The 1,153,433-nt window shown below is 47.0% G+C and overlaps 1 protein-coding gene and 1 long non-coding RNA gene across 4 annotated transcripts; both read left to right on the top strand.

Moving 5' to 3' along the window:
- The first annotated feature begins 254,761 nt into the window (after positions 1-254,761).
- CNOT6 (CCR4-NOT transcription complex subunit 6) lies at positions 254,762-887,164 on the top strand. 3 transcript variants are annotated; one of them, XM_069652648.1, is made up of 12 exons: positions 254,762-255,049; positions 295,505-295,618; positions 385,822-386,008; positions 476,741-476,826; positions 567,891-567,992; positions 568,076-568,144; positions 585,772-585,929; positions 609,899-610,053; positions 655,598-655,752; positions 725,304-725,537; positions 764,676-764,878; positions 885,124-887,164. In XM_069652648.1, exons 2-12 carry the CDS (start codon positions 295,507-295,509, stop codon positions 885,334-885,336), a joined length of 1,674 nt encoding a protein of 557 aa, XP_069508749.1. In that variant the 5' UTR covers positions 254,762-255,049; positions 295,505-295,506; the 3' UTR covers positions 885,337-887,164. The 3 variants fall into 3 exon arrangements, with proteins under 3 accessions (XP_069508749.1, XP_069508748.1, XP_069508747.1); XM_069652647.1 differs by having other exon boundaries at positions 254,913-255,049; positions 295,502-295,618; XM_069652646.1 differs by lacking the exon at positions 254,762-255,049 and adding an exon at positions 255,311-255,331 and having other exon boundaries at positions 295,502-295,618; positions 885,124-885,475.
- Positions 887,165-923,473: 36,309 nt separating this feature from the next.
- LOC138581364 (uncharacterized) lies at positions 923,474-1,140,979 on the top strand. Its single transcript, XR_011304536.1, has 2 exons — positions 923,474-923,524; positions 1,137,564-1,140,979. It is a non-coding gene; the product is annotated as an uncharacterized lncRNA (long non-coding RNA).
- The last annotated feature ends 12,454 nt before the right edge of the window (positions 1,140,980-1,153,433 follow it).

Raw genomic sequence — 1,153,433 nt, 5'->3', positions numbered from 1 at the left:
CAAACTGTGAGAATACATCAGAACCTGGAACCATACTTCTGTTGTTATTGTTGACAACAAGAACAGGAATGGTCAAATTACCTACCCTTAACTGAATTCACATACAACAATTCCATTCACTCTTCCACCGGAATGCCATCTTATTTTAGCTATTCAGCCCATCATCCAAAAACCATCCCTCCCACAATGATTACTACTTCACCAGTCCCAACAGCATGACTGGGTCAAGAAAAAACAACTCGAGTACGGAACCATTCAGAACAATCTACAACAGAGTCAAATCCAAGCCCAGACTAATGCTACATCGGAGCAAAGGACCAGAATACCTGTTACTGGTATAATCTACCGATTACTGGATCCTTAGATTAGGTTCAATGGATCTTTATCAAACACCTGATTAAATAGGTTTGGAGGTCTTACCTGAGCAGACTGACATTTTCAATGGGAAGCAAATGTGGAACTCAAGAATCTCCCCGACTAACGCGCCACCCTCTTACCCGGAAGGAAATCCCAGAGCGAGAGGTACGCGCCAGTCAGGGAAACCCTCTGGGGAAGAAAACCCTGGTCGAGCGCGGGATCCGAAGATTGGAGTGTGGCTCGCAGGCTGATGTCGCCAATACAACGTGGCGTTGAGTGTCGGATGACTTCTTCTGGAGAGGGAAGAAATAAGAAGCGAAGTGATGAATAGCAGAAGTACAGAAAGGGAAATGGAAAACAGGTAAGAGACTAATTCCCCTAACCTCTTAACCAGCCGGATTGGAAATACCAGGAGAGAAGCCAAGAATACGGGACACAGAGAGGGTGACTGGAACACAAGTCTGTCAGAAGGAAGTAAAGGTGAGTAAGCCCGTAGAATCAAAATCCCACAAATACTCGAAGAAAGGTTCAGAAAGGGACTTGGACGGGAGTTTTAATATTACCCGGAAGACAGTAGCTCGAGAACTCAAAAGCGGCATTTCAGTATGAGACGCAAGATGAATCTAGGGGGTTTGTGTGTACAAAGAATGCTGAGTAGAGAATCTGGAAAGTTAAGAGAAAAGGGGTTAGTAATGGTCAGAGGTAAGAGGTTTCTGCTAAGGATTGGAATTGCCTAGTTGCGAACTCACGGAGCATACGCTAGAACAGTAGCGACGTGAAGAGCTGGAAGTCTCCGTGTCCTATGAGGAGTCACATGAGCCGTATGCCGTACCTCTGGCGAACGTGAGAGGACTGGAACGGTGATTGCAGAACCGTTCGCACTGCGATCCGCCATCTTGAAGGTATCACTCCGAATGGAGCCACAGAGCCGGCTTCTGGACCAAAGGGACCAGCGCTTCGTGAGTGTAACAGTATGCCCCCTTCTCCTGGGAGGCGACCCCGGCTTCCCCGGATGTAACCTAAAGAAACGTCAGACCAGTCGGGGAGCATGAACTCCTGAGGCTGGCTCCCAAGTTCTTTCTGCAGGAGAGTACCCCTTCCAGTCCACCAAGAACTGTAGTTTCCCCCTCCGATAACGGGAGTCACAGATACTGGCGACTTCACATTCTGGGCCAGCATCGGTAGAGACAGGAGGAGGAGGGGTACGGTCTGACCGGTGAAATCGATCCGGTACTGTCAACCGAATCTGGGAGAGGTGAAAAACAGGATGAATTCGGGACCATGATGAGGGCAAATCGAGCTTGACTGCCGCAGAACCGACCATTGACAGGATCTTGAAGGGACAGAAGAACCTACGGGATAACTTAGAAGGGACCAAGTGCCGGGGAAGAAAGCGAGAAGCCAACCAAATCGTATCTCCCGGGTTTAATGGTGGGATGTCTTGGCGATGTTTATCAGAAGTCTGTTTGGCTCTATCTTGTGCAGCTCGTAAAGAGACTTTAGCCAATTTATGTCCTTCTTGTATTTCAGAAATGAGGACATCCACTCCTGGACAGTTAGAAGGGGATAAGGTAACAGAAGGCACAAAGGACGGATAAAATCCATAAGTACAATGGAAAGGGCTAGTATGAAGGGCAGTATGAAGGGCATTGTTGTATGCAAATTCGGCAAAGGGCAACAAGTCCAACCAATTGTCTTGGGCAGCTGATACGAAACACCGTAGATAGGTCTCCAAGGTTTGGTTAAGGCATTCCGTCTGTCCGTTCGTCTGTGGGTGGTACCCCGAGCTGAGAGCCCGCTTGATTCCCAAGACTTGGCAAACCCTTTCCCAAAACGTGGAGGTGTATTGAGGGCCCCGATTGGAGACCACTCTGTCCGGTAAGCCATGTCTGGAGAAGATTTCCGAAAGAAAAATCTTAGACATTTCCCCAGCCCCCGGCAGTTTTCTCAAGGGAGTGAAATGTGCCAATTTCGTAAGAGAATCTATGGTGACCATTATGGTGGTCTTGTTGTGTGAGGGAGGAAGATCTACTATAAAATCGGTAGAGATCACTTGCCAAGGTTTCTCTGGAATCGGCATCCAGGTGAGCAGCCCCAAAGGTGGGGTCCTGGGATTTTTAGATTGGGAACAAACGATGCAGGCTGCTACATAATCCTGCACATCATTGCGGACTTCTGGCCACCAAAAATGTCTTTGCACTAGGTCTAAAGTGCCTTGAACGTCTCGATGCCCAGCGGCTCGAGAGTCGTGGCACATTCGTAATACTTCACGTTGCAGCTCTAAAGTAGGAATAAAAACTCGTGATTTGTGAAAGAAAAAAGAATTGTTCTGGCTAAGATGGTAAGTACTGGCTATTTTTTCACAGGTGTCTAGGTTAGAGACAGACGCAGTCCTCAATTCACTTAAGAAGTCAGTGATGACAGCGATGAACCTTGCTTTGGGAAACAATTGTTCAGAGCTGAATTGGGAGACTGGAGCGTCCTTACGAGAGAGAGCATCCGCCCTCTGGTTTTGTTTTCCTGGAAGTATGGTGAATTCGATCCGGAATGGAAGGAAGAAATACGCCCAACGTGCTTGTCGACTATTGGTTGTATGTACATTCTGTAGGACCCTGAGATTTTGATGATCTGTACGTACCACTACAGGAAAGGGTGAACCAAGTAACAAGTGTCTCCACTCTTCAAACGCCCTTTTTATAGCCAGCAATTCTTTTTCGAGCACTGAATAGTTCTGTTCCGAGGCATTGAAGGTTTTAGCAAGATATGCAACTGGTCTTTCATCTCCTTGGTCGGTTTGTTGAAGTAATACCGCCCCATAGAGCATGATGAGATGCATCAGTTTCCACAAAAAACTGTTTATTCTGGTCGGGGGTTATCAAACAGGATGCAGAAGTGAACAAGGATTTAAGAGTCTGAAATGCGGATTCGGTGGATTTATCCCATACATACGGAATTCCCTTTTTTAACAGTCGAGTAAGGGGCAGAATGATATCCGAAAAGTTAGGGATGAATTTTCTGTAAAAATTAGCGAAACCTAAGAAACGTTGGATCTCTTTAACGTTAGAAGGGATAGGCCATTCAACCACAGCAGAGACCTTTTTTGGATCCATGGAAATGCCTTGGGCTGACATCACAAACCTGAGATAGGTTACCTGTCTTTGGTGAAATTCGCATTTGGATGCTTTACAGTAAAGCTGATTTGGCTGCAGTCGTTCGAGTACAGCTTTTACATGTATCAGTTGTTCTTCTTGGGAGGAGGAGTATACTAAACTGTCGTCTAAGTAGATGATAACAAAATGGAATAGAATATCCGCAAATAGATGGTCCATGAAACGCTGAAACACGGCAGGTGCGTTCACCAATCCAAAAGGCATGACGTGATATTCAAAATGCCCAAATGGGGTTCGAAACGCTGTCTTCCATTCGTCTCCAGGGGCAATACGGATGAGATGGTAAGCTCCACGAAGGTCCAACTTAGTATAAAAGGATCCTCCTCGAACTGCCTCCAGGATGTCTGGGATTATTGGCATAGGATATTTGTCTGCCACCGTGATCTTGTTAAGACCTCTGTAGTCGATACAATGTCGAAGTTCATTTGTCTCCTTTTTTGGGATGAAGAAGAGAGAAGCTCCGGCCGGGGAAACCGACTCGGTAATGAGTCCATTCTTTAAATTGGTTTGGAGATATTCTTTAAGGACTACCTTTTCTTGTTGGGAAAGGACCTACATTCTCCCAAACGGGATGGGTTTATCAGGAAGAAGTTCAATGTGACAGTCATCTCTTCTATGAGGTGGTAGAGTAGGGAACTGGGGATTGGAAAACACAGACTGATACTTAGAATAGCATTCCGGAACAATCTCCAAATTGTTTATTGAGGATACTGGTGAAGGGATCGAGTTTTCAGTCGGAATGTAGATGCCAACTGATTCCTTGGCTAAACAGTGGCTGACACAGTATTCCGAGCCGAGGAAGAGAGTACCTGCCGTCCAATTTATAAAGGGGTTATGCCTCCTAACAAGTGGAGACCCAATATAATGGGGAAATGGGCTGCCTTGATTAGATCGAAAGTTATGGTCTCTTTATGTGAGGCAATTTGACAGACAACAGGCTCTGTCTGTTCTCAGATAGGACCGGAACTTAGTGGATGTCCATCAACTCCTTGGATAGGAGTGATCATCGCTTTGGGTATACAGTTAATTCTTAGTTTACTGGCCCATTGATCATCCATGAAATTCCCTGCAGCTCCACAGTCTATCAGAGCAGGTATGTTCTGTACCATCTGCGAGTGTAATACAAGAGTAACAGAAATAATAACCATATTCTGAGTGGTTGCCACAGAGTCCACATTTACAGGGATTCTCTTTGGGGAATCAGAATCTTGCACCCCTACCGTTGTTCCCCCTGCGGTAGGGCTTTGAAGTTTCCCGACCCCTTAACTGGAGTGCGTCGGGGAGGGACTGAGGGACAATCTCGTAACTTATGAGATGAGGCTCCGCAATACATGCATAGCCCCAAACTCTTTCTTCTCTCTTTCTCTGCTACCGATAGGGGTCCTCTCACTGTTCCTATTTGCATAGGTTCGTCAGAAGCTATAGGTTTATTAGCTACGGAGGGATAATCGAGTTGGGATCGTATGCCTCTAGTCTTCTTCTTTTCATAAGAACGTTCATGTAAGCGGTAATCGATTTGCATCTTCAGTGTTATCATATCCGCTAGATTAGCCGGACGAGGTACCTTAGCTACCTTATCCTTTAGTTCTTCCGATAGTCCTCGTCGGAATAAGGTGAGCAACCCATCATCTGGCCATCCTAACTCAGAGGAAAGCTACTTGAAGAGTGTGATATAGGTCAGCAGGTCTTTGTTGCCTTGTCTAAGATCTAACAGTCTTTCTTGCGTGGACACCGAGATCTCTTGTCTACTGAATATTGATTTCAAACTGTTGGTGAAGGCAGAATAAGAGTCCAAGATCACATTATTAGAAGTCACTAAAGGTGTAGCCCAGGCCAAAGCAGGTCCGGCCAAATGTGAAATCACAAAGCCAACCTTATCTTTGTCCATGGGGAAGAAGCAGGACTTAAAGGTAAACTGCACAGTGCAGCTATCAAGAAACTCCTTAAGTTTGTGTGGATCTCCGTCAAACTTGCCTGTATTCAAACTTACTGGGGGAGAGTCAGAAAAGGCACGAGTAACCTGTTGACGTACTTGAGCATTATCCTGTTTGAGAGCCTGCATCTCTAAGGACATTGTTTGCATGCTGGCAATAAGTTGTTGCATTTGCTGTTCCATTAAATATCAGTCTGCCGTAGCCTTTATTTTTCGGCGTCGCTAACTGTTACTGGTATAATCTACCGATTACTGGATCTTTAGATTAGGTTCAATGGATCTTTATCAAACATGCGATTAAATAGGTTTGGAGGTCTTACCTGAGCAGACTGACATTTTCAATGGGATGCAAATGTGGAACTCAAGAATCTCCCCGACCAACGCGCCACCCTCTTACCCGGAAGGAAATCCCAGAGCGAGAGGTATGCGCCAGTCAGGGAAACCCTCTGGGGAAGAAAACCCTGGTCGAGCGCGGGATCCGAAGATTGGAGTGTGGCTCACAGGCTGATGTCGCCAATACAACGTGGCGTTGAGTGTCGGATGACTTCTTCTGGAGAGGGAAGAAATAAGAAGCGAAGTGATGAATAGCAGAAGTACAGAAAGGGAAATGGAAAACAGGTAAGAGGCTAATTCCCCTAACCTCTTAACCAGCCGGATTGGAAATACCAGGAGAGAAGCCAAGAATACGGGACACAGAGAGGGCGACTGGAACACAAGTCTGTCAGAAGGAAGTAAAGGTGAGTAAGCCCGTAGAATCAAAATCCCACAAATACTCGAAGAAAGGTTCAGAAAGGGACTTGGACGGGAGTTTTAATATTACCCGGTAGACAGTAGCTTGAGAACTCAAAAGCGGCGTTTCAGTATGAGACGCAAGATGAATCCGGGGGGTTTGTGTGTACAAAGAATGCTGAGTAGAGAATCTGGAAAGTTAAGAGAAAAGGGGTTAGTAATGGTCAGAGGTAAGAGGTTTCTGCTAAGGATTGGAATTGCCTAGTTGCGAACTCACGGAGCATCCGCTAGAACAGTAGCGAAGCGAAGAGCTGGAAGTCTCTGTGTCCTATGAGGAGTCACGTGAGCGGTACGCCGTACCTCTGGCGAACGTGAGAGGACTGGAACGGTGATTGCAGAACCGTTCGCACTGTGATCCGCCATCTTGAAGGTATCACTCCGAATGGAGCCGCAGAGCCGGCTTCTGGACCAAAGGGACCAGCGCTTCATGAGTGTAACAATACCATACCGGATTGAAAGTATGATTATCCACCAGAAACTTAAAAATGATAGGAATATCAAAGAAGTTCCAACCTCAATTCATTGGACCCTCTGTCATTGACAAGGTTGTCAATCCAGTGGCTATGAGACTCAAACTTCCTGCACGCCTTCTTGCAAACTTCCTTCTACGTCTCGTTGTTACAACCCTGTCAACCAAATGAAAGACCTTCAACCTACAAATGTCCACCTCCAGTCAGGATAGAATCAGAGGAAGAATTTGTGGTAATCAAGGTTATTGATTCTAGGTGGCAAAAGAAAATGTTATATTACCTGCAGGACTGGAAAGGATATGGTCCAGAAGATCATACTTTGGACCCCTCTTCACACATCCATGCCTGACCCTCCTTCAAGCATTCCATACAGAACACCCCATCAAGCCAGGTCCCTTGGCGGATTCTAAAGGGGGACCTACTGTTAGAGACTCACCCAATGTAGGTCCTAGGTCGCTGCGGCAACCCGGACCGAACCCAGCCAAGGCCCGTCATCCTGGGTGGAAGCTTACGCCAATGTTGAGCTCCCAGTGCCCCGATTGGGCAGGGACGACACAACCACGGAGTGGAGAGTTTGGCCATGTCCACAGAAGGACACAGAAGATACCGCAATGGGACGGAGCCTGGTACCTGTACCCAAGATGGAAAGTCTGGTCATGGTGCCAGGCTCAGAGAAGCCCCTCCCACAACCCAGAAGCCCCACAAACACTTCGGGTTGCCGTAATAAAAGTCAGGCGACCAGTGGAACTGGTGTCTGATCAACTTATTCAAGTGGACTCTATGCCTTGCCATCTCCACGTTCCTGTGATCGAGGCACTCCCCCACCCCCATCCTGGGTTTACCAATGAAGTTGTAAAGCAGACAGGGACAGTTAGGAAAACGTCTGCCTAGTTCTCATAGAGAACTGTCCCATATTTATGTTTCATTCCCCCTAGCTAGCCTTTGTTAACAATTCCACACTCTTGTTTCACCTCATGTAGTCTACCTTTACCTTACCCCCAATATTTACTGATGATTCTACTGAGATAGATCCACAACCTATTGTTGTAAGTATATCATTTCAGGTTGGAGTTGAGAGGGGGTGATAGTCAACGGAGATAAGAGTTCTAAATCTAGTAAATTGTTGTTATAGGTTATGACAGTACAAAGCCAGATACCTGAAGGTACTGCTACTCACTGTTGACGGTTGTGGATCGCGCCTCATAATGTGCAGCTGACAGTGTTTTAATAAGAACCTTGGTGCCCCAGTCTGTGGTATGGTTTACAGCACATACACCCTGCCATGGAGAAACAGGTGGAACCCCATATCAGGTACTGACACATACCTAGAGTTGAAATGTAAAAGTAACTTCATACCACCTCTGCCACACTGTACTATAGATGTTTATCATGAAGCTGTCCTAAAAGATCTCAAGAAAATGTCCTACAAGCTGCCTAAATACCGCAATCTCAGTAAAAAAAAAAGATTAACCACCATTAGACAACTGTATGAAGATGGCAATATCACCATCCACACAGCGGCTAAAGGAGGGGCTCTTGCCATTATGAATACTGAAGATTATGATGCTGAGTGCATTAGAGAGATTAGTGGTAATGAGACATATGCCTGACTTGATCATGATCCAATTGCAGACATTGCTGAGAATGTGAGAGTTTTACTATAACAGAGAGTCTAGAATGGATTCATGATAAAAGAAGAAGATTCCTACATAAGACATACCCTAAGAAGTCATGTTTGTATCTTTTGCCAAAAAATACACAAATCAATAGAAAAACCACCTGGCAGACTCATAGTGTTTGCAACAGAAGGCAACTTACAACCACTAGAGATCTATGTCGACACAATTCTTCAGCCTATTATACAGAAAGGTAACACTTACATCAAGGACACAATACATTTTATAAACATCTTTAATTCTCTCTTTATTGAAACAACTGACATTCTAGTAACAGTGTATGTTAAAGGTGTATACACATCCATACCTCATGACTTGGGTTTAGAAGCTGTGGAATGGATTCTGTTATAAGAGGACTGGATGGGTGTAGCTAAGGAGTTTGTGATTTGTTTAACTGATTTTATATAGCAAAAACTCATATTTCAAGTGCAAATCCAATTATTATTTACAGACTAGTGGCACCGCGATGGGAGCCAAAATGGCACTACCTTATGCAAATAGCTTCATTCTGAAATTTTAGGAGGGTTATGTGACACACCATCCAGTATGCATAGCTATCTTTGATGCTGGGTTAGGTAAATAGATGATGTTTTATTGATCTGGAAAGGCACAATAAAAACTCTACACAACTTCCTTGATGATCTGAATGCCATCGACATGAGGATTCAGTTTACTTATGAAACCGGGGAACCGGGTTTTCATTTTCTTGATGTACAAATTGAGCCCAATATACCTACCTTTACCATGAAGCAGGCAGATGCATTTACCTTAACTCCTGCCCCCATACCGCTGTCATACTGGAACACCAGGAGAAGAGCTGCATATGGGACCCCCTGTGTTGTCTCTAGATTGCATTGAGTGTATAAGAGACATTATGCACTCAGACAACCATACTGAATGTACCCACTCATTGAGAGAGTGGATGGATGTCTGCAAACACCATTAGACATTATGGAGTGCCGAGTGACATCTGACAGGAGCAGAGTGATGTCATAAAGAAGATATTCGAGAATATGTTGAAACAATATGAAAATACTTAAGCATGACGATGTAACTGAAGCGACAAGAGAAACATGTATGAAATGATAAAGTAATCATGTATGCAAAAAGAAGATGAAGTAACTTGTGGATCAATAAGTGTAAATACGCAGCAATGCAAGGTAGATGGGACATATAGAAGCTTTCTATAGAGGAATATATAATGTGGCAAGGATGGCCATGATGGGAAAATGGATGCCGGCCTCAGCAAATATCCATTTTAACTACTGCAGAAAAAGTTCAGGGCTGAGGAATCAGGTGATGCAGGAAAACGGCTTTGTGTGCAAACAAAGGGGCATCTATGTTGGCCTAGGATCAAGGAGGCTATTTCAAGAAGTAACTGCAGAGTACAAAGGGAGGCAGATGGATAACATTATGAGTGTGAGACACATTTCTCTTAGATTAACAAAGAAAACATATGCCAGAGCCAATTATTGGACCATTAACACTAAACAAGGCTCATACAATATGGAGTGAGCAAGTCTCTAGGGGCCAAGGAAGCAATAACACCCAGCTGAATGCAATCAAATAGCAGTAAATAGGAGATTGAAATGGACACATTTGTGGTCTCTTCACACGAAATCTTCTGAGTAGTCGAGGAGTCTTGAGATTAGAAAGTGGTTCACAGGTTCTTTCACTAGGAGGATATCCTTTCCATTCAACCAGGTATTGAAGCTGACCCCGTTTATGCCTGGAGTCACATATTTGAGACACTTCATATTCCAATTGGTTGTCGACCAGTAGAGGAGGAGGTCGGTAGGATTTCCGGGAGGATTGGTGGTAGGGTTTTAGTAAGGATGTGTGGAATACTGGGTGAATTTTCTTCCAAGAGTCTGGTAGACTAATCCAATATGAAACCGGGTTGATAACTTCCTTGATGGGAAATGGACCATAGTACCGAGGGGCCAACTTGTTTGGCCGTAGATGCCGGGGAAGTAACTTCGAGGACAACCAGACTTGATCAACAATTGCATAAGAAGGACCTGGTCTCCTTTTTAAATCCGCATACCTCTTAGTCTGAATTCTGGCCTTCTCTAAATTTTCTTTGGCCTCTTGGTGTACGTTGATGAGGGTTTCAATCCAGGAGTCAATAGTAGGTACTGGTGTAGGATGAGGGAGAAAAGAGGGTAGAACTGATGGATGGAACCCTTGGCTACAATAAAAGCTGTTCTTAATTGCTGAATGGTCAGAATGGTTGTAGGCAAACTCAGCCATGGGTATCAGGAGCGACCAGTCATCCTGAACCTTGGTGGCGAAACATCGAAGATACTGTTCCAGGGTCTGATTAGCACGTTCTGTGGCCCCGTTGGTCTGGAGATGATAACCAGATGAGAGGGCACATTGGATTCCCAAAATGCGACAGAGATGTTTGCAGAATTGAGAGACGTACTGAGGTCCTCGATCAGATATGATCTTGGAAAGGAGTCCATGTAAACGAAATATGTGTTCCAGGAAGATTCCAGCAAGTGACGAGGATGGTAACTTACACAGAGGTGTAAAATGAGCCATATGAGTGAACAAATCTATGGTAACCATGATGGTCGTGTACCCTCGGGAAGGTGGTAATTCCACAATGAAGTCTGTTGCAATGACTTCCCATGGCCTTGTTGGCAGCAATGGTTGCATTAGAAGACCCGACAGTCTCTTGTTATCATGTTTGTTTTGACTGCAGACAGCAGAGGTTTTGATGTACTGCTGTATGTCGGTCTTCATTCCAGGCCACCAAAACTGTCTTTGTATAAGACGGAGGGTGTTGGTTATCCCACGATGTCCAGAGTGAAGGGTATCATGACAGAGGTTTATCATTCTTTGTTGTAATGTCTGTGTAGGAATTACCAGTGCATTGTCCTTGAATAAGTATCCTTCCTTAAGTCTTAGGCTCCATGGATTCTTCCTTGAAATGTCCTTCCAGAGATCAGAGGATTGGGTTTGTACTCGAATTTCTTCCAGGAGGTTGACTGCTTGAGCTACAAAGATCGTGTGGGGAAACATCTTAGGATAGGCCTTGTCTTCAGTAGTTACATAGTCAGGACGTCGGGATAAGGCATCAGCAATCATGTTTTGTGATCCGGGAACATGAGTGATTTGGAATTTGGTATTGGGCAAAGAAGTAGGCCCAAAGCGCCTGACGACTGTTTCTGCACTCCAATGATTGTAGAATTTGAAGATTCCGATGGTCCGTGCGGACCTGAACTGGATATCTAGCACCCAGAAGTAGATGTCGCCATTCAGTGAAGGCCTGGCAGATGGCTAACAGTTCCTTTTCCAGGACGGAATAGTGTGTCTCACTGGGAGTCAGGGTTCGTGAGAGGTAAGCAATGGGGTGTTCCAGTTTATCCTCAAGTTCCTGTTTCAAGACCGCTCCTATGGCGTAGTTAGAGGCATCCGTTTCCACTAGGAATGGGCGATTTATGTCTGGTTGGGCCAGGATGGGGGCTTGCGTGAACTCTGTCTTCAATCGCTAGAATGCTTTGTCTTGCGGTGTAGACCAGATAAAGGGAGTGTCTTTCTTCAATAGAGCAACAATCGGTTGGACGATCTCGGAAAAGGAAGAAATTAACTTCTGGTAGAAGTTGGCAAGCCCCAGGAAGGATTGAACTTGTTTCACGGAGGTGGGAGCAGGCCATGCCAGTATGGCCTTTACGTTTGAAGGGTCCAAACCAATTCCTTCTGGGCTAAGGATGAATTCCAGGTAGTGAACAGAAGTAACGTGAAACAAGCATTTTTCGAGTTTGGCTAAAAGTTTGTGTTCACGGAGTCATTGTAGTACTGCCTTTACATGCTCTTCATGCTTTAGAGGATCCTTGGAAAAGATCAATAAGTCATCCAGATAGACAATGACAAAAAGGAATAACATATCAGAAAACACCCTGTCCATAAATCGTTGAAAAACCGCGGGGGCATTAGCTAGTCCAAAGGGCATGACTAGATATTCATAGTGACCAAAGGGTGTTCTAAAGGCTGTTTTCCATTCGTCTCCTTACTGGACACGGATCAAATGATAGGCACCCCGGAGATCCAACTTCGTGAAGACTACGGCGCCTCTCACAGCTTGCAGGATATCAGAGATCAGGGGTAGTGGGTGCCGATCTTTGAGGGTGCATTGATTTAAGCCACGATAGTCGAGGCAAGGTCTGAGTTCCATAGTGTCCTTCTTGGGAACAAAGAACAATGAAGCACCCGCTGGAGATTTTGAAGGTTTTATGGTGCCGTTTTCAAGGTTGGTATCCAGGTATTCTCTGAGGGCCTTTTTCTCAGGTTCGGAAAGAATGAACATTCTGCCAAAAGGAATCACTGCTGAGGGATCTGTATCTATGGCACAGTCTTCAGGTCTGTGAGGGGGTAAGGCCAGGACTATGTCAGTTGAAAATACATCAGCATATCCCTGATAGGCCTCTCGGACTTGTATGATATTAGAAACCATGAGTGGTGTTTTTAGGTCTCTTGGTGGTTCTTTAAGGGGTGTGGAGGAGGTATCCAGGATTAGACAGTGGGACATACAAAACTCAGAGCCTAGGAATAGTGATCCTGCTGTCCAATTGATATACGGATTGTGCTTCTGTAACCAGGGCATACCCAATACCATGGGGTAATGGGCTGACTTAATGATGTCGAATGTAATCCGCTCTTGGGGATGGTTTATGGAAAGTTGGATCTCTTTTGTCTGCAGGCTTATGGGTCCTGAAGAGAGGGGTCTTCCGTCGATTGCTTCCACCGGCTGCATGATGCTTCGTGTCTCGTACGGAATATGATGAGTAACAACTCAATCTTGATCAATGAAAATTCCCATAGCTCCGCAGTCCACCAAGGCCAGAATGGGATAGTTCTTATTCTTGGAGGGTGACAGAAAGGCCTGTAGAATCACCAAATTGTTTTGTCCAGGAGAGTTCAAGGATGGAATTGATGTGGAGCAAACATCTCTCTCCCGAAGCTCTGCTCCATCTAGGATCGGGAGCTGGCGTTTCCCGAACGCCGAGGAGGGGCCAGAGGACACTCCCTAACCAGGTGTTTGTCTGAGGCACAATACATACACAACCCCGTATGAATCCTTCTCATTCTTTCTTGCGGGGATATAGGTCCACGGAAGGCTCCTATCTGCATGGGTTCTGGTTCAGAGATTGAGCCTGGGTTAGTGTCTGCCTTGGTGGTACTCTCAAAGGACGGCTTCGGAGGATTAACTTTGGATTTCTTCTTTTCTGCCTTTCTTTCCTGGATACGAAAATCTATTTGCATGGAAAGGTCCATTAGTGCCTGGAATGAGTTTGGACGAGCCACTCTGGCCAACTCATCCTTAATCTCCTCATTCAGTCCTCTCCTGAAAAGGGTAAAACTCGCCTCTGGGGACCAATCAGCTTCCTTGACTAACTGCTTGAATCGGGTAACATAGGTGAGCATATCCTGGGATCCTTGCTGAAAGTCTAACAGACGTTCCTGGGCACTATAGACCTGTACTCGACAGTCAAACATGGTCTTAAGGGCCTGTATGAAGCCATCACAGTCATCTAGAAGAACGTTGCCGGAATTAACGAGGGGCGTAGCCCATGTTAAGGCGTTTCCTGAAAGGTGGGAAATTATGAAGCCCACTTTAGCCCTGGCAGTTGGAAAGTAGTAGGGCTTAAAAGTAAAGTGAACCAAACATGAATCCAGGAATCCTCGAAGGGTTTTTGGTGAGCCATCACATTTGTCCACTATACCGCCCAGCAATACACTTTCTTTTGTGTCAGAATCGCGGGATAGAACTAGTTGTTTGAGAGCTGCGTTTTCCGCCTTTAGATTCTGCACCTAGGTTGATAGCTCTTGCATGCCACGCATTAGGTCCTGGACGCCCGCTTCCATGTCCATATCGAGTTTGGTCGGGTGGCGTCTCAAACTGTCAAGGAGTTCCCCCCTTCTCACCTGAGTTCGATCTTTGCTGGATTTCTTGATCGATGCCTTTTTGCGTACTGCTCGAGTCTTGAATAAGGCTGCACGAGTCTCTTCCGACTCCAGCGTGCGTTCAAGTACCGGGAAGCAAGGATCCAGGAATCCAGGAAATAACAGGGTGCGCAACTAGCACACGAGTCCAGGAATAAAGAAAGGGAGGAAGGGACTAGAATTGGGTTAGGGTGGAAGAGGCAAGGGAATAATACTGCAAGCTACGGAGCACACGTCTGGTCGCTACTTCGCAATAGCATTGAGACGCGCGGGCCCGCAGGGGCGTGGCATATTTATGGAACGTACTACGTGCACCGTGAAGGCTGGTGCGAGGCGTGTCACGTGATATGGCCATGTTGGGAGAAACAGTGAATGCAAACCCCGCCGTGACAAGGACCAGGAAGTCCAGAAGGGGCGCGTTCTGTGGGTCATGACAATAGCAGCCAGGCTCACTGATAAGCTCAAGGACACACAGCCACAAACTCTGGTGTGGGATGCCCAAGACAGTGCTGGAAATGGAAAACAATTATTGGGGTAACTGTCACTTCTTAGGAGGGGTTGGGCCTTGGGAAGGAGGGATGGGGCCAAGAGGTGTGTTCCCCAGCCAGGTTGCGCAACACAGTATCTCTATATAGAACCAAATCCTGGTGATTTGCATAAAAGCAAAGAGCATTACGGGAACAACATAATAGCACAATTTTAAATGTTAAACATCTTACAATGATTAATTTAGAAAACCTTTTAAGCAAGTAATTAACTCTTCTGTTTTGATTGGTCACAATATTCACCCTAATAAAGGGTATATATTCCAGTTTCAACAGCTGCTAGATTGTATGTGAGGCTTCTGCAGTTTCTGTATGCAGGCTCCAGTACTGCATGTTTTGCTCATTGAAGAATGGGTTGTGCAGCGGGAGCAACCTGCCTACAACAAGTCGAGTCTTCTGAAAGTGGTCTACTTGATGAGACCCAGAATCTGCAAGAGTCGTGTCTGGGACCCCTTGGGTCTGAAGGATTGGCAGTGGGAGCAGACTGCTTACTGAAGATTCGGCACGAATGCTGAGTCTTCTGAAAGCTGTCTGCTCAATAAGGTACAGGATCTGTGAAAATCGTGTCTGGGACCCCCTGGGTCTGGAGAACACAGCAGGGCTCCGGCAAGAATTTTTTTGCCAGAGCGGCTCTACTTCTTGTTCCGACCCAAGACCAACAAAACTTTGATGGGTTGAAAAAGACTCTCTATAGTGAACCTGTCCTAAAAGTCCCAGACTTTAACCATGAGTTCATTGTTCAACAGACGCATCCAGGACAGGTCTTGGGGTAGTGTTGTCACAAGAGTACGATGGAATATAACACGCTGTACTTTATGCCAGTTGAAAACTTTCCCAGGGACCAAAAATATGCTAGAATCGAGTTAGATGTCCTTGCCATCAAATGGGCTGTATCCCATTTGAAGTACTATCTCACCGGAAGAAAGTTTCGACTCCCCTCTCACATGGATGAGCCTACAAAAAGACACAACCCCACGAATTATTAATTGGTTCCTGGAACTCGGAAAAGGAAAATAACAACGGAATGTTAACTTCCTTAGCCGGTTTCCACTGTCAGAACAAGGAGAATGCTGCAACATTAGGGCAAGGGTATGTGACGAATCGCAGGATTCTGTCACTTCTCCCACCTTTCCCTGTGAGCCTAGGGTGCTGAGTCTGCTACGCGATACCTTCCCTAGCGGTAGAGGCAAGCAGGACGTCAATGGGGAGAATACCCCCTTGGGGACAAGGAGTCCCGTTCCTCCAAGGAACTCCCCGAGTTACTTACTCTAAATTAATTAATAACACCAAAGCTTCAGAAGGGCCAAGAAGATCAACCCACTGTTTGTTACTGTGCCATAAGAGCCATGGTTCAACCTAAAGAAATGTACTGTAACAATACTGTGAAGAAGAAAAGTGAGTGGGTGAGTGAGTGAGTGAGTGAGTGAGTGAGTGAGTGAGTGAGTGAGTGAGTGAGTGAGTGAGTGAATGAGTGACCGAGTGAGTGAGTGACTGAGTGACTGAGTTATACAGAACACTCAAGTGTCTGGAAGTGACAATAGGGTGAAGGAGAAGAATGAGCAAGTAATGGAGAGCACTCAATTGAAAGAGAAAGGGGACTATAATCCTCTGATGGGGAGGGCCCAGCAATGTATCATAAAAAAAGAGGAAGGAACGTTATCAAGAGGGGAAGGTAGTCACAGTAGTTGTAAAGAGTGGAAGTCAAGAGTGAGTCTTTACAAGCACAATCCTACTCGTAATATTGTAATATTGATGTAAGAAAGTCAAGTGCGGATCATTACTGGCAAAATCATACCTGTCCCAGTAATAATGAGAAGTGGAGTTCAGACGTGAATCATTACTGGCACAATCATATTCGTGCCAGTAATACTGATATGAAAAAGTCATGTGTGGATCATCTGTAGCACAATCATACTCATCCCAGTAATAGGGAAAAGTGGAATTCAAGTGTGAATCATTACTGGTCCAGTCATACTCGTCCCAGCAATAATAAAAAGGAAGAATTAAGTGAGAAGCGTTATTGGTAAAATCATACTTGTTCCACTGACATTGAGTAGTATAAACCAACTGATAATCCTTGTTGGGAGAAGTATTTACGTTGTGATACTAAGAGAGTGTGTCAAGAGACTGAGAAGTATTCCAAGATGGCCGCCGGCAACGACTGGCGTGCCGACGGCTGCTCCGGGACCCCGGGCCTGTGCTGCTGGAGGTTCCACCACCCCCCCGCGGCAATCAGGCTCTGGGGCTGGAGCCTCAATTGGAGGTGCGGCGGAGAGGCAGCGCGGCGCGGCCCCAATTCTCCGGTGAAGGTGAAGGCTTCAACGGGAGAGGTGACGCGGCCGATCCGCACACGGGAAGAGTCGGGCCTCCTCCGGTGTTGGTGGCGGTCACCTGCGGGGGCCCGTGCAGGCGGCTGCGAGGGAATCAGGTTCCCCCCTGGCGTGGACCCGGGACACACGCGCCAGACGCGCTCCAGGCGAGGGAGCAAAAGGCGCCAGGGCCGCTGTTCGTCCAGCAGAGGCAGCCCCTTGAGGATTTGGAGGGCGTGAGGGCCCGGGCTCGTGGGGACTGGACCCTTCTGTGGGGACTACACTGAGTGAGAGGCGGGGGCGCATCTCGCTCCGTCTTGCAAAGGAGTGTTGGAGGTGGATGCAGCGGCCGGCCCGCCCCCTGGAGCGACGTGGGGCCCGGGCGCAATCTGAGCAACCAGGACCTGTAGTGGAGAGCTCCCCCGTGGGGGCTGGCTGGAGGTTGGTGGCTGATGGGGCGGCGGCACAGCTTGGCAGAGGGGCTCTCCCAGTCAGCAGTATCATCATCTGAGGGGCACCCCAAGGGGGGGGGCTACTGCGGCAGCTGCCTGGATTTATCCCCTGGCTGAGGTGGAAAAAAGACAGTAACTGGTGCCGCGGGAGTTTAGGCACCTGAGTGCCGCGCCCCCGGGCCGGGCCTCACCCTGGGGGTCTGTCTGTGGGGTGTTGGAGCCCCGGACTTCCTGGACTTCTATCTCAGGGGACGGCCCGTCTGAGGACCTCACAGTGCAGGAGAGCCCGGTTCTGTGAGTTTCTCGCGCCTTGAAACACCTGTGTATAGGCGCGTTACAAATACCATATCATATCATATCATATCCTGGGCTAAACAGTTTCCCCCTTCTGCGGGGGGCGCTCCAGGGCGGGTTTGGGGGTCCTCCTGCATTCCTGGCTGTGACAGGTGTTTTGGATATCTATCCCAGACATGGTAAGGGCCGCTCCGGGGCCCCACACGGATGTCTTCCAGGTCCAAGAGTAAGTCTAATAAGGCCAGCTCCTCTTCTAGGGCGCCCCAGGGATCGCTTTCACTACTTTGGCCCACGATGGAGAGCAAAGATACCAACGAATCGGTTTGTGGTCAACCCAAAGAGAGTAGAAGAGTGGCTGCGGAGGTGGACACGGAGCGGATGACGAGACAGGACCTCAGGGGGGAAATGCAAGCCCTGAGAGAGTCCCTTGCGCAAACCTTTCAGGATTCGTTTCAGTTTATGCGATCTGACCTTAATGTGGCGCTGGGGGAAATCCGGCAGGAAGTGGCTCAACTAGGGTAAAGGGCTGACTTGCTGGAAAGGGGTCTCCAGGACACAGTGAAGGATTCTACGGCGAACAGTGAGGCCATAGATCAACTGGACATCGCGACAAGGAATATGGAGGCGATGCTCGAGGACTTGGAAAATAGGTCCCGGAGGAGTAATATTCAGATCAAGGCGCTTCCAGAGTCGGTGACGGACCGGCTACTGAAGGAGGAATGCCAGCGCATATTTGCGGAACTCTTGGGTGAAGGGGATCCGAATTTGATAACATTGGATAGTGCCCACAGAGTAGGCCGAGCTCCGGCCGGCCCCAACGCCAGACCTCGGGAAGTGGTGGTTGCCTTTGCCAGTTATGGTCAGAAGGAAGCGGTGTTGCGAGCGGCCAGGCAACGCGAGCCCGTTCTCTACAAAGGGCGGGAGATTATGTTATTCCAAGATCTGGCCGCGAGCACCCTTGCGAAAAGAAGGGCTATGGGCCCGGTCCTGAAGGAGGTGGTCCTTCCCTTTCGGCTTAATTTTTGAATGGGATGGGATTCAGAAGCGGGCAACCTCGGTCCAGGAGGCGACCGACATTATTGGTTTGGAAGCAGAGTTAGAGGGAGGGGGATAAGCGGGGGCCCCGGCACCTCTCGGGGGACTGAGGGAGGGGAGCAGACTCTGGGAGTGGGCATCTGTTGGGGAGCGGGGCAGGAGAAGGAGGGCGCTGCAGGGTCCAGTGGGGGGGACTCCCGCACGGGGCACCTTGGGGGAGGGAGGACAGAATCGGGAAGGGGAGGGGTGACCTTAGTTGGGCCACCGTCTAATTTCTTCTAGGGGGTGGTGGTCTATTGGGCTGTATTTGGGGCCGGGGGATGGAGTTAAAACATGTTGGAGCAAGTAAAGACGGGGCAGTTCGGGGGGATGGGGTTACGGGAGGGGGTACTCGGGGGGAGGGTTGGGTTTAGCCCAAAGTTGGGGATTCCGGGCACTGGGGAAGGTGAGGGGGGACGGGAGGGGGTAGGGGCCCTTATGCACAACAGGGTAGGTGGGGGTTTCTGGGGGTATACTGGGGGGTTGGGGAGGAGGTTGAGAGGATGGTTTGTGGGTGCAAGATTTTTTCTTTCTTGGTTTGAAGTGGCTAACTCTTAATGTGAAAGGATTAAACTCTCCTCTCAAGCGGGCGAAATTGGAACTTTTTGCCCGAATGCATGCTCCGGATGTCCTGGCGCTGCAGGAGACTCACTTGTTGTGGGCGGATCAGGGTCGCCTGCGCCTGAAGCGTTACTCGCAAATCCTCTTCGCGTCAGGTCCCTCAAGGAAAGGTGGAGTGGCGGTGGCATTCAGGGGCGGTATGGACTTTAGAATCCAGGGTATTCAGAGGGATAAAAAGGGGAGATTCATCATGGTAAGAGGTGAACATATGGGTGCCACTTATACGATTGCCTCGGTTTATGGCCCAAACGTGGGACAGGACAGCTTTATGAGGGAGACTCTGAGCACGTTGGAAGAGTTTGCAAGAGGGCAGGTCATTCTAATGGGGGATCTTAACCTGGCCTGGGACATGCGGCTAGATCGGACGCAGCACGTGGGCGGGGGGTGGGGCGGTGGCTTCCCCACTGTTGAAAGAGCGATTCAAGGGGGCAGGCCTGAGGGACGTGTGGCGGGCACTGAGGGGGGAGGAAGAAGGTTTACCGTACCTTTCGGATGTGGACCGAACTCAATCTCGTATTGATTCTATTTTGGTGTCGGCTAGCTTACTGGGAGGGGTAGAGTGGGTTGAGACTAGCCCAATGGGAATTGCCGATCACAAGGTGGTGCAGATGAATATGCGGTTAGGTAGGCGTATGCCTGGGGTTTGGAGCTGGCACTTTCCCGGGGATCTCTTAAGGGACAAGGTGATTAGGGAGGAGATAGGTAACAATATCAAAGCCTTCTTCGATAGAAACAACGATATGGACACAAGTCTCAGCACAAGGTGGGATGCATTCAAAGCCACTCTTAGGGGGGAACTTATTGCCCTAATGGCAGAGAGGAATAAACAATTGCGGTGGTTGGAGACCCAGTTAGAAGGGGAGGTGGAGGCTGCGAGGGTCAGACTCAAGGGGGACCCCACTAGAAAAGCATATAGGGAGTACAGGCTGGCAGAGGAGCAGCTGAGAATCTTAAAGACCAAGCAAGCAGAGGGAGCGATGTTAAAGGTCAGACAGAAGTTTTACTCTAAGGCCAACAAGGCAGACTCGCTGTTGGCACACCTACTGAGGGGTAGCAGGGAACGAAATACGATCGCAGCCCTGAAAGATGAAAGGGGGGAAAGGATCACCAGATCTGAGGAAATCAGGGATCGGCTAACCGGGTTTTATGAAGCCCTGTACACGTCTCAGGGCCCCTCCACTCAACTACAAAGAGCTTCTTGGATGCCCTCCCCCTCCCGCGTCTTTCAGGGGAAGTGGGGGAGGACCTGGGCCGGGCCATCACAGAGGATGAAGTGCGGGCTGTCATTACATCGCTCCGTAGCAATAAAGCTCTGGGCCACGACAGCTTCCCGGTCTCCTTTTACAAAACCTATTCAGCCGTACTGGTCCCATACCTGACTCAACTTTTCAATTCATTCAACTCCTCGGGCAGTATCACCCCATCTATGGAGGAGGTCAAAATTACACTCTTACACAAGTTGGGCAAGGATCCAGAGGAGTTTACCTACTATAGGCCAATTGCTCTCATAAATTCGGATGCAAAGATTTATACCAAAATTTTGGCTAAGCGTCTGGAGGTACACCTTCCTGAGCTGGTCCACTAGGACCAGACCGGGTTCGTACGGGGACGACAAATGGCCGATAACATTAGGAGAGTCGCCCACTTGGTCGAGAAGATGCAGAAGGCCCCCACTCCGGCGATTCTGTTGGCCTTAGACGCCGAGAAGGCATTCGACCGGGTGGAGTGGTCCTTTCTGTTCTTGGTCATGGAGCGAATGTTTATAGGCAAAAAGTTCATCGACATGATTCGGGCGAATTACAGAGGTCCCACCTCACGGTTACTTATAAATGGCGCGATGTCCCGACCCTTCAGGCTCAGATGCAGTACAAAGCAGGGGTGCCCTCTTTCCCCACTCCTGTATGCCCTTTATCTAGAGCCCCTACTTGTGGCGATACAGGGGCGGAGGATATCCAGGGAATTCTCTTTGGGTGGGTGCAGCATAAGAAGGCGGCTTTCGCCGACGACATGCTCCTCACCCTGACAAACCCAAGGGTGTCCATAGACGCATGTATGGCTCTGTTGTCCAAATTTGGGGAAGTCTCCGGCTTGCGGGTGAACGTGCACAAATCCAAACTAACGAATCTGTCACTGCAGGGGGACGAGTTAAAGGCCTTGAGGGCTTCCTCCCAGTTTAAGAGGAGTACAGGGGGGGTACGATATATGGGGGTCAGGGTTACCCCTCAGCTGTCGGGTTGGTACAGGGCAAATTATATCCCTACCCTCGCATCGATTAAAAAAGATCTTAGGAAGTGGAGCTCTCTAAAGATTTTATGGCTGGGAAAAGGGGCAGTACTCAAGATGGTGGTTCTTCCACGTTTGCTCTACCTCTTTCGCATGGCGAAACAGCTTTTGACAACATCCAAGGGGCCTGGGGGCCTAGACCTACCGGACTTTCGGCACTACTACGAGGCAGCACAGCTCAGGGTAATCCGAGAGTGGTTCTCTGCGGATTGCAATAAACATTGGGTCAAGATGGATAGAGCGGTAGCCCATCATCATCTGGGAGAGGTTCTATGGCTCCCGCGCAGGTTGAGACCGGCTCATTTGTATTTGAGTAATATAACTAAGGGGCTGGTGGATATTTGGGACAGGGCAGTGGAGAAATTGGGGATCACTACTTTTCCGTCGCCGTTCACCCCCATATTTAATAATCGTGACTTCACCCCGGGGCTTGAGAAGGGGGCTTTCTGGGAATGGGAGAGCGGGGGGTGTAGGGTCATCAGAGACCTTTTCCGTGGACAGGAGGTGAACTCCTTCGAAGACTGTAAACAGGGGTTCGGGGTAGGTGTGCAGGAGTGGCTTAGATACTTCCAGATCAGGCATTGGGTGTTGTCTGGGGCGGTCCAGAGGGCGCCACTGCGGGGTCTGACACAGTTTGAACGATTCCTGCTGACGCACGAGGGGTCCACGGGGCTAATATCAGACCTTTATAAGCTTCTGGGTAGTGCTGGCCCTACTACGAAGTGGCCGTATATGTCGAGGTGGGAGGGGCTCCTGGGGGTGAGGATGGAGCGGGAGGATAGGATCAGCGGAGTCGGATGTGGAGCAGACTCGCATGGTGCGATTTGCTAAGAAGGATTCGACCCAGGCTATGGCATCTCCGGTGAAGTTGGCGGCAGATTCGAGGTGGTTGCATAAAACTGCATGGTCCACCAAGTCGAAAGCTGCCGACAAGTCCAGTAAGAGGAGCAAGGCTGTTTTCCCGTTATCCTTGAGTTCCTCAATTTGTGTCTTGAGGTCTAACAGAGTAATCCTGGATTTGTATGTAGGCGGATCTGTCTAGGATTTTAAGTAGAAAAGGCACGGTGGTGTTTGGTATGTAGTTAGTGGGGATGGTGGGGTCCAGAGTTTGTTTTTTCAGTAATGGGAGGACCCATGATTCTTTAAGGTTGGTGGGTACCATGTTAGATTTAAAGGAAGAGTTTATGAGCTTGGAAATGAAGGAAGCTAGATTCCTAGCTGCGTCCTTTATTAATTGTGCTGGGCAGGAGTCGCCCTTACAATTTGAGGGTTTGAGGGAGAGTATTATTTTTTCTGTGTCAATTATGGAGATAGTCTTGAATCTAAATGGTGCAGTAGTCTTATTCTCCTGAGATTGGGGTATTTGTTGGACCAGTGGTGGCAGTGTGGCCTTTTTTTTAGCAATTTTACATTGAAGCGAGGAAACTTTGTTAGCAAGGGCGTTTTGTATGTTTGTGCACCAAACTTTGTTTTTAGGGGCGTTGTCTATTGTTTGAATAGGGGATTCCAATTCGTGGAGGATGGCGAAGAGCTCTTTAGTATTAGAGTTGGCTTTTGAAATCCTGTCATTAAAGGTGTTCTTCTTGGTTTTGATAATCTCTTTTTTGGAAGATTTGTGTTACACATTATGGGAGGTGGTCACTATGGGCTCGCAATCGGTTGTGTGGTACACTGCTCTACGCGACTCCCGAGAATCCTTTTCATGATGACTCCCGTTCTGAAAGTAGCGGTCTAGACTCTTCACGTTTCTCCGAGACGTTCCGGCATGCTCACGTGATCCTTTATCAAACACGGAAGCCGGCAACTCCTCGCGTCGCTTCTGTTTCAACAGACGCTCCGTGAGTTCGCCTCTAGGGATTTCTTATCTCTGCTCCTTCCATTTTGACTTTCGATTTACCCTGAATCTCTTTGTCTCTCAAGCTTTCATCCCCAGATTCTTGCTTCCATTCTGGTCTCACCATCTCTCGGGAGTTCTCCTCACGCTCAGATATCCATCGGCGTCACGATTACGCCAACTCTGCTTTCATCCGTGTTGGAACACCCAATAGCTGTAAGTGACACAAACTCAGAATTACTTTCCACCTCTTTCGATTCAGATTCTGACCCAAGGATTGTTTCTTTTAGAGCTCACAGCTCCCGATCTCTTCTCCTCCGAAGCCCTAAAACATTCATCCTCTCCTTCTCTTTGCTGGTGAGAACCCTTAACAGTGCCATTTCATTTCCATTTCCCGTTCCTTACTTTACGCTACTACTCTGATTATATTCCTTTCGTTCATCCAGACGAAGCCTTCCTGCCCACAGCCACTCGTAGACGACATTCATCAACCACCCGGATCCACAACACTTCCAGATTCGACCAGGGTTTTCTTCCCCATCGAGGGTTTCCCTGGCTACCCTGTTCTCTCCCCTGGTTATTTCCACTCCGGGTCGGAGAGGACAGGGCTGTCCTAGGGTAGCTTTCACAGCTGCACTTGGTTGTTTCCTGATGGTCTACTCGATCGGTCAAGGTGAGATTATTCACATTTTAATAATCATTGCGGAAAGCAGTTTCGACATCTTGTCTTACATCCAGTATTAACAATTTGGCAAATTGGGTTAGGTTGTTTTTGTTGTATTCAGTGGGTGAGTGGCGCCAGATGGATTGGAGCTTTCTTTTTTGTAGTCTTAGAGATTTGAGGTGGGGCGTAAACCAGGCATTTAAGTGGGCTTCCTGTTTAGCTTTACATAATTTGGCTGGAGCAACTGCGTCTAATGCTTTGGTCATAGCATCATTGAATGTATTTACCAAGATGTCCGGGTTGTTACTTTCCAATCCCGATATAGCTGGAAGGAGGAGAGGGATATTATTTTCAGCAGTCATGTCCTTCTTACTTCTGGTCGGGAGAGGGGGAACCATGCTGTTGATTTTGGGGCTAAGGAGATCTAGAGTGGCAGAGAAGGTTATTAGATAGTGATCAGTCCAGGTTTGTGGAGCAATATCGGTGATGTTGCAGTTCAGTTCCGATACCCAATCAAGGGTCCTTCCTTTGATGTGGGTGGAGGAGAGGACTTTTTGATCAAGGCTGTGTTCCTTGAGCAGGGCTGCAACTGACTCTACGTGTTTATTGTCAGTTTCATTAAAGCCGAGGTTAAAGTCTCCCAATAGTAGGGTTTGGGAGTGGTCTTTGGTGTTGTTGGCTATAAGGCTAGTTAAATCGTCTTCAAAGGTGCCTAGTGGCCCTGGGGGTCTATATATCAAGTGGATTGAGAGCATGTGGTTTTTAGAGAGGGTCATTTTGGCTGTGAGTACTTCACAGGATGAGTAGGAGACTGATGTGTCAAGTCTGATGGGATGGGTAGATTTGAAGATGATGGCTAGTCCGCCGCCTCTGGCATTTGGCCTTTCAGCTCTGAGAATTTGGTATTTATCGGGCACTGCTAGCATTAGTGTTGGTCCTGCGGCCTCGTGAAGCCAAGTCTCAATTATGGCCAATAGGTCCAAATTGTCATTATTTAGGATGTCAGCAATTTCTGCGGCATGGGCCACCACTGATCTCGCATTAATGAGGGATCCTAGTAGAGTTAGATAACTATTGGGTTTGCTAGTTTGGCAGGTTCTAAGTGGTAGGGTATCTATAGTTGTGCAAGTTATAGTAGAAATTTGATCACCGGTGTAGGTGGATTGCTTGACTGGGCGGTGCAGGTTTTTTGGTTGGGTAGTAGTGCGTCTGCTGGCGTTATTCTGGTGGTTTCTTACAGGTTCATAGATACTAGTTAGTCTGGACCTAAGTCTCAGGTTTCTAACCTTGGGAGGGCTGGTTTTGAGAGTAGAGGCCATTATACTGGATATAGCGGTGAAAAGTATTAGGGTCAAGGTGACTTTAGTGAGGCAGGTGGGGGACATTTTCTGACTATGCCAGGAGCATACAGTGAGCTGGCGTCTAGATATTAAGTTTGGTAGCAGATACTTCAGTACTATGCTTGAGTCGTTAATGACTGGGAGGTACAGTGAACTAACATTTAGTACCTTTACATTGTGGAGATGCAGTAGGGGTGTTCAAACATACTGACATCTAGATTGGATTTTAGTACAGTGTCTTAAAACACTAGTGACTGGGAAGCACAAGAGATGCCTAAGACACTGATGACAGGGAAGTACAGTGAGCTAACATTTAGTATTGTAGAGATGCAATGGGGATATTCAGGCAAATTGACATCTAGATTCGACTTTAGCACAAAGACCTAAAACACTAATGACTGGAGAGCACTGACTGGGAGTACAGTGAGCTAACATTTAGTACATTTTAGTGCATTTAAGTTGTAGAGATGCAATGGGGATATTCGGCAAATTGACATCTAGGTTCGACTTTATCACAAGGCCTAAAACACTAGTGACTGCAGAGCACAAGGAAGGCCTACGACACTGGTGACTGTGGGAGGTACAATGTACAGCACAGAAACAAAATGAAATTCAGTAGTAGGAATGCAGTGACATGCAGGATCTGAGAGTGAGGTCAATTGCAATATGCGCAGGCAATGGGTCATCTATAATCAATTTTGAGAAACCAAGGCACCTAGGTGATAAATATGCAGCTAAGAGGCAGTAGTCAGGCAAGTTACAACAGTCTAGATGCAGTCACTAAGTGGCTAGTATTGCCAAGAGTCAAGCAGGTGACAACAGATTAAACGCAGTTGTAAGGCGAACCAGCAGTAAGCATTGCAATGCACAGCGGTGGGAACTGCAAGTCACTGTAAGGACTGCACTTTTAAGAAGTGGGATGCCAGTGTGCAGATAACGCAGTCTCGCGGTTCTGTTGAGGAAGTAGCAGGCAAAGTTTACAGAGAGAGAAGGCGTGCAGTGATGAAGCGGCGACCAGAAAGGTTAAAGTTTCGTTGACTGGAGTGGATGGTGGGTGGCTTACCTTGAGCAGAGCGGGGGGCAGCGGTCGGGTCCCCATGCTCCTTGGCTCCGGACAGGCTCAAGACAAGGGTAGCCTTTGTGTGACTGCTTTCATGTGGAGGCCGGCTCTCGCCTGCTGGCTCTCATTGGCCAGGAAGTAAGGGGCAGCAGCCAATCGGTGGCCAGGTCGGTGCAGCTGAGGCTTTCAGAGTGCTGCTGGCATGCCGGGTCGGCAAACGGCCATCTTGAAAGGTGTTTGCCTCATGGCGAACAATGGAGGTCGGCTGAATGTAGGCTCTGGAAAGTGCTGCGTGTAACCTGCTGTGGAAATGCAGATTCAGGCGGTGCAGCGCAGGTCAAAGCGCGGCCGTTCCACAAATTTAGGAAGAGAAATCCTTTTTCTGGAAGCGGCGTGCATAGGAGTCATCTGGCTTACCTATCTGCTGGAGGATGTATGGGCATTTTGTAGCACTGCTCCTGCAGTGCTGTGGGTGTGAGCTCTTGCTCAAACACGGGACAGTGGTCGAATAGTGGGAAACAGGCTCAGGCAGGGGTAGCCTTGTGAGATTGCCTTCGAGTGGAGGCCGGCTCTCGCCTGCCGGCTCTCATTGGCCAGGAAGTAAGGGGCAGCAGCCAATCGGTGGCCAGGTCGGTGCAGCTGAGGCTTTCAGAGTGCTGCTGGTATGCCAGGTCGGCAAACGGCCATCTTGAAAGGTGTTTGCCTCATGGCGAACAATGGAGGTCGGCTGATCAATGTGATCAATCAGATCACAGTAAAAAAACAGATATCCTCTGCCACTCATTCCAGTATTATTGGACTAGGTTAAGCATGCTAAAGTTTTCATTAAGTTAGACCTTCAAGGAGCTTACCATCTGGTGTGGGTTAATAAAGGTTACGAGTGGAAAACCGCCTTCTGCACACGTTATGGATTGTACGAGTATCAAGTAATGCACTTTGGCCTATGCAATGCCCCTGCAGCCTTCCAAAATCGCATGAACGAGGTGTTACGGGAGTTGCTAGATGTGTGTGCAGTGGTGTACATTGATGATATATTGATCTACTCAGCCTCCGTTCAGGAACACATTGCCCATGTTCGGGCTGTACTTACCAAGTTGCAGCAACATCAACTATATGTTAAACTTGAGAAGTGCTCTTTTCATGTGACCACTGTGGAATTCCTGGGATTTCTTTTATCACCACAGGGCATTCAAATGTATAACCGGAAGGTGGAAGCAGTTCTAACCTGGCCATCTGCCACATCAGAAAAAAGGAGTTAAAAGTTTTCTGGCATTCGCCAATTTTTATCTGCGTTTTTTCTCAACTGGTCCATCCCATCACATCATTGCTTCGGAAACACAAAATATTTGATTCGAAAGTTGAGGCAGGAGCATTCCAGTCATTAAAGAATAAGTTCACTATTACCCCAGTGTTACGGCATCCTCAACCAGACCTGCTGTTTGTGGTAGAGACTGATGCTTCAAGTGCTGCTATGGGAGCGTTACTGTCCCAGAAGGATTCTGAAACCGGACAGTTTCATCCAGTAGCCTTCTGGTCAAAAAAGTTTTCAGCAGCTGAATTAAATTATGCTATCACACACAAAGAATTACTGGCTATTAAGAATGCATTCAAAGAATGGAGACATCACTTGTTAGGAGCTCGGCATACTCTCAATGTCCTTACAGATCATTGAAATCTGCAGTATCTATGATCAGCCAAGGCTCAGTCCTCGCGGCAACTCCATTGGGCTCTGTTTTTCCCAGAATATGACTTTGTCATCACGTACCACCCTGGGGCGAGCAATGGCAAGACGGATGCCTTATCACACATTGGGGGAGGTGAAAATGTTTTTGTTGCTCCAAGTCTGATGAATATTATTCCTGGAGAAAAATTGTTGGGAGCAGTGAGTGTTCGGAGACTTGAAGACAAAGATCCGGCTCTGTATGAGGGCCTCAGAGTTGGAGGCTTGGGGGTCTAAAGGGCCTTGATGTTCTTTTCAGGAGAATTTATCGTATTTTCAAGGACGTCTCTATCTGCCAACATGGGCCTTGCAAGAACAGGTCTTACCAGACTACCATGGTGCCCTGTTGGAAGGTCATCCAGGCATTTCCAAGATTGCAGCCAAGATTAAGAGGTTGTTCTGGTGGCCTACATGCCGTAAGGATATCATTGCTTTTGTTCAAATGTGTGGAATATGCGCTCAGAATAAAGGTTCTAAGTAAAAAACTGCAGAACTACTTCGACCTTTAGCTGTTCCACCAGCTCCATGGCACACCATCTCAATGGATTTCATTACAGAGTTGCCACCTTGTTCTGGTTACAACACGATTCTGGTGGTAGTGGATCTGTTTTCCAAAATGGACCACTTCGTACCCCAGAAGAGACTTCCGACAGCATCAGCTTTGGCTAAAGTTTTCTTAGAACATATTGTACGTTTACATGGTTTTCCATCAGTAGTGGTCTCAGATAGAGGCAGCTAATTTGTATCCCAGTTTTGGAAGAGATGCTGTGAGATGGCCAAGATCGAAGTGCTTTTGTCCACCAGCCATCATCCACCAACTGATGGTCAGATGGAATGAACAAATTAGACCTTAGAGCAATATCTCTGATGTCTCCTCCATCAAACGGACAACACTTGGGTGGATCTGCTTTTGCTGAGTACGCATATAACAATTCTGAGCACGCCTCTATCGGCTGTACCCCATTTTACCTCCTGAATGGTTGCCATCCACGAACCTCAGCTTTCGATCCACCAGAACCGTTAGAGATGCCAGCAGTACAGAATCTACACAAGAACATCACTCGAGGAAAGGAGGAAGCGTTGGCACATCTAGTAGCAGCAAAAGAGAGTCAGAAGAAATTTACAGATAAACACAGGAGAGACACTCCGAGTTATCAGGTGGGGGATAAGGTATGCTTAGCCTCCAGGAATATCACTGTCAGAACCGTCAAATTTACTGTCCCTTTCCCTCAACTCCTCCTCACCTGTATCTTCAAAGAAGTCTTCAGGAGGGTCTGCTTCCTTCTTTATTCTGGGTCTTCTTGGCTCCTTCTCCTTCCTTTCTTTTTTTGCGGTGTAAATAGGGGTGCGGCTCCCCAGTGGCCACCGTGACTGGAAGGTAACCTAGTCCCGGGGGCCCCCGAGGAGCAAGCCCCCAATCTCAGGGAAAAAGCCAGCCAGCAGAAAAAACCCTGAGTTGAATTGGTGGTACCCTTTGAAAGCGAGGGATTGGTTTCGGTTGTTTTTAGTCCTTGGCAGTGAAAGGTAAGTGTACCAATTTGTCCAAAGTTGAGATGGCTGGTAGCTGGAACTGCAAGGAGTAGCAGCGCCCCTGAACACAAGAGGCTGCGGTATAGCAACTTCAGGAAGCAGCAACACTGCAAGTTCCGAATGCCGTCCGACAGAAGAACACTGAAATTAGAGGTTACAACACTGCAACCCAAGGAGCGGTAAACCGCCGGAATAAGCAGGTGCAGTCTCGCTTGTAGAGGAGGCAGCAAGGCAAAAGGAAAAAACAAAGAAGATATAAGACTATCGATTCTATAACAGCCAAGGAACTAGAGAAATAGCAGAGAGAATAATTAATCAACTGACGGAACGGAGAGCTGTTAAGAATGCTGATGGTCTTTGTAGAAAAAGTGAAAGTCCAGCAAAGACAGAAAGACAGGAGAAAGAAGACAAAGGAAGACGGGAACTAAAGTACCTATACCACCTCTGTGTACTGTAAGATAGTAAACCCACGAAAGAATACCTGAGTAAACGTAGCCTCCGAAAGTGTCAGGAATATAACAAGCAGTAATAAAACAGCAAGGCAGAAAAAGGCAAAAATGCGAGTCACTGGAACACAAAAGCGATAGCGTTTAGAGGAAGAACTTTGATACAATACATCGGAGAGATGGTGCGTATGACGTAAATACGTTCCGGCGGCCACATTGGAAAAGGCCTAGACCGGCAAACGGAGCACTTGTTTCCATGTTAGGTGTATATCCATCTGAGCCAAACCCTCCACGGCTGATGCATTACAATCGCTCTCAAGGGGCCGTAAAAGTTCCAACCTAGATTTTTGGGCCCATTTCCAGTGGAAGTAATCATCAACCCTGTAGCATTGAAGTTGACTCTCCCACCTCATATGAGGATACATCCGGTATTACATGTTTCCCTATTGAAACCTGTGTGCCCTGGGACCAGAGGGCAAGAATCCTGAGACCCACTAATTGCAGAGGGGGAGCCCCAGTTTGAAGTAAAAGATATTTTAGATTCAAGGGTAGCCAAGAGGAAGTTGTTTTACCTAGTAGATTGGAAGGGGTTCGGCCCACAAGACAGAATGTGGGAACCTAGCAAAAATGTTCATGCCCCCCAACTACTTAAAAGGTTTCATCAAAACAATCTGACTAAGCCATGGCCAGAATGTCCATCCTAAGGAGGGGCCTTCGGGGGGGAAAACTGTCATGATCACTTAAAGAATCAAGAGTTCATTATGCAGACATGCAGGGATCAGATGGTTAGCAGCATGGCGTGTCAGACATTTCTCTCAGTTATCAGCGTTTGAATCCACAATGAGCCCCCATAGAGTTTAATGGTAGAGGGTTTCCCCCAAGATGGCCGCCTAGTGGGCAATGGACAGAAGTGCTTGTAAGAACTTGTAGCTAGCATTGGATGACTACATAAGACCCGACCATGCTTTGACTCGCGCTTCGCATTGGTTCCGCTGATAGCGGTGCAACGCTTACTGGCACTTCTGTTCACAGACCTTTCAAAGCAAAAGAAAAAGCATGTTATAAAGTTATCAAAGTACCAGGAAGTTCCACAAACCAAAGATTCTACGTACCTGACTAGAAGTTTTCATCGCAGCAGTTCTCCAAGTAAGAGGAGCCTTTTCTCCGAACTCCGTACCTCAGACTTCTACATTCTTCTTTGACCTCTGACATTCTGTAACCTGCAATAAAAGGAATTTTGGTTAAAAGAGACATAAGGCCTCATCCAAGATTGCCGGTCTGGTAACAACAGTACTGGTAAACTTGCCGGTACCGTTGTTACCGGACCGGCAAACTACGAGTTCTGCTCGTGGGTGCCTTCCCGTCTGCCAGGTCTGACCTGGTGGGCGTACCGGCACCCGCAAGCAGACCATGTCAGATGCACCGGCACCATTCATGAATGGTGCTGGTGCATCCGACCTCCCCATTCCCATTGAGCCCTATTGGGCCCTATTGGGCTCAATGGGAATGGGGAGCATTTTTTTCCGGCACCCGGGAATGGACAATTACCGGGTCCAGGGGGGCCGGAATGCCCCAGTAATTGCCCATTCCCGGGTGCCTGAAATATGCGCAAGTTCCGGGGCAGCCTGCCGGTTTTACCGGCAAGGCTACCACCGAACTTGGAATGAGGCCCATAATCTACAAAGCATGCTCACATTTTACTTACGCGGTCACTTAACGCATTCCTGAAGAACGCAGCTTCCGAGTTCTCTGAGACTCACCACACAGCGAAGTTCTGCAGCAGGCCACAATGCCTAATCCTTACCGCACGCCTTCGCTCAGTACGCACGCACCTTACCAAAGGGCAGCCAGACTTCATGGCGTTCGTTTTAAAATGCCTGTGAATCTCCACCTGTGAATATTTTCTCTCTTCAAAACCTGCAAATAAAGAGAGACAGAACACGATTAGACTGAGTCAAAAGAAAACCTCCCTCAGAACATTATTGTCCACAGAGACTACTACTCAAAGCAAGATTACAGCCACCCAGAATTGTCAGGATACTTACCATTTTCAGAAGCTTCTCAGCAATCTTCATTCTGGAAAAGTCTTGCTTCTATACCAACGCACCCCTGCATGACAGCAGGACGGAGAGCTCCCCAAAACCAAATCACAGGTGAGAAGGAAAGCGGGCACCCAAAATAAATTCCAAGAACTCACAGCAGGGGTATGGGAGTCCATATTAAAATCATTTGTATTTCTTTATCTCTCATTTATCACAGGGGGAACCTTTTGACCAGCAACAGCAGCCCAAGGGTTTTCAGGTAATTTACGCTCCTACAGAGACAAGGTAAGCGTTACAGGTATCTTGTCTTATTTTTTCCAAAAAGGGTTCTAGTGCTAGAATGAACAAGAGAGGTGAAAGGGGGCATCCTTGACGAGTGCCTCTGAATAGGTGGAAATATGGGGATATATGTCCGTTCATAAAAATGGAGGTTATCGGATAAGAATAAAATACTTTAACCATAGCCAGTAATGGGGCTTCCAAACCATGCCATTTGAGGGCTTCAAACATGAATTTCCATTCGACTCAATCAAATGCTTTCTCAGCATCAAGGGCGACTGTAGCGCATGGATCATTAGAACTACGAATGTGATCTGTGGAGTTTAGAATTAACTTTATATTAGAGAAGAAAAGTCTGCTTTTGATGTAGCCTACTTGATCTTGTTTAACTAGTCTGGGCATTACTAATAAAAATCTACTGGCTAATATTTTCACAAAGATTTTGCAATCTGTGTTAATAAAGGAGATTTGCCTATGACTGTGGGGGAGTTCAGGGTCCTTACTGGGCTTGGGGAATACTATAAGCATTGCTTCTAAAAAAGATCCTCGCGCTTCCCCATTTAGAATAAAGTGCGAGAAAAGCTCATTGAGCTTGGGTGCCAGGATATTAGTAAAATGTGCATATAAATTGCTAAAATAACCATCTGGTCCAACGGTTTACCTTTCTTAAAGCTTTTGAAAGGTTTCTGGACTTTGCTAATGGAGATAGGGGCGTTAAGTGGCTGGAGATTAACTGATGGATATGAAGAGAGAAGAGCGGCCTTAAGAAAGTTTTGTATGAGTTCATTATTGGGGGATATTTCTGAAGAATATAATTGTAGAAATCTGAGAAAACTTTTAAAATGTCTTTATCTGACAACTTTCTTCCGCCTATATTATCATTCACAACTGTAATTCTAGTTTTATCTTTTTTAAGTTTTAGGTAGGTTGCTAAGGCTTTGCTTGATCTATTAGAGAGTTGATAAATCTTTGCTTTATATTTAAGAATATGAGTATTGGGTGACTATTTTATTGTATTGAAATCTAAGTTAAGTAATAGAATTCAATATTGAAACTGAGGTATTGCATGAAACTTGAGACTCATGGGTTTTAAGCTCTTTCAAAATGTTTCCAACTGTGCTTTAAGTTCTTCCTTTTTATTTGCCACAAAGGAAATTATGTCTCCTTGCAAGACCACTTTATAGCAGTCCCAATTATTAGCGACTGACGTTTCTTTACTAGAGTTTTCTGAGAAGTAATAATTATGTTGTTGTAGAATAAAGGAAATTAATGTCTCATCTTTAAGTAAAGCTGAGTTAAATCTCCAACTACTAGGGGTCCATGGCCTTTGTGGAGAAGATAATTGTAAGTGTACAGGAGCGTGATCAGATTATACTATACAATCAATCTTGGCATCAACGAGACATATCGTAAGGGATTTGGAAATTAATATGTAGTCTAATCTAGATAAGGTTTTGTGAGGATTAGAAATGAAAGTGAATTCAGAGTCAGACGGTGGGTAATACACCATGAATCTATGAGGCCCAGTTCAGCGATTAAGTTGCTAAATTGTATAGGGGATTTTGTGGATTTATAACGTACATTGGATTTCCTATCTAAGTATGGGTCTACAACCTCGTTACAATCCCCACATACAATCAAATTATTGGGGTTGGAGAGGAAGACATGGTTTTTAAGTTGTGTGCAAAAGGAAGCATCTGGCAACGTGTGTCCACAGACATTAAGGACAGTGAATTCCGTGGAATCTACTAGGAGTTTGACCATCACTCATCTGCCCACATCATCAGATTTGTTTGCTAGTACCTTACAATTAAACCTCTTGCTAATTTAAGTTATGACACCATTTTTCTTCCCATTGGCTGTGCTAGAGAAGACTTGACCAACCCAATGACGTTTCAATTTGGCGGCTTCAGCATTGGAAAGGTGAGGCTCTTGAATACATACAATGGAGGGTTTTGTTCTGTTAAGGTGAGATAAAATGTTCTGCCTTTTGACAGAGTTATGTAACCCTTAACATTCCACGTTGTTACAATGAATTGTGATTGTGACAGTAATTAAAAAGATGAGGAACAAGACTTGAGTTTCTAAAGGAACTAAATGGCATGCAAGGCACACTAAGCATTACAATAGGCCAAAATGTATAGGTTATCCACTGAAAAAAGGTGGATATGGCATAAGCACTCAGCAGTAACACATGAGGTAGTAGACATAAGGGTAAGGGGAGACTAACAAATCAACATGAAAAACATCCAACCAGAGAAAAAGAGAACTTGAAAAACGGTTGTGGCTAACAGGAAGCAACCACTCCAATTCATGCTGAACAAAAAGAAGAAATAGAGGGAGGAAGAGCCTTTGAAGAGACGGCTAATCCTGCAACCCGCTCCGAAATGAATGATTCATGGCGAAGATTGGTGGTGAATATGGAAACTTGAATGATGACTTTTAGGTAGATGGTCTGGACGGCTCCATATCATCTTTCCTCTGATTCTGAATGAAAAACCTTAAGGTAACAGGAAGATGTGTGGCCATTGAGGGTCACTTTGAGAATAGCCGGGTGTATTATACCGTATCACGGGTTAAGTTGCCTAAGAGCTAGTCTGAGAGCAAGGAGCTCTTTTCTTCTGGCTGCTGTGGCATTTGCTACATCTTGAGTAATGAAAAGTTTTTTAACAGTTTAACTTTCTCCATAATTATGAGCACATGCGTGTAATCCAATAAGGCAAATATCATTGTTCTGGAGGGACTGTTATTAGAGCCACTGGAGGAATGAGTAGAGGTAGGTGGGCCAATTCGATGTGCCCTTTGGATATTTAGCTTAATTAATGACAGAATTTCCAAAAGCTTCACTAGAAGAGTGTTAACTAAAGAAATTGGGTCATCTCCTTCAGCACCTTCCCGAATTCCAACAATTCGCAAGTCATTCCTTCTATTACGATTTTCCAGGTTTTCCGTGTGCTTCTGTAGCGATTTAATAGTGTTCTCAATTTCATGAACTCTCCCGGTAATGGCTTCAGCATTGCTCACCCTTTCTTTCACTTCGGAGATTCTCGCATCAAAAGCAGACCATTTATCATTCATTTGCTGTAATTTTACATTTGTTGCTTCCATAAAGGGCTTCATGGCTTTAATTTCCATAAGTATGGCTTGCATGGTGGCATCCGGTATATCTTCTTTAGGCATCAGCGAATCACTTTACGGTCTCTTGTTTGGGGTAGGGACGGGTATTTCTTTAATTTGACTTTTCTTAGAAGCCATAACAGCAATGGTTGGTATGATATCCCACAATTCGTCAGAGGGAGAGCAACCTGACCATGTATCTCTCAGGAATCTTAACATGTTGGTTCCTTACTTTATTTCAAGAGAATTCAACACACTTTCATCCGATGAACTGATATGAATAGTAAAAGGGGCAGCAAGCATTTGTATTTCTTTTAAAAAAAATATTGTGGACATCTCAGTTATTATGTAACATATGCCATCCAAGAGCTGTTTGATAGATTGTGGGCTCTTAAACATAGGCACTTCTTGAATCTTATACAAATAGTTCGGGTTTTGCAGAACTTCCATAAAAGAGAACCAAGCATTTTATAGTCACACGCAGAATATTAAGGGTGAAAATAGTTGCTAGAGTTGACCCTATGTCTGAGGTGAGTGACAGTACATGAGGTTCAGAGAAGGATCAAAAGCTTTCAAAGTGATATAATCGAGAGAGCTCGCAGATGACCAGGTACTTGGCAGAAGAGCCTTAAAATCAGGCAGCAGCTAGTCTTGTTATAGCAAATATGAATGTATTATGAATTTATTATGCTCTCACATGATCATTTGACTTGAAATATTATGGGCCTCATTACGACCCAGGCGGTAAGTTACCGCCTGGGCCGTGACTTTACCACCATGGCGTAAACTACGTTTACGCCATGGTGGTTGGCGGACTTACCGCCCCATTCCGACCTTGGCGGGGCGGTAAGTCCCCAATCCCCATTTACCCTTCCCCATTCCCATTTTTGCCCCATAGGGTATAATGGGAGTGGGGAAGGCGTTAATTACGCCACCGTAAATTACGGTGGCGTAATTAACTCCATGGTCCCTTAGCGCCATGGATTTTAACACCTGCTAAAAGCAGGTGTTAAAAGCGCCATGGCGCTAAGGGATCTCGTACTCAGGCGGTAAGGGTCGGCGCTGTTAATGCTGCCGTTAACCCCTTACCGCCTGGGTCGTAATGAGGCCCTATGTGTGCCTTGACATTTCATGAGGAACAGTCAATAATACTAGTGAAGGAAAAAAAAAGAAGAAAATTCTTGATCATTTTCCAGGAATTTAGTTTAAAAAATAGTCTGTACCTTTAAATTTGTCAGGAAACAGTCCTTGTGAGGTAAGTTAACGGTGCCGTGACTGTGTTGTGCATGAAAAACACGACCCGCTTCATACGCAAGTCCTCTCGCGGCTGCCTTTCCAGCCAGCTGACTAGAACCTCAACGATCACATCGCGGGAATTCCCAGCTCAGCAGGCCTGGCTCCACCTCACACACGACTCGCTTCATCGCAGCTCAATACAGGATGAGGCGTGTCCCATGGACCACCAGGGATGTATGAACAAGTAAGCACATGTAATTTGAGTAAATATTTAGAATGCCATTATAAAAAAAAGACAGAAAGGAATTTTGGAGCAGGTGCATACACGCTAGTCTGCCATCCCGAACGGCACTTAGCCACGCCCCCAGTTAGGCTTATTCTGAAGTTACAGGAAATGTGGAGAGTTGAGAAAGTACAATTTTTCTATTTTATTGTAAAGAGGGGATTACCAAAAGAGGTCCAGAAGGCACTAGATAAAATTGTAGGAATTGAAGCCAAAGGGAGGGCAGAGATACAAAGTATAACAGTCCACCATTGTAAGAGAATCAAGGAGTGGGACAGGGAGACAGCCCAGAAGCGGCAAACGCATGAGGCAATACTAGTGGAAAAGAAACTAAATAAGGTTGTCGTCCAAGCACCAGTGATGGCACCGGCTCAGGGGGAAAGGACAGGAGACACTCAGCAAATTAGGAATGCCACAAATGCGGCACTATGGGGTGAAGGACGACAGGGACAATGGGGTTGGGGGACAGTACCCCAACCCACAGTGGCAGTATGAAGGAACAGCAAGGAGAAGAGGAGGATTGTGAGGAGCAAGAGCAGGAGGCTTTGGGAGGATAGGGCCCCGGGCAGGAGGATTGGGAACATCACAGTGCTGGTATTGCGGGAAATTGGGGCATTTCGCAAGGGAATGGAGGAACAGGCCTGGTATGGGATTTAATTATGGGCCATCACCTCCAGGGCAGGGATTCCAAGGGCCTCAAGGAATGGGACAACAGCATTTTGGGCGAGGGGGTCAAAATCAGTTCCCTTATGGGACTGACAGGCAAGGGCAAAGTGGGCAACAACTACAGCAGGGTTAGGGAACACAGTTTAACAGGAAGGACAACATGGCGGTTGGCGAGCAGAGTCCTTTGCCCCCCCATCTTCCTTTTTGTGCAGATTACATTTTTTATCCTTGCAAGATAAGACTGAGCCTCACGGTAAGGGATTAGCGGTACCAGTAAGGGCACCGGTGCCGGTAATCCCTTACCGCCCTATTAGGAGGTCCCTTTGCAGGTCCTCCCTTCACGGCTGGTAAAACCAGCCGTTAAGGACGGGACCCGCAAAGGGACTTTAGAGGTAATAACGGTACCGCAATTTGCGGTACCGTTATTACCACCTTCCCCATTCCCATTGAGCCCTACGGGGGCTAAAATGGGAATGGGGAAGGGCCATGGTGAATGGGGAATTACCGCCCCCGCCAACCTTGGAACGGGGCGGTAATTGCTTCATTCACCATGGCGGATTCTGTAAGGTTTTGGAGGCAACCAAGGCGCTAATAGCGCCATGGTTACCTCCAGGGTCGTAATGAGGCCATTCCCTAGAGGGGTGCACTTCAATCTGGTGTGAGCGTGATTAGGGGTATATTTAAGGGGTAGTATGGGCTACCTTTCAGATGTCGCAAAGAAGATGAAACAACTTTATTATTAATTTCTTGACAACAAATATGTATTCAATGCAGTCGTTTTTACTGCACAGGGTTGTCTCCAGATTTGGTGGCGTGCTCTGCAGCTTTAGGATTATTGCCATGTCTGATTATTGCCATGTCTGATGCAGCCCTGACTTGCAGGGAGTGCTGGCTTCTCTTCCGTCCACAGAGACCCGGTCTCATCTGCACTGTCCTGCGGGCTTTTCTCTTCTGATGCACAAGTCCTTAAAGGCGTATTGGCTAAAACAGAAGGTTCTAATGTTTTCGTCAAAGTCAGAGAGTGCATCACTTATGCTTGGGCATGGCCCAAAGGATTGAAGAATTCTATGCAGTTGCTTCCCTTTACCACCTTATAGTAGCACACTGCTCTGATAGGCAGTCCTTCCTTGGCTGTAGAGAAATGTCTGTTCTTTTGAGGGTCTGAAAGGGCTGACTTCTTCACCATCCATCAATCCAACTGTGCATCCATCCATCTATCTGCCGGTGTATCCATATGCCACCCAGCCATCCCCCCATCCACCCTCCATATTTCCATCCATCATTGTGCCTCCCTATCCATTCATCCATAAATTTGCCTACCTATTCATTCATGTATCCCTTCCGCCATCCATCTGGTTGACTATTCACCCATCCATTTATCTGCCTCTCTATCATCTATCTGTTTGCCCATTCATACATACCCATTTGCCTACACATGCATCCATCCACCATGCATTCATCCATCTATTCCCTGGCCTGCCCATCCACCCATCATTTTATCCATCCATCCATTCAACTGCCTGTGCATTCATCTGCATGCCCATGCATCCATCAAACTGCCTACCCATCCAACCATCGGTCCGTCAACCCATCTATCCATATACCTTCTTACTTATCCATCCTACTGTAAGCTCATCTATCCCTCCTGATGCCTTCCCATCCATGCATCCATCCATCTTGCATCCCACCTCTCCATCCATTAACCTGTCCATCCAACTGCCTGTCCATCCATCCATTCATCCATCTGCATTATCAACCATCCATCCACCTGCCTGCCTCTCCGTTCATGCAGCTATATACCTGCTCATTATCAATACATTAATTTGTCCATCTGTTGATATACTTAACTGCCTATCCACAAATCCATTTACTTGGTTATCAATACATCATCTCTCCATCTATTCACCCATCCATCCATCATCCATCATCCATCCGTTCATTTACCTGCCCATCCTCCCAATTGTCCATCCATCCATCCAACCATCTGCCTGCCCATCCATCCGAATATCCATCCATTCATCCATCTATCCATCCAGGCATCCATTTGCTCATCATCTTCTATCCATCTATATGCCCATCCAATCAATTATCATTTGTCCGTTAATCCATCGGTCAGCCCATCTATCCATCCATCTGCCTGCCCATCCATCGATCCTTGTATCCATCCATCTATCCATGCCTCCATTTATCCATCCTTGCATACATCCATCTATCTACTTGACATCCGCCCATCCATCCAGTATCCATCCATCCACCCATCCATCCATCTGACTATCCACCCATGTGCTGCCCATAAATGAATACCTCTATTCATCCATCCAATGCCCTAGTAGACAGGCTTTTTGGGCGGCAGAAACTCACTTGGCCATTTGCTAAAGTTAGAGGGCAAACTGCACTCATATCCTCTCATCTATTCATTTATCAATCCATCCTTTCATCCACCCAATCATTCATGACACCCACCCATTCATCTATCCAATTACCCATCAATCTATCTGCCCATCGATCTATCCATCTATATGCCTGCCCACCTAGTCATCCATTCATCTGCCTGCCCATCCTTCTTTCTTTGATCTGTCCATTCCTTTAGCCATCCATCCACACATTCATCCATCCTTTATTCTATCCATTCATCCATCTGCCCTTCCAGCCATTTGTCTGTCTGTCAATCTATTCAGCCAGCTGGTCATTCGTCCGTTTGACCATCGGCCTATTGACCCATCAATACATCTGTCCACCTGTTGATCCACCCATCTACATATCCATCCATTCATACATACATCCATCCATTTCCCCATGCATTAATCTGCCCATCACTCCATTCATCCATCCATCCATCTGCATATCCTCCAATCCATCCATCCAATCATCTGCCCATTTCTCCATTCATCCATCCATCTGCACATTCTCCCATCCATACAGCTAATCATGTATGCACATGCCCATCAATCCATGTGTCTGCCCATCCATTCATCCATCCATCCATACATCCATCTATCCATACATTCATCTATCTGCCTGCCCACCCATCCATCCATCTGCACAATCATCTGCCCATCCAATTGACCATCCTCCATCCACTGATCTGTCCTTCCATCCATTCATCTAACTACCCATTCATCTACCTATATGTCCATCCAGCCATCACTTTGCAATGTGTTGTAAGAGAGTTGAAATGCAATGAATGCAGATATAAGATTTGTTAGTAGGGTAATTGAGACTTAAAGTTGCTAGTTTGCTTGAGGTTGATGGCGTTGGAGAATGGTGGAGACTTACGTTGCTGGAGCGTGGCACTGTGTAAACACAAAGGTGTTGGAGCAAGTCATTGGTGGTGCAAGGTGTTGGCAGGTGGCAGTGGGTGCCAGACATTTAAAGCTGTTGACGAAGGGTGCCTAGCGACTCGCAGTGGATGGTGTGGTGCCTGTGATGGAAATGGTTGGGGGGTAATTCAGACTCTGGGTGACTGGCGGGAGGGGGTTGATGTGCAATGGTTCAAAGTGTACCATTGACAAGAAAATCCCTGGGTGTACTGTCCACATGTAAAAGCATGAAGTGGTACAGCCTCTGATTGTCTTCTGATTGGACTTGTGTTGGTCAGTTGCTGTTTCCAGTCTGTGGCCAGACACTATGCCATGACAGAGTTGGATCAGTGCCTCCCTCCACCAGGTATACACTACGCTCTGAGGCCAAGAGATATTGATCTCTAATTATCTGGATCAATTGTGCTAGACTCGTAACCCAAGCACTAATATGAACTTATGTACCAACGCCTCCTCCAGATATGCACTACATTATCAGTCCAGGAGATATCTATCCTTTCGAATCTTACTTATCTGGAAATCCTTAAGCAGAATTGCTTACCAAGGGCCTACTAGAACTTATATCTTTGCTAATCCTACATATCTAAGAATGTATTGAGCAGAACTAATTACAGAGGGTCTTCTAGCATATATATTGAAAAAATATGATTTGGGCCAGATCTGGTTGCCATCGCCCAACAGACATGAATATCCTTAGATCATGTGATGCTTAATCCAATCTGTCTGGGAATTGATCCTGGAACTCCTTTCATATGTGGCACAGTAACACCTTTATACTGATACTTTATTAGGCTTGCTCTGTGTCTCTTGCTGTACTTCACTACACTCTCCTACCCGTTAAGTGCTTGAACGCTCTAGCGCACCCAACTTTTGCAAGGGACTTTGATGCGTTGTAATTTCACAAATTCTGAGCATAAACTAGGACAGGAATACCCGACCATCCGCTGTAAACAATTACCCGGGACCTGAAAATCCAGATCCAATAGCACTTATGCTCTAACTTTAATTCCACCTTCAAGGGAATTTGCTCTAGAAATCAGGCAACGAATCTGGCGAGGCAAGTATCAGCAAGGGACCTCAATGTGTTGTGCGTAACTGTGATAGTCAGACACAGCGAAACAACAAGGCCTGGCCAGATGCTGGACCTTCGGGTTCACTGAGTACCAGTCACCATCTCTAAGGTGTACTCATACGTCCGTTGGTATAGAACCTGATGAAATCGCACACTGACACTGTACCACCAACAAGCAATTGCAGACTCAGCAAGACATAAGGATGACCATAGACACTGATGTGGGACCCGGCTCACGAGCACCAGCCATAATCTCTAGGACGCAGTGGCTACGACCGATAGAACCTAACTGGATGCATCAGTACTCTGATAAGCAATTGCAGACCAAACAAGATACAAGGATGTCCATAGCCTAATTGACCCAAAGGGAGATACTGTGACCGCGAGAGGCACTGGAAGGTCATCAGGAATAGTGTCTCCCTCCAATCCACACAGAAACTCAAACACACCAATATGCTAACTCTCACCTCTGCACCAACAAACAATAGAATGCAGCTATACCCCTCGATTAATTTGGGCTAGCTGCACACAGTTATGCATCTGCATAATCACCTCAACAGTCTTTAGAACGCAGCTATGCAGCTATACCCCCAGGAAAATTGGTCTAGCTGCACACAAAATCCCATTCACAAACTCCACTGCTGCCAGATTGCAGCTACCCAAGTCCAATTGACCTTACTGCACACATTCTACTGATCTCACACAACCACTGCACCATGCCTAGCAATAGAATGCAGCTACACACCACTTAATCCACCATGACTGCACACATACAGAGTGCACCCAAGCACTATCTACTACACTACTCCCTCCACTGACCTGGACTAGGGTCCCTGAGGGCATTCAACCCAGAGTGCTTTGGACTCATACCAAATGGTGTAAGGCGCTATACAAATACCCAATAACATAACTAATGTTGTTACATTTGGTGCATATTGACAAATGCACATCATTACATTTTGTTCATAGTAACAAAAAACGTATAGGGACCAGCTAGGGACTTATGGGCAAATGCTGTTGCCAATGAAACCAAAATGGCCAAATTGCAAGTCTGTCATGTCGCCTTTCAACAGGTGACTGTATCCACAGCTTTGTGGTGCAGAGGAAAGGGGGATGAATGTAAAACCAAGGGCTTAAACTCGAGGTAAACAAGCTGAGGATGGACTGAATGGAAATGCTGAGCTGGTGTGAGCTTAGAACAGCATGAAAGACTGCTGCGTTGCTGCGGTACAGAGGCAATGCCAAAGGGAAGTTGAGTCCGCTAGAGGACTGAAGCAGCCAACCTACGGGTGGGAACTCACAGACTCTGGCACAGAGGATTCAGAGAACAACTTAGACGAGCGACAGCCAGAAGACTCAACATGGAGCATTGAGAGAACCAACGTGAAGTGGATGCTGAGAAGTATGATCCAGGTGCTCCCAATGTGGCACAGGCAGCACTGAGAGAGAAAAGAAATGACCAAGGAGAGGTTATGATATGATATGATAGGTTATTATTGGAGGATGCATTGGAAGTAGCAGCTCTGCGTGATGCTGCTATCCTGTTCCCCTCCTGTTCTCCATTGCCCCAACCCTCCATCAGTTTACGTCCATATCATCACATTTCTCCCACTGGGGCCCTCTGTGCCCTCCCGTCCATGCAGTTCCTTCTCATCGCTGTTCCACCCCGCTGCACCAGGGGACAACATGCACCCTCATCCATGCAGTTAACTCTCATTGCTGTTCCCCTCCTCTGCACAAGGGGCCAAACGTGCACCCCCTTCCATGGAGTCCAATGCACATAACCTGCCACTTCACGTAGCATCTCTGCACACTTATCCCCTTGAGTGCTGCTCTTCTTCTGATCCTTCACCCGAGCACAAAAACTCTGATATAACCCCTTTTTGACCCTCAGTAAATACTTCCAGTACTTCTAGCCAAACTTGCAATCCTCCCTGACCGCTCCTGCCAGCCTCACCGTGTGATGTGGGTACTTGGCTCCCGCCATAGTCCGCACCACAACCAGACACTCAAAGTTGAGAAACCCCATTAACCTCTGTATGCCTCTCCGTATTCTTTTCCAGGCCGTTATCACCTGCTCAAAGAACCCTACAAGCCTGCTCACCTTGCCATGCAGCAAGCGTGGGGACCCGGCCCCAGCATTCACCTCCCTCCCTAGAAAGGTCAACACCCCCACCATCTCTTGATTTAAGTCCTACCACCACTGGCCCTCCCAATTCCAGCATTAATGTCTGAAAAGACTGCCACGTCCCCATCCCTTCCTGTTCTCTGCCCGCACCACATAAAATCGTCCAACTAATGCACCCTCCTAATCAACCCCAACTGTAAGTAAAAACCCGCTGCACCAACAGAGATAAAGCGCACAACCATGCACCTGAAAATGCCCAGCCCCTAGGAAATGCTTTGTCCACATAACTTTGGCCTTTGAACTACATCCGCTGTATCCTTGGACCTTGATAACTCACTTATCATAAAACCCTTGCGAAAACCATTGCCCAAACTCTTGGCCCCCTCCCTGTCCTGCTAAACTGAGCCACTCCTCCATAACCGCAACTTTAAATGGAGTATGGGCCTTTCCCCCCCAACTCCTTGCCCTGTTCTCAGCCCTCTCCCTCTGTCCCCTGTTTGGAAACTTGCATAACCGGATGCCGTCCTGTGCATCTGCTACACTCGTGCTTAAACTTGCACACCGTTCTCATGCAGCTTTCTTTATTGAACGCCCAACATGCTGCTGAGGGCTAAGCCCTGCCTTCTCCCCCTGCCCCCTTCAAGATTGGGCAACCATGAAAGGGCCGGTAAGGCACAGGTAAACTGCTCGCTTTATGCAGCGTTGGTGCTGGGCACGTAGGCGCCATCTATTGTAGCTAGAGATCCATGTCAATCTCTCCCCACACTGCCTGGCTATCCTCCGCCATCCTTGCCCTGAACTCTTCATCATATCTCACCCATGCGACACCCCCGAAACTCGTAAACGCCTTCCTTATTACATAAATGCATTTTAGTAATGCTACACCTCTCTGGAAACTTCTCGCAGTAAACACTTGATGGAGGCAGTAAACACTTGCATATATAATAAAGGCTGACATCCAATTGTCAGTTGTGACTGTCACCTTTGGTCTTGTGGCCAACTCCCTCTCTTCCTCCTTAGGCCCTTCTTTCGCTCTCACCGTCCTGTCCAGAAGTTTAAAAATGTCCACAAACTCTCCTGCCCATATCTTTTCTTTTATCGCCCCCATCAAATGTGCACTCAGTGGCTTTGTAATACCCATATAAGGCATCCTTTTGTCCTTCGCTGTACATTCTGCAATCCACTCCTTAGCAACCCCAATCACCCCTTGAGCCACAGGCTCTGCCTCTTTGTCAGTTTGTACTTCCACTGAGGATACACTTTTCCCAATCTCCCTCACCAAGGCCCCCGTGGTCAAACTCTCCACTTCCCCGCCTGTCCCCTGTGCCCCGGCTCCCTCCCTGCGTGTCCCCCATCTCGTACCCAACCGGTGCCATGCCACTGACCACTCCTGTTCCTGCTCACCTCTTTCTGCCCCGCCGTCACCTAGCTGCGGCATCCTGACCTCCATTCCGACACTCCTCCTCTCCTTTCTCCTGCTGCGGGGACAGAAAATATCAGCAGGGTCCCCTAACCAATTTCCCTGCCATCCTCTTGCACTTCTGCCGCCCAACCCAAAATTCCAGTTCAACCCTTAAGCAGCTCCTCACACTTTCCTTCCCCTGTAAACCATTTTGCTGCTCATCCTCACACTGTCCAACATCCTCCTCTTCCCATTCATCCTCCCCCATGAAATACCATTGCTGTTGCGAGCGCATGCTCGGGCCAGGCAGCTCCTCTTTGGGTGAGCACAGGGTGTCCATCTCGCCGCTACATTGTCGTCTTCTCGGCGGAGTCACGCCAACCCCTTCCTGCTCCTCTATTCATGGGCGAGGGTTTCTCTGCTCCATCCTGTGCTCCTCCGTGCTAGGGGCCGTGCTCCGCCCTTTTGTCTGCTGTCTGCATTCTTCCAGAGGGGCCGTTCTCAAGCCCTCTCTTACCACCTCCTCAGGAACCACGGGGGCCATACCACTCCCTCTGTCTAACACCCTCTTCTGCGCAGAGGCTGTTCCGCACCTCCCCCTTTACACACTAACCAACAGGGATAGAGCCCTCCTCCGCCCACCTGTACTCTTTTGCAGGTATTTCCCTCCTCTGCCCATCTGCCCCGCCGCCCCTCTTTGCTCCGTGTTGACCCTAGCCTCGCCCCAACCCTGCCCAGTGCCCACCTCTAACCCTGCTCCGCTAGTGGCCTCAACTGGCCCTCTAGCTCCTGACCCACTACCCGACCCTTGACCGTCTGCTCCCCACTCCTGGTTGCTCTCTTAGGTATCTCCCTCCTGCTCCTCCTGACCCCCATGTCCCATACTCCCCACTTCCTGCTGCTGGGCTGCAAGCCACCACCGCTGTGAAGGCCCCATCCGACGCCTCTCTGCGCTGTGGCCTACTACCCTCCACAACCCCCTTTAGCCCCATAACTTCCTCCACTGCCCCTCCCAGCTGAGCTTTAGATGCCCTGCTGATAATACTCAGGGCCTCTCTCAATGCCTGGGAGTCGACCACACCCGAAGTCCAGAGCCCTGTCCTGCCATTCTGCTGCAATCAAATTTTATTCAATTAAATGACACTGCCCCTAACGCCCCCCCCCCCAAATAGCTGGCTCCCGGGCCTGAAAAATATCTCCCTGCAGGGCCTAACTTGAAATATATGTGTTGGAAGCACTACTAGGCTTCCTACCTGAAAACTTATAAAATTCGCCTGGCATATAATATCCCCCAAATGGCAGGCTGGCACTAACCCCTTGAAAATAGGAAAATGCTCCTTACCAGCAAGAAAATGGCTGGGGAACGTGACCCCAGCAATCTATATTACTAACTCCTTACCACCAGGTTTTAAATAAAACTCCTTTTTTTTTTCTTAAACCTTTCACGTGCACATCCTGCTATTTATCTACCTGCGAGGAAAAAAGAAAAAGATCACTCCTACCTGGGAAACTGCTAATGTGTCCTCTACCAATCCCAGCCACAAACATGCGCTGCCCTTTAAGGGCTCCGCCCTGCCCCCTGGTGGTGAAAGGCTGACACTGCACTGCCCTGTGCATGTATCCTACAAGCAGCCTGCAGAAACTCTCCTATTCCTGCATCCTGTTCGCCCGAATCCCACCCCTCCAACTGGGCAAAACCATGCTGGGGAAACCTAAACCACGCACCCCACCAGCACTCGCAGACGTGCCGATGAAAATTGAGCCGGCTGCCGCCGCAATGCCTGCCACCTGCCCGTATGCTGCGACGTCACGCCCCTGGGGTGCGCAGCGTGTGCAGGGCACAGAAATGTGGCTCCTACCGGTAAGGGGGGGTGCTTTATCTACAGCACTCCGCTAAATTATAAAATATATATCTAATTTTATTTTTATTCTTTAATTGTATCTACCCCGCCCGCCACTATAACTTATAATTATGTTAAACCTAAGCCCTACCTCAACTGCCGCTACGAAAAAAGGCCCAACGCAGGGAAGGGTGGAGAGCAGCGCCCTGGACAAACGCTCTTCCTTACCGTTGCATGCTCCCAAACCTTTCTTGCCCCTTAAATGGCCCCCGCAACGCTCTATGCGCCTGTGCAGCATCCAAAATCACCCCAAGGGGAAACACTTGTGTGTTCCCCCCATGCCCCTCTTCTTATGTTTTCATGTTGTATTGCATAGCGGTTTATACCAGATTCATCCCGCTTCCAAGCGCTCTAACAATAAGTGTTATTATTTTATTTTTTTAAACATATCAAAGTTCACGATAATGTAGTTAGAGAGGATTTAACAACTCCTCCAGAGATGCTGACATGGAATAACGCTTGGGGGCACGGAGTGGACCACGTGGAAGAAGGTAACTCATTAGCTCAATCAACACCTGAAGACAAAGAGCCACAAGAGCCCGGGGAAGAAGGCTTGGAAATCTCGCAAACGCCTAAGAAGGATAAATGACAAAAAATTAAAGATCATTCTACGCAATCCACTACCTCAACCCTCCCTACTGAAGATGCTTCACAAGAAGTGACGGGCTTCTGAGGGATTAAGCCTGGCCTGGCTAAAGCTGTGGAAAGAAAAGCCAGTGGGGGGTTCATTCTTGCTGCGGGGCACAAAGCAGAAGAAAAGACTCAAAGAGACCCCGAGTATACATGTGTTTGTGTTTTTCAATTTAATCAACATACATACACCAAAACATGGTGCAAAACTACAGTTCCCCAACATATCCCTCCTCCCCAACTCCCCCTCCCTTCCCTCGGAGCCTTGCAATTCCACAGCCTTCCCTTCCTAACTTATGTGCGTCACACTTTCCTCACTTCCCGAGGAGCTGCCATCTTCGGGCTCCTCTTGCACTGACCACGACAATGAGGCGACCAAGTGTAGCCAAGCTGTAAGTGTACCCGCTTCCTCCTCCCCCCTCTGTCCACTGCTTCCCTCCACACCAATGTTTCAGCATCCGCCCACTTCAGGAGATCTCACCACCAGGCCTCTGCTTTCGGTCTATTGCTTGCCTTCCAGCTCATCGCTATACTGCGTTTAGCTAGGACATATGCCAGGTCTTTAAGTTTGCTCACATGTTTAAGTTTGCGCGATCTTGGGCATCCCCCCACCATGCACGCTGACAGAGAGTCCCCATCCAAGTTTATCCCTTTATCCGCTAAGAGGTGCGCTACCTCTTTCCAATATCTTGCTATTTCCGGGCATGCCCAAAACATGTGTTCCATCCCTGCATCAATCCCTCCACATTTCGGGCATGTCTGTGTCCTAGCGTTCGTAAACTACAATAAGTGTTATTATTAACCAAATTAATGGTAATCAACAAAATAATACTGTTTGAATGACTGAATTGGCCCTAGGACTCGAACCTAAGATATCTGAAGCAAGTTCCTGTTTGTGATTTTACCACTGTACAATATATGCTGTAAGAAACATTGTATGATGCCAAACAAAACACGCACGGTTCTGCTGTAGAATGTGATACAATCTTCATTATGTTCTGCCATGCCATCCAATGTTATCCCAATTTACGCTATTCTATATTATTTATTTTAAACTGAGCTTTTTAGTTTTGGCTATTAGGTGTTGCTTGTGAAACCTATAAGCCGAAACGATTGCATTACAGTACAGATAGGGAGAAATGGCATATGAGGAGAGACACACAGCTTGAACCCCACCTACCCTTCCTCATTCTCTCTACCACCACCCACCCTACCACCATTCTGTCTCTACCCCCACCGACTCACCTTACTCCTAATCTCTCTAACCCCACCTACCCACCCTCATCCCATTCTCTCTAATGCCACCCACCCACCCTTCCCTATTCTCTCTATCCCCACCCACCCTTTCCCCATTCTCTCGGCACCCACCCACCAAACCCCCATTCTCTCTACCCAACCCACCCTACCTATACTCTCAACCTCCACCCACCATACCCCCTGACTCTATACTCCCACATACCCTACCTCCATGCTCTCTACATGCACCGTACCTCCACTCTCTACCCCCACTCCCTACCTCCACACACCCAACCCCTATTTCCTACCCCAAACACCCACCATACCCCTCTCTCTTTTCCCAACCATCCAACCTACCCCCTCCCCCTACCCCACTCACCCACCTTACCCCACTCTCTCTTCCCCACCCACCCTACTCCCACTCTTTCCCCCATTCCCTACCTCCACTGTCTCTACCTCACTCTTTCTAAGCCCACCAAACCCACACCTACACTCCCTACCCCCACACAACCTCCTCCACTCTCTCTGTCGCTGACGACGAAAAGACAACCCCAAAAACAAAATGGAGGAGGCAGCATTGTAACCGCTGCGGGGTCATGTCACCTACAATCTCTGACCCTCCCCCTGGGAAAGGGAGGGCAGGGGGCGGAACGGCGCCAGGGCGCCAAAACAACACAAAAAGCCAGCGAAGGGCTAACAAAGGAAAGGGGCGGGGCGAGCGCCTTATAAGCGGCAGGGCCGGGCGGCAGAGACATCTCGCTCCTGCAGTGGGACCCCGCCGACTCGCCGGATCAGAAGGATTTCGTTTTTCGTTTTGGGATTTCGTGGTGGGAGATTGGAAGATTTCGTGGAGGTTCGCGGAGAAGCATCTGGCGGGTTGAAGTACTGTCCGGGAGTACTTCCCATTCCCCACCCGGCGTGAAGCCTCTTGAGCGGCGACGAGCCAAGAAGGACCGGAACGGCAACTCAGGACGAGCCCAGCTGACGGAGGAAGCAGAAGCCGGGAGAAGGAACAGGAAGGAGGCGGAGACCAGGAAGCCGCCGAAAGTAGCACTGTAGCGGCAGTCCAGGGCAGAGGAGCAGAACCGGTGAAAGCGGAGGTGAGCAGCCGGACGCTGACACCGGCGTGCTTCGGTGAGCCGAGGCCCCACTAAAGGACTCGGAGGTCGCTACCGGGCAGCGGCGGGCGGAAACACCTGTTCCCAGACAGCACAGACACGCGGTCGGGGACGCACACCCACCGGAGGATACTGCCGGTCCAAGCGGGCAGCGGCGTGCGGGCTGGGTCTGTCCCCAGCGATGCGCACACAGCCGTCACCTCAGGAGGACACTGCCGGTCCGTGCAGGCAGTGACGTGCGGGCTGGGCTCGTCCCGAGCGACGCCGGCGCGCGCACACGTCACCTCAGCACACTGATTACTACGCGGGCCTGCCTGAAGGGGAGGCGGCCAGCACAAGAGGGCACAGAAGGTCCGCGGCACGTGAAGCTGCAGAGACCAGGAAAGGGCAGGAATGCTCAGGCTGAGCCCCACACCACCCAGGAGGGAAGAGGATAAGTGGCCCTGCAGGGCCCACAAGGCAATGGATCTGGCTACCTTTTTAGAGATGGCCAGGGTGGCAGCGGCTACCCACGGGCCTGACTGGATGACAACCATGGTGGCCCAACCAGGCCAGGAGAGGGGAGGACACAGCCAAATGGTGGAAAGCTCACCACTTTTGTTTCAGGACATCACCAATGAACCAACGGTGGTGGAAGTGGAAATCCACGGCATAGAAGAGGACGAGGAGGAGGAGGTGCAGCCAACAAAAAGAAAGAGGACACTGACGGCGAAGGCCAAAGCGAGTCAGGAGCAGGCCAAGGGCACCAAGAGGCCTCGACAGAAGGGGAGGGCGCAGGAGGATGTGGCCTTAACGGCTCCTACACCTGCTGAGGCTCCAGGGAACCATTTGAGCCCACCCAGCACTCCTGTGACCAGAACGGTGGAAGTCGCTGGGGAAGGAACCACATCCCTGGAGATGGTGAAAGGTATGGTGATGGAATACATGCAATCATGGGGACAAAATGGGCAAGTGCCAAATGTTATTGCTAACGCTAGTATGGTGGAAGGGATGGTGACTAGTGTGGGAGCAGCAACTCAACCCGGGTCAGCCCAGGGCCTAGGGGGGACATGGTGCGGAAATGGGAGTCAGGGCTGGTCGCAAATAAGGGGAGTAAGTCAGCTGCCACAGAGGAGCGGGATCCCACCTGGGGGTTTCCTATCTGTCGGGCTGCCTAGCGTGGGTCCACCTACCGGGGGCGGTCAGCAGGCGCACATGGCAGGCACAGCAGGGTTGCCAGGGGGACAGGAATGGTAGAGTCAAGGGCGGAGGGCTCCGGTTACCACAGGGATGGCCCAACCGCCTATATCGGTGGTCCCAATGGGGGCGCAGGCGGGCCAGATGGAATGGGGGCTGGGGCCAGGGGCGGTCTTGCCAGGGGTGCAGAGCGCAGCGCAGCTTCCGACAACAGGCCCGACCAGCATCGATGCAGGGGGAGTGTGGGGCCAGACAACCCAGTACGGGAGACCAATGCCAGGGTTCGCACCAATGCGGGCAACAGTGAATTCCTTAGTATGGCATATTCCATGGGCGGTCAAGGTGAGGTTGTGGAGGAAGGAATTCATTGACATCTTCGACTTATTGGGGATTGTACCCATGGTGGGAGGGCTGAAAGAACTGTCCGAGAAGGAGAAAGAAAAGAGGGACAGAGAGAGCACCAAGGTGGAGCACTCCATTAACAATTGGCTCAAGGATTATAGGATGTACATGTCAGTAATGTTGGAAAGGTATCCTCATGATGCACTGGCAATGATAGCGTATGAACAATATGTGCATGACTTGTATCAGAAATATGGCGGCGAGGGGTGGTTGGAGTATGACCGGGGTTTTAGACTAAAAATGCAGATATGGCCAGCAATGTCATGGGATGAAATGGATGTCGGGGGATACATGGACAAGGTGGTACCCTGCAGGGAGCCGGAGGACAAGCCGCAAGGGGAGACATCCCGGGCAGGGAGAGGCAGAGGGGGGTACACCCAGCAGGGGAGGGGGTCCTTTCGCGGGCCCTCCTCCTGGGAGTATCGGGCAGCAGCCCAGCAGGGGGAGCAAGAGATCTGCTGGAGGTTTGCAGAGGGCTACTGTTCTTATGGGAAGTCATGCAGATACAAGCATCAAAGGGGTGGCAGCACCGGTCCCCGCAAAGCCACCCCAGGCGAGGCCAAGCTCAGGGACAGAAGCAAACCTAAAGAAAAAACAAATGTTGAGTGAGATGCCGGCAAAACAATGCATTGTTGGGGAAATTGTGAATGACAAACGTGTGATTAAAGGGACATTACCCACACCAGGTAGCCTCCTTGCCATGACTCCCTTTCTGAATATTTATCACAACAAGGCGGATGCGAAGTTGTTGTGGCAAGGGTTCAGGTGGGACTTTCAGATCCCGGGGGCAGGTAGCCAGGGGGGGAAGGAGGCGGCCAACTTGTGGTCAGCATTGGAGAAGCCCGAGGTGGTAGAGAGGAAGGTGGTAAAGGAGGTGCAACTAGGGAGAGTGGCGGGCCCATTCCCGGCACCACCCATGAGCAATCTGGTAGTGTCCCCACTGGGGTTGGTACCAAAGAAGGAAGAGGGCCAATTCCGCCTGATCCACCATCTATCCTTCCCCGAGGGGCAGTCGGTGAATGATGGCATTCCCGAGGAATGGTGCAGGGTACAGTACGCCTCCCTGGAGGATGTGGTACAAATGATGAAAGCAGCAGGGGAAGGGGCGCTGTTAGGGAAAGCAGACATAGAGTCAGCTTTCCAACTGTTACCAATCCACAGAGACAGTTACCACTTGCTGGGTTTCAAAGTGGGTGACAACTACTACTACGGCAGGTGCTTGCCAATGGGTTGCGCTATTTCATGCGCATATTTTGAGGCATTCAGCTCCTTCTTGGAATTTACAGTGAGGCTGGGGAAGAAGGAAGGGGGAATATTGCACTACCTGGATGATTTCCTCTTCATTGGGGAAAGGGGACAGAGGAGTGCAGGGCCCTGATGGAAGAATTTCAGGGGCGTATGGAACAGTTGGGGGTGCCTTTGGCACCAGGGAAGACCATGGGTCCAGCTACAACATTGACATTTCTGGGGATTGAGATTTATTCAGTGAAAGGGGAGTGTAGGCTCCCGCAGGACAAGGTACAGAAGTTACAAGTCTTGATACGAGACTTATTGGGGAAAAACAAGGCGACCTTGCGGGAACTACAGTCATTGGAAGGTAACCTCAATTTTGCAGGGAGGGTAATACCATTGGGCAGGGAATTTGCCAGAAGTGTGGAACTAAAGACAGTAGGCTTGCAACACGCCTCTCAGCACGTCCGGTTGGGAACCAAGGTAAAGGAGGACCTCAGGATGTGGGATACCTTCCTAACGGAATCCAATGGGGTGGCGATCTGGAAGGCAGAGTGGACGAGCAGTCAGAGACTCAAACTGTTTACCGATTCCTCAGGGTCCTTAGGTTTTGGTGCGATCCTGGGGGACAGGTGGTGTGGCGTGGCATGGCCACTGGAATGGCACAAGGAAGGGGTGACTAAGGACATCACGCTATTGGAACTATTCCCCATAGTAGTGGCATTTAAGTTATGGCGGAAGCACCTGCTGAATACGAAAGTCGCATTATGGTCGGATAATTTGGCGGTGGTCCAGATTATTAACACAGGGTCGTCCAGCAATCCGAGGGTGCTACGGCTACTCAGGGAACTGTTCAAAAGTCTGTTAAGTATGAACATTGATTGGCAAAAAATACGACCGCTGATTCTCTGTCTCGTTTACGGTGGGACTGGTTCCGGGAAAGCTGCCCCGAAGCAAGGAAAGAAATGGCCCTGTTCAAAGAACAATGGTGGGGGATGATTGGGGCGATCTGAGCCCTCTGGTAGAGACAGCACTGGCGCCTGGTACAGCTAAGAGGTACAGGGCATGTTGGGACCGTTTTATGCAATTTCAGGAGGATGTGCTAACAGGCGACCGGGGGGAGAACCCGGTACGGGCATTTGTGGGATGGTGCTGGAAGACAGGGAAGACCCGGGCATGGGTAGGATACCACTTGGCCGCCATTGCGCATTACCCAAAGATGAAAGGGGAGAAGGACCCCACCAAGGAACACTATACTACATCATGCTAGCTATGAGAGGCTGGACAAAGCAAACTGTAGCAAAACCAGATGAGAGGCGGCCAATTGATATTTTCAAATTGCACGGGGTGATTAAATGTCTGGGCGTAGTATGTACCGACGAGGCCGAGAGGGTACTGTTCACGGCCGCCTTTACGGTGGCATTCTTTGGGGCGCTCAGGGTCAGCGAGCTGGTGCCGGAGAACAAGGATGGCAAGGGTAACGGGTTTTTACGCTTAAGGGATGTACAGGTAAATAGCACCCAGGTTGTCATCTATGTGAGAAGGTCAAAAACGGATCAGAAGGGGAAGGGGTGGCATTAACACTGCAGGCCATTCAGACAAGCAGAGTATGCCCAGTGACAGCAGTGGCCAACTTTCTCCGGCAGCGGCTGCCATCTGAGGCAGAGGCGCTGTGGCTCTTGCATAGAGACGGATCCGCATTAAGCCGCTTTCAGTTTAAAAAAGTGATGGCACTAGGTTTGGCAAAGATGGGGTTGACAGGGGGGCCGGTTTGGGACACATTCATTCCGAATAGGGGCCGCCACCTCCGCGGCAGTCGGGGGATTGAGGGCGGAGGACATGAAGAAGTTGGGGAGATGGTCTTCAGGATGTTACAAACGATATATCAGACCTGAAAAAATGTAAGTTAACCATGCCGAGGAAACACACCATGTGGGTAGTGGGGCACTCATTCATCACAAGGGCCAAGGCGAGCTGGACTCAGCAGCAGGAGGCGCCGACGGCCGGTGAATTCAGGATTGAGTGGCACGGGGTGCCAGGGATGAAGTGGGCGCAGCTAAAGGGGCAATTGCGGAAATTGCTGAATAGGCAGCAGAAGCCAGAGGTGTTGGTAATACACTTGGGAGGGAACGACCTGACAAGCTTGGGGAGGGGTGTCCTGCTGAGGGACATTACGAGTGCATTGCAGGAAATCTCAGCACAGTTGGGCGAAACGGAAATTGTATGGTCTGAAGTTATTCCCCGGGCGCAGTGGAGAGGGGCAGAGAGCCATTCAGCAGTTGAGAAATCAAGGAGGAAGCTGAATGGGACCATTGCAAAATTCTGCAGGGGCAGAGGCTTCCATCAAATCAGGCATGGCCTGATCGATGGGAAGACGCCAGAGTACTTCCTAAAGGATGGAGTACACTTGTCCACAAAGGGAATGGAGCTCTTTTTCTGGAACATTTGTACCATATTGCTGGAGTTATGAGAAGGAGACAGGAAGGAGGGGAGCCACAGTGGACGTGAACCCACTAAGTGGCGTGGTGGTGTTTGGGCAACAAAGCACAAATGATAGACTCCGGACGAGCCAGAAGGAAACGGACTCCGGACCAGCGCCTCTTGGGGGCCTAAACGGCGGGGGCGTCTGGTGGTAACGAACAAGGCTCAGCTTCAACCAAAACAAATGGCGCTCTCCCCACCCACGGACACCTGTACGGGCAGGATAGGCTCAGGTACAAAGGGTCGGGGGAGTTGGGGGCCTACTATACAAAAGTATAGGGGGAAGCAAGGGAAAGCCGGAAAGCAAGCACCACACTTGCAGTCTGAAGGTCACAAATGTGTACAATAATTCTGTTGTCATGCAAATAAAACTGCGGCCAAGTTTGCCATTTGAAATACTGTGTCATGCCAATTGATTGTGTGGAAAGTAGCAAAGCGCAGCGGGGTGCATGCGCAAAGGAATAATTAGCAGAAAAGGCAAATGGACAAATGCAGTGGTTATACCTTCAGCCCACTCTTTCTACCACCCACCCAACTCTCTCTACAACCCACTGACCCACCTCACAGTCACTCTCTGCCCCCTCTCATCCTTCCTCTCACACACTGGCTTTATTTGTTACCCTATCACTCTCAACTTTCCTCTTGCTCATCATCGATAGCATCCTCCCATAAACATTTCCTCCCTTGCTCTATTCACCTTCCTTCTAATTCTCTTACACACCTGCATCCCTTATCACATCCTCTTTTGAAACGTTACACCCTCCTCCTTTCACCCTGGTACCAATAAATGCAAAATGCAAATAACAGCAGTAAACGCCAGAACTATTGGCATTGCCAATGCTTGTTAGCGTTATCTTTACTAGTTAAAATTGAGTGAGCATTAGGCTTAAGAAACGTTTAAGGAGTAACTAGAGGCAGAATTGATGCAATACGTGGCTCTCCCAACGGTCCATTCACTAGAGGGGAGCACATAGGGCCTCATTACACGGTAGGCGGAAAAAATCGGAATTTTACGGCATGGCGCCATTAGCGCGTCCGCCCTCGCAAGAGGCCGCTAATAGCGCCCCATCACGAGTACGCGGACACGAGCATAGCGCCATGCCGTAAATGACCGTTCCGCCCTGCCGCTAAATACCCCAAAAAGCCCCTTACCGGCGCCCGCAAACCGCCGATAGCGCCTCCACCCTCCCGCTACCCGTAAATAGCGGACACCGCCATTACCGCACACCGTTAAAAAGCGGAACCGGAAATTACGTCGTCGCACAGGAACGGGAAAGAGCACAGCGGCCATCTTCAAAAACACAATCCATTGCCATCCTCTGCATCCAGGACATATATCCAGGCAACTCCGACCAGGAACCATACCGGGTAGCTCGAGGATGCCGAAGGCGCTTAAAAAAACTGCTGATCGCCAGCGCAAAGAAAAGTTCACTAATGAGGAACTAATGATGCTGACCACCACACTTGCTGCAAATGCAGGAGTAGTATTTGTTAACGATATGCGGCGGGAGGCCCTCCTTAAGAAGAAGGCCATCTGGGCCGAAGTCGCGCTAAAAGTCAGTGCGGTGGGCACCACCACCCGGAGTGTCAGGGAATGCCGCAAAAGATGGGACGACCTCCGGGTGCGTGTGCGCAACATTTTATCTGTGAACCGCAACATGGCAATGTCCACAGGAGGTGGCGCAGAGTCCCCCTTGAAGATGAAGGAGTGGGAGGAGATATGTGCCTCCACAATAGGAGTCGAGTCGATAGAGGGGGTCGGCGATATGGAGCATGGCGTGGCCGTTTCATCGGATGGAGGTGAGTGTATGCACCCAAAAATGCGCAGTGAAGGGTGAGGGGTCCCACAATCATGTGTCCATATGAATGCCGTGGATCCAGCCACAAACAGACATGCATGCATCATCACATACCCACCAACACAGGGCCAATCATGCATGAGCCAGCCAACATCCCCATTCCATGCCTCCACAATGATGACCCCAAAATGCATCAAACTGCATGACGTATACATCTGCCATAATGCAGGTAGACCCATAGATGATGATTTACCCTTCTTATCACCCCTGCAGGATCACACACGGAAAATGAGGAGCCACGCACGTCAGCACCCACTCCCACACCCATGAAAAAAGCCAGGAGGGATGCCGCCGTGGACCACGCAACATCCTCTAGGGGACCCAAGAGTAGTGACCGGGACAAAGGCAGCAGGAGCAGCAGTGCCACGCAGCCAGAGGCCATGCCTGCCGCTGTTGTGGTAACCACGGGAGTGTGTCTCCCATCAATTGAAGGCAGCATGGAGGGAGTGCACTCTGCTGCCACCAGCTCTACGGGTGAGGCAGCAGCCACTGGGCCACTTTCCGATGCGGAGGAAGCACCGGTGAATGAGGATCTGAGTCAGAGCCCCATCCCCACACGCCACTTACTCGCATCCCCAATGTTTTCACCAGGTCCATTCAGCCAAGGCGGATCGCCCGCCCACACACATGATGTGTCATGGAGCCCCCTGGAACCTACGCCTGATGCCAGTGCTATTGATCCAGGCGCATCAGCCATTCCACCGGCAGACAACGAGGAACTTGACCTATCAGCCATCTACCAGAGGCAGACCGAAATGGCTGGTCTGGTAGGTCAACATGTGGCAGAGACAGGGCACCTGAGGGAGGACATTGGTGCATTTGCACGCCAGACGAGGGAGGCCATGGAGGCATGCACCAACCGCATATGCAATGTGATGGGGCAACTCAGGCAGGCCATGATCCGCATTGCGGAGGCGATTGAGGGCAGATGTCCACTCCCTACCCAGGAGGAAACAGGCCCAGCCTCCTCTGGGAGTTCGCGGCAGACAAGCCCCCTACGCCGCTCTATGCGCAACCTCAGGCGCACACCATCGCAAACGCCCGAAGAAGGAGCGAACAAATGGGGCCAACAAGGAGTATCGGCCACATTTGGGGAAGGACATGTTCACGCCTTGGAACTCACGTGGGAGTGTTGTGGGGGGAGAGGAGGAGGGTGTATTCGGGGGTGTTGTGGGGGGAGGGGGGAGGGTGTATTCGGGGGTGTTGTGGGGGGAAGGGGGGAGGGTGTTTGCACAGTTGGGGTTATGCACTTTCTGTACACGTTATGTTCAAAATACACTCTTCTGCAGTTGAAAAACAGGCATGGTCTCCATCATTGTGTATGTGTGATTTTCTTTGGGAGAGGGCCCTTTGTGGGCCTCAAGACGGCCACAAGGGCAACAATGCACGTCTCTCCATGCATGATATTCCACCTTTGTTCCTGATGCTATTCCTGATTCCGATGCTGACGCGGATCCTGTCCCGCCATGCATGTCCGGGCTGGGCATTTCGACAATACTCATCCACATCCACATCATGCTCATCTGGTGTTTGCATGGTGCCATGGGCACATTCTATCAGATGCACATTTAGTTGTGCCTTACACATACCATGGTCATCTTCGCCTTGATTCCGGGGGTTTGTTGGCTGCCCTTGTGGTGTTTCTGGGTGCCCCGGTGGTGCTTGCTGCGCAGGTCTCGGCCTCCTCCTCCTACTCCTACTCCTACGTCTCTTCGGTGCTGCCTGTTGTTGTTGGTGCTGCACTGCAGTCATGTACGCAGGCCTATGTCATGCTGCTGGTGTTGGGACCATCTTGCTGTGGGAAGGGGTGTGGGAAAGGGTGTGGTGTGCTCTTTAGTGCTGGCTGTCTCCATTGACTCCACCTGTGCTGGTTGTGTCCACCTGGGGCAGATGGGCAGATGGGAACACTGCTCAGGACTCTTAACGTGTGGTTTTCGATGCTCTTATTAGCGCCATGCCAGTACATGCTTTTTGGGTCTTTGGGATGCCGGTATTGCCGTGTACGCATGGGTTGTGATTGCGTGCTATTTGCACCATGGTGCTGTTTACGGTGTGGGGGTCGCGCGCAAGCGGCCACGCCGCTATTGGTGGCGCCATACTTTACGGGTCCACTAATAGCGGTGGGTCCGGGTCGTGATCGCCTTGGGAAAATACCGTTACCGGTATTTCGTTACCGGTAACGGTATTCCCTTACCGCCTACCGTGTAATGAGGCCCATAGACTTGTGATCACATGTTCTTCGAATGCACTCGATTATTGTTTACGGCTACTCTCGAGCCTGCGCATAACTGGGGCAGGGCGAGGAGTGCGCCATGATGTTTGGCCGAGAAAGGCAACTAATGTTAGGTTCTTCCCATTGGTATTGCTACATGAATTACGTCGATGACGTCACCGTTTCTCCTGTGATGCCATCCCAGGTGTATAAACTAGTGCCACCAAGATGGCGTCCAGGAACACGTGGGACGCATTGTATGACCATTCGGGCTGTGCTGCGCCTAATCAGTTCAGCAGATAATTGTAAGTAGTCCAGGCTGGATTTGAAGCATGTCACTTATTCTTAGAATTACGAATGTGACTGGTCTAGTCATTTAGGTACCCTTTGTTGCTGATAAGGTTGTGTGATTGTTCTACGCAGGTAATGAATTAGATGCATAGACGCCTATTTCAGAACTGCAGTTTCAATCAACTTCATTTTGGAAGTGTAAGTAGGGTCGGATTTGTTTGTATACGGTGTTAGATTCTGGTTGGATTTCTAGTTTGCATTTAACAATAGAGCGCCTTTTTCTAATGTCTCTTTTTACTTTTGGGAACTCCACATCTACCAGTACGCACTTTTATAAGTACGTCCAAGTCGCCAAGAGTTGGTTCAAGGAACCCCGCAACATGCAACACACACACGCCCATGAAGAAAATCCCCATACTTTCCAGAGGGATTAAAACATGTAATGCTGATTTGGTGGGTCACACACTCAGTGATAACGGGAATTACAAGTGTCCCTGAGACCCCACAAATGTCAACAAAGAACTATTTAAAGACAAAACATTCTTTATATGCAAATATTGCCGTTTGCTGTGATACAGAATGAAATTCACTTTATTTGCATTTTTGGCACTTATGTTTTGTATTGAGGGTTTTTGGTGCCTGCAGTATATATGGTTCACTAATGTTTTTATAATTGTTTTATATGTAAGTATTTTTAACCTACTATAATAAAGAATATATGTATTTTCTTTGAGGTGTTCACTTAAGATCGGGTCACCGTAGCAATGGGGCCCCTGCTCTGAGATTTGGAGACTTTTTTCTATGACTGATGTTTGTTTGGCTTATGTCTATACAGCACTCCTCACCCTGCCCCAGTTATGCGCAGGCTCCAGAGTTAGCTGTAAACAATGCCCGAGTGCCGATTACAAGTCTATATGCTCCCGATGTTTAAAACAGTATTTCCACAGAAATCTATAATTCCTTTACCGTATTTATGCGCTGTTTTCTCAAACTCCGCCAGAGGGCACTATCTCCCTGCGGAGCGTTGCATATTTCTTTTAATAAAATCAGTGTGAGTTCGATGCATTCTTTTTGGTTTTGGTGTATTTGGCGGTGTGCTACTGTTGTATTTAGACCTGCCTGCATCTATTGCAAGTGAGTAGAATATTGAGGGAGAATGCCGAGCAGAGAATGTTATGATGTGAGAGTGTTCCAGGGCTGGCAGTTAGAAAGATGTGAGCACTGAGAGAGGATGCCCGTGGGTGTCCTAGGTCCCCTTAACTTACCCGACTCTAAGAACTGCATCTGATGTACCTGAACTTAAGTAAACGAGTTAACTGTTCACCTGGAGATGTCAGAGTCATTTGTGGCCAGCAACCAAACATATCAGCTACCACCACCTAATGCCAAAATATTGATACGGTAAGTACTCGAGAGCAAGTGGAGTTCAGAAGCAGTCTCTCGAGTTGGCATGGTTACTGGGCGATGCTTATGGGATGAAATGGTCATAGCACCTGCTGGGATTTGTTTCCAGGAGGGCTGTGCTTCCGCCATTTCATACCGTAAGCGACCTGGCATTACACATATACAGTTTCAAAAATAAGGGTACCTGTTCAGCCACAGGTCCTTCAGGCTAAATACATCAAACAATAATATCATGGACCTTGGCAAATGAGATTAGAACCTTTCTTTATATGGACAACATAAATCTTGTCGGTATCATAAAAATATATTTATTTATATACAACTTCGCAATATTTGTTCATAGAGTATGCCTTTTCAGTGCAAACCATTTTTTTATGTTTTCAACATCTACATACATGCACCACCATCCATTTAATTAATCATTCATACTCTCACTAATGTACATATCTCAATGACAAGGATTATATATAAACCCAACAGTACTCACAACATTCAATACATTTTTAACACCTATCTTGATTGTCAATGAGTGTTTATACATATATCAAATAGCAATTTGCTTATTTGATAAATTCGACATATGTTTCGGTCGTCAAAGGGGAGCAAACAATTCAGCCACAGGGTTAGTGCGACCTTCTTCAGGATGCGGGTGGTTAATGATGAAACCTGCCCGAGGTGTCAAAAGGGTGGGAGATGTCATCTAGCCTCAGTCTATAAACAAACAAATATGCATTGAATTATGGCTCAAATATCTTATTTAAAAGAAAGAAAAACCTGTGTGTATACTGTCCTGAATGTGTATACTAACTGGCACTCACCTCCAAATCACAATGATGGAGCCTTGTGTCAGCAAAGGAATATATCCTACAGCCCTGTTATGAAACACTTGACAGGGGTCTGCAAAGAAGAGAGGACAAGGCACAGAATGTGCCTCCCTACTCATAACTCACTAGAAGTTTTTTATTAGAAGTATTTTACTTCGGTTCGGGTCAATCAATGCCCTGGTGATTTGAAAAAATGACCTTATCTGATCCAGAGTTCAGGATAGGGCACTAATACGATAGGCGCATGGTACAGAGAGATCCATGCTTGCTTGTAGTCCAAGGACTGCAGAGGAGAGCACCAACATTAGTCTAAAGTAAAAACAAAAGTGTGTTTGACTAGCAGTCCCTCCTAGTTGCCATAATCCAAAGTATAGCGACTAGCATACTGCACTCCCCTTATTTCATATTGCTTTACAGTGGAGTGAAATTCTCGAGTCTCGAAGGTATCCGTCTACACAATTTCCCTCTTTCCTGATGGCGCCCCAGAGATGCAGGACAAAGATTTCTGCAAAAATGATGAAAACATGGTCCCGTTTAGGAAAAGGACCACTCTGTCTAATAAAGGTAGTAATAACACGGGCGGCATGTCACTTTAAAAAAATACACGGGTGTGTGACAAAGTTTAGAAGCCAGGACCCTCTAAAATGTCTGGGCACATCTATCTCGTGGAGAATAACAGAACACAATGATTGGTGAAGATTCAGAAAAAATATCCTGCTTTGTGCACACTCTGATATAACACCGGCTGCTCTAGCACTTTGTTGTCAAACGTTCATGTTTTTCAATGGACCCGCCGCACGTGTGTGAAAAACACTGCACTCAGGTGTAGTGTAAAACTCTCTACTCGTGGGAGCATGCCGCTCGTGCAAGCATGTCTGAGGGGGCGCGTATATCGCCCTTCTACATGTTTCTTGTCCGAAACATCAAATACTTACAAATCACACAAGAAATGCTCTGCTCGAATATGGCAAACCATCTGGCTTGGTCCTGGGCAGGCAGAAAAAACACCCGTGAAAGGTGGGCATGGCGTTCACCTCCAGATATAGTGAGAAGAATGAAAAAAGGACTATTCCAGGGCCAGGATGGACGGAATGCATCCTGTGCCGGGAGGTTCTCAAACCTCAAGTACCCCTTTCTGCAAGTACCACAACCTGGATCTAATGCAGAACCAAAAGACAAAAGGATTCTGCATTTAAAGAAATGTCAAATTATCCTTATACCACAACCTGGTGATATAGAATGTGTATTTTAATGAGACATCCCGTCACAGCCCCTAAAGATGGAGACCTACAGGATTATGTAGAACTCCCGCTACCAATGAAGGGTGGGGGAAAGATCCCACTACCAAAAAAGGCGGAGGGGGAGTTTGGTTTAATACCGGTCCGTCCGTAGCGTCCCCTTGGATTGAGGAAAACAGTGTGACCTGCCATCCCACATGTAACATCCCCATGTTATGAATGGATGTCATGTTTAGACACCTGGTCTACCAGACGGGTCAAGATATCAACTACCCCGTAACAAGCTTGTTCCATTCTATCGAAATGTTGAGGCCATTTCTCACGGTGTCTAAAGAATGTATCCATCTTTGTTCTAATCGATGTAGCATTGTGGACATGCCTCCCCCTCTCATGGGGGTTTTGATGGTCTGAAGAATAAACCACTTAATATCTTTGTCCGTATGTCCCATTTTAACAAAATGTTCCATAAGCGGTTTGTCTTGCACCTTATTTCTTCTGCATGAGCAGTGTTCCGATATCTTTTGGTATACTTCTCTCATGGTTTTACCCACATATACTAAATTACATGGGCACACAATGGCATATATGGCATTTTTGCTCAGACAGTTTGTATGGCCTTTCAGGATCCATTTTCAATTATTCCCATATTCAAAAGACTTTCTTGTGGCCGTGAAAGGACACGCCACACAGTGGCCACATTTGTAGTGTCCTGTGATGGGTGTTAAGCCCCGTTGATTCCTGACTGATTGATTTGTATCAGTTTCGGTGTATGTGCGAACTAGCTTCTGTCGCAGATTCATATTACGTTTGAAGGCAAACATGGTCTTACTAGCCAGACTACGAGGTTGTTTCACAAGATGCCAGTTTCTATTCACACTTTTTTTAAGCATATTGCTGATGGGTGAAAAAGTGGATACACAGATCAATCTGTCATTTTTTTCTTTGGCTTTGGTGGATAGGCAAATATCCTGATGGGTGTTTAATGCACGTTTGTAATGTTGCTTCACCAACTTTTTCGGGTAACCCCTCTCGATCAGTCTGTCCTTAAGTTTAACTGAGTGGTTGATAAACTCTGTTTTTTCAGTACAGTTCCTTCTGATGCGCAGGAACTGCCCCTAAGGTAGATTGAGTTTAAGGCCGGCAGGATGGAAGCTCGTAAAGTGTAAAATTTGTGATGGTCGGTGTGTCGGAAGCGGCCTCTCTCTCTCTACGTATACACGAGAGTACGAACGCGAGGTGCGGTTTGACACGCCCCTACAGGTCCTTTCCTCTAAGCTCAGCGGAGCGAGGTGGCAGCCGAGTGAGTGAGCGAGGAGCGAGGAGCGAATTGCGGCCAGGAGGCCGATACGGCTTGGCTACGGGTCTTGTGTGGATCCACTGAGGCGCTGTCCTGGTCGCTCGGTGTGCTCTGCAGTGGTGTGGAGCTGCAGCAGTGGAGCGGAGCTGCAGAGCTGCGGGGGCACAGTCGAGCGGTGGGTGAGTTCCCTGAACATACTGGGGAACTGTGTTGGGGCCGGCTCTACCAGGCAGTAGATCAGACTGGGGCGTAGAGTGTCTACGAGCCCGGGTTGACTTTGGGGGCGGAACCCCGTGGCCGGATTGTGGCTGGTCTGGTTGCAGGCCACTCCGGTCTAGATCACAATTTACTGCCCCCCACGACTTTCTCAATGCCAGCTGTTTGGCACATAAATATACTCCTTGTGGTCCGGGACGCGGCCTCGCGCAGCGTTATATTGCACACGCTGGGTGGAGGTGCGGCCTGACACGGCTCTTTGATCTCCCTGCTTTTACCTAGAAGTGGCGTGCACCTCTGTAGTGTCTTGCCTACACAAGAGTTATAGGAGGAGCTAACTAGTGCCATGAAGAACGGATACTAGAGAGGGGAGAGGGAGTACTCAAGTGCTAGGACTAACATTATTTGTCGTAGCCATAAGTGCACGAATATAATTATAAAACGTAATCTTAGTCCTGGTCTAGTGCCTGGTTGGCCGAGTGATTGCGGGTGGCCTTGAGTAACTTCCCATTGGCGAAATCCTGTTGTACAGGGCCTGTCTGTCCATAATTTTAGTGGTGAATAGGGAGTAGGTAGTAGCACTGAACTTAGCCCATTGAGGCTAACTAGCCCAGTATAGTAAATAATTAGTGTAACACACTAACAGTGCTAAGCTAGGTGGATCTACCGGAATAGCCAGCCCTCTGCTATCAATCCAAGCGGATAATACCTGGAGACTGTGGGCTGAAGCCTTTGATCCAGAGATAGAACAACAACAGTGTACTATCGGGAAAATAAAGTGGGCGAAACCCTGCAAACTGTGAGTTGTTGTAGTAAGCGGTTTTGGTACTCGTAGCAGATACCACTTGAGACGACTCTAATGCAATCAGACAAGAACCTTAATTATCCTGTGTACAACTTAAGGAAGACCAAGTCAAGAACAGTTGCTTGGGGTCCCGCTAACAAGAAGGCTGAGATGGATAATCTGATGCCTAAAATAAAAGCAAAAAAAAGCTCTCCGATTAAACAAGGTGTGATTACTTCTTTTTTCCCCCCTCGAGAAATAAACTCGACTACAATTGAAGAAGTTGCATTCGACCAACGAGAAAATCCTTTATTGAGTATATCTAATTTTGAAGACATTGACAATAACTCACTATTAGACCTATGTTTAAATATCCAGAGAAACATGACACCACAACCTGAAGTAAGATTTAATAATAACAGCTGTCTACCGATAGATAAACCTATGGACATACTTTCAGGGACTTCCACGGTCAGAGATCGACCAGAGAGACTCTCCGCATCTCCTAATTTGGCGTTAGCCTCAATGGAAGATGACCCTGAGGAAATAATAGACCGTATAGATAAATCTAGTACAGGGCTAGCCGAAATTGCGGAGATTCAGGCATCGGTAGCCTCGCTGCAGTTTGCACTTAAGATCTTGCTGAAAATGTCAGGGCGGATTCTAGCCAATATGGACATCCTCATCAGGGGAAACAAGGAGAGAACGATTTCGGTTGAAGACGTGGAGGTAAATCTATCTGAGGCAATTCATGCTACAAGTGAGATTGACAAGCAACAAAATTTGGAGATCAACGAGGAGTCAGACAGACCTGATCCATTCTTTTCCAAAAAACAGAAGCGTTTAGCAAGAAAAATAAACAAGGGCAAAAGAGTCAGCGCTACACAACCAACATCGACAGAGAAGAATGAGAGGGGAATGACTACTAAGAAGAGTAGGAAAAGAGTCACAAGAGCCAAGAAAAGAAAGGCAATTCGCGATGGATATTTGACTAGCTGGCTTCTCCCCGAACAGGGACCGACAGTGGACCATGAAGAAAGTACAGTGATTGTGGAAGAGACGGAGGCGAGCCATGGCAGTGCAGTAGATACAGCCATGGTAATCAGTCAACCGACGGTTCAGGAAAATCTACCCCTTGAAGTAACGGTCACTTCGGTCAACAAGAATGAGAAGAAAGGCAGTCGAATTTGCCTGATTAAAAATCTATATCAGAGTAAGGTTAATAAATGGCTATCGCGATCAGAGTTTTTGACAAGATTATATTCTGTCCCCCAACTGCGGGTACTAATTTCAGATGACTTCCAATTTGTTGAACCACTGAAAGGTCCGAATCCTAATGTCTCAGCCATTCACTGTAAATTTGCAGCTACGGCGGATCTATTAAGAAAGTATAAAGAGGAACTAAAATCAGTAGACGTGGAAGTGGATGTTGATTTAAATGAAATAGACCCCAGCTGCCGGGAGGAAGAGGTTGCCGTTGTTGTGGATACAGCACCCTGCCCCAAAATACAGATGGATAAGAAAATAGAAGCGTCCGATGTCCAACAGGTTTTGAAATGGCTGGCCGACGCCCTTCCTGAGATCTTAAGGAAATCATGAGATCTATCTGTTGTATCTTGGAACTGTCGGGGTTTTTTGCATTTACTCACACCAGAGGGCTCTACGAAACTGTTTGATAAATCCAGCTGTTTCTGCCTGCAAGAGACTTGGACATTGGACCCTTTGGTATTAGATGGGTATACGCTGTTTCATGCTGCTGCAAAAAGAGGTGATAAAGGCAGGCCTTTTGGTGGATTGGTGACAGGAGTGGCCAATACCTTGGGCTCAAGGCAGATTGGTTCTAATTGTGAAAACAACTTACTCGCAGTCGAAGTGATACTTGATGACATAGATTCTATGTTTTCTTTTCTGTTGATAAATATTTACAATCCACCTGGAGCAATATTAAACGAACATTTGCAAGACTCATTGCAGGATGTGTTGGCAAATTGGTCACCTATAGCTACTAATTTGGGAGTAATGGTTGTGGGTGATTTCAATTGCCATATGAGAGGACGGGTGTGCAAAATGCAGAATCCTAAATTGAAAGAGAAGAGTATTATGGTGCATAACAAAAAAGATATTGAGGGCAGTACCTGGGAATCCCTGTTTGAATTATGGGATATGATAATGCTTAACGGCAGAACAGCTAGTGATCACCCTGGACAATATACTTGGTCCAACGGTGCTGCTAATAGCACGTTGGACTATATATATATATGTCCAGGGCTTCAAGAGCGGATTGATGATCTGATAGTTATGCCCAACGTGTGGAGTGACCATGCCGCTTTAAAATGTACAATGAGTATTTCTCGAAAACAGCCCTCAATTAGCAATATGGGTATTGTAAAAGTCAATAAGACGGGAACCAGGATTTCCTGGTCAGATAAGAATATAGCACTGGTGGCAGAAACTCTGAGAATAGTAGCGCTTAAAGAGCTACACAAATTCAATGATATGTCCATCAATTCCATAGAAGACTGGATTAGTGCTCTTTCAGGTAAACATGCTGCGGCCCCTATGGGGTGTATGATAAGTAGTGTGGGGAATAAACTACCATTTGATAAAACAATTAGAGACATGAAGCGTAACCTTAGAGCTGAGCTTCGCAGAGCTAAGAAATCAATGCCCCCAGGGAAGCCTATTATCGGACAATTAGAGCGATTAAAAATAGATATAGATCGTCCATTAAGGAGAAAAAAAGAGCGGACAAGGTCCTTACCTGGCAAAAATTAGTGAAGACCGTATGCGAAAAGAAGACCCGTAATATTTGGTCTCTCTTAAGCGAGGCTCAGGGTACACAGAGGGGGGTATTGGTCAATCCTATTGAAGCAAGAGTGTGGGTCACATTTCTAGAAAACAGAAATATGGTGGGTGAGGAAACAACAATACTGGGTAGGCCGCCTTGTGAGGCCCCATTTTACGTAACATACGAGCACATTTTGAATAAAATCAAAGAGTTAAAATCATCAAGAGCACCGGGACCCAACGGTTTGGCTAATATTGTCATGAAAGTATATCCAGAGTTCTGGGCAAGTCTGCTAAATATCCTGTTTCAGAAAATATTAAAGACAGGTAAAATACCCTGCTCATGGCAGACGGCAATATTAATTCCAGTTTTTAAAAAGGGCGATAGACTCGACCCAGGCAACTATAGGTTGCTTTCCATGCTTGATGTCACTGGAAAGATATTTTCCTCACTTTTGCTTAATGAGTTACAATCCTGGGTAGAGGGCAAAGGAGTATTGTCTAGATTCCAAAGTGGGTTTAGACAAGGTTACTCCACTGCCCATAACATCATGATTATGGATATTTTGCGAACCAGAGCCTTACGAACTGGATCGGTCCCGCTCTACGCATTGTATATAGACTTTACAGCGGCGTGTGATACTATACCCCGTAGTCGGTTATGGAATAAACTGTATACAATGGGTTGTCCTGATGGCCTAATATACTATTTAAAACTCTTGCATTCAAACAATTCAGTTAAATTGAAATTAGATCAAGATGGCCATACAACTCAAAATGTTATACAAAATAGGGGTGTCAAGCAAGGATGTGTAACGGCTCCTTTCATTTACAATCTATATACCTATGACATCCCTGATGCATTAAATAAGGTGAGAAATTGCCTGCCGAAAATTGGGAAAGCTAGCTGCCCAGTACTAGCATACGCCGATGATTTGGTGATATTTGATCACACCATCAGCGGGATGCGAAGATCGGCAGTCGCATTATGGGAATACGCTGAAGAGAATGGCTTAAGCATTAATCTAGGAAAAACAAAGATTATGAGATATACAAAAAAAAGGTCTCCCGCGTGCAACTCACTGTAGGGGCAGTGAACATCTCATACGTCCCTCGATATTGTTATTTAGGCATTGACTTTGAAAATACTGGGGATTATTTGGCATGTAAACAAACACGCTGTATTAAAGCTGCACGGTTGACTGCCTTATTCTATAGATTTTCGATCAGCCATAGCGGATTTACTCTATGGGGTATAAGGCAACTCTATATACAGGTGTTCGCCCCGGCGATAATATATGGCCTGGAAGCACTATCAGAGTCTGACCTTAGATGGCTACAGATATTAGAGGGTAAATTTTGGCGACGTGTGCTTGGTCTACCTCCCTCTATTCCGATGGCCATCATTAGATTAGAATTGGGTCTAACCTCCCTAAAGGCATTGGTGTTAAAGAAGAGAGCAGCGTTATATCTCAGAATGACTCGAGATACAAGTAATGATATATTAACAGAGGTACACCAAGAAATAAAAAAGGAAGGATCGACTTCTTCAATTGTAGATCAGATGAACAATCTGTTCTCCGAAATAGGCTGGCAATCCAGAGATGGTAAATACTCAGATAAAGTAAATAGAGCATTGAGTAAACGTATTGATCTCTGGGATTGGCTGAAGAATTTTGGACATCTTAAGAGTTTGAGCAGCTACCAGTTTGTGCAATATAGACTATTTGAATTTAGGAAACCCCAGAGATATTTGAATATCTGTCCATCTATTAGGCTTAGGCGGTTTATATTACTGCTTCGCCTAGAACAATTGCCTACCCTAAGCAATACGGGGAGAAAAGATAGGATGGCCGTCGAGGAACGTATCTGCCGATTATGTAAAGTGCATAAGCAATTGGAGACTGCAAGACATTTGTTGACTGAGTGTTCGGAGATGGTTGGCACTTTTCTTCCCCTTCTTGGCAGTTATGTGCATGAAACAACATATATTGGGGAAGCTCTGTTTTGGCATCATTGCCTCAACTCCAACAGTCTACGTCTTTTAATAGCTCTGTATACTATTTGGTTGCAAATTGAAATAAGATTGGGTATAACTTTGTAGAGGAATAGGTTTTATTAAAGTAATTCTTATACAGAAGGTATGAAATTTATATATATCTGTGAATAATGTGAATCATTTGTTTTTAAAATAGTATTTTGTATTGCAAATTCATGTGTATTTAAAAACTGTATTTGAATTATGTCAGTATTTTTTTTATTATGCTATTTATCTTAAATTTGTGTAAAGTTTATAGTTTAAACTATAGCACAATAAATACTAAATTACAAAGTGTAAAATGTATTTATTGTCTATGATTTTTCTGTATAGGGTGGTCTCCAGATGATCATTCTTCTTTAGGATCAATAGATTCAAGAAACTCACTCTAGTCCTATGCCATTCCATAGTGAACCTAATATGAGGGTCGCATGTGTTGATCCATTGAAGAAAAGCTAACAGAGAGTCATCATGACCTCTCCAGATGAAAAACACGTCGTCAATGAAGCGTTTCCAAACCACCAAGGTGTTTCCAAAAGTTTTTTTTTTAAGGAATTGAGAGGTCCAAGAATAAGTCATTCTCAAAGTTAGCCATAAACAGGTTTGCCACATCTGGTGCAAATATGGCACCCATACTGACACCCCTCAGTTGTTTGTACAAGCTTTAAAAAAAAAGAAAATAGATTTCACACATGGCTAAACGTGCGCATTCAAGTATAAAGCCAGTTGGTGGGGCTAATGATTCTTCCTGAGTATCTTAAACCTTTCTCAGTCCTTCTAGACTCTGCATCTGTGGGATGAACATATATAATGATTCTACATCCATGGTGACTAAAATGCCACCTGGTTTGATGATGATGTTTTTTAAAATATGGAGCATATGAGTCGTGTCTTTTATGTATGCTGACATGTGTTCAACAAAAAGTTTTAGGAAAAATTCTGTATATACTGATAAAGGTTCCAGTAAGGAATCAATGGCCGAGACTACAGGTCTCCCTGGTGGATGTTCCAAATTTTTATACACTTTCGGGAGTCTGTAGAATGCCCCCTTTCTAGGATGGAAATTATTGTTCTTCCTTGCTGATCCACTCCTCCAGTAGGGCATGTTTAATCAGATTGCCAATTTCTTCTTGTAGGGCCTTTGTGGGATCTTGTTCTAACTTGTTATATGATCTTACATCTCCCAGCAGTCTTAGACATTCTTCCTCATATTTCTCTGTGTCCATCAGTACGATGCCGCCCCCTTTGTCGGCTGGTTTTATGGTCAAGCAGGTATTCTCGCACAAGTTCTTTAAAGCTTCTCGTTCAGCTTTCTTAAAATTGCCTTGGTGAACATTTTTCTTTTTTATAGCATCTGGTACTTGTTTTCTCACAATGTTCTCAAAAGCCATGATTTCTGGGGGACATACATGTGCCAGAGGAATAAAATGTGACTTTGGTTTTAAACCTGTTATATTTCTCACTTCCTCTCAGTCATGGCGGCTTTCACCATTCCCTGCATGTGTTCTTGGTAGAAAAACCTCAAAGTAGTGTTTTAATCTAATCTTCTGAAAAATACGGTGTAGTTCAATTTCACACATAAAAGGGTCCACTCTGGATACCGGAACGTATGAGAGACCTTTCGATTGAAGTTCTTGTTCGGTGTCAATCAAGGTGAATGATGACAGATTGAAAATCGTGATACTGTCCAAATTCATTGGTTTTGGTACAACTGTCGTGTTCGGACTCCCAGTCTGAACTGCTGTCTTTGTCTTGGTCCGCCTCTCTGACCCCCCCTCCAAAAAAACGGGTTGTTGACCCTGGGTATTAGCTGCACTTGTACCTCCTTGTGCTGCACTTGATTGGTCCGAATCACTGGATGAGCCATATGTGTTTCAAAAATTCACGTAATGATTTGGTATTCGGTTGTAAGGACCTGTGGTGGTCTCTGTGTAGAACCCAACACGCAGGTAGGGATATTTTTTTTTCCTCTTTGTAGTTGTTCAAATCTTTTTTTAGTTTGTTGTTTTTTTTTATCAAGGTTAAACTGTTTGAATTTTTATATTTGTTCTTGTAGATTTTCTAGTTGCACTTTCGCATCTTTTATGGATTTATTTTCAGAAAAAAAGTTTTTCAAGGTGTTCTAGTTCTTCATTTTGTGGCTTAGCCTCTTCCTCCGCAGTTTTTATTATGAGGATTATTAAGTCTCTTGAACATTTACTGCAGACCACGCTGAAGTATTTTTGGAATCTAGGGTTCTCCATGAACAATCTAGGGATCATCTTCACTTGTAAACCCTCGGGTATTATCTCACCTTTCAGGTATTGCAGCATAAAGATGCCATGTAATTGTGTACTTGCTAATTTCTTCTTTTTTTGTGTAATGATATTCAACTCATCTGTCCCATTGGGGATCTTTTCTATTGGTGTTTCGTTGTCAAACAAGGCTGGAATATCCAGTAATTTCTTCTAATGTTCGTCAGAGAATGAGAAAACATTAACACTCTTCATTTAAATGAAGCTAAATTATTTAGCTGCGTAATAATACGCTCCCTTTCAGCCAACGGGCTGTACGCATACAGTTTCAAAAATACGTTTTTACACCGAAAAGACATTATGTATGAACAAATATTACGAAGTTGTATATAAATAAATATATTTGTGTGATACCGACAAGATTTATGTTGTGCATATAAAGAAAGGTTCTAATCTCATTTGCCAAGGTCCATAATATTATTGTTTGATTACACATATACAGACACTGCACGCCTGAATGCCTCAATGTGAGTGTTTTTGCTTTCAATGTAATTTGGACCGACAAAGCCGGGCACTCATTTGCAGAGCTGTAATGTATTGCCTTGACCAGAAACCCATTCAGCATGCCACTGTGAGTGTTGTATTGAGCAACGTCCATTCTCCGTTTCTCCCATGACTTACACGAAAGCCTTACATGGTCAAACACCTTGTTTATTGTGTTTCGGATGATGTCCTTCACCTGCCCAATCCCTCCTTGTGGGGGAAAGAAGGAGGTTTAAATTCAGGCCAGCCGCACCCCCGCCTGTCTATTTTGGGCAGCAGGGGTTAATGCCAGGAAGCGGGGTGGCCAGAGTGAGAAAGGGACAGCGCTCGAAAATGCCCACCTAGTTCTATTCATACCTCCCATTTACACCCACCCGACCCTCCCTGCCCGCCACTGACCCGGCAATGTGACGCATTTGCAATTACGTAGAGCGGCTGAGGTAGCCCGGGAGGTTAAATCACCAGGTGCAAGATGCCTGCAGGAGAGTTGTTCAAAAAGCTGACAGGGTCGACTCGACTTTCATCATTCCTGGACTGGGTGAGGGACTCACACCGGACACAGGATATATTCAGGCTGCGACCTCTGAACTGGCAGGCCCCACCCTTGTCCTGGTGCAGTCTATGATCTCTGAACTGGCTGAGCTGCTCATCCTGTGACCGCCTGACAGGAGCCCACAGGAAAGTGGGGGCCTCTGTGCAGAGACCGTTCACTTTCTAGGCCTCTCTGACGATACACTGAGTACAATCTTCATACCCATTCAGTTTGTTGGCTTCTCTCTGACGGATAGTGTGTGTGTAGTTATATAACGTTTGCTCCTTATATGTATGTTGGCCTCAAAGTTATTTCATGCTTTCATGTTGTGTTGCATAGCGGTTTGTACCAGATTCATCCCGCTTCCAAGCGCTCTAACAATATGTATTATTATTAACCAAATTAATGGTAATCAACTAAATAATACTGTTTGAATGACTGAATTGGACCGTCTAGGCAGGGGCAGCGCCAGGCATGTGCTTGAGAGGGCTAAAGCCCTCCCCCCGTGCACCTCCCTGCCCCCCACTTTGAGGCAGAAGGCCTATGCTGCTCCGCCTCAGACAGCTAGAAACTGTCACTTTTCTCACTTCGGAGAGTGGTGTATTTATTTAAGCAAATACAAAGCTCTCCGAGGGGGGAAAACAGGCATTGAAGTGAAGGTAGAGGCAGAGGGCAAAAGCCTGCCATCAGCAGACCCCTTCCCCATGTTGCAGCTAAAGGCAGCTGCTGACTCAGCTTTTACATGGCCCATGCTTTCAATAATTACCATTTACTAAAATAAAGTGTATTTGTGCGCATGCAGGGATTGCATGTATGTATGCATGCATGAAAGTATGCGCGCATGCATGCGAGGGAGTATGTGTGTATGCTAGGAGGTGTCTGCAAGTGCACACCTATGAATGAATGCAGTGTGAATGGTGTAGATGGGTGTGAATGCCGGGTGTTAATGAGCGCACTGTCTGAATGTTATGGGTGCTCCTGTGAATGACAGGTCATCTGTGTGGGTGTGTGACTGGTGGGTGAATTGGTCTGAATGTTTCTATATCTCTGTGTGTATCTGTGTGTATGCACGCTGGGGCCTGGGGAGGGCATTGGAGCATGAATATGTTTTGCCAAGAGCATGGCATGTTTTACTGCGGCTTTTAGGCGAAGAAAAGCCAACTAGAGTGTTTTAAGTGCTGGTAGGGTTGGAGTGGGGCTGGGGGGAATACTACAGTGGGGCTGGCCTGGCTGGGTCTTGCTGTGGCATGGAGTGGTGTACTCGCAATAAGGGCAAAGCCAACATGAGTGTTCTTACATGGGGAGGGCATGTTTCCTTATTTTTGACTTGGTTTTTATTTTACTGGTGTTAAGGTCAAAGGCAACATAAATATTCTTACATGTTGAAGGACATTTATACCGCACACTATCACCGCTGGAGTGGTCCCCTGTCGCTCTGGCAACGTGCTAGCCTTGGTAGCAAGACGACACGCAGTACCACAGGCTTGATCCCAGGGTCAGCGCTTTGAAACCTCAGGTTATTTATAACGTGCTTAATACCCAATCATATCATATCACAGACTTTAATCACATGTTCTTCGAATGCACTCGGTTATTGTTTACAGCTAACTCTGGAGCCTGCGAATAACTGGGGCAGGGTGAAGAGTGCGCCATAATGATTGGGCCAGCGTGGTAACTAATGTTAGGTTCTTCCCATTGGTAATGCTATATGCATTACAGCGATGACGTCACCATTTCTGGTGTGACGCCATCCCAGGTTTATAAACTAGTGCCACCAAGATGGCGTCCAGGAACTTGTGGAACGCTTCGTATGACCACTGGGTCTGTGCTGCTCCTAATCAAATCAGCAGATAATTGTAAATAGTCCAGGCTGGATTTGAAACATGCCACTTATTCGTAGAATTACGAATGTGACTGATCCAGTCATTTAGGTACCCTTTGTTGCTGATAAGGTTGTGTGATTTTTTTACGCAGTTAATGAATTAAATGCATAGGCGCCTATTTCAGAACTGCAGTTTCAATGAACTTAATTTTGGAAGTGTAAGTAGGGTCGGATTTGTTTGTATACAGTGTTGGATTTCTAGATTGCATTTAACAATAGAGCGCTTTTTTCTAATCTCTCTTTTTAATTTTCTGTAGTTGGATTCCCGTTGTAACAGATTTGGACGTCCTCTGACTGACTTAGATTTTAGAAGTTGTTCCAGCATAGGGATAGAAGCTGTCTATTTAGGTCTGGCTGAAATTCTTAATGGAGAGACATGTGTTTACATGGGCAACACAATACATTTGTGGTTCTTGGGTTGGGATACTACATGTCCACCTCTATGGATGGTGCACAGACTTCTTTAGGCAGTGTTGCATTATAAAGTTATCACTCAGTGATATTAGTGCAGTGCTATTGCTGTATGTTTGACACAGTGTTCTAAATGATAGTGTCATGGTCATGAAGTCAGGGGCACAGGCATGGAGGGGTCTCATGCACAGGAGACCTGGGTAGACACTGTCCTGGTGCCTTTCGCGCCAGGCTCATGAACCAAAGTAAACAAGAACATCCATTTAACACCAAAAGGCTTTTATTATGGACATAGCACTTCAGATACATTAACCTTGAACATTCCATCCATTAAGCAGCCCCAAGAGTATTCTTGGGGTGTGGCTGCTAATGGATTGCCTTTGCACGTGCTCACTCTCTAGGAATGGCAGGGTGTGGCTGGTATGCCGGCCCTAATGGGCGTACCCACGATCTCAGCTATATAAGCTGCCCTGATCCTCAAGACAGACGCTTCACGTTATTCTGCACTTGTAAGCAGCGTAACGCTCACCGTCGCCTGAGGTCAGACTTACCTTTGCAGATCCTGCTTCCTGGACATCTTGCTTCCTGGCAGCATACTTACCAACTGGGGGAAGCTGTTCTTACTTGTACATCTCTTCGGCGAACCAAGTATTCATCTTTACACTTTCCGGAATGCCAAAATCTTCATCTTGGCACCGCAGCACGACATGCTCCATCGTCGACAGCAGCGCCTGCAAGGAAAAACAGAAGACAAGGTTAGACATCGAAAAAACAGTCAGTTTAAGGTTGCGCTTCGCCATACTTCGCGCTTTTCCTTAAACCATCACTTACCTGCTACCATCACTTACCTGCTGTCGAACATTGCGGTAGCATCCATCTTCCATCCGGCCGCGTCTCACAGCTGCATTGAGGCTGCATTTCCATCTAAAGGAAGAAAACAGAAGAGAGACATTATTGCGGGCATAAATAGGAGCAACATATAAAGACATTAAACAGAACGAACAGCATCACAAGAGCTCAAGAAAGACTTACCAAACATAAGGAGAAGCATAGTCGCAGCTGGACTGGACTAATCCTTATCAGGGATCAGTGAAGGAACTAGATCCCATTCAACGCGCCCCTGCCAGAAGTAGCCGGACAGAAAGCTTATCTTCCATAATTCACAGGTGAGCTTTATAGGCCGGCATATGCTCACACAAACCGTACTTTGGGGTGAAGGGTTCGAGAGGTGCACGGGTTCGAGAGGTACAACAATCGCAGATTGGTGCACTCACACACTCTTATCTCCACGCAGGAGCAGTATCACCATGTTCCACCACTGACACCTTTTCTACTGAGGGAGAGGCTTGAAGGGGGTGATTCAAGTTCAGGGAGGGCTGCAACCATGCCCCAACGCCCCCGCAGAGACCAGGTGAGCGTAACAGAATTGGGAATATTGGTATTGGCACCATAGGTATTTTTAGTTTAATCATTGACACTCTACATTCAGATGTTCTTTATGTCCTTTTCACAGTGGTAGAAGTGTGCCAAAAAAGTAGTGGAACTGTGACTATGGCGGTGGACAGAGTAGGAAGGAAAGCAGCAATGTGCAACATCATTTTCAAGGGTTGCATTCATGCTGGTTGACAGCCAATTGAGTTGAAATAGATTTCAGTTTAGCTGTAACTGATATCCGGTGGTAAACTGGTGAAGTATGCTTTAATTTCATAAAGAACAGTTCCGGAATGGTGAAAATGGTTGCAAAAAGTACTGGCGCTGGTAACAGTAAAAAATAAAAGTAGTGGAACACCGCTCCCCACTGTTCCTGCTCACTTCGACCACTGCCTTTTCGTCCGTTTCCCTTGTTCCCCTTTCCTTTGTGTTGATTATGTGCATCGTGTTTTTATTGTTTGCCTTAGGTAGTCTAGTGAAATGTAAATCTTTAAATTTAAGGCATTGCTCTATTTTGGCATTGTGACTGCTACAAGCACACAATAATACAGCTACAGCAATTGTATCTCACACTCGTGTTGCCTCTGTAAGCGGGGCCAACTATGACAGGACTGATGTTTATTAGTGTTTGGTCTGGTCTGTCTACACTACATCTATGTGGAACAATAGCCATGACGCTGCCTCTTTGATTCCCTTGCAGGAAGTGTAAACCTTCCCCTTGGGCATAGGAACTCCCCCAAGAAGTCTCCTGGGAACAGGAGATTCAGCGGCAGCACTGACATAACCAAGTAACTCTCACACCAAGAGGCTGACCACTTAAGTCCTTTTGAAAGTAGCAGGCATGGGAAAAGGGTAGAGTTAGAGTACCCAGAAGGGAGCGATAGGCTAGCAGAAGGGATGACCTTCTTGATTTTTGTATGGGGTCTCTTCCTTTTTCCTGTCCCTTCCATTTCCTACAAGCAACATACTCTGGGTGTGATGACATAAGGCAATGACAACCTGGCCCCCTTAGAGTAGGCTTGCTTTGGTTCAATCCCTGTGACACTTTGCCTTTAAAAGGAGAGGGGCACCGTCTCATTTTTTGCTTAATCGCTGCACTTGCACAAGGGCAAGAAAAATGCATCTGGACCTCTGTTGGGGAGGCAAGAGGAGACTATCAAGAGGGGGTAGCAAAGAAACAACAGGAGTAGTCTTGGCAGCTGGAAGAATCCAGCATTTGTGATATACTCGAGCAGGAAGGAACAAGATGGAAACATCACCCAAGACGGCAGTTGGGGGTGGCCCCAATCAGAAGTGTTTGGACCAATGGCAGTGGAAAGAGCACATAGCATGACATTGAGGAGAGCCAGGTCCAGAATAGGTGTACAGAGGCGGTATCAATAGTTGAGATTAGCATCCTAAGTATAAGATAGGCTTCTCTGTAGAAGCAGAGGCTGGCAAAACCCCTTTGCTCTGTCTACCAGGAGAAAAACAGTTCCAACGGTGTTTGCAGTTAGTGGCAGAGACACAGCGACAGCTACGGAATCTGCAGTTGCAATTTATGTATGTATGTATGTATGTATGTATGTATGTATGTATGTATTTATTTATTTATTTATTTATTTATTTATTGTACATTTGTAAAGCACTTATAAAGGAATTGTGTTTCAAAGCGCCCACAGGGCAAAGGGGAGGAAACAAGGGAACAAAACAGGACAATGGGCTAAATTAACAATTAACAACGATGAACAAAAGGCAGAGGCGGTCCTACTAGGCCTTGTGAACATTCAGAACGTGTAAGTGCATAGAGCGAGAAGGGTCAAGAGAGGGGGGTAAGTGCTAGAGGTTCAACAGAGGGGGAAGTGCCAGAGAGCCAGTTGCAAGGCAACAGGTCAGTGCAAGGCATTGGCCACTTGGTAGGAGAGTGGTCACCTGCCAGTGCAATAAGTGCAGACCTGTGAGACATCACAGGCCAGTGGGTGCCCAAAGGCAAGTGCAGGGGAGGGCGGAAGTCTGAAGACGATTGGACAGAAGGCCAGGACCCAGAAGAATACATAGGGGCCCATGCCACCAATCTAAGCGACTGTGGAGTTTAGCACAGGAGGCAGAGGAGGAGAGAAAAGTATTGTGGAGCTTGCGTAATTTGAAGAGATAAGCCTTCTGAATCAGAGATAAGACTTCTCAAGAAGACCTTTGAACTGGTGAAAATGTTAAGGAAATGCTGTTCTGACAATTATCTTTTTTAAAGTTTTGCCAGAGCGGGGAGTACTTTTCGCTTAGTAAAACATGGTTTTCTGAGTTGTTTGCATTGGAACCCCACTCGGCTATATGGCACTGTCTTCAAGATGCTAACTCCACCTGATCTGGGGCCAACCCTTTGAACACAGCACTGGCCCCAGAGAGATTCCACTTTTAAGCTTTTTATACTGCTGACCAGTCTCTTAGTGAATTGTTGTGAACATGCAAAATTGCAGCAGCCAGGTCTTCCTCTAAAATTCTGATTTTCTTAGCAAGCTCTGTAGGCAAATCTGTACTTTGTTTATTACTTTTATCTAACTTTTGTTGTTGCAACACGAAAAAGGATCAGAGAATATTAGGACGGACAAGCATTATCAACAGGGGCCGCATGTATACATTCTGAATTGTGAATTTCCTGTGCCCCCCGGCCCCTTCGAGCACACCCCACTCGCTCCTGCCTCCTGTAGCGTAGCTGTACCCCTCATTACTAGCAAACGTGCTACTAATAACCAGGCTCGGACTAACCTATAATGCAATAGGCCCAGGGCCGAACCAAAATTGCAAAATGCTGGTGTGGCCCAGTTCTTTTGGTCCAAATGGCCACTTTGAGTTACTTCACTATGCAGCTAATAGTTTTTACTAGTGTTGCTGAATAAATATTCTTTAAAATGCACAATTTGCATCAAATGTGATCCCAAAACTCCCCCTTGGGTACTATTCAAACATTGTCACAAAAGGAATGAATTCCCATTTTCAACTTTGGGCCACTTTTTCATTGGTGCCCGAAACAATTTTATGCCCCAGTCCGAGACTGGGACCGCCGCTGAACTTGGGGATGGTTGACCAACAAGGGAGACAGGCGCCCAAGGCCTGTTACTTCACCCATGCCTGTGCTCCCTGGTGTGGAAAACATGTAAGGCAGGCTAGCCAGAACTCCAGGATGGTCAGCGGTGATGTTTCCAGCCGTGCATGCCTGTCTCCCATGTGGAACGACCTTCCCCAAGTACAGTGGCAGTCCCAGGGGGACCTGGAAGGATCCCAACCACTCCCCAGAGAGAAAAGCTGGAATGCAGCCCTGGCACAGCTCCAAGATGGCTGGGGGTGATGTCCCAGTCCTTGGGCGCGTGTCTCCCATGTGGGTCGACAATCCCCAAGTCCAGCATTGGTCCCAAGGTACCCCAGCAGGGTCCCCATCCATCCCCGGAGGGAAAATCTGTAACGCACACCAGTCAGAGGTCCAGGATGGTCGGGGGTGATGTCCCCAGCCTTGGGTGCTGTCTCCCATGTGGGTCGACCATCCCCAAGTTCAGCAGCGGTCCCAGTGAGCCCAAGCAAGATGCCCATCTGTTCCCAGGGGGAAAAGCTGTAATGCTGGCCAGCCAGAGCTCTGGGATGGCCGGGGTTGCTGCCTCCGTGCTTGGGCGCCTGTCTCCCTTGTTGGTCAACTGTCTCCAATTTCAGCGGAGGTCCTAGGGCACACCGGCAGGGTCCCCATCCCTCCCGGAGTGAAAAGCTTGGGCGCCTGTCTTCTATGTGGGTTCACCATCCCAGAGCCCATGGCAGTCCTAGGGAGCACCAGCAAGATCCACATCCCTCCCGGAGTGAAAAGCTCTAACTCAGCGCAGCCAGAGCTCCAGGACAGACAGGGGTGATATTCCCAGCCATGGGCGCCTGTCTCCCATGTGGGTCGATCGTCCCCAAGTCCAGCGGCAGTCCCGGGGAACCCCAGCAGGGTCCCCATCCCTACTCAGAGGGAAAACCTGTAACACAGGCCAGCCAGAACACCTGGATGGTCGGGGTTGATGTCCCAGGCCATGGGCGCCTGTCTCCCATGTGGGTCGACCATCCCCAAGTCCACCGGCAGTCCCAGGGAGCCCTGGCGGCGTCCTTGTCCCTGGCCTGTTACAGCTTTTCCCTCTGTGAAAGGACAGGGACCCTGCCAGCGCTCCCCAGGACGGCCGTTGATCTTAGGGCCCATCCACCCAAATGGGAGACAAGCACCCAAGGCCAGGGACATCACCTCCAACCGTCCTGGACCTCTGACTGGGCTGTGTTACAGGTTTTCCCTCTGAGTAGGGATAGGGACCCTGTTGGGGTTCCCCGGGACTGCCGCTGGACTTGGGGACGATCGACCCACATGGGAGATAGGCGCCCATGGCTGGGAATATCACCCCTCTCTGTCCTGGAGCTCTGGCTGCGCTGAGTTAGAGCTTTTCACTCCGGGAGGGATGTGGATCTTGCTGGTGCTCCCTAGGACTGCCACTGGGCTCTGGGATGGTGAACCCACATAGAAGACAGGCGCCCAAGGCCTGGGGCAACACCCCCAGCTGTCCTGGGCCTCTGGATGGACTACGTTAGAACTTTCCCCTCTGGGATAGGATAGGATAGGATAGGGAAGCTGCCGGGGCTCTGTGGGACTGCCGCTGGGCTTGGGGATGGTAAACCCACATAGGAGACAGGCGCCCAAGGCAACTGGCAGCACTCGCGGCCATCCCGGAGCTTTGTGCGTGCTGTGTTACAGCTTTTCCATCTGCGACCGTCCTGCAGCTCTGGCTGTGCTGCCTTACAGCTATTCCCTTCCGGAGAGGGACATGAACTTTTCTGGGGCTCCCTGTGACCGCTGCTGGGCTTGGGGACTGTCAACTCACATGTAAAACAGGCGCCCAAAGCCAGTAGAACCACCCCCAGCCACCCGAGACTTCTGGCTGGGCTAAATTACAGATTTTCACTCCAGTGAGGGATGTGGACCCTGCCGGGTCTCCCTGGGACCGCTGCTGTGCTTGGGGACAGTATACCTTTTTTTTCTGCCTAGGTAAGTGCCCCCACACATGTGAGGTACCATTTTTGTCGGGACACCAGTGGGAACGTGGAAAGGTAGGACATGTTTTGTTGCCGGCGTGTTTCAGTGGTTTCCTGGTGGTAAAAGTCTGAGAATTTTGTTTTTTTCCATGCATTTTGGAATTTGCTGGGCCTAGTGGGTAATACATTCCAAGGGGATTCACGCAAGTGAGACTTCTTTGGATTCCCACGGGTGTCTTCTTTTCAGAAATGCATTGGGTTCACTGTTTTCCTTAGTGGCTGCAACACCCCATGGCCAAATCTGTGGGTTGTCCACAAGACTGAATACAGCACAAATGTGGTCTTCCCCGGCCCTTTGGTGTACCAATGGATTAGCCTTTTCCCTTTGCACCCAGGTAAGTGCACCCACCTATGTGAGGTACTGTTTTCATTTGGACACCTGTGGGAAGATAGGACATGTGTTGTTGCCGGCGTGTTTTGGGTTTTTTCCAGGAGGCAAATGTCTGGAAATTGTGATTTATTTCTCCACTTTTTGGAGTTTGTTGGGCCTTGTGGCTAATACATTCTAGGGCAATTAGAGAAAGTGAGACCCCTTTGGATTTTTCCAGGTGCCTTCTTTTCAGAAATGTGTGGGGTTCCCCATTTTCCTTGGTGGATGTAACCCCCCAAGCCCAAATCTGTGTGTCGCCCATACGGCAAAATCCAGTCTTCCTCAAGGCGTTTGACGTACCAGTGGGTAAGCCTTTTCCATTTGTGCCCAGATAAGTGCACCGCCATATGTGAGGTACCCTTTTTGTCGGTGCACCTGTGGGAACTTGAGATGGTAGGATATGTGTTGTTGCTGGCATGTTTCGGTGGTTTCCTGATGGCAAATGCCTGAAAGGTGTGATTTTTTTCTCCACCTTTTGGAGTTTGCTGGGCCTTGGGGGTAAAATATTCTAGGGCGATTTGCGAAAGTCACACCTCTTTGGATTCCCCCAGGTGTCTTCTTTTCGGAAATGTATGGGGTTCTTCGTTTTCCTTGGTGGCTGCGACATCCCAGGCCCAAATCTGTGGGCTATCCACAACACAAAATAACATAAGAATTTTCTATTACAAGGCCCTTTGGCATACCAGTGGTTTTTCCTTTTCCCTTTGCGCCCAGGGAAGTGCACCAGCATATGTGAGGTACTGTTTTTGTTGGGACACCGGTGGGAAAGTGGGAAGGTAGGACATGTGCTGTTGCCGGCGTGTTTCGGTGGTTTCCTGATGGCAAGTGTCTGAAAAGTTTTGGGTTTTTTCTCCACGTTTTGGAGTTTGCCAGGCCTTGTGGGTAATACATTCTAGGGCGATTGGCGAATGTCAGACCTCTTTGGATTCCCCTGTGTGTTTTCTTTTCAGAATTGTATGGGGTATCCCATTTTCCTTGGTGGCTGCGACACCCAGGCCCAAATCTGTGGGTTATCCACAACACCAAATACCATAAGAATGTCCTCTTCCTAGGCTCTTTGGTGTACCAGTGGTTTAGCCTTTTCCCTTTGCACCCCAGGTAAGTTCACCGACACATGTGAGGTAATGTTTTCATCAGGACACCTGTGGGAATAAGGGATGGTGGGATATGTGTTGTTGCCGCCGTGTTCCGGAGGTTTCCTGGTGGCAAATGCCTGAAAATTGTGGCTTTTACTCCACTTTTTGGAGTTTGCTGGGCCTTGTGGGTACTACATTCAAGGGCGACTGGCAAAAGTCAGACCTCTTTGGATTTCCCTGGGTGTCTTCTTTTCAGAAAGGTATGAGGTTCCCCATTTTCCTTAGTGTCTGCGACACCTCACGCCCAAATCTGTGGGTTATCCACAGCACCAAATACCATAAGAATGTCCTCTTCCTAAACCCTTTGGTGTACCAGTGGTTTAACCTTTTCCCTTTGCGACCAAGTAAGTGCACCAACACATGTGAGGTACTGTTTTTGTCGGGACACCTGTGGGAACATGGGAAGGCTGGACATGTGTTGTTGCTGGCGTGTTTCGATGGTTTCCTGGTGGCAAGTGTCTGAAAATTGTGTTTTTTTCTCCACGTTCTGGAGTTTGCTGAGCCTTGTGGGTAATACATTCTAGGGCGATTGGCGAATGTCAGACCTCTGTGCATTCCTCTGGGTGACTTCATTTCAGAAATGTATAGGGTTACCAGTTTTCCTTGGTAGCTGCGACACCCTAGGACCAAATGTGTGGGTAGTCCACAACACCAAATAACATAAGAATTCCTCTTCCCAGGCCCTTTGGTGTACCAGTGTTGCGCCCAGGTAAGTGCAACGACACATGTGAAGTACCATTTTTGTTGGGACACATGTGGGAAGGTGGAATGGTAGGAATGTGTTGTTGCCGGCGAATTTTGGTGGTTTCCTGGTGGCAAATGTCTGGAAATTGTTTTTCTTTTTGCCACTTTTTAGGAGTTTGCCAGGCCTTGTGGGTAATACATTCTAGGACGATTCACGAAAGTCAGACCTCTTTGGATTCCGCCGGGTGTCTTCTTTACAGAATGCATGTGACTCCCTGTTTTCCTTGTTGGCTGCGACACCCCAGGCCCAAATCTGTGGGTTGTCCAGATGGCCAAAACCTGTATTCCCCCAGGCGTCGGATGTACCAGTAGTTTGGCCTATTCCCTTTGCACCTGGTCAATGCACCAACACATGTGAGATACTGAGTTCATTGGGACACATGTGGGAACATGGGAAGATAGGACATTTGTTGTTTTCTTTTGGTTTTCAGAATGTTTACACACATTTCCTACTTCACTTTGTTACACAGCCCTTTCATTTCCCAAATGTGACCCACAATTAGTCACTGCTTTAGGCACACTGCGCTTTTGTAACCTGCACAGGTCACCTATCCTTCAAAAGGTCTGCCAGTGCTCTTTAAAAATATGTGTGCTTGCCGTTTCTTCACCACATTCGTTTTCCTTATTTTCAAATGCTAAGTACATCTGTTTAGTCCATCAGCCTAAAATTCCCGAGTACCATGGCTCTGTTTTTGGCTCATGGTATTGCTTGTTTTGTAAAATGTGTGATTTCCTAACTAGATGCGTCAGAGGAATTTAGCCGTGGATTGCTTTTTTCAATATTGACAGAAGTCCTTACGTTACCAGTCTAAATATGTTAATGTTAAAGGATATTTGTACCGCGCACTATCACCACCGGAGTGGTCCCCTGGCGCTCTGGCGGCTCTGAAAAAGGGAAAGGGGCAGGTGAGTTAGTGGGAATAAGCTGTAAAAGTGCAAGAGAGCAGTGATGTGCTGTTGGCGGCCTCAGCCCGGTGGGTCCGTTGGCTGGGCCTGGGGTGTTTTACAGTCGGTAGCCGTCGTGTACTGTTGTGCAAGTCTATGTGTGTTTTGTTTGTTGTTGCAGAGTAGTGAATTTTGTGCGGATTGTTGTGCTGTCGGCTTGTGGTTGTGTTAGGTTAGAGTTTGAGGGGTGTATGCAGAGGTGTGAAATTGTTAGTGGATTGGTCAGTTGGAATTGCTGTCCCGAAGTGAGGAGCTGAATTTCCGTATTCTTTCCAGGTGGGGTGTGGGAGCATTTCTGCATCTCTGTCCTGATCTGGGCCGTCCGATACTCACAGTCCCTTTCATGTGTGGCCTCCACTCCCATTCATAACCTTACCCAACGTCAGCCTCAGCCACCTACGTTTCTGTGTGGGGCAGGCATGCGTATGTGCGTCCTTTCAAATCTGGCCCAGAGAGCATTCGCAATTTAGTTGGATGCGCGGAATTGACTAGTCAAGACTACTCCATCCATATGTGGCCTGTGGTGGCATTCATCATCTTATTCAGTTGTTTTTTGCAGGCTATTGTTCCCAGCCCTTTCGCAACGTGGCACATACTAGTGCTTGCATTAGGTCCAGGGGCGGTACCTGTCTTCATTCACAACTCATGCCGGTCAGTGTCCATGCACATACTTTTTTTCACTCACTTTTCCAATTTCTTCCCAAATTATAGACATTTTAGGTAGATAGTTGTTGCCTGACCCACGCAAATCTCACTTTCCTGAACCAAAGAATGTTGTCTACTTTTCAGAAATGTATGCTTTTATGGGTTCCTATCAAGCTTTCCTACCCTCCCCTTCCATTCCTTCCAAGCATGTCTTTTTAAAAAAAGGGAAAAATCGCCTACCTCGCACAAAACTAATGCTAAACTTATAAAATAAATGTTTTTCTGTTTCCACTCAACCTGTTCTTGAAAGCTTGGAAAATTGAGAATTAAGAACTACAAACCATTTGTTCGTAGCTCTTACAAGAAAAAAAACAAAGGCTTCTTTATCATTTTTTGGCATTTTCTGAAAAAACTCAAACTGTGCTCACTTTTTTGTTATTTTCTCTCACCCCCCGACAGCAAACTAGGATTCCTTGGTTACGTTATCACTGCCTACATGTGGGAAGAAACGGGGCCAAATCTGGCCAAGATATGTCTTGAAACAAAAAGGTTCCAAGGATTGAATGCGACATACCGAAATCTCGAAAAAATTGGCTCAGCACTAGGAGGGAAAACCCTCAGCAGTTAAGGGGTTACATTCCCTTATGTGTATGCACTTTTTCAGACTACTAGCATATGCATCTTTCAATCTATGTAGGCCTGCACAACCTTAATACATCTATGTGTGGGTTTCAGAATACAGGTATTTATGGGCTGAAGATATACTGTTGTCATGTAATATGTAAAATGTTAAAAAAACTCTCTCCCCCTTCAGATTACACCTGTCATGATCTCTGCTTCCAAAAGATCAGGACTTGCCCGACTCCCTTGGAAGCAGACCCATAACCCCGGTTCCGAGTGCCAGCCAGTCCCAATTGGGACCTTTTGGACCCTGTCCTGGCGCCAGTGGCACCGGGCTCATAAAGATGCCCAGTCCCAGCGCTGGAAGCGCCGGGCTCATAATGCTTGGGTGGACTTACCTGCAGCAGACCATGCTGCTTACTTACCTGTCAGTTGAGCCCCTGATCCTCTTCTGTTTGGGACTACTTTTCCTGTTGGGTGGGGCAGGAGCCACTCCCTAGGTTCAGAACACTGGAACTCTTCTGGAAAGCAGGAACTCTTTTCTCACCTAGGCGAGGCTGTGGAAGGAGACACCTAAGCACTACAGGAGGCTATTTAAACCACACCCGATGGATGAATCTTGCTTTGCGTTATTCTGCATTCTCTGCAGCAGAACGCTCATCCTGTCTTCTGCTTCTGATCCTGGGCCTAAGGGAACAAAGGCTTACCATCCTGGAATCCAGTCTTCAGCAACACCTGTAAAGACAAAGAAAGAACAGGTTAGCACTACGGTCTTCAGTGGCAGCGCATCTCTTACCTGGTCCATCGGCTGTCACCAACGCCTCGCGCTGCATTCCGGCATCTGAAAGACAAAGGCTTACCTACTCTTTGCATGCTCCGGAGGTCTTCGCACTGCATTCCGGCATCTGAAAGACAAAAGCTTACCAGCTCTTCGCACGCTCCGGAGGCCTTTGGCGCTGCATCCCGCATCTGAAAGACAAAAGAAGGTGCGTTTAAAGACATTGGGCAACTTTATTACTCACGTGCCATTACTCCTTCCCACGCCGAATCCAGTGGGTATTCCAGCACCCTTCAGCTTCTCTAAAGCTCCGAACTTGTACCTGCAATATAAAAGGGACAGTTAGTGCGCATCGTGAAGCAGGCTACAAGCGCTTACTTACGTGCTTCCAGGCGCTTCTATTCCTCACGCGGGTTCGATCCTCAACTCTCATCAGCCCGCCATCCGCCATCGCCGGAACCCTGCAAAACAAGAGATATCATTACAAAAGACTTTTAAGACATTTGAAGTGCCCAGAACTTACCGTTCGTGCAGTTAACGACGGACAGCAGTCCTCTGAGGTCAAGAGGCCTGCACCCTTATCCAGTGAAGAAACTGGTTACGGCACCCTGCCCCGAGGCAGAAGGAGAGCTCGGCGTTCACTTACCTAAGGTGAGGGCGTTAACCTTTGGGGTTCTACAGGAGAAGAGAAAGGGAAGAGGAGAGAGGCACCCAATAACCCCAGTTCATTAATCCCATATTTTCTATCTGCAGACATCTTACTCTTCGAGTCAGACATACAGTGCACAGAGGTCCAGCCCAAAGAGCCACCTGTGTGTTACACATCACCTTTGAAGATACGGCATTCACCCAGTCAAGACCGGCGCCTCTGCAGGAATCAGGTGAGCGTTACAGAACGCAAAGCGTACCGCAAAACTCCCACCCAGGCGCTATGGAAACCTCGGATACCGACCAGCTAGCCCAGTTACTTGGGGAACTAAGAGCAGAAGTGCATGCAGCCCGTCAGGAAACGAATGCTCTAAGAAGGGAACTGATTATTTCCAAGGAGCGAACAGACGATCTCGCTAGACAATTGCTACAGTCACAAGCCAGACAAACTCTGTTACCCGCATCAGGGGCAAATCTTCCTTCAACATCCGCTACGAACCCAGTGCAGATCAACCTACCTGGGAATGTACCTCTGGCTCCGCCCGAACGATTTTCTGGTGACCCAAAGAGGTTTGCAGTATTCATTAATCAGTGCTGGTTGCACCTCTTATGCCGGCCAGCAGCCTTTCCAACTGATCAAGCTAAGGTAGCTTTCGTGCTTTCGTACCTTAGTGGCAATGCGGCAGACTGGTCGATCCGGTTCTCCATGATTTTCAACCTTTTCAGCTCAGTATGGAAAAACTGTTTGCAAGACATTCACAGGGGCAGGCCTTGGACAATGAGCTCCTTTCATTGCGACAGGGTAATCAAGACCTTTTGGCTTATATTGCGTCTTTCAACAGACTGATAGTGGAAACTCGATGGCCTGAGGACAAAAGGATTACGCTGTTTTATAGAGGTCTACGTGGAGAGCTCAAAGATGTGTTAGCCCAAGTAGTGAATCCCCCGCAAGACTGTTCGGACTATATTGACTTAGTCGTTCAAATTGACCACAGACTGCAGAACAGGAAGGCCGATCGTTCCAAGTTTGATGCTCGAGTATTTTCCAAACCACCAACTCCTACCAAAGGAGTAGACTCCGGGGAACCCATGCAAATAGGGGGCCTGAAAGGACCACTAACACAAAAGGAGCGGGAAAGGAGAAAACAGCTGCAATTATGCCTCTATTGCGGAAACTCGGGGCACTTTCTTCGAGACTGTCCGGTGAAACCAGCCAAGAAGGCAGTAGGAGCTGCAGTGACCAGGGTCACAAACTCTGAGCAGGGAAACGACCTCGCCCGACAAGAATAGAGGTCCTCTTGCCGAGCGTTAAAACCAGTTCCGTGACCTCGCATTTCGTGATACCTATGGTCCTCATTAGCCCTGAACATCCGGATCGATTACATGCGATTGAAGCTTACGTCGACAGCGGTGCCATCGGCAATTATGTGGATCATGAAATGGTTTTGAGGATGAATCTGACTCTTTGTCCAAAGGCTGTAAAGGACGTCATTACTACGGTGGATGGTACGGAGATAGCCTCCGGACCAGTAACGCATACCACCCAAGAAGTGACGCTAGTAAGTCAAGATGGACACCATGAGAAGATCGTGTTCGATGTGATCAAGGCCCCTCAGTTCCAGATTATTCTAGGAATTCCTTGGTTAGAGACGCACAATCCTCAGATCGATTGGCGAGCAAGAACGGTTCAGTTTTCAGAATGTGTCTCTACTTGTCACCCTCGACCTGGTGTTGCACTGGCAGCAATTTCCTCGGAGGCTCCCCAGTTACCTCCTGAATACCTAGAATTCCAAGATGTTTTCCGGAAGGATCAGGCTAACTCTCTACCTCCTCATAGGTCTTATGACTGCCAGATAGACCTGCTACCTGGATCTACTCCTCCTTGTAGTAGAATTTATGCCCTCACCGAGCCTGAGAATCTTCACCTCCGACAATACCTGGATCAATACCTAGCGAATGGGTTTATTCGTCCTTCCAAGTCCCCTGCTTCCTCAGCTTTGTTCTTCGTTCCAAAAAAAGAAGGGGACCTTAGAACTTGTATAGAATATCGCGCCCTGAACCAGATCACCGTTAAGAATAGATATCCGTTACCTTTGATCCCTGAACTCCTGGACCAAGTCAGAAAAGCATGCATATATACAAAGCTGGATCTTAGAGGAGCCTACCACTTGGTACGAATAAAAGAGGGCGATGAATGGAAGACGGCCTTCCGCACCAAGTATGGGCTATTTGAATATCAGGTCATGCCCTTCGGACTTTGCAATGCCCCGGCCGCCTTTCAATATTTTATGAACGATGTCCTCAGAGAGCTCATAGATGTGTGTGTTGTTGTTTACATTGACGACATCCTCGTTTATTCTTCATCGGAAACTGAACATCGGAAACATGTGAAAATGGTCCTCGAGAGATTGCGTCAACACAAACTTTTCGCTAAGTTGGAAAAATGTGTTTTCAACGTGACTGAAGTTGAATTCTTGGGATTCATATTATCACCTAGCGGAGTGCTTATGGATTCAAAGAAGGTCGATGCAATTCTCAAATGGCCATCGCCATCATCCGTAAAAGGTGTTCAAAGCATGTTAGGCTTCGCTAACTTTTACCGCAGGTTTATCCCCGAATTCTCTCGAATAGTCCAGCCCATCACCGCCTTGTTAAAGAAAAACAAACGTTTTGAATGGTCTACCGAGGCGGAACAAGCTTTCCAGAATTTGAAGACTAGATTTATCTCTGCACCGATCTTAAAACATCCTCGCCCAGAACTCCCCTACATCGTTGAAACTGATGCTTCGAGCCTTGCCATGGGGGCAGTTCTATCACAAAAGGACCCAGTAACCAATCAGTTGCATCCCGTGGCATTTTGGTCCCGCAAATTCTCGCCTCCTGAAATAAATTACATTATTACTGATAAGGAACTTCTAGCTATCAATTCCGCCTTTAAGGCTTGGCGGCATTATCTTCTGGGGGCCCGACACACCGTTACTGTGATTACAGATCACCGAAACCTGCAATATTTGAAAACCGCAAAAGCTCAATCCTCTATGCAACTCCGTTGGGCACTATTCTTTGCCGAGTTTGACTGCATAATTACCTATCGACCTGGTACAAAAAACGGTAAAGCTGATGCCCTTTCTCGGATGGGAGTGGAAGAACATTTGATCAATCCTAAACCTGTATCTATCATTCCCGAACAAAGAATTCTAGGTGTAATCGCCACACAATCCATAGAGGAAGTTAAGGATAAAGCCAGGCTACTGGTAACTCCAGCAGACATACAGAATTGGCATCTGCAGGGAAAGGACTTTACGGTGAAGGACAACCTATTATATTTCCAAGAACGGTTATACATGCCCAGCACAGATTTACAGAAAAAGGTAATCTCTTGTTATCACGATTCTTTAATGGAAGGACATCCCGGTATGACCAAGACCTCAGAAAAGATCAAGCGCTACTTCTGGTGGCCGTCTTGGAAAAAAGATATCAGAGACTTTATAATGTCCTGTGGAGTATGCGCCCAAAACAAGAGTCAAAAGGAAAAACCAGCCGGCTCTTACGCCCTATTGACATCCCACCTCGCCCTTGGCATACGCTTTCTATGGACTTCATCACCAATCTACCTCCATGCTCCGGATACAATACGATCCTAGTAATCGTGGACCTATTCTCCAAGATGGCGCATTTCATTCCACTCAAAGGCTTACCAACAGCAGCAACTCTGGCCCGAGAATTTCTCGAAAACATCGTCCGACTGCACGGTTTTCCTTCAGTTCTCATTTCGGATCGAGGTAGTCAATTTATTTCTCATTTTTGGCGAAGTTGTTGTCGGTCGGCTCAAATTGATGTGAGACTTTCGACCAGCCACCACCCTCAAACCGACGGACAAACCGAGAGGACCAATCAAACTCTGGAACAGTATTTGCGCTGCATGCTACAACAAACTGAAAAAACTTGGAAAGATATCCTTTGGATAGCCGAATATGCCTACAATAACTCTGTCCACTCGGGAACTGGGAAGACCCCGTTTTTTCTTTTATGCGGTAGTCACCCTCGAACCTCGGAGTTGGATCCACTCCAAGATCTTGGAACACCAGCAGTAGACCACCTGCATTCTACAATCACCCAAGCCTTTAAGGAAGCCGTTTCTCACCTTCAAAGGGCTAAAGAACAATACAAGAAAGGAGCAGACCAACATCGGAAGGAAGCCCCCCAATATCAAGTAGGATATCAAGTCTGGTTATCCACCAAATATCTACCTCTAAAAGGACCACGCACATTCAACCCAAGATACCTTGGTCCCTATTCCATCACTACCATAGTAAATCCAGTAGCGGTCAAGTTGGACTTGTCCCCTCACATGAAGATACATCCGGTCTTCCGCGTCTCTCTATTAAAACCCATGCAACCTCAAACCCGACTAACTAAATCTCCAAAACCTATTCTCGTCGATGGAGAACTCAAGTTTGAAGTCAAAGCATCCTGGATTCCAAGATCTCCGAATCTAAACTATTTTACCTGATTGACTGGAAAGGCTACGGTCCCCAAGAAAGATCCTGGGAACCTGCAGAATATGTTCACGCCCCTCGTCTAATCAAAAGATTTCATCGAACATTTCCTAACAAGCCCAAACCCCCGGAGAAGCCCGGTTTGGGAGGGGCCTTGAGGGGGGGTGCTGTCATGATCTCTGCTTCCAAAAGATCAGGACTTGCCCGACTGCCTTGGAAGCAGACCCATAACCCCGGTTCCGAGTGCCAGCCAGTCCCAATTGGGACCTTTTGGACCCTGTCCTGGCGCCAGTGGCACCGGGCTCATAAAGATGCCCAGTCCCAGCGCTGGAAGCGCCGGGCTCATAATGCTTGGGTGGACTTACCTGCAGCAGACCATGCTGCTTACTTACCTGCCAGTTGAGCCCCTGATCCTCTTCTGTTTGGGACTACTTTTCCTGTTGGGTGGGGCAGGAGCCACTCCCTAGGTTCAGAACACTGGAACTCTTCTGGAAAGCAGGAACTCTTTTCTCACCTAGGCGAGGCTGTGGAAGGAGACACCTAAGCACTACAGGAGGCTATTTAAACCACACCCGATGGATGAATCTTGCTTTGCATTATTCTGCATTCTCTGCAGCAGAACGCTCATCGTGTCTTCTGCTTCTGATCCTGGGCCTAAGGGAACAAAGGCTTACCATCCTGGAATCCAGTCTTCAGCAGCACCTGTAAAGACAAAGAAAGAACAGGTTAGCACTACGGTCTTCAGTGGCAGCGCATCTCTTACCTGGTCCATCAGCTGTCACCAACGCCTCGCGCTGCATTCCGGCATCTGAAAGACAAAGGCTTACCTACTCTTCGCATGCTCCGGAGGTCTTCACACTGCATTCCGGCATCTGAAAGACAAAAGCTTACCAGCTCTTCGCACGCTCCGAAGGCCTTCGGCGCTGCATCCCGCATCTGAAAGACAAAAGAAGGTGCGTTTAAAGACATTGGGCAACTTTATTACTCACGTGCCATTACTCCTTCCCACGCTGAATCCAGTGGGTATTCCAGCACCCTTCAGCTTCTCTAAAGCTCCGAACTTGTACCTGCAATATAAAAGGGACAGTTAGTGCGCATCGTGAAGCAGGCTACAAGCGCTTACTTACGTGCTTCCAGGCGCTTCTATTCCTCACGCGGGTTCGATCCTCAACTCTCATCAGCCCGCCATCCGCCATCGCCGGAACCCTGCAAAACAAGAGATATCATTACAAAAGACTTTTAAGACATTTGAAGTGCCCAGAACTTACCGTTCGTGCAGTTAACGACAGACAGCAGTCCTCTGAGGTCAAGAGGCCTGCACCCTTATCCAGTGAAGAAACTGGTTACGGCACCCTGCCCCGAGGCAGATGGAGAGCTCGGCGTTCACTTACCTAAGGTGAGGGCGTTAACCTTTGGGGTTCTACAGGAGAAGAGAAAGGGAAGAGGAGAGAGGCACCCAATAACCCCAGTTCATTAATCCCATATTTTCTATCTGCAGACATCTTACTCTTCGAGTCAGACATACAGTGCACAGTGGTCCAGCCCAAAGAGCCAATCGTGTGTTACACATCACCTTTGAAGATACGGCATTCACCCAGTCAAGACCGGCGCCTCTGCGGGAATCAGGTGAGCGTTACAACACCTGAATCCGTCTGTGCATTTAAAGGTAAGAGATTGCAGGGGTTTTCTCTGTCACACAATTCTTAAGAATTCATTCTCTCAGTATGCATTTTTGTGTGCAAAATTCTGTTCTATTACTATCGGTTTACCCGGCTGCATCAAATGCATGATATCACCCCGGGCTACGGTATGCTGCAACTATACCATGACCTAAAGGACTCTACACTGGTTTGAGACACTAATTATATTTCAAATAGTACTTTACAAAGGGCATTCCACATAAAATGTGCACCAAAATGTATTCAGTTTTAAATTTAATTTTTCATTGCAAAGTGAATTGGCGCTTAAAGAACATCTCACTTTATATTGAATATAGATGTGGGTACAAAGAGTACTGACATATTAACACCTGTGTCCCTGTTTTCAAATTGCATTCCCCACAGTTCCCTTTCCTTTATCATCCCAAATTTTACCCTGGTCAATCTATCTGGACAGTGTTGGTTTGATTGAGTTTTCATTTACTTTTCAAGATATAACTTCTGATTTTGGAGAGCCAACAGGAGATTCAATCAGCTAGAAATCATTCCTTCAGCAAGCCCTTTTGAAATCAATCTCCAATCACAAAGTTGTCTTCCTTCTATGGGGTGGTCTCCTATAGGCATTGGGCCAGTCCTTCAAGCTCTGTTCTGCCAACTCCAGTTCAAATTCTTAATGATCACCTTTGCCTATTCCATAATCGTCTCCTTCTCCTTACTCCTTCCTTATTCCTTCTTTAAAAATCCCACCTAGCTCTTGTGTGCATCTAAATATTTATTTATCTAGCTTCACCTTTGTCTTGTGACAGAGGTGTGGTTTCCCAGTCTCAAAGATTGGAAGTAAAACTGCTCCTGTTGAAGAGATGCTAATTTCATTTTTGACATAACTTTTGATTCAAATATACATGATTAATATAACTCATATTTTCAGATTCTGCAAGTCGCGGAATACATTTGGGGACTTTGATTGCATACCAGTCATTATTGGCATACTTACACATTTCTGTCATTTTTGGGCTATTCATAATAGGGCACCCTGTATCTTTATTAAATGTTCTGATACATATTACTCCTCTCTACAAAATTTCATGTAAATCTGAGCTTGCATGATGATGCAGCACGCGATTTTGTGATTAAACATTGGGTCTAAAATGTTCATTGTGTTAATATGAATGAGCTTTTTCAATGTGCAATTGCAGACATTTTCCACCAGGTGGTAGTGGCGGTACCACTCTGAAATACTCCCTTTTGTATGTATCCAGGGCAGGTGTGTTTGTCTGCCAGACATCATTTCTGTATCCTTCCCTTTAAGTCTGTTCAGAGTGTATGTCTGTTTGCGGTGCATATAGAGTTCAGTAAACTTTCCCTTGACATCTTGGGCTAATGCAGTTTTTATGAGCTGCTTGGGCTCATAACAAATTAAGACAACCCCTTTGAAGCCCAAGATTCATTATTGACATCTGTCAATGGGTTTGTTTACATGATCTTTTGAACAGGCCCCAACTGGACCATCAATGCCTGTCACATCCACTGTGCACCGTGCATCGGACCGCTTCACTGTTGTGGGTTGGTGCATCTATCCGCACAGGTACTGCAGAGAATGGCAGATGGTGTTGCAGCGGCAGGTCCGACTGCCTGTTGTGGGTTGTACAGTGTCCTCCATGTTTGTTGGGCCGCATCAGGGCACTAACCACACCCCCTTACATCACGGCTCATTCCCAACAAGGGATATTGGTAACCATGGCTGCACACACATGCTGCCTTCCGAGAAGTCATAAATACTGGCTTTCACTAGTCAGCAGTGCATCTCAATGCTCCAGTAGTACTTGCACTGTTCTCTGACTCCTGTTGCTGCTCTAATTTCCCTTCTGGTTCCCTGTTTTGCCATCCTGTCCTTCCTTCTTGACTTTCTTTCTGGATCAGGCCCCTAAACACTCAGAAAACCCAGGTCTTCCTTCCTTGTCCCTTTTCACCTTTTTTGGCTCTTCTAACTTTTGTTCTTTAATCAGTAGAGCCTTTCTCCTTGTCCTGCCTCCCCGTGTTTTGTTCTACTGTTGGTTGCTGCTGCCTGCACATCACCGGCCAGTATCATTTACTTGCCTGCCAGTGTCCTGCACATTGTCTGCCAGTGTGCTGTTTGTCAACTACTGAAATCAGTTTTTCCACCAGTACTGATTCAGCTCCCCTGTCAGTGCTATTACCGTAGGTTCATCCCCAATTGTTTGAGTAAAACCGATAGACTCACTGACAAATTGAAAAATGCAGAACCGCAGAAGATCAGGTGGAATTAAGAAGTTCAGCAGTGTTACACAACCTTGAAAGAGACCGTCTGTCAGAGCCCCATCCTAAAAGTGGCAGATCTTTGAAAAGATGTCATCCTTCAGATGCCTCACTAGTGGTATTAGGAGCTGTCCTTTCCTAAGTCCACGACGGCTTACAACATCCAATACTCTACATAGTAGGAAGCTATTCCCAAGAGAGAAAAATGATTCTGTTATCAAGCTAGAAGCCCTTGCCATTAAATGGGCCACTATCCACTTAAAGTACGATCTGTTGGGGTGGAAGTTAAATATCTAAGAAATAAATAGTCACAACCATTCACCCTTGGTATGGATTAGCCTAGTTGGAGGAGACTTGGGGAGTGGGGATGAGGCACGCTTGGGTGAGACACGGTATACCCCATTTCCCTTTTATAAGGAGTCAAATATCCCCTTAGTCTTTACTTTAATTTTCTTTGCTTTAATATATTTATAATGCGCACCGGATGACCCTGAGGCTTAAGCATGCAACAAATAACATGTAGCAGAGGAAACAACAAGGGTATTACCAATCTCTTCCCTATTTTTCCAGAAAAAATTCTCCCAATGCACACCAGTCAGGTACTGAGATGAGGAAGAAACAACCCAGAGTCATGCATCCTCTCTTTATTAACTCAGACATACACAAACACCACTCTGGTACTGGGACGGGGAAGAGGGATGCGAGTACCAAGGCCGTTATACAGTAAAGGAACATTGCCTACACCTGGAGTCCAGAGGGCGGTATAAATGGCCCACTCAGATGAGGCTACTGAGATGGCATGTGGAATGCTAGCAGGAGAAACTGGAGGTGAAGATAGGCAGAAGAGTGCCCAAAGCACCTATGAGCTGCAGGGTCATTGCAGCGGAATTGGATTGTGGCGGGAGCATTCGAAAGGTCTCCAGTGGCAGGGCTGGTCTGCATACCTCCTGGAGTCAGGGAGACTCCCTCTCTGTATACCCGAGATGGCGGATATGTTGGAGGAGAGGTGTGCCGAGCCATGAGCAGTGACAGCCACAGAGAGCCTGCCGATGCGGAGAGCAGCACCTGGAGACAGCGTACCCGGTGAGTCAGAGAAGCCTAATGATTCCAAAACGCTGTGGTGTGGACTACATGATTGCTGCAGGTTGGATTGCTTGCAAGTGACGAGGGACCGTTTCAGCAATATGAATGCTGGTCCCACTTGAAATTAATACTGTTGATAAGTATGATAACGTGGAGCTGCTGAGAAAACTGAATAAAAGGGATTTGCGACTACTAAATGCAACCAAGATGAAAATGATATGGCCAAGAAAGAGCCAGGGAAACAGAAGTCTTTGGACTTGTGAATACGCCCGTGAACAGGGTGCAAATTCCCAGCAGGAGAGTAAACTGGGAATTTGATATAGTTTATTCAATGTGACTGGAATGAAATTAAACCTTTCTTGAATACGGAACTGAAAGAAAGCAAGTGTGATTGAATACCAATTGGATGGAAAGCAGTTTGTGATATTACCTGATAAAAAGGAACTATGAACTGTTTAAACTGAAGAGAACAAGCATTGGCAAGTGACATAAGAATATAAAGAACTATGAACGGTGTACACTGAAAATAAATATGTGAAAGTGTAACAAGTGAATGGTGGCAAAACAAGTATTAAGAAAGTGTTATGAACAATCAAGGAATCTTTGGTAAATGGTCTTAGTGGCGCCGTTGGCGGCGTATCTCGAGAATCCATATTCCCCAATCCAAGATGGCCACGGTCCCACAGGCAGACGGTGCAGTGTTTCGGAAGGCAGTAGATCATGCTCCTCCCATTCATCTCAGGAAAGTACTTCTGGTCCTGGATCCTTTGCGGCATCGCGTTGCTACTGTTTACAGATGCCACACTTCATGAGTATCGCATCTAGAGATTTCACCGATTGAGTATTAGGAAACCTTTACCTTACTGCTCCTATTCTTTCTTCCCTTCTGTCAGGAACTCTCACGTTCACCCGGTGCTCCTCGGTCCGCCCTCTCATTGCATACCAAGCCAAGAAACCCTCCGGGACCCTTCCAACATAAGTAGGGATACTCCCTTCACACATTCATGAGACACAGACTCGATAAACACAATCTTATAATTTCATTTACATTTTTCATAGCACCACCCGCATCTCCTGCGCATACGGACTACATCTCCCAACTTCCACCGCAATCTATATACAGATCATTTCCCCCGACGATTCACTCCAATCTCCAGTCAGGAATACGGTACGGGAGGAAAGGAGGTTTTCATACCATCTTCGTTACTTTCCTTTTTACTTCCTTAGCCGACTAGGGTTTCTGTTTCTACACAGAGACTTCCCCTCGTCCTCCAGCTGGGATTCAGTCCCTCTCCATTTCCATGCCGTCTGATTCCAAGGGTAGGAAACACATCCATTTGATAAACTTTTCCTGTTCCCCCTCTCTTTCTATTAGGGTTAATCTGGACCCTCTCGTTGTAGCCACTGCTGGAAATGAAAAGAGATACTGAACCCAACACAGAGGGGTGACTGCAACATCTACTTTACGAAGACACTCACCTGAATCCAGTTTCGTCCTGCTCCTCATCCAGCGAACTCCAACGGCAAGGGTTTTCTTCCCCTCAAGGGTTTCCCTGGTGTTTTCACCCTGTGCAGACTTGTCAGCACTGGGAGAGAGTGCCGGGTGAATCACTCCTTTTCTTCTGAATACCCTTTGAAGATCAGGTAGGAGATTTCTTGTTCATGCACTTGTGTGGGACTTGTGAAGGTGATTGTCAGCGCATTCCTTAGCGTAAGGGGCACAGTATAACAAGATTGATAAAAGAAAGCTTCAAGACAATCAATGCAATGCCACTGTGAAGATGAAACAGTGGCAGTGTAACAGTGAACAAGAAGCAAGTAAGGTGTGTTGATTGTGTGACCTTTAATGGGTGGATCATGTGGTCTGACAACGTCACCAGGACCAAGTACACCCACCTAAAGGAAAAGCCACTTAACTCACCTATAATCGTGTGATTCAAGATCAAGGAAAACTTGTGTGATGTAATATTATTGAACTGAACTCTGTGATATTGGTGAAATTGGTGAAAGGCAAACCCGCCAGAAAAGCTGGGAAGAATCCCAAGGAATTGTGGTGTTTATGGAACATTCAGAGACTTGAAAGCTTAGGGAAGGGAACCCCTCTTTTTGTCAAAGTGAACTAACCTGGATCTATCTTGGGAAAGAAAAATCTTTTTCCAACCAAGAGCTGGAAGAAGCTCTGAACTTTTATTTGAACACTTCTCATTTTGATGCTGACATCCCAATACATTATATTCCGGTAGATGTGAGGACAAGTATATGTTTTGGATTACAGACTGACATTTGCTTTGGACTTCCTGACAGAGACTATCATTAGTTTGAGTTAGGTATCGAAAAACCCACCTAAATCCAAATAAATACAGTTTTCCACATTTTCTTCAGCTCTGCTAAGCCAGTCTTTTAATATTGTGGAAAAATACACAAAACCTTGCAAGTATTGCTGCACGCAAGTGCACACATATTTTGATCTTGCATGTTTCCAGGATCATCTTTTTGCCATTACAGTAAGAGGCCTATATTCCCAACAAAGGACATAATTAGGGACATGTACCTCTCTCTTGCTTTCAGGAAGGCCTTTCTTTCAGTTCACTTCGTTTTAGCCCATGGTTTTGCTCCAAAATCCTCCACACTGCAGAGGCTGTGAGTTATACTTAACCGAAAATTAAAAAAGAAACAGCCAACCTATCTCCTATTTTTCCTTGAAAGGAAACCTGAAACTTGTCACTAAAATCTAACAACCACAGAAGGTGTTCCGCTTCTGATGCAGCAAGAATTAGCACGTCATCAATCACATTAAGTACCCCTGGGAGTTCTGCCAGCACTCCATGGATTATGTGATGGAATACCTCTGCAGCAGAAGATGTCCATGCAAATGTGTACCTCATCCAGATGCTTGTGTTTGCACGCTACTATGATCATAGAGACCTATGGTGTTCGACCATCCCCCTCTGGTAATATTGTCATAATATTGACTGATTCAAATTTTAGAAATTCTGCCTCCACTTTCTTCCTCTGGTGAAATGTGATGCTTCTGTGTCACAAGGACACCTGCTGAATGGGTGAATAAATGTGGAGCTGCATCTCTTGACCTTTTAGGCATCCCATGCCATTGAACAGTTCCTGATAGTTTTCTAACAAACTTTCTATATCTTCTTGGCAAATTTGATTTGTAAAATGAATTAACCTCAAGTCCTGTGCTGTGTTGCAATGTGCCATTTTCTGCCGGTGTCACATAGAATGTGGCTGGCGTGAATGAATTGTCATGAGTGATGTTCGTGGAAAAGGCTCCATCCAGGGGAATAGCAATGATATGAAAATACGTATTTCTGGTTTTGCAAGCTTAGGAGGCGGTTGCAGCATCTTGAACTGGGATGTCAGCCTGACATTCACTGATGCCCCAGTGTCGTTGAGGACAGATACTTGGCTTGTGAGGATCTGCAGTGAGCACCTTGGCTGTCTGCGCCGACCATGGCTATGCGGGTGCCCTGCAGAGATAAAGAGCACATCTTCAATATCATCTTCTCCTTCTCGTCGAGATTCCGGAATTTCGTGCTTGTTTGCAAGAGCTGATACCATGGGTTTGCAAAGCCGCTATGGTGGAGTGGATCTGCTTATGTTCAGGATAGGCCACTGCACACTTCATATCTTTGCAAAGTGGCTCTGCTTGCCGCACCTCCTTCACACTTTGTGTATGGCAGGGCATGTCTGCGGGTGAGGGAGCGAGCCACTGCAGGCATCGCAGGCTGTGCACGTGTCTTCATACTGTTTAGTACCTGGGGGTCATGAAGGGCCACTGTTTTTTGTTCAGTTTCTTGAGGGAGGTCTGGATGAGACAGCATGGGCTTCCCTGTGTGAAGTGACCTGTACGCTTCCTCCATGTGAGTATATCCCGATTCTGTCATTTCGTGAGCCCTACTGAGCTCCAGAAATTCCTGCAATGTAACGTCTGGTACTTTAAGGATTAGATGATGTAACTGGGAAGAGATACAGTTCTGAATGATTTGAGCTCTGATCTGAATGATTTGAGCTCTGATCTTACCATTCTCATCTTGAAGCATACAAGACATGGCTAGCTGGTGTACGCATTATGAGATTCTAGGGGTAATTGGTGAGCTTAACAGAGACGAAACCTTTCGTAATCTTGGTTGACCAAGGGACTGAAGTAGGCTTGTAGGGCATCCTTGGCTGCTGTGTAAGACACATCTGTGAGCTGCAGTATTTTGAAAATGTGGTGGACCTTTCCTCCTGCAGCATGGACTTTTTTTCCTCCTTGTCATCTTCACGCACTACTACAAAGAACATTTCTAAGCACTTTACCGACCTGTCCCAATGTGTGTCCAACCTGCCAGGAGCACTTGGGGCATCGGTCACCGGTACAGCGTTCCCAGCACTCATCTAAGGGTAGTATGTGCTGGGGGTGGAGAGCAAGCCACTTGACAGGCAAGAACATCCCCTCAGGGGTGTTCATGATGGTGGGAAAACAAACTGAATCTTTCTCCTCTATCATGTCCATTTTTAGGGTGGGCCTCACTTAGAGGCCACAGAGTGATCAGCTGGGATGACTGTCAGTGAAGGCCGCATGAGCACACTAATGTGGGCAGCTAGCCACCCTTCTCCTGATAACACCAGAATGAACCCAGAAATGAATAGTTCTTACTGCGTCCACCGTTCATCATCAATATGGAGGAACAGGCAGGCCTGCAGGCTCACACGCCCCTTCTCCCCGCTGTGTGTGTAGCAGCAGGCAGTCCAAGGGGGAGGCACATGGAGTGATAGAAAGAGAGAGAGGGAGAGAGAGAGAGAAGAGAGGACACACCCTCACAGCACGTTGTGAGTGACAACGGCATGAACCATCTGCTACACCCAAAGGATGCGTTAGTGGGGTCTGTGGAGCAGCTGGGATGCCTTCCACCACCTTTGTTGCAAGTTGTTAGGTGCTCCATACGGTGCCTGACAGAACGTTTAGGGGCCCTGTATCGAGCAATGAAGACACACCACATGTTGGTTGTCTGTTCAGGACTGGCACTTAGCCAAGGCATACCCTTTATCAATTTGTGATGAAGTAGGACATGTCCTGTGACGTGGGATGTCCTGCGTCACAACACTTTGGTTGAGGGAAGATTTGCCTACTAGTAATAAATGTTCTCACTCAGGCTCCGAAACGGCTACCATCACAGACCACAGTTTGTGATCCTGTTTGCATATAAAATGGTAGTATCTATGAGCTCTGTGGATCCCCCATGTAACTCATCTTTGTTCAAGTCATCACTAATTGAGGCGTACATCTGCCACAGGAACTTTGCCACTTCTGGCCAGGCTGGAAGCCACATTATTAGTATATATTGATGGGCCAGCAAGCACCTCCTCACCCAGGCTTGTGTGGGCATATGGTGCTGTTGGAGAGAGTCTCTGGGACTCCTCTCTCCTCATAAATCACTATTCATGTCATGATGCTCCTGGTGTGTCTCCAGGGCAACTTGAAGCTGGTTTCCTGTGCATGTACACAGACATGCGGAGGTGGGAGCAGGTCACATACACTTAATTTCACTTCACTTCTCTCTCAGGTAAGCAAGCTGGGGTGTAAGCAGTGATTAATCCTGCTGAGGGTGAATTGCACAATTATAGCAGAGACCATCCATTACCAAAATGGGCAAGCAAACAGAGAAAGAGACATAGGAAGGACTCAACTTCTTCCTACTCCTCTTGTCCCACTCACCAACAGTGAAGGCCTCATCAGAGGGCAGCAAGTGAACCTCTAGGACCGAATCAAAAGCATTGTCAGGAAGACAAGGCACACATGTTCAATGCATGCAAAGAGTACCATCCCAGGGGAAGATTTGGACCCTAAAACTGACCCTAAAGGGCAATAACAGAACAAGGACCGCCCGATGTTTTTGCTAGGATGAGAGAAAATTGGGATCTAGAAGTCCCAGTCATGCCCAACCCTGCAGTACAGTATAAGGGGAATAATAAGGGGGTAAGATAGGCCGGTAAGATATCTCAGCGGGTTGAGCGCTCGTTGCTGCGATCTGAGCATCATCTGCAGGTCGCAGGTTAGAATCCCGGCAAGGCCAACTCAGCCTTTCATCCTTCCGAGGTCGATAAATGAGTACCAACTTCGGTTGGGTGATATTGTATGTAAATATTTGCTCTGTAAAGCGCTTTGGGTTAAGGCGTTATATAAATAACACATCATTATCATAAGAAGGTCATCCACTTACATCCAGATGTGGAAGATACCATTGTTAAAGAGTGGAAAGAGCCTGAGAAAATAATGGTCCCAGGATTTATGTACAAACGTTATCCCCTGTTGGGCTATGAGCACAGATTACCAGATACTCTAGAAGTGGAGTCAAATTTGGTCTAACTGGGCAACCATCCATGGCATCTCTGATGCTCCCCATCCCCCAATAAGAATGTAGATTTCCTTTTAGAAAATGCTTACGCAGGATCCCACTTAGCAGTGAGTGCCAGTGCCTATGCAGCCTGCACCTCTAAATCTCTACTCCTATGACATTAAAGTCCTGTTTATGGAATGGGACGATTGCTTAGAGCTTCTACAGGTCAATCAGAAGCATTCCAAATTCCTTGCAGGCCTGGAAAATGATTGGGTAAGGGGAAGGCCTCGGTGTCACAGTTCTGGCCTGGCACCACATTCATATTTAGGGCTGGCATACGGATGCCGCTCAAATATCAATAGCTCTCCACAACCCCTTTTAGGACTGCACAATCTTTGGGGACCATTGTAGGATACATTTAACAAGGTCAACAAAAAGCATAAGCAAGCACAGCCCCTCTGGGACAATGCTGAACACTTTCATGGGTCTGATGGAAATAGAATTGTGCTAAAGCCCTTTATGCAGAAAGGTTCCAGGGCAAATGGTCAGAGAAAGCCCAGTTTTGCAGCACAGACTAATAAACCGGTCTACTAAAAGCCAGCTTGATCCTGACTATTAGCCATCCAGGTCAAGAGCCCCTGTGGGTGCCCATCTAATGTCTAATGTCTGTGGCAGACATTTGAGTCAATAAAGTAGTGTCTTAAGGTTACCAGCTGGAACTGGCATCAAGAATAGCCATAGAATGTTGTCAATCCCGTAGCCATGGGATGTGATGAATAAGCAACTATTAGTGAAGGTGATAGGAACCCTCTTTTCGAGAAATAAATAATCTCCCCTGTTCCCAAGATGCCAAGAAACATATTACATTATATTCAGGGAGGACAAAGTGTCAGGGGGCATAGTCTTGGATGTCGAATACACCAACACCTTCATTATGTCTACAGTCCACTTCATGCTGTCCTTCAACACATCATTCCCCTAAAGTCAGCAGTATAATTTATGATGTCAATAGACAAGACCAATGCTTATTTTTATACCCATATCCACTGAGAGAGCAGTTTGTTTGTGCTGTTTGCTATTGGGCAATTCCAGTTGTAGTTCCGGGCCTTGTCCTTTGGCATGCCCAAAGAGTGCTAACAAGGTGCTTGTACCAATGGTTGGCATGTTCCACAAAGAGGCCATTGTAATATTCCCCTTTCTGAACGATTGGCTGCTCATCGTCTCATCAACCCGTCTTCTCGAGCTTCACATCCAGAGGGTTTTCAAAGTCCTAACCACCTACAGGCTTCTTATGAAAACAGGAAATGCCAGTTGAGCGCAACTGAAGACTTACAATTCATAGGGGCCAGGTGATGCACAGTCCAGAACAGGGTGTTCTTACCAGCGGGCACAGTGCTGTGACAACAGTGGGCCTTGTCAGTCATTTTGGGATAGAAGAAGTCATCAACCCATCTCTTGCTCAGATTACAGGGTCATATGGCAAAAACAATGTTCACAGTTCTTTGAGCAAGGCTCCATTTGCATCCTCTCTGGGATTATTTGCACAACCTATGGAAACCACAGAATTTCAACCAATTGATTTCCATGATATCACAAGTTTCTCCTGTGGTTTCTAGGCATGGGCACCATGGCCAAAGGGAATCCATTCAGCTCTAAATCCAAATTCCTATGTTGCCCAGAGCACACCTATTAGGTAGACTGTTCAAGGAGTCTAAGAGATAATTATTGGGGTGCCGGGGAGAAAAACAAACTTGACACTGGGTTGTGTTAATCAATGTGAAACCAACAGATGTCCACACGCTTGTGGAACTCTCCCGTCCCCTGCACACCCTTTCAATTGTAAATACAATCAATATTTGTTGATATAGTACAATAATTGTTTAATACATTCTTTAGAAACCATTTGTTTGTAAAAAAAATAATCAATTTAGTTTTTACTTTGAATCACATGTTACTAACCTCACATCAATACATCAAGTTGTTGGCTTTTGTATTTGTATAATACCAAAGTTTACACAATTTGAAAAAATGTTAGTTTTACTGTAGAAAAATCCCACAGAATGTTGAATCACACTTCAATTTGTCACAATGATCTTCAAGGGTAAACAATATATTCATCACAATTCCCTCCCATATGTATAGAGATGTATAAGTCATATGCTATTCTGAAAAATGTCAATATATATACAATACTCGACGCGTTTCGGGTCTTAGGTATCTCCTAATTGCAACAACTGATGCACGCGAAGGTGCCAGATTTTATCTTTGTTAATGTGCGTTGGTTATCTATTTGTGGTCTTTCTGCCTTAACAAGTTGGTCCCTAAAATTGAGTCCCCTCTTATATGCAATTATGGGTGGTTCAGGGAATAGTCTATTTAATTGAGGATCTAATCCAATGATTCTCCAATTCTTCTTGATCATCCATGTTATATGGTGGCTCTGAGCTGGATATCTCAATGCATAAAGGAATGGGATTTCCCAGGATTTGTTTTTGGCTATTAGTAGGTCTTTTCTGTTTTTTCTTCTGCTTTCGTAATGGTTGATTCCGGGAATAAGACGGGACGCAATTTGCCTCAGTTGTTGCATTTGTAACAACATAGTGAAAGGCAACTATGTGAGACATCCATATAATGGGAACACAATTCCCCAACGTGACTTTGCGACATGTGACACCAAATCCATCATCTATGGACTAAGTTACCCGTGTGGCATCTATTATATTGGACAGACTCAGAGAAAAGATAAAGAACGATTGAATGATCATAAGAGCAACATAAGGACCAACAACATACACTCACGAGTTGCCAGACATTTTTCACTTAAAAAACACAGCATTGCGCAATTGAAGGTGATAATACTTGAAATTGTAAAGAAATCCCAAAGAGGAGGCAGCCATGCTAGACTGATGAACCAAAGAGAAATCTTCTAGATAGAAAAATTTAACAGTTTTACTCCCAACGGGATGAATGAGGAGTACAGCCTATCCTCCTTCCTATGATACATTTAGACAAAGGGATCCCCAGTCACTAATTCTACCAGAATTAACTAAGAATATAGCATGTTCATTAATTGTCAACAGAGGGCCATAATCGAAGGGTTGTTACCATGTGCAACAAGATAACTTTTCATGTATTAACCATGGTGTGTAGAAGTATCCACAAAAGTGCAAATCAGGTGGGGTAATAGTAACCACAAGAGTGTGAGCATGTTATCATCACTATATGAATAAACCCGTGGCTGTTCCAAAGTTCTTCCTTGAACTACTAGTTATTGAACAGAATCTGCAATTTTTACAATTTGAATTTGAGACTTTGTGTAAAAAATGGTTAGCTATATTATTTAACACTTATTACTAAGGTTTTTTCAATTCGCCGGTTTTATCATTTAATTCTAAATCGGCATTAGCTAAATCTGAATTAGTTGTTTCCTTTAAAGATGAACTTACAGAAGAAACGGATTTTGTCATACAGGCAGCACACATGTAGATACTTTATAGTATCCAAGACAGTATCAAAATGAGGCAACACCCAATGAAGATAGCAGTAATTACGTAATTTTGTTTACCCACGCCACGCGCAGACGCTACTTCATCACGCACAGACGCAACTACATAGTGACGTCATCACGCTGGTGCGTGATACATCACAACATAAATAGTTGCCATTTTGTAGAACCGGAACGAACACTGAGAGGTTCGGTGATGGTTCCAGGTGAATCCACTAAAAACCAAAGGTAAGACGGCTATTTACGGGCAAATAGAGGATTATACCTTTAGGACTTTAGATGTCCATATTTTACAAAACCATTTTTTATTTTCTTACTAGGAAATATATCATTCTAAGCCCTTTCACCACTAGCAACCGAGGAGGGATTGTACCAAATCTAATACCATAAACCACCGGCAGCAGCCCACCTGTGTGGATGATGGTGAGATATTTTGAAATTTTATATCTATCTAGGAGCTAAAACTGCCCTTAGCTACATCAAATAGACCTAAGAGATCTCTAAATAAATACATATGTTTTTCAGATGTGGCACTAGGGTGCACTCAGCCCACAAGTGATTAAGGCACTACGCCATCTACCCAGGAATTTGTGACATTATTGACCCTATGGAGATACTACTAACATAAGGAGTCAAGTGAAGCACAACAGGCTTTGAGGTAAATCTACTTTAGAATCCCTTTAAATTAGAGTCATGCAATGTACAGGCATATTTATAAGCTTTCTTTTAAATCCTATGTGGAAAAACCTGCACATATCCTTTTACAACTAGCTCATTTCATTGTTTTTACAGGTTGCTTACCCATTAAGAATACGCTACCTTTTTTTTTTTCAAAATTCAACACAATTAAAATTAAGTGGATATCCACAGCGGAGAAAGAATAGGACATCCAGGTGATTATTATGAAAACAGTGATTTAAGAAAACATGACAGAAACCAGCAATTCAGAGAACAACATTTGATTGTTATATTTTGTATTATAGGTGAATGAGGTAAAAATGACTAAGAGGGTGAACAACTCTTGAAGAAGGAGAGATACCTAAGCCCCGAAACGCGTTGAGTACTATATATTGACATTTTTCAGAATAGCATATGATTTATACATCTCTATACATATGTGAGGGAATTGTGATGAATATATTGTTTACCTTTGAAAATCATTGTGACAAATTGAAGTGTGATTCAACATACTGTGGGATTTTTCTACAGTACAACTAACATTTTTTCAAATCGTTTAAACTTTGGTATTATACAAATACAAAAGCCAACAACTTGATGTATTGATGTGAGATTAGTAACATGTGATTCAAAGTAAAAACTAAATTGATTATTTTTTTACTAATAATTGGTTTCTAAAGAATTTGTTTCAACAATTATTGTACTATATCAACAAATATTGATTGTATTTACAATTAAATCCATTCAGCTCTCCCACCCACATACTAGTCACCAGGAATGCCAGAATCAAGGGCATAGGTGAAACTTGTTGAGATCAGAAGATACAGGAATTATGGCCAGCAAAACAACAAGCAAAATCTTCAAACTAGAGTGTGTTTCTGCTAGTCTTGTTGCAATTCACACTTTCAAGCACTGCTTAAAGACCAAGCAATACTGTTTGGAATGGACAACCAGATTGAAGTTGCTTCTTCATAAACCGACTGGGTGGGGGGTGGGTAAGGTAATGTTCCCTTGCAATCCTAGCGAAATGAAGTTGGACAGAACAGCACCTCCTATCCATGTCAGCGTCCCCTATTTGGGATGTCAACAATGTGTTGGGAGGGTGTTTCCCTCCTGAAAAGAGCTGACTTTGTCAAAGGATATTTTCAGGGATATGTGCCAGAGGTTTGGCCATCCATTCCTAGACCCTTTTGGCACATTGGAGAATTCCCAAATGCCTGTTTTCTGCTCCAGATACACAGAGTAGGTGGCATGGTTGTCCTAACCCTTCCATGCCCCAACCCCCACCCCGTCACTGCCTCTTATCCATAGAGTCGTGGCACGTATTGGGGGTAGAGGGAGGGGTCGACCAGACCATGATGTTAATTAAGCTGTTTTATCCCTGGAGGGTCTGGTTTCACCTTCTGACATCTACTGTTGGAAACCGTTTTTTCTCCTCCCCTTCCCAGCCAGGCCTTTCAGGGCTATGTCAAAATGGACAGGCAGATACTGCAACAGTTGGGAACATGGAAATGGAGTGGCTTGGAACAGGGTATCTCGGCAGAGATCCTTTCAGCCCTACAGGCAGCTAGGTGACCCTCTACTGCAGGAGTATGAGGCAATATGGTGGACTTTTGCATCTTGATGCTCCCAAATATCCCTAGACCCACTGAATTGTTCAGCAACCTAGGTGCTCCAGTTGCTGCAAAGAAGGGGAAGGAATAACTCCACGCCCATGTCAAACAGTGAAAAGCCTGGGATCGTGGTTTGCTTATGTGTTGGCACATGTTTCGGTAAATGGGAGATTAAGTTTCCTGGACTGACCAAGGTTGAAGCAGTGTCCTTTCTGATGAAAGGAAGAGTTTGAGAGTGATGTAAAATGGGCAGAGATTCCGAATTTTAGCAAGGCAGTTTTGAAAGGCAGTCCAGATAAACAAAATTGAAGTCCCCAAGAATAAACAGGCAAAGGTTGCTATGTCCCACCAGGAGGACAGCTGTTGAGAAAAACTGCCCAAAGACCTGATGTCAGGGCCCAGAGAGCAATAGCAAAGGAGGATTTCAGGAACATAGATCATTTTTTGCTGTTATTCTAAACACGTAAATGTGTATGAGCACCACACACCGTGGGTAATAATATACAGGGGTCAGATACCTGAGGTTTCGTAGCGCTATATAAATGCAAAATTATTATTATTATTATTATAATTATTATTATTACTATTAAAACTTCAAATGCTTTACAACTAAAAGAATAACATAATTTTAAGGAATATGTTCCAGTTGTGAATCCACAATGTAGTTGAGGAAAGGGGAATAGCAGGGTAATATATACAGTAATAGTGCTTGATCTTCAGGCCAACCTTTTAAGATTGCCACGAAATTAAGCACGCAGGGAGTGGTGGACAAAAGCGATAGGGAACAAACACAATGTTCAGCAACAGTTGGAATCCCCACTACAATCAATGTAGGGGTTTACATTGCTTAAAGCACAATGTCCGTAATTGGTAATTATCCATTATTGGTGACTTTTTATGCAGTGTAATCAGTTAGCAGAGCACTAAATAGATTGATTCAAAAAGGACAGGCCCCAGAGATCACGTTTACAGTGATGGTCCTAACAGTAGACTCGTAGCATATGGCAATTCTGAGTAGTATACAGTTCCTCCTCAGCTCTTACTGGCCATGTCCTCTAAAGAATCACACAATGCACTGTTACTCTTGACTCAGCTAGGTTTTGCAGTAGAACATAGCTCATTACTTTTACATATGAATGCAACTCACACCGACCACGTGTACACTGAACGCCGTTTGTTGAACTTCCAATTAGCAATAATGTTTTTTAAGTAACATGCCCTCTTTGTGTGCTAGGCAACAATGCAGATTTTAAAATAATCCTACGCCTTCGCTAATCCGTTGGATTTGTTAAATGATGCCCCAGAGCCCATTCTAAGATTCCTTTTAAGGATGGGTAAGTGAACAACGTATGTTTATGTGCCCTCCTCCCTGCTCACAGTGCCAACAAGTATTTTTTCCTCAGTCTGGTCTTGTGTAACATCAGTTTGCATGGACACCTTTGAAGAAATTAATTTTAAAGAGTGATGCAGACCCGGCTCCAATTTGCTGCTCCCCCTACCCTCTCCCACTCCCTCCATCCTTCTCTGAGATTCCATGAGGAAAGCTAAAGTTGTTTCTGAGCATGTGATCAAATCTGGATGCACCATGACTACCTGATATCCAATGGCTGCATCTGACTGTGAGCTTCAATATGTAGGGGTGAGTCTTCATCCTATATTTAAGATCCTAAACACAGGAGCGTAGTTGATATTAGAGGAAGAATTAATATTTTGCAGAGTAGCTTATAGGAATGTCGTGATTCTATTAAAGACACATAGGTGAGCATTAGGCTTCTTTCTTTATTCAGAAGCCCAAGCAGCCATATTTAAGCAGACTTAAACATTATGGTAAAACCTTTGCTGAAATCTTAACAAACAGAAAGTGCACATCCCAAAGACTCTGGGTCAGCTATAGTTTATAGCTCTTTTGCCTGTGACCTTGCCCCTCCAATCATCCTGAGTGTGCCCTTGTAAGATTCCTCTACTTCCTTCTCGAGTCCTCTTTCCAAGATGTGCCGACCTCTCGACTCTCCAACTTGAAGACTAAATGAATAAACTCTGAACCTTGCAGCACTTTCCCGAGCATGAACCCCATTCACCTCCATTGCTGTTATCCGGGTTTAGGGGAGGGTAAAAGACCTTACAATGTGCTTGTTTCACAAGAAGGCATAACAGAACAGTAATGCTCAACAAATCACCTCTCCAAAAGGTGTAATCCGGCAGATATCAGCAACATTTGGGCAAAGCTATATAGTAAATAAACAGCCCTAGATCAGCATATATGAACAATGTAATGCACTAAATCAGTACAGAACCCAATGAGTACCAAACATATGAAGAAATTACCATCGCAATCCCAACTTGTAGCATTACAAACTAGGGTGGGAATGATGCTTGTCTCTGCATATTTAATAGAATCAAGACTTTCCTGTACGCTATTCTGGAAAATCTTTCTCTATGTCAAGACTGAAGGAGGACATTGTGCTCGCTTAAAGCTCACTCAGCACCAACGAAGCCAGCTGCTCGATAGGCTTGAGATACAGATCTTTAAAGACAGCTTTGCGAGTCACTCGCCATATTCATAATATCCTTCAGACAAACATCTACTTGAAAAGCATTGGGTGCCATGGCTCCCATGGCAGAGTGACCCCCAAACAAGATATATCCACTCTGGCTTGCTTGAGTCCCATCTTACCCAGCAAGCGAGTACAAGGGAGGAGATGGTATTTTGAGGCTTCAACAGTGCAATCAACAGCTGACTTTTGTGAACAGACCGAAACTCCTCTACGCCTTTTTGTCTGCCTTCATGCAGCGCAAGCTTGGACTGCTTTGGAAAGGCAGGCTACGAGACCATTTTGGAATTACATTTGGTATGCCTGGAAATATGAAATGCAGAGAGTACACTCTCCCTCCCAGACCTAGCCCTTGAACATCAGAGACCATTCTAGATGAAACCAGGCACAGCCGAGTAGTCAGCTTGCCTGAGAGTGCCCTGTGGGAGAGCCTGGAATTCTGGAGCCTAGAAAGAAATAAATTCAATACTAAGTTAATGTCCCACAGAATGCACTTCAACACGTGGCACACTAGGGGATGCCCCCCTGGTGGGAGACTATCCACCAACTCTTGCTCTGCAGAAATAGCAGGTCGATACAGGTGTGCTGTCCTATATGCCTTCCCTTGTCCTGAGAGTGATGGTGGAAAACTAAATACAGATGCTAGAGAGGCAAAAACCAGATAAATGTCCCATTCCAGCCTGGACAAGGTTGCTCCAGATGAATGTCCTTGCTGTCCAAGAATGTGTGTGGACCCTTGATGTGGAAGGAGCCCAGCTGTCTCTGATAAGGCAGGCTGCCTCTCTCAAAATGCCTGTGACTCTCCACTGTGGTGTGAAATCCTCCAAGCTGCCAATGTCAGTGCTACGCTCAGGGTTAGTGGAGGAGGGTTCCCTTTTGAATCCGTTGAAAGAAGAGGCACAGGGAATAGTTGGATTGGAACACCCAAAGAAAGTTCCAGAAGAATTGGAAAGCAGGCAAAGCTCTTCCCAAATCTTTGCTGAGGCCTGTGCAATGAAAATGAATGGTGGAAATGCATGGTACACCACCTGGGACCGATGGTTGAAGGAAGACATCTGCCGCTACTGCTGTTGTATCTGGCCTCCAGAAACACAAAACCTGAGTGTTCAGACAGGAGGCTAATAGGTCTGTGTGAAACAGCCCCTGGCGCTCCTGCTGTAGGATAAAAATGTCCTTCTGCAACTTTCAGGTGCTGTAATCCACTAGATACCTAGGCTTCCAGTCTGCCACTGTGATCTCTAGCACTGGAAGATACTGAGATCTGATTGTCCAGGCAGTAGTGCCAGAAGTCTTTGGCTAGCTTAATTGGCAGCCTAGATCTTGTGACCCTGAGTTGATTGATGTTACTCCCAGCTGACACATTGTTTATCTTCAGAAGGATAGAGTCGTTAACTCTGCCCTTGGTAAATGAATGAACTGCAAAGAATCCTGCCATCAACTCTAGGCAATGTATGTGTAACTCCAGCTCGTAAGAAGACCATTTCCCTGCTGTTGTTACCAACTTGAACGTTGTTCCCCAGCTTTCTTAGCTGGTGTCTGACTCTATCACAAGCTCTGGGATGGACCTGAAAACTGTCTAGCCATTCCAGGTGTCCATGTGATCCAGTCTCCAGGTTAGCTTCACTATAGCCTCTTCAAATAGGGAAAGATGGTGTGTATGAGATTACGGCACACGTGGCAGTTCTTGTTTGTTTGTTTGTTTGTTTGTTTGTTTTATTTATATAGCGCTCCAGACCCGGGCGTAGAAGGGCGCTTAAGAAGGCGGTTACACAGTAGGGTATAAACATTACATAGTACAATCAGTTATATAATTTACAAGCATGATTAAGCAGTCGGCCAGGTTCTTGGAAAATTTATGAAGGAAGTGAGTGCTGCATTTTGCTCAGTAGCCAACCAATAACATGTTTCCTAAAGATCTGAAAGGACGCAATAGTTTTAATGTTAAGTGGTAAGGTGTTCCATAGTTGGGAGGCAAGCACTGTGAAGCTGGCGCCGCCAACTCTCTTTAAGGTGAATCTAGGTACTGTGAGGCATACAGTATTGGAGGATCTAGTAATTCTAGTGGTGGATTTCATGGTAAATTTGTTGATGAGGTAAGGTGGGGCTAGGTGGTTTAAGGCTTTGTAGGTAAGGCAGATGGTTTTCAAGTCAATTTTTTGTTTTATGGAATGCCATTTACAGGACTTCCTGATTTCGGAGATGTGCTCTCGCCTAGGGATGTTAAGTGCTGCACGAAGTGCATTGTTTTGGAGCACCTGAAGTTTGTTGATTATAGCTTGGTTGGCACCTAGATACAGGCTATTGCAATAGTCCAGTTTGGACTGAATGAGGGCCTTGGCGAGTGTGAGGCAGCTATTAGGGGATAGGAAGGGTCTACTGGCCCTAATCAGATTGCCAGTGTATGCAGTAGCTGAGGCGGTCATATTAATTTGTTTGGAGAGATTGGTGTTGGCGTCGAGGTAAAATCCAAGGGTTTTTACGCTTTTGACAATGGGGATGGTATTGCCATCGATGATGATGTTACTGTAGCTGGGGCTCAGTTTTGACAAGTTACTGGGGGAGCCGACAAGGAGCAACGAATAGGGTAATTCATAGAATTTCGCAGAAAAGTGTCGCAAGCGGCTGGCGCAGAGTGTCGGCGTGCGATTGTCTGCGCCAGGCACGTGCGCTAAAACCGATTTCCGCGCACAGCGTATTCATGGATTTTAGGCTCCCAAACCAGCTGTGGCGCAGAGTATCGCTGCGACCCTGCAGCAGCGCCAGTAACGCCCCCAAGAACGCCCTCGCGCAAGGAAAAGCCATCAAAATCGCTAAATCATCGCAAAGGGCTGCGCTAACCCTGGACCAGTTTACAGGGCTGCCAAACAAGGAACGCAAAGCGGGTAACGTGCATATCAGGGGTACGCGTGAAGTTATACACGCGATTAGCCAGGGTACGTGTATTTCAGGGGTGCGCGGCGCGTGTATTTCAGGGGTGCGCAGGAAGTTTTACACGCAATTTCAGCAGGGTACGTGTATTTCAGGGGTGCGCGGGAAGTTCCACACGCGAATAGCCTGGGCGCGTGTATTTCAGGGGTGCGCGGGAAGTTTTACACGCGATTAGGCTGGGTGGGTCCTCACAGGTGTTCCCTGTACACCCTCGACGGCCCCTGCAGGCAGCCCACAAAACAGGGGACCACCCTTCACACCTGCTCATGTCCCCCTGCACCCCCACCCACCAGCAGTGCAGGGGCAGCCTCCACCAGGCCCCCACCCATGTCTCCCACCACCCCCACCCCCCAGCAGTGCAGGGGCACCCTCCACCAGGCCCCCACTCATGTCTCCCACCACCCCCACCCCCCAGCATCCAGGGGCACTCTCCACCAGGCCCCCACTCATGTCTCCCACCACCCCCACCCCCCAGGAGTGCAGGGGCAGCCTCCACCAGGCCCCCACCCATGTCTCCCACCGCCCCCACCCCCCAGCCACCAGGGGCAGCCTCCACCAGGCCCCCACTCATGTCTCCCACCACCCCCAACCCCCACCATCCATGGGCACCCTCCACCAGGCCCCCACTCATGTCTCCCACCACCCCCACCCCCCACCATCCAGGGGCACCCTCCACCAGGCCCCCACTCATGTCTCCCACCACCCCCACCCCCCAGCATCCAGGGGCACCCTCCACCAGGCCCCCACTCATGTCTCCCACCACCGCCACCCCCCAGCATCCAGGGGCAGCCCCCACCAGACCCCCACTCATATCTCCCACCACCCCCACACCCCAGCACTGTGGGGCACCTGCCAGCAGGCCCCCACCCATGGCCAACTCATGTCCCCCACCACCCCCACCCCCCAGCACTGTGGGGCACCCTCCACCAGGCCCCCACCCATGTCCAACTCATGTCCCCCACCACCCCCACCCCCCAGCACTGTGGGGCACCTGCCAGCAGGCCCTCGCCCATGTCCAACTCATGTCCCCCACCACCCCCACCCCCCAGCACTGTGGGGCACCTGCCAGCAGGCCCCCACCCATGTCCAACTCATGTCCCCCACCACCCCCACCCCCCAGCAGTGCAGGGGCACCCTCCACCAGGCCCCCACTCATGTCTCCCACCACCCCCACCCCCCAGCATCCAGGGGCACCCTCCACCAGGCCCCCACTCATGTCTCCCACCACCCCCACCCCCCACCATCCAGAGGCACCCTCCACCAGGCCCCCACTCATGTCTCTCACCACCCCCACCCCCCACCATCCAGGGGCACCCTCCACCAGGCCCCCACTCATGTCTCCCACCACCCCCACCCCCCAGCAGTGCAGGGGCACCCTCCACCAGGCCCCCACCCATGTCTCCCACCACCCCCACCCCCCAGCCACCAGGGGCAGCCTCCACCAGGCCCCCACTCATGTCTCCCACCACCCCCACCCCCCACCATCCAGGGGCACCCTCCACGAGGCCCCCACTCATGTCTCCCACCACCCCCACCCCCCACCATCCAGGGGCACCCTCCACCAGGCCCCCACTCATGTCTCCCACCACCCCCACCCCCCAGCCACCAGGGGCAGCCTCCACCAGGCCCCCACTCATGTCTCCCACCACCCCCACCCCCCAGCATCCAGGGGCAGCCCCCACCAGGCCCCCACTCATGTCTCCCACCACCCCCACCCCCCAGCACTGTGGGGCACCTGCCAGCAGGCCCCCACCCATGTCCAACTCATGTCCCCCACCACCCCCACCCCCCAGCACTGTGGGGCACCCTCCACCAGGCCCCCACCCATGTCCAACTCATGTCACCCACCACCCCCATCCCCCAGCACTGTGGGGCACCCTCCACCAGGCCCCCACTCATGTCTCCCACCACCCCCACCCCCCAGCATCCAGGGGCACCCTCCACCAGGCCCCCACTCATGTCTCCCACCACCCCCACCCCCCAGCATCCAGGGGCAGCCCCCACCAGGCCCCCACTCATGTCTCCCACCACCCCCACCCCCCAGCACTGTGGGGCACCTGCCAGCAGGCCCCCACCCATGTCCAACTCATGTCCCCCACCACCCCCACCCCCCAGCACTGTGGGGCACCCTCCACCAGGCCCCCACCCATGTCCAACTCATGTCCCCCACCACCCCCACCCCCAGCAGTGCAGGGGCACCCTCCACCAGGCCCCCACTCATGTCTCCCACCACCCCCACCCCCCAGCATCCAGGGGCACCCTCCACCAGGCCCCCACTCATGTCTCCCACCACCCCCACCCCCCACCATCCAGAGGCACCCTCCACCAGGCCCCCACCCATGTCTCCCACCACCCCCACCCCTCAGCCACCAGGGGCAGCCTCCACCAGGCCCCCACTCATGTCTCCCACCACCCCCACCCCCCAGCACTGTGGGGCACCTGCCAGCAGGCCCCCACCCATGTCCAACTCATGTCTCCCACCACCCCCACCCCCCAGCACTGTGGGGCACCTGCCAGCAGGCCCCCACCCATGTCCAACTCATGTCCCCCACCACCCCCACCCCCCAGCACTGTGGGGCACCTGACAGCAGGCCCTCGCCCATGTCCCATCCATGCCCCCCTGCACCTGGGTCCCAACAATCCCCAATCATGTCCGTAATGGCCATCCTCCCCTGCCAAAAGGCCCAACCAACTATCACATCCACCCACATATCAAAGGCAATTACATGTTACACACCCAATGTAAATAATGCAAATGAACACATGTCTGTCACACACAATGGCTGCAAGTGAATGTTAAAACACCCAACATGACATGCATGAAAGCAATGAGATGATACGACACATTGAAGGATGAAAATAAAAATGTATTGAAAATCAACTTGAATGGAAATGAAATTAGAAAAACCACAAAGCAAAACAACAAAAAGAAGATGAATGTCCATTAAAAAAATCCAATAAATCAAAAAATCCATAGAATAACTATTTACAAGACAATCCCGGGTCCATGAGCCCAACCAAATGAAACCTAATTATGTCAACTAACTAAAAACTGAACTATATACAAGAAAGTGGCGCATTGTCCAATCGCAACCAAATAAAAAAAAAAAAATGTTTAAAGGAAACCTACCACTAACTATATAACTATATACAATGGCAGCGGGCAAGCCCTGCGGCTCACTCTGTGATGTTGCCGGCCAGGGCATCATCGAACTCCATGTCGATGTCCTGGAGGCGGGACTCTGTCCTGGCCCCGAGGTCTCGCAGGGATAACCCCATGTTCACCTCAAACTCCCTGCGAGCTTCCTCGAGGCACTCAGCCCGCCTCAACGCCCGACGCATGGAGAACTCCGCCCTGACCATGGTGAGCCGCTCCTCTTCCGCCCGCTGCCGCTCCGCACCTATCCGCTGGACCAACTGCTCCCACACGGAAGACACTACCATCCCAGGGTTCTCCTGCCCTCCGGCCGATGCCTGCCCCTCTGATCTTGATGGCCCCGAGCCATGATGCCTCCCACGTCGAGCCTGCTGCTGCCTCCGACGCCACTGCCTCTGCCAGCACGACGGCATCCAGGATGATGGAAACCACCGACGCCGTCGTGCACGTGCCCTGCCCGATGATGCCGTCACATCTTCCACCTGCTGGGGTCCAGTTGCTGTGTTGTCCACCCCTGCTGGACCTCTGACTCCCGACTGTGGCAGGGATGGGATCCCCACCGAGCTGGCTGCAGTGGTCAGGGCAGTTCCACAGGGGGCCCTGGTGGCATCTGGGCCGGAAGACGGCAAGGAGAACGACTGGCGTATAGTCTCCACAGAGAAGGAGAGGGCCGCCAGAGTGGCCGACACATGCAGGAAACCCCCGAACATGGCCGATCTCAATTGGGCCACGTCGGCACGGTGCTCTTCGTGATGACGTGCGTGCTCCTCCTGGGAAGCACGCACGGCATCACGAATCACAGCCGTGCGCATCGCGACCCCAATCAGGACCTTCTCCACACGGCCAGGGGTCCCCTCGTCCGCATGTGGAGGGGAGTCAGATGACATGGACATCCCCTCTACCTGCGGACGGGCCTGGGACGGGGCATCCCTGCTGGTGCAAGGTGGTGCACCCACAGGTTCAGGGACAGCGACATGCACAGGCCCCTCCACGGTGACCTGTGCTGCCTCCTGCCCCTGCCCCTGGATTGCACCACTTGCACCAGCAGGGATGCCCCCACCAGGCCCCATGTGCGCCTCAGTGGCGGCCTCCTCCTCCTCTGTGGAAACCACCAACCTGTATGGCTCCTCGCTGTCTACCGCTGTAGCAGGCCCCTGTGGGGGCTCACCCACCCCTTCCACTGCAGCCGTGGGGGCATCCCCGCCGCCTTGCTCCACAGCGCTGTCTCCGCCTTCTCCTTCACTAGCCGCTGCGTAGAGGGAGACATAGAACACAAGCATCAGGGTACTGTACAATGGTCCCCTAGACAGGAAGCAATAGCAGATGAGTGCCACTGTCAAAGTACACTTCCATCATGTCACACCACAACACATGTGTCAGTCCAGGCAAAACACACACAGTGACAGTCATGGTGCGTGCCATGGACATTTCAATGCATGTCCAATGGACTCTCGATTCATACAATGTAATGGGACTCACATGCATCATGGGTCATGCCTATCACATGCACACACTTCACCTCAGTCACATCCATCTGGCCCCGTACACCCCAATCACAGTGCATACAAGGATGACTAGGCTGCATCAGTGAATCTGTACATTGTCACAGACATGTGTCATGCATCCATGGCACTCACAAGTCACAGAGACGCAGGTCAGGCACACAGACATGGATACCACATATGTATCTGGCATCAGCACCCATCCCTCGCCCCCACCCATGTCCAGGAACAGAGACTGCCATGCTCTCATGTGTGCAATCTGCACAGGGCTCCCCATGTCGCATTCAAATGCATGCAACAACCGTGCGGTTCACACATTACAGGTCGCACATGCATTCCCATGATGTCCCTGCACACATACATGCGTACATGGCCTATGTCACACATGCAGGCAAGTATCTGACAACCAGCACACTGCAACATGCCCTGTCTCACACAGCAATGCTTGGCCACTTACCGCTCAACTCCAGACGGGTCTCCCTCTCAAGGACCTGGGCGTGGAGCGATGGGTGTGCGCGTTCCAGGACCCTCAACTGGATGGAACTCATGCGGCCCCGGCCCCCCTCCACGAGGCGCCGGGCCTTCATGAGGGTCCTGGACCTCAAGTCTTCCCAGCGCTTCTTGACCTTCTGGATGGTGCGGGTTGCCACCCCCTCCGCGTTGATGGCAACCACACAGTCGGCCCAGATCCTGTCCCGTCCTTCCTTGTTGGCGCGGGACGATCCGAAGAGGGCATCATACTGCCCCAGGACTTGCTCCACCAGGACACCAACTTCGGTGGCAGTGAAGCTGGTGCCCCTCTGCCCCTCTGGCTGGGGGTTGCCACTGGTGCCAGATGTTGATGTGCCCGACATGGCAACCCCAGGGGCAGGAGTGGGTGGGCAACTGGGTCCTGGGGCTGGGCTGTGGAGCGATGTTATCCGAGTCGGGAGTCTTCTGTTCCAGCAGGGGTGGACACAGCAACTGGACACCTGCAGATGGCTGATGTGCAGGCACCAAATGGCAGGGCACGGTGGCAGCAGGCAGGCAGGCAGGCAGCAGCAGATGGCACGTGGGAGGCTGCTCGGGGCACTGGGGGGCAGTAATTCGGCCTTCTGGGCAGGAGCGTGGTCTTCCATGTGTTTTCGCGTGGCCAGCTGGATACGGAGTGATTTGGCACGTGAAAATCCTGCACGTCAGCGTGAAAATCGAGGAAAGGCCCTTAGCGCGTAAGCGCGTCAGCACGCGTACGCGATTTCATTGGACCAAAGGCCCTTATAGCGTAAGCGCGTCCGTGACGTTTTGCGCACGGGCGTTGCCCTGCCAGGGCTTGGTGATCCCGCGTGCCTTTATGTTCTGTACGTGCTTTTCGTGCGGTGCGTGTGTTTTCCATCCATTGGGGTTCACACGCTATTACTTCACAGCGGGTGTTGGCTACGCATTCTTCTACACGCAAGGCAGACGGTGAGTGGTACCCCGCTCCCCCAGGCCCGATCGTGTGAACAACTTCACGTGAACCCCTGAAATACACGCGCCCAGGCTATTCGCGTGTGGAACTTCCCGCGCACCCCTGAAATACACGTAGCACGCTGGGAGACATGAGTGGGGGCCTGGTGGAGGGTGCCCCTGGATGCTGGGAGGTGGGGGTGGTGGGAGACATGGGTGGGGGCCTGGTGGAGGGTGCCCCTGCACTGCTGGGGGGGTGGGGGTGGTGGGAGACATGAGTGGGGGCCTGGTGGAGGGTGCCCCTGGTGGCTGGGGGGTGGGGGTGGTGGGAGACATGGGTGGGGGCCTGGTGGAGGGTGCCCCTGCACTGCTGGGGGGTGGGGGTGGTGGGAGACATGAGTGGGGGCCTGGTGGAGGGTGCCCCTGGATGGTGGGGGGTGGGGGTGGTGGGAGACATGAGTGGGGGCCTGGTGGAGGCTGCCCCTGGTGGCTGGGGGGTGGGGGTGGTGGGAGACATGGGTGGGGGCCTGGTGGAGGGTGCCCCTGGATGCTGGGGGGTGGGGGTGGTGGGAGACATGGGTGGGGGCCTGGTGGAGGGTGCCCCTGTACTGCTGGGGGGTGGGGGTGCAGGGGGACATGAGCAGGTGTGCAGGGTAGTCCCCTGTTTTGTGGGCTGCCTGCAGGGGCCGTCGAGGGTGTACAGGGAACACCTGTGACCCACCCAGCCTAATCGCGTGTGGAACTTCCCGCGCACCCCTGAAATACACGCGCCCAGGCTATTCGCGTGTGGAACTTCCCGCGCACCCCTGAAATACACGCGCCCAGGCTATTCGCGTGTGGAACTTCCCACGCACCCCTGAAATGCACGCGCCCAGGCTATTCGCGTGTGGAACTTCCCGCGCACCCCTGAAATACACGCGCCCAGGCTATTCGCGTGTGGAACTTCCCACGCACCCCTGAAATACACACGCCCAGGCTATTTGCGTGTGGAACCTCCCGCGCACCCCTGAAATACACGCGCCCAGGCTATTCGCGTGTGGAACTTCCCACGCACCCCTGAAATACACGTGCCCAGGCTATTCGCGTGTGGAACTTCCCGCGCACCCCTGAAATACACGTACCCTGGCTAATCGCGTGAAAAACTTCACGCGAACCCCTGAAATACACGTAGCCCGCTCCCCCAGGCCCGATCGCGTGAGAAACTTCACGCGAACCCCTGAAATACACGTAGCCCGCTCCCCCAGGCCCGATCGCGTGACAAACTTCACGCGAACCCCTGTAATACACGTAGCCCCCTCCCCCAGGCCCGATCACGTGAAAAACTTCACGCGAACCCCTAAAATACATGTAACCCGCTCCCCCAGGCCCGATCGCTTGACAAACTTCACGCGAACCCCTGTAATACACGTAGCCCGCTCCCCCAGGCCCGATCGCGTGAGAAACTTCACGCAAACCCCTGTAATACACGTAGCCCGCTCCCCCAGGCCCGATCGCGTGAAAAACTTCATGCGAACCCCTGTAATACATGTACCCTGCTGAAATTGCGTGTGAGACTTCCCGCGCACCCCGGTATACACGCACACGTATTTTTTGTCAGCGGGTGTCCGTGTTTGTGGGTACCCCTTTGCACGTCATTTGTCCTGGAGGGCCACAGTATGGGACATTCATCATGGCAGTATATAGGTGCTATTTGTTGGCGCACCTTTTGGCGCACATTTCTTACAGCCGCAGAGACGCTACCGCCTGCTTTCTTGTGGCGGTCGTGTTTGTGCCTGTGCGCTGGTTTGAGCGTGCGCTTTTTTGCCCTATTCTATTCAATGAATACGTGTTGTAGGCGAGCGTGTGGGCGTTCCGCGCACTTGTGCCCTGTACTTCCCCCGTGACGCCCACGTTTTTGCAAGTTGTTCCCCATTCCGAGTGTTACGCCCGTGTTCCGCCTACTTTTGTTGCGTGCGCCGCGCTATGTGCGAATTTCGCTGTGGCCTGTGCGATTTTCGCTGTGACCTGGCGCACGCTGTTAGATGGCCTGTGCGCCAACGTGCGCGGCGCACTTTTTTATCGCACATCCGCTGGTTTTCTCGCGCACGGACTTCCATGAATCGACATGCGCTGCTTTTCGTGCGATTTTCGCACTTGCACTGCGATTTTCGCTATTCCACTGCGATTCGCATGTTTTTGCCCACTTGCGCCGCGCTAATTATTCCATGAATCGGCCTGTCAGTCTTCTCATCGTTCAGGCATAGACCGTGTGTGGCCATCCATGCCTGAATGACGGAGAAGATGTTGTTAATCCGGGTGACGTCCGTGTTGTAGTTGCCTGAGATGGCAAGGAGTATCTGGGTGTCATCTGCGTAATTAGTGTAGGTGACACCCAGACGGTCCAGTTTGTCGAATAGTGGCTTTGTAAATATGTTGTACAAAGTGGGGGAGACACAGGAGCCCTGTGGTACTCTGCATGTGATAGGGATAGGGTCGGCTGCTGCTATTGTAGAGAAGACCCTCATGGTTCTGTTCTCTAGAAAGGATTGTATCCACGTGGTGGCGGAAGAGGAGAAGTGTGCTGCGGTAGAAAGGATTTCGTGATCAACTAAATCGAAAGCCGCTGAGAGGTCTAACAGGAGTAGGATGGCAGCATTACCTTTATCTTTGATTTCATCAATCTGACATTTGATGTCAACAAAGGCGGTTTCTGTTCCATGTTGAGGTCTAAAGCCAGATTGACATATACCAAGCAGTTGGTTGGATTCCAGATACTCTTGAATTTGGAGGTACGCGACTCTGTCCAGGACTTTTAACAGGACAGTGGTGATGGGTCTGTAGTTGGTCGGTATGGCTGGGTCTAGAGATTGTTTTTTTAAGAGCGGGAGAACCCAGGATTGTTTTAGGTTATTGGGGACTGAGTTGTTGGCGAAGGATAGGTTAATTAATTTGGTGATGAAAGGGGATAGATCTCTGGCTGCGTCTTTTATGGTTTGGGCGGGACAGCTGTCCCCTTTGCAGTTAGAGGGTTTTAAGGAGGAGATGATTTTTTGAACTTCTAATGTAGTGACCTTCTTAAATGTGAAGCCAGCATTAGTTGCGGATGGCGTTGGTGAGCTTGGACTGGTAGGTTTGCTGCTCAAGAGTTGTTGGCGTTTGTTCTCAATTTTAGTTTGGAGTCCTGTAATTTTCTTATTGAGGGCGTTTTGGATGCTGGTGCACCAACGTTTGTCCTTCGTGCAGGTATCTGGAGGTGGAATGGGATTTTCAAGTTCCTTTAGTATTTCAAAGAGTTCTTTGGTATATGAGCTTGCCTGATCTATCCTGACATTATAGGCATCTTTTTTCGTGCAAATTCTTGAACTTGAACTTCCTAAAACCACTGCAATATAAGGGAATGGGCAAAATAGCTTGAATTGATGACATTGATGATGTGAGATGGTGTAAGCTCTGACTCTTTCCAGTTTTCAAGTCACTCTAGGCTGGGGAGCGGGTTGACCATTATCCAAGCTTGCTGTCTTAACTGACCTTTGTCTTGAGACATGGCAATCATGTCATCCAGGTAAATAATTAGCATGATGCTTTGTTCCCTGGCGTTGCCACAACTAGCTTCATAAGCTTGGTGAAACACCAAGGAGTTAACAAGAGCCTGACCAGCAGGCTTGTCAACTCCCAAAAGCATGCTGCCCACTGAAACTAGAAGAAACTGCAAGAAATGCCTGTGTGGAGGAAAGACCGGAACCGCAAGGTAGGTGTCCTTCAGATCCAACTAACCAGTCCCCTGGGAGCAGGATGACTCCCAGCACGTGAATCTCCTCCAACTTCAAAAGTACAAATTGAAGCAATTGAGCTCTTTGAGATTGATGACTGGCCTTAATTTCGAATTTCTTTCCTGACAAGAAGTAGGTTGCTGATAAACCCTTCTGTGCTAACTTGTTTTCTGCTTCGCTCAATGCCTCTCAATCAAGGATAGGCATTTCTACTGGCTTAGGGGTACTGTACTACACTGGTTCTGTGAATAATACTAGGTGGACACCCCTGAGAGTTTCCCTCACCCAAGCATCACCTAATAAGGAGTTCCAGGCGAGCACAAACTTTGCTGTCATGCCCCGTTTCAGCTCTTGTCACACTGCGCAGATGGCACTCACCGGTAGACTTTGTATGCCACCTGCTTCGCTGGACGCCTGTTCATCTAAAGCCTCTGAAGCAAGAAATTCAATCTTCCTACCCTTGCAATAACCTTGGTGGAGAATCCTTGCTTGATGGAGGATTGTGCTTTCCCCAGAGCAGTGGAAGTATTGATGAATCGTGCTGTTTCCTTTGCAAAGGGATTGCCAAACAGTAGCCCCTGAGCAGTGGGGCCTGCTTCTGAAGAGGATAACTCCCCAAGCTTGGAGTCTATCCTGGCAAGTGCTTCTTTGCATTTCTCTATGGAAATGGCACATTTCACTGTGACATGATGTACACAAACACTAGGATGGATTAGGTGTCTCAACACCTTCCAACTGCTTGATAAGGATGCAACAGGCCTGCTTCTCACAGCTACACAACAATATTTTCAGCTAAATATGGAATCTGTTCAGACGGTGTGGGAAGACTATATGACAGCCCGCAGCCTTTACAGGTGGGGCGATGTGATTGATGAGAGGAAATATTAAGACTATTCTAGTGACTCTTGTTGAAAAGGAGAGTAGGGCACAAGTGTTGGAAAATAAATGTTACTCACCCAGCAAAGGGAACTCTACGAGAACAAACAAGAACAAATAAAGGAGGACATTTTGTAATGGCATTAGATAAGATCAGAAACCAGGTCTGGATAAAGGAGCGAAAACTATATAAACAAGGAGACAAAACAGGATCATTACCATTGGTGTGGTTGGTGCGAAGAGATTGTTTAAGGAGGACAATGAGTGAGCAATCAAAGACAAAAGAGGCACCCTGTGTTATGAAGTACAAGATATTGTAGAGGTATTTGCAACATGGTATGTGCAGCTACGTGAAACTCGGTGGGAAAGCTCTGAGAGTACATTTGTGGAGTTTACTGTTGGTCGCCCAATTAAGCGAGACACTGAGCAATACAATTTGGTGCAAGGGGAAATGGCCAAGGCAGAAATCATGACTGCCAATGATCACATGAAAAATGTTAAGATCTCACGCTAAAATCAGTTACTGGGTAAGCTGTGGGAATTGCTAAAAGGGAGGGTTGAAATGGCAATGAAAGATGTTCTTTGAAAGCAGAAATAAGGGTGTAATTATAGTAATCCTGAAGAAAAATAAGCTGCCTCAATTTATGAAGGCCAATTTCCCTTATCAACGAGGACACCAAAATGATAGCCTAGATTAAAGACAATAGGCTGTGCAAATTTATTCCAGATCTGATTAATGAGGACCAGAATGGCTTCATTCCGGGTCACTCTAAAAGATTACATTTGCAGAGGCTACATGTTCCTTCAGGACTAATGGATAGGACTGAGGGACCATTTTGTATCATTTACCTAGACTTGCATGAGGCATTTCACTCAGTAGAGTGGAAATACATATTTGTGCTAATAGAAAAGATTGGCCTAGGTCTGGATTTTATTAGCTGGTTGAGGTTATTCTATTCAGGCCTACGGGCTAGGATTATGTTTAGTGGCATGATGACAGACAAAATGATACTGTCCAGGGAGACCATCCAAGGGTACCCGCTGTCCCCACTTCTCTTTGCCCTGGCATAGGAAACCCTAGCTTTGTAGATCCAAAGATATCCAATCATGAGGGGGTTTCAATGCTCATGGTGAAGTGAAGAACACAGTAGAGACCCAATTCTCAGGGTGGAGGGCAATGGACATAATTAAAGAATTTTCCCACCACTTGGGATGAGAGTAAATTGGGAGAACTCTGTACAATTGCCACTGTGGGCCTCGGTGATGTCGCAATCTTAAAAGCATCAGCCACTGTTGAACATATGGTGATTACATCTCTGGAAAAAAGAGTGGGAAAAGATAAAGGCTCACTTTGGGATATAAACTGGATTCCGGCAGTACAATGACTGACCACAGATGTGGCTCACTGGCAGAAAATCCTTGTCGGTGCTTGAGAAAGTGCCACTGTTTAAGATTCATTTTATATTTGTTGCTCCTAAATGCCCTCAGAACACTAAAATGGGACAATTTCAGTTAATTAAATAGATTATCTGGTCCTTATTGAGGCAGTAATTATGGCGACACATCTCACTCACTCGCAACATATTATAATTCAGTCTAGGAAGAAGGCTGGGCCTCCCCAATTTGCAGCTATATTACTGCTCTTCCGTGCTCACAGAAGTTAATGATTGGAAGTTTAAACAAGGGAAGAATAGACTGGTAGACCTGGAGTTGGGGACATTGGGGAAGGGAGGCATGTACAGACTGCTTTATGGGATTCGGAGGAGGAGCGAAATTCCATAGATCACAAAGGAGGCTGGGCATGGGGTGAAGCAAGTAACAAAGCAGTTAGCTCGGAATGGTAAACTAACCCTAATACAGACAGCACCATGAGGAATTATTCCTTGAAGAGATTAACTGGACTGTCTAGATTTAAGGTCTGGGAACAATTGGGGTGATGTGATCAGACAAACACATGAAGAGAGGTAGTTGTGGGATGGATTTGCCTTGGATGATATAGATTTCTAGAAGCATTTAAAAATGAGACATACTTTGAGTAGACAGTGTGGTTTAGTCCTCGGGCCTTACCAGTTGAAGTAAATGCACTCAGTACAGAAATTATCCATAGATGGTTATCTACACTCTATAAGCCACTGTCTTCATTTACAACAAATACCCTAGATAATTTGAAGGCACGATTGGGGTGGGGAGGGGTGTAGCGGGAGGATGGAAGAAGTGGGTTGTGATGGTGGAAATGCATTGGAGGAACAGGGCCTCCATGTCCTTGTTCTGTACTCCTTTTATCATGTGTGTTCTATGTTATTTTCTGCACAGGAGTCCATGCAGGACTCCTGGCAGTGCAGCTCTTCCTCTTTTTGGTCGTGGTGAACAGACCCTTGGGATACCCTTATGGCACCCATGGGTGGGGGTACAACCCTGTACCCCTAGTGTATGTTTTTGGGCACCTGTATGTGGCCCACATAGCAGGGTATTGGCTCATGGCAGCTCCATGCTGACTTTGACAGGTGTGTCAACAGATATGTGTACCCCTGCCAGTATCACAAAGGAAGATACTAAGTTTAAACAATAGAGACTAGTGTAGGAATCTAACCTAGTTTTATATTGTCCAGTCTCCTAATTTTTGGAGCTCCATAGACGATAGGTCTGAGGGAGGTCACCCACCAAACATGTAGTGAATGAACATTAAAGGTACAAGAACGGGGAAGGAGAGGAGCCACTCTGGATCAATGATGCTCCTTAAAATAGTGTAATAAAAACTGTTTATTTTTGTTCATTAAGTTAGAACTTTTCCGCTTATTCAGAGTGCAACAGCATTAAAGAAGAAAAACAAAACAAAGAGCAACACAAATAAAAGTCTATACATCAATTATAGTTCATTGATGGTGGTAGTATGTGTATGAATTAAAATTCACAGTAATACTTAATAAGTAGTGAATACAAGTGTTTACATTCAATCAAATAATGTGTTGTGTAGTACATAAAATGACATAAGAACAGCAATGCTAATACATTTTCACAATTTCAAAGCAAAATTCAATGCCTTTCGTGCATACTAGAGTTAGGAGGGTTTCCGAGTTGCCCTCAAACTACAACGTTTCTTTTGGATAGTGTTCCAGGGTCATGTGGTAAAAGATATCTTTGCCAAAGTGGGAGATAATGACAAACAAGATCTAAAGTCAGAGGACCTATTATTTGTAATGGTTCCCTGAAATCTTCACGTTTCGGCAGACATGAAGTCTATTGAAGCTGCCTTCATCAGGGCATCAAGTCAAGGACCCTGTATAGAAGTACATAAAGAAAGTGTGAGCTGGACCTTTCAGAGGGTGCCTGTAAGTACTAGGCACCGGTGCTTCATATTTTGCTCTCTGAGAACCGGACATTCATTTACATGCCGGGACTAGAATCCCAAGTGCTGAGTTTGGTCATCAATGCCAGTCGAATTAAGTGATCACAGTGGAAATAAGTCATGGTGAATTCCTTTGGGGCTGCCTTGCACCAGGTCTTGGTGGGCCGGAGTCAACCCAAATGGTGTCCTGTGAAGTAGATTGTAACGTGTAAGAAAACTATATACACTTTAGGCTGATAAGGTTAAAGTCATTTAGTTTCACTATTTTACCTGTGACTATTGTTCCCCCTGTATGGTCAAATCTGTCCATATTCCGATATGTAAATGGTGGGGATAAGTCCTCTCCTGGTCTTGGTAGGCAGGTAAGCACACGTGGTGTCCTATGGAATTGACAATAATGTGGCAGCAAACTGTTAGCCTGCCTTCCTCTTTGTGGATTGATAGAAAGCGTGATCAAGTTGCACTGGATGCCTGTAGTTGTAGTACCCAGTGGTAATAGAGATCGATCAATTCTCCGGTTGTTAATCCATTGGGAGAATTCATCTTGGTCTGCTGCGTTGGCACTGCTCCTGTCCGAGAAGACAGAAGCCAAAGAGCCAGGATTAGAGATATGCTCTAATTTAATTAGACTCTATCCGCTGACTGTTGCCAACATGTCCCCTCTTCCGTATCAATCCGGCTTATGTTATATGTGGGTCTTTGTTGGTTGCACTCAGAAGGACTGTGTGGGTACATGGCTGCTCTGCCCCCAGGTCCTATTCAGGGTAGCAAAACCAGCGTGCTTCCCAAGTTGCGCGTCGGTCGGGTCAATGCATGCTAGGCCTAAAACGGCGCTAAGAAATTTAATATATCTGCCCCAGATGCTGCTTCTCCAAGGAGCTTTACCGGATTGTCACGGTGGCAAAAGGTTCTGTGCGTTAACCCGTCCGTGATCGGCTGACGAATGTGTCTGCGCGTAGCTTCGCTAGTGTTAGTTAATACATTGCCATAGTGAAGGCGCGTGTGCGGCGTCCGCTTCCTGTTGGGTGCTCTGAGTATCCTCCATTTTGGTATACCCAGGCCCTACCATTGTAATCAGTTGATTCCTGGTAGGAGACAAGATGACCCCTGTGGCCTCTTGCTTTCTATTGCCTGTTACCTTGTTTTCCCAAAGTCCTGGGAAGCCCTGATTCTGTCCCTTCCCCTGACTAGCTGTTGGGTGGAAGTTTAATTTATGGAATTGTGGGGAAGTCCAGGCCAGACTGTTTGGAGCCTTCCCAATGACTCTATGTTGTGGGTACACCCATGGAGTGGGACTTGGGTGAATGGAGTGTGTGACCAATATTCATTTCATGTTATGGGTGTCTGGTTTCTGGTATGTGACACAAAGACTGAGACAGCCCTGCCTGAAACTGGTATGAATGAAGTGTGGATTGCTGAATGGCTGGGTACTTGTCCCAATCCACATTCCTTGTTGTGAGTGTCTGGATGGAGAAGAATGGCCTGAATGCACTGTGAGCCTGATTGACTGCCTGCCTGCTTGCCTAAATGCCCTTCTGAATGATTGGTTGCCTGAGTGTGACCCAGCATAGTGAATGGGAGACCAAACAGTATATCTGGGGACCTCTCACTGATGGAAATCGTTCAGATGCTGAAGTCAAAACTTGATGCTTAACCTTGAAGCCCAGCTGGAAGAAGAAGGCTTTTCTGCTGCTTTCCATCACCGCAATGCGAAAGCTGTTGTGTCTCCAAGAACTGATCCAAGAGAGGACCTGGCTATGAGACCTCTTCCCGAGCTACGAGGGGAACATTGTGCACCAGCTAACCTTCAGCAAGGCTCCCTGGAAGTCAGTAATCGAAAGGCTGCCGACCGGAGACGGGGTCCGCTGAGGAATCTGAAGCAAAGCGCCCAACATTGAAGTCCATCGCCGTCGACGACCATCATCGACAACCGGAGCTGCAATGCATCATTGCCTAAGACATTGAATCAAGGACTCCCTTGCTCATCACCGTTGACTGCTTTGTCCTGCCGGAGAAAGTCAAGGTCGCAGCCGAACCGAGGAGAATCCGCCAGTGGGTTTCACGCCACCCGAAGTCCTCAAAGAAACTGATGACAATCTGAAAGCCAGCCGTGGTTGAGTCCCGATCGCCGACACCAGACGGCGACCACCCAACGCACTTTCTGAGCCTATGTTCCTCATTGACTACTTGCGGCAACAAACTATCATCATCGAGGTGCACCACACGCATTATCTTCGCAGGACATCCATGATTGATCGTCGACAAGCACTGCAAGGCCCGAAGCTGCTGCCTCGACAACATTGTTCACCCTTTTCTTAGAGGGATCTCAACAATCCGTGGCTCCTGCCTTAAAGGGTGTTCACTCAACAAGAATCCGTCGACGACCCTTCGTCAAACTCTATTATCTTATTTACAGGTTGCCCAGGTGGGGGGATCCTCACACAAAACTGTGTTTAGGTAAATGGGGCCAGTATTCTGCCAATTGTTTTTCTATCTTGTTTTCCTCCTTTAGTCTATTGGTGGTTCACACTATTAATTGATTTTGTATGCCACTTGAAACTGTCTGCAGTTGATGCATTTTAATGGAATCTAAAAAATAATCGTGGTACCACATAGAGACTGTATATATTTATCATTCTAGAATTGCCTGAGCACAAAGTGTGTTATTGTATGTGTACATAATCAAAGCCTTTTTTATATAAAGAACTGTGTTATGTCAGGCTGAGAGGTCCTGTGTCCGCGGAAGCTGCTGAACCCCCGACAATCCCCCTGAAATGTAATTCCCAGAACTAGATATTAATTCAGCTCTGCAAACTACACCCCAAAGGGAAAGGGGGAAGTGGAGAACATAACAACACCAGGCTGTCTGCGTCAAGGATAACCAAAGCTGAACCTGCAGAGGATACGAGAAAAGCAGATACAAATCCTTTTATTACTTACTTAACCTTTAGAGTTGGAAAGACTTTAAATCCTTAACTAATAAGTAAGAATCATACCTGCTTCTTCTCTTTAAATTTCTTTGAGAAGCTTGTAAAGAAGCTGAAAATCTCTCTTACTTGAGCCTCTTGAAATTCACAGCAACTTCTTATTTTGGGCAAACCTGGAAAGTTTTGCTCTTTGCCTTTTTCCAAAGTTAACTAATTGTCCAGTTAAATTGTCTTTAATATTTTCTTTCTTTTTCTTTCAAACTTTTCTTTAGTTTCCAAAACCTTTTTACAGTTCAAAAGAGTTTGAGAATTCTTGAAGAAACACGTGCAAAGCACACGCACAGATGATCTCAATGCTGAAGATTCGCATGTTGAAAACTTCCCGCGCTGAAGATAACGCGCACTGTAAGAAAAGTCCACGCGCAGAAAACACACGCGCTTGTAAACACACGCGAAGCAGAATTCACGTGCAAACGGATTCTCACGCAGAAAACACACGCGCTAGAATTTACACGCGCTGTTGAACTCCCGCGCCTATTCACACACGCCTTATAACCCTTGCGCCAAAGAGTTCACACGCGGACTGAATTTCGCGTAAGAAAGCACACGTGCTGGAAATCACATGCGCTTTTGAGTTCTCGCGAAGAAGCACACGCGCTTGTAAACACACGCGCAATAGAGTTCTCACGCGGCAAACAGATTCTCGCGCTAGGAAGCACACGTCCTGGAAATCACACGCGCTATTGAGTTCTCGCGAAGAAGCACACGTGCTTGTAAACACACGCGCAATAGAGTTCTCACGCGGCGAACAGATTCTCTTGCTAGGAAGCACACACGCTGGAACTCACACGCGCAGTTGAATTCTCTCGCCAGGAAGCACACGCGCTGAAACTCACATGCGCAATTGAATTCTCACGCCGAAACAATGCGCTTGAAAACACACGCGCTATTTTCACTCGCGAGGAATCAAAGACGTTAAATAATTTTCGCACACGCAAAGGTTCAACGGTTAGTTTCAGATTACACGTAGTACGTGTTTAACAAATAGCGTTCACCCGTTAACCTCGCACTTAACCTCGCACTTAATTTCAAGCGCACTCAAACAGTTCAAAATATAAATTCAAAGAAAACATTTTACGTGTTCTCACTTAAATGTCTTTAAGATAAACAGAGCGGCAGTCTAACAATCTCTAAACAAAGTCACTTATCTCCTAAACGATTTCCTAAAGATCTTCAGAGTTTTCTGTCTTCAAATCGCATTCCTGACAGCTGAGAACTTCTCCTGAAACCCCCAAGAAAGTAGCCGCTCAACTGCTAGCGCCTGAAGGATAAATTCCACCAGGCCCAAGTCTTAAGCAGGAGCAGCCACTACACACGTCCTCTCAGCTGGGGCTTAGATGATGAAAGGCAAAGAGTGACAGTTTAGAATGTTCATTGTTGTTCTGCAGTGTTTTCTAACCAATCAGAGCTGTCACTGTGAAACTCCATTTTGCCTTGGGTCAGAACCAGGATTCTGAATCAGGAAGTTAAGGCCAAACCAACTACAATAGAAAACTTCCCACCCACACAAGGCTAATCTAAAAAAGGATAATAAAAGAGAAATAAAGGGAAAGAAACTTGAATAAGGGAAAATAGCCTGTATAGGGGAAGGAAACCTGACAGTTATCCCTAACATAGTGTGTCGACATTCCTTTGTGGGGGCTTGGGGACTACACTGTACTTAAGAACCAGCCCGCATCACCTCCTGAGAGTTTAAGCCTTGATTGCTCGTCCATTGCTACCGCTTAGAGAATCTTGGCTGGGGTGCTCTGTGCTGCTACTCTGCCATATAGGGCAGGAGTACAGATAACCCACCCTCCAGTCTTTACATGGGTCAACTCTTTAAAGGTGACTGGAGAGAATGTTTCCAATTGCCCAGGGAAATGGCAACAAGCACAAGGCTTGACCTCATTCAGTATAAATATCTACAAAGTTACTAATACCCAGAAGACACATTATTTAAAACGGGGGTGGGAGAGTGGACATGGATCTGGGGTGCAAGGGAACCTTCTTCCACAGAGCTTGAGCTTGTCAAAATTTAGCAATACTGGAGCAAGATCTTGGAGGAAGTGTTGGTAAGGTTGAGGTGGCGGGGGAGATGAGTCCCAGACTAGTTCTGCTAGGTATATGGAAAGAAATGGCAATATGCATGGCAGATGTTTTGTGAAAAATGCATTTGTTTGGCTAAAAGAGACTCTGGAATGGGGATGAGTCACCAAAAACATCCATTTCGGAAATTGGCATGGATCAGGTGATGGCTTGGGATAGACTTGAAAATTAATATAGAGGATGCATTACCTAATATGAGTATATGGGACGCATGAGAACACTATCATCAATAGAGGGGAATGAGTCAGAAGGACACATCAGGGCAATTGATGGGCCGCTATTGCTGTAAAGATACAAGGGAAAAATGTGGCTTGTTAAAAAATGCGGTATTGGGTAAGAAATGCGACGTAGGGAAATCAATATATTGTTTATCATTTCCACCCAAATGTTACTTCGATTCTTATTGCTGTAGGCACTGTTGTGTTTTTATAAATTGGCTAATAAAGTTTTATTTAAGAAAATCTCAAATGCAATCTTTAATTTGGCCGGCCTTTTTAAACTGCTGATTTGGTGTTGAAATGAGCACATTTAAAACCGAGTATTGGAGTTTAAACAGAGTGAATATTATTAGAGTTACCAATAGAAAGACATGGGGGGAAGAATCACAATGTCACTGCCCTTCATGTTCCTTTTCAGCTTGAGGTCTATCTTTCTTAAGAAGAGTTGTGGGCTCAATCAACCATCAGGCCAGCCATCTTGGGAACAGATGATATAATTCCTGTAGCAGGACAGAACGCAGACAGGCAGGCCTAGGACATGGAGGGTGTCAGCAGTCTGAAATGCTGGTTCACGCTCAAACAGGCTTAGAATAGGTGCTTTGTATTTGTTCAATACTTATGTCTTTTGGGGCTGGTGAGGAAAAGGGACCACTGCATAACCACACGACACCCGAGAGGTGTAATCCCACAACAGGGAAAACCCGGTGAGCATGAGTATTTGTGACAACAAGAAAAGAAAACCAGCCAAAGAAGGCAATATAATGTATTTTTTTAAAACATATATAAACATAGAACAAAAACAAAAACACGACCCCCCCCCCTCAGACCCCTCCCCGGTTCCCCCCTTCCTCCCTAGGCACACACATAAATCCAATGATTCCACAGAAAATGGTTGGACAGTTTATGATATATCCAAAAGACACAACTTGTGCGGGCAGCATTGTTCCAAGCAGTCACCCTGCAGAATGTCAAGTATTGGGGCATAGCATAGGTGACCTATTCCAAGGCAACAAAGTTCCAGAGCTTATACAGCCAGTCCGCCAGCCCCGGAGGGTCTGATGACTTCCGCCTACAAGCAATAACCAACAGTGCTGCCATGTGGAGGATGCAGAAGGCTTTCCTTTTGTGTTTTGGCAACATTCTATTGTCCGGGTCCGCCAACCCCAGGAGGATTTTCCCAATCGGTCTGTCCCCTTGCAGTCCATATATATTTGAATGATCTAATTGACTTCCTCCCAGAAGGCCTGTAGCGCCGGGCAGGTGTGCCAAATGTGCAGCCAATCCCCCTTGCACCTGCACCCCCTCCAGCCTCTCTGGGGTGTAGTGCATTGATACATGAGTTTCAGCCAGAATTCTCTAATCTGAATAGAGGTTGTCAAGCGCGGGATGTCTGACAAAAGTGAGGCCCAGCTCTCCTCCAAGATTACCCAGTCTAATGTGTTCTCCCATCTGGATTGGGTTGACAGCTGTTTAGACGGGGGCCGTCCACAAGAAGCCTGTATATTAGCGATATTAGATGTGTGTCCCTGGTTTTGATAATATCATTTTTTGAACGGTGTAAGGGGCCTAATTGCTGTAGCACTGTTAGGGGGGTGGAGGGCATGATCCAGTGGCGGACCTGGAAGTATGGGAAGCATTGGAATTCTTGTAGACCCAATTCGTCTTTACATGTAACAAATGATTTGACTTCCTCCCCCAGAAACATATCCCTAGGTTTTGTGCAGCCTGCCGCCTTCCAGTGAGGGAATGCTCGCAAAACATCCCCCGGGAGAACATGGGTTATCAAAGAGTGGGGTGAAAGCAGAGGGGAATGTTGTGATGTGGTGTAGGCGCACTGCTTGATACCACGTGTCCTCCACTACATTCGTAATGTCGCTGTGATGGATGTTGCAGGGTCGATCTGCTCTCGGCAGCCTTCATTTTTCTCCCATGTGAGGTCCTGTCACCGTCCTCTCCATCTGTACCCATCTCTAATCCTTATTTTCCCCAAACCAGTCCTTAATAACTCTAAGCATGTGCCGGCATGGTAATATTCCTGAAAATTCGGGAGGCCTATTAGTTCTCTGTTTGGGGGGAGCATTCGGGTTCTCAGTGCTATACGAGGTGTATTTTTCGCCCATATGTATTTGGAGATCAGTTTGTTTACAAAAAAAGGCACGTCGGAATAGGGATTGGGAGAGCCTGGAATAGGTACAGGATTCGTGGAAGTATTACCATTTTAATAGCGTTAATTCTCCCTAGCCAAGACCCTGATAATGGCGACCAAGTCTGTAGCTGCTCCCGAATCTGAGTGAGCAAAGGATGCTATAATAATCGCCCCCCAGGAATCGATTACAATTGGGAACCCACTTCAGTTGCGTTGCTTCTTTTGCCGCTATCAATTCTGCCTGACTAACCAATAGGTTTAGAATTTCTGACTTTGTGATGTTAATTTTTAGACCTGCGACCTTGCCAAACCACTCCAGTTCCCGCAGAGCCACGGAGAGGGAGGAGACAGGCTCAGTGAGTGTGAAGATAATGTCATCCACATATGCCATCAGCTTGTGGGTCTCCCCCCCCGAAGGAGATGCCCTTGATTGCATCTAAGTTTTGGAGTCTCGCCAGAAGCGGCTCTAGATGCTGCGCATAGAGTAAGGGGATGAGGGGGCAACCCTGCCTTGATCCCCTATGGAGTAGTACCGGATGTGAGAGCTGGCCATTCACCAAAAGCTGAGCCGTGGGGTCGGCGTAGTTTGCCCGTATCATCATTATAAAATTAGGACCGAAACCCATGTAGTCGAGTGAATTGAAGAGAAAGGACCATTCGACATGGTCGAATTCCTTCTCTGCATCCAGTGTAACCAGCACTGCCGGGTCTCCTTTCTTCGCGACTTTTTCTAACAAGTGGCAGATTCTCCTAAGATTGTTGTGTGTTTGGCGAACTTTAATGGACCTGGTCTGATCCGGGTGGATCAGTGTTGTCATCAGCTGCACCACCCTATTAGTGAGGATCTTGGTATAGATCTTGGCGTCCGTGTTGAAGAGCGCGATAGGGCGGTAAGGCCCGCAGCTGGTGGGGTCTTTCCCTGATTTGGGGAGGAGAACTATCTTGGCCTCTTCCATGGAATCTGTAATCCTGCCGTGGCTGCGAAGGAGTTAAATATAACCACAAGTCTGGGAGCCAGCATCGCCCTGAACTGTTTATAAAAGGAAGCTGGGAACCCATCCGGGCCAGGTGCTTAGTTCGGCGGGAGGTTTGCTATCGCAAATAGCACTTCCTCCCGTATGATGTCACCCACAATGGTATCTCTGCCTACGGCCGTTTGCAACCTCTGATCGGGGAGATCTAAGGCATAGAGAGCCGAATAGTTGGTGTGGAACTGTGTGGCTATGTGTTCAGTGGTCGTGACCCTATTACCAGGAGAGACTTCGATAGTCTGAATAATTTGGGCCGCTTTTTTGTTTTAGCTGTCTAGCCAGAAGCTAGTCTACCTTATTGGCTTTAATATAGTAACTTTGTTTTAGGTATAGCAGGCTTCTTTCAGCTTGCTTCATATGGAGAAGGTCAAGCTTCCCCTTCGCGCATCTGTATTGCCTACGCAATTCCAGGGAGGATTCTGTCTCCATTCTGTGCATGATCCGCTTTACCTCTGCTTCGAGAACCAAGCCGTGTACTATGTGCCTCGGCCGTGATAAGTTCCCCCCTCATCGTTGCATTGAACGCGTCCCAAACCAATCCCTCTGGAGTATCCGCCCCTGAATTATTATCAAACAAATCTACTATTTTGCCTTATAGGGATTCGCAGGTGGACTGATTGAATAGTAGGGCCCTTTGGAAAGGCCAATTCCATAGCCCTGATCGCTGAGTGGGTAAATTAAGGATGATGGTAATCAGGGCATGGTCCGAGATGGTTATGGTGTGGGTATCTATTGTTCCAAGCCTCCCTAGGAGCGTGACTGAGGCCCAAATGATATCTATTCTGGAGAATGATTTGTGCTCATGTAAGTAGTGTGTGTATGCTATTTCCTCACCCCTTAAGGTGGTCCAAACGTCCCTGAGGGTCAGCCTCTGGAACGGCTCATTGAGGGCCCGCAAAGCTGGAGGCTGGGGAGTATTTTATCACTGTACTCCTGTCCTTAACTGGGCCTAGGCTATGTTCAAGTCCCCCAGGAGAATTGTGTCCCCCTCACTAAAGTGTTCCAGTTTTGAGATGGTCATTTTCAGGAACCCCTCTTGGTCTATGTTCGGAGGATACATTGAGGCCACTGTGAGAGTGAGCGGGCCGAGTTGTAAGAGGAGAAACAGGTAACGACCTGCCGTGTCTGCGTGGGACTACAGAATAAACACTTGGGTGTCTCGTTTAAATGCAATGGGTATCGCTGCCCTCTTCCCCCCTGCGTTAGTCTGCAAGATCTTGGGGTATTGGCCTAGCTTCAGTTTGTGTTTGTCCTGCCTCCTAATGTGGGTCTCCTGGAGAGCCACTAGATCGGGTTGGAATTTAGAAAGAAGACCTTCCAGCTTCCACCTTTTGACTTGGGTATTTAAACCCCAGATATTATGCATCAGGCATTGAAGTGTGTTTCCAATGTGGAGTGTATTTGTATGCAGATGCCCGCCCTGCTGCAAGGCTGTACATACCCGTGGGTGTCTTTTGTATCTGCCGATGTCCCACCCCCCCTAGCGCCTCCTCCCCTGTTTCCCCTCCCCCATTTACCCCCACCGCCCCCGCTCCCTCCTCTGTCCCCTGGTGTAGGCCCCCCTTACTACTCTAACTGTGGATACGATCTTGCGGGGGAGACTTACCGATATAACCAGTAACATGTGCGGGTTATCCTAAAACCCCATATTGATTCCAGTTCGCCCCCAGCTTCCGAGACCAGAGAAATGACCACCCTTAGTCACCCTCCAGGGATTTATCGGAAGAAGTTTGTCCCTTGTTCATCCTTAGGCTTCTCCACCCTGTGAGTCCCCTGTTGGGATGCATGCAGATACTCCGGCCCTCCGAGCGCCGGACCTCTTTTTTGGGGTTGGTACCCCCCTTCTTGTTTCTTTTTTGATCGATTTTTTTACCATTCCCAGCTTCTTGGTTTGCTTTAGCCACTTGTAGTAGGTACGCTCATTGTTTGCTGCTCTTCCTCTATGCCCAGCAGTTTTGCCATCTCTTCCAGCGAGGCAATCCGTTGCTGTTTTTCTTGCCTCTCAAATACCATCCTGAAAAAGAGAACTATCCGCCCATTGTAGGATATTTGATTTGCATTCTTTGCGTCCGCCAGGATCTTCTCCTTTGTGGTATAATCATGCAAGGCTGTCAGGACGTCCCTTGGCCGGGCCCCTGGGTCTCCTTTCATAAGGCCCTCTCTCTATACCCTGCCCAGACTGACCTCCGTTGCTGTCTCCTCCTCCAGGATGTCTGCAAAAATATTGTGAACCACTCCCTTAAGATCTTTGTCAAGAACATCTTCAGGCACAGATTTTATATGAATGTTAGATCTCCAAGACATGTTTTCTAGGTCCTCCGTTTGTAATTCGAGATTGTGCGTTGCATTCGCCAGTTGCTCCAACAGCACCTCTGCCTTCCTGGCATCGGCAGCCAACTCCTGGAGTGCCCATGCATTGATGTCCACCCTCTCCTCGATTTTGCTCACATAAGTTTTCATTTCCTGTAGGGCGGCTGCCAGATCCTCTCTCATTTTCTCCATTTGCATTTGGACGGTGTTGGTAACCTTGGCGCCAAATTCCGTAAAGAATTGCTTAAAGACCGCAAGAGTGACTGCCTGGTCTTGTGCTTTGGGTTGCGAGGGGTCTTTCCTGTCTGACTGCTCCTGCAAGGGCCCCATCGGTGGAGGGGAGGCCGATCCTCGCCCCCACATCCTCTGAATGCCACCCTCCTGGGCTTTTTTAGCGCCTTTTGTGGTATGCGGGGGGCCCTTTCCCCAAGACTTCGACATTGCCCCCTCAGGGAAGAGGGCCAACTGCCTTGTATGGTATGGAGCTCACCAATGTTGCTCTGGATCTCCTGGGCCCCTTGATCTCAGGGAGACGTTGGACTCACTGGGGGGGGGACCATCCCACACTCAGCAATTTACGATCTTCGTGTCCCGATGCCTGGGCCCCCGGTCCTGGGCCGTAGGGCCTAGTTTGTGTCGAGTTGGATTATATTGGCTCCTCGATGTGCAGAGATGCAGCACCCCTTTTTGCTCACAACTGCGCGGGGTGGAGCGGGTCGCCAGTGCTGGGAGCCTGCTGCGTGAACATTTGTGCACTGCTGGTCTGCGCTCCCTCTTTATTGAGGCTCACCTTGCTTAACCCGGCCGTTGCTGCGTGTCTTTTTTGGTATGCTCCCCCCAATACTGCCCCGGGATTCCCAGGCCCTCTGGACTACAGGCGGGGGGTGAGTCAAAGTCTCTGAGGCAGCGGTCAGGCCTCCATGGGCCCTGTTGGGGGTTAAACCCCCCGTTCACTGCTATTTAAAGTCCACACGTCCCGCTGCCTGGGAACCGGCCTGAGGGCCTTATGGCTTCATTTCGGTCCAACTCACTCGGGTTGGCACCCCGGTATGTGGAGTTGCGGAGCGCCACTTGTGTACGACTGCCCTGGGAGTTTGGGGGGAGTTGCCAGAGCTGGGAGACTGCTGCGTACATCCGAGTGGGGGTGGGACATGCTGACTCTTTATTACGGCTCACCTGCTTTACCCAGCCGTTGCCGCGCGTCCTTCTGTGTTTCTCTTCCACTTGTAAGGGGTTGTGCACTGGGCCTCTCACGAGACCCTCTGGCAACGGAGAGCTGACTCTACGCTTCACTGCCTCCCGCTGCTTCCTCGGGATACCTGGTGCTTCCCAACTCCACGGAGGTGAGGTCCCGGCCCCCACACGGGCCAGACTAAGTGCCTCCCCATGGTCCGCCCTGTCTTCCTATCTTCCTATGGAGCGGAGACTGCTCCGCTCAGACCACTCTTCCGTGACTCGCCTCCACCACGAGTCACGATCGCCTCTGCATTTCAGGTCTCGGTATGCCACGCCTCATAGCCCTCCGTGCGTGGGTATTCCAACACGCTGTAGATCACCTGGGGAGGGATCAATCTTCTGCAGGGGCTACCCCTTAATTGGTCTCGGGGTTCGGGAGCACATTGGTGACGGTTTGCTCCTTATGGCATGTATTTTTTTAAACAAAGAACTTAGAGGTAATATTATGAGAGTAATGGCACTCCTTTGTTTTACTTTTTTAAAAAAAAATAATATAGTGAATAACTGTTATTCTGAGTTATTCTCTCCAAATATCCCCCTTGGTTACCTATCAACATGTTAAGTCTTCAAAAAGCGACAGGCTAAAGATTTTTGCATGAGGATCTTAAGTCATTCAAGACCAATTTGGAGGGTGGTTTGCTGGGAGCATAGGTTTGGTGGTTTTTGATTTGTTAGGAGGGTGGAAATGCGTGGCTGTTAGTGTCTGTTTCCACATATGCACATTTCACTCGCACACTACTGTCACAGAGGGTGCTCCGGCAGCAAGTAATGTACGGCATCATACAGAAACAAAAGTGCAACCAATACAAGATTATTCTTACAGGAAGATTTAAAGGTTCTATGTGATGGGAGCAGGTACCAAAAGTGTTTGGAATTTTTGCTTTAACTAATGTTCTTATATTTCATTTTGAAAAAACGATGTTCAGATGTTAGGAGTGTGGGGAGAGGGAATAGTGAGTCCACTTTTGTTTAAGATTCTAATGCACCAGTGAGGGTGAGATTTGCTAAAACACCATGCAGACTTTTAACATGACCTTGGATGCTACAAATGTTCGGTAGGTACCACTTGTGATCATCAAGAATATTATTAGTGAGACCATTCCCTACTTTGGCAGAAAAGTCTCCATGTGATGGCATCCTTCGTTATCTCATTTATCACCATGGCCCTCAAACATCATCGGTTGATGCAGTGCCTTCCAAGTTGACCATATCAATGTGTTCCACTTCTGGGAAATGTTTAATGCTAGTGTGCTTTTATTCTGTTTTTGGTTATCCCCTCAGTCGTTCACTTACTAGAACAAATATTTGCAACTTTCAGTTGGTACATGAGGCAGTGGCATTGTTAGCAGCCAGTGCCGGACTGCCCATTAGGCCTAAGGGCCTCACTACTTTTGGGGGCCCCGGCACCCACCAGTGCTTAATTTGGATTTTGTATTTGTACCCAAGGGCTGGGGGTCATCTGCGTGTGGGCCCTCCTGCTGAGTCCGACTTTTGTCAGTTTCTTTTTTTACTTGTGTGCCTGTGTGTGTCCTCGTCAGGCCCCAAGCGCAGACTCAGCAAGTCTAAGACACACCTTAGCTGGTGCGCATGGGCAGGCAGGATGGAGCACCAGCAGGAGTAGTCAAGTCATCAGAGGCCCAGGCAGCACTGGCGTCATCAGCCTGTAATCGAGTGCGAGTGACCCCTGACCGGCCCATAGAATCAGAGCTCGCTCTTGAATACTTTAAGACGAGATAGCTGCACCTTGAGGTGGATGGGGGTGCAGGTTTCTTACTCCAACACCAATCAATAAGGACAACTCAGTTGTTTGGCAAAGGGGAGTCTGTTTAATGACAAGTACAGAAAACGGGGAAACATTGAAATCAAGAGTGATGCGATAGCCCGTCTCGCTTCAACTCCCTCCTCTCTTCATTCAAACAGTAACAGTTATACCCAAAATTTGTCATCATTGACGTGTAACACTCAAATGTTTGTCATACAATTCTATTGGTTGGAAAAGGTAACTTAAGTATAGGTGCTATATCTGTATATGGTAATGGAGCGTGAGGATTGGATAACTCTTATTGGGTGGGTGTCTACACCCTTCCCTCTAACATTACTCATGTAAACGTCACAAAAATTACGACGTCTCATTTGTTCTACTAGCTATAGGACCCTAGATTATTTGGTCCATTGTGATTGGGTTGGCTACACCCCATAAATCTCCACTTTAATTAGCAGCATGCAGAATGGTCACCCAGATGCAAGATGCCCCAGGATTCACCCAGCCTACCTTCCATCAATCAGTGTTTTATTGCTATGTGTCAATTAGTTGGCTGTGGTTGGCCTTGAAACTGTATCTTCTTGTCAGGAAAAGTTATGGTATCTTCTGCTTTGGGTGACATCAAACGTTGGTACCTCTTCGCGCTTGGCTGGTCACGTGTTAGTACACCGTGAATCTGCTTCGTTTTCCTGGCTGAGTTTCGATTCCGCTGTCTCTTCTTGGTTTAGCTGGAATACGAATCCTGTCCTGTTTCACCCTTAGTAACCTGGGTGAATTCTGCTTTTGTATAAAGTGGATTCGCACTTATGTAATGTGCTTCGTTGAGGTGGATATATAGTTGGCGCTAGCCGCTCTATTCTTCTACTAAGCATAGCAAGCCACACTGTTTTCTTAGCATCTTGCGTTTCAAGCATATGTACAGGCGTTAACTGGTTGGATATTTTCATCCTGCTTTACAGTTTGAGTTTCTTTATATTTCAACATCGTCTCTCCTTCTAATTTCACGATATCCTTATTTATAACATTTCGTCTTTGTGTGTCATCGTTTGGTTGTCGTTCGTTCATCTGTACGTCTGTCCGGGCCTTCGTGTCATCACCATTCATCTTCAATTAAGGCCTTTTGAGTTTCTTCTGGTACAGTGTTTAAGCAATCTTCATTTCTTGTCATTTGCTGGTAAGGTTGTCTCAATGGATACCTTACTGCCCGTGCTTGTCTGGTTATTGGTACTTCAATAGGTATTGCTCTTCCGATTGGTACTGGGCACAGCCCTAATGCGGCTCTCTGCTGGTTTATTTGCTCTTCGTACGTCACATATCTCGGTGTGAACGCTCCTGGTACTTCAAAATGGGTGACTGGAGTGCAGATTACATTTGGGACCTCCTCTATCCTCCCCTCTCTGGTCGGTTTATCGACCACTTCCGCTTCCTCCTTGGGATTCATCTCACTTGGTTCTTCTGTATTCATTTCTACTTCATCTTATGGGTTTGTACATGTTGGTTAGAAGGAATGTTTCTTTGGAGTCCATATTTTTATCACTCCTTTCAGGTTTCCTGCTGTCTTTACATGTTCGTCTTTATTCCGTGTCATTAGCTGACATTGTCCATTTGGGCTGCAATAGATCCATTTTCCTTCATAATTTCTGCGTTTCCTGGGATACAGATATGTTGTACCTTCTGGCGCATATTCACTGGCCTTCACAAAGTCTCTTATTTCATCATCAGTTAGGTCTCTGGGCTTCCATCCTGGTTTGACATCAATCATAATCTTCATCCCTATGGCTTTCTTTGCAGTTTTCTGGCATTGAGAGATTATTATCTTGATAACTCAAAGTCCTAGTAATATCATTACTAGTAGGGCTCCTGGGAACTTGAATGCGTCTGCCATCCATTGTGGGACCCATGAAAACAGTGATCCAAACCAGCTGTCATCATCAACTTCGTCGGTTTCATTGATCATCTGGTTCTGTAGGTTTGTCAGCATACCTATGGCTTCTGTTAAAGTTCCATTTTCTTCATCATGAGAAGGTATGAATGTGCAACATGATTCTCCGATTTTTGCACAAACTCCTCCATCCATGGCTGTGATCGTGTCAAGGACATATCTGTTCTGGAGAGTAATCAGTCGAATTGCTCTTAACTCTTCCTTAATCGCATTGAATCCTTTTATGGTCGTGTTGATGGTCTGCAATAGCTCACATCTGGTTATCTGCAACCATTTAGTGTTTGCTCCAACCTGGAATCTTGGCATGAAAATCGTTGTGAACACTGATGTGGTGAGGCTGAACAGCCTATATTCATATGGGATTGCATGAAATGCTTCTTCTGATTTGGCAGAGAAGTAATTCTCTCTCTTCATTCAGGATACCAGCTCCACAGATCTCCTTTTCCTCAGGTGAGCATCTGCTTTCAGGAAACTGTCAATATTCAGGTCACCTTTCGGGATCACTAGTGCTGGAACGTGGATATTCACTATTGTGCATACGCCTCCCCAGTTTTTCGGCAGTCTGATGTATGCTTTGGATCCACACGCCCAATAATGATCCATAATTACTGCAGTCCCATGTGTCATTCCTGGAGCCTCAAAAATGTGTCAGTTCTGATTTTCTCCCATCTTCCTCGTGCCATTGTTCCTGAAGCACAATTTCAGGCTTTCTAGTGGCACTATCTGCAGGGGTCCTCCTCTGTCTTCGACCCATGTCAGTAATTTTGTAAGTTTAGGCCATAGAGGTTTGCACAGCCTCTGTGAGTTTTCTATCGCTTCTCTGCAGACTCCAAAGACCATCCATGCTCAGCAGATCACTACTCCTTCTTCCCATCCGTTGGGTGAAAGCACTGTTCCCCAAATCTTCATTTGGCCTCTATTCTTCCAAATTTGAGCCTCTTCTGGAGTTTTTCCTTGGACGTTCAGCTTCGGGTTTATTTCCCATTTTATTCCTGCTCCTTTAACTTCAGGTTTCTCATACCTGATCACGTGACTCCTAGTGTGGGCTCTATTTCTCGTCTTAATGTCCTGAACATAATTATCTTCATCGGGGTAATCTGTCTCGGTTGCCCATATCAATGAGGCATCACTTCCCATGAACTGGCCTCTGGTGTTGCACATTACTACATGTGACAGACAATGTGCTGTCGGGACATCTATTTCGATCAGTGCCTTTATCAACCACCAGCCTGATGCTGGCCCAGTATATGGCTGTATCGTAGGCCTGGTACTTGTCCCTCGTGTTGGACTATGCGTGCTGGATACTACAGCCTCTGTTGTTCTGTTCTTCAGTTCCTCTTGTCGTTTTCTCGCTCTGCTCAGGTGTGGAAATAGAAGGTCTACTAACATTTGTGTCCTTGCGGGGAGTCTTTCTGCGGCCGCTTCTGTTTTCTTTAGGGCTTCTGACAGGACTGCTTCTGTTGGCTCCCCTCTTACTTTGTCTCGTTTTTTCTCACTATCTGCTGTGAAAGCTTTTTTGGTAGGCAGTCTCGTCTTCTCTGCTGCTTTCGTTTGAGGTTCTGCGGTTATTGATACTAGGCCTATTTTATGTGCATTCAGTGTGTGTGTGCATGTAGTTGTCAGTGCTTTGCCTTCATTATTTTCGTGCCGACCCTGTCTCCGGCTTTCCTGCTCATTCGTTATCACAAGTGTGTGCATGTCATTATCAATCATATTAATTTCAAGTTCATTTACTCTATCATCAGATTTTCTAGCTACTGGAATTACTACTTGTGGGTTTCATGCATACATCATCAGGTGGGTGCACTGAAATTGGACCGCTTTGTGCACCAATAAAGAATGCAGTTCTAACCGTTAATGACAGGAAAATAACGACGATTACAACACACAAGTACATTACAGTTCGATATGTGAGGCAACAGCATTTTCTTACAGAGAAGCGAGGGTGCCCCTCTGCTTGTGGGAGGACCAGGTTACTGTTCTGGGCCCCCATTTCGATAATTCGCCAAATGTCAATGTTCTTGTTTTTCCCCACTCAATAGCGTTCTTTGAACAGGTTTTTGTTATAAAGTGTCTGGTGCTTTACATGTGTCCCCCCTCTTGTGGGTGACGATTGTCTCTCGATACAGGATATAGTTCCTTTGCTAAACTATGGGAAAAATAGATTAAAATAATACTTGGATGAGACACCTTAACTGTGCATGTTCAGAGTTCCCAGTCCACTCCTCTAATCTGCTTCAGTCCTGAGGACATGTTGGACACTGGTCAGTGTGCAGTGATATGAAAAATGACAACAAATATAGCAAATAAGGTTCTTGAATCTGCTCCCTCGATCTGTCCCTCGGCGGAAGGTTTCTTCAGGATCTCCTAAGGAGTCGATGGACATTAGTATTTTTAATTTGAGCTATGATGGCATGCAAGAGCATGTTTAGCTGAGCATTCTTTACTGGATCTCCGAGGAATGTAAGTACGTCAACGTTGGTTGGTCTTCCCACTAGCTTTGGAAAGTTCTCAATGAGTTGAAAGAAAACATGGTATGCAAATCTGCTGCCTTCTGGTGACAGGGACATTTGTCCTGCCTTGCTGGGTTTAGGATTATAGGCTCTTCCCTTGACATGAACAATGCTTACACTGTCCGGTTGCGTGGAGTGCCACTAAATAACACATTTTGTTGAACAGCTGGCTCAAATGTTCAGTGTTTGCTGGATCTCGAATAAATGTCAGTTGTTCTCCCGACAAGAGATGGACAATCCTCGATTATTCAAAAGAAAAGTGTATTGATGAGTTCATCTAGTATCACTTGTGGTGGGAGCATTTATGTCCTTCTCACCGTACTCCGGGAGTACAATGAATGCTTCCGCAATGACAGTAAGCAGGTGTCTGATTACTTTTTCGTTGTCAGGATCTTGAAGAAAGTCTGTGACACAGGCTAGCCTCCCTACCAGTGATGGATACGATACCAGCACTAAGTGAAAGTAAGTAACCACGTCCTTTGTGATGTCTCTACTGTGGGACACCATAAGTGCTGCCAAACAAAGTCTCGGTACTGGATGAATCAAGATACTGTATTTGCTTTCAATATGAAAGTCCTTGATCAAAGTTTGTCATAGTCTATTCCTCATCACTGCTCAAGTGTGACTCAGTTCACGTCAACAAAATGTGTTGTGGATTATATGTGCAATTTCTTCTTTACCCTGCAACTAGGCTGCACAGAGTGTCCGTTTTTATGTCCTTATCGCCTTTTTGCTTAGGGGAAATGTCCAAGTTAAGCCACAACTTGCAAAAGGGTTCTTTGTCTTTGCTTTGCTGCTCATGCCTCCTTCTTCCTCGTTATGGATCTCTTCTGCACGTGCTGTGGTTCTTCCCCATTGTCTGCAGTCTCTTCACGGTGGGGTGCAGCCAGGGGGCTTTCTCCGATATAGGGCTTAATATCATTGAAGAAAATCCATCCTCTCCTGCCCTGTAGCTTCACAGCTGACGGAGTGCAGTCCTCCACAATGAAAGGACCATTGAATCTTGGCTCGTCCCACCTTTTCCTCGTGTGATTCCTTACCAACACAGTATCTACAGGGAAGACAAGTGGAACACATAGACCTTGAGCTGGGTCTGTTGCAGTGTCTCCTTCTGTGTTTTGTGCTGTGCTGCACCCTTTTCGTCGTCATTGCAGCTCGTCTGAAATTACAGTAAGGCTGGATGTCATGCAGTTCAGGTACTTTTACATTTCGGATCCTAGGACCTCACGGGTTGACTGGGCATCACATCTAGCTCTGTCTCGAGGGGTTAGGGGAGTTTTCATTCTTCTTCCTATGACTAGCTCATGTGGCGTTAGATGATGGTCAGAGCCTGGTTGGTTCCGAAGAGCATACAATGCCAAAGAAAGGCAGTGCAACCATCCCCTCTTTAGTGTAAGCTTCAACTTGGCTATCCTTTCCTTTAACACGCCTTTGCCTTTCCTTGCAAGGAATTTGGCCGCACAGGTAGAGTTTGGGTGTGTACATGGACCTGCTTCTATCCATCTAGAGAATGGGCACACCACAACAATTAAGTATCTGTACCCGTTACTCACTTGAATCATGTCGACATAATCGACATCTAAGTGCTTAAAAGGCCCATTTATCATGGGAATGACTCCTCTCACTACTTTTAATGTGTGCCCAGCGGTGAATTGCTGGCAGATTATGCAGTTCACTACAAAGAATGCAACATGCTCAGCTAAATTCGGTATGAACCAGTCTTCCGTGAGCGTTGCTGCTAGATTCTTTTTTGTCATATGCATCGGGTAATGTAATTGTTCCAACGCTATTTTTAGTAGGGCTACAGGCATTACTGGTTTACCAGTGCTGTCTTGCCGCCACAAGCGTCAGAGGGGTTTAAAGAACACCCTCGACGTTTCCACAGGTTTTTTTCTTCCTGCGGTGCCTCCCCTTGAAGCTCCATAAGTTATGTTTGCCCCAGATTGCTATAGGCTTCAGGTGTGGTTCATGCCACCATCGTTCTCTCATGGGTGCACGCCACTTCCACTTCCATAACCGTCTCATTTTTGGATGCCAGACGCTTGGCTTTTGTGTCTGCTGCGTGGTTTCTCCGTGACACAAAATCTGTCCCTTTTCTGTGGGCGGCGCATTTCACGACTGCTATTCCCACTGGGGACTGTAGTGCCTTCATCAGCCTGTCCAATAAGGCAGCGTGCTGCACTGGCGTGCAGTCTGCTTGGAGGTTGCCCCTCCTTTTCCAGTGCGCTAAGCCTGCGTGCACTGTTGACGTCACATAGGCGGAGTCACTGCACACGGTTACTTCCTGGTCTGCGTGATTCTCAATGGCAAGTATCAATGCCAATAATTCTGCAGCCTGTGTTGAATAATGAGATGGTATTCGTGCACTAACAAGTACTCGAAATTCTCCATTTGCTATGTGTTGCATTACAGCGACGCCTGTGTATCTTTGTCCGTCATCTTGATCGATTCTCGAAGAACCGCCAATAAAGACGATCTCTCCTCCCACCAGGGCATTTTCTTTCACCCTGGGGATTTCTTCATAGAATTCTTTATAATTTGCACAGTCATGTATCGGCTCTCCTTCAGTGACTGGCTCTGCTATAAACGTAGCTGGGTTCACTATTTTACATCAGACTATTTTAATTGATGGGTTAGATATGATCACTTCATAAGCAGAAGCTCTCTGAGATTTAATGTGCCCTTCGGTTTCTCTAGAATGGCAAATAATGAATGCTCGACATATAACGTCATGGAACATCCCATTACAATGGTTGTTGCCTTCTCTATAGCGAACGCTGTGGTAGCTAAGCTTTGTTCACATGGGAAGTGGCCCTTCATTACTGGGTCCAGATTCCCACTGTAATATGCTAGGGGCTTGTACCCCAACAAAGTTCTTTGAGCGAACACTGCCGTCATGACGCTGCCATCTGTATGTGAGAACAGGTAAAATTCCTCTGCATAATTAGGAATTCCAAGAACTGGAGCTGTACAAATCGCTCTCTTGAGTTCAGTAAACCCTTTCTCCATCGTCTCAGACCATTCAATTTTTCCCTTTGTCACTTGGGCCTTCTTTAGGGCCTGAAGTAAAGGCTTAGTGTACGAGCTGTAATCGAACACCCATGCCCTAACATAGTTGCACAGGCCTAGAAAGCAATGCATTTGCTTTATCGTGTGTGGCTTAGCCGTGTTCAAGATGGCTTCAGCCCTTTCTGGGGTCACCTTCTTACCTTCATGTGAGATTAGTAGGCCCATGTAAAGCACTTCCTGTTGACAGTATTGTAACTTTTCCTTGTCAACCTTATATCCTTTCTCAGCCAGTATAGTCAATAGCTGGACCGAATCGTGTCTGCACTGCTCCTCTGTGATGATGCAGATAAGGATGTCATCTACATACTGCAAGACGACACTTTCTATTGCAATATTGCTTAGGTCCATCTGCAGGACTCTATTGAAAATGGACAGGGACTCGCAGTACCCCTGTGGCAGCCTTGTGCTCTTGAGATGCATTTGCCTGAACGTGAATGACGTCAGATTTTGTGAGTCACGGTGCAATGGGATTGAGAAAAAGGCATTTTTCAAGTCAATCACCGTGAAATATTTTGCCTCGATGGGTATATTACATAGGATTGTAGCCGGTTTAGGGACTAAAGCGAACTGAGCTTCAACAATATTGTTTAATGCTCGTAAATCCTGGATTAAACACAAAGACCTCCCCTTTGATTTCTTGACAGGATAAACCGCCGTATTACATGGTGATTCTGACGTCACTAGGATGTCCTGGTCCATCATCGCAGAGATTGTCTTAAAAATCCCTTCGTCTGCCTCTCTGGACATGGGATATTGTCGGACTCTCTGCAAAATTGCTCCTGGCTTTAGTTCAATTTTCACATCCCCACCCCCTTCAAGAGGCCTACGTCATAGGGTCCTGTAGTCCACACTGAGACTGGTACTTTAGCTATATCCTCATCAAAATATTCCGGGCGTTTCAGTGCCAACATCATTCTCTGAGGCACTTCTCTTTTGATCATCTTTACCCAAAACGTGAGACTCACTTCCACCATTGTCTCTTCCGCGTCTGCTTGGTCTCCAAACAGATCGTCATTGGTGACGTCAGTCACTCGATATCCCTCTTCGGTACCGATAATCGCGCACCATTGTCTGCCTTCATCATCGCAACCTTCGACCACTACTACTTTCCCTCCGTACTGCGGCTGCGTGCATCATCAAGGGAAATACTTGTCCCTCTTTCTCATGCATAGGTATTCTTGGTCTGAATAAAAAATCATCAGGAGTTCTCCTGGTTCTGTCTGCGAGGCCTGGCAATCCTGCCATCAGCACACGTATGCCATATGCGAAAATGTCTGGCTCCAATGGTATGGCCCTCATGGCTGTGTGTCCTGAGTTTGAAAAATGCATTCCTGGAGTGGAGCATACTATGCGCTCCTCCGTGAACGAAATCGTCATGTTCAATTTTGTCATTAAGTCTCAACCCAAAATGTTTACTGGGGTCTGACATGAATACAATAAGGGTACATTCATTTTGCACTCTCCTATGGAGACTGGGAGAGCGTCTGTAAAGGGAACTCAACTGTGAGCTCCTGTAAAACTCTGAGTATCTATGGCTTCACCGGACAAGGAAAACTTGCCTTCTCGTAAGCACGAGCGTGTTGCACCCGTTTCCACTAGAAAGGAATATTCTTTACCCCCTATAACAACATCCACCCTAGGTTCCCTATGAGGGTCTGGTGTCACCGATAGGATAGAGCACATCAGGGTTCCGAGTGAGCTGTCCCAGTTTATATACAAATTTGGCCCACTGTGCACTTGTTGATTTTACCCATTCCCAGTGTTTCTTCCCCTTCTAGGGTTCTGGGTCTGTAGCAGTTGTGGTGGTGCCTGCTGGGATTGTCCTTGTGGGAAATTCCCCATGTTCTGTGATTGCACCCCTTGCTGCACTCCTGGCGCTTGCTGCTGCACCGTATGATTCGTGCAACGCCCTGTTGTGAGACTTCAGGTGGATTTGCTGTGCCTGCTCCCATTCCTTGGCTATTCTGCCACGTGCCTTGACTTCTGCACGCGGGCGCCAAATTCCCTGTCATTCCACACAGCCAACATGCTGCCGGTGGTCGGATTATTTGTCCATTTGACATATCCGAATTACCATTTTGCATGTTTTGAAAGCCTCCTTGATTACTTTGGAAACCTCCCTGATTGCTCTGCCATCCTCTTCCTCTAAAACCTCTTCCCCTCGGGTAAAATCCTACATTACCCTGGTTATTCTCTTGTGGGTCAGCCACCTGTTGCATGTTTTGTTCAGCTGCGTTAGTTAGCATGGCTCGTTCAAGAGCATACTTCGATAATTTCTTTTGCACCAGCTTTGCTTCCTCACCCTTTCGAGTTGCCTCCTTTTTTCGATTCTTTTCTTGCAACAATCTACAGTAATGTGCGATAGTTAACTGTATTTCAGCCCAAGGTTTAGCCTCAACTCCTACCAATTTCTTAAGCTGTTTTTGTACCGGCTCTGGTAACCCTTGGCACAATATGTGATAAAATACAGGTATAGATTTTGTCCAGGATTCATGCGTTTCGAGTACCCACGCGTCTTGGAAATTCTGGATATAAATTAACGGATCTTCTCACTCCTTCTTTTTTCGAGTCATTATAGCTCCCATATCGGAAGTGTCTGGGTAAAGCACTTGTAGTGCTTTCCATACTGCTGCTCTGCAATTGTTAAATGGTGCTCTGTCGTGCGCAGTGTTAATTGTGGTTACACCAGGGTACCCTGCCCATGTCCACACATCGTCTGCTCTCTCACCAAGTATGGCAATCAGGAGACCTTTAATATCCCCTATAGCTAGCGTGTTTCCGTCTGTCATTTTTTTCTAACTCATGTATCCACTTTCCGGCTCCCGATGTCAGCATTGGAAGCTTGTTTTTCAGGTTTTCTCAATCCATGTGTGGCCATGGAATATATTGTGGTCTTGCTCCCCCTTTCTCTAGTATCGGAAATTGGAGTGCGCAGCCATCTTTCTCTTTTCTCATAGTTCTCCTGTCTATTGCAGAGGTAATATTCCTGCATCGCCGTCTACCTGGCAATGTCCTTAGTCTGTCTACATAAGGCAGTGACGACACCCCCCTCTGACCATAGGATACTCCTTCATGTCGGTCAGACTGTGCGGCTGACTCTGATGCCCTCGGTGCGGACTCGCTAGTGTCTGACCATCGTACCTCTCTTTCCCTTAGGGGTCATCTTTCACGCCTTTTCCTTTCATCGTTTGCCTCGCGTTCCTCTCCTTCGGAGTCGGACATTGTTTGTTCCCATTTCACGCAACTTCTTGTGTCATCATTGTTTCTGTTTATTTGTAATCTATCCAGGGATAGCTCTCTATTCCCAGTGCTTCGAGTGAGCTCCTCAGTGTCATAAAGCTGAGTGCTTTCCAAGCGCTCGTCCTCCCCCTCTCCTTGGGGTGTTTGTTCTATCCCCATTTCATCATATATTTTGTCGATCGTTTCCCCGATGCTTCTGTTGTCGAAGTCATCTTCAATATTTGCCCTAGACGTGCCTGGTACTCAATCGTACGCAGGAAAGAATTCTTCAATGTCTTCCCAGTCTACAACTGGATCAGGTTTTTTAACTTCCCTCTACAAATATTCGAGATCACGTGCCCTCTATCTACGCTTACGTTCAATATCATCATCAAATTCTTTGCGCTTCCTCGCCTCTTCTTCTTCCCTTCTCTTTTCATTTCTACGTTCATCTGCCCTTCGAACTTCCTCATCCTTTCATCTCCTTATCCTTTTTTCATGTACCCTTTGCACTTCTTCGAACCTTTGCTGTTTACGTCTATCTTGATCATAGGCTGTTCTCGAGTTGCGATCGAGTTATTTTTCTTGCCCTTCCCGATATAGCTGTTCTCGCCTCAGTCTATCTTTCCTTCTTATCCTTCTTATCCTTTCGTCTCTTAACTCCTTCTCTTTCTCCTTTCTCCGTGTCTCATCTAACCTCTCTTCAGGTCTCACGTCATCACTTCCTTTCCCATCGAGTTTCAATAAAATGTGTCCTCCCATCCATTCGTCCTTTGCGAATGCTAGCTCATCAGCTGCCTGATCATTCCTTTCATCATCGCGGCTCCCCTTGTCCCTTGAGACTGCAGAGGTGAAATTCTTGTCCTTGTTCTTCCCTTGTTTTTCGTCACTACTATATGTAGGTGACTCATATGCGGGGTTGCTATATCCCGTGGCTGCTTTAAGCTCCCTTACTGGGTAGAGTCCCTCATCCTTATTTTCTTCGGTCTTCCTTTCGGGCGGGGCAGGTGGCGCAGTAGGCGTCTCACCCCCCTCTGTGCATATATTTAGTATCCAATCTGCCAGAGGCTCTTCCTCCTTTCCTTGTTCGTATATCTTCCACAATTCTAGAACGGGAAGGTGTTTTTCTAACTTCTTGTCTTTATATGTGGATTGCAAATATGTCGTCATATGCTGTAAAACGGCTTTAGATAAAGACCCATTTTGTGGCAATGGCATAAACATCTTGTGGGCAGTACCTTTAACCCACTCAGTGCTATACTTTTTTAGCTTAGATGCATGTTTCGGCAGCTGTTTGCATAAGTGTGCTGATGGAGTAATGTCTTCCATGCTTAAATCTGTGTCTGTTCCTTTTATACAATACTTTTCAACTTTTCAATGCTTTCATGCAACTCCAACACTTCCAACAATATGAGCGAGCACCAAATATCGTAAGCTCCAGTCCAACGTTCCCGTCAAAAATCTTCTATGTCACCAATTTACTCAAAAAAACATCAGTTTGTGTGCGATTCTGTCTCAAAATTCTTAATCAGTTCTAAAAAAAAAATGTCTTTCTCAAAAATGTCTTTCACAGGTAACGTTACACAGAACATATAGGACAAACACTTAACAGACTAGACAGACACCAGCTGGACACAAATATCTCTGCCTCTAATCATTACCCCCACATGGAGTCTAAACGAACCCCGTTCACGACGTCTTTAACCGTGGTGGTAGCCTATTTGTTCCCTATTATGTGGGACTCTGGGTTCACGTTTCTTCTGACCGCTATATTAAAGCGCAGGAATAAGGCGAATCCTCTCACTTCTCAGGTGTCCGCCCTGGTATCCTCTCTCTTCTCAGGTGTCCGCCCCGGTAAACTTTATTTATTCAATTATTCTTGAGTCATCATCCCCTTATATATATATGTATATGCAGTCTTCTCTACTTCTGACTATTTTGTTTTTCCCTCCACCCTCTGTTACCTTTTCCCTTTACTTGTTCTAAAGCCTCGAAATTTGCCAAAGCACTACATTTTTTATTTTACTCACTGTTCGCATCGTTCCTCTCTGGACCCTCGGATCCCCGCATCGGTTACCGCCTCCAGATTTTCGCCCGATCAGCTGCCCGTAGGAATGGGAAGGGATATGGTTTTTTAAAACTGGTCCCTTCAGGCCCCACTGCAGTTTTGGAACAATTACACTACCATTGTCCACGGGAAGCTTCACAGTCTACTCAGCCGAATGGTGAGGACTCGTGATATTGCCGAACACCTAGAGTTACTTCGTGTCGATGGTCAATAGGTGTCTTATTTTAATCAATAATCAATAATCAATGGTTTCCAACCATCCTCTGCTACCAAGTGTAATTGAGTGCGAGTGACCCCTGAACGGCCCATAGAATCAGAGCTCGCTCTCGAATACTTTAAGACGAGACAGCTGCACCTTGAGGTGGATGGGGGTGCAGGTTTCTTACTCCAACACCAATCAATAAGGAAAACCACATGGTTTGGCAAAGGGGAGTCAGTTTAATGACAAGTACAGAAAACGGGGAAACATGGAAATCAACAGTGATGCGATAGCCCATCTCGCTTCAACTCCCGCCTCTCTTCATTCAAACAGTAACAATTATACCCAAAATTCATCATCATTGACGTGTAACACTCGAAGGTTTGTCATACAATTCTATTGGTTGGAAAAGGTAACTTAAGTATAGGTGCTATAGCTGTATATGGTAATGGAGTGTGAGGATTGGATAACTCGTATCGGGTGGGCGTCTATGCCCTTCCCTCTAACATTACTCATGTAAACGCCACAAAAAGTACGATGTCTCATTGGTTCTACTAGCTATAGGACCCTAGATTATTTGGTCCATTGTGATTGGGTTGGTTAAACCCCTAGGCATAAATCTCCACTTTAATTAGCAGCATGCAGAATGGTCACCCAGATGCAGGATGCCCCAGGATTCACCCAGCCTCCCTTCCATCAATCAGTGTTTTATTGATATGTGTCAATTAGTTGGCTGTGGTTGGCCTCAAAACTGTATCTTCTTGTCAGGAAAAGTTATGGTATCTTCTGCTTTGGGTGACATCAGACGTTGGTACCTCTTCACGCTAGGCTGGTCACGTGTTAGTAAACCGTGAATCTGCTTCGTTTTCCTTCTATTTGTGCATTTGATTCTCATTTCGGCCTCGCCAACTGCCTGGGCCTCCTTATCTCGACCTTCACGGGGCAGGCTGCTCTGCTCTTAAGTTTCGATTCTCTGAAGTTGCTGTCCGCCTCCCTCTCTTGGTTTGACCTTGACTTCCCAGGCACGGCCTGCTCCTTGCTGAGTTTCGATTCCGCTGTCTCTTCTTGGTTTAGCTGGAATACGAATCCTGTCCTGCTTGACCCTTAGTAACCTGGGTGAATTCTGCTTTTGTATAAAGTGGATTCACACTTATATAATGTGCTTCGTTGAGGTAGATATATAGTTGGCGCTAGCCCCTCTATTCTTCTACTAAGCATAGCAAGCCGCACTGTTTTCTTAGCATCTTGCATTTCAAGCATATGTACAGGCGTTAACTGGTTGGATATTTTCATCCTTGTAAGGATGAGGCAGACAGCAGCTGGCTTGAAGGAACTTAAAATAGCCTTTATTCAGGATCAAAATAAAACAAATGATGGCTCAAGGTTCTTGAATAGCCTTCTTTCTTCTTCTGTGATAAGGATGTACAATGAAAAGGTGACGCCTCGTATGCCCAGAGCGTCTCAGGTGCAGTTCTCTCTCTTCCCCGGTGTTCTGCAAGAGAATTGGAAAAACACACTCAGTCCTTCATCAGTTTCACCCTTATATAGGGGTTGGGGCTCTTTGGACCAATCAGGGCTGCTCTGGGCTCTTTTTCTTTAAATACTCCCCCAAGCACTGCCCACTTTCTCTTTGCCCGTGGTTTCGCCATCCAGCCTCTCCCGTCAACACCGGAGATTTGCGGGGTCCCGCTGTCTCCCTGCAGGACGATGTGACCAACCCTTCCGGAGCGTTGTTTTTCAAACAGGCAGGTGAGTAACATGTGGGAAATGAGGACCGAGACATGTTCATTACTGCGACTGCATCTGTTACTTGCTTTTGTTTGTTTGTGGGGAAAGCCGCATCGCTCATGGCTGAATGGGAGACGGGAGCATGCATGAGACCGTGACCCCCTGCTCGACGCTCACTCTGGTTGGAGCCTGCGGTCACACGCAACGGCTCCCCGTTAGCTGCGTCCTCCTCGTAAAATGACTCGCCGTGAATGAAGGGAGCGGGAACCGCCGGGTTATCACTGCCTGTCTCCTTGGCTCCAAGCGATGTTGGGTTCAGCCCGAGAAGGCGGCGCCGCTGTTCCCTCTCTCGGTGGCTTCCCGGCTGCCTTCCTCCCTCACGGAGGTGATTCCACCTTTTCTCCCCTTCTTCCCGTTCACAATCCTGCTTTACAGTTTGAGTTTCTTTATATTTCAACATCGTCTCTCCTTCTAATTTCACGATATCCTTATTTATAACATTTCTTTTTTGTGTGTCATCTTTTGGTTGTCGTTCGTTCATCTGTACGTCTGTCCGGGCCCTCGTGTCGTCAACATTCGTCTTCAATTAAGGCCTTTTGAGTTTCTTCTGGTACAGTGTTTAAGCAATCTTCATTTCTTGTCATTTGCTGGTAAGGTTGTCTCAATGGATAGCTTACTGCCCATGCGCCTCTCTGCTGGTTTATTTGCTCTTCGTACGTCACATATCTCGGTGTGAACGCTCCTGGTACTTCAAAATGGGCGACTGGAGTACAGGTTATATTTGGGACCTCCTCTACAAGCCTTCGCCACCGCCAGGCTCAGCTATGGCCATCATACAGTAGGATTCCTACTCAAGGGCCAGTGGTGGAGGGGCCGCGGCGAAGGCGATGAAAGCGACCTCATTGTGTGGACTGCCTGGCTGGGTTTACTGCACCGCCAGTACTCAGACAGACGACCCTCATCTGGTAAGTGACCCGGCTGGGCCTAAGCTCCTAATACACCTTTTCTGCAATGCTATCACCGAATACACGTGGCCCCTGTCAGTTGTTAGGTGGTGGGTGGGATTGCAGAATGGTGGTATAATGTGTGTCTTTGTTCGTAGTATTGTGCAAAGTTGTCATCATGACAAGGGTATTTTAAAAAATGCAACGTGTCAACGGACCCTCTGAGATTTTGTTTTATTCAAATCACCAATTTTCAAGATTTTATGCTGCATTGGGCAAACATGATCTAATATGGAGATTATTTGCAAAATATTGGTATGCACATTCAGTGTAAAATGTCAAAGATTATTGTAATCAGAAATGTACAGATTGTGCTTGTAAATAAAGCAGCATAATGAACATATTGCAATCTTCTCCAAACGCAACAGCTCCAATATAGTAAGGTCAGTTTTGAAAAGAGCCACAGAATGGGAAGTGCTCAACGGGCGAGTCTTAAAATATGATCTTGCCACTGCCACTGAAATTGAGTTGAACACATCTAGGCAGTGATATAAAGTCCTTGGTTGCTAAATACATTTGACAAATCGCACACTTATGTACATTTACATGTACTGTATCAAAGTGCCATAGCGGTGACAGCACATAAGAAGCCTGTATAATGCATGCTAACAGGCACAATTTGCCCAATATTTTACGCAAAAATATCCAAAATTTAAATCGTATTAGGAGATAATGAAGATTACCCCTGTCAATTGCGCCGGCAGTCTTGATTCTATTAAAGACTAGGAGGCGAGCATTATGCTTCAACTTCTTTATTCACTCTTCACAGCAGTTTCAACAATAAATATAAGAAAACTGAAAATGTGTGTCTCTCTTCATCTCTTTTCTTTTCCTTACAAAACTACAAATCCCACTGGCACTGTATTCCTCCTAGTGGCTGCCCAGTCTATGACCACATCCTGTTCCTGGACTCCTCCTCTCTCTTCTTTGATGCTCTGAACTACAATATTTAACTCAAACAACTTGTCCATCCAACGTGGTGAACTATCTCAACTGATACGAACTCTGCTCCGTTGCATCACGGGTATGGCGTTCCATTTCTTCTAGGCCTCTCTGCCTAAGCACTTTCGCTCTCAATTATTCTTCTGGTCTTCCTGTAGGGATCATACAAACATCAATTTCAGGGTGGGGTCCGTGTACTGTCTCTTAGCCAACATAAAATCTATATACATGTGCAGTACATAATAGGGTGGGAAATTAATGCTCGCCCCCTAGTCTTTAATAGAATCAAGACTCCCTGTGCAATTAGCAGGGGCAATCTTCATTCTATGTCAAGAATGGAGGTGAGCATTATGCTTGTTCAAAGCTTCTCTAAAACAGTTGCTGCCATCCCCTCAATTGGCTAAAAAATAAAACTCCTTAAAAGTAGAATCGCTAGCCCAGTCAGCTGCCTTCATGATATCTTGCAAAGTCACCCCTGTAGTAAACGCTTTGGATGCCACAGCCACTCTCACTGAATGTGCCGTTCTCTCTCAAATCGATTCTGACTAATTGCATCACTTCACGCACCCACCTAGCTATGGTGGCAGTTGCTACCGCATGGAATGGCTTCCTTCGCGCTACGAGCAACTGTGTAGTACCTGAAGGTCTGGACACTGCTGTTTAGAGTTATTTGGAAAATAGGGGTAATGCACTGTTGTGGATCCACATTTCGTTCTCCTGTCTATTGAGAAGGTCACTCCCTCGGGGCTCAATGCTTTTCCTGTGTATCTCTAGGTCCTTAACGTCTGCTACTCGCTTGCAAGACACTAGACACAAAAGCATTGCTAGGTTGCCTGACAGCTGCTTCAGTGACAAATATATGTCTGTCGGCCAGCTATCTAATAAGCACAGCACTACTGTCACATCCCGCATGTGCTTGTATCTTGGCTCGGGAGGTGCTTTGTATCGAGCACCCTTTATGAGTCTGGTCACCGCTGGGTGTCCACCTGCTGGAACTCCTTCAACCGGCAGGTGACCTGCTGAAATGGCCAACCTGTAGACTTCAATAGTCCTAAAAGCCTTCCCATCTTGTAACAGATATGCTAGAAAATTCAAGATTGCCACTTACAGGCACTGAAATGGGATGACAATTTCTCCCTCGGCACCAGCTTAACCACTTGGCCCAAGCCGCATTGTAGCTCCTCCTAGTGGTTGGAGCCCATGATGCCCCGATAAGCTCTGCAGCTTGCACCTGGCAGCACCCAGCGTCTCCTGATATTCTGCACGCTATCAGCGGCAGACTCCACCTCACTCTCAGAGGGTGAAACGACCCAGCTGGGTCCGTGAGCAAGCTCTCTCCTTCTGGGAGAACTCGCGGGATGTCTGCTGTCAGCTCCATCACCAGAGTCAGAAACCACACTTGCGATTTCCATATCGGCGCTATCAGCATCAACTCCGCCTTCTCTCGCCAGCACTTCACCAGCACTCTGCTCAGCATTATGAAGGGGAGAAACGCGTAATGGAGATCCCCTGCCCATGATTGCAGAAAAGCATCCGTGCCATGCGAGGACGGGCCCAGTCTCCAACTGAAGAATCTGCTTGTCTGCGCATTGAGATGAGACGCAAATAAATTGGTGTGCACTGGACCCCATTGCTGGTTCAGCTGTCGGAATATCTCCGAGTCTAGCTTCCAGTCGCTGGAGTCTGTCAGATAGCGAGAGTTCCAGTCGGCTACTATGTTGAGCTCTCCTGGCAGATACTCTGCTGTGACTGGCGTCCCTGACTGCAGGCAGAAATGCCAGAAGTCCTTCGGTAGTTCTGCTAGTATTTTGGACCTTGTTCCACCTATGTGGTTTATGTATCTGACCGCCGATATATTGTCCATCTTGAGAAGAACACATTAACTCACTTTCCCTTTCGTGAACGCTTTGATTGTGAAGGAGCCATCTAGCAGCTCCAGGCAATTTATGTGGAGCCAGAGTTCCTTTTCGCTCCACTTGCCTCCAGACTCTAGAAACCTACATCTCACTTCCCAGCCAACTCGGCTTGTGTCCGATTCTATCACTAGGTCCGGATGATCTCTGAATATGGCACAACTATTCCAGGCATCCATATTCTTTAACCACCATTCTAACTCTGTGATGGAGTCTTGGTCTAAGGGCATCAGTTGATGATATCTAAGGCCTTGGTGAAGTTGCCTGATTTTTAACCTTTGTAGGGCTTGGTAGTGTAGGGGCAGTGGGAAGATAGTTTGGATCGATGCTCCTAGCATCCCTGCTATTCTCCCTAGACTCCTGATCGATATAGTCCACTTGCCCAGGCAGTCCCTGATCTCCTTCTTGATATCCTTGATCATTCGTGCCTGCAACTCTAGGGTCGCCTTCCTGGTGTCCAATACGAAACCCAGGAAATCCAGTCTTTGCGCCGGAGTGGTCTCCGACTTCTCCCTGTTCACTAGAAATCCTAGCGAAGACAGGAGATGTTGTACCCATACGTTCTGATAGATTAGAGCTTGCTGATCCTCCGCTAAGAGCAGAAGGTTGTCTAGGTATATAATCATCCTGATCCCTTTCTCCCGGATCGCTGCTGCTACTGTCTTCATCAGCTTGATAAGAGCCCAGGGTGTTGAGACTAGCCGGAAAGGCATTGTACTGAAACCCCATAGCTGACCGTTCAAGCAAAATGCTAGGAAGGTCCTGAATTCTGCTTGCACTGGCATGGTAAGGTAGGCGTCCTTCAAGTCTATTCTTGTTAGCCAGTCTCCTTCCCTCAAGGTATCTCTCAACTGGTGTATGCCCTCCATCTTCAAATGATGGTACACGATCCAACCATTCAATTCTCTCAAGTTTATTACTGGGCACAATTTTTCCTTTCTGTGCACTAAAAACATTGAGCTCACGAATCTTGGGCAGATCTGCACCTCTCTATTGCCCCCTTCCGCTCTAACTTGACGTAGTTCACGGTGTAAATTCTCTCGCTCTGCTTGCGCTAGCTTTATCTCCCTGGGCCAGCTCTCTTGAACTGGCTCCTGAATAAACTCCAGCTGCAGGCCTCTGACGGCTTGCAGAACCCATACATCGCTGGAGAGCTTGCGCTAATTTTCCCATTTTCCCATTTTCCCAGAAAAGCTGAGTTCGCCCCCCCAACCCACGTACCAGAGAATAATGTGGCGCTCTCACCTGGAGTGAATCTCTGGCCGCTGCCGGCTCCTCTGCCTCTGTGACCTCTTGGGAAGCACCCTCTTGGCTGGAAGAACGCGTCCGGCTGTTTGTTCTCCCAGTACTAGGCTCTGGAATTCTGGGGCCTTCTGCCTCCATGGAAAAGACAGCTGCTCGACCACGGTAGCGGCCAGTCCCGGCCGGTCCCAGAAAAAAACTCTGCCCGGAAAGATATTGAGTATTGACGCTTGGGCTTTTTCGAGAGATGTGTGGGTGCCCACAAATCTGCCCATCTCTTTGCCGAAGGTCTCCCCGAAGAGGAGATCCTGTGCTGATTCTCCGGCTTCGTAAGAAGCTAAGTCGCTCAACTTGGCATCTATCTTGAGCAGAAGGCCTCTCCTCCTCTCTGAGGAAATGGCACAGTTTGAATTCCCTAGCAAACATACTGCTCTCTGCGTCCAATTTGCGAGGACCTCTGGGTCGATCTCCTCTCCAGTGTCTCTGGCCCTTTCTGCCAGGTCTATTATCTTGGCCAGCGGGCCGGAAATATCTAGCACTTTCTCTTGGCAGCTCGCCAAGATCTATCTATCTACTTGTGCGGGTCTTTGCTAGTCTTTGAGACGAACGCCAGCATCTTCGGGTCTAATTCCGGCATCTATGCCACTTTACCAGACAGGTCTGGTCGGGGATATTCGGCTCTCTGCCGTTGTTTCACTTCTTTGTCACATGCTTTCCTCAGTCTCAGGGCCATGTTCTTTGTTAGCCTGGGGGAAGGCTGTCAATCCGAGGATCTTGGGTTTCTAATGCTGTCTGGGTCGAACATGTCCGACACTTTCCCATTCTTCCTCCTCTTTTTCTTCCCCTTCTTGTGAGTATTGTTCGTCCTCTGCTGGCTCTTCTTCCGAGACCGGGTCATCTTTGCCCATATTTTCTTCCCCTGGGAAAGGGGTCGTGAGGCTTGGCACTGTGGGGGACCTTTTCTGTCACCCCTTAAGGTCGACCCAGGGAGTCATTAGGGGGCTTCCTCTTGTGGGTCTTATTACTCCGCTTCGAGCCTCTTGCTGAGGACTCTGTGGGCGTGCTGTCTTCCTGGATAGTGCTTTCTCTGGGACTGGCTTAACATGGACTCTAGTGTCCAGCCTCTCTTGTAAGGGTTTCACCCCTTGGGCCACAGCATCTACCAACGAGCTTCCCGGCACTTCCTTAAAGCTGGAGACAAGGTCCAGGGATTGCTCCTCCTCGCTCCATTCGAATTCCGACATGATGTCGGGTGCTGTGTGCCTGATACCTGCGCGATGCCTTGCGCACGCCCACTGCTGAGTTGGTTGTGATGACTTGGGTCAGAGGAGAATGATCTCCAAGGCGTAGTACCTTGCGTTACTGTCAAAATTGTGTCTGCTTTTTTTTTCTCTTTTCTTTTTTATACGTGGCCAGCACCTTTCATATCTGTTCAATCTCTTTGCGTGCTTGTTCGCACTGTCTTAGGCCTCTCCGGGCAGAGATGTTGAGGGAGCTGAGATCTTTCCCGTCACATGACTTTACTGCGTATTTCTGCGTCTTTCTGAGCCCCTAGATTCTACTGTCGAGTCGCGGTGATCCAGGCTCCTGTCAGTGGCTCTTACGCCTGAAATCATGCTTCGCTTGCTAAGCGTGTCAGGACAAAGCAACCATCACCGGCTTTCCTGACCGCTGAAGCCTGAGTCGCGCTGGTAATGCGCCCGTGAAACGCAGCTCTTTGGCTCCACCTTCCTGCGGGAAGGGGGCCGCCGCGTCACAAGTGTTCCAGCTCCTCGCCCGCGAGGGTGGGGGCCGTGGAACTCCTGAGGCTGCGAAGGAGGACAAGCCTCCAGGAGTGCCGAGAATGCGACACGGGGCTCGCCTCTCTCACGCCTGCAATCAATCTGTTCGCTCGAACGGTTCCTTCCTTCTAAAATGATTGTACCCCTATCACGCTACTTGTCTGTTCGGCGCCACTAATCATGCATGCCCGCTCACATTCTACGGTCTCTTTGCGTTATCCTTCTCGCACTAATCATATGTATTTCTGCTAAAATACTACAATAGCCTCTTGCTCTTACACAATTTATTGTTATATTTAATCAATATACATAGAAAAATGCTTAAACTTGCTGTATTTCTGGAGTAGAGTAGAAAGAGTACTTATCTGCTTGAAGAGCAGGAAAGAAGAGGAGAAGTCCAGGAACAGGATGTGGTCATAGACTGGACAGCCACTCGTAGGACTACAGTGCCTGTGGGAGTTGCAGTTTTGTAAAGAAAAGAAAAGCGATGAAGAGGGACACAGCTTTTCAGTTTTCTTATATTCATTGTTGAAACTGCTGTGAAGAGTGAATAAAGAAGTTGAAGCATAATGCTTGCCTCCAGTCTTGACATAGAATTTGCGAGTGGGCTCCGAAATCTCGACTGCTGGTACAGTGAAAAAGTGTAAACAGGTAAAAGTGATAATTTGAGGAAAGCCCTCTGTAGCTGTTCAATTCATCAACTGCAGTGAATTCTCACAGATCTTAGAGCTCCCAACTTGTCCATGTCAGGCGTGTGTAGCGTGTCCCTGTCAGGCGTGCGCAGCCCAGTTATTTTACTCTTTGCAATCTGGTAGTTTTAATTGTGCTCTTCTCACTATAAAAGAAGTATTACGCATTCCATGATTCTCTTGTGGAGAGAGAAATGTAGCCGACTGTGTCTACTTCATGCCCAAAAGAATTCCTATGGACCGTTGTAGTCAAAGGAAAGAAATCATAGATTCGCCTAGTGTCATCTGAACAAATGCAGAGGTACTACTGGCTTTGGTGGGCATAACTTGCATGATTCATTTGTTGCCATGATGCATTCCCCAAAGGGTCCTGGGTGAAGCTGCGGAAAAGGTAACACGCCTAGTGGGCGTCATCTTTTGCCAGCTAACTATGGGTTCCCTAACTGAGGGTGCCCTATTTGTGTTGTAATTGTGCAATGCCCTGCCAGGGTCACATGAGGGGCAGCTAGCCAGTTCAGGGCTGCCTTCCTATGCTGCAAGTTAAGTTGGGTAGGTAGGGAGGGGTGCCTCACTGGTTGATATTCTTGGCTGAAGGGACAACGCTCCTTATGCTGACAGGCACTTTTGTTTGGGAGCAAGAATGTTCCTGCTGACTGTTGTTTTTTTAAATGTTGACATTTGTTTATATATTTTTTCACCCCTCTATTCCCATTTAATGCTGCTCTGTGGCTCTTTAGCAAATTCAAAGCTAGGTGTATGTTGTACTATTAGTGTTTTGGGCAAATTCAAAGCTAGGTGTGCTTTTTAAATTGCTGCAACCTCCATTCAGTACTATTAGTGCTTTTTGGTAAATTCAAAGCTAGGTGTGCTTTTTAAATAGCTTCAACCTCCATTTTGTACTATCAGTGCTTTTTCTAAAATTCAAAGCTAGGTGTGCTTTTTAAATTGCTCCAACCTCCATTCTGTACTATTAGTGCTTTTTGGCAAATTCAAAGCTAGGTGTGCTTTTTAAGTGATCTGCTACTTTCGGGGACCAGGCCGCCTGGTGAGTTCACTCGGGACTGTGCAGTATCCCCTCCTTTCCTTTCGTCCCCTCTCCACCACCTTCATGGCTCTCTCCATCTCTCCTATCTACTCTAACTGCAACACTGTTTCCTATCCCCCCTCTCTCACAAAGTCTGGAAGAAAAAAGCTCAAGAAAGATCTCCTTTCCTCTAATCCTGGCTTACCTATTGTAGACACCTACGTCAGCGCTACCTCCAGACAAATTACCACTGACATCCTCTTTTCTGTACCCCCTCCAGACCTCTGGACTCCACATATGATCTCCACTCTCTCCCCTTCCACTGCCTCATCCATTAATGGTGGCACTAGATGGGAGGTCGTCTTGGTGGGCTTCTCGTCCTCGAGGTGCATCATTAATGTCTAACACAATGGCACAATCATGGCTCAGGGTACTCAACCCAATCTCCTCCTCTTCGACCAGAGCCTGCCGTCCCTCATCAACTTCCTTTCCTCTTCTGCTTTCCCTCCTTCCCCTCTCTCAACACCTCCTTCACCACGCCTGACGGGTGTGCCAGCCCCCTGTACTCCACCTCAGAAAACCTTCAAGGTAGTGACTGGCTTCACTTAGCCGCACTTAATGCTCATTCCGCTATCAAATATTCTTCCGACATCTGCCTCCTCCTTGAAGACTTTGATCTCAACGTCCTTGCTCTCACTGAGACGTGGTTCAATGCTAGCTCAATCACTGCTTTGACTCCCTTCTCCCTGATGGCTTCAAGATCATACCAAAGCCTCGTCCCAACCGACCTGGCGGTGGAGTAGCATTGCTCTTCCCTGAGAGGGTCCCTTCTTCCCTCAAACCCACCCAGCCCTACTCCTCTTTCGAAAGCCTAGTCTGTAAGCTTGGCATCTCTCCTACTTCCTCTCTGACCTTTGCCACAATCTACAGGCCCCTGGACCCTATCTCCTCTTTCCTTCAGAATGTGCCGATGTATCCTCCTCTCTCCTGACTTCCACGTCTAAACTCCTCCTTCTGGATGACTTTAACATCCACCTTAATTCTTCAATCACGGCCTCCGCTCTCTTCTGTGGGCTCTGCACCTCTCTTTCTCTCTCTATTCTCCTCTCTGGTCCTACCCACTGGGCTGGACACACTCTTGATGCCTTCATCCACACTGATCTTTTGCTCTCTATCCCTCTCTCCACCCCTCTCTCCTGGTCTGGCCACTCCCCCCTCTCCTCCCACCTGGGACCTCTTGGCCCTCTGACCAAAACTCCCCAAGCTCTGCCAACCTCGTTTGCGGACATTTGGCCAATGAAACGAGTGGCAGTTGCTGCATTCACTTCCAACTTCATCTCCCCCTCCTCCCACTACAGACTCAATTATTGACTCTGCTCTCAACAATTTTCATCTCTATATCACTAAACCATTGATATTCTTGCCCCAGTCATGAGGAACCACCTGAAACCTGTCACCAAGCGTAACACTTGGTACAACTCTGATCGAAAAGTCCTGAAACGCAAGTGCAGAGCTTCTGAATGGAATTAGCAGACCTCAGGCTCATCCTCTGATACACTGGCCTGTCGCCTTCTCCAAATGCAATATCGTCTCTCCATTCACTCCAAGAAGAGGGATCACATCCAGGCTTGTATCTCTTGAGCTTCTAAAAGCACGTCTGAACTCTTTAAAATCTGCAAGGAACTAGCCAATCCAGCCGCAGTCTCTACCTCTCCTCTACCCTCCCAGGCCCTCTGCCCTGCACTGCCCATCACTTCACTGATAAAACTCAGGACAACCTGAGTTTTCTCTCTTCCTCCCCCCCGCTCCCACCCCCTGCCAACACTGTCCCCCCTCCTCCCACCTTTTCCTCCTTCTCTCCTGTCACTTTGGAGGAGGTCATTAGAGTTGTCCCCTCTATGAAGGTCTCTTCCAAACAGATCTCCCCCTGTTTTTCCAGAGCTAGTAATGACAACATCGGCTCCATTGCCCCTCCACTCCCTTTTTCTGAAATCACTCTCCGGCCCTGGGTCTTTCCCCTCGTCCCTCAAGAACTCCCTTGTGTGCGGTCTCCTGAATAAGCCTTCTGCCGACCCCTTGTGTCTGGCTAACTACCACCCCATCTCTATCACTCCCTTCCTTGGGAAGCTTCTGGCGAAGTTGATCTTCCCCCAACTGACCCAACATACTGAGCTTGTTGCTTGCCTACACGACCATCAATCTGAGACCAGAGGCTCTCCTGAACACCCGTGAAGAATTGCTTGCATCTCTTGACTCCAACTCCCCCACTGTTCTCATTATACGGGATGTCTCCTCTGCTTTTGCCACGGTCAACCACTCCATCCTCATAAAGCAGATCTGTGATACCCTGGGTATCTCAGAGCAGGCACTGAACTAGCTGACCTCCTTCCTCACTGGCTGCCCCTCCCATGTTATTTTGGGTTCTTTCCTTCACCCCCCTCTATCTCCACCTGTGGCGTTCCCCAGGACTCTATGCTTACGCCTTGGCTCTTTAACATCTATCTCTCCCATCTTGCTCACCTTATCTCCACTTTCTCCCCACTTCCAGTGTTATGCAGATGACACCCAACTCTTCTTCAGACTACCCTTTGCATCTCTTCCGTCTTCCTCTATCATTCCTGATTGCCTGTCCACCATCCAGTCTTGGTGCAGCACCAATGATCTCTATCTCAATGCCAGCGAGACTGAAATTCTTACTATCCAGACTCCTGCTCCCACCTTTCTCCCTCCAATCTGGCCACCCTCTATGGGCTCTACCCCCTCCCCTTCCTCTGAAAACCGAAAACCTGGGTGTCATCTTTGACTCCTCTCTCTCTTTCATTCCTCATATCTTGGACCTTGCCAAGAAGGCCCATTTCAACTGTACCTCCTCAGAGGCATCCACCCTTTCCTCATTTTTCCCCAGAAGCTTAATGTTTCCAGAGCTCTGGTACTCTCCAGGTTGGACTACCGTAACAGCCTCTTCCTCAATCTACCTTCTTCTTCTATCTGCCCCCTTCAGCTAATCCAAAATAGTGCTGCAAGACTTATGCTTGGCCTCAAGCCCATGGACCATATCTCTCCAGCCCTAAAACCTCTCCACTGGCTCCTGGTTGCCGCAAAGATCAAATTTAAATCCCTCTGCATCATCCATAATGCTGCCTGGGGCTGGGGACCACGCTATCTGCAGCTTGCTCTCACCAAATACTCTCCTTCCAGATCCCTCCAATCCTCCGGCTCCAACTCGCTACTTGTCAAGCTCTTCTCTAAGCAGAGAGTGGGTGGCCGTTCTCTTTCCTCAGCTGGCTCCCTCCTCTGGAACAGCCTTCCCCTTTCTCTCTGCTTTGAGCCAGATCTCCTCAAGTTCCGCAAGCACCTCAAGAATGTCCTCTTCCCCTCCTCCTTCACTCTCTCCCTCCCCTGCTAATCCCACACAGTCACTGTGATTGGTGGCCTGGGCCCTTATGTGTTCTTCTGGGACCTGGTTGTATGTCCAAGTTGCCGCAGCATCCGCCCTCCCCCTGCACTTGCCTTTTGGGCACCAACTTGCCTGTGATTGCACTTATTGTATTGGCTGATGACCCCCCTTCCACCAAGTTGTCACCCCCTGGCACTTACCTGTTGCCTTTGCAATTGGCTCTCTGGCACTTATCCCTCTGTGGGACCTCTAGCACTTATCCCTACTCCTGTCCCTTCTCTCTCTCTGCACTTGCACGCTCCAAATGCTCCAATGGTGTGATCATTAGATGCTTTTCTCCAAAAGAAAACTCAAAACCTACAACAAAACCTAATAGTCCCACAGTATTATTTTAGCAGCTAACAAAATTATAGTGTTTTTGTCAAATTCTGGTTACATAAATCATGGAGTCAATGCCTATGTCAGCAGGAAGGAAGACCAAATTGCTGACAACTTAATAGGACTTTCTGGCTTCCTGTCCTAACAAGGGTGACTTATCTCTGCTCCCCTTTCTGAAGAGATGGTGAGTAGCCTAGTATTCAACCAGGATGGACGGAGACTTCCCTGGTCCTCCTCATTACATCTATTTAGGACACGAATGGGAAGTGATAACAGGAGGCAACCTTAGGAGCCCTTTTTCCTGAGATTATTTTATACCTGTTTAAAATGAAGGGTTTTCGAGTCAGATTAAACTGAAAAGTGAAGATAACATCTGCTATCCATCACAGATTTTTTTTTTTTACTTAAACATACCTTGAATGTTCTTCATGAGGATTTGTCACGTGAGTGGCAGGACATGCCCAAAGGCATTACTACGATGGAGAGAACATGCACATCTAGAAATATTGTCTTATGGTGAAATTGCAGCTGCGGATTAGGTGAAATCTGGGTACAATGACCAAATTATGTACCGCTATTGTCTGTCTCTAATGCAAAGTCTATGTGGAGTCCATAGTCTTAAGATCATGTACCAGCTGTTGTATCTCTAGCTTTCAGTGGTTCCCACTACCTGAGATGGTGAGGAGCAAGGGGACCTCCACTGTGCTGCCTATTCCATAACACTTTTGTCCAGTATGGCTTTAAAGATCTGGTCCACTTCTCAGTTTCATCAGATAGTGATGCTGATACTCTTAGAGACAACCTTCTTCAAATTACACTCCTGCGCTCCCCAAGGAGAGCGAAAATCATTGATCGTATAACAAAGCCTTCACCAAGTGCTAGAAAAGAATTCAATGCACTAGACAGAGTAAAGGGACGGTTAAAGGCAATATTGCACATTTCTCCCTCCATGTAACATAGCAACACTACCTTCTTCGAACAGGCAAATCCAATAAGGGACTTCACCACAATGCAATCTGTCCTGCATTAGAGAGCAACTAATTGTCCAGTCTACCCCTAAATAGTGCTGCTACAGCTCTAGCCTAGAACTCTCTATTCAGACCTAATGACGTATGTCTGTCTGCCAGGGCAGGCTGATTAGTTTGTCTCCTGTAGTGCTCTGACTTGTTCTACACAGATCTTAAGTCATACACGCAACGCTTCGTCCTTTTGACCTACAGGCCCCCCTACCTGGCTGCACGAATTCATAGAGCCCATTTTAATGTGCCAACTGGAAACTTTGTGCGTGCAGATTTTCTCTCTGCACTGAGCTAACTCCTTGTTCTCGTGGTTTGGTATAAATAGAGAGTTGAACAGAACAGAACGTGGCAAGAATGTGCAGTGAGAATTATTTTTACATCGGGCCCTGTTGACTGGCCAACAGCACTTTCGGCTCCACTGTAGGAACAGGCCCAGTGAGCAACAATCTCTTCAGAACCTGTCTGAGATGTAGCAAATACATCATATTGCAGATAGATCCTTAAATAATGAAAATGGGACGGCATCCTAAGGAGATCCTGGGCACTTATCTGAATTCCCCAGAGTACAATTGTTCCAGACCAGAGATGCCGTCTGACTTGATCCTGAAGAAGGTTGTTGAATCATGGGCCAATTTTGTGATGGCCATTTACACGACTGATATATATGTAGATCCAGCAAATAAGCTGTGGAGCTATTTTGGCATCTATATTCACCAAGAATGGCCACTGGTGTAACAAAAATGGTACATTGCTAGATGTTATTTGTAGACAGGAAAATTCTTCTGTATTTGTTTTGTTGAAATCAATCATTAAGGGTATGGAATGAAAGAGTGTATGGTTGGTGAGAAGATTGAAAAGATGTCAAATATTGTTATGATTGGAATGTGGAAGAAATGTGGTAAGCCTTTTACTTGAGAGCCCCCAATTGAGAATTAAACCTTCAGGGGATATTGTCAGGGGTTTCTTCCCAAGCTATGAGCGTCTTGACCAGGTACAGCTTGACTTTAAATCAGAGGCTGTCGTGAGTATTATCTTGGGAGAGCTTGATTGCCTAAGGATGCTAGGGTATGATATGCACCCGATAGGCAAAGTGTGTAGAACAACTGGAAGACTTGTTATACTGTCCTGAAGAAGGTTTAAGATAGATGGCAAATGTCGAATAAGGGTTACCTGTAAATCTGGGGCTCAGGGAAATAGGATAGTTGAATTTGTAAACGAAAAACATTGAGTTGGGGGAGCAGGGCTACAGGATTGAGGGTGCCTGTCATAAAATTGGAGTGGGGGGTTGAGAGCTGGGGGACAGAATGACAGGTCTTTAACCAACTCAAAGTTCACACACTCTATGTCCGCAGTCACATGGAATACTAGGGGCTCAAATAGCTTCCTGGCACACCGGAGCGTTTGGAAGATTTACTCACACATGATTTGGTTTGCCTTCAGGAGACCTGGATTACCAATCAAGCTGTATTTGATGAGTTTACATTGGTTCAGCAGTTAGTCACCCCAAGCAATGGGGACCGACCATCAGCGTGCCTCATTATAGCAATTAGAAAGTCAATGCTTAATAAGATTGATATAGTCTCAGAAGAAATGTGCGGCTTGGTGGCACTAAAAGTCTGGTTAAATATACTTAGAATCGTTGATCTGATTCTTATTGTATGTATCTACTGGAACCAGTGGGTAGTTAGCCTGCATGGTTTTTTTGAACAGTTTATCTGGGTGAAGAAGGGCGTGTGCATATGATTTTGGCAGGAGACCTAAACGTGGATTGTTTAGCAGGTGTGTGGAGAAATAGGGTAGGTGATGGCAGCCAGAACAAAGCCAAGGAAAAAGATACGGAAAGAAACTGAAAAAGATGCTCAACCTTTTTTAATAGGTGGAATTTGAGATATAGTAATGGGGTCATGACTGGCAACATCCCACCTAGAGCTACATGGAGGACGAGAGGATCTGTATGGCACATTGAATATATAGTTCTGTCAGGGTCCCTTTTTGATTCCTGCTGTGAAATGAAAGCTGGGGAGTCTGATGTTAGCGATCACAACCCTGTGTCTGCAAAATGTAACTAAAAAAAAAAAAAAACTGAGGTGATGAATAGAGGGTGCAGTAATTTGATGATCAATAACAGTGGAAATTGTTTGGCAAAAAGAATTGCCTACCCTGAGAAGTTGAGATATAGTAATGGGGTCATGACTGGCAACATCCCACCTAGAGCTACATGGAGGATGAGAGGATCTGTATGGCACATTGAATATATAGTTCTGTCAGGGTCCCTTTTTGATTCCTGCTGTGAAATGAAAGCTGGGGAGTCTGATGTTAGCGATCACAACCCTGTTTCTGCAAAATGTAACTAAAAAAAAAAAAAACTGAGGTGATGAATAGAGGGTGCAGTAATTTGATGATCAATAACAGTGGAAATAGTTTGGCAAAAAGAATTGCCTACCCTGAGAAGTTTAACAAAAATCTTTGTAAGCATTTTTACAGCTTGTCCTAGGATGAAAAGTGCGGGATTGTGACAACAGAATATTTTCAGGGCTTTATTGATGGCTTTGGTTGTTTGTATGATGGAAAAAGGGTATCTACGAGTCGCCCAGTGCATCCATTTGATACAGCCCTACAGGACAAAAAGAAGGAGTTGAGAAGGAATATCAGGGCCGCCTGGGTAGAGGGGCCAAAATCCACTGTGTAATGAAGAAATAAGGAAGCCAAAACAAACCTTCAAAAATTGGTGTAAGAGACACAAACATATTCAACTCCAAATGGAAGGAGAAATTATGTTGACTATGCTGATGGAAAAGATTCCTGTAATTTAGGGCACTGATCAATAAGAGTATTAAACAATATGATCAGGTACAAACTAATCCAATCTCAGAAGGCTCTTAGGTGAAGCATTTTGGAAAGTTATATGCTTTGATATAGCCTCAATTGAGATTCACATTAGAAAAGCCTCAAATACTTGAGCAGCTGACCCTAGTAGCCTGACAAATAGGCTAATGAAAGTAAATGTTGAACTTTGGGCACATATTTTGTTCGTAATATTTAGGGCGGTTATTGAGGTCAGATATTTTCCAAGCTCCTGGAGTCAGTCGGTAGTTGTTACAATATATAAAAAGGGTGATAGACGTGATCCCTACAACTATCTCATTGATTGACTCAGAGAGTAACATTTTTGCCTCTATTATTTTGGGGGAGCTGGAGGCCTGGGCGGTGGCAAGTGGCCATTAGCAGAAGTTTCAAACAGGTTTCCGTAGGGGGCTATCTACTACACACAATGGATTTTATCATCAGATGCCTTCAAGAATGCTCTTGGAGTAAAGGGGCTGCCACTATTTTTGCTGCAACAATCGACTACTCCCAGGCCTTTGACTCAGTAGAGTACTCTTTATTGTGGAAAAACTTCAGGAATGGAAAGTCCCAGGGCCAATGCTCTCTATGCTAATGAGGCTCAATAAGAACAACTTGCTGCAGGTTCGATTGAATGAGCATGTAGCTTTGACTAGGACTATCCCTACTATGAGAGGTTTGAGGCAGGGGTGTGTTCTTGCTCCATACCTCTTCAATCTATACCTGGCAGACCTGGGAGAGCATCTGGGGGAGTCCAGCTTTACCCCTCCAAAAATCGGTAGTCTTGCAATACCCTTTTAAACATATGCGTATGATATAATTCTGATCCCAGATAGGGCCAAAGAGCCAACTGGCATCGATCCAGTACTTCTCTACAAAAAATGAATTAGTAATAAATGAGAAAAAAACGAACATCATCCGCTTTGTGGGTAATGCAGGGAAAAAGTTGGGTTCAGCTGGGCTCCAGATGTTGGTCCCAGAAGCCTCGATTATGTATGTACCTGGGTTTATTCATCAACTCTAACCCATCACAAAACATTATGATTAGGAGATTGGTAGGGAAGGTCGATCAATATGTGTCAAAGATGCAAAAGAAAGATCTATGTTAAATACTGTGGATTCTCCATAACAACTCTGATTACTTTTTACACAATTAAGGTGGTACCAGCATTACTATATGGTATGGAGACAGCCGGGGCTACGTAATCTATTCACTGGGGACTACTGGAAGCTAGATTGTGGCGTAAGGTTTTGAGGCTCCCACACTGTGTATCTCGCAATAATTATGTTTTGAATTAGGCTCAACATCGCTTAAGTGCTAATTATATTGGGAAATTCTGACCCTGCACAGAAATATAATGGTCCCCGTGAATGGTTCATTGTACGCTGACCTTGCCGAGGCTCTGTGTACTGGCAGATCGGTACCACTAAAAAACATTGAAAACGAAGTGGCAACAGTATTAGCTAAATTTAACAACCAGGTAACAAAGCTAATTTGCGATCCAATGAGGGTAAAAAAGAAACTGCTTGACTATGATTGGATCTGCAAACTGATACAGTGAATTTGAACAAACTGTATAAAAACCCGTTGTTGGTAGATAAGATAAGAGGCACACTGACACTTTATCTGAAAAAGTTCCCAAATTCCTATTGGAGGACTCCGTTTCTGAGATTTCAATTAAATGTTTCACGCACAGGTGAAGTATTGCAGAAGCGCTTCTCAATAATGTTTCTGCAGGGGAGTGTGGCTGCTGTAAGAGACAGGGTGTCCTCCAAACAAAATTTCATGTAATCATTGAATGTGAAATCATGTGCCAATTGCGAAAAGAGCTGTGGGCTAAGTATGTGCAAGACCTTCAGTATATCAATGTCTTTGAATTTTATAATAGAATCACGAGTGGGGAGGTGACTGATTTGACATGTAGTGTGATTAAACTGCTTAAGGTTGCTGGGCTCATTGAATTACGTATTTAAATGTTAGGGAACGTAGGGTGGGATCCATAATTGCACTTTACTCTAAGAACAGGTACTTTAAATTCGAGAAGGATTTGGTCTGTGTATCACACCTTATTCTAAGCATATGCATTTTAAATTTGAGAATTATCTGTTTTTTAAGTAGTGTAGAAAAATGCACTTTAGTTATCCGAGTGACAGGTAAAATGAAAATGGTAGGGGGTGGGGTTAAGACCAATGATAGCATTTTATCCTAGGAATTTGTTTTTAAACTCAGGATGGATCAGGGTGCCACATTTTGTACAAAAATGTATTTTAGATATACGCTCATTTTGTAAGGATATAAAGATTGACTGGACCTCAATCTGAGCATTTGCACTTTAAAACCTGAAATTATTGGATGTTTGGTACTGTATAAAACTGCACTTTATATTTGTAATTGTTTTGTAAGTGTTAAAAGATTAAGATTCTAAATTGAAGTTTTAATTTTAACTTTTCTTCTAGAAGATTGAGGGGATCATGGACAAAACAGAATTATCTAGGGCTTTAATAATTTTTGGGGATGTGCTTTTCACAATTTTGTGTCTTAAAATATGTATTTATGTCTAACCTATTTACCTTCTTGTTATTATTGTGATTGATGTAATTGAGGTAATTTGTGTAAGGTTGTTTTACACAACTAGTGCAATATCAATCAAAAACAAGTTTAAAAACAAACTATATACCTGGTCACTAAGAATTAAATATGTGTCCTGTAAGTCTATTGAAAACATTAATTCACAGAAAGCCAGTATTGTTACAATCGATTGCGTTGGCTCCATTTGAAATTAGCATTCTAAATAACATTGTTCATATCTTCCAACAACAACAAAGGATTAAAGCAACCTGAAACGTTCATGACCAGGAACAGGGGTGAATGGAAACCAGCAGTTAATTTGTCCTAAAGGGACTGGAGTTATAGCACCTGGGTTAAAAGATCGTGTATGCCCCACAGCGAAACATGGGCATTCCTGATTATCATAGGCAGATCATGAGCCTCCAAAAGCATGACTGAACAAGAAGTTTGACAATGTCCAGCACACGTTGATCTGATATGATCTTCTCCAAGACATGAAGAAATCAGTGTCTTCTTTCCCCCCACTATGCCATTTCCAAAAGGGATGCTAATTCAGTCTGCGCACGCTGAAATGCTGAGACGGTTCATGGGGGATTGATGGTCGAAGATGAATAGGGACCGCCTTCCCTTTTCTCTACTCCGGAAGAGGGAGGTCTTGAGAAATGAAACTACATAGAATTCAACAATGTCTTGAGGCTGAACACTCTGTGCTAGCAGAGAGCATCTAGTTTTAAATACAGTGGCACGATGTCTGCCCGTTTGCTAGACTCATCCAGTTGCCCACAGTTTCAGAGACATAAAGGCAGATATAGAGAAGATGTGTGCAGCACATCACCCTTCAGCAATTGAAGACAATATTGTACTGGCCCATGCAATGGAAGATGAGGATCACGCAGCAGTCTTTAGCAGGTCTGTTGCAACATCTGACAGGACAGTACTTGTCCTTATATTCGGTTCTATCCATGGCCACAGCCCAAGGCACATTGAAGCCTTCCAACAAGCACTCAGTAGTGTAGGTGGTTTAAGTAGTTGCTCTGACCAGACAATTAGGTGCACAAATGCTCTAGGGCAGACTCATTCTTCCATTCTATTCGATTCGAAGGGGCGGGCGTCCCCAGAGGCAACTAGAAGCAATAAGCAGAGCAGGTTCCACCCTGAATGGAATTGTTCCGGAACAGGCGGTGTATGTCGAAAAAATGCAGGAACAGCTAAGAGGAGCAGGAGCTGCAGTAGCATATGTGATATGCGCATGGTCTTTGGGAGACTGCACTTCATGTTGCTGTGTATGCTTAAGCCTTATCTGAGGGGATGGAGAAAGGTAAGGGGGCCTGGTATGCGCTTGCTCTTTTCCATGTGCTGCCCTATCATCTGTCCAATTTGTGGATCGCCAATGTCCCAGAGTTGCAACTTAATGATCTTACCTGTGTTGCTTGAACATCTGTTTCATTCGCATTGAAGACATGTTGCTGTCCCTGCGGGATGGATTCTCTATTGCCATAGGACCACCTCACTCTTTCTCCACCCAGGGCTCCTGAAAAGATTTTGAAATGGCCCTGTTTTACTCCCTACCTTTTTGAAACTGTCAGTAAAATTGATTGTTTTTTAGAGAGTAAACACAGAGTTCCCCTTACCAATGGGTGCACTTTTAAGGCAAGTGAAAATATATAGTAACTCAAGCAGATATTTTTGTAATTCACATTTCATTGCACATAGTAATTGATAACATTTTAGAGATGCAGGTTTCACTTAAAGTTCTTCTTTAGATCAGGCACAATTAATAGTAGCGCTCCTTCCTTTGGCACTGCTATGCTTCTGCCATTAATCAGAATTTAATAATTGAGCTATGTGGGTGGAAGCATGGGGCAGGCTACTATGTGCCAGTTTCCTTTATTTCTTTATTTTTTTTATTTGGGACGTTTTTACTCCCTGTTTATATTATTTTGTTTCGGAGTATTTGCTTGTTTTGGGTAGAATCAGAGGCAGTTTACCTGTGGGGCTCTTCTCTACCCCATGCTCCACAGCATGAAAGCACATTTGCACTAACAGGGGCAGGGCGTTTTGACTGGAATATTAAAGCATTCCTTACTAGTGATACTTGCTGCAACAGGGTTACTTTTTGGGTCGAAACTGCACATTCTTGGTGGGAGTGGTAATTCTAGGGCATGCATTTCCTTAATTGCGAATTCTGTTGCTTGAACGGGATTACAGTCTCCTCGGTAAGTAGCCCTCAATACTATACAGTATGGTACACAGGGAAAGAAAGCTCCAGGCACCTGTGGGTGTAATGCAAAATAGTTTGATATGTGTGGGCCGAACCCAAGGTGGCAAGAGGGAGAATGGCCATCACAACAGTGGAGGTGGCTACTGTGTGCCCCGGTGGGGATTGTTGATGGAGGAGGTCAGGGGATGCTGTTGGCCTTTATTTCAGAGATCATTCTCAGATGTCAGAAGTTGAAGGGCTTCCAAGTAGAGTGGAGTTGAGTGGGCGAGTGAATGGTCTGGGTCGCCAGTGTCAGTGGGAACAGGGGAGCTAGCTGGCATGGTGGTTTCTTGTTGCGAAGCGGTAGGCATTTGACTGATGTGCCTAATCCATAGCCCATTTCTGTAGTCTGTGGTGAGTTTCTGAGACTGCTGTCATTCTCCCTTCTGCAAAATGGAGCCAGCCATGATGGGGTGAGATGGAACAAACCCACATCAGCCTTGGAAAAGAGCCTTTCGGTGGAAGTTTCACAGTTACTGTCTCCCATTGAAATGCGTTGAGTCTTTGCTGATGCAAAGCAATATGTATATGTATCTGCTGAAAAATCAGCAAATCCCCCCTCCAATTGGTGGCCATAATTCTGGAATCTTCTAGCTGTAAGTTGAGGGAGGAATACCGTATCAACTGGACTATTCACTGAAAGACTAGATGTCACTAAAAAAAGATATAGCAAAATACTTCTCTGCCAAGACTAATCAATCAATGACCCCTTTGGACGATCATAAAAGACAGAAGATGTAGTAGTCAGGATGGTCAGTAGTGTCAGCAATGTCTCTTTCCAAAGCAGATCATGATGCAAGTTTTTACTTCGTTCTATGAAAAAATACAAGGAGATCTGAAAATCAGAAATCAAGTGTTGCGCCATGATCTCTAAGCTTCCATATCCTCGGTTCGATCTGAAGTAAGAGAGCTGGGCAAGAAAGTAGACACTGCAGAATGATCAGTACAGTACAAGATGATACAGCTTCATCTTGTAAAAGTACTACATCTAGAATCTTTTTTCCTGGTGGACAAATGTGAAGACATGTAAAATTGGGTTCACAGAGAGAACATTAGAGTGCAAGGCCTAAAGGAGGGTGCAGAGGCAATAATCATAATTTGATACATCAAAAGATATTTGACCGGTTTTATTGGAGAGACTGGACCTGATAAAATTCAACTAGACATATGTCTTTTGTGTTGGCATGAGGAGCATGAGGCCGCCCTCCCTCCCCTCCCCCAGTAGATATGTTTAATACAATTCCACTAATTTGCAGTTAAAGAGAAGATTTTGTGTAAAACAAGGGAAATAGGGTCTATTTCATATCAAAACTATGCTTGCCGCTTTTTCCAGGCTGGATACACCATTATTATACAAAAGAGACCCCAGATTAAACCATTACGGACTTCCCAATAAAAGAGTGCGTTAGATATAAATGTCCTTTTCCCCTTAAAAGTTTTATTCTCCTCTAAGGTATCACAGCACAGAGTGCATGATGTTGAAGCTGAAGGTATGATTTTAGGAATATCAGTGCTAGATAATATGATATGATATGGCATTTATAAAGCGCCTATACGCAAGTGTTTCAAGGCACGACGAGGCAAGGGAGGGGAAACAGAGGGAAGACGGAGACAACGATCCTACTAGGCCAGGTGATATTGAGATAGCGCAAGTGCAGGGGAGGTGGGAAGGGGAAAAGTGCAGTGGGAAAGGGGAGGGGGCATCACAGTACTTAGGATAACAGTAAAATAAATAAAATAAATAAAGACAATAAATAAAAGTGCGGCCAGCTGGTGGCAAGTGAAGGGTAAGTGCAGACATCAGGTGTCAAGTGCTAGTAGGGGCTGTAGGAATACAGAAACAGTCTCTGAGTGCAAGGACTGCCAGGGGGGCAGTGCAGGTGTGCAACTGGCGGGGGGGGACCTTGGCCTGAGATCAGAGGGTAGCCAGATAACCAGTGCAGTTCAGATTCAGCCAGGAGATCAGCAGGGGAGAGGAGGAGCGAAAGCAACAGCAAAGAGGAAGGTCTTGAGGTCCTTCTGGAACCAGAGATGGTTCTCCTCAAGTTTCAGAGAGGCAGGGAGGCTGTTCCAGAGGGAGGACCCAGCAGAAGAAAGAGATCTACCACCAACTCGCTGCTTGGAGAAGCGACTAACCCTTAGGGAGTTGGAGTTGAAGGCGGATGAGCGAAGAGCTCGAGAAGGAAGATATTTAGGAAGAGAGAGTTGAAGGAATTTAGGTCCCAGGCCCCAGAAGGCCTTGTGGACAATGCAGATGGTTTTGAACCTAATTCTTGCCACCAAATGGAGCCAGTGCAGAGATTTCAGTCCTGGAGAGATACAATCCCTGGGCTTGGGGCCAAGGACAAGTCTTGCAGTCCTGTTTTGGATGAGTTGCAGAGGGCGGAGAGTAGAGGCAGGCCGATTTAGAAAGAGGCTGTTGCAGTAGTCCAGCGTAGAGAGAGACAGAGCTCTGGAGACAGTGAGCTTCTGGGGGAAGGTGAGGAAAGGAAGAATACCTCTGAGGAGGTGCAGCAGGTATTGTGACTTCTTAGAGACGTCAGAGATGTGAGGAGAGAAGGAAAGTGTGGAGTCGAAGATGACCCGAGGTTTCTAGCCTCACAGGTGGGAGCAGGAAGAGGCCAAGAGAGGCCGGCCAGAGAGTGACAGGAAAGGAGGGAGCAGGTGTTGCGATGAGGAGAATCTCGGTCTTACTGGTATTAAGGCAGAGATCATTGGCTGCACACCACTCCTGGATGACGGACAGACAGTCAGAGATGAGAGAAGGAGAAGAGGTGGCTGAAGGGAGCCTGAAAATGAGCTGAGTGTCATCTGCATAGCACTGAAAGTTGGGGCAGAGAGCAGCAATGTGGTGGGCAAGAAGTGCTAGGTATTGGTTAAACAGCCAGGTAGAGAGGTTAGACCCCTGGGGAACACCACAGGTAGAGATAGAGATAGAGGAGAAGAAGGACCCAAGTTGGACTGGGGAGGGTCGATCGGAGAAGAAGGAGGTAAGCCAAGCCAGTGCCTGATCGGTGAAACCCAGGTTATCACGGAGACGGTTGAGCAGGATGGCATGGTTGACCTTGTCAAAGGCAGAAGAGAGATCAAGTGAGATGAGGACACAGAGGGTGTTGGAATCGAGGTTGGAGGGCAGGTCTTCACGGAATTTCCAGAGAGCAGTTGCCATGCTTCTGGCAGCTATGAAGCCAGACTGATGGTCATGGAGACAACCAACAGATTCAGAATGAAGATTAAGCTGGGAGATGACCAGCTTTTCCCGGACTTTGCCCAGGAAAGGAGTGATGGAGATTGGATGATAGTTAGCCAGGCAGGAAGGGTCGGCAGAGGGTTTCTTAAGAAGAGGGTGCACAAGGGAGTGCTTCAGGGAGGAGGGGAAGACTCCAGTGGCGAAGGAGTGGTTGCAGAAACCAGCCAGAGCAGGAGCCAGGGCGTGAATGTGGTCCTTGATGGTTTTGGAGGAACAGGGATGAACCTGTTTTGATGAGACTTTGATAGATCAGACTTGTCTAGAAACCTCACCTGAGGAGAACAGGGGAAAGGCATTGAAGGAGGGAGGGGAGGTGGCCGAAGAAGGGCCAGAGGAAGAGCAGGGAATAGAGGGAGGAGGAGGAGGAGAGGAAGAGAGAGAGGACAGGATGTCCTGAGTTTTAGAGATGAAATGAGAAGCCACGGCTGTGCAGAGGGCCTGGGAGGGGACAGGAGAGGTAGAGACTGCAGCAGGAATTGGCCAGCTTCTTGCAGATTTTAAAGAGTTTGGTCGAGTTGTTAGATGCCGCAGAGACGCAGGCATGGATGTGGTCTCTCTTCTTGGTGTGGACAGAGAGACAGTATTGCCTTTGGAGCAGGCGGCAGGCCAGTTTGTCAGAGGATGTACCAGAAGCACGCCATTTCCTCTCAGCCACCCTGCACTTGCATTTAAGGGTGACAAGGTCTGAGTCGTACCAAGAGTTGCACTTGGCTTTGGGCTTCAAGCATATCCTCATGACAGGGGCAAGACCATTGAGAGTATCAGATATAGCAGAGTGGAGCGTGGAAAGGGCTGTGTCAGGTTGTGAGTCAGCCAATAGGGGAGCCAGGGGGGAGAAGGAGGCGACAAAAGTGTCAACTGACACACGCTTCATGGGTCGGATAACCGAGAAGGTAGGTGGCAGTGCTGGAGTTCGCTTGGCCTGAGGGGTAGAGAGGGTGAGATGGGAGGAAACGAGAAAGTGATCACTCAAGGAGAGAGGAGTGGTGAGAGGGATTGAAAGGGGAAGGTCTGAAGAGATCAGAACATCCAGGGTGCGCCCTGCAGAGTGAGTCAGGACAGAGGGCAGAATAGAGAGTGAGAGAGTCACAGAGGTCACGAAAGAGTCCAGTGGAAGGACAGGAAGCATCCAGGTGGATGTTGAAGTCTCCAAGAAGGAGGAGTTGATTAGTTGAGACCAGGAGGGAAGAGGAGAGGTCTGCCCAATCAGAGAGGAAGGCGGAGATCTGACTTGGTGGCCGATAGATGGTAGCCACAGTAAGGGAATGGCCAGGAGAGAGACAGAGCCTGCAGATGAGGCATTTGAAAGAGGAGTAGGTCTGCGTAGGAATGACAGGCAGGAATACACTCAGACAAGATAAGGGCTGCACCCTCTATGGAATGGTTGGACCTGGACTTTGTGAGTGTCAAAGCTCGTGACAGAGCTGGCCATGAACCATGTCTCGATGAGACCAAGGACATCAAGGTCAAGTTCCACCAGGAGGCGGCAGATGTCAGAGGAGTGTTTGACAGCTGAGCGAGAGTTTAGAGTCTCAATATGGAGAAGGTTACCATCCTTGAAAGACTTCCGGGGAGGGGTACAAATCAGAGTTACGCCCTGCGGAGGCGTAGAAGCAGCCCGAGGGGGGACAGAAGAGGAAGGAGGAGAGGGCAAGGTAGCCAAGGAGGAGACAGCAGGGGGAGGTGAGGAGGCCTTGCAGGGGAGAGAGGGGACAGCAGGAGAAGAAAGGAAATTGATGAGGTGCAGGAAGAGGCTATCAAAGAGGAGAAGGTTGGCTTGAGGGCCTTGGACCAAGACGGTACCATTCAAGTAAACATTAATGATGACCATAGAGGAGTGGAACGAGGCCAGGAGGGCCTCCTACTGGGTGCTACCATTAATGGGAGAGGAAGAGAAGGGAGAGAGCACAGAGACCATATGTAGAGTCCATAGGTCTGGCGAGTAAACAACAAAGAGGATGTTGGTGAAAGTTGCCTGGAGGAGGCACTGGTATAGGTGTCAGCGATAGGGAGGCCTGAGTTGGAGACCAGGATGTCCTTTTTAAACGTCTTCCTACCGGATTTATTCACGAGAGCAGGATCGTCGATAGAGTAGCAGTTAGAAAAAATAGGAGAGTCAGAGAGCACCATATAGTAGGTAGGGAGAGGAGGGAAGAGGAAGGGAGTGGGAAGGTATAAGGGAGAACACTAGGGAAGGACACAGGACAGGGTGCAAGCAGACGAGGCAGAGAGATGAGACAAGTGTTAGGTAGAATCCTATGAAGTTCCCTTAGGGAGCACTACAGAAGATTAGGACTAAAGGTATATGCAATAAATCCCCTTTGGTATCAGTCTGTACCACACAGATTTAGTTGGTAGCTGTGGCTGAGCAGCCAGGTGTATCTCAAGAGGGAGATGAGCAGTATTCAGGGTTTACACAATAGGACCACAGTACTATGGAACAAGGAAACACTGACCAAAGCTTTGTATCAAAAAGAATATATATATTTATTTTACACACTCTTAATTCCACACACAAATCACTATCCTTAAGTTAAAACAGTCATGAAAAGTATACACAATTCCCTCTTTAAATTGTAGACAAGTTTGAGCAAGAGTGAAAACTGAGCAAAACGGCACAGTGTAAACGAAGCAGAAATGGCACTCTAACAATTTCTTCAGAGGGAGGGAAAGGTCAAGTTATACAGGGTAGACTCCTAAACACACCAGCAACACTTCCCAATTGAATTGTGAACAAGTTAGGCAAGGTAATAATTTAGCATAAACAATACTTAGGTGAAAACCAAGCAAAATGGCACTTCAGCAATATATAAAGGGGAAGGAAAAGGTGGTTATAAGAGTTTAGGTGCACCAACACATTTCTTGAGGAAAAGCAATCTAGAGAAGGCAGTTGTAACAGATTTAGCCAGAGTCAATAGGCCTGTGCCAGAGTCAGTGGTACAAGGCCAAGTGCCTAGGTTCAAACGGTTCTAGTAGCTGCAGTCAAGTCTTTGTTTAACGATTGGAAAGGCGGTTGCAGAAGGTAAAAAGACAATGTTAGACGATAGGAACGGCCAGCCCAGAAGGTAAGTCAAGGATTTAAAACACCTTTAGCAGTACCCAGCGGAACGGGAGGCCTGGCGGAACAATGTACCTTAAAAGTGGAAGAGGCTCCTGCGGTGGCGGTAGTTCCTGGCAGTTCCCGCAGTTTGGGAGATCCAGCAGAGGAAGAGAGGCTCTCGTCATGGAGGAAGGATCGAGTTACTGCACTGCCAGGGATGAAGCCACCCGTGGTGCTGCCAAAACGGAATAAAAGGGACGCTCCTTTAAATCGCGGTCGTGGTGGACGGGTGCCTGGCTATCCGGTCTCCTAGTGATTGGCACTGGCGATTCGACCAAGGCAGGTCCTGGAAGTCGATTGGCGAACTGGTTGGTCCCACCAGCTCAAGGTAAGAAGGCTCTTGCAGGTGAAGATCTTCTCTTGTCGTTGGAGAAAAGTGGTGAGGATCTGCAGCAGGGCTTCACCAGTGGTTCAGTCATTGCAGATGTCTTTGGCTTCTTTCCTCTTCGGATTTCTCAGGTCCAGTGGCAACTTCTGTCTTCCAGTCCGCAGGTCCCTGCTTTTATGCAGAAAACCCCCATTCATACAGCCTAGCTGTCACTCACACAGTGGGGTGGCTATCCTGGCGGGATAACCCCCCAGCCTATCAGGGCAGAGTGTGACTTGGGTTGCATAGGCAACCCGGTCCAGGGTGCCTATTCCCCCTCCCACACATCCTTTCTACCCCAGACTCAGTGGCGCCGAAAGTAGGGCTTCTGTGCAGAAGCCTGCCAAAAGGACGAACAAAGGATCCCCGACCTGGGTTAGGATTTCAGAGAAAGACACGAGAAAGAAATATTATTAAAGATATGGCAAAAAAAAAAAACACTGGATTAAAGTTAATATTAAAATAACCCGGCGGTTCATTAGAGGTTGTCAGTAAAAGTGGTAGACTCGAACAATGGGAAAATCCCATGGGAAAATATTTGCGGTCGAATATTTACAGTAGTAACCACTGGCACCAGCCAGAAACTTTGGAGAGAGGGACTGGACAGTACCCTCTCGAAAATGAACACCAGGGAAAAACTATTAACCCTTCCCAGTACCTCCATAGTAAGGTGGGTTGTACTGGTTTTGTTCATAACTATTGACTAGCAAAGTCAATGGGGACTTTACATGCCCTGGGAGACAGTAGTCAGTCCCAGGGTATGGAGTCTATGTTTTGGGGTCACTGTGACACACCTGTGTTACTGCACTGAGGGTGCTGTGTAACACACATGTAAAAAGATGATACCTATGGAGTGAGAGAAACTCCATAGCCCATAAGCACAAAAATAGCCTCAAACACATATCACACATCTGTCTAAGAGTGGGAAAAAGAGCCCCACTCTTAGCAGGAGTAAAAAATAAACCCTTGAAATCCATCAAAGCTGCTGGGGGACTCTATAGGTAAGGGAAATTAGCCTTAGAAGAGAATTCTCCCTAACACCCCCCCCAGACGAAGGGACAGGAAGATCTAATCCACTCCTGGATGAGTCTCTTACCTCTAGTCGGTTAAAAACATCCTAGAGAGACCATCAGCATTTTGGTGGTGACATCCTGACCTGTGCTCAAAGGTTTTCCTTTGTAAGCTATATGACCTACAAACCCTTTCTGGTACATCTTTCTTATTTAAGGTGTAAGGGAGCTGACCTAACAGTCCCCTTGAAGTTGGAACAACTTCTGAACCCAAAATAGCTTTTCTCAAGGGGTCCTTAAGAAGGATTCCCTTAGATCTAGAAGGGCCTCCATGGCTCCTCACCACCTCTCTTTCAAGAGCAGGTTGTGTCTCAGGCATCCTGGTTGGAGGGACAGAGGTCAAGCCAAGCACAGGCTTCCTCTTCTTCTGAGATCTGTTTTTACCTGGTGGAGGAGTGTCTTTCCTAACACTAGGTTTTTCTTTGGAGTCTTCAGAAGAAGAGCCCACAGCCTTACGGTTTTTAGCCTTGGGCCTATTGTTCCTGGATTTCCACCAGCTTTGAGAATTACCAGTTCTCACAGGCCTAGAGAGGGGTCCAATCTGTCTGTCCACCTCTTCCTCAGAAGCAGGGGGCTCAAATACTTTATAATTGGAGGGTCAATGGTGGACACCTCTTCCTCAGAAGCAGGGGGCTCAAATACTTTATAATTGGAGGGTCAATGGTGGAGCTTGGTTGGGGCTCCCATTTCCCTAACATTCTAGCCTCAGATGTGCCTGTGTTAGAGGTCAACTTAGTAACATCAGGGCTTTCAGTGGGGGTCTCAGTAGAGGTTCCCACAGGCTCACAGTGGTCTCTTAAGGTTGCCTCTCTAGCCAATTTGGGTTGGTCCTGTGTCTCCTTATTGGGAGGCCTGGGGGTACTGGATACTACTCCTAGAGTTTTTAGATCATTCCCCAAAAGGACTCTCCCAGGCACCTCAGTCTGAACACTGACAGAAATCCTCACTGTCATGTTATTGCACTGAATGAGAGCTGGTAGAATAGGAACCAACTGGACAGTCAATGTCCTCACTCGAATCACCACTCTCCTCACCTGAATATTCAGAGTCTATCTCCTTGATTCATTGTTGGTGGGCCAGATAATCCGTCTTCTGTTTTGGAGTTTGAGACCTGTCACTAGAAGTAGCCGTGGTGGATCCCAAACCGGACCACTCCACGACTCCAGCCTCGGGATCAGGAAAGTAAGGGGGGAAAAAGCCCTTAGGTGGAGAAAAAAAAACACGGTTATCCCACGTTGCTGGCCAACTGGTGGAGTAGCAGACAATCGGCTGTGATGAAATGACAGCTGAAACTCAACCAGAGTGGAGCTGGAGGCAGGCAGCGGATAAGAGGTAAGGGAGTAAACCAATAAGAAGAACAGGTAAGTATCCAACAAGAACTGAACCACTACAAAGAGCGAACGGAATTTCAGACTGGAGCGAGCAAGGAGGCGGCGACAGGTAGGAATTGAAAAAGGTAAACAAAACAATGCGAGTAAACATGCATAGAAAGTTAGAGCGGAAGAATCGCTAGGCGAGTGAAACGCAAAGGAAGAAAGTGGAGGAGCAAGATAGGTCAGGAGCGGGAATACAAGGAAAGGCAGGCTTCCGTGTGAAGCGAAAAAGGAGGAAAACTAGCGTATGGGCGTAAACGAAGCAAAAGCTAAGACGGTTGCAACGCACATACCGCAGGGATAGCTGGGATGAAATACTCCTGGCGGCAGCAAGCAGAATAACAGTTAGAACGTTGCAATGACAACGTGAATAGCGTGATGGAACCGATCAATGGCGGCGAAGTCGTATCCGCGGCAACCACCGCCATCCGAACGGTTTCATGACAGTATGCCCCCTCTTTATATTAACTCCACCAGGTTTCCCGGGATGTAATCGGTGGAAACGAGCCACCAGTCTGGGAGCCTTAAGAAAGTGTTCTGGTTCCCAAGAGTCTTCCGACCTAGGGTATCCCTTCCAAGATACTAGGTATTGGAGTCGCCCTCTGAAAACCCGAGAGTCACGGATCTTGGAAACTTCATACTCGTCTTGGTTATCACCCTGTGGCAGGATTTGTGACAAATAAGGTTTACCTTGCGTCTCCGGATGAAATTTCTTCAGAAGGGAGGAATGAAAGACAGGATGTATGCATCAGAGATGATGCGGTAGTTTGATTTTATAAGCCACTGGGTTAATCCTCTCCAGGACAGGAAATGGACCCAAAAACCTGGGGGACAACTTAGAGGGTCGGATCCACCGGGGTAGAAATTTGGTAGAAAGCCACACCTTTGTTCCTCTTGTCCATTCCGGGCCTTGCGTCGATGTGCATCAGCCTGTCTCTTATAGATGTTTAAACTCCTTTCCAAACTGCTTTTGGCTGCTTTTTGGGCTTCAGCGATATCAGACAAGATAGTTTCCACTGTTGGGGATTTGCTTGGTAATGAATAGATGGGATAGATTGCCCTGGGATGAACACCATAGTTGCAAAAGAAAGGAGTTAAACCAGTAGCTGAATGTTTTGAGTTATTGTATGCGAACTCGGCAGTAGGAAGGAGCTGAACCCAATTGTCTTGCAGTTGGTTGGTGTAACACCTGAGATACTGTTCGAGGGTGGCGTTGAGTCTCTCTGTCTGCCCATTGGTCTGTGGGTGGAAACCTGAAGACAGGGTCCGGTCAATGCCTAATAATCTGCACAGTGCCTTTCAAAACTTTGAGATATACTGGCTACCTCTGTCTGATGTAATCTTATCTGGAAGCCCATGTAGACGAAAAATGTCTTTGGAAAATATTTCGGCCATTCTGGTAGCAGTATTTAATCCATTTAAAGGAGAAAAATTGCCCATCTTAGTAAGGGAATCAATGGTTACCATTATACAGGTAAAATAATCTGAGATGGGAAGATCCACTATAAAATCTGTGGATAAATGTCCCCAAGGGCATTGAGGAATATCTGGCTGGGTGAGGAGGCCAAATGGCTTGCCTGTGAGATTTTTAGACATGGCACACACCGGGCATGACGATATGTAGGATCAGACTTCCTCTTTGAGGTTTGGCCAATAAAAAGAACGTCCATTGAGTTTGGTGGTGTTAAATTGACCCCTATGGCCTGCGGACAAGCTGTCATGACACCAGCCCCGAGAGCAGGAAAGTAAGGGGGGAAAAAGCCCTTAGGCGGAAAAACCCCCACGGTTATCCCACGTTGCTGGCCCACTGGTGGAGTAGCAGACAATCGGCTGTGATGAAATGACAGCTGAAACTCAACCGGAGTGGAGCTGGAGGCAGGCAGCCGATAAGAGGTAACGGAGTAAACCAATAAGAAGAACAGGTAAGTATCCAACAAGAACTGAACCACTACAAAGAGCGGACCGAGTTTCAGACTGGAGCGAGCAAGGAAGCGGCGACAGGTAGGAATTGAAAAAGGTAAACAAAACAATGCGAGTAAACATGCATAGAAAGTTAGAGCGGAAGAATCGCTAGGCGAGCGAAACGCAAAGGAAGAAAGTGGAAGAGCAAGATAGGTCAGGAGCGAGAATACAGAGAAAGGCAGGCTTCTGTGTGAAGCGAAAAAGGAGGAAAACTAGCGTATGGCCGTAAACTAAGCAAAAGCTAAGACGGTTGCAACGCACAGACCGCAGGGATAGCTGGGATGAAATACTCCTGGCGGCACCGAGCAGAATAACAACTAGAACGTTGCAATGACAACGTGAATAGCGTGATGGAACCGATCAATGGCAGCGAAGTCGTACCCACGGCAACCACCGCCATCCGAATGGTTTCATGGCAAGGACCTCCAGAATATGTAGTAATACCCTTGGGTGCCTTAGCAACATCCTCAGGTTGGAAAAAGCTTTCATCCACTACTGTTCTGCTGGCCCCAGTGTCTCTCCTGGCAGGAGTATCCTGGCCATTGACAAGAACACTGTCCATGTAATATACTTTAGAGTTTTCAGGAAGGGAGTCATACACACCCCTATTCTGTTGGCTAACCAGACGCATGGACTCTAAGGATACAGTTGCTTGAAGACCCAAGGGTTCTTCAACAAACAATTCATAATGGTAGTAGCCATTTGTACTTCCTCCTCAGGAGCGAAGGCTAAGGAGACTGTGCTGATGCCTGCAGGTTTACCCTTGCATCTGGGATCACCCTTTACATGATCAGTAGACCCACAAACATAGCATTTTCCAAATTCTCTCAGGAATGGGGGTTTCTGCTGACCTACCTCTGGTTGGGCCCCAGAGGGTTCACTAGCCCTATTTGGTTTCCCAGGTGGCTTACCCTGGCTATTTTGTTGTTTGTGGCCCTCTTTATTCCCTTGGTTCTCTTTTGGTGGCTGATTTCCCTCATTCTTCTTCTTAGTTGCCCCAGATTCTTTGTGAGTAGCCCTGTTGGCTACCCATAAGTCTGCAGCCTTTCCTAACTTCCTAGGATCCATTTCCTTAGAATTAGCCAAGTGCTGTCTGAGCTCAGGAAAGCAGGCATCATAAATAGACTCCAACATAACATGATTTCTCATTCCCTCATAAGTGTTAACTCTGTAACCCTGAATCCAACCCTCTAACTTTTTCAAACATTCAGTCACCCAGGTAGTCCAAGGGGTACCATCATGCTTTTTGAGGGTCCTAAACCTCTTAAGGTACTGAGAAAGGGTCTTCCCAAATCTAGCTATCAAAGCTAGCTTCACACATTCATAGTCCATCCTATCCACCACCCCCAACTCCATTACAACATCAGATGCAACAGGGGGGAGCCTAGAGAATAACCAGGGAAGCAACTGATTCCCTGTGATTCCCTGGAGCCCATGATTGTACTCAAACATAGCTAACCAATCTAACACATCCAACTTAGGTTCATACATACCCACAATCTCTTTAGGCATCCGGGGTTTCTTTGGACTGGAAGATCTAGAGGACCCGGGGACAGAGAATTTTCCACAGACAATTTCTTTATCTCTAACTCATGATTGAGCTCCATTTCTCTGAGCCTTAGTTCTTGGTGTTTCTGTTCAGATTGGGCTTTCAGTTTTTTGAATTCAAGTTCAAGCCTCATTTTTTCTAGTGAGATAAACTCGGGACTTAATGTGGGACGTGACACAGGTCCAGTAGACAAGGCCTGAGGCCTTTGAGCAGGCAGAAGGCCAGAGGGGGTTATATAATCAGCATCCTCTTCCTCATCTGTCTCAACAATAACATCATCAACATTATCGTCCTCAATATTTGCTACAGTTGCTGGAGGAGTAGGCACTACAGTCCCATTCTCCAGACTTTGTTTCTCTAACAATCTTTGAATCAACTCTGATGTCTTGCCTTTGGCAGGAAGACTTTTCTGTCTGCACAGATCCCTCAGCAGTATTTACAAGGAGGGTCTCCTGGCTATAGCTTTCCATATTTGACTTTTGTTTAAAATTAACTTTTAGTGATTGTTAAGCCTTGTGGTTAATTGAACCAAGATACTAGCAGCACTCTAAAATATAAACTGAATAATTTATCCTCACCGCTGTACACCAGTGTTAGGTAGAATCCTATGCAGTTCGCTTAGGGAGCCCTACAGAAGATTAGGACTACAGGTATATGCAATAAATCCCCTTTGGTATCAGTCTGTACCACACAGATTTAGTTGGTAGCTGTGGCTGAGCAGCCAGGCGCATCTCAAGAGGGAGATGAGCAGTATTCAGAGTTTACACAATAGGACCACAGTACTATGAAACAAGGAAACACTGACCAATGCTTTGTATCAAAAAGAATATATATATATTTATTTTACGCACTCTTAATTCCACACACAAATCACTATCCTTACAGCAAGTTAAAACAGTCACGAAAAGTATACACAACTCCCTATTTAAATTGTAGACAAGTCTGAGCAAGAGTGAAAACCTAAACACACCAGCAACACTTCCCAATTGAATTGTGAACAAGTTAGGCAAGGTAGTACTTTAGCATAAGCAATACTTAGATGAAAACCGAGCAAAATGGCACTTCAGCAAGATATAAAGGGGAAGGAAAAGGTGGTCATAAGAGTTTAGGTGCACCAACACATTTCTTGAGGAAAAGCAATCTAGAGAAGGCAGTTGTAACAGATTTAGCCAGAGTCAATAGGCCTGTGCCAGAGTCAGTGGTACAAGGCCAAGTGCCTAGGTTCAAACGGTTCTAGTAGCTGCAGTCAAGTCTTTGTTTAACGATTGGAAAGGCGGTTGCAGAAGGTAAAAAGACAATGTTAGACGATAGGGATGGCCAGCCCAGAAGGTAAATCAAGGTTTTAAAACACCTTTAGCAGTACCCAGCGAACGGGAGGCCTGGCGGAACAATGTACCTTAAAAGTGGAAGAGGCTCCTGCGGTGGCGGTAGTTCCTGGCAGTTCCCGCAGTTTGGGAGATCCAGCAGAGGAAGAGAGGCTCTCGTTGTGGAGGAAGGTTTGAGTTACTGCACTGCCCAGGGATGAAGCCAGCCGCGTTGCTGCCAAAACAGAATAAAAGGTACGCTCCTTTAAATCGCCGTCGTGGTGGAAGGGTGCCTGGCTATCCGGTCTCCTAGTGATTGGCACTGGCGATTCGACCAAGGCAGGTCCTGGAAGGCAATTGGCGAACTGGTTGGTCCCCCCAGCTCAAGGGAAGAAGGCTCTTGCAGGTGAAGATCTTCTCTTGTCGTTGGAGAAAAGTGGTGAGGATCTGCAGCAGGGCTTCACCAGTGGTTCAGTCGTTGCAGATGTCTTTGGCTTCTCTCCTCTTCAGATTTCTCAGGCCCAGTGGCAACTTCTGTCTTCTAGTCCGCAGGTCCCTGCTTTTATGCGGAAAACCCCCATTCATACAGCCTAGCTGTCACTCACACAGTGGGGTTGCTATCCTGGCGGGATAACCCCCCGGCCTATCAGGGCAGAGTGCGACTTGGGTTGCGTAGGCAACCCGGTCCAGGGTGCCTATTCCCCCTCCCACACATCCTGTCTAACCCAGAATCAGTGGCGCCGAAAGGAGGGCTTCTGTGCAGAAGCCCGCCAAAAGTATGAACAAAGGATCCCTGACCTGGGTTAGGATTTCAGAGAAAGACAGGAGAAAGAAATATTATTAAAGATCTGGCAATAAAAACCACCGGATTAAAGTTAACATTGAAATAACCCGGCGGTTCGTTAGAGGCTGTCAGTAAAAGTGGTAGCCTCGAACAATGGGAAAATCCCATAGGAAAATATTTGGGGTCAAATATTTACGGTAGTAACCACTGCCGTCAGCCAGAAACTGTGGAGAGAGGGACTGGACAGTACCCTCTCAAAAATGAACACCAGAGAAAAACTATTAACCCTTCCCACTACCTCCATAGTAAGATGGGTTGTACTGGTTTTGTTCATAACTATTGACTAGCAAAGTCAATGGGACTTTACATGCCCTGGGAGACAGCTGTCGGTCCCAGGGTATGGAGTCTATGTTTTAGGGTCACTGTGACACCCCTGTGTTACTGCACTGAGGGTGCTGTGTAACACACATGTAAAAAGATGATATTTATGGAGTGAGAGAAACTCCATAGCCCATAAGCACATTAATAGCCTCAAAAACACATATCACGCATCTGTCTAAGAGTGGGAAAAAGAGCATCACTCTTAGCAGGAGTAAAAAATAAACCCTTGAAATCCATCAAAGCTATGGGGGACTCTATAGGTAAGGGAAATTAGCCTTAGAAGAGAATTCTCCCTAACAACAAGTTGACAATTGGACAAGACAGCAGGCACTTAGATAGTGGTAGAAAGGTTCGCTAGATGAGTGCTTTTGCTAGGAGGCAAGCCACAGAACGGCACTACTTTCACAATGCAATTTTAAAAACAGGAGGAAACACGCCTAAATTTGAGAGTCCTGAATAGTGCTGAAAAGGCCTAGAAGAAGGCCTGAAGAAGCCTAGGTAAACTTCGACTAAGTTGAGAAAATAGGAATGGCAGCTCGGGTGAAATAAGAACAGACCAAGGCAGTGGCGTGGTGGTGTAATTGGACGATCTTCCACCCCTGATGATGCTGAGGGACAATTAACTAGGTTCATTTTTTATTTTTGTATGTTTTGTTTGTGTTATGGTTTATACAAACCTTTCACAAATCACAATACAAAAAAACCCAAGTACAATAGTATAATTCTAAAAGTATATCTTAAAAATGACACAAAAAAAAACAAACATCCATTCACCACTTTATGGATAGGTCATTCATAAGACACATCTTGTTAAAATTCTAAGATGTCTAATACAAAATGAATCACTGCCACGCTCAAAGACATCTGATTTACACTTATGACATATGTCCAAATAATATTGGAAGACATGTTATTAAAAATGTCAAGAAATCTCGCAAAATACACAGCACGTTTAGACTGAAGTAGGGAAGACCATGAACACATATGCCATACTTTCTATCGTATATTCATTCCCACAAAATCTACAGCCATTTGAATCTCCCAAAATCCTTGATCCAATTACACTGATATTGCATGTAGGGTGTGAATTATTCCTAATCCTCAGAAAATGTGTGCTCCACCTTCCATTCAGAGACTTACTTAGGTATAACAGAATATTTCTTGGAGCATTTTTCCCCAGTAAAACAAAATCTAAACAGTTTATAATTCATATTAGAGGCTCTAGTTTGTATCCAATCCATCAGGTTTAACTTATTTGTAATTCTCGCAAGAGCCTCTACCAGCTTATTTTGCAGATTCTGCATCTTTAAAATGCATTTCTTTAACGCCAAACCTGACTGTCGCTCCTGTAGAATTCTCAACTTTGTGAACAAAGAAGCAGAAGGGGGATTTACAAATTTTGAGTAATAAAGTAAAGATTGTAACATTGAAGAGATTTCAATCGAGACTCACATCGAATAATGGAAATGGCTCTCTTTTGGGTAGGTTTAGAGCTTGTCTCCATATGTTACCCTCCACTTTCTCACAAGCTACTGTGGCTGATTTTGTCTCAGCTCCGTAATTTAGACAAGGCATGATTTTAACTCTATAAAATCTAAGAAGATGGAAAATAGAAAATGTTTCATATTTCATATCGATTTTCTTCAGCTGCTTTGTGTTGATTATAAAGAATACGGTATATATTCATCTGAAATACTTACCTGTGTTATACTGGTCATTATGTCAAATGCAAACCTAACTCTCCTCAGGAGCTCATTCTTAGGGGAAACTGATCAGTCCATAGGACTATCAGTACTTTGAGACTATGTCGCCGTCAGTGGATTTCTTGTATTTTTATAGCTGCATCCATCACCCTAAAGTGAAGCGCGGTTACAATACTTTGTATCCTAAGAACGTCAAATGTCACTTAACCGCAGCAACGTGTTATCCTATACCGAACGGATCCCGGACCTCAAATGACATCGAGAGACTTTCATTTCCTTACAATAAAATCACTCATATTGTGGAAATAATCTTAAAATCAAACGAAGGAGCAAGTGCACTACTACCATGTGCAAAAGATTTTAAAAAGTATAGGAATCAAGGTACTTTCGACCCTTGCTCTGCTACACTAAGTCTCTCGCCAATCCTCTATATCCTGTCAAACTTCTGACACGCAGACATCATCATCACAGACTGGTCAAGTGTCGGCTCTGGGTGGAAACTCTTCTCAAAATTAAAGTCCAAATCAAATTCTTAAAGACAAAACACGACTACTCTCTTTACTTCCTGAAATAATAACTGAAGTCTTTAATCGCCCCACTGTCACAGAAACCAAACTATAAGTACAAGAAAATATCACTTTACTAAGTTGGAATATGAGGTGTCCCTTGTCGTTTAGACATAAAGATATCAGCAAGACCATTTTTCAAGATTTTGACTTTGGCCCTCATTCTGAGGTTGGTGGTAGTCATGGCACTATTTGCGCCATGACTGCCACCAATAACGGTACCGTGTCCGGTTTGGTGCAATGGGGATTTACCGGTCTAGTCTGACCTTGGGGGGACCGGTAAGTCCCCATTCACCAAACCATTCCCCATACCCATTTGAGCCCCCATAGGGCTCAATGGGGAGGGCGCAAATAACAGGCCAGCGTATGCTAAGCCCGTTATTTGCACCCAGGTCCCTTAACGGGTCCCGTCCTTAAAACCTGGTTAGACCAGGCGTTAAGGAAGGGACCCGCTAAGGGACCTCTTAGTAGGGCGGTAAGAGATTACCAGCACCGGTCTCCTTACCGGTGCCCGGTAACCCTTACCGCCCTACTCTCAATGAGGTCCTTTGTTTTCCTTCAGGAAACATGGTCTAGGAGTGATCTGTACTTGGATGGTTTTACCATTATTTGTCAGCAAGCTACGAGTCCAATATGTGGATGCTCCTCTTCTGGTCTTCTAACTGCAATACGTAATACTGTTGGATTTGAAGTCCTTTGTTTCAATAAAGAGATTCCTGACATTCTCGCACTTAGGTGCTAAATTAGATGGGACTCGAAGACCCAGGGACTTCAATTAATCAATATATACTTGAACCCTGCGACTAGTGAACTGCTTCCATTCCTTGAAGACTTGTCAGACACTCTAACTGAATTGAAAATTAATTTCCCTAATAATCTTCTTTTGATTGGAGGGACCTCAATGCATGTTGCTCCCCTTTGCCAGGTCTTCTTCCATATCAAAGGCCATGAATAGTCAAGGTGAAACTTGGGACCAATTATTTGCAGATTGGAATCTAAACATCATTAATGGAAACATTGATTCTGATTGTCCACCAGCATGGACTTGGTCAAATGGGCAAAGTACTTCAATAATAGATTATTTGATTACATGTCCTGAATTGTTCCAACTTTGCCTATGGCTTAATGTAGTTCGGATGTTGCATAGTGACCATAATGCCTTGCAAATGGCATTCTCTGTTGTTTCTCAAATCTCTAAAACGAAATAGGATGCAAAATTGGTTGTTAATGCACAGGGTAATCACATTACCCGGTTTAAAAAAAGAGGTTGTAAGTTAAATGATGTGAATGTGATCTCGACATGCTTTGTTTTCTGGGTACTTTCGTTGAATTTATAAGAGACCTAAATCCCTGGAGTATTACTGCAGGAACAAAAATAAAAACCCATGTCCATACATTTGATGACTTCACTTATGCAGAAAAAAAACTTCTCAACCAAAAGTTACGTGACTTAACAACAAACTGTCTGACCTCAGATGCCTATTCCATCATAAAGACCAAACTGAAAAACAATTACAAACACTGGTCTCAGGGTCACAGAATTCTGCGTAACATCCTTGATGGCCAGTGTATGCTCACAACCCTTTTACCAACTCAAACAAAAACATTTTGGGCCTTAATTAATCATAGTAATTCATCTGAAACGACCCGACAAACCACTATTATTCCAGCAGTTGTGTGGGAGACTTATTTTGGAGATAATACAACTCTAAACACAACTTCGATTACACATGTAGACTACAATATTGCAGGGACGCTAAATATTGTAGAACATGATATTTTGGTAATAATTAGACAACTATCCAAATCCTGTGCGGCTGGTCCTAATGGATTAACCAATGAAATGTTCACGTCTGAACCTCATAATTGGGTATTTATTCTTAGTAAACTCTTCCAGACGATTATCGACTCTAAAAATATACCTACGTCTTGGAAACAAGCTATTGTAATCCCAATTTATAAAAAAGGAGAATGATCTGACCCCTCAAACTATCGCCCAATCGCCTTAATACTTTTTAAATATCAGGTTGTTTTTCGAAAAGGGCTATTAACCATGTTAAACGGGTTGTCGATTAATATTCTCAAAGCCCAATCTCAACAAAAAAAAGTCATCAGCCACCTACATTGCCTTAATTGACTTTTGACCTGACTAATAGGTGAAAACTTTGGATCAAATTAAAATCAGGGCGGAGTTGGCTGCTGAGTTGCAGTCTGTGACAGTCTACTCTACAGTTTGCAGTCTTTCTACAGTTTTTTTTCTGCTTTGAGGGTTGGACATAAAAACCCCACCAAACCGCGGAGTTGGCTGCTGAGTTGCAGCCTGTGGCAGTCCGTGTGCAGGAGGTGGCAGGAGCCCCTCAACCCAACATGGAAGTAAGGCGAACGGAAAATCTAATTTCGCCATCATCATCAGGAGGAGACGATGAGGAGGCGCGGTGGATGAGAAGTTCAAGCCAGAGTACAAGTCAGAGCTCAAGGCTGGCTCCTCTTCGCTTGGACCCTCGATGTCCATCGGTGGTGCGCCCCCCATCGAGAACAAAGAATCCACAAAAACCGAGACTTCTAAGTGACATCTCCTTAAAACCTCTTGATCTTGCCACACCTCTAAAACACGCTAACTTTGTGTTCGGCAAGGAGGACTCACAAAGCGCATCTGTACCACTTGCATCAACCCAGGGGCAAAGTCCAAATGCCCTGCCCCAAGACGACGCCCGCGGTAAAGAAGCAAGCCAGTTTGGAGCTATGACAGCAAAAACAGAAAAAACAGGCACACTAATAACAGAGGAGGGCAAACCACATGTTTTTAAGTTCCCAGTGCTGCCAACCGAAGGGTGGGCTGCGAGGGAACTTCCTGCGGCTCCCCATCTCCGACTGCCGAATACAGCCCAGGAGGATTTACTCCAAATCGCCCCATACACAAGCCCCGAACTTGCCTCGAGGTCGGGCTCTCCGGTGGCTGGGCAGGCGCCGGGAGGTGCGCCGCGCATCGATGAAAGCTTCTCCGGCAGCAGCCCGGATGCGCTGCAGACGCCGGGGAAGGCTTCGCGTGTCCCGGGAACGAGGGAGAACGAGGCGTCATCCGAACAGAGGGAGGCTCGCACAAGGATCGCCCCGGATGAGAATGAGGCTCCACTTCCTCAAGGGGGTGGAGCCAATGACAAATCACCAGCAACGGAGGAAAAAAACAGTGAACCAAACAGCGATCTATGGAATCCACACCCACAAGACTCTAATGAAATCTCGCCCGTAGATCAGCGGTTAACATTCAATTTCCCAAAAAAACCCAGTAAAAAATACTTATTCTGCAAAGCAAAAGCAAAACAATCAGAATAAAAAGAAAAAACCACCTCGCAATATTCCGCAGCAAAAAAATAAAAACAATAAAAAAATTCATCAGAAAAGATGCTGACCAACGCTGCAATATGCAATTTGCTAAAAGCGTATTTTGCCAGCCAAGGCAAACGAAAATACGATGTTCTGCTCGAACTAACAGATGCAGAAATGTTGGATGCAACACTAGACGTGACTGGAGGCCCAAAAGCTTCCAAGTTTCCTTATACACCAAAAGAGAGCACAACAGATTTGGATGACAAAGAACGTAACCAGGGGGATTTTCCATTAACTGGAAGCAAAGGAGGAGCCCAAACAGGACCACCGGAAAGCTGCAGACCTATATCAGCCAACCAGAGAACCCAGCGAAAAGTAGCGCAAATGAGTCCCAGCGCCTTCTATCCATTCTTCAAACCAAAGAAATGCAGCCATTAGGAAAGGCTACAAAAGAGGTTGTGAAAAGGCCACTTACTGAGAAACAACCATCACTTTATTCTCCGTCTCCGGTTAAAACAAATTGGCAGCAGCCTCTTCCAACTGTTTCATTGGAACCAAAGTCTCCGGAACCCTCATCTCAAACATCACCCTCTATTCAACATGGTCGTGCTCATACTCCATCCCGAAGGAAGAGCACGGGGCCTGGTTTAACAGAGGAAGGGCCAAAGGAGACTTCACCAAGAAAGCGAGACCTGACAACATTGATGTCAGCATTGACTATCGCGCTCGCCCCATTTGGAAAGTTATACGAAGCAATAAATGACAAATTTAAAGATCAGACTACATTGATTGCCATGACTCACACTAAAATGACCTTTTTCGAAGGCTACATTACTGCAAAAGAAAAAGCCGACAATGTAATATACGACAAAATCATAAATGACCCCAAGCGTCCCAACTCAACAATTTCAACTTCTTCATCACTGCCTATTGTCATAAAAGACTCTAGAGACAGTGCATCGCAAACTGATCAAAGTGCTAAAAAAGTAAAAGAAGCGAGCACGCAGACTCAGTTAGCCGACAAACAACTTGTAAACAAAATCTGTTTCAATTTTGGAAAAAGCCTCCGAGTAACCAAAAACCAAAAGAAAAAATTGAATCATCGAGACTTTTCCTATTTGAAGGTGTGACAAAGAAAACGGCTAAACCTTGTCTGAGAGAAACGGCCTTGAAGCCACCACAATCGTCATTTCAAAATTGTTCACCAAAATCGTCGATAAAAGCCACATCCTCTGACTCTGTCAACTTAAAGAAAATAAGCAAAACATCTAACATTGAACCTACGACAGCAGGTCCCACGTCTCGACCCTCAGTTGTTCCGTCACGCGGATTTGCCCACTTATCCCAAGGGGAATGCAGAGAGTTGGCTTCAAAGTCAAATACAGCTACAAGCTCCTCAAAATCCCCAATCCAGATATGCCATTTTGTCAGGAGACCACCAGAACACTCACAGACCCATTCTCCTGTTACAGTCGTCGACTTCTTAAGAGACGAAACGATGATGAACATTTCCACTTATTCGTCTCCTGTAAGCGAAACTTCATCTTATACTGAGAAGCAAGCAGGAACAAGCTCTCCTATAAGCCACAAGTATGCAACCTCTCCAACGTCCAAAAAACGAAGGACGTTCAGTGATCAAACAAAGGAGGAGCTCAGTCTAAATCAAAGATATCCTAGAGGACCGGACTACATACGAAAAAAATCGGTGGCAATTAAAAGAAACTATGCAGATCTAAACTTACCAAAAGAAAAGGACAATAATCGAAAGGAATGTCTCATCCAGCTAAATAAATCAAGTTCGCCCACTGAGTTGAAAGGAGACTACCAGCCTAAACCCAGCATTCGAAACCAAAACACGGTAAAACAACAAAGACTGGCTCTTGCGACCGTCCTCAAATTAGAACAGATTCCGGCAAACTTCGAAAAGATTACCCTAAATAGGGGTACAGTTTTGAAAATTTTGAAACATGCCAAAAATTTCGAAAACCTTAAATCAAACGATTTGCTACTGGTAAAACCCTACCACAAAGACAAAAAAGCAAAGGCATTTCTACACGTAAGTGCAGAAGCAAAAGACAGACTGTGTAAAGAAGGCAAGGAAGATCTCCTGAGAAAGGGGTACTTGATTTCAGAGATAAAAAGAGGGCAATCCGGCATGAATGCAGAGGTTAATAATCCCTTGCAACAACATGAAAACATTCATTACAGGTCTAAAATTGAGCTTAATGACCGGAATTGGCTATCGACCCAAAGAAAAATTTCTCCTCATCGATTGGTCAACAAAGAAAGGACAAAAAATCGACCCTCAACTATTAGGAAATCCGTAGAAAGAGACTCATACAGAACCAGAGAAAGGCAAGAAGACAGAGCGTACACAAAGAAAATAACTTTGTCGACCTCGGAAAAAAGATCGGAACAAAAATCGTCTGACAGAAATCAGAAACTCTCAGGAGTGACGAAACCACCAGCACCTAAAACCAATCTATCAACTTTTGCACCGATCAAACACCTACTGGCATGGCTGCCAAAAATGTCCTTTGGTCAAAGAAAGAAATAGCAACAAACTCCGTCTAGCATCAAGGCGGACTTCAACAATGTAGATGCGAAAGAACAAAGACCGTCACATGACTGCCAGCCACGAACACTCAAAATGATGTCATGGAATACAAGGGGTTTCAACCATCTGACTAAACCTGGAGCACTAAACCTCAGAGATTTTGACATTATCACCCTTCAAGAGACATGGCTTGTGACCCCCCCGACCATCGATGGCTTCACAGTCGTAATCTCCCCGGCCAAGAAAGGTTGTCTGGGCCGTCCGTCTTCTGGCCTTTTTGTGGCAGTCAGATCTGGCTCAGGCCTCTCAATTCAAAAGAAGTTGGCGGCAAATCAATCCTATTTAGCAGTCTTAATAAAATGGGAACAACTAGACAGGAAGAGTCAAACCTCAATCTCCTTGGTGATAACTGTTATTACAGTCTACTCGAACCCTCAAACCATCTCAGACAGGCTCTTCATTGAATCAATTGAAAGTGAGATAGACAACATAATAACAACCCAAAATAGCCCACTAATAATCCTAAGTGGAGATTTAAATGCAAAATACCCGATTGACCACTCAAGAAGTACTTCATTGCGTCCGTTAAGCCAGGTGGAATCTCGTGGACAGAAATGGGAATCACTTATGGCTTCAAGAAATCTTCGCAACATTGATCATTCACTCCCGCAGAAGGTCTATGTCCCAACGTGGGAAAGGGGAACCCAGGAAGGGACGATAGACTATATATATGTCTCAGAGGCAATGCTCCGTCAAATCACATCCTTTGAGGTCCTAAGGGCGGAGGAGAGTGATCACAATATTCTGCAAATTGCATGGCCAACGGAAGGCGAGGACAAAATGACAATGTCAGAAAAAACGGAACCAAATAACCAAGGAAATCGCCTAAGGCTTACTGCCGACCGAATAGAGGAACTGTCCAGAAACTATAAAAGCCACTGCAAATCGGGCAACAATGAGTCATCAAAATCTACTGACTATCAGCCCCTACTGATCCCCTTCATGATCCCCAGGAGGCCAACCCAAAAGTCTACTCAACAACTGCTTCACACCTATAACAAGGATTTGGTAGCAAAACGTTCTACCCTGAGGAAGCTAAAGAAACTGGCTGCTCAATCTACCTCAGAAGAACCCAGAAACCTCTATCTGAAGGAACAAAAAAAGGATTTTTCGGACGAAGACAACATCATATTGGCCATTAAGCGTCTGAAACCGTCCAGAGCTCCAGGGCCAGACGGAATAACCAATATCGATCTGAAAAACCATCCAGAGGAGTGGGCAAACTTCATAGGGCAGGTATTTAAAAACTGCAGCACCACAAGATCGATTCCAAACTCCTGGCGCACCGCAGTGATTGCCCCAATTTACAAAAAAGGAGACAGGACTGACCCGAGAAATTATCGTCCAATAGCGCTCCTGGACACAATCGGGAAACTTTATGGATCATTTCTTCAAAAGCTTCCAAAGAAGGACAAAAATAGCCCCATGCAGAGACCCATTTCAAACAGGGTTTATGAAAAACTCGGGGACCACAGCGAACATCATGGCGTTGAGCACAATAAAAGCTAGATTCACGCAAAGACCCGGAAAGGTATACGTGGCCTTTATAGATCTAAGCCAAGCCTTCGATATAATAGATAGAAATTTGCTCTGGTCAAAATGAGATAAATGGAAGTGCCCATCTAATGTTCTTGACCCAATAAAGGCGTTCCACGACAAGACAGCGATTAGGGTCAAGCTGGACCAAGCAGGAATGCTTTCCGGAGAAATGTCGACCCTTAGAGGGGTGAAACAGGGCTGTCCATTGGCCCCGGCCCTATTAATTTCCTTTTTGGGCGACCTCAAAGAAAATTCGGAAGAGATAAGATCTTTCCCTCCGAAAATTGGAACCACACCTGTGACGCGCCTATTATACGCCGACGACATCATCCTCTTGGATCAAACTGAAATTGGTCTCCAAAGGCAACTTGACAACTTGGTGAACTACATATCGAACAACAAGTTAGAAATTAACAAGGAGAAAACAAAAATCTTGATATTGGGCCAGCCATCAAAGTCGAATTTAAAATCTTTCAAATGGCACATCGAAAACTCGCCTGTGGAAGTGGTAAAACTCATCAAATATTTGGGGGTGATACTGGACAATTCAAAAACAGAAACTTCAATGCAAAAGTTTCTATGGGATAAGACCCGAAAATTAACCACACAGGCAAGAATAATCGATCGAAAATACGGGAGGTTCTCGCTTCTCCCTGTTATTAAATTCTACAAAGGCAAAGTAATACCAAGTTTGACGTATGGTTGTGAGGCAATGCCAGCGATTCCTCTGACGATTTGGCCTAAACTGGAAGCCTATTTTTGGCGTAAAGTCCTTCAATTCCCAAATTCCACAGGAATTTCGATAATCAGAAGAGAATTGGGAACTCTCTCCTTAAAAGCAACAATTGAAGCAGGTGAAATGGCGCTTTACAGAAAAATAATAATGTAGGACTCTCCTCCCCTATACAAAATAATCAACTCTGAAATTGTCGAAGGAAGATGCAAGGCCCTTTCAAGCTGGGCAGCTAAACAGCGAGCATCTCTGGCCAATAATGGCTGCAGCGAAGCAGATCTAATTCAAAACCCCACGAGAATAAAACGCAAGATGGACCAACTTGATTGGATTGAGACTCTAACATTGGCAGGAAAGAATAAACTTCTCACTCATGTGAACTTTGAGCCAAAAAAAATACACTCGCCGAATGAAGTTTTGAAGAGATTTCCAGATAAATTGTTAAGATCCACCTTCTTGCGCTCTCGCCTCAACTTACTTCCGACAAACGAAATAAGGGCTATCAGAGGTCAATCGCAAACAAACCTCTGTCGATTGTGTGGATCAGAGCGAGAGCCAGAAACAATAAAACATCTTCTTCTGCATTGCCCCGAAACAATAAAGTGGAGAAGAGCTTACTTGAGACCGCTGATCGACCCTAACTCCTTGTAAGAAGAAAAGGTCTGGTGGAATCGACTGATGAGCGGTTCGAGGACAACTTGGGCCCTGGCAACTGCCAAAATACTAAAGAACGCCCTAGAGACTTGTTTACGCAAATCAGAGGGGCCAGATGGAGCCATTTCCAGTTTACCGAAAGGTTCAAACTGAATGTGAAACCCACTCAGACTTCTAAGTCCTAGAATGTAACTTCAAAGTCCAAACTTCTAACTTCAAGTTGAACTAAGCTTGGAAAGAAAGAACAGAAAAGAAACATGGAAAGATCTGTTCATTTCGCTTTTGCAAAATCATTGAATTGATAGAAGCAAATAATAAAAAAATTTAAAAAAATCATGGCATATTCCGATGGGCCTGCTGCAAATCTTGATTGCGCTCCATGAGCATACATCAATCCAGGTTAGAATTAATCTTGTGGGCGAGTTTACCACATCAATATCTACAGCTAAAGGGGTAAGGCAAGGATGCCCCTTGGCCGCTCTTCTTTTGAACCTTTATGTCGCAGACCTAGCAGCTTTTCTAGAAAATTCAACCTTTATTTCTCCCGCCATAGACAAGTGTAAGCTGTTTTTCTTTGGCATATGCAGATGATATAGCACTGATAGATAACACTCGTATAGGTCTGCAACGTTTAATAAATGCTTTTGAAGAGTATGCCAAAGAGAATGACTTGGTGATGAATCCTAATAAATTGAACATAATTATGTTTGGAAAACAACTCAAAAAGACATCAAAACTATATTGGTCTCTTGATAACAAAGTAATTCTATTGCAGAAAAGTGTTAAATATCTGGGATTGATTCTACACTCTAACCACTCTGTGCAGGATTTGAAGTTGGAACTCGAGAAAAAATGTTATCAATTTATGTGCTAAATGAAAAAACTGCTCCACTCTTTCTGTATATTCTCCCTTGTGACGCGTATTAATTACTACAAGGGCAAGATCATTCCGTCCATCTTATATGGCATAGAGTGTAACCCCTGTGCAAAAAACATTAATTGGGACAGGCTTGAACGATGTTTGTGGAAAAAGGTGCTATCCTTGCCATATTCTCTACCTCTTTCAAAGTTGCATTATGAGTTGGGTCTGTATTCCCTGAAATCACATTACAACTGGAAGGTTCTCGCCCTATATGGATTAATTCTTATTCCCAAAGAACATTCGCTGTACGAGGATATACATGCATCTCTGTTTGCGCGCAAGAACTCCTATTTGAAAAGTCTACATCACGAAGTAGAATTAATCTTATCCAATTGCTAAGGCTCTTACTCCATCTTAATAGAAAGCCCTGATAAGGTTAATCGTGCACTTATGCAAACAGATTGGATCAGCACTCGAGCTTCGATTAGTAATTTAAAGAATACTAAAACATTTACTTTAATGTGAAAAACCGAGTAAATATGGTCTTCCATACATAAGATGTTTTCCAAACCCTGTCTGGAGAGCTGAGTTGCTGCGTTTTCGTCTCAATCTCATTAAAACAAGCGAAACGCAGCAGAAATGGTTAAATTTAGACCCCTCTGCACGGGAATGTACATTGTGTGGTGAAGGGTTGGTACTAGATCTGAGACACTTGGTTATTTCATGTTTGTTTTTACTTTTTCTATCAGAGAAAAGCATTTCTCACCTTTCATTCATGATCCAGTTTGACTCTCCACACAGGACTTTTGGTTAAATACTTAAATGAATTGAATTTCATAAGAATCCCACTGTAACTACACATATTGTACTGAATTAGTAATAGTAATAATCTATCAGTTGCATTTTATATTGTCTTATTGTAATAGTAATTTAGTTGATATGCTTTGACTTTGTTTATGTCTTTCTCTTTGTTGACAACTGTTTCTTGTTTATAGAAATAGCATTATGAAATTTAAGTTGAATTAATGATTTTTCTTTTCCTTTAATTGTCATTTATATTGGATTAAGAATGTGTAATAAGTAATTTTATGTGACTATATGCACAATAAAAAATAATAATAATAACTTTTTCTTTGTGGCTTTTTGGTTACAAATGCAATGCATCCAGGATGTGCTCATGGCAGCGGATGTTTTTCTACTGTGCTTTGAACATTTCGCTCATACACTTTTGCAATGACCATTAATGTCTACTAAAAGTGGCTAGCACTCTAAAATGGCTGTGCCAGGAGATTTCTGCTTGTCCTTTGTCCATATTTCAGTAATGTGCCGAATCTAGCGGCATCACCACTGACTCTCTGGAGGGAAGCTTCTCTTATGTGACCAGGGAAGGGTAGAAGCTACCTGACACCTATCCTGAGGGTGGCTGTCTGCGGGAGGATCACATGGGGGAAGCCAAACTCCAGAGAGGTCAGAACATCATAGATCAATATAATCTGACAATCATAAATCCCAATGATACACATACACCTTTACAATCCACTTGTATGACCTATTGCAATGTAAAGGAAGAAACCCCATGCTTTTCCTGCCAAAATGCCTTGTTTGTCTACCCCCCCCCCCCAATTAAGTGCTGAGACAAGGAAGAGAGATGGAGCAATGAAGATACCTAGAAGCGGTAAGCCAATGCTGCGTTCCAATCTTTGGAAGCTTTTGACTAATGCTGGGAAGTTTAAAACAGCCACAGCTGATAGCAATGGAGAGAGAGTGTGTTGGGCCTGAGGTTGTTGGCATCAAGTCCGAATGCCGACAAGGACACCAGAAGCGAGAAGCTTATGAATCGCAGCACAGAGGCTTAATCGGACGGTGTGAGGAAGAACCAAACCGAAAGCAGCCTGCTGCCTGGTCGCCGGGAGCAGCAGGAGCCCCCAGAGTGAGAGAAACCAGAGGGAAGACTGATAGGCTGACAGGACGGATGCCTAGTCAGTGGACCGAACAAAAAGTCAAAGAGGAGACGCGAGGACCGCCAGAGATGCCCAGTAAGCCCTGGAAGACAGAATAGGATACCGGGGCACCTAGCAGTAAATGTTGCATCACGCAGAGTAAGCGAAAGATAGTCACTGAAAGCAACAACAGAATTGATATAAATGAGAACATTGGTAAAGCGGGTCGGAGACATAATATTCCCATTTTTAAATGTGAAACAGAAAGCCAAACCTGTAAAAGAGGAACTGTGATACTTAAGAACAGAGTGGAAAAGGGGTTGGAAAAGGATCAGTGACCCAACTATTGAAAGCTGTTGTGAAGTGGTTGAATGAAAGAGTAATCCAAGAAAGCAAAATCCCTGGCAGGTTAGTGCAGCAGGCAGACAGAACATGTGAGACTCATACCCAGGAGAAGAGACAAAAAGCAAAGTGATATCCAGGCAGGAGAGTATATCAGAAGTGGGAAGTGAAGCAGTGCTCTGGAAGGAGATTATACCCGGAGTAAGAAGTGAAGCCATATCCTGACAGGAGAGTAAACCAGGAGTGAGAAGTAAAGTAAAGTGATACTTTGGCAAGGAAATAGACCAGGTGTCAGAAGTGAAGCAATATCCTGTCAAGCGAGTAATCCATGAGTGAGGCACTATTCTGGAAATAGAACAACCCAGGAGTGAGAAGAGAAGTAAAGTGACATCCTAGCCCGGGAATAACCCAGGAGTGCAAAAAGAAAAGTTAACTTAAAGTTGTGTAAATAAAAGGGAAGATGTATACCCCTTGTAAGGATTGCAGAGAGAGTCATAAATACCCTGGCAGCAGAGTACACCAGGGGCGAAAAGGGAAATCAGCTGAAGTAGTATAAAGAAACATCACATTTGAAGGAAACTCAAAGGAAGTCTCATGCCCTTTGTGAGATAATCTTAGAACTTGATAAAGAGAAACTTTGAACTGCAATGAAACCCTTTTCCTGGTGGGACACTGTTTTATTCTTATGTTCTGCAACTTAAACCCTTATGTTGAGAACTTTTGACGCAAGCTACAAGCATATAGAATACCAGAGTATCCCGATACACATTATGTTGAGTTTAGAGTGTAAGGGACAGATTAGGATTTTCAGATTCAGGACGCTCTTTTGTTTAAACATACCGAAACAGATGGTCCTTAGTTTTGTTGAGGCAGGGGAATCCCTCTTCGGTTTAGGCATAGAAAGAATTTTCTCCAACCCTTCGTATCACTTTCAGGAAATAAAAGTCCATAGCAACCAACAAACATGCCATTGTGTCCGAGTCTTACTCTTGACCCCTTACAGTAAAATCATCTCACCTTCTGGAAGGCACTTAAGACCTGGCTATTCCCACCTGTGTCCTGACTGAACTAATTCCACCTCTAGAGTGTACTCTAGAGTGTACTTCACCCCGGACCGGTAGGCTTGGGCATCGATGAGTCAGATGAGGAGTCTCCAAGAAAGTACAGAGCACGCACAGAAAGGATTCCCATAGACCTGCACGACAGGACCTCCACTCCGTTAATGAAACAAGTTATCAGCTGTGACTCACGAGTACGTATCGCTCTCCATCTCGATGGAAGATAGCTGTACCAATCCCAAAACACGACCACCCACCCGCACACATCTGCAGTCTCCCGCTACTTGATCTCATATCGCACATCACCCCTGCCACTACAATGCAGCTAAGTCCCACAATAAAAATCCAGTTTAGCTGGACACATAATCAGTCTCCTTGACTCACATTTTCTCCTGAAAACCTTCACAGTGCCCATCCACAAGCCAGTTCTACATGGGTCGCTAGCAGGAACTTGGCCACCCCTACCTACCTCGTACTGACTAAAATGCACACACACATTCTAGATTCCTCTGACTAATCTCTCATACCTCAGACTTCAGTCTTCGATGAGCGTTCACCAATAGTGCTTTGAGGCCATAATAATGGCAGTAGGCACTATACAAATGCCATATTACACTACATTACATTTGAGAACAGAAATCTGTCACGGCTCGCTCCCTTCGTTCCCGTCCCCGCCACTTGGGGGCATGTTCTGGGGTTTATTCCTTACTGGACATTTCCTTCGAACCCTATGCTACAGTGCTCTGATGAATTGGGAGCGTTTAAACCTGATTTTCCAAGTTACTTCCCTTCCGGATCCATTCCAGGTTTTTGGCAGCCAGCATGCTACTTAAATCAAATGACTATGTTTCCCAGAATGCCTTGGCTCACTGCTTCACCTCCTACTTTCCAGAATGCCTGGCTCACTGCTTCATCTCCTCCCTGGCAGCCAGCGTGTTACTCAAATCAAAGGACTACGCTTCCCAGAATGCCTTGGCTCACTGCTTCACCTCTTGCTTCCCAGAATGCCTGGCTCACTGCTTCACCTCTTGCTTCCCAGAATGCCTGGCTCACTGCATCATCTCCTCCCTTGCAGCACAAGGCTGGGAGGAGGATAGGCAACACCTGTGGCTCCAGGTGCAGCAGGCAACACGCCTGGGGGTGTGCTCGTTAAGCAGCTTTAAAAACCTCAGTTTGCTTCGGTCCGGCGCTGGTCATTGTAGCAGTGTTCCTGTTGTGACTAGTCCCTGTTTCCTATACTTAGTTTCTGTGCCTTGTACCTAGTTCCAGTACCCTGTTCATAGATTTTGAGCCAAGTATCTATTTCCAGTTCCTTATTCCTAGTTTCTGTGCCTTGTATCTAGTTCCAGTTCCTTGTTCCTAGTTCCATGCCTTGTACCTATTCCTGTTCCTAGCTTTCTGCCCAGTTACTAGTTCCTGTATCTTGTTCCTCTGTCCTGGATTGCGGATTTATGCGCTTATTTGATTTATGCTTTCTGAATTTCCCTTTCTGTCTTTCTCTGTCTGCAGACAGCCTTTCTCTGTACTTTACAAATTGATGCAGCCCAGTTTGCCGGTGTTTTCTGTCCCTTTATGCTGCTCTGGTTACTGAAAAGCATGATGTATTATTATTTACTTTCGTAGAATTAGTTACTGCCTTTTCTCCTTGGATTGGGTGGGAAAGGTTTCCTTTTGTGATATCATTTTCCCTGCTCCTGATCCAATTTATTGAGATTCCACTCCATGTTTTCCATTGCACTTCTACATTCATTTTCCATTGATTATTAGGTGTGGGTTTGTTGTTACAAGTTCTAGAGTGTTCCCCTTTTAGTTTTCCTCACGATTTTTCCATTGCACTTCTGCATTCATTTTCCATTGATTATTAGGTGTGGGTTTGTTGTTACAAGTTCCAGAGTGTTCCCCTTTTAGTTTTCCTCACGATTTATCCCTTGCATTTCTGCATTCATTTTCCATTGATTATTAGGTGTGGGTTTGTTGTTACAAGTTCCAGAGTGTTCCCCTTTTGTTTTCCTCACGATTTATTATCACAATTCAGACTTGCCTTTTACTAGGGTTTATGTATTTTGTTATCTTTAACCCTTTGCTTTTACAGCCTTCTGGGTCCCTGTTTGATCTACAGGGTTCGTGTAATCACTGACATTCAAGTGGTCTTTCCGGTCCTCGTGAGTACTGTTTATAATTGCCTTATTCAGTATTCTACAGATTGTCAGTTCACAGAATCTGTCCTTGCTTGCCCGCTACGTGGGTTTAGCGCTGTCAGTATCTGTAAGAGCATAGTGGGTAAAGAGTTTGCCGACTTTTCCTTTCAACCATAAGGAGGTCCTAAGTGTTTACCCTACATCCCTTTTCCTAGATTGGTAATACTGTTTTACCTTATTGACATTCCTGGGTTTACATATATACACAAGACTTGGGTATTATATACACGTTGTTAGATTCAGAGTTGTTCACAGTGCAACTGTGTGCATTTTCCCTTTTGCCATAGTATGCCTTCTTCCTTTCTTAACAGAATGACCAGCCCTTATTCCCGTTTGTATACGGCCAGATTAAGAAAGAAAGGCAGCAAGGCTACTAAAAAATGTGTACATAAAGCTTTGACTACGTTTGCCTGTGATAATCAAATCACTGATCCTGATTTAAATGAACTCCTCGACACAAATGGGTATTTACGTGCAAAATATTTTTCCCACAGCCTGGCCCATCATACATTGCCTGATCCTAGTTCTGTCTTTAATTTTGATTCAGATATGTCCGCACAAGCCTTAGCAGCGGAAAATAAAACACTGTTAGATTTACTAAATACGAGTACATCTGTTGTTGAACCCCATGATTCCGGTTGTGCTTTACCTCAGATTGAACAGTTTCATGATTCAAACATAAAGAATGAAGGGGTTCATTACATAACTTCTGTTTTCAGCCCTCAGTCAACTGCTTACTCCTCTGCACAAGTACTTACTGTAGTCCCTAATGTCAAGAGGTCTGATGTCAGATTACTTAAGGGTAACACAGACCAAGTCGGTAAGCGAGAGTATAGATCGCAAGACCTGCAAGCAGTAAATGACGATGTACAATCAGTACACGTCCAGATGACTAGGGCAGGTTCCAGCCCCGATGCCACCATGCCTTCCCTTGTGACTACTGATAGGGATGTACAGTTAAGCCTGGGCATGTTAAGAGTTGAACTTGAGGAATTAAGACGAGAATACACCAGTTTACTAGAGGAGAATAAAACTCTACGATTGTTTCTGACTACACCTCAAACTTTATCCGTTGATGAAGTGAATACTGTTCAATCTCTGAGTGAGGAGGTTTTAGTAGGTCATGATACTTGTCAATATGAAAAACCTATTGGGAGTGAGAGTCCTCTTTCTTGCACAGCACTTATTCAGAGCACAGATTCTGACAATTGTTCTACCGTTTGTCAGGAATTGCTGTTAGTAGAAGATTTACAAGTCACTCCTTTGCCTAAGAATTCCTCTGTAGCAGTCAGTCATAATTCAGAGTTTGAACACATACATGCTTCTGTATTCCGAACACAATCCACAATGGATGCGTACACAGAATCAGTCATTACTGTAGGCTTAGGTTCAGCCCTTGATCCAGCTGCTGAGACTGAAGTAAACATTCAAGCTGATGTGGAAAACGATGCTACCTCTGTGTTCACTCCTCCTTCTGCCAAATATTGTCACAATGAACAATCAAAGACAGTACATATTTCTCGTTTTGATGGACTCATTCCACAGTATACTAAAACAAGGACCAGGCAAGCGATTCCTGAACTGTTGATAGATAATCTGCCACCCTCAGAAGTTAAGACAAAGGAATGGACACTTGACGGAATCCTGATTAACAGAGACTTTGGAAATGACTCTATGTCATCCACTAAGGAAAGGTGCGGCATGGGTCCAGCTCAGTCTTTGGTTAATGGTGTCATGGAGTCAACCGCCCTAAAGGTGCTTTCCATTCCTGATTCACAAATATGTCTGTCGACTTCTGGGACTTCAGTCTGTCCTTCTACAACTATTGACTCTTCGACTACCCAGTCCACGGCTCTGCAGTCATCATTGTCAAACGTGTTTTCAATCAATGAACAATTGCTATATCTGCCAGTCACTCAAGAGTCTTCACCATGTACGTGGTCAGAGCCAAAGACCTTGACATGTTTGTCTTCTGCTAACGAGACGGCTCCAGCTTGCATGCCCTCAGCCTCTGAATTTCCTCTGGCATGCCTGTTTTCAGATACAGTGACTCATCCAGCAGTTTATCCTTCAACCATGAAGCCTCTGGTAGCACATCCTGAGTGCCTGTCTCCGGTCCCAGAGCCTACTGCTAGTTTGGCTTCAGTTCATGAAAGACCTGTATCCTGCTCAGCCTCCCTGCCAATATCGGAGGTGAACCTGTCTGCTCTGTTTGATCATGTTGCAGATTCATCTACTTCAGAGCTACCTCCTAAATCCCAGCCATTTATTACGGATGAACATCCAATCTGCCCATCCTATGCTTCAGGAGGATCACCAGAAGGCCTGCCTTTTACACAAGCTAATTCTCCCAACTGCTTGTCTGTAGAATTAGCACCTCCCGCATATGCTACATCTGAGTCTGAGACTTCTGCCAGCTCTCCCTTCAGAAACATCAAGCCGGCTCACGACTCGGGAGGGCCTTACATGCGAGGCCGCTGGACTTGCCTGGAGTATTACGAGAGAGAAACGGATGCCATCCACCACGGCCCAGTCACCGAACGAGTAGCCGACCAAGATAGCGGGCTGGACGGTCCGCGTTTGGAGTCCGGTTTTGATCAACCGCTTGACAACCCTTTTGTTGCCGGATCCCACATGAGCCTGAGGGAAGGGACGGGCACGGCCCTCCAGCTGCAGCGCCAGTTGGGTGCTAGTAGCCGAAGGAGGGGAAAGTCTGCTGCAGTTCAAGATGTGCCTGTTTTTGCTCCCGCTGCTAGTATGCCTGATGTTCCAAGTACTGTGTCTAACACTCCTATCAGTATGCCAAACGTTCCTGCGGTTGTATCCCACGTGCAACAAGGTGGCTACTTGTCTGGCTACATGACTGTCAATGGGAGTGCCAGCCTCGTACAACCCATTGGATCTCCAGACCTCCAAGGCATGGAACTTATGCAGGCGAATCTCTGTCACTTTCAACCACAAACTTTTACCCAGATGGATGACAGAGTATCCGAACCTCTACCTCAGCCGCCAGCTTCCTCTTCCGAACATAAACATTTCCTGAAACCTGCTGTTTCCTCACCTCCTGTGTGTCCACTCTCGGCAGTGAGACTAACAGAACTTCTATAGTTGTCTAAGGCATGTAGCACCAGCCTGCCTCTCTCCCCAAAGATGTATGCATATCCTCTTCCAGTGACTAAGCTTCCCGGACCTTCCGACTCTGCTTCGGGTCCTGCCAGTCCTTCATGCCTTTCTTCAACCCATGAGTCCTTTCCTTACCGAAAACCTGCCTATGACTCTTATAGACTGCAGCCTGATTCTATTCATTCCAGTCCTTCTGCTTCTGCCCGTGGATCATTGTTTTCGTCTGTGCCACCTCCGAAGATGAAGCGCTCCAGTCATGGAAGGAAGATGTTTTGTGCGAGTAACGGCCGCCTGGAGTCGGCCGTGGAAGGGGGTATAGTGTCACGGCTCGCTCCCTTCGTTCCCGTCCCCGCCACTTGGGGGCATGTTCTGGGGTTTATTCCTTACTGGACATTTCCTTCGAACCCTATGCTACAGTGCTCTGATGAATTGGGAGCGTTTAAACCTGATTTTCCAAGTTACTTCCCTTCCGGATCCATTCCAGGTTTTTGGCAGCCAGCATGCTACTTAAATCAAATGACTATGTTTCCCAGAATGCCTTGGCTCACTGCTTCACCTCCTACTTTCCAGAATGCCTGGCTCACTGCTTCATCTCCTCCCTGGCAGCCAGCATGTTACTCAAATCAAAGGACTACGCTTCCCAGAATGCCTTGGCTCACTGCTTCACCTCTTGCTTCCCAGAATGCCTGGCTCACTGCTTCACCTCTTGCTTCCCAGAATGCCTGGCTCACTGCATCATCTCCTCCCTTGCAGCACAAGGCTGGGAGGAGGATAGGCAACACCTGTGGCTCCAGGTGCAGCAGGCAACACGCCTGGGGGTGTGCTCGTTAAGCAGCTTTAAAAACCTCAGTTTGCTTCGGTCCGGCGCTGGTCATTGTAGCAGTGTTCCTGTTGTGACTAGTCCCTGTTTCCTATACTTAGTTTCTGTGCCTTGTACCTAGTTCCAGTACCCTGTTCATAGATTTTGAGCCAAGTATCTATTTCCAGTTCCTTATTCCTAGTTTCTGTGCCTTGTATCTAGTTCCAGTTCCTTGTTCCTAGTTCCATGCCTTGTACCTATTCCTGTTCCTAGCTTTCTGCCCAGTTACTAGTTCCTGTATCTTGTTCCTCTGTCCTGGATTGCGGATTTATGCGCTTATTTGATTTATGCTTTCTGAATTTCCCTTTCTGTCTTTCTCTGTCTGCAGACAGCCTTTCTCTGTACTTTACAAATTGATGCAGCCCAGTTTGCCGGTGTTTTCTGTCCCTTTATGCTGCTCTGGTTACTGAAAAGCATGATGTATTATTATTTACTTTCGTAGAATTAGTTACTGCCTTTTCTCCTTGGATTGGGTGGGAAAGGTTTCCTTTTGTGATATCATTTTCCCTGCTCCTGATCCAATTTATTGAGATTCCACTCCATGTTTTCCATTGCACTTCTACATTCATTTTCCATTGATTATTAGGTGTGGGTTTGTTGTTACAAGTTCTAGAGTGTTCCCCTTTTAGTTTTCCTCACGATTTTTCCATTGCACTTCTGCATTCATTTTCCATTGATTATTAGGTGTGGGTTTGTTGTTACAAGTTCCAGAGTGTTCCCCTTTTAGTTTTCCTCACGATTTATCCCTTGCATTTCTGCATTCATTTTCCATTGATTATTAGGTGTGGGTTTGTTGTTACAAGTTCCAGAGTGTTCCCCTTTTGTTTTCCTCACGATTTATTATCACAATTCAGACTTGCCTTTTACTAGGGTTTATGTATTTTGTTATCTTTAACCCTTTGCTTTTACAGCCTTCTGGGTCCCTGTTTGATCTACAGGGTTCGTGTAATCACTGACATTCAAGTGGTCTTTCCGGTCCTCATGAGTACTGTTTATAATTGCCTTATTCAGTATTCTACAGATTGTCAGTTCACAGAATCTGTCCTTGCTTGCCCGCTACGTGGGTTTAGCGCTGTCAGTATCTGTAAGAGCATAGTGGGTAAAGAGTTTGCCGACTTTTCCTTTCAACCATAAGGAGGTCCTAAGTGTTTACCCTACATCCCTTTTCCTAGATTGGTAATACTGTTTTACCTTATTGACATTCCTGGGTTTGCATATATACACAAGACTTGGGTATTATATACACGTTGTTAGATTCAGAGTTGTTCACAGTGCAACTGTGTGCATTTTCCCTTTTGCCATAGTATGCCTTCTTCCTTTCTTAACAAAATCTAAGGATTTGGCATGTACTTCTTGGAGACCATTAAAGAGGAGATATTTTGTTTAATAGTACTGCCCAAATATTTCCAACTGTACACCCGGTCAACCGGGATATTGTTAATATGCCATTTGAATTTAACCTGCTGGTTGGGCCCTAGATTGAAATTCAGGGGCCGATTCATGGAAAAAACGTGCGCCGAATAAAAAAGTGGCGCAAGCAGGCGCAAGCGTGAAAAAGGAAGCGTGCGATTCATGGAAGTCCCTGCGTGTGTTTTTCCCGAAATGTGCGCCAAACCCGTGCGTGGCGCACACGGGCGCACACGTCATTGCAACATCCCGAACTCCGTGCGCGATGCGCACAGGGAAAGCGCAAAACGTCTGCGCACACACCAAAATATTGGCGGGACACGGGGCGTAACACGCGGAATGGGGGACAACGCGTGAAAAAAGGCGTAACTGGGGAAGTACTGCAGGGAACTACACGGAACGCCCACACGCACGCAAACAACCCGTATTCATGGATTTGAATACAGGAAACCCGCGCACGGCAAAAGACGCGGATAGGCGTCAACGCGTCCATCACACGAAGGCAGGTGGAAGCGTCCCCGCGCACAGTATAAAAGTGCACGCAAACAACAAACAAGTATACACAGCTACGATGAATGCCCCATTTGTCGCAGCACTGATCGTGGGACACCGCAGGAGAGGAGAATAGCCAGGGCCCGCATTTTTACACACCGGACAAGCCTTTTTGGGATGCCTGACGACCAGATCTACGGCAGGTATAGGTTTCCACCTCGTATCATCCTAGACCTGGTCAGGGAGTGGGAAATGACCTTATATCCCCCACCCTCTGCTCCCAAGCATTGAGCCCCTTGGAGAAGGTGCTCAATGTCCTGCATTTTTTGGCCACTGGGTCATTTCAGCAGACTACTGCCATAGTGGGGGGGGAGGGTCTCATAGGCCACGCAGTCACGCTGCCTACACCAGGGCTGGGCAATCATGACAGCGCGCCCCTCAGTCTGCAGGCACATATACATGCCCAGAACACCTGCAGAAAGGCAGGCCATTGTCCAGGACTTTTACAGGGTGGCACACTTCCCCAAAGTGCTTGGTGCCATAGATTGCACCCATGTGGCCCTACGTCCACCTAGGGCCACTGAGCACATCTACCGAAACCGCAAGCACTGGCATTCCATCAACGTGCAGGTGGTATGCAATGCAAAGGGAATCATCACCTCTGTCTATGCAAACTACCCTGGCTCCACCCATGACAGTTTCATATACAGAATGTCCGCCCTGGGCCGGGCCCTGGAAGCTGGACAGCATGGTGACACATGGCTCCTAGGTGAGAACAAATGCCCGTGCACATGCATGCATGTCACACACACACAAATACACAAACCCCAATAATCACAACCATCATCACCTCTCCAGGGGACAGTGCCTACCCTCTGAGCAACCACATGATGACGCCAATCCGGTACCCCACCACACCACCCCAGGTAAGATGCAACGCAGCCCATATTGCAACCAGGGCCATAGTGGAGCGCACATTCGGAGTGCTCAAGTCACACTTCCGCTCCCTTGACCGCTCTGGTGGGCAGCTACTCTATGCACCACCAGTAGTGTGCAGGATCATTGTGGCAGCATGTGTCCTGCACAATGTTGCAACACGGCAGGGCATACTGGTGGACATGGTGGTGCCCCCACATCCCCAACCACAGGCAGAGGCGCTGCCCATGGGAGGGGATAGGGCACGTGGCGAGGAAGCCCGGACCCAGCTTGTGGCCATATTTTTCACCTAAACTCCCACCCCTGCGGAGTGCACACAGGCCTGGCACATACCAGATGACAATCGATGATGTCAAAGAGACAGTCAACTGTCACAACCTTACCACCCTGAGAATGTTGCCATGGAAGTGCCACATTGTGTGCATCCCTAGCTACTTAAACATAACCAATCCTGTGTGACCAAAAGGCACACATGCAAGGTGTGAATCACACAGACCTGCAAAACAGGCCATGACTATCACTGGTATGTCACCCAAACCCTCCCAAACCACAACATGACATGGCAAGCAATAGCTATACACCAACACAGTACCAATAAGGTACACATTGACGTGTGAAAAATGTAAAGTGGCATCAGACAATGATGCCTGACATGGAATCAGATGAAATGACTGACCAACAACCTCCCACCCAAAAGAAGTCATACCCAAATGCATTCCAACAGTTGTAGTTGTAACATAACAATGAATGCCTGTCTACATGCACATTGTGCATTGCAAAATCAACACTGCAGCTTCTGTGCGCCGTGTCCACCTCCTGCAACACACTGCTCAGCGCACAGCATAGTGAACAGCCATTATGTGTAACGCACACCTTGAGCATCACATCTAAGCGACAAACTACATCAAAAAGCAAATTACACATGTACAGGATCCACAATTGGTCATAGATCATGTGCTGCAGGGACACAGTGGGCACCAGAAGGCAAACACAGTGTACATGTGGACATGGAAGGGTGGTTGTACATGTAGTGGATCACAGTGCGAGTGTGTGGGTCAGTAGGAACATGCACTCAATATATGCATGTGCAATCAAGTGACCATCAGTGTCCTCTATACATCACATGTGAACATTGATCATGTGTACATCCCAGCATGTCAAGCCACAACTATTCCCTCACACCTGAAAGTAAACACAACACATGAACAGGCATTGATCAGCAGAATACATAATGTACATAGGATACCACAATTACAATGTCAGGGTGCGCATCACACTGTAGGGCAAGGCAACTGTCAACAACAAACCCTCCCCTCACAAATCACCATGACCCACTGAACAACAGCACCTGGGTTATGTAGCCTTCATCCTTGAAGTTCACCTGGCCACAGGATCACCCTTCCCCTTTGTCACCATCTTCCACCTTGTGTGTAAAAAGTATCCAGCTCCCTCAGAAGCCACCTTGACTTGCAAAAACACCAAATCAAAGAAAACTCAAAGCAGGCCAACACAGAAGCCAAGCAAAAAGCCTGCAGGCAGCAAAACAAACCAGAAGAGCCGCCAGTAGATGACTTGAAGTAGCAGTATGTCACAAAGTCCAAGTAATACCACAATGACGTAACAACCAAGGTAGCACAGTAAAACAATGTCACAACAGGATGTGTACCATGTGTGGTACATAACACAGAATGATGCACCACGAACTGATGTGTACTGTCACAGCTCCCGTGTACAGCCGCAGGAGTGGCACGAACCAACCACCCCCACCGTTGTCTGGGTGCCTGTCATGATTTCCCAACGAGTTCCCTGATTTAACCCATGTTTCTGTAGGTTATTATTGCTCTGTCATTTGAGAGAAGGTATTGTTCCCATTCAGACCCTTATAGTAAGTCATGGAAAATTGGGATTCCAAGATGGCCGCCTAGTGGTGTACCCAGGAACTAATCTGTAGGTCTAGTCTTTTGCAACCTCTGTTATAAGTACTCAATTTCTGAGGAGACTCGCGCTTCGCGTTGCTGACTGCCTTGCAGTACGGACGCTCACCGCGGTCTCCGTCGAATTCCAGTCAGAGTTTCCCCGCTCTTCATATTTCCAGTCAGAATTTCCTCGTCCTGTCCCATAGTCTCCTTCACTGCTCACAGTCAGTAGTTTTCTTCCTTATTTGATGTCCCCTAGTTACCGCGTCCTCAGTTCCAGTCCGAAGTTTTTCCTGCCAGAGTTTCGTACGCAAGTACCAGTGCCTAGTTGTTCTCTGTTACGAGTGTTTTAGCAACGGATTAGTCATTGTGCATTTTCGCATTTTTGGTTTATACTATACATAGTTGTTCCTTGTGCCAATGTTTGAAACTCATTTGCTGTGCCAGGTTGTTGTCACACTGCCCAATATGTGCCAAGTTGTGTAGCTGTTGTAGCTAGTTGAACATTCTTTTTGCATATTATTCCGCATTACACCTAGCTGATAGTTATTTAGTCAGTTCCCGATAGGACAGCGCTACACCTCTCATGTCATCTATATTTCCACTATTGCCCTCCAGTTTTGATTGTACTAAGGTCTTCTCAAAGCTACACTCATATATGACTATGACTAAATAGGCATTAGCTTCCCCTTGTCACCAGTCTCCTTTATTCCTTTATATAAGAATACTGTTGACATCTAGACATACACTATTTTCTTCAGGACATGCGCCCCTGCATGAATGCAGGATGGAGGGCTCACTAAAAAAGCACTTAGGGTGAGTTCTCCTGATGTTGGTTATCATTCTATTTTCAGTACTGGAGAGTTTTCTCAGAATAGGGTAGGAACATTATTAAGGAGGGTTGTTATCTTGTCATCTTTTCTACAGGGATTGTGATTACTGAAGTTCCAGGGAGTTCTTCTGGCGTTCCCGCAGATTGGCAGGTGAACGTTACAGAACGCGAAGCCGCCATTTTGAAAATATCTGCCTGAGCGTCATGGAGACTCCTGAGGTGGATCAGCTGGCTCAGTTATTGGGGGAATTGAGGGCGGAGGTTCATGCCGCACGTTCTGAAACGTGTGCATTGCGTAGGGAGTTAGTGGTTAATAGGGACCGTACAGATGAATTGGCACGCCAACTTTTACAAACACAGGCTGGTCAAGTTCCCTTACCCGCAGCAAATCCATCAGCTCCTGTTCCCGCTACACCCCAGGCTCCAGTCCAAGTAATTGTTCCTGGAAGCATTCCCTTAGCTCCTCCTGAGCGTTTTCTGGGGGATTCTAAGAAATTTGCTGTGTTTATGAATCAGTGTAGGTTACATTTCCTCTGTCGTCCAGGAGTATTTCCCACTGATCAGGCCAAGGTGGCCTTTATTTTATCTTACCTGGGGGGTTATGCTGCGGATTGGTCAATTCCCCTAGTTAATAGAGACGACCCAATCTTGAGGAATCTATCAGAGTTCCAGAAAGAAATGGAAAAATTATTTGCACAACATACCCAGGGTCAAGCCCTAGATAATGAGCTGCTCTCTCTCTGACAGGGAAACCAAGAATTGTTGGCTTATGTGGCAACCTTCAATAGACTAGTAGCAGAATCCAATTGGCCCAATGAAAAAAGAACAACCTTGTTTCACAGAGGATTGCGAAGTGAATTAAAGGATGTCTTGGCTCAAGTAGTCAATCCGCCAGATGGTATTGCCGACTTTATTGACCTTACTATCCAGTTAGACCAGCGACTGCAAGATAGAAGAGTGGATCGTTCTCGTTCCGAAAGTCGGACTTATTTTGTGCGCCCAAAAGAAAACCCAGTAAGAGCTGGCCCGGATACTCACCCAGAACCGATGCAGTTAGGGGTTGTTAGGGGGCCCATTTCGCAGGTTGAGAGGGACAAGAGGCGTCAACAGCAATTGTGCCTTTACTGTGGCAAACCTGGACATTTCCTAAGAGATTGCCCTGTGAAACCTCCAAGAAAACCTATTGGAGGCATCAACCAGGAAAGAGTGAATCAGATTTCGGAAAACTCCAGTGCCCGGCAAGTATAGAGGTCAGCTTGTCGAGCATGAAACAGGGAGTAATGACCTCTCACTTTGTCTTTCCAATTATCTTATTTAGTCCAGAACAGCCCACTAAGATGCATGCTTTACAAGCCTACATAGATTGTGGTGCCATAGGGAACTACATGGATTCTAAACTGGCATGCAAGTTAGATCGCTTCCTTGTTGACAAATCCGAAGCAGACAATGTATCTACAGTAGATGGTACTCCTTTAGCTTCTGGGCCAGTCACACAATGTACGAGGGACCTTATCATGCTTTGCCAGGAAAGTCATAAAGAGAGGATAACATTCGACCTTATAAGTGCTCCACAATTTCAAATCATTCTAGGTATGCCTTGGCTCGAGAAGCACAATCCCACTACAGATTGGCGCTCCAGATCCCTCACCTTTGCTGCTGAATGTGAAGACTCCTGTTCTATGGTTGGTGACCTAAAGAAAATTGTTATCGAGAGAGTATCTACTGACTCAACTCTTGGATTGATTGGAAGTTTACCCTCTGATTATAGGAAATTTCAAGAAGTTTTTGAAGAGAAATTGGCTGAGGTATTACCTCCTCATCGTCCCTACGATTGTCAGATTGACTTACTTCCAGGAGGTCAACTTCCTTGTAATCGAATATATTCATTAACAGAGAAGGAGGATGCCCATCTGAAGAAGTATCTAGATCAGTATTTAGCAAATGGTTTCATTAGGCCTTCTAAGTCCCCTGCTGCCTCTCCTCTTTTTTTTGTACCGAAAAAAGAAGGAGATCTCAGGACTTGTATTGATTATCGTGCCTTAAACCAGATTACAGTCAAGAATCGGTACCCCATTCCCCTCATTTCAAATTTGTTAGATCAAATCAAGGGCGCCCAGATCTTTACAAAATTAGATCTTCGAGGTGCATACCATCTCATTCGAATAAAAGAGGGTGACGAATGGAAGACTGCTTTTCGCACCAAATATGGCCTGTTTGAGTACCAAGTGATGCCCTTCGGATTGTGCAATGCTCCGGCAGCATTTCAATGTTTTATGAACGATGTCTTAAGGGATCTGCTGGATGTATGTGCTGTGGTCTATATTGACGATATCCTGATTTTCTCCAGAAACCACCAAGAACATGTGAAAGATGTTACAGCTGTGCTTCAAAAACTACAAGAAAATTCTCTTTTTGTGAAGCTAGAAAAATGTTCTTTCCATGTTTCCGAAGTCGAATTTCTGGGTTTTGTACTATCCTCTCAAGGTGTCAAGATGGACATGCGAAAGGTGGAGGCTATACTCACCTGGCCGGCTCCAACGTCTGTGAAAGGAGTCCAAAGCTTTTTGGGTTTTGCTAATTTCTATCGTCGCTTTGTGGATAATTTCTCTCAATTGGTACACCCCATTACGTCCTTGCTTAGAAAAAATAAAAGATTTGAATGGACCAAGGAGGCTGAGGAAGCCTTTCAGAAATTAAAAACCAAATTTACTGAGGCTCCAGTACTGAAACATCCTCAAGCTGACTTACCATTTGTCGTGGAAACTGATGCCTCAAATGTAGCTATGGGTGCTGTTCTGTCGCAGCGCAATCCAGAAACCCAGGTCTTGCACCCAGTGGCATTCTGGTCGAAGAAACTCTCTCCAGCTGAACGCAATTACACCATTACAGACAAGGAGTTGTTAGCCATCAAGAGTGCCCTGAAGGAGTGGAGACATTATCTCTTGGGAGCTCAGCACACGATTACCATCCTCACTGATCATAGAAACCTCCAGCATTTACATTCCGTTAAGGCCCAATCTGCCCGCCAACTGCGATGGGCCTTGTTCTTCGCAGAATATGATTTCATCATTACGTTTAGACCTGGAGTACGGAATGGTAAGGCTGATGCGTTATCTCGAATTGGCAATGGAGAGGAAGCGTTTGTCTCTTCTGCTCCCATGAACGTCATCGCCGGAGAAAGAGTCCTGGGTTTATTGCACAATGAAGAACCATATTTCGAGAACCTGAAGAAAGAAGTTAAAGAAATCGTTACTCGGGAAGAGCTGCTAACATGGGTTAATCGAGGAAATCCATTCAAGGTCCAAGATGAATTACCTTACTATCAAGATCGAATGTATCTCCCTACAGAGACAATGAGACAACAAGTAATTTCCAACTACCATGGCTCCCTCATTGAGGGTCATCCCGGAGTGACCAAGACCTTAGAGAAGATCAAGAGGTACTACTGGTGGCCAACTTGGCGTAAGGATGTGACTCATTTCATTCAAACTTGCGGAATTTGTGCACAAAACAAGAATTCAAAGAAGAAACCAGCCGGTCTTCTGCAACCTTTAAATGTTCCACCCAATCCATGGCATACCATATCTATGGACTTTATCACGGATCTGCCGTCATGTGAAGGTTACAATACCATCCTGGTGGTGGTAGATTTATTTTCAAAGATGGCTCATTTTGTGCCCCTACAAGGGATTCCCACCGCTGCTGGCCTGGCAAGGAGTCTTTTAGAAAATGTTGTCAAACTACACGGGTTTCCTTCCATAGTCGTTTCTGACCGGGGGAGTCAGTTTGTTTCCAGATTCTGGAGAAAGTGTTGTGACCTGGCCCAGATTGATGTTAGACTATCCACTAGTCACCACCCACAAACGGATGGTCAAACGGAGCGCAATAACCAGACCCTGGAACAGTACTTACGCTGCATGCTTCATCAAACTAATGATTCCTGGTTAGACATTTTGTGGGTGGCAGAATACGCTTACAACAATTCTATCCACTCTTCTACTGGTCTCACACCGTTCTATACCTTGCATGGTCGACATCCTCAAACTTCTGCATTTGATCCTCCAGATCCACTAGAAATGCCGGCAGTTAGGAACCTTCACGACAAGATTATAACCGCAACCAGGGAGGCCCAAACTAACTTAGTGATGGCTAAGGAATCCCAAAAGAAGTTCGCTGATCGACATAGAAGTACTCCTCCTAGTTTCCAAGTTGGTGACTCTGTCTGGTTGTCTTCCAGAAATCTGGCCTTAAAAGGTTCTAAGAAGTTTCTTCCCAGATATTTAGGACCATTTGTCATTGAAGCTGTTATTAATCCAGTGGCTATGAGGTTGACACTCCCGAAGAAAATGAGAATACATCCAGTTTTTCATGTCTCTCTATTGAAACCGGTAAAAGCAGAGACACGTTTGCCACCAGTCCCACCCCCAGTGGAGGTTGAAGACGACCAACCAGAATTTGAAGTCAGGGAGATTTTGGACTCCAAGATAATGCATCATAAATTATTTTACCTGGTAGATCGGAAGGGTTATGGTCCCCTTGAGAGATCTTGGGAACCTTTGGATAACATTCATGCCCCATGATTGGTAAAAAGATTTCATCGTAACCACCCAACCAAGCCGGGAAGGAAATCTTTGAGGGGGGGTACTGTCATGATTTCCCAACGAGTTCCCTGATTTAACCCATGTTTCTTTAGGTTATTATTGCTCTGTCATTTGAGAGAAGGTATTGTTCCCATTCAGACCCTTATAGTAAGTCATGGAAAATTGGGATTCCAAGATGGCCCCCTAGTGGTGTACCCAGGAACTAATCTGTAGGTCTAGTCTTTTGCAACCTCTGTTATAAGTACTCAATTTCTGAGGAGACTCGCGCTTCGCGTTGCTGACTGCCTTGCAGTACGGACGCTCACCGCGGTCTCCGTCGAATTCCAGTCAGAGTTTCCCCGCTCTTCATATTTCCAGTCAGAATTTCCTCGTCCTGTCCCATAGTCTCCTTCACTGCTCACAGTCAGTAGTTTTCTTCCTTATTTGATGTCCCCTAGTTACCGCGTCCTCAGTTCCAGTCCGAAGTTTTTCCTGCCAGAGTTTCGTACGCAAGTACCAGTGCCTAGTTGTTCTCTGTTACGAGTGTTTTAGCAACGGATTAGTCATTGTGCATTTTCGCATTTTTGGTTTATACTATACATAGTTGTTCCTTGTGCCAATGTTTGAAACTCATTTGCTGTGCCAGGTTGTTGTCACACTGCCCAATATGTGCCAAGTTGTGTAGCTGTTGTAGCTAGTTGAACATTCTTTTTGCATATTATTCCGCATTACACCTAGCTGATAGTTATTTAGGCAGTTCCCGATAGGACAGCGCTACACCTCTCATGTCATCTATATTTCCACTATTGCCCTCCAGTTTTGATTGTACTAAGGTCTTCTCAAAGCTACACTCATATATGACTATGACTAAATAGGCATTAGCTTCCCCTTGTCACCAGTCTCCTTTATTCCTTTATATAAGAATACTGTTGACATCTAGACATACACTATTTTCTTCAGGACATGCGCCCCTGCATGAATGCAGGATGGAGGGCTCACTAAAAAAGCACTTATGGTGAGTTCTCCTGATGTTGGTTATCATTCTATTTTCAGTACTGGAGAGTTTTCTCAGAATAGGGTAGGAACATTATTAAGGAGGGTTGTTATCTTGTCATCTTTTCTACAGGGATTGTGATTACTGAAGTTCCAGGGAGTTCTTCTGGCGTTCCCGCAGATTGGCAGGTGAACGTTACAGAACGCGAAGCCGCCATTTTGAAAATATCTGCCTGAGCGTCATGGAGACTCCTGAGGTGGATCAGCTGGCTCAGTTATTGGGGGAATTGAGGGCGGAGGTTCATGCCGCACGTTCTGAAACGTGTGCATTGCGTAGGGAGTTAGTGGTTAATAGGGACCGTACAGATGAATTGGCACGCCAACTTTTACAAACACAGGCTGGTCAAGTTCCCTTACCCGCAGCAAATCCATCAGCTCCTGTTCCCGCTACACCCCAGGCTCCAGTCCAAGTAATTGTTCCTGGAAGCATTCCCTTAGCTCCTCCTGAGCGTTTTCTGGGGGATTCTAAGAAATTTGCTGTGTTTATGAATCAGTGTAGGTTACATTTCCTCTGTCGTCCAGGAGTATTTCCCACTGATCAGGCCAAGGTGGCCTTTATTTTATCTTACCTGGGGGGTTATGCTGCGGATTGGTCAATTCCCCTAGTTAATAGAGACGACCCAATCTTGAGGAATCTATCAGAGTTCCAGAAAGAAATGGAAAAATTATTTGCACAACATACCCAGGGTCAAGCCCTAGATAATGAGCTGCTCTCTCTCTGACAGGGAAACCAAGAATTGTTGGCTTATGTGGCAACCTTCAATAGACTAGTAGCAGAATCCAATTGGCCCAATGAAAAAAGAACAACCTTGTTTCACAGAGGATTGCGAAGTGAATTAAAGGATGTCTTGGCTCAAGTAGTCAATCCGCCAGATGGTATTGCCGACTTTATTGACCTTACTATCCAGTTAGACCAGCGACTGCAAGATAGAAGAGTGGATCGTTCTCGTTCCGAAAGTCGGACTTATTTTGTGCGCCCAAAAGAAAACCCAGTAAGAGCTGGCCCGGATACTCACCCAGAACCGATGCAGTTAGGGGCTGTTAGGGGGCCCATTTCGCAGGTTGAGAGGGACAAGAGGCGTCAACAGCAATTGTGCCTTTACTGTGGCAAACCTGGACATTTCCTAAGAGATTGCCCTGTGAAACCTCCAAGAAAACCTATTGGAGGCATCAACCAGGAAAGAGTGAATCAGATTTCGGAAAACTCCAGTGCCCGGCAAGTATAGAGGTCAGCTTGTCGAGCATGAAACAGGGAGTAATGACCTCTCACTTTGTCTTTCCAATTATCTTATTTAGTCCAGAACAGCCCACTAAGATGCATGCTTTACAAGCCTACATAGATTGTGGTGCCATAGGGAACTACATGGATTCTAAACTGGCATGCAAGTTAGATCGCTTCCTTGTTGACAAATCCGAAGCAGACAATGTATCTACAGTAGATGGTACTCCTTTAGCTTCTGGGCCAGTCACACAATGTACGAGGGACCTTATCATGCTTTGCCAGGAAAGTCATAAAGAGAGGATAACATTCGACCTTATAAGTGCTCCACAATTTCAAATCATTCTAGGTATGCCTTGGCTCGAGAAGCACAATCCCACTACAGATTGGCGCTCCAGATCCCTCACCTTTGCTGCTGAATGTGAAGACTCCTGTTCTATGGTTGGTGACCTAAAGAAAATTGTTATCGAGAGAGTATCTACTGACTCAACTCTTGGATTGATTGGAAGTTTACCCTCTGATTATAGGAAATTTCAAGAAGTTTTTGAAGAGAAATTGGCTGAGGTATTACCTCCTCATCGTCCCTACGATTGTCAGATTGACTTACTTCCAGGAGGTCAACTTCCTTGTAATCGAATATATTCATTAACAGAGAAGGAGGATGCCCATCTGAAGAAGTATCTAGATCAGTATTTAGCAAATGGTTTCATTAGGCCTTCTAAGTCCCCTGCTGCCTCTCCTCTTTTTTTTGTACCGAAAAAAGAAGGAGATCTCAGGACTTGTATTGATTATCGTGCCTTAAACCAGATTACAGTCAAGAATCGGTACCCCATTCCCCTCATTTCAAATTTGTTAGATCAAATCAAGGGCGCCCAGATCTTTACAAAATTAGATCTTCGAGGTGCATACCATCTCATTCGAATAAAAGAGGGTGACGAATGGAAGACTGCTTTTCGCACCAAATATGGCCTGTTTGAGTACCAAGTGATGCCCTTCGGATTGTGCAATGCTCCGGCAGCATTTCAATGTTTTATGAACGATGTCTTAAGGGATCTGCTGGATGTATGTGCTGTGGTCTATATTGACGATATCCTGATTTTCTCCAGAAACCACCAAGAACATGTGAAAGATGTTACAGCTGTGCTTCAAAAACTACAAGAAAATTCTCTTTTTGTGAAGCTAGAAAAATTTTCTTTCCATGTTTCCGAAGTCGAATTTCTGGGTTTTGTACTATCCTCTCAAGGTGTCAAGATGGACATGCGAAAGGTGGAGGCTATACTCACCTGGCCGGCTCCAACGTCTGTGAAAGGAGTCCAAAGCTTTTTGGGTTTTGCTAATTTCTATCGTCGCTTTGTGGATAATTTCTCTCAATTGGTACACCCCATTACGTACTTGCTTAGAAAAAATAAAAGATTTGAATGGACCAAGGAGGCTGAGGAAGCCTTTCAGAAATTAAAAACCAAATTTACTGAGGCTCCAGTACTGAAACATCCTCAAGCTGACTTACCATTTGTCGTGGAAACTGATGCCTCAAATGTAGCTATGGGTGCTGTTCTGTCGCAGCGCAATCCAGAAACCCAGGTCTTGCACCCAGTGGCATTCTGGTCGAAGAAACTCTCTCCAGCTGAACGCAATTACACCATTACAGACAAGGAGTTGTTAGCCATCAAGAGTGCCCTGAAGGAGTGGAGACATTATCTCTTGGGAGCTCAGCACACGATTACCATCCTCACTGATCATAGAAACCTCCAGCATTTACATTCCGTTAAGGCCCAATCTGCCCGCCAACTGCGATGGGCCTTGTTCTTCGCAGAATATGATTTCATCATTACGTTTAGACCTGGAGTACGGAATGGTAAGGCTGATGCGTTATCTCGAATTGGCAATGGAGAGGAAGCGTTTGTCTCTTCTGCTCCCATGAACGTCATCGCCGGAGAAAGAGTCCTGGGTTTATTGCACAATGAAGAACCATATTTCGAGAACCTGAAGAAAGAAGTTAAAGAAATCGTTACTCGGGAAGAGCTACTAACATGGGTTAATCGAGGAAATCCATTCAAGGTCCAAGATGAATTACCTTACTATCAAGATCGAATGTATCTCCCTACAGAGACAATGAGACAACAAGTAATTTCCAACTACCATGGCTCCCTCATTGAGGGTCATCCCGGAGTGACCAAGACCTTAGAGAAGATCAAGAGGTACTACTGGTGGCCAACTTGGCGTAAGGATGTGACTCATTTCATTCAAACTTGCGGAATTTGTGCACAAAACAAGAATTCAAAGAAGAAACCAGCCGGTCTTCTGCAACCTTTAAATGTTCCACCCAATCCATGGCATACCATATCTATGGACTTTATCACGGATCTGCCGTCATGTGAAGGTTACAATACCATCCTGGTGGTGGTAGATTTATTTTCAAAGATGGCTCATTTTGTGCCCCTACAAGGGATTCCCACCGCTGCTGGCCTGGCAAGGAGTCTTTTAGAAAATGTTGTCAAACTACACGGGTTTCCTTCCATAGTCGTTTCTGACCGGGGGAGTCAGTTTGTTTCCAGATTCTGGAGAAAGTGTTGTGACCTGGCCCAGATTGATGTTAGACTATCCACTAGTCACCACCCACAAACGGATGGTCAAACGGAGCGCAATAACCAGACCCTGGAACAGTACTTACGCTGCATGCTTCATCAAACTAATGATTCCTGGTTAGACATTTTGTGGGTGGCAGAATACGCTTACAACAATTCTATCCACTCTTCTACTGGTCTCACACTGTTCTATACCTTGCATGGTCGACATCCTCAAACTTCTGCATTTGATCCTCCAGATCCACTAGAAATGCCGGCAGTTAGGAACCTTCACGACAAGATTATAACCGCAACCAGGGAGGCCCAAACTAACTTAGTGATGGCTAAGGAATCCCAAAAGAAGTTCGCTGATCGACATAGAAGTACTCCTCCTAGTTTCCAAGTTGGTGACTCTGTCTGGTTGTCTTCCAGAAATCTGGCCTTAAAAGGTTCTAAGAAGTTTCTTCCCAGATATTTAGGACCATTTGTCATTGAAGCTGTTATTAATCCAGTGGCTATGAGGTTGACACTCCCGAAGAAAATGAGAATACTTCCAGTTTTTCATGTCTCTCTATTGAAACCGGTAAAAGCAGAGACACGTTTGCCACCAGTCCCACCCCCAGTGGAGGTTGAAGACGACCAACCAGAATTTGAAGTCAGGGAGATTTTGGACTCCAAGATAATGCATCATAAATTATTTTACCTGGTAGATTGGAAGGGTTATGGTCCCCTTGAGAGATCTTGGGAACCTTTGGATAACATTCATGCCCCAAGATTGGTAAAAAGATTTCATCGTAACCACCCAACCAAGCCGGGAAGGAAATCTTTGAGGGGGGGTACTGTCATGATTTCCCAACGAGTTCCCTGATTTAACCCATGTTTCTTTAGGTTATTATTGCTCTGTCATTTGAGAGAAGGTATTGTTCCCATTCAGACCCTTATAGTAAGTCATGGAAAATTGGGATTCCAAGATGGCCGCCTAGTGGTGTACCCAGGAACTAATCTGTAGGTCTAGTCTTTTGCAACCTCTGTTATAAGTACTCAATTTCTGAGGAGACTCGCGCTTCGCGTTGCTGACTGCCTTGCAGTACGGACGCTCACCGCGGTCTCCGTCGAATTCCAGTCAGAGTTTCCCCGCTCTTCATATTTCCAGTCAGAATTTCCTCGTCCTGTCCCATAGTCTCCTTCACTGCTCACAGTCAGTAGTTTTCTTCCTTATTTGATGTCCCCTAGTTACCGCGTCCTCAGTTCCAGTCCGAAGTTTTTCCTGCCAGAGTTTCGTACGCAAGTACCAGTGCCTAGTTGTTCTCTGTTACGAGTGTTTTAGCAACGGATTAGTCATTGTGCATTTTCGCATTTTTGGTTTATACTATACATAGTTGTTCCTTGTGCCAATGTTTGAAACTCATTTGCTGTGCCAGGTTGTTGTCACACTGCCCAATATGTGCCAAGTTGTGTAGCTGTTGTAGCTAGTTGAACATTCTTTTTGCATATTATTCCGTATTACACCTAGCTGATAGTTATTTATTCAGTTCCCGATAGGACAGCGCTACACTTCTCATGTCATCTATATTTCCACTATTGCCCTCCAGTTTTGATTGTACTAAGGTCTTCTCACAGCTACACTCATATATGACTATGACTAAATAGGCATTAGCTTCCCCTTGTCACCAGTCTCCTTTATTCCTTTATATAAGAATACTATTGACATCTAGACATACACTATTTTCTTCAGGACATGCGCCCCTGTATGAATGCAGGATGGAGGGCTCACTAAAAAAGCACTTAGGGTGAGTTCTCCTGATTTTGGTTATCATTCTATTTTCAGTACTGGAGGGTTTTCTCAGAATAGGGTAGGAACATTATTAAGGAGGGTTTTTATCTTGTCATCCTTTCTACAGGGATTGTGATTACTGAAGTTCCAGGGAGTTCTTCTGGCGTTCCCGCAGATTGACAGGTAAGCGTTACAGTGCCTGCAAGGTCAAACTCACACAGGCCTCTGAGATCCTGGTGGGGAAGGAGGGTCAGGGATATGCAGTCGGAACAGGCATTGCTATACTGGATAACCAGAATGAGGGGCAGGAGAGGGTAGTTGGATTGACACGGGAAAGTAGGAAATGCCCAAAACTGTACTACTCACATTAACACATACACAATTACACCAAACTTGATCATCATGCACATAGTAACAAATTACTCAAATGGAAGACAAAAAAAACTTATCTCTGGGGTGAGTGCTGGCCTCCTGCCTGTGCACTCTCAGGTCCGGTAACAGGAGCAGTTCAACGCTGCAAAGAGAGCGACAGTTACTAATCTGTGCGTGCCCATAACACACAAACACACCACCCTATATGCCCTCAAGTAACAAACTACTCTACAAACAAACAATCTGGTGTGGATGCTTCGTACCCATACGTAACATTACCCCTGTGATGGTTCATACACAGTCAATGCAGTAAGTCAGGCGCCGGTGGGTGCGTGGCACATGGAAGACCAATGTGTCACGATTCACACAACATGCAATGTTCCCTGGGTAAGCAGCCAGACGCATATAGCAAGGTATGACTTCAGAACAAGTCGTGTTCCACCATGACCGAAATAAAGTAGGTAGTGCATGTGTCAAATTCTACATGGGAATGAAATGCACTGCAGACGAGTCAGTCCCTTGCTGTCTGTCCCTGTGAGATGCTTCTTTCCATGTTTTGGAATGCTACATGGCTAATACAAGTGCCTCAATTGACCATGGTGGACTGGAGGGTATGTGCCACTGCCCCTGCAGGTGCCCCAGACAACTTTCCCATCAACTAGCCATTAGTCCACCAACGCATCTCAGCTGTATTGTGCGCTTCAACACCAATATTTGTCCAAACTCACCGTCAGTGCTGCTACTAAGCATGCATGTGCAACTGGCCTGGTGAAACGTTTGCTGCGTTGTGGCCCCCCTGTGCTGCTCACCTTGCCTGGAGTCCCTTGAAACACATCAGCTGTTTTTGGATGTATGAGCGCAATCCCTGTGCCTCTGCTTGCGCACACATGCGCATGTCGGCACCACCAAACGTGTCCAGCTTCCAGACGTCCAATGGGCCATGTCTGCTGGCAAAGGTGGTCTGGAGGCTCATCCCCCTGCAGAAAGGGCATGAAACACATGATTAATGCTTTAAAATCATCTGTGTGTGTCTCTTCAGGCATTTCATGACTGGACCACGTCAGAGACGTACATCAGAAATCACACCATCAGTGTGTCTTTCACGGGCAAAGTGTGGTACACACTATCTACGGCATGAATTGCAACAAGCACATGTACAGTAAAGATAAGAAACATACAACACAATGCATAGCAATTAATGTACACATGAATCATGAAACCCCCATCTAGGGAAAGAAGAACAGTGGTCAATAACACCCCTATCATCCCTACTAGGGGTGTTAACACAAGTTGGACAGCAGCAGACATGCCACAGATATGACAGTCCAAAGCCCTTGTGTAATAGGCTGTTACACCGAACCATCCTTGCGAGCCCATGGATAAGGGAAGCAGGCGTGGCATATGTGAGTCAGGACCCCAAGCTGGAAAAAAAACACATACAAAAGACAAGCTTGAAGGGCCCAGCTGGAACAGACAGTGGATGCTTTCAAAAGCCACAAAGCACCACACCTCACATGAAAGCACAATAGACAAGCAATTTTAAACTATATTAACTAATTACACTAACTATGAAAAACCTACATTACCTAATGAAACTAACTATTAAATTGAAACTAAACTAACTAAACTAAAAGAAAAATCAAAAATGGCCACATACGACCCGGGTGGGGGGAAGCACCCAGGAGGGGAGAGGTACAGGGTGCTGCTCAACACCCACATGCGATGATGTTGAGGAAATAAAAACCTCCATGGGCTCAACGCCTGCACAGCCTGACCTATGTGAGAGATACATTGTCGTCCGAGTCTAACTCTTCCTGGAAAGGAGGAAGTGACACAGGAGCCTGACCACGCCTAGCCACAGCTTGCCCTTCATCGGCAGCAAGTCTGCCGGACGGGTGAGCCTGGTTTTGTGTGGCAATGACACGTAGGTCTGCATGCAGAACCTCCCGTGATACACGTGCTTCCTCTTGCAAGGTAGCACGTGTAACACGGAGTTCCTCCTGCAAGGCCTGGCTGGACAACTGCAGCACCTCCCGGCAAGCATGTAGCTCAGCTGAGATGGTACGCTCAAGCTGCGCAAACCTCTCCTCTGCCCGCTCCCTCTGGGACCTCATAAGGACACCCAGAGTGGATCTGAGGAAAGCATACTCCTGCCTCAGGGCCTCCATGTGTGCCTCTGCGTGAGCAGCAATTGCTTTACGCAGAGACAACATTTCAGCCTGGCGTTCCCTGTCTGAGGCCGCCATGCCCAGCCTGAGCGAGCTGGCCGTGGACCGTTCCGCCTGCTGCTGGAGAAGCACCTGCCTAGCAAGGGGGAGCACGGATTGGGCCACACGCTCCATGCTCTCAGCGATGTTCTCCATTGCTGCCCCTGCCGTTCAGAATTGGCAGTCATGTCTTGCTCCCACTCAGTATACTGCAGTTGCGCGTGGCGACCGCGTTGCTGGGCTTGACCCCTGCGGGACCCAAGGACCGGGTGTCCTCGTTGTGTTGGCACCACCCGCGGCTGCACGACTACATGCCCCCGTCGACGTGATGTCCCAGGCACATCAGTGACTGGTGTGGAGGGTGACCCTGTGTCCCGATCCACCACAGGCAGAGGTTCCAACACTGTCTGACCCCTCAGTGCAGGTGTCGCGGACAGAGTAGTGCCCACATCAGAATCACTCACCCCTGACATATGGACCTGATGCACATCCAACTCAACATGGACGTCAGAGTGTTCATCAGGGCTGGACTCATTGCCAGCCAGAGACAAGATGGACTGTAGCACATGTGGGATTTTGTGGCCTACCACTCCACTACCCCCACTTGTGCCGGGTTGCTGTAGTGATAAAAACTCTGTGCCTGACATGACAACACCATCCTCTGGCTCCATTGCGTCATCATCTGAAAAGTAGAGAGTAAAAAGGTCACTACACATGTTAGAAGCACACAACACACACACACAAAGACATCACACAGACACCAAACACATCAAGCAGACATGTCACACACAAAAAATGCAGCTGGGTCAACTTGACATTGCTTCTGTGATTAGGCATGTAGAATGGTGTCAGTTTGCACAGAAGTGGGTCAATGCAGTGCAGCAAATGTGTACGTTACTCACTATCTACATGTACAAGTACTTCATGATGTGTGTCAGAAAATGTGAAGGCAGTGGAAGGTCAACTTCAGGCATCACGTGCAATGTGCATTCAATGGGTAGCATGGCTACAAGCAAACCACCCCTCCCTCCAAGTGCAAATGCAGGGATGCCTAGCATGGTATCAAAAGGCTGACCATAGACCTGTGTATTGACAGACAGTGTTGACTAGCATCAACTGCATCATGTGAGTCAAGTGACAACACAGCAAATGGTGATGGGACAGTAAGCAGGACACATGATGAAACCTCTGGAGTACACCCACGTGTGAAGAAGATACTACACCAGTTGGACAGAGTCATTGGCCATTAAACAGGCTGAGGCCTGTGACCCACACGGACTGTCACACCCTAAACATGTGTGCGACGCAGGACTGAGCCACAGTGGACATGGGAAGGCTGATGAAATGCCATGCAATGTAGGTCACCCTGGACTCGTACTACAATTATCATCCAGTCAAGGACACATAGGGGCATGCGTGGAATACACATGGAGCATGAATGGGCACTCATGTCCCTGCGGGGCATCTGATCTCTGCACAGTCCAAGTGAGACACCCTGCATCAAGTACAAAGGATGTACCACACAGCAGATGTCTGGCAGATTGGCCGCTGGAAGTTAGCATGTACACAGGACGCATGAACAGGGAAGTACTCAACGGCAAAATTGAAGCAGACCAGTGCAAAGGTGGAATTGGGGTGCAGAGCGGGGGTTGGAGGGGCAAGGGAGCATGCCTACATGGAGTACCCGCATGCAGGCAGAGGACACATGCATGTCAGTTTCTTTTAGAATTCTCTTTTGTCTACTTTGTTCAAAAGTTTGAAGAGAAACCTATATTTAGGTTTTTGTGTTTGGTGTCTCTTGACTATTAACCTTCCAACCATCAAACAAATGCATTTATATGTTTGTTATATTGCTTTATGTTTAGTTGTTTATGTATTATTTACACAACTATTTCTTTGTTAAATACATATTTTTTACGGTTTTTCAATCATCAGACTACCCTGTTTGCTTTCAGAGTCTGCTGCAGCCTATACATTTGAGTGATACCCTTGTGGTACACCCTGACAAATAACTTGTTACTCGAACTAATTATTAATTGAACCCACAGCAGTGCAGACCCTCTTGTTTTAGTCTAGTTCTTAATCCCTCTCCTCACTGCTTATGGCATAACTCACCCCTTTTCTTTGTGTTAGCGTCAGTCATGCTATGACATAGTCCCTGGGCTGAGAGGAAGGTCACCCCACGCTACATGCAGAAGGGCCAGTGAGCTGGAACATGGACTGGAGGGGCATCCTGGTGACCAGCATGTGAGTAGGGTGCAATAGTGGTGATGCGGACAGTCCCCGTCCACTCCACATGTCCACCATCCAGCAGAGCAGCCATGCATCAGGGAAGGATTGCATTACTTGCACATCAGAGCCATGTACACGTGACATGTAGTGGCAGTCATGCACAACACATCACACAAGTAAAACACACATGTCCTCAACAAACACGCAGCAACACTCACTGGACTGGGCATCAAAGTCTGGCATCTCTCCCACTCCTTCGACCGATTCAGATGGTATGAACTCGTGACTCATGCGGAGTGAGGTCTTCCTCCTCAGGTGCAGGCCCACTGCCAGTCACCAGAGTCAAGTTGTAATTTGAGGGACGCTTAGCCTTAGCGCTGCGTTTGAGGTCATTCCAATGCTTTTTGCACTCTTGCGCCGTGCGCACCACATGGCCGAATGCACTCACATGTTCCGCAACTTGCTTCCAGTGGGTATCAGGTGGGCAGCCGTAGTCTGACAATTAGGACCCACTAGCATGTCACGGCTGTGGTCCTGCACGTAGTCCATGAGGAAGTCCAGTTCCTGGTTGCAGAAAGGCTTCTTCCTCGACATGCAGGAGGTCGTGGCTGTGTGTGGGGTCCCAGGCTGTGCTGCAGGTGCAACCTTCCTCCTCTTCGATTGTGGCGCAGACCCTGGCTGGCAAATGCCGCCCTGATCAGTATGGCCAGTGGCACCGGTGGATTGAGCCAAGGGAGTGGCAGGTGGAGGGACGACCAAAGGCCTGACTTGCGTCAGTGGCAGCTGGGTACCCTCTAATGGACCCTGCGCAGCAACATCCGCTGTGGCAGGGTCATTGACCGCGACTGTTCTGGTTGGCAGACTCACAACCGGGGTGTTGTTGGCTGCATCTGCACCTGCACTTGCCAACACCCGGCTGTTCAGTGCAGCAGATGACATTACTGCCCCAGGGACACGTGTCCTGGTCAGGGCAGCCCTGCATGCACCTACGGTTTCCCTCCTGGCCTGTTGGAAATCTTCCAAGGACTCTTCAAGGGCCAACGCAGCCTGCGCTGGCAGACCCTGAGCCTGGGTGGTGGTGTCCACAGCTGCACCTGCAGCTACCACTACCCTTGGGTGCGTGGCATTCGATGAAACGGACTGCCGGGTCACACGGGCGCCAGTGCCAGATGCAGAAGCTGCATCTCCCGGAACCGCAGGGGGTGGTGGCATGACTGCAATGACACATGGCACAACATTGTGCTCAAGTGACACACCCCTGCCTCTTCCCCCTCTGCGGCCACCCTGGACACCCTGGAGTCCCCTACTCCCTGGTCACCCCGGCCACGTCCCTGACCAAGCCCGCCACGAGGAAGACGCCCAGCTGAGGCCCCCCTCACCTTTGGTGGCCTCCCAACCATGGCACAGATGGAGTAGTGCCGGCACAGATGGAGGAGTGCCAATGGGAGGTGTACACCACAATTGTCCTGGGCAATTGGGTGAAGGGGGTGGGATGCAAGATGTTAACAGCCCCCCTACACCTGCAAGGCTGTATGTAACTCTGGTGATGTAGTGGTGGGTCCCGCAGCGCTAAGGTACCCCAAAAACTGCAGTAAAACTGTGCACACAACCCTGCAGCCTACGTGCGTGGAATTAACCTCCCGCAGTACGCGGTGGCACCCAGTAACACGAAAAACGCATACGCGTGGGACACGCAGGCTACTATGACCTCGAAAATGGGTGTGATACACAGGGGCACCCGCAGTGGGAAAAATAGCGTGGGCGACTCACCGTCTGACTAGCGTGATAATGAAAAACACGCGTAGCCAATACCCCTGCCAAAAGAAGAGATACGTCCTTGATCCGCTGTAAAGTTGTGATGGTGCGCAAAACAACACGAAGTAGCAACACACTTCGGTCTCCATGAAAGGCACGTACAGCGAACTGCTGGCCTCGCTCACCTTTAACCCGTGCTGAGGGAAAAGCCTGTGTATGTTGCGTCACTTACACGCGTAGCCCCTTTCCTCGGATTACACGCATTCACATGCAGTTTTTTCACACGTGCGCTGAACCACTATGCCCACGTCACGAGGGAAACACCCGTGCGTGCTAAGTCACAGACGCGCTTACGCGCTAAGGGCCTTTCCTCGAATTACACACTGACGTGGAATTTTTTCACATGCCAAATCACTCCGTATCAAGCTGGCCACGCAACAACACACGGTAGACCACGCTTCTGCCCAGAAGGCTGAATTATTGCCCCCCAGACCCTGAGCATGCTCCCACCTGCCATCTGCTGCTGCCTGCCTGCCTGCTGCCCACGTGCCCTGCTATTTGGTGCCTGCACGTCAGCCAGGGTGCAGTTGCTGTGACCACCCCTGCTGGAACTGAAGACTCCCGACTGGGATACCATCGCTCCACAGCCCAGCCCCAGGACCCAGTTGCCCACCCACACCTGCCTCTGGGCTTGCCATGTCGGGCACAACACCATCTGGCACCACTGGCAACCCCCAGCCAGAGAGGCAGAGGGCCATCAGCTTCAGTGCCAGGGAAGTTGGTGTCCTGGTGGAGCAAGTCCAGGGGCAGTATGATGCCCTCTTTGGAAGTTCGCCCGCCGACAATGAAGGATGGACCAGGATCTGGATGGACATCGTGACTGCCATCAACGAGGAGGGGGTGGCAGTCCGCAACATCAAACATGTCCGGAAGCGCTGGGAGGACTTCAGGTCCAGAACCCTCAACAAGGCCCGGCGCCTCTTGAAGGCCACCTGTCCGACCACCATATGAGGGTCCTGGAACTCATACGCCCAGTGCTCCACGTCCATGTCCTTGAGAGGCAGACCCGTCTGGAGTCGAGCGGTAAGTGTACATGCATACTGATTGGACGCTGTGCGTGTTGTGGTGTGCCAGTAGTGTGCAGGTTGCACATGTGTTTTTGTAGGGCCATGCATGGATGTGTATGTAGAGGGGCGTGAGGCTGCCACATGTGAGTCCTCACATGTGTGAGACACATCGATGGTGTATGTGTTGCTAAGCATGCTGGCCAAATGCAGGTGTGGGAGCACACATGTTTGAATTTCTGTGTATGTACGTTGGCATGGTTGTGGTGTCACACATGGATGGTTGTTCCTGCTACATGTATCTGCACTGTGTACATGTGCATGTGTGTGTATTTGACAAGTGTGCAACTGTGATGCAACATGGATGCATGTGACACTGACATGTAGGAGGCTGATTGCCAGATGTGACATGGATGGTGACATTATCACTGCAGTGGTGGAGATGTACAGATGCATGTCAGTCTGGTGGCATGTGTGCATGTGTTGTGCACTCCCTATGTTTCATGTGACGTCAGGCTCACCTTCGGCTGCTCGTGCTGTTGTTTGTGTATGGACGGTGCTGCCTGGAGCAATATTCCTGTGGATTTGCTCGTGTGTGTGAGTTGAAATGACATGTGTGTTGGGGAGTGTGATGCCATGTCTGTAGTTTTACACTGCCACTCATGTGCAACTGTCATGTGTGTATCAGTCCATTGTACAGTGCCCTGATGCCTGTGTTCTATCTCTCCCTGTCTGCAGCGTCAACTGATGAAGAGGGCGGAGAGGGTGCTGTGGAGCAAAGCGGCAGGGATCGCACCACCAGCCGGAGATGCAAGGCCCGGCTCCCCTCCCAGGTTGTCATCTCGTCGGGGAGTGAGGAGTCTGGTGCCGCGTCCCAGGCCGCAGCTGCAGAGGGTATGTCCAAGAGGCGGAGGTCGGAGGTGGACTCCTCGGCAGCAGAAAGGGCAGCTGAGACCCCACAGGGTCCGATGGAGGAAGATGGCATGGAGTCATCCAGGTTGGTGGGGGGTTTGGTGGAGGAGGAGGCTGTGGAAGGGACACACACGGGGTCTGGAGGTGGGGATTCCACTGGTGCTAGTGGTGCAGGGCAGGGGCAGGGACAGGAGGCAGCACAGGCCGCCGTGGAGGTGCCTGTGTGTAATCCTGTCCCCGATCCTGTGACTGCATCATCCTGCACCAGCAGGGATGCTGTCATGCCTGCGCCATGGGCGCATACATTGGCGATCAATATGGACAAATTGTTATTCATTTATCTACAGAAAACTCTTGGATCAACCGCTATTCACTTTTTGGACTTTATTTCCCATTTGCGAGACTTTGGTGCTTTTTTATTTTTCCCAAAAAACTACACTTAGCACAATGCACTTGGCTATAACCATCTATTCCTGGCTATTCCTATTTTTCTTCATCAGAACTACAATCCCCAGAAGCCCTAGGGATTTGCTCTGCTTCTACCAGCTCAGGAACAGAGAGGGAGGTGGCCGATTGTCTGCAGGTGTGCTGAGCCAGGTGCAACCAATTAGCCTGCCTCTGTGCTGGGCTGGGCGGTATAAAAGCTGCTGCCTGCAGCAGCTCAGTCTCTTGCATTGTGAGTCCTTCCAGCTCCTTTTTGCTTCGAGCCACAAACTTTGTATGCTGTTTCCTGCTTACACCTGCTTTTGTTCCAGTGCCCTGGCGGGCTCCAGCCTTGCAGCAGATCACGCTCTGCTGCCTTCTACCTTCCGCCCTGGGCCTTTTGGGCTCCCCGTCTCAGCCCTGCTCCTCGGGGCGTCCTGCCTTGCAGCCTGCTACACCCTGCTGCCTACAGCCCTAGCCTTTTGGGCTCCCTGTCTTACAGTCTGCATCTCTCCGCTGCTTACAGCCCTTGTCCTCTGGTACCCCTGTCTTGCAGATTGCTACACCCCACTGCCTTTAGCCCTTGTCCTTTGGGCTCCTTGCCTTGCAGCCTGTTTTCACTCTGCTGCCTACAGCCCTTTTCCCTTGGGCTCCCTTCCTTACAGCCCTGCTCCTCTGGGCCTGCTCCTTACTGTCCTGCTCCTCTGAGCTCTCTACCTTGTACCCTACATCCCTCAGCAATCCACAACAGTTTACCTGCATTCAGTTATTGCAGCCCCCCTGTTTCCTGACTGCTGCTCCCTTGCTTTCTTTCTCATGTTCAACCCTCAGTTCTTTATCCCTGTCCAATTCAGTTATACTGCTTTCCTTTCATTTCCTTCTGCTAGTTTGCTTATCGACTTCCCTATTTCCCTGGATTTATCTGTCAGTGTCTTCTCTTGTACTGTTTGTAGACCCCTTGTACAGAGCTTGTCCGTAGGTTTCCGTCAGGCAACCTCTGCCCCTTCCCTTGTCTCATTTCTGCGTTACAGCCACCCTTAGCTGTTGTTCCAAGCTATGAGCAAACAGCGAGGGCCTCTGTTATAGCAAACTGTGCAGAAGGCTAGAGTCTTCCTAAGGTTCGTGGAATACTGTTTTCCTATATCTGCATACACCCCAAGAGGGAATTCATTCTGTACCTTTTTCCTTGCTACTCTTACCTACTCTTCGTTCTCTTTCCTTTCAGCTGTGTGTGTACTTATCTGTCCACTTTACTTTGGCACAACCACCCAAACCTTTCCTGGGTGTCCTGTGCCACTCTTAATAGAGTGCCATCCCTGGCAAATGCCTACATCCAGACCCGTTTTCAGGGAGGGGATGAGCGCACAACAACTGGCCTTCCTCTCCCTGCGGACATGGCAATCCAGGACCGGGTTGAGCCTGTCCTGTCTGGGATGGCGTTGCGTCAACGGGGCATGTGAGGTGACCTGCAGTGTTTTCATGAAGACACTGCACCTCATCTCGGATGCCTCGTTGACCGCGTTGACCTACTGGGATGGGTCACCAGGGCTGGATTCCTCCGTATGCTGGACCTTGTTCTGACCCCCTCCTCACCTGAACCCCCTATGCGCCAGTCGTCCTCCATGCCATCTTCCCACCCATGTATCACCTGGGTACCCTGTGGAGCTGCCTCTGACCCTGCGGCCAGGCTGGTGGAGGACACATCCCTGCCACAGTCGGGAATCGGACGTCCAGCAGGGGTGGCCACCTCAACAACTGCACCCCAGCCAGAGGAGGACGTGCAGGCAGCAAGAGCCAGGGCACAGGTACAGGCACAGCAGCAGCAGCAACAAGGTGGGAGCCATGATGGCTCGGGGCCTTCAACATCCGAGGGGCAGGCATCGGCCAGAGGGCAAGAGGACCCAGGATTGGAAGTGTCTTCCGTGTGGCAGTGGTTGGGCCAGGCCATAGGTGCGGAGCGGCGGCGGGTGGAAGAGGCACGGCTCACAATGGTCAGGGCGGAGAACTCCATGCGGAGGGCACTGAGGCGGGCCGAGTGCCTCGAGGCAATTCGCAGGCAGTTGGAGGTCAACATGTCATCGTCCCTGCAAACCCTCGGGGCCATGGAAGAGGACCGCCTCCAGGACATCGAGCAGGAGTTCGATGATGCCCTGGCCCGGGAAATTGGGAAGTGAGCCGTCGGACTAGCCCGCCGCCTTAGTATATAGTTTGTAGTTTTAGGTTTCCTTTATCTTTTTCATTCATTTGGGATGCTTGGACTATGCCCCGCTTTTTTGTATATAGTTCTTTATTAGGTCGTTTTTTTGCTAGGTTTCATTTCATTCGTTGGGCTCATGGACCCTAGATTACTTCTTTGTACATAGTTGAACAGTGGATTTATCTATTATTATTTTTCTCACCATGGAGCAATGGATTTTACTGTTTCTGTTTCCTTTGGATTTGATTTGGTGGCCGGAGACTTTGGAGACATTTTCATTTCGATTTATTTGGATTCAGACTTCATGTTTTTCTTTTAGTGTTTTGGACATGCTGCATTTCATCTTTTTTTCAAACTTTTTTTCATGTTTTCATTTGATTACATTCTTTTTGTGTTCAATACATTTTGGTTTATTACTTTGATGTGTGGTATTCTCTCATTGGTTTCATGCATGTCACGGTGTAGGTTTTCACAATCACCAGCACCCATTGTGTGTGTGTGACAGACATGTGTTGATGTACATTCTTGCCATTTGGGTTGTATCATGAAATGGGCATTACAATGTGGGGTGGATGGGATACTTGGTTGGGTCTTTGCACAGGGGTGACGTGCAGTGGGATTTGGGAGGTCATGAGGCCCATGATTGTGGATCATGATGACGTGTTGGGGGGACATGAGTCGGGGCCTGCTGGCAGGTGCCTGTCAATGCTGGGTGGGTGGGGGTGCTGGGGGACATGAGTCGGGGCCTGCTGGCAGGTGCCCCTCACTGTTGGGGGTGGGGGTGCAGGGGGACATGAGGCGGGGCCTGAGCCTCACTGCTGGAGGGTGGGGATGCTGGGGGACATAAGTCGGGGCCTGAGCCTCACTGCTGGGGGGTGGGGGTGCTGGGGGGCATGAGTCAGGGCCTGCTGGCAGGTGCCCGTCAATGCTGGGTGGGTGGGGGTGCTGGGGGACATGAGTCGGGGCCTGAGCCTCACTGCTGGGGGGTGCGGGTGCTGGGGGACATGAGTCGGGGCCTGCTGGCAGGTGCCCGTCAATGCTGGGTGGGTGGGGGTGCTGGGGGACATGAGTCGGGGCCTGCTGGCAGGTGCCCCTCACTGCTGGGGGGTGTGGGTGCTGGGTGACATGAGTCGGGGCCTGCTGGCAGGTGCCCATCAATGCTGGGTGGGTGGGTTTGCTGGGGGACATGAGTCAGGGCCTGCTGGCAGGTGCCCGTCAATGCTGGGTGGGTGGGGGTGCTGGGGGACATGAGTTGGGGCCTGCTGGCAGGTGCCCGTCAATGATGGGTGGGTGCTGGTGTTGGGGGACATGAGTCAGGGCCTGAGCCTCACTGCTGGGGGGTGGGGGTGCTGGGGGACATGAGTCGGGCCTGCTGGCAGGTGCCCCTCACTGCTGGGTGGATGGGGGTGCTGGGGGACATGAGTCAGGGCCTGAGCCTCACTGCTGGGGGGTGGGGGTACTGGGGGACATGAGTCGGGGCCTGCTGGCAGGTGCCCGTCAAAGCTGGGTGGGTGGGGATGCTGGGGGACATGAGTCAGGGCCTGAGCCTCACTGCTGGGTGGGTGGGGGTGCTGGGGGACATGAGTTGGTGATCACTAATGCAAGGTGACATGTGGGCTGGCTGGGGGGCATGCCCATGGTGGATGGGCTGCGTGCGGGACATGACCAGGGGTGCAGGGTAGTCTCCTGTGGTGTGGGCTGCCTGCAGGGGCCGTGGAGGGGGTAGAGGGCACACCTGGGAGGACCCACACTGCCAATTCACGTGTGGGACTCCCCGCGCACCACAGTAATACACGTACCCCCCTCGCACAGGGCTAATTGCGTGTGAAACTACCTGCGAACCCCAGTAATACACGTACCCCGCTCGCACAGGGCCAATCGCGTGTGAAACTCCCCGTGAACCCCAGTAATACACGTACCCCGCTCGCACAGGGCCAATCACGTGTGAAACTCCCTGCGAACCCCAGTAATACACGTACCCCACTCGCAAAGGACCAATCGCGTGTGAACACCCCGCGAACCCCAGTAATACACGTACCCCGCTCACACAGGGCCAATCGCGTGTGAAACTCCCCACGAACCCCAGTAGTACACGCACCCCGCTCGCACAGGGCCAATCGCGTGTGAAACTCCCCGCGAACCCCAGTAATACACGTACCCCGCTCGCACAGGGCCAATCGCATGTGAAACTCCCTGCGAACCCCAGTAATACACGTACCCCGGTCGCACAGGGCCAATCGCGTGTGAAACTCCCCGCAAACCCCAGTAATACACGTACCCCGCTCGCACAGGCCCAATCGCGTGTGAAACTCCCCGTGAACCCCAGTAATACACGTACCCCGCTCGCACAGGCCCAATCGCGTGTGAAACTCCCCGTGATCCCCAGTAATACACGTACCCCGCTCGCACAGGCCCAATCGCATGTGAAACTCCCCGCGAACCCCAGTAATACACATACCCCGCTCGCACAGGCCCAATAGCATGTGAAACTCCCCACGAACCCCAGTAATACATGTACCCCGCTCGCACAGGCCCAATCGCGTGTGATTCTCCCCGCGCAGGGGTGTACATGTATTCAGAGGGGTGCGCGGGGAGTTTTACAGGCATTTTCGTGGTTGGGGGCTGTATGCTGGTCCACTGGCCAGTGCACCATGTACGGGATTTGTGCACTGTGCATGGTGCACGGGGAGGGGTTGGGGGCGTAACTGGCGCTGCTGCAGGGTCGCTGCGCCACTCTGCGCCACGGCTGGTTATGGATGTTAAAATCCATGAATACACTGTGCGCGGAAATGGATTTTGGGGCACGTGGCTGGCGCAGACTGTCGCACGCGCACACTGTGCGCCAGCCGCGTGCGCCACTTGTGCGCTGGATTCTATGAATCACCCCCTCAATGTTTTCGCTTTTGACAAATTAATTTCCAGATCTATATCACACATATAAGAAAGATAATTTAACAGTCTTTGGAGACCAATAGGCGTTAGGTCCACTACTACAATGTCATCTGAGTGAACCATATGTTGTTGGGAAGTGTCCCAACTTGGGTAGTAAGGAGTCACAGCAGGACATGATGTTACCTAAATCAGTCATGTATAAGTTGGAAAGTGTTGGAGCCAAAACCCAAACCTGTCGGAGACCGTAATGGGTTGGGGTTGCTTCAGATAGGGAGCCCACAGAACAGAATTGAATTTTCAATTTTGTTTCTGAATGTAGGTAACTCAGGATATCAATAATAGCTGCCGGACACCCTAGGGCAAATAGTTTGTGCCATAGTCACGGCTTATTTACTCTGCCACATGCTTGTGACAAATCAACAAACGCCTAGTAGATAGGACATCGAAGGTCCTGAGACTGTTGTTGTAATAAAGATAATATAAATGGTTAAAGGAGGTATTCATACCATGTCTAAACCCTGATTGTTTTTCATCTCCAGTTGTGTAAAGGTCAAGGTTAAGATTTTTGAGGATGACCGAGGAAAAGATCTCACTCGTAGAATCTAATAGGGCTATAGTTTTATAGTTCACCAGAAGGTATCTATCTCGTTTTTTGAAGATGGGAAGAAGGATGAAGGTCTTTCAAGACTCAGGAGTAGACTTGGATAGTACAATATATGTAAATAAGTCAAACAAAACTTTAGACCATAAAATGGGATTATCCTTTAAGATCACCATCAGGACCCAGATCATTCAAAGCTTTAGCCCTCATGAGCATCTGAGAAGTATCCTTCCCATTGAAGGTGAAAGATCACTCTGTGCTTTCCCACAGTAAAGAGTCATGAACTAAGGAAAAATGTGGAGCATAGATCTTAGTGAAATGAGCATTCCATATTAGATCAGCAATTTTAATTATTTGGGATTGAGTTTGGAAGGAGACTGATTTGTTGATGAGCTGCCAGAAGCTCTTTACTCTGGAACAGGCGTGGTGCTGTATTTGGAGGAACTTCCGCCCATGTTTACGCTGAGGGACAATTAACTAGGTTAATGGAAACATGGCAAGCACCATATGCCTAAACAAGTAAATGCGGTTAAGATATGTTGCACCTTGGCAACATTTTACAGCATGTGGTAAGGAGATTATTCACATAAAACATGAGAATGTAATTTTTCCATTAGATTGCAATGGGGTTTGATTTATTTTAGGCGTGAGAAGGTAAAAAAAAAAATCATAATTTTTCCTTAAAAATTTGGGAGTCTTCTGCCGAAATCAGGAGGGCTGGCATGCATGATGTTGCAGGGGCTGTCATTCTCTTTATGATCCTGGGTGCTTGTAGGATAAGATGTCTTGTTGTTACTATTCACTGATAGTGTCACAAGTTTCTCCCCTTCTCACCTGTCTTTCCTTTCTTGTGACGATCTTGGACGTAGGTTCTTTCTTCCTTACTGTCCGGGACTTGTACAAGCCTGGACGCGGGTCTTCGGAGTCCAGTGTGAGGTTGCAGCCTTCCGACGGAAGAGTACCGCTTCTGAGCGAGGAACCAGGAAGCAGACGTAAGGACCCGAAGGAACGGGTAAATTCCCGGAATAGTACACAAAATTGGGGCAAGGGTAGGTGAATTGGATACCAGGAAGGGAGGAGGAAAAAGGAATAACTGGGAGAGCGAAGCGAACTTCGGAACGCACGTCTCGTTGAGACGCGCGGTGCCACGTAGGCCTGTCCTTTTTCTAGGAAGCTGAACATAGTAAGAGAGGAATGGCGCGGTGCTTCAGAAGCTTCGGCCATGGTGGTAGGACCGCGGAGTAGGCACCGCGGCGCATCATGGCCCACAAAGTCCAAAGGGGGCGAGCACGGTGGTTCATGACAGCATGCCTCCTCCTAAGCCCGACTTCTCCGGGTTTGCCTGGGTGGATCCGATGATATCTTCTTAGCAGGCGAGGGGCATTCATGTTTCAGACCGGTTCCCAGGTACGCTCACTGGGAGGGTACCCCTTCCATTCAACCAGGTACTGGAGTTGGCCGCGTCTGTATCTGCAATCACATATCCTGGAGACCTCGAACTCAAGTTGTTTATTGACGAGTACTGGAGGGGGTCTAGGAGCAGTTCGGGTGGAATGTATAAACGGTTAGAACAAAGAAGTGTGGAAGACTGGATGAATCCTTTTCCAGGAATCTGGTAGCTGGAGTCGGTAGGCTCCTGGATTGACGATTTCCTTTATAGAAAAGGGTCCATAATACTTAGGAGCCAATTTGTTTGGCCGTAGATACCATGGAAGAAGCTTCGAGGACAGCCAGACCTTATCTCCAACTGCATAAGGAGGACTTGGTCTCCTTTTGGTGTCTGCGTAACGTTTGACATCCTTCCTGGCCGTTTCCAATCGCTCCTTAGCGTCTTTGTGGCTATTGATTAAGGTTTCGATACAGGAGTTGAATGTAGGGACTGGAGTTGGATGAGGTAGTGTAGATGGTAGCACTGAAGGATGAAACCCCTGACTACAGTAGAAGGGACTGGTCTTGATGGCTGAGTGGTGCGAGTTGTTGTAAGCAAACTCGGCCACAGGAATCAGAAGCGACCAATCATCCTGGACTTTGGTAGAAAAACAACAAAGATACTGCTCTAAAGTCTGATTTACTTGTTCCGTAGCTCCGTTGGTTTGCGGGTGATAACCGGATGATAATGCACGCTGAATTCCCAATATTTGACATAGGTGTTTCCAAAATTGGAATATGTATTGAGGCCCTCTGTCTGAGATGATTTTGGAAGGCAGTCCATGAAGTCTGAATATGTGTTCCAGGAAGATTCCAGCCAGTTCTGACGAAGATGGTATCTTGAGCAGAGGTGTAAAATGAGCCATGTGAGTGAACAGATCAATTGTAACCATTATGATCATGTATCCTCTGGATGGAGGTAACTCTACGATAAAGTCTGTGGCGATGATTTCCCAAGGCCGTGTTGGCATCGCTGGTTGGTGTAAGAGACCTGCTGGTCTTCTGTTATCATGTTTATTCTGATTACAGACTGCACAGGACTGAACTTAGGTTCTTACATCATCTTTCATCCGTGGCCACCAGAATTGTCTCTGAATATGATGAAGGGTGGAAGTGATGCCTCGATGTCCGGAATGGAATGTGTCATGACAAAGATGGATAATATTGGTTCTCAAGTTCTCCGTGGGCACAGCCAACTTGTTCTCTTTGAAGAGGTAGCCATCCTTTCTGTCCAAAGACCATTGGTTCTTTCCAATGTAATCCTTCCACAACTCAGAGGATGGGATTGCAGCTTGGATCTTTTCCAGCAGGGAGTCAGCTTGGGCCACGAATACTGTGTTCGGAAACATCTTGGGAAAGGAGTGTGCTTTAAGAGGCTCATAGTCAGGACGTCTGGACAGGGCGTCAACAATGACATTATGTGTTCCAGGAAGATGAAGTATTTGGAACTGATATTGAGCACAAAAAAAGCCCAACGGGCCTGTCAGCTGTTTCTGCATCCCAGGGACTGTAGGATTTGCAATTTCTGATGGTCTGTACGAACTTGTACTGGGTGTTTGGCCCCAGAAGGAGATTGCGCCAGTCAGTGAAGGCTTGTCGGATGGCTAGCAGCTCCTTTTCCAGGACGGAATAGTGAGTTTCACTGGGAGTTAGTGTACAGGATAGGTAGGCAATGGGATGTTCCTTCTTGTCGTCAAGTTCCTGTTTCAAGACTGCTCCGATGGCATAATCCGATGCATCAGTCTCAACTAGGAAGGGTCGGTCTGTATCTGGTTGGGCTAGGATGGGAGCTTGAGTGAATTCCGATTTTAATCGTTGAAATGCCGACTCCTGAGCTGAGGTCCACTGAAATGGAGTGTCTTTCTTCAGAAGTGTTACGATAGGGTGTACAATGTCAGAAAATGTGGATATGAATTTCCTGTAAAAGTTAGCAAGTCTCAGGAAGGATTGGATGTGTTTCACAGTAGTAGGAACAGGCCAAGACAGGGTGGACTCGACCTTGGAAGTATCCGTTCTGATGCCCTTGGAGCTAAGAACAAACCCGAGGTAATGAACAATTGATACATGGAATAGGCATTTTTCAGGCTTGGCTAGGAGCTTATGTTCACGTAAACGCTGTAGAATTGCCTTCACATGTTCTTGATGTTTTCCAGGATCCTTGGAGTAAATCAATATGTTGTCTAGGTACACTATGAGGAAAAGGAACAACATATCAGAAAAAACCCGATCCATGAAATGCTGAAACACGGCGGGAGCATTAGCAAGACCAAAGGGCATTACCAGGTACCCAAAGTGACCAAAGGGAGTTCTGAATGCTGTTTTCCACTCATCGCACCAATGAGATGGTAGGCGCCCCTGAGATCAAGCTTAGTGAAGATGACAGCTCCCCTCACAGCCTCCAAGATATCTGAGATAAGGGGAAGTGGGTAGCGATCCTTGAGAGTGCACTGGTTGAGGCCACGGTAATCCAGACAGGGTCTAAGTTCCTTGGAGTGCTTTTTTGGAACAAAGAAGAGAGAAGCACCAGCTGGGGTCTTGGATGGTCGAATCGTTCCATTTGTTAGATTAGTGTCCAAATATTCTCGGAGGGCCCTCTTTTCCGGTTCAGACAAAATGAACATTCTTGCAAAAGGAATTACCCCTGAAGGCTCAGTATCAATAGCACAATCCTCAGGTCTGTGAGGTGGGAGTGATTGAACAATGGCAGTTGAAAATACATCTGAGTATGATTGATAAGTTCGGGGAATCTGGATGATGCTGGAGACAGTTACTGAGGATTGCTGAGATCCCTGGAAATCTTCTGAAGGATGTCACAAGGTGGTAAGGGATAAACATTGAGAAATACAATGTTCTGAACCGAGAAACAAGGACCCTGCTGCCCAATTGATGTAGGGATTGTGCTTTTGTAACCACAGCATACCCAAAACCAAAGGATAGTGAGCCGATTTTATAATGTCAAATTTGAGGATTTCCTGATGATTATTTATTGACAACAGTAGATCCTTTGTTTGATGGGTTATGGGTCCAGAAGACAAGGGTCTGCCATCAATGGCTTCGACTGGTTGAATAATTTCTTTAGGTTCCCGGGGTATGTGATGTTCAACGCCCCAATCATGGTCTATGAAGATGCCCATGGCGCCACAGTCCACTAAAGCCAGGATGGGATAGGATTAATTCTTGGAAAAGGATAGGGTAGTCTGTAGGACCACAAGAGTATTCTGTCCAGGAGATCTCAAGGAGGGAATAGACGAGGAGCAAAAGTCCTTCTCCCGAAGCTGTGCTCTGCCTAGGATCGGGAGCTGCCGTTTCCCGAGCGCCGAGGTGGCGCTAAAGGACATTCTCTCACAAGATGTTTGTCTGAGGCGCAATACATACATAGCCCATTATTGATTCTGCGCATCCTTTTCTGGGGGGAAATAGGTCCTCGGAAGGCTCCTAATTGCATTGGCTCAGGTTCAGAGGCTTGAGTGTTTGTTGCTTCTTTAGGACCAGGATAGTTCGCGACTGATTTAGGAGATGTTGATCTTGATTTCTTCTCCTCTGCCTTCCTTTCCTGGTTCCTGAAGTCGATCTGTAGGGAGAGATCCAGGAGGGCTTGAAAGGAGCTGGGGCGAGCTACTCTGGCTAGTTCATCCGTTATCTCTTCGTTTAAACCTCTTCGAAAGAGGGTAAAGCTAGCTTCTGGGGACCAATCAGCTTCTTTGACTAGCAGCTTGAAGCGTGTGACATACGTGAGCATGTCCTGGTTCCTTGTTGACACTGTATACGAGCTCAGGATGATCAAACATGGCCTTAAGGGCTTCTACAAACCCATCGTAGTCATCCAGGAGGGCATCACCAGCATTGACTAAAGTGGTGGCCCAGGATAAGGCATTGCCCGTGAGAGGAGATATCATGAAGCCGACCTTGGCTCGTGGAGTGTAAAAATAGTATGGTTTGAAAGTGAAGTGTACCAAACAGGAATCTAGGAAGGCCCGTAGAGTTTTGGATGATCCATCAAATTTGTCAACTACTCCGCCTAACAGGACGCTTTCCTTTGCAGCAGAATCCCTGGACAAAACCAGCTGCTTTAATGCAACATTCTCTGCTTTTAGATTCTGAACTTCAGTGGTTAATTCTTGCATGCCTCGCATAAGGTCCTGTACAGGGGCTTCCATTTCTGTCTTTGTTTCAGGTTTTAGGCATCTCAATCTGTCACAAGTTTCTCCCCTTCTCACCTGTCTTTCCTTTCTTGTGACGCTCATGGAGGTAGGTTCTTTCTTCCTTACTGTCCGGGGCTTGTACAAGCCTGGACGCGGGTCTTCGGAGTCCAGCGTGAAGTTGCAGCCTTCCGACGGAAGAGTACCGCTTCCGAGCGAGGAACCAGGAAGCGGACGTAAGGACCCAAAGGAACGGGTAAATTCCAGGAATAGTCCACGAAATTGGGGCAAGGGTAGGTGAATTGGATACCAGGAAGGGAGGAGGAAAAAAGGAATAACTGGGAGAGTGAAGCGAACTTCGGAACGCACGTCTAGCTATACCAAGCAGTAGCGTTGAGACGCGCGGCACCGCGTAGGCGTGGCCTTTTTCTAGGAAGCTGAACGTAATAAGAGAGGAATGGCGCAGCGCGCTTCAGAAGCGGCGGCCTTGTTGGTAGAACTGTGGAGTAGGCACTGCGGCGCATCATGGACCACGAAGTCCAAAAGGGGCCAGCACGGTGGTTCACGATAGATAGCTCAGGCCTGCTTCAAAATTCAGGTAATCACTTTCGCTCATTTGGTAAAACGCAAGTATTTAGAAAAATGTACTCCAGAAAAGCATTGATGATCAAAGTTATATAGGTTCTGTTGTGAATTCAAGTTGCAAGGATACTCACTGGTGACAACATTCTGAGGTGTTTATTCTCTTTTCTTAAGGAGTAATGGGCTTTGGGACACAGAGAATACAACACTCATACAATATCAAATGGTTCTATCAAATGGTTAGACTTCTATCCTTTAATGTATGGGCTAAATGCCCCTTCAAAAAGGATACAATTGTTACAATGCTTGATAAATAGGCATAAATAGCATGTATTCAGGAAACCCAAATTCTTAGAGCAGATAAATGTAGACTATGAAACAAACAAGTTCCTTTTGCAGGTGCGTGCATTGTCGGGAACTGCTATTTTATTCAGTATCAAAATCCCCATTCGAGCTTCCAATGTATTGTATTTGAATGTCTGAAAAACATAAGACCTCCCAAGATGGCTACCAAAATAGTAGTCCCTTTTCTTTGTCTTTAGACGGAACCAAAACAGCTGCTTCCCTGAAATATCAGACCTTCCAAGATGGCCATTATAATGGTGGTCCTCTTTCTATGGTCATGGATTGGCTAGTATAGCTCTTCTCATTTACTGTGTGCAGTTTTTCCTTTTGGATAAATAGCAAACACCTGCGGTGTTTCCCGAAGTGATGATCCTCCGCCCTTTACACTCTGCTCCCAAACGTCTCTGTTTTCACCTATCGAACTGCGCGTCTATACCCGAGGAGCTTACTCTCCGACCGGGCATCGCTGTTCGCGTTCCTCCAGGCCGCATCCGTGTCCCACTCGCAATGCTGAATTGGTGAGTCTATTTTTTCTCATTGCAGCTCATCTTTTCCAATGTTGATCCAAAAGGCACACATGTCCTTCCGGTGTTGTGTGATATTTGACAGCTGGTACATTTCCCAAGCCCTTGGTTTTTGGATTTTTTTTTTGCCAGGCCTCGGTAGAAACAGACTAAAGCAGCTGCGAACCGAGCTGCGTGAGCTACAATGCTTCATTTAGTAGCTTTCAGTCAGCAGGCAAACAACGCGAAATTGTCAAAAGCATTTTTTTTGCTGTAAAATGAGGACGAGTTTGAAAGGTAAACGCACGCCTCGCATTCCTTTTGTTATTCAGGAAATCTTTACCCAGTCCTGGTTCCTAGACATGTCATTTTTCATGACGTTTCGATTACCTCCCAAATTTCCCATTACATCTTGAGCCAGTAGGATGGTTTGTATGCCAAGTCTTTCGTGTCAAAGTTTCCATATTACGACCGTTCTTGACTTCTTCCAAAACAAAAATCTAGAAGTTGCCACCTTTGCACAAACCACTAACTAACCTTGCTTTCAGAGAACTATGTCGAAAAAGTAGTATGTCGAAGCAAAATTGAAATGTAAGGGAGGAGGTGTAACCCAAAAAATAAAAGAGAAAACGGGGCTGACAAGAATAGACACAATTAAAATTATTCACAATGAAATAACAAGGACATTCGAAGACCGATCTCATGCTACCTTAAAAACCTACTCTCAGATGATATGGAGAGTCGACATTAGGCGAACAGGACAGACTGGCTTTACTCTCTTCAAGTCATCAAAGACTATGACTATTGCTCCCCAAAATCAGCAATTGCATACCCCTTTAACGGCCCCCTAATATTTCTAATCGCTCTCTTCAATTAACATCTGATACTACCCCATTAATGATTGCTGTCTCATACAATTGCTTCCTAACAACTAACATAACACACTTTTTGTGGGTTTTCTTTTTTTTTTTGTGGGAAGGTGTATCTGCAGAAGGGGAAAGGGTAGACGACAAAGGGCCTAAATATGGTATACCAACTGTCTATCTTTACCTATGCTTATATTGGACCCTCAATCCCCACACGCCTCCCCTGTTAACAATCTCACAAACACAACTAGCTAGGTGGAGATGCGCAGAACTAGTAAATTATGCGACTTGTTCTGCTACTGTATTCCAAATGTGACTCTGCAAAACGTAATCCATGTACAACCTACCGCATTTCACACAAGTACCTACAGCCTACCTGTCAGGTAGCACAGCGAGTAGAGTGCTCGCTTTGACACCCGTGCAGAACCTGCCGACGCAGGTTTGAATCCCAGCAAGGTCAAACTCAGCCTTTTATCTTTCCGAGTTCGATGAAGAGCACCACACACCGTGGGTACTAATAAGTAGCGCACAGATGCCTGAGGGTTCGTAGTGCTATATAAATGCATATTATTATTACAGCTGGCACATGTTAACTCCAGATTACATACATTTCCATACTATAGAGGAGGAAGATTGAAACCCTGAGACTGTATTTATTAAATATAACTAATGTTTTGATAGAGGCGATGTGCTTTCAGACTATTTTCTGTTATGTTGGCATACATTGCCTTCCCAACCCGATCTCACCACACACCTTACCGTTATTCCATGATTCTTTATAGGTCATCCGTGGTAATAAAAGTACAATGACAGATGACGTCTAGTTCAGTGACCGATGACTAAAACACTAACTCGTATGAATTACATGACTTAATGACATATAAGAATTTGTGGAACAGTTACACAATATTTGCATGCCATTTTGTAGGTGGCATCAGCTGCAAGAAGTACTGCGGCTCGCCGCACCATCTAACTGCTTTTGATATTGTACTATGGAACTGTGAACTTAATACCCCTTCTGGCTAGTATTAACTTGAACTTTCTACCCATTAACTTCTTCTCATCTCTGCATACCTCTGAACTTATTTCTGTATGCCCACACTCCTTTTCTCAAGGATAGGTTGATATGAACTACTATATCGAAAAGTCAGAGGCAGTCTGCTATCAATTAACCAGTGTGTTGCTTCTCCAGATATACAGCTGCACTTCCTCGTGTTGGGAGTGAGGGGGGGGAATCTTGGCTGGGCAAAGCCCAAATAAATCAACCCACAACTGTCTAATTATGTAATGTCAAGGGACCTAATAAATAATTGCAAGAAAAAAGCGGCTATAGCGAATTTCCAAGATGTACAGCTTAAAAGAAAACGACTTGAACATTGCTGGGGGAGGGAGTTGATAACGGCAAAGCAAATATTATTTCAACAGAAAAGTACTCTGTGGGGAGCTAGGTGCTATGTTGCCTAGATATTAATCGCAATAAAGATCACATAATTTGAGCCGACACAAGTTCCTGGCAAGCTCAAAGTAAAAAGATGGATGAATATAGAAATGGCAATTTAATAATCAGAGGGGACTGGAATTTTAAATGAGGTGTTTGAAAGTAACACATTGCTTTACTGATATATGGGGATTGTAGCATCCTTATTAATTCTACTATACACTTTATTTCAATGCTCCCCAGTCTTTTTTAAGAATTGCATATTTTCCACACAATAGTCCTTTAAGAAATGGCATAATGGCAACAGAATCTGGCCCTATTCTGACCACACTTCCATTCGCTCTACTGTTGGAAAATAACCACACGCCATAATGAAACGCAAGATGGTGCTTGAACAGCGCATTACTTAGGGATATCAAATTTGAAGATGGTGAAGCTTTTAGTCATCCAATTGCAGAAACCAATACCGAAATTACTGAGGACCCCTTCAAAGGAACACATGGATGTGAAATTATCAATAAAGTTGCTTTGCAAACGAAGAGCAACAAGCAGGTACTCCCAAGTCCTCTAACCAAATGGAACTACAGTTTCAAATAGAAAAATCTGACCATCCATTCAGGTTTTTACTAAAATATGAATTTGACAAAAAAAATCAACTATAGCTGCAAATATATTGGTTAATATTAGGGACCTATAAACAAATCGGGTAAACTATTGGGAAATCGCCTGGAGGTTTAAAGGAGAAAATACTAACATTGTTTTTCATGGAAAAACAAAAATGGGAGAACCATAACCAAAGTTGCGGAGACGGCGTTAAGTCTATTCAGAGTCTTATAGGACGCTAAATTCCTCTGAAACCTTGGTTTCATCATCCATACAAGCAGCATGACATTTTTTTTAAAAGATTCCACTAAAATTAACCCGAACTTGAGATAATCCCAACAACAAAAAAATGCCCACTCGCTAATGAACATTTGATTGTATAGACCAAAATTCTAGCAAATAGTTTGAAGATTTCGCTTCATCAGGCATGGCAGAGCAATCGGGATTCATCAAAGGGAGACGGGTTAACACAAACGCGAGTCTCCTAGCCAACATAATACTCCCTCAATGATTATGGCACTTATGCTGGGAAGGCTTTTAATCGCCTGGAATGGAACTTCCTGTTTCAGGCAAAGTAAGTGTCACGGCAAAGGAGATGCTTGTATCACACCCATAAGCCTTCAATCTTGGTAAATGGCACATCATCACGCTTTTTCCCACTTGAGCGGAGTTGCCAGACAAGGGTGTCCCATATCACCTTTTATATCCTTGCACTGAACCACACTGCTCGAATCTATTAGCTGTAATAAAGCCATTACAAGAAGTAAAATCCGTCTCAATTGCAGAATAGCACAGTATGCCGATTGTCATTCTGTTTCTATCTAACCCAGCACCATGGTACTTTGCACAATGTTTCACCAATATGTGTGCAAACATGTCCAGGTACAAATTGAGTAATGAAAAGGGCAACCCTCTTCCACGAGCAATGATCTGCTCTAAGTTAACTAGATGACCTAGGTTTATGCTGAAAACAAGCATCTAGGTGTTTTTTTTTTTCACCAAACTTAGATTCAACCAGTCTCAAAATCCGATCCTCCATTATCCAGAAAATAAAGGAAAGGTTGGGGACATGGTCTCCCCTTTTCTTGATTTTTCCAGTGATCTCGGGCATAAAATAAGCGGCATTGCAATTAATGATAAAATGATTACTTGCTTTTAATTTTAAAAATTCATGTTGGATGTGTTTTCAGATACAGTGAGCACGTTTTATTATTCTGTGCACCAAGGTTGAGGACTGCACAGGGCCTATATAAAGGAAAGCACAAATGACCCTAATGTATCCTTTTTAATGATTACTTTGACAGACAGAAACTGCAGATAAGGGTGACTGCGGTGTGGGAGCTTGTCTGTTTTTGGCTTTAAATATTGTGAGGGTGCCGGGATGGTACCAAATGAGTTAGACCTTCTCCTTCCTCTTCCCCACCGTTATTCAATGTCATTACTCTTCTGCTCACTTTTGCACCCTTTATTGATTTTCATCCCCCCTTTTTTATAGAATCTGGCAATAGCAGGGTTAACCATCAATTTGGCTTTCAGTGCTGTCGTTTATTAAGACGGTGCCCAAAGGGTAACATGTGCAATAACTGCAGCAACACATACTAGGGCACTGCAGCTTTTCACAAGAAATGCAGACTTTCACATGACTCGGCATTACATGTGCACACTCGGCATACCTTTTCACACACATTATCCTTTCTAAAAAAAAAAAGAAAAAAAAAATCTTTGGTGTGCATGCATAAACTATGGATGGGTATACCCCTAACTTTGTAGACACTTAGAGGAAAATAATACCAATACGAAGTGGTGTCTCGAGAGAAACGCAACTAATATTCCAATTGGTAGAAGTAGTTCTTTGGTTTTATTAAGTGCATGTGGTTGCCTTCTAAGCAGCCACTGAGCATCCAATATACATAGATGCAAAAACAGTACAATTGATAACATCCAATACTTTAAAATGTACACATCAAGTAATTAAAAACAAGCTCCATACTTCATGGGTATTTTCAAATTATACTTTATTAATGGTTTGGTTTTCAAAACAGTACAATAAACGGAAAGAAGACATTGACATTACCATAAAGGCCATAACCCCTGTTATTGAACCTAGAGTTGCGTGCAGCCTTCTATCACCATAACACCTCAAAACACAATTAACTTCCCCCGCCTCCCACTCACCACCCAACTTATTTGACTCCTTCTCTCTGAGTCCCGTAGCAGGCTAGACGGTGACAATGTCATTACAATTCTGGTCCATTAGCTTCATGGACCCTCTCAAGTGGCCCTCTGTTATGACAGTCTGATGGGCTACACTCTCCCTGAGCAACAATGTTCTACCTATGTGGTTCTCTATTACATCTGATCGGCTAGTTTCATGTAGCATATATTTATTGACACATTTCTGCTCCAGCAATTCGACCCCCAACCCCATGGAGCCCAGCTGTTAACCATTTCATAACATACATATTTTTAGCCACGTTAATCCATTCCTTTTTACCTGGCGGGTGTACTTTTTTTCACTGCATCGTTACATGCCCTAGCCGCTAGTAGCAAGCTCGCTGACATTGAGGGGAGTCTAGAATCTTCCCCCTCCACTTCCTTTAGACCAAACAGGACAAGCAGTGGGGTTTTAACTCTGGCCCCATCAAGCTCTTTAATCCACTCCAGGATTTTGTCCCAAAAGAATGTATCTACTGGCACCCCCACCACATGTGCCAGTAATCTGCCCCTGAGCCACATTCACGCCAACATGGGTTGGGGGGACTGACATTCCGATATATCTTTGAGAGTCTAACCGAGTCATATTGCTGCCTGTGCAAAAGCTTGATGACGTGAAGCTTATATTGACTGGAAATCGAGGTCCGGGAGACTTATAATTGCCTACTACCTGTGATATCTGTATTTGTATCCTGTACTTTGTATGTAACCGATGCTACCCTGTAACTTAACCTGTGCATTTTCTTTACTGTTGTGCCCGGTTACCTTTGGGTCTGCCGCGCATTATAAGTGAATAAAACAAACAAACAAACTCCAAAGTTTGTCCCACACATGTGGGTCCAACCCTCTCCCAGCTTGTCTGTGGATCCCTTTCCTGACTCCACCAGTGCCCTATACATAGTCAAGATCCGCCCCCTCCCCTCAGTTCTGGTATCTAGAATCTTTTCAAAGGGGGTGAGGTCTCTCTGGATCTGTTCCTTCCAGCCCTCCACCATCAATTCTCCCTTAAGTTCGAGATATAGAAAGACTGAGTTGGCCTATGCCGAAGGCCTCCAAGATCTATAATGTTAATGAATCTGCCTTCCCTCCAGAGCTGACCTACTCTTTCCTGCCCAGCCTCATACCAAGACTGGAATCTTTCTTGGTTTTGTATGGCGTTCCTGACTTGCAGCACCCAGATGTGTCCCAGTGGTAAGGGCCAGGTTGTTGCTCCCTCAATTCAGCACACTCTTTCCAAATATACGTGGTATCTTTTTTTTTCTAGGGACCCACAACCATTCCCCAACCGTTGCCGGGCGCATATGTATATTGTCTAGGTTGACCCGTTGCATGTCTTGCTGAGCTCTTAGATGGAGTACAAAGACTCTTGGGTGGCCTTGTAATAGTTTCATGTCTGGTAAACCCACACCTCCTTTTTTCCTTTGGAATTTCAGTATGATGCCCTTTGCATCTCGTAAATAAGAACCCAGGATCAGGTTGGGTAGCATCTGGAACAAATGTAGAATTCTGGGGAGAAAATATATTTTGAGGGCGCTGAGGTGCCCCAACCAGGAGACTGTGACTTTGTTCCATTTCTCGAGGCCCCCTTTTAGTCTGGCCATTAGCTGTGTGAAGTTAGCGTCCATATAAATATCCCTTATCCCTGGTTTCTGAGTGGTCCAAGGCTGGACTGCATTCTGCGGGGTGCGTATCTGGCAATGTTTATGTCCTGTCCAAGGTGAAGAGGACCAATTCATCCCTATTGCCACCAATGTTCCCTCTAAGCTGTGCACTTGCCCAGCTTCCTTCTGGGTGCCGCTCAGAAGAATTTTAGCAGGGCACACACACAATTCCCACCTATTCAAAAAGATGTAATAAGGGACAGGGCACAGCAGCTACATAATATTTGCTTTATCTAAAGAAGATAAATTATTGATATTCTGGTCTAACCTTTTTACATTGACCTATTAGACAAGCTTGACCTTAAACCTAAAAACAGAATACACTGACAAGAGGTTAAAAACGAATATGAAAATGTGGCTCCATGAACAGAACATATAACTAAGATATGCCTGCACACATTAACCAAATTATCGTCCCTCCCCACTGATGACTCCTAAACTTGATTCTACCACATGACTAACTCCGCCCAAGGCCATATTCAGATACTACCAGACAACCTGGAATCTGCCTACATTAGCTCTGCAAAAGGTTACCAGACTTGGCTACTAGTCTTGTTTTATGTTAAACCTTGTGTAACCTCATCCCATGTTTCCTATTCTTTGTACATGTCACACAAGCACTTTCAAAAGCCCCCCCTTGCAAGTTAACACACTATAAAACTAAAATATGAATTTATGTAAAGCGCACGCTCACCCGAAGGTATCATGGCGCTAGGAGAGAGAAGGGAGCAGTAAAGCCAACCGAGGTGCAGAGACAAATTAAAACAGTAATGTTGTCAGGTTTCGCTGGAAAGTGAAATGGCCAGGGGTCTCGCGCAAGGAAAGGGGCATATTATTCCATTCCTTGGCCGCAGCCACTGAGAACGCACAGCCTCCTTTGCCAGCAGATCTAAACTGAGGTACCAATAGACAGCAGGACCCTTGGGAGTGGAGAGCGCGGTCGGTAGGTACCGAGTAAATTTGGCCTGCAAATATTGAGCACCAATGCCATAAAAGGCCTTGTGCACCATGCACATAGATTGAAACGGAATACGCTGAGCGACTGGCAGCCAGTGTAGCTGGCGCAGTAACAGGGTCATGTGGGCACCAAAAGGAGGATGGAGAATGGAACGTGCTGCAGCCGTCCTATCAGGTAGGCAGGTTGAGCTAAATGGAGCAAATTACAGTAATCTAGCACACTCGGCACCAGGGCAGCAACCACGGGAGCCTGGTTGCTGACCGGGATAAACGGAAGGACCTTTACGAAGGACCCTAAGCTTGAAGTGACCAGATTTACATACCGCGCTGAACTGTTAGTCCCTAGTCAGGGCGGCTGAGACCCGCACGCCAAGATTGCGTACTGATGGTACCGGAACCGGAACAGGGAGGGGACCCAGGGAGGGGGGCCAGAAATCAGTGGTCCAGAAGGATTGAGGATTGGATGTGCCTCAGTCTTGCTAGTGTTTAGTTTCAGCCAGTTCTGTGACATCCAAATGCCTAAATCCTCAAGGCACCGACTGAGGCGAGAGGCTGTTTCGGTTTTGGTTAGATTGAGACGAACCAGAATCTGGGTGTCATCCGCGTAGGAGTAAAAGCAGAACCCATGAGAGGCAATAAGGAGCAAGAGATATTGTATATAGATATTAAATAAAATGGGGTACAGGGCTGATCCCTGGGGGATGCGGCAAGATAAAGATTTTGAGTAGGCAAATGTCATGCTTACCTTCTCCTACTTTACCATTGCTATCATCACCCTCAGTGGCGAGCAAGATTGCAATATCATTTACTTGGCCTGTAAGGGATAATTGATATGGACTCTGCCTGGTATTATTTGTATATAAAACAAGTGCAACAATATTCACATAACTAGAATGTTTTTCACACACACAATCTGCAAACTTTCAAAATGTTCAGAGTTCCATGGAGCATAGACCTTAACGAGTTATGTTAACTCGCTACTATACAAACATTTTTGCACTGAGCCCTTGTATAATCCTGCCCAACAATCGAAAGGTGAGGTATGTTGCAACAATCTTGTATGCACTTCATAGTAATTGTGCACATGCAGATTTGTCACTTTCTTAAACTCCAAATAACTTCATTTGGAGGCTTTAGATTGGATTTGCTTGCAAGTATTGTGGGTATGCAAATATCCCAGTTAGTGTTTTACTACTGCAATCCCTCACTTTTTACAGAGCCCTGCCAACTAATATTGGAGGCTAGTACTTGAGCGGTGACCGGGTGGAAGGGGACAGGAGAACACTCCCTGGCGTGAAGAACAAATCAGGAACTTTCAAAAACCATATCAGATGTTTTGGCAGTACAGTGAAGGAAATGTTTGTTTGCTTAAGAATAGGAAACTATATTAATAGTCTAGGAAAGTGCACCTTCTATTTCTGTCTATGCTCAGCTGCTGAGGGCTTTTCAATATAATCACGTGTTTGCATTGATTGCCTCTAGCATTCCCATGCATTGAATTTCAGAGGAGGGATCATTAGTTAAGAAGCTGCTCAATAAACTGTACCTGTAAGCATTGCTACTGTTGACTTAAAAGGAAAATATATGTAATTTCCTTCAACAGGGCACCAGAAGAAACCTCACTAAGGCTCTTGTTGTTTTTTTGTCTAGCAAGGGTGGCCAAAACTAATCTGTATTATGTGCCCTGTATTTTTACTTCCTATGTCAGGGTTACAAGCAAGGCATTGATACGATGTTACTCCATTCTTAGAATCTCAAGATTGTTCAGGGAGTAAAAGTAGTTGGCTTTGCCAGTAGGGATATTTCATGCTTATTAAAATGTTATTTCCTCTTGTGGTCGGGCATTAATAGTATTCGCGTTTCTACCAATGCCACTGCTCTGCTGGTCATTGATTCGAAAAGATATCAGTGGAACTTTGTGAGTGTGAGCAGGGGCTAGATTCCTATATGTCCATGGCTTCCCATTTTTGTTGGGCACATTGCCCTGTTTTTAGGGAGTAAAGTGGATGGTGCACATGTCTCTTAGCTGTAAGGCTGGTTTTGAGTAAATGTTGTCACAACTCGCAGACCAACATACTGTGGATAGCGAGCAGAGGCCCAGGAATTCTGATCATCATATTCTGTGGTGCAGTTATTCTGATGCAATTATCGTCCTTGTCCAAATTGAGGCATTTTCCCCTGGCACTTGACTTACTCCATTAAAGTGGCACATGCACTCTTATTGGCATGTTTTCTGACACATTCCTTTCAGTTACAATTATTCAATTTGAAAAAATTGCAGAATGTCTCAATTTTTTGACAGCCACATCAGTGATTAGCAATACTTGGGTTTTTGTCATGAACATAATTTTTACCAATGGCATTACGCACTTTCTATATTGTTTCGGCGCAGTGCTGACAAATCAATAGCCACCACTAAACCTATTGTTTATCCTGAGCATGCAGTTTTTTGTTTGTGCATAAACGTTTTTCTCTCTGCGCAGGAGTACTTTTGTTAGGTACTATGGCATATCTTGAAGTCTTGGACGGGTTGATTTGTAAAGAATTGCTGTGGTTGGGAAGGGGAAATTGCCTTCCAAACTCTTCGGAGATGGTGTCTCACTAACTACGCATGCTCAAAAAGGGGCTTAAATCGTTATTCAGTTGCGCACATGTAAAATAATGTGTGCACAAAGACAAATCATTTCTGCACTTAGAGAAAAATAGTTAATTAGAGGGAACATTGATTGCCACTATTAAACCCTGATAAGGCACCATAGGCGCTATACTGTTCAATCAAGTGAACCGCCATGGGAAGTAAGCTCAAGGGGTTAGTCCGCATATAGCGCCACTTTGTATTCTAGCCTCCTTATGGAGAACCCTTAAATTCTGCGCTCCTCCCTAATCTTCTGTACAAGTGGTTCCAATGAAGTGCGAAAAGGGTCGGCGAGGGGGGCAGCATTGCCTGGATCCCCTCCCCACACCGAACCAATGCAAATACCCACCATTCAGTGACACAGCGCCCTGGAAGGGGAGTACACTGCCATAATTCCCCTCATTAGTCTTTTTCCCCCATCCCATACTTGACCAGCACTGCTTTCAGGAAGTCCCACTCTACCCTGTCAAATGCTTATTCGTCATCCACTGAGAGGAAGGTGTGGTCACTTGACAATCCTTTTTGCTTCATGCAACAGATGTAATGGTTTCCTTATCGTGTTGCCCCTTGCAGACCTTTTTAATGAAGCCCACCTGGTCCGAGTGCATCAATATGGGCATGTACTAAAGTCTGGCAGTAAGAACTCTGGCGTATATTTTGCCATCAATGTTGAGAAGGGAAATGGGCCGATATGCCCCACGTGTCCTAGGGGTGCCTGGCTAAAGGAGTTTCAAGTATGTCATTAAAGAGTTCAGTCATGAAGGGTAATAAGACGTCAAATGATTTGTAGAACCCGGCCGAAAACCCATCTTCGCCCTGCGCCACTGCCCTCTTGATTTCCTCCTGCGTAATGGGGGCCTCCAGAGCCCTCATCTCGGCTCACAATCAGGGAAGTGGGATAACTGACAAATGTGTCAATACCTCCCACCTCCTGCTTGCGCTCAGATTTATACAAGTCCTCTTAGAAGGAAGCAAAGGCCTCCTTTTATCTGGTTGGAGGACGTCAATTGCAAGACCCGCCTGCTGTCCCAGCAACCTGGCCGCCAGGAGCGCATCCCCTTGTCCCCTTTCTCATCTGCTTGAGAAATTGCAGGTTACAAATTATTTTCCCTTCCTCAAGTAGTCGCAACTCTTCCCTCTTAATCCTAGCCTCTGCAAGGTTTTCTTCTTCCCCCTCGTTTGTGTTTTCTTTTTTTTTTTTTCTCGTTCTCCCTCCCTGATCAGTATTTCTCTCCTTCCCCGCTTCTTAAACTTCTCTTCGGTACTTCGCTTGTGTGGTTTTTGTTTGAAAAATTAGTTTTCTGTACACATCTCCTCACGAAACACTGGGTCATTTATTAGGGATTTGTTGCAGCTCCCACCTAGAACCCCTGGGGTTCATTCCCGACCATTCCAGGTCCAGTATAACCAGTTCATGATCCAACCATGAGTGGATCTCCGAGTGCCTGGCAACATCCCACAGGTCTCTAGAGATATACAAATAGTCAATTCTAGTTAAAGTTCCCTGGGGTGCGGTGAGAAAAACGTGGAACGCCTCTCCTGCGGATGGAGGTGACGCCAGATCTCGTAAACCATATAGTTCTAGTGTCTCCCAGATCTCACCATAACCCGTCTCTGGCAGCTGTTCCCTTCTGCCCGTCACAGTCTATCCTTATCAATATTTGCCTTAAAATCACCGCCCAGATCCAAATGTCCTGTACTTTCACTCAATAGCTTAGCGAGGGTACCCTTCAAGAATCTCAATTGCCCCTAGTTGGGGGCATAAATCGTGATGAACATAAAGTACATCTTTCGCATGCTCCGCAAAACCAACAGAGCCCTCCCCTCTACATCTGACCAGACCCTAGACACCACCGTCCTGAGTGTCTTGGACTAGAATGCCCACCCCTGCCTTCTGGATGGCCCTGAACCCCAGAATTTGTGTCCCACCATGCCATTTGGGATCGCCCCACTCCCTCATGAATTTTGTCCTTTGTCCATGGCAGCCATGTTACCCCATGAGGAGAGTCCCCTCTTCTCCACTTACTATGCCACTGTATAGAAAATTGAACATTGCCATAACCCAAACAAAAGCTCCAAGTAACTGAGCCAATTCCCACCCACAATCCCCACTGGCGCTCAATCCATACTAGGCTGTGGCGGAATCCCTGATCGGACCCGGAACACAGGTCATCGCAACTGTTATCCTAAAGCCATTGAACCCCCACCCCCCGACCCCAGCTTTTTTTTTCTTACCCCATTGCACTGAGTTCTAGCAGTTTCCCAATGAACTCCCCCATCCAGAAAACAAAAAACGGCACCAGAAACCCGTCCCTTCAATGTGTCCCCTCCCACCCCTATTGATCCAACCATGAGGTCGTGAAAATGTAGTGGTAGCATGTCAGGTTTTGGCTGTCCGTGAAGCACTTCATTTATTTCTCTGGGCCTTAACTTTCCACTGTCTCTTCAGTTTTCTTATCCCTGAAGCCCAAGGGGCCCTGTGCACCTCCCAGTAGCTCTACGTTGGCTCTGTTAATCTCCTCCTCAGTGACCAGTTTGTTTGTATCCATCAATTTCAAAAGAGATTGAGAACGGGAAGGCCCATCAATATCTAACTACTTTATCGTTAATCCACTTGGTAAGGGGCTGACAGTCTTCTCTTGGCGAGGGTCAGGGATAATAAATAGTGATTCTAGCTCCACCATAGCTTACGGGCCCCACCTTCTTGGCCTTCTCCATGATCTTCACGTTGTCCGGGTAGTTGTGGAAACGGACTAGGGCTGACTTAGTGCCCCCAGGAGTGCCACCAGCTATGTGTATACTCTATATTTTTGACTTATTTTTGGTGTCCTCGCCAAAAGTAAGTTTCGTGATTTCGTATAGTTTTCTTTTCCAATCTTGGTCTCCCCTTTGTCAGGTATCCCAAAAAATAGGAGATTATTCCTCATTTCTCAGTTTTCAGTCATCCATTTTTAAGGTAATCTCAGCCTCTCTGCGCTCCATTTTGGCCATCCTCGCATCGATTTGTTTCTAGTATGTCCAGGGAAGACTGGTTGTGCTCCACTTCCTGAAGTTTCTCCTCTATCTTGTCAATTCTCAGTGATCTTATCCACCTTCCCACCAATGTCCGCTCTCATGCTTCTGATCTCACCCATTATTGAGGCCACGTCCTTTTTCGTGGCTCTGCCGTCTTCCTTCTCTGCCATGGTGCCTCTGCTCCACGAACTTTGTGTCGTCCCTTTGGTGTATCCGTAGTTGGGAGAGCCTAGACGCCCAGTCCATATGTCACACCATCCGACGGTGTGCACACTTGTGGTGTTCCCACGACTTTTGTCCCAGTTGGGGGAGGTTCCTTATGCAGCCACACTCACCTCCCGGGTCCTAGGTATGGGTCGTCCACACTCTGCACGGTGCCCCCCACTCCACCCCACAGTCAACATGAAGTGAGGGTCAGTTGGAACCACCAATCCGTGAGAGCACCCCTATGAGGGACCCGAACCGGCCACGGCTCCAATTCTCCGGCCTTTGTTGAAATGTTCACCCATTAAGGTAGGCACACATCCCTAGCCAAGCCAGGGGGCCCACACCTCACCTTTATGCCCCCAGGCCAGGGTCTGCCTGCCAATGGGTCCTTACACCACACTCTGTCAGCTTTCCAGCTAGGGCCCCCTGCACCAGATCGGCCCGGGGAGGGTGCTGCGCCTCCCAGTCCTGGGGGTCTAATCCACTGCATGACACGCTCTCCCACCTGTGGCCACCGGCGCTGACCCACCTGCGCCTCCGCTCACTCTGCAGCCACACTGCTCGGCCCCGAGACAGCTGGTCCGGGGTCAGTGTCCCCCATGTGCAGTCCAGGACTCCACCTTCTACCTCTCCTGATCTGCAGTTGGCCTCAAAGATCGAGCCTTGCACACCAAAAACCCCCATGCACCGGGGGATCACTGTTGCCCTGGCCTCGGTTCACAGGCCCAACTCTCTCCTTTGGTGCTGTGAATGTCACTTTCCCGCTCCAACTTCACGTCAGGTTTTCTTGGGACCCTTGGGGGCAAATATCCGTGCTTCGGCACCCATGCTCGCCAGGCACTCTGATGTGGGGCCGACCCAGAATCACATGTCCCGGGGGGGGGGGTGGCGGTCCAAGTGAAGGCTCAGTCCACTTTATGACCTGGTGATCCGAGAGCTGTATGCCTAAGCAAGTCGCATAGGTGTGCCCCCTGGTGACCTATTAATTTTACAGTAAAATACTGTAAGAATAACATAATGGAAAAAATTTAAGAAAATGCTCTGGAAATTTCTATGCCTAAGTTGTCGGTAAATGGGTTCTAGTAGGGCTCTGGCTCTAGTCAATATATGGTCAGCCGCTAGGTGATTCTGCCCCAAATAACATGCTCCAGAATTGATCAGAAGCAGGTGACTTAAATTGTCATACTTTTCCATAGTTCACAGAAGGATCAGGCATTGCGACAAAATATGACGCACAGTTTCTACTTGGAGCTTGCATAATCTACAGATCCACTCATTCTTGGGGATGCCATGCCAAGCACTAGTGTTTGCAAATACTGTGCGAATATCGAATCGGAAGTACAATATGAAGCGGACTGCAATTGTTCTCGCAGGGGCTTTCGCAACACTTTGTGTGAATAAGCCATGTATTTGTGCAGTTTGGCCAGGCGCTCTAAGGACTGGATACAATCTTTCACCCAGGTTTTGGGCCCTAGTTTGCTCAAGAAAATCAGAATGTCATGGGCTGATGGACAGTCCAGCTATCACCTGGCAATGGGAGGTATCCACGATCTCCAGGGCCTTCTGCCAAGGGCTCCTGGAGAACTGCATGGTCTACAGTATGATGCACTAGGAGTCGTTGACGCTCCTCCCTAAAGTTGATTGTTATCCCGTAGCTTGCACACAGATTTTCCACAAAGAAAGCGAAGATTGCAGACCCAGTTCTCGTCTAATAGAATACTCTTTTGTAAATATGACTTGAAGCATACAAAAAAACTCACAATGTGAATACCTATTCCTATGTGGATTTATGTATTTGAGAACAAATACAATGTTCATTAGCTTTATTTTCACTTTCTTGAATGGTGAAACTAGAATGCAAAGTATGAAGAAGCAAAAAAAAACTCCAGAGTTTGGGAAATGTATGTGTAAGACTTTGACCTCATCGTACAATACTTTTTTCTAGTCATTGTTTGACAGAATCATGCCTGCTAGTACTTATCATGTGAAGGAAAAGTGAACACCTTTTGGAAACGATGCTTCATCAACGAACTGTCACTAATCTGAGCTTCCCATTTAAGTTTTGTGCCAATGATTAAGTATTTGTGAGTCCCTAAATTGGGAGACCTGTTGAATTTGCAAGGGTTGCAGTATCTGCTCACATGTCCAACAAAAGGCATCCACATCATATCTGCAGTTAAGCAAGCCCCTACACCCTCTGTCATACACGGGGCCACATATTCTTGCACTGGCCCCAATTAAAAATATATTTTAATTTGGCAGTCTCAACTAATCAATTTTGCAAGACTGATTTCTAGCTTGGATATGCATAGATATGTATTACACTTGGAAGAATAGGGAATGTCAGCCAATATACTGCACTTCTAATAATTGTGAAAGCGACCCAATGCACTGCACTAAAAAGAATCTTCGAGGTTAGCCATTGCATTCCATCTAGAAGTAGGCCAACAATGTATTTCACGTAGAACTGTGAGGGTTAGCCAATATACTGCATTTGGGAGTGCTAGCTGATAAATTGTACTCAGACTGTCGTGGGTAGCTGATGTATTATGCTTAAAAGCACGAGTGTCGGACAATGTATTGCACTTAAAACCACCATGCTCATCTCCTGCATACCTACCAAGTACTGCACACGCCCATGGGCTACCCAAACTACACACACAACACACTGCAACATAACTTGCATACAACAAATGATCCAACAAATGATCCCAGACAATGTGCCCTACCATTCCAGATACGAGCCAGTTCACACAATCAGAACTCGCTTAGAAAGCCGACGCGCACAGATACCAGTTTCTCCTGGTTTTACAACCATAACCTCTGCTGTCCTCCAACACAAGTGCTGGTCTGTAACCTATTCGCCCTTAAACAAAAGGGATCCTTAATATTGCAGCACTGAATTGTTGGTATGGTTGGCATCTCTATAGAAAATGGAGTACACCAAGAAGAACATATTTATTTTTGTATTTAGGTGATTCTGCCCCAAATAACATGCTCCAGAATTGCTCCGGGGTAGCAAGTAAAATAGATGGGCCAGCTGCCTCATGAAGCCATGTTTCAGTCGAGGCACAAATATCTATATCACAATCCGTGATATGCTCTAACTTCCAAAGCGTGCTCCACCAGAGATCTGGTGTTAAGTAATAGCATTTTAAGGCTGCTGATTGCATGTCCAGGTTTTTCCTGCAATCGCTGAGCCCCTCATATTTAATCCCTGTGTAGTCCTAAAATAACAGGCACAGGCATCCTCCTATTAAATAACAGAACTGTCCCTTTCCCTGCACCTATTAATGCGCTGAACATGTGGAACTATACTCTTGGAGACCACCTTCATAAGGGGATCCCCCCCCCCCTGTGAATTTATTCCTTCTCAAAGCCTGTCGTCCGGTCCCCCTCGGCCCCCTATAGGTACTAAAGGATTAAGGAACGTCTATCTAATCACGGCCTGTCTTGACTCTGCCCTAGAGAAGGCAATAGAATTATCCACGTGCCTATCCCCTGCCAACAGCATGTCTCCAGCGGATGCATAATTGTCGGACGCTGGACGGTAAACCTGGCTTAATCAAAAGATGCAAGGCTGCAGGGCAACAGCGCCAACATGTCTGGCATGGTCCGGCAAAGACTGGCTTGCTGCAGTCGCCTGCTGGCCAGCAAAAGAAGGCAAGGACTACAGCTCCTCTGGGAGTTGTAGTTCAACTACCAGGAAAGTCAGGGAGGCGCTCCAGTTCTACAGATGCAACTGGATAGCACACCTGACTAGAAACCAAGGCACTCGCACAGCGTCACCCAAAATGGCATACTAAAAGGATTGAAAATGGGATTTGTTGACCAGGAGCAAAAAGCAGCTCCTGTGTATCTGGCATAACCAGTTCGGGAGGAGCTAGTGCAGACTGTGCAGGAAATTTACTTTGCCCAAGATACAAACTCTTGTATTTCATGTTATCCAATATGCTCTAAATGTCTCTCGTGTTATTTATCAATCTACATCCCCAAAGATACAGTTAATATCTCATAGCTAGGTTTGTATGGAACCACTTGCCCCAGAAGTCAAAAGTAGCTGTTGGTTCCAGCTAACCACGCGCCCTTGACTATAACCAGGAGCTAACTAGCTTCCAGCTCCTGGCACTTTCGACCCCTGTACTATTACAAATTCGAATCTAGGTGGATTTATATTTTGAGCACAGGTTCAGATTAATAAATACATGGTCTAAATAATTACACAATGGAATAATAAAATTTCAATTATGCAGCATTGTGAACGCATGTTAGAATAAATCCGATCTTGAAGATAATGGCTAAATACTGTCACAGAGTTATAGTATAATAATGGAAGGCCAGGAACAACAGATACTGGCAAAGCTCGAGCCAGCATGACTGGGGGCTTCATCAGGTGTGCAGGGTATTGGCGGTGAGGTTTAGGCAAGGAAAGTGTTTTTGGTGACTGCAAGTTCTTTTTTGCAGACGCCTCATTCAGAGACTAAATCACTGAGGCGCAGTAGACCACATGTGCCACAAGCCAAGAGGTGGGTGGCCTACAATGGCAGATTTGCTGTGGGTTTTTACAATCGTGGGCGGCTCGGTAGCTAAGATTGGCAAATGGGGAGGGGGGTTGTGGTGGTGATTGTAAGTCTGCCGTGAATAGATGGATGGCAGTAAGCGCTCTACCTACCAGTGGCAGAGTTGCAGTTGGCAATGACTCATTCGTTGTTGTAGAGCTCCAGTGGTGGTGGGGGGGGGGGAAGGTGACGGGAGGGTGAGCAGCCCCTCTAGGCCCCGATGGGGGTCTTAGGTCTTATTAGTGGGCTGGCGTAGACTGCCAGCTCACTCTTGAGAGACTGCTTTAGGTGTTGCAGGGGCCAATCGGATACAGACAGAGGCACGAGTGAGGCTAGAGGAAAGCCCATTGATTCTTTCCGAGGATGCGGGTGCCATTTTTGAAGTGGAGCAGTTGCTCTGGATGCAACAATGGGGAGCCTGCATTACACTCCAAGCACAAGGCTTTCATGCCTCGAACGCCAGTGGAAGTCTGGAGCCAGCACACAGATGTAAGATCCTTCGCTGTAGATGTGGCTGTGTTCAAATTTGTTCAACATGAAGTATTTTACTCGCCTACCCCGATGTAAACCCAGTTGAAGCCACCTTAAAGTGGTACATTTCAAAATGGAAGTGAATCCTGGAAATTGTAGCACCATATCACCTGTTTATATGGGAGATTTAAAAAGGAGTACAATAAAATCTATATTGACTAACTGTACTAAAACAAACCATATGTTCAGATTGTAGATTTATTTGATAGAGGAAAAAATTGAAGACCAACGCAAGATTAACTGCTCTCGAGTCGGGGAATTGTCCTGAAAAGTGTAGAGCACTCAATATTTTGTTTTGCACATATGTGAATTATTTGTTCTTCTGCACTTTGTCCAGATTGCACATACAAAAAAAGAAACCAGAGAAATATATAATTTTTACTGTAGTGTGAAAGCATTATTTTTGAGAATTTTTTAACGCTTATAAAAAAATAGTTGTTCCTTACAAGGACCTAACTCTCAAAATTGCCTGTAAACGCAAAATATTGATTGGTATCCAGTAGCAAAAGGTTCGGGAGACACAAGTGGTCCACATATTTTGGTCACTTTATGTTTATTCTTGTTATACTCCACCCAGTGCCAGGGTTTTAATTCTCTCCCGCACCACCCTTCAGTGCCCCAACTTGGATTCATTTATTTTCTAAATGTAGGTGTGCTCCTTGCCATCTATTTTATATAGGATTATGCCCAACAAGAATATAGCGTAGGCACGTTTTCTAGACCCCCCCTCAAAACGCCAATTGGAGTGGTGTTTTGTTAAACCTTAGCCCTTGAAATAAAGGTAATACCAAATATTGCAGCACCCTATTCATTATATCTGGTATCGCATAGATAGAATTTCATTAGCAAGCAAAACCTTGAAGCGCATACAATTTTCCATCCTCCTAAGTGTTTCAGATAAGGTTCCACAGTGCCTAAAACATTTTGAGTAGAGCTAATCTGTGCATAAAGACGAGATCTATAGACTATCATTGCTAAGGGCCCAGTCCTTTCCTTGGATTCTTTTTCACTTTAAGGGGATTATATGATACGGTTTCCAATGAAGTTCCCAATTTATCCAACAGACACCAAGCAATCTTCATAGAAAGTGTACACAAACCCCTCCTGAAGTCTCCCCACCCTGACCTCTTTACTTGAGTATAGGCTATTATCAGGGCTGACGTATAATGTTTCTAAGAGACCGCCTCCTCCATGCTACTAAACTTTGAGACTGGAGCCCCAATTCATATTGTGCCACAGAGAAGATAACACATTTATGAATTTAAATATAACCCTGCGTGCCAAAACAGGGTTTCACATTTGTTTAATTCCGATATTAACCAGACTCGAAATGATTCAGTACATGGCACAGGCGAGGAATCACTTTGGCAGAGTAAAAGTTGAAGGTGGAAAGTACGGAATGTGCTTTCTTTTTTTAAATTTGAAACTGGTTCCTATAAAACACTTTATGGGACGAGTTGTTTGTTTGAAAAGCCTATAGAACTCATACCCTTTATCACTTTAAGTTTGGATTGCTTAATAAATCATGAGAATTACTTCAAACCTTTGATCATCTTAATTACTGACTTTTGCGAATGAATACATTGTTTGCCACAATATATTGATTGAAAGCCTCAGTTTTTGCACACCTATTGGTGTGTGGTCAAACAAAATAAAACCGTTTGAAAATACCATGGGCAGCATATGCGATCTCCCAATTTTAGCCTGGAACAAAAGAGTAGCACCGACATCTGAAAAATATACATATACAACAGGGCGCCAATATGCAGCCTTGTCTTTTAAAATTAGAAATCGGTTTTGTCAACAGACCGTTATTTAACCTTTTTTGAATTCTGGAACCCTCATGTAGATGTTTAAATATACTTAAACCACCAGGCAGACCTAATTTATCAAGTTTAGACCATTTGTTCCGATCACTAAATCAATAGCCATTGACTGATCCATTGAGGCCAGATATTGGTTGGGATTTGTCTTTCCAGGCTAATTGCTGGAAGATGCACCACAAAAGGCCTCAACAATCCGTACCCATGTTTTTCCTAAAACCCATCTGATGCCCAATACCAAAGAAGTAAATATTTTTTGAATCTGCATCTATTGGGCGAGAATTCAAAGGTGATCACTTGTGTCCTTCCCTTTTTGTATATGGGAATCACATGGGAAGTATTCCATGTAATAGGAATTGACATGGAGGCCACAATATCCATAAACTATGCCCATAATACTCTTGACCACAATGTAATGTTATCTTGAACACCTGCACCCTCCTCCCCTACAATGGTTTGTGATAGCAGGTGATCTCAGAGATGGGATTGGTTTGGACCAAAATTTGACTTCTCTAGTCCGTGTGTTTTTTTTTTTTTTTTTTTTTTTTTTTTTTTTTTTTTTTTTTTTTTTTTGTACCTTAATTCATGAACTATATTCTATCAATACCAACATCGCCTCCCCATACATTTCATATGTAACAGCAATGCAATTTCCAATTCTTGTATCTTTGTTTTCATTTCTGTATAGCCTTCACTTTCGTGCCCCCAACAATGGGTAGTTAGCTCTCAAGTGGAAATCCTTTAACAAAACCATGTTCGTATCATGCCAGATGAATCTGTTACATTGAGTATTAATAGTTAAAGGTGGGATGTGTTTGGCTATCCTGTTCCCTCCCAATACCATAGCTGACCTACCATGATCGCTAAGACAATTGGGCAGAATGTTAAACGGCGGAAGATGCACCCCTCTTTGATAGTCCATAGGTTTTTTTTTTTTCTGAGGGAAATGTAGTGTGCCTACCCCAATATTGGAGGGGCGTGGGGGGAATTCTAGTTGGTGGTTTTTTTTTTTTTTTTTTTTTTTTTTTTTTTTTAAAACCTAATGGGCTGGGACAAATTACTAGGCCTTTCATTTACCCCCTGAATATCTTTGAACCTCTCAGAGCGGTAATTGCAGACCTCCATAACAATAGCCCATTTAGTTGGACCATCCAATGCTTTAGGTCCGTCCATTACATTGGGTGGAGACGGAGGGGTTTGACCTAATTGAGAGGTAGTACCAGATTGTTCAGGGCCACACCGCCCCCCACATTCCCTGATGGTCTTCATGTTCTACATGGGTGACCTCATGGGTCTCCCTTTCGATTACATTGGGACCAGATTGAGACTCCTTTCTAAATTCAGTTGTGGCCCCCTGCCCACTACACAGGCTCTCAATTGGTCTTGCTCTAATGTTTTTCACTATTTCTGTAATGGCCCCCTTCAGTGAGACAGAGTTTTCACCCGTTCCTCTGGGTTTTTGATGGTCACCCTCTGAATAGATGGTTGGAAGATGCTACTGGATTGCACATGGAACTCTTGGATCAGCCTTATCTGCTCCTTGAAAGACTACCTGTTAGCAATTGATCCACCTCAAGCGCCACACCACCATCCAGAACAAAGGGACCTGGAGTCCGTGAATGATTCTGAAAAAGTTCTTTTGTGGCCGTTAATGTTCACCAAATTACATTTTCAGCCTGAGGTTTGTTGTTGCCTTTACCTCTTCTTAACTCTGTTTCATAGCATCTGCCAGTCTTTGGCTTCTCCCTGAAATTCCATTTGCGTCAGCTCTACTCTTTCCTCCACTGTTTCCGAATATAGAACTATTTCTCTGGGATTAGGAACGTCATTTGAGCCACCTGCTCCAACCTCAACCCAATGCTGGCTCATCTACCTGGGCCAAGGATCGAAGGACTTTACAGTTTGTTTGAAAACCTTAAATATTTAAGGAGGGGACCCCACCCCATGAGCACAGGAGAAGAACATCCCTGGCACTGCCGGCAAAAAAAAGTGTCCCAGCTCCACCACAAGGTCCGGAACGAGCCTCTGTGGGCCAGAGGGTGAAACCGAGGGGGTGTTTGGAAGAGTGTTGGCAAAGATGCCGGGCCAGGCCGCCCCGAAGGAGAGCAAAGAGCAGCTTGGGACCCCCAGTCACGTGCGCCTCGAGGTGGCCACGGCCTGTGCAGAGAGCTGCAACCCCTGATCAGCAGAGTTTGGGACAGCAGGACAAGGGCCTGGAGGCCTGATATGGCTGTAACACGCTCAAGCACTACCCCCCCCCCGCCCACCACCACCACCACCACCACCACCACCCTCTCCTGAAGTGTTGCATGTGGAAGAAAAGGTGAGAAGGGGGAGTGTGGGGGGGGAGAGAGAACAAAAAGGAACTCCCAAGAAATAGACATGCCAGCGCCGCCTGCATGGGCCTGCCCTGAGGGGCCCAGGTGGGCAGTCATCCGAGTGGAGAAGGCCCCTAGGAGGAGGAGGGGCCCTCACCAGGCATTTTCTGACCCACCCAGGCTGGGGAAGCAACTGACCCAGCGAAGGGGAATAACACAGCAGGACCCACGCGGCGGGCGGCACGTGAAGCAGGACACCGCACAGGGAGTGCTGAAGCCCCTGCAGGCAACCGAACACTTCCAGCGCCCGGGGGCCATCGCCACTCAATAAAACCAGCGGACCAGTGAGAAGAGGCCAGTTGTCTCGTGGTGATTACCCGTTCCCCCCCCCCCCCCCCCCCCCCCTTACGCAGAGGTCATTCTACACTCCCTAGCTGGGTTTGCTGCCTGCAACCCTCAAGGGAGGGGGGAGGAAAGACCATTTCCCCCGTCCGCATGCACCGTGACCAACCGAGAGCAGGCCGACCCTGACCCAGTGGCGCAATAAGGTGGAGGCCCCCGGGAGTACACCCAGGGTGAGTCCCCGCCAAGGAGCTGCAGGCCACGGGAGCAGCAGAAATGGAGACACCCTCAAGAGGACGGCGGGTCCAGTAGCAACAAGAGCGGGCATAGGGCACCCATACATCCGATCTGGGAATATTTGGAGGGAGCCCCCACAACTCATAGACCCTTAAGGGGGCTCATTGGCTGGCACGGCAAAGGATGGGGAACCAAACAGTTGCCTGAGGAAAGGGGATTCCATCGGCCCAAGTAAGACTCGGAAATACCAACCACGCTGGAGTGGCGGATTACAGGAAGAAACCCTGAAGGAGGTGAGGGCCCCTGACATTCGGTATCTACTTCACCTTCCAGTCGGGCGCTACATCAGTGGGCGAAAAAGACTGACTTGGACACCACACATAGTGTTGGGCAACTCAATGCCCTGCTCACCCAGCATCCACGCGACTGCCTCCCTGGGAGCCGGCTCTCAATAGCTGCGTGAGCTGGAGAGAAATCCTCCAAGAATTTAGGTTCTGAGAGGTGAAGAGATTTAAGGAGTATCAGAACCCGGACGACAAGATGGAACTACCCGAGAAACCAGGGAAGGAGGCCACGACCATGGAAAAGGGCTTTGCGGCTGTGTTATGAGGTCAGCTATCGGCCAAAAAATTGGAGAAAATGGACCAACGAATGGACAGAGTGGAGGACAGACTACAACAACTGGAAACCAATCGTGGAATCGCAGATAGACTAGCGGCATTGGAAAGGAATTGCGGCATTGGAAAGGAAGAATGATGTCGAGAACCAGAAGAGTAGGAACAACCTCCGCTTCTTTGTAGTCCTGGAAATGGACAGCCAGACGGAAAGGGACATACGCCGCGTGGTTAGGGAGGTGGTGTTCCTACTGTTCAGAAATTAAGGGACGACAGAGCCCACAATAGACTGAGCACATAGAGCGGGCGGGAGGGGTGGGGGGGGGCGGGCGAAGCGAGGAAGGCCAATAGCATCACGTAAAACAATCTACCAGGACCGTTCTGCCTTCACGATGGCGGAACGGAGATTGTGCCACCGCCCTCCCCCCCCTGACACAAACACTGAGAGAAGGGAATCCAAAACCGCTGGGGCCATCCTGTCTCCCTTTCTTTCGAGTACGGGGGGGGGCAGAAGGTGTGCCTGATCAGAGGACATCATACGTGCGATCAGGGATTATGTGGACACCTGCGAGGATCCGACGGCCCACGGGAGAAGCAGTGGAGATGATGGAGGCTTGAGGGAACTGGAGAGACCGGCGAAGAGTCCCGGGCTCCCGAAAATTCAAGAAGCTGAACACCCTTCTCCCGCCCCCCCCCCCTGCCCATGATGAGGCCTCGGAGTTCCAAAGGGTAAGCCCCTTACCCATGCCCCCCCCCCCAACCCAACCCTCCCCGGGCCGCGGAAAATGATCGGAGTACTTCACCGCAAAGCAGGGTGATACCCCAGCGAACCTCAAGTATGAGGTGGGTGACCAGTCTTTGGGGGGGGGGAGGGAAGAACATGGGAGGAGGGGGAGAACATGGGAAGGGGGGGGAAATCAAGACTAGACTATAGAGAGGCCCTGCTGAGATGGGCTTGATGGTGGTACAGCCTAGTGTCACGAATGGGCATGCCACTGGGCAGGGCGCCAGTGGAGGGGGGGGGGCGGAGACAGAGTGAACTCATGGGAAGAAGGGGGAGCAGCTGAGCTCCAGCCGGGGAGGGGGAGGGAAGGCAGGGGGGAGGGTTCCAACAGTTGAGGGTCTTGGGCGATCAATGGTATTCTGAGGAACAGCAATGGGGGAATAGGATCAGGAGGTTCTGGAAATAACGGAAACACTGGCCACGATAATGGCTGATCAATTACCCATGTTGGTAATGGGCTCCCTCAACGTTAGGGGAATGAACTCAGATCGCCCCCCACCCCATCAGCCTCCCCTCCCCCTAAAAGCTCCCTAAGTAGGGAATTTCGAAGGGTGAGATTAGAGATGTTCTTCCTTCAAGAGACTCATTGGGCTAGAGGGAAGGAACCCAACATACAAGGGGGGGGGGGGTGAGTCGGGGGAGAGAGAAAGGACAGGGGATGTCTTGCACGCCTCGCATAAATCCAAAAAAGAGGGGGGCGGGCAATCCTATTGGCGAGGGACATAGGTTTCAAAACAGAGGCCTTATAAGTATCCAGAGGGTTGATGCTTGCAAAGGGTACATTCCAAGGAGCTCCATTGACTCTGGCAGTGGTTTACGGGCCCAACAAAGCCCAGGCCCAATTTTGGGAGGGTGTGATGGAAAAGCTCCAACTCTTTATTTACGCACTTTAATAGTGGGTGGGAACTTCAATATGGTCCAGGATCCATCAAGAGCTAGAAAGAGATTGATGCCCCATTCCTCCCAGGCATCTGATGACTGCCCACTTCGCAAAGCTTTCGCAAGGTCAATCAGGAGCTGGGCCTGGAAGATACGCTTTCGAGCACACACAGGTGACCTGCCATACACATACTATTCAAGGATACACAAGTCCTTTTCAAGGATCGACTATATGCTGATAGATAACTCTCTACTTCCCTATGTGGCGGACCATAGATGGGGGTAGACCCAGTTCCCTGGTGCGGATTACCTTATTGGCAGGGTGGGGTCGAAAATGGAAAGGGTGTTGGAAGTGTAATGACGCACTACTGAAGGACGAGGTAACAGCAAAAATGGTGGAATACTTTGCCCTGAATGCCCACACACTGAGGGACGCATTCAAGATGACTATACAGGGAGTCCTTATCAAAAAGGGAAAGGGAAGCACAGGAAAAACACTTTAAGATAAAATCGCGGAGCTACAACCGGGTCGCTCCCCAGACAATCACATCACCCCTGACCAGGCGACAGCTCTTGAAAAATATAGGTCCCAAATGAAGGAACTCCTGCTAAACAAAAGGGAGAAGAGTATCCAGTTAATTAAACAAAAATATTATGAAAAGGGGGACAGGGCAGACAGAATACTGGCATGGAAGCTGAGGGCGGCCCAGAAAAGTAAGATGGTGAGAGCTACGAAAACCGAGACGGGGACACTGAGCTATGATACCATGAGTATGGGAATAGCCTTCCGGAGATCATACAAAAAGCTGTAGGAGTCTGAATTTGGGGGTTAAGACTCCCAGGTCGAGGACTTCCTTAAGACGATCCCGATTCCAGGGCTGGCGAGAGAGGTAGCCGAGAACTTGGAGGCCCCACATAGCAGAAGAGGAGATGGTTCAGGGAATGAAAGGAGGTACTTCTCCAGGGGGAAGATGGGTTTGGTTTTCAGTGATTTTACAAGACCTTTCGCTGCTCACTAGCTCCCCACCTGGCAAAGATATTCAATGCGGTCCTAGCGGGGGATATCTTCCTCGAAACAATGATGGGGGCTTTATAGAAGACCCCCACCAAATGCTCATCCTATAGACCGATATCGTTACTAACTACGGATGTCAAGATTCTGGCAAAGGTACTCGATAAAAGGATGAAGGTTGTTATGCCATCGCTGGTTCACAGGGATCGGGTGGGATTCATAAGGGGACACCAGGGCTTGGCTAGCATCCAGAAGACCATAGACCTGGTCCACTGTGCACAAGTGTGACCTTGATGCAATCTTGCTTTCTATAGATTTGCTACTCCTCCTGAAGATGGGATTTGGGGAACTTATGCGAAGGTGAATAGCGGCTCTGTATAGTGCCCCCACTGCAAAGGTACAGTTAAACGGGGAGCTCTCGGCCTCCCGAGGGGTACTAGACAGGGGTGACCCCTATACCTCATAATATATGCCCTTACAATGGAACCCCTTGTGATAGCCATCAGGACACACCCAGGTATTAGGGGTATACAGAGGGGCGTGTGGAATTTAAGCTCTTTGTTCGCAGACATCTTGGGATATCTGGTACACCCTCACCAGTCCCTACCACCCCTACCCACCTTAATAGAAACTTTTGGGGCTGAAAATCAAATCAAAATCCCTGTTGCTCCCCATCCAAGTTCAGGACCCAATTTTAGACCCTTTGAACACGTTCCTGGGGATTAGTGTTGAGTCTCCATCTGCTACCTGGGCATCTGTCTTACTAGGGACCTCTCGAAAATGGCACCAGCCAACTAGGACCCTAAAGTGGCTGAGGTCAAGATGGAGATCAAGCGGTAGGGTAACATGATTCTGTTGTGGTACGGATGCATGACAGCGGTGAAGATGAACGTCCTGCCAAGACTACTATATCTTTACGGCCCTCCCCACGAGAGTCCCAGACCTTTAGGGAACTCCAGAAAGCAGTTCCAAGTATTTATCTGGCAGGGTAAAACCCCCGAGAACTACTCCACCCTCCCGAGGGAGGAAGTGGGCAGGGGGGGGGGGGGGGGGCTTTAGTCTACATGACCTTCGCCTTTACTTTTGGTCAGTTCGACTTTGGGTGTTCCGAGAACACATGAAGGATGGTAAAGGGCCATCTTGGACCTACCTGGAGGACATGTATACCCATCCTCTCAAGGTGCGGGACCTCCTCTGGGCCCCACGAAAGGCCATCCCGAGCAGAATAATGAAGCACCCAACCCTAGGGGTACTTTGTCCTATTTGGAGGGAGCGGGGACACACACTGACCACCTCACCACATGGCCCGCCCCATTGACATCGCTATGGGACCCTGTATTCAGGTTGGGAAAAGGGGGGGAGGTGGGAGGGAATCAGGAATGCACGGTCCTGGCCGTACAAAGGCATGGAAAGGGTGGGCCAACTGTTCAGCGAAGGAGAATTCCTGTCCTGTGAGGAGGTGCTGGGCCCCGGAATGATCTCCCTATTTGAATATCTCCGGCTGAAGGGCATTCTGTGCGACCAGACATGGGAGCAAAAACTCAAGAGAACACCAACGCCTTTCGAGAAAGTATTAGACTCAACTGATTCTAGGAAGGGCATGGTGTCTAAACTGTAAAAGATAATGAATATTAACCTTGCAGAGGGGAGGGGGGGTTCCGCCATTACTGGAATGAATTAGCTCGGGAGGTCCTCAAGAAGAGGTATGGAATAAGGTCTTCAAAATGGCATTCCATGGGAATCTATTCACGGCAGACATGGAGCACAATCTAAAAGTCCTACAGGGATGGCACAGCGACCCACTAAAGTTATCAAAGATGTTCGCGTGGGTTTCCCCCAAGATGTCCAAGGGAATGCGACTAGGTGGGATCACGGGGACACATGTGGTGGCACTGTCCGCAGATACAAAGATACTGGGGGACTTGAGTGGATGGATGAGGTTACAGGGAACTAGTCACACAAGACCCACTTATATTGTTACTTGGTATTCCCCCAGACGGATTCAGAAGTGTACAGATACCCCAGAATGTGGGAAACGATGCTGCGGGCGGGGTGGCTAGCCCTGGCACAGAAATGGAGGAGCCCGGTAACCCCAAACAAAGAGGACTGGCAGAATAAGTTGAAGCACATGCTCCTTATGTATAAATTGATGCGATCGTCCATGATTCAGGCAACTTCAGCCCAGGACGGGGTGAGGCAATCATGGGGATGGGAAGTTCATTGAAGTTTTGAAACCACGATGGGCCTGAAGCGAAAAAAGGGGGGAGGGCGCTGGGTGGCAGGGCGTGGGGGAAAAGATAGAGGGGGGGGGAGTATGGGAGGGGGTGGCACAATCAAGCACAATTTGAACAAACTATGACTTTGAGAGATCAGCAGGCAAGTACCCAAGCACCAGGAAAGACGACGCCTAAGACAGTAATGACCATGCAGCATATTGCAGATTGTCAAGTTCCAATTTTCTATGTTCCAGAATACCTCAGTTTGTGGGGGTGGGGGAGGTAAGTGGGTGGGGGAAAAGTTGATCGTTATGTGAACAGTCATGAGGCTATTCAATGGTTGTTTATGGTTTTTGCATAAATTGCCAATAAAAACTAAAACACATTTTTTTTTTTTAAAGAGCCTTGGGGGGGATATGGGATGGGGGGTGCAGAGGGGGAGGCCCCCACACCCTCAGCCATCCTCTGGGCCCTCCTAGGGCGACCTGCCCCACAACACTGTCGCAACCTGACCCACTCCGTTCACAGGGAACAACATATTTAATGCCATCCAATCTGACTTCGGTAAAGGGGACATTATTACACTCATGCCGGCAAACCACTTCTAAGTAGCAATTATCAGACTCCATACGGGCCGGTTCATTACCCCTTAGAATAGAAGGGGGCAACACTACCTGTTCACAGGTGTATACCTAATCAGTCTGTCCAATGAAGCCATACAAGAGGAAATGTCTTTAAAATATTTAATTTGTTCTTTCAACTCCTTACACAAACTCTCCTGAAGGGTTGGGATGGTAGAATAAGCCGACTATTCTAGACCATGTCGCGCTTAAGGTGTGCTTTACCAGATACTCATCTGGTACCAGGTTAATTGAGGTTTGGACCACTGCTTTAAGGAAACTATACAACAGAAGGGGGCCCTCTCTATAAAACGTCTGCGTCTGGATGGGCTGACAAAGTGGTTCTCTGGTTCTGACTCTCCTAATATATCAACTCAAAGTAATACCTAACCTTGCCCCTCCTGGGACCCCGATGGGCCAAGGAAATGGCCAGAAAGATGCAAGCATCTCTACAGATAAGGGGCGTATCAGCTATGTTTACTCTGAAAAATGGACAAATGCACACAAACCTGGAATCAAAACAAAGAGGCTGACACGCCCTGCTTGCACGCACATGGCTACATGGATATGTTTCGACTAGTAATACGCTTGGAGACAGAGGAAGAAACTACTATCGTTACTGCCTGATCTAAAGAGGTGGAAATGTATCTCTTTAATGTGCATTAACCTCCATTTTGCACATATTTGCATGAAGGAGCAAAGAAATATGTATTCAAACTGTATTTGTTTTACAGTAAAACTTTTTACACGCTTGGAAAATACTCCCATTGGGAAGGGATTTGCGCTTCTGCTCACAAAAATCTTGCTCACTTTTATCCTGAAGTACTGTGTCCAAGTCCTCATTGCCATTGTACTAAAGATCAACCGGGGAGCTGGTCATGGCAATAGACAATCTGTGTCAGTGACTAATCGAGATCCAAAGAGGGGAGGGTATAGATTTCTTTCAGGCAGAGCCCCAGCATGCAGAAGCTCCCGTGCCGCAACTGGCCTGCCCAATCTGAACCAGGACACCGCCAGGGTGAAGTCTGACACCAGGTGCAGGTTTCAGTGGAAGCTGGGAGTGTCTGCTTGCAACCCCTCGATATCCATGCAGCAAATACTGACAGGAGAAATATTCCTGAAGCAGGGCACTGGAGGCTATATACCAACCAGCCAAAGGGGAGATTGATCAAGTTCGTGTCAGATTCCAGCAGGGAAACCTCATTGGGAAGAATCTAGAGAGGGTGCCATCCGTGTGGGAACAGACCAGGATTGTATCTGGTGGCATACACTATGAACCCAAACAGGAACGACCCAGAGACTGGAGGACCAGTGTGTAGAGGAGTTGGTGAGGTTAAGAGGATGTAAGGAGTTGAGTAAAGTGGGCAGTACATCGCTGGGGGAGTTTGAGGAGAGTTGTTGGCGGAGGTTGCTGATGGGCGAATATTGTTGGTGAAGGTTGGAAATATGGAAGATGGTGTGATGCTTGTTGGAGAGGTAGCGTGGCTAAGGAGGAAGTAATGGAACATCAGGTAGAAGATGCAACCAGTCATTTGGATGTGATTAGACAAAATCGGGATGTGTAAAGGGGTGAAGTCAAGTGTTTGGAGAACTGGTTGCAGAGTTTTCTTTTTTATTCTGTGTGCAGACCAGAGCTCTAAACGGCTCTGATTTAGTCTTGAATGAACATTCAATGTAAATGTGTTTACCACCTTTGGGATGGGTATATAGGGAGAGTAGTTTGACGAGGGATTGTATATGTGGATGATTATAGAATAGCTTGGTACTGAAGCTTCCAGTCTGCAGCTCACCAGTGGAACCCCCAAAAGGAAACCCCCGGGCCATGTGCACTGCAGGTAGAGCAAGCACAGCACACTGGATTCAGTTGGTTACATATGAATAGAGGCCTATCATGTTACGAACTGACTTGCTCGGTGGGATTAGGTAGGGGTTTCAAAAGACCCACATTACCACTGATCAGTAGTCTCATAACTTTGAAAGGGGCACACCATGAATGGTACACCTCTTTAAGGTATCCTGGACGGAGAAGGCAGGCTATACTCTTCAAGAGGAGCATGAGCCCGCAAAGAAGCCTCCAAAAAACGTAGTACTGGAAAAAGGAGAAATGCCCAGTCAATGATGGATGCTCACACTAACCAACGATTCCTGTAAGGAAACCCACAGGATATGCAGACTCTTTGGATGACTCTTTGGATGAGGACATGGGTATATAAGCAATTCTTTGTAGCAGTGTTTAGACAGTCACATGACTGTTACTTAAAGATATGAAGTGGGGTCTTTATTTCCACTCTGAAAGGTGGAGGGCACCATGAGATCATTTTGTGCCCAACTCCATCGATCTGGGAGGCTTGGTACTTTGTCTGGTGTGAGCTGAATAACTGGCTCCAACATGTGAGGCTTGAAAAGGGCATGCCGCATCCAGTCGGTGAAGTTAATGCATCTCTAGTGTGGCAGTGATCTGCATCGAGCAGGCTTTATTGGGTAACCAACCCCACCTTATTGGGTAACTGGCCTGGCAACTCCTCAGACGGGAATGTTAAAGCGAATGGTTGGTGCAAGCTCTGAGGTCCATTGGAGTTGATGTTCTCATGGCCAGCGCACACTAAATCGAGCTTTGTCCCTTCTGGTAGATTGTTTTTCTGTGCAGTTTAGTGAAAGATCTGGGTCTCTTGCAGCCCCAGGTCCTGGATGCTACCTGTTGCTTCATTTCTGACCTATTGGTGTCTGTTTGCACAGATAAATTGGCAAAGCTTGCTGATGCAATGGATCACGCTGATGCAATGGATCACAATGTGATTGGCCTGGCCCTGTCACAAGAAGAGTTCCCTCTGGCAGGGGAAGCCTAACGCCAGCATGGGCGGTTTCAAGCTTTGGCTGCACTTCCTTGCCCAAAGCTCTAAATATTAACGAGTCAGGCTGATCTGGGTGGATCATAAACGGCGTATATGGGGCAAGCCGAAGGGCCAGCATCTTGTTACGTCTTATCAGTGAGAGGGGCCAGTAGGAGCTGTATTGTGTGCTGGTTTATCGGGCTTTAGTAACTCTGAAATAACCGCTTCTCGCAGCATAGGGAACAGCTTCCCCTAACAGACGTAGGTGCTGTATCGTTGTTTCCATATAGTGATTCATGGTAGGAGTGACTCCTCATTCACTTCAGAAGTGGTATGGACCAGAACCCATCTGCACTTTCGATCAGGGGGATATGCTGAGTGCCATTTCTCCTGTCGTACCAGTCAGGCCAGTAGTCTGCCGGGGTGTTCTCCCTCTCCATAGTTTCTTGCGGTTTGATGATCATCTAGGAACTTGCGTTCCTGGTCTGCATGATCCCTAAAGGTGTCCAGAGTGGCACCATTCTGGCTGAGCGTGATGGTGGAGGGGGATGAGGCGTATTGTGCTTCCAGCCGAGCAAGTAGGGACTCACAAATGGCCCTGTGTGTCGCTTAAAGGATCCCAGATTCTTTTGCTAGAGTACCGCAGATGTAGAAGTTAAAGGCCTCCCACAGAGTAGCATGAGTCCACAGTCCCAGTATTGGTCTCAAAGTATTTGTCCATACAAGATTCAAGCTCCTGTCTCAAAGACAGGATCTTGCAGTGCCTTTGGTTTGAGTCTCCATGATCGCACTGTCCCAAGCCTCGTGCACCATGCCAGTGTCACCGTCACCGGGGAGTGTTCAGAAGGTCCTGGGTAGGATTTCTACGCCAAATGAGTGCACTGTAGAGTAGGAGAACTTGCGGGATAATGGATGCAACAGTTCCGACACCTAGTGAGTGCTGTGTCTCTTGGCCGCCCTAGTTAACTGTAGGGTCTTGGTACTAGATCTATCAAGGTCACTATTAACTATGGTGTTAAAATCGCCACCCCACAGTATGGAAATTGGGCCAGTAAGGCAGTCCGTTCGGAGTAAAAATCAGGGTCGTCGACATAGGGACTAATAGATCTCTAACTGCTCCATCAAAATGCCATGTAATAGGACGTAACGCCCCAGGGAATATGTCACCTTGTGAGTGTATGTAAGACTTGTGCAGTAGAGTCATCACACCACGGCTCTGAGTGGAATAAGTAGTATAGTAGCGTTGTGCGTCTCATGACTTGGCAAAACCTGACGCGACCCCCCCCTGCCAGTGCATGTGTCTCGTGTTAAAAAAAAAGGAACCCCATGCTTTGTGGCATTCAACATACAGTTGCAATGTATGCATCTTTACAGGATTGCTTAACCCTCTGACATTCCAGCTCATAGGCATAGACAAGGAATGAGGTTTCAGCTCGCCTCCTAAATCGCAAGTCAAGCAACTTTTTAACTTTTGCCCCCTGCAACCGCCCTCCCAACCAGAGGAGTGACCCCCCCCCCAACCCTCCTCCTCCAACTGCCATGCTGCGCGCTGACCAAGGCTACTCTCAGCACAGACGCGAAAGGGCATAATGAAGTGCACATTTCAAACTACCAATAAATATGGCAGGAAGCATGGGTGTTGCCTGTGGGAGACCCCACCATGCTCTGCAAGCAAAATGGCCCTTTTCCATAGGGTGCCAAGTGAGTTCCCGGGACAGTACATCAGGCCCATAGCAATTGGCCAGGGAAGTGATCATCTAGGAACTTGGAAGTAGTTTCTTTCTTTCAGCGTGTCTGGCTGGATATAACCAGAAAGGTTTTGCATTCTTGCTGAGTGTCAACAGAAATCTTGGTAAAGGTGGATCCTGGAAGAGCCCAGCATCATCTCCCTTGGCTCTGGCTGCTCGTAGTATTGCATCCCTATTGTGATAGTTGAGAACTTGGGTTATTATGGGCCGGCGGGAGGGGGTGCGGGGGAGGTCTAGGGTTCGGTGGGTCCTTCGATCGGAAGTTCTGACAGCTTGGGGCTATATACGTTCCACAAAATCCTTCATGGGGCCCCTCAATGGTGTCCTCTGGTACCGCGATTATACGCCAGGGGAGGGGTTTGGGGTTTTGGTCTGCGCTAGATGGGTCCAATAGCCAGGGTACAGATGTGTGGATCACCCTACGCAGTATGGTTCCCCCCAGCACCACTCACCCCACCCTTGGGTGGGGGGGGGTCAGTGGTGGTCCGCTGTGGGTGCAATAGAAGCAGCGCAGTAGCGGGAATAGTCCAGGCCCCCACAGCAGGTGTCGCAAGGTCTGGGGCGCACAGTTCACTCACCGCCAGACAGTGATGGGTGCTGCCATGTCTCCTCCCCTGGCAGCACGGGTCAATTGCAACACACTTCTCGCTCTGCAGAAGTCACCAGTAGGAGCCAGTCACGACTCAGAGCTGGAATTCCGCCCTGCAGGGTATAGGGACCCGGGTATCATATGTGGCACATGCTGCATCCCCAGGGGTACGGGACACCCCAATGCAGCTGTCAAGCAGGTCTGATTAGCCGCCTCCGTGCAGCTACGGTTACGAATGGAGCAGCAGCGGAGATATAGCGGGGAGGGTGAGGCAGTCCAGGGGAAGGTGAAGGGTCCTGAGATAGCGGCTTCACAGCCGCTGGACCCGCACTAGCTTCTTCACAGACCAAGCACCTGTGAGGCGTACTGCCCTCTGCGCTGCTCGCATCGGAGACTGGGTATTCTTCAGGGGCATGCAGCAGGCACAGTTCGGAGACCATGGGCGAGTGCGGGCGGCAGCCCAGAGCTAATTGTTTGTGCAGTGGTCTAGATCCGTCTGCGGCACACGCTGTAGGACACAGGAGCAGGCCACATCAACCAAGAGCGCAGCCACCGAAAGGGAGGATCTCTCGGGCCCCAGATTGGAGCCGTGGAAAGTCAAGTATTAACGGTGTGCAGCTTGGGGTTTGCAGCGTTGTAGTGCGTCTCGGGATGTGTTCGCGCTGTGCGAAACCGCCAGGCTGCCGGAGCGGCGAACTCACGCTGCCTTCTTGGCTCTTGCACAACAGTGCCCCCTTTCAGGGCCTTTTTGATTTTTTTTTTTAATTTATTTTATTTATTTACATTTTTAAAGCGCTCTCACAGCCCGCAGGCATCGAGGCGCTGTTACAGGAAATGTTTTTATTAGTTACGTAATTGATTGTTTTTTGTCTTAGCGCTTAAACACCCAAAGGTTTCTAAGCGCAGACCCGGGGATCGAACTTGTGTTGCTTCGTGTCGTCTTGCTTCAAAGGCGTGCACGTGGCCACTGAGCTATCCTCCCGGGACACAAATCATATCGATTTATTTGTGTCTATCAATGCAGCTAACCTCTGCCCAACACATGCCCCCCCCCTTTCCAATCTCACTAATCTTTCACTTCCACAGTAAACAAAAATGCTGTATTGTTGCTCATTTTATGTCTTGGGTACAAATAACTTCTGTTGACATCAAATATGTATGTTTGCTATTCAAGAAGTGTCGCAAACTCTGCTAATCAATTTTTTTAAACTAATTTATTCCTTGGTGTGGACTGCCATTGTTGGGCAGAATCCTGTGCAGTTCCCTTTGGGGAACACTGCAAAAAGATTAAGACTACAGGAGTAAGCAGTAAACCCAATTGGTAGCAGTCTGCACCATCCAGATTTACCTGGTAGCTGTGGCTGAGCAGTCAGACTTCTCTCAAGATGAGTAGGGCAGTATACAGAGCATACACAATAGGCCCAGAAACACAGTGGAGCAAACAAAGACTGACCAGAGCTTGGTATCAAAAGTATATATTTATTTAAATCACACTTTAGGAAATACACTAAGCACTATAGATCAAAGCAAATTCAAACACAATCAGAAAAAGTATACACACCTCCGTTAATAGAGCAGTCTAGGTTAAAACACCACTATTTGTAAAACCGATGCGAGCGCTTAACTCAGATGGCACTCCAATAATTAAGTTAGAGGGAGTGAAGGCAGAGTCTACTGTAGAGCCAAAGTTCATATGCCAGGGCCACTTTAAATGGAGCAAGGCGAAATGTGCCCAAGGTCACAGTTTAAAAATGCATTCAAGTCTTTGCTAAATGTTCAAAAGAGGTTGGTTTGATGCAAAAGGTGAAGTTAGAAGGTCTGGGGGTCAACCCAGTTGGAAAGCCAAGGATTTAAGGGTCACCTTTAGCAATCTGTGGAAAGGGAGGCCAGGTGTAACACAGTACCTTTTTGAGTGAGGAAACTCCAGCGGTGGCAGTTGTTCCTGGCAGTGGGTGCAGTTCGTGGTTCCGACCAGGGAAGGAGAAGATCTCGTCGAGGAGGAAACTTGAGTTGTTGCACTGCCCAGGGATGAGACCAGCCACGGAGTTGCTCGATCGGTTAAAAGGTGCGTTCCTTTCATTCGCGGTCCCAGTGGACTGAAGCTTGGCTATCTGGCCGCCGGGTGCTTGGCACTGGCGATTCGACCAAGGGACGTCCTGGAAGGCGAATGTCGAACTGGTTGTTCCCACCAGCTCAGAGGGAGAAGACTTTCAGCAGAAGATCTTCTCTTGTCGTCGGAAGCAGTGAGGTCGTTGCAGCAGGGCTCCATCGGTGGTGTTGTCTTTGAAGATGGCTCAACTTCTCCCTTCTTCGGATTTCTCAGGTCCAGTGGTGACTTCTGAAGCTCCAGTCCCAAAAGCCCTGCTTTTATGCAGAAAACCCCCCCCATTCAACAGCATAGCTGTCACTCATACATGCTAAGTGGTGAGCCGGGCGGCTCACCACTGGACCATCAGAACAGAGTGCGTCTTGGGTTGCTAAGGCAGCGCAGTCCAGGGTGCCAATTCCCCCACCCACACATCCTGTGAATCCCAGCCAGAGTGGCACCAGTTGGAGGGCTTCTGTGGAGAAACTCGCCAAAAGTGGAACAAAGGGCCTGACCTTGGTTGGAGTTAAAGACGGACACATACGCCATTTTGTAAAATGGGTCTGGTGAAAAGACCCAACCGACGAGCTTTACAATGCACCAAAAAAGTGGTGTTTAAAATGAATGGGAAAATCCCATAGGAAATATTCTGGTTGAATATTTCGAGTGGTAACCACTGCCGCCAGCCAGAAACTCTACAGGGGGGGGGGACTGGACAGTGCCCCCTTGGAAACAGACCAAGGGGCAATCCTTCCACAATATGATGGTTTGTACTGGTTCTGTTCACAATTTTGGACCAATAAAGCCAATGGTGACTTTACATGACCTGGGAGACAGTAGTCAGTCCCAGGGTATGGAGTCTGTTTGGGGGTCACTATGATACCCCTGTGTTACTGCACTGAGGGTGCTGTGTAACGCATATACCAAAACAGATGATACCCTATGGAGTAAAAGAGCCCATAAGCACATACCAAGTTAAAGACATACCTCAAATCATGTCTAAGCGTGGGGACAAGAGTCTCTCTCTTAGCAGGAGAAAAAACAAACCCTAAAAATCCAGCAAAGCTGCTGGGGGACTCACTAGGTTTGGGAAATTAGCCTTACAAGAGAATTCTCCCTAACAGCCATGTTCGCAGGTTTTGTTTCTTGTGGGCATGGAGTCCGCTTTGAATCCTCTCTAGTCACAAATAAGTGCTAGTTGGTCCTGGCGGTGGAAGCCCTGTCACTTGAAGCAATGGTTATATAGCCACATCCATATTTCTTTCACTTGCTCAGAGCATCCCAGTCTGTGGTGCATCTTACTAGAAACCAAGGCTTCCACCAACAAATCGAAGCTACACTACCAGAGTTGCAAGGAAGCTCACATAGTGACGATATGAAATTTGTTTGTTTTTATTATTTGTAAAGCGCACCTGACCCGTGGGTAGCAGGGCGCAAGCAACAAGAGGCACAACTTTACAGAGCACACAGTAAATGAATCCAACTAGGTTACAGTGTTGGAAACATCAAACATTTGGACCAATATCTCAACCTATAAATTATAGGTGAAAATACATATTTTACAAGTTGTAGATATATCTGTAGATATATCTAAGCATAGAGGTGAGAGGATATACAATTTACAGTAGGCGCGGCAGTGGAAGAGATTAGATGTCATAGCATTAGAAATTTGTGTTTGCTGACACTGAGGGGCTTCAAGTCTTCAGCACATAAAACCATCCTTTCAGGAACAGTGAAAAATACAAACGTTTCTACAGAGGACCAAACCTTTGTTTGTGTAGCACGCACCCACATGCTACTACACACAAGTCACCTGTCCACCTATCCACACAAGCATTCACAAATTGTCCTGTATACTGATATCTCCTCTTGCCCCCAATCATGCATAAACTGTCAGCCCACACGTACAAAGCATACTCCCCCGCCATTCACACATGCGGCCCATTTCCAGACCAGAATATGCAATTGCACCAATACAAACACCTGCTCCTCATTAGCACACAATCCCTCCTACACATCAGCCTTCTGCCCACCAACCCATGCATGAACCTACCTTTGCAAAGGTCTGGCTGGTTTTCTTTGCCCACGTTTGCTTTCTTTTTATAGCTGCGCAAGTCTTTTCAAATGTAGTGGCTTAGTCATTTTTGGCTACACCACCCACTTAAACTTGCACGCCTGAACGTTGCCAAACCTCCTGTGCTGCAGTTGTCTCAAATGTTTGCTGCATCATAATGCTCTGTGAAAACTACTGCATCAAAAGAACGGCAATCCTCCATTTGACCCATTCCCTTCTTGAGCTGTGTGGTGCGCCACCTGCCATTTCCCTCCTAACAACCTCACACTCCTTGCTTGAGTTGCAAGCTATCCTGGTCCATTTCCCCGCCTCTGCTGCTTTGCCAAGCTTCCAATCGTCACCACAGCCCTTCCCATATGGGTCCGTGACATTGCTTGATGTTTTCACGGTGGCTAGTACTCCGAAAGGGATGTTGTTGAATGTGGAATCTGGAGCGGGTAAGAGGTATAAGGTAAAGCCTTTCCTGCTAGCATGTAATTTTGAGTGGCCCACTTATCGTTCCTTTCTTCATGCGTTCTTTGCTACTTTTTGTACCTTAATTTCTCAAGATGAAAGTGTTGTACATTGGGCATGGCGATATGAACCATCTCGATATTGGGTTAAATACTAAATTGTTTGCCTACATCTACATGCGAGATGTCAAATACGTTTATTTATAATCCATTGAGCCCAATAAAGTGCAAACACAGGGTTCCTCTTCCAGTTTGACAATGCACAGCTGTGTAAATAAACTGCGTTGCAAACACGCCCACTCGATGCCCCTTTTGAACTTTGAAAACTTCATATGCAATACTCCGCCCCTACCACTAGATGTCTGCTTACGCAAAGCATTGAATCTGCTTAGATGCACAGCATCAGAAATAAGATTACGGTATTTTGATATTGTCTCATCCCATAGCGATTTTAGAAAATATATCGCCCAGCCCTGGTTGCACATGAGCCTTACGGCGAGGTGTCATAACGGCCCTTCTAATGAACTTTGCTGTGTCCCTAGTATATTGCTTTTGCTGTATGAGGGGAACTATGTTTTAGCCACAAAGTAGACCTGCTTTTCCAACCATAGTGCTTTGTAAAAGCAGCTTGTAAATCTAGTCAAGGAATTAACTGAAGATATTAAAAATGAGCCATGTCTGTTCGCTGGGAGTACTTGCAGCAGAGTGTAGGAGACTGATTTATAGAAGGTTGTGTATCCCTGGGTTAAATGTTCTCCCTTGTTCTGGGCATCTTTACCCCACTCATTCTACACCATCCTCGAAGGCCATTGCTTGTCAGTGACTACATCAGTCTTGAGCGCGTTTCAGTTTTCTCTGTGGGCCCAATCTCTATTACACACGCAACCATGTGATCAGTTTTGAGGAAATTAGTAGAACTAGCCGCCTTTCCACCTCCTGTCTTTCTCAGTCTGTGACAGTTTAATGGGAAAGCAGCTCATGAGCTGGTTGCAAATTATTGAGAAGACTGTCTTTTTGGATATGGATCTTGAAATAACTGGATGTTTTTTGTCAGACTGATTGGTTTGATAATTGTAGTTTGAATAGGTGTCATGGTCTTGATGGCAGTCTGCTTTAGTTCTATGATTAAAATAATGCTTTTCTTTATTTGTGACAGAAGGAATGTCCAAAGAGAAGTACGATCCCCCTGATCCACGAAGAATCTATACAATTATGTCGTCTGAAGATGCTGCTAATGGAAAGAAATCGCACTGGGCAGAGTTGGAAATAACTGGTAAGGTCACAATACTAGAGACCTGTATGAGTACATGGTAGTGTATTGTCTTCACGGCACTGTGTGAATGATCTAAATAACTGAACACCCTTATTGACATGTTTTTTTTTATTTACTTTATCTGCAATAAGGACTATACTAACCATTTGTTGCCACTTGGATCACCCAAAGATGTTTTTACACTTGTAGCCTAAACTTTTATTTATTTTGTTTCCTTCTTTTGAAGGCTGGAACATGCGAATCCTAACGTAGCAAACTTCGAGCACAATATACAGACCTAGGTGGTGTTCTACTACTTCCTGGGAATGTTTTGCAATTTTTGTATTTGAGTGTGAATAAGGAATAGTCTTGGTTTATCAAGCAATAATAAGCCAGGGATGAAAAAGTACTACTTTTTTCCGGATATCCTGAGACGTAATGGCTTCTGCATTTAAACACTTCTTTAAATGTGAACCATTGAAGGGTCCTGTTTACCTGCAAGAGCACAACTGTTTATTCAGTTCCATGCAGCTGTCCATAGCGATTTTATACTATTTGAAGTTTGTGCAGGTGATCGTTTGGGAATCCTCACAGAGAACGAAACTGTAGCTTTAGATCCTGTTAAATGAACATGGCTCCTTAAGCTATAACCCCTTCTTGATTGTTGGAAATAGAACTGTGTTCTCTATGTAATTTGCCTCCTTTGCATTAACCCGAATCTGTCAAGCAAAATCGGCAGGACTTTTTGTGTTTTTTTTTGTTTAAAAGCAGGATATTGTTGCAATACATTTATTTTTGTGAAATACATTCATTAATGTGTGACCTAAATGAGCCATTTTCAAGTGAGCTTACATGAGCTGGCCTAGTTTTGTACCGATTACAATTGTGGGATAAAAAGGCTCTAACCAGATGAATCCAGAGATAAAGTGTAGAGAGAAGATTATTTTTGAGGGGGGACTTGATGTAAAGGAGGGAAGATCTTCACCTGTAGTGGGAGAAATGGATCTTTTTTAGCTGCAGGAGTGGAGGATGATCATCCACTGGATCATTTAGCTGCAGTGGGAGGTGTATGTGCCTTCAGCAGGTGGTGGAAGCAGGAGGATGAGCATGATGGTCCTCTCGCACCATTACAAAAAAGATTGAATCACAGAAGTGAATGCTCACTTCAGCCTCAACCCCCAAAGGCAATCATATTTTACAATGGAGATTGTGACAAATCCTTATGTCGTCCATTTCCCTGAGGGAGTCCTTCCCATGAGGCCAGGCAGGTGAGGCCGCTACACATTTGTCCCCCTGGTGGTGATGCTCAGTGGGAGGATCTCAAAGGGAGAGACTCCCCAAAGGCCTACTCTGGGGACAAGGAAGATCCTGTAAGGGAAATGCGGTATTCCAACCCTATACTACCTCCTATACATCCACATATCCCCCTTCACCCACCTCAATGTTACCCAACTACCCTATGTATGTATGTATGTATGTATGTATGTGTTGAACCGAGGCGACTACACCGAGACACCGAGCCATGAAGAAAACCTGGTGGAATGGTAATCGCCATTCTCTTTCCGCAGAGGTGGGAGTGGGAGGTTAGGATAAACACTGAACCGGGGTATCCGACCCAGCCCTTTAAGACGAGGTAGCAATACTTAAAGATGGAGGGAGATACAGAATATAGTCAAACATCAATAATCAAACTGACTCAGGAAGTTGGCAAAGTGCGACTGTTAATCAATTATCTAAAACGGGGAGTTACAACGAACATCAACGCATTCGTTCGCTTGATCTTCACATTCCATTCAAGGCATAAAAAAAGCAGGTTATGTATTACAAATTTGTCATCAATGACGTCTACCTTCGTAGCAAACTACAAAAACCTACTTGGAATGGTGATATGAACATCTAGGTATACGTTCCATACTGGTCAGGGAAGGTGATTGGGTCTCTAACATTAGGTGGGGCAACTCTGCCGTCTTCTAGTGCAGGTCACTACGAACGTCCTCCAATGCACGGCGTCCCATTGGTTACACAAACTATAGGACCCTTATGTGGCCCTCTGTAATTGGTTGGCACCTTCGTACCCCTCTGTAATATTCCACCTATGTAAGCAGCATGCATGCTGGCACACAGATGCTGGTGGGTTGGTCATAACCATAGCTTCGCACCAATTAGCTTGTCATCAATCATCACACTTGCAGTCTGCTAGTCAATTAAGGCTTTGAACTCAAGCTTGGAAATGTTTGCTGTGCTTGAATATGAGGGAGTATACTCTGTCTTCTCGGTTTCGATGAAGCTCGTCCTCTGTATCTATTTTCATCCAACCAGGTGACTGTAGACCATGATTTCGAGAATTTCTGTATTTAAAATACTATTAAATGATGAACCTCTGACGTCTTCAATGTTCTCGCCCCTCACTAGAGACCAGAGTTCTATTCTTTCACACGTTCTGTAACCATTGCTTCGAACATTCCGGCCCAAGGTGGACTTGACCTCTTGGTCTTGAGCCAGCTAAGCCCTTCTTTGATTCACCTCCATTATTAAGCTTTCAATTTCTAACTGCGACACACTGAAACGCATTCTTCTCACAATGTCCAGCTCTGCTAAAGGGCATTGTGGAATCATCCAAAGTCCTTACATTTCCTATGTATATACGTTGGCGCATCACCGCGATATATTCACTACATAGCCAGCCTTTAAGAATACTTTGTCTACTTGCGTTGCTGCGACTGTACAATTGTAAAATGACTAACTTTATTTCTGTAACATGAACATCATCTCGAGTTTGAAATGTTGCTCATCTTTAACGTTCGGCTTCTTACAAATTGGAAAGAGGGACAAGACAGGGTTGTCCTCTTTCCCCTTTGCCATTTGTTATTGCGATTGAGCCCCTGGCAGCTATGATTAGAGATGATCCCTGTATAAAAGGACTGTTGTGTTGGGGAAGGGCAACAAAGAATATGGTTATATGCTGATGACATTCTTCTGGTTCTCCGAGACTTGGAACAGTCACTACCAATTCTAATGGAAATTTTGAGATTATATCCAGAGACGGTTTGAAATAAAGTAAATTGGACCAAGTCGGAGGTGATGCCCCTGGTACCTTGCTCTAATAAACATTATGTGACTAATCTAGGGTTTAGATGGTGCCCGGATAAAATGAAGTATCTTGGTATCTGGATTACTCCAAAGATTAGTGATTTGGTGAGGGTGAACATGAATACAATTTGTAAGGATTTTCAAAACGATCTGGAACGTTGGAGTTGAAGTCTTTCACTATGGGGGAAGGTTAATGCTTTAAAGATGGTATCAACCCCCAGGATCAACTATATCTGAGTATGATCCCGCTGAATATAGATACTCGGTACTGGAAGGAATTGGACAGTAATATTCAAGGTTTTCTGTGGGACAAGAAACCACCTAGATTGAGCTTATGGAAACTACAATTACCAGTGGAGAAAGGTGGACTAGGAGTGCCGAACTTTAGAGCCTATCACCTTGCCTTTATTTGTGACTTCATAATTTATTTCTTGGCACTGATACCTGATGAATGGGCTGTGGCGGCAGCAAGTTGTAATGGTCCTCTGTCACCCAGAGCCTTACTGACTACAGAATCAAGAGTGAAGAGTGTGAAGGACCCATTGACTGTCTGAGAAACTCCTGGAAGAAATTCAATGGTTTGCTGGGTGTGGATGCATGTAGAGATCGTGGTGCGTCATTATGGTTGAATCCCTCTATTAGATTGGAATATAAGACGCTGTTCTGGGCAGACTGGTTTTTGGGTGGTGTGAGTTGGATTGATGATTTATTTAAGGAGGGGAAATGGATGAGTGCTAGAGTTGCAACAGCAATTTCATATTGAAAATTTCAGGTTTTCGGATTACAGGAAATTGAAGATTGCAGTTGGTGAGATTGATTTCCAGGCGAGTTTGAATTTGGATTTTCTTACAAGAAAGTCGTTGGTAGGTGAAGGTGGCTTAGCTAGCCGGGTGTACAATGTTCAGCTCCGAGACGAATGGAGTCGCAAAATTGGCTCTGAAATTACTTTGGAGACATGGACAAGGATGTGTGCAAATGTCAAATTTTGTTCCCTGGGTTTGACTGAGATAACGAGACAAAGATATTAAACAGGGTTTATTGGACACCTGAAAGATTATGGAAGCAAGGTTTGAAAGATGACTGAGTGTTGGGCTTGTATTTGTGTACACTGGAACATCTGTGGGATTGTAGGAAGGTGCGTGAATTTTGGAATGAGATTGGTGTGGTGATGGAAAAGGTCTTGGATGAACCGATAGGTCTTGATTTTGAGACGTTAATACTGGGAAATGATGCTACCTTAGATATACTCACTCAAAGCCAAAAGAAGTGGTTATTTGGGGGAGCCATGAAAGGGGGGGGGGAGAATCATCCTTAGGAATTGGAAATCCGACATTTCTTTAAAAAAAAAGAAATGCTTGATCTGGCAGATGTGGGAAAGTGTTTATATAGGAAACAAGGCAAGAATGGGTTGTTTTTTTTGGGGCAAATTTCTGACATTGTATTGAACCTGACAATTTCTTATTATATGATGTTTACCTGGCATCTGTAAGGGGGGGGTATTTATGTGTTTGTAATTATGTATATAGTTTTTGCTACGAATTGTTTTAAGTAAAATAAAACATGTAAAATAACTAACTTCATTATTTCTGTAACATGAACATCTTCATCTCGATCCTGAAATGTTGCGCATCTTTAACATATCCTCCTTTGCTTCTCTAGAATATTTATGCTCTCGTCCCTGCATCTCTTCTGGGTGCATCAGCTTCGCTCTGAACGACCATCAATCTGCACTTTTGCTTGTTTTTCCGACTTCCTCCGGGATTTCATTCAAATGGCATTCGTATTGTCGTGTATGCATGTATGGCTTTCTCAGTGGGGAACCTTACTTCCATGATACTTTTCGGTATTCGTATTTTCACTGGTAATGCACATGTCTCACATTATGGGCTGCATAGGGGGGTGAGCTTTGGGTGGGGCTCCACCTCTGCCAAAGAGGTTTGCATCCACTGTACCATGTCAGTAGTCTGTTTGTAGAATCCAATTACTACCCAGGCTCTGCAGATCCCCAAATCTGCATTTGGCCTCTGTTTTCCATCTTCGAATGTCTTCTGCTGATTTTTCCTGGACGTTCCAGTCTTCTGATTCCAGACCCTTTCACTCCAGGCTGTTCGTATCTTTTCACATGATTCTTAGTGTGGGCTCTTTCCATTGTGTCTTGTACATAATCCTTTTCGTCTCGATCTGGCCATTCTGTTGCCCATGCTAAATTGGCTGTTGGGCCCATAAATTGACCCTTTGTTCGGCAGAGTGCATTGTTGGATAGGCAGTGTGCTGTCTGAACATTTATTTCAATGGCTATGAATAAGACTTGCCCGTACTATAAGGAATGAGTGCACATGCATTCCTCCTCAGAGGTTCTCTTGCCTACCTCTGTCATATGCTGATGCATGTTGTTCCCCAAATGTGCTGTCTAGATAATCATTCAAGTCATGATCATCTTCCCTTGCACTTCTTAGGTCTCCTTCTCGCCTCATGAGCTGCTATAATCATCTTGTGAAGCATGTCTGCATAGTTCCTTCTTACTGGGGGAGTTCTAGGCACATTTGTCAGTGGAATTGGCATTTTTACATGTTTTACTGGTGTAGGAACAGTCAAAGAAGTCCTTCCTTTGCATTTCCCTAAGAATCTGTATCTGGCGTTCAGCAACCATTCTATAAGACTCTTTCCTGCATGAGGATGTCTAGAGGCAATTGCCACTGAATCAGACGCCTCCACATAAGCTACTGGAGTAGGAACAATCGCATAAGCCCTCTGTTGCCTTACAATTGCCACATCTGTACCCTCCTGCTGCATAGGAAGGTATACAGGCACTACTGCCTTGTTTGGATCTACATAATAGACGGTACGTACAGTAAGAGAAAGTAGGATGATAATGAACATAATGCATGTATAGATTATATACGAGTAGGTCCAACGTATGCATTATTTGCTTCTTTCACGCCGTGGTGGTCTCTCGTTTTTTGCCACATTGTGGTTGCTATCAATGTTGCCCATTTTTCTACTTTTAAGGAAGGAAAAACCAAACTTTAATCGGGCAATCTCATAAAATATTCTGCCAAAAGCTGGATCTGCTCCACAAGCAACTGGCTGTCCGTACGGTTGATAGGGTTCCTGATGAATACAAATGTCATCTTTTCATCAAACCAAGTGAGCATATGCTTCCAGCAGATAATAAAAGACCAAAGCGAGCAGATCATGGATGTCCTCACTTGATAAGCCCATCAGGATGCTCACTGTGTTGTCTCGGACAATAGACGGACTTGCTCAGTTATATCACGTATCAATTGATTTCAGGTTGATTCCTAGGATCACTCAGGAATGCAGGAGTGTTGGTTTGTTGTCCAACAAGGTGCGGGCGTTCTTCAATCAAGAAATGAAGGACCATTCCAACTAGTCAGTCTGTCAGACAGAGGCATCTGTATTTTCCATACAATACTCGGGCAGTTGGCGGATTTGCTCTATTATGGCTGCAAGCAATCGCCTCACGACTGGATTATTTTTAGGATCTTGCAAAAACATCAGTAGTTCGCCCAACCAATGATGGATATGCACAAAGAATGAAGAGGCAAACCGTAAGAATGATCCAATGAACGTTGCCATTCGGCACAATCATGGGCACCTCAACACTCGCTGAGCAAGGAATCGGGTGGAGAGGGTGTGGGGGGGGGAGGGGCACTGCTCCCTTTTCCAATTGTCAAAGATTAAGTCTTGAAAAGCAATGCCAGACCTAGAGTTCAATATGTCTCAGTCCAATGTTAACAAGCTCCTGTGGCTCAAGAACAGTAGCTTTTTTCACTCCTTGTTTGGCAGATACAAAGAATGTCTCAAACGAACAATAGTCCAATGAACTCTTATCTGTTCTACTGGACAGTCTGTGTCCATCTTCCTTGTCATCGATCTAGTCTGCACGTGCTTGTCTTTCTTCCGAATGGGGTAGATGTGTGGCGGTCTCGCTGTTGTAGATCTTCATGTCTACGAGGAATATCCAAGCGAGTCTCCCTAGCACCTTCACTGCGGATGGAGTGATGTCCTCCACGATGAAGGAGCCATTAGACCTGGGTTGATGTCATTTGCGGACAAAGTTTCTGATCAGAATTCAGTCACCGGGAAACCGTCTTGGCAATAACTTGATACAGCAACAGTATGGTTTTCATCTGAGACCGACACCCTGTCTGCTTAACTTGGTCTGAAATGAGATACTTGGAGTCGTACATGTTAAGTATGCACGTAATTCATCTAACCATTCTGCTTTTGTCTGGGCATCACTTCTAGTCCATGCTGGAGGAGCGAGAGGTGTTCCATTCACCTCCCTGTTACTAGTTCATGGGGCGTAAAATGATGGTCAGAACCTGGCTGATTCCTCAATCCATATAATGCAAGAGGCAGGCAAGTCAGCCATCCTTTTTATTTTTTTTTTTCTCAACGGTCACTTAAATTTGGCTATGCTTTCTTTAAGCAGGCCGTTGAGTCTCTCACATAGCCCGATGGCTTGTGGGTAATAAGTCTAAGAAAGCGTATGCTTTATACTAGGTAACCAGCTGATTTGCTCAAACACTTCATTCACAAAATGTGGGCCATTATCTGATCTTAATACCTCGAGGTATTTCCTAGATCGGGTGGGAATATGCGAACTAGCATCTTTGCAGAGCAAGTGGCATCTCGATGTGTGCATGGGCCAGCTTCGACTCACCTAGAGAATGGTCACACTATCTTATATCTGTAGCAATTGCAGACCTGCGGTATGTCAACATAATGCTGAAATGGACCATTCTGTCGAGGGATAACGCCTCTGACTGTTCGCAGCGTGTGCCCAGCAGTAAACTTGACATACAAGGCAATTTACTACATAAAATGCAACGTGTAATAACAACAAATTCGATATGAACCAGTCATCTGCAATAGTTGTTGCAAGGCTTTCCCTAGTGACATGCGCATGGTAGTGTAGCTGTTCCCATGCCACTCTTAAGGCTAAAGGCATCACCGGTTTACCAGTGCTTTCCTGTCACCACAATGCTTCCGAAGGGGATAAAGAACACCCCCTCCGTGTCCAGTTCTTTCTCATCCTGTGGTGCTTCACCTTGAACTTCCATTTAGTTGCGTCCTAGACAAGTTGTTAAAACTTTAATTTATCATTGTCACCACCATTCTTTCATCAACAACGTTCTTTCATTCACATCGGGCGTATCGAAGCTCATATCTTTTGAATATGCAACCAGTTTTGCTCTGCGGCCTCATTTCCATGTGAGAGTCTGCTCTCTTAGTGTGCGCTGCGCACTTAACAATTGCGATGGCTACTGTGAGCTGTAGTGCTTTAATAAGTCTGTCCAATACGGTAGCATGTTGCACTAGTGCCGTCTGCTCGGAGGTAGCCCCTCCTTTTCCAACGTGCTAGTCCTGCGTGTACTGTCGACATCATCAAATGCACGGGGAGCCTATAGACCATTGTCGGGAGAGCGCTGCCAACACAAACATATTCAAGGCAGCTGGCCAGTGCATCATTGGCGCTACAGCTCAGCCCCGTGGAAATGTGCAGGTCACCTTTGAGATTAAGGTGGCCTGCCTATTTCCATAAATGGGTTATCTAAAAAGAGCATATACTCTATTCTATTTTTAGATGCCAATTTTTTAGGTCAAAATCTAGTTTTCTTCAAAAATTGAAAAATGCTCACAATATGTGAGAAAGGCGTGAGCGGCTGAGTGATGGGTGAGCTGTGGCATTGTAGGCAAGAAAGCAAAGGAAGATCATCGGGTCGGAGGGGGAAGCGGTGGGCAAGAGAGCAGAGCGGATGCAGTGGGCCAGAGAGCGGAGGTACAGAAAGTGGAAGGAACGTGGGCTCGGGGGGTAGTACTGGGCCAAAAGCCGAGAGGGGTTGGCTGGAAAGGGGCAGTAAGCTACAGATTGGGAGAAGGGATGAGTGTGATATAATGGGAGAAGGGATGAAAGATGCAGAAATAGCATGCAAGAATGAAGGACTGTATACTGCAGGAGAAATCGGGGAGCGCACGGTGTGAGTTGGAGTACGATTTGGAGTTTGGTAGGGACTAGGGAGTGCAAATTGTGACTTGGCAGTGTGACGGAGCATGTGAGTATGTGTATGACTGAGCGTGAGGTTCAAAAATGCAAGTTGTGATGGGGAATTGGTGAGAGGTGGGTGTTTGTGGAATTGGGGGAACATGGAAGCAGAACATTTTCAGCATTACAACTGATTAATAATGTTAATAATATTAAATATGCATGCACATTAAACCAAATAATTTAGCCATAGCGAACACTGTTCTGCCAAGCCAGAGACATCTAGGACTCTTCCTAGTTGATACAAAAGATAACATATATTGACACACTGGCTCTCTTGTAGCCTTGCATACAGCCTCTTTCCTGCAATGCACCAATCTTGCATCCTCCAGTCAATAGAAATTGTGCTGCAAAAAAAGGTTTGTGTTGCAAAATTTGCCATTTCATGACGCGAAATCCTGGAGGGTCTGCATGGTGGATACTGTGGTCTGACCCCTCCTTTCTCTAACAATGGGAACTGTGAGATCCCAAAATCGCATTCGCCCCCCATAGACTACCTGTCCATACCAGGGACCATGGTTGCGCACTGACTTCTTCCGGCCTATGACCTTAATTTACTCACATAAGGTGGCAAGTTCCCCCCCGCCCCCTTCACACTATGGGATTGCCCTTTTAGGTCGATCTAGCAGTGGCTCTGGCGTCCTCTGTTTAGGTAAGTCTAGATCTGACTATCTTACTTCTCTGTACGTGGGAGAACACTCTTCAAGAACCATATGCATTAGCTCCCTCCTCCCCATGGAAGGTTTCTCTGTCTTTGTCCGACATCCTGTCCCCAACTTCCCTCTTTCTCATCTCTATTCAGAGTCTGCTTGTCCAAAGATCAAGCTCTATGCTTGAGGCTAAACAAACCTCCCTCTTTGCCTTGTGACTGCATACTTTCAAATCATAGTTTTTCCCTTACCTTTTTGATCCTTTTTTGGTCCTCATGTCATGATAAAGCTTATTTAATTATTTTTTTAATGCTTATATCAAAATTGTCCTTGATTTGCTCAAGACGTATGTGGCATTGGTTCATGTGTCGGGAAGAACGCTTCAATGCCCTCCCATGCTACTGCTGGATCAGGTTCCATTAACTCTTTCTCTATGCAATCAATTTTGCGTGCCCTTTGCCTTCTTTCGTTCCATTTCTTCATTGACTTTCTCTTCGCTTTTTAGATTCTTCTCTAATCCTTTTCTCTGGTCTTTTCACCTTTCTTCTCTCACTTGCTCTACGCACTTCATCTCTGCGTCTTTGTATTTTATCTCTTAACTTCTGTTCTTCCTCTTTTCTAGCTTGTTCTTCGATTGCTCTTTGTCTATCATACTTCCTGTGCTCTTCTGCTCTTTCTTGTTTTTTTCAACTGTTCATCTTGATACAACTGTTCCTGTCTGCCCTTTCTTTTAGCCTCTGTCACGACCCTCGCCCAAAACCCCCCCCTCTGGCAAACCCATTGGCCAGGTGGAGTTAGGACTCGGGCCTCTAGAACCTGGCATCCTCTTCAAAAGCCCTCATGGGGCCAGTCCTGGCGCCAGGCTCATACACCATGAAAAACAATGTGCCTGGGAACTACTTTATTGTATTGTCAGCCAACATGGAGGCATCCCCATAGCTTGGTTCTTAAGAACCAAGCTATGCGTTCTAGTGTTTTGGGTGTGGTAGCCTAGGGACTACTTTACCTGGACTATTTTGTTGGAGCTATTTAAACCACACCCTAGCAAGACAACACGCTTCGCGTTACTTTGCAGCTTGCAACGTGACACTCACCGTGTCCAGCTATTCCCTCGAACCTCGGAGAAGCAGAGCCTGCAAGGAGACGAAATGAACATCATTAGCAGCATCTTACCATCAGTTTTCATCGCAGCTACCGAGAACAGCTTCCTCGAATCTGCATGCCTCCCGGACAGAACGACCTGAAAGAGGAAGATAGAGGCAACATTAAAGAAAGCAGTAGAGACATTTACAAACTGCTCAAAAGGCTTACCTGGTTGGTCTCCTCTCGGCTGGCACCACTCCGGACGTTCCACTCGCGCTGAACACAGCGACCTACAAGGAAGGAAAATACAGGTTAGCAAAGGCAAGACTTACTTACCGCATCATAGCGTTCTTAATGCGCCATCATTTACCAGCGGGGCTCAACCAAGCCAGTTCACCGCGCTGAAGCTCTGCATACCTAGGGAGAAAAGACATTTCAAACCAAGAAAGGCATGCAGGATGGCAACAAAATTAAAGAACAGCAATAAGACCTACCTGAACAATACCAAACAGGCCGGTGTCATTGAAGTAACTGGACCGCACTCGCCCATGAAAGACAACGCACCCCTGCAAAGAAGGCAGGACGGAGAGCACACCTAATTCTACCACAAGGTGAGGAGAGGGCCTGAAATCATACGGGGTGGAGGGAGGATACTTACCCCAGTCGGTCAGTCTTGAACACAGTACTCCTGTATTTTCAGGCAGAACCTTCCCCGCAGACCACATCAGGGCAAAGCTGAGAAGCATACCAGCGAGTAACCCTGCTGGGTGGTGTCCCTGTGGATACCAGGTGAGCGTAACAGCCTTGTACTCTTTTAATCAGTTCTCTTGTTCCCTGTTTTTTTTATTTTTTTATATCCTGATCTTCCTCTTGCCTTACATCCTTAATGATCTTTCCATCAAGTTTGAGCAATATCTGACCGCCCATCCATCCATTCATTCTGTACGAGCTCTACCTCGTCAGCCTTAACTTTCTCGCCTTTCCATCTTTCTCTCTATCTAGAGACGTGCCTGGTTGGTCACTTCTCTCCTTGCCCCGTGGACTTTAGGAATCGCATCTTTCTGGAGTCTTTTCTGGACTCCCACCGCTGCTACATGCAGGCGACTTATACGTCTGGTTATTGTACCCCGTTGCTGCTTTGAGCTCTTAAAGGATATAATCCTTCATCTTTTGTACTATCGCCATTTACTTCCGGCACGGTAGAGGGAGCAGAAGGCTCTTCACCCCCCAAACCCCTCTTTGCACTGGTTAAGCATCCAGTCCTCAGGAGGTGGGTCTTCCCGTTTCTCCTGGTACATTTTCCAGAGCTCTAAGCTTGCTAACCATTTTTCTAACCTCTTTCCCGTACATGCTACATGCAAATATGTTGCAAAACCTCTTTAGACAGCAATCCCCCTTGTGGCCATGGCATGCACATTTATCTGCTGTACCCTTAACCCATTCTGCACTCTACTGCTTAAGCTTGGGTGCGTGTTTTGCCAGCTGTCTCAAGTGTGTAAGTGGAGTAATATCCTCCATGACTTGGTCACAATTGACTGTGTGAAATAATGGTAAGTAGTGACAAATACTTTCCAGAAAAATAATACACTATGAGCGTGCACCACTCGTCGCAGCTCCAAGCCTCTATATCACTTTACTTTAATCTACCTATTCAAAAAACACCATTGGTGGACTATAAATGACATTGCAACTCCATTTCCACCACAGTCTATTTCTTCCTTGTTTGCACTAATTCATTTCTTTAACTGTATGTGACAACACTGCACACCTCCTTTTGCACCCCTAGAGTCTGCCTGATCCGAGCGCTCCTCACGACTCTTCCTCCTCAGCGGCCGCTTGATCCTAAAACGGGCCAGCGTGCCTGTTGCCTAGCAATGAGTCCCCTTCTTAAGCCAAGCACCGCAGCCGGAAGGCGGATGCCAGGCCTTACAAAGAAGGCCTGCGACTAAGGCCGTGTTTGCGCATGTTCGCATCGCCGCAGAGTGTGGAGTCTTCATCCACATCCAGTGTCTTCACTGAGGTAAACCCTGCACCCGTTGCCCTTCAAGTAACCACCTTGACTCTGTGTGTCAGTGCCCTTCCTACTATAACAAGGTTATGGTGCAAAGGCAAATACCATTTGATGCCTTGGTGACCTTTGCACTCAGCTTACATTTCTTACAACCTGCCAGTGCCTCATGCCCACATCAAATCTGTGCACAAATGGCAATTGCCATTGGCCTGCTTGTCCCGTGTGAGCACCACATCAGCACTGCAACTACTGCATCATTGACACTAGCCTACATGGCCTATGGGATTATTGTACTGCATCATACTGCTATGTATCTTGCATTACAACTACCTGACTACTGCCACTAGCCTAGCCTATGTTACTTATGCTGTTTGTATCTAGCCCATAGCCTTTTAGCTTATTGCTACTTGGCCTATGTTACCTATGCTGTTTATTGTATCCAGCCCATAGCCTTGTTTAGCTTCTTGATACTTCGCTTGTGCTGCCCATGTGATCACTGCTTCTAACTTATGCCCACTGTTATTGCAATTACAACCACTAGCCTACAGTGTCTGTCCAACTACTGTGACCACGGTTTTGCAACCTTCGCATCCAGCTTGTCACGTGATTATTACCAATAGCCTATCCTGCCCTGCATCTAGCCTGCAACCACTCCATCTCGTTCTTGTGTCTCACAAATGGAGCCTGCCCATAACTGCTCTGCCATCCACTGCGCCAGCCAATGCCCTATCCTAACTTCTTACACCAACTTGTTCTACAACCAGAACAAAGCCATGTACAAGCCCATGTTAATCCTCACAAGCATACTCCTCAGCCTTAGCGCACCTATTATATGCACAATGACTACTCCTCCCTCCCCCCCCCCCACCCCCTTGCTGGCGCTCCTACATCTAACCATAGCAAACCTCTTCAAACCAAGGCCCTTACCCCACTATGGAGACTCTTAATCAATCCATGGCCTCCAGCGTGACGCCTACTTCCTTCTTACTACAACTTGACCAAACAGCCTTCAAACAATACAACCACACCTCCCCACTCCTTGCCTCGAACGCCCACTCAACAGCGCAAACTGTGCCCCTACACCCTCACCAACCCTGCCCCACTACAATCAAACTCTAGCTATAGACTCCCTAGAGTCACGAATCGTCCATCCAAGTGCAATCACAACTCCTGCTAAAACCACACGCACTAAGCAAACATATCTCTAACATGACTACCTCACCATGCAATAATATACCGACCACTTAAACCAGCTCCTAACGTCCACTTCCCTTGAAGGAGGACTCGTCAATGCCAGATCCTTAGCAGACATGCCCTCGACATCTGCAAACTCATAACTTCTAATGACTTGGACTTCTTGCTATTGCAGAAACTTGGCTTCAGACTTCTGGCCCTGTGCTTTCACTTGCCATTCCTGACAATTACACTGTTATCCGGCAAGATGGGACGTCTGCAAAAGGCGGAGGCATCACCTTCATCACTAAAACGGCGCTAGGCCTGAGACCCATCCCCCAACCAAAGATTCCCTTCCGGAGAAACTCCTTTCCATCAAGATACCCAGGTCAGCTACACAAACTATTACCACTCACCATATGTATAGGCCCCCAGGCCCAGTATCCTCATTTGAGGAAGATGCAATCTTACTCCTCACAGCCAGGATCCACAGTGATATTTTTGGGAGACCTCAACTTAGGTTTACATAAACCCGAACGACGCCAACGCATTAACTATTGCCAACAGTATTTTGGAGTTAGGCTTTACCTAATGCATTTCCAAACCTACCCACAACAAAGGTAGACTCTTAGATTGGATCACTGACATCAACTGCAACATTAATATCCTGTCCAACCACCCTTGTGCCTGGTCTGAGATCATACTTTTCACACTGCAGGACGGCACCCTCGCCACACTAGATGGGCCTGTGGCACCACCTAGACACTCAAACATGCGCAACATAACTGCCCAAATGTTACTCCCACTCCTTCAATCCATCATTAACCCCCTTACACAAATACTGGCCCAACCTCTCTAGTGGACATCTACAACACCACTATACTTAATGCCATTAACAAGATCGCTCCATTAAAAATGCGGAAAGCCAAACCGCATTCGCATCTGAACGCTTGGTTCACTCCACACCTCAGAACCCTGCACAAAGACAAAAGAGCTGCAAAAGCCTCCCTTCAATAACTACTGAAACCAATTTCCTAACCGCCTCCTCTAACTAGAACTACAAAACAGCAATCTTCCAAGCCAAAAGTGACTCTTACAATGACCGGATTACCAAAGCAAAATCTAATACCAAAGAACTGTTTAGTATCCTCAGAGCTAGAATCCCCTACTACCCCACCTATAACATGTACTAAAGGCGTCACATGGTGCACTAATATCAAGAAAGCTCTCTCAGAAATCTGACACTAATGCACCCCTATCCGAAAAAGGATGACCTGTTCAAATTCTCCCCGCTCACCACTAAGGACGTAGAGAACATAACTAGCCTGAAGGCATCAAGATGCTTGGCCGATGCCTGCCCAGCCACAATTATTGGAGACCACGCAGGATCTTGTGCCATTTATCACAATAATCAACGCATCCTTTGCTACCAGCACAGTACCAACCAGCCTGAAGGATGCTTGGGTCTTCCCTCTCTTAAAGAAGCCTTCCCTCGACCTTAACATCCCTACAAAGTACCGACCCATCGCTGCTGTCCCCTTCCTCCTTAAAATTCTTGACGGGGCTGCTTACTTCCAGATTCACCGTCGATGAGGTTTCTGGCCCAGATTTGGCACAGACGGCTCTGCTAGACCTAGTAACCCAAATGGAGATCGTAAAAGATGATGGCAACCTAGCACTCCTTGTTACTAGATCTATCAGAAGCGTTTGACTTGGTGGACCACAAAGTCCTATGTAACCACCCCTCATCCGCAGCCCACTTCTCTGACCAAGCCACCACTTGGCTTCAGTCTTCCCTAAGCAATGGGACCACTAGAGTATTTGCTCAGTCGGCTTCTGCCACACCAGTCCCTGTCACCTGCGCAGTTCCCCTGGATTCATGCACCTCCCCCACGCTCTACAATATCTTTACCAAGCCCCTCTTTGATGACTTAGATCACCTGGGTGTCCTTATTGCTATTACCGGTGACTACAACACAAATGCTAAACGACTTAATGACATTTACCTCATCCAAACCTGGATGGCTAAACATGGACCATGCCTCAACGACAAGGCAGAGTTGCTCTTTGTAGGCAGCCAAGCCAGACTACACAAACTGGGCAAACCATTCAATATTGACGGCAACTATATCACGGTCTCCAAAAATGTAAAAACCTTAGGCATCTTCATTGACTCTTCCCTGACAAAAAATTAACGCGACCGCTTCCATCACGGCCTACAAGTACGAGTTAATTAATGCTTGTAGACCATTTCCAACCACCGTCAACTGCCTCACCCTAGCCAGGGCTCTAGTCTTATCTAAGTGACTACTGCAACGCCCTCTACCTAGGCACCAACCAATACAACCTAAAAAGTTACAAACATTCCAGAACACTGCGCTTAGATCAGCGACTAACCACCTGAGATCACACCACATCTCAGAGTTGAGACATCGCATGCACTGGCTCTCAGTTAACCAAAGAATCAGATTGAAAACGGTCACTCACATTTAAATGCCTAAACAATCTAGTACCTGTGTGACAAATTCACACACAAGTCTTCGGATCGACCTACTAGATCCACACATTCCAACTGCCTTGTCATCTCTAGGTTCAAGCTCCAAAAGGCAGGAGGTAGTAGTTTCCCGGTCCTATCAGCCAAAATGTGGAACTCCCTACCTGCCACTATCCGAGCCAAACCTTCCTTCCACACGTTCAAAAATAGCCTAAACTTGGCTTGCACTGAACGTATCCTAGAAACATGCATTAAAGTTACATCTACCCACGTCATCCTACTGGCCTGTACTATAATAATGCTCGCTATCCTATTGTAACCCTATTGTGCTCAATTGTATATGACTACTTTTACTCAATTGCAAGTTTACCTATTATCCTCATGTAATACCTACTCTGCCAATTGTATCTTCGTATCCATCACGTGTGTATACATGCCTTCTACCTTGTAAATAATTGTGTGCGACTGTAAAGTAACTTTGTTATGCAACTGTAGGAAATGCGTGCAGATGGCCAAGGGCTTGGCGCGCTATACAAAAAGACTGGCCGGCCCGCATATATCTCGGTCAACGTTCCTCGTGACTATTTCTGCCCCTAAAATGACTCCAATGGAGTATGAGCTGTCCTCTTTAACGACACCTTGGTCGTTCATAGCCTATATATGTCCACTTGGACTTTAGGACAAGCTCCTTCTAAACGTCCTTGACATAGGTCTCTGGGCTTACTATATAGATCGCTCTTTGCCTATATACCTTTACTGTGATGCTCATCTTCTTAACCCAATAAATAAAATGCCCTAATCAGCCAACCCTCAGTTACTCTATCCCCGTTATCACTCTCCCCACTCCCAACCCTCCCAACTCGGTGATCATTCGGTTTGCCACCTCACTCAACCTACTCACCATTCGTGTTTTCGACTTCTGATCCTCTGGATCGTCTCCTCAAACCAGCGGCCGCTTCAGCCTTCAGTCCGCTCGTCTTCCAGTAGAAATCGACAGGGTATTATTCGCTTGAAAACGAGGGGGCCGTCCCACCTGTACTTGCAAGAAACTAACGGTCACTATCGACAAGAAGCTTCCATTTATTTCAGCTAAATGGCAGAGGATGTCCAATATTACCGGGACCCCAAAGTTTACTAGATCGATGGATTTTTAACCATGAGCTCTGCTACCACGTGAACTGAGGTATCCGAGGTAGCAATAAATGTAGCTGGAGCGAGATAATCTACTCCAACATCACTCAGGAAGTTGGCAAAGTGACTGTTTTAATATCAATTATCTAAAACTGAGTTACAACGAACATCAGCGCATTTGCTTGATCGTCGCACTCAATCCAACATATTAAAGCAGGTAATCTACTAAAAATTCATGGTCGTTGACGTCTACCCTCGTTGCAAACTACAAAAACCTACTTTGAATAGTGATAGGCATACAAGTAACATCTAGGTATAAATTCCATACTGGTCAGGGAAGGTGTTTGGGTCTCTAACATCAGGTGGGGTAACTTTGCCCTGTTCTAGTGCAGGTCACTACGAACGCCCTCAAATACATGGCGTACCATTGGTTACACAAACTATAGGGCTCTCTATTACGTGGCCCTCTCTAATTGGTTGGCACCTTTTTGCCCCTCTGTAATCCACCTACGCAGGCTGGCACACAGGTGCTGGTGATGACCATAACTTGCCACCAATTAGCCTGTCCTCAATCATCACACCTGTAGTCTGCTAGTCAATTAAGGCTTTGAACTCGAGCTTGAAATTTTCTCTGTGCTTGAGAATGTGGGAGTATAGCATACTGTCTTATCGTTTTTGATATTGCTCGTCCTCTGATCTATTTTCAACCAACCACGTGACTGCAGACCATGATTTCTAGCCTTTCTATATTTAAAATACTATTAAATGATGACCCGCTGATCTCTTCAATGTTCTTGCCCCTCGTTCTGTTCTTGCACACGTTCTGGAACCATTCCTTCAAACATTCCGGCCCAGGTGGCCTTGACCTCTTGGTGTTGAGCCAGCTAAACCCTTCTTTGATTCACCTCCAAGGTTAAGCTTTCAATTTCTAACTGCGACACACTGAAAAATCCTTTCTTCTCACAATGTTCAGCTCTGCTACAGTGCGTTGTGGAATCATCTGAACTCCTTACATTTCCGTATAAACGTTGGTGCATCGCCGCAATCTATTCACTACATGGCCAGCCTTTAAGAATACTTTATCTACTTGCGTTGCTGCGACTGTACAATTGTAAAATGACTTGAACTTTATTTCTGTAACATGAACATCTTCATCTCGAGTTTGATGTGTTGCTCATCTTTAACACCTCTTTTGCTTCTATAGAAGCCACCCCCCGTGCCAGACAAGTTGTTCCTCCTGACCGTACTTGGTGAGAGGAGGCAAGTTGCAAGTTGGTCAAGTCAATGAGCAAGAGGGACCAGGGTCGAGGTTCCGCACAGAAATTAGATGTCTTCCCTCGCGGCAGTGCTTGGCAGGAGAGTGAATGAATTGGGCCAAGCCAAAGGGAGGGTGAAGAGGGTCAGATTTCTCTCTGGCAGGTGTGAAATGTGTAAACCAAGCACGTGCAATTACTGAGAGCAAGATACTTGGAGAAGGGAGGCGTTCGCCAGGAACCCAATAGTAAAGAAACTATGGGCAATCAATTTTGATGAGTTGGAACTTTAACATACGAGATTGAGATGGGAGTCTTTACCTTGGATAAAGGTCCTGCCTAAGAATTGGAGCTTCTTGTCCTGGGAACCCCAAGTCACTTCTGTCTAGGTCCCTTCCTCCATCTGCTCTTCAGCAAGATAAGTACAATCTAGACTGCAGAGAGCTTTTATTGCAATGATTTTCTGTTATAGAGGGGTTAGAGCATATTTAAAGTTACTTTTTTATTGCATGATGCAGTAGGTGTGGCTAGCAGGACGAACAGCGTTTATGTTGAAGGTGTCATTAGCATGACCAGCCGCTCCATGGCACGCAGAGAACTGCAGGCTTTGCAGGAACACCCCATACAAAGTACGCCGCAAGCAGAATTTGGTACCTTGTGTACCGAGCGGGATCCGTGCTCCTGTCTGAGCACACCTGGGGACCAGCTCAGACTCGCGCTTTGGCCGTGCATGCCAATGTAGTGGACCCGCCCTCTTAGAGCGGAGCCAATGCGCTGAAGCAGTGCAACTCCAGGCAGGCATGAGGACTCCTCGACTGGAGTTATATGCTCTTGTGCTCCAGAGTAGCGTTGCAGAGCATGGAGAAAGCTTGTATGCTTCCAAGACCAGATTATATATGATTTATTGATTGGCTCCCCTTCAGCATCTTCTGTAAAATGATATATAGCCATTGTAGTAGCTGTGAAGTTATGGTTAAATTGCTAATCCCATAGGAAGAGCACTTTTTGGGTGGCTTATAACTTCACTTTGGACAAATCCTCACCAAAGTCTGCAAAAAAAAGTGTATAGCCCACTCTGAATTGTTTTGCAAAGCTTGGTGAAGTTTGGTCCGGGGGGGGGGCTGTCCCAAATTTTTTTCCCATAGACTGAAAGGGGAAAAAACTTTGCTCACGCCTAGAGCCCAAACTGCTGGATGGATTTTCACCAAATTTGCGGCAGGAGCAGCGGCTTGGTCCCAATAGCATGCTTTTCTAAAACGACTAAAGGAGGTCACAAAAAATGTGTGATGTCTATGTCCGCTCCGCGGACACACTTCCCTGTTCGCTCCGCGGACAGGACACCGATTGGCTAATCGCCTTGTGGCATGTCTGTGGACATGCAACATGTCCGCTGATTGGCTGGGATGAAGCATGAGGTGCGTTGGATTGTTTCGATGTGCCCGCCATCTTGGATCCATGTTTGGTGTCCGTGGACACCGCAGTAAAAACATATTAAACCCAACATTGCGCGTGTCAAACTTCTCAAATAATCTCTGAGGAGGTGAGGGGCGATTGAGGATGGGATATGGCTGCAAGAAGCAAAAAAAATGGTGTTTTTTTGTCACGAAAGTCCAAACAGTCAGGATGTTCGTGAACAGTCCTGTGCAAGAACGGAAGAAGTGGTTGATTCCATGTTCGCCTTAACACAAAGCACTTGAAGATTGTGTTTGATAAAACTCTCAAGAGATCTGACGGGACTCACAGCATTTTGTCACACGGTAGATTTGGAGGTGTTCCACAATATGTGCCTAAAGTACCAAGAGATTGCATTTCGGCATTCAAGGGATGGAGATGTATAATCATGGAATTGCATGCGATTTTGTTCCGAGTATACATACATTGTCAGAAAACATTGCCAGTGTGCCCTGTCCACCTAACAGAGCTTGCGGAGCAGTTAAAATTCAGATACAAATGATTACCATTTTTTTTTTCCTCCAACAATTCCACTTTTTACAATTGCCTTACAATCTCACAAAAGGGATGAGACCTAACTTGGCAGCGCCACGATCGAGCAAGGGCAGCCCCCACATTCTCCTACTGTGCACAGGGTCGGTCTTAGACCAAACTGCACCCCGCGCAGGAAGCATCATTGGCACCCCCCCAAATGTTGGCAGAGATGCTAATTTCATAGACTATTGGTGGGGGCGGGCGGGGGGCAAACTTACTTGTGTGGGGGGGTATATAACTTCTTTATACATTATGAGACTATTATAGTGCCGCTTCAATGTTAGTCTGTTATATCGCTTTCACTTATAAAACCACACATTTAAGCGCTGCTGTGAAAATGAACGGCCTCCTGCCACTACACTTAAAATCACTCCCCTGCAAGAATGAACACCCATCTGATTTCAATTGCCTAGAAATGTATGCATACGATTGCAGGTGCTAACAATAAAATGTTTTACATTGCCGTCATTTGTTAAATGCGTTGCTGCCACCACCATTAATTTTCTGTGCCTTGTCCTTCTATGGCTCTGTTCGTCTTACCAACATGAATAACGGAAGAGTATCACTGAAGCTGATCATGGGTATTTGCCTGGTTTCTGCTTGCTTCACTCAAGGTGATGGGTTGGGTGCACATGGTCATTCTAACCAGTGGCTGTGCACACCCTCTCATTTGTGTGATCTGGTGCTTCTTCAGTGCCTTTGTGCTTTGGCATGTGACTAGGTGCAACACAATGATGGGTGCAGCTTTGTGTCTGTGTCCTGTGCAGTCTCTTAGCAAAACCAAGCAGCATGGGGAAGCCTGGCTTGGGGCACATTCAAGCCAGATTGCAGAGTGCTAGGGAAGCGAGGACAACCCACAAAATATGTAACTGCATGCGGGTGCTGTATCACTTCTCTGCACAGTGCTTTTAGCCTGCAACCTTCACTAATTTTCAAGTTGATTGCATTATTTCAGTGACAACACAGATGGTGAGGCCGAAATGTAAATGGTGGACTTGTAAACCTAATTGTTGCTTCTGCAACCCTAACCTTACCTTGTGGTATTACAGAGTAATACTACATTCTGAATGCCCGTTCGTCTATATTGGTTGCCGAATATTTATTAATATTAAATGGAAGCAATTTCAGGTTATTTTACACTCTTAATTAAATGCTTATTTATAAATTGATGTGCTTCTGCTACACCCAGAGCGCAGCAAAGAAAGGGCTATTCATGTCTGTGTTTATTAAAATAATAATGGAGTCAGACTGGCGCCCCCTAGAGCGTGGCACCTCAGGCAGCTACCTGCACTGCCTGATGCAAAGACTGGCTCTGCACGTGCATCATAATTACAGTTCTCATGGATGCGGTGAGGCAAGTTGTTGCAAACTAAAAATGTATGTTGATTCTGAGTGAAGGTCACCAGCTTTGAATTTTTGCTTGCGAGCTAAAGAAGCCCATGCATCGGGCACATAGTATAAGGTTCAATTGTTTTTTGACCTTGAGAGAAAGGGACCATTCCGAAAGGAATTGAATGAAAGGAGGGTTTTAATAATATAACATATAAAGTTATGCATTCCAAAACTTAAGGAACATGTAAATTCAGTTCATGAAAAATTGTTGGTGCGAACGGAGTCTGTGTTACGGTCTAAGTTACGCCAAGAGAATGGAAATTGTGAATATAATGTAAGTTTGATTTTTGACGATTTTATACCCAAACGAGTATCAACTTATTATCTACCCATTATTTCTCGGTTACATTCTACTAGTTTGTTCTTTGTGGCATATTTCAATGAAACGCAATATAACCTTTGTTTGTAATGTTCTTTCTACCGCCCACATGGGCAGGCCAGCATTGAGATGCATGTAGACCACTACTCGGTTCTCCCAGGTTCAACGCTAATATTTAATTAAAATGCCATCTATGTGCACCTCGAATTGTAGCGTCAGTTTCCGTATCCCGTTTAGAGTTGATCATACTACATAGCAATGTCCTCGGAAGCAAATTGTGTACCACTTTAAACGTTTTCTCTCTGAGATTGTTTCATGTCTGCCAATCATTAGTTTAAACTCTATGCCGAATTAATAAGTCCATAGATATCTTGTAATAAAGATCAGCTAGTGAGACACATTTCTATTATGTTTTCGAAAACGGGTACATCCTGCCATTCTGCGATTGTCAGATTCCAGATGCCAACTGATGGGTTCTTTAACCGGCAGCTGCAGATACTTGTAAACCACTGGATATATTTGACTCTGACACTTTTTTTTTGGGGGGGGGGGGCGATTGCCAAGGGCCCATATGCCCTTACACTTTACTAGCGATTAGGTGCAACATGACATCCTTTATGATGGTCTAGCCCCAAGTTGATGCACAAGCCCTGGAATTCACTGTGCGACCAAACCGTTTCTTTTACCAAAAACAAACACCTCGTGTACGGAAAAAGAACGTGTGACTCACGATAAACATTTTGGATTGCGAGCGAAGAAACACATTTTCAATTTGATTGAATATGGCAATAGTTGGATGTTCTCGGAGTGTTTATTGTGAAATAACTGTACTTTACAAGTTGTACAGTTTTTTTGTTTACTTTGAAGTACAGTTTAATATTTCGAATTGTGCTGTGTTGTGAGACGATGTGGTGATTTTCGGGTTCTGTATCACGTAGGTGATTATGGGCGCTTTTGGCTACGTTGCCGAGGAACGTCACTGAGAGGTGGAGAATATCACTAGGTTTGGTGATGCGGGGCATATGATTTAGTGCTGTCAGGGCAGTTCACCTTAGGCCGATGCAGCAACGGATAAGATTAGGACAAGATGGCCGCGCCCTGCTGCCAGATTTCACATGTTTACAAAAGAGGTAAACTAAGGTAAGGTGCATTGCAAATGTTTGTGCGATCGATCAACAACGCATGTATAAAAATACATGTCTGAACCCTCGGGACAATATTTTCTCAGCATTGTACTTGTCAAACTTATCATCTCTGGGGAGGAGAGGGGTGATGGGGATGGGATATTTCTGACCTGATTCCGAATGAGTTTACAAAGTTTGGTGGGATTCTGTCATGAGGGGGGGGGGGGGAATTAGGGGGGCTCCCAAAATGATGTAAAGGCTTATAAATGTGGTTCCATTTGACTAATCTACACAAAGGTTTGCAAAAAGATTATAGATCTAGATATAAATGTTTTCGTAAAAGTCGGAATGGATTTTGTCAAGTGGGGGGTTAGGTTATATGACGATTGTATTTGCATTCATTCGACACTTTTGAAAAAAATAAAACTTGGCTACATTTCCAGCAAACTTGCATAAGGCGCATTGGCAAGGACCTACAAGCATGGTTTTGCAAATGTAGCGGTTTAACTTTAGTGACTGAGGGGTAGCCTGTGGCCATAGGCAGTAGCCAGATTGTCCGGTTCATGGAATAAGGTCATGATGTGGACAGTCTGGCTACTGGCCATGACCACCAGGGACAAAACATAGGATTAAAGTGGCCATGTCCACCTGGGTCTGGCTTTGTGGTGGTTATTCGAAATTAGGATAGATCTGAAAGAAGAAAAATGTGTTCGTGGTAATATGGTCATAGGGTTCTCTTTTTGCCTTCTGCAGGCTGCCATGGAAAGCGAAGAGGGCCCGCCTTCCCTTTCCATGGTGGCCATCTTGGAAAAAGGATTTTCCTTCCTGCGACGCCTGTGGCGTCCCGGTGTAGGAAGAATAATCCTCTTTTTTTAGTACTCCGGGTTTCCGCTTTGGGAACCTAGGCTGCTAATGGCCTTCATCCCCCATTTCAAGGGTTGGAATGGGGGGGGGGGGGAGATAATGGTCCAGAGACCTCGTTATCCACCTTCGGTTGGGCTGGTAACTTGGGCTGCTGGGCTGGTATCCACCGTTCCAGTCCCTGGAATGGAGGATGAAAGCCACAATATTCCCATTAGCATAACACAAAATGCAAATGTTTGAAAATCTTATTGAGTCTATGTACTTTACTGAGAAATATAAAGTAGATGGAGTCTATATTTTTTTTTTTTTTTTTTTTTTTTTTGGCAGGTGCGCTTCGAACAAAAGGTGAGGAGGGAAATGAGGGAAGAGGCACCAAATATGGATGGGCAGGCGGGGAGGGGGAAAATGTTGCGCGTGTGTTATTGCTAAGGTAGGGGGCAGTGTTTCTCATGCTCCTGGATTACAGCAGTGGTGGTGTCTCTTGGGGAGGAGGGATGGCATTAGTTGATTCTATTTTAAGATAAATAGCAGTTTTGCTAAAAGTGTGTACTTGATTGCTAATGGATGAGTAGGAATAGGTGCTGGAGCTGTGCAAGGGAAATTTTGAAGTTGAAAGTTCCTAGATCATTAGAAAATGCAGTTCCGAACTGTCCGCGAAGCGCAGATCTTATCGTGACGTGCGTATGGGTTCTCAGACACGTCATCATGCCGTGCGCCAGCATATGGGAATGTGCCAATCTCTGGAAGGTCTGCAATGAAGTCAGATGTTCGTAGACATTATGGTTAAGTTGCACTAATAAAAACCTATGAAATTCAATGAAAAAACATTGTTAAAGGATGTTCTGGTTCCAAGTAAAACCCCTGATTCGCCAGTTATGGTAAGCTAAGCAACCGTAACTTGCGCCACCACCGTGCACTGTTAAGACTAACACCCTTTGACATCACAAATGTAATTGATGACATCACATGTGCATTTACCTTTCAAGAAAAGTCTGTACAATAGATTTTTATTGTAATGTTAATAAAAAAAAAGTGTCAAGGATCATTGGAATAAATATCATGAGGTACACAGTGCATTAAGGAATGCATTAATCCAAATGGCATTGTATTATGAAGTTTTTCCAATATACTAAGGTACACATATAGGAAGATAGGCATAGTGTTCAGCAGACATGATAGAGATGCAATATTAATAATCTTGCCATGTTAAATACTAAAATTATAAATGCTTAGAGTCCTGCATACTGTGAAACATTTAATAAGTACCTAATCAAACCCACTTACTACATTATTGCACACAAAACACAGACAACACATACAAATGGAGCATATACAGGGAAAGTGAAGTAAACATAAAAACAGCAGTATTACCCGACAATCTTCATAACCTAACTAATTATCTTGATGCACAGAAATGATTTCTCTGCTTCAAAGCTACTACTTCTCTGTGTATAACTATCACATATTGTGACTAGACCTAAGGAAAGTAGTGTACAAATATGAGCATATCCAGGGAAAGTTCAGTAATAAAAAAAAACAGAACTATAAGACCGTGTTGACCTTACTAATCATCTTCATACATAGCATTGCTGTCTTCCAAGTCTGTCTTTTCCCCTTTTTTATATCTTTCATATGCTTTGAGTGGACCCTAAGTGAATTACTGTAAGAACATATTTGAAGTATGTCTACAATTATAGTACTTTGTACTATAGTATAGTGATTTTTATTTAGTTCCTGACTGTTACTGGCCTAGATATATCAGTAAAGGAAAAGAGTGAGCCAGACATGTGATGTCATCAATGACATTTGTGATGTCATCAATGACATTTGTGATGTCATCTTTGTCCTGGGTGTTAGTCTTAGCACTGCACGGTGGTGGCGCGAGTTATGGTTGCTTAGCTTACCATAACTGGTGAATTTCAGTGGTTTTTTGGTTTTACTTGGAACCATAACGTCCCTTTAACGTTTTTTTCACTGAATTTCATGTTTTTAGTAGCGCAGCTTAACCATAACGTCCCTTTAACATGTTAACAGTGTATGTATGTGTGTGTGTGTGTGTATATATATATATATATATATATATATATATATTTTATTTTGCCATCTCAGCCCCATCAGAAGCCTCGTGAAAGTTGCTGCAGCTCACTGGGCCGATCGCAAAAATCATGGGTCTGCAGAGTGTGCCAGGAATGCGGGGGAAGTAGTCCACCCATATACCCTAGCAAGCTGGGCCTCAACGATCGGTCTGCTTTTTAGCGAAAGCCAACTGCACGATTTGAAGCATACTCCTCAAGATCGACTCTAAATTAAGTGTTACCGCCTCTTAAGAGGCGGTACAGGGGCTCCTATTCCAAGAAGCATTTGTCAAAGAAATGGGCAGGTAGGTACATGCACTACCTAGACAAAGTTCAGTCCTCTATCTTCCTGGGCAGTTTTTGCCCGGAGCCGTCTCTATAGAGGTTGCCCGACCAGTCGCTACGCCTCAGCTCAAAGACCTGAAGGTGACAGAGGCCAGTATAGGTAATTGCGCCAGCAGGATTCCGTTTTCCCAGTGTGAGGGAGGCACTTCAGAGGAAGAATATTCAACAGATCGCAAGGAGCGACTCGGATGGGGTCTCCATCCTGTGTGTATCTCCTGGTGTGAGGGAGAACAAACCATTCCTATCAAGCTGTCGCGAGCTATCCAATGATGCATAGGCCTTGTAGACATTCCAGGGGTTCTACTTAGAATTCACGTTGGCCTTACATCCTCTCTTCCACATGTCCCTTGCAGAATCGAAACCACTTTGAAGCGAGTTGTCTTAGCTCAACGTGAAGGGAGCCATAGAGCAGTATCTGGGTCAGTCCCAAATTTGTAAGAAATATGGTCTTAGCTCACAGGAAAGAGAAGGTCCTGACCGGATGAATTGCCTACAGGGACTGCAAGATGGAGGTGTACACCTCCTGAATACATCCTCAGAAAAGCTAGGATAGGCCTGAAGGATGAATATCTAAAGATCCCAGTAGCGCAGTAATATCAAACCTTCCTGTGTTTCAGATGGGTAGGACGGATCAGGCAATTCAAGAAGTTGCCACTTGGCCTCATCAGCTCATGTGCATTTATGAAGCCGATTAGGGCAGTGGCAGCTGCCATTGAGGAGAAAGGCGTTGGGATAATTTACCTTGAGATATTTTGTTGGCAGTGCAGGGAAATCAGTCGTGGCTCAGACCAAGTGGTAAAGGTGCCCTTGATACCTCTTGGGTTCCTCATCAATCAGGAGAAATTGCTATGTCCCCGGGAAGTAGACTGGGGTTCACAGGCACAAGGAAAGCGACTCGCATTTCCCAAGACTGTGCACTTTAGCAAGAATAGTGGGGCTTTTAGTCAAGCCATATTCCCAGGGCCCTTCAGAGATTAAAGATGACGCATTTGCAGCAGGGCCTCAAATATCAGTTGCTTTCTCCACCCCCCTCCCTCCCCTTATCGTCTTCCCCCTCCCCTATCGTAATTGGTTAAATATTAACCTTAGAAACCTCCGAATATTAAGTGTGGACCCGGGGATCGAACCTGTGTTGCTCTGCGTTCGTCTTGCCTCCTAGACTAGCGTGTTGTCCCAGAACTATCCTCCTGAGCTTACCCTAGACAAAGGGTTGAGGACAGTTGCATTGGTGGCTGCAAAACATGGAGGCATTGAACTGCGTGTCCTTTTCCAAGATGGGCCAGATTTGATTATAGAATCGAGCACCAGCAGAGCAGGCTGGTGAGCCAGGTGTGGCACCCTAGAGACTGGAGGCAAATGGGTGCCAGAAAAGCCATCTCTTCATATAAATTGAACTATTAGCTAGGTCCTTCACTCTTGTCATCAATGCTTTCATCGCAAACTGCTGCCTTCTATTGAAAATGGATGATGTTTCGGCAGTCTGGTACATAAACCAACTAAGACTTTTGGCATACTGATCACAGACCAGGATATCCTTTCCGGCAGAGTACCTCCTGGGGGCTCTCAACATGTTGGCAGACAAATTCCTGTTATCTGATGGATTCCAGTGACTGGAAGCTCGGCAGGAGTTTTCCAGCAGCTGAGTGAGTTGTGGGGTCCGATGTACATAGACCTCTTTGCGCACAGGTTGAATACGCATGGGAAAACTGGTGCAGTCTTCATCCTGTCTGTGCCCTTATAGTGACTGTTTTTTCTAACTTCCCTCTTGGAAGGTGGGGGGGGGGTAGCTTTCAGAACGCTGGGCGTTTATAGGTCTGCAATATCTGCAAGGCATGCTACAGTAGACTGCGCCTGTAGGCGATCACCCGGTCTTAGTCTTATGAAGGGTGTGAAGTTTCAAGCTCCTCCGTACACCTATGGTACATCCGTGGGGTATTTAGTGAACTGGCCCGCGAATAGTTGGTTACCTGTCAGTCATGCAGCTATTCAGAAAGCTAGTTTTGCTCCTGAACTTAGTATCCTGCAGGAGAGTCTCTGTAAAGTATTGGAGATAGGAAGATATGGTCCTGATGGGGTGTTTGTTTGTGGTTACTTTTTATTATAGCTAAGAGGACTAAGACTGATTGTACTTCCCTTTTGGATTCTTACTTACCAGAGCAGACCCGGTTACTTGTCGCATCCTTAGAGTAGGAATTCAGCACAGTTTAAGTTCGACCTCTGGGAGTAACACAGTTGCTCATCGTACGTATGAAACCTTATAAGGTGGTTGCAGCAGCCATGATGGCCAGATGGGGGTGTGAGATAATGGAGTAAGCGGGTGTTCTGCCGAGGTTTGGGGCGCATTCTGTTAGGGGGGTGATGGCATTGAAAGCATTCATCGTAGGCCCATCAATCTGTGACCAGAGTAGCAGATTGAACAGCGGCTCTTTTAAGCACTTCTTTTTCAGACAAGTGGCAGCAACAGTGATGCGACGCTTTGAACAAGCATAATGCTCGCCTCAGTTTTGACATTGAATGCAGATTATCCAAGCTTGCATCACAGGGAGTCTTGATTCTATTAGATACTGAGGTGAGCATTATTCCCGCCCAATGTATGCACTGTTCTACGATTTATTATTTTTTTTTTTTGCAAGTGATATCATTTTTGTTGTGTGCATACTCCCTTCCTGACATTGGCTTTCTGTTTATGCAGCAGAGAATCAGGACGGGAGAGTCCTCAGCACTTCACGTGGCAAGGCCCAGGTTCATGATAAGCCTGAGTTCACTTAGGGCTGGTGTTGGTTTCAAGCTCGCCTACAAGAGCCACGGTTTGCATGGAAAGGTTCAGAGCATCCAAAGAAGAGGAAGGGACCTAGACGGGAAATGACTTTAGGGTTCCAAGGACAGGAAGTCTGTGAGAGGAACTACATGAGTACAAGAACTGTTGGGATTGTTCCTAAAAGGAAAAATGGTTTTCAAAGCAATGCTCCACTGCTTAAGAGTTAAGAGTTAAGATTAAAGAAGTTGAAGCATAATGCTTGCTGAAAGGTTGGGTAATCTTCATTGTGCTGTTGCCCCTGCATCTGCCAGGTGCAAGTAAGTTCTATTATGAAGAAAATTAGACTTTCTCCGAACTATGGTGCAGACACAGTGGATCTCCTTTGCTTTACCAAGCGGGGCAATGTCCGCACATGGGTGTTCTATTTAGATGAGTGGTCCCCTTCCTTGGACTTTCCACCTCGGTTTCTTTGTTTCGGCCTCTTGGGGTCCAGAAAATGATTGCGCCAAGAGTCTTTCATCCAGGTAGTATAGAATGTTTTTCTCTAAATCTGTAGCATATTGCTAGTGCCGTATGGATTCACCATCTGGCTTACTGCAGATTTTCCCCAAAGGAGCTTATTTGCTGTTAGTGGATGGGCAGCAACAATGTTCTGATGTTTCTGCCCAATAAATATTCTGACATTTCAGATGTTTCTAATGAGCTGTATGGTGTTTTTAATCGAGTTCTGGTTGCAGACTTTATTTTTTTTTTTCCAGTTCATTTTTTATCGTCAGTTGTAGCATTCCAAATGACAATATCACAATAGCTTTCAGAGCATAACACTGCAACCATCCAGTTTTTAGAAACTTTCCACTAACCAACATGAACTCCACACTCCTCCCCATAACACTGCCCTCCCCTCCCCAAAACCACCACCATCCTCCCTACCCCACCAGCCCCAAGGTAGCGAACAAATGCGTTCCAAGTCCATTGTGTCCTTCTCCATTGTCCACATTCCATTGTCCACATATCAACTCTGTGCAGTCAGAGGCAGTTATCTTCATACAATTCCTGAGTCTGGTTCTGGAGGCCAACCTGTTAATTCCACCCACTTGTTGCCCTTGGGCGCTCCCTACCCCACCCCCCCTTAGTACTGATTAGGGGGATTGGGCGCCCCCTTAGTACTGATTAGGCAAAGGCACCTTTCATTTTTTCACCTCCTTGGAGGACCTCCACCCCCTTTAGTTACCCCTAGACACGGCTTAGTCTACTAGCAGTTCTTTCTGTGGACCAGATTTTCCTAGGAACATTGACCATTCAAACTCCTTGATGGGGTGCGGTCATGAAGTTGTCCCGTCATTCTCCATCACGGAGATATCTAGGGCCTTCAAGGCCCATTGCCTCTCGCTTGGAAGGGCCTCCCTTTTTCACCCCACTGCCACACATGCCCTTGCTGGCTGCAAAAAGTGCACCATGTGGGGAAGCAGTCTTCATTCTCCCTCCACACTCAATCCCAACAGTACCAGTCTATTAACTCCATCTATGGCCTTTATCCATCCAACGACCTCTTTCCAAAATCTCTGCACTCTTCCACAGCCCCACCACGTGTGCCAGTAGTGTGCCCTCTGGCCACATCCTCTCCAGCATCTGGGGTCAATTCCCTCAAACATCTTAGATAATCTGACCGGGTCCCACTGCCATCTATACAGTAATTTAATGCTGTGGAGCTTGTACTGGCAAGCTATTGATGTTCTGTGGGCAAACCCACCCTGCTCCATAGATCTGTCAGTCCAAGTCCACACACATGTCTTTCACCTTTTTTCAGGTACGTGTCGGCTTCACCTGCCTGTGCTGATAAGAGTGCCTGGTATTTTTTTAATCAATCCCCTCGTTGCCACCACGGCACTCGGCACCTTCTCTGTGTCAGTCAGATCTCTCTGCAGGGCCTACCTTCCATCTCGTCGACATCACTACCGCCTTGTGCTGTACGTACTTGAATATTGAGAACGGCCCTATCCCTAGGCATTCTTCTAGTGCACTTTATCTACAAAGTTCCCGCCCCCCCCCCCCTGTATCTCCCCCGTCCACCTCTGCTCTTTTGGCTGTCTCAGTACAAGACCCTTCGCGTTTGCACTTGCCATATACATTTGTTGATGTTCTCATCTCAGACTCCGTCCCACCCCTTTCGGTTCAGCAAAGTGGGTGTCTGGCATCTCGATGGGCAGCTCTTGGTAAAGGTAGCACACAGGGGAGCAAAGTAATTTTGACCACTTTCAGTCTTCCCAGCCACGATGGGGTGAGCCTCGACCAAGCCTCTAGGTTCCTTAATAGTACTTGTAGCGGGGGAAGGGGTAGTTTCACCTCGTATAATTTAACATTTGCCTAGGTTCCTGAGGATCCGTATTTTATGTTGCCTTCCTCTACTGGGATCCCAAGGCTTCCCCACTCCTCTGTACGCCCCTGCGCCCCTTTGCCTTTGGGGAACAGGACTGTGGGATATGTTTACCCATGCCACTGCGCCCCTTTGCCAATAGGGGAAAGAAACTGCCAAAAATGGATGCGCTAACCCCTGTGGGCACCAAAAACTGCGCATGGTTCATTAATCACAAAGGCTGCACACAGTGAAAGTTAATGTCAAAACAGAAATCTCTGCAGGAGAATGTCAATGTGTGCTGTTAATGAAGCAAGGCCGCAGAAGTTAGTTAAAATCCTAAAAAATGCCTTTAAAATGCAGCTTTCCCAATCAATTGCAACCTTCAAAGTGCTATGTTGGCGCTAAATTCGGTCATTTTCCAAGTTAACTATTGAAATGAAAAATGTGCTGAAACCACAGATCATCCAGTGCAGTCTGAGACAACCGGGCCTCACTGACAGTAGCCAAGAAATGTATTTATGAAACACCAGTCCAGCAACAAATTGATTTCAGTTACACTGGAAAAATGCAGATAAAAATGGCTACATATCAATTTCAGCTGTGCAGAGAAGGCTCCAAGCATAAGCTGAATACTTCCGTCCAGATTGCAGACAATTTCCAGCACTCAAAAACAGAATAATGTTGAGTGGAATGTGTGCTGTATAAGAAAATAAGGTGTCAAAACCCAGTTTAAATGGGTTTTCTTTTTCTTGAAGGTGCAAAAATCGCCTGTTTTAAAGTACGTTTTAGTTGAAATGCTTAATTCTTTAAATGTCAAAATCCACCTACAACTGTTTTTACTTAGGTTTTAACTTAAACAGCTTTATGATCTGACAGCCCAGCCTGGTAAAGATTCACATTTCAGCTTGACACTCAAATGCTACAGGAAGCCTTAATGGGTGCTTGAGGTTCCCGCATATTGACAAAGCGAGCATCAGACATTCGTCTCTGGCCAGCCAAGGACAATGTCAGGCTACCTATTGATCTCTACAGGGGAACTTCCCTTGCAAGGAAGATGACACCCCTCCCTGATCAAAGGGAATGTGACAGCTTTTGCCTGTTGAAAGGCAGTTCCAAAGTGAGAAAACTGCTCAGAACTTTTAGTGTTTAAAGGCTTAATTGTGATTATGTTTGCAACTCTAACTGTGCAACCTGAAGGAGTAGAAATCTAAAAACTGGTAGATTTTCACCTAATTTTAGGCCAATGCTTTGAAGACATTAATAAACCCTGTACCACCTAAAAGTTACAGGAAAACCCGAATTGTAGCAAAACTATTAATGTTGCCAGTCTAAGATTGTATATACATGATCCAGTGATAATCGCCCAGATATGTACTGAAATAGAAATTGGTAGTCTAAACTGTTATGGTTAAAATTGATAAAATTCTATAGAATGTCAAAGACAGATCACAAAGATGGCAATTGGACACAAGGATAATCCATAAAGTATGGAATGCATATGTCTGATTTTTTTTGTAGAGGGCATAATTATAAAAATGTGTATTTATGGGAAAGTTAAATTGTGGTTCAAATGGATATGGGAGTTCCTAAATCCCATCATAAAGATGACTGCTCTGTTCTGACTGCCAACCAAAACAAGGCCAATACCTTTGGCCGCTCACAGCCGTGGGACACTCACAGCCGTGGGAGTGTTTTGAAATTCTGCCCACACATAACTACTTTGTGATGTCACTGGGTAAGATAAATATAGGAACTTCAACACACATAGGGACTCTGCTTCCTGAACACATCCAGATTCCCACGCAGCGCTTTGTTCCTGACTTCTTCATTCTATCCAGAACTCTTCACCTTGCAGCTGACTCGAGACTTCCTTACATAATCCAGACTTTAGAATTGCTGAACTTTCTAGCTAAATCCAAATTCCAACCATCCCAAACTTGAGGGGATTTAATTCTGCTTCAGTCGGACTTGCTACCACTAAGCCTTGCCCGCTGAAACTTGCATCCTGCTATCTACTGTGTCAGTGACCAGATGGCCCATCCAAATCCAGTCTGAGGTGCTGTCCAAAATTGACCAGAACCGCCCAGCTAACTGATCCCTCCAGAAGTACCCTACTGCTGGTAGACCTGACCCGATCCAATGACCAGAATCTTGACAATCCACTTTTAATCACAAGGGACTGTAAGTATCAATAGGAAGAACAGTTACCCATAATATATTTGCATGGTCTTATCCCAATCTCAACCCATCCCATCTTTAACTTCAGAACCTTAGTATTGTCAGAACTATTCTTGTGCTGATTTTCTCATCTGTCTTACAAAACCATGAGTCCTTAGTGATTTTGAGTAACAAAAGTGAATCCCAGAAAGAAATGGATTATCCACCACTTGAAGGGTTAAAACACTGGCCACGTAACTGTGGAGATTCCCGGGTGGCATTATTTTTTTATAGTCGGAATATAGTGTAATCCAACCAATCTGTCATTTTTTTAAAACTAAATTTGTTTCATTTCCGCGCCTATTTTGCAAAAACGCCTCACTAAACCTCTAACTTCAATTTTATAGATTGAAACTCAATTTCAATTATCACTGATGCCTAAGACCCTTAGCTACATCCACAACCAAAAACTGCATTGCGGAACAGTGTATTTGACCCGTTTTTATCAAAAGCCGCATAGTGAAATCTTGGAGCAAATTTGCAGTTTTCAAAAGTTTACACGTGTCCTTTTTACCATTCAAAAGTGTTTCTTCAATCCCATCCTGATCTGAAGTGTGTACTGTTGATAGTGTAGCTTGTGTGTGTCAGGACCTGTTTAGTGTTGCTTGCCTAAGAATTTTAAGTATTTTTTACCCTTTTGCATTATTTTACAAAGCCAAGTGTCCATTTCCAAAAACGGTTTTCTCTTGTTTGGGGAGGAAAGATGGCATTTAAACTCTGAACATTGTCTTTCATTCCTGAATACCTGCCGATTACTGATCTCTCCGTAGGATTGCTTATTGTATCTTAAGAACTTGGCAGGGGGAAATATTAACCTAAATGCGATCTGTTCACAAACCAGAACTGGTAGTTTTCGTGGTTTTTTTTTTTTTTTTTTTTTTTTTTAATATTCTGCAGTGTGACCTAGGGGGTATTTTGAGACTGGTGTGGTAAATCATTCTGAATATTGAATTTATAGACGCAATTTCATTTGAGCACTACATGCTAGGCGAGACCCGGGTGTGCGCCTGATTGAAATCCTTAACAGGACAGACTTGCCCACATTTACTTTGAGCCCGTACTCTATGGTCTGGAGTGTACTCCGGGCTGATGTGGCTGATGTGGCCATTTTTGAGATATGGAGCAAAATATCGTCTGCATACATGCTGAGCTTGTATTCAACATCCCCCCCACTTATGCCCGCTATCCGCTCGTCTTGCTGTATCTTAATGCGGAGTGGCTCCATCGCTAGTGCACATAGCAAGCGGGGGGGGCGCAGTGAGCAGCCCTGTCTAGTGCCCCTCAAGTCTAATGACCCTAGACTTTTTTCACAACCACCTGTGCTGTGGGTTTTGCATATATTGCTCCTATGGCCCGCAGCATTCTGTCGCCAAAGCCCACCTTCCACTGCACCGCAGACCGAAACACCCATTCTACTCGGTCAAATGCCTTTTCGGCATCGGGGCTCAGGAGCGCATAGTCCCCTGAGTCTACAGATACATGTTCAATGAGATTCAGTGTCTTTCTTGTTGCATCAGCGTCTTGTCTACCAGCTATAAACCCGACCTGGTCCGGACGCAGCATTCTCCCCTCTAAGCGGCTGACTAGGACGTGTGATCTTCTCAACATTTAGCAGGGAAATGGGGCAGTGAGGGGCAATGTGCTGGGTTTCTCCCTTTCTTGGGGTATTGCAGTGACCAGTGCCTTGCTGGAGGATGTGGGGGCAGTGCCAGTCTTTATTATTCTTCACCATGTGATCTAGGACGCCCAAGAACCTCTGCTAAAACCCTGTGGTATAGCCATCTCCACATGGAGCCTTGCCATTGGGGAGGCGGGAGATTGCATTTAGGACTTCTTTCTGCTGTTATTGGACTCTAAAGTGTTCTGTGTCGGCGTCCGTGAGTTGCACCATGTCGAATTCCCCTAATCTCCTGAGATATGCCACTGCCCCTCCGGCTACTTCAGGGCGTTCTGTTTGTATAGGCCCTCATAGTTTGCAAAGCCCTCCGCTATGTCCACTAGTGTGGTTCTGGGAGTCCCCTCTGTAGTTGTAACCCATATTTCTGCCCTCTGGACCCAGAGCCTCCCTGCAAAGAGTGCACCTGCTTTGTCCCCTTTGTCATAACATTTTTGCCTAATGTATTTAAGTTTACACAGGGTTTCGCACAGTTTTAGCTCTTTCAGTTCTGCTCAGCTTTTTTTTGTGTAGATTTTCCAGCCTCTAGCTCAATCCTCACCTCCAATATCTTGTGATGGAGCCTATCCTCTCGGAGCTTCCTTTCCCTAGCCCCTTCACTTAAGCGACCCCCCCCCCCCGCCATGTGGCCTTTCCTGCATCCCATAATATCTTTGTGTTTTTCTCCTGTGTCGTTTATCTCAAAAATACTCATGATCAGCGAATACCGGGTCCTTACAAAGGAGTTCATTACACTTCCAACTAGTCCCTCTGCCCTGTATAGTTCCCTATTTAGTAGCAGATAATCTATCCTGGTGTACATTGAGTGCGGGGGAGAAAAAAAGGTGTAGCCCTGTTCTCCCCGGTGTTTCATTTTCCACGCATCTACAAGCTCCTACATCAGTGGTGCATCCCAGGTGTCCCCGTCTCAGTTCCTCTTTCCAATTTATTTTCTCATAGATTATAATTTTTTAACCCATCACCACCTCCTCCCAGGAGTTGGAAGTCCGCCCCCCTGACTCACCCCCCATGGTACACACCTCATCTGACAAAGCCTGTATATGTTCCCGCGCGCTTTGAATGAACACCACTTGGCCCTGATTGGGGGCTTATAGGGCCGCCAACACTATTCTTGCCCCCTCCAGGGTGCCCTGCACTATGAGCAGCCGCCCATATAGCAATCGGGTCACTTTCGAGTCCTGTAGCCTGCATTGTTTGTGCACAATGATCCCGACCCCGCCCTTCACAGGCCCAGTGTACCTGTCCTATACCCATACCCCTCAGTTTCCGCGTCGCTCCCATCACTTGCTGCGTTTCCTGCAAAAACAGCACGTCCAGAGCGGCTTCCCAGAATGCTCTTGCTGCAAGGGATCTTTTTGTAGGCGAGTCAGGCCTTTTTCATTCAGGGTGCCAACGACCAGACTTCTGGTGCCCTTATTTGGCCTGCTTTCGCCCTCCCTTCTCCCCTCCTCCTAACCCCCCCCTCCATCCCCGTCCGTCTCTCACCGCTTCCAGCCACACCACTCATGGCGAAAGTGACATCCCAGACAGATGTACATTACCTTTTCGAAATTGACCTGTTAAACAAAACCATTAACATTCCTGTGAACAAAAAGCCAGTCTGCTGCGAAGATTAACGAGATGCCCTCCTTCCTGTCGAGGACCGGTGCCGGGGGAGGATTGCCCTTGCCCCCTTTCCAGCATGCAGTCAAGTACCTTGGCGTTCTGCCAGCTCAATGCACCCCACTGAGGGTACAGGCCCGTAAGGCTTGGCTCGTCTGTGCTGTCCCATGCGCTCGGGTTGTTTACCTGGGGACTAACCATTCAAGCACATATATTCCCTTCCTGCTTGCCCCTTCCGTTTTCTGTGGGCTTGCTGCTGTCGCCTATTTGTGGCTTGACTGTCCATCGGGTACAAGACCGCCTCTGCATCCAATGTTCAATGACTGAGTGCTTATTCTGCTCCATCTACCGAGGTGATGCAGTAGTCCATCGTGTACCTCGAACTGCAGTGAGAACGGGTACCCCACCTGTTACTTATCCCCTTCCCTGTTAGCCATTTTGTGAGGGGTCTGCATCACTTCTGCTCGAGAGCGTTAGGTTGGAAGGCTCCTGGTATATCACAATCAATCTAGTTCCCTTTGCTGACAAGCTCGGGCCAGCACTTTAGCCTTGTCTCTGTATCGTAGGAACTTAGCCGTGATAATCGTGGGCAATCGCCATATGGCCTGCCATCTCTGTGCGCCCTCCAACTCCACCACTCTACCCCCCTCTGCATCGAAAAGCAGGTTGATGATGGCTTGAACCTTCACTACATGTCTCTAGGTTTCCCTCAGGCCCAGTATCTGAACATTATTTCGTCTCTCCCTGTTTTCTAAGTCGTCTATCTTCAGTGTGAATTCTTCTTCGTTGCGCAGCTCCTATTTTGGCATAAAGCCGCATTTCAACGAGATCGACATTGAGCTGGCTTTCCTCCTTGCTTTCTATGGTGCTAACACTGCCAGTGAGATCGACCAGGGAGGCTTGTGTGTCACCTCTGAGCAACTTGAATTTCCACCAGTATATGACCCGAGTCCTCCTTGGTGGAAAATCGGGACATGTCCACCTCTGTGAGCATTCTACCTTCTGGGCCCTTTCCTGGTGGGCCCGATACCTTTGTATATTTGTTTTTATACCTTGTTCTTGGAGTCATGCTTGTCTCAGTTTTCTGATGTCATTTACTTTTGCAGCTCTGTGCAGTGTTGCTGGGCTTCCCTTATTTTCCTTGTGGGAACACATGTTATGAAGGGCAGGGGGATATTTTGTATCCTTCCTAGCTTTTATATTGAGATCATCACACCCAACCTTGTAGCGCTCCAGACCCGTAGGTAGAAGGGCGATTAAGGAAGCAATTACACAGAATGAGGTATACATTTACCTTGTACAACAATTTACATACATATTTAAGCAGTCGGTAGGCTCACAGATATGAGGAAGTAAATACTACTTTGTTCAGTAGCCATCCAATAACATCCTTCCTAAAGATCGGGAAGGACTCAATGGTTTTAATGTTGACAGGTAAGGAGTTCCAAAGATGTGAGGCAAGCACTGTGAAGCTAGCGCCTCCTGCTCTTTTTAGTGTGAATCTGGGCACTAATTGGGCATAAGGATTTGGATGACCTGGTGATTCTGGGGACGGATTTCATGGTGATTTTGTTGAGATACAGTGGGACTAGGTGGTTTAAGGCTTTGTGGGTGAGGCAGATGGGTTTAAGGTGTGTTTTTTTTTTTTTTTTTTTTTTTGGTGTGTGGAGCCATTTACACACTTTCCTAGTTGTGGAAATGTGCTCTCGTCTTGGGATGTAGTGCTGCACGTAGTGCATTGTTCTGGAGAACCTGGAGTTTGTTGATTATTGATTGGTTGGCGCCTAGGTATAGACTGTTACAATAGTCTAGTTTGAACTGTATGAGTGCTCTGGCAAGTGCGAGACAGCTATTGGAAGAAAGGAACGGTCTGCAAGCCCTTATCAACTTGCCAGTGTAGGCGGTGGCTGAGGCGGCCACATTGATTTGTTTGGTAAGGTTTGTGTTGGCATCAAGGTAAAAGCCTAGGGTTTTCACACTTTTAACAATAGGGATGGTCTTGCCATCTATAATGTTGTAGCAAGGACTAAGTTTAGACAAATTGCTAGGAGAGCCAACAAGGAAAAGCTCCGTCTTCTCATTTAGGCAGAAGCTGTGGGTGGCCATCCATGACTGAATGATAGAGAGGATTTCATTAATCCGGGTGACGTCTCTGTTGTAGTTACCTGAGATGGTGAAGAGTATCTGGGTGTCGTCTGCATAGTTGGTGTAGGTGACACCCAGACGGTCCAGTTTGTCGAATAGTGGCTTCGTAAATATGTTATACAAAGTAGGGGAAACACTGGAGCCTTGTGAGACTCCGCATGTGATTAGGATGGGGTCCGTTGCTGCTGTTGAGAAAACTCATAGTTCTGTTCACCAGGAAGGATTGTATCCAGGAGGTGGCGGAGAGGGAGAAGTGAGCTGCGGTAGATGGGTGGCTGCAGAGGATTTCGTGATCGACTAAATCGAAGGCTGCAGAGGGGTCCAATAGGAGTAGGAAAGCAGCATTGCCTTTGTCTTTGATTTCATCAATCTGACTTTTGAGGTAAACAAGGGCGGTTTCTGTACCATGTTGAGGTCTGAAGCCAGATTGACGTGTACTTAGAAGTTGGTTGGATTCTAGGTGCTCCTGGATTTGGAGGTAAGCGACTCTGTCCAGTATTTTTAGCAGGAATGGGAGTGTAGTGATCGGTCTATAATTAGTGGGTATGGCTGGGTCGAGTTTTTTTGAGAGGGAGAACCTAAGATTGTTTTAGGTTGCTGGGAACTGAATTATTAGCGAAGGAAAGGTTGATACGTTTAGTGATAAAAGGGAAAGGTATCTGGCTGCGTCTTTAATTGCAAAGGGGACAGCTGTCCTGCCCAGATAATAAGAGGGTTTTAAGGAGATGATTTTTTTGGACTTCAGATGTTGTGACTTTTTTAAAAGTAAAGCCTACATTGGCATCGGGAGGTGTAGATTAACTTGGGCTGGTAGACTTGCTGTTGACGTTTTTCCTCAATTTTGGTTTGGAGTCCTGCGATTTTGATAAGGGGGTTCTGGTTGCTGGTGCACCAAGGTTTGTCTTTCGTGCAGGTGTCTAAAGGTGGATTGGGATTTTCTAGTTCCTTTAGTATTTTGAAAAGTTCTTTGGTGGAGGAGCCTGCCTGATCTAGTCTTTTTTTTTTTTTAATTTATTTTTTTTTGGTGCCAATTATCTCCCTTTTACATAAGTTGGATGTATTCTTGGATTTATTTTCCGCTGATGGGTTAGTTTTCTGTATGAGTTCTAATTTGGCTTTCTGTTTCCTGAGCAGTTTAAGTTCGGAGGTGTACCACGAGTTCAAGTGGGCTGTTGGTTTACTTTTGCGTAGTTTCAAAGGAGCAATGGTATCAATAGCATTGGCCATGGAGTTGTTGAAGGTGTCAACCAGTAGGTTTAGTTCGGCATTAGCCGGTTGTGCGTTTAGGACCAGTGGTAATGGGGCTTCGGCAGTAATATTACGTTTGTTTCTAGTCGGGCAGGCTGGTGCCATTGGGCAATTTTTAGGAGCTACATGATTGATGTTGATTTCGAGAGGGATAAGGTAATGATCCGACCATGTGAGAGGTTGGGGGTCCTTGCAGGTGGTGTTGGCAGTTAAGAGTTGCTACCCAGTCGATAATTCTGCCTTTCTGGTGAGTGGGTAAGGTGCTGAGTTGAGCAAAGCCGTGCTCGGTAAGAGCGTTTGCTAGTGATGTAGCTGGGGCGTCGTTAGGGTCATTATTGCCAAGATTGAAGTCGCTGAAGATGATAGTTTGTGCTAGGGGCTTGGAATTTTCGGCAATGAGTGATGTGATATCATCTTCAAAGACTACAGGTGGGCCTGGGGGCCAATATATAAGGTGAAGTGTGATCGTACTTGTGGGAGAGGTTTGTAACTTGACTGTTTAGCTCGCAAGATTTAAGTGATAAGGAGGAGACTAATCTGCAACCAAGTAGTGATTTAGAGATGAATGCTACGCCACCTCCCCTACCATTAGGTCTATAAGCTCTGAGGATGGAATAGTTGACAGGGATGGCTGTTGATAAATGTGGTCCTGACGCCTCATGTAACCAAGTTTCCGTTAAGGCGAGGAAGTCAAGATCATTAGTTAAAATGGTGTCGGCAACTTCTGTAGGGTGTGCCGCCAGGGATCTGACATTGAGTAAGGCTCCTTTTAGGGGCCGTGGATCAGGCTTATTAAGGGCCTTTGGTTTCTTATGGGTTTTGGTGTTGGCAGAGTGCCTGCTAATTTTAGGCCTGCCTAGTCTATTGTTGCGTGCTGTAATGTTGGGGTTGGATGAATATCAGGTTTCTGGGGCTGCCTTCGAAGTGGGGGGCTTAGAATAGTGTTTGGTGTGGTTGGGCTTGGTAGTGTCTGACGCTGCCTGGAACATTGGGTCTGCAGTGATTGAGGGTTTTATTGGAGATAATGTTGGCTGGGGGGGCCGATGCCTTTGGATGAGGTATGGTGATAGTAGTAGCTCGGTGAGAAGCGTGGCCGGGAGGGAAGGAAGGGTGTGGGGCAAGGGATGGGTTAATGTCTAGGATATCCGAGGTTGGCTAGGCCGTCCTTGAAGGCTATGAAGCCATTGCCGCTACAGGATACATTATCCTGCATGACACAAAAGGGGAACATGGCGAGAGTGAACCATGTGAGCATGGTCTGGCCACAAAGTTGCACAGTGCGAGTCCAATACACTTTTAGGTTAAAATGCAGTGGGGCAGTAACTAAATTTGAGAGTACAGTAGGCTAAAATGCAGTGAGGCAACAACTAGATTTGAAAATACTATTATGGCTGAAATGCAATGGGGCAACAACTAGAATTGGCAATACACTTTTGTCTAGAAATGCAATGGGGCAACACATTTATTGGGCTAAAGTGCAGTGGGGCAACAACTAGAGATGAGGAAGTGCATTTGACTAGTCTATATGGATGGGTAGTACCTAGAGAGGACGCAAGTAATTTCTGCCTTTTGTGGCATTGTGATACAGCTGAGCTACAGAGAGGCTAGGGTGTAGCAGTAGGGGGGGGGAGTGAGGATACACGTATCTAGCAGTAGCTCAGGGGCTGCTGCATCATGGGTGTGCTGTTGGACACTACAGAGAGTAGAGGGTGCACTTGTGTTGAGTGGTTACATTGTATACCTTTTCTCACTGCTCCAGTAACTTTTTGGTTGCAGTGATAAGTTAATCTGAATGGCTGGTGGCAGTGGTTTTATCCTACCTACTTTTGTGCAATGTTTACTCCCATGTGGTACGCGGATCTGCAGTAATGCACGGAAAGGTGTCTTGTCCTGTCTTGGTCCTTCTGCCGTGCAGGGTAGTGAGGACTTTGACTTTTGTCTTCGGGTTTCGATGGGGGAAAGCCTGCCAAGGCAGAAGTGTCTAACGGGTAACTGGGTAGGACCCTGAAAATCTGCTGGTATTTGTCTTCTGCTGTGCCTGCCTGGAACCAGTTCCAGACGGGAGGCTGGCTGTCCTGAATGGACAGCCACCACCCAGAGTGTGCTGATAGGCTGGGTTCCTGAATAAAAGCAATGGCTCCCGAGGCTGGAGCTGAGCTCTGGAACTGAATTGGCTAGGAAGGGAGAGAGGCCCGCAGCCACTTCTCGACGACCAGAGATTCCTTCTGAGTAACCGTTGCTGTCCAACACCACCTCTCTCTCTCCTTACTTCCAAGCATCAGGAGGACTCTGAAGACGATGAGACTCTCTCCCTTTTGTGGACCATCAGTCTCAAGACTGCATTTTGAGCCATTCTGAGTCACACTGTGACTGGCTGCAACTACCAATACCCTGGGACCTGTGGCAATTGTGCATGCATCACATTCTGAAGATCAAATCCTCCTGACTTTGGACTCCTTCCGGCCCTCCAGAGGCAAGATTCCACTCTTGCGTCCTATCACCAGAGTGCTGAACTGAGCAAGCAAGATGAATCGACCAGGCGGTAGCTGCTAACTGCCCTTTTAATTTTTTTAAAAGGGTGCCAAAACCACAGAACCGAGATCAATCCGTTGCCGAGAGCCTCTTTACTTGACTGCTGCAAGGTACAACCCAGTGTCACTTCTTTTATCTGCCTGACCAAGTATCGGTGACTGGGTCTGCTGCTGCATTGTGGGGTCATCATGCTGCCTCCTCCTTCTCGTAATGTCAAAGGTACAGAGACTTTAGGTACTGCAGAATTTACCTAGAGTTGCTTTGCTGCTTCTGTGTTGCTGGAGTGCTGATTCTTGTGTTGGGAGTTTGCTCTGGTCCAATGCCTATTGTCTAAAGGGATCCTTCCCTAAGGTTCCTGAACCTCCCTCACTCCCTCCCCCCCAAACAAAGTGTTACTAACTGAATACTTCCTATCGAACTTTAGCTTTCTATAGCTTTATGCCTTGCTTGTTTGGCCCTCCAATCTGACCCCCAAACCCCACCTAACTAGCTAGGAATGGACTACTAAAGCTAAAGTACACTGAGAAATTAATGCAAGTATTTTACCTGCTTGATGTTGGTCTTGTTTCATTCATTGTTCCCTAATGTAAAAGTTATTACAAAAGTGTTTTACTTACTGTGAATATTGCATTGGCTCTTTAAGTTGATCATAGTGTGATATAGTAATTATTTTTCTGAAGAATCACTTTACCTTAGTGTAATTTTATTTGTATGTTTTAGTGTGTCCGTGTTTCTTTGGTTTATGTGTAGACCAGTTCTTTATACCTCTACAGCCCTTCCTCCCAAGTTAAGGCTGGCAGCCATTGCTGCCAACAAAACTTGTGTGGCTCAAGCCTATGCTAAGAGTTGGAGCCCTGTCACAAATGTGAGTCTTCAAAAGCCCTACTGTAAGTGGACTTTTGTAAAACTCCTAATGGTAGACGTATCGGTACCAAAATTTGGTTGGTGGGGTGGCGTTGGGTGTCCTTTAAACATGTCTCCAAAATGACAGCCAAATCAGACATGCAAGTAAAGTTCTGATTTTATTTTGGGTTTCCTGTGTCTCGATAATCCACTGAGCTATAGTGCGGTGACCAAGAGTATTGTGCAATACTGCCTGTTCTATTCACTTTTCAGTGTCTAGATGCCTTTAATAACATTTTGTATTCGTGTGCCACTGTCTGGACTCATTGTGGGACCTGACCCCACTGATTCTCTCCCGAGTAAGCCTGGGCTGCTGCTCCATGTACCTTGATAGGGTTTTGGAAAATCGGAGTTCACTATAACTAGGGTGGCATCCTAAAATCTGTCACCCATGCCAGAAATCCATCTAAACAAAAGGTGAGGTAATTGGCACGGGGGGGAAAGTAAGCACAAACCTGGTTATAAAGAATGCCCTAGACGCAGCAGACCTTGGAGACACCAAAGACATGTACGATTACAAGGGGCTGGCTTTAACCCAGAAACCCAATGAACGCTTGTTGACATGCCTGTCAATGAGACTGAGGTCTTTTGCACGGTGGTGGGCGAGGCACTAGAAAGCCAAGAAAACACAATGTCTTGGAAAACGAGCCATACCAACAAGGGATGGGATCTCTGCAGGAAAGAGATTTCTTTGCAAAATATGCCAAGTTTCCCCCCTTGCCGCCAGCATCTTGTACAATCTCATCGGGTTCATGAACCCGATGTTACTGGAACCAACACTTTGTTAAGAGGAAGAGAACACATGGTAGAGTGCAGGCTCCAAGAGGCGTTTTCCTTTTCTGTTAAATCATAACTCGCCAATTACAGTTTCCTCCCAAGTAGGGGGCCGCATAACTGCATTCACCTCTGCATGAGGGGTATTTAACTTCAGACAAGTGGGGACTATCAATAGTATGACACGTGTCGTACATATAACTTCTGAGAAAACCATGATCATATTCCAAGATTCAGAGCATCTAATGGCTCAAGAAGAGGTTCAGACACTTCTGGCAAAAGGAGCCATTGAAAAAGGTTCCTTCACATCCAGTAAATACGGGAATACATGCTCTATTTTCTGGTCCCCCAAAAAAGACCAAACCCGCACCTGTTCTAGACTTAAGACAACTAATCTATCAATCCACAAACATTCTGCAGGACCACACCACAGAACCACCATCCACCACCCCACCCCTGTGCATGACTGTTTAAAGTCCAACTAAGGGCTTCATAAAACCCTTATCAGGTCAGTACACAACTCCACTCTTAGTAGTACAACCTTTGGTAGTGTAGATCAAGCAGCCAGGCATAGTTTAGGAAGTAGAGGGGGCTGTAGATTGGTACAAAGAAATTGTAGCATAGATCTGGTCTAAAGAAACACTATGTATTGTAAAAATAAATGATTTAAATGTAGGCCAAGATATATCTTGCGAAGTAAGTACTGTACAATTATAAACACCAACTACGTTAAAAGTATACACATTGTAACCGATTACTTTGTAGTACACCGTTCAGAGATGGTAATGTAACTCGTATACTTTCTGGAGGGCCTTAAGCTTCTCCATGAGAAGTATGAACACACTAACTATAGAATGCACTAAGCAATTCAGGTAAAGCAAAACCCCATTCTAGCTTAAAGACCCAATGGATTTCAAGGTAAATAATTAACCGATTTACACTATTTCCGGAAACTAAATAGTAGTGCCTTACACCAACAATTGGCACATTAGCCTTTTTTCGTTAGTCACCCTAATTGAAAAGTGTTACATACAATTCTGAGTTAAGTAAGACCTATACTTTTCAGAGGCTACAAGCAATGAACTCTCAGGCGGTTTTACATCTGTATAATGCACATCAGAGAAAGCAAAGTACACTTTAAGAATGACAATCTGTTTTTCAAGGTAGGTAAACCCTATTGGTAGGTTTTTACTCATTCAGTTAAGAATAATAAAATAGTACCAACAATTATTACTTTTAGAAGGGGTGAGGGGGGGGGACCCCATTCAAAGCAAGTAAAATAACGTATACACTTTTTAGAGGGGCAGAATGCAACTCAAAGGCAAGTATGAACTTAAGGATATTTTCTTATACTTTTACAGAGATCATATTCACTCATTTCTTTAGCAAGTAAGTACTTTCACACTTGTTATACTTTTCTTGATCAAATCCTTCTTATAAAGTCCTTCCCTAGTCTATAGTTTTCAGAGGCAGAAGAGGGACCGTAGTGATCTAGTAGCCAGCTGTAGGCAGGTCAAGATAGGGTTCGGGTGCAGGAAAGTCAGTTCCATTGGAGATCTTTTTAAACGAGTGTTTAGAGACTTCACAGAAGGCTCCCTATATGCGTTCAAGCATTGGGCCTGAGCAAGTGGTAAGGGAAAACTCGCAACCACACGAATCACCCACTTAGCCACACAAGACTTGGTGTTACCTAAGCCAACAGAGTACCTTTTCCATTTATTGAAAGAATGTCTGGTGGTAGCTTTACGTGCCACCCTTTTAGTATATCCATGCAATGTGGTGATGGTTTTAGGTGGCCACATTCTAGGACTTCAAGAGCTAAGCTGGATGAATAAGGTGTTGGGTGTGCGATTGCTTTTTCTGCGGATGCAAAGAGATCCATCTTGGGTGCCCACACTGTGCAAAGATCAGAGTGTTCTGGTGTTTAATTCCCACTGATTTTCCTGGACGATTTGTCTGCTTACACTGTCTATAAAGTTGTGCTCCCCCTGAAACATGCTGCACTTGTAAGAGGCTGTCTCTTGAGAACACTGGCAAATTCTGTGGTTATGGACCACTTCAAATGTGTTACCCTGGTTTGTTGATGTAAAACATGGCAGTTGTTTCTAGATGGTCAACTGCTACATACTCTTCCATGATGCATTCCCTTCACACGAAGGGCACAGTCAACACGTAGTAGTGCTCAAAATTGAGGGGCGCTGGTAGCAATTTAGCACCTGCTTCTAACCTTGGCTAGGCTGGTTGGCTTCAAACCAACCGCTACCAGGGGCTACTTTTGGATCCCAGCGCAATTGCTACCTTACAAACATGTATATGGTACAATGCTAAAGAAGAATTGGGACACATCTAGTACACATTTAAACATATTAACGCATACATAATGGACAAAACATTAGTGTGCATCGCATATGTAGGCCAGATTTGCAGTGCGTTGGGTACTTGCTCCTGGTTCCCCAGCGGTAGCTCCTGCCTACTAGGTGATGCCACACACCCAGGAGCTGGTTTTAGCTCCTGATATTGAAGCTTAATTTTGAAACCTATGTAGAGGAGCTACACTTGCTTTCCTTGCAAATGTTCCATTAGAAGCACTCTGTAAGGCAGCAACCTGGATCACTGTGCACACATTCATGCTGCACTCCTGTGTAGACACTGAGGGGGTCGGGGGTCCAATCTCGCTCTACCTTTTTATTTACTGCTTGCTAATCTATGCATGGAATGTCTTTTGGGGCTTGTGAATCTGCTAATTTGCAAATATTACGTGCCCGTAATTTTCTTTGTTGCCTGCTTAAAATCACACACCCACCCACCCTGCAAGGGAGCAAATGGGCATAGTCTAGTATAAAAATTAAAAAAAATTGATTTGTGCTCTCACATATTCATCTTTCCTTCAGCTTTGGCTTTATTTTCGGCAGAGGGTGCAGAGCATCTTCGACTTGCTGTCACTCGAGGACCTCCGTCTCGAGGTTGACTTCATCGAAGGTACAAGTAGCGTGCACCACACCCATTAGTTCTGTATTTCTGCAATTGCTTGTGCTTCGGATATGGCACGCTTTTAGTTTCCTCATGAAACTGGGACACTAGAAATGGCCTCATCAACTTCATCAACCCCAAAGACCGGGTTTAAGAAGTGTATTGATTGCGGTGCCAAGATGTCGATAACCGATCCACATCGGGCCTGTTTGTGATGTCTTGGCGGCGACCACAGAACAGCAGACTGCGGGTCATGCTAGTCCTTGACTGGTAATGTGTTGAAGGAATACAAGGGGAAACTTGCAGCGGGAAGGCCCCCTTTGAAATCCCCCATTGACTACTCTATTGAAAAGGCACTGGTCTGAGTTGTGAGGTGACTTTCGATGGAGGAAGAGGTCAAACGTTCTCGAAGCGGTTCAGAAAAGGCACCATAGATCCCCTTGACCTTCCTCCGTCTCCTCGCTGGAATGCAAGATAGCCTGCCCAAGTAAGTCAGTGACTCCAACCAAATTGAAGATTTTTAGGCAGGAGATGCTTAAAATCGCCAAGAAGGCAGCCCTGGCCCCTCGCGGTTAAGGCAAAAAGCACTGTCCCCCTCACGCCTTCTAAAGCCGACATGGGTCCAAGGTGTAATCCCATGTGCCCTTGAACCCTCCAGGTCTTGAGTCAACGATGGGCCCAGGATCCTATTGATGCCAATAACATTGAAGTCTGTCACGCCGAGGGCATTGAAACCCTCGATATGGTCGAGTGGGGGGGGAAAAGGACATAAAGAATGCTTTCTTAACTTATTGAACCCCTAAATATTCCGGAGGCCCTTATTTTGGAGGAATCTAGAATGTGGGAACTCTGAGAACCTACAGACAGCAAGTGTCATTGATACCGCGCCGGAATTGGAGTTTGTGAAGCCAGATCCAGCAGAACATGTAGATGCTTCCAAGTAACTGACTTTTTGGGATGGGGCAAGCCAGCCCCTCCTTTTGAGCAAGATGATCTCACTGACCTCTTGGATAACTGACAACAAAAGGACCCTGTGCTGCCATGTCATATTGCTCTGCAAAATCAGGTTAAGGCAAATTGGGAGGTGCTGGAAACCAGCCCGGCTTTCAACATAAAGCTTAACAAATTCCAGTAGCGGTTTGGTGTACCTATCCAGACACCAGAAGGTTTTGTACAAAAAGACTATCTAAACGGTCGCATGTACAAAAGGTTCTACAAATGCTAGCACCAAACGTTTGAACTTTTGGTGCTAGCATTGCAGGCAAGTTTAAAAAAAAAGCGGGGGACGTGTCCCACCGCTCACTATACTGTGTGGTATAGTGAGCGGGGTGTTGGGGTGGGAGGGGGGGATACCCACGCAGCACACCTGCGAAAGAAAAGAGGGGGGCTGCAGGGGTTCCCCCCCTGCAACACCCCGTTTACTATACTTAACAGTAAAATGAGCAGTGGTTGCGGGGGAAACCCCTGCAGCCCCTCTGTAAAAGAAAAGGACCCTGCAGCGCCAGTTCCCGATCACTGGCACCGCAGGGACCCAGCGTGAAGAGAAGGTAAATGGGGTTTGTTTATGTTGGGGGTGTGCGGAGGGTGTGGGTGAGGGGTGTGTCGTGGTTGTTTTGGGGGTGTGGGTATGTACGCATGTTAGCATGAGAAAGGTGCAAACTTTTGGTAGTTCACACCTTTCTCAAACATTCCGGCTGCGGTAAATTCAACCGCAGTCGGATCACATGGATTCACACCAGAAAGCTTGGTGGTCCAGTCGGCAACTTCCATTTCGAAGCAGTCGGCATTCTCCACAATACCGCTGGATAACCATACCGATGGATAAGCTCTTCAACGCAATGGCAAAAAATGTTTGCCTTTAAAATCCGTCAATGCCACTTGCAAAGTTTTCTTGTGCCTTTTTTATGGCACTGGATTTCCATGGCAGCTGAACACATTCCGAGAGGAGAGACGACTTCCTGAACATCGTGAGAGATGCAAACTGGGCAACATGTCTCTCCTGTCAGGGTTGGACTCAAGCAGACAGCATTAGCAGAGCCATGGCGGTGGACATGGTCATACAGCAGGTTTGCGTGGTTCAGGGCTGGATTTGTACTGGACGTGCAGTCCATACTTTTAAAGTGCCCTTTGACAGCACTCCGCTGTTGGGCAGCAAGACTGACTAGAGTCTTGATAAGCTACAAACTGCGAGAGCGGCAGCCAAATCACTTGGCAGCGCCATCAGACGGCCACAACCTTCAAACACCAGTGCACCAGCTTGGAGGCTTAGGTCCTTTCGTTACTACTCATTTGGTAGAGAGGACTGGCCGGTCAAAGACAGTTTCCTTGTAGTGGAAGAGGTGCCAAGCCTGCTTACGCAACAGCGTCTTTACCCTCAGCCGCCTCAAAACCTGAGCCCTTAAACCGCAATACCCCAGTGGGAGGCAGACTCACTCAACATCTGCAAGAATGGCAAGGCATTACTTCAGATGTTTGGGCGTTGGAAACAGTAGCCCAGGGTTACTGCCTCACTTTTTTAAGGCGACCTCTGGATCACCCACCAGGGAGCCACTCGTTCAAATCTCTGGTTCTGGTCCTTTTGCAGGAAATGTTGAGCCTGCTGGAGAAAGGTGCTATAGAGCCAGGGCCTGTAACGGAGAGTAACAAAGGTACCCTCCCCATTTCCTAATCCCAGAGAAGGACCGTGGATTGAGACCCATCTTGTGCTTGAGATGCTTGAACAAGTGCCTCAGGAAGGACTAGTTCAAGATGGTCACTTTCTCAGATGGTTCAGGCCCTCTATCCAACCCAAGCAGAAAGGACCTGTGGTTGGTGGTTATCCATTTCGATTTCTGCCATTCAGGCTGACCTCCGCCCCAAGGGCTTTCACCAAATTGATGGCGTTGGTCGCAGCGAGTCTCAGAGGGATGGGGAGAGATTCCCGTCTACCCCTACCTGGACGATTGTCTGATCAGGGCCCATTATCGCGAACGGGTCCTGCATCATCTCAGCATTACCTGCCACCCTCTCCACAGACTGGGCTTCTCGCTCGATTTGAAGAAGTCCCACATGCTACCATATCAAAGGCTCCAAATCATGGGAGCCTTGCCACCTGAGGTGAGGGCTCATTCTGCAGAGTGCCCAGCGTCTTCCGGGCTTGGTCTTTTTGAGGTTGCTCGGCCTCATGGCATCTTGCGTTTTCCTGGTGCCAGAGGCTCGGCTGAGAATGAGATCCCTCCAGTGGGCCCTCTGAACCCAGGGGGGTGTCTCAGTTGTCAAGCAAGATGTCAGATCTGCTTCAGGTTCCAAGCAGGGTCGCACAGGTTCTCCTGTGGTGGGCCTGCAAGGACATTATTATGACAGGTGAAACTTTTTGGCAACCGTGGCTGGAGAACAGTAGTTGGACGCCTCATTCACTGGGTGGGACGCCCACACCAACGATCTGGCATTCACTGGTCTCCATCAGAGTTCAAACTACACATCAACTTTTTGGAGCTGAGGGTAATCAGACTGGCGCTGAAGGCTTTTCTGCCCTCTGTACGGGAACAGAATGTCCTGATAATGAAAGACAACAGTGGCCATGTACTACCAAAAATGAGCTAGGTGAACGGTCACTACCACTGTGCAGAGATGCAATGCAGCTCTGGGCAATTCTAGTCTGAATTTCCCCCTATCGATCCAGTCGCAAGAACGTTACCAGTGATAAGTAACTTGTTCTTCTGGCCACATTCCCTCAGGACAGAAAAAACGACAATCTGCGGTCTGCATGAAGGAGCATGGGTAACTGTACATGTAGGTCAGCAATTGTGGGAATGAGGGGGTGGGGGGGGTTGTAGGAACACCCCTGTAGTGTCCCTTTTCAAAAATGATGCAAGATGTAATACTACGCACTTGCCACTAGTTGTCTGCTTATGCATAGAATTTGACTCTAAAAGATATGCCATCATTCTCGAATGGCAAGAAAAGGCTTTCTTTTTGTTGCTCTCAGCCTTTCCAAATTAATATATTATCTTGCACTAAATTCAGTTTGCACCTTGAAGGTACAATATATCGTCACTCGCCATTGACTGTTGTGACTTTTTTGTTATTTTGTGCTGGCTAGTAGCTTGCAGTCTGAAGTTTTAGCCCTGGTTAATTATTCATATATAGATTGCCTATGCTATGAGCAACTGCTGCTTACATTGCTGTGACCTTTATCTGGAGAGATGATCTTTTAGTTGAAAGTTGCTACGAGTAATCCAAAGGTCTCCCTTAGGACATTTGTCATGAGGTTGAGGTCTGGTATTGAAGGATTGCTGTACAAATATTAAAGCTGCTTTTTTGAGGTATGTTTATATTGAGGGGTTCAAATGGCAACAATATTTGCTTTGCCAAGTGACCATTTCCCTTAATGTTTTTTCCTCTATACTGTCATTAGATGTAGGATGTGTGCTGCCCAGCTTTCTTCCGTAACTGCTTTAGCTTGCAGCAGTTTGAGGAGTATCTATACAGTTTAAAGTTGCCAGATCCCCACTCTTAGTACTTGTTTGCAAATTTGTCCTACTATATTTTTTTTCAACAACTTAGCATCATCCTTTTTATGACCAAACCCAGTGCTTATACATTTGCTTTTTGTTTTTTCAGAATATTCAGCATTTGATTTTCATACGGTCTGCTTTTAGTATTTTATTTGCCTCTACTGTCTCTGTAACAAGTGTTTATGGTAACTAGTTTTTGTATTAAAAAAAAAAACCAGTAGTAGGAATGGAGAATAGTCTGTTTTTAAAAAAAAAAAACAATTTTTTTTATAATTTTCGCTGGTCTAACCTCATTGAGTTATGTGATTACACAGAATCTTTCATGTACTATCATTTTCGGTTGGATTCATCCTTGGACCATTGCTCCCCTGGGAGATTTTAGTGTTTACAACATATAAGTCCTTATTGATTGACAGTATCTAAAGGAACCAAGTTAATTTTTTTTAATATTGTGACCACTGGAGGTAGATGTAATTACCTTACATTTCGGTATGTTGCTTGACAGAAAAATATAATCTAATTCCCCCCTGGTTGCCTCTTGCAAGTTGGGCGTCCTGGGAGATCCCCTGAACGTGCCCATTTAATGGGTGGAGAATCCCCAGACTGGTCTCTTTTAGCCACAGATTGCTTTGGTTTTCTCCTGGCTTAGGAAGGTGTTTTTTGTATTTGTCTGTTCACCCTCCAGTTTAGGTCCCCACAAATAGCAATAACCAGGTCCAATGGAGCTGCATATACCATTTTCATGATTACATTCCACAAATTCACAATCTCCAATTCTCACTCGGTTCCAAGATAGGTTCAATATTGCCAACCATTCATAACCCATGTTTCTCATGGCATTCCACTGTGTTACTAATATCAGAATATAAGGATTTGTACTTGGACTGCCACAACTTCAATTCCGTTTCTGAAAGATATCAATAAATCAGATGCCGGACTTCAATTACAGCCCTTTAATGAAGGGTTTAAATAAAAGGAATAACCGTCCAAGATGGGGAGTGCGGGGGGGGCGGTACCCAACCATGTTTCTTGCAAACATGATCAATTTCCAAACCTCGAACATTTCCAAATAAAGGCATAGACGCTCCCCCACACCCCTATGTTCCAGGATCTGATAGTTTCTGGAGAAAAGCTCTGAGTTAATCTCCTCACTTATTAGGTACTAGAGCTTCTGCCAACCATGATTCTTCCTTGGCTACCTCAGTTATTACTTCGGTCTACAGGGTCACCTTCCTTTCCAAATCTTCGCTCCCTCCAATTGTTAGTGAATCTCTTTTTCACGCTAGAAAAGAATCCTCCTTTAAATGCATTCCTAATGTCTCCCTCGAAGGTCCCACTCTTGGGGGTGGTCGTCTCAATTGGGTTGGGACCCCTTTTCCCAATTGGATGTAGTTTCAGGAGCCACATCCGTGAAATCAAAGCCCAACGGCTACAAATATGGGGATGCCTCTAAAGTCTGCTTAAATTAGGACAGGTGACTCCATACCGGATCCAGATGACAATCTGCAAATTCTATTAGTCCAATATCATTAGAAGTTATGGATCTCAATTTAGGGATGTGATAAGTCACTCGACGTTACCACGGTTCATTATCGGAGCATCTTCCAAAAGCAAAACTCCAGCAAAAGGCGTTTAGGTATTCAAGATTGTTTAAACTATTCCTAAGGGAGAAATCTTGCCAGGGCGAACTGCTGTAGCAGGTGCTTTTCCATCACTGCACTTGATGGAGGTATTTTTTTCTTCCTGCAATTCCAAATGGGCTCTTTGTTCTCTTTTCATTTTGTTAATTCATTAAAGGATTTAACAATCATTGAAACATGTTTTTAGCATTTGTTCTGTTTCCTTATCCTGATTACCCTGGACGGCTGTGACAAAACCCTCAATCATTAAGAATCATTGTATATAATGTGAACTGATCACTTATAGACTAGTACAGTTTATCAAAAGAGCCAATGTGATGGTTAGAGCTGACCTTACACTTGATTAAAGCCACTGGTATAAAGATTTGCAAGGTGGTCTTGTTCACTCACTTTCGGCTGCCTTTCAAATTCTTCATCTTGCTCAGAGTATGCTGAACGGACGAGTATGTAGAGTGGATGAATAGTACATAGAACGGATGAGAAACAAAATGCATAGATCGGACCAGATCGCTCAGAATTGCGTGAAATACATATTATGCTTTGGAATGCAAGGAACATTTGAAAGAGCATACTTCATATCACACCCCACGCTTACTCTCTCCTTACACCACCACTCAACTAGAACACAGATACTATGACACCATTCAGTATAACTGTTCTCATATCAACATCTGCCGCTCACTCCCCATCACTCTAAGTAAACATCGCTGGTTTCACACCCCCCAGGCAGGCGTGTCTCCTCCGGCCTAACGCTGCCACACTCGGCCTGGATAATTCCGTCCAGACCGAACACATACTCCTGATCTCTCAACCACCACACCGACAGCTAAGAAGCAGCTACCACATGAATCCGCACCCGCTGCACACATACCTGGTGCGCGCACGCACCTTTGGACTCTCTCTAATCTCTCTACTGACCCGAACTTCGGTTCCCAAGGGCGTTCAACCTACCAGCGCCTTCAGACCATACCAATGGTATATAAGGCGCTATACAAATGCAAAATAACATAACAGATGACTCAGTTGCTAGAGCGGTCTGACACTCTATGCATGCTCTTGCTTCTTATTTGCGTTATACAGGTGCTTGCATCATTGGCCACCTTTCTATTTATGACTTTGTTCAAACTATCACTGTTTCTCTGCTATATCCATAAACTTCTTTGTGGATAAATGGCGCGTATAGAGTTGGAGGGATATGAGGCGCTTTATCTACTTACTCACAGGTCAAAACAATCCACTGCGCCAAGGATATCTGCAGTGTCCCCTCCCCCCCCCCCCATTAGTTGGCAAATCTTTAATTGAATTTGAGCCCCTTCTCTCATGATCCATCATGTCTGAGATATTTGCAATGTCATGTGCCATCCGGTCTGCCAAAGCGCGATCCCCTCTTATCTGGCAGAGGGAGAGGGTGTTCCACAGGTTTCATAGCGCCAGCTTCAAGCTCCTTTATGTTGGTGCAGGTTCTGGTACTACGAACACCAGAACCTCCCGCATTGGTCTCTGTTGCAGATGATTTACATACCTGCACTCTCTAACATCCGGTATCTCGTCCATAGGTTAACAAAAAAAAATCTCTCGAGTGGAATGAGCATCTGCGTGTTGATGGCCATTTAAACAACTGTGCATTCGATGTAGCCTCCTTTACCTTGGTACTATTGTCACTGTTATTTCTCGAGTATACTCGTTCACATTGGCGGTGCAGTGTTCACTGAAGTTTCAGCCGCAACATCAATACTCTGCCAATCATCAACTTGCAGGGTTATTAAAAATGTTGGGTGTGAGATTACCCTTTTATCAGCAATTCTGTTATTTAGTGAGTCCATGGTGTCATGGGTCTCTACCTCTCATACACCCTCCACGTCGCTCGCCTCAGCACAATGGTTGCTGCTGAGCATTCCACAAGTTCTTGGCGGATAGCCAGGCTCCATTTCTGTTTTTTGATTTCAGGGGAAACGGCAATCTACTCCTGACTCCAGTGCAACTTTCAGCTTTTGGCCAGGACTAGTGCTGGCTGTGCATGTAATGCGGAGTAACGGAGGTAGGGGTAAGTCTCAGGAATCCCTGCTGCTCACTCGCAGAGAAGTGATTTTAAATAGTGTTGAAAGTAGCAATCACACACTGGGGAGATCAAGCCACATTGAGGAAGTCCAAGGCTGCCAGAAAGTGTGTTGAAGCCCGGGGCAAAACATTTGGTGAGGCCCCCCCTCTAGACTTTTTTGCACTCGGCGGCACATCTGCAAACAGGACTCGAGAAATCTCCCCTTGACTTTGTGTGCAGGATCACAAATATGGTTTATTAATACAACTACAGCAAAGTTAGATTTCTCTACTGAAGAAAGGTTTATGCCAGACTAACTTTTGTATCCTATGCAAAAATATATCTCTGGTCAGTCACTTTTCCAAGCAAAGAGTTGAGGGCAGATCTCTTTCTTGGCTGGGGCCTCCCTCTGAAAACAGCCTCCCTGCCTCTCTGAAACTTGAGCAGAACCGTCTCCGGAAGCACCTCAAGACCTGTCTCTTTGCTTCTGCCTTCCCTCTTCCTCGCCCATCACCTGCCTGATCCATGCACTGGTCACCTGGTCAAGCTCTGAATTCGGGCCCAGGTCCCTGCCTGTCCTGCTGCAATCCTGCACTGCCTCTTGGTGTCCCTGCACTTGTGGTCTGCATCTGTAACCCTACAGTCCCCTCTCTTGCACTTATTCTCCACCTGTTGGCTGCACTTATGAGTACCCACACTTGCCACCCGTTGACTGCACTCTTGTTTCTCCTTTGTTCCTGCACTTCTGCATCCTACTCCACCCTCAGCACTTCTCCCCGCCCCCTTCCTTGCTCTTGCACGATCTGAATGCCACAAGACCTAGTAAGATCTGCGTTTTGTCCTACTCGTTTGTTTCCCCCCTCCTTGCCTTGTCGCGCCTAGAAACACTTTTGTACCAGCACGTTATAAATGCCATATCATTAAGGAGCACACTGCCCCTGTGTGCGCATTAAAACACACATCATACTCTGTGACAAATGATGTACATGTACAGTCGAGGCTGGTACATTTCTGAATTTAAGAGGCTTAAAGGTTTGTGTCAATTAGGCAGGATTAACAGAGCACAGTGAGCGAGCCCAAACGGAACAAGGGTTGCTGGAGGTGGGGTTCTCACTCCCAAGAAAATGTTTGAAACATTGGGTTAAAATTATGCATTTTACAGCACTTTCTTTACAAAATTGGGTAGAAATCCATACAGTTTGCAATTGGTTTTGTATGGCAGCACATGGAAAATCACAATAGTTGCAAATCACAATCCGTGCACAGGAACATTTTTTTCAATATATTTCATGCTGCCTTTCCACACAAGATATGCTAGTATAAAAATATATTCATGCTGGTTGTTCTCATGTATGTCCATGCAGGCTGTGTCAATATATGCCATTGTTACATGTACAGACTCCCAGCCAGTAAAAATGCCATGCCACAAAGTATATCCAGGCTGACTGTGTACCATAAGTGTTATTACTGGCTAGATTGGCCTACATTCAACGTGGGCCAATTTAGCCAAGTAGTATGTTTGCTTTAACCTTGATGCATAGTCCTGTTCATCAAGGTAAAGCAAAAAGAGCATTGGCAATGCTAACAGTTTGGCATTCGTATAGGCATGGGAAAGGCACTTCTGTATTGGTATTAGCTGGCCATTTATAGTGCCGGTGCAAAATGGTTTGAGTACCTGAGCAGCTAATAGCAGTGCCTGGCAAATGCCTAATACTTATACACAAGCCAAAACTGTTGACACTGCCAATGCTTGTTTTTAACAGGACTTCAGCGAAAGACACGCAGGATGTTCGAGTGGCCACGGCAGACCTGATTAAGACATTTGTATTACACCAGTTCCGTGTTTACGACTCCAATGAAGTTATGAACTCTCAGACTCCTTTGAGAAAAAACTCAGACACTTTGAGGGCAAAGTTTGACAAGGCCTTGATTAAAGTTGGCTCAAAGAGTTAGTGAGGAGGTGTTTTGGGTGGGGAGGGCAGGAACTGGGTGAGAATTGACATGGGGATTAACATGGCCATGAGAAGTCCATGGATGGGCAAATAAACAGGGATTTAATCCGTGACCGCTAGGTTCCAAAAGTGAGACACTCCCCCCCTCCCCCCCCCCCCCCCCCCAAAAAAGCACTTGAGGGTCTGAGCGGGAGCCCTGTGAAATCCCTGGTCAATGTTGCACTGTACTGGAAATATTGATGTGCATTTTTTAGGTTTAAAGGGGTGCAGATTTTGAACTTTGCTGACGATAAATCCTCTGACTGGAAGAGGCAAATGTTCATGGGGGTGACTAAAATACCTGCCCTACACCCTCCTAATCATCCCGTTGCTGGGACCGGCCTCTTTCACTGCGGTAGGAGGGATGCCCCAGAAAAAGAAGTCAATTTCCACCACTGTCTGTTCGCTAAAGCAATAGTTTTGGCTTATTGGTGGCACACAACAACCCAGAGTGCCATGCAGTGGCGCAACACCATTGAGCAGATCGGGCTTTAGCCCATTCCTGAAATGTTGGGCTTTGTTGACTGGACCTGGCTCCATGGGCAGCATCAGCCCCTGACCACTTTAAGGCAGAAGGCCTCTTTCGATGTGTCGCCAGCCCGTAGCACTCGTCAAGGAGCAGCATCTGCATCAAACATGCAGAGCACAAAACCCTATCCGTGCGATTTCAACACTCACTTGATAAAGCCAAAGTCTTAACTTCTGGTCTCGGCTTTTAGATGGCCCACCTCTCCCGAGATTAGCATAGCACTAAGAAAGTAAACTGCCTCTGAATTGGGGTGAAAGGTAAGACTAGGGGCCAAAGGGAAGGTGAAATAGCTTTTCAGCTTCCTAGCTGGGCTCAGGGAAGTCAGAGGGAAATGGGAGCAGGGCTGGCTAAAGATGTGTCAGGGTTGTTGGGGTCCCATTTCTTTTTGATTCTTGGGGCACCCCCTTACTGATTGGAACAATGGTCCAAGGCACATGTGGAGTGCTTAAATCAATAATGAAGTCAAAATAATGCAGCAAGGAGGTTCAAATCTGCAGATTATCAGTAGGTTTCTGTGTCATAAGACTGCCAACATGGGGGCAGCTACTTGGGGCCCATTTCAACTGTAAAAGGTGAAAGGCCCAGATGCCATCCCTCAGGGGGGCGACCAAAGGTGCAATGGGTTTATTGCCCCCACTCAATATCCACTTTAAAAACTGTCATCCAGCCCCTGTCGGGTTGACCAACAGTGCTGTGGTCAGACCGAACAGGACACAAACGTTAAATGGTGCCTTGGCTTTGCTGTTAACAAAGGCGCTGCAATTACTAACATAACATTTTACTGTTGGCACCTGCATTCATATGCATACATTTCTTTTAGGTAATTGAAATTGAGATGTGGGGTTAGCACTTGCATGCCAGGGGAGTGATTAGAAAGGAAGTGGTGACATGAGACATCTCATTCTCAAAGCAGTCCTTAAGGGTGACGTTTCAGAAATGAAGGCGAGAGGTAGCTGCTTGTAACATTGACTATTCACCAGAATGGTCTCATTTGAATGTGAAAATATGTTAGATGCCCCCACACAAAGATGTTTGCCCCTCCCTCACAGCCTCTGATGTTAGCGCCTCTCCCAACATTTGAAGTGTCAGTACCCACCCCCCTCTCCAGCTCACCCCCCCCCTCCACATTTTAGCCTTGGTGCACCTCTGATGCCATGAACCCACCACTTAATGAAGTGCTCCCAGGGCGGTTAAATTTAGGGGTGGGGCTGAACACACATACACAACTCTTTCACCCATGCATTCATCCATACACAACTCCATGCATAAATAAAACCAAACGCAGCATTGACACAAACACCAACATGCACTCATACATACACTAATTTAAATATATATAATTTATTTTTTTAAATAACACTTGCCTTACCTACATGCATCCTTCAGAAGCATCCAGGCAGCTGACACGTAGACATGCTGCCTGACCGGAGAGAACTCCTCCATCAGTCAGTGTGGTCATGTTGAGCACCGTGAACACACTGACTGACAGGAGAGGAGTCCTCTTGTCATTCAGCATGTCCACGTTGTCAGCTGAATAACTGGAGGCAGCAGGGCTCACTTCTGAGCCCTGCTGCCTCCCATTATTTTGCGGTTTTGTTGCAGAGCCGAACAGCTTTGCAACAAACGGCAAAATCATTGCACGGGCAGCACAGTCCCCCGTGTGAATAAAGGACATGGGAGACTGTGCTGCCTTCACCTTAGGAGAGGCCCGGGGCTGTTCCCCACCCCCCACTGCATCCCACCCCCCCCCCCTGCATCCCACCTCGTGACTTCCCTGAGGAAGTCTGCTGCTTCTGACCTTTCCCACCCTTGTAAAGGATGCCACTGCAGAGCTGGCATCAAAATATTTTATCTTCACGTCTATTTCAGTCTGCTACTGAGATCAGCTGGTCAAACCCCAGGTTGGAGCCAATTCTCATTTCTGTGCTAATTCCCTTCAACCTTAGAAACCCCCAGCTCTTTTGCTGGATTTGGGGCTTTTTAAATTTCCCCCTTGAGTGAGTGACCTTTTCTCACACGTGTTTTTTACCTGATTTGGATTTTTGGGTTTTCACGGTTTTTGGAGTCTGAAAAACTCAATAGGCATCTGCCTGTTGTATGGTGACACACCGCACCTTCAGTGCAATGTTACAGAGAAATCCTTTAGATCTTTAATAAGGTTTAACTACCTTTTCTTGTGTGAACTATTGTGAAATTGACTTTACTTGCCTTTTTCACTTGGCAGGTCAGCGCACACCATCTTATGTTGGGTGGGGGAGGGGGAAGGGGTTACCTAGTAGCCCCTTATCCTAATTTCTCATGTAACAATGTCACCCTCCCTACTTTAAATGGCTGCTGGCAGTGGTTTACCTTTTTCTACCACAGGTTAAACCCTCAGCTGCAGTACAGCACCCATGGGGTGACCATTTTGTCAAAATGGCCCCAATCTTCTTTTTATGACATTTTTCTGTTTGTAATGTCAGTCTTTGGTTTTACTCTGTGTGTTCATTTGAGCCCTTTGTCTTGCCTTAGGTGGGCTTCAGCCCTGAAGCCTGCCTCTGGCTCCAGTGTATCTGGGAGGACAGGATGTGAGGCAGGGTCCCAGAACTCCGTGGTCCTTTGTCTCTAGGAATGCCTGAATGCAACTAGTCCTGATTGGCTGGCTGCCCTTGCAGGGCGGCAGCCATGCTGTGTGATTGACAGCCTAGGCTGTGCATGAATGGGTGAAACCTGATTAAAAGGCAGGGTTTTGGGCGGGGCTACAGGCAGTCGACCACAGGGAGAAACGCCCAACGAAGAATCCGTGACCTAAGCTTGCTGCCACCTCCTCGACCTTTGATTTGCCCAGTGGATCCCTGCTGCTGTGCTGAACGCCTTTCACCTCGACAGACCTTTTACGACGAACGACTTCTCCTCCTGGGTTAGTGGGACCAACTAACCCGGAAATAACTCCACTGGACCACCAACCCCTAACTTGCTGTGCCCCAATGCCAGGGGTGGAGCGTACTTGGTCGAGTGCAACGTCTGCCGCGGAACAAATCCGACCTGAAGCTCAAGGAGACTATCCCGAAGCAGGACCTCCAGACCAGAGTCCCCGTGCCGGACCGAGGCAGGCGAAGAGTCCACCAGGTGTCTGAGCTCTGCATCGGAGCTGTTTGCTAAGTGCTGAAACCGCAAAGTGCTGCTGAACCAAAAAAGAGCCTGTAGCTGCCGATGACCTCAAAATACCACCGCAGGAGCCCTCCAAATGTCCTCCCTCTTGTCCCCTTGACTGAGGCTCAGGAACAAGTGTCTGCACTGCTGTAGCAAGACGGAATCAAGCTGGACCGCTCTTCTAACCAGAAGTACTGTTTAGGCTTGGTGGGGGGGGGGTGGCGGGGGGGTGAATTACATTTTTATTGCCTTTAGCTGCGCTCCTCTCCCTTGGGAATTGTCTTGGCTTACCTTTTACGAGTTTACTCCAACGCTCTTCTCACAGGTTTAACAGCTTGTGCCCTACTTTGCAAGACCTTGATCCAAGAAGGTTATTGGATCCATGGACTGTGTCCCAAATGACTTTGGCTGTCCTGGCTCCCTGAAGGCACTCCTCTAGGCCATTGACTTTGATACTGTTTGTACTTCATAGGTGGTAGCTTGTTGTATACTGTTACTGCTGGGAAAGGCTTATCTAGACTTCATTGGAGGATAAACTGTCTAACATTTTTCCTTCCCTAACCTTTCCTTTCTACAAACCTCAATCTACAGTATGCTAGTGTGGCATATAAATGCCATTACTGTCCCTGAAGTCTACTCAGGTTGTAGGAAGCATATCCGAAGATTATTCACTAACTTGTTTTTATTCTGAAAAGTAATATGTATATTTACATACAATAAATTGCCTTTTTAAAGAAGGCTTATTTAAAAATTGATGCTAATTAAATAACTATAACCTTGAGTGTATGTGTTACTTGGCTAAGCTCTACAGCTCACATTTACCCCTCTTGAGATGGGCCTGGCTGTTCAGTTACACTACCAACGTGTGTAGTACAGACTTACACCAAAAGGTGGGTTACCAAATACCAAGCGGTTAAGTGTTGTGTAGTCTCACACACTAACAGTGAGCTTGTCTGTCTTTCAGACAATGATTCAGGATACGAGCAAGCGGGTAAGCAGGCAGAAATTACTCTCTGCACAAGAGTAGAAATGTAATTTTGAAATGCATACATGTTCCCAGACCACTGCAGGAACAGTCCTTCCACTGCTGCTTCTGCTACGCTGACGCTTGGGTTAGGCAGATTTTTTGAGCCCAGGGTCGGCTAGCAGTGCTTCGCCTCTCAACATTGGCAGTGTACACAAGCACAGTTATAGAACTGCCCTTCAACTGCTTCTTCCGCTTTTGGAAGTTATCCTTGAGTCTGGGTCTCGGATGATGGCCAGTGCTGATGACTGCAGGAAAAACTCGATATTCAATAGCGATCCTGCTTGGTGGTGGCCAGTGATGCTCTGCAGATAAAGCAGAGGCTTGTGACGCAGCTTATTTTCCGAGATACTGCCCAAGGATTGCTTATGTATTCCTTATTTCTCTAATTGTTCTGTTTATGGTCTTGGGTCGCCATTTGGCTATCCCCTCCCAAAAAGGGTGCTCTGCTTTGAAATGAACCTGGTACGCTATTCTAGTAGACTATGCTAAGCTTGACGTTTTCTGATGTGCTCGATGGTAACACATGGAGGGGGACATGGGTAGGGCTAGTGATTACCACTGTCCTGGTGGGGGAGGGGGGTGGTTGTGCCTCTGGTACTGCTGTTAGTTGTTTGGAGGTGAAAGAGCGCATTCTGTTGTGGGAAGGTGCGAGCGAGACCTCTCCCTTTCATGTGTCAGTTAAGTCCAGGGTCCATGTCTTGCTTCTTGCCATACCAGTAGCTGAAAAAGGAAAAATGCATCTGTAGCATGGGTTTGAAATTGTGGCACAGATTAACTCCTCTGCCAATTGGGTCTGTTCCTGGCATTTGTTTAGAAGTGCTGGTTTCCACATTTGGCTAGATAGGTTCAAATTCCCCTTTTTTAAAATGTTTTTATTTTTCCCTGTTCCTACTCCATGGTCTTGATCTGGAGCAGATGAATTGATATTTTATTTCTATCGCGCTCATACACAAGTGTTGCAGAGCTTGACCAGGCAAGGGAGAGTAACGGGGGAGAACAAAACTCTTACTAGGCCCAGTGGGATTGAGAACGTGCAAGTGCATGGGGGGTGGGGGGAGGGGGAGAAGTGGAAGTGCGGAGCAAAAGGAGAAAGGAATAAAAATTTTAAAAGTGGCAAGTGCTGAGTTTAAGGCAGCAGACGGGGTAGGTCAGATAAGTGCAGGAGGAAAAAACGGTGGGGGTGTGTGTACTGTATGGGTACAGAAACAGACCCCAGTGCAAGGGGTCGCCCGGAGAGGGTGGCAGGGTGAGCAGGAACCTGGGCCCGGAGGACAGAGGGTGGCCTGGTGCACGGTGCCAGGTGAACCGATCAGCAGGGGAGAGGGGTGGGGGAGGTGGAAGGTCTTGAGGTGCTTCTGGAGATGGTGCTCCTCGTTTTAGGGTAGCAGGGAGGCTGTTCCAGAGCAGAGGGAGGCTCCACCTGAAGACAAGGGATCACAACACTGCTCTTATGGCGAACGGCCTTTGTAGCATATTCAAATGGCACTGTTAGCAGGATGAGCAGTTCCTGAGACCCCATTATCAGGAGCTGAACGCATTGACTCTGAGTCACCTTTGGGTGGCATCCTATACTAACTCTGGTGTTAAAGGCATTGCCACATGAGGGAATTCAGTCCTAGAGGTTTCAAACTCGTGACTGGAGAAGGCCATTCATTGTTCCAAATCTACTTCAGTCGTCCATGCTTTGACTGCGCACACATTTAGCAGCATGTGGCCATTACCTTAACCTGTCTTTCTTCAGGAAGTCATTACTTTGAGGTTTAAGCAGTGCGCGAAACAGGATGTGAAGTAATGGTTTCTGTCTGCCATTGCATGAACTATGTTCGGACAATTGACATGGTCAACATAACATGCAATTCATCCTTTTGGTTTTATATGCTGCCTACTGTCGGGGTGCGAGAGTGGTGGTCTGCTGCATACTGGGACCTACTGTGGCTCGTAAGAGATGTGTAGTGAATGCACTGAGCTAATGGAGGGTCAGCATTTTGCCTGGCATTGTCAAACTAGGACTTTTCTAACGTAGGGCGGCCGTTGTTGCTTGCGTGCCGCCCTCCATTAGGAAGGCTTTAGACTTGGTGGGCCGGAAAAAGCAACCTGCTGGGCCGCATGTTGTGCACCTGTGCTCTAGAGTCATGTTTTGGTAATGGACTGAAATGGTAGGAGAGAATCTGTTCTAGAATGGGGGAGAGGAAACTTTAAATCTTCAATTGCTTAGCTGGGGAGAATGCATTTAAGAAAAGCTTACATGGTCCATAGACTTCCTGCTAAGGGACGCTTTTGATTAGATTTGTTTAGATCTGAAACCATCAAGTAGAAAAGCTAAGAGCACCAGTTTTGCCAAGATGTTTTGGAGCCACAAACTCGCTTGGTCCTTACATTAAGCTCAGGAATAGGTTTTAAAATCTATTCCTAATTTGACAGAATTTGAATGTATGCAATGTCTTCCTCCTTTTGTATATCTTTTTGGTGTTCTGGTTTGGTAATGTATCACATGAAAGAGCATTCTGGGTTTAGAACTGAAATCCAAGTCAAAAGAGCATGAATGGTTCATTGTAAAATTTACTTGCATAGCATTAAAGTAGATTCTGTAATTCGGTTATAGTGACCTGGTGGTTTTACTTGTAATGTTAATCTGGAATATGACCTTTCAGACAAAAGCGGAGAACGATTGCTGTGTGCAATCCCCCATGGAAAACACTGAATGAGTTACTTGCTGGCAACGTTCTTGTGGTGTGGCAGTTTGGGTTGAGTAGCCCATGTGCCTTTCATGAAGACTCGTAATGTCCCGTGATGCACTTAGTCTGTTGCCTATACACTATTCCACACACCCATTATCACTTGAGTGATGTGCACAGCAGCCTCCAACTGTGCTTTTCCTATTTTTTTTAATTTTTTTTTTACTGAACAGGCGCTGCAACTGTTGAAAAAAATGTGTGGTTGGTTACATGATATTCTGGACCCACCACTCAAACTAATTACAGGAATGCTGTCATATCCAAAGAATGGGAAGAAGCTTGACTAGACTGAAAGTTTGCTGCCAGACTTTGCAGTAGCAGTGCCTCAATCAGTAAGTGATGACCAATAGGAGACCTGGTTGCGAGTCACCTTAAGTCAATTAAAGGGGGTGTGATGCCCTGCTCACATACTGGGGCTCCAAAAGCTCCTGCACCAACTTCCTTAGCAATGTGCACTGTCCAGCGGTCCCAACCGCAGACCCACTAAGATTTTTCCTGATAAGAATATATGTGTCCTTGATTGATTTCCAAGGAACGCCAGACCCCTCGGTGCCATAATGTGTACCGGTCTTCTCACGATGCACATGTTATCAAGCATGTAAGTTGTAATGTGTGGTTTTTCACTGATCAATAGTAAAAATCTAATGACTTCCTCACTGCAAAGGGGACCTTGCGTTTTTTTTTTTATTTTTTTTTTTTTTTGCTGCAGTGGTGCTGGCAGATTTTGAGTGGATGAGGAGTAACCTTTTTGCCCCTCGGGTTGATGACTGTTGCCACTGCACTTTTTGTTATACTTGGACTGCTTGCTCTTCATCTTAATTCGCCTTTTTTGTGGGCAACAAAAGGGAGCTGATGGTTGACCCTGATGCTGTTTGGTATGTGCTGTAATTCTTCAGTCTCACTTGCTCACATGTCCAGGACTAATCACGGCCCAATTGTCATCCGTAGGGTTAATTAGGGATTCTTGCATCTTCCTTTAACCAGGCCTTGAAGGGGTCTGGACAGATTCGGTCACTGCCCATAATCTCCTCAAAGTGGTGATGGTGGATAATGGCTCTTTGGCTTTTTCATCTCTTTGCTTTTTGACCACCAGTCACACCTTCTTCGGAAGGAATTGCCCTGTTTGTGTCCCCCACCCCCATCTGCCACAAACCCTCGTGCTTGCCCTCCTCTGACTGTACCTCACCAGCACTACCAGACCCACTCAGCTTTTCCTCGCGATTACAATGTGATCTCTTTGCTGCAAATTCCTTGTTGACGACACATTCTAGTACTAATGAATGTAGCAGGTACACCAGACTGCAGAGGTTTCCTTTAGAATTGCGATGGTTTGAGCCCAGACTCCAGCAAACTGGCAGTTTTCACTCGGGTGGTGGGTGCTTGGTTGGCTTGCTTTGGGTTTTTTTAGCAAACTGAATCCAGCAAGTGGAATCTCCCGACTGTTTGTTTACCATGGAAGAAAAAGAAAATGTTTGCATTTGAAGTTGAGGAATTGCCATCTGGCAAGGGTGTAGAACACCTGGATTTTTAAATTACTTAATGCAAGCGGATATTCCATCTCTGAATTGCTGGTTTGCTAGCCACAAGCCTTCCCTGGTTTTCCTCGCCACACCATATCCTAAAGTTCATACCAAAAGTATATTGACACGTGTGATCTGCTGCATCAGTCTCTTGATCAGCAGAACCTGCTCTGCAGAAGCACAGAGCAGGTTCAGAGGTCACGGGTGCCCCTTTGACAGCTGCTGTGACAGTCACGGCACTGCAGAGGCTGCAATTTCACCGGTTCCAAAACTACTTTATTATAAGGTTCTATTCTGGTGGCAGTTTAATATTTAATTAAAAGCCGTGCCTGTGGTGTCATGACTGGTAATTCACATAACTATGTAAGCCACATCTGATCTGTTATACAGGTGCCTACACTGTGAGCCCAGGCCAACTGTAGAAGGGTTTTGTATTCTAGCCGGATAGCCTGGCTCTACCAGCCAGCAGGTCAAGAGACTAAAAGACTGGCTCTTGATTCTTAGTGTGGTCCCGTAACGCCAGTATCAAGCATGACAGCCCCTGAGCAGGAGCTGTCCTGGGTAACTGGAATCCAAGGTCCCACCCTAAACTAAAAGTAATCACGTTTTTATTCCATGGCACACGCAAGCCATGGATCTCCTTACCCTGCAATGAATGTGGTGCACAAACTTTTTTTTATTTTACAGTTTAGGTCCATTTTTGAGAAGTCCTCCAACACCCCGTGTCACAATGGACCCGGAACCAGGCCGGTGTGTATCAATAAGATATTTATGTATTTAATGTCAAAGGAGGATCAACCAATTACAACAGCCACCAATCTTGTGACAATACAAAATTCAATAATCTCTATAAAATGACCAGGTTAAGATACTGTCACAATTTCTTCCTTTTTTAATGGAAGAACAATTTACCACACAAAGATGGCACCAGCATTAAGCACTCCCCCCTGCAACACTCAACCTCCAAAGCTCAATTGGACTTGATTTCTTTTGAATGGAAGGCAGTGGCAGGGAGTAAGAATACAGGGGGGAAATCGCTTTTGGTGTGGTATCCACAGAAACCAGCAAAGCAGGGTAAAATCAGTTTTTGGAGCACCAATGGAAGAATGGGGCTTTTCATTATTTACCACAACTGCTATGGGAAAGAGATGGCAAACACAGGGAATTTGCTTGCTTATGTTTAGAAAGACAGTCAGAGCTTTTAGAGAATACTAGTCGGCACAGGATCTGCAACACATGGGCAATGGAAAGGGAATGCAAATGGAAACTCGTTTTGACCACACAATAGGGAAAGAGGAGCACACGAGGAAAATGGGTTTTTGGGATGTTGAGCTCAGTTTCAATGGAATAGAAAATGCAATTCTCTTTGGGAAAGTTGTTGGCTCAAAAAAGGAAAATCTGTTTTGGGTTAGGATAGCAAATGCAAAGAGGAATGACGGTGGCAAATGGAAATTTGTTTAGCAGGGCACAATTAAACACTCTGACAAATTCGTCTCTGATCACCTGGGATTAATTCTTTTGGGCCTGACTTTATAACTATCCCAATTCACAAGGCACTGGGATGAGATGGTGGGTTTCAAATTCCCACCATACAAATCTCATGAAAAAAAAAATGAGGAAATCAATTGATTTAATTACCATAGTACACGGAGGGTTTTTAATGGGGATATGGTAACATGCACAGGCAAACGAGAGATTCTTCAATGGGGAGATGACTAAAATGCACTGGCAATTGGGGGTTTCGATGGGGGAAATTTTCAATGGGGGAAATATTGGATGCTATAAGAATGAAGGGCTTATGCAATTTAGGGCTGGGGTTATTGCTACTTACATAGCAAGCCTTTGTTTAAGGTTCAGGAAAGCCAGCTGCATCCAGGACACTCTGGAAAGGTAGGGCAGGGGTCTGGTCAATCCACTCTCAAAGATGGCCTCCCGCTCTCCACCACAGGACCCACACCTTTGAGACCTTCCTAGAAATATACAGCTCCATCCAGATGCACTCTCAGCAATCTCCTCTGGTGTCTCCTTACAGCTGTCAGATGGTATGTTTGAGCAGCTTTCTCTCTGTCCTCCTGTCTTTCTCCTTTCTGTCTCCCAGGTTTTTGTGTCCCCTGTCCTAGTGTAGTCCCCCCTTATGTAGCAGAAATTACATCACCAATTTTACAATCTAGTGGAAGTACCTTGCAATAATCCCTGCCACTAGGATTCAACAGTTGCCCTCTCTCCGCCCCAAGTCAGGATTGGTTTAGGGGTTTGGAGCAACATGTCTATTCCTTTTTGTCATCATCCTTTGTTCTCCTTTCAACATTTTGGCAAAAACTAGTTATGTATCAACTTCATAATTGTACTAGCAACTGCCCTACTAAACATTTTCTGTTTTAGCTGATCACCGAGAATTAGATAAACCGACCACCAAATCCATACGATGTAGCACGGCCATGTGCATTTTATGCAAACAACAAATGTGCCACAACAGTTATGAAGATGTTCAGATCTGCCAGAAACCTATAACTGGCCATTATAGTTCCCAGAGTCGGAGGTAGATGCATTTTATATCTCCTAAATCGCCCTGAAATTACATTAAAAAATGATCCACAGTATGGTTGCTGTGAAAAATGCCTAAATCTTTTAAATGAATAGTGAGTGTTCATGTTCAGCCAATGGGAGGTCTGCTTCATTCAGCACAGCCAGCAATCTGTCTCCCTGGGCCAGCCTGTGACTAGAGTTTTTTTTTTTTTTTTTTTTTTTTTTTTTTTTTTTTTTTTTTTTTTTTTTGTCTCTTTGATGTTGATAGTTTGCTCTTTGAAGTGGGTGCCCCCAGTCTTCACACCTTTTTAGTCGTGCTCCAGCCAAGGATGACTTACCCTTGAAGTCCCTGCTTTAACAGCCTTCCGGGCCAGCATGTCTGGGAACAGTGGACTTTCGAAACCTTCAGCACAAAATTCTGTTGCGGGGGGGGTGGGGGGGGTATTAGATGGGAGATATGACATCCAGGTTATAAGTGGGAGTTTTCCTTGTCAGGTTTTGCCCTCAGCCAGAAACTGGTTTTCCCTGAAGACTATTCACATTTGTTTAGCGCACAGGCATCATGGCACTTGTTACAGAAGTTGAAAATGACTTATTATACATACAGTGAAGTCATTACTTAGTTACAAGAGGAGAATTGCAATTGCGGGAGAGAAGGACAACGAGAGGGAAGAAAGTATTAAACAATGTGGTTTAGTTTTTACGGAAGGCAGTGGTTTCTGCTTTGAGCATACTGGGTAGTGCATTCCATAGCTTGGGGGCAATGTAGGGGAAGCTTATTCCTCCTGCTTTAGCTCGTTTGATGCGCGGGACTCTTAGTTGGTTGGTGTGACATTGTCTAGTAGGTCTGGTGGAGTGTGATCTGGCTATTGTATCGGACAAGTTGGAGGGGGCTGACAGATGCATTTGTGCGGTGGTCAGAATTTTGAAGGTAATGAGCTCTTTGGCTCGCAAGATGTGGTCCCTTTTTGGTATATTGAGAGCTGCTCTTAGTGCATTGTTCTGTGTAGTTTGGAGTTTATTAAGATTTGAGTTGGAGGTGCTGGCCAGTAGCGGATTACAGTAATCCAATTTGGCTCCAATTGTGGCTCTGGCAATAGAAAGGCAGTTATCTTTTGTTAGGAAAGGTTTGATGGCATTAATAAGGTTTGGTAAAAAGATTAGAGGGTAGGAGCCGTACATGAGCCCTGAGGGACCCCATGCCTGATGGTGGTAGGCTCTGCATTTGCTATATTGAAAAACACTTTAATCACTCTTCCCTCGAGGAAGGAGGTGATCCAGTTTGTGGCGTGTTTGTTTGCATCCTGAGTGAGATGGTTTGTGAGGATGGCATGATCGACCAAGTCAAATGCTGCAGATTAGGAGGAGCAGGACGGCCGGCTTGCCATTATCTAGAATTTGGGTGATTTGGTTCTTCAAATCTAGTAGTGCGGTTTCAGTGCCATGACCTTTGCGGAATCCAGACTGCCTTTTACCTAGGACAGAGTTGTTTTCCAAGTAGGACTGTAGCTGCAGGTGTGCAGCTTTATCTAAGATTTTAAGGAGAAATGGAACCATTGTAATGGGACGGTAGTTGTTCGGCTGGACTGGGTCCAGAGAAGGTTTCTTTAATAGAGAGCGCACCCACGCCTCTTTAAGGCTGTCTGGGACTTTGCCCGTCTTGAATGAGGTGTTAATGAATGCTGTGGTGATCGGTTTGAGAGGTGCAGCACACTCTAATGATGTTTGGGGTGGGGGGGGGGGCATATATCGCGTTTGCATCGAGAAGGTTTGAGTTGTTTGAGGATGTGAAGAACATCCGATTCGGTGATTTGAGAAGTTACATTTAGGGGAATGCTCGTCTTTAGAGGTATTAACGTAATGGGCCTGCTGGGGGTGAAGGGCCTTGAAGTGTTCTGCTATTTTATTTTGAAGGTCTATTTTCTTTAGCATAGCTATTTGGATGCTATTGCACCAGGCTTCATCCTTAATCTCATCTGTACAGATTGGAGGAACAGTGAGCTCTTTAAAGATGGTGAATAGCTCTTTTGAGTGGGAGTTGACTTCTGCGATACGCTTATTCTAGGTTTCTGATTTGGCCTTAAATAAGGCACTTTCGTATTTTTTTAGAGATGCTAAGAAAGTCTACTTTGGTGGCGTCACAGTGATTGGCCTGTCATATTTCTTTTGTTTTAAAACTTTTTTATTAGTGGCATCACAGATACATGACACTCCTTCACCTGGACCATACATATACAGAACAAATTATTTACATCATGATCATGGCATTCAAGTAAGATCACACAGAGTCGTCGTCATCAGAGGCCAAGTTGCATAAGTAAGTTCTGAATGGACCCCATATGTCCTTAGGCCTGCATGTAGTGGGTCGGGTCATAACATATTATTCCTGACTCGTTTACATACGTTAATTCACACAGAAATTGGTCCATGCTGGGTGGGTTCGCATTTTTCCATTTCAATAGAATACATTTCTTGGCAACTGCACAAGCAACATTAAACAGTCTTCTAATTTTCTCGGAACATTTGCCTATGTCTCCAAAGAGGTACTTTTGAGGCTTCAGGTCAGAGGGGGATCTGTGTGACCTCTTCCAACATTTCAGCGACCTCCCTCCAGAAGCTCCTCACACCCTGGCATTCCCAATACATATGATAGTCTCCTGCCTGTGGCATATTACATTTGGGGCATGCATCAGAGGCACCTGGGGTAAATTTCGCTGTTTTAATTGGGGTGTAATGTAATCTGTTCAGAATCTTGAATTGTATTAACCGCAGGCCTGCGTTCAGAGAGACTTTCTTAGTCCAGGACCAATATCTATTCCATTTTCCGTCCTCGATGGCACCCTGTAAATCCCTTTCCAATTTTTCTTTTACACGGTTAATTGTAGGGGTTTGGCCCTGTAACACTGTATATAGTTTAGAAATACCCACCCTCCGACGTCACCAACTGCAAAAATGGGTGTGGCTGTGGTTCATCTGGGAACAGAGGCCACCTCTTTTAATGCAGACCGCATGCGGTAATACTGGAGTGTCCTAAATTGGCCATGTCCAAGCGCTCAGTATTTCTTCCAGGGACACAAATTTACCATTTATGAACATGTCTCCAATTTTCATTTCCATATTAGGGTCCCAGACCTCTTGTATAGTTCTGTCATGTGTAAGGGCGGGGTATACCTGCATAATTCCAGAGAGGGACCTCTGGATTGTAGGGTTTCTATTCTCAGTCTTCTGTATATAGCCTCCCATGCCTTGACCATGCATCTGACTAGGTTGTATTCACACGTATCCCTGTATTGTGTATCAAAAATGACTGTTTTATGTGTGTGGTGTATTCCTCTATTAGTGAATGGGGTGTCTCCTGAGTGGTGTCATACCAATATTTTGCAAATTGTGCTTGAGCCACATAGTAGTATAGTTCAAAGTCGGGAGCTGCAATACCGCCTGTAGAGTATGACTCTGCCATCTTATCACAACTAATCCTAGCAGTCTTCCCACTCCAGAGGAACGTTACCACTATGGAACGGAGTTTAGCAAAAAAAGGTCTACCGGGCCATATTGGAATGTTGACAAACTGACAGAGGAGCTTAGGAAGGATTATCATTTTAAGAACCGCCACCCTGCCATCTAGGGATATCGGCAGCTTCCCCACATCTGGAGTTTCGTGATGATGGCTTGCGGTGTGGTCTCATCGTTGTCCTGGTATAGTGTATTGCTATCCCTGGATACAGGATCCCCAGATATCTAATGTGTTCATCAGACCATTTGAGTCCATGTAGCACATCGGGCCACTCAGTGGACGGTGTGAGTGGGAATATTTCAGACTTGGCTCTGTTCACCCTGTACCCAGAGTAAGCCGCAAAATTTCGAATTTCCTCCATTATGGGCGCTATATTTGTTGTGGATTCACGGATGTATAATAACGTGTCATCAGCGTACAGTGAGATTAACTGGATTGAACCTTTTATGTTTATGCCCTTGTCAGCGTGTCTCAGCCGTACCGCCGCCATGGGTTCTATAGTCAGTGCAAACAGGGACGAAAAAGGACAGCCCTGTCTGGTGCCCCTACCCAACAAGAACCGGTCTGAAATGGACCTATTGGTCAGAACTCGAGACCCGGGTTCAGTATATAGAAGTTTTACATACCTAATGAAGTTGGGGCCTATTCCGAATGCCTCGAGTACCGCAAGAAGGTAGACCCAAGAAACCAAATCAAAGGCTTTCTCAGCGTCTAAGGATATAGCAGCCGCTTTCCTCTTAGGGTCTATTTGGGCCATTAGCCCAAAGAGCCGACGGTGATTTAGGGATGTGGACCTGGCCGGAATAAACCCATTTTGGTCAGGGTGGACCATCCCGGGAACCGCTGGCAAGAGTCTATTGGCCATCATTTTTTGCGAATATTTTAGCATCTGTATTAATAAGTGACAAGTGTCTGTAGGATGATGCATCCTGTGGTGGCCGCTGTGGCTTGGGGAGCACTGTGATCACCGCCTCTCTGAGACTGTGGTAGTATATTGCAGTCAAGGGATTCCTCCTACACCTGAAGGATCACGGCAACAAGCTCTTCCTGGAATTCTTTATAAAATTCAGCCCCTATCCCATCAGACCCTGACGCTTTACCTGATGTCAACATTTTGATTGCCTTAGTGATCTCTTCTATCGTTATTGGTTGATCTAACACTACACGGTCAGCCTCAGCATAATGCACCTCCCTAGTGGCCAATGTATCAAATTCCTACAAGTGTGTGTGTATGTCAGCTAACGGGTACCTATTCTGTGTCCAGATGTAGCCGCTCTCCAGTGCAGCCAGTTTGCTTTCAATATTTGTCAGTTCAGCACGCACAGCTTTTAGCATACCCACGGATTTAGACAATAGTACACCTCTGACCCCACACTTTAGATTCCCATACCGTGGCATATCTGTTTACGGTTCCCACATTATTTGCAAAAAAATCTGGTATCTCCTCATGTAGGGTTTCCACCACCCCTGGGTCTCTACATTTCACTTGGCATTCTCCACCTCACAGCGGGACACGGGGCACTTTGAATCTTGAATTCCATCTGCACTGGGGAGTGATCCGAGAGCGTACGGGGCAAAATTTCACATTTCTGCAGCATAGAGGACATAACCGATGTAACAAACCAGTAATCTATCCTGGACTCAGTCATGCACCGAGGAGTGATACGTGTATCTTCTGTCCCCGGAGTGTATCATACGCCAAGCATCTACCATTGACAATTGAACTAGGATACTTTCAGGGTGGAGGCAGTTTTACTAGGGGTTCTGTTGACCCTGGAGGCCCTATCAAGCCCAGGGTCCAGTGCCACATTGAAGTCCCCTCCCCATATCACATTAGACAAACCACAGACCACGATCATCTGGTACATATTTACATAAAATGCAGGGTTGTCTATATTTGGCCCAGAAGTATTTGTTGACCAGCGAGCCTGCCCCACACGGCCACGTATCTTCCCTGCTGGTCCACCTTATGGCCCTCGGGTCCGAACCCTAGACTGGGATGGATAAGAGCGATTACCCCCCTCGCCTGCGTAGAGTTATCTGTATAATAACGCTGGGTTCCCCATTTAGGCAACGTGTAAATTAGTTTCCCATTGCATGTGTCTCTTGCAACATCAGTATCCGGGGGCCGTGCCTGGCAACATAATTAGCAATTTTTTTGACTTTCACCTGGTTGTTCAGACCCCTTACGTTCCATGTAAGCAGTTTTATTATCATCCCATCACCAGAATAAAACTGTGCCATATGCACCAGCCGAACAGCGCCATTCCCCGTGCCACCACTTTTTAAACTTGAAACAAACAGTTCACCATAGCCAAGCTAAAACCTGGGCCACTCTTCACACTGTGACCTAAACTCCTCCCGTCAACAAAAAACAGTCCCATCCTCTCCCACATCACCCCCAACTTGATGACATAACCCAATTAACTGATGGAGCTCTCCAGGGGTGGACATGCCGCTACACATGACCGCCGACTTGGCCCCGCTACTCCAATGATCATCTTAAATGGAGCCGCCCCGGCCATTTATCCGCTAATCTGGTTTTCACATGACACTTCAGCCTCGTTTATATGCAAACAACTCATGTATCTTAGTCTTCCGGCCTTGGCCTGTTTTGAACTGGTCTGCCCTCTCTAGGAGGGAGAGGTATAGAAGTGTCAATGCATTGTGTGGCCTCCGCCGGAGACTCGAAGAAATGTGCCCTTCCCGCATACTGTATCCTCATTTTGGCCGGGGACATCAAGGCATATGGGATCTGGCGGTCCCTGAGGAGTCTTTTAACCAGTTCATAGGATCTCCTACTAGCTTGGTTCCCGGCAGAAACATCAGGGTATATGTGGATACGGTTACCATCATGGAGTGTTCCAGCCTCTTGCCGTACGTAGGATTGTGTCCCTGTCCCTATAGTTCAGGAGCCTGGCAATTATCGTGCACGGCGGCACGCCTGGTTTGGGGGCTGGGGCCAAAGTGCTATGCGCCCTTTCCACTAGGAAATGATCCGAGAATGCCTCCGGGCCGAATAAGGATTTAAGGAGAGCTTCCAGTTGTTTTTTCCATCTGGCCTTTGCCGAATGATTCTGCCATTCCCACCACCCGGATGTTGCGCCTAGAACACGATTCCAGGTCCTCACACTTGTTTTGCACTTTGGACATGGCCTCCTTGAGTTGGCTGATGTATCTGCTGTGGTGTTCTCGGGTATCCTCATTGGTACTTATTCTGCTCTCCGTTTCCGTGACACGTGCGCTCTTTTTCGACCCTTGCTTTAAGAGAGCCAATAGTGAATACTATGTCGTCCAATTTAATGTTCACTGCACGGAACCTGTTCTGGACAATGGTTGTAAGCCCGTCCTCTTGTTGACCCTCGGTACATAGGGTCTCTTTAGCGTTGGTGTTCACTTCTGCAGCTGTGGTCTGGGTCTGGCTACCCGTGTAGGCGTCCATTGGGCCTTTCTTCTTGTTCCCGGGGGTCTTGCTCCCTCTCCCAGATCTCTGTGGCTCACTCATAGTATATTCGGGTGCGTGCTGCCCAATGGTATTCTCCTCCCCTCCTCTCGTCCCCGACCACGTCGTATGTGGATTAGGATATTGGCAGAGGGAGTCCAGAAAAGCGAGCGGGAGGGTTCCAGGGGGTTAGGGGGTGTCTGCCGCCAATGGACTGTGCCCTCCCACGTAGGTCCGCCACAGGATGCAAGTGCGGTGCTCTTCCACGTAGCCGCCAGGTAGGCGTATCTGGTATGCCTCTAGGGCTATACTCCTAAACAAGGATCAAGCCTGGTTACTTGCTGGCCGAGTTCGGGGGGGGGGGTGTCTATCAACCCTCAATTGTCCGTCAAGGCGCACGTGCATCCCTGGCCAGCCAGATCGGGACCCCAGCACTTCCGCTTTAGGTAAGTGCGGGAACAAGGCCGTGCCCATCGCGGCCAGCGGGTCAAGGTGGGCCCCCACCCCCGCAACTCCCACAGATAATTTCTCGACTGGCGTCTGCTCCGGGAAAGACCCAGAGGCCTAGTATGCAAGTTGTTTGCGGGCAATTCAGGAAGGCCCAGCCCAGTCCGTCCGGGCGGGACCACAATACGCAGACCGGCGCCCGCTGGGTCCGGGAGCACCCAGCTCCGGATGCAGCAACTAAGGCCGGGTAGCCGCGACCGGCCGCATAGGGGCGGCGGGGGGAGCCGAGGCCGCTCACGTGTGGGCTTCAATGGGTGGGCCCCTTTCCCAGCCGCTCCTTGTGTGTCGCAAGCCGAACGCCCACTCCGGGCCATGAATGTCACTGCGCGGCTCTGCTCCAGTCAGTTCAGCGCCGACGCTTCGCACCCTCTTGATCTTCGGGACAGTCTTCCGTCGCGTGCGTCAACTCGACGCTCACACAGCGCAGGCCCTGCTCACCGCGGCCCAACGTCTTCCCTTCATCCGCGGCCGCTAGTTACTTTGCCACGGTTCCCTTGGGCGGATCGCGCCTGCAGCAGGGTCCGGTCCAGGATTAATCTGGTAAAACTTCAGACAGCACCAACATAACTGTCCAGGATTTTTCCGAGGTGTGGACGAGGCCTTGGCCGATAGTGCCTTGATTTGCAGCTCACCGGGTGGCGTCTAAAAGGATATCTGGTCCCAGGATTTTTGGTTGGAGCAGGAGCTTGCAATCAGGCGGCCATCTTTATTGTGCGCAACAGCCCCCCCCCCCCCAACCCCCGGCCTGTCATGTTTTGAGAGCTTGGCGCCTGCATTGGCGTAGATTTAATAGGTCCTCTGAGAACCATGAGCTGGAGTGAAACGATTTTTTTCTTTTGTTTTCAAGAGGAGCTGCAGTGTTAATGGCAAGGGTGTCTTTGAAGATCTCAGCTAGAATGTTGGGCTCAGATGAGAAAGGAGGTGCTAGGCAGGGATTGTTAAAGGGACGTATATTATCTACTGTATGTTTTTTGGCACTTCTGGCTATCTTGGCTGGTGCAGGTATTGGAGGTTTGGAATATGTGGTAATGGGAATGCAGAATTTAAGGCAGTTGTGGGAGGGCTGTGTTAGATTTGAGGGTAGAGCCACAGTTGTGATCTGCTACCCAGTCTAGGTTACGGCCTTTATTGTGTCGGAGCTGTTACTATCTGTCTGTAAGGTCTCTGGCGAGAATGGTTGCTGCTTTGTCTAGTTTGTCATTGTAGCCGAGGTTTAGGTCACCCAGGAGCAGTGTATTGATTTTTTTTGTTTTTTTTAAAAAAAAATGTTGGTAGTGTGATGTCTGAGGGGAGACAGTATTAACCCTATTAAAGCGCTCGTGGGCACTTGCGTGCAGCAGTTGGTGGGAGTGCGTGATCCTAGGCGTGAGTTCCTATGTGTTACCTGCATGGGTGTGGAGATGAATGCTAAGGGGTGCATGCGTGTTCTGAGTCTGTGCTGCCTAAGTTGGTTCTCGAGCATTTTGGGAGCGGTAGTGTGTGTGGTGTTGTGCCCTAGTTCCATTATGTGGCTGTTGGGTTGCACTTTGGGCATGAGGTAAGCAATAATACTAGCGAGTATGATGTAGACTAGGCCTGTGAGGATGTGCTGTGTGGGAGGTGAACATATTGAGATAAGAGTGCGGGTGCAGGATGCTATATAGGTTGCGTGAGGCAGGTGCCTAGCAGTGCAGCTCGCAGAATAGTCTGCTTCGGGTGGAACTTAAGTAGAGTGGGTGGCTACATAGGAGTCAGATAGCGACCATTGGGGGGCGAGGATCTCACAAGAAGTATCTAGGTAGCTTTAGGACAGTTATAGCCCTGAAAATGAGTCTAAGGTATCGACATAAGTACAGAATAGTTTAACAAAGCAAGGAGGGCTAGTTTCCCCAAATGGCATATACATTTACAAATGCATATAAGCAAACATGCCTCCTATGCAAGATAAGCGTTCAGTGTAGGCTATAACTTATTGGGCACAGGTGCGAGGAAGGAATACTTGCAGATTTTGGGCAGTGATATCGGTTAATAAACATAGGCTAGAGCAAGGTGCCTCAGTAAGCAATTTGGAAACTGGGAAGCGGTTATTAACTCATTTTCGTAATGTCTTGTATGACATGAATAGTTTGTGAAGAAAGTCATACCTAGGGTGTGTAGACTATTACCTTTTGGCGGTGTGGGGGTACGATTTGTGGCCCCAGGCTCCTTAGGCTCAGACAGGCTCGGGACAGGGGCAGCTTGCCTTTGTGTTTCGGCTTTCGTGTTGAGGGACGGCTCTCGCCCGCTGGCTCTCATTGGGTGAAGAAAAGAAGGGCGGCGGCCAATCGGGTGCCGTGTTGCTGCTGTTAGGCAGTCAGGAAGCTGGGAGAGGATTGCGATCCTCTGCGGGTGGCCATCTTAGAGAGGGGTTTCCTCCTTTTCGGCGATGGGGGCGGACTAAGTGTCTCTTCAAATGTCACTAAAGTTTTGTGGGTGAAACATGATATATACATTGATTTTCTCAACCCACACATCCTGTTTTCCTGACATTTTTATGTGAGCAGTGATCTTTTCTTCCTTTGGGCTTTTTAAAGCAGTTTTTATTTGCGCACATGTGCAGGTCGTTTTTGCTTTCAATGTTTACAAATCCATGCCGACGGGATCATTGATTCCTTCTTTTGTGAATTAAACTGCTGTTTGTCCATTGACAGGTAGGCCCCTTTCCACATGGCTCTTTACTTTAGGTGAAAAGCAAAAGCCAGGCCGTTTTTGTTGCAGTGTTTAAATGCCTGCCCTTCATGTGAAAGCATCTTCTGTTTGGGGCCTTTAAATGCACCCCACAGTATTAGCCTCACACCAGGGTGTTGCAAAGGGCCTTTGTTATGGGTCTGAAAAGGGGTGGGGATAGTGTAGTCAAAGAGTGCAGCACGTTGTTTGAAGGTTCCACCATCTTGTTTCTGTGCCTCTTTCTTGACTCTTTGCCTTGCAAATGTGGGTATGATGCAAGAAATCAAGGACATCGTGTCACAAGGATTGGACCCCTTAAAGCAGGCTTGTTCCCCCCCCCCCCCCCCCCCCCCAAATGGCCTGTGAACAACTTTTTGGATATACACTTCTGGACCATCCAGGCCTCAAGGCAAATTTGATTGGAACTCTTTTGGAGAGAGTATCTTTCCTGAGCCCTCTGCCAGTGAGGTGAAGATTGAGGCAGAGGTAAACTGATTCCCCAACCACTCCAAGGGCACATTTGGTCTGGCCTGTTGCTGAGGCAAGACCTGCCTCTCTGCCAGTTGCATGGTACCCAGGACTTCACTGGAGGTGAAGGACCTCTGCAGGTGCTTGCCAGTCTCCCATGGTTTGGGAGAAGGAGACAAGGACTCTTCTTGTTCCTGAGCCCCTGAATTCCTGAGAGCCTGCGACCAGAACACCCAGGAGGCCTGTTTTTCACCTTTAAAACCGCTTTGAGCCATCTTTGAACCATGACACATACAGGTTCTTTTGGCACTCCCTCTACCTTCGAACCACTGCTGCTTACACCTGTTGAGCAGTCTCAATGCTGCACTACACCAGCCTGAGCTTGTCCCCTGTTTGGCTTGAACTAAGCACTCCGCGCCAGACCCTGCCTCGAACCACTGGATGCATTGCATTATGCATAGACCCATAATAGTGGTTACCAACGACTTGACCTGGCCCTACATAGAATCGCAACTTTTTCAAACTGCACATCTGACCCAAGGGATCACAGCTTCGAACAATCACTAGCCTTCGACTTGAACTGCTGGAGCATCTAATCAATACTAACCAGCAGTTACCGTGTGCCCCGAGCTGGCCTGATCTTTGAATTAACCCTGGTTAACCCTTCAAACTGCATTGTTTCAATGCTGCATTCAAACTGGTCAGAGCTACTGTTTATAACCCACTCTACACCTGCTACCCATTGGACCTACATGACTCGCAGCACCCAAACCTGGTCTGCTTGCCCAACTATGAGAAGCATGGTTTGGTGCTGTTGAACTAAAGAAAATTACTGTTGGAAGGCCCCAACCCCCCTTACCCACCAGTGTATTGGTTGGGACCCTAGAGACTTGATGAGCCCCCTTTGCGCTGGAATCAATCCTTTTTTAACATTGTGGTATTTTGCCTTTTTCCTCCCAGCCAAATATCCAGAGTGCTTGCATCTTTCATTGTGCATTTGTCTTCCTTTTAAAGGAGTGGGATTTTGATAGTGTCTCATAGGTTGTACACTAGTAAGTATATAGATTTTGAAAGCACGTGCATTAGACAAACTTTTATTTTGGATTGTTGTACTTTGCTGTTTGAGTTCCTAGTGATCATATGCATACCCCTTCTGAGGGTATAGTCTGCCCACATTGCCACAAAAGGCAAAGGAGGTATGTCTTTGCTGTGCCAGTTTTACCTTTATGACTGCGATTACTGTTTTGTTGGCTTTCTTCCTGCCTTGCCAGGTCATTAAATCCCATTGAAGGTTGTGCACTAAAAGCCAAAGCTGCTGCTTTCATGGGTTAGCTGTCTGTGTCCCAAGAAGTGGGTGGGACTGTCTCGTCCCATTCCACATCTGTGGTGCCATATAGGTGTGGGGCATGAGTGAAATCAATAGTAGTTCCTGATTGGACAACTTCTGGCTGTTTGAATAGTGCAGATCCTTACCATTGGTGGTCTTGCTTCCAGGCTGGGTTTTTGGATTTTTGGATAAGAAAAGCACTTGTGCTGCCATTTCTTCCGGGTTGCATTTGGAGCCTGGATCCTTTGTAGACTAACATCTGACTGATAGTCTGAAGATTCCTGAAGAGAGGCCTGGCATCCCTTCCTGCGTCTGTCGTGGTGAAGCCCTGTTGGGCTACCTCATCTCTGAAGACCCTGAGTGTTACCCGAGCCCTGGACTAGTGGGACCAACTATACTCTATGCCATCAAGAGCTTTCGCCATTGTCCCTGGACTACCCGGTGGAATGATCAGCTCTGGGCTAACTTGCCAGAAGCATTGCTATTCTGTGGTTGCACCCGGTATTTCAGTGTTCGCTAACTTGTGATCCAAGTCGCCTTTCCAAACAATGTTTCCCAACCTCGAGCGATCCTCTCCTAGAGCAGCTTTTCCAACTGCGACTGGGCTGACTCCTGCTGTGTGGTGCTCGTCGCTGGAATTCCCCTCACACCCCCACCTCCTCCCCTGTGAAGTTTCCTCAAATAGCCTGCATTGGTGAATCTTGCTTTCTTCATGGCCAGGGGTTGCATCGTGACCTGACTTGGAGAATCCTTGCACTCGCAGCTATTGGGCACCACTCGCATGAACTAACGGCAGGATATCTAACCTCCAGAACACCCCAGCACCCAGTGAACCCATTAAGTGAGTCTGGCGGGGAGGGTAAGTAAATGCAAAGCATTTGATTCCACCCCCACCCTTGTTTACTGTAGGATAACATTGGGAACGTGTCCGTTTTGCATCCTAACATTCCATTCTACTGCCTTTTGGTCGTCCAACCTGGTCAATACCGTCTGAAAGATAACGCAGCTTACCTACCTAGTAACCTTGTTGAATATCTGCTTTGAACTGTCAGGGGTTTTGACCCATGTTCAAGTTATTATGCTGCAACATTTGGGGCTGTGGGCTCAGAAAATCCAAGATGGCCGAAAAAGCCCACATGGCACCAGAATCCAGGAAAACCACGCAGTTTTTGCACACACCCAAATGGTCGCCTGACCTGCCACCCACCAGTGCGAGCGTGATGGGCCAGAAGCGCCATGAGTGAAACGTGGTGCCAAAGGAAAAACAGCAGTGCCTGTTGGCTCAGAAAGCGCTTTGAAATCACCTTTGTTTCTCTGAAATGCAAGCTAAAAAGGCTTATTTTAAACATTGCAAGATATTCAAAAATCTCACTGAACACCAGCAGACATTTGGCAGAATGTAGTCTTGTGTGCATACAAAATCTGGAAAGATGAAGAGCCCAAACAATGTTTATAACAAAACTGGCTGAGCTGTGGATGTCAGCAGCTTAACTGAAATTGGACTTAAAACCACTAAAATCAAAATGTTTAAAATAAATGAGTGACCTACTTTTGAGTGTCACATAGGTTGCAACTGTTTAAAGGTCATAGTTTTAAACTTAGAATCAGCGTTCTAGCTGCATGTGTAAAAATTGTAAGTTTGATTTGAATGAAGAAAACTGGGAACAAAAGTGACATTTGGCTGAAGCCTGGCTTGAAGAGATTGAATTCTGCCCGACAACTACCCCCGACAGGAGTTGAAACTTACCCAGCCAGTGCATTCGCAGGCCTGGCTGCCGTCTGCTGTTCCCACCAAAAGGAGATTACACCTCTCTGATTCAGGGGAGGAGCACCTGGGAGCAGAGAAACAGAACAATAACATTTCCTTGGCTCAGGCAAATGTTAAATTAGTGGGGGGTCGTAAATGGCTTCCTCTTGGGAGTAACTGGGAGGAGCAGTGCCTCTGTGAGCAACCGGAGTTGGAGGAAGTGGATAAACCAGAAATTCCACCATGTGCTTTGGGAAACCACACCCCTCTGGGCCAGAGCATAATTTTAAAAAGATGGATAATTCATAGTACAGACTTGTCAAAATTATATAATATCATTATTCTTGTTGTTTTTCTGTGCACAAGAGGTGTTAGGACTCTGTGGTATGTTCTGGGGGGTAGTAGTGGAAAATAAGGTATTACTCCAAATGTCTATGTTAAAAATCTGACACTTTATCATCTGATGCCCATATTCCTTGTGCATGTTTGTGTAAATTCTGGAAAAGTTTAGAGGTTGTGTTCTTGATGAAAAGGGCAGAATTATGTCATAAGTGGACACGACATCTTACAAAGACAGGGATCGGATGGTTTGGTCCTACAGAAAATGTTACCTGGTGATATAATAGAAAAATAGTACATAGATAAATATGTATTTGGATCAAAAATAGATTTGTGTGCAAATTGACAAGTGGAATGTTATTTCTGTATGCCATAAAATTGATGCCTGATTACACTCCATTCCTTCCCCCATTCAAGGGAGAAAGGAGAGCTTGGCCAATGATAAGTTGTGAGGGGCAGGCCTAGTTATGCCCACACACCCATTTTCAAAAAACATATAAAGAGACTGCTTTGGACAGGCAAGACACTCATTTTCCATTTTCTTGCGAAGCGCTTTGCCGGACCAGACACTATCCAGAAGGACCATCTCCAGAACTTAGATTCCAGACTTCAGAACTTTTTCAGCAGTCCTCAAAGTCTTTTGCAAATTATTTAAACAGCCGGGCTGAGCTGTTTAATTCTACCTAGAACCCTGTGCCAGTACCCAGAAGCAATGCTGTATATAGAATCCACTTGATCCAGACCAGCAGAACCAGAGACCCAGACCGCAGTGCCGCTAGCAGACCCAGGCCAGATCGCTCTGAGCAGAACCAGTACCAGAAACCGCCCGGAGTCCAGTCCAAACCTGACCAGATCCTTGCCGGCCTATTTCAAATTTATAGTGTGAGTACTCAGCTAGAACTGTGCCAGAACCAATCTTAGTCTAAAATAATCTGATTCAAACCATTTGAACCTGTCCAGAACTGCATCATAGGAATCGTGTGTTCATTCTGTAATTTCAAAGCTGTAAAAGTGTCATTCTGAAGTTTACATTCATTTCGAGAAACTACCTTCACAAAATCGTCCGTATCTTTCTATGCCTTATAGTTATTCCGTAATCACGCTCGACGCATTCGGAAAAATTGCCGCAAATTGAAAAATTAGCTCCTGTAAAAGATGGCCGTCTTTTGCTTGAACTGCTAAAATTCATTTTCAACCTGCTAATCCCTCATTGAGCATCGCGAGTGTGACTTGAACTAATATCACCTATCCTGAATCTCCTATGGGAATTAATCTATTTTTTGCATATTTTTCCATTCTTTGCAAATCACACTTAAAGTATTTTGCTTGTGTTTTAAAATCATCCCTGTGATCTAAGCTTGCTAGGGGGGGAAACTGAAATTCGTATTGTATTGTGATTGTATGCCTGAAAACTGTGTGCTTACTTCCATCTCCTTGTATTGCATGGGGGAGGGGAGGTGAATTGCCACCAGGGGAAAAGGGAACAGATTATCTCTTGTGAAACCCTATCAGTTTTTCTGTCCTGCATTCTTTCCATCATTGTTTTTCCTTGACACCATAAAAGCATTCTCAGTTACCTTTTCCTTCCTATACCAACTCCTAAGTAATAAGCGTACAATTGTAATATTATCCATTGTTCACTGTCATATTCTTAAGTGTGATATCAAATATTAATTTATTATAAAAGTGTGATATATAATATTTTTCCAATATATCTTTTAAATTGCAAAACAAACCTACTTTTTGGCTCAGTGAGGTCAGGGGGATTCAAAGAGAGGGGCATTATATAAGGGTTTATCATCCAGAGTATAACTTGTCATAAACATATAAGGACTTCCCTTGGGTGTCCCAGACGAGGCACTGACTTAGTGGGATTGCTGAATTGAAGTCACTTGACAGAACTCACCAACACAACTACAATTAACTTGCCTACAGAGACTACGTTCTGGGGAGAATTTGGACTGCTGAAGTTAGAATTCACTTGAATTGGTTCCATCTTTACTTCATTGTACTTATCTCTTGATTTTAAGCATTTTGAATGTATTGTAAGAATCTATGATGACTGTATATGTTGAGTTTCATTTTTTAGTGTGTAAAGGCATAGAATAAATGCGTTTTTTATACTTTATGGGCTAAATTTCAATATTGCATGGACCCCAATCTCACTCTCCTGAAAATAACTTTGAATGCTCTCGATTTTGGCTAACCTCCGTTTCCCTCTTCACTATTACTAGGGCGCCTCTAAAATCTGTCCACCAGGCAGATTCTGGAAATCCATTTTATCAGGTGGTATATCCTCTGTTCATCCTTGTACTTCTGCTTTTCGTCATGGCTCTGCTCAAGATTTGGCAGTAAAAATACCAATGGTATATAACAAATGTTCATATTACAATTTTATGTGTTTGCATAGTATACCTATGAATCCAACTGGGGTGATTGACTATGCTGGAACGTTGGTTAGGTAAATGCTGAAATGGACCGAATATTGATTACATCAATTTCATGCATTGGTGTATCACTTCAGGTTTCATGAATTGACACATTCTGAGGATTTTTGTTTCATGCTTTTGATGTTGCAATATTATGCAGTCATTGCTACATTTCCCATGTAAGTGGCATTCTCCATTGGGATGCATTTAAAATAGCTGTGTGGAGGGACGGAAATGCTGATCAGAAAATATAACCAGGCTGCGCAAAACATATTTCAATAATTCTTAAAGTGACTAATTTGAATGGCCTCTAGAAACGAAAATACGACGGCTGTAACAATTCATGGAAAATATTCAGGTATTGCCCGATCAAGGTATTGAAAAATATTTTAAAACTGTACTAGGGCGGGCGTGGGGGGGGTGAAAGGAAAATATTGCTAATAACACTTAACTTTAAAATAAATAAACCAATGAATAATGGCAAAGTATTTACTTTGTCAATGAAATGTAAATGAAATACACATTTTAGGAAAAGTATAAGACATGCAGGGGTAACAAATTCAAGTCGCAGAACTACTAGCCAGCCATAGTCCCTTGACATCTGACTTCTATGCCTACACACAGCACACAATTTCTTACTTGATACATTATCACTGCGAGAACGAGCAGCAGGACCACAAACCAATGGAACTAAGCCATATGAGAGGGCCACTACTAGCCGAGGAGGCGTTTGGCAGCCTAGAGCGACTACAAACCTGGGAGATTCCGAAGTACGAATATGAAATAAGGTGCTGGACACACAGTAATCCATTGATGGGACCTATCCATATTCCATCCTGATGAAGGCTGGAACACATCAAAGCAGATTCCTGGTAGCTTATGAGGCTGAAACGCTGTCGACAACACTGACAATACTTTGTGAAATGGGTAATTATTGGCATGAAATGAGAATGCCCAATGTACTCTGTGTTAGAAGGGGGGGGGACACAAAGGTTTATTCCCAAGATGTTTGAAAAAGCACACTTAAAGTTTTTGTAAAATGTTGGTTGCTTTATCTTGTCACTGTGTGAATCCAGTTGCAACTGTAGAAACATGGCACTAGGGTACCTTTGTGGATAAGGATGTATATCCAGTTTGATTATTTTTGTTTTTATGATTATGGTATTGATACAATGAAATATGCAATGTATGAAAAAAGCTATTCTCAAATTGAGGGATTGCTGTGGTAATTTAACTGCAGCATGTTTTGATGATCTAGCCACAAGGGACCCTGATCAGTTATTACTAGCCAAGAGTCCATCACTGGCCATTAGTGAGTGCAACTTCTGAGCCCTGAGAAATGTATTAAAATTGTTTTACACATTTTATTAGATTACAAATGTTAATGTTAATTTAGGCCTTCCCTCTCAATCTTTCCAAAACTGAAAACCAAGGGCCTGGCAGTGGCTAGCCTTCCAACATGCTGAGAACAAAATAGCTTCCAGAACCAGCGGCTCATTTCATGAATGCACCCTCAAGATTCCCCACCTTCCTTGATCAGTCCGACATTCTCCTGTCTTCTCGTTGTGCTGTACAGTGTACCCACAAACGTACTACATTGCAAAGCCAAGATGAAATTAAATCCCATTTGTGTCCCTGACTGCCTTGCCCCCAGCCCCCCAGACTATCCATCTCTTCTGGAAAAAGTAAAGCAAATAACAAACCAGTTGCTATACATGCAACTAGTATTTGCCTGTATTTTAGTTGGGATGCATCCTTTGTTCTGCTGTGATCCTTCCCATCAAACTCTTCCACTCCTGTTTTAGTAAATGCCACTGCTAGGTCAGGCATGAGGAAACAACTGGAAATGTATGCTGTCAGGTCTCTGCAATGCATTGCATGATATCCTCATTCTGGCCTGGAAATAATTGGCTTGTGAGAAATAATTTCAGGAAATTATCTCTTGCTTGCATTTCTCTGCACCCACATTTTCTGTTTGTACCTGGTCATATTGGAGTCAAGGTAGACGTCCATGGTCTTGTTTTATGGGATACCGTGATGTGTATATTGTCAATGGTGAAGGACATGTATTACTTGTCCATATTGCCCAGGGTGGTGGGTAATCCAGTCAACAGTTTGGTTTTGTCGCTGTTCAGACACACAGTTTTCTGACATCAGGACTGGATCGTGGAGTAAATAGTGGGGAGGGTGTTCATATGTACATCATAGTGACCTGTGAGTGGGATAAGCATCTGTGTCATGCGTGTAGTTGGTATGAGATACACAGGGCGTCAAGAATGCTCAACAGGGGCCTTGTGAACAGGTTATAGAGAGTGGGTGCAGTGCAAGAGCCCTGAGGGACTCGCATTTGATGTGGCTTGGCGTGCAACATGCAATCGCTGTACTAACCGGCATGGCTACGGAGTCACTGAAGTATGGACATTTGCAAACTTCAGAAGAGTGCTTGACCCTAATGGAAACCAGTTTACCAAATCGTTCTATGCTTTAAAATGGAGGCTTGAACTGTGTCTGAGAGGTGAAGGCTTCTATACCAGATTAAATGGTACTTGCTTGGGTTTTTAATTTTTTATTCTTTTTTTTTGTTGCCTATATCTGGATTTCTAATAGCTATCCATAAGTGAATTTCCCTGATATGACAACTTGCAGGTGTAGTCTCACGGGACTCCCTTCATATCGAAGACCTTTGTGGGATTGGAAAAATGTATTCCACTATCGCGAAGGCCTTTCCTTCTTGGGAGATTAAGATTGTTTTGTCAAAGGTAATTGTCTCCTTTCAAGCCCCTTCCGAAATCCTGACTTTGGTAATCTATTCTGGAAGTGCCTTTCTCAGAGGCCATTACTTGAGCTAGGAGAGTCTGTGTGGAAAAATGATTTGTTATACAAAGTATGTTTGAGAACACATCCTTTCTGTTTTTCAGATCTCCATGTTAACAATGCCATTTCTTTACATATTACCAATCCATTCCACACCACCTTTGAATGTTTATAGAGCTTTTAGTGATTGTCTAAACAAAGATATTGAAGTAAGAATGTTATGTAAATGATGGGGCCATTCATACTGAACTTGCAGCCCAATATTGCCAGACAGATTTTGTTGTGTATTCAATGGTTCACTGGAAATGCAACAAGACTTGCTGGGTGCTACAGAGCTCTCATCGAGCGGGAAGGCTGGTGTTGCCTTTCTTTGAGAAGTATTCCGTATACAGTGCAACCACCTGCATACCTTAGCCAGACTAGCGAAATGTAGACCTATATTTGGCCACAGAGTATTAAAGACTGCTCTTTTTCAGTGTCTTTAGCCTTGCTGCTTTTTTTAATCCCTTTATTTTTTTAGAGTGGGCAATGGGCAAGTAAGTTACTTATATAATCTTAGACCACCACTATCACTTGCCTCATGGAATCCATAAGCAGCCTGCCAATGGTAATCTGAGTAGTTATGGAGGTGAGTAATTGGGGTTGGGGGAATTTACTCTTGCTGTGGGAGCCAGGAACAACCTGCCTTAAATTCACCATCACTTATACATGCATTACACATTTCTCCACCAGTTTCCTTGTTTTTTATTTTCAACTGAATTTTTGAAAATGTTTGAGGCTTTCTGTGCTGTTTGGTCAAACCTGGCATCACAGGCTGAATCAGAGGCAATCCTTATTTAACACTTTTCAATAATACAGCCTTCAAACGGTTTCCGGTCTTAGCAGCTAGCTGAAGATAATCGGTATTCCTTAATTCAATGAAAACGGCCATGATTTGAGGGGTTTTGTTATAAAAACAAATTTATTGCAGAAAATTTCCATTTTCTTCTGTGAAGCTTAGTAATCTATTCAACATGTGTAAATTTATGTTCTTGCACGCTAAGAAAAAAAACGAATCTTTTGTTTTTCATTACAGGAAGAGTTCGATTTTTAAGCTCATCCTTATGGACCCTGCATCATCTGACCGCATTGCATCTGAGCGACAATTCTTTATCGCACATCCCTCCCGACATTTCTAAGCTTCACAACCTGGTATATTTGGACCTATCCTCCAATAAAATACGCAATTTACCAGCCGAGCTGGGAAATGTGGTCTCTCTCAGGTATGGAATTCTAATTAAATTATTTCTTTTCATGTTGGTTAACCAGTGTCGCAAGCCATTGAATCAAGTACATTGACTAATCATTCTGTTTAGTTGAACTGCAAATTAACAATACATTTCACGTCATGACCATCGTATGGATGTTTTTTGACTGTATATGACTGACTTGGAGTCGGCAGTTCTAGGCAATTTGACTATTTGTCAACCACCTTACCTACCTAATTTGATATGCTGTCTTATTTTTTGGTTATCCTTTTTTTTTCATTTTCACTTAAGTTGCTTTATAATTGTTTTACATGTAAATGCTTAGCTATTACATTTTTAAAATGGAAGCATGTGAAAAGGAAGGTGAACTTGTTTTCAGCATTTTGTCTTGGGACTTTTGAGTGGAACAAAATATTCTTAAATTTACTTATTTTATGAGCAAAGTTGCCCACAATATTCTATCTAGAATCTGTCCAAGTATTATAGTCACTTTTAGTAACAAATGACTATTATTTTGATAGTGCAGCTTTCAACCATGGAAACTAAATTAATTTTTTATTGATGCTGTATAGTTCGGTGCATTGTAGGAGCTCTAAACCTTTTAATATAAATGTGTAATTGGTTTTGAAATATACAAAGAAAATGTCCAACGGATGTACTTTTCTGATGTTTTGCTCTGTCTCCATTGAGCAGCTGCGCAGATGGGTGAAGCATCTGAATGACCAGGAGGGCATCTTTGAGCCTTCATAGCGTTTGGGGCACTTCAATCCTCTCTGCCTTGGGGCTACAACAAAGGGTGTACTCTTGCTCTTGAAACATCCATTGGTACCACAAATCTCCAGCAGAACTTATCCGCAACCACATCGCCGCCATCATTTGTCAAATTATTAGTGTGACTTGCTGTCAAGAGGCTTGTTGGTGCTTACTATCAACCTCAACAATGAGACCTTGTTCATTATGGAAGCTAGACATCTGTGTCTATGCTGAGGGCTTTCATCTTGATGGCTAGATGTGCAGGACTATGCCACCGCCTCCTTATCAAAGAGTCTGAGTTGCCACCTGAAGAAGCCTCACACCCACATGATGGCTCTGAAGTCCCCATTCATGCCAGCATCCTGGAAGTTTGATGGAAAACTCCATAATGTGCAGGCAAACGGGACACTGCTTAGCTCATACTTCACTAAGGCATCTTTGAGCCCTGACCCCACCCTATAGTCCCAGCCATTTGTGTCTGCCAGGAAAATCACCCATGTGTATGGCATACAATGAATACTACTAGCCATTCACACCATACCCTCTACTGGATTACATTTTTGCTGAGGTCTCTGGACTATGAAAGCTGATCATTATGACTCCCAACTCAATAAAACGACATTTGTGCTCAAACCATGTAGGCTATGTTGCCTCCATTCCTTTAATGTTAATTTTTATGGCTTCAGGGCACATAATTACACAAGTTTACAGACCAAAAGAACGACATGAGACAAGGCAGAGCCTGAGGGATGCAGCTATCTAGTTGAATTAATCGAAGACTGTCAACCTCTGTGTTGTCTTCCAGCTTTTGCTGCACAGACTGGGAAAGATCTTGGTCATTGGTGCGTTGAAAGGTATCCTGTGTGGTTTTTTTTTTTTTTTTTTTTCCCCCAACATTTTTCCAATGGATTTTTAGCGCAACAAATACATCAAAAACATTGTTTAAAAAATATACATCTGTGAGGGGTTAACACTGGTATGTGGTGGGGGATAAAACCAATAGGGAAGCTGAATTGGGGGGGGGGTAGTTTTTTCCCCAGTAAATCCATCAGGAAACCTGTTTTCGGTAACATCACAGTGAACCCATTTTAAAGCTAAGGTAATTCACCTGTGCCAGGTTTGATGAGCGCTAAGGTCTAGTTCATTTGTAGCTGGACACCAAACATCTAAGAGGGGCAGAGCCATGAAGGCATCAGTGGACCAAGGTGGTGACTTTGCTGTGTGCGCTCGTACAGGAAGCCAATGTTGGTCCTTTCTGTACCTGGAGATATGTTCTCTCCTAGGTATTCTGTTTATAGTGTGAACGGCATAATTCTGGAGAGTTTGACATTTTTGAAGGCAAGAGTTATTTGCACCGATCGAGGGCATTGCAGTAATCTAACCTCGAGAGGATGATTGCTCTGGCTATGGTCAGTTATTTTCCTTGAAAGGAAGGGTTGGATGTTTCTTAATAGCCAAAGGTAGTATGCACAGTTCTTGGTGACCTGGTTAACATGGGCATCTGTGCTCAGAGGGTTCAAAATGGGTGCCCAGTTTTTTTACTTATCCCAGTTGTCTCAGGAAGATAGCTTTTGGGGCAACGTGCTCGCCTTGGAAGCAAGACACGGAGCAACACGGGTTCGGTCCGCGCTTAGGAGTCTCTGGGTATTAAGCGCTTTATAAATAACCTATCATATACTGAGATAATCTAATTCTGGATTTTAAAGCTGGTAGTCTGAGCTCTATTTGCTGCTAGCGTGGGCTGAGTCAAAGATCAATAAATTCGGTTTTGCCTCCATTGAGGCACATCCAGCTTCTGGTCATCCAAGACTCGATGTATGTATTGGAGGTTGGTTGAGCTGTGTTATTGGCGTAGTTGGTAAAAAAAATGGGCCCATTGCCTCGAAGACCACAGGGTGGTTGAATGTATAGATTGAAAGACGTGCTCTCTGAGGCACGCTGCAATTGATGGCGGCTGATGGAACGCACCCACCACCCCCAGCAGATACTAGACATGTGGTGCAGGAAGGACTGGACCCATTCAGTTGTGTTCTTCGAGCAGTTACCTACTGCCTCCAGGATAAGGAGGGCTTTCGTGGTAGAGGTTGAATGTCCTAAAAGGACTAACAGTCCAGCTTTTCCTTCATCAACTGTTAGCATGTATGGAGGTCAGCAAGAGCCGACTTTGTGCTATGTGATGGTCTGAAACCTGATTGCCTGTTGTGTAGGAGGCAGTGTGCTTCCACAAAAGCCTAGAATTGTGACATGGCCACTTTTAAACCAAGATTTTCAAAAGAAAGTTGGGGTTTTGTTATGGGTCGTACATTGTTGGCTTCCTTAGGATCCAGCCTTTTTTTTTATTTTTATTTTTTTACCAGCGGGGTAACTGACAACCTGAATTGCATTTGGGACGCATTTGTCACAGAAAGGGGTGTTAAAAAAAAAAAATAAACAGGTAAGTGTCGGGGCAAAGACCTCTTTATGGTCCCCGATCATTTTGGGTGGGATAACATTTTTCAGGGCAGGAGTTGGGGCGTATGGTAGTCCACCTTCTTTCCATGTCTACAAGATGTTTGCTTCAATTCCAGTTGTCTTGTGTCAGTGACTTATTCATAGGTATTCTAGTGGGAGTAATGTTGGTGTAGTTTTCTTTCTTGCTTTTGCTACTTCAGGCAGCAAAAGCTTCTCCAGAAGTTTCAGAATCTTGGCCTTGTCAATCTGTTGAAGATTGTTTTTTCTTGTTTCTTCCAAGTTCACTTGTTTATACCGGTGGGGGATTTTAGCCACTGAGATTCTGGTCTTAGTTTGTCTTTTTTCAGGATATTATCTGGTTTCCCACATTATCCGTTACTAGTTTATTTTTGAGTGGGCTTTTCTATTTAGCATGAGTCAAGGTGGAGTTGTACTACTACATGCAACCTGACTGACAGAGATTTGATGCTGTAACCAGCTTTGCAATAGAACAAAGCACCTGATCATACTAGGACTAATCTGATTTGTAGAGGACCATACCAACCCTGCCAAATCGCTGATCTCACACCTAGCCAGCATCCACCTACAACACATGAAGGGGCAACTGACTCGGGCTTTTTTTTTGCAGAAAATTGCCTTGTGTTTCTGGTTAACAGCATTTGCACCCCCAGTGCACATTGCCTGGAATGGCCACCTTATACCTGTTTTGTGATTTGTGCGAGAAAGTGCCCTCACAGAAATCTAGCCCCAATTGAGAAAAGAAAATGGAAACCCCTCCACCATATTCAAATCCATAAAACCACCCAAGTCTCTCCTGGACACTTCCACCAGAAGAAAAAACGCTAAAATGGTTTACAGAAGTTTTAGACTCCATGGCACTTGCACTGGAGAAACCTATCCACCTTCCAGAAGTAATTGCTGCAAGAGTTGCAAGCAACACTGAAAGGGTAATCTCCTGATCGGATTCCCCTTTCATAAGCTCAAGGCAAACGCAGTGAACACCTTTTGTACTGCTGCATCAGTAGCCTGTTTGCAGCGCCCACCCTACAGTGGCACAGAGCAGATTAAGGTCCCAGGTGCTTCTAGACAGCTGAAGTGACGCCAGTTATTGCAGCACATCAGTGGCATTAAAGATGTGGATCCATGGTCTGAAATGAGATTGAGTGGCCCATACTGGTGGCAGGGTAAACTCTAAAATAAGGACCCCTCGCGCCCCCTGCACACTCGATTACTGCCAACAGACAGTCAAAAGGTATACATTTCGAAGGATTCTATGTGGCAGTATGGTCCGGCCTGTTAAGGAAAAAATGTATTTCTTTTGTACAGGCAATAGTTCTAATGGTCAATCTTTAGATGCCGTGGTGAAATTTAGGTCAATCTACAACTTGGGCATAAATAGGGATGTTTTCCAAAAGTTATCTTTTATCAATGTTTAAAGTAAACTGTCTTCACTATTATTTCTAAAAGACAACTACTTGTTTGTTCACAAATATTGTTCTTTTTATGGTTACAGTTTCACGTATTGGTATACATCGTCATTTATAAGCCAGTAACTCAAATAAGATAAAAAAAATGTGCAAATATGTAACATTCGCTCTTAAATCTCACAGGTAGTGATACACAGTACTGTACGCGTTTCGGGAAAAAATCCCTTCATCAGGAGTGGGTATTAGGATTTCTCAAAATTAAAGTCCATAAAAGCTTCTTCTTTCTCTAGGCTTCTGTGTAAATGTTGGCGGGATATCTATAAAAGAAATCACAATTCTCAGAATATATGCGATTCATATTCACAACTATTATTCTATGCTTCATGCATTGTAGTCTGTCATACATTGTAGCATTTCCTACCTCGCTATGTTGCCCCGAGGTTGTCTTTAGTGCTGTAATGCCAGCAGTTAAAGTGGATCACCTAAATAGAAGTGAATCTCCTTTAATATTAAAGCTATTTGGGCATATTAGCTGAAATATCATAGTGGGAATCAAGGAGCGAGATGTACCTTCATTATCTTGATTTCTAGGTTTCATGCAAAGTAGTATGGGTAACACAGGTTCCGGTTTTTCAGCGTTGTGAGTATTCAAAGGGCTATGGAGAAACCAAAAAACCAATTGTGGTTCTAGTTGCATACAAGTTCAGGATTTATGCAGAATAAGTGCATCATCAATGCTAAATTTGTACAGGCAGTTTATCTGCCGATAGGTTGCCATACGCTAGTCACTATTCCAACAACGAGATGCTATGGTCTCCAGTCAGTCTTTTGTTAGTGTGATAGTTCGAGGCCTTTCAGAGAAAAGACGCTCTGTGGAACCATCAGTCTCCTAATCTGGGGAGACAAAAAGGTAATGGGAATGATAGGAAATTGTGCTATTCGTTGTGTGCTAGGATTAAGGGCTGATGAGTCTGAGATCCATTGCCTGACTTACCTTCTCTGTTTCGCTCTCTGTTGAGGGCTATGGCTCCTTCTTAGGTGGAATCACTCGTTTACTGCGAGACCTGCTACATTAAGTGACTCGCGGAGTGAGTATAAAAAATGGCCGCCGGCGACGCGAATGTGATGACGTCACCACGTGATCGTGTCGCGGTCGCGCTAATGGCCGTAATAGAGCTATACTGGGATTTTAAAGATGTCTAGTATATTTATACAGTTGTGGTAAGCAAGTACAGTATATTCTAAATGCTGGTTGATGGTGTATTACAGTCCATTGAAGGATGACATCATCACAATAAATGATTGACGGAATTTGTAGGATAATAGCACGCAGTAGTGTCAAATAGGGTACTGTCAGTCCTTTGTCAATGGGAGTTAGACAAAGGACTTTGATGGATATTGTAGCTCATCCATGTTAGAGACGGCTACCAATATAGTGTCCCTCCCTGGGATAAGATGTCTGGCCGGGTGTCTGTTTCTTTTGGGGAGCTGGTGAAGGTCCATCAGGGGTAAGTAAGTACATGAAAAGAAGATGGTGGCTAGTACTTTAAGAACCTCTGTATGTAAGTTCTAAAATCAACCTTGGGGCACATATGCTCACAATCTTTTTCTGTATATTCGAACACAGGTTGAATGTACATGGACAAGAGATTTATAACATAGTTGGTACATCCTATATTTACACGTTAACATTTGTTCAAAAAATAGGAATCCAAATAAATCGCATCAGAGAACCTTAATACTGTGTTGTGGGTTGACTCGCTCTCTTCCTTATGGGCCATGAGCTACCATTTAAGCTTAACCTGTATCAGGATGTTGGTTGATTGTGTGTATTAAGGTGATGATTTATAAAAAGGCACCTAAGTGAAAGTTTTCATTCATTCCGTACGGATTCATACTGTCCAGTTTGTCAATCCAGTATAGTTCGCGCTGGTGCAGTCTTTTGGCATGATTGCCCCCTCTTGGTGCTTTTGTGACTACTTCCAGTATCTGAAAGCGTAGTTGTGCCACTGTGTCTCTGTTGGTAGTAAAATGTCGTGCCACGGGTGATCTTCATTCTTTGTCCGTATGTTACTTTTGTGCTCATTGCACCTCTTTCATTTTCCTTCTCGTCTGTCCCACATAGTAGATCCCACATGGATAGCTCAGAGCATAGATGACCGACTTTGTAACACGTGGCAAAATGTTTCAGATTAATTTTTGCACCTGTTCTTTGGTGTCTTATGTACTCCCCTTTGGTGGTGATATTGCAATTTCCACAATGCAGACAAGCAAAGGTTCCAAATTTCTATGCGTGGAGTGTAGGTGGTTGTTGTACCGTGGGGCGCTCTGCTCTGACCAACTGATCCCGAAAATGTCTACCTTTTTTGTAGGCAATTAGCGGTGGTTCAGGGAAGAGTTTTGTAGTGGGGATCCATCTGGGTGATCCTCCAGTTTTTCCTTATTAGGCGGGTGATTTGGTGACTTTGGCTTGAATATTTTAATGCATATAGGAAGGGTATCTCCTTATGTTCTAGTTTTTTCTGTAGATGTTCTTCTCTGGATTGAGTTTGATCTTTCCTTCGCTGCACTGATATTTTCTGGATAGCCTCTGTCGAGGTATTTGTTAGTCATCTTCTCCATTCCTTTTCCATACAAAGCCTCTACACATCACTACCTGCGCGATTTAAAGGAGAATGTTACATATTTGCACATTTGTTTTATCTTATTTGAGTTACTGGCTTATAAATGACGATGTATACCAATACGTGAAACTGTGTAACCATAAAAAACAATATTTGTGAATAAACAAGTAGTTGTCTTGTATAAATAATAGTGAAGACAGTTTAATTTAAACATTGCTAAAAGATAATAACTTTTGGAAAACATCCCTATTTATGCCTAAATTGTAGATTGACCTAAATTTCATCACACCATCTAAAGATTGACCATTAGAACTATTGCCTGTACAAAAGAAATACATTTTTTCCTTAACAGGCCGGACCATACCGCCACAGAATCCTTCTATGAAATGTATACCTTTTGACTGTCTGTTGGCAGTAATCTTGTGTGCGGAGGGGTCCACATTTTGTGAGTAACCTCTTTCAGTTTTTCAAACCCACAACCTAGTGTCGGGGTTGTCTCTCTCCTCTGCACCTTACTATCAGCCTTAAGACCACTAAATAAGTTATTCTTGAACTAATTAGGTGTGCACATGTGTTAATTTCTTCCCTGTTAAACTCTAAAATAAGCCATGCCTTAGATGGGCCATGTTGTGTGGCACTGCTCGTGCAGCCACATCAAAATAAAATTGCACATGTGAGCCCTGTAGGCCTAGTTTAGCTTTGTATTCTCTCCAGAAAGGCTGTACCTCGCCCTAATGGCTGACGTGTAGCCTGTGGGAAGAATGCCCCCCCTGTAAGGGCAGAGAATGTCCTTGCTTAGGGACAGCAACTCCACAGGAAGTTGGACTTTAATCGGGAATCCAAGGGCAAACGCATTCACAAAAGTTTTGGCCTTTTCAGGGTGCTGCAAATCTAAAAGCCATTTCTCCCATTGAGCAGGGGCGAGAAGGGGGCGGGGTTAGTATAGACCGGGAGAGCTCTGTATAGAGTGGTTTCCAACATCTTGTTTCTCTGACTCTCCCTTCTGTCCACTCCACTTCCTAACACAAAGCACTTTGCACATATGACAAAACCCAAAGTCCTTTTGGAGCCCTAAAGTAGGCTATCTATCGCCTGTGGACATTTACCTTTTTAAAAGAGGCCCTCACACCACTTTTGGACTTCATTCAATGTCTGTTGGGATATATGATCCTCTCCAGTACTACATCAGGGAGTTAAACTTGAGTGCCCAAAGCAGAAGTGAGCTCTGTCACCTGACCATCCCCAGGGACCATTGCTGGGACAAGACTTGCCTCGCTACCAGCCACAACAGGAACCAGGACCTCCCTGTGTTGTAGGACACCTGTAGTTGTGGACCAACCTCACTAGTGCTTGGGAGAGAGCACAAGGACCAATGCCTATCCATGAGTTCCTGGATTATGGCTCCCATCAGCCAGAGGGCCAAGCCAGCCAGGAATCTTGTGGTCTCCAGTCAAACTGTGATGGGAGCCTGATTTGATGCCTTTGAACATGTGGGGTCCTCTGGAGCTGCCGTCGGCTCTCGTTCACCTCGAACTGCTTTGCTGCATGTTCGAATAAGTTCGCCATTTGAGCTTGGCATTGCCTCTGCTCAAACAAGATCTTTGTTGCTGCAGCAACCTACAAACTGCCACCCCCTTTATTTCTGAAGTCGACCAGGCCCTGCGGACTACTTTCAACATCCAAGAAAGTATGCTTTCTAAAGAAGGTTGGGGTTTTTACTTGCCTCACACTCCAAATTGATTAATTGATTAGTGCTGCATTGTGCTGACTTTGCCTGTTATTTCCAAAGGGGTGTTTTTTGGTGTTTTAGCATTTTCCAAAAATGGTGTACAGAATCATAACGCCCATTTGCTGTATTTTCCAACTCCTTCCCCGCCCCCAGCAAGGAAACTGGCATTGTGTCCAGCTTGCATGGTGTAGCCTTTTGGGGTCTTAGCAAACGTCCAAAAGCTTCAGTCTTTGTGGGTGCCATTGGTCTCTGTAATCCTTTAAGAAAGCCATGGATGGGGATGTAAATGAGGTAATCTCAAATATTTTGGTCAATTTGGCCAAGGTGTCTCCTACCAGTTATACTACAGAGATACATGAGTGAGGGTCTTTCGCCCTTGGGAAACCATAGCACTTCTTGTAAGGGGTGCTTAACCACTGAGCTATCAATATTCACCCATAGCTTTGACTGGTCTTCGCTAAACCATTCACATATAATGCGGACCTGCACAGCTTCAAAGTATGTTTGAAACACCGGCAGGCTCATGTATCCTTTTCCCCGCTGGGAGTCGTAAGAAGTTTTCTAGAGATTTGCCTTTTACCCTTCCATACAAAGGCATCCATTACTCTCTGCAGCTCTGTAAAGAAGGATCCACGTATGGCACCAGCAGGGCCTGGAACATATGCAACGGTCTCGGTAGAGTGACCACTTTCAATGTTGCTTTCCAGCCCATCGAGGAAATGTTAAGGGCTCTTTCTGGAGGTCCTTAATCGCAGCCAGGAGGTTTGGGGAAATTGGCCCAAAATAACCGATTGAGCGTGGGGTGTTGATGTGATTCCCAGATATTTGATTCACTTAGAGTTCCATTTTTGTCCTGACACCTGTCCAAATGTTCCCACCTTCCTCAGCACCCCTGCAAGGACCTCATTGGTTGTGTTTGTGCCAACATGTCTGCGAACGCTGCCAATGTATGATATGCGCCCCAAAAGGTATTCCCTGATTTTTTTTTTTCGTATTGCCTCTAGCAGGGGTTCTAACTAATGGCATACAGGAGCAATGATGGCCTTGTTTTGTTCCCCTGCAGAGCTCCGTCGCTTCCAATAGCGAGCCGTTGGCTACCAGTCTAGCTGAAGTGTTTGTAGCTTGCTCTATGCAAATAGTCTTGCCTCCAACCCATTTTCTCATTGTTTCGAGCAGGGAAGGTCCACTGGACGTGGTCAAATGCTTTCTCATCGTTTAGGGATAGGTGAATGGTGGGTATGGCACATTTATGTACATTCTCCAGCAGATGGGTCACCCTTCTGATGTTGAATGTTTGTCGGCCCGAGATAAAGCCGACTGGTCGGGTTATATCAGATAGGGAACCACTGTTCCAGCCGGTATACAAGTGTTTTAGTGCAAATCTTGGCATTGATATTGATGAGAGCTATGGGTCTATAGGACCCGCACTTCGTTGGATCCTTTTTTTGTAGAATGACCACTTTAACTTCTTCCATGGATTGCATAATCCACCCCATTGTCTGAAAATAATTGGTAATTCGCGGAATCGATACTTGGCTAAGGATTTTATAAAAGCCTGCTGTATATCCGTCAGGACCTAGTGATTTATTGAGCGGTAAAGACTTGAACTTCTTCCTCTGTAACCCCTGTGCCCAGTGCCCCACCCTCATTGACCATGATCTTCGGGAGAGTCATCTTATTTAAGTAAGCTAGTTGCTAGGTCCCTTGTGGCTACTCCGAAGTATGCAGGTCTTTATAGTACTTGGCAAACTCACTTAGGATGTCCTCAGTACAGGTTACTCACCCCCCCTGTGCATTAAACCAGTCGCTGTTATGGTCCTTAACTGTTCTCTCTGGGCCTTTGCTAACAATTTATTGGCACCCATGTAGTAGCACTGCCTCGTATTGAGAAGCGCCCTTTCAGCATACTTCGTCTGGAGCAGTTGTAGCAACCCTGTAGCCTCACAATATGCCTTGTTTCCCTAGTTGGTGGTTCTTGCAGCCTTTGCCTAGTGCGTAACTTCCTTCTATAATTTTACTTCCATGGCCCTCATTTGTCCCCCACCCCCACCCCCTCCCTCATTGTCTTGACTGCCAATAGTCCTTACATGGTGGCCTTAAATGCATCCCATCTGACTGCTTCCGTTGTTGCCGCTGTCGTTCTTGGAGAAGAAATTATTTTAGCCTCCATATCCTGTCTCAGAACGGGGACTCTAAACGGTTCTACTGGGCCCTCCATCTCCATAAGGGTTGCCAAGACCTAGAGAAGGTGAGATCCATTGTGACTGACGCATGATCCATCTCTACCTCCCCACCCTCAAAACTTTACCCAAGAGGGGCGTGGAGGTGGGAGGGTCTGAAACTCATTTCATGAAGTGAGTAAATCAGTCGTCCGTACCCCCAGTTTCCTGCGACATGTCTTTGAGGTCTAACTCTTTAAAGCTCCTCTTCAGCAAGGTTGTTGCGAATCCTCCGCCCTGCCTAGTGCCATTGCTCCCGTCTACGTCCCATGAGATTCAGGTCTCCCATAGAGGCCACTGTACATTCCTGACCCTGGATGCTTCACCTCACCAATACAGATCTCCCTGCATTATCTTCTTTGTATTCCTCTATCTTCACGTTTCCTTCCTTGAAAGCCAGTAAACCTCTCCACCCCATTTTACTAGCTGCCAATGCATGGAAAATGTGGTGAACGTTTCTTAACATCCCCCTCCTTTAATCGCGCTTTAGCAAATTTGCTTCTTCCAAGGCAATGACGCCTGGGTGTTGGCCTTAATGAATGGCTCAAATGTTTCCTTTTAAGGGGGGAAATTAAGACCCCTTCCCATTCTGTGTCAACCACTTGAAGGAGCTGGTTTTGTTTAGCCCCCCATAAAACTACCTGGCATGCTCCTCCTTTCCCTAGAATCCCCCCTACATACCCACTCTCCTTTTCCTCTAGCTTCATTTGACCTGAACTGTAGCTTCCCTCAGTTATCCTCACTTCAATCCCTCCTTCTGCCTTTGCTTAACTTGCATACCCCTGCCCCCCCAGAAACCCTGTCTCCATCCCCCACCACAGGCTTTTTCGCCATCTTGGTTAGACAAGATCAAGCAGAACCATTACCTCTGCACGGACCTCATAGACTTGATTAACCTTTCCTTCCCTCTACGCCCACCCCCCCCCCCCTTGCAGGATCCCCTTAACCCTGCTAAGTGTTTTTCTGCTGTTCACCTTGCCCACTCACTGCCCTTTTATCTCTGGGTATGCCTCTTGGCGCTGCCTTCCACTGTAATCCATTCAGTCTCTCTTCTCTGCTCACCAGGCCGTGGTAGCTTCTCTCCTTGGTATTCCTCCATCTCAATATGTAGCAAGTTGCAGCCCTCTTGGACTTTGGTTATCCTGCATTGTCCCCCCTCCAAGTTGATCAGGAGTCCAAAGGGAAAGATAATTTGTAGCAGATGTTCCTTATTGCCAATTCCCTCACCACTGGGCCCATTTGTCTTATTTACCAGCGTGCTCCAAGTCAAATACTGAAATTGGATAAGCAGAGCAGCTCCTTCCTTGCGGCCTGCAGTATTCCCTCCTGAGGGTAGTGTTGGGCAGTGTTGCTGAAGTCCAATTAAGGGCTTTATAAAACCATTTCGAATGGATTGTGGCATCCCATGTATTCCTCATCTTGTATTTCCATATGGTATTATGGTTTTATATTGTATGTTTTTTGTAATTGTTAAAAACATTTTGTGTAAAATGTTTGATGTAAACTAAATCACATTTCCAAATCCAGCTGGTTCATTTTCCAGCAGAGGGCGCTGCGCGTCGATGTTGGTCGACTCGATGTCCCTCGGAGGCCTATGTCTCGATGGTATAAAGCGCACGCAGCAACTGTTATCGCTTCGGATACGGTATGCTTCGTTTCCCTATCAAATCTTCATCTATGTTATCGAGAAATGGCGTCCTCATCGGCGTCTTCGCCTCTGAGATCGGTGTTTCAGTGCCAAGATTGTGGGGCAAAAATGGCCCTTACGGACCCCCCATCGGGTGTCTGGTGACTTGGTTCCTCTCACGCTACCTTCGACTATATGTCCAACCCATCGATGACGGCGAAAGCCCTGAAAGAGCATGGAGGAAAATTAGCAGCAGGTAGATCAACCCCTTCGACCCAGTCAGTGTCTTCAGACGAGTCGAGAAAAATGTCTCGTTGTTGTAAAAAGACAGATGAAGTTCACGGAGTGGTTCTCGCCACTCGTCATCTTCACGACGGTCGAGGCAAAGGCACCATAGGTCGCCGTCTTGGAGTTCCTCCCCAGAACGGGTTAAATGCCCAGCGAAATAGGCCTCTACAGCTGAGTGGGAGAAGTTCAGATTCATTTTGCAAGTTTTTGAGAATGCAGCCTTGACCATCTAAAACTCATGAAAGCCATGCCCAGTTTGAAAAACTTGATGGGCAAAAACAATGAGCCTCCAGGCCCGGAAGGCAAAGCAAGATCTCCTCGAGCGGTTGAAGGATTCCCTCGAGTCGAGACACCTCTTCCTCTCGGAAGATGTAATCGGTGCCAAAAGACTCATCGGACCATGACGGATCCTCGATGCCAAAGGCGTTGGACAAGTCATCACAGAGCATTGAAGCCCTCGACTGCCAAATTTCGGCGCCACCATCGATGATCACAAAAAAGGTGTTTCTGAGGCTTGTTAATCTGCTTAGAATCACATGGTGTGCATATAGTCGGACATCCAGTGGTAACCGCACGGTATTGCATCTTGTCTTTTGAGGATCAAAAGGGGACGTAGACATGGGTGTGACTGTAACACTATCCCTACGTGTAGTGTACCCAAAATCCCTCGCACGTTGAGGTCCCTCGGATTGTTTTTTCAACCCAGCATACAGGTTGCCTTATGCAGAGCTCATCCAGAGACCTTGTTATCCTTTCGACCCTTGGTTGTATATTATAAAGTTATTGAATATTATCCTACCGTCCAGTCCTTCGACTGTTTCCTGATCTATGCCGAAGCCGGTTCGACAGACCCCTTCGACGGACAGTGTTCTGGTTGGCGCTGCCGACCATGTGGCTGGACCCTCTGGCCAGCCTACACAGTAGGGAGAGTGGGGTCTTTTCGTCACTATTTTTCCTCGGCTATGGAGAGGACCGTTTAGGTTTTGTCCTTCTGGTAAGGCCAAATTTCCTTGGAGGGGATAAACACTTTGTGTAATAGGTGTCTGCCCTTGAATCACGAGACGGCGTGTCCGGCTTGCAAGCTCCTGCGTCCAAAGACCTTAAAGGAGCGCTGTGATAAGCGATGGGCAGCCTACAGAATGTCGCAGGCCGAGTCTACTTATCACGCTGCCACAACCGCCGAGTGTGACGAAGGGCTAAGTGACGAACAATTTGGAGGCCATTGACCGCTCTGCGGCGCGTTCCCTCTCCGTTGTCCGTCCCCAGCCCTGTCAGGCAAGACTGTGGTCCTGCTATGGGGACTGTACAGCCAGGCGACAAGGACGCACTCTTTACACAATAAGGACACAACCCCCCAGGACGTCTTCGACAAAACAGTCGAATCGGTCCATAGCGCCAACTGGCACACCTAAGATTTTGCCCATGACTGCCGATCAGCAGCCTTGCCCGCAAACACAGGTGCGCCTTGTGACCGGGCATTCTCAATCGAAGGGCACTGCCCCCAATACTCGGGAGACTATAAATCTGCATCAGAAGAAGGCGTCCACAGTCGCAGGCCCTGGTTCTGTGAAACAACCGCGCAACCACAGGCCTGAACTAGACGCCTTTCTGCCTGTGAAGAGGTTGCCGAAAGCATCGCTAGGATTATTTCGGCGGATAGACGGAAGCAACGGTCCAGGGATCCGTCGATACCCAAGGACAAAACTAGGGATTCGCAATCCAGGGATAGGCCGAGGGACTCGTCTGAACCCACAGAGGCCTAAGGAGACACATTAACCGTCGGTCCCTCAAAGACTTTTCGGAAGGCACTGGAGGGATTTCTTCAATGTTTAAGGAGAAATCTCGACGTTCTGTGATGGATTACAAGAGCCTTTCCACCCCTAGGCTCCCCTTGTTCATCTGCTTGGACCAGGGAGAAGTTTGAGGGATGTATGGATGGGTTAAAGAGGATTGTACAACTCTCAGAAGTCAACACCCAAGAGGCCTCTGAGCCCCCTTCCCCCTGTGGCTAAACTTCAAAAGGTCTGTGACCCTTCTCAAGAAGTGGAAGAATATACTTATGACCTTACTGAGGATGAGGTTCCTGTGGACCAATAAAATCAGCATGAATATACGTTTGACAATGAGGATGTTCATTTAGACACCACAGAGGGGAACAACCCCGATCTGGGTGATCATCCGCCTTGGCAGTCAATTCAGCACAGGACCCTGATGCCTTGTGCATGGATCCCCCCCCACGTGACCACACCCACTCGACAGGCCTCCCCCATTAACAGCCAAATGGTGTTCAACGCTATAAAGAGGGCAGCAGAACATTTCCAGATTGCTACCCAGCAAGCTGTATCAGAGGCTGATTTTGTCAGACCTCTTGAAAGAAACCACCGGCCAGCCAAGCTATTCCTCTGTTAAATTCTATTAAAAAGCGGTTGGCTCCTTAATTGACACCTGCCTTAACTAGAGCAGTAAATCCTAGAGTAGAAAAATTGTTTCAACCTTCTCCCTCTGACCCTCTTTACACCCGGGGCCATGCTACCCCAGACTCACTGGTGGTAACTACAACTGGGAAAAGAGCGGGGTTCCCCTATGAGCTGGGGAGGCACCCCCTGACAAGGAGTGCAAGAGGCTATACACTCTAGGGAAAAGGGTTGCTGTGGCTTTTTCCACTCATCGCAAATAACACAACTCTGTTGGCTAGCTATGCCGATGCACGATGGGCCATGCTACAGGAGGGCCTTCAAGAAGTCCCTGAATCGCTGCGGGCTCGCTTGCTCTCCACGGTAGCAAAAGGCAGACAGGTTAACCAGTAACCTAAAAAAGACTTTAGATGCGGCAGAGACAGCCGGCAGGTCCTTGGCGCAGGGTACCCTCCTGAAGAGGCACGCATGGTTGCAGAACTCTGGTTTTAAACCAGAGACTCGAGCGTCACTGATATTTGGGAAGGCAGTTGACGACTCGTTCTAAATTGCGAAGAGAGCATGACACACTCAAGACCCTGGATCAGATCACCCAGAGAATGAGGGGGAGCGGGGATAGACATTCCTTTCCCTCAAAACCAATACGGCTGGGAAATAATTGGTCCTCTTCCCCAAGGAACCAGCAGCCACACCACCCTGTATCCCCCAAGAGGTCAACGATGTGGTACAGGAAGGGCCTGGAATTCTAACCCTTGAGGCTCCCCGTTCTCCAGCCAAAAAATGAACCGCAGATCCGGGCTCCCTCCCATGCATCCCCGGTCGGGGACCGGCTAAAATCATTTCTTCAAGCATGGGAGGGGCTGACTACAGACCAGTGGGTACTCCAGACCGTTGTCCATGGGTACTGCATAGAATTCTGACGGACCCCCCAATTCAGACCACCACAATCAAGATGCCTGACGCCAGAACATCTGCACATCCTGCTGCAAGAAGTCGAGACCCTGCAGGAAAAGGGCGCCATAGAAGTTGTACCTCTTCTACAGGTAAACACAGGGATTTATTCAGTTTACTTCCTTGTATCCAAAAGGATCTCACTATGCGCCCTGTATTAGATGTGCACCCAACGAGCAAATTTGTCAAGCCTCAAGTTTTGTATGGTCACTCTGCAGGAGGTAATCCCCCCCCCCCCCACCCCCTGCACACACCGGGGGATTACATGGCAACATTGGACATGAAAGATGAATACTTTCATATTTCAATGTTGCCGGCGCACAGAAAATACCTCGGATTCATGATACACGACAGGCACTATCATTTCAAGGTACTCCCCTTCGGCATAGCCTCTGCACAAAGGTATTTACAAAGGTACTTGCACTGGCAGCAGCACACCTGCACAGGCTATCCATCCCGGTTTATCCTTACCTAGACGACTGGCTCATAAATGGAGACTCCTACGAGACGTGGCTTGTCAAATACCCAAAAGACAATAGACCTTTCATTCAGATTCTCCATGAACGAGGAGAAATCCAGCTTAGACCAAGTGAAGTCGAGCAGTTCCTAGGGGCTCTAATTTGAACACAGGGCGACCTTGTTTTCCCCTCCAACGAGAGGGTCCAAAACATGTTTCAAATACCTCAATATGTAGCCAGTCGAGTGGTGACGGTAGGTAAGGCTATGTTTCTGTTGGAATGACATCATGCATTTATCTGGTTCCTCGCACGCGTTTGCGTCCAATGCAGGAGTGGCTCAACAGCCAGTCAGGCCAGCGGACAATGGGACGATATAGCGATTGTCTCACCAGCCCTCGTTCTTTCGCTGCAGTGCTGGTCGAGGGAGAACCTCTTCAAGGGGAAAATCCTTCCTCCACCCACGCAGGGGAGGCCACTCATTACAGACTCATCCCTCACAGCGTGGGGCGCGCACCTGCTTCAGACAGCGCACAGTTTGGTCGCCAGACATAGCATCCAATCACAAATCTGTTGGAACTATTAGCAGTATTCAAAGCACTGAAAGCCTTTCAGACACAACTGCAGGGAAAGACGTTCCTGATCCTCGGACAGCACCACGGCCATGTACTATCTGAACAAACAAGGGGACACTCCCACTCGAGGGCTGTCCAAACTGTTCCAGAACATTTGGAAGTGGGCTCTCAAACGCATGTTCCTGTTGTCGCAACCTGTTCCAGGGGAACTCAATCTTCTGGCAGACGTACTCGGCAGAGATTTCCCACTACCCATGAGTATGAATGGTGATTACACAAAGACATACCCTCTAACTCCGGGTACTGCCTGCTAGTCTATGCACAGCATGTGATTCTAAGAAGATTAACAAGCATCAGAGGACATGCATTACTTACCGTAAAAGCAGTTCTGATTGTGTCTGCTTAGATTCACATGCGCCCACCCTTCCTCCCTGCTCGGATGGAAGGAACATGGATGTCTTACTACTTTATCTCTTAGTCATAGGCTTGCTCACGGCAGAAAAAAAATACAATCGGAGGGACCTCGAAACATGAGGGATTTTGGGTACACTACACTACACTACACATCACATGGGGATATTGCTAGTCACGACCATGTCGACGGCCCCTTTCGATTCTCGAAAGACCAGATGCAATACTCTGCGGCTACCACTGGATCTCGGACTATATGCACAGCATGTGAATCTAAGCAGATACAATAATCAGAAATGCTTTTATTGTAAGTAATGCATGTCATACACCATTACCAAGAAAGGACTATTTTGAGTCACTTGCTTCAATTTATTAGGAGGCAGAACATTCTTTGGATGGTTCACAACCTTTTGGTCTTCAATATGGAACACCTGAGCCTCTGATCACAGAGGAATCCAGACAAAAAAATGTACAGGAGTCACTGCAGAATGTATCAAGTGGACTAGATGCATCACCAGAATTAGTTTGGTAGGCCGGACCATGCTGAGGGGTTTTATAGACAGTTATTGACCAGGGTGGTAGAGTATATGGGGTGGGAAAGACCAACACCAATATACGAACAGGATGATCTGACAGCCTAGATAAGGGACCTCAGGTGGACCCTATTCTCCCTTTTCATGTAGCATTGTAAAGGAGAGGGAGTTCAAATTGTGAGACGCCGAGTCCGGCAGTGAGAAAAAATAAATCTGAATACAGGGTGTCACTTCACAAAGCATCCCACTCCTGAAATTTTAGTGATACAAGCTGCCGCATCAACCTCTAAACAGAACGCATACCCAACAATTCCCCCAGACAGGGATGTGCTTGGGCCAAGAAGGTTTTCTCTGCGGGAAGTATGGGCCTAAAGTCATCAAATGCTACATGCACGTTGGCCAGATTTACTCGCACTGTTTGGGAATGTGTAGCAATGGCGGCTGATCATATTCCGAAGGGGAAGGAAGGGACTAGATTTAAAAATCAAGTCAAGGATGGGAAAGCTGCAATTTGCACATCTCAGCCGCCTCTAAACCTCTGAGGTCTTAGTTCACAAGACCCCAGTGGGAGGCATTTTCACTGCATCTGAAAGAACGGCGAGTCATTACTTCAGATGCATAGGCATTGCAAACAGTTGCCCATGGTTACTGCCTTCCCATTCTAAAAAAGCCTCAGTCATCCACCAGGGAACAGCTCTTTCAAAGTTCCAGAGCTGCTCTTTATGCAGGAAATATTAACCCTGCTAGGGAAAGGGGATATAGAACTAGTACTTTAAGGGTTGGTACTCCAATACTTTCGAATTCCAAAAAAGGACTGAGACCCATCTTGGACTTAAGAGAAGTTCCTCAGAAAGGACAAGTGCAAGATGGTTACCCTTTCTCAGATCCTTCGGGCCCTCCAGCTCCAGGACTGCATGGTATCTTTGTACCTTCAGGATGCTTACTTTCATCTGCCAATCCATCAAAAGCACAGAAGTTACCTGAGGTTCTCCGTTGGCGGTTCTCATTTTCCGTCGAGTTCTGCCATTTAGGCTAACCTCCGCACGAGGGTTTTCACCAAGTTAATGGTGGTGGTGGCAGCGAGTCTTGAGGGATTGGGGGGTGTGGGTTGGGGGCGTAGGGGAGCTTCACCTCTAGCCCTACCTGGACGATTGGCTGATCAGGGCCAGTTCCCCAGAACAGGCCCTGGAACATCCCAGCTCCAACTGTCACTGCCTCCAGACTGGGCTTCTCCCTCAACTTCAAGAAGTCTCACATGATACCATCTCCAACGAAAAGGAACTTCCGAGAAGTCCTAAATGCATCCCTGGGTAAAAGCCTCGCCACCAGAGGTGAGGGCTGAAGATATTCTGCAGATGGTCACCAAATTCCAGAGTGCCCAGCATCTTGCGGCCTTTGACTTTCTAAGGTTGCTCGGCCTTATGGCATTTTGATTATTTTTTTCTGGTGCCAGAGGTGCACCTGAGAATTGATATGGTTTTATTTGTATCGTGCTCATACACAAGTGTTTCAAAGCGCAACGGGAACAAGCGGGAACAAAAATGACAATCTTACTAGGCCCAGTGACATTGAGAACGCACAAGTGCAGGGAAGGGGGAAGTGCAGGGGGATAGGGGAGAAATGGAAAGTGTTGAACAAAAAAAAACAAGTGGTAATGCAGCTGCCAAGTGCTAGGTTTAAGACACAGACAGGGGGTGTCTAAGTGCAGGAGAGGAGGGGGACTGTAGGGTCTGAGATCTTGCCAGTGGGCTTTCGAGACTAAATATCTCAATTCTCAGGCAGCATGTCTGATCTCCTTCAGGGCCCAACAGTCGCTCAGTAACTCCTGTGGTGGGCCTGCGAGGACAACATTTTGAAGGGAGAATGTTTTTGGCAACCATGGCCAGCGATAAAGGCAGATGCCTCACAGGATGGGGCGCACATACCAACGGCCTGACAATCCGTGGTTGATGGTCTCCATCTGAGTCCAAACTACATATCAACCTGTTGGTGCTGAGGGCAATCAGACTAGCGCTGAAGGCCTTTCTGCCCTTATTGTGCGGAGGGGGGGGGGGGGAACGTCCTGATGATGGACAAGTTGGTGGCCATGTACTACCTCAACAAGAGGTGTAGGATTACTACCACTGTACAGAGGCAATGCAGCTCTGGATCTGGGCAATTCAAGAAGGTATCTCCCTATCAGCAGTTCACCTAGCCAGAGGGCCAGCAAAAAAGTCCTTGTACCACTGCTGTTGGAACAAATTCTGCTGCTGGTGTAGGGTTAAGAATGAAAATCCATTTACATGCAGTACACCTATGGTATTATCATTCTCATTATACCTAGTCAACTTGGGCCTCCAGGTTGGTACAATCAAGGAGTATCTTGCAGCGCTCTCCATTTTTAAGCGCTCATCTGAAGAGGTATCTATCTTCAAGATTCCCCTTGAGTCAATTCTTAAAGGACTGATGAATACATTTCTCCAGTCCCAACTTGAGACCTCAACCTAGTATTGAGATGTCTAATGTGTGCTCCTTCTGAGTCTATCCATACCTGTCATTTAAGGTTATTACCCTTCAAGACCATCATGTTAGTGGCCATTACATTAGCCCGAAGGGTGAGTGAACTTCAGGCCTTGTCCTGCAAGCATCCTTATACAATCTTCTGTAAGGATCCTTAAGGCGAAACCAACCTGCTTGCCTAAGTTTGTCATTATCTTCTGAGTTAAAAAGAACTCCATTTTCATTTTATCTTCCTCATCTTGGAAAGGAAGAGGAGAGATTACACAGACTTGATCTAAGGCGTGCACTGACATTTTACATCTCCAGGATGCCCGAGATAAGACACGATGACCAACTTTTTGTATGTTACACAGGCCACAAGTTGGGTATGGCAATTTCAAAACCAACCTTGTCCAGATGGATTATTTTGGGGATAACTGAATGCTACAGATTAGGATACAATCCTCTGGAGGGTCTTGAAGCTCATTCAACCCGGGGCATGGCTACCTCCTCTGCATTATAGGAGTGTCCCAATTAGGGATATTTGTGCAGCTGCTGCATGGCCGTCGGTACACACCTTTACCAAACATTATAACCTGGACTCTTCCTCAAGCCAATAAGGTTTATTTGGAAGGGAGGTGCTACATTCTGTGCACACAGACCTATGAAGGAACTCCTAAATTATGAGCCTGAAAATTCTGATTTCCTCCTCGGGAATACTTGCACTGCTTTGGGAGGTCCTCATAAGATTAGGAATGCGTGGGAGTTACTTACCCATGGTAATGTTCTTTCGACTGGATGTTCCTCCCACATATTCCTAATCGCCCCTTCCAACCTGCCCCACAGTAGAATTTTCCATGTGATTCTCGTTCAGGAGAAGTAACTGTCGGGTGTGGGTTATCCTATACATGTTTTAAGGACAGAAGCCAACGGTTGCTGCGTGCGCTTTATGCCATCGATGACTACATCGAGACAGAGGCCTCCAAGGGGCATCGGTCGACCGACCTCGACGTTCAGCACCCTCTGCTGGAAAAGATTTCCGAAGCAGCTCGATATGGAAATATCATAAAATGAGGAATACGTGGGACGAACATCCAGTCGAAAAAAAATGTTACCATGGGTAAGTAACCAACTTATTTATCTGGGGCAGTACACTTAGTTAAAAGGCTGTACCACCTGAGTGATTTTGGTAGTGTAGCTGAGCAGCCAGGCTTTATCTTAGGAGGGAGAGGGCGGTAGATCAGTACAAAGAAATAGTAGCTTACATGTGGTTAAAAGAAACACTATATTGTAAAACTAAATTATGCTTTTAAATACAAGTAGGCCAAGATAAATCTTGGGGAAGTAAGTAATATAACTTCTAATAAGAATGGATACCGTTAATGTTACTTTTTTAGAACACTGTTCAAACTGAACTTGTATACTACCTAGAGGCCTTGAGCTACTCAAGGATAAGTATAACTTGGTGAACTATTTAGAGGTGCCCAGAAGCACTTCAGGGAAAGCACAACCCAACAGGTGAGCAATGTATTTACTCTTCTAATCACACATGGAGTGACTTCAGTCAGGCAAACGAGCACTTCTGTGAATTACCTCCGCATTATTGCAGTTTAAGTAGAGCAGCAGCTACTGGAGGTCTACTTTTCAGAGGGGCTACAAGCAACTCAAAGACAAGAACAAACTTGTTTATGAGCACAACCCAGTGCCCCTGGCCGGCAGGCGAAGCGAGCTGAGGCTGTGTGCAAAGGCCTCTAAGACTCTCTGCAGCTCTCCACTGCTCGCTGTTGCTGAAGTTGGTGCCTGTCCCCTCTGGCACCTCCTGTACCCGACTCCTGCATACATCAGGTAAGCTCCCCCCCCTAACGCCCCTGCTCCCACAGAACAGCCCACAACCAAGCCTGCACTTCTCGGCAGACTTGCCCGCACCCTCCCAATCTTCCAACCTATAGATGCCACAAGCCACAATGGCCAATTAAGTTTGCAAATCCAAACCCCAAACACCCATACGTAGGGCACCATTTATGTCTCCGTTATGCGCTTCACACCATCACCTCTACGTCAAATGACCAACACTCCACACTACCCTGTCAGGGCGGCCGATGGACCAAAACAGGGGCAACCATACCGCCCAACGCAATAGCATGCTACCAGCACCACCAGCAACATTTACCTCAAACTATGATGCAAACGATACTAGCCACTCTGCCACAGTACTAGCTACGTTGGCAGCTGTAGGTGTATTAGTAACATTCTGGTAGCACACTGCTACCTTCATGCCAAATGATGTTGCCTCTTGATGTTGGCACCCCAACCAAAAAGGCAGAATGTCCCATCCTCCCACCCACACAGGCCACTTTGCTGCCCCTCTCCTCCTTGACCACTACACCCTGGCCTCTAAATGCGCCAACCCCAAAGCAGCCCATGCCACCTCCCCCAACATCCTATCCAGATACTACCCCGCCGATGCCTCACACCATGCTGCCCCAGCCCACTCTGCCCAGCACACCAGTCGGCTGCGCCCTCATCGGTGCAGGTTCCCTCTCGGCACATGCCTTAGACATGCATGACTTGATCACTGTTCACATCGACCTTCTCGCAATCTCTGAAACTTGGCTCCACGAAGCCTCAGGCCCTGCCATAGCTCTAGCTCTCCCCCCAGGATACACCGTCTTCAGACAAGACTGCCTTCACTCTAAAGGGGGTGGGGTGGCTCTTTTAGCGTCGGATTTCATCCCCATCGAGCAAGGACGGTAGAGAGCAACAGTGACTTCCTACTCGGCAAACTCAACGCCTCTCCTAATTGCACCATTACACTCCACATGGTCTACCGGCCCCGCGCACCCTTAGCCAACTTCCAAGCTGTCCTTGCACGCCTTTTCCGACAACCTTAAGAAATCCACTAAGGCCATCCTCCTAGGTGACCTTAACCTTGGACTCAACAACCCTAAAACTCATCTGCTAATCACTTGCCAATGCGCTCAACCTTGGTTTCAAACAGTCTATCACAGACCCCACTCATATCAAAGGTCGCACCCTAGACTGGGTAGCACACCATAACTGTCCACCTATGATCGGGGCTAACTCACCCTCCCAGTGGACATCCCACCCCGAAGAAAGAGCATTCGCCAGTTGTGCCCCTCCCACCCTCTTGCTAGGAGCACCCACCTGCTCACTACAGAGGCTCATACCACACCTACTAGTCCCGGCCCTCAGGCCTCCCTTCTCCAATGACCCTGATATACTGGCGCAAACCTACAACATTACGCTAAAACTAGCAGTGTAGGCCATTGCCCCACTAGTGGCTCGGAAAGCCAAACGAGCATAACACTAACTCTATGGACTGCACTCTCCATCTGGCAAGCAAACCACCTGGACTCAGCCAAACTAGAGTTTCGTAAACTCGCAAAGGACTATAAAAAACAATCATCCCAAAGTCACATCATTCAACACCAGTATCACCAACGCTAAATCGGACTCTAAAGAAATCTTGCCCCCCCCTTCCAGGTTCCCTCCTCATACAACACCAAAGATGAAGCCTAGTGCACTGATCTACAACCTGCTATGCTCAGCAAGCTAGACACCCTTCACAGCAAAATCCAGACCAACCAGCACACACCGGATCCACCCAACCGCCCCTATCCATAGAGCTGTCGACACACTCGTCTCATTCAAAGACGTCAACAGTCATCTCCCTCATGAATAACATCAAAACCTCTTACTGCAAAGGTGATATATGCCCGGCCCTTCTCATTAAAGACTGTGCGGGCACACTTGCACCTTTCCTCACCGCTTTCACAAATGCCTTTCGCTGCCAGATCTGTCCCAGCCAGCCTCAAGGTAGCGTGGGTACACCCCTTCATTTAAAAAAAATAATAAACACTTGACCCCAACCCTCCTCGGCCTTCGACAGTCCGGCTTCCGCCCCAGCACAGAGTCTTGCTCGCCTAAAGAAATCAGATGGACGACATCAAGGACTCAGCAAACATGCCCTACTCCTCCTAGAGCTATCGGTGACCTTTGACCTCATAGACCACAAATTCCTCTGCCACCACCTCCTCGGCAACGGCCTGGATCACATAATTCCTCCAAGGCAGAGCCATGAGTCTTCTCCGACCACGCCTGCACTAAACCAGATATCATCCAATGCGGAGTGCCACAGGGATCCTGCATATTTCCCTCCCATCCTCCCCCCACATTATATAACCTCTTCACTAGACCACTTTTCAGCATTTTGGAATCTCTCTCTGCATTAACTACACACAAGTCCTCCTCCCCTTATAAGGCGACTACGAGGCGGACGTTAAGACCCTCCACTCAGCCTACTCCACCATACACACCTGGATGGCAGAGAACTGGTTATGCTTGAACCGAGACACGACCAAACTACTACTGATTACACCCACTGAAACATTAAAAATGGATAACCAATATTCATTCTTCACTGTTGACATCCAATGCCCAGTTTCTTAGGCTGTAAAAACTGTCTACCTGGATTCCAACCTCTCCAGGTCAAGGCAAGTCGACGCCATTGCATCCTCTGCAGCCTATTACATAAAACGAAAACTTCTAAACGCAGCCAGACCCTTCCTGACCACTGAACTGCCTTACCATTGCAAGAGCCATAATTGGGTCTAGACTACTGCAACGTCCTCTTCACAGGCACGTCAGCAAGAAATCTTGAGTAACTCCAAACCATCCAAAATAACGCTCTCCGTGCTGCTAGTGGCATCCCTAGAAGGGAACACATCTCAGCTGCTAGAAAGCAAGCCCACTGGCTAGCCATCAAAGAACGTGCCCTCTTCAAAATACTTGCCCTAACCCACAAATGCATCAACCATACAGCCCCACCCTACGAGAGGGTAAACCGATCCCTCTCCTCCAGACCAACTAGAACACCCTACGCCAACCTACTCATAAGTGCCCAAAGTGAAACGAGCCAGAGCAGGCGGCGCCAGCTTTCCTTTCATTGCTGCGAGGCAATGGCATTCCCTGCTACTCCACCTTTAGAGCTGAACCATCCAACCTTGCTTTTTGCAAAGCTATCCAGACACTATTGTTTGAATCTCCAAGCTGAGCAGCTCATGTTCATAATGTTATGTACATTATAACAATATGCAATCTAATGTCCCTACATCCAACACATTATGTATGCTCCAGTAACTAAGTTGTCTCTCCATGTAACAGCGCCTCAATGCCCTCGGGCTGTTTGTGTGCTTTATAAATGCCAATAATAAATGGTGTACGTTTAGAAAGATGTAATGTATTTCAAGTTAAGTAAGGAACCTCATTCTTTTGAGGGGGGGCTACAAGCAAATCAAAGACCAGTATTCACTTGAAAGTATAAAGCACATCTTAGGAGCAAAACACATAAGAATGTTTTTGTGTAATCCTAAGGATGCGCAAGACCGCATGTAGATGTCTATATTCCATATTTTATTTTCATCATTTTACTTTCACCCTTCTAGGTTGATATGTGTTTCGGCTCCATGGCCTTTATCAAAACCGGGCTGTTTCTATAAAATACATATAGAACAAATGGTAACATTTCAACTTACAATTAATGTTATTACAATATGCATTGTATTTCATGCAAGCCAGAAATTAAGGGTTGGTGGATTTGTTAGGATGGGGGATAAAATGAAATTGCCTCATTAGTTAAATTACCCTGTTTAAACACCACACATTAATTAAAATCTTCTTAGTATCTGTATTCAACTGTTCGTGTCCTACCTGTCACTTATCTTACCTCTACTTTTGTATTTTTCCCAAAATTGATGTTGCGCTTTCATTTTTTGTGTTCTACAAACCTCCTCTGAAAACTACATTCATTCATGTCAGTGTTTGCCTTATGTTACCTAAACCCTTACTACTTAGGTTATATTGGTTGATAGTATTTAGTTATGTTTTCTCCTTTTTCTTTTCCCCTTACCCGTGGCCTCATTTCTCTAGGTGTACTGGTCCCCTTTTTTGTTTGTAGTCACTGTCCATTTACTTTATAATCTGTTCCGCTGCTACTGATTTCAGTGTTCCATATTAGTCTTGGGGTAATCGTTTTTTGAAACTATATGTGCGTGACTCGCTATTAGTCTCATCGCATCAGCATTGGTGTTTTCATTCCAAATGCTGATGCCGTTTTTGGTTGTTAGTTTACTGCTGCCATAGCAAACATACTGCGGCTTGGCTAAGTGTACATACTTTCATTTAAAATGATCTATTTCCACATGAATTTAAATCTCATTGCTCTGGTCCTCACCAGCTCACTCTTATTACTTTACTCGCATCAGCATTCGTATTTGCATTACAAAAAGCCGATGCCATTTTGAATGTTGACTTGCGTTAACGTGGTGATCAGGTTGCAGCTTCGTTTAACACGTTGCTTTCAATCGTGGGTGCCGCCATACTTTGAATACTGTGCGGTTCAATCTAATCTATAACCATGTGCCGCCGTACCCAATTGCCATTACTATAATCGCACATTCCGACATGATGTTGGAAACTTTCCTTCAAAAATTCCTTATGCTCATAAATTTTGCTGTTTAAACTGTTATCTCCGTCTTATCCTTATTATATTGATCCCTACCAATTATCATGGCTCTAGCATTATAATTAGAAACATGCAGTATCTAATTCACTCTTAACAGTGTGTTTATCCCATCCGAGTCTAAATTACAATTTTGCGTGGTCTTCGTTGCTGTCATTGCTCACTTCCTGTAGCCCCTGCTCCACCACATATGTGCACTTACCCAGCAACCACACTTCTTCCTTTAGCTCTAAGACCACTACTGACATGTCGGACGGATCTCGGCAGCTGGAACTGCTCCTGAAAGGAGGAATTGAGGCAATCTTGCAACTTTGTTGAAGATCCTGTCTGGTTGGCCTTCATGTTGAGGTGCCCTTGCTCAGCCCCTGAGGTTTTGCCAGGCCTCCTCAAGCTTCTTGATGCTAGCCAATTCCCCCAAGCAGCTTTGAGTGGGGCATTGCTCAGGAGATGCGTCGGGACGCATGAACCTCCTAGGCATTTTTGCATGGCCTTGCAGCATCTACATCTTGTTCCCCCACCTCGGGGGTGGCTTGCCTTATGCCCACTTCTTTGTTCCAGTTGCACGGGGCTCCACAAGCTTCAACTTTAGAATGCACCCGCTTGCTTGAGGTCACACAGAGGCTCCTCCACCACCTGTGAACCCAAAATCTGTAGGTTTGCTGGTACCTGTTTTGCAGGAAACTAGACTGCCTCGCTCCTCCATGCAGGCATCCTCTTTAATTGTTGTGGCCCCTACCATTGTTTGAACAGCCCCCTGATGAATCGCGCCCAGGCCAGCTACAGCCCACTGAGGTGAGTGGAGTTGCCTTGCAGCCTTGGTCTCCTCCCCTCGATCCCGCCACGCATAAAGCGCTGCCTTCTCCCTGGGGTTAATACCTCCAGTGTCTCGGTGAGTTCATTTTGTTCACGGCGTGAGCGATGCTCCCCTTCAAGGCCACATGTCACAGGGGATCGCCTCCCGCTCTCCATGTACATTTCGTTCCCAATCGCTGGTGCCGTCAAGCAGTGTATGCAGCTTGCCCTGCGGGTCGGAAAGGGCCTCCTCTGGCAAGATCGCTGCCTCTTCCCCAGCCGGCTGCTTCTCTGGGGGGTGTTTCCTGTAGTGTTATCAAACCGTCTGTAAATACCTATTTTTTTTTGACTGATACTTTGCTGTTTGGGTGGCTACTAAATCGGATTCACACCCCTTTAAGAACATAGCCTTTGCTCAGCCCATGTTGAAACAAGGCAAAGGAGATAGATCGATGAACTGTGCCTGTTTTTTTACCCTTTGATTGTGGTGGCTCTTGGGTTGTGTAGCTGTGCGAGTGCTGAGAGGATATTTTAGACCCTACTCGTATTTGAGTCCAATTTGTCAGAGCATATGTTCCTTGTAGTTGCCTCTTAAGAACCCTTGATGTTGGCTGTAATTGGTGTGGTACTTGGGGTTAAGAAGCACTTTGATAACTGATTTGTGAAGAGTAGGATGATTGTCTATCAAGCAGATGAGATTGTTTTTTAAAGAAAAGTGGCACAGCTTTCAGATATGGGATCCTTAGCTGAGGGGAATATCATTGATGTGCCAAGTATTCAACAGCTAGAGGCCAAAGCAAGGTGCATTATTTATTTTAAATCTGGTATTCAACATTTCTTGGGTCCTTCCCTGGCCATCTACCCAAATGGTCTCTGCCTAAGGATTTTTAAGTGATCATTCCAATGGCCCCAGATTGTCATTTTCCTTCTGAGGGGGTAATGGATTTACTCCCCTTTTAGAATGGGTGGATCTGCTGAGAATCCCATGCTTTGCACATGCTGATGTCTAGTGGTTGGTTGGTGCAGTGTATTACTTCCATTATCTTCGAAAATGGACGTCAACCGGGTGTTTGTAATGCTATCCTTGCTGTAATGTGTACAGTACCCATGATCTTTCATGCGTTGTTACTCAGATTGTGTATTTAAAACCATGTTTTTACTTTATTATTTTCTTTGAATTTCTCCTCCCCTCCCACCTTCGTGTTGGACTCGTTTCGCAGAGTTCTAGTTTTTGGAAGTTGTTGCTCTTTATCAAGCATTTGTCTAGGATAGATTGTCATAACTATCTTCAGCAACATTGCTCAACGCAACCTGCTGGCTCTTGACAGCGACCTTGCGGCACTCTGGTTCCGGAGCATTTCCAACAGCCTACATTATGGGGAGATTTAACACATTTTAGAAGAATGGCTCTACAAGTCTCCTCCATAATATATATTGTCTCACTGTCCTCCGGTGCTACTGCACTTTCTTCCCATTTCCTCCAAATTTTCAAGTATTTCCATTGTATATCTCTAGTGCAGTAAGTGATTTTTCCATGCTGCGGCACTGCTCCTTAACCACTCCCAAGTTGGTGGTAGTCGAGTGTCCCTGGACCCCCACCTGACTACCAGTTCCCTTTTGACTACCTTCGCTGCGATTGCTATTTAGTTTATTGTACCATCGTGACCGCTCCAGCTGTCAGCTTGTGTGCTGCAGCAACAGTTTGGAGTCCTTCACGACTCTTACTCCCAGAATCCTGGTCATCCCACCAAGGACCCTTTCCCATAAGTTTGAGATCAGCTGGCAGTCCCAAAGAAGGTGGTAGAAGGTGCCCTCCGCTCCCCCACATTTTAGACACTTGTCATCCTTGGCTCTACCCATCCTGAATAGCTGCTCCCTCGAGTAATCTGTTCTGTGCAAGATTTTGTATTGATTCGGCCTCAACCGGGAGGACATGTTGACCTGCCTCGCTGCCACTATTGCCTCAACCCACTCTTCACTTTCGAAGATGCTGAGTTCCCTCCTTTTTGTCTTTAAGCACTGAAAGTTGGGGGTGGGATGGTAGTGTTGATACCCCCTTATTCTGTAGTGCCTTGGTTAACAAATGCACTGCCAAGGGGCTGTGTTCCATTAAGCTAAGGTCCCCTCCCCAAACTGGTGCACCACTGCGTGCATCAGACACATGGATGTGGATACCGCCCCCTCTATCCCTCTTCTCCGGTAAGGGCACTAGGGTGTTATCAATGATGTCCCCAACTTAATTGATCCCTGCCCTGGCCCAGCAAAGTTGATTCCCGTTGTGGGTTGTTCCATAATGGCTGAAGCCTAGTAGCCTAACCCCCCCCCCCCCCCATCCCATCCCAAACATTTTGCTTTGTGATAACACTTTGTCCTGACTTTTTACAGTGAGGTGAAGCATTCAGCTTCACTCCACTGTCCTTTTTCTCATTTGTTATGTCAAAATGAACTAGTCCTTCAGGCTGTCTGTACTGGGAAACTGTTTACCTTTTTTTAAAAAAAAATGTTTTAGTTTACCTTTTTGTCTTTATTGTTCGGGTAACTTTCATCTTTCAATGCAGTGCAATGGGGATACTATGGTATCACCCTAGACCTACACTCAAGATTTCATGCGTTTACACCAAAGCATACGGTTTCACAGAAACTGACTTCGCACCACGCCATACATTTTGAGACCCTAGTAAAAGTGCCAAAACGTCCACGGAACACATCCTCTCAGCAAGCTGCTAAAACCTCTGAATCCAGTGGATCTCGCTCGGTGCATGTTCTGATGGATACACACACGCTGAGCAAAGCAGTTGTTGGTAAGGGAGCGAACCAACCCACCCTCCAGCGCTTTAGGGTGAGGCAAGCCCCGTTCGAAGACCTCTAATAACCCCGGCAGGCGTCCTAAAGGTCCCCACATGATCATATTATTTGCATATTTAGATGTTTAAACTTAGTGCGTGCATATAAGCAAACGCCATTTTGCATATAAAGTGGCCATGGGTGAAGCATAGGGCCTGCATGGCCATGCAATATTTTGTGTAAACACAGGCCACAAGCCTGAAGGACATGTGAACAGGCCCAAGCGCTGGTGTGATGCCCACACTGCAAACTTCCACTGCACCCTTCTTAGTTTTAAAGCTGTTGCCTATGTTTGTGCTAAGAAAGAATGTGCCCTGCAAGGCCACGAGACAGTACTGGGTGCCTTGGTGTACGCATTCTCACAAACCGGCCACAGCAGGCTTCCGACCCCCCCACTCCACCCCCTTCTTCCCCCACCCAGCCAACTACAAATTATGTAGCCCCCCAAGTTCCAAGATATAATTTGACCACCGGCCAATCCACCACAAAAGATCTAATGGTTGTCCCACCTTTTGATTTGTAATGTAAGGTACAGGAGGGTGGGGAATACATGTTGGTTCAAAACAGGGTGGAAGCTGAGATGCGATCAGGACGAGTGAAATGTGTGTGGGTTAGTTTGACCTCGAGACGCCCCCTGTGCCAGTTTGAGCATGCCAGGTGCACTGTATAATAGAGTAGCACTATTCACAAAATGTAGCTAATTGCTTCTTTGGCCTTGGTTCCCTGGAGACGATGAGTCAAGCAGACCACACGTGATGGGAGGACGGACTGGGACCAGTAACCTGGCATCCCCTATGGACCAGGCCTTTAGGTCTCCAACTAGCCATGCGGGTTTCCACTCTATACAATGAAGTTTTCTATGACATTGGGCCTCATTACAAGTCCGACAGTAACCATGCTGGTAAAACCTGCAGGTTGCCGCCAGTCTTACATTTTACCAGCGCCTGGCTTGCCGGTAACAACTGGGGATTCCAACCCTGCTGGTCTGGAAAGTCAGGCGCCGGAAAAATGTAATTCCCCTTTGAGTCACATAGGACTCAATGGGGGAACACAAGCACCGGCACTGTTCATAATGGTGCTGGTGCTTCCATGATGGTCTGCCTAATGTGGCCGCTGTACCCGGCAGGGTCCGACCTAATAGGCAGACTTGTACTTTGCCGGTGCGGAAACAACTGTGCCAGTAAGCCTTCCAGCACCGTTGTTTCCAGACTGGCAAAGTTGTAATGAGGTCCACTGTCTCCTTTTTATGCTTCTGCTTGTAACCTTTTTCGACAGAACGTTCCATGACTGTTCTTTCACTTACTTATTTTTGTAGAAATAAAACTTGTTATCCTTGCATGAGTTTCTTGGGCCTTTCTGATGTGAGGGCTTAGGGGCGTGCCTTCACAGTTCTGCATCCAGAATAACCTCAGACACCGAAACGGACCATTTCGACAATGGTACACTGCGGTGCGAGTACACAGGGAGAACCACTTTAGAGGATACACTAAAGGAAAACCGCCCGCAGGACATCTGGAAGAAGAGGTTTATCCCATCCAGGACACCTTTTTAGTGGTGCTTGAACCAATGAGTGGTTTGAGAAGGCTCAAAACAAAATGGCTTTCATGGAATTTTTAGAAACTCCCTATTAAGCATACACCTTTAGTTAATGAGGAAATGCCATCCAAAACAACTAGCTTGGAACCCACTGATTCCTAGGAGTTGATAATAGAACTGGATGCTTATGTAGAAGATAACGATTTTTCTCTGACCCTGAGCCAGATTATACTGTCCCATCTCCAGATATCCTTGATAACCCAATATCGCCACCACCCATTGATCAAATTTTATACACTGATCTAAAAAAAGTGCTACATTTTTGAAGATTGACACCCATGAGTCTGGAGAGGACTTTGACTTTGTTTCTTCTCGACGAAATGAAACTGGGCACTATATCCCACTATTGCAATTAGTTAATGGGAGATTATTGCTGTCCCTTTCAACTCCAACCCTAACAAGGGCTGTCAATCCTAGCTTGGAAAAGTTTTAAGCTAGTGCCTACTGACTCACTTTTTCAAGGACCATCTAAAACCAGATTCTCTGGTTAACCAGCACAAGAGCTGGGGCCACTTCTGATGCTCCGCCAGATAGAGTAAAGATATATATGCACTAGGGAAGAAAGACGCTAGCTCAGCTGGTTTCTAAATGTGCATAGCAAACAATACTACACTTATAGCCAGATTTAACACCTCAATGGGACCATGTAGAGGACCGAATTAGTGGCGTTGTTCAGCCTCTCGTCTGAAATACTCAAAACATTATCTGAAGGCAAGAAAACAGCTAACGCATTCTAAAAAAATATTCTTAATGCTGCAGATACAGCTGGTAGAATGTTAGAATTGTAGTCCTAAAACTGTTCTACAAGACACATCAGCCTCCCCCCCCCCCCCTCCAACTAGGGTTTACAAAACGTACTAAAGCAAATCCCTCGTTATACAGTCGGTTGACGGATCTCGTTCAGGTAAGTAATACTCTTCCTTGGCATGATTGCATCCTGCATATTCATTGTGCCCCATGCAAGGCTACACATCGTCCAGTGCAAGAATGGTTAGCGAAGCAGTTGCAAGGCAATTGGGATGATCTAGTGGTAATTTAGCAACCAGTGGTATTGGCGCTTCAGTGGTGGACAAAGGAGAATCTGTTAAAGGGGAAACCCCTCTGTCAGCCTGCCAACACGCATCACAAAAGGTTCATCTCTTGCTCAAGTTGGGAGCCCATTGCCTCCACCATACAGCGTACTGCATGTGGCCACAGCCACAAAACACATACATTTCCCAGAATTAACAGCGGTCTACAAATTACTTCAAGCTTTCCAACACTGCATAACCGGGAAGAATGTATCTACAACACACAGCATAACCGTCAACAAACTGGGCTGGACACACCAAATCTGTCCAGACGAGCTTATAGTCTGGAAATGGAGCCTCCAGAGAGGAATTTTCCTTATGCAACTTGTTAGAGGGCAACACAACTGCCTAGCAGACACACTAAGCACAAACACAGATCAACCTTCAGACCACGGGTGGGAGCTACATGTAGACATTGTAGGTGACGTTGTCTCACGTTGGGGCTATCCAGACCTAATCTCTTTGCCACAGGGGAAACCCAAAATGCCTGAGTTATGCCTCCAGATTCCTGCACAAGGTGTCCAGGGGAATACCCTGTGTGGATCAGTTGGTCAGGGATATTTGCATATGACTTTCCTCCAACACCACTCTTGAACAAAATATATCTGGTGTGGAGAAGTTTGGGCGATAATGTTAGTTTTTCTAAGGTTAGGGAGAAATCGATTAGGTAATGGTCAGTCCAAGGTTGGAGGGTGATTTTAGTAATGGCGATGGGGCAGTTCGAGGTGCCTCTAGGGTCCTTCCTTTATCGTGAGTTGGAGCGGTAACATTTGAAGTTGGGCCATGTTCAGCAAGCATAGTTGCGGACATTTTCTTTTTTTTTTTTTTAAATAGTACAAATTGGTTTTATTTGTGTTTTGTAAATATTAAATTCAACAAATATATGTAATAAGACGATCTGGGGGTAATGAGTTACCTTAATTTGTGGAGAGGTCGAACAGTGGTACACTAGCCCAAACAAAATGGACAAAGCGAGGGGGTAATCAGTCTTCTGTTCTACTATATTTCTCTTGTATCCTTCCCACTTTTGGACGGATTCCCACATAAACGAAATATAGGGAAGCCCCCAATTAAACACTACTGTAATTATCTTCATACAGGAATGTTCCCTTGGATATCCATCTCAATGTGGCTGACTTCCCTTGCAATCATCCTCGAGTTTGCACTATCGAGAGATCAATCGGGCATTGTGCTCTTGATACAGGTATTTCAGTTGCTATGAACATTCTGTAGGCACTCATTGCGTAGGGGATTAAAGAGCAGACATAATGGCTCCTTATCTACTTTGGTCATGTGTTTGTACCACATGTTATGCATCTCACAACACTGCTGGAGTGTCTGTTAACCCCTTTCAGGTCTCATCACTGCGCTTACCTCTCCTTACCTTGTCAGCAGTGTTCTCTTGTCCACCTGACATGGTCGTTCCTCCTGCTTGGGTCGGTGGAATGTTAATAGAGGGTACAGCAGTAACAACAATATAATTGCCAGAAAACAAAACCCCACCAACCCACTTGGAAATAATACACTCCATAATAATGTCCTTTTATTGTTTCTCTCATTTTCACTTGCGCTGCTTGACCCTTGAAGCCTGAAGATATAGTTGCCCCCCTAAAATGCACAAAGAAATGCGTAATTTGTAAGTATTGTAAAAACACTCTTAAGCCCTGTGGACCAAATAATCACTAATGGCAAAGGCAAACGTTTCTTCCGACAGCCTTCTTACTGATGGGGTCTCAAAGTGGCAAGTACTGGGTGAATCACTGTGCTCAAGCGAGGGTATGTTTGTGCCAGATGCTCTCTAAAGGCAAGATTGTATACTCTTGGGGGATCGGGCTCGGAATCTGTTGGGTCTCCTTACAGCATGAACAAATTGGTTGGAGGACTTACCTGGGTGACTGGTGGAGGGCAACATGAATATATACAACAGTATCAGGGATATTGGCTTGCACGTAGACTCTTGTGTGCGGAAAATGGAAATAAGTGTGCCCTAAGCTATTTCCACATGTGTTCCAGTCTCTACTTTGGCTGCTCTGGAGCGCGTGACCATCGGATGTCCCGATCTCCCTAGTTGTGTAAGTTCAGAACATGCTTGTAGATCTTCTAGATGCTGAACGTTGGCCCTGTCGGTCACAGTGACTTTGTTGCCAGGTGAGGCCGCTGCTTTTTAGGGCTTGACGTCTGTCAAATGGTTTAAGTCTTACCCTCTAGTCTGATAGCTCGATTGGCCACCGTCTCCACGATGTGTGGGCTGGTGAACATAGGTGCATTCCAGCGCCACGTAACATTCCTGAGGACGACTATATCCCCCCCACACTCCTAGGGTTTTTGAGTCAAGAAACTTGAGGTGCGCTGTCTTAGTTGCTCTCTTAGCTGTCTTGTGGGCCGGCCTGGTATTTTATCTGGCGAGGTGAAAGCGCTAGCCACCAGAGTAGTAATGTATTCGTTCATTTCCTGACCTAACGCATCTGCACTATTCTGTCTTTCAGTGCCCTTGTCGGAGGAGCCAAGGGAAAATGCATTCACTGTCCAGTCACCGCCTCATGGGGCATTAAATGGTGGTCCGACCCAGGCTTATCGCTCAATGCAAACCGTGCCAGAGATAAACAGTGCAGCCAATTCTTCTGCTGTGTCTTGGCTATGCACTCCTTCTGAAGGCTGTTAAAACGTTCACACCCAAGTCGCTTGCGGGTGGTACGCACAGGCACATTTGTGTTGGGTACCTAACAATGCAGTGATATGCTGAAACACTTCGCTGGCAAAGTGAGGCCCACTGTCAGATGGCAGGACCTCACACGGCCCATCTTGGAAACGCCTCCCTCACTAGTAACTTGGTCGCTCTAAAGGCATCTTCATGAGAACTGGGCCCAGCCTCGATCCACCTGGAGATTGGGCATACAACCACGATCATGTAGCGGTACCCTTGGCATACTTGGATCATGTCTACATAATCCACATTTAAATGCTGGGATGGACCCACTTATGTTGGCAGGTGAAGCAGTTGCTCCCAAATTCTGCTACGTGCTCATTCAAATTGGGACAGAACCATGTTTCTCCAATGTGTGTAGCAATGACCTCCTTCCCTAATGCTAGTGGCATCACCACTTTCCCTGTATTGTCTTGTCTCCAATCTGTTGGGGACATTGAACATCCTCTTTACCCATAGCTCATTCTCTTCATTGGGTGCCGCTCCCTGCAACTCCATTATCTGTGTTTCTGACAGCACATTGTACCCTTTCTTTAGTACCATGCTTCTGGTGCATTCTTTCACATTAATGTCCCTTCTAGCTCCCACTCTTCCCCAAAATATGCTGCACACTTGGTCTCATCTGATGCTTTGTTTACCTTTGAGATGGCATCTTATTTTGTGAGTACTTGGCACTTGCTACCTGTGTTGGATAAGCAATTACTTCGATCAGTCTGCCCAGTAAAAGTGCATGCTGCACTGGCGTCCTGCCAGGAATGTGGCTGGGTTAACAGTCCTGCATCTCACTATTTTCAGGCCTACAATGGATGGCATCACCTCATATCCTGATGCCCTTTGTGTTGTCAGTGCTCCTTGGCTTCGGCACTATTGCAAAGATGGCGTGCTCCACGTGAAGAGTAGTGGTGCACCCCATCGTCACTGCTGCTGATTTTTCTACTGCGAATGCCGCCGCTGCCAAAGCTTGTTCACACATGTAGTGGCCTCATAAATGGGTCCAGTTGCCCACTGTACTATGCTATTGGCTTGTGCGACAGGCTCGTCTTTTGTGTCAGTACTGCCTTAATCACTACAGTCAGTGTGAGAATATAGGAACAATTCAGTTTTTGTAGTCTGGATCCCTAGCACTGGTGCTGTGCTTATTGCTTACTTTAGTTCCTCAAAGGCCTCGGTAATCTCTGTGGCAATGTCTGTGTCTTTGTTCCTTTCTGGCTTCTTTCAGTGCACCTAGCAGTGGCCTTGTGTGTGCTGTAGTCAAAGACCCATTCTCTGCAGTAGTTGCACAACCCTAAGAACTGTTGCATTTATCTCACTTTCGTGGGCTTAGGCGTCTTGCGTACTGTCTCTGCTCTCTTTGGGGTGATCTGTCCGCCATTGTATGATCTTGTCTGTCCAATGTACAACACCACCTTTTGACAGTACTGTAGTTTGGCCTTGTCCATCTTGTATTCCTTGTCGGCTAACGCGTGTACTGTCTTCCCTACACTGATCTTCTGTCGTGGTGCAGATCAAAATGTCATCTACATATTGCTAAACTGTGCTCTCCATCTGTATGTTTCTTAAGTCCATCTGTATCACTCTGTTAAAGATGGATGGTGACTTGCAGTACCCTTGTGGTAAACGAGTGTTTCCACTTCTGGTTTCTATACATAAATCTTGCGAGTCTGGGTGTAATGACACTGAATGCATTCTTCAAATCAATGACCGTGAAGCAGGCAGCTTCCGCCGGAATACTGCATAGAATTGTTGCTGGATTTGCAACTAAAGGATACTCTGCTTCTACAATGTGGTTGAAGCCTTAAATCCGCCATTAACCCCCCCCCCCCCCGTGCGGCCTGGCGCACTGGATACACTGCAGTGTTACATGGGGAACCTGATGGTACAAGAATGCCCCTCTCAATCACGGCTGTGATTGTCTCATAAATGCCCTCATCTGCTTCTTTGGTTAGGGGGTACTGTTTCACTCTTGGCAAAATTGCTCTTGGCTTCAGCTTGATCTTCACTCCCCTATGCTCTTTATGCAACCCACGTCATAGGGACTTGTAGTCCATACGCTGCTGGATACCTTAGCCATGTCCTCCTCCCAAAATGCTAGTTGCGTCTCCAGCGCCAGTGCCACTTCTCTGTAAGGGATTTGTAAGCAGTAGACCACACATTCCGAACACCATCTCTATTTCTAACCTTTCTTCCATGAAAAGTTCTTAATCTGTCATTGTAGTCATCCTGCATCCTTCTGCTACTGCAATCACTGCTCCCCATGCCCGTCCTGTGTCATCCATCCCATGCACTGCACTCCAATCCTCCCTGGCAACCACTGCCTCTATTTCTATTGTCACTATTGTTCCTGCTGGCTCGTCCATGGGTAGCTCTGGTCTGAATAGTTACTCGGTTGGGAACGCTCCACATTTTCCCTGCAATGCCTGTAAGCCATGCAATGGCAATGCCATACTGTAACATCTCTGCGTCCATTAGCATCCCCCACCCTCTATACCATGCGCCCACACTATGCTGGGACAATCTGTCTTACATTGAGCATGTGTATTCCTGGTGGAGCACACTATTCCCTTGTCTGTGAATGAGATGGTCGTGTTCAGTCTGCTCATAATGTCCCATCACAGAATGTTTACAGGTGTCTGTCGAGCGTAAAGCAAAGGAAGTGATGGGGATCTCCTATAGAAAGTGAGATATTGTCTGTGAAAGGAACCACTTCCCGAGCCCCAGAGAATCCTTGAGTGCTCCTGGCATCGCCTGACCGTGTAAATGCTCCTTCCCTAATGCAGGACCTAGTTGACCCTGTGTCAACGAGAACAGGAAGTCTGGTCACTTATCGCCACCCCTTTCGAGTTTCCTCGGCAGGGTTGGGTGTGACCAACAGGATGGGGCACATCAAGTTCGTCTGTGGGCTGTCCTTTTGAGGGTACAGGGACACCTGTCACTCCACCCAGTTTTCTGATGGGTACAGTAGCCACTGTGTCCACGTGTGCTGGTGCGTTATCATTCTGTATCTGTGCTAATTGCTGGGTGTTCCCTCGAACCTGTGGTGCTTGTAAATACTGTGGTGCTGGCCTCTGGTACCTGTGCTTGTGGCATCTGTTATGTCATATACATATAGTTCGGTACGGGCTACACCACCCTTCCACACATAGTATGGGTAATAAACAGCCAGACTTTGGTATGGATCCGCTTGCCATTCTTGATCAGAAAACAATAAATTACTAAAAATGTATTCACCATCAATAATACAAACAAATTGACAGTCATGCATCATATAGCACAATTGAAGTGCTCAAGGTGAGGCTCACGGTACCAATCAATAGAACACCCCAAGAGTGTGGTTAGCAGCCAGTGTGATATTTGTGCACTCTGTTAATAAGTGCACTACAATTGTCAACACGTTTATTGTTTCCGGCTCAGAGGTAAACTGATAATTCCAGTTTGCTCAGATATTGCTCCCTCCTTGGAGCTTTCTTCAGTACATTACGGCTAAGTGCGATGCATGTTCCTAGACTCCCAAGACAGAGGCAAGATGCCCCCTGTCCTCATTAAAAATAAATAAAATGAAGTGTTGATATACAGATGCAAAACTCTAGAACTGATCAATGAGGGAACATGTGATTTGTCTCTCCAGGCTGTGGTTTGCTACCCACCTAGAATAGGCGTCTTGGGCTGATTGGTATTTTACCAGCATCAAATCAATGATTGAACTTTCTTTCAGTGTCTGGTAGGTACTCCAGAGAAGGGTGAAAGAGGGACAAAATGTCACATTAATCACTGGCCTACGTGAGTGGCCACTGGAATTAAGCACCATATTGTATCAAAGTGTAACTTCACATTACCTGGTAACGTTGTTAGCAGGATAATGTAGCTGCTGCAAAAGTTCAAACTCCTGACGGAGAGGAATAAATCATGAAGAAACTCCTCTGTAAGAAAAGCAGGGGAAAAGTATTTTTACTAATGCTGTTATCCTAGGGAATTCCAATAGTGATTTTCTTCTAACTTGCATAGGTAGAACTAAATATACATGTCCCCTTTGCCACGGTGTGCAGCTGTAACGATATATGCACATATACTAATGTTGCAGTAGCTTTCTTCGCCTTAATTGAAATCCTGCTAGTCGCCTAGCATCGGTGCACCAACAACGATGCTACCAATAAAGTTGACAGGAAAAAAAACAAGGACTCATTTAAAATATGCGCGCGCGCACAACCTTGCTAAACAAAGTGGATTAGTAAGAAAGTAGCAATACACGCTTTGTAGATGGGAACAAACGGGTAAGATTCTTTCCTGGTCTGCTCTTAAAAGTATAACTCGTGTCGGCATAGCATGCCGTTCAGAGCGGTTTTCACGCACACACAATAACAGAACTATGAACAGGCATTCAGTTTTTAATCCTTAACGCTGACATTGACTAAGACTTTACGTTCTACACTCTTTATTTTGCATAGGTAGAGCTGAATGTACACTGCTGTTGGAATTTTCTACGATAACTACATTAGTAAAAACACTTTTTACCTGACTTTCTTGCAGAGGAGTTCCGTCGCAATTTATTCCTGTCAGGAGTTTATTTAAACTTTTTTGCAGCAGCTACATTTTCCTGCTAACGTTACCAGGTAATGTGTAGTTACACTTTGATAAACTATAGTGCTTCATTCCAATGGCCACTCACGTAGGCCAGTGATTAATGGGAAATGTGTTGTCCCTCTTTCACCTTTTTCTGCAGTACCAACCAGAGACTGAAGGAAAGTTCAATCCTTGATTTGATGATGGTAAAATACCAAGAAGAAATTCTAGGTGGATAGTAAACCACAGCCTGGAAAGACAAATCACATGTTCTCTCATTGATCGGTTTTAGAGTTATGTATCTGAACACTTTTTGCCATTTTATTTTTAATGTAGACTGGTTCATCTTACTGCTGGCCTGGGAGTGCCGGAACATACCTCATGCGCTGAGCTGTAGTGTCCTGAAGAAAGCTCCAAGAGGGAACAATATCTATGCGACTGGAATGATCAGTTTACCTCTGAGCTGGAAACAGTGTCAACAATTGTTGATTGGTATAGATCCCCTTGTCGTTCTTGATCTGAAAACAGTCTGGCTGTTTATTACCCGTATTTGTGGAAGAGTGGGGTAGCCTGTACCAAACTATATGTATATTTGATTAGGTACTCTTGAGTCGGCCCCGTATAACAAAAAAGAGGGTTGCACCCATTTGTGTATCTGCAATCTGTTGCCATGTGCCCTGCATCTGTCTTGCGGTTGTTGATCCTGTACATAATTGGCCTGATCTCCTTGATGGGGCTGTTGGCCCTGGCCTCCCCAATTCTGCTGCATCCCCCTATATCAGCACACTCTGACATGTCTGGTCTTCCCACAGGTCCACACCGTGGTGGTTCCCTCCCTTGCTCCTGGAAACCCACGAAAAATCCAACGGATTCTGCTGCCCATACCCTTGAAACCCCCTTGATTGTGATGCATCTGTGGGCCGAATCCACACCCTCTCGGTTGGCCTCCCCTTTCTCGGAACCCTTGCTGTGGCCCGCCCGCCCCAAGTACCCTCCACCCATGGGCGGTGCAAACTGCTGTGGTGGTTTTTGCTGGGGCACCTGTGGGGTGGGGCTGGTTATTACTGCCCCTCCATTGCATACTTCGATCATTTTTTCTGCACTAGTTTCACTTCATCTGCCTTTTTCTTAACCTTCTCCTGCCACAGCCTGCAACGATGAACTATCGTGAGCTGTATTTCTGTCCATCCTTTCGCCTCCATCGTTACTAATTTCCTTAAACGTCTCAACTGGCTCTGGTAGTCCCTGCACTAGTATGTGGTAAAATATTGCTACAGTTTTGTCCCAAGGCTCAAGTTTCAAGGTACCAAAGCTCTTGAATCTCCTGAATACACTGCAGAGTCTTCATCTTCCCTCATTTTCCGTGATGTAATGGCCCCAATGTCTGACGTGTCTGGGTATTGTGGCCTTGCTTGCCAAACTGTAGCCCTGCAGTTTACAAATGTTGAACTGTTGTGTGCTGTGTTTTGTCTCGTCACCCCCGGGAACCCCGCCCTTTTCCATACGTCTGCTGTATCTCCAAAGATGGATACTAATAGTCCCTTTACATCTGCCACTGCTAGCCTATGGCCTGCGTCATTTCTCATCTCATAGATCCATTTCCCAGCCCCTGAACTCAACGATGGTAACCTATACTTCACGTTCTCATTGTTTGTTTCAATGGGACATACTCCTTGTGCGTCCTTTCTCATTGTTTGTTTCAATGGGACATACTCCTTGTGCGTCCTTCTGGTCAGTCCGACTTGTCTGTCCCCGCTCTCGATGCCTGCGCATGCATCTACTGGTTCTAGCATGGGTAACCTCCTGCTGTTGTCCTACCTTCTCGTCAGGCGTCCCCTTGAACAAGCCACTGCTGTCTCACACTTCCTTCGTCCTGGGAGGTCTCTGAGCTTATCGATATGTAGTGGTGTCCTGTTTGGTGTTGAAGGTGGTTGTCAGTAGTGTGTGCTCATTAGAGCTGGCACCGCCCTCTCCTCCTGTATGCGTCCTAAAGCACCATGACATCAGTTTGTCTGATCCTGTCACCGTTGACTCTGATTGGAGCTGCTCCACCTCTCGTCACCACTGTATTGGTCCTTGTCGGAACCTCTGTACATATTACTACAAAAAATTGTCTGCATAACTGTCTCCTTGATGTGAAGTCTGGATTAGGTTTCATGCTGAGGTTGATGTCCCTAAAGTCCTATCTGCTTCCTCCGCTCCAGGCCCCTATGCCTGCTCCTTCCTGGTCTATCGTGCTCCTGCCTCGTGAGCTTGTGCTGTCTGGCTCTGTTTCTGTGCTCCTCCAGTCTGTCACCTCCCCTCACTGGAGCTGCTTGTCTTTACCGCCCTTATTAACTCGCTCATCCTCCCTGCACGCTCTTTCCAGCTGCAACTTCCTCTTCTCCTACTGTGCTAACTTGTGTTTTTCCTGCTCTGCGGCCTCTCTTCGCCTCTCGATTTTCTCCAGCTCCCCCCCTTCTCCCTCATCTTCCTCTCCTCGTTCTTCCTTTCCTTTTGATCTCTCGATCCTTTCTTGCTGTTCCCTCTGCAGGTTCTCCTTCCTCTCCAACCTTTCCTCTCCTTTTCCCTCCTCCCGTGCCACTCTTCCCGGTCCTCTTCCCTCCGGTCCTCTTTGTCAATTATCTCTGCCAAGTCCATTACCTCGCTGCTTCTCTTCCGGCCCTCCATTTCCTTCCTCGTCTCTTCTGCCTCCATCTATCTAACCTTGCAATTTCAGGAGGTTATGCCCTCGAGCCCCTTATTCGCGCCCTGCTGCGCCTCACTGCTTGCCTCTGGATCAGTAGCTGGCTGCCATGCACCTTTCAGCGTCTCCTCCTTAGTATATGGTGGTGGCTTATGTCTGATTCGAGCACCCTTCCGCTGCCCTCAATTCTTGCATTGGGTACATCCCCTGTTCATCGGATGCTACACTTGAGGGGGGGAGGGGGGGAAGAACATTAGGGGGTGCAGAGGGATGAATACCTGGGTCCTTCACCCCCTGCTGGCTTAGCATCCACTGAAACCTTGCAGCATCCCCCTTGCCCTCATGAAACATGCGCCACAACTCTAATATGGCCATGCGTTAAGTTAATTTCTTACCCTTATAGGTACCCTGTATGTGTCGGTGATTGCTGCAGTTCTTTGGAGAAACTTCCACAAGGTGGCCATGGTTTAGTCAACTGTCCCACAGTACTTTAGGATCATTCTATGCTATACTTGCACATCTTTTCTCGATAAGGTAAGAATGGCTGTGTCACCACACATTTTCCCATTATTGAGTACCTTTACCTGACCTCGAGTCGAGGGTTTCGATAGTGTGCCATTAAGGGAGAAAGGCACAATATAGTGACAATACTTTTCAGTTTCTATGAGCTCCTCCGGCTCCACAACTTATCAGGCGTGCTCCACACACTGCCCTTCCTTCAAACTAATTGCCAGCATCTACTAGGACCAGTAGGGTAGGAGGAGCCTATACCCTAGAACCGCATCCCCATTACCAAACTCCTACACCAGTACATCAATATGGCATTCATTCCACCTTCTGCCACCTCACAGGTCTCATATTTCGCCTTGCCTAAATTGCACTGTCTGATAGTCAGGTTGCATTGATAGGCCTCTCTCCCACTATACAGGTCTCTCAAATCTAGCCTTGTCCTGTTTTTTAAATGGATCTGACACTCAGATTGCATGTAATTTGTTTAATATTTTTTCGGTCTTCTAGGTCTCAAACCTATCTGTTTGTTTAGCACTGCACCCATTTGATCTGGCGGGCATATCCTCTCTCCCACTATACGGGACGCACAAATCTAGCCTTGCATTATTTTAAATTGCACTGTCTGATATTCAGGTTGCATTGATGGGCCTCTCTCCCACTATACAGGTCTATCAAATCTAGCCTTGTCTTGTTTAAACTGCACTGTCCGACGCTCAGGTTGCATGTCGTTTCTTGGTCACCTGGGTCTCAAACCTAACTGTGTTTAGCACTGCATCCATTTGATCGGTCAGGCATAAGCCTCTCTCACTATACACGACGCTCAAATCTAGCGTTGCCCTACTTCAAATTGCATTGTTTGTAGGCCTCTGTCCCAATATACAGAAAGCTCATATGTGACTGACCAACTCGCATCTAGAGAGCATTTCTGTAGAGAGACAGAAATCACTGGCTGATTACTCTGGAGTGATGCTGTGATTAAGAGCTTGCGCCTCATAAAATGAGTGATTCTTAGTTAGGCCCATTAGGACAATTCTGTAGTTAGTAGCTATCCTTCCTAACCCCGCATAGCTAGCTCACTGTAGTGAACCTCATCCAGGGAGACAGACATTAAGGACAGCCACCGATGACACCCTCCGATATAACCCTAACTACCGCCCCTACCTCACTCAAGACAGCAACTGAACAAGTTGGCAACACCAGCTGACGACACCAACCACAGACTGAACCTAAACTTGTAGCGGACAACTCCCTACACCCAGTACTAAACCACAAGACCACCAGACCAAAGCACAAAATCACCTGGGCATCAACAAAAAAATAAAGGCCAAAACCACTTTGAAGCTTAAACTGCTGCGCAAACAACTGATACCGAGGGAAATAACAAACACCAGAACAGCAACTAAGACTCAACTGCAGAACATATTCCCACAGCCAGGAACGAAAACCGAACCAACGCTGAGAGAAGAGACCAATCCCTCTACTTCACTCCATACCTCGCAAACAACCGTCACCAGAACGAACCAACCCAATGCTAGAATCAGTAACCGCAGACAACCAAACGCAACCATGCAGGACGGACAACACTAGAAACAACAAACCTAATCGCAGCAATAACACCTTACAGCACCAAAACAAGAGGAACGTCCACTCGACACCCACAATTCCCAGAAGAACCTGATGAAAACAAAAACCCAAGACACAACCTAGAAGAACGTTTCGATGACCGACCCACCGTTACTAACACCGATCAGAAGATGACCCCAACTATAAAGCCCAAACCAAACTTCAACTCCACTGCACTCTAATAAACACAAGATCCATGTCAAAACACTCAACCAAGATCTTTGACCTACTCGCTGAACGACATTGACATCCTATTCATCACAGAAACATGGCTGGACGACAACTACAAAATCACACTCAAAAGCTGCCTCCCAACCAACTTCTAATGCCTTCCAGTAAACGGAAAAAATTAAAAAAGGCGGAGGCCTCGCCATAGCATTCAAAGGACACCTGAAAAGAAAAACAGACGGACCTCTCAACATAAACTGTGTAACCATGGTCCTACACCTATCCGCAAACCCAAAAACCAACATCTCATTCATCCTGGTGTACAGACCACCGACATACGATGCAACCTTCGTCGATAACTTAATAGAAGCCATCACCAACATAGCCATCAAGCACAAATATCTAATCATCCTGGGGGACTTCAACATCTGGTTTGAAGAAAGTCACGCCAACTCCCGAAACTCACTGATTGGACAACTTACAACCATAAAACTACATCAGCTGGTCAAAGGGGCTACACACGGCAGGACACGCCCTCGACTCATTCTTCGCCAAGGAAAAACATATCACCACGGCACCACCGATACAAATGCTGTGGAGTGACAATATCATCCCATTTGTGATCATCATCATCCCATTTGTGATCAGACTACCAACTCAAATCTGCATCCAACCCCCAAACTCTCAACCACCACAAAAAGACTGGAAAAGCATCGACACAAGCAGCCTATTCGAACAACTGGAGATGACCAAACCCTCAATGATAGAACTAGAGCTGGCTGAGCTAGATGGGAAAGCAGAGCTACTACACAAATGGATTGCTGATACAATTGATAAGATTGCCCCGGGAAAAACCATTCACCCCATCAAAAAGCAATGGCAAAATGGTCCACCCCACTACTAAGCACCATGAAAAAGAACTAGATGGAACTGGAATGAAGAAAAAAGTACAACCCAGACCAAAAATACTGTTCCAGAAACAAATCCGCCCATAAAAGAAGGAAATACAAAAGGCGAAAAGAAGGCATGATGATCGCCAATGACACCAATCCACAAAAAGAAATGTTCAACATCATTAAAGAAATTAGAAACCCACGAGGCTGCGACAACACACCAACCCCCTCAAACTCTGCAACAACCTGGCAGACCACTTCAAGAACAAAAACATCCGACAAAACATACCAACCACAACATTCAACCGACCGGACCTAACAGAGCCACAGCAAAAACTCCAAAACGTTCCTGAAATATCACCAGAGGCATTCGTCTTGTTGGTAAAACACAGCAACAAAGCAGGATCACCCATGGATCCCTGCCCCCTCTGACCTCTACAAATCAATCCTTGCACAAGGAACGCCATCAGAATATTACAGAAACCTGTTCTGGGAATGTCAGACCATACAAACCTTTTGGTCCCAGATGGCTGCAAATGTCGCCAATGCGGACATCACTTTGGACGTACAGTCACCTAGATCGTGCATCCTGGGCAGATACAGGAAAAGCAACAAAAAAAAACCCTTGCAGAGGCTCAAAGACTTGATGTACATTTTAGCTAAGAGACGCATCGCTGTGGGGTGGAAATCCCCCAAGGCCCCAGTGTGGCATCATGGTGGGAGGACCTCCATAAGTGGACAACAGCAGAAACGGGCGCATGGGGAAAACGCGCAAAGAGAACAGACTGGAAATCAGCGACGACTTACAACAATGGGTGGCGCTCACTGTGTCACTATTCCATCCAACCGAAACATCTTCCGACACCAGCAGCCCAGGAGGGCCTTCCGGAAACTGAAAATGAACAATTGGGGTTTTGGAAAGTTGGTTGGGGAGGGACGGGGAAGGGGGTTATGCAAGATCTTCAAATGGTGCAATAATAATTGTTGTATTGTTAAAAACCAATAAAGACACTTAAATAATCTCACTACCAACAGGAACTGTACCAAGAGCCTTCAAATCCACATATATCAAACCGCTTTTAAAAATTGGTGACGTAGAAGACCTCCAACTACAGGCCGATTTTCAAACATTCCCTACCCAGCAAAACTCCTTGAAACCTACGTATACAAATTAACCCAAGAACACGTAGAAAAACGCCACCTGCTAGACCAAGCACAAGTCTGTTTCAGACCAGCAAGAGGAACAGAAACAGCACTATGATCCATCTGGGACGACCTAAAAACGAACGCGGACTCAAAACACAACCTCTGCTCGTCCTCTCTGCAGCCTTCGACACACAGTTGGCCATGACACCCTAACCAAAAGACTAGAAGACCTAGGAATAACAGACACAGCACTATTCTGGATTAAATCATTCCTAGCAGACCGAACAGAAACCGTATGGTCAAACTTCAACTCTAACCCACGAGTTAACGACTGGAGTACCACACGGGCCCTCACTATCGCCAATGTATTTCAACATCTACCAAACTCCAGTAATCCGAATCTTCAAAAAAGACATTACATGCTACTATGCAGATGAAACTCAAATCATCTACAAAATCGAAGACTCTCAAACCGATCACTGAACCCTAATCTAGTGTCTAAAAAGTCTTTAACTGGATGAATGCCAACAACTTGAAAATCAACCCAGAAATCATGATTATATCCAAAAACCAAGAGAACATTCCATGGCCAACAGAAATGGGAACCACACCAACACCATCTAAGGTAGTAAAAAATCTGGGAGTCCTGACACCCTAACCTTAACCACAAATAAATGCAATAATCAAATGCTTCTTCCTCCTCACGGCAAGAAGAATCCTACCTTTCGTCTCCTACACACAATCGTTGCCCTCATGTCAAGAATCAACTATGCAAACAGCCTCTACCTCCTGGATACCGGAATACCTCCTGAAGAAACTACAATGGGTCCAAAATACGGCAGCCAGACTGCTCCTCAAACTATCCAGAAGAGACCATCACTCCAGCCCTAAACACTGCACTGACTCCCAGTCAAACATCGCATCACCTCCAAAACAATATGCATAACACACAGGGCAATCAGCAGACAAGGAGCTGAATTCCTACAAAAGAAAATGACAATCTACAAGCCAACAAGTCTCCTCGGATCAAGCAACAAAATCCGCCTGGGACAAAAACCATACCTTAATAAAAAACTTGCAGGCTCCTCCTTCTCCCACTTAGCCGCAAAAACCTGGAACAGCCCGTAAGAAATAAGAAATAAAACACCAAAGACCAACTACAATTCAGAAAATTACTAAACACCTGGCTCTTCAACACCACAGATTCAAATTGAAAACCGTAACAGAATGGGAAACACAAAGAAAAGGATGACTACATTTAGGATGACACTGACAATACCCAGAACCGACCAGAGAAACTACAAGAGATGATGCTAAGTCAAATAGGACACAAGCGAAACCCATGCCGAAAGAAATCGGCATCCCTAGCCAACAACCTCACCCGCCCCATAATTGATACCAGGTATCAAACTTGTATAGCATTGTGTGAATATTAGCATTTGCCACACTTGAATTAAGTTGCAGACATTGGCATCGGCATTGACCGTATGGAGTTGTGAATGAAGGCAAGTGACGCCCCTAGACGTAATTGCAAGCGTTGGCATGTGCCACGTTTTGAAGTGGCTGGGAGCGATGGCTTGCTTAAACAACTGAATAAGATGAATGCCGACCACCCGCCACATATGGGTGGAGTAGCCTGACTAGTCGATGCTGCGCACCGACTGGATTGAGAATGTGCGTCCCTTCAAATCTGGCCCAGAGAGCAAACTCTGGCCTGCCCCGCTTTCAGACCGGTGTCGCGTAGGTGGCCGAGGCCGAACTTGGGTAAGATTATGAAAGTGAGTGGAAGACAGGTGTGAAAGGACTGCGAGTATCGGACGGCCCAGATCAGGACAGAGATACTCCTGCACCATACCTGGAGAGAATACGGAAATTTAGCTCCTCCCTTCCGGACAGCAATGCCAGTTAACCAATCCACTAATAATTTCACCCCTCTGCATACTCCTCTCAAACTCTAACCAATCACACCACAAGCCTACAACACAGCAATCCGCACAGACTTCACTACACCACCAACAACAAAACAAACCACACACTCAACAGCACACGACGACCACAGACCGTAAAACACCCCAAGCCCAGCCAATGGACCCACCGGGCTGAGGCCACCAACGGCGCATTACTGCTCTCTTGCACTTTTCCAGCTTATTCCCACTTGCTCACCCCCCTTTCCCTTTTTTTTTCAGGCCTGCCAGAGCGCCAAGGGACCACTCCGGTGGTAATGGTGTGCGGTACAAATATCCTTTAACATTAACACTTGTTGCCACCTCAGGCACACCCACAATACTGTGCATGCGCCTTCCACGCACAGCCCCTTGTTCACCTAGTTTGCCAATCCCAAGTTTCCAATACTAGCTCCACACAGTCTCAAACTCTGTCCTATGTGCAAACCTAAGGGTGACGTCACCAGTTCTAGACCTGGTACTACACAAACTGAGACCATGTGCACATCATAGTAGCCTGTTACTCATACAGAAACCCACAGCTGTCTTCCCACGCTCTAACTAGAGTATACCAATATCTTGTGATCGAACTGCACCCACTGCGTCGCCTAGCGTGTGAAACATTGCACTCCAGGAGACTTAACCGGTCTACTCACCTTCTGCAATCTAGGCCAGCTCTCTTGCTAACCCTTAAAGGGATACCGTTGTCTATGACCAGAGCTAAAACGCCCAAACCACAGGATTACCTTTATTTACATATCTTCAGTCATCCAAGCCCTCGAGTCAATAGTATAGGTTACTCACCAGAACCTTATACCTCTAAAACTGAATGTTCCCTAAACAGACTTCTACCTCTGCTTCTGTCGCTACTATTTGACAATGCTAGGATAATACCTGACACTACTACACACTACAACACAATACTGTAACCTCCCATAGTTGCTATTCGACTGGGTCAATACTTACATTCCGTGGTCTGCTGGCGCTCCTCGGCTGCTGACTCCTCGGCGTTCACCTCACCCTCCTGGTCTGCCTGGACAACTCGCTGATTTCGGGCAGGATGATTTCCAAGGGGCTCCTGACTGCCTTTACACAGGCACACATTTTCATGTCTTCTAGAAATATGCGAGGGTACTGCAGCCTCTCAGGTTCAGCAGCAGAGGAGACCACCTGGTGACGGGCTCATGCAGCAAACCATCCTCTGCTACCAACTTGTTGGGGAAAGACCCCCAGGTATGCCAGAGGGACACTGGAAGTCCAGAGACTTGGAGAGCCTAACTCCCTCCTTCCCAAAATACAGAGGACTCAGTCAATAGCAAGTTCAAACTGGTTTATTGCAGGCAAAACCAACGGCGATCGGCACAGGGACAGAAAATGCATGCACATCATGCTCTTCCTCGGCTCGCAGGCTGGTTTTACACCGCAATTACGTCAGTGACGTCACAACCTGGGCTCTTCTACAGAAAACATTTCGGGCCACACGATTGGGTATTGAGTATTTTACCACCTATAGTAGACTATATAGATGTTATTCTACTGGCTCTCGCATGTCAGGTGGCTGGCCTGGGCCATCCCCAAGTTACTATCTATAACAATGTTACAGCGTGGTGGATTTACCATTGGTCCTTGCCCGTCGCTACCCACCCCATGGTTACTACTGTGATTGGCTAGAGCTGATGTCCCCAGGCCTGTGAGTTCTCAGCTCTGTATCTCTCCAAGGTAACAAGAATGTCTGTCTGCATTGTAACTTGTGTACACCTCCTTAGCTCATGTGAGTGCTCTCCTGCTCGGCGCAACATTTGTAACATATTGTTGCAGCCTTGTCGCTGTCTATGCCTAGCAGCCTGGGACCAGTGCTCCTTTCCCACACTGATCGTTTCCATTGGCTGCTTCGGCTGCATCAAGTGTTCAGCGACCACACATTTAAGCTATGCAGCTCTGATTTATGAGTATTTTATTTGTATTTTCTGCAGCTGGTCCCCTTGACGTTTGTGGATTGGTAGGTCATCCGTATCTTGGCCTTGGCAGCGGGTCCTGCATCTCATGACTTGCTCTCTGTGCAGCCTGAATTTCAGCTCAGCTAGTCTCTTGCTGAGGGACCTGTGGCCTGTTGTACTTTTCCTAAACCGTACAATGCGATTTCCAGTGTCCTCTACACATCCATAGGTTAGTGACACTTAGTTCTTTCAGGTCGCATAGGTGCTCCTGCAGTACCATAGGGTTAATTGCATGTAAGCACCTGCAAGCTGTGCTCAGGATCTCTTGTCTCTTGTGGTTTCTGCATTTGGCTAATGGCAAAATAACAAAAGCAATGACCGTATGTGTCCACTAACTATAGAACTGTACGCTTGTGTTTGTGTATTCGAGAGCATATTTTGTCCCGAAGTGCTACTGGCACGTGTGCTTAATGTCCAACGCTGCTGTGTTGTGGTGTCTTGTGCAATGTGAGCAACATGGCTTCTTGGTGCTTAGTCCAGGTTGTCAATAGAGGTCTTTGATCATGGCCTGCGGCTCTTCATCCAAGCTGGGGTAAATCTATACTGCATCTGGTCTGTAGGGTTGGTTGAGGGGATATCTCACGACATACTTGTCAATCATGGAATCAGTCCGAAATAGAATGGGGGGATTGTGGTGTTTCCTGGCCTCCTTCCACGTCATGTGTTTTGGGGGAGGTGGTGGTAGTCTTCCCCATCCCTCTTCAAAAGTCTGTATCTCCACATGCATTTTTCACCATACACTACATTTAACTTCAGGTCAGAAACAACGCGATCGGACTACCTTGGCACATGAAGGATCGTGGGTACTGTTCACATAAGAGTAGGGAATAGTATTGTATGCACGGCCTGTGAAGGACCCTTTTTGAAATCAAAAAGAAATCCTGTAATACTCTGCACCAACCACTAGATGTTGGCCTCCGCAAAGCATGTGAATCTAAGCAGCCACTAAAGACGATTACAGGTATGTCATGTTTGTCATATCCACTACCGAGTGCTTCAGATAAGATTTTTAGGTGGGGGTATTTTACTCCCTATTTTTAAACTTTGAGAGTTAATGTGATGAGTAGAGTAAAATGTATGACATCCAGCCGACATGTGCAAAAACTGTATGGAAATAATTACTATACGGCAGCTTTCTGCATTGTGACAGAATACCTTTAATTATTTCTCTAAGTTCTGGCCATTTGATCTCTCCTGTATGTATTTAAATGTCAAAAACCTAGCAAATTGCATAGTAAAGCAAGCCTGCATTTTGTTGTGTTTTTTGAGGTTCGATGGCAGAATTGTCTTTTGATGTTTAATGAAAGTCCCAATTTCCTGGAGCCATTACTGCCCAATGGTATGCCAATGTTATGATACAACCGTGCAGAGAGACAAGGACTCAATGCTAAATTTTATATCTAATCTCCTGGTCAAATGGTTATTTATATATATCTTTTGGCAAAACTCTGTACATGGAACATATTTATCAACAAACCGAAGTCGGTACTCCTTTATCAATCTTGAAAGACCGAAAGGCTCAGTTGGCCTTGCCCGGATTGGAATCTGCAGATCACACACAGATCTCGGCAACAAGTGCTCAACCAGCAGAGCCATCTTATTTTCTAACATCCTTTGGTTAACGGAATATCGACCAAGGCATTTTATAATCGGTGCCTAGATGTTTGACGCACCATGTATGAAGCACTATATAAAGTAATACCTATCGGGATTATCACAGGAACAAGTTTTACTGGGTTTCTATTTCAATTACAAATGTACCTTATATTTGTGTTTTTTTTTTTTTTTAACAGCGCTTGCACTTCCTGGAGGGTTAGGTTTTGGATGTTTTTATTGTAGTCTTGAAGATTTGACAGACTAGAAACCCTGTGATTGGTGTAATGACAATCACTCACCCTTGAGCAAAGATTCTGCTGCCACTGATCATTTATAGTAATGGACCCCATTGACTGAAAGGTTGAATGGATGTAAACTAGACCGTGCATAATCATCATTTTACACACTGTTTACACACTGTTTTTGTAATTATAAGTGAAACAATTATTTGCTCTTGATTATGCACACGGCATAGGAACTCTGAAATATACTACACTGGGAAAAAAACACCTAATTGGTTACTTTCATGTGCCTAAAGACGGCAGATTTTGCATTTACAGCATATGGCTACTAAATGTGGGTATTGGCATTGCCCTAAAATGGTCGTGCCACAAGAATTTTTCGCTTATCATATTGGAGTTTGACCTTCCTGCCCTGAGGTCGGCAAAGTCCTTCTACAGTCATTAATTTGCCTGGTAAAGCTGCTGCTTTCAAAGGGAGTAGTGTGTGTGTGTGTGTGTGTGTGTGTGTGTGTGTGTGTGTGTGTGTGTGTCAAGCCCTTCATAAGTGTCCCTGGACTGCCCTGTGGACTTATCAGATCTCTCGTGGGCTACCTCAACAGAACACAGTTGCCATTCCGCAATCGAGTCCAGAACTTTGGTGGTCGCCAACTTGTGCCAAAAGTCTCCTTCTCCCCGAATTCGATCTTCAAGGATCTCTTGTGATGTACCGGAAGGACTCCTGTCTTCGCCTGCAATTATTGCTGGAACTTTCCTTTTTATTTTTAAATGTTTTTATTGGCATTTGTTAAACCAGATTCAAACAATTGATTTCAGTGCTTCAATTTTCAATATGACTATTCCAATTAACAGTAAACATCAAACAAAACAATAAAAACCAACATTAACTGTCTTCCGTTGTGTTAATGCAATTAAATCCAGTCCTGTGGGGATATGGTTTACCTTGAGCCATTTTCTGCTGCGGGGTTGCCAGGCGGGCAGACTCTTCCCTTTCACAGTAGTCATTGAGCTACTATAGTAATCCAACCCGGTTAACATTTTCAAGGGGGTTTGTCATCCGAGGGGTGAAACCTGTCCCACACCAGTGTTTTCCAGGCCTTGAACGCCATGCTCACCTCTTCCGCCCAGGAGACTCCGACCCCCTCACCCCTCCGCCCACCCTCCATCCCCCCCATGCCTTTGCTTCCGCCCAGTGCTCCAGTTCCCTGTACCATATTGCATATTGAGGATCCCCAGCTGATTTCCATGCCATTGCAGTAGTCCTCTTGGCAAAGATGCATACCATGTCCATAAACTTTACAACATGTTTGAACTTGCTTAGCCTAGGATATGCCCCTAGGAGGCATTCCTTTGTGGACCAGTCATACCGGACTACACCAGCTTTTTTGCAGGCTTGCTCAATCTTGACCCAGAAACACTGCACCTTCGCACAGACCCAGAACATGTGCATCATTCCCGTCTCCCCCACGCCACACCAGGGTACTGAGGCCGAACTAGTTTGTTGAACCCTGCCACCTTATGTGGGGTCATGTAAGTGTGATAGCAAACATTTATTTGTATTGGTCTAAAGCTGGTTCCTGGACACACCTTTGGGATATGCTAGTACCCTTTCCTATTCCTTTTCTGCGATACCTATTGCCAGGTCTGCATCCCGTCTCTCCTTTAGCGTTGCACTACGGGTGTTGGGAGGGGGGGGTCTCTCAGGCAGTTGTCCATATAGCCTGGACACCTGCTTCCATCCATCGCTCAGGCTGTACAGTAATATTAGCAGAGGATTTGTTGCTGGCTCCTCCGGCCATTTTTCCCATTTCCTTTTGGCCACATGCCTGGTTCTTTGGTACCGAACCAACCTTTTGGCAACTCCTCCTTTTCGTGCAGTGAATCAAATTCCCTTAAGACCCCCCCCCTCTTTGTGCATATCCCCCCCCCATGTATATATATTCCCCATCTCTCCCAATACCTCACTGTTGCTCGGTCTGTGCTCACTTTGCACTCATCAGCAGCTATCGGGGCCTCGGGTGAAAAGGGCTGTTCGAGGGGATTGGGTCCTCTGACGTATTCCATATCTATGACAGGTAATGTCCACAGCTGTGCTGCGTCGGAAAATCTTCGGTGTCTGCGTCCTGCATTGATGTCCCCGAGGACCTCCTCCGACGGCCGATGTCACCAGTAGGACGCACGACTCCCATAGCCTCAGTTCTGTTTTTTCCGCGAACGTGTTCGCTTTGTGAATCTCAGTATGCCTCGACTCTTTGGAGTCTGCTGTTTTCTTCTCGGTTTGTTGAACCTGTTAGTTTATTTTTTTTTGTGAAGACCTGTTCGTGGCAATGTCTACTTCATCTTCAACCCCACGTCCTGGCTTCAAGAAATGCGGGTACTGTGGGGCCAAGATGTCAGTCACGGACTCGCACGATGCCTGCCTCTGGTGCCTTGGGGAAGCCCCGATACGTACGACTGTCGACTGCCAGTCGCTCACAGCAAAGGCCTTGCGGGAACGCAAGGAGGAGCTTTCGCTAGTTCGTGTGTCTAAGCCCCGGAAGTCGAGGTCTGCGGGGCTTTCGACAGATGACTCGAGAGGCGACTCTCCGCATCATCGTCGGAAGTCCAGTGGGTCTCCTTCCAGGAGTCGGTCTCGCCACTCCTCTGCCTCTTCGAGGCATTCCCGGAAGTGCCGGCATCGGTCGCCTTCCCCGTCCTCTTCCGAGGACTCCGCCCGTCAGCGGGTCGCTTATCCCTCCATGCAAGCGACACCGCAGGAATGGGCTTTCTTCGGGAAGCAGATGCTAGCGATTCCTGAATAGCAGGGCACCGGTCCGTCCGCGCCTCCGAGTGGGGTCGGTCGGCACCGCTCGAGACACCGCTCGTACGCCTTCGGGCTCGGGTGGTCGGCACGGCTCACGGGAGAGGTCCCGCTCGGACAAGGGTAGCCGTTCTTGCCATGCCCGTTCCAGGTCCCGGTCCTCGATGCGCTCGAGACTGCATGATCCTGTGCCGTCTTCGAAGACCACGCCTGTGGCGCCGAGGTTGTCGACGATTTCTCTTGAGGCTCCGTCTCCGAGGGGGTCATCGACGCTGTTGGCACCTAGGTCGTCGAGACACGCTCGGAGCTCCGGCTTCGAGGCCTGTGTCGATGCTGGCGGCGCTGCAGTTGACGTCCCCGCTGATTCGCTCGACGCTGACTCGTTCGGCGCCCTTGACGCCTTTCGAGGCAGTGGTGTCGGAGGGGCCCCGTGGCACGGGGTTAGCCCCTAGAAAGGCTCTGGCTAAGGTCAGGCACAGCTCTGGTCCCCAGATGTCTTCCGCTCACCGCCTGGAGTACATTTCAGAGGGTGATGAAGGCTCTGACGGCTTGGTTCCGGTACCAGATGAGCTTATCTCGGCCCATAGCCAGTTTGATGACCTGAGGCAGTCACTGCATGATGCCAGTGGACTGGACACCGCTCCGGAGGTGAGTTTTGTAGGCCGGAGCCTGGCACTCATGCCGATTCTTCATATCGGCGCCTTATGTCTCGGGTCACCGAGTACTTGGGTTGGTCGGCTCCCCCAGGGGAGTTCGTTCAGGATGATCTCACGGACATCCTTGATCTTGGTCCCCCCCACTGACCCGGTATTAGAGTTTCATATGGCTCTGCAGAAAAGGGCGGTGGCGGGTTGGACTGCTCCGGAGAGTCTCCCGGCAGTGGGCAAGTCTGTCGCGAAAATACCGTCCAGCCAGTAGCGACCCCTGCTACTTGTCCAGACACCCCACTCCGGAGAGTTTGGTGGTGCAGGCGGCTACGGCCCTGGCACAGCAAGCGTCGTATCCTACCATCCCTCTGGATAGGGATGACAAACGTTTTGACGGCTGGGCGAAGAAAGTGTTTTCTTCAGGGGGTATAGCGCTTCAGGCGGCCAACTCCATATGTGCCTTGTCTCGTTTCACACACACTCTGTGGAACTGTGTTGCATTAGCGGCTGTACATATTCCCGAAGGGGACGAACGGGATGGTTTCCTTGCTATGGTTCACGATGGCAAAGATGCCATTTGTGAGGCCGTTCAGTCGGGTTTGGACATGGCAGATTGTGGCGTGCTCCTTAATACGCAGGTTTGTGTGGTTGCGGAAGTCTGGGTTCGCTCCTGATGTGCAGTCCCGGCTCCTCAACATGCCCTTTGACGGTGAACATCTTTTTGGCAGCAAGGCTGACGAGAGCCTTGAGAGGTTGCAGACCTCCAAAGCTGCAGCGAAGTCGTTGGGAACTGCAGTTCGAGAACCTCCGCCTTTTCGTCCTAGGGGACAGCAATGGAGGGGAGGTTCCTTTCGCTATTACTCGTCCTTCAGTAAAGCGAGAGGAGCTAGCAGTCAGAGGCCACCGTAAGAGTGCCAAAGGTGGAAACAAGGGTACTCGAGGTGCCAAGGCCGCTCGCGCAGTTGCCTCTTTGCCCTCAGGCAACGCTGCAGCCGCTACCACTCAGTCATGAGGCCAGGTCCCATGGTTCGCCGGTTGGGGGGGGGGGAAGGCTGGCGCAGCATCTTGTAGAGTGGCGAGCCATTACTTCAGATGTGTGGGTTCTGGAGATCATAACCCACGGCTACTGTCTTCCCTTTCGGCAGAGGCCTCACGACAATCCACCTGGGAACCTCTTTGAAGAGTCCGGATCTGCTCCGTGCGCAGGAAATTCAAGCCCTGCTGGAGAAAGGCGCCATAGAACTGGTGCCTGTAGCGGAGAGGAACAAGGGATGGTATTCCCCTTATTTTTTGATTTCGAAGAAAGACTGGGGATTGAGACCCATCATGGACTTGCACGGTTTGAACAAACACCTCAGGGAAGGACAAGTTCAAGATGGTTACTCTCGTCCTCCAGGCCCTTCAACTTCAGGACTGTTTGGTGTCTCTCGACCTCAAGGACGCTTACTTCCATGTGCCGATCCATCCCAAGCACAAGTACCTGAGGTTCGCGGTTGGCAACTCGCACTTTCAGTTTCGGGTCCTGCCGTTCGGATTGACCTCCGCCCGAGGGTTTTCACCAAGCTCATGCTGGTGGTGGAAGCGCATCTCAGGAAAGGGGATTCACGTCTACCCCTACCTGGATGATTGGTTGATCAGGGGGAGCTCTCCCGAGGAAGTCCTGGATCATCTGTCACCTGCCACTCCCTTCACAAGCTGGGCTTATCCCTCAATTTAAAGAAGTTCCATTTGACACCAACGCAGCGGCTCCAGTACATCGGTGCAGTGCTCGACACATCCCTGGGGCAGTGTTTTCCTCCCCCAGATGAGGGCTCTTCACATTCAGCAGATGGTGCACAAGTTTCAACTTGCCCAGAATCGCTCAGCGTCCGAGTTCTTGAGACTGCTCGGCCTCATGGCATCCTGCATTCTTCTGGTGCCAGAGGCTGGTCTGCGGATGAGATCTTTGCAGTGGCCACTCAAGCTCCAGTGGTCTTAGTCCTCCGGCAGGCTGTCGGACCCTGTTCAGGTGCCGCCCTCGATCGCTCAGGACCTTCTGTGGTGGGCCGTCGAAGGCAATCTGATGGGGGGGGGGGGGGCATTTTGGCTGCCCTGGCCAGAGGTGACGATCGTGGCAGACCATCCCTCACGGGATGGGGAGCTCATGCCAACGAGTTGACAGTCAGCGGTCGTTGGTCTCTGGAATCCAGACTCCATATCAATCTGTTGGAGCTGAGGGCCGTCAGGCTTGCCCTGAAGGATTGTCTGCTGACTGTGTGAGGAAAGTGTCCTGATTCTAACAGACAACACAGTGGCCATGCACTACCTCAACAAAAAGGGGGGGGGGGCAGGGTCACTTCCAGGGAGGCGATGCAGCTCGAGTTCTGGGCCATCCAGCAGGAAGTTTCGATTTCGGCTGCTCATCTGGCCGGAGACGACGAGACGGCGGACGCTCTGAGCAGGCAGACCACGATCTCTCACGAGTGGGAGCTGGCTCAGGAGATTCTCCTGGAGATATTCGCCCTTTGGGGGACCCCTCAAGTGGATCTCTTCGCCTCCAGTGTCAACCGGAAGTGCGAAAGGTTCTGCTCGCTGGAATTTCCTCCAAAAGGAGCCTTATGAGACGTGTTCGTGGTGGAGTGGTCATTCCCACTGCTGTACGCGTTTCCTCCAGTCCCTGTCATCCCGCAAGTACTGCGGAGGTTCGGTTCCCGGATGATCCTCATTGCTCCAGGATGGGCCCGGAGGACGTGGTACCCGGACCTTCTCGACTTGTCCATCTGCCCTCCACGTCGTCTTCCCTACTGAGACGATCTGCTCTCACGGGAGGGGGGGGGGGGGAGTCTGGTTCTCCATCCAGAGGTCAGATCCCTAAACCTTCACGCTTGGCTTCTGAAAGGTTGAGGTATAAGGATTGGGACCTCCCTGAAGACGTGATGGAGGTGTTGCTCTCGGCAAGGCGGCCGGCAACAAAGTCTCTGTACCGTTGCCGTTGGAGAAAGTTCTGCGACTGGTGCAGAGTTAAGAATGTGGATCCTTTGGAATATGACATTCCCATGGTTCTGCCTTTTTTGCTTTATTTGGCCCACAGGGGCTTGCAAGTGGGGAGCATTGAAGGTTACCTGGCGGAGCTGTCCATATTTAAGCGCTCGTCTGAAGAATGCTATTTTAAGATTCCTTTCATTTCTCAGTTTTTGAAAGGGCTCACTAATGTGTTCCCTCCGTCACCTTCTCTGGTGCCCGGTTGGGATTTGAACCTTGTTAAGTTTCTTATGGGTGCTCCGTTTGACCCTTTACATTCTTGCCCTTTGAGACTGTTAACTCAAACTGTGTTTTTGGTTGTGGTTACTTCCGCTCGCAGAGTGTTACAGGCACTTTCAGTTAAGCCACCCTTCACTGTATTTCACAAGGACAGGGTTGCCCTTAGAGTTCGTCCTTTTCTTCCGAAGGTGGTTTCGGAATTTCATTTGAGCCAGAAGGTTGTTCTTCCGGCGTTCTATCCTCCTCCACATTCTGGTAAGGAAGAGGAGAGGCTCCATAGGCTTGATCCTAGGAGAGCGTTGAGCTTTTATATTTCGCGCATGTCCCGGGTCAGTCGACGATCAACCATTCATCGGTTACACTGGAAAGCGTTTGGGACAAGCTGTGACGAAACACTGTCTCGTTGGATTATTTTAGCTATCTCCGAGTGTTACCGCTTGGCGGATAAGGACACTCCGGCTGGCTTTTGGGCCCATTCTACCAGGGGAGTGGCTGCGTCTACTGCCCTGCAGAGGGGTGTTCCTATTCGTCACATCTGTGATGCAGCCACCTGCGCGTCCGTACATACTTTTGTACGGCACTACTCCCTTGATTCCATCAGAGGGCAGGATCTGGCCTTTGGCAGGGCAGTCCTTTATTCCACAATTTGATTGGGCATGCTAAATTTGTGTTCTAAATTCTTTTCCCACCTCCTTGCTTGGTACTGCTTTGGGAGTCTGGTATAGATATGGAATACGTCGGAGGACCCAATCCCCTCGAAGAAGTTACTTTCTTACCTGGTAACGTTCTTTTGATGGGATGGTCAGACGACTTATTCCATATCGCTCCCTCCCTACCTTCCCCGCTGCAGAATTTCTTTTACGATTGCAGCTTGCGTTCCGCAAGGCCTTGTGTCTGACTGGCAGATAACTGGTGGCACACATTCTGGGGGGAAAAATCTACAACTGAGGCTATAGGCGTCGTGCGTCCTACTTATCACATCGGGTGACGTCGGCCATCGGAGGAGGTCCTCGGGGACAAGCTGGCTGAGTTGCGCTGCTTAATAGTTTTCCAGGTCTGGAAGTTGTATGCCCCCCTTCTTTGTAAGGTAAAGCTAGTGTGGCCAGGAACATTTTGTGCTGAGCCGCACCCCACAGGAACTCCCCGATTAGCGCCTCCAACGTGCCTAAGAAGGATCCATTAATGTAGCAATGTACATTTGGTATAGGAACTTGGGGAATCATTTTGGTTATGGACGCCCTACCCATCAGTGATAGGTGGAGGTTGGACCAGAGCTTCGATGCCCCTAGACCTTTTCACTGCCCCGGTGTTGCTCTCGTGCATTAACTCCGGTGTGTGCCTTATGTTCACGCCTAGTATCTGAACGTGTCTAACTGCCATTGAATGCCCACATCTGGTAGGTCTGCAATACCACGCCCCTGAGGCCGGCTAGTGGGAAAATGCAGGAATTGTCTACTAAAGCATATTCCTGAGACATTTGCATAAAATCTAGCACTTCCAGGATCACTGGGGCATTAATATGTGGGTCTCTTAGATACAAGAGGACATCATCAGCATATGAGATATGGTACTTTCCTGCTACCTGGATCCCTGTGTCAAATTGTTTCCTGAAGTATATTGCAAGTGGTTCAATCCCCAGGATGTACAGCATTGGCGACAGTGGGCAACCCTGCCTGGTGCCTCTTTGGATGTCCCAGGCCAACGACCTAACTCTTCCAGTTTTTACTCCCAGTATATGGAATCAAACGCTTTGATAGCGTCTAATGATATCGCAAAGTGCCCGCGCTCCGCCGCAGTCTTGCCACATGTTTCCATCTGCGCAAGTTTGCCGATGTGTTGCGGCCTGACACAAAGCCGCACTAGTCACCATGCACCAGTCCTCCCACCCTGGATAGCCTCTTAGCCAAAATGGTGGTCAAGATTTTAACATCATAGTTTAACATTGCTAGAGGACAATATGAAGCAGCCATCTATAGGTTTGTTTGGCTTGGGTATTGGGACTGCTTACGTTCCCCCTCGTGCTGTTCGGTAGTGCCCCTTCATCGTACGCTTCTCTGAACACCTTGTGGAGCAATGGGGTCAGGGTCGATTTCTACGCTTTGTAGAACCCCGGCGGGAGCCCATTGCTGCCAGGGGTCTTACTGGTGGCCAAGGATCTGATTGCCTCGCTCACATCAGCAGAGATGTCCCCATCTAGTGCCTCGCGTTGCCCAATTTAGGGAGTCCTATTGCTTCCAATTTGTCTTTATGTCTTCCCTTGGTACTAAAGTGTCATGGGCATACAGGTGGGAGCAAAAGGTTATGAAGGCGCCATTAATCGATTACTGTGTCCTATGGATGTTACCCTCATCCTTAAGTTCAGTTGTCAAGCGTGTCAGATGTTCTCTCTTGCATAGCCATAACCTGCCCGGTTTATCCCCCTCATGTGCCCTAGTGGTTCTTGTTATGTAGTCCAACTTAGAAAGCCTCCCCATGCATCTTGACAAGTACATCTCGCTTCAGACAGTTTCGGCTCTTCCTCCCTTGTCCCCTGGATATTGGCTTCCATTCAATTGATCTCCTTCCGCCTTTCCAATTCCCCCGGTACCAGCTATAACCTCTCCTCGCACTGCCACCTTCAGAGCTTCCCATATCGTGCCCAAGAGTTCCACACTGCCTTGATTAATTCGATGAACTCCACTAGTTTGCTCCTGTGATCTTCCCTGAAGGACTTGTTGGGGATGCGCCATAATGGAATGGGAGTTCTGGGGCCTAACATCATCCAACTCATGATCAGTGGTAAATGGTCAGAAATCGACCTTCCCAGGTACTGTGCTGACTCAATCTGTGACGAGTGCGCTCTGCCCACAAATGTATAATCTATTCTGGTGTAGACCATGTGGTGTGGAGAAGTAAGAATACCCTCTATCCGTGGGGTGTAGCTCTCTCCAAACTTCTTCCAGATCTAAGTGGGTTAATGTGGTGTTTAGTGCCGGGGGGTGGCTACCTCCCTATGCAGTGGCGGTTCAGATCTATCTAGGTCCAGGTCTCTCCCACAATTAAAATCCCCCCCACCCCCAAATGAAGAAGCCCCCTCTGTGATTTACTTTGGCACAGAGCATGTTGAGGTGCGTAGGCATACCTTGATTCGGGGTAGTAAGGGTTAACTATGCATACCTCGGTTTGAATGATGGAGCCCCATAATACCAGGTAGCTGACCTTTGTCCGCTTCCACCCCCATCAACCGGAAGGGCACCTCAGGTTTTATCCACATGAACACACCCCTTGCGTACTTAGAGTATGCTGCCCTGTACCTCTGCCCTCCCCAGCGTTCTTTCAGTTTGGACAATGCGTCCATCGTTAGGTGGGTTTCCTGCAGCAGGGCAATGGAGACCCTTTTCCTGGTCCCATAGGATTTAACCCGGTTCCTGTGTAGAGAAGTACCCATTCCCCTTATGTTCCACGTCAATACCTTAATTTGAGCTGCTATGGTCTCTTGGTGTTTCTCGCAGCCCCCTCCAGACCCCTTGCCACACCCCTCCGATACTCGCATCCCATGATTCCCCCCCCCACCCCCTTCATCGTACCCAGCCCAGCAGTGCATCCCATTTTTGCATGTGACCATTCCCCCAGTAACAGTTTTCATGAAGACCTTATAACATGGAAAACGGTTAACAAACCAACCACTGCACCCAACTGCTGCATTGCATCTGCAGTGCTTGAGCGCCCCAGCACCTTTTTAGACCTGTCCAGATCGTGAAGTGCGAGTATCGTTGTGCTGGCAACAGGCCCGCACTAATCGTTCCATGGGTTAGACCTAAAAGCCCAGGTCAAGTGGCCGAGCAGACTCCTCGGCCCGTTTGGCTGAACAATACTACAATGAACATAGCCGCTACCAGTTGCTCTACCGCTGGCTCCAATGGGCGGCTTGCTCCCCAGGCGGCCACCCCACCTCCATCTCTGGATCGTTCAAGTGACTGCTTCCTCCCACTTGCCAAGTTATTGTGTTCCAGCCACATGTTGGCTGCTGCTGGGGTGAATACGGCTCGCTGCTTGTGATCACCTTCAGCCTCGATGGGTACATTAGCATGTATTTCCAGTTCAGTTGCCTGAGTCTGGACTTGATTGGGACAAAGGAGTTTCTTGCACACCGAACTGTAGGTGTGTATTCTGGGTATATATGGCTATTTTCGAATTGTACCTCTATCTCCCCGCCTTCCCTGGAGTACTTGAATATGATCTCCCTGTCACAAATTCAGGATCTTGGCGATCATCTGGCGGGGGTGCAATCCCAGTGGTGGTCTCTTTTGTAGGGTTCTGTGAGCCCGTTCTACTGCAAAACCTTGTGATAGCCGGCCAGCGCCAATCTCCTGTTGTATCAATGTTTCCACAAACTCCGTCGGGCCCAGGCCTTCCAATCCCTCAGGGACCCCCAGCAAGCGAACATTATTGCGTCTTGCCCACCCTTCAGCATCCTCAGATCTTGCTTCAAGCATTGCAACCCTTTTTTCCAACTCCTGCACTCACTTTTAAATCTGCCGTGGTTTGTTTCCTGAAGCCCAGCCTCCATGGTGGTTACTTTTTCTGCCAAGTTGCGTGCAACCTGACTTATAAGTTGCATGTCCGTCTTGACTTCCTCAATTTTAGTGTCTATGAATGACCTCAGCCCGGCTCTAGTACTAGTCCGTCTTGTCATCGTTTGGGAGCTTTTGTTAGCTGGGTGCAGCTGCACCATCCTGCTCTGGGGCTCATGGTTTGGCTGTGGCAAAGGAATCCATTGTCACTTTTGCTTTACCCTTAGCAGGAGACCTAGCCGCCTGAATAGTGCACAGGCAGCTTTCCAGAGCTGCCCTGTGTCCCTACAGACCTTTATTCTTGGTCACCTCTCGAGGAGTTGTAGGTGTGGTCAGGCTAGGACGATCTGAATTGTTACGATGTCAGTTGTGATAGTCTGTGTAGAGCGCACCCACTTAGTGTACGTTACAAAAGCAATCAGACTAGGCACCTCTGTCTGCATGCCTCATCTTTGGTGATCCCGTGCCCCAGCAGTGGTGGGGAAAATCAGGCTCTGCATTCGGCTCCCCTGTACCGCAAGAGCTGACGGCTGTTCCAGCCCATCCCCCTTTTCACTGCCTGGCCGCCGTGGTCTCCCATCTTGTCTGCTACGGGAGTGTATCTTCAGACGGCCGAATCGCCTGTATTTTGGCTCCATTTTTTGTCGGACTTCTTGCAGGCGTCTGGGGAAACGCTTTGCCTTCACTTGAAGGTGGTTTTTATTTAAATTCTCCACGCTTGAATGCAGTTTCGGGATAGATTTCAAAAGGAGCCTAGGCCACGCACCCCTTGCTGGAACTTTCCTGCCCCAATCCTGTCCAGTATCGTAAAGAGGCCTGCATTGTTGGATTCTGCATTTCTTCATCAACGGGTTGCATCTTGCAGTTTCACCCAACCAGGAAAACCTACAACTCCTGGGCACCCCTCACTGGAACAAAGGGCTTATATAGTATCTAGCCCCCCAGATATATATTCTACAAAAAAACTTTGTTGCGACGTTATGGTTAAACTGCCCTAGCAAAAACCTGTGTACTTCACTAAAAAAAAATTATACTTCCCCATTATGGTTCACATTACAACCAAAAAACCCTGAAATTCGCCAGTTATGGTAAACTAAGCCCCCATATGTGCCATCACCACTGTGCACTGCTAACACTAACACCCAGAAAATGAAAGATGGCATCACAAATGTCATTGATGACATCACATGTATAGCACCTTTGTTTTCGTTTCCTGCCACATAAATATGTACATTCAGTAAAAAAACATTGTTAAATGGATGTTCTACTTCACAGTGAAACAAAAACACTCCACATTCCCCAATTATGGTAAGCTAAGCAACCATAACTCGCACCATCTACGTGCATTGCTACGACTAACGCCCAGGACATCAAAGATGACATCACAGACATCATTGATATCACATGTCTAGCTCCCTCATTTTTTATTCCATGACATATCTAAGGCAGGTGCCTTTCTTCACTATCAGTCAGGAAGTAAAAAGTATGATATTTGTAGTTGTAACCCTTCTCGTATGTTCCTAAAATACTTTCCTTAGGGTACAATGACATCATATCATACATATACATAGGACAAGAAGAAATCCTGAAACAGCTTTTTTTTCTGTGTATGAAAGTAATGAGGACGGTTATGAATAGTTTCTGGTAATACAACAGTTTTTTTTTTTGCTTATGTTACGGTCCCTGTATATGCTTCTATTGGTATTCATTGTGGTTTGTGTTTTGTGAGTAATAGTACAATTATGGAGTAAGGGAAATATTTGTAGTTTATGTAGCACAGTATGCATAAATATGTAATGGAAGCATATATCAATGTAGTAGCGGACATGGGAAGATGTACAATATTGCATCTCTGTAGCATATGTTGCAGACAATGACTACCTTTTTGTTTGTGAGGGCGTTCATGTACTTCCGAGCCCAGACGCACGAACCCTACACCTGCTCCCACAAAGTCCCTGCACCCTCGGTTAAGCCCCTTCCCATCCACAGGATTCCCCACCATGCCGCTCATCTTCATGCAGCCATACCCGACGCCTCACTATGAACCTGATACACCGGTAAGCACTACTGCATACTGCACCTGAGAAAGTGAACTTTTTGCTGTCCACCCGGTGAATTCTTCAGCGTACACTGGCCCTTCCTGATATCAGAACTATATCTTTATATTACTAACTGTTCTAACTTGCCAGTATCTGTGCACTACCTGCAACCACAGTTCCTGGTACAATGTCACTCTACCTGCATTATTCTCCCACAGACCTCTCCTCCCATACTGTGGCATGTTCTGTCTTATTATTGGCTCATGCCCAGGTTGTATAGCCTTCTAACGGTCTGGCCACATAGAAAAACTCAGTAGGTATTACTCCCATCTCCCTATGACTTCTGATGCTACTATGTACTAGCCCACACCTATGCTGCTTATAGCCACACTATACTAGCCTGGCCCTATGCTGATTGATGTGCCCTACTGTACTAGTCTGGCCCCATACTGCCTGAATTCCACACTGTACTAGCCTGGTCCTTGCTGATTGATGTGCTCTACTGTACTAGCCGCATACTGATTGCCCCACTGCACCAATCTGGCCCTATGCTGCCTGATGCTTCACTGTACTAGTCTGGCCCTATATTGTGTTACCTTCCTGAACTAATCTACTCCTACACCTGCCATTTGCAGGTAACCTCTTACACTGTGATATGGCATCACCCATCAACCTGCCCACTTGCTCCGTAGCTATCCTCATTACACTTACTGCTCTATCTACAATGGCCGCCTTTCACTATAGGCTCCCAACAGCTTGGGAACCGTCTGGTAAAACATGCACACAGCCTCTGACCCAACAGTTATCAGAGCCCATCTCCTTAATCTATCAGTCAAGTCTGCCCAAGAAACATCAGACTAGGATCTAGATTGCCTAAACCACCTCGAGTCCACCTTTCTCAAGGTCGCTCCAAGATGGTACCTACATGAGTACTTTATGACCCCTCCAAAAGTAAACCTAGCCATACCTAGAAACCTTGTACTAAATCATCTGAAACCCTGATCATCAATGCCCATACTAGTGTCCCCATGAAAGGAACACACAACCTTAAGGGAGGCCTCATCAACGTTAGATCCTTGATAGCCGATGCCTCTGAAATTGCAGAAATCATCTGCAACCTGCTAGACTTTCTAGCAGTGACTGAAACATGGTTGCACAAAGCGGCCTTGATGCTCGCCATTCCCTCCCCCTCCCCCAACTTCACCATCTTTAGAAAGGACAGAGAAACTTCCAAAGGAGACGGCATAGCTCTTATCTGCGGAGCCGACCTCACTATCAAAGAAGTAGACCATATGTCATCACCTCAGGAGAACTACTCTCTCAAACTAGGTATCTCCGCATCACACACTATTACTGTGCACCTTATCTACAGACCTCCAGGCCTACTAGGTTCATTTGAAGAAGACATAACCACCCTTCTCAACACCAATGCTAAACCGGGGACACACATTATCCTACTTGGTGACTTCAACCTAGGATACAATGACCCTAAAGACTCTAATGCCTCAATCCTAGCCAACACAATACTGGAAGCAGGCCTCACCATCCGAAATAAGGGCCCCACACATGTCAAAGGACGTACCTTGGATTGGGTGACAAACATTAACTGTACCACCTCGATAACGGCTATTGAACCATGCGTATGGACTGATCATCATCTGACCTTGTTAACCATTTCAGACCTACCTCAATCCAAAACAACCAAACTACCGGCACCTCCAGCCCTTACACGTTGCAAAAAAACATAACGGTCACAAATCTCCTCCCTCTGATTCAGCCCATCACTAATCACTCTAATCTTATCACTAACCCCAATGATTTGGTTGATCTGTACAACAATACTATCAACTCAGCTATAGACGTCATTGCGCCACTAAAACTAAGTAAATGCAAAACTCTTGCCCATCTAAACACTTGGTTCACCCCAAGCCTAAAATCCTTGTGCAAAGAAAAAAGACAAGCAGAAGCCCACTGGAAAAAAAAACCCTCTGCTCACAACAAAAATCTCCTCACTACCCTCACCAATAATTACACGAAACAAATCATTCAGGCAAAAAAAAGACCTTTAATGACAGAATTAAAAAAGCAAATTCTAACACTAAGGAAATCTTCACCATCCTTGGAGAATTAGAATCCCCTATTACACCCATAGACTCCTGCACCAAAGATAAAATGTGGTGAACCAACATTCAAAACGCCTTGTGCAATAAAATCGCTATGCTACAAGACAAAATCTGTCAAAAGATCCTCCCTCCACAACATTGTGCTCTCCACCCAAGAAGCCATCCTACAGGAACTCGCCATCAACCAAACTAAACCTCGCAACCAATTTAACTTTAGAGCTATCTCCATTGCAGAAGCTAAGAAGATCATCACTTCTCTTAAACCCTCTTTCTGTCTTGGTGACTCATGTCCAGCCCCTATAATCAAAGAAGCAGCACAAGAACTAGCCCCTTGTGTCACATCCTTTATCAATGCCTCCTTCAAATCTTGCTCTGTGCCCACTAACCTCAAAGATGCTTGGATACTACCCCTCTTAAGAAAAAAAAACGAACCTAGACCCGAATGTACCGACTAATTACAGACCCATAACAGTCCCGTTCCTCCTTAAAATCTTAGATAAGCTGCCTATCTACAGATCCAATCCTACCTAACCTACTAGGCACTAGACCATCTGGATTCAGACCGAGACATGGAACCGATACCGCCCTCATTGATCTCAAAAACCAACTAGATGAGCACAAAGACAAAGGAGACATATCCATTCTCCTACTTGCTTGTGGGGTTCCACAGGGGTCATGCGTCTCATCTACTTTGTATAATATTTTTACAAAGCCCTCTTTGATATCTTGGATAAACTGGATGTCTCGTATACCAGTTATGCTGACACCCAAATCCTCATCCCAATCCAAGGAGATTACGACAGACCCCATCCTCATACAAAATCTACCAAATCATTCAAACCTGGATGGCTACTCACGGTTTGTCTCAACGACGATAAAACCGAGCTTCTAATTATTGGATCCACTAGTAAATTAAACCAACTCTCCCACCTCTACAAATCCTTCGCCATTGATGGTATCAAAACCAATGTAGCCAAGGAAGTTAAAACGTTAGGTTTGTACTTCGACTCAGCGCTCAACCTCAACAAGCAAGTAAATGCCACAGCCTCAGCAACCAGCTACATTTGCAAGCTAATTCACGCATGTAAGCCATTTTTGTCTACGGACAGCTGTATCGCCATCGCACGTGCCCTTATCCTATTTAAATTAGACTATTGTAACGCACTCTAGGTACCAGCAAACACAACACCCACAAACTCCAATGACCGCATCAAGTTCAAAACCCTGAACACTACACACAACTGTCTTAACAACAAAGCACCCGCATACCTCACTGAGAAATTCACCAGATACACATCCGATCGCCCCATCAGAAAGGCCCAATCTAATACCATCAGAATTCCCAATTTTAATCTGAAAAGAACAGGAGGCTCCAGCTTCCCAGTGCTGGCTGCAAATCTACGGAACTCTATTCCGGATCCACTTGGAGCCATTCCCTCCTTTCACATATTCAAAACCAATGTTAAATTCTGGCTACAAACCAACGACTGCTGACTCCTCGCCTCCAAATAACCGGTCTCTTTGACACCACCCCCCCCCCTCCTCCCCCCTTCCCTATGATCCTAATATCCTGCATGTAACCTGTAAGATATGCCTGCAACTGTAACATAAGAAATTTAATACATTTATGTAACTGTAACCTAAGATTTTCACAAGCGCCCAGTTGCCTAACGGCCCGGTGCGCTCTATAAATGAACAATACAAAAGAGAGGTATAATTCAATGGAGTTTGTTAGCAATGCATTGCTTAATTAACTAGTTGGGGTATGATATTTCTGCAATGATCTGTTGCACTTTTCGGCCAATATTCTAATGACAATCACTAGTGGAGGGGCAGTGTGAAAATTAAATGCACATGTGATGTCATCAATGATATTTGTGATGTCATCTTTGTCCTGGGTGTTAGTCGTAGCAATGCACGTAGATGGTGCGAGTTATGGTTGCTTAGCTTACCGTAATTGGGGAATTTGGTTTCACTGTGAAGTATAACATCCATTTAACAAAGTTTTTTTTTTTTTTTTTTTTTTTTTTTTTTTTGTAGTGAATTTCACAGGTTTTTGGAAGGGGAACTTGATCATAACATTGTAAATGAAGTTGTTGTGCTGAACATACTGTCATCATGTGCTTGTGGGAGATATGTAGTATAATGTATGAACTTGATTTACATTTAACATGGAACATACAGAACCCCCTCCCTATTGATATTAGAAAGGGACGGACTGAGCGCCTGTTTGCGGACGGGATCAACATTATCCAAAGATGAGGGGGTATCTGAAAATGTACTATTGTCTTACAAAAAAAATCTGCAACGTAGGATAAAGGCATTATAAGTAGTAATAAGTAAATATGGAAACCTAAAGGTGTGAAATGAAAACAACACATTTAATAACCATGTAGAATGAAATGGATGGTACCATTTTAAAAATAAAATTAAAAAAAAAACCCCTCCCATCGTAATCATTTCACAAACTCTGCAGCCTGGACCGATAGTGGACAGACGCAGTGGGACGAAGGGAAATTGCATCAAAATAGTGAGTGAAGGTCATTTTTTTGAATGCGTGTGTAATTTTTTTGGTATGTGGTGCAGAAATAATTCTTTCTGTTTTGACACAGAAATGGCTAGTACTTTGGAGTGGCTGGAGGAGAATTTTCCGCATGGCGGGGGAAATGTCTGAAGACGGCGACCATAATGGTACACACTGCTCTGCATAGGCAAAATATTGATTAGTATTTTATAGGCATTTAACATGTGTATTTTTTGTACAGACCAGGAAAGAAAAGCCAACAAACGAGACGGAAGAAGACTGGATGAAAAGGATTGAGCAGAAAATGGATGTACTGAATCAAAATTTTAAAAGTTTAAGGGAGTTTGTGGAGGACTGTGTGAGGAAAAGTACGTTACCATTGTCCCACCTTTACCTGCCCCGCTTCTCCATTCCCTAGTGAACCATACCCAAACCTTCAAGAAGAAAATGGATGTTTTGACGAAACATCCATCCCTTCTTCTCCTCACAAATCTTCTCCTCAACCAGCCCGTGTTGAATCCGAATTCCCCTATATTTGTATCAGTATCTGCTTCCCCCGCTATTTCTTTGGATTGAAGGAAGTGTGTGTTTTTGAATGTTTTTGTATAGTAGTTGTAGTTTGAGGAAATATATATTATTTTTTAAAATGACTTAAAATGTTTGCGCACAGCGCCCCTGTTCGATCTATCCGCAAGGAATGGAATGTGGGTGTTGTAAAGGCAGTACACCTACCCTTACTAAAGTCAAGTAAGATGGAGTTAATGTTTGACCGCAACATCTGTTCAAGTTGTCTGTACATAAACAGAAAGGGGCGTCCTAAGGACATTGTACCACGCCGTGCCGCTTACAAACGAAATTAAACATGTCCGTAGAACACACCAGGTGTCCGGGATGGTTGTAAATGAGCAAAATGGGAGTGTGAAGGACACTATACCTGTCCGTATCGTCCGCAGCCAAAATGGTGGCATCCGTAGAAAAGGCGCGGTGGCCGGCAAGTTCGTAGTCAAACAAAATGGAGTTGTCCTAAGGACGCTGGACCTGTCCGTACAGTGAGCATATCATGTATGCACATGCGCAGTACAACCGTTATAGCGAACATCGCGCCTGTCCCTAACTGTCCGTCTCACTTGTGTCGCACTTTTAATTAGTTTGAGAACACAAACACTGTCCATAGGACACTTGCGCAAGTTTGTTACTCTGCATTTGCTGTCCAGCGGACTCCCTTTTCTGTTGCGGATGTGTTCAGGATGTCCTCATGTGACCGCACCCATGCTGAGTGTGTGGACTAATTTGCACAGTTTGTGTGCTTCTGCAGCAGTACAAAAGAACTTGTAGACACAATACAAAATATTGTAGAGTGTAAAAATATCATTTCACATATCCCACACAATAGCTTACCTGAGGACTTGTAAAATTTTCGTACCGCTTTGCAGTGATGAAGACTGTCACGAGGCACACCCCTCCACCCCTATAAATGGCCACATCCCTGAGCGCATCTTCATTGTCCTTCTAGCTATAACAGATTGAGGTGTACTGCCTTTACTGCTGTAGTGACCAAAAGGAAAGTAATCGGTATGGCTTCCATGGCTGCTGTTGGTTCATTAGTCTCTGCACCACCCCCAAACCTGCCACCACCACCTCCACAAGAGCCTGCAGAGAAATATACGGGTGAGGATGTAGAGAGCGAGGAAGAGGAAGAGACGGAGGTGGAGGAACTCCGCACTAGGAGCACTCGCCGGGAGTAGTGGGTGTGGCGGTTGTTTTCCATTTATGGGAACGCACGAAAAGCACGTGCGAACCTGGTGAGGTGTAACCAGTGCGAGGTAGTGCTGAGTCCCGGGAGATTTGGTGCATACAGCTTTGGTACGACCACCATGAAGCGACACCTCACTTTGTTCCACACTGCGGACATTCGCAAGGTGGTGCCATGTGAAGAGCGTAGTCGATTGAGTTCCTCCACAGCATCCTCCGAGTCCGATCCTCCCACCACAAGAGACACTCCTGTGGGGGAGCGCCTTCCTCCAGCTGCCTCACAAGCCATTCCCAATGCTGTTGACCCTTACCTTTCAAAGGTGACAATAGTGTGTATGTATTGTGACTTAGTACTCTGCAGGGGGGAGTTTTCGAAGTGCTTTTGAGGCTACGGTCACGGAGCACCAGAAGATCTGTTCCTTAGCTAAGTGAAGCTCAACCTATATCTTTCTCTGTCCACTTGCCTTTTTTTATCCCTGTGGCTGGTGTCCCTTCCTTACCCTCCTTTGTTCTCTCCTAGTGTCATGTGGCCAAAAGCAGGAAAGTGGAAAACAAAAATTAGAAAAAAATTGCTCTTTTCAGAGCCGCCTATCTCAGTTTAACAATAGAACTATCAAGTAACAGATGTAGGCCTCCGCATTTGTGAAAGTTTGTGGACAGTCGGACACACGAGGGTGCACGCAGTGCAAACCCAATGAAGTGGACGCTGGGAGTAAGTAATGGCTCTGAAAAGAGTATTTCGGTGGTGCGTTGTGTGGGTCAAAAACTGTGGATTGGAGGAAACGGATTGTCGCATATATTGTGAATCCAAAAGAGGTTGCAATGCATTTTGTACATTGCGAAGAAAAATCTGATTGCCAGCATATGAGAGATGGACTCCATCTCTGCGGAAAATGAAAGGGCTGCAAAACAAAATGTTTTCATTGTGGAATGAGGACATGCAAACATCTCTTAAAGGCACAAACCGCCTTATTCACATTGTGTCTTGCTTTCTCCATTTGTGGACCAAAAGCAGAAGAACGCAGCCATTTTTGTCTTTGTGCAATAGGGGGGGAAAAAAAGTATTTTGACATTTTGGAAACCTGTCCATGAGCTTCGCAAGTCCTTCCTTCCTTGCAAATTGCACAGAAATGCCAGAGACATGGCCTAAACGGTTTCCTCCACAATGAATGATAAGTATATCTGGAGGACGCTCTTATCAGTAAAGTAACACAGAGAGGTACCAAGTCCAGCCACCTCGTGCCACGCACGCCATGCCAGTTCACTTCCACATGAGGAAATCAGATCTGCAGCTTTCTGCATGCACCTTCAACCAATGTATCCATGAGTCTCCCAAAATCCAGATCTGTTTTCGAGCATGCAAAGCCATGGCTGTGTGGTCTCCTGTCGGGGAGAAGACGGTCTTACTAAATCTCGCCGTTCAGAACACACCCACTGAACTTTATTGACCAATCCCTAGCTCTGCTCATTTTCATTTGCATGCATCTCCACCGGTCACGCTCACCTGAAAACTCTGCAGGAGCGATGGATTCTCTCGACCTCTGTGCTCCCAACCTCTGAATTCTGTTCTATCGCCTTCTCCTGGGGTTCTTCCTGAAAGGATAGGTAAAGGACGGGTTAAGTACTGTGCCTGGCCCAGATAGCAACCCAACTCCCGGAGAGAGCGCGGTGCTAGGAGCTCGCCTCTTAATTTGGTAAGGCGTGCTCTCCGTCCCGTCTCTGCAGGGGCGCTACGGTGCAGGGCCAGATGACTGTTGTGCAGTATGGAAGCTGTCTCCCACTTGTGTGGTTTGCGGCGGGAGAAAACACGAGACCGCCTCCTTGAGTCCTTGGAAAGTTCTGGCGGTCCGGATAAGTTTGGGGACAGTTAATTCACTGGTCCTTATATGGTGGGTGTGAGAGTTCAATGCCCAAGTGTCCTCTTGGGCCCAGTTACTTCACTAGGCACAGGTAAGGAGAAAAGTTTGTCCTTTGGGTACTTGTAACCCGAATTGTCTCTAGCGACTAATCAGCCTTTCTCTTCTTTTTCCTAACTGGTTTTGTCCAGAAATACCTCGGCAGATGGGAAATCCTACGAGCTGCTGAGGTCAGATGGTCCGCGTGATGAAGATGGAGCTGAATAGACAGACGGACCCGCCCAAAAACAGGTGAGTAGAGAAATGAAGTTCGCTAATGCTTTCTGTTTTCTTTATTGCAGATGCGGAGCTCGAAGACGCGAGGATGCCGTCCGTCCGGGGATCGGGTCTGCAGAAGCTGTGGAATTGTTCCGGAGACTGAACAGGTAAGCGCGTGCTCACTGCTACAGAGAACGCACAAAACCAGTCCCTGCCATTTGGGCGTGGCTTTTATAGAGCCTCGCCCAAAGACTAGAGCGTTGCATAAAGTCCAGATTGGCACAAAAGGAATCCATTGAAATGGAACAGGAAGTCCCTTGCTATTCAATTGGGGGTATGCGGTTCCTAATGGAGACATGGAAATCAACCTGTCCTTGCCCTTCAAGCTCTTACCCATAATGCTCCTAACTGATTTCCCCTTGTGCTGGGTATGAAATAGACTGAACAGTTCGACCTAACCTAGCACCCATGACACCACCCCAGAATCGCCTTTGGTGATCTGCGCTGGCTGCAAACTACCGCCATGTCCGCGGACATGTATAGGATCAGAGCGTGACGATGGTACATTAAAGTATTATTCCCCTTTTTGCCCCTTTAAGGTGGGCTCTGAAAAGAGCTTTCTTTTTTTGTTTTTGGGCAGATACCTTAGACATCTGTTATTTTGTTCATTTTTTTTTGTCCTTGCTTTACTCCTACATTACAGAACATTCTCTAAAGCAAGTCTTATGTTCCAAAAGAACATCGCATTTCCCAAAGAAGATAGCGCAACACCATCTGCTTCAAAATAATCCGCATCACTTGGAACAATGTTTTCGTGGCTGCAGAAAAACATACCAGGGTGTAACATAAAAGCAGGCATGCCGCGATTAATGATACACCTCCCAATACTTTGATCTGGACAGAAAAAAGAATTGTCCCATTTTACTCTAGGGAGTAAACCAGAAAAAAATTACTTTCGCAGATGGAAAGACACTCATGAGCCCTTGAACCAACTGTCCCAAATCTGCCAACAAGGTACGTGCAGTCATGTAGCCCAAATGGCAAGCACCGTAGTACAAAATTACCACATGAGAGGTCATCGTACGTATGTCTCTGCAAACTTGCAGAATTGCTGCAACATTGGCATCAGTCTCCGCGTTCCACACCACCTCCACTCCTCGCACATCAAAATGGTGTGCCACATGCCTACTCTCTGCATAATGTTTTAAGCCGTTGGACAAAAATGTCTCCAAGCACCAAAACCCTGACCCTCTCCACCTCTGCAATCTTCAGTGTACGCACCGTCTTTCGAAACAAAAGAGTAATGTGAAAATCTGATTGGCTGATGCCTACAGTCCGGTTTCCATGCAGAATTTGCTGTAGAAACCTGTATGTGATGCACCCTACCCGCGGACAAGCGTTGCCTACGAGCGCCACATAACTCTTACCCAGTCCTTTCACCCTTTCCACAGCGGTAGCAAATCAAGTCCCTCATTGGACACAACTAAGCAGTCACACAACCATCTACCAATCGCATTGAAAATCACTAAATCTAACACCGTCATCAAAATTGCGCACTTCAAAATTACTATCTAATTGTGAATGGAAGTTGCATATCATCGCAAAGCACCTACTTCAGAAGCTACTGTGCAAGTGTTGCGAATTTCTACATACAGCTCCATGCATGCGCACATGCAGGAGTATAGAGTACAGGTATGTATATTTTAATCAGAACATGTGCAACCTTTATGATTTAATTTAAAACAAATTAATGCTGCTAAATGTGCATAGGCAATACATACCAACGCTACAAACCACATGACTTCTTACTTTCTTCCGCATAACCTATACATGGGTTGCAAGCATGCCTATTAGGGCAAAACTCGATTTTGTATTCGTAAATGTCAGAGTTGTGTACTTTGTACGGCCTACAGTAATGCTACGTGCAATGTAATCTTATGACAAAAGTAAGCGCTCCCGATTGCTGTGGTGACATCTCCCTCTGAGGGTCTCCCGATTTTTGTCTTTTTTTTTGAATTTTTTGTTTTTGGCATCGTGCTTTTAAATTGCATGGAGAATTTTGTTTTTTTTCTTCTCACCTACTATGCCCTATCGCTTACAAACCTCTCTCCTATAGACAGTACACTTTGTAAAAAAACAATGCATTTTCATAACCTTAAAAATGTTTGCAATTTTGAAGGACTTGCAAGTAACCTTTTGCAAAGCCTGCACAGAGTGAAGTGAAATGTGCACATGCACTGGGTTCAAATATGAAAGGAGAATGCTCTGACAAACGATGCACAATTAATGTGTGCAGTATCAGCACTGCTGTAAACACACAAAGTAATTTTGTTTTTTTGAATCGCAGTGAAGATTACTCTCTCCTGAGAATCAACAGCATCTATACTGCAGACGACATATCCGAAGAAACCTGGTCATTTTGCAAAAAAAAGTACAGTACTACCTTTATATTGTAACTACTCCTCAAAGAGGCTGTGTGGGTTATTTGTTTAATTTGGGCACCAAAGCAAACATTGATTTCCGAACCATTCTACCTACAAATATCCATTTATTGAACACAGAATAGGCAGAATGGCTCACAAATCCCTGCATTTGGAACTCAAATAACATACGTAATCCTTAGAAGGTTGGATTTCGAAAAGAAGTTGCTGATGCAGGTTTATGGCATTTTGTTTATTAGTAATGCTTCTCGTCACCACTTGCCCACTTTGTACTCTCATCTGAAGCACATTGTAGTAGTATACAAACCGTAAAAAACCCTTACCAAATCATTGCAAGAGTCCAATGCACATTCACACACCATGACAAAGAGCGTCCCTATCAGACTTGTGCACGCGTGCACACAGCACACATACATTGTACAACAGACCAAAGTATGCCTTTTTTTTCAACAGACACCAAATAATGCCTACCAAAAAGCAACTTTGTAGAAAGGAAGGCAGAAGTAGAGCAAATAAAAATAAAGTGCCCAATCTAAGCATCCATCTGTAGAGAATGTTGGAACAAACCAGCTAATGCAGTCGGTTAGCAAAACAAAGGAAGCTTCAACTACCGAAAATTACCACCTCCATCAAAATGTGTCACAAAACACAAAAATGTTGGCAAAAAATCGGCTAACAGTACTACTAATCCTGATGGTGTAACAAGAACCCATTGTGAAAGTATTTTATCAAAAATGTTTTGTCAGAGTCCTTCAGAATCTACTGAAGGACTCTGTGAAGAAGAGGACCGAAATCATCCTCACCCCTTAAAACCTACCATAGAAAGTTAATCCTACAAGCTCTCGTGGACCGTGCAATCCTTTTCATAAGGAAGTTGTTTATATTACTGTTAAATAGGATGAAAGCACTAACAAAACTAAGTACTAAACTACAAAAGAAACTCAGCAATAAACGGAATGTAAACAAAAATAATTTCTTAAATGTTTGTGGTGGTGGATGGAGTCGCACAACCACAGAACCATATTTTAATGAAGTATACACACAATGGCCATCCATAGCAGTGGACGAGGGTATGAGAAAATCAATACTACCATCATGGAACAAGGAACACTGCTTACAAAAGGATCCTCTGAAAACTCAGAATTACTGCTCTGTTCCGCAGAACTACACCGTCCAGTATACAAATGGCCGTGCATATCAATGTGTGCCATTCCAAACAAAGCTTTCAAATCTTTACGTCAGTTCCTCAATCAATATGTAAAAGGTAAAGACAAAATTAAAATGAAAGTGCTGCAAAATATGGATATTTGTCCAGTGCGCAAATACACAGGCCTGCATTTCTGGGCCTATTTGCAAAAGCACCTTCCATGATATCAAAAGCATATCAATACATCATTCAAATGTAAGAAATCTAGTGTATAAAATATACTATGCAAAAAGTCCAGCTTCAGAATTGGGCAATTTAAATAACACTTCTGCATAGTACACCCAAATACTTACAAGAAGAAATTGTCGTATTCAGAGAAAGTATTTTGGAAGTGAAAGCCGCTTACAAAATGCAATCGTTTTAGAACATAGTAGCAACAATTCTGCACATAGCAACCTTCTATTACACACATACAAAAAGAAATAGTAAAATTTAAAAGGTCATCGGCTGAAGTACCAAACCATGTGTGTTGCCGCAGAACGTTTTACAAAAGGAAATCAAAAAATGTAGACACAGCATACAAAATAGAAGACAATGAAGATTCTAAATGGTTTGCATTAGCTCTCTACCTTTTAGCAGAAAACAAATATGAACTGAACGCCTAATATGTTGCAGTTACTGTACTACAAAATTGGACAACCGCACTCCTTCACGTGCTATTACAAATAATTTTGTTCCCACTACCAAAAATCCTGCAACAACTCAATTTGTATGAGAGCATAATAATTCAAACAGTTCACCCATTTCAAGCAATTATACGCCTTCATCCAAAAACAGCAAAATTACCTCCCTCTGAATTGGTGAAAGGCATTCGTGGCAAAGTACTTTATATGTCATTAGATCTAACGGAAAATGTACACTCTAGGAGTGCAACATTCAATATAGCATTCTTTAATAGTCTTGGTAACTGGTGTACCAATAAAGGACAAAACAATTTGGCAACAACTGGTGTACTTACATAAAGTTAGACAAGAATTGCAATATGTAAAAGACAAAAATGAGTACTACAAGGAAATAAATATTGATGAAAGCTTAAGGGAAACCACTAATTTATGAGCCATCAGAAACTGGACAATTCGAACTTCTGGATCCTGCTACAGTATCCACTCTTTTGGACCATTACACTATTCATCCATTGCATGCCAATGAAAGCATAGATAATGCACTAGAAACTTACCAAATGCGACAAACTAAAGGGTCACCAATGTGTATATGGGGGAAAAAAGTATAGACACACGTGCTTTACCACTGCTATTGCCTACTGGCAAAGGTGGAAGATACGATGGACCCGCTCAGATTGGGGAATCAGAATACCGCTCATTACGAATGTATTTGCATGATCCCAGATTTAGACAAAATGTGGAATACATATTCCACCTACTCTATGAAAGTGAATAAGCAACACTGTTACAGAGTTGCACATATTTTGAAATCTGGATCCCACTTTCAAAATATGTCAGCTATGCAGTTAATACAAAAAGTACAGGAAAAGATGAGGTTTTACAATAAAGTATAACACATTTGTTTGCAAACATGTGTGATACAAAGGAATACTGGTTCCGACGGCACAGAGACGTGCGTTGTATGATCAGAAACCTTGGACCACCGACTTGGTTTGTTACGCTAAGTTGTGCAGAATATGCATGGGAAGATTTACATGAGTTCCTACGCATAGCAAACGGCAACAAAAACAACATGGATATATTAACACCTGGAGAACTTTGCTCTTTAGATCCAGTTAATGTCAAATGTCCATCATTGTTTAATTGCCATGCTACACTTTATTTGCAATAAAACTGTTCCTCCCCTTAGAGAAGTGCAACACTTCTTTTGGAGAAAAGAATATCAAGCGAGAGGGGCACCACATATTCACATGCTGTTATGGATCAAAGGTGCACCGAAATTTGGTCACGACAGTGATGGCACTGTTTTGCAGTTTATCCAAAAAATGTCACTTGTGAAATTCCTTCACAACACACATAGTGAGCTGCATGGGCAGATTGTACAATTTCAAAGACACAAATCTGGCAAATATTGTCGCCGCAAATACAAAAACAAATGTAAATACTACACCAAATGCCGCATTGGTTTCCCTAGAGCAGTTACAGAAACAGGAAGTAAACAACTTCATGTCTTCAGTTTGACATAGTGTTAAAGGTAAATCACCTAAGAACACGTATTACATAAAAAGAAGGGAAGATTCAAAATATATCAATGATTACAATGCAATCATTGCCCTCTTATGGAATGCAAACATAGATGTGCAGTACATTGCAGACACTTCAACTGCTGTTGCACGATATGTTACAGCCTACTTAACAAAAGCAGAAGAAACATAGCTTCAAGACCTCTGGGATGACCTAGCATCAGACAAAACATTATCACAGAAATTGTGCAGCCTAGGCATAAAAATGCTCCCTCATAGAGAATGTGGCGCCTATGAAGCAGCAGCTTGTTTAACCGGTACTGCTTTGTATGGAAAATCAGACAACCTAGTATGGCTAAGTCTTGGTCCTGCAAAATCTAGAAAGAGTGCTGAAATCATATAAGGACATAGAAACAATTGCCAGAAATGATCCCAACAACCAAGACATTCTAAAAAAACAATTTACTGGACACATACTATCCGAACAGGAGTAGCACTTTGGAAAGCGTGTGTCTATACCACATGGCTCAAAACTTTGCATACAAAAATAATGTAAAACCTGATGAAAGCAAACATCGATATAGTGACGGATTGTGAAGGCAGCTTAGTGAAACTTACCAAACGAAGCTTAATTAATCATGTAAAATTGTCATTAAAAACTCTGCAACAGAAAGCACTATATTACATGTCTCTGTTACAACTTTTCAAACCATGGAGAAAAGCGGAAGACCTACTAGAAAACTGACTGCTATGAAGATGCTTTCAAAGCAAATGAAAGTGCCATCACCGATGTGAACTTTACACAGTACAAAACAATGTTACACAATGAGCAGCAACAGGAAGAACTACTTCAGGCCCAACTAGATAAGGACTCTTCCGACAGTAGTCAACCTTCTGTAACGAAGTCAAGAACCACTAGGACAACCACTAATGGCAAATGAGGCTGAAGTAGCGATGGCAGAAGTAGAAAACACCATGTATCAGGATCAAGAAGATACAGAAGACTTAAATGTACAACAAGCAAAACTCAACAAAGATCAGCGCACCATTTTTGAAAACGTAACAAAACAAATTGTACATGGTGTACAACACGAAAATAAGGTATGTACCTGACAAAATTACAAACCTATACTGCTGTACGTGATTGGTGAAGCTGGATCAGCGAAAACATTCTTAATCAAAATCATCAGCAAGTTCCTTCAACAATTGACAAACAACAAACTGTCAGCTGTTGTAACGGCCCCCACAGGTTTAGCTGCCTACAACATAGGCGGCGTCACTTTACACCGACTTCCAGTAGAGCATCAAAATAAATTGGACTATTACAAACTTTCTGCAGAAGCTGCAATGGAATTACTAGAGTATTAAAACAAATGAAAATGCTACTAATAGATGAAGTGAGCATGGTCTTCAACCTAATGTTGGCTTTGATTCACCTCAGATTGCAAGAGGTACTTAAAACTAACAACGAAGAACTCTTTGCAGAGAAACACATTATCGTTTTCGGAGATCTTCTACAATTGACACCAGTGAAAGGTGAACCTTTTTTTAAAACCTTAGGCCACAAACTCTGCCGGAAAACTGTTGGTAGCATAGGTAATGTCAACCTTTGGCAACATTTCCAATACAGAGAATTAACTGAATATGCAGCAATCTGCAGATCTCAATTATGCCAACATCTTAAATGTATTAAAGTTGGTGTACTCTCGCAAGAAGCACAAGTTGTATTGAAAAACTGGCACATTCATGCACTTCATGGCGATAATGCATGTGCAACTGATGTTATGGAACAAATAGTGCACAAAAATGTCAATTTTATGGCCTTAATGCCAACTCTTGCAAGCTGTTTCAAATTCAATGAAACAATGTTAAATAAAGAAATGCAACCAATAATGGAAATTAGCCACAAAGACAAACTAGACGTGCATGTTAGGACAGTACCCATGTGTGAGCAAGCCACAACAAGACTAAATAGTTTAGAAAATTCAATCTCCAACACAGCTGGGTTGGAAAAAATATTAAAAGTATCCTTAAATTGTAGAGTAATGCTTAAACGTAACTTTGACGTCAAGCAAGGGTTAGTTAATGGAGCACTAGGTACAGTTGTTGGCTTTCAATCATACCCACGTGACAGCAACATTCAGTTTGTCAATATTCGCTTTGATAAAGTTTCAGAAGTGAAAAGGATAGGGCGCTCAATTGCTCGATACCTTCTCTTCAAAGACATGCATGTACGTAGAAAGCAATTTTCTCTAACTCTTGCATATGCAGTTAACATTCATAAATCCCAAGGTCTTACCCTAGACAAAGCATTGATAGATATAGGAAACCGTATTTAATGAAGGCATGAGCTACGTAGCATTATCACGCTTATGTACACTTGACAGTCTATTGCTAATGAACTTTGATGCAAGTAAAGTGAAAGCTGATATTCCTTGCATTCTAGAATACAATAGACTGCGTTCACTGTACACCCCTCATCTGAAACAATATCCTGTTCCAGATAAAGTAAAACGTGGTAAAAGAAAACTAAATGAAACAGAAATGCAACAGAATCCAACAGCAAATTCCTCAAAGAAAAGAAGCTAAAGTTTCAGCAATTACCACAAACAAAGAAGAACCTATTAGGGAACGTAGAGCAGGGACGTCGGCAAAGAAGGAACAAATTCCAAAAAATGCATCAGATACAGAATTAGCTGGTCCATTCAAATTTGCAAATGAAAGTGGGGTAAATTGCTATGCAAATGTAGCAATGAATATTCTATTTCAATTGCCACCAATTGTTAACAATATTTACTTGCACAGTACAGACCAATTGTGTTTGCAAATGTTAGTGCTTCATAGAAATTCAACAAGAAATCCTGACTACGCACACAGTGTTCATGGAATACGGCAAGAATTGGATGACTGTGCTGGAATGGTGATATTCACTGTGAACTCACAAGAGGATCCACAAGAATTTCTAATGTACTTACTATTAGTATTGGAAAACAAAAGCATACCTGTAAATGAAATCTTCCAGATTTCGTACATGTGGAAACATACATGCATTTTTTATAGCAATGTGATACAGGAAGAAATCCCAAATGAGCGATTTCTGTATGTTTCCATACCAAATTGTGAAAGCATTCCATTTCAGCAACTTGTACAGAATGCAAACCATGGTAGATTATGCACTATTTTCAATTCAGACAATCGCTCCACCTACTGATGCAAACACATAGTGCCTACATAATACTTATGCTTCTATGTTCTAATGCAGATGGTACCAAAAACAACTGCAAACTAACTGGATTCACACACGGTCCAGTGTCACTTGGAAAGAAAACCTTTACAACAATAGGTGTAATCTACCATGCAGGAGCTACAACCAATGCAGGTCACTCACTACACTGCATACATTAAAAAGAAATGTGGATGGTTCGATTGTAATAGCACATTACTCTAAAGCAGAGATTGCCAACTAATCTTACAAATGCGTATTTAATCTTCTTAAAGCCAAAATTTAATAATGTGTATTCAAGATTGCCAAAAATTATGCCAATAGGTATCTAACTGCCCAAGAGGATATAACGACACAAATCGGATTTGTAGAAACAAATGCGCAGTTAGAATACGCCTACAGGTACCTAACTGTTGTTAATTGGCAGGAAGGCAACAAACATAACATTAATCAGAAAGATGAAGGAAACACTCAAAGGAAACAAGGAAGTAGCTAGAACCATAGCAAATTAAGGTTTTTTTAATCCGACAAGGATTTTTTTTTCTCCCAGACCCAAGGATTAGAAAAGTAAATTGAGAAACTGAGAAACTGAGCACAATGCACAGTACACTGGTTTGTAAACTATATATGAGGGTAAAAAAAAAGGTAAACTATTATGCAATGTAGTACATTTTCATAAATTGCAAAGACTAACATACTTTTTTTCTTTTATCACAGAAATTAAAAAAGGGATACTTCAAAGTACGAAAAATAATTTAAAAATTGTATGTGGATTCTGAACAAAGTAACGAGTAAGTATATTGGCAGTCATTTTCTACACATGCAAATCTACACGTCTAATCTATGGTAGTAATATGCTGCAGTGGCTGTAGGCTGGCCCTTGCATCTTCGGGGTGTGACCTACGACCTACACTTTACGACCAAAGTACAGAGTATAGTTCCTAGACACAACCATTGCTGCATATCGAACCCATGGTCCTTGTAAATTAGCTACTTATAAATTTACTGTTGGGACCATCGTCTGCAGCCAAGACCTTAGGGCGTGCACACAACTAGCGCATTACACTACACACATTCACTTATAACTCCACTGCTTATGACTTCAGTCTTGGGTGCATGGCCTTTGGGCATGCAGTCAAGACTCTGGGTCCTGGCCAGAAAAACCACAGCATATCGGAACCATTGTGCCTTGTCATTTCACTATGTACAAAGTTGGTTTTGGGAGCATGGCCTTTGGCCATGCTCCCAAAATGCAATGCCCTCCCCACAACCATCTTAATGTTGCATAGTACAAGTGTAGCAATAGCTGTGATATGGTGCAGTAGTTTGTAGCCACAGGCTACAGACGTGAGATTGAGGCCATAGAATTATCAATGTATGGGTGTACAGTATATAAAATGCACAGCTGCTTACAACTGCAGTGCTTATTACTTTGGTCAAATACTCTGCATCCTGGCCACTACTACCACACCATATGACATCCATTGCGGCATATAAGTTCACTACATACAAATATGCTTTTGGGGGCATGGCCTGCGGCCATGCACTCATGACTGCAGATCCTCCCCACAGCCACCTGACTGATGTTGAATACTAGCGGTGTCTCTGTAGCTCTGAAATGCTGCACTGTTTGTGGGCAGGGCCTAAAATCTTAGGTGTATGTCCATACATTTCAATATATGGTTGTGAAGTGGCTTATAACTCCAGTTTTTTCCTTTTAGGTGCATGCTTGGGTGTATGGCATACAGCCTGCAACCATGCACTCAAAAGTACACATCTTGGCCAAAACCACCGCACTAGATAAAACCCATGTGGGCTTGTAAGTGAAGAGGTTATAGCTTTGTTGTTGGGTGCATGGCCTTCAGCCATGCACCCAAGACTGCACACACTCCCCACAACCAGGCAATCGATACGCAATACTATGGGTGTATCCATTGGTGTGACATGCTGCAGTGGTTGTGGCCAGGGCCTACAGTCTTGGAAGTAAGGCTGACGGCCACGCATCCAAGACTCTAGGCCTTGGCCACAAGCACTGTAGCATGTGACACCTATGGCGGCGTACTAATGAATATAATAACGATAGGGAAAAGTAATGCAATTATGGCATGTTGTGAATTTCAATGTTCGCTACCACTACGCGTGTCCTTACAACAGTTACAAGTTTCCTGTGCACTGCATGGACTGAAATGCTACCGTTACACCCCTCATTTTCTGTGCGTACAAGGTGGCCAAAACAAATAAATCATGAAGACCAACCCCCCCCACCCACAGAACAAATGCATTGATCACCCATGTCTTACTGTCTCAACCTGTCCCAACACTCTGTGACACAGCAAAAGAGTTTTATAAATATAGCATGTGTACGCTGGTTGTCGCTCCGCTATCGGCGGATCCAAGATGTCGGGCGCAGCCAAACAATCTGACGCAGAACATGTCTCGCAGCAGCCAATCGGCAGAGACGTCGCGTGTCCACGGTCCTGACGCCAGCCCCTTAGCCATTCGGTATCTTGTCCGTGGACTGAACAGGGAAGTGTGACCGCGAAGCAGACATAGATATCACTATTTTTTTCAGACCTGCTTTTTGGTCATTTTAATAAAAAGTACTGCACGGAAGGTCACCAAACTTACAAAAGCACGCTTTCTGGACTAAGCCCCCCTGTACCTGCTGCAAATTTCCTGAAAATCCATCCAGCGGTTTGACCTGTAGCCGTGTGCAAAGTTTTTTTTCCCCCCATTCAGTCTATGGTAAGATGTTTTGGGACCCCCCCCTATAACTTTGCTCCCCCCTGCACCAAACATCACCAAACCTTCCAAAAATATTGAGTGCCCCATATACTTTTTCTGCAAAGTTTGAACATGCGTCCAGGGGAGGACAGTTATAGGCCCCCGAAGAAATGCTCTTCCTATGGAAACCGCAACTTAACCATAACTACACGGCCAATACCATGGCCGTGTTATATATACACTTGAACACAACCAAATGCCTGTCACCCTCCACTCCCCCACTCCAGACGATCCACAATGGCATCTGAGAACATCTGATTTAGAGGGCAAAGTATGCAATGGTGTGCAGGCCAAATTATAAAAATCTGTCAATGCCTTGTTTCTTGCTAAGCATTTGCCTCATAACCTCGTTGTAGGATGCTCCCTCGTGTTTGTTACCTAACACATCCGCACCACCTGTTAAGCAAAGTTTATATGCAGTACCCCTTTGGGTACACTACACACAACTCTGACTACAGGTATAGGAAACCCAACCTTTGGTATAAGCTTGGACTACACAGTTTTGGTAGCGTGTTGAGCAGCCAGGCCTATCTGAAGAGGGGTCAATGTGAGCTATAGGGGCGTTGCACAGAGATTCATAGTGACAAGTTTTCAAATAAACTTACACACAAGGTTTCTTGAATAAACAATTATTTCAGTTAGAACAAGCCTTCAGAAGGGAGCAATATAACAGTAACACTCAAATTCACTTCAATACTGTACACTCTTAGTTTCTAAATCAGTAAAGACCCTTTTGGGTTGGCCAACAGACACAACCTACACCCTCAGGTGGCTTCAATACGTAGGGTGCTGGGGACATTCATATCTTACTGTTGGCATTTAGAATACTGTTGGAAGTTGGTAAAAGTAAAAGATTACTAGAACAAGAGACCACAAATATTCTTAAGCAGGCAAATACTTTTGGATCCCCTCAGTCATTCAGTACAACAGGCTAAGCCAAAGTCAATGGGCAAAAGTTTTATATAGGAAGAAGCACTTCTGGTAGGTAAGTAGAAAAGTCTTTGCACAATAGTCTTTGTAGAAAATCAAATGTAGGGCCACCAGCTGTAGACATGTGAGTAGTAGAAGATGCAAGCAACTACAGTGAGAGAGGTAAGTTCTCTCAGACTTTACAGTACCTTTGTAGTGAAGAAAAAGTGCAGCAGATGACTTCTATTCTTGTGCAGATCTCACTGTTCCTGGGCCTCAGTCGTGTGGAGAAGAGGGAGGACCTCTGGGGACTCCTGCAATGGGATGGTCACCCCTCGCAGCCGGCAATCTTTAAATCAGTGGCTGTTCAGTGTTTCAGCTCTGTGTGTCTAACGCAAATAGCAACACTGCTGTTCCTAGCCGTTGAGATGGACTTCCCTTGCTTCTGGGGTCCTGCATTCTGAGGGGGTTCAGGCTCGGTCAGTCCTGCTTCCTTGGAGTCCAGAGGATTTTCCTGGAGCTCTAGGCCAGCTTAAAAGCAATGGACACAATATGGTGTTCCTCTTTGGCTATACGGCTTCCAGCAGCAACTCTGTGGAAATTCAACCAGCTCCAAGAAGGATGTCCAGGTGGCTTACTTTGGAGTTTATTGGTCCTACCAACTCGAGGGAAGGCCTCCTTGCAGGGTCTTCTCTGTTGATCCGAATTTAGAGTTTCAAATTTGGAGTTTCAGCACAGCAGCAGGGATTCACTGGGCAAACAAACGGTCCAGGAGTTGCAGCAGGCATCCTCTTCAAGTACTTCTTTGGTTCCTTCGTCCAGTGGTCGACTCTGCCTTCCAAGCCAAAAGCCTCGCCTTTTATTCAGTGCTCTCCCATTAATTCCAGCCTAGCGGTCACCCAGCAGGGTGGCTGTACTTGCCAGACAGTCAGCCGGCCAATCACCACAGAGTGCATTTAGGTCTCCTAGGAGACTAAGCACAGGGAATATTGGGCACTTCCCTCACTTCCTGCTTACCCCAGACACCCTGGAGCCAGAGGCGGGCTTCCCTCGTGAATCCCACCAAAGGCAAAGCGAACAATAGGACCAAACCTGGTTTGGCGCGCAGAGTAAATGCCAAGAAGGACCTTTCCACAAAGAAATGGCGAAAAGAGAAGAAAACGGGGCCATTGTGACAAACAATTGCACCCTTGGGTGCTTTACTGCAGCTGCGAACACAGCCTGCGGTAAATGCACACAACGGTAGTTAAAACAAAACCACTGCCACCAGCCTTTCAGTGAAGAAAGGGTAACAAAAAATGTTACATGAAAAGCTAGACAAAGGGGATACTAAGTAGCCCCTCTCCAGCACCTGTGTGCTGGGTTTAGAATGTTACAAATGTAAGTGAAGTTAATTGCACTTTACTGCTCTGGGAAACAGTTTATCCCAGAGAAGGTAACTGAAGGTGCTGTTTGTCAGACTCCACAACCAAAAGAAACGGAGTTCAAAATCACATTAAAATACATGGGGGGAAAAAGGGTCTCACGCTCTCCCAAAATTCACGTCCTCAAAATCCATTGAAGTTGCTCGGGGGGGGGGGGGAAGACTCTAAGATGGAGGGAATTAGCACATTTCTGAGAATTCCCCCCCCCCCCCCCCCCCCCCTGCCCCGACCTGCTCTACTATGGCTGTCTTTGCATCTCAGCTATTCGCTACCTAGCTGCTTTTAACTGATGCCTGTTCGTATTCCTGATACACTGAGGCATGGCTTTGCTAGTCTGTACTGCTACCAGATTTTGCTTGCTAGTATACCTGTTGTAGCGCCCCCACCGTACCATGAGGTGTGGCTTTGGCAGATTATGCTTTCTAAGAAGCACCATGTAACCTTGTGAGTAGTATTGTACTTGGTAATAGGTTCTCACACACTGTAACTAGTGCCCTGATACCTGAGGGTTTGGCGTGCTGCTATAAATGTAAAAATAAACCTTTATAGTGTTTAATGAAAGCTCAACAATTAGCATTTCACTCCAATCTCCTTGAGAATTTGAGGGTCCTACTTTGCTACTTTAACCACTGCTGGACTAAGACTCTCTTCAGGTTCGAGCAGAAGACACTGCATGGGAGCTGTAAGTCTGGCCCATCTGCACATTGAATGTTTGGGAGTCAACTGGGCCTGTTTTGGGGATGGTTAAGTAGGCCTACTTCTTGATCTTAATGGCATTGCTGGGTCTCTTTTCTGCTCTCATGTTCTCCTCTAGGCTTGCTAGACTGTTTACTTGTTCATAATGAAGATCAATTGATGGAGAAGGGAATGTTTCTTTATAACTCAATGAATGGTTTTAATGTAAACATTTGGAAACCCTTCTTGTAATACAGAAAGTGTTCATGTATTGCATTCTCAGTGTTTTTTCATTTCTTTCAATAGGGAATTGCTTTTAAATAACAACCTGTTACGAGCTCTACCTTATGAATTGGGAAAACTGTTTCAGTTACAGACTTTAGGTCTGAAAGGTATGGCTTTTTATCTCTCTGCCCTTTATTGTATTGTCATGCACTACTACTCCTTTCAAACCATTCTTTGTGCGTATAATAACTGACTTAACATGTTTCAACAAGTTTGGAATGCCTTTATTTTGTTTTTCCAGTCTTATTTGTGAGTTTACAAACCACCACTGTTCTCAACCCTACACAAGGGAAGCAAAGAGATCAGTGTATCTTGCTCAAACCTTTCACTTTTCTAAATATTTTAAACTGCCTATTCTAATCTGGAGGTCATGTTGGTAAATCTTTGGCTGATGTGTTTGAGTACTCTGGCCACTCTAAAAAGGGGCGAGGAGTGGATGAGAATCCAGGTTAGCCGAATATAACACGAGTATTGCCCACAGAGCGGTCTTGTGAATATTGACTTTTGTATGTTGTGAAAGTTGTGCAGGGTGCAAGTTATGCAGTTTCGAAAACTCTCAATGCCTTTGTGTATGACATCACTAGTTTTGTCTGCTGGGTACTTCGTGCCCTTGGAGAATCTTACGACATCTTTACTCTCGACTGGTGGTTGGAGTTGGATACTTTTCAAGCAGTGCAAGACTCCCAATCTGATAAAAAAAAAAAATAGAAATTGCTGTGGGAATGCCCAGAGTGTCTCAAAAGCAAAAGAAATCTGTGCTTGGAACTGTGTGGTTTGGATATTGTGTACTATTTTTAAAGCTGTAGAGATTCTTGTGACGCATTGACTGCTGTGGTATTTTAGTGAAGGGCTGCTGTGGAGGCACTGGTGAGGGTAGTCTGGACCACTGGAACTGTAGTGCAGTTGTCTAGTTTGCTGACGTTGCACAGCAGGTGACTGGTGCTGCCCATCTGAGACAACAGGTGGATGCCTCATGCATTTTATTTATTTTAGTCCACTCCCTTTTTTATTTTTTGTATGCTTGTCCCGTGCAGCAATCACAGGCCTCCAACTGTTGCTGGTCCTCTGTGCATGCAAAAAGAAGATGGGAACTAACCATTTTTAAACCTTACAGTGACTAGTCTTCCTTCCTACTGTTAAGTCGTGAAAAAATAGACCATTTTATTGCATTTATAGCCTGATTCAACATGGCACAAATCTAAAACATTACTGTAAAAACATTCATGACAACCACAGGCTATTTTTCAAAAATCAGATAAATATGCACATTACTTACAAAAAAAATCATACAAAGACACCATAGGACAAACAATTGCACATTGATCCAATTCCTGCATCCACATCCATAAAGCCGGACATGTTTCTGTCCCTAACACCAAATAGGTCGGACATTCGTCATGGGCTATCCTCTGTAAATGTTTAATAGGGTTTCTGATTGTTGTATCTTGGGATCTTGGGTGTAGTTCACATAAAGAATACCTTCTGCTCTTTATGCATGGTAAATGCCCATGTAGTTTAGAAATAATTTGATTGTCCCATTCAATAAAAAAAATAATCATGGCCTCCAAGATACATATCCTGGAGAATTATTCTGCACACATCAGGTGAAGGATCACTGTCATGTGAGTCCAATCAAATTTTTAACCCCTCCTCCCCCCCACGTGTCAAAAACAGGTAACCATCGCTCTTCAATAGCGCGACAGCAACCCCAAAAGTACAGCTTGCATGGATAGCGAGTACTCAGTTATTTATCATACTTCTCTACCAGTTGGATCCCTGCTAGGGTTAGGTAGCAAGAATTTTTGGAAAAACTGCAGTGCAGCTGTACCCACTGGATCAGACAAGGGATCTCTGGTCTGTCAATCCTATCCACAGGTCTGTGGCACAGTTTTGCAGTTCTACTTTATTGGAAGAGTGCAGAGACTAGCAAAGGTTTTTCACTATTCCTTTATTGGTTGGCGGCATATATATATATATATATATATATATATATATTTGATGCACGCACTGAGGCTTGTGGATCTGCTTAGATCCCATATGCTATGCATAGGCCAACATCTAGTGGTAGTCCAAACTCGAAGGGACGTCGACTGGGCGTGTCAGTAATGCTATCCCTAGTGTGACGTCCATTGTACACATGGTCCTTCATGCTTCGCAATCCCTCGGATTGTTGTTTTTTCCACCATCGTAGTCGGACACTAGTTTGCAGAGTTCTTCAGGCTGATGCCTTTCCATTAGAAAGTTTTTGACTTCCTTACTATTCTTTCAATAACTGGCCAGATATTCTGCAGCAGAGTTAGACGGATAAAGCCATCGCCTACGACAGCCGAACAATCTCTGCAACGGACACTGACTGTGGCCTACACAGGCCTCACCGGACCTCAGCCCTTCACAGTAGGGAGAGAAGGTGGAGGCCATACTTCTCCTTTTTAGAGAATACTGAATTTCTTCCTCTCATTCCCTTCGCTGTGCTGCGATTTCATTAATCATGGAAAAAACGCCTTGTTTTGCCCGTCCTGTAATAGGAAGTACCACTGGGTACACACTGTGTTTAACCACTCTCCCACGGTATCACCCAAAAAAGAACAAATCTTGCAAGCTCTTTCGACCCAAAACATTAAAGGACTGTAGAACTAAATGCTGGGCCGCCCACGCCATGCAGGCCGAGGCCTCCATTGACATGGAAGGAGCTTCCAGCGAAGTGACGCAGAGGGCAAACTGGATTCAACAGACTCCCACATGAGAACCCCCCCCAACTCCATTAAGCAGGCCAGCGGTCCTGTTACTGAGACTACACCCCGAGACCCAAGCATGCACACTACACAACAAGCAACACATCACACGGCCGACCACGTTGTCGACCATTGAAAGCCACGCAGTGTCAAAGGAAGGGTCCTCAAACATCCCTGTCCTCTGGGCCATCGCCCTCATGGACGCCACATGACAGGCTTCAGAAACAGACCCACATGTCCATGTCTGAGAACTCAGCGCGCCAAAATGCACCTCCACGAACACTACCTAAAAAAAATGAGAACTTGTTAAAACGCGTCCTGGCCCTCTTTTTAAAATATAAGACCTCGAAATGCACAAAACATTTGACGCCTCTACCGTCTAAGCTCTCCACTTCCCAAGATAGTGGCCACTTTAGATCTAAGGACATCCCTACACCCTCAAACACTTTCAGAGACCGTGCACCACAAGGAGCCTATACCCTTACAGGACACACGCATCTCAGTATTCCCAAGGTCATCCGAGTGGACCTCAAAACTTCTATAGGGTAATGAGGAATAATGTCCTCTTTCGTAGACTTTATGGACCGCCACCCTACAGAACTGTTTAGTCTTCAGGGCCCATCGCACACAGCTTGGTATGAACCGGCAGCCAAAAAGGCACGCCTGGATACTGTTCAGCCCAGCACCTCCACCCAGAGCCAGACTCCCCCTCTGCTTTCAAGACATGTTTTGCTGACACTTCAGGTTCACTTGACCCTGGCTCTCAAGGAGATCAAAGGAACCAGTATTATCAGGACCAGGATAACCAAGACCAATTTTACAATGGCAACGTCTACGTCATCCAGTCACCAGACCATCAAGATCAACCAGTGGCCGACTCCCCAGTCGACAGCCAGCTCCAATACAATAAGCTGCTTCTCAAGGCCACAGAACATTTCAACGTAGACACCCAGGAGGCCCAAGTTGATAAGGACTTTGTGCAGGACATTCATGGAGACCTCTCCTGCAATCTGTTCAGACTCATTCAACCCGCTCTACTAACTCCAAACCTAACTTGATCAGTCCATCCCTGTATCGAGAAAAGTGTTGCGATCAGCCCCTACTGACCTTCTATACATCGGGGGACAGCCGAAGCCCGACTCCCTGGTGGTTACCAAAACTAGGAAAGGACAGGCACACCTCGCCTCTGCAAAGGCTCCACCAGATAAAGAAAGTAAAAAGATCTACACTTTTGGCAGGAAAGTGGCTTCATTGGTTGCCTATTAAACTAGGATAATCAACAATACCACCCTTCAGGCTAGCTACAGTTACCATAACTGGGATGATCTGCTACTACAAATTGGCAGTCCCAGCGCCCCTACAATCTCAGCTCTTAAACACAATAACCGAAGGCAAATGGGTAGTCCACTGCATCCTAAAAAACAACCTGGATGCTGCAGACAACGCCGGCCGTATCATAACTGAAGGCACGCTTATTAAGCGTCATGCCTGGCTTGGGCAATCTGGTTTTTAACTTGAAACACAGGCCATGTTACTTAACATGTCTATTGAACCCAATGCTCTGTTCTGTAAAGCGGTTGAGGATCCCCTTAAAAGTGCCAAAGAAGAGTATGACACCTTAAAATCTCTGGGGCAGCTGTCCAACAAGCCTTTTTTGCAAAGGGGGCCTTCCAACACAAGAACGCTTCATGGGCAGGGCCCTCAACACTCCTCTGGTTACAGGTAGGGTAACCATCGTCCTGGGGGGAACTTGCAGGGACAATCCTCCTAATTTTCAAAGAGGCTATAAAAGGTCCAGCAGCAGAGGTGGAGCCTCCTCGTCCAGAGGCTCCTCCCCACCCAAACATTAGTTCTGCTCCAGGTCCCCCTTCATGCCACTCCAGTAGGAGGTTGCATTTCACAGTTCACCCACACATGGGAAATCACGTCAGACAAGTACGTGTTTTCCACTGTGGCGGGTGGATATTGTATGGAACTTCTACAAAAACCAACCACCCGCCAAAGCATAAGAAAATGACATCGGAAGAGAGGCGTATATTATTGGAGGAAGTGAAAGCCCTGCTGGAGAAAGACGCCATAGTTTGTCTCCAGCACACCAGGTAAACCAGGGTTTTTTATAATATACAACGGCATGTTTTTCCATCTTTGATCTGTATTTCTTTCAGTCCTTAACCGACTGTCCATCAGTTGGAATTAACTAAACACAAGGCGCTACGCTGAGGGTGTCTGCTGCACTTTAGATCACAACTTCATGAATTTCAGGTATGGGTATGCCTTAACACCCACCAGTAGCGACTAGGTTGAACACAACAATCCAGAACGTATTGACCCCACAGGCGCTGAGTCACCAAGCGATATACCCAACTTCATCTAACTATTTATTCAACATACTTAATTGTGCCAAAGAAAGGCTTAACAATGCGCCTGTTACTAGACCTGTGCCCAGGAAACTCATATTTCCAGCCACAAAAATGTTGCATGACTACACTTCAGGAAGTGATTCCTTTTCTAAGGCAGGGAGACTACCTGGCAACATTGGCTATGAAAGATGCATACTTTCATATTTCAATGTTCCCAGCACACAGAAAATACCTGCACTTCCAGATGGCGGGAGAACGCTACCAATTCAAGGTGCTCCCCTTTGGCATAGCCGCGGGTCCAAGGGTGTTCACAAAAGTGCTGTCAGTAGTGGCGTTGCACCTATGCAGAGTCCATCCCAGTGTACCTTTATCCAGACGACCACCTGATAACCGGGAGACCCTTCAAATTCGCAAATGAAACGCCCAGAGAACTATCAACCTTCAGTTCCAATTGGGTTTCTCCATAGAGAAGAAATCCTGTCTTGTATCCAGTCAAACAAAACCATTCATAGGTGCAATTCCAAAGACAAGGGAAGGTCTGGTCTTCCCCTCAAACGAAGTTCAGAACATGCTGCTACAGATGCCTCACTATCTAGCTGGTTGCCAGACAACCGTACGCAAAGCAATGCACCTTATCGGGATGATGGCCTCATGCATCTACCTAGTTCCACACGCACGGCTTTGCCCAATACAAGAGTAGTTAGCGAAACAATGGTCTCAGGCAAGCGGACAATGGGACGATCTAGTGGTTGTTTCGCTAACCCTGATACAGGCTCTCTGCTGGTGGTTCAAAGACCATTTATTGAAAGGAAAACCCTTTTGCAATCCACCAGTTTAAGCAATGCTACAGACTCCTTCCTCCCCGGATGGGGAGCCCATTTCCTTCACCACACAGCTCATGGTCAGTGGACACACACCACAGCCCTAAACCACATCAACCATCTAGAACTTCTAGCCGTTCTCGAGGCTTTGCAAGCTTTTCAGCAGCATCTACTAGGTCCTCACAAATGGCCCCACTGCTGTGTTCTACTTAAACAGCGAGGCACACCCTTCCACATTTTCTGGAACAGTCTGGACAGACTTGGAAGTGGGCACTCAAACGGAACATGTACCTAGCCTCAACACGTTCCACCCACCACTCCTCAGCAGAATAGTGCAAACGATGCACCAGAAACAAGCCACACTGATCTGATGGCTCCAATGTGGGAAGACCACCATGGTTTCCACGCATGCTCAAACTGCCGATGTGCAAACCAACCAAACTCCTGTGCCCCTATACCATGCTGTCCCAGCACAGAGGGCGAGGGGGGCAACACTCCACCCACATCCTAAGTCTCTGAACTTGGCAGCGTGGCTCCTGAAGTCCTACAGTTTGGGCAGTTAAAACTTCCTCAAAGGCGTATGGATATCCACAAGGAGGCAAGGAATCCCAACACCAGACCCTGTTAATTCAAAAAATGTAAAAGGTTTGTAATATGGCCCAAGTCGCAATACTTAAATCTAATTGAATGTTCCCCTTACAACATTCTACACTACATGCTTTACCTACTAGACTGTGGCCTAGTATTTAACCTTATCAAAGTACACCTAGTGGCTTTGTCCCCGTACACCAGTTCACAAAACAAGGTGTCTTGGTGGAAAGTTCCTGTTATTAAGGCTTTCATGGAGGGAGTAAAGAGACTATACCCTCCCATTTCTAAGCCTCAACCAGATTGGGATCTTAATGTTGTGCTCTCAAAACTCATGGGTACGCCATTTGAGCCTATGCACAAAGCCAGCATAAAACACTTAACCTACAAGACTGCCTTTCTAGTAGTCCTCACCTCCATTAGACTGGTTAGTGAGCTACAGGTATTGTCTGTACAAGACACTTTCTTTGTAATCCTCAAGGACTTGGAACACATCCTAGATTTTCACCTAAATTCATATCCAAGTTCCATGTCAACCAATCCATTGAACTACCTACTTTTTCCCAAAATCCAATTAACTCAGCTGGAGGGAACCTCCATACACTAGATGCAAGGAGAGTGGTATTGTACTACGTAAACAAAACAAAGCCTATAAGGAAAACAGACCAACTCTTGGCTTTCATAGCAACTGGCAGGGAAGGGGATCACATTTCAAATAACGCCATCTCAAGATGGATAGTCAAGTGTATACAACTTTGCTTATCATTATCAAAAAAGACACTGCCTTTCACACCAAAAGCTTACTCTACCAGAGGTACAGGAGCTACTTTAGCATTTTATTGGAAACGTCCCCCAAGACCCAATTTGCAAAGCAGTACACCCATTTGCTCACCACTACTGCATTGACACATTATAGAGAAGGTTTGCAGGTGGGACAAGCAGTGTTAAAAACCTCTATTTTCCACTGTACATATTGCTTGTCTCTCCATACGGCATCCTGATTTGAGATTTTACTAACTACTCACCCGGTTCGCGCATGACCACTTTAACTATCCTGATCTGCCACCCACTGGCCTGCAATGTATATTTTATGCGCCACAACAACCGAATGACATGCAATGTATAGTCTATGCTACTCTCTACTGATAAATTGCCTAGTTAGTCGTCCTTTTGATCACTTTTACTGAATTGCTAGTCAGTTGATAACACAAACTTTAGCCCTAATGTTGATGGTGCTTAAACAGACCTCTGTTCTATCTCAAATGCACAACTGTCTGCCAATGAAAAATGGATGTACCGTCACTTGGCTTGATCCTAGGGCTGCCACTCTGTTTATAATGGCCCTTCTCGCCTCAGTCTCCACTTCAATATTGTGAAGCATGCCACATCGCAACAAACCCATGAAGCCACACCTAACGAGCAGTATCTTTATCACTTCATTGCCCCTCCAAGATACTATCTTACAAAATTAGGGTTGCCCCGTAGTGTAAACGTGGACTGAGGGCAATATACAATATTACACAAAAACTAGGTGAACCACGTTACAGACAATGCAATGTGTTGACATTATTCATGCTTGTTACTTTTGCATATTATTGTGTGCACAATGGTCACAAGTAAAAATCGTGTCTAAGAGCAAATCGTTTTTTATGCAGAAATGGCAATTAGTACATTATACATTGACAATACATAAAACCTAAAACCAATGTTCTAGGAAAAAAAACATTTTTGGTATAAACAGAAATGCTTAGAAAATTCAAAAGGAAAAAAGCAAAGTGAAAACAAGAGGACAGAAAAACAATTCAAACACTCATGTGAACGAATATCAAGTAGGCTAAATGCTACTCTAAAACAGATCCAGGGTATATCTTGTATTCTCCTGGAGTGTTCTTGTTTCTTTGCATTCTCTTGACACGATTAGCAAATCATGTAATTTGGCTGCCACGATACTATAACACCTACCCATTTCTTGCCACCTTGCTTACCACAGCACACTATGATGCACACCACTGCCACGCCAGAAACAAATAACTCCACCTCTCTCGGCCATCCAAAGGATCCAACGCTTCGCCTCTCAACTTGTTCCTAACCAACCTTGCACCACAGAAGTACGTAACTACAGACTAGGTTCTAGACTTAACTACATTGCCTACTAACGCCGACTCGTCAAAGCTTAACCCTTTCTGAGCAAACTCCTGGAAAAGTTAGCCATATCTTAGCTTAACCTTCATTCTGATTCTGTTGGCTGTCTCCATGACCACCAGTCTGGCCAGAAGCACAGAAACTGCTCTCCCGAACATCCGTGAAGATCTGCTCTCCAACCTCTATTCTAACATTCCCTCTGTCCTCATCCTACTCGATCTCTCTTCTGCCTTCGACACGGCATCCTGCTCAACCGTCTCCGCGACAACCTGGGTATCACCGATCAGGCTCTGGCATGGCTGACCTCTTTCCTCTCTGATCGACCTTCCCAGGTCCAACTTGGGTCCTTCTATCATCTATCTTCCTCTCTACCTGTGGTGTTCCCCAGGGGTCTAACCTCTCGCCCTGGCTCTTCAACCAATACCTGGCAATGCAGTGGGTGAGAGTTGCCATTTTCGGCTCAAATTTCCAGTGCTACGCTGATGACACAACTCACTTTCAGGCTGCCCTCGGCCACCTCCTCTCCCTCCCTCCCTCTCTCATCTCTGATTGCCTAACTGCCATTCAAGATTGGTGTGCTGCCAATGACCTCTGTCTGAATGCCAGCAAGACGGAGATCCTCCTCATCGGCACACCTTCACCATCCTTTCCCCTACTCTCTGTCTGGCCTCTCTTGGCTGTCCTCCTACCCCCCACCTGCGAGGCTAAGAAATTTGGGGTCATCTTGGACTCCACACTTTCCTTCTCCGCTCACATCTCTGAGGTCTCTAAAAAATAAAAAATCAAACTTCCTACTGCACCTCCTCAGAGGTACTCTGTCTTTCCTCTCCTTCCCCCAGAAGCTCATTGTCTCCCAAGCTCCGATTCTCTCTAGGTTGGATTATTTTAACAGCCTCTTTCTAAATCTACCTGCCTCTACTCTCTGCCCTCTGCAACTAATCCAGAACAGGACTCCGAGACTTGTCCTTGGCCTCAAGCCCTCGTACCATATCTCGCCAGCTCTGAAATCTCTCCATTGGCTCCCAGTGGATGCAAGGATTAAATTAAAAACCCTCTGCATTGTCCACAAAGCTTTCTGGGGCCTGGGTCCAAAATACCTTCAGCTATCCCTCGGCAAATACCTCCCCTCTCGAGCTCTTCGCTCCTCTACCTCCCTCATGGGCGGTTGTTTTTCAAAGAAACGAGCTGGGGGTAGATCTGTCTTCGGCCGGAGCCTCCCTCTGGAACAGCCTCCCTGCTACTCTAAAACTTGAGGGGAACCATCTCCGGTTCCAGAAGCTCCTCAAGACCTTCCTCTTTGCTTCTGCCTTCTCCCCCCCCCCCCCCCAACCCCCTACCCTGCTGATCTGCTCTGTCTTGGCACTGTGCACCTGGCCACCCATTGTCTCCCTGCTCACCCTGCCATCCTTCTGCACTGCCCCCTGGCCACCCCTTGCACTGGGGACTATCTGTACCCATACTCCCCCCCCCCCCCCCCCTCCCCCCCCCCATGTTTTTCTTTTTCTACACTTATCAGTGTTACCCAGCTCTGCTGCTGTAAACACAGCACTTGCCACTTGCTGGCTGCACTTCCATTGTTTATTGCCTCCATTATCTAATTATTTGTATTTATTATCTGTTTTTCTCCTCTGCTCTGCACTCTCCCCCTTCCATGCACTTTTCCCCTTTACCTTTCCCATGCACTTGCATGTTCTCAATGTCACTGGGCCTAGTAAGATCGTTGTTGTGTTTTCCCTTGCCTTGTCGCGCTCTGAAACACCTGTGTATGAGCGCGATACAAATAAAATATCATATGTCAAGTCCACACCTACTCGGAATAAAACGTTGAATCCTAATAACGTAGCCAAATACACTGCTACAAATCCAACCAATACCAGAGTCTCTAAACAGCCCTAAAAAGACTGCTCTGCCTATCAAGGGAGCACTTGTTAATACAAGATCTTTGCCTGCACGTTCCTTCGACATTGCTGACCTTCTCTCACTAGACCTCCTAGCCATAACGGAGACCTGGCTACACGCTGCAGCAGGCCTTAAACTATCATTAGCTTTTCCAGATAACTACTCCATAACTAGACTAGAAAGAGGATCCTCTAGAGGCGGCGGAGTAGCCGTTATCTCTAAAACCCACCTTGGCGCTGCCACTTCTGTAGCAAACTCGATCACAATTAGTATTCTCCCCCTTGCATATCTAAACCTACACACAAAGGTAGAATCCTAGATTGGATAGCTGTCCTTAATTGTAAAACTAACATTCTCTCCAATATACCATGTGCATGGACAGACCACCATGTCTTCTCCTTTACCCTACAGTCTAGCACTCAACCTAACCTGCCTACTGCCTTGGCACCGCTGGCAAGCACCAGAAATGACAAGAATATTACAGTAGAGAATCTACTGCCACTTGCAACCCATCATAAACCATCCATCCAGCTACCTACACTGACCCCCTCCACCTTAGAACTATATATAACCTAACACTTGGCCAAGCCATCGACATGATAGTCTCAATGAAACTGTGTAAAGCTAAGCCTTGCGCACACCTTAACTCGTGGTTCACTCCCAACCTCAAAACCCTACGTAACAATAAGAGCTGAAACCCTTTGGAAAAACCACCCTTCAGCCTCTAACAAAGACACATTATCACAAGCTGCTAGCTGCTATAATAAAGCCATACTCCAAACGAAAAGTGACGCATACAATAATAGATTCTTGAATGCCAAATCGAGCACAAGAAGACTATTTCCTATCTTGAGGCACCCTCACCCCCTATTGAAACATGCACGAAAGATGAGACTTGGTGCACCAAGATACAAGAAGCGTTACTTTGTAAATATTGCTACTGCAAGCCAAAATTGAAAAGAAAAAACTTGGCATTTCCAAGGAATCTGCTCTCCACAAGCACCAACCTCCAATTGCTAATCAAGGAAACCTATTTCAGTTCACTCCGCTATCCATCAATGAAGTTGAAAATATAATAACCAGCCTCAAACCATCGAGATGCTTAGGTGACAGATGCCCTGCCAACATCATTAACGCAGCAGCGAGAGAACTCTCACCTTTCATCACCACATTTATAAACCCCTCATTTGAAACCAGCATAGTCCCATCCAATCTGAAGGATGCTTGGGTTCTCCCCGTAAAAAAAACCTAATCTCGAACTGCACATTCCTACGAACTACAGACCCATCACCACAGTGCCTTTCCTGCTGAACATTTTAGACTGGGCTGCCTACCTGCGGATCCAGGCACACCTAGAAACTCCATCTTCTGGGCCTGCGTCAATCCGAGTTTAGGCCCAGACACAGCACCGAGACTGCCTTAATAGACTTAAACGCAAATGGATGACCAAAAAGACAAAGGAAACCTAGCCCGCATTCTCTTGTTAGATTTATCTGCTGCATTCGACCTAGTCAATTACAAAGTCTTGGGCAACCACCTTACCTCTTCAGCTCACTTCTCAGATAAAGCAACTGCTTGGATACAATCTTTCCTCGACAACAGAACAATGAGGGTTTTTGCACCAACAGCCACAGCTGACCTAGCACTGGTAACCTGAGTACCGCAAGGGTCCTATGTTTCAACTACGCTGTATAATAGTTTCACCAAGCCTTTGTTCGACCTTGACTTACTTGGGTGTCACCAACTATGCAGATGACATCATGTCTTCATTCTCAACACCGGTGACTACAACCTTGATATGAAACTTCTAAATAAAATGTGCTTCTTCATTCAGGCATGGATGGCCACACATGGCCTCTGCCTTAATGATGAGAAGACGGAACTTCTCCCAATTGGCTCCCAACCCAAACTGAATGAGCTAGACAAATTCAAATCACTCATCATAGATGTTAACATATTGGTGTCAAAGGACGTCAAAACACTTGGGTTCTACCTTGACTCATCCTCATCCTTAACAAGACAAGTGAATGCTACAGCTTCTGCCACAGCTTACTCGTGTAAACTCATAAACGCGTGCAGACCCTTTCAACAGCTAGATGCTCCACGATAGCCAGAGCACTTATTCGCTCCAAATTTGATTATTGCAACACATTATACCTGGGCACTAACAAACGAAACATAAACAAACTTTGCAAATTAATGCACTTGAATCCGCCCTCAACATTCGGCGATCCCACCACATATCTGACGTAACGCTCATTGTCTATCAATCAAGAGTAGAGCCTCATTCAAAACACTAACTCTTGCTCATAAATGCCTCTCCAACTCAGCACAAAGTTACCTAACCTGTAAATGTAATAAACCAATTGGATCTATAAAAGCAAGAGGAAATTTGGAGGCCGGGTACCACAAAAGGAAATGCACCAAACACTAGCTATAAAGATTCACAGATCTTTATTCTACTGCGCAGTTTACAAAGAACAAAATCAGATAGCTATCTGGCCCTCAGTACATCAGAGTACCAGCCCTTCAATGTGAGGAGTGAAAGGTTCCGGACATTCAGGTATTTATACAATTCAGTAATGATGTCCAGCCCATCTGCAAGTTAAGAATCCATGGTCTAGAGTTTGTGCCGAGTTGACTTATGGCTCCTACAACAATATGAAGGAGGAGTGGCGGGCACCACACTATTAATCAAGTCCTGATCGATGTTCAAAATGTATCGCTGTTGGACATGCTTTAACCTGGAGCTGCCAGTCCAAATTGATCCCATAGCACGAGGACCCCAAAGTACAACACAGAAAATCAAATAAGGTGACTCCACCCTATTAAAACTGACGCTTCACAGTTGGCCCCCAATACGAAGGCCTGCATATTTAAAAAATAATTCAGAGATATTTATAAATTCTTTCCAGTAGTAAATCTTTCTAAACAAAGTCTTGGATCAATGTTGGTGTAACAAGAAATGTTTTATTCACATTCCTGTTATGAGTTTTCCATGTAGCACTTATTTTCAATATACTGAGTTGAGCATATCAGTCTGCCATATATGTACAATAGCCTATGCATTTCGGAAAAACCTTCATCAGGGCTGTGCATGAGCAAAATGTCACTCTATAAGGCTTTGACTGTTTAGATGAGCCATACATATAATCCAAAGTAAACCTAGTGGACAGATAATGCCATGTTCAAAATATAATAAAGCACATACCATTCATAGTTGTGTCAAGCGTGTTGTGCCGAAGAGAAAAACAAAATAAAATACTTTTTAGTTTAAATGCATAAAAGTCTAGAATATCTGCGTATTCAAAAAGGTGCATAGCCTCGTCCTACCTGATTGCGTGAAATGCTCTTATTCAAATGCGTGTCAAAACACGTAAAGCAGTGCTGTCCCTTCTGGGAGAAAAACAAACCCTCAGCTAATGTGGCTTTCTAAATACTTTACATCACAGAAGCTAGCGTAGGAGCGCCAGCTCTTACCTCCTTGTTCGGGTCGTGTTCAGCCGCTAACTGCGAGCTGCAGGGACGCATGCTTGCGCAGGCTGTGGATCTGTTTAAGTGTCCCCAGGGAGATGGTGCGAGGTGCCGCGGACCTGCTGGAAAGCCGGTGCACGTACGCCTCGCGCCCCACCCCTGGGTGTGCACCCTGGGGCGGGGATGTCTCCATGGCGACACAACATTGCTGTAGGAGCTGTGGAAAAGTCGATGGAGCTGTCAATGCTTCTAAAACACATTTAACGAGCGTGAAGTGCAATATACGTTTGCATGCCTAGATAATGTTCTATTGTTGCCTTACGAGAAAAGGGAAAGTTCTGCATAGAACTGGGAAATTTAAATGAAAGAAGGTAATTAGAATGACTTGAATGATAAATCCATTAATGTAGAGTACTAATTACGCACTTAACCCACTACTAGATGCACCTGTACATATGATGTATACATGACTATGCTATCCACGATTCCTATTACACTAACCTGCCCATATCATTTTGTATGATGTTCCACTGTAATGTATGTAATGTATATGCTCTTACTTGTATAACTTGATACGATGATCCACTGTAATGTATATAACTCTGTAACTTTTTTGGCAACCACCGTAACTATGTAACCTTCATGCAATGCGCCCAGTTCCCTGACGGTCAGGTGCGCTATATAAATTAACTAAACCTTCTCACAACCAACCGCCTTCTCCAGATACTGCTTGCTAATCTATACATAGCATGTGATCTAAGCAGATCCACAAACCTCAGAACGGTTACATTGCTCAAGGTAATATTATTTCTGATGCCCTTATCTGCTTCAACTCGCATGCGCCCACCCTTCCTCCCCTCCTGGAGTCGAAGGTGCATAGAGGTTTCTTGCTCTATCGCTATTTTCTGCTTTATTACATATGTACTTGTGCTACCTCATGTCAGAAACAAAACAATCTGACTGATCTTAACCTGTGAAGGGCCATGGGTACAATGGACGTCACACTAGTGATGGTATTCCTTACACCCCCAGTCGATGTCCATTTTTGAGTTTTGAAAACAAATCGTGTAATAATCTGTGACTACCAGTAGATGCCGCCCTATGCATAGCATGTGAATCTAAGCAGATACAAGCATCAGAAAAACGATTACGGTGAATAATGCATCATTTTATTGGGGGTGGGCAAGGAGGTGTTGTGAAGCAGCTGGGGGCTGTAGAAGGGTATATGGGGAAAAACTGAGGTGATGGCTGGAAGGTGTGGACTGAATCTAGACTTCTTGCATTGCTTTGGGCAACCCTCCAGACATCGGTCTTAGCCTGCCAAGCCATTACCGAATGGGGAAAGACCATGTGCAAATCAGGCTTGGTCCTGCCCCAAAAGGATACTGTTCGCCTTATGCAGAGGTCATCCAGGGACATTGCTATTGTTATCCTTTCGACCCTTGGTCGTATATTATAGTTATTGAATATTATACTACCGTCCAATCCTTCGGCATAGATCAGTTTCCTGATCTATGCCGAAGCCGGTTCCACTGACCTTCGGACAACGTTCCGGTCGGTGCTGCCAGCCACGTGGCTGGGCCTTCTGGCCGGCTTGCACAGTCTATTGTGCACTGTGCACTCTCCCTAGAGAGTGGGGTCGGGGTGGACATTTCCGTTTCTGAGAATGCATTTTCCTTTCCTCTGTTCCCTGGGTCTTTTCGTCACTATTTTTCCTCAGCTATGGAGAGGACTCGGTTTAGGTTTTATCCTTCTTGTAAGGCCCAATTTCCTTTGAGGGATAAACACCTTAAGTGTAATAGGTGTCTGCCCTTGAATCGCAACGAGACGGCTTGCAAGCTCCTGCATCCAGACACTAAAGGAGTGCCGTGTTAAGCGGTGGGTGGCCTACGGAATGTCGCAGGCTGAGTCTAGTTCTCCCGCTGCCACAACCACCAATTATGACCAACGGGCCTCCGATTCGGAGGCCATTGACCTCTCGCCAGAGCGTTACCGTTCCGCGTTTTGTCCCTGGCCGGCAAGACTGGTCCTGCTATGGGGACTGTACACCCCAGTGACAAGGACGCACACTAAGAACAACCCCTGTGACGTCTTCTACAAAACAGTCGAAGCCGCCCATCGTGCCAATGGGCACACTGGCTATTTTGTCTGTGCCCACCGATCAGCAGCCCTCCCTGCAACCGCAGGTGCGCCTTGTGACTGGGCATTCTAAATCTAAGGGTGCTGCCCCCAATATTCAGGAGACTGTCAAGATGCATCGGAAGGAGGCATCCACGGTCGAAGGCCCTGGTTCTGCCGAAAACCATACAACCGCAGGCCTGAACTGAACACCTTTCTGCCTCTGAAGAGGTTGCTGAAAGCATTGCTAGGATTATTTTGGGGATAGTCTGGTATCAACGAATTCCTGGACCGTTGTTTCTAAGGACAAACCTAGGGATTCGTCGAAATCCAGGGATAAGCCAAAGGATTAATCGGAACCCACAGAGGCCTAAGGACAAACACAAGGACACACCTCAACCGTCGGTCCCCCTGAAAGGACTTTTTGGAAGGAACTGGAGGGATTTCTTCGACGTTAAAGGAGAAATCTCAACGTTCTGCGACGGAAGATCTATTACAAGAGCCTTTTCCACCCCAGACTCCTGGTTCATCTGTCTGGACCAGGGAGAAGTTTGAGGGATGTATGTATAGGTTAGAGAGGTTTGTACAACTCTCCGAGAAGTCCATGCCAAAGAGGCCTCGGGAGGAAAGTCCCTTCCCCCTGTGAATAAACTTCAAAAAGGCTTTGATCCTTCTCAAGAAGAATATACTTATGACCTCACTGAGGATGAGGTTCCTGTGGACCAATACAATTGGGATGAGTATCCCTTTGCTGACTCGGGACCCCAGAGGTTTGGGGAGACCACCCCGACCTGGTTGATCCTCAGCCTTGGCAGTCACCTAATCAAACACCGGAACCTGATGCCTCGTGAATGGATTCCCCCCTGACCACACCCATTCGACAGGCCTCCCGGATTGACGACCAAATGGCATTCAACGCTAAACTAAGGAGAGCAGCGGAACATTTCCAGATTGCTACCCAGGAATCTGGCCAAGCTATTCCTCTTAAATTCGATCAGAGCTGTTGGCCCCTTCATTATTGACACCAATCCTAGAGTAGAAAAATTGTTTAGACTTCCCCCCCTCTTGCCCCCTTTACATCAGGGGCCATGCTACTCCAGACTCACTGGTGATAACTACAACCAGGAAAAGAGTGGGGGGGGGGGGGTTCCCATATCAACTGGGGAGGCACCCCCTGACGAGGAGTGAAATAGGCTGTAAGCTCTAGGGAAAAGGGTCATGTCGGCCGCAGCTTTTTCCACTCGCATGGCAGATAACACAACTTTGTTGGCTAGCTATGCCGATACACGATGGGCCATGCTACAGGAGGGCCTTCAAGAAGTCCCTGAACCGCTGCAGGCTCGCCTGCTCTCCACAGTAGCAGAAGGCAGATGGTTAATCAAAGTATCCTCAAAAATACTTTGGATGCGGCAGAGACAGCAGGCAGGTCCTTGGCTCAGGGTACCCTCCTGAAGAGGTACGCATGGTTACGAAACTCTGGTTTTAAACCAGAGACTCCAGCTTCTCTGATAAATAAGCCGGTGGAGGAGACTAATTTATTTGGAAGGCAGTTGACAAAGCGCTCAAAACTGCTAAGAAAGCATGATGCCCTCAACACCCTGTATCAAATCACCCAGAGACCCCCCCCCCCCCCACCCCCCCCCCCACCCCCCCCCAAGGAGACGGAGCGGGTCTAGACGTTCCTTTTGTGGCCAAAGTTTCCCTCAAAACCATTACGGTTCGGGAAATTGGTCCTCTCCCCAAGGAACCAGCAGCTACACCACCCCGTATCCCCCAAGAGGTCGACGTGGTAAAGGAAGGGGCCGGAATTCTTCCCCTCGAGGCTCCCTGGCCTCGGGTCAAAATCGCAGATCCGGGTCCCCTCCAATGCATCCCCGGTTGGGGGCCGGCTAACATTTCTTCAAGCATGGGAGGGGATATCTACAGACCAGTGGGTACTCGAGACTGTTTCCCACGGGTACTGCGTACAATTCTGCCAGACCCTCCCCCCACCCCCCCAATTCAGACCGCCACAATCAAGACTCTGACACTAGAACATCTGCGCATCCTGCTACAAGGAGTCGAGCCCCTGCAGGAAAAGGGCACCATAGAAGTCGTACCTCTTCTACAGGTAAACAAGGGTATTTATTCAGTGTACTTCCTTGTACCCCAAAAAGGATCTCACCATGTGCCCTGTACTACATTTGTGCCCAGTGAATACATTTGTCAAGCCTCAAATGTTTTGTATGGTCACTCTGCAGGAGGTAATCTCCCTGCTCAAACATCCTTCACCACCCCTGCAGTGGAGGCCACTCTCACTACAGATGCACCTCTCGCAGGATGGGGAGCTCACCTGATTCAACAGACAGCGCACAGTTTGGTCGTCAAAAATAGCATCCACACACATCTGAAACTGTTAGCAGTATTCAAAGCACTGAAAGCCTTTCAGACACAACTGCAACGAAAGACGGTCCTGATCCTCAGACAGCACCACGGCCATGTATTATCAGAACAAACAAGGGGGACACTCACTCTCCAGGGCTGTCCAAACTGTCCCGGAACATTTGGAAGTGAGCTCTCAAACACATGTTCCTGTTGTCACATGTTCCAGGGGAACTCAATCCTCTGGGAGACGTACTCGGCAGAGATTTCCCACTACCCATGGAATACGATTGGTGATTACATCGTCTCCGTTTTCGCAGAATGGGGCTTCCCAGAGATGGACTTTTTCGCAACTCTGGAGAGCGCCCAATGCCAAGATTACGCCTCCATGTACCCCCAGAACCGTTCCAAGGGGAACAGACTCTGGATCACATGGTCAGGGACATTTGTTTACGCTCCCCCCCCCCCCCCACCCCGACTCCCCTGCTCAACAAGATAGTGCACAAGATGCACCAGGAACCCGTCACCATGATATTGGTGGCCCCATGTGGGCCCGTCAACCCTGGTTCGCTCCTCTGATTGAGATGTCTCCATCTCCTCCAATGAAACTTCTTTGCCCATCCAACATGTTGCCTCAGGACAAACGGAAGACGCTTCACCCATACCCGCAAACATTGAATTTAGCAGCCTGGCTCCTGAGGTCATAGAGTTCGGACACCTGCAACTCCCTCAGATGTCTGGACATACTGAGGGAAGCGAGAAAACCTAACACCCGATATTGCTATTCCAGTAAATGGAAACTCTTCTGGTGCAATACCAAGGGCGTCAATCCCATTGACTGCTCTCACACGCACTTTGTATTGTATCTGAATCACTTACTTGACTCGCTTAGCTGCTCTCTCAGCCTACACTACGTCACAACACAAGGTGTCGTGTTGGAAGATATCTGTTATGAAAGCTTTCATGGAAGGCGTCAAGAGGATTACCCCCACCCCCATTTCTAATCAAGTTCCTGGTTGGGACCTGAATGTGGTACTAACGAGACTAATGGGTAAGTCTCAAAGATCTTGCCTATAAAACAGCCTTCCTAGTGGCTATCACTTCTAGAAGAAGGGTTAGTGAACTACAGGCCCTTTCAGTTCTAGTCCCTTTCGTTACAGTTCAGAGATAAGGTGGTTCTGCGGACTCACCCTTGATGTGCACCTGCATTTATCTTGTTCCATATGAACCAATCAATAGAACTGCCTACTTTCTTCCAGAACCCTACTAACATGGCCGAAAGAAGCCTACACACATTAGATGTGCATAGACAGTGATTTACCTGGACAGACCTAAACCACTGAGCAAGACTAACCAATTTTTCGTTTCAGTGGCAGATGGTAGAGAAGGGGATCCTGCCTCTAAATCGGCAATCTCAAGGTGGATTGTCAAATGCATCACTTTTTCTCTCTTGCTAAGAGAGAACTGCCCTTCAAGCCTAGAGCGCATTCTACTCCAGGCACTGGGGCTTCCATAGCATTCATTGCAAATGTTCCATTAGAGTCCATTCGAAAAGTGGCAATCTGGAGTTCTGTACACACCTTTACAAAATACTATTGCCAAGACACATATTCTAGGTCTGATTCCCATATTTTCACTACTATTCCTTCTCACAACCCACCTCCAACTCCAGGTACTGCTCGCTAGTCTATGCACAGCATGTGATTCCTAGCAGATTAACAAGCATCAGAAGACATGCATTACTAAAAGTAAAAGCATTTCTCATGATTGTATGTGCTTGGATTCACATGCGCCCACTCTTCTTCCCTGCTTGGATGGAAGGAACATGGACGTCTTACTACTTCCTCTTTTCTGTAATCACTCAAGATAGTCAGAAGGCTCCCTCAGGCAGAAAAAACACAATCGGAGGGACCTCGATGCATGAGGGATTTTGCATACGCTACGCATCACATAGGGATAGTGTTACAGACATGCCCATGTCGACCCCTTTCGTTTCTCAAAAGACCAGATGCAATACTCTGTGGTTACCACTGGATGTTGGACTATATGCACAGCATGTGAATCTAAGCAGATGCAGTCATCAAATGCTTTTACGGTAAGTAATGCATGTCATACCCTAATAAATGTGTTGGGTGGGGGGGTGGTCTAAAACTCTTCCAGTCAAGGGGGCAGAGGAGATGAGACTACCCCATTCAACGTTCACCCCATGCAGCGCTTCTATTCAGTGTTTCCCTAAGGTTTAGACTAAGGCTTTCCATGTAAACCCTGTTCAGATGTGTTCTATCTGGGTTTGTCAACTGTAGCCCTTGCGCTCCAAGGCTGGCTGAGCCCATTGCCATCTATGGTAATCTGTCCCCCACTCCTGAATGCCTGGTTATTGCACTATGTATGAGATTTACATAGGGCTCCAGTAGGAATTTTGCTTGGTCTAGAAGCTGTACCCTACAATATTTAGACTGCCATAAAGCAATGGAGCTTACACAGCCAACTATGCAAACGGACTTCTAAAGCAAAACTGGGTGCTTTTTGGGGGGCGGGGTATGGAGCGGGAACTTCCAGATACTGTCCTTGCCCTACTATTTCTGCTACCATGAGCTTGATTGCTAGGTCTCACTCATGCATATCTAGATCAAGTCTTCATACTGGATGTTGCAAACACTCGGTTGTGGTATTCTGCGTATGCCAGGCATTAAAGAGGGTGGGAGGGAGAGGCGGGCCTGGAAAAACAGTGAATTGAAATTGCATATTGGACCATGGTGCAGATCATTGGACTTCAGACCAGAGTCCAAGCTTCTTAGAGTAGGGTGAAGTGATGGATCATGTCTGCACACGAGTTTAAAATGGGCTTTATTCTTCTCATAATGGGAAACTCCTATAGAATGGAAAGGGCTGATTTTTCTAGAAGGAATAAACTATAGTTGGTGGGTTTTTCAGTCTGGCAGTGATACTGTGTTTTTTTTTTTTTTTTTTTTTTTTTTGTAGGATGCACACCATTGACAGTAATGGGGTGTGTGTATATAGCGCCCAGCATGCTTCTTGTACACCCCCAGGATTAGTGTTCCACTCCCTATGCCTTTTAGACATCCTCTTGCAGTCAACTAGAAAATCTCACCCTCTGGTTCACCAAGGTTGGCGATGTACTTGCCTGCAACCTTTCCTCACTTGTGCTTTGAGGAACTGGGAAATCTCTGGTATCTTAGTTGTCTTTTTCCACTTGGCCTCCTCTGGTCTTTTTGGTTGGGTTTCTGCGTTTGGAGGTGATTCAGCCAGTGTAACCACAAAGGGCGTCCTTCTGCAGCAAGCTATTACTCCATCTGTCTCCTTTTCTTCTCTTGGTGATGCTCTGTCGGCTCCTTGTAGCTTACACCATTGGTTACAAAAGGATTAAACAAACTAAACCATCAATGTGTTTATCCCCAATGAGCCCAGGTATTGGTTATCCCTTGTTGGGGTGCCCTTTGAATGTTTCTAGTTAGTTGATGGTCCACTTGCTAATGTTGTACACCCGCAGGTTTGACATGCATTGCCAAGGCTTAGAATGGACAGGTTACTATGTTGGGGACCAGGTCTCGCCAGAGTTAATTTTCAGGTCTGCGACCACATTTATTATTATTATTAGCGACATGGGTATCCCAAAGTACTGTTTTTCTGTATTACTTTAGACCCAGTATAACTGTGCACAAGAAGGTAAGTGATGTGCTCTTGTACATGTGTTTGCTCAACTAAATTACTGTCACACAGGGCCATTGGCCCTATGATGGTGACTACTGCTCATTTGTTATCTCCCAGGTATTGTAATTCCTGCTCCAGGTTCTCCTCAAGTGTACTATAGTCGAGGAGTAAAGAAACTTCGCTTTGATTAATACATTTAGAGCAACTAAGTTGATGGGTCGGGCTGAATTGCGGCTGGAGGGGCACCACTGAAGCCATGCACTTCACCTGGTACCTCACACCATGGGCCATTGGTGCCTGAAAGGATGACTTTCCGTTCCGAAGATCAGAGGGTGACTGGGGATCAGGGCACAGACGTTTACTTATGCTCACTCCTGAGGTTAATTGATTCTCCCCCCAGGAAAACTCATACAAGCAATATAAAATGAAGCATATTGCCTATGGCAAGCATTTAGCACTGCACTGATATTCCATCAGCCAGCTCTGGTTGACAAGAATGCTTGTATGTATTCTCGTGCTCTTTAATTGAGCATGTCATCCTCACCCATTGAAGAATGGATATCTCTTGACTGACAGAAGGTATTGAGAGTAACTTGGATTACCTTAGAATTTGTCTAACCACTATTGTGGAAAGGAATGAAAGATGGGGACACTGCTGCCTCCCCCCCCCGGTAGCAACTCATTTACTAGAGGATACAGGACAATTTCAACCAGTGTTCTGCCCAATTCCAGGCTTAGAAATAGGGATCTTTACATCTTCTAATGGATTGTGTCCTCGCACGCGTGGTTCCTCTTGGATATTAGTTTCCACCTTTGCAGTTCTGGGTTGAGAGGGGTAAATTCGATAGCGGTGGGAACTGTGCAGCTTTGGTGTCTATCCCTCGACTGACTACATCCGGATGCAATGTCCATGTAAATGGCTTGTACTGCGCCCAATTACCTCAGCCTAAATTTGAATTTTCCACATGCCCAGCACGCTCTCGAAACAGACTATTTTAATTGTTTTTCTTCACATGTCCTATTACGTGGTTCTCTTCAACTCTTCCTCCCTCCCGTATGCCCCCCCCTCCCCAAGGTCTACATAAAACCAGCTTCAAGAGATGTGTGGATGGTAACTTGATGTCTATTGCTGATCGGCACAGAATTTTGTATCTGGTACCTCGGCGAGGTCCATGACGTTGATGGTGGCTCTTGCCAATCCATGACGAACAAAACCTTGAAGCAGAGAAGTTGGTTGGTATCCATCTTGGTCCTCCACACCTTTCAAGAGAATCCTCCAAAGGTATGAGTTCAACTAATTCCTGTCATTCCTCTTTATCTGAAAAGGCTCAATCTAGATCTTCTGATTCCTCCCTCGACAGGCGTCTGGTATGTTTCACCAGTAAGACTTCTGTGTCGGCTGAATGGGAAAATGTCAATTCAAATGTTGGCAGTATTTTCGAAGGCGGCTCCTGTTGTCCCCTCGAAGAGCCAAGCAAGGCCTCAGATTCCACTGTGTCCTCTAGACAAGCGGGAAATCCTTGAAGGATCAGGAGACCTCCAAGATGTCTACCAGAGTAGCATCGACCTCTGGCCTCATCTCTGCAAAAAACCTCAACACCCTCTACAAAAGAACCTCTGAATTATAAGCCTCAGTCGAAGACTGAATTTTTCAAATCTTTCAACTCCATTTTTGTGGATAATTAGGACTGTTTGGTTCCCTTTGGGTATGAACGGTTTAGGGCCTCCGATATCCCCCAAGGATCTCAAATGGAATGCTTGGTCTCCTTCCTTAAAGACTCAGTGGACTTCGTACTTCTCCTGAAGTAGAGGTTGACACCCCTGATGATCATTCCCACCCGAATGCAGCCTACAGGACTGTTTATGAACAATGTCATCTAGTATTTTTGGTTTGGGGTCATCCTGCTAAAGGCAGGGCTAGAGTACAATGGGTGTTCCACCCCAATGTAACTCTATGGGGGACCTGGAGGGGTGCGAGATAGTTATCTGCAGCTCACAGCATCAAAGCATCCCACAGGTAAATTGCACATGTGGTAGGATAGTACCTTTCGTTGAAAAAACGTTGCTTCACAACTGTTCCAGCGGTGAGGCAACAAAACCCTGTCACTGGTTTCTGTCTTGACAGAAAAAAGGGACTTCAGTGGATCTGGCGACGGCTCTAATGCAGACGGACGCCCAGAAAACTATTCTCGGTTCTGCCTCGTCGGTGCCTTTCAGTCTAGGTTGAAGGACTGTTGTGGCGGGTGACGCTTTGGTTTCTTGCTCCTCCTCTTGGGTGACTGGACTTGGGAGCTGGATCAGGTCACTGTAGGCTTGGAATGACCACAAAGTTTCAGGTGAAACCATGCTTCAGGAGATGATGCTGTGGAGGTCCCGGGATATTACCAAATTGCAGGCCGTGCAGGTCGCAGCTCTTCAAGGGATGGTGTAAAATGGCCCACCAGTCCAAGGGAGGAAGTAGTCTTCAGATTGTTCCTGTTGCTTAAAAGTTGAGTTCTGGACAGCAGCAGTTATTCAGCAGGTGCTGGAAGTTGCTGGCGTCTTCCTTCGGATTCTTCTGTTCCAGTGGTCGACTGTGTTTCAGCTCCAGAACCTGGCTGAGTCCACGCATCGTATCGCATGCACCATTCAAACATGGGGATGGCTGTTCAATGGGGACAGCTAGTCCTAAAATGGTTTCTCGGGCACGCTCTAAAACAAAGTTTTGGTTGACCTCCCACTTCCTGAACTTCACTCAAAGGGTCCTCGGTCTCTTTTCAAGGGAAGCCCTGTGATGACGAGGGACAAGAGCCCCCTCGCCCCCCACCTAGCAGGGTGCAAGAAATAAAGGACTGGCCATCTTGTTTACGGCTTAAAGTACAGCCACAATTTTGAGCAAATGGTGTCCCCTACTACAGCTTCAAAGGCAGCCTGTGAGGAGTTCACTAAAAGTTGTGTGAAAGGTACACTGCCGCCAGCTTAAACTGATAGGCCTGTTACAGTAAACAAGAAGTTACTGGAGAGTTGAGAAAAGAGATGCATTGGATGCCCTCAGCACTCCACATAAGGTGGGCGGTGCCGAGCTCGCAAAAATAAAACTGATAGGATTAAAAAATATCTGCTAGCCTTGCAAACTAAGAGCATGCCAAGTAAAGTAAAAACAATCACACACCGGCTCTAGGAGCCTACAGCAACACCTCACAAAGTACCTTGGGCTGCTTAAGTAAATTGTAGATGCATTTTTAAAATTGGAGGTAAGCATGACTCCACAAAGAAATGCCAACAAGACGTAAAAAGGGGTCCCATCAGTGCTCAAGATAATATTTGGAAGTGGGAGTATTAGGCTCCCTATTTTTTAGTTGGGAGTAAAATGATTTTTTAGCGAGTACAAATGTCTTTCCAATTCCCAATAACTGTCATTTACAAGCGAGTAAAAATAGCTTTTCACTGAAAAGCAGAAATGTTTTAGTAATAGCGATTTCTTTGCACCTAGTTATTCATACACATTAGAAGCTACATGTTTACTTCTCCCAATCAGGCAGTTCAAATAGTTTCTTCCTGTGGTACGTGTACTTCTGGTCCAAACCTATCCATGGAGCTGTGAGGTGGAAAGCTGGGGCACAAGATTCTACACGTCTTTTTCCTATTTGTTGTTGCAAGTATTTTTACTGTTTTAATTTTTTGGCAGTTATTTGCCAATGTTTAGAGTAAGTGGCCAAAGCACCCCTTATCTGTAGGGCTGGTTCCCATGATCAGAGTAAAGGAATGAGTGTGGAGAAAGGTTCCCACTCGCTCTGGGAAAATCAGTCGAGCAAAAAGTGCTGGGATTTACAGGTGGAGAGAATTCACACAAGATTAAAATCTACTCCCTGCCCCTGCAGACTAAGGGACCAGAGTATTTAATCTACTTCTGGATGAATCTCTTGTTCCGGTCAGCCATAATTCCTGGAAAGTACTTTGGAGGCTTATTGACCACCTGAGCAGTTTATTATTCCCTCCTCCCCCTTGTGGTCAGTCTGAATTCAGAAAGTAGATCCAAGTATGGTCTACACTTTGACCACACAATGGTCTAACATTCACGTTCAATTGTTGCCCACCTCTTTATTTCTTGCTGATGAAGCAGATTGGGGTGGGGGGTGCTCCCTACCTTTTCCATTTGACTCAAGGCAGCCCCAATTCCTGTATTGGAGGCACCCATTTGTTCTAGGAAGGACTGAGTGATCTGGAGCTTGGCATAGGTCAACTTTCAGCCCTATGCTAAGCTTTCTGGCACGCCTCGTTCCATTTAGTGTTCAAGGGTGCTGCTTTGGTACCATAGTCTGCTGTGAAGTTTCTTTAGTACCCGGTGAGGTCTAGGAAGGCCAACACCTGGGTTTGAGTAGTGAGTGTGTCTAGGTTTTGTACTGCTTGTACTTTACTAGTTAAGGGCTTTATCTCACCCCCTCCTACCTCATGCCCGAAGTAAACCATTGAGCTCTGACCAACTTGCCACTTGCTGTTTTAGCTTGCAACACCTGTCAAGATGAGAAAGATGTTCTTCCCAGGTAGGGATGAACACTGCAATGTCATCCAAGTATGCCATGCTGAAGATCTATAACCCGATCAGAACATGATGTACTAATCTTTGGAAGGTGGATGATTTAATCTTCAGTTTAAAAGGCATTGCCTTAAATTGCTAAAGGCCTTCTAGAGAAAAATGTCTTCTCCTTGGCATGTTCAGTTGGAGCAATTTGCCAATAGCCTGATGTCCGATCAAAGGTGCTGAGGAATTTTGCTGAACCCAATTTATCCACCAGCTAATCTGTTCTGGGTAAAGGATGGGCATCAAGCTTGGTGACTGCATTTAATGCCCTGTAGTCTAGAAAGAATCTTAACTCCTTAGTTCCTCCCTTTGGCACCAGCACCACTGGTCTAGACCATGGATTATTGGAGTGTTCAATTACTCAAAGGTCAAGCATTTCGTGGACCTCTTTGTGATTTTTCACAGTATCCGACATTCTGTAACCCCTGCTTTTCAGAGGCTTTATCACCAGTGTCAGTTATGCTGGCTCTAAGGAGTCTGGTATGGTGTTGTTCCTGAGGCTGTCTCCTCTTCATGGTCAGAAGCTAGTAGCAACGCACCGATTTCTGTCCTGGGGGCATGTTCCGCTAGTTTTTTAATTTATTTGCATTTGTAAAGTGCTGACTGCCCTCGGGCATCGTGGCGCTGTTAAGAAGGCTTGCTTAGTTACAGAAGTGCTTGTGAGAGATCTTGGGTACCGAAGTGCAAGCAAAGACGTACAGAATGCCTAACCCCCCTTTAAAGGGGTGGCACCATCATACAATGCAGAATAGTCAGTATAGGTGTCGGACATAATGCAAAACCTCATCTTGAAGGGCGGCAGCAGCAGCATACAATGCAATAATAGTCAGTATAGGTGTCAGACATAATGCAAAACCTCATCTTGAAGGGCGGCAGCAGCAGCATACAATGCAGATGCAAGAGTCCATACAGGGCATAAACATGGTGCTTATCCATGATGCAGGTCGGCAGCACACACAGATACAAGAGTCAATTTCCGGGGTATGGGCAATAGTACAGCTGGGTACTTGCTCTGGTGTGTCCAGGGAGTAGACCAGGCCTTCAGTATGGGACTTCGGTGTTTCGGGCCGGCTCCCGCCACCCGGTTTCTTTCATTGTCTGTCTAATAACAGCCAGTGCAGCCAATGGGAGGCCGGAGCCAGGCAAGCTGCTCAGTCAAGGCCAGGCAGAGCGGCCATCTTAGCGGGGCCAAGGTACACTGACATTCCAGTCAAGAAAAACACAAAAACTGATGCACAACAGACCCAATAGTGGGTAAAGTCCAGGCATTATGGGTTTCATGCATTCCCCAATGTATTAAAGATTCATCCAGTTCCCAAGGCAAAGATGCGGCAAAACCGCTCTGTAGGTGCCGCACCACAAAATGGTACACACCCCACAACCCTGTGGCAATCTAGGCGATGGGCAGGCAATCGGGAGGGCTGCAAGAGCAGACATCAGGCTCCGCCGGTAGCAGGCAGAAGAAGGAAAGAAATAGGTTGGTGTGAAAGTCCTCCATGGGGTTGCCCAATTCCACCAAATGACCTCTCCAAGCTTGCCCACAACCTTGAAGGGTCCAGTTGTAATGGAGGTCCCAAATATGGTCTGCACTCCAGCCACCCATTTTGAAGTACCAGGAACGTTCACACCGAGATGTGACATATGATGAGCAAATAAACCAGCAGAGAGCCACATTAGGACTCTGTGCAGTGCCCATCAGAAGAGCAACACCTATTGAAGTGCCAATAACCAGACAACCATGGACAGTAAGGTATCCATTGAGACAACCCTACCAGCAAATGACACGAAATGAAGTTTGTTTAAACACTGTCCCAGAAGAAACTCATAAGGCCTTAATTGAAGACGTAGGGTGACGACACAAGGGCCCGTACAGACTTGCAGATGAAAGAAACAATAGATGAAGCACAGACGAAATATGATGAATAAGAACGTCATGAACTTAGAGATGATGTTGAAATATAAAACTCAAACTATAAAGCAGGATGAAAATATCTAACCAGTTAACGCCTGTACATAGGCTTGTAACGCAAGAATCTAAGAAAACAGTGCAGCTTGCTATGCTTAGTAGAAGACTAGAGCGGCAAGCGCCAACTATAAATCTACCTCAACGAAGCACAATATAGAAGTGCACGTCCACGTTATACAAACGCAGAATTAACCCAGGTTACTAAGGGTCAAACAGGACCGGATTCTTATTCCAGCTAAAACAAGAAGAGACGGCGGAATCGAAACTCGGCAAGGAGCAGGCCGTGCCTGGGAAGTCGAGGTCAAACCAAGAAAGGGAGGCGGACAAACTTCGGAGAATCGAAATTTAAGAGCAGAGCCGCCTGCCCCGTGTAGGTAGAGGTGAGGAGGCCCAGGCAGGTGGGAGGCCGAAAAGAGAATTAAATGCACAAATATAAGGAAAACGAAGCCGATTCACTGTGTACCAACACTTGACCAGCCAAGCGCGAAGAGGTACTAATGTCTGTCACCCAAAACCAGAAGATACCATAACTTTTCCTGACAAGAAGCTACAGTTTCGAGGCCAACCACAGCCAACTAATTGACACATAGTAATAAAGTACTGATTGATGGAAAGGAGGCTGGGTGAATCTTTGTAGCTAACCCAATCACAATGGACCAAATAATATAGGGTCCTATAGCTAGTAGAACCAATGAGAGGTCGTACTTTTAGTGACGTTTACATGAGTAATGTTGGAGGGAAGGGCGTAGACGCCCACCCGATAAGTTATCCAATCCTCCCATTACCATATACAGATATAGAACCTATACTTAAGTTAGCTTTTCGAACCAATAGAATTGCATGACAAACTTATGAGTGTTACATGTCAATGATGACGAATTTTGGGTATAACTGTTACTGTTGAATGAAGATTGTTGGGAGTTGAAGCGAGACGGGCTATCGCATCACTGTTGATTTCCATGTTTCCCCGTTTTCTGTACTTGTCATTAAACAGACTCCCCTTTGCCGAACCTTGAGTTGTCCTTATTGATTGGTGTTGGAGTAAGAGAATCCTGCCCCCCAGTTATCTTGTCTTAAAGTACTTGAGGGCGAGCTCTGACTCTATTGGCCGGTCAGGGGTCACTCCCCCTCCTGTACAGTCCGTTTATCTTGTAAGGCTTTGGGCCTTACTGGGACCATGACAAGAACTTTCTGGCCTGGAGTAAACTCCACCATGTTAGCCTTCTGGTCATACCAGTGTTTCAGCAAGGCCTGACTAGCTTTCAAGTTCCATTACTTCAAGCATCCATGCCATCCTTTTCCTCAAGCCTAGCAGTCATTGATGTTCACTGGCTTGGAAGGTAGAGAAGCCTTCAGGCCTTCCTTGATCAGAGCCAAAGTACCTCTGACCTGATGTCCTTAGTGAAGCTCAAAGAAGCTGAATCCCACTCCTGCTTGAGATACTTCTCTGTATGCACATGGAAGGCATGGCACTAGTAGGTCCCACTTTATGCAAAGTGGTTCCTCTAAAGCCCTTATCACACTCCATAGTTCTGTTAAACCGCTCGAACAATCAATTTGTTTGGGGATGGTAGGCTGAACTTGTAGGTTACCACACAGCCTTTCCCCATGGCTTGCATGTAGGGTGACATAAAATTGGTTCACCTGTCTATCACCTCCTTGGGAAATCCTACTTTGGTAAAAATACCATGTGGGCCTTAAACTGTCTGAGCAAAGTTCTCGTGGGAATAGTCTCGGGGGTACCTAGTGGCATGGTACACTACAACAGGAATGACTGTTGCCTGAATGATCTGTTGCACCGCTGGAACTGTCCTGCTACAACAGTTTATTCAACTAAATGTACTGTTCTACCCCTGGTTCAACTTACTTGTGGCTTGCTTGGTTGACTCTGGAGGCTGCAGATGGCAATATCTCACACCCCTCCATGTTTCCCATAGTTTCATTGGGGTAACTCTGGTTTTGCTCCTGATATCCAGGTAAGACTTTTAGATCTGCCCTTCGATGGGTACATTTTGTTTGATAGCTGGTCATACAGGAATTACCAAATAGGGTATTTCCCCATATAGCTCTAGCCAGGTGCGCACAAACTACTTGAACGGGTGCAACACTGCCCCCGGGGTGGGAGGTGTGGGGATTTTTCTAAAATCCACAGCCTCTTAATTGGCTCGTGTGTTTGTAGGTGGTCACAAAACTGACTGGCTGTCAAAATTTTGAATGGTGAATTGCTGCGAATTGGAGTTTTGGGTCACCCCAAACCTGTTTTGGGGATAAAAGCTTGCACCTGCCATAAGAGTAGGCACTCTGTGACTCTGCATTAACCTCTCCTAAAAATGAGATGGTGAAACTGACATCCTGTGACCAGAGAGAACCCTGTGCGGCACTACTCTCCTTTGATTTGGTGGGTTTACTCGGCTCTCTGCCTCTTTGGTTTTTGTGCTCCTCTAATATGCTGTCAAAAGCATAAGCACTGCACATGTCGACAATCTTGGCCTGCTGTGTGTCGGAGCCCTTGGGGTACTGCTTAATGGTCCAGGCTAACTAATACCACTCCCCTGGCCTATGGGCTTTTTGTGGCTTGTCCTGCAGCTTAATCCAGACTGCGACATGTGATCCTGGGTAGATGGTCTCTGTTCATTCTTCACTTGGAAGCTTCTGCAATGCTTTTTTCTTGTGGATCCTTTACATTTGTTGTCCCGTGACCTCCGCCAATGTTTGGTTCTGTTCCTCCAGTGATGGGGTCTTTGCTTCATCACCTTGCCCATCAGTGGACGATCTTGCTTATTGGACTTCAAAATTGATACCCACCTTTGTAGGCTACTACACAACGAGATTCTGACCTGTCTGCAACTTGACTAATTCTTTGTTCCTACATTTCAGACAATCCGTGATGGCAAGAAGAATTATGTATGCTAATTTACCAGGCTGTGCTTGTGTATGTTTGCACAGGCTTCCTCTATGGCATTGGTACAATAGTGTAGAGGGTTGCTTGTTGGTCTCAGATATGGGAGCAGAGTTAGAATTTGAGTCATTGCTTCACTTTTTTTCTTCTTTTAAATGGTCTAAAATAGCATATAATTAAACCAAATACTAAAAATTAACTAGTGTAACGTTTGTGTTTTCAAACTTTTATTTTTATTTCTGCTTGTAATTCACCTCACAGCTTGGTAGCTTTACATGTTCCGACCTGGGATCAAATGAATCCTCTCCTACAATAGTTTCAAGCTCTTTAATGATCATGCTGTTTCCAGACCACAGCGCACTGTTTAAATATTAGAATTAAAAACAGTGCTTCATTGCATTTTTTAGCTGTTTTCGCAGAAGATCTTTTTTTTATTTTTTATGAAGCAATAGTTTTGTCATTGTGTGCTTCAGCTTAGGATCTACTACATGCTTATACAGGCTGCATAGTCACCTTTGTGTTGCAGTTCGAATTGTAGACATGGCATAGGTAGTATTCTTCAAAGCTGGATTTGTTTTTTCTCCCCTTGACGCAGGGTCCTAATAATGTTGCAATACTGATCAAAATGTTGCACTGGTATATCATGTGTAGCTCTCCTGCAGAGCCTGATACTGCATCTGGCACCTTGCAAAGTGTTCATCTTTTCATGGACAGTTTTTCAGTCTACTCCAGGATGCAAATGCCAACATACCCAGATCAAGGCACCAAGCATTCACTGGCTGCACTAGACTCCATACAGTTTCTTGTGACCACTCCCCTCTTGTCCTATCCAATCTTAAGGACCTTGATTTTAAATACGATTGATTGTGCCTTGCATCTTGCGAGCTAGTTAGCCTTCTGTATTATCCACTTCTCTGCACAGTGCCAAACGTTGACCCAGAGACTAGTGCCAAGCTAATGCTCTGTGGCTGGACACACCATTCAGGAAATCTAGCAATGGCTCTTTCCCTCAGCCTGGCGTTTAACTGCTGCACCAGGACAAACAACCTTGGAAGTAAATTACACATCGGGATGAGTATGTTATACATGTACAGTGCACCCAACAGTACACTGTACAAGTGCAGTCTAATGTCTTATGTGGTTTCAGTGCCGCTAAATGCTACGGCAGCATTGCTTTGAGATCATTAAACCCTCTTCTTAAGCAGGTTTACCAGAGAAATGTCCCAGCCCAAATAGTTGTTGTCCATTCTTCACAGGGATTATAGTTAATTACTGTGCTCTGTTTTGATATAGTGGACTGACTTTAGGAGTGGGGAGAGGAGGGCTGGAATAATTTACAGCACATTGAGGGTTATTTTGGAGGTAGTTTCATTGTATTTGGAGCAGTAACCCATGAGAGGAGCCTTACCTTTGTATACCTGGTTTATCCATGGCAGTGGCAGGTTTTGTTCTGAGCGGTCCCCTATGATCCACAACATGAACAAGTAAAAGTCTGAGCTGTGCACACTACAGTGGATTGAGACAGGCGGGGACTTCTATGACCTGCTGTGGGAAGCCCATTTCCTAGCATGGTCTTACATAGTCATCTGAAGGGATAATGTATATAGCCTTCTTAAAGTAACCAATTGTCTGTGGGGCGCTGGTTCCACATTAGAATATGCATTATGGCATCTGATACTGGAAAACGACGCAAATGGTTCTCCTGCTGCAGTATTCATGGTGAGCCGGGTCCTTATTCGGTCAGAACTCCGGAGTCTCTGGAGATGTATTAGTTTGAAATATATGGGCATTCCCAGAAGGAATATTTACAGCAGGTTCATAAAACCTACACCAAAGCTGATCTAATTTTATGTAGCATGTTAAAAAATAAAAAGGGCCAATGAGGTCGTTTAATAGACCAGGGCAGCAACAAATGTGGTTTAGCCAAAAATGTCAATCGATTTGGACGCGCAGACATCCGCTTTTGGGTTCATGCATAGGGCAGGGCTGGACATTTGGAAATGCATTGTTTCCATGCATAGTTTTACTTGACAATTGTGAGGGAGGTGCTGGGATTCCTCTAAAAGTTGCAGTATCTGAGTGAGCAATAAAGGGGTATTTATGTTTATTTACAACCCGCACCATGCGGCCCGGGGCACAACTTGTGCAAATATACATACATAGCTTATATACATAAATAGTTATATACATGAATAGTATGCAAACACATGAATTACAATAGAAGTTAACAAGGTGAGGCATAAAGACAGAAAATGTACAACAAGCAGAAATTAATGGATAGATGTGTAGTAGAAAATGTGGAGCAATAGTCCGAGTAAAACAGAAGTTCGGCAGGTAAATATGCCGTATTTAAGAGATTAACAAAGTAGTCCGAGGCAGCGCCTGCGACTGAAGCTGTGGTGTATAGCGCAAGTATAGGAGTGTCTCAGTTCTGATCGAAGAGCCATGATTTCGTTTTCAACTTTAAGGTGTTAAATGAGTTATCAGATCTGATGGTGACAGGGAGGGTGTTCCACAGTTTGGAGGATTATTTTATATAACTATTCGACCAAAGCTCGAGGCGACAATAAGCAATGTCTTTGACATGCTCTGCATCAAGGTGACCAGTATGCTGGGCAGAAAAAACAATCTGGGGGGCCTCAACATGTGATGCTAAGCAGATTAACAAACATCAGAAACTTTATTTCTCAGTCCGTGCATAAAGTGGGACGTCGACATGGGTGTGCCTGTAACACTATCCCTACGTGACGTGTAGTGTACACAAGCTCCCTCACGCGTTGAGGTCCCTCAGATTGTTTTTTCCACCCTGCATACTGGTCGCCTTGATGCAGAGCGCGTCAAAGACATTGCTTATTGTCGCCTCGACCTTTGGTCGAATAGTTATATAAAATAATCAGATCACCCTATCCGTCCCTTATTTCAACACCTGTTCCAGATCTCTGCCGAAGACATTCAGAATTCGACGGACATTAATCCAGTCGGTGCTGCTGACCACGTGGCCGGGCCTTCCGCCGGCCTAGACAGTAGGGAGATTGGAACAGGGTGGATCTTTCTATACAAACTGAGAATGCCTTTCCCTTTTGGTCTTCGTCACTGTATCCCATCCTCGGCTATGGAGAAGCCCTGTCAGTAAGAGCAAATTCCCTTGGAAAGATAAGCACAGATGGTGTAACCGGTGCTTGCCACTCGATCACAAGGAAGGATGCGCGGCTTGTAAGCTCCTCAATCCTAAGACATTCAAGGAGCCTCCAGTCACAGTGGGCAGCCTACGGTATGTCAAAGGCTGGATTTTCTCCCGCAGCCACCGACTGTGACGCAGAGAGTGACGATCAGACCTCCGAACCGGAGGTTGTTGAGCTTTCGACGGAACGCTCGCGTTCCGCATCGTCTGTCACCGGCCCCGCTAGGCCCGGCTTAGGCACTGATATGGGAATTTACACCTCGGCGACAAAGACGAACATGAACACAGCACAAAACACACAACCCCAAGTCAATCTTCGGCCAGGTCGAAGAAGACTTCAGCGCCAACGGGTACACCAGAACTTCTGGTGGCACATGCCGACCGTCGGGATTGGCAGCCCTCCCCGCAGCCGTATATGCCCCTAGCGACAGGGCCATCGAAAACAAAGGGCGTTGCACCTAATGTACCAGGTTCCGTTGAGACGCATCGCAAGAATGCATCCGGCGACGATAGTTCTGGTTCTGCTGAAAACGGCACAACCGAAAAAGGCTGCTGTTGAAGACAAAGTCCCGGCTCTGCCGAAAAAGGCTCCCTTGCAATCGCAGGCTGATAGGTGCCTCCCCACTGCGGAGGATGTCGCCGACAGCTTAGCGAGGATTGTTTCTGCTGATTCTCAGAAACGGCAGTCCAGGGATAATCTGAGGCCTACGGAAAAGGCCATGGATCCAGAGGTCCAAAGATCGCCTAAGGGAGGTACCAGAACCCACCCATAGGTCGAAAGAGGCACAGACGTTACACCTGTCGGCCCCTCGGGAGGAGTTCCCTGAGAGCGAAGAAGGGTTGTCTTCGACGTTGAGACTAAAATCTTGACTTTTTTCGATGTATGAAATTATTCAGGGCCCTTTTCCACCTCTAGACCATTCTAGGTCTTCGGTTTGGACTAGAGAGAAATTTGAGAAATGAATTGAAAGGCTGGACAGGTTTATTTCCTGTTCAGAACTGACACCAAGGAGGCCTAGGGATGAGACCTGTGGACCCCAAAGCAACATTTCCAAGGCTTTTTAACCCCTCTTTAGAAGAGGATATATACAACTATGACTTAACTGAAGAAGACATTCCTGCAGACACTCGGGATGAGGATTTCATCAACCCTGAAGACTTGCATGATCCCATAGAGGGCTGGGAGGAGAACCCAGATGTGGGCGACCCTCAACCATGGCAATTTCCAGATCAAGATCCTGATGCCCTGTCTCTGGATTCTCCCCAGTCCACCCCCACTAGGCAACAACCCTCGCCAGTGGATCAATTGACTTTCAACGTGATGTTGTGAAAAGCAGCTGATCACTTTAAGTTTGCTACAGAAGAAGCTGTCCCTGAAGCGGACTTCGTTGAGGACATTCTCGAGGAGAAGCCGCCGGCTAGCCAGGCTATTCCCCTCCTTAATTCAATTAAACGTCTGACACCCTCCTTATCAACACCTGCTCTCACGAGGTGTCAACCCACGAATAGAAAAACTTTCATCCTTCTCCCTCAGACCCTCTTTATATCAGAGGTCACTCCATCCCAGACTCTCTGGTGGTGACTACTACACAAAAGAGGGCAGGGGTCCCTTTGTCAACTGGCGAGGCACCCCCTGATAAGGAAGGTAAATGACTCTAAGCCGTTGGGAAGAGTATCACGGTCGCAGTAGCTTTTTCAACACTTATTGCCAACCACACGACCTTGTTGGCCAGCTACGCCGATGCCCAGTGGGCCTTACTACAGGAAGGCGTACAGGAGGTTCCTGAACCTCTACGTACTCCACTCCTCACCACTGTCACTGAGGGCAGACGAGTGAACCAAAGCATACTTAAGAACACTTTGGATTCTGCCGAAACGGCTGGTCGATCCCTGGCTCAGGGTAGACTCCTGAAGAGACATGCGTGGCTACAGAACTCTGGATTCAAGCCAGAGACGCAAGCGTCACTGATAAACCTGTGGAAGATTTCAACCTGTTCAAGAAGGCGGTCGATGAGGCCCTCAACAGCAAAAAAAGGAGCATGACACCCTGAAAACACTGGATCAAATTACGCAAAGACCCTCTACAAGCCGAGGATCTGGGTCCAAATGGCTTTTTTGTGGCCAACGCTTCCCTCAACAATATTTCTCGGGGAAAGAATTGGAACTCTCCACAGGGAAATGGCGGATACACCACCCTGTATCCCCAAAGGGGTCAGCGTCGTGGGAAAGTAAGGGCCCGGAACTCTACCCCTAGAGGCTCCCCAGCCTCAGGTTCAAAATGACCAAAAGATTCGGGTCCCTGCCCATGCCATCCCGTGGGTGGCCGGCTAACGTCCCTCCTTCAGGCATGGGAGGGGATAACTACAGACCAAGGGGTGCTAAAGACCATGGCCCACGGGTACTGTATAGAGTTCAACCGGTCCCCAACTTTCAGACCTCCACAAGCAAGACTGACCCCAGACCATCTTTGCATACTTATTCAGGAAGTCAGGACACTACAAGAGAAAGGAGCCATAGAAATCGTACCTGTGTCACAGGTAAAAGAAGGTATTCAGTGTACCTCCTGGTACCCAAAAAGGATCTAACCATGCGCCCGGTTTTAGATCTGTGCCCAGCGAACACATTTGTAAAGCCACACGTTCTGCATGGTTACTCTGCAGGAAGTAATTCCACTTCTATTACATGGGGATTACATGGCAACACTGGACATGAAAGATGCATACTTTCATATTTCAATGTTGCCAGCGCACAGAAAATACCTCAGATTTATGATACAAGACAAGCATTATCAGTTCAGGTTACTACCCTTCGGCATAGCATCTGCACCAAGGGAATTTACAAAGCTACTAGCAGTGGCAGCAGCACATCTGTGAAGGCTATCCATCCCCGTCTATCCTTACCTCGACGACTGGCTCCTAACAGGGGACTCTTAGGTATTTGACAGACATGATTCGTAAAAAGACGATAGATCTCTTATTCAGTGTGGGATTCTCTATCAACGAGAAGTCCAGCTTAGAACCCAGTCAGGTCAAAGGGCTCTAATTCGAACAAAGGACGGCCTCGTCTTCCCCTCCAATGAGAGGGTTCAAAACATGTTTCATATCCCTCAGTATGTAGCCAGTCGAGGTGACGGTACGCAAAGCTATGCGACTGCTAGGAATTATGGCGTCATGTATCTACTTGGTGCCTCGCCTGCGCATGTGCCCAATGCAAGAGTGGCTCAACAGCCAGTGGTGTCAGGCCAGTGGACAGTGGGGTAGTCTAGTGGTTGCCTCGCCGGCCCTCGTTCTCTCGCTGCAGTGGTGGTCGAGGGAGAACTGCCTGAAGGGGAAATCTTTCACCACCCCTGCAGTGGAAGCCACTCTAACCACAGATGCATCTCTTACAGGGTGGGGAGCTCACCTGCTTCAACAAACTGGGCACAGAGTTTGGTCGTCAGACATAGCATCCAACCACATAAACCTGTTGGTACTGTTGGCAGTGTTCAAAGCACTAAAAGCTTTCCAGACACAAGTACAGGGGAAGGCGATCCTGATCCTCACAGACCGCACCACAGCCATGTACTATCTGAACAAACAATTGGGCACTCATTCTCCAAGGCTGTCCAAACTGTTCCAGAACATTTGGAAGTGGGCTCTCAAAAGCAACATGTTCCTGTTATCATAACATGTTCCAGGGGAACTCAATCTTCTGGCAGACTTACTCAGCAGAGACTTTCTGGTGCCCATGGAGTATGAATGGCATCTCAAACGTTTTCGCAGAATGGGGCTTGCCAGAGAGATTTGCTTGCAACTCTGGAGAACACTCGATGCCAAGATTACACCTCCAGGTACCCCCAGAACCGTTCCAATGGGAACGGACTCTGGATAACATGGTCAGAGAAATTTGTCTACGCTTTTCCCCCGAATCCCCATCTTAACAAGATTGTGCACAAGATGCACCAGGAACCAGTCACGATGATACTGGTGGCCCCCATGTGGGCCCGCCAACCCTGGTTCGCTCATCTGATGGAGATGTCCCTATCCCCTCCAGTCAAACTGCCTTGCCCGTACAACATGTCGCAAGACAGATGGGAGACTCTTCACCCATGTCTGCAGAAATTGAATTTAGCGGCCTGGCTCCTGAGGTCAGTTTGGGCACCTGCAACTCCCACAGATGTATGGACATTCTCAGAGAGGCAAGAAAACCGAACACTAGGTATTGCTATTTCAGTAAATGGAAACTGTTTGTCATCTGGTGTAACTCAAAGAGCATTAACCCAATTAACTACTCTCCCACACGCATTGTTTTATACCTAACTCATTTACTTGACTCGGGCCTGGTCTTGAACTCCATAAAAGTGCACTTAGCTGCGCTTTCAGCCTGCACTACGTCACAACGGAAAGTGTCATGGTGGAAGATACAGTTGTTAAAGCTTTTGTGAAGGGAGCGAAGAGATTTCACCCTCCCGTTTCTAACCCAGCTCCCGGATGCGACCTAAACGTGGTGTTGACTAGGCTTATGGGGGCTCCTTTCGAGCCCATGCACAAAGCAAGTCTTAATGATCTCACCTATAAGACTGCTTTTTTTAATAGCTATTACCTCCATTAGGAGAGTAAGTGAACTACAAGCGCTCTCAGTCCTGGATCTCTTTGTAACAGTTCACAAAGATAAAGCGGTTCTGCGCACCCACCCTAGGTTTGTGCCTAAATTAATTTCCAAGTTCCATGTGAACCAGTCGCTAGAACTACCAACGTTCTTTCAAAATCCTTCAAGTCTGGGAGAAAGAACCCTGCACACACTGGATGTACGCAGAGCTGTCATGTTCTAAATGGAAAACTCAACCACTAAGAAAGATTAATTAGTTTTTCGTTTTTTGGTGGTGGCAGCAAGAGGAGACTAGGTCTACAAATCCAATATCTCTAGATGGGTTGTCAAATGCATCACACTCTGCTACAGTCTTGCTAAGAGTTCTGCCCTTCAAGCCCAAAGCACATTCTACTCTAGGCACTGGGGCGTCCATAGCATTCATTGCTAAAGTTCCCCTTGAGTCCATTTGCAATGAGGCAACCTGGAGTTCTGTACACACCTTTACAAAACACTATTGCCTAGACACTCATTCTAGGTCTGATTCTCAGGTGGGACAGGCAGTACGAAGACATCTTTTCACTACTGTTCCTTCTCACAACCCACCTCCAACTCCGGGTACTGCTCGCTAGTCTATGCACAGCATGTGATTCTTAGCAGATTAACAAGCATCAGAAGACATGCATTACTAAAAGTAAAAGCATTTCTCATGATTGTACGTGCTTGGATTCACGTGCGCCCACTCTTCTTCCCTGCTTGGACGGAAGGAACATAGACGTCTTACCACTTTCTCTTTTTCTGTACTCACTCATGATAGTCATAAGGCTCCCTCTAGGCCGATAAAATACAATCGTAGGGACCTCAACGCATGAGGGATCTTGGGTACCCTACACGTCACGTAGGGATAGGGTTACAGGCACGCCCATGTCGAATTCCCCTTTCGATTCTCGAAAGACAAGATGCAATACACTGCGGTTACCAGTGGATGTCGGTCCATATGCACACCATGTGAATCTAAGCAGATACAACCATCAAATGCTTTTACGTTAAGAAATGCATAGCCTATATAAAAAGATGGAAAATAATTGATAATACATTTTATTTATTTATTTATTTATTTATTTTTTTTGCATTGGGTCATTGGTCATTAACACCCCTACAATTTTCACACTGGCCTGACACCCGTCACAAAATGAAAAACGGGCATACAGACGCGAGCAGACCTAGACCTACAGTTTTTTTTTTTAGTTTTTTTTTTAAATGTGAATATATTGGTGGATATGCATCAGTGTGCATTGATGGGGGCGGGGGGAACGGGGGTGGGTGTATCAATATCTGCAACTAGTGCAGTTGATGACTGTGCAAGCAGCCTTGGCATTGGTTTTTGAGAATGCTGTGGTTGAAGGCATGGAAGACGGCGAATGTTTGGTAAGAAGTGGTCTTCCACCTGATTTATTTTATTTTCCTCTCCTTCAGCGCTCGAGCTGTGCTTCCAGCTCCCAAGGCTGTATTTGTCTTAAATGATGCACATTGTTAACGGCTCCCTTTGACAGACTACCATCTGAGGCCGGAAAGCCTGTTTTTATTTTTAAAAATAAAATTTGGGTAAATACTGTGTTTGAAAGTAGGATCTTAAATTCATCTTTAATGTTCCATGCCAAAAAGCACAGTGCACCTGGCTGTGACTCTCTCCTGATCTCCCCAGCAGCTGTCCTGCAGTGTTGCGTAGCGACAAGGAATGAAGAGATGAACCAAGGGGTGCAATAGAGGTTGCTATAAAAAATGTTATTAAATGAAAACCAAGCCTAGCTATCCCTAATTCTAAGTGGGGTTTCCCTACTAAACTTAAACGTGGGTGCTCATCAGGAAGTCCGTGTGAGTCAAAACAAAAAGGCACTGTCTCATTCACAAAGGGTCCCACTCTTGTTTTGCTGTAGCGACCAAGATAAAGTTCAGCTACTGTCTGTAATCCAGGAGAATGACGCCCTTCCCCTGGATGTAAAGCATCCAAATTCCTCTCTGGTTTGCGTAAAGCAAAAGTTCTGGGTTCTCTACAACCCAACAGAAAACAGTTGCATAAGGTTGTCATGGGGCTAGGGAAAAAACTTCCTTCTCCTAGCTGGTACCCAATGCCTTTCACAGTTCTGTAAGGACGCAGAAGTAAGGCTCGGGCAAAATGGTGGCATATTTTTGGATATAGACTTAGATTAAATGAAAAGGGTACGAAAAGAGGGCTCTCTCATAGCCAAGTGGGGTTTCCCTACCTCAAAGGAAACTAGTGAAACTGTAACGTTTGTCACTGTAGTTTCTCTATGTCTGTCCCTAACACTAATCTGAAGAAACTGTGCAAGGAGGATCTATTCTCAAAGTAAAGTGTTCTTGAGTTCTCGGCCAACAAAGTTCCTGGTCTCTGGTAATGAGTGATGCAAAATAATGTTCCAAAATAAAAGGTTCCAAAGCTAGGGTTGTCCTCCTCTCCCGTGGTCTTATGCCTGTTCCTTTAAGGCTCCTGAGCCCTTTTTATTTCTTTTGATAAGGTCACTGGGCTATTTACAAGGGATTATATTAAGACATTCTCCAGCATGGATTCACATGCTCATGAATATTCACGTCAGGTCGGGAATCCTCGGTAAAGGAAAAAGTTGCACTTTCGGTTATAAACACTCTCACCTATAAACCAATAACAAAGCTCTGGGTCATACTGCCCCCCCAGCCAATGACCACTGTTAGGGAGAGTTCTCAAATGTGCTAATTCCCTTATACCTTAGAGACCAACAGCTTTTTTTGCTGGACTTTAGGACTTTTAATTTCTAACCCGGAGAGAGACCTTTTCCCCCCCACTCTTGTATTTTACTGTGATCTGGCATCTGTTTCTTGTGACTTTGAAGTGACAAACTCCATAGGTATCATCTTTTTACATTGTCACACAGGACCTTCATTGCAGTGGCACAAGGGAAGTCTTTCAGATTTTCCAAAGGTAAATACCTTCTCTTTGATTAACTACTGTTTCCAAGAGCAGTGAAGTGAAATTGACTTTACTTACATTGTAACTTTCTAGACCCAGCACATCTTACAATAGGGTGCTGTAGGGGCTACTTAGTATCCACTTTGTCCAGTTTCTCAGTCCAGTTTCTCATGTAACGTTTTTGTGACCCTTACTAGAATTAATGGCTGGTGGCAGTGGTTTACTTTTGCTTACCATGGTTTTTACAGTGGGCTGCAATTGCAGCTGCAGTAAAGCACCCATGGGTGCCCATTTTGCCAAAATGGCCCCTTTTTTTTGCCATTTCTTGTTGGAAAGGTCCTTCTTGAGATTACCTCTGCCCGCCAAACCAGGTTTGGTCCTTGGCGGGATTCACTGGTGAAGCCCACCTCTGGCTGCAGCGTGTCTGGCAGGGGCAGGAAATGAGGGAGGTGCCCAAAACTCCATGCTTAATCTCCTTGGTTGGAGGAATGCACGAAAGGTGATTGGCCGGATGGCGGTCCTTGGAGGACAGCCACCCTGCTGTGCGAGTGACAGCTAGGCTGCGAATGAATGGGAGAAACCTGCATAAAAGGTGAGGTTTTTAGCTTGGAAGGCAGTCGAACTTGGAAGAGATGCCTGCTGCAACTCCTGGACCATTAGTTTCCCCAGTGAAGCCCTGCTGCTGTGCTGAAGCTCCGCATTCGCCTCGACTGGAGGAGCACTGCAAGGACCACTTCCCTTGGGTTGGTGGGACCAATCGACCCCAAAGCGAACTCGTCTGGACATCCACTCGGAGCTAGCTGTAGTTCCATTGCTGCTGCAGGAACCGATTGCTAGGGAGAGGAACACCAGATCGAGTGCATAGTTTTTAAGTCGGACCCGAGCTCAAGGAACATCCTCCGGACTCCACAAAGCAGGACTGACCAAGCCTGCGCCACCTCAACGGTGTTGGACCCCAGATGCGAGGAAAGTCCAAGAAGGTATCCGAGAACTGCTATTTGCGAGAGTCGCGAGGAGCTGAAACCGTGAAGTGCTGCTGACCTGAAGTTTGTGCATTCGTCCATTCCATTCGTAGTGCAGGAGTCCCCAGACTTCCTCCCTCTTGTCCCCACGACTGAGACCCAGGAACACAGGATCTGCAGACCTACACAGGAACAGAAGCCAGCTGAACACCTTTCTTCTGACCAAAGGTAATGTAAAACTAAGGGGTCTTGCCTCTTGTGGTGTTGCCTTACCTGTTCTCAGTTGAGACTTGTATTGGTTACCATTGCAGAGTTGCTTGCAGCTTTGCCCCTCACAAGCCTTCGAGCTTGTGGCCCTGTAGTAATTGAATTTTCTACAAAGATTTCTGAAACATTGGGCAAGACTTTTTTTTTTATATATATATTTTTTTTTAACCTCACTAAAAGGTGCTTCAGCTCATCTAGATTTTTTGCTTAACTAACATTGGCTGTCCTGGCTCCCTGAAAGACTCTTACCTCTGACTTTGTGCTTTAACTATCCCTCAACAAAAGTCACAAATTGGATAACTTGTGGGGCTCGGAAAGGGTTAATTTACTTTGCCTTGGGGGTTCAAAAGTACTTGCCTGCTTCAGAGTCTACACCCGACTAACAAAGATTGTGAGATCTGCTGTGGCTTCTCCAAGCGCACGAAGGACCAGCGTGGTCAGGGTGGCTCGCCCACCGTGACTGGAGGCTTCGGCCAAACCAGTGGAGAAGACTCTGTAGAGGAGGATGCCAGACCGCAGCCTAAAGCCGACCCCCTCAGGACCCGAAGGGGGGGAGGGGTGTGGAAGAGCTACAGGGCACGGATATTTCTTCGTCTGAGGAAGACATTGTTCCGTTCACACCATCCTGGAGGAAATTGGCCGGAGGCAGCAGTGACGACTATGACTAGGTAGGGGGCGACGACATAGGCGCTGGGCCAAGCAACCCTGTCCCCAAGGCACCTCCCAGAGATCTGTTGCAGGATATTCTATCGACCCTACACACATTGGTGTCAGAGATTCAGAAGTGGATGCCGACGGCACCACCGATTCCACTGGCGACAACCCCCGTTGACACTGGGGCTCCCACCGCCGTTGAAGAGGAGGCACCCTATGCCTCTACACCAACAGTCACTGCCCCCCCCCAGCCCCTCTAGGGACACTGGGACGGACGCAGCTACGATTGACAGACGACACTCTCTGCCACCAAGGGCTTCTCCGCCAAACAAAGTGGCATCCTTCCACTCCATGATAGCTTGTGTGTCAACTTTTTCAGTTCACCCCGGAAGAGAAGAAAAAAGGAAGGCTTTCTGTAGCAATGCCGGGAGGCGAAAAGGAAGATCATTCTGTCGGTACTGCTCCTGGACGATGTCTGGGATGAGGGGCTGGCACTTATGAAGAACCCTTCAGCCCCGGCAAAGAGGGACCGACTAGAGAAGAAATATCGAGTGCCGGAGTCTGCAGTCGCAACCATTGCTGGACCCGGTGGTCTCAGCTGCGGCAAGGAATAAGTTATCCAACCCGTCAACCTCTGTACCCCTGGACGGCGAGGGGAAGAAATTGGACGTCGTGGGATAGGTCATTTACTCGGCGGCGATGACGGTCAAGGTGGCCAACACCTTAGCAATCCTGGCCAGGTACGACCGCAAGCTATGGTACAAGATGGCTCTGGTCATGATTTCCTCCCAGAGGACAAGCGGGTAGAAGCAATGGAGATCCTTGAGGAAGGTAAGGTGGCATCGGACAACCTGGACATTGCGGACACGGGGTTCCGCCAGATGGGAAACAGGGTTTCTAATGCTTGTTAATCTGCTTAGAATAACGAGCTGTGCGTATGGTCCGACATCCAGTGGTAACCACGGAGTATTGCATCTTGAGGATCAAAAGGGGACGTCGGCATAGGCGTGTCTGTAACACTATCCCTAATGTGACGTGTAGTGTACCCAAAATCCCTCATGCACCAAGGTCCCTCAGATTGTTTTTTTTCCGCCCAGATTACTGGTCGCCCTAATGCAGAGCTCTTTCATAGAGATAGCGTTGTTGTCATATTTATCAACTTTGTTATTCCCATTAAATCACTTAGACAGGGTGAATCCTCTACGACGCCAGAAACTGAGGAGGACTTTTGATGTCTGTTGACCCGGCTGTCGCTGCCGTCCACTTTCTTTAAAAGTATGCCACCCGCTTTGCTCCCTGGGTTCTGTCATCGCTATACCTGTCTTTCGCTATGGAAAAAGCCACCAATTAGATTTTGCCTCTCGTGTAGGGCCAAATATCCGTGGAAAGACTAGCCCTCTCGGTGCAACAATTGTCTTCCACCTCGACCACAACGCAGCGGTTTGCACGGCCTGTAAACTCCTGCGCCCCAAGAGGCTTGAGGAGCACTGCTTGAAGCGGTGGGCGGCATATGGCATGTCGCAGTGATTGGGGGGGACTAGAGATGACCAGGCCTCCGTGTCGGAAGCCATTGACCCTAACGGCGGACAGCTCTGTTCGCAGCGCCCGTCCCCGAACCCACCAGGCCTGGCACGAGTCATGGTATGGGGAAAACACCCGGCGACAGGGGCGTACACGATCATAACACCAAATACACAACCCAAGGTTCTGCTTTGGCGGTACAGTCTAAGCGTGCCAAAGTGCCAATTGACCCGTCAAACTTCGGGATCCACTGATCTTCACGATCGGCAGCCTTCCCCGCAAACGCGGCCTGCAACTGTCCAATCTAAAACAAAGGGTGCTAGCACTAAAACGCACTTGGCCGTCGACGCTCCAGTTGGACGCGCAGATGCAGTTTAAGACCCCAGGGGCGTTGAAATCCACCGCTCAGCCGGCACATCTCCCCGTTTCACCGAGCATTGGCAATAGCATCGCAAGAATTGCCTCAACAGTTGAACTGAAAGAACAGTCGAAGGAGGCAGCGAAGCACAAAAGGTCCTAGAGACGTGCCGAAAAGCATGCCACAGAGCCCCGAACCCTGCAAGGACTACACTGAGTCCTGTGCCTTTGTCACGCACATTAGGGGACAAATCTTGATGTCACAGGGAAGATGAACCCTTTCCTCCCCTGGACCCTTCTGGTTCGTCCTTATGGCCCACAGAGAAATTTGAGGGATGTATGAACAGATTAGAAACATTTCTCTTATTCTGAGAAGCTTGTTCCCAAGAGACCTCAAAGACCTTCCTTCTATGCCTGTATCCAAGTTTTAAAGGACCTTGGAAGATCCACATGAGGAGTATACCTGGGTCCGCACAGATGATGATGTTATGGACACATGATCAGGATGCCACCTTTCTGGAAAACTATAATGTGCATGACCAGGCAATCTTATGGAGAATTGGGAAGACCGCCGTCAGGTTGATGCTCAACCTTGGATGTCCCCCTACTCCCACCCAGGATACCAATGCCCTTTGCATAGATACCCCCCCAACCACCCACCCTCACCTCTCCACACTGGCCCGCCAAGCCTCCCCAGTGGATGATCAAATGCCGTTTAACACCATCTTGAAGGCAGCTGACCATTTTCAGATCGCCACTTCAGAAGCTTTACCAGATTCTGATTTCGTGGAGGATCTACTCAAAGAAACCAACCTTCGGCCACCCAGGCCAAGAGGAGATTGGCACCATCCTTGTTGACGCCAGCCCAAACCAGGGCGGTGAACCCCAGGGTGGAGAAGTTGTTTCGTCCTTCTCCGACTGACCCTGCCTACATCAAGGGACATGCCACTCCAGATTCTTTAGTGGTTACCACTACTAGAAAATGGGCTGGTGTTCCCCTGTCTACAGGAGAGGCACCACCTGATAAGAGTCCAAGAGACTATATGCACTGGGAAAGAGTCACAGCTGCTGCTGCATTTTTGTCATGGGTACAGCCTGAATCACACATCAAGGGTATCTCCATTTCTATCTCGCAGTGGTAGCAGGGAAGGGCAAGTAGGAGCGTTGTGGGTGAAGGCCTGGCAAGTCAGGAATAAAACATCCATCCTTTCCTCCCATAGAAATCCCAGTGCCCATAAGAGGTAATGACCCTTCCTGTTTCCACCAACATGGGTTCTTTGGTGCCAGCCCAGTTTTATGCTGCAAGAAGCCACGCCCAGTGAGTAAACCATGCTTCGTGTGCTTTCTGTAGCCTGAGGCACACGCTGAACTGTTCCCGGATTCCTGATTCACCGACCAGCGTTTAGCGGCCCGTGCCCCTCCCGAGCGCTCTCCAGTGGTGTCCGTGTACCTGAAGAAGAGAAGCCATCTGTTCACAGCTGAAGCTCTGTGCTTTCATACTTACATCTCCGGCGACCGCGTGCTGTAAAGCCATTCTTCAGTACTCCAGCTGATTCCGCTTGAAGCGCTGACTCTTCGGGGCGGTTCCGCTCCGTCTTCCTTCAGCCACTGCTCACCATCCGGCTCTACAGCAACTCCAGAGACCTGCAAAAGAAGAGAATGGAATAAGCAGGTTAGAACTTGAACACTTAGCTCCTGTGAAAATTACATCGAACAGTATCTCCAGTTAAAATGTCAAACATTTTTTCAAATGCAAAAAATGTCAGTGCAGAAAAAAAATTCTTTTTTTTGGTTTAGCTAGTAAAAATACATTGTAAATGAAAAAAAAACATGGGGTTAGGGGGGACCCATTAAAAAAAAATAAACTAATTTTTTTCTGCATTTTTTTTTCTCCACCTTATTGCAATCGAAAATGTCATTCGACATATTCACTATAAACCAAATCGAACATTACAAACTTACCGGAACAATCTGCATACCATTACCCAGTGAAGCAACTTGGAGGTCGCAACTCCGAAGTTGCATACTGGATACAGTGAGTCCAACTGTGTTCTCCGCCTCTCCTGCAACATTGAGGAACCAGTGCTGTAACTGGCTCCCGGACTCTAATCCTGGAGAGAGAAGTACAGCGGCCAATACATTACAACCCAACATCAACCCATTCGAGGCAGTGGCCGCAGCAAATACGAAACAACCCACGCAGTGTGGATCCAGATCATAGCGCCCCAGCAGATGCCGGATGGAGAGGCCGCCATACTAATGCACAAGGTGAGCCATCCCTTTCCTAGCACCACCACCGCAACTTTCCAGTACTGTGGGGGGGGGTGTTTCCAGGGCCAGTTTCCGGCGCCAGTTTCCGGCATTACCAACAACTTATTACTCTTTCAGGTAGCCTACCCATCACCCCGGGTGGAGTTGAAATCCGAACTCGTACCAGGGCTTCATCGCTCCTGCGGAGACTAAGGTGAGCGTGACAGTTTTCCAACCGAATAGCCAATAACACCATGCTATTGGCCACCTATGCATACGTCCAGTGGAACCTGCTGCAAGAAGGCTTTCAGGAAGTGCCAGAACCTACACGGACCAAGTTGCTCACCATCGTTTCGGAAGGCAAGCAAGTCAACCAGAATGTGCTTAAGAACACTCTAGACGCTGCTGACACAGCAAGAACCCTGGCCCAAGGTACCTTGCTCAAGCGATATGCATGGCTGAGGAACTCCGGTTTCAAGCCGGAGACCCAAGCAGCCCTGATAAACCCGTTGAGAAGACCAACCTGTTTGGCAAGGCAGTGGACGATGCACTTGATACAGCCAAGAAAGAACATGAGACACTCAAGTCCCTTCAACAGATTACCTAGAAACCCTCTCGGCGGATGCAGCTCCTGCTGGCCCTTTCGTGGGCAATCTCGTTTTCACCAGAACCAGTATAATACAGGGAACAACTTGAATTCGGGACAAGGGTCTATTACTTCCACCACTTATCCACCCAGAGGACAGCGGTGTGGGAAAGGTAGAGGACGAGGTTCCAACCTCAGAGGCGACCCGGCCTCTGGTCAGAAATGACCTTCAATACATGTCGCCTCCCATGACATCCCAGTCAGTGGGGTGGGGGGGGGTATAACCTCTTTCCTTACTGCATGGGAGGGGATAACAGACCAGTGGGCACTCGTGGACGGTTGCCCACGGGTACGGCATAGAATTTGCCCGACCACCTCAATTCAGACTGCCAAAATAAAGACACCCGACTACCTGTGGATCCTACTGCAAGAGGTGGAGACCCTTCTAGGAAGCCTGAGTCATCACACAAACGACAAAAAAAGAACATCAATTCTTAGTGTCCCTTTACCATCCACTGGACACTGCTAAACATTTTATGCACTATTCTCAGTTCTAACAGAGGCCACAACACTATGCCACACCCACACACCTCCCTAACAGGCCTCGCACCGCCTAAAACTAATAATCTCCATCATAACATTGCAGCTGTCTAAAAAAAATTGCAGCAAATCCGGGTCAAGTTCCTTTAAAATCTCAATGCTCCTCTCGGCCCTCCAGTCCATACGATCAAACTGCTCCAGTTCATGCTTCTCACACCATGACCCTCCCTCGGAATGGGCACTGACTTCCTCTATCTTAATGTCAGCATCCTTGTCGGCAAAACAGTTCTCCATAACGCAACACCTCCCAACTAAACATCTGGCACCACAGTACGTACACAATCCACCTTTTCTGAAATGTTTTACTTATTGCCATAATGTACGTCCCCTTCCTGCGGCACTGTATCCTCGACCTGAAACCTTCTTCCACTCCGCTTTGCGTTTGCCCATTGTTCCGAGGAAAGAACCTCTTGGCAGTCAGATGATCCGCTTGCGCCTCCCTCTGCGGCAGTTAGCTTTGGCTCCGTCATCATTCCCTCTAAGCTGTTGACATATCCGATGTGACAAGATACCCTGTCTGGCACCACACCGAGGTAATGCCCCACTGTGCCAAACACCACCAGCTACACAAGTTCCCTGTGACTCTTGCTGAAGTTAGATGACAGACTGGAATGGCCAGCGCTGTTCAGTATGCTCAAAGTGCCCCTTGCTCCAGATGCCTCACGCACGTTTATTGCCGTAATGATAAACTGCTCCGAAAACAACCTTCTCTTGCCGTGCCCCTTAACGTGCCACTGGATTTCAGGCTTAGCTCTCTTTACTGCCCCTATTGTACTTGAGAAAACATCTGCTCACACGGCACATCAGGGCTGGCTGGCTCACACCTGAGCTCTTGGACTACGTGCCCGGGGCTGGTTGATGTCTCCGCTTCAACTTGTAGCCTCGGCAGATGCGCAGTGCTCTTTGCCGCCATGTCACTCAGCTTCTTCTTGTGGCAACCGCCGCTGATGCGGACTCCGGCCACAGTGGAGGGCACTTCACGGTTCAAAGAGCTTTTCTCAGCCTTGTTTCGTTTCACTTTGATACCGCTTGTCCGATACTTTGGAAATGTGTCGGACTATTTCTCTCTCAATCCTCGTCACCAATGTAAGGATCTGTGACTCATACAAAGTCAGAGGCCGGTTTAAAGGTTCTCTTATTTATTGATTCCAAGAGAACAGGATATTAAGTATTCTCCAGCAATGGGTCTGGCATGGATTCACATGATCCTCGGTATAGAAAAAATCGGTATCGGTATCAGTTTCGTTTCTGATCTGTCTTTCTCGGTAGTAACCAATCACTGGTCTCTGGGTCATACTGCCCCCAGCCAATGACTGCCCTCCCCCTAAGCCCCGCCCCTGGCAGCCATCCTCAGATTTTTACCGCACGTTCAAGTGTTGGGAGTCCTCGTGCTTAGCTCTCGAGCTTTTGCTGCGTTTTCGTGCTTTTTCAGGAGATTTTCTCATTTTTTCGGTTAAATAGAGCCTCAAGCTCCACCGTTTCTACTTCTGATCAACAGGGATCCGTTTCGGAGTTTCTATGCCCCTCAAGGGTGAAGATTTCGTCGAGTTACGCTTTTGGAGGATTCCAGAAGTTCCGAGGTCTACCACGGACATGGCCCAGGAGAAAGGGAGCTCGATGCCCGGGAAGCTATTCAGGACCTGCCCTGGATGCCAGCTTCAGAACGTTTTCAAGGAGGACGAGCATTCGTTATGCCTCTGTCTCCATGAGGACAAGACTCACAAGGAAAAGGACTGCGCGTTTTGTGGGAACTTGTCGGAGCGGACCATGAAGGATCGCCACCTCATCTCGCCAACTGGCTGGAAGGTAAGAACCCGCCAGGCGAGAAGAAGTCCGAGCGGTCTTCTAAGTCCTGTGAGGGTGCTCCGGTGACGGGGGCCCAACAAAAGGCTAAGCACTGCGAGTCCGCGGGCACCGGGAGCGCCGAATGGTTGGGCTCCTTGGCTGTCGGGCAGGGCGCACCCTCCCCGGCGCCATTGACCACGAGCCAACGCTCTGGCTCGGGTAAGAGGAAGTCCGAGAACCCGGCGAAGCTTCTGGAGAGGCCCCGGTCGATTCCGGCAGAGGGGGAGCGAGGCTCGGACCCCCCCAGGTGAAGGCTCCAGGCGTACAGAAGGTGACGTTGGCCTTAATTCACCCTGCTAAGACCTCGATTGAGGATGTCGCCGCAGCCCTGGCTCAACCTGTGAAGGCTACGCCAGTGGAGGCGCCCTCAGGTACCAGTCTCCCTGCCACCGCGGAGGGAGTCGTCTTTCAGGCCCATCGAGAAGACCCCCACAAAGTCCTCGTTGGAAAGGGGGGGAGGGGGTGGTGGCCGTCGTGGATACGGAAGAGGAGCTCATCCAAGTCGTGGAGGAGGCCCAGCCCATCGGGAGGGATCCCGACGAGGGCGACTACGAAGGCGACGCAGACAAGGCTCCTCAAGAGCCCTCACTCCCGGCACCGCAGAACACCTCTGCGGCCATTTTGTCAGCCATCCAGTCATTCTGCTCGGAGATGAGGACTAGGTTGCCCCTTCACCCGACGGGGGTGCCTGAGCCAGACCCGACAGAGGAACCGGAGCCAGGACCTTCGGGGAGCCCACCACTTAAGAGGACGACGCATCCTAGGCCTTCTGCGGCCTTCTCTGCCTTCCCCTCGGTCCACTACCCACGGGGATGATACATGCATGGACACGACTACGACTGGTACGGATGACGGAGGTGACGACAGGACGTGTCCCCCGTCGCCCCCCTGCCCGGCGTCCCCGCCCGACGAGATTGGATCCTTCCATGCAATGATCTCCAGGGCATCCGAGCTCTTCCAGCTCTGCCCCGAGGAAAAGGAGGGTTTCCTTTACCAGCGGCGCAAGGCTAAAAGGAAGACGTCCTCGCCGTACTGCTTCTTGATGACATCTGGGATGAGGGGCTCGCCCTCCTCAAGAACCCTGCCACGGCTCCTGCGAAGAGGGACCGGTCCGAGAAGAGGTACCAGGTCCCCGACGCTGCCCCCTTGTGCCTTAGGGCGCAACCTACCCCGGTCGTTTCGGCGGCGGCCAAGAAGAAAGCCGGGGGGGGGCATCGGCCTCAACTTCAACCTCCCCTCCGGACGGCGAGGGTAGGAAGCTGGATGCGATGGGACGACGGGTCATCTCATCTGCAGCGACGACCATCAAGGCGGCCAACGCCCTGGCCATCGTAGCCCGCTACGACAGGGAGTTGTGGTTCAAGATCGCCCCTCTGTTGGACTTCCTTCCGGATGCCAAGAGGGCTGAGGCCCTGGAAATCTTGCAGGAAGGTGAGATTGCCTCGGACCACGCCATTACGGTGGCTACGGACATCGCCGACACCGGTTTCCGTCAGTTGGGCGTTTGCCTGAGACGATGAGGATGGCTCAAGGTGACGGATTTCCGATAGGACGTTCAGACCAAGGTTTTGGACATGCCCTTCGATGGGAATAACCTTTTTGACAAGGCGGTTGATGAATCCCTTCAGGCGATCAAGACGGACACGGAGACGGCCCGTGCACTGGGTGTGCTCCAACAGCGACGGCTGTCCTTTCGGAGCTCCGGAGGCAGACGGGGTGCCTCCAAGGGAGCCGGCAGCAGCTCCTCTACTTACCGTCAAGCGGCAAGGTCTTCGTCGCAGGAGGCCTACAGGGGACGCGGCAAGAGGTGGATCCCGCCGTCGTCGCCAAGGTGGTCAAGGAGGCAAAGCGGCCTCCAAGCAAGATTGAACCGTCTGTCCGGTCGGGCCCCCGCCGAAGCACCCCGGTGGGAGGCCAGCTGACGAAGTTCGTCGGCGTGTGGGAGTCCATCTCCACCGACCGTTGGGTGCTGGACGCCCTGGCCCTGGGGCACGCCCTCGAGTTCCAGAAGAGGTGCCCCCGCATTCCTCCCGTGGCCAGGAAGGAAAATCACGTCCCTCAACTGCTGTTGGAAGTACGGGTGATGCTCAGGAAAGGTGCCATCGAGGTCGTCCCGAAGAGGCTTTGGGGCTCCGGAGTTTACTCAAGATACTTCCTCGTGAAGAAGACAGGAGGATGGCGTCCCATCCTGGACCTGCGACGACTAAACAAATACATCAAGGCACAGAAGTTCCGGATGGTCACCCTCCAGCACGTGCTGGGACAGCTGGAGGAGGGCGATTTCCTGTCGTCGTTGGACTTGGAGGATGCTTACTTCTACATCCCTATTCTAAAGCGGCACCAAAAGTTCCTCAGGTTCGTGGTCAAAGGGCGGCACTACCAGTTCAAGACCCTCCCGTTCGGATTAAAATCGGCGCCCAGGGTGTTCACCAAGTGCCTAGCACCGGTGGCGGAGCGGCTGCGCCTGCAGGGGATCCACGTCTACCCCTACCTGGACGACTGGCTAATACGGGCAAGGACAAGGGAGCTCGCCGTGGAACACACTGCGAAGACCATCCAGCTGCTCACGGACCTGGGGTTCTCCATCAAATTTCCAAAATCCCACCTGGTCCCGTCGCAAGTCGAGCTGTTTCTGGGAGCACAGTGGCTCGGCGGGCCTCACCGTTGGAGGGAAGGATAAGGACCATCCTAGGAAAGGTGAAACGTCTACTGGCCACGGACGTGGCCAGAGTTAGGTCTATAAAGTCCCTCCTCAGAATGATGTCCTGCATTTATCTGGTGCCCCACTGCAGACTTCGGATGCGGCCCTTGCAAGAATTCCTCAACGCCCACTGGATCCAGACGGGCAGCTTCGAGGACAGGATCCCGCTCGACGAAGCGTTCCGTCAGGCGATATGATGGTGGGGTGTCCGCGCTCATCTGACAGCGGGAACAGGCTTCCTAGCCCCGGCCCACCAGGTGACGGTGATGACGGATGCCTCCCTGGAAGGTTGGGGAGCGCACACCGGGCGTCTCCACGCGAGAGGCCTTTGGTGCTCGGAGGAGAAGACTCTCCACATCAACATCTTGGAGCTCCGCGCAGTGTTCTGGGCCCTCAGGTCCTTCCGTCCCTCAAGGGCAAGGTGGTGAGGATCTTCCCCGACAACACCACCACAATGTTTTACATTCGGAAGCAGGGCGGAACCAGATCCCCTGCCCTGTCCAAGGAAGCCCAGGATCTGTGGCATTGGGCCGTCGCCCAAGGGATGTTTCTGGTACCATTTCATCTGGCAGGGATAAAAAACGCCATCGCAGACTCACTCAGCAGGGAGCTGCGCTCGTGCCACGAGTGGGAACTGTGCCAGGATCAAGTGGACCGACTCTTCCGACAATGGGGCGAAACCCAGATCGATCTCTTTGCGACGGCGGCGAACTCAAGTGCTGGAGGTTCGCCAGCAGGTTTCCCCAACCGAGGAGCATGGGCGATGCTTTCTCGTTCCCCTGGGATGGCCTGTTCCTTTATGCATTCCCGCCGTTGCCGTTGCTACTCCGGCTCGTCAACCAGCTCAAGAGGTCCCGGTGCAGGATGATCCTCGTCGCACCGGCGTGTCCAAGGCAGATCTGGTTCCCGGACCTTCTGGACTTGTCAGCGTCCACACCAGTCAAGCTACCGACGGACGCGGATCTTCTCTCCAGAGAAGGAGGCGCCATTCTTCATCACAAACCAGAGTCGCTGAACTTGCAGGCCTGGCTCCTGCAGTGCTAGAGTTTGGAGGATACGACATCCCGGCCGACTGCAGAGAGGTTCTTGCAAAGGCCAGGGCATCCTCAACTCTCGTGCTACGGACACTAATGGAAGAGGTTCTCTGTCTGGTGCCGTGCACAGAAGATTAACCCTCTGCGGATTACGGCCCCTCAAGTATTGCCGTACCTACTGTATTTGGCTAAGGCTGGCCTATCTCACGCTTCCATCAAGGTACATATGGCTGCCGTCTCACGTTACACCAGAACTACAGGACGGGCGTCCTTGTGGTCTCATCGTCTGGTGAAGGAATTTATGAAAGGACTGTTCCGATCATTCTCCAGCATTGGATCTTTCATGGATTCACATGCTTAGAATATTCCCCGTCGTCAGACTGGGATCCCTCGGTACACATATATATAGCCTTTTCCTATAGAAAAACTTCCGACACTTTTGTGTCCTATCTAGGTCCTTTTAGGACCTGCCTACGCATGCTCCGTAGGCCGTCCCAGTATAAGAGGCCCGCCCCCGCGGCTCCCCTTCAGATTTCAACCGTCTCCAAAGTAGTGGGATCTCCTCACGTCTTACTATTTTGTACAAGGTTGTGTACCTGGAGTTGGAGTTAGGGGAAATTTTCCTCCATGTCAGGAAAAGCGCTGTTACGTGCGCGACGTGCGGCTTGAAAAAAGTTTACGAGGGGGACGGACATATGGATTGTATATACTGTCTCCACCCTCATCATTCGGCTGATAACTGCGACATATGCAAAGGGTTTTCTCAAAAGACCCTCAAAGACCGAAATCGACGGTTGGTGGCATGGTTGAATGATGGAGCGGGGGCATACCCCCCCTTCGGAGGTAGGCTCCACATAATCGGCGAAAACATCACACCGTGCTGCCTCGTCGGAACCACCGGCGAAGAAATCTCGACCGACGGAAAAAGTCATCTCGAGTCATTCAGCTAGAGAATCCTCGTCGCAAATATCGTCATCTTCATCAAAAAAGCATGACAAGGAAGGGCCGAAATCCTCCTCGGGCGATCACCATAGATCGACCACGAATCGAGTAAAGGCAGGCCAAGTGTAGAAAAGGCGGGACCGCCTAAACTACCTGCTAAGCCACCGTCGTCGACGGCGGTCCAGTCATCGGCCTCCACCCTGCCACTGATACATGTGGTATCCACCGTCCCACCAACTGCGACGGTGGCCTCGTCAACGGAGGTTCTACAGGAAGCCTGAAGGCCTGAAGTTTTTGATCCGATCCCCCCCGGATACTTTACTGCAGGAACAGGCTGTGTCGCTGTCCTCTGGGGAGGACGAGAGCGGGAGAATAGCTGGCCCGGCAGACCTCGGGCTACGAGTGGTTGTGAAGTCGTCGACGAGGGGATCCGGAATTCTGGTGTCTGCCCCTCTTCTCAATCCTCTGTTTTGTCGTTGGAGATTCTGTCCAGGCTTCAGTCTGTAGTACAGTCGTTGGACCAGAGCCTACCTCAGGTAAACCTGCCACAGTCACCAGTCGACGGGCCGGGCCCGTCCCGTCCACCGACGCACTTACGCACGCCAATCTCAGCACCACTGGCACCCCAAGAGGAAGGTGAGCTGCCAGATTCGGAGTCCGACAGGGGAGCCATGTCGGATCTCATCATCCCCCTCCAGGGATCCAACCTGGGAGTCAGAGGTGGAGTTGGAAACCCCAAGAAGCCCAGCTCACCCGTACCCCCCTCCCCACCCCCGGACAACATTGCATCATTCCATTCTATGATGGAGAAGGCGTGTAAGGAATTTGGTTTGTCCCAGGAAGAACAGAAAAAGGACTGTTTTTTGTTCGACCACATGGGTAAGAGAAGGTCAGTGTTCTCAATACCCATACTAGACCACGTGTGGAAGGAGGGGTTGCAGACAATGCGTCGCCCCTTTTCGGAGCCGGCAGTGAAAGGACGCCTTGAGAAAAAGTTTAAGGCTCCAGAGTCTACCCCCAAGTGTTTATCCTCCCAACCAGCGCCTGATTCGGTGGTCTCGGCGGCAGCGGCGAGGAAGGCGAAGGCCCAGCACAAGTGCACGACTCCGCCTGAAAACGAAGCAAGACGTCGGGATGCATTTGGCAAAAAAGTGCTATCCGTGGGAGCAACTACAGTAAAGGCCGCAAACTCTCTGGCTAATGTAGCCAGATACGACAGAGAAATGTGGCACAGGCTAGCGCCGTTGCTGGATCATCTTCCGGAAGAGCATAGGAAGGCAGCCATGTTACTTGTCCGAGAGGGTGAGGAAGCCTCCAATCACGCAATAAACATTGCGGTTGACCTCGGACACGGCACGTTCATTGGGTGCCCTCCAGAGTGGCCGAAGCTACAAGTTTTTTCGTCCCTTTAGAGGGGCTTCAGGTAATTCCAGATTCTCTGCGTCGGGAGACAGATCCTTTGGTAGGTCGGCTTACCCCTCCCAGGGATACAGGCGTGCTTCCCAAACTGCAAACCGACGCCGGAACTTCCAGACGTCCAGGAAGAGACCATCCTATCCGTCGTCGTCGAGAGACTAGCAAAATAAAGATCAGCAATGACGAACACACTGTTCTGGGGGGAAGAGTATCAGCCTATGTCGACGAATGGGAACGAATAACGACGGATCAATGGGTGCTGGACACTATAAGGAACAGGCACTCTCTACAATTCAAGCACAGCCCTCCGCACATTCCACCTGTGTTCACCGCTCATTCCCATCTGAGGATACTGCAACAAGAGGTAACACTCATGTTAGCAAAGGGCGTGATAGAATTAGTTCCAACATCACAGAAAGGTCAAGGAGTCTACTCAAGATACTTCGTCATAAAAAAGCCGAACGGCAAATGGCGTCCAATTTTAGACTTACGCGATCTCAACTAGTCTTTAAAGAGCCTGAAATTCAAAATGCTCACGCTGCAAGAAGTGATACGAGCCGTTCAAGAAGGGGATTTTCTAGCATCCCTGGATTTACAGGACGCGTACTTCCATATTCCAATATGTCGGAAACACAGGAAGTTCCTGAGGTTTGTAATAGGGCAGACTCACTACCAGTTCACGGTTCTTCCCTTTGGGCTCAAGACCTCCCCCAGAACATTCACGAAATGCCTGGCCCCAGTAGCGGCCTGGCTAAGGAAGCAAGACCACCACGTATACCCATACCTCGACGACTGGCTGGTAAGGGGATCCTCCCCAGCGTAGACCAACACAAGTTTGCAAGCCACCATGCAGCTTCTACAACAGCTGGGATTTGCCATAAACTTCGAATAATCCTCTCTGCGGCCATCGAGAACGTTGGTGTTCCTGGGGGCACAGTTCGAGACCCAGTCGGGGCTAGTGAAGCCTTCCCTCGACAGAACCTCAAAACTCAATCAGCTGGCGAGCCGACTACGACAAACCACGAGGCTCTCAGTGAGGAAATACGTTTCGGTCCTAGGAGCCATGGCATCCTGCAACCATCTGGTGGCAAACTGTCGCCTATTCATGAGGCCAGTCCAGGAATTCCTCGCGGACCGATGGACACAGGCCCAAGGATCGTGGTCAGACAAGATAACCATCAACGACAAGCTGGCTTCGGACCCTTCAGTGGTGGCAGTTTCCACAATCTGAACGGTGTACCCCTACAGGAACCGGAGTTCCAGCGAACCATAGTCACGGATGCGTCCCTAACCAGATGGGGAGCTCACATGGGTACTCTTGACACCCAAGGTCGTTGGTCTCAAACGGAGTCACTCCTACACATAAACGTGTTAGAGCTCAGAGCAGTACGATGGGCCTTGAAGGCATTCCTACCACACATCAAGGGATCGAGAGTACGAGTGCTGACAGACAATACGACGGCCATGTTTTATTTGAGAAAACAAGGAGGGACGCGATCAAGGACTCTTTCCATGGAGGCCCAGAAAACATGGCATTGGGCATTAAAGCACGAGATTTCCATCGTGGCTCACCATCTCCCGGGAGTGAGAAATTCGCAAGTAGATTCCCTCAGCAGAAGGATGGCCCAGATACACGAATGGGAAATAGACACAGTTCAGCTGATGAAAGTTTTCGAGAAACGGGGTCACCCCCCCCACTGGACGTTTTCGCAACCAAAGAAAACAAGAAATGCGAGCAATTCGCAAGCAGATGGCCTCAGGAGGGTTCCATGGGGGAGGCATTCTCCTTCCCATGGATGGACATGTTCCTTTATGCTTTTCCTCAGTTTCCCCTCATACGGAGGACAGTACACTGGATACGCAGATACAGTTGCCGGGTAATTCTAGTGGCACCGTACTGGCCGCGGCAACTGTGGTTTTCCGACCTGCTTCACCTGTCGCTGGAACATCCAATAGTGTTTCCGAGAGTCCCGAACCTACTGTCCCGGGACAAAGGCACGGGGTGGCATCACGACCCGGACAGTCTCAACCTTACAGCCTGGCTCCTGACTTTTCGGAGTTCCGTGCCTTAGACGTTTCGGAGGATTGTCAGAAAATTCTGTAGGCGGCTCGGGCCCCTTCTACCAACAAATCTTACACCTATAAGTGGCGGAGGTTCTGTGAATGGTGTCGAGGACAACAAGGCCTACAACCGTTGAAGGTGACGCCGGAGCAAGTTCTACCTTACCTGCTTCTCTTGGCGGAGAGGGGCTTATCTTTCACATCGATAAAGGTGCACCTGGCGGCCATCTCGAGGTTCACGAGGAAGAGACAGTCGTCTCCTCTATTCAGCGACAGACTTGTGAAACACTTCATGAGGGGTTTATTTCGAACTTTTCCCCCGGTAAAACGTTTCCCACCAACATGGAGTCTCAACATAGTGCTGGCAGGCTTAATGAAACCACCCTTTGAGCCTATGGCCACGTCGGACATGAAATTCATATCGTGGAAGTTGGCATTCTTAATTACTATCACATCAGCTAGGAGAATCTCGGAACTGCAAGCGTTGGTCGTAGACCCGCCATACCTAAGATTCTTTAAAGACAAGGTGGTCCTGGCAACTAATCCTACGTTCGTTCCTACAGTGTATCACAAACACTCGTCCATTGTTCTCCCTACTTTCTTCGCGACCTCATCATCGGCAGCAGAAAAAGCTCTTCATACCTTGGACGTTAAGAGGGCCCTGAAATTTTACCTACATCGTACACAGGAACTCAGGTCTACTCGACAACTGTTCATCGCATATGGTCCGTCGACGAGAGGAAAAGCAATCTCTAAGCAAGGATTGGCTCTATGGGTCTCATCGATTGCGTTTTGCCACTCCAAGGCCGGAAGGCCGCTGCAAGGGCATCCTAGAGCCCATTCTACAAGATCAACGTCCTCAGCAGCATTATGGGCAGGAATTCCGCTAACGGACATATGCCAGGCTGCGGCATGGTCAGTGCCCCACACGTTTACCCGCCACTACTGCCTTGCCAGGCAGCATGCGGATGAGGTGCAGATGGGAAGAGCAGTCCTGCGCTATCCGTTTCAATAAGGTAAGCTCCACACTGTGGAGAGTTTTGTTTTTCTACCTTTTGGTGACCGTATGATTTATGGGGGTACGGTTAGGAGTAAACTTATTTCTGGTGTACCTATGTATTGTGGTGAGGGTATATTACATTACATTCTCACCGCCGTTTTCAGGTGTTACTGCTATACAATTTATTCTAAGCATGTGAATCCATGAAAGATCCAATGCTGGAGAAGGGAATAGTTTTTTTCCTGTAACTCCATTTCTCCAGCATTGGTATCTTTCATGGATTCACATGCGCCCGCCAGCCTCCCCGGAATGCAATGTATTTGCTTGATAAGTTTAACCCTTCCTACTTTGGAGGGGCCGAAATCTGAAGGGGAGCCGTGGGGGCGGGCCTCTTATACTGGGACGGCCTACGGAGCATGCGTAGGCGGGTCCTAAAAGGACGTAGATAGGACACAAAAGTGTCGGAAGTTTTCCTATAGGAAAAGGCTATATATGTGTACCGAGGGGTCCCAGTCTGACGACGGGGAATATTCTAAGCATGTGAATCCATGAAAGATACCAATGCTGGAGAAATGGAGTTACAGGAAAAAAACTATTCCCTTCCTGCCGGTGAAGGCCCCTGCCCCGGCGTGGAAGCTCAACGTGGTGCTAACTAGGCTCATGGGGCCCCCATTCGAGCCTATGCATTCAGTGCCGTTGAAGTTTCTGTCGTGGAAGACAGCATTCCTCGTGGCCATCACCTCTGCACGACGAGTGGGAGAGATCCAGGCCCTGTCTTGCAAGCCTCCATACTTGACTTTTCACGACACGAGGGTGGTGCTGAGGACGCACCCCTCTCATGCCCAAGGTGCCGTCGGACTTCCACCTCAACGAGCCCTTGGTGTTGCCAGTTTTCTTCCCGTCGCATTCGTCGCCGGCTGAGAGAACTCTGCACTCGTTGGATGTAGCTAGAGCGCTGAAGTTCTACGTGGACCGCACGAAGAGTTTTCGGAAGACATCACAGCTTTTTGTGAACTTTGGACCTGTGAATCAAGGGAAGGCTCTCTCGAAGACTTAAATTTCCAGATGGCTCTCCGGCTGCATCATGCACTGTCACCGTTTGGCAAATCGACCATTGCCAGGCCGTCCGAGGGCCCATTCGACCAGAGTGATCGCTGCTACTACGGCGTTCCTGTCTGGTGTGCCCCTGCTCGACATCTGCAGGGCTGCTACGTGGAGGTCGACGCACACCTTCACGAGATTCTACTGCATCGACTGGGCTTCCAGGGAGGAGTCCAGAGTCGGCCAGGCAGTGCTGCGCAACCTGTTCGCCTAAGGTGAGCTTGGTGAGGAGGTAAGAGTTGCTTAATGTTGAGCTGTTGTATTGCTTCATATTGAGCCTTGAGCCACCTCCTGTGGTTGTGCATGTGTATACTGCTATGTATTCTTATATTCATGTGAATCCATGCCAGACCCCATGCTGGAGAAGGAACAAGTTACTTACCTGTAACTGTTGTTCTCCAGCATGGGTCTGGCATGGATTCACATGCGAACCCTCCCGCCTACCCCTCTGCGGCTCTTCACTTGGTCATACTGCCACTTCACGTGCTACCAAATCTGAGGATGGCTGCCAGGGGCGGGGCTTAGGAAGAGGGCAGTCATTGGCTGGGGGCAGTATGACCCAGAGACCAGTGATTGGTTACTACTGAGACAGACAGATCAGAAACGAAACTGATACTGATTTTTTTCTATACCGAGGATTGCCGGCCTGACGAAGGGGAATATTCATGTGAATCCATGCTGGAGAACAACAGTTACAGGTAAGTAACTTGTTCCTTGTAGTCGATTACATGAAGACATCCACGAGTCCCTGCGTAGGCTGGCCCCCAACTGATAAACCTTTCGAATCACTCAAGCGGGCACGTTCCACTAAACATTCTACTCCTATGACCTCACCCCAACCAGAACAATACCATACCAGCTCTGAGGCAATTCACTAGTTTCCTCCGGTGCCCGTCATTCCTCTAGTGTTAAGGAGGTTGCAGAGGTTCGGATCCCGCATGATACTTAATGCTCCGGATTGGGCCTCGAGAGCGTGGTACCCGGACCTTCTAGAAATGTCCAGCTGCCCTCCACGCAGTCTTACCTACCGAAAGGATCTTCTCTTGCAAGGGAGGGATGGAAGGAGGGCGGGAGAGTGGGGGGGAGGATCTTCTCTTGCAAGGGAGGGATGGAAGGAGGGCGGGAGGGTGGGGGGGAAGCGGGTCAGGGTTTCTCCATCCAGAGGTCAAGACTATCAACCTTCATGCTTGGTATCTGAAAGGTTGAGATATAAGGATTGGAACCTCGCTTTCGGCCAGGCGGCCGGCAACCAAATCCCTGTACCTTTTGGCGTAAGTTTTGCGACTGGTGCAGAGGACAAGATGTTGATCCTTTTCAGTTTTCCATACCCGTGGTTCTGTCTTTCTTACTTTCTTTGGCTCACAGGGGCCGTCAAGTGGGTACCATTAAGGGTTACATGGCGGCACTGTATCTTCAAGCGCTCGTCTGAAGAATGTTATTTTAAGATTCCTTTGGTTTCCCAATTTCTTAAGGGGCTCACTAATGTGTTTCCCGCCGTCCCTGTTTCAGGTGCCGGTTTGGGATTTGTATTTGGTCTTAAACTCTTCTCCTTTGAGACTGTTGTCTTTCAAGGCAGTGTTCTTGGTTGCGGTTACATCCACTCGCAGTGTGAGCTGCAGGCACTTTCATCTAAGCTGCCCCTTAGTGTGTTCCACAAGAATAGGGGATGTACTGAGGGTACATCCTTCCTTTCTACCCAAAGTAGTGTCAGTTTCATTTAAGCCAGAAAGTGGTACTTCCTTCTTTCTATCCTCCTCATCCTGGTAGGGGAGCGGCTCCTTAGGTTGGACCCTAGGAGAGCTCTGAGCTTTTGTCTAGGATGTCCATGGTCAGAGTGGACGATCAACTCTTTGTGGGGTATGCTGGGCACTGATTGGGCTAGGGTGAACCAAAGAGACCTTGTCCAGGTGGCTTATCCTCAACATTACTGAATGTTAAATTGGTGGGCAAGGACCCTCCTGAAGGGTTGCAAGCTCATTCCACTAGGGGCGTGGCTACTTTCACAGCCCTGCAGTGGGGAGTTTCTATTAGGAATATTTGTGATGCAGCGACATGGGCTTCTATCCACACCTTTGTCAAACATTACTCCCTGGATACGCTCCATGGTCAAGATATGGCCTTTGGTAAGGCGGTTCTGTATTCTGCCATCTGATTGGGTATTCTAAATTCTTTTCCCTCCATTTTCTGGTACTGCTTTGGGATTCTGTCAGATGTGGAATAGGACACAATCCATTCGAACAACAAGTTACTTACAACTGGTAACGTTCTTTCGACTGGATGTTCCTCCAACATATTCCACATCGCCACCCAGCCTGCCCCTCTGAAGAATTTCCTATGCGATTGCAGCTTAAGTTTCTGCAAGGCTATGTGAAGTCAAGCAGGCATTGTGTGCGAGCATGTCACACGTTATGGAGGAAAAAACATAAACTGAGACTACTGGCGCCGTGCGTCCTATTTATAACATCCGGTGACGGCGCCCTCGACGGAGGCCTTCGAGGGACATCGACCCGACGCCATCGGCGCAGGATGCCCTCTGACGAAAATTTTTCAAAGTACACAGCTGTGGACATTACATGTCAAAGATGTGGAATACGTTGGAGGAACATCCAGTCGAAAGAACGTTACCAGTTGGTAAGTAAATTGTTCTTCTCCAGCATGGGTCTGGCTTGGATTCACATGCAAACCCTCCCTCCTGACCATCTGTGGCGGCTCTTGGTCATACTGCCACTTTACGTGCTACCAAATCTGAAGATGGCTGCCAGAGGAGGGGTTTAGGTAGAGGGCAGTCATTGGCTGGGGGCAGTATGACCGAGTTTGGTTATTGGTTTAGAGGAGAAATACAGTTTGTAAGTGAAAGTGACTGTTTTTTCTTTTACCGAGGATTCCTGGCCTGACGGGGAATATTTCTGAGCATGTGAGAAAGTAGTTTTTTTTTTTTTGTTAAACCAAGTCCATGTGTTCTTTCTCTGCATCGGCTGACAAGCGGGGATCCCTTTTGAATTTTGCACCCCTTAGTTCCAGAAGGCCACCCGGCCTACTTTGGACCGTCGGAAGAGAGGGAAGCTCCCTTTTCAAGCTCTGTTCCAGCTGCGGACTGCAGAACAGGTTTATAGAGGGCAAACACCTTCAGTGCCTCTGTCTCCACCCGAACCACCGAGAAGGAATTTGCGAGATCTGCCTTGGGTTTAGCAAGAGAACCATGAAAGATGATCACAGTAGACTGGCAGCATGGCTCCGCGCCAAGGCCGCTAGCCCATGCTCCAAGCAGGGGCATGTCTCACCCAGGACAGGCCGGTCAGAGGAGCAAGCTTCAAAATCCTTTGAGGGCGCTCCATCCGTGGGGGCCCAAGGCCAAACACTGCAAGTCTGTTTCCGTTGCGGTCCCGCAATGGGCAGGGCAGATTCAGCCTCCCCATCTGCCTCCATCTCCAGCCATCGATCCAGCTCCTCCTCAAAGAGGAAATCGGCCAACACGGCTAAGCTGCGGGAGAAGCCAAAGGTGCAGGAAAAGGCAATCGACCTGCCTAAAAAGGCCCAGGCAACGCAGGCAAAGTCGTCAAAGATCGAGATGGTAGCAGCTGCTCTCTCGAAGGCCAAAGATGCTGACCCGGTCAAAGTAGCCCTGGCTGCGCCCAGAGTGTCACTGCCCCGAGGCGGGAGGCTGCCGCTGGGGCCTTGGAGAGGACACCGGAAAAGAAGGTGCTGGAGTTGAGCCTTAATCTGACCCCTTAGCATGTAAAAAAGGGGGGGGGGGGGCAGGAGTCCTCTGGTTGAGTCATACGACAAGGAACTGATGATCCAGGAGGAAGTGGGGGACGACGGAAATGACGGTGGAAACGGGGACGACGGAAATGCTGGTGGTGCAAATCTAGTAAGCCTGCTGAGCCAGCTCCAAGAGGTGCATCACTGGACATACTCTCGACCCTACACACGTTGGATTTGGAAATTCAGAAGAATGCCCAGTGACCCTGGATCAACCTCCGGCGAAATAGAGGAAGCGCCACCCAGCATGCCTCATCAACCTCCGCACTCTGCTCCCCCCCCTCCCCCTTGTCACGGCGGGTGGCTCGCCACAGCAGATGGCATCCCCTCCTGATGAGGTGGGGTAGTTTCATGCCAGGGGCGTCCAAGCTCTTCTAGCTGACGCCTGAGGCGCAGGGCAAAGAGGAAGACCGTCATGGCGGTACCACTCATGGACGACATTTGGGAGGAGGGCCTGTCCCTGATGAAGAACCTGGCCACAGTCCTATCCAAATGATATAGGCTAGAGAACAAAATACTGGGTGCTGGAGTCCGCACCCAGGTGCCTATGCTGCTGGACTCGGTATCGGTGGCTGCGAGGAAGAGATCATATAACAGCTTGTCTTCCTTCCTCCCTCCGGACAGCGAGGCAGAGAAGTTGGACGCTATGGGTAGAAGGATCATCTTAGTGGCATCAGTCAATGCGGCCAAAGCACTGGCGATTGTGGCCAGGTCCGACAGAACTCTGGTACAAACTGGCCCTGATTCTGGACTTCCTGCCCAACAACAAACTGGTAGAGGCGATCTACCTCCTCCAGGAAGGGGAGGTGGTGTTGGACCATGCCATTACGGTGGCCCTGGACATTGCCAACCAAGGTTTCTGACAGATGGGGGGGGGGGGAACGTTGTCTGTCTCCAGCGTCGAGGCTGGCTGAAGGCCACCAACTTCCACCATTAGGTTCAGACTAGAGTACTGGACATGCCCTTCAGGGACAACCTCTTTGGGAAGACAGTCGAGGCTTTGCAGGCCATCCAGACTGACACGGAGACTGCTTGAGCCCGGGGCACTCTTCAGCAACCCCACCCGTCCAGCAGATTGACAAAGTGTTTCGGTGGAGGTTCTGCGTCGTAACATCAACCTTCCTGGTCCACGACACAGGAGGCCTACAGAGGTCGTTCCAAGGGGTTTGGTGGAGGTGGGCAGTACCGTCACCCCAAGGGGGGGGACGCAGACGCCAAAGCTGGACTGAACCGGCCAGGACGTTGGGGGGGCCCCCACCCATGCACCCCGGTGGGCAGCCGACTGATGAGTTTCATCAGCGAGTGGCAGAAGATCTGACAGATGGGTGCTGGATGCTCTTGCCAAAGGACATACCCTGGCGTTTCAGCAAAAAATGTCTGCAGATCTCTCCAGTGGCCCAGCAGGAACAGCACATCCTCAGCTCCTGCAGGAGGTATGGGCCATGCTACGAAAGGGAGTGATCGAGCTGGTTCCAAGATTAATCTACTCCAGATACTTCTTAGTAAAGAAAGACCCGGGGCTGGATGCCCATCCTAGGCCTGCAGCGTCTCAAGAACCTCGAATCCCAGAAGTTCAGGATGGGCACGCTGCAGCACATCGGCCAACTGGAGGAAGGAGACTTCTTGATGTCGCTGGCTCTGGAGGACGCGTACTTCCACGTCCCCATCCGCAGGAAGAATCAGAAGTTCCTACGCTTCGTGGTTCAAGAAAGACGCTACCAATTCAAGGCCCTCCCTTTCAGCCCAAAGTCAGTGCCCACGGTGTTTTCAAAGTGACTGGCACCAGTGGCAGTACATCTACAGGGGATACATGTGTACCCGTACCTCGACTGGCTCATCTGGGCCAGGTCAAGGGAAGTGGCTGTCGGACACACGCAGAGGGCAAAGTGATGAGGATCTTCACGGACAACACCATGATGTTCTAAATCGGGACGCATGGGGCACCCGATCCCCAGCGCTCTCCAGAGAGGTGCAGGAATTGTGGCGCTGGGCCATCGACCAAGCGATGTTCCTCATCACCTTTCACATGGCAGTCGAACGCCATCACCGACTCAGTCGGCAGGGAGTTGCCCTCCTGACACAAGTGGGAACTCCTGCAGGATTAAGTGGACTGCATCTTCCACAAGTGCGGCAGACCCCAAATCGATCTGTTTGCCATGGCGGCAAACTCCAAATGCCAGAAATTCGCCAGCAGGTTCCACCAGCCGAGGAGAATGGGCAGACGCACTCTTATTGCCATGTGAATGCCTGTTCCTGTACTCGTTCCCACTGCTACCGCTGCGAGTCATCAATCAACTCAAACCGTGTCGCTGCTGGATGATACTAGTTGTCCAGGCGTGGCCGAGGCAGGTTGGTACCCGGACCTTGTCAGCCTGTCCGCATCGCCTCCGGTCAAGCTGCCAGTAGTCGCTGATCTGCTCACCAGAGGAGGTGGCACAATCCTGCATCATGACCCAGGATTGCTGAACCTGAGGGCTTGACTCCTGCAGCCCTAGAGTTCGGAGGATACGAGTTGCCGGTGAACTGCAGGGAGGCCCTTGCCATGGCCAGAGTGTCATTGACTCTTAAGTGCTCCAGGCACAAGTGGAAGCATTTCACTACATGGTGTTGGTCGCAGAAAATCAACCCTCTGAGCGTCATGGCCCAACAGTTTCTTCCATACTTGTTGTTCCTGACCAAGGCGGGGCTGGCACACTCCTCAATCGAGGTGCATCTGGCCGCTATCTCCCGCTACACCAGGTCTCTGGACCATTTTCTCTTTGGTCACATCATCTCATGAAGGAGTTTCTCGAAGGACTGTTTCGATCTTTCCTGATGGTGAATGCTCCTGGCCCGGTGTGGGAACTCAACGTTGTGCTGGTGAGGCTCAACGGGGCGAGGGGACCCCTTTGAACCTATGCATCAGGCCCCCCTCAAGTTCCACTTATGGAAAACTGCTTTCCTTGTGGCCATCACCTCTCCCAGGAGGGTGGGTGAGTTCCGGGCCCTATCCTGCAAACCGCCATATCTGACTTTTCACGAATCGAGGATAGTTCTGCAGACACACCCCTCCTTCATGCCAGAGGTTGTCGGAATTCCACCTCCACGAGCCTTTGGTGTTGCCCGTGTTCTTTTCGAAAACCTTGTCACCGGCTGAGAGGACTTTGCACTTGCTGGACGTTGTTCGTGCTCTGAAGTTCGAAGTGGCACACAGTTTCAGGAAGACATCTCAACAGTTTGTGAATATTGGTCCTGTGAACATGGGAAGGCCTTGTCCAAGGCTTTCATCTCCAGGTGGCTCTCCTGCATCACTCACTGCCCTCGGTAGGCGAACCGACTCTGACCGACCGTCCGAGAGCCCAGTCCAACCGAGCGATGGCTGCGTTCCTGTCTGGTGTGCCCCTGCTGGACATCTGCAGGGCTGCTGCGTGGTGGTCTACGCACATCTTCACAAGATTGTACTGCGTCGACATGGATTCCAGAGAGGAATCTGGGGTCGGCCAAGCAGTGCTACGCAAACTTTTTGCTAAGAGTAATTGCCTCTGAGCCTTCCCACCTCCCGTGGTTGTGCAATTTTTGTACTGCTATGTATACTTTATTCATGAGCATGTGAATCCATGCCAGACACCATGCTGGAGAAGGAACAAGTCACTTACCTGTAACTATTGTTCTCCAGCATGGGTCTGGCATGGATTCCCATGCAAACCTTCCTGCCGTCCCCTCTGCGGCTCTTCTTGGTCATACTGCCACTTTACGTGCTTACCTAATCTGAAGATGGTTTCCAGAGTAGGGGCTTAGGGAGAGGGCAGTCATTGGCTGGGGGGGAGGGGGCAGTAGTATGACCCAGAGCTCTGTGATTGGTTTGGTGGAGAAATACAGTTTGTAAGTGAACGTGAAACAGATTTTTCTTTTACCGAGGATTCCCGGCCTGCCGATGGAATATTCCTGAGCATGTGAATCCATACCAGACCCCTGCTGGAGAGCAATATCTTTGTCTCCTTGTTTGGTTTCTCATATGGTTGCAGGTTCCCGACTTGCACAATTGCGTTGTATGCAGTAGTTTCACTCTCCTGCCAAATATTTATAATCCAGGTCCCAGATCCTCTCCTTCTTATTTGGGTGCAGGACCAAGTCTTGCACTGTATCGTATCTAGTTGGTTCACTCGCTTGCCAAGTATACAACTCTTCCTGGTTTGCTTCAGGGTCCCTGACCTTTTTCGTCTAACTTCTGGTTTCCCCTTGTTGCTTCCCAGAACCTCTCTAAGATGTTTTAAGTGACCCGTGTACCTGTCTTTCTCTTTGGTAGGTACCAGTTGGTCCTGGGCAGTTGTGCTCCTTCTTGAGGCTCTGGTAGTTTCTCTACCTCTCTGCCTCAAAACTATATGCATGAAACCTACTTTGTGTTCTCAGTTTTGTCATTCATGTTAGGTTGACTTTAACAATAAACGTGTTCTCTGTCTAGAGAGGGTGGGGGGTGTAAGGGTTTGGGGTGTGAAGGCATCATGAAGCAAGACACAACTGATTCAATTTGTGACCAAAATGTTTGTTTTATGTCAGGATGGATTAAGGACTAAATTGCTCTATGCTAAGGTGGGAGTTCCCCCTACCTAAATAAACAAAAAATTGTCATTGAGGTCAACATAAGGTTGTGTCCAAAACCTGTACTCGCCCTCACTCTTAGAAATATACAATGTGTTAGGGATGGCAGCATCAAGAGAAACCATTTTCAAAATAAAGTTCTGAGCATCTTCCAGCTCGAGCTTGGGTCAGTTTCCCCATCCCCAAGTTCAAGATAGTTCCACAAACAAAACAGAACTTTTGGTTCCCTTCCCCCAAGTGTAGCAAAGTTCCAAAATGTCTCTGGGTTTTCTTCACCAAGTTCACCACAGCTCCAGAATATAACCGTACCAAGTGGTTCCAGTCTCTTGGTTTTCAGCAATATATCAAGTTCCACTGGTACTATCAACTTGCACAAACCTACAATGCTCTTTTGGAACATCTCGATTATCTAAAACCAACGATAAAGGAAGATTGAATGAGCTAATAACAAAATATGAAAGAAATCCAAGAGATTCATCAATACAAATTAAAAGAACATGTACGCAGAATGTGAAAACATCGCAAAAAGATGGAAAAGACAAAGAAAAATCAAATCCCTTGCAAAATCTCTGGGCCTGGCTTCCTAAAGCCTTGACCACACAAATGAAATAGCAACTCGTTTCCACAAAGCTCTACGACGACTCAACAAGAGGAACAAACATCGAACGAGCCAAATTAGGCTCGTGGAACACCCGTGGATTTAAGCACCTTACAGTACAGAGACGTCGATTTGCCTTCTTTCGATATCCTGTGTCTACAGGAGACTTAGTTGACTACAAAGCCTACCCTAGACGGATATGACATAGCCTTTGAAACAGCAAAAAAGGGATCAAAGGGGAGACCCTCCTCGGGGTTGTTAATCGCAATCAGAAATGGAAAAGGAATGGAATTGTTAAACATCCTGACGTCATCATTACTTATGATCTCAGTACAGATAAAATGGAGCTATTGGAACACTACAACGACCAAATTAGTGACAACATCTCTGATTATCATAAACCTGTACTGGAATCCGGATGCCATTTCGGACAAAGACTTTCTGGACTCAGTAGAAAAAGAAATTGACAAGGCTTACATCGAATACTCTGAGGTCAATCTGCTCATCTGCGGAGATTTAAACGCCGTATGTGCCAAGTAATTTTCAGGCAAGGCGAGAACAAAGGCCGAACGGAGAGGGGAAAAATGGTCAGCTTTGATGAAATTAAAAAATCTTGAAAATGTGGCCACGTCATTTCAAATGATAAATCTGCCTCCAACATGGGAAGGTAGAAATGTTATGGCCACAATTGATTACATCTACGCTTCATCGACACTACTGCCGATCATCGTATCCTTTGACATCCAAAAAACAAAGGCGAGTGATCACAATCTGCTATGCCTAACTTGGCTAGTCACTGCAACCGAAAAAACAATGAACGCTTCAAAGCTTAAAACGAATCCTAAAGGAAATCGGCTCGCCTTGAGTGAAAAAAATGTTATCTCCTTAACATCCAACTACATTAAGCGAGACCAGCTGGAAGGTGCCTTTGCACAACTGGACTATTGTGACCTGTTAAACGTTTTCATGAAACCTAAAATTAAAAACGGTACATCTACAAACAAGTCAACACACACTTATGACCAAATTTTGGTCATCAAAAGACGAAAACTCAGAAAGCTAAAGAGAAGATTCATGAAATCCGGTTTAAACATCGACAAACAAGACTGGACCTGTGAACTAAGGGCCTACAAGTCCTGGCTGACAGAGCGCCGACACATCATGTATCAAAAGGACTCAGAAGACATGCTACGGTGTCCCTTAAAAATCCTCGAGATTTCTGGGCTCTGATAAACGCGACTGATCAAATCAACTCAGATGCCATGATCAATGGCATTTCGGAAACAAAGTGGAAAATCCATTTTGAAAATCTCTTCTTCGATGTCGCTGCAAATAACATTAAAATCCAGGAACAAAACCAATCTTTGTGGGTGGAGCTCCACGATGCAGAAGATATTTTATACATCTTGAAAAAGTTGAAAAACTCAAGAGCCGCTGGGCCGGACGGCCTGACCAACGTGCACTTAAAAGAACATCCGGAGGTCTGGTCAAAGTTTATAAGTGCAGTTTTTCGAAGAGTGACCACCGCGAAAGCTCTACCAAAATCCTGGACAAATGCAGTGATTGTTCCTATTTTCAAGAAGGGGGTGAGAGATGACCCCAGAAATTTTCGACCAATCGCTTTGCTAAATGTGATCGGCAAGGTTTATGGATCTCTACTCCTTAAACACTTCCAAAAATGGGCAGAGAACGCGCCATGTAACGACCCGTTTCAATCTGGGTTCAAAAAGAACGTGGGAACAACCATCAACATTCTCACGGTTAACATCTTAAAAAGCAAGTCTCTTGCTGGTGGCCCACGAACTTACATGGCTTTCGTCGATCTTAGCCAAGCGTTTGACCAGGTAAATAGATCAAGGCTTTGGGAAAAGCTAAGGGTCTGGAAGTGTCCAGAAAGCATATTACAACCACTCATAGCCCTCCACACGGCCACTAGAATCCAAGTGAGGCTTGACCACCAAGGAACACTCTCCGCTGAGATCCCTACAAACCGAGGAGTCAAGCAAGGATGCCCGTTGGCCCCGGCGCTCTTTCTGACCTTTATAGGCGACTATAAAGAAACGGAGCACATGGTTCGATCCTTCCCTCCACAAATTGGAAACACGAAAATCTCAAGAATTCTATATGCAGACGATATCATTATTGTAGACCAGACAGCAATAGGGTTACAAAGACAACTGACCAATCTTGCTGCATATATCGCCGCAAATGGCTTGGAGATAAACAAGCCAAAGACTAAGATTCTGTTCTTTGGCAAAGGAAAAATAAAAAGCGACATTTTCACATGGACGTTGGAAGGAGAACCGATCGAGAAGGTGACAGAATTTAAATATCTGGGTATCATGGTGGATAACACGCCAAAGGAAAACGCCATGCAAAAACAACTTCTGAGAAAAACAAAGTTTAATATCTCAAGCCAAAGCAATAGACAAGAAATTTGGCCGTTTTTCTCTCATACCAGTTATAGAATTTTACAAAACCAAGGTCATACCCACACTTGTGTATGGAGCTGAAGCAATGCCTGGCCTTCCAAAAAAAATCTGGCCTATGTTAGAAAGCCAATATTGGAGAGAAGTTTTAAATCTACCGAGATCCACACCTCTGGTCTTAATAAGACGCGAAATGAGCCAGCTCTCGATGACCGCACTAGTAGAAAGGAACACCATGATGCTTTTCAGAAAATGACTCCTTGAAAAACGCTCGAAACTACTAGAAGCGATAAATGCAGAAGCTGAAAGTGGTTGCTCCGCTGTCCTGACCCAGTGGTACAAGGATCAAGAATCGAAACTGGACAAAATCAATTGCTCAAAAAAAGACCTGGTGGAAAATCCAATGAAAATTCAAAAGAAATTAAACGAGCTTGATTGGGTCAACACCTTGGAACAAGCAGGTTCTTACAAACTGGTGGCCGATTTACCACTCATGACCTTTAAATTACACGAACTCCAACCCTTTGTGAAAAGATATCCTGATCGTAAATTGAGGAACACTTTTTTAAGAGCTCGTCTAAATTTACTCCACACAAACGAAATTCTCAAGATAAGAGGTCTAACAACAACAAACAAATGCAGATTCTGCAAAGACCCAGTGGTGGTAGAAACCACAAGACACCTACTCCTAACTTGTCCAGGCGTAGAGCTTATAAGAAATTCTTATCTGAAGACGATGCTAGCAGCGGCATATACCTTTGACGAAGAAATTTGGTGGGCCAGGTTAATCGGAGGTGGGCGTACTACATGGGTTACTGCAACCGCTAAAATCTTGAACACAATACTCGCGACTGCAAACAAAGAAGATGTGTAGAGTAAACTATAAACTGTATACTGTAAAAATCCAGAAACGAAGAGTTTGAACACAAAACCTTTTAAAAACCTTTTAGGTTAAAGAAAGTATAAAAAAAAAAACGCTCTTTTTACTTCAGGTATATCATGCAGCCTTTGTTTTAAGACTTTCCTTGGCTCTTCCTAGGTTGGGGTTACTCGGTCTAGGCGCAATTGTCTGACCACAGGGTCCACCCATTACAGGTCACGCAACCGATGAGAGGATCACAAAGTGCCATGGGTTAACGCTGGTTTCCCACCCTTTACCAGTGTTGGCACTGGGCATCTCTTGTAGTTTTTCTTTTCCTTTTTCTGGAAACTTGGGGCTTAATCACGATTTGTCTATTGGCAGTGATTTTGGCTTTGTCACCATTTGCATTCAACTTAATATCTTCCACCTTTCATTCACTTCGTTTTCAATTCCACAACTTGTCTTTTACACATGCCTCTCATTAATTTCATAATTGCTCAAGCATCTCACTTTGTTCCTTTTTGCTTGCAACACATTTCAGCTCCTTTTTAACACAGTATGTATTTGTTTTCCAGCTGTGCCGGCACTTTTTCATACTTTTTGTATCTATTCTGTAGTTCAGTATTCAATATGGGGCATAGTAATTACCTTAACACTTGGCACCTTTTTCATTCTTCAGTCTTTTTTCAAAAATGTTAACCTTATTAAGGTGCCTTCTCTCTTCCCTCTGGTTCCAAATCTTTTTATGTGCCTTATGCGCAGCAACACAAATCAAAACAGTGCCCCAGAGCACTCCGGTATGGGTATTTTCTCCCTCGTACTGACCGGAGCTGCTCTGCTTCATCGGGTGGCTTCGTACTGCTCTTTCACCTTTCTGCTCCTGGATAGGCGTTTGGAGCTGCAGCAATCGTTGCCCAAGAGCCCTTCGGGCAGCGGCCCGCGGCAGCCAGCTCTTCTCTTCTCCTCCCCCCCCATACCCCTCAGCTCCAGCAGGGCACACTTAACATTGGCAAGTGTTGGGGTTTTGGGGCCTCTCGTGGCCCTCTCGTGACGCGGCCCCTCCTTCCTCCCCTTGGAACGCAGAGCATCCTCTCTGCCTGCCCTGTGCAAGCCTACTCCTCACTGCACATCTGTCCCTTCTCTCAGGGAAGGTTCTCACTGAACTGGTGCTTGGGCCTGCCTTTAAGCACTTACAGCCTCCCAATAGGTTACAGGTGTGGGTAATTGGCCTGACACTCATTACATCTTCCTCGTCTCAGTACTATAGTTGTAAAACTGACTAGGATTGTGCTTCCTCGTTCCAATATTAAAGGAGGATGAATGGGGATACAGTTGGATCATGCATCAGTGGGGGAAGAGTCACAACAACCTATAAAGGTTGGGGGAGAGTTTGTGATTTATTTGGACAATGGAAAGGGATACCATGTTTCTCCTGTGGGCGTCTTCTCCCCAAGGACCCTCCACCCAGGTAATCCTCCCATGCATCTCCACCCCCAGGGTCCGGGTCCAAAAGCAATGGGCTTTCCCATGCCACCTAAGAGGGTCGAAGGGGAGTAGGCGTGAGGACACCCTTGGGTTTCTCACAGGTTGGACAAGGGGATAAGTGCATTGTAGCAGGGCTGTACCGCATTCTCAGCCCCACAGATAAGGGGGAGTACCTGGCACTTTTATTCCCAAAAAAAACTGAATACCCGAAATAAAAATGGGGATTCAAAATACTGCCAACAGAAAAAAGGAAAGACCTGTACAAGATTGTACCACTGCTTTCACCTTCCCAGCTCCATGCATATGTTTGGACTACTAGTGCTGTAGTACCACAGGAAGAAACTGCTATTTTAACTTCCTTTAAACGTCTCTTAATGTGCATGAATAACTAGGTGCAAAGAAATATTACAAAAATATTTTTTCAGTTTACATTTTTTTACGTGCTTATAACCTACTCTCATTGGGAATTGGACTTACATTTTTACTCACTAAAAATCATTTTACTCACTACTTCAAAATAGAGGGAGTATAATACACTCACTTTCAAATCCTATCTGGAACACGGTGCGTTTTTGGTGATGGTCGCCCCCATTCCGATGGAGGAATCTTATCCCCATGTGATCCTCCCTCAGTGCACCGCCCCCAGAGGGACTACTGTACTGAGGAAGCCCCAGCCTGACTCCATGGGAAATGTCCCCCCTTCACCCCCCCCCCCCCCCCTCCCCCAGGAAAAACGGACAACCTCAGATTTGTCAGTTCTTGAGTTGCTCCCTTTATGGCGGTTTTCACAATCTCTTGGTTTTTGCACAATTCTAGACCCCCGCCCCACTGGGACGATGAAGCTGTTGTCAGAGTTCCTACTGACGCTCCAGAACCACACTCATGTGGAACTAGACTGGGAACTTTCACAAATTGGTTCACGGTTTTCTGTTTCTTTAGTCTCGAGGGGTTTTCCATTTGACATGCGTAAGTGTGAAGAAAATGACAATGTTAACGGTATGTTTGACGAAGGCATGGTTGAGGTCATGAGCTGAACAGACTGGACTCTTGGCAGGATCTAGTGTTGACAAATCAGCAGTGGGTAACAGTGGTGTCGATGGAAGATTGGGGTTTGGCTCGCTGGGCCAGCCCTAGATGATTTTGTGGTGTGTACAGTGATTCTCTACTTTGGCAGGGGTTTCGCCTGCTATTTGATGTTTGGATAGATCAGAGAATAAACCATCCGGGTCTCCAACCCTTTTTTTAAAAAAATTGGGTTTATTGATTTTCAACATGGGTATAGCATTTTCTGTTACATACAACATAACCCAATTTTAGATGCAATGCGTTCAATTCAAAATAACCTACATCTCCAATCCAAACTTTACCCCCCCCACCCCACAACCCTTGGGCAGCTGGTGATCTCCTTACTGAACTTGGAGCATGGGAGGAGATCGTTGGCTAATTCGCTGGTGCAGACATTGGTACCACATTTGGATTTTTTTTGGATCAACAATAGCATTAATGGCAGATTAACAGGTTAGTACTCTGGCTATGTCGTGGTGCACACTCAACTTCAGTTACTGTACTTGGCTCGGAACTCAGACCATTCAGTGTCAATGGAGGTGCGATCACCATGAATGGCAGCTGTCAGCCTGTCCATAGTATAGATATTGCGGGAGACATTTATCCGCTCAGATTTTGTCGGTAAACTTGCTCTTTCCAGACGGAAGTGAGGCAGGCCCTGGCTGCCAGCAAGAGTCCATGTCTTATTTTGGGTACTTTAAGTATATGTTCTTCCCTTTCCTCCAAACAAAATCCATAGTGGTTGCATTTCCCTCCCTTCCCCATCAAGCTCTTTGATCCAGCTGAGTACCTCGTCCCAATATGCTTGAACTGCCCCGCAACCCCACATGTGCCAGTAGTCTGCTTTTTGGCCGCACCCCCGCCAGGAGAGTGGGCTCATATCTCGATACATCCTGGCTAGTCTCATCGGGTCATACTGCCATCTATACAGTAACTTGATCCCATGCAGTTTGTACTGACAGGAGATAGATGACTTTGAGGTCCTTCTGCATATCTTGAGCCATGTCTTTGGTGGGAGATTTCTTTCAAGGTCTTTTTCCCATTTGCATTTCAGGGTGGTAAAGGGGGTTGCGTTAGTACCAATTAGTGCTGTGTACATTGTGCTAATGAGGCCCCTGGAACCCACGTACAGGTCTAAAATTCTCTCGAACGGTGTGAGGTCTCCCTGTAAGGCCTCCTTCCAAACCTTTCGGGTCATCGCGCCTTTCAACCGCAGATACAGAAAGACTGAGAGTGGGCCTATGCCTAGGGCATCTTCTAACTCGTGGATGGTAATGAATGCATTTCTCCGCAGTTGCCCTGTCCTTTCAAGCCCGGCCTCGTACCATGATTCGTAGATGCCTTGATCAGGGATATCATCCCTGATGCCTGGCGCCCACAGGTGTGTTAGGGGGGAGGGCCATGTCGTGACTCCTTTCATTCCTTTGTTTGGTTTCCATATCGCCCATATAGTCCCAAGGATAGGGTGGTTTGTAATACTGTTTCGTAATTGGGGGCCCGGTACCCATAACCATTCTCCCACAATAAAAGGTCGAAGATGGTAGTTATCTAGACTTATCCATTGGGGTTTTTTCTGTTGTCTGAAGTGCGGGATTAGCACTCAGAGTTGGGCAGCTTTGTAATAAAGTTCTGTCTGGGAGGCCTACCCCACCATCATCCTTAAGCAGGTGTAGTAGGGCCAGGGGAACCCTGGGTTTCCTATTTTGCCACAGAAAGGTATGTAGGATTTTTTTGGTGGTTGTGAAGAAGTTTTGGGGTATTTGGATAGGGAGCATCTGGAATAGGTAGAGTAGTTTTGGGAGGATCACCATTTTAATGGTATTGAGGTGACCCATCCAGGAAATGGTGAGTCTTGTCCATCGATCGATATCTTTCTGGATCGTGTGTAGTATCGGGGGGGAAATTGGCTTCAAAGAGGCCGCCCAGGTCTCGGGTCACATTGACGCCCAGATACCGCAGAGTGGTAAGACTGACCTTCATCCCTAGAGATGCAAATCTTTCTACATCTAGGTCCCTGCTCTCGTCGATCGGTAGAAGGACTGACTTCCCCGTATTGATTTTCAGGCCTGCCAGTTGACCATACTCCTCAATTATTTCCTTGGCCGCTGGTATCAAGTTCAGGGGGTTGATTGTGTGCAGGAGGATGTCATCTGCATATAGGCCTAGTTTGTATTACTGGTCGCCTACTTTAATCCCTGCCCCCCTATTATCGAGACTTGGTTTCTGCGCAAGTGGTTCAAGGGACAGTACTAATAGAATGGCTGATAGTGGGCAGCCCTGCCTGGTTCCTCTTTCCAGTGCGAACCATCTTGAGTAGCCACCGTTCACGGCCACAGAGGTCTTGGGGGTGGAGTATAGAGCCTTAATAGCGCGGGAGAGTTTAGGGCCAAGGCCTATCCAGGTTAAAACTTTCTCCAGGAACTCCCAGTCCACCCTGTTGAAAGCCTTTTGGTTGGGTCATCACTCCTCTTTTTGTGCCTCGTGCATCAAATGCATTGTTTTCCTCATCGTATCTGCTTCCTGCCGTCCCATTACAAAGCCGACTTGATCTGTGTGAATCAATTTGGGGAGATGTGTTTCTAGTTTGGCCGCTATTACTCTCGCGTAGATTTTGGCATCTATGTTGAGGAGAGCTATGGGGCGATATGATGCGCAATACTTTGGGTCTCTACCTTCTTTTGGGATGACCGTTAGGAGGGCCTGGGTGAAGGATGGGGGTGCTTGTCCCGTGTCAAATATACTGTTGAACAGGGTAACTCGGAAGGGGGAGGGAAAAGCGGTGAACGTTTTGTAGAAGCCGGGGGTGAAGCCATCGTCCCCTGGTGCCTTCACAGACTTAAGGCGTTTGATGGCATCTGAGACCTCATCTCCTGTGACCGATGCGTCAAGGGCTCCAGCCTCAGAGTGTATGAGTGTAGGGAGTTCTGCCCCTCTGAGGTAGGCATCTATGCTCCCCACTGGGGGAGGGCGGTCACAGGTATATAGGTCTTCTTAGAAGAAGGCAAATGCCTCTTGTATGCCTTCGGGGGTAGATTGGACCGTGTCTACGAGAGTACCATCTGTCCTTTCTATCATGTCCACCCATCTTTCTGCTCTTTGTGCGCGGAGCCTTGCTGCAAGGAGGGCATCAGCCTTGTCTCCTTTCTCATAGTACTTTTGCTTGAGATATTGTAAGGTCTGTGACACCTTGACCAGTTCAGGGTTTTTAGCTCGTCCCTTAATTCCTTCACTGTTGCGAGATGTGTGGATCTGTTCTGCGGGGACGTCTGGACCAAGCTTTCTGCGGCCTCTAGTTTGTCTAATATTGGTCTCAATTAAGGTACGTCCCCTCTTCTTCCTTGCACCTGCCCTGATCAAAATCCCACGCCAGGTGGCGTAAGCCGCTTCCCATACGTTCACTTTCGTGAATTCATCCGTATCCTTGGTAATGAAAAATTGTTTAATTTCGTTTTCCAGTTCCTCTCTGAAGGCTGTGTCCGACCATAGTGTCTCAGTACACCGCCACTTCGTGTTGTGGTGGGGGAGATCTTCCCAATCCAGATCAACCACAACCATGTCATGGTCAGACCATGAAATGGGGTGTATGTCCGCACCTTGGAGTATTCTCATTAGACCCTCGGAGAGGAACACAGTCTATTCTTGTGAGCGTCTCATGGGGGATGGACCGGAAAGTAAATCCCCTGTCTAAAGGGTGCAAGTGACGCCAGCTATCAGCGAGGCCGTAAAGGGCAAGTGTGGTTTTGATTTCTGCGTGTGCCTGTGTCTGAGAGGGTTGGGAGGGGTCGGGTGTGGCTTGCCTGTCCATGGTGCTGTCCGTCCATGTATTGAAATCGCCCCCTAGGATGGTGTGGCCTTGTGCTTTGTTAAACATCCACTCGGTTATCTTGTGTAGGAATCTATTTTGGCCCTGATTAGGTGTGTAGACTGTGGCGAGGGTTACAGTTGTGTCCCTGATGGATTCAACTATCAGCCTGGCCCTACCTTCTGTGTCGGACCAGGAATTCAAAATCTTTATACGGATGCTTTTTCGAATTAGGATTCCCACCCCAGCCTTTTTGGAGATACCTGAACTCCAGAAAGTGTGCCCAATCATTCTGCTGGGGATCCCTTTCTCACTGCCCCTCTGGTATTTGGTCTCTTGTAGGAACATAATGTCGACATTGGACCTCTTGAATTCTCTCGCTACTAGGGAGCGCTTGGTGGGGGAATTGAGGCCTTTTACATTGAGTGTGCAAACACGTAGCCGTTGCTGTCTACGTTTTGTCGCCATTACGGTCAACCAGTGTGGAGTGGTATTCTAGGTACGTCTGCCTCGTTACCTCTATTCTAGGCACCTGCCATATGCCTGCTTCCATATTAGTAAACTGAGTCTCACCTGACTTTGAGAGAGACGCTAAGCACCTCTGGTGCTCAGCATTCAGCGGTTTAAAGGGTGTCTCTCCTGCCCAACCTTCCCAGTACACATCTGTCCCCTCTGACCCTTTAGGTTGCATTATCCCTCCCTCCAAACCCCCAAAACTGTGTGGCGCCCGATCCGGCTGGGTTATGTTCACCTGTCGTTCTCGGACCACCAGCGGGAACCGTACCTAGAATGGTCCCGTTCTCGTACATATACAACGTAACCATGAGCCCCCCCAACTCCCACCCCCTGCAATATAGGCACACATTAACAAACTGAACTGCATTTTTACATTTTGTTTCTTAAACTCGCGATCCCGATTCCGGGCTTCAGACATGTCACCTTATGGGTGATTAATGTTTCTCTGTTACTTTTGGTCATCACCTGTGTCTCCGTGTTCCATAAAGTGCCCCCACTGTCCGCCCACCTCCACTCTCTTTACTGATCGCAAAAGCTGAATGTCCCACAGCGCGCATGCATACTCTTACCCTTGTCCATTTCGCAAGTGCTTCTTCTGTGTGAGGTGGGGTGGGAGGAGGGGGGGGCAATGGTGTACCAACTGCCCGCTGGTGCTCAATAAGTGACCGACCTACGACATCAAGGCCCGCCGGTCAGCCCGGTGTATGTCGTCCGGTGCACCAGCAGGAAGAGAGGGCAGATAAGGAGACATGATGAAGTTAGTGTTCGACTTCCTGAGAAGTGTTCATCCTTCTATATTTCCTAGAGCCTTGCATCCTCTTTCTACGCGGGCCTTTAGTGTTCCAGTCTGTTGTCTCGGATCTTTTCTCGCTCTGGTTCGGTTCATCTTCCAAAGCGCCCAGTAAGTCAGCAATGTAACACCGGATGTCCTTCTCGGTGACCAGCTTTATGGTGCTACCATCCCACTCAAAGGAGAGTGAGAAGGGGTACCCCCAGCGATATCGCACGCCCTTCTCTTTTAGCATTTTAGTGAGAGGGAGGCACTTCCTCTGCATTGCAAGTGTGAGGGATGACAAGTCTTGGTAGGTGGGGACGTGCGTCGATCCCAGCGTCATTTGCGGGGCATTTCTGGCTTTGTCTAGGACCCTAGCCTTGTCTGCATAATTATGAAAGCGAGCGAGCACCGTTCTGGGACCTCCTGGTCTTCCACCCGCTCTGTGGACACGGTCAATTTTGGGCTCGTCAACAGAGTCATCATTCAAGAGTGTTTTCATTATGCCGTGCAATGTTCTCTTTAGGTCCGACTCAGTCTCACCTTCCTTATCTGGGATTCCAAAAATGCATATATTATTGCGCCGTTCTCTGTTTTCTAAGTCATCAATCTTTAATCGGAATTCCTCTTCTCTGGCTTCAAGTTTGGCAATTCGCACGTCCATTTGTGTCTCCAGAGTATTCAAGGATGGTTGATTGTGCTCGACTTCTTCAAGCCTGTCCTCCATTATATCCATCCTCTGGGTGATTTTATCAATTTTGCCGCCAATGTCCGCTCTCATGCTCCTCATTTCGTTGAGGATATCAGCGACGTCTGCTTTTGTTGAGGCTGCCGCAGGCTTTGGTGATGCCATATTTGTAGCTCTATACGGTCGATAGCTATCTCAATGGCTATCTTGCGGTGGTGCGAACTGGTATGCCGCTAATCTCTCCTTGGCATTCATGCGTTGTATTTGGTAATATTTGTGCGAACCTCACAAGGGTATCGTTAGTCGCTGCTAAGAGGGTCAGTTCACGGTATTACAGTCCCCAGAGAGCATGTGGTCTTGCCAGTTGGGGGAGCGGGGGGGGGTGCCGTGTTGGGGGGGGGCGCCCGGTGTGCTGGGGGGGGCCAGGATTCATATAGCGCTTAAGTACGTCAGCGGTCGACCCTACTGCAGCGTTAGAGTTTCGTGGGGTGGGAAGTCCCTGAGATGGAAGATCCGAGAAGGGCACACGCCCTGTAGTGCAGGGGCCCAGCTCTCGGAGTAGCTTGCGCCGTCAGGGAGGGAGATTTGTTCCTTCATTGTGGAGAGGATTCCTCCTGTAATTGAGTTGTCTCTGAAGGCTATTCGAAGCCAGCTCCCCCACTCTTCAGTTTATAATGGATGCCCTGCGTGATCGTGGGGGGAGGTGATCCCTACGCGGAAGTGGGGCGCAAGGCCTTGTAGTCTGATCCAGGCCTGGAGGGTGCTGGATGGTGCGCTGCCCGGGACGCACAGGCAGAGTCCGGTGGCCTTGCTCCGTCTCTTTCCACGTTGATGGCACCTTACCTTGGGGGTGCGAGGCAAAGTCCGCCTTGGGATCGACGGCGAGGCACCCTGCGACGGGGTTCTGTGATGAGGCTGGCCGGCGCGCCGGAGTTCGCGACTTTTATGGGTTGATGCAGGTTCCAACGGGCGCTCGTGTGGGCCCGCTCCAGGGGAAAGCACACGGTGCACGGCAGCAGTGGGGCAAGGGGTATAGCTCGTCGGTGCCGCTGGAGTATGGATGCGGGCTGAAGGCACAGGTTGGCAGGCCGGTGACGAACAGTGGGAGGCAGGAGCTCCGAGGCCTGAAGGGTTTCGGTTCGGTCAAATCCCACAGGCCGAAACTCAGCGAAGCAACCTGTTTTTCGTCGGGTTTTGGCTCGAAGTATGGGGGATGCCTCTGTGTCCCGGATCGGTCTCTTACCCCGGGGGGTCCAGAAGTGGGGGCTCAAGCCACTTTGGAGGACCTCAAGACGGAGCTCACGCAGAGGAGCTTGCCATCCGTGCACCCCCTGGTGGCCAGTGTCACCAACCCTTTTAAGCCCTCAGGGCCGTAAGATAACTACCGCCCCCCACAGCCCCCTGACTCCACCACCACCACTGCTTTTCAGGGAGGAGTCTCAGGTTCATGGACAATGTACCTTCTCAGCTGCTGAGGTAGGTATTCCCAGTTCACACGATTCACTTGTTGCTTTAAGTTTCATGGAATGTCTAAGAGTTTCTTAAATGACTCTGCTCCCTCCTGGACTTTCATTAACTCCCGTTACCTGTGTAGGGGACTGGATGCTTCACTGGGTCGGTACGATTTCGGATGACGGTCAATCGCCTTCTCCCACTCTTGTCAGGGGTTTGCTTCTTGGGCCTTGTGCAGCTGGCTGTCAGGACGTGAACCAGAGACTCCTCCTTTCTTCCCTGTAGAGATAGTTGTTGGGGCGATTATCAGTTTTATGCTTAATACCCTCGCCTAGTTAGGCCCCCAGCACTTTTTGCTGGAATTCAGCATCTTTTTTTTCTTGCTCTCCTGAATGAGTGTAGCCTTTTTCCCCCTTCATTCGTTCTTTTTTTGCTCTGATCATGGGAACACTGTTAGAGTCATGCTTTCCTCTATACTTAAAGGCATCTGTGTTGTACTTTTGCAGCACACAGCACCTGATGTTCAGTGTTGCTGGGAGCCCTTTGGGCTCTCCTTTTTATATTCTTTTATATTCCTTATGAGCTGCAGTTCTAATGGTTGAAGGGATACTTTCTTTATATCCTTTGTAGCTTTTCCTTCTGGGAGATCAGCACACAACACTATGTGGAGTGTTGAGGGTTTAGCTAGTATCCCCTTTTCTCTCCGCTTCTGTGACAATTGTTACAGTAACACTATAGTTATGGCTGGTGGAAGTGGATGTGTTCCACCTTTTGTGCTATTGTCCACGGTAGGGTGTATTCGCAGCTATGCATAGGAGGGACACCTTTGTTCTAACATGGTGGCTCCTTTTTATTTTTTTTCACAATTTCTTGTGTTTGTTCTTTCTTGGTCATCCGACCATCCTGGGGAGGTCCTGATTGGAGTTGTTTTCAGCGGGAACCCTTTGTGTAGCCCGCCAAGAATCCAGTGTCTGTGAGGACAGGAAACCTGGAATGATCCTTCAACTCAGCGACCTTTTGTCTTTGGGTGTTCCTTAAGGGAACCAGTTCCCACTGGGGGCTGCCTGTCCTGACTGGACAGCCACCCGCCCCTTTCTGTAAACTGCTGGGAGAGTTTGCAGAGGATTAGTGTGATCTCCTGATAAAAGGAGAGGTTCCTGCGGCAGGATGCAAGTTGACCACTGGAACAGAAGATCCAAAGAAGACTGGAGACACCTGCATCCCCTTCCAGTAACTGCAAAGATAACACTGATGTCCTACCCCGATTTAGAACCAACAGAGGCGCTCCAAAGAGGCCTCCTTGCCCTTTTGGCTGGTGGGACCAACTAGCCATAAGACGATGGGTGTTCAGACCAACCAGCCAGAAGACTACCTGCAGAACTAGCCATCCCCTGACTTGCTGTAACCTTCCTGGGTGGCAAACCACCAATACCAGGGTACCTCCGACCCAATTGCATCGTCTTCCCGTGAACTAATAGGCCAAGAACTTGGTGAGCTTCCTATGGACCCCCAGAGACAAGAGCCCCCTCCATGTTGTCTCCACCAGAGTGCAGGACTGAAGAATCTAGGCGGATTGACCGGGCGGTAACTGTGCATTCTTGGAGCTTGTAACAAGGCGCCAAAACTGCAGACTGATGTGGGAGTACAAAGAATTCTTTGCTGAGAATCCTTTCTCGACTGCTCCGGCGACATCCCTTACAGAGCCACTCCTTTTTTTCACCACGACCAAGGAACGGGCGACTGTGGAACACAGCTGTTGAATTGAGGGAATCCAGCTGCATCTTAATCACTTCTCGGGTACTGTGGGATTTAGGGTATTACTTTAAGCCATTTTGTCACCCCTGTGGTACTGTAGTGCTGAATAGTGTGTTCACCCATACCGTTTGCCCAGGCCTATTGCTTGTGCGCCTCCCTTTGATAACCCCCAAGTGGGGGTGACGCCTTCCTCCAGGGAACAGGAACCCTCCCTTGAAGGTCCCCCGATAACTGTTGATTCTATGAACCCTGGCATCACAAAGACCAGCCCACACACCAGTGTGCCGATTACTGGAGACCCTTATGTAAGGGGCCAGAAGAAGGGTGCAGAGATTCAGTCCAGAGGCGGTCATCTTGAATTTTGCTTGGGCTCGCCAACTTACTGTCCCCACTCTACTTACTGCAGAACAGGCACTCTAGGTATGATCTTGGCATAGATGGAAAGTACACTTCTTACAGCAACATGGAACCGGCCCTTGCTTGCTCTGGGCCAATCTTTAGAGGTTTGTCTATATAATGGTGGCAAGACCCTCCTCTTAATTTGAACACTTTTGATTCACATGGAACTCTGTTGGGGTATCGTCTGCTCCAAGGTCTTATGAAAGGGAGGTGAGGATCGCAACCAGGAAGAGGACAGCTTGCCTCCCTAGCCATCCCAAGGGCAAAGGTGAGATGACCACCTTGCTGGACAATACCTACTGCAACTGAGAAATTGGTACACAGAACATGACCACTGCAAGTGACCTCTGCTAACCTTCCTAGGTGGAAAGGGCAGAAGAGAGGACTTGCCTTGCACCCAAGATCCTCAACTGGGTCTCCCAGCGACTGTAAAGCCCATAAATAAGTCAAGAGCCTGTTTGCTTCCTATAGATGGTTTTTGAGCTGGCTCAACTCGATTAGAGCCACTTTAGGGCCTTGTGTGTTGCCTTTTGCACTCTATGTACTACTTAACTGCTTACCTGGCCTTTAAGCCATCCAGGCGCTGACTTGACCCATTGAAGCAGACTACCACCGACCCAATCCAATGTAAGCATGTCTCGCCCCGAATGCTGTTGTGACCTGCTGGAAACTGACTCCAGTCTTGAATGCTGCTGCTAGATCAACGTGACCCATCTAGAACGCCAACCTGATCCACCAGGAGCGTAAGACCCTTTGGGGGAAGCATGGCTCTTCCATCTAGTCACTGGCTCAACTGCAGTAAAATGCCAAGAAGCCTACTTCAATGCTGTTGTGCCCCAAAAACAAGGAGCTAAAGTTATTTGAAGAGACTCAGACTTTTAAGCCCCACTTCTCTAACTTTTGGGAGACCATTAACTTTTAGATATTGCTGCTGAATTTTCCCCAGCACCCATTTCTTCCAACATTAGGTACCCATAATAAAGGTGTGGGCCTGTAGTCTTGTGTGCATTCTTGCTAGTTTAATACATTCTATTTGTACAGACTTTTGTTTGAACATTCACAGTACTTTGTTTGGATGTCTGTTATACCAGCTCACACCCCACCATGAAGACTATAGCCCACCCTCGGTACAATTTACCAAAGACGTTGAAGGAAGATTGTTGGACTGTTTTTAAGATGGATTTTGCAAATCTATCCTGGTGGACAGGTTTCAGGATACTACCCTAGTTAAAGTGAGCAGGGGGACTCGGAGTTTAGCCAAACCCAATAGAGGTAACCATGGTCAAGGTTAACTCTAATGCGAGGTGGTTGGAGTCAGCGGTCCACAATGACTCCACTTGGACAGGTAAGAGCAAAAATACTCTTGGCCAAGTAAACACTATAAAAATGATTATCAAGCTTGTACAGTTGGTTAATCCAATACATGCATTGCACCTTATACCTGAAAGGGAAGTAGTTGGGCAATTCTATTAACAGTCCACAGCCATAGAAGCCCTAGTTTCATAAGTCCTACCTTAAGTTGAATGGGACCTTGTGCCTAGAAGTTCACCAAGTACTTTTAGACGTTGGGACACATTTATGAAATGTGCCTGTAGGTGTGAAGATTGTTCCAGAAGTTGTTCATAGGGATTTACACGTGAATAAATGACTTTTTTCCGGGCTTCAAGAGGAGCTTTTTCAATAAACGTTTAAAAAGAAATGTAATGATACATTTCTTCACAAACCGAAGTAGATGGAGGGTTGCGAGAGGAGAGGGCAGGATGACCGGTATGCATTGACTACACACCTCCCGTACTCCGATTTTCCCATGACTTGGCAGGTCGAATGGGGATTGTTTGTGGTAGGGTTTCACGCTGTTTGATCCAGTAAAAGATTCCCTGGGGCTCCAGGTGCAAGCAAGCTTCTGGTCCGGTCCAGGAGCCGAGTGCAACCCTTTCAGTGAAGAAACGCAGCAGGCACATATGCAGGACTTTCAGGACAGTACCAGATATGGAGAGGTGTGAGGGGTGGGAAATGTTTGCAGCGATGGTTACCGCACAGGGGCGTTGTCGTTGCCAACAAAGGAAGCCTTCCAGACCGGACCAGTCGATGCTGGGGACACAACCTTGCAGGAAGGTAATTTGTAGGACTAGTTGGAGAGCACCGAAGTTCGGGGCCAAAATGCAGAACGGCAATGCTTTTAGCATGGTGGCCCAAAATTGTGCTGGTCAGTCCAGGGATACTTCTGAAGGCTCTAGGATGGTGAGAATGCGTCAAGACCGGTTGGTCCCACCGTCCAAAGGGTCGAAGCACCAGCAAGGGTCTTCTGAGATCAGGTAGTCCAGCAAGGCTTTATTGGGACAGCAGCAAGGATGGTCGCCAGGTCTCTTCAGGATTTATCCTGGGTCTTCAATCATCTGCACAGCTACACAGGATACTTGGCTCCCCTGGATCTGCTAGAATGGCGTACATTCAGGTGAGTGAGGATCTGCACCACTCATGCACACCAGAAGTGGTCCAATTAGGGACCACTGTGGTGCTGGCTCATGTATGCACATGACACTGGCACCAGTATGTGGATTGGGACCAGACAATCCCAGCCCACTTCCTGAGCCCAGGCACACATGGCCTGCACTAGCCTGCGAAAACACCTTTCCCAGGCAAATGCATCACCAAAAAGGGAATTCCTGACCTCCGAAGACAGAAAGGCCAAAGGAAAAAATGGCCAAAGAACAAGCAAATCTCATGCCACAGCCATTTTAGAAAACTAGCCAGAATTAGTAGCCACACGCAAATGAGCTAACTAAAAATATAGCAAAAATGGTAAACATGTCATTGCTGCCACTAGCTTTAGGCACATTTAAAAGTAACCAAAAATCCCTTTGCAAGTCTAGGGTCATACAAAAGCATCCCCATTGCACTGCATTGAAAGATTCTTTGTGCAATATGAAAGTTGCCCAAACCGAACAAGACAAAAGGGACACCTAGTTTCCCATTACTGACAGTCTGAAGGACTTGTCAGTTTCCCCGTTACGAATGAGCTAAAGGCCAGTTGAGTGAAGCTGAACGCTTCCATTCTCTGCAAAAACACAGGACAAGGTGTACAAGTTTGGGGTCCATAGAAAAGGTTTCTCATTTAGGCAACTTTCCCTTTGATATTCTAGCAGGCTGTGCTAGTTTCACCTTTGATTGAGATCACTGTTTAACGGTAGGGTGGGGCTGAGTAGGCTCTTAATCCACTACTCCTTCCTGTACTCCTGCAGAGCAGTAGTCATTTCATCACAGCAAACTTAAATTCTTAGGTAGCGCCAATGCTGCTTTGGCTGCAGTTCATTGAAAGCCATCCAGATGTTTTGGGGGCATGGCAAAATCCTCATCCCCCCCCCACCTCGCCCCCCCTACAACGCCCTTCACACGTTTCGTCTCTAAGAAATTTAATGTCATTGCTGTGGAGGTCTTCAAACAAAATTAACCTACAGGTTTGCACATGGGAATCAATGAGGCACACCCACAGTACTGTAACGCCATGTCAGTCTTCCAAAGCCAATAGATGAGGAATGATATCCTCCCAAATGGGAAGATCACACCTCTCAGTACGCTACCCAATTATTTAACTTTTCGTCGCATGGTGTAGAAAAGGGATGGAAAATCAACTTTACTGTAATAAGGACAGACCAACTTACCCTTCACAATGAGCACCTAGCGCTTTCTCTTGTTTTTGCCCTTTTGACAAAACGTTATTCTTGATTGATGTGGTCACCCATCAGATCGATGCTGTTAATTGATTAGGTCTTCCATGCTTGAACTGGTGTTAATTGGGGCACATGGAAACTCACCCAGATTTAAGAGGTCCTACAATGCAGGCTAAAGTACCATTGAAGGATTATTGGAATACTGTACCGCTCAGTTGTCGCACTGGTTTGAGCGAGGTGGATGGGGAGCTTACGGTGAGCAGTGACCTTTACATAAGCTGCTGCTAGGAGAGGAGGTGGGGTTCACAGATCAGGGCAGCCTCCAATGTGTAATGTTTCACTGTGTCCCCGATTCTCATGAACTGTGCCCTAAAGTCTATTTCCTGGTGACAGTGGAATATGCTGTACTTCAACATGCCATAGATTTACATATATTCCCATGAATTGTTGCCCAAATGAGACTATGCACGCATTGATCAAAACAATTGTGCAGGCAGACTTAATACTGTGGTATTGCTAGTCCGTTACTGTGGAATGGATGGGCTTCACGTTGAATCTCTAGGCCTTCTAAACTTTTCTCTCAGCTGGTTCCCTTTTGACTACCAAACACTTGCCCTAGTTGGCAGTTAAGGTTTCATAATATCTGCTGTGCACACAATTGGTGGAATGGAACCAGGTTAACTTTTTATTTTCCTTACACAAACTATTTGCCGTGACTTTGTTGGACATCAAAGCATCCATGCAATTAACCAAACCAACCATGCCTGCCTTGAATTTTTAGTTTGGGTTTCCCCAAGTATTCATAAGCCCACCATTGGCATGGTGCACGTCCAAACTGCCCATCTAACTGAAACAGTACTTGCATGAGTTGTGACCAGGTAATGCAGGAAATCTTGTTAATACATGTTTAATCTCCAAATCATGTTAAATGAAGTGGGGCTCCTAATGGCAAAGTGATAAACCACACCTGGCAAGGCTCTGTAGTCTTATAGCTGAGAAACTTGAGGCAAAATTGTGATCTACCTTTGTGAGATTGTAATGGAGTCCCAACGTTTTTGTGGAAATATCTGCATATATCCCAAATGGTGAGTTACTCGTTAGCTATGACTAGCATGTAGTGAAAATTAAAATGGACTTCAATCTCAATGGTCAGTCTAAAGTGGTGACCATTGGAGCTGTGTGGCGGTGGAAAATTCTGTGGCATAATGTGAGCATGATAGAGATGCATACAAGGCTGAATGTGAATGCTTCAGCTGAAAGTAAAAGCTGAAATAGTGAATAGAAAAGTATATGTTGACTTAAGCCATTTAACAATACTCTACTGAAATAATGGAAGTGCAAAAGATTACACCCATAGAAGCAGGAACATGTAACACCTCCCACCTGAAGCTCCTGTAGGAGGAGTTCTGAGCTCTTAGTGGGTGCAGGTTAGCTGGAAATGTGGTAGGTAGGTGGGAATGAACAGGTTATACATTAAAAGTTTCAATGCTTTCAAAGGATGAATTGTGTGTCTGTAAAAGTTGTTTAATTTAAACGTTGCAGTGTGACCTATCCGAACCAGTTTGGCTTTCTCTGCTCTTGGTCTGAAGGGGTGAAGCCTCCTGCTTGACACGACACCCCACTAGCACTTGATCAATTGCTGAACAGAAACATTCTGTTTGGAGAATGTTTAATTAGCAAAGCTTATGGCCCATTTGAAGCTTGCATCAGTCTTATTTCTAGTTTTCTGTTTCAGGAAACCCACTTGCACAGGAACTCTTGGGCCTCTATCAAGAACCAGATGGAACAAGAAGGTTGCTTAATTATTTGCTTGATAATTTGTCAGGTACTGCAAAAAGTAAGTAGTGCGTTCCTGTTACTTGCTTGTTCATGCTTCTCCAAAACTATAATTGACTGATTTGTCTTTAAATGTTTTACTAGTTTCAACAGAACACCCACCACCAAGATCATGGATTATGTTACAAGAACCTGATCGAACAAGACCAACAGGTACATTTTTAATGCAAACCTTGTTCTGGTGTTATTTTACAGTTTAGATAACATACTCTTAAACTCCAGGAAATCAAGAAGGGGGTTTTAATCATCTCCGAATTGTTTAACATCTTGATTTTTGTCTTGTTTGAAAATGAGGTGCTCCACCAACAAGGTCTATTGATAGTTGAAGCAGTGCCACTGCTGGTCCTTTTACATATTTTGAGTCTGTATGAAGGGGACTGGTGAGCCATGGAAAACGGTAAACAAGGCAGCGCAAAACAGACCTTCAATACATAGTCCGCAATGTTTGCTGTTAGGAAAGATTTCTCTTTTGGCGCGTTATTTCCAAACTTTTGTTTTTGAACCGGTCTTTACATTTTACAGTGAAGTGAATCCTCCAGCTTCACTCAACTGGCATTTTAAGGGGGAACTGGTCTGACAGCCTCTTACTTTTTTTTGGTAACATTTTAACAGTGCACACAGCATCTGGAGTGGGGATACTTTTGTATCAACCTAGACTTTTACACTTGGGATTTTTGCTGCCTTTTATATGTGCTTAAAAAAGCTGGTGGCAGTAATTATATTTTTACCACTTGTTTTTATTTCTAGTGTGAACATTTGCATTTACTGCCTATGCCCACTGAACGTGGCTAGTGCCCTTCAATGGCCACACCATGAGATTTTTGCTTGTTTTTGGACATATTATTTGGCCTTCTTCCTGCCTTCCCAGGTCAGGAAATACCATATAAGGTCATGTACTTGCCCAGAAAGCTCCAGATTTGGTGTGGGACGGTCTAGTCACGCTCCACATCCGTGGCAACAAAGTCTGAGGGTTGTACATGAGTGACACCTACAGTGGTCCCTGATTGGACCACTGCTGGCTGTTTGAATGGTGCAGATCCTTACCATTGGCGGGCTTGCCCCAGGCAGAATCTTGGATAAGAGAATTCCTGCATTCATTTCTTCAGATGTGTTGGAGCCAAGTATTGTGTAGAAGAATGGTTCTATGTTAGATGCCAGTTTTTTTCCAGTGGAGTTTGCTGAATATTTTCAGCTGAAAAAGCACCCAATGCTTTTAAAAAAGAAAGTCTCCACCAATGCCCCTTCCATTATTTGGTCCCTATTCCCCTCACCCGCCTCCTATTCAATGTGTTTTTTTTTTTTCTTTTTTGTTTTTTTTCCTTCAGTCAATGTTTTGCAAAAAAAGTACATCGTACCAGAAGAACCGCTGACTGAATATCCGAAGAGGCCCAGCACCCCTCCCTGCGTCTGGCCTGGTGAAGCCCTGTTGGACTACCTGATCTGGAAAGGCCCTGTGCAGTGTTTCAACCATTGGACTGGTGGGAACAGCCATTCTGTGTTTTTGAGGGTTCAGCCGTCCTGACCCTTAAGTGTCCGTGGACCACACGGTGAACTGACGAGCTCTGCAGTGGGTGACCTCACTAGAACCATTTATGTTCTGTTTGTCACCGAAACTTAGGTGGACGCCAGCTTGCGGTAGAAGGGTCCTTCCTGCCAAATGACAGCCTGAGCTTCAAGGGATCCTGTACTGAAAGCATAGGTGTGGTCTGGGGTAGCACGTGCTACCCCTGGAATGTGATTGGTCACCTCAGGTGTCACCCATTAGCCTAAACTTCAGGTCAACTCTGCAGAAGTCTATGCCCCAATTGGGCCGCCCCAGTTAGTCTGGACATGCCACTGCCTGGAAGGTCTTCAACCGCGACTGGAAGGACAGTCCGTCGTCTGTGTGCAGTGGTCGTCGCTGGAACTAGCCTTTCCCCATCTTGTGAAGTGCCCAGAGTGATGTGTTATTTATATAGCGCCTTAATCCAAAGAAGAGGACTGCATAGGTACTGTCTGTATTTCTTCAGCTCCAAGGGTTGTTGCACTCTGCTCCTGGAGCCGACCTGAATAATCGTCGCACATGCAGCTCCCAAGCACCTCATTGGAACCAACTGTGGGGAAACCCATCTTCACCGAATTTCCCCCACCACCCCACCCTAAATTAAGCCATCTAGTCATTTGGAACATTTAACTTGGGGATGGGAACTGTGGCTATCATTGAAGGATCTTCTCCAACAGGAGGCGGGTCAAAACGTGAACCTAATAAATTACTTGCTTGTGCTGTAGCTGCAGACTCACCCAAAGCATGGAGGATGCTAAACATAGTGCCTCCCATTATCTGCTGAAGTGCTATCCAGACCCAAACAATTTCTAGTTTGACAGGGGGTGTTTATGGGGGACTATTCAACCAGTTGCAGGGTGACAACAGCAATGTTTTCTTGTCTTGGACAGGACTCTGATTCCTCTTTACTGAAAAGCAAACCTGATTGCAAGAGTTGATTATTTCTATACTGTTGGGGAAATTATTATACAAGTCCTCGGGGGGGTTTAGGAAAAGCAAGCTCTACTATGTGTGGACGGTTTACTATAGGTTTATCCTCACTATCAATGGTAATGTGACTGAGCAGTCTAGGCTTTACTTTTGGGAGGGGTGGGAGGTGGCAATAAAGATGAGATTGCACAAAGAAATGTCCACACAACTGACTTTCTGCAGTAAACTAAGGTAGAATCTACAATCCATGGGAAGTACTACAAATTGGAGATGAAAATTGAAACGATGTGTTTTATAAAAAAAAAACACTAATACTTTAAAGCAATATTCTACAAAGCTTTAAAGCAAAGTCACCATTCAAAGGTTTATCAAGTAAATGTTTTTCCCATAACCTTTAACTAGACAAATTAAATAGAAGGCAATTAATCATGATGGTGATGGATGACCTCCCCATCCAGACCAAGATTTGACAACAAGAGTCCCTTGGAAGGAAGAGTTCAGTGAAGCCTACAGAGGTCCAGCGACATTAGATATACCGAAGGAAAGTGGTCTGCAGGAAAAGGCCTCACCCCAAGCAGAATTGAAGTTCCCTCATTTGAGGGACAAGGTATTTAGGTAGTGGCCAGATAGCTAGGGTGCACTAAATAATATCGGACCACTTCATGCAGAGGTTGTTTCCTTGTTTGGTTCTTATGCTTGCAGAAGTTCCTGACAACAAGAACTGCATGCATTAACTCTGGTATCGAATGATTGGGCTGATAATGGAAATTTAGTTTGGAGGGCTTGGGGACAAGCCCCTTCATTTACACCCACCGCCCCCCAATCTTCTTGGAGTCAGGCAGCACAGTCCACCTGCAAATAAGACTGTGTGGCCTGACACTCTAGTGAGGGAATCCCCTACATAGAAGTGCCGCCCACTGAAGACCCAAGGACGACCATTGTAATGGTATCGAGTCTTACAGAAAAAAATACTGAATTTGTATTAAATATATATATATCGGGTTGGGGGTAAGGGATTAAAAAGAGTGGGTTGGGGGTATAATCATTGAAAAACTGGGGGCTTACCCCCAAATAAAATAAAGGTGTTGGTAAAATAAAAATGAATTTTCTAGAACATCACATGGAACCCATTGCAACAGATCAGCAATGCCTTCAGCCAAGTTCCGATGAAACCCTGCTTCTTTGTCCTGATCTCAAGGAGAACATTGTTTGTGCTTCGACACAAGGACTGTGAACAACCTGTCCTGACCGCTGATCAGAACTGTGCGTGCGGTGCATTTGGAAGTGTCCCCTGACCACCAAGTGGACTGACCAGCTGTCTCCTGGCCTACCTTGCTGTAGCGATGGCAGGTTGCAAATGCATCCATGAAAATCTTTAACAAGAAGTCCTCTGCAGTTCTACACCTATGTCGAACAGAAGCTGTGCAGGGCTCGCTCCTTTGGTCAGATTAGTAAGATTGCCTTTTGCCCATTGGTTTTAAGACTGGGGGGCTGCCTCCCCCCGAAAGGGTTGCCCAGAAACAATACTTGTGATGCTCAGTATGAAAAATGTAATACCAGAGTCCTACGGAATCCAGTTTTTGTGACCTGGAGGTCTCCCTGGGACACCTGTCCCGTGGAGGTCTGCATCTTTGCAAAGGGTATCTGGCTGTCCAGTCTTGCGAACTGTTTAATCAGATCCTGTATTAGTCAGCCCCAATCCAAAAGCTGAAATGGAGCTCTGCAGACGAGAGATCCAGGGGCCATGGATGCACACATTGCAGAAGTGGGCCCAGCAGATTTAAGAACCTCTAACGTGGACCCTGGTAGAATCTGAGTGAGGCTGTCCTACTATCTGTTCCTGACCACCATCCATATGTTTGCAGTGGTGTAAAGCCTTGACTTTATCTCTCCTTATTTTCACTAAGATTGCTCTGGTCAGAGACCCCCACTGGGCTTTCACTTGAGAGGTGGGACGGGGAGAGGACATCGGTAATTTTACTTGCGTTTGGAACACATTTTATCTGCAGCCTCTTGTCTTTGTGGTAACTATTGTTGTAATCGGTGGTAAACTATGTTGGGAAGGAGCTAGCGCCTTCCTTCATTCCCAAGCACTTTAGAATTAGGCAAGACTTCTTCTGACTGCTTTTAGACACTACAACAGACCGGGGTTGGGGGGTTGAAGTGCCCTGAGAAAGCTTTTTCATGCAAATATCCCATATACACAGACATGGGCAGGCGCTAAAAGAAGGCAGTTATTTAAATATAAGGTGCAAATAACGATTAGCTGAATAAATTTGTAAATGTAAAATCCTATTTAGTTTAAAAAATCTTAAAGCAAGCTCTCTGCCAAAAGGAATGTGGTCTGCTCTAAAAATGGAGTACAAAGCTCATGTGGTGGTGCGTCGCTGAGGCCAACTCTGGCAGACCACACAAAGTGACTCACCAGTTGTCTGCAGTCTGTCAAAAGCCCATGCATGCTAAAATAGATTTTACATACTGCTGCACAACATACAGAATTATGGAAAAGTTTTAAAAGCAGATTATGACAAGATAAAAATGAGGAAGCTGAGTGGCGTATGAATGAAAATTAGAGATGTTTAGTTTTTCCCAGGGCTAGACCTCAAGGTTGGTAAAAGACTGCAGGGCTGTAGTGTCTATGTAAGGTAGTAATATGTAAAGTAGCATGTCCTAAACAGAAAAATCGCCCACCATGAAGGAAGACTTTGCAGCATCCCTTGTATTCGATTCCTAAGCAGTGATGATTCCTGCAGACAGGTCAGTGCAACTGACACGGTGAAGGGGGGTGACAAGATAGAAAACATAACCATGATATTGAGCACGTACATTAAGCATCGAATGAACACTCCGGAAAATGTTAAGCACCATAACTTCAAATACTGATAACCTAGTGTGTTAATAGTAAACTGCAGAAATTATTTTAGAGATCCTAAACACTCGAAATTAAGAGCTAATTAAGTGAAGCTATACATATTTGTTTAGTGCAAGAGCCAGCACTCTGTTGCTCGATGTAAGTTTACTGAGATGTGCAACATTAGAACAGCATAAAATGTCTAAGCTGCGTTTTGTTGAAGCTGATACTGATCATGTTAATTGTGTTATTTTTTTTTTTTATTTTTTTTTTACGTTATAGGTTTGTTCTAACCTGTGGGTACCCTGTTTTAAATTGAATAATGCTATGATTGTGCTAATGGTATACTGTAGCAGAAAAATACTGTATTCAAAACACAGCTCTGACAAAGGATTTTTCCGAAATGCATTAGCCAGAGGGTTATTTGCTTTAAATTCAGCATCAGCCTGATTGGTGATTAATAACCAATTATTTCAAGTAACAAAAGATGTATGTAAAAATAAAAATTTGAAATACTCCAGTTTGTTTACAGTGACTATAGAGACAATACCCTTAGTGGGTATTACGGTTGTGCTGCTCACAGCAAAGGCTATTTAGCCTACGTCTCTTCTCTCCTTTTAGTCAATTTCAGTGCCCAGCACAGTGGCACCAAATAGTGGGCTGCACCATACTAATTATCAGCAAACCAAAGTGAAAACAAGGCAACACAATGGAAGAAAACGATTTAAAACAAGCTGTGCACTCACGCCATCTCAATTTTTTTGAAATGGAGCCATGCCCATATCCAGAGATGCCACTACAGCAAGTTAAGAGTATATAAGCTCCAGTTTGCAGGAGAATGGGACGGTTGAGGGACAGAAGAGACCATTCAGGGAGCAGAGTGCTTTGCTTCTATCCTCATTTCTGTAAAGAATAAATGTTTTCCTTTCCCCTAGAGGGGTGTTCTTTACTCTAGTGTGATTAGGGTTACACTTATAATTAGGGGGTACCCCCTAAGTTTGGCTACCCTGACAACCACTTTAATCGTGTTTGTGTTTTTTTTTTTTTTTGGCTGGACTGTAGTTGGTTCCTGGCAGATGTTCAGGTTCTTGGGCGAAAGTTGGCAACCCCTAACATTTCACAGCTGCTTGCGAGGCTTCTCACAATCTCACTTTGCCACGGTTTAGCTTCTTTGGCCACTAGTCTACTCCAACCCCTTACCCTCACGCCCTCTCTCCTTTGACCACCCCGCCAATTGGCCTTTATTCAATTCACTTCCCCTCCTGTTGCCTGGCCTTTGACTTCACCTGCACCTTTTCGATGCTCTCCTTATTACTTGTTCCTTCACTGACTCGAGGCTTCCCCATTTTGGTTCCAGGATTCACAGCATTGTCTTCGTAGTCTTAAAAACCAGGAGGATAGCCCTGGGGCAACGTGTTTGTGTTGGAAGCAAGACATTGCAGAGCAACATAGGTTCGAATCCTAGCCCTACACTTGGAGACTTGTCTCCGGTATGAAGCTCCTTATAAAAGATTGGGTGTCTTCTCCCCATCTCATCCTTCTCGTTCTCTGCCTCATTCCAACTTTGAATGTTACACTGCTTGCCCTCATCCTTTCCCCTTCAATTATTGGTCACTCTCCCTACTCTAATTTTACCCTCCTCATTAATCCAGCACTGGATATTCATTCCTGTTTTTAAAAAACATTTTCTTTACCTGCTCCTCTTTCTAACACCCGATGATGGTCCTCTTCCTCACTACTCCTCTCTCCTCTACCAATGTTCTCTGTATTTAGTCTTACTCCTCCATATCCCCCTTATGGTAGGACTCCATGACCTGTTGCAGCCTCACTCTAAACAGGTCTTCGAAGTGTTTTTGTAGTGGAGCCTGATTGGCTGTTCCCATGCACTAGTGGTTCCCTCCTCCCTGCAGCTTTGTGACCAGATGCTCACTACCACTTTATTCCCTCTGATGCATTCATAGGGAGAGAATTCAGCTGCAACCTACTAGGGAGCTGAGCACTCTCCCACTGGTGTGGCCCAGGTAAAGTCTTCTCGGCTTCCATGTATGTGTCTAAGATGGATTTCCAGAACCTGCCCCAGTGGGGAAGATTTATAGGAGGCCAGCCTATTTATGGTATACTAGGAAGATGTGAAGTTGTTCAAAACCCAATCAAGGTAGGTGAATGAACAGTCATGGCTTAGTCTCAAAGTGTGAGGGTGGTCTAGAGCTACAAGGAGTCTATTTGGAACACCAACAATTCAAGTTAGTAAGCTTGTTATGGTAAAGGTCCTTATTCTGTGCACTGTTGCTACCTGCATGGTTTCTTTGCGATCTGGCAGATCTGTAAAGCAATGGGGTAGGGGGGCAAGTTGGTAGACTGAGTGGGAGAAAAGAGCAAGAGCTGTGATGTGGTAGTGACAGCTTCTGTTAGGTTAACACTGTTCCCTGACTGACCGCAGGTGTTTTCTAGTTGGTAGTAAGCCATGTGTAGTTTGTTTCGTCGTTGTGGTCAAGTGCGTGCAGTTTATGCTGTAGAGTTATGGTTGTGTTTAGCTCCTAGTTTGAGTGGTGTATGCAAAAGGGTGAGTTTTTAGTAGGGTTGGTTAGTGGCGTACCCCTTCGTACAGTCTGGTGTGCAGCAGTTACCAGCCCCACGGGTTCCTCCAGGGGTGATGTGTTCCCTGTGCCCCACGATTCGTCTGTGCGAGATATTGCTCCCTGACACAAAAGCTAAGTGAAAGATTGCCACACCAACCCAAATGGGTCAAATGCGAGATGCCTCCCTAACACAGTTGGGCCAATTGAAAGATATGGCTCACCAACACAGATTGGCTACACCCATGGAGAACACCTATGTTATAAGATACCTGAGCAGTGGATGGAAAGTGCCTACTTTTGAGACGCAACAGCAAATGGAGAACCACCAAAAATTGGGACACAGCATCACATGTAGAACCATCTAAATTTGAGACCCAGCAGCAAATGGAGAACCACCGAAATTTGAGATACATGAGCAGTTGGATAAAAACCTAATTTTCGAGACCCAGCCTTGATTACATAGTTACTTTCTAGCTGATTAACAAGGGTGTTCTGTTATGTAAGGCAATAAGAGTGGCAGGCTTTTAGTGGAATACAGTCATTGCTGTACTGTCCACCCTGACCACACTTTCCTTGTCTGTTGCTGCTGGTTGACGGTAGTAGGCTTCCCAGGTGAACACTGGCAAACACGGACTGGAGCTGCCCTTTGCCTTGGGGCCCTTGGCTGAGGGCTGCCCTGGCAGAGACTGCTCAGGGAGGTAGTACTGAAATGGGCTCCTAGGCCCAATCACAATGTTCAGGGGGGTGGGCAGGAGGCAGTAAGCAGCAAAAACAAAGCGCCCAGTACAAGATGCAGGGGGAAAGACGATGGTGTTTTGAACACGCTAATTATTTTTTTAAAAAGACCCAAATGCTATTTACTACAGGCGAACACCCAAAGCACTTCACTTCAGTGAAATTCAAGCAGCAAAGATGCCTCGCTGCAAGTGCGCCGTGCACTGCAATCGCTGGTGCTTCAAAGGGGCTCCAAGGCCCAATCACAAAGTATATAAGAATAAGATTATTTGAGGCCTTTAGAAACCCATGCATCGACAAAATTCCAGTTGAGTAATGTAAATCAAAAACCTCACCCTTGGAAATAGAATTGCATATGAATTCTGTACCGGTGCTGAACAGCTGAGTAATTGGTTGCAGGACAATTGGCAGAAATGAAGTCCAGCCCTAAAATGTGTGGGGCCTTGTACCCATATGTCGCAAGTTCCAACTTTGGTTTCTTCAGGCAAGATATTGCCAAACTGGTGCTGTTGGCCGTGGTGGTGCATTGAAAGTGCTTTAGTCATCCATCCATGGCCCTGTCTCCGACCCTCACAAGGTAAGGACGGCTGGCTTGAATTCAAATGTCTGATCCTTTTTCCCTTTAAAAATGTGCTGCCGTGGCATCCCCAGTGCTTGTGGGGGACCTCAAACGATATCCCACCTCTGCATTTGGGGTATTGGCTGGGATAGGCATGACTACTTCCTGTCAAGGGAGCCCACCTGACTATGCCAGCCTCCTCAAAGGGCCTTTCTTCTCCCATGTCTGGGCCTGTCCGGGTGCATGGGGTGCCCCTGAGTAATTGTCCCATCTGGTCATAACTTATCTTTGACTTCACCTCTACTGCAACACAACGTCTCCATCCATTCTATCCTAGCTGATGCAGCGTTCATCTCTGTACTAACTATCGTAATTGAATGTAAGGCTAATCCCTCAAACTTGCTCGCCTTATTAGTTAATTGATTAAACTAATCTCTGCTTCAACTGTCCCCTTTGCTACCTACGTGGCCTTCTATTCATCTGTACAAGTCCCAGCCCTGCCTACTATTCGCTTTTGCTATTTGTCCTTCTTGCTGCTGTATAGCAGGATAATGCTAATTGATTGCACAGCCACGCTGGCAGCAAAATGTATCCGGCACACCTACCTCTATTACTGTTGATCGCCAAATTACTATTGCCATCTGTGCCCAATCTGCAATATTTGCACCTCATGGCCTCCAGTTGAACATTTAAACCTACTGACTTAACTAATGTTAAATCCATTCCCCCATTTGGTCTATCCAGACCATACAACCCCAGTGTTTGCTTTGAAGATGCCTTCAGCTTTACGCATTCCTATGTTACTGCAATTGTGCTATCGACATTGCTCTTGGAGAACTATACCCTTCTGAATCCTGCTGCTATCGCCTGGTGCAGCCAATGTAGCCCCCTACCTCATGGGGTGAGGATTTTCCAGTGTGTGCTGGGCATACTTCTGCTTTACTGCTCCCCTTCTGGCTGGACTAATGACCCTGCAAGTGGGGTATAACAGTAAACCGGTCTACCTACAGTCATGAATCCATATCTTGTCTTTATAATGCGTTTGAATTCCCTACCTTTTGTTACGGTCTCAGATCATTGTGACCTGTTGATTTGGAATTACCTTGTAACTTCTCAGCTTCCCGTAGCAGGAAGTGAGGTTTGACCAAACTGCGCACCCACACTATTGCTGCCTCTCATGTTTACTTGCACCCCCTGATTTAGCCCCCCATACCATGAGGCGCGGCTTTACCAGAGTGTGCGTGCATGATACAACCTTATGTCTGTAACCCTTATGCATGGTCCTGCAGTTTGTGGACTCTATCGCACTTACTGTAACTTGCGCCTAGATGCCTTGGGGCTTTGTGTGTTGCTATAAATGTAAAAATAAGTATTTAGCCCACATGACGTAACTGGCCCACTCTCCTATTCCCAAGGTAAGCCCTACAAAAGGATACTTGGGTAACTTGCACCCGACTGAGTTTTCCATCAGTTCATTGGGGAATTCACTGGGGATGCAGTCTTCTGGCCTTGGTTCGGGTGATGGAAGCCCAGGTTCACGCGGCTGCAGGTTACTTTTTTTTGTGTGGGGGGAGGGGGGGGGCGGGGGCTGGTCGCGTTGTTCACAGATGGTTCCAGTCAGCTTTAAGAAGACCCCAAATGAAGAAAAGGTGCATACTTCGGCAGTGCAGACCCTTTAGGACACCTCACTTGAGTGCAGAAAGATGTTCCAGCTGAGGTCATTGTCAGGTGGGGACAGGACAGGTGGTCATCCAGCAGTGAACACAGAAGCAGCCCCAGCTCTTTTGCTGGACGTTAGGACTTTTTAATTTTCATCCTGGAGTGAGAACTTTTTATCACTCACTAGTATTTTGATCTGATTTGGATTGTGTTTCCTCTGTTTTTGGAGTCTGACAAACTCCATAGGCATCTACTTTTTGTATGGTGACGCAGCACCTTCAGTGCAGTGTCACAGAGAAATCCTTGAAATTTCTCTTAAGGTTTAAATACCTTTTTCTTGAGAACTACTGTTCCCAAGAATAAAGTGAAATTGACTTTACTTGCCTTTTCTCTCTGTAGATCCAGCACAAGCACACAGTTTTATGTGGAGTGCTGGGCGGTTACTTAGTAGCCCCTTTTTCTACTTACTCATATAACATTTGTTATGTTACCCTCGCTACCTTAAATGGCTGGGGGCAGTTCCTACCATCGTGCTTTTCTACCACAGGCTGAACCCTCAGCTGCAGTATAGGACCCAGGGGTGACCATTGTGTCAAAATAGCCCGGTCTTTATTCGCCATTTCTTGCTTGTGAGGTCTTTCTTGGGGTTTCCCCTGCATGCCAAACCAGGTTTAACCCTGTTCGCTTTGGCAGGCTTCAGTACTGAAACCCGCCTCTGGCTCTAGTGTCTCTGGCAGGGCAGGAAGCAAGGGAGGTGCCCAAAACTGTCCTTTGGGTGCGTTAACCTGAATGCACCAGTTCTGATTTGCTGGAAGACTGTCCTTGCAGGACAGCCACCCTGCCGTGAGTGACAGCTAGACTGTGCATGAATGGGAGAAACCTGCATAAAAGGCGAGGCTTCTTGAACTGAAGACAGTCAACCACTGGAAGAAACATCCGACAAAGGAATCGTGAAGAGAAGCTGGCTGCATCCTCCTGGACCCTCACCTTGCCCGGTGAAGGCCTGATGCAGTGCTAAAACTCCTCTTCCGAATCGACAAGCTCCGGAAAGGATGACTTCTTCCCTTCTGTTAGTGGGAACAATTAACCTCTAGACTAACTTTGCTGGAAGACCTTCCCCAACTGGCTGTACTTGTGTGCTGCTGCTGGAACCGAGTGCCAGGGTTCGAGATCCTTGGTAGAGTGCATCGCCAGAAAGATCCTGAGAACCCTCCCGAAACAGGACAACCCAAGCTCGAGTCACCTCACCAGAGTGCTGGACTCAAGGAGTGAAGAAAGTCCAAGTGTCCAAGATCCGCAGTGGTGCTATTTGCTGGTAGCTGAAACCGCGAAGCGCTGCTGAATTGAAAAGAGCCCGTAGCTGCAACCAACCTCCGAACTGCTGTGCAGGAGTCCTCCTGACGTCCTCCCTCTTGTTCCTACGACTGAGGCCCAGGAACACCGGATCTGCAAGTCTGCAACCAGGAAAGAAGCTTGCTGGATCCTCTTATTCTAACCTAAGGTACTGTGCTGACTAAGGTGTGCTTACCTTTGTCTGTAGCTTGCTTGTCTCAGTTGAGATTTGCAGTAGCTGCCTTTATAGAGTTATTCTAGCTCTAACTTTTCACAAGTGTAACAGCTTGTGGCCCAACAGTGCTTTTCTACAACAAAATATCTAACTTGCAAGACTTTCTGCTACCGAACTGCCTCCGCTCCATAGATTTTGCTCCAAATTGACTTTGGCTGTCCTGGCTCCCTGCAGCCTCTTCTGACCCATTGCTTTGATTCTAACTGTCCCTCATAGGTGATGCATTGGTTTTTAACTAATCTTGCTGGGAAAGGTTTTATCTAGACCTCATTGGGAGATTGTGATCGCATGCTCTGAGAACATGTTAACCTTTTTCCTTCCCTTAACCTTTCTTTCCCACAACCTCAGAATGTTACCCAGTACAAAAGTGATATATAAATGCCAATACCGTCCTAGTAATTGAAGTCATCCCAGGGTGAAGGAAGTGTGTATGAAGCATCTCTAAGGAGTATCTACTTGCTTATCTTGATTCTGAGAATGTGTTACGAAGTGTATATTTATTGTTGCACATAGCCCTTTTTAAAGGGTGCTTAAATAATACTGGTAGTAAAATAATTATTTTACTAGAAAACCTTGAGCATAAGCGTTAATTGGATACTTGTATGTGTGGATTTTGATGCTACAACTCGCGTTTACCCCTCTTGAGATGTCTGGCTGCTCAGTCACACTACCAACTTGTGTAGTACAGACCTATACCAAAAGGTGGGTTACCTAATATCCTGAGGACAAGACTGGTGTAGTCTCACACATGGTTACTGCATACAATGTTGCCTAACACAGGGTAGATAAAACCTTTTGTAACTGCTCACTCGAAGAGTTACCAGCTAACTCTTTTACAAGTACACTTTTAAACACTCGGTGTACTTTTCCAGACAGTCCTCTTCTTAGCCAGTCCTTCCCTATTCTATTGCACGAGTTCACTCGGGGGCAGAAGAGGGACCCTAGTCATCTAGGAGCCAGCTGTAAGCAGGGTGAGCTAGGCTTCTGTTGCAGGACAGTCGGCTTCTGTGGCTGACTGTTCAACGAGTAAATAGTTAACTTTAAAGTTCGTTAGGGTCCAGGGACTTCAGAGAAGACACCCCAGGAGGATTCCAGTAGTGGCCTGGATGAGGACTCCCAATCACAATAACACCCTAAAGCTTTACAGAAATCACAAAAGCTTAAGGTAAGTAAATACCCCAGCCGACACGGTACCTTAGCACGGAAGAAGAGATCAAGAAAGAAGACTTCAGGATCTCCAGCCAAAAATCACAGAATTCCTTGGCATGAAGACTGAAGGCAGGACACTGGAAGGGCTTCTTAGCAGAGATCAACAGGTAAGGCTCCAGGCAAGAGTTTCTTTGCGGTTGTATGGGGCTCTGTGGATTTTGGCACCTTTTTCAGGAGCCAGAAGACTGAATATTGCTGTTCGGATTCTTGTCATTTGCAAGATCCAGCACTCTGGTAAGGTGACTCTTCAGACTCTATTCACGTCTCTGGACGTCCAGCAAGGTGCCCACAAAGTTTCATGACGATTCGGAATTCAGAAGACTGTGTACCACACAATGGTTCAAGGTCCCAGGATATTGGGGTATTGCAGCACCGCAAGGCTGCAGCATGACGTGGGATGCCTCAAAATGAAGGTCCTCTTGAGTCTAGTGGGCCTCACCAGGCCCTGGATCGGGTTCGTTGTTTTTGGACTCCCCGAGTCGATTAGAAGGAAGGGCTACAGCAGGCTCCGGTTACACTGAAGCTTCTCCGGTCTCTGGAAATCGTTATGGCCTTCATTTCTTCATTTTCGGTTTCAGTGTCAGTGGTCCACCACCTCTTCAGCTTCCAGAATCTGACTTTTTTACAGTAACTCAGCCAATCAAACAGCCATGCAACATTCAAACTTAGGTGGGGGGCACAGAGGGGGTGTTGGCAGTCCTTTCACGACAGCCAACCTCCCAATTTGAACTGGATACTTGTAGCCGGGCTGGAAGACAAAGGGCTGCAGATTGTTGGACTCCTCCCTTGCTTTCTGCCTTCACATTCTGGAGCATGGGTGGGCTTGACCGAGGTCTCCCACTGAAGACAAATTTAACACAAAGGATTTTCCCACTCTGGATGTCGGGGGGAGGCGAGGGGGGGGGGACAACAGACAGGGAACACTAAATAGGCAGAAAAAGAGCTGGGGTCATTTTGGTAAAATGAGCACCCGTGGGTGCTTCTACAGGGGCTATGGAAACAGCCTGCGGTAAAGGTGCACTGAGTTAATAAGGTTCACTGCCACCAGCCATTAAAGGTAAGTTTGTCCTTGTAACATAAATGTTCATTAGAATGATAGGGGATACCAGCACTCCACATAGGGTGGGGCTGCTGGGCTTGCCTAATAAAATGCCAAAGGGATCCAAAGATCCTTTCTACCCTTGGGAACTGTAGTTCTCACAAGATTAGCCAGGGCAACTCGGCAACAATAGGCAGCATGTGCCAAAAGTTATCAAAGAGGATAACAAAAATACACTATGGAGAGTCTTAAAAATGACACCCATAAAGAGTAAAAGATTCTGCGAGTGTGGAAAAAGGTTACCACTCACTGAGGTAGAAGGAAAAATAATCCACCAGTAAAGAAACATTACTATGAAAATCTTAACTAACTTCCACCCTTCCAATGGTCGAAGCTCCAATGAGTTTTGAGATCAGATGGAGGAGGGCTTGACCGGGGCCAATAATTAGGGTGGATGCTGGTCAGCTACAGAGGTCATACTCTGTTAGCGGGCTGCTATTAGTCTTTGTTCCAATCGGAGGCGTTGCTAGCGAGGGGGGCTATAGCCCCAGGCCTTTTGGTTGTAGCCCCGGATAGAAACCCAGGGGTTACAACCAAAAAAGGCTAGCTAGCCCCCAGTCGCAACAGTCCCAAAATCAGTGTAGCCCCGGATCTTTTCCAGCCCTAGCCACACCCCTGGTTCCAATCACCTGTCTAGTAGCTTCTATCCAAGATTCAGGTTGGGACAGCCCAAGCCCACCAATGGAAAGCATCTTCAAGTAGCCCAGGGTTGTCCAAGCCTGGACAACCACTGATAATCACACCTGTGTAGCAAAAGACTATCTGGCATCAGAGCATGTGGACTGGTACCAAACAGTCCCGGCCACCACCTCAGGCTCACACACAGCCCACTTGCCCTTGAAAGCAGAAACATTCACAGGGAAAGGGTTTAACTTGTATGGCATTTCCTGACCTGAGGAGGCCAGGCGGCCAATGAACAAGCAAATCACATGGCACTGCCACTTTAGTGTGAACCACCTTTTGCGAGCCATTCAATGTAAATGCAAAAGTGCACGAACAATATCACTGCAAAAAACGCACCGCTGCCACCAGCTTGTTTGTCTCATTATCAAAGTAACCATGACGCCATTAGGTAAAACTTTATACGTATCCAAACTCCACTTCAGTGATGTGTGGAATTGTAAAAATACAAGAATTCCAAGAGACCATCTCAGTACGGATGGTCTTGCAGATTAATCAGTTTCCCCATAAGAATGAGCAAAACAGGCTAGTGGAACTAAAGCAGGAGGCTTTACTGACCTCTGAATATCAGGACTGGGTTAAAATATTGCGCAAAAGACTGGGTGTTCATGGGAAACGATGTTGGGAAATGTGGCCTCCTGAAATCGGTCCACGAGGCCAGAATCTAGAAATCGCACCCAAGTTCGCACCTAGGGATGGCTTTCCCATCTGCTCTCCTTCATCCTTCAGTTCTATCTGCTAGCATAACTACTTGTTCTGCCACATGATTTTTCTGCCCTCCTTACTAGCACCCCCTAAGTGAGAACCTTGCACAACCTCCTTATCCCAAACTCCTCCTCCTCCCTCAGTTCTTGCTTTTCCTTATCCCTCCTTTGAACGACCCCCTACAGTGCTTGCTTCGTCAACTGTACCCTTCTTTGGTCAAATATTCTATCGGAGCCACCTTCACTTCTTAAACCCCCCATCCTGGTGACTACTTCTTCCCCGTCCTTGGCCCTTACCCCAAAACTTTGGGCTCATTTACCTCTGTACCCTGGGTCTCCTCCCTCTTCCACCTGCCTACCCTCTGTTTAATCACCTACTCTGTAACGCCCCCCACCCACCTGCCTTCCCCTCCTCTTAGTCCCCCCGCTTGCCTCCTGGGGTCTCCTCCTGCCCTGATCCCTCCGTTGCCTCTGCCCTCCCTCTTCCAAATTCCTGTATTTACTGTCGTACACAATCACCACAGATCCATGGGTCTCCGCTACATTACTCCCACCACCATGCCTGCCCAGGGTTAGTCTCTTAATTCCCTGGGTGCTTTTACTTTTCCCCAATCCCCTGCATCGCTTCCACTACCCCTACCGTGCCAATTCTCTAAGGTCCCTGGTTTGTCCACCCCATATGTCAAGAGCTTTAACTTCACGCACTTCTGCTAATGCCCACTACCTTTTAAAGGGCATTAATCATGGCTTGTTGGCATACCTCCCCTGTGGCTCGGCTGCTCCTGACTTGTCTCACCACAGGCCCACTGCAAACCCACCAACCGTCAGAAAGGCTAGGTAGGGGACTTTGTCACAGAACTCGACTAGAGGAGTTAAAGTTGGAATCTACAATAATCTCTTCTGAAGAGTCCTCTTCAGCCTTCATTGGAGCTCACAATCATTCCCACCTGCTTTATTTTTCCCTGGTTCACATGAATAGGAGCATGCTTATTACTAACATTTCCCCCATACCCTTTTTTGTGGATGTATCCATCAGCACAATACTAAAAATAGATTTGCAAACCAGATGTTCATTACCTACGGTTCTAATCTATGAGTAAGATACCAAGGCCTCTGTTGGCTGCTTCCTATTCATGCTCCTGCAATTGGAGCTAAAGCAAAATCAAAACTTATTTGGTGATAAATCGATATGAAAATCTGCTACTTGGATGACCTCAAAGGCTTTTCGTAAATGAGAATCGCTGTAGGTCTTCTATAGATATTTGGACAGGCCTTAGCAAGCACTGATAACATTGATACCTAAACAGTTCCACCTCCCCATTCCACTCCGGGTACCCTGCCCATCCATTCTTGATGATCTTGCCATCACTATTGAAAGGAAGCTATGGGCTCATTAGTCAAACGTCTCAATTTCTCCGATTTTGCCTGCCTTTTCTCTGCAATTTATGCAAATCATTTGACTCATTTAAAAGGAGGAACAATTCTGAGGAGCGGGGGGGGTTACTAAGCACGCAGAGACTTTCAAAAGCTTGTTTTTGTTCAAACTGCTGTAGTAGCCTTTTAATGTGTAGGATGTCCCATCAGTATAGAGGGGGTGGGAGGGTGGGGGCACTGAATTTGGAAGATGCAAGTCGCTATAGTGTAACTTTCATTTTGTTTTGCAGCCTTGTTTTCAGTCATGTGTTACAACGTACTGTGTGATAAATATGCCACCCGGCAGTTGTATGGCTACTGCCCCTCTTGGGCACTGAACTGGGATTATAGAAAAAAATCAATAATGCAGGAAATAATGAGCTGCAATGCTGACATATTAAGTCTACAAGTAAGAAGTTGCTGTCATTCTTTACGTTTCCTTTTGTTTAAATTCAGTTTGACATGTACCTCTGCTATAAATGATGTGCATAGTGCAGCTTTCATTATGACAACTGGGATGCTTTCCCGTTTTGGCTTGTTGAAATGATGCATGCTATGTGCTTCTAAAATGTGCACATTTCTATTTAATGTAACATATGTACTAAATTATTTGAAGCAGTACTTCAAAAATGTTCCTTTAAGTTATCTGCATGCTGTACTTTAAGACACGAATCTTTAATGTTTTCATAGTTTCTACCTTGCAAGGAGACCACTCGCTAAGTTTGTTGATTCATCTGACGTCGCCTGTTGGGTATTTTTCATATTTTTACGCAAAATCCCCTCTACCTGTGAGACCCCAGCACTTTTTGCTGGACTTCTGGACCTTTTTGTCTGCTCTCATGAATAAGGGAACCTTTCCCCATCTTATTCTTTTTGCTCTTACCATGGGAAGCCTGCTCATTATTTCACTTAGTTTTATCGAGTCATGTTTTCCTCCATACTTGTGCGGGTCCCCCAACATGGGGACGGTACTGGAACCTTTGGCAGCAAAAAATTGAGCTTACCTTCAAACTTAGTCCAGGGTGCGGCCCTGCGCATGGGAATGCTCCTCAAGGGCCAGCCCTCTGGCACCTCGCCTTAGTCTTTTTAATTTTTTTATTTTTTTTTCTGCTGCACGGACGGTGTCAGACCTGGCAGCTAGGTGCAGAGACTTTTTTACTTTCTGCTTGCTCTGTTTTATTTTTCAATCTTATTCACCTCCCCCGGGACATGTCGGCTGCCGGAGGATTAACGAGATGTCCTGCGAATGCTCGTTCCCGGCCTCAGACCCCCATGTGCTGAGTGCCTGTGGCCCTGACCAATGCTGAGCCGCGTGCGCGGCTTGCAGCGCTCCGTCACAGGGCATTGAAGAACCGGTTGTCGCGTTGTAGGGCGATCTTCCACGCTTCTCCTCCAGGTCATCTTAGAGTCTGTCTCCAGGTCCCCACGTCAAGACAAGGTAGGCCCTTTGTTTAGTACGGCCCCTTAGCGTGGAGACTCATTCCCAGGGGGTTTCCACGGGTAATGGTACCTTGGATTCTGGTTCTGGCAGACCCGAGGCCGCTAAGGTTAACGGCTCCCAAGCAGAGAGGCTCAGCTATACTGGGAGGTCCACAGAGGGGCATCAAGTTGGTTGTCCTCATTGGCCCCAGGGGGGAGCAAAGGATTGTCTGGTTCATCAGTCCTTGACACGATAACCAGCTCTGTTTCTGAGGGCACAGGCTCTACGAGAACCACCTCTGAGGTCGTGAGTCAGGGCGATTTGACTACTGGTCAGCATGCTGAGGGTTATAGGCCTACCGGAGCAATCTGAGGTTGACGCTACTGTTTCGAGGGCCAAGACATGTCCTTCCATCACTGAGCCAGCACAGTCTTCGCACCCTCCTGCCCAAGGCGTGACACAAGGCCCCAAGATGGCGGATAAGCGCAGAGTGGAACCTGCTAGACAGGCAGCCATCTTGGATATGGATCAGGGCCTACCCGGTCCCTTGTCCATTAAGTGGGCTATGCACTAAGGTTCCAGTCCCCTTCCCTTAGGAAGTGGTGGCAGACTTTATGGTATAGGTGGTTGGTCTCTGCAGGGATGTACCTACCCATTGCAGCCTTAAGTCTACATGCCTCAGGGGCCTCTATCGGGAACAGAGGCCCAGCGCTGCTGATGGCCGGCCCCCTCAAGATTCGGTGGCTTGTGAGCACCGCTTTGAGTGCTTCCTCATGCAATCCCCGCAGATGACTGGGCTGGTCAAGGATGTTATCCCACAGGTCATGCCTCCTGGGCCCTCTGCTGGTCCCTCAGTTGCTGCGTTGCTTCTCCTCCAGTCCAGGCCCTACTGCTTATCCAGACCGCTCCTCCTGTAGCACTGCCTCCTCCCTCAGTAGCCATTGGATCTGTCTTCGGGTCTAGATCAGGGTGGGGACCCCGCCGACTCCTGTGTCCCAGGGCCTGGACTCCCGGCTCGGCAGGGTTGGAGGCATTCATCATGCTTTCATGAATGCAATAGCTTGAGGCCATGCTGGCAGTGCTGCAGCCATCCGCCTGCATGGCGCCAACCAGGAGGCAGCCCTGCTCTGCGCTCTTGCAACAACAAATTGTCATGGGTGGGGGTTGGGTGATCTGATGGCTCATGTTGCCTTAGGGACCGGGGCTGACCTGGGGCTGTCTCCTTGACCTGTTAGTCGAGAAAGGGTCAGGGGCCAGGCGCAAGCGTTCACTTTTTGCATTCAGTGGCACAGGAAGAATTTTTTTTATTTATAACTCTGTGGAAGAATGAATCGCCACAGGGGAGGCTCTAGGCCGCAAGAAGCACGGTTGCTGCTTTGTCCATCAGGGATGGGTGTGGTGAAAATGTCTGCGCTACCGCTGGGGCACTAAAGGGCAACATGCTGTACCATTTTTTAAAACACAAAATAAGCCGCAAGCCGATTCTGTTTCTCGATGCCGGCAAATTTGCATCTGGAAAACTGTCTTCGTCTTCCCTCCGCTGGAGCCACCTCCAGTTGTCTGTCCAAGGAGGACAAGGTCCTTCAGTCTTTTGGCAGACAGTGTTACGTCATCTCAGGGCTATGTTTGCGGCAAGCGAATGCCGAAGCCCTACTTGCCGCAGCTAACCAGAAGCTGTGGCAAGAGCTCAGGGAGGATCTCGCTGATCTCCCTCTGGATTGGATAGGCAAGCCTCCTTCAAGACCGGCCTGGCCGATGACCGGGTGTTTGCGCAGGACCTCCTGGATTCTTTGGTTTCATCTCGCGCCCACCCCCTGCCCCAGACAGGCACAGACCTCTGCTGGCTGTATGGATGCGGTACGGGTGTTGTGGATGTATGCCACTAGGTTTTCTTTGGATGTGCACGAGCGGATCCTGGATCTTCGCTTCGAGGCTGCAGCCTTTATCATTCACTCACAGATGAGTTGACAAAGACCTCTCCACATACCATAAAATACTTGGCCATCCTGACTAAGCCAGGCCAGTAGTCCTTCCCTCAGTTTTGGGTTGTTGTGGAGATTTATCATTGTGCTTCATCCCCTCTCCTATTGAGTCCCCCAGCACTTTTTGCTGGACTTCTCTAACTTTTTTCTTTTAATCCTAAATGAGTGGAGTCTTTTTCCACTCATTCGTTCTTATGGGCTGTCTTGAACTCAATTCTGTGTATTCTACCTGTACTATGGAGTTTGTCTGCTCCATAGCTCTTAAAGGCATCTGTGTTTTACTACTGCAGCACACAGCTCCTTATGGGCAGTGTTGCTGGGGACCCTTCGGGTCCTCCTTTAAGATTCTTTTTCTATAACCTTAAGTAACAAAATGTCTTAGTATCTCTCCCAAAATGCTATAGTTTGAGAGATTGGCACACACCACCTTTAGTGGGGTGCCAGAGGATACTTTGTATACCCCTTCTCTCTGCTACTGTGATGTTTTAGTGTCAGATCACCTAGTAATGGCTGGTGGCAGTGGACGTGCTCTACCAACTAGTGTTTTTTTTTTTTTTTTATTATGCAGGTTATGTCCATAGCCTCGGTAGTGCACAATGGGGGGGGGGCACCCAAGTACCAACCTGGGGCCTCCCTTCTTTATTTGCCATTACTAGCGTGGTTGTTCTTTGTTAGCCCTTCTACCATTCTGGGAGGGGGAGGTCTGTTTGAGTTTTGCCTCTGGCGGGAACCAGTAGGTACCCCCGGTTGTCTGTGTCTGGGTAGGCAGGAAGTGGGGGATGAGTCTTCATCCCTCCTCTCTGTCTGCCAGAGTGCCTGAATAGGACCAGCTCCCACGGGGGTGGGTGGGGGTCTGGCTGACCTGATTAGACAGCCAAACACCCCTTTCTGTAAAATTCTGAGATTGCAGAGGGGTGTGTGAGGCTTCTGGAGTGTAAATCCAGTCGACCACAGGAAACGAAAGTAACCGAAGACGTCGACCAGAGACGCCTGCAGACCCTTTCCAACACCGCAGAGCGACCACTGCTGTCCTGACCCAGTTTTCTATGTGACGGAGGAGCTCCAAAGAGGACCACTCCTTCACTTTGGCTGGTGGCTAGGAACAACCAATCCCAAGACTAACCTTGAAACGAGCCATCTCCCGAGGTCCTAGGAATTTCCAGAGCTGCGGAACCCCAATATCAGGTCGATTTAAGGCAGGTTGTCACCGCTCCACCCTATGGTCTTGTTCGGTTGAATCACCTACAAGGATGGAGGTAAGTGGAGAGGATGTAAGAGTAAAAGGTAGTGACTTAGAGTACTTAGTCCCCTTTCCTTCATATGTCCCACCCACCTTTCCCCTGCTTGTATGCCGCGGCTTAAGTATTCAGTATAGCCAGGTTTTAAAGAATCCAATGATTTAAGAGGACTGAGTTGAGGTGCTGGAGGGCCGAGCCTTGCTGGGTGTTCCCACAAGGATGGCGGAAAGGGGACTAAGGACTAAGGACTGAGTACTCTAATCACTACGGTGAGTAACTTCAATTTTTCTTTTATTTTCCTTGTGAACTACAGTTCCCAAGGATGGGCTACTGTTAACCTTATAACATTCTTAAATTTTATTGTGAGACCAGCACACCAACTTATGTGGAGTACTGAAGCTGTTACATGGTATCCCCTTCCTCACTGCTCCTGCAACATTTCTGTTAAAATGACAGGCATACATGAATGGCCGGTGGCAGTGGACGTGTTCGAACAGTTTGTGCATTTTTCCTACCCTGGCTGTGTTCACAGCCGTGGTAGTGCACACCAGGGTCTCCATTGACCTTAAATTGTGCTGTTCGTTTTTATTGCCATTGCTTGTGTACTTGTCCTTTCTTGGTCGTCCTCCCAACTTGGATGGTGGAGATCCTGGTCTGACTTTTGTCTTCGATGGGAATTCTTTGCACAGCCTGCCAAGGCTCCAGAGTGTCCGTGAAGGCAGGAAATTTGTGAGTCTGAAACTCTGCACCCCTTTGTCTTCTGGCATGCCTGCCTGGATCCAATTCCAACTGGGAGGCTGGGTGTCATGAAAGGACAGCCACCACCAAAAGTTTGAATGATGCATGACTGACTGGCTGTGTTCCTGGATAAAGGGCGAGGATCCTGAGGCAAAAGACCAGTCAACCACTGGAACAGAAGAACCGAAGACTACTTTCAGACTCTTGCAGCACCTTCCAGCAACCAGTGAAGGCTGCTGCTGTCTTGACCTCATTTTCGAATCAAAGGGGAATCGCCAAAGAAGACGATTGTGGGCATAGTCTGTCCTATGGCCTGCAATTTGAGCCATCCTACAACCTTCCTGGGCGGCAACTGCCAATACCCTGGGACCTGCGACCATCCTGCAGTGCATAGTCTTCCTGAGAACAAACTCTCCAGAAACCTTGTATTCCTTCCGGACCTCCAGAGGCAAGATCGCCCTCAAAGTCCCCTCATCAGAGTGCAGGTCTAAGTAAGCGAGAAGAATTGATCGGACGAGAACCAGGTTTCACTGGTGGTGCCAAAGCCACAAATCCATGTTGGAGCATGAAGAATCCATTGCTGAAGGCCTCTCGTCAGCTGCGACATCCCTTCCAGAGTCCCTCTTTTTGTCACCACGACCAAGGAACAGTAAACGGGCTCCACTGCCCTTCATCCCTCCTTGGGTGCTGTGGGGCTTACCTAGAGTTTCTGTTGCTCCTTTTTTGCTGGACTGCTGATTCTGGTGTTTGTGTGTTAGCCCATACCTTTCGCCCATGGCCCAACACTTGTGTGCCAAACAGCGCCTTTCCCAAGGTCCCTGAAACCTTGTTTGACCAACTAAAGCCATGTACTCGCTTATAATTGAAGAAGCCTCTGGAACTTTGCCTTTTCTGCATCTGTGCCCTATCTGCTTTCCTTCCAATCGGACTTTAAAGAACTCTTACCTAGATAAGGATCTACTGCTAAAGCCTTAAGGCCTCTAAAAAGTAAAGTCTTCAAACGTAGTGGCCTGCAATTGTTGGTGTTGCTTAACCTTTTTATTCCTACAAGAGAACCTTTTCTGAGTTGCTAAAGTAACTTTACTTACTTTGAACTGTTAACTTTTTTTTTTTTGGTGTAAAATCGGTTTTTATTTTAAGATGCATACATACATGATCACATAGTGAGCACCAGGTAGGGTGCTCGGTCATATTTAGGAGCCACACCTAGATATGATGTACGCATACATTGTATTATCAAAGCAAACCAAGTTTTACAGATTTCAAATATCAACTCCCTCTCAAGCTAAACTGTGGCCGAACTGGCCACCCCCACCCACAAGATATGCTAAAACCCATTTGATATTGATATGCATTATAGCGCAGAACATTCAAAATGTCGCGATTTCCAAACTTCAACATGTCTCCCGGAACGTGAGCCGACAGATCTCGTGCCGCATAGTTGATCACAAATGTTCGGTGGTGGTGTAAACCGATTTCCCAAGCTCTGTCACAGTCATATGTATCTGTTATGAGAGGTGTATTGCAATTGTGTACTGATCTGTTCTCTTGTCGAGACACTATGTTCCCATGATCCTGCATTCCACCCCTCCCCCCAACACCTTGTTTCGTATTGTACTCCAGAGCCCCTCATGTCCTAGGTCAAAACTGTCCAGATTTCCCCCTCCCGCTATCCAATGCTAATCCACTAATTAGGACTACTGTGTATGTATCGGTGCATCTGCATACCATTAATTTCGCTTTGGGAGGGGGGGGGTGTACACAATGCACCAGAATGATGCTAGAGCTGGACAAGACCACAAAATGTCCCATGGTACCTATACTGTCGCATCCCCTCCAGCATGTCGCCAAAAGAGCCTTGTCTGGGTATAGTACATGCGTTGGATGATTTTAAATTGGGATTTCCATATTTTAACGTTCAGGGAAACTGTTGGGATGGCTGTAAAATATAGCTATACATTTATGGCAATTAATATCCCTAGATCCTCTGCCCATGTCCTCGCTAATATAGTTTCTGACGCCATTATTGGGAATGGACATAGCATAGAATGTGCGAAGGTGTGGAAAGGTAGTAATGTGGTGGTCTATTTGTAGCACAACTGGTGCTGGGGGTCGGGTGCTTGTCAGGTACCCTCCGATGTTTGAGAATTGCAGCTTGTATCATGTTTTAACTGAGCCAGTCTCCCCTCTCCAGACCCAGTGTGTGGCGGGCTGCTTGGAACTGTAGTAGGAGCTCCCCCTCACAAATGTCCATAATGTGTATATGTGCCCACTCCTTGTTTTGTTTGGGGTGTACTTTGTTTAAACTGGTATGATGGTATTGCTTGATCACAGTGGTGCCTTCTGCGTGGCCCGCATTCGGTGTCTTTGCATAATCAGCAGTCCTAAAATAGGATACAGTTTGATTTGTGATGGAAGTTTAGTTGGTGGGGTGGCCATAATTTCTATGGGGGTTAGCAGGGCCATTAGGGCCAATTCCATGGCCCTCCAGCTGGTGTCTTCACTAGTATCCAGCCAACATTTCACCCAGCGAACCTGAGCTGCTTTGTAATGGGCCTTCCATGATGGTACTGCCAGTCCACCCTCCGCCATAGCTGCTTGTAATACTTTGAGACAAAGCTGTGCTTTTTTTTTTCCTTCTCTCCAAATAAACGTAGTGATAGAAGTATCTATGTCTTTGAGCATAGTTGGCAAGTGGCTGATGGGCAGCATCATAGCAATGTTTAGTGTTGGGTAAGATGTTCATAGTAATGATATATCTTCCTAACCTGTCTCAACCTTTTGCTTTTACTGGTGGATTATTTTTCTTCTACCTCAGTACACTCACAATCTTTTACTATTCGTGGGTGTCATTTTTAAGACTCTCCATAGTGTCTTTTAAAAGTTATCCTCTGACAACTTTTTGGCAATACGTGCTTGTTGCTGGGTTGCCCTTGGGGCTCCCCTTTTAACTTTCGCTGGCTAACCTTGTGAGAACTACAGGTCCCAAGGGTAAAAGGGTCCAAAGATCCCTTCTACATTTTAATAAGTGAGACCAGCACCCCTCACCTTATTTGGAATGCTGGGGAGCTACTGAGTATCCCCTTTCTCTTTTTAAATGTAACATTTATGTTACAAGGACACACTTGCCTTTAATGGCTGGTGGCAGTGAACCTTTTTATTTGCACCTTTACCGCATGCTGTTTGCACAGACCCGGTAAAGGCACCCATGGGTGCTCATTTTACCAAAATGGCCCCAGGCTTGTTTTTTCACCATTTTAGTATTCCTTGTCTGTGAAGGCTGGAAGCGAGGGACGAGTCAAACTCTGCAGCCCTTTATCTTCCAGCCTGAGTGCGAGATTCCAGTTCAAACTGGAAGGATGGCTGTCCTGAAAGGATTGCCAACATCCAAGTTTGAATTTTGCAAGGCTGTTTGGCTGTATTTCTGCATAAGTCTGAACCTGGAAGCTGTTGAAGTAGTCGATCACTGGAACCAAAACGGAAGAGGAAGATGAATTTGCAGCTGAAATGATTTCCAGCGATCAGAGAGCCTGCTGTGTAACCAGAGCCTTCTGTAGCCCTTTCTTCCAATCGACCTGGGGACTCAAAACGATGATACTGACCCAGAACCTGGTGAGACCCACTAGACGGCCTGTATTTTGAGCCATCCCGCGCTGTGCTGCAACCTTGCGGGCTGCAATACCCCAATACGCTGGGACCTTGAGCCATTGTGCTGTGCACGGTCTTCTGAATCTCGCTGAAACTTCGTGGGCATCCTGCTGCATCTCGGAGGCACGATCCGGTCCGAAAAGTCCTCTCACCAGAGTGCTGGACCGGCGATATTCTGTGCTTCTGAGAAAGGCCCCAAATCCAGAGCTGCATCCAGCTGCAAGGAAAACCTTGCCTAGAGCCTTCCACCTGATCCTTGCTGCAAAAGTCTTTCCAGTGTCCTGCCTTCTTAATGAAGGAATTCAACAACTAGGTATTTGGCTGCAGATCCTGAAGTCCTCCTACTGCAAAATAATCTATGCTGAGGTACTGTGCTGGCTTGGGTATTTACTTAGCTTAAGTCTCCTGTGTAGTTTTGGGGTGTTTACTGTGATTGGGAGGCCTTAGTCCAGTGCACCCAGGCCCCTGCTGGAATCCTCCTAGGGTGTCTTCTGTGAAGCCCCTGGACCCTCAACTAACGCTAAAGTAAAATGCTCACCTGTTTGAACAGTCTTGTATTTGTATTTATTGAATTTTATATAGAGCTTTAAGCCAAAGCGCTTTACATGAGTAACCGTGAATCCATTACAAGCAATACATAACGAGTCATGAATCAAGTAACCGATAACAATATACAGAACCATTTACATGAGAAAAATGAGTGAGCTTTATGAGAGAGAACAGTAGAGGGTTGTCAGGATGGAGATTGAAGAAGGTAAGATTTTAAAGCAGTGTGGAAGGACGAGTAATCGAGTAATAGGTGGTGGAGCGTATAGGGAGAGGGAGGAGGTTCCAGTGGAAAGGAGCAAGAAGTTGGAAGGAACGTTAGACTTCCTGCTACTGAAGAACCTATCCTGACACTGCCTGTTGGACACTAGACCATAGTGACCCCCCTCAGCCACCCCCTTCCCCCCCCTTCTGCCACTGAGACCACTTGTGCTCCAAGAATAAGGGAAATACACTTAAGGGATTGGGCCTTTTGCCTAGAAAAGAGAATAAGTGTTTAACAGTGACTTACTTGTGAAAGAGTTGGTTGGTAACTGTAACTCGGAGTGAACAGTTAGAAAAGTTATTACTTACATTAGAAATGTTCTGCCATTCTGAAGTAGAAAAGCGATTTTACTCAACTGTGAATTGGTTGTCCCTCTTCACCAAAAGAAATGCTATGGGTTTCGCTTGTCTATTCCTGTTGGGGTAAATGTACGAGTGTCCCCCAACTGGGTTTTGCTTCCCCTGACTTGCTGTTAGCCTATGCAGAATAAGTCTGCCTTAGGTTTTACCTACCTAGAATCACCTTGGGTCATTAATAAAGTGTAACACTGGGTTCTCCAGCATGGGTCTGGCATGGATTCACATGCAAACCCTCCCGCCTACTCCTCAGCGGCCCGTCTCTTGGTCATACTGCCACTTTACGTGCTAACAAATCTGAAGATGGCTGCCTGAGGGGCTTAGGTAGAGGGCAGTCATTGGCTGGGGGCAGTCATTGGCTGGGGGCAGTATGACCCAGAGACCAGTGATTGGTTATTAGGAGAAAGACGGTTCAGAAACTAGAATGATTTTTCTTTTTCCTTTACTGAGGAAGCCTGACTGGGAATATTCATGAACATGTGAATCCATGCTGGAGAACAGTTATAGGTAAGTAACTAACTTGTTCTATCACAGGCCCCCGAAAACAACACGAAGGTCAGTTTCCGACACCGTAAGAATAATATTTGTCAACCGCTCCTTCAAATATATTCAATTATCGAAGTCATTAAAAAAAAGTCTGACACCCTTCTCATGGCAAAGACGTCAAAATAACCTCAATCCTCTACGCCCCAAACCTCAAAATCACAAGGTTTGAAGGATAGAGAATACTCTACACGCCCCCCCCTGCCCACCCACACCCCCCAGAAAGGACACTCTTTCAGGGGCAATGCACCACAAACCACACCCTGCTCCAGAACCTTTGCCTGAACCTGCTCCCATACTGATGCCATCCTCCCAGTGGACCACAGAACAGTTTGATAGGGTTATGAGAAGAATATCTAGTTTTGTTGACTTTCTGTATCGACACCCAGAACAACTTACCAACCTCTGGGGGGCGGGGTGGGCGCCTCATCTAACACAGCCTAGTAAATCTACCCATCAAACCGGGTCTGATGACCTATACTATCACAACACTCGAGGTTCCCAAAACCCTGGCTCATTCGCAGACCAAGGGGGCACGGATCAATACTATGACTACTATGTATACATCAGCCAATCCCCAGACCATACCGACAAACCAGTGGGCGATTCCCCGGTCGACAACCAGCTGCAGTATAATCTTCTTTTAAAGGCTGCAGAACACTTGATACCTAGGAAACTCGGGTCTATAAAGACTTTGTAGAGGACATCCTTGGGGATAAGAGATCTGCAGCACAGTTCATCCCACTGTTCCAATCTGTCCAAAGGCGCATTCAGCCTTCTCCATTACCCCCAATCTGACAGGGGCAGTCAACCCATGCATTGAGAAAATGTTTAGGCCAGCCCCATCAGACCCATTGTACATTAGGGGACATCTAAAGCCCAACTCTACAGTAGTGACCACCGCAAGGGAGAGAGCGGGCAGATCTTTACCCTCAGTCATGACGAGGAGAGCAAAACGATTTGCTCCTTGGACAGTAAAGTGGCTTTCTCAGTTGCCTGTCAAGTGAGCATAGCCACCACTACGCTACTGTTCAGTTATAATTGCTACAAGTGGGATGAGATCGCAGCAAGTAAACTTGGTCCCAGAACCCCTAAAGACTCAGCTCTTACAAACAGTTGCTGAAGGGAGACCAGTAGCAAGCTGCATCCTGAAGAATTATTTAGACGCAGCAGACAATGCAGGGCTTAATATTGTGGAAGGTACCCTCCTCAAACGCTGTGCATGGCTATGTCTATCGGGTTTCAGGTTGGAGACCCAAGCCACCCTTTTGAACATGCCTATCTAGCCCAACACAATATTCTGTAAAGCGGTAGAGGACCCACTGAAAAGTGCTAAGGAGGAATGACACCCTCAAATACCTAGGACAACTTACAAAAAAAAAAAACTTTGTGCAGAGAGGAGGTTCAAATACACGCTGGTTTAGAGGACCAGACTCCCAGCGGTCCAACTACAACCCTGGCCGGCAGAGTTCATTTTGGGGTTCCTCACAGGGGCAGTCCTCCCAACAAAATGTTCAAAGGGGCCACAAAAGGTCCAGAAGTAGAGGCAGATCCTCCTCCTCAAGAGGAGGCTCCACCCCTCCTAAGCATTGACCACCCGCTACAGGTCCCGTCCCATGTCTTTTCAGTGGGTCGGTCCTCTCCGTTTACCCACGTGGGGGAGGGAATCACGTCGGACAAGTGTTTTTCCACTGTGGCGGGAGGCTATTACATAGAGCTAATACAACCACCAGGCAACCCCCCGCCAAGACAAACTATGTAGGAAGAACGCATTCTACACCCTGCAAACACTTATGTCCAGCCACAAAAATTTTACATGACAACGCTACAAGAAGTAATCCCACTGCTAAAACAGGGGGACTACATGGCGTCCTTGGATATGAAAGATGCATACTTTCATATTTCAATGTTCCCAGCGGAGAGAAGATTCCTGCGCTTCAAAATAGCGAATCAACATATCAATTCAAGATGCTACCCTTTGGCATAGCCTCCGCTCGAATGGTATTCACCAAGGTACTAGCAGTAGTGGCGGCGCACCTACGCACACATTCGATCCCAGTGTACCCTTATCTGGACGACTGGCTGATGGAAATCTCCTCAAATTTGCAAGCAAAATATCCCAAGAACAGTCAATCTGTTGTTCCAATTGGGATTCTCAATCAATGAGAAAAAATAGTCTTGTTCCAAGCAAAACCAGTTCTTAGGAGTGATCATAGACTGGAGAGGGGCTAGTCTTACCGTCCAGTCTATGATAGCTCCTAAGAACTGTTTGAAAACGAAAGAGTGCAAAATGTACTGCTGCAAATACTTCCGTATCTAGCCGGTCTTCAAATAACCGTACGCAAAGCAAGGCGCTTGCTCTGGATGATGGCTTCATGCATTTACCTGGTTCCTCACGCACAGATGTGCATGTGCCAAATGCAAGAGTGGTTAGCAAAACAGTGGTCCCAGGCAAGCGGTCAGTGGGGCGATCTAGTGGTTGTGTTGCTAATCCTAGTTCAAGCGCTACGCAGGTGTACAAAGGAAAATGTGTTAAAGGGAAAACCATTTCACAACTCTACAGTGCAAGCGATTGTCATAACGGCCGCAACGCTCATCGGGTGGGGAGCCCAATACCTTCACCACACAGCGCATGGCCTGTGGACGCAGATCACGGCCCAAAATCACATAAAACCTTTGGAGCTGCTAGCAGTGCTAAAAGCCCTACAAGCTTTTCAAGTGCATCTACCAGGTCAAAAAGTACAAGTCCTCACATACAGCACCACTGCAATGTTTTACATAAACAAGCAGGGAGGCACACACTGTCTGTCCAGGCTATCCCAGAACATTTGGAATAGGCACTCAAGTGTAACATGTTCCTAATCTCGCAACACGTTCCAGGGGAACTCAATTCTCTAGCAGACTCACTAAGCAGAGATCCCCTACCCAAAGAGCACGAGTGCCATCTCAGCAAAACAATTTCAGACAATTTTTCCCCTCTGGGGCTTTCCTCCATTATATTTGTTCTCCACAAGCCTAAACACACAATGTCCAGACTTCGAACCCAGGCTTCCCTAACCCAGACCCAAGGGAAACGCCCTATAGATGAGCTGGTCAGAGAAATTTGCTTACGCTTCCCCCCCCCCCACCCCTCCTCCCCCCGACCAAACCCCCTCCCCTCAAAACAACACTGCTCCTGAGCAGGATAGTGAACAAAATGCACCATGTACAAGTAACTCTAATCCTGGTTGCTCTTATGTGGGCGAGACCATCTTGGTTTCTGCATCTGGACAAACTGCCGATGTGCGATCTAATCAAACACATGTGCTCCTTCACCCAACACTGGGGACAACGTTGCACCCACACCCTCAATCTATGAGCTTGGCACCTGAAGTCATTTTGGTAATTTTAAAACTACCTCAAAGGTGTATGGAAATACTCCGGCATGTAAACCAAGCACCAGACACTGTTACTTTAACAAATGGAAAAGATTTGTAATATGGTGCCATTCATAAAATATAAACCCTATTGAATGTACTCCGTCACACATTCTTCATTGCATGCTCCACCTTGAACCCGTATGGGCCCTCTAAGGCAAGGTAGCACTCTTATAGGATGGATGGGATGCAGAATTTACTCAAAAGATACTCCGGGTGTTGTCAAAAGGTAAACTGTTTTATTAATTCTCTAAAACGGGGAGTACAATGGGCGTCTCATGGCAAGGTCTCAATGATTTACATAAATAAGCTTTTATAGTAAAACTTTCTCAGCACTGACGTCACACTACGTGGCAAACTGTAAAACTTAAACTGGGTTGTGGTTAGATAACGGAAAACATCTACATATACTTTCTGTGGGGTTGTGATAGGACCTTTATTGTCAGGTGGGGCAACTGAGCCCTCCTTGTGCAAGTCCTCTTCATCGTCCTAAAATACACAACGATTTATTGGTTCACAAACTATAGACCTCTTTGATACGTGGCTCTCTAATTGGTTGGCGCGCTTGTACCCTTCTGGAATATTCGACTTGCTAGCAGCACGCAAGCTGGTACCCCTGGTGTTGTTGGGTTGGGTGTGACCATGCCTCCCCACCCAATTAGCCCAACATCTCTCATCCCTTACTTTGACATTCAATTAGCCTTTGAGTATGGTCTTGCAAGCCTCAACTCCTGGGAATAAAAGGTGTGAGCATGCTCATATTCTCGCCTCGTCCCCCGTCTGCCCAAGTCTATTTCCAGCTAGGTCACATGACTGGAGACAATGTTTCGAGCTTCTTCTCTGTATTTAATGGTTTTAAAACAAATAAAACTTGGCCCTCTGCCATTTTGCTGTACTTTGGCAGGGGCTCAGTCCAGCTCTGAATTCATTGTATCTCTAAGCTCGACAACCAGTTCTCGGCTGCACTGGCCTTTTGACACTGGGCCAACCAAGCCCTCTTGAATTATTTCTTGCTTGTCAGCTACTTTCATAATTGCTGCGACTTTGTTTTCTAGTTTCCCGAGCACGGGAAACTGAAAACTAAAGTTGCAGCAATTATGAATAATCTGCCGGTGATGTATTCATAATTGCTGGACTGTCTTAAGTCTTCTGGTCTCCCCCAGGCTCGCGGGAGCCAGCGAGGCTTAAAAAAAAAACACAGCAATCATACATACAACCCGGTTGTATTTATAATTGCTGCCACTTTCACTTTCCCAGGCTACCCTGGCTCGGGTGAGCTCAGACTTAAGGCGAACGTGCCAGCGATCATTTATAATTGCTGGTACATTCTTAAGTCTGCCAGGCTCGCCCAGTTTAGGGAGCCTGGGAGACTTAGAGTGTACCGGCAATTATAAATACAACTGTGTTGTATTTAGAATTGCCGGAACTTTCGCTTTGTCTCCTGGGCTCCCCTCATTACCGCAAGAGCAGAGCTTTAATTTGCTAAATATTTTACATGGGAACTTTATTTTTAAAAAAATTGTTTGTATATATTTTTTTATTATGGTCCATCTTTAGAGAATACAATTTGAGTGAATTTCCCCTTTAAGGGCTAATCAGTTTCCCTATAACATATGAAGAAAATGTCAGTGAAGTGAAGCTGCTGAAGGCTTCACTTCACTGCAAAAGGTTTGGGGGTCTATAAAATATGAGGAAAAAGCTGCTCAAAGAAAACAATACACAACATGGTAAAACCAACAAGATGTGATTGGAACGTCTTGGTGGTTCAAGTTGCTACAATGCAATCACTGAATAGTCCTTTAGACTGTATAGCTGTGCAGGCAATTCGGCTAAATAGTTGTACCGCAGGTTTACACGATCTGCGATTTGTTTGGCTTTGTCCATGGGGAGTGCTTGCATCTGTTTAAGGAGACGTTGGATCATCCGGCATACGCACAGTCTATTGTTCCAGAAACAAAACCGTGGTGCAACTGAACCTGAGAAGGGAAGAGGGCATGCAGAGTCCAGAACTTAAAACAAAGGGACACACTTTGTTTACATGATGCATAAACTCGCTCTGGCTGGTGACAATGGAGAAAATGAACTTCATAACGAATAGAGGGCATACATTTGAATTTATGAGGTGCCACGTGATAATCTGAGGATGAGTGACTGTATTTTTGAGCAGCACAGATGACAGAGGGTTTACAGTTTACCTAGCACATAGGCATTCGCCTTTATACTGTTTCTATATGCTTTGTAGTTCTTAGTGCATCAGCCAACAGGTTGTAAATTACCCAGAAATGGGCAAATAAATCTTGAATACCCACCTTTCCCGTAACCAATCATTTGTGTAATGTGTACCGTTAAAATATTTGATAATTGGACTGCAAAATGATGCTCATCAATGAGCAAATGCTTTTCAACATATGAATCTGGAATAAAAAAAAGAAAGGGTTTGGAGAAGCATGTATTCAAAGGTAAGGAGTCAACCCACTATGGCCTCGAACAGCAGAGTACCACTCCTTGCATGCTCAATCACAGAATACTCAGACTGTGAGGGCTGCAAACAGCAACACCCTCCTCTAAGCAGGAAGCAGCGAAGTGGCAGAGCAGCTGATGCAGCCATGCAGATGTCTAAACGTAGGTCTGTTTGAGGACACTGCCAATGGATTAAACCTAATTGTACCGGCTTAATGAGTTCTGTGTAGCGACAAGCAATGTGCTGTAGTGTTTAAACTCCAAAGGAAGTCTTACTGGTTTTAGTCTAATCAAAGGGCTGTTAATTTGTTATGTGGTTTTAGTTTGTCACAAGAGAGACTACCATGTAGAACCATCACTAGGACATGCATCAGGTTTTAAGAACTACAATAAGTAAAGGAGGCAAATCATACTTTCTTGGATCTGTTCATTCTTAATGAAATTCAGTAGACATCCCTTCACAATTGGAGCATACCCGTTACTCTTAGCCGATAGCCTCTTGCAGCGGAATGTGCGATTCAGAAGTTTACTTAATCATGCGCTAGATGCTGTGCGCTGGTGTCTTGCAGGTTCTCCTGTTTGTTTTGAGTTATGGAAGGTATTCTGTCTAGAGGTTTTTGCAATTTAATGTTGTGCGAACCTGTTTTTCTGGTTGAGATCCTTTAATTTCAAAATTTGAACCATAGCTTGTATGCATCTTTGTAATTCGTTTGAGGTTGCTTTAATGGCTTGTTTTGAAAATACACAAATGTTTAGAGAAACGGCCCTGTTGGTAAAATACCATGGTGGAGAAGTAGAGCATATTACCCAAGTGTGTGCACACCTTTACATAGATATTGATATTGTTTGCGCGCTGTGTTTCCCTTTGAATTAAGCCAACATGGGACCAGGCATTTTGTTTTGTTGTGCAGGATAGGGCCGTGGAAGGGCTAGAGGTTTGGTTTTTATACTGGTTTAGGGTAAGCTTTCAAATGAGGTGGGTGAGCCACGGTAATTTCTGATTGCTGTTTAGTTGTGAAACTGTATTTCGAGGGGATTGGGTCCTCTGACGTATTCCATATCTATGAAAGGTAATCACCACAGCTTTGCTGCTTCGGAAACTTTTTTTGGCGCCTGCGTCGATGCGCCATCGTTGAGGACCTCCTCCGACGTCATCTGATGTGATAAGTAGGACGCACGACGCCCGTTGCCTCAGTTCCGTTTTTTCTGCGAACGTGTTGCTTCGTGAATCTCGGTTACGCCTTGACTCTTTGGAGTTCTGTTCTTCTCGGTTCTTCGAACCTGTTCGTTTTTGTGAGAAAATCCTTCGTTAGAAGATGTCTTCTACTTCATCTTCGACCCCGTGTCCGGGCTTCAAGAAGTGCGGGGAGTGTGGGTCCAAGATGTCGGTGACGGACTCGCACGACGCCTGCCTCTGGTGCCTCGGGGAGGCCCACGACACGGATGACTGTATCGACTGCCAGTCGCTCACGTCCAAAGCCTTACGGGAACATAAGAAGTTGTCGGTAGGTCGGGTGTCCAAGCCTCGGAAGTCGAAGTCTGCGGGGCTTTCGACGGTTGATTCGAGAGGTGACTCTCCGCGTCGTCGTAAGTCTCGTGGGTCTCCTTCTAGGAGTCGGTCTCGCCACTCCTCCGCCTCTTCGAGGCATTCTTGGAAGCACCGACAGCGGTTGGCTTCCAGGTCCTCTTCTGAGGACTCTGCCCGGCACGTCGCTTACCCCACCAGCCGTGCGAGGCCGGAGGAATGGGCTTCCTTCGGGAAGAAAATGCTGGCGATTCTCGAGTCGCAGGGTACTAAGCCGTCCGCGCCCCCGAGTGGGGTCGGCCGTGAGAGGTCGAGAGACACCGCTCGCAAGAGTGGTCGGCACGAGTCACGGGAGAGGTCCCGTTCGGACAAGGGGACTCGTTCTCGACGTACCCGTTCCAGGTCCCGGTCCTCGATGCGTTCGAGACCGTGTGCACCTGTGATGTCTTCGAGGAAGACATAGACGCCTGAGGCGTCGAGGGCATCGACAGGCTTTCTCGAGGCTCCGGCTCCGAGGAAGTCGTCGAAGCTGTCGACGCTCAGGTTGTCGAAGGACACGCTCTGAGCTCCGGCTTCGAGGACTGTCGGCGCTGCATCTGACGTCGACGCCGATCCTCTCGGCGCCGATGCCCCTTCTCTCGATGCCAGCGCTGATTCACTTGATGCCTTTCGGGGCCGGGGTGTCGGAGGTACCCCGTGGCACGGGGGAATCCCCTAGAAAGGCTCTGGTTAAGAGCAAGCACTCTCGGGTGCCTTCTTTTCACCACCTGGAATATATTTCGGAGGCGGATGAGGATTCTGATGGCCTGGTTCCTAGTCAGGTTCCAGATGAGATGGTCTCGGGCCATAGCCAATTTGACGATTTGAGGCAGTCACTGCATGATGCCAGTGGACTGGACACCTCTCCGGAGGTGGAGTTTTGTATGCCTGAGCCTGGCTCTCATGCCGATTCCTCGTACCGACGCCTTATGGCTAGGGTCTCTGAGTACTTGGGATGGTCTGCTCCCCCAGGGGAGTTTGTGCAGGATGATCTCACGGACATCCTTGATGTTGGTCCCCCAACTGACCCGGTACTGCCGTTTCATATGGCTCTACAGATCAGGGTGGCGGCGGCTTGGACTGCTCCGGAGAGTCTCCCGGCGGTGGGCAGGTCCTTGTCACGAAAATACCATCCAGCCAGTAGCGACCCCTGCTACTTGACCAGGCACCCCACTCCGGAGACGGCCATGGCCCCGGCAAAGCAGGCGTCGTACCCTACCATCCCTCCTGATAGGGACGACAAACGTTTTGATGGCTGGGCGAAGAAAGTGTGTTCTTCGGGTGGTATGGCGCTTCAGGCGGCCAACTCCATATGTGCCTTGTCTCGTTTCACACACACTGTGGAACTGTGTTGCGTTAGCGGCTGAACATATTCCCGAAGGGGAAGAACGGGATGGTTTCCTTGCTATGGTCCAGGATGGTAAGGATGCCATGTGTGAGTCCGTTCAGTCGGGTTTGGACATGGCTGAATGCGTCAGCAGGTCCATGACGGCGAGCACCGTGATACGCAGGTTTGCGTGGTTGCGGAAGTCGGGGTTTGCTCCTGATGTGCAGTCCGGCTCCTCAACATGCCCTTTGACGGTGAACACCTTTTTGGCAGCAAGGCTGACGTGAGCCTTGAGAGGTTGCAGACCTCCAAAGCTGCAGCAAAGTCGTTGGGCGCTGCAGTTCGCCAACCTCCGCCTTTTCGTCCTAGGGGACAGCAATGGAGGGGTGGTTCCTTTCGCTATTACTCGACCTTCAGTAAAGCGAGAGGAGCTAGCAGTCAGGGGCCAACGCAGGGGTACCAGAGGTGGACGACAGGGTACCTGTGGTGCCAAGGCCGCTCGGGCAGTTGCCTCTTTGCCCTCAGGTAACGCCGCAGCCGCTACCACTCAGTCATGAGGCCATGTCCCATGGTTCGCCGGTTGGGGGAAGGCTGGCGCAGTATCTTGTAGAGTGGCGTACCATTACTTCAGATGTGTGTGTTCTGGAGATCATAACCCACGGCTACTGTCTTCCTTTTCGGCAGAGGCCTCACGACAATCCACCAGGGAACCTCTTTGAAGAGTCCGGATCCGCTCCTTGCGCAGGAAATTCAAGCCCTGCTGGAGAAAGGCCCATACAACTGGTGCCTGTAGCGGAGAGGAACAAGGGATGGTATTCCCCTTATTTTTTTATTTCTAAGAAAGACTGGGGATTGAGACCCATCATGGACTTGCGCAGTTTGAACAAACTCCTCAGGAAGGACAAGTTCAAGATGGTTACTCTCAAGTCCTCCAGGCCCTTCAGCTTCAGGACTGGTTGGTGTGTCTCGACCTCAAGGATGCTTACTTCCATGTGCCGATCCATCCCAAGCACAAGAAGTACCTGAGGTTCGCGGTTGGCGACTCGCACTTTCAGTTTCAGGTTCTGCCGTTCGGATTGACCTCCGCCCCGAGGGTTTTCACCAAGCTAATGGTGGTGGTGGCAGCGCATCTCAGGCAAGGGGGGATTCACGTCTACCCCTACCTGGACGATTGGTTGATCAGGGCGAGCTCTCCCGAACAAGTCCTGGATCATCTGTCCGTCACCTGCCACTCCCTTCACAGGCTGAGCTTCTCCCTCAATTTAAAGAAGTCCCATTTGACGCCAACACAGCGGCTCCAGTACATCAGAGCAGTGCTCGACACTTCCCTGGGGAAGTGTTTTCCTCCCCAGGTGAGGGCTCTTCACATTCAGCAGATGGTGCACAAGTTTCGGCATGCCCAGACGCTCCCAGCGTTGGAGTTCTTGAGGTTGCTCTGCCTCATGGCATCCTGCATTCTTCTGGTGCCAGAGGCTCTCCTGCGGATGAGATCTTTGCAGTGGGCACTCAAGATGCAATGGTCGCAGTCCTCCGGCAGGATGTCGGACCCGGTTCAGGTGCCGCCCTCGGTCGCCCAGGACCTTCTGTGGTGGGCCGTCGAAGGCAACTTGAAAGTGGGCTCCATTTTGGCTTCCCTGGCCGGAGGTGATGATTGTGACGGATGCATCCCTCACGGGATGGGGAGCTCATGCCAACAAGCTGACCGTCAGCGGTCATTGGTCTCCGTCGGAGTCCAGACTCCATATCAATCTGTTGGAGCTGAGGGCCGTCAGGCTAGCCCTGAAGGATTTTCTGCCGACTGTGCGAGGAAAGAATGTCCTGATCCTGACGGATAACACAGTGGCCATGCACTACCTCAACAAAAAGGGTGGGGGGGGGGGGATTAGGGTCACTTCCTCTGTGCAGGGAGGCGATGCAGCTCGAGTTCTGGGCCATCCAGCAGGAAGTTTTGATCTCGGCAGTTCATCTGGCCGGAGACGAAAACGTGACGGCGGACGCTCTGAGCAGGCAGCACGATCTCTCACGAGTGGGAGTTGGCTCAGGAGATTCTCCTGGAGATCTTCGCCCTTTGGGGGACCCCTCAAGTGGATCTCTTAGCCTCCAGAGTCAACCGGAAGTTCGAGCGGTTCTGCTCGTGGGAATTTCCTCCAAAAGGAGCCTTAGGAGACACATTCGTGGTGGAATGGTCATTCCCACTGCTGTACGTGTTTCCTCCGGTCCCCGTCATCCCGCAAGTGCTGCGGAGGTTACGGAAGTTCGGTTCCCGGATGATCCTGATTGCTCCGGCGTGGGCTCGGAGGACGTGGTACCCGGACCTTCTCGACTTGTCCATCTGTCCTCCACGTCGTCTTCCCTACCGAGACGATCTTCTCTCATGGGAGGGGGGGGGGGGGTCAGGTTCTCATCCAGAGGTCAGATCCCTCAACCTTCACGCTTGGCTTCTGAAAGGTTGAGGTATAAGGATTGGGACCTCCCTGAAGACGTGATGGAGGTGTTGCTCTCGGCCCAACGGCCAGCAACAAAGTCTCTGTACCGTTGCCGTAAATTCTGCGGCTGGTGCAGAGTTCAGAATGTGGATCCTTTTGCATGTGACATCCCCATGGTTCTGTCCTTTTTACTTTCTTTGGCCCACAGGGGCTTGCAAGTCGGTTCCATTAAAGGTTACCTGACGGCGCTGTCCATCTTTAAGCGCTCGTCTGAAGTGTTCCTACTTTAAAATACCTTTTAATTTCAGTTTCTGAAAGGGCTCACTAATGTGTTCCCTCCGTCACCTTTCCTGGTGCCCGGTTGGGATTTAAACCTTATTCTTAAGTTTCTTATGGGTGCTCCGTTTGAACCTTTGCATTCTTGCCCTTTGAGGCTGTTGACTCTGAAAACTGTGTTTTTAGTTGCGGTTCTTTCCGCTCACAGTAGTAACGGCAACTAAAAACAGTTACAGGCACTTTCAGTTAAGCCACCCTTCACTGTATTTCACAAGGACAGGGTTGTCCTTAGAGTTCGTCCTTCTTTTCTTCCGAAGGTGGTTTCGGAATTTCATTTGAGCCAGAAGGTTGTTCTTCCGGCGTTCTATCCTCCACATCCTGGTAAGGAAGAGGAGAGGCTCCATAGGCTTGATCCTAGGAGAGCTTTAAGCTTTTATGTTTCACGCATGTCCTGGGTCAGAGTGGACGATCAACTCTTTATTGGTTACGCTGGAAAGCGTTTGGGACAAGCTGTGACGAAACGGACTTTGTCTCGCTGGATTATTTTGGCCATCTCGGAGTGTTACCGCTTGGCGGGTAAGGACCCACCGGCTGGCTTGCGGGCCCATTCTACCAGGGGTATGGCTGCATCTACTGCCCTGCAGAGGGGTGTTCCTATTCGCAACATCTGTGATGCAGCCGCCTGGGCTTCAGTACATACATTTGTACGTCACTATTCCCTCAATTCCATCCGAGGACAGGATCTGGCCTTTGGCAAGGTGGTCCTTTGCTCTGCTATTTGATTGGCAATTCTAAATTTTCATTCTAAATTCTTTCCCTCCTCCTTGCTCTGGTACTGCTTTGGGAGTCTGTCATAGATATGGAATACGTCGGAGGACCCAATCCCCTCGAAGAACAAGTTACTTTCTTACCTGGTAACGTTCTTTCGATGGGATGGTCCGACGACCTATTCCATATCGCTCCCTCCCTACCTTCCCCGCTGCAGAATTTCTTTTGCGATTGCAGCTTACGTTCCGCAAGGCTTTGTGTCTGACTGGCAGTAGACTAATGTCACACGTTCTGGGGGAAAAAACTACAACTGAGGCTACGGGCGTCGTGCGTCCTACTTATCACATCGGATGACGTCGGAGGAGGTCCTCGATGACGGTGCATCGACGCAGACGCCAAAAAGTTTCCGAAGCAGCACAGCTGTGGTGATTACCTGTCATAGATATGGAATACGTCGTCGGACCATCCCATCGAAAGAACGTTACCAGGTAAGAAAGTAACTTGTTCATTTGTCTCAACATGTGCAAACGTACCAAGTGTTGCTGATACATCAAGCGGCAATACCCAAACGCTAACTTCATAGGATGCAATGATCTCCCTAAACTGGAATAAGTCTAACTCTGCTAAAATATTAAGCATGCAATGAGACATGTGAATAAGTCTCATGCAGGCTGATGGACATAAACCCAAGAATAAATGGTATTTACAGTCATCACTTGGATGCTAAATGTGCTTCAGTTTATTTGCTCTCCTGTTCAAGCTAAAATGGCAATAAGCGTACCTGCTTCTAGCTCTTCGCATCCATTCTGTATTTATAAGGACAGAGGGCTGTAAACTGACTCGATGTTTTGAACTACAACGCTAAGCCCTCGCCAGCATAGTCAATGGTGAGTGATCATGGGATCAAAACATCTGGATAGCCGGATTGCAGATTCCTGGCCTAGGAAAGGCACCCACTCGGGGGTACCTTATGAACTAGGGCAAATGGAAAAACTAATGTATCCAGCAGTGAAAATAAAGAATCATGCAGGGCATAAAGTGAACATGCTCTTGTATCACACCTGAGAGAATTTGAAATTAAAACTTGGAAAAATATAAATGCTTGTGAAATGGTAACAAAGCATATCAAGGCGCTAGGAACAAATGAGATTCATGATCTGGCCATTTGCAGCCACGCTGCCATGACTGGAAGCACTACGCTTCTGCCATGGCCCATTGTCTTAGACTTGTTTTCACTTCGGGAATATTACAATGAAGATTCATTCCCTATGGCTAATTTAATCAAAATCCACACCTGTGGTTATTTTGTACTAGATCTCTTTTAATCCACTGGGAATACTTATTTCTTTGATTAGCTGTCCTGTGTTCAGTATGGGACTCATTTTGTTCTGCTCTTTGGTTTCAGGAGGTGGAAACTGATCAGTACCACAGTTTTTTCCTTTTCGAGTTAAAAGAACATGGATATGATGGCTTCTTTTGCCCCAAGTCTAGAGCAAGAACAATGTCTGAGCAAGAAAAGAAGCATGTTGATGGTTGTGCAATATTCTTCAAGACTGAAAAGTAAGTGTTTTTGCACAGAATTCACTTACCTGAATCTGGTGTGCTACAAAGTTGTACCTTTTTTGAGATCAGCGACGTGATGTGAAATTTTAACCAATTCTAGATTATTGAAGAAAAGCATCTGTAAGTTTCCAACACTTTTATTAGCAATTTGCCCATTTAAAGTCAGCAATGTTAAATGGGTACTTGTAAATCCTGCTTAAATGTTATCTGTCTACATGCTGCCTAGTGGGAATAGTCCAGGTATTGCTTGTTCTGCTCATTTTGTCCTCCGAAGATGGGTCTTGCATACTATAAATGTCCCTCCTGCAACTTGGAAACTGAAATTTGGCAGTAGTGGCAGAGATGCACTATACCTTTTGTGCCACACATCATAACGTAACCCGCCTTCAACAGGTTTTTGCTACTCGTTTGAATGCTTTGTGCTTTGGTTCAAAATGTTTGTACTCTGCACTCTCCACTCTCCATTATGAGACTGCCTGCGGTTAAACTCCAATAGCATATCTTGGCTTGTATGTCTTTTGAAAATGTTAAGAACTGCACTAAGCAGTCACGCTGCCACTGATACCCATACATGGTTTATTAGGAAAGATTTCTCTTTTGTGAACCTATGGGCCCCTAATATTTTTGATTTGTTTTTGAGGCGAAGTAAAGCCTCCAGCTTCACTTGCCATGCCTTTTGCTAATTTGTTATGGGGAAACTGATTAGTCCTTCAGACTATCCGTACTGGGGAAACTTTCCTTTTTTATATAAACATTTATACAAGCGCACATAGCCCGTGGGCATCTAGGCGCAAATTACAATGGAGCAGAAACAGTTGCTAAGAGCAGGAGGGGTTACAGGGTGAGGAGAAACAGTTGAAGAGGTGGGTTTTGAGTTTTTTTATGAATGTTGTAGGGCGGTTAATTTCGCACATAGGGAGGATTTTCCATAGGATGGAAGTGCAGACAGGGAAGCTGGATCCTCTGACCTTTTGCGGTTAAATCTTGGTGTGAGGAGGTGATTCTTGTGGGCTGTTCAGGGCCTTCTCGGGGTTTGCTTAGTTTGTGAGTGAGGTATGAGGGGGGGTGGGCATCGTTTGACAGGTAGTGGTGGGCATTGTTCTGTATTTGATGCTTGGTTGTGTTTTTATTTTTTTACCTTTTTTTTTTTTTTTTAAGGTGTCACATAGTAGTGAACTACAATACTGTAGTTTGGAGCCAATAAGGGCATGGGCTACTTCAAACCGATTCTTGCCAGACAGGAAAGGTTTACTGGCATTGATGAGCTTAGTGGTGTAGCTTTGACGATGAGGCACTGTGGTTCATCTGTCGAGTCATGCAAAGTGAAGAGTCTAGGTACACGTCCAGAGTTTTGACTGAAGTGGCAACAGGGATGTTGTGCCCATCAATGAACACCTTTTATAAGGATGGTTTAATTTGGCCAGGTGGGCCAGGGAGCCAGTGAGCAGCTGTGTGGTCATCCAGGATTGGATAGCGTTATAGCGTTCACTCTTGCGAGTATGGTCGCTGGAGAGGGGGAGTGGGGGGGTGAGAATTTGCCTATCCGAATAGTATGAGATGCCTAGCGAGTCAGGAAGGTTGAACAGGGGTTTTGTGTAAACTTTGTACAGTGTAGCGGAGACACAGGAGCTTTGAGGTACTCCGCACGATATAGACCTGGGTCTGGCGACGGCATTGCAGTCAAATACTCTAGAGGCTCTGTCAGCCAGGATTGAAGCGACCCATTTGACAGCTTGGTGAGAAATAGGCTGAGGACATAATGTGGTGGCAGAGCGTATGGTGGCGGACTAGGTCAAAGGCTGCTGAGCGGTTGAGGAGGGAGAGGTGTCCGTGGTAGTTTGCATAGTCTAACTGATTCTTAAAGTCTAGAAGGGCTGTTTCAGTTCCCTGTTTTGGGTGGAAGCTTGAGTACCGAGAATGTAAGTTCTGGAGTGGGTAGGTAGGTGACTGCCGATAATTTTCAGGCAGAAGGGGACAGTAGTTATAGGCCGGTAGTTGGTTGGGTTTGTTGGCCGGGGGTGGGTGGGAGGGGCTTTATCAGCAGTGAGGAAATCCTGGATTCTTTAAGGATGGATGGAACAGTGCAGGTGGCGAAGGAGGATTCCATGATGGTGGAGATGAGTGGAAGCAGGGGTCCTATGCATGCTTTTACAATTGAGGCTATTTCTATTTCTTTGTGCTTGTAATGTGCCTAATGCCCGCAGGCATCAGGGCGTGAGAAAACCTAAAAATAAGATTCACATGAAAAGGTGGAGGTTTGAGTTCTAGATTAACCAAAACTGTGCCTTGAGTGCCAGGTTACCTTGGAAGTTCACTGACCTAGGAATGTTTTCAGTGATTTCCTAAACGTGATATAATTACTTTCCTGTCTCAGGGTTGCCGGGAGCCCATTCCAAAATTTGGCTGCCTTGACCGGAAAAGCTCTAACTTCCACGGCCCGTTTGACCACTGGGAACCTCAGAAGACCAACATCTGCTGATCTGAGACATCTCTTTGGTGTGTAGAGCGAGAATTTTTCTTTAAAATAAAATGGAGCCACACCAAAAAGGCATCTATGTACAATCGTCATGGCCTTAAAATTGACGCTCTTCTATTCTAAGCCAATGACTATCCTTCCTGCCGATGTGTTCACCATATTTGGTTTTCTTATGCAGACCGCATCGTTCTGCAGGACCTGACATCTCTGTAGCTACCTCTTAGTGGCTCCCATTAACAAAGCATTACCATAGTCTAAGCGAGACCGTAAGATCGCCCTTGCAATATTTGCAGTATTTGCTTCGTTAATGAAGGGTCTGATGGCTTTTAGGAGGCACAAATAAGACACATTGTTTTTGGCTAAGTAGTTAACTTGGGCTTCGGCACCAACGGATGCTTCCACCATCATCCCAAGTGTTTTAACTTGTGGTAACACTGAGATGATGGCTTCTTTTATAGCAAACTCCTTGTATTGTGCCCCTAGCTTAGATCTTGATTGGCGGGATCCAAAAATCGAGTTCTGTCTTGTTGTTATTAAGGCACATCCAGTGTTTCTTCATCCAGATTTCAATGACCCTATAAACCTCTATTTTGGCATTATCTGTGTCATAATCTCCTGTTAATTCGAAGACATGCTGGGTATCATCGGCGTAGTTCGTGAAAAATACACTGATGCTTTCCAGTAGGTCAGAGGCTTCGCATCTACAAATTAAACAATGGAGACAGACTGGCTCCCTGAGGGACTCCAAACAGGATAAGGGCCGCTTCTGAGAATTTATCTCCCCAGTGAATTCTTGCCTTCCTGTCACTCAGGAAGGACGCTAGCCAAACCAATGCTGGTGAAGATCACCCTGCAATTTTGTCTAGTGCAGATTGGAGTAACTGGTGGTCAACCAGATTGAATGCCGCGCTGAGGTCCAGCAACATAAGCAGCCCTGATTTGCCCTTATCTATCAATTCCAGCGTATGTGATTGTAAGTCGAGCATTGCTGACTCGGTGCTGTGTGCTGCTCTAAAACCCGATTGCTGAAGCATCTCCTAAGTTTCCACGTGTTTTTGCAACTGGTGTGTAGCAACTTTATCCAATATCTTCAAGATAAAGTTCGAATTGGTTATCGGACGTAGGTTACTTGGATCTTTAGGGTCCAACCCCGCCTTCTTAACTAGGGGAGTTATTGTGACCTCTTTAATGGTTTTTGGAACTATTCCTTCCATAAACGAGGCGTTAATTATTTTAGTGAGAGTGGGTGCAAAAAGTTCTTTGTTGTCCAGTATGATCTTTGTGGGGAGTATATTTTTCGCACAGGAAGTTGGTTTCATTTTGGCCAGTAGCAGACAAAAATCCTCCTCCGAGATAGCGGCAAATCTGAAACTTTTTCTATTTTCAGATAGAGGGTTTACTGTGGGGAGGGTTTCAGAGCTGGTGGTGTCCCTTGACTGCATGATGATTCTGGCTTTGAAGATTTTGGAGGCAAAGGCTCCTTGCACTCTATCGCAGTCTTTGGACTGGTTGAGGTGGTGAGATCACCTTGGGTTTTTCTATTGCCTTAAGTATTTCGAAAAGTTTGCTGGTTGAGTTTGTGGCTGCCTCTATTTCTTTATTGTAGTAGTTTCATTTTGCTTCTGTAACTGCCTTTCTATACTGGCTATCGGTAAGTTTCCAATCTTCCCTATTTCCTTGGGTTTGGTTCCGTAGCCATGCTCTTTCTTTGGCACGCTTTGCTTGTTTAAGTGTGATTTCCTTATACCATTTACATTGGTTGTTTTTTCTGACTGACTTGGTTTTTAGTGGGGCGTGCATATCTACTAGCTTTTGCAAATGTGTAGTGAATTTCGTTAACATGAGCTCGCAGCTATCATTTTCTGCAAATGACTCGTAGATTTGCTGTAGGCATGGTTTTAGAAGCTTGGGCCCTAGGTTTTTGAAGTTTCTTCTCCAAACTTTCACATGGGGGTTCTCCTGCTTTTTGGGTGGGGGCTCTAGTATTATCTCATCGGTGACCAGACTATGGTCGGACCAAATACAAGGCTCTGTTGAGACATGTGCTGACTGTAAATTGTTTGTACAAATCCAATCCAGCTGATTCCCTTGAGGTGTTGTGTTTGTTTATTATGTGAAAACCCATATTCGGCGAACTTTCCAAGGCCATGGCCTCTGTCTGCTGAGTTCCCCCTCCACCTGTTCATATCACCCACTAATAAGGTGGAGGAGTTTACCGAGACTAGCATGTTAATTTGAACAGCAACCTCGTTCTCAAAATCCGAGATTAGGGGGGGAGGGGGTCTGTATACCACTATGATATTCAGACAATTGTTAGGTGTGTGGGCCAGCTTTAATTGAATGGTCTTGCATCCTGTACATTCAAAGCTAGCTTTGAAAAGATGTATAGCCTCTTTGGCTATTACTGCCACTCCACCGCCCTGACCCTTATCTCTATTTTTGTTATACAAAATGTATCCCTCTGGGACGGCATTTCTCCAGCATGGGGTCTGGCATGGATTCACATGCTCATGAATATTCCCCGTCGTCAGGCTGGGAATCCTCGGTAAAGAAAAAACCAGTATCAGTTTCGTTTCTGATCTGTCTTTCGTAGTAATAACCAATCACTGGTCTCTGCGTCATACTGACCACAGCCAATGACTGCCCTCTACCTAAGCACCGCCTCTGGCAGCCATCTTCAGATTTTTACCGCACGTTCATGTGTTGGGATCCTCGTGCTATTGCTCTCGAGCGTTAGTGCTATTTTTCGCGCTTTTTTTCACAAAAAACTTCGATTCTTTCGGTCAAAGAGCCTCAAGCTCCACCGATCCTACATCCGATCAACGGGGACCCGTGTCGGATTCATCTGTGCCCCTCAAGGGTGAAGATTTCGTCGAGCTACACTTCGGAGGAATCCAGAAGCTTCTCAGGCCTGGTCTCGGAGATGGCCCAGGAGAAGGGAAGCTCGACGCCCGGAAAGCTGTTCAGGGTCTGCCCTGGATGCCAGCTGCAGAACGTCTTCAAGGAGGACGAACACTCTTTCTGCCTTTACTGCCTTCATGAGGACAAGACGCACGTGGAGAAGGACTGTGCGTTTTGCGGCAACATGTCGGAACGGACCATGAAGGACCGCCATCAACGTCTCGCCAACTGGCTGGAGGGTAAGAGCCCGTCTGGCGAGAAGAAGAAGAAATCCGAGCGGTCTTCTAAGACCTTTGAGGGCGCCCCGGCGACGGGGGCCCAACATAAGGCCAAGCACCGCGAGTCCGCTGGCACCGGGAGCGCCGAACGTTCGGGCTCTACGGGCGCCAGGCAGGGCGCACCCTCCCCGGCACCATCAACCACGAGCCAACGCTCTGGGTCGGGTAAGAGGAAGGCCGAGCACCCGGCGAAGCTCCTGGAGAGGCCCCGGTCGAGCTCTAAGGCAGAGGAGGAGCGTGGCAGTGCCCCCTCCCTCAAGGATAAGGCGGTGAGCGCACCTAAGGTGGTGAAGGCCTTGATCCATCCGACCAAGCCCTCTATCGAAACGGTCGCGGCGGCCCTGGCTCAGCCTGTGGTGGCTGCACCAGTGGTGGCGACCTCAGGGCCCAGAATCTCCCTGCCTCCTCGGAGGGAGTCTTCCTTTGTGCCCATCGATAGGACCCCCGTGAAACCCTCCGTGGGGAAGAAGAAGGGGGGGCAGGGCGTCGGAGATTCGGCCTCAACCTCAGAAGAGGAGCTGATCGAGGTCTTAAGCCACGGCCTAGGCGTGGAAGAAGGCCAGCCCGTCGGAATGGACCCCGACGCAGGTGACGACGACGACATCGTCGAGGATACCGACGGGGCCCCTGCTCGCCCGTCGGATTCCCCTCTGCCAGCGCCGCAAGACAACTCGGCGGCCATTTTGTTGGCCATACAGTCCTTATGCTCCGAGATAAGGACGAGGCTACCGTTACCGACGGAGGAACCTCTCCCGTCGGGGGATCCAGAACCGGGACCTTCTGGTGTTCCCCCTACCAAGAAAAGAAGGATCCATCCACCACCTCCTTTTCAACCGTCGCGCCCCTTCTAGCCCTCCTCCCCGTCCACCCGAGGGGATGATACGGGGACTGACACGGCAGCGACGGGTACGGACGACGAGGCATACGACGAGGATTTTCCGTCGTCGCCTCCCACCAGGGCTTCTCCGCCCGACGAGATCGGATCTTTCCACTCCATGATCTCCAGGGCTTCCGAGCTTTTCCAACTCTGCCCTGAGGAGAAGAAAAAGGAAGGCTTCCTTTATCAGCGGCGCGAGGCCAAGAGGAAGACGGTCCTCTCAGTGCCTCTGTTGGACGACATTTGGGATGAGGGCCTTTCCCTCCTCAAGAACCCTTCCACGACGCCAGCTAGAAGAGACCGGTACGAGAAAAAGTACCGGGTCCCGGACACGGCCCCCCTGTGCCTCCGGGCGCAGCCTACCCCGGACTCCGTCGTCTCCGCGGCAGCCAGGAAGAAAGCGGGGGGGGGGTGCGGCCTCCACATCGACTTCCCCGCCGGACGGCGAGGGAAAGAAATTGGATGCTATGGGACGTAGAGTCATCTCGTCGGCAGCGACGACGATTAAAGCGGCCAACGCCTTGGCTATCGTGGCCCGCTATGACAGGGAGCTCTGGTACAAGATAGCTCCCCTGCTGGATTTTCTGCCGGACGACAAGAGGGCGGAGGCCCTTGAGATCCTGCAGGAAGGTGAGGTGGCCTCGGACCACGCCATCACCGTGGCGACGGACATCGCCGACACCGGGTTCCGCCAGCTGGGCAACGGCGTTTGCCTTCGACGTCGTGGATGGCTCAAAGCTACGGATTTCCGGCAGGACGTCCAGACCAGAGTCCTGGACATGCCCTTCGACGGGAACAACCTGTTTGGGAAGACAGTGGACGATTCCCTTCAGGCCATCAAGGCGGATACTGAGACGGCCCGGGCCCTTGGAGTCCTGCAACGACGGACGCCCTTTCGGAGCGGCGGAGGCAAGGGCGCCTCCAAAGGTTCCGGCGGCGGTTTCGCTTCCTACCGTCAAGCGGCCCGCTCGTCGTCGCAAGAGGCCTACAGAGGACGAGGCAAGTCTAGCGGACCCCACCGTCGTCGCCAAGGAGGTCAAGGTGGCAAGGCCGCGCCCAAGCAGGATTGAACCGGCCGTGGGGTCGGGCCCCCACCGAAGCACCCCGGTGGGAGGCCGGCTGGCGGGCTTCGTCAGCGTGTGGGAGTCCATCTCCACCGACCGTTGGGTGCTGGACGCCCTGGCCCGGGGCCACGCGCTCGAGTTTCAAAGAAGGTGCCCGCGCGTCCCCCCCGTGGCCAGGAAAGAACTTCACGTCCCTCAACTTCTCCTGGAGGTAAAGGCGATGCTCAGAAAGGGCGCCATCGAACTCGTCCCAAAGAGGCTTCGGGGCTCCGGAGTCTACTCGAGATACTTCCTCGTGAAGAAGAAGACGGGAGGATGGCGCCCCATCCTGGACCTGCGACGTCTGAACAAGTTCATCAAGGCGCAGAAGTTCTGGATGGTCACCCTCCAGCACGTCCTGGGTCAGCTGGAGGAAGGAGACTTCCTATCGTCGTTGGATTTGGAGGATGCCTACTTCCACATTCCCATCCTAAAGGGACACCGCAAATTCCTCAGATTCGTGGTCCAAGGGCGTCATTACCAGTTCAAAGCCCTTCCCTTCGGACTACGGTCGGCACCCAGGGTATTCACCAAGTGCCTCGCACCGGTGGCGGCGCAGCTGCGCCGCGAGGGGATTCACGTCTACCCCTACCTGGACGACTGGCTCATCCGTGCCAAGACGAGGGAGCTCGCCGTGGTCCACACGGCAAGGACCGTCCAACTCCTCACGGACCTGGGATTCTCCGTGAACTACGCCAAATCCCACCTGGTGCCCGCGCAAGTCGCACTGTTTCTGGGAGCCAGGCTCGACACAGTGTCCCTTCTGGCCTCCCCGTCGGAGGAGAGGACCAGGACCATCTTGGGCAAGGTGCAACGGATGTTGGTGGCCGACGCGGCCAAAGTGAGGTCCATCAAGTCCCTCCTCGGGATGATGTCTTCCTGCATCTACCTCATTCCCATGTGCAGGCTCCGGATGCGCCCGTTGCAAGAATTCCTGGATGCGCGCTGGATCCAGACGACGGGCAGCTTCGAGGAAAAGATCAAGCTCGACGAGAGTTTCCGACGAGCGATACGGTGGTGGGGCACCCGCGCGCATTTGACGGCGGGCATGGACTTCCAGACCCCAGCCCACCAGGAGACCGTGACCACGGATGCCTCCCTGGAAGGGTGGGGAGCGCACACCGAAAATCTGCACGCAAGGGGACTCTGGCTCCCGACGGAGAAGTCCCTGCATATCAACGTCCTGGAGCTCCGTGCAGTGTTTTGGGCCCTCAGGTCCTTCCTTCCGTCCCTCAAGGGCAAGGTGGTGAGGATCTTCACCGACAACACCACCACCATGTTTTACATCAGGAAACAGGGCGGAACCAGGTCCCCAGCGCTGTCCAAGGAGGCGCAGGACCTGTGGCATTGGGCCGTTGCCCAAGGGATTTTTCTGGTGCCGTTTCATCTGGCAGGGATAAAAAACACCATCGCCGACTCACTCAGCAGGGAGCTGCGCTCGTGCCACGAGTGGGAACTACGGCAGGATCTGGTGGATCGCCTCTTCCGACGGTGGGGCACACCCCAGATCGACCTGTTCGCGACGGCGACGAACACCAAGTGCCGGAGGTTCGCCAGCAGGTTTCCCCAGACGAGGAGCATGGGCGATGCTTTCTTGTTCCCCTGGGAGGGCCTGTTCCTCTATGCGTTCCCTCCCTTGCCTCTGCTAATCCGGCTCGTCAACCAGCTCAAGAGGTCACGGTGCAGGATGATCCTCGTCGCACCTGCGTGGCCGAGGCAGATATGGTTCCCGGACCTTCTGGACTTGTCAGCGTCCCCGCCGATCAAGCTGCCGGCGGACGCGGATCTACTCTCCAGGGAAGGAGGCGACATCCTCCACCACGACCCGAAGTCGCTGAACTTGCAGGCCTGGCTCCTGCAGCGCTAGAGTTTGGAGGATACGACATACCGGCCGATTGCAGAGAGGTTCTTGCAAAGGCCAGGGCGTCCTCGACTCTTAAATGCTACGGACACAAATGGAAGAGGTTCTCTGTCTGGTGCCACGCACAGAAGATTAACCCTCTACGGATTACGGCCCCCCAAGTACTGCCGTACCTGCTGACGCTGGCCAAAGCTGGTCTGGCACACGCGTCCATCAAGATTCATCTTGCTGCGATCTCCCGATACACCAGAACCACGGGGCGGACGTCCTTGTGGTCTCATCGTCTGGTGAAAGAGTTCATGAAGGGACTGTTCAGATCGTTCCCGCCGGTGAAGGCTCCGGCCCCGGCGTGGGAGCTCAACGTGGTGCTGACCAAGCTCATGGGACCTCCGTTCGAGCCTCTGCACTCGGCCCCGTTGAAGTTTCTATCGTGGAAAACAGCTTTTCTTGTGGCCATCACCTCCGCACGACGAGTGGGAGAGATCCAGGCCCTTTCCTGCAAGGCCCCGTACTTGACTTTCCACGACACGAGGGTAGTGCTCAGGACGCACCCTTCCTTCATGCCCAAGGTACCGTCGGACTTCCATCTCAACGAACCCTTGGTGTTACCTGTGTTCTTCCCGTCGCCTTCGTCGCCGGCTGAGAGGACTTTGCACTCGCTGGATGTAGCTAGAGCGCTGAAGTTCTACGTGGACCGCACGAAGGGTTTTCGGAAGACGTCACAACTCTTTGTGAACTTTGGACCTGTCAATCAGGGGAAGGCTCTCTCGAAGGCTTCCATTTCCAGATGGCTCTCCGGCTGTATCATGTACTGTCATCGGTTGGCAAACCGACCGCTGCCTGGCCGTCCGAGAGCCCATTCCACCAGAGCGATCGCAGCTACCAGAGCGTTCCTTTCTGGTGTGCCCCTGCTGGACATATGCAGGGCTGCTACGTGGAGGTCGACGCACACCTTCACAAAGTTCTACTGAGTCAATCGGGATTCCAGGGAGGAGTCCAGGGTCGGCCAAGCAGTGCTGCGCAACCTGTTTGCCTGAGGTGAGCCTGGTGAGGAGGTAAGATGCTTAATGTTGAGTTTGATGTAATGCTTAATGTTGAGCCTTTGCCACCTCCCGTGGTTGTGCATGTGTGTACTGCTATGTATTCTTTATTCATGAGCATGTGAATCCATGCCAGACCCCATGCTGGAGAAGGAACAAGTTACTTACCTGTAACTGTTGTTCTCCAGCATGGGTCTGGCATGGATTCACATGCGAACCCTCCCGCCTACCCCTCTGCGGCTCTTCACTTGGTCATACTGCCACTTCACGTGCTTCCAAATCTGAAGATGGCTGCCAGAGGCGGTGCTTAGGTAGAGGGCAGTCATTGGCTGTGGTCAGTATGACGCAGAGACCAGTGATTGGTTATTACTACGAAAGACAGATCAGAAACGAAACTGATACTGGTTTTCTTTACCGAGGATTCCCAGCCTGACGACGGGGAATATTCATGAGCATGTGAATCCATGCCAGACCCATGCTGGAGAACAACAGTTACAGGTAAGTAACTTGTTCCTTAAGGCTACTGGGCCAATAGGCTCCTTCAGCCATGTTTCTGTTAAACAGAGAAGGTCAAGGTCTCTCTAAGTCATGGACACTAAGGGCGTGTTAAAGAGAATGCGTGTTTAGAAGGCTTATTTTCAGGGTTAGAGTCAAGTGAGCAAACTTTTTTCTGCCCTGTCTTACAATTAGGCTGTTTTGTGGGCTTCTCCGCGCTCCCTTTGGCACACCATTGTGCTGACATATTATTGAAAAGTTGCGGTAAGTCGACTCCTTCCTGCTTATTCCTCCTCTCCATAGGGCACTCCATCATTGATGTTCCTGGGGCCGGCACTCTGCGTACCTGGTAAGCCTCCTAGTGGGTCCAAATTCTTAGGGTAAACTTCCAAATGGCTGAGGGGGACACTATTGGTAGCCTTATCTGCACCTGTAAGACGTTCAGGGGTGCTGTCTAGCTTCCCTCCTGGCACCTCCTTGCACAGACTGAAGCAGACTGTGCCGGCCTGTGTGCGCCGGCGCGTTTGCGTCGGGTTTCAAGGGAAATGGGCTTGGAAGACTACAGTCCTGCTGGGGATTGTAGTTTTCCTAGACCCTGAGTGCGTGTAGAGGAAAGAACGATACTCTAATACTGCTCGCGTTCTATTTACGGTCGTAAAGTAAAGCCCTGAGCCAGCGTTTGCCTTCCAAGTAAAAGCACAATAATAAACGAACAATGCAGTTACTATGAAAATTTAAACGAAGTTTTAAACATAAAAACAGCTAAAAAGTTAAAATGCCTCGAACTAAGATTCTTCCAAGTTACTTCATGCAAACTTAAAAATAGGATTCCTGGCTGGGCAAATGTCGCCTTTACAGCGTCAAAGGTTTGAGACCTTTGATAGCGTTGAGGTTAGAAACGCAGGTGGGTTAGAACTGGAAGCGGGGGGTGTCTCTCGGTTCACTGAGCTGTGGGGCAGGAAGCGGGGCAGCTTGAGTGCAAGAATGTTAGGCTTTTATCTTGGCTTGCAGCTGTGTCATTTTGCCCATGAGGGCAACATGGATGTTATTGCGCCAAGAGTTGTCTTTGGCGGAGGGGGCGGGGGGGTGTATGGGAGGTCTGTAGCTCTGAGGATGAAGAACAGTTAGGTGAACTAGAGGACGCTGTGATGATTCTTTCATTGTACACTGCAGCTTTGGTGGTATGAATTGTTTGTAATGGAGTGACATTTTAGGAAAGTGGGCTTAGCTTGGTGATTTGGTGATGTCGGGTCTTTATGACAGGCAGTTTCGGCTGCTTTTTTTTCTTTTTTAGCTCGGGTGACCCGGAAATTGGTGGGGGAAGCATGAGTTGAGGTGTAGAGCGTTTTTGGCTTTCTGAACTTTGAGGGGTGGGGGAGCAGAGGTTGGTTTTACTTTGCCACCCTGGTAGACGACTACAATGTCATGCTGTGTCCTGGAGGTGGTGGCTAAGGGGGATTATCCGGGCACTGGTCAGGTTGCGGGTGCTACACGCCAATAGAGTGGCCACAGTGGTAGCTTGCGTGGCACATGGTGGCCTGCGTTTGCTTGGGATGGTAAAGGTGATGGTATGGTGATCTGACCAAGGGTGATGTAGGTTTGCTAGGACGGTGGTGTTAGTTTCATGGTCCAAGAGCCGGTCTAGGAAGCGACTGTGGGAAATGCGTTGGGTCTGTAATACATTGGATGCAGCCCGAGGCTGCCATGGAGTTGTGAAAGGCAATTGCTTCTGTGTCAGAGGGGTCATTGAAGCCAAAGTTGAAGTCTTCCATGACTAGGAGTTGGGTGGTGGGCTTGAGGTTTGCGTTGAGAGGTGACTAAAACCAGTAAGGTTGCGATGGGACCAGGAGGTCGATGGATGAGGTGGAGGGTGATGGTGTCTTTGGGTGAGCAGTTTGGCTGTGATGGATTCACAGAGTAAGACCGAGTTGGGAGGGAGTCCTTGGATGGGAGGGCAACACCGCCCCTTTTCTCAGTGTCCTATCACAGTGGAGTATGGTGTAGCCTGTGGGGACCGCAATGGATAGCGAGAGGCCAGCAGCAGGAGTTAACAAAGTCTGTTAGGGCAACGATATCAAGATTGTTCTGGATTCTTAGGTCTAGGATGTCATGTGCCTGGGCAACCAGGGATCTAGTGTTGAGTAGGCCACACCAGAGCGGTGATGCTTGTTTGGTGCCGCTGGGTGAAATGGTGGTGGGCTGGAGATGGCAGAGAGCTGTGATGCATTGGAGATTGGTGCTGCACCACCCTGTTGCTGGGGGAAGCGATTCAATGGTGGGGGTGACGGACCGAATGGCCAGGTGAAGGGAGTGTTCTCCCGGTGGGTGTGGTCTGGACTTGGCGCTGCTTTATTTTGCTGGGCTAACAAGGCTGCTAGTATAAGCGTGGTGTGGGGAGGCAATGAGAGCTGGGGAGTATGCACGGGGCTGGGAGCTGCACAGTGCAGGGGTGTGATGCTGCTGTGTGCCTGGTGCATCCTCCAGGGTTGTGGTTGGGGAGTGGCACTGTTGGGTGGCAGTTTTCTAAAGTCCAACTAAGGGCTGCATAAAACTGTATCTGAGGCCGTACAGAGCTCCACTCTTAGTATAATGCTGTACCACCTGAGAACACTTAGCAGCATAGACAGAGCAGCCAGGCGTATCTTAGGAGGGAGAGGGCTGTAGAAAAGTACAAAGAACTTAATACGTAAATATGGTTAACACATGCAGAAGTCAGGTAAAAATAAAGGTTTATTTTAAATGCAAGTAGGCCAAGAGATTTCTTGGGCACAGTAAGTACTATCATAACTCAAACACAATATAAAAACCCAATGTATATGGTATGCAAACTGTAATGGTTTGTTATCCTGTTATCCCTGTGCTCCCTGGGTAAGTGTCTGTGAGAATGTTGGATGCATGAAGTGGACAAGAATGTATGATGCGTAATGGAATTGAGGGTGCGTGGAATCATTTGATGTGTAGGTGTTGGATGGAGCACAGGATCATTGGCATTATCAATAAAGCTGATATTTACTTGAGCGTTTTCAGCTTTGCCTTCGAAACTTCATTTGGCGACGAGTGTGCCAACAACTTGGATCCATGTGGTGAGTGGGAACAGAGTGCTCCTTACCAGCAGCTCCTCCAAGCCTTGTCAAGTTCACTAGCAGCACCCCTGCACTTTGAGCAGATGACTGTGCAGTTTGGCAAATGGTGTACTGTGCCGATGCGTAGCGCAGTACCTTTGCTGCAGTTTTGGACACAAGTACCAACGCTGGTTCAGGGCTTGCGCTACTCATGATGGGAGGAAATCTGCATTGATCGCAGTATTTTAGTCCCAATACTTTACCAGTACTACTTGCGCCGATCCTTTTAGTCCCAGTACATTTGAAGATGGGAATTAAGCAGGCATTTTTAACAGCAAGCCAAGCATCAAGGGAGGGGAAAATAAAGAATGAGTATCTGTTTGAAACATGCAAGGCATTACTGTACACCTGCCAGAGTTTTCTGCCAAATCCTGGTCGACCAGCTATATTGTGGAAAGAGTATTGGAGGATTTATGTAAAGACAGTCGCGCAAGAAGGTTCGTCTCCGCAGAAAAGGAAATTACTTTTATTGCTTACTTTGTGTCCAGATCGTCCCCACAAGTACAGGGAATTACCAGAGTTGACTGGTGATCAAGCAGGGGGATCGTGATGAGCATTAATGTACCCTGAGACAATTGGACCAGTACTATGCCCCCTGATATTAATGTCACCATTAATAGATATAATTTCTATGCAAGGATCCAGAAAGGAGACTGTGAAGGAGTATGCATCGGCTCTTAAGTTGGATCAGACATGCCACTTTGGGGCAGGTATCGTAATGGAAGTGCGGATAAGAAATCCAATAATCGGCCACACAAAGGACCCAGTGATCCAGGATCGGTTGTGGATGGTAGGACATCCTTCACTGTCACAGCTTTGGCCATAGCAAAGAAAGTAGAGCATACTCATGTTTGCAAAGGAAATTAAAAGCGAGGTTCAAGGAGCACAAGTTGTAGGTCAAGACGAGAAGGAGGCAGGAGAACAATCTCGCGTGAGCAGCAGGAAGGATGGTACTGAAGGTGATGACGCAATGGCTAGTGAGAAGCACATCAAACCAAAAAGTGACACAAAGATTCTAAAAAGATCCAGAAGGTTTCATACAAATATGAAAAAGAAAAGGACAGGCGTTTCAGGTGTGGCAAAGTAGGTCACTATGCCAATTGGAAGAATTTCCCTGCTATAAATCGGACATGTGCCATATGCAAGATGAAATTACATTTTGCTGTAGTTTGCAGACATAATGTGTCTTTGGTGCAGGATGACACTGATTCTGGAGTCGTGGTGGTTCATGAACCAGGCAATGGAGAATTGAAGTGTCCCAGCTGTGACATGATTGGAAATAATCTGCAATGGTTGACTGCTGCTCTATTTACACCATAACTCAAGATATGGAAGAAACTTAAATTTCAAGGGCTCATTGACAAAATGTATCTCCACATAAAAGGCCCTGGAGGGTTTGAGGGATCAAGAATCCATATAGTTGGATGGATCTAAAGCATGGTAGTGTTGAAGGGCCATTGTGCCATTGTGCAGAGAGAGTTGTACATGGCAAAGAAAGGTGTTCATGTTTTGGCTTGGAGAGATCAGACTGTGTTGAAGATTAGACTGGATCAATGCAAGGATGAGCCTGTGCTACTGGTGAGAAGAGTGCAGTGGATTACGTCTGACTTATTTCATCAGGAGTTGGGCCTGCTTTGAAATGATGCCCATAGGATTATACTAAAGCCTGGGGCGTTTCCAGTAGTACACACTAAAGCGAGGCCCATTCCTGTTGCCTTAATAGAGTGGAGCTTGAACTCAAAAGACTGGAAGGTGAAGGAATCATTGAAAAGATAAAAGCCTCACAGTGGGTCAGCCCCATTGTTGTGGCAATCGAGGACAAATGGGGAAATTGACGATTTGTGTAGATCACCAAAAATTGATGCCATGGACAAGGCACCAGATCCCAAGAACGAGGGGGAGCTTAGGTCATTCCTAGGACTATATGAATATTATAGTAAGTTTGTACAAGATGTTGCCAGTTTGACAAAGCCCATGAGAAAATTATTTAAGGAAGATATCAAATTTTAGTGGAATGATGAATGTGAGAAAGCTGCAGAGTGTGAGAGTGTGTGCTACTTTGAATCTTGGCAAATTTGTGTTGGCCTGTGATTGGGCAGTGCATTATTTCAGAAAGTATATGTGGGGTAATCGATTTACAATTTAAACTGATCACAAGCCTTTAGTAGAGATTGACTTGAAGGGCATTTGCAAAGTGACACGCATGCTTGCAAGGTTAAGTAGAAGGCTGCAGGATTACTACTTTGATGTCAATGACGTGCCTAGAATTGGGAACAAAGTGGTTGATTATTTTTCAAGGCTACCATTGAAGTGTGGTAGAAGGGTTGAGGATTAAAATTCGGATGTGGTTGCCATGGTTTTGGACATTATTCAAAGAAAGTGGATTGAACAACTTCAAGCTGAAGTGTTGTGCAGAGTGATGATTACACAGTGAGAGTTTGGCCCAATGAAGATGTCTTGGTTAAGCTTGTCTTCCGTTTTGGGAGATTAGGGAAGAGTATTCTGTTAAAGACGAGTTATTGAGGGGCAACAAGTTGATACCTGCTGAGAGTCTTAGTCAAAGGCTTATTTAGAGTGCACCAAGGACACCTGGGGTCAACTGCCACCAAGCAGAATGTCCGATCTAAGTACTGGTGGCCCGGTGTGGACCTCCAGGTTGAAAGCTTTCTATGGTGTTGGTCTTGTCGGAACTCGGGAAGCGTTGGAGGCGGCATGGGGAGCAAGTTGGTATTGACCTTGTTGGCCCCCTATAGTAATCTTCGGAAAGGGAAACAATGTGTTTGTCATGGTGGATTACTGTTCCAAATGGCTTGAAGTCCTGCTTTTACGAAAAGTGTGCACGTCGGTTAATGTGCATGTGTTGGAGGGAGCACAGGGTTGTTGGGATTATCAATAAAGATATTTACTACAGTGATTTCAGCTTTTCCTTCAAGACCCTTCACAAACCAAAGCATAAACCTTATTTAGAAGAACAATCGGGAATTCAAGATTAGTCCACCCTAGTGCAACAAATTTAAACCAGCAACCTGCTATTCATGAGGATTAAAACCAGTTACTTTGACATTGCATGAGTAATTCAAGGGCAGTATACTCTAAAGGCCATAACCTTCATAGTTATTTAGTAGCAAGGATAGAGGTGGGCACCTGGCAACAATTGTAACCCATTGTACTTTAAGAATTACATTTCTAGCTTGGAACTGTTCTGGAAAGTAATCAATTGTAACTGATACTTTTCAGAATAGTGGAATACAATTCTAGGATCAGTATGAACTCGGAGCTACATTTAAGATAACCTTAAGCTTAAGTTATACAAAGTGAGAACCTATATGATAATAAACTATTAGTTATACCAATGTTGCTTTTCAATTCAGTGGAACACAGACTAAGGTAGGCAATACCTCCATACACTATTTTTAGAAATGCTCTAAATCTGATCCGGGAAAGCAAAAACCAATGATAAGCTTTTAGATTGGCACAAAGCTATTCAAGGTAAGACCTAGTTGGTGAACCTATACACTTAATTTATTACAGAAATAGGAAAGTGGACCCAACTAGGTTGCTTTTTAGGAGAGTGCAATACAATTCACAGGCAAGTAAAGTAACCTCATGCTTTTTAGGATGGCAAAACACATTCACAGTTCAGTAAGAACTTCTGTAAATTATCCTATTAGAGATACGGTTAACAAGCCAACTAATAGTGTTACAATGTACCCACTTGTAAATATTTTCAAGGCAAAGGCCCATACCTTATAGGTCCTTGAAGGGAGACGCCCGTGGTCTAGTGGGCAACTTCAGGCAGGTCAGGATATGCACCGGGATGCAGAAAAGTCAAAAGTTCCCTAGGATATCTCTTCCAACAAGTACAGTCCTCAGGGTTGGCAGAAAGGGTTCAGGGGCTTCATAGAAGGCTCCCTAGATGCCTTCCAGCACCAGGCCTGAGCGAATGGAATGGGGAAACGTCCAAACACGCGATCACCCGCAAGACTACATAGGATTAACACAAGACTTGAGGTAAGTATTACACAAGCCAACATAGTACCTCAGCTAAGAAGAGCTTGGAGCCGGGCGCTTTCAGGATGCTTCAGCACAAGACCTGGGCTTCAGATTCCTAGTCATGGTGACAAGAAAGGACACGAAGGGAATTTGCAGCAGCAGTTGGCATAAGAGGCTTCCAACTAAGGATTCTTCAAGGCTTCTAACAGCTCTGTAGTTTTGGCACCCTTTTACAGGTGCCTGAGGAACAATGTTCACAGCCAATCTCCTCTCTAATCTGGTCCTGCACTCTGGTGAGGGAACTTCAAGGACTCCTCTTGCTTCTTGACCACGAGGGGACCAGCAAAGTTTCAGCAAAAATCGGACTTTGGAAGATGTTGCACTGCACAGACTAGAAATCCCCTGCTATTGGTGCGTTGCAGACCGGCAAGGTTGCAGCACGTCAAGGATGGCTAGCCAGCCTCTGGGTAGGAGTCTTCTTTGGGACTCCCAGGTCACTTGGAAGGAAGGGTCACAGCAAGCCCCAGTTACACAGCAGTCTTTCTCTTTGGATTGAACTCCAGAATAAGAACTTTATATTGGGACCCAGCCAATCAACAGGCCAGCAACCTTCAAACCAGGGGAGTGGCTGTCCTCTCAGGATTACTCTTTGTAGGATATTCTGGACACCGATTGGGCCAGGCTGTTGCCAAACAGACCTTGTCCAGGTGGATCATTCTTACCATTACGGAGTTACCGGTTGGCGGGTAAAGACCCTCCTGAAGGGTTGAGAGCTCATTCCACTAGGGGCGTGGCTACTTCCACCGCCCTCCAGCGGGTTGTTCCTATTAGGCATATTTGTGATGCCGCTACTTGGGCTTCAATCCATACATCTGTAAAACATTATTCCCTGGATACAATGCATGGTCCGGATATGGCCTTTGGGAAGGCAGTTCTTTATTCTGCAACCTAATTGGGTATTCTAAATTCTTTTCCTTCCTCCATTTACTGGTACTGCTTTGGGAGTCTGTCAAAGATGTGGAATGCGTTGGAGGACACAATCCATTCGAAGAACAAGTTACTTACCAACTGTTAACGTTCTTTCAACTGGATGCTCCTCCAACGCATTCCACATCACCCTCCCAGCCTGCCCCTCGGGAGAATTTCCTATGCGATTGCAGCTTCCGTTTCCGCAAGGCTAAATGCATTCCAGCAGGCATCAGACTGGTGTCGCACATTCTGGGGGAAAAAACTTAAACTGCGGCTACGGGCGCCGTGCGTCCTATTTATAACATCCTGTGATGTCGTCCTCGGCGGATGCCCTCTGCCGAAAAAGTTTAAGTGCACAGCTGTGGACATTAGATGTCAAAGATGTGGAATGCGTTGGAGGAACATCCAGTCGAAAGAGCGTTACCAGTTGGTAAGTAACTTGTTCTGTCATCCTTGGAGGAGGAGGTCTTAATGCGAGTTTTGTCTTCCACGGGAACCCTTTATGTAGCACGCCGAGGCTCCTGTGTCTGCGAGGACAGGAAGCATGGGAGGATCCCGAAACTCTATCCTTTGTCTGCTGATGTGCCTGAAATGAACCTGTTCCTACTGGGGGACTGGCTGTTCTGCTTGTCAGCCACCTTCCCCTTTCTGTAAAAGGTGAGGTTCCTTAGGTAGAAGGCAAGTTGACCACTGGAACAGAAGATCCAAAGCAGAAGACTAGAGACACTGGCTGTTGGACAAGATTGTATGTACTAACCCTGTGGGTAGGGATGTCACGGTATTGATTTTTTGACGGTATGATAACCTGCATGCGAAATGACGGTATACCGTGGTTATCGCGGTATAGCACACACGCGTGTTTAACCATTATCTTAGATAATATTTTGCCAGGGAAAGTCACACATTTTCACCAAGACACAAAACACAAACAAGAGTCTCCACCAAGAAGTTGCCTTAGTTCTTCTTACATAAATCTATGTTACTTTAACTCAGCAGGCGGGGATCCTGGTGGTCCAACTTAACTTGGTCATACAATATACAACCTTTATAGAAGTTTAGAGGGGTAGGAGGTCAAGAAATGTGGAGTCATGCAAGTGTTGTAGTAGAAGTCACTTATGTCTCAGTCGCACTAATGTTAATTAGACCATCAATATGAAGAAAAACAAATCTCAAATGATGTAAAATACTGTCATGCCATACAAAGTAGATTGTACACGATAACACTTGTACCTATAAGGTCATGCCACAGAAATAAATGACTAGACTGACTACCAAAATGCTATTCTAGTGACATTCACATAACACATATGCCGAAGAAAAAGCAATTGCACAGACCCTAACCTCGGGTGTGAAAAAGTACACATAATGTCATTATATGTTGGCTCCCATCCATGGGGAGGGGGCTTATGTGAGCATTTGATTTTGCTGAGGCAGACGGGTATGGAAGTCTTGAAAATAGCAGCTTTCAAGTTTTACTGTGTTAGTGCAAGTACATTTTTCTGCATGTGCACAAACGGAGTAAAAGTTTAATGCTGCCGGTTTCAGCAAAGTCTTCCCTCCTCACCTCTCTGCCAACAGCAAGTGTGCATATCTGCTCCTTCCACTGGTGCACCTAGGGTAACATTTCGGTGGGTGGAGGACGGGGGGGCTAAATGTTGGTGGAGGCGCTAACTTCAGAGAATGTGGGGGAGTGGCAAACATACTTGTGTGGGGGCATCTAACTTCTTTGCACATTCCAATGAGACTATTCTGGTCAAGCTTGAAGGCTAAAAGCTGTTAACTCTGCCCTATACCTCTGAAATCACCCACTTATTTATTTATTACATTTGTTATACGCCCAAACCCGGAGGTATCACGGCGTAGGTTACATGAACAGGCTTAACTGGGTACAGGGGAAAGTACAGTGCAGTGAGGGTTAGGGTGGTTGATTAAGCCACCAGCGGCACAGTTCAAGGCATGGCATGGTTATAATACAATACAGGCAGTGCGTGGCTATAACATAGATATAGGTCAATATAGACAGAGGAAGATAGCAGGGTGAAGTGGGAGAATGAGGCTCTCAGAGTCAAGGCATGGCATGGTTATAGTGCAATACTGGAAGTGCAGTTCGGGGCATAACATAATTATAGAACAATGCAGGCAGAGGGAAATATCCTTGAAGGGTGAAGTGAAAGAATGAGGATCTCATTGTCATGGATTGTTAAAACTTGTTGGAGAGCCAAGTTTTCATTAGGCTCTTGCACCGCTGGTGGGATGGCTTGTTTCTGATATGCATGGGGAGACAGTTCCAGATTTTTGGTGCAGCAACAGGAAAGCTGCCCCCCCCCCCTGCTCTAGTGCTTTTGAACCTCGGGATGAAGAGGTTGAGTTCTGGAACCTGATCTGAGGGATCTCCGGCCGCAGGAAAGGACCGAGACCCCTGAAGTCCTGTGCATGGCCAGTGTAGGGCATCCCCTGTTTAAAGAGGCGACCACCCTCCCCCTGGGTAAAAGCGCCCTAAGGAGCGCTCACCTGCAGGAGATCAACCACAAGTCTCTGACACACCACCTAGCATTATTTTCCAGTGATCCCATTAGCCCTGCCCAAGTATTGGGGTTCCCCGCTTCCTATGCCACCCCCTCGCTGCATCATGGCTTCGGGTCAGATCGGCGGCCTGGTACCAGATCCCCCACGACCCTGGTTTCCCTTCCAGTTGGAGAGCTGCCACTCGCCCCTGCCAGCAGCAGCGCTGGGCACGGAATAAAGAGCCCTTTCACGCCACCAGTGCCGATGACAGAAGAGGCCCAGGCCAACATCCTGCTCTCAGGAAGGAGGCGCTCTCCTCCAAGTGCCCATGGGGCTTTGTCAACAGTTTGAGTGTCCCCTACTGATAGGGAGCGGGCGAAAGATTGAATGTCAAAGCAGTGAGCGCCTTCTGGCCCTGGGGCAACGGGAGTAGAGCGTTTGGTGCCCAGGAGTGGTTTCTACAGCTGTTAACACCCCGCAGGCCACGTCTCCCCCGAAACCTAATTTGAATCGTGCGTCTCTTATCCCCCTTCTGAAGAACAAGTTCTCAGATCCACAGGACGGACATGCAGCCTTGCTGCCACAAAACATTCCTCCCGCCCTCACCACTCCCCCCTCCCCCCATTCCAATGGCCCCTATCCACTCCTTCTCCTTTCACAGAGTACGGTCTGGATACCCCGGGCAAGGGGCACACAATATGCCAACCTCCAGACCTGCCTGGATGCTCAGAGACTACTACGGTGGACACATGAAGGCACAACATGAAAGCTTTACAACACAACATAACAAAAGGCTGCGATACCCCACTATCAGATCCTGAAAGCAGCAGGTGCATCACCGACCCCACAGAGTTTTCTTCCCAGCATACCATTTCTGGAACTGCCAGTTGCCTAGCCCTGTGTTAGTTGCGTACAGCCTCAGCCAGTCCTGTTTTTCTTAAACATCAGTAATTATGGTAGGAGCAATTAAACTACATGTCCCAGCATGCAACGTATTGGGTCTCCAAGGGTCAGTCATGCATTGCATATGGCCACACAACAGCAATACCTATACAGTGCCGGCGGGTGCAGGGGCCTGCTCTAGGGACATGGGCTGGCGTATCCTTTCCGAGACAGTCAGAAGACATGGAGAGAGGCTTGTCAGAAACTCTCGGGTATATTATTTGCTTTTACTCTCGTCCCCCTTGGGCGGGCCCACTCTTATATTCGGGGCTAAACACTCAGTTGTGAAATTCTAGGAGCTGAAATTGGCTCTTGCCTCTGTCAGGGTAACATGGCCGTGTTCACAGCTGGCAGGGGACACGAATCACGATGAGTCACCTTGTTTTATTTGTTTCACAATTTCTCAACAGAAACGTGTTATCATAGGAGTGTTAGCCTGGGGAAAAAACTTCAGACAGCTCTGCAGGCCAAGCCACCAGAGGTGGCGATCTGTGCATGGCATAAATACAGGCCAAGCAAGAAGAGATGGACCTCTGAGAGGCTAAAGGCAAGTACAGGGCAAGTCATTAGAGGACTTAAGAACTGCTGTGAGAATGAGCAGTCTCCTATGCTCCCTCTACACTTCCAATCACTCCCCTGGCGCGCATCTACACTTCCAATCACTCCCCTGGCACGCAGTGCTAACCCCACATCATGATTTCAATTGCCTAAAAATGTATGCATGAATTTGAATACAGGTGCTAACAGTGAAATGAGTTAAGTTAGTAATGCAGCCCCTTTGTCTGTTGGTCCGGCCATGGCTCTTTAGGTCAGCCAGGTCGAATCAATAGCCCAACATTTTGGTGGCTGGCGGGGAGGGGGTGGGGGTCTGGGGTAGAGTCCGATCAGAACAATAGTTTTGCGCCACTGCAGAACATAACATACAGAGTAAACTGCTAGGGTACGGCCAAAACATGCTTTGTACCACCATTCCCTAGTACATTCCAAGACTTAACTGGTTTTCTGGTAGAATGCACTATGCCACATATAGCATTCATAATAACCGAGCAATTGTACAATTAAAAGACAGTTCTAAGGCCACACAGTAAATGGCCACTTTCGATTTGCTCGGGTGAAGTGTGCTGTGCCGCTCTAAATGTGTGTCTTTTAGTTTTGCGAGGGGTTTCAAATAGTTTTGAAAGGGGGGGCGAGGGGGATAATAAAAACCGTGCAGGATCATTACAAAATGCATTTTCTTGCAGAGATACGTGCTTGCTAGTTTTTAAAACTGAGTCAGTACATGAGTGAGAACCCTGCGCATTCGCATAATGTGCCGCCACCATGTCCGTTCCTCTCATGCTAACTGGCATCAGAGAGAAGTGCAGTGCCCCATATTTTACCCCTCACCATGCCCCCTAAGACAGAAGAGACTACACACACACGGGGCTTTGCAGGCGGAGTGCAGAAATTGATCCCCATTATTAATTTTCTGTCTAATGCGGCAGACTACAAGGGGAAAGCTGCATCCTGACTTTCTCTTCTCTCGGCTGAGGCTGCCTATGCCTGTCTCGTGCCCCCTTTCCCTCCCAATACCTTCCTCGCGCCTAGCCCTGTTTGAGCTGAGGATAGGAATTACAGTTACACCTGTGGCTGGTTTGTAACTGGGGTTGGCGAACAGGGCTGGGAAGGGGGAAAGGAAGGGTAGGTAGGGGTACCTTACCTGCTGCTGCACGTACGTAGGTATATAGGCTCCTGCAGGTGCTGCCATTGCAACCACGATTGTCAAGGAGCAGGCCACAACTCTGGCACTCAACAACCCTGCGCAGGTCCAGTGGGCCTCCATTCCAGAATCGAGGAGGGCACTGTCTGAAGTAAATCTGCTCCCTGCTCAGTCTAATATCTCCCTGGCTTTTCAGAGTTCTTCTTGGTGACTGAAGACATGCTGTGTTGATAGAAACTTCAGAAACTTATTTTTGTAACCTCCTCTCTGCTGCAGATAGCATGGGCCGCCTGTGTCTGTCTTACACATGCGTCAGGAATGTTCCAAGCAGCCTGGGCCCGGGCAAACTCCGCCTCCAGTCCCAGGCTCACTGAACAGAAGCTTGCCAGCCCAGCGACTCATAGCCCTGCTTGCATTCATCGTAAAGTCTGGGCCCGGGCAAACTCCGCCTCCAGTCCTAGGCTCAGAACAGAAGCCAGCCAGCCCAGCCCAGTGACTCACACTCCTGCTTGCATTCATTGTGAAGCCTGGGCCTGGGCAAACTCCACCTCCAGTCCCAGGCTCACTGAACAGAAGCCTGCCAGCCCAGCCCAGTGACTCATAGCCCTGCTTGCATTCATTGTAAAGTCTGGGCCCGGGCAAACTCCGCCTCCAGTCGCAGGCTCAGAACAGAAGCCAGCCAGCCCAGCCCAGTGACTCACACTCCTGCTTGCATTCATTGTGAAGCCTGGGCCTGGGCAAACTCCACCTCCAGTCCCAGGCTCACTGAACAGAAGCCTGCCAGCCCAGCCCAGTGACTCATAGCCCTGCTTGCATTCATTGTAAAGTCTGGGCCCGGGCAAACTCCGCCTCCAGTCCCAGGCTCAGAACAGAAGCCAGCCAGCCCAGCCCAGTGACTCACACCCCTGCTTGCATTCATTGTGAAGCCTGGGCCTGGGCAAACTCTGCCTCCAGCCCCAGACTCGCTGAACAGAAGCCAGCCAGCCCAGCCCAGTGACTCACACCCCTGCTTGCATTCATTGTAAAGTGCACTACAAAAACATCATTTATATCGGGATTACCGTTACAAACAAGGTAACGGTTATTTAAAGATAATTAAATTGTTCACGGTGTTTATACCAGTATACCGGTATACCGTTACAACCCTACCTGTGGGAGACTACACCAGTCTTGTCCTCTTGGCAATAGGGAACCCAACCTTGGGTATAGGCCTGTACTACACAAGTTGGTAGAGTGTTGTAACATGGATTCACAGTGACAGGTATTCAAATAACACTCATACTCAAGGTTTCTTATTATTTATCAATTTAACAGTTTTAAAATAAGCCGCCTTTAGAAAGGGTCAATATGTAACAATAAAATACACTTCAAAAATACTGTTTTAGTAAGCAAGTAGATATCCTTTTGGGATGGCACACACCTCTTACACCCTGAGGTGACTTCAGTTGCTAGGACACTGTGGACATTAATATATCACTTATACACTTAAGGCAATACTGAGGTTTGGAGGAGGAAACCAAGGTTAACAAGTTTCTCAAACAGGTAAGCACTTTTCAGTCCCCCAATGAAATATTGATTAACCCTTTCCCAGCTATCCAAGTAAGGTATGCATGACTTTCTGGAGGGACAGATCAACACAGTCGGAGGGTAAGAAGAGTCTTCAGGGAGTCAGCACAGCCAATATCAATTAGCAATGTCTAGGGGAGCTGAGGCACTTCTTGAAGATGGCACAAAAGACTTGCACAATGTTAGTTTTGTTGTAAAAAGAAATCGCTGTTGGGCCACAAGCTGGGAGGCATGTGAAGAGCAAAGATGCAAGCAAATCTGCAAAAGGCAGCAAATGCAAGTCTACGATGAGAGCAAGCTACACACAAGAGGTAAGTAACCCTATTGACACAGTACCTGGAGTCTGAAGAAAAGGGTCCAGCTGGCTTCCTTTCCTGTTGCAATCCTGCAGATCCTGTTCCTGGGCCTCAATTGTGGGGACAAGAGGGAGGAAGTCTGGGGACTCCTGCACTACAGTTTGAAGGTCGGTGGCAGCAATGGGCACACTCCAGATCAGCGGCACTTCGCGGTTTCAGCTATTAGCAAATGGCATGACCGCGGTTTTTGGACACCTTGTGGACTTTCCTTGCTTCTGGATTGCAGCACTCTAGTGAGGTGCCTCGGGCTTGTTTAGTCCTGCATCGGGACCTTTGGATCTTCCTGGAGCTCTGGGGCGCTTAAAGATGATGCACTAGATTCTGGTGTTTCTGACCTCTGGCACTCTGTTGCAGCAGAAAGGAAGTACAGCCAGCAGGGAGAGGGGTTCCAGGCAAGTTAGTCTTGGGGTCGATTGGTCCCACAGACCCAAGGGAAGAAGTCAGTTCTGTGCTTCTCTAGTTGATTCGAAATTTAGAGCTTCTGCACTGCAGCAGGGCTTCACCGGGCAAACCAACGGTCCAGTAGGGTGCAGCAAGCTTCTAGGCCAGTTTTGTCTTCGGATTCTTCGTCCAGTGGTCGACTCTGCCTTCTGTCCAAAGACCACCTTTTTATGCAGGTTTCTCCCATTCATTCGCAGCCTAGCTGTCACTCACATAGCAGGGTGGTTGTGCTGCAAGGCCAGCCAGCCGGCCAATCACCTTTGGGGTGCATTCCTGTAACAAAGGAGACTAAGCACAGGGAGTTTCGGGAACCTGTCTCGCTTCCTGCCTGACAGACACTCTGGAGCCAAAGGCGGGTTTCAGCACTGAAGCCCACCAAAGACCAAATGAACAAAGGGACCAAACCTGGTTTGGCACGCATAGTACAACCCAAGAAAGTACTTGCAAGCAAGAAATGGCGAAAAAAAACTACCAGGCCCATTTTGACAAAATGGACACCCATGGGTGTAATACTGCAGCCGAGGATTCAGCTTGAAGTAAAAACACAAAATGAAGAGAAAATTAAACCACTGCCACTAGCCATTAACTGTAGTGGGGGGTAACATAAAAAAGGTAGGTAAAGTTTCACTTTACTACTCTTGGAAACAGTAGTTTATCCAAGAGAAGGTATTTAAACCTGAAAAGAAATCCAAAGGACTTGTGTGGCACTGCACCGAGTGTGCTGTCACAATACAAAAGGTGATGCCTATGGAGTTTGTCAGACGCCAAAACTAAAGTCTAAATCCTATATCCAAGAAAAATGCACTAGGGAAAAATGTCTCACTCCAGGATAGAAAATCAAAGTACAGCAAAAGAGCTGGGGGTCTCTAAGGTAGAAGGGAATTGGCACAGAAATGAGAATTCTCCCCAACACTGGCATATCCTTCCAGTAACCGCAAAGAGACCACTGTTGTCCTGACCCCATTTTCAAATCGACATAGGAGCTCCGAAGAGGACGACTCCTTCACTTTGGCTGGTGGGGCCAACTAGCCATAAGTCGACGTGCAGAACAAGCCAAGCCCCCGCACCCTCTGACATGCTGTGACCTTCCAGGGCTGCAAACCACCAATGCCAGGGGACCTCTGACCCAATTGCAGTGCATAGTCTTACAGGGGCTGAATCCTCCCTGAACTTTGAGGTCCAGTTGGACCTCCAGAGAAACAACCACCTCCCCCCACAAGAGTGCAGGACTGGAGGATCAAGGCAGGTCGACCGGGTGATAATCGTTCATTGTTGGAGCTTATAAAAAGGTGCCAAACCACAAACCGAAGTATGAAGAATTCCTTGCAGTCTCCTTTCTCTGGACTGCTGCTGCAACGTCCCTTCCAGAGTCCCTCGTTTCGTCACCACAACCAAGGACCAGGAGACCGACTGCACCACTGCTGCATAGGAAAGAATCCAGCGGCATCTTTAACACTTCAGCTACTGTGAGGCTCGGGGTACTACTTGCCCGAAGCCAATTTGTTGCTCCTTTGTTACTTGAGTGCTGTATCTGGTGTTTGGGTGTTCACCCATACTGCTTGCCCAGGCCTAATGCTTGTGTGCCTATAGGGAGTCCTTTCAAAGGTCCCTGATAACTTTTTTCTTTAGTTATCCTACTTGAAAGTAATTGAAGTAACCTGTGGAACTCTTCATTTGCCCATCACTTTGCACTGCTCCTCAAGTGACTGAAGAGCTTTTAACTGGTTGGGGAGTGGACTGCTAAAATATTGGAATCATGGAAATTTAGTATATTATTCCTGATGCTGAATATCCCCTTTTCCTTACAACAGAACATTGTCTGAGTGTTCAGAAGGGAATTGCACAGCATTTCGGTGCTGGACTGCCCATGTGGGTGGGACAAAGACTGATATGCAAATGATATTTCCCATCTGTGAAAGGTACAGTGAGCTAAAGTGTGGCAGCGGACTCTAGAGTGGGTACCATCCCAAAGAACAGGCCATTTTTGCCTTCTTTGTTCTCAGAGGGGCACCCATGACTAATTGTTTTACTTTAATAAGTGACTTGAAGTTTCATTGAACTTTGTTCCTGATTGGTACATCCCATTTGCTGTTGGTTGACTCCCCCTGAAAGTGTTGCTGAAATTTTCTATTTAGTTTAAATCGCACTTCCATATTTGAATATAACTGCCTTGTGTATATTAAATGTATATTTTGCTGTAGCTACAAGTGTTTGGGCCTATGTATTGTCTGAGTTCATTGTACTTACCTACAGCTCACATCCTCCTCATAGGATAAGCTTGGCTGCTCTGCCTTTTAACAAACCTTTGGGTAGTGCAGAATTATACTAAGAGTTGGGGCCTGTATACCAAGGGGTAGTTTTATAGAGCCTCACCTGTTGGTAGACTTTAGGAAAACTCCCCTAACATCACTCACTCGGGAACAATGAAAAATAATCCACAAGTCCAGCAAAATGTTCTAGGGGCCTCACAGCTGAGGGAGATTTAGCATACAAATGAAAGTTTTACTGGCACTATAGCATTCTGCAGGGCAAGGTCAGGTCACTGGTATGGGGTTAGTATGAGGTGACAAGAGGGGGAGAAATTCTGGTGTAGGCTTTTTGAGCACAGTCTGGATACTTGCGCTAGTAGGATGGGAAGGCAGCTGTGGTAGTGGTAAAGGATGTACCAGGCGCCACGCAGTGCATTGAGGAAGAGTGCTACAGTGGGAGGTGTAGGGGAGGCATGGTATCACAAGTAGGACACTGACGCAAGATATAATTTGTGAAACCTTTCATTAAAGTTTCTGGGTTTGCAAAAACTTCTTCTTTGCCCTATAACTAGGATGGGAGTAGTCTCGCATCTTTATCTTTTCTGTTTATTTTCCCCATTTTTAGGAATGTCAAATGTTAGTTGTTTAATTTGTAAAGGTTCTAATGAAATGGAAAATGTTCTTCTCTTTTTGTGAACCAAATACAATTTAAAAAAAGTAGTCTCGACCATCAAACGATGAATTGGTCCTAGTAGAGTCGGTCAAATCAAAATGGCCTATTCTTAATTTTTTTTTTTTTTTTTAAATACACGAATGCCTGCCTGCCCTATCTCTTGTACAAAGTGTATAAGGGATATATGTATGTAAGGGAAAAATCAGTGTTCAAACAATAAATGTGGCTGAATCAACTGTCCTCCCCATGGGTTCCATGTGTTAAAATCGCAGCAAAAATGGCCGTGAACACAAAATATCGTGGCAAAAATGCAGTGGCTTTGACGCCCCAATCCATGTAAAGGATGCGGGGGACATCCCTGCAACCCCCGGACCATTATACCATTTAAGAGGAGTGGGAGTGTCTCCCCGCTCCTCTTAAATGGTGTAATGGGGTACATTGCCATGATTTTATTTTTTTACAGGTGATATTTTTGCCGCGATTGTATCACTGCATACCTCCCCGCGTCCAACAGCAGAGACTAGGGCATTCACCATAGGCAAGATGACACACTGGCTCGGGATTGTAACACATGAACAGTTCAAAATTTGGATCGAGGCCTGCCTGCCCTTCTACAGTAAAGTCTCTCTTCCCAGCCTTTCAAACAAAGTTTCACAAGTTTACGCTGGCCCCATCTGGCGGGCTCAGACCTCAAAACCAAAAGATCAATCTTTGTAGGGGCTCCCTTCCCCAAGCTCACTACACCTCAGGTCTCCCTCAGTCAGGCTCAGACCACTTTCGGATGTCGAAGACTTTCAAATGTGCGTGGCTTTCTTTACAGACCTCTGCAGGACCACTTCGACTCAAAGGTCAACGTTCATCTTTTTACCATCCCCTTTGCTAGGGGTTAATTCTGATTAAATGCTTTTCTCCAGCATGGGGTCTGGCATGGATTCACATGCTCATGAATATTCCCCGTCGTCGGGCTGGGAATCCTCGGTAAAGAAAAAATCAGTATCAGTTTCGTTTCTGATCTGTCTTTCGTAGTAGTAACCAATCACTGATCTCTGCGTCATACTGACCGCAGCCAATGACTGCCCTCTACCTAAGCCCCGCCTCTGGCAGCCATCTTCAGATTTTTACCGCACGTTCAAGTGTTGGGAGTCCTCGTGCTTAGCTCTCGAGCTTTTACTGCGTGTTTCGCGCTTTTTCAGGTGAATTTTCACATTTTTCGGTTAATCGAGCCTCAAGCGCCACCGTTTCTACTCCCGTTAACGGCTACCCGTTGCGGGATTTTCCTACGCCCCCTCAAGGGTGAAGATTTCGTCGAATCAACTTCTTGGAGGATTCCAGAAGATTCGCGGCCTACTTCGAGATGGCCCAGGATGCAAGTTCGTCGCCCGGACCCAAGCTGTTTCGCAGCTGCCCTGGATGCGGGCTACAGAATGTGTTCAAGGAAGACTAACATTTGCGATGCCTCTACTGTCTCCATGGGGACAAGACTCATGTAGAGAAGGACTGCCAGTTCTGCAAGAACTTGTCGGAGCGGACCATGAGGGACCGTCGATTCCGTCTCGCAAGCTGGTTGGAGAAGGGCTTGACGGGTGAGAAGAAGAAAGGGTCCGAGCGGGCTTCTAAGTCCTGTGCGGACGCCCCGGCGACGGGGGCCCAACACCAGGCCAAGCGCCGCGAGTCCGCTGGCTCCTGGAGCGCCGAAAGGTCGGGCTCTTCGGTCGCCAGGCAGGGCGCACCTTCCCCGGCACTGTCAACCACGAGCCAACGCTCCGGTTCGGGGAAGAGAAAGTCCGAGACCCCGGGTAAGCTTCGGGAGAAGCCCCGTCCGATCTCGGAAGAGGGGGAGCGGGGCGTCGCCCCTCCCCCGAAGGAGAGGGCCCGGGACGCACCTAAGGTGGTGAAGGCCCCTACCCAGCAGGCGAAGGCCTCTATCGAGGCTATCGTGGCGACTCTGGCCAAGCCGGCAGAGACTGCCAGCGGAGACCGCCTCCGGGACTAGTTTCCCTGCCGCCAAGGAGGGAATCCGCTTTTCAGCCCATCGTCGTGGCCGCCATGATGGAAGAAGCGAGGGGGGGGCACGGTGCCCTCCTCGAGCTCGGAGTCAGCCTCGGAGGAGGAACTGACCGAGGCCGTGAGGAACCTCGAAGTCCAATTCGAGAAGGTTCGATCCCGTCAGGAAGATCCTCGGGGATATAACCGAGGAAGACGACGATGGTGAGGAAGAGCGGCCTTCCCTTCCGGCACAGCTGGATCCTAGGCCTCAGGATGGCTCGGCGGCCATTTTGTCTGCCATCCAGTCCTTATGCTCTGAGATAAGGACGAGATTCCCACGGCCCAGGCCGGAGGACCCGCAACCTGGCCCGTCGGGAAGTCCTCAGAACAAACGACGGAGGACCCAACCCTCTTCTCCGCTCGCCCCCGTAAGGCCTACAGTTCCCTCCTCATCCTCCCACGAGTCGGGAGATGACGGTGCGTTGGGCTCGACGACGGGTTCTGAGGGCGACGACGGAACGGGTCTCCCGGGCCTCGCCGCCCGACGAGATTGGCTCATTCCACGCTATGATCGCCAGGGCGTCCGAATTGTTCCAGCTCTGCCCGGAGGAGCAGAAAAAGGAAGGTTTCCTCTATCAGCGCCGGGAGGCCAAGAGGAAGACGGTCATCGCGGTGCCCCTAATCGATGACATCTGGCAGGAGGGCCTGTCAGTTCTCAAGAACCCCTCCACGGCACCAGCCAAACGGGACCGGTACGAGAAGAAGTACCGGGTCCCCGAAACCGCTCCCCTGTGCCTCAGGGCCCAGCCAACGCCAGACTCTGTCGTCTCGGCGGCGGCAAAGAGGAAAGCGGCGGGGTCAGGAGCCTCGACGTTGAATTCCCCGCCGGAGGCCGAGGGAAAGAAGTTGGACGCCATAGGGCGGCGGGTCATTTCGTCGGCGGTGACGATCAAAGCAGCCAACGCCCTGGCGATCGTGGCCCGTTAAGACAGGGAGCTCTGGTTTAAGCTGGCCCCCATAATGGACTTCCTGTCGGACGACAAGAGGTCCGAGGCCCTGGAAATACTGCAAGAGGGCGAGGTGGCGTCGGACCACGCCATAACGGTGGCAACCGATATTGCCGATACCGGGTTCCGCCAGCTGGGCAACGGTGTTTGCCCACGACGACGGGGTTGGCTCCGGGCGACCGACTTCCGTCAGGACGTCCAGACCAGGGTGTTGGACATGCCGTTCGACGGCAGCAACTTGTTCGGGAAGGCGGTGGACGAATCCCTCCAAGCCATAAAAACGGAGACGGCCCGCGCCCTAGGAGCCCTTCAGCAACGACGGCCCTTTCGGAGCTCCGGAGGCAGACAGGGTGCCTCCAAGGGATCCAGCGGTGGCTCGTCCTACCGCCAGGCGGCACGCTCCTCGTCTCAGGAGGCCTACAGGGGTCGCGGCAAGCAGGGAGCGTCTCGCCGGCAAGGTGGCCAGGGCCCTGGCAAGAGCGGCAAGGCCACCACCTACAAGCATGACTGAACCGGCCGTGGTCTCGGGCCCCCACCGAAGCACCCCGGTGGGAGGCCGGCTGACTAACTTCGTCGGTGTGTGGAAGTCCATCTCCACCGACTGTTGGGTGCTGGATACCCTGGCAAGAGGACACTCTATCGAATTCCTGAAGAAGTGCCCTCACGTTCCACCTGTGGCCAGGAAAGAAAATCGCGTCCCGCAACTGCTGTTGGAAGTACGGGCGATGCTCAGGAAAGGCGCCATCGAGCTTGTCCCGAAGAGGCTCCGGGGTATAATCAAGGTACTTCCTCGTCAGGAAGAAGACGGGCGGCTGGCGCACCATCCTGGACCTTCGTCGTTTGAACAAATACATCAGATCACAGAAGTTCAGGATGGTCACCCTCCAGCACGTGCTGGGACAGCTGGAGGAAGGCGACTTTCTATCATCGTTGGACCTGGAGGATGCATACTTCCACGTTCCCATCCTCAAAAGTCACCGAAAGTTCCTCAGGTTCGTCGTCCAGGGACGCCACTACCAATTCAGAGCACTGCCGTTCGGATTGAAGTCGGCCCCCAGGGTCTTTACCAAGTGCCTACCACCAGTGGCGGTGCGGCTGCGCCTGCAGGGGATTCACGTCTACCCCTACCTGGACGACTGGCTCATCGGCTCAAGGACGAGGGAACTCGCCGTCGAACACACTGCGAGGACCGTCCAGCTACTCACAGACCTGGGATTCGCCATAAACTACCCAAAGTCCCACCTGGTGCCGTCGCAGGTGGCCCTGTTTCTGGGAGCGAAGCTCGATACAGTGAGGCGCCTGGCGGCCCCGACGGAAACACGGACAATGACCATTCTAGGCAAAGTCCAGCACCTGCTTGCCACGGACGTGGCCAGGGTGAGGTCCATCAAGTCCCTCGGGATGATGTCCTCTTGCATCTACCTGGTGCGCCTCTGCAGACTACGGATGCGCCCTCTTCAAGAATTTCTCGACGCCCGTTGGATGCAGGCGACGGGCACCTTCGAAGACAGGGTTCCCCTCAACGAGGTGTTCCGGCGGGCGATTCAGTGGTGGGGCGTTCGAGCGCACCTCACGGCGGGCAAGGACTTTCAGACGCCGGCGTACCAGGAGACGGTGACGACGGACGCCTCCCTGGAAGGTTGGGGCGCCCACACCGGAGATCTCCACGCAAGAGGCCTCTGGCTTCCGGAGGAGAGGCTCCTGCACATCAACGTCCTGGAACTCCGAGCCGTGTTCTGGGCTCTCAAAATGTTCCTCCCGTCGCTCAAGGGCAAGGTGGTGCGGATCTTCACGGACAACACCACGACAATGTTTTACATACAGAAGCAGGGAGGCACCAGATCCCCAGCCTTATCCAAGGAGGCACAGGATCTGTGGCACTGGGCGTTCGCCCAGGGGATGTTCCTGGTTCCCTTTCACCTGGCAGGAGAAAGAAACACCATCGCCGACTCGCTCAGCAGGGAGCTGCGCGCGTGTCACGAGTGGGAACTGCGCCGGGATCAGGTGGATCAACTCTTCCGACGATGGGGCAAACCCCAAATCGACCTGTTCGCAACAGCGACGAACTCTAAGTGCAAGAGGTTCGCCAGCAGGTTTCCCCAGCCGAGAAGCATGGGCGATGCGTTCTCGTTCCCCTGGGACGGCCTATACCTGTATGCGTTCCCTCCGTTGCCGCTTCGACTCATCAGCCAGCTCAAGAGGTCCCGGTGCAGGATGATCCTCGTCGCACCGGCGTAGCCGAGGCAGATCTGGTTCCCGGACCTTCTGGACTTGTCAACGTCCCCTCCCATCAAGCTGTCGGCGGACCTTCTCTCCAGGGAAGGAGGCGCCATCTTTCATCACGACCCGGCGTCGCTGAACCTGCAGTCTTGGCTCCTGCAGCACTAGAGTTTGGAGGCTACGATATACCGGCCGATTGCAGAGAGGTTCTTGCAAAGGCCAGGGCGTCCTCGACTCTCAAATGCTACGGTCATAAGTGGAAGAGGTTCTCTATCTGGTGCCGAGCACAGAAGATCAACCCCCTACGGATTATGGCCCCTCAAGTGCTGCCGTACCTGCTATCGCTGGCAAAGGCTGGGCTGGCCCATGCCTCCATTAAGATTCATCTGGCGGCGATCTCCAGATATACCAGAACCACAGGACGGACGTCCCTGTGGTCCCATCGACTGGTAAGAGTTTATGAAAGGACTGTTCCGGTCGTTCCCGCCGGTGAAGGCCTCGGCGTGGGAACTTAACGTGGTGCTGACCAGGCTCATGGGGGGCCCCCATTCGAGCTGATGCACTCCGCACAGATTAAGTTTGTGTCGTGGAAGACTGCGTTCCTGGTGGCCATTACCTCCGCACGACGAGTGGGAGAGATCCAGGCCCTATCCTGCAAAGCACCGTACTTGACTTTCCATGCCTCGAGGGTGGTGCTTAGGACGCACCCCTCCTTTATGCCCAAGGTGCCGTCGGACTTCCATCTGTTTCCTTCCCGTCTCCTTCGTCGCCGGCCGAGAGGACTTTGCACTCGCTGGATGTGGCTAGAGCGCTGAAGTTCTACGTGGACCGCACGAAGAGTTTCTGGAGGACATCACAGCTGTTCGTGAACTTTGGACCTGTGAATCAAGGGAAGGCTCTCTAAGTCTTCTATTTCCAGATGGCTCTCCGGCTGCATCATGCACTGTCACCGGTTGGCTAACCGACCGCTGCCAGGCCGTCCGAGAGCCCATTCGACCAGAACGATCGCTGCTACTACGGCGTTCTTATCTGGTGTGCCCCTGCTGGACATCTGCAGGGCTGCTACGTGGAGGTCGACGCACACCTTCACGAGATTCTACTGCGTCGATCGGGATTCCAGGGAGGAGTCCAGGGTCGGCCAAGCAGTGCTGTGCAACCTGTTCGCTTAAGGTGAGCCTGGTGAGGAGGTAAGCGATGCTTAATGTTGAGTTTTTTGTATTGCTTAATGTTGAGCCTTTTGCCACCCCCGTGGTTGTGCATGTGTGTACTGCTATTTATTCTTATATTCATGAGCATGTGAATCCATGCCAGAACTCATGCTGGAGAAGGAACAAATTACTTACCTGTAACTGTTGTTCTCCAGCATGGGTCTGGCATGGATTCACATGCAAACCCTCCCGCCTACCCCTCTGCGGCTCTTCACTTGGTCATACTGCCACTTCACGTGCTACCAAATCTGAAGATGGCTGCCAGAGGCGGGTCTTAGGTAGAGGGCAGTCATTGGCTGTGGTCAGTATGACGCAGAGATCAGTGATTGGTTACTACTACTACGAAAGACAGATCAGAAACGAAACTGATACTGATTTTTTCTTTACCGAGGATTCCCAGCCTGACGGGGAATATTCATGAGCATGTGAATCCATGCCAGACCCATGCTGGAGAACAGTTACAGGTAAGTAACTTGTTCCTTACAGTTAATTCACTTTATTGCCACAACAATGTACCTTTCACAGAGACTTTTGAGTGGGCTACTTCCTTCCCCCATACCACTCCATTACTCCGTATCGCTGATCTCACAGCTGTCTTTACTTCAAAGTTTATTCACGGGTCTGCCTTTCCTCGCATCTCATTCACACGCCTGCAGCCTTCATTTGCGATCTGTTGCGACTTCAATCTTTCCTTAACACACCGGTCTCTCGGTTAGTTTGCCAACTCACTGGCTGTGTGAGTTTCTTTCTTTTCTTTACAGGTTTCCAGTTCATGAGTCCAGGTTAGTACCACAGGCTTGGTCTCGCCTCTGCAACTCTGCCGTTCACCCGGGAGGGACGTTGGCGTCCTTGAAACCTTATGCAGCCTTCTGCTTTGGGATTTGGCCTTCTCCATGTATCTTTCGCTGTCTTTTGGAGGCAACAACCTCCTGTAGGGAATTCTTGGGGCTCTCGACCCGCTGCTCTAGTCACTTGGTCCGTCCCTCTGCTCAGTAGGTTCGCCTTTGCCCCGTAAGTTGTGCTCTTACTCGTGTTCATCCTTGTTCAGAGTGTCTCTCTAGGTCCCGCCTTTTATCCGTGTGAGGAGTAGTAATTGGTATCCCGTGTATGAACTTAAATTCAGGTGACTGAATTGCCTGACCTGATTAGTGGCACATGTCTAGTGCGATGTATAAGCTTTAGTCTTGTTACTTTCGTCCTTTTCCTCGGCCCAGTGTTTGTGTAGAGGGGGCGGGAGGGAGTTGGGACCTCCAGATAATCCTGAAAAATAGGATGGGTTAGTTGTACAAATGAGGAGGGAATACCGCGTCTCACCATGGGCTCTCACCCCCACAAGACCCTCTAACCCAGGTGATCCTCCTGCACTGGTCCACCCCAGGGTCTGGATCAAAAGGCAATGGCCGTACTCTGGCCACCTGAGCAAGATCCCTGGGGACTAGCAGGTGAGACACCCTTTGGGTTCTCAGATTGCGGGGTAGGGTAGGGTAGGGTAGGGTAGGGTCGGGGTGATGAATCCTGTGGAGGCATCACTGATTCCCCCCCACCCCCTAAGGGCTCCAATGTCGGCCAGCCGACTGCAGCCTCTTCCTGATCCTGGGTGGTGGTATTATGATCGGAGGAGATGGCTGTTGATGTGGTGACCCTATCTGGACAGACGTGGTATTTTTCTCTTAATGAGGAGGACTCTATAATTCTTATATTTTTAATGTCATGTCACTTTCCAAGTCCCTCCCTTTTGTATGACCCAAAGGTACACTTTTTGTAAAACCCCAAACAGAATAACATTGACACCTCAGGTACACATGATTCACATTTAACATCCTTTGTCTCTGGATCTTTGTTCAATTGAAGACTGTCAAATGGGAGACGTTTGCGTGCAGAGTAGTTTTAATATCAGTCAGCTGTGCGGGCCATTTAAAAGTGGTGTGCATTTTTCAATTGAAAGAGAAGGAGGAGAAAAGATGCAGAGCGGGCGCAGCGGAAAGCAGCACCAAAGGAAGACGCACACACAAACTCCCTATGCTGAAGAGCGCAGGTGATTCCTAAAGGACCAGAGAGAGGCCGGGAACAGCATTTCAAGTGCTGAAGGGGGACTGTGGTAGAGCTGGCAGCAAAGGAGAGGCTGTTGGGGTACACAGTTAGGCCAAGGAGCCAGAATTCTACCAGCAAGTAACGGAGAAGCCGGCGGGAGAAACGCAGGAGGGTCTGGAGAGCTGGGAGAGCTTTCCCGCAGCTTGGACTTCGCAGCAGCTTGACACCACGGGTTCGGGATGTCAGCAAGTACTGGTGAGTCTGCCCAGGAGAATTGGGAGGCCCGGGGTATACCGACAGGCGTATAATCAATTGAAAACCTATTTTTTATTTCAACCTTGTAAAGTAGACTGAACACACTTCTCGATATGAGAAGTCGATATGGGTCAAGTTGGACTAAATATAAACTAGTGAACTTTAATGAAGGAATTGAAAGGCAAGTTGAAATCTTATGAGATGTCTGTATCGAGAAGATTAGAGAAAGCATTGCCACAAGCCAATGAATATTAATAGTGAAGTTAACAAACCTTGAACAAGTCTCCATATATTATATGGGATGACTATATGGGGGAATTTGGAACAAGTAATTCCTGTAGCACAGAGTATAAACCGTGAAGGAGGGCAACTGTGTTATACTTAAAGGGAACTGAAAGTTATAAGGAGACCTGATGACAGAAGGGCATCAGACAGTGAGGCTTTGGGGAAAGATACCTTGAAGAGTACACCAGCGGATCTGCAAAGCCCAGAGGGGATTACTAGCAGTGGAGTACACCAGTTAATCCAAGATGTCTGTAAAAAGAAAAGACATTGTGAAAGGGTTCCTGGCAGAGTATACAAGGAGACCATCTTCAAGTTGTATAGAAAAGACACCTATGCCATCCTTTCAAACATCATTGCTTGGAAAAGATTCTCTTTACCATCCTGAAGAAAATGTTATGCGAGAGACCTTTCCATTCATCTTCGAACACTTTCAACGTTCTACCTGAGACCGTTGATGCAAGGGAACCCACCCCTGGATGATACAAGAATTGTTTTGTTTGGATTTATGTATTTGGGTTTTGCACACTGAATTGGATGCTCAGACATTTACCTTGCACCTTTTGATTATGTCTTAGTGTGACAGTCTGGTCCTTTTTTTTTTTTCGACACAAGGTCCGCTTACTTTATTTTTAGTTTACCTGCCCAGAAAACTCTTTAGGATAGGGACAGACCTTTATCCAAACAATTTTTATTTTTATTTTTGGTTTTTATTTTAATAAAATGACTGTTGAAAAAATTACAGCTTTGTCTGCCTCTAATTTCTGACCCCTCACATAGGCCAATGGAATGTTAGCAGCATTTGTACCAGCTAGTTATAGGCATGGGATGGTTTGGGCGGCGGTAGAGGTGCCAATTCAAAGGGTGCTGGATGGTTGGCCCCAAAAGCAGCCATAGGTGGTGCCAGCCCAGTGGTGGAACATAGTTTGTGAAGGGAGGAAAGGGGTGGCAGCGGAACCCGGCACTGGGGGGTGTTTTGACTGCAGGTATTATGTGGGTTCTTTCCCACCACGTGACACCTTAATGTTGGAGTGTTTTGCAGGCATTTGTGGGGACTGGTGGGGGGAGAGTACAAGTTCTGGGCGCACTGGAGGTGGGGGGGGGGGTGAGGGGAGGTGGGGGAGGGGGGGGGGCGGGGCGAGGGCAACATGTGCCAGGGAAGATGCAGGGGGAAGAATACAGTAGGCTTTGGCAAGTATGGGAACTAGGAGCAACTGAGGCAGGTAACATGATGCATACTGTTATGGCTTGCCGATGCACATGCTGCAGGCATCTTACAGGGCTTACCTTTGGCAATGTAGCAACCTAGGGAGGGGGGGTGGAAGTAGATGTTGTACAGTGGCTTCTCGGCAGAAACATCTTACAATGACCTTAGTAGCTGGCCTTGTTTGATGGCCGGCTTTGCCTCCTGGCTCGGCGATGAGCTGGGAAGGGCATAGCAGTGGCCAATCGGGGAGCAGGCCCAGGGAAAGCTGGGAGCTCAACAGAGCGTGCAGTTGCAGCCATCTTTGGGTGGTAGAGTGGGACTCCAGTTGCAATGGTATATGTAATTTAGAACACACCTGTAAACAAGTGTTCTAGGCAAGACAAGGGAGGGAAGCCAAGCCATTTTATTAGGCCTTGTGGCAATTGGATCGTGCGAGGGGGGGGGGGGGGGGGGTGAAAGGGAAGTGCCAGGGAAAGGGGAAGTGCAATTGGGGCAGTGTGGCTCTGGATAAGTGCAAGGTCCGGGACTATGGGGTTGCAGTTTCAAGTGCACAGTATGGCCAGAGTCATTTCAGGGGGGTGAGGGGGACTGATCATGGAGGTCCCTGGTACCCAGTGAGACTCCGGGAGGGGTTTATATAATGCTAGATGTGTCATCTGACATCATCCTATGTGGCAAACTTCAAAACTTATCGGGAGGTGGGAGTGGATTAGGGGATCATGTATAGAAACTTTGCGTGTTAGTTTCTCATTGGTGGTCTCTTGTCTGTGAAACACACCCTGAGCTACTTCTAATCACGTTGTAGGGCATTTGTCATCGCAAAAAATGTGGCAGCGGACTAGTACTTTGCAACATTGGTTGTAAAAATGCATGCCAGGCTATTCTAATTGGTTGGCAACCCAAGTCCATCCTTGGGACAATCGACTTGTTAGCAGCAAGTACATAGAAATTAAACCCAGGTGGTTGAGATGAGTTTGCTCTTCCTCTGTTCCCCAACTAGGCCATCCTCTCATAGGTAGGCCTCATGCCAATTAAAATTGTTTGAAGACTTACTTTGCCAGTCTGCATTCTTGGAACATTTGAGGGTGTGTACGTGCACTGCTATCTTGCCTCGAAACCTAATGAATAGCCCTCTTCTGCGAGCTCATCACGTGTTGCAGGACCGTGAAATGGTCCATTTCGACCGATCATTTAACATCAGTTGATTCAATTATGCTGGGTGCAGTTCTCCTTTAGCCTTTAGAGACTTGCTCACTCCACAAAGGCTTTTGCATTCGTGGTTCAATACTGGATAGTGGTAAATGTTCTTGTTCCTCCCAATCTTTGGAAAGATGTCCTTGCACATGGTTTGCTTGTTACTCATTGTGTGCTTTTTCCTTCATCTCTCGAAATAGCATCCTGGGTTTAAGCTAAAGTATTTTGCTAGGAAAACAGCTTCTTAATCTTTCCATGTTTAGGATCCTGGGCTTGTATTTTGAGGTAGGTGGGTTGATTGACATAAGCCTCATCTATCTTGTTATGGTAGTCCTAAACGTTGAATATATACCTCTTATAAGCAAGCTTCTATGTATTCTTTCTACCTTGCGTTTCAGCCTATTTACCGTAATTGAACCTTGAGCCACTTTATTCTTATTTGTATTCGTAAATACTGCATCATGGAGTACATGTTACTCTGCTTCAGTTACATGCCATTCCTGAGTATTTTTATATCGTTTCAACTGAAGTTCATATCTTTAGGACATCCTTTAGCTGTCATTAGATTTTCTGATGCTTGTTAATCTTCTTAGAATCACATGCTGTGTATATAGTCCGACATCCAGTGGTAACCGCAGATTATTGCATCTTGTCTTTCGAGAATCCAAAGGGGACGTCAAACTGGGCATGCCTGTAATACTATCCCTAACGTGATGTGTAGTGTACCCAAAATCCCGCACGCCTCGAAGTCCCTCATATTGTTTTTTTTCCACCCAGTTTACTGGTCGCCTTATGCGGAGCTCTCCTAGACAAATTGCTATATTGTCATACTTATCGACCATTGGTGGTTTTATATTCTCTTACCGTCACTTGCCTCGACGGCTGTTTCCTGACCTACGCCGAAGCCTGCTCTACGGACCTTTGGCTGCAGTTGATCTGGTCGGCGCTGCCGACCACGTGGCCGGGCCTTCTGGCCACCCTACACAGTAGGGAGAGTGGGGTCGGGGTGAACATTTCCTTTTTAAGAATGCCTTTCCTTTTCCTCTTTGTTCCCTTGGTCTTGTCACTGTTATCCCTTCGGTATGGCCAGGACTCCATTTAGATTTTGTCCTTCATGCAAGGCAACATTCCTGGGGCAAGACAAACGCCTTAAGCGTAATAGCTGTCTTCCCCTTAACAACTACGAGGCGGCTTGTAAGCTCCTGAGTCCCAAGACACTAAAGGAGCGCTGTGTTAAGCAGTGGGCGCCCTACAGAATGTCGGAGGCCGGGAGTAGTTCTCCCCTCCACCCTCCATGGCCCTTCCCGCCGCAGGGCTTAGTAACGAACAGGGCTCCGAATCAGAGGCCGCTGACTGCTAATCGTATCCATCCAGCGACAGACTTTCTGGCGCCGGAGGATAGGGACTGATACCAGACCGTCCCAGACCCCCTCTGGCTCACAGCACTCACTTGCCCACGGAAGCAGCACCTTGCCCCAGCAAAAAAAGGGTTACCATGGATGGTATTTCCAGGTCTGAGAAGCAATAAAGCAGGCCAAAGGACAAGATGGCCAAAGAACAAGCTAAAATATCATGGCACAGCCATTTTGGAGTGCTAGCTGCCTTTACCTGCCATTTGTGGTAAATGCAAAAGTGCACAAGAAAAATCACAAGCAATACAAATCGCACTGATCCCATCAGCTTGCCTTGGGTACATAAAAGTAACCAAAAAGCCATTAGGTACAACGTTATAAGAATACAAAGTATCCTAACTGCACGTCACTGTAAGCTGATGTGTGCAATTGTAAAAATACAAGAATTCCAAAAGAGACATCTGGGAAACAGACTAGTCCATAAGACGGTCAGGGAAGTAAAGCAGAGGCTTTACTGACAGCAAAAATCAGCACAACGTTAAATAACCAAGGCTGGGGTTCCCATATGAATCTCTGGTGGGTAAGGTGCAAAAAGAAAATCTTTCCTAACCAAGCTGAAGTTGGGAAGCCTGTAGACTGCTATATTTGAGATGCTATAAGACCATACTAGAGGAAGGTAGGAAGCTGCAGATATCTTGTGCCCTGGTAGGAGCAAGAGACTAAGGGGGAACATGGTAAGAGAAGGCTACAACTTCAACTCAGCAGTGCAACCCGGGCTAGTGGGTGATAATGTCCCAGGCTGGATGTATTGCAATTGGCCCAGGAAGGGGATCTATGGCTAGAAGGCAAGAGACTCTACCATGTATGCACTAGCAGCAAGGGCAAATGAGTACTTGCTGATGGGAGTGTAGAAGTTACCACTGTTTGTCCAGGAATGTGACCTGCTTTCAAAGGGCAGGAATAGCTAAGCCGGTTTAGAACCATATGCAGGGAGAAAACTAATTTGCTAATTGGCATTTACCAGAAACCACCTCTGTGCTATGTCCCTGGTACTGAAGTTCAATGTGCTGGCACTATAACTGAGACTAGGTTTTACCCAAGAAGCAAGCAGGTTACTACATCACAGATACTGTATTACGAATAGGTGGTGCACAAAGACAAGTTTAAAAAATAAAACAAAAAAAACCTTTTTAAGAGCATCCTTATCTTTTGTAGATCTCTGGCCAAGTTAGCAGTATTTTAAGAGGTGCATCTCAAAACCAGGGAAACTTGGAGCCCCGTCTTTCTGTGAAGCCTTTATAGCACATGAAGTTTTACTTCTGAACTTCTTTAATGTGGTTGCTGCTCTTGTTCACCCACAACCCACCCTATTTCACAATGAAGGTGTTGAACGTGTCTTCAGTTGATCTTTTGTCAAAGTCCAGTATCAGTTTCTGGATCAGAGTGCATAACGTGAGGGGTGCTCTACTCCAGAGTGCAGGCTATTGCCCACCACATTCTCAAAGCTTATTTCAAATGATCGGCACGCCTAACGTTAAGTAACTGTCTTGAGAAGCCATTTCTGATGTTTTCAAACGTTACTTTCCTTCTTGCTGTTAACTGTAGAGTGCTGAAGGGACCTACTCTGTCAGCTTGCTCTTCAGCTTGCAAGGTCGCTACCTACTGTCAGAAAGTAACACCTTTTATTTGCCTTGTGTGTGGGGGTTTGGTTTTGGTGGCCCCACAGTAATGTGTCCTAACCTTTTATAGTTGTTGCCATTTATTTGTAAAATGGAACGCCTACCTCAATTCTTTTCCCATCAGCTATTTGTACATTGTAGAGTAGGGGGAGACCCATGATATTGTCTCCTTGTTCAATCCTTATGTAATTGAACTTGATGTGCCTAATTTGGAGTTTAGAAATCCTAACCTGCCTAGCAATCTGTGACGTAACACCTGTTGCCGGTTATGGTACAGCATATGGTATTAAGCAATATGCCCCGAGCGGTGCGGGCATTACTGAGTCAGGTAATGCCCTGGGGTCCATAGTTAACGAAGGCCCCGGGGGCATTATCTGACTCTGTAATGCCCCTCGCCGCGAGGGCCATATTTCTATTCGTACCCCGGCCTGCAAGACCGGGGTACTAAAAGCATTTTTTTTTCTGCCCTGAAAAGCTGCAGCATTTCGTAACAGAAAAAAAAAGCAGAGAAAATGGATGCCAGGGAAGGGAAAACAGTTCTGTTCCCAGCGTGTCGGCTCCGAAAAAATAAAGATAAAAAGGTAAGTGGGGTTGTGAGGGCAGGGAGGGAAAAAAAGAAGAAAAAAACCCTACCAGAGTCCCCAGCCGGAGACGATGGCAGCCTCCAGCCGTGTGGAGGCTGGGCGCGGGGGATGGCCTGGCTTCGAGTCTCCTCATTGGCTGATGGGCTGCCACGCCCCCCGCCGTGGACAAAGCAGCGAAATGACGGCTACTAATTGAAATTCGTAGCAACTGACTGGAGTTTAGTTGGAAACTGATTACAAAAATGCCTGAAAGGGCTGCCACATTTCTCACTGACACATGGCTGAAAATGCAAAGGTTATTGAAATATGACACCACTACACTGGTGCTACCCCTCTGACCTCTACAATGTAGAACACCTTTCTTTTTGTTCGTGGAGGCAGGGTTATTGTGCCACTTAACACCCACCCCCTCTTTGCCCGCATCCTTGCCTCCTTGAAAGTGATATTTTTTATTTCCTTTAAAATTAAGTAAACTTACAGTTTATTGTCCAGCAACTCTTGAAGCCATCATTCTTATTAGTACCCGGCGAGAGTCGAGCAGAATGTAAAACACATTCTGATTGGCTATCGCCGGGTTGTTACCCTGCTGAGAATCACTCGGCTGGCATTTCCCTGCTTTGTCCACGGCGGTGGGGCATGGCAGCCCCTCAGCCAATGAGGAAGCTCGAAGCAGGGCCATCTCTGCTACAAGCCTTCACACGGCTGGAGGCTGCCATGGTCTTCCCTGTCGGGACTCGGGGTTTTTCTTTTCCTTCCAAAGCAGTGTTTCAGGACAGAAAAAAAAATGCTTTTAGTACCCAGGTCTTGGCCGGGGTACTAATAGCAATATGCCCCTCGCGGCGGGGGCATTAGAGTCAGGGGGCATATTGCTTGAATAGTGATTTTATAAATAACCTTTTACATGTTGATTTACAATTCCTATCGCCCTTCATTTACATAACTTGAGGCACAATTCCTTTTAATTATATTGTCTATTTGAATTTCTTTCAGGTTCACTTTGATTCAGAAACATACTGTGGAATTCAACCAATTGGCAATGGCAAACTCTGAAGGTTCTGAAGCTATGCTCAACAGAGTTATGACCAAGGATAACATTGGAGTTGCTGTGTTACTAGAAATCCGGAAAGATTTCTTAGAAATGTCTTGTGAGTAATATCATTTTAGTAATTAGAATAATTAACTAGTTTGTGGTTGTTGTAATGCATACTATCCATGTCTAGCTTCTTTGAAATCCTTTGGTACTTATGGAGCTCCAGAAAGTCTGGCTTTAGATGGTCTTGCAGGGCAAGTTAGGCTCTGTACCAGATCAGCCCAGTGACCATGATACTGAATGCACATGTAAGTCTTTTTAAAAAATATACTGCTTAATACCAAATTCATCCCACTTCAAAGCTCTAATTGCTGTTCTTACTTGAATTAATGGCTCTTAATCAAACAAGGATGAATAAACATGTCAGAATTCACTTGCGAAGTGCAGTCATGCTGGCTTCGTATCAGTCAAATTCTTAACCAATCCAGAGGCAATATTTGTAAAGGTTGGTTTGTTCTTGTAAGGGGTATTCCTTTGGTGTCTGTTGCCCAAGCTCAAAAGGGTAAGGAAAACTTGTGACTAAATCCAGCCTCTTGGAGGGAAACTACAAGTGCCAAATCATAGTGCCTTAATGTGTCAACCTCTCTAGTGTAATAGACTAAAGTGTGAATTTCAGATTGCAACCCTTTCACTGTCACAGGTTCCCTTGCTCTCATCCAACTCATTTGATTGGGACTGGAGGGAGGGGCAGATGGGGTGCTGTATGTGTAGCACCACAGAAGTTTCATATGGTTGTTCTTTTTGCATGTCGTAAGCGGTTAAATGCTCAGAAGTATAACTAATGGTACCTAAGAGCCAACAAGCAAAGGCAGACAAAGCCTGAACGCTGACTCCTCTGTGTTTGTGGCAGTTTGAAGTCTTGAGTCACTGGCTGGCTCCCTTTTTAGGGGTCATTTGTGAGTCAAACCTCAATTTGAGATTAATCACCCTTGTGTCATGAACATGCTGCATTTCCACCTATTGCAATACATTGTTTTACTCACCATTGTTGCCTTCTCTAAAGATTTCCACTGGCAATTATCCTTGGAATATTTTGAGTCTTGTTAACAAAGATATGCACGATGGTCCAAGTCCACAATTTGGAAGATTTAGAAGGCCCTTTCTGCACTCAACTGAAATGGCAGAAGGGTGCACACAATCTGTAATCCGTAATCTTGCCACAAAACTGTTGGTTAACCGCTTTCACATTTAGTCTTTTTTGATCGTCTACAATATGATGGATCACTTCTCAAATTACTGTTCGGAACAAGGCTCATGATTTAGTTTCAGGTATTGGGATTGAAACAGGAGTTGCTCTGGCGGCTTCCTTATAAGAATTGTCTTGAAGTCAAAGATTCTATGTCAGTTACCCCAGTGTTCTGAAATCGGAGGCAGTAGCGTCTGCAAGCCCACTAACCCGCCAACTTCAGAAACTGGCACCAGCATTCCCATTGGGTCAATCTAATCATGCTTTGCCATGAGTATTTGGAGGAGGATGAAATGGTTGCCACCCTTGCAAGATGTCACTGTCCTATTCAGGTCATTTAAAGGTTTTGGTTACAAACTATCACAATTTGCTAAGCAAAAGGTGGTGGTTTAGTACTATGATAGTTTAAATTCACGTTTTGTACCATTGTCAAACTAATAGGAAAAATGTGCTCTTCAACTTCTTGAGTGAAAGGGATCATCCGCTCTAGGAAACCCCTTGCAAAGGGGAAGGAGATCTCCAGGCTGTTATGTAATGGCATTTCCTTATGGCGGTGCGTGTATTTATTTGAGGCTTGTGGATCTGCTTAGAATCACATGCTTTGCCTAAGCCGACATGTGGTCGGCTGATCCCTGCTTTCAAACCAGACATCTGCTCCGCCAACTGGCTTCGGCCTACACCCGGCCTCAGCCAAAAACTAGTAGGGAGACTACAAGGACATACCCAGTGCCCCTTGTCAGAAAGTAGCTCCTTCTGTGCCAGCGGTCACCCTTGTGGTAACATCCTCCATTCGGTCTTCCACACCCTGGACTCGGTCACAGTTTGAGAACACTCTGGGAAAGATCATTCTTCGTGGACTTTATGAGCAAGCTGCCCAGTCCAACAAAGCCTATTGAGCAGCCTCCTGCTCCTCCTACAGTGTCAGTGGCACCTCCTCTCTTCCAGTCCCAGCCCTGCCAACCTGGTAGCCCTCAAGGCTCTCATGGGGGCATTGGTCCACACAGGCCGGCCAGGACATCTAGATAGATGATCAAGACGACCCTTGCCAGGATGGTGAAGAAACCTACTTCCAGGACAACCCAGACCTAATCTTTGTCGACCCTCTGGGAGGGGAGGGTGGTCCATCTTCTCCCATTGCCGGGGGGGCCAGGAGGATAGCTTGGGGGCAACGCACTCACTTTAGAAGTAAGACGTGTAGCAACACTGGTTCTTTCCCCGGGCCTGCGTTAAGAAACCAAAGTTATTAAGCGCATTATAAATACCCAATTACAATTCAGACCAGCCCCTCTACAACAAGCTGCTAAAGCTGCCCACCACTTTGTCATAGCAACGACAAATCCAACCCTGCAGCGACTGACTTGCAGTCCATTCCTCTTCTGGAGTCCATTAAAAAGAGGGTCTCTCCATCACGGTCTACTCTTTCCCTTACGAGGGCAGTCAACCCATGGGTACAAAAATCCTTCAGGGCCTCTCCTTCAGACTCCCTGGTGGTGACCACTAGACGGAAGAGACCTGATGTCCCAATCTGAACCTCCTCCCAACAAGGAGTACAAAAGATTTTACATGCTGGGAAAATGAGTCACGACCTCTGCTGCGTACCTTACCAGGATAGCAAACCATACCACCTTGCTTGCCAGCTACAGCCGCACCCAACCCAATGGGATGAAGTCTCACAACATCTGGACTCAGTACCAGAACCAACACGATCGCATCTTAAGATCGCCTCAGAGGGAAAGCAAGTCTCCCAAAACATCCTAAAGAACCTCCTGGACTCTGCAGACAGTACAGCAAGAGTAATTGCAGAAGACATTCCTGGCTCACTCACGATTTAAGCCAGAGACACAGGCGGCCCTGATTAATATGCCAATCGAAGAGGGTCTCCTATTCGGGAAAGCTGTCAACTGGAAACGGCAAAAAAAGGAGCATGAGACCATTAAGAAGCTTGGTGAAATTTCCAATAAGCCCTTCGTCCTGAAACTTTCAGGTGCAAGGCTCCAGAAAACCAGGCCAAGCCAGAGCAAGCATGTCTGGTGCCTCTTCCTGTAGCCCATCCGCTCAGTTGTCCTACCAATACCAGCAGCGGGGGTTTCGTAGCAGAAAAGTACAATGCAGGGCTGCAGCCTCTAGAGGCTCGGAAGCCCCTGTCGCCAAATGGCGTGCCGATCCACGTTCCGGACCATGCGTCCCCAGTTGGGGGTCTCACCACTTTGCCCAGCAATGGGAGGGAATAACGTCAGACCGCTGGGTTCTAGGTACAGTGGCCAAGGGATACCCAGTGGAGTTCCTCGAAACACCTTGCCATCATCCACCACGCTTGGGGCACATCTCCGCTCACCTCGACATCTTCAAGGAGATCCAAATTCTGTTTTAAAAGGAGCCATCAAGCTGGTGCCCTCACAAAGATTTATTCAATGTACTTTCTTGTTTCAAAGAAGGATCTGACAATGCCCCCAGTGCTGACCTGTGCCCTGCACACGTATGTGAAGCCGAAAAAATTCAGGATGACAAGGTTGCAAGAAGTCATTCCACTATTAGAAATGGGGGATTACATGGTGACATTGGACATGAAAGATGCACACTTTTATATTTCAATATTGCCAGTGCACAAAAAATACCTTGGATCCAAATTGGGAGACCAGCACTACCAATTCAAAGTGCCACCATTCGGCATTGCATCAGCCCCCAGGGTATTCGCAAAGGTTCCAGCAGTGGTGGCGCACACTTCCAAAAACGGTCCATTCCAGTGTACCCTTAAATAGACAGGCTAATTTCTGGGGATTCTCTCCAGAGGGGCTTTCAAAACACACAGCAAACGAATATGCTGTTCCAATTGGGCTTCTCCATAAACGAAAAGCATTCCAGCCTAGTGCCCAGCCACGTAAAGCAATTTCTAGGGGCACTAATCAAAACAGACATCGGGCTAGCCTACCCGTCGGAGGAGAGATTCCAAAACGTGCTGTTTGAGACACCTCCGTATAGCCAGTCGTATGGTGACGGTACAAAAGGCAAAGCGCCTGCTGGGAATGATGGCTTCCTGCATCTACCCAGTGCCTCATGCCAGGCTGCGCATGGGTTCAATGCAAGAGTAGCTAGCGAAACAATGGTCAGACAAGCGGGTTGTGGGACGATGTAGTGGTGGTTTCACAACCTCTGGTTCAGTCGCTACAGTGGTGGAACAGAGAATCTGCTAAAGGGACAACTTTTCCATACACCAGCGATCCAGGTCACTCGCAACAGACACGTCTGACATGGTGGGGCACTCTTTTCCTTCACCACTGCTCACAGCCCGTGGACACAAGCATTGACCAGGACAACACATAAACCCTCTGGAAATTCTAGCAGTTCTCAAGGCACTTCAAACCTTCAAAACACTGCAAGTTCACAAAACCGCCCTAGTCCTCATGGACAGCACACAGCCATGTTATGCATAAAACGAGGGGAACACTTTCCAGGGCTGTCCAAACTAGCCAGGAATATCTGGCGGTGGGCACTATATCACATGTTCCTAGTGGCTCAACATGTTCCAGGGGAACTCCATTCTCTGGCGGACGTGAAAGCCGTACTACCTTCAGAGCATGAATGCTACACGTCGTCTTCTCAAACTGGTGATTCCCAGAAATTGGCCTTTTCGCGAACCAAGAAAAAACAATGCTGCCAAGATTGCGCGTCCAGGTCTCCCCCCTAAGGATCCAAGGTTAATGCACTGCTGACGAATTGGTCCAGGAAATTTTCATATGCCTTCCCCCCCCCCCCCCCTCTCCCCAACACCTTCTCAACAAAATAGTCACTCTAATCCTGATGGCTCCAAAATGGGCCCGCCAGACCTGGTTCTCACACGGACAGATGTCCGCCCATGAAACTACCCTGCATGGACATGTTGACCCAAGATCAGAGAATAACGTTGCACCCATTCCCTCAGAAGCTGAACTTAGCAGCTTAACTCCTGAGGTTTGGCACACCCCCACCATCACTAATCCTACTCCCGGCAGGGACCTCAATGTCATGCTCACAAGGCTCGTGGGGGTCCCCCTTTGAGCCTATGCACAAATCCAGTCTTAAGCACCTTACATACAGGACAGCCTTCCTAATAGCTGTAACTTCTATCAGAAGGATTAGTGAACTACAAGCTGGAAAAATGCTGCACTGAAACGGACTTGCCTGCTCTCCTTTGCTGGAACTCTTTGCAAGATTCCACTGCATCAAAGGGACACAGCATTCTCCTCTGTACTGAGCTGTCGGACTCGCACTCTAAAAATCCTAACCGGAGACACCCCATGTTAGCCCATGTCCCATTGAATAACATTGGGACAATCTAACCCCAGAATTCTGTTTTAGGAACGGTTAGGTTTACTTACCTGTATTGGTGGTAACTTTATTAGCAGTAGCTTCCTATACTGAACCTGTTTTCTCCATCCAGGAGTTTATTTAATTATTTTAATTAATTTTAAATGGGGTGTGGGGTTCCGGGTACCCTCGCATCCTCCTGAACCACTGGGTCTATTTTTGTGAGTCTACACTGCTTTTTCTTCCTAGGTATCTAGGTACCGACATACCTGGTGACTTACTGGTATTTGTTACATTACATTACTTAACTGTGGTATCTAGTCACAGCATCGAATGCCTTACTATCTAAAAAAAAAAAAGCATAGGGAAAAAAATCTAATGCAGTTTTTTTTTTATTTTTTTATTTTTTAAGGTAAAGGGTTTATTTTATTTGTATTGGGTTTTATAGGTTAGAAAATAGGGGAGTTGGGGGGGACACCCCCATTAGAAAAAATGTGTTAAATGCTTTTTTTCGATGCTTTTTTTTTGTTAAGATGGTAAGGCATTCGATGCAATGACTATAAACCCTTAACTGTAATTACTACTGCAGGGTCTGATACTTGTAGGAAAAAGGTGAATTACCCGTCAGTGAATTTATTATGCAACTGCTGTTTCTATCCTTCTTTCATGAGTAACTCTTATAACAGGAGAATTGCTCACCGATTAAGGAGGACTTATGGAGCACAACCGCATAATTTGTAACCTTTTCTTTAGCTCTTTTGTGGGTACTTGATACTAACATGCAAATCAGCCCTGTGTATTTATTTTACTGTCACTTTCCTAAAATATTCTCGGGCATAGTGCCTTTCAATATTCAATCTCGTTTTTACCCTAAAACGTATGTTCTACATGATGCTTACTTGTATATAAATGTATATAGGTTTCCCCTCTCGTGTGTGAACCCTGTATTAATGTTATGCCAGTAAAGGAATTGCACAGGATATATTTTGATTGTACATACCCTTGTTGCTCAGTCTTTATATAAAATAAACAACTATTTTTATATGACGGTGTGGACATTCCCTACTTTGTACTTGTGCTGCTTAATATTCATAGGTCCACCCTATTTCCCCTCCTGAGAGTAAAGCCTATGCTTCTCTGCCTTGCTACCATTTGGAGAGTCTGACCTAGCTTGATGTGTGTAGACTGTTATGCAACCTTAGGGGATTCTTCCTGAGGGGCTCACCAGAGTCCCTCTAGGAAAAACCCTCCTAACCATACATGACACCACTGCGCCGCATGACCCATTCCTTTTTTCTGTGCATCAATTTATAGGCTAAAATCTTATGCTGTATCTATACCGAACTCTACCAAGGCCATGTTCAGATTGTGGAAGGCAGACGCCGATCTCCGACTTGCACAGCAGTTTCCTGCATAGTCTGGTGGAGGAAAAAATACCCAAAGGGGAAACTCAAAAGCTGTTGGGAATTAATGAGTACAAGAAGTGCAAACAAGGTTTGTCACCAACTGAACCATTCAAAAACCTGATAATGGTTCAAGTTATTTGACCACACAATGAAGGAAGCTGCAAGCACTTGTGGGCTAGGTTGGAACAAATTACTGTGACATAAGATGAATATTAACGTATAATATTTTATTGTATTTTGGACAAATGAATCGTCCATAGAAGAGTATTCAATAACTCATACAAAACATGCATTGAGTAAATACAAAATTAATTAGAAAAATATGCAAGGTGCTTATTCTCCTGTGAGCCAACATAATGCAAAATATAAACCTATGGAAGAAAATGAAGAGTTTTCCACATTCATTGCATACATGGAAATTACAAAAATTGGTCTTACCCCCTACCATATAAAGCCATGTAAATTAAGAAAAACCTCCCCCATTGAAGTCCTAATCTAGAGAATAAGGAGTTAATTGGGGGTCCAGTTTTTAAAGGCCAGTAGTTTGTGTGTTCACTGCCTAAAGACACATCCCAGGTCGGTGGAGTCTGGAGGGCCTTGATCCACAAGATTGTGGTCCAGACCAATCGCTGCATCCAAAAGCCCTTCGGGACCATGCAACTAATGTTTACATAGTCACATGGGTAGTACAAGGAACCATTTCAAGTCTCCAGGCGAGGCGCACAGGTGAGTCGGTAGAAGAACATACAAAGGAGTGTTCCATAGTACAAAAATACTAGAAAAGACAGCACAGGAAGAGGCCCTAGTTCCCCGGCAGACCCTGCAACCCTCACTCTTTGCCGTAAAAGATCGTAAACCTCTTCAGAGGATTAGACTTTTACACCTCTGGTTCCATACTGCACTCATTCCTCTACACGAAGAGTGGGAGAAATTATGACAATGCTTGAAATTGCCACCATGTATGTGACCTACCTCCTTACCCTGCTTGAAATCAGCAAAGGCTCTTCTTTGGACCACAACCACATGGCTACAGACTCCATCTCAGCTTGAATGATCAAGGCACCAGCCTGATGTCGTGCAGCTCTGCCTTTGGGCACCAAGCACTCAGCCTCAATCATCCTTGCCACGTAGCCACCAATGGCGTAACCCCTGAGGGATACCCCAGGTTCCCAGCAGCAAAATAATTTTATATTGGGGTTTGACACATCCATGGAATTGGTCCCTTCTCCCCAAGGAGGAATCTCCCCCTTTGGGACTATAGAGGCAAGCCTGCTAGCTAATACCCTCCCGGGGAGTGCGTGGGGGAGAGGGCAAGAGGGATCCCATTGGGGGTCTTCTCCCTTCCCCCACATCTGGGGATAAAGAATGCCCAAGTAAAGATTTAATTCCACCTATCCATAAAGTCCCAAGTATTTTGGTTATATGGGGACTGAGTAGGGTAATCACGTATAGGGCCCCTTTAAACTAGACGTCTTGGTTGCCGCCTTTTTGAAAACTGTAATCAATGGAAACTTCCCTTCCAGGGAGGGTGTTGGGAAGGAGCCTAGTGCTTTCCTTTCCCTAGTTTCCCAAGCGCTTTAGAATTAGGCAAGACTTCTGTTTACTGTTTTCTAAGCACTACAAGAATCCAGGGGGGCGGGGATCACTAAATAAAGCTAGTTGGGATTTAAGTATAAGTCACAAATTATTTAGCTGGATATATTTGTAAAACTGTTAATGGGTAGTTGGGTTTTCGAAAAGCACGGTAAATAGCAGAATCCCCTCTGCCAAAAATGCAGCCTGTGCTACAGGCATTGTCACCAAGTCTAGTTCTTGCAGAGCACACAGTGGCTGAGCAGCTGTCCCTGTCTTTGTCAATCACAAGGCAATGGAGACTAAAAAAGATTCAGCACAACAGAGTACTATGGGAGAACAGGTTTTTATGTAGCTTGTCCCAAACTGAACCCAGCCATGCCAGAAGGAAGAACTGCAGCATTCCTTTTAAGGAAGAACGATTTTGGTTGAGCTCTGCCAGTATCCAGTAACCAAGTCAAGAGTATTTAAGCTCCAGTCCCAGTGCCAGTCTTCAGGACCTGGGAGCCAGCCAAGGAAGACAGCATGCTGGTCAGAGTGGCAGTCCTCTGCCACCCCCCCCCCCATTCCTCATCTTTGTAAAGATTAAAGTTTATCTCTTGCAAGATAGACTCATGGCCTTAATTCCCTAGAGGGGTGCATTTACTCTGGTTTGAGCGTGATCAGGGGGTACCCCAATGTATTTAAGGGGTACAAGTATGGCCTACCGTTCAAGAGACCAAAATACACCTGAAGCCAGAGGGAATCAAACTCGGTGAGGAATACCAGCTTAAACATCTGTGTAAAGGAGGGAGCCACTTACTCATGGGAGTAGGTAGAACTGGAGAGCCAGGCAGTCAGCGGGGTGTGTGGGGACCCAAAGCAGCCTGCGGAACGCTGCTGCTTTCAAGGCTGAAATCCTGATGCCCGGGACAGCTAAGGGGTAGAGAAACCATGCCAAGATGCCCTTGTGTCCTACTCCCCCACACCTGCTGAACCCCCAGAACCACTATGCTGTAACTGGACCCTAAGGTAAGTGGTGTAAGAACATACAAGCATGATTTTCATGAGAATATAATACCTTTTCAATTTTCAGTTCCTGACTGTCAGTGAAGAAAAGCATCTGATGTATATATGGAACTGCACAGAAAAGACAGGCAAACATGTGATGTCAGTCATGTCATCAATGACATTTGTGATGGAATCTTTGTCATGGGTGTTAGTACTTGCAGTGCACAGTGGTAGCGTGAGTTATGGTTGCTTATCTTATCATAACTCGCACATTTTTGGGGTTTTGCGGGTTTACCTGTAACCATAACGTCCCTGTAACTTTTTTCCATTTAATTTCAAAGGTTTTGACTAGTGCAACTTAATCATAACGTCCCTGTAACAATGTTTTTTGTTGGTTAATTTCATAGGTTTTTAATAGGGCAGTGTATCCAGAAAGTCCCTGTAGCATAGTTTTTTCAGTGAAGGGGATATGTCTTTAGCGCAACATAACCATAACGTGCCGATAGCAGTGTTTTTTGTTACTGAATCTGATGGGTTTTTAGTAGGGCACTGTAACCAGAACGTTGCTTTAGCATAGTGTTTTCTGTGAAGGTGAAAGGTTTGTGCTAGAGCAACTGAACCATAACGTGCCGTTAACATTTGTTCATGGAATCCTTGACTGCCCTCATGATTAACTTGTTGAAAGGGAAAATTCCTCTGTGGATGTATCCATTTGTGCTTCCCTTTGCTAATAGTGCTGTGTATCTTAGAAATTGAAGGTGTACATGTTAAATGTTGGTGTGAGTGGTTTTTCTTTTTCTGTTAACAATGCATGGTGAGTCTGTGGCACACAGTACTGTATCAGGTGGCTGCAGGGGAGTAATATGGCGGTTTCCAAGGGAGACCGCACCTGGCTGGTGTATGTGCAATCAGAATGCAAGTTTCTTGCTCCACGTAATTAAGCTGCGTTTCACCTTGATGTAAGCATTCTTTTATTTCAGAATAAATACTGGTCCTACGGCTAATGGTGTACCATGAAGTGTCTGTACTGCATGTGACGTGAACTGAAATCGAAGCACAAGGCACCAGTGGGCAGGGTACTGCCCTTCCAACAGTGCACTAGGATAATTCCATGTACAGCATTCTGCACAGCTGCTCCGGCCACCAACAGGAACAGTCGTGTATGGCAGCAGATCCTTAAAACATCCTTGCACATCATATGCTGCGCTGCAGACGCTTACCTGGCAAAGGGCATTGTATTGTGCATGTACTGCGATGCGCGACTCTACAAAGGGAAAGTACTTAGAAGTGCTTGGGAAGGGTCGGTCCGGGAGCATGAGAATGACTGACGCCTACTTAAGTGAGGGCCACCAAACCTTTCCCCTCTGTGCACGTCCCCTATGTTATCCCTGTAAGTGGTGCCCCTTCCGTACCGGGCCTTGTCTTCCTTTCCTTCTGTGTGGTGTGTTAAAAGATCAAAATAAATGGAAAGTAACGAAGAGGAAAAATGTTCCTTCAAAAAAGCTGCTTTCAGACTTGGAAAGGCACAAGTGGACGTCTTCACAATGTACTGCGCTTTCTCCATTCCCAGACGAAATGAAAAATAACGCAGCCACATCTAAGTCTGTGTAATGTGATAAATGATGCATTAGATCAGAAACATGCGCATGACTTGGGCAAGTGCCTCCTTCATCGCAAACAGTATGGAAACTCTGGTAACATATTGTGCACTTTCCCTCCACAATGAAGAACAATAATGGCGGCATGATCGCGCGTCACCAAAGTCTCACAAAGACAAACCAAAAGCAGCCGCTGCATTGCAGGTACTCCATACCAGTACAAATCCACATAGTAGAATCCAAAATGAGCAGCCAATGCAGTGTTTCAATTCACTTTCAATCAATGTATTCCGAACTCCCCCAAAAACCGTACACTGTGGCTCGTGAAGCACACAGCCATAACCGCAACTTCTGCATTTGTATCAACAAATACACCATCTATAACAGTTTGTGTGTAAAAACCACACCCAGAAACCTTATTCAGCAATGCCATAGCGTGCATAGGGCCATTGGTATGGCCGCCATCTGCAAAAGGCCGGATGTGGCACATGCAACTTTCCATCTATTGCGATGTCTGTGAACTTATCATGCTGTGCCCGCGGGAGTGGGGTAATAAATGTCAACCAGGGTAGAGGATTTTGTTTGTAGTGGTGGCTTTCAAAAGCCGTTTTGTATTTTTTTAAAGGTGCTTCCATAGAAAACATTTTTTTTATCTGGTTTTTAAGTGTTTTTTGTTGTACTTCGCCTCACGTTCTTACAATAGCGTCTTCAGCGCAGCCTGTAGATTGGAAAAAAAGTCAACAGTCCCCTGAGTACACAACACACCCAGAAACATTGTTGCGCAATCCCTCAGCCTGCACAGTCCCATTTCAACAACTTTTAAAATATTTTTTATTTATCTGCTTCCACACAGAGCTTGTTTTCAGTTTCAGAGTTGTTTTTCTTTTCGTCCTCAGGGGTGGGGGTGGGGGGGGCTGTTTTCTATAACCCTAACAGTCCAACCACCACTTGATGTCTACACTTATCCTTGCACTTGCCAGCACCGGCCGTAGTGGTACTTAATGCTATTTGTTTGTTGTTCCCATGTACTCCACTTTGCCCTCCCCTTTCCCATTCACTTGCGCACTCTGTCACCTGGCCTAGTGGGATCAATGTGTCTGTGTGGCCTCTGTTCCGCCTCCCTTTTCTCGTTGTGCCTTCACACACTAGTGTGTAGGTGCGGTACAAATGCCATAGCATACCATATCACATCATATGATATACATGCTGCATTCATAACAGGATTCCTGCCACGTACTTTGTACACTTCACAGAATGGTATTTCCACTGTAATTCATGTACTACAAATGTTGGAAAAGTGATCCCACAAAAGCAGCATGGAATGTATGTTGGCAACGTTAAGCAAGTGTGTGCAGTGCATGCATTCAAACAGGATGCCTGCCACTTACCTTGCACGCTTTCACCATAGCCTCCTACATTTCTCAGTACAAATAGACCTTCTGCCAGTGTGTACACACCACAACCAGCCACCACATTGCACAATGCCGTAGCCTCCACAGTGCCAATGCCATAGCTGCCACCCTGAAAAGAGCTGGATGTGGCGCGTCTAATCCTTAAAGTACCGCGGAATCCGCTGAGTTACCGTGCTGGGAACAGGAGTGGTTTGGGGGGCGGAGGGTGGTGTGGGGTTGTAAAACAAGGTAGGGGATTGTGTCTTTAGTACTGTCTCTGAAAATACTTATTTTTTTGTTTTTCGTGTTTTTGTTACGCCCATGCGTGCATGCATTTTTTTTTTTGGTTTTCTCTTTCGCTGACTGTTTGCTTCTCCTCCTGACGTTTCTATCGACTGAAGGTCAACGCTTCTCTTACATTTCTACAGGATTCTCTGCAACGTTTCGTGCAGAGTGGCAAACAAAACAGCATTGCCAATGGAGGTAAAAAAATACAATTTCCATGGAACCACTGGAAATCTTGCTGGTTATTAATGATTTCATAGTCAGTGCAGAACATCCCAGCACTGCACATAAAGTCACACATGCTTCTTTTTATCCAACACCTCCCGACCTTTGGCTGTGGACAAATTACATCGGCATGGTCCCATGCTCCTCTTGGTGTTATCGATGAGAAAATCACCTTTGCAGTTGGAAACAACTGCATCACTGCTGTCAACTTTAGATGAGCGAGCAAACAGCACGACATGTACCCCAAATGTAGTTCTCCCAAATGCACGACCACCACATCAACAGTACAGACAGAGGCCACACATGTACATAGGAGATCCATGCACCCGAAACCCCACTCATAGACTGTTCCCCAAAAAGCCTCACTCCTTCCAACTGAAAGTTAGCAGCAAAGCCTCTTTCCACGGCATACATGTGCAGATCTTGCACAAAGGTATCGCCTACGATTAGCACTCTGCGTCTCGCCATCTCTGCCAACATCACTGCATCGAGTTTTGGATGAAAATGTTACCGCCCCTTCCTGTCAACCACACCCTCCACACCCGATTGGATAATCCCCACAGTTCCATTTGCAAGGCCACCACGCTCAGAAGGGCAGAATGTACCACATGCATCTTCCCAGCTACAGCGAGGACCGCACCCCTGAAAAGCAGACGGTCCTTCTTCCGTTTCCACTATTATATTTGCAACACTCTCTCATTAGGTAGTATGAAATATTCACACAAGCATGTAGCAATGACGTGCTAGACCACTGCATTGAAAACTATCATGTCTGTACAGCACTCCAGACGTACCATTCCACACTCACAGTACACGTGTACTTAGTGATGCTGACAACTTCTTCTCTTGATGCAATGTGTTAAGACACTTTTTCAAGCAAGTGTCTTGTACATGGCAACCCATAGCAAACGGAAATATTAAATTGGTCCTTAATGTGTAACGTGTTCACTGACCTACACCATGTGCTATTGAACGCATATTACCTCCCTTTGCTTTTTCTACCAAGTGTAAAATGTTCTCGACAACCACTCTTCAAAGGTCACCATCCTCGAAGAGATGCAGAGTTAACTCTGTGTGACGGCTTTGTGGTGTTGGGGCGTGGCCAAGGCCTACTCGCTTGGGTGCATGGCCTACGGCCTTTGGCCTTGTACCCAAAAGTCTAGGCCTTGCCCAGACCCCGCACATCATATTGGCACCATGAATAGGAACATTTTCTGCGTGCCGCAATCCACAAATGTACCATACGATGGGTGGGATAAAGGGCAACCCATACCAAAGGCAAATGGTGACATGTGGCTCCCTACTGTGCAATACGTGCAATAATGTACACCATATGGCACTGTATGCATATCAGTTTACTTGTGCACTTCTACCACGTTTACAATTTCCTGCCCACCATTCTTTAAACGTCACCTCCCACAGATGTGCATACTTTAAACTGCATGCCTGCATTATGGTGCCATGGCTACGGTACATGCCTAGGCTCTTCAGTGCCTGGCCTACTGCCTTTTGCCATGCACCCAGCAGTGTAGGTCTTGCCCACACTCAGCAGAACTTAACAGTCATGCAGGTGAACAAGTGGCCAAGTACATACCGTGCAACCCTACCAATTCTAAGCACCCAGTACTTAACCAAATGCAACCAGTGGACACACTACATGACTGGTCACTCTGAGCTCCAGGCATGCAGTAAACACTGTACGATGTGCTACCAATCCCCACACTCCTATAACCAACATTCTTTACATTGCTCTGCCATCAGAGACCACGGAAACAGATTGGCTCACCAGCTACGGTGCTGTAATGCAGACTGCCTGCAGTCCCCACACAATGTAGTCCCCTGTGGAAGCAGCCGCGAATCGGCGCAATATGCGCGGATACTGCAGACACACTACTGTCTACTTCCATCTACTGACATATATCACATAAACCACTTCTCACTCCCCTCGCCCTCTCCTTCCCTTCTTCCCACCACCACATGGCATAAAGTATGTTTGTCAGTCCCTTTCGGCGCAGCAATGTCCTCCAATACACCATGGCGGCTTTCCCAAAAACCTTGACGCACGGCACGTGTCCCTCCATTCAACCACCGGCCGCGTTCAGTGCTCGCCAACATCACGGCGACCGCAAGCCAATGATACTTCTGTCCGCGGAGCGAACAGGCAAATGGGTCCGCAGAGCGGAGCCAGATATCACAAATTCTCTGAGCCGTAAATTTCACTTTTGCATCAAAAGCACTGGTCGGATTTCCACCAAACACACTAACGCACGCTTTCTGAACCAAGCCCCCGCTGTAAATTTGGTGAAAATCCATCCAGCCGTTCGGCCTGTAGGCATGCGCAAAGTTTTTTTCCCCATACAGTCTATGGGGAAAATATTTTTTTAGGGACCCCCTCTAACATCTCCCCCCCCCCCCCCACCCCACCCTGCTTGCACGAAACCTCACCAGAAAATTCAGAGCGGACCATATACTTTTCTGGCAAAGTTTGGTGAGGATTCGTCCAGGGGGAGCGAAGTTATAAGCCCAAAAAGTGGTCTCCCTATCAGTTTAGCAACTTAACCATAACTACACAGCCGCTACCGCGGGCCGTGTGAAATATATATTCTCAAAAAGGTTGGGTAGCTGCACATCTTTGCAAGTCGATCTTATCCCCTAAATCTCTCCAAGTTTGAAGTATAATGATTATATTTTCTAGGCTATGCACTTATCCTTAATTTAGCCCTACACACAAATATCATATTTATTGTATTCTTGACTGTTTGCTACCACCGACGCGTGTTTCGATCTTTGGTCGTATTTAAGGCTTGTCTGTGTACAGTCAACATAATATTATGGAGAGAAAACCTAATCAAAATAAAATACAGAACAAATAGTCTATTGAAATTGCTGTTTCAAATCTGTTTTGGTAGTTAGCAGGAGAAATTGAGAGAAGCAAGAAATTCAAAATAATAAAATAAAATGAGAAGGTATAAAATTCCATTAGTTTATTTATAACCACAATTTTGGTTAGGTATAATCTTTTTCTTCACAATATTGCAATGGATATGTAGCTATAATAGACTTGTCCTTAATCATTATTTTATGTATCTCATGAAAAAGGGGTCTGGCTGATAATTCTATTAGCATACTAATCCTTTAAGCTTTACAACTTTCTTTTCACAGGATTTTAGTTCAACAAGTGATTTAGTTTTAAGGTTAAGTCGCTCACCCACACCTGTGTGATCCTTCATTAGTACAATGCAATTTGTGCTCATTGATATTGCCTACTTTGTGCAATATACCAATTCATGTACATATCTTCTATGAGCAATGTATTCTGTTATCCTACTATAGTGAGTAACTTGTGAAAAATAGTGTGCTATGCCCCACTTTAGATATATCATGCCTGCGGTGTTAGTCTCAGTTTATCAATTCGATCTCACTCACTCTCATCATAGATTTCTTTCTGGTCTGTTCTCCTGCGATAGGATTTGTATGTCCCTAGGTAATTTTTTTAAAATGTATTTATACAGATTATATGGTTTCCATATTTGAAACCTTTAACCTGATCATGTCCATTCTTCCGTGGTGTCTCCAATTTAGTGTGCGGTGTCCAGTTTACAGTGCTTGGTATCACCTTGTTGGACCTGTATCGTGTCTTTGATTGCCTCTAGTTTTTTGAGGATTGAAATCACTAGTCTTATGAGTGCTAATGTCATTTTCGTTTTTTCTCCTTCTACAAGAGTCCTCCACCACTCGTCAACATTCCTTGTCATATGGCTTCTAAGGATGTCCCCTAAGCACTGCTCTCGGTCTATCCTTAGACCGGTACACTGTAGTATTAGATGTTTCAGGGATTCTTTCTCTCCTTTTATCTTACACATTTTGCAGCTTTCGTGGATGTCCAACCTTTTTCTTTGCAATATTTCTCCCGTTGGTAAAATGTTCAATCTGAATCTCAGAAAAAGGTCTCGAAGTACCAGTTAGGGAATAAGATCAGGTAGCTCGGGATCCGGTTCAGTTTTCGTGGTTGGGCCCAGAAGTCTTCATAGCCTTGTATTTGCAATTGTCTTCTTGGGTTTCTATCCAGTCTGCCGTGTATAATTTCTTTTTAGTTTTGTCTGGGTTGATCCATAAGTCGTCCTCTGACTCACAGAGGTTCACTAGGATCGCTCAACATATCTTTTGCCATTCTGTTAAGATTATATCGGATAGATCTTTTGGGGCTTTTTTCAGCACACTGAATCCTCCCCTGGTGTTTTCCTCAAGGCATTTTCGGTAGAAGCTTAGCATTTTCCATACCGCTATTGTTTTAAGTGATGTTAATGCAAGCTCTCTCCTTATTTGCTGTATTGGTACTGATTTAGGCAGCTGTAACACTTTCCGCCAAAACCGGCCCTCCAGGGTTGACCATGTTTGAGATGGTAAAGGTGTTGGTGATTCAACCCCATATGTTAGCATGGGCACCACTTTCATCCTGTAAAAGGATACTAGAGGTAATAAGGTGAATCTGCAGTATCTTTTGCGCAGTATTTTCCCTTGGGCAGCTAAATTAGTTGCTTTTCTTTTTAGCCCCGCTATTCTTGGCGCATTGTTTTTCGTGTTGTCTATACAGGCTCCCAAGTATGTGAAAGCTTCCACTTCCAAGATTTTTTGTTTTTCAGTGACCAGCCTAGTTTTTTTACCTCTATTTTTATTACCTCCTGGGCATAACTTCAGAATTCCTGATTTTTCTGGATTTATTACCAGGTCATTTGAGTCCACGTACGATTGTAATGTTGTAAGCTGTCTTTGCAAGCCGATTTGGGTTTGGTCCATCAGGACGATGTCATCTCCGTAGAGCAGTCTCCCTATCGGCGTTCCTGCTATTTTTGGTGGAAAGCAGCGAGTGAACTCAAATGAATCCTCGAGGTCTGATGTAAACAGGTTATACAATTCCGGTGCCAGCGGGCATCCTTGTTTTAAGCCCATTTTTATCTGAATTTCGTCTGTTAGTGTACCCGCTGTGTCCAGTCTAACTCTAATGCTTGTATCTGTATACAAGTCTTTGATGTTCTCCACCAATGACTGTGGACATTCCCAGCTCTCCATTTTCTCCCATAGTTTGGCTCTTTTTATGGTGTCGAAGGCTTTCGACAAATCTACAAAGGCTATGTAGATTACTTGATTTTTATTCCTTTGTGTTCTTGCTTTCATTAGATTAATCAGGAAGATGTTGAGTGCCGTGCCTCTCCCTCGCACAAAACCCGACTGCCAAGGATCACGTTGTCCACTTTGCTGTACCCAGAGGTCTAACGCTTTCAGTAGTGTAGGCGCAAAGACCTTCCCCACCACATCCAGTAGTGCGATCGGTCTATAATTGTCTGCTGATGTTCTAAGACCCTTTTTTAAAAATAGGCACCACTACTGCTTTTTGCCAGGAATCCGGAATTTTTTCTGTTGATAACTTTTTCCCATTCACGTGGATTACTTTTTAGTATTGCGTTCGTCAGCCCATTGGGCCCTGGGGCTCTCGAATCTTTCCGTTTTTTGGGATGTTTTCGATTGCCTCAATACTGATGTCTATTGCATCTTTTTTGTTTACCAGTATTTTCCGCTTGGGTTCAATGTAAGTTTCCCCTTGCAACTGTGTATGATGCTTAACCCATGTTGAAGCACTTATTGGGTTCATTTGGCTTATGTCTTGCGGCTTCTCCAGATCATTGATGATTGTCCAGATTTCTGCTGTATTTTTAGTTCTTATTTTTTCCAACATTCATTCTGCATCCTGGTTTAGCAAGGTCTTTTTGTGTAAGTGGAGCCAGTTTCTGTACCTTTGTTTTAGCTTGTTTATCTCTTTACTAGAGTTGTCGAATTTGATCTTTTTTAATCGTCTAAAATCTCTCCTTAATGCTTTTTTCTTTTCTCGTATACGACTGTCATACTGGTGTTGGTGGGTTGTTTGATGGTTACTTCCAAGCTTCCTTTCTACAACAAATGCTCTGAAGAGCGGGGTATAGTCAATCCTTTGTTGAACTTGTTCGTTTTCAAGCGTCAAGATCATTTGTTTTAATTTATGGTGTAGTTCTTTAGTTTTCTCTGGTCTGATCCTTAGTTTAATGCCTCTTGGGTCTGTGACCAGCTTCTGGTTGTAAGTTCTGGTCTTGTTGTTGCTGATGTTTTTGCATGTCAGTTTTAACAAGTTATGGTCACGTTCTACTGTTGGGATTACTTCCAAAGTCTGGATGTTATCTGACGGATTGCTTGAGATGCAAATATAATCCAGAATCTCAACTGATTTTATTCCCCTCCAAGTTGGTTTTTCTGTTTGGTCCCCCTTCACCTTTCCGTTCAGTACGACACAGTCCCTTGATTGCAACATACAATTCCACTTTGTTCCTCTTTTTTCCTTCGTTGTTGCTGTTATTGTATCATGCTCTGATTGATTGACCTTATTCAGGCATGAACAGTTTAGATCTCCTACCAATATGAACATTGGGTCTATCCACTTTTCTCTCTGTTCGTCGATTAATTCTGCTATTTCATCCGGTAGGTTTTCGCGTAGTGTTTGCTGGGTTCCAGTATATATTGATCAATATTAGTACACTACTGACTTCTTTATCCGGCTGTATCACTACCATCTGGATGAATGAATTTGGGTTTGTCTCCTCCAGCACTTGCCAATTCAGGTCGTTTTTAATGGCTACAAGTAAGCCTGACAAAGGTCTACCTTTTTGGGCCTTTGACTGCTGGATTTAGCAAAACCACATATCCTTCCAGTGTCGGTGGTTGCAACAGCCATGTTTCCTGTAGGCACAACACTTTTGAAGCAATCCATTAGTAAAAAGGTGATTAGAGCCTCTTGTATTCCAGCTTGCAAGGCTCCATGAACCCACACTTTTTACTGTTTTATGTTATTGGGTGTTTATTTTATCATCGATCATGTTTTTTAACCATTTCCACCTTGCTGCTTCATTTTCTTCTCCTTGTTGTTGAATTCTGTTGTTTGAGCTTTGTGTATTCTGGTTGCCCCTTATCTCTGATGTTGCTCTGTTTGTCTTGGCGCTACTGGCCTCTGTCTTTTCTGTTGATCTGTCACACCGAGTGTTTCTTTACTATCTCTTGGGTTTTTAGAACTTTGTTGGTTTCTTGTAGATCAAAACCCATTGGTCTCAATTGCGGAGCTTCTTCCAGTAGTAGTTGTCTCACCAGGTTTGATCTTGTATGCAAGATTACCTTGTCAGTACGATCTTCATCGACAAATTCCACGATCGCCAAGTCGTCCGTGGTAATTAGTCTTAATGCCGGTATGTGGTGTAGAAGTCTTATTACGTTGGTTCTGTTGAGGATTAGTCCGTCCTCATAGTGAAGGATACGTTCCAGGACGAGCCCTGGTTGCTTCTAAGTGTCAACAGCACTTGTTTTGCGTGTTGATCGGTGCTGTAGTTCTCTTCCCCCTCTTATGTACTGCCGGTCTTTTCTTTCCTCCGTCTCGGTTCGCTTGTTGCTGTTTCTTGTTTCTCTATCCCTGCGGGTTCCAGACTTTGTTCTCGGACCACCCCACGTTCCTGTCTTGACCTGTCATGATGCCCGCTCCCCGGGAGCCGGTTCAAGCCCTGCGTCCCCGAAAGCGGACATCCAGTCCCCAAGGAAGGACCCAGCAACCCCATATAGGGGCCCTTTGGACAGTGTCCTGGCGCCTATGGCGCCAGGCTCATAAAAGACATCAGTCCTGGCGCCATAGGCGCCAGGCTAATTATGGGAGTGCTTGGGTGCACTTACTTGATGCAGACCATGCTGCAGGATCCCGGCCTCCTTGAGGCCTGAAAGGAACTACTTTACCTGTGGGACTAATTTACCATCTGGGCGTGGTCGGGGAAGGATACATACCTGATTGGAGGAAGGATACATACCTGGAACTTCTTCCAAGGCTATTTAAACCCCACCCGAACAGCCACACGTGCTTCGCGTTGTTCTGCATCTAGCAGCTGGACGCTCACCGTGTCTGCTCCTGCATCCTGACTTCTGCCACGCCTGCCAGCATCCTGGATCACCTGCAAAGGAAGAGAAGAAGAGAACAGAAGAAGGAAAAGTCCTTACCTGCTAAATCCGCATCCCGGAGACATCTCGCCGACAATCCTGAAAAGGAAAACTTTTATTTAAAAGCTCATTGCGTCGATCGCTGCAGCGCCGCATTCCACTCACCTTTACAGGGCGCCTCCATGTTCAGCAGCGATCATCCGGATTCGCAGTCACGCCCCAGCGCCTAGGGAGAAAAAGACCAGAACAAAAGGTGAGAGAGAGAAGGGAATAAGGAAAGCTAAATCTCCATGTTAAGACTTACCTGTTGATTCATTCCCTCTTCATTTCGGGTCCGCGCCACATCCTGGCATTTCCGGACCCCGGCCCCTACGGGGGAAAAAAGACATCAGCGTTAATGAGCGAATGAAAAGACATTACCAAAAAACGCTCATTAAAGACTTACCTGATTTCTACAAGGATTTCACCTCTCATCTCGGGTCGGTGCCTGTTCCCCGGCATTCCGTACCCCGGCCCCTAAGGGGGAAAAAGACACTAGCATTAGTACATTAATGCATGGACACAAGGGGAACCTCTTATCAAAAAACTTACCTGGAAGCCAAGCAAGTTTGGTTCTCACCAATCCGAAAATCCAGTGAAGTAACTGGATACCAACGCGCCCTGGCATCAGAAGCAGGATGGAGAGCTCGTCCTTCCAGACCCTAAGGTGAGATGCTACGAGGAATCACAGAAGGGTTTCGAGGAGGGTGAGAGGGGAAACTGGGAGGCAGATTGCATTACCCCGCAGACAGTTAATCCCCTATTTTCGCCTACAGAAGGATACTTCTGCGAGCCAGATTTGGGGGGCCCGGTCCAGTCCGTCTTCCGAACCCTGCGCATTACCTTAGAAGAGGTCACAGCAGCGCGAACCAGGCCAGCGCCTCCGTGGGAGTCAGGTGAGCATAACATGACCTTGACGTTCGCTCTTCTGAACTTGTTCACTTTTTTCCATATTTTTCCTCATTTCATCTTTTTCTGTATAAGTGTTTGTTACTCTTTCTTTTTCTCTTCGTATCTCCTTTCCAGTCTGACATTATTGATGAGGTGTCACTCTCACTATATTCTGTATTCTCCTCGCTCAGAGTTGTCAACCCCTGTGTTTACCTCGTCATGGACTCTTATTCCCTGTTTATCTTCATCATCTGATACCGTATATGTAGAGAGTTCCAACAGAATGTTTTCAAAACTTTCGTCTTCTTCGATTTCTGGAATCTTTTGTTCTGCAGTCTTTTGTTCTGGTCTAACTTTTTTCTTGTTTCTTAACTGGTCAATTATACTTGGTTGTTCTTTTGGTATTGTCAAATTTTTAATGAATGCCCGGCATTTACTGCTGCTTGGAGTGTTTACTGGTGGTTGTTTTTTTTTTGTAGAGCCAATGTTCTTTTGGTGCCCCCCTGATCTACTGTCCCATTTTTCTTTATTTGGCTATCTTGTTTGTTATCTCCTGTATTTGTGTCTCTTGTTCTGAAGATCTCACAAACGTTCCCCTTTTTCTTTCCTTTCTCCAGACACTTATCCATGTTAATGGGACCTTCAGGACTTGTTATAGGTCTTTTACTGGTTGTAGCCTCCAGTGTCTCTGAATTGTCTTGCCCTTCACTAGCGATTACATTTCGGGGACTTTCTTCTACCCCGATCTCTGATTTCATTGGCTCGTATGTTGGACCTGAGGCGGGAGATTGGCTCTTTGGTTTTTCTCCCAAAAGACTCTTACTGGTGATATCCTCAGTCGGGGGGGGGGGAATCTGTCTTCGTTTTGTTTTACCTCCACCTGTTTTTTGCTATGGGCTGCTCAAGGTCTCGTACCGGTCTCACTTTGGGTTTCTGTCTTCTTCTGGGCTTGCCGTTATTACTGGGATCTTTTCTCCTTTGTTTTCTTGCTCGTTAGATCCGTTATTTTGTTTTTCTGCACCTGAAATTACCTCTTGTACCGTCATTATACCAGAATCTTTGCGCTTAGACTCCTTGCCTCTTGGATTTAACCGTCCTAGTTTTCTCCCTTTTAGTATAGGTTCAATTATGTCATGTAGTAGTTGTGTAATGTTGGCTGTGCTGTTCAAGTTATTTTGGATTGCTGAGATGAAACCCTCTAAAAATATTATTTTGGTATGGACCATTGCAAGTATCGTAGAATGGTCTTAGTGTATCCGCAATATCCTCATACAGTTTCATAAAAGGTGCTAGTATTCCGGACAAAGTTGCGACCATTAGGAAGTTTTCTTCCGTTGTTTGACCTGGTTTTACCAGGTCGTCGCTTCCCACTTTGTTTAATGGCGACGTCTGTGTCTATTTATCTTCGGTGGCGACTTTGTCAGTCGTTCCTCTCTTTGTCAGCATGTTTAGTTCCTGTGATCTTTTCTCTTATCGCGTTCTCCATGTCCATTGACGTCTCCAGCAAAACTGCGTCTGGTATTTCAACTCCTATCGTTTTCTTTATTTGGTTGACACTAGTGGGGTTCCCACTGCCAAAGCTAAAGCTTGATGTTGGACCGGCATTTGTTGGGGTTACTGTGTTTCCTCCGTTTGTGGTATTTGGAGTTTTGGTCCCCCCTATAATTAGATTTGTTGGCAATGATCCTGCCGTAAACGGTTTCCATATGTTGTTTCTGGGGACACCCTCCTTTTGGTTGTTCGGGTATTTAGTCCTTTTAACTGTGTATCTAGCTGGGGGGCTAAACTGAATCCTTGATTTTGACCCTTCACGGCCTTCCGACTTAGCCGGCTCCTTCCACAGCCTTTCATCCTCTGCCGCGGAATTTGAGTTTTTTCTTTTCAAGCTGTTCGGTATGTAACGCTCCCCTTTTAGTGGCAGCGTCCGTTTCTCTGTCCTACTAGATACCGGCGCTTGACTTTCGTTGTAACCTGTCCTCGCCTCCTTTGGGCTTACCCAATGCTCAATAGTAGAGCCGTCCAACGCTGTTGGGTTTGGAGAACTGACCGGGTTTTGCATTTGGGCTTCCACTTGTCTGTAGTTTGTGTAGCCTGTTTTGTCGGATGCTCTGCATCCGTCTGTAGGCTACCTGCTACGATTTCAGTTTTGTCCATGGCTGGTTCCGTGACTCTGGTTGTTTCCCTGCTGTTCAGTGCCCCCTGCCCATTGTCTATGTATTGAGCTGTGCTTGCTCCAATTTTAACTTCTATGTCAAAAAGGCACAGACTTTGGTTTGTTTGTGGAACGAGGGCCACCGGCTGTAGCTCTGCCTCCGCTGCCCACGAGGGTGTGGAGCAGGTCACATCCGTGTCCCCCTCCATACCTCCTACCCCTCTAATCTGGTCATCATCTCTCCTTAGCAGCATTTTTTTTCTTGCACCCCTTCTATTAGTCCAGGTGACTCATGAAAATAAGGCTTACCTTCTTTTATATTCTGAAGTTCTTTGACGGCGTTGGTGTCTAGCACTCCACACTCCACCCGCCACTGGACACACTCCGCTACGCTTCGCTTAGCTTCTGATTTTTGAAAGTGAGCGGGCATAGGGAGGTGGAGCGTCAGTGCAGGCAAGTGAAAGCAAGTGAAAGCAGACTCCTATGTCTGCTGGGTGTAGCAGAAAGCGAAAAGCAGATTCCACATAGTTCGTTGGCTGCAAAACGAATTCCAGCAGCAATCCAATAATAATGTCAGTCTCTGCGGCCACACCGGACACTCTGACACACTCCTAGGTAAGTTAACCAATTTGGTTGTTACTAGTCCGAAAATTGATGGAAGTCATTGTCAGATTAATATAATTTATAACCTTGTTCTCACCCCTTAATTGGTCTATCTAAATATCCAATCAGATTTGGTGAAGACTCTTGTCGTTCAAAATGATCTTGATACATTGATCAGCATCTGTGTGCATACATAAAATTATGCAATAATACATTTTGATCCATATATTCAGCCTAAATGTGTTGCAATTAGCATAAGATCAAGGTGCACAGAAACAGGAGAGCCCTTTTGAATCCTCCCGAAATTGAGTCTTATCCTGTTTGGGTTAAAGCGTTCAAAGCTCTCGATCACCATTTTGAAAATCAATTTAAATGCAAATAAAGTGACGTACGTGCATACGTTAGATACTCCCGAATTCCATTCATTTTTAAAGAAAGTACGCATTGTTGCGCAACGCACATGTGCTGTTGAACCTTTATCATTGAGAATATTGTGATCTGTTTTTTGTGTATGCGCCAAGGGTTTTTAAGTTCCTATGAATGTAGATTATTCAAATTTAACCAGTTTACATGTTCTGTATGGATTCCTGATGTAGCATATTATCTCATGAATATGATTTAGTAGCAACTAAATGTTAGATTGGATGATCCACTTTCGATTTTTGAACTTTGTGATCGCATGGTCTGGGTGAGCAACTAACCTTTTCCAAGATGGTGTATACCAATATTATAGTTCAAAATTGGGATTCCAAATCTTCCTTCATAAAAATAAATTAATATGTTCAGAGTAAAGCCCATTTTTTAAACTGCGTAATTTACATATCTTTGATTCTGCCTATCTTAACATGAGTTTCGAGGGGATTGTGTCCTCCGACGTATTCCACATCTATGACGGGTAATGACCACAGTTGTGCTGCTTCGGAAAATTTTCGGCAGAGGGCGTCCTGCGTCAATGTCGATCCGTAGTCCCTCGAGGGCCTCCAAGGGTCCACGTCACCGGATGTTATATATAAGACGCACGGCGCCCGTAGCCCCAGTTCCATTTTTTCCGCAAACGTGTTTGCTTTGGAATCTCGGCGCGCTCGATTCTTCTCTTTGAAAGCGATGTCTTCGCATTCTTCTACTACCCCGAAGTCGGGCTTTAAAAAATGTTGGTACTGCGGTTTGAAAATGTCCATCACGGACCCGCACAACATCTGCCCTCTGGTGCCTCGGCAAAAGCCACGCCACCGACAAATGCGATGATTGCCAGTCCCTGACGTCGAAGGCCTTGCAGGAACGTGAGAAGAAATTAAAGGTAGGTAGGGTGTCTATGGCCCATAAATCGAAGTCCGCTGAGCTTTCGACCGATGACTCGAGGGGTGACTCTCCGCGTCGGCGAAGTCCAGGGGGTCTTGGTCTAGGAGTGGTTCCCGCAATTCCTCTGCCTCTTCGAGGCATTCTAGGAAGCACCGACTCCACCAGACGGTTGACTTGTCCCACTAAGTCTTCGTCGCCAGCCGAATGGTTTGCATTCCGCCAGCAGATGGCGATTTTCGACTCGCAAAGCACAGTTCCGTCCGCGCTTTCGAAAGAAGCTGGCAAGAAACTGGCTCGGTCCATCACTCGCAAGCCTTCAGGCTCGGGCGGTCAGCGCGATCATCGGGAGCCTTCGAGGTCCCGATCGGACAAGGGAGATCACCATAGCCGTTCCAGGTCCCGGTCTTCGACACCATCGAGCCCGTCGGAGCCTGTGAAGCCTTCGAGGAAGGCGTCTACGCCATCAGTGTCGTGTCTGTTGTGGGATGCTCTCGGGGCTCCGCCCTCGAAGACGCCGATACCCTAGACGCAGTTTGTGGAGGATTTTACGAAGGTCCCCCGGAGGGCTCTGGAACCTCTGAGGAAGGCTCTCAGTAAGTCCCTGAGGCCTGTTTTTGAGTCCTACTCTGGTCCTCCTCCCAGATTGGATTTGTTCTAACCTTTGGAGTATATTTCAGAGGTGGAGGAAGGGTTTGATGAGGTGGCTGTGCCTTCTGATGTCCCGGATGACCTTTTGTCTGGGCACAGTCAGATGGAGGAACTCAGTCAGTCCTTGCATGACACCAGTGGTCTTGACACCTCTCCGGAGGTGGAGTTTGGCAGGCCTGAGCCACATGCCGAATCCTCCTATAGGCGTCTCATGTCGAGGGTGACTGAATTCTTGGGGTGGTCTGCTCCACCTGTTGATTTCGATCAGGATGATCGGAAGGACATCCTGGACCATGGTCCACCCACTGACCTGGTGTTGCTGTTTCACATGGCTTTGGAAAGGAGGGTGGTGGCAGCTTGGATTGCTCTGGAGAGTCTCCCGGCAGTCAATAGTCGCTTCCGGAAAAATACCGCCCAGCCAGTAGTGACCCTGCTACTTATCGACGAACCCTACTCCGGAGAGTTTGTTTAAGTAAACTCTTCAACAAACTGGTGCAGGTGGCTACGGCCCCCTCGAAGCAGGCTGCGTACCCAACCATCCCTCCTGATAGGTACGATAAGCGCTTTGATGGTTGGGCGAAGAAGGTATTTTCATCTGGGGGGTATGGCTTTGAAGTCGGCCAACTCCACTTGTGCCTTGGCGAGATTCACTCACACTCTGCAACTGTGCATCTTTGGCGGCTCAGCATATTCCCGAAGGGGAAGAACGGGATGGGTTTCTAGCCCTCGTGCAAGATGGCAAGGATGCCAAAGCGAATCCGTTCAGTCGGGTTTGAACACGGCAGACTGTGTCCGCCGGTCCATGGCTGTGAGCACAGTAATAGGTTTGCATGGTTGCGGAAGTCAGGGTTTTCCCCTGATGTGCAATCCTGGCTTCTGAACACGCCCTTTGATGGAGTTCATCTGTTTGGCAGCAAGGCTGACGGGAGCCTTGAGAGGTTGCAGACCTCCAAACCTGCAGCAAAGTCTTTGTGCTGCAGTACATCAACCTCCGCCTTTTCGTCAAACGGGACAGCAATGGAGGGGAGGTTCCCTTCGGTACTACTCTACCTTTGGTAGATCAAGAGGAGCTGCCAGTCAAAGGGGCCAACGTAGGAGTACCAGAGGTGGAAAGCAAGGTACTCGAGGTGCCAAAGCTGCTCGGGCAGTTGCCTCTTTGCTTTCAGGCACTGCCGCAGCCGTGTCGACTCAGACATGAGGCCATGTCCCATGGTTCGCCGGTTGGGGGCAGACTTGCGCAGCATCTTGGAGAATGGCAAGCCATTACTTCAGATGTGTGGTTTCTGGGGATGATAGCCCACGGCTACTATCTTCCTTTCCGACAGAGGCATCACGAAAATCCACCGGGGAAGCTCTTTGAAGCGTCTGGATCCGCTCCTTGCACAGGAAATCCTATCCCTGCTGGAGAAAGGTGCCATAGAACTGGTACCTGTAGCAGAGAGGAACAAGGGATGGTATTCCCCTTATTTTTTTGATCCCGAAAAAGGACGGTGGATTGAGATCCATCCTGGACTTGCATTGATTGAACAAGCTCCTCAGGAAGGACAAGTTGGAGATAGTAACTCTTTCTCAATTCCTCCAGGCCCTTCAACTTCAGGATTGGTTGGTGTCTCTCGACCTCAAAAATGCTTACTTTCCTGTGCCGATTCATCCCAAGCACAGGAAGTACCTGAGGTTCACGGTTGGCGGCTCGCATTTTCAGTATCGGGTCCTGCTGTTCGGATTGACCTCCGCCCGAGGGTCTTCACCAAGCTGATGGTGGTGGCAGCGTATCTCAGGAAGGGGGATTCATGTCTACCCCTACCTGGACCATTGGTTGATCAGGGCACGCTTCCCGAGCAAGCCCTGAATCATCCGTCAGTCACCTGCAACTCCCTTCACAAGCTTGTCTTCTCCCTCAATTTAAAGAAGTCCCATTGACACCTACCCAGCGGCTCCAATACATCGGAGAAGTGCTCGACACATCCCTGGGGCAGTGTTCGCCTCCCCAGGTGAGGGCTCATCACATTCTGCAGATGGTGGACAAGTTTCAACATGCCCAGTCTCATGGCGTTCGAGTTCTTGAGGTTGCTCGGCCTCATGGTATCCTGCATTTTCCTGGTGCTAGAGGCCAGGCTGCGGATGAGATCTCTGCAGTGGGCTCTCAAGATGCAGTGGTCGCAGTTCTCCGACAGGATGTCAGATCCCGTTCAGATTCCGACCTTGGTCGCCCAGGATCTTCTATGGTGGGACGTATAAGGCAATCTGATGAAGAGAGCACCATTTTGGCAACCATGGCCGGAGGTGGCGATCGTGACGGACGCATCCCTCACGGATTGGGGAGCTCATGCCAACGAGTTGACAGCCAGCGGTCGTTGGTCTCGAGTCCAGACTCCACATCGATCTGTTAGAGCTGAGGGCCGTCAGGCTAGCCCTGAAGGCTTTTCTGCCGTCTGAGTGGGGGAAGAATGTCCTGATTATGACGGACAATACAGTGGCCATGCACTACCTCAACAAAAAAAGGGAGGGGGGGGGGGGGAGGGTCACTCCCGTTTTGCAGGGAGGCGATGCAGATCTGGTTCTGGGCCATCCAGCAGGACATTTCGATCTTGGCATTTCATCTGGCCGGAGACTAACGCAGCGGCGGACGCTCTGAGCAGGCAGAGCACGGTCTCTCACGAGTGGGAGATGGCTCAGGAAGTTCTTTTGGAGATCTTCGCCCTTTGGGGAATCCCACAAATGGATCTCTTCGCCACCAGTGTCAACTGGAAGTGCGAGAGATTCTGCTCACGGGTATTTCCTCCAAGAGGAGCCTTAGGGGACGCGTTCATAGTGAGTGGTCCTTCCCACTGCTGTACGCGTTTCCACCAGTCCCCGTCATTCCACAAGTGTTGCAGAGGTTACGGAGGTTTGGTTCCCAAATTATCCTCATTGCTCCGGCATGGGCCAGGAGAGCCTCGTACCCGGACCTTCTCGACATGTCCATCTGCCCTCCATGCCGTCTTCCCTATCGAGATGATCTGCTCTCACGGGAGAGGGGTCGGGTTCTCCATCCAGAGGCAGTCTCTCAGCCTTCATGCTTGGTTTCTGAAAGGTTTAGGTATAAGGATTGGGACATCCCCAAAGACGTGATGGAGGTGTTGCTTTCGGCCAGAAGGCCCACAACGAAATCCATTTGCCATTGTAGAAAGTTCTGTGACTGGTGCAGGGTACAGAATGTGGATCCTTTCCAATGTTCCATTCCTTTGAGTTTCTTTTTTGCTTTCGCTAGCCCACAAGGGCCTGCAAGTGGGTACCATTAAGGGTTACCTGGCGGCGCTGTCAATATTTAAGCGCTCATATGAGGAATCTTCTTATTTTAAGATTCCTTAGATTTCCCAGTTTCTAAAAGGGCTAATGTGTTTCCACCGTCACCTTTCCAGGTGCCGGGATGGGGTTTGAATTTGGTTTTTAAAGTTCCCAGTGGGAGCTCTGTTTGTGCCCTTACATTCTTGTCTGTTGCGACTGTTGTCCTTTAAAACTGTATTTTTAGTTGCGGTTACTTCCGCACGCAGAGTGAGTGAGTTGCAGGCCCTTTCCGCCAAGCCACCCTTTACTGTTTTCCATAAGGACAGGGTTGTCCTGTGGGTATGGCCTTCTTTTCTTCCGAAGGTTGTGTCGGAATTTCATTTGAGCCAGAAGGTGGTGCTTCCGGAGTTTTATCCTCCTCCACATCCTGGTAAGGAAGAGGAGAGGCTCCATAGGTTGGATCCTAGGAGAGCTTTGAGTTTCTATCTCTCACGGATGTCCCGGGTCAGAGTGGACGATCAGCTCTTTGTTGGTTATGCTGGAAGGCGCTTGGGCCAGGCTGTTTCCAAGCAGACCTTGTCCAGATGGATCATTTTAACGATCTGAGTGTTACCGTTTGGCGGGAAAGGACCCTACGGGCTCGCTCTACTAGGTGTATGGCTGCCTCCACTGCTCTACAGAGGGGCGTTCCTATTCTCAATATTTGCGAAGCAGCCACATGGGCCTCTGTCAATACTTTTGTGAGACCCTATTCCTTGGACTACATCCATGGGCAGGATTTGGCCTTTGGTAAGGCAGTCCTCAATTCAGCAATTTGATTGGGCATTCTAAAATTGTAAATTCTTTTCCCACCTCGATGCGTTTGTACTGCTTTGGGAGTCCGTCATAGATGTGGAATACGTCGGAGGACACAATTGCCACAAACAAGTTACTTACCTTATCTGGTAACGTTCTTTCGATGGGGTGTTCCTCTGACGTATTCCACATCGAACCCTCCGAGCCTGCCCCTCTACAGAATTTCTTAAGCGATTGCAGCTTACGTTTCCGCAAGGCTTTCTACAGTCATACTGGCAGGAGATTGGTGCCACACGTTCTGGGGAAAAAACTACAACTCAGGCAACAGGCGCTGTGCGTCCTATATATAACCTCTGGTGACGCCGACCCTCGACGGACTACGGATCAACGTCATCGACGCAGGACGCCTTCTGCCGAAAATTTTCCAAAGCAGGACAGCTGTGGTCATTACCTGTCATAGATGTGGAATACGTCGTAGGAACATCCCATTGAAAGAACGTTACCAGATAAGGTCTGGTCTCCCCCACAGATACCCATACTTTACATAATCCAATGAAGCAAATGTCATCTTTATTATCCATTTGATGTTGTTCCTGCCAATGGGCTGACAATGGTAATCTAATTTCTTGGGAATTCAAACTAGATGTTCTCATATACACGAATTGCACTCCTCGCATCATACACAGATAATTGCATACACTACATACTTGGATCTGTAGTTAAGATCCGTGATTGGAATAACTGTACCATCATGATGTGTGTATTTGTTAGTATCAAAATGTGCATGCTTACACATACTGCAATTTCCACATCTATAGAAACCATGTGTTTGTGGTTTCATCCATTCACAAGTTCTTAAGGCTGCGTGCATCTATAGGTTTGAGGAAGGACTTAATTTGTTTTTGGTGAATGCCCGAGTATCTATAAATGTTGGCATATCTATATTTCTGATGTTTGTTAAGCTGCTTAGAATCACATGCTGTGCATAGGTCCGACATCCAATGGTCACTGCGGAGTATTGCATTTTGTTTTTCGTAGTCGAAAAGGGGACGTTGACAAGGCGTGTCTGTAACACTATCCCTATAGTGACGTGCGTTGAACCCATAATCCCTCACGCGTCGAGGTCCCTCAGATTGATTTTTTCCGCCCAGCTTCTGGTCGCCTTACGCGGAGCTCCTAGAGACATTGCAAATACTTACTATCGGACCTCGGTCCTTGGATACTTATTATATTGTTAAAGATCCCTCCCCTCGACGTTAGCTGTGAAGCTGTTTCTCCGCCGAGCAAGTTTTCGACGGAGGGGAAGAGACGGAGGAGATCCTTCGGCGCTGCCGAACACGTGGCCTGGCCTCGCCGGCCAACATACAGTAGGGAGAGTGGGGGTTCGAACTTTTATCTTCTCTTTGAGAATGTCTTTCTTTCTCCCCTATCTTTCCCTTGGGGTTGTTATCACCAGTTATTATTGCCTCAGCTATGGAGAGGACACCTTTTAAGTTTTGCCCACGCTGTAGGGGCAAATACACTTGGAAGGACAAACACAAGCTCTGTAATCGTTGCTTGCCCCTCGATCATAAGGAGGACAGCTGTGCGGCCTGTAAGCTCTTGAAACCAAGAACTCTTAAAGAACGCAAAGTTAAGAGGTGGGCGGACTACGCTATGTCGAAGTCAGTTTCCTCACCCGCCGCCGCTGTTACAGAAAGTGACGAGGAGGGTGATAACTCGACGTCCGTTACGGAAGTCATTAACCCCCAGAAGGAGCGCTCGCGCTCCTCGACATCCGTCCCCGGCCCCGATGGGCTCGGCTCACGCCCTGCTCATGGGGATGAACACCCCGGCGACAGGGACGCAACAGACCCCATAGGCCTAAGCACACAACCCACGGCTCTTCTTCGTCGAAGACGAAGGATCCATCAGCGCCGAAGGGGACGCAGGGCACTCCGGCGTCTACCTCAGACCGTAAGGGTCTCAAGCCCCACCCGCAAACGCAGTCGCGACCAGCGATTGGGCTTTCATCAAACACGGGCGCTACCCCCAAAATCATCTGACGTAACGCTCCATAGAGCGGCCGTCGAGGAACAACGCGTAACGCAGGCAATGTCGACACCAGAGTCCTCTACTGACAAACTCGTTGTCGAGAGCCTGGCGAGAATTGTTTCCGAAGACGCACGTAAGCGGACGACGAAACAAATGTCGAATACCGCACAAAAAGCTATAGAAATGCCGAAAAAGCATAAGAGTAGCCAGGAACTGCCCCTTTCATCTAAGGGCACTTCGGAACTACCGGAGGGCTTTTCAGATGGCGACGGAAACCTTTCTTCGACGTTGTGGGAGCGTTCTAAGCGTTTTGAAGGTAAAAATACTGATTTCCCCCCTCTAGACTATTCAGGGGTCCCCCATGAGACCCTTGAAAGACTCCATTCTTGTATGGAGAAAATGGAAAGGTTTTTGGGAAACCAAAACCCACCCACACCCAAAAGACTAAGAGAATGTCCCCAGGATGACCCTAGGGTCAAAATTCCTAGGCTGTTCCCCCTTCTACAGACATATATGACCTCACTGAAGAGGAGCAATACCTCCAGGAAGATGAGTGTTTGGGTGGAGAGGAAGAACATGAGGAAGAGGGGTTTGAAGAAGATCCTTACACTAGTGCAGGAGCTTTCGAAGAAGATACAGCTACCTCGCAGCCTTGGCAATCCCCATCAGTGCACTCAGACCCTGATGTCTTTCACCCTTCTCCTCCCAAGGATTCACCTATTGGAAACACCTCTCCCATAGATGACCAACCTTCACTTAATGCACTATTGCGCAAGGCAGCAGCGCATTTTGAAATAGACACAGGGGAGACTCTTCCTGACATAGACTTTGTAGAGAAAGTTATTAAAGAAAAAACCCCTGTTAGTCAGTCTATTCCGCTCCTGGCTTCTATAAAGAGAAGAATAACTCCTTCCCTTTCCAATCCTGCCTTAGTCAGAGGGGTCAACCCTCGGATAGAAAAGCTCTTCAGCCCTTTGCCCTTTGACCCGTTGTACATCAGAGGCCATTCTATTCCGGACTCCCTCGTAGTTACTAATACAAGGAAAAGAGCAGGGGTACCACTATCCACTAGTGAGGCACCACCTGACAAAGAGGTCAAAAAGCTCTACGCACTTGGGAAGAGAATCACGACGTCCGCCGCCTTTTCAACTAGGATTGCAAATAACAATTCCCTACTAGCTAGCTACGCAGATGCACAGTGGAGCAGGCTGCGCAGCGAAGCAGAGGACGCACCAGAACCCCTGCGTTCACGCCTGTTAGCTACAATCTCAGAGGGAACTCTTGTAAACCAGGGCATCGTAAAGAACTCCTTAGATGCCGCAGAGACGGCTGGCCGTTCCCTGGTTCAGGGAACACTTCTCAAACGCCATGTCTGGCTGCGCAATTCGGGATTTAAGCCGGAAACCCAGGCTTCCCTGATAAATAAGCCCATAGAAGAAACACATCTGTTTGGGAAAGCAGTTGATGAGGCCCTAGAACATGCGAAGAAAGAGTTTGATACCATCAAAACTCTTGACCAAATTTCTAGGCCCCCTAACAGACGCGGCTATGGCAATAGACGCTCCTTTCGTGGCCAACGCCAGCAGCAAAACCAACAGCAATTTTACTCTGCTACCAACTGGCCCTCTAACCAGGGTAACAACACCCAGTTCAGTCAAAGAGGCCAACGCCGTGGCAGGGGAAGAGGTCGCGGCTCCAGCCCCAAAGGTTCCACGCCCAATACCAACAAATGACCCGAAGATTCGGGTCCCCTCCCATGCATCACCGGTCGGGGGCCGGCTAACATCGTTCCTTTCAGCATGGGAGGGAATATCGTCAGACCGCTGGGTATTATCCACCATAGCCCACGGATACTGCATCGAATTAAACGGTTCCCCGAAGTACAGACCCCCACGGAACCGACGCATGACACCGGAACACCTCACCATTCTTCTACAAGAAGTAGAAGAGCTACTGAAAAAAGAAGCTATAGAGGCTGTCACCCTATCTCGGGTAACAGAAGGTATTTATTCAGTGTACTTCCTTGTACCCAAAAAGGACTTAACCATGCGCCCTGTATTAGATCTGCGCCCAGCGAACAAGTTTGTCAAACCCCAAAAGTTTCGTATGGTTACCTTGCAGGAAGTAATCCCACTGTTATCACAGGGGGATTACATGACAACACTGGACATGAAAGATGCATACTTTCATATTTTAATGTTGCCAGCGCACAGAAAATACCTCAGGTTCAAGATAGAGAACAAACACTACCAGTTCAGAGTACTACCCTTCGGGATAGCATCTGCACCAAGGGTATTCACGAAAGTACTGGCAGTGGCAGCGGCCCACCTGCGCAGGTTATCCCTCCCGGTATACCCTTACCTCGACGACTGGCTCATAACAGGGGATTCTTACGAAACATGCTTCTCCAATACCCAAAAGACCGTAGACCTTTTGTTCCAACTGGGCTTCTCCATCAACGAAAAGAAGTCCAGCTTAGACCCCAGCCAAATCAAACCATTCCTAGAGGCTCTAATTCGAACAAAGGACGGCCTTGTCTTCCCCTCCAACCAGAGGGTCCAAAACATTCTGTTTCAGATCCCCCATTATGTGGCAGGTCGAGAGGTGACTGTACGCAAAGCAATGCGCTTGCTAGGAATGATGGCGTCATGTATTTATTTGGTACCTCACGCGCGCCTGCGCATGCGCCCAATGCAAGAGTGTCTCAACAGCCAGTGGTGTCAGGCCAGCGGACAATGGGACGATCTAGTGGTGGTCTCGCAGGCCTTGGTTCTCTCGCTACGGTGGTGGACAAAAGAAAACCTGTTATTAGGGAAAACTTTTGCCACACCTGCAGTGGAAGCCACACTAACCACAGACGCATCCCTTACAGGATGGGGGGCTCACCTATCCCATCACACTGCTCACGGAGCGTGGACTCCGAGCTTAGCATCCAAGCATATAAACCTGCTGGAACTACTAGCGGTGTTCAAAGCACTGAAAGCCTTTCAGGAACACCTACAAGGAAAGACAGTGATGGTCCTCACAGACAGCACCACAGCCATGTACTACCTCAACAAGCAAGGGGGCACTCGCTCTCCAGGACTGTCCAAGCTGTCCCAGAACATCTGGAAGTGGGCTCTCAAACACATGTTCCTACTATCACAACATGTACCAGGGAAACTCAATCTGCTAGCAGACGAACTCAGCAGAGACTTCCCCCTGCCCGTAGAGTACGAATGGCGGTTACAAGAAGACATCATCTTCGACGTCTTCACACAGTGGGGTTTCCCAGAAATAGACCTGTTCGCAACTCTGGAAAACTCTCAATGCCAAGATTACTCCTCCAGGTACCCCCAGAACCAGTCCAAGGGGAATGGTCTATCGATTCCATGGTCAGGGAAATTTGTTTACGCTTTTCCCCCGACTCCCCTTCTCAACAAGATAGTGCACAAGATGCACCAGGAACAAGTTACCATGATACTGGTGGCCCCTATGTGGGCCCGACAGCCATGGTTCGCTCACTTGTTGGAGATGTCTCTATCTCCACCAGTGAAACTGCCCTGCCCGTACAACATGCTGTAACAAGACAGGGGCAGGACACTGCACCCATGCCCTCAGACCATGAACTTAGCAGCCTGGCTCCTGAGGTCATAGAATTTGGACATTTACAACTTCCACAGAGGTGCATGGACATCCTCCGAGAGGCCAGAAAGCCGAACACTCGTCACTGCTATTCTAGCAAATGGAAAAGATTTGTCATCTGGTGTAGAGGGAAGAGTATCAACCCCGTTGACTGCTCTCCCACACAAATTATTCTGTACCTGACCCATTTACTGGACTCGGGTCTAGTATTCAATTCTATTAAAGTACACCTGGCAGCGCTTTCTGCTTACACCACTTCACAACTCAAAGTATCGTGGTGGAAGATCCCAGTAATCAAAGCCTTCATGGAAGGGGTAAAGAGAATACACCCTCCAATAGCAAACCCAGCTCCCGGCTGGGATCAAATGTGGTACTCACCAGGCTCATGGGGTCACCCTTTGAACCCATGCACAAGGCAACTCTTAAAGATCTCACTCTTAAGACTGCTTTCCTAATAGCTATTACCTCCATTAGGAGAGTAAGTGAACTACAGGCCCTTTCGGTTTTAGACCCCTTTGTAACAGTTCACAAGGATAAAGTGGTTCTACGCACACACCCAAGGTTCGCACCGAAATTCATCTCCAAATTCCATGTCAACCAGTCTATAGAACTACCAACGTTCTTTCAAAATCCTTCAAATCTAGGAGAAAAAAGCCTGCATACACTTGATGTGCGCAGAGCTGTCATGTTTTACATGGAAAGAACTAGTCCACTGAGAAAGACTAATCAGTTCTTTGTCTCGGTGGCAGCAGGAAGAGAAGGAGATGCAGTTTCAAAATCCACTATATCTAGATGGATTGTACAATGCATCACTCTGTTTCTCTCTTGCTAAGAGAGAACTACCCTTCAAGCCAAGAGCACACTCTACTCGAGGCACTGGGGCATCCATAGCATTCATTGCAAATGTTCCCCTTGAGTCCATCTGCAAAGCGGCAACCTGGAGTTCTGTACACACCTTTACAAAACACTACTGTCTAGATGCCCACTCTAGATCTGATTCCCAGGTGGGACAAGCAGTATTAAGACATCTTTTCTCTACTGTTCCTTCTCACAACCCACCTCCAACTCCGGGTACGGCTCGCTAGTCTATGCACAGCATGTGATTCTAAGCAGATTAACAAACATCAGAAGACCATGCATTACTTACCGTAAAAACATTTCTGATGGTTGTATCTGCTTAGATTCACATGCGCCCACCCTTCCTCCCCGCTCGGATGGAAGGAACATAGACATCCTTTTCTATATCTCTTTTCTGTACTCACGTCTAGAAGGCTCCCTCAGGGCAGAAAAATACAAACAGAGGGACCTCGACGCGTGAGGGATTATGGGTACAACGCACGTCACTATAGGGATAGTGTTACAGACACGCCTTGTCGACGTCCCCTTTTCGACTACGAAAAACAAAATGCAATACTCCGCAGTGACCACTGGATGTCGGACCTATGCACAGCATGTGAATCTAAGCAGATACAACCATCAGAAATGCTTTTACGGTAAGTAATGCATTGTCATCCGTTTAAGTCACTGTACATCCGTAAAATGTGCCAATGTTTGTTGACCACTCTAAATAAAGAATTGTCTTCTGAGAATTTGGCTCACTTTTCGGTGTTCTTTAATCTAATTAGACTTTTGGATTCACCATGTCATCTCTACTCATTCCTTTAATACTCTTACGTCCCGTCCCCTTTCCTTCATACCGCATGGGCGTACCTTCCTTGGGGACGGGTGACTAACCTTTTTCACCAGAAAAAACCTTCTTCCCCTTTAATTTTAGAGGTGTGCGGGGGTGCAAACCTGGGAGCATGCACTACCCTGACTCTGCCCCCTGGCAGCACACCTCAGTCCCCTTTTCCGCGTCGACGGGACGATTTTCACCAGCGCTCCTGGGTTTTGCTTCGGCCATGAAATACCACGCGCTCTTCCCCGGATACTTTCTTCTGTCTTTGTCTTTTATCAATCAGGTACTCGGTCTTCTGGCGTCCAGCTCCTCCCTGGCGCATGTTGACTTCAGCAGGTGTCCAGCCTGCGAGGGGCTCTTCCCTACATTGGATCCCCACGCGCTTTGGCTCTGCTGCCTTGGCCCCGACCACGGATGGGAGGGGTACCGCATGCAACGCACCTTCTACGCATGCTCTGAAGAACAGACTAGCTAGGTGGAGGGAGCGCTTCGAGAAGTCTCCTCCAGAGGACTTGATGGACTTCGTCAGACATAAGTCAAGGCCCAAGGGATGGCCGCTCTGTTCCAGCGCACCCCGCAAAGTTGACTCCTTCCCAAGGAATCACCAGAGCGGGAGGAACCTCTCAGGTTCTCAGACCAGCACGGGTACAGAAGCAAGCTGAGCTAACGGCTGCGAGGCCGAGGGGGGTCCATAGATCCTTCCGGAGACATTGCTGAGGGTCCACAAGGTTCTTTTACCGGGTGTACACCGCAGGGGCTATGCCATTGTACCGGCAACATGGCCCAGGGGCCTCCTATACGTAGTACTACCAGCGACTCCGCTGAGGGTGACACGCCTACGAAGCCTCGGTCTGAAGTGCAGGGCAGGTCTCGGGCTCCATCGCCAAGAGTCCTGGAGGAGTCTGGGCCCAGTGAGTCGAGCACCACGACTTCGGCATGTCGCGTGTAGCTCGGCAAGATGGCCTATGTGCCAAACAAGATGGCCACTTGTCCTATACCTCCCTGAGTAACGGAGCAGGACGGTGAACGAGTTACAAGGTGGGACTGGTGTCAACCAGGTACGTGGCCTACTGTTTATCCATCAGCAGCGCAGGGCAGGTTCCCTCTGCAACCAACTAGTCTGAATACGCACCGGCCCCAGAGGCCGGCCGCAATCCCATAAATATCACCTGCCACCCCACTGGCCTGCGAGGATAGGTTTTTAACAAGTTCCACGCACTCATCTCAGATGGAGGCCATCCTCAGATGTCGTTGGGGATATGCTCCCCCGGCCCAGCAGCCCGCCCCCATAGTCATTCCTATGGTTCCAGCGCTGCAGCCCCTGGTGCCCACGCTGGCTCCTTCGATTCCGTCTCCTGCTCCCCTGCCTCCCACAGGTCAGGCAGTTCCGTACCAGCCTCAGGCTCTGGTCGCCACACCTCAGCCCTCAGCGCCAAGCACTCCTCCTCCGCTCTGGATCAGCTGGATACCCTGGTGGACACAGACGAGGAAGAAGACCCCGACACGTCATCGTCAGCCAAGGTCTTCCATGAACCACTTGCAGGGCTGGCAGAGTACTTGGGCCTTCCTCAACCTGAAGTCTAACAACCGGAGGCATGTGTTCTTGCCGAAGTCCTCACTCTATGCACCACAGCTAGAACAGGGATTCTGATGCAGAAGGATGTAGTCAACTTGGCCAGAAAAGGGGTGGCTCAAACCCCACTCTGTCCAGCTGGTAAATCGACGCCTGGACGTCAAATATAGGCAAATGGACGGGGGGGTGGGGGGAGGAAATACTCTTGCTGTCGGCCAACCCTCAACCACACTCTTCAGTGATTCTACTCAGTTTGTCGGCTTTGGCCATCTTGTCCTCAGCACTGCTAGGCAAGGAGGAGATATATTTTGGAGGCGTATGGGAAGACGCTTTATTCCAGCGCCTCGCTGCATCTTTGTCAAGCCAACGCGGATGCCATGCTGGCAGCCATTAACCAGAGACTTTGTCTCTGCATTGGAAGTTCTAGAAGGAAGTCTGCTCTTTCCCGCCAGTCCAGCTTCAAGGCTGGGCTGGCAGGGGCTAGGAACGCATATTGGACCTTCCATTCGAGGGTGGTGACTACTTCCACTCCACCCCCGATGAGGAGGAGCTAGATAAAATGGGCTTTTTTCAGTACCCCTCCTCTGCCTCAGAGGGAAAGAAGGCATGACTCGTCCCTTCGGGTCCATGTCTCTGGTGGGGGGGGGGGTGGGCAGGCTTGCCCTTCATGCACAGTTCTGGCGTCAGAAATTTGCGGACCCTTGTATCTTCTCGATGGTATCCACGCGGTACTGCTTGCTGATACTTTCCCCTCCTCCCCTTCCACAGCTTGGGACAGCAACTCTGTTGGCAGAGATTTGGTCGCTCGTCGAGAGCCAGGCAGTTGAAGTGCCAGCCTCCGAGCGAGGCTCATGCTTCTACTCCAGGATTTTTGCCATACAGAAGAACCAGGCTGGTCTGAGTTGTGTTTCCACCCTCAACCTCTCACTCCATCTTCAAAAATTCAAGATGGTTACGCCAGCACTCATTGCAGAGGCATTGTGCAGGGGAGACTGGATGTGCTCCCTGGATCTAAAGGACGCGTATCTACACATCCCTTTTTGGCAGCTGCATAGTGCCTTCCTGCGGTTCAGGATCATGGGCTGCCATTTGCCATTTTCAATACAAGGTGCTACCCTTCGGCCTCAACTCATCTCCCAGGGTGTTCACCATACTCATGAATGCAGTGGCAGCCCTCCTTAGGGCCACCATCTCTACCCATACCTGGACGACTGGCTCATCGGGGCCCAATCTCCAGAGGTGTAGTACCACACGTTCTCCGCCCTTAAGAGCCGCTCCACGACCTGGGATTTTCGCTCAACCTCACGAAGTCTCAGCTGCAGCCTACGCGAAGACTGACTTTACTGGGCCTCGTATGGGACACAAGCTGTTTCCCCTCGGAGCTCAAGATCACGGCCATCAAGAGGGCCGCTACTCGCTTCCTCACCCGAGAAGAGACATCGGCCTGGTGGTACCACCATCTGTTGGATCTCATGGCAGCGGTCCTCCTGGCCATACCCCACACGAGACTCAGGATGAGGAGATTGCAGCTGCACTTCGCAGCATCTTGGAATCAAGAGAGGGGCTCCCAAGCGTAGCTGGTCAACGTCCATCCTCCACTCGGACCTCACATGGTGGTCCAAGGACTGCAACCTGTCCCATATCAACTGGCTGGAACTGAAGGCCATCTGGCTAGTGCTCAAAGCTTTCCTCCCTCTTGTGGGGGGCAAGGTCGTCCTCCTCCACACCGACCACTCTACCAGCATGTACTATGTCAACAAGCAGGGTGGGCCAGGTCACCTCCACTATGCAGCCTAGCCATCAGCATGTGCGAATGGGCTCTGGAGAACATCTACCTGACGGCCATCCACCTTTTGGGGGGAGTCCACCCTGAAAGCGGACAGGCTCAGCAGACTGGGGGAGGACAGTTAGCAGATGGGGGCATCCTCAGGTGTATCTTTTCGCCTCCTGGGACAACAAGAAGTGCCATCAGTTTGCATCCTGGCAGGGACAGGGCCCCCGCTCCCTGCGCAATGCATTCCAGATACAGGGAAACGGCATGACGGCATACGCCTTGCTGCCCACCCACCTGGTCCATAGGGTGATTTGCAAGATCAGGAGTTTTGTCGCCTCAGCATCATTCTGTTAGCTCTGTGGTGGCCGGTGATACCGTGGTTCTCAGTGCTTCTCCGCCTACTGGACAGGCCACCCATTCACCTTCTGTTGGGTCCAGCTCATTTTGTGGTGCAGCAGGGGGGCAGGGTTAGCCACCTCGCGCCACAGAAATTAGCCCTAGCAGCTTGGTTCCTGAGAAAGTTACACTGAAGCACCTTAGCCTATCTTGCAACCTAGAAATCATTCAGGGTGCCAGGAGCAAGGCTACCAGGAGCCAGTACAAGAGTAAATGGACTATGTTCTGTCACTGGGCAGACTCTAAGGAGATCTTACGTGCATGTTGGACGACGTGCTCTCATTCTCTGAGCACCTCGCTCACTCAGGCATACAGGTGGACACATGCTGCACGTATTTGGCAGCCATAGGAGCCTACAGAAATTCGGTGGAGGAGGTCTTCTCCTCTTCCAACTCGATAGTCAAGAGACATTTGACAGGCCTGGCCAGGCTCTAACCTCCCATCCGAAGGCCAGACCCCATGTGGCACCTCAATGTAACATTGGGCACTGTGACACACAAGCCGTTCAAGCCAATGGCGTCTGCGGACAGCAGGCTGGTTGCCATTAAAACCACTCTGTTAGTGGTTTCACCTCTGCTCGCAGAGTCAGCGAGATACAGGCTCTGGTGGCCTCGGAGCCCTATACCACCTTTCACAAGGATAAGGTGGTACTGCAGACACTCTGCGTTCCTACTTAAGGTACCCTCTGCTTTCCTTCTAAACCAGGAGATGGTCTTAACTAAGTTTTGCCGACTCGGACGAGACTCAGAAGGTTTTGCACTGTCTGGATGTCATACGCGCTCTGAAATTCTATCTAGACCGGACCAAGGGCTTCCGCAAGACAGACGCACTGTTCACTTTTGGGGGGGAATTGGGTGTGGGGTCGGGGTCAAGGCCAGGGTATCAAACATCTATTGCACGATGGATGGTTTTCAGCCATCAAGGAGGCCTACGAGGGGCAGCAGAGGCTGCTTCCACCGAACATGCACGCCCATGCAGTGAGGGCCAAGGCCATGGCCATTGCATTCGAACAGCAGGTTCCGTGGCAGGTCATCAGCAGGGCGCCACCCCTTCGGCTTTCTGCAAGCATTACTGCTTGGACGCCGCTCGAAGTCCGACGCGGCTCTTGGACAGGCGGTTCTAAGGAATCTGTTTTCTTAAGGAGGGTCTCCTCTCCACCCTGGGGGCTACATTCAGTTGTAATCGCCCATGCAGTATGGAGGAAAGGGGACGGGACGTAAGAGTAATTAGAAGTTACTCACCGTAGTGACTAACATACTCTTAGTCCTTAGTCCACTTTCCTCCATACGTCCCACCATCCTCCCTCCTAATAATTCTGGTGTCATTAGGCAATGTTAATAATTGTCGACGCGTCAATGGGGACTGAGGTGTGGCGCTGGGGGGGCGGAGTCAGGGTAGCGCATGCTCCCAGGGCCGCACCCCCACGGAACCACTGTGGGCCTGACTCATGCAATAGACTCACTGGTGCCAGTATGTGGATTTGGACCAGACCGTCCCAATCCACCTCCTGGGTCCACACATGGCATGCACTAGCCTGCAAAAACAACTGATTTCCATGGCAAATGCATGACCATAAAAGGGAATTCCTGACGGGCAGGAAAAAGGCCAACCAACAAGATGGCCCAAGAACAAGCGCAAAATCTCATGGCACGACCAGCTTTGGACAGTGGCCAGAACACGGTAAGTGTAAATGGGCATACTTAAAATATAGCAAAAATGATTAAAATGTAACTGCTGCCACCAGCTTGTTTTAGGCACATTTAAAAGTAGCCTAAACATTCCACACAAGTCTAGGGTTGCACACATGTAGCCCATTGTGCTGCATTGGAAGATGCTGTGTACAATGTTAAAAAGGGTATTCAGTGATGTTACTGAAATGTCTTTACCGAAATAATATTACCAAATTATTTTTCTGATATTTTTACAAAATAGATTTGGGGGTGGGGCGGGTATGGAGGGGGAGGGATTGTTTATTTTATAAAGCACACGCTTACCAAATCATCTTGGTGCTAGCATAGACCGGAGGGGAGAGGTATCGGCAGGGAGAGAAAGAGTAGACTTTAAAACAGGTACGTTTTCAGCAAATGACAGAACCAGATAATTATCCGTGGATCTTAATGGAGCAGGTAAGGAGTTCCACAATTTATCAGCAGCCACCGAGAATGAGCTGCCCCAGCTCGCTCAAACTGATGAGGAACAGTAAGAAGACGAGAGCCCTTGGACTGTAAATCGCGAGGGGGCACATAGTGACAGAACTTTTCCTGAAGATACTCCGCACCTGACCCATAAAAGGCCCGATGTACTATCACTACAGATTTAAATTGCACACGCTGACGGACTGGCAGCCAGTGCAGTGATCTAAGGGCATGGGAGATGTGGACCCCGTAGGGAGTACCAGTGCTATGATTATAAAACGCTACATGGCTTCCCGAAGCTAGGTCGCACTCAAATACCCTAATAATTATAATGTACAGTCAACTCTGCAAGTTCACTAAAAAGGGGTACGGGGTAGTTGGGGTGGGCATTGGAGTTAGAAAAGAAACAGGGCTTGGGGTTTGAACCGCCTCAAAAAATACCATATTTTTTTTTTCTTGGTAAAACATATTTCGTTATCACATGGAACTGCTAAAAAGCGATCAGTAAAGGTAAAAATAGGAGACCAAAGGGAAACCTAGTTTCCCAGTGCTGGCCGTCTGAAGGACTAGTCAATTTCTTCATGATGAGCAAAAAGGCCAGGGAAATGAAGCTGAAGGCTTCACTTCTCTGTAAAAAGTCAGGACATAGTGTAAAACAAAAGCAAAATGATTGGGGTACATAGAATATGGAGGGGAAGTTGCCTAACAACTTTTTTTTACACTTGAAGTACTAGAACTGTTGCCCACACCTTTTTAATGGAGCAAGAATGCAGGTGCAGGATATGTGGGCAGTGTTCAGTAATAGCAAAGAGTTGCCTACTCCGTATAACTGAAGGGTTGGAAGGTGAAGGAACAATCAGTCTGCAGGATAGGAGGGTTGAGGTTGCACATTAGTTTCCTGGGCAGGAACAGTTTGTGTGGTGTAAGTATTGCTGTAACTCACCCCGTACTCCAGTTTCCCTTCAGACTTAGGTCGTCGGAGGTCAGTATTCCCGCCATTGCTTCCAGTCGCTAGTCCCCAGGGGTTGCGGGTGCATGAGATATCCTGGTTGCATTCCTCTTATTGTTGCAGAATGCAACTCACTGATGCAGCACGACTCCAGGCACTTGGCCAGACGCAGGAAATCTAGTTTCAATGAACGTCTCCCATGCACAGCGACGGGAGGGGACACAAATGTCTGGGGCGGTCGACCTCCTATCTCGGGTCCCGTTGCAGCTGGAAAGCAGACCTTTTGCAGGAGTGACTCTTGTAGAACAAGCTGTGAGTCACCAAAGTTCTGAGCCAAAGCGAGGAACCACGACTCCTCTCCCGTGGTAGCCCAAACTGGAGTTTCAGTCCACAGGATGGTTCCAGGAATGCTTCTGAAGACTTGTGATGGCTGGCCACCGAGCAGATGTTGGGAATGGTTGGTCCCACCACTCCAAGGGTCGAAGTGCCACTGAAGGCCTTTTGAAGATCACCAGCCAGATAGGGCTCCACTGAGACTGCAGCAAAAAATGGTCGCCAGGCCTTCTTGGGATGGGTCCATGGGTCGTCCACGGTCTTCATAGCTGCATGGGATACGTGCCTCCTATCTCCAGGATCTGAGGCATGGCTGCAGGGTCCTTATTGTTGCGCTCACCTGATCTCCACGGGGTGCTGAACGGAGCTGGACGTTCTGGTGATGAGTGGTACCTTGTACCCCCTATGACTTCGTCACGGAAGCAGGTTTGACTAAAAATGTTAAATCAAATGTTACCCAACCATAAGGACGAGGGCAACTCCCGCTTCCCGTGACCACCTCTTGCACCCCTCTGCTATGTCTCAACTTTGTATTGTGAATGGCGGGCTCTCCGTCCTGCGTCTCTATGCAGGGGTGCGTAGTAGTACTAGGGTCTAGTTACTTCACTGATCCTGCAGAGTTTCAAACAACTGACTCAATAGGTAATTCTCTTTCCAAAGGTATGGATTGCTTAAGAGTTCAAGTTGTAAGTCCACTCCTGTGCCCCTTCCTACAGGTTTCCCCTCGTACTTAATATGGAGCGAGGTCCTTTTCAGGAATGGTAGCTGGCTTCCAAAGGTAGTTTTGCGCCAGCGCTATGCGAAGTCTTTCCCCACGATTTTGTTCTCAGCACTACTAACCTGCTGTTCTTTGCATTCTGCAGGTGTGGAATCTCCATAACAGAGTTTGCGTGAAGTTGTATTGCGGGTCCGCAAAGAATTGCTGTCTCTGGGTGTGTAGCGGCGTTGTGCAAGATTTTAAGTCTAAATGAGGCTTTCCCCACTGCACGGCTAACCTGATGTCTTTTCTGTTTCTACAGATGTGGCAGCTCCGGAGCGGCGATCGGATGATGGGCGGCGATTGCGTGATGGTGCTCCGGACTGCTGGACTGAGCAGGCTTCTGGTAAGTATTAGTGTTGCGCTGAATAGCGATGTAGCTTGCGTGGTCTGCGCACCTAACCTGGTGTCCTCTCCCTTGCAGCTCGGCAGTAACAGACTGCAGGAATACCGAGATGGAAAATCGGGTGTCTTGTTCTGCTCCCTTTTCTCTTTCTTCCTTGCAGGTAGCTCGAGACAACTGTTCGGGCGTAACTGAAGACTGGCCTGGAGTTTGCAGACATGGTGAGCATTATGCTGCAGGAGTGCAGAATAACGCGAAGCATGTTCTGTACAAAGGGCGTGGTTTATATAGTCTTCAGAAAGTAGTCCTTAGGAAAAGTAGTCCCAGCAACCACACCCAAGCAAATAGTTCCTTAGGCAAGTAGTCCCTTCAGCCCGCTTCAGATTGGTTTACACGTGCTTCACTGGGTTTGAAACTTGTCATGTTGGTGATGACAGTATGAGCCAGGCGCCAACGGTGCCAGGACCGAGTCCAGGAGGCCCCTGTGAGACCCTTTGGGGCCTTTAAGGCCCCCATGGAACCCAAAGCCCTGGGCATGTTGGTCTGCACCTGAAGTTTGGGGGTATGGACCGTGACACTTATCTAGAAACTCGGGTGAGACTAACTCGGCCCACCCAATGGCAGAGCTGCCCCTCGTACACACCCACCGCAGCAGTGGTCCAGTCAGGACCACTGATAGTGAAACTCATGTATACTCCCTAGACAGACAGTTTGTGAATTGGGACCAGACAGCCCCAGCCCACTTCCTAGGAACACACACATAGCCCTGCACTAGCCTGCAAAAACAAAGGCTTTCCCAGGCATTGTTGCTCTTGTGGTGTACTATGCGGACACGATTTTGTAAACTCTGCACATGAACCTCTAGCTGGGTGGCCATCAACCGCATACATGGTGCTGGGTTTTGTGGAGTCTGGGGGCAAAGTCCTACCTTTTTGTCCACTAGTTTGGATGTGTGGCCCTCGCCCATCATGAGGCACAGTCCAGCATCACCTTGTCAAACTGTGTAGCTTCTTGGCAGGACTGTGTTGAGCAACATTTTTTATATTTTAGAGACTTCGCTGTGTACTATAACAGACCACTTGTCTGGAAGGGGAGTGAGAGCGGAGGACCGTCCCTGTCAGGAATTGGTATTTTCAGTGAACTTGTGGTGGTGACTGTACAGATGGTGACATTATAATTATTAGGGTATTGGAGTGCGGGCCAGCTTCGGGAAGCCTTGGAGCGCTTTACAATCATAGTGGGAATGTCCCAGTGAGGGAACCTGAGAAAACAGGTGGAGGGTGAGTGTTAGCAATTGGTATCGGGTAATATTATCCCCACCAAAAAAAGGTGATAGTTTTGGTGGGGATAATTTATGGGGTAAATGGATGGGGGGGGGGGGTTGCGGGGGTGTCCCCCACAGGTTCCATGGGGTAATATTGCTGCAAAAATATGGCAATTTTTGTATGGCGATATTTTTGCGGCGATATTATCACATGGAACCCAGCAATTGTCAGCAAGGGATCTTCACGCAACAAAGGGAGGAGACTGTGGGGAGCAAATCAGAGTCTGTGGTAGGGTTGGGAGTACAGGGAGGGTTTGTGGACCTAGGTGCTGGGGAGGTGTCATTTCTTGAATGGGGAAGATCTTAAGCGATTTCCTGAACTGTAGAAACGATGGGGGCAAGTCTGATGTTGACTGGGACGAGGTTCCAGAGTCTTGGTGCGAAGGTGGAGAAGGTCTATTGTTAGTTTTGCATAAGTTACTTTCTGTGACAGAACTTGGAAAAGCCCACGTTGGATGTGCAGGGTTCCAACTCTTAGGTTTGGCCTTAACCACACAAAGGTTTGGTAGAATGGCTAAGCAACCAGTCTTAGTCTAGGTGTGGGGGGGGCTGTAGGAAGGTACAAAGAACTCTGAGCATGCACTTATTCAAGAAAACACTAATACACTTAGTTATATAAAAAAATAGTCATTTAATATATACAATGAGGCACACTGTAAAATATTTGCAAGGTAAGCACAGGAACACATGTAGAACTCTATTGCAAGCTTAGTATAGACCATAAGTATAGTAACATTCAGAATAACTTACAGTAACAATTCTTAGTGAAACCATCAAACGCATATACAAACCTTTTCAACTTATAACTTTTGATATTTTGTTCCAACCTTTCTTGGAGTCCAACCCTACCCGATTAGTTTCTCACAATATTCACAGGGGCCCTAGCTAACCACAGGTTAAGTTGAGCAGGATAAGTAGGATACATTGTTCAAAGTTCAAAAGTGGCAGGGTTTAACAGGATCTCTTCTGGGTTTGCAGATAGGTAAAGTTAGGTTTTTCAAGTCAAGGAAGCCTAGGGGTTTCCTTGTGAAGTTGCCTCAAAGACCAATGTCCTAAGGCAGGAGGGAGTACAATGGGTTGTCCACCCCAATGTATCTCTATGGGAGCCCTGCAGGGGTGCGAGATATAGCTATTTTACAGCCCCAGGAAGACCGGCTCAGCAAGCAGATCTCCAGTTTTACCGGGAGCAGGACAGTACCTTATGGTGAACTTGTTGCTGCAGTGCAGTCCCACTGGAGAGGCGACCACCGACCTGGTCTCAGGTTTCTGTCTTGGCGACAGAAGGAGGACTTTGGTGGATCTGGCTACAGCTCTCATGCAAACAGTTGCCCAGCAACACACCTTCTAAAATCTGGCCTGTTTGTGCCTTTTTCCAGCTCGGCTGAAAACTGGATGTCGCAAAGGTTGGCTCCTTTTTTTTCGGCACTTGTCATGTGAAGAGAATTTGGTGAGCTGGATGAAGTCTCTGCAAGTTAAAAAAGATGTCCACAAAGTTCCAGACCAATTAGTTCTTTTGGCGATTATGCACAGCACAGGGGAACAGGACCCCGGTTATTGGTTAATTGCAGGCTGTGGAGGTCGCAGCTCTTAAGGGAAGAAATGTAGTTTGTCTTGGGACTGGTTAGGCCCACCAGTCCAAGGGAGTACTTCGCTCTCGGATCTTCCTTTCCGCTCAGAAGTGGAGGTCTGGAGAGCAGCGGTTACTCAGCGTGCTCTGGCATTCGCTGGAAGTGGCTGGTGTTTTTGGGTTTTGGGTTTCTTCGGATTCTCCTGTTCCTGTGGTGGACTCTGAATTTCTGTTCCAGGACCTTGAAATGTATGCAGCGACACTGGCTGAGCCCACCAATTGCATCCCATGCAACATTTGAAACTTTGGGAGTCGAGAGGGGGTGTGGCAGTGATGTCCAATGGGAACTGGTTTCTCTCATGCACTCTGCTGGACAAAGGGTGTGTGTGTGTGTGTGTGTGTTCTCCTAGTAATGTATGTAAATGATAGTAATATATGTCCTATGTAAACCACTTTTGATTAATGCGCTATATTAAAAAAACAAAAACCTAAGAAAGGACAAGCCTAAAGAGAGGAACTTGTCACAGTAACCAAAAAGTTACTGGAGAAGTGAGAAAAGGGATATGTTTCCCTCAGCACTCCGCATAAGGTGGGGTATACTGATGGCGCAAAAGTACAGGTAAGACACAAAGTATCCTCCTGCCTTCGTTACAGGGTGTTAAATAAGGAAACATTGCGGTCTAAGCTCTACGAGCTTCCAGTAATACTGTTCAGAAAGTACTTCAGTAATCTTTTAGATGCCTGAAAAGATGAGGAAAGCACGACTCATAAACAATATGCAAAAAAGAGGTAAAAAGGGTTCCCAAGAACAGAGTAAAACGTAGGAGTGTGGAAACGGATCCAAGAGTCGAGCAAAAAGTACTGGGATCTCTTATGTGGAGAGAATTTCACTCAAGAAGGAACTTCTACTCTAACACCTAGCTTCTGGGTCTGTCTTTCTGCAAGGTCAGAGTTCAAGTCTCCACACTTCGAGAGGATTGCAGGTCTCTGGAGATGCTGAGTTTCTCGGTGATGTAGCTTGGGGGACTGGAGGGTCACAGCCTTGTAGATGATGCAATAGGATTTGAAGATGATATGGGCTTGTAGCGGGATCCAGTGCAGTTTGCAGAGGGCCGGGGTGATGTAGTTGAATTTGTGAGTCCTTGTGCAGTATACAGGGCACATCTCTGCGTGGGAGGGGTGGGTACTGGGGGGGGGTGACGGGGTAGTCGCTGGAAGGCCTTCCAAAAGGACTTTGCCACCCTCCAGGTGGGAGCGGACTAAGTCTTGAACATTGTTTCAGCAATGAAGGGCTTGATTTTCTGCATGAGAGAAAGTTGGTACCAAGCAGTTTGTCTTCCTTGCTATGTGCTGTAGGAATGTGAGGTACCTGTTGATGTTGAACCTAAGGGACAGGTGGCTAGCTCAGGGTGTGACTACCCTGAGGTTCATAGAGAGCCAGGTCAGGATGTCTTGGTATTTGGTGTTGGTCAGCAGTAGGAATTCAGTCTTGGACAGGTTGAGCTTCAGGTAAGCATTGGACATCCAGGACTGGATCAATGTGAGGCAGACTTGAGCCTGTTGTCTTTGAGGATATATTGAGGTAGAACTGCATGTTATCTGTGTATTGGTGGGTGTTGTGTGGAGCGAGGAGGGTTCTGAGCTGTTCCATGTAAAGATTGAAGATCCCGGGGGACAGATGGATCCTTGCAGGACTCACCAGGTGATAGGTAGTGTTGGAGATCTGGAAGAATCCATTTGTACAAACTGTTGGCTATTAGCAAGGTAGAAATGGAACCAGCTGAGAACTCTTGATGATCTCATAATATACCAGGGTTTTACGCAGGAAAAGATGGCATTACTGAAATTTACTAAGCCCTACTGAAGCTGCATGGTATCCACTGCAGTACCATACTCTACAGTAATAAAAGTTGAGGGCAGAAATATACTGTCACTTGGAGTGCCTGAGCGGGATGGTGCAGTTGCGGTCCTATTTCTGCGTGGGTCAACGCCGACTCTTGATGGGGTGGTGGGAGGGGGCAATCCCGGGAGTATAAGGGTGTGGGGGGTTTCTATTACGGAAAGTTGTTTGAATATTTGGACACAACTGTTGGACTGGGTTTCTAAACTCTGGCCTGGTGGACAGATGTTTAGGAGGCCAACCTAGTTATAGAGAACAGGGAAACTCTGGGAGCTTAGTCATACCAATCGAGGTAGTATGGAGAGTGGTCAAGGCTGGTTCTCAGGAGAGGCGAGTGTGGTAACGGGTCTCAATATGTCCACACCGTACGGTGGAGTACAGACAACCTGTGGATAGACATGCCCTTCCGGCAAACGGCGCCTCAGGTCACCATTACCACACTCATCCCTAGAGGGATGAGGAGCTACCCTGGACAGCCAGTATCCATGAAGTATGGTCCCGTCGGGAGCAGCTGGCGCACATCAACTGGCTTGAGATGATGGCTATCTGACTTGCTCTAAAAGGCTTCCTACCCATGATCACCGGCAAGGCGAGTCTCATTCAAACACAGCTCCACCAGCATGTATTACATCAACAAGCAGGGTGGCACCCGGTCTCATACTTTCTGCAGACTGGCGATTGACATTTGGGAGTGGGCTCTGGTGAACATGTACGTGTCGGCAGTCCACCTCCCTGGGGAGTCCATCCTAGAGGCGGATAGGCTCAGCAGGCTGGGCGTGGACCACTACGAATGGCAGTTGAATGAGCTGGTCCTTCAGTGGATCTTCAACAGGTGGGGCCATCCACAGGTGGACCCCTTTTCCACAAGTACCAACAGGAGGTGCCCCCAGTTCGATTCCTGGCTCTGGTAAGGCAGGGGTTCGCTGGGCGACGCAATGCAGTTCCTTTAGAACAACATGAAAGCATACACTTCCCCCCACTCCCCTGGTGCACAGGGTCATCTGCAGGATCAGGGAGTCTCGGGACCTTCGGATCATCCTGATAGCTCCAGGTTGGCCAGTAAGACCCTGGTTCTCAGAACTATTCAGCCTGTCGGACCAAGCCCTGGTGCACCTTCTGCTGGACCCAGCACACGTACTCTTAGCAGGGAAGGCACCGTCATCCACCCATCTCCTCAGAAGTTGGTCCTCGCAGCATGGTTCCTGAACAGGTCACCCTGAAGCATCTGCACCTGTCACAGGCTAACCTGGCCATTTTACAGGGGGTTACGGGCGTCGCTACCAGAAGCCAGTAAAAAATAAGTGGACCAGGTTATGTCACTGGGCAGAATCAAAGGCAATTGATCTGTTGACTTGCACGTTGGACGATGTGCCATCCTTCTCTGCATACCTCGCACACTCAGGGGTGCAGGTAGACACAAGCGGCACAGATCTGGTGGCCATTGGAGCGTACAAGAACTCTGAAGAGGAGGTATTTTCACCATCGAATCCGGTGGTTAAGAAGCCCTTGGCAGGCCTGACCAGGCTGTATCCACTGATCAAGAAACCACACCCGGTGTGGGACCTCAATGTGGTGGTGTGGGACTTCAATGTGGTCCTGAGCAATAAACTATTCAAGCCTATGGTGTCCGCAGACATCAGGCTAGTTCCTATTAAGACGGCCCTCCTAGTGGGCCTTACCTTGGCATGCCGAATCAGTGAGATCCTGGCACTGGTGGCTTCAGAGCCATATACTACATTTCATAAGGACAAGGTGGAGCTCAGAACACGCCCTGCATTTTTACCTAAGGACCTCTCTTTTCACCTAAATGAGGAGATGGTGTTACCGACTTTTAGCAGACCCCTAAGGATGACACTCGGAGGGTATTGCACTGTCTGGATGTCAAGCGTGCGCTAAGATTCTACCTGGACAGAACCAAGAGCTTCTGTAAACCAGACACCCTCTTGGTCACCTTTTGGGAGGGTGGTCAAAACTTGGCTGTCAGGGCTCCAAGGCTTCCATAGCAAGTTTTATGGTTATGGCAATCAAGTCGGCATATGGGGGGGCAGCAAACGGGCATGCCCACGCCATCGGAGCTAAGGCCACGGTGGTAGCTCTCCAAAGACACATTCCGTGGCAGGTTATCAGCAAGGCAGCTACGTGGGCTACTCCCTTGTTCTGCAAGCACTACTGCTTGGATGCTAGCGCCATGTCAGATGCTGCATTTGGTCAGGCAGTGTTAAGGCACTTGTTTTCTTAAGAGGGGCAACTCTCCACCCTGGGGCTACATTCAGTTATCGCCCATACAGTATGGAGGAAAGGGGATGAGACGGAGTAATTAGAAGTTGCTCACCGTAGTGACTAACGTACACGTAGTCCATAGCCCCCTTTTTCCCATACATCCACCATCCTCCCCCTAATAAAACTGCTGTCATTAGGCAATGTTAATATTGTCGAAGCGTTGCAGGGGACTGAGGAATGGCGCTCGTGGGCACAGTCAGCGGGAGCGCATGCTCCCAGGGCTGCGCCTGCATCTAAATTTAAAGGGGCGATGTTTCTGGTGGAAAAGGTTCTCCTGTCACTAGCGAGTGACGCCCATACAGTATGGAGGAAAGGGGAGTACATTAGTCACTACGGTGAGTAATTTGTTATTCATTCCCAAAGTGCACAAGTTTTAGGGAGTCTTAGGAGTTGTGAAAAATTGAGTGAGGTGGTCCTGTGGATGTGAAGTGTCCCAGCGTCAAGATGTACACTGGTGTGAGGTAAGACTGTTCCTTGCATTTGGAGGACTTTCGGCAACAAGATTTGCCTAAGCCAAACAGTTGTAAAACTATTTGAGTGACCACACTGCATGGTCTGTGGTGTAATGTATACATTGCACAGTAACATACAGTATAATACTGATGAGTAAAGTGGTTTATAGTGACTATTTCGAATTACATAATTTCGAATGCCAAAATGTTGAAAAAATGTTGCCCAAAAAAAAATTTGAATGTGTTTTTTTTTATTTTTTTTTATCTGAAATGGGCGGGGGGTTCTCCCAGACCCCCCCTTTTTTAACCTTTTTTTTTTTACTCCCGAAACAAAAAAAAGTAAATTAAAAAATACTTTCAATTTTTTTTTTTTAGGTAAAATGTTTTCGACATGTTTGTCATTCGAAATTATATTTTCGACATATTAACTGGATACAGAGTAAAGTAGTGGCAAAGTCCTGTTGGACGATACTTAATCTGTTTAATATCAAGCACATTATTCTTTCATGCCACCTTAGCAGGAGTTGCATGCTGCTTTTTGTGGTGCTTGGGAGTTGGGTCCCATTTGCATTTCAGATGTTTGGTCTTTTTTTGGCTCATCAATGTGGAGTTTGCCTAGCAGGGAGCAGGGCTTAAGTTATTTGCTTCTATATTCTGTGAATAGCCCACTACTGAGAAGAAAAGTGATGCTGTGGAATATTTTCTCAGCTTTTAATCACACTCTGGCCTTTGTCTGGGACACAGTGATATTTGTATAGTAGTTGTGGTGCACCTAGGCCCTCCACAGGTGAGCAAAGCCGAAAGTGAGGTGTAAACAAGCGCAGGTTGTTCAAGTGAGGAATATTTTTTTTTTTTTAATTTTATTGGTTTAAAACAAACCTTTAAAATATTACACAAACATCTACACAAAACAAGAGTTTTACCGACTCCGTCATCTTTTATCAATGCCCCCGACTGGATCGATTTCATTCTCCCCATACCTTCGAACAGAGATTGTCACCCAGATTTCCCCTTGAAGATGGTTTTTAAGAGTTCTCAACCCTTTTCTCAGGCTCATTATTAACCTGCGTTCTCTTTTAATTTCGCTTCGACAATAGCCAGAAAGGAAGTCAAGGGCAAGATTAGTTTCATGTCCAGTCCATTCCACATTTTCCGCCACCACTCCTCTGCGCATGCAGAACGATTTGCATCTGACCATTGGCCCAGATGTATTGATCTAGCGTCTCTTAGAGCTGAACAGAAGAGGACTAAGTGTTTTAAGGACTCTAGCTCCTTATTACAAAAGCGACAAGTAGAGGTTAGTCCCGCATTACACGCCCAATAACTCGTTCGTTCTTTGGTTCTTAATGCATTCAACCGGAACAGTAGAAATAGTCTTCTTGCATTTGCGTTTGGAAAGCGGGACAAGTATTTTTGCAAGATGTTGTACCCTCTTGCTTCCGTAGGCGAGTCTGTCATCGCGTTAGCCATCAATCGCTCACGACATGTATTTATCCAGTCGGCACGCCATAGTCGCACTTTTGCGGCCGGAGGATTACTATGGAGAATTTGCAAGCTGATGTTGATCACCAGAAGATCTTCACAGCGTTTTATCCATTGAGAAAGGATATCTGGACTTCCTGATGCCGCCTTGTGAAATATCTGGAATTGAAATATTCCCGCTTCTACACACGTTTTTCGAAATAGTGCAAGTTGATTCCAGCATATTCTCGCATGCAAGGAGATTAATGCTAATTCGTACCGTATACAGGCCGTTGCGATTCCAGGTGGTAGATTTAGGGTCTTTGACCAGAACATATGTTCTAGTGAGCTCCAATGTGTTGATGGGCAACCAAAGGCATTTTCTGCACCATATACCAGAATTGGTACTACTTTTTGTTCATAAAAGTTGCGTAATGGTATCATTGAAAATTGCCCATATTTTTTGTGTATTATCGGACCTTGACAGGCCAACTGGCCACATTTCCTTTTTGAATCGGCCACCCAAGGCTCCTCACAGATACTGGAATTAAGTGTCATACCAAGGTATTTTACACTTTTTGATATCTGCAATTTCTCTTGATTTAGAGACCATACATACTTTGAGCCTTTTGAATTGTGACTTGTTTTCAAGTTCTCGAACACCAATATTTCTGTTTTAGATGTATTGATCTTCAAATTATTCTGGCAAACATAGTTCTGTACAGCATCAAGTTTGCGTTGGAGCCCGATAGATGTTAAATCCAGGATTACTAAATCATCTGCGTACAGCAGCCAGTTTATCTTCGATCCATTGAGATTAGCTGGAAAGGATCTCACTGTTTGAATCGCTTCACCGATATCGGAGATGAATAGACTGAAAATCGCGGCTGCTAGTGGGCAACCCTGCTTCACTCCTTTCAGTGTCTTGATTTGGGTGGACAACGTTCCTGAAGGATCCAGCCGAATGGCAATTGAGGTGTTTGAGTGGAGATCTTTAATTGCCGCTAGTAGGCCAACCGGGCAACCCCACAACTCTAGTTTTTCCCACAACAGTTCACGATCTATCATATCGAAGGCCATAGAGAAGTCGACGAAGGCAAGATACACTCTCGTGTTCATTCTTAGGGCTTCCATTTTAAGCAGATTTAGAATCAGCAGGTTTAGCGAGCATCCAACAAATTTCACAAAGCCCGCTTGTCGTTCATCTATTTTTTTCGCTGTTTTGGCCCAGTTAGTCAGTTGCACTTGCAAAAGAGATGCAAAAATCTTACCCAACACATCAAGCAAGGCCACCGGGCGATAGTTTTTTGGTGATGCTCTATTCCCCTTCTTGAAGATCGGCACAATAATGGCAGTCTCACTAAGCCCTGAGGACCGAAGGGCTGTGGATCTTACTGTTTGCTGTGGCGAGTGGAAGGAGAAGGAGAAGAAGGCGTTGAGGTGCGTGTGCCTATACCTTTAACAGCAGCTGACCTGGTCACCTGACTTTGGTCACAAGGTATATAAGGCCGCCTCTTTCACCCTTGTGGCGCTAAGCCCTGAGGACCGAAGGGCTGTGGATCTTACTGTTTGCTGTTTGGCGAGCGGCGTACGGCACAGGTCAACTGTTACCCGAGAAATGGATCCATCAAATCTATATACGTCTAAGGTGCTACGAAGGACTAGAGCACAAGCAAGACAAACAGCAATGACTACCATGACCCAAGCAAACATCATCAGAAGCAACAAAAAAGTGAGTGAATACTTTTCTTGTGGGTCGCAATCTGGAAATACTGACTTGACTGATGATAATGCTGCCACAGAGTTGGAAGAGGTGTTTGAACCCGTGCAATTCACGGACGAGGTTGCACCCATTAAGCAGATCTCGCCATCGTCCCTGGCTCCTCCAGTGTTGGCTGAACTCAATTCACCCCCCCTATCCGCCCCATTTTTCCATGTGCATCAGGCGGAGGAAGAGGGGTGCATAGTTATAACATCCTCGAACGAAGCGAAGGGGGCAAAGAATAACCTTGATTTGTTGAGTAATATGAGCACATCTAACCTGGATGAGCCGACTAGCAGTGTCGCCATGCCGCCAGCGATGCGCAGGTCGGCTGTAACCGGTGCGACTGGAGGCGTCCCTGTAACAGAGGGGGCCGCAGCGGCCTGGTGGTCCAGTGCTGCGTCTGACTCTCCTGCCGCGGCGCTCATTGATGACGCAGGTGGGACGGCTGGGGGGCGTGGCCTTTAGCGGCAGCCAAGGTCACGTGTGGGGAGAGTAATGTGGGCGTCCCGGGGCTGGTGTTGCGCCTGGGAGATCTGGCTGCCGCGGTGATTGACGCAGCAGCGTCTGCTCGCCCCGAGATCCATATGGGGCTGTCCAGTGGAACAGACAGTGCTAGGTCTGCCATTAATAAAGCTTTGAACGACAGCCCTTTTAAGGCGCCCAGTGGGACGACCGTTTGGCATCAGAATTTGAGCCCGCTTACACCCCACGCTAAAGAAGCTGCCCCATTGGGCAATGACAAAAGAAACTCACTAGAGGTCGTCTCGGCCGTGTTACAGAATCTGATTAACTTAAATAAATCTAGATCGTGCAAACGGCCATCTGTATCTACCCTAACAGCCGAAATATCTCCAAAAACCCCCTCAGAAAAGAACTTGTATGAATGTCACCGAATTAAATCGTGATATATGGGGATCGAGCAACTACAAAAGAAGCAAAGCATGCACTGCTGAATCGCCGGAGAGCCTTGTTCAATCTCAAGTTGGTAACGTTGTCGATTGCCAGAAAAGATTACCGATCCCACACACGAGCGGTCACTCTAATAACAGGAAAACCCAGTTCGGTGTAAGGGAAAGTTTAACTTGTGAAGAGTCGTCTGATGATTCGGAAACGTCAGATTCCTCAATGGGAGACCGTCCCTTCCCAAAGATAAGGAGGAAATGGGCCGGAGGGAGGCGTTTTGTTCCTGAGACAGAGAGGAAGATAGCAGAAGATCGAACCGCTCCTTGTGTTCATGTGCCCTCTAGCGATCTCATGATGGCGCTTACATCGGCAATGGCAATCTCGATGGCACCCTTTACTAAGTTATACGAATCCTTGAGCGACAATGTCAAGGACGTCACTACGTTACTAGCCTTGTTGAATTCAAAACTGATCCATCTTGAATCAATGCAAGAGATGGAGAGACATAAACAAGAAGATGTATCGCATCAAATTTTGGCTGGTATCACAGCAGTAAAAGAGGCAAAAAAGAATGACATGATTGACAAAAAATTATTCGCTGAGGTTGCAAAGGAAGCCTTGTCCTTGTTTCATAGTTCACATGCTATCAAAAAAAGCGAAGACCGGCTGGGCGATGAAAATTCAGAAGAGCCGGGAAGTAAAGCCCTGCCCACTAATGGGAATACACTTACAAGTTCCTCACCGTTGGCTAAGATGTCGCCTCTATGTTCAGAACCAAGCCACCAATTGAAGCAAGTCCTCCAGGATGATAAGACAGTTGATGCCGTATCAAGTGAGGTGATTAACATCTCACATGAATCACTGAAGGACAGACCATATACGCTGGAAACGGAGGCGCAAAAACAAATGACTGTGAGTGAACCTCGGGATAAAAACGTTGGCCAAACATCTTCTCTTGATATTTCCTTTAACACAGCATTTCTGCAAACAAAAAATGCATTCAATCCAGCTTTAGGGGACGTGCAAATGGCCTCCGGAACTTCTATAGTACAGAAAACTACAGAGTTGGCCCCCGAGATGCAACTCGCAAAAGTGGCAACTCCAAAGCCTGTAGGCTTGTTTTCCATCTTCGGAAGCTTAGACAACGAAGTGCATTCGCCTATACATGCTGGCAGAAAGTCTTGTAACGTACAATTGAAAAAGCAAAAAAACATGCCTGCCAGAAAAAAATCGCAACTAAAAGGAGCTCGCAAATTTCTGCGGAACTTAAACATGTTCCAAATAGTTGACAAGGCTATTACTACCAGCTTGAAATTAGCGGACACTATTAAGGAGACTCAAAATGCTCATCACGAACTGGATGACTTAAAGTCCAAGGTGTCGCAGAATCCGTCGAACGTTGAGGACTTAGTCATACAAACAGAACTCTTGAACATGTCAGTTTATGAAGATAACATCGATCCTGATGATGAGGTGAATAAATCTACTGATGACCTATGCGCCGTTCAAGAAGTGGTTACTTCTTTAGCTGGTAAAAACATATGTAATAACTCTCAGAATCCAGCACCAGAAAACCAAAGCTGTCCTAAATTGGAAGCACAGCAATGTGAAACTCCTTCAACTTGCCCCATTCGAGTAGCCAAAAATAGAATTTGCGAGATTATGCTACAGGTTAATGAGGGGCCTGACATAATCAGAGAGCAGAGGAGTCCAGTTTTCCTGACCTTGCATGCGAAAAGGGAAAGACAAAGGCTTCAAGGCCTACTTAAGTCTCAAAAATCTGATCTAACTGAGCCACTTGCCAAAAAAAAAAGAATTCTGTTCAGAGGTGTCCCCCGTTTTTGACGCCATTACAGAGAAATCCCAGAAACTGGTCTTTCATAAGGCCTCCCCGGCGACACTAAATCTGAAAAATAAGACAGCGCCGCATGCTCCTAGACAACCAGAACCCTCATTGCTGATCAAATTAGTGCTTGAGCGTCTGGAGGGCGAGGACAAACTAATTTTGAACAGAACCAATGTGTTAAAACTGCTTCACTATGTACCCCGACTTCGCTCTTTGGAGTCGAAAGACTTGAAAATAATCGAATTTCCCGAGGAACGTCGCACCGATAAGGTGATTCTACATGTAAATTCCAACTTAATCGCAGATGTAATCTTGGAGGCGAATGAAGAGCTACTATCAATGGGTTTTGACACGTATAAAGCGAGAAACCCGGAACAACGAGAAAATGTTAAAGATGCGACGACAACTGAACTTGCCGATATCCAGCTTCCTATGAAATGTACGTCTAAAGCTCACGGAGAGGCGAGAAAACCAGTTCAAGGAGAATAAATCGGCAGGTCCATCCTGAACAGATCGATCTCTCTTGCACGGCCCAGTTTCCATCTCTTCCGTCCCAAGGCTTTATGGCGGCAGAAAAGAACCCGCAGAGTCGAATTGTCCCAATTGAGAGAATTAAAATTACCATTGAAAATGGGAGATGCCCAGGAAATTACGTGCCACCACAAACAAATAATCAAAGGGAACCCGAACGGGCGGAAGACTGGAAATGGATGGCTGTGGCCTTGAATGCTCATTCGATCAGCTAACGCCCAAATACTATTACCGAGCAGGAATGTTCCTTTGCCTCATGGAACACACGCGGTTTTTTACATCTTCTAAACAACAATTGGGCACAAGACCTACAATTTATTTGTTTACAGGAAACCTGGATGCGCGAACTACCAATAGCTCCAGAGTACGAGTGTGCGCTAAATCCAGCGATTAAAGCCGAGAAGGGCCGTCCAGTTGCAGGCCTGTTAACAATGATCAAAAGATCATCGGGCTACCGACTGCACAACTCAGTCAATCACACAGCATTCATTCAAGTCTGCGAGATACGTAAAACTGCTGCTGCTGCCAATGCTTGTGATGTGATCTATATCATTAATGTATACTGGAACCATCTACGGACTGGTTCACTGCCATTCGTCGACCAAATTACTGCAATCCTTGATAAGTTGCTGGAATCAAGCAGCGGAAGCGCAGTGATAGTTTGTGGTGATCTAAATATCGATTTCTTCAAACTTCAGAATTCCTCTAAAAACCGTTTGGCAGAGATATGGAGAGAAGAGATGGAAGTGAGAGGGCTCGCGATGTTAAACGGTCACACGCAGGGTGACATTCCAGCTAAGTCCACATGGCAGCGTGATGGGCAAAGTTCCACTATCGATTACATGTTTGTATCCGATACGTTGCACAGAAAAATAAAAATTATGAAAATCCGCTCAATGCCCAACAGTGATCACGATATGCTGGAACTTAGATTCCTTGACACGAAAGGCCCGCAATGCAATAAGTGGAACCCCAAAGTATTGGTGGAAACCAATCGCCTTCGCTTAAAACTGAAAGAACAGGACGTGATGAAGATAAGCCGCCAGTTTAAGGCAACGACGAAAGAGGTTGAATATACGCCAATTCTGTCTCAGTTCAAAAGCAGGAATCTTGGTCTCAAAAACCAGTCATTTACGAAAAAACATAGCTTTGAGCTTATGATAATGCAACGGAAAAGATCCATGAGAGCAGAGATTCGAAAAAACAATCAGGGCCCCAAGTCTGAAATAACTGCAAAAAACAAAGCGGTTAAACAAGCCTATAAAAACTGGCTTAAAAGTCATCGAGTTGTACTACAGCAAAACGACGCCGAAGCAATGATGAAGATTCTCAGGAATAAGAACAGTGGCGAGTTCTGGCGTACCATCAACTGCATGCAAACCTCGCAAATGGCTCTGCAAGCGTGCCCAGTATTAGAAAAGGAGTGGGTCAAGCACTTTACAGATCTATACTCCAAAGACGTTGTTCCTATTGTGCCAATCTCCAACATTACCTCATGGAACCTACACTTTACCAAGGATGAAATCCGAGAGACAATTGTGAGAGCTAAAAACTCTCGTGCGCCCGGTCCTGACGGGTTATCGAACTGTATGCTCAAACAATTTCCTGACCTATGGACTGACATATGTTTTGATCTATTTACGAGAATCAACCAACAAAAGCAAGTCCCAAGTCAGGTGAGGAATATTGGATTTTCTTCTGTGGTTTGTGGTGGCTACTTGAGGACAACGGCTGTTAATTCTTGCAGTATCTGTTCGGTTTAAAGTGAGGGTGATGATGGAGTCATTGCACTGCTCTATGGCTTTCTCACCTGATGGACTGGGTGCCCTCTAGTAAAAGCATGCAGCTTGCACATGAATCGAGTTTTTGAGGTTCAGACTAGCATGCCCTTGGAGAGACCTATTGGTAGTTTGTTCATGCAAATCAGTCATAGGACATTATGTATTGGTTCACAGGATGTTGGGCGGAAATGACTTTTCCCCACTGTTCGGTATATATTTTTGGAGATACCAATTCAGAAATTCAAACCTTGACCCCCCCCACCCCCTCGCCAACCAAGGACTGGGGTGGAATGAATGCAAGTCCTTTATCTGATAGACTGTATCATAGCGGTGAAAGTTGAAGTCTGCAACCTGCACCTCTTGGGATATTTTGTACTAAAATTCCCATGACCCTTCAGCAATTAACTTGCCGGCTTGGACTGATGGGAGCTGTATTCAAAATCTGAGCCAAAGGTTGTAGAACCCCCGATAAGACCGGTGGCAAAAATGCTCCTTATTCAAGGGTATGTTTTGATGGCATTGGGTATGCTCTGCCAGTCTGTGAATGCTGCAGTGTAATGACAATGCATAGGAGCATATTTCGCTGTCCAGCAACCATAGATCTGCCACTGGTAACAACCATGCTAATCTTGGAAAAGAAATGGTTTGAACTCAGCCCACCATAATCGCTCCTTTTTTAGTGTTGCTTTGTTCGTGGTAATGACGGTCAGAGAAACGTACTATTATTGAATGGAAATGTCCCCCTCCCCCAAATTTGATCTTTGACCACAGGCAATGGCTTGGCGCTTCCACCAAAAACACCTCAGTTTATTGCCAATCACAGCAGCTCCATCTTTAGGGGAACGGCTTCTGCAACTGTAGCAATGTTGTCCTTCTATTTCATGAGATTCCAAAGTGCAGGAAGCAGAGGGGGGTGGGGGGATGAGTGTACACTATACTGGATCATACCAAGGAGGGCTTGAATGTTATTGTTAATTTGTAGCAGAGTACATTATGTATGGGATGTGCTCGAACTCATTTTTGCTTTTGTAGGCTCCATAGCATAGCGCTAGCTATGAAAAAGCAAGAGCATTTGTCTCCAGTGGGAGGGAGCAATATTGGATTTCAACCTGCCTTTTAAATGTCATCTTGATGCTGCAAGGTATCGACTGTTAAAGAGAAGGAGCTGAGCAAGTGGAAAACTGCTTGAGCCAAATGCCACTTTTGAGCAAGGTACTACGTTGTGTTGGAGTAGAGTTTAAAAAAAAAATCATAATGCATATAAATGCTGAAAGTGTAAGATTACAATTGATGAGCACCCCTTTTTTAAAGTTTATTTTGGTGATTTTTTTTTTGTTGATGTCCTTGACCTATTGCAATATAAAAACAATCAAAAGAATCGATAAAAAGAAACGCATGGAAAAGTTGGTGTCAAATCAAAACTTAAACGGAACTACAGTACAGACTCAATGAATGCTTCAGGCGTAAAAGGTACTATTTATAGAAACCCATTAAACGTAGTGGTGGTAGGCAGATTGAATCCTGGGACCCAGTTGGTTGAGGTCTCCCAGTTGAGGGTTACACTGTTTGAACACTTATTAGTCTATCACAGGCACACCAGGAAGGTGCTGCAGCCACTGCTGCTACTGACTGCAACAGGTGTTGGGGCCAAAGCAGCGCTGCAATCTGTGGCCGATGCCTTTTTGGTTAACGGATATATATATCTCGAATGCACATTGGTACTGCACCCTTCTAGCTGTTGTCAATAACTCATTAACAGCCCTCCTGAGAACTGCCAGTTTGATGTAGTCTGACTGTACCTCCAAGGTATCCTCCCTTCCTCATCTGTCTTTGCAACTCTTCCCTTCCTCCAATTACTCTCCCTGTCTTGGATGCACCTGTCCTTAACTCATCTTCTCCTCCTTGGTCTGTTCTCTGATCAAACTGTTTTCCGGCCCCCTCCTGATCTTCTGACCCAATGTCCATACTCTCCTTCAGCCTCCTTCTGTTCTGGTGGTTTTTCCACAAAACCACCTTTTTAAAGTTCTGTTCTCACTGCACTTCCACCCCCTATGTACCTTCATTTACCTTTTTTATACCACCACCTTCATCTGCACTCTTCCCCACCGCCCCCTCCTGCACCTTGGATCTCAACACATTCACTTTCTGCACGCTCGAACTTTCCGCAACTTCCCCCTCTACTGCTCCCCACAGCACCTACTCCTCCTGTACCACTTGCCACACCACTTTCTGATCCTTCTTTTTTCTCCTTACCCCCGCCTGCACCTTTCACTCTCCTGCTTCGCCACGATGATGCACACACCAACACTCCCCTACTATCCTTTCGGGGCTTTTTATAGGGACCAGAACAATCACCCTGGGCTGAGACCTGCACTATGGTTTGGGCATATGTTACTTGCCTTTTCGGTTGTTTTCCTTTATTTGCTGCCATTTATCCTGTTCAGCAACCTGAGCTTTTAATGATGCAGTCCACTAACTTGGATTCTTCCTTCCTGGGCATGCGTGTTAAGGTGCACTCTGAGGCCTGGCGGTGAGTAGAGGCAGGGCCGGCAACTAGATTGTTGTTTCTATGGGTTGCAGATAAAATGTCCTGAATTACATCTATGTTGTAACTTTGCTTTTCTCTTTCCTAGCGTCTGACTCTGCCTAGGAGCCGGCTGCAGGGACTCTCTCCTAAATATATAGATTAGCTGCAGGCAGAGCATCACTGTTGCGATCCCCTGCTGCAGGGTGCGGGTGCTGATGTTGTGTATTTTGGCTGAACTGGAGGAAATAAATTCAGGAGATGTGAGCATTATTATAAACTGTGTAGTAATGATTGGTGTAGAAATGTAGGAGCAGAGATGGCATGTCAGTAAAAAGTTGCATTTGAATTGTATTCACAAACTAAAACATAAAAATTATTTATTTGCCATTTTCCCTTCAAGTCCAGGCTTCGTGATGGATATTAGCAGTTTTGATAAATGGGGAGAACACTGTAAACCTAGGTTCTGGGCTGCGGTTCTGTTTTGTGTAAATAGTAACGGACATTATAAACAATGTTCTGATGGACTACATGTTACCGAGTAAGGCTGGATGCGCCAGAGGAATATTTAATATTCTCACTGAATATTTGTAGATTCTCTGGGAATATGCATAAACAAACTGGAGGCTATATGAACAGAGTTTCTGGGAGGGGTGACATCTGTCACTGAATGCCGCTGGAGTGAGGCAGAGCAGAGGGCCAGAGCAAGCTGGAAAACTTTATCCGTTCTAGATTATGGAGCAGGGAGGAGGCTCATTACTGCTCCCTTTCTGATCTTGAGTATTTGCAGCATTAAAATAGAATTTTTTTTTTGATGTCATAGGCTCAAAAAGGTTCCCTTTTCTGTTTTTGAGAGGATAATTACTTTTTAATTGAGATGTGTAGGGAAGCATTGTTCACCACGGATGCTCAATACCCATTGAACTAGCTTTTTCACATGTGGCTTATGTATGCATCATGGTCACATCAGTTGACACTTAATCTCTTAAGGCTGTTATAGCCATTCAAGGCCATGACAGGTTCTTACATGCTTTTTGCTATTGGATCGTTTTTTGGATTGTACAACTTAAGCCTTCCTCCAGCAGCAGTGAGATTCTGAGATGGTTTTACCTGTTTTAATGTCCCGCTGAGAAAGGAGAGGTATTGGTTCATCACGTATTTTAGTGAGACCTGATGAGCATAGAATTACCTTTAGAAAGCTATTGTGGTTTTTGATTCATTTAAAGTAGATATATTGGCTAGAAAATGATTATCTCAATGAAAACACTTTCTCATATTGTGTTGTGTAGTCAATAATAGTTGCAATGCTTTTCTATTTTTTCTCCTTAGACCTGCACCATGCGTGAGAGCATTGTGTTCTTTGAGAACCTATTTATGAACATTTGTGAATTGTGTGGCATCTACATAAATTGCCATAGACATTCTTACAGTATATTGTGCATGTTTCAATAAGGAATGAGTTGATGAGGTTTAACAGTAGTCCTCTAAATTAAATGACAGCAACCCTCGCTCATCCTCACCGGATTGAGATTTACTATCCCACTGCATTGGTTTGTCTACTTTCTCTTTGCAGGTGGCAGGTATTCTTTTCTTTATCTCTATTCTTACTACAACCCCTACTTGGTGGGGGGTGGATAGAGTCTGTCTAGCACCCTCCTTTTGGGTTGGTGGAAGGGTCCTGGTTGTAGAGGTGAAGAAAAATCACATAATTGGGGGTCAGGGAGGAACAAGAGACTGTCTGTGGTGGGCCCAGCCCCAGAAGTCACTGCTGTCCTTAACCCTGTTGGGAAGGGGGGGGGGGCGCGCGATCATTCCAGGGCCCTAAGTGCATTTGGATGTGGTAGAGGCCTGGAAATGTGCAGTAGGGTTTCGGGGAGGTTAGAGGGTCGGGGGTGGGGTGTTGCCAGGGGCTATAATGCAGGGAGGGTGGTGTATGCTTTAGTTTTAAAATACATTGGGACGTAGACGCCATCTTACATAATAGCAGCCATATTGAAACTGAGGCCTTGGCTTTATATTGCAGTCAGAGTCGCAGCCTGAGCCACACACATGTATGCGGGAATAGGGAATAGATTGTAGCATGGGCACCAGTGAGAAAGGCCAGAGCTGCAGAGAGTCATAGACCTTTCATTATCTCATGTTGCCAGCATTCGTATCCCAGAAGGAATGCCCTGCAAGTCCACACGGGGGTGGGGTGTGGGGGGGATTGAGAGCTCTCGGTGACAAACTATCCCACGAGAAGGAGGGTACAATCCTCTGACCTTTCCTGTCCCAGCTCTAGATAATGGCACCCAGATGCTCCATCCAAAGACCCCCCAGCATTCCAAGGTACCATTTGGTCCCAGACCATAAAACTGTTAAACCCCCAATCGATCAGAAAGCGGCAACCTGTTGCCTTCACCATAGGTCACTAGATTTGTGGTATGAGGTCCCGGGAGGGGTAAAACCTAGCCAAAACGAGGGTGGGGAGCTTTGGATGGGCACTGACATGTCTGGAATTGAGCTGTAGTCTGTTAGATGCAATGACCTCGAAGTATCCTCTCAACTCTTGTCTGCAGTATGAGGTGCACATTAGGTTAGACATAGAGCATGCATTGTTTATTTTTCACGTAATCGTCAATTAGGTGTAGCTTCATACAAGATGACGTGGAAGAAAACTGGCTGGGACAATTGCCTGACGTCCCTTATGGAGCAGGTAGCCTATGTATATGGTCTAACCAACTAGCCAGTTGCACATTGTCATTTACGTGTCTGATGCAGCGTGCCTTCATAAATCGTTGCTCATACTGATTTTGCCAGAACCTTCCTTGGCAGCAGTGTACTTTACTGGCGCATTTCTATTTTTGTCGAAATAAAACTTCTCCTTGTAAGAGGTGTGCTGGGCCTTTTCCCTAGTAGGTTGCGGTTTTTCTTTTGCGAGCGTGGAGGGGTTGCTCTAAATCATTCTGGGCTTGGCAGGAGACTTGATCATCATTTTATTTTTATGTTAAAGGAAATTTGTAGCGTGCACGATCGCCACCGGAGGGGTCCCCTGGCGCTCTGGCGGATAAGAAAGAGGAGCTGGTTGGGTTACGTTAGTAGGATAAAGGTTGTAGAAAGAGCAAGGGAGCTGTAATGTGCTGTTGGCAGCTTTAGTTCGGTTAACACCGTTCGCTGAGCTTTTTGGTGTGGTATCCGGTCGGTATCCATCGTGTGCTGTTGTGTAAGGCTATGTGGGATTAGTATGTTGTTGCAGAGTAGGGTAGTGAAGTGCATGCGGTTTTCTGTGGTTTTAGAGGTATGGTTGTGTTTAGTTCTCGTTTGAGAGGTGAATGCAGAAGGATGAGGTTTTAGTAGGGTTGGTTATTAGCATTGTTGCCTGAAGAGAGACTCATTTTGTGGGTCCTCTCGGTGTGACTCAAGGTGGTAATTGCAATCCTCTCTGGATGCGACACAGGCCAACATTCACAGTCCCCTCTAGCTGTGACGCAAGGTAATATTTACAATCCTCTTTTGGATGCGAAGTATGCTAATGGCTACAGTTCTATAATAGTGTGGCACAGGCTAATATTCACAGTTCTATCCTAATGTGACATAAGCTAATAATCCGTCCTTTCTAGGTGTGGCTCAAGGCAATATTCAAAATCCCCTCCGGATGCGAGTCAGGCCAATATTCACAGTTCTATTCTAGTGTGACACAGGCTAATATTCAGTTATGTCTTAGTGTGGCACATGCTAATAATTATAGTCCTCTCTAGACACGGCTCAAGACAACATTCACAATTCTCTCTGGATGCGACACAGGCCAATATTCAGTTCATTCATAGTATGGCACAGGCTAAAATTCAGTAATATCATAGTGTGGCATAGCCTAATAACCACAGTTCTATCAGTGTGGCACTGGATAATATTCAGTTATGTTAAATGACATGTTCGCTGTTTCTCAACTTAAAAAAAACTACAAAATAAGATGGCCGTCATGGATCTGGGAAAAGTGAACTTCTAAGTCCTTTCCTTTCCATGGCTGCTATTCGTGCATCGGGCACGTGCCGGGAACACTATTGTTTCCAGTGCCAGCGAGGGAAGCGGGGCGTGGGTGGGAGCTGTGGGGGACTAAAATGTCGAAAGGAGGAAGTTGAGGGCATAGGGGAGCACTTACCTGATTATCCGGTGGGGGAGGATGGCGGCCTCCAGCTCCGAGGTGGCTCTGAGCGTGGGCTTTACTATATGGTAAAGCCCCTGTTCTGACCCTCATCATTGGATCGGAGGCCGAAGCCACGCCCCTGCCGGGTACTAATAATCCTTGCATCTCCAGAGCAAACTTGGCTTGTCGTAGTTTGAAATTTATCAATTTACTCTGAAGGGTCTGTACTCTATAATAAACACCTTAAAGATGGATGAAAAGGCCTTGAGTGAGGTGATTTTACTTGCTGTGCATAATTTGAAGCTCTAGATCATTAGCCTATGGATGAGACTATCTTTACAGGAATAGAATTTCACTGGAAATGGGGAATTCTTATGCAAAGTTCCAGTTGTGCCTAATCAAAATGTTTAATCTGCTGTACTCTGTCTGCATCTGTAAATATTTTTCATGTCTGATACAAGTACCATCTTTCATGCGTTATTTGGTTGCCTGTATCCTCCTTGTCATGTTGACCTCCGGGTGTGGCAGGTTAGGTAGATGCTCTCCGCCTGATGCGCCATGAGCTAATGGAGGAAGAGGCTGGTCTCTCCCCAATGTGAGCACTTTAGCAGGCCAAAGGTATTGCACCTAACTTGAGATGCAGTTTTCCATGTTCTGGATGTTTTTCAATGTTGGCTTTCCTGTTCATCGACCTCCATTTTTGAATGAACTCCAGTTGCATGCTAATGTGCCATTGAACCATCCCCTTTTACCCCTCTACCCTTCCCTCACCACTGCAACCTCCTTTTTCGTTCCAGGCACTTTGAAGTGACGCTGTATAAGCAATCCAAACAACGCAAATAAATGCAATGTTGTTTACTCTACATTAAATATTCAAAAAAGGTTTAAAACTATTGCTAATGGCTGTTTTTTGTCCATTTATAGCTGGAAAACTGTGCAAAGAAATGGACAAGCAGTTTATACTTGTTGCTAATGCTCATATGCACTGGGATCCGGAGTATTCAGACGTGAAACTGGTGCAGACAATGATGTTCCTCTCGGAAGTGAAGAATATTGTTGATCAAGCCTCTCGCATCCTCAAGCCGTGTGTTTCAGGTGAAGCTGGTGGAACCATTCCTCTTGTACTGTGTGCTGATTTGAACTCTCTCCCTGACTCTGGTAAGAGCTGTAAAAAAGCAATGGTTTTTGTTGATTGCAGAGTGCTTAATTTGTGGGGGTGTTGGTCAGAGCTCAGCCCTGGTACTTATTTCACCGACTGGCCACTTATTGTCTCAAACTCAGTTGAATTATGATGTGGTATTTAGGCAACTTTATCCGTCGGTCATAGCCACACAGCCAGCAACAGCGGGCGCTAGCAGTGTTCTGTATCCTGGACTGGCTCCTTGTGTATTAACCTGATCATGCACGCTGGTGCAGCAGTGCTACTTATCCATTTTCAAGAGTAACTTGAGTTGGAAGAAGACCATGCTATGCACTCCTGCTGGATATGTTTGCACACTGTTAACCTGAATGCATCGCACTGGTGCAGCTCAGGTACGTATAAGAAATGGCACCGCCGCAGCAAGTTGGGCTAATAACTGGACAGTCTGCTGCAACACTGGAGCAAGGCAAGCAAAAAGGTTCATGCCATAGAAAAATACCTAAGCGAAGTCATCCTATACAAGATCTTGCTGCAGTATTGGCAAGGTCATTCATTCGGCAATTATTTTGCCTGCATGTGTCCATCAGTTTACTGTAGGAGGAAAGCACACCTGCACATTTTTGTAGGTAGATGGCAAAGCTGTTCCAGTTGCCACCTATCAAATCAGATAAAAAGTTAATGTTCTTTAAGAAAGGTCGAATTTCAAGACACAAGTTTATTTTATGTTTGCGTTTGTAGGAGTTGCAGCTATAACTCCAGATATCTTGACAACTTGTGTGGGCTGCCACTCCAATATGTCACGTGTGCTAGAAAGTATTTGGGCTCTGGCAATTATTTCTTTTTGTGTCCATATTAGGCACTGTGAATATAGCGTTAATGTGTTGCATACTAGTCACCCAAGTAGTAATCACAAATGTTCAATGTTGCCGTGCTAAAGATATATCTTCAAGCTAATGCAAGGATTGCAAGGAACTTTTAGCGAATTTCTACATTTATGGTAACCTTAATACTCTACGTTGTGTTAATTGTTAACTCAATTTACATTTGTATCTTTGATTATTGGTTAGCAAGTCTTATAATGGTTAACTGTTCATTATAAATTATGTATTTATCCATTACAAAGCTTAATAAAAAATTGCTTAACAAAAAGAGGGGTCAGAATTGTGAGGCGGACAACTTTCTGAAGGTTTCTCAACAAATGCCATTTCTTTACATTAAATGGTTGTAAAGGTGCATCACTATCCATGGATTTCCCTGCCTAAAATAGACTAAAGGAAACCCTAACAAAGGATATCTGTCCCTCACACTAATGCATCCAATACATAAATATGGAAGTGCATGGCAGTTGAAAACAATGATTACATTCGTAATTTAACCAGTCTCTTTATAACCTGGACAAATTCCCCTTCCCCATATTTAAGCTGGATTCTGCTTCATAGTTTAAGAAGAGAAGACAAGGACATCCTGGTTTGTAACGGTTTCAACAGTGGTTTGTAACCTCAGCTTGTCAACAAAGTTCCTACAACTCCTGTGATTCAACAAAGAAAATAGGGGCTTCCTTCTCCTTGAATAAGTGCACAATTGATCTTACTTGGATAAAGGATAGTCTCTCAGTTCATCAATAACAGTAATGGTCTTGGGCAGGATGATTTGCCACAACTGGTAAATTCTTAAGAAATATAACTTCTTTGCAACTGCTTTACACAATTCTTTCTACATACCACAAACATATATTGTATTTGTCAGGATCAATTTATAGTACTTAATCAACTTCGACATGGTTCACTTCCATGCTAGGCCTACTTCTCCAAAGGCTTGCCATCCGGGTATACTCCCTTGACTGGACAGCATTTTCACAAGTGCTTTTATGGTTCAGATCAACTGACAAAAGATTCACAACAGCTTCAGTGTTCAATAGTTTGCAGCTTCAAAACTTTTAACTAGTCTTGGGAAAACAAGATACACATTGGTGCTTCTTAATACTCTTCTGTAAATGCTTCTCTCCTTCTGAATATCCTTTTCCGGAAGTGCAGCTTTTTTGACCATTTTGTTTCCCAACTGCATAAGTAAAAAATACAGAAAAGGTCTTCTAAACTCATATCAAAGTCAAGCGAGAAGTAGAATACCAGTTTTTATCATATGTTGTAAAAGGTATGGCCAACCAGTTTCACTACGTATGGGCCTTTCATTAGCCCCCTTCTGCCATTGGCAAGATCTGCTGGATTGTATTGGCCTTGATCTTTTTGCTTGGGCAATGCTTGAAATATTTCGTAACACTGTCGGCCCATCGGGTTGATTGATTTTCCGCAGTTACGGTCCTTTGTTTTGGCTACATAAGGCTTTTGCTGTTTTTCAGTGGTTCTGTATTCAAAAGTACTACTTTCATTCATATGAGAGTGCAGCTTTTGCTGTTTTTCACTAGCACAATATTACAGATTACTTTCAGAGTTCCTGTCACTCATGCGTGAGTGCTGCTTACTGATAGAATGCCAGCATTGACCACACAAGTGGGTGGAGGAGGTGCAGGGGGGGGTCACTACCAGCTTGTGAACACGCTGGGTAAGTCTTGCACTTCTGATCCCCTCGACCTCACAGGAGTTCTGCTTCTGTGGCTCCTCTCGACCTGGCAAACTGCTTCTTAGTCCGCCTTCGCCACCTGCAACCAGAGGTAGTTTTGCTCCTGAGATCCTGTGGTGGACTCCAGCCACCGGGAACAGCCTCCTGGGAAAGAAAGCTTCCATCGCTTTTGCGTCCCACTGTGCAGCCTCTGCAGTACATGTCTCAAGAGGGAAGGCTTCCCTCTTGTACGCTTCTGTGAGAAACCTGAAGGTGTCTCTAGCTAGTTCCCGTCGATGGGTCATCCAGGTGGCCAGGACATGGCCCTCGCTGTTGGATCCAGTTCCTGGGGGTGGACAAGTGAGGATCACCTGGATGGTGGGTCCTCTGGGAGTGGGATACCGAAGGGTGAGATGCAGTATTCCCCCTTCCTTTGACACCTTTTCTCCATCCTCATATAGTGCATTACAAACCACTGCTCCCACCTTTTCCCATCACTAACACTTTCGCACAACACAAAGGACAATGGACTAACACCAGAGCAGTTTACCTGACATGTCCCAACACAAGGGTCAGTCAAAGTCAGGCAATTGATCAGAATCGCACACACACACCTGACGGCCCTTTGCCTTCCCCACAGGGATAAAAGGTGGAGCCCGAGAGCACAGTACGAGCACGGCAGACAGCACAACAAGATGGCTAATCAAGCACAGCAATTCAAGAGAAATGAAACCCTAGCTAAAGGCAATTCAGGGAGGGCTTGAAGTCTTGACGAGCAGCAAATTATGGCGAGTTCCTGTGGATTTCTTCCAGTCTCTAGTGGTATTGAAGCAGCAAATTAGCAACTAACCAGGGAGACCTTAAGACGGAGTCAGGTCTTGGGTAAGAGGGGGTTGCCCTGGACACATCTACTTGCACGCCAACGCTCCGGAGCGCCCTCTTGGAATCAGGTCAGCAATACCCTTTTCCTCCACAGTAGCCTAGGTTGGAAGAAAATGTTCGTGCTGGATGATCCGCGGTGTAATCTCTGGACCTGAACTCCGAATTCCTTGGTCTGATGACTGAAGGCAGGACCATGGACAGGATCTCTTAGCAGCAGTCTTGAAGGAGGACCTGTAACACGATTTTCAGCAACTTCTTGGTTCACTGCAGTTTTGGTGCCTTTTCTGCTGCACCAACAAAGGACATGGATCACCCGGCCAATCTGTTTTGCTTCCTGTAGTCCCACGCTCTGGGGGTGGGGGGGGGGTCTGGGGGAGTTGGATCGTATCGCTGGAGTGTCCTTACGGGTTCAGCAAAGATTTGGACGGATTGGGCCTTTCCACAACTATGCACTCGAAATGGGCATCAGGTCTCCTGGTATTGGGGTTCCGCAGCTCTGGAAACTCTTTGGACCTCGGGAGATGGCTTGTTTCAAAGTTCGTCTTGGGACTGGTTGTTCCCACCAACCAACGGGAAGGAGTCCTCTTTTGAGCTCCTCTATCGTACAGAAAACAGGGTCAGGACTGCAGTGGTCGCTTCACGGTGTTGCAAATTGATCTGCTTGCGTCTCTGGTTGTCTTCTTTGGTTGCTTCAGAATCCTGTGGTCTTGCTTTTCACTACCGAAGCCTCACCTTTTATACAGTTCCAGCACACACTCCTCTGCCATCTCTCAGCATTTTACAGAAAGGCGTGTTTGGCTGTCCAATCAGGACAGCGAGACTCCCTGAGGGAGCTGGACCTATTCAGGCACTCTGGCAGACAAAGGACAGGTGGTGTAAAATTCCTCCCCTACTTCCTGCCTGGCCAGACACACTGGAGCCTAGGCGGGATACCCACGGGTTCCCACCAAAGGCAAAAGACACACAGAATGGTAGAAGGGCTGACAAGAACCACGCTAGTATTGGCAAAAAATGGAGTTTCCCAAGTTGGTACTTGGGTGCCCTTATTGTGCACCGCCGTGGCTATGGACATAGTCTGCTGTACCAAAAAATGCACAATAGTTGGTAGAACCCATCCACTGCCACCAGCCACATAACCAGGTGATGGTCCGTGTGACTAAAGTCACACGAGCAAGGGGATACTAGGTATGCCTTTGGCACTCCACTGAAGGTGGTGTGTGCACCAATATCTGTTTAGAGTTTTGGGAGAGAAACTAAGTATTTCTCTATCCCTAAGGACTGTAGTTAGTTGGGGATATAAAAGAAGAATCTTAAAAGTTGACCCTGAGGGTACCCTGCAACAGTGCTGCATTAGAAGAATACAGATGCCTTTTAAGAGCTATGGAGTAGACCGCCTCCATAGTACAGGTGGAACACAAAGTACAGAGTTCCAAAAGACAGAACCTAAAAGAATGAACGAGTGGAAAAAGGCTCCAACCATTTAGGATTTAAAGAAAAAGGTCAAGCAATAAGTGCTGGGCATCTCACTAGGAGGGGATGAAGCATACAAATTATAGTCTCGGCAACATTAAGCCCCACTGTCCTTTTCAGAGTTTATCACCCGACGGTATCCTGGCACTCTTTTGAGAAGGCCACAGAGAGGAGACTGGCAGAAAATACTTGGCTTGTCTCAACTATTGAGAGAACAGGAAAGTCTTCAGTGCTTTCTAAAATGTGGCATGGTCTGCAATCACCCTCAGGGTTATTGAAAGGGTATTCCAAAGATTAGGAGCAGTTTCCAAGAAAGCTTTACCACCTACAGACAACTTAATTTGTGGATCACAAGTAGGCAGAGGTTGGGCGAGCAGAAGACTCTATTTGGTTTAGAAGGAATGATCTTCACCTGAAGGTAGGAAGCGCCCTACCCTTAAAGAGCTTGACAAGTCGGAGGGCTTTGAACTTAATCTTACTTTCAACTGGGAGCCATTGGGGATGGTGCAATGCATCAGGCAGGCCAGCAACTAGGCGGGACGCTGTGTTTTGAAGTATTTGTAGCCTATTAAGATATCTCGGCTGGCTAGCAGTCTCGTTGCAGTAGTCCATTCTTAAAACCTCAGAAAAAAACACTAGCCCACTTAGTGAGTGTGGTGTATAAAAGGAGCACCGTTTTTAACATTTTTCATTTAAAGTAAGCCGCACTACATCTGCTACTGATTTGGAGAGCAGGTAAGAGACCCTGAGAGTTTGACATCCTAGCTTTAAAATATATATATTTTTATTTTTTTTTACTTTACAGAATACACTTGGTAGGAAGTGTACCCAGAGTGGCGGTCCAGAGGTTTCTTAGTTTAAGTTTGTCTATGCCCTCCCAACACCTTCATGAGACTTGAAATGGGGCGGAGGTTAGATGGAAGCCATGGGTCCAGATTGGGCTCTTTTAAGCAAGGCGTCACCCATGCACGTTTAAATACTGGCAGACTAAACCTTCGCTCAATTAAAAAAAAAAAAAATCCTAGTCGAGGTCATAGATGGAGTGAATTAGACTTTTGTTTTATATATCTCTGGTGGAATAGGATCCACAGGGAACAAGATTTGAATTGTCATATCACCGTAATGACAAGGGTCTCCCATCGAAAACCCTTCAGCGGTTTAATTCAATGGTGGCCACTCCTTTTCTAGCAGTTTAGGAGGAGCCTTGGTCAGTCCCAGGGTCCCTCATCCTGGTTTTCTTTCAACCCACCCTCAACTGAACTTGGTGGTGCAGTCTGCAACCGCAGGGCTGAAGACCGTCCTTCACCATCCCAGCCACCCAAAGGCGAGAGTAAAAAGCTGGAGGCAATGGGCCAGATGGTCATTGTGTCCGTGAGCCTTGCTTTGTGAGAGGTTTACCCACGATGCGTGTTGGCGAAATATGCTTTGGTTCGTGGATATCTGGGGCAGTCTAACGTTTCTAAACACTTGTTGATGGCAAAGGGGTCACATGCCAGATCTTGCAGGCTGGCCTGGAGACTGCAATGGCATCGGGTTTGGTCTATGGCCGACATTCCTGGATGATGACTTCGCAATTTGTGCCAGACGTCCAGTCCAAGCTGCTGGACATGCTGTTGCTGGGTACAACCCGTTTGGAACGAAGCCTGAGAAAGGCCTGCAGAAATTGCTCACTGCCACAGCTAATGCTTTGGGTGTATCCTTGCAACCGCCTTCTACAGAAGGTGCAGAAGTCCCTTTCAACCCCTCCCCCCCCTTTCACCCATCTTAATAGGGTGCAGGCTCCCTCCAGGTTAAGGTAGTTGTGATGGCTTTCCAGCCTCTGCTGTTCCTACATGTGCACCCAGTGGCAAGACACTTTGAATTGAAATTCCTCCTTTCAACTCATGTGGGTGGTGTCAGATGGGTCAAAGAATTCTGAAATGGTTCAAAGTTTTTGATTAGGTTTTCAAAATGCTCTATGGCACTCTTTAGTCTCAAAGCACCTCGCCTAGAAACACACTTTTGTTCAGGCGTGTTTTATAAATGCCACATCATATCACCTACCTTGCCCAGAAATCCCTAGTCACAGGTTTATCGCTCTTGATTACCCCTACTGTCGAAGACCTTACACTATAAGTGAGGGCCTAAAGGGACACTGCTTTCTCTACCTAATCTCCCTCGCGGACATCCTATGCTGTCCCTACTCTTTCCAGTGGTTGGTGTTCCAAAGGGTGTACAAGATTGTGCCTTTCCCCTCACTGCCTGATTTACTGCTACGTTCCGTTCGATTTCCTCCATACTCTATGGGTGTCCTGGTACAGGGATGCGACCATAACCATTTTGCCTCGCAAAAATGTAATGTCCCCATTAAATTTGATTTGCCCGCTGGGGAATGGCCGCAACCATGCCCTGCTAGCATCACAGTCCTTTTCCCCCCGCTTGAGTGGGATTGGACCTGCCCTGCATTAGCATGTGCATTATTTGCTGCATAGTGTTTTTTTTTTTTGGGGGGTTCCCCCATGTTTTTCTTCTGACGTTGCACTCTCCGGGTCTTATGTCTGCTCAGAGTGGGTTTACCAGGTGCACTTCCTGAAATATATCCTTTCCGGCTTCAGACCCCCATTCACGCTGCTTGGTGTCTGAGCACTGGTGGGATTTTTCCATGGCGTGTGACGCACTTAAACCGAGGTAACTAAAGAACAGTCTCAAGGTGGAGGGAGATATTTGCTGTCTCCACCAGAGCACCTCCAGGACTTCTCTTGGTAGAAGTCAAACCAGTAAGTCACATTTTCTCTTCACCACCTCAGCACAGACTCCTTCCCAGGAGTTCTGCTCAGAGGGTTTTCAGAGACTCAGAGGTGTTAGGCTTGAGGTCCCTAGAGGGGTCATTTGACTCTACCAGGCCATGTGCCGAGGGAACTAAAAATTCTTCTACCAGACACCCTTCCGAGGGGCTTCATAGCTCGACTACCAGGCATAGGCCTGAAGGGGCACCTGTACTCGAATAGACTACCAGGCCGGAGCCTCGGGGCAGTAAGCCTTCTCCAGCATTAGATCTTGTTGTCCCAGGAGGATAGCTCAGCGGCAGCGTGCTCGACTTGGAAACGAGACGACACGGAGCAACACAGGTTCGATCCCTGGGTCCGCACTTAGAAACATCTGGGTATTAAACGCGTTATAAATAACCTATCTTATCATGGATTCACATGCTGTGAATATTTCCAGTCAGGCTGGAAAAACCCCGGTAACTTTAGTATAGTAGTTTTCCTATGGAAAAAACATTGACACCTTGAGTGTCCTATCAACGTCGTTATGGGTGCTTTGGACAGCACCAATGGGACATCGAGTGTATAACGCCGCCCCTGCGGCTTCCCATCAGATTTTCAAAACAGTTGGGATTACCTCGCGTTCTCTCCAGAGAATTTGTCTTTTTGTGATAACATTTTTTATCACTTCAGGTTTTGCTGTTCCCACTCTTTTGTAAAGGAAAGGTGTGCTTTCCGGTCCCATTATGGAATTTTCAGGTCCGAATAAATCTTTGTTCAGGCCGTGTGGGACCTGCGGCCTCAAGAATGTCTACAAAGGGGACCAGCATTCCGATTGCCTATATTGTTTATACCCCAATCATTCCATTGAAGACTGCTGTCAGGAATCTGAGGAAAGCTTTAGGTCCGCGCCTCTTGCTCTGCAAGAGGCGATAAACTACATTTCCCATGAGGCGTTGGGAAAGGTGTAGTTCTCCTATCACGCGCTACAACAGCTGCTCATTAGCAGCAACTGTTAAAACTCGCCGCCGCCCGTGCCTCGGGACAGGTAATTAATGATTTTCAGCACGGGTGGTGGCAGCGGCAGCTTAGGAGCAGGCATGCGGAAATTCTCGACGCCGAAGGACTCTTGGAGCTTCCCCGGGCCGCGACGGTGACAAACAGCTGAATAACCACGGGCTGTGGCGGTGAAGCGGGCTCCCATAAGATTCGGGCATCGCTCTTCAGGGTCCGGATGTCCTTGTGAGGCATCCGGACCATCAGTTAAGTGTTTTTGACCCCAGTGTTCATATTCTGGAGTTGCTATATGCTTACTTGTTTATTAATTGACTACTTCAACTCGGTAGTGGGTGTGTGAGGTAACACGCCCTAAGATACATGCCATGCATTAGACACGCCATACAGCTCTGAACGGATAAAACAGGGCACTGGGAAAGATATAGAGACTATTTAAAGAACACGCATGGGTCCACTCAGTACAAGGGCATGTTCGTGTGTGTCTTTTTTCCTAAATCATTGTTTGTGACTTCATTGTGCCCGACGGGCCATGTGTCTCGTGTCTTCATAAAAAGGGACACCCTTTTGTTTGTGCCATTTAGCTTGTAAGCCAATCTGTGTGTTCAAGAAATGACTATCCAAGCCCTACGTTGTGTTCAAGCCCTATGTTATGTTCAAAATCCATGTTCGAGGTTATCCGCTTATGTTCTGTGAGGTGTAAAGTGGAGTTAAAGAGCTCCTATGATTCGTGTGTAACAAGGTCATTACAGGTATAGGAGGTCAGGTGTTCAGGAAATAGAGGTACAGATTAAGGAATATCGCTGTATTGTATGTATTTGCTTGTGTATGTTCCCCTCCTTTCCTTTGTCACTCCATCCCCTTTTCCCTAACTCCATCTCCCCCCCCCCCATTGGCTGCCACGTGGCTTCCTGTGATATCAGTCTTCAGGCGCCCGTGCCAACCACGGTGGGAGGGGTCAATCTATTTGGCTTCTGTGGTTCGGAAGAGGGGATTGAGACCCCTATTCCCTTATAAGTTTGACAACTGCGACATCTGTCAGGGGTTTCCCCAAAAAACCCCTGGACAGGAACAGGCACCTGATTTGTTGGCTGAACGAGGGGGACTATGTCTCCGGAAGTTGGTTCCTCACGCGGAGGCAGGGTGTCCACTCACTCAGCTAAAAGGTCACCACCGCGCCAAAGCTCTGTCAGAAGAACCGCTGCCTAAGAAACGGCGCTCAGGTGAGCCTAGGCCTTCATTAAGTCAGGATAAATCCTGGAAGTGGTCGGGTGATGGGGGGGCAGCTTCCCTCAGGACACTTCAAAGCCTAAGGAGAAGGGCTCTCACCCGCAGAAATCCGTGGACTTGGCTTGTAAATATATGGATAAAGCCACATCAAGGCCTCCGTCCTCGTTGCTGAAAATCTCCATCCGCTGACGAGCATCGCTCTTCAGTGTCCCACAAGTCTTCAGCGGGCCACGATACTATGTGGTACAGATCCAAGTTGTCCTCCTGGCCTTGGTCTTCTCCATCGACGAGGGTACCAGCTACTAAGACATCTGACTCGTCTCCAAGCAACTACTCCATTGTCTACGACCACTTCATCGTCTGCTCTTCCGTCGACTGATGTCCTGTCAGCTACAATACCATCAGCTACTACACCATTGACGAGTGCACTGCCGACGACGGTCAACCACCACACCGTCGACTACGACAAAATCTGTCAAGCATACTTCCTCGGCAGGACAAGCAGAAGTTCAGACTCCCACGAGATCCAAGCACACAACTGTGCTTGCACAACAGCCCATGTTCGAAAAGTCTCCATACTGCCAGAGGAAATACTTTAGGATGAGATCACTTCCTATTTTGAAGCACCTCCCTACGACGAGTAGGTGGCTTGAGGTGATCCCGAAGGGCCATCAGAAACGCCTCTTCTAGTTCTCCAGCATGGGATCTGGCATGGATTCACATGCTCATGAATATTCCCCGTCAGGCTGGGAATCCTCGGTAAAGAAAAAATCAGTATCGGTTTAGTTTCTGATCTCTTTCTTAGTACCGATCACTGGTCTCTGGGTCATACTGTCCCCAGCCAATGACTGCCCTCTCCCTAAGCCCCGCCCCTGGCAGCCATCCTCAGATTTGTACTGCACGTTCAAGTGTTGGGCGTCCTCGTGCTATAGCTCGAGCTTTTACTGCGTTTTGCGTTTTGTCAAGGAGTTTAATCTCATTTTTTCGGTCAATCGACCCTCAAGCTCCACCATTTCTACTTCCGATCAACGGGGACCCGTTTCGGAATTTTCTACGCCCCTCGAGGGCGAACTTTTCGTCGAGTTACTCTTCTTGGAGGATTCCAGAAGATCTGAGGCCTACCTCGTGGACATGGCCCAGGACAAGGGAAGCTCGACACCCAGATCCAAGCTGTTCAGGAACTGCCCTGGATGTGGATTACAGAATGTTTTCAAGGAGGATGAGCATTCGAGATGGCTCTACTGCCTTCACAAAGACAAGACTAAGTGGAAATGGACTGTGTTTTGCAAGAACCTGTCGGACCGGGCTATGAGGGATCATCTGACCTGCCTTGCCAGCTGGCTGGAGAAGGGCCCAGCAGGTGCAAATAAGTCAGAGGTCTTCTAAGTCCTGTGAGGGCGCCCCGGTGACGGGGGCCCAACAGAAGGCAAAGTACCGCGAGTCCGTGGGGACCTGGAGCACCGAAGGGTCGGGCTCCTCGGCTGCCAGGCAGGGCGAACTTTCGCCAACGCTCTGACTCGGAAGAGAAAATCCGAGAACCTGGGTAAGCTTCTGGAGAGGCCCTGGTCGATCTCGAAGGGATCATCCGAGGGGCAGTGAGGCAGTGACCCCTCCCCCAAGGTGAAGGCCTCTATTGAGGGAGTCGCAGCGGCCCTGGTGAAGCCTGTGGAGGCTAACCCAGTGGAGGTGACCTCGGGGCCCAGAGTTTCCCTGCTGCCATGGAGGGAATCCTCTTTTCAGCCCATCGATAAGACCCCCGTGAAGACCCTGGTGGAGAAAGGGGGGGCAGTGGTCGACACGGATACAGCCTCTGAGGAGGAGCTGGTTGAAGTTGTGAAGGGCCTCAACAAGAGGCTCGAGGAGGTCCGGTCCCACGGGGGGAACCCCGAGGAGGCGGACGAAGAAAGCGGAGCAACCATTGCGCCCGTCGCAGCCAGTGCCCGAGCCTCGGGACAACTCTGTGGCCATTTTGATGGCAATCCAAACCTTATGCACAGAGATAAGGACGAGATTCCCCTCACCCCAACGGACGACCCTGCAGAACCGGGCCCGTCGGGAAGCCCTCCAAACAGGAGGAGAGTTCTTCCCCCCCCCCCATCTCTACCCCCCCCGCCTTTCCTGGCTTCGCGGCCCGCCAGCCTTCCTCTCCTTCCCCTGATCCTAAGGATGACACGAACGGATACGGCCACGACAGGGACGGATGATGATGGCGACTGTGGTGACTGGATGGGCCTCCCATCACCATTCCCTAGGACCTCCCCGCCCGACGAAATTGGCTCCTTCCACGCCATGATTGCCAGGGCATCCAAGCTTTTTCGGCTCTGCCCTGAGGAACAGAAGAAGGAAGGTTTCCTCTATCCGCGGCGCGAGGCCAAGAGGAAGACTACTTGCGGTACCATTGATTGACAACATCTGGGAGGAGGGACTTGCTCTCCTGAAGAACCCATCTATGACTGCCAAGAGGGATCGGTACGAGAAGTACCAGGTCCCCGATTCCGCCCCTTTGTGCCTTAGGGCACAGCCGACCCCGGATTTGGTCGTCTCGGCGGCGACCAAGAAGGTGGCGGGGGCGTCCTCAACTTCGACCTCCACTCCTGACAGCGAGGGAAAGCAGCTGCTGCAATGGGACGACGAGTCATCTCTTCTGCGGTGACGGCCATTAAGGCGGCTAACTCCCTAGCGATTGTAGCCCGCTACGACAGGGAGCTGTGGTACAAGATCGCTCCCCTGCTGGACTTCCTATCGGATGATAAGAGGTCGGAGGCCCTGGAGATCCTACAGGAAGGTGAAGTGGCGTCGGACCATGCCATAACAGTGGCCACGGATATTGCTGACACCGGATTCTGCCAGTTGGGAAACAGTGTTTGCCTTCGACGGCGGGGATGGCTCAAGGCAACTGATTTCCGCCAGGACATGCAAACCAGAGTTTTGGACCTGCCTTTCGACGGGAACAACCTGTTTGGAAAAACAGTGGATGAGTCACTTCAGGCCATCAAAACCAACACGGAGATGGCTCAGGCCTTGGGAGTGTTGCAGCAACGACCCGCCCTTTCGGAACGCTGGAGGCAGAAAGGGTGCCTCCAAGGCATCCGGCGGCTGCTCCTCAACCTACTGCCAGGCGGCCCGCTCCTCGTCGCAGGAGGCCTACAGAGGATGCGGCAAGTCAGGAGGATCTCATCGTTGGCGGCAAGGCCGCCTCCAAGCAGGACTGAACTGGCCGTATCGTTGGGTCCCCACCTGAGCACCCCTGTGGGAGGCCGACTGGCAAAGTTCGTCAGCGTGTGGGAGTCCATCTCCACCGACCGTTGGGTGCTGGATGCCCTAGCCCAGGGGCAAACTCTCGAATTTCCAAGGAAGTGCCCCCGCATCCCCTCCCCCGTGGCCAGGAAGGAAAATCATGTCATCAACTGCTGTTAGAAGTAAGGGCGATGCTCAAGAAGGGTGCCATCGAGCTCGTCCCGAAGAGGCTCCGGGACTCCGGTGTACACTCGAGGTACTTCCTTGTCAGAAAGAAGACAGGCGGTTGGCGCCCCATCCTGGACCTGCGGCGGTTACACAAATACATCAAGGTACCAAAGTTCAGGATGGTCCCCCTCCAGCACGTGCTGGGACAGCTGGAGGAGGGTGACTTCCTATTGTCGCTGGATTTGGAGGATGCTTACTTCCACATCCCCATTCTAAAAGGACACCGAAAGTTTCTCAGATTCGTAATCCAGGGGCGGCACTACCAATTCAAGGCCCTTCCATTCGGGCTGAAGTCGGCACCCAGGGTGTTTACCAAGTACCTTGCACCATTTGGTGGCGCAGCGGGGGATCCACGTCCACTCCTACCTGGACAATTGGCTCATCCGTGCAAGGACGAGAGAAATCGCCGTCGAACACAGTGGAGACCGTCCAACTTCTCATGGATCTGGGATTCTCATCAACTACTCGAAATTCCGCAGGTCGCACTGTTACTGGGAGTCAAGCTCGATGCAGTGGCGCGATTTGTCTCGCCGTCGGAGGAGAGGACGAAGGCCATCTTGGGAAAAGTACAGCGTCTGCTGGCCACGGACGTGGCCAGGGTGAGAGCCATCAAGTCCCTGCTCGGAATGATATCCTCATGCATCTACCTGGTGCGCCTGTGCCGGCTACGGATGCATCCTCTACAAGAGTTCCTCGACGCCCGTTGGATACAACCGACGGGCAGCTTCGAAGACAGGATCCCGCTCAAAGAGATTCTCCGCCAAGCGATTCGATGGTGGGGCACCAGCGCGCATCTCGCGGCGGGCAAGGACTTTCAGACCCCGGTACATCAGGAGACTGAGACGACTGACGCCTCCCTGGATGGATGGGGAGCGCACATTGGAGATCTGCCTGCGAGAGGCCTTTGGCTTCCAGAGGAGAGGTCCCTCCACATCAACATCCTGGAACTCTGAGCGGTGTTCTGGGCCCTCAGGTCGTTTCTCCCGTCTCTCGTACAAAGTGGTGAGCATCTTCACCGACAACACCACTGCGATGTTCTACATCCGGAAGCAGGGAGGCATCAGATCCCCAGCCCTGTCCAAGGAGGCCCAGGATCTGTGGCACTGGGCCGTCGACCAAGGGATGTTTCTGGTGCCCTTCCATCTAGCGGGAATAAAGAATGTCATCGCCGACTCACTAAACAGGGAGCTGTGCTCGTGCCACGAGTGGGAGCTGTGTCAGGATCAAGTGGATCGACTTTTCCAACGATGGGGCAAACCCCAGATCAACCTGTTTGCGACGGCAACGAACTCCCAAGTGCCAGAGGTTCGCCAGCAGGTTTCCCCAGCCGAGGAGCATGGGCGATGCTTTCTCGTTCCCCTGGGACGGCCTGTTCCTGTATGTGTTCCCTCCGTTGCCGTTGCTGCTCCGACTCATCAACCAACTCAAGAGGTCCCGGTGCAGGATGATCCTCGTCACACCGGCGTGGCTGAGACAGATCTGGACTTGTCAGCGTCCTCCCCCTCTCCCCCCCTCCCCCCTATGTCAGACTGTCGCGGATGCAGATCTTCTCTCCAGAGAAGGAGGCGCCATCCTCCATCACGACCCGGAGTTGCTGAACTTGCAGACCTGGCTCCTGCAGCACTAGAGTTTGGAGGGTACGATATCCCGGCGGACTGCAAGGAGGTGCTTGCAAAGGCCAGGGTGTCCAACTATAAAGTGCTACGGACACAAGTGCACAAGTGGAAGAATTTGTCTGGTGCTGTGCACAAAAGAATAACCCACTTGCTCATACTGCCACTTTACGTGCTACCAAAGCTGAGGATTGTTGCCCGGGGCGGGGCTTAGCGAGGGCAGTCATTGGCTGGGGGCAGTATGACCCAGAGACCAGTGATTAGTTACTACTAAGAAAGACAGATCAGAAACAAAACTGATACTGTTTTTTTTTCTTTTTCTTTTCTTTCTTTACCGAGGATTCCCAGCCGGACGACGGGGAATATTAATGAGCATGTGACTCCATGCCAGACCCATGCTGGAGAACAATTACAGGTAAGTAACTTGTTCCATCCATCAGTCCTCGGGCTGCAGTGGATTGCGCAATCTCCTGCCCTGCCGTCCACTTCAATGGACATGGGGGGGGGGGGGGCTTTGCCACCTCAATATCCACTAATCAATCCGCAGTCATTGCTTTTTCTGCAAGTTCCCACCACTTTGCAGTCTCTCCTGGGGCAATTGGACACCAGACTCACTATGCCTCAAACACCAACAGTCCCACTATTGGAAAACCCGCTGATTACTGCTCATCAGGATACGTCAGGCGCCTCACAAAATCAGACCTCTCTCCCCAGATGGCGTTCCCCCGTTAGACCTACTCCATCTCTTGGGGCTCTTGGTCCTCGGCGTAGGGAACAGGCGGAAGGAGAGCTGAATGACTCAGACATCGCACCACAAGATACCCTCTCCTCTTCCCCAAGGAGGGCGGAGACTTGAGCTACAGACCCGGACCAGGACGCTCCGAGTAGTCCGGCCCAACCATCTCCACCTGAAGACATTGGGGCATTCCTGAAGCAGCAGAACAAACAGCACAAATTTGGAAAGCACCCGAGCAAGGGTGGTTTGGAACGGGAAAGTAAAGGGAGAGTCGAAGCAAAGCTCCTAAGCAAGAAACTGAAAAGAGATCTGAAGAAGCTGGACAGAAGACATGAGGCAAGCCATCTCCAGAGGCAGCGGAAGGAGGCTGTCTTTATGGAGAAAAGGAATCTTGGCAGTAAGGACGGCCCTCAACACCTGGTTGTCATAGTTCTACTGCATGCACGGATTGATGCTCAGGAGGCACTGAAGCTGATCCAAAGTCAGGACTCTGTGGTTGCCCATCAGAGTGAAGAAGTCGGCAGGAGTTTTTCCATGGTATGACCCCGATTTAAACAACGATGTTCCTTCGTCCGGGCAGACGTGAAAACCTCATCCAGAAATTGACAGAGCTGAAAGGGTTGAGAAGGGGAATTGCAAAGCCCGGTGAAATCCTTGAATAAGGAACAGTTCATAATAGAATGTTTTCAATCTAGTGTGTTTTTTTTCTTCCCCTGAAGAATTTCCTGTTAGCATGTTAGTTGTTGAAGAGGAATGAAACATGTCGGGTATGTTTGTTTGAGGAATGAAAGAATGGATTATTGGTGAACCATCGGTATAAATCAAAAGGGGATACTAATGGACGGTACTCCACAATAACAAAAACCGTGATTGAGTATCCCAAGGTGTGATTACAAGCAACAACACACTAGATATAAGATGAATTGCCTTTGTGAAATATATTATTGAAAAGGTTTGTTGAAGTATAAAGGCAATCATTTTTATGCAAAAATTTACAAAATGATAAGAAAAATTGCTTGTCTTAAACGTTGATGAAATATGTATGATTTTATAAATGTAATGAAGCTGCTATGTATATTTTTATATGAAAATAAAATTGTGATATCTTTTTTGATACCAAAAGAAGGTGAGTGCACCTCCTGTGCAGCGCGCCCCCATTTTGGGTGTTTTGGTCATCCCGTGAGGCCCTGAGTAGCCGTTGGCAGTCCTCTCCCTCCCCGCACCCGCTTCCTGCTTCCTAGCTCCCTCCCGCCTCCCGACCCGCCCCTGGGCCGTGATTGGTCCAGCTATCCTCTGCTCAGCTCATCCCTGACCCCCGAGGGCAGCCCTGTCCGGCAGCCCCATCGGCTAAGGACCATGAGGCAAAGGACGGCTCCTACAAAGATGGATCCAGATCGTATCTGCAGGTATCCGCAGGAGAAGCAAGAAGCAAACAAGTGTGGCAAGGGCGGGGCCAGAAGCAACTACTTCACACCATACTACCCTACCACTCATCTAACAAAGCATCACCACTGTAAATTAATTATATCTGCAGTATATTTGCATTTGGAAACTCTGTCCTATACATGAGAAAGTTGCATTTAGAAGTGTACCCAATAGCCTACGTGTGTATTTAGAAGTTGTGCCCAATAGCCACGCCGAGGAAAGTTGCATTTAGAAGTTGTGCCCAATAGCCTCTCTGAGAAAAGTCGAATTCAGAGGTGTGCCCAATAGCATTTCCTAAGGGCTAGCTACACTTCAAAACGACCTAGTACAAATATTTCACAAAAACCTAGAATAAGTGAATAATATCACCCAGCTTCGTAGAACCCTGAAATCAAGCTCACTCTCAGCCAGTGATATCACCGAATTTATAAAGTACAATAAACTATGTTGCACTTGAAACTACACCTAACAGCTACTAAGCATGAGTCCACCCACTCCACCAAAGTTTGTTGGCAACGAGCACCATGGACCGCCCCCACTTCCCGATCTGCCTTCCCTCCCATCCCGCCCCCTCCCCTCCCAAAGCAACCCACCCTCCTTCACATTCCCTACCATTCCCCTCTCCAAACATCAAGCCAGAGGGGCACGATAGCGTGCCAACCACCCTAAGACCACTCCTCCCCTCTCCCCCCCTCCCCCCCGAACCGGCCATAACCCGCCTTCAAATCCCCCGTGCCAAACCTGATCATCCTATCACACCCAACCACCCAATCCTTCCCGAAGCGCACCATTTTGGCTGCGCGCCCACTATTCCCAACGATCATCACCCACACTACCCCGCTCCGTCTCCAGCTTCCACACCCGCCACCACCTCCTTCCGCTCCAACTCCGAGACCATCCTCGCCTACCGATGTGAATTGCATCCTATTTAATGCCCGATCCGTAGCAAAAAACAGACACTGCATCTTTGACCTCCTCGCCTCTGACAAACCAGACCTGGTTTTCATTACCGAAACTTGGTTCTCTGACGACTTCGCCCCAATCGCCAATGAAGCCTTCACCCCGGACTACTCCCTCAACCCACTGAACCGTCCCTCTAGAGGAGGGGGAGTAGCATTTGTCTTCAAATCGCTCTTCCGCGCCTCAAACATCGATAACCAACCTTCCATTCCTTCCTGCGAATCTCTCCTCGTTAAACTATCCCTCTCCCCGTCGCTCTCACATAGCTTCCTAATTATCTACAGACCCCCTGGCTACGATAGACCATTTGCAAACAACCTCTGCGACTCTATTGCCACCCTTCAACTAAACCATCCCAATCTCACCCTTCTTGGAGACTTCAATATATTGCTCGACATCCCCTCCAACCCTATGACACACTCTCTGGTTGACGGTTTAGACGCGATTGACCTCCAACCCCACATAAATGGCCCGACTCACTATAAAGGACACACTCTTGATGCCATCTTCAGCTCCAATGCCCGAATTCATTTAAACCCACCCACCCCTATCATCTGGTCCGATCATTTCATTCTCTTTCACCATTCGCTCACCTGACTCCCTTCCGGTACCCGAATCCGAACCTCTGAATCTCTGCAAATGCTGGAAAAAACTAACTGTGCCGGACCTAGCCGACACCCTCCTCCAGTCTCACCACCTACCTGCCAACTCAATAAACAACTAACCCCTGACGCCTTTGACTCGTGGCTCAACGCATCTCTAATGCGGCTCACACCCCCCTGCAAACCATCACGCCGTGGCCTCTTCCCCAGATGGTTCACTCCAGAGCTGAAGATCACTAAACAACTATATAAATACCTAGAACGCAAATGGAAGAATAACAAAACCCAGGAGAGCAAGGCCATCTTGGCCCGACACCTCTATCAGTACAAGGGCGAAATCCGGCAAGCAAAAAAAGCCCACTACAATTCCTGAATCCTAAACTGCAAAAATCCAAGTAAAGGACTCCACAAAATCATCTCTGAATTCACCAAACCCGCTTGCACCACGACCATCCCGACCCCCTCCTAATCACTGTGCGACTCGCTCTCCCTCCACTTTTACACCACAGCTCTCGAAAGAACAAATACTCTAGCGACCAAACTAGCTCTCTTACATCCATCAGACAATACTCTCCCCATACCGGCCAGTCCATCGGCTGCGACCACTACGCAACCAACATTCGAATCCTTTAGTCCAATATCTCCAGAGCAATTTCTCAAACTTCTATCTGCCTGCAAACCATCTGGCTCTCCGCTGGACCCTTGCCCAGCCACAACCCTCAAATAACTTTTCGCTTCCACCTGCGCAGGAGAACACGCAAGATCCATCCTAAATGCCTCCCTATGCTCTGGTATCTTTCCTGACGCATTCAAAACAGTTCATGTCAAACCTCTAAAAAACCTTTGCTTGACCATCTCGAGCCCAAAAACTACCGCCCATCTCAAACACCAGGTTCCTTGCCAAACTCATTGACCGAACTGCCTACTCCCAACTAAATGCCTTTGTCGAAACCAACAACCTCCTTGATCCCGCACAATCAGGTTTCAGAGCCCGTCACGGAACTGAAACCACCCTAACCTCAATCTGGGATGACCTTAAAATGACGGCAGACTCCGCGGGATGCGCCGCACTAATCCTTCACCTATCCGCCGTCTTTGACACAATCAATCACTCAATCCTCCTAGACCGCCTCCACTCCCTAGGAATCTGTGGAACCGCTCTTAAATGGATTGCTTCATTTCTCAGATAGGTACCAAATAACGATACTCTCCGCCTATACCTCCCAAGCCCGACCAGTCGACACAGGAGTCCCACAAGGAGCATGCCTATCAGCCCTCCTATTCAATCTCTACTTGATCACCCTCCCACCGATAATTCGTTCACACAACATCCTGTGCCACAACTACGCTGACGACACTCGACTAATTCTAAAACTCCTGAACTCAAAACCCGACCTGGCCTCCTGCCTCCTTGACATAGAACTCTGGATGTCCCAAAGCCACCTCTTGTTAAACCCCTCCAAAACGGAAATCATGGTATGTGGCAACTCAGAACTTCTTCCGCACCCGCTACCCTGGCCATCTGCCATGGGCAACTCACCGACCCCCTCCAACTCGGTGAATATTCTTGGATGCACCCTTGACTCTGATCTAACACTCTTGCGCCAAGTCAACAACGTCTCAAAGTCCTGCCACTACCACCTTAAAACCCTTAGACGCATCTTTCCATATCTGTCCTTTCCCAACAGACTCTCTGCGGTCCAATCAATAGTTATATCAAGACTGGACTACGCAAACCCCCTATACCTCGGAGTCCACGCGTGCCAACTGAATAAACTCCAAAGGGCGCAAAATGCAGCTGCCAAATTGCTACTTGCGCTCGGCCCAAGAGACCACATCTCGCCAGCCCTTAAGACGCTGCACTGGCTTCCAGTAGCCCGAAGGGTGACTTTCAAAACCTTATGCATCTCCCACCGAGCACTGCATAAAACCGGACCTCTATCTTCAAGACAAACTAAAACCCTATCACCCCCTTCGCAGCCTAAGATCAAGCTCTGCCGGCCTCCTAGTCATACCGAAGACAAACTCAGTGAGGTTAGGCGGATCATTCTCAGCCTTGGCCCCCATGCTATGGAACTCACTCGCACCCCACATCCACCTAACCGAGGATTTAACGTCTTTCCGCAAACTGCTGAAAACCTGGCTCTTCCGATAAAACTAACCTGTACCAAACTAACCCAAACAGACTAACAGCAACTCGATGACACCAATCCAACAAACTAGCTGATGCAAGAAACCGACAGCTAATAACCCCTAATATAAACTAGCACGACAAACGGAATTAAGCGAATAAAGTAGATCAAAACAGTGAAATGGTTAATAAGAGTAAATCATACGGAATCAATAACAAGATTTAAACTCCTGAAATGGACAGAATGCATGAGGAGTGAATGAAGTGAATGGCGTGGATGAAATAGTTAGAATGGATGAAGCAGGTGGAACAGATGAATGCGCTGAGAGGAAGAATGCATGAATGGAAGAACAGAACTATAGTTCGAATGAGTGTGGCAATCGAATATGTAGATTAGATGAGTGTATAGAACGGATGAACATGTTTAGCGGATGAGCGTATAGCGTGGATGAGTGCGTAAATACAGAGAAGTGAGTAGAATGCAGGAATGCGTAAACCAGAGGAATGTGCAGAACGGATGAGCATAAACCGGATGAGTGTGTAGAACAGATGAGTATGTGGAGCGGATGAGCATGCAGAGCGCACGTGTGGATAGCGGATGAATACGGAAGTGCCGAGTGTGTGTAGATGGCCAGAGCAGATGAATGTACAGACCTAGCCAGTGTATGGAGCGGATGGGTGTATGGAAAGGATGAGTACGCAGAGCAGATGAAGGTATAGAACAGATGAGTGTATGAGATGAATATATAGAACTGTTGGATGCATGAAAAGCATGAGTGCTTAAAGGGGGTGAGTGCGTGGAGGGGGTGAGTGCGTAAATTCAGAGAGGCGAGTAGAATGCAAGAATGCGTAAACCAGATGAATGTGCAGAACGGATGAGCGTAAACCCGATGTGTAGTAAACCGATGAGTATGTGGAGCGGATGAGTATGTAGAGCGCAAGAGTGTGGATAGCGGATGAATACGGAAGCGCAGAGTGTGTGTAGATCGCCGGAGCAGATGAATGTATAGACCTGGCGAATGTATAAAACGGATGAGTGAATAGAGCGGATGAGTGTAGGGGAGCGGGTGGGCACATGGAGCGGGTGGGCACATGGAGAGGATGAATGTGCAGAGGAGTATAGAGATGAATATATAGAACAGGACATTGCTGCTGGATGCGTGAAAACCACGAGTCCTCAAAGCGGATGAGTGCGTCGAGCAGATGGGTGCGTATGGGGGGTTAAGTGCGTAGAGGGAGCAAGTGCGTAACGGATGAATGCATAGCACGCGTGAAGGCATAAAGCGGATGAGTACCTTGAGCAAACCAGTGCCTAGAGCTATCGAGTGCCTAGAATGAACTGACGTGTTGCGTAGAGCGGACAAGCACAGATGCATCCAGTACTGGTAAGTGCGTAGAATGGATGTACGTAGAGGAGTACGGGAGTACGTAGAGCTACTGAATGCCTAGAGCATGAGGCAGACACGAGTGCATACATAGAGCAGACAAGAGGGCATGCATGGGGCGGACGGGGGCATGCATGTGGTGGACAAGAGCGCATGCGCGAGGCAGACTAGCGCACACGGGGCGGACCGGAGTGTATTGGACAAGACTGGGGTGCATGGAGTGGATAGGAGTGCATGGTACAGACCGGAGCGCATAGAATTGCGTGACGTATAGTATGATTTGGAATTCAGAGAACATTTGAAAGCATATAACTCATATCACACCACCACGCTTACTCTCTCCTTTACATCAACACTCAAATAGAACACAGAGATACTATGACACCATTTGGTATAACTGTTCTCATACCAACATCCACTGCTTACTCCACATCATTCTAAGTAAACACTGCTGGTTTCACACCCCCCAGCCAGGCGTTCTCCTCAGGCCTAACGCAGCCGTTCTGGATAAATCCTGCCAGAACGAACACATTCTCCTGACCTCTCAACCACCACACCTACCGCTAAGAAGCAGCTATTCACACTAATACCGCACAAGCTGCACACATACCCGGTGCGCTCACGCACCTTTGACTTTCTTCACGCTCTCTACTGATCCGAACTTCGGTTCCCAAGGGTGTTCAACCTACCAGCGCCTTCAAACCATACCAATGGTATATAAGGCGCTGTATAAGTGCAAAATAACATAACATACAAAATCTTTTGTAGTATGTCAAAATTTAATTGAAATAAGACGTGCTTATGGTCAATAGCTGGGTGAATAGTGGAAAATAAGGGACCTTCTGCACATTGACTACCATATTGTATGCAGTTTTTTTAGGAGGGTTGTTGCAGGAAGGTCCAAGACAAAAATATAGACCAAAAACCTCTAGTCTCTCAAATTTGTGTATAGGGGCATTCCATGCCATGATGCCTAAAGCCTGTCAGGAATTTGGTCTCATTCTGGAGGGGGAAAAGGACGTTTCTTGTTCCCCCCACATGGGGGAAAAGAAGAAAGGCGGTTTTCTCAATCCCTATATTGGATCACGCATGGCAGGGGGGTCACCATACGATGAAGCACCCCGTTTACGGAGCCAGCGGTCAAAGGATGCTTGGAAAAGAAATTCAAAGCTCCCGAATCCACTGTGAAGTGCCCGACATCGCAGCCTTCACCGGAGTTGGTTGTTTCTGCAGGGGCTAGTAGAACGGCTTGCACCCAACACAAGTGTGCCACTCTTCCCGAAAATGAGAAGTGGAAGTTGGACGCTTTCGGTAAGAAAGTCCTCGCTATTGGAGCCACTACTGTGAAGGCTGCTTACTCGTTGGCCATCGTGGTGAGGTACAACTGCGAGATGTGGCACCGCTTGGCACCACTGTTAGACCACTTTCCGGAGCCGCAGAGGAAGGAGGCCATGCTTTTGGTGCGAGAGAGTGAGAAGGCATCGAACCACAGTATAAACATTGCGGTCGATCTCGCACAGACTGGTTCCAAGCAAATCAAAAACTGGGTGGTTCTCAAGCATCCAGCTTGGCTTCGCTGAACAGATTTACGCCAGGTGGTTCAACACAAGGTTGTGGACATGCCTTGTGAGGGGGACAGTCTTTTTGGGGAAAAGATCGACGCTTTGAAAACCATGAAAGCATATTGATACAGCAAGTTCCCTTCCATCTCTGCGGGGCAGAAGATTTTTTTCGCTCCTTTCATGGCGCCTCGGGAAAAGCAAGATTTGCAGGTTCTCGAAAAAAGGGATACAGTAGGTCCTCCTACTACTCCCAAGACTTTAGGCATTCCTCGCAGACTGCCCAACGCAACAAGGAGTATCAAGGCCAGAGGAAGAGGAGCCTCCTCTTCACAAAGGGGCTGTTAGGGCAAGCCGCAAAAATGACTGCCACATAGGCAGCCAACAGGGAGGGAACGTGGCGTTCCACCTCGATTGGCGTTCAATATCAACAGACGGATGGGTGCTGGAAGCTATCCAATACAGCCACTCTGAGTTCAGGCGTCCACAAACCCCCATTCCTCCAGTAAAAACATCTCTGCCTCACCTTCGCGTCTTGTGTCACGAGGTTCGTCTCATGCTACAAAAAGGGGCAATAAAGAGGGTCCCCTCATTGGCAAGAGGAAAGGGGGACACATTCCAGCTTTTTCATAGTCAAGAAGCCAAACTGAGAAGGGCGCCCCATTCTAGACCAGCCGCTGCTCAACAAGAACAGAAGTAGTTCAGGATGCTAACGTTGCAAGACGTTCAGGCAGTTCAACCTGAGGAGTTTTTGGCGTCTCTACTTTCTCAGACGCTTACCTTCACATACCTATGCACCCAAGGCATCAAACTTCTCAGGTTCACTGTGGGCAATAGCCATGACCAGTTTCAGGTTCTCCTCGTTAGCCTAAAGTCAGCTTCCAAGTTACTGAAGTTTCCCAGCCTGATGGGAAATATTCAAAGCGTGTGAATCCATGAAAGATACCAACGCTGGAGAAAAGGAGTTACAGGTAAGAAACTACTCCCTTCATTGACTACGTATCTGCCACTGCAGAAGACAACTCCAGACTTCGACGGCTGGTGCTTCGGTCGATGGCCGTTGACCGCGTGGCTGGGCCTTCTGGCCAGTAAATACCCTAGGGAGAGTGGGGTCTGTGGCTCGATTTCTTTTAAAGAATGTATTTCCTTCTCCCCTCTTTGCCCCTCTGGTTTTGCTGTCGCTATAAACCTGAGCTATGGACAGGATACCTCCTTTAAATTTTGGATTTCTTGTAAAGGCAAGTATCCTTGGACGGAATAACTGTCTCCCTCGATCACCACAAAATGTCCTGTCGGTCTTGTCAGCTCTTGTGTCCGAAGACTATTGAAGAGCATCTAGTTAAACGCTGCGCGGCCTACACCATGGTGCAGGCCGAGGGTAGCACCCCACCGCCACAGGCGCCGAGAGGGACGAATTGAGCGACAGCCGTGGCAAACACGGATGCCATCGACTTATCTTTGGAGCGACCACGCTCCGAGCCGTCTGTCCCCGGCCGGCAGACCCCAACGGCTCTGTTATGGGGAGTGTACATCCCGGCGACAGGGGCGCACCCACTACTCGGAGGTAAATGCACAACCCCACGTACTGCCTCGAATGACTCGTCTGGTTGGTCAAAAACTCCAGCAGGTACGCCGACTTCTTTGTAAGGCTGTCGAGACTCCTTAAGAGCGTGCCAACGCAGAAGGTTCCAGCAGTGTCAAAAGCTACTGCGAAGCTGCTATAACAGCCAAAACACCTCCCAGAGGCGCCGAACATCCGCAAAGTCCCGCAAAGATTGTTTCGGTGGCTAATGAGCACAAAGACAGGTAAAAAAAAAGTTTTCAGTCCTTTTGAATCGATCCTTTGACCTATAACCGTCAAGACACGTCCACACGCTTAGAAAGGCAGGAAGACTATTCTGAGGGCCCCCAGCCACTAGCCAAGACTCTCAGATTCTCGACGGTCTAAGCATGCAGATGCCCAGGAGGAGCTGCCCCCAGGCCCCTCTGGCTCCTCCTTATGGACCAGAGACAGGTTTGAGGGGTGTATGGATAGACTTTCAAAATTCGTGGACTATTCAGAAAGGTTTATCACGCCTAAAAGGCCTAGTGATGAGGACCTTCCCCCACTGCGTCTAAATTTCAGAGGACCTCCTGCACTCTTCATGAGGAGGTGTTTGACCCGACGGATCAGGAAGAAGTTCCTCAGGACACTTTATTTTACTATAATTTTTTTTTTTTTTTTTTACAGGAAGATGATCCCTTTGAGGACCCCACTGACCAGGCCCAAGATAGGGGGGGGGGGGGTTGAGCCACCAGTGGTTAACCCACCATGGATGTCACCTACCAATACCCCAGATCCAGACACAATAAGCATGGATCCTCCCGCATCTCCACCTGTTAGACAGGCATCTCCCATAGATGACCAGATGGAATTTAACGCCAGTCTGAAAAAAGCGGCCGAACATTTTCAGATTGCCTCGCAAGAAGTAGTGCAGGACACTTGACTTTGTGGAAGATATTTGAAGGAGAAGCAGCCTGCAAGTCAGGCTATACCTTTACTGAACTCCATTAAAAGGCTTATCGCCCCTTCTTTAATGACGCCATCACAAACAAGGGCTGTGAGCCCACGGGTGGAGAAACATTTTCTCCCCTCCCCTACAGACCCTCTCTACATTCGGGGGCATGCTACCCCAGATTCCCTTGTGGTCACTACAACTAGAAAGAGTGGGGGTACCCTTGTCCACAGGTGAGGCACCGCCGGACAAGGATTACATTAAACTGTATGCCCTGGGAAGCGTGTCACTACTGCAGCAGCCTATTCAACTAGAATTGCCAACAATACCACACTGTTGTCCAGCTTTTGCGATGTTCAGTGGTACCTTCTCCAGGAAGGCCTGCCAAGAGGTCCCCGAACAAGCACGTTCACGTTTGCTGGCGGTTGTGTCAGAGGGGAGGCCGGTGAATCATAATATCCTTAAGAACACCCTCGATGCTGCAGAGACAGCAGGGAGAACTCTGGCCCAAGGTACCCTTTTGAAGAGGCACGCCTGGTTAAAACTCTGGGGTTCAAGCCAGAAACATTAGCGTCCCTCATCAACAAACGGGTGGAAGATTCTAACCTGTTTGGTAAAGCTGTAGATGAGGCGTTAGAAACTGCGAAAAAATGAGACTTTGAAATCTTTACACCAGATAACTCAAAGGCCTTTTAAGCAGCGAGGTGGGGGCTCTCGCTGCTCTCGTCACGGGCAATCCTGCCCACGTTCCCCACACAACCAATACGCAACAGGTAACACATTGTCCTCAGGACAGGGGTCAGCTGCCTCAAACCAGTATCTGCCTAGAGGCCAACGCCATGTCAAGGGAAGGGCTCGCAATGCCACCCTTAAGAGGCTCCCCGGCCTCCAATCAGAAAAGACTTGCAGATCCAGGTACCCTCCCATGCCTCCCCGGTTAGTAGACGTATAACATAATTCTTACACGCGTGGGAGGGGATTACCACAGACCAGTGGGTGCTCAAGACCGTCACCCATAGTTATTACATCCAGTTCAGCCAGCCACCTCGGTTCTGACCACCAAAAGCCAGGCGTCTGACACAGAACACCTGAAGATCCTACTGCAAGAGGTTGAGATCCTGCAGGAAAAGGGCGCAATCGAAGTCGTCCCCGCTCTACAGGTAAACAAGGGTATTTATTCAGTGTACGTCCTTGTACCCAAAAAGGATCTCACCATGCGCCCTGTGCTAGACTTGCGCCCAGTGCAAATTTGTCAAACCACAAAGGTTTTGTATGATAACATTGCAAGAGGTAATCCCTTTATTAACACGGGAGGATTACATGGCAACATTGGACATGAAAGATACATACTTTCATATTTCAATGTTGCCGGCACACAGAAAATACCTAAGATTCATGATGGAGAACAAACACTATCGGTATTGCCTCAGCCCCAAGGGTATTTACGAAGGTGCTGGCAGTAGCAGCAGCTCACCTGCACAGACAATCGATCCCAGTTTATCCTTACCTCGACGACTGGCTCATAACGGGGGATTCATACGAAACATGCCTGTCAAACACTCAAAAGACGATAGATCTACTCTTCAGTCTGGGATTCTCCGTAAATGAGAAGAAGTCCAGCCTCGACCCAAGTCAAAACATTTCTGGGGCCCTAGGTCAGACAGAAGACTCTAGTCTTCCCCTCCGAGGGTTCAAAACATGCTGTTTCAAATCCCTCAATATGTAGCCAGTCGAGAGGTGACGGTACGCAAAGCCATGCGACTATTGGGAATAATAGCATCCTGCATTTATTTAGTCCCTCGCACAGGTTAGTGCATGCACCGCATGCAAGAGTGGCTCAACAGCCACTGGTGTCAGGCCAGTGGACAATGGGACGATCTAGTGGCTGTCTCGGCAGCCCTCGTTCTCTCTGCAGTGGTGGTTGACGGGGAAAACCTCTTGAAGGGAAAAATCTTCACCAACCCAGGAGCAGAAGCTACTCTCACTACAGACGCTTCTCTTACGGGTGGGGGGTCACTTCCTTCAGCAGACGGCGCACAGCGTTTGGTCCCCAGCAGTAGCATCCAACCACATAAACCTTTTGGCGCTGTTAGCGGTGTTAAAGGCTCTGAAGGCTTTTCAGACAGTTACAGGGAAAGAGGGTACTGGTCCTCACGGACAGCACCACGGCCATGTATTAGCTGAACAAACAGGGGGGCACACTCTCCAGGGCTGCCCAAACAGTCCCAGAATATTTGGGAGTGGGCTCTCAAACACAAGATGTTCCTCCTGTCTCCACGTTCCAGGGGAACTCAATCTTCTGGCAGACATGCTCAGCAGAGACTTCCCTCTATCCAGTACTAATGGCGACTACACAAAGACATAGTCGCCAACGTTTTCGCAGAATGGGGCTTCCCAGAGATCAACTTGTTCTCAAGTCTGGAGAACTCCACATGCCCAGATTATGCCTCCCAGGTACCCTAGGAACCGCTCCAAGGGGAACGGTCTCTGGATATTTTGTAGTCTCCACGATGCAAGAGGACACAACCAATGTTGGTGACCCTGTTAAGCGACTCTCTAAAGGGACACAAGCAGCGGCTTGAGTCGTAGGTAAGGGGGGTGGGTTGCTCTGGACAGCTCTACATGTACCATAACGCTCTGGAGCGCCTTTTCGGATCAGTAAGCAGTACCCTTTCCCCCCACAATACCTTAGGTTAGAAGAAAAGATCATGGCTGGATTCTCCTCTGTGGCAGTGCTGGACCCGACCTCTGGATTTCTTTGTCTGACAAAAGGCAGGACAATGGCCTGGATCTCTCAGCAGCAGTCTCGATAGAGGACCTCTGATACGGCTTTCATCGCCTTCGCTGATCGCTCTGTGGTTTTGGCACCTTTTCGGCAGCACCAACAGATGCGATTCGTCCGGACCATCTTCTTTGGTTCCTGAAGTCCTGCACTCTGTTGGTGGGACTTGGACGAGTCAGATTGTGTCTCTGGAGGTTCACCTGGAGCTCAGCAAAGACTTGGATGGATTTGGCCTTTCCACAACGATTCACTTCAATTGGGTCAGAGGACTCCTGATATTGGTGTTCTGCAGCTCTAAAGAGTCACATCACCTTGGGAGATGGTTCTGATTAAAGTTAGTCTTGGGACTGGTTGTTCCCACCATGCAAAGTGAAGGAGTCCTCTTTGGAGTTTCTCTGTCGCACATAAAACTGGGTCTGGACAGCAGTGGTCACTTTAGTGTTCCAAAGGTTCTGCAGGCGGTCATTTTCTTCTTCGGATACTTCGGTTTCCAGTGGTAGACTTGCCTTTCACCTCAGGAACCTTACCTTTTTTATACAGATTCAGCACACACGCCTCTGCAATCCCACCCAGCATTTTACAGAAAGGGATGGGTGACTGTCCATTCAGGACAGCCAGACCCCAGTGGGAGCTGGTTCCAATCAGGCACTCTGGCAGACAAAAGGCAGGGGAGTGGAAAAACTCGTCCCACACTTCCTGCTTGCCCATACGCAATGGGGCCTAGGAGGGGCACGCAAGGGTTCCAGCCAAAGGCAAAACTCATGCAGGCCTCCCCCTGCAAGGACAGTAGAAGGGCTGACCAAGAAACAAACACGCTAGTGTAGTCGGGTCCAACAATGCGAGCATAATAAAAACCACAATCAAAGTAGAGCAAACACTGGGTAAGAAGCAACACTGTTTTACAGCTCTGTGAGCACAAAACAAACCGAACAGTGGCTAGGTTGTGATCGAAAGGTTAATATCTGAATGGAATACGAACAGCAGTTTTGTTTTATTTATTGGTCACTTGTTAGGTGCTTGTACAATTAGCAATACTGTTTCGGAGCGCCCACAGGGCAACAGGGTGGGGATGGGAAGGTAGACAATTAATTACAACAAAGATAAATGATTGAATTAATAGTACAAACAAATCAGCAGAATAACAGGGAGGGGAGACAAACCTACTATGCCTTGTGAGTGTTCAGAATGTGCAAGTGCAGGGGGTGGGGAGGGGGTAAGGGATAGGTGCTGTGGTGCTCATGGGTAAGTGCTCAGGGTGAAGTGCTAAGAAGAGAAAAAAGGTAATTGCAACCTCCATTGGGGAGGGCAAGCCTAAGCAAGTGCATTAAATGGACAGCAGCTGGGCTGAGAGATGGGGTCGGGGGGGATGTCAGGGCCCTGAGGATACATAAGGGCCCTGCACATCAGTCACAATACTGTATGATTAGCAGGGAAGAGAGGAGGAGGAGGAGGAGGAGGAGGAGAAGGAAGAGGTAAAGAGAAATGTCTTGAGGCTTTTTCGGAACTTGGAGGTCCTGCTCAAAACGCAGAGGGAGAGGGGGGCTATTCCACAGAAGGGAACCCGCCGAGGAAAGTGTTCGACCACTAGCGCTCTGTTTAGCAAACCGTTTCACACACAAGGAGTTGGTGCCAGAGGAACGCAGAAGTCTAGAAGGAGTATTTGGTCAGGAAGCATTGAAGATGGTGGTGCTGGCCCCAGATAGCCTTTTTGATGATACAAAGGGATTTGAATTTAATCTGTGCTGAGACCAGGAGCCAGTGAAGGCTTTGTATGGCAGGAGAGATGCGGTCACTGGGCTTGAGGCCAAGGATAAGTCTTGCTGCCCTATTCTGGGTTAGCTGGAGGGGTTGCAGGGTGGACGAAGGAAGATTGAGGAGGCTATTGCAATAGTCTAGCCTGGAGAGAACCAGATCATGGGTAATATTGAGTCTCTGGAGAAGGGTAGGATTCCTTTGAGAAGGGAGAGGACAATGTCCTAAATGAGGGACGAGGGAAAGAGAGGAGTCGAAGATGACGTCAAGATGCCTGGCTTCAGAGGAGGGGGTAAAGGGGAGAGCCCATGGAGAATGGCCAGAGTGCAGGGAAAGGAGTAGGGTTCAGGGGACTCACTAAGCAGGTGGTGTTGACGTCCTTGCGCCTCTGCAGAGAAGCAATGTGACTGTGGTTCTGGACTCTGGAGAACAGTTTGTCTCTGGCAGCGCCTCATCTAGCCAGACTGTCACAGCGAATGCCTGGAGCAGACAGACTTCGGCCTCCCACGTGTGGGAGCTCTGCCAGTAAGTTCTGGAGATCTCCCCTTTGGGAGACTCCTCAAGTGAACCTCTTCGCTTCCAGTGCCAACAGGAAGTGCAAGTTCTGCTGCAGGGAATTTCCTTGTCTGGGGGGCGCACCAATGGTTGTGTACTTTCAACCTCCTTCATGCGTTCCCACCGATTCCCAGTCAATCCGCTGGTTCTCACAAGGTTGTGCCTGATCGGAAACCACGTTGATCCTCATCGCTCTTTATTGTATGTGGATCGGGAGTTGCTGACTTGTCCATCTGCCATATGTAGCACCTCCTGAGGAAGTAAACTTACTCTCCCAATCGAAGGGGTGAGTCCTCACCCGAATTTCAGTAGCGTGAAATGTCATGCTTGGCTGCTGAGAGGCTGAGATGCAGGAAATGGGACTTGTCGGACGACATCCTTGATGTGCTCCTTTCAGCTCTGAGGCCTGCTACAAAATCCATGTATGCCTGCAGGTGGCATACATTTTCGATTTGGTGCCGGAAGAGAGACCTGGATCCTTTATTCTGTCCTGTCTCCTGCATTGGACTTTTGCTTTCCTTGACCCAAGTGGGCCTCCAGATTAGCACTGTGGTTACCTCGATGCTATTTCAGTGTTCAGGAGGTCCCCAGAACAGAGCTAGTTTTTGACAATCCCCATTGCTAAGCGGTTCTTGCAGGGTTTGTGTAACCAGTTTCCTCTGTGCCAGTTTGAGGTTCTGACGTGGGATTTCACTTTAATTTTAACATTATTGGTGCTCCGTTTGAGACCCTTAATTCATGCTCTTAGATTGCTCACACTGAAGATCATTTTCCTGGTTGCCATCAATTCCTTGAGACAGATGAGTGAGCTCCAGATGTCGGTTTTGCCTCCCTATTTGAGTTTTTTTTCAAAGAGAAGTTGACTTTAGGAGTGAGAATTTCCTTTCTGCCGAAGTCTGCCTCTGATTTCCATCTCTCAGATCCATCTTTCTGTGTTTTGTCCTCTGTGTCACCCTTACAAGGCAGAGGAATTATTCCATCGGCTGGACCCGGTACAGGCCCTTCAGTTCTAGATCGCTCGTACTAAAGAGGCTAGGAAAGTGTTGGTTACGCTGGTGCCCATGCTGGCATGGCTGTGACCAAACAGACCCTGTCCAGGTGGATCATTCCCTGCATCTCAGAATGCTACGATCTTGCTGGGAAAAGGATGTGCCTGAGGGTTCTCGGTGCTCATTCTACTAGAGTGACTGCCGCCTCTGCCATTCAGAAGGGAGTCACTGTCCTGGATATTTGCCAGGCAGCAAAGTGGGCGTCTTTGCACATGTTTGCTAAGCATTACTACTTAGACCAGGGTGCCTGGTTTAGTAGGCCAGTCCTGCAGTTATTTGGTTTAGTTGGTGTTCTTGCTTCCTTCCTCTCAGATATACGTACTGCTATCATAGATGAAGAATTTGAGGGAGCAAAGAATTCATTTTAAGAACAAATTACTTTCCTCTCGGTAATGGTTCTTTCTGATGGATGTTCTCATTTCCTCGTGCGCTCTGAGGCCCATAGGCATGTGGCGCGTAATAAAAATTTTATAATAATCACCTTCCCTTTTTTATTGGTAGCTAGTACACCATTGGTTATGCTGTCCCTCAGTTTGAATGCAAGGGGAAAATGGTGGAACTGAGGTCACAGGGGCTTGGCGCCACTATATATACTGACCCCGACATCACATCTAGCATGCAGAGGCATTAAACCTAGCTGTGCTTTTTCCCCCCCCCCCCCCTAGCTGCGGAAAGATTTCCTGAGAACAGCGCTGGAATAGGGAGCTCATGGACGCTCCTTCCACAGATTCCTCATCTATCATAAATTACCTTACTGAGAGATGAGTAATTTCTTCTTTTCGCCAAAATAAATAGCCGATTTTCATGTCAAACAGCCAATTGAGCTACCAACATTTTTCAATACCGCTTCATACACTGGATGTATGCAGAGCAGTCTTGTACTGCCTTAAAACAAAGTAAAACAGATCAACTCTGTGTCCCTGGGCGCCGAAAGAGATGGTGACCCCTATGTCTCTGGCTACTATTGACAGATGGAGTGTATCGTGCATTCAACAGTGTCGTAGCCTCTCGAGCTGAACACTTCCATTTACTCCCAAAGCACAGAATAAGCAAGCTAGGCTGGCTTTCATTGCACTTGAAGCTGTTTGCAAAGCAGCAAAATGGATCTCCGTGCACACCTTTACACAACACTATCTTGTTCACACTCCGAAAAGAAATGTTTCACAGTTTGGCCAAACATTTACTTTGTTCCTTCACTTTTGCCACCACCTTCAGATACTACTTGCTAGTCTATGCAAAGCATGTGATTCTAAGCAGATAAACAAGCCTCAGACAGAATTCTTTCTGTTGGTGGTTTTTGCTTAGATTAACACATGCCCACCCATCTTGCCTTCCTAAGGGAATTGCGGGTACAACAGCATGTGAAATTTTATTCATTCTCTCAATGGATAAGAAACCTTTTACTTTATTTCCAATTCATAAGGGGGGTTAGACTTTTTTTCACATTACATTTATTACACATTTTAGCGCTCAGACAGTCCACTATAAACTTAATGCAACCTCATGCCAGAAAAATGTCACTCTGAGGATGCAGACGCGTGAAGCATCCAGGCTTCTGTACACCTAACCACGGGGATAGGATTAAAGGAATACCCAGTCAATGACCTTTTTCGACAAATCATTTGATACTCTGCACCAACCCCTAGATGTCTGCCTATGCAAGGAATGTGACTAAGCAAATGGAAGCAAGGGAAAGACCATTATGGGGAGGTAATGTTTCATATTTTCTACAGTTCCCGTCTGACAATCTTGGCCTCCCTGTGCGTGGCTTTGTATACCTCGATCTAGATGGGAAGTACCCATTTACTTTTGTACTATTATGAAAATGTTTGTGGTTGAACCAGACAGGAGCAGGTGAACTTGGTCAATTTCTGCACTCCACAACCAGGGGGGGCTACAGAGTGGTTGATAGAAGTTGGATAAGGTCTGAGTGTGTTAAGTACATGAGACCTGTTTGGTAGGCTGAATGGGAAGTGTAAGGATGAAAGACAGTTGAGGTCTGGGATGGGGATTAGGTTGTTGCTTCCAGCTCTTGGCTGTAGATTTCTCAGACTCTGATACGAACCATTGTGCCTCAGCAGAGGAGCCATAAATCAAATCGATTTAAAGTGTTTGCTTGAAAAGCCAAGTCTTGAGCGGTTTCCTGCAAGTCTGGTGGTTCACTTCCAGGTGAAGACGTTTGTGTAGGTTGCAGTTTCGTGGCCAGAAATTTAATGGAATCTTCCTTGTAGTTTGACAATGACTAGTACTATAGGGGGTGTAGTGTTGAAACTTCCTTTGAATGAGGAAGCACCCCTTTATGGCAAGACTAATAGGTCATTTCCAAGGTTTTTAAATTAACTTTTTTCCATTTTATTTACATATATTTTTTGATGGGCAGCCAGTGGATAATACCAAATGCTGGCATTCTGAGAAGTAGTCTTGCTGCTGCATTTTGAACTCTACAGTTTCCTCCAGTAGGATCATGGAGTTTGAGATTGGGGCTGTTTGTGTAGTCTAGTGTGGATAATATTAGAGAAATTGTGGCCAGGCGCCTGTAAGTTGGGATCAGCGTTGCATGCACTGCTGAGAAACTGCTTCCGACGATGGCTATGATCTGCGGATCAAGAGTGAGGGAGTTGGCCATTGTGATACCTTAGTGTGTTGGAAGGGATTGGGCAAGAGGTGGGTGAGTTAGAACCTGTAGGATTGTCAAGCATTGGTTCTGTATTGCTAGGATTGAGTTTGTCTGTTTGCTTTCCTTGTCAACCTGTGCAAGGCAGTTTTTAATGTCTGGAGTGTTGGGTGACGGATGGTTCACAAATATGTAGATTTGTCATCTGCCTAGTTGTAAAGGGAGGTGCCAGATCCATTGATGAGGTCTAGTAGGCATGTCCTGTACATGTTAATAGAGGAGTGTGTATCCTTGCAATACTCTGCAGGTAATTGGGCGAGGCCGGGAATTGTAGGGGACCAAGACACTGGATTTCTGCTCTACCCATGAGGGAGGTGATGGGTGTAGTAGTTTCTTGAATACCAGCATATTTTTTGAGGGGGGGGGGGGGGAAATCTTGCGACTGTTAAAAGTGGCTGAGATATCCATTAGGATGAGCGCACCAGTAATCTGCATTTTCTTTTTTTTTTAAAGTATATCTCTGTTGGATCCCCAAGCCGATTCTGTACTGGTAGGTCCAAATCTGTACCACCACCTCCAGTAGGTCTGTTTCAATGCTATCCCAGAGTTCACATGTATGCATTTTTCAAGCCTTTTCCCAATTAGGTCCTATGGGCCTGCTATGGGCTTTTTCAGCAGAGGTCTTATGTATGCAGATTTCAAATGAGCTCGGACTTTTCCAGTGCTGATGGAGTCGTTGAGGGGGGATAATAAGATGAGTGAACAATTGGGAGGCTGGTGGGGTACATGGATCCTTTGGTGATCTAGATGGGTTGCATGAATCAATGGTGGCTTGTAGGTCCTCTGCAGACAGAAGGTGGAAAGATGATCGAGGGGAGGTGTTGGGTCTCATTGGTGTGTTAATGAAATTTGCTAAAGTTCACATATGCTAGGACTAGTGAAGACTCGCTTTTGGATGCACAGAGCTTCAACTCTTAGGTTTGGCCTGAACTACCCAAAAGGTTTGGTAGCAATGGATGAGGAGCCAGGCTTAGTCTAGGAGGGAGCAGGGCTGTAGTACGAAGACCTCGGGGCACACCTATAGCCAAGAATATACTTACACGCAGTAGTTTTAATATAAACACTAAAGCAACTAACACAGTATTAGAATTACAGGTAAGCAAAATTATTCACATATATACAGACCTTTGTTAAGCGGTACTCGGTTCAATAGTAAACTCTTAGATGGTATCAAGTTAAGTATTCACAATATCATTCACGTTTAGTAAATCAATTCTTGTAACCAACACTCGTATACTGGTAAGTACTCTTAGGCACCTGCAACCCTATCATGAGATAAGTCTCCAGAGTCCGAAGAGGCATTAGAGAACGAGTTCCCCTGGGTGGCAAAACAAAGGAAGGCAGACACTGTCAAAGATGTCAAAATGGGTTTGCTCGGTTTTGCAGGTAGGTAAAATCTTTAATTGAAAGGTGGTCCAGGGAGGTCGGGTAGAGCCTCTGAAGAATTGTAGACCACAGGACCAGTGTCCTTAGTCATTGGAGAACACAGTTGGGCTGTCCTCCCCAATGTGCCTCAAAGCTCAAGTGGATTTTGATTCAACACAGCAAGCTCCCATGTAAGTATCTTGGAGCAGGACATTACCTTTTCATGAAGAAAGATGGCATCACTGGCAGTCCCAATGTGAGGTGACGGCAGCTCCTTTGTGTTTCTTGGCCTGGAGGCTGAAGATGGAACTTTTGGCGGGAGCAGACAGTCAGCTTCTTGCAAGCGGGACACCCAGCAGACTATCTTCACAACTTGGCTCGTTGGGAATCTGCACAGGCTTCGGTTCAGCGATGGATGTCTGATTTCTCTTGAAAGGAGGTAAGAAGTCTACAAGCGGGAAAGTGTCACTGTAGGTCTAGCAGGATGCCCACTAAGTTCTAGCCGAAACTGTACTTCACGAGATGATGCACAGTAAATTGGCCCAGGTCCCATGGTATTGGGTAATTGCAGCTCATGATGGTCGCAGCTCTGAGGGATGGCTCAAAATGCAGGTTGTCTGGAGACTGGTCCCACCTATCGATGGGAGGAAGACATCGGGTCTGGATCTTCCCTGATGATCAGAAGAGGAGGATGGAGCTTTAGCGGTTACTCAGCAGTCTTTGGCGTTCGCTGTAGACGTTATCCTTGGGATACTTCATTCCAGAGGTCCACTCTTTTGCTGCTCCAGCACCCTTGCATTTATGCAGGAAAAACACCTGGAACATCCAATCGCCATTCAAGCCTTGCATGCAAATCTGAGTCCTGGCTTGTCCAAAGATGCAGCCATCCTCCCAGTTTGAACTGTATCCAGGCAACCACACTGCAGGACAGACATGGGGAGTTTGTCCCCTCCCCCACTTCCTGTCCTTTCAGGCACTGAGCCTTGGTGGGCTTTTGCAAAGAAGCCCACCAAAGACAAAATAACTATAAAGACCCTCCAATCCCCCACAGCTAGGTAGAAGGCTCAAAGGACAGGTCATCGAGAGTTGGCCAAAAAAGACGACCGGCACCATTTTAGTTCAATTGTGACCCATGTGCCCCTTAACGCAAATGTGACAGCAGCCTGCGTGCAAGTTTCACAAACATCGGTAGAAAACTGCCACCAGCCACTCAGAGGAGCGGTTGTCAGTCATAATGTAGAATGAAATAATGTCGAAAGTCAAAATGTCGAAAAGAAAATGTCAAACAATAATGTCTAAAACCAATAATGTCGAATTTTTTCGAGAAAAAATAAATAAATAAATATATATATATATATATATGTTAACACATGGAGGATGGAAAAAACCTGCACTCCATGCATGAGGTCTTTAAATCCCAACAAAATGAGAAAAACTCGAATCCAATTAAGAGGAAAAACCGAGTTTAATGGGAGGTAAAAAATACAAGGCAAAAACACACAGCAAGCAATACAGGACGCCTAGGCAGTGTCCTTAGCGACGCGTTTCGCGCTTCCCTGAGCGCTTGATCACGTATATATAATGAAAATGTGTTGAGTATGAGGGGTGGGAGGGGTGGCCGGGGGGTGTAGGGTGAGGGGGGTTGGGGGGGACCCCCCCTAGTAAATGATACTCTTCTTGTTTATGTATTTATTGATGGTGCTAATTGACATTTTTTTTCGACATTTTTTTTTTTCTAAAAATTGACTCTTTTCATTATATGTATAGGTTTTCGACATTTATTTTTTCGACATTATCACTATAAACCCAGAGGAACTTGTCATTGTAACTGGAAAGTTGCAGGAGACGTGGAAAAAGGGATAGACTGTCCCCTCAGCACTCCACACAGGTGGGATGTGCAGATGCCAAAAAATAGGTTAGGTAGGATAAAAAGTATCCCCCCCTATCCTTGTAAACAGGAGTTATAACAAGGAAAACAAAGGGCAGCTCAAAGCGTTCCCAGCAACACAGCACAAAGTGATGTGTGCTGCAATAGTAAATTGCAGATGCCTTGAAAAGGTGGAAGAAAGCAGGACTCCAAAAAGATGCAACCAAAAGGGTTGAAACAGGTTCCCAAAGATAAATTGAAAGACTTGAGTGTGGGAAAAATCCAAGAGACCAACAAAAAATACTGGGGGACTCTTGTGGGGAGCATCATGCACAAACATGATATTCTACCCAACATGGGGTGTGGTTTGTAGCATCTTTTGTCTGCGATCATGGATGTCACATCTTTGTTTGTGTGAATTAATCTGGTGCAAGCTCTTGGGTAAGGGGTGGGTGGATGTGTTACTCTTTAAAATTAATGTAAACTTTGCATTTATTTATATGCTTACCTGTTTTCTTTTGTCGGTATGTACAAACTGTTTCAAAGTAACATTTCTTTTCTTTTGTGAGAAATGTTGATGAAATGTCAAAAGTAGTTAGCCACATTGGCAATACATGATTAATGGTTTTAAGTAAGGAAAAGTGTGCCAAGCAAAGGCAGTGATTGAAATGCAATGATGCATCCAAGATAATGTAGATGTTTTCCTTCTACTTTAAATTTGTTAGAAGAATAGTAATTTATTAATCAAACATAATTAGGCTGCTAGTCTTAAGTGGAGTGATTATGCATTGGCGAATGAAGTGTAGGTGCATTCATTCACAATGTTTACCTTTTGGTCATACAGGTGTTGTTGAGTATTTGAGCACTGGAGGAGTTGAAACAAACCACAAAGATTTCAAAGAGCTGCGATATAACGAAAGTCTTACAAACTTCAACTGTAATGGGAAGAATTCAACAAACAACGGACGAATTACACATGGTTTTAATTTGAAGAGTGTCTATGAGGACGGCCTGATGCCTTATACAAATTATACGTTTGATTTTAAGGTGAGTCTGCTCATGTCTTTGGGCTTTAAAATCAAGGATGCCAAATATAAGTTCACACAATCTGAAATATGCTGCAGCAATACAAATTGGCACAATTTATAGTGAGGTCACCAGTGAGGACACTGGCATTTTAAACCGGTTTGTGGTGATCTCACAAAAGCTATAAAGGTCCTTGTGCCTGGTTGTGAAATACTTCCAGTGCCCGTGTTGTGTACGAGTGACTAGGGTAAGAATTTGTAACCATTGAACTATGCAGCTTCGCAATTCTTTCAAATGCACACTCCCGATTGTTCATCTGGGGTTTCTGCATGATCTTATTATCACTTAAGTGGAAAGCTCTTCTCAACTCCTTTATGTACAATGATTACTTTACACCTAACCCCCAAGAGCACATCCGCCTAGCCATTCAACATCCCAACTATTCTAGTGTCCTTCTTTAACATGGGAGTACCATATTTTCTATTAATTTGTTATAGTTCATTATAACCTTTTCACAAATGAACATTCTCAAAATCAAAAATACAAAATCCATAAATGTTCATCACACACATCAAATTAAACAATCTAAAATAGCATATTATCAATTTATTTTTATTTATTGCATTTTTTGATAAGCCCAACCCCGGAGGTATCACGGCATAGGTGGCAGATTATTTGCTTGTTACATAGTAATAAAAGCATACTTAAAACAATAGAGGGCAAAGTATAGGGAAACAAATCAACTTGGCAGAACAAACAATGGTACAATTTGTAAGATCAAGGTAGACAGTCAAGGTGATGTAGGACATGGTTACAATTTAGAGGGATAGGTGTATATACAGTGGAGGATACAAAAGTTCTTGGTGTGTATGAGCTAGTATTGGACTTAAACTTTGTTGAATAGCCAGGCTTTTAACAGTTTCTTGAAATGGGTATAGGAGATTTCGTTGCTGATGTTTGCTGGGATTGAATTCCATAGTCTAGGGGCGGAAAGCATGAGGTTTGCGTTAACAGTTCGTATTCTTGAAGCGGGGGATAAGTAAATGAGTGCTCTGAGGAGTCTGGTAGGGGTTTTGCGGATGAGGCATTGGTTGAGGTAGATGGGGGCAGGGGGCATTTAGGGTAATACATTTATTAGTGGTAGTGAGTGTTTTCTGCAGGATTCCTGCTTGGATTGGAAGCCAATGCACATCTTTCCTAACTTGCGAGATATGGTCTTTTATTTAAGCCTGGCGCTGCTCTCAATGCTTTGTGTTGAAGCAGATGTAATGGTGGTCCCTACCAAGTGTAAGTTACAGTAGTCTGACTTGGACATGAGTGCACTGGCAAGTGTGATGCATTTCTGTGTAGAGGAATTGTTTGCTGAGGGAGATAAGTTTGGCTGTGGAGGAAGCAAGAGAATTGATGTTTGCTCATAGTGAGGCTTACATTAATTTCCTAAAAATGTCTGCTCAATTTTTAAACAAACGTGGTAAAGTGCCCGGTGTGTGGACTCAGTATTCAAGCAATAGTTCAAGAACTACTTGGTTTTTATTGAATCCTAGTTGTGCACCAAGTTGCCTAGCATGGTCATGTAAAGTGAACACATTGTTGGACATTCGGTGAAAACGTGCTGTTCGGTTTCTGCATTGTCAGGACACCTACAGATACGACAATAGCTGTCCTCTTGAGCAAATTGCCATCTAGATCCCCAGATAGTTTGTAATGGGAGTGAATTAATATGCATCAAGAGATGCAACTGTTGAACCGCTGGATAGGGACTTTGTGCAAGGTACATTTCGGGCTTCCTATACATGTTGGTAACCAATTCTACTGGAGAGTAACCCCTTTTACTAAATGATCGTAGTTGCTACTTCAGTCCCATCTATCAATTCTTCTTGAGAAAGCCCACTTTAAAATCTCAAAGACCAAGATCAGGTGTCCAGTTCAGAATTGGTCCTTATTTAATGCCAAATAGTTCATTCCCCTTAGATGTGGTTCTTTTGTCATACCTATATCCTAACAATGCTAATGGGACACCTTGTAGCCTTCATAGATTTCATAAAGACCTCATAAAGAGATTAACCCCAGTTCCAAACATAGATATTCCATTGTGGTGGAGCTGGGTAAGCCCAAGTTGCTTCGCAAGAAGAACCCCTCTAGCTTAAGCCAATTCAGGTCACGCATTGCCAATTCCTCTAGACCATATAGTGTGGTCTGGCAAAACCACTGTTTGTATAGTATGACTATACCACCCATTGAGTAGTCTGCAAGCTGGCACGCAAACCTACGAATAAGCAGGGCCAATTGTCTTGCTTTCCTAGTCTTCATCTCAGTAATTCTTGCATAGTTTGCCCGACTCACAATTTCAAGGCCCAGATGGATCTCCCCTAAATTATTTGACTAGTGGAAAAGAACGTTTGGTCTTACCCAGGTTCACAGATAGTTGGCTACTGCGTACCGGCCAAGCTCATTTATCATATCCTTCATGCCTGAGAAAGTCTGATTGACCATGGCTAAATCGTCTGCATAGAAGTTACTGCTGTATACCCTATTTTAGGGGGACATTTGGCATATCTCTCCAGTTGTTTCGGAAGGTCAGTTATATATACATGAAAGAACAGGGGTGCTAGCACACAGCCTTGTTTAACTCCCCTGTTTACTGACATGGGCTCAGACAAACCTCTGTTGTTCCCCAAGCGTATAGGGACCATGGTGTTGCTATGGAAAGCAACTAATAATGTCCAGCAATCACTCCGGACATTTAATTTCCCATAACTTTGTCCACAATATAACACGATTGACCTGGCCAAACGCTGCACATAAGTCCACACAAGTAAAATGAAGTGGAACGCTCTGCTTGCATCTGGATCTTGATATAAATGCGTCCAACAATCTCATGTTATGGTTTGTGCTGGCACCTGGGCGGGAACCAGTCTGAATTGGGCCCTAGTATATAATTTTCAGCGCAGGATTGCAATTCTGTCAGCACGTATGACGCAAATAGCTTGCCAGAGACATCCAACATGGCCAATCTATAATTCTCAGGTCTCAATCGATCGCCAGATTTAAACACTGAGGCCAAGATGGATTTAGTGCATGAAGCTGGTATGGCTCTTTCAGCACAGACCTTTTCAAATAGTTGTAATACCAGGCCTGTCCAACCCTTGGGGTCCTTCTTGAACACTGCCGTTGCTAGGCCATTGGGGCCAGGAGCCCTCGAGCTTTCCAGCTTTCCAATGCACTCGTACAGGTCCTTCCTATTCATCCTTGGAGACCACTCACACCAGGCTTCACTTGATCCTTCTTTAAGAGGCAACTGAGGATCAATTGCATACATTTTCCCCTGAATATGCTCCATCCATTCATGTTCCACTATCGGATTTATTGTGGTAGGTATCCAGTCATTGCATCGAGAACCAAACCATCAAATTTTTTCCATCGAAATACCATTCCATAGAATGGCTATTTTGTTGAATAAAATTTGATGAATCCATCGTAATGTTGAAATTAGGGGTTAGGGTTGGGGGCTAGGGTTAGATTAAGGGTTACATTGGGGTTAGGGCTAGGGTTACGTTGGGGTTAGGGCTAGGATTAGATCAAGAGTTGCGTTAGGCTTGGGGCTGGGGTTGCAGTTGGGGCTAGGGCTAGATTAAGGGTTACGTTACGTTAGGGTTGGGGGTTGGGGTGGCTGGGGGGGGGGGAACACCCCAATATATACAAATAAATTAAAACATTACAAGGAGCTGGCCCGTGCCGAAATGTCAACACTGGACAGCGCCATGTAACGTTTTAAGGTTACAAAAAAATGCATTGAATCATTTCCATTGAAACCATCCATTTATATTTTCGATGGACTGGTTTAGATGGAAAGGCACTTTTCCATGTTAAAGATGGTGTCGATGCTTTGGCATTAGATGCTTTGTTGTCAATGATTTGGTGTGTCGACCCTTTGTTTTTGATGCAATCTCTATAAACCTTGTGGTGACACCCTTGGTGCCTCTAGCCAATGTCAAAACTTGCCACATCGAGCGTGGAGTCCTACTAAAAATGGCTCCAATCATCATTTGCAAATACTTATTGAGCACGGCAGCTTTATGCTGCTTCAGCCAATTACAATATCCATTCTTAACCTTTCTTGATTCCTCAAGAATTATTTTTGGAGAACCAAAAGCCAATTTAGTTTGTGGCAGGTTTCTCCTTCGTTTTGATTTTGTTCGAATTTTGGGATCATAGATTTGTGGTTTGTTTTTCAGTGCTTACAATCAGCCTTCCTTTCACTATCCCCGTTTTGTGTGCCATATCATGAATCCACACTTTAATCAAATTTGCTCTGGCTTTGTTTAAAATTGTAGCGGTACCAAGAGTCACCTTTCGCATGGCCATACATGCTTTTTTGTATATTGGAGTACGACCACTGGATTTGGTTACCATTAGGATGAACTTCTGCCTCCCCTATTCCCTGTACCTTCATTCTTACTTGCCCCGCAAAGAGGTCTAAGCCGAGTAGGGCGTGTCACTCTATTGGTTTGGCAGAACTTCAAAATCAATTACTAACTCCAATAATGCCTTCTTTCCTCCCTAGATATAATATAGGGTATCATACTTGGTTCTGTTTTGCCAAGTACGCTTCCACAGGGAATCTTGTTTATTTTTCCCATTTAAGAACATTGCTACCCATTCCCGGGTAAATTTAATCCACTGCAAACCCCTTTGATTACATGTTTTGTGCACCATTGCACTACTTGCTGCCACATGCTAATATGCTGCAGTTGGTGGGGGACTCCAACCTAGCTCGGAGCACTACCAACTGGATCAAATCATTCTTGGCTGATAGGACTTCCAGAGTGTCCATCGGCAAAGAATCAGCAGACCCAGTGCCTGTCCCAGCAGGTGTGCCGCAAGGCTCTTGCCTATCCCCCACTCTGTATAATGCCTATACTAAGCTATTTGCAGCATTGGATGCCATGGGTGTCATCTATACTAACTTCGCCGATGACACCCAAATCCTCATTCCTCTCTCAGGCAATCATGAACAAGACTCCCTCCTGGTTAACCAAATCTACTCACTCATCCAAAACTGGATGGCTAATAACAGCCTTTGTCTCAACGACGATAAAACGGAGCTCCTCATACTAGGCTCCTCCAGCAAAATCAACACCCTTGAGCCCGCCTTCAAATCATTCACCATCGATGGAACCACAATCCCTGTTCTTAAACAAGTTAAGACCCTTGGCGTCTACTTAGACGCAACACTATCCATGTCTAAACAAGTAAACACATTAGCTTCGTCCACCTCCTACACCTCCAAAATCATCTCCCTAAGCTGTAAATTCCTCTCAGCCAATAACTGTGTTACTCTAGCCAGAGCACTCATACTGTCTAAGCTAGACTATTGTAATATCCTCTTCCTTGGCACCTCCAAAGCCAACATAGCCAAACTTCAACTCATGCAGAACAAAGCCCTCAGAGCAGCCCTAGGCATCAACAAATCTGAACATATCTCTAACACCAGAAGAGACCACCACTGGCTCCCCATCCAAGCTAGAATTCTATTTAAAACCCTGAGCATCACTCACAAATGCAGGGCCAACAAAGCACCCAAATACCTCAACAACAGTCATGAAGAAGCCCCAGACCAGACTCCTCAGGTCCAATAAAAATGCATACCTTGAAACACCCAGATACAAAAGAGAGAAAGCAGTGGGAAGTAGCTTCAAAACACTGGCCCCCAGACATTGGAACGCTCTACCCACCCACATTATGAACGAAACATCCTTCCCAAAATTCAAAAGCTTTTTGAAGACTTGGCTTTTCAACAAGTACTAACTGAACCAGAGCACTAATCCGCTCCAATTAACTGTACATATCTGACTATTTTGTATATTGTTGTATATATTATTGACTGTTATTCCTGTGTACTTCTGCGTTCGCTTTAAGATTGCATTCTCCCATTGTCTGTAACTACGCCGTTATACCCGGCGTGATATACGTCTGGGCGTATAACAAATGTAATAAAATAAATAAGCTTTGGAATTGAATTACGATGCAAACCAAGCAAATAAAAAACATGTGTAAATCAACTTGAGGAAGAAAGGATGATACAACAATGCAAGAAAGCGCATAATAGAACTGCCTAAGAGCCATGGGACGTCGAGCTGAAGTGATCCAAGTAACGAATAAAGTGAGCCCATTTTGCATTATATTTGGGAATGGCATCAAGGTAGATGACCATGCAATGTTCCATTCCCTGCACATGACATACGTTGTTCCACCATCCCATCACGGAAACATTTTGCACATTTTTCCAATTGGTAGTGACCGGTTTGAGGGCCAGAGCAATAAGGAGGTCATAGTTTAGTTGAATCCTGTAAATCAATAGTAACAATGGCATGACTGCCCAAAAAGACATTAAAAAAAATTAAAGGGGAATATTGACATCAAAGATTGTGAAGAAATCGCCACACTTCCTTCCAGAACTTGAGCACATGGGGGCAATCATAAAACATGTGTTTATGGGAGGCTGAGGCAACACCACAGGACCAGCATTTATCGGTCCCAAGTTTTAATTTGGATAATTTCAGAGGAGTTATGAACACTTTGTGGGTGAAAAAATACAGAAGTTGTGTTAACAGAAGTGGAGACACGCTTAATCTTTGCAAATAAGAGACCCAGGTTTTGTCGTCCAGAGTAGCACCGAAGTCCAAGTCCCAGTCTGCATGGACCACATGGTGGTAGGATGAGCCGTATTGCACAAAACTTTATAGATTTTAGCAGCAGGGGCAGCGGAAGCCATGGTTCAGACAAGAAATCTGGAGGCATCGGTAGAAGAATACAATTCAGTGAGCACTGTAGAGCATCCAAACGGGCATTAACCATGTAAAAGTTGAGATCCGAATTAGGGATAGAAAAACAGGCCTTTTAACTGTTGGAAGGATCGAGGGGAGCCATTATCTATAATGTGATATAATCTGATGACTTATTTAACCATGACTTGCGATAAAGTGCCCTGCCATTTATAAGTAATAGCTTTATTATGCCATAAAAATGGAGAGATTCTGGACGGGGATCTGAAGACGGGGAAGAGAAATCTCAAGGCCGAAATCGAAGCCTTAATGGGGCCTGAGAAAGCAGAGGAGAAATGGCCAAAGATGTAAATTAAGTCTGTAATGTCATACGGGAGTACCAGGTTTTTTTTTTCTCCAATATGCACCTAGAGGGGGTGGGAGAGGGGAACGGAAGTGGTGAACCATCAACGGGTCTGTCTGAGTAAGACGGCAGAGTGGTAGAGTTTAAAGTCAGGAAATCTTAACCCCCCCCCCCAACCATCATACAAGGCTCTTAATTTGCGAATAGCCACACCTCAATTATTTTATATTCCCCCCACCTACCCCCAAAGAAAATTGAGAAGAATAGAATTAATAGACTTAAAAAAAGAAGCTGGTAGTATGGTCGGGAGAAGTTGTATATAGTATAGAACAATGGGGGACAGCATTTTAATGGTATCAAGGCGACCCCATCAGGATAGAGGGGTGACCAACCTAATGTGAGTTCTTTGTATATTGATTAGCAACTCAGCATTCATTTTAAGTGTCGGCCACAGAAGAAGCAAAACGCATGCTTAGGTATTTGAGTTTTGACACCATTTAAATCCAAACACATCAAAATCATGCTTGACGCAAAAAGAAGTTAAGGGGAAGAATTTCAGACTTGTCTCTAAGCTTGTAGCCGGAAACCAAGGAAAACTGCTGCACCCTGTCTAGCAAGAATGGAAGATAGAGCCTGGGGTTTTGATATGAATCAAGATGTCCTCAGCATATGCTGCAATTTTAGTACTGGAAGGTCCAAGTGGGATTCCAGGTATGTTGGCATCAGATCTAATGAGTTCTAATAAAGGTTCAAGGGATAAGATGTAGAGAATAGGGGAGAAAGGGCAGCCCTATTTAGTGCCTCTTTGTAGAGGGAAGAAGGAAGAGGATAGAACATTGTTGCAGATAGAATCTGATTTAGGGCAAGATTAAAGAAGTTTTGTAAGTGAGAGAAAATATTCCCCACACCCATGCAGAGTTTGAAACATAAAATCCCGGTTGAAGGGTTTTTCAGCGTCTAGCGCAACAGCGGCATATCCTAGCTGATCTCTTTTGTCCTTAGACACCAAGTGAAGAGCATTTAGAAGAAGCCTGGCATTCGCAGAAATGTTCCTACCCTTGACTCGGCCAACTTGGTCAGACTTGATCAAAGCAGAGAGACGAGAGTCAATCCTGTTAGGCAAAGCTTTGGCAAAAATGTTGCTTTCTAAATTGATGGGGATTGTTCTATAGTTTTTGGGAAGATCAGGATCTTTATCTGCCTTGTGAAAACGAATAAGAGCTTCAGAGAAGGATCGAGAAGAACTTTGTTGAGATGTGAAGTAAGAAAAACAAGACTTTAATCTGGAAGAAAGGGAGCTAGCAAAGTGACTAAAAAATTCAATAGAGAGCCCATCGGGACCTGGGGCCTTTCCTTTACCTAATCCCTTAATGGCGCGATTCATCTCAGGAGGGGTAATCGCACCCTCTAAATGGGCATGATCCGTTTGAGGATATGATCTATTTTCTTTTTTAAGAAATGAGCCCATACGGGTAGGAGAAACAGACATCTCTGGGGTATATAACTCAGAGTACAATTGTTCAAAACAGTTGAATGTCATTCGGATTAGTTCAAAAAGTGCCCGATTTATCTTTGATACGCAATATAAATGTCTTTTCCTTCTTAGATTTAAGGTAAGAGGCTAAGGATCTGCTAGCCTTGTTAGAAGTCTGATACATTTTGGTTTTATATTTTAGCAACACACCAGAGGCTAATTCAGTGAGATCTTTGTTTATCTGAAAGCGCAATGAAAGAACAGAGTGAAGATTGACATCAGAGGGAAAAAGAGAATAGTTTTTCAGCGTCAGAAAGCTGGAGATATGTCAAGATGAGCTTTATGCCATTTCCTTTTCTTGCAAGAGTAAGCGATAACATGACCGCGTAACGTTGCTTAAAGGCATCCAATTGGTAACAACTGAAGTGTTGCGGTCTAGATTCTCAGCAAAATACGGTTGATGCAAGGAGTCAAATGGCTGGATGAACTGTTGATCATGAAGCAAGCTATTAACGAGAATGTTTACTGATATTAGCAAGGTTAAACGTGGTGGAGACAGGAGCATGATCAGAGATGATGGAAATGGAGGAGTCAATGATGGTACCAGTGAGACTTTGATGAGAAGATAATCGAGATGTGATGCATCATGAGGGGAGGAGTGAAAGGTGTAATCTAAGTGAGTGGGTTGAGAGCCTCCAGGTGTCAACCAGACCAGTCTCAGCCAAACAACGCTTAAAAGCCTTATGAGACTTGGAGCTTTTGAAAATGCACTTGGATTACCTGTCTAAAAAGGGATCCAGTACATGATTGACATCACCACACAGGCCAGAGCAAAGAATAATTTGTTTAATAGAATCCCAAAAAGCAGGGTTAGGGAGAGTGGGGCCATACACATTAAAAATGGAAAGCGAATCCGAGCCAATCAAAAGTTTAAGCCAAGCCCAGCGGCCGTTGGTATCGGCATCCTGCGCTAATATTTTGTTTGAAAATTGTTTGCTAATAAGTATAGCAACAGTTTTTTTTTTTTTTTTTTTTTTTACCGATGGCAGGGCTAGCGTTGACCTCTTTAATCCAAAAAGATTTAGAGGCCGATTCATGGAATAATTGTGCACCGAAATCAGTGGTGCAAGCGAGAAAAATCCAGCGCATGTGTTGCAAAACGCACACAAGCGATTCATGGAAGTCTGTGTGCGTGTTTTACCTGGGAGCTGCGCCTAATCTGCCGCCTACCCTACACGTCACTGCGACATCCCGAACGCTGTGCGCAACCCGCACAGCGAAGCACACAACGTGTAGCGCACACACCAAAAAGGGGGTGGAACATGCGGAATGGGGAACAACGCGTGAAAATGGAGGCGTAACTGGGGAAGTACTGCTGGGAAATACACAGAACGCCCACACGCTCGCGAACAACACGTATTCATGGAATCGAAAACCTGCACACACCAACACACGCACAGGAGTAAAAACGTCCGCCACATGAAAGCAGGAGGAAGCGCCCCCGCGCAGTATAAAAGTGTGCACAAACACGCATGTACAGCTCCGATGAATGTCCCATTTCTCACAGCAGTGATCGTGGGACACTGCAGGAGGAGGAGAATAGCCAGGCCCCGCTTTTTTTCTGCCCAGGACCAGCCCTTTTGGGATGCCTGATGACCAGGTATAGGTTTCCGCCTCGTATCATCCTAGACCTGGTCACTGAATGGGAGGATGACCTCACATCACCCACCTTGTGCTCACAAGCACTGAGCCCCTTGGAAAAGGGGCTCCATGTACTGCATTTTTCGGCCACTGGGTCATTTCAGCGGACAACTGCCATGGTTGGGGGCGTCTCGCAGGCCACGCAGTCACGCTGCCTACACCAGGTGTTGGCAATCATGAATACGCACCCCTCAGTCCGCTGGCACATACATGCCCAGAACACCTGCAGAAAGGCAGGCTGTGGTCCAGAACTTTTACAGGGTGGCACACTTCCCCAAAGTGCTTGGTGCCATAGATTGCACATGTGGCCCTACGTCCACCTAGCGCCACTGAGAAAATCTACCGCAACCACTGGCATTCCATCAACGTACAGCTTGCATGCAATGCACAGGGAATCATCACCTCCGTCTATGCAAACTATCCTGGGTCTATCCATGACAGTTCCATATACAGAATGTCCGCCCTGAGCCGGGAAGCATGGCAACAATATGGCTCATCGGTGAGTAGAAATATCTGTGCACATGCATGCATGTCACACACAGACAAATACAGGAACCCAACTAATGACACCCATCACCTCCCCAGGGGACAGTGCCTACACTCTGAGCACCCACATTACGCCAATACGGAACCCCACCACACCACCCCAGGTAAGATACAACGCAGCCCATATTGCAACCAGGGCCATAGTGGAGCGCACATTCGGAGTGCTCAAGTCACGTTTCCGCTCCCTGACTGCTCTGGCGGGCAGCTACTATATGCACCCCAAGTAGTTTGCAGGATCATTGTGGCAGCATGTGTCCTGCACAATGTTGCAACGCGGCGGGGCGTACCGGTGGACATGGTGGTATCCCCAACCACACGCACAGAGAGGGAAAAGGGGCATGTGGCGAGGCAGCCCGGACCCAGCTTGTCGCCACATATTTCACCTAAACTCCCACCCCTGCGGAGTGCACACAGGCCTGGCACATACCAGGTGACAATCGATGATGACAAAGGGACAGTCAACTGTCACAACCTTACCACCCTGAGAATGTTTCCACGGAAGTGCGACATTGTGTGCATCCCTAGCTACTTAAACATAACCAATCCTGTGTGACCAAAAGGAACACATGCAAGGTGCATATCCCACCACCCCCCCTGCAAAACAGGCCATGAAAATCACTGCTATGTCACCCAAACCCTCCCAACCACCATGACCCCTGTCCTCCATGGCATGCAACAGCTAAACAGCCAACCAAATGCACAACACATGACACTATCGTCATTGAGTACAACATGACAAATGTAAACAGGCACGAGACATTCACACCTGACATGTAACCTGATACTCACTTGTCAAAAATCTCCCACACATACAAAGGGGGTCATCCTGAGTATGGCGGCAAGCCAAGGACGGTGCTGGTACGTCACTGGCACCGTCCATACCGTACCTCCATATTAAGAGTAACCCTGGCGGGTGCCTGATGGCCTGCCAGGGCAGACCTTGTGGGCTGTGTGGTGGTCGCCACAGCTGCACATGCAGCTACCACTACCGGTGGGCCTGTGTCAGCACATGCTACTGACTTTCGGGTTGCAAGGGCGCCAGGGTTGGATGCAACAGCAGCATCACCTGGAGCTGCAGGGGGGGTGGCATGGCTGCACCAGCACGTGGCTGGACATCCTGCCCTTGTGGTGCACCCCTCCCCCCCTCCCCTCTGCGGCCACCCTGGACTCCATGTACTCCCTGGCCACCCCGGCCGCGACCACTCCCAACACTGATGGGATGCCCTGCTGAGCCCCCCTTAACCTTTGGTGGCCCCCCAACCATGGCACGGATGTACTAATGCCAATGGGATGTGCACTGAACAATTGTCCTGGTCAATTGTGGCTGGTCAATTGTGGTGAAGGGGGCAGGGTACGTGATGGTAGACGTACCCCTGTGCGCCTGCAAGGCTGCCTATGGACCCTGGGGTTTGAATGACGGGTCCCGAAACGCTCAGGCACCCCAAAAATACTAGAAAAACATATACGCAACACCTGTAGCACAGGTGCGTGTAAAAAAAACAAAAAAAAAAACTCAAGCAGTACTCTGTGGCACCCAGGAAAACAAAAAAGCGTACGTGATTAACACGCGGGCTACTATGACCTCAATAAATGGGGTACACGACAAACTGGGGCACCCGGAGTGTGAAAAATAGCGTGCGCAATCACTGTCTGCCTTGCGTGGAAAAGAAATACACGTAGGCACTGTAACCACTGTGAAGTAATCGTGTGTGTGAACCCCAAAGTCGGAAACACACGTGTCGGTCTCCAAGGAAAGCACATGCAGACCCGTGCAGACCATTAACACGTGCAGAGGGACACGCCTGCGCCTCTTACGCGCTAAGGGCCTTTCCTCGATTTTCATGCAAACCTACTGCTTTTCACGTGCAGATTCACTCTGCATCATGCTGGCCACGCGACAACACACGGAAGACCACACTCCTGCCCAAAAGGCCATTTTCCTGCCCCCCAGATCCCTGAGCAGCCTCACACGAGCCATCTGCTGCTGCCTGCTCTGCCCACGTGCCCTACTATTTGGTGCCTGCACACCAGCCATCTGCAGTTGCTGCGACCACCCCTGCTGGAACAGAAGACTCCTGACTGCTGTTCCATCGCTCCGCAGCCCGGCTCCAGGACCCAGTTGCCCACCCAAACCTGCCTCAGGGGGGGGGATGGGGAGGGGGTTGCCATGTTGGGGCAAACACCATCTGAGACCACTGCCAACCCCCAGCCAAAGAGGCAGAGGGCTGTCAGCTTCTCAGCCACAGAAGTTGGCATCCTGGTGGAGCAAGTCCTGGGGCATTATGATGCCCTCTTCAGACGACCGTGCGCTGACAAGGATAGATGGAAGAGGATCGTGGCTGCCATCAACGCGTAGGGGGTGGCAACCCGCGACTTGAAACCCATCCAGAAGCGCTGGGAGGACTTCAGGTCCAGGACCCTCATGAATTTACCATCGACCAGATGAGGGTCCTGGAACGCATCGACCCAGTTCTTCACCACCAGGTCCTGGAGAGGCAGACCAGTCTGGAGTTGAGCGGTAAGTGTCTGGGCTTTCCACACAGTGCATGTTGAGGTGTGCAGCTAGGACATATGTCTGAGATGGCCCTTGTATGTATGTATGTATGTATGCATGGATGTGTGTGTGTGCGCGCAGGGACATGCCCGTGCTGCATGTGAGTCCAGTCGTGTGATGCACCTCAATGGTGTGTGGCCGCCTCGACTTGCTAGGACAGGTCCCTGGTGCAGGGTTCCTCTGTGTGCTGGACGCTCTTGCAACCCCCCCCCGTCCTCCACTGCACCCCCTATGCGCCAGTCCTCCGTGCTGGCTTCCCGCCCATGTATCACCTGGGCCCCCTGTGGAGCTGCCCCTGAGCCTGCAGGGATGGTCACACCAACAACTGGACCCCAGCAATTGGAGGATGTGCAGGCATCATCAAGCAGGGCATGTGCACGACGGGGGGATACCATCATCCCAGAGGCTGTCGTGGTGGCAGAAGAATTTGGCATTGAGGCAGCAGCAGGCTCACTCACTCGGGGCAAACATCATCCCAGAGGCAGGCATCGGCCGACGGGCAGGACGACCCAGGACTGGAAGTGTGTTCTGTGTGGCAGCGGTTGGGCCAGCAAATTGATGCAGAGCGACGGCGGCCCGAGGGGGGGGGGGGCACAGCTCACGATGGTCAGAGCGGAGAACTCCATGCACCGGGCGTTGAGGCGAGCTGAGCCTTGTGGCAACTCGCAGGGACTTGGAGAAGTCCATGGCAACATCCCTGCGAGCCCTCGAGGCCAGGGAACAGGCCCGCCTGCGGGACATCGACGTGGAGCCCAGAACATCAAGAATTGAGCCGTCGGACTAGCCTGCCGCCTTGGCATATAGTTATATAGGGTTAGTTTTCATTTTGGTTTTTGTTATGATTTGGAGTCCACGGACTTTGCTCCACTTTTTGTATATAGTTGTTTTTCATAGGGTTTTATTTAGGTATCATTTTGGTTTGGGATCATGGACCCTGCACTTTCGGTGTACATTGTTCAGGACCTGTACATGATTTATTTATTTTTTATCCCATGAAGGAATGTTTTTTATGGTTTTCGTTTTGGATTTCGGTTATTGTACTTTGTAGATGGACTTTGCAGTTTGCATTTTTTTTTTTTTTTCTTACGGATTGTGCATTATTTGATTTGAACTTTCAGGACTTTTTCAGTTTCATCTTTGTATTTCATTTTGTCATTTCATATTTTAATAAATTTCACCAATGTTAATTATTGGTGTGGTCTGCTCTCATTAGTTTGGTGCAGGAGTCAGTCCGCATTGGCTCAGTCATGTCACTGCTGTGTCTCTCTGTTGGACATGTCTTTGGGTGCATGCGTGTGCTTTTCTGAATGTCATGGCATGGGGCATTTACTGGGGATTGGGTACAATGGGTGGTGGTGTGTTTGGACTGGGGTAGTGCAGCGTGGGGTGTGATTTGGGTTTTGCATTTGTAACGTGGACCTGTATTGTGACAGCGTATTTGTTGGGGTACATGAGTCGGGGCCTGCTGGCAGGTTGCCGTCACTGGGGTGAACATGCATGATAGATGACATGCCTACTGGCATGCTCACGGGTGATGTGGTGGGGAGGCCCTCTGTTGTGTGGGCTGACATGCTCACAGGGGGTGGAGGGGCTCCGTTGTGGTGTGGGCTGCTTGGGAGATGCGTTCGCGGGGGATCCGAGCACCCATGTCCTTTTTCACACAATTGGGCTGGCGCAAGCGGGGTACATGTAGTCCCGGGGTGCGCGAGGAACGCGTACCCCGCTCGCGCCAGCCCAAACGTGTGAAAAGCGCACTTGCGTAGCCCCACATTCACGCACCGCTGTGGTGAGGAGCCACATGTGCCCCCCTGCAGGCAGCCCACACCACAGAGGATCCCCCTACTTCCGTGGCCATGCACCGCAGGCAGCCCACACCACAGGGGGACTTTTCCCATGCGATTTGCCTGGCTCAGGCGGGGTACGCATATTGCAGGGGGTGCGCAAGTAGATTATCATGTGTTTTGGCTCCCGCGAGCGGAGTACGCGTATTCTGAGGGGTGCGCGAGGAGTTTTACGCAATTGGGTTGTTGCGTGAGGGGCTTTTTTAGCGCGATTCTGTTGTTGGGGGACGGGGGGGAGGCTGTATGCTGATCCACTGGCCTTTGCGCCATGTAGGGGATTTGTGCAGATGTTTTTGGCGCAAGGGGCGGGGTTGGGGCTTAACTGGCGCTGCTGCAGGGTCGCTGTGCCATGGCTGGTTATGGATGTTTGAATCCATGAATACGTGGTGCATCAAAATGGGTTTTGGCGCACGTGGCTTGCGCAGGCTCCCTCTGTGCGCCTGCTGCGTGCCCCACTTCTGCGCTTGATTCCATGAATTACCCTCTTACGATGGCTTGAACTTATTAAGGTGGGCAATGATTTTGTGTCTTATAATAGGGTTGTTGATTCCTTCAATATTCCAACTTAAAAACCATGGTAGCATATGAAAAAAGGCAGAGAGCTGCAATATATCGACCAAAAAACATTGTAAAACAGGAGTAAACAAAGGGGCACCAATAAATCACGGGCAGAATCCAAAATATTACAATAAGATAAGTAGCTTCAGAACGAAGACGAGACATAAAAGGAGAATCCATGAGGGTAGAGTGAAACAGGGAAACTTGAACTAAAACAAGGGCTTTTTACATGTAAAGGGGGGAAAAAAGCTATTCCAGATAAGGCACATAAAAGATAAATGAGGCAATATTGTCGGGCCAAAACATTGAAAAAACTGCTAAAAAGTAGTGGGGGTGGGTGACGCCACAAGGACAGTCAGACTATCCTTAACAGGAGTATGGGTCATAGAACCACACCCGACCCATGAAAAATATAGAACGGGAGTGGGTAGCACTAATGCATAAAAATGAGTTAAAAAACACTGCCAAGTGCAGAAGGGAATCAAGATCTTGAAGTAGAGGGATAATCAAGGGAACTGAAGTGTCATGCCTTCAATTTTAATGGTACGAATGAAGGAGTTAGTCAGCAGGATCATCAAAAATGGCAGCACGCCTGTCGGGACTGATTTTTAAAGGAGCACGGATGAAAAGGGCTGTATCTTACATTAATCTGAGTGCTGGGCGGAAAGGACAAGATTTCTTTACGACCTTGAGCAGGGATTTTAGCCACGTCTTGCGAGATATGAATTTTGCTACCTTGCCAGGTAAGGGGATTCCTTTCTTTAACCTTTGAAATCGGTCACTGAAGTTGAGTAAATTTCAGAAGATAGAATATCAGCATGCGAGGAGGTTGATTAAGTGAAGAATTTCTGATTGGACCAATACGATGGGCACGCTGAATGTTGAGCAAGGTGTTTGGTTGGAGACGAAGCAGGATTGGCAGCATTTTCTGCAAGAATGATATGGGATCAGATCCGTGGGATCCTACCGGCAGACCAATAACGTGCAGGTTATTTCGCCTACTTCTGTTCTCCAACTCCTCAGTGTGCTTCTGAAGATCCTTGACTCTTTTTGTCCAATATAGCCACTGTAGGAGAAACATCCTCCACAAAACCAACCCTTCTCTCCCTTTCATCCATTCTGCCCTCAAAGCCCTTCCACCTGTCATCTAGTTGCTGCAGTTTCTGCTTGGTGGTTTCAATGAAGGGCTTAAAGGCTCTGATCTCTTGTAAAAGAGCATCAATAGCCGGGACAACAGAAGAGAGCAGGGGTGGAGAATCACTTTTACGTCGTCAAGGGAGGAATGGAGGCTTTGGAAGTAGGCTGTGGTTTTTTGAGCCTTTGCCTGAAGCCATGTTATCAAATGGAGAGAGCAAGATAACTGGAAGTACAGTAACACAGATGCAGGAGAAGCAGCCAGCAGTAAAGGACAGAGCGATAAGGGTTTGAAGTCGCAGGACGAAAGAAATGAGAATATGGTACTTAAACAGCGCAGCAATGTTAATTATGAGACAAAAGACAAAGTAACAAGTCTCTCCAGGTCAGTTAAAATACTTGCAGGAAGTTGTAAAACAATGACCAAGGACCAGCACAGCAGGTAAGGCACCAAAGAACAGGCAGGAAGGAAGAGGCAGTAGCACCAAAAAGGTCCTCAGGAAAAAGCCAGCAGAGTCTTGCCAGAATAACTTTCTCCTTCTTTCCACGCCTCCCTCTTCTCTCCCCTCTCTCCTTTTCCCCTTATTTTTCCCCTTTTCTCTTCTTTCCATTTATTTTAATCGACTCCTCCTTTCCCTTGTACCTCGTTCTCCCTCTTTTGAGGTAAAATAATGATGAAAGGGCAAGGCAGACAGCGCGGCAATTAAAGTCAATGAGAAAGAAGAAAAAAACACTTGGCTACTGGCCAAATGATGAGCCGTAGCAGTAGAATGAGGCATGAGGCACACACCACAAAAATCCGACAAGGCCTGAACCAGCTTGTTGCGTCGTATCAGACGACCAGCGTCTCCTCACGTGATGCAGCTGGTAGTTGCTAGAGAAGGTGCATGTCGTCCTTCGGAGAAGACCCATGAATGAAGGCGCCAGGACTGCCTAAAGATATTGGAGAACGAAGGCGAGGATCCCGCAAGCAGTGGAAGAAGGTGTGCAGTCATAATGTCGACATCAATAATGTCGACAGTCAAAATGTCGACAAATTAATGTCGAAAAACAATAATGTCGACAAATATGATGTGTTGAGTATGAGGGGTGGTTGGGGGGGTGTGGGGGGGGTGGCAGGGGGGTGTTGGGTGAGGGGGGGTTGGGGGGGGACCCCCCCCATAGTAAATGATCCTTTTTTTATTTAATTATTGAATAAATAAATAATTGGTATGTGTTGAGTATGAGGGGTGAAAGGGTGGTTGGGGGGTGTGGGGGGGTGGCAGGGGGGTGTTGGGTGAGGTGTTGATAGTTTTAAGGGTTTATAGTCATAATGTCAAAAAAAAAAGTCGACATTTTTTTTTCGAAAAAATGACTTTTTACATTATAAGTATAGGATGTCGACATTATTATTTTCGACATTTTTTTTTCGACATTTTTGTCTGTCGACATTTTTTTTTCGACATTATGACTATAAACCGTGGAAGAATGTTGGAAGATAAGGGTGGGTAGTAATTAAAACATAAGTGATATGAAAAATATGGACCACAGCTAGTGTTCAAACGGCCTTACACCCGGACGCCAAGCCACGCCCCCCCACTGGATAATGCTTTTTAACCATCTCCTCAGCCCCTCCACATTGTCGTACCTCCTAATTTTTCTTGATGCAAGTTTAGTGGAAAACTCTACTACTGTTTTCGTCGCATGTCCGTTACAGGTGCAACAGACCTCCTGGAACAGTTTCATGTACTTTCCTGTCCAGCTCATACCCTAGATGAGAACTGCTGAGACCTTATCATTGTTGCGCTTTCAGGTAGTGTACAATGTACTCTTGTCATATATTCACACTTCGCACCCAAGTGTTTGACAAAGTCAGTCGCCGGTTTTTAGAATATGTAAAGATGGAATTTTAGCAAAAAGTTTCAAGAGAAGTGAACTGTTCAGGTTGACGCTTTTTGTATCAGATGATTTCACAGCAATAGTCAGTTTACGGGACTCAAGACACTCTTTGCTCTTGCACCTCAGCTCTGTTCTCCGCGATCATCATGGTACCGGTCTTTGGGCCAAATGGCTGCAGTAGTTCCCTAGCAAATTTTTTTAAGACTTGTGCTTCCCTCCCACCTCTGGACAGTTAGCCACAGTTCTATCTTTGTCAAACTTCACCACTTGCAGGACCACTACTGATTTTTTAATCTTTAAGTAGCCAGCTAGTTAAAGTCCCTACAGATTGCTGCAGGCACATTTTCCCCCGGTTGGCTTTCTTCCTTAGCCCGTTTTAAATTTGATCTACTGATACTATTGTGGAGTTCAAAGGCGGACTATTCACAACCTGAGGTGAAGGTGGGGAATGGCTTGTGGCAACAAACATCACTTGCTGTAAACATTTCTTCCTATGCCTCTCAGCGTAAGATTACATAGTGGAGAAGGAAGCGGAGACTCCATAGTCCGGAATGGTTATAGTTACATTCTGCCTTGGGGAATCTGTTAATGTAACTGTTCCCACTTTATCAGTTCGATGGGCTTTCAGTTGCACGTCAGACTGTTTCTGAGCAGCAGCATTGATAACCGCTTGCTTATAACATCTAGTTTCGTGAGGTCCTCATGTATGCGCCCACAGTTTTAACTGCATGTTTACAGCAAAGTGCAACACTTCCTTGTTGGCAGGCACACCAGATTTTACTGAACCATCCGTCGAATCAAGTTTTCTACTTTTGCTGTTAACCGCTCGATCAGTCTAATTGCCTTGACTAATCAAAGCGTACATTTGGGGAAGCTGAGAAGCGTTGCTGTGTGAATATTGGATGGTTTGATTACAATGTCATGCTGTCGCTATTTATTTATGATGTATATTTTCTGCTCGTTCAAACTTCTGGCAATCATTGATGGTAGTGGAGCATTACAAAGGGAATAGCAGAATTCCAGAAGGGCATTATCTGTATCCCCCAAGGAATTGGTCGTATTTTCCTGCCGGGCTGCATCCATTAAAATGAATGGATTGGTCTGGGTGATTGCAACAGCAACACTGCATTGTTATGGTGCTTTCCTCTTCCGGCCGAAAATGTTATATTGGCATTCTTGGGTGGATGCCTCATAGATTTAGTTGTAGCTTCACTCGCTCCCTCTGTGAGACCAGTCTCAGCTGTGTTAGGCGGAGCCCTTTTGTAGCTGTTGGTTTTCCATACAGCTTTGATTTACGTAAATTGTAAACTCTTGACTTGGTTGTGGCTTTTCCAGGCATTTAGACAAACTCTGAACACCGTGCTGACCAAAAGGAAACCACAAAATGTCAATGGTGTCAGGAGGTCTGGTTCAGCGCAGGTGGCTTACCTCAGCGGCACAGACTGCCTCACGCAGAGTGGAGCTGCTTTCTCCCTCCTCTCGCCAGACCATTAGTAACCCACTTGGCTACCCGCACTCAGCGCAGAATGTCGGGGTGTAACCTCTCGCCAGCAGCACAGTTCACAGGGACCGCCTTCCTTGTATAGACAGCAAGGCAATACTCCAGCACTCTACAACACGCCAGACCACTTTGTAGCCCACTGGTTACCCAGCAACAAGGGAGCAGTGAGCTTACTGGGGAAAGCTGCAACTTGGCTGGAAAGGATTTACATGCAACCTGGCGCGAATACCATGAATAGCAGATCACCTAATCTCATGTAGGGTGGAGGGTGTGTGCCTAGGTTTTGGGGTGGAACTATTCCTTGAAGAGGGTCTTGTGCACCTCCCTGAACTAATGAGTCCTGTCTTTTGACGGGGAGTAGGTTCTGGGGTCTTGGTGGTGTAGACCGATAAGTCCTGTCTTCTGGTTCTTTCCTTCACTGCAGAGTTTAAGTCTGCACCTGCCTTACTTCTGCTGGATCTTAGGCCTCCGGAAATGCAGAGTTGCTCAGTGAGGAGGTAGGTTGGGGACTTCAGGGCGATAGCTGTGTAGATGATGCAGCAGGATTTGAAGAGGATACAGGCTTGGAGCAGAATCTTAAATGGCATTGCATTAGGCATACTGAATGTTTTGCTTTGGGCATGGGATTCATGCTTAGAGGCCCATTGTGCACCAGTTTCCAGGTCATGTGCAGTTTGCGATAGTTCAGAAAGTGTTATCCACTACTAAACCCATTACTGATCACCTTAATTTAACGTGTGTGTGTAATATATAGTCCTGCTGCACACCAACCTTTTAAGCACCGTCTTGTAAAATGTTTAGTAAGTTTTTCTACAGTCCAATTGGTTTTGGACTGTACAAGACATATCCCTTGGTGTCAAGGCCCCAACTTCTAATATAGGCCTGTACAAGCCAAGGTTTGCAGAGTGACAGAGCAGCCATGCCGATATTAAGAATGTGAGTTGTAAATCAGTACAAGGGAATCTGAATATACATGTATCCAAGTAAACACTTAAACACTTGCAGTTATATAAAAGATTGTAATGTATTACATGGCCTGCAAAGTTTGGTGAGGTTTGGTCCAGGAGGGGCAAAGTCATAGGGGGAGGGTCCCAAAATTATTTTTTTTCCCTTGGACTGAATGGAGAAAACACTTGTCGCGCCTACAGCCCAAACCGCTGGACGGATTTTCACCAAATTTGCAGTAGGAGCAGCGGCTTGGTCCCAAAAGCGTGCTTTTGTAAACTTGGTGAAAATCTGTCCAGTAGTTTATTTAAAACAACCAAAAAGTAGGTTTCAAAAAATTAGTGATATCTATGTCCGCTCTGCGGACACAATTCCCTGTTCGCTCCGCGGACAGGACACCGATTGGCTTACGTCATGTCCGCGGACATGCGACGTGCTTGCTGATTGGTTGGAGTGAAGCGTGAGGTGCATCACATTTTCTCGATGCGCACGCCATCTTGGATTCCATCGCGGTACAAACATATAAAAAAAAAAAACTTTGCACTTGTCAAACTTATCAAATCTCTGGGGAGGTGAGGGGTGATGAGGATGGGATGGGATATAGCTGCAAGAGGCAAAAAAAACAGGCGTTTTTGCCGCGAACAGTTCGGACGTTCACGGACAGTCCTGTGAGGTTCACAGACACCTCTGCATTACAGGGTTGGTGAAAAGCAGTTCTTGGATGGCTTATAACTTTGGCGCCACTTAATTCAACTGCATGACATTTTGCACTTCTATTCTTGACCTGATTCCGAATGAGTCTGCAAAGTTTGGTGGGATTCTGTCAAGAGGGGTAAAATTAGAGAGGGGGTCCCAAAATAACAAAGGCTTATAAATGAGGTGCCATTTGACGAATTACGCAAAGGTTTTTAAATAGATTATGTAAACATTCATATCTAGATCTATAAAGTTTATATGGATTTTGTCAAGTGGGGGCTAGGTTATGACTATTGTAAGTGCATACATTTGACACTTTTGAAAAAATAAAACGTGTGGATTTCCAGCAAACTTGTGGAAGGAGCATTGGCAAGGATATGAAAGCATGGCTTTGCAAATGTGCCTGTGTTTATTTTTGAACAAGTGTCGTAATGTAGGTACAAAAAATTGTGATATACCTTTTTGGTGACTGAGGTATAGCCGGTAGCCATGGCAGTGGCCAGATTGTCCGGGTCATGGAATAAGGTCCAATCTGGCTACTGGCCATGACCACGAGAGACAACACATGGGGTTAAAGTGGCCATGTCCACCTGGGACTGGCTTTGTGGTAAAGTTGTTCGAAATTGGGATAGGTTTGAAAGGGAAGAAAAATGTGCTCGTAGTAATATGGTCATAGGGTTTTCTCTTCGCCTTCTGCAGGCTGCCATGGAAAACGAAGCGGGCCCTGTATGGAACCCCACCTTCCCTTTCCATGGTGGCCATCTTGGAAAATCCTTTTTTGGCACCCCAGGTTCCCGCTTTGGGAACCTAGGGTGCTAATGGCCTTCATCCCTCATTACAGGGGCTGGAAGGGGGGTGGGAGGATAAGGGTCCGGAGACCTCGTTATCCACCCTCGCTTTGCTTGGGCTGATAACTTGGGCTGCTGGGCGGGTATCCACCGTTCCCGTCCCTGGAACGGGGATGAACGCCACAATATTCCCACTAGCAGAACACAAAATGTAAATGTTGGAAAATCTTATTGAGTCTATGTACGTTAGTGAGAAATGTAAAGTAGATTGAGTGTTTTTTTTCAGTTCTATTTAACTGTGAACAGTGGTTCCTAAAGGAACATTTCTTTTGTTGGTTTTGGATGTATTTTTTTAATTTTATTTTGTGGCAGGAGAGCTAAGAACAAACGGTGGGGAGAGAAATGAGGGAAGAGGCACCAAACACTTATATGGAGGGGCAGGTGGACAGGGGAAAACATGGCACATGTGTTATTTCTAAGGTAGGGGGCAGTGTTTCTTATGTTCCTTGATTACAGCACTGGTGGTGGCTCTTGGGGAGGAGGGATGGCAATAGCTGATGCCATTTTAATATAAATAGCAGTTTTGCTAAAAGTGTGTACTGTGTACTAGATTGATAATGGATAATGAGTAGGAATAGGTGTTGGAGCTGTGTAAGGGAAATTTTGAAGTTTAAAGTTCCTAGATCAGTAGAAAATGCAGTTCCAAACTGTCCGCGAATCACGGATCTTAGCGTGAAGTGCGGACGGGTTCTCGGACACGTCATGCCGTCTGCCAGCATATGGTCATGTGGCACTGTCCGGATGGTCCGCAATGAAGTCAGATGTTCATAGACGTCTACGGATGCAAAAGTAGTTGAAATAGTTGCAAAAAGTGTATAGAAGTGTTAAAAATGATTCTAGAAGGTGGGAAATGGCAGAGTTTTAAGGTGACACTTTGTAAATTGGACACAAATATTGTTATATTTGGTAAGTATATTAAGTTGTAGGAAAATAGCATGCAGTGGTAAAAACCCATGAAATTCACTGAAAAAACGTTGTTAAAGGGACGTTATGGTTAAGTTGGACTAATAACCTATGAAATTCAGTAAAAAAAACATTGTTAAAAGCATGTTATGTTTACAAGTAAAATCAAAAAAACCCTGAAATTCGCCAGTTATGGTAAGCTAAGCAACCATAACTCGCGCCATCACCGTGCACTGCTAAGACTAACACCCAGGACTCTCACCTGCTTCAACCTCCACTTAGATCTCGCTTCGCACAAGCCAGAATGGCACGTTGGGAAGTGAGAGTTGAAACATTGACCCCACCCCCCCTTGAGCATCCTGTACCGCCCATTCGAGCCAACCCTCCACACATGGGCGTCCCTAACTCCCACTTCGCCTCGTAGTGCAGCAAGGGTAGACCTGGCCAAAACCCCGACCTCTACAGCCCCCCCCCCCACTTCCACACCCTATGGCCCGCCCAAAAGACAAGAGGCCCATACCTCAGCCACCTCAGGCCCCACTTAGCTTCACCTGTTCTCCACCCCAGCAATCCTTGCCCCCTCACTATAGCACCCAAACCTCTCCTCCAGCTCCCAATCCGGTCTTGGCACTATTCCTCTCCTCCACCTCACTCATGTCCACCTCCACCCCCCAATACCCTCACCTGATCACCTTTCCCTCAACCCACACCCTCTCCTTCAACAATCCCCACCTTGACCCATCCAGCACTTCCAACCAAACCCCACCAAATTTCTTGGATTCTCATCAATGCCAGGCAGTCTCTAAAAGCAAATGTAAAATCTTTGACCTCATCTCGGACGAAAACCCAGCCATCCTTTTAATCAGACGCCTAGTTTGCTGTCTACAAACCCATTGCACGCGAGGCCTACCCCGGTTACAACCTGACTGTTCCGAATAGATCGAGAAGTGGTGGGGACTAGCAATACTACACTAACACCAATTTCCTCTGCTTATCAAGGACACCTTAGCCTGCACCACAGATTATGAGTAGGGTTTAGTGTTTCAGGGGTTTCTTTTGTTTTACTTCCGGGGGTGTTTTTCCAGCGTTCTCAATATTCAGAATCTGTTTCATTTTTTTCCGTTTCCCCTTCCAAAAATCATGGATGTTTTTTTTTTTTAAACATACACACATTCTTTTATTGTTTCATTCCGTGCATTAGTAGGGTAATGTCTCTGAACTAGATGTTCTGCACACTTTCCAGAGAATAAAGATGAATGTGTTAATCCAGTAATATTTAAGTTATTGTAGTAAACCATTCAATACTTTTTCAGGGACTCTTTGCCCATCCTTGCCCTTTCCTTTCTTCCCATGAAGACTTTGATTTGTGGAAACGGCCTTCCACATTGTAGAGACTTCTAATTTTAGCAGATAAGGCAGTATGATAAAAGGATTTGCCAGGTAGCACTCACTTTGGTGGAGATGAGGATTATTTTGCCTGTCAAAAGAAATAAACTCCAAGCAGATAATAACTTAAGTGCTGCTCACTACAAAATGAGAAGAGAGTCTGAATTAATGTACCCCCTGATGCTTCATTGGAGGGGGTGAGCAGGCCAAAACCGTTGCTGGGTGCAGGAATATCGGGGGATCCTATAGCAGAATGTTGCAAAGGCTACTGAAAAAGGTTAGGTGATTGTTGCTGAGATGTTATGTTTATACCTTCCTGTAAATCGTATGGCTTTTTTCCTATTGCTGCTGCAACATGTGCTGTAAAATGTGTTTTGGCTAGGATGAGCACGGCTCTCTCGCTTCACTGTGTGGGAACTTTCGTCCCCATAGTGAAAATCAAAAGCTGTCGCCCATTGATATACACACAGCATGTGAACTTATCTTAAAGTGAAAAATACAAATGTAGTTCATATTGACCTTCCCCTTAGAAGAAAGTGTGCAAGACAAAAGAGCATTAGACTTTTTTAAAGTAATGATCACCAGAAAAAGAGCATGAGGAAATGTTCCAATAAATATGCAGGCAAGGTATAAAAGCTGCTCACCTTTTAAACGTAGAAATCTGTAGTGAAATATTCCCTGGAAAACAAAATCCCAATACAAGACAAGTGCTTGTTTTCTTGTGGGCAAGTGTCTGCACTGGGAACATGACAACCTGGGTAAATCCTGGTAGCTAAATACTTGATACTTGAGCAAGCTTGCCAACCTCAAACCTGAGGGTTGCGTCCGTCCTCTGAAAAAAGCTGTCCACCCACCTGTATCCTTTACTTGTGCCCTGAAAAGCAGCCACATTCGGGGGGGTGGGGGGGAGAGAATGACAGCACTGGTCTCCAGGATTGCAACCTCTGGCCACATCCTGGGCCATGACTCACTTGCCCTAATCATTTACCCTCCTCACTACCGTGGCTGGCTTTCAACAATACTGTTTTATAAAGAGAACTTGAAAAGTACACATACCATTGTAAGGTACTCGCCGCACAAATATATAAATCCTTATAGAAATATGTTGGGGGGGAGGGTGGTGTAGTGTAAAATTATCCCGTTATTCACCCATCTTGACTGGGAGACTATAAATACCAGAATGCAATTCAGTAAAAGGCAAACAATGGCATTTGGGTTTTGAAAGGGCTGTAGCCAAATGTAATGTGTGAAAGAGTTACCTGTTTGACAAATGCAAGGTTCAGCTATGATGTGGTGAAAATGTTACATTCTACCAAAAATAAACACTTTCTGGTGTTAAGTATGAACATCTGAATATAATGTAGTTAGTTTAAAACTGTTGCATGATATTGGCCTGGAGACCGGTGTAGATTTAGGCAACTAACTTGTGCTTTCTGTGCACTTTCAGAATGAAATGGCTATTTGCATTTCTTCACAGGGAAAGGTTACAAGCGACTTGTCCAAAATAATGGTCCCTTAAATGAGCCATCCTTTATAAATCACTCCTAATTAAAAAAAATCCTTGAAGAAAGAATGCTAAGCAGCAATTAAGGGGTCTACAGCTTCAAATAAAAATATTTCAGTGGTGAAGGGTTATTTTGAGGAATTTTAGCTAATTTTAAGACTTGAATCCGCAACCACAAAGTCTCGAATGTGTCTACAATTCCTCAAAATAGCTCTGACCACATACAAATACTATATTATTTTTACAAAGAAAACGATGCACCATTGAATAGTATATTTGAATATGGTCCGGGGGACAGGAGGCCAAGCAATGGGAGAAAGCAAACAAGCATACATGGGTGGGGGGGCAGGTGAGGGGTAGGTCCCTTTTCCTATTGTCTGTCAAGCCCCCTCTCCAGCCAACCCTTCACCCCGTCAACCACCTCCTATTCTGTTCACACTAAAGCAACACTGAGATAGGGGAAAGTGTTTTTCAGTTTGAACCTAGGAGGCACTTTTTCTTCCGGGGATGTTTGTCCAGTGTTTCAGATTCCACTGAAAGCAGGAAAGCCTAATTTTGAATGCCTTCTTGTCACTCTCACCCTCCACTTTGCACAGCTTCCTACTCATTTACAGACCCCATGGATACAACAAAAACTTTGCAGACACTCTGAAGCTTTGAAAACTACCTTCAACCTAAATCCAGCACTTAACCTATTAGGTGATTTCAACGTCTGGCTAGACTCCCCTTCAAACCCCATGACCCGCGCTCTGACAACCTAGAAGCCTTCAACCCGACGATACATTTCTCTGCCCACCCACAGCGGAGGCCACACCCTCAATGGAAGTCTTCAGCGCCACAAACATATCCTCCATGCCTCCTAACATGGACAGACCACTTGGCAATCTTCTCCGTAACAACTTTCAACTGCGGCCCGTACCCAAGGCCACACCCGGCCACCACCAACATCCGCGCTTCAACCCACTCTGGAACAAAGTAGTTAGCCCCCTAGATCTAGCCAACTCACTTCGAGCATTCTCCCTCCATGGACCCCTCACCCCCTTCATCAAACTCTTTGACCACTGGCTCTCCAGTGCCCTCACACCCTGAAAAAAGTGCCTTCTCATCTAGGTGATACACCACCAACCTCAAATTGTTCAAAACAAAACTGCCCTAGCAAGACTAACGAGGGCCTACAGATCAGAAATAATAAAAACCAAGAAAGCCTTCTATGGGAACAGAATCTTGAACTCTCAACCCAAGTAAGGAACTGCATAGAATCCTCGCTGAATTAATTTCTCCAGGTTGCTCTACCCCCTCCACCCAACTCCCAATCCCTATGTGATAAATCTATCAGAACATTTCCACTTCAACATCGACAGACATTCTACCATCAGCTCTAAAATGGAAATAATGCCTTTGTCCAAACTCCCTCCTGATGCAAACCTCCGCCTGTTTCTCTTCGATCTCACACCAGGAGTTCCTCTTGCTCCTAGCACAAATAGGGAGGGCCCAGTATTGATTACTTTGACGGTATGAGAACCTTCATGTGAAATTACTGTATACCGTGGTTATCGCAGTATAGCACACGCGCACTTTAACCATTATCTTAAATATTTTGCCAGGGAAAGTCACACATTTTCACCAAGACACAAAACACAGACGCCACCAAGAAGTTGCCTTGGCTCTGCTTACTTATATTTATTTTACTTCCCCCTCAGCCGAGGGGGATCCTGGTGGTCCAACTTAACTTCATCATTCCATATGAGGTAGCAGGTCAAGAAATGTGTAGTTTCAGTCAGCCAAAAAGCAAGACATCGACCTGCAAGTGTTGTAGTAGAAGTCACTTATGCCTGTCACACTAATGGTAATTAGACTGATCAATATTAAGAAATAAAATCTCAAATGATGTAAAATACTGGCATAGCAAAAACAAAGAGGTGATGGCTGGAAGGTTTAGAATGAATCTTAACCACTGGCGTTGCTCTGGGCAACCCTCCAGACCACCGTTCTTCGCCTGCCAAGCCATTACAGAAGGGAAAAGACAATATGCAAATCAGGCTTGGCCCCACCCCAAAAGGGGCAGTCCAGCCCGAACTGCTAGGTCACATTCCCTCTGCACGAGACCACAAGCATCCCCAAACATGTTTCGCCCTTGTTGGGGCTCATCAGTGAGGAGTAGCTTGTGTCTCTAGGCCCAGCAGGCACGGGACCCACGTCTGGGCATACCCGTCCCACTCGGGGTGACACAGCAAAAACAAAGAGGTGATGGCTGGAAGGTTTAGAATGAATCTTAACCACTGGCGTTGCTCTGGGCAACCCTCCAGACCAGGGCAGGACAAAGACTGATATGTTTAGGATATTTCTTCTCTGTGAAAGATAGTGAGCTAAAGACTCTCGGTAAGTCCCTCGTAACCAGGACTAATGTCTGGCAGAGGGACTCCCAGGACCCCCCTTTTCAATTTGCATATTTAAGTAACTTTGGGTTTCACCCTAAGTTACGAGGGGAATCCAGACGTGAACCCCTTGCTCACTATTCTTAGAGAGGCACAGCTCCTCCCTACTGATGAGGTCCAACCAGACCGAAACACGTGTCTGGGGATGCTGTTGGTACTCTTGTTCAGAGGAGAATTGCCTAGCATTTCGGTGCTGGACTGCCCCAGGGCAGGACAAAGACTGATATGTTTAGGATATTTCTTCTCTGTGAAAGATAGTGAGCTAAAGACTCTGGGTAAGTCCCTCGTAACCAGGACTAATGTCTGGCAGAGGGACTCCCAGGACCCCCCTTTTCAATTTGCGTAAAATACTGGCATACCATACAAAGTAGATTGTACACCATAACACTACCTATAAGGTTATGCCACAGTAATGAGCTACTATACTGACTGGACCAAAATGCTTTTCTAGTCACATTCACATAACATATATGCCGAAGAAAAACTAAGTGCGCAGCCCCTACCCTTGGATGTGAAAAAGTACACGTCATTAAATGTTGGCTTGCATCCGTGGGGAGGGAGCTGATGTGAGCATTTGATTTTGCTGAGCCAGATGGGCAATGAAGTCTTGAAAATAGCAGCTTTAAAGTTTTACTGTTAGTGGAAGAACATTTTTCTGCATCTGCACAAACACAGTAAAACTTTAATGCCGCCAGTTTCAGGAAAGGCTTCCCTCACAGCTAGTGTGTAGATCAGCCCCTTCCAGGGGGTGCACCTAGGGTAACATTTCAGGAGGGGTTCCTAAACCTTCAAATGTTGGAGACATTAACTTCAGAGAATGTGGGGGGGGGGGAGTGGAAAGCTTACTTGTGTGGGGGCATCTACTTCTTTACACATTCAGATGAGACTATTCTGATGAAGCTAGAATGTTAAAAGCCGTTAACTTTGCCCTTTACCTCTGAAAGCACCCACTTAAGCACTGCTGTGAGAATTAGCAGTCTCCTATGCCCCTCTAAACTTCCAATCACTCCCCTGGCATGCAATTGCTAACCCGACATCACGATTTCAATTGCCTAAAAATGTATGTATGCGTGCATACAAATGCAGGTACCGACGGTGAAATTATTTTGTAGTTATTGCAGCGACTTTGTCGGTCTGGCCATGGCTCTGTAGCCCGGTCGAGTCAATAGCCCAACATTTCGGTGGGGGGGATGAGGGGGCTGGGTTAGAGCACAATCGGCTCAATAATGTTGCTCCACTGCAGAACATAACATGGAGAGTAATCCGCTAAGGGTACGGCCACAACATGCTTTTTTACCATTCTCTAGTCCATTCCAAGACTTAACTGGTTTTCCGGTAGAATGCACTACGGCATATATAGCATTCAAAATAACAGAGCAATTGTCCAATTAAAAGACTGCCCTAAGGCTGCAGAGGAAATGGCCACGTTCTATTTGCTTGGGTGAAGTGTGCTGTGCCACTCTAAATATTTGTCTATTAGTTTTGCAAGGGGTTTCAAATAGGTGTCCCTCAATTGAAGGGCAGTGTTTTAAGTGGGATAATAAAGCGAGGTGGGGGTTCCAACGCATCACGAAGCAATAGTTGAGGGTGCCCACGAAGTGTCTGGTGCAGTCTCAAATCCACTATACGTTTCAATTCTTTTACTGATAACGCCCAATAAGCAGAAGATGATCTAAATCTCTATTTTAATCTTGATCTGTCTTTTAAATGTTTTTTTTCCCTAAATGGTCTAGGTAGTAGGTACCTCACTGTTCTTCAGCGGGCCGCAAATCTGTGTGTAAGTGGTCTCTCACAGGATGGCTCACACCTTATCGGGGATGTTGCTTTTTTTTGCAGGCACTAGGATAGCATTGCTAGCTGCATGCGGATCAGGGTTCATTCAGCAGGGCTCCAATGCCGGTGTGGTGCACTGCAGCACTCCCGGTCATCAGCTTTTGTGTTCACTGGGCACTACTACACAGAGCACTCGGCGCTGGTGCCTGCTACACGTGCAACTGTCCGATTCCAACGTGCGTTGGTGGATGGGGGGGCATTGCAGCCCAGGCAAACTCCGCCTTCACTCCCAGGCTCAGCCTCGGGTGGAGATGAGCATAGAATCCAGTCCGACAGCACTGCATGCAGTTCATTTTGCACAGACTGCACAGCACCCTGTGCACATGCCACACATATATTGAGAGGAAGACTTCAAAGCCTCAATTCAGTAAACTGTTGTGAACAAAGTAACTAATTAAATAAGAATTATACTGGTATACAGTTACATTCCTAAGAACAAAACCGCCCGTCAGGTTCCCCTTAAGATCCTTGCCCACCCTCCTCAAAAGCATCGTAGACTTAACCTGTGCAGGCAGTATCGCATGATCAATCCTTGATCACTCCCTAACATCGGGAATCTTTGCAGAAGCCTTAAACTTCCATCGCACCCCTCCACAAAAAACCTATGCTCTACCACTCTACCAGTTCCCCAGAACTATTGGCCCATTGCCAACACCTGTTTCATGGTAACTCCTGGATCGCACAGCATACAAGCAACTTTGCCATTTCACTGATACCAACAACCTCCTTGACTCTGCCCAGTCTGGCTTCAGACCTCTTAAAATGGATTTCTGAACTCTGACCTAGTGGGCAGAGGTTCAGAAGGCCAGCCTACTTTCTTGGAACAGGGTAACCTTTTGGACATGCCAGACCAATCAAGGTAGCATTGGTGGATGTCAAGACTAGGTCTCAGGAGGGGTGAGGGTGATCAAAAGCCCACAATGAGCGCACAAAGTGAAGGACACTACACATTAATCTGTCGGGTGTATATCAAAAATACATAAACATTTATTAAAGGCCTTTTAAATACCAATGGTTTAAGGGAATGGCACACAGGTAAGGATCCACAACCTGTAAGGAAAGGGAGCAAACTGTGTGAATATACTTTAGGCAGTCCTTTACATTATCAACCCTAACTGAAAGGCAGTCCAGTCCCTAAGAAGAGTGGAGCCTTATGCTCAAAAGTACTTTCTGATGTAGATGCACGCGATCGTGCGGTTGGGCAAAAACGGGGTCTCTTGCAGGGGCTTTAGCGGCTCAGGAAGGAAGGTGAGGCAGTGAAAAATAAGTTCCCACTATTCGGGGAGGGTCTGACCAAGAGGGCAGAACAGACTCCAAGAATTGGGAAAAGCTCTTGAGCACAGGATACCTCGACAAAGGTGAGTGGCCCTCAACGGACACTTGTGCTTAAAAATGTATGGATGCACCAGGGGCCACCGGTAAGGGTTGCAGGTACTCACCGACCCAAGACACACCCCGGACCAAACTTCGGCAGTAGAGTCCACTTTGGTTGCAGGTTCAAATACTGCACTTGTTCAGCTCTGCGGCTTTCAGCGGCTGAGTTCCAGGGATGATTCTGTGGTGGCACACTATTTCTCCTCTCCTGGTGAAGGGATCAACTCTGTTTCACTGCAGCTCGTCTCAGGGCAATGGGGGCACAGCAGCAGTGCACACTCGAAGTTCATCACCACTACTGGGCATCCCGGTGACCGCGTGCACTTGGGTTCAAGCGTACACTCCTTATTCTAGACCTAAGGCGCCTAGGTGTATGAAACTCTGCAGGACAGTGCTTTATACCCAGTGCTTACGATCTCCAAAGTCGCGAGTCAATTCAAGACGGCAGCAATTCCAGATCAAAGGTCCTGCAGAAGCTAATTAGTTCACTGGTTGGCCGAGGAACACTTGTGAGAAGGCTCGATTGCAGGTTAAGGTGGAGGTGCCGTGAATAGTTCAAACTATTCAAATGGGTCAAAGCGCCTTTGCAGACCCTCTAAGTTGGATCGGATGCAGATGGGTCCTGCGGAACAGCAGGCTCAGGGTGCCAAACCTTCCAGCGGTTCCTCGCCTCGGCTGCTTAGTTTCAGGATGCTTGGATCCTATTCTAGATTCAGTGAGAAGTCAAGAGATCGACCTGGTATGTGCGTTTGGGTCCTTCTCTTATCCAGAATCTCCGTCACGCCAAAACAGAGGACCCAATGAGAGACCTGCTCACATACAGCCATGCCAGACTTGGACCATTCACGGACCACAGTGGTCCCAGTCATTCCCAGCACACCAGACTCTGGCACCCAGGATGTGTATTGGAATTTGACCGTCCAGCCCACATACTGCAGGCACATACACACACATCATGCAGAAGCCCACGAAAGCTTGGGGTTTTGCGGGAGAATGCATGACCAAAAAAGGACTGACCCGGGTCTGCACGACCTGGGGAAGGCAAAGGGACAAGATGGCCAAAGGACCTTGTGGCATGGCCTTTTCAGGGCCAAGCCACTGTCCAGGGCCGAACACGGTAAACTCGATATGGACCGAAAGAAAGGGTTACAAATATATGAAAAATAACAGCTGCCACCAGCTCTGTCCAAGGCACATTTGTACCTCTACTGAAAAATCATTTGAGGGTGGTTAGGGCCTTAAAAATGAAAGGAAGACCTCAGCACACTGTACTTTTAGGTACTTTGTGCACTGGTAAAATGTTGCTAAGAACTTGCAACTAAGTGAAAAGGCTAAGGGAAACAGTCTCCCAGTACTGGTTGTCTTTAGTTTCCTCATAACAAATTGACCGAAAACCCCGCGGAGTGCAGAAGGCTGTGCTCCACTGACAAGTCTGGCTAGGATGGTCAGACAGCAGTGAAAGGTTGGGGGCGGGGGGGTGCCAACTGGAGGGAAAATTATACTGGAATCTTTCCTAAGAAGACCCCCTCTGAGGAACGGAGTCCTCCCTACTGTTAGTTTAGGATGACTTCAAAGGAACAGCGGACGCTCAAGGATGTGCTGTACTCGCTCTCCTTGACCTCTCTGCCGCCTTCGATACCATTGACCACACCATTCTCCTAGACATGCTACGCTCTTTAGGCATCGGACACTGCCCTCACTTGGATCTCCTACTTCTCTAATCACTTGCAAATCATGCTCCTCCACTCTTTCAACGCTACATCCTGATAAGTACCGAAAGGGGTCCCACAGGGAGCATCCCCATCTCCCCTACTCTTCAACATCTATCTGAACCCACTCCCCGCACTCATCCACTCCCACAATCTCACCTGCTACAACTATGCAGACACTACACAGATCATCCTTGAAATCCCCAAATTCCTGGGCTCCAACTGCCCAGATCTGTCATCGTGCCTCTCTGATATTGACTACTGGATGACTGCCAACAACCTCCTCCTCAACCCTAGGAAAACTGAAATCCTAGTCTGTGGGGAAAACCGCGTTCCTTCCACAATCTATACGCTGGCCTCACTCCCTAACCACCTCCACTTCACCCGCAACTTCCACTTTGGTGAAAAATCTTGGATACACACTGGACTCTGATGTATCCCTCTCCCAGCACATCTCTGCTGTATCCATTACCTGTTTATTCCACCCTGGCATCCTCGGGCGTTTCTTCCCATACCTCACCTATCCTCAGTTTCTCTGCCATTGTCCTCTCCCACTTAGACTATGCAAACTACCTTTTATCTAGGCTTTCCAGCTACCTAGTCTGTGTTCTCCTGTATCCAAGGAGAAGTGGCCTCTTATTTTATACCATCTCCACAGAACACACAACAGGCTATTATAACTTGATAAATGCTCCAAATCAGAAGATCAGGATCAGCAAAATTATCCTGCGCATGTTCGTCAACCAGTTTGGCATCCAGGAAAAGATTTGTTACCCAATGTCTTTTTTTAAATTCCCATTCCTCTTCCATTTTTACTTATAGGTGATGCAAGGCCTTTATTGTAATGGGCAGGGATCCATTGTCTTGGTCATTTGGGGGAATGTAGGTGCAGCATGATCTTCCGGCAGACCCCTCCCTCCATGGCTGTGAGGTCGAGGACCATACGATTTTGAAGAGTAATGATGCAGAGCGCCCACATCTCGTTGCGTATAGCACTGAGGCTATGCGCTGCTGCATTTGCAAGTGGGACCAGCTTTCAGGGTACGATCTGCAGACACTTGGCATTTGTGGCTGCTTGTATTCCAGGAGCTAGAGAAGATGCGAAAAAGTCTGCCTTTTAAAACAAACTGTGCTCAGAGACCCCCAACTGGCCCCAGTTGGGGTTTGCTCAGAAGCACTTTAAGACAAGATAGCGGCACCCGTGAGATGGATGGGGGTGCAGATTTATTACTCCAACACCAATCAATAAGGACAACTCAACAGTTTGGCAAAGGGAATCGGTTTAATGACGAGTACAAAAAACGGGGAGTTATGAGTATTGGCAACAGTGCGATCTTCCTTCTCGCTTCAACTCCAACGAACTTCATAAAAATCCTAACATTTATACTAAACTCGCCATCCTTGACGTGTAACACTCAAAAGTTGACATGCAATTCTATTGGTTAGGAAAAGGTAACTTTACTATAGGCACTATATCTGTATATGGTAACGGAGTGAGGGGATTGGGAAAACACTGTCAGGTGGGCATCTAAGCCCCTCCTTCAAAAATGACTACTGCAGACGTCACTAAAAGTACAACGTCCCATTGGTTCTACTAACTATAGGACCCTAGATTACTTGGTCCACTGTGATTGGGTTGGCATCAACCCCATGCATACTTGTTCACTTTGCTTAGCAGCACGCAGAATGGTCAGCCAGGTGCAGGGTGCCCCTCAACTCACCCGGCCTTCCTTTAATCACTCATCACTTTAGTGGCTATGTGTCAATTATTTTGCTGTGGTTGGCCTCAAGACTGCATCTTTGTCATGATTTCTGCTTCCAAAAGATCAGGACTTGCCCGACTCCCTTGGAAGCAAACCCATAACCCCGGTTCCGAGTGCCAGCCAGTCCCAATTGGGACCTTTTGGACCCTGTCCTGGCGCCAGTGGCACCAGGCTCATAAAGATGCCCAGTCCCAGCGCTGGAAGCGCCGGGCTCATAATGCTTGGGTGGACTTACCTGCAGCAGACCATGCTGCTTACTTACCTGCCAGTTGAACCCCTGATCCTCTTCTGTTTGGGACTACTTTTCCTGTTGGGTGGGGCAGGAGCCACTCCCTAGGTTCAGAACACTGGAACTCTTCTGGAAAGCAGGAACTCTTTTCTTACCTAGGCGTGGCTGTGGAAGGAGACAACTAAGCACTACAGGAGGCTATTTAAACCACACCCGATGGATGAATCTTGCTTTGTGTTATTCTGCATTCTCTGCAGCAGAACGCTCATCGTGTCTTCTGCTTCTGATCCTGGCCTAAGGGAACAAAGGGTTACCATCCTGGAATCCAGTCTTCAGCAGCACCTGTAAAGACAAAGAAAGAACAGGTTAGCACTACGGTCTTCAGTGGCAGCACATCTCTTACCTGGTCCATCGGCTGTCACCAACGCCTCGCGCTGCATTCCGGCATCTGAAAGACAAAGGCTTAACTACTCTTCGCACGCTCCGGAGGCCTTCGGCGCTGCATCCCGCATCTGAAAGACAAAAGAAGGTGCGTTTAAAGACATTGGGCAACTTTATTACTCACGTGCCATTACTCCTTCCCACGCCGAATCCAGTGGGTATTCCAGCACCCTTCAGCTTCTCTAAAGCTCCGAACTTGTACCTGCAAGATAAAAGGGACAGTTAGTGCGCATCGTGAAGCAGGCTACAAGCGCTTACTTACGTGCTTCCAGGCGCTTCTATTCCTCACGCGGGTTCGATCCTCAACTCTCATCAGCCCGCCATCCGCCATCGCCCGAACTCTGCAAAACAAGAGATATCATTACAAAAGACTTTTAAGACATTTGAAGTGCCCAGAACTTACCGTTCGTGCAGTTAACGACGGACAGCAGTCCTCTGAGGTCAAGAGGCCTGCACCCTTATCCAGTGAAGAAACTGGTTACGGCACCCTGCCCCGAGGCAGATGGAGAGCTCGGCGTTCACTTAACTAAGGTGAGGGCGTTAACCTTTGGGGTTCTACAGGAGAAGAGAAAGGGAAGAGGAGAGAGGCACCCAATACCCCAGTTCATTAATCCCATATTTTCTATCTGCAGACATCTTACTCTTCAAGTCAGACATACAGTGCACAGAGGTCCAGCCCAAAGAGCCAACCGTGTGTTACACATCACCTTTGAAGATACGGCATTCACCCAGTCAAGACCGGCGCCTCTGCGGGAATCAGGTGAGCGTTACAATCTTCTGTCTAGATATCTTCTCCTGGCTCACAGCCATGCGTAGGTGTGGGTCTTGCTCTGTTTGTTCGGCTGATCATGTGATTCAGACACTGTGGATTTGCCTTTTCCTCAACAATTCGTATATTTGATTTTATGTTCACCCACCACCTGCCTTTGCCTTCTTATCTTGCCCCTTCAAAGCAGTATATTCTGGTCCTTGCTTCAGTTGATTGTGGCTACTGCTTGTTCATTTTGATGGATAATACTTTGGCCCATTAGGCACGAGTTGCCTCTGCTGTGTTTAGTTTCTGCTGCTGAGCTCCTGATTCCGTTGAATGTGAAACCTTTCTCGAATGGTCTTAGTGATTTTTGTTGATTCTACTTTTGTGCAAAGTGGAAATATACTTCATACAAAGTGTGTTATTCGAGGTAGATATGTATATGGTGCTTGTCGCACTATCCCTCTACTAAGCATAGCAAGCCGCACGATTCTCTTAGCTTTCTTGCGGTTCCAAGCATATATACATGTGTAAACTGGTCAAATATCTTTGCCATGCTTACAGATTAAGCTTCTTTTATTTGACATTGCCTTCACACTTTAAGGTCACAATATCCTTGTTCATAGTGTTTCGTCTTTTTGTCATTCTCTAGTTGTCATTTCTTCTTCATGGGAGTCCGTTTTAGGTTCTTGTGAGGTGACCATTCGTCTTCCATTAAGACCTTTTTGGTTTCTTCAGGTACTGTACTCGGATAATCTTCATTCCGTTTCATTTGTTATGGTTTTCTCATTGGATACCTTATTGTCCATGGTTTCCTTGGTATTGGTACTTCAATAGGTGCTGTTCTTCTGATAGGTACTGAACAGAGCCCTACTGCGGCTCTCTGCTGGCTTATTTGTTCATCATACATCGCATACCTTGGTGTGAACGTTCCTGGTATTTCAAAATTGGCGATTGGAATGCAGGCTTTATTTTGGACCACCTCCTACACTAACGCTACTGGGTCAGAACTTCAAGGGCTTTGTCTGCTTTCTTATTAGTTTGTTCGTCTCCTGTATTTCAATGTCCAGGAGTCATTTTGTCTCAGCACTACTGGTGGCACAGTAGGGGACTGGGTCTTATTCTAGGTAATCAATAAATGTTCCTTGGGTAACGGTACTGGGGCACACAAGTTTAAGAGGGAGCAAAGGGAGCACAAACAGTTCCATGATGATGGTAGATCGAAGTAGGCATTGGTTCCACACTGCCAGAACAGGTCCATAATGGAGGTGGTGCCCTCTTGTAGTGCTGTCATGGTCAGGGTTTTGTTGCATTCTTTGTTCTGACCCATGGGCACCCTTCCTTTGCCTCTGAAACAAAATGAAGATCGTGCGAGTATCTGTGTTTTTAATGGTTGTTCATGTTGTTGCAGACTTGTTAATTTATTGCCATATGATGCCTAAACCTCACAACCATTTCCATCTGTATTCTCAAGGCATAAAATAAGCAGTATTGTGTAGCAGTTTGCTATGCAATTCTGTAGGTTTGCTAATTAAATTGCCACTTGTGTAGCAAACCTAGCTATTTAAGTTACCCTGTTCCATGAAAGCACAGATCGCCCTGCATTCTTCTGTTTTGCCTTTAGGGCTCCCTCAACCCTCTTTTCACTGCAAGTTCAAAAAGGGCTAACGGAGAGAGGGAGTGCAGCAATCTCCTCCAACGTAGGCCGGTGTGGGTACGCAAGCGAGATACATATTTTTCTTACTCCCCCGTCCCCTTTCCTCCATACTGTATGTATGGGCTTCCCTCGCTAGGACGGGAAACAACTTTTTTCACTAGAAAAATCATCTTCCCCTTTAAATTTAATGTGTGTGGGGGAGTGGCCCTTGAAGCATGTGCTCCCTTGACTCTGCCCACCGGCGCCACTCCCCAGTCCTCTTTTCCGCATTGACTGGAGTGGACCGCTTTTACCAGCGCTCCTGGGTTAGGCCTCTGGCCTAGTAATTCCATGCACTCGTCCCCAGAGAAGTACTTTTTTTTTTGTTCTTGTCTTTAATCAGATACCTCTGTCGCCACGCTCCTCTCCGGCACATCTCGACGTAAGTGGGCTTCAGCAGGTGTCCAGCCTGCGAGAGGCTCTTTCATACGTCTGACCCCCCCCCCATCCCCCAACGCTCTTCCTTTGCTGCCTTGGTACCGACCACGGCTGGGAGGGCTGTACAGCGTGATATGCGCTGACACCACACGCTCTGAAGAACAGGCTAGCTCGGTGGAGGGAGCTTTTCGAAAGGTCGCCCCCCAGAGGACTTAAAGGAATTCATCAAGCACAAATCCAGGGCCAAGTAGAGTCGCGGTTTTCATCCGCACCCCGCAAAGGCGACGCCTTCCCCAGGAAGCGCACAAGCGTGGGTGACCTATGAGGTTCTAATACCAGTGCCGGTACCAAGGCTGCTTCAGCTACCGGCAGCCAGGGTAAGGGGTCGTGTGATCCTACCAGTGACTACACTGAGGGATCGCATCGTTCTATTACTGGGTTTCCAAGGGACTACACCCTAGTACCGGACAGATGTCTGAGGGGGCGCCTGTACACAGCACTACCGGTGACGCAGCCAAGGGCAATCCGCCTACCGGGCCCCATCCTGAGGCGCAGGGTAGGCCTCAACCTCCACCGCTAAGAGTCCTGGAAGAGGCCAGGGCCAGCGCGGCCAGCGCCACAACACAGGCATGTGGCATGCAGCCAGACAAAATGGCGGCTCGCCTGACACCATCCCCCTTCGGGGACCAGGTAGGGGAACGAGTTTCCAGCTGCGACTGATCTTCACTGGGCACGTGGCCTACGGCATACTTTTCAGCGTCTCAGGGCAGATGCATCCTGCATGCAGCAAGGCAGAGTGTGCCTAGGTCTCAGCACCCTCATGGCCCTGCGCCACCAAATGCTCCACCAGCCTGTCAAGACAGGTTTTTTGAAAAATTCCTGATTCTGAGGTCTCCGCAGATGGGAATTGTCAAGGATGTGATCGGGGACATGCTCCCTCCGGTTCTGCCGCTAGCACCCACGGCCACTCCGCCCGTGGTTCCAGCGCCTCTGGCTCCGATGCAACCCCAGCTGCCCATGCCAGTTCCCACTAGACCGACTCCCATGCCTCCGACATTCTTGGCAGCCCCATATCCGCTGCTGGCTCCTGTCGGTACCCCACAGCCCCCGACGCCCAGCACTCTTTACTTTTACTTTCATTTATAACATGCAACCAGTGACCCGTGGGCTTAAGGGCGCACAAACAAGACATTGACAAAGAAATACAATAAAACACAGCATAAAAAGCAGATCCCGGAGGCTAAAAGTTTAAAAATTGATTAAGAGAATAAAACAAATGTAATTCCGTTTTTAAAAACATCTATAATCTGAAGATCTCTAGCAAATGGAAGGGCATTCCAAGCCCTAGGAGCCGCATTCACAAAAGCCCCTTTCATTGCTTTATTTGTATTGCATCTAGGATGCATCAGTTGGTTTGAATTATTCGATCTGAGGCATCTTGCACTAGATTTCTGGGTGAGAAGTTTCTGCAGATAAGAAGGCATCTTTCCTGCACAACATTAGTGCGTAATCAGAAGTAAGCGGTAAAGAATGATGGATTCCACCAGGAGCTAATGAAGGCTCTGTCTAGCTTTGGAAACCTGTTCTCTCCAGCAAAGACCTGTGACCGCACTATTCTGAATTACCTGTAGCCGGTTACATTCCGACTTTGGAATTGCTGACTAAAAGACTGCAACAGTAGTCAATTGTTGAGCCTATTATGGCTCTTGCAATGGTTTCAGCATTATTTTCAGAAATGTATGGGGCGAAGATGAGCTAACCATTTAATGTAGTAAACTGAGGATGAAACCAGGCTAATAACGTGTGCTTTCATGTTTAAATGTTGATCAAGAGTGGTGCCTAACGTCTTCACTTTCTTTTTTGTTACAAAGTTACTTCATGCAATAGTGAAGCAGTCCAAGTTACTTACCTGTAACTGTTCTCCAGCATGGGTCTGGCATGGATTCACATGCTCATGAATATTCCCCGTCGTCAGACTGGGAATCCTCGGTAAAGAAAAAATCCGTATCCGTTTCGTTTCTGATCGGTCTTTCTTAGTAGTAACCAATCACTGGTCTCTGGGTCATACTGCCCCCAGCCAACGACCGCCCTCTCCCTAAGCCCCTCCCCTGGCAGCCATCCTCAGATTTTTACCACACGTTCAAGTGTTGGGAGTCCTCCTGCTATAAATCTCGCACTTTTACTGCGTGTTTGCGCTTTTTTCAAAGAGATTTTCTCTATTTTCAGTTAAATCGAGCGTCAAGCTCCACCGTTCTACTTCCGATCAACGGGGACCCGTTTTGGAATTTTCTACGCCCCTCAAGGGTGAGGTTTTCATCGAGTTACGCTTCTTGGAGGATTCCAGAAGATCTGAGGCCTACCATGGACATGGCCCAGGACAAGGGAAGCTCGTCGCCCGGATCCAAGCTGTTCAGGAACTGCCCTGGATGCGGGTTACAGAATGTTTTCAAGGAGGACAAGACTCACGTGGAGAAGGACCGCAACAGACCATGAGGGATCGTCGTTCCCGCCTCGCCAGCTGGCTGGAGAAGGGCCCAGCAGGTGAGAAGAAGAAAAGGTCAGAGCGGTCTTCTAAGTCCTGTGAGGGCGCCCCGGCGACGGGGGCCCAACAGGAGGCTAAGCACCCAACGTTCGGGATCTTCGGCTGCCAGGCAGGGCGCGGCTTCCCCGGCACCATCAACCACGAGCCAACGCTCTGGTTCGGGGAAGAGGAAATCCGAGAACCCCAGGTAAGCTTCTGGAGAGGCCCCGGTCGATCTCAAAGGATTCGGCTGAGGGGGAGCGAGGACGAGATTACCATGAACCCCGGCGGACGATCCAGAACCGGGCCCGTCAGGAAGCCCTCCGAACAAGCGGAGGAGAGTTGATCCCCCCTCCTCGCCCTTCATGCCCTCACGACCCGTGGAGCCCTAATCCCCCTCACCGGATCCCAGGGATGACACGGCGACTGATACGACAACGGGGACGGACGACGACGGTGGTGACGGGACGGACCTTCCATCACCACTCCCTCGGGCCTCACCGCCTGACGAAATTGGCTCTTTTCACGCCATGATCGCCAGGGCATCTGAGCTCTTCCAGCTCTGCCCCGAGGAACAGGAGGGTTTCCTCAACGGCGAAAGGCCAAGAGAAAGACGGTCCTCGCGGTACCGTTACTCGACGATATCTGGGACGAGGGACTTGCGATCCTGAAGAACCCGTCCACGACGCCTGCCAAGAGGAACAGGTACGATGAGAAGTACCGGGTCCCCAACGCCGCCCCCTTGTGCCTCAGGGCTCAACTTATGCCGGATTCGGTTGTCTCATTGGCGGCCAAGAAGAAGGCAGCGGGGGTACAGCCTCAACCTCTACTTCCCCACCTGGACTCCATGGGGGGGATGGGTCATCTCGTCAGCAGCGACAATTAAGGGGCCCAAGCCTTAGCGATGGTGGCCTGTTACGACAGGGAGCTATGGTACAAGATAGCTCCCCTACTGCACTTCCTACCAGACAAGAGGGTGGAGACCCTGGAGATTCTGCAGGAAGGTGAGGTGGCGTCGGACCACGCCTTAACAGTGGCAACGGACATTGCCGACACCGGGTTTCGCCAGTTAGGCAACAGTATTTGCCTTCGATGACTTGGCTGGCTCAAGGCGACCGACTTCCGTCAGGACATGCAGACCAGGATTTTGGACATGCCGTTCGACGGCAACAACCGGTTTGGGAAAACGGTGGATGAGTCGCTGCAGGCCATCAAGGCCGACACAGACGGCCCGAGTCCTTCAGCAATGACGGCCCTTTCCGAGCGCCAGAGGCAGACGGGGCCTCCAAGGGATCAGGCGGTGGCTAATCTACGTACCTCCAGGCGGCCCACTCCTCGTCCCAGGAGGCTTACAGAGGTCGCGGCAAGCAAGGAGGATCTCTCGCGTCCCTCAACTGCTGTTGGAGGTAAAGGCGATTCTCAAGAAAGGGGCCATCGAGCTCGTCCCCCAAGAGGTTCCGGGGCTCCGGAGCTCCGGAGTATACTCAAGATACTTACTAGTCAGAAAGAAGACAGGCGGTTGGCGCCCCATCCTGGACCTACGTCGGTTGAACAAATACATCAAGGCACAGAAGTTAGGATGGTCACTCTCCAGCACGTACTGGGACAGCTGGAGGAGGGTGACTTCCTATCGTCGTTGGACTTGGAGGATGCTTACTTCCCCATCCTAAAAGGACACCGAAAGTTCCTCAGATTTGTAGTCCAAGGACACCACTACCAATTCAGAGCTCTGCCATTCGGATTGAAGTCGGCACCCAGGGTGTTCACCAAGTGCCTAGCGCCAGTGGCGGCGCGGCTGCGCCTGCAGGGGATCCACGTCTACCCCTACCTGGACGACTGGCTCATCCGTGCAAGGACAAGAGAACTCGCCGTCAGGCACACGGCGAAGACCGTCCGCTTACTTACAGAGCTGGGTTTCTCCAACTACCCGAAATCCTATTCGGTTACTTCGCAGGTGGCACTGTTTCTGGGAGCGAAGCTCGATACAGTGGAACGATTGGCGTCTCAGTCGGAGGAAAGGACGAAGGCCATCTTAGGCAAGGTGCAGCGCCTGCTAGCCACGGACGTGGCCAGGGTTAGATCCATCAAGTCCCTCCTTGGAATGATGTCCTCATGCATCTATCTAGTGCGCCTGTGCAGGCTACGGATGCGTCCTCTACAGGAGTTCCTCGACGCCCACTGGATGCAAGCGGCAGGCAGCTTCGAAGACAAGATCCCGCTCAACAAGGTTTTCTGTCGGGCGATTCAGTGGTGGGGCACCTGTGCACACCTCACGTCGGGCACGGACTTCCAGACCCCGGCACATCAGACGGTGACGACGGACGCCTCCCTGGAGGGATGGGGTGTGCACACCGGAGATCTCCACGCAAGAGGTCCTTGGCTCCCGGAGGAGAGGTCTCTCCACATCAACATCTTGGAGCTCCGCGCCATGTTCTGGGCGCTCAAATTGTTCCTCCCGTCCCTCAAGGGCAAGGTTGTTGGGATCTTCACCGACCACACCACCACGATGTTCTAAATCGGGAAGCAGGGAGGCACCAGATCCCCGGCCCTATCCAAGGAGGCCCAGGATCTGTAGCACTGGGCCATCGCCCAGGGGATGTTTCTGGTTCCCTTCCATCTGGCAGGAATAAAAAACACCATCGGTGACTCACTCAGCAGGGAGCTGCGCTCGTGCCACGAGTGGGAACTACGCCAGGATCAAGTGGATCAGCTCTTCCAACGATGGGGTAAATCCCAGATCGACCTGTTCGCGACGGCGACGAACTCCAAGTGCCAGAGGTTCGCCAGCAGGTTTCCCCAGCCGAGGAGCATGGGCGATGCTTTCTCGTACCCCTGGGACGGCCTGTTCCTGTGTGCGTTTCCTCCGTTGCCGCTGCTGCTCCGACTCATCAGCCAGCTCAAGAGGTCCCAGTGCAGGATGATCATCATCGCACCGGCGTGGCCGAGACGGATCTGGTTCCCGAACCTTCTGGACCTCTCAGCGTCCCCACCAGTCAAGCTGTCGACGGACGCAGATCTTCTCTCCAGAGAGGGAGGCGCCATTCTTCATCACGATATGGAGTCGCTGAACTTGCAGGCCTGGCTCCTGCAGCACTAGAGTTTGGAGGGTACGATATCCCGGCTGACTGCAGAGAGGTTCTTGCAAAGGCCAGTGCGTCCTCAACTCTCGTGCTACGGACGTAAGTGGAAGAGGTTCTCTGTCTGCTGCCGTGCACAGAAGATCAACCCTCTACGGATTACGGCACCTCAAGTGCTACCATCCCTACTGTCGCTGGCCAAAGCTGGACTAGCTCATGCGTCCATCAAGATACATCTGGCAGCGATCTCCCGATACACCAGGACGGCCGTCCTTGTGGTCTCATCGACTGGTGAAGGAATTTCTGAAGGGACTGTTCCGATCGCTCCCGCCGGTGAAGGCTCCAGCCCCGGCATGGGAGCTCGAAGTGGTGCTGATCAGGCTCATGGGGCCGCCATTCGAGCCTTTGCATTCGGCTCTGTTAAAGTTCCTGTCGTGGAAGACGGCGTTCCTTGTGGCCATCACCTCTGCATGACGCGTGGGCGAGATCCAGGCCCTATCCTGCAAGCCTCCATACTTGACTTTTCACGATACGAGGGTGGTGCTGAGGACGCACCCCTCTTTCATGCCCAAGGTGCCGTCTGACTTCCATCTCAACGAGCCCTTGGTGTTGCCAGTTTTCTTTCCGTCGCCTTCGTCGCCGGCCGAGAGGACTTTGCACTCGCTGGATGTAGCTAGAGCGCTTTAGGTCTACGTGGACCGAACTAAGTTTTCGGAAGACATCACAGCTGTTTGTGAACGTTGGACCTGTGAACCAAGGGAAGGCTCTCTCGAAGGCTTCCATTTCCAGATGGCTCTCCGGCTGCATCATGCACTGTCATCGGTTGGCCGACCATTGCCCGCCCGTCCGAGAGCCCATTCGACCATAGCGATCGCTGCTACTACGGCGTTCTTGTCTGGTGTGCCCCTGCTGGACATCTGCAGGGCTGCTACGTGGAGTTCGACGCACACCTTCACGAGATTCTACTATGTCGACCGGGATTCCAGGGAGGAGTCCAGAGTCGGCCAAGCAGTGCTGCGCAACCTGTGCACCTGAAGGTGGGCCTGGTGAGGAGGTAAGAGTTGCTTAAAGGAGAGTTCCGGGACTTTTTTTTTATTGTCCCTACGGTTCGGCCATGTGTTTTTAAGCATAAATCGGTAGATGGTAGAAAACTTTCCTATGGACCTTACCCGACTTTTCGTCCATTAACGCACTCGAAATCAGCCGCCATTTTCTGATAATCCTATCATTTCCCCCCATCGCCCTGGCTCACCTGCTTTTGCGGCACTAAATCAAATCCCCCGCCCCTGAAACAGACTTTATCAAAACATTCATATTCCCCGCCTCTATCCGTGACGTGACTGTGCTGCGTAGGCAAATGCGCCCAGGCGTCTTCTACGCGACTCCACACAGAACCCGGAAATCAACACAGATCAGCTCACAACACAGCGCGCCACAATTCGGAATATGAAACTGTACTTTTAAATCAAACCGCAAGATTGTAAATTTGGTAAAGTACATTTATTTGACATCAAATGTTTAGAGAATATGCATCGATTTTCATTTTTATTTGCTCACGTTCCAAAAAGTTCGTTTTGAGGCACGCGATGTTCCTTTGCTGTACACAGGGTCTTAGATCATCTCTCAATACAGCACCACAATTCGGAATATGAAGCTGTGGTTTAAAAGCAAACAGCAAGATTGTACATTTGGCAAAGTACATTTATTGGACATCAAATGTTTAGAGAATATTCAGCGATTTGCATTTTTCTTTGCTCTCGATCCAAAATAGTTCGTCTTGAGGCAAGCGATGTTCGTGTGCAGTACACAGGGTGTTGGTTTACGATAAAATAAGCTCTTCGGTCGCACTGATAATCGCATGGCTGTTCCAACAACGAGGCACTAGGCCACCACAACGGTCTGTATGTTGCATCTAGCCGTTAGTACCGCGTAAGGGCATACTTGTACTTGGCGATCGTCCCATAAAATGGTCAGGGTGGTAACGTTGTTCACGCGGAGAAGCAACTGGCGGTTGAAAAAACCATCCGCCGGTGTCTGGTACTCGTGACACACACAATAATGAGTGATGTACCTATTTTAAAAACATAAAAAATGAAATTAGTCTCAGCATCAGATCTTTATTAAAATTATTCATTTTATATATTAGGTCGGGAAATTATTTCATAGCTAGGACAGTGCAACTGGGTATTATACGTCATTTCCAGTAACCCACCCCCTCTCCTCCGCCTTTTTCACAGCCGCCTGAGCGCCAGTGGACCACTTCGTCACTGATATGATATAATATGGCATTTGCAACGCGCCTATACACAAGTGTTTCAAGGCGTGGTGAGGCAGGGAGGGGGGGGGGGAGAACAAGGAGAAGACAGACAACGATCCTACTAGGCCAGGTGTCATTCAGATCGCGCAAGTGCAGGGGTAGGGGGAAGGTAAAAGTGCAAGGGGAGGGGGGAAGTGGAGTACAAGGTAAGTAGCATAAAATAATAAATACATGGGGCCAGCTGGTGGCGAGTGCAAGGTAAGTGCAGAACAAGTGCTGGGAAGGGGTGGCTGTAGGATACTGAGACAGTCCCCCAGTGCAGGGGTTGACAGGGAGGCAGTGCAGGTGGAGAGTGGAAGGGCCCAGGACTGAGGTCGCAGACAGTGGACCAGTTGTAGCAGGGGAGAGGGAGAGAGAAAGCAGAAGCAAAGAGTAAGGTTTTGAGGTGCTTCCGTAAAAGGAGATTGTTCTCCTCAAGATAGTGCGCGGTACAAAACAATATGCCACATTGAACGAACAAGTACAACTTAACCCGTCTTTACAGTTACTGTATAGTAATTAAATTGCGGTATAAACTCATCTAAAGAGTTACTTACATTATATTTGCATTTTCCATTGTGTCTGTGCGTAGGGCAGCCCCGAAATACCACTCCTTCTATGCCGACGTTATTTCTTCTAATGAACGAACATTAAATGGCTATCGTTTCTGAAATTTTATTCATTATCGTTTCTTACGTTATTGCACCACACCCCCAAAAAGAAGTCTTTTGGGATGGTCCCGGCCTGTCAAGGTCAAATAACAATAGAACCTTATACTGAGTCGTGGGCCATTCTGGCACCCGAGCAAAAAATCAAAGCAGCTGACATTCACTTTGAACGAGCACACATTCCTAGTTAGCTACATTCAGTGTAAGGCCATCTCACAGGACTTGAAATTTACACTCCATCTTTGCATTTTGTATGCGTGCTTTGCAGCCCCAGAGAACCATAAATACGGAGACATTCTATATTTTTTGAAAAATGATTTATATTACTGTTTGTTTTAATTTAATGCGCAAATGAACAAGGTTGGATAGACACATTGCATGTACACTGAGCAATCACTTTTATTTACACAATACATAGCTACACATATTCAATGGGCCTGCGACATGAGGAGACTCGAGAGAACAATCAAATTACAATCATTTAAACCGTGATGTGTATTTCTCAATGAGCTCTTCTTTAGGTGGACATGGAACAGAGGCAATGTTGGGTGGCAATGCAGTTGTCCCCTGCACAGGTTCGTTCACAACTCCATGTATGTGCCTATCTATGACATCCACAATAAGTCTCTCAATAAACTCATATTGCATATCCTCAAACACTGGTTTGATCACCCATTGTTTACTTCTTTTAGTGAAGGCCTTATTGTAGCGAAGCGTCCCTAAAGTTCCGGTCGTCCTACTTTGTTGACGGCCAACATTATGGTTATGTGCCAAGACCGCTAGAAGAGTCCGATTTATCATGCCCTCCATGCCAAAATGCAATCGTTTTGGCCTGTACTTTAGGCACATATTGTGGAACACCTCCAAATCTCCTGTATGGCAGAATTCCGTGAGTCCCCTCAAATCTCTTGTTATAGTTTTATTAAATACAATCTTTTCAATGGCTTTGTGAGTGGGTGATGAAGGAATCAACCACTTCTTCTTCCGTGCCTCCTCTGTGGACAAATGGCCATGTTCACAATTGTGGAAATGTTGGTTTGTGTTCCAACGGTGAACGTTGGTACAGTGTAGCTTTACTGTCGCCATTTTTCCAGTAGAATTTCCAACGACCCTCCACATGTTTTTGAGCTCCACCAAAGATGGTTGCTGATTGACTTGGACCACTGTGAAATACCTTGCATATCTTTTTTTTTACCTGCAGCCGACATTTTTTTATTGATTGTTTTTGCAAGATGCCAAACGTCAAATTGGTGATTTATATTTTTGTACTCTTCTCTCATTGTCTTGGCAATTGAAACGTGTCTGTCCGTGGCTATCAGGTCGATCACCATTCCCCGCGATTGTAGTTCTTGCAATGATGCTACAAAGCCAACTTTCTCCATGGCCACTGAGGATGTACTTTGTGACACCTGCACGACCACCGAACTCACAATTTTCTTACTTTCCATGTCCTGAAAGTGGTAGGTGCAGTACTTGGCTGAAAATCCTGGGCTGTCGCACTGTCCATCACCGGCTAGCCTGAACCGTTTGCCCGCGAATGTACGATCAATAGACATTTTTTCCATTCTCCAAGCTTCGCTAATGGCTGGAAATAGATAATCGGTTTGGTATTTGTAGAACTGAGTTTTCGCAATGAAATGGATTCCCACAAACTGAAAGAAAGACTCTAACTTTTTAAAACTTGAACCACTAAAAAGTGCAGCCGCTGCACAAAGTAGATTGCCTGCTGGCAGTTGCCCCAGCATGGGTTGTGCAGACCATGAGAAAGGATGATATTTTGTACAGGTGGCATGTATTTTAAGGTTAGTGCCTCGAATTGCACGAGTCACATTAATCAATGGCTCCCCACATACTTCCCCACCAACCGAATGCCCACATTTCATCCGAATAATAATATCAAACAACTATCGAATACAATGAATTTGGCCTCTTTCCTTATACTGTCACTCTGCATCCCAGCTGGTTCGGCCTGTAACGTTGAGGACATGTCACTCACATGAAAGTTAGAATCTCTGATATCGTCTTCCGCTATGTTCAGTGATATTGATGGTGTTTCATTGTCGTCCACTTCATTCTCTTCCATTGCAACATCTGTTCCTTCTCCGGCGATGGGTGAATAAAACAATTTCTTCAACTTTCTCGCGGTCTTAGTTTTTGCGGGTGTGGATTCTGTGAATTGATCTCCGACTGCATCCGAACTACCAGGAGGACATTCACTATCAATGGCTGGTGGTGGTATGGCTCCGTTGTCAATCACTTGATATTCTTCCCATTGGCACGATGCATCTCCAGTCTCAAGTCCCTGCCAAAAGGTTTGACAAGCAACATCTCTCGTTCGCTTCACTGTCTGTGTAGATCTAGTTCGTACACCCACTCGCAACTAGAGGACAGATTGGAAAAGGGATGTTCAGTTTAAACACAACTTACAGTATTGAACTAATAACAGTGAAAAACAACATATTATAGTGACCAGGACACTAACCTTCTTTTTGCTTTCTTTTCTTTGAAACTTTCTTGCCTCGAACTTCAACATCTGGACGCTGTTGCTCCGACTTGTATGTGCATGTCTCCACTTCCTCTTGCGCTGCAACGACTATATTTTCATGATAAGCACATCCATCACGCACTGACGCTCCATCGACTCCCTGAAACATAGAACTTTCATTAGTATGTATAATCATATTGAAAACACAAAATGTACTTGGGGACCAATACCCACGTACATCTCAATAGCAAAACACGAATGAACGCTTTGTGTAGAACATTCAAACGACAATTATTCACGCATAGTTGATCTTGTTAGATGGAACTGTCAAGATCCATACCTCGGGCTCCTCATAGACTTCCATTGATGATATTATTGAAGATGATGCTTCAGTAACTCCCTGAAACAGATTAATTGCATTAGTATGGCTTTCTATTTTGTTAAAAAGAACATAAACTTTGTGCAGGCGTCAACGGCTCATCTAAATAGACCTGCACAAATGATCAGTTGTCTAAAATAAATAATGGATATGTAAATATGATTCGATTTGCTCGATCGTTGGAAGTGTCACCACCCAGAGATCTGCATCAACTACTAGGGGTGATGTTCTTGTATAAGAAGCTCCGTCATCTCCCTGAAACATAGTACTTGCGTTAATAAAGAAGGAAGTATAGCGGATGTAATCACGTCATATGATTTCGCTTGATCGAACTGTCAGTATCCATACCTCGAAATGCATAAGAACATCAAGGGACGATGTAACTGCGGTGCACACTTCTGCAAGCTGTTGCGCCGACCCGTAACTGCATGCTCCCCCTTCTTCTTGGACTAATGCTCCATCGACTCCCTGAAACATAGGACTTTCATTAGTAATGAACACAATATTGAAAAAAGAAGACACATAGGAGGGCGACGACAGAAGGACATATCAATGGCTAAAAACGAAAGAAACATTGTGTGTAACAATCACGCTACAAGAATGCAAGATCTGATGATCTCCATCGATGGAACTGTCCGGAAAAGTACCTCGAGCATCTGAGTGACATCAACGGTTGTCGTCAATACGTTGGACTCCTCAGCATCTCCCTGAAAGACAGTACTTGCATTATTTTGGATAACAATAATTATAACTGAAAACAAAGACTAGAGGACGAGTACAAGGGTGTACCATTAGGTAAAATAATTACACGATAAATTAAAACTATTGATTTACATGCCTAAAACAAGTCAGTGGCAGAATAGCCAAGTAAGATTACCCGATAGGCGCTTGAAGTGGCTGATGACTGCAATAACGACACGGATGGAGAATCTTCCGCCTTCATATTGAGTGGTGGATACATAAATGGGGAAATTATTGTTAGCTAATGCTACACCCTACTGCAAGGCCGAGAGATAAATACATAAACTTGACTCACCAGTGGAGGGATGTGGACGAATAGAGTGGGAATAGCGGTTGAGAGCAATTTTCGCCTCGCTCGCGGTGTGTTCTTCTTTATTAGCAATGATGTGGAGTACATGTCTGAGCTAAAGTGCCTGCTGCAGATGCGGTATCGATCACCCCTCTTGTCCGCAAAGACTTCTAGGACTCTACTTTCAAGCTCAGACGGTGGATATCCGCAATATCGGACCCATTCTCTTATCTGATCTATTGTCTTAGTGAAAACATGCATTATAGTACCTTCAGATTTATTATGGTTCTTCGAAGGGCAACCGCCAATGGAACAGGCAGGCATTGTGGAAAGTTCTGGAAAGTAAAGATCAACAATTCTCTATGAATACCAATGTAAACTCAGAACATGTGACTAGTTCATTGCATGTACTGTCTTGAACGAAAAGAAATTGGACGCAAAATGATTATGGTACATGGCCTTACCTTGACGAACAAACAGATGCAGGGATCAGAGTAGTTTCTTGTCGTAGAACAGGGAGCAGTTCACAGGTTGCAAACTGACGAGTTTCCTCGAAGTGGTCACGGAAGTTCACAGAGACGAAGAGCAGATAACCAGCACCTTCACGGGTTGACTAGCAAAGCGCAAAGAAGTTCTCATTAGAAATATGAAGTGGGTTATAAAGAATTCGAAACAGGGGTGTGTTTGTGAATGAATGACGTGTATATGTCGTGGCATTATGTGGTTTGCAGGGGGGCGTCCAGCGTGAGGGGGGATGCTTGGCAGGAGACACGGGGTCTGGAGGTAGACATGGGAACAACAACCCATGCTCTATAGACCACTTTGAAGTGTACATGGTCTTTGGCACCTCTTGGCCTTTATCGCTCCCTGACAGCTCCACTTGCCAGCACAAGTACCCCGGTGCGAACTGCCTTTGATAGGGCGGGGGGTGGATTGGGGCGGTGGTCGTGCAGACAAGACTCGTTTGCCGCAGGGCCTCACCAAGGAGAGGCCATCTAACTGCATGTAAGAGGCAGGCTGCAGGATCTAGTACATGGAAGGCAGGGGGGTGAGTTTATAAATACCTCACCCTCAGCAGGAGAATATATGGGTGCAGTTCACCCTGGAGACCCTGGATGCCTAGGCAGTTAGTCAGCAGCAGGCTGGCCTGTGGTGGCAAGGCGGCACGGGCCAGAGGGGGTCATCTCTGTACCCGGTGCCCAAAAGGATGATTTATTATGATCAACTATATTGATTATTTACCTATAACCATGTTTTGTATCAATAAAATCCAACAGCCTTTTATTGCCAACGCTTGAACAAAGTGGTGTGGTAAGTATTTTTGGGGGAGGAGGCAAGGCCGGGAGGCTTGATGCCAACCCGCAAAATAACATATGTATGTCTGCTGCATATGGGTTCAACGGTTATGTGGATTGAAGGTGGGCGGCCAGCGTGAGGGAGGATGCTGGCCGGAGACATGTGGTGTGACAAGACAAGGCACAGGAAGACTATTCAATGGAGACACACTAGATTCATTTAAAAAATCAAAACAACCATTGTTAAAATATATGTTGGGTTTTATTTTAGATCTTAATTTCAATAGAACATAAATAATAAACATTACACATTGTAAAGTTCCGGTTGCAGCACATCCAGGGAAAATCCACGGTATTGTCCACTGTCGCTGGGGAAATGTTGTCTAATGGCAAGTACCGCACAGGCAGGTATTACTCTCCGAACGCGGTGTCCGAGCCTCCCGTGAAGCCACCAAGTGAAGCAACGATAGGCCACCAGCCTGTACCACCTGTGAAAATGAAAGATGCAAACTGTATTAAAATGACAAAACTTTCTTATCACTGTCGATTCAGGTAAAAAATGTCATTCTGCTTTGAAAAAAATTCTGTCTAGAAAATGCACAATATGGAACCAATTTACATGCGTTCGAATGATATGTAGATGTAATTTTATATGTGGGAGACGACCATGAAATAGTAGTGGCATCACTGACATCACAACTAGAGTATACTTACTCGGATTACGCGGACGAACAGTGCCGCGAAGTTCGTGCATAAGCACCATCATCCTCAACACGGTCCGTGAGAGGCAGGCTTCCCTGAACTCTGGCAGCTCGGTGATGCATTGCGGACTTGGCTCGCCTTCCGAAATGTAGGCTAATCACCCGGAATTTTCACGGCAGCAGCAGTTCTCCTCAGTTGGCATTAGCTCGCACCGATTGCACGTGCACCAGGTGGAGACGCCGTCCATGCGACATGGTCCAGGCTCTTCATCCGTTGACTGGTCCTCCCAACTGCCGTCCGAATCCCCATCGTTTTCGCGTGCTTGCCTTTCCAGTAGTTCTTCCTCGGTGTACTCGGGCTCGTACATATACGGCATTATTGTAGCCATTGTGTGGTAAAGAAAGTAAAATAATTTACAGAGATGGTACAGGTGTTCACAAGGCCTAGAAGCGGCGAAGGTAGCTGACCAGAGCACAGAAACGAGTCACAGAATACTCAAAGTAACACAGCGAGAGTAATGGAATCGAAAATCTGCTGCTGTGTGTTGTGAAACGGTGTGTTTATACTTATTGAGGAAAGAGGCGTCCTGCCATTTCCATGGCGACACTTCATTAGCTGAGGCGCAGCGATTGTTGACACGAAACGTGCTTTGGCGTTGGGAAATGGGCGGTACGCGTCTGCTGATGTCAGGCTCAGGGGATTTGATTTAGTGCCGCAAAAGCAGGTGAGCCAGGGAGATGGGGGGAAATGATAGGATTATCAGAAAATGGCGGCTGATTTCGAGTGCGTTAATGGACGAAAAGTCGGGTAAGGTCCATAGGAAAGTTTTCTACCATCTACCGATTTATGCTTAAAAACACATGGCCGAACCGTAGGGACAATAAAAAAAAAGTCCCGGAACTCTCCTTTAATGTTGAGCCTTTTGCCACCTCCCGTTGGTTGTGCATGTCTACTGCTATGTAGTATTATATTCATGAGCATGTGAATCCATGCCAGACCCCATGCTGGAGAAGGAACAAGTTACTTACCTGTAACTGTTGTTCTCCATCGTGGGTCTGGCATGGATTCACATGCAAACTCTCCCTCCTTCCCCTCTGCGGCGCTTCACTTGGTCATACTGCCACTTTACGTGCTACCAAATCTGAGGATGGCTGCCAAGGGAGGGGCTTAGGGAGTGGGCAGTCATTGGCTGGGGGCAGTATGACCCAGAGACCAGTGATTGGTTACTACTAAGAAAGACGGATCAGAAACGAAACTGATACTGATTTTTCTTTACCGAGGATTCCCAGCCTGATGACGGGGAATATTCATGAGCATGTGAATCCATGCCAGACCCATGCTGGAGAACAGTTACAGGTAAGTAACTTGTTCCTTTTATCATATTAGGAGTGCCTTCCACCATGAGCTCGGTTTTATCTTTGTTCAGTGGCAAGCCATTTTGCGACATCCAACTTTGGATAGGATTATACACTCCATTAATGTTTTCATCATCTTCATGAACCCTGGTCAAGGCGATGACACATTGGGGTGTCATCTGCGTAATATGTATAGGGAACACCATTCTGTTTCAAAAGATCAAAAAAGGGCACAGTGAAAATATTGGAAAGGGAGGGGGAAACGCATGCACCCTGGGGGACGCCATATTCCAGGATAACCTGCGGTGCCTCCGTCTCACCACAATACACTTGCCATTCTCCATTATTAAGAAATGACGAAATACAAGAGGCTGCTTCATCTGAAAAGTTTGCAGCCTCCCTCAACCTGGTAACTTAGATGGAATGGTCAACCAGGTCGAAGGCCGCGGACAGATCTAATAACATAAGGAGAGAAGACTTTCCATTATCCATACCATCCAAAAGCCTCGATTTCAATTCCAATAATGCTGTCTCGGTTCCAAAACCTTGTCTGAAACTGGACTGGAATTTGTTAAGAATTGATTATTTGTTTAAATGGGCCGAGATTTCAATATAAGCAACTCTGTCCCGGATCTTTAGGAGAAAAGTAGTGTTAGTGATTGGACGATAATTTAGAGTCCTTTTTCTTTTAGGGCATAATCCTGGCTTTTTTAGGATAGGGTATCCAAGCCTTTTTTATGCCACATGGAACTATATTTTATCAGAGGCATTCACAAAATTACATAGTCAACCAAGATGGGAGAACAGGATTTGATCATCCTGGCCGAACGAGGATCGCCCTTACATTTGGTAGATGGGAGTTTTAAGATGGTCAATAATACTAGCCAATTCTGGTGCTGATATGGGCAAAACCTAAATTGATGCTTTGGAGAATTATCTATTGATACCTCAACATCTAAGGTTTCTGGCTGCATTTTATGAAAAGCATTCTCTTTTTGAGCAATATCGGTCTTCATTTTTTGTCTAGTTTACTTAGCATAGCTGCCTGAATAGATGTGCACCATGCCGCATCCTTCAGCGTAAAACCAGAATCCTGAGTCTGAGGTGTTTCTTGCTCCCTTAGGATCTTAAACAGTTATCTTCTGACTGGGAGTTCTGAATTCTGCTATTAAGCATGTCTTTTTTTTTTTTTTTTTTTTTTTTTAGCATTGATGACTGCTAATATATATTCTTTGGCCACCTCTGTATAGGCTCCCAAAGTCTGAGTTTTGGGTAGATTTCCAGGCATGAAAATGTTTTAGATTGGACGCTTTGTTTTTGAAGGTCAGCCGAGAACCAAAATGTATGAGTTGAGTATCCTTAAAGTGTTTGTTTTTTAGCAGAGCTAATGTTTTAGTAATGGCCCCAAAAGAGTGTAAAAGAATATCCGACATTTAATTCGCAGAGTCAGAATTTTAAATATCTGGAATAGCGGAGGAGAGCAATGGTCCAGTCCGCTCTAATTTAAGTTTCTGGTTAAGACAGCTTGATTACGATAGCTTTTCAGTTTTATAGGGAGTTCACTAACAATTGTGAAGTGGTCAGACCAAGGACAAACCAGAACTTGATGGTCTGTAGTTGGAGTGTTATGAGTTGGAATCAGCCCGCAGTCAACGGTGACCTCTGCCTGCAAGCTCTCAAGACTAGACTAATCTGTCATACCGAGACTCTTCATCATCCCGACACGGACCATCCCGGCACTGAGTTAATTTGACTTGCCCAGCAGTACCGCTTCTCTTTCACCCCCGTCGTTGCATCCTCCTGTCGGCAGCATCTACAGCAGTTGCCAATCAGTCTTAAACTGGACCCGTCTCCTACCCGATGCGTGGACCTCCTACACTCTTACCACACTCACCCACTGAGCGTACAGAGCCACTAACCTCTAGTTGTCACACAAATGGTAGCCTCCAGCCCAGCGACCACGTAGCTATTACCACCTCACTATTCCCTTATGCCCACACTACCTTCCTTGCTAACCCAGTATCTACCTCCAGCACAACCACTACGCCTTCACCCACGGTTTACACAGAGCCTCGACCATATTGTTATCACACTCCCTAAGACTCCCTACTCAACTAGCTAACGGCCATTACCAACTAATTGGCAACCTCAGCCTGTTACTTCCCTCCCACCAGCGCAGTGAACATCCTTCCGCACAGCTCTCATTCACTGTGAACACTGTACCACCTACTCAGACAAAGCAACCCACTGCCATTTCGCTACCTTTGAATCTTCAGGCATGCGCAACTCCATCTTCCACTTCCATCCACTTTCTCCTCCCTCATCCCGCTCAAGTACCTGGCCTTCCCTCAAAATCCTCTGCTCCACACTTAACTCACCCTCTCCACCTCACCCCCGCTTGTTCCAACGCCCAGACACCCTAACTCCATACCGTAACCTCATCTATCCCCCTATTGTTGAAACCTCCAATGTCATCAACATCTCTTTATGGAATGCAAGATCACTCTGTAACAAGACTGCTGCTGTTCTGTTTCTTCGTCTAAACCTCCACTTCTTATGCATCATTGAATCCTGGATCTCCCCTTGAACTAGACTGTCCCCGCATCCCTCACTTCCTCCTCCTCATCCTTCACTCATGTCCCCTGCTCCTCTGGTCGTGGAGGCGGCATCGGTCTTCTTTCTCACCCTCTATCTACTCCCTTCTCTGCCACTCATCTAGTCTTCTACTCTTTTGAATATTTGTATAAAATCTTCACCTCCCCGCATGCCATATCCTTTCTCATTTACTGTCCACCTGGCCCCCTTGCTTCCTTCTATGATGACATTGACCACCTTCTTAGCCTCATCTCTCCCAGCACCACACGCCTAATCGTACTCAACGACTTAAACCTCCATCTCTCCACCTCCCCCCCCACCCCTCCTTATCTATACTCGACTCATACCTTCTCACCCCACTCACTCTTCCGGCTCCACTCTTGACCTTTTTTCTCTTCCTTCTCTGCCTCCTCGGTTTCCAACCTCCCTAGCTATCTATCCAACCACTCCCTTCTGTCTCCCTCACCCCCCCTCTTCTCTATCTCCCTCCCCCTCCATCTTTTTCTCCCGACATGACCTTCGGCACTTCAACCCCTCCCAACACTACGATCTCTGCGCCTCCCCCTCTCACTCACTTTTCTTCTCTAATGATTCCTTGTCCTCCATATCCTCCACCCTCTCCTCCAGTCATGGCCAACTATACCCTCACCCCCTTCCTCCCCTCCCTTAAACCTGCCCAACCCTGGATCTCCTCACATCTCTTCCATGTGCCGCCATCTCTGTCATCTCGAAAGACGTTGGCTCAAGCACCCCTCTCCAGCTAACCAAACCTCCTACTACTCTTACCACACCCTCTATGACAATTGCATTAACTCAGCTAAACGATCCTACTTCTCTAACCGCCTCCACTATCAATCCTCCCACCCTCGCTGATCTTTCAAACCCTGACTCGCCTTCTCTCTACTGGTATCCCTGACCACTCCATATCCTCCCCTCTGTCACCCTCTGACTTCGCTAACTTCTCCAAGGTACTCTCCTTATACCAAAATATTCTTAGTTCCCCCTCTTACTCTCCCCCTTCCCCCACCACCCCCACCCTCTACCATGTCTAACTTCACACAAGTCACTCTGAAGTTTCTCTCCTCCTGTCAAAAACTCACCCTACTGCTGCCCCTGTGACCCTCTCCCCACCCCACTTTTCCCCAAGATTTACCTTCTCATACCCTACCTTACCTCCTTTTTCAACATCTCTCACTACTGCAACCTTTCCCTCAGCCTTCAAACACGCAACCATCATCCCTATCCTGAAAAAGCCCTCTGCTAACCCCCTCTTAGCCTCCAACTTTCGTCCCATCTCTTACCCAACTTCTCTAAGCTCCTTGAATGCCTAGTCTGCTCACAACTTTCAGCATTCGTCTCCAACCGCTCTCCTTCCCCCTACTCAATCTGGGTTTCACCCCAAACACTCTACTGAAACTGCCCTTACCTCTGTTCTCAATTCCGTCCTCACCTCACGATATTCAACACTTCTTCTGGGGGTCGTGCATGCAGGGCCATGTAGAGAGACGTGTTACCAAAGGAGCTCCGGATGATCCGGCATTAATCCGTCACAAAGGTGCACATGCAGATGCCTGCTGTGGAAGAAAATACATGTGCATGCACATGAACGTATGGGGCCTCTTTGAAGACCATCAGGAAACCACGGGAAGTGATGGTGCTACAGTCCTTGGTTAAAATTAGGATGGCGGGGACCTGCGATGTCTGGATCTAAAATGGCAGACGAGTGAAGAGAACAAAGGAGCCCTACGAGAGGACGCATCTGTAGGTCCGCGGTGAGGAGAAACAAAGCTGCGCGACGTACAGTTAACAGAAAACACAGCCGCGGTCCCAACATGCAGTGTGAGCTCAATGCCGAATAATCATAATCTGGGAAGTGACGCTCTGCGCGAGGCAGAGTGGAGGAAGAAGGTTGATTCGGTTTATTGTCCAGCTGACTGCCTGAATCGAAAACTGATATTAACTGAAGAGAGCAACATCAGGCAGTACCGCGCATACATAGAAAATCGCTGTGCTACCGGATCGCATAGGCGGCAGTCACAGCCTGCGTTCTGTGGTTGCTGGAGAGGATACATTGTGGCAACGAACATTCGGATACGAGCGCTGGGCTTGGAGGGTGCGGCAGGCAGTAATCCCAAACTGGAAGGGTTGCTGGAACAGTGTGCGACACTGTAGCAACGGCGCCAGAGACATTGAGTAGCGCCTAACGTTGGTTGCTCCTTTCCATAACGATGGTTGCTTCATAATTAACAAAGCGAAATGGATAATATGTGAAAGGCGGCAACACATACGGCGGCTGCTGCTTTTTATAACATTGGTTGCTGTACAAGTAACAAAGCGGTATGGATAATGTGTGAATGGTGACAAGGCGAAGTGGGGCTGCACCCAAGCTGGGGCACTGAGGCATTAAGCGGCCCAATCTGAGCACAGGAATACGCCGTGGAGGGCGAATAGGGGCTGGGCCCGATGGGACCTCACTGCGAGCTGCTGGAGTGAGACAGTGAAGGCAGATGACCTTGGGGAATTTGCTGGCCCACAGTCAGCATCGGGCGGCCTCCTTGACCAAGGGGCGTGAGGAAAACACCTGAGGCAAGACCCCAGGCCAGACAGCCTTGGGGCTCACGGAGCACTGGAGAGGAGATTGAAAGAACCATAGTGGAGGCTGGGGGAGCAACACAGCGTGGGCGCAGGTACGTGGCAGGACCCAACCCATTCTAGGGGTGGAAGGAGTGATAAGGACACACCTGAACACAGTCCCGGATACACCTAGAGTGACCTGGCGCCGCACAGACTTTTGTGCGAGGGGGGGGGGGGCGCTGCCGGCCCACACCTAAATAACATTGCATGATGTCTAGCAACTGCCCACGCTGGAGGCCTATGCCAAGATGCCTACAGGTGCAGAGGGCGGTAAAAGCAATGACACCACCGCTGCAGGGGCGGAGACACCGGGCACGATCCAGGAAGTGCTAGCAGTGATTGCAGACTTGAAAATTGCCTGGGAGACCAAATTGGGCCTGGCAATGAACTATTTGAAAGTGGGTCTGGATCTCAAGATCGGAGCGGTCCAAGAGCAAGTCAATCTGTTGAGACAGGATGTGCGGATGCTCGCGGAGCGCACTGGAAACCTGGAAAAGGAGGTGGCCCCCCGAACACGGCGGCAAGCGCCGCCCACGGATTGGAGCTCCATGCCCTCATGCAGCGTGTGGGCAACCTGGAGAACAGGGCGGAGGAGTCAGAAGGGCGTGCCAGACGCAATAACATTCGTATTTTTGGCCTGCTGGAAGGAATGGAGGGGCTAACCCAACAGAATATGTAGTATCCATGCTTCTGCAGGAAATAACTGGCGGTGCACTGACCCAGGGGTTTGCAGTGGAGAGGGCACACAGAGCCTTGACAAGGAGACTGCCCCCAGGACCCCCTGCCGCGGCCGCTGATAGCAAAGATCTTGAACTATCGCTATCGGGAGAAGATACTTGAATTCTTCCGGAAGGGAGGAACGATAGAAAGGGGGCCGGCGAAAATCACGGCGTACCCGGACTACTCCGCACGTACAGCGAAGCAGGATGAACTTTGGGGCGGTGAAAAGGAGGTTGCGAGAGGCTGGCCACTGATGCATGTTGCTCTACCCGGCCAAACAAAGTGTTATACAAGAACAAAACTCTGTTCTTCGAGACGCCGATGAACTGGCTGGACATGCAGGGTCGCCCTCAGGAACCGGATATCCAGATGGGTGCCGTAGAAGATAAGTAGCACGCAGCTAGGCCATCCCCGGTAACATAGCATAAGACATTGGTACTAGAATTTAGCATTGCATAAAGCTGGTGGGGAATGGGTTGCAGCAAATACAGGCTGGCAAGATCCGTTAGATGCTACGATGCTACTTGGATGAAGACATTGGGACTTGAATATAGTGTTAAATAAAGCTTGTGGGAATGCGTTGCAGCATATATGTGCTAGTAGGATCCGTTGGATGTAACCTTTCCTATCAGATGAGTGGGAGCTCCAGGAAAACTATCCCTGAACCCCTTAGTTGTACATTTAGTTAGGTCACTGTTAGATCGGTGACGCCCTGCGGGGTCCTAGTCCTCGGTTACGAGACGGGACCAGACGCGGGTGGGCCTGAGATCCAGGGATGGAGCTGGGCATTTGTTGGGGCGCGGTAGGTTGGGGGGAGGGGAAGGGTTGTGTGCAGTGGGGTAGAGTTGGGGAGAGGGTGGGGGGGGGGGGGTTGTTGGGGTTGAGAGGGGTAAGAGCCGGACTACGGGCCACCAGGGAAGACATTGGAGGTGAGAGTGGATGGGGAGTACATCGAGTAGATGGCATCGGGTAATCTTAGAGTGGCAACCTGGAATGTGCGGGGCCTCAATAGTTATCTAAAACGCAACAAAGTGATGATGTACCTAAAGAGGATGCGTATTGACATAGCCTTGCTACAGGAGACCCACCTCACCAGGGAAAAGTTGGAGGTGGTCAGAGGAAAATGGAAAGGTATCGTCATAGTTGCCACATACTCGGCATATGCAAGAGGGGTAATCGCATGAGTGGCACTGCACGTGCCGTTTCAGTTGCTCAACTCGACTATAGACCCAGAGGGCAGAAGGGTGGTGGTGGCGGAACTCCTGGAGAACAGGGAGGTGAATATCATAAATTTGTATGCCCCTAACCACGATACAGCAGCATATTTCAGGACCCTATATAGTAAGATTAGCCCCCTGGTAGGTGGCGCGATGGTGTGGGGAGGGGATTTCAATTGCACCCTGAACCCCAGGATAGATAGGTCAGATGACAAATCAGGGAAGCCAGGTGCCAGCAGCTAAAGCACTGCGGACACTTGTTGATAGACCTAGGTCTTGAGGACGTATGGAGAAAGCTGCACCCAATGGATAGGCAATATTCGCACTATGCAGCGCCACATGACCTGCATACGAGGCTGGATTATGTGTTTGCTGATGCTGAGATAGCAGAGAAATGGTGGGGGCGGAATACAAGGCCCGAGTATTATCCGACCATTCGCCTTTGGTCATAGAATGGCGACATCAACCCCCTTCGAGCGCGTATCCCGACATGGAGGCTCAGAACTGAGGCTCTGCGGGATTTCGAGAGGATCTGAGGGAGGCCATTGAGGAATACTTTGAGATCAACATGGGCATTGTACGCTCTATGGGAACAGTATGGGAGGCATTTAAGGTGGTGGTGCGTGGGCTAGCTATATCAAAATCCAAAGGGCTCCAAGGGGGTATTGAACGGGAACTGCAGGAAACAGAGAGCTGGAGGGCCTTATACAGAGCGAGGGGCCCACCCAAGAGAACAGCGTCAAGATAAGGGACTTGCAGTTAGCTTGTAGCGAACTCTGGGATAGATTATGCAAATTAAATTATAAGAAATATACGGAGAGGCTACATGCAGGGGGGGGATAAACCGGGTAGATTATTGGCTTGGTTATCCAAAAATGAAACCACCTGCACAGTGATGGGGTCAGGAATGAGGAAGGTCAAATCTGTAATACCCAGGAAGAGTTCAAGTATTACAGATGATTATATGAGGACACAGGAGTGGATGTGCGTCAAGAAATACTGGAAATAATTGAGGACATAGGGCTGCCTACCTTAGATGAGCTAGAACGCACAGACCTTGATGCCCCCATCACCCTGGGTGAACTGGAGGCGGTGAGCCAACACTTGCCTACATGTAAAGCGCCCGGGTCGGATGGGTTACCCAGCAAGTTTTATAAAGCGTATAAACAGGAGCTACTCCAGCCGTTGCTGGCCATGTTTAATGAAGCCTATGAGCGGGGAGAATTGCCGGCGTCCCTCCGCGAGGCAGTGATCATCCCGCTCCTAAAACCAGGCAAGCCGGACGTGGAATGCGGATCCTATAGGCCCTTGTCCATGCTCAATCAGGATAGCAAAATCCTTACGGCAGTGCTAGCCAATAGGCTAAAGAAGGTAATAGGTAAGTTGATACACCCGGACCAAACTGGTTAGGTAAATATCAGACAACCACAGGAGGCTGCACCATGTCATTGACCAAACCGAGGGAGAGACTGGCGAGCTGGCCATTGTGTCACTGGACGCGGTCAAAGCTTTTGATTCAGTACGATGGCCGTGGTTGAAAGCGACCCTGAAAGGATACGGAATGGGACAAGGATATATCAGATGGGTTCAGATGTTATATAGCTCCCCGATTGCAAGAGTTAAAACCGGAACCACAATTTCAGATAAATAGCAACTCAGAGGAACCAGATGTCATGATGCCTACATCCAAGGAGCCAGGTCCGACCCAGCAACCCCAGAGGCAGGCAGGCATTCCCCCCAGGGAAGTGCCAGCGGGCCCAAGCTGGGGCCCTTTGGACACAGTCCTGGCGCCTTAGGCGCCAGGCTCATGTTGGACCCCTGTCCTGGCGCCTTAGGCGCCAGGCTCATAAAGCTAGACATGTGTTAAAGTGTTTTAATGTGCACTTACCTGATGCAGACCATGCTGCTACATCCAGGCCCTCTTGAGGCCTGAATGGAACTACTTTACCTGTGGGACTACTTTCCACCTGGGTGTGGTCGGTGAAGGATACATACCTGATCGGTGGAAGGATACATACCTGGAACTTCTTCCAAAGCTATTTAAACCACGCCCGATCAGCAACTCACGCTTCGCGTTGTTCTGCTCCTCGCAGCTGGACGCTCACCGTGTCAGCTCCTGCATCTGGACTTCAGCCACGCCTGTCAGCATCCTGGGTCACCTGCAAAGGGAGATAAGAGAGAATTGGAGAGAAAGAAGACCTTACCTGCTAAAGCTGCATCACGGAGACATCACACCGACGATCCTGAAAGGGAAGACATCATTTTTAAAAGCATTTCGCTTCGATCGCTGCAGCGCTGCATTTCACTCACCTTTCCTGGGCACCTCCATCTTCAGCAGCGATCATCCGGATCCGCAGCCACTTCCCAGAGCCTAGAGAGAAAAAGACAAGAACACAAGGTGAGAGAAGGAAGGGAATAGGAAAAGCTCAGTTTCCTTCTAAGACTTACCTGTTGGGTCATTCCCATTTCATTTCGGGTCCTGCCGCTTCCTGGCATTCCGGACCCCGGCCCCTATGGGGAAAAAAGACAAAGACATTGAATGAGCGAATGCAAAGACATTACCCGAACGCTCATCCAGAACTTACCTGTCATTTACTGGAACTGCACGTTTCACTTCGGGTCGGCGCCATATCTCCGGCATTCCGAACCCCGGCCCCTAAGGGGAAAAAGACATAAGCGTTAGCGCTTGCTGCAATAAGACAATGAACATTATTATTAAGCTTGAACTTTTGAACTTGCTACAGAACTCTTACAGCGCCTTACCTGAATAGTCACGCTTATTTGAACTCCCATTAAACCTCAATCCAGTGAAGTAACTGGGTTTCAACGCGCCCCTGCATCAGAAGCAGAATGGAGAACTCATCCTTCCAGACCCTAAGGTGAGACTTCACGGGGAATCGTGGAAGGGTATCGTGGAGGGTTGAAAGGGAGTGGGAGGCTTGAGCATTTTTCCGTCAGTAGGTAATACTCCCTTTTCACGCACAGGGGAATATTCTTGCGAGCCAGAGAAGCCAGAGTAGAGGGGCCCTACCTGTCCATCCTCAGAGTCCTGCGCTTCACCATTGAAGAAGCATCAGCATTCGAAGCCAGACCTGCGCCTCCGTGGGAATCGGGTGAGCGTGACACCAGACAGGGATGCCCCTGGTCACCCATGTTATACATCCTGGCATTAGAGCCGCTGGCAATATGCCTGCGGCAACAATACAGGAAGGTGGGGATCCGTACTACAGGGGGCACACACCTGATGTCGCTGTATGCAGATGATATGCTTCTCTATTTGCGCTACCCGGAGGAGAACCTGCAATATGTGCTGGAGGTGATGGATCGTTACGCCACCCTCTCGGGCATATCGGTGAACCCCCGGAAGTCTAGTCTGTTCCCCTTGGGAAGGTACAAGAGCACTCCATTGGAGAGGCTGCCCATCTTGCAGATACCATGGCAGACTGTGACATTTAGGTATCTGGGCATAAACATTTACCACAGGATAGAGACAGAGCACAAACAGAATACAGAGAAAGCGATAGCGGGAGTTAAGAATAGCATGGCGTTCTGGTCTAGATTACCCCTAGCCATGATGGGGAGGGCAGCTGTGCTCAAAATGGTGGTTTTGCCCAGACTCTTGCATTTCTTTGTATATCCTGTACCTGATCCCCCAGACGCTTTTTTGTGAGGCTTCATAGCATGAGCAGGGACTTCATATGGGAAAATTCTAGAAACAGGGTGGCCCTGTGGAAACTACAGAACACATGTGATAAGGGGGGCATAAACCTGCCGAATTTTGAACTGTACTACTTGGCGGGACAGTTGCTGTACGTGGCTAGGTGGTTGTCTGTGGAAGACTCGGCAGAAGCTAGGCTTTTGCAAGGCGAATCAGCGCCATACTTTTTGAGAGACAGTGTGGCTGCATAAAACAAAAATGGCGAGGAGGAGACTATTGAAATTGGGCTGGGAAGTCTGGCGCAGGACATGGCGAACAATGGGTGACCCAGATCTGCTTTCTCAGCAGGCCCCGCTGACAGTGCTATGTGGGGACGACTCCCAATTGTTTGAAGGGGTCCGCAGATACTGGGAACCGGTGGGCTTAGCCACCCTTGGAGAAATATGGCAGGGTGGGGAGGCATTGGGATTCCAGAGGCTGCAGGAGGAGACAGGGGTGCATAGAGGCCAATACATCACTTATACCAGGCTCATGAAACGGGTGAGGGAGAGATGGCCTGAGACGGTGCTAATGGAAGAACCTGATGCCACCCTAGAAACGATGTATGATGTCTCAGAGGGTGGGCATGAAATATCCAGGATATATGAGCTCCTGAGAGTGAAGGTAGGGAAGGAGCTGCTTCAACTGAGGCATGATGAGGAGGAGGAGGAGGAGGAGGAGGAGGAGGAGGAGGTGGTGGTGGTGGTAGGAGAACCCATGACAGCCCAAAGGTACCATAAAAAGGTGTCCCGGAATGCGAAACTCAGCAGATCCAGCTGTACGTCACCCATAGAGGTGACTCCCAGAAGGATAGCCAGGTTTGGGGGCACGGCTATACAGAAATGCCCTAGGTGCGGGGAGGAGGAGGCAGGGTTGCTGCACATGTTCTGGGCCTGCCCTGAGGTACACAGATTCTGGGAAGAAATAAAGATGAAAATGGCTGGGGTGGGGCTTGATATAGGGTCGGCTTGGGCATGTATGCTTGGGATTTTCCCCAGGCCACGTAATTCAAAGCATGTCGGTAAGATGAAGGACCTGGCCTATATCTTGGCTAAGTGCAGAATTGCAAAGTGCTGGAAAGCAGCCCATAGGCCCAGAGTGGAGATGTGGTGGGCGGACCTCTTGAGATGGGCTGAAGCAGAAACCACGGTATGGTTTGAAGCTGTCACCAGGGGAGGAGAGGAGGAAGTGGGCCCTCTGATAGCCTGGAGGCAACTGGTGACCTAAATGGCAAACCCCCACCAGCCAATCATGAAACAGAAGACTCTGATGAGTCGACGAACACTGAGATTCCTGAAAATGCGCATGCAGAGGACGCTGGTGAGATGGCTCGAGTTTGTGGGGTGGGAGGGGGGAGGTTGGAGAATAACATTGTATAATGTGATGTTTTGACTTTGATTATGAACGTCCTAAAAAGGTGCAATGTTTGGTGTGTTTGTTTAATAATAAAAATTGTTTACAAAAATAAACACTCTTCTGTCCTCATCCTTCTTGATCTCTCAGCCGCCTTTAAAACTGTGGACCACCCCTTGCTTCTAGACACTCTATCCTCCTTTGGTCTCAATGGCTCTGTCCTCAACTGGTTCTCCTCCTACCTATCCAATCGCACACTTTGCCGTCTCCTGATGCGACGGCACCTCCCCTACCTATTCCCTCAACTTCGGCGTCCCTCGAGGTTCTGTGCTCAGCCCTTTTCTCTTCTCCAGCATGGGGTCTGGCATGGATTCACATGCTCGTGAATATTCCCGTCAGGCTGGGAATCCTCGGTAAAGAAAAAATCAGTATCAGTTTTGTTTCTGATCTTTCTTAGTAGTAACCAATCAGTGGTCTCTGGGTCACCAATGACTGCCCTCTCCCTAAGCCCCGCCCCTGGCAGCCATCCTCCGATTTGTACCGCACATTCAAGTGTTGGGTGTCCTCGTGCTATAGCTCTTGAGCTTTTACTGTGTTTTGCGTTTTTTCAAGGAGTTTAATCTAATTTTTTCGGTCAGTCGAGCCTCAAGCTCCACCGTTTCTACTTCTGATCAACAGGGACCCGTTTCAGAATTTTCTACGCCCCTCAAGGGCGAGGTTTTCGTCGAGTTGCGCTTCTTGGAGGATTCCAGAAGATCCAAGGCCTACCTCGCGGACCTGGCTCATGACAAGGGAAGCTCGACACCCGATCAAAGCTGTTCAGGAACTGCCCTGGATGCGGATTACAGAATGTTTTCAAGGAGGATGAGCATTCAAGATGTCTCTACTGCCTTCCCGAAGACAAGACGCACGTAAAAAAGGACTCTGCGTTTTGCAAGAACCTGTCGAAACGGACTATGAGGGATCGTCGGACCCACCTCGCCAACTGGCTGGAGAAGGGCCCAGCAGGTGAGAAGAAGTAGTCGGAGTGGTCTTCTAAATCCTGTGAGGGCACCCCGGTGACGGGGGCCCAACAGAAGGCAAAGCACAGCGAGTCCGCGGGCACCGGGAGCTCCGAAGGGTCTGGCTCCTCGACTGCCAGGCAGGGCGCACTTTCACAGACGCCATCAACCACAAGCTAACGCTCTGGCTCGGAAGAGAAAATCTGAGAACCCGGCTAAGCTTCTGGAGAGGCCCTGGTCGATCTTGAAGGGATCAGCCGAGGGGGAGCGAGGCGGTGACCTCTCCCCCAAGGTGAAGGCCTCAAGCGCGCCCAAGGTGGTGAAGGCCTTGGTTCACCTGGTGAAGGCCTCGGCCTCTATTGAGGGAGTCGCGGCGGCCCTGGCGAAGCCTGTGGAGACTAACCCAGTGGAGGCGACCTCAGAGCCCAGAGGTTCCCTGCCGCCGCGGAGGGAATCCTCTTTTCAGCCCATCGATAAGACCCCTGTGAAGACCCGGTGGAAAAAGAGAGGGAAAGGGGGGGGGGCGGTGGCCGTCACAGATACAGCCTCTGAGGAGGAGCTGGTTGAAGTCGTGAAGGGCCTCAACAAGAGGTTTGAGGAGGTCCGGTCCCACGGGGGGAACCCCGAGGAGGTGGACGGAGAGAGCGACGGTGGCGCCGACGGGACTCCCGTGGAGGAGGAGCAACCATTGCGCCTGTCGCAGCCAGTGCCCGAGCCTCAGGACAACTCGGTGGCCATTTTGATGGCAATCCAAACCTTATGCATGGAGATAAGGACGAGATTGCCCCTCACCCCAACCCACAGCAGAACCGGGCCCGTCGGGAAGCCCTCCAAACAAGCAGAGGAGAGTTCATTCCCCCGCCTTTCCAGCCCTCGCGGCCCGCTCAGCCTTCATCTCCTTCCCCTGATCCTAGGGATGACACAGGAACGGATACGGCCACGACAGGGACAGATGACGGTGGTGACGACGGGATGGGCCTCCCATCACCACTCCCTCGGGCCTCCCCGCCCGAAAAAATTGGCTCCTTCCACGTTACGCTTTTTCAGCTCTGCCCTGAGGAACAGAAGGAAGGTTTCCGCTATCAGCAGCATGAGGCCAAGAGGAAGACATTCCTCGTGGTACCATTGATTGACGACATCTGGGAGGAGGAACTTGCTCTCCTGAAGAACCTGTCCATGACGCCTGCCAAGAGGGATCAGTACGAGAAGTACTGGGTTCCCGATTCCGCCCCTTTGCGCCTTAGGGCACAGCCGACCCCGGATTCGATCGTCTCGGCTGCGGCCAAGTAGGCGGCGGGGGCGTCATCCTCAACTTCGACCTCCCTACCTGACGGCGAAGGAATGAAGCTGGACGCCATGGGACGACGAGTCATCTCGTCTGCGGCGATGACAATTAATGCAGCCAATGCCCTAGCGATTGTGGCCCGCTACGACCGGGAGCTGTAGTACAATATCGCTCCCTTGCTGGACTTCCTACTGGACGACAAGAGGTCAGAGGCCCTGGAGATCATACAGGAAGGTGAAGTGGCGTCAGACCACGCCATAACGGTGGCCACGGATAGCGCTGACACCGGATTCCGCCAGTTGGGTGTTGGGGAAAATTCTCATTTGATGGCTAATTTCCCTTACCTAAAGAGTCCTCCAGCAGCTTTGCTGGATTTGAAGGGTTTGTTTCTTTTTACCTGCTAAGAGTGACTTTTTCCCCACTTAGGCATTTTTGCGTTTAATGCCTATGGGATCTTTCTCAACCCCATAGGAACCATCTTTATTCACATGTGTTAAACAGCACCCTCAGTGCAGTGACACAGGGGTGTTGTAGCGACCCCCAAACATAGACTCCATACCCTGGGACTGACTACTGTCTCCCAGGGCATGTAAAGGCCCCATTGACTTTACTAGTCAAATCCTATGAACTAAACCAGTAAAACCCATCTTACTATGGAGGTACTGGAAGGGGTTAATAGTTTTTCCCCTATGTTAATTTTCGAGAGTGTACCCTACAGTACCTCTCTCAAATGTTTCTGGCTGGTGGCAGTGGCTACTACCATAAATATTCGACCGTGAATATTTCTCTATGGGATTTTCCCATTGTTCAAGGCTACCACATTTTCTGACAGCCTCTGACATACCGCCGGTGCATTTTAATATTAACTTTGCTCCAGTAGGTTTTATTTGCCAGAACTTTAATATAACTTCTTTCTCGTGTCTTTCTTTAAACTCCTAACCCAGGTCGGGGATCCTTTGTTCGTTCGTTTGGCGGGCTTCTGCCCAGAAGCCCTCCTTTCGGCGCCACTGAGTCTGGGGTGGGTCCATTGTGTGGGAGGGGGAGTAGGAGCCCTGGACAGGGTTGCCTCAGCAACCCATGTCGCACTCTATCCTGATCGGCTGGAGGCTCTCCCGCCAAGATGACCACTCCACTGTGTGAGTGAAGCTAGGCTGTATGAATGGGGATGTTTTTGCATAAAAGCAGGGTCCTAAGGATAGTAAGAGCAAGACGTTGCCACTGGAACTAAGAAGCCAAAGAGGAGAGAAGCCAAAGACATCTGCAACGACTGAACCACCGGTGAAGCCCTGCTGCAGCGTCTCGCCACTTTTCTCCACACGACCAGAGAAGATCTTCACCTGCAAGAGCCTTCTTCCCTTGAGCTGGTGGGGCCAACCAGTTTGCCATTTGCCTTCCCGGACCGGCCTTGGTCGAAACTCCCGTACCCAGTACTCGGAGGCCGGATAGCCAGGCACCAGTCCACCCGGACCGCGATTTAAAGGAGCGTACCTTTTATTCGTCGGGCAGCACCGCGGCTGGTTTCATCCCTGGGTAGTACAGTAACTCGAACCTTCCTCCACGACGAGAGCCTCTCTTCCTCTGCCCAAACTACCAGGAACAACCGCCACCGCAGGAGCCACTTCTCCATTTTAAGGTACATTGTTCCGCCAGGCCGCCCTTTCCTTCGCGGTAGTGCTAAAGGTGTTTTAAATCCTTTACCTACCTGTTGGGTTGGACACCCCTCTCTTAACATTGTCTTTTACTTTTGCAACCACCTCTTCAAATATCGTGACTTGACTGCAGCTACAAGAACATTTTGCTCCTGGGCCCTTGCCCTGTACCTTTAACTCTGGCACAGGCCTATTGACTCTGGTCACATTGACTCTGGTCACATTGTTAGACCTGCCTTCTCGAGATTGATTCTCCATTCGAACTGTGTGGTGCACCCCTTTCTTATAACTACTCTTCCTCCCCGCTGCATAATCATTGTGAAATGCCATTTTGCTCAGTTTTCATTTTAAGTATTGCTTACACTGATGCACTGTCTTGCTGAACTGGGTCACAACTGATGGGAAGTGTTGCTAGGGTGTATAAGAGGCTATTTCTGAATAACTTGTTTTCCCTCCCTTGTGAGGAATTGTTAGAGGATCCCTTGTGTGTAGTTTTCACTGTGCCGTTTTGCTCAGTTTTCACTCTGGTTCACTTGGTCTACAATTCACATAGGGAGTGTGTATATTTTTCCTTGACTTTAACTTGCTTGATACTTGTGATACTGTTTTTGATTAGAAGTGTGTAAAATAAATATATATCTACTTTTTAACTACCAAGCTTTGGTCAGTGTTTCCTTGTGCCATAGTCTAATAGACCTATTGTGTAAACCCTGAATACTGCTGATCTCCCTCTTGAGATGAGTGACTGCTGAGCCACAGCTACCAACTAAATCTTTGTGGTACAGACCGATACCAAAGGGGATTTATTGCTCTCACCTGTAGTCCTAATCTGGTGTAGTGCTCCCTAAGGGAACTGCACTGGATCTGCCTAACATTGGGCAACAGTGTTTGCCTTCGCCGGCGGGGATGGCTCAAGGCAACTGATTTCCGCCAGGACGTGCAAACCAGAGTTTTGGACATGCCCTTCGACGGAAACAACCTGTTTGGAAAAACAGTGGGTGAGTCACTTCAGGCCAAGACTGGCACGGAGACGGCTCGGGCCTTGGGAGTGTTGCAGCAACGACGGCCGCCCTTTTCGGTACACCGGAGGCAGACAGAGTGCCTCCAAGGGATCTGCCGGCGGCTCCTCGACATACCACCAGGCGGCCCGCTCCTTGTCTCAGGAGGCCTACAGAGGACGCGGTAAGTCAGGAGGATCTCGTCGTCGGCAAGGCCGCCTCCAAGCAGGACTGAACCGGCCATAGCATCGGGCCCCCACCTGAGCACCTGGCGAAGGCAGGCTGGCGAAGTTAGTCAGCGTGTGGGAGTCCATCTCCACCGACCGTTGGGTGCTGGATGCCCTGGCCCACAGGCACACTCTCGAATTTCAAAGAGTTCCCCCGCATTCCCCTCCCTCTCCCCCTCTAAACCCCCCCCCCCCCCTCGTGGCCAGAAAGTAAAATCACGTCCCTTAACTGCTGTTCGAAGTAAGGGTGATACTCAAGAAGGGTGCAATCAAGCTTGTCCCGAAGAGGCTCCGGAGTATACTCAAGGTACTTCCTCGTCAGAAAGAAGACAGGCGGTTGGCGCCCCATCCTGGACCTGCGGCGGTTAAACAAATACATCAAGGCACAAAAGTTCAGGATGGTCACCCTCCAGCACGTGCTGGGACAGCTAGAGGAGGGCGACTTCCTATCGTCGCTGGATTTGGAGGATGCTTACTTCCACATCCCCATTCTAAAAGGACACCGAAAGTTTCTCAGATTCGTAGTCCAGGGGTGACGCTACCAATTCAAGGCCCTGTCATTCGGGCTGAAGTCGGCACCCAGGGTGTTTACCAAGTGCCTCGCACCAGTGGCTGCGCCTGCGGGGGATCCACGTCTACCCCTACCTGAACGATTGGCTCATCCGTGCAAGGACAAGAGAACTCGCCGTTGAACACACAGCGGAGACCGTCCAACTTCTCACGGATCTGGGATTCTCCATCTACTCGAAGTACCACCTGGTCCCGTCGCAGGTCGCACTGTTTCTGGGAGCCAAGCTCGATACAGTTGCACGATTGGCCTTGACGTCGAAGGAGAGGACGAAGGCCAACTTGGGCAAGGTGCAGCGCATGCTGGCCACAGACGTGGCCAGGGTGAGATCCATCAAGTCCCTGCTCGGAATGATGTCCTCATGCATCTACCTGGTGCGCCTGTGCCGGCTATGGATGCGTCCTCTACAAGAGTTCCTCGACGCCCGTTGGATACAAGCGACGGGCAGCTTCGAAGATAGGATCCCGCTCAACAAGGTTTTCCGCCAAGCGATTCGATGGTGGGGCACCAGCGCGCATCTCGCGGCGGGCAAGGACTTTCAGACCCCGGTACATCAGGAGACGGTGACGACCGACGCCTCCCTGGAGGGATGGGGAGCGCACATCGGAGATCTCCATGCGAGAGGCCTTTGGCTCCCGGAAGAGAGGTCACTCCACATCAACATCTGGAACTCCGAGCAGTTTTCTGGGCCCTCAGGTCATTTCTCCCATCCCTCAAGGGCAAGGCGGTGAGGATCTTCACCGACAACACCACCACGATGTTCTACATGCGGAAGCAGGGAGGCACCAGATCCCCAGCCCTGTCCAAGGAGGCCCAGGATCTGTGGCACTGGGCCGTCGCCCAGGGGATGTTTCTGGTGCCCTTCCATCTAGCAGGAATAAAGAACGTCATCGCCAACTCACTCAGCAAGGAGCTGCACTTATGCCACGAGTGGGAGCTGCGTCGGGATCAAGTGGATCAACTTTTCCAACGATGGGGCAAAGATCGACCTGTTTGCGACGGCGAAGAACTCCAAGTGCCAGAGGTTCGCCAGCAGGTTTCCCCAGTCGAGGAGCATGGACGATGCTTTCTCGTTTCCCCTGGGACGGCCTGTTCCTGTATGCGTTCCCTCCGTTGCCATTGCTGCTCCGACTCATCAACCAACTCAAGAGGTCCCGGTGCAGGATGATCGTCGTCGCACCGGCGTGGCCGAGACAGATCTGATTCCCGGACCTTCTGGACTTTTCAGCGTCCCCCAAGTCAGACTGTCGACAGACGCAGATCTTCTCTCCAGAGAAGGAGGCGCCATCCTCCATCACGACCCGAGTCGCTGAACTTGCAGGCCTGGCTCATGCAGCACTACAGTTTGGAGGGTACGATATCCCGGTGGACTGCAAGGAGGTGCTTGCAAAGGCCAGGGCGTCCTCAACTCTCGTGCTACGGACACAAGTAGAAGAGGTTCTCTGTCTGGTGCCGTGCGAATTACGGCCCCTGAAGTGCTGCCGTACCTGCTGTCGCTGGCCAAGGCGGGGCTAGCTCACGCTTCCATCAAGATCCATCTTGCAGCGATTTCCCGTTAGACCAGAACTACGGGACGGTTATCCCTGTGGTCTCATCGCCTGGTGGAGTTTATGAAGGGACTGTTCCGATCGTTCCCGCCGGTGAAATCTCCGGCTCTGGCTCCGGCGTGGGAGCTCAACGTGGTGCTGACCAGGCTCATGGGGCCGCCATTCGAGCCTCTGCATTCAGCACCTTTGAAATTTCTGTTGTGGAAAACAGCGTTCCTTGTGGCCATTAAGAGGTAGTAGGAGGTTTATTAAGAGTTGGGAAGCCAGTCCCTGCTGTAGGGGATCTGTATAAGAGTAATACGTTAACAGTAGTTTCAGCGTTGATACCAATTTTAACCATTTTCATCTCTGCCCCGGCAGTGACATGACAGTCACCCTCCCATATAACAAGATTTGATTGAAAATCAGGGCGACCACCCCCAACCCCCACCCCTTCCCTCTGTCCTATCCTGTCGAAACATCCTGTAGCCATCTGGTATGGCTAGGCCAATACACGGGCCTGCTGCATCATAACCCCAGGTTTCAGTAATAGCACATATGTCCGCGCTGAATTCTTGGATATATGTAGCCACTTCAAGGGCATGCTTGATTAGGGATTTAGTATTCAACAATACTCTTAATGCTGAAGCCGGGGATTTTACAGTACCAGTACAATAACTCAAGGGAGTAGCCAAAATACTCTCTGCCACCTGAGAGTACCTACACCCCCCCACCCCCCGCACTTGCCTACCCTAGTTCAACCAGGTAATTCACAGCCTACCTCTATGCTAACGAGATCCTTCTGAGGATTACTTTCCTTCATGTCTGTCATAAGTGGCCCGATTGAATCCTGCCTTACTTCAGAGGGCTTAATAGATTGAAATTCCGATTCAACTGGAGAGCACACAATGGAAAACACCCTGCATAGGATCCAGAGTAACATTTAAAGAACTTGCTACCGTTAATAACTTTCGGACAAGCATATTGGTGGCGCTTACCTCGATAGATGTCGATAGTTTTATTAGTGTCAAAAATGGCTCTAGCTGCCTTAATTGCTGACAGGACCTCTAAAATGCCCATAATGTTGCAGAAATGTACAAGAGACGCTGAGAGGAGTGCCTTGCCTGCCCAGCCCTTCACGGACCGCCACAGACCGGCTTGGAGCTCTCACACCTGATTGGCAAATAAGAGCGACATGAGAACTACTAGATAATCTTGGAACTGTAGTTCCTAAGCCTAGATTTCCTGCGACTATTGATATAAAAAACAATTACAGCAATAAAAACCAAATTAAAATTTTAAAATCACGTGCAGAAGTGCAGTATGTTTTCTAGTAAGTCAAAGTGAGGAAGACTTGCAAATGCTAAGATTCAATTGTGTTTCTAAAGTTAGAATGCAATAATACAACAAATATACATGTTCAAATATGCTAAAATGCGAGCTCCTCCAGCTGCACCTGACCAACAGGACACATTGGAGGACACGGACGAGGAGGAAGACCCGACACACCTTTGTCGGCCAAGGCCTTTCGTGAGTGGCTTGCAGGCCTAGCCGAATACCTGGGTCTTCCACAGCCTGAGTTGGAACAACCAGTTGCGGGGGTCTTGGTGTAGGTCTTCACTCTATGCCCCATGGCTACAACGGGAATTCCAATGCAAAAAGACATGGTGGCACTTTGCAAAAAAGGATGGCTTAAACCTAATTCGGCACAGTCTACCAACAGGCGCCTCAACGCCAGGTTTAAGCAGATGGAGGGGGCTGGTGTCGGCACCCCACCCCCAATCAAACTCCTCAGTGATCGCTGCAGCCTCAATCTACTCCAAGCCACAATCGTCCTCAACTACATCAGCCTCTGCACTCCTGGGTAGGGAGAAGATCTATTCCTACGCTTCCCTTCATCTTAGTCAGTCCAGTGCGTACGCTATGCTCACTGTTGTCAACCAAAGGCTCTGGCAGGAAATCACTGACTTTCTTCCGGAACTTCCGGTGCAGAGCCAGGCACGCTTCAAGGCAGGGCTGGCAGAAGCCATGATTATAGCGCAGGACATAATGAAGTGCACGGTGGCTCACATTGACACCTCACGTCGTGCCATTTTGCATTGCTACGGACATGAGAAGAACAGCCTGGATACAGCGGACCAAGTTCAATCCGGATGTCCAGGAGCATATACTGGACCTTCCTTTTGAGGGTGGCAATCTGTTCCATTCCACTACAGACAAGGAACTTCAGAAGAACAGTTCCCAGACTGCCAAATCCTTATCCACCCTCACTGAGGCCACTCCTAAGGCATATAGCCAGATGCACCAGAGTTCAGAGAAGGGTAGTGCTTTGGAGGTTTCCGGTACTTCCAGGAAAGACTGTCCAGATCCCTGAGCCAACACTGGTGCAAGCAGGACAAGAGCAAAAAGGCATGACACGGCCACCCGGATCCAAGAGAGTCTGGTGGGAGCAGGCTGGCCCTTCACTCACAACGCTGGCATGCAAGGTTTGCAGACACCTGGATCCTCTCTGTAGTATCCACGGGCTTGCGCCTACCACTCTGTTGGTGGAAATGTGCTCGCTCGTAGAGCCTCTGGGCTTCTATGCACAGATTTTCGCCATACACAAGAACCTGGCAGTTCTGAGAGTTGTTAGACCTTTCCACCTTGGACCTTTCCCCTTCATCTCCAAAAGTTCAAGATGGTTACCCCAGCGCTTATAGCAGAGACATTGCACATGGGAGACTGGATGTGCTCCCTGGATCTGAAGGATGCTTACCTACACGTCCCCATCTGGCAATGCATCAGTCCTATCTGAGGTTCAGGATCATGGGTTTCCATTTCCAATACAAGGTTCTACTCTTTGGCAGCAATTTCGGCCCCCAGGATATTTACAAGACTGAACGCTGTTGCAGCCCTGCTCAGGGTCACCAAGTCTATCCATACATAGACTGGCTTGTCAAGGCAAGGTCTCAAGACGCAGTCCACCATACCGCCTCGTCCTCATGAATACACTACACGAGTTGGGATTTTCCATCAATCTCAAGAAGTCGCAGCTGGAGCCCATGCAGTGTCTAACGTTCCCGAGACTCATCTGGGATACAAGCGCCAAGAGAATTTTCCCCTCGGAGGACAAGATCACAGCCATCAAGAGGGCCACTGGGCATTTTCTCAGCAATTTTCTCAGCAGAGCAGTGACCTCAGCGAGGTGGTACCAACACCTCTTGGGCATCATGGCAGCATGTCTCCTGGCAGTGCCGCACACGATGCTCAAAATTAGGCGATTGCAGTTGCCCTTTGCAGCCTCTTGGAGTCGGGAGAATGGTTCCCAGGCGGAGATGGTCAGCATCCCACTTCATCTCCACCAGGACCTAATCTGGTGGAGCACGGACGACAACTTGCAGATAGGCAGGCCCTTCGCCAATCAACACCGCAGGTTACCATCACCACGGACTCATCCCTGGAGGAATGGGGAGCTACCCTGTACAGCCAGTGTCCATGGGGTATGGTCCTGTCGGGAGTAGGTGGCCCACATCAACTGGCTCGAGCTGATGGCCATCTGGCTCGCTCTCATAGCCTTCCTCCTGATCGGTGGCAAAATGATCCTCATTCAAACAGACAGCTCCACCAGCATGTATTACATCAACAAGCAGGGTGGCACCAGGTTCCCTGCATTCTAGCAGTCAACATTTGGGAGTGGGCTCTGGTGAACCACATGCACTTGGCAGCAATTTACCTCTCGGCAGTCCAACCTGGAGGCGGCCAAGCTCAGCAGGCTGCGTGCAGACAACTACAAATGGCAGTTGGACAAACCGTTCCTTCACCGGATCTTCGACAGATGGTGTCATCCTCAGGTGGATCTCTTCCCTGCCTTGTCCAACGGGAGGTGCCCAGTTTGCGTCCTGGCACGCACAGGGCTGGGGCTCTCTGGGCGACACGATGCAGGTCCAGTGGAGCAACATGAACGTGTATGCATTCCCTCCCACTCCGCTGGTCCACAGGATAATCTGCAACACCCGGGAAGCTTGGCACCTGCGTATCATCCTGATAACTCCATGATGGCCAGCAAGGCCATGGTTCTCGGAACTTCTCAGCCTGTCCAATCAGGCCCCGGTGCACCTTCCGCTGGGCCCAGCTCACCAACTCACAGGGGGGAGGCATGGTCATCCACCCCATACCCCAGAAGTTGGGCCTCGTTGTGTGGTTCCTGAACAGGTCACACTAAGGCATTTGCATCTGTCACAGGCTAACGTAGACTCTATACAAGGTGCTAGGAGCGATGCGACCAGGAGCTAGTACAAAAGCAAGTGGACTCTGTTTTGCCACTAGGTGGAATCCACGGAGGTCGATCCATTGACCTGCACGTTGGACGACGTGCTATGCTTCTCTGCACACCTCGCACACTTGGGAGTATGGGGGGGTGCAGGTGGACACGTGTCGCACCTATCTGGCACCCCTCGGAGCCTACCGGAACTCAGATATTTTCATCCTCTAATCCAGTGGTTAAGACACCTGCCGGGCCTCCCCAGACTTTAGCCGCCCATAAAGAAGCCACACCCGGTGTGGGACCTCAACGTGTTCTTGGGCGCCCTGGCGCATAAACCATTCGAACCTATGGCATCCGCAGACATCAGGCTAGTCACCATTAAGACAGCCCTCCTGGTGGGCTTTACAGCTGCACGCAGGGTCAGTGAAATCCAGGCACTGGTGACTTCAGAGCCTTATACGACTTTTCATAAGGACAAGGTGGTGCTTCAAACCTACTCCCCATTCTTATCTAAAGTGGCCTCCTCTTTTCACCTAAATGAGATGGTCCTACCTACCTTCTTCTCGGACCCGAAGGATGACGCTCAGAGGGTTCTACACTGTCTAGATGTCAGACGTACACTGAAATTATACCTGGACAGAACCAGGAGCTTCTGCAAATCAGATGCCCTTTGTCACCTTTGGTGGGTCAAAGAACGGCTATCAGGCTTCCAAGGCCTCCATAGCAAGGTGGATGTTTACGGCTATTAATGAGGCATACGAGGGGCAGCACAAACCTCCCAGAAAATATGCATGCCCACGCTATCGGAGCTAAGGCCACAGCGGTTGCTTTCCAGAGGCACGTCGCATGGCGGCCACATGGACTACACCCTCAGCTTTCTGCAAGCACTACTGCTTGGATGCCAGTTCCAGATCAGCAGCGGCATTTGGTCAGGTAGTGTTAAGGAACTTAGTTTTAAGAGGGGCAGATCTCCACCCTGGGGCTAGATTCAGTTATAATCGCCCATACAGTATGGAGGAAAGGGGACGAGACAGGAGTAATTATAAGTTACTCACTGTAGTGACTAACGTACTCCTAGTCCATGGTCCCCTTTCCTCAATACGTCCCACCATATTCCCCTTAATAAAACTAGTGTCATTAGGCAATGGTAATATTGTTGATCCGTCAAAGGGGACTGAGTGGCGCCGGTGGGCTGAGTCGATGAGCGCATGCACCCAGGCCGCGCCCCTGCACGCATCTAAATTTAAAGGGGAAGATTTTTCTGGTGAAAAAGGTTGTCTCCGGTCCCTAGCAAGGGACGCCCATACATACAGTATGGAGGAAAGGGGACTATGGACTAGGAATAAGTTAGTCACTACGGTGAGTAACTTATAATTTTTCAAAATTGCAAACCAGAAGTCATCCGAATAATACCTTTTTTTTATTAAGCGAACTGTATCCTGTCTGACAAAAAGGCAAGTATGTGTTAACTTTATTTTTTAAATGCAGTCCTACAATTCCATTTTAAAAAATGTAATTTGTTACATAATGCATAATTACAGTATTGCTACTGTAAAACACTGCATTGCCATCATGCTTTACTGTAAAGTGTATGCTAAGGTATCTAACTGTCAACTTTATTTCATTTTGTTGGGGAAGTTGCATCATATTGACGACTGGACACTTCTGAAAATGTACGTGATCAAAAGGCCAAATGCTTTTGATGGCAAACCTAGTGCTGTAACCCGTTGGTTACATGCAGCTTGCAACTGGTGCTCAACTCACAAGCTTATCCCATACTCTACATTGTCTTCTTATCACCCTGTTGCTTTATACCAGCCACCCTGAAAGTGAGATGGGCAACAAACAACAATATTCCACCTATCTCGCCCAGTTCTCGGCCTGCTACACCATCAACTCTAATTGGTCTCTTACTTTCTTTCCTCTTACATAATGAATAGACCAAGCTAACTAGATGTTTACACTTAAGTGATCAAAAGTTCCATACAGTCTCTACATCTACAGATCTACTGCACTAACATCACTGTAGTTCACCTGAAGCTCTTTGCTCTAGTTATGATTACATTATATATTAGCACCTGCAGTACAGGGAGCTGGCCAAAGTCTTATCATATCTGTTTGTCCATTCATGCAGCTAACCTTTTCCACACTCTCATCCAGGGCTTGCAAAGTATTTTCACCCATTAACATATCCTAGTAAATTTTAAGGGTTGGTACCATTTGCTGGGGATGTTTGAAACTTTTATTTAAACTTTACTTTGCAGTAAATGCAAAAGCTTCACTGTGCAGGACTGGCTTCTGCAAGGCAGTAGTGTGCCAAACTTAAATCGGATTGTGGTGACAGGCACCATTTTACAGACAGCCCATTTATTTACATTTTTTGTTATCCGTTGCCATGGGTCTAATGCATTTCTATTCGGTCGAGGGGGTAAACTAAGTTGTCCAGCATGGGGTCTGGCATGGATTCACATGCTCGTAAATATTCCCTGTCAGGCTGGAAATCATCGGTAAAAGAGAAAATCAGTTTGTTTTGTTTCAGAACGTCTTTCTCCTAATAACCAATCACTGGTCTCTGGGTCATACTGCCTTCTACCGAAGCCCCTCCTCAGGCAGTCATCTTCAGATTTTTACTGCACATTCAAGTGTTGGGAGTCCTCGTGTTTAGCTCTCGAGCTTTTACTGCGTATTGCGTTTTTTCAAAGAGTTTGCTCTTATTTTTTCGGTCAAATCAAGCCTCAAGCTCCACCGATTCATCTTCTGATCAACGGGGACCCGTTTCGGAAATCTCTACGCCCCTCAAGGCCGAATTTTCGTCGAAATTTCACATCTCGGAAGATTCCGAAGATCTTGGAGGCCTACCCCTCATGGTCATGGCCGAAGACGAGGGAGACTCAACGCCTCTGTTTAGGATCTGCCCAGGATGTGGACTACAGAATCTCTTCAAAGAGGATGGGCACTCACGGTGCCTCTACTGCCTGCACGCAGATAAATCGCACGTCGAGGAGGCCTGTGCGTTCTGCAAGGACATGTCCTCCAGTCTGTCACAAGCGACTCGCTGACTGGCTGTAGTCGAAGAGCCCGGTGGCAGGTGATCCCCGGCAACGTACTTCTCCGAAGAGAAAATCTGAGCGGTCTTCTAAGACCTTGAGGGTGCTCCGGCGAGGGGGGCCCAACATAAGGCAAAGCACCGTGAGTCTGTGGGCACTGGGAGCGCTGTTGGTACAGGCTCCTCGGCTGCCAGGCCACGCGCAGCATCACTGACGCAGTCAACCACGAGCCAACGCTCCAGCTCGATGAAAAGGAAATCGGACAACCCAGGTAAGCTTCTGGAGAAGGCCCGATCGGTTCCGACAGAGAAAGCCAAGAGGGGAGCGAGGCGGTGGCTCTCCCCCCCCCCCCCCCACAGTGAAGGCCTCAGGCGCGCCTAAGATCGCGAAGGCCCAGATTCACCAGGCTAAGGCTTCAATTGGAGGAGTGGTAGCATCCCTGGAGGCGGCCCCAGTGGAAACTACCCCCAAACCTCGAGTTTCCCTGACCAGCCGGAGGGAATCTTCTTTCACGCCCATCGAAGACCCCTGTGAAGCCCCATGGCGACAAGAATGGGGGAGGCACGATAGTCCTGCCGGACTTGGATATCTCCTCCGGGGATTAGCTTTTGGGCCTCAAGTCGGTTCTTGACAAAAGTTTGCTGAGGTCAGATCCTACAGGAAGGATCCCGATGAAACAAACGTGGAGAGCGACGGAGGAGATGAGGAACAGCAGATCGACTAGGAACCGGAGGACACTACGCCGCTGCTGACTCTCCCATTGCAACCACTACCACCACAGACGGTCAGGTTGGAGGACATCTTATTAGCCTTGCAAATACTGTGCACAGAGATAATGCCTTTGCCTACGACGGGCGATCCGGCGGCGCCTGGACTCTCGGGGAGCCCTCCATCCAAGCAGAGGCGGGTCCCAGCCATTCCATCCTTCACCTCCATCCCCTCCACTGAAGGACGAGACGGAGACAGCGGCGTAGGAACTCGTCTCACGTCGCCCCCAACCCGGGCTTCTCCTCACGACGAAATTGGCTCCTTTCACGCCATGATTGCTAGGGCCTCCGTTTTTTCAGCTATGCCCCGAAGAGCATAAGGAGGTATTCCTTTATCAACGACGAGAGGCCAAGAGGAAGACCGTGCTCTCGGTCCCGCTGTTGGACGACATCTGGGACTAGGGGCTGGCCCTCCTGAAGAACCTATCCTCGGTCCCGGCGAAGAGGGACTGGTATGAGAAGTTCCAGGTTCCAGACTCTGCACCAATGTGCCTCAGAGCAGTCGTCCCCAGGAGTTGGTCTCCATGGCGGCCAAGAAGAAATCGTCTTCCACTTCCCCACCGGACAGCGAGGGGAAGAAGCTGGACACCATGGGACGTCGGGTCATCTCGTCAGCAGCGGCGACCATAAAGGCAGCCAATGATCTCGCTATCGTGGCCTTCTACGATGGGGAGCTGTGGTTTACAATTGCCCCCCTCCTGGACTTCCTCCTAGACAAGAGGGCGGAAGCCCTTGAAATATTGCAAGAAAGCGAGGTGGCTTTGGACCACGCCTCACAGTGGCCACGGACATCGCCGACACTGGCTTACGCCAGATGGGCAACAGCGTTTCCCTTCGCCGGCGGGGCTGTTTTAGGGCCACCGACTTCCGTCAGGACATTCAGATAAGGGTACTGGACATACCCTTCGACAGGAACAACTTGTTCAGTAAGGCAGTAGATGAGTCATTGCAGGCCATCAAGACGGACACCGAGAAGGCCCGCGCCTGGGGCATGCTCCAACGACTGCTGTCCTTTCAGCCCTCTGGAGGCAAGTCTCAAGGTGCCTCCAAAGGATTCGGCGGCAGCTTTTCCTCATACCGTCAGGCGGCCCATTCTTCGTCGCAGGAAGCCAACAGAGGCCGCAACAAGGCCGGCGAACATAGTCGTCGCCAAGGGGCCCAAAGTGGTAAGGCCTCTGCAAAGCAGGACTGAACCGGCCGTGATGTTGGGCCCCCACCCGTGCACCCCGGTGGGAGGCCGGCTGGTGAACTTAGGCACGTGGAAATCCATCTCCACCGACCGTTGGGTGCTGGACGCCCTGGCCCACGGGCACTCTCTGGAGTTCCAAAGGAAGTGTCCCCATTTTCCACCTGTGGCCAGGCAAGAGAACCACATTCCTCAACTACTTCTAGAAGTACGAGCAATGCTAAAAAAGGGTGCGGTAGAGCTCGTCCCGAAGAGGCTCGGGGCTCTGGAGTATACTCACAGTACTTCCTCGTTCGAAAGAAGACTGGCGGCTGGCGACCCATCCTAGATCTCTCCCACCTCAACAAATACATAAAATCCCAGAAATTCCAGATGGTCACCCTTCAGCACATGGTGGTACAGCTGGAAGAAGGGGACTTCCTGTCATTGCTGAACCTGAAGGATGCCTACTTCCACATCCCCATTCACAAGGGGCATCGAAAGTTTCTGCGCTTTGTGGTTCAAGGACGGCATTACCAGTTCAAGGCCCTCCCCTTTGGTCTGGAGACGGACCGAGGGTCTTCATCAAGTGCCTGGCACTGGTGACGGCGTGGCTGCGCCTGCAGGGTGTCCACATCTACCCCTACATGGACGATTGGCTCATCCGAGCGAAGTCAAAGGAACTCGCTGTCGGACACACAGCGAGGACAGTCCGCCTACTTACGGAACTGGGGTTCTCGATAAACCATGCAAAGTCTTGCTTGGAGCCATCTCAGGATGCCCAGTTCCTGGGAGCCAGACTCAACAGGGTGGCGCGCCTAGCCGCAGCGTTGGAGGACAGGATAAAGGCCATCCTGGGCAAGGTACAGGGGCTGTTGACCATGAAGGTGGCCAAGGTGAGGTCCAAGTCCCTGCTCGGCATGATGTCATGCATTTACCTCGTTCGGCTGTGCAGACTGCGGGTGTGGGCGCTGCAGGAGTTCCTCGACGCCCGTTGGGTGCAGACGACGGGAAGCTTTGAGAACAAGATCGCCCTCACCAAGACCTTCCGTTGGGCGATTCTGTGGTGGCGCGTCTGTGCACATCTGGCACGGTGACAACTGACGCCTCCCTGGAGGAATGGGGCGCACACAGCGGAAATCTCCACGCAAGATGCTTTTGGCTCCCGGAGGAGAAGTCATTGCACATCAAAGTCCTGGAGCTCTGGTTTTGGGCCCTCAAGTCATTCCTTCCATCCCTCAGGAGCAAGGTGGTGTGGGTCTTCACCGACAACACCACAACGATGTTCTACATTCGGAAGCAGATCCCCTGCTCTCTACAGGGAAGCGCAGGACCTATGGCACTGGGCAGTCGCCCAAAGGATGTTCCTGGTACCCTTTCATCTGGTGGGAGTGAAGAACACCATCACCGACTCACTCAGCAGGGAGCTGTGCTCTTGCCACGAGTGGGAACTTAGGCAGGATCTGGTATACCTACTGTTTTGACGATGGGGCAATCCCCAGATCTATTATGCGACTAACAGAGGGGATGCTGCCAGCAGCTTTCACCACCCGGGGAGCACTGGAGAGGCATTCTCCTTCTCCTGGGACGGCCTGTTTATGCAATCCCGCCGTTGCTCCTACGACTCATCAGTCAACTCAGACGGTCTCGGTGCAGGATGATCCTCGTCACACAGGCGTTGCCGAGGCAGATATAGTAACGGACCTTCTGGACATGTCAGCGTCCCCTCCAGTCAGGCTTCTGGCGATGCAGATCTTCTCGCCAGGGAAAGATGCGCAATCCTGCACCACGACCCATCGTCACTGAACCTGCAGGCTTGGCTCCTGCAGCGCTAGATTTCGGAGGGAACAAGATCCCGGCGGACTGCAAGGAGGTACTTGCCAAGGCCAGGGCCTTCTCGACTAAGTGCTACGGACATAAATGGAAGAGGTTCACCGTCTGGTGCCGTGATCAGAAGATGAACCCTCTACGGATTGCAGCCCCTCAAGTGCTGCCGTACTTGCTGTCGCTGGCCTAGGCGGGGCTGGCACACGCCTCTATCAAGATCATCTGGCGGCTATCTCCTGCTACACCAGAACTCAAGGACAATCGTTGCTGTGGTGGCATTGCCTGGTTAAGAAGTGACAGCGTTCCTAGTGGCCATCACCTCTGCATGACGAGTGGGGGAGATCCAGTCCCTCTCGTGTAAGCCTCCGTACTTGACTTTCCACGCAACGAGGGTCGTGCTGAGGACGCACCCCTCCTTCATGCCCAAGGTGCCGTTGGACTTCCATCTCAACGAGCCCTTGGTGTTACCCGTTTTCTTCCTGTTGCCTTAGTCACCGGCTGAGAGGACTTTGTACTCTCTGATTGTGGCTAGAGCGCTGAAGTTCTACGTGGACCGCACAAAGTTTTCGGAAGACGTCACAGCTGTTTGTGAATTTTGGACCTGTGAACCAGGGGAAGGCCCTCTCCAAGGCCTCCATTTCCAGGTGGCTCTCCAGCTGCATCACGCACTGTCACCGGTTGGCAAACCGACCGTGGCCCGGCCGTCCGAGAGCCCATTCGACCAGAGGGATCGCTGCAACTACGGTGTACCTATCTGGTGTGCCCGTGCTGGACATCTGCAGGGCTGCTACGTGGAGGTCGACGCACACCTTCACGAAATTCTGAATTGTCCGGGATTCCAGAAAGGAGTCCAGAGTAGGGGAAGCATTGCTGCTCAACCTGTTTGCTTAAAAGTGAGCCTGGTGAGGAGGTAAGAAAGGCTTAATGTTGAGTTGTTGAAATGCTTAATGTTGAGCCTTGCCACCGCCTGTGGTTGTGCATGTGTACTGCTATGTATTATTGTATGTGAATCTATGCCAGATCCCATGCTGGAGAAGGAACAAGTTGCTTACCTGTAACTGTTCTCCAGCATGGGTCTGGCATGGATTCACATGCGAACCCTCCCGCCTACCCCACTACGGCTCTTCTCTTGGTCCTACTGCCACTTTACGTGCTACCAAATCTGAAGATGGCTGCCAGAGGAGTGGGCTTAGGTAGAGGGCAGTCATTGGCTGGGGGCATTATGACCTAGAGAACAGTGATTGGTTATTAGGAGAAAGACAGTTCAGAAACTAAACTAACTGATTTTTTTCTTTTACTGAGGATACCCAGCCCGACTGGGAATATTCATGAGCATGTGAATCCATGCCAGACCCATGCTGAAGAACAGTTACAGGTAAGTAACTTGTTCCTTTTGTGCGGAAGGCAGTTTTCCATTCATCTGCTTCTTTGATGCTTACTAAATGGTAAGCTCCTCGAAGGTCCAGTTTGGTAAAAACATTTGCATCTTTGACTTGGTCCATTAACACTGGTATGAGTGGAAGGGGGTATCTGTTCTTAACTGTGATCTGGTTTAAAGCACGATAGTCTATGCAAGTACGAAGATCCCCTTCCTTCTTGGGCACGAAGAACAGAGGAGAGGCCATATGGGACTTGGATGGCTGAATAAAACCATTGACTAGGTAGTTATCCAAATATGTTGTGAAATGAATATTCTCTTGTTCGGTTAAGGCATGGATTTTACTAAATGGGGTTTTAGAACCAGGGATTAAGTAAATTTGACAGTCATGTGGCCGATGTGGAGGGAACACGTTGGCCTGTTCCTTAACTTCTTTAAAATCTTGATATTCAGGTGTTAGAATTCCTATTAATCCTAAAGTGGGATTTTCTCTTGAGATCGCTTCAACTTCTTTACCGAAGTTTCCGCCTTAAACATAGCAGGAGTGTTTGCATTCCTCGATGAATACTAAGGTTCTGGCATGCCAATCAATCTGTGGAATGTTTCTCCAACCATGCAATACCTAAGATTATTTTAAACTGTTGAGCACTTGGGTCAAACAAGATCTTTTCTCTGTCCATCCTGGCAAAGCAAGGTACAGACTTCAGTACACTTCGTCACTGGTCCGGATATTAGCGGAGTACCATCTCCTGCAGTGACATTCTCTACCACAGAATTTGGATGCATACCAATACCCATCTTGCCTGCTAGTTCATAATCCATGTAGTTGCCAATCGCACCACTGTCCACATATGCTGCAAGAGCATAAACCGTGGAAGGTTGAAGGTCACTACTTAGGATAGCTGGAACAATGAAATGAGAGATCTGAATTTCCTTCTCTACACTTGTCGGGCGTTGGAGTTTTCCGACAGTTCAACTTTTGTTATGTTCATGTCAGCTTTGTCAACGGCTCCCACTGGCTTCCATGGAGGTTTCACTGGGCAATTACGAAGATGATGACCAGCTGAACCACAATGGCGGCACAAATTCTGCTGTCTTCTGTTTTCTCTTTCTTCTTTTGAAATTGGACCTCAAATACCTCCCAACTGCATTGGTTCTGAATGACCTTCAGTCACTTGACGAATTCCACTGTCTTTTGAACGGACATAGAGGGATGTATTTTCTGATCTGGCACGATCAGTTCCTCTATTTTGCATCCAGTGATCCAATTGTATAGTAAGGTCAATGAATTCGCCACAACCTGTAGGAGGGTTCACTACCTAGGCCAATATGTCTTTTGAGTTCTCCTCGTAATCCTCGATAAGTGTTCTGCTACTAATCGATTAAAAGAAGCGATGTAAGCCAACAATTCTTGATTACCTGCGTGTAAAGAGAGCAGCTCATTATCCAAGACCTGTCCCTGTGTATGATGAGCAAATAGTTTCTCTAATTACTACCGAAAACAAGAGACGTTTCTTAATGGGTCATCTCGATTGACTAAGGGAATGGACCAATCCGCAGCATGTCCACCCAAATTTGATCACACAAATGCCACTTTAGCCTGATCTGAAGGAAAGACCCCAGGTCGACAGAGGAAATGTAAATTACATTGATTCATGAAAACTGCAAAACACTTCAGATCTCCCATAAACCTTTCTGGGCTGCTAATGGAATGTTCCTCGGTAAACCCACCTGCAGAGGACTGGGAGCGGACCTTACCCTGTGGGAGACCACCAGGGAGTGGTTCTTGTCCTGCTTGAGACTGTAATAATTGGCCACCCAATTCATCAGTGCGTTCCCTATTAACCACCAACTCTCTCCTAAGAGAATTGGTTTCTGACCTTGCTGCGTGGACTTCTGCCCTTAACTCCCCCAAAATCTGGGACAAATCGTCTATTTCTGTGTGGTCATTCTGCTCAGGAGGTGTATTTTAGTATTGGCTTTGCGTTCTGTAACGCTTACCTTGACACCTCGGGAGCGTAATACCACTTCAGCCTGTAGACCTGGTACCTGGAAGCCTTTAGGATTCTTTTTCTGTTAGGGCAGACAGATAACAATAGATATGCTGTAAAAACTAAACTGATAACTACTGGATGAGGTGTGTATACCTACAAACTACCCCCTCCCTTCTAACTCTGGTGCTAAATTCCCTTCTCACCTGTTTTGTAATTGTGGAGTTCTCATCCTGCTTTCAACAGGGTCGCGTTGAGATGGTGAAACAATTGATAAACTTGGTATACTGAAGAACTCAATAATTCTTTGAAGGAGAGCGTATCTTTGAAAGAATGAGTCTTTAGGTAGGTAAGCAGATGAACACACTATAGTCCTAAGTTTTAAATGATTCCTACGTTGGAGAGATCTCTCATGCTAATTTCTTTTCCCCTTTTTGCAGGTTCTAGGGATTTGGAGGGTTGACTACAAATGATGCACGCTTCAAAAGATGATTTTTTTCTTTATGAAGAAGAAACTCTGAAAGTGGGAAGGAAGAGAACGTAAAAACGTAAATTCGCCAATTCAGAGTAACTGCAACCTTCAACAGTGGAGCGCGGTAACAACTGTGAGGTGATAACTTGAGGAAACTTCAGTTACGTAAGCACATTCAAAACCTCTTCTCTTTTTCGTCTGTAAAGTTTGTTTTTATCATTAAATAACTTTTTTTGGGGGTTTTTTTGCAGGTTTTCGGAACGCTGAGGGAAGACCTTTGGAAGATTCTGCGAGTCAAAACCTCTGACTGAGGAGATGCTGCGAACTGACAAATATTCTTCAATGATGACGACAGCGGCAGAGGAAAAATTCTGTCGGGTAAGTCTTATCTGTGGTCTGAGATGCTCGGTAATTGTCGCAAGAACGGATATTTCTTTTATCTTTGGTTTCTTTAGGTTATGTGAGTAAAAACACTGGTAGCGTTACACCGCTGTCAGCGGTGCAGACACGAAGCGCTCGTTCCAGCGGAGGCAAGGCTTAAGTAGCCCCATTGACAAATAGTCCTGTGCTGCTGCTTTTAATTGGGACCTCCGGGGCAGCCATTTTAGGAGTATAGAATTACTATTGAAACCCATGGACGTCTATGGTATTGGATGCTGTGAATGGTGTAAATGCCATATGTGCCAGGTTAACACCAACCTTTGATCTGCTGATTGCTGTAATGTGTTCTGCCTAGCCCAAGTGTCTGGGTGAATGTTAGGCAGAAACCAGTGCAGTTCCCTTAGGGAACACTGCAAAAGATTTAAGACTACAGGTGTTGGCAGTAAACCCACTTGGTAGCAGTCTGTACCACCCAGATTTACCTGGTAGCTGTGGCTGAGCAGTCGGACTTCTCTCAAGAAGAGTTAGGCAGTATGCAAAGTATACACAATAGGCACTCAGGCACAATAATGTAAGCAAACACTGACCGGAGCTTTGGTATCAAAGTATATAATTATTTATTTAAAAACACACTGTTTGAAACACTCCAGCACTCTTATTGTAAAATATTCTAAACACAGTTACTATTGTAATATATACACCCTTTTTCCTTATCAGATAAGTCAAAGTAAAACACCACTTATTTTCATACAGAGGTGAGCGCTTAACTAGATGGCACTCCAATAAGTTTGTGAGAAAGGGAGGGAATATGGAAAGGTACACCACTCTAAGATTCAGGAACACTGTTAGCAAGGCAGAAGAGCAAAAGTCACTGGTGAGCCAAAGTCCAAAGGCTGGGCTCACTCTTAGAGAGAGCAGAGCACAAATGCGCCCAAGATCAGTTACACTAGGCTTTGAAAGTCTTGCAGAGGGTTCAAAAAGAGTTTAGAGGGCTTGGGAAAGTTTAGCCAGGGTGTCCCAGGCTAACCCAGGTTCGAAAGCCACTGGCTAAATCTACCCCGTACAGTCGGTGGCAAGTGAAGCCTGGCGGGAATCGGTACCTAAAGTGGGAAGGATCCTCCAGCGGTGGCAGTTGTTCCTGGCAGTGGGTGCAAGTTGCGTCCTCGTCCAGGGGAAGAGAAGACCTCGACTTGGAGGAAAGATGAAGGTCGTTGCACTACCAGGGAAGAAACCAGCCGCAGAGTTTTCCTGTTAAAGGTGGTACCTTTGTTCGCGGTCGTGGTAAAACGTGGTATTCCGGTTGCCGGGGTGCTTGGCACAGGCAAGGCGGCCACGAGGTACGTCGGGAAGCCGAAAACACGGTGAAACTGGTTATCCCCACCAGTCGAAGGAAGAAGACTCTCCAGCGGGAGATCTCCTCTGTCGTTGGGAAAAGTGGAGAGACGGTCCAGCAGGGCTCCACCGGTGGTGGTGTCGTGGCAGGTCGGCTCAGCTTCTCCCTCGTCAGATTCCTAGGTCCTGTGGTGACTTCTGAAGTTCCAGTCCCCAAAGCCCTGCTTTTATGCAGAAAACCCCCATTCACTCAGCCTAGCTGTCATTCAAACATGCTAAGTGGTGAGCCGGCCGGCTCACCACTTGGGCCAATCAGGACGGAGTGCAACTTGAGTTGCCTAGGCAACTCAGTCCAGGGTGCCTAAATTCCCCTCCACCCCTCCTAAGTACCCCAGACAGAGTGGCACCACTTTGGAGGGCTTCTGTGGAGCAGTCCGCCAAAAAGTGGACAAAGGGCTCGACTTGGGTTGGAGTCACAGAAGAGAACACAAATGCCATTTTAGAATCAAGTCTTGGCAAAAAATACCAACCGGAGAATTAATATTAATTAAATAAACCGGCGGTATGTTCGAGGCTACCGTAAATAAATAAAGGTAGTAGCCTAAAACAATGGGAAATCCCATAGGAAAATATTCACGGTTGAATATAAAAAGTAGTATCCACTGCCACCAGCCAAAACTCGATCAGGGGGGACGGAGACGTGCCCCCTCGACTAACAGACCGGGGCAATTGAATTGCCCCAGCCAGTACGTCCACAATATGATGGTTTGTACTGGTTCTGTTTAGAATTTAAGACTAGTAAAGTCAATGGTAACTTTACATGCCCTGGGAGACAGTAGTCAGTCCCAGGGTATGGAGTCTATACTGGGGGGTCACTATGACACCCCTGTGTCACTGCACTGAGGGTGCTGTGTAACACACATCACAAAAACACATGAAGCCCTATGGAGTAAAAGACCCCATCGCCCATTAAACGCATCTAGATTCAAAGAAACACACTCAAATCATGCCCAAGAGTGAGGGTAAAAGAGTCTCACTCTTGGAAGGAGAAAAAAATAAACCCCAAAAATCCAGCAAAGCTGCTGGGGGACTCACTAGGTTCGGAAATACAGCCTAAACAGAGAATTCTCCCTAACAGTGAAGACTAGGGTTTCTGACTGGGATCATGACCGCACCCACAACAAATGGCAATGGGATGTCGGAAGTCCTTCATCTCCAGATGGCTTTCGGCTTGCTTATCCTTACGTCAACAGGCTACTTCCTGAGTGGCCTAAGGCACATTCCATGAGGATACACGTTTACCACTGTTAGGGGAGTTTTCCTGAAGTCCACTTGAGGTAAGACTTCATAAAAGTATCCCTTGGCATTCATGTCCCCAACTCTTACTCAAATGATCTTGGTAGAATGGCAGAGCAGCCAGGCTTGTCATAAGAGGAAGATGCAAGCTGTAGGGAAGTACACTGAACCCAGTTAATACAATAGTCCAAAGAAAAACACACACACAAAATGTTATATTAAAATATACATTTTGAATGGATTGTGTCCTCCCACGTATTCCTCATCTTTGCTGCTTCAGATTTATTTTTCGACCGAGGGCGCTTTATTTATTTATTTTATTCAGATTTATAGAGCGCACGTCAGCCCGGAGGCATCGTGGCGCTTGTTACAGACAATATCTTAGTTACATAGGATACAGTAATTACATAAAATACAGAATTTACAGTGGATATGTATACATTAGCAATGCAGTATATTTACATGGATTCCTGAGAGTTTCACGGATATTTCGCAAGGAATGAGGTTTTCAGTTTCCTGCGAAAAGTGGGGAGTGCGTTTTCCGCTCTAATGTCAGCAGGGAGAGCGTTCCAGGTCTTGGCTGCAATGTAGGGGAAACTTAGACCTCCGGCTTTGGCTCTTTTGATGCGTGGGATGCAGATTAGGTTGGAGTATTGCGTCCTGGTGGGACGGGAGGAGGAGGGTTTGAGGATGGTTTCTGATAGATAGGACGGGGCGGAGAGAGAGGGGCATTTGTGAGTGAGGGTGAGGATTTTGAGAGTGATCCGTTCTTTGACCGGGAGCCATTGGGCTGAGTGCCTGGCCTGGGTGATATGCTCTCTTCTTGGGATACTAAGAGCGGCCCGGAGAGCATTGTTCTGGGTGATTTGTAGTCTGTTTATGTTTTTGGCTGATGTGCCTGCTAGGAGTGCATTGCAGTAGTCCAGTTTGGCTCCAATGGTTGCCCTTGCTATAGTGAGGCAATTTGGTTTAGAGAGGTAGGGCTTGATGGCGTTTATGAGTTTGGTGGTGTGTGCGGATGCGGATGTGATTGCGCTGACTTGTCTAGTCATGGATAGTGAGGAGTCAAGGTATACTCCCAGAGTCTTTACGGCTGTGGAAACAGGGATGACGGAGTTGTCAATGGAGAAGTTGGCGTACAGTTTGTCAAGTTTGTCTAGGGTGTTCTGTTGACCTAATATCATGATTTCCGTTTTGTCACCATTGAGGCAGAGGCCATTGACAGCCATCCAGGCCTTGATGACGGAGTAGATTGTGTGGAGTGCCTTGGCGTCTTTGTTGTATGATCCTGAAAGGGGTAGAAGTACTTGTGTGTCGTCCGCGTAGTTTGTGTATGTGATGCCGTAAGAGTCAAGTTTGTCAAAGAGGGGCTTGGTGAACAAGTTGTAGAGTGTGGGTGCAGTGCAAGATCCTTGAGGGACCCCGCAGTGGATTGTCGTGGGAGTGGCGTTGGCGATGTCTGAGAAGACTTTCATGGCTCTTCCCTCGAGGAAGGAAGTGATCCAAAGGGCTGCTTCTTTGGAGAAGTTGGCTGAGTGTGTGAGGTGTGAAGTGAGAGTCTTGTGATCAACCAGATCAAACGCGGCTGAGAGATCTAAGAGGAGCAAAAGAGCAGGCTTGCCTTTGTCCATGATTTGGGTGATCTGATTCTTCAGATCTACCAGGGCTGTTTCCGTGCCATGTCCTTTCCGGAAGCCTGATTGCCTAGTCCCGAGGATGGAATGGGTTTCCAGAAAGTGTTGGATTTGGCAGTGTGCAGCTTTGTCCAGTAGTTTCAGCAGAAATGGCACCGTGGTTATGGGTCTGTAGTTGTTTGGTTGTAAGGGGTCGAGAGTGGGTTTTTTTAAAAGAGGCCGGACCCAGGCCTCTTTGAGGTTGGCTGGGATGATGCCTGTTTTAAAAGACGTGTTGATGAATGCCGTGAAGAGCGGCGCAAAGCAGTCTGCGCAGTCTTTGACGAGTTTTGGTGGGCAAATGTCTCCTTTACAGGGGGAGGGTTTGAGATTTTTTAGTAGGTTAATAACTTCTGATTCAGTGACGTCTCTGAAGGAGAAGACGGGTATGGTGGGCTTGGGCGAGCTGGGTGTGGTGCTGGTGAGTTTAGTTTCAGTCTGTTGGGGAAGTGCTTTGCAGTGGTCTTTGATTTTTTTTTGGAGAAGGTCAATTTTGTGTAGCATGGCAGTTTGAATGCTGGTACACCAAGCTTCGTCTTTGATTATTTTGTCCGGTGTATTAGGGGGGGAGATAAGCTCATTAAAGATGGCGAAGATCTCTTTGGAGTGTGATTTGGCATTGGAGATACGCGTGTTGAAAGCGTTGGCTTTGGCATTGGTGATAGCTATCTTGTATTGGTGGGAGATTGAATTGAATTTGTTCTTAGTATTGGTGCAGGGGTCCGATTGCCAGTTTTTTAGTGCTGCTCTTTTGTGGGATCGCATTGAGTGCAGTTCTTCAGTAAACCATGAGTTGGTGTGTAGGGATTTCTTCTCTTTTTTCCATACAAGTGGTGCTATTTCATTGATAGCTTTGGTGATGACATCTTTGTAGATGTCTGCTAGGATATTGGGGTCATTAGCGAATGGGGGAGCTAACTCAGGGGTATTGAGGTATGGGCGCAGGTTCTCCTCTATGAGCGCTGTGTGCAGTGCCGTTTAGTCGATTTCCCTCGAGGGCCTCAGTCGACGTTGTCCGCATGAATAGCGCGTGCAGCACCCGTTGGCTTCAGTTCCGTTTTAGCTAACGCTTCCAGTGAATTATGGGGTGTTTCAGTGAGATTTTTGTGAGAAAATGTCCTTAACTCCATCGACGGCCAAGTTGGGTTTAAAAAAAATGCCTGGACTGCAGGTCGAAAATGTCGATTACTGATCCTCGTCGTGTCTGCCTGTGGCGTCTGGGCTCCGGGCACCGTACCGCCAACTGTGAGTTCTGTCGGACCATGACTGAGAAGGCTGTTGGAGCGTAGAAGTAAACTGGAGGTGGGAACCTTGGCATCGAAGTCACCTTCAAAGAGGGAGAAAAATGACGAGTCGAGACTCTTCACGGTGCAAAAAGTAAAAAAGGTCTCGATCGAGGAGTCAATCGTGGCACTCTTCGTCTTCGTCTAAGAAGGCAGAGATACCATATGTCTCATTCAACCTCAAGTGATTTCTCCACGGAGGTAATCGGATGCCCTATGAAATCTGATTCACCTGCAAAGTGGGACGCATTTCGTAGTGAAATGATGCGAATTTTCCAGAATGCAGCCTTGACCCTCTCCAAAGAAGAGCCATGCCCCGGTTGCTCAGAGTAAGGACGACAAAGGGAAGTCGAAGGCTAAGTCTCCGAAGCCGAGCTCAAATCTGGTGGCACATCGAGAGTTATCGATCTGACTAGAAGTCGAGAGTGTCGTCGAGAAGAGAGTCCAACTGTGGTTCCTGCGAAGAAGCGCAAAGCGTCGAAGGTTTCAACGTATTTGCTTACTCAGAGCTGTCGATGCTGATTAAACCGGCACCATTTTCGAAGCAGTCTTCGACTACTTTGACTTTGTCAAAGCCATTGACAGTACAAGACAAGGTTTATAAGCCTTTACCTAACAAATACTATTTTAAGTCTCTACAATATGAGGAAGATCAACCCTCTGACAGTCACCACCTTTTGGTCTACGGTTTGGCACCCCACTGTGCCAGAAGAACTAATTTCTGACTAGTCCAGACTAAGATATTTGTATGATAATCTCCAGTCAGCTAGTGGCTTGGATACTTTGCCAGAATTGGAGTTTGGCAGGCCTGGCCCCTCTGAGCATACTGAGGCCTACAGAAAACTGATGGGAAAGGTCATTGAGTTTATGGGATGGAGTAGGCCTACTCCATCATTCGAACAAGATGATATGACTGACATTTTGGACCAGGGTCCTCAGACGCGATTTTACCATTCCACATGGCTCTACAGAAAGTGTCTGCTAATTGGGTGACCCCGGAAACTGCGGTTGCAGTTAATATAAACTTTGCAAGGAAGTACAGACCTTCCAGCAGTGACCCGGAATATCTTAACAAGCATCCCACTCCTGAAAGCTTGGTGGTTCAGGCGGCTAAATCAACCAGACAGTCTGCTTATCCTTCCACCCCCCTGACAGGGATGACAAGAGGGTAGATGCCTGGGGCATGTAAAGTTTTCATTGCGGGTAGTATGGCTATGAAATCCACCAATGTGACTTGCACATTATCTAGATTTACATTTACCCTGTGGGACTGTTGCTATGGTGGCTGAACACATCCCGGAAGGCGAAGAAAGAGACTGCTTCCTGGCGATCATTAAGGATGCTAAGGAGGCAATGAGCGAATGTCTCAGTCAGGTTTGGGTACTGCAGACAGCATCGGCAGATCCATGGATGCTAGCAGGGTATTACGCAGATTTGCGTGGTTGAGGAAGTCTGGATTTGCACCAGATGTGCAGGCAAGACTACTCCACATGCCCTTTGACGGCTCGAGGTTGTTTGGAAGCGGATGAGCTTGAAGAAGCTGCAGACCTCAAAGGCGGCGGCTAAATCCCTTACCACCCCATTATACCGCTTCAACAACCCTATTCGGGTTCATCTTCCTGGAGGGGTAAGTCTCTTCGTTTCTACTCCTCTATTGGAAGAGGACCAGCCAGAAAGAGAGGCCAAAGAAGATTCCCTCATGGTGGACGCGGAAGGGGTGCTAAATCAGCCCCAGCAACCGCAACCTTACCCTCAGCTGCTGATGCAGCCGCCTAGAAGCCACTCTGAGGCCTTGACCCTCAAGACCCCAGCGGGAGGCAGGCTTTCTCAGTATCTGAAGGAATGGCAGGGCCTTACTTCAGATGCGTGGGCACTGGAAACGGTGGCCCAAGGTTACTTCCTTTTTCAAAAAAGGCCTCGGGTTCATACACCCGGACACAACTGTCAAAATTCCGGATCCACTCCTTATGCAGGAAATTTTTACCCTGCTAGAGAAAGGTGCAATAGAGCATGTACCTGTAGCGGAAAGGAACAAGGGTTTGTATTACCCTTGTTTTCTGATTCCCAAAAAGGACGGAGGATTGAGACCCATCTTGAACTTGAAACGTGAACAAGTTCCTCGGTAAGGACAAGTTCAAGATGGTTATCCTTTCTCAGGTCCTTCAGGTTCTCCAACTCCAAGATTGGTTGGTATCATTGGACCTTCAGGATGCTTACTTTCATGAGCCAATACATCTAAAGTACAGAAAGTACCTGAAGTTGGCGGTTCTCATTATCAATTACGGGTTCTGCCTTTCGAGCTGACCGCCACCCTGAAAGTTTTCACCAAGTTGATGGCGGTGGTGTCGAGTCTCTGGAGAGTGAGGATTCATGTCTACCCTTACCTGGATGATTGGGTGATCAGGGCTCGTTCACCCGAGCAAGCCCCGGAACATCTCAGTATCACCTGCCACTCGTTCCACAGATTGGGCTTCTCCCTAAATTACAAGAAATCACATATGATGCTATCCCAAAGACTCCAATATATTGAAGCAGTCCTGGATACTTCCTCTGGGAAAGCCTCGCCACACGTGGTGAGAATTCAACACATTCTGCAGATGGTAACATTCCAGAAAGCTCAGCATCTTCCGGCCTTTGATTTTCTGAGGTTGCTTGGTCTCATGGCATCCTGCATTTTCCTGGTGCCAGAGGCCCGCTTGAGAATGAGATCCCTTCAATGTGCTCTCAGGACTCAGTGGTGCCAGTTCTCAGGCAAGATGTCGGACCAACTGCAAGTTCTGAGCAGAGTTGCTCAGGACCTTATGTGGTGGGCTTGCAACAACATTCTCAAGGGAGAATCTTTTTGGCAACCATGGCCGGAGATAACGGTAGTGACAGATCCCTTACGGGGTGGGGAGCCCACACCAACAATCTGACAATCAGTAGTCGTTGGTCTCCATCGGCGTCCAACCTAAATATGAACCTTTGAGCTGAGGGCTATCGCACTAGTGCTGAAGGCCGTCCTACCCTCTGTACGAGAACAGCATGTCCTGATAATGATGGACAACACAGATGCCATCTACTACCTCAACAAGAGGTGTAGGATCACTACAACGGTGCAGAGAGGCAATGCAGCTCTGGTTCTGGGCAATACAAGAAGGAATTGCTCTGTTGGCAGTTCACTTGTCCGGAGAGTAGAACACTGTGGCAGATGCTTTGATCAGGCAGAGCAGTCTCCCTCGATTGGGAACTAGCTCAGGAAGTCCTTCAAGAGATCTTCACCCTTTGGGGAACCCCTCAAGTGGATCTGTTCACAACAGGTGCCAACCGGAAGTGCCAACAGTATTGCTCTGGGGAATTTCCCCAAAGAGGAGCTCTAGGAGACGCGTTTATGGTGGACTGGGATTTTCCACTCCTGTATGTGTTTCCTCCAGTCCCAGTCATTCCTCATGTGATCCGGAGGTTGAGCAAGTTCAGGAAATCCATTATCCTAATTGCTCCGGATTGGGCCAGGAGGACGTGGTACCCGGACCTTCTGGACTTGTCAATTTGCCCTCAATACATCTTTCACAAAGAGGATCTTCTCTCGCAAGGTCTGGTTCTCCATCCAGAGGTCAAGACACTCGGCCTTCACGCATGGTTTCTGAAAGGCTGAGATACAAGGATTTGGGACCTCCCGGATGACGAAATGGAGCTTTTGCTTTCGGCCAGAAGACAAGCAACTAAGTATTTGTGCCATTGGAACAAGTTCAGCAACGGATGGATGGATAGGAATGTGATCCATTTTTATGTGACACACCTATGGTGCTCTCTTTTCTGTTACATTTAACCAATCTGGGGCTCCAGATTGGAACCATTAAGGGCTACCTAGCAGCACTTTCCATTTTCAAGCGCTCCTCAGAAATCGATTCATATATTTCTTTATTTTTTTTATGGCGCACCACACCCTCGAAGGTATCTGGGCGCAGCAGTTAAAAGTATACTTTAGACCTGAGTTAAACGTTGCAGCAAGGTATACACAACATTACACAGTTAAACATATTTATATACATTCAAAGGATTCATAATGTGCAGACAAACAGTAATTATATACATGTGCAGTTGTGTACAGCATGGTATAGGAGGGTCAGGAAGTAAGATGGGTCCATGATCATTGGCTATGAGCCAATTAAGGGTGTTGTGCCTATATTTTTGGAAGGTTTGGTCTGCTCTTAATGGTGGAGGGAGGGCATTCCATTGCTGTACCGCCAAAACAGGGAAATGGCTTTCCCCCGGCTTTTTTTAGTTTAAATCTGGCAACTACTAGGCAGCAGGAATGAGCTGTCCTAGTAGGGCGTTCTGAGACTTTCTGATTCTCTCGGAGAGGTAGATTGGGGCAGCTTTATTAAGGCATTTATGGGTTAGTGAAACAGTTTTGAGCAGGACTTGGTCTTTTATGGATAACCATTTGTTCTGTCTCCTCAGTTATGATATCTCCTCGGAATGCCCTGTGTTGTTCTGAGGGCATTGTTTTGGAGGATTTGGATCTTATTGTTGATATACTTATTTGCTCCCAAGTACAAGCCATTACAATAGTCTAACTTGGAGAGAATGAGGGCTCTGGCTAGGATTGTGCAGCTGATCTTAGAACGGCAAATACAAAAAAGGTAGCAGGCGCCCCTCTCTCGAAAGAACAAGGCATGATAACCTGTTCAGTGGTTATTAACCACATTGAGAGTTCGCAGCCAATGCTTTTTGCTCACTGTACCTTCACAGATGGGAAATATCCATTTGCATATCAGTCTTTGTCCCACCCACAAGGGCAGTCCAGCACCGAAATGCTATGGCAATTCCTCTCTGAACAAGAGTACCATCAGCAACCCCATACACGTGTTTCAGCCTTGTTGGGCATCATCAGTGAGGTGAAGCTGAGCCTCTCTAAGTACAGTGAGCAGGGAGTCCACGTCTGGTTGCCCCCTGATCTTAGGAACGGTTTGCAAGCTCTGATCAGCTTGCAAGTGTATGCTGTGGCTGAGGCCATAGCATTGACCTGTTTGCCAAGGGTGAGAGTTGAGTCGAGGTAAAAACCTAGAGTTTTTACCTCTTTTACCACATTAATGTGCTTACCATCTATATTAAATGAGGTGTATACGGGGTTAAGTTTGTTCAGGTTGACTGTGGTGCCAAGTAAAAGGTTCTGTTTTATCGTCATTCAAGCATAAGCAATGGTAGCCATCCATGCTTGAATGATTAGATACATTTTATTTACAAGTGCAGTGTCCTTTTCATAATCCCCGCTGAGGGGTTTGAGGATCTGGGTGTCATCTGTATAATTTAGTGTAGATGACACCCAGATCGAGCTCATCGGACAAAGGCTTTGTAAATATGTTGTACATTGTTGATGAGACACAGGAAACCTGCGGCACGCCACATGTAATCGGGATTCGATCAGCCGCCACTGTTGGCTAGGACTCTCATGGTCCTGTTAAAGGACTGGATCCATGCAATGGCTTCCTGTGAAAAGTGAGCAGCTGAGTCGAGATGATTGCAAAGTACGCCATGGTCCACCAGATCGAAGGCAGCTGAAAGATCAAGGAGGAGCAACAAATCTATTTTTCCTTTTGTCTTTCAGCTCATCGATCTCGGTGTTGAGATCAATCGGCGCCGTTTCAGTACCATGTTGAAGCGGACTCCCAGGATGTGATTGGTCTCTAGATACTTCTGAATTTGTAGGTACGCTACTCCAAGATCTTAAGCAAGAATGGTACTGTAGTAATAGGCCTGTAGTTTGGGTATAGATGGGTCTAAAGATTGTTTTTTTTTTAGGATGGGTAGGACCCAGAACTCCTTTAGATTATTAGGGATGGGGATATGAGGAGGCATTGATCATTTTGTAATGAAAGGTGCCAGGTCTCTCGCGGCATCTTTGATAAGCTGGGCAGCTAGCTCCCTGACGGTTTGAGGGATGAGATGATTTTTTTTCTACCTCGAGGATGGAGATTTGTGTGAAGCGTTGAGGCGGGTGTGTAGATTGCGTAGTAGTGCTAGCATTATCGGTTGGGTAAACTTGCTTTTTTTGTCAGCAATCTTGTTCTGGAGGAGGTTGCTTTTGCTTGACATGGCATTCTGGTTGTTGGTACACCAGTTTATCTTTCAGGCAGTTGTCTGTGGGCCGTATGGGGGCTTCCAGCTCGTAGGATCACAAAGTTCCTTGGTATCAGAACTGGCTTGGTGGATCCTGTTACGTCTCCTGTTTAGTACGTATGATTTCTTTTTTGTATTGGGCAGAGATATTAACCAAGTTTTATTTTCCTCGGTGGGTGAATGTCTCCAGAGGAGTTCAAGTTTTCTTTTTTCTGATCTCATTGTTTTAAGTTGGGGCGTAAACCAGTTCAGGTGAGCTCTGGGTTTGCTTTTCCGCAGCTTTAATGGGGCGATAAGGTCTAAGGCTTTAGACATGGTAGTATTGTATTCCTCTACTAGTGCGTCAGGGTCGGCTGAGGCTAGCAGAGCATTGAGAGTGGGGATTACGTGGTGAAAAAATGTTATCCGCCGTAATGTTCTTTTTATTCCTAGTGAGGATAGGAGAGGCTACGGAATTGATCCTCGTGGTCGGGGTATTAGCTGCCACAGTAAAGGACAGGAGGAAGTGATCAGTCCAAAATTGAGGCGTGATGGAGGTTAGAGGCATTTCAGTTTAGGTCAGCCACTCAATCCAGTTTTCTACCTTTGTCATGGGTGGGCTGGCTCACTCTTTGGAAAAAGCCATGTTCAGAGAGCATGTTGCTATCGCTAGCGCATGTTGATCTTTAGGGTTGTTGCAACCAAGATTTAGATCTCAGAACAGTGATACTCGAAAGGACGTGTTGGTGTTGGATAGTATTATCGAAATGTCCTCCTCGAATGCACTGATGGGACCTGGGGGTTCTGTAAACATGTGCTGGGAGTCAGAGATGGGCAGTTTAACGGTAAGTAGTTTGCAGAATTGGACTGCAGGTGATGGAGCTAGTCTCATTGCTAGGTTGGACTTTGCAATGATTGCTATGCCTCCCCTCTAGCGTCAACTCTGCTCTAAGAATGGTATATTTGTCAGGTACTGCGAGTAGGAGGGCAGGGCCTGCAGCTGCATGTAACCATGACTCAGTAATTGCTAGGAAGTTGTAATCTTCAGCCCTGATCGGGTCAGCTATCTCGATTGCATGTGCCACCAGAGGTCTGGCATTAAGTAGTGCACCCATAATATCGGCAGTGTTATTGTTAGGAGGATTGGTGGATAGTTTGACCTGCCAAGATATTTTAATAGGTATGTTGGGTGTAGGTTTGAACTGGTGTCGATTTTATTTTCTGGTGTGAACGTTGGTCTTCACTGAGGGGGACATGGTTTGTGTTCTGGATTGCGTCTCATGGAGTCTGGTTAATCTTGCACGCAGTCTAAGATTTCTCGCTATGGTGGAGCTGGGTAGGTAGATTGTGGTCAAATTGGTGTTGGAGAAAGGCAGATTGTTTTGTGGCAAGCAGCTATTGTGTACCGGTTTAGGGAGTCTGAGATCAACGCAGGTACATCAAGTTTGGTAGTTTTAATTGTCACAAGGTTAGACTGCAACAAGGTCAAGAATGGAGAACGTTTGATGCTTCCTTTTGAGACAGTTTGGTTCGCCATGGTTGGGTATTGTACATATATGGTAACTGCAGCTGCGGCCGGTTGGCCTACTGCCAGGAGGGCGCACAGTAGGTTTAGTGTCCAGTGGGTAGTGGTGGTCATAGTGCACATATGGTGCTGGTGTGATTGGGCTGGAACACAGTAGTATGACAGTTGTACAGTAATGCGCATCGGCCCACGGCCGAGCAGGCTAAGATGTGGCACAAATCAGATAAGATATGCTGGATTGGGCGTTAAAGTTTAGGAGTAATAGTCTCTAGACAGGATAGCAAAGTATTTGCATTAAAGAGAGTACATTGTTGGCACTAGGTCCGGTTAGTGGTCAAATGCCAGGGCAAGTGTATGTACTAGGATAAGGTACAAGTCACGTGTAGGGCGTGATTGAGAGCCATATGCCAGTCAAGGTTCACACTGGGCATGATGCAGAATGCATGGCAAAATATCTAGCAGAATACTATGCAAAATATATGCCAATCAACGGTTGATGGTAGGCATACATAAGAATAACTTCAAATTCAAAATGCAATTAGGTGTGACACATCAGTTACCAAATCAGAGGGCGGCTGAATGGGAATGAATAGCGATCAGTTGTGTGTATGGAGAGTTAACAATGTGCAAATATGTCGTTTAAAAATGCAGGAGTGGACGAGTGCAGCAGGTAAATGCAAATCAAGAATTCACACTGGGCATGATGCGATACAGATGACAGTCGAAGTTTGACAGAAGGCATATATACAACTCTAACGGAAGCAAGCTCAATGATTCAAGCTGTGCAAGATGATATGTAAGATCATATAAGTGAGGACAGTGGGCATAAAAATGAATAGCTACAGATACAGGCTGCAACTAGTCTTGACACAGATCCGAAGCTGCGGCAGATGAGGTACAGATAATAATCACTTGTATGTGCAGTAAATGACAGTTGCCATGAATTGCATCCAGATACAGGAATCAAAGGAGTCTCATGGACGCGGAGCAGGTTAGCGGCAGCGGTCCAACTCGTGAGCATGGGAGCAAGGCTAATCGGCGCAAGGCAACCTGGTGCATCAGGAGATGGCAGGCGAGCTAGGCATGCAGTAGGGCCAGGGATGCACTAAATGAGGGTGCGGCAAGGAGGCACAAGAGCAAAAACAGTGCAGGCAGTGAATTTTAGGTAATGTGTATTAGTACTGCTATCATCATTGGGATGGCACACGATTATAAACGGGTAAGTGTATTTTTGTTACCTCCAGGAGGTAGAACACATGCAAGCGTAGAGGGGGTAAAAGTTAATGATAGTTCTGGTGTGGGGATACGCTTACCCAACCGTCATGGTGATTCGAGGGAGGCAATGAGCATAGTTCCGACAGTTAGCGGTGTAGACTTGTTAGACTATGTTGGGTGGATCCTGAGGTAGGAGAAGAAAGGGCAGAGGTGACAGGCCTTGGCCTCTGGACACTCTGGACTGGCTCGGGGCAGGAGCCTTTGTTTGAATGCCTCCAGCAGGAAAGGGGGAGAAATGTGGGGTTGGTTGCACGTTCCGCCACACACAAACTGATTAAACCGCTGATCTCGGCTAAAGAACGAGATGAAGCACACGGGCTTACCTTGTGAAAGTATGTGATCTGGATGGCTGCAGACACTGCTCCTGCAGTGCTCGAGGCTCCTGCTGCTTGGGAGGATCGTTCACTGCTGTTGTGGCTCAGGACAGGAGCCTTTGTTTGAATGCCTTTGTTTGTTGTGCGGTTTGTGAGATTTTAAGATTCCTTTGATTGTCCAATACTTGAAGGGCCTTACTACTGTATACCCACCAGTTCCATTGAATGTACCTGTTTGGGACCTCAATCTGGTAATGTTTTTAACATGTATTCCCTTTGAGCCCCTACACTCATGTCCTTTAATACTCTTGACATTAAAGACAGTTTTGCTTATTGCAATAACATCAGCCGGGAGGGTAAGCGAGTTGCAGGCACTTTCTTGCGAACCTCCTCATACCATATTCTATAAAGACAGTCACTCAGGGTAATTTTCCTTTTTTTTTTTTAACCGAACATAGTCTCAGACTTCCACTTGTCACACATTTGCTTACCAACATTCTACCCACCTCCTCATCCATGAAAGGAGGAGGAGAAGCTACATAGACTGGACCCAGAAAGGGCTCTGTTTTTATATATCCAGGATGGCAACATTTTGCCAGGTTGATCAACTTTTTATTGGATATACCGGTCTCAAATTGGGCCTTGCGGTCACCAAACAATATCCAGATAGATTATCCTGGCTATTGGTGAATGCTACAGACTAGCGGACAAGGGTCTGCCTGAAAACCCAAGGGCTCATTCCATAAGCGGCATGGCAACCTCTGCGGCTCTTCAAAGGGATGCACCAATATATTTCTTCAGCAGCCACTTGGTCATCTAGCCATACATTTATAAAACATTACTGTCTGGATTCTTCCTCCAGTCAGGGAGGACTTTTTGCAAAAGCCGTCCTCCATTCGGTCCATGATTAGATTTAAATTTAATTAGTACAACCACTTCCATATTATTACTGCTTTGAGAGTCTATCATAAGATGAGGAATATGTAGGACACAATTCATTCGAAGAACAAGTTACTTACCCCTGGTAACGTTCTCTCGATTGGATGTTCCTCCCATGTATTCCTAATCACCCTGCCCAACCTACCCCGCTGTACAATTTGTGTTATTACACACTACGCTTTGTGAGCCCACGGTCTTGGGTACGCCTGGTAATTCTTCTTCAGAGGGGAAAAGAAAAACAGAACTGAAGCCAACAGGTGCTGCATGCGCTATATATGCTAATGACATCGACTGTCGATGGAGGCCCTTGAGGGACGTAGACTTGACGACACTGCACACAGCGTTCTGTCAAAGTCATTCCAAAGCAGCAAAGCTGGAGAGATAAATTATAAGATGAGGAATATGTGGGAGGAACATCCAATCGAAAGAACGTTACCAAGGGTCAGTAACTTATTCTTCTCCTGCATGGGGTCTGGCATGGATTCACATGCTCATGAATATTCCCAGTCCTCAGGCTCGGAATCCTTGGTAAAAAAACTTTCACTTACAAACTGTCTTTTTCTTCTAAACCAATCGATGCACTCTTGGTCATACTGCCCCCAGCCAATGACTGCCCTCTCCCTAAGCCCCTCCCTTTGCAGCCATCTTCAGATTTTTACCGCATGTACAAGTGTTGGGAGTCCTCTAGTGTTGCTCCGTGAACTATTCTACGTTTTTCATGCTTTCTTTGCGAAAAAGTCCTATTTTTGTTAACTTGAGCCTGTGTGCTCTTTCTGTACATCGGCCGACAAGCAGGGAACGGTCTGAATTTCGGCGCCCCTCAAAGGCAAGGATCGTTGAGTTTTTGTCGAAGGTTCCAGAAGACCATAGGGCTTACTCTGCACCAAGTCGGACGAGAAGAAAGAGAAGCTCCCTTTTCAAGCTCTGTTGCAGCTGCGGACTGCGGAACGTTTTTGTAGAGGACAAATTCCTTCAGTGCCTCTGTCTCCACCCAGACTACCGAGAAGGAGATTGTGACATCTGCCTCGGGTTCAGCAAGAGAACCAGGAGAGATCTTCACAGTAGACTGGTGGCATGGCTCAGCGCCAAGACTTCTACGCCGTGCCCCATGCAGGGGCATGCCTCAACCAGGACTTGCCGGTCCGAGAAGCGGCCTTTAAAGTCCTTTGATGCTGCCCCATCCGTAGTTGCCCAAGACCAGGCCAAGCACCGCAAGTCTGTTTCCGTTGGGGTCGGTGCGCAAGCGGGTCACGCAATGGGCAGGGTGCGATCAACCTCACCATCTGCCTCCATCTCCAGCCATTGATCCAGCTGCTCCTCAAAGAGGAAATCGGCCAACCCGGCTAAGCTGTGGGAGAAGCCAGAGAAGCTTACGATGCAAGAAAAGGCGACAGACCTGCCCAGGCGGTGCAGGTAAAATCATCGATCAAGATGGTTGCGGCTGCTCTCTCGAAGGCCAAAGAGGCTGACCTGGTCAAGGTAGCCCAGGCTGCGCCCAGAGTGTCCCTGCCCCCGAGGCGGGAGGCGTCGACCGGGGCCATAGGACACCAGAAAAAGAGGATGCTGTGGCTGAGCCCGAATCAGACCCCTCAGGATGCAAAAAGGGGGTCGGGGTGAGGAGTCAGGGCGGGTCATGCTCCAAGGAACAGATGTGTCTTCCTCAGACGAGGAAGACGAAGAGTCCATATACACAATCAACGAGGACATGGACAACAAACGCTGACGGGGAAAGTGGTGGAAATGACAGGAATGCTGGCAGCACGGGCCTAGTAGGCCTACCGTCCCCAACTCCAAGAGATGTATCACTGGACATCCTCTCGACCCTGCACACGTTGGTTTTGGAAATTCAGATGAGGATAACACAGTGGCGCTGGTGACCCCGGTGGTCCCGGATCAACCTCAGGTGAAAGAGGAAGCACCACCCAGCACCCCTCATCAACCTCTGTACCCACACCCTGCTCCTCTCCCTGCCCCCTACACCTACCACCCCTCTCCCAAGGGACCAGGACACAGCGACGACGGACAAAATAGTCACAGTGGGGGGTGGCTCGCTGCGGCCGGGGGGGGTCCCCACCGGATGAGGTGGGGTAGTTTCATGCCATGGTCACCAGTGTCTGAGCCCTTCCAGCTGACGCCCGAAGAGACAAAAAAAGGAGGGCTTCCTCTACCAGAACCGCAAGGCAAAAAGGAAGTCCATCATGGCGGTGCCCCACCTGGACAACATTTGGGAGGAAGGGCCTGGTCTTGATGAGGAACCCGGCCATGGTCCCAGCCAAGCAGGATAGGCTAAGAAAAAAAATAGTGCCGGAGTCCGCACCCAGGTGCCTACGGTTACAACAGTCGCCGGACTCGGTAGTATCAGCAGCTGCGAGGAAGAGATCTAACCTCTCGTCTTTGTCCCCCGACCTCCCCCCGGGCAGCGAGTGGAAGAAGTTGGAGAAGGATCATCTACTCCGCGGCATTGACAGTCAAGGCGGCCAACGTGCTGTAGATCCTAGCCAGGTACGACGCAACTCTGGTACAAACTGGCCCCGATTCTTGACCTCCTGCCAACGACAAACTGCTAGAGGCGATCTCCCTCTAAGGGGAGGTGGCGTCGGACCATGCCATCATGGTGGCCTTGGACATCGCTGACACAGGCTTCTGAAAGATGGGTAACAGTGACTGCTTTCGTCGCCGAGGCTAGGTGAAGGCCACCAATTTCCGCCAGGAGTTCCAGACGAGAGTACTGGACATGCCCTTAGACTGTGACAACCTCTTCGGGAAGACTGTTGACTAGTCTTTACAGGCCATCAAGTCTGATACGTAGACGGCTCATGCCCTGGGCACGCACTCGGCAGCACCACCCTTTCGTGCCTCCGGTGGAAAATCTAGCAGACCGACGAAGGGTTCTGGTGGAGGTTCCTCGTACAGTCAACCCTCTCGTCCATGAACCAGGAGGCCTACAAAGGCTGTTCCAAGGCCCTCGGTGGAGGTGGCCAGCGCCGTCGTCTCTCGCAAGGTGCCGAAGCAGAACTGAACCGGCCAGGACATAGGGCCCCTACCCATGCACCCTGGTGGGCGTCCGGCTGGCGCATTTAGTTGGTGAGTGGAAGATCTCCACCGACAGATGGGTGCTGGATGCTCTTGCCCATGGACAAAGCCTGGAGTTTCAGCGAGTGTTCGCGGATTGCTCCGGTGGCCCGGTGGGAGCAGCACATCCCTCAGCTCCTGCAGGAGGTACTGGCCATGCTGCGAAAAGGGGCGATGGCGTCTACTCCAGATACTTCTTAGTAAAGAAGACTGGATGCTGGAGGCCCCTTCTAGACCTGCAGCGTCTCAAGTACCTCCAGTCTCAAATTCAGGATGGTCACGTTGCAGCACATGCTCTGCCAACTGTAGGAAGAATACTTCTTGACGTTGCTTGATCTGGAGGACACATACTTCCATGTCTCCATTCACAGAAAGCATTGGAAGTTCCTGCCCTTCGTAGTGCAGGCAAGACACTAACCATTCAAGGCCCTCCCTTTCGGCCTGAAATCGGCGCCCAGTGTATTTACAAAGTGTCTGGCACCAGTGGCGCCACCTCTACGGCTACCAGGGATACACTTGTACACGTACCTAGACTGGCTCATCCGGGCTAAGTCAAGGGAAGTGGCCGTCGAACACACAGATGACCGTCCGGCTGCTGACAGATCGTCAACTACCCAAAGTCCTGCTTAACACCTTCACAGAATGCACTGTTCCTGGGAGCAAGGCTCAACATGGTTGCCTGCCTGGCGCCGCCCTTGGGAGAGAGCGTAGCGGCCATACTGGGGAAGGTGCAACGGGTGTTGTCATTGAAGGCCGCCACTGTGAGGACCATCAAGTCGCCTTCTGGCTTATAGTCTTGCATCTACCTTATCGGACTCTGCGGGTTAAGGATTCAACCTCTTCAGAAGTTCATGGACGCTCGCTGGTTGCAAGTGTCGGGAAGCTTTAGACAAGATCCCTCTCGACGAGGAGTTCTGTTGGGCGATAAAGTGGTGGGGCGTCCACTCCGTTGCCCGGGGCACAGAGGACTCACCACGGACGCTTCCCTGGAGGCATGGGGAGCCCATACCGAGGAGAAGGATCTCCACATCAATATCCTGGAGCTACGAGCAGTGTTCTGGGGCCTCAATTCCTTCCGTTCCGGAAGGGCAAGGTGGTGAGGATCTTCACGGACAACACCACCACGATGTTCTACATCAGAAAGTGGGGGCACCATATCCCAGCGCTCTCCAGAGAGGCACATTATTTGTGCCACTGGGCTGTCGGCTAAGCGGTGTTCCTCCTCCCTTTTCACCTAGTGGGAGTCTAGAACACTGTCACCGACTCACTCAGCAGGGAGCTGCGCTCTTGCCACAAGTGGAAACTTAGGCAGGATCAGGTGGACTGCATCGTCCTAAAATGGGGCAGACCTCAGATCGATCTGTTTGCAACGGCGGCAAACTCCAAATGCCAGAAATTCACTAGCAGGTTCCACCAGCCGAGGAGCATGGTGGGGACGCGTTCTCCTTCCCGTAGGAAGGCCTGTCCCTATACGTGTTACCTCTTATGTTGAGTCCTCAATCAACTCAAACAATGCCGATGCAGGATGATACTAGTTTCCCCGGCGTGGCCGAGGCAGATTTGATACCAGACCTTCTTAGCCTGACCACATCGCCTCTGGTCAAGCTGCCGGGATAGCCAGGATTGCTGAACCGGAACGCTTGGCTCCCGCAGCCCTAGAGTTGAGAGGAAACGAGTTGCTGGCGGACTGCAGGGAGGTCCTTGCCAGAGCGTCAAGTCTTAAGTGCTACGGGCACAAGTGTAAGCATTTCACTGCGTGGTGCTAGTCGCAGAAGATCAACCCTCTGAGGGTTCTGGCCCCACGGATTCTTCCATACTTGTGTTCCCTGGCCAAGGCGGGGCTGGCACACGCCTCTATCGAGGTGCATCTGGCTGCTATCTCGTGCTACACCATGTCTCCAGATCAATATTCGCTTTGGTCACATCGTCTCGTCAAGGAGTTCTTCAAAGCACTGTTTCGATCTTCTCCTGCCCTGGTGTGGGAACTCAACGTCGTGCTGGCGAGGCTCATTGGGGGCGGGGGGGCGGCCTTCGAGCCTATGCATCAGGCTCCTCTCGTTCCAATCATGGAAAACTGCTTTCCTTGTGGCCATCACCTCTGCCAGGAGTGTGGGTGAGATCCAGGCCCCATCATTGAAACCGCCATATCTGACTTTTTCAGAATCAAGGGTGTTTCTGCGGACGCACCCCTCTTTCATGTCAAAGGTTCAGTCGGAATTCTACCTCAACGAGCTGTTGATGTTGCCTGTTTTCTTTCCAAAACCTTTGTCACCGCCTGAGAGGACTTTGCACTCGCTGGATGTTGCTTGTGCTCTGAACTTCTAAATTTCACAGTTTTAGGAAGACTTCTCAACTGTTTGTGAATTTTGGTCCTGTGAACAATGGGAAGGCCTTGTCCAAGGCTTCCATCTCCTGGTGGCTCTCCGGCTGCATCACTCACTGCCATCGATCGGCGGAACGTCCACTGCCCGGCCGTCCGAGAGCCCATTCCACCAGGATGATAGCTGCGATGACGCTGTTCCTATCTCGTGTGCCCCTGCTGGACATCTGCAGGGCTGCTACGTGGAGGTCCACGCAGCCCTTCACAAGATTCTACTGCATCGACGGGTATTAAGGAGAGGGGTCCAGGGTCAGCCAAGCAGTACTACGCAACCTGGTCACTTGAAGGTATTTGCTTCTGTTGAGCCTTGCCACCTCCTGTGGTTGTGTGATGTTGTACTGCTTTATTCATGAGCATGTGAATCCATGCAAGACCCCATGCTGGAGAAGGAACAAGATACTTACCTTTAACTATTCTCCAGCATGAGTTTGGCATGGATTCACATGCAAACCCTCCCTCCTGCCCCTCTGCGGCGGCTCTTGGTCATACTGCCACTTTGTGCTACCAAATCTGAAGATGGCTGCCAGAGAAAGGGCTTAGGGAGAGGGCAGTCATTGGCTGGGGGCAGTATGACCTACAGTGTAGTGATTGGTTTAGAGGCGAGAGACAGTTTGTAAGTGAAGGCAAACTGGTTTTTATTTTACCGAGGATTCCCGGCCTGACTGAATATTTACCAGCATGTGAATCCATGCCAGAGCCATGCTGGAGAACAATAGTTACAGGTAAGTAACTTTTTCCTTATTATATGTAGGAAGGTAGATAAATACTTCACTTAACCAACACACATATACTTAATACTTTTTAAAGGCCATTACTTCAATGGTAGTTGCTTGCAGTACAACTTGTTACACTAATGACAGTTCTACCGTACTATGGGTACTACCGCGCACTTGTTACTTCAAAGGTATATGTTAATTGTATTTAGTTTGCAAAACCATATACGTTTTTAGGAAGGAAAAAGGTTGGTTAATCACACAGCAGCAGAGCTTATCGTTCTAGAGACACTTTTCAGACTAATGCTTTAAAAGTCCAATCCCTATCTATACGAAGGTCCGTGTAGGAGTGGATCCAAAGTCTTAAGTAGCAGAACAGCAAAAGTTCCTCAGGATAATTTCATTCTCTGGGATAAGTTACTTGGTAATATACCACAACGAGCGGGACCCTGCAAAAGGACTACCTAAAGGGACACAAGCTGGCTTGGGTCAGAGTTCGAGTGGGCCCCTCTTCACACACTCATGTCACTCTGGAGCGACATCTTGGTTCAAGGGAAGTTATAGCTTTCACCCCACAGTACCTTAGGGTAGAGAACAGTCTCTTAGCTGGATTCTCCTCTGTGCAGCACTGACAGACCCGGTCAATCCCGAACGCCTGAAACGAACAAAATGAATAGAACGGACCTGCCCGCTCGGAACTGCGTGACATACATAATATGCTTTGGAATGCAGGGAACATTTGAAAGAGTACTTATCATAACACACCTCACGCTTCCTCTCTCCCTTACACCACCACTGAACTAGAACACAGATACTATGACACCATTCGGTATAACTGTTCTCATATCTACATCTCCCGCTCACCCCACAACACTCTAAGTAAACATTGCTGGTTTCACACCCCCCAGCCAGGCGTTCTCCTCAGGCCTAACGCAGCCACACTCGTCCTGGATAAAGCCAGCCAGAGCGAACACATACTCCTGATCTCTCAACCACCACACCTACCGCTAAGAAGCAGCTACCACCTGAATTCCGCACCAGCTGCACACATTCCTGGTGCACACACGCACTTTTTGACTCTCTTCTCTCTCTACTGACCTGAACTTCGGTTCCCGAGGGCGTTCAACCTACCAGCGCCTTCAGACCATACCAATGGTATATAAGGCGCTATATAAATGCAAAATAACATAACATAACATTCCTCAGTCTGGTGATGAAAGAAAGGACTCTGAATTGGATGTCTCAGCAGCAGTCTCTGTATTCGACCAGTTGACCTTTGTTTCTGAAGTGCTAAACTCTGGTGAGGGGACTTAAAATGAGATCTCGACTCTGGAGGTCCAACTGGAGCTCCCCAAAGTTCTGAACGGAGTCAGCCTCGACAAGACGTTGCACTGCAAACGGGTCGGAGGTCTCCTGGTATTCACGGTCTGCAGCTCTGGAAAGGCACAGCACCTTGGGAGCTGGCTCAGCTTGTAGTTACCAACAGCCAAAGGGATGGAGTCTGCCTATTCGGAGCTCCTCTATCGAGTAGAAAATTGGATCAGGACTGCAGTGATCGCTTCAGTGATTGAAAGGATCTGTAGGTATCTCTGGTTGTCTTCAGCTTTGGTTATTTTGTTCTGTTCCAGTGGTAGACTTCACCTTTCAACTCAGGGACATCACCTTAAAGGCGAAACGCACACAGACCTCCCCTTCCCAGAATGGTAGAATGGCTAACAAAGGACAACCACGATAGAAATGGTGAAAAAAGAAAGGAGCCACCTTGTTGTGACATGAGTGACCCTATTGTGCATAACTGAGACTGTGAATACAGTCTGCGGTAGAAAAAAGCATAATAGTTGGTAGAGCTATAGGGTTGTCTCTGTGACTAATGTCACAGGAGCTGAGAGAAGGGGATACTAGGCACTACACATAAAGTGGTGTGTGCTAATCTCTCAAACGCTTTATAAAGTTTTAGGAAGGATACAAAGTATCTCTATCCTTAAGGACAGTAGTTGAGGATGGTGAAACAAGCTCAAAGAACCCAGCGTGTTCCCAGCAACACTGAACATAAGGTGCTGTGCGCTGCACAAGTTACACAGATGCCTTTGAAGAGATATGGATGAAAGCAGACTCAATAGTAAAGATAAAACACAGAGAACAGAGTTCCAAAAGTCAGAGCAAATAAGAATGAGGGTAAGAAGGCTCCCCTCATTCAGAATAGAAAGAAAAAGGTCCTCCAGAAGTCCAGCAAAGAGTGCTGGGGGTCTCACTAGGAGAGGGGATGAAGCATAAAAATGGTAAATCTCCCTAACAGCCACTGCCTTCCTCTCCAGTCTTCCCCTTGTGGACATCTGCAGGGCAGCGACATGGAGCTCTGTATTCCTCAGTCGAGTCCATGTCAGCACAGTAGAACCTGGTGAAGCAGTAAACAAAGTTGGACAAGCTGGCCTTTGCCTTCTGCTCATCTAATGTGAGATTTCTCTTGATGGTGAGCCTTTCTTTCCTCCTCCGAATTATTTTTTTATGCATAGCAGTGTGTATATACTAGTGTGTAATCGAATCAAACTGCCTGTCAATCTGAAGTATCCACTGCTGGAGGAGTATGTTTCTTAATTGTCATCTTCTCCAGCATTGGTATCTTTCCTAGATACACATGCAACCCTCTTGCCTACCCCGCATGGGCTCATCTTTTCCAACATTCACGTGTTATGCAAATCTGAAGATAGCCTTCAGGGGAGGAGCTATGAGGTACTGCCTATTGGCCGAGGGGTGAACCACCCAAAAACCTAAGGGGGAACCTTCGTGATTACAGTTCTTGATTTCAAATGAAGCTTCTTTAAAGTTACTGAGCATTCCCAGCCTGACTGGGAATGCTCAACCAGCATGTGAATCTATGAAAGCACCATGCTCGAGAACAGGAGTTGCAGGTAATGTATTCGTTGTGCCAATGTTTTTCTGATGCCAACACCTGTGGATGTTTTCAAAGAAAACTTAGTTAATTGTTTTTCAAACTTTATTTGAAGAACTAAAGCAACCTTTTCCAATCGCACAATGTTAATTTGTCTATACTGGGGTTTATAGATTCCATTTTGTCTAGAATAGTTGTTTATATTTGATCTAGAGGGTTCTAGGTTTGTGTGGATTAGAATGAAAATGTTAACGAGGCGATGGGAGGCGGTTACATTTTCCTTTCTCTAGACAAGCTCACTGTGTCCATTTAAAGATTGTAGGTGGCTTCCCCAGTGTTTTAAGTTGTGGGACTGCCTTTAATTCATAGTTTTTCATTTGAATTAACTGTGGGAGTGGTTTGGAGCCTACAATGATTCCTTATAAGAATTCATAACGAACATACACGCACTTAAGGGGTTCAATAGAATGCAATATTCAAATATTTCTTGTCCCAGATTGTGGGCTTCAAGTGGGCTAAGTGCTGTGGTTGAGGGTATTAGATAAAAGGCGATTTCTCTGTACATTAATTCAACGCTAGAGATGTAAAAATATTCTATAGAATAAAGTCATTATGGATTACTTGGGAGTGCAACCTTGTCTATGTTCCCTTACACTGACCTTTGATGTGTTGCAATGTGAAGCTGAAAATAATTCTTGATTTTGACTGGGCATCGAGCATGTGACACCAAAGCACGGGAAAGCTTCTGATTCAAGGTTGTGGCTGAATGCTTCACCTGATGCCAGGACATTGCACCTACATGCCGGACTGGTGCAAGATTACAAGATGCTGCAACAAAATTCAGTTGTCTTACACCAGCACTTCAGAGTTTGTCGTTGGCCCAGTGTGGTTTGAATGTTGGCATCGTTATGGCTTATCTACCAGCTCCGATTTTATATTTAAAAACACTTGAACAGGGCCCTTACTTGGCTGTGCCCATAGCCTTTCGGTTTCTGAAAGGCATCATGAATGCCTACTCTGCCCCCATCCTGCCAGGCCTTTGTTTCTCCTCTGTGGACCTTGTTTTGGTTCTTACTTTTTTAATGGTTCCATTTGAGCCTATTTGTTCATATCATTTGGGACTTTTGTCCTTTTAAGGTCTCCTTTTTAATGGGCCTCACTTCAGAAAGTGTCAGTATTGTAGGCTTTGTATATCTCAATGTATGCTTCCTGAAAAAATGAAAATCTCACCCTTCAAATCTCCCTTTTACCTAAATTGGTCTCTGAATTTCATCTGCAGCACAAAAACATATACCAGTGTTCCTTCTGTCTCCTTGTCCATCTAAGGTGAACTTTAAGTTCCATCCACAAAACCCCAGAAGAGCTCTCTATACTATTATATTTCAAAAACCTATGGCTACTGCCTGGATAAAACATTTTATTGGGTTTGCCAGTCCAAGAAAGAGGAAGTCCATTTAGGAGTTAAAGGGATAAACCAGTAAAAAATGTTATTTAAAAAATAGGCAACATTAAAAAAAAAAAAACTAGCACTTTTTTTTTTTTAAACTTCCTATGTAAAATTTTGAGCTATTCAAGCTCAAAATTCGCAAAAGCAAGCACATGGGCGCATCCATTTTGTGAAATGGATGCCCGCCTGTGCTGGCTTTTGCTTTTGCGGCACTAATGAAGGAAAAGCCAGCCAGCTGTAGTAAACAAAAGCTACCGCTGGGTGGCGCTTCCTTCATTGGTGCTGTACGCGGAGGACGGGGACCAGAGACCAGAGCAGGAAAGCTGCAGCTGAATCTCGGTAAGTGCTATTTATTTAAAAAAAATATAAGCACTAGCTGCGGTTTTTTTTTCCTAAGTTTTCCGGGCTGGAGGAGCCCGGAAAACTTAGAAATAAAACCGCAGCTTTAAAAACGTATTTATGTTTACGGTCGCTTTTGAAGCGACCGCAAACATAAATGCAACGTTGTGTTTGAAAACGCTGTGGTTTTTCTTTCCAAGTTTCTCAGGAAAAAACGCAGCGTTTTCAAACACAACGTTGTATTTATGTTTGCGGTCACTTCAAAAGCGACCGTAAAAATAAATACATTTTTAAAGCTGCGGTTTTATTTCTAAGTTTTCCGGGCTCCTCCAGCCCGGAAAATTTAGGAAAAAAAAACCGCAGCTAGTGCTTATATTTTTTTTTTTTTTTTTTTTTTTAAATAGCACTTACCGAGATTCAGCTGCAGCTTTCCTGCTCTGGTCTCCGGTCCGTGTCCTCCGAGTCCAGGCACCAATGAAGGAAAAGCCACCCAGCGGTAGCTTTTGTTTACTACAGCTGGCTGGCTTTTCCTTCATTAGTGCCGCAAAAGCCAGCACAGGCGCGCATCCATTTCACAAAATGGATGCGCCCATGTGCTTGCTTTTGCGAATTTTGAGCTTGAATAGCTCAAAATTTTACATAGGAAGTTTTAAAAAAAAGTGCTAGTATTTTTTTTAATGTTGCCTATCTATTTTTTAAATAAAATGTTTTACTGGACTATCCCTTTAAGTCTCTTGTTATTGAAATGGATTTCTAAACTCTGGTTTGGTGGATAGATGTTTAGGAGGCGGCCCTTGTTAAACACGGAGCAACTTCTGGGAATTTAACCAAACCAATCAAGATAGCATGGAGAGAGGCCTAGGCTAAATCTCAGGAGAGAAGTGGGGTCAGGGGTCCACAATTAGACCACTCGGTGAAACATCAAGAATTACACTTAGTTGGTTATAAAAATACTATATTTTAGTCCCAGAAAAAACACTGAAATGACTAATGGCAAGTAATAGTATCACACAATACTAAACACTATAAAACATATACAGTCACTGTAGCTGGTGCAAAATAATCCCACCAACAATACCTGGAAAGGAAGTTGTCATTAGGTTAGCCCCAACTGTCCAGAGGAATTGTTATCTTAATTTATGAAGCCCAACCCTAAACTGCATTGGGTTATGTGCCTAAACGTTCAGTTTTCCAATAGTTTAGGAGTTTGGGGGGGAGGGGGGGCTTAGGGGGGGAGAGTGCTTGGGACGTGAGGGGAAGTCAAAAAGTCAGACGAGGACATTCTAGTGAATAAGACCGTTTCCAGCTTTCTACATGCTTTCAGCAACAGGTTTTTTCCAAAGCCAAACAAGTGTAAAAGTTGTTATTTCAACTTTTCAGGGGTGGAGATGGGGTGGGGGGGACAGTAAGTATCGCTACAACTGACCATCGGTACTCCGGTTTCTCTTCAGACTTTGCAGGTTGCCCGAGAATTATTTTTTTTCCTCAACCTTTGCTTCTGGTTAATCGGTGCCCAGGAGCTGCAGGTACAAAAAGTTTCTAGTCGGGTAGAGGAGGGGAGTGCCACCTCCTCGACACAAACACCAATGCAGGTCTCTTCAGGGCACTCGACCAGATGTGGGAAAGCAGGTTTCAGGGACCGTCACGGTTGCACGTAGTTCTCAGGCGTCCAAGTTGTTGCGGTCGAAGAAGGCTTCCTATCACAGGGACGGCCTATGGCAGAAAGCTGAAATTTCACACAAAGGCCCCTCTTGGGCAATCTGAAGACCCCTGCAGTTCTGGGTCAAAACTCAGAACAGCGCTTCTGTCGCAGTAACCCAATCTGGCGCTGGTCAGTCCACTGGGACACTTACAAGGGCTCCAACTTGCTTGGGTACATGAAGACGTCGGGGACCAGTTGTTCCTACCGGTCTAGAAGGTTGAAGCACTGACTAGGGTCTTCAGAGATCAGTAGCCAGACGGGGATCCACCAGAACCGCAGCAAGTTTTGGTCGCCAGGCCTCTTCAAGGATCGTCCACGGGCCTTTCACTCTTCTCAGTTACGACAACTTGGCGCCTCTTCAGATCTTCTGGTATGGGTGCAGGACACCCCTTCTTATCCCAAAGTCAGATGAGTGATCAGGCTCAGCCCTCCAATGGCAAGATCTGCCCCCACACATGCACCCCAGCTGTAGGCCTATCAAGGACCACTGTGGGTTTCACTGAAGCATGCACACTAGGCTTTCAGGCGCCAGTATGTGGATTGGGACAAACTGTCCCAGCCCACTTCCTGGAACCCCACACATGTGATATGCACTAGCCTGCGAAAGCAAGCCTTTTCTGGGCGAGTGCATGACCATAAAAGCAAATTCCTGTACTGGCAGGGCAGGAAGAAGATGGCCAAGTAACGTAACTAATGAAAAACCTTGTGGTATGGCCATGTGACCATTCTTGGTAGTCAGACGCAGTAAACACGGGAAGCTTAAAGGAAAATACAGTAAAAAGTATGAATAAGTAACTGCTACCACCAGATTCCCCTTGAGGGCATCTTGGGTAGCCAAACATTTCCTGAGTGTAGTCTAGGGTCATACAAAAAAATAATGGGTGATGCATTTTGCAATGTTAAAAAGGTACCCACAAAAGTCAAAGTCAAAAGATTAAGGGAAACAGTTTCCAGGTACTGACAGCCTGAAGGAATGGTCAGTTTCCCCATAACGTGAGCAAAAGCCCAGTGGGGTGAAGCTGAAGGCTTTACTTCAGTGTAAAAAGTCAGTACATGGTGAAAAACAAAAGCAAAACGTTTTGGGGTCCATAGAATATTGAGGACAAGATGCTAAAAGAAAACGTTCCTTACAGGTGGATAATCCTGTACAACAAAACGTGTTCTGAATTGGAAGCAAGAATCCAAAAGGGTACACAATTATGGTGCACACTGTGAATCATGTACACAATTTGTTATTTAAGTAGCATTTCTCGACTGCAATGATTACTTGTGAACCTGTGGGTAAATATTTTAGGGCGATTACTGACATTTGCTTAGGTGGCAATAATCTGGGTGTCAGCCATTGATTGGGGTGGGGGGGATATAGACATTCAGGCTGAAATCCGGCTTATGATTTCAGTCACATTAAGCACTGCTTGCAATAATGAAACACATCTGCCACAAAGCAATTATGAACATTGTAAATGTAAGGTGTGCAGTAGGTCTTCACAATCATACAGATGAGCAGTTATACTCCCTAAAACACATCAGTTTTCCGGACAAAATATGAAACTGACCCCAAAGAGCTTGCCACATGTTTCCACCCACAACTTCACAGATCTGTTTGATCAGTGGTACGAGATGAGCTTTGCCACACGACTAAGCTTGAATATTGATACTGCTTAATTTGATGGACTTTAAAGTAAAAATACATATTTGTATTTACTAGGTGCAAGGAAGTATGAGCTACAAATGTTTTAGAATAAAATTGTACTTTTTCAGGCCTAATAAAACCCACAATCTATGATGGGCATGATGTTTGTCCTACAATCATTTTACTTTCTACTTGAAAAAAATGGAAATAAAATAGTACTCAATCATATCTGCATCCCCGGTGTTCATAGGTTCATTTAAATCCATTCTGTGAAGGAAATTATAGAAATTAAGTTTGGTAATTGTAGCGGTATACCAGCCATTAATATCATTTTCATTGCAACTTTGCATCAGGGATTTGTTTCTGTGAACACAGCAGATCTGGCTAAATTCATTGGTTACTATTTCTGACGTTTAAATGAGCATCACTGGAATAAAAACATACAAAGGTTGGATTAAAATGGTCATCAGATGCTGTTTGGAAACCATGTTACTATACTTTAAAACCAGGTTAACCGTTGTGAATAAATGTACTGTTAGTCATGCATTTGTGATTTAATTTGAAAGATTGTAATGTGAAATTACTTCCTTCTAATCATTCTTTTTTCCTTTTAGGGCATAATAGATTACATATTCTACTCTAAGCCTCAGTTAAATGTACTTGGCACCCTTGGACCGCTGGATCATCACTGGCTGATAGAGAACAATGTAAGCGGTTGTCCTCATCCACTCATTCCTTCAGATCACTTCTCACTTTTTTCACAACTGGAGCTTTTACTCCCCTTTTTGCCTCGTATGAATGGAGTCCACCTTTCTGGTAGGAGGTAGTAAGGTACATTTGGAGGATTTTCTATCTGTTTCATACTGTAAAAAAATGGAAAATGTGAGTGGGATGTGGCCAACAGGAGCTTTTTGTTAATTTAAATCTAATTTTAAATCAAACTTTGATACCATTGTAATGACAGCCTGGTGCTTTCAACAACTCTCAATCACAATGTACTTCATAAACAGTTAAATGGTGGGATGTTTGCTGCCATCTTAAATTTATAAAAAAAACCTTCCTGTTTTTCAGTCAAGTGCAATATTTCATGCCTTGAAATTGAGAATTGGTATACAGTATTCTCTTTGCACAGAAATCAGTCACTCGTTTTATAGGCAAGTTCTAATATTTAGACTGTTCTTCTGTTGTTCACACCCTTTTTACAGTCCTGTTTGTAAAATAGATTTTGAATTTAGACTTTGTACATATGCAGAACCTGATTTATGAGCTTTTGTAATGTAAAAAAAAAAATCAGATTTAAAATAAATGTGATTGTATTGTGAAGTTATGGATCAGACTACACATTAAGCTTTCGTGTGTTTGATGGCCAGCCTGTAAAAGATGCTGAAACAAGTTTTTTCTGCTGCTGATTTGCACTGTTGGGGTTTTGTTAGCCCGTTCTTAATTTGGCAACTTTGCTTTTTAAATTTCATCTTGTTAAACCATAGCATGTTAGCGTTCACCACAATCAGATGTATGCCTTTATGAAACACTGACATGTTAAATACTAATCATAACTTCTTAACATTTTGAAATTGATATTCCATGTACAAGATTAACTTCCTCTACATCTCGTTCACTTTAAATGCTTACCCTGTTTTCACTGTGCCTGCTTTTATTTCTCCACTCACTGCCTGGGCATGCAGAAAAGACCTGTGCAGCATCTTTATTTTTTTTATATTTTTTTTTACTGTTAATCTTTGTGAATTTTATGACTTTCTTTTTGTATAAAGTAAAGGATGTGTTTCCTGTGTGGAGCACAGACTATCTTATTTTGGTCCTGGGGATTATGAATGCACAATTTCTAGCTCACTGTGCCAGAGCATTTCTTTTTGTGCCATTGCTTACCGAGTAAAAAAAATACAATACTATCATGTAACCGAAAAGATTTCACTTGTGGGTTGTCTTGAAGAGTGTAGGTGCAGACATTCTTTGAGGAATTAATGTTACTTTGTTATGAAGCCTTGTAAGTTTGTAAAATGTGTTATCAATTAATGTCCCCCAAGACAAATCTTCAGATCATTTTAAAGTGACCAAATCCTATTTTAATGTGTTAAGATGCAATTAATTGTCTGTTTGGATCATTGTGCCATTGCTTTGCATTTGCAAAGCCAACTATGAAGCAATGTTTTACACAAGATTGATGTTTTGTGATAACCTTTCTAAAAACAATCCATTTGCCACTGCATCTATGTACGAGTAGAGTAAGATAACTTCTTCCTTGGCTTCTTTTGTTTCATCTGCAGGCAGTGAAACAATGTTTTTTCCAAGGTTATGTACAAGCTATCTTTTTCTGAATGTCAGGAATGTTTTGAAGATGCAGCAAGCGCTGCACTGTTAAGCAGGATGAACAATGCCTGAATGAGTTGATACAGTGTCTTTCTCGGAAGAACTATTATTTATACATTGCGCAATGTTTGTGTTTTAAGTTTTTCATGAAAAAAGTTGATGTTGAAGATTTGTCTGGGGTAGTGTTTTTCCCATTTGTTCATTTTTTTCATTGTGCTGTACCAAATTGTCGTTTTAATTCCATACTTTAAAATGTTTGTACTAGTGATGTTGATTAAATGCATAGTTTTTGTAAAGTGTGAATAAAAAGTATTGACTTTTTCTTAACATTGTGTTGCTACTGTGCATTATGAGAATTACCAGTAAAGGTAAGCAGAGTTGGCTTACCAACCTGAATGAACTCTCTGGATGATATTTGTTATGTAAATATGTATCCAGGATTACCATTTGAAAAGGGAGGATTATTATATCAGAAAAGTATTCTTCAAAGCAAGTGTCATTCAAAGTTAGAACTATAGTGCCCCTCTTCGATTTTTAAGGTTTGATCAGCTTCATATTTTGTCTTGCTTTTAAGTAATTGGCTACAAAGCATGATCTCCCATGCCATTTGAAGCGCATTGGTGCCTGCTTTAGTCTGTCGGGTTAGATACGCCCATTCGCCTGAGTTGGCAATTTTATATTTGTAAATTATTTTATGAAGGAAACAAATCACTAGACCAGACGAAAGGCATTCCTCGCAAGCTTTGGTGTATGATAAAAACTTCAGTCAGATGCAAACTACTTCAGTCGGGTTAAGAAAAGACTTGAATGCCTAAACAGGAGGCAGTCATTTTGCACATTACATTTTTCATGTGTAATGTTGAACTAACCACATCACAGCAGAGTTGGAAGATGCAAAGTTCAATTAACCCTTATTAACTTACATTTTTCTTAAATTCTGTAATGTAAAATGGCAATTTACAGCATTATTGCCAATTTCATGTCGAAGTATTATGAAGTAGCATTTGTTCTAAATCTAGCATGGCATTTATCTTGTCATTTATTGGGGCCGGATGGGTCCTTTGTTGTAGTCAATTGCGCAGAGAAATAATTTCCATTTAGAAAAACACCCTTTGAATGAAATTGAAAATGTGCTCCTCCACTAGATTACCATTTGAGAGCCTCTTTGCAGAGAAAGATCACTGCAGCCGAGACTAGTACCATACATCAATGTATTACAGTTGACACGCATACATTTCATAGTAAGAGCGTAATAAATTCCCATCCAAATATGAGAAATGCATTGCTTTTAAAGATTCAACAAAATTGTCTAGGTAACACAGTGAATTTCTTCATGTAAGACAAATATGTGAAATCTGAACATAAAACACATTTTCCAATACCATGATCTACTTAAAATGCAGTGCTGTTCAGCAACACAATTAAATATTTAATCCTCAGCTTGCGACAGTATTTCTTAAATCTTGCTTCATTTATGTCGTGAATATGGGAGGCACATTTGGTGGATGTCTTTATTTGTTGCTGTTAGTCTATAGTATCAAGTTTTTATTCACACTAATTCTGTAATTTGTGATTGCACTGGACAAACTCTTGTTTACCAATAACGTACAAAAAACCAGCACATTATCTGCACTAAGCTCAAAGAATGTTCATTTATCTACAGGCAGCTCTTTAATAGTTCAACAGGATAAATGAGAACATAGTTGTATGGTAAACAAGGGCTTTTGCTGTTCTGTATAGTCTAACTTAGTAACATTTTAACTTGCCAGTATGCTGTTTATACAGGGTCTTTTTTTTCTTTACCGATGTATTTTCTTACTTGTAGCTGACCAATAAATTATTTGTTTGAATCCAATTTAATTGTTTTCTCGTATGTGTTTCAGCATTTTTTTCTAATCCAACATTTTTTGAGGCGGCCAGCCTTATTCGTTTTGATATTCATATCCCTTTGAACTATTGGCTTTCCAGCTATCCTCAACATAAAATGTTTTTACTTTTCGGTCATTTCTGGATATCATGTGTGGGGGAGGAGGGCAGGGGGTTTGGGGACCAACACCAACGTCATGCACGGTCACATTTCCATTGAAATTCAACAGTACTTAACTAAACCATTACTGCCATGCAGTGATCATGACCTCATAAGGACCTCATCAGTTTCATGATGGCAGTCATGCCTCATGGGTACAGGTGTATGAGTATGACCTCCAGCAGACATGTCCCAAACAGTTGTTGCCCACCTTCTGCATTTTATAGTCTGCAGCCCTACCCTTTTGTGTGCTGAGGACCGTGAAAGGCATGAAACCATTGCTACAGCACACTGCTCCTGCCATCAGAACCCACAATGCTTGACTTGTACTCATTCTCGAAGTACTAAAGCAAAACAAGAGATGGCTGGAAGGTTTTGAGTTAATCTTAACCTCTGGCATTGCTCTGGGCAACCCTCCAGACCCTTGCTTTTTCGCCTGCCAAGCAATTGCAGAAAGGGGAAAGACATGAAAATAAGGTTTGCAAAAATAAAAGGGGCAGTCCAGCCTGAACTGCTTGGTCACATCCCTTCGGCACAAGACCACAAGCAACCCCAGACATGTTTTGGCCTCATTGGGTGTCGTTGGAGAGGTGTAGGTTCGGTCTCTAGGTCCAGCAGGCAAAGGACCCACATCTAGCCATACCCGTCCCACTTGGGGTGACTAAAGCAAAAGAAAAGAGTTGATGGCTGGAAGGTTTTGAATTAATCTGAACCTCTGGGAAACTCTCCGGACCTCCATGCGAATTGGCTAGTCACATCCCGTCTGCGCATAACCACAAGCAACCTTCTCTGTGTACTGCACACAGGACATTTGCCACAACATTGCCTTTTGGAACTACCCTCACTACTGATAGGACTCGATACTGATAATGCCATGTCCTTGGGCGTGCCCCCTCCCGACACAATACAGATACTATTAATAGGCCGGGTAAGTCTGGGAAGAGTGTGGGCCTCGTTACAGGTTTGAGAGTATTTCGGTGGTAAATCCACCGAAATACTGCCAAAAGTAATTGCTGTGACAGCCATTTGGTCCTAGATTCTTCGAGATTCAAAGTGGTACAAGTCCACTTTTTTATTTTGAGTCTATGGGGATTTCTGCAGAATTACTGCTAATGGTAATTCTGCCAAATGTAATGAATGCAATGGTAACATTTAACGCTGCTTTACCACTTTCTTTTCCTGCACAGTCGTACTCTTAATGAGGCCCTTAATTCTAAGGCATAAGAAAATGGAGGGGGCAGATGGGGGTTTAACGTTCAGTGTTGGAGTTGCACCTCATTAAGGAAAAGGCAAGTGGCAGTTAAGGGCACAGAAGGTGGAGGCATAGAAGGCAATGCAAGTGGTGATTTTCCACATGCTTAGTGTAAGAGCAATGTTTGAGGCCAGGTACCTCCACATGTGGACCTAAACAACGCAAAACGCCATGGAACATATGGCATGTACAATCCTAGAAATTTGGAGGTGCACGTCCAATGATCCTTGGGTCTCAGGTGGAGAATCTGGTAAGGAGGTAAGCGGGGATGTGAACCCCTATTGCTGAGGCGGTTGAGATGGGTCCAAGTCTGTGTTGGGTGGTGGCCCGCAGTGAGAGGAAATAGTTTGGGTTCTGCATGATGTTTTGGAGCTTATGCAAGTGCTGAACAGCAATTGGCTTAGGAGTCTTTAGGTGTTTTCAGAGGCCGAGATCTGCATGTATGGAATGACTGACGCGGGGGAGGTAGGGCAGTGGGGAGGGGCTCCTTGCAGAGAACTTGAATTGATTTGGGCTTTTTGGAGCACCCATGCAGTTGGGTCCGGAGAGCATCATGAGTTCAGCCATCATGAGTTGATTGGCTGACCTGTGAGATGTTTGTCGTTCTGTGTTTGGAGAGTGGAACTTGGAGTGGTAGGGGATACTCTGGTACAGGCAGTAAAATTGGTCCTCATAAGATTTTCTCTGTGCCCCTCCATGATGGACTGGAGTGGATGCATTTAGGGTATTGGGTTCTTATCTGTACCTAGGATATGGCTTAAATTGGAGCTTCCCGGCTGTCTAGGAGTAGGGCTGCCACGCAGCGTCTCTTCAGACGCATGCAATCTAATTCTCTTACAGTACCTCAGATTGGCTCCCTCTGTCCCTTTTCCCAAGCTGTGGGGTCTGACAAATTATTGTAAGACCCTTAATGGGTGACAATCTAAACTTGTATGCTAGGTTCTTCAGCATAGGATCTTTCATAGAATCACATGCTGTGAATATTCCCTGGCATCGGGCTCGAAATCCTTGGTTACCCTTGTAGCTTGTCACCCTTGTTATGGGTGGTTTTGGTCCCAAACAATGGGACCTTGAGTAGTTAATACTAGTCCCTCTTCTTCAGATTCTAACCACATGTTGAAGCTGAAGGGAGTCCTCTGGTTTCTTCCCAGAAGGAATCTGCAACTATAGTGCATTTTGGAAACATTTTGAATTTTGGATCACTTCTAAATTGTTCATAGGAACACCAACTAACAATGTGAGACAGATAAGTGGGGATGGAGGGAAGAGACGACCCCTTCTTAAGGCCAGTGGTACATGTGGGCTAAAACATTTATGAAGGGGACAAACCTACTGACAGCATATCATGTTTGTACCCCCATCATACAGTCAACTGATGCAGCATAAGCAAGGGCCTTGGCTCTAAGACCCTAAAAGATATGAACTGGATTGGTATGCTGGCTTAATGAGGGTAACTACCCCGAATACTCTTCCGATGTTGAGTCGCTGAAGAGCATAGGCATCCCTGCTGAGGAACAACCATGGTCACGCTATCAGGAGCAAGCCAGGTCGGAGAAACAGCTGCCAAAGAAATGCAGTCACCGGGTTCACTGGTCAGGAGGTCCCCTTGATGTGTGAGGAGAGGCCTTGCAGGGCTCCTGGTAAGCCGTTGTCACCCAGCTAGAAGCAATAGTCGAGGCAGAAGAGCAGCCCGATGCTGAGAACATCGAAACTGAGCGTGTTGATGGGTGATCAATCAGCCGGTAGGATGAACGACAAACCCAGACACATGCACAAGTCCAAGTGTGGGGAGGGGTTGAAGGGATGCACCACGAAGACTACGTCCATGTCAAGAGGACTCGAGGACCATTCCATGTACCCGGCGCTGGCCAAGCTTTCGAGCCATAAGGCCCCTATGATGGTGTCGACAGCGACCATAAGCATGGACACCTCGGCAACTGTTCCTGGGCCTGCAGGCCATTGCAAGCATGCCCCGGACACAAAAGGCCCCCTTCAGTCTCGTCGACTACATCGCCTAGGGAAGGCCCGTCTACGGCTATGCCAAAATGCCACAAAACCAGCTTTTCGGCAAAAAGGACAATGTTGCATGACCAAATGCCAAAAGGCACTCCATCCCAGGTGTTGGGTACGCCCGCGCAGAATAAAGAAAAATCCCTGCCGACGCGCAAAAAGCCAGCTTGTTGCCGACATAATCGGCAGCACAAAAAACTGAGCGTGGCTCATCAAACTAGTCGACAGATGACCAGGAAAATCACAACCATTAAACCAGCAAACCCCAGAATCTACTGAGTCAACAGCACTGGCTGCAGCCCCCAGCTCAAAGAGCCCCTACACCACATTGGGCCCTTACCAGTCTTGCCAATTTCATATTCTGCGGATATCCCAGAGGAAATTTTGCAGCACGAGATAGACCGACTTTGAGGCACAGTACAAACAAATGCAGGGTTCAGACTCAGGAGTCTATACTGCAAGAGGGGCCCCTAAGGCTGTTCACACCAGGAAGACGTGTTCCTGAACACGTCCAATCAGGTCCTGGCCCACAACAGCTGCAACAGGAGGCAGAGCCTACTCTGATCCCAGGACCCAGCCATCTAGAGGCTCACCAAAGGGAGATGCGGTTGTTGCTCACAAATCGCGAGCCTTACTTTCTTTACAAGTGCTATCCTCCTTACAGAGGGTAATTGCCCAACTGGACACTGCACTAATGAAACCAGCGTTACCGGCGTTGCAGCCACTGTCCCAGCCTGTGACACTAAGGCAACCTTCACTGCTTCGATCAAGATCAATGGGCAGGTCTGCGGCACTGTCCCTGTGGGACCATTCAAGATCCCGATCTCTCCCTCGCCCCCAAGACCCTCCAGATCCCGCCTAGGCACAAGGGCCAGAAGCACATCACCAGGGTTGGTATCATTCCCTTCCAAAAGGCACCGACAATCTCGCCTCCAAGTCTGCCAACCCAAGAGGAAGGGGTAGCTGACTGACGCAGATGATCCCCAAGGACACGTCATCTTGACTGTCTCTCTCCCCACATAGGGATGATGACTGGGACACTGATTCCCCACAGAAGCAACCACCAGAAGAGACTGCAAAATCCTCTCCCCCCCCCCCCCCCCCCCCCCCAAGATGACATTTTGGGATTCCACTCAATGATCACGAAGGCATGCAAGGAATTTGGCCTCCGAAGACTAAGAGGAATCTTTCTTGTTTGACCACATGTGCAAGAGGCTAAAGGCAGTGGTGTCCATACTGGTTCTTGACCATGTTTGACAGGAGTGCCTCAAAACAATGAATTAGCTGTTCACAGCACCAGTGGTAAAAGATTGGCTGGACAAGAAATATTGCCAGATCCCCCCCCACCACCCCCACCTCATCGACACTCCCCCTGAATCTACACCCAAGGGCCTAACATCTCAGCTTTCACCAGAGTGGTCAGCGGCAGCACGCCGGAAGGTCAAGCCAGACTAGCAAAAATGTGCAGTGCCTCCGGACAATTAGGCACGGCAGCAGGACTCATTTGGAAAGAAGATATTCGCAATCTGGAACACTGCAGTGAAAGCAGCCAATTCTCTTGCAATCATCGACCGCTAGGACCAGAGAAATGTGGCACAAACTAGCTCCGAATCTGGAGCATCTGCCTGAGGGGAAAAAAAGACGAGGGCAATCCTCCGAGGGGGAGGAGGCCTTCAAACATGTCATCAATATGACAGTGGACCTTGCAGAAACATGTTTTAAGCGGGTAGGAAACAGCGTGTTCCTTACGAGGCAAGCATGGCTTAAATGTACAGACTTCCGCACCAATGTCCACCATAAGGTGGTGGACATGCCATTCGAAGGAGAGGAGCTCTTGGGCCAAAAATTGAAAGTCCTCAAAGCCATCAAGACAGTCGCCTGTCCTTTCGTCACTTCAGGGGAGCTGCAGGAAGGGCAACCACGTCCTCCAGAGGCGGGAGGCAATACCCTAGAGGCTCCTCCTAGTACTCCCCGGGCCACAGACGATCATAACCAGGATATCAGAAGTCCAAGGAATGCAGGCTCAGCGGCACAAACAATCCTCAAGTGCTCAGAGGGGCTGAAAACCCAACAGTGACTGTGCCAAAACGCAGTTCCATTTTGGGGGGGGGGGCGAGAGTCTCAAGGCTTGCTCACAACTGGAGACGATTAACAGACAAGTGGGTGCTGGATGCAATATCTTATGGAAATCTATTCGTTTACAAAATGGCCTCCTACCATACCCCAGACCACCGGCCTCAAGCGCATAGAAGCATGCTCCTCGTAGTGGGGGGGGGAATATACTCCCAGTAAATTGTCATCTGCAAACCAGATGGAAAATGGAGGCCCATCCTGGACCTGTGAAAACTAAAGTTCATAAAACGCCAAAGGTTCACCATGGTTACCTTACAGCAAGTAATGGAAGCAGTTCAACACACGGCTACCAGCATCCCTGGATCTCCAGGGTACATACTTCCCCATCCACCCGGGGCACAGGAAATGCCTATGGTTCGTGGTCCTCTCACTATCGGTTCCAGGTGCTTCCATTTGGTTTAAAGTCGGCGCTGTGCATGTTCAAAGTGCCCCACACCAGCAGCAGCCAGTCTCCACTGAGAAGGCCACCACGTATACCCTTACTTAGACGATTGGTTGATGCGCGTGCCGTTCTTTGCCAAGACACGGCAGTCCACAGCAGCCACTGTAAGTCTCCTCCAAACCCTAGGTTTTCCCATCAAGTAGAAGAAATTCTCACTGCAGCCATCAAGGAAGCTAGTGTTTCTTTCAGTGGAGTTCTCTACACAGGGGGCCAAGGTGCACCCATTGCAGTGAAGACTAAATGGTCTCAAAAAGCTGCTCTGTGTTCACACCAAACAGGTGGCTGACAGTGTGCTGCTACATGAGGCTGCTCAGAACAATAACATTGTGCAGCCCCCTCATCTTACACTACAGGCTGCTACAGGAGTCCTGGCGGCAAGCTGGACCCAGGTATCCGGGTCATGGATGGGAAGGGGGGGGGCACAAGGTGCAGCTCTCGCTCTGGCTTTCCATGCATCTCCAATTGAAGGCCAACATCAACAGGGATGACATTCCAAGAGCCGGTTCCCAGCAAGACACTGGTCAAGGATGCCTTTCTGCAAGGTTGGGGCGTGTATTGTGGACCAGCTGCACGTTGGAGGGCAGTGGGCCCACCACAAATCCTTCCTACATATTAATGTGCTCGAGCTTAGAGCAGTTGGGTGGGTGCTCAAGTCTCTTCACCCGGTGCTCAAGGGTTGTACAGTCAGTCTTCAGACAATACGACTACAATGTATTCACCTAGAACTGCATGGATGGACACGGTCCAGGACCCTGCCTCTGGAAACAGTGAACCTGGCACTGGGCCATCTAGCACAACATCAAGATAAAAGCATTTCACCTTCTGGGAGTACAAAACCAGATTGCCTTAGCAGGCTGATGTCGGACAGGAATAGGAGCTTGACCTCAAGATGGTACAAACGCTATTCCGGCGGTGGGGCTGCCCACCAGTGGACTTGTTTGCCGCAATCCACAACAGAAAATGTGCAAGCTAAGCCAGCAGGATGTCCCAACAGGGGTCAATGGGGGACATGTTTGCCTTCCTGTTGGATGGCCTCTTTGCGTACGCTTTTCCTCCCTTCCCAGTCCTGCGCAGAGTGGCACACCTGATCAGGAAGCATCTATGCAAAGTAGTCATCCTTGCCCCGCACTGGCCACGACAGACATGGTACTCAAACCTCATCCAGCTCTTGAGGGACGAGCCCATCAGGCTCGGCCAACACCCGAGCCTCATCACACAGGACCAGGTGAAGGTACATTATCTCAGTCCTCTGCCTACCAACATACCAATGCTGAAGAACAGGAGTTGCAGGTAAGAAACTTTCTCCTTTAAAATGGAGAGGGGTAATGTTAATGAAGGCTTGGGTGCACGATGCCCCACTATGCATGGCATGTAAAGGAATTTCGCATACAAGCTGAGAGTAAGTTCAGAGGTTTCTGTAGGGAAAAAAGACTTTACTTGAGGGCAGGTTTGATATAGAACATTATAAATTGTACTGTATGACTGGTGAATTCGGCAAGTGCTCAAACAAGCCTTTTTAAAGTGTGCACGCTTTTGTAGCACAAGTGCAAATTAATATCTGACTACAAAAACGCCAGCATAGTAATGCAGGGGTTGCTAAGTCAAGAGGCCAGGGGTGGCCAAGTCCAGGCTAGACTGTGACGGGACATGTGCAGAAACCTATCAAGGTGAGGATAGATGGAAATGTCTTTCTGAACGGGGTGCATGCCTTGGCTCCCTAATTGCATGACATTGCACTCAGCATGTGGTTCATTGGGGAGCCAAGACTCCTTGGGGGGTCTGGAACTCTCTGGAACATAGGCACGTTGAGGGACATTCATAAGGAAGAGTTGGGTGGCGCATGACAAATTACCAGTAGTGGCAGAGCTTTTGCAGAGTCTCAGGGGATGAGAGGGAAGGGGGGGGGTGACGGGGGAGGAATGGCTCATTGGATCTTTGTTTTATCGGGAGAATGGATGGGGAGGTGGCTTTCTGGCAGTTGTATGGGGGTGGGGAGGGTCTTAGAAGGGCTACAAAGGGATGTGGCGTTGGTGATGTCCGGCAGGCTACAGGTTTAGGTAGTGGGCTAGATGGAAGGGGACACGAGCAATGGATGTGCAGACTTTAAAGGGGAGAGGGAGATAGGCCTGCAGGATGAAATGTTGCAGGACCTGCACTGATGGGCAGTTATGGACTCTGGGGTGGCCTTCCATTGGGGGCTCTTCAGCTGAATTCTTTAGCCCCAGAGGCATTGGTCCTGGATGCCCTGGGCATTTAGCCTGGATGGGATGGGGAGCAGACGGGTCGGATGCATTTTGCGAGTTTTCTTCCACTTTTGAGAACTGTCTTGTAGTGACCTAGTTTGGGGTGCACTGCTTGCACAACATTTTTGGAGGGGTGGGTATATGGTGGATGAGAGTTGGGTTGGTTCTGATGCAGAGTTCTTCATTGCTGGGGATAGTAGTCTGTTTAAATATTGGTCCACTGACCGTCCTCAAGAGAGGAAGTTATGAGAGGTTGGTGTATATTTCTTATTAGCAGTGCCTTGTCTCCTGGGAAATCGAAATCATTTACAGTAATTACTTTGCTCCTGTACTCCACAAACACTATATAATTTTGCTCTTGCAGTGCACTATATTTTTACCTCGCATTATCCCTTGCTCTTTTACTGTTGCTCCGCCTTGCCTTCACTCTTGTTTTTTACGCACACTTAACTCCCCTTTCAGTTGTGCTAGTCATGTCGCCCATTTTCATCTGCTTTACACAATTTACCTTCAAATTCTATATTCTCCAGCATGGGGTCTGGCATGGATTCACATGCTCATGAATATCCCCCGTCGTCAGGCCGGGAATCCTCGGTATAGAAAAAAAATCAGTTTTCGTTTCTGATCTCTTTCTTAGTAGTAACCAATCACTGGTCTCTGGGTCATACTGCCCCCAGCCAATGACTGCCCTATCCCTAAGCCCCGCCTCTGGCAGCCATCCTCAGATTTTTACCGCACGTTCAAGTGTTGGAGGTCCTCGTGCCGTAGCTCTCGAGCTTTTGCTGCGCGTTCGCGCTTTTTCAGGAGATTTTTCTCATTTTTCTCATTTTTCGGTTAAATAGAGCCTCAAGCTCCACGGTTTCTACATCCGATCAACAGGGATCTGTTTCAGAGTTTTCTACGCACCTCAAGGGTGAAGATTTCGTCGAGTTGCGCTTTTGGAGGATGCCAGAAGTTCCGAGGCCTACCCCGGACATGGCCCAGGAGAAAGGAAGCTCAACGCCCGGGAAGCTGTTTAGGACCTGCCCTGGATGCCAGCTTCAGAATATTTTCAAGGAGGACGAGCATTCGTTATGCCTCTGTCTCCATGAGGACAAGACGCACACGGAGAAGGACTGCGTTTTGTGGGAACATGTCGGAGCGGACCATGAAGGATCGCCGCCTCCGTCTCGGCAACTGGCTGAAAGGGAAGAGCCCGTCAGGCGAGAAGAAGAAAAAGAAGTCCGAGCGGTCTTCTAAGTCCTGTGAGGGCGCCCCGGCGATGGGGGCCCAACAAAAGGCTAAGCACCGCGGGCACCGGGAGCGCCGAACGTTCGGGCTCCTTGGCTGCCAGGCAGGGCGCATCCTCCCCGGCGCCATCAACCACGAGCTAACGCTCTGGCTCGGGTAAGAGGAAGTCCGAGAACCCGGCGAAGCTTCTGGAGAGGCCCCGGTCGATCTCGAAGATTCCGGCAGAGGGGGAGCGAGGCTCGGACCATCCCCCCCGAGGTGAGGGCCCCAGGCGTACAGAAGGTGACGATGGCCTTAATTCACCCTGCTAAGACCTCGATTGAGGATGTCGCAGCGGCCCTGGCTCAGCCTGTGGAGGCTACACCAGTGGAGGCGACCTCAGGACCCAGAGTCTCCCTGCCACCGCGGAGGGAGTCTTTCAGGCCCATTGAGAAGACCCCCACGAAGTCCTCGTTGGAAAAGGTGGGGAGGGGCTGGTGGCCATGGTTGATATGGACACGACCTCTGAAGAGCTAATCGAAGTCGTGGAAGAGGCTCAGCCCATCGGGAGGGATCCCGACGAGGGCGACGACGAGAACGACTGTGATGCCAACAAGGCTCCTCAAGAGCCCTCACGCCCGTCGTTTCCGGCGCCGCAGGACACTTCGGCGGCCATTTTGTCAGCTATTCAGTCCTTATGCTCGGAGATGAGGACAAGGTTGCCCCTCCCCCCGACGGAGGTACCTGAGCCAGACCCGACGGGAACAGGAGCCAGGACCTTCAGAAAGTCCACCGCATAAGAGGACGACGCATCCTACGCCACCTCTCCCACCTCTGCGGCCTGCTCTGCCTTCCCCCCGGTCTACTAACCACGGGGATGATACAGGCACGGACACGGCTACGAAAGGTACAGATGACGACGGAGGCGACGACGGGACGGGACGTGTCGCCCGTCGCCCCCTGCTCGGGCGTCCCCGCCCAACGAGATTGGATCCTTTCATGCCCAGAAGAGAAGGAAGAAGGGTTCCCTTACCAACGGCGCGAGGCTAAGAGGAAGACGGTCCTCGCTGTACCGCTTCTTGATGACTTCTGGGATGAGGGGCTCGCCCTCCTCAAGAAGCCTGCCACGGCGCCGGCAGAGAGGGACCGGTACGAGAAGTACCGGGTCCCCGACGCTGCCCCCTTGTGCCTTTGGGCGCAACCTACCCCGGATTCGGTCGTCGCGGCGGCAAAGAAGAAAGCTGGGGGGGGCATCGGCTTCCACATCAACTTCCCCGCCAGACAGCGAGGGCAGGAAGCTGGACACGATGGGACGACGGATCATCTCATCCGCAGCGATGACTATCAAGGCGGCCAACGCCCTGGCTATCGTAGCCCGCTACGACAGGGAGTTGTGGTTCAAAATCGCCCCTCTGTTGGACTTCTGTTGGACTTCCTTCCGGACGCCAAAAGGGCTGAGGCCCTTGAAATCCTACAGGAGGGTGAGGTTGCTTCGGACCACGCCATCACGGTGGCAACGGACATCGCCGACACCGGTTTCCGTCAGTTGGGCAACGGCGTTTGCTTGAGACGACGAGGATGGCTCAAGGCCACGGATTTCCGCCAGGATGTACAAACCAAGGTTTTGGACATGTCCTTCGACGGGAACAACCTGTTTGGGAAGGCGGTTGATGAGTCCCTTCAGGCCATCAAGACAGACAGAGACTGCCCGGGCACTGGGAGTGCTCCAACGACGACGGCCGTCCTTTCGGAGCTCCGGAGGCAGACAAGGGGCCTCCAAGGGATCTGGCAGTGGCTCCTCCCCATACCACCAAGCGGCAAGATCTTCGTCCCAGGAAGCCTACAGGGGACGTGGCAAGTCAGGTGGTGCCCGTCGTCGACAGGGAGGTCAAGGAGGCAAGGCGGCCTCCAGACAAGATTGAACCGACCGTGGGGTCGGGCCCCCGCCGAAGCACCCCGGTGGGAGGCCAGCTGGCGAGGTTTGTCAGCGTGTGAGAGTCCATCTCCACCGACCGTTGGGTGCTGGACGCCCTGGCCCAAGGGCACGTCCTCGAGTTTCAGAAGAAGTGCCCTTGCGTTCCACCCGCCAGGAAGGAAAATCACGTCCCTCAACTACTGTTGGAAGTAAGGGCGATGCTCAAGAAGGGTGCCATCAAGCTCGTCCCAAAGAGGCTTCGGGGCTCTTGAGTTTACTCAAGGTACTTCCTCGTAAAAAAGACGACAGGAGGATGGCACCCCATCCTGGACCTGCGACGACTGAACAAGTACATCAAGGCACAGAAGTTCTGTATGGTCACCCTCCAGCACGTGCTGGGACAGCTGGAGGAGGGCGATTTCCTGTCGTCGTTGGACTTGGAGGATGCATACTTCCACATCCCCGTTCTAAAGACACCGAAAGTTCCTGAGGTTTGTGGTCCAAGGGCGGCACTACCAGTTCAAGGCCCTCCCGTTCGGAATGAAGTCAGCACCCAGGGTGTTCACCAAGTGCCTCGCCCCGGTGGCGGCGCGGCTGCGCCTACAGGGGATCCACGTCTACCCCTACCTGGACAACTGGCTCATCCGGGTAAGGACAAGGGAGCTTGCCGTGGAGCACACTGCGAAGACCGTCCAGCTGCTCACGGACCTGGGATTCTCCAACTTTCCAAAATCCCACCTGGTTCCATCGCAAGTCGCCCTGTTTCTGGGAGCCAAGCTCGACACAGTGGCGCGGCTGGCCTCGCCGTCTGAGGAAAGGACCAGGACCATTCTGGGCAAGTTGCAGCGCCTGCTGGCCACAGCCAGGGTAAGATCTATCAAATCCCTCCTCGGGATGATGTCCTCCTGCATTTATCTGGTGCGCCTTTGCAGGCTTCGGATGCGCCCCTTACAAGAGTTCCTCGACGCCCGCTGGGTCCAGTCGACGGGCAGCTTCGAGGACAGGATCCCTCTCAACGAGACGTTCCGTCAGGCGATCCGGTGGTGGGGTACCCGCTCCCATCTGTCGGCGGGCACGGACTTTCAGACCCCAGCTCACCAGGTGACGACGGATGCCTCCCTGGAAGGTTGGGGGAGCGCACTCCAGAGATCTTCACGCGAGAGGCCTTTGGCGCCCGGAGGAGAAGTCACTCCATATCAACATCTTGGAGCTCTGCGCAGTGTTCTGGGCCCTCAGGTCCTTTCTTCCGTCCCTCAAGGGCAAGGTGGTGAGGATCTTCACCGACAACACCACCACGATGTTCTACATCCGGAAGCAGGGCGGAACCAGGTCCCCGGCCCTATCCAAGGAAGACCAGGATCTGTGGCATTGGGCCGTCGCCCAAGGGATGTTTCTGGTGCCTCTTCATCTGGCAGGAATAAAAAAACACGATCGCCTACTCACTCAGCAGGGAGCTGCGCTCGTGCCACGAATGGGAACTATGCCAGGATCAAGTAGATCGACTCTTCCGACGATGGGGCGAACCCCAAATCGATCTCTTCGCGACGGCGACGAATTCCAAGTGTCGGAGGTTCGCCAGCAGGTTCCCCCAGCCGAGGAGCATGGGCGATGCTTTCTCGTTCCCCTGGGACGGCCTATTTCTCTATGCGTTCCCTCCGCTGCCGTTGCTGCTCCGGCTCATCAACCAGCTCAAGAGGTCCCGGTGAAGGATGATCCTCGTCGCACCTGCGTGGCCGAGACAGATCTGGTTCCTGGACCTTCTGGACTTGTCAACGTCCACACAAGTCAAGCTGCCGACGGACGCAGACCTTCTCTCCAGAGAAGGAGGCGCCATTCTTCACCACAACCCGGAGTCGCTGAACTTGCAGGCCTGGCTCCTGCAGCACTAGAGTTTGGAGGGTACGACATCCCGGCTGACTGCAGCGAGGTTCTTGCAAAAGCCAGGGCGTCCTCCACTCTCGTGCTACGGACATAAATGGAAGAGGTTCTCTGTCTGGTGCCGTGCACAGAAGATTAACCCTCTGCGGATTACGGCCCCTCAAGTACTGCCGTACCTACTGTCGCTGGCCAAAGCTGGACTGGCTCACGCCTCTATCAAAATACATCTGGCTGCAATCTCCCGATATACCAGGACTACCGGACGGGCGTCCTTGTGGTCTCATCGCCTGGTGAAAGAATTCATGAAGGGACTATTCCGATCATTCCCGCCGGTGAAGGCTCCTGCCCCGGCGTGGGAGCTTAATGTGGTGCTGACCAGGCTCATGGGGGCCACATTCGAGCCTATGCATTCGGCGCCTTTGAAGTTCCTGTCATGGAAGACAGCTTTCCTCGTGGCCATCACCTCCGCACGACGAGTGGGAGAGATCCAGGCCCTATCTTGCAAGCCTCCATACTTGACTTTTCATGGCTCGAGGGTGATGCTGAGGACACACCCCTCCTTTATGCCCAAGGTGCCGTCGGACTTCCACCTCAACAAGCCCTTGGTGTTGCCAGTTTTCTTCCCGTCGCTTTCATTGCCGGCCGAGAGGACTTTGCACTCGCTGGATGTAGCTAGAGCGCTGAAGTTCTACGTGGACCGCACAAAGTTTTCGGAAGACGTCACAGCTGTTTGTGAACTTTGGGACTGTGAATCAAGGGAAGGCTCTCTCGAAGACTTCCATTTCCAGAGGGCTCTCCGGCTGCATCATGCACTGTCACCGGTTGGCAAACCGACCGCTGCCTGGCCGTCCGAGAGCCCATTCGACCAGAGCGATCGCTGCTACCACGGCGTTCCTGTCTGGTGTGCCCCTGCTGGACATTTGCAGGGCTGCGACGTGGAGGTCGACGCACACCTTCACAAGATTCTACTGCGTCGATCAGGACTCCAGGGTTGGCCAAGCAGTGCTGCGCAACCTGTCCGCCTAAGGTGAGCCTGGTGAGGAGATAAGAGATGCTTAATGTTGAGTTGTTGTATTGCTTAATCTTGAGCCTGTTGCCACCTCCCGTCGTTGTGCATGTGTGTACTGCTATGTATTCTCTTCTTCATGAGCATGTGAATCCATGCCAGACCCCATGCTGGAGAAGGAACAAGTTACTTACCTGTAACTGTTCTCCAGCATGGGTCTGGCATCGATTCACATGCGAACCCTCCCGCCTACCCCTCTGCGGCTCTTCACTTGGTCATACTGCCACTTTACGTGCTACTAAATCTGAGGATGCCTGCCAGAGGTGGGGCTTAGGGAGAGGGAAGTCATTGGCTGGGGGCAGTATGACCCAGTGACCAGTGATTGGTTACTACTAAGAAAGACAGATCAGAAACGAAACTGATACTGATTTTTTCTATACCGAGGATTCCCGACCTGACGGGGAATATTCATGAGCATGTGAATCCATGTCAGACCCATGCTGGAGAACAACAGTTACAGGTAAGTAACTTGTTCCTTCACTCCATATTCCACTTTCACACACGCACTCCCCAGGCTCAATGTTAGCCTGCAACGATGAGCTCCTTGCATCTGCTCCTCCATGCCTGATGTCCGCTGTCACAAGCCTAGTTTTCCAACCTTCACTGGAAGGAAGCCTGAAGAGCTTGTGCTTCAGAGGCACCACAGCTTTATCTCGTGTATAACTGTCAGACCAGCAACCCAAGGACTTCGCCTGCATGGAAAGAATATGCACTAAACACGTTTGAATCCAGCTCGGTCACCTCTGCCCTTAATCCTTGAGGTCGATGCGCTGATTACCATTAAAATGGGTAATAACTATTACATTGCTTAGATACTGTGGGGTAGGGCATAGTGGTGTGTGTGTGTATATAGGTATATATATATATATATATATATATATATATATATATATATATATGCACCTCACAATTAGTGATGCATTGTCATTTTCCATCTGAGGTAATGTGAAGTATCAGTTTTGGCATCATTGCGAACCATAAATGGTAAATCTCAGGGGTTTTGTTTGTACCGTCCATCAGTGTGGTTCTATAAGCTGCAGTTTTTCTGAAAATTCAGTTTGTTTTAAAATGTATTACTGCCTAGTCCTAATTAAGAATATACCCGCACCCCCCACCCCAGCCCCCTACAAAGGTTTTTTTTTGTGTTAGTGCCCTGTTTTTATACAATATCTTTTTGCCGGAGCTGCAGGCTCCTCCAATGAAGAAACTGTTTGGAAGATGAAAATTCTCTGGTTCGCCTGTCCATCTCTATTTTGTCCAACCAGCCCCATAGGATCAGTCTTCACTGCTATGCAACGGTCCGTACATTTGGAATATTTAGTACGTCAGGTGTCAGCCCTCTCCTTAATACGATATAATTCTAATTAACGTTTAGCTTTTTCTGTTAGCATTACTATGAACGTTTTTGCTTTAACTTTTTTAACTTTACTGGGGACACCCAAGATTATTTTGGAGAGCAGTCTTAAGCTAGTTCTGTAGCCAATTGATTCAAAAATCATAATACTGCTTTGGTTGACCGGGTGGATGCAAATCTCACTAAAACAGATGTTGATAGTGGGCTCCGCAGCACCAGATTTACTGACACCAGTTCTGTCACTTTTAAACTATGCCAATATGATCTTATTTAGTCTTCCTGGATACTTGTTTTGAAGACTCCAGCGGCTTCTGGTTATTGTAGCCTGTTACTCAGTGAATCACCCAAAATACAGCCATGCTTTGCTCCCCTGTGGGCATTGCATTGGTTCCCAGCCGAGATGAGACCCACATTGAAGATCTTGTGTGCAGTCCATTGTATGTTCTTTGAGCCTAATCCAACCTATCTTAAGACATTTCGGCCCACCAGATACCTCCACTCAAATGGAACAGGTAATTATGCCAAAAGCTATGTTTAGTTGCATCTGTGGGAGAGAGATTCACTATTTTATTCAACTGCTTTTCTGCTCAACATTGGACCAACAGCCCTTTGTGAACATTCTCTTAGTTTTGGTAGCTCACCTCAGGATTGGCACATTTTGTTTTTAATGAGTCTTTCGTCTGTCAGAAAGACAGGCTACCAACCTCAGCACATAGACTGCATTGTAATTTCCCTTTCTTAATTGGTAGCTAGATGAGGCTTGAATTGGGCATCTGTTCAATCAATTTGTATTTCAAATGGAAATTCCAAGTTAAAGGAGAAAGGGAGACTATTATTGCCTAATGGCAGTTTCATCAACCTCAACATAGGTATTGACTGTACTGTTTTCGTCCCCATCTTGGGCTTTGTTTATTAACTAACCTAGCTCTCAGAAGCTAGCTCCTGACAGAATTTCTTATTGGATACTGATCATGATACTATGTTCACTGACTCACTTTCAGGGGCAGGCTTGGGCAAAGGGGAGGGGGGATTAGGCTTTCTTTGCTTCGATTGATTTTTGCGGCATTATTTGATGCAGTAGATCGCTCACTGCTGTGGACAAAGCTTAAGATGTGGGATTTTCCATCAGGGCTGCTCAGTCTGCTGGTAGCGCTTCACACGAACTCAACGATTCAGGTAATGTTAAACCAGGAGGGGTCATCTGTCAATCCTGGTTAAAACATAGAGGATTAAGGCAGGGATGTATTTTGTCCCCCTTTCTCTACATACTATATATGGCAGATTTGTAACCTGATCTACAATCTAGGCCCTTGGCAACTCCCATAATTGCAAATATCAGGTTGTTGTGGACTGGATACGCCGATGATTTCATTGTTTGTTAATACTCCCATTGGCCTACAAAGACATTTGAATGGTATTCTGGTCTTTGCCAAGGCAAACTATCAGTGTGGGCAAGACAAAGGTCATGTGGAGTCAAATCCGGTGGAGAAGATTGATTCTCTCGTATATCTAGACTTCAAGATTGTTTCCAAACATCTGTCCACTCTAATCAGATCATGGCTACTCTCAAACAACAAAGTTATGAAACCAACTGTACAGGGTAGATTCCTTATTGCCATGCAAACGCTTCTATGAAGGAAAAGTGGAACCAGAATGACTTTATGGGTTAGAGATCTATGATCCGATAGTACTGGATTATCGCCCATATCTTGAAGCTTTGAGATTCGGTATGAATTGGGTCTTGCGTCTTGCCTCTCTTAAGGCGAGGGCACTTTGAAAATATCTATCTATGGGAAAATGCTGACACCGTTGCCCAGTTCGCTGTGGTATGATTTTGCGCAAGCTTGCGGGGGGGGGGGGGGGTGTTTGTGTGGTGGGTGAAGTTAAGAGCATTGCAGACATACTTTTGAAGGAATTGAGATGTACTATGGGCGATCTGGTGGCCAATCCGGATAAAGTAAAGGTCTGTGCTTTAGATTGGGCTAATACGGTGGATGAATTTCATGCCCCTTCATCCCTAGGTCATTTAAAATATAACTAAGAAATATCACTATATGCCAGCAGATCCACGTGTTCCCTGTTTGAGACTTAGACTGAATTTATTATGTACAAAGGAAATTCTTTTGAGATATGGTCAGGTTGATTCTGAAGCTGTGAACTGTAGATTCTGCAACCAGTCCAAAGAAACTAGTAGGCACTTATTGTTGGTGTGTAGCTCTGGAAACAAAAGGAGCAAGTGCATTTTATAGTTTAAGAAGGTTCAGTTTTTTATCAAGTAATCAATTATGGAATTGTTTGTCAGGCTCCACCACATCAATTGTGAATACAGTGTGTATATTGTTTGAATCACTTCTTAAATGAAATGAACCATAGTATTTTTCGATCTATATGTGGTAGTAAGGAAATATTTTTTTCTTTAAATTAAAATTTATTTGTAGTTGAATATAGGGTTTTTTACTTCCTTTTCTCATCAATTGTATTTGTTCGGAAATTAATTCTGTGGATGAGATCTTTTTAAAGTTGATTTGTTAAAGGATGGATTCATTTTTGACCAATAAAAAAGGTAATTCTAAATGTTTCTGTTAAATGGAAAAAAGAAGAGCTGGTTGCTTCTGCATATCTCTTGGGGGGGGGGGGGGGGGGAGTACTACTTTCCTAATGTCCCATCCGACTGTACCATTCATCACACCACCTGACTGTGTGACTGTTAATATATAAGATGTGTACTGTACTGAATGTTTGATGTATGGAGTAGTCTGAATTTGGTGCCTTGAACATTATACTAGATCCTGCAAGCGGATGCCTAGAGGATTATCTGTTTACCTTTGTGCTGTGTTAAAACCGAACAGTAAGTGGTAGATTGTAAAAAGACATTGAAATGCCTTTGCAGAAGTACTGAACACTGTTGTTCAATTTGATAACTCTATTCCTAGATTCCTTACAACACTAAGGATGAAATAAGGGCAAGATGTATTCTTGGTTTGACAAATGTAAACACAAAAAAATGAGCAACATAAAATACTATTATTGGTTTTGAAATGTCCCATTTGTGCATTTCCAAAGTATTTTCATTGTAAAGATATGTCACATATACTGTGTATTCTCACCTGTGAAACATTTTGCAAATGGCTAACGATTTTAGGCCCATGTGAAAAGGTTTAAGACTTATTCTCTTGGGAAGTATCAAGTAAAGTGCGTACTCTGTGTAGCTCATGGCTTAAATTGGGCCCAGCTAGGCATCTCTACATGATTGTCCTCTTGGGGGGGGGGGGGGGAGTATATAAATACAGACACCAGGGTGGACAAAATAAAATACTTTAGAAGTGTGCAGTGTTTGTGTTTACTGAAATGAGCCATCCAGCCCACCTTGGGGCTGGAAGGAATCTGGCTCTCCCCTGCCCAAGTGTGGGATAGAATGAACATTCCAGCAATGAGGAAAGAAAAACTTGCAGAAAGAAAAGGAGGGAGAAGAAAAGAATTGCCAGCTCTCTGAAGGGCTGTGGCCCAGAGCGGGTCCACTTGGCCTAATTATTGAAAATGGGCCGTGTGTTCAGGCTGGCCTTGTATCCTTATCGTGCGGCTCGGCTGCGTGCATAGGCATGCAAGGGGCCATGATAATATATATGATATGGCATTTATAACACGCCTATACACAAATTTCAAGGGGCAATCTGTCCACCTGGGACAGGCCCATTACTAAAAGAGCAGAAGCAATCGTGAAAACATCCAAGCAAGAGACTGTGAAGGGGTACAGCAATTTGTAGGCCTTTGCAATTATTGCAAGGTGTTTTTTGACTAAAGCACTTATGTAGAGAGCGAAAACCATCATATAACCTGGATAGGTGAGATGATAGATGAGATTCCTTTGATTAATTAGGGATCCCCCAATTACAGTGAAGAATTATTATTGTCCCATTCAAATGGAGTAGTGATGACAGCTGTCCTCGCACTAAAGACTGCTATGGGCCACTAGCATTCTAAAGTGGGATTTTAGATCCAGTAATGAGGACCTTATCCTTGCAAGCGAGCATTGGCGGCATCAGACTTTGCATTTGAGAAAGCTGCCTGCATAAATATGGGGTGCAGAGTTATATGTTGAGCCTGCCCTATTTGCTATACTTGAAAAGCCCAAAAGCACATTGAACACACACAGGGCCTCTGGTTATAAAGTGATCATATCAAACCCATTGATTAAAATTGTAAGGTGCTGAATGGTAAACTCAGCTTGATTCATAGCAGATCCAGTCCAGGAAGGAGACAACATGCATGATTGCACTATGTACACTGAATACTATGCTATACCACATGTCAAAGAAAATGCCCTGGGGGGGGGCGGGAGAAGTATTCGCTCCATTGACTGGTCATCTTCAATAGACCAGGGCACTGGGGAACGACAGTGGGACAGCAGTAGTAAAAGTAAAACGGAATGACCGCTTTGAGACAGTGATAAGTGCACAATAGCTTGTGCATTTTCTCGGCACAAGCAACAGAACTGGTAGTGCTGATTTTGGCACTTGAATTGCATGAAGAGGTGGTAACTGCATTCTGACTCCGCCTATGTGAAACCAACAGTACACTCAGGACTGTCTCATTGGAAGAGGTGTGGCTTCTTATGCACAGACTGCACACTAGTGTAGCATGCGCCACTATTGGACAGATTCAGACTCACTCCAACTCCCAATGGCCATCGCCATGATGAAGTGTGCAGCGCACATCAGAGGTGAGGATTTGATTTCTTGGGACCATGAGGCTGCTGAGCTTGACGCAAAAAAGAGCAACATATTTTCCCAAAATATTGGACATTGCGACTGCACCAAACAAATACACACATGCACGCAACATGGTGATGGAGGATTTTAAGACACTGCCCGTAGCACAAAATACAGAATTACAGTCCAGGGCACCACCAGAGGAGCAAGAGAATGAAGGGGGGTGCTCATTCCCCCCCAGATGCAATGTGGCGGTTGAACAGCACTGGGAAACATGTCATGCCTTCAGGGCTACTTAAAGGAGCATTAGACCATGCACCATCCAGTACACCCATCCAGAGTGTCTTGCACTACTGATTTCATAGGCTATTTTGTCCCGAAACTGGTGGAGCATGTTGCAGATTTTGTTGTAAATTTTTGACATGCTGGAAGTTTACCGCTGGCCATACTTCGTGAACAGTGTGAGGAGCAATGCCCTGTCCTATTGGACCAGTTAAGCATTCGCATACTGACCATTTAGATATGCTCCAAATTTGTAACGGCTTCAGGTAAATGCTAGTAGTTATGTCCCTTGTCCCAATGGATTGAAGCAGGTCCATGCACACATCCGGATTCCACGTGCTGTGAAGTTCCTCATACATGAGGTATTTCCACGATGGGGAGTGTGCAAAGTGCTCCGTCTGACAATGGACCGCATTTTGTAAATGAGGCATTTGAGCACATCATTATCCTGTTGGGTGTTGAACATACATTCTCGTCCACATACCAAATGCAAGAAAACTGCATCTGGAAGCATCCCATCAGCCTCTTAAAGGAGTGGATTGCCAAACTAAAAGACACTGAAAAGGGGTTGACTCCATTGCATAATGCAAATGGAGCTAAGGAAGTCAATCGGCCCCATCTTGGACCATCGCCTGACTCCACATGAGTTGGTGATGGGACGCCAAATGCACACACCCTTTGCTCCTTCCACTTGAGCTCAAACTGATGTTGGGGTAAGAAATGTACTATTATTTGATAACTAATGTGGAGTCTCTTAAAGCCTAGAAGTCTTTCAAGGACGGCAACTGTCTCCATATTGCCACTCTCTCTCAGCTGTCAAACACTCCTGACATCTGCAGCCTCCTTTAAGAACTTGACCTCAATGTCCTCGGTCTCACTGAGACACAGTTCACAGGCAACTCTGTCACAAGCTTGGACACTCTCCTCCCTGAGGGCTACAAGATCCTCTCCACGCCCAGGTCCAATCGTTCTGGAGGGGGTGTAGCCCTGATCTTCCCTGATTTGTTTCCTGCCTCTGTCATTCCTACACAGGCCTACTCCTCTTTCGAATGCCTCGTCTGCAGGATCTCTCTCCTAGCCATTCTTTCACTGTGGCTACTATCTATCGGCCACCTGGTCAGATCTCCTCCTTCCTGAGTGGGCGGACCTCTCCTCTTCCCTCCTGGTCTCGACCACACAACTCCTCTTTCTTGCAGACTTTAACATCCACCTGGATGCTTCCTGTCCTTCCTCTGGACTCTTATGAAATCTCTCTCACTCTCTCTCCCCTAGAGTGGTCACTTTCTCCTTTCCTCCCAGCTCACACTCTCCACCCCTCCGGCCAAGCCAACTCCAGCATTGCCACCTACCTTCTCGGTTATCCGACCCATGAAGCGTGTCTCGGTTGAGGCTTCTGCCACCCATTTTCTCACCCCTCCTCCCCCTTCAGCTGACTTGCACCCTGACACGGCCCTTTCTATGCTCCACTCTGCTATATCTGATACTCTTGATGTTCTTGTCCCAGTCATGAGGATCCGCTTGAAGCCCAAAGTTAAGTGCAACTCCTGGTACGACTCACACCTAGTCACCCTTAAACGCAAGTTCAGGGTGGCTGAGAGGAAATGGCGTGCCTCCTGTACATCCTCTGAAAAAGTGGCCTGCCGCCTGCTACAAAGGCAATACTGGCTCTGTCCACACCAAGAAGAGAGCCCTCATCAAAGCCTGCACGTCTGCGGCATCCAACATCTTGGTCGAATTCATTAGAATCTGCAAGGAGCTAGCCAATCCTGCTGCAGTCTCTACCTCTCCTGTCCCCTCCCAGGCTCTCTGCACAGCCCTGGCTTCTCATTTCATCTCTAAAACCAGGACATCCTGTTCTCTCTTCCTCCTCCCTCTACTCCCCTCTATTCCTCTGGCCCTTCTGTAGCCACCTCTCCTCACTCCTTCTCTGCCCTTCCCTTGTTCTCCCGAGACGAGGTTTCTAGACAAGTTTGATTGATGAAAGTCTTGTCAAAACAGGTTCTCCCTGTTCCTCTAAAACCATCAAGGACCACATTGACACCCTGGCTCCTGCTTTGGCTGACTTCTGCAACCACTCCTTCGCCACTGAAGTCTTCCCTTCCGCCCTGAAGCACTTCCTTGTGCACTCTCTTGAGAACCCCTCAGCTGACCCCCCCCCCTCTCCTGCCCTGCTAACTACCGCCCAATCTCAATCACTCCTTTCGTGGGCAAACTCCTGGAAAAGCTGGCCATCTCCCAGCTTAATCTTCACACTGAATTGGTTGGTTGTCTCCCTGACCATCAGTCTGGCGTCAGAGCTGCCAGAAACATGGAAACTGCTCTCCTGAGCATCCGAGTAGACCTGCTCTCCAACCTTGACTCCAATACCCCCTGTGTCCTCTTCTTACTTGATCTCTCTTCTGCCTTTGACACGGTCAACCATGCCCTCCTGCTCAACCGTCTGTGATAATCTAAGTATCACTGATCAGCCCCTGGCTTGGCTGACCTCTTTCCACTCCGATCGACCGTCCGAGGTCCAACTTGGGTCCTTCCTCTCCTCTATCTCTACCTGTGGTGTTCCCCAGTTGTCTGACCTCTCTCCCTGGCTGTTCAACCAATACTTGGCACTACTTGCCCACCGCATTGCCGCTCTCTGCCCCAACTTTCAGTGCTATGTGGATGACACTCAGCTAATTTTCAGGCTCCCTTCCGCCACCTCTTCTCCTTCTCTCATCTCTGAATGTCTGCTATCCAGGAGTGGTGTGCTGCCAAAGATCTCTGCCTTAATGCCAGTAAGACTGAGATTCTCCTCATCGGCACACCTGTCCCTCCTTTCCTGTCGCTCTCTGGCCAGCCTCTCTTGGCTCTCCTGGCCTTCTTCCTTCTCCCACCTGTGAGGCTAAAAGCTTTGGGGTCAACTTCGACTCCACTCTCCTTTACTCGCATCTGTGCAGCTGGTAGTTTGACTTATTAGAGGTATTCTTCCTTCTTCCCCTTTAAATTTGGAGTTGCGCGTGGGCGTGGCCCTGGGAGCATGCGCTTCCCTGACTCTACCACCACTCCTCAGTCACCTTTTCCGCATCGACGGGAATGGGCCAATTTCACCAGCGCTCCTGGTTTTGGCTTCAGACATGTAATACCACATGCTCTTCCCGGATAATTGCTTCTCTTTTTTTTATCTTCTTTGATCAATCAGGCACTCGGTCCTCTGGTGCCACGCTCCTCCCCGCCGCATGTCGACTTCAGCAGGTGTCCAGCCGGCGAGGGGCGCTTCCCTACATCAGATCCCCATGCTCTTTGCCTCCGCTGCCTTGGCCCCGACCACGGATGGTAGGGTTGCACCGTGTGCGACGCACTTTCTTCGTGTGCTCTGAAGAACAGACTAGTTAGGTTGAGGAAGCTCTTCGAGAAGTCGCTTCCTGAGGATTAGGACTTCGTCAGACATAAGTCAAGGCCCAAGGGAGGGTCGCTCTTTTTCTAGCGCACCCTGCAAAGGTGACGCCTTACCAAGGAAATGCCAGAGCGGGAGGAACCGCTCAGGTTCTCAGACCAGCACAGGTACTGAGGCTAGTTCAGCTACCGGCTGCCTGGCCGAAGGGGTCCATAGATCCTTCCGGAAACAGTGCTGAGGGACCGCAAGGTTCTTTGACCGGGTGTACAACCAGGGGGCTACACCCTTGTGCCAGCGACATGGCCGAGGGGACGCCTACACGAGGGCAACACGCCTACCAGGTCTCTGCCTGAAGTGCAGGGTAGATCTCATGCTCCGTCAAGAGTCCTGGAGGAGGCTGGGCCCAGTGAGCCAAGCACCACGACTTTGGCACGTGGCATGCAGCTCAACAAGATGGCCGATGTGCCAAACAAGATGGCAGCTAGTCCGATACCACCCCGAGGAACGGAGCAGGTGGGAGAACGAGTTACAAGGTGGGATTGGTGTCAACCAGGTACGTGGCCTACAGCTTATCAATCGGCACCGCAGGGCAGATTCCCTCTGCAACCAGCTAGACCGAATATGCACCAGCCCCAGCAGCCGCCTGCTATCCTGTCAATATCACTTGCCACCCCACCGGCCTGCGAGGACAGGTTCTTTGAAAAGTTCCTCACAATGATGAGATCTCCTCCGATGGGGCCATCCTCAAGGATGTTATCAGGGACATGCTCCCTCTGGCCCCGCCCATAGTAATTCCTCCTATTGCTCCAGTGCCACTGCCCACGCTGGTTCCTTCAATTTCGGCAACCCTGCCTCTGACAGTTCAGGCGGTTCCATACCAGCCTCCGCTGCAGCCTCTACACCTCTACGCCCATCACCCCTACTCCCGCGCCGGTCCAGCCAGATGCGCAGGTGGACACAGACGAGGAAGAAGACCCTGACAAGCCATAGTCAGCCAAGGCCTTCCACGAACGACTTGCAGGGCTGGCAGAGTACTTGGGCCTTCCTCAACCCAAATTCTAACAACCGGAGGCAGGAGTACTTGCAGAAGACCGCACTCTACGCCCCACGGCTATAAAGGGGGTTCTGATGCAGAAGGACTTGGTCGCCTTGGCCAAAAAGGAGTGTCTCAAACCCAACTCGGTCCAGCCGGTCAATCGACGCCTGGACGCCAAATATAGGCAAATGGAGGGGGGGATATACGCTTGCTGTCTGCCCACCCTCAACCACACTCTTCAGTGATTGCTGGAGCGTCACTCTACTCAAAGCCTCAGTCGTCCTCGGCCACCTCGTCCTGCTGCTAGGCAAGGAGGAGAATATCTTCGAGGCATACGGGAAGAAGCTTTATTCCAACGCACTGCTGCATCTTCGGCAAGCCAATGCTGATGCCATGCTGGCAGCAGTTAACCAGAGGCTTTGGCGGGAAATAGCCAACTTCCTTCTTGAACTTCCGGTGCAGAACCAGTCCCTTTTTTAAGGTGGAACTGGCAGAGGCTAAAATGGTGGTGTAGGACGACATGGAGTCCATCGTGGCACACATCGACACCTCTGGCTGGGCCATATGCATTGCCACGGACATGAGGTCTGCCTGGCTTTAGGCTTCGGGCTACTAAATTCAACCCAGACGTCCAGGAACACCTATTTGACCTTCCAGTCGAGGGTGGCAACCTTTTTAGCTCCACCACCGATTAGGAGCTAGATAAAAAGAAAAACAGTTAGCAAACTGCAAAGTCTTTATCCTTTATGAAGGCCACGCCCAAGGCATTCACCCAGTCACATCCGCCCCTTGTCGGAGCGCTGACGTTCGGAGGGTTTTGTGGCTTCCAGTGCTTAATTGTGTCTGTGTTTGCCGGTGGGCAACACCAACACTTTTTTTTTTTTTTTTTTTTTTTTTTTTTTTTTGGCACCGGAACAGTTCGATCACAAATCATTGTGATTTGTGATCTCCATCTCGTGCTCTGCTTGAGTTGCAGCAGGCCATGGCTGGCTGGGCCTGGTGAGACTGACAGCCAATGAAAACGAATATTCTGTTACCATGCAGAATGTGCTCAATTCTGTATAGTAACACAGAATATACAGTTTCCATTGGCTTCTACTCTGGGCCAATGAAATGACATATCATGGTGAGTGTGAGTGTGGGGGTGGGTTGCGTGGGTTTTGTTGTACAGGCAGCGCAGCGCCACCTTCACTTCAGGAGTTGCTGTTGGGCGTGGCGTTGAGTGAGAGCCAAGGAGAGAACCTGCTGCCGACTGAGAATACACCCGGGCCCACCCGGATGGGAGGCCCGGGGCCGTAAGCTGGGAGGTGGGGGGTTTGTGCTAAGTCCGGTGGGGCAGTGCCTTTTGGCGCTGCCCCACTTAGCATGCACATGGTGGGGTCGGGCTGCTGGGTCCCTTTACAATGGGAACCCAGACAGCGCGTCTCCAAGACAGGAGGGTGAGGTGAGAGGGGCAGGTGACAACCGGCAGTCGCTGCCCCCTGTCACCTTGCCCTCCATACTTCAAAGGCCCCCCTTCCCATCCTGCGGATGCTGAGCGGGGGGCCTTTTGAAGTTCAAAGAAGGGGCCGCCTTGCCCCCAGGCCGAATTTTGCCTTTATCTGGCGGGGGCAAGGTGGCCCCTTCTCATGCTTCCTCCCCGTCAGCCACGAACAGCAGCAGGACGGCTGCAGGGAGACTGGAAGCAGGACGACACGAAGCACTGAACGAAGTAGCTCAGCAGACGTTTCTTTGCAGCAGAGAACACAATTTGGATCCGTCATCATAAATACCGGCATCAAAGGGATCATGCGGTGCGTGCGTCGGCTCAGCCACGCAGGCATCATCAAAGCAGGCGAAGAACACTGCTGACGGAGGAAATAGGGGAAATTACTGCCATATCTAAGATTGGCAGGCCGATTTCCAGTGACCAGGCAGCGCTCGAGTAAAAGTTTCCAAAGGAGACGGGAGAAGAGATCGGCCGAGTGCGGCGCATTAACAGCTGGCATTCCTGACTTTGGCACTGGGTTTCTATGCATGCAGCAGTCACATTGCAGTGTCGTCATCATTCAGCATACTAATAGCAGTTAGGAGGCATTTGGCCCTTGTGTCTGCATGGAAAAGTGCTCTGGAAAGTCCGTTTTGGCAAAGCTGGAATTTAAGATCACAGGAAGGCCACGTCTGGTGAAGATTGCTGCTGCCCAGTGTGAGGCACTCCGAGGGCACAACCGGTCACACGCATGACACGGACCGCAGCCGAGGCATCTCCCGCTGGATGGTAATCACTTTACATACACGGAAGCGAGCGGTAGGGCGGAATTCTCACCAGCCCCTCCAGCACCACTGAAAGCCTGCCAGCAGCGCAGGACAACCCACAGGGAACGCTGCTCGAACAATTATAGAATCGGGCAGCCCGCGGACAGAGCAGAAGCTATAAAGGCACCTGGTTGGAAGCAGGTCGACGCAGAGCACCCTCGAGGGGTCGGGGGGAGAGGAGCTGCATGGACAAATCCTCTTTACCTTAAGCAGGCCACACCATCACAGGGCAAGCACACAGGGGAGCAACCGGGGCCATTTTCTTTCACAAACCACGGTACCGGCAAGCGTTAATGAGAACCCCTACAGTGCGCAACGCTGCGAGAGCCGCAAATATGTGTAAGCAGGAAGATACAGAGCAAGAAACTTACCTAACACAGGTAACTGAAAGGAGAATAAAAGGTGCCATACAGCATTTTTGGCGCACACAGGAGCAAGGCACGCCGAGTGGGCAACACATGAACCACCTATTACAAACCAGCACACAGAGGCCCAAAGAGGAAAGGGATGGCTGACGCTTTATCCCTAAAAGAAACACTACTCCTGGAATGGGCCAAAGCAGCAGAAGCTGTCCATGGCATGGATCTGGTGCAGGAAAGAATGGCGGAGCTCGCATCAACCAGTTTCAATGCTGACAACGCAGGCGCACTAGGTGATGAAGATGTCGGCGATGATGAGCCAGCAGGAATGGAGCAGCCGACCAGGAAGAAGCAGCGCCTCGATGTCCGCAGCATGCCCGCCTCTTCAGAAACCCACCCCGACACCAAAAGAAAAGCAAAATCAGGTACTGTGAAAAGCAATGTTTTGGGGCCAATGCTAGAACAATTTTTAAAATGGCACAAGGATGGGGGTGCTGTAAGAAAGAAGAGACACAGGGATGACTCGAGCAGCTCCAGCAGCAAGAGTGACAGCACGGATACAGAGTCTGATTCTGGGGGCGAGGATGTCCAGGGCCACCTTAAAGCGTGGGTTGGGCCTAGCAATGATGTTGTGTCCCCAAGCCCAGAAATGACTAAATATGGGAGGCGCACAGCCGGCAAAAGCGTGAATAGAAGTTTAAAAAAAAGACTATTGCATGGCACATTGAGCGCAAAAGTGAGAGAAAGATTTGGAAGAAGCCATTTATTGATATGTTTTGCCTATTGGAATAAGAAGAATTAGGTTTTGGTATTTCAAAAAAAGATAAGAAAGAAGAAGAGAAAGATAGGTCGAAGAGGCCTACTTTGGAAAAGAATATCCAGAAATGGGAGGCCTCTTTTCAAATCCTGTCAACAATCATTTTAGAAAAATTCCCAGAAGAGGGCACTGCACTGATTGCCTACCACCACAGAATTTTGGAGATTCACAATACCTTTTGGGGGGGAATCATGGCGGAACTACGATAGAGAGTTCAGGAAGGAGATGCAGAAATTCCCTGATCTGGGCTGGGAGGAGGAAGAGCCCAAACTGTATATTTTCCATGTATTTAAATGAAATCTCGGCTAGGAGCGCTCAGAGAAATAAAGACCATGAGCATCAGTATAACAGAAGAGGTAGAAATAGGCAGCATAACCAGCGCAGGCACCAGCAAGACAGTGCACAGGCCAACAAAAACAAACCCCCTGTTTCGAAGATCGCCCCCAGGGGGGGCAAAACCAAGGGCAGTTGGCCAACCGCAGCACCGGTGGGGCCAAAGGGAGCACCCCGGGGACCTGCTTGTATTTCAATAGAGGGTCCTGCAACAAGGGCTCTGAGTGCAGATACAAGCACCTATGCAGCACATTCAATGGAGGCCACAGCAGCAACAACTGCACAAAAGCCTCTCCCTCCAGGCCCAGCCCAAAAGTCTCAGAGGGTAAAACATGTACTAGTAATAAAATGGGAGCCTCACCAACAGAAATTGACCAACTAATAAAAATGTTAGAGAACTAGCCTGACCCTGCAGCTAGATAATTCTTTGGTCAGGGCTTCAAAGATGAGTTTCAGATCCCATTCAAGGGCCAGGGATCTCCCACTATACCCAAAACCAAAAATCTGCTTCTTCCCCAGCCAACATAATAAGAGAATAAAGTGGTAAAGAGCCAAACCTAGGGAGGATTGAGGGTCCCTTCCAACTCCCTCCTTTCATTGAGTTTTTATGCTTCCCCCTGGCCATTGTGCCCAAAAAACAGCAGGTGGAGTTTAGGACGATCCACCATTTATCTCACTCACCCGGAAGCTCTTTCAATGTTGGCATCCTTGCCATTGAGGCTACTGTCTCTTACAGCGGCGTGCAGGATGCGGTTGACCTAGTAAAACTGTCAGGTAGACACGCTCTCATGGCGAAAGCCGACACTAGGTCAGCATTCAGGCTGCCGCCTGTGCACAAGAACACCTACCAGTGGCTGTGTTTCCATTTTGACAACAAATTCTGTTTTGATAAACGCCCCCCCCTCCCCCAATGGGCTGCGCCATCGCGTGTGCCTACTTTGAACAGTTCAGTTCTTTCCTTCAAAGGGTACTCCAACAGGCCACGCCTAGAGCCAGAACGGTACACTATCTAGATGATTTCTTCTTCACTGGCCCAGCAGGGTCTCCCATATGCAGCGCATCCATTAAGTTATTCAGTGAAACCAGGCAGGCATTAGGGGTTCCACTGGCGCCTGAGAAGACGGTAGGACCCACCACCACCCTGTCATTCTTAGGCATAGAGATTGACTCTTCCAAGAGGGAATGCTGCCTACCCATAGACAAAATAGAGGACCTTCTAAAGACAATAAGGTTGATGACAGGCAGGGAATAGGCGACGTGGCGGGAAATACAGTCCCTTGCTGGGAAGCTCAATTTTGCTACCAGAATCATGTTCCTAGGCCGGATCTTTAACAGGAACGTGGAACTAAAAATGAGGGTGGGTTACTAAGCCACACCACCACATCAGATTGGGCAAAGAAATAACACTAGACATGGCCATATGGGAATCATTTCTTAACAATTTTAATGGCCAGGTGATATGGCGCAAAACCATGAATGGAGCAGACAAAAGGTCCTTGTTCACAGATGCGGCTGGCAGCAAATGATTTGGGGTATGTTTTGGTAACAAGTGGTGCACTGAGCACTGGCCTCCCTGCTGGCAGAGGAGGGGCTGGTCCAGGAACATCACACTGCTAGAGATATTCCCCATAATGGATGGCACTCTATTTAAGGGGGGACTTGTTGGCCAGCACAGAACTGGTCACACGGTCAGACAACATGGCGGTTGTACACATGTTAAACAAGGGTGCTGCCTCCTGCCCTCTGGTGCTAAAAGTGTTGAGAGAAATGACAAAAAGTCACCCTGGAAAATAACATGGTAATAATTGGGCGGCACATTGCAGGCAAAGATAATAAGGCCGCTGACGCTCTGTCCCGTTTTTCAGTTCTCCACTTGCAAGGCACTAAACCCACAGGCAGAAGCCAGGAGGACAGCAGTTCCAGAAGAGGTTTAGGCCACCATGGACACATCCAAGGCAACCCCCGCCAGCCAGCCGGTCCCAGCTCTCCCATCTGGCAGCAGTTTCATATTACACTAGATTAGCGGTGGCACCCGACCCCACCCACGGCGCACTAACCAGATATGCTCTCAACGGTTGGTCCAAAATGGAAGGGGTCAAGACAGACACCAGGCGCCCCCTCAATTTTGCTAAATTACAACATTCTGCTAGACACCCTCCCTGCAGTATGCAACAATGCCTACGAGAGCTCACTATTTAGAGCCGCCTTCACACTCAACTACTCTGGGGCGTTCAGGATCAGCGAGATAGCCTCCAAAAACACAGGATCAGAGGTAGGGCTGTGAAACTGTGTAGGCCCAAAACTGACCAATTAGGAAAAGGGAGGATCATCAACCCGTACTACATTGAGGGAACAGAATATTGCCCCATCTGCATCACCAGGGCCTTCACGAACAAGCGCCCCAGCCGGGGGGGGGGGGCAATTATTCACACACAAAATTGGGTCTGCCCTTAGTAGATTCCAGGTGAGGTCTGTCCTCAGGAAGACTATAATAGCTATAGGATGGAATCCTACTGTGTTTGGATCCCACTCCTTCAGGAAAGGAGCAGCCACTTCAGCCTGGATGGGGGGGTTGCAAGAGAAAGCCATAAAAGGGAGTGGGGGTTGGAATCGGGGGCTTACAAAAGATACATCAGGAAATACTTGATTTAATATTATCTCCCCCCCCCCCCCCCCGATTATCTCCTCATCATCCACCCATTTCGGGGGCAATGACTTGCCTCAGCTGGGCAGGACGTTTTTCTGGCTTAAATCGGCACCTCCCTCAGATCCCTGGCATGCATGCTAAGACTTCGAACAGAAGTGAAGAGGTCAGAAATCATCCCTCGCCAACAGGGGCATGAGGCAGAGTGCAGCAAAGCCATGGAGATTTCTAAGCGCAAACTGAACAAAGCCGTGGCCAATTTCTGCCTTTGATCAGGCCTCAAATTTATTAAACATGGGATCTCGGTACACAACCAGGCCATGTTCTGCAATGACAGGGTTCACCTGTCCATTGAAGGTATGGACATTTCACCAGGAATATTTTCTGGACCCTGGCAGCCAGAGGCTGTACTTAATTCATAATCTCTTATTTTGGGGGGACCTGGGAGACGCCGGTCAGCATCCCCTCAGGGTGGCGGCGGGGATCAGCCTCGAGCGGGCCCCTAATTGGGATTAGGGCCCCCCGCTCACCTGTTCCCTCTGTCCCCAAAATATAGTATTGTTATCCTTATGTGATGTTATGGCTGGTTTTTCTTTTGCACCATGGCTGGTACTAAAATAAAGCTTGTGGCCAAAGTTTTTTCCACCTCACATCATGGTTGTCAGTCTCCTCATTCCTGCAACTGTCATTCTGTATTGCCTGTCTTGTCACACTTGTCATCCATCCGTGTCACTCGCATGCCACTCCCCAGCACAAAAACACTTCCAGGCTTATACACCCGGGCCCACCCGGATGGGAGGCCCGGGGCCGTAAGCTGGGAGGTGGGGGGTTTGTGCTAAGTCCGGTGGGGCAGTGCCTTTTGGCGCTGCCCCACTTAGCATGCACATGGTGGGGTCGGGCTGCTGGGTCCCTTTACAATGGGAACCCAGACAGCGCGTCTCCAAGACAGGAGGGTGAGGTGAGAGGGGCAGGTGACAACCGGCAGTCGCTGCCCCCTGTCACCTTGCCCTCCATACTTCAAAGGCCCCCCTTCCCATCCTGCGGATGCTGAGCGGGGGGCCTTTTGAAGTTCAAAGAAGGGGCCGCCTTGCCCCCAGGCCGAATTTTGCCTTTATCTGGCGGGGGCAAGGTGGCCCCTTCTCATGCTTCCTCCCCGTCAGCCACGAACAGCAGCAGGACGGCTGCAGGTCTAAAAAACCATCCCTCCCACCCTACAAATAACCGTAAGGAAAAGCTATAGCGAGGGCCAGGTAGAAAATGGAACACAATCATAGCATTAGGGGAGGCTAAAACGCCTCACTTCAAAAAATAATCATAAAAATTCAACTCCAAGAAGGGCCTTCTTAAAATACCGGGGGGTCTTTTTGTCTATTAGTTAATATTCCAGGAAAATACAGTTATAGAAGACCCAGGCGCTCAGAATCCACCAGAGAACATCAATACAGGTGGGAGCCCTAGGGGTACAACAAAAGTGAAAAGGAGAGAGGAACTTGAGCAGAAACATGTACTAGTAAGCCTCAAGTATCCACCTCCATGCATGCAGAAATGGGGGTCTCACCACAAGTGGATCAGGAGCAGGGTAAGTTCCTAATAAGGCTCCGGAACCCACCCCCTCACAATTTTGTTTATGCAAGATAAGCGCACTGGGGTACGCAAGTGGATCGTGGGCGGGGGAAGTTCCCAGCTAAGCCCTTAGAACCCACCCCAGCAGCGAATTAGTACAACACAAGCACTGAAGGGGTCTCACAACACAAGTGGATCGGGAGCAAGGAACATTCTAGTAAGGCTCTCCTTTTGAACCCATTCCAGCTGTAAAAACAGGCAGCCTTAAGCGCTGAGGGGGTCTCACAACGCAAGTGGATCAGGAGCAGGGTAAAAACCTAGTAAGGCTCTTTGAACCCACCCCGGCTGTAAAAACAAGCAGCTTCAAGCGCTGAGGGGGTTTCATAATGCAAGTGGATCGGGAGCTGGGTAAAAACCCAGTAAGGCTCTTTGAACCCACCCCTGCTGTAAAAACAAGCAGCGCTAAGCGCTGAGGGGGTCTCACAAGGCAAGTGGATCGGGAGCAGGGTAAAAACCTAGTAAGGCTCTTTGAACCCACCCCGGCGGTAAAAACAAGCAGCTTTAAGCGCTGAGGGGGTTTCACAATGCAAGTGGATCGGGAGCTGGGTAAAAACCCAGTAAGGCTCTTTGAACCCACCCCGGCTGTAAAAACAAGCAGCTTTAAGCACTGAGGGGTCTCACAATGCAAGTGGAGCGGGAGCAGGGAAAAAACCCAGTAAGGCTCGTCGAACCCATCCCGGCAGTAAAAACAAGCAGCGCTAAGTGCTGACGGGGTCTCACAATGCAAGTGGATTGGGAGCAGGGAAAAAACCCAGTAAGGCTCTTTGAACCCACCCCGGCTGTAAAACAAGCAGCCTAATGCGCAGAAGGGGTCTCGTAGCACAAGTGGATCTGGAGCAGGGAAGACCCTAGTAAGGCTCCTAGAACCCACCCCGAGGAAACAACTAGCCCGCGAACGGAGCGTGGGGGCTTCAAAAAACTCAAGTGGATCATGTGTGGAGAAAGTGCCAAATTCATCTCCAAAGAGTGGACCAAGAGGCTAAAACGCCTCCATCCGTGGAAAAGTACAAAACACATGACCAAAAAATCAAAATGGCTCCAAGAACACAGCTCGCGGAGGATCAAGTGAAAGGCTTCACAACGCGGGGGTTTTTGTTCTATCAAGAAATACGGACCAAGAGCCATAACTTCAGCGAAAATCACCCTGTGAGCAAGAGAGGGCGCAAGTGCTAAACCTGGTCAGGTTGGACATCAGTAAAAGGCACACAAGCGCACACCTCCCCACCTCACTTGGAAAGGACAAGAGAAAGCAGGATGAACCTGCTCCAAAGACAAGCAATTATGAACATGTCACAGCTCACACGCTGTGGCCAAACAATTGTCACAAGCTTTCATATGAATGGCGGCGGGGATCAGCATCGAGCGGGCCCCTAATTGGGATTAGGGCCCCCCGCTCACCTGTTCCCTCTGTCCCCAAAATATAGTATTGTTATCCTTATGTGATGTTATGGCTGGTTTTTCTTTTGCACCATGGCTGGTACTAAAATAAAGCTTGTGGCCAAAGTTTTTTCCACCTCACATCATGGTTGTCAGTCTCCTCATTCCTGCAACTGTCATTCTGTATTGCCTGTCTTGTCACACTTGTCATCCATCCGTGTCACTCGCATGCCACTCCCCAGCACAAAAACACTTCCAGGCTTATGAGACTGATTCAGTCCACGGCTCCCCGCCGCATTCAAAGAAAGCAGCAGGTAAGCGTGAAGCCTGCTGATGGTGTGAAGAAGTGATTGGGCCGAGCCCTGTCCGTCCGGCATGGACCGCGATATCCTGGTGGTGTCCCCCCCCCGTCTGTCCAGTGTGTCTCTGCAGCACTGACACTGCGGCTTCCTTCCCTCTGCGAACCTGCCACCCCCTCCACCAGTTAGACCCCCACCGCCACCACGTGTCAGAGGCGCCAACTGCGTGCCTGGTGGCAAGGAGCCTGGGGATGGGGTGGAGAAGCACTTGCCAAAATGCCCTCACAGAGCCCCCTGTGGCCTATGAATTCTTCAACACAAAACCATACAAACGGCGAGATCATATTCTGCCCTCTTAACGGAAATGACTGCTGTATTTGGGGAAATGAAGTCTCTTCTGCTGGGCGTTTTAATCAAATTCTCCATTACTGCGCCAGGGCCATCCATCAAAATAAGCAGAAAAAAACACCGTCTCTCTTGCCTGGGTTAGCAGACACGACAATAGGCTTTCATTAGGCGCATTACGGTACTTGTGAAGAGGGGCCTGTACCAGCTCTCAATCCGATTAAAGGGCAGGCAGAGCCCCCTCCCCCATCACTGGCTTCTGGCCTCACCGTTTGCTTTTAAGAGTCCTGGTTAGAGAATGCTCCCAGGGGGATATCAGAATGCGCATAAACTGGCGCATTGGGTTCGGCGGCTGCTGCAGAGTTTTGACTGAGTTGTGGGAAACCATGTTGCCTAGCTGTGGGTGTCTGATTCTTGCCTAGAGAACATATTGCAGAGAGAGTATCCTCCTAACAAGGGGCAATGACAGGTATTGGGCTGTTGTGATGCTGACCATTGTCTGTATACCAAACGTAAAAGTGGCTTATCCAGAACGCAATGAAATTAATGCAAAAAAGCAATATCTTTAAATACTTTAACCTGGCGTCCTTAGTTTGCATGATGCTTCTACGCTGCTTTCCCGGAAATCAGGCACGCCTGAATAGCTTGCATGCATTGCACCAGGCCTGGGTCAGCAGGTCACCAGTTTTTGGAACATGGGTCACCTGTGCTTTTTGCTTGTGCAGACAGGTGACTGTCCATGTGTGCCAGCCAGGCAGGGGTGCGCAGACTAACACCCTAGCTGGTGCACACTGGCACAGGCTCGGCAGAGGGGGGCGCCCTGCAGCAACTGAACCTCTTTTTCGGTTCTTTGCTGTCAGGACGGGACAGGGACAGGACAGCTCCCACTCTCTCTCGGTAAAGGTATGTAAGAATACTCTGATGATCTGATCTCATCCAGGCAACTCGTATTGCTATAAAAACAATACAAAAGTGAAGGATCGATTTGCCTGCAATAAATTGGGCTCCTTTGCTCCTGCTCGGGCAGCTAGGCCATTTGGGAAACAAACAGCAGGTCTTTGAGAGTTAGGCCAGGCCTGGCCCGGCCCTCACACATACAGGGTGCCTAGTGATCAGTCTTTGTGGCCCTGTCGGGCCTGGACAGCGTATTCTTCTCTTGGAATAAAGTAAACGGATCACATTTTTGTGTAGACATGTGCGGAGCCCTGTTATGTGAACATTCCTACTCGCCCAATGTGGCACTGTAAAAACGATACATGATGCGTAAAACAGGATTGCTCCTGGTGGCACTGGAAATGAGGTACCGGCCCATTTGTGCAGTATGTTTGGTCTTGGAGGCTTTTAACAGGGCCACATACAGGGTGGGATGTTTCCTGCTTAAGACAGCCTGGTGTCTAACTGCCAGCTGCAGCATGAGAAGGCACAGAGTAATGCTGCAACCCTAGGGAATGATTTACAAAGCGTTTTTCAATGGGACTGTCCGATTGAAAAAAGCTTTTGCAAATCAGGCCCTATTGCACTCGGGGCGAAACACTAGAAGGAGCCCCATACAGCAGCTGCCCCATGCACTACTCCCCCCCCCCCCCACTGTGTGACCAGGATCACAAACTTTGGCTCAAATACTTGGATTTCAAGATCTACAGTAATAATGGCTTATTGAGTTTACTTACAAAAAACACGAATTGTATAATAAAGCCACATGACAGTATGTCAACCCTTATAGCAACTTGTTAAGCCAAAAGAATATCATTGTGGCTTTAATTTTCACATCCTGAGTGGTAAACTATAAATCCCAGAATGCAAGATACAAACCTGAAAATTCTAGCTAACACCACGATACTTTGAGTGATTTAAAACATGTAATACAAAAGTTGTGTAAAAAACAGATATGCAGATTCTTTGTCACAAACTTGAAGCACGTTGTTATTCATGATGTTGAAAACATTTGATTAGTGACTTAAAGCAACTTTGTTTGGCATAACAATATACTACACATCATGGATATAAACACATCTTCGAATGGGCGCTTTGTATTGCTCGCTTTGTCTTTCACAGATTTGTAAGGTAACTGGTGTTTTGTTAGCTCTTTGAATTGGAAATGTTCCATCATGCATATGAAAGGCTCTGCCACTGATAAAAGAAATGTTTGCAACTTGAGCAACTTAATGACCTGTATAGCTGGGATTCTCTGTGTGTGTGTGTCTGCCTAGCTGTGACTTGGGAAACAGGCAGTGTTTGAATATCCAGCCTGGCCGATTCTAGTTTGGCTCAGGAGACAGACCAAGCGTCAAGAACGCGTTTTGTGAGCCTTTGAACTAAAGGTACGCTCTGTAAAAATTAAAAGAACTAGTGGTACAACGTACCAATGATTTATACTACACTTCCATCTCTGGCCTAACCTGTAAAAATTGCCAGGCCAGTCCCTAATATTTAAAAATGGTCGGCTCCTCCGAGTAATTTAGTTCAGTGTGCGCACTTCAACAAATCTGCACTTATGGTTTAATTGGCGATTTTGTTTCTTGGCACAGTCATACTTCCTCAACCCATGTGTGCTCCTTCCCCATCAATCCCACTACTAGCCTGTGCCAGCAGTTGCTGCAGTGCCAAACATATGACGTGGAGCAGCAGCAGTGTGACTGGCTGGTGGTGGGCCGATCTAGCACTGAGCCGGGCCCGCTGGCACCGGCCACCGCCTCCGGCATTACTGAGCCAAGATTTTTTGGGCCCTGGTACTATTTTTTTTTTAACAAATTAAGCACTGCTTCCAAGAACGGAGTGCCAGGCAGCTTGACAGTTCATGGAGTCAACACAGGCGTAAACAACAAAAGGGGTGGGTAAGTGCTTTTTTCAGTCCCCCTCCTCCAGCCTCAGAGGGAAAGAAGGCATGACCCCACGTGTCTACGTTGGGGGGGGGGGGGTTTTGGAGAGAACAGGCTTGCCCTAGATGCACAGTTCTGGCGTCCGAAGTTAGCGGACCCTTGGATCCTCTCGGTAGTATCCACGGGGTACCGCTTAACGATCCCTCCCCTCCACTCCCACAGATTGGGACAGCAGCTCTGTTGGCGGAGATTCACCATACAGAAGAGTAACCGGGCTGGCTTGAGAGTTGTTGGACCTTTCCACCCTCAACCTCTAGCTCCCTATTCAAAAATTCAAGGTGGTTACGCCAGCACTCATAGCTTCGACATTGTGCAGGGGAGACTGGAGGTGAGATTGAGATTACTCACCGACCCCTGGCGCACTCCGGACCGAGCCTCGGCAGTCGAGTCCACTTCGGTTGCAGGTTCAAGTGTGGCATTTTGGCAGCTCTGCGGTTTTCAGTGAAGAAGATACAGCGATGATTCCCAAACAAGACAGTGGCGATTTCTCCGCTCCTGGTGGATGGATCCGGCCAGTTTCACTGCAGCAGGCTTCAGGAGCAAAGGCGCCACAAATGCAGCGCACCTGCAAAGGTCGTCACCATGGCTGGGTGACACGGTAACCGCGTATACTCTGGTTTGGGTGCACTCGTCTCTCTTCAGACCTGGGAACGCCAAGTGTACACAATTGGTGTGAGGGTGCCATGAACACAGAGCTAGTGATTTACCAAGTTTCGAGGGCCTCCTCGAAACGGCAGCGGTATCAGGGCAAAGAGTCTGCGTAAGCTGGTCAGCTCACTGGTTGGCCCAGTGACACTTCCGAGAAGGCTTAATTGCAGGGTTTGATGAAGGTGCCGAGAATGGTTGGTCCCACTGTTCCAATGGGGCGAAGCGTCTTCGCAGACCTTCTAGGACGACCAGATGCAGAGGGGTGGCATGGGACGACAGCGGGCTCGGGGTGCCAAAACTTCCAGCGGGTCACCAGAGGTTCCTCGACTCGGCTTCTTACCTTCAGGATTCTTGGATCCTATCCTTTGTTCAGTGAGAACTCCAGAGATCGCCGTTGGTATGGGTGTTTGGGGGCTTCTCTTATCCAGAATCTCCTTTGCGCCAAAATGAAGCGGACCCAATGGGAGATCTGCTCACATACAGGCATACCATACGTAGACCAATCATGGACCACAGTGGTCCCAGGCATTCACAGCACTCAAGACTCTCTGGCACCCAGGATGTGTATTAGGGGCAGACACCCCAGCCCACATCCTGGAGGCACAGACACAAGGCATGCAGAAGCCCGTGAAAGCTTGGCGTTTCATGGGAAAATGCATGTCCAAATAAGGACTGGCCTAGGTTGGCTTTACCTGGGGAAGGCGAAGGGGCAAGATGGCCAAAGGAAAGGACAAAGAACCTCGCGGCATGGCCATTTTGGAGCCAGGCCACCTATTTGTGGTAATCGTGGTGTGCTTGGCAGGAAAATGTTAAATACATGAAACGGTAACCTGCCACCAGCCCTGTCCGTGACACATCTGCACATCTCCTAAAAAAATCCTTCGAGCGTATCTAGGGCCTTTGGAAATGACTAAGACCCAAGTGTACTGTACTGGGAGGAACATTGTACACTTGTTACATGTTGCAACATTGGAAAGGACTAAGGGAAACAGTCTCCCAGTACTGACTGTCTTAAGGGCATGTCAGTTTCCCCATTAAAAGTGAGCGAAAGCCCATAAGAGTGCAGCAGAAGGCTGGGTTCTCCTGGGAAAGTCAGACTATGGTGTTAAACAGCAGCAAAACAAAGTTGGGGGGAGGTGGGAGGTACACAACTGGAGGGAAAATTACCCATAAATGGAAATCTTTCCTAACACTTTCCACCCAAACCCCTGGTCCACAGGGTGATCTGCAAAATAAAGGGATATTGTCACCTCAGCATCATTCGTATAGCTCTGTGGTGGCCGGCGAGACGTGGTTCTCTGAGCTTCTCAGCCTCTCAGCCAGGCCACCCATTCACCTTCCGACCGGTCCAGCTCATCTTCTGGCACAACAGTGGGGTAGGGTCATCCACCCCGTGCCACAGAAATTAGCCCTCGCAGCGTGGTTTCTGAGCAGGTCACTCTGATGCACCTCAGCCTATCTCAGGTTAACCTAGACATCATTCAGGGTGCTAGGAGCAAGGCTACCAGGAGCTAGTACAAGAGTAAGTGGACTAGGTTCTGTCACTGGGCGGACTCTAAGGAGATCGACCCCCCCCCCACCCTAAAGTGCACGTTGGATGATGTGTTCTCCTCTGCGCCCCTGGCTTACTCCGGCGGGCAGGTGGACACATGCACTTATTTGGCAGCCATAGGGGCCTACAGAAATGTCGAGGACACTTTCTTCTCCTCTTCCAACCTGATAGTCAAGAGATATTTGATGGGCTTTTACCCGCCCATCAAAAACACCACAACCCTTTGTGGGATCTCAGTGTCGTGTTGGGTGTCTTGGCGCGCAACCCGTTCGAGCCAATGGTGTCTGTGGACATCAGGCCGGTCACCATAAAGACGGCTCTGCTAGTGGGCCTCACATCGGCTGGCGGAGTGGGCGAGATTCAGGCTCTAGTGGCCAACCTTTCACAAGGATAAAGTGGTCCTGCGGTCACACCCCGCATTCCTCTCTAAGGTACCCTCCGCTTTTCACCTAAACAAGGAGATAGTCTTACCTATGTTTTTTGCTGACCCTAAAGAGGAGGCTCAGAGGGTCTTGCACTGTCTGGATGTCAGATGCACTCTGAAATTCTATCTGGACAGGACTAAGGGCTTCCGCAAGTCGGACGCACTGTTTCTCACCTTCGGGGGTTGTCGAGGCCTGGTTATCGGGCATCCAAGGCTTCCATTGCAAGGTTGATGGTTTCCACCATCAAGGAGGCCTATGAGGGGCAGCACAAACCACTTCCAGCTAACATGCACGCCCACGCTGTCAGAGCCACGGCCAGTGTTACGCTCACCTGGTATCCACAGGGACGCCACCCAGCCGGGTTACTCGCTGGTGTGCTTCTCAGCTTTGCCCAGATGTGGTCTGCGGAGAAGGATCTGCCTGAAAATACAGGAGGACTGTGTTCAAGACTGACCAACCGGGGTACGTATCCTCCCTCCACCCCTTATGATTTTAGCCCCTCTGGGCCCGCTCCTCACCTGGTGGTAGAATTAGGCGTGCTCTCCGTCCTGCCTTCTTTGCAGGGGTGCGTTGTCTTTCATGAGCGTGTGCGGTCCAGTTACTTCACTGACGCCGGCCCGTTTGATATTGTTCAGGTAGGTCTTATTGCTGTTCTTTAGTTTGGTTACTATCCTGCATGCCTTTCTTTGTTTAGAATGTCTCTTTTTCCTCCCTTAGGTATGCAGAGCTTCAGCGCGGCGAACTGGCTTGGTTGAGCCCCGCTGGTAAATTATAGCGCATTAAAAGCGATATGATGCGGTAAATGAGCGCTATGGGCAGCGCTGCAATGTCTTGCCTTTGCTAACCTGTGTTTTCCTTCCTTGTAGGTCGCGGTGTTCTTCAGCGCGAATAGAATGTCCGTAATGGTGCCAGCCGTGAGGCGACCAGCCAGGTAAGCCTTTTGAGCAGTTCGTAATTTACAAATGTCTCCGCTACTTTCTTTAATGTTACCTCTCTTTCAGGTCGTACTGTCCAGGAGGCATGCTGATTCAAGGAAGCTGTTCTCAGAAGCTGCGAGTTGTAACCAAGCTATGTGGATGCCTCCATGTTGGCTGGCAACACAATAAGTAGTTCCCAAGCACATGTTTCTCATGGTGTATGAGCCTGGCGCCAGATGCGCCAGGAGTGGCCCCAAGAGGGTTTTGGAAAAGGATGCCTGGCTCTAGAAGCCCCTAATACTGGTGTCCTTAGGCAATGTTGAATATTGTTGATGCGTCAATGGGGACTGAGAAGAGGCACCGGTGGGCGGAGTCAAGGGAGTGCATGCTCCCAGGGCCGTGCCCCCAAATTTAAAGGGAAGGGTTCTTCTGGAGAAAAAGGTTCAGTCTTCGTCCCTAGCGAGAGATTTTACAAGACAGTGGCACAAGCCCTGTTTTGTTGAACTGTTCACAGTTGAAGAGGTCACACAGACAGCAGTAAAGCCTGACTGCACCTCCGCATTGTCAAACTCTACAGAGGAGAGCCCTTTGCAACTCATCCAGAACAGGACTGCGAGACTTGTCCTTGGCCTCAAGCCCAGGGATCGGATCTCTCCAGGACTGAAATCTCTGCACTGGCTCCGAGGATAAAATTCAAACCCTTCTGCCTTGTCCACAAGACCTTCTGGGCCCTCAATACCTCCAACTCTTCCTAAATATCTTCCTTCTTGAGCTCTTTGCTCATCCGCCTCCAATTCCCTCAGGGTCAGTCACTTCTCCAAGCAACGACTTGGTGGTAGATCTTTCTTTGGTTGGTGCCTCCCTCTGGAACAGCCTCCCTGAAACTTGAGAACCATCTCCGGTTCCGGAAGCACCTCAAGACCTTCCTCTTTGCTTCTGCTTTCTCCTCTACCCCGCTGAACTACTGACTGAAACTGCACTGGTCACCTGGCTACCCTCTGATCTTGGGCCCAGGTCCCCTCCCCTGCCAGCTGCTTGGGATGTTTCTCTATCCCTACAATCCCCCCAGCTCTTGACACTTGATGTCTGCACTTATCCCTGCATTTGCCACTAGCTGGCTGCACTTTTACCTATTGTTTTTTTAAAATGTTTTATTCTTTACTGTTCCTATGTATTACACTGCCCCCTCCCCTTGCAGAATCTGTGTGACCTGGCCTAGCAAGATTGTTGTCTTTGTCTTCCCTCTGTTCCCCCTCCCTTGCCTCGTCGCGTCTTGAAACACTTGTGTATAGGCGTGTTATAAATGCCATATCAAATGTATGTCTCGACAGCTACGAACGTTGCAGGTCGTGTCAAAGAAGACTGATGAAGCGAATGAACAAGTTGCTCCTGAAATCTTACTATGACCACCAGTACTGTATGTATCCAGGAGAAAAGGTCCTGTGCAAGAATTTTACAAGACAGTGGCACAAGCCCTGTTTTGTTGAACTGTTCACAGTTGAAGAGATCACACAGACAGCAGTAAAGCTGTAAGGAAGGCGTGCCTGACTGCACCTCCGCATTGTCAAACTCTACAGAGGAGAGACCCCCCTTTCTTGCCAATATTGAGCATGAAAGTGAAAAAGATCTGGGGAAGAGTCCAAACAAGATCGATAACCAATCCGCAGCAAGAAGAAGAAAATAATAAAAAACACTTGCCCTATGTTTATTTATATTGCGCACCAGACCCAAGGGTATTAGGGCGCGAAGGCATAAAGAGGAATGTCAAGCTTATATTACATTAGTACACAGGAATACGTTCAGCTATGGTTACAGTGCTGAGTACATGAGCAACAAGCAGAGCGCCAGTTGTACAGGGTAAGTATGCTCTGCTGTATAACGTGTATATACAATAAATGCAGACAATTACTGTGGATCACATATAGTACACATATATACAAAATACTGGAGGTTGCAGAGGTGTATGGTCAGTTGTCATGTTACTTTTTCCAGTGGATGAGGTTAGATCTAAATTGTGGGTAGGGTAGATCTTCCCTTAACGCAGGGGGTAGGGAGTTCCAATATTGTGCTGCTTCAACGGGGAAACTGCTCCCACCAGATATACGTTTCAATCTGGGTACTAAGAGAAGGTTAGAGTTGACATTTCTTTGAGGGCGGGTGGCTACTTGTCTAGTAAATTTAGCTGTGAGGTAGAGTGGGCTGCTTGTTTAAGACATTTGTGAGTCAAAGATGCCATTTTAGGTGTATCTTATCTTTCGTAGAAAGCCAGTAGACAGATCTCCTAAGGTCAGATATGTGGGCATTTTTAGGAAAGCTTAGTGCAGCTCTTAGGGCATTATTTTGAAGGGTCTGGTTCTTGGACGTGATGTATTTATTGCTACCTGCATAAAGGGCGTTGCAATAGTCCAATTTCGACAGGATCAGGGCTCTCGCTAAAGTAATGCAGTTATTAGAGGTTATGAAGGGTTTAGCTGCTCTGATTAACTTGCAAGTGTAAGATGTGGCTGAGGCCATGGAATTTACTTGTTTACCAAAGGTAAGCGTAGAATCTATGTAGAAGCCAAGAGTTTTGACTACCTTGGCCACTGTGATGGTGGTGTCAATTATGAAGGAGGAGTAGTTCGGACCTAGTTTATTAATATTGAATCGGGAGCCTAGAATGAGAAGTTCTGTTTTGTCATCATTCAGGCATAGACCATGAGATGGCCATCCATGCCTGGATGATGAGGTAAACTCTGTTCACAAAGGCCAAATCCTTGTAGTCCCCCGTCAGCGGGGATGAGGATCTGGGTATCTGCATAGTTCGTATAGGTGATGCCTAGACCGTCTAGAGACTAGATCATCGAAAAGGGGCTTTGTAAATATGTTGTCCAGAGTAGATGCGCAGGAGCCCTGAGGTACACCACAAGTTATGGGGGGAGGGTCAGCGGCGGTCTAGAGGCGAGAAAACTTGCATTGTCCTGTTATCAAGGAATGACTGGATCCAGGCGATTGCCTCCTGGGAGAAGTGAGCCGCGGAGTCCAGATGGTTGCAGAGAATTGAGTGATCTACCAAATTGAATGCAGCTGAGCGGTCAAGGAGTAGCAAGAGTGCCGTCTTGCCTTCGTCTCTCAGTGCTTCTATTTGCGCCTTGAGGTCTATGAGTGCAGTCTCGGTACCGTGTTGAGGTCTGAAGCCAGACTGTCGCACTCCTAGGTGATTTTGTTCCAGATGATGCTGGATTTGTAGGTACGCTATTTTTTCCAGGATTTTGAGTAGGAATGGCACTGTGGTTATGGGGTGATAGTTGGTACGGATAGATGGGTCAAGGGTTTGTTTCAGGTTGTTGGGTATGGTGCCTGATGTGAAGGAGGCGTTTATAAGTTTAGTATTGAAAGGGGAAAGTTTGCGAGCAGCATCTTTTATGATTTGAGCTGGACAAGGGTCCCCATGACAATTGGACGGTTTGAGGGTGAGTATAACTTTTTCGACATCTTTGATCAATACTTTGTGAAAGTAGAAGCAGGGAGTCTGAGATATAAGTGTGACAGTGTTAACAGTCTTGGTGGCTGTGGCAGTAGAGCCAAACTTGGAGGTAGTGGCATAGGGGGTTGATAGTGAAGGTGAGGTCAGGGGAGGCTGTGGGGCAGAGGAGCCAGTCTTGATGGCTGTCATGTTAGTACTAGCCTTGGAGGCAGTGAGAGTATCTTTTTTATTGTTGATCTTCACCTGAAGAGTAGTTATCTTGTTAGCCAGGGCATTTTGTATACTTGAACACCAGTTTTTATCCTTGAGTCAGGAACTTGAATTGGTGCTGCTACCAATGTGTTTTTGGCTGCTCTGTGCCTCTCGCATTTAGGTGATACACCGCCCTAGTTAGCTCATCTGTACTTGCCTAGTTTGCCACCACTTGTACTGGCCAGTTTGCCTGCCCATCTAGGTCCTAGCCTATTTGTACTTGCCTAGATTACCCAACTACCAATATACGGTCTCTTTATAGATTGCTTAGACTTCCCTGCTACCGAATTGCTATAACTTATATAGTTACACGCCTTTGCACGTAGCACCAGCCTACACCTATAGCCCGAACTTGGACTTGCCTATCATCAACTCCTCCCTGCCCATGACCATAATGAAAATCACCCAATACCAAACTTTACACCTTGTACTGAGCCTCCTCACCACCATGGCACTTGCATCCGCTGCCTCATACCCTGCTAAGGACAGAAACATGAGACTGAGGGCAAGATTGTCCCGTCTTCATGAACCATCATCCCACCACAACTATAGAGGCTATATCGATCTAGCAAACAAACGTTCGCAATACTTCAAATCTGCCACTCTCCACCCTGCCCCCATAACTGCTAACCAGTCACCTCCACAAAGAGTCACCCCTACTAAAAATAAACAACTTCCCTCGACCAAACCAAACAGTACCCTATCACTAACTGGATCTCATCAATGCCAGATCTATGGTAGCCCACGCTACAGAGATCTCGGACACCTTAACCAATGAGAATTTAGACCTACTAGTCATAACTGAAACATGGCTCCATGAGGCAGCTGGCCCTGCCATCATGCTAGCTATACCTGACGGCTACCAAATACTAAGAGTCGATAGAACCCAACACCATAGGAGGTAGCCTAGCTATGATCCATAAATCTACCTTACCTATTAGATTAGCTACTACCTTGCTATTTCCATCATGTGAACTCCTTACTGCTAAACTTCACCTTTCTTGTAACCGCACCCTCACCATGTATGTCATCTACAGACCACCTGGACCACTAGGAACCTTTGAAGACGACTTAACAAGTATCCTAACTAATAATACTAAAGACCACGCGCAAACACTATTACTGGGAGACTTTAACTTGGGCTTTAATGACGGTAATGACAAACACGCCCTATCTGTTGCCTCACTTCTGAATGACTACGCCCTAACACAAAAAGTCTCCTCCCCTACTCATGCCAAAGGCAGGACCCTAGACTGGGTTGCTGATCGGAATTGTAACATTAGTATTACCAACATAATGCCACAATCCTGGACTGACCATTATTTAATTGTATTCAATGCCTCAATTGACCTTATCCGACCCAAACCTATACTTATGGCCTCGCCACTCCCCACCAGAAGTAAAAAAGACATCACAGCAGAACAACCCTTACCCCACCTCCTCCCCACTCTCGACAATCTAGATAACATCACAGACCCCACGTCGCTTGTGGAAGCCTATCACAACACGATGATCAAGGCACTTGACTTGATTGCCCCTACCAAAACACGCAAAAGCAAACAACTTTGTCACCTAAACAACTGGTTCACACCACACTTGAAAGACCTTAGAATTCAAAAAAGAAAGCTGCAGTCAATTTGGCAACACTCACCCACTGAGGAGAACAAAATTAAATTAGCCACTCTCGCCAAACAGTATAAAAAGGAAATCATAAGCACTAAAAGAAATACCTTTAATGATAGAATATCTAAGGCCAAATCAGATACCAAGGAGCTATTCTCCATCCTCCGTGAATTGGATCACCCATACCCCCGACTAACAACATTCCTAAAAATAAGCTCTGGTGCACTTATATACAAAATGCCCTGGCGGGCAAAATTAGCCTGCTCCAAACCAAAATTGCCAATAAAAAAGCTTCCCTGCTCCTGCCAACGGAACCTACACCTCAGCCACAGCTCCCTCCAAACCAACCTAACACCCCTCACCCATTTAGCTTCAGACAAATATCTATATTGGAGACAGAAAAAATCATACTATCTCTAAAGCCTTCCAACTGCAAAGGAGACAATTGCCCGGCTCAAATTATAAAAGATGCAGCTAGAGACCTAGCCCCCTTCATCTCTAAACTCATCAATGCATCCTTTAAGTCTAACCTAGTGCCCAATAACCTCAAACAATCCTGGGTGCTTCCCTTGCTAAAAAAACAATCACTTGACCCCGCAATACCGACAAATTACAGACCCATCACCACCGTCCCATTTCTGCCTAAAATTATTGACAGAGTAGCGTACCTGCAAATTCAGGACTACTTAGAAACTAACAATCTACTAGGCTCACAGCAATCTGGCTTCCGTCCCCTTCATGGTACTGAAACAGCCCTGATTGACCTCAAGACCCAAATTGACGAGTTGAAGGACAATGGTAAATCAGCTATGCTACTCCTCCTTGACCTACCTGCGGCCTTCGACTTGGTAGATCACGCAGTCTTATGCAATCACCTAAGTTCTGCCGCTCATTTTTCAAGTGATGCTATAACCTGGATACAATCCTTCCTTGCAAACCGGACAATGAGTCTTCTCCCCCCTAGCAGCCGCTGATCCCACACAAGTTTCATGCGGTGTCCCTCAAGGATCATGTGCATCTCCGACGATGTATAACATCTTTACTAAGCCCCTGTTTGACAAGTTGGACAGACTGGGTATCATCTACACTAATTACGCAGATGACACTCAGATCCTAATCCCCCTTTCGGGCAACTTCTTGGAAGACACGGCCTTAGTAAATAAGATATATCTCCTCATTCAGGCATGGATGGCATCTCACGGCCTCTGCCTGAATAACGACAAGACTGAGTTACTGATCCTCGGCTCAGAGCTGGCCATCAAAAAACTTGACCCAAACTATGCCTCATTCAACATAGACAATAATGTCATCAAAGTGATGCCTGCAGTCAAAACCCTTGGGGTCTATCTCGACTCAGCGCTCACCTTCAAGAAACAAACTAACTCACTAGCATCTTCTACTGCATATACTTGCAAATGGATCCGAGCATGTAGACCATTTCTAACTGAGACTAGCTGCATCACACTAGCTAATGCACTCATATCCAAGTTGGATTACTGTAATGCTCTTTATGCGGGATCTAACAAGTATATCCTTGATAAACTCCAAACTCTCCAAAATAACGCTATTAGAGTAGCTTTAAATATTCCTAATAGAGCTCATATCTCCACCTCTAGGAAAAATATCCACTGACTAAAAATCAAAGACAGGATTGCCCTCAAAACACTCTCCCTCATCTCCAAATGTCTTAACAATATAGCCCCCCCCTTACCTGGTAAACAGAGTCCACAAGAGAACTTCAAACCGTCCCACTAGAATGACTAACGCCTATACATTAGTGGTCCCTAGATACAAAAAGAGTACAGCTGGCGGTTCTAGTTTTCCGGTCATAGCTGCGCAAACTTGGAACAAACTCCCTCTGGATCTCAGAATGGACCAACCTTACCCTAGCTTCAGGCGAAAAATCCTCACCTGGATACGCTCCAATGACACGTAGCTTGACCGTCCCATTGCCACTTCCTCTAGAGACACTAGATGACTGTAACTAGATGAATTGATTTCTGGTTAACTAGCTTGAACTGTAGCTTCGCATTTTCCTGTAAACGCACCTTTGTTACTAATGTGAACTGTATAAACTGTATTTTTCCTGTAACTAAGTTCTCAAGTATCCTTGTATTGTCTGCGCCCAGCTACCCCTTCGGGTTTGGTTTTGCGCTACACCAAATAAATAAATAAACAATCAAACAAACAAACAAGGATAGCAAACAGTTCTTTGGTATTTGATTTAGCTTGGGAGATTTGGAGGTTATAAGATGTTTGTTTGGCTAGGATGATTTCTTTTTTGTATAGCGCGGCTACTTTATTCAGGTTGTTTTATTAAGATCCGAGGGCTCTAGTCTCCAAGTTTTTTCACTTGGGCGTTTCTCATGTCTGATTTACTTTCAGTTGAGGCGTAAACCAAGTGTTGGCCGGGTTTACTCTTTCTAATTTTCATTGGTGCTATGCTGTCTAGAGATGCCAACATCACTTTGTTGTACATTTCTACCATGGTGGAGGGGTCTGTCTGGTCTGGGATGGAGTTCAGAGTAGGAAGGATAAGGGGGATAAGTTTATCAAGAGTGATATTTCTTATATTTCTGGTAGGAACAGCAGGTGCTATACTACCGGTATTTGTGGAGGGTGTAGCCTCAAGCGTGAAGGATATCGGGTGGTGATCTGACCAAGTTTGAGGCAGTATAGAGGTGATAGTGGTAGGGCAGTTGTGTTCAGCAATCCAGTCGAGGGTCCTTCCTTTGATATAAGTGGGTCCTGTGAACGTTTGGGTGAATCCCAATTCTTCTTGGGAGCTGTTGATCTGTGAGGCATTGGGGTCTAATGGGTAACAGAAACCGAGGTTGAAGTCGCCTAGGATGAGGCATTGTGAGAGTTTTTGAGGTTGTCTGATAGTATGTATGTGAGGTCTTCCTCAAAGGAGCCCAGAGGGCCTGGTGGTCGGTATATCAAGTAAATGGTGATCGTTTGAGTATTGGAGATGGTAAGTTTGGCGGAGAGGGCTTCACAGGAGTTTGTTATAAGGTGTGGAAGTGGAGCGATCTAGTCTTATAAGGGTGTAATTGTCCGGGATGGCTAGCATAATGGCAGGACCTGCTGCAGAGTGAAGCCAGGATTCCGTAATGGCCAGGAGGTCGATATTTTCGTTGTGGATTAAGTCAGCTATGTCTGTAGCGTGGGCCACCATAGAATTGGCGTTAATTAGTGCGCCTTTTATGCCAGTTTGAATGGGGTGAGCTAGTGTTAGCTGGGTCTTGTGTTGACGATTCGGAAGGGTAATAGGATCTCTAAAGAGTCGGCAGTTAAGCTGGAGTGGGTGTTGGTCGTTGGTATCTTTGTAGGTGACTTTGTAGAAGGAGTTGTTGGTAGTAGGCTGAGCGTTCCTTGGGCGTTTAATTGTGGGGTGAGCATTAGTTGGAGGATCTTAGATTCTAGGAAGTCTAGCACGAAGTTTGAGATTTCTCTGATGGAGGTTGCAGGGTTTGGTGTGCATGTCAGGCTGCTTTGGAGGTGCGTGTAGTTGGTCTGTGGGCTGTGGCATCTTGAAATCTTGTAGAGTGATTATGTAGAGGATAGTTCTTAATAGAACAGTGTAGAAAGGTGGCAGATGCATAGTGTGTGTGTAAGGGCAGGTACATAGAGTGTCTGGCTAGGGTGGCTATTCAGAGTCTGACCACATTGTTTGCATAGTTGGTCTATATTGGAGAAGCGGGAGCATGCAGTCATGCCTTAGGACAAATCTTGCTGATCAGAGCTAGACGGGGCTAATCAGACTAAACAGGACTAGGCAGAGCTAGGCAAGCTAATCAGAACTAGGCAGGGCTAATCAGACTAAACCCGACTAGGCAGGGCCAGACAGGCTAATCGGAGCAAGGCAGGGATAATCAGGCTAAACAGAACTAGGCAAGGCTAGACGGGCTAATCAGAACTAGGCAGGGCTAGGTAGGCTAATCAGAGCTAGGCAGGGCTAGTCGGGACTAAGCAGGGCTAATCGGGACAAGCTGGCGGAACAAGTAACAGCTACAGGCGTGTGTGCATAGAAGCATTGGATGTATTATGCAATGATTGTGAAAGTCCGCACTAGGTTAACGTTGACGTTAATGCTAAAGTCATACGTAAGGTAAGTCCAAACATAAGTCCCTGCATGCAATAAATACACGTGTTCAGAGAAGCATGGGCAATGGACAAGGCGGCAAGCAAAAGTCGTAACAGATTGCAGTAGTGGAGCAGATATTAAAAGGGAATACTCAGTATCGCACTGGTTCAGAGGAACTGGGTATGTAGTACGCTGCTTTGCCAAGTCGCTAGATAATAGACCTTGGGATCAGAGGCAAGCAGAGGTCAAGCATCATGAGGCAGTGTTCTTAAGGGTATAGTTCAGAAGAGCGTACAGCCGTGATACATCACAGTAATTACCGGTGTACAGTAATATGCTTATAACTTAACAGAGCATTAGTTGGGCTAATCGACTAAGCATTGTAGTCATTTGAAGAATCATGTGGGCTCATAAGGTGAATGGGTTGGGCCACGTAGTAGTATTGCCGTGGCACGGGGATGGGCTCCTGCACAAATGCGCAATGAGCTACTGGCAACGGATGCATACGTTGATTGTGATTATAGGTCAGGGCACGAATCGTGTACCGAACTGTGCTGGTTACCTTGGAGAGTATATCAGTAGCTGGGAGCGTTCGACCAGGGGTACTGGTTAGCGGCGTAGGCGGCTTAGGACAGGCTCGGGACAGGTACCTTAGTCGTGTACCTTCGTCGGTGGGCCCGCTCACGCCTGCCGGCCCACCTATAGATATACAGACAAGACAGTTGAACGTCTTTTCAACGACACTTGTTTGAAAGTGTCTGAATACTTCCACAGTATAAGGAAGATAAAATTTTTTCCATATAACAGTTATATTTCTCTTGGTTTTTATCCTATTTGACTGACACTAATCCCTTTTTAGGAGCATGGTGTAACGCTCACCTGATTCCCTTAGAGGCGCCGGTCTTGACTGGGCGTATACCGTATCTTCAAAGGTGATGTGTACCACACGGCTGGCTCTTTGGGCTGGACCTCTGTGCACTGTATGTCTGACTCGAAGGGTAAGATGTCTGCAGATAGAAAATATGGGATTAATGAACTGGGTTATTAAATGTCTCTCTCTTCTTCCCTTTCTCTTCTCCTGTAGAACCCCGAAGGTTAACGCTCTCACCTTAGGTAAGTGAACGCCGTGCTCTCCATCTGCCTCGGGGCAGGGTGCTGTAACCAGTTTCTTCACTGGATAAGGGGAGCAGGCCTCTTGACTTCAGAGGACTGCTGTCCGTCGTTTACTGCACGAACGGTAAGTTTCGAGTACTTCTAATGTCTTTAAAGTCTTTAGTAATGATGTCTCTTGTTTTGCAGGGTTCCGGCGATGGTGGATGACGGGCTGAAGTGAGTTGAAGATGGAGCCCGTGTGATGAATAGAAGCGCCTGGAAGCACGTAAGTAAGTGCTTGTTGCCTGCTTCACGATGCGCTCTAACTGTCTTTTTATTTTGCATGTACAAGTTCGGAGCGGCTGCAGGGTGCCGGAATACCCACTGGGTTAGATGTGGAAAGGAGTAATGGCACGTGAGTATTAAAGTTCCCCAATGTCTTTAAACGCACCTTGTTTTGTCTTTCAGATGCGGGATGCAGCGCCGAAGGCCTCCGGAGCGTGCGAAGTGTTGGTAAGCTTTTGTCTTTCAAATGCCGGAATGCAGTGTGAAGACCTCCGGAGCGCACGAAGAGTAGGTAAGCCTTTGTCTTGCAGATGTCGGAATGCAGCGCGAGGCGTTGGTGACAGCCGATGGACCAGGTTAGTGAAGAGCTGTCACTGAAGACCGTAATGCTAACCTGTTCTTTCTTGTCTTTATAGGTGTTGCTGAAGACTGGATTCAGGATGGTAAGCCTTTTTCCTTAGGCCCAGGATCAGATGCAGAAGACACGATGAGCGTTCTGCTGCAGAGGATGCAGAATAACGCAAAGCAAGATTCATCCATCGGGTGTGGTTTAAATAGCCTCCTGTAGTGCTTAGGTGTCTCCTTCCACAGCCACGCCTAGGTAAGAAAAGAGTTCCTGCTTTCCAGAAGAGTTCCAGTGTTCTGAACCTAGGGAGTGGCTCCTGCCCCACCCAACAGGAAAAGTAGTTCCAAACAGAAGAGGATCAGAGGCTCAACTGGCAGGCAAGTAAGCAGCATGGTCTGCTGCAGGTAAGTCCACCCAAGCATTATGAGCCCGGCGCTTCCAGCGCTGGGACTGGGCATATTTATGAGCCTGGTGCCATTGGCGCCAGGACTGGGTCCAAAAGGTCCCAATTGGGACTGGTTGGCACTCGGAACCTGGGTTATGGCTCTGCTTCCAAGGGAGTTGGGAAAACCCTGACCTTTTGGAAGCAGAGATTATGACACATGGAATATGTTTTGCTGTTTGGTTTATTATAAAAGCCTACTTTATTTTTGAAAAGTTTCCTTTCAAAACTAACACATTCCTTTCTGTAAATACCCATTCTTTAAAGAGACTGAAAAGAACTTTCTTCTGGTGGAAACAATGGGATTTTTCATTACCGTTAGTCGCTTTTAGCATGCAGAAGGACTAACCCTTCCAATTATTTGCAAAAGGTAGACACATTAGTAATTATGCTTATAGCAAAAATGTTTTTACATTTTGTAGCCTGTATTTTATTCGTATGGCATTAAGTGAATTAGTCCTTTACAATGTAGCTAGACCAGTTAACAGAAGTATAACTACTGTTAGTTACAATGACGAGTGAAGTGGCAACAAATGAATTCCCTATTGTAAGCATGCAGATGAAAAGAATAAAAGTGTTAGATGACTTTAGTGTGCTTCTAGTACCTTGAAGAGTCTCTTGTGCTAGATGGAATTACAAATAAAGATCTCGGACCAAATAACCGGACAGATTCAGAAAATATGGCAAAATACTACTTTATTCTCGATTTTTAAAAAAGTAAGGCCAACTGGCGAACAATGCTCGCACAAACATTTGATTATACAGCAGTTATACACCCCGATATGCGTCATCTATGACGTCCTCCTACGTGACAAACTACAAACCTATTCAATGGAAGGGTTGGTCAAGGGAACATATGTACCTGTGGTATACATAGGGGTTAGAACTTCATTGGCTGCCCCTTATCTGAAAGGCACACCTCAAACTACCTCTAAATACGTATAATACTGATTATAGCAGAGAAAATGGCAGCGGATTGGTCTACGCAACATTGTATAGCATGTTGCCTCATACGCCCTCTGATTGGTTGGCATTCTCACCCAACTTTGGACTTTCAGTTCGTTAGCAGCATGTAAATGAAACCCAGGTGCTTGAGTCACGTCGGATTACTCGCCACATTCCGAATTGATCAATTTCTTCTCATCAGTCTAGCCATAAGTCAAAGTTTTCTGTCTGTAGTTGACCTTGTAGTCTCCTCTGGGACATTTGAGGGAGTGTTAGCACATCACTAGCTTCATCCAAAGCTTAATGAATAGCCCTTGTTTTAGACTTCTAAATCACATGTAAGGAGATGGTAAATTTGTCCATTTCAACCTCTTATTTACTGCTATTTGATTTACTTGTACTGGGTTTTCTTGCTCCTTGATCTCTAGGGACTTGCTCACTTCATATTTGTATAGACTTTATCCACTGTTAGTTGTCCTATACTTGGCTCTTGCAAATGTTTTCTTCTTTAATCTAAGCAAAATGTCTTCCGTACATAGCTCATCTGTCTGCCTCCTCTTGTGCCTTGTAATTATTCCTTAAAACGGCACCCTTGATCCCCGGCCAACAGACTCCTCTTTATTTTACACACAGCTATTTCTCCAATGTCTCCTGACTCTGCATCCTGGTCTATCTCTGAGGTAGCTGGATTGTGTCTTAATACGAGCAGACGTCCATCTTCCTATTATGGTTGTCCCTGCCATGCTCTATTTTCCTCTATGTCCTTGTATATCTTCTTCATGACATCATTTTGCCCTCAGATTTCACTCGGCGCTCTGTGATGTGCAATGGTGCGTGCTGACATCCTTCCGCTCGTTCAGTACCAGGCTACATTCGGTATGGTTGCCCGAGTGCATATAGTCTCTCATACACTCGATGCAGTATAGGGACAACACATGGGGTCCCACATAGAGATCTTCTCCTGCTGTTTCAATATGACAGCGTTGAGGGGGCAGTATCTAGGGAATGCGCATACCTGCTCCTCTACATTCCCTCTCTGGTCGAGTCCTTGACCATATTTTCCTTTTCAATCTCCTTTTCTTCATACTGTCGTTTCTTTGGGATCCATATCTTTGTCACCCCTCTCAGGTGACCTGCATTCTTTATTTGTTCATCCACACTTCAGGTCATGTGACGGCAATCTCCTGATGATGGACAGAATACCTGTCCTACATATTCTTTATGATCCTTAAGGTAGTAAAGCTTTGTTCCTGGAGGTGCCAGGGAACATTTCTTTATATTCTCATGCGTATTTCATTTATTCTGCATTTCTTCACCAGCTCCAGCATCTATATCAATCATTATCTTCATCCCAATCACTTTCTTGGCTGTCTTCTGTCACTGTCCCAAGATGATCCTTATGAGGCAAAATCCTAGCAATACTAACCCTAGTATTGCTGCAAGTATTTTGAAAAGCATTCACCAGCCAGTTTGGAATACACGATAATAGAAATGAAAACCAGTCATCTCCTGCTGTCTCAACTTCCTCTTCCATCTTCATAGGCAGTGTCATCTGCAAGTTATTGTTTCCGTTTTCTCCATCGAGAGACGGTACGAATGTACAGCAAGAAGGCCCAACCTGGGCTCACATGCCTCCTTCCATTACTGTAATTAACTCTAGGACATACCTGTTCCATAGACTCATCGCCTGATGGCTCTCAATTCTTCTCTGATAGCATTAAATCCTTTTGTTGCACTGACAGATGACATTTTGTGATCTGCAGCCACTTGGCGTTCACTGCAGTCGTGAGTCCTGGCATGAAAATAGATGTCATTATCATTGCTGTCTTGCTGAACAGTTTATGCTCATCTGGAATATCTTCATATGCCATTATTGATTTTGATGAGAAATAGTTCTCCCTTTTCAGCTGGTCAAGAATGAGCAACCTCTGCCTCCTTTAGTGTTCATTCATTTTTGGAAATCCATCAACATTTAGGTGACTTTGAGAAAACACTAATGCTGGAACATGTATTACTACAATGGAGCATACTCCTTCCTAATTTTTAGGCAATTTCATGTAAGCCCTGGATCCACAGGTCCAATATCGGTCAATGGATACTGCAGTTTCTCCTTTCATTTCTGGGACCTCAATTGTCTGTCCACGTCATTTGTTTTCTCCAACCAGAACCAAGCCTTCATTCTTGAAGCATGTTGTTGGATTCTTTAGTGGTGTTATAGATACTGGTCCTGCGTCATTGTCAACTAGTATTTGGGCCATGATTCTAGGCATCTGTCATTCACTAATTGCACAATACTTACTGGTTCCTTCTTCAATAAGTGTGCAGGGCAAGATAATAGTCCTCCTTTCCATCCGGTACTGATGGCTAACCTGCCCCTAGTACCGGAACAGATTATCGTAGGCGGATTGAATCAGCCCATAGAGGGTCATAAAGCGAGGAGAGAAAACAAGACGCTACTAAGACCTAGAAGCAGTGAAAACCACCATACTCTTGAGCATACAGCGCTTTCTCTATCTCTGGGACTCTTCCACAGAGGATCAGGAATCGCCTCTTGCTATCCATTTGTGGACCCTAGAAGACACCCTCTAATTCTTCAGTGTTGAAGATATTGTTGAGAACATAAGAATATAAGAATTTACAAATAGTATTCGTTCTGAAGAAAGCGGCCATTTGAGAATCCTGCTGAAACCAGTTGGATGTTTAATTGCTCTGGTTGATGACCCAGACTCCAATACCCTTGTAAAGAAAATAGAGGGCTTGTGTACAAAAGAAATTGAAAGTGTTATCCACACGTATTCTTTCTCACCATCGGTGGGTGGAAGAATATCTTTTTTAAAGATCTTTTCTACTGACTATTGTACATAGAAATAGTTATTTTGTTTTTAATGATAAGACGCACACCATGGAGGCGACAAATTAAAATAGAACACATCGACCTCCACTTTTGTGTGCACCTATTAGACACCAGGAAAGTGTTTTAGAGAGAACAGGGACAGGATCTCGACACCATTTCTAGTCGGCCCAGCAGCTCCAACTAGGGCCCACACCCATTTAGTACGAGATCACTCACAGCTAGGGTCATTTAAGTGTTTGGCTAGGGACTCAGCCATAGGAATATCTTTATAATTACTTAGCCTTCTGTTTTCTAAGTGTTACAATAACCTGCCCATACACCAATAGCTGAGGTCTCTCCCAGCATCCTGGTTCTCCTGATTTTCGTTATATCTGAGAATTCCATCCTCTTCATCTCAATGATTTTTATTTGTTCTCCAATTTGGGATGGCTACATACGTTTTTTGCTTGTCCACCCCATCCCCCTTCCCATCCTCCTTTTCAAATAAGTATCTTCATATGGAAACGTCCCTCTTGATGGCCATCGTAAAGTTGCCCATTTTACTTTGAATTGCCCTTTAGTTGTAGACGCTGCTAGATGACCAAGACATTTAGCATCATGTGCAGGCATTTTTTTGGCAATAAATGTCCTTGCTGCGTTTATGGCATATGGTATTAAGGAACAGGCGTAGCAGCTTTCATCGGACATTCTCTCTACCGCCTCCTTCATGTGCTGATGTTGTAAGAGGATTCAATTCAGCACTACAGCTAAGTTAACGCCTAGTCTAGAATACTGAATGAAAACCCTTATTGATATATCTTTAGGTCCAGTTCATGCGTTCTGGATGACTACCCCTATATAACACCCCTCTCTTGGAATCCCCCTGACCCCACTGAGCCAAGAAGTAGTTCTGTTTTGCAAGTTTAAAAGGTTTATTTGATAATTTAAAATATATATATCACACTTTATAATAAATTAATACTTGAATATCACCCTTAATCTGATATGATAAAGATTAACAATGGAGAATCTGGCACTAGCACACTTCTTTATAATCACTAATGAGTTGACAGGAAATGGATAAGATAGCACACTGGTAAATAGGAACAAAAGTATAATGTGGTAGAGGATGCTTTATGTAAGCTCAGGTGGATGCAATATTCAATGAATGCAGTACAGAAAATACTCAATAGGATTTCAACCAAACAATGTAATCACTTTTCTCTGGCTATTCACTCCCCCCCTCTTTATGCAATGCAAGGAAATGGAAGGAAGCACACAGTTCTCAGAAATGCAATCAATGTAATCAGTTCAATCCAGCAAGCTTAGACAACAGAAAACAGATAGGAGTTTTGAAATCACAGGCCCAAATTGCTTTGATATGTGCTGGCAATGAATTAAAAAAATATGCTAAACGCTTTTAATTCCCTTACAGAGGTTCAGGGTGAGTGGTATCTAGTTAATATTAGTCCAGGCTCACACTAGCAATGATGCAGGGATAGTTAGCAGGTTAAACGAATTTCTGGCAAATGGAAAGCAAACAGCAGCAGTTTTTACATGTGAAGAAATTGCAAATCGCGGTAAAATTCGCGGATGCGTGTTCCGCGATTGCGGTAAAACTATAAGGGGTAGGAATGCGGTTCTTGGTGCGATTCAAAGCTACGATTCTAAGCTATCAGAGGAAAGTTACTGCAAGTCTCTAGCCCAAACGGTCGCGGAGATATGAGCGATTTAATAAAGGTCGTTTTTGGGTTTGCAAATTTCAAAAGCTCAAAATGACAAGTGCAGCTTGCAACTAGAAATGACAGGTGACAGCTAGGAGGCAGTTCTACTTAGGTTAAATAGATTGAATTAGATGAATTTAAACTAAGAGATTAGTTCTACACAGTTCTGCTGGGTACTCACACTATATTCTTGAATGAAATGGGCCTCGCCATGGATCTGGTCAGGGTTTTGGACTGGGCTCGGGTCTGGTCTGGCCTCTGCACTTCACAGTGATCTGGGTCAGCTCTCTCTGCTGGTCTGGGTCTCTCTGGGTACAGCACTGCTTTCTCTCTGGTCTCTTGGTTCTGGATAGATTGAAGTCTCTAGTTTGGCTTTCTGGAGGTTGATGGAGGTAAGTATGGATTTTTCCGGCAGAGCGTCCCGCTGCAGATGGAATTTGAAGGTGCCTATCTGTCCTGTCTGTCTGCTTTTATGTGTTTAGAATGTGGGTGTGTTCTAGCATCACTGACCCTACCTCTCTCTCAGCTTCTAATTGGTCAAACTTCCATTTATCATTTGATTGGGGAATGAACTGTGAGTCAGAGTGATGTCATTTTACAGCCTGCAGAAAGTCCACTCCTCCTGTCAACTTACACACAAATCTAGATTTGAAACAAATACATATTTGCAGAGGTACATATTGTTTTAAAATCATATGCACCCATCATGCATTACAGGAGGTATACCCTGTTCAAACTCTGCTCTTCCTGGGAGCTTGCATTCAGAACTGGCACATATTTCACTTTTTAACTGATTTTGCAATTTCTGACATTGACCCAACTTTACATACATGTGCGCAGGGAGTATGGACATTAACTGAAGAAGTTTCAGATTTTTAACATGCATACATTTAGAGTAATATCCACTTTTCCGCTAAAACCCCCCTGAACACGCCACCGGGTCGAAAAACCTCTTAAAATGGGGGCAGAAAAATCACAAGAATTATGGTGTCCTTTATAAAATTTTCACATGTCCGCTCTATGAGTTATTCATCTTTTTAAAGTTATGTTCTGGCTCCAAAGGGGTGTGGTTTACCCTCAGCACAAGGTTGAATTTCTGGTTAATCCAGTTCTGCCAAGCCAGCTTGCTCTCACAGGAGGTGCTCCTCCCAGCTCCTGCCAAGAGGAAGCTACATTTTACGACTGCGGTAATAAAAACCTTTGCCTGAGTGAAGAGGGCTTTGTCCACTCTCTAGCAGAGCCCAGGTAATTCAGTTATCAGATAGATGGCATATCCTTAGTGGGGGCAGCAAAAGGAAGGTTGGCCTGGGAACACAGTGGTGACTCAAGTTTCACTGCTGATGGGGGTAGTTGCCAGGCAGAATCAAGTTCCTTAAGCCAGACTTTCAGCTACTGTCATGTTATTTGTTGCTTTTTAAATTAACTTGCAATTTTACACATGCAGCTAGAATGCTGATTCTAAGTGCAAAACTATGACATTTCAACAGTTACAAAGGCATGTGACACCAAACATAGGTCACTTATTTAATCTAAACATTTTCGATTTTAGTGTCTTTAAATCCAGTGCAACTTAAACTGCTGACTCCATAGCTCAGCCAGTTCTGTTATAAGCATTGTTCTGGGCTCTTCATTTCCCAGATTTTGTAGGCACACAAAACTCCATTCTACCAAATGTCTGCTGGTGTTCAGTGAATATTTTGCACATATTGCAATGTTTGAAATAGGCACTTTGGCTTGCCTTCAGAGAAACACAGGGTGGTTTTAAACTGCCGGCTTTTGGATAGTGGTGAGTACTGGTACTGCACCCATTTTTGGGATTTAAGAAATAAATTCCCCACAATTCTAGGTTGCATTTGGCAATCAGCATTGCCATTCCCAATGGTTTCAGACTACTGTGCGGGTAGTCCAATGGTGGTTTTAGGCAGTGTCCTTCTGTGCCCGTAACATCGGCAAAAATGAGTGGCAGCCTATTCTTCATGCATTTCCCTGTGCATTTTCTGGGAAGCTCTGGCCATCATGAAGTTTTCATGTCAGTACTGCACAGTTTTGAGGTAGGGCTCGGATGCATGGGTAAATACATCCCACAATGTCATACATTATTTTTTTTAAATGAGCCTTATCAAGAATCACTTGTCTTCTTACTAAAGCTTGATAAAGCAAAACAAGAGGTGATGGCTGGAAGACTTGAATTAATTGTAACCTCAGACCATCGTTCTTTGCCTGCCATTACAAAAGGGGAAAGACCATATGCAAATAAGGCTTGGTCCCATCCCAAAAGGGGCAGTACAGCCTGAACTACTAGGTCACATCCCTTCTGCATGAGACCACAAGTGTCCCCAAACATGTTTCGGCCTGGTTGGGCCTCATAAGTGAGGAGCAGCTTGGGTCTCTAGGCCCAGCCCGCACTGGACTCCTGTCTGGGCATACCCATCCCACTCTGGGTGACTAAAGATTTGGGCAGGACTGTTCCCATTGGTGGCAGTACCTGACTGATTTGCATATGGCTGGACCCCCTTTTCAGTGGGCTAAAAACCGGTGGTGCGGAACGTTGCCCAGAGCAATGCCAGTGGTTCAGATTAATTTGAAACCGTCCACCCATCACTTTTGGGTTTTAGCTGGATAAAACTGTAATGTATAGGTAAAAACAGCATACAAGAATGTGTATTGTTATTACAATGAGTAACATAAGTGATGAAGTGTGCTTCTTTTGTTTCCGCTCTGGTACATTAAAACATTCTCTTTAACCCTTCTAAAAAGTTACAACTGCAAGTCCATTTATTCCTGAACAAATGTTGAAATATATTAATCCTTAATTTAAAGTGTTTCTGTGCTCTTCAATCTCCTTGTCTTTGCTCTTGGCCATTGAACAAGTCTGCATGTGCAGAACTTCTTTTCTTGCTTCACCATTGGTAGATGCACGGAAGGGTCTAGGTTTCTTTATATGGTTTTATGTCGTGTAAATGCAGCTAAACTTGCCTTCCTTTTAAATTATCTGCTGTAGGATCAACTTCTTCCAACTCGTACTGTCCTTCAAAATGGGGCGTACAAACTTTTGTACCAGCACCCGGTGCCCTGGGTTTAGACTGGGTTGCTTCAATAAATCCTCTGAATCAATGGGTTGGCTGTCTTTATCACTTCTTTGACCCCTCCCTCCAGGTTCTTGACCTGTTGAGACCTGAAAGAAACACTTGCAGTCATTGTTAAGTAATCATGCATCTCATGGAGATCACCAGGGGGCGCCGAGATGTTCTGACGCACCTCAGTCACCCTCTCCTCTGGGCCCGGCTGTTTGGGATTTGAGCCCACCTGGGTCCCCCCCAGTGAGGGAGTGGATTCCCCCCCCCCCCCCGAAGCAGCGAGAGACCCCATGGCACCCAGAGGAGAAGTCCTGGCCTCCGGAGGTGCAGTGGGGCCGAGCAGTTGAGCTGGGAGCTCAGAGCAGTCTGCGGCTACCAGCACCAGATCCACAGAGTAGAGGCCTTTCTCGCGGAGCGGGAGGGGCGCGAGGCCAGGCCTCGGTGGGCTTCTGCGGAAGCCGGGCTCCCGAGACGGCCCCTCCCACAAGAGATCAAGTAAACGCCTAGCTGCTGAGGGGAGGGGCACCCTCTGGGAGAGGCGGGTGCCCTGCGTTCATGGGGGTGCACCCCGGCGCTTGGATCTTGGGTGGCACGGCAGCTCCCAAGTGCAGCGTGGCTTCCCCCTCCTGCCCTCAACAGACTCTCAGCTCCGGGCCACACATCAGAGGAAACCCGTCCACCTGTGCTGTTTGCGGACTTCGGAGCTGCAGCTGGAGCGCGGCAAACTTTCTCACCTGCAGCCTTGGTCTTCAGGCAGTGCCGGGTGCCGTCATCTGCACCTAGGGGGGCCCATCCGCCTTGAGTAAGGTCTTTGGGACAATATTTGGAGGCTTACGCAGAAGCCAGGTTGGAGATCCCAGCTCTATGCTGCCCTGTGTGCCTGGATGACAGGGGCCGCTAGCTGGGCTGGAGTAGCTGGAGGGAGAGGTGGAGGACTGGCCCTGTGACCTGGGACAGGGTGTGGGCCTTGGCCGGAGGCCATCTGGTTCCCTCGGGAGTGGAGTGACTGGGGGTGGCAAGCCCGACCGCTGCCTTTGAGAGAACCATCCTTGGCTTTCGGTGCAAACCAGTGGAGGATCTCGAACAGTTGGGTCTAGCCTGCCGGTAGCGGCTTGCCACTGTGCTTTTCACGTGGCTGGTCCGCCTGGGGCCTCCACACCACCGCCAGCTCTCAGCAGGATAACGGCGCCGCTCCCCTCTGGGTTCTCAACAGCGAGTCTAGGTAGCAAAATAGAGGGCCGCGTGGGCACATGAACTGGACAGAATCTTTGCCGAGATTCCGCCGCCCGGCCACTTGTGCCCCGCCTCCCCCGGCAATGGCGGCCCGACACACTTGGAACCAACGGACGCCAGTACTGTTGCTAAGGGCATGGCTGCCCTCCTGGAAGAAATCTGAGGATTTAGGGCGGACATAGCAATGCGGCTGGACACTTTGGAATAAAAAAGTGGACTCAATTGATGATGGGGTCCAAGCATTAGAAAACAATACAGCCTCAATCGACATCCTCGAGATTCAATTCGACATGCGTCTGGCAGAGTTGGAGAGAAGGATACCCTGAAACTTGACGATTTAGAGAACGGGGAGCGCCGCTGTAACCTGAGGTTTCTGGGCTTTCCGGAGCACGACGGCGAAATGCAAATGGCTATAAAGGCGGTCAAGGCGGTTGTGGGGTCGCTCTTCGAAGGAGCCAACACGAATGAACCAACTATTGACAGGGCCCACAGGGCTGGCGCCTCCAACAGAGGCCCCAGATCAATTCTCGTGCATTTCTGTTACTTCTCGGAGAAAAGTAAAATCCTAGAGTTAGCACGCAAGAGAGACCCGGTGGAGTGGGAAGGGGCCCAGATCTCAGTATATCAAAACCTCTCAGCCTTTACCCTGGCCAGACGCCGGCTCTGCTGACTAAAATGCTCCAAACTAAGGGTGTCCGGTATAGGTGGGGATACCCATTCTCGCTATCCTTCGAGCTGGAGGGCCACAAGTATGCCTTGGTTACAGAGGATGACATCCACAGGGTTTACAAGTAACTCATGGGCGAGCCGGATAGGGAAATGAACGGGCAGGGTCACGAGAGAATCACAACCGGCCCCACGGGATCCAAAGCTGCTTTGGAAAGGCGCAAGGACTGAGGCCACAGGAAATTCAGGAGAGTTGCCCCAGCGTCGCTGGACTTGCCTAAACCTTGATGAGGCTGCTGGTATTCCGGGTCCAAGTCTTTAGGCGACTTTCATGAGTGGGGGATTCGATATTAATGGTCACAAGCCTGTTTATGCTTGCGGGGGTGGGGGGGGCTCATGTTGTTTCTGAAGTGTTTAAGAGCCTGGAGGGGGGTGACACTGGTGGCCTGGATTAGCGACGAGATGAAGCCGCTAGGTATCCAGGCGTTAAGAGGGGTGGTGGGAGGGGGGAGGGGGGAGTTTAATTGGATTGTTCTTTGGGGTTGTGGTTTGGTCTTGCCAAGTTTTCTAGGCTATACTGTAGCCTCAGGTCTTTCACAGGGCAATTGTAGGGCACAGAAGCAATGGGGGGGCTGAGTGGGGGTGCCGCTAAGAGCTCCTTAGATGGGGCTGTGAGCTTTAACTACCTTTTTTATGGATGAGTCGCTCCAATTCTTGACTGTGGGGTCCTTAAGTGTGTGAGGTCTTAATTCTCATAATAAAAGGTCACTGGTGGCGAAAGAATTCGCAAGGCTGCAGCTACATTTTTTATTCGTACAAGAAACACTGGGTTCAGGGCTAAACACATCCAGCAGGTGTTTGAGGCATCCTTTCAGACAAAGAAACGCAGAGTCGCCCTCCTGGTCTCTCCTAGGGCGCACTTCACCTCCAAAGCCCAGAGGTCTGACCCAGATGGGCGATATATTATGGTCAAGGGGGAGGTGTGGGGCCGGCTGTTTACCCTGATGTGCGTATATGCCCCGAATGAGGCACAAGACTCCTTCTGGGAAGGGATGAAAGAGAAAATTATGGCGTTCACAGAAGGTACCCTACTGGTGGGTGGGGACTTCAATATGGTTCTCTGTCCCGAGAGATATGAGGTCATCCAACCCCTGCCCTGAATTGCGTCTTCAAACTTCAAAACAAATTGGCGGCAGCCTTCCAAGGGGTCAATGGGGAACTGGGCCTAAGGGATACTCGCGCTTCTGAACAGGGCCAGGATCCATACTTTACCTTCTTTTCAAAACCACATGCAGCATTCTCTCGCATCGATTACATCCTGATAGACTCCTCGCTTCTGGAAGAGGTTACGGAATCGGGGGTAGAAATCATCCTGTGGTCAGACCACGATATGGTTAAGGTCAAATTGGGCATCCCCCCCCCTCCATCTGGGAATCAGTGGAGGTGCAACGACTTCCTGTTGCAGGATAAGGAGGTACGCCAAACGCTTCTAGCCGCCATTAAAGACTACTTTTCTATCATCAATAACTGGGAGGTGGGCATTATGGGTTTCTGGGATGCGTTCAAGGCAACCATCAGGGGTACCCTTATTAAGTTGGGCTCGAAGAAGAGAGAGAGGGGTAATGAGGAGAAAAAACTGCGAGGGGGAAAAAAAAGCTGCTATCCAACCGGGGGTGGGGGGATTGAAGACTCAGATGTTCCCAGGAAGGTGGGAGGAATTGCTGCGGCCGAGGCTGGCAGCCCTTCTGGTGGGACAGACTGAAAGGAAACTATCTTTTTTGAAACAAAAATATATGGAGAAAGGGGAAAAAGCAAGATTCTGGCTTGGAAGCTTCGGGCACTCAGGAATAGTAGGAGGGTGAATTCCATTCGCTCCCTTGAGGGGGAGTCGACCCTCAGGGATGACATGATAGCCGAGCAGTTTAGGCTATACCATGAGCGCCTGTATTCCTCAGAATACGCAGGGGATGGCTCTGATGTAGATAGCTTCTTAGACTTCCTCGCCTCCCCCCCCCGACAAAGCAGACTCATTAGAGCTTCCCATCACTCCACAAGAAATAATAGATACCACATCCTCCTTGAAGAGCGGCACGGCTCTGGGTGATAATGGATTTACAGTTATCTTCTATAAAACCTTCTGTTCTACGTTGGCCCCGTTTATGACCAAAATGTTCAATGCCGCTTTGGATACGGCACTCTCCCACCCACCATGATGTCTGCTCTTATAGTGGTTCTCCCCAAGGAAGGGAAGGCCCCCTCCCAATGGCCATCATATCGCCCTATTTCCCTTCTCAACATGGAAGTTAAGATTTTGGCCAAACTCTTGGCAAATAGATGGGCAAAATATCTCCCTTCACTAGTGCACGGGGACCAGGTGGGCTTCGTTCCCGGCCGCCAGGGATCAGAAAATGTGTGAGACTCTGGATCTCATGCATGAAGTGTCGAGGCAGGGGGGTGGAGGGTTAACTTCTCTCGTTCGATTCGGAAAAGGCCTTTGACCGCATCGAGTGGCCTTATATGGGTAAGGTATGGGTAAGTTACTCTGAAAAATGGGCCTGGGAGACAGATTCTGCGGGTGGGTCTTGGCATTATACAATGGCCCCTCTGCAAGAGTACTGGTCAATGGCGGCACCTCAACATCTTTGACCCTTTCTAGAGGCACCCGGCAGTGGTGCCCCCTGTCACCGCTATTATATGCCCTGGTGATGGAACCTCTGGCTATTGCGATTAGAGCAGACCAGACCATCACAGGGATAAGGTGTGGAGACTGCGACTTTAAGCTCTCGTTGTTCGCGGATGACATCCTAGCGTACCTTACTGACCTTCAAGACTCCCTATCTTGGTTATTTGGCCTCATTAAGCTTTTTGGCTCCTTCTCGGGGCTTAAGGTGAACGCATCCAAACCCTCTATAATGCCCATTGGTCCCAGTGACCATGAAATCGGGGGGAGGCAGGCACTGAAATATTGGGAGTGAGAATAGAGAGGGCAATCACTGTGTACTTGGGCACCTCCATCCCCAGAGATCTGTCAACTCTTTCATTGCAACTTCCACTCGATCTTGGCCAAGATTAGTAGCGATCTCAGACGCTGGGCACCCCTAACTCTCTCCTGGTTCGGGCGTATGGTCACGGTGAAAATGAACGTCTTGCCCCGCCTTCTCTCTCTTCATGGCCCTTCCCGTAGTGATTGCAGAGGCCTTTTTCGAGGTTCAGCAATCCCGAGTCCACCAATTCATCTGGAATGGTAAAAGAGCGAGAATCAAATATTCGTCTCCTAACTCTCCCTAAGGCATGTGGGGCTTTGGCCGCCCAGGTTTTAGGCTATACCACAAGGCAGCCCAACTGTGTGATGCTAGAACACATGAGAGATGACCTGGGGACTTACTGGACCTATGTTGAAGACATCCGCTCACACCCGAAGATGATCAGGGACCTACTGTGGGGCCCCCCAAATCTCTCCCCTCCCACCTCAAATCACACCCTACTTTAGCCGCCCTGTGGCAGTTTGTAAACCTAACAAAGAAAATAGGCAGCTTTCCTCCTGGCTGTCCCCCCTAACATCCCTCTGGGGTCCTCCCCTCAATCTCGGCTCCAGGGGCTTTCGGAGTACCCAATCGTGGTCAGAAATGGCCTTGGAGAGAGCTGCTCAACTCTTCCGCAAGGGGCTTTTTATTGCATATGACCAATTGTCTGATGCACTGAGATGATCCCTCCCTCAGTCTTTGTATACTTAGGCCTGAAGGGCATACTTGCCCTCCCTCAGTGGGCCTCTGCCCTTAACTGCTCCCTCACCCCTTTTGAAAAAATCTTAGCCGAATCCACAACCAGGAAGAGCTCCCTCTCCAGGATCTATAACACTTTGATCATGACTGGGTTGGAAGGCAGACAGCCCTTCATGCGTATATGGGAGGAGAGGCTAGGCATGACAATAGAAAACTCAATGTGGATGGCAGTCTTTAAATCTATTTTTTCGGGGTCGCTGTACACCTTTTCTATGGATCACAGCTTCAAGATACTCCACCCTTGGTACCGTCCTCTGGCCACCCTGGCTAAAATGTTTAGAGATGTATCCCCGCTTTGCCCCAGGGAGTGTTTGCAGCGTGGAACATGGTTTCACATGTGGTGGGAATGTCCAGTGATTCAGGTGTACTGGTCCGAATTGCATAAAAACAAACTTTTTTTTTTTTGTCTTGGTGCTAGGGGTCACCTGAGCACCCAGTTGCATATTCATGATGTTAATAAAAGACAGTTAAAAAATAAAATAGATGTCATCTCGTCACCCAATGTCTTGGCTACACCATGGGCATCAGTTTTTAACCTAGTTGGAGGAGTAAGGGGGTGGGGGATTCTTATATGAAGTCCAGTTACCAACTCATTAATTAGATGGTGATCTGAGCCAGACTCTATTAGAGCATATAAGGCAAGGGGTAGGCAATGAAGCCATCCCTTCTTTAAAGTCATTTTTTTTTTGCTATCCTCTTTTAACAGTCTTTCGTTTGTGGATGGTAAGCTGAAGAAAACGTATGCTTAATGCCTAATAGAAGAACTATTTTTTCAAACGATTCATTTACAATATGCGGTCCATTGTCAGACCGCAAAACCTCGCACCCCCCCCCATCTTGGTAATACCTAAAGCACAAGGAACCTGGCAGCGCATGTGGCATCAGGGTGCATGCATGGACCTGCCTCGATTCATCTAATCTAGAAAAAGGACCTACCATGACAGTATGTGTATATATATATATTTCTGAGGCTTGTGGAATCTGCTTAGATCACATGCTGTGCATAGGCCGACATCTAGTGGAAGCTGTGGAGTATTAGTTTGTTTTTCGAAACTCGAAAATGGGCGCCGACACAGGCGTGCCAGTAATACTATCCCTAGTGTGACGTCCACTGTACCCAAGATCCCTCACGCGTCTAGGATCCTCAGATTGTTTTTTTCCGCCATACTGGTCGGAAGCATCTTGCGGAGTCCCCTGGCCTTAGCCATACTTTTGCTAATAATTGAAAAATATAATTCTTTATTGACATCCTTCCCCACCCCAACGTCGACCCTCGACACTCGACGACGGCTGGAGAAGACATCGACCGTCGGCTGCCGCACGACGGATCTGGGCCTCGGAAGGCCGCTGGCCTCGGCCCGGGCCTGGTAAGCCGCTGGCCTCGGCCCTGCAAGTAGGGAGAGTGGGGGGTGGTACATACTCTTCACTCTTGGTATATAAGTACACCTTATCTTATATATTTCATACACTTACCAGCCCGCTGCCTTTAGGTGCGTTTGGAGGGTACCCCTTTCCAATTCTGCCCCAAGTGCAACCGCAAATACCCTTGGGTCGACAGGCACGCCACGTGCAATTTCTGCTTGCCGAGGGACCACCCCGAAGCGAACTGCAGAGCGTGTAGTAGGTTTAAACCTAAGACACTTAAGGACCGTTCGACTAAGCGTTGGGCCCACCACGCCAGGCAGGTGGCCATGGCAGCGGAGGGCGCCTTCAGCGATGGCAGCGACGCCGTACTTTCGGACGGCGAGGGCATTATAATGGCGTCGAAAGACAGCCGAGCGCAGGTCCCCGACCTCGGAAGGTCGTCCGGCAGGGCGGCTATGGGGAAGACCCCCGGCGACGCAAGCGCTACACACCCTACACACACTAAGCACACTAAGTCCAACCGAACCTCGTCGACTTCTCGGAAAGAGGCACAGATAGAACGGTCCGACTCGGTGTCCTCTGGGCGCTCTCGATCGAGATCGCCTCATGACGCAAGGCAATCATCCACTCTTGCTAAGAGTGCCTCGCTCCCTAGACTAACGGAAGTTCGATCGTCGGAGGACGAAGACGACTTCCACTCCCAGGCCGCGCTCCAAGAGACGGAGCCCGTAGTTAACACCAGCGAGGCCCCACGCTCGAAAAACACAGATACCTCTCCCGATCCTCGACGCCAGGCGTCGAAAGTCTCCGGGGCCTCCAAGGGACAGGGAAAACATTTTTCCACGCACGGGGAGGGGGGGAAACAGCGGAAAGCACATTCTTCCACTCCTGTACGACCATCCTTCCCCCCTAAGCAAACAGATAAATACAAGTCTACTGAGAGATCAACATCCAGCAAGGGTACCCTTGATAAGTCCCCTAAATTGCCTACTAAAGTCAGACCCTGTTCCAAAGAATGGTCCAGTGAAGACATAGACAGGGTCATGTCAAGGATGTCTTCCTTGGCTGATTTCTACGACAAGAATCCAGAGCATTTCCTCTCGTATGACCCTCACGGGGCCACACCCTCAGGTTCCACTGATCCTATCCCCCTAAGTAAAAAGGCCCGGTTCGAAAGACCTGAACCCTTCGAGGTGCAGCCTTACTCTACTCCATTCCCTGAGGGGGACCAGGAGTTTGAAATTATGGAGGAACAAACCGGGACGGAATACTATGCGGATGATGAGGATCAGGAGGAGGGAGAAGATGAGCAGGAAATTTACAGAGTAGATTCCCCGGTAGAGAACGAAGCCCCAGTTACCGACTCGCCAGTCGATAACCAGCCCCTCCTTAATGAGGTTCTCGCTCGCGCGGCAGAACATTTTCACATCGACACCCACGGTGTACAGGAGGAAAGGGACTTCGCAGAAGAGTCGGTGGGAGAGAGGAGGCCGGTCACTCAGACCATCCCTATCCTTAAATCCATCCAACGAAGAATAGATCAGTCCCTGGTGAACCCAAACCTCACCAGAGCAGTCAACCCCAGGGTCGAAAAGCTTTTCCGGGCAGCCCAGTCTGACCCTCTCTATATAAGAGGACATCTTAAACCAGACTCCCTAGTTGTTACCAACACTCGGAAGAGGGCTGGAACACCCTTATCTTCATCAGAAGCTCCTCCCGACAAGGAGAGCAAGAAACTTTACGGGTTTGGCAGAAAGGTAGCCTAAACGTCCGCCTACCAAGCAAGGATTGCTAACTCCACCACCCTGTTGGCCAGCTACAACTGCCATCAATGGGAAGAGGTCGCGGCGCTCATAGCCTCTGCTCCTGATCCGTTAAAGGGCCAATTGGCTCGGATCTCGGCAGAAGGGAGAGCCGTGTCTGGTTGCATATTAAAAGCAACTTTCGACGCCGCGGACAACGCAGGAAGATTGATAGCAGAAGGTACTGTTATCAAAAGACATGCGTGGTTACGGCATTCGGGGTTCAAGACAGAAACTCAGGCTTCTTTAATAGACAAGCCGGTGGAACCCGATCTATTGTTTGGGAAAGCGGTCGAAGACGCACTCAAAAACGCCAAGGACGAATACGAGACACTGAAATCCCTTGGCCAACTAACCAACAAACCCCCTAACCAGAGGGGGAATAGTAATTTTCGTCGCCCACGTGGCCAAAATTCACAAAGAGGCAACTATGCCCAGGTACAGGGTACACAGTGGAACAACAGCCAGCAGTCTACCCAAAGTTACGGCAGGGGTAACAAGAGAGGGCGTGGAAGAGGCAGAGGCAGCCCCAACAAGGGAGGTGGCACGCCTCCACCAAAGCAGTGACGCTCAGTTCAGGGTCCCTTCTCACACAACCCCAGTAGGGGGACGCATTTCCAACTTCACCCAAGCTTGGGAAGGGATCACCTCAGACAGATGGGTGCTGTCAACAGTGTCCACAGGATATTGTATAGAATTACTGCAGCGTCCCCGGAACCATCCTCCACGACAAAGAGTACACTCCCTAGAACATCAGAAGATCCTTCTCGAGGAGATTGCCATTCTGCTAGAAAAGGATGCGATAGAACTCATCCCAGGACACCAGGTAAACAAGGGTATCTATTCAACTTACTTCCTTGTGCCAAAGAAAGATTTGACAATGCGCCCAGTACTGGACTTACGGCCTGCCAACAAGTATGTCAAGCCCCAAAAATTCCGTATGCCCACGCTACAAGAGGTAATCCCCCTCCTAAAAAAGGGGGATTACATGGCAACCTTGGATATGAAAGATGCTTATTTTCATATTTCCATGCTCCCGGCGCACAGAAAGTACTTGCGCTTCAAGGTGGACAGTCGCCACTACCAATTCAAGGTACTGCCCTTCGGGATAGCTTCAGCACCCAGGGTATTCACCAAGGTACTGGCGGTGGCAGCTGCACACCTACGCAGGGAGGCAATCCCAGTGTACCCTTATCTGGACGACTGGCTCATAACGGGGGAAACCCCAGGAATTTGCAGGACAAACATTCAAAGGACTATCGACCTCCTCCACGAATTGGGCTTCTCAATCAACGAGAAGAAGTCAAGCCTAGTGCCAAGCACCTCAAAACAGTTCCTAGGAGCAATCCTAGATACTCAAAAAGGGTTGACCTTCCCCTCGGAAGAGAGAATTCGGAATATACTACTGCAAATTCCACATTATCAGTCCGGTCAACAAATAACGGTACGCAAAGCAATGCGGTTACTGGGCATGATGGCGTCATGCATTTACCTGGTCCCCCATGCGCGACTGCGCATGCGTCCTATGCAGGAATGGTTGGCGAAACAGTGGTCTTAGGCAAGTGGTCAGTGGGACGATCTAGTGGTCGTTTCGCCAACACTTGTACAGAGCCTACACTGGTGGACAAGAGAGAATCTTGCAAGGGGAAAACCCTTTTACGATCCCGAAGTACAGGCAGTGGTGACTACAGATGCATGCCTGACTGGGTGGGGAGCTCACCATCTCCACCACACAGCTCAGGGTCTCTGGTCTCACTCAGTAGCCAAGAACCACATCAACCTGCTAGAGCTTCTGGCAGTATTCAGAGCGCTTCGGGCGTTCGAGCCCCATCTAATAAACTTGTCGGTGCAGATCCGGACCGACAGCACGACAGCCATGTTCTATCTGAACAAGCAAGGAGGGACTCGTTCGCCAAATCTGTCCAAGCTTGCCCAGAAAATCTGGATATGGGCACTCAGACGGAACATCTTCCTGTCATCGCAACATGTTCCAGGGGAGCTCAATTCCCTAGCGGATGCTCTAAGCAGAGACTCCCTCCCAAAAGAACACGAATGGGTCCTTCACAAAGAGATCGTAGAAGATCTCTTCTCTCAGTGGGGTTTCCCCACTATAGACTTATTCGCCACAAGCGAAAACAAACAATGCCCAGGATTTGCATCCAGGTTCCCCCAGCCAGACTCCCAAGGGAACGCCCTGTGGATGAACTGGTCAGGGATGTTTGCGTACGCTTTTCCACCAACTCTTCTCATCAGGAAGGTAGTGTACAAGATGAACAAGGAATCGATGACGCTCATCCTAGTTGCTCCCATGTGGGCGAGACAACCATGGTTTCCACACCTACGCAGGATGGCGGTGTGCGAGCCCATCAAACTCCCAGCCTGGTACAACCTACTGTCCCACCAACAAGGTCAAACAGTGCACCAGCAACCCAATTCAATGAACCTGGCAGCATGGCTCCTGAGGTCATAGAGTTTGGACATCTCAATTTACCACAGAGGTGTATGGACATCCTAAAAGAATCCAGGAAACCAAACACAAGGCACTGTTACTTTGACAAGTGGAAGAGATTTGTTATTTGGTGCCAGAATAAACAAATCAACCCGGTTGATTGCACTCCTTCCAACATTGTGACATACATGCTCCACCTGCTGGATGCAGGATTGGTTTTTAACTCTCTGAAAGTACACCTGGCTGCCCTCTCGGCTTACACCACATCCCATAACAAGGTATCGTGGTGGAAAGTACCATTAGTTAAAAGCTTCATGGAAGGAGTAAAGAGACTTCACCCTCCTATTTCTAACCCACCGCCAGGATGGGACCTTAATGTGGTGCTAGCTAAGCTCATGGGCCCCCCTTTCGAACCCATGCATAAAAGTCTCAAACACCTGACTTATAAAACTGCCTTCTTAGTAGCCATTACCTCTATAAGAAGGGTCAGTGAAATTCAGGCTCTGTCAGTGCAGGATCCTTTCTTTACTATCCACAAAGACAAACTGGTTTTACGCACACACCCTAGGTTCTCACCTAAATTTATATCTAAATTCCATGTAAACCAGTCCATCGTGCTTCCGGCTTTCTTCCAGAACCCGCAAAGCTCGGCTGAGGTGAAACTACACACCCTAGATGTGCGTAGGGCGGTCCTCTACTATGTAAACAAAACCAGACCGCTAAGGAAAACAGATCAACTGTTTGTCGCCGTAGCTACAGGCAGAGAGGGAGATCGCGTCTCTAAAGGCGCTATCTTGAAGTGGATTATCAACTGTATACAGCTGTGTTACTCTCTTTCTGAAAAAACTCTGCCTTTTACGCCAAGAGCCCACTCTACTAGAGGCATTGGGGCCACTCTGGCTTTCATTGCAAATGTTCCCCTCGACACCATTTGCAAAGCAGCTACTTGGAGCCCTATTCACACTTTTACTCAGCATTACTGCATTGACACTCATTCCAAGACAGATACACAAGTGGGACAAGCGGTTCTGAGACACCTGTTTGCTCATGACTCTTCTCACATCCCACCTCCTTCTTCTGGTACTGCTCGCTAATCTATGCACAGCATGTGATCTAAGCAGATTCCACAAGCCTCAGAAGGGATACATTACTCACCGTAATCGTATTTCTGATGCTTGTATCTGCTTAGATTCACATGCGACCCACCCTTCCTCCCCTCCGAGAGAAGGCGCATGATTGCTGGTAGTCTTACCTTTCTGTCTATCTGCTTGGATTATCTGTACTCACGCTACTCCTCATGCTTCCTCATGTCAGAAAAAATACAATCTGAGGATCCTAGACGCGTGAGGGATCTTGGGTACAGTGGACGTCACACTAGGGATAGTATTACTGGCACGCCTGTGTCGACGCCCATTTTCGAGTTTCGAAAAACAAACTGTAATACTCCGCAGCTTCCACTAGATGTCGGCCTATGCACAGCATGTGAATCTAAGCAGATACAAGCATCAGAAATACGATTACGGTGAGTAATGTATCCCATATATAAGATTCATAAGCTTAACTGAATCTTCTGTCTCACTACACACCAAAATGTCGTCCATGTTTTGAATTATTGCACTTTCCAGTTGAACATTACCTAGGTCCATCTGAAGGACTCTATTAAAGATTGAAGGACTTGCAGTAATGCTGGGGCAAACCAGTGTGTTTCAGGTGAATATCTCTATACAAAAAGGAAGTCAAATCTTGAGTCTTGATGGCGGCGAATTGAAAATAACTCATTCTTTAAATCTATAAGTCATGTATCTAGCCTTATCATATGATATGGTATTTGTAACGCGCCTATACACAAGTGTTTCAAGGCACAACGAGGCAGGGAGGGGGAACAAAGGGAAGACAGACAACGATCCTACTAGGCCAGGTGTCATTCAGGTCGCGCAAGTGCATGGGTAGAGGGGAAGGGAAAAGTGCAAGGGGAGAGGAGAAAGTGCAGTACAGGGGTAGTAGAATAACAAGATAAATAAGGGCCAGCTGGTGGCAAGTGCAAGGTAAGTGCCCGACAAGTGCTGGGAAGGGGGGCTGTAGGGATACAGAGACAGTCCCGCAGTGCAGGGGTTGCCGGGAAGGCAGTGCAAGGGGAGAGTGGCTGGGCCAAGGACCGAGATCGGTGAGAGTGGGCCAGTTGCACATTCAGTGCAATTTCAGTCAGGAGTTTAGCTGGGGAGAGGGGGAGAGAAAGCAGAAGCAAAGAGGAAGGTTTTTGGGGTGCTTCCGTAACCGGAGATGGTTCTCCTCAAGTTTCAGGGAGGCAGGAAGGCTGTTCCAGAGGAAGGCCTCTGCCGCAGAGAGAGATCTACCCCCAACTCGTTGCTTGGAGAAGCGGCTGACCCTGAGGGAGTTGGAGGCGGATGAGCGAAGAGCTCGAGAAGGAAGATATTGCGGTAGAGAGAGTTGAAGGTATTTTGGCCCCAGGCCCCAGAAGGCCTTGTTTACAATGCAGAGGGTTTTGAACTTAATCCTCGCAGCCACTGGGAGCCAGTGTAGAGATTCCAGTCCTGGAGAGATATGGTCCCTGGGCTTGAGGCCAAGGACAAGTCTCGCAGTCCTGTTCTGGATGAGTTGCAGAGGGCGGAGCGTAGAGGCAGGCAGATTTAGATAGAGGCTGTTACAGTAGTCCAGCTTGGAGTGAACCAGTGCTCTGGAGACAGTGAGCTTCTGGGGAAGGAGAGGAAAGGAAGGATACCTCTGAGGAGGTGCAGCTGGTAGTGTGACTTCTTAGAGACATCAGATATGTGAGGAGAAAAGGAGAGTGTGGAGTCGAAGATGACCCCGAGGTTTTTTGCCTTGCAGGTAGGAGCAGGAAGAGGGCCGAGAGAGGCCGGCCAGAGAGCTGCAGGGAAGATGGAGTGGGTGTGCCGATGAGTAGAATCTCGGTCTTGCTGGCATGAAGTCAGAGGTCATTGGCGGCACACCATTCCTGGATAGCAGACAGACAGTCGGAGATGAGGGAAGGAGAGGAGGAGGCTGAGGGTAGCCTGAAAATGAGCTGGGTATCATCCGCATAGCACTGAAAGTTGGGGCAGAGAGCGGCGATGCGGTGGGCAAGGAGTGCCAGATACTGGTTGAACAGCCAGGGAGAGAGGTTAGATCCTTGGGGGACACCACAGGTAGAGAAAAAGATGTCGGAGAGGAAAGCCTTGGATGGGTTGTTGCACAATATTGTTGCTGGATTTGGAACTAAAGGAAGCTCTGCTTCTACTTTATTGTTTAGGGGCGAAGATACTGTATGATATGATAGTTTATTTGTATAGCGCCTATACACAATGTTTCAAAGCCCTTCAAGGCAAGGGAGGGAACACGGGGAAAAATACAAACGGTGAACGTTCTTACAAGGCCTTGAACACCAAGAATGTGAAATTTACTATCTTACTCGGCCTGGTGACATTTCAGATAGTGCAAGAGGTAAGACGCAGATAACGGAGGGAGGAGGTGGGTGGGAAGGGAAAGGGAACAGGCAGGCGTCTAACGTACTAGGCCTGACGACATTTCTTATAGGAGCCAGAGGATTGCAAGAGGAGTGGGTGAGGGAGAGGAAAAGGAAGAAGAGGAACAAAACAAGTGACTACCGTACTAGGCATGATGACGTTTCAGATAGTACTGAAGTGGAAGGGGGAGGAAGAGAAACGAGAGGGGGTGTGGGAGTTGAACAATGTAGCTATCATACTATGTTCAAGGCCAATTCCGATAGAGTAAGGGAGAGGAGAGAGGGAAAAGGAAGAAGGGGAAAAGAGAACAGAGTGGGAAGTCAGAAAGGGTGGAGAGGCAAGTGGGGAGAGACTAATGCAGTTGCAGAGTCGGTGATATTGATATTTTAATTTCTATCGCGCTCGTACACGAGTGTTTCACATAGTTGAATAACACAATGTTGCAGGGAACAGCAAATGCAAGACAGGATTCAGGATAAAAATGGCACAGCATGATAACAAGAGTCCACAAAGTCAAAACCAAGCATTTGCAACAACACAGTGATGGGAGAGCAATAGTGTATCAAGACAAAACTCCTGCAGTCGTATGGCTAATATATGATAGGTTATTTATAATGTGTTTAATACCCAGAGGTTTTCTAAGCGTGGGCCCGGGGATCGAGCTCCGTGTCGTCTTGCTTCCAACGTGAGCATGTTGCCCCTAAGCTATCCTCCCAAGCTCTCACATTCAAATAATGTATCCCTGAAGTAGAACACACTATTCCTTCATCAGTAAAAGATATTGTCATGTTCAGTCCAGTCATTAAGTCACGCCCTGAAATGTTAACTGGCGTCTGCCTAGAATATAATAATGGTATTGACATGTTGTGTTGTCCTATAGAGATTGGTAATTAATCTGTGAAAGGAACTAAGCTCATCGCTCCAGAGAATACCTCTACGTTCATGGCAATACCTGACATTGGATATTTCCCCTCATGGACGCAGGAACGAGTTGCTCCAGTGTCTACAAGAAATGAAAACGTCTTGCCTCTGATCATCACCTTGGCCCTTGGTTCCTCTTGGGGATCCAGTGTCAGATAGTACTGAACACATTAGGTTGCTTTGTGGGCTATCTTATTGTGGATATAAATTCATCCATGTACCTGTGAAAGGATTTCATCCTGCCATAGTCGCACTGCTTAATGTGGGTGCTGGTGCTTGCTGGACTCCTGTATTCATATTCCATTGTGGTATCATGGCCTGTTGGCTGTGCTTGCTGAGTTTGTACCTGTTGTTTGCATGGGTACTTGCTGAGGTTGCCCTTGTGGCGATTGCATTTGCAATGGCGCTGGTTGTGTCTGTTGTAATTGTGGCACACGGGCAGTCGGTGCGTGATCTTCTGCATAATAATCCTGTGGTTCTGTATTATATTTCAGAGCAGAGCATAACGCCTCCCCCCCATTGGAGTTTCCCAATTTTGCTGCCTGCCGCCCATGCTTCTACATGTTCTGGCTATGTGTCCTATTATCCGGCAATTCCAGCATTGTTGCGGTTGTCTGCCATTAAATCCTACTCCTCCCTGAGGGTTCTGAAATCCACCTCATCCACCTCTAGGCCCAATTCCTCTTCCTCTTGGCCACGAATTGTAACTGCCCTGATCCATGGGGTACACTACGTTATTTGGCTATGCTGGTCACATCGGCTGACCGGCCGGCTGGTAAGATAGCTCAGCAGGTTGAGCACTCGCTGCTGCGATCTGAGCATGATCTGCAGGTCGCAGTTTCCAATCCCGACATGGCCAACACAGCTTTTCCTCCTTCCGAGGTCGATAAATGAGTACCAATTTCAGTTGGGTGATATTGTATGTAAATATGTGCTCTGTAAAGCGCTTTGGATTAAGGCGCTATATAAATAACACATCATCATTATCTCTTGTGGCCACATGTTCATTACTCGTCAATACTGCTCCCTCTGGCTAATTTTGATAACTTCTGAACTAACTGCGCCTCTTCCAGCTTTCTGCTCTGTCTTCTTATTCTTCTCCTGTAACAATTGTCAGTGATGCATGACCATCATCATTTCTGGCCATTGTTTTGATTGCATTCCCACCTGTTTCTTAATTTGCTGTGGCACTGGTCCAGACAGTCCCTGACACAAAATGTGGTAAAATCCCACCCTTTTATCCCATGTTTCTGTCGTCTCAAGGCGGCATCTCTCTTGAATGTCTTGAACAAAGGTAATAGGGTCTTCATCCTCTCCCATTTTCCTAGTCATTATCGTGCCCATATCTCATGTATCGGGATATTGTACCCTGAGCGCCCGCCATACATCTGTCATTATTAAATGGCACTCTTGTGTTTTGTGCAGACAGACCTGCGTATCCTGTTCGCTTCCAAATGTCGTCCGCCCCCTCCCATAGAATGGTATGTTGCCTATAGCTAACGTCATTCCTGATGTCATCCTTTATAGCGCATAAATCAATTTTCTGATACCAGAAGTTAAACTCTAATTTACATTTTAAATTGTCTTTATCCATTTGTGGCCATGGAATATATTGTGATCGTCCTCCCCCTTTCTCTAATAATGGGAATTGTAAAAATCATGGTCCATATTAATAGCTTGTTGGTACCCTCTTTGTTTCTCTCCATATTAATACCTGTCTGCACTTGTTTTCCAAGCGGGGCTAGTCTCGCCTGTTTGTCACCATCCTGGTAGTGCCCTTAATCTGTTTATATAAGGTGGGGGATATATCCCCTGCACTACGCAATCGTGCTTGTGGTCGCTCGGTGTATAGTGTCTATTCTGGTGTTCTTTCTCTGGGGTCCTCGAGATCTGACAATTTTACCCCTTTCGCTACACTCTATTCTTTTGAAAATCCACATGTGCTCTTCCTTTGCGCTCTTTCGTTTTCTTCCCTTTCTTCATCTGACATCATAATGCCCCAGCTTGTATGACTATCTTTCTCCACATCATCAAGGTTTAATCTGCTTAAAGACAGCTTTCTGTACTAGTCAGTTATGACGTCATCCGACCTACCTCCCATTTCCCTCTAAGGAGATCCTTCGACATTCTCTTGGCTTTTATACCCTTCTTTCTCCAGCATGGGGTCTTGACATGGATTTGCATGCTCATGAATAGTCTCCATCAGGCTGGGAATCCTCGGTAAAAGAAAAGTGTTTCACTTTCACTTAACTGTATTTCTCCTCTAAACCAATCAATGTCCTCTGGGTTATACTGCCTCCATCCAATGACCATCCTCTCCCTAAGCCCATCCTCTGGCAGCCACCTACAGATGATTTTTACTGCACGCTTCAGTGTTGGTAGTCCTCGAGTTTGCTCTCTGAGCTATTTGTACGTTTTTTGTGTTTTTGACGGAAAGTTATTTTTTTGTTGTTTCAAATAAGCCTGTGTGCTCTTTTCTTCATCTACCAACAGCGGGATCTGTTTTCTGTGAAGTTCCGTGCCCCTCAAGGGGGGGGGGCGAAGATTCTACAATGCCCTTGGGCTACTTCACACCCTCCGACCATGACTGAGGACGAGGGAAGGTCCCTTTTCAGGCTCTGCACCAAATGTGGGCTATGGAACGTGTTTGTGGAGGACAAGCACCTGCAATGCCTCTACTGCCTGCACCTGGACCACAAGGAGGTAGAGCGTGAGTTATGCCTCGGTTTCTCCAAGAAGACGGATGGACGGGGTAGTAGGCTGGCAACATGGCTTAACGCCAAGGCCTCTGACCCGTGCTCAGAGCAGGATCATGCCTCACCCAGGACCGGCTGGTCCGTTGAGTGGTTTTCGAAGTCCTTTGAGGGCGCCTCATCTGTGGGAGCCCAAGATAAGGCCAAGAGCCACAAGTCGGAGACCACCGGGTTCACCGTGGAAGCGGGTCCCAAAGTGGATAGGGTGCAATCGACATCACCTTCCACCTGCAATGCCAGCCGGCAATCGAGCCTGGCTAAATTATGTGAGAAATCTGAGAAGCTGCGGACGGAGGAGAAGGCCGAACAGCCCAAGCAGGCTCAACCGGCACAGACTAAGACCTTGTCGGCGACTGTTGACGGCTGCTACTGCCACGACAGTTAAGGTTGCTGATCCTGCGAGGATAGCCCCCACGGCTAGCCTATGTCCCTACTCCCAAGGTGCGGCATTGTTGCAGTGATTTTTGGCTAAGTCTGCAGGAACATCTGAAGGGGGGAAACTGATGCAGGCCCCGTTTAAAGATGCTCAAGTGGAGAAAACGGCGGGCGAGGAGGCCCAAAACGGCCATCCCACCCAGTCGCCCAAACCATGGAGGGCTCCTCCACAAATGACAAAGACCAGACGGTCCACAAGGACGTTTAAGAGGACAATGAAGGCGATGACGGCGCACAGCCTAGTTTTTATGATTTCCTTTCTCACCCTGAGGATCTTCCTTGGATATTCTGTCTACTCTGCACACCTTGGTGTCAGAGATCCAGATAAGGATACCTCTGGCTCTGGTACCTGTGGTCTCACACTCACCCGATCAGCCTCCAGCAAAGAGGAGGACGCATCATCCGATGCCCCCATTTAAACCTCTGCCACCATGTTGGGTCTCTCCTCCCCCAGCAGACCCAGCGACAGGGACGGATGTGGCCACGATGACGGATGATTACTAGGATATTGTTGCAGACAGTGAATATCCACATTTGGATGCACCACATAGGGTGGCCCCATCGGATGAGGTGGGATAGTTTCACTCCATGATCTCCAGAGCCTCAGCTATTTCAGATGGTGCTTGAGGAAACCAAGGAGGAGGGCTTCTTGTACAAGAGTCACGAGGCCGAGAAGATGACTGAGGGTGGTGCTTCTTCTGGACGATGTTTGGGAAGAGGTCCTGGCCTTCATGAATAACCCTTGCACTTCTCCAGCCAAACTGGATAGGCTGGAGAAGAGATATAGGGTGCAGGACTCCGCGCCCAAGTGCCTGAGGTTGCAGCCATCGCCGGATTCAGTGTTATCGGTGGATGTGAGGAAATGGTCGGCCAACCCAACCTTAATGGACTTCGGTTCCTCTGAACAGCGAGGGGAAGAGGATGGATGCCATGGGAAAGGTGATTTACACTGCGGCGACATCTATCAAGGTGGTCAGCACACTGGTGATCCTGGCCAGGTACGACAGGGAGTTCTGGTACAAGCTGAGGTCAATTCTGGAGTTCCTCCCTCATGATAAGCTGATGGAGGCCATCCATCTCTCTTCCAGGAAGGCGAGGTGGCGTCTGATCACGCCATCAGTGGCATTGGACGTCACCAACCCAGGATTCCGGCAAATGGGGAACAGTGCCTGCCTTTATCGCTAAGGTTGGATGAAAGCCACGATTTTCTGTCAGGAAGTCCAAGCGTAGGTGCTGGACATGCCCTTCGATGGAGAGAATCTATTTGGGCCGGTCGTCTAGTCCCTCCAGGCCATCCAAATGGATACAAGCACTCTCTAGCAGCACCGCTTTTCTTTTCGCTCCTCTGGGGGAAAGTCGAGCGGGTCTTCAAATTGGTTCTCCACATCGTACCGTCCGCCTACAGAGGCCATTCCCAGGCCTACGGTAGCGGATGAGAGCGTCGCCATCGCCCGCAGGGCAGGACGCCAGCGCTGAAGCAAGCCTGAACCGACCAGGACGTCTGGCCCCACTCGTGCACCGTGGTGGGAGGCTGGCTGACGAAGTTTGTCAGCGAGTGGAGAAAGATCACCACCGAGAGATGGGTGCTGGACGCTCTCGCCAAAGGACACACCCTGGCATTTCGATGCAGTTGTCCGCTGATCCCTCCGTTTACCAGTCACGATTTATGAACGAATACCTAAAGTCCGAAAAGTCCAGGATGGTCACGTTGCAACACATGCTCGGCCAACTGGAAAGAGGAAACTTCTTGATGTCATTGGACTTGCAGGATGCCTACTTCTGTGTCCCCATTCACAAGAAACATCGGAAGTTCCTACGTTTTGAGGTGCAGGGACAGCACTACCAGTTCAAGGCTCTACATTTTGGCTTGAAGCCGGCCCCCAGAGTGTTCACAAAATGCCTGACACCAGTGGCGGCACATCTAATTCTACAGGACATACACGTATACCCATAGACCGTTCAGGGGCTAGGAATAGATATTCCTTACCTTTAGTAGGTCACCCTTGTGGGGATTCCCCGATATCCTTCCCACCCAGCACAAAGGTAGAAAAGTTATATGGGATCCTCACTGTGAGTGCAAGATGGGTGATATGTTCACAAGGGATGTTTGTCTCCATGTCAGACTTTACAGCTAAACTAGGTGATAACCCAATACTCTGACTGGTAAATTTGCATGTCTGCAGTGTTTAGGTGAAAATGGCTGTCATTCCCAGTTGAGCCTGAGACGCATGCCCTGGTTGAAACTATTGCAAAATAATCTGTCATAGGCTAATGTGGAGTGGCTGTGAGGATCTTGGGAAGAAACCGGTAATACAAAGAAGTCCGCAAAACAGCTTGCACGTGTTGCAGACATTCCAGGATACTACATGGTAAGGGGGAAAGTGTTCTCAAATCTGTAAGCGTTGCTGTTGTCCGTATTCCGTATGAGCGAGTAACAACGACAGGAGCAGACAGAGGCAGTCCGTGACAGCAGTCCGAGGTCCGGTAATTCGGAAGACTTTATATGCCGTAGCCAGAGTAAAAGGAGAGAGCAATCCAGGAAGCATGAGCAAGAGTCCGTAAGTCCAAGAAGCAAAGATCCGAAACGCCACTCGCCAGTAAAGCACATAGCTGAGAAGCGACAAACGCCCATCAGGAAGTTCGTTTTAAGGGTTTGCTAGGGAACCACGTAGTGCAGGCGAGGCCGCATCGGTACGGCAGGCTGCGCATGGGTGGGGCCACATTATGTGACCCTGTAAACGCCACGGCAACTGCCAGTGTGTCCATAGTTGCCAAGGGTTCCTACCCTGAGAATGCAGCATACTGCTCCTCCGGCGTGATGGGTACGTGTTGTGTAACTTGCCTAGTGCGAGGAGGAACAGTATGAAGTTTGTTTCTGGGAAAGGTATGTCTTGGGGGAAGACAGGACAGGGGGCATGGAAGGGGACATGACAGAGCCCCCCCCCCCAAAAGGCCCACAACCGCATGGGCTAAGGGGGTGAGCCCGATGGAAACAAGAAACCAAGGTCGGGGCATGGACGTTAACAGCTGGTTCCCACGACCTTTCTTCCGGCCCAAAACCCACCCAATCCACCAAATAATAAAGGCGGCCTCTAACGAGACAAGACCTGAGGATCTCATTGACCTCATACTCATCAGGGGCGTCCTTCAACACGGGAGCGGGTGGCAGGATAACACGGGTGGAGGAGGGACACAGTTTCAAGAGGGAGGTGTGGAACACTGGATGAACACGCCACGAGACAGGTAAAGACAGGCAACTAGGTTGACCATCTCCGCCACCCTGTAAGGGCCAATGAAGCGAGGAAGTCGTTTCTTGCAACCATGAATGTGGAGGTGTCTGGTGGATAGCCAAACCCTGTCCCCTACAACATAATTCGGGGCTGGGGTGTGTTTCCTGTTTGCGGCAAGCCGCATCACGGTTTGAGCCTCACGTAGATAAGTAGTGGTTTGCCCATGGATAGCGACCAGGTCCCTATAACGGGCGTTGGCTGCAGGAGCCGATGAAGCGGGCAGGTCAAGAAATGGCAATACCCTTGGATGCTGGTCATACAGGACAAATAAAGGTGAAAAGCCAGTGGAGGAGTGAGGGGCATTACTGTACGCAAACTCGGCCAGGGATGAAACCTTGACCCAGGAATGTTGATGTTGCAGCGACAGACATCTGAGGTACTGCTCGAGGGTCTGGTTTACACGCTTGGTTTGGCCAACAGTTTCTGGGTGGTAAGCGGAAGAGAACCGGGCATAGATTCCTAAGAGGGCCGTGAGTGCCCGCCAAAACCGGGAAGTGAACTGGGAACCCCGGTCGTGATTAGAATGGAAGGGAGACAGAAGACAGCATGAAAGAACAAGGCAGCAAGCGTAGGAGCAGAAGGGATACCAGAGCAGGCTAGGAAGCGTGCCATTTTGGTGAAAGTCCACCACCACCCATATAGTGTTGAAACCCTGTACTCTTGGAAGATCAGTGATGAAGTCCATGGTGATTGTGTGCCCGGGTTTAGTGGGAAGTGGGAGAGGCTGGAGGAGACCCATGGGCCTTCCCTTACGGGTCTTGCATTGAGCGCGAATGGAACAGGCACTGACGTGGTTGTTAACATCCTTACGCATGGAGGGCCACCAACACCATTGCTGCAGTAAGGAGAGTGTTTGTCTTTGTCCAGGATGTCCATTAATGGGGCATCGTGTGACCATTCCAAAGCGCGGGTTCTGATGTCATGTGTGGGCAGGAACCGTTTACCCTGTATAAAAGGTAAGCCATCATGGAGTGTTGGATCCCGTTCCTGTAAATGATCAGGGTGTCTGGATACCCACTGTCTAATGTCGGAAAGCATGCATGCAGGTGGTGTGCATAGACATACCACATGTTTCTTTTCGAGCACAGTTTCTGGGAAGACGGGAAGCGAATCCCCCCCCGGGCAGACGTGAGAGGGCATCGGCTTTGCTGTGCGTATTCCCAGGGCGATGGCGAATGACAAAATCCTAAGACAAAAAAAAAGTGCCAACGCACTTGGCGGCTATTAGCACATTTCAGGGACGCTAGGTCTTGTAGGTTTTCGATGGTCAGTGTATACCGTAACCTGATGTTTAGCCCCCAACAAATAATGCCTCCATGTCTGGAAGGTGTCCTTCACTGTCAACAGTTCCTTTTCTGTAACTGTATAGTGGGCCTCAGTGGAGGTGAACTTACGGGAACGGTAAGCCACATGGTGAAGCAAGCCAAATGATGGACATGTCTGAGACAGAACTGCGCCCAGTGCAAAAGAGGAAGCATCTGCCTCGACTATGAAGGCCAGTTCCTTGTCAGGGTGTTGAAGAACGGGGGCTGTCGTGAAGGCTGTTTTTAGAGCCTCAAATGCTTCCTATATAAGTATAAGCTGTAAACTAACCCCTAGGTCCACGGATCTGTTGAAACCAATTGCAGCTAAGGGGTGGCTGACACAGACCATGGCAGAAGCTGAGGTGGTGGTGGTGTTTGGGAAACCTAACAAAGACTTGACGAAATACGGGCCGTAAAGACCCATCGCACTGATGAGCATAATGCGAAATTGTACATGGCCATTCTCACAGTGAGACTCACACTGCTGCTCCCGAAACTGATTGTACCAGATCAATTAGGATTTATAACGGGCGGCAGACTTTCAATGAGACAAATATCCCACATAATCGAGAAGGCCTCGATGCAACAGATACCATTGGTGCTGGTCTCAATAGATACTGAGAAGGCATTTGACGGGGTGGAGTGGCCATTTCTGTTCACCGTCCTGGAACATATGGGGAAGGGAGCCAAAGTTGCACAGATGAGAGCCAACTATAGAAACCCCATGATACGACTTTCGATCAATGCACATCTTTCCTGGGGTATTCCTGTTCATCGCAGCACACGACAGGGGTGCCACTTATCTCAACTATTGTATGCTATCTACTTGGAGCACTTTGTTTTGTTTATTTTATTTGTATAGTGCTCCAAACCCAGGGGTAGACAGGTGCTTAAGAGGACGGTTACAAAGTTGAGAACTATCTTTGTGTTACTTCGTACATACATACTTATAGTACATGCATATATAATATAAGGCATACAATTTTACAGTTTAAATGTTAGAATAATATAGAAGTAGCAATATACAGTTTCAATATACAGTCATGTACACTACCTGAGCCAGTTAGTGATCAGGTGTTGGGGGAGCTACTCTTTGTTCAGGAGCCAGCTGATGACCTGCCTCCTGAAGTTCTGGAAGGATTCGATAGATTTAATGTTGAGAGGTAGGGTGTTCCAAAGTTGGGAGGCAAGTACTGTGAAGCTGGCCCCGCCAGCTCTTTTTAGGTGGAATCTGGGCACTGTCAAGCATAGAGTGTTGGTAGATCTGGTGGTTCTAGTGGCAGGTTTCAAGGTGAATTTGTTAGCTAGATATGGTGGTGCTAGGGGATTGAGGGGCAGATGGTTTTTAAATCAATTTTCTGGTGTATGGAGAGCCATTTTCAGGTTTTCCTAGCAATGGAGATATGCTCTCGTCTGGGAATGTTGAGGGCTACGTGCAGAGCGTTATTTTGAAGAACCTGTAGTTTAAGTACGGATTGGTTAGCACCTAGGTATGGGCTGTTGCAGAGTCCAGTTTGGCTTGTATGAGGGCTCTGGCGAGGGTGAGGCAGCTATTGGGTGACAGGAAAGGTCCGCTGGCCCTAATGAGCTTGCCTGTGTAGGCAGAGGCAATCATATTGGTGTGTTTGGAGAGGTTGGCGTTGGCATCCAGATAGAAGCCGAGGGTTTTCAAGCTTTTGGCAATAGGGATGGTGTGACCATCAATCGTGATGTTATTGTAGCTGGGATTGAGTTTAGTTAGGGTGTTGGGGGAGCCGACGATGAGGAGCTCTGTCTTCTCATCATTCAGGCAGAGGCTATGAGAGGCCATCCATGCCTGAATGATGGAGAATATTTCGATGATGTAGGTGACACCCAGACGGTCCAAATGGTCAAATAGGGGCTTTGTAAATATATTGTACAAGGTGGGGGATACACAGGATCCCTGTGGGACACCGCATGAGATGGGGATGGGGTCTGTTGCAGCTGTAGTTGAGAAAACCTGCATGGTTCTATTTGCCAGGAAGGATTGTATCCATGTGATGGCAGAGGAGAAGTGGGCTGCGGTGGCTAGGTGATTACAGAGGATTTCATGGCTGAGAGAGGTCTAAGAGAATAGAATTGCGGCATTGCTTTTGTTTTTAATTTCATCAATCTGGCTTTTGAGATCAACAAGGGTGGTTTCTGGTCTGTGTTGGGGTCTGAAGCCAGATTGACATATGCCTAGCAGTTGCTTGGATTCCAGGTATTCCTGAATTTGGATGTAGGCGACTCTCCAGGATTTTTAGTAGGAATGGGACTGTGGTGATGGGCCTGTAGTTAGTGGGTATGGCTGGGTCTAGGGATTGTTTTTTCAAGAGTGGGAGAACCCATGATTGTTTAAGGTTGCTGCGGATAGAGTTATTGGTGAAGGATAGGTTAATAAGTTTGGTGATGAAGGGGGAGAGCTCTCTGGCTGCGTCTTTTATGATTTGGGCGGGACAACTGTCTCCTTTGTAGTTTGAGGGTTTTAGGGAGGTGATGATTTTTTGAACTTCCGTAGTGGTAACTTTCTTAAATGTGAAGCCCAAACTGGTGGTGTTGGGCGTGGGTAGGCTAGGGTTGGTGACCTTGTTATTGGAGAGTTGTTGGCATTTGTCCTCAATTTTGGTTTGGAGCCCTGTGATTTTGTGAAGGGCGTTTTGGATGCTTGGACACCAGGATTTGTCTTTCAAACAGGTGTCTGGGGGTGAAATAGGGTTTTCTAGTTCCTTCAGAATTTTAAATAATTCTTTGGTGGAGGATCCTGCCTGAGCAATCCTGGTGTTGTATACATCTTTCTTGGTGCAAATTATCTCACTTTTGTAGAGTGAGGATAGGTTAGTGAGGTTGGATTTGTTTTCCACGGAGGGGTTGGTCTTCCATGTGAGATGTGCCTTGGCTTTCTTTCTTCTGAGTAATTTGAGCTCAGGGGTATACCACGAGTTCAGATGAGCATTAGGTTTGTCTTTACGTAGTTTCAGGGGGGCAACGGTATCCATTGCCTTAGCCATGGAGTCCTTGAAGGTGTCAATTAGCAGGTTTAAGTCAGCGATGGCTGGGAGGGCGTTGAGAGTGGGTAGGACCAGGGGTAGCGGGGCCTCAGCAGTAATGTTGCATTTTGTTCCTGGTGGGACAGGCTGGTGCCGGGGGGTATTTATTGGGCAGTACCTGATTAGTGTTGACCTCAAGAGGAATCATGTGATGATCAGTCCATGTCAGAGGTTGGGGGTCCTTGCAGGTTGTGTTGCAATTGTAAGTTGCTACCCAGTCAAGGGTGCTACCCTTTTGGTGGGTGGGGAGTGCAATGAGTTGTGTGAAGTCATGTTCTGTTAGGACATTGGCTAGAGATGAAGCATATGCATCGTTCGGGTCCTGGTAACCAAGGTTGAAGTCCCCGAGGATCATAATTTGTGCTGACGGTTTGGTGTTTTCAGTGATGAGAGACGTGATGTCTTCTTCAAAGACCCCCAGGGAGGACTGGGGGTCTGTATATGAGGTGGAAGGTATTCTTGGTTGTGGGGGAGGTTTGCAGTTTGGCTGTGAATATCTCGCAGGAAGTGAGTGACACTGTAGAGGCTGATCTGAGGTCTAGGGAGGATTTGGAGATGATTGCTACGCCTCCACCTCTAGCGTTAGGTCTATCATAGGTGTCCGGGATGGCTAGCTATAAATGTGGTCCGGACGCCTCATGAAGCCAGGTTTCTGTTAGGGCCAGGAAGTCGAGATCATTGGTAAGAATGAGGTCTGTGATTTCTGTGGGGTGGGCAGCCAGGGATCTGACATTGAGTAGGGCACCTTTTAGTGGGGGAGGTATGGGCTTATTCGGCGCATTGTGCTTCGTATTGGTTTTGGTGTTAGGTTTGGTGTTGGGCCTGGTAGTTGTAGAGGGGAGCCTGGTGCCTAGTCTGTCATTGCGGACTGTGAGGTTAGGGATGGAGGAAGGGGGGGGCTGGGCCGGGAGGCTTGGAGCGGGTGGGATGTTTGGTGTTCAGTTTCGTTTGATTAGATTTAGCGATGTGGCTGTGTGTTGTGTTGGGTGGGGGTGCAGGTTGACGTGCTAAGTATGAGGGAGGTGGTGAGTGGGTGGGAAGGGGGATACTGCGGGTAGGAACGGTGTGGGGCAGGGGATGGGGAGGTGTCTTGGGCATCCTAGTTTAGCCAGACCGTCCTGGTAGGCTATGTAGCTGTTACCGCTGCAGGGTACGTTGTCCAGCGTTATGCGGAAAGGGAGCATGATTAGGGCGAGCCAGAAGATCATGGTCTGGTAGCAGTGCGTAATGCTGGTGGCGCTAGTTGGGGGGGGCAGGACAAGCTAAGGCTGATGGTGGCTAGTTTGAGCAGTAACACATTTGGCTAAAAAGATTCAGGTTCAATTGCTTCAAAATAATACATTTGGCTAAGAACATCCGGTTCGATTGCACAGTTGGTCAGAAATGCACCTCGAGGCAAGATAGTGACTTTGGTTAAAAGGATCTAGATTTGAGGTAGCACGTAAGGTTAGGGGCACACGTGTGCACTCAAAATGCAGTGGGGCAACAACTGAATTTGAGATATGCACAGTTAACTCAGAATGCAAAGGGGCAAAGGGGCTCCATCTAAATTTTAAATATGCTCAATTACTCAAAATGCAGTGGGGCACCATCTAAATGCGAAATATGCACAGTTAACTCCGAATGCAAAGGGGCACCATCCAAATGCGAAATATGCGCAGTTAACTCAGAATGCAAAGGGGCACCATCTAAATGCGAAATATGCGCAGTTAACCCAGAATGCAAAGGGGCACCATCTAAATTCGAAATATGCACAGTTAACTCAGAATGCAAAGGGGCACCATCCAAATGCGAAATATGCACAGTTAACTCAGAATGCAAAGGGGCACCATCCAAATGCGAAATATCCACAGTTAACTCAGAATGCAAATGGGCACCATCTAAATTTGAAATATGCACAGTTAACTCAGAATGCAAAGGGGCACCATCCAAATGCGAAATATGCGCAGTTAACTCAGAATGCAAAGGGGCACCATCTAAATGCAAAATATGCGCAGTTAACCCAGAATGCAAAGGGGCACCATCTAAATTCGAAATATGCACAGTTAACTCCGAATGCAAAGGGGCACCATCCAAATGCGAAATATGCACAGTTAACTCAGAATGCAAAGGGGCACCATCTAAATGCAAAATATGTGCAGTTAACTCGGAATGCAAAGGGGCCCCATCTAAATTCGAAATATGCACAATTACTCAAAATGCAGTGGGGCACCATCTAAATGCGAAATATGCACGATTACTCAAAATGCAGTGGGGCACCATCTAAATGCGAAATATCCACAGTTAACTCAGAATGCAAATGGGCACCATCTAAATTTGAAATATGCACAGTTAACTCAGAATGCAAAGGGGCACCATCCAAATGCAAAATATGCGCAGTTAACTCAGAATGCAAAAGGGCACCATCTAAATGCAAAATATGCGCAGTTAACCCAGAATGCAAAGGGGCACCATCTAAATTCGAAATATGCACAGTTAACTCAGAATGCAAAGGGCCACCATCTAAATTCGAAATATGCACAGTTAACTCTGAATGCAAAGGGGCACCATCCAAATTCGAAATATGCACAATTACTCAAAATGCAGTGGGGCACCATCTAAATGCGAAATATGCACAGTTAACTCAGAATGCAAAGGGGCACCATCCAAATGCGAAATATGCGCAGTTAACTCAGAATGCAAAGGGGCACCATCTAAATGCGAAATATGCGCAGTTAACCCAGAATGCAAAGGGGCACCATCTAAATTCGAAATATGCACAGTTAACTCAGAATGCAAAGGGGCACCATCCAAATGCGAAATATGCACAGTTAACTCAGAATGCAAAGGGGCACCATCCAAATGCGAAATATGCACAGTTAACTCAGAATGCAAAGGGGCACCATCTAAATGCAAAATATGTGCAGTTAACTCGGAATGCAAAGGGGCCCCATCTAAATTCGAAATATGCACAATTACTCAAAATGCAGTGGGGCGCACCATCTAAATGCGAAATATGCACGATTACTCAAAATGCAGTGGGGCACCATCTAAATGCGAAATATCCACAGTTAACTCAGAATGCAAATGGGCACCATCTAAATTTGAAATATGCACAGTTAACTCAGAATGCAAAGGGGCACCATCCAAATGCGAAATATGCACAGTTAACTCAGAATGCAAAGGGGCACCATCTAAATTCGAAATATGCACAGTTAACTCAGAATGCAAAGGGCCACCATCTAAATTCGAAATATGCACAGTTAACTCCGAATGCAAAGGGCCACCATCTAAATTCGAAATATGCACAGTTAACTCAGAATGCAAAGGGGCACCATCCAAATGCGAAATATGCGCAGTTAACCCAGAATGCAAAGGGGCACCATCTAAATTCGAAATATGCACAGTTAACTCAGAATGCAAAGGGCCACCATCTAAATGCAAAATATGCGCAGTTAACCCAGAATGCAAAGGGGCACCATCTAAATTCGAAATATGCACAGTTAACTCAGAATGCAAAGGGCCACCATCTAAATTCGAAATATGCACAGTTAACTCCGAATGCAAAGGGGCACCATCCAAATTCGAAATATGCACAATTACTCAAAATGCAGTGGGGCACCATCTAAATGCGAAATATGCACAGTTAACTCAGAATGCAAAGGGGCACCATCCAAATGCGAAATATGCGCAGTTAACTCAGAATGCAAAGGGGCACCATCTAAATGCGAAATATGCGCAGTTAACCCAGAATGCAAAGGGGCACCATCTAAATTCGAAATATGCACAGTTAACTCAGAATGCAAAGGGGCACCATCCAAATGCGAAATATGCACAGTTAACTCAGAATGCAAAGGGGCACCATCCAAATGCGAAATATGCACAGTTAACTCAGAATGCAAAGGGGCACCATCTAAATGCAAAATATGTGCAGTTAACTCGGAATGCAAAGGGGCCCCATCTAAATTCGAAATATGCACAATTACTCAAAATGCAGTGGGGCACCATCTAAATGCGAAATATGCACGATTACTCAAAATGCAGTGGGGCACCATCTAAATGCGAAATATCCACAGTTAACTCAGAATGCAAATGGGCACCATCTAAATTTGAAATATGCACAGTTAACTCAGAATGCAAAGGGGCACCATCCAAATGCGAAATATGCGCAGTTAACTCAGAATGCAAAGGGGCACCATCTAAATGCAAAATATGCGCAGTTAACCCAGAATGCAAAGGGGCACCATCTAAATTCGAAATATGCACAGTTAACTCAGAATGCAAAGGGCCACCATCTAAATTCGAAATATGCACAGTTAACTCCGAATGCAAAGGGGCACCATCCAAATTCGAAATATGCACAATTACTCAAAATGCAGTGGGGCACCATCTAAATGCGAAATATGCACGATTACTCAAAATGCAGTGGGGCACCATCTAAATGCGAAATATGCACAGTTAACTCCGAATGCAAAGGGGCACCATCCAAATGCGAAATATGCGCAGTTAACTCAGAATGCAAAGGGGCACCATCTAAATGCGAAATATGCGCAGTTAACCCAGAATGCAAAGGGGCACCATCTAAATTCGAAATATGCACAGTTAACTCAGAATGCAAAGGGGCACCATCCAAATGCGAAATATGCACAGTTAACTCAGAATGCAAAGGGGCACCATCCAAATGCGAAATATCCACAGTTAACTCAGAATGCAAATGGGCACCATCTAAATTTGAAATATGCACAGTTAACTCAGAATGCAAAGGGGCACCATCCAAATGCGAAATATGCGCAGTTAACTCAGAATGCAAAGGGGCACCATCTAAATGCAAAATATGCGCAGTTAACCCAGAATGCAAAGGGGCACCATCTAAATTCGAAATATGCACAGTTAACTCAGAATGCAAAGGGCCACCATCTAAATTCGAAATATGCACAGTTAACTCCGAATGCAAAGGGGCACCATCCAAATGCGAAATATGCACAGTTAACTCAGAATGCAAAGGGGCACCATCTAAATGCAAAATATGTGCAGTTAACTCGGAATGCAAAGGGGCCCCATCTAAATTCGAAATATGCACAATTACTCAAAATGCAGTGCGGCACCATCTAAATGCGAAATATGCACGATTACTCAAAATGCAGTGGGGCACCATCTAAATGCGAAATATCCACAGTTAACTCAGAATGCAAATGGGCACCATCTAAATTTGAAATATGCACAGTTAACTCAGAATGCAAAGGGGCACCATCCAAATGCGAAATATGCGCAGTTAACTCAGAATGCAAAGGGGCACCATCTAAATGCAAAATATGCGCAGTTAACCCAGAATGCAAAGGGGCACCATCTAAATTCGAAATATGCACAGTTAACTCAGAATGCAAAGGGCCACCATCTAAATTCGAAATATGCACAGTTAACTCCGAATGCAAAGGGGCACCATCCAAATTCGAAATATGCACAATTACTCAAAATGCAGTGGGGCACCATCTAAATGCGAAATATGCACAATTACTCAAAATGCAGTGGGCACCATCTAAATGCGAAATATGCACAGTTAACTCAGAATGCACAGGGGCACCATCTAAGTTTGAAGTATACACAATTGACTTAAGTGTAAAGGGGTGACAGCTTTTTATCTTACTGTGGGGTTGAGTGCAAAGTTAGTTTTTATGCAGGCAAGGTTCGAATCAGGGAGTTGGATCATGGTTGTAGAGCTTACCAGGTCCCCAAAAAGGAATTTATAAAACTTAGACACAACCCGATTGTGAAGGGCATAATGTTTGGGGGAGGGGGATATGAGGTAGCGGCATTTGCCGACGAGATTTTGATGACCCTGACGCACCAGGACATCTTGATACTTGCGTTGGTGGCGGAACACGGGAAGCCGGCCTCAAAATCAATATGCAGAAGTCAGAATTATTAAGCTTGGCACTCTCCCTGAGGTAACCCTGCTGACATATTCACTGTTTGCTGTGGCTAACGGAAGCAAAGGTATCTAGATGTTAATATAGCAAATACATTATCACAGATGTATGACAGGAACTATACAGAGGTACTACGGCAGGTTAAGCCGGATCTGGGAAGGTGGACTCTGTTATGCATTTTGTGATTGTCGGATTGCAACCATGAAAGTGGTCACACTACTGATGGTATTGTACTATTTTGAGGCTCTTCCGATCCCTGTCCCGTGTTCCTCCTTTGTAGCTCTGAACAAGATGGTGTCTCGGTTTATATGGCAGAACAAATGCCCGCGAGTAGCATTACAGGCCTTGATGGCTCCCAAGGATGGGGGGCTTGGGGGTTAGGCCTCCCGAGCTTTATCAAATACTTTCAGGCGGCCCAGTCATGGGTGGTGCAGGAGTGGTTCTGAGGAGATATGTCAAACACATGGGCACGGATGGATAAGGCGGTAGCAGGGAGCCCTCTGAAGGGGATTCTATGGCTCCATGGTAAGATGGACCTCGAACCCTCAATTCAGCCAGCTAGTAGCAGTGATGTGCGATATATGGGATCGGTTGGTGGATCAGGGCTCCCTGTCCTCGGGACCATCCCCCTATAGCCCACTGTTCAGGTTCTGGCAATTTAGGATGGGGGTGGTGCTGGGCTCCTTTTGCCAATGGCACTAACTGGGATGTAGGAAGCGGGGAAACATGATACAAGGGGCGGCCATTCACACATTTGAAGACTGCAAGCACCACATAGGGATTTTGGAGGGTGATAGAATGGGTTACTACCAAATGCGGCATTATTATTTGTTTAGTTTCATAACTATTTTACAAAATGTTTCGCTTATGCATAGTCTGCCATCAATTAACAACATCAAACTACATCACGACTGTTAACTCGCACGTTAAATTAAAATTTCTTGTTTAAAATTAGAAATGTCATCTTTCATTTTAAACATACTGAAACATGCTAGAACTATTTAAGACAGTAAAACGTTAAACATTAAAGCGTTTAAACATTTAAAACCACATTGAGCACGTCAAGTCTCTCTGGTCAAGAAAATGTAAGGCAACAAGGACTTCATTTGTTTACAATATGTACACAATTATATACACCCTACAGGTAGATTTTTGTTAAATACACCCTTCTATCATGTTAACACATTATCCCCCCTTAGGAAGCTGTAAAAACTGTTGTCTAGCTAGCCTAGTAGAAGTAACCTTTAAGAAACAGGTTCCATCAGCCAGGTCTGCTCTTACATACTTACAATGCCACACAACTGCCAGTCAACCTTCTATCGCTTAAAGGAGTTATTTGACAGACACTTCTGGAAGCAAGCTACTGCAATGAAGGCTTACTGCCTCCATAAATACATATTATTAAAGCCTAACAGACTTTCATAGCTACTTTAGTATTGGCCCGTTATATGGTCGCCTATGATGCGTTCTTTGCTTATTTGTGTTGGGCACCTCATGGGGAGACGTGAAACAATGGGAGGCCACCCTGGCGACAGACATTCCTTGGGAACACTGGGAACATGTATGTGGTAATATCCCTAAAGTAATGAGATCGACTCCACTCAGAGGGACCTGGTACAAGGTTATGATGCAATGACAGGCCAGACAAGCTGAATAGAGCGTATCCACGTCTCCACAGGAATGCTGGAGGGGATGTGCGGGGAAGGAGGACTGGGAACACATGAGGAGAGTGCCCAGTGTTGAGCACATTTTGGGCGGATGTCATTGCTCAGGTAAAGTCCACGATTGCGTTCGACGTAGCCCTAACCCCCATGGAGTGGATGTGTGATCTTTTTGACCCGGGGTTACCTTGCTGTCCAGCGCTTGTTCTTGTTCTTGCTGATAGATTTTTATCCATCAGCTGTGATTTTTGGATACCGAGGCCTGAGCCTCATTACTCCATCTTCTCGGGTTGAGTATGTATTCGTGGGTTTGTATTCTTCTTGGTCTATGTGGTCTTGTCACAGTAGAGCTGGTTTCACAGGCTCTTCGCAGTGATGCACAGGGTCTTCACAGTCCAGGGCCCAGCATAAAGCTTTTATAATGATGCTGATGGCTGGTGATGGAGGTGGTCTTTGCTTCTAGTGTTTCGCTAATGGGTATAGACTGGCTTCAGAAACTATGGGGTTTGCTGGCAATGGAATGGGTCAAATATAGTATCCAGGGAAATGGCGGGTAATTCTGGCAAGATTGGGGAATGGCCCTGGAGTTCCTCCAGGGGGAGTACATGAAATAATGGTGCCCGCATAACTTGTGTATTCTGGATATTATGTAACTGAACAAACAGAGGCATGGATGAGCCGGGGTAGAGCGGACTTGGGCAAGAAGCTGCTGGCAGTGGAAAGAGGGAGGGGTGAAAGGTTATTATTTTTACAAAATGCCAATAAAAATTACCTTTTTAAAAAAAGTCAGTTCTACAACCACTTGGTCCATCATATATATATATATATATATATATATATATATATATATATATATATATATATATATATATATATAATATTATCATACGCTTGTCACAAGAAATCTCTACTGCCAATACGTTTCCCTTGGAATCCGCTGGGAGTATTAATTCAGCTTCCCACTCTAAAAACGTACCCCTGTCTTTAAGCCACCAGGTCTGCCTCGAGGCCCGTTTTGTTTATTGCTTAGAGTTAATACATTCTATAACCGTCTAAGTGGTGTGGGGTCACCACTCAAGTGTCTTGTAACATAAATACTTGAATGCCCAAGAGCAGATTCAGCAAGGCGCCATTATCACAAATGTGTGAGTTGCCTCTGGTGTTCCAGCAGGCGACTCTGCACATTTCAATTTGTGAAGGACTCCCAGTCTGGGAATAACACTTTGTAACCATGTCAGACCGTTAGTCCTGTCGTAACCCCCAGTGTTACTCGGCTCAGATTTTGTTGGAAGCACTGCCACTGTTTTGGTAGCAGATGCATTACAGGTATGTAGGACAAACCGCAGGGCGGCTACACGTACCTTCCTATCCTGTTCATAACCTAGATGCAAGAGAGAGAGGTTTCACGCTGAACTCTTATCATTGTTCAACTTTCAGTCGGGGAACAAAGGATTCTAGTCCTGTTTTACGCACCTCACCCTCAAAGGTTCAATAAAATCAAAATCACTAGGATTTAAAATGCGTAGAGATGCAATTTCAGCAAACCATTTCAGAAGCAAAGAGTGATTTAGGCAGTGTGGTATCCGTAATTACCACATTGCACAAATTCGAGCCTCGAGCAGGCAGTGTCGGAGTGCCAGATATTTGTAAGTGTGGAACCTCGCCCTCCAGAAGATTGACAGTTGTGCTCCCATTACAAACACTGCACCAACACTGCCGATTTGATCTTTGAGAAGCCAGGTAGTTATAGTTCCTTCTGATTGTTGTAAACAGTTTTTCCTTCTGCTTTCTTTCTTCCTTATCCGCCTTGCGCCATTTTTAACTTGGACTTCAGATACTATTGTTGAGTTTAAGAGCGGGCTATTAGCCATGTGTGGTGTAGGAGAGGGATTGCTTGAAGCTGCCAGTGCTACGCCTCTTTCCGCCTGGGTTAGCATAATGGAGAAGGAAGCGGCGGCTCCATGGAATCGGGGATAGTAGTAACTACATTCTCTACATTCAGCCCCGTTAGCGTTACAACTGTCTACACATTATCAATTGGAAGTGCTTTAATTTCCGATTAAACGTTAGCCTCGGTACTTCTGAGTTTCAGCATAGAGGATAACGGACATCTGGCATCTCCTTGTTTCATAAGCTCCTCCCAAACCGTTTTAGCAGCATTTTAACAGCAAAGTGTAATACTTCATTGCGGGCAGACAAGCCAGATCACACAGATCGGTTTGTAGCGTCAGGTTTTCCACCCTCACTGTTGTCTGACATACTCTCAGGGTCGATTTACAGTGAATAGTCAAAACATTGGTTTGATGAAGCCGAAAGGCCCTGCTGGGTGATATGTTATCTGCTGGCCCATGCTATCACTAGTTAAATGTTCTACATGTTCAACTCCTTCCCATTTGATCATCTAATGCTCATCGATGGACAAAGGGCATACAAAAAGAATAGCAACGTTCCAAAAGGGAGTTGTTGTCTATGTCCCCCAAAGAATTAAGTGTATTCTCCTGCCAAGCGAACTCCTTTGAAATAAAAGGTTCTGTTTGAGTGGTTACAGCAGCACAGCCAGGGATGTCATTTCACCAAAATGCCAGTGGTAGCGGAAGTGACATCACACAACCCTTGACTACATCACACGAAGTGATGTCATTTGACCCCACCCCGAAGTGATATCGCAACCTTTCACCTGTTGACAAAACAGGAAGTGGCATCACATAGCATTGTACACTCCGAAAAATATGGTTATGATATCACTATAATGTGTTCATACAAGAATGGCCCATATTACCAAATTACTGTGAATGCAAGCAGACGCCCATGACCAAATGATAATGATGTGTTATTATAAAGCACTTGCACTAGAAAAAAACCAATATCACCCAACCTGTGTTGGTACTCCTTTATCGACCTCGGATGAAAGGCTGAGTTGAGGCGTTTAAGAACAGACTAAATCAGTGACTCACCCCCTGAAGTGTGCCTGAAATAAACCTTTAATGAGTCTAGCTATTATTGAATAGAATTCCAGAAAGACACATTATTTGGTATTCCTATTCTTTCTTATTTAGGGTGAGTGCTGAAAGTGCTAGACTTGTGGCACTCCTGTTCTTATTTTTCTTTTTTATTTTTTTAAGGGGCCTGAACAAGAAAGCCAGCCACTCCAGAAGTAAAGAGCCACATGGTGCTGGCTACAGCCCAGGAGCTTGCATTACAAAAACAAAATCTTTTTTTTTTGTTTTTTTTTTAAGAGGTCGCAAGGGACACCACAGAGGTCACAGTTGTGACCTCTGGCGACCCCTAAGTGACGTCACTGCAGCAGAGCTCAGCCTTTTTATATACTGCTTTCTGCTTCGAAAGTGGTTATTTTTGTGTTCATTGTTGTGTGAGTCGGAGGTTCCCTTGTAACATCTCCTTCTGCCTCTGATGTAACACGGGGCTGAGATGTTCTGGGTAGAGCCCTTTTCTATCCATTGGACTTCCTTCACGGTTTCGATTCACATAGGTTATACACCGTTAGTTTGTTAGGTGCTTTTCCAGGCATTGGCACAGAAACAACTCGCAAAATTCACTGCGTTGGAGCTACAGAAATGTCAATTTAATGAGCTCAGTGTGGGTCGCTTACCTCTGCCAAGCAGGCATCTTTAGGTAGAGGGAGGAAACTGTCCTCGTGCCAGACCATGGCAGACCACTTTGTAACCTACTTGGTTACCCGTGCAGCGGTCTGTGCTGCATGTGAGGTTTTAACCTCTCGTCGGCAAAACTCCCACTCCAGAGATAAATTAGGTAGGGACTCGGTTATCATGTTGGCAGCTGACCTTAATGTGCAGTTCGAGCCATTGAAGGATCTAAGAGTTGTATGTGAGGACGAGGACACAGCCTGGGATATTCCTGACCTTATAGCAAAGTATCCAGCGAGAGCACACAAGTCCTCTCTGGGAATAGCACATATTTTAGCTAATCTTGAACTAAGAGCATGTAACAGATTTCCAGGCGATCAACCGGCTAGGCCCACATTCGTATACATGGCAGTCAAAAATCCCATATAGATTACATCCTCAATGTTACAAAAGATTGGTCTCTAGTCAAAGAAGTGCCGATGACCGCTTAGATAGTGACCATCAGCCTTTGTGAGCAAAAAGTGGCACTAACAAGAGGGTACATGCGCCATCTCTTAACCCCAGTACTGCCCTAAAGGGCCATGCAATACAAAGAATAAAATCGTGTAAGGAACTCATGGTGGCAACAGTAAAGACAGACACAAGTGATGATCACAGTTCAAGGGTGTTTATTGAACTTCATCTTGTCAAATAAAATGGGCTTATACAAAAAAAAGATTGCCTATCCTTACTACTAAACTACAAAATGAGTGTGGGATAATGTTCACCAGAAAAGAAGTGTTCACAAAATGAAAGTCAGGATGGTAAGGCTGGGTCTCGCTTCCCCACGTTTGAAGCGCGGGACAAGGTGGGACTCTCGCACAGCACACTCATTGGCCTCGTCAACCCAAGGTTCACAATTCAGTGCAGCGATATCGAAAACCTTCAGCGGCTAAGTCTCCTTCTTGAAAAAGTCTGTTTTATAAGGCTGGCTGGTCCAAAGAAAAAACAGATAAACAAGAAGTTACTTTGATACTCTTGTTCCTTGGGCGATTGCTCTTTGCCCCTTGGATCACCCTCTGCTGGGTTTGGATCCCCTTAACAGTTTGGGCCTCCCTCCATCGTGTTCACTATGGCCTTTCTTTAATACAGTTCATGCATTCTTAACACAGTTCATGCATTGCTCAATTTTTTCAGAAAGCAGGGTTTTCCCTCGCCTCGCTTTCTCTTGGCATCCCTCCGTCGGGGTTCACACTTTCCACAATTTGCAGTTCACAACCTTCTCGGAAAGTTGGGTTCCCTTCCCCTAGCTTTCCTCTGGCCACGGGTCAGAGACTTGCAACTGTATAAGGGATTTGACCGTACCCTTATAGGACCACTCTGACGCCTCATGATACTCTTTTCCTAGGGCTTCTATTTCTCGTTTGAAAAGACTAGCGGAGTTGGTGAGGAGAGTTGAGTCTGCTGGAGTCTCTCTCCCCTGTCTACTACAGCGTGTGGGAGGGCTTAAAAACCCTGCACCCTGCTTCAACATTTTTCAGACAGGATTCCAGAAGAAGGGAGGCACGGCAATAAATATATTGATCCTTCAGATCTTGAAAGCGAAAGTAAAAGAAGGCGCCCCAAAAATCTACCTGGCATTCGTAGACTTATCAAAAGCCTTTGATAAAATTGATCGAGAAAAATTATGGCTGAAACTGAGCAAGTGGGAATGCCCAACGTCCGTCCTGGCACCAATAAAAGCGCTTCACGAAAACACAAAAATCAGAGTAAAACTCAGAGTAAAACTGAATAAACAAGGCACCTTGTCGGAAGAGATTGAAATCCAGAGAGGTGTAAAGCAGGGCTGCCCACTAGCTCCAGCCCTGTTCATCGCTTTCTTGGGGGACTACCAGATTGAAGAAAAAAAAATAAGAGCTTTCCCACCAAAAATAGGAAAGGAAATCATACCACGACTATGGTACGCAGACGACGCCATCATTATTGACCAAACACCAATTGGGCTGCAACGAAAACTGAACAATCTGGCAAATTATATGTCAACAAACCATCTGGAAATTAACACAACAAAAACTAAAGTGATGGTCTTTGAAAAAACCGCAAACAAAAATACAAAGCAGTCAAATTGGCATCTTGAAAACGCCAAACTGGAAGTAGTTGACAAATTCAAATACCTAGGGGTAACCTTAGATGGATCAGCAGGTGACAACGCAATACAAGATCAGTTATGGGACAAAGTGAAAAGACTTACGGCACAAACGAGACTGGTCGACAACAAATTTGGGAAATTTTCCATTATTCCGGCAATAAAATTTTACAAGGCAAAGGTTGTGCCGTCTATCACCTATGGTATGGAAGCCGCCCTCAATTTACCGAACTCAATATGGCAAAAATTGGAAGGACACGTGTGGAAGGCAGTACTAGGCCTACCGAAATCAACCTCCATGCCCGCAATCAGAAGGGAATTGGGCCTGGTCTCGTTAGCTACATCAGTCAAGCAAAGCAAACTGAGACTTTATAGAAAAATCATAATGGCCGATTCGTTGCCAATATGCGCGGTGATAGCAGAAGAATTAAAAACGGGCACTTGTAAAGCGCTCAAAAATTGGGCAACAACAATACAAGAAACACTAAACGAAATATCATGCACAGAAGAAGATCTAACAAAAAACCCAGACAGAGTAAAGAAAAAAATCGAACTCATGGATTGGATCCACACTGTAGACACAGCGAGAGCAAATAAGCTACTCACCCACCTTCCACCGACGTTCAACAGGGTGAAAGAGCCACTGAACTACTGCAAAAAGTTCCCGAACAAAAAGATGAGGAGCACATTCTTGAAGGCAAGACTAAACCTGCTGATGACCCACCAAATCCTAGCCATTAGATCATCAAAAATGGATAAAAGTTGCCGCCTATGCAAAAATAAAGAAGAAGTGGAAACATTGCGACATCTAGTCCTAAGATGCCCAAAAACCAGCATAAGTAGAGACAGATACATACAACCATGTCTGCAAGGGGCGACGACGCTAGATGAAGAGGCGGTCTGGAATAGGCTAATCTCCGGAGAAACAACGAGATGGACCATAGCGGCAGTAAAATTGATAGACCTTGCCTTCGAAAAGATTTCCAACATACAGGCCCATACAAAAATAGCAGAGATAGCCGGAACAGTGAAATTGCCCATTGCAAGCCAAATCCAAGAAACAATCAAATAACAGCGAAATTCCTGAGAGAGAAGGCGGAAAGTAAATACGAACTCAGAAGTGTCAACATCATAAAAATGACTGTCAAAAGCGCCTTGGCACATCTGTAGAAGAAGAAGGGTTCTTGAAAAATCGTTAATTTCATTTCCGATTAAAAACAAGTTAAAAAAAAAGAAATTTAAAAAAAAAAAAAAAGACTAGGTCCCGGTCAGAGTCTTTTGAATGAGCACCGACGTGGCGCTGGACCCCTCTGCACCTGGACCATTACTGGGCTTTCTTTCAAGTTCAATCACATACACAAGTTCTTTCTTTCAGATTCCTTGCATTAAAAAATGTCACTTGCAACCTTGGGATCAACACAGTTCGGTTTACTATCAGCTTCCTCCAAATCACTGGCTGTGCTGAGCCCCTTTGGCTTCTTTGTTCTCTGGAGTCAAGGGTAGTACCACAGTAGCCAACATGCCTCTCTGCCTGCGTTATCAAAGTGGGAGGCCCCCATGTACCATTTACGTCTGCTGCTTCGGACGCCTGCTCTAGCGTCCAGTCTTATGCTTTCCCTTTCAGAGGCTTCATGGTCCTGAGTTGAAAAGGGCAAGGGCGATTTCCCCTTTGTCGCCCTTCCAGGTCTCACCTCCTTTTTTCTCAGTTTGAACTGCTGGTTAGGTGTAGCTGTCTCCTCGTGCATTCGGCCTTGCTCAAAGTGTGCTTTCGTGCTCCGCCATTTATCCCTGTGGGGAAGGTAAAGGGCTGTCAGTTGTGCGTGATTATTGTCAATTGCCTGACTCTGCCTGACCCGTGTTTTGGGACATGTCGGGTAAAGGGCTATGGTGTTAGTCCGTTGTTGGTTATTGTGTAAGGAAGTGTTCGTGTGGAGAAAGGGGGGGGGGGTTAGAGCTTCTAAATAACCTGCAGGGTAGGATGGGGAAAAGGTGTTACAGGGAAGGGGATACCACGTCTCAACCCTCTTTGTCCCATTTCCGCTCCCGGAGGACCTCTGACCCAGGTGATCCTCCACTGGTCCACCCCCAGAAACTGGATCCAATAGCGATGGCTGTGTCCTGGCCACCTGGATGACAGATCTCCGGGGGCCAACAGGTGATCTCAACCCTGTATCTAGCATCTACAATGCCAAATTGCCTCTATTACAATCATTGTTTACGAATATTTTGAGTTATACAGAGGTTGTTACATTATGCGGCCATCCATACAGATTGTGCCCCATTGTTACGATTCCTGTCCCCAGCCCCCCGGCATATCGGGCTGGAGCCAGGTCACTGCAACCTAGTCGGCCCTTAAGGTCCTCTCCATCTCCCCAGACACCTACTTGGACTTAGACTTGGCGCCTTTGGCACCAAGTTCACACACAGTCCTGAGATCCACTTAGTATTGGACTTGCAATGTAGTATGGGGCAATGGATGCCCCCATGTAATTCAGTTCCTTGAACTGGATGAGCGGTCTAGTCTTTCGGGTGTGGCTCAGCCCAGGGATACCTGGGATACCTACACACTATTTAAACCAACCCCGGCCTGAGAAACATGGTTTGCGTTTCTCTGCACCTGCAGCGTGACACTCACCGTGCTCGGATCTCCTGAAGAGGCCCACTTCTTTCCTCAGCGCCAGCGCACCTGCCAGAATAAGAACTTCATTGCCAATACTCACCTCGAAGAGCATCCAACTTCTGTCCAGCTCTTCCAGTCTTGCGGATTCCTACGGCAGAGTCATCTCTATCTTGGCACGCCGCGCCCTACCAAAGAGGAGAATAAAAGACGTTAGTAAGCATTCTGCAATACTTAGCGCTCTCGAATTTGCAAATAGAGTTTAATCCTTACCTGAACTCCCGTTGATCGGACAACTTCTGCTCTGGAGCATCCCGTTGATCTGAAAAAGAGGAAAGGACACATCAGGTTAGCGCAAAACATTTAAGAGGCGTCGCACATCGTGCTTTCTCACCGCAGCTCATCTCCTCAGCTCGCTTCGATGCTGGGTTACTGTGGCACCTAAAAGGACACAGAAAAGACGAACATTGGTTAGTGCTAAGGAAGCCAATAAGCATCACGCTCCGCATTCCTACTTGCTTCAGAAGCGCATCACCATCCTCAAGACTTTCATCACCTAAGGAAAGAAAGACACAGTATTAAAGGGACTAGAGCCATCAGAACTTTTGTAAGACTCATTCCAATTACCGGTCGGGCTGAAGCCGCAGCAAGCCCTGTCCGCCGGGCCCGTCAGATCCTCACTCCTCTTGACAGGCGCAGAAGCAGCACAAACACCTCCCTTCCCATTGGGTTTTGGCACCTGGGAAATAGACACCACAGGCCTCCTCAACCCTCTGGGGAAAGAGGGTTAGGGTCCGTGGAGTGGATAGGTAGAGGGAGTTCAGGATGACCGGAAAGAGGTTTAGGAACTAGCAGTGGCTGGGTTGGGGGGAAATAGGGGTAACGTACTCCTCGACTCCTGTGCCGATCTTGCAGGTATTCAGTTGAGATACACCGCCCTCTCATACATGCACATCTTGCACCACATATTCAACTCAGAGATTATTTCTTGGAAGGCTTTTGTATTGGAGCCTCTAACCAATATTCAGCTTGTGCTCTGGTATCACTTTTGTAATGCTTGCCCAAAATAGCATAACCGATGTGCAATCACAAGTACCCCACATTTACCCCATGTGTAGGCAACAAACAATAACATGCAAACAAGTACTAAACACTTAGCTCTGGCTTCTGCGTGAGTTCGAGGTCCTTGGGCCTTTCTGTGTTGAAGGGCTGTGAACTTCTCACCAGATCCGATTCAACTACGGGCTGTGAACAGTAAAACAAAGTCAATGCACGTGCGTGCGAAAAGTCGTTCCTTTAGAACGTTCCCTGCGGGATTTCAAAATTGTTAATCAGTGCGGTTACTTCACCGCCTAGCCCACTCCAACTTAGGGTTAGTATTCATGCTCTGCATGCAACTAGTAATCAAGTTTCCTGTGCTTCGATTCAGCCTAGGAACTTGGATCCAGCCGCGCGTAGCGCGTCCCACTCCGACAGAAGTTAAACGTGTACTTAGCTTTTCTTGTACGCGGGGCCGGGGATGTGGCAGGCGGGCGGTGCACCGCGTAGGCGTGCCTCCTGGAGCTCGGGAAGAACACGTCCTCTCATGCCGGTGACCAGGATTGCGAGCGGAGCTCCTTGGGCGCGGCTCGCGCATGCGCAGTAGTGCGTGTGTGATCCGATTGCTCCCAGCAGGTCTGTGAAGCACACGGCCTGCTGGGAGATGTAGTTTCCGGGCGGTTCTCCATCCTTGGGCCTTCTTCCTGAAAAATGGATGGAGAACTCGCCTGGACAAGCTACTGGCACAACCCCAAGCCTCCTTAACTCCTCCCAGGCCCCCCACAACTCTACCAATGACTCCAGCCCTGACAGGGCCCGTGCCAGTGAAGCAACTAGGCACCCTCCAGCCCGCATCACCCAATGCACCCCTGCATCGAAGGCAGGATGGAGAGTGCCCCACATCAAAAAACAAGGTGAGGAGAGGTCCGGGGGAAGGTTGGGACCCAGGGAAGAAAAGGGGGGCCAGACAAGCAAGACCAATAGGGAATTGACCTCTGATAATACTGTATTTCAGGCCCAGTGCTTGGTTGAGCAAGTCCAGGGAAGGGTTCGAAGTGGTCGGAAGTCCGGACCGGCTGAGTGGCGTCCCCGTGGATATCAGGTGAGGGTTACACCCATCTAGCAAAACCCAGATAGTGCACACAAAAGCCATACAACACATTAGTTGGTTCGATAAGGATTGTTGAGAGACCACAAATGCACTTATAGCTGACCTTAAGAACCCTATTGGTCCTGTAAAGGTGCAGAAGGAGGAGACTGACACACAGGTGGCATTGTTGTTGATATAAACTTTTATTAGTAATGAAAATAAAGAAAAAAACCTAACTTTCCCTAATTCTAAGAGGGGTTTCCCTCACTCAACTAAAATAGTAAGGTTTCAGTCAGGATGTCCATATAAATCATTAGTACCCGGCTCAGCAAAATGTCAATAAAATAAACGCCCCATAGCCTTACCTGATGGTAATCGCAACAATGTTGCAGCGTGCATCTCGTGCCAGTCCCGAACATAGTTTCCATGGAAAGGGAGCAGGTACAACCCGTAGTCCCTTCTTCCTGTTCCATTCATTTCAATGGCACCAGACGGGCACAGCACCGTTTCTCGACTCGAGAAAAATTGCGATTACTACCCCAGGCTTCTAACTTTAGCTCCCAGGCTTCTAACTAGGGCCCCGGGGGCATTACCTGACTGGTAATGGCCCCCTCCTTGGGTCATATTGCTTAAATAGTCCACTGCTGTGTGTCAAAAGGCCTACTTCTGTCCCTCACTCTTATAACTAAACTAAAGAGGTAGTGGATTTACTTGGTCCAGAAGAATGGCTCCATTCTTCTGGACAGCAGATCTCAGTTCAAGTTGTTAGGTAGGATCTTGACCTGAAGGAATGACTCCCTTCCCAATTCACAATCACTTGCCAAGGCACAAAACAAAGTTCAAGGTTGTGTTGCCAACAAACAGTAAAGTTCTCAATTCAACTTGAGAGGTAAAGTTCCAGTCCAAACAGCAACATTCTTTATTGCCCATTGTTGCGTCTTCACTAATGGGTTCCTGGACAATGCCGCCCTTCTCCAGGTATCTTGTTTGTTAGTTTTCTACCAGCATGGAGAGTGACTCCCTTGCCCTGGTCTGTGTTCCAGAATTCATCTCTTCTCCTGGTACTCCACACCAGCACAATGTTGCAACACCTGGGAGAATTCCATTCCCCTGGCTTTCCCTTTCATGGTTTTACACACTTGTACAATATCAGGGGATAATGACTCCCTTCCTCTGCTTTCAGTACTTCACAAAAAGAAAAGGATTGTTGATCCTTTAACCCTTTGCTTCAGAAAGTTCACTATTTCTTTGGGGTCGACTGTCCCCAATCCCAACGGCCGTCCCAGGGAGCCCCAGCAGGGTCCCCATCCTTCCTGGACAAAAAAGCTGTAATGCATCCCAGCCAGAGCTGTAGGACAGCCGTGGGTGCTGTGTTAGGTCCCATGTGGGTCGACCACCCCCCAGCCCAGCGGTGGTCTTTGGGCAACCCGGAGAGGTCCCGTCCCTCCCCAGAGGGAAAAGCTGTAACGTGGCACAGTCCGCTCCAGGACTGCTGGGGATGCTCCCGCCACCATTGGCGTCTTCCTCACACATGGGTCAACCACCCCCCCCCCCCCAGACCAGCTGTGGTCCTGGGGTGACCCGACGGGGTTCCCGTCCCTCTCTGTAGGAAAAGATGTAACGCAGCATGGCCACAGCTCCAGGACAGCCAGGGGTGCTGCCCCTGGCCTTGGGTGTCTGCCTCACATGTCGGTCATCCCCATCCCCTCACCCCCAGTCCAGTGGCGGTCATGAGGGGGACCTGGCACTGTCCCCATCTCTCCCGGCATGGAAACGTTGTAATGCAGCATAGTCAATGCTCCAGGACGGCCAGAGGGTCTGCCCACGGCCTTGGGCGCCTGTCTCCCATGTGGGTCGACTGTACCAAAGCCCAGCGGTGGTCCCAGAGAGCCTTGGCAGGGTCCCCATTTCTCCCAGAGGGAAAAGCTGTAAGGCAGCCTATCCAGAGCTCTAGGACGGTCAGGGGTGCTGCCCACGACCTTGGGATTGTGCCTTGTATGCGGGTCGGCTGCCCCCCAGCCCAGCGGCATTCATGGGGTGAACTGGCAGGGTCCTCATCCCTCCCCGGAGGGAAAACTCTAACGCAACATGGCCAGAGCTCCAGGACGTCTGGGTGTGCTGCCCCCATCCTTGGGCGCCTTCCTCTGATGTGGGTCGATAGTCCTTAAGTGCAGTTGGGGTCCCAGAGAGCCCCGGCAGTGTCTTCATTCCTCCCCGGAGGGAAAAGCTGTAATGTCACCCAGCCAGAGCTCTAGGACGACCAGGTGTGCTGCCCCTAGCCATGGGAGTCTGCCTTGTATGTGCGTCAACTGCCCCCCAGCACAGCAGTAGTCGTGGGGCGACACAACAGGGTCCCCGCCCCTCCCCAGAGGGAAAGCTGTAACACAGCATGGTCAGAACTGCCCGGTGCTGCCCCCGACCTTGGACATCTGGGTCGACTGCCCCCAGCCCACCAGCAGTCATGGGGCGACCTAGTAGGGCCCCCCCCATTCCTTCCCAGGAAAAGCTGTAACGCGACATGGCCAGAACTCCAGGACGGCCGGGGATGCTGTCCCCCCCGGGACCTTGGGCATCTGTCTCTCACATGGGTCGATTACCTCCAAGTGCAGCAGCGGTTATGTTGTGAACCGGCAGGGTCCACGTTGCTACCCAGAGGGAATGGAAAAGTTGTAATGCAGCACAGTCAATGGTCCAGGACGGCCAGTGGTGCTGCCCCGTCCTTGGGCACTTGTTTTCCATGTGGGCCAACAGTCACAAAGCCCAGCGGTGGTCCCAGGGAGCCCTGGCAGGGTTCCCATTGCTCCCCAGAGGGAAAAGCTGTGATTGCAGCCCAGTCAGAGCTCTAGGACAGCCGGTGGTGCTGCCACTAGCCTTGGGCATCTGCCTCGCACGTGGGTCGACCGGCCCCCCAGCCCAGTGGCGGTCATGGGGCAACCTGGCGGAGTCGTCATCCCTCCCCAGAGGGAAAACCTCTAACTCAACCTGGCCAGAGCTCTAGGACGGCCAGGAGTCCTGTAACTGGCCTTGGGCACCTGTCTCCCATGTGGGTCGACCATCCCAAAGCCCAGCAGAGGTCCCATGGAGCCTTGGCAGGGTCCTCATCTTTCCCCAGAGCTAAAAGCTATAACACAGCCCAGCCAGAGCTCTAGGGCGGCCATGATTGTGCTGCCCATGACCTTGGGAGTCTGCCTTGTATGTGGGTTGACTGCCCCTCAGCCCAACAGCGGTCATGGAGTGATCTGGCAGGTTCCTCAACCCCCCTCAGAGGGAAAACTGTAGCGCAGCATGGCCAGAGCTCCAGAACAGTTGGGGGTGCTGCCCCCATCCTTGGGTGCCTTCCTCCCATGTGGGTTGATTGTTCTCAAGCTCAGTGGCAGTCCCAGGGATCCCCGGCAGAGTCTCCATCCCTCCACAGAGAGAAAAGCTGTAATGCCACCCAGTCAGAGCTCTAGGATGACTGGGGTTGCTGCCCTTAGCCATGGGAGTCTGCCTTGTATGTGGGTTGACTGCCCACAACCCAGCGGCAGTGACCCGGCAGGGTCCCCGTCCCTCCCCAAAGGGAAAAGCTGTAACGCGGCATTACCAGAATTCCAGGACCGCTGTGGTGATGCCCCTGACCTTGGACATCTGGGTCAACCACCCCCATCCCAGCGTCAGTCATGGGGCGACCTGGCGCGGTCCCCGTCCCTCCCCAGAGAGAGAAGCTGCTAGGTGGCATGGCCAGAACTCAAGGACGGTCTGGGTGCTGGCCCCGCCCTTGGGCGTCTGTCTCTCACGTGGGTCGACTGCCTCCAAGTGCAACAGCAATTATGTGGTGAACCGGCAGAGTCCCTGTTGCTACCCAGAGGGAAAAGCTGTACCGCGGCATGGCCAGCACTTCAGGATTGCCGGGGGTGCTGGCCTTGGGCGCTTGACTCGCATGTGGGTCAACCACCTCCAAGCCCAGCGGTGGTCCCCGGGAAGCCTGGCAGGGTCCCCATCCCTACTTGGTTAGAAAAGCTCTAACACGACACACCAGAGCTCTAGGATGGCCGTGAGTGCTGCCCCTAGCCATGGGCGTCTGCCTCACACATGGTTCGAGCGCCCCTGTTCCCCAGCACAGCGGCGGTCACGAGCAGCCCCGGCAGGGTCCCTGTCCCTCCCCAGAGGGAAAAGAAAGCTGTAACGCGGCATGTCCAGAGCTGCAGGATAGCCGGGGGTGCAGCCCGCAGCCTGGGCACCTCTCATGTGGGTCGACCAGTCCCCAAGCCCAGCGGCAGTCCCAGGGAGCCCCGGTAGGGTCTCCATCCCTCCCCAGAGGACAGAGTTGTAAGGCAGCCTAGCCAGAGCTCTCGGACTGGCAGGTGTGGTGCCTCTGGCCATGGGCATCTGTCTTGCGTGTGGGTCAGCCACCCCCCCCCAAGCCCAGCATTGGTCGTGGGGTGACCCAGTGGGGTCCCTCCCCAGAAGGAAAAGCTCGAACGTGGCCCAGCCAGTGATCCGGGGTGCTGCGACGGTTAATGGGCCAAACAGCCCCCCACCCCTAAAATCCTTTCCATGGTGGTCTAGAGCTTCTTTCTCCTTCACAGGGGTGTCAAAATCGGGAGCAGAAAGAAGATGCCTCGCTGTGAGGGGATTCCGGAGAGGGCTGGTCCAGAGGCACAGTGCCAGCCCCCGATGACCCCACGTTTGCTACTTTAAGTAGAGTGGAATGTTGTTTTGCCTTCCTTGGGGGTAAATCTGTGCAAAACCACACCAATTTGCCCCCAAAAAAGGTAGACCGACACTGTTCCATTTTGTTGGCATTTTTGGTGGTGGGCACCTGTTTTCTGCAGGGGTGCTCCCCAACCCCAAGATCATTTCCCCGGTGGCCTGGTAGGTCTAAAAATCGTTGCATTTCCCTCAAAGTTTTAGGTTCTGAGCTCTTCATAATTGCGATTCATAATTGCTTCTGCTCTCTCAGTTGTCCCTTTCTTCCCTTCATGAGAAATCAACTGTCCTATATAGAAGACCTCTTCCTGACACTATTGCAACTTATTTGTCCACTTTATATCCTTTCTCTGAAACAATAGTCCTGCGTTTAATTGAATATTTTCTACATCTTTCTTCTGTCTCACTGCACACCAAAATGTCATCCACATATTGGACGATTGCACTTAAGAGCTCAACATTACATAATTCGATCTGGTGCACTCTATTAAAGATTGAAGGGGACTCACAGTACCCCTAAGGTAATCGAGTATGTTTCCGGTGGTTTGTTCTATATGAAAGGAAGTCAAATCCTGTGAGTCTTCATGAAGAGGAATTGAATAGGGCGCATTTTTTTTTATCTATGACTGTAAAATATTTGGCCTTTGATGGGATATTGCACAATATTGTCGCGGGATTTGGAACTAAAGGAAACTCATCTTCGACTATATTGTTTAGAGGGTTGAAGGTCCTGAATAAATCTCCACAACCCCCTTGCCCTGTCAATTCTCTCACTGGGTACACAGCCGTATTACATGGAAAATCGGATGGTACCAATATTCCTTGCTTCATCAAAGTGGAAATGGTCTCAAATATAACTTCATTTGCCTCTCTGGACATAGGGTATTGCTTTGCACGCGGCAAAAGTGTGAAGTGATCCTGGTTTAAACTTAATTTTAACTGCTCCTACTCCCTTTAATAGACCCACGTCATATGGACTTGTGGTCCATAAAATCTTTGACACTTTTTCTAAATCTTCCTGAAATAATGAAGAGGTCTTTTTTTTTTTTACCAACGCCATTCTCTGTGTTATTTCTCTACTTTTATCCAATAAATGAGACTTATGAAAAATACTAATTCATCATCAGTATACTCATCCTTAAATAACTCCTTGTCTGTCACATCTGTCAGCCTGTATCCTCCACTGAGAGCTATCGCTGTTTCCTCTCCAACTGCTTTTGCTTCTAACGCCAAAGGGATACTCTGCCTTTCAGCATCCATAGGGATTTCTGGTCTGAACAAAAACTCATAAGGAATTCTTAATAGTTTACCTATCAATCGGGGCACGCATGATAATAAAACAGTCACTCCATACAGAACTACTTCCAGGTCTAAAGGGACCCCTTGTATTGCTTTCTGGCCTGTAAAGGCTAATATAAACTATCTCACATTCATATAATGTATCCCTGGTGTAGAACACACTATTCCGTTGTCAGTAAAAGATTTTGTCATGTTAGGTTTCGTCATTAAGTCACACCCTAATATGTTAACTGGTGTTTGCCTAGAATATAATAATGGCATAGACCTGTCATGTTCTCCTATAGAGATTGGTAATTCATCTGTAAATGGAACCAAATTCATCACCTCTGTCAATCCCTGTGCTTTTATTGCAATACCTGACACAGGGTATTTTCTCTCATGGACACAGGAACTCGTTGCTCCAGTGTCCACAAGAAATAAATGTCTTGCCTCCTAGTGTCACCTTGACCATTGGCTCCTTTTGGGGGTCCAGTCTCATTGATGGTACTGAACACATCAGGTTGCTCTTTGGGCTGTCCTATTGTGGATATAAATTCATCCCTGTGTTAACACTACTGCTGTGTGATTAAGTTATCACAATAACAGTTTGAATCAAATGGTAATCTCACCTTAGCAGACTGCAATATTCCATGGAAAGCCAATGCTGAATGCAAGGACCACCCCGACCAACGCGCCACTCTCTGCTCGGAAATAATACCCCGAGAGGAAGTACGCGTCCGTCAGGGAAACCCTCTGGGGTAGAAAACCCTGGTTGGAAGTGTATCCCGGGGACTTGGATGCGGATTGAATACACCGATGTAATGGAGGTTCAAACTCGGGAAGGCTTCTTCTGGAGAGAATGACAACAGAGAAGGGTAAGAAGGAGGAAGGAAGTGAATATGGCGATAAGGTAAGGAACAGTAAGATCTTCCCCTAACCTCTAAACCTGTCGAATCTTGAATACCTGGAGAGAAGCCGAAGAGGCGGGAGCTAATGAGGGCGTTGGAGCGAGAATACTGTCAAAAATAGAAAGGTAAGTGAAGCACTAGGAGCGTGAGTCTACGAGACCCAGAGGAATGCTTTGAATATGATCTGATGTAAACTGAATTTTACCCGGGGGATAGTAGCACAAAGACCAAGAAACTGTGCCTTGTTACGAGATATGGGTAGCACGACGATGGGTCGGGTAAACTTCGGGAGCTGAGGAAAGATTCTGCGAAATAGATTATAGACAGAGTTAGTGTAAGTTAGAGATAGGGTAGGTAGAATCAAGGGGAGAGTGGAGCAATAATATCTAGGAGCGAACTCACAGAGCATCAGCTAGAACAGTAGCGACGCGAAGAACTGACCAACTTCGTGAAGTATAAGGAGTCACATGAGCCTCACGCCGTGCTTCTGGCAAACGTGAAAAGACTAACTGCATTTGGAACTGTTAGAAATGCTATCCGCCATCTTGGAATTACCGCTCCGAATGGAGCCACAGAGCCGGGTACGGGACCATGAGGTCCAATTCTTGAAATGTGTAACAGTATACCCCCTTCTCCTGGGAGGGGACCCCGGCTTCCCAGGATGTAATCTAAAAAATCATCGAACCAGTCGGGGTGCGCAAACCCCTGAAGCTGGTTCCCAAGCCCGTTCAACCGGAGAATAGCCCTCCCAGTCCACCAGAAACTGTAATCTCCCTTTGTAATACCGGGAATCACAGATGCTGGCGACTTCATATTCTGGTCCAGTATCTGTCGAAATTGGGGGTGGAGGAGTATTATCTGACCGACAAAACCGTTCTTGAACTGCAATCTTGATCTGAGACAGATGGAATACAGGATGTATCCTAGACCAGGATGGAGGTCGCTCGAGTTTGACAGCAGCTGAACCCACCAATGACCGAATCTTGAAAGGGCCAAAGTACCTTGGGGACAACTTGGAGGGAACCAGATGACGGGGAAGAAAGCGAGAGCACAACCAAACAGAATCTCCAGGTTTCAACTGTGGGACGTCTCGGCGATGTCTATCGGCCATCATCTTGGCTCTGTCTTGAGCAGTTTGGAAGGATTTCTTAGCGAGTCTATGACCTTCCTGGATCTTAGATATGAGGCCATCTACTCCTGGGCAGCATGAAGGGGAACTGACAACAGAAGGTACAAATGATGGGTGAAATCCGTAAGAACAGTAGAAAGGACTAGTGTGAAGTGCCGAATGTCGAGCATTATTATATGCAAATGGTAGCAATTCCACCCAATTATCCTGGGCAGCTGATATAAAACACCGAAGATAACTTTCCAGGGTTTGATTAAGGCGCTCGGTCTGTCCGTTAGTTTGCGGATGATATCCAGAACTGAGCGCCCTCCTGATCCCCAGGACATGGCATACTCTTCCCCAGAATTGTGATGTGTATTGAGGGCCTCGATCTGAAACCACAGTGTCTGGTAAACCGTGTCCGGAAAAGATTTCGGAGATAAAGATCTTAGCCATTCCTTCAGCACCTGGCAGTTTGTTCAAGGGAGTGAAATGGGCTAGCTTAGTCAAGTAAACTATGGTGACCATTATAGTGGTCTTATTATGTGAAGGAGGAAGAGCTACGATAAAGTCAGTAGAGATCACCTGCCAAGGCTTATCTGGACTTGGCATCCGGGTGAGTAATCCCAGAGGTGGAGTCCTAAGATTCTTGGATTGGGAGCAAACGCTCCATGTCATGACGTAATCCTGTGCATCTTTGCGAACCTTGGGCCACCAAAAGTGTCGTTGTACCAAATCTAATGTGCCTTGAACCCCTCGCTGACCGGTGGTTCGAGAGTCGTGGCACATCTGTAATACTTCTTGTTGTAGTTCCAAGGTGGGCACCAAGACCTGGGATTTGTAGAAGTAGTAAGAATTATTCTGGACGAGAGGATGTGTGGAAGCAATCTCCCTGCAGAATGCCTGATTAGTTGTGGATGTGGTTTTTAATTCTTGTAGAAAATCGGTAATGACTGCGATGAATTTGGCTTTGGGAAATAAGGGTTCCGGGCTGAATTGAGAGATGGGGGAGTCTTTACGAGAGAGAGCATCAGCCCTTAGATTTTGTTTTCCAGGAAAGAAGGTGAATTCTATTCGATACGGGAGAAAGAAATATGCCCAGCGTGCTTGTCGACTATTAGTCGTATGAGCATTCTGTAAGACCTTTAGATTTTGATGGTCCATTTGTACTTCTACGGCAAAGGAAGAGCCTAATAACAAGTGTCTGCACTCTTCAAAGACCCTCTTTATTGCAAATAATTCCTTCTCGAGTACCGAATAGTTCTGCTCAGAGGCATTGAAGGTCTTAGAAAGATAAGCGACAGGTCGTTCATCTCCCTGATCTGTGCGTTGTAGTAGAACCGCGCCCAATGCATGATGAGAGGCATCCGTTTCTACGAAGAATTGTTTTGTCTGGTCTGGAGGTACCAAAATGGAAGCAGAAGTGAACATGGTTTTCAGAGTCTGAAATGCATGATTGGTGGATTCGTTCCAAAGGTACGGGCTCCCTTTCTTGAGGAGTCGAGTAAAAGGTAGAATTATTTCCGAAAAACAAGGAATGAATTTCCTATAGAAATTGGCGAAACCTAAAAAACATTGTATCTCCTTAACGTTTGTTGGTATTGGCCATTCGATTACAGCGGAGACCTTTTTTGGATCCATGGAAATACCCTGTGATGACATCACAAAACCAAGATAGGTCACCTGCCTTTGATGGAATTCACATTTGGAAGCTTTACAATAAAGCTGATTATTCTGCAAGCGTTCAAGTACAGTGTTTACATGTTTAATATGCTCCTCTTGGGAGGAGGAGTATATTAAGATGTCTTCTAAATAGATAACAAAATGGAATAGAATGTCTGAGAAGAGATGGCCCATAAGCGTTGGAACACAGCAGGAGCGTTAACTAAACCAAAGGGCATTACCTGGTATTCGTAGTGGCAGAATAGTGTTCTGAACGCTGTTTTCCATTCGTCTCCAGGAGCAATACGAATGAGATGGTAAGCCCCACGGAAGTCTAACTTTGTGTAGAATGAAACTCCTCGAACTGCTTCAAGGATGTCCGGGATTAATGGCATAGGATACTTATCTGCCACCGTAATCTTATTGATCCCTCGATAGTCAATACATGGTTGCAGTTCATTTGTATCTTTTTTTGGAATGAAGAAGGGAGGCTCCAGCCGGAGAAACCGATTCGGTAATGAGTCAGTTCTGTAAATTGGCTTGAAGGTATTCTTTGACTTCCTTTTCTCTCTACGAAAGCACATACATTCTCCCAAAAAGAATGGGCTTATCAGGAAGTAGTTGTATATGACAGTCATCTCTCCTGTGAGGTGGTAGGGTAGGGAACTCGGGATTGGAAAACACAGACTGGTATTTTTGATAGCATTCTGGGATAACCTCCAAGTGATAAATAGTTGAAACTAAAGGAGATCCTGAGTTTTCGGTTTCAGTCTAGAAAAATGGATACCTCTCCTATGTGACCGCAAACGTATTCTGATGGCCGTGGGCCAACCGTCTCATGCACGATATGACAGAATATAGGTTTCCGAGTTTGCCCATGAACGGCCATTTTATGTAACAAGAATCGCCATTTTTGTTTTCTAACTATTGCTCATTGCTTTCTGTTCTTATTGCTTCGCAGTACATTTTCTTCTTACATTGCTCAACTGTAAAACATTGTTTCTGCACGTGAAAGGACAGGGCCGCAAGGATAACAAGAGTTTGTTGAAACACAATGTAGGCAGCGCCAGGAAGAATGCCCGGCTCCCTCCTGAATGTATCCTCGAAGCAGAGCTGCAGGGCATTTAATCATTTCGCAGCTGCCAGCCAGTCTCGTTATATGGTAGAATATGTTAGAATAAAGCAGCTAAAGGCTTGAATTATCCTCTTCTTACGGCCCCGCTTCGCTGAGCCCCGTTAGAGTGTGTCGGCTCCCAGGACACAAATAGCACCTCATAGATAGCAAGGTCTGGAATGCAAATCTCCCTCGTATGTTGCTCGCTTCCAAGAACAGAAGCGCTGTGTTCTGTTCAACAACTGAAAGATGCCTCCGCACTCACAAATTGCAAATTGCTACTAGAATAGATATTTGAAGGTGTCATAGCTGTCGAAAGTGTCCATCATCACACCAAGTTCAAAGAAACCCAATAAAGGGGGGTGTTAAACATGTCATAGCTGATTGTTTGATATGCATTTTGTATATATGTAACTGATGTTACATAATTCACTCTCTTGCGTCCCTTGAGGTCTAGAGATGCACGTCGCGGGGCGTGAAACCGAGTTGGCCAACTGAGACTTTTGCTTTGCAATAAACCCTAGCTTTGGGAATACAACCTTGTGTCTGGCGTATCTATCGTGTGTGGTGACTCGCCTTGTTTCCATAGGCATAAGGGACCCCTAGGGGCCCCTTCCAAGATGGCGCCCGAATAGGGACCCTCCCCCACTTGTTCCATCGCATACATTGTAATTGAGTAAGGCGCAGAACGGCGAGGACGGGACGATTGAGCCGGGATCAAGAGGTGTTCGGGGTGCCCTGTAGAAGTGATGAGACACTCCTTTGCAGATCTGCACACATCTGATCCCTGATCGACGTGCCTGGCTAGAGAAAAAGGAGGCGAGGGTCCCGAAACGAGGCAGAAGCCAAGAAACGCAGACACAACGTCATTTGGTGCGTCAGTATAAGGACGACTTGATTTATCAGGTGAGTCATTCCCCGATTCAAAGTAATCCTGATATTGAGGTTGAGAGTTGACTTTGCAAAATTAAACGCCCTAAGTAATGTTGATTAACCAAGGGGGAAGGTTGAAACATGCCTGGGGTATTGTCCCCCCTAGCGGGGTTTTTCCGCTGTGGTAGACAATCTTTGGAAGAAGGCCAAATTGTACCACCTGGGGGAATGCCGGCGTATGAGATGTATGTGAAGTATGGAGTGGGGGTGATAATATTCTGCGAGACTTGGCATAGGCAAACCAGAAAGCAACAAGACCATCAGTGGCCGATTAATGTTAGTTTTGAGATAGCAAGAATAGATAACTTGGAAAGGGTGTTTATAAGAAAGAAAGTGCGTCCTGCAGCATTTGATATTGTTAAGGACTGGAGAAGGAAAGCAATGCTCAGATTTAGAAGTAGAGCGAAGCATGCGCGCAGGCATAAATCGAAAGGTGAAGTAGCGGAAGAGAAAGAAGAGGAGGAGTGGACTGAGAGTCTAAGAAGGGCAGGTAGGCGTGACCAGTTGAATATAGAAAAAATATACCCACAACAAGAATTACACATAGCAGATGAATTGATAGAAAACATATTGACCCATACAAAACAAGGCCCAAGATCAGAAGTATGGCCAGACACGTCAGTAACTAGTGCCCAAACCCCGCCCAAAGCCCAAGCTCTCCCTCCGGTAGCTCAAGCCCTCCCACAGCCACAGACCGCACACGTAACACTTCCTATTAGCCAACCAGTCCCACAACAGACACTCCCTGTTCCCATTGTCCCATCCGCAACTCCCGCCTCAGACACAGACTCGGTACCGTCCGTTCCTCCCGGGGTTGAAATTGAAACCACGGGGGCGAGAGGCAGGACTGAACAACAGGGATGCATGAGGGTAACTCGCAGTGCGATCAGCAAAGAAAGGAAGGTGGAATTGCAGCAACATGCAGAGATGTATATAGACGGGAATGATGGGACGGCAGCTTTGGCTTCGATGTATGACTTCTGAAGAAGCAACGAAAGACAGGTAGTGCTGGAATGCATGGGTGAATATTTTGGTGGAGAAATGGAAACAGTTAATTGGGAATTGGGAAATTACCACTGCAGCGATTGTTAGATTTGAATGCATTAGCACGCTGTAGGGAGAGGGATGAAGAAGTGAGAGAACATGTATATGGACTTTTTGAACTTAAAGATGAATTCGATAATGATTATGCTGAAATGTTTACTACACCTGGGTACAGGAGTAGGGATATCGGGAGACATAGGAAGGAAACTGTAGAGATATATATACGACGACGACATTCAATGTCGTAAGTGCAGAGGGGCGACAAGTCGAAAGTATGTATACAAGAAGCGTTTAGATGGATGTCAGATCCCAGTATTCCCACAATGGAGATACATGAGATATTTGATGAATATTCCATGCCCATGAAAAGAAAAGCACTGCAGTCGATGGCTGAACATCTATTAGACAAAGATATAAAAAACGATAAGGCCAGCCCACCTGAAATAATGGCAGTATATAAAAGAGCACTAGAACGAGGGACAGGAGAAACAGCCCTATCGCTTGATCTGGGAATATTGTTACACATGAGAGAAGGGGGAGGGGCACTAAGTGGGGCATTTCCTATGAGAGAGGTCCCACCTACCTTTGTGCCCAAAGTAGAGGTTCCCGCAGCGGGCAATGTAGCGGCGCAGGTAACACCAGCCCATTATACCGCCCAATATGTGCATGCCCCCTTTTCCAGACAGGAGGTGAACAACATAAAGCGGACGATTCCTGATATAAGAAAGAATCCTGCAGGGTTTTACAAGGAAGTAGAGTCCTGCCTGCAATCATCCGTGCTTACCATGGGTGACATAGACCTAATATTCCCAGTGATCCTGCCAACAGACATATGGAAACAAATAAGAAAGGTGGATGACACAACAACCTTTGGCGCCACATGGGCGGACTTGATAATAGAAGACGGGAATAAAGCGGTTGGAGGAACTGAACCTGGTAGCATTACCAGCACGAATAGTACAGAAATTGAAAGAAATTGTCCCAGAGAAAAGAATTCAATGGGACAAATTGACTGCATGTGTACAAGGCAAGGATGAGTTAGCTACAGATTATTTTAACAGATTTGAAGAAGTATTTACAGACTTCAGTGGGCAGGATGTGAGCTCGGGAAGCGGGAAAGAGGTTATTTGTTGACAAATATGTGAGGGGGTTAAAACTTCCAATCCAGGATCTAATAATGACATCAGAGTGTGCATGGCAAGCAAAAACGCTGGGCGAAGTATTACACATGGCCCAATATTATGAGTACAGAGTGACTGCGGAAAAAGAGAAGGACAGGGTAAATCTGAAAACGCAGGTACTACTGCAGCAAGTAGTAGGACATAATAGAGGGAGAGGGAACGCACAAGGAAGGAGTAATTCAAATATGCATGGGGGAACGGTGGGACCAAATCAGTGTGCGTATTGTAAGGAGGAAGGACACTGGCGAGAGCAATGTCCGCATATGCAGAACAGAAATGGGTCAGGTCAGAGGAGACGGCATTGAGGACACCAAGGAGCGAATGGACCAAATAGGAATAGTATGCAGCAGCACCACAATAATGGAGGTAATCAAAACCACGCCCAAAACCAAAGTGCCCCTAACCAGTGTCAGGGACAGCAAAACCAACAGTATGGAAATCAGAGTGGGAGAAATAGAGGGAAGAGTGGGAACGTTTTCGATACACAGCCAAACACGTATTACAGTAACAGCAATGATTATACATCGGATGATGTGTTATTTCCCCAATAGGACAGCCCAGGACAGGGGTCGGAACCAGTCTCTATTCCCGTGAATCAGAGAGGACCCTACGTAGAAATGAGTCGGGAATGAGGAGCACAGCTTTCTTGTAGATACAGCAGCGCAAAGGTGTTCGATAGACCACCACTTGGTTCCGGATATACCACTGTCGGGGCAAAAGAATGTTTCCGTAGGGTTCGCAGGTACACCAGTCATAAACCCAGTGTCCCAACCAGTCCCAGTTACTATAGGACCATTCACTGAACATTGTCCTTTCCTTTTAACAGACAATTGTGGGGAGAACTTGTTGGGATTAAATTTGTTGAAAAAATTAGGCTCCGTTATACATTGCACGGCAGACGGGGTGTTCCTAACGATTTGGCCACAAGATGCCCCTGTGACAGAATTCATGTCTGAAACTTTACCAGGAGAACTAAGTAAAGTGCCAACCTGTATATGGGCAATGCATGACAACGATGTAGGATGCTTGAAAATAGAGCCAGTAAAGATAATTTTGAAAGAAGGTGTTACCCTACCGCGAATTCCCCAATACAAAATTTCGGCTGAAGGTGAGAAAGGATTGAAGAGTATTGTTACAGATTTGGTGAAATAAGGGGTGATTGAAGAAATTACAGGCAATACATGCAACAGCCCGATTCTTCCAGTATATAACAAAGGAGGCAATGAAGTACCATACCGTTTTATAATTGATTTGCGCGCATTAAACAAAGTAGTAGATCCACAATTTCCTTTAGTGCCAGATGTCACTACAATATTGACAATGATACCTGTTTCAGCAGAATATTTTAGTGTAGTTGATCTAAAAAATGTGTTCTTCAACATTCCAGTGGACAAGGACAGCAGATATTTGTTCGCGTTCACATTAGGAGGACGATCATTTACATTCACGCGGATTCCGCAAGGTTACACGGAAAGTCTGAGTATTTACAGTAGAGCATTAAAAGAGCAGCTAGACATGCTAGACTTACCAGTGGGTTGCGTACTCTTGCAATACATAGACGATCTATTATTAGCTGCTGACACAGAGGAGATTTGTAAAGAAAGCACTGTATTACTACTGTCACACCTAGCGGCACATGGCCATAAAGCTAGTTTGAAGAAATGTCAATATAATCGACAGGAGGTGGCCTATTTGGGCTACCTACTTTCGAAAGAAGGGAGAAGGCTAACCCCAGAACGCATAGAAAGTATTTCTTTTATGCCTATTCCAAAGACACAGAAAGGATTCAGAGCCATAATAGGCCTGGCTTCATATTGCCGACAATGGATTGGTAATTTTGCGTTAATTGTGAAACCGATGGTGAATTTGACTAGAAACGATGTGGCTATGCCTTTACAGTGGGATGAGGAATGTCAGAAAGCATTTGATCAATTGAAAACTGCATTATGTTCGGCTCCAGTTTTGGGCACGCCGAATTATGAGAAGGTTTTTAGACTATTTGTGTGTGAAAGTGAAGGATGTGCATTGGCGGTTTTGACACAGAACCAGGTGGACAAAATAGGCCATGCGGCTATTTTTCTTCTGCGCTGGACCCTGTAGCGCGCGCACTACCACGATGTTTGCGATCTGTCGCGGTGGCTGCTGCGTCAGTGAAACAAACGGAAGGGATGGTATTGGGGCATACTTTAATTCTGATGCTGCCACATGCCATAGACGTTCTATTAAATAGGACACAGACGCAACACCTCACCTCTTCTAGATTGACAAGATATGAGATTATCTTGTTCGCGCCCCATATCCAAATTATGAGGTGTAGCACTTTGAATCCTGCAGAATTAATGCCACTACCCATAAAAGAAATTGGGGAGAATGAATCACCCCCCCACGATTGCTTAATGGTCACTGACGAAGAAACCAAGGAGAGAGTTGATTTAAGTGATACCCCACAGTAAGAGCCAGATGGAGAGTTATTTTGTGACGGCTCATGTTTTAAATTACCTGACGGCACGACAACTGCCGCGTACGCTATCACTACCCTAGAGAGCGTTGTAGAAAGCAAAATAATCCCCTACAATTCGGCACAAGCTGCAGAGATAATAGGATTAACCAGAGCCTGCGAGATTTCTGAAAATTTGAATGTGAATATATATACTGATAGTCAGTATGCTTTTGGGGTGGTTCATAACTTTGGTTGACTCTGGGCTGAGAGAGGTTTTTTGACATCACATGGTGCCAGAATTCAACATGGCCCTTTGATTGTACAATTGCTGTCTGCACTCACGCTTCCAAAACGCCTAGCAATAGTGAAATGCGAGGCACACAAAAAGGTAACATGCAAAGTAGGAGAGGGAAACCCGTTTGCAGACAGAATTGCGAAACAAACTGCCACTGATTTAAATACCAAAATGATGACGGTTCAGACTGAGGAAGTACCCTGTATGATAGAAAATGGAGTAGCCACTGTCAAAGAAATGCAGGCCAAAGCTACAGCCGATGAAATACAAGGGTGGGCAGAGGGCTCTGCTGAGTTAGATCTGGAAGGTTGTTGGGTGGACAAGGGAACTAGAAACTGGATGTTGCCAAATTCATGTGACTGCAATGGTCACCATGGCCCACAGCCCTACCCACATCTGTGCGAAAAAGATAATGCAGCACCTATCCACAGTATGGCAGAATGTAAACATAAAGAAGAATGCAGAGAGGTTGGTGCAGAACTGTATCACGTGTTTACAACACAATGTAGGAAAGGGAACATTGACTCCAATAGGCAGTTTTGACCCACCCTCTATGCCTTTTGAGGTGATCCATTTTGATTTCATAGAGAGCCAAAATGTGAAATATGTCCTAGTGGTGATTTGTGCATTCAATAAGTGGGTGGAGGCATATCCCTTAAAGGACTGCACAGCAATGAGCATGGCAAAAGTAATGCTTAAAGAATATTTTTCCCGTTTTGGCTTGCCCCGTGTCTTATGGTCAGATATTGGCCCGCATTTTGTGGGTGCAGTGGTGTTACAGATATGTGCGGGTCTTCAGACCGATAAGAGATTCCATAGTTCAAGGCATCCGAGTTCGGCCGGTCTTGTGGAGAGGCACAACGGGATTCTCAAGTCAAAGATCAGTAAAATATGTGCAGGAAGCAAGTTGAGTTGGGTGGATGCATTACCAATAGCGCTATTATGCATGCGTATGTCTGTACAGGGTAAAACTGGGCTCTCCCCATACGAAATCGTAATGGGGAGGCCGGCAAATGTTTGGTGCGCACCTCCGCCAAAACGATTTAGAGAGGTAGAACATCCTGTGCTTAGTACTTATTGTGGCCTTTTAATGCAGAAATTGCGTTTGATTCATCAGCAGGTGCAGGAGGCATTAACAGTGAGATACACCGGTCCGGGGCACGCGCTGGAGCCAGGAGACTGGGTGCTGCTTAAAATTTTTGAAAGAAAGTCATCGTTGGCACCCAGGTGGCGCAGCTCCTATCAAGTACTCTTGGCAACGCAGACTGCGATATGAGTGGATGGACGGAAGTCGTGGATCCATGCCACCCATGCCAAAAAGGTTCCAACATCACTGAAAGACTTGCCTGACCCAGACGACCAGAAAGAGGCAGCGGTCCCAGAAACAGAAGAAACTGCCAGTAAGCAGCCACCAAATCTGCCCAAACGAGAAGTGAAACTCTAAACAAAGCCTGAGACGACTGCCAAAAAAGGGGAAGTGCAAAGAGTACCCCAACGTTGCCCAGCAGAATCGACATCACTGTTGGCCGACACGAAATCTGCCTTGCAAATACCAGCAGAAACGAAAACTGTACCCCTTTGGCACCCACCAGCACTTGCCAGCACGCCAAAGAGTGAATCTGCATCACTGGCCTGGCACACACCAGCTCCTGCAGTAGCGCCACAGGCTGACTTTGAGCCTGAATCTGGAAGTGCACTGGCACTGTTCACGGATCACACGATACCAGGAGTAAGGCGATACAATTTGTGGCCTCGAAAGACAAAGTGATCCACAGTTCTTTGGCGTTTATATCAACCTCTGGATCTGCTCATGGACGGAGAAGGAACTAGAGGTGTAGAGGAGAGAAGCGTGAGAATTGTGCAAGTCGGACAATTCAAGACCCGCGGCTCCTCGGTGCGATCATAAATGTTCATGTGTCTGGAACCAGAGCGGACAAGCTGGGAGCACATGGTACTAAGGCAATAAGATAACTGATCAAAAGTCCTCTGAGCAGTATGAGAAAGGACAAGTGATCTTGCCAAAAAAAGAAAAATAAGCAAATTCAGGCTATAAAGGACTGGCAGAACTGAACTGTGACAATTCCGTTGAACTTATTGACATCAGAGCAAGCGCAACTAAGAGAGATATCCACGACGAACTGTAATAAGGAAGAAGGAGGATGATGAGAAACATGTCAGGACAGGTTCCAGCCTCCTCCTGCACCACTGCTGAGAATGAGTCAATTATAAAGACTGTAAGCTTAAGAAAAACGCATGGTAAAAAGAATTGTATGCTGTCACTGACAATAATTATGTGCTTTATGAGCGTGGTAGCACCGATAACGACAGCCCTAATATTATGGTATGTGGAATAGATACACCCATTAGAAATGTTTTTACCAATAGTTAATATATCCACTACTGAAAGCCCAGTTCAGGTGATTACTTATACCCTGCCCCCAATGGAAGAAAGACACAGGGAAGGTTTTGGGAATAACACCTTGTTAATTATGAATATGACGCATGTAATTCTGAAGAAAACAAATTGCTGGGTATGTGCCCATTTACCACATCATGCTGGGAAAGGAATAGGTTGGTATGTACAGCCATTACCATTAAGTCCTGCATGTAGTGCATCTTTAAGTGCAATGTTCGATGGGAAATGGAATGAGAGTAGTACGGGTCAATTAGACAGAACCAACATGAATGAGTTTGAGGAAATAAAAATGAAGCCTGTGGGTTGTTCCATATTCCATAAAGCACAAGTAATGGCCCCAGAGCCCACGAGGAAAAGTATGCGAAAGATAACGACAAAATAGACGAAATAGATTGTCTCCACCAGATAAAACATCTGTAATGATGTTTCGTGTAAGAACAGATGGGGACAAAGATGCAATCCCCCATCTTACACAGTGAATTATAGCCCAAGAACTGTCTCTTTTTGTCTAAAAAAGAAAGGCTCCTTTTCAGTCGGAACATATACTGGATGCATGAATACAGTGGTATTGAAAAGGGAAATAGAACCAGCATATGTGGGAGATCCAGTTTATTTTATATGTGGAGAGAAAGCATAGCCTTGGTTGCCCAGAAACTGGGGAGGTACATGTTACCTAGGTTTACTGTTCGACAGAAGTATTCCTCTTAGAAACAGCAGACATGGCCAGACTATCCAGAGCTAGAGTCAAAAGGACTAGCGAGGGTGTTTTGATAGCGACTGACGTAGCAAAATCATTCATTCCATTCTTAGGTCAGATAGTGAACTCCTATAATATAAGGCAGCTGTCCAGAATACTAAAAAATACCATAAACACAACGACAGATATACTATTTAACATGACGTTGGAAGAAAGAGGAATCGGGTTAATGACGCTGCAAAATAGAATGGCTCTCGATGTGATCCTGGTTGATCGTGGGGGAATTTGCAAAATAGTGGGATCAGCGTGTTGTGTGTATGTAGATGACTATTCCCCTACGATCTTTGAAGCAATAAAGAAAATGCATGTCCTAAGTTCCGAACTCCCTACTGGAGAAGGAAGCTGGGGAATAGGGTTTTGGTTTTGGGGAATACTGCGTTCTTGGGGATGAAAGTTGATTTCAACATTGGTAGTGGTGTTTGGAATATTCATAACGTGCTGTTGCATACACTGCCTACCAATAGTTTGCGCTGAGGTAACTGAGGGATGTACGAAGGGATATCTGCATATGATGACAAGAAAAAACAAACTCATGGTCGAGTTGAGCAAGACACAAATGAGATGAAAACAGTAAAAGAGTTGATGGCTATAGATATTGATGAAGATGATGTTTACAATAGCATGAAAAATTCAGACATAAGTACTTCAGACTTATCATCATTAGAGGAGCTTACAATAAATAGATGAGACGTTTGGCATACGGCCAAAGGAGGGTTTGTCAGTCTAGAAAAATGGATACCTCTCATATGTGACCGCAAACGTATTCTGATGGCCGTGGGCCAACCGTCTCATGTACGATATGACAGAATATAGGTTTCCGAGTTTGCCCATGAACGGCCATTTTGATGTAACAAGAATCGCCATTTTTGTTTTCTACCCATTGCTCATTGCTTTCTGTTCTTTTTGCTTCGCAGTACATTTTCTTCTTACATTGCTCAACTGTAAAACATTGTCTGCACGTGAAAGGACAAGGCCGCAGGGCCGCGAGGATAACAAGAGTTTGTTGAAACACAACGTAGGCAGCGCCAGGGAGAATGCCGGCTCCCTCCCGAATGTAGCCTTGAAGCAGAGCTGCAGGGCATTTAATCATTTCACAGCTGCCAGCCAGTCTTGTTATGTGGTAGAATGTTAGAATAAAGCAGCTAAAGGCTTGAATTATGCTCTTCTTATGGCCCCCCTTTGCTGAGCCCCGTTAGAGCGTGTCGGCTCCCAGGACACGAATAGCACCTCATAGATAGCAAGGTTTGGAATGCAACTCTCCCCCCGTATGTTGCTCGCTTCCAAGAACAGAAGCGCTGTGTTCTGTTCAACAACTGAAAGATGCCTCCGAACTCACAAATTGCAAATTGTTACTAGAATAGATATTTGAAGGTGTCATAGCTGTCGAAAGTGTCCATCATCACACCAAGTTCAAAGAAACCCAATAAAGGGGGGTGTTAAACATGTCATAGCTGATTGTTTGATATGCATTTTGTATATATTTAACTGATGTACGTAATTCACTCTCTTGCGTCCCTCGAGGTCTAGAGATACACGTCGCAGGGCGTGAGACCGAGTTGGCCAACTGAGACTTTTGCTTTGCAATAAACCCTAGCTTTGGGAATACAACCTTGTGTCTGGCGTATCTATCGTGTGTGGTGACTCGCCTTGTTTCCATAGACGTAAGGGACCCCTAGGGGCCCCTTTCAGGTTGGGATATGTATACCCACTGACTCTTGAGACAAGCAATGGGTAACACAATATTCAGAGCCAAGAAAGAGTACCAGCAGACCAGTTAATAAAAGGGTTATGTTTCCTTAACCACGGCAGACCCAGGATGAGGGGAAAATGGGCCACTTTGATTAAATCAAAGACTATGGATTCCTTGTGTGTGGCAATCTGGCAAATGACTGGTTCTGTTTGTTTACGGATCGGACCAGAGCTTAACGGATGACCATCAACCCCTTGGATAGGAGTGATCGTAGTTTTGGGTATACACTTTATCCCGTGTTTATTTGCCCACTGGTCATCCACGAAATTTCCTGCCGCTCCGCAGTCTATTAGTGCCGGTATACTCTGTAAGACCTGTTTGGGCAAGACAATAGTAACAGCAATAACGACCATATTCTGAGTGGTAGTTGTAGTGTCCAGATTTAAATTTACTCGCTTTGGGGAATCAGATTCAAGAGACCCTACCGTTGTTCCCCTTGCGGTAGGGCTTTGTAGTTTCCCGAACCCGTAGCCTGAATACGTCGGGGAGGGACTAAGATACAATCTCTTAACACATGAGATGAGGATCTACAATACATGCATACCCAAGGTCTTTCTTCTCTCTCTCAGCAGCAGACAATGGTCCTCTTACTGTCCCGATTTGCATAGGTTCATCAGTAGCTAGAGGCTTACTAGTGACGGAATGGGACTCGAGTTGGGATCGTATACCTCAAATTCTTTTCTTTTCATGTGATCGTTCATGTAAGCGGTAATCGATTTGCATGACAAAAGTGATCATATCAGCTAGATTGGCTGGACGGGGAACTTTAGCTACCTCATCTTTTAGATCGTCCCACAGCCCCCCCCCCTAAATAATGTGAGCAACCCATCATCCTGCCATCCTAACTCAGAGGAAAGCTGCTTGAAGAGCGTGATATGAGTCAAAAGATCTTTACTACCCTGTTTTAGATCTAGCAATCTTTCTTGTGTGGATACTGTAATCTCTTGTCTACAAAACATTGATTTCAGACTGTTGGTAAAGGCTGAATACAAGTCCAAAATCACATTGTTTGAAGTCACTAAGGGTGTTGCCCAAGCCAAAGCAGGCCCAGCCAGGTGAGAAATCACAAAGCCAACCTTGTCTTTGTTGGTGGGAAAGAATCGGGGTTTAAAGGTAAATTGCACTGTGCAACTATCAAGAAACTCTTTCAGTTTGTGAGGGTCACCGTCAAATTTGCCGGTGTTTAAACTAAATGGTGGTAAGTCCAAAAAGGCACGAGCGACCTGCTGTCGCAATTGTGTGTGATCATGTTTGAGAGATTGCATCTCTAAGGACATGGTTTTCATAGCTGCAATAAGCTGTTGCATTTGCTGTTCCATTGAAACTGCAATCTGCCACCCCTTATTTCGCAGGCGTCGCTAACTGAACACTACTGCTGTGTGATTAAGTTATCACAATAACAGTTTGAATCAAATGGTAATCTCACCTTAGCAGACTGCAATATTCCATGGAAAGCCAATGCTGAATGCAAGGACCACCCCGACCAACGTGCCACTCTCTGCTCGGAAATAATACCCTGAGAGGAAGTACGCGTCTGTCAGGGAAACCCTCTGGGGTAGACAACCCTGGTTGGAAGTGTATCCCGGGGACTTGGATGCGGCTTGAAGACAGCGTCACCGATGTAATGGAGGTTCAAACTCAGGAAGGCTTCATCTGGAGAGAATGACAACAGAGAAGGGTAAGAAGGAGGAAGGAAGTGAATATGGCGATAAGAAGGTAAGGAACAGTAAGATCTTCCCCTAACCTCTGAACCTGTCGAATCTCGAATACCTGCAGAGAAGCCGAAGAGGCGGGAGCTACTGAGGGCGTTGGAGCGAGAATCCTGTCAAAGATAGAAAGGTAAGTGAAGCACTAAGAGCGGGAGTCTACGAGACCCGGAGGAATGCTTTGAATATGATCTGATGTAAACTGAATTTTACCCGGGGGATAGTAGCACAAAGTCCAAGAAACTGTCTCTTGTTACGAGATATGGGTAGCACGACGATGGGTCGGGTAAACTTCGGAAGCTGAGGAAAGATTCTGCGAAATAGATTATAGACAGAGTTAGTGTAAGTTAGAGCTAGGGTAGGTAGAATCAAGGGGAGAGTGGAGCAATAATATCTAGGAGCGAACTCACGGAGCATCAGCTAGAACAGTAGCGACGCAAAGAACTGACCAACTTCGTGAAGTATAAGGAGTCACGTGAGCCTCACGCCGTGCTTCTGGCGAACGTGAAAAGACTGGAACACTGCATTCTTGGAATGTGTAACAGCCTGTACCTGTGAAGGGATTTCCTCCTACCACAGTCACTCTTGCCTGTTGTGTCAGTGCTTGCTGAGTTTGTACCTGTTGTGCTTGCATGGGTACTTGCTGTGATTGCCCTTGTGGTGATTGCATTGCTAATGGCATTTGGTGTGCTTACGGTGCATATGTAGGAACCTGCGTGTGATCTTGGGCATGATATGCCTGTGGCTCTGTATTATATTGTGAAGCCCATCCCCCCTCTTGGAGCTTGTCAATTTTGCTGCATGCCTCCTCTGCTTCTACATATTCTAGCTGTGTTTCCTATTCTTTCATTATTTCCAGCATTGTTGTGGCTGTCCACCATTAAATCCTCCTCTTCTCTGAGGGTTCCACTTTGTCCTACTTCTCTAGGCCCATTTCATCTTCCCCTTGACCAAAGGTTGTACCCACCCTGGTCTGTGGCATACACTACGATGTTTTACTGCCCGGACTGCATCGCCTGTGTCACCCCTTCTTCATTATTCATTACCGCTTCCTCTATGGCAATTTTTCCCGACAATTTCAGGACTAACTTCGCTTCCTTCTGCTTTCTATTCTCTACTTTCTTCTGATTCATCTCCTGCAATGATGCACAATTGTCAATTGTATTTCTGGCCATGGCTTTGCTTCCATTCCCACCTGTTTCTTCAATTGTAGTTTGTGTGAAACCTGACAGTGTTCTTTCAAGTACTCCGCCGGGATCTTCCATTCAGGTGGTCAGGGATGTGCCATGACTTTTGGACCCTGACTGTGGGAGTAGACAAGCGATGGACGATCACCTGAGTGGAGGTTCACTGGGGATTGGGGAGATGATACCCAAGTGCGAGACATGGTACTCCCCCTCACCCCCTCACCCCCTCACCCTGCCCCTGCCCATTTCCCATCTGAAACCAATTCCTCAGCTTTCATGGGGTATTTGCAATCCCATTCCATCTCCTCCTCCCCATTTCTGACAAACACTTGGAAGAAAAGGCAACCGAGAGTAGTGAGGATTACCTACATGAAACGCCATGAGAAACGAAAGGAAGACTGCCACCTACTACCATGAGGTTGTTCCATTAATAGGGTTAGGCATTTCACACAGACTACTCACACCTGACACTTATGTGAAGTATAAAAGGTGTGGTATTGCACAACCAGAAGAGCAAGCTGTGAATCCTGAAGGAAGCCGAGAAGCAGGGAGCTGAAGGGAGAGGAGCATGGAGGATCTGGAGAAAGGCAGCTTGCCGCAACGCTGGCCCGGTGCCTGTGAGCGGCTACAGTGTGGCTAGGGAGCTGTCTCCATGGAGCCGGATTGAGGCATCCTGTGTCTTGCTGGCGGCATGTGGAGTAGTGCTCATTACCTTGGGATTTATGCCAGTCCCAAGGTGGTCGGAGGGACCGGTGGTGAGACCCTGACCTCGATCCCATATGCCCTGAGAGGGCCGTTGACCAGTGCACCACTACCCAGTAGGTTTCAATGGGGAAAGTGAGAGAAACTCCAAAGCGTGCGGCTAGCTGGAGTGGGAAAGAAGATAAGACGGAAGTTACAAGCTCATGAAGCGGAAAGCAAGAAATCTAGCTGCTATTAAAAGGAAAGTGAGAGAGGTGCTGAGAGAGCGGCAAGGAAGAAAAAGGCTTCTAGAAAAATGAGAAGGGTGCGAGTGACCTGAAAGTGAAGGAAAGGTGCAAGAGAGCACTGGAAAGTGAAATAAAGTAAACCAGAAGGGTGCGAGTGACCCAAAAGTGAAGTGAAGGTACATGTGAGCACTGGTGAACGAATCAAGTGTGCAAGAGGCAAGGAAAGGAAAAGGACGGGTGCAAGGGTGCACGGAAGCAAGGAAATGAATGCGCAAGAGGCACAGTGAAGAGCAAGTGAAGCCAAAGAGAAGGTGCCAGGGGCATGGCGAGCCGAGAGAAAGTAAGACAGAGAAGATGCAAGTGAGTACAACAAAGTAGAAGATAACCAAGGGGTGCAGGAAGCACCTGGAATAGGAAAGGAGAGAAGAGAAGCAAATACAGGATATACAGAGGGGCCAAAGATCAGAGTGGTCACGCTTCGGAAGAGCCAAGAACCTAGCCTTTTCGAAAGTCTCTGATATTACCCCCTGAGAAGGATGTATGTGGAAATGCAAACAAGAAAAAGACACATCTTGACAAGGTGATTTGTTTTTTGATTTTTTAAACTGAAGAGGCCTAAGCTTCGGGATGGGAGCCCTGAGAAGCCTGCAAGAAACTGTTATATTTTTGTTGATTTGAAACTTAGAAAGAGTGAAGCTTGCAGAAGGGAATCCCCTGGAACTAAAGACATTGGGAGTTGTTGAGCAGAGTATACAAACTTTGTGGAGAAGATCTGATGAACAGCTTCGTTTTGATTGTGCTAAACTTTGATGACACTAACCAAGCCACACCTGGTGAGAAGACAACCTGAAACCAGCTTTGGTATGTATTTCTTTTTGAATCGCCATTTTTCCTTTAGAAAATACTTCCTATCACATTTTATCAGAGAGTGAGGGCAAGCATAAGTACAGTCACAGATGGTTTTGGACTTTCAGACAGCGACTGCCCTTAGAAACATCAGTTGAGGGAACCATCTCATTAGAGTTAGGGCCAGTAAGGTATTGCACCAACCCCAGCATTGTAGCAAATTAAGGTTTGGAAACTAGAACACTTGAGTCTGTGTCTCTTGATACCATGCCTGCCTCACACGTTGCACTGACTCAGGCAGACCCTGATACAAAATGTGGTAAAATAATGCTACCGTTTTATCCCAAGGTTCACGTGTCTCAAAGCACCACCTGTCTTGTATACCTTGAATATAAGCAACAGGGTCTTCACCCTCCCCCATTTTCCTAGTCTTAATTGCATGCATGTCTGGTGTATTTGTAGAGGAGCAGCCTCTTCTCCCGCTCTCTGGTAACGGACCAGTGACTGTGCAATTTAGGGACTGTGTCCTACCCCCTGGTCCAATAGTGCAAATATGAAAATAATTGTGCACTCAGACAACTGTATTATCCATACCCTAAGCAGAAACAGTGAGGATAAAACATGGTGGGGACCATGGATGACTGCTATGATATCATTTTACCTATGACAGCATACAGTTGCATAAGAGACAGGGTAAAGCTGTATTATAGAATAGCACAGACATTAGGCCACACTGTGTTTAAATATGAAGGATTTTATTCACATTCAATAGACATTAGACATCAGAAGATTAGTAGTGCTCAAATACATGCAAAAATGTAGTTCCCTGATAACAGAAATATGACCACAGCAGACGTCCATTATCTCAAAATGGACTCCACAGTTTACCTTCCAAATGAATAAAGGCTTTAAGTGTGATAGGAGTTTACAAGTGTTTAGAAGTGCTGGAAGTGTCTGGACAGAAGCCAAAGTACAGTGAGATGGCAGAATCAAATAGCAGAACATGTGGTTTTCAGTGATGTGACTCATAAAACAAAACTAGAATACAGGCAAAATTAGATAAGATGGCCTTGAACACAGTGTGCTAAAAAGTCTGTAGACGTCATTTCTAGAAACTTGTTTTGTTCAGTTTTAAGTTTAGGACATATATCTTGTGGTTCAGAAAATGTGGAAAGCACCTAGTTATGCTAATTTACATAGGAGTCATGTGGTGTTTTTATGTCCAATAGAAATCAATCGATGTTTGACCTTTAAGTAAAATGGCCAATTAAAGCTTAATAAAAAATGAGGTTCATATTAGCATAAATGTTTGTGCAATGTGTTGCTATTGTATAAAACTCATGATGTGTGCAGTACAAAGTTGAGATGTTCTTATTTCAACTGTAAGAAGCAGTGATTAAACTAATGTATTCCCAGCCGTCTGCCCAGAGATGCGTCTTCCTTCTAAGGATGGCTGACTGCAGAGAATTATGGCTGAGAATTAATCTTTTTACATATCAGGGTATTGTACTCTGATCACCCGCCATACATCTGCTCTACAATTATTAAATGGTGCTCTGTGTGTCATGTTTTGTGCAGTCACCCCTGCATATCCTGCTTGTTTCTGTATGTTGTGAGCTCTCCCCTATATTCGCCGCTAGCAAGCCTTTTATGTCACCTATAGCCAACGTCATTTCTGATGTCATCCTCTCTAATTCATCGATCCATTTCACTGCATCGGAAGTTAAACTTGGCAATTTACATCTTAAATGATCTTGATCTATTTGCGGCCACGGTATGTATTGTGGGCGTCCTTTCCCTTTCTCTAACAATAGGAGCTGTGAAAATCCTGATCCGTAATCATATTTGGCTACACTTCTCATCTTCCAGGGGGGCTAGTCTTTCCCATTTGTCTCCATCCTGGTAGGCCCTTAATCTGCTTACATAAAGCAGGGATACGTCCCCTGCACTATGTGATTATGCTTGTGGTCGCTAAGTGCGTGGTGTTGACTCTGGTGTCCTTTCTTTGGGGTTCTCTAAATCTGACCATGTTACCACTTTCTCTACACTCGATTCTTTTGAACATCTGCATGCGCCCCCCACGATCTATCGTTTTCTTCCCTTTCTTCATCTGACATTATTATGCCCCAGCTTGTATGACTGTTATCTTTATCCACATCATCAAGATTGAGTTTACTTAAAGGCAGCATTCTATACTTGTCTGTTATAACATCTGACCTACCTCCAATTTCCTTCGACAGAGATCCTTCTACATTCTCTTGGGTTTTGTACCCTTCATTATCCCTCATTTACCTATATAAAGCTCTAAGTCGTTTCTCTACGCCGTCTGTTTCTCACACATCAGCTCATGTTGGTATTCTTGGTAATCCCTGCAGCTCCCTACGGGGCTGTTGTGACCATCTCTCTTCCTCATATCGTTCTTGTGCTTCAATCAGCACTATACTTCTATGGGATAGATAATCTAGCTCATGATCTTTCAGTCCCCTACTTCTATTAATTTCTTCTCATCTTCCTTAATTCATCACCTTCTTTACAACCTACGTTCTTGCATTCTTTGCACTTTTACCTCTTCTCATCTCTTCTAATCTCTCCTTTTCTTTCCTTGCCTCATGTCTTATTGGTTCTTCCCTTAACTTGAATTCTTTCTTTCTCTTCTTTATATGCTCGCGCCTTCCTTTTCTTTCTTTTCCCACTCTTTTCTCTTTCTCAAACTCCTTACATGCCCTTATCCAGCTTGAGTAATATCGGTCCTTCTATTCATTCTGTACTATTGTTCTCTTAGCTTTGCCCTTTATTTTGTTCTGCTTCTTTGCTTCCTCCTCTATCCCCATCTGTTTATCTTGTCTATCCTTTCGCTCGTCATGCTGTTTACTTTCATTGTGTGTCGAGAGTGCGTTCTCTGATTTTGCTTTCTTCCTCATTGTCCTCACTGTAATAAGCAGGGCGCTCATATGTTGGATTAACATACCCTGCTGATGCTTAATTCCTTTAAAGGATAAAATCCCTTCCCCTCTGTGTCTACGTTCTCGTTTCAGGAGGGGAAAGGGGAGCGGAAGTCATTTTATCCTCCAGTTTATGCTGATTAAGCATCCACTCTTTCTCTGCTGGATCTTCTTTCTCACTCTGCACTTCCATAGCTCTAAAACAGCCAACCCTTTCTCTAACTTCTTTCCCTTACATGTAGCATGCAAATACGTTGTCATATGTTGCAATACGGTTTTTGACAACAAACCCTCTTGAGTTTTATTAGTTGTGCCTCTGACCCATTCTGAATTATATTTCCTTATCTTAGCTGTGTAGCTTGGCAATGTCCTGCATAAATGTAGAAGAGGAGTGTCTCCCATGATGACAAGCCAATCTCAACTGTTCTTTCTTACCCGATTTTATATTCTTCTCCTTATATTAACAAATATACCACACTAATCAATTTGAGCCGGCACCATCAATTTCCATTTAATGTATCTGAAAATCTAAATATTTTATCAATTTTTTTCTACACAACAATGTTTTCGTTCTTTTGTTTACACTTTCTATCAAGTTTCAATATCTCATTTTATCATTGATATTTTAAGAATCTCTTATTTATTAATTGCCTTTGATTTCTATCCTTCTGATTGACATCAATCTTTTGATCAAAAATCTAAAAAATCACTTTTTTACTATTGTTTTACATCTACTAGTTTAAACACCAAATGTTTTACACTGACAAATTTATAACCCCACACACGTGCACGTCAATTAATGTTCCCCTGTGTACGCCTTCCTTTACTATCTTTAATAAATGTATCATCTCATTTTGGCCCCATTTTGGAACTTGATACGCATTCTTCTTGTTGGCTTTGCTTCAGGTATCCTTAACACCCCTATTTAGAGTCTTCTAAGTCTGTACCCTTTGGAACCGGGAATCTAGGTCTTCTCTTCTTTATAATCCCCAAAAATCCTGTTACCTTTATACATATATATTACAGGGCCTGTAATAGTGACCCTGTAGTTATGGTTAAGTTGCTCAACTCATAGAGCACTTTTTGGGTGGCTTGTAACTTGGCTCCCCCCAGATGAATCCTCACCAAACTTTGCAAAATAAGTATATGGCCCCCTCGGAATGATTTGTAAAGTTTGGTGCAGTTTTGTCCGTGGGTGGGCAAAGTTATAGGAGGGGTCCAAAAATGTGTAGACATCCTCATAGAGGCAATGGAAATGAAATGTGCTCACGCCTACAACCCAAACCGCTGGATGGATTTTCACCAAATGTGCTCCAGGAGCGGCTGCTTGGTCCCGAAAGCAGGCTTCTGCAAATTTGGTTTAAATCTGTCCAGTAGTTGTTTGTGAAATGGCCAGAAAGTAGGTAACCAAAACCGGACATCAGCCGCACCCGCTGATTGGATACCCAAAAGCGTGCAGTGCCTCATATTTTGTGAAACAGCCGCCATATTGGATCTGCAGACAACCGCCAGCGTTCGTGGATAGCATGGTGAGGAAAAAGTCTGGAAAACACATTTATTGTTATTTGGCAGTCAAAAGAGGGGCTGGATTAAAGATGATGTGGAGCTGTTTTTTGAGGTGAAAAAAGGGCATGCAGGTGCCGCCTAGTCCGCGGACCGCTCTGTGAATGGTTATTTGATGGCTGAAAGAGGGCGTGGAAAGGGTAGGGAGTGGAATAAAGAGGATGTGGAGTTGTTTTTATAGGTGAAAAAAGTGTTTGCAGATGCCGCCGAGTCAGCATTCAATTTTGGTGTCCGTGGACATTATTTCAGGGTGAGTTTTGTTATTTGAAGGTTTATTGTATGTACTTGTTATATGATTTAATTATATTGTGGTAGTTGTGGCCAATGGCTGAGTTTCTGGTGGGCATGACCAAACATCTGGCCACTGGCAAAACATAGTATAGTATAGTATAGTAATATATGTATAGTAATTATATGTAATGTATAGGGAGTATACAGTATTTGTAATATGGTGGAATTATATCATTAAAGTGTATGTGGTATTTATGATTGTAGTACAATTGAGGACAGTGATCCTTGACGTCTCCTCTGCCTTTCACACGGTTAGCGATTGTATCTTCATTAAACAGTTACAGGATACTATTAGCATCATGGACCGGGCACTGGACTACCTGATTTGTTTTCCTCACTACCCACCCTTACCAGCTGCAACTGGGTGGTATGTACTCCACCACCTCACTGTGTACCTGCAGAGTACCACAGGGTTTTATCCTACAAGTGTGGCTCTTCCATATTTATTTTGTCCCTCTGGCTCACCTGATGCCTCACTGGCAGCACATAGTATATCAATATGTGTATAGTAATTATAGGTACTGTAGGAGGGGGGGAGTATGCAGTATTTGTAATATGGTGGAATTATATCATTAACATGTATATGGTATTTATGATTGTAGTAGACTTAAGGGTACTGCTACTTAATGGTGAGTCTGCCTGTCACATGGTTAACCACTGCATTCTCATGAAATGGTTATTTGATACCTTTAGCATCATGGACCGGGCACTGGACTGGCCAATTTGTTTTCCTCACTAACCCCCCCCCTTCCCAGCTGCAACGAGGCTCTTTGCAGGTACACTGTAAGGTGATGCAGTACAGAGTACCCCAAGGTTTTATCCTATAATTGTGGCTCTTCAATATCGTTTTCGTCCATCTAGTTCACCTGGTGTCTTTCTTTTTTCTAATTTCTAGTGTTATGTTAATAACGCACAGCTTTCCTTAAACTTTCCTGAACTAATTTGTTAACCTCTTTTTTTATCGAGGTTTTATTTCCTCACCATCGAGACATTGTGCCTCATTACGACCCTGGCAGTATGGGGTTAATGGCGCCGGTAGAGGTGCCGGCGCCGTTAACCCCTTACCGCCTCATTACGAGGTCCGCTTGCGGAACCCGCTCAGGACGCCTGGTTTTACCAGACGTCCTTAAGCGGGGCCCGCGAGCGGCCCAGCATGCTAAAAACAGGCCCATTGTTAGCATGCTCCCCATTCCCAGTGAGTTCTATGGGGGCTCAAATGGGAATGGGGATGTACCGGGTCAGAGTTCCTTGAATGGGGAAATACCGGGCCCTCCTACGTCGGAATGGCCGGGTAGTTCCCATTCAGGGAATCCGGACCCGAGTTTGGGGGTAGCCATACCCTTATTGAGGGCATGGCCACCTCCAAATTCGTAATGAGGCCCATTGTGTGCAGCTAACAATCTCGGTCTCAATGCCAGTAAGACAGAGATCTTTCTTATTGTGACACCTGTGCCCTGTTTTTCTCCTACCCTGTGGCTACTGTCTTTGGGCCCTCTACTCTCACCATCCTGTGAGGCAAAAAACCTTGGGATCATCTTAAAATCCTCACTCTTTCCTTTACTACTTACATTTTGGAGCTTATAAAAAAAATCCCATGCTTTCAGCTTGACCGCCTGACAGGCATTGTACTATTCCTCACCTTCCTCCAGAAGATCAACATATGTAGAGCCTGGATTACTGCATGTGTAGGCTGGATTACTGCAACAGCCTCTTCCTTAACCTCCAACTTTGTGGTCTATGGCCCTTTTGGCTAAGCTTGAATAGGGCTGCAAGACTTATCGTTGTCCTCAAGACCAGGGATCGTATCGCTGCAGCCCTAAAATGTGTACATTGGCTCCTGCTAATTGCAAGGACTACAATATGTTTACTTTGTTTCCCTAAATATTGCCCTGCTAGAGCCCTCCGCTGCTGTAACTCCTATACTGTGCTTGTCAAACACTTTTTGAAACAGAGCGCGGAAGACATGTCTCTGTCTTCGGCTGGTGCCTCTTTTGAACAGCTTTCCTGCTCCTCTTATACTTGATCTGGACTTCCTTAAGTTCTGGAAGCCTCTGAAAACTCTGCTTTTTTGTGTTCCTGGTTTACTTAATCCCTTTCCTGCTAACTCATACCACTGCCACTGAGGCTGGTGGCCTGGTCACTCCTGAACCTCACAGGTTCCAGGCCGTATATCTAGTTGACACCAGTATACCACCTCCCTACCCCCTTCAGCACTGCCCTTGCGGGTCTAACACCTGGAGGCTGTGTACCATGCCCTTTGGACTCCTCTGCCCCAGCAGGTAGCAAGTAGCCTCCCACCTTTGCATCCATTGGCATTTTACGTCTGGGCTCCTATGAGCACTTGGAAATCCCTATTCCTCTTTCCATTCATACACTTATTTTTACTGCACAAGGCATATGTGCATTTATAGCAGCAGTGTGTAAAATTGTTTGGGATAAGAAAGGGAAACGCATATGCAAAAGATTTATAGAAAATGTTTAAGTGGCAGTTGTGTGCAAGTTTAATATGTTTATAAGGTTATATGTAGAGTTTTATTTACTTTTTTGTGAATATATGTGACTGTTTCAAAGCAGGCAAAGAGGGAGTGCTATAGACATAACCGTAAAAAGGGTAGAATGGGTGTTTTGTGTGATGGCGTGCACATTCAATCCAGGTTTTTTTTAATAATGCGCGGCCAAGTGTGGGGACTGCAGAGACTGTGCATAGTAATAAAGGGCCATGGATTATCGTCTTTATTGTATTCTTGAGAAAAGTATTTGGGACAGGAAATAGTTTGTGCTTTTTTCCTTTTCCGTAGTATACAATTGTCCATTATCCTTTCGTAGGCATGCTCTACGGTGACGATTTGATCCTGTTTGACAGGACCATGACAGGGATAAAATGTATGCTTAATGATTTGGCTCACTATGCAACACAGCTGGGTCTGACCATCAACTTGGGGAAAACCAACATCTTGGTGATAGCTGTAAACAAGATAGGTTGAACTGGAATTGAGACCTCAATGGGCACCATAGGATATACCCAATCTTATCCATATTTGGGCTTGAAATTTGAGGCTCGGCCTAACTATGACCGTGTAGAGGAGGTCCCAAATAAATCCTGCATGCCAGTCGCCCATTTCGAAGTACCAGGTACATTCACACCGAGATGTGACGTACAATGAACATATAAACCAGCAGAGAGCCGCAGTAGGGCTCTGACCAGTGCCTATCAGAAGAACAATACCTGTTGAAGTACCAATAACCAGACAACCATGGACAGTAGGGTACCCATTAAGAAAACCCTACCAGCAAATTAAACGAAATGAAGATATGATGACCCAAAGAGACTGAATGCCATGCATAAAGATATCACAAAACTGACAGAAGAGAACGTTGATGAAAGACAAAGGAGCTTAAACTGTAAGCAGGATGAAGATATTCAACCCGCTAATGCCTGTAGCTAACGCCTATACATATGCTTGTAACCACAAGAAAGCTAAGAAAACAGTGCGGCTTGCTATGCTAAGTAGAAGAATAGAGCGGCTAGCGCCATTATACACAATCTACCTCAAAACGAAGCATGTTATATAAGTGCAAGTCCACTTTACACAAAAGCAGAATTAACTCAGGTTACTAGAGGTGAAACAGGACAGGATTCGTATTCCAGCTAAAATGAGAAGAGATGGCTGAATCGAAACTCAGCAGAGGCAACGTGAGCCAGGAGGAACCAAGGTCAGACCAATAGAAGGAGCAAACAGTAGCTTTGGGGAATCGAAACTTAAGAACAGAATAGCCTATCTCAGGAAGGCCGAGATAATGAGGCGCAGGCAGGTGGCAAGCCGAATAAGAATTAAATGCACAAATTGAAGGAAACTAGGCAAATTCACGAAGTGAGCAGTACGTGACCATCCGAGCAAGAAGAAACACAGGTTCACACCTACGCCTGGCTGTTGCACAGACAGAGATATCATAACTTTTTCTGACAAGAAGATACAGTTTTGAGGCTGACCACAGCTAACTAATTGACACATAGCTACTAAAGTAATGATGAATTGAGGGAAGGCAGGGTGAATCTCAGGGCACCCTGCACCTGGCACCTGGCTAACCATTCTGCGTGCTGCTAAGTAAAATGGAGATTTATGCATGGAGTTGAAGCCAACCCAATCACAATGGACCAAATAATCTAGGGTTCTATAGATAGTAGAACCAATGAGACGTCCTACTCATAGTGACGCCTACTAGAGTAATGTTAGAAGGAAGGGCTTAAACGCCCACCTGATAGTGTTTATCCAATCCTCTTACTCCGTTACCCTATACAGATATAGTACCAATAGTAAAATTACCTTTTCCTAACTAATAGTATTGCATGGTAACTTTTCAGTGTTACACATCAATGATGACGAGTTTTGGGTATACATGTTACTGTTTGTATGAAGTTCAAGGGAGTTGAAACGAGACAGACTATTGCATCACTGTTGATTTCCATGTTTCCCCGTTTTTTGTACTTGTCATTAAACGGACTTCCCTTTGCCAAACCATTGAGTTGTCCTTATTGATTGGTGTTGGAGTAAGAAAACCTGCACCCCCATCCATCTCAAGGTGCAGCTATCTTGTCTTAAAGTACTCTGGAGCAAACCCAGACTCTATGGGCCGGCCGGGGGTCTCCCCAGTACACTTGGTAGCAGAGATTTGATGGTTATCGATTATTTGATTAATGTAAGACACCTATCGACCATCGACATAAAGTAACTCTAGGTCTTCGCCAATATCATGAGTCCTTTTACATTCGGCTGAGTAGACTGTGAAGCTCCCCGTAGACAATGGTAGTGTAAGCAAGAGTCTGCAGAAAGGGCCTGAAGGGTCCCGTTTTCCCACACTTCCCTTCCCATTCCTACGGGCAGCTGAGCGAGCGAAAAGCTGAAGGAGGCGGTAACAAAGGCGGTGATCCCGAGGGTCCAGAGAGGAACCATGCGAATGGTGAGTGAAGCAAAAAATGGAGTGCTTTGGCAAATAGTGCATGCCTTAGAACAAGTAAAGGGAAAAGGTAACGGAGGGAGGAGGGAAAACAAAGTATAGTTAGAAGTAGAGAAGACTGTGTATATATATATATATATATATATATAAGGGGATAATGACTCGAGAGCAATAAAAGATAAATGAGAGATTACCGGGGTAGACACCGGAGAAGAGAGGTTACCGGGGCAGACACCCAAGAAGTGAGAGGATTTGCCTTATTCCTGCGCTTTAATATAGCGGTCAGAAGGAACGTATACCCAGAGTCCCACATAATGGAACGACTAGGCTACCACAACGTTTAAAGACGTTGTGAAAGAGGTACGTTTATACCCCATGAAGGGGTATGATTAGAGGCAGAGATATTTGTGTCCAGCTGGTGTCCGTCTAGTCTGTTAAGTGTCTGTCTTATATGTTTCTGTATTGTGACGTCACACATATGCATTGAAAACTTTTTTGAGAAAACTGATTTAAAAATTTCATGCGATTTGATAGCTGAGAGAGAATCGCACATGAATTGATGTGTTTTTTCTTTAACAAATCGATAGTATAACATTTTTGTGGAAAATTTGGTTTGGAGCTTGCGATATTTGGTGCTCGCTCATATTGTTAGAAGTTGTTTAAACCACACGAAAGCATTGACAAGTGTTATATAAGAGGAAAGCATGGAAGACATAACTCCACTAGCACACTTATTCAAGCAATTGCCAAAACACGCACCCAAGCTAAATAAATATAGCACCGAGTGGGTTAAAGGTACCACCCACAAGATGTTTATGCTGTGGCCACAAAATGGGTCTTTATCTAAAGCTGTCTTACGACATACTTGCACACCACATATACAGGCAAGAAGTTAGAAAAACGCCTTGCTGTTCTCGAATTGTGGAAAATGTACGAACATGTTAAGGAGGAAGAACCGCCAACATATTGGATACTTAATGTATGCACAGAGGGGGGTGTGACGCCTACCGCATCACCTGCCCTGCCCGAAATGAAAATCAAAGAGTAAGGACGAGGGATTATACCCGTTAAGGGAACTTAAAGCAGCCACGGGGTACAGCAACCCCGCATATGAGTCACCTACACATAGTAGTGACGAGAATCAAGGGAGAGATGAGGACAAGAATATTACCTCCGCATTCCCAAGGGACAAGGGGAGACGTGAATATGAAAGGGAAGAACAGGCACAGACAAGTGCATCTCTCGACAGGAAGAAAGAAGGGAAGAGATGGAAAGGGAGCGAAGAAAGAACTGATGAGATGGCACTCACAAAAGACGAATGGATGGGAGGACAAATTATATTGAAACTCGATGGGAAAGGCATTGATGACGCAAGGCAAAAGGAGAGGTTAGATGAGACACAGAGGAAGGGGAAAGAAAAGGAGTTAAGAGACGAATGGATAAGAAGGAAAGACAGACAAAGGCGAGAACAGCTATATAATACGACAAAGAGATGAGGAAATTCGAAGGGCAGATGAACGTAGAAATGAAAAGAGAAAGGAAGAAGATAGGGTCAGAGAAGAGGCAAGGAAGCCCAAAGAATTTGATGATGATATCGAACGTAAGCGAAGACAGAGAGCATGTGATCTTGAGTATTTGGAGAGAGAGGTTAAAAAACATGATCCAGTTATAGACTGGGAAGACATAACATTATTTCCGGCGTGCGATTCAATACCAGGCACGTCTAGAGCAAATATTGAAGATGACTTCGACACCAGAAGCATCGGATAAACGATTGATAAAATATATGATGAAATGGGGCTAGAACAAATACCCCAAGGAGAGGGGGAAGACGATTGCTTGAAAAGCACTCAGCTGTATGACACTGAAGAGGTCACCCGAAGTAGTGGAAATCGGGAACTATACCTGGAGAGATTAGAAATCAGTAGAAACAATGAAGACACAAGAAGTTGCGTGAATTGGGGACAGACAATGTCCGACTCCGAAAGGGAGGAGCGCGAGGAAAATGGAGAAGGGAGGCGGAGCGAAAGACAACTCCCAAGAGAAAAAGGGATACGATGGTCAGACTCAGCGAGTCTGCACCGAGGGCATCAGAGTCAGCCACACAGTCTGACCGACATGAAGGAGTACCTTAACCGCCCTATGTAGACAGACTAAGGACATTAGCAGGTAGACGGCGATGCAGGAATATTACTCCTGCAATAGACAGGAGGACAATGAGAAAAGAGGAAGAGGGCTACGCATTCCAATTTCTGCTACTAGAGAAAGGGGGAATAAGACCATAATATAATCCATGGCCACACATGGATCGAGAAAACTTGAAAAACAAGCTTCCAATGCTGACATCGGGAGCCGGAAAGTGGATACATGAGTTTGAAAAAATGACAGGAGGAAACATGTTAGCTATAGGGGCCTCCTAATCGCCATACTTGGTGAGATAGCAGACGATGTGTGGGTACGAGCAGGCTACCCTGGCGTAACCACAATTAATACCGCGCATGACGGGGTGCCATTTACCAATTGTAGAGCAGCAGTATGGAAAGCGCTACGAGTACTTTACCCAGATACTTCCGATATGGGTGCTACAATGACAAGGATTGTGACGATCTGTTGATTTATATATAGAATTTCCAAGACGCGTGGGTGCTCAAAACGCATGAATCTTGGATGAAATCAATACCTGTGTTTTATCATATATTGTGCCAAGGGTTGCCAGAACCGGTGCAGAAACAGCTTAAGAAATTGGTAGGAGTTGAGGCTAAACCTTGGGCTGAAAAACAGTTTACTATTGCACATTATTGCAGACTGCTGCAGGAAAAGAACTGCAAAAAGGAGGCAACTCGAAAGGGTGAGGAAGCTAAATAGGTGCAGAAAAAATTATCAAAGTATGCCCTTGAAGAAGCCATGCTAACTAGCGCAGCTGAATCAAGCATGCAGCAGGTGGCTAGTCCATAAATAAATATTCAGGGTAACGTAGGGTTTTACCCACAGGGAAGAGGATTTAGAGGAAGAGGATGGCAGAGCAATCGGGGAGGTTTCCAAAATAATCCAGGAGGCTTTCAAAATATGCAAAATGGTAACCAAGATAGTCAAATGGGCAAATGATCCGACCACCGCCAGTATGTTGGCTGTGTGGAATACAGGGCATTTGGCACGCACATGCAGAAGTCAAGGCATGATGCAGAACAGCCAAGGAACAGGAGCAGGCATGGTGAATCCACCTGCAGCTTTACAACAGGGCGTTGCACAGAATCACACGGTGCAGCAACAAGCGCCAGGAGCGCAACAAGGGGCGCCACCACAAAGCATGGGGAATTTTCCACAAGGACAATCCCAACAGGCACCGCTGCAACTATCACAGACCATGAACCTTGGAAGGGGAAGTAACAATGGGAATGGGGAAAATCCACAAGTGCAGGATGAGCCAAACTTGTATATAAACTAGGACAGCTCACTGGGAACCCTGATGTGCTCTATCCTATCAGTGACCCTCATAGGGAACCTAGGGTGGATGTCAATATAGGGGGTAAAGAATATTCCTTCCTAGTTGACACGGGTGCGACATGCTCGTGCATACGTGAAGGCAAGTTTTCCTTGTCCGGCGAGGCCATAGATACTCAATTTTACAGGAGCTCACAGTCAAGTTCCCTTTACAAACGCACTCCCAGTCTCCATAGGAGAGTGCAAAATGAATGTACCTTTATTATATTCATATCAGACCACAGTAAATATTTTAATTCGAGACTTAATGACAAAGTTGATCATGACAATTCCGTTCATGGAGGAGGGCATAGTATGCTCCACTCCAGGAATGCACTACTCAAATTTATGTGAAATGATTAGAGCTTACTCAGGAACCATAGCCATGAGGGCCATACCATTAGAGCCAGAAATGTTCACATATGGCAAGCGTGTGCTTATGGCGGGATTGCCAGGCCTTGCAGACAGAATCATGAGAACCCCTGATGAGTTCCTATTCAGACCAAGAATACCAATGCATGAGGAGGAGGGACATGTATTTCCCTTGATGATGCACACAGCTGCAGTGCGAGGGAAAGTGGTTTTGGTTGATGGTTACGATGATGAAGGCAGGCAATGGTGCACGATAATTGCCATTGAAGAAGGATATCGAGTGACTGACGTCACAAATGACGATCTGTTTGAAGAACAAACAGAAATGGGAGAGACAATGGTGGAAGTGAGTCTCACCTTTTGGGTAAAGATGATTAAAAGAGAAGTACCTCAGAAAATGATGTTGGCACTAAAACGTCCTGAATATTTTGATGACGATATAGCTAAAGTGCCTGTCTCAGTGTGGACTACCGGACCCTATGACGTGGGTCTCTTGAAGGGGGTTGGAGAAGTAAGGATTAAACTGAAACCAGGAGCAATTCTACCAAGAGCCCGACAATATCCCGTGTCCAGAGAGGCAGATGAGGGGATTTTTAAGACAATTTCTGCCATGCTGGACCAGGGCATCTTAGTGACGTCAGAGTCACCATGTAATACGTCAGTGTATCCTGTCAAAAAATCAAAAGGAGGGTCTTGGCATTTAATTCAGTATTTACGCCCAATAAATGATATTGTTGAGGCTGAGCTCCCTTTAGTCCATAACGCGGCTGCAATTCTTTGTAATATACCCATTGAGGCAAAATATTTCACAGTGATTGACTTGAAAAATGCATTTTTCTCAATCCTGTTGCATCGTGACTCACAAGATCTGACGTCATTCACGTTCAGACAAATGCGTCTGAAAAGAATGAGGCTGCCAAAGGGATACTGTGGGCCTTATTACGAGGTATGCCGGTAAGGCAAAAACAATGCTGGTGTGGCAATACCGGCATCGTTTACCGTCCTGTTGCATTCCGACCCATAAACCCGGTATTAGCGGCACACTAAACAACGGTGCCGCTAATAGCGGCATAGGCGCGTACACGCGCCCCTTCAGGGAGCAAATACCGGCAACCCGGAAATAGGGGGTAATTCCAACCCACGCATACATGCAAATACCGGCATCGTGAAGCCGGTAATCACGGCCTGCATGATGCCGGCCATACAGGCATCTCAGACCACCCGCAAACAGCAAGCAGGGTACAAGGCAGCTGCCACAGGTGCACACAATCCCCACAGGTGGAGTCAATGGAGGCTGTGCCAGAATAAACTGAGCACACCCACACACCACAACCCCTCCCCACAGGTGTAGGCAATGTAGAGTGGCCCAGTACAAAAGGAGCACACCTACACACCACACCCCTTCCTACACCAAAAAGCTACCACTAGCAGTTGCAATCATGGCACTGGAGGACATGCCTATACTGCTACAACTACAGCAACAACAGCAACAACTACAGCATCAAGAACAGGCTGCACAGAGGAGACACAGGAGGAGAAGGAGGGTGAGACAGGCCCAGCAATTACCACCAGTGCCTCGTAGGCAGCCACCAATCCCTCGCACCAGACCCAGCCCATTCAACCTAACCCCTGAGCAGATCCACATCCTGTACCGGTTGGACCGTGACACCATCACCACCATAGTGGACATGATACAGAACAACATTGCCAGCCACATAGGAATGCTCACTGCCATCCCCTCACTACTAAAGGTGGTGTCTGTGCTACACTTCCTGGCCACAGGCACCTATCAAAACACAGTGGGCCAGCTGCATGGCATTTCCAAACCACTATTTTCACGCATGCTGAACCAAGTGCTGGATGCCCTCCTGAAGCACGCAAGCACCCACATATCCCTACCACGGACTGCCCAGGAGATAGCCGAAACCAAAGTAGGCTTCCATGCACTGGCGGGCATTCCCAATTCTGTCAGTGCCATCGACTGCACCCATATGGAATTGGTAGTCCCTCATGCCATAGACGCGGTGTACCGCAATCACAAGCAATACCACTCCATCAATGTGCAAATGGTATGTGACTCCAGGAAGATCATCACCCATTGCTGCGCCCGATTTCCTGGATCAACACATGAATCCATGGTACTGGGTAATTCCACCCTACCCCATCACATGGAGCGACATGCCGGACCACGTGCCTGGCTGCTTGGTGAGTTGCACCCCCGTCCCTTGGCAGTGCTTTGGGGTACTGATGTGTGGGGATGCTTAAGGGGGGGGAATACTGCACCTGGGTGGGAATAGCCGGTGATTGGAGAATGCATGCAGAGCCAAACACTCCTGACCTGAACCAGTCAACCGGTACATGACACTTCATCGGGCCACATATCACAAATAATGCATATCGATGAGAACAAGTAAGAGGCACAACCAGGCCACCAGGGTGATGGCAAGCAATGCATGAATGAACAGGATGGCAAGTGTGGCAATGTGGGCAGTGTGACCATGCATAGTAAATAATGAACAGCATGAATTGGAGTCAAAACATTGTTGCACTACCACAGCATATCTGCCTCAGCATCCATGATTACACCCTGCATCATCTATTGAACGCCATCCAGACTACCACACCTCATGACAGTATAGATTGCACCTAGATAACATTTTTTCATGCTTATAGGGACATGTGCATGCCCACACCAGATAGCTGCCGCCATGACTGTGCTCCCTGAATGTGGCAGTTCAGAGTGACACACACCTATTTGAATCTGCTTGCAGGTGATAGAGGATATCCCTTGAGGCCGTGGCTACTCACCCCTGTGCGTAACCCGCAGAACATCCATGAGGAGGAGTACAATCGTATGCACACCTGTACCCGTGTTGTGATTGAGTAGACCTTTGGCCTGTTAAAGGGGCGGTTCCGCTGCCTCAGCAGGTCTGGTGGGGCACTCCTATATAGGCCTGAGAAGGTGGAAAAGATCACCATGGCCTGTGTCATGCTGCACAACATGTGCGTCTGGAGAAATGTACCACTGCCACCTGACATTGACATGCATGGGCCGGGTGAGGATGATGAGGATGGAGACGGAGGTGAAGTAGCCCCCCTGCCAGTACGCGATGCACGGGATGGCTATGCTGTACGCCAAGCACTAATTCACGAATACTTCTGAAATACAGGGACTATGAAAGACTCGTGTCAGTCAGACACTGGGCCAATGTGGAAATGCACACAGGGAATGTTGGGAGTTGGGCACTGAACACCGTACCACATTAAATGGATGCACACAAAAATAACAATGTCCAGCCATGGATTTTTCTTATCACAACGTGTGTATTATTTACAACAGCAGAAATGGGCCCACTCCCCCAGACTCTCCCAACAAACTCCCTGACCCCCCAACAAACTCCCAGTCCCCCCAACAAACTCCCTGACCCCCCCCAACAAACACCAACACCCCCAATAGACTCCACAAGATGCACCCTTTTACCCCCAACCTTGTGTCCAACTACCATTGCCCCCCCCCCACACTACTTCCGGGACTTCTTCCTGTCCAGAAGCGGCATTTCAGTGTGCCTTGCACTCCTACGTGTGTGGCGCACTGGGCTGGTGGGGACAGATGAAGCTGGTGTGGAGGTAGTAGGTGATTCGCTGGCAGCTTCCACATCTCCTGCAAGCCGTGGCCGCTGCATATGAAGCAGCACTGAGGTCAGCACCTGTGTCACCGCCCCAGGCAGTCCCTCATTAGCCGAGCCGATGCATTGACAGCGGCTGTGTTTGCTTCGATGGCCGCTGTGGTCCCTGCAATTGCTGTGGCAATACCCCGCCTGGTTTCCTCCCCGTCTATGTACTGGCGGAGTAGGTCTAACATGGCTTCCTGTTGGGCCTCCACCATCGACAATCGTGTCTCCAGGGTTCTGGAGGGGGCTGGAGTGGTGGGTTGTGCAGTCACGTGGATGACATTTTCGGGACTGGACTCCTCAGAGGTGGGTAGGTCACAGTCACGGAGGCAAGGATCAACTTCACTGCAGGTGGGTGACTGCAGGTGTTGGGGCGAGGGGGTGGGCACGGGGCACGGGTGGCCGGGCATGTCACCTCAGTGTCTCCCTCAGGCTCCACACTGGCATCAAGTTCTTTCCCAGTGGAGGCGGGTGCTTCCAGGGACTCCCCTTGGAGAGGTGTGGGCTACTTGTCTCCAGCGGAGGTGGTGGTGGTGGTGGTTGCCCTCTTCTTACGGTGTGAGGTGGATGCCCTCGCAGTTGTCTCCTGGGTTGCTTCTTCCTCATCAGTGCCTGGGGGGGTAGAAGAGATGCAGGGCATCAGTGATGGTGTGACATGGCAGTGGCGGTGCTGTTCATTATTCATTTGATCATGCTTTCATGTCTTACAGGTGTGTCACGCAGGGTATTCAGAGGGGGCATGTAAGCATTCACTGCATGGCAGGTGGCATACCATTGATTTTGGGTTTGTGTGAAGTACCACATGGGCAAGCTCCAGGTCTGTTGGTTAAGGGATGAGCACTCAGCATGCATTTCAGTGTGGCAGCGTTTGGCCCGCCTTCTGTATTTGGGTATGGTCATGTGGGTTTTGGGACATGCATTGCCTTGCCTAGACTCTCTACCACTTCACTTGTGCTACTTCATGGTCTTCCCTACAGGGATCTGCAGGGTCACTCACCTCCTTCCTCGGTTGATGCCGCACCCGTCTCCATCTCGCATAATCCCTCGATGGACTCAGGACTGATGAATCTACTGGCCGTCTCCTCCCAGGGCATCAATTTGTCAGGGGGGTGGGCATCCCCGCCTGTGGCCATGGCCTCCCTCCGATTGGTGGCCATGATATTGCATACCCTCAACCGGAGGTCATTCCACCGCTTCTTGCAGTCCCTCACACTGCGCGGGGTGGGACCTACGGCTGATAGCTTGCGGGCTACTTCCTGCCAGATTTGCCACTTTTGTTGCTGCACCTCCCGCTTCTTGGTGTGGCATTGTATTGTGTCTGCATGTGCAGCTAGAGTGTCCACTAATATGGTGAGCTCTGCGTCTGAGTAACGATGTTTACGCAGCCGGGGGGTGGTCTTCCTGGTAGCCTTTGACATCCTCTATGGATTTCCACTGTGCTCTCCGAGTATCGGCTGGTGGTTATGGAGGATGGCAATGGATTGTGTTTTTAAAGATGGCCGCCAGCCCATTTCCCGTTCCTGCGCGATGACGTAATTTCCGGGTCAGTTTTTTGGCCAACACGGTATTAACATGCCGGTATTTAGGGGTTGGTATGAGGCGGTACCGCTATGGGCGGGTCCCGCGATGCCAGTATAGGGGAGTTGGAGGCCCTTTAGCGGCATGGCGGTATTGCCACTACCGGCATGGGGGGATGCGCGTGCTCGTGCACTCGTAATCACCCGCTATTAGCGGGTTCATACGAGCACGGACCCGCTCATTCCGGCATGCCGATAATGAACCCGGTTTTACCGGGCAACTCGTAATGAGGCCCTATGAGTCTCCGTCTATTTTCAACAGAGTCCTGCAGATGGATTTGTGCAATATTGCACTAGAAAGTGTCGTCTTACAATATGTGGATGGCATCCTAATCTGCAGCACAACTGAAGAGCAATGCAGGCACGATTCTGTTCAGCTACTGACTGTACTGGCTGAGAAAGGATATAAGGTTGACAAGGAAAAGTTACAATATTGTCAACAGGAAGTGCTGTACATAGGCCAGCTAATTTCTCATGAAGTAAAGAAAGTGACCCCAGAAAGGACTGAAGCCATATTGAACATGGCTAGCCACACACGATAAAGCAAATGCAGAGCTTTCTAGGCCTGTGCAACTATGTTAGGGCATGGGTTTTCAATTACAGCTCTTATACTAAGCCTTTACTTCAGGTTCTAAAGAAGGCCCAAGTGACGAAAGAAAAGATTGAATGGTCTGAGGCCATGGAGAAAGGGGTTGCTGAACTCGAGAGCGATTTGTACAGCTCCAGTTCTCGGAATTCCCAATTATGCAGAGGAATTTTACCTGTTTTCACACAAAAATGGCAGCGTCATGACAGCAGTGCTCGCTCAAAGAACCTCGTTGGGGTAAAAGCCCCTGGCATATTACAGTGGGAATCTGGACCCAGTAATGAGAGGCCACTTCCCATGCGAACAAAGTTTAGCTGCTGCAGCATTCACAATAGAAAAGGCGACAACCATTGTAATTGGATGCTCCATGACGTTGTACGTCGAGCACTCATTTGCCATTCTAGAGAAACCAAAGGGCACATTGACATCCCAGAGAGCTTCTGCTTATGAAGTGATCATATCAAACCCATCGATTAAAATAGTCTGATGCAAGATAGTGAACCCAGCTATGTTCATCGCAGAGTCAGTCACTGAGGGAGAGCCGATACATGACTGTGCAAATTATGAACAATTCTATGATTAAATCCCCAGGGTGAAAGAAAATGCCTTGGCAAGAGGAGAGATCATCTTCATTGACGGGCCTTCGAGAATCGATCAAAATGACGGGAAAAGATGTACAGGCATTGCTGTGATAAAGCACACAGCTAATGGAGAATTTCAAGTGCTTCTTAGTGCTGGAATACCATCTCATTATTCAGCACAGGCTGCAGAATTATTGGCGTTGATACTCGCCATTGAGAATCACGCAGACCAGGAAGTAACGGTGTACAGTGACTCCGCCTATGTGATGTCAACAGTGAACACAGACTTAGCACACTGGAAAAGGAGGGGCTACCTCCGAGCGGAGGACATGCCAGTGCAGCATGCAGCCTTATTGGACAGGCTGATCAAGGCACTACAGCTCCCAGTGGGCATAGCGGTCATGAAATACGCCACCCAAAACCCTTCTTCCAACTTCTTGACACAATAATCAGAGTTTTTGTGGGGAAGAGGCAGACACCGGGTGGCCCTATCCACCTTAGTCTTACCATACAAAAAAGGGGGGATCCAACTACCAAGTCTAGAAAAGTACTACCTTGCAGCTCAGTTGAGCTATGTGTCCAAGTGGTTAGCAGATGAGACCACCTCAGAAGGTATATTCAAGGAGTTCACTGAGTTACAGGCGGAAGAGGACATTCACGCCGGCCAATTCCTGTGGTACCAAAAGATCCGCAAAATAGCACTCATGAAATGGACCACCTGGCCAAAGGAACGGGAGGCAGATCCCTTCTTGACACTGCTGTATAATCTGAACGAAGGAGGGAAGGCGGTATCTCAAATCTATAGTGTTCTAAATGACATCCCCAACCATCGTAGTGCTGCACTAAGGGCCTGCTGGGAATTGGACATGGGACAAGAGATGTCAGAAAAAGAATGGGACAGAGCACTGTCATTCCCAAAAGAGGTCTCCAGGAACCAGAGATTTCGACTAATACAGATAAACGTGCTATACCGCACTTACTTAACCCCGCGCAAAATAGCAATGTTCAACAAAACTGCTCAGGCACAGTGCACCTGGTGTGGCACGGATGGGGCAGACCTGATCCACATGCTGTGGAACTGTAAAAAGGCGCAGAACCTCTGGTCAAAAGTGAAACAAACTTGTGAAGAAGCGGAAGTAACTAGGTATAAATGGACCCCAGCTGAATGCATCCTAGGCAGTTACCCCAGACTGGCCAAACTCAGATATGCTGTTAAACTAATGGACTTGCTGTGCATAACGGCCAAGAGAACTATTGCCATGGCCTGGAAAAGGCCCGCAGGACCGAATTATAAAGTATGGCGCAAAGAGCTTGAAAGATGGGCGAACGCTGAAACAAGAGCCTGGGAGGACAGCGTAGCCAGATCCACCGAAAACTTGAGCATGGCCCTATCAGCATGGAAAGACACCATGTCTAGATTGTTTCGCTTCTCTGATGATAAACCCCCCTGAACAATTCACCCGGTCGACCATCTGATCCACACGGCCGGCTAAAACACTCGAAACTAGACCCCCACAGCCCCGGATTATATCTGGAAAGATTGTACCCACCGCCCCGACGCCCAATCACCTACCCTGTTTGGAAACCTGTCAACTATCACCCACCTGTAATAAGGAGACAGTTAATGTTAATTTGTTATGCAAATGTTGTTGTTTATTTTGAAAAGGCACAATTTCAGTAAACAAGTTGGCTATCCTGAACAAAGAACCCGACCAGTAATATTGTATGATGATTATAACTATAAATGCCAATAAACAAATTTAAAAATAAATGAAATGCGCCAACCACACCAAAGGGACAGATTTGATCTCACGCGGAAATCAAGCAGCAGACACGGAAGCCAAGCATATAGCATCCAAAGGGAGACGGTTATGGCAGTGGAAGCTATCCATGCCAATTGACTAATGATGCTTACATGAAGCACACCTGAAGGTTACAACAATTTGGTGCAAACACAGTTAATGGAACTCCAAGGGGAGGTGCCACAGGACGAGAAGAACCTCTGGAAACATCGAGAGTGTTCTTTAAACCCCTCTGACAGCTTGTGGCGACAAGACAGCACTGGAAACCAGTAATGCCTGTAGCCCTATTAAAAATAGCGCTGGAGCAGTTACATTACCCGGCGCATATGACAAAGGAGAATCTAGCAGCAACGCTCGCGGAAGACTGGTTCATACCGAATTTAGCTGAACATGTTGCATTCTTTATGGTGAACTGCATAATCTGCCAGCAATTCACCACTGGGCACACACTAAAAGTAATGAGGAGTCATCCCCAGTGTCATGATTCCTGCCCCTCATTTCCCAAGCCCTCCAATATGTCAGGCTGGAGCCAGGCCACGATCACCTACATGGCCCTCAAGGGCCTCTCCATCCCTCTAAAGACCCACTTGGAGTCAGACTTGGCGCTTGTGGCACCAGACTCACTCACTCCCATACGATAACATTGGGGATTGGACTTGTAGTGCATTGATGGGGGACAAGATGAATGCCCCCACATATTTTGGTTCCCAGAACTGCATGTGCAGTCAAGTCTTTTGGGTGTGGTTCAGCCCAGAGACACCTGGGATACCCAGAGACTATTTAAGCCACGCCCAGGCTGAGAAGCATGCTTTGTGTTTTCTGCCCCTGCAGCGTGACACTCAGTGTTTGGATCGGTCTCCAGTAGGCCTGCATCTTTCTTCTACGCTCAGCTCATGCAAGAACAGGAACACAGTTAGGAACAGCCTTACCTTGCGGCGCTTCTGCCCATCATTCATCGCTCCTTCTGTTCTGCGGGCATCTTCGGCGGTGTCATTCCCATCCCGGCACGCCGCTTCCTAAGGAAAAGGGAAAAGAACAGAAAAAAGGCATTAGTAAGCATTCAGCAAATCTTTGCTTATTTTTGAAGACTGTACGAGCTTCAAACGCTTACCTAAATCCCAGCCGCTCTGGGGGAACTCTGTCTCTGGAACTTCTCATCCATCTGCAAGAGGGAAAAGGCACTCCAGGTTAGCGTGGAAACATCTAGAGGCGCCGCATACCGCGCTTACTCACCGCATTTCTTCTTCATAACCGGCATCCGCGCTGAAAACGTTGTGGCACCTAAAAGACACAGAAAAAGAACTCAGTTCAATACAAATACGAAAGGGTCGCATCGCACTCTCACTCACCTTCAGCGCTACTCATCTCAGCAACACATCGCCATCCTCGGACACCGGCCATCATCTAAGGAAGGAAAGGAACGAAGTTAGAGAACTGTTCAAAAGACTCATTATACTTACCTGTCGGACTCTTGCCAGTGAAGTAACTAGGCAGCAGCGAGCCCGCATCAATCAACGCGCCCCTGCGCTGAAAGCAGGATGGAGAGCACACTTTCCAAGAAAAAAAGGTGAGCTGTGGATCAAAGGGAGGGGTTGGACCCCGGGGAAGGAGGGGTTCAAGCACACAGAGACAATAGGGAGTTAAACTCTACCAATCCTGTGTTTCAGGCCCAGTCTCCAGTCGAGTAGACTCCAGGGAAGGGTTCGAGGTCGTAAGAGGTCAGAACAGGCTGAGTGACGTCCCCGTGGATACCAGGTGAACGTTACACCCAGGCCAAATGGGCCTTTTCAGCACTTGCATGTCGATTATGTCGACATGATTTAAGTATCTAACGGGTACAGATACTTAATTGTTGTGGTGTGTCCATTCTCTAGATGGATAGAGGCAGGTCCATGTACACACCCAAACTCTACCTGTGCGGACAAATCTTTAGTGAGGGAAGTGTTCCCCAGGTGGGGGGTGTGCAAAGTCATGAGATCAGATAACGGCCCTCACTTTGTCAATGCAGTGTTCGAACAGATTAACTTGCTGCTTGGTATAAAGCACAAGTTCTCATCGGCGTATCATCCACAAGGTAATGGGATCTGTGAGAAGCTCAACAGCTTGTTAAAGGAAAGGATAACCAAATTGAAGCTTACTCTAAGGAAGGGATGGTTGCACTGCCTTCCACTGGCATTGTATGCTCTTTGGAACCAACCTGGCTCTGACCATCATCTTATGCCACAGGAGATAGCCACAGTAAGAAGAATGAGAACTCCCCTAAAACCCCCAGAGAGAGATAGATTTTGATGCCCAGTCAACAGGAGAGGTTTTAGGATCTGAAATGCAAAACTATCTGAACTGTATGACATCTTGCCTTACTGTAATTTCAGACCAGCTGCAGCAACGATGAAAAGGATGCAGCGCAGCACAGAACACAGAAGGAGACACTACATCAGACTCAGTTCAAGGTCTACGTGTTCCACTAGTCTTTCCTGGAGACACTGTCTTGGTGAGAAACCATACAAGAAAAAGTTGGGACGAACCAAGATTCAACGCCATCCATTGTGGTCAAAAGGTTCAAAAGGTCCTTTTATCTTAGAGGACTGCACTCCTGCTGTGAAGCTATAGGGCAGGAGAATATGGATTTTTCTCAGTGATATCAAACCCTACATCGGAGAAGGTCCCCTGTCTGTACCCCAATGAGAGGAATCCACGAACAACGGGGAAGAACCACAGCACGTGCAGACGAGATCCATGATGAAGAAGGACGACGCATGACCAGCTGGACAAAGACAAAGAACTTTTGTGCAAAAGGTTGTGGCTTCTTTTTGGACATTCCTCTAAGCAAAAAAGGGGATAAGGACATAAAAACAGACTCTGTGCATCCTAGTTGCAGGGTGAAGAAGAAAATTGCATGTGTAAGCCACAACATAGTCTGTTGACCTTGAACTTTGGACAGAGGCACGCTGAAGCCTTGATGAGGAAAAGACTATGCCAAATTCTGACCGAGGACATTTACGTTGGAAACAAATACAGTATCCTGATTCATTCAGCACCAAGACTTTATTCAAAATCACTTATGGTGTCCCACAGTAGAGACATCACAAAGGACGTGGTCACCTATTTCAACCTAGTGCTAAGATCATACCCGTCATTGGTAGGAAGACTCGCACGTGTCACAGACTTTCTCCAAGACCCTGAAAAGGAAAAAATAATAAGACAACTGCTTACAGTCATTGCCGAACAATTTATTAGACTCCCTAAGTACAGTAAGGAAGAATCAAATGATCCCAGCACAGGCGGAAATAGATGAGCTCATCAACACACTGTTCTTTCACATAATCGAAGATTGTCCAACCCTCATTGGGAGAACAACAGACACACTTTAATTTCATCGAGATCCAGCAAACACTGAACATTTGAGTCATCGCTTGAATAATATAATCATTTTGGTCACACTCCATGCGACCGGACAGTGCAGACATTGTTTACATCAAGGAAAAAACATATAATCCTGAATCTTAACAAAGACAGAACAGATGTCCTTGTCACCAGAGAACAGTAGATTGGCATACGTCTTCTTTCACCTTATTGAAGACTTTCCAGAGCTAGTGGGAAGACCAATCAATGTTGACGTACTTGCATTTCTCGGAGATAGAGTAAAGTGTACTCAGCTAAACATGCTCCTGCATGGTATTATAGCTCAAATCAAAATTTCCAATCTCCATCGAATCCTTAGGAGAAGATCGTGAAACTTTCAGCTGAGGGCCAGATCGAGGGAGCGGAATCGAGAACTCCATGTGTTATATTTGTTTTTATTTCTTTCCTATAACTTCGTACTGACCAGTGTCCAACATGTCCTCAGGACTGAAGCAGATTCGAGGGGTGGACTGGGAGCCTACCTACTTTGAACATGCACAGTAAAAGAGCTCACTGAAATGTTATATAATCTGTGTTTCCCATAGTCTAACAGAGGAACTGTATCGTGAACTAAGAGACAATCCGTTGCCCGGAAGAGGAGGGACACTTGTGAACCATCTAACACTCGCAAACACAGTATTTGAAAGACAATATTGTTTAAGGAAATAATAACATTGACATGTGGCGAATGATCGAGATGGGGGCCCAGAGCAGCAACCTGGTCCTACCACAATCAGAGAGGCACCCCCGCTTCTCTGGAAGGAAATGCTGTTGCGTTACATATCGAACAATAATGTACTTATGTATTGTATTTATCATTAGTTTTACTGTCATTAACCATCAGAACTGCATTCTTTATTGGTGCACAAAGTGTTCCAATTTCAGTGCACCCACCTGTTGAGGCACGCATGAAACCCACAAGAGCACCCAGACCCTATATAGTCATTCCAATCCCTAGAAAATCTGATGGTAGAGTAAATGAACTTGAAATGAACATGATTAATAGTGATATACACACACTTATGGTAACGAATGAGCAGGAAAGCCGGAGACAGGGTCGGCATGAAATGAATGAAGAAAAAACACTGACAACTACACGCACACACACACACTGAATGCACATGAAACAGGCCTAGTTTCCATGACCACAGAACCTCAAAGGAAAACAGAGAAGATGAGACTTCCTGTAATAAAAACCTTCACAGAAGACAGTGGGAGAAAAGGAGAAGAATTAAGAGAAAGACCAACAGAAGCAGTCATATCAGAAACCCTTATGAAAACAGAAGCGGCCTCAGAGAAACTCTCCGCAAGGACACAAATGTTATTAGACTTGCTATTCCCGCACATAGCCAGAGCGAGAAAACTGCATGAGGAACTGAAAAATAAAACCACAGAGACTGCATTACCCAGCATATATGTTCCAACACAAGGGACAAGTACCAGTTCCACAATACAGCCATATACCGGGCCAGTGTCAGGCTGGTTGGCATGGGCATTTGCATGCAGCAGAGAAACGATGCATGAGGACCAGGAAAGAGCTGCCAGACTCCTGTCCACACAAATGGCACAGATGAAGAAGCCTGCACCATGGGCCAGGATACCTGAGAACCCTCCAGTAAGAAATAGCCATACAGATGCTTTCAGAGATGTAGTAATAGCAAACTACATGAAAACCTTAAGAATCAAGAGAAGCATGCATGAAGACGACACCGAACTGAACGATTACCTGGACAGCACAGCACACTTGGGTAACAACATTTGGTACCAGCACAAGTAAGTTGGAAGACGAAAATCTGAAGAGGAATGCTTTGTTTGCTCACTCCTACCATACAGCATGGGAAAGTCCAAGATCTTCGTGGCTGTAGAAATTGATGTCCCAACAGCACACTGTCTCTCACACATAGCAATGTGCAATAACAGAGGCCAGTTCATGGAAAGTTATGCCTCATTGATATGGGCAACTGAAACAGCTTATCCTGATAAGATGATTATGTCCAGGACGTTAAGACGAGAAATAGAGCCTAGGAATCATGTGATCAGGTACGAGAAGCCTGTAGTTAAAGGAACAGGAATAAGATGGGAAGTAAACCCGAGACTGAACATCCAAGGGAAAACTCCAGAAGAGGCTCAAATTTGGAAAAACAGAGGCCAAATGCAGATTTGGGGAACAGTACTTTCACCAGACGGTTGGGAGCAAGGAGTGGTGATATGCCGAGCATTGATGGTCCTCGGAGCCTGGAAGGAAGCCATCGAAAACTCACAAAGACTGTGCAAACCACTAAACTTACAAGACTACTAACATGGGTCAAAGACAGCGGGGGACCCCTGCAGATAGTGCCACTAGAAAGTCCAAAATTGTGCTTCAGGAACAATGGCACAAGAAAGATGGGAGAGAATCAGAACTGTGGACGCATTTTTTAGGCTCCAGGAATGACTCATGGGACTGGAGTGATCATCGATCATTATTGGGCATGTGGACCCAAAGCATACATCAGACTGCCGAAAAAATGGGGAGGCATATGCACAATAGTGAATGTCCATGTTCCAGCACTGGTGATCCCAAAAAGTGACCTGAATATTGACAGTTTCCATAAAGCAGATGCTCACCTGAGAAAGAAGAGATCTGTTGAACTGATAACTCGAATAAAGAGAGAAAATTACTTTTCCGCCAAATCAGAAGAAGCATTTCATACAATCCCATATGAACACAGTCTGTTCAGCCTCATCTCATCAGTATTCACAATGATTTTCATGCCACAAATCCAAGTTGGAGTAAATACTAAATGGTTGCAGATAACCAGATGAGAGTTACTGCAAACCATCAACATGACAATAAAATTATTCAATGCAATCAAGGGAGAGTTAAGAGCCATCCGACTGATGACTCTCCAGAACAGATATGTACTTGACAGGATCACAGCTATGGATGGAGGAGTTTGTGCAAAAATAGGGGAATCATGTTGCACGTTTATACCTTCTCACAATGAGGAAAATGGAACTTTAACAGAAGCTATAAGTATGCTGAAATACCTGCAGAACCAGATGATCAATGAAACCGACAAAGTTGATGATGACAGCTGGTTTGGATCACTGTTTTCATGGGTTCCACAATGGATGGCAGATGAATTCAAATTCTTGGAAGCCCTGCTAGTGATATTACTGGGAGTTTGTGTTATCAAGATAACTCTCGCAATGCCAGAAAACTGCATAGAAAGCCATAGGGATGAAGATCATGATTGATGTCAAACCAGGATGGAAGCCCAGAGATCTGACTGATGAAGAAATAAGAGACTTTGTGAAGGCTAGCAAGCACGCACCAGAAGGTACAAAGTTTCTTTATCCCAGAAAATACAGAAATTATGAAGTAAAATGGATTTACTGCAGCCCAAATGGACAATGTCAGCTGATGACATGGAACAAAGACGAACATGTAAGGACAGCAGGAAGTCTGAAAACAGTGATACAAATATGGACTCCAAAGAAACACTTCTTCAAACCATCATGTACAAACCCAGAAGATGAAGAGGGGGATGAACCCAGAAGATGGAGTGAAGATGAATACAGAGGAACCAAGTAAGATGAATCCAAAGGAGGAAGTGGAAGTGGTCGATGAATCGACTAGAGGGGGAGTGTAGAGGAGGTCCCAAATGAAGCCTGCACTCCAGTCGCCCATTTCGAGGTACCAGGAACATTCACACTGAGATATGTGACGTACAATGAACAAATTAACCAGCAGAGAGCCGCAGTAGGGCTCTGCCCAGTGTCTATCAGAAGAACAATACCTGTTGAAGTACCAATAACCAGACAACCATGAACAGTAAGGTACCCATTAATAAAACTCTACCAGCAAATTGAACATGCTTAAGTACTGTCCAGGAAGAAACCAAAAAGTCCTTAATGGAAGACGAATAGTGATGTCACGAGGGCCTGGACTAACACACCCATAGAAGATATGACGACCCAAGGATGACACGAAGAGACGGAATGCCGTGCGTAAAGATATCACGAAACTGAAAGAAGAGAACGCTGATGAAAGACAAAGGAGCTTAAACTGTAAGCAGGATGAAGTTATTCAACCCGCTAACGCCTGTACATATGCTTGTAACTGCAAGAAAGCTAAGAAAACAGTGTGGCTTGCTATGCTAAGTAGAAGAATAGAGCGGCAAGCACCATTATACACATTCTACCTCAAAAAGAAGCATGTTATATAAGTGCAAGCCCACTTTACACAAAAGCAGAATTAACTCAGGTTAGTAGAGGTCAAACATGACAGGATTCGTATTACAGCTAAAACGAGAAGAGATGGCTGAATCGAAACTCAGCAGAGGCAACGTGAGCCAGGAAGAGCCAAGATCAGACCAATAGAAGGAGCTAACAGTAGCTTTGCGGAACCGAAACTTAAGAACAGAATAGCCTATCTCAGGAAGGCCGAGATAAGGAGGCGCAGGTAGGTGGCAAGCCGAATAAGAATTAAATGCACAAATTGAAGGAAACTAGGCAAATTCACAGTGTGAGCAGTAGTGACCATCCGAGCAAGAAGAAACACAGGTTCACACCTATTCCTGGCTGTCGCCCAGACAGAGATATCATAACTTTTTCTGACAAGAAGATACAGTTTCGAGTCCGACCACAGCCAACTAATTGACACATAGCCACTAAAGTAATGATGAATTGAGGGAAGGCAGGGTGAATCTCAGGGCACCCTGCACCTGTCTGACCATTCTGCGTGCTGCTAAGTAAAGTGGAGATTTATGCATGGGGTCGAAGCCAACCCAATCACAATGGACCAAACAATCTAGGGTTCTATAGATAGTAGAACCAATGAGATGTCATACTCATAGTGACGTCTACTAGAGTAATGTTAGAAGGAAGGGCTTAGACACCCACCTGATAGTGTTTATCCAAAACTCTTACTCCATTACCATATACAGATATAGTACCTATAGTAAAGTTACCTTTTCCTAACCAATAGAATTGCATGTTAACTTTTGAGTGTTAGACGTCAATGATGACAAGTTTTGGGTATAAATGTTTCTGTTTGTATGAAGTTCGAAGGAGTTGAAGCGAGACGGACTATCGCATCACTGTTGATTTCCATGTTTCCCCGTTTTTTGTACTTGTCATTAAACAGACTCCCCTTTGCCAAACCATTGAGTTGTCCTTATTGATTGGTGTTGGAGTAAGAAAACCTGCACCCCCATCCATCTCAAGGTGCAGCTATCTTGTCTTAAAGTACTCTGGAGCAAACGCTGACTCTATGGGTCGGCTGGGGGTCTCCCCAGTACATTCGGATTATCATTAATAAAAAAAGACGTGCTAAAACACTCACTCTCCAAGCCTGCCAGTTTGCCAGAGGCACGGCGGTGTATAGTATGGCCGGGATTGTTAAGCTTTACCAACCATGCTTTGTCCCGGCCACCCTTTATGGCCTCGAAGCACTTGTTATTCAGGACCTGTCATGGCTGAATAAACTGGAGGGCCATTACTGGTGAATTGTGCTGAGGCTAAGCCCGACATGCCCCATGGAATATCTTCGGCTACAATTAGGTCTAACATCTTTAAGAGGCATGGCTCTTCGTGCCAGGGGTCTTTTTTTTACCTAAAATCTTGTGTAGATCCCACTTGTAAGTAATAGCAGTGGTTGGGGATAGCTATGATGCCGAAAGGACCTTGCGGGGTTCTAATTTTAAGATCTTGAACGAAAACCTATTTGTGAAGATTGACTGGCCATTTGCCAAAAAGAGAGGCTATCGTTTTGTGAACTTAAAGAAATCCTTTGAACACAAACTTAACACTTAACTGGTGTGAAAATGATATCCACCTGGCAAAGATAAAAGGATATGAGGCGGTATCACATGTTGTGCACCGCTACAGCAAGATACAATCTTACCTACAGCTTTGCCCGATCCCAGAAGTTAGACAGTTTATCTTAAAGTTACGCACAAATCAATTGCCAGTAATGGCGGTAAGGGGATCCCGCTTGAAGGTACACCTGGAACTTAGGTTTTGTCGAATATGCTGTAAACCTCACCAGGTGGAGACAGCGCGACATGTCCTTACTCAATGTACAGTATTGGGACCACTATATATGTGCAATCTGGGCAGCCTGGTTCATTCTTATGAGGCAATTACTACTGGTTCTTTTTGGGATTATTGTTTGTCTTTGCATTCTATTTAAGTCCAGCTTGCCTTGTTTAGAGTCTGGCAGCAGGTTAGTGCACTAATGCCAGATTGAAATTAGACTGTGATGTTAGAGTTTTCACTCCTCCCCCCTTCTTTCTTTCTTTCTCTTGAGTCTCTCTTTTGCTTTCTTATCTCTATGATCTTGACCCATAATTTCAATTGAATTGCCTGATGTATTTGGCAGCACTTGGAAATGGACTATATCTGATAGTTGAATTGGAAAAGCTCTTGGCGTAGCAATGTACTGACTGTATTTTACTCATCATTTATTTGTACTCTTTTGTACTTTTGTACGTTTGTAACATTTTCTGTATTTCATATATTAAGAATTGTATGTTGTGTAAAATCCAAATGTTGGATTATATCACATTAAACTAAATTATTATTATTATTATTATTGTCCATTATTTCCATTAGCATAGTATAAAATGATAATGGCAATGTTGGAGAATCTTATTGAGTCTAACTACTTTACTGAAAAATGTAAAGTAGATGGACTGTTTTTTTTTATTTCTATTTTTAAACTGTGAAAGGTGGTTCCTAAAAGACCATTTGTTTGTGTTTTTTGATTTAGTATTTTTTTTCGTTTTTTTTGCAGGAGAGGTTAGGAAGTAATGTGGTGGAGGGAAATAAGTGAAGGGACACCAAACACAGATATAGAAGGGCAGGTGGACAGGGGAAGATGTTGGGCGTGCATTAATTTTAAGATAGGAGGCAGTGTTTCTCATGCTCCTTAATTACAGCCTCAAAAGCACTTCTAAACTGTTCCCCCCTGCACAGTGGTGTGTTGCAGTATATACACAATACTGTTGTCTTGGGAAGATATGGATCAACCGCTTCTTTTATGACCTGCAATGTAGCTGGTGGGATTTTCTGCCCCATAGGAGTAACTGTATGGTGGTAGTTGGTTGATGAAGATGAGGTAGAGGAAGACGGCGTACTACTCCCTGAGAAAGGAATAGCCTCTCTGAGAGCATTCGTGTGGTTGGATTTAGTGTGGCAGTGCATGGAGGTGGTACTATAGGAGTACTACCCAGGTTGTCTGTGACTGAGTACAATGTTGCACTCGGTGCATTTCACCTTGGTAGCCTTAGCCTTTGTTACACAACCCCAACGGTGGTAAAGAACTGCAACACCCATGATTCACCCATGTTTCTCTCTGTTAGAGGTAGCCATTTCCTCTACTTGATCTTCCTGGTCCTTTTGATTGTTTTCTGCATGATTGCGCTTCTCCCCTTGTGTAGGCCCTCCATCTGGTGGTGGCGTTGGCTCCTGGGGAGAAGGTATGGCAACAGCTGATGCCATTTTTGAAGATAAATCGCAGTTCTGCTAATATTTTTCCAAGCATGTGCTCTCTCTCTAGATTATAAATGAATAATCAGTAAAAATAGGTCTAGGATCTGTGCAAGGGTACATTTTCAGCTTGAAACCTCCTAGATAAGTTAAGAATGCAGTTTTGAGCAGTTTGCAAAGCATTGACCCATGCACGTCATCAAGCCGCGTGCATGGTCACGTGACGCTGTCCAGAAAGTCTGCAACGATTTCAGAGGTTTGCGAAAGTCGGCAAACATAAAAACAGTGGGAAAAGTTGCCCAAAATTTGTAGAAGTGTTAAAAATGTTGGCAGGAAGTGGGGAATGACAGTTTTAACAAAAAACATTCTACATCGGCCGAAAATGCTGCTATATTGGGGGTAAGTATGATATTTGGAAGTTGTTGCAAAATAGGGGGCTCTTCTAAAACCCCATGAAATTCAGTGAAAAGTTTGGTCAGAAAAATTATTGGCCTAATGGATCGGGTATGTACTTCAGAGCATACATCGATCATTCTTAAATACATTTCCAATGCAATTTACCCAAGTTTTTCTCACTTTAACACATGCGAAAAAGACTGCTTGGGTACCGCCATCTTGTGCTATTCTTATCAGATGATCTATCGGCTTATGTTCAAGTGCCCTGGCGGCAGTGATTCAGTTCGCCTGCCCCTAAGCTGATATCACTAGATGCTCCGGATGAGCTCCACATATTTCAATGACGTTAATGGGCAGCGTAGAAAAAACGGACCATGTCATCACCAAAGTCATAACGTTATCTAATGCAGAACCAGGAAATTAAACACATACATCTACAAAAAATGTGAAACCTTTGTTTCTTTTTACAAAACTGATAGAAACATTTTATTTTGAAGAAAACAGCAATAGTTGCGTAACAAGTAGTTTTCATTTTTACACAATGATGAAAATAGTGAAGTCCACGGTCACTTTTTTGAACATTGTTCATAGCTAGCGAACTTTGCATTGTTCTCATTTATGGTGTAACTGTGAATGGTTACCTTGTAATACCGGATCTGATCATCGATCGATTAATCCAAGTCTTTCCGTTCTTCACAGAAAGTTATGTTCCATGACCAACGAGTAATCTACGCAGATGGCACTCCATTACATAGGAGAAATTAGTGCTTTAAAATTGAAATAAATGCAACACTTACACAGCCGCACGTGACCAGAACCTATAGGCTGCCTTGTTGCTCCTTGTTACTGAAACTGTGAAAGGTTAGATTGTTGTCTGGCGATCATCCCAGATGATAGTTATAATATATTTGTTGTTGATGATTATTGTCCAAAAACTGTTGAAGAAGCCGTTGGTCAGTTGTCTGTACCCATGACAGGCACACATCGGGATCAGATAACTATGTAAAATCGAGAATGCAAAAACATATATCAGTACCCACTTTATAATTGAATATACACAGTGCATTCTTATGTTGTCTATACATTGAAGTTACAATTAACATGCTCAATGTCTATTCTTTGCGTCAAGTTGAGCATTCATCCGTCACAACATTCATCATGTAGCACACGGCACACTTTCCATCCACACTTGGATAAATATTATTCTTAATTATGCTTACATTGTGTTTTGAGATTCCATTATTCCGATGTGATGGAGGACCAACCGCTTCGGAAGACAGTTTTCTGAAATAGAAATTTTACTTTCCTATGTAAGCTTTCAATATAGTGAATATTATCCTTGTGGATTTTTGACACATTTCGTCGTTCAAATTCTTAGTGCAGTGGATTCAAGAACACATAACAATGGCGCCCTTCATCTAGCGTTCCCAGCGTGCCCCAGTCCGTTTCGTTTTTGGAACACATGCCATAAAAATTAGCAGTATTAGTGGTGATCAGTGTATGAAAAAACAATATTTCAAGTAAGCCACATATAATATTTACTTCCATTTTAACGGTATCAACTCACCTGTTCCCACTACATTTACTTTTTTTTTTCTCCAAAGATGACCTGAGGCACTGTGTACACAGGCACGGATTTCCCTATACGTCAATAGTGATCTGCCCCCAGCTTTCTGCTTGGAGAAGCGTTTGCCCAGCAGAGAGTTGGGGGGAGAGGATCAAAGATATCGGCAAGGAGAGTAGTTTGCGGGAGAGAGCTACAGGTAGCAGTGTGTTCCCATGCCCCAGACAGCCTTGTGGATGATGCATAGGGTCTTGAATTTGATCCTTGAAGCAACCCTAAAGGCATCAGAGTTTGTCCGGCTGAATGGCTGGGGCCTGAAGGGATAATAGAGAGGTACAGGGTTCAAGGAAGAATGTACAGGCACAAACGGTGCATTCCAGGTGTATGTTGAAGTCAACCAGGAGTAGTTTGGAGGCAGAAGTCACAGGAGAGGGTGTGAAGTCATCCCATTCAGAAAGGATGATAGAGACAGGGCAAGCAGTATGCACATAGTGTCAAGGGTGAGAGAGTCGGAGACACCCATCTTGCAGACAAGACTTTCAGAGGAGGAATAGTGCTGGGTGAGTATGAGAGAGGTAGGGACCATCTCTGGGGAGATCAGGGCTACTCCACTGCCAGATAGGTTGGTCTGAGGCTTGGAGAGGATCTTGTTGGCATCATTTAGGAGGGAGTCAAAAGCAGTGACAAAGCTGGCACTGAACCATGTCTCATTAAGAGCGAGGACGTTGAGATCAAAGTTTTCAAGAAGGAGGCAGATGTCAGTAGAGCTTCTGTGTAGATAGATTCCCACAATCATATTGATTTCTGCATTGATGCAAGGGCACCTGGTTGTCATCCACATGTGGGCTTCCACAGTAAGGTGTAAATGTTTAAAGGCCACTGGCGCAAGTTCATAATCACATTGGCAATACATATTCCTTTGATTGTTACTTAAATGCTGTACAGAAGTGTTTTTAGGCGTGGCAAGACAAAGGGGAACAGAACAAACCATCTTACTAGGACTTGTATTATTCAGATCGTCCAAATACAAGTGGGAGGGAGGGAAGGGGAGAGTGCAAAATGCAAGCTTCAGTAAGTGCCGCCGTGGTGGCTGGATCTAAGTAAGTGCAAGTAGGCAGGGGACTTTGGGGATTGCAGATACCGTCCATAGTGTGCCGTAGGGTCATGAGGGAGCCTGGTCCCCATAAGCTGTGGAACCGCTAGCACTATGGGGCATGTATTCTATACAGTAAATACATAAAACAATATGCAAAAACGTATTTTGTGTTGGCAATAAAAAGGCTGTGGCTTTTTATTAAAGATAAGACTACTAAAGACTGCCAACAGCAGGTGTGCAGTGTTTTGTTAGTTCTGTACTTTTGGGCACTTGGGCCAGGAAATGGAAGTTGCCCTTTTTTGCTCACAGATTGTGTGTCCATAATGAGCTCCCAGGTCGAAGTGTTTGGGAACTGTAAATTTGCTGGTGAGCACTCCTATGCCTGATGGCAATTTCCTTCCAGGCCCATGCCGCCTTTCCTGCTCTTCTTTTCCATGACTTTCAGACAACAACCATTGTCCTGTGCTTACCCAAATGTTCCTTTTCCAGGGGTGGATGGTGTCCAGGCAATTGAGAAGCTGGATCTATGAGCGCAGAGTCCAGATACTCTTAGGTCAGAGTGTTCTTTCTGCAAGTATGATCCAGCAGCTCTGCCTATATAGGGCAAATATTCCCTTCGGCCATGCCAGCCTATTGTTATTGCCCCGCCCCCCTCCCAAAATGTCCGGCCTGTGCCAACAGCCACTTTGCATCTATGTGCGTGGCTTCCTGCCTTTCCCCTCTCTTATTGTAGAGTATTCTGCCCCCCTTTGAAGAGAGGGTGAGACACTGGGGGTCTTGGTGTAGGTGCAACCTGACTGATAGCATTTTTTGTTGTGTCCTGAGTCCCCTCCCTGTGAGTTCTGCATCAGGAGAAACCAGGAGGTGACACAGGGGGGCTGGAGTTCCATATGGTCACGTTTCTTCCCCCCTTCATCCTTTGGTACCCCATGGGCTGCTGCCAAGCGTAAGGGCCTGTACCCTTGAGCTCCATGGGGGGGTGATCCCTCATTCTGCGGCACTGGTCACAAGGTTCAGAGGGAGGCCAGGTAACCAGTTAGCACAGCAGAACAAGAACATCAGCAGAGGAGAGAGAGAGAGAGAGAGGGAAAGCAGAAGCGTTAAGGAAGGTCTTCAGTTGCTTCCAAAACCTGAGTTGGTCCTGCTCAAGTTTGAAAGAGGCAGGGTGGCTGTTCAAGAGGGAGGTACTAGCCGAGCAGAGAGATCAACCCCCCACTCTCTGTCTGGAGGAGCATCTGACCCTCAGAGTTGGAGGTGGATGAGCGACGGGCTCGAGAAGGTAAGTGCTTAGGAAGAGAGAGCTGGTTGTAGTGTTGTCCCCAGCCCCAGCAAGCTGTATGGCAAATGCAGAGGGTCTTGAACTTGATCCTTGCAGCCACTGGGAGCAATTTGAGATATTTCAGGGCTGCAGAGAAACGATCCCTTGAATTGAAGCCAAGGATAAGTCTTGGAGTCCTGTTCTTGATAAGTTGCAGAGGGCAAAGAGTAGAGGCAGGAAGATTTATAAAGAAGCTGTTGCAATAGTCCAGCCTACATAGAACTAGGGCTCTGGAGACAGTGAGCTTCTGGGGGAAAGTGAGAAAAAGAAGAATACATATGAGGAGGTACAGCTAGTAGTGGGACCTTTTAGAGACATCTGTGATGTGAGCAGAGCCAGAAAGGGTGGAGTTGAACATGACTCCAAGGTTTCTGGCTTAAGTTGAAGGGGAGAGTAGGGGAGCCTGGGGAGGGTGGCCAGAGTGAATTGAGGAAAGATCGGACAGCAGTTCTAATTGAAAGGATCTCAGTTTTGCTGGCATTGAGACAGAATACATTCGAGTGAAACACTTGAAATCATTATACCAGCATTTATTGTTGAAAAATAAATCATTTACTTCACAAACGGTAATTCATTAAAAAGCACATTTTTTTTATCATATACATCTCAAGTCACATACCATTTCATTTTTTGCACAATGAAAACTGCTTGCAGGCACTGTGCGGAAGCTTGAAACTGCCTTTGTTAAACATTATAAAGAGAGCCAGACATCATTTAAATCTAGAAGTCTACCTTTCCACAAATCCAAGTTTGGGAGAGCAAACCCCTTTTGCAATGTTGCGTGTCATAGCCTGGTTCCTAGAAACAAAATCTGGTTCAATTCCATGCATTTGCATGGCCAGCACATTAAATGTTAGATCTTTCATGAATTCAAAATCCATCTGCTGTTAGATTGGCTTTGCCATCTGTTTGCTTTGTTTGGTATACTTCTTGTAACGAGGCATACTGAACAGTTCTGCAGTTTTTGCTTGTTCCCTTCCAATGTTCTTGTTGTGTGCAGGTAAAGCCAGTCTTGTGCCGGCCTCCATACAGTCTATGCAGAAATGTAACCTTTTAGGCCTGTACTTTAGGCACATACTGTGGAAAACCTCTAAATCTCCAGTGTGGAAGAATTGGGTGAGTCTCCTCATGTCTTTTGAAAGCGTTTTTTCACAAACAATCTTCTTAAGTGCTGTGTGAGGCGTGGACCCTTGAACCAACCACCTTTACTTACGCTTCTCCTCATTGGTCCATGTGCCTTCTCTGTTGCAGCTACTACTGCCTAGAACAAGCTGCCGCATGTCCTACGGAGTATCACTGATCATTTTTGCTTTCGGCGTAAATTGAAAATTCTACTATCCAACCCCCCTCTTTTTTTGCTATCATCTCTGTTTTCTGCCACCTTCGCCATAATGCCTCTGGCGTACGTGCACTTAATACATTCCGGTAACATAACATAACAGATTCATGGAAATGTTTGTTTTCTTGCCAAGGGTGTACGTTGGAACAATGGTGCTTCACTGAATGCCATTTTTCAAGTAGATTACCAACAGATCCTTGTCACAATTTTGTGCTCCACCAAAAATGGTTGCTTACAGACTGTGTCCAATTTAAAATGTTTTCTGTGGCCTTTTTTCCCCAGTAGCTGTAATTTGTTTCGGAATGGATTTTGTGGCGTGGCATACATCATATTGATGCTTTGTGTCTGGGAACTTCTCTTGCATGGCATTGGCAACTGAAATGTGTCTGTCAGTGGCTATCGGGTCTCAGTGCAGTCCTCTCGATTGCAGAAGTTGAATGAATTTGATTAAACCATATTTTTCCATGGCAACAAAAGATGTATATTCAGTTTCTTGCACAACCACCAAACTCACTATTTTATTTTTTTGGTTTCCATGTCTTAGAAGTGGTAAGTGCAGTATTTAGCAGAAAAAGCAGGATTGTCACACTGTCCATCACCAGCAAGCTAGAGCCTTTTGCCAGCGAGAGCATTGTCCATTGACAACTGTTTGAGCGTTCATGCCTGGCTAATAGCAGGGAAACAAGAAATCCTTCTGATATTTGTAGTATTGTTTTCAAAAGGAACTGGAGTCCCACAAAGTTAGAAAAACTTGAGTGTACTGAACGTTGATCCGCAAAACAACAATGCAGATGAACAAATAATATTTCCAGCAGGCACTTTTCCAAGTATAGGTTGAGCAGACAATGAAAATGAGTTATGGTGGTGTACACAGCTACCCTTGACCTGCACGTTGGTGCCTTTCACTAAACGCTTAAACTCCACCAATGACTTCCCACAAATACTCCTACACAATTTATGTTCTCATTTAAGCATTTTCATGATCTCGCAGCAGTCGAATACAATGTATTTTGGGTCCTTTAATAGGCAATCATCTACAGGTACAGTAGATTGTAATTCAATTGAGTTGGGTACATCCTCAACACTAGGAAGAGTGTAATCCACATCACGAGCACAATCATGCATTAGTGGTGAACATGCTTTAGTTATTTCTGTGTGTGATACTTCCGATATGTCCACATGTATTGGGGAAACAGGTAACATTTTCAGCTTCCTAGAAATAATTTGTTTATAGGGTGTTGATTGTGTGGGCGGTTCTGCAAGCAATTCAGAAACATCTGCTGTGTTGTCCATCTCTTCTGTTTGACGTTTTGTGGTGCAACACTGATCCAGGCATACTTTCCATGGATCACTGCTGACATTTAATTCAAGTTCCGGCCACTGGGCTGCTGCATCACAACATTGAATCTTGCATGAACCATGCTCAGCCTCAACATGTAGCTGCTCCCAAGTCACGTCTGTTTGGTAACTGACTGCATTGGTCAGTCTAATTGTCTGAACATTTATGCGTCCTAGGCCTAAACATTTAGAGAAAATGAACATGCTTCATTTATAGCACACATACAGAATAGATCAATTACAACTTGAAAATGTAATTTCAATGGAGGAAGTCCTAAACAAATTATGTTTCTTTATCTTTATCTTTTTCTTTATGTTTTTCTTTCTTTAAACCTTTGTTCTGTATCCTTGTTTTGCAGATTTTCTGTGAAACTGTCAAATTGGATTTGGCGATCACCAGACCAAGTTGGAAAACAACATTTTTAAATTGTATTAACCTTTAAATTTCTCTTCCACCTAAATAATCATATATCCCTATATCAAAATATAACCAAATGTCATTATGGAAGCAACTTAAACATATGGATGATAAATTATATTTTACAATATGTTATCTATACTTCTTGTCCTTGGGTCTCTTCAATTTCGGCCACTGCAGTAGCACAGTCCCTGTACATAATAAATTCAAAGAACATAGAATACATTTTCAAATAAGGTAATGTTAAAGGCTTTTGATCTCACAAACTACATCTTGAAGTGGTTTTAATGACTGTCTAAAAAATTAAATGTCATCCTCCGATTAACATTTTGAAATTAAAAAAGAACGTAGAGTCGAACAATGTCTGTCTGTGTAACATTTGGAAAATACATATATGAAAACGTTACCCGATAACCTTCAGAGATGTTTCAGCGAGTTTGTTAGAGTTCACCCTGGAAAACCTATTGATTAAATTGTGACCCCTTTAACGCCTTGTAATTTTATTTTGTTTCACCTATTTCAGTTTTTGCTAGGCAACTAAAGTTTCTGAACTAAAACAAACACAATATGTTAAAATGGTCTGTGTTATTCAGTGAGTACATTTTTCTGAAGGTTTACTTTCATAGTTGCATTGTGTTTCTGCGATAAATACATCAAAGTTGTTGATGTAATGCTTTGCAATTTGCTGGCAGTATTGCAAATCAACCCATAAAATGGCAACTTAAATGTAAAAAACATATTGTTAATCTATAACCATTAGTATAAATCAATACATTTTCATTTCTATTACCAAAGCCTCTGGACCGGTTGCAGTAGAAGAATAGTATGTTGTTGAAGTTTGAGGTTCTGCCTATGTAATGGTCATTGAAATAAGAAATATGTAAAAGCAAAATCCCAAAAAATTACATTAAAAAGGTTGGTATTGACAAAGAAGCCTAAAAGTTAACATTATACATAATAATGTACTTGAAAGGTGAGTGAGGTTGCTGTAGACTTCGTAATAGTCATATAAGTAGCATCCTGGTCCTTTAATCGATGCAAATAGTCAGAATATTGTTTGCCAGAAAATGTCCATTGGTATTATATCTTATACCACATCAAAAATGAAAAAAACAGAAATTTGTCTAAAAGTCTCACCATTAGGATGTTGGACGTGTTTGTGGTTTCCTCCATGCAAACGGTCTGTACTTCCATCTCTGTAGTTTACGTAATGTTAGACATGTTAATTTACCAAAAAAGATGACATAGTTTAAAAAAGACGCAATGGGAGTGTGTTTGGTAAGGCTCCCATTGCTTAGAGCTATTTCAGTATCTCACAAAGTAATCTAAAGTTAAAATGTATAAACCAAAGAAGATTGTGTCAAGAAGGAAAGACGTGAATTGAAATATCAATGGAATTGTTCCCCAAAAACTGAAACATTTTATTTATGGTACCTGCCCTCAGACTATTTCCGTATGAGTGTTCACTTCGAAGACTTAAACATGCATACCTAGGAAATGGTCAAATACATTTAAAAATGTGGCATCTGCTACTCACCTGGGTCAGCGTGTGCTGAAATTCAGTTGGAACTGCATTGGGCAGTAGTTTTCTAAGTACTCTGGGGTGACGCTTTTTGGTGTCCTGTGATTGCTTGTACATATCTTCTGATAAATGCATGCCGCAGACACAGAATCGATGGCCCTTCAAGTCATCCTTGGCTCTGCTTTCAATTTTGGACACTGGAAATCTGCAGTTGGAGAGCCATTTTCTTATTAAATTTCAATCCTTTGGAAAAACATGGAGGACTGTACTATCACTTTTAGCATGACTTGGTTTATTGCAACTGAAAACGATACAAGAAGGAATTGTTAGATTGCCTGTATGATCAGTTCAAGAAATATACAAATTATTAGTATTAAAGTATCAGTGAGTAAACCAATAATCTCATCCCTCTGAGAATAGAAATAATTTGACTTTATAGAAAATGGCACTGAAAGCACATTGAAAACATGCACTACTAAAATTACATTTAAAAACAATATTTTGCAGTGTTCTGTGCTAATTGTTGTGATAAAAATGCTTAGGCCTGAAGAGGGATGGGAAAATTCGCTCCACCACCCCCCTACTATGACGCGGAAGAAAGCCAGGCGATATTGTGAACGCCCATACTATTTCGGACCAATTCCTAGTGCTCCAATAATTGATAAGTATGTCCAGAGGTACTCACTCAGCCAGCCCTACTACAGACCAGGTGTGGTACAAATCTTTCCCAGAGTGGACGAGGAGCAACAGGCTGCAATTAAAGAGACCTTTCCAAAGCATAGAAACTGCTTTCCTGAACATCCGCAACAACTTGCTCTCTAATCTTGATGCTAATCTCCCCTCTGTCCTCATTTTACTCAATCTCTCCTCTGCCTTTGACATGGTTAACCATCCCATCCTGCTCAATCGGTTCTGTGATAATCTGGGTATCACTGATCAGGCTCTGGCCTGGTTAACCTTTTACCTCTCTGATTGACCCTCCCAAGTCCAACTTGTGTCCTTCCTCTCCTCTCCTCTATCTCTCTCTCCACCTCTGGTGTTCCCCAGGGGTCTAACCTTTTTCCGTGGTTGTTCAACCTGCCACCGCTCGCCCACCGCATCGCTGCATTCTGCTCCAACTTCCAGTGCTTTGCGGATGACGCCCAGCTCACTTTTAGGCTCCCCACTGCTGCCTCCTCTCCTTCTCTCATCCTGGATTGTCTCTCTGAAATCTTTTTTTTATTTCTTTTTTTATTGGTTTAAATAAACCTTTACAAAAACCTGTCACCATTACATAAAAGAGGGAAAAAACAGAGGAAAGAAAAAAGAACACACTTCTATTCTTTGTTCGAACAATTCACCAAGTGTTGGTTGTGCTTTTGTCATGTGTACAAAACATCATAGTACATTAAAGTGCTGAGAACCCACCCGTCTAGTTAATTGTGTGGTGATGTAACAACTACTTCCCAGCCAGTTGATCATTCAAGTCACTAGATGTAATAGACAACAGCTCTTTCAAGTCCTCTAGAAAGAACAGTAGGGCATAAGTTAGTTTTCTGTTTTGTCCATAAAACATCATCTGCCACCAGTCCTCGCTGCCGAGTGTTTGTTGACTTTCGATAAATGTCGACAGACGTTTTGTTCTTAGGGCTTGGATAGCATTACAAAACAGGACCAGATGTTTCAAGGTTTCTTCGTGTTGAAAATAGAATCTGCAACTTGGATCTTGATTGTGATTTTTAGTCCAGACGATTCGTTGTTCTTTGGTTTTGAATGCATTTAGGTGAAAACACAAGAATATGGATCTATGGTGAGTTCGGAAAGTGCTCAACAAAATGTGAGCGTTCTTTGAACTTTCTGGCTTCAAATGGAACGTCTTTCATCAGCCTTTGGTTCCATCTCTGTTCTTGTGTTATGATCCAATCAAGCCTGTCGCATCGTTTAGACCATTCAGATAAGAGATTCTGGGTTACCGTTTCCTGGTTGATGTAAAATTGAGAACTAGGGGGCGGAATCTTGCATTGTGGTTTTACGATATAGTGCAAGAGTATTCCAACAAATTTGTGCGTTGAGGGAAAGAAGGCTCAGCTCGTATCGTATGCATGCTGTGGCCGCCCCTTTTGGAATTTTCAGGACTTTCATCCAAAATATGTTTTCCAGGGTGGCCCAGAGATTGTACGAACACCCCAAGGTGCTTTCGGCACCAAATGTTAATGCCGGAGTTACTTTTTGGTTATAGAAATTTATCACTGGTTTTAGAGAGAATTTTCCATATTTGTTGTTAATGATTGCTTGACATGCAAGCTGTTTGCATTTTGTTTTAGCTTTCTCCGCCCAGGGGCTATCAATATGAGCACTGATCTGCATCCCCAGGTATATGGTGTTGGTTATGATGTTCAAGGCTTCCAATCCTAGTCGCCATCTGGAATTTTCTCCCTTTCGTTTCCGTTCTCAAATTTTGCAAGACCAAGATCTTGTTCTTGTTGAAGCAAAGGTTGTTGTTCTTGGCATATTTTTCTACAGCACCAAGTTTTCGTTGGAGGCCAATAGGAGTGGCGTCTAAAAGCAACAAGTCGTCAGCGTGTAACAGCCAGCTCACGTGGCTGCCGTGTATTTTAGGAGGAAATGAACACAAGTCTTCGAAGGTAAGACCAATGTCTGATATAAACATGTTGAAAATAATCGATGCCAACAGGCACCCTTGTTTGATGCCACAAAATGTGGGAATTGCCCTAGATAATGTACCAGATGGATCTAATTGAATCCTGACATTTGTTCCTGTGTGTAGATCTTGGCGGACAACAAGTCAGGTGGACAGTTCCAGTTCTTCATTTTCGTCCATAAGATTTCTCTATGCTATCAAACGCATGAGAGAAGTCAATCAGTGCCACATAGATTTTGCCTTTCGTTCTTATGGCCTCCATTTTCAGGAGGTTTAAGATTAGAAGGTTTAACCCGCATCCTACTCCCTTCACAAATCCAGTTTGTCTTAGATCTATGTGTTTTGACTCAGAAATCCAATCAAGTAGTGTTTTTTGTAGCATGGTTGGTATACCTTCCCTAAGACGTCCAAGGGTGATATTGGTCTATAAAAAGCACTTTTCCATGACATCGGGGACTCGCGTTTAGAGTTGATCCTGTCGAATAAGATACAACATATTTCAGCCCAGCCTTCAGGATTCTGTTTAAGGTTGTGATTTGTAAGGCCGTCGGGCTCTGGTGCCTGCAAAGAGCTCACATTTTTCAGAATGCCTAAGATGTCAGATTTTTTTAATTCGAGGTTCCAATGTGTTAAGGCGGGCAAGTCAGGTTCTCGAAAAACACCTTTTTTTGCTATACAGCAGACTATAATGTTTAACCTAACCGGACTCAGAGACTGTATTAGCCTGTAAGGAGGCTTGTGTTCCACTGTCATAGTTGATCAAGTTCCAGAAATCACAGGAGGTTTTGTTCTTTAGTTTCGCCATCATGAGTTCTGAGTAATTTTGGAGCATGATCTGACGATGCAAGATTAGCCAGTTTTTGTACCTTTGTTTCACTAGGTTTTTTTGTTTTAAGTTCGGGTGGATCTTCTGTGCAAAACTTCCTTAAATCTGGACGCCTCAGTCTCTTGCGTTTACATATTTCGAAATCGAATACATGTTTCGATGAAAATTTGTGATGTTTCAAAGCTTGCTTCTTCTCAATATATTGTATTAGCAAAGGTCCGTATTCGATTTTGGTATGTTGTACACGTGATTGCTTTACAATGGATTTTGTATCACTGTCGGAGGGATGGAGTCTCACTCTGTTCGATTCGACGTTAACATTCTGATGCCAAGAGGTGTTCTTTGTTGTTATTCCAACCTGCATGATCATTTTTAACATCTTGTGATCACTCTGGAATCCTTCTAAGACTCTCATGCTGACGACTTGTCTGTGTATGTTGTTCAACATAAATATATAGTCTAGGACTGAACGTTGATTTAGTTGGTTCCAGGTGTGTTGTGCAGGCATATCACCTTTGGTGTTGCCATTTAGCATGTGAATGTTCCTCAAGTCCATTTCAAGTCACCAACTTCCGCAAGTTTGTCAAGAGTTGGATGATTCCTCATAGACTTCGTCGATCAGAGTGGTGACTTGGTTGATAAAAGACTTAAATCCTGCCGCCATATGATGCCAATATAGATTAATGATGTAGATTGATCCCTGTGTTTGTTGGAGAATCTCAGTCATTTGTATGTAGGAAGATACGTTTCTTGATTTACTAATTTGAGAGCCTGACGCCTTCGTACTAATGTTAGCATGCCAGCCATGGGTCTTCCCTTGGCGTTGCCTATTGCTGGATTATAGGCAATCTCATATTCATCTGACAGGGGCTTCTACAAAAGCCATGTTTCTTGCTAACACATTATATCAATCTCGCTCGTTCAGTTATTTTGGAATAAATGTTTGAAGCCTCTTGTGTTCCACGTTCAAAACTTAAGCAAAGACTCTTGCCTACAGACTTTGCATTATGATACCGTTTTTTTGGAATTCTTCACTGTTAAGGCTTCAGCGAGCTAATGCCAATCATCGGGCTTTTTTTTCGCAACTTGTAATTGAGGCTCCGTCAGGGGCTTTGGGTCTTGTATCTCACCCAACCTTTATTTTGATTTATTGTTTGATTGTAGCATCATTTGTTGTGTTTACACCCTCGGATGTTAGACATTTATTTTTTGTTAGGATTACAGACTTAGTCACAAAAGAATTTGTTGAGTTCTTCAGATTCGTCGGTACGAATGGTTTAGGACTTAGGCTCATTTCTCGCTGTGTAAATGTTTTGTTTAGTCTTTCGAGCCAAATGGTCTGTCAGTGCATTCAAAGATATCGAAGCCCAATGATAATAAGGTCCCAGTTGCCTCAAGCAGTATGTTGTAAATGATTTTAGAATTTAAGTGTAGTATCACTTTGTCGTTTTCGACCTCTCCAGTGAATTCCACTATTTTGCACAGCACTGGCAAATGAAGATTTCATATTTAAGGCACCAATGGTGACCGACGCTGTAATTGAGACATCCAGTATATTAGAGGCTAGTCCCATCTGGTTTGAGTCTCGCAGTGTCATCTGAGGTGGTGACAGAACACCAACCTCATTAATTTTGTTGTTAATGGGGCCTTTGACTTTATTTTTCTTTGGACGGTCATGCAATTTTTTTTCTGGTCCGTTAGACTGATTAGTGAGTTTTCAATCCTAGCATTCATTTCGTGGTAGGTGTATTTGAATAGTGTGTTATCACTTTCAAGATTTACCACTTTAGAGTTCATCAGTGCCACCAATGTTGTCAAATCTTTGATGTTGTCATTTAATTGTTCATCCATTTTGGTAAATGGTGATATTGTTATTGCCAAGGTGGACATCAGGATTGGTTGCACATCATGTAAGATCTTTTTTGTTATGTCATCTGTTCGTTCAGTTTGTCTTGTACAAGCCCTGTACATAGTTTTTCTTAACTTTGGGTAATCACGCTTCATGATTGATGAGTCAGTAGAGGTGGGAGTTGAACTAGAAGAGTTTTCGCTGTGCTTAATTAGCTGGTCTTTTGTAGGCACAGGTCCTTTATAATGTGTTATTGATTTCCCTGGACGTCACTGTGAGCATATCAATTGGGGGGGGGAGTGCTTGAATTGACTCTTCTTCTTTTGTATAGATCACTTTGGGTGATCTTTCAGGACTAACATCTTTTGGAGTTTTTAGTCGATTTCCATTAGCTACTTTGCCAGTGACGTTGCACTCATCTTCACGTTTGTCTGTTGTGTTTGTTGTGTTTAAATGTGAAAGGTCCTGTAGAATCTTATTCACTATGTTGAGTTTCTTCTGTTTGGTCTGTCGCAATTCATTTCAAGACATGAGCTGGTTGAAGGCTCAGGCGAACCTTCAATAGTCAACAGGTTATTTTCAAGGGGCATAGAATGTTCAAGTGCGTCAGGCAGGGATCCATGAAAGACATCATCACTTTCAGGCTCAGTATCATGTTGTACAGGAAGAATCTTCGTCAAGGTGCGGGAAGTTTCCTGTTCTATAGTTGTAGTTGTTTTGGAATTCCAATCTGTAAGAGGTGATTAGCCTTGAGAGCTGTGTACAAGGGCAGGTAGGCGAATGTTTGCCGTCTTCTCAATGGATATCCTTGAGTCTGCAGAGTGGTGGGCAGCCAACGATCTCTGCCTGAATGCCAGTGAGATGGAAATCCTCCTCATTGGCATCCCTGCACCCCTCTTTCCGCTCACTCTCTGGCTGGCCTCCCTTGGCCCTCCTCCTGCTTCCACTTACGAGGCTAAGAACCTCGGGGTTATCTCCGACTCCATACTCTCCTTCTCTCCATACATCTCCAGGAAGTCAAACTACCAACTGCATCTCCTCAGAGGTACTCTCCCTTTCCTCCCCCCAGAAGCTCACTGTCTCTCGAACTCTGGTTTTCTCTAGGCTTGACTACTGTAACAGCCTTTTCTCAAATCTGCCTGCCTCTACTCTGTTTTCTGCAACTCATCCAGAACAGAACTACGAGACTTGTCCTTGGCCGCAAACCCAGGGATCGGATCTCTCCAGCACTGAAATCCCCCCATTGGCTCCCAGTAGCTGCTAGGATCAAATGCAAGACCCTTTGCATTGTCCACAAGGCCTTGTTGGGCCTGGGATAAAATCAGTTCCAGCTTTCTCTTCTGAAGTATCTTCCTACTTGAGCCCTTCGCTACTCCAACTCCTTGAGGGTCAGGCGTTCTTCCAAGCAACAAGCTGGGGGCAGATCTCTCTCCTCGGCGGGCACTTCTGTCTGAAAACAGCCTCCCCGCCTCTCTGAAACTTAAGCAGAACCATCTATGGTTCCGGAAGCAGCTCAAGACTTTCCTTTTGCTTCTGCATTCTCTCTTCCCTGCTGCTCTCCCTTATGTTACTGCACTGGTTATCTGGCCATCCTCTGAACCATGGGCCCAGGTCTCTGCCCTCCCAGTTGCATACCTGTAATACCTCCTGGCAACCCTGCACTTGGGGCTGTATCTGTAACCCTACAGTCCTCCTACCTGCACTATCTATCACTTGCTGTTCTGCACTTAACCTTGCACTGCCACCTGCTGGCCGCACTTCTTGTTGTTTATATCCTATGTCCTGCACTTGCTCCTCCTCCCCTTGGCACTTTTCCCCTTCCTCTCCCGTGCACTCGCGTGATCTCAATGTCACTGGGCCTAGTAAGATTGTTGTCTTGCCCCCTTTTGTTTCCCCTCCCTGTCATGCTTTGAAACACTTGTGTAAGGGTGCGCTATGAATAAAATATAATATCATACCTCAATTGACAGTATCGACTAAAGAAGAAGACTGAGAAGCCAAGCCACTGACATCATTAGATGCACCACGACGTAGCACCGTTAGACATGATGCACGCGTGCTATCCGTACATTGGGACACATACACACACTCGAATAAACGAAGAACATGAGCGTACAGTTCTATAGTTAGAGGACAGATACATATACATACTGTCATTGCTTTTATTATTTTGTCATTAGCTTAATGCAGCAATGCAGAAAACCCAAGAAGCAAGAGATGGAACCTGACAGAGCCACGTCTGACTAACATATGGAGAATATAGAATAGCATGAACATTTAGAAGCCACATTATGATTTAGGAAAATGACAGTAGGCCACAAGCCGCTCTGCAAGAGCTCAGCTGAATTCAGTCTGGACGAGAGCAAATGTGTGAGACAGGACCTGCTGCCAAAGATGCGCGATCTCAATGTCACTTGGCTTAGTAAGATCGTTGTCTCTGTCCTCCCTCTCTTCCCACTTCCTTGCCTTATCGCGCCTTGAAACACTTGCGTATAGGCACGTTACAAATGCCATATCATATATCATATCAAGGCCACCAGATACAAACGACATTCCATTTCCTGAATGAAAGGAACACCATCTGCAATAATTGCGAATAATTCCTCATAATTCAGAGTTGCAGAAGCTCCAAATCATGGTCTCCGAACACGTGACCCGGCCGACTCAGACAATGAATAGAAACCAGAGCTGGGAAAGAGAGTCGATCTCACACCGCCAGACAGAAGCTTGCAACAAATATCTTACAATGTGAGACAAGTGTTGCATGAGATAACGAGCACTCTCATAGTCTAAGGTGGTGCCCACAAGTTACAATGCAGACACATAGTCATTCTTATTACCTTGAGAAGGAAACCAAGAGCTGAGAACCATTGTCAGCACTAGCCAATCACAGTTCAGGCTCCTCGGGGTGGATCGCAACGGGCAAGAACCAATGGTAAGACCCTTAATTGTTTAGAGATAGTAATTTGGGGATGGACCAGGCCAGTCCCCTGAAATGCAAGAGCCAGTAGAATAACTCATATAGGGGATTATATAGGTAATTAGGCTCCTGACGACCAATCCAGTAGGCCGATAGGTTTCTGTAGAGGGGCCCAGGTTGTGACGTCACTATGAGACAACTTCAGGACAAAACTGGCCTGCGAGCCAGGAGACATTGCGATGTCTGTGGATTTCTTCTATCCTTGTACTGATCCCTGTTGGTTTTGGCTGTAATAAACTGGAGTTTTAACCTGCTGTCTGGCTGGCTCTACGTTCCTTTTGGGGGAAGGTGTTGGGCCTTCCAAGAGTGCGAACTCCTAGTAGCCCTCAGACCTACCTGGGAGTTTGTCCCCAACAGGTTGGTAGCCAGAGGATGGTTGGCTGCGCTAGAACACCACCAAATCCACTCCTTCGCTGCTGAACCAGAGAGGCTGTGGGACCCTCGCAGATTTGGAGGGATAGATGAGAAAATGCGTGCCTGTTTAAAGGTCATCAGGAGCCCCCCGTGGAAATCATCCTGCTTGAGATCAGTGAGTTTTCCCGGCAGACCATGACAGGAAGGCAAGCGCCTTGATGGGGAGCCAGCAGCCGAGCAGCACCAGCACAGCATGGAATGTAAGTATTGATCCAGACCGACAGCAGCTGTGGGTGAACGGAGGGTATTGAGTACTGTGGAGTATTGTTTAGTATCGAGTATTGGTGAAGTATCGTTTAGCACTTTTGTAGTGAGTAGGGACAGTACCGGAGGTAGAAGTCTTTTTCTATGTTTACGGCACATTCGGTCTTAGAGATAAAATGTTCTGGTGAATGACCAAGACTATTAACTTAAGACTTGGATGACAAAAGTTATGTGCAAGTAAGCTATTCCTGTGTGTTGCGCGTTTTAGCTTGGGTCATAGATGATGGTATTCCTGGAAGGTTAGCAGTGGAGCTAGCCCAGATTGTGGAAGGTGAGTCGGCTGGTTAAGTCTCCTGGATAGAGGCGTTTCACACGTTGGCTAAAACAACGGGTGAAGTTTGATCACAATAGAAGATTGGTATACTGTGCCTGGAGAGCTGGAAGACAGCTGTGGGGTTTGTGTAGGTTGGGGAGTAACAGGCGATTTACTGTGTGCGTGCGCAATATTTGTTTTACCTATATTGTGTTGATAGCTTGGTGACGTCACCATTAGGGTTGCATACAGGACACAGAGTTTGAGACGGTGAGGAGCCAGTGCTGAGAACTTAGGATTGGCAGACGAGGTGAACCAGTGGCGGTGTGCGGAAGGGGCATGCGCAGGATTTTGGTTGTGCGCCTGAGGAGGCAGCGATTGTGAAGGAGGGGCGGTGCATGGAGCACACCTGATAAGTTGTGGAGCCGGAGGGACTTGTAGAGACTGGAAAGTATTATCATTGCATTGTAACTTTTATCCCTGAACAGCCGAATATCGAAACCCTCGACTTGAGGTCAGGTAAGAGGTACTGAAATGTATCAAGATAGCAGTGGGGGGATTACTCTCCTTCGGCGATTGTGTAAAACCCTTCCGCCTTATCAGGAGAAAATCTGCAAATATAGCATAGAAGGTTCCAAAAGTACAGAATGTAAATTAACAAAACCATGGCCACCTTGTGGAAGTTTCTCCAAGGACGTGCAGCAATCGCTGTTGACCCACATACAGGATTCTTATAAGGGGAATAAATTGACCAAATGCATGGCCATAATTGAGTTGTGGTGCATGTTTCAGGAGGGAGAGGGGGACACCACGAGGTGTCAGTGGATGCTAAGCCAGCAGGACGTAAAGTACCAAGGGACCCATCCCTCTGCACCTCTCCTTACCTCTCCAAGTGTAATATCAGTTAATACAGACCGTGAACAGGGAATGTATCCAATGAGGGAACTAAGGGCAGCAGAGGGGTACTCAAATCCGACATATTGACCACCACCATACACTAAAGAGGATAAAGAGAAAGGTGCAGGACAGCCAGCTAATGATTCAGGGGCAAGCAGTGAGGCACAGCAACGCGTGTAAGAGGAGTTTGAGGGCATAAGCACGAACAAATAGATAGCATCGCAGGTACTTTTAAAACTTCAAGGGAAGACAATTGGAGAGGCAGAAGGGGTGACCGAGGCAATAGAAAGCTTGAAAAGGGACTGCGACACAATAGACTGAGCAGAACTAATGGAAGAGGATGGCAGAAGGGAGAAGGATAGGGAAGTGAGGTTGGAACGCGAGGACAGGGGGTAAGGAGAGAGGAGATACTGGAGCGGTAAGATGGGGAGCGAAGAAGGTAATGAGAAGGGAGCATTTAGAAAGGGAATGAGAAGAAAGGATAGTTACATGGACACAGGATCCGACAATGATGACAAACGCAGTGCGGACGAGAGGAGGGAGCAAAGCCGGTCACAGTCCACAGGGACAGGAAAAATGGGCGTCATGGGAATTAGGATTAACAGACGAGGAGGAGTGGTCAATTCCAAACAGCAAGCACAGCAGACGAACGACATGTGCTCCACACATATGTTAATAGACTAATTAATAGACTAAAGGATCTCCCAGGACGTAAGACTGGGAGACAGCTATGGCTTGTTCAAGGGGAAGATTGTCTAGAGCTTGTAACGATAACAGAAGAGTGCCCACTTTGGAACCAGCAGATATATGCACAGACATTGAGGACGATAGAGGGCCCCAATGAATTAGACTGTACCGAAGGACACCGGAGGAGAGGGCGACATATTCACAGATGCCTCTATTAGAGAGAGGAGGGGCGAGACCTCAGTATGTGCCATGGAAGCATAGGGACAAGGAGAATGTGAAGTGTAGGTTACCATCATTGAGCGCGGGACCGGGGAAATTGATTTATGAGATGGAGATGTGGGTGCATAAAGGGACTATTAGTATCAATACTAGGAGACGCAGCTGATGACGTATGGAAGAGGGCTCCCAGGGGTGATGAAACAGAACACAGAGCATGATGGAGTGCCATTTGCAAACTGCAGGGCAGCAGTATGGCAAGCATTATGGACACAATACCCAGACAGGTCAGACAATGGGGCGATTATGTCACGCAAAATGAGGGAAGATGAAGACCCTGTACAGTACATTCAGGAGATTCAGGAGCTTAGGCGCCTCGAAACATGAGAGCCTTGGGACAAAACAATAGGGATATTTTATCATATTTCAGTGCAGGGACTACCAGAGCCAGTACAGAACAGTTTGAAGAAATTGGTGGGGATGGAAGAGGAGGGATGGCCAGAAATACAGCTCACAATAGTACACCATTGTGCATTGTGGCAGGAGAAGGTTAAGCAAAAAGCGGAAGATGGGAAGGCAGATGAGGCCAAACTAGTGCAGTAGAAGCTTTTTTTTTTTTAAAAAAAGAATTCTTGTGATAGTCAAAACAAGAAATTAAAACTTGACTTTTCACAAAATATCTTAAAATTTACAATCAGGAATCCTAAGAAAAGAAAAAAAAGAATTTGATGTTGAAAATGACAGAACAACTTCACACAAGAAAGAATATATAGCCACACTAGCCACTCAAAAAATTAATAAGAAGTTAATAAAAAACCAGAACTGAAGAAAACCCCTCAAATCCAACAAGATGGAAAAACATAAGCAAAAAAAGCAATTCATTAGTTAATGTCAGCGGATTCCACTCTCTCAATTTTATAACTTCTGATGTTAAAAAGACTTCATTGACTGAGGCCAATCTGTACCAAAAAAGATCTGTTTCCAGTCACCACCCGCAGTGAGTGAAATGCTACACATTTAGAGCCCTAATCTCCCAAGTCCCAGGTCAGTCACTCAAGAGATGTTTCAAAGTCTGGCTAAACGCCCAATTTTTTGGGCAGGCCGAACTTGGGGTCCCAATTGGGTCTCCAATATTTTTAATCTCTAAAATTGGTAATAGGTTTAATCTGAATCTCAGAAAGTCACCTCTCATAATTGGGTCTGGAAACTTGCTCAGATATGTGGGTAGAGCAGACCTATATTTGTCCATTGGTGTCAGGGAAGGACACAAGGGGGATTTTCTCATTTTGTCAATTCTTTTTATCCAGTCCATTCTCTTGATTAGCTCTTTAGCCTATCAGGATTTGTGATCAGAATAACTTCTATACAAATTGCTTTGTCTAAGATGTTTACACATCTCTTTTTTAGATTATTCAGTTATTGATTACACTTACCCCTTCGTGTTACCAAGAGATCTTCATAAAGTGAGCTGGGTGGGGGGGAGAATCATCCTATACTGAGAGATCCAGTTCCATTCTAGACAAGCCCTTAGTGATTTCAGGCCCAGCTCATATCTCAGGCATGCTACAGGCACACAATTTAAATTTAAGACACGCCTCCACAAATTTCCTTTCAGTCTCTCCCAATCGATGTTGTATGACTGGGGGTTAGTCTCTATGCCGTAAATCAGAGCCGGAGCAATCTTACCAATTATAATATTTAATCAGTGGTATCCTAGAGAACTTGCAGAATTTATAAAAAATTCTCTTAATCTGGGATCCTGATTGCAAAATCTTAGCATCTAGGCTGGAGGTAGACAACCCCTTATTCGGGATAGCTCTAATCACCGAGCCCAGGTCCTTGATCTCCTTCACCAGGGGGACTTTTTGATTATCCAGATACCAGATGAAAGGCTTGATTATCTTCCTAGGATGTTTAAATATCATAATTCTAGATTTCTCCGGATTAGATTTCAAGCCATTCACCTTGTCATGTGACTGAAATGCTACAAGTAACCTCTGCAGGCCAACCAGGGTTCTGTCCAACAATAATGTGTCATCGGCCAGCCAACTAGTAGTGGTGGTGCCTGGTGGGCCAGTGTACGTAATGCGGTTAGGTGTTCCTTTAACTCCTCCGTATTCTCGGTTAAAGACACTTCTTCTGTGCAATGTGACGAAGTCGAAAGGCTGAAGGGAGAGAAACCAGCGGAGTAGCCTCTGGTTCGTGTCCTTATGTTGAGCCAGCCACTGGAGGGGGGCATGGTCGGTGTACAGAGTGAACCGGCGACCCAACAGATAGTACCGGAGCGAGTCAACGGCCCACTTGATGGCCAAACACTCCTTCTCAATGGTCGAGTAAGCCGCCTCATGGGGCAACAATTTCCGACTGATGAAGCACACCGGCTGCAGGTCCTCCCCATTCACCTGCGATAACACAGCTCCTAGGCCCTGGTTTGAGGCGTCTGTTTGTAAAAAAGAAATGTTTCTGGAAGTCCGGGCAGCAGAGGACCGGGTTGGACGTGATCCTTCGCTTTAGGTGTGCTATGGCGTTCAGGGCACTTGGGTTGTTGGTCAGGTTGGGATTCCCCTTGAGCCTCAATGCGTCTGTCAAGGGAGCGGCTATCGAGGAGAAGTCAGGGATAAATCTTCGGTAATACCCGATCAACCCCAGGAATGCTCGTATTTGTTTCCTGTTGGTGGGAGTCGGTATATCATGGATAGCCTGTGTTTTGGACAACTATGGTTTCAGCCCTCCCCCACCCACTATGTGGCCCAGATATTTGGTTTTGTGGGTTCCCATCGTAGTCTTCCTGGGGTTGATATGTAGTCCTGCCCTCTGTAAATCAGCCACTACTAGTTCTAGGTGGTTCAGATGCGATCCCCAGGATTGGCTGTATACCACAATGTTGTCCAGGTAGGCAGCAGCGTATCCAGCATGCGGTCTCAGTATGATGTCCATCAGTCTCTGGAACGTGGCGGGGGCCCCGTGGAGGCCAAAGGGCAGGACCTTATACTGATATAAGCCTTGAGGGGTGGAAAAGGCAGTTTTCTCCCTGTCCTGGGAGCGAAGGGGTATTTGCCAATAGCCCTTTGTTAAGTCTAGAGTGCTTAAGAAACGGGCTGCTCCAAGGCCCTCCAGGAGTTCGTCCATCCGAGGCGTTGGATAGGCTTCGTATCGAGACACCGCGTTCAATTGTCTGTAGTCCATACAGAAACGGACCGAGCCATCCGGCTTAGGGACGAGTACTATGGGGGACGACCAAACGCTGATAGCAGGCTCGATGATATCCATCCTTAACATCTCATCCACCTCGGATTTGATGATGTTTCACCTGGCTTTGGGTATCCGGTACGGTCTAAGTCTCACAGGTGGTCCGGCATCTGTTTTGATGACATGCTCAAGAACATCGGTTCGTCCAGGTAAGGCGGAAAAGGCGTCAGCATAAGGGGACAGCCTGTTCCTGATGTCCGTCTTCATTTCGAGGGTTAGGGCATCTACCCAATTGACTGAATCCAGGGAATCAGGAACGGTGTTCAGGATCTCGTCCGGTTTGGCTTCCTCGATACACACGAAGGCACCCAGAAGAGGCTCGTTCCATTTTTTTAGAAGGATGATGTGATAGACCCTTTCTGGGGTGGTACGATCAGGTTGGTTTACCCGGTAGGTTACTGGGCTTAGTACATCAGTGATCTTGTACGGCCCTCTCCATCTAGCCAATAGTTTGTTGGTGCTGGTAGGCAGGAGTACCAATACCTGGTCCCCTGGGCTGAAGGTTCTCATTCGGCTCCCCTTGTTGTAATTCCTTTCTTGAGTTGTTTGGGCATGTCCAAGGTTGTCTTGGGCCAGTGTACGTAATGCGGTTAGGTGTTCCTTTAACTCCTCCGTATTCTCGGTTAAAGACACTTCTTCTGTGGATTCCCATTCCTCTTTAACCAGGTCTAGTATCGTTCGAGGTTGTCTCCCAAACAAGAGCTCGAAGGGAGAGAAGCCGGTGGACGACTGGGGGGTGTCTCTTAACACCATTAACACCAGGGGGATCACCCGATCCCAGTTTTTCCCGGCTGGTCCCGTCACCCTTCTTAGCATTTTCTTGATTGTTTGGTTATAACGTTCTACCAGCCCATCAGTTTGGGGATGATATAGTGAGGTTATCAACTGGTTGATCTGGAACTGTCCACATACTTGTTTTAGGAGGGTTGGCATGAAATTAGTACCCTGGTCGGTGATTATCTCGGAGGGTATCCCCACTCGGGCAAAGAATGGAATTAGCTGGTCGCACAATACCCGGGCCGATGTTCCCTTTAGGGGAAAGGCCTCTGGGTACCGAGTGGCATAGTTGACTATGACCAGCAAGTATCTATAGCCGTGGCTGGCTGGTTCCAGGGGTCCCACTATGTTCATGCTGATCCTCTGGAATGGGATTACAATGAGGGGCATTTTCTGTAGCGGTGCCCTGGCGGGTAGAACCCCGCTAGTCAATTGGCAGGTGGGGCAGTTCTTGCAATGTTGGGCGACCTCCCCATAAATGCTGGGCCAGTAAAACCTCTTTAGTAGGTTTTGTTGGGTTTTAAGAGAGGCCATGTGACCCCCACAGGGATGGTTGTGGGCCAGTTGTAGCTCTATAAGACGGTGGCTCTTCGGTAGCACCAGTTGTTCCTTTATGGCGTCGTCGTCACCCTTGTACCTCCGGTAGAGGAGACCTTGTCGCAGTAGAAACCCTGAGCCTCTGGCTAGGTTGGGTTCCCCTTCCCGGGTGGCCCTTTCCCTGGCCACTCGTAGGGTGGGGTCGGTTAGGGTCTCCCCCCTTATGGTGTCTTCGTTATCTTCGAGCTTCCAGTCGATAGGCCGGGTCATATAACTGGCCTGACACCATGCCATCCGGGTCCGCCTCTTTCGCCCAGGTGGGGGTTCCCGGGAAACGGGGTCCGTCCCTGCAACATCGGAATTGGACGGGGACTGCCCTTCCCTTATATTCCTTAATGTCTGATTGAAACTGGAGAGGTCAGTCCCAATTACCACCGGGGTGGGGAGACCAGGTAGGACGGCAACCCTCAAGGGAGTGGAGGTTTCATTTAAGTCAATCACTACATCTTTCATCGGGTAACACTTGGTGTCCCCGTGAATGCATCGGATAGGTACGGTTACGTTAGATAAGCAGGGAGTGTTACTCACGGTTGGTGATATGGCGGTCTGCCTGCTGCCGCTGTCCAAAAGTGCACGTGATGGTCTGCCGTCGACACGAATGTCCACCACATATTGTCCCGGGACGCCGTCCTCGTCTATTGGGTTCAGGTAGCCGATGTCCATGGGTTCAACCGGTCTTCTCCTGGGACAAAACCGGGCTATGTGGCCCCACTCGTTGCACTCATAGCACTGCGGTTGCTTGTAACCAGGGGTCGGCGATGAGGCCTTCTCCTCGCTTCCTGGTCTCCTGTCCTCGGGTCTCCTGGTGTTCTCATCTGAGGGTCTCCATCTTATGAGTAGGGCTCGGTTACCCCTAATCACATGGGGTTCGGATATCGGGATGGCGATGCGGGCTGATACCCCTGTAGGTGGTAGTCGGAAGTGGCCTGCCTTCTGGTATGCTGATGCAATATCCACAGCCTCGGTTAGGGTGGGCCGATGGTGCTGCCTGACCCATTTCTGCATCTGCCCGGGCAGGGCTTCGACAAATTGTTCCAGAATAATTTTATCGATCAGGGGTTGGTTAGCGGGGGTTGGAGCCAGCAACCACTTCTCGGCTAGGTCCTTTATCCTATAGTATAGCTGGCGTGGACTTTCCCCGGCCCTAAGCCTGGTTTCCCTCAGCTGGATCCGGTATGCCTCGTCGTCCAGGCCTAAGCGGTCTAGTACTGCAGCCTTGATCTCTCCGTACGGCGTGTTGCCGTTGGGGTTTACCGCCTGGTAGGCGCCCTGCATCACCCCAGACAGTAGGGGGGCGACATACTGACCCCACCGGTCCTGAGGCCACTGTGCGTTTCTGGCTATGCATTCAAAACTAGTAAAGAAGAAGGCAGGATCCTCTTCGTCCCTATACTTTTGCAGGAGGGCCGAGGTCACCAGTGGTTGATTTCTAGTACTGGCCACTGTATCCGTGAGACGGGACATGGTCTCATGCTGTTTGTCCTATGCAGCGGTCAGTATAGTGCCCTGCAGCTGGATGGCTTGTTGAAAGGCTTGCCAATCCGCAGCTGCTTGTTGTGACTGCAGCTGTACCATCTGTTGCAACTGTTGGTGGCTCTCAGATAGGGTCTTTATCAAAGCCTCCATAGCGCTGTCTAAAATCCCACCTTCGTCGCCAGTGTGAAGTGTGGAATTATAGTCAGAGACAGGCAAATGCTGAAACAAAATTTAATCACTGGTTAAGGACAGCAAATGCTGAAAGAATAACTATCAAGTCCTCCCGGTTAGCTTCACCGGTGTCTTGGCCTCCCGTAGTACAACAGCGTTAGTCCTGGCTTGGTCCTATCTCGAGCCAGTGTCCGGATAGGCCCACCACTCTGGTTCTCTCTCCTCTCTCTTCTCCGTGTCCTGTGGAATGAGAGCAACCCATTAGTCGTGTTTGGCGCACTTTTAACACACCTGGAGGTTTCAAGCCCCCTCCAATCACTGAGGGTCTGGGTTAACCCCCTTCTCATTGGTTCCTGGGACGTGGTCCCGCCCCTCTTAAGAGTTGCCGTCCCGGGGTGTCGCCATTCCCGTTCCCCTTGTGGTGGTGGGTGGTTGCGTTGGCCATGTGGTTGTGGCCGCGCCGCATAGGGACGCATCCGGATGCTGGGCATCCCTCCCCAGCCATGCGCAGCTCCGGCACCGTCAGGAGGAGCACGGGGGCGGCGAGACGGGCGCTGTTCTCCCGCATCTCGGCGCCGTCGTGGGTACCGCTCCCCCTCCCCCGGACCGGGGTGAATATCAGGTGAGTACACTGCGGCCCCGCCGCGGCTGTAAATAGCGGCTTCTCCCGCGGCCTTGCCGCGGCTGCCAGTAGCAGTTTTAGCCGCGGCACAGTCACGGCTACCCGCAGCGGGTTCCCCTTCCTTTGCCGTAAGGGAAGGGCGGACATGGCAGGTCTCCGGACTCGTGCGGGCCGGCTACACGCCGCGGCACCAGCCGAGGCACGGCTTCACACATGGATTCTATTACTTGTCCCAGCTGATCTGTCAGAACCCGACCACTGTTTTTAAATCTCGAGACTCTATTCCCCCCCCCCAAATTTTCATTGTATCTTTTGATCACCCCCACTGGTTTAATCCTAAAAAACGCTTCCAATACATCATGATCACTAGGTGACCCATTTGTAATGGTAAATTGAGAGCAGCAGTTAAACAGTGTCTCAGACAAAACAGGTAATCAATTGTCGAGAAGCTGTTCTCCCTACGCCAGCTTGGGATGGGGGGGATATCTCCCTCGATCGAGCCATTAGCCATCCTGATGTCCCAACTCACTAGAACATTTTTCCACAGATTCCCATTGGTCGAAGGTAGTTTAAGGAACAAAGATCCTGGTACTCTAGTCTTTATACATTGAGCATTAAAATCCCCCATTATCAACAATTCATAGCCTGGCAATTGTTCCAAGCAAAGAACCAAATGATCAGACAGGACACATTGAAAACTCAAGAGATCGATCTTTGTGGTGTTGCAGCATATATTCACCATAACCCATTGAAGATTGCCATTCTCAGTGCTGGAATCCACTCTTACAGCCAGGATCCCCAAAACCTTGTCTGACAATAGAACAGATAGGGAGAAAACCTAATTTCTACATGCAATACTCATCACCCCCCGATGGACTACCCACCTCCGTGCGTACCGCCAATTGTTGAAAGACTGAGAAGCCATCCAAACCAAAAATATCCTGCAACCAAGTTTCCTGAAAGACAATCAAGTCAAAAGATTTGAAAACTCAATAGGGAGACCAGCCTGGGGTACACCTTTGCTGGCAGATCCATATACATTTCAAATCCTCTCTTTCTCCATTTGAGACCAGTTCTCCAAACTGCATCCATCCCCAAGCTAGTCTTAAGTCCTAGCTCAACCACATCTGATGAGTATAAAAGGAAATCTGATGTAATCAATGTTGGCTGAGGTAAAGAAAAGTAGGGCCAGGATTTAGTTGATGATTGCCAAAATTGTGGATCAATTTAGATGGCAACACCTAGGATTAGACACATCTGATCTGGAAATAAGGACCTCCATAAGTTCTTATAAGTCGAAGCCAAAGATTTTCTTGATTGAGCCCGTGTGGGCCCCTCCCGGACATCCTTTGTGCAATCGCAAAACGTGTGCATATCTACCTCAGATGTTGTTGGCAAACCCCTCCCTGTAGCTACCAAGCCTTCAGCAGTCTTACTTTGCACTGCCTGAGTTTGCCTCCTCTCTACTGGAGAGATTACCGGTATAGGCTGTATTGCCAAAGGAGATTGTGCCTGACCGTTAGAGGTAGTGAACACTTGGCCTCCTTCAGATACAATTGGAGTAGAAGATAGGAGCAAGCTTCATAGGTTGAATTGGCAGGTCTGTCTGGCTCTCCACTGTTGAGTGGTTGGGTATGACATGTTTTGGTTGGGCGGGAGTAGGTAACCTTTGCTCAGTTTTCCTTGCCTTCTTAGAGGGATTTTTGGTCTTTGACTTCAGGTTTTCAGCAATTTTTAGCTTTTTCAGAAATTGGTTTGTATCTGTGTTTCTGTTCCTTTTGGATTTCAAGGGCCCTGTTTTGTGTCCCAGTGATGGTTCTTGTGTTACCAAGCAGGAAGACATAAGACATAAGACCTACCTTCCTGTTTTTCCTCCGTCTTTCCATTTGTCTTAGCTTGTTTAGTATTTCGTGGACTTTTATCATCGGCTGCATTGTGGCCATTGGTGCTTTCATTTGGAGAATCCAGCTCCAGGTCGTCAGCCAGCTGAGCAAGTCGGGCAAATTCCTCCAGTACCAAAACCGATAGAGGAGTATCCCCGCTGCTAAGCCATCTTCAGTCACTCTGCGAGGTTCTTAGTGGTGGTGGTTGTGTTCCTGCGCCTTCCTCCCCAGCCTCGTGCTTATGCGTAGCGCAAATGCTATATTTTGAAATGGAAAACTCCAGTAGTGAGAAAGGAATGTTTTTAGGAGAAAAGGAAGCTGAGTTGAGAAGCAGTCTGCAGAGGTCCAGCACAGGAGTCTGTCTACCGTGCTTTCTTTGTGAGGTGGAACCTACATTTACCCACACCTACCGCGGAGCGATGAGCAGAGTTGGGAAGCTGAGTTGAGAAGCAGTCTGCAGCAGTCCGGCACAGGAGTCTGTCTACTATGCTTCCTGTGTGAGGTGGAGCCTACATTTACCCACACCTAATGCGGAGCGGTGAGCGGAGTCGGGAAGCTGAGTTGAGAAGCAGTCTGCAGCAGTCCAGCACAGGAGTCTGTCTACCGTGCTTCCTGTGTGAGGTGGAGCCTACATTTACCCGCACCTACCGCGGAGCGGTGAGCGGAGTTGGGAAGATGAGTTGAGAAGCAGTCTGCAGCAGTCCAGCACAGGAGTCTGTCTACCGTGCTTCCTGTGTGAGGTGGAGCCTACATTTACCCACACCTACCGCGGAGTGGTGAGCGGAGTTGGGAAGCTGAGTTGAGAAGCAGTCTGCAGCAGTCCAGCACAGGAGTCTGTCTACCGTGCTTCCTGTGTGAGGTGGAGCCTACATTTACCCACACCTACCGCGGAGCGGTGAGCGGAGTTGGGAAGCTGAGTTGAGAAGCAGTCTGCAGCAGTCCGCTGCAGACGCGGAGTCAGAGCCGTATGGAGCCCGACATGAGACCACAAAAGTCTTCTAAACCCACGTGGCTGATGGCACCGGAAAAGAAAGAGAGGAGCAAGTCGGAGTCAGCAATGAGACGGGCAAGGATGCCCCTCAACGAGTTCAAAGATCTGTCACCCAGCTCAAACGAGCATGGCCTCAGTGACTCGAGAGCCCAGTGTGCCAAGAGCCAAGGCCCCACCCCCTTCAGGGTTGGTTGATGGAGACCCTAACGCCACCAGTGAGAGAGTGGCCAGTGGGCAACTGAAGTCAAACGAGAGGATCCCAGCTTTAGGAAGTTCTGCCGGGATTCTGAGCATGGCACACTCGGCCCTAGCACAAGCACAAACAGAACCAGACTCTCCAGAAGTTGCAGTGTCTCAAACACCGATTACTGAGGGTGTACGGGTGGAAGAACTTACCGACACACCCTCCCCCGCAACCCTGGTTGGGCCCACTGCTGGCTTCCCGCTGCCTGCAGGTAAGGCGAGTGGCGACTGTGCGAGCGCGGTCGGAGGACGGAAGGCGGAAGTCCAGTGGTGGAAAGCAGGGTGCGGAGAGGGGGGCGGAGGGGGGACACCCGAACCAGCACGAAGATACTTGGGAAGTTGAAGGCAGTGCCCCCGCAAGTAAAAGTTCCCCTAGATCCACAGAATGCCCCGAGAGGGGAGACATAGAGGCGGAGTCGAACGCCAATACATCTCCCAGACTGGCTCTAAACCAGCAAAACTGCCATGGGGGGACTACACAAGAGCTGTTGGGGCATCAAATGGGGAGATCGGAACTTTGAAGGAAGGGGGAGTCAGAGCCTAGTAGACAGTCAATAAAAATAAAGGCAATGATGCACATCGATACCAGTGGGAACTTGATCACCCCTCAAAAGAAGGAAAGGCTTTGCATAAGGACCAAAAGGAGATCTCACAAACATGAGCACATTAGGGGGACCAGCGGCAGCGATACAGGTTCCAACACCGATACGGTTGTGGAAGGTCGCAAGGAAACTGATGAGGGAATCATTGAAGTAGCCTCGGACTCCGAGATTACCGGGTCTGGTGACTCAGAAGACGAAATCAAGGCAACAAAGGAAACTGAGGCAAATGAACCAAATCCTGAAAAAGAAGAAAAAGGAAAAGAAAAAGGACCAAACCATCAAACACTCATGAAACTGGGAAGGCAAGGTGCGAATTAAGGGGCATTAAAAACAGCAAGCAAAAGAACCCTGAGTAGACAGCCACCGAAAGTACAGAAGGTAAAGAAGGAAAGGAAAATAAGAGGAGCCATAAGGAAAGGGCTGCCCACGCCTCTCCTGTCATGTCCATTAAAGGCTTTCTTTACCCAACACCATAAAAGAAAGCTACTCACAGAAGATGAAGTGTCTGACGCTGAAATGCTCGAAGTAGTGTGCGAAACATCACCAGCACAAAAGCAGAGAAGAACGGAAATGGATGCCACCGCACCTAACAGCCAGAAACAGGCTAAAGAGGTGATACCAGAAAAGAGGGTAAAGGACAGTGAAGTACCTCATAAGGGCAGAGGGGAGACTGTTGGGGAAGTATCGGAGAAAAGGGGCCAGCTCAACGCCCTTCCACCAAAGCCCCAAACACAACCCCAAAAAAACAGGATCCAGGAGATCATATGTTCAACGGAAGAACCAAGGGAGGGCAACGACGTAGCGACGGGTCCGGCAGGCCAGCCACCGAGGAACAGAAACCACCGACCTGAGTGCCAGATCGAGAGGGAGCAGCGTGTGGCATGGACAAAGACACATCTGGTGCTGGGATCGCCTAACAATTCGCCTATCGAAGCAAGGGAGGTGTCCAAAGTCCTCTGGGAACACGTAATTCTGCATAAGGGGTCAGCGGAGCCCAAACCGAAAAAGGACAAAAGTCAGAGTCCCCGTTTGGATGTTTTACATACAGAGCCTCTTGTGGCTCTGTGAAGACAGGAACAAATTCAAGAATCTCCGAAAAAGAGAAGACTAAGTGGCATTGCAGCCTCAATGCAGAAAGAGTCTCCAAATAAGAAACCAGACATGATAGCAATTATGTCAGCGATGTCAATTGTGTTAGCTCCATTCTGCAAGTTATACGAGGCAATTAAAGAGGATGTCAAAGACAACACCGCAATCTTCTCAAATATGATAAGCAAATTGGCCCATGTGGAAAGCTATATCACCGCTATAGAAGACTGAGTTACCCCCCAGCCTTTCAATTGGGAAAGCAAAATCATAAGGCTGGAAAAGATCGAAATCATGGAAGCCTTAAATAAGGAACAAACGAAACAAATCAGTAGTCTGAAGTCCAAAGCCCAGGTGGCACAGCCACAGCCAATGAAAAAGGGAAACCCTCTGCTAACACCTTGCATGGAGAAAAGGGAAGTCAACTCGGGCCAAAGCACAAAGAAAACAGTCCAAGTGCTATTGCATCAGACAGAGGAAATAAGAAGCCCGATAAAAGACCTGGGCCAGGCCTGCGACCAATCGGAGATAATCTTCATCCAGTTGAGGCAGCAAGAAAATGAGAAACACGTCAAAACAAATGAATGGGGGAAGTGACGATGTCACCGCTAGATCGCCAAAAACCGCAGAGGAATTCATGGAGAGTTCCGATCTAATGAACATGTCCATACACGCAGAAAAGGAGCTAACAGAACCAAACAAAGATTCAAGAGACGTAGTGAAAATCAGTAAACCAGCTAAGCAAACAAAGGATCTGTGTGGCAGAAAAAGCATGCTTCCAAAGAGCCTACCACGCCACGGCTGGCAAATCCAAAGGATTTTGAACCCAAAAATAGACACCAGTCAACGACGGAAAATATAACAAACAAATCAAAAGAAAACACCATAACAGAAAGCCAGCGGAAAGAGAGAGCAAAGATCAGAAAGGGTAAAACAAAAGAGCACTAAAGAGGAGATAAGAGCGTTCAAGCTGGAGCAAATGGACACGGAAGGAGGATATTTGATCCTCAATAGACTGACAGTTTTGAACATAACGAAGAAAATGAAAACATTTTAAAAATCAGAACGGAAGACCTTAAGCTAGTAGAGCCATATCACAGGGAAAAGAGGGCAAAGGCCTATCTACATCAGTGTGAATTGAACACATCGACCAACAGGCCTATGATGAAATCGAATCTTTGGGCTTCCGCCTGACGGAGTTAACCAGGATAAGGGATAAAAGGCCCCCCTCAAAGGAAAAGGCAGGAAGTCCTAACCTACTAAAACACTATAAATCTAAGACGGAAGAGCTATATCGTCAAAACCGCTGGAATTACGCCAAGGAGCGGGACGCAGCCCGAAAAGACCACCGCAACTTCAGATGGGAAGGAGTCCGAAAGAGAGATAGCAGCGGAAGGGCGAAAGAAACCCACGCCGCAAGTTGGTCCCAAAACACTAGGGAGAACCGGGACAGGGACCATGGGCATACATCGGACTCGCCGAGTGGAGACAAGCATCGTGAGTTGCGGAGGGCCACAGCGAAAGAGCTAAGGAGAAGTGATGAAAAGAAAAGAGCCCAGGCAAACAGCGAGGGGGTTGTATCGACTGAACGTAAAACAGGCCCGTGGAAATGGTTAATGCAAAGTTGGAACAAAAACACAGGAAAATAGCAACGACCAGGGTCACCCAGCATCCGTGAGAAAAATGACAGCATTGGCGTGGAGAGGCCCGAAAAGGAATATTTCAGCTTGGGGTTGTGGAGCACAAGAGGCCACGTACATTTGACAACAGTCGGAGAGGTAGATTTGGGCCTCTACGACATAATATATCTGCAGGAAACGTGGTTGGTGGATAAGCTGGCTTTTGATGGCTATAATGTAGAAATCACATCGGCGGTGAAAGGTCTGCTAGGTAGACCATCGTCCGGTCTCCTTGTGGCTATTGAAACAGGACAGGGGCTATCGGAAACCAAGAAAATGGAAAGAGGCATACGAACTGCTGGTGGTTCTGACGTCATGGAGACAGTCGAATGATAGGAAGCAAGACTCGCACCCAAAGTCCCTAGCAATAGTAAACTGCTATTGGAACCCGCAACGGATGTCCACAAAAACGTTCTGTGCTAACATGAGTGCCACGATCGACCAGCTGTATGAGGAATTCGAGAGGATTGAAATCCTAATTTGCGGCGATTTCAATGCAAAATGCATGGACCCGGAGACCACACAGCCGGGAATCGAGCAGGGGAGGGGAATAAAAGAAGCAGCTGGAGAAAAAGGAAAGGCGTGGAATGAAGTCATCAGAGTGCGGAACATACAAAACACAGCCTCCCTCTTCCCTTTGCAATCAAACCTCCCAACGTGGGAACGAAATTCCTCAAAAGCGACCCTGGACTTCATTTTTATTTCAGAGTGTCTTGCAAGTGACATGAGGAGCTTCGAGGTCATAAAAACTCAACAAAGCGACCACAATTTACTAACTTGCACATGGCAAGGCAGCCGACCAAGCAAAGAATCTTACGAAATAGCTATCGAAGCTAATGCCCAAAGAACACGACTCAGGATAACTGAAGCTGACATCGTGAAAATCAAACGAGCTTGGGCCCAAAAAGTGAACAATAACCAGGCGAATAATATCGAAGACAGGCCAAACTACCTACCGCTGTTACTGGCTTTTTCGAACGCAGGCGACAAAAAACACCAGTAAATCAGTCGCTGCAAGACACGCATTTGACAAAGCATTGGTCGATAAAAGAAAAGTGGTATGAAGATGGAAAAGAATAGCCAAAAAAACGAATGCTCGGGAAGACTGGGAGAAATGGAAGCAGGAAACGAAAGGGTACAAAAATTGGCGAAAACAGCACAGAGCACGCCAATACCAAAAGGACGCAGAGGAGATGATGGGCAAATTGCAATCAAAAAATCCAGTGAGTTCTGGGGCCTAATAAAAGCAATGACCAGCACACCAAGCTCCGTGCAGAGTAACGCTGTGCCTGAAGCAAGCTGGATACGGTACCTAACCACAGAATTTAAGAGCCCGGACAGAGCTGCGGATATGGAGAATCAATTGTCCAACACACCCTGGATAGATGTATCCGATCCAGCTGATATTGAAAGGACAATCAACAAATTGAAAACATCCAGAGCCCCGGGCCCGGATGGCCTAACAAAAGTGGACCTCAAACGGTGCCCGAAGGAATGGTCGGAAGTGATCAGTAAGACCTTCGAGGAGTGCGGCAGGAAAAAAATGATCACGAAAACTTGGCTGAATGCGGTCATAGTTCCAATTTACAAGAAAGGAGCCCGAAGTGAGCCACAAAGTTACAGACCTATCACCCTATTGGATATATTAGGGAAGATTTTTGCAACGCACTTGCTCTCACATTTCCGAATCTGGGAACAAAACGGCCCATCGAAAGACTTCCTGCAAACGGGCTTCCAAAAAAACGGCAGCACCGTGATCAACATTCTATTTTTGAACATCTTGAAAGCCAAAGTAAAGGAAGGGGCGCCTAAGATCTTACTGGCTTTTGTGGACCTATCAAAGGCTTTTGACAGGATAGACCAGAACAAGCTATGGTCTAAACTTCAAACTTGGAATTGCCCGGAAGAGGTGATGGACCCAATAAAAGCTCTTTATGCCGAGACAAAAATCAGGGTGAAATTAAACCAACAGGGCACCCTATCCGAGGAGATTGAGGTAAACAGAGGCGTTAAGCAGGGGTGCCCATTGGCCCCGGCCTTATTCATAGCGTTCCTGGGAGATTACCAGCACTCAGAAAGTAAAATAAGAGCATTCCCGCCTAAAATCAGAAAAACAGAGATTCCACGCCTGCTGTAGGCTGATGACGTGATCCTGATTGATCAAACGAAAGTGGGGCTTCAACGGAAACTAGCCAATTTGGTAAATTACATCAGTGAAAACAACCTGGAGATAAATAAATCGAAACAAAGATCTTGGTTATAGAAAAAGGCCCAAGTCAAACGAAAAAAAATCAGTCATTGTTTTTCGAGAACAGCAAAATAGAAACCGTCAAGAGAATCAAATACCTGGGCATTTTGATGGATAGTTCTGGAACAGACAGCGCATGGCAAAGTCAACTGTGGGAGAAAGCTAAGCATCTGACCGCACAAACAAGAGCAGTGGACAGGAAGTACGGAAAATTTTCGTTAACTCCGGCGATAACCTTTTATAAAACAAAGGTAGTGCCATCGTTAGTCTATGGAACGGAGTCTTCATTGTACATACCGCGCCAGCTATGGACAAAATTGGAGTGGTACGTATGGAAAACGCTGTTAGGTCTTCCGAAATCGACAGCTATGCCGGCGATCAGGAGAGAATTGGGCCTGGAATCCTTAGCGTCAATGGTGGATCAAAGCGCGATGAAACTATTTAGGAAAATAATCATGTCTGACACTCTACGCACCTATGACATCCTGAGAGAAGAAAAGATGACCTAACACAGATAGCCTGCTCAGAAAAAGATCTGAGGGAAAACCCAGATCGAATTAAACAAAAAATGGAAGAGTGGGATTGGATCACTACAGTGGAAAAAGCAGCTGGAAATAAACTTCTATCCCATTTACCTCCCACGTTCAACAGTCTGAAAAAAACACAAAATTACTGTGTAAAATTCCCAGACAAAAAAATGAGAATCTTGTTTCTGAAAGCCAGATTAAATCTGCTACCAACACGGGAGATCATGGCGATCCGCGACCCTAAGAGTCTCAAGTCGTGTCGCCTGTGTGGAAATCAAGCGGTGACAGAATCTCTGAAACATCTAGTGATGGACTGTCCGACAACCATGGAAAATCGAAAAACCTACCTTCGACTTCTGCTCCCCAAAGCTTGGATCCTGGAGCCCGACGACTGGTGGAATAGACTGATCTCAGGCAAAAAAACGAATTGGACGGTGGCCATGGCGAAGCTTAATAGACTTAGCTATGAAAAAAATCAATTTACCTGTGGCCTCAGAGCAAACAGTCCAAAGAATTGAACCAGCATAGGGAATTAGAAAAAAGACGCAAATCCCCGGGGCGTGTCCACAATATTTACCCCGACTACGAGAAGATGGGGGGGGTTGTGCGTGAAGACGTTCCCTAATGAAGGAAAAACAAGCGCAAGGAAGTTTTGGATAAAACTCTGTTCTTTTTTTTTGTATTGAGTAAAATTTCAATTAAAATAAAAAAATAAAAAATAGAGGAGTATCATCCAGAGGGATAATTTCTGTTCTTGACACACTTCTTCTTGCCTGCCTATGCAATACCATTTGACATGTCAAGAGGAGCTCTCCTGTCATTAGCCAAGTTATAATTTAGCCGGCCTAAATCATTCCTCGGCCCTTCCCAATGATGATTTAAAAGGTCCAACTTTTCTGATTGTCTTGCTGTTTCAAGTCTGAATTCCTTCAAGGCTTTGCCCACTGGGTCATTTATTGCTGAACTCAACACCACCAGAAAGGACTAACTAGTCTCCAAATCCTTAGTAATTGCAATCAGAAAACCCTAGTGCTGGTATACTTTGGATTTGAATGCCTCAAAGACTTTCACCAACGAGTTTAGGACAAAGTTTAATGCAGTCAGAGTTGGTATTGATTTACCCACTGATGGCTGAGAGGTCTGTGTGATTTTGTTATTTTAGGAAGCACATTTTTTCTTCCTTTCACATGTTGCTCCATGACCCTTTTGGATACCTCAAGCATGGCCGAGATAGCACTCAGTTCAAAAGATGATTCCTGAGACCCATGAGGGCTTCTTGCCCCCATCGCAGCCACTTCAACCTCCTGTATCACGTCATCTCTCAGGTTAATTGGGAAGTGTAACTCTTGTTGGGGCAATGAGAACCATCCTCTCACTGGCGGTATTGCCTGTGGTAGACTGCTCATATCCCTTTCAGGAAAGAATTCAGCAATAGTCTCTTTCAGAGTATTAGCTGTGAGAGCATTCTCCATGTTTGTCGTCAGAATCCCTTTCATCAAGGGGTGAGAGGGAGTGCAGGCTGCTGAAACCCTTAATTCAATGTTGGGATTTTCAGCGGATTTAGACCCCATTGGCACTTGAGAGTCTTGTACAACCACACTCTCCGGCAGCAAAAACAACCTCCCCCAGCTGTGTAGGGTTTAAAAATTGAACATATAGGAGTTTTCTGTTTTGCACCCCCCCTCCTACCCTCCCACCCCCCAGCAATAAGAAGTACATTCGCTGTTCAAATCACAGCAACAGCGCAGGAATTCAAAATCAAAACGCAATAATTCCTGTGTTCCTGTTTACACGCTGCTTGCTTAGTTCACAGGTCTTTGTCAACAATAATGCCCTCAGGTTTCACCAGACGTTCTCTTTGAGCAAAAACATTGCCAAACACTTGCAAAAAACCTCACCATACCTCTAATTCCCTGCGCGTGTCAAGCCCCTTGACACAGGTACTGCACGTGTCAAGCCCTTCGACACAGGTACTTGTGGCAACAGGGGCACCAGCAACCCTTAGGGAACCGGTGACCAGCACAATTCTTCATTTCCTGTCTGCATTATGAAAAGCTAGAGGAATAGTCCCACAAGCGTGCTACTTGCGTCAAGCCGCACTGAGCAGAATACAGAAACACAGAAACACAAAAGATACGCACAGCCGCTTCCGACACAATTCAAAACTACGGAAACTATCAAAGTATGCAATGGAAGGGGCACTTATAACCAGCCCCAAACCATAGGCACAGCATCAACAACCACAACAGTTTACACCACCCATGGGAGGAGGCTACATGTGGCAGGGCAGCCCACAGCAGGGATTCTGCGGAAGGGGAGGTTTACAAAGGGGGTATGGCTTCAGGCCACAGATGCATCACAACCAAGGGGGGTTTCCAGGAGGATTGGCGGATACAGACAGCAGATGCAGCAGAGCCCAGGAGACTTTTCAGGGGGGTTTCCAGGACAAGGGAAGGAGCCACCACAGTGCTGGACTTGCGGCCAGCTGTCATGATCCCAGTCAGTGGACATAGCCCTCATTCAGGCTTTCAGGCTAGGCAGAGAACATTAGACACAGCAGCAGGTCAAAGGTGGGTGTTAACCTGGCACACATGGCATTTACATAATTCTCAGCATATACTTCCAAAGACTTAAGTTGCAGCACGTTCTATTCATATTGCAGAGGGAGCTATTTAAGCCCCGCCTCTGCTGGAACGTGCCCTTCGCGTCTGCTCTGCTGACAGAGGGTAACGCTACCAGCGTTTCTCCTCGCAGAACCTGTAAAAGGAGATAATAGAGACATTAGTTTTACAGCAAACTACAGAGTTCAATAAGTTAATAGAAAAGACTTACCTGTCTAAGATTATCTCCGAAGCAACTAACTTCCAACAGACGTTTCAGTCACAGCCGCAGCTTCTTCAGTCAGCAGTCTTTGCTCGTAGTCGTAGCATCTTCCGCAGAGGTTTTCACTCACCGCTGCAACATCTTCAGTCAGCAGGCTTTGCTCGTAGTCTCAGCATCTTCCATCAGACGTTTTCGGTTGTAGTCACAGCAATTTCAGTCAGAAGTTTCTTCCGCAGCCAACTCATCTTCTGAAGGTATTTTTCCTTAGCTTTCCGAAAACCTGCAGACAAGACAAGTGGTATTTAAAATAACAATAAACTAATTGAATAGTTAAAGAAAGAAGACGCTTACTAAGCATTTTACGTACCTGAAAGTTCTTCATGTTTTCACCTCACAGATGTTTCTGTGCGCTTCCCTGAAGGCTGCAGTTGCTCCGTATAAGCGAACTTACGTTTTAGAATGTTTTCTCATCCTGTGTAACTCTGCAGCCCTCGGAAGCCATAATTCCTTTTCCTAACTTCAGAGAACCTGCAAAAGAGCAATTTATTAGAAGGAGAGATCTCTCCAATGTAGGAATTAATCCAAGCCCTAAAGATCACAGTATTTTCTCCAGTTACTTACCCCGTCTATTCCTAACAAAATAAGACATTTTGCGACAAGAGAATATAGAATACATCAGTTACCTAAGGTCCCATCTTTTCTTCATCACAACGGGCCCCTGTAGAAAAGCAGGATGGAGACCTCCACAAAAAATAAACACTGGAGTGTGGCGAGTGTGTAAGATTCAGTCTATAAGCCTCGGATTCTCTTACACTAACCATCGGTGGTTTATCCGCCTTTGCCACACCCGTATCTTTTGAACAATGACTCTACAAAGTTCTACTAAAACTGGCGCTCGGGTGGTTGAGCGTTGGTGCCCCCATCTCTCTCCACCCACAAACACGCTTGCATCACAGACGATGTAAGTCTGCTATTGAACAACAGTTATTGAAAGAAACGCAAATTGAACTCCCTCAAGACTTATCATGCCCTCAATATCTCCCTGCTGAGCGAACTTGATGCATGCTATCCGCATTCAGTGATGCACGCCTAAATGGAGCAACAGAGTTAAATTCTACACAAACTATAATTCAAATTCACACTCTACCATTCCAAATCTCCTTACCTATGACCGAGGCCGAGGTGATCCACCCTGATGGCCTCACTGGGCGGGAACAGGTGTTGCAGGAATCGCTGTTGGAGGTGGTAGCGGGGTGCGGTCTCAGTTCGGAGGCGGTGTACCCGGGCGTGGAGGCGGCCGAGGCACGGTCTGATCCAGACTTGGTGAATGCCCCCACTCCACATTGTTTGGACGTGGGAGATGTGTCTGACTGTTTGATTTCCTCCCACACTGTACAAGTGGATGTGAGCGGTCCTGCGAGTGGGGGTTCGGCTGGCAGCAGTGCATTGGTAGCCGTGCTGCCTACAATCCCCTGCTCCCTACGAGAGCGTGATGTGGAGGGTCCGGCTGAATTCGCAGTTCCCCTTGCTCGAGGAAGGGACCCTACTGGGAGCCTCGGGATGGGAGCAACTGTTACCAGAAGTGGCTCTGAGAAGGTTATTTCACAGACTGGAGCCTACACACAAACAGAGCCTAGTCTGTGCCATAATTATGTGTTGGTGCCGCAAAATGACATAATATGTGACAGTATTCATAATTCAATTAATGAGAATGTGAATGAGAAAGGAACACAACAAATGAAGGGGAATGACGTCTTCCCAAATCCAATTGGAAATCAAATGGATATGGGCCAGATTGTTACCGAACAAGAATTGCCAAGAACTGTTTCTGACTCCCCTGGTCACATTGATCACTTCTGTCCTTTAAAGGTGGTCCTAACAAACAAATTGCTAGATGAATCTTTGCCCCAAGTGAATAAAAGGTCCTCCTTGGCTTTGGCTGACCAATTAATTATGGACCTGTCAACAATAAATAAGAGACTGCCGTTTGAAAGAATGGGTAGAAATTCAGTTCCTATTAGTGAGAATAACAGTGAATCCAACTAAATAAAAAAGGGGGATAAAAACTCTAAGAAACACTTGACCTCCCAACTGAAAGAAAGTGCAAAAGATCCAATATATGGCACAGTAAAGAGGAGGTGAGTTGAACTGAGCCCGCAAATTGACCTATTAAGTTCACAGAAAAGATTAAGGCTTGTCAGAACTTAGAGAAGGGGGGGAATTTGACTTCCTCTTCTAACATACATTCTAGACAGAATGATAAAATGGAGTCGTCGTCTGATGAAAATTCTTCTGATTCTTCCTTTGTGGAAAGACCATTCCCAAAAATCAGGAGCGGCATATACCAAAGACCAACAAAGACAGGCTTCTTTAATGATTTAACAAATGTATCATTAGAGAAACTTTGTTCTGAATTGGTGCCAAAAATATCACTTGCGGTAACCATAGCTACAGCACCATTTTCCAAAATGTACGAGCAATTTAATAAGAGCTACAGAGATCAAAATACTCTGTTAGCTATGCTAAATACAAAAATGGCAAATTTTGATTTGGAAATGTAAGAAATGAAGTTCTAGTCACATAAGGATATGCTCTCACTAGAAACGTCCAACACTTTATTGAAGGAACATTTACGTAACTCGGTTGAAGACAAAAGATTGCTTGCTGAGGTTGCTCGAGAAGCCTTACAAATCCTTAAACATGCTAATTCTAATTGTGGGGAAAGTAGTCATGCTACTGAATGCAGGAAGATTTTGGTACAATCTTGTCATTGCCAAAATGGGTCTCAAAAGATCTTGGTCGAAACAGGAGGTAACGACAAGTTACAGGCTGAAGTATCAAATAAAGGCGCACATGGATGGCCTGGTCCTTCTGGTCTGGTCCAATCAACTCAAAATGTTATAATGGAAAGAGAGAAGACAATGGACCAGAATTTGGACATGCTCGATAAGCAGGCACCAAGAGCTGTTAAACCAAATTCGTGTGACTTATCTGGTCATTGTCTGGGAGAAAGTCTAATACTTGTAGCCGAAGTACCAAATTCACAGACAAACGGATATGATACATACTGAAGATGGAGATTCCTCTGACTGTACTGCCATGTTGCCCACTAACAACAACAGAAACGCTGTTGGAGATCCTCATACGTCAAATGAATTGCCTGTGAAACAAGCTGGAAGTTATCCAATTTTTGAAATGAAAAGATTGAAACCATCTGAAAGTGTCTTGTCCCAAAAAATTAAAACAAGGGAAGTGCAAAAAGAAAACAAAGAAAATGATTAATCATAAGAAAATAAATGGAAATGGCTCGAGAAAATTCCTTAGAAACTTTAAATCTTTAAACTTCACAGTCATGATGGCGCTACCAACAAAAGGGATCGAAGCTGCAACAAGAGAGGTGCAAGTATCAACTGATATATTTGAAAAAGAAATTCACTCTACCTCTGCTGCTAGTAACATTGAGGAACCCCCAATTGATTATATAGAAGCAAAACCATGTAACAAGCTAGCAAGTTACTTGGTAAGGTTCCCAGATAAAAATCTTCGTCATGTGTTCCTAAGGTTCAGGTTGAACCAACTTGAGACTAAAGAAATACTAAGACAAAGGAACAAAATATAATCAAATGACTTGACGTGCAGGTTTTGTAATAACGCCCTAGAAACCTTAAAACATCTTGTGGATTTTTGTCCTGCACTATGTGAAAAAAGATACTTAACCTTCGGAGATGAAATAGGAAAACGAGCAACTTGGGACTGTGAAGACTGGTGGTCAGCATTATTTGAAGGATCGAAAAACAAATTGACATTTGCTCTGATCTATTTCTTAGGTCACGTTAGGAATGCTCTACAAACAGTTAACGAAGGACTTTAAATTGAGATGAATTAACGCTGATTACTCTCATATTTGATGATAACTTTGTGACTATGTGGTTAATTAACCTAACATATTACATGTAGATTGTTATTAAGAGAAGTGATTTGTAGGATAGGGTGAGGAGACATTGTTAGATGAAAAATCTTAGATTAAGTTGCTTTTGATCTGCATGTTTTGTGGATGGACATTTCTTATGTTTAGATTTCCTTTTGGGTTCTTTTCTTTTAAAAAGTTTGTAATAAACTGTATAAAAATAAAAAATTAAAAATAAACACTGGTGAGAAGGGAGGGATTAAAAGAGTACACATCTCATGCAGTAGTATCTTAGTCAGTAGATGTTATAGTGTTCTTGTATTGTTATTGTTGTTTAAACAGAAAGAGAATCCAAAAAGTATCAAGCACCAGGTCCACAGGCTGAGAAGGCATTATGCTCCTGAGGAGTCCAGGTAAGCGTTACACCAGCTACGACATATTTCACAAGCATGTCGACTTAGAGAGACACAGCAGAATTGGGAGAGCAGAGCCAGCAGCATTATCAGGAGGGACAAGATTATTATGTACAGGATCAACAGCAACAAGGGGATGAAAGGCACATATCAGCAGATGCCACAAGCCCAATCACATGCACCTGCACAGCCACAGGTACAGACGCAGATACAACAGATGGCAGCACCACTACCGCATTATTTACAAGCACCACAGATCAGGGGAGCACACAACAGTTAACACAAATACAGGATGACGATGACACACCAGCACAAGTGGACACTATGGCGACAATACCAGTTCAACGACTGGGAGGAGTTAACATGGTGGGGAACAACCCCTTTACAGGGAATGAGTTATCCATGTACCCGCAATAGGACAGCCCACGGACGAACTTGATGTGTCCGATCCTGTCGATTACACCCAACCATGTGGAGGACCCTTGCATTTTCCTTTCTTGTTGACACTGGGGCAACTAGGTCATGTATTAGGGAAGAAACATTTAAGTTGTCAGGTGATGCCATGAACACTCCAGGATTCTCTATGGCTCGAATAGTGGTTCCTTTTACTGATAATATCTCACTATCTATAGGAGATCCCGACTTAACACTACCTTAACTTTACTCTCGACAGACACCTGTGAACATACTGGGACAAGACATCATGAACAGACTAAACATGACCATTTCATTCACAGACAAAAGCATAGTGTGCTCAACACCAGGCATACACATGTTAAATGTAAAACAGATCATCCAAGCATATTGTGGACGCACGGTACTGAGGGGGGTGCCAGTGGACCCAGAGATGTTCCAATATGGGACTGACATTGCCATCGCATGGATGCCAGTTATTGCAAGGAAGGTGTGGTGAGTCCCAAATGAATACCTGTTTAGGTCAGAGACAGCATTGGACAAGCCAGAAGGAATGATAGTCTCCATAGACATAGAGGCAGTGTTGGCAAGGGAGGACTGGACTCATTTTGGGAGGAGGATATGGTCAAGGTATTGGACGGTTTATGGACCACAAGTCCTTATTATATGGGGTGCATAAAGAGCATAGGAGGGGTGAAGATTAAACTGAAACCAGGAGTGATTTTGCCAAGATTAAAATAGTATCCCCTAACCAAGGAGGAAGCTGAGGGCATTTATGAGACAATTAACGCCCTCAATGAGAGAGACATTCTGGTACCATCAGAATCTCCATGCAACACAGCAGTGTAACCCGTGCACAAGGCCAAAGGGGGGTCATGGCATTTTATTCAGGATGTAAGACCTCTTAACCATATTGTAGAAGCAGAGTATCCTGTAGCAGCAAACCCAGTGACAATTGTGTACCGCATTCCAGCGAAAACCACCTGTTTAACAGTCATTGATTTAAAGAATGCATTCTTTTCAGTGCCACTGTACCCAGACTCACAAGATCTAATCAGTTTCATTTACCGAAATCAGAAGTAGAAACACACTCGTTTACCACAAGGGTACTGTGAGTCACCATCCATTTTTAACAGAGTGATACAAATGGATCTAAGCCATATAGAGACAGAGTACAGTTTTGAAGGTAGGTGACATTTTGATTTGCAGCAAGATGGAAGATGAGTGCAGAGAGGACTCTGTGCACATGCTGACAGTGTTAGCTGACGAGGGGCACAAGGTGGACAAGGCCAAACTACAGTACTGTCAGAAGGAGGTGCTACATATTGGACAGATGATATCTAAGGACTGCTGACACATTGCCCCAAAGAGAGTCGAGGCAATAAGCAAAACATCCCGGCCCACAACAGTAAGGGAAATGTAGCAGTTCTTGGGGTTGTGCAATTATTCCAGAGCTTGGGTCTTTGACTACAGCACATACACCAGGCCGCTATTGGGTACACTCAAAGAAGCACAATGGGGAACAGGGACACTGATATGGACCACAGAAATTACTGAGGCTTTTGAAGAACTGAAGGAAGCTATAAGCACTGCTCCAGTGTTGGGGACCCCCGGCTATAAGAAGGAGTTTTTCTTGTTTTCACACACTGACGGCCTAGTAATGATAATTGCTGAAGACCGCATTAGCACAATTGCATTATCCAAATCACAGGGAAGGAGGTCATTGCTACAAGCATTGGAGAAATGTGATTTTGCCCAAATTTGAATGAACATGTAGCTGATTTTATTAGCAATTGTTTGACTTGCCAGCAGTTTACGGCAGGACATACTTTGAGAGTTGGGAGAGGAGCCATACTAAGACCTGTAGGCTGGTTTCTGCATCTCCACATGCAGTACGTGGACATGGTTCACATTTGCCAAGGTTACTGCTACATGATGGTGGTTGTCTGCCCATTCTCTAGATGGATAGATGCTGTGGCCTGTTCCCATGCCAATGGACTTAGAGCGGCTAAGTTTCTGGTCAGGGAGGTTTTCCCAGGATGGGCCTTGTGTGAGGTCCTGGGGTCTGACAACAGCCTTCACTTCACCAATTAACTGTTTCAACAGATCACGACTTTGCTAGGCATCAAGCATAAATTTGTCTGTACGTACCACCCGCAAGCAAATGGAATGTGTGAATGCCTGAATGGACTCCTAAAGGAGTGCATAGCCAAAACTCAGCAGTGCACTAAGAAAAACTGCCTTCATTGTTTACCATAAGCCTTGTTTGAATTGTGCAAAAAGCTAGGATACGACCACCATTTAACGTCCCACGAGGTGTTGACAGGACGGTGCATGCATCTTACCCAGGCTCCTACCACAAGGGCATTGAAAGATTGTGATAATAGTGCAGATGTGTTAGGAAATGTATGAGTACATCACTTCTCTGGTTTCTAGTGCCTCTTTTATCTCTGGCCAGATACAGCAGATCCAGGGGGGCCCAGAAGACAGAGAAGACATTGACAGTGATGACACACAAGACAATGAACTAAAGCACTTTGTGAAGGTGGGAGACTGTCATGATCCATGCCCCTGACCCCCTCAGGTATAATAGCCCCCTGGCAGCAGAGGGGCTAAAGCCCTTCACACTGGCCCAAGGGCCTTAAAACTCCATCAGAAACATACATGGAGTCAGTCCTGGCACCTTTGGCGCCAGGCTCATTATCAGGAATAAAGCAAAACCAGTTTTGTACCTTAATCCAACATGGAGGCCTATTACACAGCTCAGTTCTTTAGAACCAAGCCATGCGGTCTAGTGTTTTGGGTGTGGCTGGGCCTGGAACTACTTGGCCTGGAACTACTTTACATGGGCTATTTAAACCACACCCAAACAGCAGAACACGCTTCGCGTTATTCTGCACTCCTGCAGCGTAACGCTCACTGTGTCCAGCTCCTGCTCATCTGCTTCTCCGGCGGCCCGATCCTGAAGCCCTAGATCTGGATTCCATTAATAACCTGGAAGAACAAGAACAGCATTTGCGAGCAAGAACACTTACCTGTGAAGTAACTGGTCTTGAATCCATCCTGCGCTTCGCTTACCTCGCCCATATCCGGAGTTCGCCGCAACCTGCAAAGGTAAAGAAACAAGGACAGCATTAATAACAATTCTTACCTGGGCAAGCAGCGAGTCCTGGCAGCACACTGCGCTTCTCTTACCTCGCCCATCTCCGGGTTTCACCGCAACCTGCAAGGGAGAAGGAACAAGGTCAGCATTAACAAGGCACTTACCTGGGCAAGCAGCCCTTCGATCGCTCATCATTCCGGAACATCACTGCAACCTGTACAAAGAAGGGTAAAGAACACAGGTTAGCAATTAACACCAATAAACAACGCAGTGCTCTGCGCATCAATAACTCACTGTGGTCTTCGCCATCGGCGCGGCAACTCTGAGATCGCAACCATCCCTGTGAAAACAAAAAGAGACATTGTTAGGGAACAGTGTAGTGGAGCAAGACGCGGAGAAGACAGAGAAAACAGAGGGAAAGAGACAGAATAAAGATGGAAAAGACATAACTCACCTGGAAGACAGCAAGCAGAGTCAGAGTCACAGCTGGTCTGGACCTGACATAAGGGCACACGGACCAGTGAAGCAACTAGGTCCATGGAACGCCCGCACCAACCACATGCCCCTGCACAGAGAAGAGACGCAGGACGGAGAGTTCAACGCACAAAAACCTAAGGTGAGCAATAACCCCAAGGGAGGGGAGTTGGCTCAGAGGGAGGTGGGAGTCCACCCATCACAGAACCAGTATCTTAACCCTCCATTCTCCTGTTATGGGCGCTACCCAACGTCTGTCACATAACCAAGCAGAGAGGGGTCCGGGATAGCGCTTAGACCTCCATCCAGTATCGTGTGGCGCCCCCGTGTATACCAGGTGAGCATAACAAGACATAACACCTCATTACGAGTCCGGCGGTAAAACCGCCTGGTTACCACCGGACTCGTATTACCATTCCGCCTCCGTGATTCCCGGAATTACCGGGGCATTACAACCCCAGTTTTCCAGGAATCACGGAGGCGGAATGGTGTTAATCCCCATTCACATCGAGTCCTATGGGACTAGATGGGAATGGGGATCATGGAAACCCCGGCAGCATCTCGTAATGCTGCCGGTGTTTCCTCGTCCACCTGCAGGCGGGCGGTGTTAAACCCGCCAGGTCAGACCTGGCGGGAACATCACCTCCCACCTGCAGAAGTTGTGATCGCCCGGCATGGAAACAACGGTGGCGGCGGGTTTACCGCCACCATTGTTTCCATACCGGGCGATTTGTAATGAGGCCCACAGTTCTCCTACAGAATTTTGTGAGGCGCTGGAATGCACCTCGGTTCACCGGCCCTCATGTGGTTGAGGCCGGAGCAGACAGAGCTGTTAAATTAGCAGTGAAGTACGTTTGGATCCACCGTCAAGACGTCAAGCCCTACAAAACGGTGGCCTCACCTGGCAGCAACAGAGTATCAGTGACCGATAGGGCCAAAGTTCATGACCTGGATGAGCTAAAAGTGCGTGTGGACCTTACTGAGTTAGGGAGACAAGGCCACCCCATGGTTAGACGATCCCATGCAACAGAAGTGGCCACTGTAACACTTGTTCAGATTGATGAATGAAACACTGTCCATTTGTTATTTTTCTTTTCACACACAAAGGTCTACATTAATGTTGTGAGGATTGTATAGGTGGTTGTCCTGATGTTACCTCCCATCCATCACACCGAAGCGTTCTCTAACCAGTTTGTGCATTATATAAGGAGACCCAGAAGGTTCAGAGTATGATCCCCTGAAGTATATTTCCATGGTTTTGTAGAATACTTGGCCCAAGCATACCCACAACTTGAACACAGCAAATTCCCAGTTCTGTTTCATTGAGAGACCCCTCAGTAAGAAAGGTTTGGGAGGAGGTATTTGCCTTCTTCCTTTGTGACTATTTAGTTCCCGGGGCTTGAGGGTACTGACAAATACTAACACGGTAATGCCTTTCTTTGCAAATTTCAGGTGGGCAACTTTATCACCAGGTTGCGAGGCTCAAGCAGCGTAAATGGGTATGAAAGAAACCATAAAGTACATTAGTATCATGTCATGTCTATTAATTCCGAGTGGCTTGATGGGATTTGTATTTTGGCAAATGTATGTCGTTACTAGCACTACCACTGTACCCAATACTAACATTCCCCTGACCCAAGCAGGAGGGACGACCATGTCAGGTGGACGAGAAGACACTGCTGATAAGGTAAGGAGAGGTAAGCGTAGTGCTGACAGAGACATGAAGGGAGTTGACATGGATCTCACTGACACAGCGCAAGTATTTAACAACATGTGGTATAGACATCTTACCATAGTAGGTAAGGAAACCACAGGGGAGAGCTGTTATGTCTGCTCTTTAATTCCCTACACCAGCAGTGCCTCTAAAACGTTCATAGCAACTAAAATACCAGACGCAAGAGCACAGTGCCTGATGTATCTCGCAATGGTGCGAACACGAGGAAGATTCCAAGGGAGAACGGCAGCATTGAGATGGATGGCCAAACGGACCTTCCCATATGAAGATAATTACATAAATACATTAGACATGATGAACAATTACTGGCAGCTAGACAACGGGTTGCAGTACATAACTGACAGACCTGCTAAGGGAGTGACAATGATTATCACCTTGAAGGAATTGCCATGTCCCTGGACAAGAGTAAAAGAGATAGGTGTAGAGCCACAGTGCTGGGAAAGGCCACAGATATTAGTGTACGGACGAGTGTACACTAACGATGGATGGCAGGATGGAGTGGTGGGAAGCAAGGCACAGACATTAGCACAGTCGGTAGTGAACAAGATGCAGGAAGAAAATGACAAGTGCCTGAAGGAATGGGATGTGAGCGCAAAGTTGCCAAAATGGGTGGAGAATGAAGCTGGACTAATGCCAATAATTAACCTGAAGACGCCAGCCTTGTGCTATCAGAACAATGGCTATGTCGAAGTTGTTGAGAATTTAGGATGCAAAACAATTGAACAACTTGCAGCAATGAGAGCAGGAACAACAGTGCTGATGGATCATTAATGAGCATGTTGTTCAAAGGCGTATGAGAAGCTGCCACCTGAGTGGAGAGAGGTATGCTCGTTGGTACACATCAACATGCCTTTGTTGGTAGTACCCAAGGAGGATGTGAAACTTGATGGACAACAAGAGAAAGAAGAGATTGCTCAAGGTGACACCCACAGCCCAGGTAGAGAAGACGGAGAAGCGGCCTGGATTGAACAGAGTGAAAAGAGGGGGGTATTACTTTTCACAGGCATCAGAAACGGCACTAGATGAGATCACAGTAGAACACAGACTGTTTAGCAGGGTACACATGTTCTTTGCATCAATAATACCAGGAATACAGATGTACACAAATGCCAAATGGTTACTGATCACTTGTTGGGAGCTGATGGTAACGATTAACTCTACAGTGAATGGGTTCAACACCATAAAAGAGGAGCTCAGAGTGATAAGGTTGGTGGCGCTCCAGAATACATAGGTTCTGGATCGCCTCACGGCCATGGAAGGAGGAGTTTGCGCAAAGATAGGGAGTTCCCGTCGCACATTTATACCAGGTAGCGATGGAGATAACGGAACCCTCCGATGCAGTTTCAGGGTTGTCACAGATGCAAGCGAAGATGGAGGATGAAGCACGAGGAACAGGGAAGGACAAGAGCTGGCTAGTGTATATATGGTCATGGATGCCATCATAGCTGTCTGATGGACTGAAGGTGATAGCCGGAGCCCTCGTGCTGGGAGCAGCATCAGTGTGTGGGATCAAGATCTGCATGGCAAGGTACAACAAAACAGTAGAAGAGGCTATTGGAATGCAGATCCTCAAAAAATGAGATTGTTGCAGAACGAGACAAGTTGAGAGCAAAGATCGCACAGTGTGAACTATTTCCAGCACGAACAATAAAACTGGACAATCCATATGATCCAAAGTTCTATGAATGGAAATGGGTCTGGTGCAATCCTGAAGGAGTATGCTGTTATATGCACTGGTTATTTGATGACCACACAAACTACTATGGACACCTCAGAGGAATAACGAAGATATGGCAGCCCAGAGAAAAATTGACTGTCATATAAGGATGTGATCGACAAGTCGACCAGACGGGGGACAGAAGAGGGATGGGCAAATTTGCCCTTTCCTCCCCCACCTATTAGGTACATGACGCGGAAGAAGGCCAGGAGAGATTGTGAACGCCCATACTATTTCACACCAAATTCTAGTGCTCCAATAAGTATGTTGAGAGGTACCCACTCAGCCAGCCCTACAGACCAGGTGTGGTACAAATCTTCCCCAGAGTGAACAAGGAGCCTCAGGTTGCAACTAAAGAGATCTCAATTGACATTATTGACTAAAGCGTTGAGAAGCCAAGCCATTGACATCATTGGAGACACCACAACGTAGCAGCATTAGACAGGAAGCACACATGCCACCCGCACATTGGGACACAAACACACACTCGAATACATGAAGAACACAAGCATACAGTTCTATACTTAGAGAACAGATCCATAGACATAATGTCATTGCTTTTATTATTTTGTCATTAGCTTAATGCAGCAACACAAACTGCAAGAAGCCAGAGATCCTGAATAAAGCTTGCACATGCTTATATGCAATTAACCTTATGGAACTGCAGGAGCACCTATGGGACCTGACAGAGCCATGTGTGACTAACATATGGAGAATATAGAATAACACGAACATGTATAAGCCATGTTATGGTTTAGAAAAATCACAGCAGGGCCCAAGCTGCTCATCAAGAGCTGAGCTGAGGTGAATTCAGGCTGGATGAGAGCAAACGTGTGAGGCCGGAACCGCTGCCAAGGCCACGAGATACGAACGACATTCCATTCCCTGAACGACAGTAACACCAGCTGCAATAAATGCAAATAATTCCTCATAATTCAGAGCTGCAGAAGCTCCAAATCATGGTCTCCAAAAATGTGCCCCAGCAGACTCAAACAATGAACAGAAACTAGAGCTGGGAAAGGGAGTCGATCTTACGCCGCCAAACAGAAGCTTGCAACAAAGATGTTACAATGTGAGACAAGAGTTGAATGAGATGAGCAAGCACTCTCCTAGTCTAAGGTGGTGCACACAAGTTAGAATGCAGACACCTAGTCATTTTTGTTCCCTTGAGAAGGTACACCAAGAGCTAAGAACTATTGCATATCCCAGGCCTGGGGAAGTCAGCCCTAGCCAATCACAGTTCAGGCTGCTAGGGTGGGTAGCAATGGGGAAGAACCAATGGTAAGACCCTCACATTGCAACATTGTTTAGAGAAAGTAATTTGGGGATGGACAATGCCAGCCCACTGACATATGAGAGCCAGTAGAATAACTCATATATGGGATTATATAGGTTGTTAGGCTCCTGACAGCCAATCCAGTAGGCCGATAGGTTTTCTGGACAGGGGCCCAGGTTGTGACATCACTATGATGCCACTTCACGGCAAAACTGGCCTGCGAGCCAGGAGATGTTGAGATGTCTGTGATTTCTTCTATTCTTGTACTGATCCCTGTTGGTTTTGGCTGTAATAAACCGCAGTTTGAACCTACTGTCTGGCTGGATCGACATTCCTTTTGGGGGAAGGGGTTGGGCCATCCAAGAGTCCGCAAACTCCTAGTAGCCCTCGAGCATACCTGGGAATTTGTCGCTAACAGGCCCGTTAACAATGGTGTACATTTATTAAATAAAATAAAGTCAGAATAGGGTATTCATTGCAGTATAGAGCACTAGAAAGTGTCATAGAGTAGATCGTTGACGATTCAGAAAACTACTCTAAGAGTGGACTAACCATTACTTGGAACAACAGATCAGCCGATTCAGTGAGCAAGGTAAGAAGAGGAGAGATGTCATTATCTGTTGTGGATTTCACAGATGTTCTCTTGGTAACTTGTAAAGTGTTTATAAAGACTTACAGAAGTGGGTGTGTATGTCAATGTCTGAGGTGTTTGTTTGCACCCACCAGACCTCTATGACAATGTTTGACCTCCTGGATCCTGCCAGTGCAGCCCACTGTGAGCGCACGCCCATAGTTGTGAACTACCATTGATGCTGGAGGGGGGATGGATGAGGATGGGGGAGCTTGATAGGCCCGGAGCAATGTTCAGGGGACAAATACATATGTTGATTGCAGAGACGGGGTCTTCAAAGAGGTGCATGCAGATACCAGGTCTGAGGTGACCATGTGCACAATGGTCCATAAGTGGAAGAACCCTTTGAGGTGTACATGGTGTTTCGGCACCTTTGGTTTTCCCATCCACCCAGCCCCCTTGCGAGTGCACGCCCATATTTGCGAACTGCCATTGATGCTGGAGGGGGCTAGATGAGGATGAGGCAAGCTTGATAGGCCCAGAGCAATGTTGAGGGGACACATACATATGTTGATTGCAGGGCAGGGGGCTTCAAAGGGGAGTCTGGAGACACTGGGTCTGTGGTGGCCATGTGGACAATAGTCCGTGTATGGAAGAACCCTTTGAAGTGTACATGCTGTTCGGCACTTTCAGTGTGCCCATCCACCCAGCCCCCTGGCGAGCACATGCCCACAGGTGCAAACTGCCATTGATGCTGGAGGGGGGATGGATGAGGATGGGGCAAGCTCGATAGGCCCAGTACAATGTTCAAGGGACAGAAACATATGTTGCTTGCAGGGCAGGGAGCTTTAAAGGGGAGTCTGGAGACACTGGGTATGCGGTGGCCATGTGGACAATGGTTGAAGTGCGGAAGATGCCTTTGAGGTGCACAGTGTTCGGCACCTTGAGCCTTCCCATCCACTCAGCCCCCCCTGTGAGCACACACCCACAGGTGTGAACTGCCATTGATACTGGAGGGGGGATGAAAGAGGATGGGGCGAGCGCAATAGGCCAATGCACGTGTTATTGCAAACCAATATCTTATAATACTCATATATGTTTGATTGTGTAGGGGACTTACAAAATATTTCTCACAACTGTTCAGCTTGAATTATTTTTAATTTTTTTCATTTAGTTTGGTAAGGTGGATGTCAATGTCACTACAAATTACACTGCTGCGGTCGAGGTACTAGCTGCATAAATCCACGGTATTGTTTGCTGTCACTGGAAAATTTATCACGAATGGCCTGAACCACACAGGCAGGTATTACTCTTTGCATGCGAAATTCCAGTCTTCCATGAATCCACAATGTAAACGTGCGATATGCCACAAGCTTGTACCACCTGTGTAAGAGATACAGAGGTAGTTTACTGGAAGAAAAACAATAATTGTTTTTTTTTATTTTAAATGGTGCACTAACTTGTAAAATGTATGGCATTGTTTTGATTTAAAAACGTATTGACAGTACTTGGGATTTCAAGTAGGTATCAGTTACAAATGTGAACGCACATTAAAGAAAGAAATGTTTAGGAAATACTTCAAAGAGAACAAAAAGTAATTGTTCGGAGATAAATCTACAGTGAGTAAATTATTCAATTTACAGAAACATTCGCGTGCCAGTGATCAGTCAAACTTATATTGAACAACATATTATGTTACCAGTCTCTACTGTCTCTACTGTCAAACAAATAAGATATATAGAGTGAATGTACTCGTTACTCGGATTACGAGGGCGAACTATAGCTCGAAGTTCGTGCATAAGGAACATCATCATTCGCAGCAAGGATCTTTTAAGGCAGGCTGCCCTGAAGTCATGCAGCTCGGTAACACTTAGTGGTGGTGCTTCTTATTCAGCAATGTAGGCCAAGCAGACAGAGTTTTCTCTACAACAGCAGTTCTCCACCAGAGTAGTGTAAGGAACTCATGGTGGCAACAGTAAAGACAGACACAAGTGATCACAGTTCAAGGGTGTTTATTAAACTGTATGCATTGGTGAGAAAAACGGCTAATCTAAACCTAAACCTAATCTAAACCTATAGATATGATGGACGCAAGCTACGGCCATCAAATAATAATAAGGCAGTCCTAGTCCTTGTCAAATAAAAAGGGCCTATACTAAAAAACCTATTGCCAATCCTTACCACTAAGTTACAAAAAGAGTGTGGGGTAATGTTCACCAGAAAAGAAAGAAGTGTTCGCAAAATGATAAGTAAGGGTGGTATGACGGGGTCTCCCTTCCCCACGTTTTAAGCATGGGACAAGGCGGAACTCAGAAGCACAGCACACTCCTGGGTCTCTCCAGCACAAGGTTCACAAGTCTATCCAACAATACCAGAACTTTCAAGGGTCAAGTCTCTTTCCTCAAAGTCTCTTGCCTTAGAAGGCCTGCAGGATCAAAACAACAAACAAACAAAAGTTCCTTCGGTGGTCTTCCACCTTGGGCCATTGCTCTCCATCCCTAGGACCTCCCTCCACTGGGCTCGGACCCTCCAACACAGTTCGGTTTTCTATCAGTCTCCTATGACTCACCAGCTGTGTTGAACCCGTTGGCTTGTCTTGCCTCTGGAGTCAAGGACGATACCACGGTAGCTAGCATGCCTCCCCGCCTGCGCTATCAATGTGGGAGGCCCCCGTGCACCATTGACATCTGTTCCTCCACACGCCAGCTGTAACTCCTGGTTTTATGATTTCTCTTGCGGAGGCTTCATGGGTCTAAGTTGGAAAGGGCAAGGGCAGTTCCCCCTTCGTCGTCCTTCCAGGTCGTGCCGCCTATCTCCTCTGTTTGAAATGCCAGTTCGGTGTAGCTGTTTCCTCGTGTGTTCCATCTTGCGCGTAGTGTGCTCTTCTGCTCCTCTTTTTATCCTTGTGGGGAAAGTAAAGGGGCTGTCAGGTGTGCATGGTTACTGTCAATTGCCTCACTCTGCCTGACCCTTGTATTGGGGCATGTCTGGTAAGCAGCTTTGTTATTATTCCGTTGTCTATCACAGTGTAAGAAAGTGTTTGTATTGGAAAAGGTGTCATAAGGAAAGGGGTGGTTGGTTACCTTAGAAAGGTGAGCTCTATAGGGTTTGTGAATTGAATAGGGACGCTTGTGGGAAGGGTAGTGTTTTGTCACAATAGATTGTGAGTTCAGGAAATAATAATCAGAGGGAAGCGGAGAAGAATGATTGGGAATATTCAGGTATGCAACAGTAGAACAGGTATTCAGGGAGATGTAGCTAGATATGGAGGGGTTGTTGGATTTGGGTAAGGGAGGTTCTTTGGATGGAAGGGAGGTAGATGTGGAATACTTTAAAAACCACTCAGGGACTTTGTCCTTCTCACCTTCTTCCCTGGTATAATACCGCGTCTCACCTGGGACATTCCTCCAAGCATAACCCTGGGCTCCCCTACCCAGGTGATCTTCCCTCACTTGTCTGCCCCCAGGGTTGAGATCTGAGAGCATCAGTCTTCCCCTGGCACCTGAATAAGGGATGTTTGAGATCCTGGGAGAATACCCTCCGGTTTCCTACAGTAGGCAAAAGGTCACAATGAAAGCGGGTACACCAGGTGGAAACATCTCCCATGTGACTGGGTTCAGGCTCTGGCGATTGATCTTCATGACTTTCATCTGATTTCACATCGTCTCTACTTTTTTTCTCTTCCAAGGATCTCCTGTTCTGAGTATTCGGGCTAGTACAAGGCCTGAATTTTTGCCATAGTTCCTGAACAGCGAAGACACACAGAATCAACAGAGAAGGAAATAAACACCGTTTTGTTTGTGCAAAGCAGTGAAAAGAGGTTTCCCATTAACATTTAATGTTAAAGATAGACAAGCAAAGAAACAGCCGGTGTCACAAAAGCCCATCATAAAAAGGCAAGATTAGTAGTCTCAAACTGTAAAAATTCCCATGGACACTTGTCTCAATATGGTAAAGACCTCTGTACATAATATAAGAAATGAAAAGCGACTACTGGGTTAATTAATTGTTGGCTGTATAAGTACCTGTTCTCACTGTGTCGTATGTGGCAAAGAGCTGAACAGAGCAGAAACATGTTGGGGAGGCTCGAAATGAAATACCCTGACACAAAGGAAAAAGATGCTCCCACTATGTGTGATCAGAAAGAGTTTGTTTATACCATTGCCATTTCCGTGGAGACACGTCAATAGATTGCGCACAGAAGACGTTGACATGAGACGTGCATTGGCGTTGTGAAATGGGGTATGAGCATCTAATGATGTGAGCGTTGGGGGCGGGCAAACCGAATCAGTGCCGCAAGGGCACTTGAAATTAGGGTATGATATGGCATTTATAACGCGCCTATACACAAGTGTTTCAAGGAGCAATGAGGCAAGGGGGGAACAAAGGGAGGACAGACAACGATCCTACTAGGACAGGTGTCATTCAGATTGTGCAAGTGCATGGGAAGGGGGAAAGGAAAAGTGTGCAGGGGAAAGGGAGAGGGGAAAGTGCAAAACATGGGAATATAGAATAAATAAGATTTTTAAAAAAAAAGTGCAAGGGAAGTGCAGACAAAGTGCTGGTAGGGGGGCTGTAGAGATACAGAAAAACGGTCCCCAGGTGCAGTGGTTGCCAGGGAGGCAGTGCAGGTGGGCAATTGACTGGGCCTGGGCCAGAGATCAGAAAAGGTGGCCAGGTAACTAGTGCAATTTCGGTCAGGAATTCAGCAGGGGAGAGGAGGAGATAAAGCAGAAGCAAAGAGGAAGGTTTTGAGGTGCTGAGGGAACCAGAGATGGTTCTCCTCGAGTTTCAGGGAGGCAGGAAGGCTATTCCAGAGAGAGGCCCCTGCCGAAGAGAGTGATCTGCCACCAACTCGTTGCTTGGAGAAGCGACTGACCCTGAGGGAGTTGGAGGCGGATGAGCGAAGAGCTCGAGAAGGAAGATATTTAGGAAGAGAGAGTTGAAGGTATTTCGGCCCCAGACCCCAGAAGGCCTTGTGAACAAGGCAGAGGGTTTTGAACTTAATCCTCGCAGCCACTGGGAGCCAAGGATAAGTCTTGCAGTCCTATTCTGGGTAAATTGCAGAGGGCGGAGAGTGGAGGCAGGCATATTTAGATAGAGGCTATTACAATAGTCCAGTTTAGAGAGGACCAGGGCTCTGGAAACAGTGAGCTTCTGGGGGAAGGAGAGAAAAGGAAGAATACCTCTAAGGAGGTGCAGCTGGTAGTGTGACTTAGAGATGTCAGAGATGTGAGGGGAGAAGGAGAGTGCAGAGTCGAAGATGCCCCCAAAGTTTTTTGCCTTGCAGGTGGGAGTAGGAGGAGGGCCAAGAGAGGCCGGCCAGAGAGCTGCAGGGAAGGAGGGAGTGGGTGCGCTGATGAGTAGAATCTCAGTCTTACTGGCATTAAGGCAGAGGTCGTTGGCGACACACCATTCCTGGATGGCAGACAGACAGTCAGAGATGAGGGAAGGAGAGGAGGAGAAGGAGGAGGTGGCCGATGGTAGCCTGAAAATGAGCTGGGTATCATCCGCATAGCAAAGGAAGTTTGGACAGAGAGCAGCGATGCGGCGGCAAGGAGTGCCAGGTATTGGTTGAACAGCCACGGAGAGGGTGATACATCAACGGATAAGAATAGCACAAGATGGCGGTACGGGAGCCGTCGTTTTCCCATTTGTTAAAGTGAGAAAACTCTGGTAAATTGCATTGGAAATTTATTTAATTGTGAACGATGTATGCTCTGAAATACATGCCTGATCAATTAGGCCCATAATATTTCTGACCAAACTACCCCTTTAAGTTGCACTAATAAAAACCTATGAAATTCAGTGAAAAACGTTGTTAAAGGGACGTTATGGTTAAGTTGCACTAATAAAAACCTGTGAAATTCTATGAGAATGTTTGTTAAAGGGATATTATGGTTACAGGTAAAACTGAAAACCCCCAGAAATGTGCCTGTTCTGGTAAACTAAGCAACCATAACTTACGCCACCACCGTGCACTGCTAAGACTAACACCTGGGACATCAAAGATGACATCACAAATATCTTTGATGACATCAATGACATCACAGATGACATCACATATTAAAATAATTTTGATGAAAAGTTCTTACAAGGGGTTGTGTTTACAATGTTGGTAACAAGATGTCAGAGGTGATCCAAAGACCTCTCATGAAGTACTTAATGTATTAAAGAATGTGTTCATATAAACAATAAATATAATAAATAATAAAATATTATATTGGAGTGTTGTTGTTAATACAGGAACGTAATCATACATACACATAATCAATGGCTGCATCATGCATCATACAAGTGAAATATTTTTTACCTGGTAATTTTGGCTAGTAAAATAATAAATGCTACCTTTTCTGAGTTCTGAGTAATGATAAACATGAAACAAATACCTAATAATTTTGTGTTAGTACAAACAATACATATCAAGACCCACAATGCATACAAATCAGAGGCACATACAGGAAAACTAAAGTAAGGAGGAAAGAAACAACATCACCATAAAATGTCAATAATAGTAAAGTTCATCATGTATACAACTGAATTGTGTGTTTGAGGCCTGTTTATTGCCCCATACATATGCACCATGAGCTGAGACCAAACCGTAATGAAAGTACTTTAAGAACATACAGGAAAGTTAACGTCTAGATATACATCACCTTTTCAATGTTCATATTTTGAATGTCAGTGAACAAAACTACCTTGCTTAGGCAGTGAACAAAAACAAGTGACCCAGATATGTGATGTCATCAGTGATGTCCTAAATGACATTTGTGATATCATCTTTGATTTCCTGGGTGTTAGTCTTAACAGTGCACAGTGATTTCACGAGTTATGGTTGCTTAGCTTACCATAATTGGTGAATTTCTGGGGTTTTTCGGTTTTACTTGTAACGATAATATCCTTTTAACAATGTTTTTTCACTGAATTTCATAGTTTTTTGTTAGTTCAACTTAACCATAAGCTCCATTTAACAACGTTTTTACATTGAATAGATATATATATTATTTATAACAGTCAATGTTCTTATGTCTGTGGCTCAGCTCAAGTCCCTCTGCAACGACTCTCTCTCAACCGACCAATCCTCCTTCCTTCCACGGAGCACCTGTGGGGACCGGACAGGAATTTCATTAAAGCAGAACTTGCCAACCGTATGTTTGTTCACATGATTTATTTTGTGTCGTTCTCAACAGGAAGCTCTACGGTCTTCTGGAATATATCAAAGTACTACTTTATTCTCAATTTAATAAAGCACGGTCATCTGGCAGAGATTGGACTGATGCTTGTATACACACACGCAAACTTGATTACAAAGGGGTGCTATACCCCAATATGTGTCATCTATGACTTCATCCTACGTGGCAAACCATAAAACCTATTAGTGGGAGGGATTGGATTAGGGAAACATATCTACTTAAAGAAGGTATATGGCTTAGTACTTCATTGGCGATCCCTTATCCGGAAGACAACCCTCAAACGACCTCTACATACCTATAATACCGATTATAGCAAACAAAAGGACAGCTGATTGTTCTGTGCAACATTGTATAGCAGGTTGGCCCATAGACCCACTGATTGGTTGGCCTTCTCACCCAACTTTGGACTTTCGACTCGGCTTGCAGCACATAAGGAAACAGAAACCCAGGTGCTTTGATCACGTAAGATTACTCCCTACTTTCCCAACTAGTCCTTCATCTCTCATCACTTCGTCCATGAGCAAATGTTTCCTGTCTGTAGTTGGCCATGCATCCTGTTCTCTGTTCTAGGACATTCAAGGAGTAAAAGCACATCACTATCACTAATCGAGGCTTAATGAATAGCACTTGTTTCCCACTTCTGGGTCACGTGTGAAGAGACCACGAATTTGTCAATTTCAGCCTTTTGTTTACTGCTATTTGTTTTAATTATACTCGGTGTCATTGCTCCCCTTGCCTAGACTTTATAGATTTTTAATTGTCCAATAATTGCAGATGGATTCTTCTTCCTTAATCATAGAGAAATAGGCCTCATGTCCATGACTCATCTGTCTGCCTCACTTTGTGCTTTGCAACTCTTCTTTACAAATAGCCTCCTTGATCCCAAGCCAACATCGACTAATTTGGCACACAGAGCTGTTCTTTCAGCATCTCCTGAATCTCCAACCCATATCGGCTCCTGAGGTAGTTGACTTGAATACTTACACAAGCCGGCGTCTATTTTCCAATAATGTCCATCCTTGCCACGTTATGTATTCCTCTATAGCAAGCTTCAATGCATCTTTTCTACCTTGTGTTACTGCATATTTACACTTATTGATCAGTAAGTTACTTTATCTTTTTTTGCATTCATGATTACTTTATCGTTTCGTACAGGTTTCTCTTATTGCTTCAGTTACATTGCCACTCGTTTTAGCATGGCTTCGTATATCTTCTTTATGACATCACTTTGCCCACATCAAATTTCACTCAGCGCTCCATGTTGTTCAATGGGGTGTGCTGACATCCTTCCACACTTTCAGTGCGAGAGTACATTCAATACGGTTGTCTGAGTGCATATAGTCTCTCATACACTCGATGAGATATGGGCATAACACATGAAGTCCCACATATACCCCTTCTCCTGCTGTACCAGTGTGACAGTTGTGAGGGGGCGGGAGCTAAGGAAAATGTGTCTACATGCTCCTCTACACTTGTTCCAATTTTTCCCCAATCAACATCTCATATAATTTGCCTTTCAACTTGATTAGGGTTCAATTGCTTAGAACAATTTTTGCTTCAGTGTTCCCCATATTAACATCTCAAATATGGAGATTTCTGTAAATTCTGTTGAACTTCTTCATTAGTGTGTAATTGCTTATGACAACTTTTAGTTGTTTTCCCTATATTGACATCTCATATATAGAGATTTGTGCACATTCTGTCTTTCTATGTTGCTTGGTTAATGTTCAAAACCAGTTTCCAATTGTTTGTATAGCTGTCGGTAGAATCCGAGATTCCCAATACTTCTGTGCAGACTCACCAGCTTTTGCTAACGTTTCCGATCCATGGTGTATGGATGCAGTGAAGTCCTTGTTTCGGGAAAGCGTTTTTTGCAGCTTTTCCATCGGCTTCTTATTCACCTGCTGGTTGAACTGCTGCTCTTCAATGTGACTGCGTTCCCATCACCCTCACCGCTGCTGCTGGCTCCCCAGCGGTCCTCCTGCAGTACCCGATGTGCTTCTCCTGGTCTCTTGCCTTTCTGGTAGGAAGCACCTGCCTCCTTCAGCAGAGTCTGCTCTCTGGTGTCTGCCTTCTGTTCTGCTTCCCGTTCCACCCGCTCTGCATCTCGCGTCTCCACCTTTACTTTTCACCTTCACCTTTCACTTTTCACTTTTAACGTGAAAAGGCACACCATTTTTTTTTTAAACTTGTTTTTATTCAGCTCGACAACACACAGAGATACACAGTTAATACAAGCAAATCGTGAAATCAGTTTACAACCCACAACACAGAGGCATCACTATACAAGCATCAGATCTAAACAAAGCACAGGTGCATATAATCAGGGGAACTTGCAGCCAGAGTGAGGACAGTATATACTTCATAGAGCGCTACTGAGAGGAGCGTGGCGGAGAAGAGGTCTCCGAATCTGAGGCCAAGGCGGACATAAAATCACGAAATCTGCACCAAATGTCCCTTGGTCTTGAATGCGAGTGTTGTGTCGCCCCCCAGGCTTCCTCAGTATCATGTGCCCAGGTGACTTCCCGGAGCCACTGCGCATGTGTGGGTGCCTTGGGGCGAAGCCAGCGTAATAATATACAGCGAACCGCCAACATCAGACAAAGACCTGCCAACTTCTTTGAATCACGTTTCAAACCGGGGAGGTCATGAAAAAGGCAGCGCATTGGAGAGGGGTCTATGGTGCAGTCTAATATGTCTGATATAGTGGAGCATACTTCTTGCCAATATTGTGTCAGGTGTGGGCAGTTCCAAATCATGTGTATGTAATCAGCCTGGCCAGTGCCGCATCTGGGACAATTAGGAGAGGTCTCATGAAACATACGATGCAGTCTAGTCGGTGTGTGGTGATACCTGTGTAACAACTTGAATTGCAGTAGTTTAAATCTGGAGTTATATGATACCTCTTGGGTACGTGCACACATACGGGCCCAACGCACATCGTCAATCTCAACTCCAAGATCTTCCTCCCACTTCATTTTAAGTTTAACAAATGAGGGGGCGGCCCTGGTCTGTATTAAATTATAGAGTCTGGATACTTTCCCTCTGAAGGAATCGGATGCACAGAGTTCGGCTATCAAAGGTTCATCTGGTGGGACCGAAGGAAATTCGGGGAATTTAGTTTTTAGGACCTTCCTGAGCGAGGAGTATTGTAGCCATGCCGATGGTCCACGCTTGAGCGCCAGAGGGAGATCCGACCACTCCAGGAAATTGCCTCCCACAAAGACCTCATGAAGAGACAAGAAACCTGCCATCGTCCAACGAGCGACCATGGATTGAGGGATAAAAGGGGACATCAGGGAGGAAATTCCAGAGAGGGAGGTCACCATGAAACGGGTCAGGGGTAGCAACCATGTTCCACATTTTATTAAGAGCAAGTGATGTGCTCAGCACAGGGTCTATAGAATCGGGATCTGGCGGGGCTGGCTTAAGAATGAGGGAACCAATCGCACGCTCCTTAACCTTAAGTTTCTCAAGACGGACATGAGGAGGGGGATTCGATGTGCTGAACCAACAGGAAACAAATTGAGACTGAGCTACTATCCAGTATCTAAGAAAGTCAGGGGCACCAAACCCGCCCAGTTCCTTGGGAGCGGTGAGCGTGTTTAGTTTGAGTCGGACCGCTCCAGAGGGCCAGAGAAAGGAGTTGACAATGCCGCGAAGCGTCTTAAAGAATCCCTCGCCTGGCCACAGTGGAATGTTTGTGAAGCGGTATAAGAGTTGGGGCAAAACAATCATTTTTAGAATTCCTATTCTGCCAGTAAGGGAAATAGGGAGACGGGCCCAACTCGCGGTTTTGATGGTCAGAGCGGCTAGGTAATTCTGATAGTTATCAGCGCGTAGTTTCTCAGCGTGGCGTGAGACCAGGACTCCCAAGTAGGTGAAAGTGGATTGGGACCAAGTAAGGCCCAGCAGGTCTGAAGGTGGTTGTGTGCTATCCGTGAGTGGGAATATGGACGATTTAGAGCAGTTAACTTTAAGACCAGAGATATGTCCAAAGCGGGTGACATCATTGAGAATTGGAGCGAGGTTCGTTTCGGGAGAGCGGATGTAGAGCAGGGCATCGTCCGCGTATAGGGAAACAATGTCTGCTTGTCCCGCTGAGCGCAGGCCTCTATGAGAGTGCGAATGGCGCATCATGTCGGCAAAGGGTTCAATTGCAAAGATCAATGGGGAGAAAGGGCACCCCTGTCCCGTCCCTCTGGCTACCTGGAAGAGGGCGGAACACCTATCCTCAGTGCGTACTCTTGCCACTGGGTTGGTGTATAGTAGTCTGACCCAGGACCGAAAATTGGGGCCAAATTTGCATTTTTCCATGACGCGCCACAGATACTCCCAGGACACCGAATCAAATGCCTTCTGCATATCCAGTGTGACTGCCACTGCTTGTGTTTGGGGATTAATTCTGCTGATCACGTTAAAAAGCCGTCTAAGGTTTAGTGATGTGGACCTACCTGGGACAAATCCTGCCTGATCAGGGTGTACGATATCAGGCATGAACACGGCCAGGCGGTTAGCCAGTAGTTTAGCAAATATTTTTACATCGCAGTTTATTAGCGAAAGGGGGCGGTATGAGCCACACCGAGTAGGTGGCTTACCCGGTTTAAGAAGGACAGTAATCATGGCCTCGCGGAGTGAAGGGGGAAGCGTGCCTGTTTCGCAAGCTTCTTCCCACAGAGCCAGCAAGTGCGGCACCAGGATTGATTTATAACGCTTATAGAAGTCCATAGGGAGACCATCCGGGCCGGGGGCCTTCCCTGCAGCAAGTGACTCAATGGCCTTAGTCAGCTCCTCCGGCGTGAAGGGTCTGTCCAGGGAAACGGTAGCGTCGAAGGATAGGGCTGTAAAAGGGAGCTTCTCGAGGTAGCCGTCGATTTCTGAGACATGGGGTCCATCCACCTTCGAGTAGAGGGACGCATAGAATGTAAGAAACTCTGTGTTGATGTCTTGGGGCGAAGTTGCTAGTGTACCGTCGGATCTCTCTATTGCTGGGATGTTGGGCACTCCAAACTCGTGCCGAATTAGCCTGGCCAGCACCCGGCCCGGCCGCTCGCCCTCCCCGTAGCGCCTAACTGCCTGAGGATTGTCAAGGAATTTAACTTCGCGCTCAGCAAGATTGCGGAATCTATCTAGTTCACGACCCAGTGATGCCAGTGCGTCAGGGGAGTGGTCGTGTGTGTATTGGGTTTCCAATCTTGCGAGGGTCGACTCGCTGTCAGCGATGTCCTCACGGATACCCCTCAGGATGCCACTCCCAGCACACAGCTGATTCCCATCACAACAACTAGTCTGCATGTTTAACTTGGTGTTTATTTTAATCCACATTGACTACTTCTTCCTCGTCTCAGTACTTGTGGTTTTATGGGAGTTGGAGTCCATAGGATTATTCTACTTTTTAAAGTTCTATTGCTTTGGCTTTTTATTTAAATCAAAACCATCAGAAACAGGAGGTGTTTATACATGGGTTATGTACATATGAGGTGATAATGGTAGCCTGTCTAGGGTGTTTGACAAGAAGGGGGTTTAGGGTTTTGCAAGTGGAATGATTTGTATGACAACATGCTATCAGTCATTTAGCAATTATAGGGTTTTCTTCACATGGAAGGGAAGAATACCGTGTCTCTTCTGATGGGGTCACCACATCTCCCCGGCAGCCATCACCTCCCATGTGATCCCCCCTCATAATACCGCCCCCAGGGTCAGGATCAGGTAGTGACTGCATTTGCTTTGCCACATTGGAGTAGGCTGTGGATCAGTGATGACTCGACAGGATTCCTAACAGTATTTTTTATGGTAATATTTAGTACTGAGAGTGCTTAGTATGCCTAAGCAGTTTATCCTTTTAACTTTTCTTGAATCAATTGTATTGTATTTTGTTTTGTATCCTGCATTGTTTTATGGATAATTCTGTAATAAACATAAATGATGGTGATGATTAATAATTGTGGTGTTTTGCATAGTGCTATCATTGGAAATGCTGTTTCAGCAATCTTGGTAACTGATCTAAAATGTTACCCACATTGCAGTACTCCATTTTTGGGTGAAGGGCTGGCTGGACTATGAAACCAGAGTATGTCCCGCTTTAGCTATCCTACTGGCTGTTGAAATGATATGCGATGAAAGATCACTATTGGATGATTAAGGGAAGGGCTTTGCCGTTGAGGGGTGCACACAACTAAATTTTGGTTTCCACAAAACCATTTATTGCTGCTCCAAAATCTGTTTTTTAATCATTTTGCTCTGAGTAAAAGCACACTGAAATATTACCAGGATCCTCAGATCACATATTTGGAAACACCTATGATTTCCTCTACATGATGAATACTTAGCAATAAGAAAGATTTTTTACAATCCACAAACAATAGTCAGCGCTTCCCTATAGTGTAGTAAACCACGAGTTGGGCTTTTTTTAAATAATGCCCACTGAATTACTTCTGTGGGGTCTAGATGTTGGCAGATAATGAACAGTAAGATTAAACGATTTGCCCAGGGTCTCACACTTTGGTTAAGTGGTGAAGATGGCATTTGACGATAGTACTTTGCATTCGTAGTTGCTAAAAATATATCTTAATGCTTGGGTTTCAAGACCTAAAATAATTCTCTGTTTAGAGAACTTGAAAGGTATACATCACATAATAAAGCAACCTCAAGCTATACCAATCTTTATAATATGTTGTGCAAAGAAGGTAGTATGAAGATAAATGCAACCCGAAGGTATTCAACAGAAGCATGCAACACTAAATAACTGCACTGCTTCTTTCAAATTTGGTGCATAAGATTAAATTGTAAAGCAAAATATTTCTCTGATAAAGCAAGTAGGTTATGGACTGCATCCGACATATGACACAGATTTTGCCACACATAAGGAACATTAGCGAATTATAAGGCAAAACGATATTCAAAGCTTCTGAACGTTGTCCTGTAATATTGTAAATATCATAAAGTATGCTGAAATCACCATTTTAAAATGAAAGTCTGCATTCAGGGAAAACTGTGCCTTTGCAACACTAAAACAATATAGATTATCGAAGTCTACGAACAAGAGATGTTTGTCAGTGGTTGAGCTCACATGGTGGTTCTGTCGTGAAGGTGAGGCAAGAGATGGTGTCCACCGAAATGTCCAACGAGATCTGGAGTCACAGAGGTAGCGATGAGCCTCTCTTGAAGCCATCCCCAGAGCAATCCGCCAAAGGTAAGCAGTACAAAACCTTCCAACGAGGGAAAGAACCTGCACAATTCCACAGCTGTTATTTTAGCAGAAGCACAGCTAATTGGTAACGAGGAAAGGATCAGCAATACACAGGAGATGGTTTGCAGAAACGGCCAGGATGGGGGAACGCAGAATAGAAGGCTAAATGCCAGGATGGAAGAACAAGGTAGAAGCGATGAACTAGTTAAGCCATAACCTAGTGTTGAGACGCAAGGACAACGTATCTGATGCTGACATATGTTTCGAGCAAACCGGAAGTGGTCAAAGACAAAAATGGCCAGTCCAAAAGCCTAGACTGTTCAGGGCGAATGAAAGGCGCCGTCTTTTGTATGACTGCAGCATGTAGCAGCCACCAGCCAGGAAGACATCACAAGGACCACAGGCAGTGATTCATGACAATGTTGTTGAAGGGCACAGCAGCAATTTAGTTCATCATAAATTGCCTTATTCTTTAGAAATCATGGAACTGCATATTCATAATCCGAAAAGGCCCAGTGTGTCAGAAATATCCCAATGTAAACCGTGTAGTTCATTTTTTCAACAGCAATTGAAACCATGATTGATTTCTTAAAGAATATATACATCTGAAACAGAACAGTGATACATTTATAAAAAATATGTTAAAGCCTGTTGTGAGTACACAAGGATTTTAACGTGTAATGTTTTAAAATGCATGAGAAATCAATGTTTTTTTAACAGGGCTTTGTCAAATGCTTGTTTTGCTGTTTTCTTGCTAAACCCTGACCACAAGTTGAACTATAATTCTACTTAACCTTCTTGTGGGGGTGTATTTAAGTGTTCGAGAAGAGTTGACTTGACCCTTCAGAGTGGAAAGCCATATTGTCTCTTGTCATGAAAACCAGAAGTGGTCAGGCAAAAATGGCTGATCCGAAAGCCTACACCATTCAGGGGGAATGAAAGGAGCCATCTTGGGTAGGACTGCAGGATGCAGGAGCCGCAGTGACAAGTGCCAAGAAATCACAAGGACCACAGGGAGCGATTCATGACAGTATGGCCCCTCCCATATCCAGCACCTCTGAGTTTGCTGGGGTGAGACGATGAAGATGATGGAATTGATGCAGAAGGATCAGGCCAGGGATGTTACAGAGGGGCTCCCAAGACCTCTCAATTGGTGGGTACCCCTTCCACTCCACCAAGTATAACAGGCGTCCATGACACTACCTAGAATTACAGATCTGAAAGCCATATTCCAGTTGTTAGTATGCAGAGAGTACAGGAGGAGGCACTAAAACTGAAGAGAAAATAGACAAATGATATGGCTTGAGAAGGGATGCATGAAAAACAGGATGAATTCTCTTCCATAAGGGTGGCAAATGTATACGATATGCGACCGTGTTAATAACCTGCTGAATGGGGAAAAGGTCCATAGAAACGAGGGGACAACTTAGTCAGACACAGATGTTTCAGCAAATATTTCGATGAAAGCCAGACTAAGGGCCTCATTACCCGGTAGGTGGTGAGCCATGGCGCTGTTAGCGCCATGGCTCATGCCGGTAAAATACCGGCACCGCCTTGGCGGAAAGGGCATTTATCGCCCCATTCCAAGGTTGGAGGGGCGGTAAATCCCCTTTCCGCCATTGCCCTTCCCCATTCCCATTTCTGCCCCATAGGGCTCTATGGGAATGGGGAAGGCGCTAATTACGGCACCGCAATTTTGCGGTGCCGTAATTAGCTCCGAGGTCCCTTAGCGGGTTGGATTTTAACGCCTGCAAAAAGCAGGCGTTAAATCCCCCAACGCGCAAAGGGACCTCGTAGTAAGGCGGTAGGGATTTACCGGTACCGGTATTTTACCGGTACCGGTAAATCCCTACCGCCATCCGTGTAATGAGGCCCTAAGTCCCTGACTGCAAAAAACGGATCCAGGTTTGTGTTTTTTATCAGTATAACACTTGGTGGCCTCTTGAGCCGTCTCCAGATGTTCATTGGTTGATCTATGAACAAGTTGAGTTTGGTGATCCATTGGTCCACTAATAGTACGTTGGACTAAACCGCATCCACAGAAGGGAATACCGTAGTGTGAAAGCATTAAGTGCAATGAAAAGGGGTCGTTTTGAGTGATGCATGGGTGGAATAGTTGTATGCAAACTCTGCAACAGGTAAAAGGGTTACCCAATCATCATGTACTTGTGAGTAGAAGCAGTGTAGCTATTGTTCGAGAGTTTGATTCACTCGTTCTGTGATACCATTAGTTTGACGATGGTAGCCGGAAGACAAGGCCCTTTGAGTCTCTGCGGCCATGGGTAATTTGTTCAAAGGGATCAAATGAGCTAATCTTGAGAAGAGGTTGATGGTAACCATGATTGTCATACAACCCCTTAAAGGAGGGAGATCCACGATAAAGTCCTTAGCGATATTCTTCCAGCGCTTAATGGGTAGAGACGGTTGATGCAAAAAATTGATAGGTTTTCAGAGGAAGACTTATATTGAGCAAAGGTAGCACAGGCTTTTGTGTGGTCCTTGACTGCCAAAGACATAACCGGCCACCAAAACCGACGTTGAAGATTCAGTAGCATAGTTCTCACACCCGGATGTCCAGCTGGTATGGAGTCATGACAATACTTCAGAGCAGCATCCTCAGTGGCCTTAGAGGGTAGATACAGCAGATTACATTTGAAGAGAAGATTGTCTCTTTTAGACAAGTTCCAGGGATTGGGTTGATGTAGTTGTAGTCATCCTGGTGATCTTAGCGTGTCTAGTTTAACCCGCTACAGGAAATAATCCACATGACATAAAAAGACTTTGTCTTGAAAAAGCTTTGAAGGAGACAATTCCAAAGGGATACATACATCAGGTTTCCTAGAAAGAGCATCAGCGATAATGTTTTGTGTCCCTGAAATATAGATAAGATTGAACTGATGTTGTGCAAAGAAAGATGCCCATGTAGCTTGTCTGCTGTTCCGACACTCCAAAGACTGTAGAACCTAAAGGTTATGATGGTCTGTTCTTATCAGTACTGGAAACGAGGTTCCTAATAAGAATTGGGGCTAATCCAAGAAAGCCTGACTCATAGCCATAGTTCCTTTTCAAGCACTGAATAATGCCTTTCGCTTTCACTGAGAGTCCTGGGAAGATGAGCCAATAGATGTTCTAGTCCATCAGTGTGTAGTTGTTTGAGGACAGTCCACAGAGCAGGATCTGAGGCATCAGTCTCAACTACAAATGGCTTTGAAGTATCAGGTTGAATCAGACTTGGGGCTTCTGTAAACAACTTTTTTATATGTTGAACAGCCTTCTCCTGAATGTCAGTCCAAATAAACAATGCTCCTTTCTTTAACAGGTGGGTGATCGGCTAGACAATATTGAAAATCCTGCTTTTAACTTTGTGTACAAAATTCGCCAGAACCAGGAAGGACTGAATCTGTTTCACTGAGAGAGGTTGTGGCATTCAGTGATGGAAGCAACCTTCCGAGAGTCCATGGAGATGCCAGAGCTGCTTATGATGTATCCAAAGTAATGAATGAATGACTGAATGATTGTATTGACATGTTTCGGCTTTAGCAAGTAAATGATGCATTCAAAGACATTAGAGCAAACTCCTGCCATGTTCGGGATGATCTTCAATGTTGCTTGAAAAAACAATATGTTGTCTAGATAGACTATGACAAACAAACAGAATATCTGAAAAAACCCTAATCATAAACCGTAGAAAAACCGCTGGGGCATTCATAAGGCCAAAAGGCATTCATAGTGCACATAAGGTGTCTGGGACGCTGTTTTCCGCTCGTCACCTGCACGGATACGAACAATACGAACAAGGTGATAGGCACCATTAAGGTCAGTTTGGAAAAGATGACTGCTTCTTGTAAAACCTCCAGTACGTCGGAAATTAGGGGTAAGAGGTACTTGTCCTTTTGTGTCACCTGGTTTAATTCACGATAGTTAAGACATGGGCGAAGTTTGGTGGGCTCATTCTTTGGCACAAAGAATAATGAAGCTCCGGCAGGTAATTTGGATGGCTTGATAAGGAAGTTTTTTTAGATTTAGATCCATATATTTCCGTACGGTGGCCTTCTCAGGTGCGGACAATATGAACATCCTCCCAAAATGAATAATGGCATCTGGTGAGGTTTCAATCTACTGGGTGATGTGGTGGAAATACTTTCTCCTGAGATGAAGGAAAAACATCAAGGCAGTCTTGATATTCTGCAGGTACCTGATGGACATGAGATAAAGGGGCTGATTCATGAAATTATTTGTGCCGAAAAAATGGGAATTTGTGCACCATTCTGTCCGCAAATCCCTGTTTAACAAATTGCGTTTTTTGGCGCAAATATTTCCATTAATCAGCCCCAGAGACTTAGGGCAATGTTGGTTACTGGCTACAGTTGTATCAAACAATACATCAGTGGTGTTATGCAAACAATGTGAAATACAAAACACAGATCCAAGAAACAAGGTTGTGACAACCAAATTTATATTAGGATTGTGGCGTTATAGCCCCGGGATTCCTAATACTAGCAGATAATGTGCTGCTTTCCTTATGTCAAAATGTAAATGTTCAAGGTGATGGTCGATTTGCATGCCAATATGTTTAGTTTCTTCAACAATAGATCCATAGGACAAAAACTGTCCATCTATGCCCTCTACAGTCTGGATTGGGGATTTGTTTTTACGGGTTTATTTGATTCTGTACTGCCCATTCACTGTCCATGAACAGACCCAGAGCTCTGCAGTCCACTAAAGCCAGGACTGAAATGGGTTCTCAATCCTGAAGTAGAACCTTCAACTTTAGGACCACCAGAGAGGTTTGTGAGTGTGTTTGGAATAATATTAAACTGGAGTTGGGTCCATTATCACACTTCCTTGCTCCATTCAGGAATGGTAGTTGGTGTTTCCCACCCTCTGAGGTGGTGCAATTGGGCAGTTCCACACAAGATGGTTAGATGAGGCACAGCCCTTGTTCAAGCAGATTTGAGGTTATGGCCCTTTAGGAACGTGCATATGTAATGGATGGAATCACACAGAATAACTCCAAATCCAAATAACCAAACCAACTCAGGAAGATGGTAAAGTACTGATTTATTAACAATGATCTAAAACAGGCAGTTTACAACGAACATCAACGGACAGACCCTCATGGGTTCTCTCAGCGATCCTTTCACCAAAAATTGCTTTTATACCAAAAATGAATCAGAGGTGATGTCATACTACATGGCAATAATAAAAAACCTAATAAGGGTCAGGATTGGCTTAAGGGAAACATCTAAGTATACTTTCTATAGGAACTAGGATTGTGATTGGCCTATCAGCTGGACAACATATGCCGACCTCTAAAACATGTCAAAACATGTCATCTTCAGAAACATTAGATACACAGTTTCTTATTGGTTTTTAAATGATAAGGCCTTTCGGTATATGGACTACTACAATTGGTTAGCATGAACATTTGGTTCACTTAGCAGCATCTAAGCCCAGACCCAAGTGCAAGGAGATGGGGCATGACACAACCCCACCACCCAATTAGCCAAGCATCTCTCATTGCCCATGCCTTCTGCCATGAAGATTGTCTTTGAACTTGGCCTTGCAAAGTATCCTTGTCTTTAGAATACATGGGAGTGAGAGAGCTCTCGCTATCGTGTTCTGGGACTCCAAGTTCGAACTTTATTTTCATCCTGGGCACACGTGAAGGAGACCACGATTTGCTCCATTTTGCAGTTTTCAAATGAATTAAACTAGGCACTCTTGGTATTCTTTCTTTGAACCTTAACAAGAGATGATTCATCCTTTGTACGTTCGCCCACTTTCAGAGTAGATAGCTGACCTTGGCTGCTTCAGTCGTGACTGCAGGCCAGACAACCTTGTCTTGCAGCTTCACGATTCTACTTATTCTTGCTGCAACACAGCTTTCCCTTCCCGCTTCATGGGTCCTGGCTTACTAAATTCATGCTACTGATGTCCAGCTTCTATATAATGGCGGGTTCGCCTGCGCTCCATTCATTACGTATAGCCAGCTTCTATGGTGACTTGGTCTACCTTGCGTTTCAGCATCTGTACATTTATTGAACAGTTGATTTTCTGCAGCACTTCGTGCACGTGTCATTTTCTTCTTTGCATTTAAAAGTTCACTTGATTCTTTACTTCGTCATTCATTTCCTTAGGATCTATACATCCTCTTCAGACAGTATTTCGGGACCTCGCACATACTTTTTGTGACTTCACTAGCTTCTTTTCTTTGCTCTCTCTCATTTTCCTGCAGTGAATTCTAGGTTGTCATCACTTCAGGGATACATTCAGTAGGGTTGTCTCCATGGGTATCTTCTCTCGAACACACGCTGCAGTATTGTCACAACTGATAGGGTCAAACACGCACGATCTCAGGTCTCCAACAAATGGGAGGAAGTGGGGAAGGGTTTCCTGCAGAGGCATTCAGTTGCTCCTCTACATTCCCCCCTCTGGTAGAGTCTTTGACCACCTCCTCAACTGTTTCTACATTCTGATATTTTCTCCCACAGAAGTGTTTCTTTGGTGTCCATATCTTCATCACCTCCCTCAGGGTGCCTGCTGATTTGATGTTAATCTACACTCCAGGTCATGTAGTTACATTGTTCATTTGGGGTACAGTAGACCCATCGTCCCACGTACTTCTTATGATTGTTTGGATACAGAAACTCTGTTGCTTCAGGTGCCATGATGCTGGCCTCTATGTATTTTCTGACAGCGTCATCAGTCAGTTCTTTGGAGTTTGGCTCACTTTTAACATCAATTATGATCTCCATTTCTACCACCTTCTTTGGCGTTTTCTTGAATTGGGCAATCAGCATCCTGACTATACAGAATCCAAACATTACTAGCACCAATATCACTCCAAGAACCTTGAATAGATTTGCCAACCATTGAGGAATCCATGAGAACAAAGAGGTGAAGCAACTGTCATTTTCAATGTCATCTGTCTCGTCTTCCATCTTGGTATGCATGTCTGTCAACATCATTATGGCCTCTGTCAAGGTCCCATTCTGGCCATTCTGAGAAGGTATAAATGTGCAAAATGATGGCCCAATTTTGGTGCAAACTCCTCCTTCCATCAGTGTGATCATATCAAGGACATACTTATTCTGGAGGGTCTTCAATCGTATGGCCCTTAGTTCTTCTTTAATGGCATTGAATCCCTTTATGGTAGCATTGATCGTCTGCAGAAGCTCCCATCTGGTAATTTGCAACCATTTGGTGTTTGCCACTGTCTGAATTCTAGGCATGAATGTAGCTGTCATTATCATAGCAGTCTTGCTGAACAATTTGTGCTCATCAGGAATGGTTTCATGCGCTGTTATTGATTTGGCTGAGAAATAATTTTCTCTTTTTGTCCGTATGAGTTCAAGTGATCTTCTATTTCTCAAATGGTCATTCACTTTTGGAAATTCACTAATGCGGTAACATGGATGAGCACCAGGGAACACACTCCGCCCCAAATCATTGAGCAACTTCATATAGTCTCTAGATCCACAAGCCCAATATCGATCCATAAGGAAAGCAGCCCCTTCTCTCATTCCAGGAACGTCAATTGTGGTTTTGCATACCTTGTTATATCCCACATTTTTCTTTCCATGGTTTCGGAAACATAGTGTCGCATTTACCAATGGTATTACAACTACTGGGCCGGATTGATCTTCTACCCATGTCAGTAACTTGGAGTGCTTGGCCCATGACTTTAAGCATCCATCATACACTTTCTGCACCTCTTGTACGTAGTCCGTTTTCAGCAGATGAGCTGCACAGGACATCATTCCTTCTTCCCATCCCTTCTTGGTATGCACTCGTCGATAGATCAATAGCTGTGTTCATTCCCAACATCCAGGCGATCCTGCTATTTCCGTCACATCAGGACAGTTCATTTTGTTAATTTCTTCAATGATCACTTCATCCTTTCCTACAGCAGGATACACAAGCATCTTGCTTTGCCATCCAGGCTCCTTCTCCATTTGTATGGTCATGATTTAGCCATCCTGATATGGAAACGACCATCTTGATCTTCATCGCAAGGCCACCCAACTTCCTTGGAACTGTCCTCGAGTAGTGCATGCTGCAGGATGGCTGAAGCATTTCACATTGTACACTGATACCTCCTTTGAAATGAAAGTATTTACTGTATTCATGGCATAGGGGATGAGAGAACAGACATAGCAACTTTCATCAGATGCTCTTTCCCCCAACTTGTTCATGTGTTGGCACCACATGTTATTTCCTAGGTGAGCTGTATTATCTAGCTAGGTATTTATCCCTTCATTATCTTCCTCTGCATCACTTTTATGTCTCCTAACATACTTATAGAGATCAAGGAAACTGTCATCATTCATACTTATAGTGGGGAGAATCATATGCCTTCTTTCTTCAGCAGAACCATTAAGATGGTAGAGACTGAAAAATAAGGAACAAAAAGAAAATGAGCACAATCATGCAAATATATATCATGCTTACACACATGGGCCACCATTTCTTATGCCATCCTTCTGCTGGCTGATCTTGTGCATTGTCTATAATCATGCCATCTTCTTCATTAATCATTTTTAATACAATCTCGAGTTTCTTTTATTTCTGCAACTGTACAATTTGTTCAATTATTGCAATAAGGAGTCTTATCACTGGACCATTTTTAGGATCCTGTAAAAAAGTGTGAATATTAACATCTCTTCTAACGAGAGCAGGGTATGATTGAAGTATGAACACATAAACAGCAACCACAAGCTGATGAACGTCACTGCTGGCAGGTATCATATGTTTTTATTACCTAAAACAAATATTCTCCACGAAATGAATCTGGATATTGATCTCTTTTTCAATTTCTGATCAAGAACAGACGTTTAAGCATAATTCTGGTGCATTATTTACTGCTTCAATATATTTCTAAAAGTTCATTTCAAACTCTGGAATTCTCTGCAAGTCCTTGCACTCTCTGTTAAAATATATATAAGGAGTATCAAATTCCACTCCAAATAAAGTACGTGTTGATCACTTGTTGCTTTATCGTCCTTCTTCTTAGTCATCGATCGGGTCTGCACACGCAGAAATTCTTCTTCTTGTCTTGCTTCTGGATCAGCAACGGTCGGAGCGAGTCTCTCGCATTTATAAACCTTCATGTCATTCAGATGCAATCAAGCTCGTCTTTCTGATATTTTAACAGCGAAAGGGGGCACGTCCTCAACACAGAATGGGCTATTAAAACGAGGCTCATGCCACATTCAGGTGAAGTTTTTGATCAGGACCTCAAAATATAACTTTTGTGGTGGTAATAGTTCACTTGAATTGGTTGCCGAATGAGCATCTTCTGTGTTGCTAGACTGTCCCCTCGATGCTTGACTTGATCTGAAATAAAAGAAATACTGGTAGTCGTACATGTCAAATAATCGTGCATCTCATCACGTAAAGTTTTGGCTACACTCTGGGCATCACTTCTAATCCTAGACAGAGGTGTAAGCGACATTCTCATTCAACACCCTGTTACTAGCTTATGCGGGGTGAGGTGGTGGTTTGGCCCTGGCTGATTCCGAAGGGCATATAAGGCCAGGGGTAGGAAATACAGCCATCCCTTTTTCAAAGTCAATTTAATCTTGGCAATCCTCTCTTTGAGGAGGCTGTTGAGTCTCTCAAATATCCTGTTCGCTTGTGGTTGATACGCAGAAGAGAACTTGTGCTTTATACTTAATAATAGCCCTATTTGTTTGAATAGCTCATTGACAGAATGTGGCCCATTATTGTATCTTAGCACTTCACACACACCCCACCTCGGGAAAACTGTGAGATACACGACAGGAGATGGTATTGATGCTTCAAACAATACTTTATTGCCTTAATGTTCAAACAAATCCTTGTTCCTGGCATAAAACAATAATTGGCTATGGAGGTAGTTCCTTCACTACTCTCAAAGCCTCGGGGTTAGATTGTCCCTCTGTAGCCTCCTTCTATTCACATGTGCCCGGATAGGCCCACCATTCACCTTCTCCCTCCTCTCCTGGGGTCTGAAAATAACACACAAAAGAGAATTCACGTTAATCCTTATATACCCCTTGATAGGCTCTGGTCCCCACCAATCATAAGTATTCCCTGGCTTCCCCATCCTGATAGGCTGATGACTAGAGGGTTCCATCCCTATAAGGGGGGTTGCCGTCCTCGCCTCCTTTCCAGCTGTACTTGATAGCAGACCCGAACCACCCCCTCCAATCCTGTGTTCATCCTGGTGCTGTAGCCCCTCCCTTCTCTCCACATCACTCCGGTATGACACCCCTGTGTTACGGCACGGAGGGTGCTGTGTAACACACATAGTAAAAACACATGAGACCCTATGGACCTAGTGTTGTGTGTACTCACGCTAACACATAAGTGCTTTTTTAACACCGCCCCCAAATATCTTTCTGCCCGCCTTCAGCACTATAACCCACTGCGTACCCTCAGATCAAGGAATCAACTCAGACTTGTACAGCTTCGGTTTAGACTGGCCAAAGGAGGCAGCTTTAGTTTTGATATACTAAGCCCTAGTGCTTGGAATTTACTCCTGCTACCTCTCAGAACCATTGACAGGACCAGTTTTTTAAAAAAGGGCTGAAGATCTTACTTTTTAACTGCCCGCCTGATTTAACCCTTGGCTATCTTATCCTGTATGCAATTCTGACCCCTACTTCTGTGTTACCTCACTGAGTTTGTCCTGTTTCTGTTTCGTGTGCGCCCCGAGGCCTGCGGGCGTGTGGCGCGTTATACAAAAATTAAAACAAATAAATAAATTGATAGTTCTTCAAAAATTGATCTGACTAGCAGAGAAAGGCATTCCGGCGCTGCAGCAATAAGGCACAGATTAAATGGGGAATTCGAAGTAGTAGCAAGTGCAAGGCTACAGTCTCACTTTTCACCGCATCAGAATTGATAGCGCTTATTGTCGCACTTGAAATACATAAAGGACAGGAAGTGACGGTTTACAGTGACTCTGCCTATGTGACGTCAACTGTACATGCAGGGTTACCATGTTGGAAAATGAGAGGCTACCTCCGCGCAGACGGCTCTCCAGTGCCGCATGCTTCCTTATTGGATAGACTCATTAAGGCACTACAACTCCCAGTAGCCATAGCGATCATAAAATGCGCAGCGCATACTGAACTAACAGACTATATCTTGCGGGAATGAAGCCGCAGATGTAGAAACCAAAAGGGTTGCATATGCTCCAGAAAGTTTGAGTTTTGATACTGAAGATCTTGAAGAAAATTTGGCTACAACAATGTTAGTAAAGGAAGGGTTTAATATGCTGTTGATTTACCCAATTAATAGAGATTCAGGGAAGCGCACCACAGGAAGAGCAAGAACTATGGAAATCAAGAGGGTGTTCTTTATCCCCCACGGAATCTTTATGGTGACAGGACAGCACTAGAAAGCCAGTGATGCCAGTAGCTTTGTTGAAAGTAGCGCTTAAACAACTGCATCAGCCTGCGGATGTAACTAGAGAAAGTCTTGCTGCCAATACTGCAGAAGACTGGTCATTCCTAATTTGTTGGAACACGGTGCACTGTTTATGGTGAATTGCATCGTGTCTCAAAGGTTTACTACTGGGCATCCAGTGAGAATGATTAGAGGAGTAATACCTTGACCGAATGGTCCATTTCAACATTTACATATCGACTATGTCGCTATGCTGCAGATATGTAATGGATATAGATATCTATTAGTGGTGGTGTGTCCCTTCTCTTAGGTGCATTGAAACGGGTCCGTGTACACACCCTGATGCCACTTGCACAGCAAAGCTTTTAGTATGTGTGAGAGTGGGGAGAGTGGGGATGCGCCGGGTACGGCGAATGCAGGGCGAGGTGCCCTTTCCCCTCAGCTGATACAGACGGCTGTAACGTACCCAGACTTGCTTTTTCCTCCCGCGGCTGCGGCGAGGCGGGAGCCACTCTAGCCGCGGCCGCCGCGGAGGGCAAGGCGGGACTCGCTCTGGCCGCGGACGCCGCACACAGCCAGAAAGAAAATCTCTCCCTGCTCGGGGAGTGTCCGGCGACACACAAGGAGACACATACAGGAGAGCAGTGCCCCCTGCATTGCACGCCGGACCCGCACCGGGGGGAGAACAACAAATCCCTTACCCCTGCACTTACCTGATAATCCCGCGACCACGGCCTCCATGGCCGATGTGGCTCCACGAGGAAGATACAATGGCGGAGGGTGGGGCTAGAGAGACGCCGGATGGGAGTGGGGAGGGGCTGGATAGCTTATACATCACTCTCTGCTTGACGGGAATTCAGTGCAAATTCCGTCTTGCAGCTTTGACGTGAGCACTCTTGGCCAGACCAGTAATAGCACGAACTGCACCATTCTGAGTTCCCTGGAGAGAAGATAAAATAGTCTGCGAGCAACCTTTGAAAAGACTATTACAATCATCCAGGTGAGAATATATGAGAGCCATGGCAAGGATGGCAGCATTCTCCTGAGACACAAAGGGCCGGATATTGCCAAGCAGTTTATTTACAGGCCACAGGAGCTTCGGACCTGTGCAACATGTTGTTTCATTGCTAACTCGGAATCCAAAATGACGGCAATTGTTTTCACCTTTTTGGCCATGGGAATGGGCATTAAGGATAGTAAAGCAGTCATACTCCCGGGATAAGGTTTTAAGCTTTGAGGCAGTGGTCTGTAGTGATACACAAAATTGCAAATTTGCCAATCAGGTCTTTAGATGACAGCATTAGCCGCTGAAAGCCAATAGTTTATTCAAAGCATGTGCAAAAATGCTGACAGTAATCTGTTGTAGCACTTCCATTACGCAGTAGTGAGCTACAAGGAATATGCAGGCCTAGTAGGAGTAGTAGGTCACATTATGCATTGTAGATAGACAGGCAGGGCGAAGGCCCCAGTTCTGTAGCTAATAGAAATTATTGGAGTGTTTGGAACATTATGGCACCTATATAGCGCTTAGATAGCCAATCTTAAGCGCTATGAACACTAAGCTATGAGTGCATGCCTTTTAGAGCTTGCTCACGTAGGCTTAATTCATCTCGACTCCTCTTAGAATATTCTGCCTTTCTAACTGCAGCCCTGCATGGTTTCGTAAACAAATCCTCTTTTCTCTGGGAAGGCACTGATAAGACATTCCTGAGTTTTCGCGCAGATCGGCTCCAAGCAGGGAGGGGCACAGGAAAGGAGCACAGTGGAAATTCACAGAGTTGGGTTTTTCCATGAGCAAGCCTATATTTTGCACAGGGAAGTTTCTAGAACTGTGCGTCATGGACTGACAGCACAAGATTATAAAAATGCATGCCCACATGACTCAGGTGGGAGATCGATATGTGGACTTGGTTCGAGCAAAATCGAGTGTCCAGAACCTGCTGCTCTGTCGGCACCCTGCAGCTCTGTCCTCTGAGCGGGGCTGGCTACAGCTATCTTATGAGGGCCAGGGTCTCCCAGTGCTGATTGAAGGGGCGTAAGACTGTGTTTCTCTATGTTTCTCTATGTTTCTCTATGTTTCTCTATGTTTCTGTAAGTTCTATGTTTCTCTATATTTTGCATTTCTCTAAGTTTTGTGTTTTGTAATCTTCTCTAACTTGAATCCCAAGATGTTGCTGAAATTCACTGTTTAGAATAAATGCTAAAACTTTTTGAAGGTGTCATTTGTCACTAGCATGAGTTCACTGCTCGGCAAATAGAACCTGTATTTTGGGCTGAATTTGGTAATTTTTCCTATCAAGGGCTGGTCCCGAGGAAGATTTTCCCAATATCAAGACATTTGGTGGCAGCGGTGGGATTTGTGCAAAATAGTGCCTTGCTGTGAAATGACAAATTGTGTGAGAGAACACAGTGCAGAGTGATGAGAAGGCTGTCGCAATTCCTTGGTGGTCTCACTGCAGCTCTGAGACTTCAAAAAGACAGCAACGTTTGTGTCGGCTTGCCGCGGCCAATAGCTTGTGTGGTTAAGACTTTCCCCTTCAGTAAATCAATCGTGGCTGACTTATTGCTTGGGAACGAAGCCAGGGAGCACAAGGCGATAAACAAGCGGGAAATGGCTTTGTTTAAAGCGTTCCGATGAATGGTCAAGAAAGATTTATGTTCAATTAGGAAAGAATTTTATCATGCGGTTTCCCCAGTTTAAAGTTGTAATTTAGAAATGCAAAGTGAGACGGAGTTCTCAACTCTATTCTGTCATGAGGGCAGGAAAATAGTTGCGAGGATTTGGCATGCAAATTGTGAATAGTAATTCAACCATTGATTCAGCCCCAGTGTGCTAGCGAGTGGGGGGCTGTAATGTAAGGAGGCGAAGGTTCGCTTTTTTTTTAATGTATGCTTTTGAAGTGTTGACATTCCTGAAGATAACGTGGGGAATGAGCCGTGTTTAGGAGAAAGAGTAACTTCTGTGTTGAGAGCCTAAAGGTTTTTTTTTTTTGGCAACTGTAAATTCCATGTGCTGGCGGTGCATTCTGTTTAAGGAAAAACACTAAAATGGCTACATTGCATTTTAGCTGTGCCATGCTTACAATGGGTGAGAGACTCACTTAAAAAGAAAGTGAGTGAATGGTATTTGGATTTTCGATTTTTGTGTATTGATTTGGAATTGCAGAATCAGTTTGCAATGGTTTGGGGGAAAAGACAATTTATATTTTTCTAAATTGCCTCTAAATTGCCCCTGGAGTATTTTTGACTGTTCCCACGCTATGCCATGGATTAAAGTACTGTTGCGTTATAAGTGATGTATGTTTTGGAAATAGTGACCTGTTGACTGTGATACACAGTGAAAAAATGTTGTTGACACATTAACAGCCCACAAGCAATATAGAGTGTGGGTTGCACTTGCAGGAAAAACGTGCAGGGAGCAGCACTACACATGGCATGTTTTAAATGCACTGAAATAATTGGTTTTAATTTGGCAATGGTACAACAGAATGAAAAATCTGTGTGTGATAAGACAGCACAAAGATTTAGTGGGTTGCGGGTTCTTTTGAAAGATCGCACATTGCATTGGAGTGAGTTTGTGAAGCCAAAGGTTACGAGGAAAAAGAAAAAAAAATGTGTATGCCTTTACATGGGACATTGATCAGTTCAAAACAAGCTAAAAGACGCTTTGACATTTTACAAAATTACATGGAGTTGAATCTGATGACAAGGAAAATGTGCCTCTTTTGAAAATAAGAGTCTTGCTGTGCAGAGCTTGTGCCTTGAAGATAACTTGCACTGTCTTGGTCGAGGTGCGCGAAAGAAAGGAAAAAACTGTTGGAGGAAGGCAGGAAAGCAGAATGCCGCACTCCTGTTCAGTAAAATGGTGTTTATAAAAGCTGACAGATATGGGAGCTTTTCTGAGTTACTGAAGCAGTGCAGGAAACAGTTAACCTGGATGAACTGTCTGAAACAAGTGCCTTCCATTGAATCCGCCCCAGTTTAAGAGTTATAGGCAAAGAGATAAGCTTGCTGCGCGTGTATGGCGCTGCCATGTGCACAGGAAAGATAAACAATGACATTCCTGCATTCCATCCCCTGTGAAAGACACCATCAGTGTGAGCAAAGACTGAGGAGGGGGGTGCAAAGACAGAATGCTGAAACAGAACTGAAGGCAATAATTGCTGTGAGTGAGAAGATGAAAAAGAGCGCAATCTACCTTACACATGCTGATGTATGCATGCTTTCTGACACTGGCATGCAATAACAGAGCTGATCAGAAGTAAAGAATTTGCCCAGTATCAACACTGGAAGGAAATAAATGCCATGTGATGTGAACTGAAGTAAAGCGCTGTGCACTGGAGAAGAAACCTCTAGGCGCTTTAAGAAGTGAAAATACACAGCTGGCAAAAATGCAAGCTACATTGCCAGGGCTGGAGTAACTGACAAAGACATTATGGCGTTCCAGATGGAAGTAAAACTGACAAATGTAGCCGTTTTGCAAGAAACAACATGCAGAGCGGGGCTTTGGAGTAAAACATGAACACTGCACATTAGCCATGATCCAGAAGCCTCACGGCTTAGTGCAAGAATGAATGATTTGTTGAAGCAAATAAAGGAACTGATTCAGACTATCGCGCTCAAAGGGGTGGCCCAAGAAATCAGCAGACACCCTTTGGGAAAATGACATGTGGAAAACCAGAAGCTTGAAAGACACTAGCTGTATGGAGAAAAATAAACAAAGCTGCTTGTGCAACTGAAGGCGGTATGGGACTGAAAGACTTTACCTTTGTAAAATGGAGTGATGCCAGCAGAGCAACCTAAATCAAGATCATGAGACACTGGAAGCAAGTTGGCGCCTGGCATTTGTGATCGCTTTGGTAAAAAAGAAAAGCATTGATCCATTGAGAAGTGCGACCTGGGTACTTATTATATGGCTTTTGCAAAATCACAGATCAGTCTGAGGTACCATTGACCAACTATGATCGCATTATACAAATGAGTTTGTGACTAGGCAATTACACCCCATATGGTTGAGTGTAAATAATCCCACAGTAACACAAAGAAGGGGTGACCAATAATTGTGCTAGCAATGATAAAGTGTGTAGTTACCTGGTGAGACTTCTGAAGGTGGGGGTGGTGTTAAGGGAAGGGGTGGACAACGCTGATATTGAAGTTTTGATGACATCCTAACATGAAGAATAATGACATCCTAACATTTCTGTTTGTATTTTGCCTAGGCAAAAAACCAAGGCAGTTGCGTGCCATGATTGGGGTAGATGTGTGCAATTTGCGGGTGACACTGATCAGTCAAGCAGACGCATTCTCAGAGAAAGCGAGTCACTGCGAGATGATATGTGAACTTTGAACCTGTCCTGCACCGCACTCAATGCTGCTAACATGCATGACGTATGAGGACATTTGTTCTGCAACCTGCGAGAGTTGTCCAACAGAGTAATAACTTTTGCTGAACTGGCACGGTGCAGACTTGGCTAGATATCAAACATTTGATGCTGCACACCCAAATGATTCAGTTGCTGGAAATAATCTGGTTGATATGTTTTGCCTTTCTTGTTTAAAGGATTGTGGACAATGGGTTGTGGACTGTGACATCATGCACCACAAACAGCTGTGTGACACAGCACTTGAATGCTAACACATTGAAAAAATGGTTTTTAAATGCACTTTTTGAGATGAATCTGAAAAAACAAAATGTTTTGCTCTTCCAACTGAATTGCTTTAACTAGAGATGTTTTGCCTTTTCTAAAACTACTACGTTGCACGTAGCCAGGAAAATGATTTAGGAATTGTGTGGGCAGCAGGATTATGCAAGCAGGAGCGTAATATATTTTGAGATAAAATGAGTGCGCACACCAAAGTTAGCTGTGCGTAGATTAAGGTTCTTAATTGGAAGTAATGCTGCCAAGTGTGTGAGCCCTAATTTGAGATGGTAATCTTTGAAACACTGGATACTTTTACAGCCAGCCTTAAGGCGGGTAAATGAAACCATGACTGACTTCATGTTTGATTTTATGACACATAGTGTGACACGGTTTTTTGTTAAACCAACCAGTTTCATGTTTCTGTGGGGACGGCTGTCTCCAGCACACTAATGCAAAGAGTCACCTTTTGATTGTAGACATTTAGAATAATTCATTAGAAAAGCGCTACAAATGAGTATCCACATGGAATTGCTAGCGTACTGGCCTGGCACATTGTCCGGCATCTTTTGTCACTGACTCAAATGACTGGTGCTTATGAAATCCTAGGCCCACATGTTTCAGTGAATGGATCCAACGATTTGTTTTTCTGACCAAGAACTGCAGCGAGTGTTCTCACCAAGATTTTATGGACTATAATTTGACTAAATGCATTTTACACAATGGTACGATGAAACAGCCACTGCCGGATGGTAGTATGGTGTTTGTAGCTAAAACTAATATTGTATATGGTAGGCATCCCACTTGAAGAAGGGTATTCTCCAAGTCACACAAGGTAGAAACTGTGAACATGTTAGATTTTCCAGTAGTAAGGCAATATTTAAATTGTAGGCTGGTAATGCACACCTCTATTATTACAGTGATACACTTAGACTTAGATTTATCACGAGGCAATGTTTCCTTAGTACTACCAAGCTGCTACAAATGGAGTCAATTTCTATGGCCCATCACCAAAGTGCGCGTAGCTAGGGAGCTAGATTCATTAATTGCGGGAGCAGCGAGGAGTAACAGGAGCTTTATACGATTTTGACATAGAAACTGTGCGCAATAAGCTAGCCACTATGGGTTCTGATGCCAGCTCTGCTACAAAACTTCTGGTCTAGTGGGGCCCATTGATACGCCCAACACTGCTACAAGTATTGGCAACCACTGGAGATGGCAAAACTTTAGTTATGAAGACATTTTTTCTGCCATAGGGCAGGCCAACAAGACTGCTAAATACACACGATGTATTTTATGGCAAACATTGTTAAATCAGCAGGTGTTGCCTTTTCGCTCCGAGTGGGGGCGACCATCCTCAACCCACTAGCACAAAGAGCTACAGTTACCAGCAAACATATGGATCAAATCGCTTGCTTTTGATTGCATGAATAACACATGCCATGCTTTGATGCAAATTAGTAGAATTGTTTTTATTTAGATAACCTGGTGCCCATGGGTTCACCTTGCCCATGAAATTAGATGGTTTCTGGTTGGGTTCCACATAAATGGGTGAAGTGTCTAATCACACAGCCCATAATCACGTTTGAATGCCCTGGGATCAGGGGGAGGGTAGGCCCTTAGAGTGAAAGGCTGCCAGGTTTTAGAATTGGTAACCATACAATAAATGCAATAGTGCATTGTAGATTAGACTACACCGGATTGCCTTGACATTCTAACTGCATGTTGCTTTTTAACTGACAATCAGTTATACGATAATTATTTAGGTATTTTTGTGTAGGCCAGGTTTTGGCTACAGTAAATGTCCATGTTCACTTTGTGTAGGTATTTTTGTGTAGGCCAGGTTTTGGCAAGAGTATAGGTCACTGTTCACTTTGTGTACATTTTTGTTTAGGTAGTGTTTTTACTAACCTTGCATGCCACGCTGACTAACCACTAGAAGATAGTTTGCTTAAATCTCTTGCAAAGCCCCAAGGTCTTTATCACTGCACTACATACTATATTGATGGGTATTAGCCAGCATTGTCGCACACACTTTGAATAGGGGTGGAGTGTAGTGATACACAAAATTGCAAATTTGCCAATCAGGGCTTTAGATGACAGCATTAGCCGCTGAAAGCCAATAGTTTATTCAAAGCATGGGCAAAAATGCTGACAGTAATCTGTTGTAGCACTTCCATTATGCAGTAGTGAGCTACAAGGAATATGCAGGCCTAGTAGGAGTGGTAGGTCACATTATGCATTGTAGATAGCCAGGCAGGGCGAAGGCCCCAGTTCTGTAGCTAATAGAAATTATTGGAGTGTTTGGAACATTATGGCACCTATATAGCGCTTAAATAGCCAATCTTAAGCGCTATGAACACTAAGCTATGAGTGCATGCCTTTTAGAGCTTGCTCACATAGGCTTAATTCATCTCGACTCCTCTTAGAATATTCTGCCTTTCTAACTGTAGCCCTGCATGGTTTCGTAAACAAATCATCTTTTCTCTGGGAAGGCACTGATAAGACATTCCTGAGTTTTCGCGCAGATGGGCTCCAAGCAGGGAGGGGCACAGGAAAGGAGCACAGTGGAAATTCACAGAGTTGGGTTTTTCCATGAGCAAGCCTATATTTTGCACAGGGAAGGTTCTAGAACTGTGCATCATGGACTGACAGCACGAGATTATAAAAATGCATGCCCACATGACTCAGGTGGGAGATCGATCTGTGGACTTGGTTCGAGCAAAATCGAGTGTCCAGAACCTGCTGCTCTGTCGGCACCCTGCAGCGCTGTCCTCTGAGCGGGGCTGGCTACAGCTAGCTTATGAGGGCCAGGGTCTCACAGTGCTGATTGAAGGGGCGTAAGACTGTGTTTCTCTATGTTTCTCTATGTTTCTCTAAGTTCTATGTTTCTCTATATTTTGCATTTCTCTACGTTTTGTGTTTTGTAATCTTCTCTAACTTGAATCCCAAGATGTTGCTGAAATTCACTGTTTAGAATAAATGCTAAAACTTTTTGAAGGTGTCATTTGTCACTAGCATGAGTTCACTGCTCGGCACAATAGAACCTGTATTTTGGGCTGAATTGGGTAATTCCCGAGGAAGATTTTCCCAATATCAAGACATGGCCACAATGAGAATTTTCATTTTTTTGGTATTTAATGCTAGGGAGTTAGTGCCCATCCACTCATGAATAACGGTATACATTTTATTCAGGTTGGCTATGTCAGCAGCATACTGCCGAAAAGGTTTCATGACGACCTGAGTGTCATTAGCATAGTTGGTATACTGGACACCCAGGTCGTCTAACAATCTCAGAAGGGTGGGAGAATGTAGACGTTAAACAATGGCAAAATACACAGGCCCTGGGGAACGCCCATGAGATAATAGCGGCCCTAGACTGGGCCTCCCCACTAGAAACCCTCGCAGATCGTGGCCCAAGAAAAGAGGAAATCCACAATGAAGCCAAGTTGGAGAATCCCACTAAAGATTGTAGTTGTTCCACCAAGATGACATGATCCACCAAATCAAATGCGGAAGAGAGATCCAAAAGCATCAAGATTGCAGGTTGACCATGATCCATGATGTTAAGTAGATTAGCCTTGAGATCTAACAGTGCCGTCTCCATGCCATGACAGGCTTTTTGACATTTGAATTAACTCTTTTTGCTGCATTACAATAGAACTAATTTTAGACATTTCTTCTTTAATTAGATTACAGACTGTTGCAAATTCCAGTCTGGACTCTCGAGTTTAATCACTGATAATAACAAGATACCACAGGCTCTTTGCTTTTACAACACATTCAACTTTTAGGTAGGATACTGTCCCCGCATGTGATTTCTTTCACCCTTACATTGCTAAACTTAGTTGACTATAATGTAATGGTATCATTAATTCACCCACACAGGGAGCAGCTGTTTGCTGTCCTTGACCCTTAGAGCTTGATATGTTACGCCCGCCCGCCATGACGTGGACCTGTGTCAAGTAATTATTGTCCGTGGAATCCCCCCAGTATCATTGGGTAAGGCTCTTTCTGGACCTCAATTCCTAATTAGGAGTCTTCTAATGATAGATTAAGTTATATGTTCCCTTGCCCTAAGGCCTTAACTTAACCCATTGAGAGGTTTAGATGAGAAAAATAGAACAAAAAGAAAGAAAACATTTTTTATTTAAAAAAATACTCACTGTGTAATTGTCTGCTTCCAGGTAGGGACTACTGTTTTTCATTCGGCCCCAAGGAAGGCGGTTTCAGATTCTGAAGGCTGACAGGTGGCCCGCCGAAACGTAATTTGGGTCCTTGATAGTTGGAACCTTTTCTTTATGTTCCCTGAACTTAATACATCCTGGACCTTTTCCAATATTGGTTTGGATATCTGTTACTGTAGAATTGTCATGATCCATCGATCACGCCCCTTTTGGTCCTCCTGGTCCCTGGCACGTCGGGGGTTACTCGCTGTAGTACACACAACATGGCCGAATTCACAGAACGCGGTCTATCGACCATACGTCCATGCAGCACGTTCCATAAAGGAACCACGTTCCCGCGGCTCCGTGCGTCTCAACGCTATCGTTAGCTGACGCTAGACGTGCATCGCAGTTCGTGCTCCTGGAACTGAGTTGCTACTCGAATTCCCGGACCCATTCCTTCTCCTTCTCCTTCCTCCCCCTTGTACCTGTATTCCATCCGCGTTCCGCGTAGACTGCTCTTGCATACAGTCTTCCTTCCTGGTCTTCCTGGAGTTCCGTGGTCCCGGACGAAGAAACTGAATGAATCCTGGAATCCCACGACAGCCGAGCGGGCTTATACAAGACCCGAACAGCACGGAAGAAAACCCCGGCGAAAGATCCCGCAAGGCAGCAAAAACAGGTGAGAAAAAAGGAAACCTGTGACAAGAATTTTACGTAGGCAGACCTGTTATTTGACATTTATTGTTTGTTCTTTCAATATTCATTTATTGGCAGACCTGTTTAACTGACATTTATTGTTTGTTTTGTTTTCCTCATGTACTGAGGCACATTCATTTATTTTGGCGAAGCATTTTCTTTGTTGTTCCTGACTTGTAAACTGATTCCACAGCTGTAACACACACATTTATCACTGTGCATTCTAATTGCTTCCTGTTTGAAGTTGTTTTTTCTCATTATTTATTTATTGTCAAAACACATATAAAATATTTTTTCATTCATGATTTTTGTTGACCATTATATTTAATGAAATACAGTATTATTTCTTATATACCAGTCTTTTTAGTTTTTTACTCACTCTCTCTCTTTTAAGTAAGTTTTGTTCAAAAGGGCTATTGAATTAGAATATCTTTCGATACCAGCCTAGAATAAGTATGATGATTTAACTTGTGATTCATTATACAGCTTTTTGGATTCTTTGTTTTCATGACAGGCTCTGAAGCCAGACTGATGTATCCCCAGAATGTCATTCTGTTCTAAGAAACACTGGAATTGTAAATAAGCTACTTTATCCAGGATCTTAAGGAGAAACTGGACATTCACAATGGGGTGATCATTTTCGATCAATAACGGATCAATATTGTCCTTCTTCAAGAGGGGGAAATCCAAGCCTCTTTCAGAAATGGAGGGACAGATCCCTCTGCAAAAGAAAGATTGATACATTTGGTGACCCATGGACAAAGTACATCAATACACCTAATAAAGAGGTTGGAAGGAAACAAAGTCACCACAGCAAGAAGTAGGTTTCCTATTAGAGACCATCTGAAAAATAAAAGTTTCAGTACAGCGGGCAAAGGCAAAAATAGGAAACTCAGGATTTGTAGCGGAGACTAATTCAGGGGAAACCAAAGGAGGCTATTTGATATGGTTATGAGAGGTCCTGGAGAGGTGAATGGCATTCTGATGAGATATAACCTTATTAATAAAAGCAGAATGAATGGTTTGACACCAGTCATTCTTTTCTGGGCCAGGGACTGTACAAGGTTTACTCTTGAATTCATTAAAAATAGAGAATCATTATTTAGAAATAGACCTGACTTTGCAAATCCTGTCATTATATGGGGCAGATTTAGCCTCTATGATAGCTCCTTTATATTGCTTAATTAAGGGTTTATAGGTAGCCAAGATAGATGGGGAAGGATTATTGTCCAGCAGCCCATTTCTTATGTCTAGGATGGAGTGTTACGCTCACCTGGTTCCCACAGGGGCGTCGATCGGACCCGGACAGCTGCGGGCTCCACCAACGTGATGTGTAGTGCCGAGATGACTGTCTGGACTGGCCCGCCTAATCTCGTCTGCTTGATCCGTAGAAGTATTCTCCTTATGTTTTTAAATGATGAGCTCTCCATCCTGCATGGCATGCAGGGACGCGTAGATACCAGTTACTTCACTGGTTTGAAGGGGCTGGAGGAGTTCCGGAGGAATATTGACTCCGGGGTTTATAAAGTTCAAAGAGTTCAATATGTCCGATGATCACTCTTATTCCATTCCCTTGTTGAATTGCAACTGGTTCAAAAGAATATTGCCTGGAGGCAGCGGATGGCGTTCAGGTAAGAGTCTGTATTACCCAACACTGTCCGGTAAAAGGTGCATGAGTTTAACTTGCTGTTTTCTCCCTTTATAGGTGCGGCAAATGAAGATGAGGCGTATTAAAGGGTAATGCCTCCGGTGGTAAATCAGGTAAGCCTATGGTGGTAAGAGATTGTATTTGTCGGCTCTCTTAGCTCACCTTGTTGTTTCTTTTGTTTTCCCCCAGGTGCTGGAGTTCGGCGAAGAAAATGATGGAGGCAGCGCCGGATCGAAAAAATGCTGTGAGGACTGGTGAGTATGGCGCAGCGCTGCAGCTGGCGATGCGACGAGTGCAGAAATAATGTCCTTTTCAAGTTCGAAGACGTGATGGATCCGGAATCAGGTAAGGATTGAAATAAGGTTGGTGTTCTAACCTTTCCTTCTTGTTTTTCTCTTTTGCTAGGAGCTCTGGTTTCGAGACGGGCGTGGCTGAAGACTGGATGCTGACTGCAGGCACGGTGAGCGTTACGTTGCTGGATGCAGAACAACACGAAGCGTGTGTTGCTGATCGGACGTGGTTTAAATAGCTTCCAAAGTAGTTCCAGGTAAGAAGTTCCCCAGAACCACACCCGAGTAAAAAATAGTCCCTGTAACAAAATAGTCCCATCCAAGCCTCATGTTGGCTTGGATTCAGTTGCAGCATGGCCTCCATGAGGTAAGTAATGTCTATGAGCCTGGCGCCTATGGCGCCAGGGCTGATTTCTATTATGAGCCTGGTGCCTAAGGCGCCAGGACTGAACCCAGACAGCCCCTAGCTGGGGCTGCTGGGGTTTTAATAAATATCTGGATGCCTGCTCCCGGGGCTGATGGGCTTGGTCCGGATGCCCGGGGGTAGGCATCATGACAGCACTCCCCCCCCCCAGTCCCTCCTAAAGGTGTTCTTCCCCTCGGTCCTGGTTTGTCTGGGAAGTTCTGATGGAATTTTTTCACCAACCGAGGTGCATGAACGTGGTCACTAGGCTCCCTTTCCTGTGGTCCGTAACCCTTCCAGTTGATTAAATAAAAAAGTCTTGATTTAACCATTTTAGAGTCCAGGATATTTTTAACTTCGAATTCGGGTTCCCCATCTATTAGGATGGGGTTGGGTGGTTTGGCTAGTCTTGTCCCGGGTTGAACTGGTTTCAGGAGTGAAACATGAAAGACAGGATCGATCCGCATATTAGAGGGTAGTTCCAATTTGACGGCCACCGGGTTGATAATGGCCTTAATAGTGTAAGGTCCCAAATATCCAGGATTAAAAGTCTGAGTCCCTTTTAGAGGTATGTTTTTTGTAGCCAGCCAAACTTGATCTCCAATCTGGTATTGTGGGGCATCACTTCTATGTTGATCAGCATTTTTCTTGTATTTCTCTTTCGCTTGTTTCAAATGTTCTGTTGCTTCCTTAAAGTACCAGTGTAATAGTAGAGTGCAGATGATTCACTGCGGGCATTTCCATCGAGTTCTGATGTTCGAGGATGATGTCCATATATGGTATAAAAGGGGCTTTGTCCGGTTCCAGAATGTACAGAGTTATTGTATGCGTATTCGGAAATCCATAAAATATCCTTCCAATTGCTCTCGGTTTGATGTAGCATGCAACGTAGGTACTGTTCAAGAGTCTGGTTGGTCCTCTCCGTCTGACCATCGGTCTGGGGGTGGTGACTGGTTGATAACCTCACGTCGATTTGCGCTAATTGACAACATCTTTTCCAGAATTGAGAAATGAATTGGCTACCTCGGTCAGAGACCAATACAGAAGGAAATCCATGTATTCAAACAATGTTTTCGAGAAATTCCTTGGCCAAGATTGAAGCGGAAGGTAATCCCTTTAAAGGAATAAAGTGGGCCATCTTGGAAAAAAGATCCACAATAACTAGAATGGTGTTAAATCCATTACATGGAGCTAGATCAGTAATCAAGTCTAAAGACAAAGTATGCCAAGGTGTAGGAGGAATATCCAAAGGTTGTAAAAGACCAGCTGTTTTTTTCTTTTCACTTGTTTTGGGCGCAGATACCACAAGATAGCACAAATGACTTTGTCTTTTCGCCAGGTGAGCCACCAGAATTGTCTTTTAATTTTAGCTTCAGTTTTTGTGATACCTGGATGTCCTTCCATCAGAGCATCATGATAATTGGAGATAACTAGTTCTTGATAGTAAGGTAGGTCATTGCTGACTGAATAATCTTTGCCTTTCTTTACCCAGTCCTGCAGGGCTGCAGGATCGAAAAAGTGTTAGATTTTTAAATTGATATCTTCTAAAGTCTATAGAGTAGTTATGCCAAGAATTCTTTGTTCTGAAATTATAGGCACCGGTTCCGGGTTCGAATATGCTTCTCCCATCCCTATTTGGGATAAGACATCTGCCTTGCCGTTTTTACAACCTGGTCGATAAGTGATCACAAAATCGAATTCGGCAAAGAATAATGCCCATCGAAGTTGACACGATGATTGGGCTTTGGCTGTTTTCAAATACTGCAGATTCCTGTGATCTGTGATTAGAGTGATGGTATGCCTAGCACCAAGAAGATAATGCCGCCAAGCCTTGAAGGCGGACTTAATGGCTAATAACTCCTTATCAGTAACCGCATAGTTGAACTCCGGTGCTGAGAAGTTTCTTGACCAGAAAGCTACTGGATGAAGTTGACCGGTTTCAGGATCCTTCTGGGATAGGACAGCTCCCATGGCTAAACTGGATCCATCGGTTTCAACTATGTATGGAAGCTCAGGGCATGGATGCTTTAAAACAGGTGCAGACGTGAATTTCGATTTTAGCTCTTGGAAGGCACTTTCAGCCTCTTCAGTCCACAAAAAACGTTTGTTTTTTCGCAAAAGTGCTGTGATGGGGTGTACAATATGTGAGAACTCAGGAATAAATCTGCAATAGAAATTAGCAAATCCAAGCATGCTTTGTACCCCTTTAACTGAACTGGGTGATGGCCACTTGAGGATTGTGTCCACCTTTCAAGAGTCCATTCGAACTCCTTTTGGAGTCAGGATAAATCCAAGGAATTCAACTTCTGTAGAATGAAAAACACATTTCTCCAATTTTACGTATAACTTGTGCTGGCGTAGTTTCTCAAGAACTGCACGAACGTGCTTCACATGGTCTGATTCTGAGGAGGAGTACACTAGAATATCATCTATGTATACGACAACACAGACATCAATGAGTTCACGAAGGACATCGTTCATAAAATACTGGAAGGCTTCTGGTGCATTGCACAACCCGAAGGGCATCACCTGGTATTCGAATAACCCGTACTTGGTGCGAAAGGCAGTCTTCCATTCGTCGCCTTTCTTTACACGTACCAGATGATATGCCCCTCGGAGATCTAATTTAGTGTAGAAGCAAGCATCCTTTACTTGGTCTAGTAATTCGGGGATCAGAGGCAATGGGTATCGGTTCTTACTGTGATCTGTTTTAATGCGCGGTAGTCTATGCACGTTCTGAGGTCACCTTCCTTTTTAGGCACGAAGCTGAGGATGCAGGGGACTTGGATGGACAAACGAAGCCATTAGCAAGGTATTGGTCCAAGTATTGTCGTAGGGGAAGTTTTTCGGGTTCTGTAAGGGCGTAGATCCTACTACATGGAGGTTGTTCACCGGGTATGAGGTCGATTTGACAATCATATGATCTGTGAGGTGGTAAGGTGTTTGCCTGTTCTTTTTGGAAAACATCCTGGAATTCTTGATATTCCTGAGGTAACTGCACGACTGGAGTAGCGACTGTGGCCAGGCCTTTGTTCAAGGGTTGTTCCGGGTAACAGGTGTGTGCACAATCCGGGAAGGTCATTCTCTTCTCTCGCCAATCAATACAAGGATTATGTGTTTCCAACCAAGGTATCCCCAGTATTATTTGGAACTGCAGGGCTTTGATTAAATCAAACACAATAGTCTCTCAATGCCCATCCTGACCCAACAGTGTCATCTCTGCGGTGGAATGAGTTACAGGCCCAGAGGCAATTTCAGTTCCATCGACTGTGGTGATGACATCCGAAGTGGTCTTTTTGCAGAGAGGTAGATTCATCCTAAAAGCCAATTTGTGGTCCATATAGTTTCCTATGGCCCCGCTATCAATGTATGCCCTTACTGCGTGCATACGTGATGGCTGCCTTGGATCAATAAGGACCATTGGTATGATGAGGTGCGAGGTCTGAGTTTCCTTCTTCAAGCTCGGCAAGCGGACCTCTACGCTTGTCGGGCGTGGTCATTTCCCGAATCAGGCTCTGTTTGATTTCTATCAGCAACTCCGACTACTTTCTTGGACGGTTTTATAGGACAATCCCGTAGAAAATGTCCTGAGGCCCCACAGTACAGACACAATTGCATATGCCGTCTCCTTTCTCTTTCCTTTTGAGTCAAGGGTCCCTTAAACCCCCGATCTGCATTGGTTCTGATGTATCTGTTCCTTTGGGGGTAACATTGGGTTTAACCAATACCCGATTCTCGAACTTAGCTTGATCAGCCTTTCTATTCTGAAGTCGGTGGTCTAACTGGACCACTAAGGGGGTCATTACGACCCAGGCGGTAAGTTACCGCCTGGGTCGTACCTTTACCACCATGGCGTAAACTATGTTTACGCCATGGTGGTTGGCGGACTTACCGCCCCATTCCGAGGTTGGCGGGGCGGTAAGTCCCCAATCCCCATTTACCCTTCCCCATTCCCATTTCTGCCCCATAGGGCATAATGAGAGTGGGGAAGGCGTTAATTACGCCACCGTAAATTACGGTGGCGTAATTAACATCAAGGTCCCTTAGCGCCATGGATTTTAACACCTGCTAAAAGCAGGTGTTAAAACCTCCATGGCGCTAAGGGACCTCGGAATCAGGCGGTAAGGGTCGGCGCTGTTTACGCCGCCGTAAACCCCTTACCGCCTGAGTCGTAATGAGGCCCTAAGTCTATATATTCTGCGCAATCCTGAGATGGGTTCACAACTTGGGCCAAACATCTTTGAGTTCACCCCGAAGTCCACAATGAAATAATGTAATTCGTTTTACCTCTGGCCATCCGGTTTCCACCACCAACCTATTGAAGGTTGCGATATAGGTTAGTAGAATCTGGTTACCTTGTCGTAAGGATAAAAGTTCGTTATCCAGGGCCTGTCCCTATGAATGTCTGGCAAATAGTCTTTCCATGCTCAATTGAAAACCTTGAAAATCCCGAAGAAGAGGGTCATCCTGGTTGACTAGTGGAATTGACCAATCGGCTGCGCTGCCACTAAGGTATGATAGTACAAAGGCTACTTTGGCTTGGTCGTTTGGAAAAGCTCCAGGTTTGCATAAAAAGTTCAAGCAGCACTGGTTCATAACCACGGCGAACTTTTTCGGGTCCCCAGCAAAACGTTCGGGTGGAGCTAAAGGAATGCTCCCTGGTAGGACCACTTGCACAGGATTGCTCGATGAAACAGGAGTTGGATTCCCCCCGAGTCCAGGTAATGGTGTTTGCCAGCTTGGTTTTTTCAGCAATTGTCTAGCAAGATCATCAGTGCGCTCCTTTGACACAACAGTTCTCTCCTGAGGGCATTAGTTTCTTGGCGCGTGGAGTGCACTTCTGCTCTAAGTTCCCCTAACAATAGGGCTAGTTGGTCGGTTTCTGAGGTTTCCATTACGCCCGGGTGGGGATTTGTAGATAGGCTTCGCGTTCTGTTATGCTCACCTGGTTCCCACAGGGGCGTCGATCGGACCCGGACAGCTGCGGTATCCACCAACGTGATGCGTAGTGCCGAGATGACTGTCTGGACTGGCCCGCCTAATCTCGTCTGCTTGATCCGTAGAAGTATTCTCCTTATGTTTTTAAATGATGAGCTCTCCATCCTGCATGGCATGCAGGGGCGTGTAGATACCAGTTACTTCACTGGTTTGAAGGTGCTGGAGGTGTTCCGGAGGAATATGGACTCCGGGGTTTATAAAGTTCAAAGAGTTCAATATGTCCGATGATCACTCTTATTCCATTCCCTTGTTGAATTGCAACTGGTTCAAAAGAATATTGCCTGGAGGCACCTGATGGCGTTCAGGTAAGAGTCTGTATTACCCAACACTGTCCGGTAAAAGTTGCATGAGTTTAAGTTGCTGTTTTCTCCCTTTATAGGTGCGGCAAATGAAGATGAGGCGTATTAAAGGGTAATGCCTCCGGTGGTAAATCAGGTAAGCCTATGGTGGTAAGAGATTGTATTTGTCGGCTCTCTTAGCTCACCTTGTTGTTTCTTTTGTTTCCCCCCAGGTGCTGGAGTTCGGTGAAGAAAATGATGGAGGCAGCACCGGATCGAAAAAATGCTGTGAGAACTGGTGAGTATGGCGCAGCGCTGCAGCTGGCGATGCGACACGTGCTGAAATAATGTCCTTTTCAAGTTCGAAGACGTGATGGATCCGGAATCAGGTAAGGATTGAAATAAGGTCGGTGTTCTAACCTTTCCTTCTTGTTTTTCTCTTTTGCTAGGAGCTCTGGATTCGAGACAGGCGTGGCTGAAGACTGGATGCTGACTGCAGGCACGGTGAGCGTTACGCTGCTGGATGCAGAATAACGCGAAGGGTGTGTTGCTGATCGGGCGTGGTTTAAATAGCCTCCAAAGTAGTTCCAGGCAAGAAGTTCCCCAGAACCACACCCAAGTAAAAAATAGTCCCTGTAACAAAATAGTCCCATCCAAGCCTCATGTTGGCTTGGATTCAGTTGCAGAATGGTCTGCATGAGGTAAGTAATGTCTATGAGCCTGGCGCCTATGGCGCCAGGACTAATTTGTATTATGAGCCTGGTGCCTAAGGTGCCAGGACTGAACCCAGACAGCCCCTAGCCGGGGCTGCTGGGGTTTTAATAAATATCTGGATGCCTGCTCCCGAGGCTGATGGGCTTGGTCCGGATGCCCGGGGGTAGGCATCATGACATGGAGGATGCTGTCATTGAACCAGCTTTTGTTTAGGGTTTTACTCTTCACCTGTCGAGTTCTGATCAGACCTAAAGAGTTGATGATGACTTCGAATGTGGCAGAGATGGCTGACTAGATCAGCCTTCTCAAAATTGTCTGGTGAGCCCAGTTGCACCCTGAGCAAAGATGATAATTTTTCCCGACAGCTTTTTTCCAAATCCTGGTAAGTATAACTGGTCTAGGATTGGTATCAAGCCTGGCCGGAGGCCCTGGGATATTAGCATAAAAATGAAATCAAATGGTGATCAGACCAAAAACAGGGGGAAACAGTGAGGTTTGAAATGGTAAGAAGATGGGAAAGAACCCAATCAAGGGTATGCCTGGCCAAGTGTGTAGGACCGGAGGTCCATTGCATAAAACCAATATCCCCAAGAGAACCAAATAGCGAGGCAGTAGGGGTATCAACAGGAGCCTCAGCCCAGTAATTGAAATCCCCTAAGACTAGGACCGGGGAATTGGTGCTGGTGATCTTATTTAGGATGTAGATAAACTGTTCCTGGAAAAGGGGGAGAGCCCTAGGGGGATGATAAATGACAACAATGGAGATTGAGGTGTCAGAAATGTTTAGTTTTATTATCAAACTTTCACAGTCATCCGGCGCCTTGTGGGGAACCAGATGACATTGTAAGGAGTTTTTAACAAATGGAGCCACCCCACACCCCGGCCGGCTTTACGATCAGCATGGAGGAGATGGTAATTATCAGGAATAGTAAGGATAGCTTCAGAAGAAATGGTTTCATTAAGCCAAGACGCGCTAATGAACAAAAAATCAGGGCATGACACCATGAAAAGGTCCTCCACCTCCACTCTGTGCACTCGGAGGGAGTGGGTGTTCAAAAGAGCAAATTGAAGAGAAGACCCAGGGGTCCAGATACATGTGGTGGAAGCCCCTATAATAGCGGCTTGTGTCAAGTTAGAAACAACACTTGCTGTGTGAACAGAAAAATGATCAAGGGTGTCAATCAACAACATGCTCGTGAGATTTATACCCAAGGAGGGAGTGACAGAAGGCATCATAGCATCCAGACAGCTCGGGTGGGCATCAGTTATGTCAAGGATTTGATTATGGCTGGAGTCAACAAGACAAAGTAAATCACCAGACGGCTCGGGTGGGCAGATCAGATGTGATTCATCATAGTGTTGTGCTGCAAGTCCGGCTCTCCAGTTGCTCTGAATGCACACAATTAAGTCAAAGTATGACATAATGCCCAACACAAGAGGAATTAAAAGCAGCGGATACTTACTAAGTGACAGGATGGAAGCACGTTAGAGTGTCTGCATGGACACGCACTGGGCACGGGCCGGCAAAAAACGGCTTAGACGTGCCGGCGCTGATGAGCCTGGCTATGTTTATTAGAGGACAGAAGAACTACAAAGTGTATGGGGAATGTAGTACTCTGCTCTCCAATACCAGATGGAATGGTTTTAAATATAATCAGGAAGCAAAAGTCAAGTAGGGAACAACTAGAAAAGCTAATCTGCACAAATGAATAGATGCACACAATTATAAAACACGGCTACTATTTCATAAACTTGATTTCAGTGAAAGTGCTAAAATAGAAATAAAAGCACAGCAACAATTTAGCAAGTTTAAAAATTAACTATAGTTAATAAAAACATGGCAAGTTAAGAACAATTCAAATCAAATGAATTTCCCCTCCAGTCAAAGAATTCTCTTTCACACAGGGTATATCATCATACAATTTAACATGATTGGCACAGTCATGCACATGACCACCTTCTTAAATGGGTTCAGCTATGAATGTGGCTGGGTTCACTATTTTAAATCTTACAATTTTAATCGTTGCATTAGAAATCAATACCTCATAATCTGAAATCGTTGGGATGTCAATGTGCCCTTGGGTTTCTCTAGAATGGCAAATTGAGCATGCTCCATGCAAAGGGTCATAGAGCAGCTCATGACAATACTTGTGGACTTCTCAATTGCAAATGGGCAGCTGCCAAAGATTGTTCGCAAGGGAAGTGTCCTCTCATAACTGGGTTTAAAATCCCACTGTAATATGCCAAATATTTA

This window comes from Ambystoma mexicanum, chromosome 3p (genome assembly GCF_040938575.1).
Source record: "Ambystoma mexicanum isolate Mex_15411 chromosome 3p, UKY_AmexF1_1, whole genome shotgun sequence".
NCBI classification, from domain to species: Eukaryota; Metazoa; Chordata; class Amphibia; order Caudata; family Ambystomatidae; genus Ambystoma; species Ambystoma mexicanum.
Note: the sequence above shows the minus strand (reverse complement) of the source record. Positions and strands in the feature narration are given on the sequence as shown.

What these genes read in the sequence shown, in the direction of transcription:
- CNOT6 (XM_069652646.1), top strand. An exon ending in GGCAGAGTTGGAAATAACTG is followed by an intron (nt 295,619 to 385,821) that starts GTAAGGTCACAA and finishes TTTTCATTACAG; the next exon opens with GAAGAGTTCGATTTTTAAGC. An exon ending in GGAAATGTGGTCTCTCTCAG is followed by an intron (nt 386,009 to 476,740) that starts GTATGGAATTCT and finishes TTCTTTCAATAG; the next exon opens with GGAATTGCTTTTAAATAACA.